Genomic DNA, 1083381 nt, shown 5'->3' with positions numbered 1-1083381 from the left:
CGGCCTGGCTGTTAAGGAATGTCGCAATTCATCCAATTGCCGTAACATCTCTATTTGCTTAGTTTGCATATCAGATGCCAAGCCGTGAAGTGAGGTAACCCTTTCTAGTTGCTCTATTGATTGTCGATCACAATCGTCAAGCTTTTCTTGGAAGCCATGCTGCTGCCGACAGAGTTGCTCGTTGTTCTGACCTTGACACTGGACAATTTTTGAAAGATCTTCTAGTTGACCCGTGATGTGAGCTCGCAATTTATCTAGTTGTTCTGTTAATTGTCTGTCACGATCGTCAAGCTTTTCTTGGAAGCCACGCTGCTGCTGGCGGAGTTGCTCGAGGCTCTTTTCTTGACGATCCGAACGGGCAGTAAGATCTGTAATGCTTTTCAAGACGTCCACGACTTGTTCCTGCATTTTGTCAAGCCTTTTCAGTCTGGGTTGTTCAATATTCTCCTCTGCAGGGCGTTTGCGGATGTTATTGGACGCTTGCTGCCCGTCGTGTTGGGCGCTCGATTCTGTCACGTCTGGGGAGACCACCCGGCGCAATTCCGTCACTGATTGAGTGTCGTGTTGGTCATTTTCAGATTGTTGCTCTACCATGGGTGATAGCTCTTTCATTGAACGTTTGTTTGCGTGAGATTGACCAGTCTGATTCTTAGGTTGTTTCCCTTTCATATTTTGTCGCACGGATTGCAGCTCAACACCCGGGGCCGGTCCCAATGGAATGTCAGCGCCTTCAGGCCAGTTGTCCATAATTTTCCGGTAATCCAGGTTGCTGTCGAACAAATTCTTATGGCCGAAATAAGCTCGGCTGATTACGGCGAGCGATCGTGCATGTAAGCTGCGAACGTTGGCCTTCTTCATGTTCTTGACGACTATATTATTTGAAGGCTGGGTAGTTGTCTTTTCCAGTTTCAGATATTTGCGAAGCGGGTGAGAGGATAGATCCTGGCAAATATCTGCCGGTAACTTTGGCCATACTATATCCCGAATAAATGCAATAGCAGCAGCAGTATTATCGTCTACGTTCTCCCAATCTTCACCTGAGAAGGCCTCGTTGAACGATAATTTTCTGGGCGTCTGAATCGTCTCACTTGCAGGGGCGGCGGGTGGGATAGGGGTAGAAGTCGGCATACTCGGCATCATCCAGTATGGATTTGTTGAAAAACGAAAATTCTCGGGGTCTGCGATATGAGGATCGTATCTTGAGACCAGCTGATCGTCTGTGAAAAGACGCCCGGCATCTTCAGACGTATCATGTAGCTGCAGACGTCTGTTCCAAATAATGCGATCTTTCAGCGAGGACCGATCCCATTCTGGTGTTGTTAAAAGACGTAATTCCTTGTTCTGAAAGAGTTGCGACATCCTGACTCCAAGTGAATTTCCGAGCAGGAAATATTGGAACTACGCCACGTGCACTGAAAACGTGAAAAAAAGCCCGAGCGACAAATCAAGATATCTGAATACCAAATACAGATGGTTTAAGAATCTGGCGCTAAAAGAGCAACGTTTTGTGGTAATCGTGATGTAAAATGCTAAACGTTCTGGCAAAGCGTTAGAGAGAGGAAGGAAGAAAGTAAAAATGAATAAATAAGTTTCTATTTACAAGCTAAATACCAGAAGTTTTGGCAGCTGTCAATCCGTCGCCGCCGTCCTGCCAGTCCGTTAAAGCTGTTTTTACGTGTACACGCCAAGAATCAGGCAATCCTAGTACAAGGAATTTGAAAGTGTCTGCGCGCGAAGGCCTGTACTTTAAACTATATTCTATTTGGAGTGTATACTATTTGCTCACAAGGTAGATAAATACCTATTCTGCGCATCGTAGCAATTAATTCGCAACGGCATGATTGTCAGGACCTTTCCGACCATAAGTTGTTCATCAAGATGATGATCCTAGAGGGGTGGTGAACAGACCGCCTACCATAATATGTAGAGAAGCGTTCCATGTAATTCCGGGATAGCACGGCGGTGCGGTTGAATAGAAAATGCAAAACTCTTTTGTTGGATAACAATGAAATCGTGGTGGAAGTGACGACATTCGGTCACGGGTAATGGTCAGCCGCCTCTGAAACAAAACTTCTCCGACAGGCACGGGCCACTCGGTGAAAGCAGGTCGACATGTCGCCCAGTCGAAATAGATATCGCGCAGGTCTTTGTCTACGCTGTGTAAGTGGTGGCGGACTGTTCTTCCCCGAGACGCGTCTGAAGTTTTGCGCCTTTTTGGGGTTCAACACTGTTCGTCAAGATGGTGAGGAAGGGTTGGTACTATATTGGGGAACTTGAATCCTCTATTATTAGTAGAATACCTCCAGCAAGTTTCCGCTGGCTGTCTAAGGACCGTGTCACGGATGTCAGTTCCAAGTTTGCGCACCCATATGTAACCCCTGCGGCGTTTGATACTATGCAATAGTAGGCACCAAGATCTGCTGCTCTGTCACTTTGTCCGTGAAACATGAAGTAATGGAAGATGAAGGGTATCCAAGAAGCTACACCCCCTTTCCAAAATGACAGAAGAATTCTCTCTTTGGGTATTGGCAACCGTGCGTGGTCTCGTGCCGGATGTCACGATGAGAGCAGAGATTCGGAGGATACTTCGCAAATCATCAAGGACCGTCAAGATGACTATGCGAGGCGTTCATAGACCTTATACTGCACTAGAGCCTCTATCAATATTTCTGCTCTGCCCCGTCTCCCAGTTATACTAGTATGCCACGGTATTTTAAAATCGTAGCGCGAGATAGCCAAGTACACGCTAATATGCTATAAATTACCATATCATATTATGTGACAGCCAAGTATCTAGACGTATTCTAATGTACTACAATATACCGTAGTACAGTGCTTGGTAGCCAGGCGCCTTGTTCAATAGAATGCTTTTTGCCCTATGCCTATATAATAGAAGAATACTGTGTACTCCAAGTGCCTGGCGACATCCCAAAGTTGGCGATGCGGCTGTTGGCCTCCCACAATGGAATACATCCTGCAATGACCTCGAAATGGAAATCCATGGTCCAAGTACTGCTCGTTACACGGCCGCGTGTAGTGATTTGGGTACGGGTAGCTGCACCATGTCTTTGATTGCTGCCATTTTGTGCATGTACAACCCGCCTTGCATGGATGTCACGTTATATTTGTACAACGGCTCACCCTGTTGACACCGTGATCAGTCTCCTTCATTTGATGGTGTGATATCCCTTGCGAGCAGTGTATGATGATCGCCTAAAATATGGCAAAGAACCACGAAACGACGAGTATATCAACTAATATTATGCTGCCTGTTGCTCACTCCTAGCCATCTCCATGATTATTATAAGCTATAGACAGTGGCTCACACGTGTTGATGGTGAAATCCATCAAACGACCTGGCAGGCTCGAGAAACCAGTGGGAGTGTGCCATGGCAAATCCCTCAGACCCTTCTAGACTGTATTGTGGCCGTAAATATGTGTATTAATGGGTAGTTAGTTTGTCGTGAGAATAGGTAGCAAGACACTACGGCATGTTCCACGATAGCTGCCTTCTTTGCCCCCCAACACACGTTCAGACGTCATGGACTTACCAAGCTTGGTGTGACGAAATAATGGTTCGTTACAGTACGAAGCTCCTCCGTCAAAGACTGACAACTTTGCGTGTGGCAAAAAGGGTTTGGTCCCTGCACACGTGGACGTGTTGGCATGGTAAATTTAGAACAGCGGAGCGGCAGACGATAATGTGGCTCAACTAGCGCAACGTAGTCAACTTTTGACTTGTCGATGTGTCTGCCATGTCGGAGAAAATGGCTGCAAAGAGCCCACCTAGCAGACTTCAGTACAGGACTAGCCAGTTTGCCAGCTAGCGCACGTCAAGGCACCATCGTGGATCTCAAAAGAGTATACCGCCACCGGCAATGGCAAGTTTCGAGTCGCTGCAACCTCGTTACTCGTTAGACTCGGTAGGGGCCGTTTTTGTGCCTTTGTTCAACTAAGGAACACGATTGCTGGCCTCATGCGGCAGTCGCCGAGAAGGAGGGACAAAGCAAGTCGTATTACGAACTAGGCAAGAGAACAAAAAATCGACTGAACCACATGATGGAGGAATTGATCGATCCTCTCAGCACAGCCCCACCAGTCATGCTCCGGAGCCTGAATACGAAGCTGCCTGAGGAGCACTGTGCGTTGCATACCAACGTACTACCAAAGTGGTGAGATGCCGGTGTGCCGCGCATTGCTGGGCGTAGCGGTTGGCTGGCGTCGTGGGCAATTTATTCGCATGGTGTGTGCGCCTGCCATTATGCCCCTGCAGATGATAAGGTCTTGGCTCACGGCGTGGAAATTTGTCGACTGGGTTGACAACAAATTGCGAATTCCAAAGCTTTGTGCCCACGACGAGGTGTTCAGGTGCCGTCGCCCAAAGATGCGGTCGATATTATCAGACAGATAGAAATTCACGACATGGACGGCGCATTGGGGGCTGGCTGAAGAAATGCACTAGTTAATGCTCCTGTTTCAGCCGTCAGCACTGTGTCGACGACAATTCCCTCACTGCTCAGAATGTGGCCGGCCATTTCGTCAGCATCCATCCTGAGTGAGGATTGATGACAGAGCCCTACTATTCCAACAGTGCACAAGATCCGTGCTGATGTGCGCACTGAAGCGTTTGACAGCCTGCAGGTCTCTGTACGACACGTTACCCCAGATGCTGAGGTATCATTGTGCTCGGTGTCACCACAGGCTGCACCGAGCGATTGACATCATGGTTGTACCCGTCGAGATGATCTGACCGACCCTCTTTAGCTCTTTAGCCAATTGACTGATAAAGTTGGATGTCGGCTCAGTGTTGTGTCTTGTGGCTGGGCTGGCACTGGCCATTCATCGTTCTCAAATGACAGTTCACGTAACCAAGAGCAACACGACAGGAAAAAGGAGTAGCAGGAATACGGAGTAGTTGCAGAGTAAAATGAAGCGGGCGGGGGGTCGACCGCGTCGGGCGAGGAGGGTCCTTGGTTCCTCGGTTCCAAACTCCAAAGGGAAGGAGGGGGGAGGTCATTCAAGGGAAAGAGCCGCGTCAACCAGGGGCCGCGCTAGGGAAGTGACGACCTTGTTGCGCCGGAAACGGCACTGTCTGGCACTGTCTTGCTCTTGCCGAGTCTGCGCGAGGCGCGCACAACAATGGCCGATGGCCCCCACTCCGCCACCGGTCCGCACCGTCTCTATTCAACGTCCCGCACCGTTTGATGTCCGTTGATTGTCCATCTGCCCCCCCAAGTTCCCTTCAAACCATGTTCCGTAAGCGATGTTGATCGACTGGCCCCAACCTCGTTCTCTGGAGACTGAGGAGGCGTACGGAGTACAGTATCTTTTTGCGGCGTCCCATGCCGTGCCGACCGCCCCGTTCACCATCTCTGACTAGTAGCAATTAGGCTGTAGAGGACGGACGAAGTTGTGACTTTAACCCTGACCTCACGGCCCGTATTGCGCGGCTTGTACTCGGTAGCTCGTAGCTCTTAGCTCGTTGGTCGTTGGTCGTGCCCAGCATTGTGCTGGCATGGGCCGTTGCCCGAAATAAACACGAGAGCGGCCGGGTGATTCCATCCGCAGCCAGGACAAGACAGGCGTCATCTCCAGAGCCCGCGACGGTAAGGCTGGCTGCTATCAGTTTGCGGCTCTGACCCCTTGTGACCCTGCCCTTTCGTAAAACGTGGGCCCTGCAATGGGCAGGGGTGGCTGGGGCGGATCCAGAAACGCCATCAATGGAGCTTCAAGTGTCATGCCAGGATGGGCTTGGCTGCCTTCTAGGCGTGTCAATGTCTCATATCTCGAGAGTGGCGCTAGGGCCCTGTTGTCAGGCGCAGGCTCAGATTGGCCATGGCGTTGCCGAGAGAAGCAAAACGCCAGGGATCCACGACGTGTGGAAGGCTTGGCTGATGATGACCCAGGTTGGATGGACGGATCCAGATGCCGTTGGTGTTATTGGTTCCTAGATTGTTCCCAGATGGCCGGGCAGTCTCATCCTCCAGAAAGCAATAAAGCACCACTCAACCTCCCCTTGTGCTTGCTTTGTCGAGTCATTGTCCTCCCTGTTCTTTACATCACTAAAGTTGATTCTCTTTGACTGGCACTAGGCGTGTCATTCTTCTCTTATCATATCAACCTTCTCGTCTTTCGCTAACGAGCTCACTCGCTTTCGTTGTTATATTGTCCTTGACATATCCCGCTCGTCGTGTTCCTTTTAACACGAAAAAACCGAGCCTCAATTTATACTAATCGTCACCATCCTACGACAACCACCATCCCCAGTCAACATGTTCTCCAAATCTGTGTCCATTGTAACTCTTGCTTTGGCAACTCTCTCCGCTGGACAGACGTTCAGCAAGTGTAAACCTACAGAGCGTGGTAGGAAACAATCGCCTTGAAAACTTGAAATATAAACATTGGAGGGTGAACTGACAGAGCCACTACAGATGACTGTCCTGCCGACTCTGCGTTTGGCGGCAAGTCCGATTGCGACTTCACCAAGGGAGCTTGTTCCATCTTCTCGGAAGCCGAAGGTACCAAGCTTTCGTACAAGGATAATGGCGCCGTCTTTACCATCCAGACCGAGACCAACGCTCCCACCATTGAGACTGGCAAGTACATCTTCTTCGGCCGTGTCGATGTAGTTATGCAGGCAGCTCCCGGAGCCGGTATTATTACCTCGGCTGTCTTGCAGTCTGATGATCTCGATGAGGTAAGTTCTCATTGCCAGGCTGAAAATTGGGTTGATTGCTGTGTTGTGTGAAAAGTGCTAACATGAGGCTCTCACTTACAAGATTGATTGGGAATTTGTCGGCTCCGACGACGTCCAGGTCCAGACCAACTACTTCAGCAAGGGAGACACTACCACCTACGACCGCGGCAAGTACCACCGCATTGGTAATCCCACTGGTTCCTTCCACACGTACACCGTCGAGTGGACTTCCAAGCAGGTCAACTGGATGATCGACGACCAGAGCGTCCGAGTGCTCGATGCCGCGACTGTCGGCGCCAAGTTCCCCCAGACTCCCATGCAGATCAAGCTCGGAACCTGGTGCGCTGGTGGCAAGAACTCTCCTGAGGGCACTCGTCAGTGGGCTGGCGGCTTCACCGACTTCTCCAAGGCTCCCTTCAACGCCTATTACAAGAGCGTCTCCATTGTCGACTACGCCGGCAAGGACAGCCCCGCCAACGGTGGCATCAAGGAGTACATCTACGGTGACAAGTCGGGCAGCTGGGAGAGCATCAAGGTCGTCAAGGGTGACAGCAGCAAGGACCCTTCTCCCTCCGCCTCCGCCTCCGGCTCTGCTTCTGCTTCTGCTTCTGCTTCCGTCTCTGCCTCTGCCTCTGGCTCCTCCAAGGCTTCTGCTACCCAGACCGAGACCGATTCCAGCAAGCCTTCCACCACCACGGCCCCCGAGTCCAAGACGTCTTCGGCCAACTCCACCATCACCACCGTCTCCCGCTCTGCCTCGGCTTCCTCCAACTCTACCGCCAGCGCTACGCTCACCAGCTCGAGGGGCTCGGCCACCTCTGCTCCCACCACCGTCCCTACCACCGTCGTTCCTGGTGCCGCTCCTCGCAGTGCCGCCGCCATTGGTGGTTCTCTCCTGGTTGGTGCTGGCATTGCCATGGCCCAGCTGTTCCTGTAAATGTGCCGAAAGCATCAATTGCTTTGATTTTTCTTAAAAAAAAAAGATCCAACTCTTCTATTCTGGTTGTACAGTTTCTTGGTCATGAGATGCAGCATGTAGTATGAAGCACAGTGGATATACCGCTCGGTACACGGAGAGCAGACCATCTAATTTTTACAATTCGACTCGAATTTTCTTATTAATTTACAAAGAGACCATTTCTGGCACACAACTTGGCTCTTGGCTATGAAGACTTCACGCTGGTGTTTGGTTTTGATGTGGAGATTTGCTTTGACCCTCTTTCGACGAGGAATTTTCTGATATTTTTTTTGCGATTTTTATTTTGGGCTGCCTAGCCAAATAGATAGATATAATGGGCAGGGTGTCTTTGAGAGGCGGCTAATGCGACGACTCACGAAAGACGGGTGTGCTTGTGGATATTTGATTACATGGATACCTAGCGGGCGGGATTGGAAGGCCCAGTTTGATTTGCACTTGGTAGACAGCTTTAGACTATCATCGATCGTCTTTACACACATACATAAAATAAATAAAGCGTCCTTCTTCTTTTTATTTCAGCGTCTTTTTTCCTTCTTTTTCGGGACAATACTTCCACGTACAGCCTGCCCTGAGACATTATCCTCGTCCACGGTCAGTCTCATCAGACTCGAGCGCATTGAACAATTGTTTCAGGGACACGACAAAGGGCAACACCGCAGCCAACCAAGACGCATCCCCGACCAACAGCAATGTCGGTCATGCCCCTAACAGGAAATTGGGCCCAAGAATGGATTGTCTCGCAGCCCCTGCTTTTTCTCCTGCTTTCCCCCCTCGTTGCTACCCAGTGCACCCCTGTTCTATGTGGCCATATCGGCGAACCGAATGACTCCAGCAAGGGTGCCAGAATGCCCCGTGAGGAGAATGCCCAGTGGGCCAGATGCAGGTACCAAGTAACCACATGCAGGCAGGCGCTTGCATTTGTACGGACATGCTCTGCTCGCCGTGCATGCATGTGTAATTTCACCTGCACGGGGTTGTTTGGACGCACATTCTTGTTATGGCACGATGTTGGCTCGGCATTGTGGGCTGGGCCTGTTATATTAAATTTTTTAATATTTTTTTTTTGTGAAACACATTGTCCGTTGGCCTCAGGTGAAGGTACGATTTCGCTTCAACGAAATGCATTGACATGTTGGGGACAGGCGAGGCGGGAAACGATCGTGCAGTTCCCGGGTCTGCTGCCCCCCGTGAATGACTGCGCCACCATATGATATCTGTGCGCACAAAATCTACCGAAAGGCAGCCCAGGTACGTAGTAGTACTCCGTATGGAGGAGATGGGATGAGTGAGATTGATCTATAACTGCTCGGATTCTACCGAGGGCGGGGAGGGGGGGCTATGCAGGCCGCGAAAAGTACGGACTGAACAGCGAGATTGATGCTCTCATATCCCTGCGCTAATGACGAGCCATATCAACTAACATTCAAATCCAAAAAATTAAAACGATATCGTACGCCTAAACATATGCTGGCGGCTGGGTGGAGAGTAGCCATGGATTTACGAAAACACATGCCAAAAAAAGGTTTGTTGATGTTGGTGGAAACGTTGCCACGGCAAGCAAGTCGAACGTTACAAATGTTAAAGTTTGCTGGGGTTCACGACTCATGGTCGGGATGGTCCTAGAACTCATAGTCTAGTCTTTGAGAAACCATAGGCCTGTATACAGCAATATGCTAGAGTATATTATAGTATCGTGTGTGATAGCCACCCACCTGGTATGTCCATCTATATTTGCCCCCCTACTGTGAGACATCACTTTCCTAGGGTAGCTTCTCCGTTGATTATGAGCAAATATATTTGCGAGCCTGCCTCGGTCGTCACCAACTTTATCGCTAAGGACGAGTCGCGAGCTAGCATGCATGTTTCTGACTTTGGGATTTACCTTATCCTTGCTAAGTTGCGCATATTGGCCCTGTCACACCTTGTAAGGAACTCAAGTCAATACACAAACGATATTTTGTTGCATCAAGGTACTTAGGTAACAAGAGTCATGATAGCATACATCAACTGAGCAATGTAAATATGCTTTTCACCTTCACCACGGACTGCACCAATTGTCACCCTCCTAGATAACGCGAGTGACACCAACATCGGTCCATGCCTTGCGGACAATTTCTGCAGCACCTTTGCCAAATTCTTCTTCAGCACAATCCACGGTAACATCGGCAAATTGTGTAAAACTGCATCGAGCCGGAATCTTCCCACTGTTCATAGCCTTCCACCAAATCTGCCCCGCCTTCACCCACGAGTAGCCCCCAAAGGCAACGGATGCAAGATAGAAGGCCTTGTTCGGAATGCCGGAGAAGATGTGAACTCCTCCTCCGTCCTCGTACGTCTTCTTGTAGTCTTTCATATTATCGACCTGAGGATCTTTTCCCTTTTAAAAATAGTTAGGGGATATAAAGGAGTTGAAGATATAATAGAGTATACTTACGAATCGTGGATCGTCGTATGCACTTCCTGGGGCTTTCATGCTGCGGAGGGCCAATCCTTTAACATCAGGCAGGAGACAGCCTTCACCGACCAGCCAGTCGGCCTTTTCAGCAGTCTCGTTCTCCTTCTTTTGTTTGATCATGATGCCAAAGACATCAGAGATGTGTTCATTCAAGGCGCCTGGCTGGTCTGCATAGACGAGAGGGCTGGTGTGCTCCGTGACAGCATGGGTCAACTCATGCCCGATAACATCGATGCAGTTTGTAAAGTTGCTCAAAAACTCTCCACCATCACCAAAAACCATCATCATTTGTTCCGGGTCCCAGACTGCCATTTCATATTAGTTCATACGCAGGAGGGCAATATAGACGGGGAATCAACCAACAGGCATTTTCGTAGCTCTCGCCAAAGTGAACTGACGAGATGACATCACAATTCTTGTTGTCGATCGATTTCCAGTGGAACTTCTTCCTGTAGAAATCCAAGACGGCACCGACATTGTCATAAGCTTCATTGACAGCATTATCCTTTGTCTTGGGCTGGCCCTCGGCCCTCTTCAACTTCCCAGGCAGCTCTGTTGGTTCGGTTACGTGTTCAGCATCGTAGACGGCTCGATATGGTGCATCTTTTGGATCTTTCTTTGGCTTTACCATGGATTGCGATTCTTCTTGGGGTTCGGCTGTGATTCCATTCACAGTTAGCATTCTCTGACCAAAAAGCAGAAACTGCGAGTGAAACCCTAAGAACCTTTGGGTGCCATCAGCGACTGAAAATGCTCCAAGTCTCTTTTGGCACGTTGGCGGACGGCCTCGTCAACATCTTCAGCAATGGATAGATGATGCAGCACCGTCTCTGGAATAAAAGGTGCGGGACGAGGAGCAGGAACCTCACCACGAGCACCCCGAGGCTGGCTTAGAGAAGCCAAACGATTTTTGCGAGCATCAGTCAACTTGGCATGTAATTCCAGCCCATTTTGGGCGGACTTGCGGATCTCTTCTGAATTGTGAGTCGAATTTGCTATTGCCTTGAGTAGGTGAGGCGGCACTATGAAGCAGTTGCAAGACATGATGATAACCTGACAAGTCTCTCGCGAAAATGTGGACGGAGTAAACACAGGCAGGTAGAGAGAGTATTAGGACAATTCCGAGGTCCTTCAAATCATATACATACGTGAATGAGTAAAGAACTTCGTGTTTGGGTATGTGGTGGATTTTTTTTTTCACGTTGTATCACTGCCTCCTGCTCTTGCCTTATATATTTCGTGCCAACTGTTGCCAATCGGCGGAATAAGCAAGAACTGTTTGGACAGTTGCCTTTACCGTGACTTCCCTAGCTTCAATCCTCATCTGCCTAGTCTGTACGGGTGAACATCTTTGTGCAATACCTCGCTCTAATAGACCAGCTGAGCCTTTCATTTGCCATACACAGGTCGTATGTTCCATCGCCTTGGTTCCATCTTGTTTATTAACCACAGGCATGGCTTCTTCTATTTCCCCTCGTTACAAAACTACCTGACGACAGAACAGTTGGAACAAGACTACGAGCATCACTGTCTGAGTCACCACAATATACCTCGCTCTCGGGCTTTCGCCCCTTGGAAAGTTACTTCTCGTTACCCCTCAGTGGCAAACTAACGCTCTTGGACAACAACAGATTTCGTTCGCTATCCTCTGAAATTGTATTGCCGAGGAGTCTAGGTGATGCGAGTGCGACGGTGCGCTACAAAATGGAGCATGTGACGATTTGTAGACGAGACGCCGGGTACATTCGACGCCAGGAGTGTAACAGTATAGAACAAGCTATCCTCAGCTACCACCCGATACCTCTCTGGGATCTCACTCCATGCATCGCTTGCGGCTAGATGGGGTGTTCAAAGGAAAGGCGACTTGTATTTATTATCGTAGCCTGACGATCTTACCTAGATTGTACAAGACTGAAGTTTGTTCTAGGCGCGGGCCGATTCTGTGGCGCCTTGCTTTCCGAAAACGCCTCACTGGAACTAGTATACAATTTCAGGACGGCACTATGAACAATGGAAGTTCATTTTGGGTGCCCAATGTGCAACATTCCTCGCCAGTACCGCTAGGCAGGACAAACTCATCGAAGAAACAGTCCACGGAGACATTGTCTTGACTTCGACCTCGTCTTGATGCACCTGCGGTATGAGATCCGAAATATGCGGCTCGTAAGTCAGAAAACACCCGAGCGGTTTCTGAAATCATATTATAAGGTTTGCTAGGCAAGTTACATCATTAAAAAGCGAATTCTCGGTCTCTCAGTCAAAACTTCCTAATTCACTTTCCTCCTTCAAGCTAGTACGATCTGCGAAGAGCGTTTAGAAAAGCTGCTGTGGCAGATGGATGGTTTCAATTCGTGAGCTTGATATCTGCTCCATCAACCAACATACCAACATGCTCGTCGCCGAGTATTCGCCAACATTTTCTAGTATCTTGAGTCTCAGCACGGCCTATGAAAGTTCTCCTTACAGCCATTACGGTCAACCCTTTCTCCCTCGGAGCGTTCAGATGAAGGATATATATAGCAGCTGGAAGCCACGGCTCAGATCAACTCTTTCAATTCAACGCCCTGTAAGCCCCTGCTAGTAGCTACAACAATGGCATCACATGATGTCCTAGGAAGTCGAACTTGATGACAAAGAAGCATCGTAGTATGGTGGTAGCTGGGTGGAAGTTGAATTATTATCACATTATCTACTTTACATTCTACAAAATACAAACACTGTTCGTCGTTGCCTTGGCTTGCGGGCCGCTCCTGCCCTCGGGATCGCGCTTGCCTCGTGACAAAATTGCCCGGTCACTTGCCATTAGACAGTAATTAATCACCGTAACTCAAACTGTCAGACGCTTCATATTGGAATCCCAGCATAGAGGAGTGTCAAAGAACAGCATCGAGCGACGAGCGCAATTATGAACCCTGACGCTGAAACCTATGCCAGCTCATCGACGCACGCCGACATGGATCGTAACAAGAAAAGTACGCCCGAGCCTCGCCCTAGCACACAATCCGTCGGGGCTACAGAACCAGTTCATTCTAGTACCGAAGATATGGAGTCCAACATTCATGAAGTGCAATTAAGATATAAGCTTTCTTCTGTCACTATGAAAGCTCTGTGCAGCATCTCACAAGCTCCGGATCGACGGCAAGTCCTCTACAAGTCCTGCCTCGCAAGCGAATTTCGTTCTTTCCCCTTGAAACAAGCCGAAAGAAATCTCTTTCGCGAAATCAACGATCACACGGCGATCCCATATACCATCAAAGAAGCAATTACTCAACCATGGCACAAGGTCTTCCTCTTAGTTCAGATAGACCTTCTCCGCACTGGATGGCCCAACAAGATATCCGGGGCTGCGAGAAAAGAGCTTTATCAAGAAAGAGGCCGCATCTATGCGCTTCTAGACCGAACCCTACGATGCCTCACGGACATTTTGGGACTAAGACGGGACGGCAGGGGCGTAAATGTGGTCTTGGACGTTTTGCGGAGTGTTAAATCTGGTGTGTGGGAAGGGGCTGGCCAAGAACTGCTCTTGGTTGATGGTATTGGTTCTGTGAAAATGGAGAAATTATTTCGAAGTGGTATAAAGAGTATTCACCAATTGGCCCAGACCGATTTCTGCAACATTGAAAGGTTGATGAGCCGCAACCCACCATTCGGTCACAACTTGTTGCAACAGCTTGCTGGGTTCCCCAAGTTGTGTTGCCAGTTCGACATCATCAAAGATTACGCATTAGTTGATAGACTTCCCCGTGGTGACCATCAGCATGATCAACCCGAGATGTTACAATCTCCGCTTTGGGTTTGTCGTGTTGTGCTGGCGTACGAGAATGACCAGGTACCACTCTGGAATAAAAACAACCCCTGGGTTACGTTAGTGATGGAAGGCGGCGACGGGAGACTTGTTTGGTTTTGGCACGGGAGTGTGAATAAGCTTGCGGAACACAAACAACTGATTCTGGGCTTGGAGCTTAAGCGTGGCGAGAAGATTGGACTCAGGTTGGCCTGCGAGGAGATAGTCGGCACAGTGGTTCATTCTTTTCATCAGGTTTCCTGACTCCAAAAGACGCAGGGGTATTTACTCACACACTTCAGACGGACATACGATCTGCAGCAAGCGTTTACGAGATCGTGATGAGATTGACCTTCGACCGATACAAGCAAACGCCAACCACTTTCGGTGCATCAAGACAGGAGGCGAAGGCTGATACAATTTTACTCAAAGACACAGTCTCTTAGATGACCCGGATTCCCTGGCAGACAAAGTCAGAATTCAAATCTCTGTCTCTATTTCCACCTGCTGACTGGTCAAGACCATGATGATCTTTGCAGCGAGTCTAAATTTAAAAATCAGCAGGCGCTCACAATCTCCAGTGTCCACTCAGGCATGAGACGACAAACGCGGTTTGGGATTATACCGCACTTATACACACTGCATTTCCGGGATACCGATAAATAAATAATACTAATTGCCCGATATTATCAACTGGTTTTAGAAAAATGTGAATGGGAGAGCATTGTACAAACCTGGCACACAATTTGCTGTCATCGTTATCTTCCCGATGCTGTTGAACTTCAGGCTGGCTCCTGTGTGTCCCTTCTTTGAGGCTTTTCTTAACAGAGTGTGGCCAAATATCAGCCGCACTTTGTTCCTGCATATCTCCCCTCAACCGAAAATTCATCTTGCGGAGAGAGAATACGCTATCTAGGTGACAAGGGTGGTTCTTAGCCTGTGGCGGCCATTCATAATGTAATATTCCGCAGATCTGTATTGAGGCTTGCCTGACAAGGCAGCGGAGCAAGCCTTTAGTCCTTAATCCATTCGGGACTCAGCTTGTGGCGTAAGTGATCCGCAAGATCCTGGCTCGGTCAATTGGGCTGAGAATGGCTTCGCTTTGCTAATTGGACTTATTTGTTGTAGGTCAGGGTGTCCTATCGCCAGCGCTGGTGAGCACGATGCTGCGAGAGAATCACTCACAGACCAAGCAGACAGTCATTCAAGGACCCTGGCATATCAAACCTTCTAGGGTCAGGCTCACTCCGTTGTGGCCCAGAAGCCAACATACATATTTCTGCGATGGTCCGTGTTATAATAAGATGGGATGGCCTTTGCTCACCGCTCATCTTCTCCTGTGGCCAACACATTTAACTTGGCGTTTTGTCTTGTTCCGGAAACACAAGTTCTCTCTGTTTCTATCCTCATTTGGTTCTCGCATTTGATTCTCGTCTTTTGTTGTATCCAGCCGAGTTCTTCTCCGACTTGTATCATGATGCTCGCCTCGGCTGTTATTCTCTCCCTGGCTGGGCTCGTTGCTGCCGACAAGGTTCCCTTCGAGTCCATGACCTCACCTATTGGTGATCTCAAGGCCCTCTCTCTCCGAGCTTCTGCTGCGTGCGACACGGGTACTGCTTGCGGTGACAGCTGTATCGACATCGGTGCTCAGTGTTGCTCGCAGTCAGAGGGCACCTTCTGTAGGGTCGGATACGGCTGCCAGAGAGATGGATGCTGTCCCCTTGGACACACCTGCTATGGTCCACCTTCCAACACCTGTGAAGGAGACCGTGTTAAGTGTGGCAAGTCCTGCGCCCCCGGGGGCTCTCAATGCTGCTCCCAGAGCAATGGTATATTCTGCATTGCCGGAACTAGCTGTGCCGGCACCACCCAGTGCAGCGGGCCTCAAAGACCTGCGTCTGGATCCGTCTCGGGCTCTGTCACCACGACCTCTGGCTCTGTGGCCGCGACCTCTGATATCTCTAGCAGAGTTACAACGACCCAGGGCAGCAGTGCCACCAGCACATATTCCCTCCATGTCGCTCCAAGTATCAAGACCACTGACAGTGGCAGCGGCTCTGCCTCTGGATCCAGTTCTGCTACTGCTTCGACATCTGGATCTGGATCTAGCTCGGGTGACAGTACCCCTACTGCCAGTAGTGCTTCACCTACTGATGACAAAAAGAATCCTTCCCCTTCCCCAACAGGCGCTGGTGCTATCAACAGCCCCAGCATCCTGCTGGGTCTCCTAGCCGCTGTTCTTCTCTTATAAATGGATCGAGCAGATGAGAAACGGGCCAATATCTCTACATCTCGCTCGTTTCGTAGCAATCGACACTACAAACCAACTCACATGATCAAAAGCCATCCTGTCGATTGTTAGTCTACCTGCCTAGCCTTTGACGAATTCAAGGGAGGCAAAATACGAGAAATGGAACTGTAACGCCTACGCGGGCGTGTTGACAACAAAATAAGAAAGGGCACGTTTGTCCGCGGTGCTAAATTAGGACTGACAGAGGACATTCGAAAGAATTATGGAGAGCGGCAAACCATGGAAGGCGGATGTACTGGCAATCAATATAACTTTAGAATCCCTTGAAACTGTGCACTATTGGATTTCTACGTGATGTACGGTTCAGCCATGACTTACACTTGCATACATCGCCGTGAATGGTACCAGCATCTAGAACGCCCAAATCATCATGTATCTGCATACAAAGGCATATATGTGCTAGGTGATTAAATAGCTTTTGGGACTTGAAAAGACATCTGGGCGTGGTGGCCAAAGTTTTTGCTGCAGGACCTAGTGATATCTTTACCATGACAATATTGACCTATTAGATTTATAAGTCAGTCAACACTCCGTGACACCGCAACATGCAAATATGAGGTTGTATATTTCAAAAGGGAAGATCATTTCCCGCCTATGAGTACAGTGAATACGCCACCCAGCCGCTCCGTTTTGCGGCAAGAGACTGTAAAACCCCGGTTTGGTCCCAATTGCGTCCAGCTGGCACGGTCAAAATGTCGAAAACACATAAAAACCCTTTTTCCTCCCCACTTACTTTACAGTATAGTTGATGAAATACACTATTTTCTGTTCCCGTTTTGAGTGCCTTTGGCTCCAGTAGCATGGATGAGTAGCGTGTGTATGTTTGTTGCAAATAGCACATGAGGAAGGATATACTGGATGGCTACATCTGTCAAAGATGATCGTTCAATCATCTTCTGGCAGTTGTTTGATCGAAGCCATCCAGCATGCTCTCCTTCATCGCATCCTTTCTTATGGTCGCAGCTTCTTCTTCTGATCTGGGCTGTTCGATTTCCTTCTTGTCGCCGCGCTCTGTTGAAGCAGATGTATCGATGGCGGTCTTAGCCATAGACTTTGCTTGAGCTTCGCCAACTTTTCCGTACACGCTCAGCCCAGTGGCGATCATGCCACCAATATCACCAACATTACCAGGGACCACAACAGCAGTACCCTCTTTGGCTAGGTTGCCAAAGGCCTCTACGTATTTCTCAGCCACCGTCAAGCTGATGGCACCCTTGGCGCCTTCCCGGCCCTCGAGAATGGCCTTGGAGACGGCGTCGATACCTTCAGCCGTGGCGCGAGCCTTGAGGAGAATTGCCTCTGCATCACCATCCGCCTCATTGATGCGTTCGGCACGTAAAGCTTCTGAAGCAAGAATGACACTCTGCTTCTTACCCTCGGCAATATTAATGGCACTCTGGCGCTGGCCCTCGGAGTCGAGAATTTCCGCTCGCTTGGATCGCTCAGCTGTGACCTGTCGGTGCATGGCCTCGACAACGGGTCCAGGGGCGTGGATATCGCGAATTTCGTATCTTAAACATGTAACACCCCATGCCTCGGCGGCATCATTGATAGCAGCAGTGATGTTGGTGTTGAGGGCTGCACGTTCCTTGAGGACGTGGTCAAGAGTAAGCTGACCAATCTCAGACCGCATAGTCGTCTGGGCAAGTTGGGAGATGGCATATTCCGCATCTTCAACGCCATAGCTATGAAAGGGAAGCTCATGTCAGTATGCGCTTTCCTCTTTGCAGTGTTTGACCGCCTCCAAGAACAGCAATTGGTCATAGGCCGCCGTACGGAAGGCCGGCTGGCGCTGAAGGACGAGCTTACCTGGCTTTATAAGCATCGAACACCCGGGTATAGAGTACGCCATCGAGGTCAAGAGTCACATTATCGGCAGTAATGGCACTCTGGCTGGGAATCTCAATAGCAGCTTCCTTGAGGCTCTTGACATAGGCAATGCGATCAATGAAGGGTATTAAGACGGCCAAACCTGGCTCAAGGATACGGTTGAATTTACCCATGCGCTCGACAATCCATGCCGTTTGTTGAGGAACAAAGCGAACAACTGTATTTGCCGGAAGTCGGGGTTTCTGGAAATATGAAGGTAATGGTCCGGCGAAGCTGGCAGGAAGGAGAGTGCGGGTAGACGAGGTAAAAAGGCGGGATTGCTGGGAGAGCAATGGGCTCCGGAGAGCAGCTCTTGTCAGATATAGGCTCAGCATGATGGGCTTTTCGCGTACGTCACAGCCGCTTAATGCAGATGACGCCGCTCATGAGCCGAGCTCTGTTGGGGTGGTCGAGAGGTTCGAAATCGGACGGCTCTGGCTCTGACTCTGGCCTGTCGGAACGTCGACTAGAGAAAACGAGACAGCTCTCTACGATGTAACCGGAACTGCAGCGTCTGGTTGCCTGATTGCTGGAGGGTACGCGGGCCGAGATTTACCCGTCTCAACTACGGAGTAAGTACCCCGGTGTTTGTATCAAACGGGGCCGACCCAACTGAGGTTGTTGGGCTGGACCACGATGGGTTGCGGATTAGTCAGAGCAGGCCCGGGGCGGAGACTGCCAATTGAGCCACAGGGAAGGAGCGGCGTGGTGGCTACAAGTTTCCCGTGGCTGGAGGCAGGAGCAAGACAAACTGTGGTGGGCTGTGACGAACATTGAGGAGGTTGAAACTAGAAGTTGCCCCGCGTTCACAGCCATCAATCGATCTACCGGCACCAGACCACGCAGAACATTACACTACACTCGACTTAGAAGACTCAGGTCCTGAACCAAGCCGATACTCCATCTGTCCAAATCAGCTGCCAACCTGTCGGAACACCTTGCTCGCCGTGCAGTGCTCTCCGCCCTCGGAACATAACTTTCAAGCCTACCTGCATCGTCGTCGGACGACGCTCCTAGCCCGCCAACATGACCGCCAAGGTTCCGCGCAACTTCCGCTTGCTAGAGGAGCTCGAGAAGGGCGAGAAAGGCCTTGGTGCCGAAGCCTGTAGTTATGGCCTCGAAGACAGCGAGGATTTGCTCATGAGCAACTGGAATGGGACCATTTTGGGGCCTCCTCATGTGAGTGATTGTCGAGCTGGAATTCTGCATACGCTGCAAAGATGCAAGCCCCCGCGTTTGTACCGAGAACAAAACGGATTGCTAGCATACGAAGAAGCAAACGAAACACGTCATTCTATTCTTGCACCTTGCAAATTGCTTCTACTGAGCCATTTTCTGACTTGTCATGCGCCGCATGTAACAGTCTGTTCACGAGAATCGCATCTACAGCGTCAAAATGCACTGTGGCGACAAGTACCCTGATGCACCTCCTACTATCCAGTTTGTTAGCCAGGTTAATTTGCCTTGTGTTAATCCACGCAACGGCATGGTCGATCCCAATCAGCTCCCCTGCCTCGCCCAGTGGAAACGAGAAAACACCATGGAGACAGTCCTTATCGAGTTAAGAAGGTAAAATATTCCCGCCCTGGCCAGTGTGGGTTATTAAATAGGGATCCCGCTGACACTGCCCAGATATATGGCGGCCCCGATGAACAAAAAAACTCCTCAACCCCCCGAGGGCTCGACCTACTCATGAGCTACACAAGACAAACTGCGTAAAGTGCTGATGATGGATATTTTAGAAGGCAGGAGTAGATAAGCAGCATCACACCAATTACATGGCAAGCAATGGACATGAACGAAATTACAAACGTGCGAATTACTAGCCAAAGAACAAGCATTTTTCTTTTTTTATACACGTCGTCTTTGACCTGAATTGATTCATTGTATTATGTCTAGCCTTGAATTCACAAGGCCAGTACTGGTGTGGTGAATACATATTCCAGCCTTCATCATGATCAAGTCCAAGGAAGAAGAAGAAAAGAGTCGCTGTATTCATACTTTCTATCATTGTCGCCGTCACCATACCATGATATATGCCGGGCAAAGAAGATTGCACCCGGACAAGGTGAAAGATGTCCAATATTTGAGGCTAATACATAGGTGCTCTAAGATTCATGCCGGCACATTGCCTCGACACTCTGTCCTAGAGAAAACAAAAAAGAAAAGGGGTTAAAAGAATTCCATTTGAAGAAGAAAAGTTGATACCGGATTGGTAAGTGTATATCCATCATTACAGTTGTCATGGCAAAGTTAATCATCATCTCCCCGCCGTCCTGGCGCTCCAGCAGTTGTGAAAAGACTAGGCCCAACTGCGCTTAAGCGCGCCATGTTGCCCAACGTTACTCTTCTCGCGGGAACAGCTGGGAATGCCTCAGGGGAGATGGGGCTGTCAGGGCGGGGAATGTCTTTGTCTCCACCGGGAGTTGCCTCCTTTTCTTGGTTGGGTCCTTGATTTCTGACATTTAGTTCAGAGAAACCGTCGCAGTAGAGGAACGACTGTGATTCTAATTTCGAAGAAGGGAGCACCTGTTTGCCACTTGCTTGACCTCCTTCATGTTCAGGCCAAGATGTAGCTAGCGGAGCATCAGGAGATACGGCATTTGCGGTTGGGGCGGTTGCCGATTCCCAGCCTTGAATATCTGATAAATCTGGGCTTGGTTCAGAATCATCAAAATACAAAGTCACATCTCGTTGACTTTGAGTGCTGTCATTGTCGCGGCTCGGCAAAGACTTGGAGTTCCTTGCGTGTTTTGGAAGTTTCGGCAACGCAAGGGTTGGAGGAGGGCCGACAGGGCTTGTAGGAATGGAATCGCTGCGAAGGACTATGCCCTCTGTATGAATAGGAGGATGAACGCCACAGGACTCGAGACGTCTGGGACTCTGCTCATTGTGTGTATTGGTGTCTTCCTTGAAAGACGGGGGAGCTGGGAATCCGAATTCAAATGTCGAACCGGTGATGGTTGTCTGCGACTCCTTTGCCTGATGTTCCTTCCGATGGCCTTCCTTAGCCAGAGTTTGTGCATCGTCACTCGACATGTCAGATTCCATACCCTGTTGCTCACGACGGCAATTCTCAGGCTGACCTTTGATACCTGCGACACTGTCAACTTCACTCTCTTCTGACACTTGAGACATAGACGCCCTGCGCATGGCCTGCTGCTTTTGTCGTAATGCCGAGAGAAGCACTTCCTCCTGATGGCTGACAGCTATTAGTCGACTATGGCTTCCGGGGCCGTCGATGGACGAGTGCGCCGAGCCAATGTAAAAGTCCACGGAGGTTGGACTTAGTGGTGGTGTCAGTTGATCCGTCGACGAGGTTTGATTGAGTATAGGTTGCCTGGACATTCTACTAGTTGTGTTTGAAGCTTCATCCTGCTTTTCTTCAAGCTCCGCGCCGGGAGACCGCCAAGCTGGCAACACGGTCATGGCACGAGCTTCCTGTACTCCATATCCCGATTTCCCTTGCCATGTCATTCCTGAATTTACCGAAGAGTATGACATGACTGAAGTTCTGGGGGAAGAGATGGCGGGGCAGAAGCTTCCGAGAGGAGTTCCAGACCTCGAACTCATTGCAGTAGGAGCCCGAAGACGGTTTTCTGGGCTTGGCCTCGCAACATATGTATTCGATGCTGAAACGCTTCTTCTCTTGCCTAATTTGGTAGACTGACTGGCCCGCTCCTCGCTAGGTTTCGGATCACTGACCATCTTGGGCCGGCATTCTTCGAGCGGTGGTGCTCTGGTTTCAAACTTTGACGGCTTTCTCAAGGGCGCTGGCGCTGATGGTCGGACTGTTGGTCGCGGTTCGGTATCGTCCTCTTCAGAATCCGAAGATAGCATCAACACACTGGTTTGTAGCAAGTCAGCGCCCTCCAAGGATCTGTCCAGGCTTTTCGATGCCTTCGGCGTTTTGGTGTGGCGCCTTGTGACACTCCTTTCAGGCGATGACTGCAAATCGGCCTTGGGGAAGATGGTCAGTTTCGGGTTCTGAGACGCCGGTTTTTGTCGCTGATGGACGGCTACTTCTTCCTCGTGACCATCATAAGGTACTTCCGTCACGTTTTGGAGAGTCAAGATTCCATTTTCAGTCATGGTCAAGCTAGGAGTAGACTTTTGTCTCATGACGTTTCTCAGGGACATCTGCTCATAGTGGCTATAGAGCGAGGGGGGCTCTCGAGTATTCCCACGACCAATTCGGTTGCTGCCACTGGTTACTGGCCGGGGGGGTTCGGGAATTGGAGAGGGGGGATCCTCCTTGGTATGTTTCTTTCGAAATCTTCGTGACTCACGAGACCTTGTTGACATGACGGAAAAGGAGGAGATGATGGATGGCGAACGCAACATGCGATCGAGGCCTGACTCTGCAACTGAGTCTTTACATGTTGAATCGCTTCCCTTTCGAGCTGTGCGAGAAAACATCAACTTTGCAGGCTTCTTCTTGGACCTGAATCCTTCCTCCACGCCGGCTGGGTTGAGTCCTGGTTGGAAATTAGGCGGCAACCCCTTCGCAATGGCAGATGAGGACGTTTGTTGAGAAATTGATAGTGGCAGCTTCGACTTATCATACCATGATCGGATCGTGGAGGATGATTGGCTCTTTCTCAATGCTCCGGTTGTATCTGTTCTAACGCTTTCAGTAGGGTTTCCAAAACTGATAGCATCGAGTTTCAAAGGGTGAGGAATGATGTCTGATTCCTCGCCCCAGTCCTCATCCGACCTGGCAATGGCAACCCGATGTTCGTACTCATGGCCTCGCAGCTCCGACTCGGAATAACTGGCACCGGTGGTTGTAGACCTGTCGTCACTAGTCGTTAAGGAAGACACATCGTCCCAGCTACCTGGAGCATCGATGTTCAGTGGTGTAGAACCTAAAATCTTGTGCGCCTTGCTCATGCGCGGTCCAGTTGGGGGAGGTGGTACATTTTGCTTCTTGCGGCCGGTGAAGGAAAAGGAAAACCTAGCCATCTTTCCGCCGCGTCCACGCGGGAAGCTGCAAGGCAGTTTCCCAAATTTGCTATCTCGAGCGGAAACCGAGGGTGATGAAGGAGGTCATGTGAGAAAGGGCGAGCGAGGTGCTTCTGTCGGAGTTCTCTTCCCAAATAGCTACCGATGTTCGTCAAGTTGCGACTTCATTCGACGACTTCCGTTATTTTCGAGATTAGACTGGTCCACTGGTAAATCTGGTGAGTCTGATAACTCTTGGCGTGATGAGGTGAAACTCAGAAACTAGATACAAGGATAGCTGTCTTGAGGGTGACAAGGTCTCTGGTCATGTGGTCGTTTTACTCGGAAACCATTCAATTGACCGTTTTTCGAATAGAAAAAGAGAATTGAGATGAAGACTCTCAAGAAAGGGACAAGAACTGTCAAGACTAGGCTTCGATAGCCGGACACTGCTAAATGAGATGCATGTGCCTGCCTCCCCACCATCTAATTAGAAGCAATCCACGACTGCAGACGCCGAGCAAGGGGATGCTGGAAGAGGAGAGGCTTGATTGCCGGGATGTTGGGCAGCAGATGGCGGCGATTATTCCGACTAGGGATGTTGCTGATCTTGGTGCACCTCGCTCGGGGCAAACACAGGAATAGATGGTGGAAAAGATACACGCATTCGACGAGCGACAGTGTGCGAGAGGATTCAAAGGAATAATAAATCGACGTCAGCATGGGCGCGACACACCCAATCTATTATAATGAGGTGTTTCTATCTGAACTGCGGGAAACGGCTCACGGCTTTTTATCAGTCAAACCGCGGCCGTCCCAACTTGCCAACTACTACTCCGTACATAGCGGACTCCTACTGCCATCCCACTCAAGGTTGCAACCTTTAGCTTTTCAGCGGACTGCGATGGGTCGACTCTGGTACTGGCCTTGAGTGGCTGCCCTCTCGTCTGGGGTCACCCAGCCCGTGATGGATTGGTCCAAGCCTCCCGGCTTGTTGCTGATGCTGGCCTGCGTGGTCGCGTGGGTGGGTGGTAAAGATGGCGGCGCTGTGCCGCTTACACTAACTTGACTGGGAGATGGTTTGTGCATTTCAACACCAAGGAGGCCCTTTATGATCCATGCTGCGCGCTCAGAGCCAGGGGGGTGAAGCAGGAATGCCAGCCTCGATGGCGATTGAAGCTCCGTAAGCGGGCTTTTCAGTCTTGCTTGCTCCGAAATACTACTACAACACTGAACCCACAGCTCGGAAAGACGGCCACTGAACCTGGGCGAGGAGCAGGGCACTGTTTGCTCAGCCAAGTCCCGCTTCTGCTGAGGTGAAGGACGCCTGCATATTGTATGACAAGGGTCTGCTAAACGACGCCGGCTGCCAGTCGATTGTACAACGATGGCAGCGATTCTCGTTGGAGAAGACAACGTTGGATCAGATATCTGGGCAAGTCAAAGCGTCTACTACGCGCGAACTCTGAACCGCCAGGCGTTTGCCTTGTGGCGGCGGTGGCTTAAGACAACGGACCGGACATCAAATAGTCAGACTCTGTTTCTACGAAGCCGGCTCGTGCAAACACGCCGGAGGCTCTTTGGACAACGACCATTCTCCGCTAATATTTGGGTCTGGCCCGTGGCTCCAGCCCGAGTTGCTCGCCATGACCAAGACCGTGGCGGACAGACTTTTTGCATTGGTATAGCCAGGGGTTTGTTTGTTTGTACGACAACATCGGCAGTGAGGCAGATTGGCTCCAGAAGGATTTGCAATGCCATGTACTATTCTTTGGCCTTGGAGAGCGTGGCCCGGACATGTCCAGGCCAACACAAGGCTGTGGATGGGCTGCTGACTCTCACCGGAATCACGAGCGGGCACGGCTAGGCCGTCGGCAACGTCATGCTGAGTACAGGCTGCGGTGTTGTGTGTGCCTCCGTGACGGGCACTTGTTGTTGGAATGGAATGGTATGGATGGCTGCACGGACGAGAAACCCTCGGCCCTGGCCATGATTCCCGGGTTCCTCGACTTTGGCGTTGCTCAACAAAGGCTCCCTCCCCTATATATCTGGATGGACAGAAAGAAAGCCACACCAAGCATAACCATGGCTGCAACCACAAGTGCACCGCGCGCATGCACACGACGGCCAAAATGGAGTTGCCGACATGCAGATGACTATATTACGGAGGGCATTGGGCCCCCATGCTGGACCCCTTTTACAACTTGGCTGGTAGCGAATGTGAGCTGGTACAATCCGTTCTTTAGAGTTTCAGCAACGAAGAAATGAGGAGTCCATGTGCATTCATTCAATGTTCTGACTCGGGCCCCCACCGGCCCCTGCATGGAACATGGAAGCTCCGTATTTCTAGAAGAGCACCAGACACATGCATGCATGGTCAAGGCTAAAGAGCGTGCGGTGCCACACAGACAGCCGACAAGCGAACGTCAGCAGCACGGAAATCGTCTCGTCTCAAGACGGATATGGCAAGCGCAAATTAATTGGCCCGAGAAACAAAATTCATCCCAAGTCGAATCCTTTGAGCGTCCACAACACCTCCCGCTTGTCGGCGCGTCGGTTGCCGGCCAAACAACTGTCGTGTGTGGAGCGCATTCAATCTCAATGCTTGCTTTTGTTACCGGCATACGTGGTAGTTTTTGAATCCTTTGTCCTGGATTAGCGGACTGGATCATGCCTGTCCAGGTTTCCATACGGCGTCGGGAGTACGGAGTATGTACATACATACGGAGTACACACAAAACATCGTATGCATCGTCAGTTTCTCACCGTGGTGAATACGGTCCCCGTCCCCGTGGCCCAACCTGATGGTGCCATGTCGATAATGCCATGTTTCCACAACTATCACCAACCCCTGGCAACCCCCCGGGGTCCTGTGTGGCGTCCTGGGCAAACAACAGACGAGGTCCGAAGAAGCTTAGCATGGTATTAGTATTTACGTGGACAAGGGACAGAGCCTTGGCGGGCCAACAGCGAGTTCCAATTCTCACAAAGCCCCTGCCGGCCAGGAGGGGAAAAAAAGCTAAAGAAAATCAGTAGTCCGAACCCGACGCACTGTCGACCCGACAGCTTGGGCGGGACAGGTTAAGAAGGCCTTTTCTTTGCTTCCCGTGGTTGCAGCCGCGCCAAGGACGATGACGACGCCACAGGCTCCCTGACCATGGGCGTAGTATTATGAGCGTGCATTTACAATGTATGTGTAGCGGCCCTTTCTTTTGTTCCTTTCTAAACTCTTCTACATATATATGTACAGATGCTACCCAGCGTAATTCGATGGGGTTGCTCGCGACGAAACGCGCCAAGATGCAATAACTCTATGGAGTGACGCGAAAAGACTCCATGCGCAATCATACTCAACCAGGATTCGGGACGTCCCGGATGCCCGCGCCGGACCCCGTACCGAGTAGGACAGAGCCTTTGAGACGGTGTTATAGCCAGGTGGAACGATAATGGCATGACGCCGTGCCGGAAAATAATACCGAGCCATGATGTGATACCGCGCAAAGGTTGCTGCTGGCCAACAGGGGCGCTGCCATTGCGACGTCGACTTGGATGGCTGACAGTTTAATTATCAGGGATTTTGCATTCATGCCGGCTCTTGACACTTGCCTGAAACACCAATACTACTAGGGACGAGATGATGACTTTTTTCCCTTTTTTTATTTGTGCATTGTCTCACTTTCTGCTCATATCTTAGCATGCCTAACATGTGGTACGATGAGTGTGCTGCCTGGAAACAAAACAACTTGAACCTTTTGCCCCCTTACGCCTTGCATACAAAAGCCCCGGGCAAAAGAAATAGTAGAAAAAGATGCAAGAAAAAACACACACACACAACGCCCAACGTGCGATGAAGAAATCCCGGTAACGCCTATGCCAGTCCTCGCGTTACAAGTATCTCGTCTGCAGCCACTCTTCGTTTCTCATGCGTAGATCCAAACCATACTGTGCCCACCACTTCCTTGCCGGGTTCTGGTCCGGATCGCCAATGCTATCCTCCAGTGCCTCTTCAATGTTACACGTCCGGAACTCGACGGGCTGCTTCCTCCCCTCCATGCCTTCGAGCTCGCCGTGCGCAAACCTGCGCCACCACTCCAGCACGTCGACATGCTGGTGGATGGTGGAGCTTAGCAAAACCTCAGCATCAAAGACGAGCTTGTTGTCGCCCTTGAGACGGCGCCACGTCTCGAGGACCTGGACTTGGCCCCAGCGCGATGCGACTTTGGCAACGCCATCGCCGTGGGCAACGGGTATCCCTGAGGCGTCCCACCATTGAAGAACGTCCGCCTGCCCGTATTGCGAGGCCCATAGGAGAGACCGGCCTGGTCGGAGGACGATCTCTTCGTCTTGCGCCGCGGCATCGCGCCACCACTCGAGGACGAGCAGGTGTCCGCGCCCGCTGGCTTGCTCGAGAGCTGTTTCTGTATACCGTAGCGGGAGACCGGAGCGGCGCCACCACCAATCCAGGATGCGGACGTGGCCGTTCTTGGAGGCCCCGTCGACGGCTTCCGCGTCGTACAAGTGTTCGTCGCGGAACCACTTGCTCTGTTTCCAAAAGTCGAGGACGTCGGTTCGTGGGTAGTACGCCGATGCATTGGTGGGGAGGGTGGTGCCGTCAAAGGCTCTGAAGAGCTCGGGCCGGTTGGCTTCCATGTAAGCCAGGACGTCGATGAGGGCAAAGCGTATGACGAGTTTGACGACCAAGGCTGGCACGTACTGGAAGTTTGGCGGAGATTGCGACAGCTTCTTGCAAATGGCAGCCGGGTTTCCGGTGAGGACCGTCCATTCGAGTTGGTGCTCGTAGACTTTGAGAGGGTCGGTGGGATCTTTGGGCTCGAGTGACCACGTCGTTGGCATGGGCAGGTTGGTGTACATGCCGAGTGCTTTGGCGAGCTCCCAGTCGCCGGCGTGATCAAGCACCATTGTCCATATTTCAGGCGGTAGCTTGGAGCGAATCTGGACATCGTTGGTGTCGGGAACCACGGCGGTGCTGGTTGCGATTTCGACATCTCGGCCGAGGCCTAGTAAATCTGCCTGGTTTTTGATGATTCCAAGCACCTCGTTGAAGCCATTCCAGTTGGGAACCCGTTTGGGGTTCATCTGCCCCTCGTAGTGCCACAGGATGGGGGTCATGACCCGGATCCAATTCCATTTTCTGTGTATTTTACTGAGTTGTCGTTTTGTGGCTGGATTCGACCACATGTGTGTGCTCATGCCCGGGACGAGCACGATGCTCTTTTGAATATTCCACCCCCGGAACACTTCACCAAGGAAGGTGTCGGCAATGCCGGCCAGCATCTTGGCAATTCCATCTGCATCCAGAGGAACGCAGACGAGCAGATCTGCCCACTCGACCAGGTCAAAAGCTTGTTGGCGAAAGAACTCGACGTCGTCGGCGCGTCCGCACTGTCCCGCGGCCAGGCTTCGGTTCTCCAGGACAATGATGGTCTGTGTGAGCCGGGGAACGACGTCGTCGACGATGGCGCGCATCTCAATATGGGGGTTCTTGGAGAGTCGAACGACAAGGGCCTGGGCCCACGATGTGTCGCGGGGTCCCGTGGCAGCAACGAGCAGGCGCAACTTGCGATTTCTCAAGGACATGTCGTTGAGGGACGAGCACGATGACGCCGACGACGTTAACCGTGGCGGAAGAAACGACAAGTTCTCCATGGTGATATGGTCGTCGGGGCACAGGACATGGTGAGGTCTCTTGTCGAACCGCCTGGCAGAAGCGGTGTGTGTCTGTGTCTGTGTGAGTACGAGTGTGTGTGCGATACGGCAGAGTTGCGGGCAGCTTTGGGCACCAGCGCCGACACCAGGCGCCGCACCACCATGCAACGCAGCGGCCGCAATTGAGCCCAGAAGGAAACAGTGGCGAGAAGAGGCGACGGGCTGACGGCGTTCTCTTGCCGGAGTCGCTGACGGGCGATGATGCTGGTGCTCGATTGTGTCGGGTGAACTGGCGGGGGGTCGAAGTGACGACGAAAAGACGTCAGCAATGGTGAAGTGCTGTCTGGTCTGTGAATTTAGCTTCGGGCTTCTGGGAGCGCGTCTGGAACGGTCCAGTCTGGTTCCATGTTAGTGGGCTGACAGCCGCTCTAGCGCACTGCAGACGCCCCAGCCTAGCATAGCCGCTGCGAGCCGTCACTGGTGTGTGATCAAGTACGTGCTACCAGACATGCGCCTACATGTACGGTCCACCAGAGGTCTCAATTGGCACTCAGGCAGCGTCCCATCACATGACTCGGCGCCGAGGGAGATGGGGAGGAGCAGAGAGACCGGCAGCGGGCAGCACCCGGTTTTGGCGGCAGTGACTTGGAGATTGATCCATCGGCCCCAGGCGAGCGAATGGCTTGATCCGGCCGACGTCTAGAGAAAAAAACTTTTGACGCCTCGCACCCATGAGCAGCTCGCGAGCGTAGTAGAGTCCTCGCTCGTCGCATACTTCCATACCCATCCAGTATCAAGTGCGTAATTGAGTACCGACAGCCAAAAGATAAAAAGGCAAAGGCCCCCCTTGCAGTCCTGGTCTCACTCGAGTCTCAGCGGGATCAATCAGTGCCAGTCTGGTCCCGCAGCCCGCGACACTTGCAGCCTTCTGAGTGCCGCTAAAAATTTCTCCCACTTGACCTCGATCGACTTCATCTGCGCTCCTTCCCGACTTTCCCCTCCCGCCGAACATCACCGGCCATGTTGGACCAAATGGCAAACGAAATCAAGCTCATTTCGGGGAGCTCTCACCCGAATCTGAGTGCCAAAGTCGCCAGTCGGTATGCATTCTTTTCCCCCCCTCGTCTTTGCAACTGATGCCAAAATGTGTGGCACTGGCACATCATTCATCATGTATCCACCTGGCGTCGTTGGCTGATTGATATTTCACCCCAGGCTGGGCATCAATGTCGCCAACACAATGAGTCTCAACTACTCAAATCAAGAGACTAGTGTGTCCATTGGAGAATCTGTCCGAGATGAAGACGTCTTCATCCTTCAGTCGACTGCCCCCGGAGACGTCAACGACGGGCTCATGGAATTGCTCATCATGATCCATGCTTGCCGGACTGCTTCCGCTCGTCGCATCACTGCCGTCATCCCCAACTTTCCTTATGCTCGCCAGGACAAGAAGGACAAGTCGCGTGCGCCGATTAGTGCCAAACTCATTGCCAACATGCTGCAAGTCTCTGGTTGCGTATGTAAAACGCATCAACGCCCGATTATACGACCAGCTGACCATCTTTGCTAACTCCCGTTTATTAGAATCACGTCATTACCATGGACTTGCACGCCTCTCAGATTCAGGGCTTCTTCAACGTCCCTGTCGACAACCTCTATGCTGAGCCTTCCGTTCTTCGCTGGATCCGCGAGAATCTGGAGTCAGAAAACTGCGTCATCGTCTCCCCTGATGCCGGCGGTGCCAAGCGAGCCACTGCCATTGCTGACCGCTTGAATGTCGGGTTTGCTCTCATTCACAAAGAGCGACCTCGCCCCAATGTCGTTGGCCGCATGGTCCTGGTTGGCGATGTTCAGGACAAGGTTGCCATCCTGGTCGATGACATGGCTGATACGTGCGGCACCGTATGCAAACCCATCCCCTCCTCCATTTTTTTTCCCTTTGAAGCCGCATGGACTAACCATTCTGCAACAGCTTGTCAAGGCTGCCGAGACTGTCAACCAGCACGGTGCCAAGGAGGTTTACGCTATTGTCACTCACGGCATTCTGAGTGGCAAGGCGATCGAGAACATCAACGCTTCCTGCCTTGCCGGCTTGGTTGTCACAAACAGTGAGCTACACTTGAGATTATCCTGGCTTATCAAAAATACTATGCTAACAATTTCTGCAGCCGTTCCTCTCGGTGATAAGACTGAAAGATGTCCCAAACTCAAGGTGATTGACGTCTCGGCTACTCTAGCAGAGGTACGTGTGATGAAAACTTTCGTCGACCAAGATTGGATCAGCTCACAACTGACTCTATAAACAGGCTATCCGCCGCACACACAACGGTGAATCTGTTTCTTACCTCTTCACCAACGCTCCTGTTTAAGCGTCCACGTGTTCATGACTGGATTTGAAGTTTGCTTTGGCGTCGGTGAGTCAGCTTCCTACACTCGACATGGAACAACGGGCTTTAGCTAACGCGTTCCCCAGTGCTGCGAGGATATTTTTGTATTTTGGGAGGAGCCGAGCTCGACTTGCTGATTGGTGTTGAAATTATTTGCTTGTTTATTTATTTACGAAGCAAAAAGCCTTTTGATGCGCTATTTTGAAGCAATTTTAGAATAAAGCGCATATTTGATGCACTGGCCGCCCGGCCGCTAGACTCGCAGAGCTGGTTCTGCCATGATTTTCGTCACATTGCCATAGCTTCACGTGGCACAGGCGTAAGGCCTTCTGTATCTTCGATTATTGGGGGTTCACGGAGAAAAGAATCATGTATGAACTTGGATTGTCATCCGCTTAGATACGTTGGATTGTCTCGAGTGGTTATGCCATAGAGCTGGCACCTATTTATAACTATTACGTATTTCAATCAACACGCACCATCTTTCTGACGTGTACATATGGGGACTCAATGCTAGCACGAAACTGACTTCTTGGTAAGATACGCTGCAGGAAAGGAGGAGCGATGCTACCCGGCAGAGAGTCTCGGCACGCGGTATACATCCCGACGACGCGCATGAATGTGGAGCTGTGTCGATACCTGCGCCTACTGCGGAGTAGTAATACTCCGTATATTTAGTACTCCGTATAATATTGCGGAAAAAAAAAGTCAAAGGTTTCAAGAATTAAAAAATAGATACTTTTAAGCTAAAAATGTAAATGAACCATGTTTAAAAGGGTTTTTTTTATTTAAAAAAAAATATAAAAACATGATACAAGTCAAGGGGACGAAACACAAAGGGAAAAAAGACCTCCGATGCGGCGTGGCTCGCGGAGACTCCTCTGCCATACAATTTTCTTAGGTAAGCGAGTCTCCACGAGCCATTCCGCATCTAAAGAGATAACAAATGTCAGAAGGTGCGGGTGCATGTGGGTCTGAACCGGCCACGTCCCCTTTGTTGGCAGGCACCACACCTCACACAGCCGTCTCTCGTGTCATACGTCAACACCAACAGTGCATCGGTTGAACATTAAATTCTGCAATCTCATCTGGATAAATAACTGCGCGCCGGTTAATCCCCGAAGCTGCATGGATGAGAAACGGGGTTCTTTGCGTACGTACGGGCGGGTTTCGCGCGGGTTAGCCTAACATGACGACGCAACTGCTCGCCAACGAGTTGGCGAACCTCATACACGAGAGCAAGAGGAAGCATAATGACTTGAGACAGGTACGCTTGCAGCGCATCGCGTGACGCTAAATCGAGTTATATCATGTATGAAAGTGTGCTGATACTCCGTTGTAGGCGGCTGAAAAGTCTCTTGAGGAGCTCAAGCAGCTTGGCAGCGTATCTGAGCAAGCAGCCCCAGAATGTATGCGCATCATCAAAGCCAAGCTCTTTCGAATCCATCGTCATCTAACCGTTTCGTGTGTCCAGTGCTCTCGCAAAAACCCAACTTTGTCAACCCCTTCATCATAGCATGCGGGACGAAAAACGCAAAGTTCACCGCCATCGCCATTGTATGCCTCCAGCGGCTCATCGTCGCCAAGGCATTGCCCAAGTCCAAGCTCAACCAAGTCCTGGAGGCGTTGATGCAGGCGTCTTCTGCTGGGCTAGATGTTCAGCTCAAGATTCTGCAGGCTCTGCCGTCTTTGCTGCAGAACTACTCTGCCGAGTTGAATGGGAATTTGCTAGTGACAGCGTTGAACATTTGCTTCATTTTGCAAAGTAGCAAGAATGCGATTGTGAATAATACAAGTGCCGCAACGCTGCAGCAGTTGGTTGTTTCGGTATTTGATAAGGTTGTTTCAGAAGATAGTAAGTTCTTGGTTTGCGTAGGACGCTACAATACCTATTGATGGCTGACAAGTTGCTCAGAGAATGGACCAGATGCTCCGGTGGTTGGTGAAGCGGCCTCTGCGGATGGGACGGTTCAGCTTCGTGCAGCGGCCCTTGATGCATACAGAGTAGGCTATCTCATACAATTCCGAAGACGAATGTAGCTGACCGGCATGGTAGATCTTCAACGACCTATGCCTCATGACTGAGAACCAGAGACCCGAGTTCTTGAGATTCTCGAGCCTTCCACAAACCTTCGGGCTGGAGCTGATTGAGCCTGTTATAACAAATCACGCCTCTGTGTTCACTACACACGCTGAGCAGGCCCATATTCTTCGCGTCAGAGTAATGCCTCTCATTGTCAGCGCTCTCAAGGGCAGGCCTTCCTTTGCTACCACAGTCAGGCTTGTCCGCATTCTGTACACAATGCTGCGAAGACACATCGACATTTTGCCAAAGGAATGCGGTGACGCTCTGGAAATCCTCACACACCTACTGGACCAGGATTCGGCATTGTGGAAGAGAGCACTCTGCATGGAAGTATTCAGAAGCATATTTAGCGACTACGTCTTGGTCCGAAAGATATTCTCCCTATATGATGACAAAAAGGGGGAGAGGAATATCATCAAGACACTGGCTGCAACCTTTGTTAGGCTAAGCACAGAAAAGCCTGCGGTAATCGGGCTTGGCCATCAGTCTACCATGCCAATGTCTGATCCGTCGACAAATCTTGCTCAATCCACAGATCACGCGATGCTTGAGGCCGGCATGAGTGGTATAATTAGTAGCTCCATCAATTCTGAAGCTTCAAACACGGGCATCAGCACTCAATGGAGCTCTATTAGAGTACCTTGCATTGACCAACTTGACAAGACCGACCCGCCGTCCATCCCCGAATCATACGTCTACAGTCTGATTCTGTCGTGTCTCTCATCTTTATCTGACGGTTTGGCCAAGTTTATCCTACCCCTTACGGTCCCTAGCGAGAGCCGCAGCCGCCGCAAGGCCTCGAAGCACGATTCTGGTCGAGACTCTCCCGCGTCTTCTGATCTGCCGGAAAAGAAATTAGCAGGCTTAGAGCGGACAGCTTCTTTTAAAAAGAATCCGGTTCCCGTCAATCCGCTTCAACTTAAAGATCACCCAATGTACCCGGACATCAAAATTTGCGCCGCCATTGTTGATGAATGCTGGCCTGCCATTCTTGCAACGTTCTCTACATTCTTATACGCTTCTCTCGATTCCGAGTATTATCACAGCCTGGTGCGATCGTTTCAGAGATTTGCCCATGTATCTGGCCTGCTGCAGCTTACTACTCCTAGAGACGCCTTCTTGTCAACACTGGGCAAGTCTGCTGTGCCGCCTAATTTGCTCACTGCTTGTATGAACTCGGGCCAGCCCAAATCTGTGGCGCCCAGCACCCCGTCTGACACGGCAAACACACTCTTCAGCAATGCCCGTGGTCTTTTAAGTGTTGAGACATTAACGCCGGCCTCTCCTTCAGCAGAAAAGCAACGGAATGCCTCCTTTGACGCCGCCGCAGTGTCGTTGAACACTCGGAATCTACTCTGTTTGCGAGCCCTTCTCAACCTCGGGATTGCGCTTGGCCCAACCTTGGGCTCAGCATGGGGCATCATCTTTGAGACCTTGCAACAGGCAGATTTCGTATTGTTTGCCACTGGCAAGGCACCTGGTCGAACCCCGTCCATTGGCCGCGGAGCCGAGCACGGCGGTGATTCCGATTCATTAATGGCCAATTTCAACAATGAGATAAGATCTGTTGAAACTGCTGCCTCGCGATTGATCGAAAGCACTGTTGACTTCCCCAACGCTCCTTTCGTCGAAGTAGTCGAAGCGGTGTGTAATCTCCTTGAGCAAAACCTTCCAGAGAAACCGGAAGCGGGTGACTCTGCTTCTCCGTCACCCATCGAGTCCTCGCAGAAGCAGCTTGGCCATGGCCACCGCCGCGTGTTGAGCTTTTCCACCACTGTTTCGGCATCGCCAAATCAAGAATTTTTGTTCGCACTGGCCAAACTGGGTGAAATCGCGAATGTGAACTTGGAAAGGCTTCTGATGAATAACCCAGCGGCATCGGGTTGGAATATCTTGACAAACGAGATCATCCACGCACTTGATTCCCCCGTTCTAGGCGCCCATGTGAGGGTTAAAGCTGCAGAGACGCTCTCCCGCTTTATCCTCGAAGCAGCTACGGCAACAACGTCGATACCGAAAGACAGCAGGGGTCCGGTGCAGCTAAGGCTGCTTTCATCCTTGCGGGATGCACTGACAACTCTTAACCAGAACGCTCGCTCTGCATCAGTAGCCAGTGTGGCGACAGACATTGAGGTTCACAGAATCATCCTGGAAGGTTTAAAGAGTTTGATCGAGGGCTGTGGCGAGAGTCTGGTGAGTGGCTGGGATATTGCGTTCGACATCATTGGCAGCGGATTCGTGACCTCGAATGCTATTCAGGAACGTAGACGGGGTCCAGAGGCCGGATTGCTCTCCACACGATCACCCAAGCTGACTCGATCGGCGTTCGGCTCATTGCAGCTTATTTGCTCGGACTTTTTGTCCTCTCTTCCTAATTCCTGCTTCTTGATTCTGGTGGATACGTTGTACAAGTTTTGCTCCCAGGACGATGATCTTAACATTGCGCTAACGGTGAGTTTACATGGTATATATATTTTCATGGATGTGTGGTGTATACTGATAAAACATTGCAGACGGTCACTTTCTTCTGGGTATTGTCAGATTTTCTTTCTGCAAAAGAAAATTCTCTAGAGATCAGAGCGGATCTATTGAATGGATCTGACGAGTCCGAGCTAGAAAGAAAGGCAGCAGATCACACACAAAAGGGCTCAGATGCTGCCTTATGGATGCTACTACTTCTCAGATTAGCCACAGTCGCCTCGGATGAGCGTCTTGACTTGCGAAATTCAGCCATTCAAACATTGTTGAGAATCTTTGATGCAAATGGCGGCCGCCTTAATCCGGAGGCTTGGTCAATATGCATCAAGTCGGTCATTTTCAAACTTCTTTGTTCCCTAGAGGAAGAGCTTGACGCTGCATCTAACGACGACGTAAATGAAAGGGACAAGGTGGACTGGCACGGCACTGCTGTCGTGGTTCTTGATGGTATTTCCGGCCTTCTCGCCAATCACATCGATGTTCTCACAGCTCATCCGTCATTCAATCAGCTTTGGCGAGAACTTCTTGGGCATTTTGCCACCTTGCTTGATTTCAAGGTTCTTGAGATCAATACTGCTGCTTTTAAGGCCCTGAGTCATGTTCTCTCACAAACTGGAGACAACAAGAAACCAATCTTCAATAAGATGACGGTTGAGTTCGCATGGGACTTGTGGTCAAGGGGCATTCCGACCTCAAAAGCGGTGGGCGACAAAGCAGAAGACAATCAAAACTGCTTGGTTGCGTACGTCGCGGCACTGCGAGATGTCTACAATCTAATTCAAGAAGATTTGACTGTTGAAACTGTAAGACGCATGCTTACCTTGTTGCGTCAGACTGTGGAAGAAGCTTCAGTTAGTACACATGTTTCAGACATTGAGCATGCTACGAGTCTGCAGACTCAAACACTGGCAGCTGTTCAAATGATTCGAACTGATGTGGAGGGCGTGATATCAGCCGTGATTAAACAAGTGTCAGAGTTTGTCACACTGGCGTACAAACGAGAGCTTTATGTCTCTGGCTCGAAACGCACCTACGTGGCCATGTCCAAGGCCAGTATGAAGCTTGTCGAGACTCTGATATTGAACCACGCGTCTGAAGAGGACATTTATAATAGTGGTGCGTTTTCGGATGCGCTGTCAGCTCTTCATAAGCCAATTGCTTTGAAATACGACTTCCCCATCTCTACAAAATCAGTCCAGCCTTGGAGACTAGCAACCTCGTCAGTGCTGTCCGTACTGGAGGCTACACTCCCAAAAATAAGGGCGCTAGGAATTCCCAGCAACACTGTTCGGGAAATTTGGGTTGCCGTCGTCGGTGTGGCAGATGGTATTCTCAGTGCGGAGTGCGATGAGAGTGCCGATGGAGCATCCTTTGACGAGGACGAAACGTTTGACATTTCATCGTTCCGCAGCCTTCGAGCCCTCATAATTCCATCTCTTGGCGCAGATGATATTCCCGATAAAACCAGAAAATCATATGCCGAGAGCCTCTTTAAGAATTCCATCATTCACAATTTCACACATACAGAACAAGAATTCCCAGACAAAGAGGACAAATATGGCCTACACTCCCTTTACGCGCCGAGGCCAGGTCGTACGGTCGCAATTCCGCCCACGCAACGGAGGAGGATGGCCTATGTTGCTTTCGACGAGCTCTTCTCCTTGGTGTCCGCCCAAGACCCTCTAGAGTCAACAGCCTCCGAACCCATGAAACAAAAATCAAGGAAAAATAAACAAGTTGAACAAGAGGAAATGGTATCCACACTTCGAAACCGCATCGCCAGCATAGCAGCACCATTTCTCATTCTCCGATGCGCACTAACCATTCGCGCCTACGTCGCTGACCAGCCACTACGTGGACAGATGCCACAACCACTCAGTCAGCGCAAGGAACTAGTCTGGACATTGACGAAGCTTGTAGAGCTTGAAAGCCGTGGTGAGGCTATTCCTTCGCTAGAGAAGGCTAGAGGCGAAAGAAGGAAGCACCTTTTGCGGCTTTATCCCTTGTTGGTAAGAGCATTAGGCGTCGGCGGAGATGACACGATCTTGAGATTACTGGGAGAGGCGTTGGAGGCTGTTGGCAGTGAGTTGGGGATCATTTAGAATGCTGGTTGTACGATAACAAGCAGGCTTGTAGCATTTAAGGTATAAATAAAGCATAACTGACGGTTTACTCATCAACTATAATCACTTTCATGCAGATGGGTACACTGAACATGCGAATATGAAGTGCAAGTCGTCCAGGTTGTCATCTACTTAAGTAGCAAATACTAGAGAATTGCGGGGCAATCCATCCCCGCCATCCCACTATCGCGGGGGTGGTATCAAACCTCCAAAGGCGAAAAAAAAAAACGTACCAAACCCCGAAAATTTACCCTCAACGCCCAACTCTCTCCCACCAGCTAGCACCGTCCCCGCCTCACAATGGGCAAATCGTCCAAAGACAAGCGCGATGCGTACTACCGCCTCGCCAAAGAACAAGGCTGGCGCGCCAGGAGCGCTTTCAAACTCCTCCAGCTCGACGAAGGTCCGTCACGTCCTCTCATGTCCAAACCCAGTCACACACACACACACGCACACACGGCTAACGTCCCCAGAATTCAATCTATTCGCCAACGTCTCCCGCGTAGTCGACCTCTGCGCCGCGCCCGGCTCCTGGTCCCAAGTGCTGTCGCGGGTGCTCATCAAAAACGAGCAATTCGGGCTCAAGTCATGGCAAGACGGCGAAGCGCACCTCCGGCGCTCCATGCTCTCCGTGCTCCCGGCATCCACGACACCCAGCGGCAAGTCGGCCGTCGAGGCCGCCATTGCCGCGCAGCACGCGGCCTCCCGGCCCAGGGACGACGTCAAGATCGTGGCGATTGACCTGCAGCCCATCTCGCCCCTGGCGGGCATCACCACGCTGCAGGCGGACATCACGCACCCCGCGACGGTGCCGCTGCTCCTCGGGGCGCTGGACCCGGGCGGCGACGACGCGCAGCGCGCGGCCGAGGGCGCGGCCGAGGGCAAGGCCTCGCACCCGGTGGACCTGGTGCTGAGCGACGGCGCGCCCGACGTGACCGGCCTGCATGACCTGGACATCTACGTGCAGAGCCAGCTGCTTTTCGCGGCGTTGAACCTGGCGCTGTGCGTGCTGAAGCCGGGCGGCAAGTTTGTGGCCAAGATCTTCAGAGGGCGGAACGTGGACGTGCTGTATGCGCAGCTCAAGATCTTTTTCGAAAAGGTGGTCGTGGCGAAGCCGAGAAGTTCGAGGGCGAGCAGTATGGAGGCCTTCATCGTGTGTTTGAACTTCAGACCGCCCACGGGATTCCATGCGAGCTTAGAGGAGCCCCTGGGTGTGGGAGAAAGATTGGACAAGATGGTCAAGGAGAGGGAGCTGCAGTTGCCTGTTGTAGCTCGCGCGGCCATGCAGAATCCGCAGACTGGCGCATGGGATTGCACCCCAGCATCGGTCATGGGTGTAAATGCCCTTGATTCTTCTAGTATCACGGAGCTCGAAGTCTACGACGAAACGAAAGATGGCGACGGCAGTGGCAATTACAACAACAACAACCAAGGCAGCGACAGGAGTACGCGATGGATTGCGCCGTTTGTTGCTTGTGGAGATCTATCAGCCTTCGACTCTGATGCATCCTATCTGCTCCCTGAGGACCATGTCTCTCTGGATCCTGTCCAGCCTCCCATTGCGCCACCATACAAACGAGCCGTTGAACTGAGAGCTGCACAGTCCAAGGCCGTACGCTAAAAAAAGAAAAACTGCTATGCTAACGTTGATCGAAATTCCGGGCCGATGCCAATTGTTCTAAAAAGAGAACAACAGTAGAGATGGGGAGGAGGCATAACAAGCCATACGGACGGGTCATTGACGCGACGGTTTTTCCATACTGTCTTTCCATTCTCTTCCTCTTTCCGAATTAATGCTCCTCCGGAACGTCCTTTTGACCCTTTCCTCCCATCTCCAACATGACCATCCCTGCTGAGGGGCCCTTATCAAAATCGACCGCGCCGAGAGTGCGCTGATACATGCGAGCAGCAGCTTTGTCACTTGCCATGAGCATGAGGCCACGAAGATTCGGCCACTCGTCAACAAGCTCCTTCAGGGCACGCATCATCCATGAGGCAAGGCCTCGACGCTGGAACTCCTCGATGATAAAGACATCGGTGAGGTACGCCAAGCTGACGTAGTCTGTCACAATGCGAGCCAGACCGATCATTCTGAAATCAGGGCCGTTGTTCATGTATCGAGGCATGCCGCCATTGCCTAATTTGAAGAAAATGAAGAAGGAAAGGTTAGACAAAGGGTCCAAAGACGGTCCTTGAATGTCATGTACTTGCTCTGTTGGGTTTCAGAGATTGTTGGGCACAAACTTACTCATCATCTCTTCCTCAGTGTCTGGGACATAAAAGACTGCCAGGGTGAGACAGTTGTCAAGCATCTTGCACATCTGGCTAAGCTCGAGGGGATCGTTCCACCACATAAGGTCCGATTCAAACACCTCGTTCACGGCTTTGGGGTCGAGGAATGTCTTGTCGGTAGTGAGGAAGAAGTTGTCTCTGCACCAGGAGCGAGGTGTCCCCTCTGGCTGAGCAACGGTGCCTCGAGAACCCATGATGTCTGGTCTTGTTGGACGATGCTGTGTAAATAGACTTGATAGCTGGAAACCAAGCAAGCTTGGCGCCTCAATTGTTTTATGATGGAGCACTCGGGCTGCGAAGGTGGCTGTTGAGGTCAAACGCAGGTGGAGTGAAGACAGCACACAAAACCATTGTCCAATAGAAGTTGTTTGCTCTTTCCCCAGGTTATGGGCGTGATCATAGAGATCAGTAGTTGTGTATTATAGGTGTAACGGTTCTTGTGGGGTGATGGAGAGGAAAGAGAGTGTGGATGGGAGGCAAGATCTGGCTTAAGAGATTCCAAGATCCCATGTGGTTTTATTATGTCAGGGCGGCAACCTTCGTGACTCGCTAGGCGTGCCATGCCTCGCCTTCGGTCCCCACCGATCGTACAAAAGCATCGAGTGTGCCAGTCGGACGGCCTGGCGAAGCATCATGGACTTTGGTGCTGCCCTGCCAATGCCAGGCTTCGTTTGGCAAAGCACAACGGTTACATACGGCCCCATTACGTACTTTTTGGCCCTGTGATTCGAGTCAGCTGCGCCTCTCCTCCACAAACTCTTCCGCCCGCCCTCCCCAGGAATCTAGTAATCGAGTGCCCCCTCCGGGGAGAGCACCGGCGCTCCGTTGGCCGGCATTGGGGCATCTGGAGCGCTACGTCTCCCGAGTCGGTGACGGCGGTAGGTGGTTGGTCCGGCTCGGTTGGATTTGGTGTGTGTGGGGTAGCACGATGAGACAAAGAAATGCGTGAATGTTTGGGGTAACGAGACGTAGCGAAGCTTGCTAGCTCTGGCGACCTGGGGGAGCCGTCCTGGACCGGGCCAGGCGGCGATGGCGTGGGTCAGGTGGACAGATGTGGCAGGTCGGCGAAGAATCCAAGTATCACAGGTCCGTAACTCGGGCTGCGCGTCTGCCTAGTATTCTGCTCCAATGCTGCTCCCATTCTTCCCCCACGGTGCTGGGAAGGTCAATTAGGCTAGGCCGCCAAAGATCGAGGGGTGGCAGGGCGATGGAGAACAAGATTACAGTGCTTGATTCGATTGGGCGGACTGTCGTCTTCGTTTCTTTCAGACGCGAGTACGGAGTATTGAACTGTGCTCTTGCAGGTGGTGTGCTTGCACGGTCTCAAAATTCGAAATTGGCCCAACGTTCTCTTGCAGCGGAGTCCTACGGACGAATTGAAGAGGTGTGATAAGATGATAATCAGCTGGTAGTTATACGGAGCGGCGGCTATCACAAATGAAATCAGCGTGTTGACAACATCCTGCGTCGGTGTCGAGAAATTCGAGCGATTGGCGGATGCAGGGAGCGAATTTTTTTGCCATTTTCGGGGGGCTTGTTTTTGTTTTCTCCTCCTTACTGCGTACTTTGAGATTGAGATTATCTACCCCTGGTTCCTTCCTTCTTTCTTTCTTTCCTTCCTTCTTAACCTCTTCTCGGATCATCTGCCGGAATCTGCCGTGCTCCTTCCGCTTTCCACCAGAAGCGTCAACCGGCCCGTTGTTGCCAGTTAAGCGTAGTCAGGCGGGGCGACAACTCAGACCTTCTTCTCAGCCTGTCAACTGGCGGCGACATGGAGAAGATGGCAGATACCGTCTGGCGGATTGGTTCTCAGAAAATCTGAACGTTCAAGTTGCTTAACCTTGGTCAGAATCGTCTCCTTGCGCCTGCACTTCTCGCCGGGATTGTCGATGCTCTTATCCGTCAGCCTCTTCTGACCATTCAGTTCATCCAACCGGAGGCATTGCCTGAGTGGACTGGTTACATCATCTTCTCGTACAGCTGCACCGGTCGAGCCTATCAACCCTCGTCCTGACATGGCCCTTTCCCAGTTGTCGTAACACGACGTCTTGCTGGCAGAGCGGGGCGGGCAAGAAATGCTGCAGAGACGTCTCAAGCTTTCGAGTTACTTTGGCTGTGGGTGAGCGGAGGGCCCGGCGTGTGCCGTCTCATGGTGAATGGTGAACATCAAGCGAAGGAAAAAGGAACTTTGGAAGCCTGGCGATTCTCTGGCCCACCCATCCTTGACCCCAATTACCATTCTGGGAAGTAGTCGTGAGAACCTGGATGACGATCAGCTTCCGAGTCTCTTCAACTACCACCCTGTTTATGCAGCATTTCTCGATGTTTTCACCGGTTGGGTACGGCATGGACTTGCAGAGAAATATGCAATCTTGACACTCCTTTATGCTCCGCCCTGCCTGGAGTTTGTGTATCTGCTGTAATGCGCATCACGGCACGCCCCTCTTGTCCTATCCAACCAAACAGCCACATTCATGTCTTGGACCCCGGCTACGGAGTATATGGTCCAGAGAGGGAGCAACACATGGTACAGACAAAGAGCCTGGACCGAATGTCACCCCAAGACTCCCGTAGGCACCAACCGCCGATTCCGGACGTGTCATGGGATCGGGCCGTGACCTCGAGTGCCGGCGCATATCCATTGCCGACGTAATGAAATTGACGCAACACGGATTGAATATCCTTGTTAAACCGAGTAGTCAAACGCGGAAGGGTAGAAATATCTCCACCTACCACCAACATACTCCGAGTATGATGGTGTCACAGAATATGCAAAACATATCCATCCATCGCCAAGTGTATGTTGGTGCATTTAAGCATCATGGGAATATAACTTGCGGTATTTCGCATCCGCATTTTGACATTTTCATTATACAGTATGCTAATATTCCATAACAGTCTATACCAGCTAATGTACAACATCTTCGACTCATTACGTCACTGCTTAGGCGCCTAGGCGTGTTTAGAATAGGCCAAGTCCAGCAACGACACCGGCAGCCATCCAGGAACCCAATACTACTGGACCGGCTGTCGGAAGGCCGGCAGCCGCGCCGGTGCTGCTTATCGTGGTGGGTTTCGTGGTGTTGGTCATGGCCGCTCCCCTGCTTCCGGAGCCTGATGGTGTGCTCGTCACCATTGCTGTTTTTGAACCGGTCTCTGACCATGCAGAGGCTTCGGTAGTAGCAGGCACTTCTGTGCCAGTGATTCCAGGGGAAGAAGCAGCGGTAGGGGTTCCAGCAGCAGAGCTGCTAGTGGTCTTGGCCGGGCTGACAGTAGCCGGAGCGTGGCCAAGAGTCTTCGGGTTGATAAACGAGGGCGAATAGGTCTCGGTTCCCTCATAAGCTGCACATCCCGGGACGGTTGTCTTTGGAGGGGCCCGGCCGCCGCCACAGTCGAGAAATTCGCATAGCTCGCCAGATCCTGGAACGTACCAGATACGAGTTGCGAAGGGCTGGCCACCGGGGTAGGCACTAACTGTGTCGAAGTATGTGCATCCAACGAGATCTGTACGAGCGAAGGCCAGAGACGCGAGGCACAGGGCTCCGAGAGCAAAGGAATTGGGACCCATTGTAATGAGGATGGTAGCACACAAGTTCCAACTGGGAGGCTCCTGTGTATTAGAGATGTTGGCTCTTCTACAGTGCAGGACAGAGCAGATGCGCGCAGGCACCCGAGTGAAGGAGTGGCAGGTAGGATAGATCTGAAAACAAAGAACAATGCTACAGCGATAGGGGCAAAGAGTGGCGGATTTGGGGTTCAAAATCGAAGCGTGAGGCTAAGAAAAGGAAAGGGGCTTGCTCAGTTTTGTACGCTCACCGTCGGCGGGTCACGGTAATCTTCAGCCGCAACTATATTCGGTAGTGCCTTGAGCTAGTACTAGCAGTGGGATCACTTGTGATTCGCGAGACCTATTCATTACTAAAGATTTGACTCACGCTTAGGTTCTCACGTACTATTTCACGACGGATCTTTGGAGATACTTGGATGCTCAGCATGTTTGGTCGTGGCATTACATTACGGGAAAGGTTGCGCGATACTACGGAGTGATACGGAGTATGCTTTCGACAACTGGAGTAAATTCGCCGACATATGTAGTTCTTTACCCTGAGATGGAGCAGAACAGCTAGCTGACTTGGAAACACCAAAGTTGGGGACTAAGGGGTGAGCTCGGTGCGTTCAAGAACATCATGGACGTCGCGTAGCCGACCGAACTACCCTATGCTGATTCTGTGAACAACCCAGAGGGACATCTCTCGAGACTTCAGCGAGCCGACGCACAATAGCACAACGGCCGGGATATTAGCACAGAATCATGGCCTGTCCAGAGCCTAGAGAACGAATACCAACCTCGCTGATTGATGCATGAATTTGACATAACAAACACGCACGATCACAGACGGATTCATTCAGATTATACAAAGAAAGAAATTGGAATTATATCTGAACTAACTAAAAAACACAAGTCTCGAAGATTAGACTCTCCCACGGACACCGCGGGTCAACTGGCGTATAGGAAAAGCGAGGAAAAATACTGAAAAACAATAGAACTTTTATGTCTGCGCGCCAGATTGCGAGAGAGCAATCTTCTTCCAATGATCACGTTCCGCCTCAAGTTTGGCAATACGATCCTCCAGCTCATCGAAGCGCTGAGCCTTTCGCTCACGCGACTTTCGAGCTGCGAGAGTATTACGAGCTCGCTTCATGGCAACGGTATCACGGGGGTCCTCGACAATGATAGGTGGCAAAGGCTTGTCTCGCTTGCGCGAGCCGACACCGGCAACGGAAGAATGACGACCACTGCTCGTGGGCGAGTTGGTAGCCTTCTTACGGTTGCCAGAGCCAGAAACAGGACCGACAGAGTCAATGTCATCCGAGTTCTGGGCAGGTGAATCCTCCAGCTTCAACTCGGGACCACTGTGGCTAGAGTCCTGAGGGAACAGGGGGTACCAAGGATCGCCAGAGGTCTCAAAGTCTGCACTGCCAAAGTTGGGAGAGACGTCATATCCATCAAAGTCCGGAGACTCGTTGTAAATGGAAGGCGACGTCAGCGCAGTAAGAGCAGAGGAGTTTGGCGCAGACATGAAGGGATCTTGGACGAGCAAATCCTGAGGGGAAACAGTGCCCAAGTTCGAAGTGGAACTTGACATGCTGCCACCGAAATCCATGACGGATGGGGCCGCCGGAGATGAGAATGCCGTGGAGGCACCGCCTTCGAAGGCGGTGAACTCATCCAGGTCTACGTCTGCCGCGTTCATCATCTTGGCGGATTGATGGACACTACCGATGCTCTGATTGAACAATGGTACAGGGGGCCTGGCAGAACCTTGCTGATGCTGTTGGATGTTCTGCTGACTGCTCAGGGAGACGGAAGACGACGGGGCCGATGAGGCGTAAAACTGATTCGTGAAACGGTTGGCGTTAACTGAAGATAATGATTGGTGTCCAATAGCCTGTAATAGTTGGGCCACTCGCTGATTCTGGACAGCTGAGGAAACAAGCCTGTCTCTGCGATTGTGGTATGAATGACGGCGCTGGCTGGACAGCGGAACAGAGGACCGATTAGGGACTTGACGGGGCTGAGGGTTGTCGAACAAGACAAAATCCTGCTGGTTCTCGACGGGGCTCTGCAGTTGGTGCGCGGATGGTGCCGGCAGGGCTGATGGGGAGTTGGGAAGCCATGTTGATTGAGTATCCGTGGTGAAGACTGGAAAGTCTTGGGCCGAAATGGTGGCGGTGGTGAGAGGAGAACTCGAGCTGTTGCTTTCTATAGCAGTGCTGAAGTCCAGATCAACCGAAAGGTGAGCTGAACGGGAGGAAGATTGAGTGGGGTAAATGTTGTTTATGTCTTGAGACGAAATTTTGACGATTTGTGGGGGAACTCTCGAAAAGAGGTAGTTTACAGCATCTTGAAGGCCGCCTGAGGCGTTGATCTGACTTGTGACTTGTGTGGTAGAGGAAAGATTGGGGGTGGAGGAGAAGAAGAGTCAGACGTTGGGCAGGACGAGAAATTTGCGAGGTTTTGTATTTCTCAGGCAGCAAGCAGCGGAATGCGCGCGTCCACGGGTGCGGTACCAGGTGGAGCCGGCTGAAAGCCGCATACAGCCCTAACAGAGCTGCGCGCACAGCCGTATTCGAGGCTGTTAAAGGCGTGAGGCGCCTCGTCAGGTACCGCGCCCTTTTGGCTCCAAGCGTTCAATACGCTAGCCGGTGGGTCCGACCGGTGACTCACACTTTTTTCGCATTAACCGTGTTGAGACTGGCCGTCCGCGACGCGGCAGCGCAGCCCATGGCGCAGCACGACTCCTCCAGTCCTGGCACCAAACGGCAAGGTGCTCTGTATCTCTCGATTGCTTGCCCCAGCACTCTTGCGATACCTGTCGTGGGCTTTGCCAACTGTTCATGTGTCGCACACAACCCAGACGGGGGACCGCAGTCCTACCTGGCCGCCTTTGCTGCGCCGTGGTTGCACCAGCATCCTCCCAAGAAAGCAGATGCCGAAACCTTTCAGCTCCGCGCCCACCTCCACCTGCGCTCAATTGACTTGCATGGTCCCGACAACGCTCGTGCTCCTGGTCGCTGGCGCCTTTCCGTAATACGGAATACGCGGGGTGGAGGAAGCAAATGCGAAATTAGACACGCACCTCCTTGTAATAGCCTGGGGTTTCATTGGCTCATGAAAGCCATCGCCAGAGACGGCCCCGTTAAATCAGCGCAAAAACTTGTCTAAAGAGCCATCAGAACTAATGCAAAAAGACACAAAAACACATCAAAAGTGGCTTGGCTCGGCCAGCCTGAGACGCTAGGAATCAATCGAAACAACTTGACAGAACTGGATAAAAGAGTGTCCTGTCTTAATGCCTCGGGGGGTGGCTTTGGGACATTCGGAAGCAGGTGATAGGCTCCATCTCAAAAGTGAGGCTGGTTGGTTTCATCGATAGTACATGCGAAGTCTCCTCTTGTGCTCCGTAACTGGACGAGAACATGGTTGCATACGCGACCGATCTAAATCGTCCTTCCCTATCCCTCTCATCCCGTTGTCCTGTCTGACAGAGCCTCTCACTCCGCCAATCCTTCGAGGAAGTTGTCCGCCTGCCGTTGAGCCCGTCGTGTGCCCATGTTGCGCCGGCGCTTTTCAATTTCTCTACGCCGGGCTTCCTTTTGATCCTCACGAGCCTGGCGCTGCTTTTCAGTTTGCTCGCGTTCTTCTGCCAGCTCCTTCATTTCCTTGGTCCTGGTCTCCTCGTCTTTGCTGAACTTGAAGAAGCCAACGCCCTTTGTCCGAATCTCACTGTCAGCGTCGTAGTGCTTCTGGTCCGGTGGTGTTGCACTACGGTCCCGCTTTCGAGCCAGCTCTTCCATCTTCTCGGGGTCATCCGGATTGAAAGCCATTGCCTGCACAGCATCCCCGTAAATCAGGTTCGTAGGCGCACTCGGTCGCGCGGACATGCGCTCGAGTTCTTCTGCGCCCAGTAATCCTCTCCGCGCTCGACGCTCCATCCGTTCCCTTTCAGCCTTGGTCCCGCGTCTGAGTCGTCCGAATTCATCTTCGTACTCAATCACATCGTTGCCATCATCTCCATCGTCGTCAGAGCTTGAGCTTGAGTAGTCTTTCCCCTCAACATTCTCTGCCCACTTCCGATCAAAGTCCACCAGAGGAGCCGCCTCATTCTCTTTCGGTACGTAGTCCCCTCGTTTCATCGCTGCATAGAGCCGCGCCTTATCTTCCATTTTCCGCCTCGCACGCGCCAGATTTTGTGTCTCTTCTTCCGTTCCGGCGACTTCCTTGAGTACCAGTTTGCCATCATCCTTTCGGGAGCTCTGCTGCTTTGGTTTGCTGCTTCGGAATATATCGTCCTTTGGTTCCTTGGACGGCCTCGTACGTCCCGAAGTCGATGTGGATGATGTGGTGTTTGACATGAGTGAAGTCAACTGTGCTGTAAAATCTAGAGAAGATGAAAGTGCCGTGTTCTTCTTTTGCTTCTTGGCAGGCCGCTGGCCGTACAGGTTTGGATCTTGAGGCATCTTGTATATAGCCTACTATTGTCCGGCAATGCAAGGTGCCGATTGCGACTATAAGGATATGTGAGACTGATGTATGTGTAAGGCTGTGCGTGCTCCTTGAAGATGCAAAGAAAATAGAAATCAACAAATCCGGCGCTAGGCTCAGCTCAGGTTCGATGCAATTAGCCTTGGGGTGCTAAAGTTTCATATTCTGGCTCGTAGTATCAGATATGTTTTCGTCTGGCATATAAGAATCCTCCTGGTCTGGAGACGGATATTTTGCAAGTTGGAAGATGAGATATCTTGGATGGTATCATCTGGTGTTGGACTACAAGCCGATAGACGATAATTTAACCCAGCCACCGCATTAGCCACAAGTAGTTTATGTATACGTACTTCCGTGCCTAGCCACAGTCTGCCCCTCCACTCCAAGCCCACAACGATCACACCAAATGCCTTCCCCCGCTATCGGATAGCAGAGAAATTGTCTCCTCACACCTGGCTCTACCAATAACACCTTACAATATGGCGAGTGCAAGCACGATTTTCATTGCCGTGATTGGTAAGTTAATTGAATGTGAATTCTAGTTCCTAGTCGAATGCTAAACACCAGGCGGATGCAGGCGCTGGTGGGGTGGGAAAGTGCTTCTTGACCCAGCTCCGAGATCTCGCCGTCCGCCGACCGTCCCCCAAGTTGAGTCTCTGTTACATTGCTACTAGTCGCAAAGCTCTCTACAATGACGATTACTCGGCTATCAACTTGGACAACGCAATCGACGTTCTGGCCGCTTCCTCCAAGGCTCCCCCTACTCTGACCGACCTAGTTGCCTATCTAAGCAAGGCACCTGGCAAAGCCATAATCGTCGACAACACAAGTTCCCAAGACGTTGCTGAAACATACCCCGCGGCTCTGAAGGCTGGCGTTAGCATTGTGACCCCAAACAAGAAGGCCTTCTCTGGATCATATCAGTTGTGGCAGGATATTTTCCAGGCTTCCGCCGCTTCTGGAGCCAAGGTCTACCATGAGTCGTCCGTTGGCGCCGGCTTGCCCGTGATTTCGACCTTGAAAGATCTTGTGGAGACTGGCGACGAAGTCACAAAGATTGAAGGTGTCTTCAGTGGTACCATGTCATTCCTCTTCAACTCCTTTGCTCCTCTCACTGGTAGTGGTGGTAAGTGGTCAGAGGAAGTTAAGAAAGCCAAGGCTCTTGGCTATACGGAACCCGATCCTCGAGACGATCTTAACGGCTTGGATGTTGCCCGCAAGTTGACCATTTTGGCTCGTCTGGCCGGCTTGCCCGTTGAGTCACCAACCTCCTTCCCGGTGGAGAGCTTGATTCCCAAGGAGTTGGAGTCTTGCTCCAGCGGCGACGAGTTCTTGGAGAAGCTTCCATCTTTTGATCAGCAGATGGAAGAGAAGAAGGCATCCGCTGGGGACAAGGTTATTCGATTCGTTGGCAGCATCGACGTCGGCGCCAAGGATGTCAAGGTTGGTCTCCAGACATTTGACCCATCCCACCCGATTGCTGCCCTAAAGGGTAGTGACAACATCATCAGCTTCTACACAAAGCGGTACGGAAGCAACCCTCTTATTGTTCAGGGCGCTGGCGCTGGCGGAGATGTTACGGCAATGGGCGTAACTGCAGACTTAATCAAAGTTATTGGCCAGCTTGCCTAAACAAATGACAGATATCCCAAAAATCCTAAAAGGAAAGAATGTTTTAAGTTGTGCGTGGAGAGTAGTTGTATCATTTCTTGCGTGTCCTTTGTCCGCCCAGCGTCGTCACGCTTGTGGAGGACGTGGAAGAAGTGGCCGAGGTCTTCATTGTGCTAGAGCTTAGCGACGTTGACTGGCTGTTCTGGGGTTCGCTTCGACTAGAGAGGTGCCTCCATACCCACAGAGATATGTCTATGGCAAGGAAGAAGAATAACGGTAAAATAAAAATGGTGCCAATAAATGCCTATTTCCAAAAGCGCGAATGTTAGAGCTGAACCACCGTGAGTATGAGGTGTTGGACGCGCATACGCATAAAGCTGAAATAGACCGAATGACAAAGGAAGAAGACTGAGGGACGAAGAGGTGACTAAAGTCCCAGGAGCCTGTCTGTACAGGTTCAGACATTATTGCTGCTACGTGAAGCAAACTATACACAGTGATGGTCGCGATACAGCCTACGAGGTACGCTCGCGGGGCGTGCAGGAAGTGTTGATCTTTCGTTGTTGAGGCTTGCGGTTTGGAGACGACGCAGGAGAGGTGATGACATGTTTGGCTGCCGGGTCAAGCGGGCGCAAGGAGATATGTATGGCGCACCACTTAAAAGAGATGGTGTGGGCGGGAGTCTGTTTTCACCGCCTTCCTATTTGGCACATCGCTTGACAAAGTCGGCGCAAAAGTGCTTCTCATGACCAGGAGCTCAATAAGATATCTATTACCTAGTAGGTATCTGTCAATGAAAGCGATTGCACGCAACACACGCAAAAGCCGACAGGGAAAGCCTCTCAATATGCCAGGGGCACCAAATAAGCGGCAAAACCGCCAGAAGTTCAGCCATGCCAAGGATCAAGCTGGTGTCGCGAGACTCCCACGGAAACGATTTTATCGACAGCGTGCTCATGCCAACCCCTTCTCAGATCACACCCTTGAATAGTATGTTTACTGCCTGAGTACTGCTTCGACTTGTTGGATATAATACTTGTAAGTATCGTGTGCTGACTTCTTTTTGCAGCCCGTCATCTCCGGAGGCAATGGACTGGTCATCGTACTATCCGGCATACGTAGCAGACACCCCCCCAGTAGAATCGACTCACCCTCAAAAGTTGACAAAAGACGTGGAAGTTGTGGACATTGGATGTGGCTTTGGAGGTTTACTTGTCGCACTGGCTCCTCTTCTACCAGAGAGCCTGCTGTTAGGTATGTGCACTCCCCATTTATTGTGGCTGGATGAGGGCATTGCGTGAGACTAATCTAACTTGCAGGCCTGGAAATCAGAACAAGTGTAACACAGTTTGTGCAGGAAAAAATATGGGCACTGCGGGAGCAAAATGAAGGCAAACTATACCAGAATGCCGCCTGTATACGAGCCAACACTATGAAGTTTCTCCCCAACTTCTTCAAAAAAGGCCAACTGAGCAAGATCTTCATCTGCTTCCCCGACCCACACTTCAAGGCCAGAAAACACAAGGCCAGGATTGTCTCGACAACATTGAACTCGGAGTATGCTTACGCCCTGCGACCTGGGGGTATTGTATACACCATCACAGATGTGGAAGCTTTGCACCACTGGATGGTGCAGCATCTGGATGCTCACCCCTCATTTGAGCGGGTTTCCGAGGAGGAGGAGGAGAAGGACGAGTGTGTCAAAGTGATGCAGAATGAGACGGAAGAAGGAAAGAAGGTGGCGAGGAATAAGGGACAGAAGTTTGTAGCCTTGTTTCGGCGCATCGAAGACCCTCCGTGGGAGTAGGCGGGTGAGAAATTGTCTCTCGTCATTCCCGGAAATTACGCAGCTTAGACGGAGGGGACAATGGATGCCCACCATGAATGCTCAAGTACTCCGTACACTCGACACCATTTGCTTTGGCTGTAGCCAAACGTCTGCATGTGCGGTCATTGTGCATCCACTCTGCAAAAGTTGTCTCGCAGTGCTTTGTAGTTTGTTTGTGTGGCAGGACTCGAGAAGAGCTGATGCCACAATGAAGGTACCCAGGTCTGATGCATGCATAATGGTTGACTTGTTGACGGAGTACGGAGTAGGCGGTACATATGAAGTACTACTACCTAAATACTTCCCTGGTTCTGACAACAGCACTAAGACAGTTTGGGCAGAAAGCTCCTGTAGCTCCAGTGGTCCCCAGCATTATCGATAAGAGCACCAGACTTGACTGTTCTGCCAGTTAGTACTCTAGTCTGGAGACAGTGCTCCACGCCCTTTATCGCTCCCTTGGTTTCAAGTGTTCCCCTGCAACCACTCGAAATACCCCTACGACCAGACCCCTTCGACACTTGACCTCCACAAAGACCCTCGATCCCTCATACTTGGTAACCAGACGGCAGACCATGCTGCTCCATCGTCTGCAGCTCTGGCCATGGCCCTAAAGCAAAGAGATGTGGCTATCGCTGCCGTAGCTGCCTTTGTTGCTTGGGGTTATGCTGTGAGCTGGTTCTCCGTGCTACGATGGGCCGGCTATGCATTCGTCGCCGGCATCCTCGTCTCCATTATCGGCCTCGTCGCAACCTTGCTGTTGACTGCGCAGCGACCTCAGCGGAAGCCGTATCAGCTTCCTAGGGCATCTTTTCTCGGCGCTGGTCGGTGGAAGAAAGAAGTGTCCGCTTTGAGGAAACGACAAGCCTACGAGAAGCAGAGACTGGAGCTGGGGTGCTCACCGCATGTTCTTGATGCTGTCGATGGCCTGTTGGACCTGATTCTTCGCGACTTTGTGTGCAGTTGGTATTCTCATATTAGCCGGAACCAGGTCTTTCCCAACGAGGTTGATCGGGCAGTGCGCCTGGCAATTACGAATCTGCTCGAATCGCTGCGTCACAAGGATCTAGCCGAGATTGTTACGAGTCGACTTATCCCCATTCTCACGGCGCACTTCCGCGATTTCTACGATGCTGAAAAGTCTGTGCGAGGCAGAAAGTTAAACCGCTCGGTTACGGAATCTGAAGAGCTGGACCTTGCCATTGCTTCCAAGTACAAGGATGGAAATTTACATCCTGCTGCCTCGCTCTCTTTTCCGGACACCAAGATGGTGCAGCAAGATTATCTACGGTCACTGGTCGAAAGAATTGTCCCCAAGATGCTGCCTGAGAAAATGCTAGCTAGCCGATCTGTGTCTATTATTATCCGCGAGATTGTCAGCTGTGCTGTGTTGTCTCCCGTTCTACAGTTATTGTCTGATCCCGATACTTGGAACCAAGTCATGGAAAGTTACGGCCGTACCATGTTGCAAGACAGATCGACAGTTCGCAAGCTCAGGGCAGCTCTTGATCAGCATGCATCACCAACACCTCGGACAGTGAAAATGGCACCGGCTCCCCGACTTGCACCAGGCGATAGTGAGCGCAAGTTCGAAAAGTTTATTCGGGCCATACGAAAAGTAAACAACTTGTCAGATGCACGCCGTTTCCGCAGCGAGGTCGCTAGTCAACTAAAACGAGATTCGCTACAGGTGAACCAGGACCCGGCGTATTTACGGCGCCTGGAAATGGGCAAGCGATTATTGGATCAAAGGGTTCAGCATCTGGCCGCTGGTGGCGATCGACTGCCCATTTCATTTAACCCAGCACCTGCGCCCGCTGCTGCTGTCACCTCCAAGTTGGAAAATGTCTCTCTTGTGGAACTTTTGAGAGACGCATCTGGACTGTCTTATTTCATGGAGTACATGGACCGGCAACGTTTAATGTCTCTTGTGCAGTTCTGGCTCGTGGTTGATGGGTTTCGAAATCCATTGGAAGACGACGGTCAAGAGGATGAAGCGGTCTCCTCCAACCTATCCATGTGGTCCGAGTCTGATCGAATGGACCTGCAGCAAATCAACCGAGCGTATCTGTCGAAGCCTGAATTACATGTCCCAGACTCGTCGCGCCGGGAGGTTCGTCAGTTTCTTGAAGCTGGAAAATCTGCAACGCCGTTGCAATATCATCGAGCCAGGAAGTCTATTCTAAAAGCACAAAGCGCAGTGTTGGAGGAAATGCAGTCGCAACACTACCACGGTTTCAAGAAGTCTGATTTGTACTATAAGTGCCTTGCGTCACAAGAGTCGTCCACCGCGAGCTTGGCGCCGCCCCCTTTACCCCCAACTCATCCACCTACAACCCGAGCATCACAATCTTACCAAGCCAAACCAAAGCCGGTTTCTCGACTTGCAACGTCGGCTTCCAGCTACACCACCAGGCGATCTGATTCCGCATCAGACCTGCGGGGCATGGACGGCAACTCCAACGGGCCAGATCCCCTGACGCAGTCTCGGCGGTCGCTGGATGAGCCTGGCTCAGCACCACTGTTTGATGACGAAGATGTAGACAATGATGGGTTAATGGACTCGGTACATAGTGCTGGTGAACCTGAACCACCGCTACAGGTGACCCCAGATACACACATTGTTCAAGCTGTCGAAGAAGCCCTGAATAACATCATGGATGATGACCGTCCTCAAACTGCAGAAGATCTGCGAGCCTCGCTATTTGGAGACGCTGAAGACGCTGAAGGAAGCCTCTTGACGAGCAATGACCGCGAGTCCAATCGGGACTCAATCGATTCTGGACGACCCATAATAGCCGCTAAAGATCAGGAGAAGCCTAGTTTGTCGTCCTTGGGTTTGGTGAGCGCGGCGTCCAGAATCGGCGTTTTTGTGGATGATGATTTGTTTGGAGATGAAGATAAATTTCTCGCAGACGAGGTTGAAGACGCCGAAGAAGGCAATACCGACAAAGACGAAGACGAAGAGGTCCATGAAGCAGCACCGGGTGACCTCGGTCTTGCTGAAGCTATATCTGCTTTGACCAACGATATTGACCGTCTAGTTGCGCAAGAAGCCATTGTAGACTCGTTGACGCGAAAGGCTGAGCTCACAAACAACACATCCGAGTTACGAATTTTGCGCAAATCCAAGGCAAGCTTACAAAGAGAAATTCGACGCAAGGAGCTTCAACGACAGCAGTACGTTGTTCAGGAGAGTGACAATAGTCTCTACGGCCGGTCTTCAGTCAAGATCAAGTCAATTCAAGTTGGAAGGGAGGACGATGGCAGAGAATTTGCCATGTATGTTGTCGAAGTGCAACGGAACGCTGGTGAGCAAATGCCTGCCGCATCATGGATAGTCACGAGACGATACAGTGAGTTCCACGACCTCCACCAGAAGCTACGATCCAGATACCCGTCAGTAAGGAATTTGGATTTCCCTCGCCGACGAGTTGTCATGAAATTCCAAAGCGAATTCCTCCGCAAGAGAAGAGAGGCCCTGGAGAAGTATTTACGAGAGCTACTTCTCCTCCCCGAAGTATGTCGTAGTAGAGAACTTCGCGCATTCTTGTCCCAGAGTGTGATTACCCCTGGACAGGATATCTTGGACCGCGAAGACAAGAAGGACATTGTGTCCAGACTTTATGACTCCGTCGCGGATGGCATGGACGATATTTTGGGCAATATTCCTGTCTTGGACCAGATATCTGTGGCTGGTCAGAACCTCATTGCCGCCGCCACGAACCAACTCAATGCGATGCCACTCAACGTGAATGAAGAGGCCTTCCCGGCCGCAGAGGCGGAAGCGGAACTGAACGCATTCGAAAACAAGGAACTGGAGCCTTTTATCAAGCCCATCTGCGATATCTTCTTGGAAGTATTTGAACTGAACAGAGGAAATAATTGGCTTCGTGGGCGCGCAGTTGTCGTGGTCCTACAGCAACTTTTGGGAGGCACTATTGAGAGGAAGGTGCGCGACATTGTCAAGATGCTGCTGCAGGACGAATCTATACTGCGATACATTGCTTTGGTGGAGGACAGCATGTGGCCCAACGGGGTATTGCAGCGCGACAGGAAGCCAAGATCCGAAGCGCAAAAGAAGCAGACTCGCAGAGAGGCAAGTCTCATGTTGGCCACACTTGTTCCGGACTTGGCAGGGAATGTTGTTGGCAGAGCGAATGCGCAAACTGCTAGTCGGCGTATCTTTGCTACATTGAATAATTCACGACTTAAGTGAGTGGTTTTCCTGATTTGATGAAACGGCATTTGAAATTTGGTAGCTTTTTGTATAGATGCTGACATTTTTACACCGGGCAGCGCGCATTTAGTATTTACAATGCTGGAGGAAATCATATCCATCATGTTTGAGGATTCTTAGCCGGCGAAGCGACGTGGGCAAGGTGATATCTGAGATGAGGGAGGGGGGGTTTAATAAAATGAGTCATGACACAGGAACCGGCGGCGGTCTGATTGAATTCAATGAGTGGTGTTTTGTAAGCATGGCGTGGCACGGCGTCTCGAGAGGCACAGTGGGTTTTCTTTGGTGAGCAGGTGAGTTGGCAAACGACGTCGCATAGCTGGCGATGATGGTGCGGCTTGGTTGTTCAACATGCCAATAATGACTGAAGACTTGTACGCGGCCTGTTTTTATGCCCGTGTTAATTTGTGTCAATTTGATGGTCACAAACCGCTCTTGACTCTTGAGACGACGACGATGCTCATGGGTTACTACGTACCGACGTATTGACATCAAATCGACCAGTGCCCATCACCTCGTGCGCCGGCCAGTAACGAGAAAAGCGGAACCACCTCCACCATGATGCGTTTTTGCCGACTGCCACCGCCCAGCTCAGCGTCCAATGTTGGGCCTCAGCCTCACTGTCGCATTCTGGCAAGGAAAAACAGGTTCTGGTCACTTGAACACACACCACACACACCACACACACGCAGGACACAGGCACACGGCACACGCAGCCAAGGCAGCTTTCCCAAGGCTTCTCCTCACTTGAGCACCTCTTGGTCTCTTGACCTCTTGACCTCCCCCAGGCCAAGTTCGCAGCCGTGACCAAGACGACGCTTTCCAGTGCTTGCTCTGCTTCCTCGGATCCCTCTTTCTCATCCCAACCGCCATCTACTGGCCTCATTCCCGCAACCCTCCAGGATTCGGTGATCCTCGACGCACCGCCGTTCCGCCCTCCGCCCTCCGCTCTCCGCTCTCCACCCACCGCCATCATGACGACTGAGGTCTCTAATACGCGGCTCTACCTGGGCAACCTTCCTCGCAATGGTCCATAACCCATAATCACCTTCTAACTCTCATCGCCCCTTTGGATTCCAACTGACTCGCTTTCCCGGCAGCTACCAAGGCCGACATCGAGGCTCACTTCGCGACCCATGGCACCGGAGACATCACCGAGGTCAAGCTGATGAATGGCTTCGGCTTCATCGAATACAAGGACCCTATGGATGCCCGAGACGTCGTTCCGGGTTAGTTGAGCCTTCTTGTTTTCTTCTTTGACTCCATTTCACCTTGCCTCTCTGGACAACAACAATTTTTTTCATCATCGTCATCATTTTTTTCAACGCGACTTTGCTGACTCAATGGCCTTGTTTTCGCCGTCGTCTTTTTTACAGCCTTTCGTATGTGACGTCCCCCCCTTTTCGCGTTGGCTTGGGCCGCGCCCACGCCGGCAGCCCAACCTCCAAAACGCCCCCTCCCTGGCCTTGTGTCTTGCTAATACGGACCACGTAGACGGATCTGACTTTATGGGAGAGCGCCTCACTGTTCAGTTTGCCCGTGGACCGCGACAGAGGGAAAGTGGTTTCAGCGGCCATGAGCGCGCTCCACCGCGACCCCGACGAACTCCTCACCGGATGCAAATTACCGGGCTTCCAAACGAAACCAGTTGGCAGGTCTGTCTACATCTCCCCGCTCTTTGTCGCTGGACCCTATGGATATCTTGCTTCCCACCTGTGTCGCTTGGATCGTTTCTGCACCTTCTTGTCGGCTGGGATTCAACGCCTTGAGGCTTGTTTGCTTCTTGTGTAATTTTGGACTGCCACAACCCGCCATCCTCCTTGGGACACATCCTGGCTACCGGCTGTTCCCCCCCTTGGCTCGCGGTGTCTGATTTGTTGTACAATGGGATGTATGATGCGGTCTTTCGGCTATGCCGTCGTACAAATATGCCGTCGCTCCTGGGGACAAGGACTTACGCGGTTTCTGGATATAGGACCTTAAAGACTTTGCGCGTCAGCCCGGCCTTGACGTGGTATATTCCGAGACGGGACGAGACTCTAACGGCAGGGGGTATGTTGTCCCAACCAGCCATTGGTTCCATATGTTGGTCTTGTACTAACTTGTCTACCAGCTTTGTTGAGTATGAGACCGCTGCCGACCTTCGAACCGCTGTAGACAAGCTCGATGGTCGAGAATTTAAGGGAAATCGAGTCCAATGCATTGCCGACGTTCGTCACCCCTCCCTTTTCAAGTCCCTCATCTATAAGTAAAGGCTTCTTGCTGACGCGTATCGCTGTAGACTCAGCCGGATATGCCTCCTCGGGATGGTCGCGGCCGCTCACGTTCGCCCGGGGGCCGACGTCCTTACAATAATGTGCCTCCCCGATTTGACGAATACGATCGACGTGGCCCTCCCACTCGTGGTTACAACCGAGACCCTGGTCCTTATGGCTATCGCGATCGAAGTCCCAGACGCGAGTATCACGAAGACAGAGCCCGTTATCGCTCTCCTCCTCGAGGACCTGCCCCCGTGGAGGACTACCCTCCGGCTCGAGGCCGCTACGAGGACCCATACCGTCGAGACTATCCTCCCCCGCCGCCCGATCCCTATGCCAACGGTCGTCAGTATGATCGACCTCCCAGGGACTTTCCCCCTCGAGAACCTGCGTACCCACCGCGTGATGGAGGATATGCTCGCGAATATGACAGAGGTGGACGCTACTGGTAAATTCTATTCCTAGCACATTGTTGCTTGCCCTGAGCGTTGAGCCTGCCACCCTGGCAGAGCCAATCGTATCTCGATGGATGAACTTGGCCTTGACCTGTGGTAATAGATGATTGCCCGTCGGAACTTCGCCACGGTAAACACATTCCATTAGTATGGACATGGGAAGGCTGTGGAATTAACGAGATCCGAATTGCCATTTACGCTATACTACGGCCGGGGGGATATTCAATATGATAATGAGGAGTGAGGGTGTGCAGGAAAACAAATTGCTCGACAGTAACTTTTTTCATTTTCATTTTTTTAAAACAAAAAAAATTAGTCTCCAAGATATGGCAGAGCTACCACGGCGCGGATTCATGGGAGTATGGTTGGGTTGATGGGCCTGAAAGGAGGAACTGGATGGGCGTGATGAAAAAGCAAAAGTGAACGAGGGCGTCTGGGGAAAGTAACTAAAGTCGAGAATCAAGAACGACAGATGCTCGACTCGAAGTTTTGCAGCGAACGACCACGATATGTACGATTATCAGAATGCACGTCACGCCTCTTTTGCGTTTTAATTTTTGTTACTTTCTTTAATGTGTTGCTCTTGATCAATTTAATTCTGTTTTTTTCCCTAACAGTTTCTGTACCCTGCGTGATAGAAGCACGACTTGAAGTTTGGATCCTTGAGGCTCCAGTATTCAGTCACTAGAAAAATGTAAATCGCCTTGTTGGTAGCCAAAAATGGAATTAAAGAATCTATAAAAGCATGAAAAGGTTCGTAACAAATATTCAACGATTTGGCCGCTCAGATCAAGGTATGCGAACCGACATTTCTGTCTTGGTTCTCGTACTATAACTACAATTTCTCGCCGATCCCTAGCATGTGGGAGCTGGAGCGAAATGGCAAACTAGTCACAGCAACGGTGTGTGTTGTATCCATCAAGGCGTCGTCATTTGGTCGGACCTGGACGGTGCGGTCTCGGCTCCTGGTATCGTCTTGAATTTACTTGGAGGCCGGCTTTGCGGTGACCTTCTTCCACTGGTTGTACACGCCGATCAAACTGCTCAGGGTACCGGCGAGACCAACGAAGCCGTCGTCGAAACCAGCCCAGCCGAGGGCAGACGAGGGAACGGTGAGATCGCAGAGGTCAGAGATGAGCTGGAGCTGGCTAGCGGCTCGCTCGCTGGGGAGAAAAAAAATAAGTTAGTCACTCGTGACATGTCGGCAAAAAAAAAAAAACACACCCACACACACACGAAAGAAGAAGGGAGGGGAGGGGGGGTTGGATTTCTCACTCACCGGGCAATGTGCTTGCTGTTGATGACGCCCTCGCCGTCCTTGCGGTCAATCTTGGCCTCCCGCTGCTTCAGCTGATACAGCGTGTACAGCTGGGCCGAGATGCTGAATACCAGGCCCATGGCCCAGAACCTGTACCCGTAGGCCTGGACGGTCTTGGCCTTGTCCCACTTCTTGATGCCGGCGGCGTCGGGCAGCGCGGCAGAGTCAAAGGTCAGGTAGCCGGCGTAGCCAATCTGCCTGCCGATGCCCGCGTAGCGCAGGAAGGCGTCGAGGGGCTTGGGGTTGTCGGCGGTCTCGACGGCGGCCTTGAGGTGCTCGACGTTCTTGCCGACGCGGAGGATCTTGCGCGTCAGACCGAATTGCTTCTTGGTGACGTCCCAGGGGGCGATTTGGGCTTTGGTGGCATTGGTGCGCAGGAGGTACCAGGCGTAGAAGCGGGCGAAGTACTGGATGGTGCGGAGGAGCTTGTCGCGGCCGACGGTGGTGGCGACGAAGCTGAGGTAGTGCTTGACGGAGGGGTGGTACACGAGCGTGTTGACGACCATTTTGACGGCTGCAGTGCTGATGACCTAGGTGTGTATTTAGGTATACGTTTTTGTTTTTCGCGTCTTCTCGTCAAGAAATGGAGGGTGGTGGGTTGTTGGAGTTGTTGGAGTTGCACGAGCGGCCGGGGACCGGAGTGAGCCGAGTCGAACGGGCAGGGCAGCGGGGCTGCTTTTTGTGACGTGACGGGTGGACCGGAATAAAGCAGATGCAGCAGAAGGAGAAGGAGATTTTTGCAAAGTAAGAGGGCCGGCGGGGAGGCGGGCAATTCTGGATATAATATGGAGGTGAGGCGTGGGAGAAAGGAAGGGCGAGTTGGAGAATGCGATGCGCATATCAGGAGCGGGTGTCCGGCGGCATCGGTGCAAAACGTGGTCGCGCACATGCCGAGGCTTCTGCTTCTCAACGTCGACGGTCCCATGGGGAAAGCAGGGTGCATTTCGGCGACGACTGCCCATTATGGAGCAGCCTAATTGGCGGCGGGGGGATGGGGCATATCGGTGCGGAGAAACCGTTATCCGCGGAGGCACGTGAGCTTGGGCTGGAAGCACGCGCCACGCACTGCAGCCAGCAGCACCATGGCAGTTTGCAGTGCTCCATCTACTCCTCGAAAGCCTTTATTCAGTTCCAGCTTTCTGTATATAAATGTCATTTGGCAATAGCCAGAGCCCCGCGCCAGCCAACCCGACAACCCGTACTAGCTATATTTACTCCTCGATTATTCTGATGCAGATCATCGCAAACATGTCAGGCAATTTTATATTTTATATTTATTCTATCCACCCGCTACATTCCAATCCAGTCAGATCATGATACCACGCATGATACCATGTCCTCTGTGTTTAGTGCCATGCGTTTCGCCGCAGAGTTTTCACCACACATGCAGGGAAAAGACCAGTTTCAGCCGGTACATCAGAGAACCCGCCTTCGAAGAAATATCAACCTGAACCTCCCATACAGAAAGTCTTGCTGCTCGAATTCTCTTCCCACCCACTCCCCACAAACGAGGCTGCTGCGAGCACATCTCACACCAGAGCATCCATCCACTCCTGCCCACCCCAACGAGAATGAGCCACCTTCCCATGTGGGTGAGGACAAGCTTGCTGAGCGGATAGTATCTTGTTAACTTCACGAAGGCATGAATTTACGGACTCTCATTTCCTTTGGTTAGGTTAGCAGATAGACATACTATGTATGTATCTAGCCAGCTTCTACCTAGATTGGGGAAAGCCTGCTAGAATAGACATGCCTACCGCTAGCAACCGAGACTTTTATTCTCGCCAATCCTTCTCAAATTCCGACTCGCTACAGCTGCTGGAGGCGTTCTCGTCTACGTAATTCTCGCTCGCCTCGGAGAATTCATCATCCACACGAGGTGTCGTCGCAGCCGACGCCATCTCGGGCGATTCAGACCTCACCGATAAAGTATCAGGTAGGCTTACGCCATCGCGAGAACGGTCGGCGGCGACACGACCGGTGGACAGTGATGGATTCGGACTGCGCAGATGCCTCTTGGAGCTGTCCATGTCGAGTTGCCTCGATGCTGGCCGCTTGCTGCTCGTCGTGTCAACCCTAATGGGACTATCCGGTTCCTGGTTACGTAGCCACTTTAGGCACTTTCCGGCACTCCATCTCTTCTCCGCACCCTTTCGTAAAAGGCCTTTTAACATGGCCTGGACGTTTTCCGGTGTATCCGCGATGCGCGGGCAAAGTTCCGTCCGCACCCATCGTCCAAAGTCGTTGGGGTCCCATGTGTCGTCCGCTTGGGGCAGCCAAGTCGTGAACATCTCCAACTGAATGAGGCCGAAGGCCCACATGTCCACTTTGCATGTATATGATCGAGGGCGGACGAACAATTCGGGGGGCCATGTAGATCGCCGTGCCAGTAAAGATCTCCATTTTTGATGAGAGGTTTTGCTTCGATGTACCAGAGTCAGCCAGCTTCAAAATTACAGCACCCTCCTGCCAATGTACCAGCGCGTTTTCCGGCCGCAGATCCCGATGCGTAATGCCGCACTCGTGCATATAGTGCAAGGCGCTGATAAACTGAGTGCTGATTTCCAAACGCTGCGGTGGATTCAACGTAGGGAGTTCGTCGCGGAGAGTAGAGGGGATGTATTCGACTATCATCCAAGGCGGCAGGCTCACGTCATCGGCTAGGACTAAGTCGTACGCTTTCAATATGTGCGGCTGAAAAAGAACGTGTCACAAATCAACCTCAGACTTCAACTGCAGATTTAATTGCTTCCGCCAGCAGTGGAGAAGATCATTCGCTGCAACTTACATGTTCCAGGTGCCTGATAATGTTGTACTCAGCCTCCAACGCCTCAAGCCGTCCCCTCGCATAATCGGAGTTGTCGCTCGATTTATAGTAAGGTTCTTTGGCGCCAAATATCCCTCCTGTTGTCATGTTCTTCATCTTCATTACCGACGCATGCATCCCGCGACCGTGCGTCTTCTCAGCGATATATGTGGCGTTATTTTGGCCATAGCGGATCGATTCGGCCGACGTCTTCTCCTGGCTTTTCATCGAAGGGAGACTTTTAGGACGAGCAACCATAATATCCCAGCCCTGAGATCGAACCAGTTGCCGGTATCGTTGAGTTTCCGCCCGTGTTCGCACCGGAAACCAGGCCCTGCAACTCAGCGCTTCCCACTCAATCACGCAAGGGCGGGGCAGTTCGACAGGCTCGTAAAGTTTGCATTTTTTAGCATCAGTAGGCTCGCGGATGCGAACTTTCTGATCGGATAGCAGTGTCACCCTGGGGTAGTACGTTATTGCTCATAATCAGCACAATTCTGCCAACGTCAAAAGTCTGCGGACTCGTCATATTGAAAAAGCAAGCGAGTGCAGCTACACTTGACGTAGGAGAAAGTTGGGAAAGGATTGAAAAAGCAAGGCGGAGATGGAAATGCTGCGCACTGAAGAAGTGGTGAATATCGAGCCAGAAAAGAGATTCCGATGTCAAGGTTTCGTCGTCGTGCCTATGCGGAGGGGTCTTGGCGCCTCTTTGGGCGTCGACTTGCAGCTCCAGCGCCAGACACAGGGCGTTGCCGCCTGTGCTTGGTTACACCACCACCAACTGTTTTCTTTGCTTTCGCTCTACTCGCGACGCGGCGGCCCCGTTTGTTTTGTTGGCTCGGTGGCGGTGCGGGCGACGATTGTGATAGCTCTCCGCTCTGAAGACACCGCCGCACCCTTTCTTGGCGCCGGCGCTGGATTTCATCCTGTTTCTCCTGAGCTGCTTCCCTCATCTTATGCTCTTCTAAGGCGGCACGCTGTCGAAGAACCTCTGCCTCAGGCTGCCAATATTTATTATCCACAATCGAATACCGAAGTTTCGTAGTCTGCTCTGAGGATTGCCCGCTCTGTTGCAGGAAGCTTTTGCATAATGTAGCAACATCGCGCCAGTGCTGGACCGTGGCTTCGTCGACCTTTACACGGCCTTGTCCATACAGCTGCTTTATCAATGAACGTAGGTAGTGCTCAGATTCGGTTTTCCAGTAGTGCGGGTCAGAGATTTCTTTCCGACACCGGTCTATTTCGTGCTCGGCGAAATGACCGTGCCATAGTTCGCACCGTAACTTGTGGTTCTCGGCGGTATCGTCGTCGTTGTCGTCGTCGGATGAGGAACGTTCTGGAGTTGCTTGTTGCCTGTCTTCACTCGCATTATTCAACCGCTGCTGAAGGTACTTTTGCCCAACTTCCGAGGAGAAAACGTCTCTGGCGCAGCTGTTGGAATCCTGCGTAGGAGAGCCGTGTTTTCCAGACCACCGGGGGCTTTGCGCCATGGAAAATGTGCTTCGGAAAGAAGGCAGCAGGTGTGAAGGGAGTCTGTAAAGAATACAAATCGGCTCTCCCAAGGTGGTGCTGAACATGATGGGGAGCTAAGACGACCCACCCGAGGTCACTCGCAGGGATGTCGGCTCCTCTCCCTGCCACACCATCCCCTCAGAGCAGTTAAGGCTCCAACGAGGTCGCGGACAAGGATTAAGACCAATAAGAGACCCACATATTAAAAATACATATATTTCCTAGTGATTTACCCTATAATATAAGTACCAGTAATCGTAAAGCTACAATAAGCTACATGTTTACTCACAGAATTTAGGCTGCTATTAAAGTCACCAGAAGTCACTGTTATTGTGGAGCCCATGACCTTGTTGGAGCCTTAACTGCTCTGAGGGGATTGCATGATACCATCTCCTCCGTGCTTACTGACAGGATTAAATCGACGTCATACCAAACGTGGTAGAGCATTAATAAGGTCCAAATCCTTCGCAAATGTAAAACGTACGGCGACCAGAGAATGCTCGTTGGCAAATGACCCCACCCTTGATGTCTAAGCTTTTGCCTGCCCCCGGAGCACTACAGAACAATTACCGCAACCTGCTGCTCGTTCTCTTTCCTCCTCTCTCCTAGCTTGATCCCCAACTTATATTCCTTCTGCGCCGTCTCCAATATCCTCTTAACCGCTGTACCCTCCACACACGAATTCACACCCGAATTTCTGTCGTCCCACCCCCGTCTCTCATGGCATGCCGTGTACATGGCGCAGGAGCGCCCTGAGGAGCCATGAAGTTTTGCGGCGTTTTTCTGACTTTCTGGAGTCGTGCCCGAGCAAAGCTTTCCTCGAGACATGAGGAATCACGTACATACACTCCGTTGGCAGCAATATATCGCACGACTATCTGTACTTGACACTTTGATTTCACCAGATACAGTTAGGAGCGAATCCAGCGTCCTGACTACACACTTTCTTGAATGTAGGCCGAGACCTTTAAATACAGAGGCACTACTTCAGGGTACTTCCCGAACATGAGTTAAGTATGTGCTCTGGGAAGTAAAGGTGGGGTAGGTAAAAGTACTATGAGTTATGCTGGAAGTCTGGCGCAAGTACCCAGTGCGACAGGTCCCGGAATTTTTAAGGACCTCCGGGTGGGTCTGGGGTCCTGTTCATAGGTCATTAACCCCTCCCCCAGCCCAAGGCGTTCCAAGCCAGGCCACTCCAGCAGCTTAGCCGCAACGCCATAGAAATGTGTTGAACAGTTCCGATGACCAAGTCCCCACGGTTCAATTGCCCTTTGAAGTTCCGGGAAATCCTCTTTGCGTAGGTGGATTCCCGCGTCCCGCGCCCCCAAGTTTCCCAGCAGTCACGGGACCATTTCCGAGGAAGGCCCACGGTCGGTGCTCGAGACGCGAGACGCGGGCAGCTCGGTGTCGAGGACCGAGCCTCGAATAACCGCTTCCAGACTCGCCGGAGCCCTCGGTGGCTTGGATGGAGGGTGAGACCACATGACGGGAAGAGCAGGACCAGCGGACCCGGGGGACCTGAATTCCCATGGCGGATTGGCGGAAGAGGACGACTGCCGGGCCTCCTTGGGGCCTCCTTGGCGTTGGATGGGGGACGGAAGATGGGGAGGCACGGCCATTACATACATATTACCTTATGATTATCGTGACCTCGTTCGTGCCTGTTCTCCTGGCTAGAAAAGTGCTCAAACCCTTTGGATTCCCCCCTCTTCTGCTCCTTTCTTTTCATCCGTTTATACTCGTCGTCGAACTCGGGATTTCTTTTTCCTGAGATCCGCTGGCCTTCGCAGCTCTTTGTCACGATACCCCGCTGCCCCTCCACCGAGGTTAGCTTTTTACGCTTTGCCGCAGGTCAACCCGACAGCAGCCGATCACAACGAGGCCAATTCGTCTTGTGGCATAGTCCTCGTCAAACTCACACCTCTTGTCCATCACCGTCCCTCTACAGTACAAGTTAGCGCAGAAATACCGGCATCATGGCGGACAACAGCAACGGCGAAAAGGTCAACACCAACATTGTGACGCTGACTCGGTTCCTCAATGAGGAGCAGACCAAGCACAAGGAGGCCAGCGGTGACTTTACGTATGTGCACGATTTCAAGTTGATACGTTGATTGCCTTTTGCAATCCCCTCGGACGTACATGAGCAGGGTACACGCAAAAAAAGGGAAAAGGATAAAAAAAACTAATATTGCTCCCATACAGTTTACTCTGCCATGCCCTCCAGTTCTCATTCAAGTCCATCGCATACTACATCCGCCGCGCAACCCTCGTCAACCTCACCGGCCTGGCCGGCTCCTCCAACACCACGGGTGACGAGCAGAAGAAGCTCGACGTCATCTCAAACGACCTCTTCATCGAGGCCATGCGCTCGTCCAACAAGTGCGCTCTGCTCGTCTCCGAAGAGGAAGAAGACATCATCTACTTTGAGAATGCCACGGGCTCCCGCTACGCCGTTGCGTGCGACCCCATTGACGGCTCTTCCAACCTCGACGCCGGTGTCTCCGTCGGCACCATCTTTGCCATCCACAAGCTCCCCGAGGGCTCCACGGCCCGCAAGGAGGACATCCTCAAGCCCGGCACCGAGCTCATCGCCGCTGGCTTCACCATGTACGGCGCCTCGTCGCAACTGGTGCTCACCATGAAGAACAGCTCCGTCAACGGCTTCACGCTCGACAACGGCATTGGCGAGTTCATCCTGACGCACCCCAACATGCGCATCCCCAAGTCGAGGGCCATTTACTCCGTCAACGAAGGCAACTCTCTGTACTGGGAGGAGAACACCATTAGCTACTTTAACTCGTTGAAGCAGGCCCAGTCCAATGGAAAGCCGTATTCTTCGAGATACATTGGCTCCATGGTGGCCGATGCGTATAGAACGCTGCTGTATGGCGGCATCTTTGCCTATCCTGCCGACAAGAAGAGCCCCAAGGGCAAGCTGCGTATTTTGTATGAATGCGCGCCCATGGCCATGGTTTTTGAGAATGGTAAGCTTCTATGATGCCTCTCTCTTTGTCCCCTCTTTTTTTTCAGGTGCTACATTTTGCTTCATGAGACATGCTAATATATGAGTAATAGCTGGTGGCCAAGCTCTCGACAGCAACATGAAGCGCATGATGGAGGTCGATCCCGAGCATATCCACGACCGCTCGGGCATTTTCATGGGCAGCTATGACGAGATTGAAAAGGTCAAATCTTTTCACAAGTAAATGCAAGGCCCGCTAATTAAATATATTGTAATGTAAACAACGGACTGCGAACGCCATGGGATTGGTCATGAATCGAAGAAATTATAGGAATTCACAGAGGGCAGCAGGCATAAGCATATGCAGGAATAAATAAAACAAATCTACCACTTCAACCACTGCTTACTGGCACGTATATAACAACAGCCTTGCTTTCCCCCAACCCCAATCATATTCATCTGTCCAGGATATTACACAGTCCGCAAGCCCTACCATAACTTGGGCACAAGCTTTGGCGTGTTTCTCTTCCATTCCTGATAGTCCGCTCTTCCGCCGTACTTTTCATCGTGTCGTGCCTCGGTCAACGGAATACCGGAAACCTTGGTAAGCAAGAGACCCGAAAACGCAGGCGCAACAAAAGACAAGGCCGTCGTGGCAACAATCCCAGCCGGCGTACTGAACCCAAGAGCCAATTGAATAGGTTTCAGAGCGAGTACACCGGCGCACGTAGTCGCCAGACCCGTCCACAGGGAGATTTCGCCAAAGTAATGCGGGAAACGACTAGACGGCACCCACCATCATTAGCAAAAAACAACAACAACCGTAGCAGCCAACCCATCCTATCCGAGTCCAGAAAGCCAAGGGGACAAGGGGGGAGATAGGCAAACTTACCACATCCTAAACAAGCCCGTCTTCAGAAACTGCTCGTCGTGCTCCTTCTTCCTCCGCCCTTCCACCCACCTGCTCTTCTGCACATCGGCCGCCGTCTCCAAGGCGATGCCGCCCGCCCAGACCCCGATGCCCAGCACATCGGTAACGGCGAGCCGGGGCACGGCCGCAAACGCCGCGGCAGGAACGGCGTTCACCGCCATGACGGGCATCAGCATGACCGACACCCAGACGGCCTGCATGAAGAAGGCCGACGCGAAGCGCAGCGGCTTCGTGCGCAGCGTGTCGAAGCGCGGGTCGTGGCCGTCCTGGCTGATTCTGCGGAAGAGGTACGCCCCTACTGTGCGGACGTTAGCGACGCTTGCCCACGCGTAACATCAGGACAAGGAAGCATTGAAGAGGAGAATAGATGGACATGTCTGGGGTGGGAAGGGCGGAAGGGGGGGGGAGATGTACGTCTGGCAGCCCACGCCATGGCCATGCCCGTCACGACCACCTGTCTCCAGTTCCAGGAGGCGGCGAGCCGGGACAGCGTGGCATTTCCCGCGCGGCCTCGCAGGTGCGGCAGGTACAGGCTGAGTGCGCCGACGGCGAGAAAGGTGAGCGAGCCGGAGATGTCGAAGAAGCGCTCTGTGGAGGCGAGCACGCTGGGCAGCCCGGCGGCGAGTTGGAGGGCGAGCGCGGCCCCCACGGAGGGAACAATGGTCCGGAGGAGAGGGGATTTGAAGTTGGTGATGTGGAGGAGGCGGTTGATGATGGGCATTGTCGCGGAAGTGACGACGTGCACGGTTTTGCTGGATGAGATGGAGACGGAGGAGGGTTGAGGCAAGTCAAGGGGCTGTTGGGGATTTTGTTTTCTTTTTTTTTTTTTAGACGTGCATGCTGCAGATGCATCGACCGCGTCAGAGCTCGGTGGTTTGGGTCGTCATGACGGGAGCTCGATCGCGGCGCCGGAGTGGTTGACGATGCTTTGGTGTTTGGGAGATCCTAGCTCCGATCGCCCCACAGATCGGGCCGCGGGCAGATCGTGCTGGCGTCGACGGATTTGAAGACTTACAATTTGGCGATGAAGACGTCGAGAGTTGGTACTATCAACAACGGCGCAGACAGCGTTTTGCCGCGGCACAATTTGCATGGTATTGATATTGTTGTAGGTATGTGGATTGACGACGACTCGCAATGTCTAGACTAGTCCGCAGAGCAATGACTTCCACCACTTCTCTTTGCCGACGCTCTCCTCTGATCCCCCATGCGGTGCCTTCAGATGCTGCTTTTCATCGCCGTCAACACTGTCCGTCTCGTACGGAACGAGCTTGAATGCCGAGATGGAAAACAGGTGCAGCTCAAAGTCGCCCTCTTGCTCGCCAAAGAAGCTACACGCGGTCAGCACCCATCCCAAATGCCAGGACGCAACAATCCAGGCAAAACTCACCTCCTCATCATCAGCCCGACCCTTTTGATGTCCCCTAGATCCAGCTCGCCCGCATCATTCTTCTCCCTGCCCCGGTACGTGGGTTTGAAGTCGGCCCATCTCAGCTTCACGTCGCCGGGCTTCTTGGCCACGAATTCCGCCTCCCAGCTCACGGTGCTCTGTTCACGGCCGTCGTCCCTCCGAGGCAGAATCTCATTCTTCAGCGTCAGGGCATACTTCTTGCCGTCTGCCTCGTCCGGGCCCCTGATGGAGACAATAATGCCCTCGTAGTCCTTGAGGTTCAACGACAATGTCCCCAGCGAGTGCTGAGAGGCGAACCCTGCTCCGCCGAGGGCCGTCGTGTCCAGGTGGCCGTGGAAGCGGGCATGCTGGGGAGTCTCGACGGTGAGATAGGACTGGCTGGCGCCGCCTCGCACGCGGTCGTCCGAGGTCACCCAGGTGTCTGAGGCCCACGGTCTGCAAGAGGCCAGGTTAGAGAATCAATGTTGGGATTGAATGTGAGGGCATTTCGAGAGGTGCAAAATGGAGAGGGGTGCGCGTAAACAGGGAAAGACGGAGGAAATGTTCGGGTTTCGAGAACAATACTGGCCGGTGACGCGAAAATGAGTCAAGGACAATCATACCGATCTCCACCGTAGAGGTACAGGATCTGGTCAGGCATTCTGCTGCTCCAATCCGGTGTTTACTCAATTAAGCTATTCCCTGCAGTAGTATGCGGTCAAGTGGTTCACAGCTCATTGTACGGAGTACGGAGTACTTCTACATGCAGCGGCTGTTGGAAATGGATCAAGGTTCAGCCCCAGCCCGGCCCAGCTCGTTTATCGGACCACGCTAATTGCATAGATTCGGATAACTGCATCAGGGCTCCTCCTCTGTTACTGCAATGGGGATTTGTGGCGGGGGTGTCTAGTCGTCCATGTTTCTAAACATGTTCACGTATCGCTCCGTAATCCGTTTTCTTTGGTCCATCAATCATGGCAGACCCAGCAGACAATTCTTAGCAACAAGCCAGCAGTTTCCAACGTGGGAAACTGCCGAGCCAAACATGGTGCCTGCTCCCAAAACAAGAAAACTCCAACGCCATCGTTCGATTGGGGGGCGCAACTCTGTCGAATGTGCAGCTCGTACATTCAGCGCGGTGATTGGACACAAGCTCGTTTTTGATCCAATGTGGGCGTATCTATTCTGCATTCGGTTGCCCGTTCTCCGCCTGGCGTAGGCGTAGGCGTAGGCGTGGCCATGGGCGTGCGGCGCGGCAAGCAGTGGTATATACATACAGTACGGAGTACAACAGCACGCGAGGCGCAAGAAGTTTCCTAAACGCTTCGCGAATGCTACGTCAGTACTAGCGCTACCGAAAATAACAAGAGGCCAGGCAGATAGCACTAGCTTCTGTCAGGCAAAAGTATAATTTCTGTTGGACTCGATACACCCCCCTCCTCCCTTGGGATGGGCTCTGCACAAACTCGACGAGGCAGGCAGTCAGCTGGTGTCTCATGACGAAGACGGAGTATGGGGTAGTTTACGGGGTATGGAGAGATGGGATTGACAATTACCGCGGTGTCTCGAAGCCAGTAACTAAACGCCTATGTAGGTACGGAGTACTACTACGTCGTATCTCGTACGAGGCCGGCAAGCACAGCAAACCGACAAGCCCGAACTCCGTGCTCGGTCCGTATGGGGACGTTGGATTGCGACAGAGGCAGGCGACGTGGGATGGGAGGTGATCAATGGATGTCTTTTGTCCCTGGCGCCAGTCGGTCTGCCTGTTCGCCGGCTTCATCTCCGTCCACGACCGCCTTAATTTGCCGTGCCATGGTCTACACCATGTGTTGGTTATTCCAAATCAACGCTTCGTCATGGCAAGATATACTATTCAAAAAGGAGGAAAAGAAACAGAAACGGCCTACGGCCCCTGTCTGCATCCTGGGGGCGCGGCACCACCCCCTACAGCCCGTCCACATGGCTGGCCGTCACATTTTGTTCGCACCCGCAGCCAACCAGCAATCACGGTCAACAAGAACATGTCCACGTCCGTGTCCCTGGCCGCATCCAGGTCCAAGTGCCCTCGGCCTTTACCTTTGTACATACATGTACTACATGATGTCCTTGGGGGCGGAATGCTAATCGTCCGTACGCGGCAACTATGGCCGCCTCCCAAATGCTGGGTCTATGAGCTGTGGGTTCGTTCGTTTAATGCTGCCTTCGATTAGCTGCAGCGTGGGCAATGTTGATTGTCTAATCTGTTCAGAGTGCCATCTGCATGTACAATGCATGTACGGAGTATGTACATATGTATCATTCTTGTGCCTGCTGCGCCGTCCCTCCCTGTCCTTGTCTGTTCCCACGCGGTGCGGCTCCGCGCTCATGGCAGCTCTGCCCTCTCGATGCTCCCGCCATCCCCATCCCCATTTTCCCACATCTCCTTGCTTTCTTGGAGCCTGTCATCTAACCACCTACATGTACAACTTAGGTACCTACCTAATAATTCGCCAACCGGGGCTCGACGGATATACATACCCAGGTGCCCAGATGCACAGTGTCCTGGTAGTACGTACGCACACGCAAAGGGACTGACTGACTGACGAGGGGTGGCTCACTTTGACACATCTTGGCTTCGTCGTGGCTCCCCTGCCAAAACCTGCCCCCCGCGGCACGCAGTCAGCATTTTGTTCTTGAAGCCGAGACCCATGAACTTGACGGATTTACGGCCCGTCAACCACGAACAACAGTACGGAGTACGGAGTAGTATGCCTTTGCAATGTCCGCGCAGCTTCTCAATTGCCAGTCAGCCTAGCCTGCAAGTCGCCCATAGGTTTCTGATTCCCATACCATCGTTGCCGCCACTGTCGTCAGTATTCGCCTGCTGTACCGAGTATGCTGTAACGATGCCGTCTGCCTAGTATTTTGTATTTTGCTCGTTGAATACGGAGTACGGTGCATTGTGTGTTGTATTCCACGCAGTCCGCTCCCTTCACACAAGCCACTTCTCCAGGCGGGCGGTTTTTGGGTAGGCCTTGTCAACGTGTTGCTTGTCTCTCGTCTGTCTTGCTCCTCCATTTCTCAACCGTTTCGTCACTGTGGCCAACGGGCCATTCAAGAAGCCCATCTATAAACGAAGTCGTCCTTTGTTCTTCACTTGGCGCAGAAACTCGAAATACCGGGTTGAGCTTGTCCATTCCACAACGCTCACCCCTCCCCCCCGGTCAAGGACAAGGACCCTGCAAATGCACTTGTAACTTGTCGCCTTGTCTCTCCTCGGTCTTCCTTGTCTGGACTCGTCCGAAACATGGCACAGAAAGCCGACTGCAAGGCGTCGCTCTCTCTCTCTCTCTCTCTCTCTCTGTCAACGCTGCCAGAATGGCCGGTCGAAATTGTCCGACTACGTTCACCACCTGGGGGGGGGGGGCTTGACAGCCTCAATCAATCTCCCTCCCGTTCGTTCGTCCAGTGTTCGAGGGTGTGCGTGTGTACATATGTGTGTGTGGTCTGGTGCTTGGTTTCTGCCTGGCATACCGACCACGGCGCTGACCAGTGCCCAGTGTCGCATCCGAGCCATCCTGTGCTCACCACCCTCTGTGCTGTACACTTGTCGCGTGCTCTGTAATGGCGGTTCTCCTCATGTGCTCCAACTTTTCTTACGCAGCCGTGTAACACATCCCTCCCAGCAGAGCCTCCTGTTGCCCTCCCAGTGCTGCCACCAGAGTCCGTGGCATCCGCCCAATTCACCCCCACGGGCGCAGGCTTTCATTCGTGGGAATGTCTCCTATACCTCCTCCGGCCATGGCCCTCCCATTCTACAGCAAGTAGTAGGCAGATCGGCCACGTTTTAGTAACGGCTCGCACACCTTGTCGCCTCGCTTCGCTGCAGCAAGAGACAAAAGCAGACGCGCCTCCAGGGCTCTCCCCCTCCAGGTCCCCGCCTCAAACCCGCAAACCCTCAAACCACAAGGCACAAGGCGCAAGGCACACGAGCCCTAGTTCGCCAGTGTATGGACCATGGAGTCGAATGCTACCAGCTCGGTGGCGGGCTGAAAAGGCGGACGCACGTCGTCGTCAAGGGCCCTGGACACGCAGCCCACTGAACGCAGGGAGGGTTGCACCCAATCCCTCGCTGGGTTTTGCAAAATGGGAGCACCGCATCCCGTCCTCAGCCCAGGGCTCTGGAGAATGCGCATCCAAAATAATTTAAATAAAATAAAATAACGAGGTCGGGTCCCGCAGCACCAAGGAGGGGGAAGGCACGAAGGGAGGGGGAGGCAGAAGCACCCAGAGGCGTCGCTGGGCCCTGCATCTCGTCACAAGTGACACATATCAATCTGTTCGCGAACTCCGAGACAAGAAGGAAATGTCGGAGGTATTGGCGGAGCGGAGACAGATGCGTCAGAAGCCTTGGACGTATGCATGCATGCATTACAAATGTTTCTTGGTCCAGGGGTGCGGAGGAGGCAGAACTGGCGCGCGGGACAGCCCGTCGACGTCACAACCAAAACATCGCCGGTGTCAATGCCAAATGTCAATCAATGCCGTTTGTTGCCCATGCCATGCGTCCAAGACGCCGACGTGATTCAGAGCCTCATGGCTCCAGTGCCCACCAACCAGACCACTTCACCAAATCGCCGGGCCAGACAAACCACCATCGCATGGACTCCGTAGCCGGCAACTTTTGATCAAGAGCACGTCGTGTGCTTTTCTATTCTCATTATTCGATGTACATCTAACGTATACTCATATCCAAAAGGAGCTCGCTAATAAGTCAAATCTTGGTATCCTCCTGAAAAGAAATAGATAACCGGGTGTCGCCGCCGCGCAGCAACTCCCCCAAAACGCCTAACCAATTGTAGAAATAATCTACAGTCAATGAAAGTCTCCGGGCTATCCCCCAGGTCCCGTCTTGTTGTTTTTTTTTCCCTCCCCAAAGGTCATCATACCACATGTCGTACACTCTTGTCGCGAGCCCCAAGCATGTCAAGCGGCGAGAGGGGGGGGTGTGAACCAAAATATCAGCCGTCTCAATCTCGCCCTGTAAATGCCTGGTGGTTGTCTGTATCCCTCTGTGTCTTGTCCCTGCGCCGCGGCTGAACGCCGAAAACAGATGATTGATTCTCATAGCCTCAGCCCTTCCCAGTGTTTTGTTGTCCGTCCCTTTGTGTTACCGACCGGCAGCCTTCCAGCTCGGACAAGGCACAGGTTCCGCACACCCACAAATATGCGCTCATGCAGAGTTGGGACCGAGCAAGGCAACTTTATAGGCTGCCAAGTGCCCTCGTGACAAACGTCAATGAAGCGGCAAAAGTGGGGATATTTCTGATATGTGAATTTTTAATTTTTTTTCTGGTCTGGCGAGTGTTGGTGCACGCAGCCTGTGTGCCTTATTGCGATTGGGGGTGGTTGTGCAGCTATTTTCAGCCGCCGCTGGCTGATCTACTGTTGGCTCGGCATCATCCCAGGGGACCCTGGCATTGACAGCGGCGTTGTCGGGTATTCGTAGCCAGCCTCGGAACATGAGGTGGACGTTTCATAAGAGTGAGATAGCGGGGGTGTCTGGTTGTTTAAACAATCAGCAAGGCGTGTCTGAATGGACAGTGAGATGCTGCCTCGTGAAACTCACATGAGCAGAGGAGGAATCGTAATGACTCGACATATTAATGTCGACGCCAGAAACGAAGCTGTAATTGAGGTATGGGCTCAAACCGTCGTCGCATTGCTTTATATCGGGATAGTTGGTCATGGCTGGCAGAGTTGCTGGCATCGTGGTAGCCGCCAGGTAGTGAGGGTAGGGATCAGCAGCTGAGATAGAAGGGTAGGGTTGCGCCGAAGCATAAGGATCCAACAACAGCTCATCTGGGGCAGGGTATGACGGGTACGCGAACAGCGGCGGAGTGTTTGAGCGCTCGCGCTTCTCAAATCCTGCTGAGAAGACCACCATTTCCTCGTTATTCTCCATGGGAGGAGTGAATTGGCCTTGAGAAACTTGAATAGGTTTGGCAGTGGGTGCGGGAGGGGATGGCTTTGTCGTCTTGGAAGTCGACTGGCGTTTTGATTTGCTAGGGTTGTTTGACTGAGGCTTCTTTTCCGTCTCGCCGTCATCAGATGAACCGGCTCGGCGCTCGAGGTCTTCCAGGCGGCGCTTGAGCTTCTTGCCTGATACGACTCCGTGTTAGCAAAGCGGACTTCCAGACTCAAGTAAGCCTGGAGGGAACATCACTTACGGTAGTTGCGCTGGGCAATCCGGTTTTGTATCCTCCGGCGTTCAGCAAGGTCTGAGATCTTGGTCCAATCTTCGTCAGGAAGCGCGGAGCTGCTGAAGGCACTGCTGGTACCGTGGGCAGAGTAATGTCTGGTAGAAGCCGGAGGAGGGGGATAAGTGTAGGCGGGTGGTGACATGGCGAACATGGTCCTTGTGAAAAGTGTTTTCTCAGGAGCAAGAGGAGGTGGAACGATACTGTTCGTTTACAACGAAAACGTTGTCCGAAGAGGAGAGCTATCAAAGCCTAGGATAGCTCCTGCTGGAGAGCCGCGAACACCGCTTGGGAGTAGGTCAATGTTGTTTCAAAGATGAGTGTAAGTCAGCCTGGCCAACAACTTGCCCAGTTAATTGTCTCTTTGTAGTGAAGCAAGTGAAAATGATGGGCTAGAGCACGAGCCGTGATGAAGTGGAAGGGCAGTTGATTATATACCTCGACATGGTTTCTCCAACAGCATGTCCTTCTCGAGTACAGAAGAAAGCGCCCATAGCACCCTCCATGTGAGTCTATATTAGAGGCACCCCGGTACAACCCATGTCTGCGGCCTTCGTTTATTCTCGCACACACCCTCTCCCACTTGGCTCTTTCGGGGCAGATCTCGTCACCTTGGGGCACAGCGTATCTTCAAGGTGGAGATAGGCGTGGACTCCAGGAGTCCAGGACATTTGGGGCGTGCGGGTCGCCGGGCATGGTGTTGACCTCCACCAGGTTGAGGGTGTGTCTGTCGGAGGCACCGCCCCCGTGGCCCCCGAACAAGCTCAAGTGTCGATGGGCCAGCGTACAAAGTACCTAGAATCTCCATCACTGCTTTTGTTGTACATGCATACATCGTGTCGACAGGTGCAGGGCAAATTTGTCCTGAATCTACCCATACACGACGCTGGCACCATGCATTGGGCCCTTGGACTCAGCAAGGCCTAGGCACCGTAAATAGCTGCTTGGGGTCTCACAGGTGTCCAAAACTGGGACAGTGTCGGGAGTTTTGCTAGGCCGATCTTCAGTCGTCTGGGGCTTGGGCGTAGGGCTGTGAGGAGGCGTCAGAGGCCAATAACGCATCACAAACTCATGGTGGCCCCCAAACCCAAAGACTTGGACGGTCGTCGTTGCACGCCGTCCACCGACGAAAGAAATGCCACTTCTAGCAGTTGTTTCGAAAGCTTCCATGCGTGCCGCGTCCACAGCGAGACACAGCATCTACATCGGTACCTGAGGGATCCGGCCCACCATCGTACCTCAGCGCCATTGTGCTGTCTACCGGTTATCGTAAGAAAATGGCCAGAATCATTTTGCTCGGGACTTTAAGATACCTAGGCGTGGATGAGCAGACAGCTGCCTCCTCTACAGTCCTATAGATGAGATAGATGTGGGGGTTTAATGCGCCGAACTCCAGAGCCCAAGACAAACACCCGTCCGCGAGGAGCCCCTGCCATTCCATGACGTCCAGGTTCCCTGGGGAATCTTTATTCGTTTATTGTATAACATGCCGGCATCGGCTTACCAAGCTATGGTGGTTTTAGTCCTAAAAAGGGTGTGGAGGATAAGTTTGGTTTGTCAGTTCCACGTATCAGACATGAGTGCAGGATTCGGCAGGCAATTCCTACCAGCAGAACTGCGAAGCTCAATCACTCTTCTGGTCCCTATCTGTGGAATGGTTCAAGGCTATCGCTAAGCGAGAGCATGACGACGTGCCAGGCAGATGGTCTTGAAACACATCTAGGACGCGTCCAGGACCATGACGGCCAGTCCTGGTTTGGTAAAGGATGCCTCCGCAGATCACCACGAACATGCACCAACTCTTCACAGCGGACAAGTGGGCCACAGCACAGAATGGCGGGATCCCTCGCACTCGACCTTGATGGTGACTGCGATGGCGATGGCGATGGCGATAGCGAGGGGGGCTCCTGCCAGACGGCGGCGAGCGGGACGAGTGGACAGCCTGCAGAGCTTGTGATGGCGAGCCAAGGAAATGCTCAGGGCGTCAACTGGTTTCTTCGGTTTCGTTTCTCGGTTGACGGCGCACGCCCCCTCCAGCCCACCTCGTTCATAGTGGACGGGCTGCTCGCCTGTAAACTGAGTTGAAGCCAGGGCGGAAGAGTGACGGCTTGCGTGCAATTGTAGGGAGTAGGGAGTACATGTGCGTATAACCAGCACGCGTATGCACATGCAATCCGCACCCGGAGTTTCGCAGGCGGCATTGCAGTGCCTGGTCTGTGTCGTGGCGGTTGTGGATGTGCGGGTGTGAACATTGTGACTTGAGACGACCAGAAAGCAATCAGGGAACTTTGCAAAGCGAGCAGCCACTGGCAACAAGATCCGGAGCAAGGACACAAGCTATGCCCAAACCAGCACAGTACTTGTGCACACAATTGTACGGGGGCACACACGTGCGTACAAGTGCGCACCCGAGCCAGCTACGTACTCCGTACCCCAAGACTGCCACTGCACGCCGCCAGCACAGCGAAGCTAGGCTAGGCAGGCAGGCGCTGCAGCAAGCCCCCCTCCTCCCCCAAGTTGGTCGCTCCTGCCTACGGAGTAAAGTGCCACCAATTTTGCCTGGCCCAAAGCATGCATGCCACTGTCCTGCACGTGCTTTGTCATGTACCTATTTTTGGCGCCGGACACTTACCAAGCCGCTGACTGCATTTTCATTGGTCAATCAGCTTGCTGCCACTGCGGCTTGTCTGGGTCTGGGGCCGGGATTAACAAGACAAGGGGACCCGTCATTGGCACGTCAAGTCTCTGTCGTTCCCCATTGGATCTACCAAGCGCCCAGACGCGGGAGCTCGTAAACTTGGTTGCTGTCGGGCCAGTCCCTCAAGCTGCCCTCGCTCTCAGATTGTGGGCTCTTCCGCATTTAGCGATTTCGTGCGACCCCGGTCTTGATCTTCAGCCCTGCCGTTGATAGGAGCAATGTCCCTCTTCCCGTCTTCCTTGACTGCGCCCCCTCCACACTCACCTTGACACTTGAACTGAACCAGCACTCGCCCTTCACTGCCACATCTGCATGCCCATTTCAGGAAGCACACGCTATTAAGCGCCGCACTGCCCTCTTTGACAGAGAATAGAAACATTTGTCCTGGCCAGTTGGCGCGCTTAATTTCCAAATAGCATCACAATATATGCCTTGTCGACCCGTATTTGTGGCGGAGTCGCGCCAACCTGCTCGCGTACCACGGCTTAATCCATGGAGGCACAACCCGTCACCTCTGGGACTCAACGGCAGGCACCCTTCTGTGGATTTCACCACTGCGATCATTTATAGTGCCGTGGCGAGCGTTCATGAGGGCTCCGTTATAAATTACCCAGGTACAACTGCACTCAATTAGCTGTCCACGTTCAGCAGAGCGGTAGCAACGGACGGAACAAAAAATCACCCATGGAACCGTCTGCCCTTGCAGACCGAGATGCACATCATCATTTTCTGGGTACGGCCAATCAAATCCTGGCTCCTACTTGACCGTGGTCGAGTAGTACTAGTACTATCAAGCATCTGACCTCCGGTGAGTTCCAGCCCTACGATGGCTGATATCAACCCAGCCTACAAAGGCGGCATCAAGAAAATTCCATCTTTGCATCAGGCAAATACTCATGTAGATTAGCACCTACATTATACCGTATGATCCACCTACCGCTCGCTTCAATTGCAATGCCATTCGTTGGACCTGTATTATGAGCTGAATCGGTGCAAGAATCCTACCTCATTTCGGGCTGTTTTACAAATGCGAATCCCGCGGAACCACGGTGCGTTCTCCCTGTGTCCCCGTGGATGATATGGCCTCCCAATGCATGTACCTATGTACAAGCGTCTCCAAGCGCGAAATATGGGTCTTCCAATGATCATGAATCCCGTACAGACGACAGGCCCAAATGATCGCCAGCGCTGATTGCCTCCCTGGGACAGCCAGCAAGCCTGGTGAGTCTGCCGGGCAATTCATGGTGCTGCTGGGCGGCCTGAACCCTGAGAAATACAACAATCGAGGGCGAGCTCTACCGAATGAGAAGCACAAACAGATTAGTCAGGTGTAGCTGGGGCGAGGCTCTTTCACGACTCAATTGATGGGGCTTGTCTTGCTCCAAATCACCATTCCCAATTGGGCAGAGTTGTGCGATCATGCATAGGCTAGCAGTAGGAACGAGGCTACGGGCCCGCGGCTCCGTGAGGATCATCAGCTTGGTGAACCCCAAGGCCCGGCTGTCGCTACATGTCACTGGGGGGGAATCGTCACGTCAGCATACTATTAGTCATGCTGGCCGGCATGAAATGTCAATTGGTTGTGAATGGGAGTAGTAGCAGTCAGTGTAGCCCAAAGGGAGCTAGTGCCATCATTCTCCCCTGCAGAGCTTCCCCTGTCGCTGTTGGAGAACAAGGTTTACGGAACTGAGTCTGAAGTGTGTTTACTAGTAGGTCTGTTCATGTTTGATAGCATGACGTATTTGGAGCGTATTGCCTCTTGCGTTTCGCCAAAGCAAGTCCAATTATTTTAATCGGTCCCGTCGCGAGGGTTTTCGCTCGGTGGCGCATAGCTTACCTACCTACCTAGGTAAGTAAGTACGTATAGATAAGGTGGTACTAGCGTATTATTGCGATGTAGTATCTCCGTGGCTTGGGGATAGTTCTCGCTAAAGAGAGCAAGACGAGTGTTTTGAGAATTGCTTTGGTTCAACATCCCTGTGTAGGCATTTTCTAAGTCTGTTCCGTTTCCCAGTCGTAGTTGGTATTTGTCATAGATTCGGCATGGCAAGATGCTGTGACAGATACAGTCTTGGTTCGTTGTAGGTAAGGAGTCGGACACTTTGGCCGACCTTCGGAGACAATTCAAGCATTGCTGGACGAGGTGGCTGGGCCGTTGTCTGGCATCGTGAACCAAACCAATTGTGACGGCCACAGAATAATGAGCGGCCAGAAGGGCGGTTGCAGATCTGTTGAGATTTAGCACTGGGGCTAACATGGCCGACCACAACGCTCACCGGAACCCACTCCACGGCTCAACGGTGGGTGCAACTGCATGGTCAATCAGAAAACTTTGAGATATGGCTCGTTCACATGCCTACCTTCTATCGTTATTCCTCTTTCGCTTTCTTGAGTAACGCACGCTCGTATCCTGCGCCTCCGTGCCACAAGTAGATTAGATTCAAGCCCTGGAGCGATACCTCAACATTGCTCCTGACCTCAAGCTTCCCAATCAAAGTAATATCAATTCCAGGCTTAACACGGATGGTTGAGGACACCAGTGACTCACAAGCCTCGAGACAAAACAGTGCTTGGTGGCCTAAACCTAGGGACCGAGGCAGCCCTCTCATTCGAGGACGCAGTACCCGTCCCCAGAGACTCTAGGGAGGTGGATGGCGCCAAATCGCGCCCGAGTGGAATTGGACGAAGCAAGGCTTGGGGGCCAGAGACGATGGACCGGGGTTATCGGGACGTTGGGGCTCTGGCTTGTTCAGATCTCAAAACAGAAAACCGTGAAGGTAAATGCACCGAAGCATCATGTGGGCTAAATTGACCCATGCCAGTCACGTGCTAGGTATAGCGGTACCTGACACCCTCACCCCCCCTGGCTTGGCCACCGGAATCAAATGCCGCTTCCTTGCATTGCAACTTGCCCTCTCTTCGGGTTCCAAAAAGGGGTCGGCCTCTAGATCTCCTGCCCGAGCCTCCTACCACCCACCGAGTGTACTGATGAAGGGCAGACGTCGATATCTCCATGCGGACGACTGTTATAACGCTAAACTCTCACAGCGCGAACCTTGGGCCGCCCATGATCCAGCGGTTTGGATGCTGCGGTACTCATGTCTTGCAATTATGCAGTTGTTCAGCAAAACATAGTGGGTTCCGCCTCCAGCACTGTAGTAAATGAGAAGTACGTACGTGTTTCCCCAAACCCCTCTTGTTTCCTTGTTCTAAACTTGCTCCAAGGCGAACACCACACCCAGCAGAGGTTAGTTGTCGGCACTTGAAGCGTCGTAGGGCTGCCGCAGGCCCCCAAACAGCCTGCAGTACTTCGGCACAGGCGCACTGCTGAGCCAGCACAATCATGTTAAGGGAGGAAGCGATCCTTCCACCAGTACCACGGGCAGAATCAACACGTGGATTCTAGCCATCTGCAGTACGTACGAGCATGCCGGCGTCAATACAGGCGCAAAAGAGCGGAGCCTCCGACGTCCCTGAACAACATGCACAGAAGCCATCACCACGTCGTCTGCGATCACAATGATAGGCTGGCATTGCTGTTGTCCTACGACACTCTCCTGCAGGCGACTCGGCTTCACCGAACCGATGGTTAGGTTAAGACACTGACCGGGGACGGGACAAGGTGGCCATCTACAGTACGGGAACCGTGTACTGGACGGCCGTGACCGTTGCGGCAGCGCTGTCAGCCCATCGCCAGCCTTTTTGCGCCCATGGATGATGGGTTTACCCTGCACAGGCCAGTGGCAGGTAGCTCTATCGATAGGGCTGAGTGGGAGTTGTGCGTGGCTCCTGGCTCGCCGCTGCTTTGGGCACACCCTCCATCCCCCATCCCTCAGGAAGTGTGGAGCCTTAGGCGTGGACAAGAAGAGAGAGATGAACTAGTACCCACTGGGGGTCCATGGTTGCTCCCGCGGTCATGGGGGTCTCGGGCCGGGAGCTAGCTGTCACATAGGCCGCTGATTGGCTGCGTCGGACTGCCTGTCTCTCCAATTGCCCTGTCAGCTATTGGCGCAAACAGCAGGCCAAACCGGTCCCCTATTGCTCCATACATTCGTGATGAGTCTGAGCCCTGTTGGGTTGCATCGTGCGTGCTGGCAAACCATGTTGTCAAGTGGCACGGGTGGGCACTCGGCTTGACAGATTGCTCCAAACGAGATAATCGCAATATCTAGTATGAAGGATATTCCAAACTGAGTATGGCGCCAACAGGCAAGATGTTCGGCCACAAAGTCGTACTATGGACCGGGAGCCAATAACACCAATAGTTGTATCAGCTAAAGTTGATATTGAACTTGCACTGACATGATGCTGCAGTTGCTCTTGAACTGCGGACATGACTACTAGCGTCTGTCGTTCCTGGTCTATTTTGAAATACATACACACCGGCGTCCCGAGGCAGCACGGCGCCGGTTGTTGTTTCGGCACTTCCTCTGATAAGCCCTCGAGATGAGAGAAGAAATAATCCGATGCATTCACTCTTCGACGCCTTACGCCTCTACAAAAACGGACATCTTGACAGGGGTGTGGAGGTCAAAGCCTTGGACTTTTGGGGTAGTGTGGGATGAAATTTAAGCTCTGTGGCCCGCGACTGGATTGGTGGACTAACTATCTGCGCTCAAGCAATACACACCCCTGCGATCAACCTCAAAGATAGAGACACGTCTGATGTACAAATGCTATGTGTCGAGGACGCGGCCGGACAACAGTGCCGCAACAGTGCAATAGCCAAGACGAAAGAGAGACAGGCAAAGAAACCCGTACAGGCAAAGATTTCAAATATGCATATTACAAATCAAGCGAAAGAGAGAAAACGAGACTGATATCGGACACCCTCACGCCACGCCCAGGCACAGAGTATGGTTATGGTACCTTGTGCCATTGCAGGTTGTGTCAGAGCCGCCTTGGCCCAGTCCCCGCCACTTCTGGGTGAGTGTCGTTGCTCTTCGCTGGTGAACTGGCGGAACACCTTCTGAACAAGCGGAGCCACAAGGCGGGAGGGGGACATTGATTGTGGACGCTGGCTTGAGCAACTGCGTGTGTGGCTGCGGCTGGCTTCGAATGTTCACAAGTCTCGCCGACGCGCTGCCGAAGCCATGCAGTTTAAGGGAGGCGTGGCACCTGTTGTAACTGGCCTGTCTCTCCAATATGCAACGGCGTCTGATTCACCACAACACAACCGCAGAAACGATCTTCTTGCCCAGGCCGAATGCTGGGCTAGCCGGTGGGGCTCTCTCTGTCTGTGTTTCTGTGCCCTGGAGCAACCGATCAGTTGATCAACCGGCCATGCTTGTCGCCCAAGTGGTTACTACTACTCCGTACAATGCCATCACATTGCAGCCATCGGAGCACTCAGCATACCTTGGCTTTTCGGGATGATGCACATTGCGATGACACGGGTCACACGGCTACATCAGCTTTTGACGGCAGTGGCAGCATGGAAAGGCATCAGATTTGTGAAGTCGGATATGAGGATTGGAGATATCTGCCGCCATCGATGATCAAATCCGTCGAGAGCTTGCATCTTACACTTCAGAGGTTCACAAGGTTGACGGCTCCGACTTTGGTCCACCACAAACCTTTTCAACGAAGTGTACATACATACGTCTTGCCAGTGGCTTGATTATCTCATTGCCTGTTGTGGTACCATCAGGCGCTCAGTGGAGGCGAGGGACCCTCCTGGTTCCTCGTGGCATCAAAGCACAAGCTGGGGCGGGGGGCATGGAGAAACTCGCCATATTGGGGAAATCGAGGCGACCCTGGCACCCTGGTAGGTTGTCGTGGAGGAAAGTTCCCGAGTACGTAGTACTACTCCGTACACGGGTTAGCTCACGCGGCGCGCGCAATCAACTCTCGCTCTTCAATGGCCCAAGCGGTGCTATATTGTACGGAGTACCGATCCCGCGACGACTTGGAGTTGAGTTGGGCGCGAACTTGCGAAGGCGGCTCGTTGCCCCTAGCCTGGTCCTTTTGTTCCGCCTCTACCGGTTATCGTCCGTTGTCACGCTTCTTCACAGCACCGGTCCTCTGATTGATTCCACACGTGCCCATTGGAAGCGGCCACGGTCCTTGCCTCTGAGGCCATCCCTGCACCTCCTCGTTGACATGTGGCGTACGCCGTGTATGTAGGCAGCACCTTTCTCTCACTTCTGGTTTGGCCATGGGAGAGGCCCGCCCCCCGATTATTTGGCGTCAAGAGCAGCCACTGGAATGTGCAATTGCGTGTACGGAGTACAAAGAGCGTCACAATAGTAGTGCACTCAAGAGCCACGGCGATGCATATCAGCCCCGATCCGAATCCCCTTGCCTCAAGGGAGCCCTGGGGGCGAGTATTGTTTGAAGCCCGTCTACCCAATGCCAACATGCTTGGGTCTACAAGGCTGTGAGGCCTCAGACCGATAGATGGTTTCTGGAACTACACTACTGATCTAGATCTGCTGCACCGAAAGCCCTGCCTACTGAACCGCTCAATTGGACCAGCACCTCTGTTGCGGATAGGCCATCGTCCACACCTCGCTGTCATAACTGTTCCCTATCCATAGTCCGGTCATGGAACCCTGCGTAGAGAGTCGACGTGCAAATATCGAAACGGTGAGAGAACCTGATGCATTGTTCAAATGACCTTCGGACTCAATTTGACTATGTGGCCAAAAAGCTCCTAACGTCTGTGCTTTGGTGCTGCAAATTCTATGTACTATGGTTCGGGCGAGTGATGCTTACAACTATTTCGCACACACTCTCTCTAAATCTCTTGCGGATAGTTGTCCATGGTTGCGGGGCGAACCTGCACTTTGACTTTGCAAGGCCGACCAACTCCTCCAAGGATAGGTCCACAGCCACTTCACCAACGTCCTCCAATCAACAATGAGAGGTAGAGTTGGTTTAATTGCACGCCTCCCCCCATGGTCCCCTTTCGTGTTGTCTCGGATATCGCAACGGAGTACGGAGTACGGAGTAGACCATCCGGACTTGGGACTTACCCTGTTATCGATGACTCTGAAGCCAGAAGCGTCCCTGTATGAAGCAATGGATATGCCAGATCAGAAGCGAGTTTCCTTGAAGCTGATTGTCATTCTCTGCCACGGCCAGATTTCTGGTTGTTGGAAACTGTAGTCCGAAATATTTCATTCAACCTTGTCGGCCGGTAGGAAGCCTGAGCTCATCATACAACAAAACTGCTGAGATCCCCATATGGTGCCGATGCCCGATGGTTTCCAAGTGGCTGCCGCGTCTGGTCTGACGACTGACATGGGCAAGAATAGATGAAGGCTTGTTACAGCATCTGCCGAAGCGTGCCGAGCAGCATTCTCTGCTGGTTCAGGCTGAGTCAGAACCATATCACAGCATTTGACGGCAATGGAGCAACAGAAGTGGCGCACACGAGGCGACACCGAGACAAGAGTTTGTGAGTGACAACCCGGACGAAAGAAACTTTAGCATTTGTCACAATTGGGGCATCTGACCATACTCTCATAATACTGTACAAGTCTTACACATTCGTTGTCTCCTTGAACTTTCTTTACGGCAGAGTTTCCCAGATCTCTGGGGTGCAACAACAAATACCATGCCTCCCCAGAGCCGGCTGTAACCTGCGGGCTGGGCGCAGCTGATGGTGGTGGTGCCGCTTGCTCTTCCAACCGACAAAGTCAATTTGAGGGACTCGAAGCATGGTAGGGCTACATTCCGTCAAGGCAACATCGGCATTGAAGCTACACAACGGCGTCCTCCGTGCAAAGGAGCCAACTAAAAGGATATACTACGACAGAACAGGAATCATTCGGAAGGCCGGCAATTGTGGTTACCAGACGTTTGTTTGTCCCAGTTTCCCTCATGCTTTTGTATTCTGGAGTCGGGGCATAATATCCCACTCGCGCCGGTGAGTAGGTTCAACCTGGCGAAACGAAAGTCAATATTCGGTTTGACCACTCCTCACGGCGGAATTTATCCAAGTGCACGAGGACTGTTTGCAAAGTACTGTCAGGCATGGACGGAGATGGAAAGGGACCATTACAAAGCCATGACAGAACAATGTCTCAGACAACGTGCGAAGACGATGTGCCTGCCTCTCCAGTTTGACATGCTATGCTTCAAAAGGACCAATATTGGACATGTCATCCATGGGTTTTGGCCCCCGCCTACTACACTGCAGTGCAACGCTGGCCACGTTTCAACGTGGAGGATGCGACCGGTTTCATTAGCATCTCGGCCAGCATCAGATGGATGCGATGTGTATGTACATGGTAAAAGCTCGAAGCGGCTATGCACAAGTGACAAGACTGCGGTAGTACGGAGTATTACTGGTCTCACACGAAGGAAGAGGCACGCAAACTGACTTGCCCGTCCTCGCTTGCGCTGGTAAACTCGACGGCACTCATGACATAATCTGCCGTGCGCCTCAAGCCTGTTTCTTGTCAGACGCTGCATGTACGTATGCATGTATGTACGTATGCAGCAACAGAAGCCTTCTCGAACCACGTTTTTCGGCGCTAGGCTTGGATTGAGGGTGCACAGCAGCCATCTTGCAGCGTTGTCAGGGGTATTGCGCGGCGCAAAGGCTTTGAAAAATGTTGCTGCCACCCATTTGGTCGCATGCCGGAGGCTTGACATGATGGGAACCAAACAGAGTGCGCGCTATCTTCATAAACGAATGGATACATATGTGCGGTACGGAGTAAATTACACGCGATTTTCATGAACGGATAGAGGAGACCCCAGACGCAAGGACCAGGAGAAATAAGAGAAGACGGCATGATGGCGCAGGCGAACCACAGGTGACCCTGATTTATGTTTGTGGGTTTTCATTTGTCTGTTGATTCTGCCTACTCTATTGGTGTGCGGCCCGGTCGCAGGCTGTCCGTACTCCGTACTACTGCAGATATGCCATGGCGGGATATTTGGGGCACGACACCGGAGCAAAGTCCGCGGTAGACCTGCAGCGGACTCTCGAAGTCGAGACCAACGTGGGACAGCAACTCAATTTATGCCCTGCATACCGATCGATGTTGGTTCATGGCAACAATGTAGAGGCCAACCAGCCATGTGCAGCGACCGACGAGGTGAAGACTCGAACGGACACAGGGCCGTGATTTTGGCATTAAACTTTGCCCAATCTCGAGTCTGTACAAGAGGGATCCAAATCATCCAATCGTCATGTCCGGATCCGGAGCGCAAACAGGATTGGCCCTCGGGAGGGAAGGAGCCAATGGCGTCATTGCCTGGTGACAAATCAACTGCCGTCGGTTGCTGATGAATCTTCCCATGACGCGATTGCAAAAGAAACCAATTCACGGCTGAGACGTCAATTGCAGCAGATTGCAGCCCAAACATTGCTCTCGTCGCCATTGCTTGCTTTGATATATAGCTGCTGCGGTTCTGTTCTCCTCGGACACTCAATCGCGCTCACGATTATCTTGTGTCTCAGCCACCACTGCCGCCAATTCCCAAAAATCGCTGTCAAATCCACCTCGCACACAGCACCGTCTACTTATCGATCGCTCGAATCCTTCGGCCAACGACCCACGCATCAACCCTGCTGTCCTGCGAGTGCCTCGATTCGGATATCGCTCTGACCAGGCCAACTAATAGAACGACGACAAGCCAGTGACTCGGACGACTTTTGTGGCAGCCGCCAGCACCGCCAGCAGCATCATCAGCGCCCCCCCATAATAATAATATGGCACGCCCAACTGGTCTCATTGCCTCCAAGGGCATTGAATTACTCACCTGGAGTACGTCATTCCTGTAGCATTGTCCTTGCGTTGGTTATTTTTATTTTCACCCTGTTCTCTGGCGGCCCATTTTGCCCAACATGGCACCTCTTACATGCATCCTGGCCCACCGACTCCAACACCACGCACATGACATGGACAGGAATAGTCTTGGGCCACCTACACACCCCTCTCTTTTCATGTCCGCCATTTCGCCTCGTTTGCTTCAGCTCAAGGGCGGGCATTGCTGTGCAAATTGCACGAGGCAGCTCTTGTGAATGGCGCACCCTGCAAAATGGGATCTGCGCTCGCGTCTTTTCGCTTGTTTGGCACGGGCATCAGAGTTTAGACTGTCTGCTTTCGCCACAGCATCATGCATCGCGAGCCTTGTCGATTTCGCTCGGCTGTTGCCCCCTTGGGTCCCCTTTCCCCCTTTGACAAAGAGACCCTGTGGCCATTAGCTTCTTGAAAGTCGGCCGATGAAACCGCCTGGCAGCCCCCATTCCTACGTCCCATGCGCCTTGGATCTGTTGGCTCTGGCTTCCTCGTGGCTATGCATGCAAGAGCAACTAGAGCCAACAAACAGGCCGACGGGGTCTCGCTTCCGGCTGTCGCTCAACGACGAGCGAGATGAGCTGCCACTCACTCCCTGTGGGATCTCAAGTTTGGCGCTTCGTAGAGCTAGTACGGAGTACTCCGTAACGAACTTCTCCATTCCTATCTTGTATTCCCGTGTCCCCCACAGCAAGTGCAGATGAGGCAGGCGAGGCACAGGGAGGAGGAAACCCCCGTCAGCCTCTAGGATGCTTTCACACACACACATAAGACATGTAGGATGGTGGCGTCCAAGAGTTGGAGGAGCAATAGGAATTTCGCCTTCACCCCTCACATTTGAGATGTTCAGAGTGCTGACTTTGTCCACCCCGACCACGTGTAGGCACTCCCAACGGATACAAGGCTAGCATCCTCCTTGAAGAGTTGAAGGAGGCCTATGGGCTTCAGTATACATCCCAGGGTATCAACATCGGCCAGAATATTCAAAAGGAGCCGTGGTTCACGGCCATTAACCCGAATGGTCGCATTCCCGCCATTGTCGACCATGACCACGGCGACTTGGCTGTTTTTGAGGGCAATGCAATCTTGTCGTACCTGTCTCGCCGATATGATACGGAGAGACTCTTCTCGTTTGCCCCAGACGATGATGACTATACACGCGCAGAGTCTTGGATAGGCTGGCAGCACGGTGGCCTGGGTCCCATGCAGGGGCAAGCCAACCACTTTGTACGAGCCGCCAAGGAGAAGATTGCCTACGGAATGCAGCGCTATGTTGGTGAAACGGAACGGCTGTACGGCATCCTCGACGCTCGCCTCAAGGACCGGGACTTCGTCGTAGGTCCGGGACGGGGCAAGTATAGCATCGCCGACATTGCTCTCTTGGGGTGGGTCAACGCCGTCCGAGGCACAACCATTTCCATTGACCAGTTCCCGTCCATCAAGGCATGGCTGGCACGTTGCTGGGAGCGTCCCGCGGTACAGAGGGGCTTCCAGGTTCCCTCTGCACCGGCGTCCTCAGCCCTCACGCCCCAAGTAGGCGAGGCTGCCGAACAGGCAAAGCAGCTCAAGCAATTGGTTGATGAGGCCAAGAAGCAATACGGCTATGTTTATTCGTCGCCATGAAGAAATGGTAACATTGATGACGAATCATTAGCCATCGTGACCAACGGGGCGTCCGCCCCCTCCCCACACTCAAGTTTACAAGGGGAACCTTTTTCAAGTAGTACATACATACATAGATGGTAGTAGGTTACGGTGTTGTATAATGAAGAACAATCTGTTTGGTTCGCCCAAGGCCGGATTCATCAAAGTAGACTTGCGTGGATGCCGCGTACGTAGTCGAATGGCACGATGCCCTAAGCTTTCTGACGCAAAAGCTAACTTTCCCCCTGCCTCGTTCCCTATAGGCAGGCAGGCGTAGCACTGGGGACGGTTGAGCGGCAGATGACCGAGACGCCGGCGAGGGAACCCCCAGACGTTTTGGCATTTCTTGACAAGTCTAGAACTCGTAGAATCCCGGTCACATCGTGGCCACAGGGCTGATGGGGGGGCGTGCAAAGTATCTCTGGTCGTATGAGTAAGAAGGTTATTATACTACCACGTTTTGTACACATGGGAGGGGGGGAATCTCACGTCAAAAAGCGGCAGGAAAACCTACAATTCGCCCGCCACATGGGGAAGGGGGGGGGGGGCCTAGGACCAGACTGTTTCCAGTTTCAAACACCACGCGGCGAAGTCCACGTCCGTCCGGGCATGGCAACTCGGCAGAGACACGAAGAAGAAGGCCGCCGCGGGGGGGCAAACGCACAGAATGTGAAACGGAGGATTTCACTGTTTCGTGGGGCGGCGGTGCGGCCGCTGACGCAGGACTTTTGACTTTTGGAATGCGAGCCGCCAGACGTCAACTCGTTTTCGACTGATAACCCGGTTTGTATGTAGCCCGCTGTAGATGCTTGCCTTCGGGGCTCTGGATGCGTACCTCGTACATACATGCCTACCTAAAGTCGGATGGGTAATCCAGGATAGCTGGAAGCAGCTGCTCGGTGCTCCTGGTGAGACGTGGGACGGACGGGAGAGTTTCCCCATCGTGACATGGTCCAAAGCGAGCTTCTTTGCAGCGAGCCACGAGAGGTCATGTGTGGTGCGCAAAGCATAGATTCGTGCGTGCGTGTCTCGTTGGCTGCGCTTCCTCGTGCCGGACGTGGGAACATATTCCCATGACAGACGGTAGCTGGACAGTCTTGTTCTTCAGTCACAATGTATACGCCAACACTCGAGACGGCTACTCATCTACTACTCTCCATTGCGGGTGCAAATACAAATACATTCCGTCAAGCCTAACTTGAATATACACAATGCCCGTCGCAATCCACAATTGCTTGCTACTCGTGTCCGACCCGTATCCTCTGATAGATGCCTGAATGGAGAGCAAAAAACACCAGGCGCAAGCCCAAATGTCCCCCTTATCCTCCTTCCAAACGCCCAAAACTCCGTCCTCCGCCCTTTCCATAAAAATAAGCCGTATTCTCAGCACCATGTAGAAGAGACGAATGGAACAAGCCGTGGCACGAAAACCACAGTCAAATTGCTCGGCTCGTACTCTGATAACTGCCCTTTACCACCCAGAGTTTGCCCATTATACACGTTCAAACCACGACTCCAATTCCATAAAATCATGGCCAAACCGAAAGTTGCCCGGAGGCCTGCAAAAAGCGTTCTCAAGTGCCACGTAATCCTAGTTCCTTGCAAGCAACCTCTCCTTGGCGGAAAGAAGCACCAATTATACCATGAAAGTAATGGCAGTCAATGCGTATAAACAATGCCACATGCTTTTCTCCTGTGACGTCCTTTTGTTTTCTTGCATGACACAAGTCTCTCTTGTGCAAATGCTCCAAATATATAATACCAGCGAAGAAAACCACTCATTCGCCCATGGATCTCGGTAAAAAAAAACCTGCCTTCCCTGAAATTCGCCGTGACAAATGCAGATTGGTCGTTTCTTGTGTTACAAATGCCTCATGAAAGATATCTTTGTGCATTTTTTTTTCAACTCGACGTGCTTTTCTTTCAGTTCAATCTCATCTTGACTCGTCCTTCACATGTTGGAAACGCCTTGCGAGTTGTCCACGACGTTGTCAGACAAATTGATAAGGAGCTGAGCAAGGCATCTCTTAGTTGCAGCGTCATCTCTTAAAACAGACGAGAAGGTAGCATCTCGCAGAGGTTCTGGTAGGCATTGGCGAAGAGCCTCACGAGCTCGGGCGTTGTCGCTAAGTCTACATTCGCGCCACACTTAGTCAACAGCACTTTGTGAAATACTGGTCATTTGTTCGTCACTCACCTAAGAAAGCATCGGACCACGTGTTTGAGGAGCCGTGCAGTCTGGGACTCGACAAGCTGAGCGACCATGTTGCTCAGCACAGTGCCTACAGCATAGAAGCGCTCGTAGGTGGCGCAGATATAATTGAGGCCGTTATCGTCCAGCAGAATCTTCTGAACAATAAATATGGCAACAGTCTTACTAAGCTCTGAGCCAGTCTCCATGATCCGAAGGCACAGAGGAATAATCTCCGTTGTGAGGAGAAAATTGATAACGTCCGAAGAGTCGTTCTTCACCAACGCACCAATAACACCCAGGGAGGTTAGTCGCAGGTATTCAAACGGTCGGGACTTGGATGTCGTGTTTAGAAATGGGTACAAGAACAGAGGGATATGCGCTACAGTCCGCCTTGTCAGCTTCATTATTCAACACTGTGGCCCTCCTGGAAGCCGTGGACTGACCGTTAAGAAACAAGGTCCGGGTATCATTATGCGACGCAACACACTGGAGTAGTGCCAAGGCGTTGCAAACGCGGTTTGACGCAGCAGCTGTGAGCTGCGAAGGGTTGAGAAGCGTGTAGACGGAAATTATTTCCTGTAAAAGAGAGGTCATAACCCCTAAAACAACCAAATTCGTTAGCTTGAACTATCATTTTCGACTCACGGGCATCCGTCATTTCAGCCTTGGACAAATGCTCACCGAATGAGTGCCACAAAATCAGAGCTAGTTCAGGCACCTGTTCTCTCTTCTTGCTCAGCTCTAGCAAAGCTGCCTCCCTCGTGTTCTCGTTTAATAAATCGGCAATGTACGCCATCGTGCGCCGATTATCCTCCGAGATGTTCTCATGGCCGGAATCCTGGGCATGAGCGCCTCCCATATTGCCACCAGTGCCACCGGCAGAATGATTACCAGTCATGCGGTTGAAGTGCGATTGCTGTTGCTGAACCTGTTGTTGCTGTTGCTGTTGTTGTTGCTGCTGCTGCTGCTGCTGCTGCTGTTGTTGTTGTTGTTGTTGTTGTTGTTGTTGTTGTTGTTGGAGCAACAGACACATGGTTCTGCTGGTGGTGCGACGCCTGCTGGTGCATCCAGCTAGAGTCGCCTTGTGGATTGTATTGGGGGTGCGTATAAATGTGCGTCGAAGACATCATCTTGGGCAAGAGGGCGAGGTTGAGACGGGTATATCTTTTCAAATTCAATCTCTCGCTTCGGAATGGGGTCGGAAAAAAATGCCGGATATCGCGCGTAGAGTTATCGGGTCAGGAAGCTCCGGGGGGGCAGAGCTTACTGCGGCACCAGAGATATGATGGCGCTTGCAGCGACTTGGCAGAGGCTCGGAAAAGGTGTCGTTCAAGACGATCCCGCTGGTCTCACGCAGACAGGTTTGTGTGTTGTGGACGGAAGGGCGAGAGAGCTATTTGCTGAGACCAGCAAGAGGGCGAGGGCAGCTCAATGCGCGTCTGGGTCGTGCAACAGGTTGCACAGTGGGGAGACACAGAAATAGTTGAAAGGGAAGAAGAGGAACGACTCGCTATGCGAATGCAGATGCGACAATAGGCTTGGCAGGCTTGGAGACGTCGTGGTTGTTGAAGGGTTGCCGTGATGTGGTGGTGTCTTCGTGCTCGGACTGCGCCCGCTCCACCGCCTTGAGTCTTTTGACCTGGTTGAGGCTCCGCTTCATGGCCGAGCCGATTGAGCAGCACAAGCCACGAGCCAAAGCCGCCGTTCCTGCCTGGCGCCTGCCCGAGGGCGACGACAACCTGCCCTCCCGCGCACGGATCAGGAAGAACTGCCGTCCCTGGCCAATCAACAGTCAGATCTGGGGAAATCTTGCTCAGCCTCGCCATGTTCCTCAGCCTGACGCAGCCCAATGCAGGCCGTGCATTCTGAGGTTCTGACAGCACGAGCATGCTGGGGCCGTCTTGTGCTGCGACCGGTCAAGAGTCCAACACCAAAATGCATGATGGAGACTTGTGAGTCGTCGAGGGACTTCGGAGCAGGCTATCCACCGCGTAGAACTCGCCAGGCTACCCTGTACTTTGGACTAGTACGCACTACTTTGGCCCGGGCTCGAGAAAGTTCACGTCTTGCATCATCCATCAATTGATGCTGTCCCACCATTTCCCCTTGTGCGCTGGGCCATGTAGTCTGGTCCAGGTTTCCCAGCCAATGTCGTTGACAACCTCCGCTGAACCCCGAGCCGGGCAACGAACCGCCGTTCAACCTACTTACCCATCACATATATGCATATGGAGGCACATCAAGCCGGGACACAAGCTCATACCAGCACCCAATCAACTGCTGTGTCATTACTTATGTATCTGCCTCTCCTATTTAACTACCATATATGCTATCTGAATAAAACCCGCAACCAAAAAATCCCACCCTAGAACCCGTCTAGCTCTAGGGCCAAAAATATGCTCTCACTCCAAATGTTGTCTAGAGTGCTCTCAGAATCCTACCATTCAACGGAGAAGGAGGAGGAGGAGGAGGGGAGTAAAGAATATTACACAATGAATGAATTGTTTGAAACGCTCAATATGCCCTTATACAAACACGATGCTTGTATTGTTGTTTGTGGATGGTTTTACGGCCCGGCACCACGCTGTCATGGCCCAAAGAAAATAGAACCTGTGTCTGGTACCCAAGCCACTACTCATCGGCTCACCGTCTTCACTCGTCCTGCTATCAAGCCGTGAGAAGCAACATAACAAAACAGTGATTTGTGTGCTCAGCAGACTTGCAAACCCCCCCCAAATCAATAAACGCCCGAATGGTGTGACATGATGGTCTCAATCAGAAGATAGCACTTCTCACTTCGGGAGGCGACTTTGGAGGATCTAGAGCCGCAGGTCTCGTAGTATCTGGTCTGCCATGTTCTTGAACTGCCACGTGTTGCCTGTCATCCGCTTGAATTGGATTCCGTGCAGTGACAGGAGAGGTACTTTGACAATGAAGATTTCAAATTCTAGGACCATGCTCTCGCCAAGGTCACTTTGGACTTGGGTGCTCGTTTCGCCTGGTGCTCGCCTCGTAGTGCCGCCATTCCGTCGAGGGATGCTATCCACCGACGTCTCCGAGTTGGAGTAGCTGCGGTCGCGATCAGAACGATCCCGATCAGAGCGGTCTCTCTCTCTCTCTGGTCGATCACGGTCTGGTCGACCGGGAGTTCGAGGAGTCGGTGGTTGGCGTTGTTCTCGGTCCAGCTCTCGAATCTCTTCTCGATCATCGTTTCGCATCAAGCCACCGAAGCTGAAGCGACGTCGGTGGCCTGGAGTTTGACCAGGGCTGGTGGGATGGTCATGCACCTTGTTCAAATCGATGCTTGGCGTGTGTCGGCAGGAAAAGCCCCCTTTGATCTCTGTGAATTCAACATTCAATTGTTTGAGAACGCGCTTAATATCTGTTCGGATTGCCGGTACGGATTTGCCAGAGGTTGTTGATACACTGAATAAACCCTTCAGGAACACTGGCTTGGCCAATTCAGCGCTGTCAAGTCGATCTGTGGATACGCCACTTTGATCTGGTTCATAGTCCGTCTCCTCAGGCACGTCAGCTTCCTGAAGTCCTTCGCGTCTCAAGCGACGACGTTGTATGCTCTCTCGGCGGGCATGTCCCAATGATTTAGTCCGCATTGAAGCCGATCTGGAGTGAGCGTGGGCTCTCTGAGACGTCCCTGATTGATCATTTGACACAGACTGTTCAGAGCCACTGGTAGCGGCGGCCTCCTTGGGTAATCTGCCGCCCTGGCGACGACGCATTTCCGCTGAATTAACACTAGTAGAGCGTCCTAAACCTGATCTTCGGCTGTCCCTCGTGCCATGAGCGGACAATGGGGGGCTGAGTAGCGCACTGTGCTGAGGTTGGCTGCTTCCTGATCGAATCGGCGGGACTGGTGGTTCATCACGGTCCCGCCTACCGCGGCGAATGCTGAAGCTCTTCTTGGGAGTGGCGGGTGATGGTGCTGGATCAGACGGAGAGTGAACTTGCACCATGGGAGGATGAGAACGATCCTTGTCCAGTCTCTCGGGTTCTCGGCGCTTCCGAGTGCTGAACCTTCGAAGCAGTCCCGCTGCAGTGCCTTCTTTCTTTTGCAGCTGTTCGACCTTGGTTTCCGGCGCAGGAGGAGGTGGTGGATGCCCATGCGGTCTCGCTGACTCTGGTGCATCGTCTTCGCCATGAGTGCGGGCACGGGGCCTTGTCCGTCCCCCAGTGGGCCTTTCGCCAGGCATCTCATATGTAGTTGCATTGGTATGAGCAGCCTGAGGAGGCGCAAGCTCTGGCATAGTGTCGGCACCCTTTTCACGTTCTCGATAATCTCGATCTCGATGATCTCGATCCCTTTCATTCTCCCTCTCCCTCTCCCTTTCCCGCTCCCGCTCCCGAGTTCTCTCCCTCTCCCTCTCTTTTTCTTTCTCATGTGAGCCGCTTGACGTGATAGGGACTTGCTGAGCTGCCTCACGGTCGTGCTTCTCCTTGACAAGATAATATATAGAGAGCAGCGGACTAAAGGCGTAGAGAGGATCGTGTCCTAGCTGCAAGGTATCGCTGCTTGGACCGGTCAAAGTGTCTCTGCTATTGGAAGAATTTCGTCTCTTGTAGAAATCAAACCCAAAGCCTCTCTTCTTTTCGGCGTCTTTTGCAGGAGGAGGAGCCTCTCGTTCTCGTTGGTACATCTTGACAGCATGTTGGTAGTCCTCGGAGTCAATCATTTTGCTTAGTTGAGCTCGTATAGTTTCAGGAGAGCCAAAGCTGAATCCTTGCATGCCGTGGATAACTTCCGGATCCAAGGGATGCACTAGTGGTTCGCGGACAGGAAGATAATTGTCAGGAGGTCCATTGAAGCCCTTTGTCATCCAAGGATGGTTCATGACTTCTTGCATTGTAGCACGTTGCTTAGGATCGGTCACCAGCATGCGGGACATGAGGTGTTTACATTCTAGGGAAGAGTCAGCGAATTTGACAACCTTGTTGGACATGCCGCAAGGCACATTTGCGCATATACATATATATGCATAGGTATGCATGGGGCATAACTGATCACTCACCGCTCGAAAGCCAGCTAGGGTAATCTACTAAACCCTTCTTAATTTTGGCATGAAGAGCTGGCATGCTCTGGTCGTCGAATGGCACCTTACCACAGACGAGGACGTAGAGCACAATGCCAAAGCTCCATACATCAACCTCTGGACCTGTGTATGCTCTAGCCTGCAGGAGCTCAGGAGCAGCAAAATAAAGACTGCCGCAAAAGGTCTTGAGGTGGCCCCGAGGCGAGAAGAGATTGCTGAGACCAAAATCAATGATTTTGATATCACCAGTTTTACTAATTAATATGTTTTCGATTTTGAGGTCGCGGTGTACGATGCTATTTCGGTGGCAGTAGTCTAGTGCACTGGCGATTTGGCGACTGAACTTTCGAGCTTGTTTTTCCTTGAGCTTGCCGTGCGAGATGATGTAGTCGAGCATCTGGCCGCCATTGACATACTCGAACAGCATGTACCAGTGGTAGTTGGTGCGGACGAAATCTCTCATGCCGCAAATGTGGGGATGATTCAGGAGAGAGACAATAGAAGCCTCGCGGGCGGTTCGAATCTCCTTGGACTGGTCGGCTCGCTCCTTGTCCGCACGATTCTGATGTTCTTCGGTCGAGCCTCGAGGGACTATTTTGCAAGCAACCTGTAAAGCGGACAAGACAAGGCGGTCAGAGCATTGCGATACAAAAGAGGAGGGGTCGGTTGGTGGATGCCCAAACGGGCGCATCCAACGACAAGGCGAGACAGCCAGCCGAGGAACATTTATTCGGGGAGGAGCAGACGGAGGAGGAAATCGACAGAAAACATGGGAAACTATGGAAAGAAGGGGACGTCATGACGAACCTGTTCGCTGCCATCTTCCTTGCGGGCAAGCTTGACTTTGCCCATGCTGCCGGCGCCGATTGTCTTGCCAAGAATCCATTTCCCCGATTGGGCGGGAATAGTAGTGCGTGACCGGGTCTGTTTGCTGGCAGAGTGTGACTGATGGTGAGGGTCGGAGGCGCCATGGGAGGAAGGGGGAGCAGAAGGACTGCCATTGTTGGTAGCGACGGCGGAGGGAGCCATGTCGCTCGAGGGATAGGGTTGGTGATGGTGTCGTTGGGATGAGGAGCGCGTGCTGGCCTGGCGAGCTATGGATCGGGCAGCAGCTTGGGATGAGGAGACGGAAGGGGACTCGGGGGCGGCGACAGCGCCCCTTGTCGTGGACGGGAGCGACGTGCGATCTCTGCTGGAGCTGCGCTTTGAATGAGAATAGGATGCTAGGTGTGAAGTCTCATAGTCATGATGGGGGAGAATATCCTGGACAGGGCGAGAGGACGCAGTGGACGACGTGGACGCGTGGCGGTGATGGCGATGACGCTGGTGTTGGAGATGCTGCTGCGGGTGATGATGGCTCAGATGCTGCTGGGAGCCGGTGGAGCGGGCAGCAACGGCGGCAGCAACAGCGGCAGTGGCAGCAGTAGTAGCAGTGGCAGCGCCCTGGTGGCTGGTGCCGTTGGTAGGGACACGCTGGAGACTGTGACGCGGGCTCTGGTTCTTGGCTTGACTTTGACTGTGACCGTGACCGAGATCCTGGCTGTGATTTTGAACGTGGCTCCTCGAGTTGGCGTTGGAGTTGGAGTTGGAGTTGGACCTGGACCGGGACGAGGACCTGGAGACGACGGGAGTGTTGGCCGCTGTGGAGTCTGAGCTGGAGGCTGACTTTGGCAGCGAGCAGGCGGCAGGCAGACGAGGACCGGCAGCAGCAGCGGCGAAGGCTGAGGCTCCCGACGATGCGGACAGAGGGGGTCGAGAGGAGCGAGCAGGAGAAGCAAGAGGAGTAGCAGATGCTGAAGCGGTTGCTGCTGGTGACGAGGAATAAGAGCGTGCTGAATGCTGGGATCGCCCAGACGTGGACCTGGTGGATTGGGACCGGGATGGGGTCAGTCCATTCACTCCATTGGCATTGCGAGACGACGACGACGACAACACGGAGGGAGAGGCTGCGGAGCGGTTATGGTGTGTAGCCATGGCAGCTAGGGCAACAGAATTGGGCGGCTCCAGGGAGTACGAAGTGCCGAGTAATCTCAAGCGCTGGTAGCCAGGGAAAGTCGATGTGATGTCTAGTCTGGTTGCTTGTGATGCGACTATCGTCAATGGCCCAGATGTCGTGACAAGGCGGACCAAAGATGAAGCAGAGGGAAAAAAAAAAGCACAGCAACTGACCGACAGAGGAGCAAATAAGAAAAGAAAAGAAAGCGCGACTACAAATCTTCAAAGGGCAACAGACAAAGGAACAGGAAAAAAAAAAAAAAAAGACGCTGTAAACAGCTGCCGAGATCTAGATTTCTCTCGGCCAACGGTGCCAAACTCAATGTGCCGTACGATTCAAGGCGCGAGCGATGCGCACAGGGGGGCGCTGCTGTGTCTCCAAAATAACGGCACCCGGGCGCGCAGTGCATTAATTGATGCATGTGCTAATCGCGGCCACACAGACGAGCTCCAGAGCTGTTTGGGACAGTCCGGTGGCTTGATCCGTCCTAGGCTTTGTCTGGCCGTGTGTGCAACGTATTGACTTGATGTATTCACAGTGTAACGTATTGTCCATCAGTGTCGACACTCGACGGGCCGTCGGATCTGGCGTGGTCTGCCGATGTGCGCCTTGATTGACAAGACCTCCCAGGACCTGGGCATCTTGAATTGGCCGTGTTGGTAAATCGATGCAGGCATCAGCTGCCGACCGTGGGATAGGTTGAGGCACTGCCCGGGGTCCTGGTCAGACAAGATTACAGAGCAGCGACCTCGAAATGCTGGGTAGCGGGAATATCAAATAGCCGACCACGACATGTCAGAGCTGGAAAAAGAAGAGCGAATATGGAGCACACAAGACAAGACGCGATACTAAAGACCATCAACGGCCTTTGTTCAATCACGGCCAACTGGTCTATGCTGCGCAACCGACGACACCAGGGGCGGCGACATTGGCTCTTGCTCTCGTGAAGCACAGAGCATGTGGGCAAACGCAGCATTGAATGGATCATGGACGCACTCGTGCCCGGCCCAGCCAACCAGCCAATCGCTCTTCTCTTGCTTCTTGTTTCTTGCTTCTTTCTTTTTCTCTTTCTCTCCTTTTTCCTTCTTTGTCCCGCGTCGACGGTTGGACATTGGCTGGATTGGGGATGCTACATGTGCAAACGTCTGATGATGCTTGGTCGTTGGGGGCCGCCATGTCCTCCTTGCTTTGTTCGACAAATTGGCACCCAGCCCTGGTCCTCGGCACCGACTGACAAGATGAAATTGCTGATTAACGACTCCCAGTCGCCAGGACCCGTACCCACCCCGTACCCAGTCCAAGCACCGCGTCCTTGACTGCTCGACGGATTAAGTCTGGTTCATTTGATACTAGTATAAGCAGTCCAAGTGCCATGGAGTGCAAGATGCATGCGTATGTACATGGAATCAACAACTACATGACGATGCTATCATGGCCTCGCAGAGACATTGACCGAAGTCAAGGTTTTCGCCAAGTCAAGTTTGTACACGAAAGCCCTTGCGTCATCGTACAACCAGCCCAGTCGCCGCTTGTTGGAATGCCCCTGAATGCAACACTGGAGCGGCACGTCGACAAAGTCGTATCTCCGGGTCTTGGCATCTAATGCCAATTACTACTACTAGTACGTAGTACGGAGTAGTAGTACTACTGTCCAGTCGGCAATGAGAGGCCTCGCCTCCACACACCAGCTGAACTTCCCTGGACCTTTGTGTCATGCATTAGACGCATCATGTCGCCGTGTGAGGCGAGGTGGATGGAGATGAATGGATCAGACCAGCCTCGTGTGTTTGACCCGTGGATAATTATGGCGTATATGCTTCGACGTGTCCTTGCCCAATCAAAAAAAAAATCATTGGGCCAGATTTTGTGACAAAATCCTTCTGACCAACACCGGCCTACTTTGTAGACACTACCATTAATATTATAGTCTCACTGTTTCAACATGCCCGCTCACCAGGGGACATTACCAGTCTGTCCAACCCACGAGGTATCTGCTAGGTACCTGCCAACTGCCAGATGCCCCGGTGGGTAATAGCAAGTAAATTACATACTAGTGCCGGCAGCCCACTGTCGCTTATCGATAACACGCATCCAAATGTCCAACAACTTTGCTCCGTCGCATCGTCACCTTTTTTAATAAGCAGACTTTCAAGGTCATGACACAATAGCGAACAAGCCTGATGGAAGTTTTATGGCCCCGGAGCCACTATGTCGTACAAGCGCTCTCGGTCGACGTTTGAGGCAGACCTTCACGCCCCGTACGCTCTTTTTGGCACGCCTCTGCCCGACGAAACCGACTCGCGCGACGATGGCTCATATTTGCCTCTGTGGAAACAAGACGTGAGGGACGAAAAGGGCAGAAGACGGCTCCACGGTGCCTTTACGGGCGGTTGGAGTGCAGGGTACGTGCTAATTGGAGCTGTAGCGCGGCAGTAATTCAACGTCCAAATCTAATCATCATTCCACAGCTATTTCAATACTGTGGGCTCCAAAGAGGGATGGACGCCGTCTACCTTTGTCTCCAGCCGCTCGAACCGTCGCAAAGATGATACAGCATCAACCACAATCCAACAAAGAGCCGAGGAGTACATGGACGAGGAAGACCTGGAGGATGCAGCGGAAGCACAGCAACTCCAAACTTCGCAAGCCTTTGCAGGGCTGGGATCGTCCACCCCGGATGAAATGCGCGCTGGCGGGCTTATGGGGCTATTCAAATCATCCGGAGACACAAAGGGACTACAGCTGTTACGCAGAATGGGCTGGAAAGATGGCCAGGGAATTGGACCCAAGATTCGACGGGGTGCCAGACTCGACGTGGGAATGAGCGGTGTTGTGTCCGACAACAACAAGATGTATCTGTTTGCTCCCGACGATGCTCAAATGATACAATTTGTTCGAAAAACGGATAGAATGGGTCTGGGACACCAAGGCGGCGCGAGGTTGCAAAGTCTGGGAAAGACTGGCGATTCAGACCAGGATAATGACGATGACGACGCACTGGACAAGAACGGCAGACCGTCTTTGTTTTCTGCAACAAAAAAGGAAGCGAAATCTCAAAGGGGCGCTTTTGGCGTTGGTGTGCTCAACGACACCGGCTCGGATGAAGAAGACCCGTATGAGATGGGACCCAAGATAAGATACAATCGCGTTATGGGAGGGGAAAAGAAGAAGAAGAAGAAAGCTACGGCTGCAGTGAACCCGTCTCTTAAGAAAGCGCCAGTATTTCTATCAAAGACAGCGAGGGCTGGACACAACCTCCGCCGATGTCATGATGGCCGGCTCCCACTAGATGGGTTCGTCCTGGCAAAGGTCGTAGAGGATTTGGCGGCTGCTCTGTCACAATACGCGCCACCTCCCGTTCCCGAGGGTTGGAAGTCATCCAAAGACCCGTTGAATATGGGGGATTCTTCTAAATACACTTCAACTGCCGATGCTGCAAAAGTATCTACCTTGGACCCGAGATCTCGAGCAGCTCTTCTTGGTGAGACTGCCCTCCCGGGCAAGTCTGTCTTCGACTTCATTTCTTCCTCCTCAAGAGATAAGCTGGCAGCTCTATCTGGAAATAAGCATCTCCCGCCTGGTTTGGGCCAACTCCCCGAAGGTCACACCCCACTGTCAGAAGATGATAGACGCCAGGCATTATGGAACGAAGTTCCCAAACTGGACCAATCAACCGCAGCGGCAGCTCTATCCCGCAGCTCGGCTGGGCCATATGCAGATGACGAGGCAAAGCGTGGCCGCTACAGAAAGTACTTGATGTCTCAGGCGAATCCTGGGCAAGATCTCCCAGATAAAGCGCCGAGAGCGACAGATGAGGACTATATTCGAGAAATGAATGAATTCTACAACTGCGCCAGGATCTTTAAGCCCATGACGGGTTTCATGGCGTCAAGATTCACTACATCAAAGACGGTTCTTAATCCATCATCCAACAACGGCAACGGAAGCGATGACAAGACGCGGACAGATTTACTGTCAAAGCCCGAACCAAAGAGTAAAGATGCAGCTGAAGAAGCAGCTGTCCTAGGCATGTTTGGACACATGACGCGCTCCGTGGGAGATTTCTACCCAACAAGGCTGCTCTGTAAGAGGTTCAATGTACGCGCCCCTGCGCATGTTGCACCGGATCGCGAATCAGATAATACCTCATCGACGCCAAAGAGGAGCGATAGTCGGGCGATGCCAACGCAATGGTCTACGTCTGATTTGAATGTTTCTGTTTCAGCACCTCCGGCTGTGGAAGCACCGACGTCATCAGGGGCTGTAACGCCAGTACAGCAACCGGTGGAGGTGAATCCAGAGAAGAATGATGCTGTCGAAGGGGAAGCAGCTAATGCTGATGTGTTGAAAGCAATATTTGGAGATAGCGATAGCGAGTAAGCACGCAGATGACGTAATGAATCAAGGAGGATACCATTTGGAAGCATCACGACATGTGCAATATACTCTATTCAATCAGCTGGTTTAATTACGACTGCCCTAACGAATCGACACTTGGCATCTTGCTGTGGATGCAGACCCATGGTAGTATCCGAGTAGATATGACGGCATGTGTTTAATATGCTCATGAGTTATTTATGTATTATACTACAAAATTGCCAGAAAATTGGCCATTCAACATCAGCATGAAATGCGCTCCTACCTCATTCTAGTAAATGCTCCATGCCAATAAATACAACACACAACAAAGCGCCTCAACGCCATAGCAGTGCCCTATTATCTGACTTTAGATGGTCCGTCCCCCTGTCCTCTTTTAGTGTCGATGCGCTTAAGCAAGCTCGTGGATATTGCCGCGGTGGTCGTCGCCCGGCTTTGCAGACATTTCGTAAACAACGGGCTTCTCATTGCCATTGCGTCCCTGGCTGGCGGGAGGAGGAGGAGGAGGCGTAGCACTGACAGTCGCAAACCCAACTGGGCTGACGGTGGGAGCGCCAGTTCGAGGATCAGTTGAAGTTGAGTATGTACCGGTTGGCGAGCTGACTTGGCCAGTAGCCATTGAAGGAGAGTATTGCCCCGGCGGCGGAGAAGCGTTGTAGTATCCTTGAGGAGGAGGAGGAGAGCCCGGGGGGGCAGGAGGGTATCCCATTCCCTGGGCAGGAGAGATGTTTGCCGCGTAAGGCGAGGTCTGGGGAGGGTATTGCTGCATGAGAGGCTGATGAGGAGGAGGCTGCATGTTCTGGCTCGGCGCAGCATCCTTCTGCTTCCGCTTGTGACGGAGGAGGAGCAGGATTCCGACGCCAACCAAGGCAATGGCGGCAACACCACCGACAACGCCGCCGACAATGGCTCCCACGGGGGTCTTCTTATCGCCCTTGCTGCTGCTATTGTCGTTGCTGCTGCTGCCGCCGTCGCCACTGTCACCGGTTGCCTTGGTCGAACTGCCCCCAGTCTCAGTGGCATCGGCGATCCCCAAGGAAGGCAGAGTGGACGACGGCACGGCCGAGGCGCTCGTCACCAGTGCCCTGCCGACACACTTGCCGCCGGCACCGCAGGTCTTCGGGTACTCGCACCAGACATTGCCGGAGCTGGCTCCCGGGTTGCAGCAGACGCTGGAGCCGGCGATGCAGACACTCCCGCACTCTTGCTTCCCCGACGCGCACCCGTCCGTGGGACTGCCGCGACAGACCTTGCCGCTGGGGCAGCAGCCCTGCGGGTAGCAGTAGAACCCGACGTCGCAGTACGTCCCTCTGACCCTGTCGCAGCAGGATCCTCCCCGGGGCATACAGAAGCCCGTCCCGCAAGCGACCTGGCTGGCGAGGCACTCGTCGTCGCGGGCGGCGAGTCCGTCGAAGCCGTTGGCCAGGCCGGCGCCGTTTAGAGAGTAGGTGTCGGGGGCCTGGAAGGGGGCCGCGTTTTCGGCGAGCGAGGCCAGCCCGGCGAGGGCAATGGCGACGAAGCCTGCGGTGATCATGCCTCCTCGTGCCTGCTTTTTGCGCGTGGTATCGCCCGACTTTTGTGTAGGCCGACCAACGGGACGGTTGCCGCGACGGAATGTAGATCTGAAAGTAGTGACGAGGGAGTCTGTAATGTGCTCCCGGTGAGAAGAAACCGAACAAGAGGATGTTGATGATGAGGTTGGTGGACGGCTCCCTTTTCCTGTTTATCTGATGCACGTCGCGACTCTTGCAGTTTCTCCCGACGCAGCAGGACTGACCACGGCTGTGGACAGGAAAACCACGGGCTCTCCATTCTCCATCCTGTGTGCTCGTATCCTCTGGCCTTGTGCTCGGTAAAAATGCGACTTCAGCCGCTCTCTCTTTGATATCGAGGGGAGGTTCGCTGCGGGAGGGAAAAGCAGCCTTGTTCAGCCCAGGTCAGCCACGGGCTTGAGCTAGTGCCTGAGATGGCGGGAATTGCGGAACTTGCAGGGCCGTCGTTGGTCTAGATGGACAATTGCTGAAGAGACCCCTGGTCATGTAATAAGCTTTTCCCTGGAGCTTCAATGTTGTAATTTCCGCGACCTTGCAGATTGGCTGTGGTTGCGCCGGGCTTGTCGTTGTCGTCTTTCATCCTTGAGTTTTGGTCGCCCGGGGGGCTTTTGATCTTGGGACTGATAGGCGGGAGCATGATGATGATCGGTAAAAGATGCCATTTGAGTGTGGTGACGATGTGGATTTGTTGGGAATCGGATGGGCTTGTTCTTGTTAGGTGCCATCTGGCGGAATGGCATCCCGACGCCTGTCAGCCCTGCTCTCCACAGAAGCAATTTGCCTTGATTAGTACTAGTCTGACTCCAGGTTTCTGCTTCAGTTTTTAGAAACAGGCATCGTTCTCGTTGCATATCGTATTGTGGACGGAGAAACATGGCTCCTCGTTAAGCGGCCGGCCAAGATGTCCCTGTTGCTGGACTTGGCCATGACTGTTTTTTTTTTTTGCAAGTTTCAACTGAAGACTTTTGCCATGAAGCTTTCATCTTCAAGTCGTAGGCTGGGGTGTTCTTGTTTCCAATTCAAGACATGGCGAGAAGTTGGGGTTGTCCAGTAAGACCGGGGCAGCTTCACGCCAAAAGTGGTGGAGCAGAACTGAAGCTCAATTTTCCCAATCTCAGAAAGATATGGTGAGAACGGCTTGGCTCAGAGCTATTTATTTGATCAAGATGGAACAGGTGGCCTCTTCCCAAGGCCACGATGAAGTCCCCGTTCGGCTCACCAGAGACGGGAATTCAGTGGAGAGAAAACACTTTTAACCACGGGCTTTGAAAATGCATGTTTTGTATTTTCGGCTCGATTCTGTGAAGTAGTGCCAGTAAAAATGGGAGAATTGATCATTCAAGGAGGATACTCGAGAGTGCTCGCAGATGTCTCCTATAAGTGCTTTGGACGCCATGTCCATGTAGTGACTACTTCCGGCTTGCTCCTCGCTTTCCTACCCGACTCGTGGGAATAAGAGTATGCAGTAAGCCAAATGTATCTGACCAGGCATACAGATAGTTTTGTGACGTTGGAGTGTGATTGGCCAAGATGTTTTGCGCCAGAGCATCAGTGTACTTGAACAACATGCCTGCATATCTTCCCCTGACCCGAAGCCGCCGTCACCAAGTTATACTTTTGGTGCAAAGTACCAAAAATAAGCAAACAAGCCAGGAAATGTCTGTAGAAATCCACAGCCCCCCTGGAATCAAACCGTCAGATGGGTGGGTTGTCCAAATAACACCGTGCAGGAAAATCAACATGATGACAGAAGGCGTCAGGGAGGCATTCGGGACTGTCAATACGGCAACATGTACGGAGGAACCTAGTCTAGCTTTCAAGTTTCGCCCCAGAGGCGAAATAGTACGTACATCCTGAGAAATCATAAGCTCAGATATTCCGAGTTCCACATGTTCAATAACTTACAAGCCGAATCAACACGACAGGCCACATCTATTGGCGCTATACATGGATATGCCGATCCATCATTTGTTTTCAACTGCTTACGACACTCGCAACGCTGTTCGGCTCTTTGTCCGGCGCGACTCGGCCAAGTGTGTACGCCGCCTATGCAATGGGATACCCCAGCTTATGGACGATCAGCGAGGATTGGCGGTTGAGGATCAGGATGCGCAGGATACGTTATTCCTACAGTTTTTGCGATTCTGGATTGCATGAATGACATCTCCGAGGGGCCTGTTGTGGCTGCATACTACGGCATTTGGAGGAATCTCGCGTTGGGAGATGATGTGTTTCGAGACTGCCGGTATACAGGTCTTGCCTGGTCCCTTACATATGAGAAACTCACACGTTTTCACACGACTAGACCGGGGCTCGCAAACGCACTTGGATACGAGTATCCTTGGCCACTTACAAGTTACAACCCTTGACTCAACTTGCTTTCGATACGCGGTTGGCGCCCCCAGCTGTTCACCAAGATGACTTCCTCCTACAAACCAGTCGGCCGGCGTGCCTCCAAGTCGCCGGGGTATATACAACCGAAAGCCGGAGAGCCTGCGGAGATCTCCGTCAGGCCTTGTCCCGGAGAAGCGACTTAGACGTGGACTCGTATGAGTTTGGCCTCACCTCTACATCCATGACTCTGAGTGCCCGGTCTAAGAAAATCCACGACACAAAGCAACGTGTGTGTTATTGGCCAAACCTGCGCAAGTATGATTGTGTGATGACGATTTTGGGACGCCTCGCGCAACAAGTGCTGGCTCTCATCAACATGGTGAAGCCGGCGAATAAGACGAAAAGTCGCAATTCCCCGACGATATCCTTCCCATTGGACCGTCGGTAGCCATTTCCCCTTTGGCGAGTATGCAAACGCCTCGTGCCATCTGTCTGATCCACAAGGACCGTCAACATTCGCCACTTCCAAGTGACCTTGGCCGAGACGGGGGCAACATGCGGATGTGGCTGTTGTTTCGTCCCATGAGCTTTCGTCTGTTGGCATTGAGGCGTTGCCTTTTGCTCCACAAGAATCCATCCGTCGAGCCGATAACCCGAGCCTGGGAAGTTGGAAGGTGGAAGGTGCAAGGTGCAAGGTGCAAAGTGCAAGGTGGAAAGTGGAAAGTGGAAAGTGGAAAGTGGAAAGACGGCGACCTGCAATCTGGGTTCCCCGCATTTCTTCATCGGGGATTAGATTCATGAATCGTTATGCCTTGATTCAAGCCGTTACAGGGCTCCTCCCTCAACTTCTTGTGCCTACCCCAGGTTTCTAATGGAGACGGAAGACGATTCCACAAGAACGCGGGACCACGCAATTTGATCCTTGCTGCTCGGAAGAGCCGTACCCTAGTCATTCTCGGACGGCATCGTGGCGCTCACGATACCCTGCCAGGTTGCCAGGGTTATTAGGGCAAGACACACCCCGAGACCCGAGAGTGGAACTCTTGCTTGGCCTATTTGACGTCTCGAAACGTTTCCATTGGAACAATTTGATGCTCCTGTTTACAAGCAAAACAGATAAGCCTAAACCCTCGCCCAATAACACCGATCCGGCACAGCGGTGGCTCTGAAGGTTCAAGTAACCTTGTCTTCGAAGAGCAGGGTAGTACCGAGTAGTTATATCATATGGGACTAGAACCGATACGAAATCCACTTTGTGGGAGAGGACTCGGCTCGGACGGCATGCGAGGGCCCTCTGTCCAGGAACTGGGCTGATTGATACCTTGATCGTGGTGACGAGCCTCGTGTACCATATAAACTTGGTCTCATCGGCACCTCGATGCCGGTCTTGGAGGTGTGGCCGAGCCAGCGCCGCCACAAGAGAGAGAAGCTTGGTCGAAGGAACAAAAAGTTCCTGTAGAATATTCGCTAGTGACGCCGAGGAGGGCACGCCTCCGCCACAAGATCGAATCTTGGCCCGAACCAACTCCAGGACCATCACCGAAGCTGCATCAGACAATTGAGACGACGCCGGCCGGTTAAATTGGCAGTATATATGTAGGCGTCTCGTCGCCGGGGCCCCGGACCGTGACACGCGCCGTCTTGACTCTTTACTCTTGAGTCTCAATCCCTCGTCACAAGTCACAATCTCATTGACAAGATGGAGAATTCTGAAAAACTCGTGGAGCACCACAACTCCCATCGACTTGGACAAGACGACAAGGCTGAGCCTGTCAGCTTCGCAACCCCCCCCCGTATGCGACGTCTTCACGACCCAGACGTCTCGTTCCAAGAATACCAACACTATGCGCGAATCACTCGTGCGGAACAGGATGCACTGCCCAGGCCAGCGGGCAAAAAGTCGCTTTTGTATTATCTGGTCCCCAATCTGCAAAAGGTTGAAACGGGACCTGCCGACGTTGCCACTCGCTCTGATCTGAACACGTCCGACATTGAGCAGCGCAAGATTATTTCCGACGAGGAGTGGACAAACGCCTCGAGGGCCCTGAGAACCGCTGGGACCGGTGCTATCTTCTACCTCATCACTACCGATATTTTGGGTCCCTTTGGCTTGCCCTATGCTTTCGCAACGACTGGTTGGGGGTGAGTGTCATGAGATGAGCCAACATGGTTTCGAGAACTTGACGAGACGGCAACTAACACGACACGAATAGACCGGGTACCGCTCTGTATACCGTCTTTGGATTCATGGCGGGGTTTTCTGGATATCTGCTGTGGGATTGCTTCATGGGTAGGTTGATCCTCAACTACAACATGGTTGTATCAATTCATGTCTATTGGTTCCGACAAGCTCAACTAATCGGTCCAGGCCTTGATTCATTTCAGTTTCCCATCAAGTCATTCGGAGACATAGGCTTCCGTGTCTACGGAACATGGTGCCGCTACTTGTTCAACGTCCTTCAGGCCATCCAGCTTATCTGCAACGTCGGCGCCATCATCATATCCAACGGCGAAGCGTTGTCGGAAGCCGTAAAATTCAAGCTCTGCTATGCTATTTGCTGCCTGGTCTGGGCCCTCGCCGGCTTCGTCCTGGGCCAGATTCGGACCCTGCAAAAGTTCACCTGGCTTGCCAACGTGGCCGTCTTCATCAACCTGCTCATCATGTTCATCACCATGGGCGCCGCCGCCCACACGCCGCCTCTCTACTCTGCGTCCGCCTCGTCGGCGGGCTATTCCATCGATCCGGCACTCGTCACCCCCGTCAACGGAACGTACCCCCCCGTCCAGCACAGCGCGGCCCTGCCTGACTCTGGCAACTTTGCGGCCTCGCTCAACGGCGCCATGCAAGCCGTGTACTCGTACGGCGGATCCATGATCTTTCCCGAGTTCATGGCCGAAATGAGGCGCCCCAGAGACTTTCTCAAGGGCATGTGGTCTGCCCAGCTCTTCATCTACATCTGCTACATGCTATACGGGCTCTTCATGTACGGCTTCCAGGGCCAGTACGTGCAGACGCCTGCATATCTGGGAATATCTGCGTACGGCTTGCAAACAGCAGGCAACTCCCTGGCCATTGTATCCGCTCTGATTGCGGCTACGCTCTACGGCAATATTGGTATCAAAGGTGTGTATTCCTTTTTTTCATGTGTAGCAGCCACATGCTAACAGATGACGACAGTGCTCTATAACAACATTCTTGTCGAATTCTTCAAGGCCCCGCCGCTGGAAAGCAAGCACGGTCGATATATCTGGTTTGCTCTCGTCCCAATCTACTGGTCTATGGCCTATGTAATCGGAGCAGCGATTCCCGATTTCGCCGGCTTCACCGGCATCGTCGCCGCCGTCTGCATCTTGCAGTTTACGTACTCGTTCCCGCCGCTTTTGCACATAGGCTATCAGATCCAAAAGTCCGCCATGGAGGGAGAAGCCGGGTTCGACCCAAGCACCGGCGAGCTGGCGGCGCGCGATGGCGGAATCAGGCGCTGGGTGCGCGGCTTCTTCGGTGCCCGTTGGTACCTCAACGTCTTCAATCTGCTGTATTTCCTCGGTGCCATGGCCTTGTGTGCCCTCGGCATATATTCTTCCGTCATGAACCTGATCCAGATCTATGCGGTTCCTCAGCTGAATGCTTTTGGCTGCAAGTCTCCGCTGGACGTTTCGGCATAAGAGGAGCTCCTGGCTGGAGTGCAAAGCTGGCCAGTATACAAGTTTGAAAAATAATACAATACGACGTGTTGCCAGCAACATGCGGATCCGTACATGTGTCAGACGTTTTCGAGTATTCCCTTTCCCGTGATTATCGCTCGGTTTGACTGGCCTCGTGTCTTTGTCTGGGTGTAACGACGGGCGAGAACTAAACACGGATGGAAAGTATCAAGTCACACCTTGACGGTATGGTGTCCAGGAGTAGAGATGATATCGCTGGAAGGATGCTTGCCGCACCGGCGAGGCCAGCCCGGCTTGGTCAAGTAGCAATGCTTCACCGGACTTTGGTCAGCCGGAGGCAGAAATCTTTCCGCCACGAAACAGTATTCGGAACGGTGGTCGTTGACGCCCATCCAGCAATACAGGTGCCTGTGTAGTTGGCAGCGATTGGCACCGCAGTGGCGACAGAATCCCTGGCCCTTGTTTGGCTCGACGGCCGTTGACCGAGATTCAGAGGGCAGTGGTGACGATTCTCTACTTTGCACCGAACCCCGCCTCTGCGTCGAGCAGGAACATTGGGATTCGGACGTTTGGGCCCAGTTCCACGCCCATTCTAGATCATTGGGCCCGAGGCGTTGACAGCTCAGCGGGACGGAGCCGTAGAGATGGCGGAGGACGGCGTAGAATCGTCGGTTGGCAAGGCCAAGACATGTGCAGTCGATGGGGTCAAGGATGTCGAAGATGTTGTAAATCAGTTCCAGCGGCAGATCTGTGATGGCGGCGCTCGAAGGAGTCGTCCAGGGCGGGTGGTGATGTTGGATGCTGGAAATCGAAGCAGAGCGACGGAGTCGGGGGGTTGGCACTTTGCGAGAAGGACAACAAGGGTTTATGCATTCGACTTTGGGTGCCATGTGAGGTTGTTGTGCGCAGTTTATGACGAGTTTTCAAGTGATGTAGGCGTTTTGAAAAAACAAAACTCATTTGAGAGTGGTGAGGGTGGTGGTGAGTGCTGGGCAAGCTCCTACAAATAAATGTGTTTGGTAGATACGTATGAACCGAAGCTTTCCGGTGGCTTACAGGGTGAAACAAGACGCGATTGCCCTCTCATCATGTCTGGAACAAAAAAAGGTCAAACAAGAAGAAGCTACGTCACCGGCAATGCATGGCGGGATGACATGATGGGCGGCAAGCTCAAGGACATGCATGCATGTGGTGAGATACCCGCATGGCATGACACGTCGCGCACAGCCATCTGCTCTCTATTTACTCGGTGCCATTTCCACATGCGCATCTCATCAGGCCACGCCGGAGAAGCTGCTCAAATGGAAAGCACCAGTTGTGACGTGGCAGTTCTAACTTCTGGCATATCATGTCCGTCTTTGGTAAAAGGTTGCCGGACCACAATCCGTGTTAATTATGCCATTGCCCAGCGTGAGGCTACTGTATGCGAGCTGTCGACACAGAAGACTTGTCGTGATTCGGCACGCGATCCGAGTCCTCAAGTCGATAGTACGTAGTAGTTATACTCGTGGGCGTGACCAACACGCCACGCCGAGGTATCCTCCTGTTCCCAAGTCGGAAACGCATGCAGCGCCGTCACCGCGTTCCCAATTCCTCGCTACAGACGAGATAAAGGACCTCGTCACCTGCCGTTGGTGACCACTGCCCAGCAACAGCACCAAGTTCAACAGGGTCCAGCTACATACAGACAGAACCGTGGCTGTGGGAGTCTCGGAGGCAAAAGCCAAAGGGTGGCGCCACCACGTTCTGCGGGGGAATCCCCATCGTGCCATCTCATCCCATGGGCCACACCTGCGTCAACGCGAGGGGGGCCGGCGATTGCTCTCGATTCGCTGCAGCTGGGCGAAGTTGTGCCACAGGTCCAGAACCTCGACAAGGCTGAGCCGGATCGCTCTACTCTTGGCCGGCCAGGCGTTGCGCTCGCACAAACTTGGCCGGCTTGAGCTTCTTCTCCATAAATATCGTCTCTGTTAAATCAAAGACTGGACTGGCACGGCGATGCTTCCAGTCTCGACTGCTTGGCACGGAAACACAGCACGAGGGGCTAGGCAAGACTGCTGGCGCCTTGGATTCTCCTGGAGAGTCTCCCAGCTGGCAGAGGCGGCTATTCTAGACACTACTACTCCGTAATGTCTTGATGGAATGATCTTGTCGTTATAGAAAAGTGTTGACTTGCGGATGCTGTCTATCGGTTTGTGGGGGGAGGCTGAAATGAAGGGGATATTTTGCGACCGCCCGCCCGTCCACAAGTCCGATTTTAGCGAGACGAACGATGATGTCGATTAGCTAGCTACAGGGCGTTGTCTTGCGGGGAATATAGCCATGGGTTAGCAGCTCCGATTAAGCCACCTTGAGAACCGACATGTTGAACGCTGTAAGCGTTGTGAACTGTACCCCGGCGGGCAATCTACCATGTAACTGGGGGAGCCGAGGGATCGATAACTCGCCTTGTTAAAAGGTTAAACGTTTCCCTGCCGTCTTGTATGAGACGCATTGTTTGTTCCGCTGAGCATTCTTTGTTGTTTCGTCCACTCCTTGGTTGTCCCGGGTGTCTCACTAGAAACCCGTCCCGTCCATCTACACTGCGCAGAAGCGCCACCTGGAGCCGACGCATTCCATTTGACTTTGGTACTCTACTACATACAACTACCTTGGCAGTCGTAGCTTTAGCGAGCGGCTTTTTCGCTCGTGGCTGGATTACGTGGCAGGCAAGTCGGGTCTTTGCTAGTCATCTGCTGGCTTGTAGCTATAGTATTAGCTGCGTAGTTTTGGACCAGATGTTTACAAGAAGAGCTCAGCCCACAGTGCCGTCTCTTGGATACAGGGGAGTTGAAAGAAGCTGCAACGAGTTGGCTTGTGTTTTGGCGATTGGCAGTATTTCTCGTGTACTGTACGAGCTTCTGTTGACGGAAATACCACCGAGTTGGCGATTTGCAACCCGGCCCTGCTCGCCCGCAACATGGGGATTGTCAAGACTCAAGACTCAAGACGGGATGCACAGCCCTTTGTTCCACGTCACGCCACCCCTCGCAACGTAGTCGAGTTATCGCCAAGGAGTCTGGTTCTGGATGGCGTTAAGAATCAATACTGATTCAGGTTGGCGGACGAGCCGCGACCGTTGCTTGGCTCACTCGGCCATCCACTCTGATGGTTCGCAGTCGAGCATTGGGCCAGTTGGCCTTTGCTCATCGCAAGCCATCATGGCCATCTCAGCCATCGGCATTCCGGTTCGCTGAGCCCAGCCTGGGAGGCTTGCCCGGTGGGCAAGGACGGCTTTATTTGCCCACTTGCTATCAGGCATAAAAGGAACACGTCGTGGACCTTGAACGCGAGGTGTGCGCCGTGTTGACTGAAAAGCTGCGAGCTCTTGGTCTTGGACCGCCCGAGCAAACGATGCTGCGGCTTGATTCTCGAAGCTACATAAGCGCGATATGTCCTGACGGCGCCGCTCCTGGAATATCCATCACGCTGCATGTAATACACAATGTCATCATCTACTAATCCCGACAACATCAACCCACAGCCCACCAGCGACGGCGGGAGTGTCGCAGTCGGAATCGTGCTCGGTATTCTGGCGGGTATATTTGTCGTCCTTGTGTTGCTCTCCAGGTATGGGCCTGCCTCTTCTCATGAGTAACCGTCATCTGAGTAGCTAGCTGAATATCCATGGCAGACTTCTGTGCAAGAACCGCGGCGGTGGCAGCCCGGAGGACTTGGAGGCTGGAAAACGCAAGAGACTCGCGTCCATATTAAAGCTGGACGGCGTGGCACCAAGTCGTGCCTATGGAAACGACCAAGAAAAGGCCGAGCCTGAGCCCAAGCCACCGGCGTCCTGTTCCTTTGACAACGTTATAGTCTGGTACGTCTCTCGCGCCGCCTCCATCAGATATCGATATCTAGAGCGGCGGAAACGAAAAAGAGGAGGAAGCATACGATTCCATCCTAGGCCGTCACCTGTGCTAACTAGCTCGCCTACAGTGCCATCTGCCTGGATGTTTTGAAAGACGACGACATGGTCCGGCGTTTACCATGCCAACACTATTTCCATTCATCGTGCCTGGATACGTGGTACCTGCGGCAACACAACACTTGTCCGCTCTGCAAGACGCCCTTCTTCGACCAGTCTCAAAAGAAGGAGAAAAAGGCAGTCGTCATGGCCGAGTCTTCGAGTCAGGCGGCCGGTTCACAGACCATATAGCGAGCCCTGCTGTGTTGTTGAAGACGGCTGCTTTCTGTGTATTATATTAACAGCGACCGTTCTGTACAACTCGAGGACGGAATGGCACACTTGGAGTTGTTGCATAATTATAAATTTCACTTGTTGCAACATGTTAAAAATCCTTTGCTCGTCTTCTACACCGCGCTTATCCATACCCAGACTCTGTCGAGCCTCGAACTGCGCAAGAGGGCCAAGTTTGTCAACCTCCTTGCAACATGTCGTCACTTCACAATCTTGTTTCAACTTTTGTGCACGGCGCCCGAAACCCCATTAGTTGAACACTGGGCCAACGGGTCGATCGATTGGTAACTTGATGTATGTATGCGCGACGCCAAAAAAAAAAAGAAGCCACAAATGATCTGCAGGTTGTACCGTCAGCACACGGGAGACATGGCCACTCAACTTGGATGTTGCTCAAGTTATAAACAAACCCTGCCACCGACACCAAGTTATTAATTAGGCTTTTAGCCGGAAGCATTTTAAGAGGCCTTTTTCCGTTTCCGTTTAGAGGCTGGCCTTTTCCCGTTTTCTGTTGACGGGTTAAAAAGCTTTGAGGCTTTTTCGTTTCCGTCAACACTGCATATGTACAATGCATACTGACCAGTGACAACCCTGGATGGATTAATAAATGACATGCAGTGTTTAGTCTCCCACGAGCTGGGAGACGGCACAGGCGCCCAACTTAAAGGGCTGCATCGCCGTTATGCCGCTGCTGGTCCTCTCCCGAAAGCAAGGTACTTGCTTGTCCGCCCGTTTCCATGTCCCATTGCACCGACTGGCAATAATCCGCGATGTTCCAAGTGCGCGCTTCGCTGGCCGTGTTCGCCGTGTCTGCTGGTTCGGCCGTATCCCAGCATCACGTCTTCTCAACCACCTGCGCAGGCAAGACATACACGTATAACGAGCTCGCAGGATACGGCTTTGTCCGTAGCGATGCTCTGGACAAATTTGGAGACTCCATCAGCCTGGGCTCATCCATCGCAATTACGTCTTGGTCCAAAAACGGCCCCAAGTATCAAGGCAGGCTGTACGGCTTGCCGGACCGCGGATGGAACACGCAGGGCACAATCAACTTCCAGCCGCGTGTCCATGAATTCCTCGTAACACTGACGCCCAATACGAGCGCGAGTGCTGCTCATCCGTCGCCCCCAAATGTCGCCTTTGTATACCAGAACTCGACTCTGCTCACCGGCCCAGATGGCACGCCCATGACCGGCCTGGACGCGGACCAGACGGGAGGTTTGCAATATCCCGGTTTCCCACTCCTCCCAGCAGCAACAAGCGCCGGAGATGGCTTTGGCGGACAGGGCCCGGGTTGGAAACGCGTTGCGCTCGACCCAGAAGCACTGGTTCTCGCCAAAGACGGCGGCTTCTGGATTGGCGACGAGTACGGCCCGTATATCTACAAGTTTGACAAGAATGGCAGAATGACGGCCGCCGTAGCGCCGCCGAATGCTCTTCTCCCTCTGAGAAACGGCACTGTGAGGTCAGTATTCCGTCTTGAAGGGGCCGTATTCGGACTGACAAGGAGGCAATGTGGCAGCTTCTCGTCAAACAACCCTCCAGCGTACAATCTTACCAAGAAGCCTATCCCATCTAACCCGACCCAGGGGCGCCAGAATAACCAGGGATTCGAGGGAATGACGGCCAGTCCGGATGGGCAGACTCTATGGGCGCTTCTTCAATCCGCCGCTGTCCAGGACGGCGGGTCGAGCTCGAAAACCCGTCAATACACCCGCCTGCTGCAATACTCGACCGAGGACAAGCAAGCTGTCGTGTACCAGGGGGAGTATGTCGTGCCGCTGCCTACCTTCAAGGACGCCTCTGGCAAGACTGCCGTAGCTTCGCAGTCCGACATGCACTTCGTCTCGGACACGCAGTTCTTCTTCTTGCCGAGAGACTCCAACAACGGAGGCAATCTGTCCAGCTGGGAATCGATATATAGACATGTTGACATCTTTGACATCTCCAACGCGACGAATGTCAAGGGGCCTGCACACGACGCCTTTAATGCGTCGATTGCGAGCACAGGTTCGCCCGTATCTCCCTGAAAAAAAAATCTGATACAAACATCTACTGATCGTAGTAGCCGGCGTATTAAAGTCTGACATTACGCCCGCGACAGTCTGCCCCTTGATCGATTTCAACGTCAAAGCGCAGCTGAGTAGATTTGGCTTGCACAACGGCGGTCCTCGGGATGGCGGGCTGTTGAACGAGAAATGGGAGGGCATTGCTTTGGTCCCAGTCGAGAACGAAGACGGGAAGCACAGTGCAGAGGAGTACTTCTTGTTCGCATCCTCTGACAATGACTTTATTACTCAACATGGTACGTTTTTGGCGTATGTTGGCATATCCATGTTGGCTCGCTGCTAATCCTCGAGGACTAGGGTTTATCAACTTTGGAAAAACCCCGTACGCGGATAAATCAGGACTGAATTTGGACCACCAGATGTTGGTTTTCAAAATCACTCTTCCAAAGGGCAGCAGGCCGCTCGTGGGCTAGCTTTGTCTCTCCATTCTCCGTATTATACGTAGAACACATACACGTACACGTACACGCAGTGACAAGTTTCGCGGGTACATGTATCTGTGCAAATACTGCTTGACTGGTGGTGACTTGATCACGCGAAGAGCCAAATTTGCAACGATATCTGGTTACGTCGTACTGATTCGTGTCCCTCTACCAAAAGAGATGGGTTATTAAGCCCAGAATAGCGTCGCATTTCCATCAGCAATGACCCGAGCAAACCTGCGAGTGGAAAGAGTGTATTTAAAATATATGTAGCTTGCATTCGTCTGTCTAGCGATAGTTTCACAGTAAGTAGCAACACCGTCGAGATGTTGAATCTCGCCATAAAGACGCAAAGTGTGGTTGAACACGGCCTCGAGTCACATTTTCAACTCAATTCCAACGTCTTCTTCTCGGGGAATAGAGGTTACACGAAGGGAACAGAAAATAGCTGAAGCGACTGTCCTGAAAGGTAGAAGCGTACATCTACCCATCAAACGGACACAGTAGCTCAGCAACCCGGCTAGACCTTTGACCAACGCATGAGAACCGCCGCTGCAATCACAGGCAAAACGCTGACAAGTTCGCCCAGGCCGGCATACTCTGGCGGGATCCTCGCATTCACAAAAGCCCCGGCAGCGAGAAGCACCGCAAACGTGTTGTAAACAAAGGCCCACGCAAAGTTGAACTTGATCCGTCGAACCGAGGCCTTGCTCACCTCTCTCACAGTCACCAGGCCAGCAAGACCGGGCCTCATAAGAACCACATCCGCTGCAGATTGGGCTACATCACTGCCCTCATGCATGTGGACGCCAATGGTTGCTTGGGCGAGGGCTACTGAATCATTTGTGCCATCGCCGCAGAAAACGACAACCGGTTTCTTTGTCTCTGTGGTTTCTTCCAGGAGGCGCTTGATATAGAGTTGCTTATCGGCTGGCGTGCTGCGGGAGCGTGTGTGGCTCGTGGGTATTCCCAGTTTGGAGGCCACACCTTGAACAGGTCCATTATCATCGCCAGAGACTATATGCACAGAGATTCCCTGTTGCTGAAGTAGGCCAACCACATGTAGAGCATCCGGGCGGAGGGAATCCTTTAGGCCAAATACGGCGGCCAATTGACCATCGACGGAGAAACAAAACACAGTATGCTCTTGAGCATCGACAGCTCGTACCGCAGGGTGAGAATCAAAGTCTAACCAACGTGAGTTGCCGGCACGCAAGGTCTTGTCGCCGGCCAAGCCCATAACACCTTTGCCTACCAGACTCTTTACGTCACGCACGGGAGTTGCCACAATATGCCTGTTTCTGAGATGGTTGGCAATCGCAATGGACACTGGATGCTTATTGTCGGCGATTAGTCCCAGAAGAAGCGACAAGTTCTGATTGTCAGATACAATGTTCTCCGCGGTGACGCTCAACTTGCCCTCGGTTAGCGTGCCAGTCTTGTCTAGAACAAGATGGGTTGTTTGATGTGCAATCTCAATCGCGTTCGCAGACTTGAAGATGACTCCTCGTTCAGCTGCAATTCCGCTAGCAATGACGATGACCATGGGTACCGCAAGCCCAACAGCGCATGGGCAAGACACAATAAGCACGGTGATGGCATAGGTGATTGCCTGCACTGCTGCTCCAGATCCAGACTTGTGCTGTATTGCTATCCCGACGGCAACCCAAATTACAAAGGTGATGATTGTTAATCCAACAACTACCGGGACAAAATAGGAAGCCACCTTGTCTGCAAGTTCTTGCATCTTGGGCTTAGACAACTTTGCTTGGTCAACCATAGCTGCGATGGTAGCGATTGTGTTGTCGCCTGGGAGGCGTTTGAGTCGGACAATCAGAGTACCAGGGCCGTTCAAAGTCCCCGCGATGACACTCGATTTGGCCGTCTTTTCAACCGGAAGCGACTCTCCAGTCAGCATAGATTCATCTACTTCGGAGGAACCAGACAATACAACCCCATCAGTTGGCATTCTGGTTTCGGGGGGGACTTTGAACGTGTCGCCGTATTGAAGTAACCGCACATCAACAGTCTCGGTTTTTGATGTGTCGCCATTCACCACCAGAAGAGCGGTCTCAGCCTGCAATGTCCTCATGGAAATGGATTCGACCGCCTTTTGGCGCGCAAGTGCTGCAACATATCTCCCAACCATGATCAATGTGACAAGGAGAGTGCTTGTCTCGAAGAACTGTCCGGTGGGGAGAGGCTTCTTGGCTGCTAGGTAGCCAAACGATACCACGGAGAATACGTACGCGGCACTCGTACTGAGTACGATCAAGAGGTCCATTTCGATAACTCGTGAAAACAGAAGCGCTTTCAGTGCCTTGGGATAGAACGGCCCTGCAATCAACACCTGCACAATGGTAGCGAGGACTAGAGAAGCAGAGCTATATGCGACATCTCTCTTGGGCAAGGGAGCCCAGGCCAGGACAAGCACCGGAATAGTCAGAGCTATAGATAGAATAGTCATGTATCCCAGGTAGGAAACGTGCTTTCTTCCCGCCGCAAGTCCAGGATCATCACTTCCGGGCGCAAGGGTGGCACGCCCTTTCCAGTGCCTTTGCATGAGATCTCGGGGCCCGATGATGAGCGGATCGAAAGAGACTCTCACGACATCCTTTTTGACGAGGGTAATATCCAATACGCCATCAGGAAAAGATTGGTTGACAAACATTGCCGGATCTTCACTTATAACGAGGTCGAGGGTGAATCCATTGTTGGTAAGGACCTCGCATTTGAATTCAGTTCTTCGTTCTAGATGTTTCATGACGTAGTCGCAAGTCACAATATTGAGGTCAATGTCGAATTCCGCTCTGGAAAGGACGAGGCTGGTCTTCAGGTTCTTGACTCCGGATATCACCCCAAGAGTTCTATTTAGTTTTGTTTCGCAGCCTGTGCAGGTCATTCCAGAAACGGAAAGAACTACATGTTCAATGTCATTGTTCCGAGCGCTGATTTCCTTCGACATGGTTGTGCTGGCATCGCCTTGATGTTGGACAGGTTTCATGTCAGCGGCGGGGAGACGATTGCCACAGCCTTTGGTTCTAGAGCCCACGGCCTCGATTCCAACGACGGATTGATCCTCAGGATTAAAGAGAGAGGGCTTTGACGAAAGTTTCGTGATTGGCTTGCAGCAAGAACCATCGGATCTGGCAGACTGTGTTGGACTAGGAGGACTGCATGATGCTTTGGACTGATGTCTGGCTGGTCTTCGTTTGCAAGTAGATTGTGTCTTTGCCATGGAGCTCGAGCAGCAAGATGAAATAGAAATGCGGTCAGCCTCTTTCCGACTGCGACTGCGACTGCAGCCTTTAGGCTTCACTGGAGTGGAAGACCATCGGGGATCACAGCAAGTCTCCTTCCCCAACGCGAGCAGCGCACGGCAGATACATCCGAGCGCATCGAGACGGGCACGATACTGCTGGCGAATCGAGAGTCGGTGCTGGTCACAAGGTTGGTGCTTCTGCCCGCCGCAAGCTGGGCCTGCTGTAGAGTCACATTCCCGTAGAGCCAAGCGGTCCAGGCAAGATTCGTCGCAGCATGGCGACGGCTTGCCACGGCAGCATTCTGGTGATTTGGGATCCGATTTGGCACTGCAGCAGTTATCTGAACAGTCCTTGTCTGGCGAGTGGACTATTCCTTCTTCTGCAGGGACGGGCTCTTGTTTATCGCAGCATCCAAGGCTACAAGCGGGAGGAGAAGGACGGCAGCAATCGTCAGCAGACTCTTTAGTCGAAGCCCCATCCTCCTCCTCTTTGGCGACTCCAGGGGGGGATTCATGGATGTCCGGGGTTGCCTCTCCATCGCAACAGGAGTCGGTGCAAACTGGGGGGAGGTCTGTTGGAGCATCGTCTGAATCGTTTGTTGGCCCAAGGTCGACGGTGCTGCCTCCGCAGCAACTGTCCTGGCAAGCTTCTTTGGAGGTCGTTTCAGCATCCTCGCAACCGACTTCCAGCTCCGCGGCTTGGTTGCCAGGACGAATTTGGACGATGTCGCAATCGGTTGCCCGAGATGCAACAGCACCCGATGGGGGAGCCGAGTTCCTCGAGTCATCGTTTCCAAGAGGCAAAGAGGCACTCGCCGGCAGCGACGAAGAGCCTGGCCCGCAGCACGAACAGTCCATGATGAGGATCCTTTGCTTGTTTGCAGGTTTTGAAGGAACAAGTGCGGAGGAGGCTGAAAGCAAAGACCAGCCAACTTCTGGACGATGCATGATCCGAGTGTCAACCAGACTCCACTCGTCTCGTGATTTCACGTCAACTCGTACTTGACATGTACCGACGACATTGAAGGCCACTACCCCGGCACCTGACGGCGGCGAGACGGAGCGATATTGCGACATTATTGCGACATTAGTCTGTGAATTTAACTTTCCTTTTGTCAATGGGCTGTTGATCTAATGGAATCGTGGTTTGAAGTCGAAAGCTAGACGAGAAAGTGTTGATGGGACTTGTACCGTCAAGTACTACCGACAACCAACCCGACGCTATCAATCTGCAGTAACACTGATCAAGTGAATAATCACAGTGCAATTACCGAAAGCGCAAAAAAGAAAAAGTAAAAAACCAAAAATTAAAAAATCAAAAAAAAAAAAAAATCGTGATGAAAAGTCTCACCTGCTGATATTACTCATAAATGCATCGACAGAACACGGGAAATTGCAAGCACTATAGACATTTGCTACCCTGAAGTACTAGCAACCGAGGATGGAGGACTTTCAGGGGGCGTGTTTGGACAGCGCGGAAATAAACGAGAGTAATGGTTGATAATTCAATATTAATGACATGGTCTTGTCCTACTTTCCGATATTTATCTATCATACAAAGCGAACCGGTGGACTGAGCTCAGCACCTGGGGACCAAGCTATCTGTGCAGGCGAGATGTGTTCACATTTTCACACAAATTTGCATCAATTGCCATTCAAGTACATCTCCAAGTTTTTAGAATGACACTGTTTACTTTATGAACCTCAGCCTCGCTCAAACATCTTCAAAATCGACCACTGGCTGCGTGGAACAATGTATCACGCCGCCAGTCAGCGGGAGAGCGTTGACATATACTTGCCTGACAACTCTATCAGGACACAACTCCTGTATCTTTATCAACGCCGCCGTGTCTGCATCATGGTCGCCGAATTTGGGCAGAATCACAGCCCCATTGGCAAAGTAGAAGTTGACATAGTTGGTCGCCGGGTCCTCATGTTCCAGACACCCAGTACATTTTGGATCTGGCTCGGCAATTTCATACATCTCAAAGAGTCGCCCTCGGGCATCCCTGTTGCCGCCAACGGCCGCCTTGACTTGCTTGTAAACCTGGTGCCACCGCTCTTCCGCGCTCTCATGCGGCCGCGACACGACGAGGACGCCTGGTCGAATAAACTGAAGCTCCGCATCGGCATGGACATCCGTAGGGTCTAGATTTTTGAACCCCGGAAACCAAATAATTTTGGTGGCACCAAGCAGACGGCGCAGCTCATCCTCAATCTCTTGCTTGGACAAGTGCGGATTTCGGTCGTCGCCAATAATGCTGCTCTCGCTCGCGATGAGGGTTCCCTCGCCGTCGTAGACCAGCGCGCCGCCTTCCAGGCGAATCTTGGATTCTATGCATGTGACGGGCGACGGGTGTGTGTCTTGCTGAATCACACGCTTTGCAAACGTCGTGTTTTCCTCTACCTGTGTCGCAGCCAGTTTTGGCCACTGCTCGCCAATCTTCAGAGAGCCATTATCGGGAACTGTTGCACCCCATTCGTTGAATCTGAAGTTGATGGCATATCGGTGGTTCCTAGTCTCGGGCGACGTGCCGTGGACATAGACGGGTGCTGTATCACGAACCCAGAGATGGTTGGTGGCAAAAGGGATAATGTCGACTGCAAACGGGCCCAGCCTTTTGCCATCCAACATGTTTTGCGCTACGTGCGAGTCCTCTAGTCTCGCATATAAGCGGACTGGCTCAAACGCGGAAATTGCAGCAGCGAGTTCAATTATCTCCCGACATGCGTTCTCATAATGTACGGGAGGGGCGGAGCATTTTGAAGGAAAGGCGAGTATTGTAGCAATGTGACGGCATGTTTCCGCTGGGTAGGTAAATTTAGGAGACTCAATGGATTTGCTTGATGGCATTCCATTGACAATGGTGTCTCCCGAATGCACGGAGCCAAGTGGCATGGTTTGAACTTTGAGGGACGAAAGAGCAAGAAAGTTCGACGTGGCAATTTGTGCTTTCTGCTTCAACGTATGCGAAGATGATGTCCGAAAAGAAGTAATTCAGAAAAGAAATCCTTATTTAATTTTATTCTTAAATACGGAGTACTGTTCTCATAATAAATACTTGTTCATGATTTAACCTCATTGCCAAGACTGATTAGTATACGGCCAGGCTCGGGTCCCGCGGTCTCCGACTGATGTACAAACGGCAGCCGAACAAGCAGCAATACGGAAACCACCCTACAGGCGAGAATTATCCAGCTGGCTGCATGTCCAATGGCCTGAATCGTATCGCCGATTCATGAGATTTGCCCAAAGACGAGAAATTCTGCATTCTACTACTATGATTATGGCTCATGGAGATGGTGGCCACCTCGGCACCCGTATACTCATGAACTCGACTTGTCATAATCGATATTGGCGACAGAGGGATCAGGGTGGATGAGTATTATCGATGCGGCCGAATGACGAGTCTCCGCGGCCCCCGGCGGCCGTCCACTGGCAACGACATGGATGGCACGGCAAGCAGACAGCACCCGTTTGTATATAATTCACTAGAATACTGGTCTGGCAATCACTTTCAATAGATTTCTTGTCCGTTGAACGCCTGCAAATTTGCGCGCAACCTGAAGATTGAACGCAGGGCCGTCGCAGGACCCGTGACTCCGTGAGCATCACGCCGGCCCCCCGCATCCAAACGCCGGGCGGCGCCGCCTGCGTGGGGCGCAATTGCCTATTTTAGAAATGGCTGGTGGTGAGTCCGCCGCCGTTGACGCCGGGCTGTGAATGGCATCGAGTCAACCAGCCAAGAGGCGTTGCTGTTTTGTCATGGCCTTGCAAAATTCCACGCGTAGCCAAAAAAAAAAAAAAGAAATAGTAAATGAATTATAGTGCAGGACTGAACAATGAACCTGTAGAAACCTGAGTCTTTCCCCGTGTTCCAACCCCGAATTCCCCTTCAATTTACATGCACCAAATACTCAGCATGCCAAGTTGCAGAGTCATCCAGCAAAAACCCATAACCCCAGCAGAAAAACCGATTGAACACGAGCTTTCGGGTCGAAAATGTCCAAGCCAAGCACAGCAATCGATTTGTTGTCATTGAGAGCGAGCATGTTTCCACAGTCAGACCGCGGGACGATTACTGGCCCAGACCGGGAACCAGCTTCTCGATGCTGTCGAGGGTCTCGCCGAGTCCTTGGAGAGGACCAGAGTGGCCGCCGAGCAGGGGAATATCTCGGCTTTCGATATTGGCCGGGGCAGCAATAACACTGCCGGCAATGAAGGCCAGGGCGGCCAAGGCGATTGAATTGCACTTCATGATGGAATACAAGATACCAAGTATCGGAAACGCTTTGTACAGGTTGGTAAGGAGGCAGGAGATGTGTACAAATTGATGTGAAATAGCAGTATGAGTACCAAAAGGTGGTTTGGTGGAGGGATTCGACGTCCGTCTTATAGGCTCACATGACGATGAGCTGAACTGACGAAGTGAAACACGATTCTCGCGACATTTGCCAGCTCCCACTGGAAGCAGTGTTGGTTGCGGATCGTAATTAATTGATATTGATTGAATGGGTTGTAATTTACCATGCATGTTGTGCAGCTATAGTACACCCTAAACTGCATACAATGTTCCATGTCGCGATTTTAGCGGCGTTTTGACAATGTGATGCACGACCACGGCAGTTCTCCCGACCAATCATCGTCTTGAAGTGCAGCCCAGTTATAATTGGAATCTCTTCAGCTGGGACTCGGCATAATTTATCCAGGAGCTCGAGTTGCGCGATTGTGCGCACGCCGTGGAAATTGTGCCGAGCCGCAATCTTTGCCTCGTATTACACCACCACCAGATGTATTTCTCATACTCAAAGGGTTGGACGGCCGTTGGCAGTATTTGATCAGACACTTGAAGTGTACAAGGTAAAAAACACTATATTAAAGTAGTATCAAATTCTACTGACATGGTCTAGCCTGTTAAGTTGTTTTTCGTGCCCTCTTGCTTCTCGGCTCGGCCTGCGCTCATCAGGGGCGAAGCCCAAGGAGACTCTAAATGATCAAATACTTTTTGATAAATTCCTCCAGATTGAGAAGCGGATACTCCTCTCTTGGCAACCCTTTGGCTACAATTGCCTTCGCCTTGAGCTCCTTGGCCTGTTCCAAACTGCTAGGTACGCCATAGTATTTTCCATCAACGTACTGACAAAAGGCGTACATTGTCTTCAATCCCTCGATATCAGGACTACCGTACGTCTCAATTGTCCTCCAATCCTCTATAGCCAGGTATCGTGATTTCTTTCCCGTCACTTGCTCCACGTTAGCGTATACCTTGTTTCTGGTTACGTCCGCTCAAGCACTTACTTCTCTGGAACTTTGCCACAAGTTCGTCGGGTTTAGCCATTTCACTAGCTGCTTGGATGAGTTGACCGTTATAAGTCTCCGGCTGCAGAAGAACGCCGTGAACCAAGTCGCCATAGTCATCCTTCATGGCAATGAAGGGGAGTTTGTCGTCCCCGCCAATACGAGGAAGTCGTAGGCTAAGATATCCGTCTGCATCGGCAGTGAACGGAAACCCTCCCATCAATTCTACAAACTCGGGAAGGGTATGGTTCTCCATGTACCAACCCGCGCTAACGATGACGACGCTTTTAAAACCCTTGGACTTGGCATACTCTCCAATTGCGTGCTTTTCTAGTTCAGTGTCAGCTTGGGAAGGGCAATGTCAGATTCTTCCGCCATCGTACCATCAAAAGAGCTACTGGGAACTTGTCCATTCGTCGCCAGGCTGGCAGAAACGAGACCGCTGTACACAAAATGCTGAACCCCGGCCTCGAATGCGCCATCGACAATGATTTTCCCCAGGTCTCTTTCCGCCATGCCTCCGGGCCGGTTTAGCAGCTGTCCAATTAGTTCCGTGTATGGCAGTACATTTCGTGTGTGGGAACTTACTGGATCAGAGCTATTTGTGTTGACAAATGCAGCCCAACTCCCTTTGAAAGCATTGTTCATCTGGTCCTGGGAAAATCCGTCTCCGTTCACAACTTCAACACTTCTCGAGATGAATGCCCTGCTCTTATCGGAATCACGATTTCTTGTGATGGCGCGAATTGCAAACTCTCCAGACTTGTTCTCTAAAAGGGAGTTGATCACACTACTGCCCTGCTGGCCAGTGGCACCATATACAGTGACAAGTTTTGTGGGCGTCATGCTTGTAGATAGTGATTAGATCTGTGGAGGTGCTTCAGTTGCTCTGGATCTTGGAAAAGTCATGAGGTAGGATATTTCTGTTCGACTCTCCTATTTGTAGTCCTCAAGATGTCGTATTTCATCCCGCCAGGCCCATAATGGTCCGCCTTGCTCCGCCGTGAGGCTGATGTCCGCCGTTGACTTGACCTATTCCGAGATGGCAGAGTTTGAATTGAGAATGAATTTTCCGCGATACTTTCCCCGGCTTCCAGAATGAAGCATTGCGCAGTGCCAGTTATAAAGATAATTGACCCTTGTTCAGCGTTCGCTATTTCAGCTTGTATCAGACTAATTGTCGTGATATTTCTATAGGCAACTAATTCAAGCATCATATTTTCACCATTTATTCATTTTCCAATTTTTGACAGGCATTGTTTGTCGTGTGCGGCAAGGCGGAGGTCGAGCGGAGCGGACAAAATCGGCAGCGGAGATCGGCTTCCGGCATCCGCGGCTCTGTTATATGAGAAGGGCTGAGTATAATGAAGTGAACCTAAATATTTGGGCGCTTTTTTACAGTTTTACAGTCGATTAGGTTTCAGTCAAGCTTATCTCGATTCGGAACCCCTATTTGCAGGAACATGTTTTCGAAGCCGTTGTACTGTATGGCTTCAGTATTTTGCGAGACGATGGAGGCATTTTGCGAAGCATTTGTTGCCAGGCATTTCAAGGTCAAACTCCGGCAGCAGACTTTAAATAATAAAATGAAATAACGATTCGGGTTTATTTCATTTCACGGTTCATACTACAGCATTCCCCAGATTGTGGCTGCAATGTCCCGACTCCCGTCATTTACGGCCACTCGACCGGCCTAATCTGTGTCCCGGATTGTGAAAGTATGTTAATGTTAAGTTTCGAATAAGTAATCCGTATGATAAAATCCAGCATATGCAACTTACTCTTTTTGAGTGTGAGGCTGAGGTTAAGCCCGCAATACACAGGCAAGTCAAGTCTTTTCCCATTGTGCAGTCTGCACACCGCAAACTGACTACGTGCGACTATTGAATATGGATATATCTCAGGACACCCGACCGTACCTATTACTGTGTCTATTACGAACACGAGGTTCCTCCTGCTTTGTTATGTCGGTGCGTACGACTTGAGTCAAGACATTATAACAAGTCTTTGCTTGACATTGCCACAATCAGTAAGTTGGATATTGTTGAAGGTTATTTACACCCTGAGCGCCTACAATAAAACGTTGTATTGCCTTGCCAAAGTACCATAATAGGAAGGGGCATACTCCAGAACCAGGGTGTCATATTACTCGAAAATCTAGATCATGTACAGCCTGCCTCACCCCTGAATCAGCACCATTTACTATTTCCGGACAAGGCGGCATATCACACGTCCCCTGAATATAACGGTGACGGCATCGATGAGAAAGCTGAGACACTTCAAACACCTGTGTGAGTTCACATGGTGGAACCGACAGACGGATCATGCCCCCGACCTAATTCCTAGTCATTGACAGGCATGCGCTATGTAGACGAATCATGCAACTAAGGGGCAAGGTCTTGTGAGTAAATGGATATTGCTGATATCCTACATCGCTGGCAGCTCGACGACAACCTGAGTAAGCTTCCGCCCAAAGCAAGGCGGTTCTTCACAGAAGAAGTTGCAATAAGATGTGCAAACATTAAATTCTTCAACTCATCCTTTTTGCCATATTTGTCCCTGGTATCTAAAAGAAAACTTCTATTGCTTAGGCCAACGCCCGAAAAATGGTTCAAGAGCACGCCAAAATCACCGCTCCACGTACCGGCTTCGCTGGCTTGGTGGCGCAATTGAACATACCCGGGGAAGTCCATTTTCCTGATGGCCTCATTATACCAGTTGGTAATGGACCTCCTAGTTTCAAACTATTCTTTCGTTCAGAAGCGGCGATTCGGACCCCCATGACGGAACTTGGCGTTGGCCGCGCCTTTATCGAAGGGGACGTCAGTCGTCTTTTCGATGCCAGATCCAGACGATACGATTGAACAAGCGTCACAGAGAAAGCTCGAGACCATGTTTCTGAACTAGGCTTGAAACAAGGCATGCGGCTTCTCGACATCAGAGCCGGCTGGGGCGGAGTGACGCAATATTGCTCTGCTCGAGGCGTGCATGTCACAACTTTGACTCTTGCAGAATAAGACGCGAGACTATCATCTCGCAATACTAGAATTGTCTAAACGGCTTGACTCCTCCAAGCTCCAAGGAGGCAATAATCGCGGGCTGGGGCGAAGAGGTGTACCGGAAATTTCGGTTATTCCTCTGGGGAGGTTAACATGCCTTTAAAGTGAACAGCCTACAGGCATACCACCTAGTTGTTGAGCGGACGGCTGCGAAAGGACCTCGTCTATCTACTCCTCGTCGGATTTTTAGAGCCCTCGGGGAACTCTGCTGACTGTTTACTCTCCCATTGTTGTCATAATCGTTGATAGACCAAAGCCAGTATGTCATTGCCAACCTCACGTCTACACTGTTATGTGATGACATTGTGTGTTCTGGAAGAGCAAGGGGCCCTTCTCATTGTCAGTATGGCCTAGTTCTAAGTAAAACGACATTCTGGTGAAATTGCCTTGACAGATCTGAATGCACGGTATGGTTTGGCTTCGCACCGAGTCTTTCCAACGGGCCAGCAGGCTTCAAGTAGGTCGATAGTGACAGTATTGAGCCTTCTACGAAGCCAATACACAATACTGTGTCACTGGTCAGTTACATATTGAAATTGATCCAGAAACTTGGACTCAAGGATTCCACGTTGCTAGCAGATGAGCCTCAGCTAAATCAACCAAGGACTTGGTCGGGACGAGATCAACCAGGCTCTCTCTCTAGTGCTAACACAATTGGCGAACTCGTTCACCGCCTTCACATACACTTTTTCTAGAACTTGTTATTCTAGAGAGACCATGGCCCCCTCAGTCAGGTGAGGTGTTCCGCACTGAAGCGATCCTCTCCAACAACCCGCGAAGCGGTCGTTTTGGCGAGAATAATGCCCAATGAGCAAAACATGGGCATGAACCATCGCGTCTACGAGTCTCCGGTTTCCTGTTCCCCGACCAACCGATTCTGTTGGGGGACCAGCGGGTCAGCCACAGCCACAGCTCCATCACCAGATCCTAGACCTCGTATCCGACAAGACTCATCAACACGGTTGTAGAGTTTTCCTACAATACTGTTCTGAAACATGGCTCTTGAAGTTTTGGCATTGAGAAACGTCAATAACCAGATTGTGCCCCCCTTTCTCTAGGCAATTAAATACCGGCCGCGCACCATCTGGCAGGATTCCTCCCATCCTTCCAAGTTCCAACTCCTTGGTCTTCGGATCCATTTCCTCGCGTTGAGTCTTGATTCATTCAACTGGCTACGGCATCTCCAGAATGCATCTCCTCCTACTCACGTTAGTATCACTTGCGGCATCAACCGTCGCCGCCCCAGCATCTGGTTCCAATGCCTCTAGCCTCCAGCACTGGCTCTACAGCAGCCAAATCGACGACAAAGCCATTGAACTCCTAGACAGCCCGGATCTCATTGGCGTCCAAGCCCTCTACAGCTGGAAATCCCTCGAGCCTTCTCAAGATGAATACGACTTCTCCACCATCAAAAACGACATCTCTCGTGTTCAAGCAAAGGGCAAAAAGTTCTGGGTCCAACTCCAAGACAGAACATTCTCTGCCACCAACGACCCCGTCCCCAAATACATGCACACGCCGCAATACAACAACGGTAGCGCACCGACCTGCGACGGCGAAGCATGTGACATCGACTTCAAAGTCGACGGATGGATGGCACAGCAGTGGAATCCCGAGGTGAGAAGGCGGTATCAAGCGCTTCTAAGTGCCTTGTCCGAGGAGCTCGACGGCAAAATCACCGGCCTCAACTTACCCGAGACGTCCATCGCGGTAAACCAGAGCCAAGACAACTTTACCAACGAGGCCTACTTTCGCGGCGAACTCGAAAACGCCGGATTCGCCGCCAAGGTCTTCAACAAGACATATATAGTGCAATACGTGAACTTTTGGCCAGACGGATGGAACGACGCCAACAACCGCTTCACTGAATCCTTCGACTTTTACGCAGAGCATGGAGTTGGTGTTGGCGGGCCAGATCTTATCCCCTTCAAGAAGGCGCAGGTTAGCAACTCGTATCCGTTCATTGCCAAGTATCACGATAAAGTGCCCGTCGCTGTCGTCGCTGTGCAGGAGCCAGATCTCGAGGAGCTCAATCCTCGGACGGGAATGAAATTCACCAAGGAGGAATTTGTGGACTATGCACATAATGTGTTGAAGGTACGCATCATCTTTTGGGCGACGTCTTCACCTTGGTTGCAGAGCAATTAGACGGCACTTGGTGTATATGGCTTTCTTGAAACTTTTGCCAGGGCAACAGGATCTTTTGTATTATTAATAATATTTTTTGCGGATGTAGTATTTCGTGTCATCAACTAGTTCAAACAATTCATCCTAAGCACATGTTAACATTCAGGATAGTAGCAACGGCTGTCTTGGTGGCACGCGCAACCATTTGACCATTCAAAGTGTAGAGTACCAATGGGAATTGCTCATAGAGCGCATATGGCTTCGACTTTGGAAAGCCAGCGCGATTGAGCTCTGTTCATGATGCGCACCACCTCTGCCCGTGGACTTCTGCAGCGATATCTGCATCAAAAATTCCGACATGACAGATAAGGTCGACTTGGTATCTGACAATAAGAGGATTTCTGTTTTGTTCTTGTTGTGAGTATCACAGATCCGCGTATCTTCACAGCAACAATGCCAGCTCAGGCTGAATCATGTAGTAGTCTACGGTGCAGCCGCGGCGACTGTGGAATGGAAAGCCAGTGGCCGTTCGCACAAAGCCGAATAGTTTCTTTCGGCTTGGTTCACTTTCCTTTTCACCCAGCGACGTATCCCGTGGCGCAGGCGCAAAGGAGCCCTAGCAAATAGAACCATTCGATCGCTCCAGGCAAGCCGTGATGGCGGATTTTTGGCTGCTCATTCACAAGGTCCTTCAGACCATGGCCTCTCGCCTAGCCATGGTGTGTCCCCCTTCGATGGTGCCCATTGTTGGGTTCCAGATCCACCAGCACTCTGTGAAGTGTTAATTTGACCAAGTAAATATTCTGCATGTGCTTGGTCGTGCAATGTTCTGTAAGTGGAATCATGTTGCCAGCATATTTGTCATATGCGGAGCTGAGTCGAACAATGCCATCTGGAAGCTGAGCGCCATTCATGGCATCCCAAATATTGGCCGCTTTGAACACAAGAATATCAGCAGCTTTAATCTGAGTATTTGTAAACTAATACACCGTCAGGACCTCAATGTATCATCGTACATCTTGCTTGTCTCAACTCACAGTCTCCATATCATCACAGAAGGCCGCGACGACATCCGAGGGGTCGTCGACATTTGAGTCGAAACCGATTTTGTCAGAAGCGGTATTCAGATTGTCTGTAGCGCTTTCGATGAATTTACAGACTTCCTACTCGAATATAAGACGGGGTCATGTTGATTACGGCTATTCAGCGGCTACTCACCTTGATAGTCTGAGGGTCATCATGGCGAAGGGCTTGCCGTAACAAGACGCGCAGTATGTTCTCAAAATCCCGATTCACAGCGCTGACTTCAGCAAAAATTGAATCAAGATCAAGGGCATATCCAACAAGTGGACCATAGAAAACGAGGGTTGCTAAACCGAACACACTAAGCTGCATAATTGCTGATGAGGGCAAATTGTACACAGAGCAAGTTAGTCGTGGAGTTTGTGCGGCCGAAAATAAAACACAGGTTGAAGAAACCTTAATATAAATATGGTATTATTGATGATGAGTAAAAGAGGGTTATTGTATTAAAGAGTGAACATGCTCGGTTTGCGTAGACTGCAAAGGCAACCACTGGAACAGACCAGGCATGTGTGTTATTATACGCAGCCGTCATATTAAATAATGTGACGGTAAAACCCCATTGTGAAACTGCCAAGATGAAGCCCCTTGAGAATGGTAATACCGCCATGTTTGTAGTCAAACTCACCATGAACCCATCTGGGCTTGCAAGGCTCCTAAGGAAGAGACTCGCAGCCGAGGGCATCCTGATACGGCAACATGCCATGCCGTAAAGCGCATGACCTGGCTGCTCTCAAACCAGGAAACAGATATGTGAAAGGCGCCATTGGCTTCAAGGAGTTGAGACTGGCACTAAAACAATATAAAGTCTCTTCGCGGAGAGCAGGACAATTCACAAAGGCTTAGTGTCTCAGGTGATCTGGGGAGGACTAGTGCCTCATCGCGGGGTATTTTAACACGCAAAACAAAACTCGGCCACTCTTCACGTATGGCACATGTGTGTAACTTGTATCCGCCGCCGTCACAGTTAGGGTTTCCCTAAAGTTGGGCGTTTCCGTGCTTCTGAGGAGGTCTCACGACTGCCGCAGGAGAGTGCCAGTCTCGACAGGACGCCAGATCTCACCATATCGGCTCAGTCAGCTTGCGAAATGTTGCCGTCTCGGGGCCGTTGTCATAACTTGCTCTCCCATCTCCGTGGATTCCAGCATGCCTCAGTGTCCTCTGCCGAGTAGTCACGTAGTCGATGCTGTGGCCAGAATTTGCTTCTGTTGACGTCAAGTCTGGATTGTGCGGTTGTACATGCACCTCTGGCGGGCGATCCTGCAGTCAGCGTATCACACAGAATCCAGTTGGCTCGCCAGGAAGGCCTCAAAATGGGTTGCATTTTCATCTCTGTGTTGCATTGATGATGAGTCTTGGTCATGTCGGAGGCTGGCTGAGCAGATCAATCTGAAAAGTGGCCGAGGCACGGGGGTCAGTTGGTCGCCCCTTCCATGTCCGTCCATGTCTTGCTCCTCTGGCCTAATGCTCCATGTCCTACGGAGTACTCCATAATGCTTAAGTAGATGGAGCTAAGCGCTGGGATTCCACCGCACAAGCTTAGTGGTTCACCCTGTCTATTATTGGGGTCGAGGACCGCGCCTTCCCCCAATCAAGGGGCTGGGGCTGCTCCCAGTAACATTGAATGTTGTCACCTACGGCAAATCACCAACCACAACCGCCCATTCACACACCCAGCCACACCTTGGGCCACCCCTTCACATCCTGGCCGAGCAATCCTCATAGCACCAGACATCATCAAACCTGTCTTTGCCGACACGTTACACCGGTATATTGAAGGCATTGCATCCGATAATTCAACATTCTACCATTTACAACAATTTTACACGTGGATTCTCTCGATCCTTCACGCCACGTCCGGCCCGATGCTGTCCTCAAGTCTGCCCAAGCACCGTTAGTAGCCCACTCGAATCGTCCAAAAGTAACCTCCTCCCCTACTCTCAGAGACGATCCTGGCGTTCGGGTCGCACAAATCGAAGCCAGTACTTTTGACGCCGCTCAATCGATTCGGCGCGCTTTTCACTCATCTCGGACCGTGACGCCCGGTATTCGCGATCAATCCGCCACATTGTCCGAGTCACAGGACGCAGCTACCGGGCCTTCTGTGTCCTCCAAGTTGGAGTTTGCTGAGCGAGTAGTGCATCCTGAGCACGAACACGACAAATTTTCACAAGATCACGACGACGTTACTGCAGCCACTACGGAGAACGAAACCGAACAGTCCCCTCCGCCGCAATATCCCGCCTCGGAGGCGTCCTCTTCCTCTCGCCCTCCACCCTTCTCCTCGCTCTTTGCGCCGCTCATCGACACCACTGGTGAATCGTCTAGCAAGGTTGTTGGCGCCGCATCAACAGAAGCCTGTGCATCTGGGTCCGTAGCTGCTCCTGCCTATTCCAGCTGCCCACCGCTCGAATCGTCACCCTTCCAGCCTGACGGGACATCCGCAAGAGCTTTCTACGATCCCGTCGAGGAAACCAAACGAGCTCTTCCCCAGGATACAAAGGCAGAGCCTGGTCGTAAGGACGAAGACGCAGAACCACCTCCCGCGTACTCAGAGGGCGACAGTCCTCTTCACGCATTCACATACGTCATGTCGGCCGCAGGAGGCGCTGCGAGTATCATTACTCAGGTCCAACAAGGGGGGCCACCCATCAATGCGATTGGAGGTGAGAAGTGATGTCATGTGTGGTTTTTTAAGACAATGTTGACTCTTTTTGTTTAGATGTCGGGGCTGACGAGACAATCGCAATGGACCTTCGGTAAGTCATGCGTTCACCAGGGCCTAGGCTATCACGCCGTGCTAACCGGTGGCTACAGTGGTACCAGATTTGTCCTCTCACGAGACGAACTTTTGACACTGCCAGAGTTTGTTCTGCTATCCCTGTTTCCGAATGGCTTGTTTCCAGAGGGGCATATGACCGGTTTTTCTGAGAATGATGCCGTGCAAGTCGATGTGAGTGGCTTCGGTCTAGCAAAAATTGCCACTGGGGCTAACCCTATCTATAGTATGATCCGGTGTCATTGCAGTACATGTTGGACTTTTTTAGAAACGTGGCCCAGACGATACCCGCCGAATCTTCGCCTGGTGCATCGCAGGATGGAGATGCTATGTCTGTAGAACCCCTTGGGTCACGAGACGATTCATCTAAGAGAGCAGGCATTATCGTTTTGAGAGAAGACTTGGATTTTTACGTTATCCCTCCGCAAGCGAATATTAGCCAGCCAGATATGATTGAGGTTAAGCGTGCGGCTGCCAAAGCATTGCAGCGGCAAGACGGCATCTTTTCAGGATTAAAGCGTAGCGATGAACCTGGCACGACGGAGGCGCATCTTATCGAAATGCTGACAGCAGGGTAAGTGAATGATGAAACTGTTTCATATGCTTTGTCCGTTGCTAACGAGTAGCCACTAGTGGGTTCAATCACGATGACACATGGGGCCATCGAGCTGGGGAGCCAAACAAGGCCGTCATTTGCAGTCTGGCATTGGCACGGCTGCGCAGCGATATTAGGGGAAACGACATGGGAACGAATGCCGTCGGCATGGCACAGAAACTGCTGCTGTTCTGGAGGAAACCTGCGAGAAGATGCTGGTGGGAGGGCGTCGAGTTGGACAACGTAGATGGCGTTCAAGGTAAGCTCAAAGTCTGGATTCGCCGCGTTTGGACATTGGAGATGAGCGTGATTGGACTCCGCTAAGGTAATTGTGTGGTCGTGGCAATTGGTGTTGAAACCGAGTTGTGAAAAAGCGAGGCCAATATGAAGAAGGCCTATACAAAGCGTAGCACTTGTTTGTGCGGTTGATGTAGTTTGGTTTGTTTACGTTTGCAGGCGTCATCCGGAATGGTGCAACTTCTGAACCCAGGCAATCCGCATAATAAGGTTGCTTTGTCTCTCACTCACTCTTTTCCTATTTTTTGTTTCCTATTTTTCTTGGGGTTTGCACTTTTCCCATGCTCCCCTTTTTTTTGGTCATCAAGCAACATGTATGCAGATTACCCCCTTTTCTTTTCTGTCATTTTTTTTTGTCATTGGACATTTAAGACTATTCAAGACAATGAAGGCAAACTAGACGGCCGTCACTAGGAAGGGGTTTATACTAAAGAGAATTGATGCAGTCATGGTGTTGGCTTCTTTGAGTACATGAGTGCAGACAGCAGTGTATCGAGTAGCAGGAAGCACGGCTCTTAGCTGTACTTGGTCTGGAGAAGACACTTGACCAATTCGCATGTTTTTGTTTTAGTGGTGTCGGCTCAGTTCAGTCTCTGTGAGAGTGTTAGTTATTTCAGCTGAAATGGGATGGGGCTCTCGAGCGGGCAATCCATGCATGTCCTTGGCATATTTTTTCCATGTGCTACATGTGGTGCTAGCTCAACCAATTTAGACCAAGACATTGCAGCTTGCCGTAGGGAAATATTGGGAATATTGAATCCACTCAGACGCTTCAATCTTGTTGCTTCCCCCACTTTGCGAAAGTAGCACGTCCAGGTCCATGTGCTTCATTTGCGATCATCGTCTGGACCACCGTTTACGGCCATGTCCCTCCGATCAGCACTCGTCGCTGTCTGGGCTGCCTCGGCGACAGCACAATTTATACCCAGCATACTAGGCAGCCGGGATGTTTCCGGCTGTCCAAACACCCTGGCCGTGTCGTATCCAGCCCCCGTGGCAGCCAAGGGTTGGACATATAGACTCGTTGCCAAGGGCTTCAAGAAGCCCCGGAGCATTGTTTTCGACGACAATGGCGGCCTGCTGGTTGTGGACGCCGGCGTTGGCCTGTATAGATTGACGGTTGACCAGGATAAAGGGGAGACGTGTGTGGTTATGAGCTCGCCCAAGACTCTTGTCAACAGCACCGAGGTGAGCTTTGCATTCTCGTCGTCTGATTTCCCCGTCTTGCGGTGCGACAGGCAACCACCGCCTCAGGAGCTTGATACTAACAATGAGGCCCGTCCGTCCGGTCCGTAGCTAAACCATGGCCTGGCGCTCTCCAACGACGGCAAGGTCCTCTACGCATCTTCCTCGTCGAGGGTATACGCCTGGACGTACGACAGCAAGGCCGCCACCGTCAGCGACACCAACTACACCGTCGTCGCCAACATGAGCGACACGGACAAGACCACCCGCACCCTGCTCATGTCCCAGAGGAGGCCGGGCATGCTTGTCGTGTCGCGCGGCACCGTCAACGACCAGGACAACAAGGCGCGCAACCCCAACTCCGGGCACGCCCAAATCCGCGCTTTTGACGTCTCGTCCCAGCGCAAAGGCAGCGAGCCGCACGACTTTATGGACGGCGTCCTGCTCGGCTCGGGGCTTCGCAACTCGGTTGGCGTCGCCGAGGATCCCGCAACGGGGGGCATCTGGTCCGTCGAGAACTCGGTCGACGAGCTGGCGAGGAACGGCAGGGACATCCACGCCGGCAACCCCGGCGAGGAGCTCAACTACCACGGCGTGCTGGACGATCCCTCGACCGACAAGGACCGCGGCGGCAACTACGGCTTCCCAATGTGCTATGCGCTCTGGAACACGACTGGCTTTCCGGACCTGGGCGGTCTCAAGCCCGGCGACCAGTTCCCCGGCCCGGACGCCGAGACCTTTACCGACGCAACCTGCGCCAAGGACTATGTTGCGCCGAGACTGGCCTTGCAGGCACACGCCGCGCCTCTCGACATCAAGTTCACCAAGGACGGCGCCAAAGCCTTTATATCTTTCCACGGAAGCTGTAAGTCGAGCCGCTCTCTCTCTCGCTCTCTCTCTCTCCCGCCCTGTAGCGCTCTTCCTCACCGTCATCTAACCGTGTGAAACAAAAACAGGGGCCACCACGAACCCCGTCGGCTACCGCATCTCATCCGTAGCCTTCGACACCTCCAAAGGCGAACCCTCGGCCCAAAAGTCGTCAACCGATGCCGCCGTGGATGTCCTGTCCACACCAGACCTGGCAAAGTGCCCCGATGCATGTTTCCGGCCCGTCGGCCTGGCATGGGATTCCCAGGGCCGTCTGTGGTTCAGCTCCGACAGCACGGGCGAGATATTTGTTCTGCATCAAAACGGCACGTCGAGCGGTGGAGGCGGCAGCACCGGCTCGCCTTCGCTCGTGGCAGACAAGGCGGCGGCCTGGGCGGTGGTTTTGGCCGCCATTGTGGCCGGGTTGTTTTTGGCATAGATGAGGCGTGGGCCTGATGGCTGTCAAGACGGTCATGACTTATGAAAATTACATATCCTCTCCAGAAAAAAAAGCCATGGGTATATGACGACTGGATGGAATCGGCACTTGGAGATGTTAGCCTTTGCTACTCGGGCGGTTTGCCGGCATATTTTGCCTGGAACCAGGTAGACAATGTATAGAAATATATGCAGCGTTAAACACTTTGACTTATTTTGGCCTGGCGCTTTCACTGCTCTGTGTCCACAATCAGTGTCAAGTAAACAGTACCGAGCGACGCACACAGAACAAACAGCTTTGGAACAGGGAATAAGGTGAGGTGGTGATCATGCGCAGCATATTACTGGGCTCTTCATCATTTCTACCTTGAAACGCCTTGCGCAATCTGCCTCAAAGTAAAAGTCCATCTGGCTGCCTTTCTTCTTCATCTCCGCCGTACAACCCGAGCCCATCCTGGGCCAATATTTTATCAGCTACTCCTCAATCGACTTGACACACTCCCACTCGCCCCGCAGGTTCTCCTTCCATAATGAGACCTTGTTGTCCGCGCCACTAACTGCCAGGACATTTCCGCTCAGAGACCAGCTGACTCGCCAGACAGGTGCATCAAAGTTCAGGACCTTGGAGTCCCATTGGCCGTTACTGGAGGGGTCTGACGTCCAAATACGCACTGTCTTGTCTTGGGAAGCCGAAGCAATGTACGATTTTTGCAAGACCGTAGGTGACCAGGCAACGTCCCGGACCCAATCGGTGTGGCCAGTCAGAGGCTCGCCCTCCTGCTTGTATGATTGCGAGGCGGGATCGAATGACCAAATCTTGAGGACATTGTCGGAGCCACCTGTGACGAATCGTCGGTTGCCAACGGAGCCGGGTCCAGGAGAACTACTGACAATGCTACCGGGGCTAGTAGCAGGAGCCCACGAAACTGAGTTGACCCCTAGGCCGTGGGCAGGGAACGTGGCGTGATCGACGGCCGTGTCCTTGAACTCGAGAACGCTCACATTGCCGTCGGACGAAGCGGTGGCGAGGAGGCAACCGGCTTCATGGGGAGACCAGGAGACCACGTTGACGGAAGCCTTATGTAGGGGGAAGTCGTAGATTCTTTGCCACTGGTTGTTTTGGCCTTGCTCCTTCCAGATGAATACCTTGCCGTCGTATCCCGCCGATGCGAGGATGTTACCGTATTTAGGATGCGCCCAAGACACGCACCAGACAGCACCTTCGTGGCTAAAATTCGACACAGATATGTTAGCCCATATTTCTCGCGCAGCAGGCAGTCGCAGCTCGTCCGTTCAGGGCCAATCGTACCCTTTCAAAGTCTCGATCAACCGCTGCGACTCGCCGTCGATTTCGAAAATCTTGATGGTGCGGTCACTCGAGCACGTGGCAAGCTTGCGACCGTAATAGTCGAGGACGGCATCGTGCTATCAAAGAACGGTTAGTTTCTCGGTTGACGACCAGGACCAAGTTTGCGCACGCGGCACGTCGACAAGCAGTAAGTTATCAGAGCGCTGCTGAAACCTGAAAAAAGATATAGGGATCAAAGAAACCATACAATCATGTCATCGTGACCAGAGTTGGCAATGACTTGCGCCGCCTGTACCAGTTGATGTTAGTATAGCTAGTAAGGATCAAACTAGGGCAGCTCAGCATCGATGCTTGGAGCTTGTAGCATGCGGGGAAGTGGCGTGAAATACCATTCTGATATATTAGAGCGTCAAATTATCGACGCCGATGCACAATGGAGAGAAAGGAAAGGTGCGTAGGCAAGATAAAATAGGAAAGGCAAATGTCGTGATGCGGAAAGGACACGGTCTTGCATCAACAGTCTAGCTCGTGGTGGATGAACAGTAGCTGGTGCCTGTGGGCCTCTCCTATCTGGCTGGCTGTCTGCGGCACCAGGCCAACTGTCCGCAACCCACTTTGTTGCTGTGCGCTTCACGTGATTAAGTACCCCGCTGAGGCCCATCTATTAGCGCCGTACGGAGTGCTCTGGAATATCTTGGAATTCATTGATAGCTCATAATATCGAGACACCAATTGTAAGAACAGGAAGCCAGCTTCCTACAGGCTGAAAAAAATGCGAATCAATAAAAAAATGAATCCAATTATTATCAAGGAATATACTGCTGTTTCAGAGCCCGTTGGCATCCACATAACATTCTAAACTCAGGTTGGGGTAGCTGACAACATTCAAACTCATAGCGAAGGAAATACAGAAATTAAATGAATGCTCAACAGCCCCGTGTCATTCAGTTCATTATTATGAGCAAGCATCGAGAACATTTGGTTGCCCGATCTAGACATGACCGCCGGCAACAGACGATGCAGCGAGAAAAAATCTGGGGCAATAAAAGCCGGGGGCCACTTGAACTGGTTCCTCCGTGTCAGCTTCGAACCTCGGAAGCTACCGAAAGAGGCAGCAACTACCCGCGATCACAGGCCCAGGCAAGTCGCCGACGCCGACGCCGCAGGACGAATGTTCCCCATGTTTCCGTGGGTGGCGCCCCTCGGCCACCACTTAGGTTCTTCATTTCAAATCACCAGCAACACACGATTCATCCTTTCTGTATTGCAATAGTGTCCACTGGCTCTGCTTTGCCATACGACGGTCATGCTGCAGCAGTAACTGTACCGTTTCCCTCGTCGTCTTACAGTCGAGATCGCCGTCGCCGCTCCATCGGCCCGCTCCACCATTGCACCGAGGCATCTCGTCACTGTCCAGCTGTCGCTCTGCTCGTGTACCTTGCCATCGCATTCTTCCTACCAGACACCTCGAGTGCTCTCAAGTCGCAAACGCATACTTTCCACCATGGCGGACGCTTCATGTAGTGGGCCGTCGCCATTCAAGCGCCTCGTAGACCACCAGTCCCGAGATGTCAGCCATCACCAGGATCGCCTAGTCGACCGTTCCGCCGGCCAGCCTCACGGTGTATGTTTCGCCTCTTGTGCTTCCTCATGTTCATGGATCGGGTACTAATATCTATGCCTCCAGTCCTTCCGATCTGTTCGTCACGAATCCCCAGGACAAGACAGCTTCGGCGCCTTCATGGACGCAACACCATCCACCATCCCCGGCATGTCTCATGACCCAGCGAATCGCCTAGCCGTCCACGCCGCTGCTCTTCAACAACCTGTCGCACCGTTGCACCATCCGGAGCTATCGCAACAAGCCAGAGCATCCCCTGTATCTGACGTGAGCAACTGGGCAGCCGACTTCAATCGCTTCTCCAGCCAACAGATGCGCTCTCCTCCAACCACCGCTCCCTCACTGCCTATGCAAATGAATCAACACCCGATGCAAATGAATTTCCAGTCCGCCTTTGGCCAAGCATTCGGAGGCCCCATGTATGGTCCCGGCGCAGCTGGTTTCATGGGACCCCAAGCCCCCGTTGAAGCTGATTTCGACAAAGAAATGTCCCAATGGATGTCCAACCACGGTGGTGGAAACATGTCCGAAGTCGACGCTGTAATGGAGCAAATGGCCCGCGAGCTTGAACTCAACGAAGCGACTCTTCCTGCCCAGGCGGAATCTACGGCTCCCCAAGAAATCCTACAAGTAGAATCGAGTTCACGCTACACAGATCTTGAAACACCTGAGATTGGCAACTTATCGCTCCAAGAGCGGGAGGTAGACCACCTCCCGGCGGCCGAAGTAGAACAAGTAATCCACGACGAGGCCGCAGCTAAAGGGAAATCTGCCGTCTCGGAAGCAGCAGAGCGCCTCCTCGAATCAGTGCAGCATGAAAACGGCGAAAAGTGGCAAAACTCGGTATTTTTATCTCTCATGCGGGACTTCCGAGATGGTCGGAAGGACATTGTCGACAATGAGATCCGCGCAATGCAGGATGAAGAGCAGCCGTCGGACCACCAGCAGCCAACGACATGACTGCATGTGGCTTCGGGCCAGTCTCAAACACACCGCAAAACAAGCATATATCACTCGGCCTTAGCTGTGGATGCCGCTCCAATCGAGATGCCCTTCATCCATCCCAATACATTGCAGGCCATGCGTCATGTCAAGCCACTCATGTGTTGTGCTCGGCATCTGGCCGAGACGGCATTTTATTGAAGGCTTATTTTACTTCCTTTTGTTCCTGCCTGCCTCCTCGGACCCCCAGTCAGCCTGGCCCGGGGCACTGTTTGTCGATCTGCCTAAGAGTCCGAACAGGAAAAGGCCTCAATAATATGCATGCATGCTACTCCATACATGGGGGCCAATAACAACACACATAGACCAGAATCATCATAGTTTTGAAAAGTGCCAGCAGGGACAGGTCAAGTCGTGCGTATCTAGGTAGCCGGAGCTCCGAAAGTCGAGACTCTACAGCGTATACAGATAGTCAGACATATACTTCAGTATCACGAATAAAAGAAATCAAAGAGACTGTGTCATGTTAATGTAAGAATCGTATGCATTGTTCTTATCTTCGCCTCATTACTATGCATCCTATAAAAGTCGCCTCTCAATAATACCCTCCATCTCTTCTTGTCTCCTGCTATAATTAACCACAGTGCTCTCGTATAGTCCAATTCCATCAAACATTTCATTCACTTGAATAAATCCGCCCACATCCGATCTAGATACAAGTAGAGAGTAGTCCAAAGCATTTGATCCTCCGTTGGTAGCAAAAAGAAAGCAAGTCGCGAAAAGGTGCAAAAAAAAAAAAAAAAAAACCGGTAATACAGTTTTGTGAGTCCGAACCGATAGTAACGCTGGTGCCGTCAATATGAATAAGGAGGAACCGTCGACGGCCGGGAATGAGATCGATCAGACTAGTTCGATTAAAATCGCAGCCGGCAATTCCTCCCGCGTAAAGAGTGACGTGAAGACGTGCAGATGATTTGAAAAATACATGGTAAAATAGAGTAGTATCGTACCTCGTAGCAACTAATCGCAACGAGCATAACAAAAAGTCGAGTCCCACACAAACGCCGTTAATGCATCCATCCACCCATGGTAACAAAGCCATCTAGATATCCAGTATATACTCCTATAAGTTTTGTCAAATATCGACATAACCAAGCCATCGCTAATTAAGTGCAAATAAATCCCATCTCACATCTCCTCTACTGACTATACAGACCATGAGAATGAAATGCAGCTACAGGGGGTAACGTCCGCGCCTCTACCCTCTAGGGAGAATATATCCCTAGGAACTGGGTCACTGACACGCTGCGTGATAGGCCCCTTGGCAGGTTTGCCCACTTCTTCGACTATGAAGGCTACAGGCATTCCATTCTCAAGAACAGGTTCTTTATCCTGACCATCACTGGTGATTCTGTATTGCGTACACGTTGCTGGAGCGTAGTCGCCGTTATTGTATGAGCGGCTCTCCACAAATTTGACCAGTTTGGGATATGGTTCCTTAAATTTGGGCAGTGGTGGCTCATCCGGTGTCGGTGTCGGTGCAGCAGGAGAGAACGGGCTAGGCATTGAAGAGATCGAGCTGGGTGTTGAGGTAGGTTTCGGTGGTGTGAATGTCTGGTTCGGGTACACGAAGACCTGAAGTGTAACGTTTGGCCAAGTGCAGATCCATGGCTTGTCGCCTTCCGTGGCCGCCAGTCCCTTTCTCGAGAAGCGAGAGTTATCCAGGCCAGGGAATGGTCCTTTCATGTGATCCCAACGCCGCTGAGGGCCCGACGGACTAGGAAGTGCGAGCTGATCTTCCCGAACCATGACCGTCTTGTTGTATTTCACTTCAAGAAACCAAGCCGGGCCTCGGTTGACTTCTTCCGTGTCCTTTACCAGCCGCATGGGCTCGAAGTCAGGAACGTTCGGGGGCTGGGTTCCGTAGATGAATTTAGAGGCCTTGGGATCAAAAGGCCTAAATTTCATGGCATAGTTGGAGACATCCGCCGCACCAGCAAGTTCGGTAACGTTCATCGAGTACCAGCGGAAAGGCATATCACAATTCCAAGCGGCGTTCTGCTCAAAACCCTTGATACAAGCCTTTGGCACGTTATACTTGTCCATTGGCGGAAGGGAAAAACAACCTGTTGCCAGGGGAGGCAAATCCTGTGGCAGGTGCTCCAGAAATACAACATTATTCGTGTTCGGTTGATTCTTATCGGATTGTCTGGAACAAGCGAGTTAATACCGCAAACCAATGCGGAGGAGCAAAATACGGATTGTTGACTTACCCTTTACCCTTGGGAGAGGTATTGTGTCTGGTCACAATAGTCCCAACTACAGTACCCATCACCACTCCCATGATAACAATTCCAGCGAGTAACAGGCATATTGTCCAGCACGGCACAACGCCCCACAGCTTCTTTTTTGCCCTCCGTTGCCACTTGCTCAGGGTTGGCTTTTCTGCAAAATCGCGGGCTGCACCATTAATTTCGTGATAGCTCTCCAGAGAAGTCCTACTGCGGATCGAGGATCCGGCTCCTCGAGGCATACCAGCCAGGTCTTCTGTGGAGGAGAACTCGGGGTTCCGAGTCGCAAGACCAATTCCACCAGCACCGGGAATAGGCTGAGCCGGGGTTGAAGTTGTTAATCCATTCGTTCTAGCACCAGCCCCATCGGTAGCATTGGCAGCTGAGACAGTGTTGTCGCAATCAGCTGCTGGTTTATGTTGAAAGGGTTCTTCAGGATAGCGTGAATATGGTGGGAGCTCTTCCATGTGACCGAGCGGCCCGATCAAGTCACCTGCATCCTCACCATCAGGCCCAATTTGCCTGCGGTAGCCGTTTCCCATGCCATTGAAGCCTACGGGAATGCGCTGCTGAGTTGGATCCTCGGAAGTAGTAGTGCTCTGGGTGTAGAGAGCGTATGGGTGAGTGGGACCGCGGGTTCCATCAAGTGTCTCTGAGGAAGGGGCGGTAGAGGAGGTAGCATTACTGTACGTCCTCTGGGGATACATCTGATAGGGATGAGACGGCGGCGTGGAGCCCTGATATAGAATATCGCCTTGCACTGGGCTGCTCGACGAAGATGACTGTCCTACACGAGCGGACTCCAGCCCGTCATTTCGAAGGGTCAAGGAATCGTGAAAGCGTGGAGGTTTGGACGTGCTTGACGGTCGGTTGAAATCTGCAAACCCCTTCATCGGGCTGGGCGCAACGGGTGGAGGTGACCGAGGAAGTCTGGGCAAATGAAATCGACTTGCCGGCGGTGATGGAGGCGAGTTCAGATTCGGTACAGCTGGCGGGTTGTTGACTGCCGGGCGGAAACCGTCAGAGACGGCGTGTGTCGCCAAATCGTATTCATAGTCGCCGAGCGCATTTTCTGCCGACACTCGTCTTGATCTCCTTGTTGATGCCCTCCTCTCCGACCTCTCTGACGTTGAGTTCCTATCGGTAGAAGGCATTATTACAATGGGAATTGGACGTTGGCTTTGCGTCGTCTTGCAATGCAGTCGGATAAACGGCGCTCAGCCTTTGGCATCGGCTGGTGACGGAGTCACGAGAGAGCCGCAAGAAGCAGCGCCGCTTCGTGCCCGCCTAAGCTGTCACCAGGTAGGGCCGTCGACGCTCGACGCTGACGCCGTGCTGATCGAAGATGAAGAACAATTCGATTCCGTCGTGGTCGGTCGGGGTCGAGTCGACTCAATCCAGGCAAGACGGTAGTCGTGTATTGAGTTATTGAGTCCACAAATACATCAAACAGCCAAGCCGGCGATAGTGACTGATGGAATCGAGAAGCCGTCTATGTGGAAGACACCGCGGACGTTTTTTGTTTCGTTGTGAGAACTCTGGGTGCGTGGTGATGGCAGTGACAAACGTTCTCTGAGCATCACCGAGATGGAACGGGACTTGGGGGGAGGCGGAGCAGACCGTTTGCTGGCTGGCGCCATGGCGGTGCGCTTGGCTGAATGCACCAGAGTATCACTACCACTACCACCGTCAGGTCCAGAGCCAGCGCCGAACAAACACCAATCCAGAACTAACGACGGGGGACTGAGGTGGGTGTTCGTTTCGGGAACCTGGCAAGAAGTGGGCAGAGCCCGTGTTGGAGATGGAGCAGGACCGTGAGAGGCATGGCAAGCAAGGGGGGGCGGAGAAAACGGGTACGAGGAGGACGACGCCATTGGCTAGCGGTCATGCACAGCTGGGGCCAGAGGGGGCCTTTCCAAAGTCTGCTTGCTCGGGATTCGATTTCCTGTCGTCGGTCAGCCAGTCACTTGCGCAACAGCATGCAGCCGTCCACTTTTGTCTCAATGATCCAAGATCCGAGTGCTGGCCTGGCCTGACGGGGCAATTGCCAGATGCCCGTCGGAACCTTGGCAGGCCAACCGGCAGGCCTTGGCCGCTGGACAAGGAGACGAAAAGGCGAGGAGCCCTGGAAGAGAGGCGGAGGACCAAAGCACAACACGGCACCAGCAGCAAGGATTAGACGGGCCACTTTTCTCAACCGCCAGATCCACCTCTCCTTTGTCGACTCTCGAGTGGTGGAACGGATACGTTCGGATTCTGCGCGCCAGACGGGACCGTTTCACTGGCGCTGATGTGAGACGATAGACAGTGTCGTATTGTACATACAGCACAGAGAAGGTTACGGAGTTGGGGAGTACGGAGTGTGTAGGCCCCAAAACACGCTGAGATGTCTCTTGCCGTGAAAAAGGAGGGGGAAAGGCGACACACTGGCTGACTGCTTACAGAGTTGGGCAGACAAACACACAGGCACTGCGGTGTGGTTCTACAAAGTACTCCTTGGACATTGCCATGTCCCCGAACGGCAACCTCACAAGATGTGCCATTGCGCGGGACGAACAGACCGGACGGCGTTGCCAGTCATCCTTTTTCAGGAAGGTGATGACAATGGAACGGGCGAGAGAGGTCGATGGCGACGGGACATGATAAACCACTCTATGGGCTAATTTGCATGATCCCATACTGGTCGAGGCCTTGCTCCAACATTGACTGCATTGGCTGAAACCTGTTCAAGTTGAGATGTGACGGTCCGCTTTGGATGGGAGTCGTAAGGCCCAGCTTACAGGCTCCTCTCTGTGCTCCGTATTCCAGACTATTTATTGCACAACGGCCTTGGGTTGTATCAAGCAACAAACGCGGCACCTCGATCGAGTTTCGATCCCCTCTCTCCGCCGTGGTCTCTGTCTTGATGCAACCCTCTCCACTTTCAGCGAAATCTCTTATCGTACTACTACAATACGGGTCCAAAAGACTTAACGGGCAACTGAAGCAATGCCGACTCTCTATCAAGCTCCACATCCCGGGAGAAGGCAATGAGCGAAGCAGCATCCGACCGAGTGCTCCAGGCACAAACAAACGGATGCTTAAATCCGTTGAACCCAAAAGCCAGACCCCTGGCTACCAGCTCCATGAAAACAAATGCATGTACAGTACTAGTACTCCGTACTTGAAGCCCAGCGCGAAGGGTGCAAATCTCGAGGGCCCGTGTCGTAATCCGTCCCGCCGTTCAGATGCTTGTCGGCCCAAAAAGCGCCCTCCTCGGTTCAGTGGGCTGAAACTTCAACCTTCTTCTTTGGCTGCGGCACTGCAAATGGAACAAAATACTCTAGGATACATAGTATCATACCCTGTGCTATTACTAGTATATGTAGTACTACTACTAGTACATATCATCTATCGTAATGGTCGCGCGGCATGGGGCAACTGGACAAATCAACCCATTTCCCCAGATTTCAGCGATCTGGTTCCTTGAAATGGGTCGCACAAGGCATTCCCACAACAAGGCCGGCTCAGCAATAGCAATACTACGACTACGGAGTAGCCTCCCTCACGATGATCCCGGTCCTAACTTCCCCAGGCATCGGCAGGTTTTGCTTCGAATCTCCAGACTCTGTCCCCTGGCTCCGCGACTGTGGCATCCGCTCGCCAAGAAAAAACTCAACAGATACTGTATTGCTAACCACTCAACCACGTCATTCGCCATTGTTATTAGTAGTACTTGTACATATGCCCTTGGCCATTTCCCGTCTGCCAAGAGGTCGCCAAGCCGAGGCACGAGGTTGGGTTGCGACAGACCAGGACTAGGACTAGGACCGATCGCTGATGTGGCCAGCCAGCATGTCTGGCATTTGTTTGCCTACTACGTACTAATGTGCGGAGTAGTCCACATCGTAGTCCCTGGAGGGTTCCCCTGAGGTGATAATGCCCGTGAATGCACATGTTTCGGCATTGCAGTGTTCGACTATGACCACAAGAACCGCCTTCCGGTTTGCACACGGCCTGGCGGTCGGGCCTTGGATCGAGCACGGTGTCGGTACAAGAATGCGAAGAGCGACACGTGTTGAAAGAGGGTTTTCCCCATGTTTGTTAATTGGCTTCGCTCGCGTCTTTCTTGGGTGCGAGTGGGTTCGCCGACTCCAGGAGATCAAGCCAGCAGCCTTGATGAAGGGATATCTTTATCCCCTATTAGCTGAGCATACGCGGAATGCTTCAATAACAATCCCAGTCAAAATCATTCCCGTTTCATTGAGCCTCTCTCGTGACAATGAAACATGGAGAAGATGGACTGCCAACACTAAACCGGAGACGTTGACGGCACAACAACGTTTCAGGTCAACGGCAAGATGAACACACGCGCGGCTATGGCATGACTCTAAAATTATCCATACGCGCATCCTAGTAATCCTTGGTGATGAACGACGGTGACCGTACTGCTAGTACTTTACAGAGCCTGAGATGACTCCTGGCCTTTCGTTGGCTCTTGGCGATTCTGCCGTAATACCCGAGATAAAGGTTTAACAGATTTGAGTGATGGCTATGCTGCCGTGGCACGTGGATACTCTTGGATGATGGGAGAAACACCAGTCCGTGCTGATGGCCAGTTGCTGACTTTTTGGCGACTGCATCTTCACGGCATACGATCCGCCTGTCCAGCTCGTTATTGACAGCCCACAAACTGCAAGAGTCAGCATCGAGATACAACGACGAACGACGGAAAAGAAACACGTTTACAGTGAATGTATTATTATCCTTGGGTGTCGGGCCACTGTCGGCTCTCGTAGTGACTACAGACATGTTTGATGAAGCTCTTGGTCGGTCCCCATGCAATCATCGACGACACACAGAGTATGCCATATCCTGCGTCCAATTGGTGTATTCACGACTTTGCCGTGCTCGTTTGCCCGGTTATTCTCGTCCCTGACATCAATCGATTGAAGATGCCCTACGGATCTGTATTCCAGGCCGTCCAAATAAGCGAAAGACGGCCATTGGTCGTCTCTGCCCGACGGCCGCAAATTCCATCGCTTCGACCCGACAAGTGTGGGTTATGAATGGCATGTCCACGATCCAACGTGCTGGGCGTTCAACGGCCGCTCGTTTATGGTTCGACACGAATGAAGAATGGCGACATGGCACAATGACACCAGGTGCTACTCGGGCCAATCTCAGGAGACGGTGTGCCGTGGCGACGCAGAAGGGTTGGCCGTCCACGCCCAAAGCTCACGATGACCCGAGCATTGGACCCAAACGGCGCAACTTTCTGGTGCCAAGCCATCATCTACGGCAATTGTCATATGTCTTCAGTTTGACCTTGACATAAGCTGTGTCACTCATACGCAGTCGTGTCAATTCGAATGTGGACAGCTAAGGCGCATTTGTCGGTCCTTGTGCTTCGTTGGTGTCGGGTAGCTACTAATATGACGGCAATGCTGTTGCAGGTTTGCAAAGTTCCCATGCCAGATAGTTCCGAGTTAAAATTACATTAATACATGCTTCAATACGACGTGCTGGCCGATGCTTCTGCTCCCATACAACTCTTCAACCTTTGTGCACATTTATTACATTGAAACCGAAACATCCTCTTGAATACCCAACCAGCATCATCATCATTATCATCCCCACCACCATAAAGCTATTGGGCCACCATGGTATCAGCATCGTCAGCCGAATCCGTGTCCTCGGGGCGCGCAAGGCGAACCGTGTACCCGGCGGGCCGAATGAAGACCATGGACTACATGTACTCGATCTGGCCGATCCCCCGGAATCCCAGCTGGATTCTGCGATTCGTCTTGTACATCACGGGTGCTCCTGTGGCGTCCACATATATCGTGGGGAAATTCCCACGGTCCCGCATCGACGAGACTTACTATGTATACGATCCTCAGCAGATGATGTATACCGACCAAGGCGCATATGTATATTGGGCCACGACCCGAGGTACCAACGACCTCTTTCGCTATTGGGGTGTCGCGAGTACCTATTATACGGAGGAGGCGGCGGATGGCGCGCCGGCGAGTATTGTCGAAGAAGCTGCTGGTGGAAGATCTCCTGGGAAAGAACCTCTATCGAACGAACAGGAGGCGTAGAGGCCTCGCACGCTTACTTATGCTGGGCCGGGAGCTACATTTCGTTGACTCAGTTTGGTATGATGGAAGCATTGACATTGTGGAATGGATGACACCGCGGAGGGTTAGTGACGGGGATGGAATATTTGGCAGGATGCATTTGAATACAGCATGGCAGATTGACTTGGTAGTGAGCCTTGCGTTGAATCAAGCTACAATGCGGATTGAGCTACGGCAGGAATTCAGACGGCATCAGACGCCGCCCTGGCGAGATGATGCCATTCTGTTGACTTGATCCCCGATACTACTTGGGTCTCATAAATGTTCAGGACTCTTCATTATATGAATGCCTGTCCTTAGTGAGCTGCGGAAACCTCCCGGATACGAGCTCGAGCCGGCAGTTTTCGCAGACATATTGCCTATCGACAGCGGCCGTATGAGCAGGTTGCGATCTCATCCGTCACTTGACCACCAGGACAGCGTCCTTGGATTCACATCCCCGTCAACGTTGCCCGAATCAGCCCAATTGGTGCCAGTACCCAACAAGCAATGGCCCAGTGCCGTTGGTTATGGGCAAGCCAATCATGAGTCCGTTGGCAAGCTTGCATTGGCAGCCCAAGTCCTGATCTAGGGCTGAGGCTGAGCCTAAGGCTGAGCTCGATCTGCCCTGGTCCTTCCGGGCCACTCCTAGGTCATCGGTCCCCCGGCTTGTCCTACCTTGGTATTCGACATTGTCCACTTTCGCAATCTCGTGATATGCCTGGGCTTTCCAAGTGCAGCACAGCATGTGGAGGCTAGAGCGTTGGTTGCCTCTCGTCACGGAGCCCATCCGTGCCTGCCAGCCTAGTGTGTCGTATTCCTCTTCACAAAACAAGATGGAAGAAGATCTGCGCCCTGGAAGCCTATCGTCCAGCGAGAGTGAGCGTTGGGTTCCAGTTCGTGGTTATAATCGCTGGACTAGGTTGAGCTGATTGGACAGACGGATGACTGTAAAACCGCACTGGTCTCGCCGGGATGAGGCAAACCAACGGACAGTGTTCAATTTAAGCTCGTAGTTTTCGGACTGAGTCACTTGCACGCAAACATAGTACATGTATGATGCGCAAAGTTTGCTTCCACGCAGTGGCTGTATCGCGAGATAGCCTTTGCCGGCCCGCAGCCATGCCGCAGCCATGAATCACAACTCCGAAGCTTCTTATGCATTATGATGGGTGTTTCTAGGTATGATTGGGCCTTACCTAATGCAGTGCTGGCATGGGGTTTTGGTTAAAGAATTAAATAGAAATAAAGATGAATAACTGCACTGGTTTGCTCGCCCGGGATGTATGTTGTAGATGCAAAAATGTTGGGGCGTAAGTTGTAACCGATGACTCAGAGGACTGTGCGACAATGCCAAGCGACACTGGGTGGTTCGTCCGTCCTACATGTCAACTAGGCATTGACTCCAGTGTCCAGACTGGTGAAGTTGTCAAGTCCTGGTGGCGCCAAAATCTCCGTCTAACTTAATTCATTGATTCGATTAACTTGAGGGCACTGGCCGACCCGTAGAACTTGTTCTTCGCCACCGTCCTCTCCACTATTGACGTCGTTCGTCGCTCGACGATTGACCGGAGTAGTCATGATGCCGTTTTGTACACTGCTGATGCCAATGCGGTCCTGCTGCCTGCTGCCTCCAGGCTTGCGTCTGGTGCCATCAAATCTGGAGTGCATGCAGCATGACCAACACTGCCTTTTTGTCGGTGAAAGATGCACCGGACATGTGCAGGCAGCCGGCTGTCAGCCGCGTAGTCCAGGCTGCAAGTGCTGATATCTGCACATATAAATGAGGCTGCCGTGCAAGTCTGTCTGACCGTCCAAGGCTCAACCTCTTCATTTAACTATCTTTTGTCTTGTACTTAATCTACTTAGACCTGGTCGTTCTTGCCCGCCGCAAAACAACCTTGTTCTTGTGGTGACGAGGAAAGTACTAGGTACTTATACTTACCCAAGATAGATCAACGGCACGCGGGATACTCCAGCAAGTCGCCGTCTGGTTTTTGGCGTCATCTTCTTCTTCCAACGAACGCTACGTGTTGTGACGATAACTTCTTGGCCATTGACCACCATCAAAGTTATCGTCATCGAGAATCCTGGCCATATTCCACTATGGATTTCTTTCATCAAGTCAAGCAAGCTTTGGACGCTGGACAAGAGGCTGAGCAGCCTACACCGACGAGCAATGGAACTGGTATACCAGGCGCCCCTTCACCCCAGTTCGCACTGCTGAATTATCTGTTCCCGGGGTACTCCATGCTCATGTCTGCTGCACATGCCTACGTCGGTGTCGACTTCAACTCGTATGTCCCTGTCCTGCTCGGCGTCATCGCCGCATCAGTGGCATGGAATTATGTCAAGGAAGAGTTCTGGGTGTTCTTTGAAGACTACTTCATGTCATCAGTCACCATCCGTACCGATGACGAGATCTACAACATGGTCATGCTATGGCTCTCGAAACAGAAATTCTCGCACAACTCTCGCCACTTCGTAGCAAATACCAACATCAATTCTCGAAACCGATTCATGTGCAGCTACAATGCTTCGGATTCTGAAGACGAGGATGACGAAGCGGCAGACTCTCCAGTTAACACAACCACTGGCCTGTCCAACGACCTGAAGCAGGCTCTCCACTACACCCCGTCCGTTGGCACGCACTTCTTTTGGTATAGACTGCGTCCTCTAACATTCGAGCGTGTCCAGAACCGCGAGCAGATTCTCGGCATGACGGCGAGCGAGAAGGAAGAGCTGCGGATATCTTGTTTGGGGAGAAATCCCAGGATTCTGAAGGAACTGCTACTGGAGGCGAGACAACTGCACATGAAGAAGGATGATCGCAAAACCGTCATTTATCGCGCAAATCTTGCCGATATCTACTGGCAGCGATGCATGTCGCGCCTAAATCGACCCTTTTCAACAGTTATTCTGAACGAGCATGTGAAACAGGACTTGATTGACGACGCTGCTGATTATCTAAACCCCATTACTCGTCGGTGGTATGCGAATCGCGGCATTCCGTACCGAAGAGGATACTTGCTCCATGGACCTCCTGGAACTGGTAAGAGTTCCCTCAGTCTCGCGTTGGCAGGATACTTCCGCATGAAGATCTATATCGTCAGCTTGAGCTCTGCTGCGGCTACCGAGGAGAATCTCACCTCTCTTTTCCATGAACTACCTACTCGATGCGTCGTACTGCTTGAGGATATCGACAGTGCTGGCCTAACTCATACCCGCGAGGACTCTGCCGCTCCTCCAGCTGTTCCCGGACAAGTCCCCTCACAAGCCATTACCTCTGCCAACGGCACTAAAGCGGCTACGCCACTCCCGGTTCCTCCTGGTCGTGTCAGCCTCTCAGGTCTACTCAATATCCTTGATGGCGTGGCTTCACAGGAAGGACGTATTCTCATCATGACAACCAACCATATTGAAAAGCTCGACAAGGCACTTATCCGTCCTGGTCGCATCGACATGGTCATTCCTTTTGGCCTGGCAGACTCCCGTATGACCGCCTCCATCTTCCGTTCTATCTATGCACCGTACGAAAGCGAAATTGCCTCCAAGGTAAACGCCAAGGATTCAGACTCGGAAGCCAGGCGAGCTAGGCTTGCTAAGAAGCATGCGCAAATAAGCAAACGGGTGGACGAACAGGCCAGGCAGTTTGGAGAAAAGATTCCAGAATTCGAGTTCAGTCCAGCAGAAATCCAAGGACTGCTGTTAAAGCACAAGCACGATCCAGAAGGTGCGTTGGCTGCTTCGGGCATCTGGGTTGAGCAAATGAGGAGGGATAAGAAGAAGGAGAAGGCGAAAGAGGCTGAGAAAAAGAGACAGGAGGAACAGAACAGAAGACAAGAAGAGAAGAATGTAAACGAGGATACAAAGGACAAGACGGGACAGGAGGACAAAGAGACTGTCTCGTCCCAAGGGGACGCTGAAAAAGCATTTGAAAAGAACAAGCTCGATAAAGATAGCTTGACTCCTGTGAAGTCTGATAACCCAAAGAAGAGTCCGTCGGATTCCGGGTATGAAACCACATAAAGTCAGTTAATTATTAATTATATAATTATATTACGAGGCGTTTAAGAAATTCATAAAAACAAGAAAATTACTTAATATTAGTATATATTAGTATAAAAATCTATAAAAGCTTAGTCTTAGTTATTTACACTACTTATATTGTAATTAAGGTACTAGTTACGCCGGAGGGGATACTAAACAAACCCTCCCTGTAACAATGTACTAACAGTAGCCAACTCTTCAAGTTAAACTTCGTGGTTAAATCCCATGTTATTTTGGCTTCCTATTTTCCCGGAGGGTCTTTAACAAACACTGCGGCTACGTTACCAGCACGTCTCCCAAACACCATTCCAGCAGTCAGTCCACTCCCACCAGGGTAATTCATGTAAAGTAAACCTCCCATCGTCTTCCCAACACAGTAAATTCCACAGCTGGGAGGGCCACTGGATACACGTAATATTTGAGCAATACCAGGGTCTATCTGAACACCACCAAAGGAGAAAGTGATGCCTGCACTAACCTTGACATGCCCAAAATGGTCCTCCATCTAGTGGCAGTATTTCGAAGTTTGAGCCTCGTCACGGTTCTAGTCTTCCAGATGATACTTCCCTGCGTGTCGCAACGCTGTCGACCCATAGAACGTCAAGTGATCTGGCTGTTGGAGAACGGCGCGGCCAAAAGTTGGCACCACGTAGTTGTACATGCCCGCTCCTTTTTCTACAAAACGATCCGCATCCACATTGATTATGAGGACCGAGAGGGCATCCCGACTTGGTGACTTTGGAGCGACAGCCGGAGCAGTGCCCCGCCGCTGGGGTATCACAGGTCTGGATACAGTATTCCAGGCACTCCAGGCACTCTCCGGCGTTGAGAGGCGCGCCACGGACCATGGCCATGTTTTAAGCCGGGCGGAGATACGTGGTCCTCCTGCGAGTGTTGGCTTCAGGCCCGGTGGCGGCAGCTATCCATTGGTGACGGCTTGCGTCGAACGGAGCGGCCGGCGGCGACATGGGAGCCTTGCCGTGTCCGGGCTCCGCTTGACGGAGTGAAATGGTGTTGACCAGAGTGTTTGCGTGCCAGCCTGCATCGCTGCCTCCGTCATGGACGGCTCTATCGTCCCGAGCTGTGAGGCACGAGTTGTCCTGCTCCCGCCCGTGACTCTAGGCGCTTGTCTACGCGGACGACGCTTTTCGCCCCGACTTGCTTGGCGAAGACGACGGCAGAGACGCCGACATTGCTACTGCCGGTCACTATAATATCGAGTTTTGACAGAACTTGACTAGTTACGTCAGTCGTTCTGCAGCCCATGTATTCTTGGGCGAGGAGACGGGGTCGGCTGGCTGCGGAAAGGGGTACTGTCTGGTAGTTTGTTGACACGGGAGGATTGCAGCAAATCAGCTCATAATCACTGAGCTACCAGACAATTCACGAGCGAGTCCCGTGCCCAAGAATTGACCGCAATCCGAGCCGAAATGGGGCTATTCCTGGGCTATTCATAGCATCCGTAATAACGATTCTGGCAATTCAAACTACATAGGTCGTCGCCTCGCTGCGAAGTTATTTTTGCACAAGAACGAAATGTGAGCATGCGTTGCTGCCTGAATGGAGCTGTGATTCAGTTGGACAACCATTGTAAAAGATGGGCTATGCCATGTTCATCATACCTAGATACCTATGTATTTGTATTGGCGGCGTAGAATTTGTTGTTTCGACTGCAATCCAAGTATGGCGTCATAATGGCCTGTTTTCAGGCCCCGACACGCTAAATCCGTCGTAGCCGCCAATTCATACGCCCTAAAGAGGCTGAGCCACTGCACATGCAGCTCTTGAGACCCTGAAATTGACGCGAGGCGGTACGCAGGCAACCATGTTATGCCAACTCCTCTCGGCCACGAACGCGTAATCTAGGCGGCTTGATTTGTCCAACGAATGTGAGTAGGCAATAGCGACCGTTTCCTGACAGCCTCGGATAGGAGTGCCATCAATACTGCACACATGACACTGGCTGTCGGCAGTTGTTGGCCATCTGCAAGGTGTTCCCAAACCCATGCTGTTTGGTGTGTTGCACACAAACGGCATCAGCACTCGACTCGCTGTCGCATTGTGGCCATTACAATTGCAGGCACATGTGGCGTTATGCGCGGCTCAAACCAGGTTGCATGGTACGGCTGGCGCTCAGCCCAAACAAAGATACACAGCTGTGCCATGGACGTCGAATCACGGCGGTTCGGCGAAGAAATTGCCTCAGAACGAGGCAAGCAGAAGGAAGATGCGAGAATCTAGCCAGGAACTGGGTTCAAGACTAGCATCTTGGCCCACAAACTACCTAGGTAGTCATGATGACTCGCCTAGATCTTCCGTTATCAATCAGTAGATGATCAGAGACCCCTGAAGGGAGCGTGAATTATATCCAGATGACCCAAACGTCTCCACCGAATAGAGCTGAGATGGAGTCAATTGAGGGAATATCAAGAAATGTGTGTCTCGGCAAGACTTTCCCATTCATGATGTGGCCAATTCGAGGCAACGTTCCTGCGCGGCAACAGAAGCTCCTGCGTCCACATGCTCTTTTTCTCTCAATCCGTTTCTCTTGGTGGTTGGTGGTTGGTGGTCTGGAGGCGTGACTCTGCGTGTTCGTGCTTGGACCGTGAACACAAGAGCTGCGCCTCATGTACCCCAAAGTGTAGAAATCTTGGAAGAGGCTAAATTTCCGAGACAATCTCCCCCAACAACAATTTCAACCTTGGGCTAACAAGCAGTTTCAGGAGGCAAGCTGCCACCTTGTTTGCATGGTCCAAGCCCACTAGCTTGCACGATCTCGCCCAGCTTTCGACTGTGTACCACCCAAGAGCTGTGCGGAGATTCGTCAATTTGTCTGTTCGTCTTCGTACGGAGGACTCCGTTATCAAATGCTGGCAAATCCACAGCAGTCTCTGTGACACGGGAAATATTGCGTTACGAACAAGCTCCACAGCCATAGGAAACGAAACAGATGATGGCATAAACCTGGCCTAGGCAAAAAAAAAAAGAGAGATGTGTTAGTAGCATGTCACCATGTACCAACCAGGTAGATATTGTAGATAGGTGGTGTGGGGGGCATAATACATACACAATTAAAATGAAGAGAAATTGGTCTGAAGTGGCGTCTCGCATCAAATCCCGTCCCGAGTCCCTCCCAACGCTCCACCCCCCCTGGCAGAGAGATCCGCTCCTGGTTCGAGAAAGTACATGTCAAGACGTATCTTGATTCTGCTGGCCATTCAGAAAAAGGGCGGTGAAAATGATGGCACTGCAAGAGTCTAGTCTGGTCCAAGATGGCCTAAGTTGGGCCAAAAGGTCGACGGTTGTCAGCGTGAGGCGGGACGAAGCATGTGGATTGAGCTTGGTTGGGGCGGACCAGACGTAATAATTATCAGTCGACACCTTTCTTCCCTCGTGCTCTAAACAAAAACGCCCCTCCACCCGTCTGTTGTCTTCACATCTCCTGACTGTTTTCACTTCCCCTTCTCCCAAGCTCTTCCTGCTCTCCTTTACAACATGGCTTCGCGTCCCCAGAACATTGGCATTAAAGCCATTGAGATTTACTTCCCCAGCCAGGTATGTAGTCAGGCCCTGCATCGCATCAGCCTCTCCTCCGTGCCCCTCGCCCAAAAAAAAGTCGAGACATGCAACAATCCACCCAAATTGCTGCCCCTCCCGCCGCCGACATCGCTAACTCGCGTTTTCTTCGTTTTGCACCCTTGCAGTATGTCGAGCAGAGCGAACTCGAAAAATTCGATGGCGTCAGTGCCGGAAAATACACCATTGGCCTCGGCCAGACCAAGATGAGCTTTTGCGATGACCGCGAGGGTGAGTTGGACTCTCTCCGCCTGACCGACCCGTCTACCCCTTTTGGATTCTTCATGAGGATCTGCATGTGAAGGGGACAAGCCGATGCAGGAAAAGGCTGCCTCCGTACCTTGATCTGTCTGCGAAACGCTTCATGAGCTTACACCTGCCGCTGCTAGACATTTATTCTCTTGCCCTTACCGTTACCTCGAACCTGCTCAAGAAGTACAACATCGACCCCAACTCTATTGGTCGCTTGGAGGTTGGCACCGAGACCATTTTGGACAAGTCCAAGTCGGTCAAGTCTGTTTTGATGCAGCTATTCGGTGACAATGCCAACCTCGAAGGCGTCGACACCGTCAATGCTTGCTACGGCGGCACCAACGCCCTGTTCAACAGCGTCAACTGGGTAGAATCCTCCGCCTGGGACGGCCGTGATGCCATTGTCGTTGCTGGCGATATTGCTCTGTACGCCAAGGGCAATGCTCGCCCTACGGGCGGTGCCGGTGCCGTGGCTATGCTGATCGGCCCTGATGCCCCTGTCGTTATGGAGCCCGGCCTGCGAGGCACCTACATGCAGCACGCCTATGACTTTTACAAGCCCGACTTGACCAGCGAGTACCCCTACGTCGATGGGCACTACTCCATTAACTGCTACACAAAGGCCCTGGATGCTGCCTACCGTGATTACTGCAAGCGCGAGTCCAAGCTTGCCAATGGCAATGCCAACGGTACCGATGCTAGCAAGACTCCCCTCGACCGCTTCGACTACCTTGCCTTCCACGCCCCTACTTGCAAGCTCGTGCAAAAATCGTACGCCCGACTGCTGTACCATGATTACCTCGCCAACGCTGATGCTCCCGCCTTCGCTGAGGTGGCTCCCGAGTTGCGTGACATGGATTATGAGAAGTCTCTGACTGACAAGGTTGTTGAGAAGACCTTCATGACCTTGACCAAGAAAAAGTTCCAGGAGCGTGTCCAGCCCGCTACCCAGGTTGCTACTATGTGTGGTAACATGTACTGTGCTAGCGTCTGGGGTGGTGTTGCTAGCTTGCTGTCCTTTATTGACCCCAAGGCCCTGGAGGGCAAGCGAATTGGTGTCTTCTCATATGGATCTGGTCTGGCCTCGAGCTTCATGTCCTTCCGTGTTAACGGCAATGTTGAGGCCATTGCCAAGAATCTGAACATTCCCTCTCGTCTGGAGGCCCGCCGTGCCGTCCCTCCTGAGACTTTCGATGCCGTAAGTCTGCCTTTTTATCTCTGGCCCTTGTGCTGTCCAGCCGGCTGACCATTTTGTGTATTTAGATGTGCGAGCTCCGTCATCAGGCCCATCTGAAGAAAGATTACACCCCCAAGGGCGAACCCTCGACCATCATCCCTGGCACTTACTACCTGGAGAAGGTTGACGATATGTTCAAGCGCGAGTACAAGGTCCAGGCATAAACGCGGCCGCCAAAAACTAAGTAGACCAGCCATGTTGCTTGAATTTTGCTTTGCATGACACAATGTGATCAGTGGAACCTTGCATATCTGGGTATCTGGGATCGACATATATGGACACCAAAGAGGAGGCTGACCAACATGACTTATCATTACGAGGGTAGACGTATTCGGGACTTGGGCATGTCACTGGGCACATAGAAGCAGAGCACACAGAAAGGGTGCATATCATGGGAATAGCCCTCTAATTGAGCCACTGAGGAAATGATGATGGAAGGGGACCTCGTGGCTTGTGTAAATATCGTATTTGGGCTCCAAGAAGGAAAGTTTAGTGTAGCGTCTTATAGAGCGAGGGACGTCACGACTTTAGAAAGAAATACTAAAGTACCAATACATGAAAAGAAAACATGTGCACATGTGCGACGGTTTCTAACGATTGGAATATCTATGGTATCTACTATTAATATTGTACAATACAAGAAACCCGCAACGACCACGGACAATTCACCGTATAGTACAGGGCTTCATAATCTTTCCCAGCACAGGTAGAAGTATGCTGAATACCTTTAGTTGTCGCCCTTGTACTTCCACTCGGCCCGGCGATGCAAGTGGTAGTCCTTGCTTTTTATAGCCTGCCAGATGCCATACAGCCCTCCCACAGGCCACCTGCTCTTGAGCAACTGCTTCGTACGCTTGCGCTCCTCCCGCGCGGCATCAACGTCGATCTTGACCTTGTCGTGGACAGTGGGCAGCGTCGTGGCGTGGTACTTGTCCCGCAGGGACTGGTACCAGCCCCGGTTCTTGTCGTAGACCTTCCAGAACTCGTCCTGGTCGTAGTATGTATGTGCGTACAGCCACTTGCGCCCGCCCAGCTGGACGAGCTTGTCTTCCAGGGCGCGGTTCTTGGTGACAAACTCGTCGTGGTCGGCGGGGCCCCATCCCCACAGGCCAATGTTGAGAATATCCTTTGGAGCTGTCGATCCGTCGGCGGCGGTTTCCGTCTCGCCTGTGTACGGGTGGAAAGTCGGGGGGAGAGTCTGCCTGAGCGGGCACAGCCAGAGGGGCCAGATGCCGAAGGCGTCGGTGGTGTAGTTGACGAATTCGTCGGCCTTGTCGTACGGCAGGGCGAGGTCCTGGACGACGAAGCGGGCCGATTCTCCGGAGGCGTGCAGCGCGCGGTACAGCATGCGCGTGTGCATGAAGTCGTCGAGGAGCCAGCGCGTCCAGCGGTTGAAGGGCACGTATTTGAAGTATGTCCACCCTTGGGCGCCGACCCAGAAGCCTGCGCGGTCGTAGCGGAACAGGTATTCTGCCAGGGGGATGTAGTCTACGACGGAAGGGGGAGCAGACGAGGCGGTGGATTTAGTGCGGTCTTTGACGTGCAGGTAGAACCAGGGGTCGCGGGCACGGCTGAAGGTTTGTACTCTGGCATCGGCCGGTTTCTCGTCCGTCATGGTGCCCGTGATGATGACGCCGTGGTCCTTGGAGAACAGGATGCCGTCCACGTAGTCGTTGTCGGGGTTCTGCGTTTCTGCGCGCACCTTTTCCACGGCCTCTGCCACGCTGGCGGTGCGGTGGTATGTCGTCCGCACGTACTTCTTGGCCTCGATGAGCTTCAGCTCCATGAGCGTGGTGATGCCCAGCGTCCCCACGGATCCCGCCGCGCCCTGGAACAAGTCTGGCTTTTCCTCGTTGGAAGCCCTCACGACGTCGCCATTGCCCAGGACCATTTCCACGTAGTTGATGGTCTCGTTGAAGAAGCCGTGCTTGAAGGAGCTGCTCTCCCCGGCTGTCCCGGCGTAGCCACCACCGGCGGTTATGCCGGGGAACTCCATGACCACGGGGGGCACCAGGCCGTGACGCAGGGTCGACTCGACGAGTCTGTCCATGGGGACATTGGGCTCTACCAGCGCCGTGCGGGAGCTGCGGTCGACGCCGACAACGTTGGACAGGGCGCTGATGTCGACGATTCGCGCGCCGGGACGGGGACGGGGCCTGGTGCTGTTTGTCGAGCCGTGGAAGATGCGGTAGGACTCCTTCTTGTCGAAGAAGCCGCGCACGGCGGTGGCGATTTTGGCCACGGCTTGCTTGTGGCGCTCCATGGTCGGCGCGTGGGAGCGGCTCGGGGCGGGCGTGCAACCTGGGAAATTTTGGAGTTGCGAGCTGGAGGTCGAGCTGATGAAGCTTGGCGATGTCCTGCCTGTTGGCACGTGGGCCGAGTTGCGATTGCGGATCTCGAAGCTCCGAGCTGCTTTGGACCGGGTTCAGACAACGACATGGGGTTAGTCAAGCAGATCAGTCAAGATGCGCACTGGGCTTACCTACAGCTGTTCATTCATCAACTTATTTCCGAATCCAATGGCTCCTTGGTGTAATCAATTGCCATCATTGGAGTAGCATCGCCTCTCGCGAATTGTGCCCGGACACATAACCTACAACAAACCGCAGCGGTACGTATCTCAGAAGCATTGATGTTCGAACCACGGTCCAGATATTTGATTTGTTTCAACTATTTGCTACAGAAGTTCACAAGATCGATTACCCAGTCAAGATTCGCTGAAAACGAGGCGGAGCGCAAGGGATGCTGGATATCATGGAGGGGATGTTTGTCATTATTGTTAACTCCCCGCCAGCTTGTTATGTCTATGAGTTATGTTGTGGTCTTGATGCATTCTTTAAACACATTTATTCAGAGGCAGGGGCACCTGGAAAGTGTGTGCATCTTTATTCAAATGCACTTTATCGCGACTTGACAAATTGCCAATTCACTTCATAAAAGACACTTGTGTTTCTTCAAATCCCCCCTTTCCCTTCCATTGAGTCAAAGCCTGTACGAATCAAAACTTGACATGGATCACTAACACGCTACAAAACGCTTCTAGGCCTCTACATATTTCCGTCTCATATAGCTTTCTGAGCAGGTACAAATCCATGGCCTACAGCTTGGACTCTGAGGGTATCCAAGCCTGCGTCTCGGCCACTTTATCCACGACCCGTTTCCTGACCTCCCCCTCTGAAACATCGAACAAGTCGCCAAAGTCGAGGGGAGTCTCCCTCAACGTCTTGGCATGAATGGTCATGGCGCTGGATCTCAAGCCGGCCGGATTCTCTACGGCCTGTCGAATGAAGCCTGCCCAGCCGTCCAGACACCTCCGCGACTCGGCAAGGCTGCCCAGCACGAGCGCAAAGCAGTGCGCCATGGCTTCGTACTCCTCAAACACCATGGTCACGCCGTCGCGCTCGAGTTTCTGCGCCAGGAACTTGTTCTCGTACGCGAGTCTTTCCCACCCTGTACAGAAGTAGACGGGGGGAAACCCCGCCCAGTCTCGTCGCATGACGGGCGACACCAATGGGTGCGTCATGATGTCGTCGGCTGCGTACATGAATTTCCGCGGGGATTGGGCGGGCCAGATGTCGCAGGGGGTCAGGCCTTTCCGCCCCATGTCGTCCAGGGGGCCGAGATAGTCAAAGGCTCCTGGAATCGTTCCATAGTACGGCCTGGAGCTGTGGGAGATGTCAAGCCAAGGGGAGTTGCAGGCCGTTGCGGCGGGGATGGGAATGTCCCGCGGTTCGCCGTGCCATGTGATGCGTTGTCCAAGGCGATTTAGCTCGACAATGACTTGAATCAAGGCCATGGTCAAGTTTCCGCCGGCGCTGCGAGACGGAGAGCATCAGTTATCCCGGAGGCATGCAGGCTGGGGAGGGACTCTGGTCGGGGGACGTACCTGTCTCCTGAAATAACAATGTGCTCTGGTTTCACCGGGTCGTGGAACGCCCCCGGCGGCGGATAGAGGAGCATGAGATATGCAATCAGGCAATCCAGAAGAGATGTCGGGAAAGGACTCTGCGGCACCAATCTGTACCGTACGGAAAAGGCCCGGCCACCCGTAATCTTGGCCAGCTTCTTCACTGTCGGCCGATGACTAGCAGGGTCCAGGAACGCATGCCCCCCGCCGTGGAGGTACAAGATGGTCGTTGGCTTCTTCACCTCCTTCATCATCTCAACGTACTTTTCTCTGTCTGAGATGCTTGGGGCCGGCTCATCTTGTTTGGCGCCGGCTCGATAGCCCGTCCACTCACCAGACACGGGAGCTACATGGGGCAAATAAGTCTTGGGGACTGGGACATCCGGATTGTTCAGGGACTCGATCACCTTGCCGACTGCTTCCGTGATGGATTCCGGCTCCGGAGGTATGGGGACCGTGTAGTTGCTGACCCATATTCTTCCTTTGATGGGCAACTTGGTCACGGTACGCCTTTGGGTCTGGGAAAAGGGACGCGGGTTTCCTTCCTTGGGCGCAATGAAGGCGCGGAGAAAGGCAACGGTTACGGCGCTTCGCAGGTCCTGGTACGGTGAGCTATCTGCGAGGTTGAGCGAGTGAGAGAGTGACACTCGGGCAATGAGTGGCGTGTAAGAGAGGCCGAGCCAGAACAATGCAGAGGCCCCCGGTCTTTTGGGTGTTTGTGGACGCGGCTGCTCGAGTGCCGTTGATGAATCTGACATGATGCCGGCTGTGGTGTTCTGAGACGTCAACGTTCGTCGAGTAGAAAAGGAGCGATGAGAAGCCAGGCCGAGGCAAGATGGAGGGGGGTATTGGGCAATGCAATGGGTGAGAGGCTATGACGAGGAGGCGGATCTAACTAGTAACTGCCATCCTTGCCCACCAGAAACAAGACGAAAGACATGCACCAAGAGGAGCAAGCCAGAAAGGACTTCCGGCTACGGGGGGCTTCAGAAACGGCGAATGCGGTTGGTTGCAGTATATAAAGATGCCTCGAGTCCTCGAGTCATCGAGTGACCATGTTCATGTTGCGACTCGAGGCCGACAAATGTGGGGGAGTGACCAGTGGCAGTCACCACTGGGCCGCGGGGAGTCGGGGAGTTGGGGAGTCGGGGACGGCTCTGGGAAACGGGCCGAACCCCGGACTCCTCCTCGTGAGTTCGGCGTTCGAACGGTGCCGAGGCAGAGCGGCACAGTCTGCTTGTTGCCGCACGAGTACATACTACAAAGAACCGCAATTCATCGCTTCCCCATAAATTTATTGCTCCGCGTCTACTTGCGTCGACAAACGAGTCCACTTGCTTACTTGAGAGCTGCAGGCATCTATGGAGCATGTATGTACGGAGCCTGCAGAGAAGTGCTGCTTGGTTTGTTGCTCAGAACTCTGATATGGCTGCGCATCCAATTCTTGAGTTGTATCCATTGTAATGTCACAGTGCTACTAGTACATTGCAGTATTGATTTCAAGGAGCTACAAAGTTGTCACTCCACGTCCATACTTTAGGTGTATGACATGTCGCGCATGCCAGGCTCATGTTGCGGGCATGAAGCTCTTCAACCCTTGCCCATTACTCATTGTCATGCGTCCTATTAAACTCGCCACGATCTCCGCCTATACCAGTTCAAGAACTGGTGCCAGACTCCTTGCCGCTGCCTTCAGTAGTTGCGCTCGAGGCAGACTGGGCTGCAGCCATCTGCCAAGCGGGGATTGACGCCTTGGTTGAACTGCCGCTGCCACTGGTAAGCCCCGGCGGCCGGCTGAAACTTTGCGCGGGATTCTTGGGAGCTTCGGTGGTGGTGGCAGCCGCTGCTGCAGGTGTTGACGTGCTGGAGCTTTCGGGGACACTCTCCACGGTTGCCGACGCAGGAGTCGTGGCCGTGGAGGTAGACGATCGACCAGCTGGAAGTGTACTGCCGGATGAGCGCGGGAATGAACTGCTGGTGGTGCTGGTGCCGGTGCCGGTGGCAGGCGAGGCACTCGGTGCCATTCTCTGGGAAACGAGCGTTTTGAGGCTGGTGAGCTCAGTATTGATCTCGGACAATCGATTGTCGGCGAGAGTCTTTTGATTTTCCATAGCCTTGGGAATGGCGTCCTTCAACGACTGGACGTCCTCGCGAATGCGCTGCGCATCATCCTCCCGACGCCGGTTGGCAGACTTGAGGTCCGACATGACGGTCTCAAGCTCAGATATTGCATTGTCCAACTTCTCGGTTCTCTGCTTCTCAGCATCTTTGAGAGCCTCGGTATCCCTAGCCAACTGTTCAACCAAGGCAAAAGCCTTGTCAAACTGTTCTTCTATTGACTTCTTGTCCTGCTCCAGTCTTTCGGGGGTGGGGGGTGCGATAAGAGGATAGACGTATCGCTATTTCCACTATGCTTAGCCATATATACCAACATAGAACACTGTCCGAGGAATCTCACCTTGCTCAGAGAGTACAGGCCGTAGCCTACCCCGCTGACAACAGTGGCCATGATAAACCAGTCCCGCCAATCTCTCCGCGGCGCGGGGGGAGGTGGTTGCCATGCCTGCTGTGCATAAGGAGGATAGTACTGTTGGGGAGGGCCGGCCGGTGAGCCATATTGTACGGCGCCAGCTGGGGCTGGACTGCCTGTGCGAGCGAGGGCAGTGTTAATTTCCTCTTGGGTGAGATTCTTGGATCGGAGAAACTGGATTTTGTTCTCGACAGTAGAGGACGCAACGCTCGGGTCCTGCAGAACTGCACATAGTGTTAATGCCTTCGAATGGGATTACGGAAGCAGGCTTTGCTTCGGCGAATTAACTTACATTGAGCCTGCGACGGATCTTTAGTCAGTAAACGGCTGGCATTGGGTCGATGGTGAGCATGGATCCGAATGATGAACTTACCGCAGAGGCCACCAAGTCCTCGCGAATTGCCATTGTGGTTACTATATATTACACTTGCTCCAGCTGCATCGCCAAGCTGAGGCGGAAGAGGGCGAAGTGAAGCGACGGATCGGCAGAATGGAAGAGAAAAGACGATGCGGAGCGAAGGAGAGATGAGTTTGGAGTCGTCGACATGTGCCGTGGGCAGGTTTAGCTTGGCTGCGTGCAGCATCAGTGGATCTCTGGGGACAGGAATTAACCCATGAAATGAATGCGATGACTCGAAGCAGCCGAGGCTGCTTTGAACCACCATTGCTGTCTCTCCGTTTAATTGGAGAAAATGGGGCCCACCTCTTTTTCAGTGCCTAGGCATTTGTAGAGCAACGTTAGGAGGCGAGGGAAGTGTCAAGGCCGAGGACGGGTCACGTGCCTTCGTGTCTAGAAGCCCCACTGGTGGCTCAAGTGGGGTCGTGTCCAATCACTGTTCAACAGGCGACGGTTTGTTTACTTTCCCTCGGAGCAACAGACTTGGCGACCCGCACCGCCATTGTCGGTTGTATCGAAGCATCGTCGCATTTCCTTCCCTTAACTTTTCAGACATCACAACTTGAATTCAGCACTCTCGTATCTACGGCTCAAGGCACTGGAGCCTGTCTCAAAGTTTCCCACGAAGCATCCCGTTGCGCCTCTATATCATGTCCCAGGACACGGGTTTGTGGAGTGTCCGCAGGCCAAGAGAGGTAGGTTGACACAAAGTATAGCATATCGCCCCGTTGCATTGGAAATGAGACTTGTCGCATCAAGATGCCACATGTACTGACCTGCGGCGTAGACACTTGGAGGCATAGGGACGAACACCGGGCTTCCACCCCCAGGCTCAACAATGAAACGGACCAACTCGAACAACAATGGCCATGTACGATCGGTATCGGGATCTAGGCAATCCCTCGCCATGTCGAGACCAAGCCAGCCCATGTTCCAACGCACATCTTCAGGTACAAATCTTGCGGATATTGGCCCGTCATCAGTCAAACGATCATCATTCCAGCCTAAAAATGTCCTTCAGACTCCAGGAATGACGAGACAATTTTCTGATGCAGAGAGGCGAAGCAGCATCTACAGGCCAAGGCAGTCGACGGTGGGGGGCGTGAACAATCACCAAGGCTTCTTTCAGACAACGCTGCAGCCTGCCGGTGTGCCAAAGGACCCTCGCCCTCTGAAGGATAGATCTTTCCAAATGAGGATGGGTCAAGAGTTGATGGAGTACATGGCACAGAACGATTTCGAAATGCAAATGAGCCATACCTTGTCGCCAAATGTCATGAAGTCTCCAACCCAAAAGGACTTCAATTACATGTTTCAGTGGCTGTACCATCGCATTGACCCCGGCCATAGGTTTTTGAAAAACATTGACCAGGAAGTCCCGCCCATCTTGAAGCAGCTTAGGTATCCATTCGAGAGGAGCATTACCAAAAGCCAGCTAGCTGCCGTTGGTGGCCAAAATTGGAGCACTTTTTTGGGTCTCTTGTATTGGATGATGCAGCTGGTGCAAATGTTGGAGGGCTATGCTGCCAACAAGTACGCTGATGCCTGCCTGGAGGCTGGTGTGGATGTTAGCGACGACCACATTATTTTTGACTTTTTGAGCACGGCGTACAAGGACTGGCTCGCCATGGACGACGATACGGGCGATGACGATGCCGAACGGATTCTTGCACCACACATCGACGCCATGGCCAGAGCTTTCGAGGATTCAAACGCCAAGTATGTTTCGGAGCTTGAAATGCTCGAGGCCGAGAACGCAAGACTGCACAAGGAAATTGAAGACCTGGAAAAAGCAACACCTGACCCAGCCGTACTAGATGATCATTTCAAAATCATGGAGGAGGACAAGACTAAATTTGAAGAATACAACAACTTGGCTCTACAGCGATCTGAGAAGTACGAGCATCGCATTCAGGTTCTACATGAAGAACTGGACAAGGTAGTAGACGAATTGAAAGAAGTGGAAGATGAACGAAGAAGCCTTCAAAGGGCGGTTGATGCACAGGGTATTAGCATGCAGGATATTGACCGCATGAACTCTGAGCGCGAGCGCCTGCAGAAGGGCATTGAAACTGCTAGCCAGAGGCTTGATGAGATCAAGAAGAAGGTTGCAGAGAAGGAGTCAGAAGCTGGCCAAAAACTCGAAGAACTTGAGCGCACGGTAGACAAGTACAATACTCTTGCTTATCAAATTGCCGTGATCCCGGCCACAGCGGCCAATGCCCGGGGTCGAGATTATGAACTGCAACTCACCATCAACGACAGCTCGGATTTTACGTCGACCAACCTCAACGCGTCTCGTAATATGGCGCCATCAGCTGAACGTTTATTAGCCGATGCAACAACAGGATACCAAGCCGGCCACATTCTTAACCTCGATCTTCGAGGACAAATTCGAAGCAACTTCCTGATGCTACGGAAGGAAATCTCTGATAGACGAAGTGCGGCCATGGAAGACATGATGAAAGATCATGACTTGCTGGACGGTATCAAGGAGGCCATTGAGGACAAGCGCAACGAAGTCGAAGCGCTGCAACACCGTGTACGAGCGGCTGGGGAAGAATACGAAAAGACGAGAGAGGTGACTACGGCCCAGAAATTGAGTTCGGATGCACAGATTGAGAAGATGGAGAAGGAGTTGTCCAGGATGCGAGCTGGATTGTCAGAATCTGTCCAACTCCTGGAACAACGCGAAATCAACACAACTATTGAGTACGCCCCCCGACCTGCACGGGCACAAGAACTTTTGGACATGAGGAGAAACTAACAGGATTGGCTTTTAGATACGAGCAGCTTGTCTTGAGGGCAAGCTCTTTGCGCGAGGAGCTGCACACAGAAATTGATCGCATGCTAAATGACGTAATCAAGTTCAAAATACATGTCCAGAAAAACTTGGATGACTATGAGGGTTTTGTGGCAGATGAACTAGAGAAGGAACTCGGGGTCGATGATCACAAGGATGACACCCGAGGCATGGATCTGTGATGAAAAGACGTAGATGGCCACTGATACGAATTTGACGAAAAGAGGAGGTAATTTTATGGATACTGCGGGCATGCATTTGAAGGTATTTCTGGGCTTGGCTTTTGAGAGGGCGTTGGGTTGGCTGGCATTCAAGGCGCGGGTGAAATAGATACCACTTGATTCAGTTAGACACAGTTCACAATTGATAAAGCGCAATTCTAGTTGATGTGCTCAAACTCGCCATACTGTAGGCCAGATGCTGTGCTCTCAATGCTTACTAGTCGACTGGGAGCTTGGTGTCAGTCTGCTTATGATGAAAAGATGACATTGCAGACATTTACTTGTCTTGGGCAAGACGCAAGCATAAGTCGCCTCCACGTTTTACATGTACCCGAGTTTGAACCTTGGAAATAGATTCAACATTACTGCCTGGCCACGACTCGGCCGAGTTGATATAACCCGATATCCCCGGGTTTTGATTCTCCACAATATCTACTCGCCGCGTGTTGTCGACTAGGAAACAGATTGTGCTTGAAAAGAAAAGGAAAAAGAAGAAAAGGGTAGAAAATGACTCGCTGACAGCATATATCATCTTTCAAACCACATTAGTACATGGCGGGCCGTTTAAATATACTCCCTTCTGCGACACAGTCCATCCGAGTGGCGTTTCATGTGTGGTATCAACTGACTCAAACGGATTGAGGATGGAGCGATCCGGCGCGTCTATCCGTGGGCTATTGAAGGAGCTGAGCTTGTTTCTTTTTAAAGCGCAGTCTTGAGGGCTGTGGCAGGTTTCAGCAGACGGGGGATATGTTTCGGCTTGGCGGATGCGGCTCCAAGGTCCATCAGATGATTCAGAACTTGTGTTTGCTTGCCAAGCGCAGGGCTCCGTCCGGCGATGGCAAGCTAATACCATCCTATGGGTCTGTCACTTTCAGACGGGCATGTAGGCTTCAAAAATAGACTGTAACCATCGTGCGCCGTTTATGACGAGGTTCCACGGCAATGGTCTTCCGGATGTCTACAAGATGCATGTATTTTCGTTCTGTATGTATCACGACGCTATGCTTACAGTATCTTGCCGGCTCCCTGTTGCCCTGAGGTACAAAGATGACATTGCGTGCGCCGCTGGGATGTCGAGTCTCGAATCGAGGACGGGTATTCGGGGCCTAGCGGAGCTGCATTGTATGAAGAAGCCAAGGCCGAGTCAGGTCCAGAAGAAACTGCATAATCGGTGGCAGGCTCACTGGTCAAGTGCGAACGCCTCCTTTGTTCAATCTAGTGCTGCGACGTGTATTGATAGATAGATCGACGTTGATGCGCGGCGGCTCATCCCCCCTGAGGATCAAAAATTTCCGGGTTCGTCTAGGTTCCTGCAACTAGAAGTTGAGTATGGTAGGATATGAGAGTCTCCTCACCTCAAGCGTTCCGACTCAGACCTGTCAGTTTGCTCGAACCACGCGATTCATCGGCATATATGAGGCGGAGCCCATCATGATACCAAACTTGTCACGGTGCCAACGACCCAAAACACCCTAGCACGAGGCGGCGAGATGCCTGTCAAGAATTCCTGCTGGGCTAGGTGTCCTACATGGAATCAGTATTATCCAAAGTTTCCATCCGGCGTCAATCAATACAAAAAGCCCTCAATATCCCGCCACGTCTATCAGACTATCCAACTCAACATCCCTTTTCTCTCCAACTTTAGACATCAGCCAAGTATAGCCGGTCTATACCATACGACAAGCAATACCTCTTATACAGCAAGCAATTTCTATATTCAAAAACCCCCAAACACCCTCAACATCTTTGAAAATGGTTCGCATCCACAACTTGGCTCTTATTGCTCGTAGGTTTTTCACCTGATCCCGCGGTATCCCGCACACTCTCAACAGCCTTCTAACTCTCTCCCCTATCAGTGAGCGCGTCTGCCCTGGCGGCAACTACTCACAATGAGCGCCGCACAGCCGACGACGTCAGCGAGTTCGACCTTGCCAGCCGATCCGCGCCCTTGATGCACTTTGCCAAGCGCCAGGACCAGAGGGTACAGGACGCCTTTAAAGAAATGAAGGCGGCGGCCAAGGCGGCCAAGGCTGCCATCCCCGAGGCCGAAAAGACCAAGGTGGACGAAGCCAAGAAGAACCTGAAGGCCGCCAAGGAGGCGGCCCAGGCTAAGATTCCCGAGGAGGAAAAGAGCAAGGTAGAGGAGGCCAAGAAGGGCGTGCAGGCTGCCAAGGATGCTGCCGATGCCGCTATTCCCGCGGATCTCAAGAAGGAGCTGGACGATAAGAAGAAGGCCTTCAAAGACGCCAAGGGCCAGGAGGCTTCTCAGGGAGCCCCTGCACCGCCTGCTCCTACCGAGGCTTCTCAGGGAGCCCCTGCGCCGGCTGCTTCTACCGAGGCCCCAAAGTTGTAAAGCTGCTTTGGAGAAGATTGAACTCGTGGAGGGGAGCGAAAGCCCTCCCGTGAAGGGGTGGAAGATGCCCTTTCATGGTCTGTCATCTGCGAACCGTGGGGTACAAGTGCAACTTGGATTGGTCTTTTTTTGGGAAACCTGAAGGACGTCTCTTTGAGTTGGCAGATGGATGAGTGTAAAGGCTGAAGACGGCCGTGAGGAAGTTGATGATGGGTGTAGTATAGCCGAGTTTCGGGCTCGATTTGACATTGATGTTTAATGGAGTGACAACTAAAAAGCGTGTTAGCGACTGGCACATCTTGACGGCACTTGATGAATACAAAGGAACGAAAAAAATCAAGAAACTTTCAAAACTTTCAAAAAAAAATTAAAACTAAAATTAAACCTATTAATATTAATTCCAAGTTAATAAATAATTTACAACAAAATCTCTCGCAGTAAGCCTCCTTTCCCGGCTTCTCTCTTTCGTTCCAAGCACGTCAAGTTGTCGAGTTGAATAGTTGCCAAAATTACCCTCCATTCAACAAGCGCTCTCTTCTGTACATGGGAGATTAATTAGTGTATTTCTCTTTCATCTGTCGCTGTCCCTCACGCTAGATTATCCCATGAAGCGAAAGGCCATCATCCTTCACTTGAACCTTCAGGGTGTGGTATCCTGCGTCCCATGACTACACATGTGTAATTGGTGACGGTCACCATGTTTACGACTCCCAATAGGTAGACCAAACTGTTTATACGCGTGTGTTGGTAAATATCAATGATATATTATAATTGTGCAGTGAAGCTATCATGTCAGAGCCCCGTGAGACATTACGAGAACTCACTGTACCCAGACACAGGTCACCCGGTAAACGGGAGGAACAAAAAGGGAAAACGGCCTCCTTTTTCCCTTCTTCCTAGGACACCCGTTATTTAGCTCCTTTGCGCCAGTGCTGAGAAGGGCCCCCAATTGTAGGCTGCTCCATGGTTCTGGCTCAGAAGCAAACTAAGCGAGCTTTCAGCTTTCTGAATCGTTGAACACAACGGGCCACTGGCCGTTCTTTTGATGCCCTCTATCATTTCGCCGATTGCTGTGAGATATGTGTTGGTGCATAGATGGACCAGGTCATCTGCAAAAGAAGCGTTTCTGTGGTCTATAATTTTGAACTCATGTCTTTGAAGCGAACAAGGCAAGGTTTGAATCCAACTGTCGCGTGGGAATGTAAGAATCAAGGTCAACCGAGAAAAACATGGAAATTCGCAAGTACCTGTAATCTCTCCCCGCAAGCTTGAAGAGCTCCTTCATCTGCTGATCAAATTCTTCCACCTGTTTCGTCCTAATTCCGTGGTTACACAGATCTACGTCCTCCCATTGGATGTAGCCTCCAGGTTCTAATCCCATTTCAACCTGTTAGCGACTCTGAGGTCCTCAATTATAGAGTATTGGGCTTCTATACTTAGCATCTTGGAGAGGTTGCAGATGAAAGAACCCACCTCCTTTGAAGACAGGTTGTTCGCCCACATTCGGAGGTGAACGACGTCGTATCGGCCTTGCAATTCAGTGGGAACGTCTCCCAAGGAGTCTAGTTGCTTGAGCGAGACATTCTGGGGCAGCATCTGTGAAGGAGGAAACTGCTTGTCGGATATATCATATCCATGAAGAGTGACTGAGCTGGGAACCTCTCGTGCAAGATCCAGAAGCCAAAGCCTACGCCTATATGTCAGTGTGGTGCTCGACTCAAACTCTGTATATGGTTATGGAGAATATCCCACCCTGTTCCGGTCCCAATGTCTGCAACACTCATTCTGTCTGTAAGCTTTATGTGTGGGTGGAGCAAGTAGCCCTGATGCAGTCTCCAAAGGAAGTGCTGTGCATCTAATCTTTGCTCATCAACGAATTTAGCGTCATTCAAGTTGATGGGTGTTCCAAGATATGGCAATTACCTCACGGAGTGGGCAACATCCCTGCCGAGAATATAACCGTCGATGGCTTCGCTCGGCATTTTTTACAGCAGTTGTGCGTGTAGAATGGGCTTGTTGATAAAACAAATATATTCGTATGATAATATAAATGTCCCAGAAATAATGTTGAATTGCAGTGGCTTGCAAGACGGGACGGGCAGAGTTGTAGGCGCTCGGCAGATTATTTATAATTCCAGTTCTCTATTTCGGGCTTGCCGGCAAGGATGGCGTGAAGAGCAATTGCCAATGCAATTGACAGCCGAGGATACGAGATTGCTATCCCGAGACTGTTGTTGTCGAGCCCGGCCCCGAATCATCCTAATCCTTAACTAGCTGAGTCGCTCCCACTGGTCTCCCCATTAGGCAGCATGCATAGAGCCCCAAAGGTCGAAGGATCTCCGGCACTAAGACCAATGATGTAGTACGTGGCTTGCCATTGCTATTCTTGTAGCGTGCCTCATAGTCGTGGGTTTTATGTGGCTTTGCCCGTCTGAACCGTGTTTGTGGACGTAGTCGCCGACTTCCACCATAGTTGCAGTACCCATCACACTCATCAAACCAGCTGATCAACATAATTGACAACCGCCGACGGGATTCCTTCTTCTCAGAAGGAACGCCTTTTGTGTTGGTGTGTTACACTACACTTCGGACGCAAAAGTAGAATGATTCACAGGGGGGTGGCAAAGAGTGTTGAACCAGGCCATGTGCCCAGCTATCGCGCCTTGTACTATAACAAACTATAATACATTAGCAAATACTTCTTGGTGGGCAAATATCAGTTGCCACTGACTGTGTACATGACTTGATGAAAGCTCAGCTAGCAAGCCACTCGCACAGCGACTCATCTATGATGTTGCCGGTATGTAGCATGTCTCAGTAAGCCATCGGTCTGATTGGTAGCAAGTTTAGTGATGTATCAGAAACTACCCTCCATACCCGGGCGACTTTGTAATCGGAGAGGAAGTGTACGCCGTTTATGTCGACATTGTCGTGGCCCAAGTCCAGATCCTCTCCTTCCTTCATGCTGTCTTACACAAGGTCACCCTGAAGGCGCTCAAACATGCGAGTCTCGTTCAAGCTTGAGCCAACGGGAACGAGAATTAGCATCTTGTCACCGTGCACAGGAATAGTTCCTTCTTTCGCTTGCTTCACGCTCACGGGGCGACAAGTACGTTTGTGGCGCGAAGGTATCGTTCACGTCGAATAACTACCCGGGGTGCTGTATGATATAGGGATAGCTCTAAGCTGCTCATATGTCAAGCAAGGACATTTCCTAGCGATGGTAGGGGCAATCATCCAGGCATTTGAGGCATATCCTCGCGCAGGTGGGCAGAACAATGAATGCCTCCAAAGTCAAAGCGAGAAGCACATCAATCATACTTGGAGACTTGACGGATTCATATAGCGGGATGAAGACTGAGGGAGCTGGTCTTTCCTAGAGCGGCTAATAGTGTCGGCGCATGCTCCATGAGTCACGAGCTATGTCCAATGTCCATCAGATGTATTGGAATAGCCTCGATACGCGTGAGCAGGCGCGACCCGTCTTCATGCCGGTATTACATAAGCGCACCGAAGCAGTCGGCGGCCCTGGGCATGTATTGTTGTCAACTCAATCTTGTCAACGCCACCTTGTTCAGTAGGAATACTAACCGAATTCTTGCCAGAGACGGCTTCGCCTCAGCATTAACCCACGGCCAATCGACCGGCCCAGTCCCTGATCAACAGGAACAAAGCCCAGAGCGCCCTCCCATCAGCAGCGACGCTGCTCTCACTGATGGAATCAACATCACCAAGCCCGGCAGCTATAAGAATAAATCGTCCTGCAGCCCACCGCGAGGTTGCGCCGGCTAGTGCAAGGATACAAGCTGTATAATATTTACAATCCAACAGAATTCTCAGAGCCTCGATATTATTCGCTACGACTGCCCAGCCCAAGGGCCTAGCTGCAGCAGGGATGTCATACTTCCATATAACCATGAGAATTGGGAATAGCTTCGTGTAGGAAGATAAGAGCAATGCTGTCGAGACCGAATTTGGACGTGCGTATCGCGGCATGATACCCAGTATATCAAAGGGCGAATACGACGAGCAGGTGAGAAATCGAATAATAAGATGGAATGCCAGTGTTGATAATGTGCAGAGAACTAAGAAGAAGAGGTATTGTACCGCAATGGGCTGCTGGGCCAGGTTGCCTAGGTTGCCTCCGCCAGGGAACATGGCTGGACCGGCCCGTTTCTCGATGCGCTCCCACGTCAGATAGACATCAAACAGCAGCAGCAGGATGCCCAGTCGGATGATGGAAGGCTGCTCCGAGTGAAAGGCGGGCGCGTTGGTTAGCACGTGTTCAGTATCAGCGTTGGCACGCCACGAGTGCCAGCAAGGAGTAGGGCTCAAAATGGTCTCGTGTATACACGGCCAGTGCGACAGACAGTTAGTTGTACATACATCGAACCGATCGCCATTCCGCATCAAGGTGTTGTGGAGGAGGTGCCTGTAGACCTGTTCAGGGAGGTCGCGTCGCAATTAGCACCAAGTGACAAACCATACGGCTCCTCCTCGACGCGGCAGACGCTACAAGCACCCAAGGCCATAGTTACCTGCGGCTTGATCAAGACCAAGTCTATGAAGATGACGACAAAGTCATGCTCGACATACTTGTCGCAAAAGAAACCGCAGTTTCGGCAGACGCTTAGGCGGATGTTGTGTCCGCTAGACTGGTCACCAGCGCCCGAGTATTTGGTCCATAGTGTCTTGACGGGGTGTCTACACTCGATACAGATTGGCATTATATTGTAAGTAGTGCGAATCTATGAGGCTGGCACAAGCGATGGGTTGATGATCAGGGATGCCGTACTCGGTAGGGCAGACTCCGAGATGTGCGAGGAGGATGGCAAACCGTGGTGCTCAAGCGACCAATGGGAGGGATATATGGATGTCAGGTCCAAGTTCCTCGTGCATATGGAGTACAGAGCTACGGAGTGATATATGCAGCTGACCCTGGTCTTGTTCATGTTAGTGCATAGTTATTTCTTCCGCATAGTGTTGAAGTTGAATTATGGCCTTATAATTGTGGAGCCAGGGGGGAAAAGGAAGGCAAAGACAAAAACAAAAGCGCAGGCCAGACCACAGACCACAGACCTCAGAGACCAGACTGTGCCCAATTTCAGCTCGGTTTGGATCAAGGAGTTACGGCAATTGTATGGTATTAATGAACACAGTGTCAGGCCCAACGACAGAAGATTGCATTGTAGCATGCATGTACTCCGTACTAGTATTAGTACCAACGATGGCTGGGTGGCTGGATCGCGCCATTCACGGCCCGCCCCACGATTCCTCCAGCTCCATGGCGCATTCCCTGGTCGAATCCAGTTGCGAAAATGAGGCGACGACGCTGAAAGTTACAAGGGTATCTATCATTCAATGCGGTCTGAAGCACCATTCGTGTGTGGGGGAAATGGCCGCCGCAGTCTGACAGGGCAAAACTTGACCCGGCGGGTCACCGGTCCTCGTTGCAAGCCATTATGGAATGAAGACGGTACCACGGAGTAGTGGAAATGCTCGTCATCGGCTCCTTACTGATGCCATTTGTCCATGGTCAATGCCATCAGGTGAACAGGCCCAACATCTCTCGACAATGCCGGAGCCTTTGTGCCACAGCCGCCGATGGCCCTCCACGAACAGACTTGAAGTGCCAATGTGATGGAAGACTGACTAAACTGTACTTGGCTACGGAGTATGGGACTCCGATTTAAGATTGGTAAGCTTACATATGTACATACATACATAGACATGCCCATCCAAGTATGATGGTGGAATCGCCAGCACCCAAGCTGCTTAAGTGGCTGTTATTCAGCTCACCCACAACACGATTTAGGGACTCCAAAAACATACATACACCATAGTCTCTGGTTTGAGAAATGCCTCTTGAGTATTCTAGAGACCATGAGGCTCTACTGCCTAACCCTATGACGATATTGCTCTTCAAGACCGAGCAGCTATAACCATCGCATCATTTCATCCATGTACATACCATGACAGCATCAAAACAAAATGGAGACCATCTACTGTTCTCTATTCTCTAAGTTATTCTTTTCACGCCCTGCGTGTACATGTCTTCTAAATGCATAATATACACTCGCCGCGCCATCGCTTCTCTCTCCACCGAAAGCATTAGTCTCCGGTTGTATACAATTGGCTTTTTTCTATACCAGTCGAACTAAAAATGGATATGTAGAAAACCCGACACGCTTCGTCGGTTGCTGTTCATGATAACCAAAGTCTCGCTTCACCCCCCGCGGAAGTGCTGCAGGCTAAATTCAAGGCTTTGCGTAAGCAAAATTGAGGGGAAGCATTCCAACCAGATCTTTTTTTTTCCTTTTCCGCGAAAACAAAACAAGCTACAAGTAACACAGGGCAATGCAATATAAGGTCTGAAACATGCATGCATCTCAACTCACGTGGAGTTGGAGTTGTCCGCACAGGACCAAACCTTGGAGCTTCCCGGCGTGTTGACAATGGTATAAATGGCGCTATAAGTGCCAGCAATCATCAAAAAAGTCCCGGTGACGACCACAAAGACACTGGAAGCGACTCCAGAGTACCATCGTGCCTGTTTCCGGCCGTCGGATCTCTTCCAGTTGTCGTACATCCACATGAAACCGGGTGGGTGGAAGCACAAAATCGGGCCAAGAAGCGCTCCAACAAGTGCGATAAGCTGTCCAAAAATGGGGATGGCGCTAGCAATCACATAGCCCACAGCGGTGATGGCAAAGGTTGAGCCCAGCCAAACTGCCCAGTGCTTGGGGGTGTTGGAGGCCAGATGCTTTGAGTTGCGCAGGACTCGAACGAAGATGGATTTGGCGGCAAGCTAGAGAATCACGGTTAGCTGCTTCAATTCTTGTTTGGCGATGGCTTCATGGGGGAGGCTAACATGGATGAGCAAAAGATCGGTGACCAGCAGACCAGGAAGAGCAATTCCATAGGCGACCTTCTTAATCAACGGGCCAGCCGAGCCGAGCGCAGGAGAGGCAACATAGGATCCGCAGAAGTAGTAGACGACCACACCGACCACGATGTACGCCAACGTAATGACACTTTGGCACATCATCAACGCCTTGGTGTAGTGCTTGGGATCTCTCATCTCGGACGCAATACTGAAGAAAGTTGGGGTGCCGGCATAAGCAAAGATGAGTGTCGTAATGGCTCCTAGAGCGTCGCTAAAGCTGGGGTTCTTGAAAAGCTCGTAATTGGACCTCCAAGGGCCCTCGTAGTCTTGAGAAGCACTCGAAGGTTTACCCTGGACACCGACGGCGATTGTGACGGTGAAAACTACACGATTCAAGAGTTAGAACAGGGCCGGATGTGAAAATTCACGGTTGTGCCCAGAGGGGCGTAAACTCACCAGCGATAACAATAGAAGTAACGCCGATCCATGCCAACGCACTAATCTTACCCAGCGTTTGGATACTCGCAAAAGTGAATCCAAAAACCGCCGCCACTGCAACAAACACGGCAGTACATGCGCCATGGGTGGAAAGGGCATTGAAAGCAACCGAGATGCCAATCATGGCTGCGGCAGATGCAAAGGTCAAGACTAATGACGAGACTGGTTAGCAAAACTCACACACACCCCTGGGCCGTGGCCATGCTCATGCTCATGCTCATGCTCATGCCCATGGTGGTTAGTCGGTATGTGCTTACTGAGGGTAAAGGCAACGCCAAAGACCTCACGTCCAATGCGCCCAAAGATCAGGCCGCCTGCATCGTCAATGCCGTATACTTGACGGTGTCGGAGCTTAAAAACACCAATCATATAGGCCGACCAAGTGGTGATGGTTCCAACGAACAAGAGAAGGATGACACCGGGGATGAGCCCCACGGTGTCAAAGACTGACGGGATCGAAAGAACACCCAGGCCAATTTGCGTCTTCATCATGAGAGCGGCAGTTCCCAACCATCCAACCTGTTGGCCGGGACGATCAGCATATCGGGGCGACAGGAACAGGGTCAAACAAGGCCATCAGTGCTTCGGCTTACATTGCGGTAGTTGGGCCCTCCGTCTGTGATGTTTCCAAAGACGGCATCGCTGGTCTTGACCTCGGTATCGATCACCTCTCCCTCAGAGGGAGAAGCAGCACGCTCGATCTGGTCCGAGAGATCATTGTGCGGGTCTTGGGACGTCTCAAGCTTGGACATGTTGGCCAGTGACTAGACCTGGGGAGCAGGATAGTGCCAGATGAGATGAAGTAGAGACAGATCGTGCTCGAATGCGGAGAATATCATGGGGTACGGGGAACTATTGTTTTTTATACTCTGGGTCTTCCCCGTTGGCCGTTGGGGCCAATATATTTCAATTGCAAAACGAGACTGGACGTGTCGATAGTCTGGGCCCGCCGCCGCTGCGCCTTGGTGTGAGGAACGTACAAGTTGGGAAAGAGCCAGAGAGAAAAACTTTATTCTCGTTACGGGGGAGCGGGAAAGAAGAGAAAAATCCTCCACCACACACTTGCCCATTTGAGGAAGAAAAATGGAGAAAACGAGAAGATGATGTGCAGATCAAGCAACTGACTTGTTTCCACCCGAACCTTGAGTCTATGTGTAATTGTGCATAATTAATTACTTTACCCAGCACCTGCTGCTCCCGTCCAAGTACACATTCATCGTCTCATGCAGCCAATGGCGCAAGCTATTCGCCCTCTTCTTCACTTGACATTTCATCGTGACCAACTTGTCGAAACTGCCCACTTACAGTATGTATGTATTTTCGCGGACTCGGCTATGCCGGATCCCGCGAGTCGAGACCAAACGAGTCAGTCTGCCCATTTACCCTTGCATCAACATCCACAGCATCCACTCCATGCATAACAACCGCTGTATCCAAGTCTTCCAAGAACTTTGCTCTGGTAATAGTTACCTAACATGTATCCATATATCCCACCCCCTTAATGCCGTCGACGCGCCTCACATGTTCCTCTCTCCACAGGGCCCCCGAACGCCCCAGGAACTTGCTTGTACATACTTCAGTTCTTATGGCTGCCGGCGTTTGGTAGCGATGGCTGCATTAATCAGCATAAACTATCCATTGGCTCGAAAGTGATCCCCCAGAATACTTCTGCGGAGCCGCGGTGGCATTAAGGAGATATGCCATGCAACTTGTGTTACAAGTACAAAATAAAAAGAAATGCGCCCTCCAGCAACAGTGGATGAGCCAGGAGCGGCACGCCTTCGTCTAGAGAAACCAAAAGCATGCTTCCCAAAGTGTGTTTTCAACATGTCAAACAAAGTCCAGTTGCAACGTCGTCTTGATGTAGTAGCCTCAAGTATAATAAAGTCAACAGCAGCGCCGACCCAAGCACCAATCGAGAGTCAACAATCCTTTACAGAAGTCAAGTCGGACAGGCTGAAACTTGGAGTCATACATCTACCAGCTTTAAGCCCAATACAAGCCCAACAAGTGTCTTTTCACCCGAATATCAAGTCAGCAAAGCACGCGTCTAGTCAGTTGCGTTACGACCGCGCCACGCTGGGATAGCCATCGCTCGCAACATTATGTCAGACAAGGATGTTGGGTCAGATTGTACGGAGTAACTGGAGTCCTTTTGGTATGTGGAGTTGGAACCATGCCGACGTGGGATACTATTCAAGTGGAAGACCTAGCAGATCCGGGGCATTCTTGATCTCACTAGGCCTTGCTCCGTACTTGACAGAAGATACCTCTAGTTCAGCATCAAGGATGGCAATCTGCGAATCGCTGACGACAGCTATTCAGTCCCGACGTGTTCCACTATTTCTCTTGTGGCCATGCCAAGCAACTCAGCAGTTTCCAATCAAGGGCAAGTACAATCTATGTACTGCGTGCATACGTATCCAGTAATCTATCGAGTCCTCGATAATATCCACCATCCTCAAGGATGATGAAGCTTTGTGGGTATCGACTACTACCCCAGACGCCGCTTCCATGCTGACTGGAACTTTGAACTCGTCGTTGCTCGGACGTCGGTCATCTACCTAGGTAGTTAGTGGGCGTCGTAAAACACGAACGAGGCTTGCGGAGCCGAGTTTCAAATCAAGGCATAATGTCCAGTCTCTTTGAATGAATAGTCGCCTATCACCGGCATAGCCAAACCACGGCTTGATATCCAGTCTCTTTGAATAAATATCGCCTATTGCCGGCATAGGAAGAAAGTTGGTGTCAAAGAGGACAATGTGGATATCGGGTGGGGCGCTCCTCCGGAAAACGATCTTCATGGGCCTTCATAAAGATCTCTCTGGGCTGCAATGCCTTGGTTCTGAGTAGTCACTCCTTTTTCACGACGAAAATCCCTTGTTCTACCCCAAGGAGATGAATGCACTGTAGAGTCCAAAATCGCACCTGATGTGTCTCGGCAATCATGAAGCGCCAGCGGCGCACTGTGCTTAGCCGTAGGTACAATGTTGTCAAGACGGGAGACGTTTCGAGAACTCCGTTGGGTGAAATGTCATAAAATTTTTGCGAAAGTGGCGTTGTTTTACCATTGGCCAGTGGCAGATCTATCATTTTTAAGGTTCAAGCCACCACGCAGCCAGGTAGGAATGGCAATGCCAACGCTAAGCCACATCACGTGATAGATTGAAGAAGTATTCTCCACTAAATGTGGCTGGAGCATGAATTTTCGTGGTGCAGGCACGATTAGTCAATTTTTTTTTTTTCTTTCTTGGGGCAACCACCGCCTCTTTTTTTTTTCCTCTCGTCTACCATCACGGCCGTGAACCTACCTACCTAAGGCGAGCCTCTGTCGAAAACAATGGCGGAAGACGCGAACGCTGGTATGTACATATCCAATTTGTAGGCTGGCTCACAAGCTGTTGCAACTCGTCAAGGGAAGCCCGAATTGCTAACCATGGTCTCGTATAGCTTGGCCCTTGGCCGATGCCGCCCTCACTCAGGAGATTCTCGATCTCCTGCAGTCGGCTACTCATCTTCGCCAAGCTAAGAAGGGCGCCAACGAAGGTACGTTCACACTGGGTTAATTCGAGGATGGTCGTCGTAGCAGAAGGGATATAGCCCTTGTGCGTGGAGATGATTAGGGTGATTTGCTAACGCAAGTTGGTAGTGACCAAGGCTCTTAACCGAGGTACATGCGAAGTTGCTATCCTGGCCGCCGATACCGAACCACTTGCGATTCTTCTTCACATTCCCCTTCTCTGCGAGGATAAGGGCACTCCCTACGTCTACGTCCCCAGCAAGACCCTCTTGGGTCGTGCCTGCGGTGTCAGCAGGGCAGTCATTGCTGCTAGCATCAACTCCAACGAGGCCAGTGAGCTGGCTGGTCAGATCAAGGCTCTCCGCGACAAGGTTGAGCGTCTCGCCATCTAAGGAAATGCCGATTACACCAAGACTAGGATTGTGAAAGCATGGCGGACGAGAGGTAGTTCTCAAATCTTGCCATGAATTGGCGTCTTTTGATCACTAGGATTCTTGAGGGGACCTGATGGGTTCCAAAAGTCGGGAGTCGATTGCTACCCATGAAGGATCTGACGGACAGTCGGACAGTCTTGCATTAACAGAGGGGAGAGGGCAAGGCATATTTCAAACCTGTATAGGACCTGGTAGGCAGCGTTCGTATCGCAAGCTTAAACTAGATCAGTAAAGCAGATGAAACAAGAGAAGCGTTGAAATCTCGACAGCTGACAAAATTCATTCATGCCCAGCCGTGGTGAAGCCGTGACACGTATGCACCCAAGTGCGTCGGAGGTAGGAGGGCGGTAGTACGGAGTAATAACAGCAGAGAGCGAAGGATTGAATTGTAGCTGACACGGGCTGTGTCACCCGCCCACGCGTCTTGGGCCAGATTCAATGGGAAAACGCCGCTTGGTCCGGTAATACTAGTGCTAAAGAGATCAGCATCGCATCAGCTCCGCCAGTAATCATGACAGTGCGTCAATGTGTTGCGGCCCCGAAGCAATCGGCGGCGGGCCACGTGGCAGACCTCATGGCAAGCAGGCAGGGTACAGGGATGCCAGCAAAGGGTGATATCGAGAAGACTCAATCATTTATTAATATTGAGGGGGGAGCTTTGACCCAGCGCTTTGAGCTCACTGGGCCGGGACAATGTGGGAACAATTGGGCTGGTGCTCTCCCGTGTGGGCATCCAGGCTGAAGGCTTCCTGTCATGTCTCCCCGAGGAGGGATGGCGGCGAGACAAGAGCAGAACAGAGGATGGGCGTCGACTCCAGAGGAATAGCCCGTTGGTGGGTGAGCAAACGTGTCAACTTTAGAATGTTCCAAACATGGTACGGGTTGGGGTGGGTGAATGTCAATCAATGTACATGTACTACATTAAGTAAAGTAAGTAAGCACATGGCTGCATGGGTCACGGTCCCATTCCCATCTGCGTGCGCATCCACGAGCGGAGTTAAACAAAGAAGCCCGAATCCGCGGACCAGGCAGGACAGCTTGTGCATACCAACTTCTACATGCGTCCATTGTCCACGACATCAACTCCGATGGCTTCACTATCCGCAGCTTCCCACACCCCCATTCACTCGCTCCCGCTCGCGGCAGCACGCCACACCAGCTCATCCAGCGACCAGACACATGGCTCGCTTGGACCGCTAAGCTTTCGTTAGTCGGCCTGACGGTTGAAGCCGTGTCAATAAATACTGGCCTTTGATTTTTTTGATTTCTTTTCCGCCCCTTCTTCTTGTTGCTCCTGCTTGCCATTTGTCCCTTGTTCTTCGGGGTCCCTCTTATGCTGCTGTCTTGTCGCCAGTCGACTTCTGGTCTCTGGCGTCGATTGCACCCGCAACTTGGCCTCGCATCACGACGACATCCCTTTCCTCTGGCCCATCTCGGCGTCATGGCGTCTACATGTACGGACCCGTCGGGCTCGGCTGCCGCGGCTGGTGCCTCAACCACTTCCTCCTATTCTACCGTTGTTTCTAAAATCCCGGGACGATCCAGTCTTCCCGACGAAGCGGCCTTGAACCCGCACCACATCATCAAGGCCGGCAGAGTGTCTGGATTCAAGAACCCGTACCCGTCGTGGTCGAATCCGGCAAACTTGACTTCCATTCTAAAGAATGTAGTGTGGTGAGTCCATGTAATAAATTCAACCAAGCAAATAAATAAATGTATACACGGTCCTCGGCGAGGCAAACTGACACGTGCATGGCAAGGCCAACGATAACCGGCCAACTCAAACGACCAGACACATCACCACCCACCGTGCCCGTCCAAACCCCCGAATGGCTCCCCAGCCGCACAGCGTCGGACAAGCTGCGCGCGACGTGGCTCGGCCATGCCTGCTACTACGTCGAGTTCCCTTCGGGCCTGCGCGTCCTCTTTGACCCCGTCTTCGAGGACCGCTGCTCGCCCTTCAGCTTCATGGGGCCCAAGCGATTCACCCAACGGCCATGCGAGCTCCAGGACATCCCCGTCATCGATGCCGTCCTCATCAGCCACAGCCACTACGACCACCTCTCGCACAAGTCGGTCCTCGAAATCCAGAGACACCACCCCGACGTCCAATTCTTCGTCGGCCTCGGCCTGGAGACGTGGTTCCGCAAGTCCGGGCTCAAAAACGTCACCGAGCTCGACTGGTGGGAGGACGCCGACCTCAACGTCAAGGTCAAGACAGGCGAGGAGGAAGAGACCTTGTCCGCGAGGGTCTCGGCCCTCCCCTGCCAGCACACCTCGGCGCGGTCCCTCTGGGACAAGGACACGACGCTGTGGTGCTCGTGGGCCGTCAAATCAGGCGACAAGTCCGTCTGGTTCGGAGGCGACACGGGGTACCGCGCTGTTCCGGCCCTGCCCGCGGGCACCGACGACTACGGCCCCGAGTATGAGGCGCTGCCGCGGTGCCCGCAGTTCAAGCAGATTGGCGAGCTACGCGGGCCCTTTGATCTGGGCCTGATCCCCATCGGCGCGTACTATCCGCGCGTGGCGTTTTCCGCCATGCACGCCAATCCTTTTGATTCCGTCGAGATCTTTGTCGATACCAAGTGCGAGAGAGCCATGGGCATTCACTGGGGCACCTGGGCCTTGACCATGGAGGAGGTTCTCGAGCCGCCCAAGCTGTTGAGGGAGGCGCTGAAGAGGAAAGGGCTACAGGAGACGGGCGTTTTTGATATATGCGATATTGGCGAGAGCAGGGAGTTTTGATGTCTGTGCCACTTTTTGTGTGTGTGTGTGTGTGTGTTTGTGAGTGTGTCTGGTACTATTGGCGTTTGGGATAGATGGAGATTACATTGCCTTTTTTCCCCCTTTGTAACAATTGTTCCTGTGGCTTTGTCGGACCAGGGGAAATCAGGCTGTAACAAAGTACATACGGCGTCAGAAGACATGAGTATAATCTCATGTCCCGCATATTTCAGGTCTTAATTTATCAGCGTATCTACAAGGAAGCAATATCAAATGACAATTTAGCCGCGCCACGATGACGTCTCAAAGCACTTTCTGAGCTCGAAATACCGGGGGGTAAGCGCTGAGCGACGGCCAAGTATATATACATCACGATGCAGCAATGTCGATTTCCCGCCTCACTCGAGTTTTCTTCGGCCGACCAGTCTTGGCCCTGGCGGCACTGGGCATGTCAGACATGCGTGTTTCCATCCGGCAAGATCCGGCTCGCCCATCGGTGGCGCCACGGCCCATCCTTGATACAAGCTTACTTGGGGCTCCGCCTTGCCAGTCGCCACTGGCCGCCCGGTGTTGTTAGTATATTAAGTCCCCAATCTTGGCCTTTTCAACCTGCAAGCCACCGGACGACCTTGTTCTCTCGAAACAAGCAAAAGACACAGAGTTATTCCACCATCCCCGTTGCAAAAAAGAAAAAAAAAATCATGGGTCTACCCATTTACACCGGCCCGTCTACGTCAACCCCGAATCAGGCGGCGGCGCACGAGTCAGCACCCCGAGATGCAACGCCCACCGGTGCTGGCGCAAACACCGGTGCCGGCACGACGAGGCCCAAGACAAGCGAGGAGCAGGAGGCGGACAGGCTATACGAGGAAGCTATGGAGGAGGAATATGCCAAGAGAGAGGGCGGGGCATAATCTCAATTCCCGGACAGCTAATAATACATTGTACATGTACTCTATGTTCTGACCATGAGACCACGATGGAAGACAGCGGGAGGCCCCCAAGACTAGTAGTAGTGGTGGTACTATTCGTGAGAGTGTACATACAGAACAAGGCACGCAGATGGGATTTTATTCTCCCCGCCGTCAATGTATAACGTCCAGTCATCAGCTGCCAGGTATGCCCAGCCGTGAAACACTCGCATCCCCCGCCGCATGGTCCCTTTGTTTATTTGTTTATTCATTCATCTATTTGCATCTTCACCCTTATCGCCCCCTCACAGCCACGGGGTGCGCCTCCGTATTGTACACGAACTGGTTCGTGGCACCTTGGCCCTGCACATGCACCGGCCCGTCGGCCGCAAAAGTGAGATACAGGTACTTGAGCGTCTCGGCCATCCAGAAGCTCTGCATCTCGTCTACAAAACTACCGCCATTCTTCTTGGAGACGTCGGTCAGCTCGGCGTAGGCGTCGTTTACGCGGCACAGCCTCCGGATCCGCTGGAACGCGTCCCACGCCATGTCCTGGTACTTTTTGTCGCCTGTGAGCCGGTACGCGTAGTAGACGGATTCCACGGTTTCGGGCCGCAGGATGTAGTAGGGGGATGTGTTGTAGAAGCCAGCCTTTTCGTAAAACTCGGTCTGGTTCGCCGGCGGCGGCCTGTTGTTGGGGTTGCCGGCCGACAGGCCTGCGTCTACCCAGTTGAAGCCCTCTGGGCCGATGCCGGCTGCCTCTTGGACGTACGTCTCATAGTAGGAGTCGGTGATTTCGAGGCCGAGTTGCTTGTATTTCTCTTCGCCGAGAACAATGCCGCCCAGTATGAAGTTGCCGCCGGCAAAGCTGGCCACTGTGTTTTAGACCTTCGTGTTAGTGGGTTGGGTGATCTCCTTTTTAATTTTGTCGTCACACGGCAGGAAATGTATTGACGGTGAGGAGGGCTGATGAAGGGGAGGGTGTGTCACTTACAGTGTCCGGAATTGGGGATGGTTTGTTGTCCACGGTACGCAGACAGGAAAGACAAATCCTTTCGGGTCGTCGGGTGCGACACGAGATGCTTCATGGTCGAGTCCACTGCGGCCACCCAGCGGTCCTTATACTCGCCAAAGGCTTTAGGGTCGTACACGTACATCTTGATCAGGTACTCGTAGAAGCTGTCGTCATAAGCAGACCAACCGCCATTACTGTCTAAAAAGCTACCGTCCTCGGTGCTGACCCAGGTGCCAATCAAGCCGGGCCACGCCTCGGGAGCTCCCTTGGGGTGCAGGAGGTAGTTTTCTGCCTTTTGCGCCAGCTCGGCATACGTCTTGTTGCCGCTCAGGTCGCTGAGACGGGTCCATTCAAGAACCAAGGTGCCAATTTCGGCAATATTGTTCCTATCAGTGCCGCTGTTTTTCTTGTTTGGGTTCAGGAAAATGGTTGGGTCGGGAATACCGCTCGGGGTATCAAACGCGACGCTGAGGCTGTCGCCAAGTGACTGGGCTTGCTTCAAGAGCGCATCGACCTTGCCGGCATCAGCTCCCAGGTGCTTATATGGGCCCTTGAGCAAGTCGTACGCTTGTGAGATTGAAATCAATTAGCTCAAACCCCCCTTTGCTTTTTCAAGCCCAAGCTCACCAGAAAGAAGGCCGCCAAGGTATCGGATGTTGGTCTCAAAGAGCGAAATGGCGTCGTTGGCCTCGGCCGTCGTTGTAAAGTCAATCTTGGCAATGTGATCCAACATTGGCTGTACAATCTTCAAGCTGTTCATGACAATAGCCGTGTCAAGCGCATCGACAACAGTCACTCCCCATCCGGCCCTTTAGAATCCGAGTTAGAAAGGTGAACAGCCCGGCCAATGCCACACTCAAGGATGAGCAAGATACACCTACCGATCATCCGCGTAGCTGTTGGTCACGGGGTGGAGGGTATCGTGAGGGAAGGCGTGCTTATAGTAGCCATTCCACGAAATTTCAAAGGCTTCCTTGATATCGTGGGCTTTGTCATGGTCGGCCACAGGAGCCGTGACAGCGCGTCTGGCTGGCATGGCGAGAGCAGCGCCAGCAAGCTCCAGGAGAAGGATTGACTTGTTAGACAACCGCATGTTTGTAAAGCCCAATCGGAGCGACAGAACCTGGTTCAACACCAAGAGCACATGGAATATGGCGACGAGACACTGCAGGCTCTCCGGTATTTATAGGAAGGTCAACAATCTCGTCTCCAGGGGGGTGCGGCAGAAACATGTGCTCTCTGTTAATATCCAACATCTAAGACATGGCGTCACGACGAGGGCCGAGCAACACGCGTGCCCTGCCCCCCTCATGGCAACGGATATTTGCATTTCGTGCCCATCCCGGACGATTCCAGCTTGAGAAAAGATTGACGTAATCTGCAGAGCAAATCAAAGAATAACTAGCCAATACGGAGTACAGTACACGAGAGTGGACGGAGCAAAGACGAGCAACGCTCTAGGCAGGTGACAGTATGCGCCCAGTGGCTATTGTGCCACCGTGCCATCGTGCCTTGGTCCAGGTCTGTTTATTGCTCGTCCATGCATCATGTTGCCATGTAAGGCCCGAGGTTCCAACAGACCAGGTAGTGACTTGGTCACGATCTTGTGCTCGATGTTACCCTGGTCCCAGTAGGCGAACTCTGGATTCACAAACACTATATTACACCTGCATGATGGAGTCGGCGATACTTTATGTTGCCTATCGCCTGGTGGTGGGGAAGAGATGAGCTTGCAAGGTTCTCGAATTCCTGCATCATCTGACAGCATCATTCAAGGGCCACCGGCGACTCGTTCCAGCATGGTGCCAAAGCCTGCCCAATGGATGGTGAGGATTCGGAGGGGTTAATGTAACCCTGCCCAAGATTAGAATGATGCCCCGGACGTGGAACGGCAATCGCACTCACATGAGTTTGACTTGCCTGTTTGTTGTTCATGGGATAGTATTTCCAACAGCTAACATTGAAACGAATCTACAGGCAGGAGAGGAGGACAGACTGTGTGCGGAGCAAAAACGCAAACTGGACGCACGAACTGGACGCACGAACCCGAGACCTGTCTCAAAAATGCTTCGCGGAGCGTGATTTCGTCCTTGTGCAAGCATGTCGTCTAGGAGTGTTACTTTGCAATGTCACGTCCCGCATCTGGGAAATGCACCCTCCATCTCCACATCATCAACAACCCGGGCGTCAACGACCAGCCGAACAGGAAACAGTCGCCGACAGTTGCTTCCAACGGAGAAGTGGACGTCCAAGGGGTCATTGTTCAATGACGGATCACTACCATATATGCTAGTACTCCGTACTCGAGACAAGTCGACGGCGAAATTCCAAGTCATCCAGTCCTTAATCCTTAAAAGACGACAAGAAACAACAACCGTCGTCCATCTATCGGCAGAAATGGTCGGCTGGCTCCGCATTTGGAGCTTGTTCCATTGTCTACTATGCGGGGACGGCGCGGGGGTGTTGTGACGAGGCTTGCTCCATAACAATACGTACATACATGCGTACTATTGTAGTACTTACATATGTATGCACATAATTCAACTTACAGCCGAGCGAACCATCGTATGTGCTGGACAGCCCAGAGTCTCAGAGTGACATGTTCATCGTGGCGTGGCGCTGGATCTCGGAAACATCAGTTCCGGTTCATTGCTTGTTGCGCCCGCCTATTCGGCAGTTTTGCGGCGCATTCGCCTTTTTGGGCCGCCATGCACTGGGTGTTGGCATGCAAGTCTTTGATATTATTTGTAACACCTGTTGACACCATTCGCCATTGTACTTGTGCGGGTTGATTGTTTCGTTCGTCAATAACGAGAGCTCAGCCATTTTCGCGCAGTTTGGCGAGAGCTGCTGCAACGCCACCACTCAACCCATCGTCCATCTTCTCCGCACCGGCTGTCCGGCCCGAGTTGGAGTTTCCCCCGGTTGGCTGTGAAGTCCTTCTCGAATCTTCAATAGCAGCAGCCATAAAAGCCTCTTCCGCATCGTCGTCCTCGTTCTCAACATCGTCATCCAGGAACTGGAACTGCTTTGGAGCAGATCCGCTCGATAAGCCTCCATCTGGCGTCCCCTTTGCGGCGGAGGGGGCACCAGAGCCGGTGCCCACGGCAGGCATATCTCTGAGAGGCACTCTCGAAAGCGGCACGGCTTCCTCCAGCCGCGAGGTCCGATCTGCGTGCTGACCGTCCGCACTTGTGCTTGCCTGCTGGGCTCCGGTTTTGGACGGCTGCAAACCCCGCCTGGCCGCCTTCTTTGCCCGGAAGGGCTCCTCGATTGCAGCAGACCACCTCTTGACTTTGACGCCTCCCCATCCACCGATCATGCCAAGCTGTTCCTGCTCCGCGTTGATGGCATTTTTCAGACTGCCAAAGTTGGCCACTAGCGCGACGGCGTCAGACTTGTTGAGGCTTCGGGGCACCGTCACAAAGTCGACCAGCTTATCGGCGTAGCTGGAAGCTTGTTGGCCACGAATGGCTGCGGAACTTGTGTTCTCGTAGGACTTGTACAACTCGAGGTACCGGCCGGCCTCGGCGGCCGACCAACACAAGATGATGGTGACATTGTTCACGAGTGAGGTTTTTGAGAGCTCGCGTAAGCAATCTTCGTGGTTGGGTATATCCACCATGGTGAGAAGAATGCGTAGGTTGTATTTGCCTTGTAGGTTTCGTATGCGTGTGTAGATGTATTCGGGATGGAGTCGGTGGTACTTGAGACTGTACAAGCGCAGACAGGGTCAGACAGAAAGCAACCAGCCGAAAAAAGAAGAAAAGAAGAAAGAAAAGAATTATACCTCAAAAATAGTGCGCAGGTTGTGAGTCCCATGACATAATCGGCTGGAATATCGCTATATTCCCACGGCAAAGAACGTATAGACGTCAGCACTGGATTTCCTCGCTGGCGAGGAGATACCAGGATGGTCGATCCGCCCGTTTGTTTCTGCGGGAGAGCCTGTGGTGTAGGCTGCACAACCTTGCTCCCGGATGTCTTGCTCGGCGGTGCCTTGTCCATTCGCTGCGGCTTGGGCTGTTGGATTCTTTGGGGTACCGGCTGCTGAACGGTCCTGCGAGAGGACTGGGCCGGATCAGCGGCAGCCATGGCTGCGAGGAGGGCCTCGTCGGCGCCATAATCGTCGTCCATTGCCTCCGTGGTGTCTTTGTCAGAGGGATCAGTTGAAAGACGAGACGCAGGCCATGCAGTGGTTTTGAGCTGGACAGACGTGATGGTGAAAGTTCACGTTGGAGCTTCACGGGGACGTCACAGCACTAAGCAAGCCATCGCCCTCCAATTAGAGCTACCCTGAACGCTCGGACCCGCGGGTTGTCAACAGCTCCTTCTGCGCACTTATTACGAGAAACATTTGAAGTTCGTTACGCCGTATTTAGGTTCTATGAGTTTTACTAGGCCCTTGCCTAATATGCACCGCAATGATATGGTCGGAGGAAAGGGTTAAAGTCTTTACTTACAACACTTCTTGTTGGTAAGGCCTCACGTTTGGCTCGCACAATCCTGCCTCTGGTGGCACGCATCAGCTGATTGGTCTTCAGTCATGAAAATTCTACCTTTGCAGATTCTTGTTCAACTGTTTGGTTCAGGTCTAGCATTTTTCAATTTGGTTTCATAACAAATCGACAGTCCAGTTCTTTCATAACTACATTTACTACTCATCATCATCACCGTACTCACTGTCACTCTCCGCCCCCTCATTCGCAATCGTCTTCTGAATTGCTCTCAAGGCAGCCAACCACGAATCAAACATGGCCCGCGCACACTGAAGTTCAGGATCCTGCGTCTCCATTGAAGAAATTTCATCTCTTAGTTTCTCATATGCCTCGATCATGACCCAAATCTGGAGACCAGACGCGCCTCTCCCCGCGCGAGATGAACGGTCCGCAAAGCCGCTGGATAGCTCCCTTGTCAACATTTCGAAACCAATCTGGAACCGCAACGTCTCTGTGTCTGGCGATTTAATGTAGTCGTCGTCCTCGTAATGGTCATCCTCGCAGCGGCCGTTCTCGGCGGGTGGCGTCGGAGGGGACGAAAATTCCAGTGGCTTTACATATGGCGAGATGTCCGGGGATGACACCAGTGTATCGGCGTCTGATTCAGGCCATGGAGCTAATTCGCACCGGGGTTTCGGTTCGTCTAGAGAGCCTCCGGATCGAGGTTCAATTATTGACAGACGTGGAATAGGCCCGTCGTTGCTTGTGAATTGGTTTATACGCGGTGCTGCAGAGTTAGGCAAGGGCTTGCGGTGGATGGATGGGACGGAGGGAACGTCCGGGATGTTCGTCTTGTCGATCAATGTACGGTATTGCCGTGCGATAGTGCGAACACTAGACTGTCTGTTGATGGCGGCTTCTTGACGCTTCTTTGCGGCCGCCATTTCGAGTTGCCCAATCTTGCGAACCGGGGTCTTGGCTCTTCGAATACCTGAGGCGGGCCTAGGTCTTTTGACTGAAGGCGCTCTTCGTACACGAGGCTGCGGCGGCTCCAAGAAAGATGGTAGTTCTGGTGGCTGTGGAAATTCGGGAAGGGGAGAAAGAGGAGGAGGCGGAGGAAGTCGATCTGGTTGAGGTATCGGTGGTGGAGGAGGCGGCGCCTGTTGAGGAGCTGCGAGAAAGGAATCGAAAACGAATGGTTCGGGCTCATAGTGAAGTTGGAACTTTTTTCCGTGTTTCGGCTCGTTTCTTGGTTTGATGGCGACTGTTGGGGCCACCAGCGATGGCTTATACCTCGAGTCTTTGACGACGACGGGCGAAATGGGCACCTCAGGATTGGCCAAGGTTCCCATCTGCATGCTGCCCGTGTTGAAAAACGAGCTTAAGTCGTCGTTTGCATTCCAGTCTGCCAACTCGCTCTCGGAGGCAGAATGCCTCGACTTTGCGAAATACTTGTGTAGCTTCTGTCGTGTGGGTTTAAGATTATTCGCCATCATGATGAGCGACCGGCGAGAACGCCGACCATCTGTTGAAGTGGGTGAAAAGGAGTCGTTGCTGGATATCGGACTAACAGGATGCTGCGAAGACATTACTGTCACCTGGGTCGATCACCAATACGAAGCAAAACAGAGACAGAAAGAGAGGAGAGAGAGCGAGAGAGAGATAATGTGCTGCCCGAGCTTCGTCTCACAAATGAAAACTTGGCAGTTCGTGACAGTGTAATGGGATGTGTTGCAGACGGCTAGGAACATATAAAAAACAAGTTAATATGCTTCCAGGAACAAGATTCGGCGGTTCCGAGCTCAATATCTACCTACCTAGGTACTTTGTACCTGGGGACAGGACTTTTCACGAGATCGGTCACATCCCAGGCACAGCACCAGCAACTCGTAGGCAAAGTGGCGTTGACTGGAGCCACTGGGGTATACGCATTGGATCCAAATCCATCTTGGAGCAATAGGAACACTGTATTGGCATATCTTGACGCTGGAACAAAGACGTGGCGAGCGTAATCCGGGGCTTAGCGAAATGCACTGCCTCAACCGTGTAAGCCGCTGGCGTTCAATTTGGCTGCCTCTGCGGATCGTCGTGGCGTTTCTTAAAAAGGACATGTAAACAGCCATCGGTTGATCTCGTTCCGTTGTTAGCGTGCATGATCCCTGCATGTCAAGCCATGCAAACACGAAGAGGCGTTTGCGTCAACCAATGTCGAGGTTGTTGATTTCGTTTCAAACCAACTATCGCCGTTAAATTTAGTTGCTTCTAACCTGGGGCCAAGGAATTTCTTTAAATATCCCTGTCGATGCACAATCTGTTTTCCGGCCAACTGACGCCCCCGAGGTCTGGCAGAATGACGAGCGCCGATTTGCGCAGCATCCATGTCCTAGCAAGATGGAGCTGTTTAGACGGAGGGGAGGATTCCGAGCTTGAAATAGCCATCGTAGCCCGCATTTGAAGCTCCCGAGCCAACAGGTTTCTGTTTATGAGCACCGGACGCTTTTCAAGTTATTTGGAATCGCAAGCGTCTTGATTCTTGAATATTATTCGAAGGTTATGTGCGCGGCGCATGCTGCGTTGACGGCCTTGGGGGACGCGCAACGAGGACATGACCATTCGTGTGGGGCGGTCGTGAAGCCGTAGTGCCGCTGCAGGTGCCATCAGACGTCAACTCGTGTTGTTTGTTCAATCGAATGAGCTTACTCATGATGACTATGGTAAGCCCACAAGTGCTTCAATGTTGACTCTGGCGTTAGAATTTTGCCGTTTGGGAGACGAACAGTCTCGGAGTACCATGGCGGACAGCCCGCTGAGCATCAGTGAGGGAAGGAACCTTGAAGGGCACTGGGATCACTGGTGTTGGTTACAGACTTACAGTGGCTTGGTGCCGCTCTTTGGCTGTCAGCCACGATTACACGTCAACTGGGTGGTGCTTGTGCTCGGATATACAGTATCCCGGGTTCCGGATCACATGGCAGCCTTCAAATATTGTGGCTGCGTATGGCGACGGCTTCGGCCATGATTCTGCAACGCAACACACGTTGATTTCTCCCCGCGGGGCCGGATATCCAATTTCGACACAGTGCCCAGACCCATCATCCGGACTCACCATTCATCGTGGCACGAGTGATATGGCGTCGTTTCCATGATAGTGCGCTGATGTCGGCCGCGATGCATGCATGCTAAAGCCACCGAAGCCGTTTCTGGCCCATGTTGAATACACGTCACGAAGCTCAGACCAGCACTATTATTGGGTTATTATTATAATTATCATCAACATCAAGAGACCTCCAAGTGTCCTGTCTAGTTGTTGAGGAACGGAGCCCGCGTACCCATGCTAGCCGACTACAGAACATCAAGGCCAGACACAAAAGTCTCGCCATATTTTACTAGAAACGACATGTCAAGCTTTATAACTCATGAGTCCTAGGGATGAGTCTTCTCGATGGCCATCAAGTCCCTGTGATATATATATATATATACACGAGCCCCTTTGGGCAAATGCGAAACCCCCGGCTTGTGCAGGAGTGTTGGCTAGATCAGGCTCACGTTACGCGATTCATGGTGTTGCTTTGTGCTTGAGGCCCCTCTGCCGATTTCCGTCCGCTGTTAGGAGCACTGTTTTTGAAATATGAGAAAATCCGGCCCAAAAAATAGTTGCGCAAGACCACATAAACGCACGCTAGCGACCAAACTGACGGCACTGCCACGCCCAATCTACAACACCATGACGACTTCACCGATGGGTAATTCTTATACATGACAAAGCTGACATTCCCCTGCCGTGGCTCGTCAAATCTTCTTCCCAGTAGAATTGGCTCAGGCCTCAGCACTAATGCCGCAGTCGGGGGTGCCTGCGGGCTATTTACCCTTGGAAATATTTCATCTAATTTTGAGCATAAAGAGCATCGAGCCGCTTGCAGTTCTCGAAGAAGAAGAAGAAGCTCATCAGACTGTTTCCAAATCCCAAAACCTGCCGACAGCAAGGTAGATGTCGTTCCGATTAAGGGCTACAAGGACCTTGACCTATGGATGCGCGACATGGCTCCGACTTTCGTGCCCGACCGTGAGAACGGGGCAAGTCTTGCAGGCATCGACTTTAACTTTGACGGTTGGGGTGAAAAATACCTTGCTCTCTCCCCTGCGTCGCTTGCATCCATCATCTCCAGCCATATGACGGTGTCCCGCGTGAATTCCTCCATCATCACCGAAGGAGGCTCTATCGAGGTCGGCGGCAAAGGCACGCTCCTCGTCAGGAGAAGCTCCATCTTCAACGATATACAAAGTCTGCTTTTTATAGAAAGTTTGGTGACTATTATAATGACTCAGCTGCACTATAGCTTGAATATATACTATATTCACATATTGACTTCTTCTACTTTGTGGCATAAAATTGTGAATATTAAGCCAGACTGTACAAGATGCTGTCAACACAGGTAACTATTAGCCGAGAAGACAGACAAAGACCCGACGGTAAATTCGGCTGCGGGGCTTGGTTGACGGGAATCCCGAACAGCAGAACAGCACCAACGACTATTAATCTAAAGTTTACATGCTCCAAATGGGGATTTCCATAATCAGTGTTGTGGACTGTGGACTTGTGACACAATTAGTGAACTCCTGGCTCTTCCGAACTTATCAATTGCCGCATCGCCCTCGGCGGGTATTATACCGCCGGCCGAAGTTCCCCGGTGACGTCCGTCAGTCTACGCCATACCACGCCAGAAAACGCCGACTTGGCCATTGTCCATTTATTTGCGCCTAAACAAACGGCAATCAGAAGAATGAAGGAAATGCAACCCCCCAACGCCGCATTCTATTTTCTCCATCAATTATGGTCGGGAGACGACGTCTGCAGGCTTGCTGCAGTCTTGGTTGTACGTGTACTAGCCTGTCGCCGGTGTCGGGCCCCACTGCTTTCCCGAATCCCCCGCATTTTCAATGTTGGAGCCGTGGGTACCCCCGAAGGACAGCGGGGTGGCATGAGGGCATCAATTTTCCGTCGCGTATAAACCCAGCCTGCCCATAGCTTCATCTCCGCCAGGTCATAGGTTTCGCGAGGCTCTACAGCCCCTTAATTACTGCGTCATTGGGTGCGGCTCGGAGCAGCTTGGGTGCGTGTTGGAAAGCAGACTATAAACATCTCGTGCTTGGACGACGGCCCTTCGCCTTCACTCTCGACCGCCGGCGATACGTGCAAGTTGCTGCGATGGCGCAAGAAATCACAATCACAGGATTTGAAACCCGCGATGTGCGGTTTCCCACGTCGCTGGATAAGACGGGCTCTGATGCTATGAATGCAGCTGGCGATTACTCTTCTGCGTACTGCATCTTGCAGACCGACTCACAATACTCTGGCCACGGCATGGTGAGTTGCTTCTGAGAAAGGGCTGTATAGTTTTTTTTTTTTACAGCAACACACGCTGACACTAGATCCCTCTCCTCTCCGATTAGACCTTCACCATTGGACGTGGAAACGACATTGTCTGCGCTGCCATAGTCCACGTTGCCGAGCGTCTCAAGGGCAAGACGTTGTCGTCTCTGGTGGCCAACTGGGGGAAGACTTGGCGCTATCTAGTATCAGACAGCCAGCTGCGTTGGATTGGACCCGAGAAGGGCGTTATTCACCTCGCTCTTGGCGCTGTCGTGAATGCGGTCTGGGACCTTTGGGGCAAGGTCCTAGGCAAGCCTGTCTGGAGAATTGTTGCCGACATGACGCCCGAGCAATACGTCCAGTGTATCGACTTCCGCTACATCACCGACGCCATCACCCCAGAAGAAGCTGTTGCCATGCTCAAGGAAGTGCAAGGCGGAAAGGCGAAGCGCATCGAGGAAGCGCTTAGTAGCAAGGCCGTGCCGGCGTACACCACCAGCGCAGGATGGCTAGGCTACGGCGAAGGCAAGATGAAGACCCTCCTCGGGGAGACACTTGCACAAGGCTACAAGCACTTCAAGCTCAAAGTTGGCGGTAGCGTGGAGGAGGACAGGCGCCGGTTAACCATTGCTCGGGATGTTCTCGGCTACGACAAGGGCAACATCCTCATGGTCGATGCGAATCAGATCTGGTCTGTCCCCGATGCCATCGAGCACATGAAGCAGCTTGCCGACTTTAAGCCATGGTTCATTGAAGAGCCCACGTCCCCCGACGACATCCTGGGCCACAAGGCTGTTCGCGAGGCTCTCAAACCATACGGTATTGGCGTCGCCACTGGCGAGATGGTCCAAAACCGAGTAGTCTTCAAGCAGATGCTCATGAATGGCGCCATTGACGTCTGTCAAATCGATGCCTGCCGTCTCGGTGGTGTCAACGAGGTCATGGCTGTGTTGCTCATGGCGAAGAAGTACGGTGTGCCGATTGTTCCTCATTCGGGCGGAGTTGGTCTTCCAGAGTACACGCAGCACCTGAGCACAATTGATTATGTAGTTGTGAGCGGTAAGCTCTCTGTGCTGGAGTATGTTGACCATTTACACGAGCATTTCTTGCATCCGTCCGTCATCAAGGACGGGTACTACCAGACGCCCATGGAACCTGGATATAGCGTAGAGATGAAGAAGGATAGTATGGATAAGTTCACATATCCCGGGGACAGGGGGATTAGCTGGTGGACGAGCGAAGAAGCAAGACCGATTTTGGAGGGCGAGAAGATTTAAACGTGTATAGACTGGGCGAGGCAGTAAAGTACAAGGATATCAATAGCTTTCCTCTGCTTCTTCTCTTTCGCGGTTCTGGCGATGTAAGGCCACCGCTTTTTATCAAGTCTTACCTCTCTCAGCATTAGCCTTAGTCTCTCAAGGATAGTTCGGTGGTAGCGTTCTGCCACAGTATTCTGTTGGTGCTATTTGGTAGCTGTGTAGCAAAGATGGGTTCCCCTTTCTTTGCACCACAAACGTAGGGTCCCTGTGATATTTTCTTCGCCCCTGTTAAGTCTTATCAGGTGACAGCGTCTTTCGGGTCACTCAAGGGTTAGTATTGCTGTCTTTAGAACTTCTGGGAGGTCTGACTTTTGCTACACAGCTACCGAACAGCACCAACAGAATGGTGTGGCAGAACGCTACCACCGACCTATCCTCGAGAGACTAAGGCCAATGCTTAGAGAGGCAGGACTCTCTTTCTTCTCTCTTTTTACTCTTGTCACATAATTTGAACACTCCTTAGCCCAGGGGCGGTTGGACTTTCAGTTGCGTTGCAAGAAATTGGACCAGGTCTTTTAGCATTGATGCAGAATACCAGTGTCCTAGCCCTTCGTAGGTGTGAAAGTCCACGTCCAGACCCAGCTTCTGCAACAGCAATCGTGCTTGTGATGCGTGTTGAACAACAACCTCCCGGTCTGCGCTTCCATGGCCGATGAAAGCCGGAGTTGACGGAAACCGAAATTCCGATGTTTGTTGAGTGCCAGGAAGCTCGGCTTCTTCACGAAGTTCATCCAAGACTTTTTGATGCGACATTCGAGCATCGGCACATTGACTTGGTTCAAACACATCATCATCTGCACCAAATTCAATGCCGTCATCATCCAGAATATTCAACAGATGAGAAGCAAGTGGCATAAAGCCGCACAAGCCAACCACGGCACCCAAAGGGCCTCCGTCCCATAGTAAGCTGCTCACAAAGGCCATGGCAGCTCCTTGACTGAAACCAGCAAGAACGATGCGCTTTGAATCGTTGTCGGCTACTTCGATTTCACTCCGAATGAGGCCATGAATGTGCTCTATGCTAGGCTGCATGCCGCCCCGAGCCTCTGGCTCCCAATCACCAGTGCCATCGTACCATTGATGCATCAAGACACGGCGGTACTTTGTCGCTCTGGAAAGCGGGGCCGTTGGGAACACAAATCGTGCGTGAGGGAGTGCCTCCTGGAATGTACGATTGCCGATGTCGGTCTGGAGTAGTGAGCCATGGAACTTCTGGGCGTTGAAGCCTCGGCCGTGAAGAAAAATAACGGTGATGCCGTGAGGAGTTTTAAGAGGCGGGATAGTGATTGAGGGAGGGAATTGGCCCGTCATGCCGATAGTCCAGGTCCAGAATGAGCACGTGTGGTTTGTTCTTGTTTCGTTCCATGATGTTAATGAGCCCAATGCATCATCAACACTTGTCTTGGGGCAGGTCGTGCTGGCAGAATACTGGTGAGCAATCAAGGGGAGCAAGTCGGTCTGACGTGGAAAAGGATGGAGCTCTACTCCTTGGGGATTGTGGCTGGTGCGTGAAACAAGCCACAATAAGCCGCAGTCCCGGATTTGATGCTTGCTCAGAGACCAAACAGTCCATCATCAGCTTTCAGGAGACCATCCATCACACTGCTTCGTCAAGTTGAGAACATCACAATTCGACGGATCACGTCTTTGATTCAGACAATGGACCTTGTTGCCTAAGACGGCTTCACTGGGGCGCCATTTACCCCCAAGCGACATAATACAGTTACTATCAATGGCTGAATGCATACAATCGCTTCATCGTCCCACATCACCCTCGTCCAACATTACGATGGACCTGTTCTCGTCGTCTCAACCGATTCGCTCATTGACAGCCCTCTTCATAGCATGGAAAGGCTTCCTCTTGGCCGTCTCTCTTGGTGCCGCTGTCGCACCTGACTACGACACATCCACCTCTCTGTTCTTCGACCGCATGTACGGACACAACATCACCATCCCAACCATCGCCGCCAGATTAACACGATGGGACGCGTTGTATTTCATGCACTCCACCATTCGGGGCTACACCTACGAGCAAGAATGGGCCTTTGGCTTGGGCCTCCCGACCACTGTCGGGGCCATTTCAAGGTCCTTGTCGTCCCTCACGCCGGCAAACTATGCCCTTGAGCCGCTGGTTGCCATTGCTCTCGCCCACGCATCACACTTTGTTGCCATGCTAGCATTGCACCGTCTCACCATGATTCTTTCTGGAAATGCCAAACTCGCATTCGTCTCTTCTGCGTTGCACATCCTCTCACCGGCTGGCTTGTTCCTCTCCGCGCCGTACAACGAGAGCCCGTTTGCCGGCCTCTCATTTATGGGGAACCTGCTATTCGCCGTCAGTCTCAAAAGCAAGGCAAACGGAGTCAAACGGAACGTGACAATGCTTGCGTCGGGAATCTTGTTCGGCGCTGCTACCGCCTTCCGCAGCAACGGGCTCGCGAGCGGGCTCTTGTTTGCCGTCCAAGCAGTTGATGCGTTGCTGCTGTTTGCCCGAGCCCCGAGCTTGTGTACTTTGTTGTCAATGATAGCCCCGGTCCTGGGAGGGCTCTGTGTCGCAGCTGGGTCAGTGGTGCCACAGACTGTGGCGTGGATGAGGTACTGTGGTTCGGATGGCGTTGGGCGTCCTTGGTGCGAGAAGATGATTCCCAGTATTTATACGTTTGTGCAAGATCATTATTGGTATGTATATTTCGTCGCTGATGGAGGAGTCTCCCCTGTGCTGACTTGATGTCGTATTTCGTAGGAACGTGGGATTCTTGAGATACTGGACGCTGAACCAGCTTCCGTTATTCTTGCTAGCAAGCCCCATGCTGGCAATCCTCATCAAATCCGGTCTTGATCTCATTAGCAAGCCCCAGAGAATCACTACTGCTTCGAGAAATGGTGCAGCTGAATCGGACTTGAATACTTTTGTGCGTGCTTTGGCGGGAAGTCAGGCCTTGATTGCAATCTTGGCCATCACCACATATCATGTTCAAATCATTACACGAATCTCGTCAGGTTATCCTGCTTGGTACTGGTGGGTGGGTAGCTGTTTAATGGATAAGAGGAGGCAAGGATACGGGGTGGCCATTGTCATGTTCATGGTGATGTACGGCAGTATTCAGGGCGGGCTGTTTGCCTCCTTTTTACCACCAGCGTAAGGCACTTGGTTGAATACCGGGCCACTCATTCACTTCACCGCAAACGCAATGTGCTTCATCTCCACACATGGCAATGTTCACCATACACCCACGGCCTATAGTAAGATTGGGCGCACGAAACATGCAATGGATTTTGGTCCGTTGCGCATCCATAAGTGATTCGAAGCAAGGGATGGCAAGAAGAATAGCTTATCGACGGTGGGTTTCCGATTTTTATACAGTGAAGCAGATCTTCATCCTAGAGCATTATACCTTTCATTCGTCTTTCCATCGTTCGTTCCCGACATTGGGACGCTAGCGTGGCATGCCTCTCACTGTGTAAGCTCTTTGCGTCTTCATTCACCCTGAGCCCAAGCGCATAGACATGATAACTCGGCTGCCTGGCCCATATTGTGACACCGTTGAGGCCAAAAACCGACCACGGCGCCACAATACAATAACGCTCCGTCCGCATACGTTACCATTCTGTGAAACACCATCATTTCACTTCATAAGCATCTGTGGTTCTCGCAGGCTGTCGGGTGATCAGTGTGTAGAAATGCAACTGAAGGAAGCAATGCAAACGCGTGAATTCTATCAGTTTTACTCTTGGTGTGGGTGTCCCTTCACTTCTATTTCCTCTGAATCATATCATATCTGTGGATAGCGGTTCAAGAGCGGACAAAGATGATTTCTAAAAAGTGTACGTCGTGCCTATATAAGCTGGAGCAAACGCCTCGCGAGTCTCCTCCTTACCTGGCACCTTATAATTACCGATTACACGAACTTCCTGTCCAGTCTTGATACCTCACGCTGCTTGTGCCTCTTCGGGTTTCCCTCTACACGCAGTTTACAACGTGAGTCACCGACATGACAGAACAAAACGACGTCAACGAGCTTGTTCCAGACCTTTCGAATCTCACGCTCAACAACAGCTTCAGCACACAGTCTGACGCCGCATCCCACGAGCTTCCAGCAACGATTCACCACCCAGTCGTCCTCACAGCACCTACAAATCCGCACACGGCACTACAAGAACTTGTCAAGGTCGACGACGAGCTGAGGCTATGGCTCGACCACACGGGGTTCTTTGACCTTGCCCACCGGAAGCGAGTGCTCGACGGCGTGAGAGAACTGCAGGGCCTGGAAGCAGAAAGGGCCAAAGTCCTCGAAAAGATTCAAAGCAGCAAGCCATCGGGGCAGCCCGTATCTGACCCTTCTCTATCCGCCAACTCGACCCCCACGCTGAAAAAGCTTCACTTCAGAGAAGACGCAGCGTACGGAATCGCGAGTCCACCACGTGAGCCAGCTGCTCACGCGAGGAGCCGCCCAGACGTAATGGTGCCTATGATGGGAGACACGGAACAGCTATCTGGCAGACTTGGACCGAGAAGGAGTAAGCTTGTCAATACAGATGCAGTCATCCTTTATTTCTACTTCGTGCGCTAAACGAGCTGCAGTAGACACCCGCTACTTTTTGGTCAAATCGTCCAACACGACCAACGTTTATATGTCACGGAGAGATGTAAGTCGCCGTCGCCCAACTGCGGCGATACTATGGTTATGGTAATGCTAATTCCACCAGGGCCTATGGATAACACAAGCCAAAAACGGCCCCCTCTTTACACAGGCTTTCCGAGAATGCAGGTCCGTTGTGCTCTTCTTCTCGATTAACAAGTCCAAGGCATTCCAGGGATACGTGAGTCCACCCTCGTCGAGTTCAGCATTGAAAAGAAGGGATCCCCGAATGAATTCTAACCAGCAAGTCGTAGGCGAAAATGACGTCCGCCCCTGACCACAGCATCCCACACCCTCCGTGGATCGTGAGCACCACAAACGACATGCACACCACGGCCCCGTTCCGAATCGATTGGATCAACGAGGCAGAAACGCCCTTTTCACAACTCGGCGATCTCAAGAACCCGTACAACGAGTACAACCCCGTGTTTGTAGGCCGGGACGGCCAGGAATACTCCGAGGACTGCGGGCGTTTCATGATGGGCGTCATGGACCGCGTCAAGGCCGCGCAGGGGTCACACGCTCCCTGTGCCCCGACAGGTGCCCATGCCAGCAGGCAAAAGAGCAAGGCCGAGGCGAGGAGGCGCTATGCTGCGGCTGCTGGTCTGGCTTCTTCTGGGAGTCAGCCGCGTGATGTTGGGCTGGGAGGATCGAGGTGGAGGCCCCAGGCGCCCTCGCCAGTGTTCCTGAGCTTGGATTCCGAGCCGGTGCACCATGGAGAGGAGGATCTGCTGCTGGCCTTGCCCTGAGCCGCGTGCTCGTCGGAGAAATTGGACACCGCTTTGGTCGCAGACGACCATAAACGAGACCAAGTTCCCGTCTCTGTTTGGGAGCGCTATCAAAACACCTCTATTCCGAGCCGGCTGATGTATTAAGCTGCTATACCTGTCCTTGAACTGACGCGATATAATAAAGGGGGAAGCCATGAGAAGAAGGCTTTTGGGGAAAAAAGAGAGATACGGAGAGATAAACAAAGGTAAATCTGAAGGACCCAGGGTAGGGTTTGGACCGTGTGCGCATACAAACGAACTTTGGAAAGAAAAGAAGTTATTCCTATTCGTATGTATTCAAATGCCTCGTATACCAGATCCAATCGAAACGAAACTCCTGCTCCAGCACCCATTTCCAATACGCCATACTTCAGCAGCAGCACGATCTATTCTAGAATCTTACAAATAGACTGCCACAAACCATGATTCCAACACGCTTAATAATCTTCGTCTTCGGAATCACTATTATCGTGAACCCGAATAGCACGCCATCTCCTGTCAGTCAAATCCTGAGCTGCCGTGCCTTCACTTTCAGGGTCGACGTAACCGCTTCCGCCTGCCACGCTCAGCGCAACCGGTAAGAACACCAGAGCATGCAGGGCCGCAAAGACAACCAGCGCCAACCACACGCGGAAATAGTAAATTTCGAAAATCTTGGAGCGAGTAAATGCCAGCACGCAGACCCCTAGAAGTTTTGTGACGGTAATGCCAGAGAAGACAGACCCCCCTACATTGACGAGTGCCGTCCAGGATCTCGCGTCGCGCCCACGGAGAGTTGTGTTGTTACTTTCCATGACGGTTCTCGACGGGAACATGAAGGCACGTGCAATGTGCGCGCAAAACTCGACCGATATTCCCACGCAAATGATGAGATTGACCAAGGATACGGCGTTTAGAGAAACCCCAAATACTGCCATGGCTCCCATGATGTCAACCACACTCATGATTACGGTGACTGTGAGGACAGCCGAAGTGAGGGCGGATCCCAGAAGCACAGAGGCCACGACGAAGATAATGCCAACCAGGGCAGATAACAGACCGGCAGTGAGCGGGACAATGGAGAGGTACTGGTCAAAGAAGATGTAAAATACGCTGTATGGGAAGACCTCGGTCCCAGTTCTCCTGCTAATATCGGATGCAATGCGACGAGCCGAAGAGTATGCATTGATAAAGTCGGCCTGACTGCGAAGCGGTGTATGTGCCGTTCGGAAGTGGCTGGCCCTAACGCTCTTGTCGTCGTCAGAAATAACGACAGCATCGCCGTAGGCTGCCTGGCCTCCTAGGGGACAATCGTCGTCCGCAGGGGTGGCGAGAAACTTATGGAGGTAACGAATGAATTCCTCGTCCTCCGGCATCCCGTAGAGGCTGGTGTTCCATGCAGGGTTTCGTCCCGCAAAACACGTTTTGTGGTTCTCCACGCAGCATTGTTCATAAATAGGATTCAGCCACAGGAAGAAGTCGTCCATCCAGCTTGCGGTTGGAGATGAAATGTATGATACGTTAGGCCGTTGCCTTTCAAGTTCCAACGTATTCGTGAGCGAAAGCTCATGACAGGTAGTGAATCTTGAACAAACTTCCTGTTGCTCCTTCCTGTGTGATGCGTCGACATTGCGCGTGACAAAGTATACAGGTGGCCCGGTTTCCATATAGTCGTACAAGTCATTGAAATAGGGGATCAAATATGATCCATCGGGAATAGCTACTCGCTGGTCGAGTCCGATCTCTATCGTAGGTAGCAGGGCTAGGGCGGCCGCGAATAGGCCAAGGAAAACTGTGACGACGCCTATTTTGACCCTCTTTGTCAATAAACTAGGCGCATATGTATTCTTGATGAAGACCTGTAAAAAGCTTTCTTCTTCGATTTCGGAGACTCTTCCGCCTCCAACGTAGCCATTGCTGCCGTTCAGGTGAATTCTAGCCTTCTTAATCTGCCACCACGGCCACAGCTCACATCGGTGGTCCTCCACCCGCATTTGATTCAGTGACAGGAATGACACAAACATGGTCATTTGTAGGACGGCATTGACGAGCACTGCTCCAGCTGCGTAGGCGGCAAAGTTACGCACGGCAGGCATGCCTACCGCAGCGCCGAGGGCAAATGCAACGGTTTCGGTCAGGGCGGAAAACAGAATAGATGGGCCCATACGGCCAAGTGCTCTCGCAACGCGTTCTTCGACCATCTGATCGGGGCAGCTCATATTGACTCTTTCAAGCTCGTGGACAATGAGGAAGATGTTGTCTACACCGACGGCTAAAACGATGAACGGAATGACCTCGACGATGATCAATGTTGCCTTTAGCCCGACCCAGGAGAAGAAGCCGATCGACGCCGTGATCGACATGAGGACAATGATTATTCCCAGCAAACCGAGTGTTACCTTTGACTCAACAAGTAATAGCGCCGGATTTCTAAATATATGCTTGAAGGGTGTGCCAAGCGCCATGCAAGCGTATATAAACATGACAATGTAGCTGACTACTACAATCTTGGCATCAGTATTCGTTGATTTGTTCAGTTCTTCCTCTAGACTGATTTCAGTGTTGAAGGACAATCGCAAGCCCCTGTCTTGCGCTTCTTTTTGGGCCTCTAGCAAGCGGTCTCGGAGTGCATTTTCCCAATCAACGGCCGCCAGTTGGGCAAAGCTGCCTTCCTCTGCATTCCGAACGACCCAAGTAGCCGTGATCGCTTGTGCCTCGGTCACATCATCTTCGTAACCCCCAAATACCATGCTGGGCTCGATAGGCTGGCCAAATTCGGGTCGGCAGTCGACAGGGGATTTGGCGCATTGGCGAAGATCGTCTTTCCAAGTCTTGGGGTTAATCACGCCACCCTTGGCAAACCAGTAACCAGTAACTGACTGGACGACACAGGCATCATTCATCGGCTTGAAGCAAACATCGTGGAGGAACTTTGCATATGTCTTGCTCTCTAGCTGCGCAATGCTTTTTTCAACCTCTGCCCACCATTTGAGAGTTTCATAGCTGAGCACTGGTCCCGGCCCACTAGGTTGCGTGTCATTCACCAGGAAGATCTTTTCGGCGCGGTAGAAGGGCCCAAAGTGGGAATCAAAGTATGCCTTTTCCTGGGCAGCTGGCGAAGATGGACTGACCCAAAGTCTTGCTGGCTCTTTTTCCAGGTCAAATTTGAACCATCCAGCGCTTAGGATCGCCACAACCAAGAGACTCGTGCCGATGGTGAGGCCAGGGAAACGGGATGCAGTATGGCCGAGCCTGTAGAACAAATCGTCACACCTGTCATTGATCCAGTACCGCTTCGTAGGGCGATCTCTCATGGCCTCTGTCAAAACCGGCCCACCTTCATCTTCATCATCGCTGTGAGAGGACTCGTGCAGTAGTCTTGTTCTTTCCACTCGATGCTGCGCATAGCGTCTCCAGGCAACATGGCCAAATACGGAGGCGGCAAAGGTAAAGAGAAGCACGGAATAGGTGAAGATGGACGCAAAGGAGAGACAAGGCAGAGCGCCCACATGACATGATCCGGACTTCCTCACGGCCGGCAACTCGGGACATACGGCAGGACAGTCGACGCAGACGCACCTGTAGTCAGGATCTTCGTCGTTGCACTTCTTTGACGTCATATCCAACGGGCCCATGTTCGGTTGCTCGTAAGATTCGGGGTAATTGATTTGGAAGGGTGATCCGACCAGCGGTTTCTTGTCACCCAAGAACTTGAGCATTTGGTGGTAATCTTTGGCACCGCCTCCAATCAAGTCCATGGCACGGCTGTTTGCGCCACCAAACTTGACTTCCTTACAACTATCATACAGGCCAGTGCCATACTCCTCGGATATAAGTTGGTCGAGCTCAGTCACGAGTAACTTGCCGTTCTTGGGGGCAGCATCGGTGACATTAACAAACAGGGACTGATCAGGCGAGCATGTGAATTTGCAAAACATGTTGAAGAAGTTGTGTTTGCAGGCAGGACATGATCCAATGAGTGTGTTGGGGGTGCCGAGTTCGGACTTGAGAGATTGAACCTGGCACAAAGTCAGCCATCTTGAGGCTTTCTGGACATCTCAATCGGGTGAAGTTTTACCTGTTCCAGCGTGCAACACACTGGTCCTTGGTTCCATTCGGCTCCACAGAGGTCAACAAGCTCCTTTCGCAGTTCTGCATCGGGATCTTTGGCCACATCATTGTCGACACAGGGCAGCTCCTTGCCGAAGAAACTTTGCTTGCCACACTGGCCTCGGAAAGCGCACCGACCAGCTTCGTGTTTGGGTGTCAAGGGAGAAGCATTCGCGCTGGCTAGAGCAGCGATGATGGCTGGCGCCGCTCCCAGAAGTGTTGCGACCTGGTGACGCATCTCGGGATACTGGGCGGGCCTTGTCGGCCGCAGCGGAGAAGCGCGGCTGGCAAATGGCTGGGGGCTTGTCGGGTATCACTATTAGTCGTCGTAAGGTACGTTAAGGACAAGATGACGAGAAAGTGCGTAGACGTGATGAATAAGTCGATATTTGCTAGAGTTTTGCGTACGGATGCCGGGTCGTAAAGAAGCAAGTTTGGTGGCGTGCGAGGCGCTGGCGGGTGTTGGGGAAGGTGCGACCCAGGCACTTGGCACAAGCGCTTGCACCAGGCTTGTCGTCAAAGCTGCCAGTGCGCCAGTGCTGCCGCTGACGCATGGGAGGCGGTTGGGGTAACTGGGGGCGGGAGCCCTTGAAGCTGTCCCTGACGTCGCACTGTCGGGGCTCTGGAAGCTCCGGGACCCACTTGACTCCTGGCCTCTGCGGCAGGTGCCTGCCCTTTTGTCTCTCATGACGCATTATTGATGATCATTGATGCATCCGGTCAAGAGCCGTCATCGTCTGTTGATGAGAAGAGTCCGTTTTACGAGGCTTGACAAACTGCTTTGTGAAACCAACAGTTTAGAACTGGCATTCCGTGACACGCGTGCTCACACCATGTTGCCCGCTTGCCCGGTACACTATCGAGGTCATCGCAGGCCATACTTTATCCTATCGTCTTCCTACAAGGATTCTCCGCGGCGCAAACCATCCGCCTGCAAAATCCGGCGTTTAACGACTAGGTGGTTGGGCATTCTTCATATCTGTCTTTTATATCACTGTCTCGGTACATAATTGCGCCGTATATTCGAGTCTAGGGCTGCTCCCGTATGTATCTGCGCGACCGAATTATCTCGTTTGTCCTTCTCCACACGTGATTCCATACGGAGTAAAACTAGTTTGGGCCCAATTTCGACCACCTGTTTGTCACGAATCACAGCCCCCAAATCAAGCTTCATATGTCTTCTCATCGACGCACCCACAATGTGTGTGAAATCTTTTGTTTGAGCAAACCATCCCTTCCTTCCCTTTCCGACTTTCTGAGAAGTACGTCTTCACATTTTTGTCTTTCGTCTTGGATAATGCCTGCTCCTCGGACTCGCTACACTTCCCAACATCTTCCTACCTTCTGTGTGAAAAGAATTGCATGACAGCCACGTTATGGCCACTGAAAACGAACCTGAGCTTTTACAAAACTTGGTGGTGAGTAAAGGCTATCATCACGGCAATGTGTCTCCAATGTCCTCATTTGATTCCATGTCGGTGTTTCATCCGTCCTTCCCCCGGGGTTTTGTCGTCTGTTAATTTTCTGCGTCTTCTGTACCTAAAAGAATATTCGCAGGACTCATTCCACACACTTCTCGACGAAGCTCTCATTGTGGCTATAGCAAGCGACTACAACCTCAAGAGTCCATCTGCTTATAAACAGGCGCAAGCTACTCTACAAGACTTGGCGAAAAGTGTTCCCTCGGAGGAGGCCTCTGGCTTCAATCCCAGCGGTATCCCCCAAGGACCTGAAGGAGAGGCGCAACTTGTTCAAGATGAGCCGACAGCAACGTCAACGACCAGCGCAAGTCGTCGGACATCGCAGGCCCACATCACAGACAAGTCAAGCACAGATAATTCATCATGTGTGCCAGATTCGCCGAGTCTTATGCCTCGGTTGACAACATTCAACCAAGACAGCGAAGAGGATAAGCTCCTCTTGTTACAGAGCATGTTTGCCGATCTGAAGCAATTTGACATTCAGTATGCGCTAAAAAAGGCCAATGGGGAATTTCAGACTGCGCTGGATGATCTCCTGAATGTGCAGTATTTACAGTCTACCGGTCAACAGATAAAGGGTATCGATGGGTTCTTTGAACTAGAAAATGGCAGGAGTAAGGGCAGGAAGAAAAAAAAGGGAAAGAAAAAGGTCGCATCAGATGCAGATCAGTCAAGTGATGGTACATCATCTCCTAGCATTGCCAGCGAAACACAAAGTGAGTGTGTGGTCAATTTCACCTCCCTTTTGGGAACATTTCTAATTCCGTCCAAGGCCAGGATGAAATCGAGTACGTAGCTGAGAGATTCGGCATTCGATCCGATCAAGTATCCCCCATCTACTACAAACTCCAGTGCTCCAAAGGCGCTACTGTCGTCGAGCTCCTCAACCAGTACATCTCCCATGGCATCGAAACCCAAGATGAAAGCGGCAAAGAAAGTGCCGAGCGCCTAGCGCAAAATTATCGGCACGTCCCTGAAAAGTACATGCCTACCATTGTCCATGTTGCCGGATCTATTCCCCAGTTCGCAGACGACATCGCCGCTCTTCTCAACAAGTATTTCTCAAGGCAACCCAAAGCCAAAAAGATGGATCTTTCGTATCGCCTCACGCCCCTCCCGCAGGAGGACATCGAAGGCGGAGATGTGATAGTTTCCCCTCGTCCGGGCGCCAAGCCGGCAGTTGGACTGGTTGCAAAGCCATCGCCCATAAGTGATATGAACTATGAAGAAGCCATGAGCCGAGCAAACACGTTTCACCAGGCGCGCCGCGATGCCGCAGCGTCTGCGGCGCAAATGCATCGCCGGGGTGCATCTAGTCCGCTTTTCAGACAGGCAGCCAGCTATTACTCCGACCGGGCTCGGGAACAGGGCCGATACGCCCAGAGTGCCACATCCACAGCTGCCGATATTCTCGTTGACCAACGAAGCACGGCTTCCTCCATCGACCTACACGGTGTTTTAGTACAAGATGGAGTGAGAATCTCGCGGCAAAGGGTCCAAGAGTGGTGGGGTGGATTGGGAGAAATGAGAGCAAAAAAGCTGAGAGAAGACGGCGGTTTTACCGTGATTACTGGTCTAGGCCGCCATAGTGCCAGTGGCGTGTCACAGATGCGGCAGGCTGTCGCAGCGGCCTTGCTGCAGGATGGATGGAAGCTGAGCGTCGAGACGGGGAGGTTCGTGGTTACCGGGCGAAGATAGTGCATGGCGAGGGAAGACACCATACCAGGATATGTACGAAGGCATGAAGTGGATGAATCATGATAGGAATTCCATTGTACAGGAATATGAGAACATAGTTGATAGTCTATAGATATGTTTGTCTAGACATGGAAAGCAGGGAGAGAAGATTAAACCCATGCTCGTATGATTTCGAAATGCAATGTCTATCCCGTCTATTATTTTTCTTCCCCGCCATTCGCAAACATCTCAAGCACGTCCTTTGTCAATAGCCTGACCGCACCTCTCCCACACAGCGTACCCCGTGAAAATGGTGCTGAAAAGCATGGCAACCCATACCACGCCCGCATCAATATCCGCCAAACCAGTAGCCCAGGCCGGAATCGCAATATCAAGCAAATCAGCGAGTAACTTCCTCGTCAGGCCCCCAATCTTCCGGCCCGCCTCTTTGGACGCCGCCTCCCTCTCTTGCCTCCGTTTCTCAGCGGCCGCCTGGGCCTTGTTCTCGCCGCCTTTGCCAGTCTTCTTCTTCTCATGCTCGGGGGCGCCGAAGCCGCTCCCCGTCTCGGGCACAGCGCGATGAGCATAAGACTTGAGGATTTTGACGCCGGTACATAGTGCGGAGCAAGCCAGCGCCGCAAGCCACACAGACTTGGACTGGTCATCGATTCTAACGGCTTCAGCGAGCCCGAAGACGGACAGGCCCTTGACTTGCAACAGATCGGGCAGCGTGACAGACTCCATCAAGCCGAAGAGTCCGAAGAGGCTGTCGGCGAGGATGGCGAGCCAGGTCTCGATGCTCTTCTCGGGAGCTACGTAGGCGTTCCAGCTGGTTTGGAAGCTGCCGAGGCACCAGAATAGACGGACGGCGCGGCGGGTCATGTTGAGATGGTTGGAGAGTTGGCCCATTGCCAGCGCACTCGTCTTGTGGACGGCGGAAGGCTGATGGGAGAGAAGCATGGGTATCAGGGCCGGGTAGGCCGTGAGAATGGAAAAGACGGATTGGATGAAGCGCATGATGCGCTCGAGACCGACTGCGACATGTTAATTCCCTCTACTGAGATGATGTGGACTGGTTTGCACGTTGGGGGTAACAATAAGACCAGGGGATGTGTGTCCTGAGCAATGTAAAAGAAAGAGAGCTCCAGATGGAAGCCATCCGCATGAGTCTTGCCATGAACATCTCAGGACACATATATATATATGCATTGAAGCTACGGGATGGGGAAAGGCGGTGGATGGTGATGAGGGAAGAGAGGTCTTCATACCGATGTCGGTCCCGAAGGCGACGAACTGTTCAAAGTATCCCGCCATTGCGATGTTTCCGGGATACCCGGAGTCCCGGACGAGCTCAGCTGTTGGAAAGAGTACCAACTAAAGGCGGCCTTGCTGCGGGAATACACAGCAAGTGGTTAGGTCAATATGATTGACGCGTTTTCAAGAGAGGTTAAGGTTGAGGATCATGCTTGAGCGATGTCTAGTGCATGGATAATAAGTGATTGATGACAAAAGATATATGTATAGGGGGAACTACTAACACACAAAGTATGTGCCCATTTTTTGGTGCAATAATTCATTAATGACGGCCCCTGAGCCATGTGGAGCCGAGCAGCGCCGCATCATCATCGGCACATTTTCCGGCAATTTGATGCAAGTCAATATATCAACAAGCATCACAACGCGATTAATGAATATCATGATGCACTATATGTACACGTGTCATAATTTGCTAAATATCAATCAAGTTAATAATGTATCGTGGCGTGCGGTGGTGAAGGTTATCTCGTGATAGCCACGAACACGGATTACGTGAAGGTATACGTGAAGGTAACCGTAAATGTCACGGTTGAGCTAGAGCCCGACCTAACAGTTATCGCGGAGCCGAAAATGTCTGGTGCCTGTACAGATGCAGTCTGGTGCCAATTGAGTGAGCTGCGAGCAATTGGCCCGGCTGCCTGTGCTCACTGCTGACTGATACTCATGATGGCCCGCTGGGCTAGACCATGACGAAAAACTCAGAATACGTAGGCATACTATATATTCATGAGGTTTACGCTCGTTAGCATTTGACGAGTCCCTCAATTCTTGTCATCTCTCCATGACCTTTATCTCTTCTACTATCAACATTGAAGATCGACCCTGAGTACACAACATCTCGTGTCCTCTCCACTATAAAGCTCCCCGAAGCACTATAGCCACTCACTTACTAATAACATCAGCCACAACAGTCAAACTAAACTTGGAAGACTAGACATCAATAACTTGACCACAAGACCAACACGCTACCTAATAATACCCATTACAACCAAGTCACCTGTTACAATATTCAAGGAGGTGTCAGCAGCGAAAACCTCTACAATAAAAGAGAAGCCAGCTTGAAAGCGGAAAATCCTGATTCGAAGGAAATCAATCATTTATCAACTTGTTCCTCGACGTCAATAGCACCAAGTGCAGGCACTAGATAAAGTGGGCCTTGGACCAGTTGACCCCTCATGCCCCTCCGGCCCCAAATCGGAGCTGCCCCATAAAAATTTTTGAGATTCGAATTACGACTCACCTTTGTCCAAGTCTTCTCACGACATATCCAATTCTGGCCAACACGCACTCCCTCATAGCTTACAATGAGCCCAAAAACTCCTGTTGTTGGCCTCCTCGGGGGCGGGCAGCTAGGGAGAATGCTTTGCGAGAGCGGGGCCCCTCTTGATGCTCAGATTGCCGTTCTCGACGCCGAAAATTGCCCGGCCAAGCAAATCAACAACAATCGCCATCATGTCACCGGTTCATTCAAAGATCCTGTCAAGATCAAAGAACTCGCTGCCAACTGCGACATTCTCACGGTTGAGATTGAGCACATTGAGACTGAGGTTCTCGAGGAAATTGACACCAATGGCGTACAAGTTCGCAACGCTGATGGGACCACGACAAACAAAAAGGTCGCCATTCACCCCTCCTGGAGGACTCTTCGTCTTGTTCAGAACAAGTACGAACAAAAGGAGTATTTAAAAAACCAAGGAATCCCAATCGCTGAACAAATGGCAATTGAATCTGGCGACGCCATGCTTGCTTCGATGGGGGAAGCCTCCGAAAAGTTTGGCTTTCCCTGGATGCTGAAAGCCCGAAAGGACTCCTATGACGGCAGGGGAAACTTCAAAATCTCCAACCAAAAAGATCTAGAGCAGGCAGTCAAGGAATTCGGCAATTTATCATGTTATGCCGAGAAATGGGTCCCATTTGAGCTGGAACTAGCCGTCATGGTCATCCGAACAGAAGATGATAGCGGCAAGATGAAGCGTGTTGTTCCTTATCCTGTTGTCGAGACGGTCCACGAGGATAACATCTGTTCAAAGGTCTTCATGCCCCCGCGAAATGTATCCGAGAATGTGTGCAAAAAGGCGCAAAAGGTTGCGACATCTGTGGTCGAGAAGCTTTGGGGCAGAGGTGTCTTTGCCGTCGAGATGTTTTTGACAAAGGAAGGTGATATAATCTTCAACGAGTGTGCCCCTCGACCCCATAATAGCGGCCATGCCTCCATCGAGTCTGTCCCGTACATGTAAGTGAACCCACTTGTAGCAGCTTGGAATCGCAACTCACTTGCAATAGGTCCCAGTTCAAGGCTCAGCTGACTGCCATCCTCGATGAGCCCCTTCCCGAAGTTTTAGAACCACACGTCTCGTCCAGCATTATGATCAATATTCTGGGCGGCGCTGACCCAGACTCTCACCTGCCTCTTGTCGAGAAAGCCAAGTCCATGTATGGCAGCAGGACAGCCGTCTATGTGCACCTCTACGGCAAAGAGTCCAAGCCCAGCCGCAAGATTGGACACATTACGGTCACTGGTTTCGGTTCAATTAAGGATTTGGAGGCGTTTGCTCAGCCATTGCTCAAAATGGTAGACGCCATTCGCCAGGAACGACTTCAGGCATCAAGCAAAGCATTACGTGTTCAAGCTGCTCCTACCCCGGGCAACCCAAAGGTAGCCAAGGGAAATCCTCTTGTCTTGGTGACCATGGGCTCAGATTCCGACCTTCCCGTGCTCAAGGCTGGTATAGACATCCTAAATCAGTTTGGCGTTCCCTGGGAAGTTGATATTACCTCCGCACACCGAACGCCTGCCAAGATGGCGCAGGTTGCCATCGATGCGGCAGATCGCGGGATTAAGGTGATCATCGCAGCGGCTGGCGGTGCAGCTCATTTACCCGGCATGTTGGCAGCGTACACACCTCTGCCTGTCATTGGTGTGCCAGTCAAGGCTACGCACCTGGATGGATTGGACTCCCTTCTCAGCATTGTCCAGATGCCGGTATGTAACATTTGATCCTCCTTCTCTTGTATGCATTTATCGACAACAGCCTGGTCGCTGACACTTCAAAGCGCGGTGTGCCCACTGCAACCGTGGCAATCAACAATTCCACTAATGCTGCCTTGCTCGCCATCCGATTTCTTGGCGCCTTTATCCCAGATCTACTGGAAAAGATGAAGAAGTACCAGCTGGAGATGGAGCATCAGGTCAAAGACAAGGCCACCACGTTGAGGGATATTGATGTGGATGCATATCTGGCAAAGATGGGCAAAAAATAAGGATTGTACATATGTGGCGAATATGTTTGCATTTGGAAGCACACAGTCCTCGACAAAGATATTCCCGTCCTTCATTCGACGCAAAAGATATGTCAACGCCATGCTTTGCACCTCAGGGCTCGAAGATGAGAAGCCACTACGAATGGATGAACTCGGCTGCCGGACTTGAATCCCGTGGCAGGCCTCGAGGCAAGCAGTTTTGTCGTATTGCGCGACTTTCCACATGCGGTCAACTCAACTCGCGACGGGCAATTCAAGTTCTGTGTCGTTCGTACCTACAGCCGATGTTGGATTCACAGAACAGGCCACACCTTGAATCAGAAAGTCAACCTTTGAAGGCTGAATTTGACATTTCAACCGTGACCTAGACGATGGTGCCTACACTACGGGGTAACCGACTATCCATTCCTATTGCATGACGGTAATGGCGTCACTACAAGACTACGTGGCCTCACCCGAAAAAGCGAGTTATATCAATCCTGGACTGAAATTCAAACATGTAGCTCCAGAATAGAACAGGCATACTTATCGGGGTAGGTAGACAGAATGATACACCAGCCGCATACATCAGGACCTTTATCAGTTTGGCACATCAACCCCTCAGAGCGAATTTCTCACATCTTCAAAGCAAAGCCCTCATCAATAACAAATTCCCTCCTCCCAACATCATCCCCCCTCGCAAACGCAACCCACAAACTCTTCACTTCATCCCCAACTCTCTCCACGACCTCGTGCACGCCATTGCCCTTCATCATCGGCGCGTCTTTCCAGCTGGCCCAAGTCCCCAGCAAGAACGGCATATCCACTGTGTGCGCTGCTCCCCAAGGGCTCTGGTCAGGCGTAATGTTGAACTCGTAAAACCAGGGCTGCTCCACTGGCTGGGCACCTTTGATCTTTTGATATAGCTCGTTGGACTCAGTTTTAAACCAAGCTTTGCCGATATACTCGGCGGGTGACGATTCCATCTCTGCCGGCCGTACCAAGGGGTCCATGTTGTTGAAGAGCGGTACAAACGCAGTTCCTTCGTCTTTGGTATACCCTATGAAGATGGGTACACGTCGAATCGCTTCGTCCAGCCGCTTGTCAAATGTCTCTGCATCTGGCAGCGGATCATGATTCATTATGGGGCCAAACGACAAGCCAGCCGTAGCAAACGACAACCCCTTCATCGCCAGCTGGCCCTGGATCGTCAGCAATTCCTCCACAGAGGCAGCCCCGGGATCCCCGGGCACCAGCTCTGAAGCCAGACTCTCCAAAGCATCCAGCATCTCTCGCCGATCCGATAATCGCGCCCCCAAAGGCGTACTCTGCATGACGGCCCTTTGGAACAGCCCCTCTGCCCCATTCGCCCCCATCAGACAGTATATAGAATCCGCGCCGGCTGACTCTCCGAATACACAGACCCTCTTTGGGTCGCCTCCGAAGGATTCGATATTCCCCTGAACCCATTTCAAGGCGGCTATCTGATCCATCAGCCCCAGGTTGGCGGGCGCTCTCCCGCCGATGGGTTGGTAACCCAATATCCCCAGGCGATACGTGATGTTCACCACCACAACGCCCTTCTTTGCGAGTCCCGCGCCGGAGTAGCAGTCGAGATCTCCTGCGCCAGAGGAATACCCTCCTCCGTGGATGAATACCATTACCGGCAGAGACGGCGATGGGTTCGACGCCGGCGCGAATACGCTGACGCGAAGACAGTCTTCCGACATGGCTCGGCCTTGGGCAATGGGGCCGTTGAGTGCGTCCAGACGGGATTTTAGTTGCGGGCATATAGGACCCGGTTGGGTGAAGTCCTTGACCGAGGACCAATCTGCCATCGGCTGAGGCGGTTGGAAACGCTCGGCTTGCGCGTAGGGAATGCCGCGCGCTACGAGGATGTTGTCATTTTTCAAGACGGTAATTTTGCCGTTTGCCAGTTGGAGTGTGATTTTCGATGCGTCTGCCATGGCGTAGGAGTGGTGGCTATCCCCGAGTGTCTGAAGGATGAGGTGTTGTTGCACAAAGTCGATTCAACATGACCAGTTGAAGAGTCGGCGGATATGCATATATATATGCCAAGTACCTACTTGGGCAGGTAGTCAACGTCGGCCAAAAAAGCCCCAAGAACCCCAAAGAAGAAATCTTGACGTCAAAGATGTGCATATTATCTATCGGCACAACTTTCCAACACACGCGGTAGAGACATCCTCCGTCCCTTCCGGTCATCGGGATGATCCGTCACTGGTCGCCACAATGGAGAGGCTACGGAAGCCTTTCCTGTTTGGCATTGGCAAACATCGGCCGTGTAACCTCGTAATGATGCCGCCGCTTCAGAACGTGAAACGACAAATAAGCGCACGGCGATCGGGACTTTGGACCGGGAAGCGCGAGGTCCGATTGTCCGATGTTGTCGGCGTATCGGAGCACACTAACCATCACCCAAGAATCGTTCAACAGGATGAGACGTGATTGATAAACATCAACGATACAGTAGCATTTAGAACATAGTAAATACAACTCCAGCGACATCTGCTACGTTTTGCAGTGCATGCCGGATGTAGGTATGGGGCTCCCAACCATAAATTCTTGCGGCGCTCCGAAGCATCCAACTCTCTTCTCTTCCTCCATCCACAGCCGTCCCCTCCGTCTAGTCTAGATGGACAAAGTACGCTTTATAATTACTGGCCAGGGGAAACAAGCTTGCCTTGTGACCTCGTGTTGGCCTCCCATCCACCAGCCAGAGCTGCACCGCCGTTCTCCTGAGCAAACTTCTGCATTCTAGCCTCCAGCTCGGGTCGGAAGTGGCGGATAAGACCCTGGATTGGCCAGGCGAAAGCCTCTCCCAAAGCTATGCGTTATTTCAAGTCAGTCTCGCAATTGGCTTTCGTACTGGTTCGGAATAAGAGTGTTTGTGCTTACCGCAAATGGTGTGGCCCTCAACCTGCTTCGTCAACTCCTGAAGCATATCGATTTCCCGCTCCCGTCCCTGACCACGCTCGAAACGAGACATGATCTGCTCAGTCCATTTGCTGCCCTCGCGGCAGGGAGTGCACTGGCCGCAGCTCTCGTGTCGGTAGAAGTGGCTAAGTCGGGAAATGGCACGGACAACGTCGGTGCTCTTGTCCATGACGATGACAGCAGCAGTTCCAAGACCAGACTGGCTATCCTTGAGAGCATCAAAGTCCATGAGCTGGTCGTCGCAGATGTTCTTGGGCAAAATGGGCGTCGATGAACCACCAGGGATAATAGCCAAGAGGTTGTCCCAGCCACCACGGACACCACCGCAGTGCTTGTCAATGAGTTCACGCAGGGGAATGGACATCTCTTCTTCAACTGTGCAAGGGTTGTTGACGTGGCCAGAGATACAGTACAATTTGGTGCCTTGGTTGCGCTCACGACCGAAGCCAGCAAACCAGCTTCCTCCACGGCGACAAATGGTAGGGGCAACGGCAACAGTCTCGACGTTGGCGACGGTTGATGGACATCCGAACAGACCGACGGCGGCAGGGAACGGGGGCTTGAGGCGAGGTTTGCCAGGCTTGCCCTCGAGGGACTCAATCAAGGATGTCTCCTCGCCGCAAACGTAGGCACCGCCACCACGGTGGATGAATACGTCAAAGTCGTAGCCGGAGCCGCAGGCATTCTTTCCGATCAACCCGTCTTTGTAGGCCTCATTGATGGCGTTCTGCAAGACGGCAGCTTCGTAGACGAATTCACCTCGAATATAAATGTAGGCAGCGGTCGCGTTCATGGCTCGGCCGGCGACAAGGCAGCCTTCGACAAGTTTGTGGGGGTCCTTTCGCATGATTTCGCGGTCCTTGCAGGTTCCGGGTTCACCCTCATCAGCGTTGACAACCAGGTATCGGGGTTTGGTGTCCTTGTCCCAATCCTTGGAGTTCATAAAAGACTATATATTTTGAAAAGAAAGAGGCAATCGGGTTAGAATTCAGGCGTCTCACAGTGTCCCTGGGGCAAAGTTGACAAGAGAAACATACCCACTTGAGACCAGACGGGAAGCCGGCACCACCGCGGCCTCGTAGGCCAGAGGCCTTGACCTCGTTGATGATCCAGTCGTGGCCCTTGAGTATAATTTCCTTCGTTTTATGCCAGTCGCCCATCTTTTTCGCGCTCTTGAGGTCCGGCGGGAATCGGCCGTAGAGATTCTGGAAAATACGATCTTGGTCCTTGAGACCTCCGTACGTGCGCTTGGGGGTTCCATCCTGCACTGTGGCGAGGCCCCTCGCGGCGTTCCGCGAGAGACTCACGGCCTTGCTTGGCGCCGCTCTCGAGGACAGCATTATGTCGTTGTCCGGTTGGGCGGCGGGTTGGGGGTGGTGATGAGGTCGTGGATGTGTCGTGAAGATGCTGTGCGGTACTTGGCGGCGAGATTTGTCCAATGTCAGCGTCAGAATTGCGGGCAATCTGGTTGGCCAATGCTAGGTGTGGGTTATACCGCCCGCATTGTTAGCCGCTACGTAATGTACCTCCTAGATAAAGACGGACGCAAAGTACTCTCCATCACAGCATCTGGTCATAGAAGGCCCCACAGTGTCCCCGTTTCTCCTTCCCAACCGATGCGAGCTAATATTGAGTGGCAAAGAAGTTGGTCTCCAATCGTGGAGCTCTATGCAACCTTGTCCCGAAACGCCATCGTACCGGACAGTTTGCGTGCATACCAAGGGCGAGATTTTGGGCCCTTCCTCAAGAATTATGAGCCTTGCGGCAACCATTGCTAAAGGCATAGGGCCATAAATTTTCCAGGTTGCTCATTTCATCATTAGCTTACCATGTCGAGCAAGAGACACTCAATTCTCCCGGCCATTGACCGCAGTGGTCCAAAGCCACCCGTTAATTTCTCGTCGTCGCTCACCATCTCCGAGAATGCTATTCTACAAGGCACACATTCCATTACGATGCAGTCAGAAACTGTAGTTCATCCTCGGTCACGGTTCGAATCCAATCTCGGCAGCATACTCATAGGACGACGGTGTATCATCCACGAACGAGCTTACATCGGAGCGCGTCCTGCCGATTTAGATACCGCCAAGCCAGGAGGCGTTGCACTGGGAGACTACGTTGTCGTTGAGGTTGGAACAGTCATTGAGGCAGGCGATACCGAAATTGGCGAGGGGACTACCTTGCAAGTCGGGTGCAAGATTGGCAGCGGCGCCAAAATCGGAAGACACTGCACAATCTCCCAAAAGTCGGTTATCCCTCCGGGTGAACATCTGCCTGATTACACCGTGGTTTACTCAGATGGCTTACGCCGATTGGATAGCCGCGGTGTCACGGACATGCGGAAACTTGGACTGGTTAAGCAAATTGCTGTTCTAAAGAAAATGATACCCAGCAACCCGGACAAGTTCAAGTGATGCAACGAGCAAACCTCGACATGCGATATTTACCACATCCAATTTGTACCATCAATACGCTAGATTACATATATGCGCGGAGGCTTAGTGATTCATGGCGTCTTCGAAGAGTCTGCGGAGCTGTTCCTTCTCAGTTTGCAGTTCCTTATCTAATCCTGGAGCCAACATGAGTACGCGAGCCTGCGGAATGGTGCCTTCGACAAGGGCGTCAATGTGCTGGCTGCCAAAGCCAAGCTCTTTGAGACCTGCGGGCTGGTCACCTAGGTCTGCAAGGAACTTGGTCAATGCCTCTGCCAACACCTCACCAGCACTTTCCAGCTTCACATTAGATGTGTCAACGCCAAAAGCCTCAGCAGCTTCGAGATGTCTCTGGGGATTTGAAGCAGCAGTGAATCGGAAGACAGCGGGAGCAGAAACAGCGACGGAGACGCCGTGGGGAATCAAGGGTGCCGGCACGTCGTAGCCGGCGTGTTTATATCCAGGGTTCTGTCCAGAGATGGGATAAGACATGCCTAGGTAAAAATATCAGTCTAAAGCCCCTGCTACTATTGCAGCGTGACAATGGGGTCGGTTTGACGTACCGTGACACAAGTGAACGCCCGCGTTTCCAAAGCCGACGCCAGCAAGAGTGGCCGCAAGGAGCATCTCGCTCTGCGCCTCAAAGTCATCGGGATCCTTGACAGCTCGAGGCAGGTACTTGACCGTGCGGCGAAGAGCATGGAAGGAGAAGACATCCGATATGGGATTGGCACCCTGATAAGCCGGTCTCATAATTGGGTTTGGTGGACGGGGGGTGCGCTCATTGTAAGGAATGGCCGTCCAAGACTCCAAAGAGTGGCAGAGCACGTCCAGTCCGGAGCTGGCCTTGACAGCAGCAGGCATGGTACGTGTATTGATGGGGTCACATATTCCCAGCGTAGGCTTCAAGTTTCTGTGAGCGACACCAGTCTTGGCTCGCTTGGACACAAGGTCAAAGATGGCTGTGCCAGTGGTCTCACTTCCAGTCCCCGCAGTGGTAGGAACAGCAATAAGCGGGCAAAGAGGTTTGTCGATAGGTCGGCCCTTTCCGAGGGGAGCATTAACAAAGTCCAAAAAGTCAGCGTCGGGGTAGTTCAAGTACAGATTCATTAACTTGGCCGTATCCATGACCGACCCGCCGCCGACGGCCAGGAAGGCGTCTGGCTGGTACGGACGAACCCATTCGATAGCTTCCTTGATTCTGTACACCGAGTCAGCCTCGCATTATGATATCTCAACAGCACACAACCAGTCACACTGCCGACTTACGAGCTGTCTTTCGGCTCGATTCTCACATTGGAGAAGACCTCAAAGCTGATGCCCTCTCTTGTCAACCCCTCCCTCACCTGCCTCATGGCGTCCAACTTGTCCACAGTAGGATCCGTGACAACACACACCTTCTTCGCGCCCATGTTTTTGAAATCCATGCCGACTTCCTGGGTTACACCCGGGCCAAAGCGGATGGATGAAGCCGCCATCTCAAAGGCATATTCCTTCAACCCTTGGTTGACGGATGTGGGGGTAGCATATTGCCGACGACCTGCCTCCCTCGCACGGGGCACAATAGACGGAGGGGCTTTGTGATAACCTGGGTTGGAGTGGCAGGGACATGAAGGCGGGTGTGTATATTGAATCGTACGAAGGAGGCTCGTTGCCCGCTTCGCAGCCTATTCCATGTACATGTTTGTAAGTCATCATGAGTTCACGTTGTCTGCGTTTGGAGGAGGAGGATGGCTTACGTTAGGAATCACACGGACGGGTGCGACCATGGTGGTTTTCGTGCCGGGATTGATGTGTAAATGGTGCTCCCAGTCTCTTGGGTTGGGGAAGTATTGACAGGTGCAGACAGCCAAGGTGGTGTGAGATGGAGATGATGGTGTGGAGGGAATCCACCGGTGCGGAGTGGTTGAGCCTCGGGTATTGATTGATTGAGGCTGGTGAGCTGGTGAGTGACACGCGACCCGGCTGTGGGGGAAGCTTTTTTGAGTTTCACCCGGTGTTGAAACAGAAAAACCGGGGTCAATAATTTGCAGTGTCTTGCGTGGGGATGTGGATGGAATCATCACATTTGTACGGAGTACGGAGTACACGTCGAAGTAGTACTAACTCAATTGATGTGCTGTGTGCACCAAGTTACACGTCAACAGTAGTTGAGCTGGTCTGGAACACCACAGCAATCCAACGGCTTACCAGTCAGACAAGTCAACGACCGTCATGGCACACTTTCAGGTAGCATCATGCAATTCGCTGTCCTATGAGGCGGTCACCGTGTGTATTTAACTGACCACCTTGTCTCCGGCGTTTGAGGTGCCAATTCGGCACGACGCTTTTTGTCTATGCTTGCCCACTCTTGATCTGACTTGGACAGAGAACATTGAACAGACAGACAGTCCATCATGTCGTCGTCTGCTCGAGCTCGAATTAGACATGCCCTTCCTCAACTTTCACTGAGGAAATGGCCACCAGGGACGCTCAACTCCATCACGGACGTGCAAGGTGTTCTTGTTCACACAGAGTCTATTCATACAGATGATCAGAGTGTCAACAATAGGGTTACAACAATCCTGCCTCGGAAGAACTGGCACGAGCATGCAAGCTTTGCCAGCACGTTTCGCTTCAATGACTGTGGCGAGATGACAGGCACGCATTGGATCAATTAGACTGGTCTCCTCACATCGCCCATTATCCTGACGAATTCCACGTCGGTAGGAGATGGATACCGTGGCATCATGGAGCATGCGTATCGCAACTTCACCGATGAGAAGACCGGCGAGATGTTCATATTCCCCGTCGTCGCGGAAACGTTCGATGACTACTTCAATGACCAAAGCAAGTTTGCAGTGACGCCGGAGCACATTATTCGAGGCGTTAACAAGGCGACGGCAGAACGAGTGCCAGAGGGCAACACCGGAGGTGGAACGGCAATGTTATGCCATCGGTATAGGGGCGGCACGGGATCAAGCAGCAGAACGATCAATGGATACGATATAGGTGGTAATCCGGCAACGTATACCGTGGGAGTGTTGGTGCAATGAATTATGGCTGCCCCGAGAATCTCCACGTCGGCGGCATACCACTTGGCCGGATCCTCAAGGAACCGGAAATGGAAATCGCGTCTCTAAAGGATAGTAGTGATGGATCCAAGGAACCTCGCAAAGACGGCAGCATCATCATTATAGCAACAGATGCGCCTCTGGTCCCTATCCAGCTACAGAGGCTTGCAACACGCGCGACAGTCGGGCTAGGCAAGGTTGGCGCCTACGGGAGGGACATTTTCCTCGCCTGTTCAACCGCAAACAAGATTGCGTTCCAGGAGTTCTCAATGCAGGGACAGAGCGGGCCAGCCGTAGACCAGTATAAACCGTTTCCGAGAGCTATTCAGATGAGCGATAATGATTCAATCAACTGTCTGTTCGGGGCAGCTGCGGATGCCATCGAGGAGGCAATCTACAACAGAGTTTGTATGGCTGGGACAATGGCGGGAGTCAAGGGTAGAGCCGCCGAGGCAATAGATTTGGACAAAATGAAGGAAATCGTCGGCGCACGACTGGTTTGACGGGGTCGGAACCGTTGGAACCGTTGCATCATCACACCTGATACAGAGGCGTTTGAAGTTGAAGCCGGTGACGATGCTGATGGTGCTGGCACATAGTTTCGCACAGGCTGAGGGTTGACAATGTAAATCACCGCTTCTGCGGTCAAGTAGCTTTAAGCGTCCATGGGCCGATGTGATGGCGGCTGGGATGGATGGCTGTTGAGATGATGGCCCCTCACGGATGAAGCGACAAGGGAGATCCCAGTTGAAGTTCAATGTTGTTTTCTGGAGCTGGGCGGAAGGGGTCATCAGATGACGGCACTGGGAGGTACAGAGTACCTGAGTACTTGAGTTGACGTACCGAGCATTTCTAGAGTACCAACATTGAATGCTGGGCGTGGATGGACCAACCACAAGCCCGGAGCTGCACCCTCCCTGTCCCGCCCACCTCACCAGTTGACCAAGTTCCAGCCCCAGACAGCCAGCCCTCCTGATACTTGTCCTACCTCAATTTCTACCTCAATCCCAACCTCAACCTCGGCGACGGCTTTGACGTCTCCATATCGAATCTGCCGAACACGCCTGTCTGTCATAGTCTAAACCGTTGCTGCATCTCGAAGCTGCAGCGCGCAAGCACAGGCAGAGTCTCCGTCATAGCCCTGCTGATCTCCGTCACCCTCCCCCGTCTGCGTTTCCGTCAGATCGACGACCATGCTCTCGCCTCCTGTCTCCGTTGCCGACTCCCCTTCATGATCCCGCTCGACGACGCGCTTACAGATGGACCGCGGGAATGGAGCCGGCCCTGGCGCTACTGCCGCCTCGAGGGCGGAGCGATTCGAGGATGAAAAGCGCCGCATAATCGAAAGCTGCTTTAGCAAAAAGGACACTGATGGCTCCCGTAAGTGCTTGGCCCGATGCTGTTCCTGAAGCCGCTGGCGTCAAGGAGTTTGGGGTATGGGCTTGGCAATGCCACGACTGAGCTTCTGGCACACACGAGCCCTGCCTATCCAATTCACAGCCCAAAAGCCTCAGGCTTTGATATGTCAAATCAAATAATGGTAAACTAACCTCAGGGACACACTAGTTCTCGAGACCTACATCACCCACATCCGCACCATCGAATATTCCTCCCATCCGTCGACCCCCCCGCCACCGCAGGCTCGTACCCCCGAAGTCGAGAAAGCCAGAGTCATCATCGTGGCAGTACGCAAGTCGGGCCGGGTTCGCATGCACAAATCAAAAGAAAATGCCAACGGAACCTTTTCAATCGGCAAAACGTGGAACCTTGATGACCTGACACATATTGGCTCCTTCACTGGACCCCAGGTGAAGCCAAACAATCGAGAATGGGGAGGCGACACTGGCTTTTTGGTAACTCTTGGCAAGCCCTACTACTGGGAGGCACAGACCGACAAAGAAAAGAAGTTCTTCATTGCCAGCCTAATCAAAATTTACGGAAAGTATACTGGCGGCAAGACCCCCGAGCTGGCCGGTTTTGATCAGAAAGAGCTTGACCAAGTGTTGGGCGCCGGAAGACGACCTGCTGCATCTGCATCACGACCTCCTCCGCTTGAGCAAACTTCTAGTCAGCAAAGCGTAGTTTCGGGTTCTCCAGCGCCAAGTATTCCGCCTGTGCCCTTAGCTTCGCCGTTGGTGCCACCACAGATTTCGAGTGCGCCTGATCCCGCTCGGTTCCAGAAGAGCCCTGTGGCTGTGCGACAGCCGTTGAACGGCGGCAATTCACCTGCAGGTAGCTTCGAATCGGCAATCTCAAGGGATCGTCCGGGGGATCGTCCGGGTCCAAGATGGACAAACCAAGCGAACAGGAGTCAGGATTCTGTGGCCAACTCATTCACTACCGCGAGAAGCGAAGATACGTCTAGTCAACCGCCTCGTTCTCGAAATGGTATGAATGGTCCTGGGGCATTTGGGCGCTTTGGGGACTCCCGAGAACCTCCTGAAGCTCCTCAAGAACCGCTTCCCACACCTCCTCCTCCTCAAGGACCTCCGCAATCAGAGGGGAAGCCACCGCCAGAAAGACGACGCCCGCCAATGGATCCCACTCGACCTCAAGACCGCGATCTTGTTCCTCCGCCCCTGAACAGTCCAACAGTGAGAAAGGAACCTGTTGCCCCACCACCCAGAAGTAGTGATAGAATATCACCTAGGACCGATACTAGCCAAACGACTCCCGCACCGGCAGACCGAGTCATGCCACCTCTAACAATCCCGCCGTTGGACAATTCAAGATCAGAGAGCATTAATCTTGAAACTACAGTAGAGCCAACCAACAGCTCTACCACTTCATTATCAGTTCCGGCTTCTAACGATACTGGACCTGTTTTGGAGCCGCCGCCCGAGCCTGAGGAAGACACACGACCAGGATTAGGGCCTATGATCAGACAAAAGAAGTCAAAGGGTGATATTGCCGGAGCGCTATGGAAAGCTGCATCAGCTGCCTCGGCTTTTCGTCCTCGTCCAGGTGGTGCCGGAGAGCGTTTACGTCAAGCGCAGCTTAAACCTGAGGGACCTGACGGCATAACTGGCGTCGTACCTGCGCCGCCTCGCCCCGCCACCCCTGACATATCTAAACCCGTTTCCGGCCATGTGGAAACGCCAACTGAAAGCCCGAAGCCTGCTGCTGGCGGCTCACCGGCTTCAACCCGGACTTCTACGGCGGTTCCAGAGGTAACCGTTACTATTCCAAATGCCAGTCAAGCAACGACTGCTGAGCCAGACAAAGGCAAGAAGGAGGAAGCGCCCAAAGAAGAACCAAGAAAGTCTATCGTGACAGGGAATGATGCGAAATATCTACAAAGTCTGAGCGTGGACCCGAGCCTTCTCGATGATCGGAGTGAGGAGTTTGGTAAGTGGCTAGACTATTTTGGCTGGGTCCCCGGAAGGCAAATGCGCTCTCATTCGGCCGAGGAGATAAAGACAGATGTGGAAAGAGAGATCAACAGAGCTCAAGCTGGTGGTTGGCTCGCCAGATTTCAAGAAGAAGACGACCGAGTAGAAGCTATCAAACGGGGCATCGATCTAGCCATGGGAGAGTGTGAAGAGCTGGATAATCTTCTAACTTTATACTCTGTCGAACTTTCGGTAAGACAAGCCAGGGACACTAAATATTTGAGGGTAAGCTTCTTGACTAACACATTCTACTAGACGCTGTCAGATGACATTGCCTATATCGAAGCTCAAGGTCAAGGTCTTCAAGTGCAAACAGCAAATCAAAAGCTTCTGAAAAAAGAATTGGAATCACTATTAGAGACTTGTGCTATTACAGCAGGAGACCTGGAGGCTCTGCGGCTCGCACCTTTGGACAATCTGCGGGGTCTAGAGGATGTCGAGGCAGCACTTGTGATACTCTTCAAGGCCATGATTAAAATTGACCCTTCTTTAGGAGGTATTGAACCAACACCAAGTACTAAGTCTAGCACCAACCAACCCCCGGTTTTTAACTCTGATTACGACAACATGAGAATCGTGCAGGAAAAGAAGCAGATGTATCTTCAGCAGAGCGCATTCTTTATGCAACGACTTGTTGAGTTCATGTCTCGCCAGTTTGATGAGGCGTGCGCCGGTTCAAAACGTGCGCTAGAAGGTGCTCTCTCCAAAAAGGTCGACTCGTCCCACTACGATGCCGGCCGCGAGTTGCTGTGGCAGTACAGTCCCCTGATGCTGTATGCTCGAGACGTTGACTTGAACAATTGGAATCACCTCATCCAGATCTATCAGGACAAGAGCCACCCGCTGTACAAGGGCCAATTCCAAAACGTCGTTAGTATATGGCGTAAGAATGCAAGAAAGACAACAGGAGAAGAAGCCGAACTCCTGTTCTCATCACAGGTTGAGAAACAACAAGAGGGCGTCGCAACCGCCGCCAGAAAGATGACAGTGAAGCGCAGTCAGACCCTGGCCAGAGCTCTTCGGTCGCCGCTTGCAGACAGCGGTAACCGGGCCAATCCAGAGAAATCGCCTACAGCCGACAGCAGAAGCTTTCCATATGAAGTATTCTCCGGCGTATTGGATGACCTTTTGCCGTTGGTTGAGATGGAACAAAACTTCATCATCGACTTCTTTCATGCGACTACTCTGGAGCAGGCCGATTTCACTGATGCTGTGGCTGTGAACGCTCCTCGAGACCGACGCGGAGGGGATTTGAAGCGCCACCGTCTGATGGAGCCAGATCGTGACTTGGCACGAAGAGTGACTCGTTCTATGGAGGTGATATTTGCCTTCCTTGAGTCTGAATTGCAGCGACTCATGGAATGGGTGGTTGGACAAGACCCATTGTAAGTCGTTGTGTTAAATACGGACCGACTCTCATACTAATCATATCTATAGACAAGGAGTCGGTGTTCTCGCAGCGCTTGAAAGGAAGCTGTCAGAAATTAGTCAATCTAACCAGGATTACCTCAACACATCATTGCAAAAGCTGCACAGTCTTCTGGAAGGTCGCTTCAGCAAGTTTGTGGAGGAGCAGATCAAAGCCATTGAGGAAACAAAGGTCAAAATTAACAAGCGAAAAGGAGTGATTTCCTTCTTCCGCGTCTTCCCAGCATTCATGTCGGCGGTAGAGAATATGATGAGCGGGCTCGATACGAACTCGGCGCTCCGACGCATGGTTGACCGAGAGTACGATCGCATTCTCAAATCCATGTTTGACTCGCTCATGGTCATTGCTCGAGAGCGGCCAGCTGTTGTGGGCGTGTCCACCGGGCCGGCTGATCCTGAGGACAAGGAAGCGCTCAATTTCCACATCTTGCTCATCGAAAATATGAATCATTTCCTTGAAGAAACGGATACGCGGGGCCTTGAAGTGCTCGAGGAGTGGAAAGACCAAGCTAACACCGAGTATCATGAACACATGGACATGTACCTCAGCGCTGTCATGCGCAGGCCCCTTGGCAAGCTGCTTGACTACCTTGAGAACATCGAGGCACAAATACAGTCGGGCAAATCACCTGCGGCCATTGCGCAACAACCGTCCAACGACAAGGCCATATTCAACAAGATTCTTGGAAACTTTGATTCCAAGGAGGTCCGCAAGGGGGTAGAAGCCCTGCGCAAGCGTGTTGAGAAACACTTTGGCGATGCCGATGACCCTGCGCTCAGTCGTGCTCTAGTGGCAAAGGTGACATCTGAATGTGAGAAATTTTATCTCAGTGTGGAAACCAGAATCGGGCAAGTCACCACGGATGTGTACGGGGGCGATGTGCCGTTTGAATGGCCTAGAGCTGATGTCAAGCTGGCCTTCAGATAAGTGGCCAGAATGGGCAGATAGAAGAGCTTTCATTATTGGGAGGAAGCATCATTGATTTCTGATTGGAGCTTGCATACGATAGCGAGGCTGTTTAAAAGACGCACGGGCATGAAGCATGTTAGCGTCTACGAACGCATGTATACTATCACGGAAGATGAAGTATGTGAGCAATGAAACCGATGTTTGTTGTAGCAGATTGAGACTGAGAGAGTGGGGCATTGAATACTACTAATGACGAAGCAACAATGATTTGCAATGTCCATCCATATTAGGGTTAGGGTTGTGGTTTTGACCAGGATGCCTCATGGGTGCCCAACGCGTAAAGTGAGACGCGTTGGCCATCGCCCCACCGCCACCTTTGGCATCATCGTTCATCTTCCATGAACCTCTTGATATAAGCTTTCTGTTTATCTACTGCGCTCTCCCACTTGAAGTCCCAAAGGCAGACGCCAGCGGCCATGGCCCCCGAAACACGTTCTCGTGGCGTCCCTCCTTCCAGTCGAGTATATAACTCCTCGCCCTCCTTGCAACAGGTACAATTCCCTGCGCGACGAAAGAAGATTCGAAGATATGAAGGCCCTGAGCGTCCGAGCCTGAAGCAACAGACCTTGACTCAGATAGATTTTGTCTCAGGCTTCGGCGAAGACGTTATAATCCTCAGCGATAGCGATGACGATATCCAAGATGAAGACCCCGGTTCAGAGGACAAGGAGAATATGAAGCCGAGTTTACCAAATGGGCAGGATCAAAACGCGCAAGAAGAGGAAGAGAAAGGACAAGAAGAAGCGGGAGATGACGAGGAACCTGTTTCAATAAGACGGAAGAGAGCAGCTCCATCGATAAAACAGAGCAAAAAAAGACGACGAACCATGGGCGATGAGTTAAAGAAAGCGATTACGCCCAGGAAGGAGGACAAATCGCGGCGGAAGACGTTGGACGATATGCCAACACGTTCGAATTATCATACGCAAACACTCACGCAGTTCTTGGGTCACCAGACATCCTTCGTAGCCGACTCGGATGACGACCTAGATCTTGACAAGGATGATGGAGACGATGGATTTCTTTCGTGGCTAGGCGAACCCGGTAGTCCGAGCGCTGGGCGAGGCAAACGGGACTTTTCATCGCCAGCTATGAAGCGGCGTCATGAAGCAACGGCTGCAATTACTGCCTCAACTGCGGATGTAAGCATGTCTCGGGAAGATTCTATTATTCCCCAGACCCCTGCGAAGAAGAACACTGCCATTAGATTTGATCTTCCCTCGGGGGGGTTACAGTCTCCCAGTCAGAGAATGGTTGAGCGCTACGGGGCGCCAGATCAGCAAGACTCGCCATTGAAGAATCATTCTTCGCCCATGAAACCGCCTCTCGTGAAACTGACTGGGGAGCCACGACGTGTCTCGCCGGGAGTTACGAGACAGTCTTCACTGGTTATTCAAGACTCATATACAACAGATGGTTGCATCACGCCCAGCAGGAACCAAGCAAAGGTATCACAGAGTAAAACACCAACCCCTTTGCGTGTTTTGTTTGATGCACCGTCTATACTGAACCCTGTTGGGGACGACGACACGCCGACGAAGAGGAGACGCCCTCGGAGGAAATCCCCTTCACCAAAGAAGCTCGCCGCGAAGGGAGTGCTATATGAGATCCCTGATTCCGATGGGGAGGATGACGGGTTCGGTGAAGAAGATGAAGATGACGGCAAAAACCTAGACGAGAGATATGGTGTCGGCGTTGAGACACAGCTGGTCTTGAATGAGCTGGTGTCTACAGAAGAGAGCCAGCACAGTTGCCACGATGCAGTGCCTTGTTCGCCACCGACATCAAGGATGCATACACAGGCCGAACCTGTATCGGCAACAGTCCAATACGAGCAACAATCTACAGAAAATCAGCCAATCCATGCATCCTCAACTTCATCGAGGCCAACAACTCCGCTGCGACCCAAACCCATCCGCAAACCTCTGCCCCATCTCTCTGTCCACACTCAAATCCAAAGCCAACCTTTCGAATCTCAACGTGTCCATGTCTCCATTCTCCAATCCCTCCCCGCTCCGTCCGCAAGATCAGACATACTCCTCCCTATCTCAACCGCCTCCCTCGAAGGCCTCATAACCGGAACCACGCTGCACGTCACCACATCCTTCAAAATCCCCTCCCAGGTCGTCCGCTTCTGGCTCTTCGAGAACGGTCTCCTCCGATACATGGCCTCTGTCGAGCCAGGTCAGCAAGTCCCACCTGCCGGCTTCTCCTCATCTTCCCAGGGGAGATGGCAATTCCACACCAGCCAAGTATACGAACTAAACAACCCCGTGTGTGAAGACGACATGCGCCAGGAAGGATGGTTGCGTGGTCAAATTGCCCGATACAAATACCTGCCGCCCGCTGTCATCGGACAATTACTATGGAACTTGAGACACGCCCTATTTGCCGACGAGCCCTGCGAGCAACAAGTCGCCAGTTCACCCGTCCATCCCGGCTCTCAGCCCAAGCTGCCTCGAGGAGACGACGAAGACCGCGCACGAAACTGTCCCCCCAGCTCCGCACCACCAGGCAGCATGACAGTGTCGCAACAGATCACGGCCCAAATCCACAGCGACATCGCATCGTCCACTCAGTTCCCAACGTCAGACGACATGGTTCCATCGACGCCAGACTTCAACGAGCCCCTTAAACTCCGCTCCTCGTCGAGAACAACCACTCTCCCTACCCCCTCGGCACCCAAGCAACCCTCAAGAACAGTCCGGCCTTCCCAAGCCACCACCCTCTCGCAACCATCCACCCCCGAGAAACAGACTCAGCAGCCAGCAAGCATGCCCCCGCCTCCGCCTCCGCCACTCAATCCCTCCCAGGGCAGTGTGCAGTTCGCTGAAAGCAGTTACCTCAGCAGCTTACCCATACCGTCTTCTTTGGGATCCACGTCACAGCTCTTGACAAAGAGTCAGATGCTGCCGGACAGTTTGATACAGGACCATGCCCCACCCGTACAGCCCGAGATATGGGACTCCGATGAAGAGGATGCGTCTTTGTAGGTGGAGTTTAGTAAATTGTGCGTGTTGGCGGAATGAGATATAGCACGACCGATATGGAAACGTGATCGTATATACCACATGTCATTTGGAGGATCCATGGTGTTCAGGCATAGCGTTATTCGTTCTTTGTTTGACATTGTATCTTTGTTAGTTCACACAATCGAACAACATACAGGCTTTCATTGTGATTCATTACATGAAATTATGCGCATAGTACTTACGCATGGCTCATACGTAAATACGTGATGTAGCCGAGGTGCCCCCACGCATCACATACTCATATTCGATGAGTCAGAGGGGCTCATCAGAGCATAGTAAACGACACGTCTATGCATCTCCTAGAGAAAGTTGCCGTCATATGAACAAAAGTCAATTTCTATACCTAACTGCCATGCCTGATTCATGTGTTTGCCTGTCTGCACTTCGTCACTTTTCTTCGTACAATAGGAACCAAGTTTCAAAGGCTTTCAGAATCATCCGTTCCAGCTTTGCTCGAGAAAGATTGTTGAAGCCGGCATCCATCACCAAAAGCCTGCAAATGCAATAAGTATGTCACAAGGTTTTCATCCGTCTATCCATTTTTCTCTCCGTCGCTTCCCAAGACCACCATTACGTTCTCCGTCATGCTATTAAATGCGCCAGTGATTGGTGGGAATGCTTCAAATGTGTAGTACACAAGACGCTTCATGTTTGCAGAGTTTGGTGTGAAAGAATTAAGACATGGTCAAGTGCAGTTTCATCCGAGTTCCGTGTGGTCTTTCTTAAAGAAAGGTAGGCAGTGCGTTTGAAACCCTCACGACCATGATCGTGTAAGTTTTTATGATAGGTGAAAGGCACCCTGGCCCTCCTTCATCGCCTTGTATAGTTGTTTTTTCATTGTCTGGATAGTAGTGTAATCGGGTAACTTCAAGTAGTTGACGCACGTCATAACACTGGGTAGGTAGTCATCAGATGTGTAAGGGTCCTCGCTTGGTTTGCATACAACGGTAAACATTGGAGTCAAGCTTCGGAAGCCTGTGGCAGTTGTTAGCATCTTCGTGTTCCTGACAGATGAAAAGCAAGAATGCTCACCTCCAATTGGAAGCTTAGGGCTACCCGTAGTAAATTGCAAAAAGTCACGTCGCTGTTGCACGTCAAACTCGCTCATGGATTGTAGCAAGTTCTTCACGCTACGGCTATCCATGTTGAAGCCGTGATCAGCCTTGATAGAATCGGTAAGAGCTGGAAAATGAGTCACGTTAGCCAGAGTCTCCATTGCAACATTTGTGACGCACGTAGGAATAACTTAGGGATAGCATACTCTCTAAAGACCAATCCTCCTCAACTTTTCCGAATAAGCTCACAAGCTCATCTGGAGTGAACGCACTCAGTGCAGAGTAAGGGAAGACTTGTGAAAAGCCGCTTCGGAACGCGTCGACTTGCTGACGGACACCGGATCCGAGAGTCATATCAATGACCTTTTCAAGGTAAATGTCCACGTTCTCGATGGTTACACGCTTGTGAGATCCATGATCCTCAAGATCAATGTTAGGATAACCCGGTAGGGTGAAATCCAGGCACAGATCATCCAAGCGGACGTTATCAATCACAATGGACTCTGTATCTGCTACTTTCTGTGCAGCCGTACGGTTGGGATCCTCGTCAATCTCCTTCTTGGCCAGTGCAAATTTCTTGATTGTCTTCAAAGAACGAGCAAGACCAGGATCAACTATTTTGACGGCGCCAAGAGAAGGTTTAATGCCTGTACTTGGCGCATCGCCGATGCGGAAGAATATCGGGTTAAAGTGAATATCAATAATGCGAGAATCAATCATTGATCGAGCGACGAACTTGCCAAGCATTCTGAACAAATGGAGGATCCGCTCCCCATTAGGCGCTGAGAGCTCCTCCTGGTTCAGAGGCCGTGGAAATAGCCCAGACTGGCCTGTCACAAACTCATCAGATCCAACTGAGTCCATTTCACGCCAGAGCTTAAGCTTCTTCTTGGAGAATTCCTTTGATACCGTTGAGTAAAACTCCAGGGTTGGTCCCAAGCCAGTGCCGACTTCCTCGAAATACTCCACCTCTAGGATACTCTGGGAGGCACCATACAGGTCCATGACCTTGAGAGCCGATTCGAGAATTTTGAGTCGCGAGATTCGGACTTTCTGCCGTTGCAATCGACCAAGAAATGGCCGATCATTGTTGCGGTCTCTACGGCTATCTTCAGACTGCGCATTCTGCCACCTCGCCATCGATCGGGCGTATCCGAAGGACGTGGACTGGAGGAAGAGATGTCTCGTCTCAAAAGGGAACAAGAAGGGGTACAAGCGAGCCAAGTCCTCAGACCAGCCAGGGAGGCAGCTGCTGGCTACAATTAGGGGCTCCTCCAACTGCCTGTTCAGTTTTGCCGTCAATTTGGTGTTGACAAACTGGGATAAAGGTTCCACATTAAGACTTATAGAACTGTTCCTATTCTCGGCCAAGACATCCTCAATGTTTGCGTTCAATTCGTGCAAAATATTGAGCAAGCGCAGGATGGAAGCCGTAGTTGGGTTCTTCGCCAGAGATGCGGGGATGCCATTCACAGTTTCGCCTTCACTGTCTGGGTTGCTACCAAATGTAGCAGGTTCGGTAGTTGGCGGTCCAGGGACACGGCGGAATTTGATGGGGTGTGTAGCAGACCAAATGCTGCGGCTCACAAGTTCTTCAGAAGTAGAAGTGGATGTATGAACAGCTCGATAAATGGTGGTCTCGTTCGGGATTACTTTACTGTCAAGGCTGAATTCGATATGCCAGTCTTGGGGAACGGCTTGGAGAGCCAAAGAGTACGACAGAGGCGGTCGCGATGTCGCAGGAGTCGGAGTTCCCTGCCCCGAGGATGGGGGCGGCGGAGGCGGCCCTCCAGGAACAGTAGCACCGCTGCTACCACTGCGGCTAGTGAAGAGAGCTGAGCTTGAGGGAGTAGGAACTCTAGTTCCATCGTCCTTTCTTGCAGTTATTTTCCCGCCAGTGGCCACCTCGAGATTCACGGCAGAGGGATCCGGCCGAGATCCGGTGTGGTCTGCATCATCCATATCCTCATCAAGCTCCCCTACGATTGCATCTAGGGCACTTCCATCTTCCAGGTCATCTTCATCAGACATTTGCTTCTCATCAGCACACTCAAGAGTGTTCTGCGTGTCGTCCCCATCGGTTGGTGGTGGTCGCGATAACGGTGTCTCCTCCGTTGATACTACTTGACGTCTTGAGGAACGGCGTAGAATACCCTTGTCATGGGATGGGCCAACAGAGGGATCTTGCGAGGTCGCTGGGGTGTTAGGCTGAGGCATTGACCGATTCTTAGACCTTCGGGAATACCGGGAGCTCGACGGGGTTGTAGTAGCTGCAGGGGGCGGAGGAGGCGGAGGAGGCACAGAGCCAAACGATGATCTTTCAGTGAGTCTGGCACCAGCTGCACCAGCTGTGGTGCTAAATTGCAGGCCTCCCATGCCGGCTACAGCAGCGAGGGCTCTAGAGAGTCCATCTCTACGGCCAATTGGTGGCCGTTCTGCTAAACTTATCCGAGGTCGAAGATAATCGTCCAACGACTTGAAGGTGGCAATTGCATGAATCGATACCATGATATTCCTGTACGGTCGGGGAATGTTGGACTCGTCGTCTGCCACAAGGCGAAGTCGGATTTGTTTACCAAGCATCGACGCAGGGCTGCTTCGGTTGCCATCAAAGGTGTTGTGATGAACGGTAAGCACTTCAAAATGCTCTGACCTACTGAGCAAATCTTGCATTTTGTGTACCAGAACGCTGAATGGGGTAGCGGGCGAATCTGCCGTCGCCGTCTTTGGCTTTGATTTGAGAGAGTAGCCCATGAAGATCTCGAGGAAGGTGGATTGGGCTGACCGGGCAAGTTCTTCATCAGGGTTGCTAAAGATATCAAGTAAGGTCTGTACGAGTCCAGAGGCCAACAATTCAGCACTAGTAACACTTTCCAGGACGTCAGTATCGAAATATGACGCAAGCTGTGAAAACAGCTCTTTGTCCTTTTGCGCTCCACCAAGCGTAGCAGAAGGCCGTTTCAGATAGTATGTTTCCAGCTCCGTGGCCAAGTCAGACAAGTCATGTAGGATAAGTGTAGCTTTGTTTTTCATGATTTGTGCATGTTCCCCTCCTTCATGGGTTTCGAGGAATTTTTTGGCAACATTCCGAATCCGAGACGTCATTGACTTCATATCCGAGATATAACGATGGGGTGGCATGTCCACTGACATGGTAGACCCACGGGAACTAGCAGGAGACATATCGCCAGGGACGTGATCGCCGTCGTTTTCTTCATCATCGTCCGCATCTTCGTCGTCACGTTCATCTTCATCATCGTCCCCAGAAGAGTTATTGTCGTCGTCCGCTCCAGCCTCGTCACCGTTATTCTCACGCTCTTCTACCCCTACAACATTGGATGAAGACTGCAAGTGATTGCCCGACTCATCTTTCGTGGTGTCCTGTGGCTTTTCTTCGCCATCGCCCTCGTCGTTTTCGTCCTCGTCTTCATCTTCCTGTTCCTCATCGTCGTCGGATTCTTCCTTCTTCAAGTCCAACGGGTCCTCTTGAGATGCCAGCTTGTTGATCTCGTGGATGACACCTTCTCGATACAATTGATATCGATAAATGGACTCGAGTCTGCTTACAAGAAGTTCCGTGGCTTGCAAACCTAACATGACAAGAGACGGGTGGTCTTGTTGTGATAAAATTGATGCTAAAAATGATGCGTAGGGCACAGGAACCAAGGCTTCTACGAGAATTTCTTCATCCAAATTGGACAGCATTTTGAGTTGAGCCGTAAGCACCTTTTGTCGAACACTGAGATTGACTGTGCTTGAAAAGGCATCTGTAAGAGTAGGAAATATAATCAAAGCAAACCGACGAACTTCAGGCTTGCATTGTTCCAGGAGATCAAGCCGCTTGTCATTTGGGCTCCTTCGGCTTCTACCACCAACGGAGGAAGGAGTGATTGGTTCAGTGGATGCATGAAGCTCAACAAAGTCTCCAAATGCAGGGTCGGCATTTCGGGGCAAATTTGGCAGTAGTTCGCAAATAACGTTGAGTGTCTCCACGATTTGCTCCCTCGGGCGGTGGATGAGGGCCTGCATTACGACAACGCTGTCCAGTTTGGAGGCAACGTTCTCCGTTCCGCTTGGGGGAGAAACCCCCGTCAAGATTTGGTAGAGAGTTTCCACGACGTTTAATTTGAAAAGTTCGGCCGACAATCGTGGACTAGCCCGTGCCGTAAAAGCCAGGACTCGAAGAAACTGTGTATGAATACTAGACCCAATCAAATTCGTAGTACCAGGGACCAGGAGACGCAAAACGGCGCGAAGAAGATCGACACTGACAAGCTCTTCAAGCTTGGCTGGCTGGTACTTGAAGCTCTCAACAATGCCTGACACGCAGAGGGAGGCCTGCTCCACAACCCGTTGGTCGCTGCTATTGAGGACATTGAGGAGGATGGGCATAACGTCTTTGACGACAGGAAAGGAATCGTCAGGGATGTTGCGACAACAGTTCGCGGCTGTGGTAACTGCAGTTCTCTGCGTGCTTGTTGCAAAGAAATCAAGGTACGACAAGCAGGCAGTCAATCCACCTTCTCTAACGATATTCGCCGGATACTCCAATGAAATTTTCTCCAGAGTGCTCAGTGCCTGTTCGGCTAGATCGATGAAGGAGATTTCCAGGAGCTTTTGACACAAGACCGGAACGGCCCCTCCGTAGACCACATTGGCAACGCTGGCGGGCAATGCTTCCATAAGGTTAGCCAGACATCGACATGCCAGCAGCATAACTTCTGGGCTCTCTTCCTTGTTCATTAAGAGAACTAGCTCTTTGACGAACGAATCTGGTGAGAAGTGCCCAGAAAGATTATCCTCATTAGATACGAGGAGAATCTCGGACAGTTCCTGTAGAGCAATGACTTGAACCGAAAAATCATCGTCTCTCAGATTATTTAGAAGCTCGCGTAGCCGACCTGTCAGGCCAGACATCATGCCTGTCAAAGCCCGGAGTGTGCTAGAGAGGCCAGCCACTGCTCCCCCTGAGCCGCCAAAACCACCAAACGGGTCATCGTCGTCATCTTCATCGTCCTCGTCCTCGTCCTCATCTTCATCTTCATCTTCATGGTCATCATCATGATTGTCGGATCTAGGTTGGTCATTTTCATGCCCATCCTCATCATTATCTTCACTACTATCATCGACAGGATTCTCGATGGGCGGTGACGGAGGTGGTCCAGGTTCATCATTGTCGTCTGTGCCGGTCATTGCGGTGTCTTGATCGGCGTTGTTGCTATCGTTCCGTCTGGATCTTCGTCTAGCAGAAGTGGGAGTAGTGGAATCCGACTTTTTGCTGCGACTTGATTTTCTGCTGGAAGCCACTTGTCGGCCACTGACCTCGGGGGGTTCCGCCGGGGAGGCTTGGCCACTGTAGGATTGCGGTGTTTAGGTTAGCTTGTGCATATGCACGAAGTAAAAGCATTTAGAAAAATGAGGATGAGATCAGGGGAAGAGGTTCTTGGGGATTCAACGTACTCGTTGCCATCCATGGCGGCAGTAGCCTTGCCCTTCCTCCGAGTTCCTTGAAGAGTAAGATTCAAGGTGTCCTGTGATGTTCCCTTGGAAGGGGGTTCGGAAATCTTTTGTCTCTTGGACCGTCGACCCGAGTTAGGATGCGGTGCCGCAACAGGTGTAGAGGGTTTGTCTTGACTAGTAGAAGAGGATACTTTTCGCTTTCGGTCACCTTGCGCAGTTGGAACCGGTGCGGTAGAAGTAGAATTTGTCCCGGCAGCAGACGGGGAAGCTAGAGAACTGGCTTGATGAGCTGCCTGGCTCGCAGCTTGGCGGGCCGAGGACCTAGTGATTCTGGGAGACATGAGTTAATGAAGCTCTTTAAGACACCGACATCTGCGAGTTGCGATGAGGACCAGGGTAGCAGGTGTAACAGAAATTGCCCAACAAATGAGTAAGCCCAAAGCTGGGTGTGCCTGGGAAGGTCGTGCCGAACGGTGATACTCTCTACCAGTTGGGCGTGACGAGCGGGGGGTAAACAAAATGGCAAAAATTGAAAACGCCGAGCAAGCTTTTGTGGCAAGGTATAGTGTCGCCTGGTTTAAGCGTTAAAATGGCGCTTGCAAGTGACGGAGATGGATAAACAAAAGTCTGTGGTCCGACGTTGGCAGTGAAGCGTAATCTTAAATTTCACAGGGATAGGGCGCGAAAACAGGTAGATTTCAGTAGGAGGCGCCTGGCGTCGAAGTAGGGACTCCCAAGAGAATCGATGGCCACCTGTAATATCACCAGGTCTGTTCGAAGGCTGATTGCCAGCCAGACAAAGAGCCCGGCTATCGGGTCAAGTGCAACGCAGGAGACAATGCTGGGTCGAAATATTTATCAAAGTAGGAAAGTCGGGCCACAGACTGGGTCAATCAAACCGAGGCGAGGAAAAATGATGGATGGGGACTGGCGGAGAGATGACGATGACTCTCAACTAGATCGCTGGTCGTGTTTGAGCTCAGTGCAGAAACCATGCAAGAACACTTGAAGCATGATATCATAATCGAAAGCAATGAAAAGAAGCGAGAATAAAACTCAGCACGTCGAGCATCAAAAACCAAAGACTTGGGCAGTTCCGGCAACAGTCAAGGTCGCTCTTTCCCTTACCTTTGAGGGGGGGCGGCAGCGGCAGTCGCAGCACCGGAGGCTGTCGACGTCGACGAGGCAAGTCGCACTTCGTTGTCACCTGCCAATGTTCGTTCTGCCATGCCCGGACTACGCCATCAGGAGGGCAGGCGCGGGTTCGCTGAGAGGCAACGACGGGGAAGGAACGACGAGAAGAGAAGCAGCCGAAGTATGTGGGGATATATGTACCATAGAAGGCGTACGTACGGTGCACGATGCGTGATGTGCGAGGTACAGTGAGTAGCTGGGCTCGATGATGGGTTTTCGGGAGTATTTGGTGTTGTTTTGTGGTCGGGCCGGCCGTTGGGTATTGAGACGGTTATGGGCAGGCTAGCAAGTGACAAAGACGGAATGGCACACGGTGAGCCGTGACGTCTCGGCGTTTCGTTGTTCCCCGTGCCTACGCTACGCCAAGTAATGCTGTGCAGTCGATACGCATCAGTGCGTAGCAGATCTGGAAGCGAGATCCGGTAGCAGGTGGTGGATAGGATTGTCTTGGATGCTGTTGACTGAACGGGAGGAGGTGATGATGGATGTGTCAACTGCTGTGTGCGGTCGGGCAATGGGCTATGGCGATAAGATGGACATGGTCATGGCGGGATGACAGATGTAAGCCGTGTGTTCTGCAATGTTGCTGTCGAGGTTCCGGCCTCTGAGTGGTTGGTCTTGCTCAGCCGTCCCCTTTTCTTCACCAATCAGAGCCTGGTGCTGGGTCCCTACTTTGACGTAACAGCTGCTCCACTCGCGAAGTCGAGTGTCATGATCTTAGTAAGTGCCAGGCATCTCATGCCTCCGCCCCGAGCAGCGATTTTGTTCATCCTTCTCGCCTCGTTCCTTTCATTCCCTCTTGTTTTTCCCGTACCTGTCCCAGCTAATGGCAAGAACATGGCACTCAAGCTCAGACGTGCAACGCTGCGCATGTATTGATATTGGTGACTGAATCCATCCCATGGACACCAGGTAGAATCACTCCCAAGTCCCCAACTATACCCAGCTCCGGAATCTAACATGATAAGAGATACTCTATGCTGCTATTTTCACATATCCGTTTCTTAACTCCCTGGCCCAGCAAAATGCAATTAGAGCTCTCTCTCTCGAATAACAACTGTCCTCTGCTGATCTAGACTTCGAACACACTTGTTGGCAAGACGTTCCTCAATAGCTAGAGAAGAGGAGGCGAGCGTTTATGGGAGGTGGGGAAAAGGCACGCTGGACCAGCGTCGTGACGAGGTAGTTGCCTGGTCCGAATTGCACTTCCCTTTCGGCAGAGGACTAGGGAACGAGCAGGCCGATCTGGTCACAGTCATATGCTGGTTCGCGACATGGACCTATTCCCATGTTGAGTGACGCTGGGTCACCTCCACGTTGGAACCACATGACTCTTTGGGCTTAAGTTTCCTGTGTATATTATCACTAGCAAATGCAGCACTTGCCTGCACTATTCCTACAGTAACGTCTACTAGCGAGTTGTTTAAACCGTTTAAAGGATCAGACGTACCAAAGAAGACGGCCCATAGGAAAGCAGACTCAGGAGCATAGGGGAGGCTGTTACGAGAAACCACTTCACAATCGCACCACTCCTATCTATCTATCGAGGACAACTGTACTAATTTGCCAGTTCGTCTTCCTGCTCTTTATACTAGGAGAAGATCCTAACTTCTGCATGGTTGGGCCGCGGTCAGGTTTCCCTGTTGTGCTCCATCTGCAGACATGAGCCGCCTCGTCACAGGGTGTAGGGTTTGGTATTAACATGGTCCCATCTTATCTGCAATACGTTGGTGGAATGGCGATACTACGACTTTTACCACCAACACGAACATACGTGCTCCTTAAGAAAGGAACAAAGGCCTTTCCTTGTTATTGTAGAAGCTCCATGTGGGTTCGGCTTGCTCCCGCCTTCGGCCCTCAGGCTTGCAGGCCAGGGCGATTACAAAAGAGAAGCTTATCAACACGATTCAAAATGCAATATACAGAGAGATAATAAGAGATGTTAGATGCCTGATGAGCCCAAGATCGATTCGCTTCGTGTCGAGATGCAAAATAATCCAGTCGGGCCGTTGCCTATGAATATGGCCCTTGTGGTTTATGATTGAACGCCTCAGTGTTCTCCTTGTCCCGCCAGCCATGGACATTTTACTCTTTGAAGTTTTTGACCACCTAGCTATTCCGTGCGTTTGATTCCAGCTCTCTGTGAGTCTTCCACAAGTTTTTCGAGGGCAATAGTGTTGAGCCCGCCATAATTAGTAGTAGAGCTCCCATTGTATGAATCACGATGTCATAAAAAGTCGTTCTTTAGACAATGATATTGCTCAGCCATGTGCCACATATGCCTCATTGTTCCTACAATTCCTCCACGGCACTCTAATAATTTCGAAGCATATACATGGTACAATCACTTTGACGAGTGACGAGTTTTCCCGCATAGATTGACTAATAAGGCCTATATACAGGTTATTACAAGTCAGTCTCGTTTTTTAAAGCCAGCGTCATAGAGGCCATTCTGCACGCTGCTTCCAAATCAAAACAGCACGTGGCGAGCCTTTCCAACGAATTCATAAATTTATTCAGCATAGCGCTGGAGTTTTACACGTTTATTAATGTTTTTTTTCAGTCACTTTTAACTCGTTTCCCACATGACCCATCTACACCTTCAGGGACTCCTTGCCGCCATCGTATTCTGAAAAGTCGTACTCATCTGGATACTTGTCCAGCATGTCGCGAAGCTCCTTGATCTGCGCCTTCAGGTCGGGCGTCAACTCCTCATAGACGTCCTCAAACATAGTCCGCAGCGCAGGCTTCTTCTCCTTCTCGGCCTCGGAGAAGCCCTTGAGGATCTCCTTTCGCAGACTATCTCTGGCCTCCTTCTCCTTGGTTTCGTCCCAGCAACCCTTAGCCTCCATCCACTTTCGCAGGCGGGTGATTGGGTTGTCGCGCCTCTTCCAGTCCTCGACTTCGACGCGGGCGCGGTAGGCGAATGAGTCGTCGGACGTGCTGTGGTGGGAGACGCGGTAGGTCATGCACTCGATGAGGATGGGCTTGCCGCCGTCCTGGAGGGCCATTTCCCTGGCCTTCTTGACGGCCTCGCGCACGGCCCAGATGTCGTTGCCGTCAATGCGGATCGTGTCTATGCCATAGCCAATGCCACGGCTGGCGATGCCGTCTCCGCGGTACTGGTCCAGCGTGGGCGTGGAGATGGCGTAGCCGTTGTTGCGGCAGATGAAGATGACGGGGCACGAGCGCGTCGCAGCAATGTTCATGGCGGCGTGGAAGTCACCTTCGCTGGCAGCACCCTCGCCGAAGAAGCATACCGCTACCTTAGCCTTGGAGTTGGGGTCCTGCAGCTTTTGCATCTTCAGGGCGTAGCCGGCACCCGACGCCTGAGGGATTTGCGTTGCCAGCGGCGAAGAAACAGTGTGCTGTATGGGACGCAATTAGCTTTTCAAAGGCCAGACTACCGGCATGGCCGCGACCAGCGCAGACGGTACACTCACGATATTCAACCTCTTGCTGCCGTAATGAACAGGCATGTTCCTCCCCTTGCCGGGGTCATTCTTATTCGCAAACAGCTGCGACATAAACTCCTTGGTGGTCATTCCCCTCTCCTTGAAAAACCCTTGCTCTCTGTACTGGCAGTACACGGGGTCTTCTGGATCCAAAACACTCGAACTGCCCACGCTGACAGCCTCCTCGCCGGCGCTCACCATGTAGAAGCTCAGGCGGCCCTGGCGCTGGGCATCAAACATGATCAAGTCCATAATTGAAATAAACAGCATGTCCTTGTACAGCTTCACCACCGTCTCGTCCGAGATGTCAGGCTGGAAAGACTGGTCGACCACAGCGCCATGCTGATCGACCACTCTATACGTAGGCAGGGCCTTGTACGACTCGGGATGTTCAAAGCTCAATTGCGTCGTGAAGGCGCTCTTCAGCGCACCAGGGAAGGAGACATGATCGGAATTGGGTCTTTGGGAAACGCTGCTCGCGGCGCGGACGGGTGTGGCAAAGGCCGTCTTGGGGATGGACGTTGTCGCCCGTCGGATGGGCAGGTTGCGGATGACTCTGGACTTCATGGTGAGAATGGGGGGTTCCGGCTCTCACAACACGATGTCTCTTTTTTCTCAAGCGAAAAAACGGTTGTGATGATGCTTTAGCCGACGCCTCGGGAAAGAGCACAAAAAAAGACGGGTAAAGAATGTCAATCGTGTTTTCGGCCCAGTTGGCGCGGAGAAAGTCTACAGACTGCGACAACATTGAATGGTTGTCGACGGCCTGCGGCGGCGATGACGCTTTGAGCCGACAGAACCCGCCACCTCGGTCGGGTCTATCCAGTACCCAAACCCCGGATTGATATGGGATGGGGCAAGAAAACCCCGGGAGTTCAAGAAAAAATTACCCCAGCCGATTGCTCTGTACATAAATTGATCCGCTTGAAACTCGGCAGCCAAGAGCCATCGGCTATATTGACATCCTATTACGCCAATTGGAGGCTGGCATTCGTCCCACGGACATTTGTGCTACGCGTTGCACTCCATAAGTTTGCTATTCACAGCTCAGACTGCGAGTACGTACAGAGCCGCGACTGTGGCAGCTGGCAGCTTCTGTTGGCGGTTGCACAGATCCGTACGGTTTGTAAACAATGAATATCGAATTCATGTCAATTTTCTGCCTTGAAGTGCATGTCGTGTAAATCCGAGTGTCTTCACCTGCAACCCCCTTCATCCATATCTGCTGCATGTGCAGATTGTAGCAACCAGCCATATCGCAAAGCCATACATACAACACCGGGAATCAGGTTGCAGTTACAAAGCCAGATCACGCCGACATGATGACCCCCGGAAGCAGTCTCGCGCTCCTCATCCTCGGAATTATGTCCCTGGTCGGCCTCGTCTTCTGGTTTTTCAAATCCCAAATCAACAAGTATGTCAGCGCCCTGCTTGCCTACAAACGCAGGCTTACCGATACCGAGCAGGCTGCTGAAGACTCAACCGCCGCCACGTCTTCGTAGACGACAACAATTCACCCAAAAAAAAAAACTACGTCTATTCCCTAGATTTCTTCTCTTTTTTTTTTCTTTGCCTTCTTAATTTTCCTTCTTTTTTTTCCCCTTGGTTATTCTACCAACGCACATGATTCTGCGCATCTGCAACTCACCCACCAACGCCACAAGACATCACATCACAACTGTGGCTCGAGCTCCACCCTGGTCCTCCCATGTCGCAAATTTCCATACTACTACGGAGTACATACTACGGCCAACGAACCTCATACGACCCTATATTCATTCTCACGACCACACTCCGCCTCTTACCACCCAAGCACCGCCAATTGCGATACCCTATAAAGATGGTGGCACCCCGAGCTCTGCGGAGCTGTACAATCAGTTCCTTCCGACCATCAAGATGTCTCAACCGCACAGCCTCCCGCCCTTTTTGCACAACCCACTTGCGCCGGGAGCAGCAACGAACTCCAACGGCACATCGCGAAACACACTTTGGCTACGAGACGGTGACGGAGAGCGAGAAACAAGATCGCGTCGCAGGCGTCTTTTCCAGCGTCGCCGAGTCGTACGACAAGATGAACGACTTCATGTCCCTGGGCATTCACAGGCTATGGAAGTATGTTCCTCCAAGATCGCCATTGCCTCCCACACCAATACTGACTGACACACGCCTCCAAAGGGACCATTTCGTCTCCTCCCTCAACCCGGGAGCAACCACACCCCTCGGCAAGCCCCAGAGAATGCTCGACGTAGCCGGCGGCACGGGCGACATCGCCTTCCGCATGCTCCAACACGCACACGTCGACAACGCAAACCCAAACATCCACATCACCATATCCGACATCAACCCGGACATGCTGGCCGTCGGCAAGCAGCGCTCCCTCGACCTCCCCGCCTCCTACCAGTCCAACCTCTCCTTCCTCGAGGCCAACGCCGAGGTGCTCCCGGCCCAAATCAAAGACAACTCTCTCGACCTGTACACCGTCTCCTTCGGCATCCGGAACTTCTCCAACATCCCCGCTGCACTGAGGGAAGCCCATAGGGTCCTCAAACCAGGCGGTGTCTTTGCCTGTCTGGAATTCTCAAAGGTGGACAAGTATCCTCTCCTGAATGCCATCTATAAACGGTGGTCGTTCAGTGCCATCCCCTTGATTGGCCAGCTAGTCGCCGCTGACAGAGACAGCTATCAGTATTTGGTGGAGAGCATTGACAGATTTCCCAGCCAGGAGGCTTTTAGGGACATGATTGTTGATGCCGGGTTTGCCGTGTCGGGCGATGGCTATGAAAACTTGACCGGTGGCATTGCGGCCATTCACAAGGGGATCAAGCCGTTGTAATATCGAATCAGCTACGTGTATGATTAATTTTGCTGTATAATAGTGTATTAAACTACAAAGGTACGGCGACCACCAGTCAAACTATAAAAAAAAAGAAAAGGAAAGGGAAAAAGAATCTTCATCCCGTCATCCGTCAGCACAGCACAAGCAATTGGTATCATCATAATCAGTCACCTTTGGTCAAACAAGACTCTCACTTCAGGTCACCTTTTTGCCACACTCAACAGCTCAGTGCAACACAAGCAAGCATCGTAATGCCCAAAGCAAAGAACAAAATGTAAACAACAAGATGCGAACAAATAAACTCCATACAAATCAAATTAAAAAGTAGAAAATAGGGGCCAAGTCCGCGAATGCGAAGCCCCGGTAGGCTCAATATCTCATTAGGTACACGTACACAGAAACGCAGCCCAAAACGGCGGACCCTTGCGAGACGCGGCTCTTTTTCCTCTCCTCCCTCCAACCTTGCTCCAGAGCTAGAATCAAATACGACAAGAAAATTGATGCCAAGAACTATGCCTCGGTTTCCATACGTGAGTGGGAAATGTCGAAAAAACGGTGAGGATATTCAATGAATCATGAGAGAAACAAGTGGCAACTAGCCATCACTTCCTCATTCCGCTGGCGTTGACGGGGTCGCCGCTGGGGATGAGGCACCACCTTCGCCCTTCATGCCACCGCGACCACGTCCACCACGTCCTCGATCACTTCCCCGTCCGCCCCGGCCACCTCGTCCGCCGCGTCGGTTGCTCTCCGAGTCGCTGTTGCCGCCTGCGCTTCGATATCCGCTGGCTGTAGCGCCTCCACGCGCATTGGCGCCCCAGGTTCCGGCGCCACCGCGGTTACTAAACGTCTTCCCTTCTCTGTGTTGGAAGATCTTTACAAGGGGCCGGGTCCGGTCTTCTTGAGTGCGTGTCTTGATCTCCTCAGGCAATCGAGCCATGGCAGCATCTCGGTCTTCGGTAGTCTTGAATTGGACAACCTTGTTCTGGTTGCCCCATTTCTCAATCTTGACAATCTTGCCCTTATCGGCCTCGTCAAATAGGTCGCGGCACTGGTCCTCGCTGCTCACGTTCATGATGAATAGGCCAATGATGTCAGAAGCAAGAGTCTTGGGAGCGGGAGAGGAAGTGGGCTCGGGGCCGTTGGCAGATCCATTTGGGGCGGCTGAAGTCTTTTCATTGTCCTTGCTGCCGCCAGACTTGTTAGATGTCTGGCTGGGCTGAGGAGTGGCAGGCTTGGCTGGGCCAGGCGCCGGAGTGGTTGCCGAAGCACTCCTTGGCTGCTGTGTTGATGATGGCTGTCTACTGGCTGGGGCCGCGGGTTGTGCAGCAGCAACAGGAGGAGCAGGAGTGCTAACAGTAGGAGCAGCAGTAGAGACAGAGGGGGGCGGAGCGCTGGCAGCAGTAGTAGGGGGAGCAGCTCCTGGCTGCTGCTTGGCACCACGATGGGAAAAGTTGAAGCCCTGGGCGCGCATTTCCGTTCCAATGCGTCCATCCTGAATTTCCAAGACTAGATAGCCAAATGCAGCATCAGCAAGGTTGAAATTCCACATATTCTTGAAGGCACTCTCATCAACCTGGCCCAAAGCAGCCTGACCGGTCACCGGACCGCCAAAAGGATTACCACCGGCGGCAGTAGTGGGCATCTTTTCGACAATTTGTAGCGCGTTCTTGAGCAGATTCTGCTGCGCTTCATTCTGCGCAATGGCTGGCTCGACCTCACCTTTCACAGTCTCCCAGACATCGTTGAAGGAGGCCTTGGATGCAGCCAGTTTTCCGCGGTAGTGATCCAAAGTTGGATTTACGCTGAATTCGTTGTACGAGCTTCCATATCGGAAGTGCAGTCCAGCGGAAACGGAAAAATCGGCCTTCAGAGCAACAGAGAGCTGATTCAATATGCCCTCTCTGGCAGGGGAGGCATGCGTGATAAAAATTCGGGTTTCGGTAGGATCGTAGACTCGATGTGCCGTATCAACAAGCTCTCCCATCTGTAACAGCGTCGTCCACATAGTGCCTTGGCCACCGGCAATGGTGGTTCGGCCTTCACCGTTGTCAAATAACTTGTGCATGACAACAGCACCACCAAGACCCAGCAGTCTGAGCTTGACACCACCGATCTCGAGAAGCATGGAGCGAGCTTCATCAATGATATGTAAGTTGGGAACCTTGTACTCGGAGGACCGAAACTTTTCCAACACTCGAACGTCTTCGCAAGCACCCCAAACGGTATAGACGGGGACATCTAGCTTCACCTCTCCGCTGAGCAGAAGGGGAAGCTCGGAAAGCGGGAGGTCGCTGGGTGGGAACCGGGTCTTGACAGGCCCATTTCCGCCTTGTTGGATTGCCTTCTTAACAGGATCGGGGATCAGGGGAGAATATTGAGCGACATGCTTGAGGGTCTTTTCGGCAATACGTTCTAGCGACGTGTCGTCATAAAAACCGAAATCACCCGTGTGGATGATGTGATCGGCGCGAGCCTGCTTTGCGAGTTCGTTCAAGGATCTCAGATTTCCTATAGCGCAAAAGATAAGTCCAAGTCCATTGTGGCCGCCGTACCAGCTCCCGGGGCTGATGCAAGTGCTCACCTCGAACATCAGCAATGCAAAGAACTCGAATAGGGCCTGTCTGAATAACTCTTCCTTGGTTCGGTAGGAGGGGGGCGGCGCCGGGTGGCAAGCTGCTGCCGCCGTTTTGCAGATAGCCCTGGCTGTTGTAGGGTCGTGACTGGAACCCGTTAGTCAAGGTTCGTGGAGCAGACGTCCTTGCTCCTAGAGGAGCAGTCCTAGCAGTGGTGAATCTAGCAGCCATGGGAGGCACGTGGGGATGGTTGTGTGATGGCAGCGGGAGAATCCAAGGGTTTGGGGTCTTGCGCTGCGTCGGTGGTGACGATGACGGGAAAGAGAAAGGAGACGGGGGATGGTTCGAAGATGAGAGTGGTGAAACGCAAAATACAAAGCCATGCACTAAACGGTACAGTCAGGCTTGACAGGTGTTTGCCAGCTTCTGCCAGCTTCTGCCAGCTGCCCGATCTACGCCAGGGTGGAATTGGCGGTGCGCCAGCAGGAAGGAGCAAACGAGGACGTTTGGACAAAGCAAACTCACAGCAGCCATTCTATCGACGAGGAGTTGTTCGATCAATCAGACGCGCTCCGGGTTTCTGGCGAGAGGCAAGAGGCGAGATGATTCGTAATTCCAAGGCGTACAAGACGTACAGTCGTTCGTCGAGGAAGAGGAGGAAAAAGATGAGGCGCGGCGGGAGATGGCCTGGGTATCAAATAGGATGACGGCGGAGAGGGTAGATGGGCCGCAGTCAAAGGAGGTGCTCGGGTGAGGTGTGGTCTTCGCGGCTCCAAATGTCGAACAAGGCTGGAGATAATTTTCCCACTCGCCAAAGTTCTGACCTGACCCAACATTGAACCAACCAAGGACATGGGAAGCCCAGGAGCCAAACAGCAAGCAGCTGGCTGTAAGCCTGTAACCCGACTGACTGTCTGTTTGTGCTTTGCGTACTGTGCTGCGCGTCGTCCAGCCAGTCCCAGCGCTCAGGAGGTGAACTCCTGCCGGCTTAGCCGCATTCAGACTAGGCAAGAAGTGTGCTGAGGCTGGCCCCAAGTGCCCCCAAGTTTGTACCGTATGAGCGCCAGGCATTGACTTACAGCGAACAACAAAGGCTCCATGTCAACCTGCGCACTGGCGCTAGAGAGGCTGGAGCGAGCTGCTACGCTACACTGAGTTCAGGCACCGCTCAAGTGCTAGTATTTTTAGTTTGATGCCCGCGCAGTAAATGGTGCCAGTGGCGTCTTGGACAGGCACCAAACCCTGTATGCGACTTGCACTCAGCAGATGGCTACCCTACAGAACCGAAGGTGGTGTTCCTGGCGCGACCATTTGCGACGTCTGGAATCTATGCGATCAAGACTTCATTTCAAATAAAAGACTGCGTGCCTGGGTAGATAGCCGCTGCTGCTGGACTAAGTTACCGGGCTGCCCGATAGGCTGCTTATAATAGCACAGCAAACTTTGGAGCAACAATGGAGTCAAAGGACACGACCCGACAGAATGTGAGGCATAGCCTTTGATGCATGTCTCGCAGTTGGCGTCATCCATATTCACGAATAAAAAAAAGTCCAAGTGCCTGTCTTTCAAGTTAATCGAGTACTTACTTAGACCTGGGTACCTTTCAAAGCCGCACGCACTGTCGCATTGATTGGATTGGACCCAGTACCTCAGCTGACTCCGTTGCTCTCGACGGCCGTCAAGTTGCAGTCTGGTGTGCAGGACGCACCACCTGTCTCAAAGCGTGATGGCAACCCTGAGTCAGCCATGGAGAATTTAAATGCAAGTCATGGCAAGCTAGTTCACTGAGCAAAACCCGCAACCAAGCGTCGTTCTTGGTGGGCGAGTCGTCTGATATGCGCCGTGAAAAGAGCCAAGTCTGATCTGATGCTTGACAACTGGAGTCGAGGCCTATCTAGTACTCCGTACCCCCTTCTGGTACATCCAAGTGCACCCACATGTGCGCTGAACTCAAAGTAACTCTAGCACGGTGATCAGCCCTAGTGGTCCGACGGCCCCTGTCTGCTTTGCTTTTGGCGGCTTCCAGCACCCCGACAGCCCCGGCCGTATGTGACGCAGAGGTGCATCTGGCGTCAATTGGCGCTGTCCGGCCACGTGACGCAGTGCATTGCGGGCTTAAGCCTGCCAAAGCCTCGAGTCAATTGGCGGTGCCAGAATGACTGAGGCGCCGCCAAGTGCGTTAATGCCAGTATGCTCAAGTGCCCAACTTGGAAGTCCACAACTTGAGAAGGCGGCGCAGCACAAGTCCGACACGGCAGTGACTGGGTCCCGGGCTCAAGTAAGTGGCACGTCGACGGACATCTCTCCTTCCCATCCAAGTCGCAGGCGCTCACGACCATAATTCGAACTGACCGTTGACGACCACATGACCAAGTCCTAGAAACAACTCCCTCGAGAAGACGCGCCGAGCCCTGTCCTCTTTCGTCGGAAGCCAACTCTCTCACTGTCACTGGTATTGCCCCTTCAGCGTCTCTGGCCGGCTTCCCACTGCATGCCGTCTCCTGGTTGAACCCCCCACCATTTTGAGCATCGACAGTCCGCCCCCTCAAAGCCTCGTATCCCTCATGCGACGATAAAGCCCGTCGACGACAGCAAGGCCTGGGCTAGGGAGGCCTTTAATTCGCCGCACTGTTGTCGACAATTCGACATCGGCAACTGCTGCGAGACCTGATCCGCTTCGTTGTCCGCTGGTGAATGACAGGAGTCGGCCTCCTTACCACTAGACGCCGCGGGGGTTGACTTGTGTGCAAGTAGGTTGCTTAGAACAACTCCACGGCACCTCGGAAGCAGACAGAGAGCCCTCCACATTGCCCTTGATGATGGTAAGATTGAAAATCGTGCTTCAAGATTGATAGCACCATAGCCTATCTGTCCGGAGTGGCCATGTTCAGACCCAAGTGACAAGACCCGGCAATATGCTCCAAATCAGATCGCCTCCCCCTGTATTGTTTGCTGATCTGATGCCTTCCAACAGACCTCATCCCGACCCCGCGACGAAACTGCGGGAAATTTCAGCAGCCGTCGCGGTCATGCAAGTCAACTTTCAATCTCAGACCCGAGCCACCATGTCACAGAAGCTATAGGGACGCTGTATGGCGATGAGGACGATTCTGGGTCCGAAACTGGCGGTCGACCATTAAGTTTTATCGATGGATCTTCGTACCACGAGCAGTTACAACGACCAGCCCATCTCGACTCGCAGCACCATGCTCATGCCCGCTCCCGACATCAGCAGCAAATGGAATACGATTCCCGCAAACCATTGACACGCTCAATGTCGGATGAACTTTACGCTACACAGTCCTCCTATGAAGAACATGGCGAGAGCCTTAAAAAATCACAAACCATGAACATCCCCTCACCGAATCGTCGAACCAGTATGCAGTATGAAGGAGGCTCCAAAGCGCCTGCATCGCCGGCTTTATCACTACGCGATGTTCAAGCCGGCGAGGCGGGTTCGCAATTTCCGCTTACCAACATTGACAACCCAAATGACATCGCGCAGGAATTGAGCAACCTGCAGGCTCTCAGGCGCATGTCCATGGATGTCGGAAACAGTATTGATCCGGATATGCCACCTATTGGACTTTCAGCAATGCCAGCCATAGCCCCGTCTGGGAATGACGACGAGAACGATCCATCCAGGCTTTTATGGGTCCCAGCCAGAGTTCACCCCGAACTTGCCCCGAGTGAATTCAAGTCTTTCCTGGAGAACCGTGTACAGTCGATTAGAAGGAGATCGGGGGAGTCTTTTCTCTCTGCAGATGGCAGTGACCTGAATCGCAGCAACCCTGGGTCCCTGAGACGCCAGAAGTCAATGCTCTCTCGGCAGATTGATAACTCCAGTGGGCAAGGAGCAGTAGGATATGTTGACGGAGCAGACCGCCTAGAGCGCAAACGGTCAACTGCGGGCAGTCATAACCGCGAACTAAGCCTTGATGAGTTGGTCAAGGATCCCACTCGTGCCGTTCAAAAGCTTGCAAAGGAAGTACATAATACGCCCAGTGGAGAGGAGGGTAGCACTGATGATATGCCAATTCTTCCCATGGCTCCTGGGATGGGGCTAAGAAGATCGACAAGAACGACCTATCGCAAGGGTGGTAGTCTACGATCTGGCGACAGAGTACCATTTTCAAAGCGTTTGGCGCAAAAGCAACAAGACGGCGAATTGCCGGACCTGCCCAGTGTACCTCCAAGGGACGCGTTACGGGGACACACACCAGACAGCGTTCAAGAGCCACTATCAGAAAACTATTCCAGGCCATCAAGATCGGTCAGAAAGCAATGGGACTTTTCTCAAGACTCACCAGGTAACGACGGGTCTTCTCCGAACGAGGAAGACGTTAGGGTCGCATCACCGCCAGTGCAAGAGCAGCTCCATGTCCGAGCAATATCAATGCCAACCGTTGCGTCGCCCCCAGAAGGTGAGCCGCGAAACGATGAGCCAGGCCATGCAAGCAATCAATTCTCGGGGACATTTCCCCAACGGTCTTCATCACAGACTACTGGTTCGTTGAAGCCCGAATCCACGCCAAAGACACCCGAAGTCGTTGTGGAAGATTCACTTGGTCCCCACGCTGCTAGACATTCAACACCGGTTACAAATAACTATCCCCTTCAAAAACAAAACCAGCAGGCTCAGTACTCGTCGAAACCTCTCCCGCCTTCACAGCAACCGTCCTATAACGACAAATTCGCATCAGCATCATCGTCTCTTCTCACCGGCGATGCATCACGAACTGACAATCTCACTGTCATCCCAACATTCAGCCAAATTGACAAGAAGTCCGACAAAAGATCAAAAAAAGACAGAGACGACGATGCTTCCAGCACATCAAGCAAATCCGGAGGTGCATGGAAATGGTTCAAAGGCGTTACTGACGACAAGGATAAGAAAAAAGAGGAGAATAAACGAGCAAAGGCCAAGGCACTTGCTGAAAAAACGTCTGATAATGCTAGGCTTGATGTTATTCAGAGCTCAATTGACAAGACGCCCGCGAAGGGACGTGAAAGTCTGGTCCTGGATAGGGACAATATGGACAACAAGTTGTTGGAGGAGCGGAAAAAAGAAAGTCACCGAAAAAGCGATTCCAAGAAAGATAAGGATGGTAATATTTTCTCCTCGATTTTCGGCGGTAGCAAACGGAAAGAAGAGAAGGAAAAGTCAGGCAAAAAGAGCCAGCACCTTCAAGTTCCTGAGGAGCCGGTTTACAAGCCTTTGCAGCCCGATGTGGATTATAACTGGACACGTTTCCCATTGTTGGAGGAGAGAGCTATCTATCGAATGGCTCATATCAAACTGGCCCATCCTCGTCGACCGCTGCTCAGCCAAGTGCTGCTCAGCAATTTCATGTACAGCTATCTAGCCATTGTCCAGGCCATGCATCCTCAAATGAACGTACCGACGTCTCCGCAACAAAAGCGACTTGAAGAGGAGGCTCGGCGGAAGAGACAAGAGCAAGAGTATCTTGCGCAACAGCAAATGGATGACGAGGATGCTGACAATAGCTTGGAGCAATACAATTTTGACTATCACAGAGTAAGCCGTTGATCTTTTACCTGGGAATATCCATGCGCTGACGCATAATTTAGGCTGCTGTCCAGTATGCCGAGTCTGGATCTGAGAACCAAGTGGATTACGTTGATGAAGCTCAAATTTATGAAGACGAGCACGGAAATGACAACCAAGAAGACTACAGCTATGACAACCAAGACGGATACGGCCACAGCGTCAAGGATTACTACCAATATCAAGGTGATGATTCAGACCACCGGCATCACGGTGGCAACAGTATGTGGTGAAACCAATCAAATGGCTCCAATTACTCCATTTACTTACGGTACCTTTTCGTTGTTCTTCAAAGACTTTATATGATCGTCTGTGACATCTTCTTTCCAAATTTCCTTCCACAGAAATGAAACGAACCGAACCGATAACACGAAGCAAATCAACACCATTGACAAGGGGCACATACAACAGCTGTATACAAAGGTACAGAATTTTCTAGCATTCGACGGAGTTTTATTATTGAGAGGTTCAGCGTGCTTGCAAATTAAAGAGTCAAATTTCTCCACTTCTGGGCTTTGCAACGGGGAGAATTACAAGTCTCCCGAGTTAATGCTTTGGGTTCACCTCAAAATCACACACACGCACAGCGAAGGCGACGGTTTAGAGGGTGGGCGCAGATAACGAGTCTGTATTATGCATGTCTATTTTACTTTGTGTACTTTACCTTCTTTGTGCTTCAAGTCGAACCACCCTCGACGGGCCCGGCCGTCCACATGTGGCACGTGGCTGTGGATATTTACTCTTTTGTTCTTCCCACTCATATTTTTCGTTGCCTCCTTCTTGGTTGATGTATGATTTGGCGAGAATAGTCTGCTGGATGCGGCTATGTCGTTCAGTCTCCCCTTCCTTCGTGAAGTTGAGACAGTGCGTGGAAAGTGATGCGCGAAAGGGGTCGAGCTGCTCAATGAGAATATAGACTGACGCAGGATATGGCATAATACAAGAATTGGCCTTGGCCGTTGTCAAAGTTGACACAATAAGCTTCTTTTGTCGATGTTATACACATGTTTTTTTGGCACTGACTTGGGGATTACGGCTACTATATGATGAATTAATTAGCCGCACTGTAAATGCTGATCTGATATGAGCAAAGGACCAGAGAATGGTAGATATGCTTTGATATGAAATACCAAGCGGCTGACGTTGATTAAAACATGATCCATCATCACAAAGCACCAGGTAAGCGTGATTTGGTAGCAATTGCCATTAATACATGCCAATAATGGCAAATTCCTTATTGAGAACCAAGAAAAATCATGTACAGTACAGGGGTGTTCCCTTCCCTTCCCTTCCCTTTCGCTAGGCCCGCTCTCTATTTCTTAGGTTCCTCCTTCTTCTCCGGCTTTGGCGTAGGCAGCTTGAAAGTATCCGGTCTACGGTCCTCACCAGGACCAACCATTTCCCATGCACTAGAACCACCTTCAAAGTTGCGGAACGCCTGCGTAAGTTCAAGGGGTTCGGTAACAATTCGCTTCTTCTCCTCGTCATACCGGATCTCGGTGTAGCCCGTTAGGGGGAAGTCCTTGCGGAGCGGGTGACCCTCGAAACCGTAATCGGTCATGATGCGCCGCAGATCAGGGTGGCCGGCAAAAAAGACGCCAAAGAGGTCGTAGACCTCGCGCTCATACCAGTTGGCGCCGTCGTAGAGGCTGGTGACACTGGGGACAGGAGAGGCCTCATCGGCGTAGGTCTTGACACGGATGCGGGAGTTGTGGCGGACGGACAGGAGGTTGTACACTACTTCGAAGCGCTTGTCGCGGGTGGGGAAGTCGCATGCGGTGATGGTGCTCATTTGTGTGAATTCAGCAGAGGTGTTGTCTGTATTCGTTGTAGCGGTTAGCGAAGACCGTCCACGGCATTGCAGCAACCCTAGCACCGGGAATAATCCAATGTAGCCGACAGCAGGGCATCGGCAATAGACGTACACTTCAAAAACGTGAAGACGGGGATGACACCCGAGGGCGAGATGTAAATGGTAAGCTCATCCTTCCATACAGAAAACTGCTGTATGTATTTGGGTAGGCAGCCCATAAGCCACGATCCGTATCGGTGCATGTTGTCCGACTTGCTCTGGTATTTGTCGGCCGGATTGACAAGAGGCGCCTTGAGAACTCCAATCTGATCCCGAGGGGCCTTTCGCAAGTTCTCAGCCTCCTTGGGCATGTTGACGAGCCGGGCGGCCGACACAGAAAAGGCACGGACGCCCTGTCCACTGACGGCCGCTGAAGGCCGCAGAGCCGAGACGATTGTCCGGCTTCGAGACATTTTTGTCGCCATGGCCGAATTGTACGCCTAGTTAGAGGCCAATTGACAATGCGAATTCCAAGGCGGACTGTCGAGGAGGATTGGTGGTGGTTGTGGTGGGCTCTCCCGGAGATGGTCCTCAGGTTCGGGATCAACTGGAGATGGGAACGAACTGCTACAGCAGAAAAGTGTCCGAGGATTTGCCGGGCACAGGACATAGCTCGTTGACAAATGGCAAATCTAGGCCCTGTCATTGGGCACTTCGCCAACCACGAAGAAAGCTGGCCCTGCTGACAAAGGAGCGAATATCACGTGAGGCTACATTGAGCACTAAACCGTTTTAGGACTAATGCAAAGTGAACTTTCTCTGCCAAAGCTTTCCGGATGGATCATCATCCTGCCCAAATGTCCTCCTTGTTCTGCATACCCTTTACATACCAATACCTTAATATTCGCCCGCATCCCCTCTTCTTTGATATTTACATAGCACGTTACAGAAAGACATAATGGCACCGCAAGATTCCTTCATAGAAGAAGAAGAAGATGTCTGGTAAGTCTTATCTCGTCCAGGACCCCCCGACGCACACGCGCCCAGCCGCACTTCGCTCCCTCAAGTGCTTCGCGTGTCCGGCACCCCCTCAACTTTTACACAAGCTTACGACGTTCTTAATAACAGCCCTCTGTGCATCGAGGAGTTCGATCTATCGGATCGAAATTTTCGGCCTTGTCCATGCGGCTACCAGGTTCGTCCATTTACCTTTTCCCTTGGCGACTCGACGTCCTGTTCGACATTGAAACTAACGGTGCCCGGCAGGTCTGCCAGTTCTGCTTCAACAATATTAAGAACAACATGAACGGCCTGTGTCCGGCTTGCAGACGGCCGTACGATGAGAAGACGATAGAATGGAAGGTGGTTACTCAGGAAGAGTGAGTGCCCCTTCCATATCCTATTTTGCCGAAACCTTGTCTACCTGACGTGCACGAGCATCAAGTTATACTAACATGTACTTTTCAGAGTTGCCGAGTTTCGCGCCAACATTCAGAAGAACCAAAAGAAGCGAGCACAGGAGCAACGACAAAAAGAAGTGCAAAAACGCGAAGCCGAAAAGGAGAATCGTAAAAACCTTGTCGGCGTCCGAGTCGTTCAGAAGAACCTAGTCTATATCACTGGACTAGCACCAACGGTGCGTGAAGACGAACTGCTCAAGACTCTACGAAAACCCGAATTTTTCGGTCAGTATGGCAATATTCAGAAAATATCCATAAGCAACCGCAAAAGTCCAGATGGGCAACATCATTCACTTGGCATCTACGTAACGTTCGAAAAGCCCGAGGAAGCAACGAAATGCATCATCGCAGTAAACGGTTCTCAGAATGGCGACCGTATATTGAAAGCTCAACATGGTACCACCAAGTATTGCTCTGCCTGGCTGAAGAACGAAAAGTGTAATAATCCTGGTTGCATGTTCCTTCACGAGCAAGGAGATGAGGAGGATAGCTACACCCGGCAAGATCTCTCATCTATGAACAGTATCCATACACAAAGGCCATTACCAGGTGGTGGCGGAGGTTCATCTCGCGCAGTTTCCCGACAACATCTTCCGCACCCCACCCCTCCTCCTCCTGCTTCGCAACCGATGGTGCGTACTATTAGTAGAGATGGCTCTGACAATGGCATTGACTCATCTGCACTGCCGTCGTCTGCAAACTGGGCTAGAAATCCTCAGCGCAGTCGGAGAGGTAGTTACGCCACTAGCGGTGCAGCGTCCAGTCCGGCTATTTCCATGTCGCTTCCAGCAACAACGGAGGCTACCCAAGAGGCTGTAGACGACGCCGATGTCTCACCTGCTCAGTCTGTCGCGAACAAAGGCAAACAACCATACGGGACGCAGCCTCAAGCCTCCACCTCCGCTCAGGAGGAGAAGGAGCAGCGGTCGCCCAAAACAACGGACAGTGCTGTCGCTGCTCTATTGAAGACCCTGGGAGATTGCAAGCTGCCAGTCTTCACTACCGCTAATGCTAGTGATGATACTCATCCACCCATGTTTGATATCCGAGGTGGCGAGAAGCGAAGGGCTATGAGAGAGGACGAAGAGTCGCGAATCGACCAGGAAGACCAGACTGAAACACATACACCATCTGAAGGCGAACCCGAAACTGGGGGCAGTCTTGCTCTTGGCGGCGAACCTGAGGACCGAGAGCTCGGTAGGGATGTCCACGGTTTTGATCAACGACAGTCTAGCACCCAACCTCCGATTCAACGTGGGAGTACAGACGGGCTCTATGGCGCACCATCGAGTGGCTCCAGCTTTCCTCAGGGCTCTGGTAATATTAGTAGAGTCATGACACCGCAACAGCTGGCGTCACTTCGATTGCAGGCTGGCTACACGGACCAAATGCCGCCCGGTATCTCTGCCCAGAATCCGTTTCAAAATTCGGGCCATAACCGCCAATCCTCGCGATTCAACTTCGCCAACGATGCTGGGAACTCTACTACCAATATCAAACTGGCTGCTAATCCTAGGATCATGGCTCAGCAGTCGTCCATGATGCCCAGCTCTTTCCAATCACAGTCGAGCAACCAGTTCTACGCCACATCTATGCCTGGCCCTCCGCCTGGCCTTAAGTCTACAGGCACACCGCCAAGTATGTTTGGTCAGGGTTTCGGCACTGGCTCAGGATTTGGCGGAGCCCACAAGGATTCCTCTAACGATTTACTCCAAACTCTCATCGGCCGCAATCGAGGAGGCAGCACCCAGCCTCAAGATGTTGGAAAGCGTGAGTACATGATTTCTTCTTTCTCAAACCAGTACCCACCACCCTCTACCTCCACCCCAGCTCCTGCTTCTGGCCTCCTGGCATCGCTCTACGGCAACCATCCTGGAGCATTCCAAGACTTTGGGTCGAAGCAGAAGAAGAAGGGCAAGAAGCACAGACATGCTAACACTTCCTCCTCAGGGGGGAGTGGCTTAGTAGATCTTGCCGACCCGAGTATCCTGCAGGCAAGAATGCAGCAGCATCAGTCACAGAGCAATGCCGGAGTTGCCGGGCAACAAGGACTGTTCGGTGGTGGTCAGAGCCAAGGTGGGTACAATCCTAACATGATGTATAACACCGGCTACGGGCGTTGGTAGTCGAAAAAAAACAGACCTACAGAGTATGGGGCCATGGTTTATGTCTTTCCCCCCCTTAACTTCCTTTAACTTTCATGTTTTGAAACGAGCAATTCTGCTCTTTTCGCTCTTAGTGTACTTCTCAAGTTGGCTTTGGCGTTTCATTAGCATGTTTTCGGTATAATCACCGAGAAATTGGGGCTGCATTTGCTCCAAGGAGCACAAAGATATGCATATCTTTTTGTTTTGATCAAGCAGGCATTTGCGTGGTCGCCGCAAGTATCCCCCACACAGGGTGAGCGGCAGGTTTTTGCACAGGGCGTCAGCTCTTATTCTTGGTTTATCTGGGATCAGAATGGCGCAGAGAGGTAACACAGTGTCAACCTCAATATTGTTATTTTTTTTTAAATTTTTTTTTGGGTTGCTCCAGGCCTGCCTCAAGTCGGTTACATGCTTGTTGCATTGGGGACGAAATTGGAGGATCACGCCAGGCAAGCCATCATCGTCTTCCACAACGCACACATACACCCCTTCTATGTACGTTAACAACTCACATTATGGTGCAACGCCTCCAGAGAGGGTAGCATCTTTGGTCAGAATATAACAACATTGTCTATTCTCTCCAACTCTGCCTTTCCCTTCATTGTCCCCCCTGTGGAAGACGATGATGGAGGCCGTAGGATGATCTGCAACTGTCTGTTTGTCTTTCATGTACTTAAACTTTGGCCTCGTATTGTAGACTCAGCCGGTGTTGACTGTGTTGCGTAAGAAAAAGTTCATTTTGGCACCATGCTAACATTTATACTTTTTTAGAGGACGAGCTACTTTCGTTAGACGAAGCAACCAGTTCGGTCGATGCCCTGGTTTCCGATGAACCACAAGGACTCTATGCTGGATCAGGGTTCGGCTTTGATATGGGAATGACGCGATCTGTACCTCCTGGATTTGCCATCCTCCCAGAAATGGTAAATTCTCCTATATCAGCGATGGCATCTCCGGCGTTGAGCCTACATCGCCAAGCTGAAGCCGTATCTACATTGTTCAAGGCACCTCCTCCACCTGGTCTGGAGAATGGTACTGTTACGCCAGTGCAGACTCCACGAAAAGTGATTGCTCCTGGTTTGGAGGCGACGAAAAATAGCAGGCCGTCTACGTCTGAAGCTAGGGTATTAAAGCACATGCCATCGCAGCCTCAGTTTGAACAGCAGTCAGTATCCTCACCCCCAGGAGATGAGGACTTCCCTGCCTTGGGGTCGTCGCAGTCCATCAAGGCTCGAACTCAGTCCCCTGCTAGTCCAGTCGTTCCAACCCCCAAACCCACCCCAGCGGCAAAGAAGAGGGCCAACAGAATTGTTGACAAGGCTGCTAGCAGTCATGATCAACCTGCCTCCACGGTGTCGGACTCGATCAAGAAGAGACCCTCCACTATCAGTATCCAGCCGCCGTCGGATAAATCCGTCCCAAGCCATGATTTTCAAGGCACGGATAAGCCGGTTGAAGACTCACCGACCTTTCCTCCTTTACCAACGGCCACAGCTAGCTTTCCCTCGCCAGTCCATCGAAGCGGACCCCGAACACTGCGACTTATGCCGACTCCCAGGGCTCCAGAGTCTCCTGCACTGCCCTCCCCCGTACAGTCGGTGGCTTCCAAGGCTGTCTCTATCTCGCATAGACCAGACACCCCAGGAAGCGAGATGATTAGTGACACAGCTTCCATAGTGTCTGCCTCCATATCAGCATCCCGCGCAGGATCGCCTCCGCCAAGCAAAGTTGGTTCTGCCGCCGTGCGAACTACTACAAAAAGCCAGCAACGCAAGCAGCGTAAGGAGGCTCTCAAGCAGGAGACGAAGATTATAGCCGAGGCATCAAAGCCAGAGCCTGAGGAGCATGCACCAGTCATTGGCCGCAAGAAGAAACAAAAGAAAGAGAGGCCCGCCAAAGCGGTAGTTGCTCGAGAAAAACCCGATCCTCCGACAACTTCAGCCTCTGAGCCTTCGAAGACCGAGCCAGAGATGCCTGTACAGCATGAATCTGTGAATGATAAGGTTGTTGAAGAGACGGATTTTAAAAGTAGGACGATACAGAAAAGAGCAGCTAAGAATAAAGACAAGGAAATGGACATGGAAAAGGGACAAGCAAAGTCACCTCCTACGCCAGCATCATCACCAACAGTGCCGTCAAAACTGGCGGAGCTTGGCAACTCGGTGCCCGCCGAGCCGATTGAGTCATCAGACCCGGCTGACAGACAGCAGTTTGGACCAGCCTCTGTGCTTCAAGAGATCAAGAGCTCACTCTTGACTTCGGCTCTGGACAAGCTGCTGCTGCTCAGACTGGTCAGCAGCAGCTCGCTACGTGCTGATCTTAGTCAGGCTGCTAATGGCGCGAGCAAGTCAGTATACTGCAAGGACTATGCCTGCAAATGTGGCGAGATCCAGGACGATGACCTCACAGCCCTTCGAGCAGGTAAGCCGGTTCGTAAACAATTCCATGTTGATGGCAGCAGAATGCTCATCACACCCAATGGGGATTGCATCCGCGGCTTGACACCCGAGCAAGAAGATGCCTTCCTCGACCTGCAAGCCGCCATCGCCAGTACGGCTGATAATCCAGGTGCCTTTGTGGCCCCGAGACATCAGCCAGGTAGCGGAGCTTTTTCTCTCATCAAGGGGCGCGCAGTTCCAAATGGCCGTCCCAACATCTTTCCCACCACAGCACAGCCCCAGTTCCAGGATCCCATTGGCAAACTACAGCGAGAAGATGCCCTCAGCTACATTAATCAGTATGTCCTGCCGCGCCTTAACTTGGATGCTGCAAACATGGGATTCCCTAAGGGAGCATCTCCACTTCGTGATGCCGCGGCAGCTAGTCTTAACGCGCTGGCTCCCTACTTTTATGGCCCAGATGCGGCTGCTGGCGTGGGTATTTATAGTGCCCCTGACGGCGCGCGCGCCATGCAGGACTTTTCCTCGTCCGGCGGCGCACCGGCTGCTGATGCTAGCAAAATCGGTCCTGCCAATGGCCTTGGTGGTATTTCTCTGATGAGTGTCGAGGATGCAGAGGTCCGTTTGGCAGCTTCTCGAAAGGAGACGGAGAAGTTGGAAAGGGGTCTGAATGCTGTGATTAAGCGGAACAGAAGACTTCTCATTGGTGGTGGTAACTGATTTGTTGGGGACCAGTCAACAAACAACACAGCGTATAATCCGAGTATCAAACTTGTACACATTTACCTGTATTTCTATGTCTCTATTTGGAGAGAACTGTACACGAAAGAATTAGCAACTGACGTTTTTTTTTTTCGACTTGGAAAAATTTCAACAGCGAGCTATACAATATTGCATCCTCAGACATGAAGACAGGCGTTTTCTTCACAGGATACTTGCTTTGCATATTATGTATGATAGTACCAGACGTAGCCATGTACTAATAAAGGATCTGCAGAATACCAAAGATACCTAGGTACCTATGCTACATAGACATATTTTTTAATACCTGCTTTCAAGCCATGTGGCGATATATCATATGCTGTCCGTCGTAAAACTCCATAGTTAGTCTTCAAATGCGTAAGCTTGATGACAACCCAGCGGTTTTTCCCTTCACCTCCAGGTTCAAACTCATAGGGTATCTAGTCCATCTCCTCCCAAAACGCCGGTTTCCTAAAGCAAATACACTCATGGCGAATTGGCATCGTCTTCGTCAATTTTAGTTTCCCAAAGGGATTCTTCTAGTCTTTCCATCAATTTATCTAGAATCCATTCACTTTCTTCCTGTCCACCCATGAGAGGACTACGATTGCCTACCCAAGACCATTTGAGATGGGCGTCAGTATCAGGAAGTTGGACTGGGATTGGTGCTGCTAGCTGCATAGATGGTCGTGGAGCTCGAATTGTCTCGGCAACATCGTCCTGAGGTGGATCACGACCTTGCTCCGCCTTGTCACGATGACGATTGTGGTGTTTGTGTTTGTGTCTTCTGGTCCGTCTGTGTTTCGCCTTAGGAAGCACTTTTCGGTGATTCAAGGGGTCCCGTTCGTCCTCTCCAATTAGAGCCAGATACCATGCCCACTCTTCAAATGTATATCGCCGCGGCTCAGGCTCTCTAAGATGCTGGGACACAGTCTGAATTTCCTTGACGAGTAGTAGATGTAGTTCCGTGCCGATAGGTAGGTCGTCGAGACGATCTTGTACTTGTGCTAAAGAAGGGCGGCCTGCAGGAATTTCGGTTTTTTGGCAAAGTTTGTGTTTTCCTTGACGCTCCTCATCGTCCTCTCGGTGTCCATGAGAAGCCGAGCCACCACTATGACTGGATTCGTTTTGTTGTTTTTCTGTGTCTTTAACATCTTTGGGGTCGAAGCCCGTCAAGTCTTCCGCCCTTTTACGTATTCTCTTTTCCCTTTCGTGCTCCCGAATCGTAATGGTTGCACTGCGGAACAGACGGCCAAACGAAACACGATTGGCAACATACTTTGCATTCCCCGTGAAACCATCCTCACCGGGCAGGATTGTAATGTTGCCAATACGAATTGTTGCGTCTGTTACAAACTTGACAACCGTGTCGCCCGCGTTGGAAATAAGAACCGTCATGGTGGGCAGTGCCAATAGTGACCAGAAAACGAAGAATGACTTGCCAGCATTCGAGTTCGGCGTACGATCTCCATAGCCAATAGTCATGAGTGAAATGAAGCAGAAGTAGAAGGCATCGAAATAGTTCCACTGTTGATATGGCTCTTCAGCACTGACGAAAATCACGGCACCAACGAGCCACAACAAAATCCACACGCCGGTAGATATTGCCATTGCCATCCATTTTCTACGAATTGAGGCCTGTTGTTGAATCTTTCGCATCAGTAGAAATTCGGTTTTTCTGCGGTCGAATTCATTTTGTGGCAAACCGGCATTTTCCGGACCCCAGTTTGAGACTGTATCATCGTCAATCGGGCTCAGGATTTCATCGTGGCCACTTTTTGTCATTGTGCGAATGAATCTTCTCCGATTCTTCTCTTCCATCCGAGCATCCAGTCGACGCCTACCACGTTCGAGAATCATGCTTCGAATGGAGCTAATAACGAGACCAAGGCTGATAACCCCGATGAGAGCGTATGGGATAAGTAGCGCGCATCCCAGCGTCGTGTTGGCGGCAAAGTCCCCAAAACCAACAGTGAAGAGCGTCACGTCGGCCCAGTAAACAGCATCTAGGTATCTCCAGTTCTCGATTTTCGAAAAGATGAGGGCTCCAAGGAGAAGATACATCAGAAAGAGGATAGTCTGAAGCATTAGGGTGCGTTGGCTACGGGTAAGGTTGAAGTCCTTGGGGTAATGGCCTGAAGAGGCTCCCCAAAACGTCACGGCCATCAGTGAGGCATCGACAAAGTACAGAATGGCTGCCCATATGCCGTAATAGAAAGCCTGTGACCAGATGTAGTCCTGTGGTGGATCAAGATTATACTGAAGGGGACCGGCAGCGGTAGCATTTAGGGATAAAAGACATATGGCAGAGATGTACCTATTTATTACAAACCATGTCAGCGTGGAATGGCGGAGTTGCGGCAGAGATAGGTAGGTGTTGAGGACATACCATCCAATGATTGTGATAGGTTGAGCAATACTAAAGCGAACTCTCTTAGTCATATTCAACAAAAGAAAAGCGTTTGAGACCAAGGCCACGGCTAGTTGGATGGCATTCACAATGGTGAGCCTATATAGCAGGGACGATATTAGCTGACCGAGTCACTTGTTTGCTAGTCTCAAAACACAGGCCAAGTTAGGTTTCGGGGTCAACTCTGCAACGTACCAAGCAGGGTCCTGTATAAATACCGCATCGTCAACATTCTGTCCAGGAACCAGTTTTTGGCGCCATTGAGATCCCAAGGCGCAGATGCTGAAAGCCGAGGCGACGGGGCCAAGGGTGGCTGCGATCATGGGAAACGCAGAGGAAGCAAACCACCATCGGCTAAGGCGGAGACTGTGTGAGCGGGTGTACGGAGCACAAATGAATGAGATGTGCCGGATACTGACAGGAACTCACCTAGGAATAAGATGCGCCAAGTCATTTTGGAAACGTGTCTCGCGAGAGCGTTTGTGCTGCAGTTGTTGCCGTGACATCTGCTTGCTGAGATTATTATCCAGGTCTGAAGCATGATGCTCAATGGCTTTCCCATGCTTGCCGTCATCCATGGCAAGGGAATAAGAGCGCCAGGACACTGGCCGGGGCGCTCGGGTTCAACGGAGTCGAGCCTCGTAGGCTGATGTGTCTATCCAGGTACCTTGGAGAGATGAAGCTGTAGGTAGGTGATGCTGCAGGCATGACAGGTGTCGAGGAGAAAAGAGAGTACCGAGCAGGTCAGGAATGAAGGTTCTCAAAGGTTGAAGGTTGAAGGTTTCGGGATTTCGGGGTTTCAATTGGGTCCAGAAACCGGTTTTAAAACTTAGGTACGGGATTTGGAGCTGGATATGCCTGCGAGGAAATGGCTCATCGGTATGGAATAAGGATGCAAGAGGGAGGGAGGCAGAAATAGAGGAGAAAACGAAGATGTCCCCGTCAAGATGCGTTTGAGGTCTGAGTCCTTGGGCAGAAGGATTCAATGTTGACGGGCGGCCTAGACTGGCGTTCTCGACCATGCCGTCTCCACGGGGGGCACAATGTTGGGAGAAAGAAGCAGGCGCCATTGACGTTGTTCTTGCTTGTTGTGTCCGATTCGCCACATGCGCACGGTAGCCATCGAACAAGCAATTCCTGCCGGCTTGGCAGTTGCACTCCATCGCATTTTCCAATGGGAGCGATTGCTAGCCAACCGTTTGACTTCAAATGTCAATTGGGACAAGCCTCTAAAATCTAGTGGATGCTTAGCATGCATCGCCTGGCCCTGGTTGGTCTTTTAGCTGGGCTCCTGAAGGCCCTGCATAAAAGAAAGTAAGTAAGCACTTAATGTAAGGATGCACATGTACATAGATCTGCATAGGGCCGTGTGCTCATGTGGATCTACCCGTGCCTGCCCAGAATTGTCTGGTACCACCTGACCACCACCACCAAGCACCAATGTCGACAGCATCGATGCAATCGTACATATGCTGTAGTCCCGACACCAAACCCATCACCACTGGCCAGCATGCCAGCCATTGCATTGGCCATCGAAAACTTGGATTTCGAGGTCGATTCCTGGTAAGTGCCATTACCACCCACGAAGCAGATCCAATCCAATTATTGCGTCACCGACACCAACCCCCAGGGCCCAGGCACTTTGAGCACTTGGGCGCGGCATAGTGCTGTACGTTGTGCTCAAAGGCTAGACGTCAAAAGCTGACATGTGCGGCAGCCATCGTAGGAGCTTTTTGCAACCTGCATCCTCATTTCCAGGGGCCATTCTACGCGTTCATGGTACATTGACAGGTTGTTCGTCCTGGGCTGCTGCATCACCATGCGCCTGTGCCGCCGGCTGCTTCGAGTCAACGTCCATGGTTCCTCCCCAAGATCCTTCAGCAGCGCGGCCCCGGAGAGAGTGGAGGTAAGATGCGGTTCTGCAGGACATGTCACCATCGAGTAGGTCGCCCTACGGTAGCCGTGTTGATGTTTAAGATGATGCCACCCAGGAAATACTTACAAGCGTCCAGCCTATTCAACATGCCTGGAAGTTCTGCAACTGAGCCCCTATTAATACACATGCCTCCTTTCCCCCAACCTGATGGCTCGGCATCCAAACTACCAACATTTCTTGGAAAACGACCAGTTGCCAGTATAAATTACAGATGGAGACCCTTCTCAGAACCCTCGCCAGAAGTCTCAACCGTAAATAAAGTATTCAGCCCGTTATATTGGCCGACCCCTGTCCACGACACCTCGTTTGCCTTTGCTTGGCTCATTGAGAATTTTCCGCCGCCAACCCACAAGAGGCGCGACATTTACATTTACGGATCATACCTTGGTGCCAGCTTAGCCGCGTCCCTAGCTCTCACAGAGGCCCATACACACGCGAGGTTCGGCGTTAGAGGCCTCATTGCGTACAATGGGATATACAATTGGACCATGTTTCTTCCCGACCACCGTATTAATAGGCCACCCAAAAGGGCCAAGGCAACAACAGCTCCCCCGGGGCCCCAAGAAGGGTCGCAACTACACAGGCTGCAAGAACAAATGCCCGCCTTGTTTGACATGCCGTCAAATTTATTCGATCCGTTTGCGAGCCCAAGCTTGTTCTTTCACAGTCCAGGCTTAATTGTGCCACAATCATTCTTCATGACGGTAGAACACTCAGCCCTCATTGATAACATGACGAGCGATGAGGAGATTACACCAAACCCCATCAAATCGCCAAGAAAATCCCACCTAGTTTTCCCGCCGAGGCAGTCGACGCTCAAAATTCCCGATACTCTTCTCTTGTTTGACTCGGCTGCACTGCCCGTCCCGAAGCCAACCACCAAACCAAAGAGTGCACGAGCAAGGAAACGCGCAAAGCCAAAGGGCCACAGTTTTGAGGCGCAGGCAGCAGAGTTGGCCGAATTAATGAGGCGAAGTGTCAACGTTGTGGAATTGAAGGAGAGGAGTAAGTGGGATGAAGACGTGCATAGCCGCGTTGATGAAGCAATTAGACGAGTGCGGGTAGTTGACGTAGGACTGGAAAGAGACAGCACAGAACTCAGCGATGTGGGATGCGACGCTGTAACGACTTGGCTAGAAAATAGATGATTCCACTTTGCGTTGCCATAATCCGTATGCACCCGTATACATGACAGATATAAGTCAGGCACGGGCTAGACACGGCATGCCGCCAATGAGTCTATATACAAGTTACGGCCGTTGTGGAACAGACTTGTCAACCTCGACTTGAAGAAACTGACCAAAACATCTCACCGTATAGTGTTCTTTCCACTGTCATCAAAATTCCATAATTTTGTGTAGCAAACTCGGCCGTTTGGTCGATGGGCACAATTTTGCTGACGAGGAGCATTGTATATCGATGGATGAACTGGCAATCAACGTACGGTCTGTGAGAGAATATGTTTGCCCACCAAGAAGTATCCGCCAACATACTGTAGTATATCATCAATAAGTATGCCTTGGTTCAGGGTGAACTCTTGGTAGTTAGGTTAGCCACAGAGCCCCAACGTGCCAAGCAATCAGTGAGGTCTTGCAGAACGTGATGATGCAACCAGCACGAGGTCTGCCGAATTAGATGATACAGAGGCTAATTCTCATGAGGTCAACGAAGGGGAATCAAAAACCATTGGTCGAGCACTGCCAGTCTTGCAAGTGGCCAGGCGATAAGAACGAACATTGAGGCCATTCACCAACTCCTCGGGCGCCAAGGCAATGGAACACTAACAATGCTACATTTGCTTAAATTGGAAGAACTCATCGTCATAATTCCTGGTGACTGACTGCGTCTATCGCATCACCACCCACTCCCACAACTGCTTAAAGGCACCAATGCCATCCAGCAGCATGTTGGCATATTTTATGAGGAAGTAGGATTTAGACAGCGATACCGTCAAGCCGTTTGAGAATCATACTGAGCACACGCATACTTGACAGACGACTCCTGGCCAAGCCGTTGGAATAAGATAGCAAATGTGAGTTTGGTTGGTTACTACTAGTTACAGGGATAATCAAGCGGTGAGTGGCTCGTACGGAGCACTCTCCAAAAAGGCGACGGGGGACGCAAGGTCGATTGGCTGGATATCCAAAAATCCTATTCATGATGGCGCCGGGGCCCGTAACGCGTCGGCCCCACACAGACCAAGCACCCGCAAAAAGTGGCCGTAACCTACCTACTTACTAGCCACAAAAACTGCCAGTTTTTACTCCGTCTAGGTTGGGAATTGAAGAATGAAAAAAAAAAGAATTGAGGTGGGTCTGACCGGGGATTGAACCCGGGACCTCTTGCAATTTGTAAGGATACTGTTTAGGAATATGAAATCCCAAAGCAAGAATCATACCACTAGACCATCAGACCGCTCGTTCTTGTTGAAGAGACTGTTGTAAAACTAATATATAAAGGGTTCCCATGACCTCCCCTGCCAGCTACATGCCATGCAGAAAGCACGTTTCGTTTTCCATTCAGCAAAGTCGTTGCTTTTGAGGAAAATAATCCGAAATAAGATCCTCAGGTAGCAGTGAAATAAGAAGAAGCGGTTTTCTCGAGTCCAGGTCAACGGAAGAACCACCATGGGTCTCTAAGAAGTGCCCAGTGATGCGGCATGACGCTCTTTGTCGCAAAGCCGAAGCGGGCATTGTATCAGTGCCTCAAGCAGCAACAGACTGGCGGATTCTCTCAATGCGTGATAAATTATAATCCAACACCCCCAAAAGCCCGTTTCAGTCGGTTACATTCTTCCAGCGGTCCTCAGCAAACGTTTCTGTGTGAGCTGAATTCCCATGTGGCATATTACTGATGCTAATTCTCGTGTCTTCGTCACAGGGTGGCAGGATATGGTCTTCTTCCGTTTGCTCACGGGCTCAGCAATTGGAGGGGCGTTTGCCGGCATCTTCAAATAAAGACATCACATGGACGAGAAAGAAAACGAAAGTTTTCATTTTTCGTTGATTCTACGAGAAGTATGCTGCAGGGACTATTACTTAAGGGAATGAGCTAGCTTTTGTGTAACTGCTAACCATCGTCGCGTAACTTTATGAGGGAAAGGTCATCTATGAGGGAAGGTGCACTTGTAAATATCACCAATGTCGACAAACAAATTCAAGTCTAAAATAGGCGCAATTGGCCGCCTGATACATTCCTACCGATCTTCTGGCCGCCTATGTTGAAGACATGGTTCTCTTCCGGGATTTTCTTGAGATCTTGATGACCCAGGAGGCCGATGGCTTATACAAGTCTCCGGGCGTGACTCAGCGTCGCGTTACTGAAATTGCGATTCAGTTAATTCCATGTTTTTCAGAATTTGTTGCAAGCATTGGCCGCCTCACTGTCTGTCTGCCACTGGGGAAAAGGTTCAATCAGAGTATTCTGTTCATCGACACAATGTAAAGGCAGCATGTCGATGGCAGACTAGACAGGTGGCTGGCGGCCTCTTGTGTCACAATCCCTCGTCTTGGTGAGCACACACCAAGCCTTGGACAGCAGGAATAGATCCTGTCTTGCCAAACTGAAACAAAGAGCTTCAGCAACTGGTAATTTAGCAATGTTCCCAGACATCGAGGCCGCCCGGCCCACCAGCCATGCAGCAGTGCATGCATAGTACTAGTACGTACTACTCTGTACTCCGTAGTACTGGGAGCAAGGCATAACATTGAAGGCACCTCGAGGCTTGACAACTAATTTAGTGCTAGGAAACGGCTGCGTTTTGGCGGTGGAGCGGCCGTCCAAGGTTGTTGAAAAACGTCAAGTGGTCATGGCCAACCCTTGCAGGCGCAGGCGAGTGAGCCACTGACTCGATCACGTTCTGCTGGGAGATCCAGTTCGTAGCAACAAGTACTCCGTACGGAGTGAGGAGAGGCAAGGACAAAGGGAAGACAACCCTGTCCCGGCCTCGAAATGCGTGGCGTCATGGCCGCGGCCGAAACAAGATGAAGCATCGCCTGGTCCAAGTCCATGATGCGCCAGTTATGGCGGTCTGCATCTCTACTCAAGCAATGTGTACACTGCAAGGCAAAAGGACATGAAGCGAGGACATGAGCTATTGCCACTGTCTCAAGCATGGCGTGCATACAACCGACGTCGAGAGATGCAGCAGGGGCTTATGCATGCGAATGGTGCCAGGGTTCCATCAAATGGTGGACAGATGTCTAGGGATGTCAATAAACGGTCGGCTAGGTAAACGCCGCCGCCAGTAATTGATTCACCATTGTTGAGCTCGAGACTGACTTGACGACCTCAACCAGCACTGCGGCATGCAGTCTGGTGATACAGTCGCTGGTCTGGTCCCCTTTAAATGTTGTCTGGTGGCTGATCGGTTTAGGCTCCAGCACTAGCACTCCCAGGTGCTATAGGTGCTCCACCGTTCCAGTCAATGTTGACCAGACGCTTCGAATAACAGGCCTGGGCCTGGGCCATGTGGACATGCATGCCTGAGCAGCAATGGAGCTTCCCCAGACTGGGGCCAGTCTTGAGCTTTTGGCGGTTTGTGGCTTGCAGCTCCAAGCTTGTCAAGGTACTTGGAGCTTTCAATACCTTATTGACGGCTTTGCAGCTTGTGTAGAGGCAAGTACTACTACTATCCTGAAGCACCACCAACATTGAACCAGTCGACAACTCTATAATCCCAGACGTCGCTGCCCCCCAAGTGTCGTTTCCCTTCTCGACAGACCAGGCCCCCTCCTTCTTTCTTCATTGTGTCCCTCCTGCTCCCTCCCTCTCCTCCTGGCCTGGCTTCTATTTTTTTTCCTCTTTTTTTTTTTTTTGTTTAGGTTTTCCCTCTTCTACCTTCTACCTCTTCCACCATACTTTTCCGGCTTTATCAACCAGCCCCATCAAATTTCTCATCAATCCCCAAGCATCGTTTCTTGCAAGCTTATCTTCTGGTTTCGTTTGTTGCAAGGTACCTAGGTACGTAAAGTTCCCTGCACTCCTCTCATCCCACATGGCCCTCGGTGTTTCCATGATTGATTGCCCTGCATTCTTTCTCAACAACATCCAGAGCGGGACCCGGATATTGCACATCGACCAGACCTGCTAACTTGCTACGCTTCCAAGAAGACATAGCCAGACATTGACAGGCCTTCCTCGTGATATACATCTGATCGCTACTTTCTGACATTCACTATGCCTGGCATTCGTATGTTTTACCCTACCTCGTCGGGGCCCTTGTGGACACCTGCAGTGCTTGCTCTGTTTTGCCGCACGTTGGCTGACACTCTAGTTTGCTGCAGCGTTTGGTGCTATTGACAAAGTCAAGGCTAGTCTGAAAAATCTCTTCAAGAAGAAGACTGATTCCAAGACCCAGGCTGCAAAGCCTGCCGATACCACGGAGAACAAGACAGAAGCGGCGAAGCCTGCAGAGCCTGTCCCTGCTACAACCACCACCGCAACGGCTGGAGCAACTGAGACGAAGCCAGAGGCTCCAGCTCCCGCAAGTAAGCCGATCTTCTTTGCATGATTGTTTCTTGGTTCCGCGGGCTTTTTTGGACTGTCTGAAATATTGAAATTTATTCTAACTGGCCTCATTTACATCAGCTGAAGCTACGCCAGCTACTGAAGCTCCAAAGGAAGAGGCCAAGGCTGAAGAAGCCGGCCCAAAGACTGAAGCTCCTGCTCCCACGACCGAAGCTACCAAGACCGAGGAAGCTGCTCCGGGTGCGTATATCCATTTCCAAGTAGTCCCACGTCATTCACGACAAGTTGCTGACAAAGTCTCAAGCTCCTGCTCCTGCTCCTGCTCCCGCCCCCGAGTCTGCTACCGAGCCTGCTGCTGAACCAGTCAAGGACGAGCCTGCTGCTGCTGCTGCTGCTGCTGCTGCTGCTGCTGCTGCTGCTCCTGCCACCACTGCAGCATAAGGCCCAACACACCGCCTGGACGTGATATTGTCGTACACTACTCAAAAGCCATGATGAAACCTGTTTCTCGCTCCAGTTTTCGCTCGGCCGCGGGTATGATTTGATTGCTGGTGTCTTTCATAAGGATTGTTTGTCGATTTGGAGGCGTGGTGATACTGCATCAAGATGGGTTGGTTTTGTTCATTGTTCCATTGAAGCGCTGGATACCCACGAGAGAGGAAGGCTTGCGATATACCCATGTGCATGCAACTTATACCCCACACCATCACGGTTATCGTACGTGAGTGCGTTGTTTATTCCCTCCATTGTTTGGGTCTATCGCTATAATGGTCTAAGCAGATTTGATTTATGCTATAAGTTTCATCCAATCGCCCTCGTGTGCGTAGTTGTAGTCGTTGCTTTGTGCCATGTAAGGTGCTGCTCCGAATCTTGAGTTTAATGTTTCTAATATTGCACTCCCCAAGTACAGGTCACTCCCGTGCCCATGGCGCCTTGGTGACAGTTATTTGTGCTGCAGCAGACCTTGAACCAGGACCCTCGCCTCGAGGCTGTCTGGATGCGAACGAGCCCGTGCTAGGTCCTGTCGGAACTCTTGAGTAGGGAATTCCTGGGCCGGGAGGCGGCGGCATCCTAGTCGCCTGTGCCCATGGGGCGGCCGTTCCAGTAGCAGACAGAGGTGGTGTTTCGGTGGTCGACGCTGCAACAGCCACGGGTTGGTTCATCATGTGAACACTCTGTGCGGGAACCGGAGCACTAGGATCTGCATCCCAGGAAAACAATGACCCAAAGGGGAAATGCTGCACCACGGGAAACTTGGACAGCACTTCGGCGTTGAACATTTTAATCATGCCCTTGTTAATCTTGCCCCACCCATCTCTAATGCCCGAGATATCAAACAGGATGGGAGAGTGTTCCCAAAACGGACCCTTCTTCACGTCATTGATGAAGCCAACAGCCGAAAAATACATGTTCGTTTGGCGTAGATCCTCGACGACAGCGGCTTTGGTGACATCTCCTGGTTTGGGGGCACCCTTGACGGAGCCCTCGAGGGGCATGGGTTCGGTCACGAACGTGATAGGGCGTGTGAATTGGGCGGATCCGAAGATGTAGGGGATGAAGGAGTGGTCGTCGAGTCCCCATACGCCATGGGAGCCAGCAGGTTCTAGGGTGTATTTGAGGATGAGGGTGCGTATGACGCGAAGGTAGCTGAGATGTTAGTTAGCAGAGTATTCTGTAGGGCTTGGTCGATGAACGGGGGCGGCTTGATTTGGTCGGGATGCAAGAGGGAAGTTTGGAAATAGTCCAGGAATGCGTGCGGTCAGAACAGCGAGGCGGCATGTAGGCCACCGCGTAAGTAGTGACGAGGCTATACGTACGGCTCAATGACGTCGAGGACAATTTCTCTCTCAATGTCGCCGTCGTCCTTTCCGTCACTGAAAAATCCCAATTTCCAAAGACATCCCACGAAGGCGACAAAGCTCAGCTCGTGGCCTGTCCCGTAGTCCAATCTCTGTGCGCTCCCAAACGCGCCCATTAAATAGGCGGTTGCTTCGTCCTTGGCCGTGACGCCATCCGCACCCTTGGCGGAGAGGGCTTGTCCGAGAATACCCTTGTCCAGAAACGAATCGAGGTTTTCTTCGACGAGGGCATGCCATTTCCGAAAACTCACGTTTCCGAAGCGTCGTGGTCCCGGGTCTGGAGGCGCTTGTTCGACGAGAGCCTCAACTTCAGATAGGAGCTGCTGGACAGCTTGGATGGAAGGCGTGGAAGATGGTGATCCTGGAACGAGGGGGAATGTTTTGGGGATGGGCGAGGAGGTTTGGTTTCGGGGGCAAAGTGAGTGGTTTAGTTGGAGGATGAAGGCGCAGATGTCTCTGTAGGCTTTGGATGTGAGGAAATGGGCGACGTGGTGGCCTTCGTTGATGCGTTTGGTGGGCTTGATGAACTTGTGGGAGGCGAGCTGTGCGGTTGGGATGACCTGTAGGGTAGGGTTGAGGTGTGCAACAGGAGGCGTGGCCATGATGGGCGTGAGATTCGTGGCCGTGGTTACGATGGCCGTGGGGAGGATGGTATTATTGATTGTTGTCTTGTCCGTGCTTTGGTGTTGGATTTGGGGCCGGGTATATGGATATTTTGAGACGGCGATGCTAATATGCAAGATGGAGATGCTACCGTTTGAGGTTCGGATTGGGGGCGATGTATTTTTTTAGTCAGCAGACTTCGATGCTTGCATAGTGGCAGAGCGCAGAATCATGGACAATCAAGTGAAATTGAAACATGGAATAAACACACAGTAATATATACCGCTCTGATACCAGGCCACATGGAAAGCACGGGAGAAACTGACTAATTTACATGTGTGCGTATTTCAAGACGCTGACCTCATCGCAAGACCTGCTTGGACAAGGTGGGGTGAAGGATTGTGGGGCAGAAGCTTACCAGACATCTACGTAGTACTACTAGCTTCAGACGCGTCAAGTCGCGTGTGCATTTGACTTCCGCAAGAACCGTCGATGACAATCAACTGTCATTCCCGGACCCAACTAATTACTAAGGCATACGGAGCAGCAAACGACCACTGACTGCGTCTTTTGATATTGTGTAATATGAAGCCGTCACCATTGGGCTGAGACGATTTTCTACTCGCATCGTCAAAATGGTCAGCACGAGACGCAGCGCAGCTGCCCGGGCAGACTATGATTCAATTTATGACTTTGAATCTCCCGATAAGACAAAGAATTTGCAAACAAAAAGACGAGGCTTAGCCAGGAAAGCCGCTTCACATATTACGAACATGAGAGGCTTGGAAAAGAGGAATAGGGAAGAGACGGAACCAGACCCGCCGGTGGTGAAGAGACCTACGCTTAAAAGGCCGGGGAGACGGCAAACTTCCAAGGCGATGATAGAGGATGATGTCCCGCAGGATCCAAATTTTTTCAAGAACATCAATGATAGTGCGGCGGGGAAGACGAAAGCAAAGAGAGTAACGATAGTTGTGCCCGAGGACGACGCTGCAGCCGAGGAGCAATTGCTCCAGGAAAGCCAGCAGAGAGAGGGGCAAGTTTTGGCGGAAGAGAAAGAGCAGAGTGATCCATCGTCTTATCGTGACTCTGCAGAATCATCAGATGACGACGACGAATCACACGAGGAAGTGGATGGAGAAAAGGACGTCGGTGTAGTGGGCGAGGGCGATGACCAGGGCGAAGAGGCCGAAGACAGTGACGGAGAGGATAGTAGCAGCGACGATGATGTACGAGAGGTAACAAGTTCTGCCGTGGCCCCTGACAGCGCTTCACGAACCAGCAATTTGGAACACATCGCCGGCAAAGCCGTCATTTCTACAAACATTGGGTACATTGAGCCCGAACCACCAGACAGAAGCGCGTCGACTTATTACCTCAACTGTGGTGGGCTCAATGAAATGATTAACGCAATGGGCAAGCAAGGCTGGATGGGTACAGAGGGCGAGTGGGCAGATCAACTGCTTCAGATCGAGAAAGAGTCCAAGACTGAGTCCGAGGCCATCAAGGCTGACAATTGCACCAAGCTATTCCACGAGATCATTGCCCTGTGGCAGATCTGCAAGGATATGCCCAAAGCACCGTCGCTAAACTCACAGGCACAGTACCTACATGAGCACTCTCAAAGTATTCAGAAAAACCTCAAAGTGGTACGGACTTTGACGAAGCAAGTCAAGATCGAAGCTTCCAAAAGTATACCCGCAAAAGGCAGCTCGAGACAGATACGGAATGCACGATACAAAAAAAAAGACGTATTGACGTGGATACAAGGGAAGCTGATGCCAGCGCTTGTGCTCGCACTAAAGGAGGCGCTGTTGCTAGGAGGATATTCCAGGCTGAAGTCGAAACCAGAAACTATCAGCATTAAAAATGGGCAATTCATGGCATGCACTTTGCAATTTGCTCTTCGAATCGTCGGGTTCATCGACCAGCTGTACGACGTGGTATTGACACATTTGAAGTCGCAAGAGAAGAATGAGAATACAGTGAGGAGTATGCGGGACCGGACGCGGATGGCATTTGCAAATCACGTACGGGTGTTGGAGCCTCGCATACTGCTGGGGATGAATGAGCTGAAGCGCCTTGCCGAAGCCCCCATACTGAATGCCGAGCTGGCAGAGCAGTCAAGACAGTTGCGGGAGGCGCAGGAAGAAAGGGACCAGATCATCAAGGAGAAGAATGACGAACAGATGAGACTGTTTGTGGCTTCTACACAGCGGACGCTGGAGGACACGTCGAAGCCGCGGGACGAATACTACGACAGGCACGGCTGGCGACTATGGGAAGATGAAGTGCTGCTCGGGGTGATTCGCAAGACGAGGTCTCCGAACCTGGTGTTGCTGTCCAGGCAAGTACCAGGCAGATCGTTACAAGAGGTTACGAACAGAGTGGCAGAGTTGAGGGAATCGATGAGGGCAAAATATGAGGCGGCGAGCATATTACCGCCGAAATGGTGCCACTGGTAGGAATTTGTCTGTTTTGGTGGATGGGCGATGCAATGATACCCCAGACTGGCAGCTGTTGTATGATTTATTGACGCGTACTGTGTAAAACATGCAGGTTCAACGCTGGCGGGCTGTTGGCCAAGTTGCTGCAGGTCACTGAGTTGGGGCCGACGATGGCCTTGGCGAGGTATATATGCAGGATGTGTATGTGTGTGTGTGTAGTGTTGGGAAGCGTTGCCGGAATAATGCCATATTTTCTTGGTTGGAGAGATGTAGTTGTGCTCTGCCGAGGCGACAAGGTGGGATTGAAGGTGGTGGTGATGTGGCAGCCTTGTCGCCCACGCCACGCCTGAACCCTGACGACGCGAAATTATGGACGAGGTCGTGGGGGCGTCAGTTTATCCGGCGGACCAGTCAGTCTTTGAAGCATCGGCCCTGCTGCAATTTCACTCTCGGCAGAAGCTGGGGAGGCAGCAAAAAGAACAAAGACGGGAGCAGGGACGCTGCAATCGAGCCGGCGCCATGTGTCGTGGCGAGCCTGCCCCTGTGGGAGCACATGCATATTGCGCTGCAGCCGTCTATGCATGCATGGCCAGGCACAGGTGATGCAGACTTTAAGAACAAAGGGCTCGAGAGTCGACACAGATGGTGTTGATGAAGGTCTGGTTGAATATTGCACGGGCATATCGAGTACGCAGTATAGGTTGGCCAATTGCCGTCGGGCGCGAACGAGGGGGGCCTTGAGTCTTGACGGCTAATTACGACCAGGGTCGTCCTTGCGGTGACGGTCTGGAAATGAACATGGGCGATCTGTAACTATTGCATCGTCATGTAGGGTGCTGTGCGGAGTTCTCCGTACATATGCAGTCTTCTATGCATGAGTGATGGGAGTCGAGAATCAGCAAGAGTTGAGAGACGGTGATGGGCTGGATTCTCAAACAGCCAATGCAGACAATCACTCGCGTCACGCATCACCTGGTTGCCGGTTAATACATGTAGTTATGCAACCCGCCCGCCCGACCGCCAGTCCGATGGACCAGACGAGCAACGGCGGGCAGAATGGCCCCAATTGACCTCAGTGGCCCGCTAAAACTGGATTGGACCATTTTTGTCAGGCCAGAAGCCCAGCCACATGTCTGGTCTATCTACACTCCGCAGTCTTAGCTGGTTGAATCCCCCCTGGCACTGCTGGCCAAACCAATTTCCTCGCAGGCCATCAGACCAGTTGACGTTCTTCTCCCTTTGCACCACCATCCTCTCCCTCACCTATTCGGACTTGCCTGTCGTCAATCAGTTTGTGTGCTTGCTTTCATCTTTTAATCGATTTTGTGCATTTGCAATCGCAGAGGTCTTTGCTTGCCACTGTTGTGTTGTTGTCTTAATTTGTCTTGTACCTTGTTGAGCTGCCGCATTCTGCAATTTCGCCGTCAGGAGAACAGCTCAAACGCCTGCGCTACCCTTGGTAAGACATCGAGCTGAACCGTCGAGCGGTGCATCGTGTGACGTCGAGTTGGACGACGAACGAGGTGAGCCTTTGTCAATTCTTCTTGAATTTGAAAAAAAAAACAACAACAACCATAAATCTGTTCCCCAATGCCATGGCAAGCTGGCAGCGGCTGCTTCGATGCCCCCCTTGGCTCACCTTCGGTGCTTGCGCAGCTGAGCACATGATGAGATGAACCATGACTCGATGCTAACATGTTGATCCCTTTCTCTACAGCTATTCTCTCCATCTCCCTGTTTATCAACCTCACCCTGACCGAGTTTCGATAATGGCGGACAAGGAAAACATCGACGTTGCCCAGAGCTCCGACGTGGCGCCCTCCAAGGAGACGACCCCTATCTCGCCCGAGACGCCATCCAAGGCTAGCGCTGCGTCGACCTCGCCCACGGCAAGGCGCGCCGGCGCGACTACAAGCTCGGCATCTGCTCGACGGACTACTGCGACCGGAACTGCTGCTTCGTCACGAACTGCTGCTGGCTCAACCGCTGGTGCTCGCGCCACGGGCGGGTTGAGCAAGCCGCCTACCCGCCCCCCTACAACTACCACGGCCACTTCGCGACGTCCCGCTACCGCTACCTCTACCACCTCTACCCACCGTAGCCGACCCAGCGTGAGCGCGAGCGAGGATGAGCGGAGATCCACCTTGACTTCCACCTCCGCCAGGAGGACGAGCACCCTCATGTCTAGCCCTGGTAGGACGGCCGAGAAGAAAGCAACAACTGGTACTGGTACTGCTGGCACTGCCCGTAAGCCTGCTACGGCGACTGCTAGTACTACTGGGGCGCGACCCTCTACACTCGGTTCAAGGTCGTCGACTGCTGGAACTACAGCCTCAGCTAGATCGTCTACAACTGCCGCAACTCGGACCGCGCCGAAACGCCTTTCCACTTCTGGTGCTACCGGTCGCGTCTCTGCGACAGCTAGCCGACCTACTACTGCCAGATCCGATGCTTCTAGTGGTGCTAAAGAGATCGAGGAGCTCAAGGCCAAGCTTCTTGAGGGAGATTCCGAGATTGAGTCTCTCAAAGCTCAGATCCAAAGCTCAGAAACCATCATCTCTGAGCTCCGCGATCAGCTGGCCAATGCTGCTCCCGCTGCCGAAACTGAAGCTATGCAGAGCTCCATCGCTGAGGAGGCTCTTGCGAACTTGAAGGCTGAGCACGAGTCGGCCCTCGCTGGTCTGGAGAGCCGGCTCTCCGAAGTCGTTCAAAAGTTGGAGACGGCTGAGTCTGAGCTTGATCAGCATAAGACCAACTTAGCTACGGCTGAAGGCTCCAAAGCTGCTATCGAGTCTGAGATTGAGGCCCTGCGAAAGTCCCTCGAAACTGTTCAGTTGGAGAATGATGAAAAGGTCAAAGCCAGCGAATCTGCGCTGCAACAGGCTTTGGACGGCCATGCCACCAAGTTGTCTGAACTGAAGGATTCCTTGAGTGAACAGCACAAGACTGCCATCGAGGAGCTTGAGGTCAGTCACAAAAATGAGCTTGAAAAAGGCCAGACGGATGCTTCGGCTCACGAAATGGCCATTGCCGAGCTCAAGACTAGCCACGAGTCGATTGTTGCCCAACTGCAAAGCAAGATTGACGAGCTTACTGCCTCTCAAGCTGCCCTGGAGTCTGCCAGCAACGAAAAGTTGCGATCAGACCAGCAGGCTCACAACAGCAGAGTTGCGGCTCTGGAGGGTGAGATTGCGGAACTCAAGGCTCTCAGCGATGTCTCCGGCAAGTCTGCAGAGAGTGCCACTACGCAGCTGACGGAGCTCCAGAACAGCCTGGCAGAGAAGGAGAAGGAACTCTCCTCCATCGCGGAAGACCGGTCTTCTTTGTCGACGAAGCTTACTGAAACCCAGTCTACTCTGGCTGATAAGGAAGGGGAAATCGCCAAGCTCAAGACTATGCATGACGAGCGCATGAAGAACCTTTCCCAGGACTACGAAAACGAGATTGAGAGCCTGCGTGGTGACGCCTTCTTCAAGCGCAAGTTTGAAGAGCTTGAAGGCCAGCATAATGAGCTCAAAACTTCTTCTGAGGAGGCAACTAAGGCTCATTCTGATGCTCTTGCTGTCTCCAAGGCCGAGCACGCCGCTGCGGTCGAAGCCCTGGCTGCCAGGGAGCAGGAGCACCAAAAGAATCTTGATGCCTTGCGAGCGAGTCATGCTGAGGAGCTGGAGAGCGCGAAGACTGGTGCGTCTGCTGACAAGGATGCTCATATTAGTCAACTCGAGTCCCTCAAAGCCCAACATGCTGAAGAGCTAAGTATCTTGAAGAAGGAGAGTGAGGCCACTCTAGCCAAGCAACTCGAGGCCCTCGCATCTACGCACGCCGGTGTTCTGAATGCTCTGAAGCAGGAACATGCTGATGAGCACCAAAAGTCCCAGGCCGCCTACGATGAGGCCCTCTCCGTCGCTAAGAGTGCAGGCAACGACGCTCACGTCAGCGAGCTCGCAAGCATTCAAGCTGAGCTGCAGGCAGCCAAAGAACAGCTTGAGCAGGCGCGGGATGATGGCGAGCTTGCTATTGAAACCGCCAAGAACGAGCTTGAAGAGAAGCACATTGGCGAGATTGAAAAGATCATCACCATGAATACCGAGGCCATGGATAAGATGAAGGCTGATGGCATTCAAGCAAGGAAGGATCTGGAAGAGCTGACCGCAACCCACGCCAAATCCATTGAGGACGCGATTGCCGAGTACCGAAGCACCTCTTCCAGTTTGGAAGAGAAGCTGGCCGAGCAGAAGGCGGCTAATGGCTCTATGGAAAGTGCTCTCAAGACGGCCCAGGAGGCTCTGACCAAGGCCCAGGCTGAGGTGGAGGAGATGGGGCAGCAGCTTGCTCAGGAGAAGATGGAACGTATGACGGCCCTGGCTGAGCTGGATGCTGTCAAGAGTGCCAAGCCCGACACTTCAGAAGCGGATGCCCTTCGCAAAGAGCTTGCTACATTGAAGAAGACCCATGAAGATGCGCACGCCGCCGCCGAAGGGGCTCTCAAGGGCAAGGAAGACGAGCTGGAGTCACACAAAGCCGAGCTTGCGGGTGCTCAGGATAGCTTGGCCAGCATGAAGAACGATCTTGCACTCGCCCAAAAGGAGCTTGAAGCCCATAGGTCGGAGGCGGACGCCAAACACAAGACTGCGCTCGCCGACTACAATGATCTCAACGATAGCATGACTAGTCTGGTGGAAGATGCCAACAACAAGGCCAAGGAGTTGGAGGCTAGGCTCGGGGAGGCGACCAGAAAGGCCGAGGAAAAAGAGAAGAAGATTGAGGAGCTAGAGGCGCAGCTCAAAGTAAGGGATGCGGAGATTGTCGAGGCCAGGGTACGAGTATACAAACAGGCTATGGACAAGGGATTGGCATGCATGCTAATGGGTGAATAGGCAAATGGCGGCAAATCCAAGGGTCTGTCAAGCAGCAGGTTCGCCGGCGCAGAAAGCGGCAGCGACGAAGCTGTTGCAAACGAAGACGTGGCTGAAGGTGAGGATGACACCAACGGCATTGGCGGTGATGATGATGATGATGATGCGGATGACCACTCTTCAGCGGCATTGGCTTCGGTGCGCGAGCCCCTATGTTGATGTGGCCGTAGTTTGCACGGTTTCCTTTCGTTTGTCATTGTTATGGGAGAGATGATTGAAGCTAACTTTTGGTGTGTGTTTTTCTGGATGCAGCTAAGTAAGGCGCGCTTGACGGCGAAGCAGATTGACGCCCTCGACAGAGAAATGAGGGACCGGAATTTGCAGTAAGTGATGACTAGTGATGGCGACGGTTCTTTCTTGCTTGGAGAGTGAGTTGAGGGAAGAGGAGGCTAACCAAAGCGATGCAGACTGCTCAACTCGATAACGAATGCGCACCAGCCAAGGTAAATAAGAGAGGGAATTCAATTTCACGCGACAGCGCCGGGCGGCTGATTTTGGAGAGAAGGGAAGGATTGCTTGATGGAGAATATTGATATTGGAGTTTTAATACCCCCCCTTGTTCTTTTCTCCGTTTGTTTGCCCTGCAATGAATTCAACTGAAGACGACGCCAAACACGACGACGAGTTCTCGGCGATGATGAATGGCAGTGGGAGACACTCACGAGCACAAGAACTGCTCGTGAATTTTCTTCTTTGTTTCTTGTTTTCGATGGTAGTTGGACGGTAGGATTGTTGTTGCAATGCGATGATGGATGAAGCATTCATTGTTGTGTTGATGCGTAGGTGTAGTTAGTGGTAGGCTGTTGAGGAATGACGATACCCCCTCCTGTTGCTCCATACAATATCTACACGAGCTGACGAGGTGCCGATGTGACGAGTTGTGCCAAGAAGCAGCGTAGCAGTGTTAATGTCGATCCGTTGCTATTGCAAGGGAAGCTCAATTCCGCAAGTGCGTGGCTAAACGGAGAGGTGACGGAGGCTGGAGGCTTCGGGGGCTTGCTGGATTGGGCAATGTGGGCGGCCTGGCTGTTGGAATCATGCAGGTTGTGATTCAGCGGCGGCCGCAATTGAGTTGGCTCAGGCAGGATTGATTTGTGCCGGAAGACTCGGTAATGGAGCCTTCAGTCCAGGGTCGGGGCTTTGGGAAGCACCGGGCGCCGGTGTTACGGGCTTACTCAGTGCCAGACCGGATCAATTGGCTGCACAAGTGGCGTCCAGGTGGACAAAGGGAGTCGACAGGGGGGGGCCAGACCACGCCATGGCTGGAGAGACGCCCTGCAGATTGAATCGACCGGACGCATGTGCAGGGTTCCGCCGCGACATGACGTCTCCCATCGACGGCAGATCCGACACGGACGCAAGAGCATCCCAGCGTCCACCACCTGCCTGATTAATCTTCTTTTTTCTTCTTCTTCTTCCAAAACCTCACACTACAAACCATTCCTGCACCACATCTCTGGTTTAATTGTCCCTGTCTGTCGTCTCAGCTGCGCATTGGGAAATTCAAAAACAAAAACAAAAAAAAAAGCCATGACCACGACGTATTAACCGACTCTCCCTTTTCCCAGCGCCGCATCGCCACCGTCATCGACCTCGCCATGCCCCAAGTCAGGCGAGGAAGCCGGAGCCTCGATTGGCACACTCGTCCTCTGGCAACGATATTATCCTCGGACAATGCCTCTCCAAACGCAAGCGAGCCGCTAAACGACATTATTCCCGATAGCCGCCCTCCCGCCGGTTCTTCCGGCTCCAACAACAACAACCACAACCGCAACATCACCATCTCACCACCAGAGCCGCCGTCGCTGGACTCCCACCCCCGGAGCGTCCCCGGCTCGCCCATATCCTCCTCATCCGCCCTCCACGAGCCCCCTCGACGCAGCCTCTCCTACGCTCTCCGCCCGCCCGCCCCGGCATACTACGACTCCCGCGCCGCCACGCGCACCGAGTACGCCCGCCGCGGACGAACCCTCCAGGAATACTACGACGCCAACCCGCTTCTGCTGCCCCAGCTCCCGTTCACGTGGCACCACGGCCGACGTCGCTGGCGCCTGTTTCTATTTGCCTTCTTCGCCTTTGTCGATGCCTCCGTCGTCCCCATCGCCCTGTACTACGCCCTCAACTACGCCGGCCACGTCGAGGGATGGATCATCTTTGCCGTCGTCACCACCATCTGGGGCGGGCCGACGTATCTGGAGTTTGCCGTGCGCACCTTCCGCCTGATCAAGAAGGAGAGGTTCTACAGGCCCCTGGGCACCGACTCGAGGTGGTGCTTCGACATGCTGACCTGGGCGTCCGTCATCACCATTACCGCCGTCACGGCGCTGTTTATCGTCGGCAGCGCGCCGCACATTGTGTGGCTGAGGGTCCTGTGCATGCCTGCGCCCGCCATATTGTACTGCCTGGGCGGCGTGATGGCGTTGATAATGCTTTGGCATGTCATGGGGTGGAAGGCGCCGTTTAGGATCAGCTCCACGGCCAAGGGGGAGCCGGTAAGTCGTCTCCTTTCTTTATTTTGTTATATATTAGTCCGACGAAAAAAAAGAAGGACATCCCATGGAAAACGAAAGGGGGCACGTGCTGACAGCGGTTGCGTCTAGGTTCTTCCCGCAGCGTACTACTTCATTGAAGATGTAATTGCCGTCAATGCCAAGGCTGGTCGTCCGTATCGCGAGGCCCTCGCCGCCCGGTACAAGGCATCCCCGCGGTTCCAGCGGATGCTCTACGTGCAGAGCATCTTTTGGAGCATCCCCGCGCTTGTGCTGGCCGCTGCGCTGACCGTCATAGCTGTTGTTCACCAAGTCCCAGCTACGGTGGCGTACGGTATATGTTGGGCCGTGCCGTTCATCTGGTGTGCCGTGTGGGGAGGCATTTCCGTGTGGTGGTGCAAGCGGGACATGATTCGGGAGAGACTCGAGTGGGAGCAGAGCTGTGGCGAGGTTGAGAAGCAGCCGCCGCCGAGGACCGAGTCGGATTCTGGGTCGGGCGTTATGGTTGGGAGGCCTGCCGATGCTGTGGCCGTTTGAAAAGGGGTTTGTGTGATTTTTAGCGCATGATACCATGATACATGAGGGAACGGGGGGCATGGCTCAGCATTGGGTTCACTTGGGATGGCCGGGTTGGCGTATGCATCGTGCATAATACCAAGCATTAGCATGGAGGAGTGTAATTTTTTGTTTGAATAGAGTGGGATTGTGCCTTTGTGTGTGGTCGGCTTTGACTAATTGAGCAGTCTGATGGGACTGTTGGCCGTTGTTGCGAGTGCTCCGGAGCTACTACTTTGCATCTTGAGCGTGCGACCCGGACTACACGGCCCATTATCGATCGGTGCTCTCGTCATCGTCTACCTTTCACCTCCTCTGTACCGGCGTGGCATAGTAGCGATGTCATGAAAGGCAAAAGGAGCAAGGCGAACCGAGTCGAGGCCAGAAGTAGTCCCCTCGTCGTGAAGAATATCAAGATGTTCTCGAAATGGCCCTCCCCAGCCGCCGACTATGCTCTGCTGCAGAGCAAAAGTCGGAAACTGATGCTCGAGATACATACGTATGGGCTATGTTGTTGCAGAGAGCCCCACATGGCGGCTCGTCCCGCTTCCGCATCAACGGTTTCAATCCACCAATGGCAACAAACGCTGGCCCGAGACCAAAATCCTGACATGGCATGCCTGCAAAGAGAATGCGGTTGTCGACGGCTGTGGTCGGCTTGGAGCGAGGTCTATGTTTGTCTCAAAAGGTGAATGCATGACTAGGACGAGCTACATGGGACTAGATGGGCGATATTTATTTATACCTTTGCGATGTGTTGTTCCACACACATGAATACGGCCATGGCCATGTGTTGACTCGGATAAAGGCGTTTGGGAGTGTGGCTTTAGGACTTAAACATCTTTAAGCGATGGCAGCACCGAAAGATCCCAATTTCGCGTCAAAATGCGAATCCCCCGCCGGTTTACTCGAAATGAAGTCATTCCGGGGCCGGCTGTTGATGCGGGCCATCTAGGGCTCTGTTGCAACAATTGACGTCTCTAACGGGCTGCTTTGGTGGATTGTATTGCTGCCCTATTGCTTCTATTGTGCTCTGGTGGGCTTGATGGCTTGGATGTGTCTATGACCGCGATGGGACCCCCCCTTTTTTTTAAAAAAAAAGGAGAGGAGAAGAAAAGAAAACGCAAGGTACGCGAGAATATAGCCATATCGCAAACACTGGAAGGACTAATATACATACCATACGAGAAATCTCGTCACGAGTGGTTTAAACCCACAACGCAGTTTCGCGTCTCGGCGCCTCGCTACAACAGGCAAGACTCGGAGCAAAGACTAACGCAGGAGTCAGTTCAATTCCTTAAGAAGCGGCAAATAGCCCATATAGTCAGTGTTAAGCACGAGGAAGATGCCGAGCACCTTGTATCTGGACTCGGCAACGCAAGCATCCTACACGCCATGCCAGTCGTGGAATTTGCGAACCCAACTATCGGCGACTTGGGAAAGCGTTAGAAAGCATTCACCAAGCATCAGACAGGCACCTTAGTCTGGTGCGGCTATGACATGTTGAGTCAAAAAGGTGATACTAATTGAAGGCTGTTGGTCACGATAGTTGCTTTTTCTATGACTTGGTTGGGAGTCACAGCAGGGGTCTTCAGGGGTTCCAACAGGGTATACAAAGGGCCAATTTCCTAGGTTTTCAAGGCTTCCAACAAAGTCCTGCAGTCATCATCAATATCAGAAAATTTGCTCACTCGAGGCGCTCGCAAGCCTCCAAAAGTAACTTCATTCCGCTGTGTAGATTGCTGTTGTTTCCCCCACATGACCATGTTCGAATCGAAACCATGATCTCCGCACTGCAGTGCTACATCGAGAATGAGAAGCCGCGTGCGTCACTTCAACCCCTTGCCCATGGCGACTAAAACAGAAACCACGTCGTGAAAGCCGCGCAGAAAGACGTACTGCATGAACCGTACGAGTTGCTCCGGAAGCAAAAGGAAGCCGCGGCCCTCGTCAGTCAAGGAGAGCATATGGCTGATCGAGGAGAAGTGCGACGCGTCTAGAAACTCGCCGGCCAGCATCTCTATACACCATTATGCTCAAGTATTCCTTGATGTGCGACCAGCCCATCAAGGCCTCTCATGGTGCGTTGGCAAAGGAGCGGCATGTACGGCTTCGCTAGCTCATCTTCTCGTCAGGGATTCGGATGAAGCTCAACATGCGCTTGCGTTGTCCCATGCTCGGGAGCCAGTGTCACCCGCAGGAACGATTTGCTCTTGTTTGAAGGAATCGAAATACATGTACAGCCTCCTGGAGCCTCCTGGCGAACCAGCCTCGATATTACTTGCGACCATACAATGTCGTCATTCCGCACCGGCGATGACAATGAAGCCCGTTCTGTGCAAGGGACTTGGTCTAATACGCATGTTTGAATAGACGCGTGTCTAGGCGAGCGTGATATAAATTAAATGTTGACACGATATGGCGAGTACGCCGACACCCGACCAATCTCGGTAGGAGGAGTACCAACAAAGGGATCGAATTCGGCCAAAGTGCCATGGATGCTATAATTCTAGACAAGTCCCGTAAATGCTGATTACGTATCTATCCAGAAATTCTTCATATGTCGTGGCCATGGGGGCCGCTGGCGTGCAGGCGTGGACTTTGGCCACGAGTCGGACCAAGTACCGAATTTCAGGAGGAGTGTCGTTATCCATGACTGATTCGAGAATCTCCATGCCAATTTGGTCGAGTGCTTCAGAGATGCGAGTTGAAGCGACAGTCAAGTGATGGAGAGTCACGAGGTCTGGAGCAGAGTTGGCGATTTTAATCATCAGCTCTGTCGGAAGACGATCCAGTCTCTCCATCGTGGCGGCGGACGTAAACAACAAAGTCGTGATACTAAGGGAGATTAAAGGCGACGGAGATGCGAGAGTGGGAGCCGAGACAATAAAAGGTAAAGAATAACAGATCTTAATAGGGGTTGCGGTTGGTGTTTAAGCGCCTCTGAGGCCCAGCCAGTAAATAGACTTACAACTTACAATAAACTCGGATTATATCAGACTCATTTTCAGTTCACTTTTACCCGCACCCGCGCTGCCTGTTGTCATGCTCGTCTACCCTGACCACTGTGTAGTCAGTGATGACACTCACCTACTGCAATTGTAGTGCATCTTTCACAGCAGCCAACACCCCGAACAGCGCATTGTCATGGTATCGTCTCCCAACAAACTGCAAATTAATAGGTGCATTTTCAAAGTCGCCCTGGTGCCATAGCTTCCTAACCTGTTCGCACTCCTCGCTTAGTGCCGACTTCACGTCATATTCTTCCTCACCCTTCTTCAGTGCCTTGATTGGTGTGGGCACAACTACTCCTGGACAATGATAGTTCCACATTGCCGTGTAGTCCCAATACCATGCCGTGTCATGGCTACTCGCAGGTCCTACGAATGCCGGGCATAGAACTACATCAACACCTTGATCCTCCCAATCCAATGAGAATATGGAACGTATATCGTCACGGAGAAGACGTTGCTCAAGGATGGCTGTGGCAGGCAGCTCTACAGGAGCAGCGTCTCGTTGAATCCATTCCGTGAGAGGATGTCTGGGCTCCCCTGTAAGAGCGCGGTGGGCGTCTGCGTATTTTGTACTGGCTGGCCAGTATGCTTTGCGAATGTTGTTCATAATTTGCGCGACTTTGTAGGGCGTAAATGGCTTTACTTGGAAGGCTGCCTCTTCAAGGCGTGATTTGGCCCATTTCAACGCTCGAGTGACGGGTGGTTGGGGGACGATGACACCGTCGTGCATCATAAGACCGATTCGCAATTTTTGTGCCGACGGCTGCCTGGTGTTGCATCTCGTTCCCGTCCATGGAATAGGTATGATTCGAGGATCTTCAATCCATGGTTTCGCCCCTACAATGGTGCTCATGAAGAGATCCATGTCTCTCAGCGTTAGACACATGGGGCCCGTGGAACACAAGACGTTTAATTCAGCGGGTACGCCGCCCTCTAGATAACCCTTCATCGGAAGCGAATAACTTGTGGGTTTGAATCCATAAATGCCACAAAACGCAGAAGGACCTCTCACACTACCTCCAATATCTGTGCCGACGCCCAAAACCGACCCGCGGAGTGCTATCAGGGCTGCCTCACCACCGGTTGAGCCACCTGCCGATAGTTTAATATTATGTGGATTAAGAGTTCTTCCGTAAAACGAGGTGCTTTCGAGGTGCATCAAGCTCTGTGGCTGGTTCGTCTTGCAGTAGAACACGGCGCCTGCATTGCGTAGAATGGCCACCATTTGACTGTCTTTGGTGTCCTTTGTCAGCGTATCCAGGTAGCCCAAGTCTCTCCAATGCCCTGCGATAGGGATATGAGACTTGATGCTAATTGGGACGCCATGCAAGGGACCTACAGTCTTTCCCGTGGTAGCTAAATGATAGTCAAGATCCTGTGCACGTGCAATGGCTTCATCCATGAACCACTCGGTCAGACAGCATGTAAGCTGGTGCGCAATCATGGCACGCTTGGCAAACGCAGTGACCACGGCAACTGATGTCAATCTCTTGGAAGAGATGGCTTCCGCAAGAGCCGTCGCGTCATAGTTCTCTGTGATGTCGAGTTCTGCCTCGGACAAGAGGCCACACTGGTGCGGGATGCCAATGACAGACTTGGGCGGATTCTATATTGTATTGCTCGGCAGAAGGAGTTCCTCTGGTACAGCAGCCGCAAACCTTTGCAGCACCGCCCGTCTGGCCGCCTCGTAATCAGCATTCCCTACGGGAAGAGGCACAGGCTGCACCACAGGGACGTGGGTAAGTGTCATCTTTTCGTGATGTTGCCGATAGTAATGGAAGCACAACGATATCGAAGACCGTAGGGGAACCAATCTCCCAAAAGCCTGTCGTTAATGCCAACAACGCTGAAGATATATCTGCTCGACAGAACAAGGGAGATAGAGAGATGAATAGATAAGTAGATAGCGATGGGCCCCGGATAGTTCAAGGCGGAAGGAGCATGTTCCCCGCACCGGCAACGTCTGTTGGATAAAGTCTGACGTTGGTTGGTATGTTGTCTGGTGGCTGCCGTGTCCCTCACTGTGCATTCGTTGTGACGCATTGATACATTTGTGCATCCGAACATTTATGCATACGCGCTCAAACTTTTCATCATCGGCGCAGACTTCCAATCTTGTTCGTCCGTGCCGTTCGTCCGTCCAAGCCTCCAAACCACGAACAGCACAACTCGGAGGCAGAGTATCATGATTCGCATTTAGGCAGAATCTCCTGTCTCAGATCTACCCCGAAGAACCATCCACTGTACATACGCGTACTTCCGATAAGGTCCCGTTTATTGCTGCTTCGGGGAATCCTTTGGCTAGATTAGGTTTGGGTCTGCCCACCGTGGCTGAGACAGTAAATCGACGATAGGATCCAGATTGACCATATGCCGTGCTGATAATCAACGTCAATCATGCTGAGAATAGCAAGCATCTTGATTCCTATTCGAATGGAGGTCGACGAGCGCTCTCAGGCGTCCGAAACGCTTTGATATTCGAAAGCTGCTTGCTTCCCCATATTCTTGGTTTCCTGTTTTTCAGTCAGTCGAGTTTTAGGTGCAGTTTGCTCGGGTTCCCGAAAAAAAGGCCAGTCTTTGGGGATAAAAACCCTATAATCTGGTTACTCCTGGTTTCTATTTTGAAACTATTCTCCCCTCCCTTAGTATCTGTTATGAACGAAAGGTACTCTAGTGGCAACACTCACAGGACTCCAGCCCGGGTTGATGGTCAACGCCATGTTCAAGTGAGCAGAGCGTTCCTCTGCATATTGTGCCAAAAAGACCTCTATTTTCGAACCAAAGTCAAACCACGCCATGCGCTGAAGACCGAAGTAGAGCCATAATTTTGTCCATGAGCCATTGTCATGAAGGTCAATTGCCTTCATCAGACAGGCGGTTGTCTCTCAACACGAGGAAACACTGCGGTATTTTTTGATTATTCGCTCTTCCACTCTTAATCCTGTCGTAATTTGCTGCGCCTATGGAGATAAAATTAAGGGGATATGACTCGGCACCGGGAAACGGGACCAAGATAGGCCCATGAAATCTTACTTAATGAGCGTCGTTGACTCGGCACTATGGAAATACCTGGTCATGACTCAAACTGTGCAAGACATGTCTCGGCAGCCAAATAGAGGGTACTGAAATGGTATTTTCTATGATTCCGACGAATGGGAGACCGTGAAAACTTTTCGTATGACTCTGTAGCGCCTCGTTGCATACAAAATAATCCGAGATCAAGTTGCCAGAGATGCTTTATATTACTTCTATGTGTGAGCTCCAATTGAATGTGACGCTATCATTGAGTCATGTTTTGGTGTTGGGTGATCTTTTATTGCTGATCTTCTCTTTTTTTTTGAACCTATCCCAATATCCATGCCGGCACTGCATCAGGATAGGCCCAATTGTACACACACCGAGTGTCTGGTCGACCTACACCAGAGGACCGTGACATACCGAAAGAGAGTGATTGTTTATGAACTAGGACAGTCCTAATTTCTCTGGATCACACACAATGCGGCAGCAAAAGCCAGAATTAAAGTGTAATTTGTTGGCATTTGTCGAGTTCTTCTATCCCAAATACAATAAAACAATATACTAGCGTGTTCCAAATCAGTCTGGTGTGAAGTATGGATACTTTTAACTTTGAAAATTTTTCTTTTTATGCTTGTACTTAGCTATTCCTTGATGGTCACCGCTCAAAACCAGGAGATTTGAGTTACTCGCCCTCCCTCGTCGCCAATGCCAAATATAGATTGAAACCAGCTCGTTAATTCAAACAAGGACCTTTTTGAGAACACCACAATCCGGCGGCAGCGAATATTTTGGCGGTTGCATGCCAGATCCTTGCAATTTCTTCACATATCATTGCGACTCACCAAGCAAATTGTCAAGCCACTCACTGCCAATTTCAAAAAGGAGAACCATGAAGACTTCAATACTTGGTCTAGTTGGAATAAGTCTTCGGAGCTGTTGCCCTTCCAGATGTGACTCGTCTCTCGTGGGTAATAAACCTGATCCAGAATCGCAGAGCTCTGAGTGAAAACGCGATAGAAAGCGGTCTGGTCATGAGGATAAAATCAAATATCATGGGCTGCGGTACTTCCCTCAACTGAAATGAAGGGACCAATGCTGTGAGAAATGGCCCCCATACAAAAACTCACCTGAAGCTCACTTTTCCTCGAGGAAAGAATATCTTGGCACTGCTAGTTTATTCGTAACAATCGAAACTTGGGACCGCATGGCGCCTAATTAAAGGAGTTGACGCTCAGCGGCTATTAACGCTCTGAGCCGTGTTGGTATTGCCGTGCATCAAGCGTGCCGCAAATTACTACAAACATTCGCACTCGCAAAAACTGATCGCCCCACGGGAGTGCAGAGGGGTAACCCAGCAAGCCTGTCTATATCAGTGAAGCCGTAGACGATAGGATGTCACCTTCACGCCTCCATCGGGTGCTCTCCACAGGCACTTCTGCTGGGTCTGGGACGAAGGCTGGCTGGCAACATGCATTCGTCCCCAGGAGACGGGGCCCAGCCAGAGATGCCAGAAGCACCCATCATTAACTTCCGTGCGCGTACGAGGGGAACAAACCATATATAACAGAAGAAGGTTCGATGGTGTGTGGGAAAGCCAGGGTACCTGAATTGAACGATTCCGCCACCAGGAGCAATCACAGAGGAGCATGGAGGAGCATGGAGCATGGAACAGAGACAACGAAGCCAAAGGGACATTTGTGTTGTTACATCTACAAGGCCCCCAAACGGTTCAAAGACTGCGCTAGCCCTGCGACGAGGCAAGGTAACCATGCAAAGCTGCTAATGGCAGCGGAGACAAAGACTCCACGAGACGGGGCAGCATGGGGTCGCAAAGGCTCCGCGGGTCCACGACTTTCAGCGTTGGGCGTCATGTAAAGTTCTGGCATCATGGTTGACTGTTGAGATGAACTTTTTGCCCTTTTCAGCCACCGGGTGGCTCGGCTGGGCGCTTGGAGATGTCGTGGACCGTGACGAAAGTACCCAAATCCCAAATCCCAGAGGGTATGCATGATTAAGGCATCGGTTTGGTCGGTTTGTTCCAGCCCTTGGGTAGGAGGGCGGCGGCCTTTGGAGGAGGTCCCTGGGAGGAGGGCCAGCACAACAACAAAGGACAACATGGCGAGTTCAAGAACCGTGAAGAATGTCAAACCAATCTATGTATGGATTAGTAGTAGTCCATTGGAGGCATGAATGAGGAAAGAACAAGCCTCCTGGGATATTGCATGTTCGTGTATTTTGCAGCAGAAGAAATTCCCGAAGGGACGGGGCTCAGGACAAGACCCCTGGAGGACTAGGAGAGAGCGCAAGGCAAGAACTACGATGCGTAGTTCACCATCGAGTTAATAGTATGTATATCGTGATCGGTGAAGCTCTCCTAAGTATGTACATAAGCCCAGCGTAGTTCGGAGCAGATAACTTGTAGAAATGGGTCCGGACTGTGGGCTGATTGATTGGAAGTTGCGAAATGGTGTGTCTGGCCTTGGGCAGTTTCGGGTTGCCGCCAAGTGCTCCAAGTTCCCCCCAGCCTCCATCTCCAGGACTTCAAAGTTGCCCTTGCCCTGCCTGTTCCTTCCCCTCCCCAATTGCTGAGTTTGCCAAGTGCCTACCTACTAGGTACCTACCTAAGGTACCTTGAACCTTGTAGGCAGCGGTAGCTCTTGCCTTTCATGTTGTCAGCCAGCGACATTACTATGCGCCTGGTGTACATGCATGTGTGCATACAGTACTTGCCGGGTGTCCCCCGTGCCTTCCCTTGCCAGGCTGGCACTAATGGGAATTCAAGGTCCTTGTCGCCAGTTGCGGTCTAGCGGCCTGAAACGGTCGCTTCGAGCCTTCCAATGTTCCTAATTCCCCGTCCCAGGCTTCTTGGCTTCATCTGGGCTTCGCGACTGGCGCTCGTGCCACCAATTTGGAACGCCTCTTTGTAGCCCTCCCACCCATCGACGCCCCCGTTGCTGTCTCTCAATCCACCCAGAGTCGCACAATGTCTCGCAGCTCGTCTCTCAGAGTGCATATTGTGCAACACCATCTATCGTCTAAAACTCCGCCCACCTCTGACGAAGTCGACCGCGCTCCGATATCTGGTGCCGTCACCACACGCCCACCACTGCGACGGACGAGGCCAGAGGTCTAGCTGTTCACAGATAGAATTGAACGCATTTCGCTCAGCCGTGGTCTACATCAATTCGGTTCTTCAGGCAATCAGCCGAAACGTCATGTCCAACAATGGCCAGCCTTGTGAGATGATGCTCGAGTCAGACCGGGAACGATTCGCCATCCCACTCACTCTGGACATGAGAATCGGAGGTCAAGTGGGCTCAAGTGGCGACTGTCACATTCCTTTCCTCGCCTGGTGCCCTATCGTATCTGTCCTTTTCCGTCATGAGGGGTTCCTGACCGGTGGTTGTGCTAGCAACACGCCCAACTGCCGTGGGCCTGAATTTGATTCTTGGAGTGCTCTTCCCTCGTTCAACCCGTCACGTTTGGGACAAAAGTTCAGATGACATGCTTTGTCTGTGCAAAAGGATATCGGAAATACTAGTGTCAGTGCCCCTGCATAACAACTGCTGTTGAGGTTGAGCCGTCGAATGACATGCCCAAGCCACAAGCATTATATGAAGACGGCCAGAAAAAATATCGTTTACTGTGTCTCGGTGTCGAATAACTCGATTCGGGTGAAGCCAAGTCCTCTTGCCATTTGCCTTTATCTGCCGGTCCGGGTTCCTGAAGCCCGGTTTGAGCGAACTTCTAACAAGACCAGCGTGCCTGGACAGCAACGGAGGGGACCCATGTAAAGTGCAAAGGTTATGAAGGGACCAACTAGCGGGCTTCAGGTACGCGGAGCTTGATTATCTATCCCATGTGTCCAATGACAATAAACCTGTCTTCGTGGGCGAGGTGATTGGCGTCCTATCGTCATCCCATGCTAATCAGTCATGCTGTCGCCAGTCGTGACCCTTGTCAATAAGACAAGACGCTATATAGGCCTTGAGCTCACCGTCGGCCCCAAACCCCAACCACAAGTCCATGCCACTGTGCCTGTGGTGCGTGTTTCTGCCCGGTCTCTCGCACACCACGTTCTCGTCTGAAGTGTGTACAGTACACGATACCAAGCCCAACTAAACCTTGCTTGGCCTTGCTCCTAGGTCCCAGCGATGCCTGCATTACATGCCAGCCTCTTCCAGTCGGCCTACACCGTGGCTGGGAAAGAAACCCAGGCGCAACGCTCGGGGAAACGGCAAACAGCATGTACGTCGACGCACGTTTTGGCATAGCTATCTGCTGGTGGCCATAATTAGGTCGCCTTCACAAGTTGAACACAACACGCATGGAGTACGGAGTCGCAGGCCGATGCCCACTCCACACACTCTATTGAGATTGAGGCCAGTCTAGGATAGATGGTCCTCTTCGGCCCCAATCTTTTCTTCCCACTCCCATGTCGCCCTCCCCTGGACTTTCGGTCGTTGGGGCGTGGCCATGAGACGTCTATTTGTTAACTTCCCCGGGTTGTCCTTGCTCTGCTTCTGCTTCTGTGTATTTCTGGAACGTCACACTCCACTCAGAATCAAAAAGCCCAGAGCGCAAGGTAAAGGGCAGAGGGGGATCTGCAAGTAGAGAAGCTAATTCAATGAGAAGTTGCTCTGGGGATCTGCGCTATCGTTCACCGTAGTCAAGGTGACGAGAATTGTGCCGGGTAGTTGTCTGGCGGCGGGCTGTTCATACGTGGACATGACAAGGAACGGCTGCCTACCAGTTATTGCCTCGGTTTTATCTTCAGGGCAGCCCGTCCCATCTGAACTAGTAATAAGATTTCGGCTCCCGGATGTCATGTCCGAAGCGGCTATTAGCCCCATTGTCTGTGGTTCTCAAAGTCAAGGTGGTGCTGGGCATCTAGGGGGCCGTTCCCGCCTTGGGTCACCCTTAACCATCCTGGAACCTTGAACTTGCTCGCAGAGCTAGTCAATGAGTCTGCCTCTTTCAGGCTATCTTCATGCCGGGGCCGCTTGTATTGGATCCATGGAGCCTGCCGCCAGGTCTTCAGACCTAACGCAACTTGCTTTTCACGCCGTCGACGACTGCCCCTGGTGAGGAATGATGGAAATACGCAGGTTTTTTTTCCCACCCACCGGACATGTCAGTACCGGTGGTCCTGCAGGGTTATTGCATTGTTTCCAAAAGACAGAAACCGAGCCGGGAAAGACGAGTTGGATTTAAAAGTCGATGGGTCAGGATCCGAACTCCGCACTGCTCCAAACCACATCAGACCCGTTTTGAGGCGCCTTACATCATGTCTGTTCGTCGAATCAGGGATCATTCCGTCGTCTCCCGCATATTCCCATCGCGACTGAGTGCCGCCGAACGACTTGCCTTTGTCTAATTGCCCCAGTACCCTGGCGCACTGGCAGTGTACAGTAGCGAGAGAAGGAGGGGTGTGGGCTTTTGGGTGTGGAAGATGTTGCTTCTCCTGCCAGAAGAAGTTGAAGGGCTCAAGTTAGCCCTCTCTTCCATGCTTTAATCGGTCTATTCCCGTTTAATACCACGCTGTCGTTTTTCTCCACGAGCACAATAACGCACACTCGTCCAGATACATATTATTAAGGACAGTTGCGGGTTCTGTCGCCTGACCCCTTTCCCTGCAGTTGTTTCGCTCGATGAGAGGGAGCTCCATCTAGCCACGTCCCCTGCGGAACCCGCCTTACATGTACATATGTATACATACCATACGCAGGCTGCTGGCTTTAGTGCCGTTGTTTTCCACGGCGTCTTGTGGCATCTTTGTTCTTGGCCTCCAATGGTCTACTGGCCCCTGGTTTGTACTTGGTTGCTGCTGTTGTTATTGTAGGGAGTCTTGGTATTCCTCCACACCGTCTTGCTTACCACCGCCACACGTTCCAGGCTCACATCTTCATCGCACAAAATTCTGGGATCTGCTGTGCGGCTCGCCTCAAGTATCGTGCCTGTCCCTCTTCTGAGACCCAAGGGACGCAAATGCACAGTTCAACCACGGAACCAGTCAAAGACGAGGGCGGTACTTGCACATCTCTTCTCTAACCGCCTTTCCGTGACATGATCAACCCACTTGCTTAGTCGCAGATTTGCTGACCATACATTTCTGCAATTGGTCAATATTATGTTGTCGCGAGCCGGACAGGTGTGTGTTTGATACGGCCTATTGTTTGCGCGTGTGTCTTCTACAGTTGGCCGCATGTCTGTTTTGCCGCTTTTTTCTCATCTTGCGCCAGAACGTTGCGGACGAACCGGAAGAAAAGCATCGATACCAACTGTTTAGCCTCCCAGAGAGCTTTCTTCCTGTGATTTCACGTCTCTCTGGCTGGGGAACGCGTACGACATAATAGCGCAGCTTGTTGCTGATCGTGCCTCACTGCTCTCCCCCCCCGGCTTCATATCTGGGTCACAGCCATCAGAGACATCATTACCGTGGTTCATTGAGAACCACCCAGTCAACATGGCCAGCGAAGTCTCCAGTTGTCTGGATCTACCTTTTATGCAACCCCCGATTCACCATCACTCGGCACCAACGATACAGTATTTGGCCGGGGGCGAGCTTCCCATTGTTACGGAGGAAATACCGCAACAACAACAACAACAACAACAACAACAACAACATCAACAGCAGCAGCAGCAGCAGCAGCAACAGCAGCAACAACCACAAACAAAGTACTATGGTGACTCTGAGCGGCAACTGACTCTACGTCAAGCTCCAATGCATGCTCGAGTGGCTGTTGGAAAGGAAAAAGGTTTGTAGTCTGGTTTCCAACGTACCCGGAGACGATGTGCTGACGAAAGTCCCAAACAATAGACAGGAAGCCAATAGACCCTCCACCGATTGTTCAGCTTATAGACAAGCGAACTGATGGGAAAAGTGGCCTCTACGATAGTAAGGCATCATGCGCCGCGCTTTCTCAGCTTTTGACAAAAGAATGCTGGTATTAACATTGCCAACAGGCCCGTACCTGTTCATGACCTCATCTCTACTGCCAGAAAACTATGATGAGCATGCAAAAGAACCAGAGTTGCCTTCAAACTATTTAGTTGGATCTCTCGCATCATCTATTCATCGACTACGGGATACAGACAACATGGAGGGAGGATTCTTCGTGTTTGGGGACCTGTCTGTTAAGCAAGAAGGGCGGTACCGGTTGCGATTCACCTTATACGAAAGAGACCAAACCCATCCGACTCCGAGTTTCTGCTTCGTTGGAGAACTAATCACCAACGTGTTTACCGTTTTCCCAGCCAAGTTATTCCCCGGCATGACCGATTCGACTGCTCTGACGCGAACTTTTAGCGATCAAGGGGTAAAGGTTAGGCTTCGAAAAGACTCCAGTACTATGGCTGCACGTAAGCGAAGCAGACAAGCGAACGAATCGAGCACCACCACCAACTCGCTTCTTGACCGCCAGCCAAAGCGTCCATCTTATGATCGAGAAATGCCCTCGCTGAGCAACTACTCTTTATCTGACCTGGGACACATGGACTCAATAACAGGGAGTTCGAGTTTAGTCACCACGGCGTCACATAATACAAACATGTTCTCCGTATCTGGACCTCTGCCAACTTCAAGAGGGTCAGGTTTGGATTTACATATACCGACGAGCGGCTACTATTTCGGTGGTCCTCAGTACTATTAATGATGTGATGGGTTTGCCCCATCGGACGACTAAGTTTCGCGGAAGAAGAAGACCGCGGCATGATGAATGGGGCGAACAACCAAGTGAACAATTGCACACCTGCAAAAAGGTGCACTACTCTTCTTTCAGGGAGAATTGCGTTTCGACTTGTTCAATCCATGTGTCTAAATATCCGACGGCTACTTCGCCATTTCAAGCTGATAGGTTGAGATCTTTATGAGCTTTGAGGCTTTGGTACTGGTTCTCTCAACATTAGCGTCGAGATTGTGTCAGAAGGGCCCCCCCATTTACTCAGGTCAACTACCAACTTGCCAACCTCCCGCCACCCGTGTCTCTCGTACAGGGCATAACCCTCCTCTGAGGACTCGAGATAGGCAGGCAATCCGAGACGATCGGCTTCCGTGGTGCCCCATTTGAGCAGCAGAGACCCGGCTCCCCGTCTTTGATGTTTGGGGTCTGTATGCAAAAGCTTTAGGTCTAGGAAACAGAGAGAGTTAGCAACATGTGCTACATCTGGGCTGAGAAATGCCCAATATTCTTACAAACATGAGGCTTGCTAGCCATCCTCTGAATCCACTCCCGCCTCATGCCGCCGAAGAAAAGCTCACAGGCATCTGGATTTGTACCCGGCCCCCACTGTCGAGTAGGAGGTAAGGTGTCCCTGGGCGTTTCCCAGATATACCACTTGGAAAAAGCAATCATACCATCATGTCCTTCAGCTTCAAGCTCCGTGTCTACTACCTTGGCCCAGCGACAGGCAGGGTCTTCTTCAAGCTGGTGTATTAGCATCTTTACACGCGAATCATCTCCGCCGGGTGGGAATGGCCCGGGAAACAAAGCGGCGCTATAAGGGTTTGGGCCATATGCGAGGTTTTCTATCGCCACGGCACGGGCAGCATCCTCTGCACTCGCAGCAACTACTTTGAGAGGCATTGGTGTAGGCCACCGAGCGTGCGAGACTATATACGACGAAGTAGGACTGGGAGAGGTTGGGACAGAAAAGATCAAGAGAAGTTTCAGGGGAAAGAGTGAAGAGTATCAGAGTAAAGTAGTCTTCAACCGCCGCTTTTATATGTGTCTAGGTTCACATTCAATCTTCTAGCTCCCTTTTTTGAAAGTGGGACCGGATACTTCTCGTCTTCGGCGAGCCTGTTTGGGTAGTTGGTCTGACATGGAGCCGGAAGCAGTACCACAAGAACACTCGAGACATCTCGGCGCACGAAGCAGGAGAGGGATTCTACGTATATATGCGCTTGCGGGGTGGCTGTATAATTCAGTAATCATGGAGTCTATATCTGGATAAGGGGCGACATTTTGCCTAATTGCAACAGGTCTGGGGTTGCTCAGGCCTGCTCCAACCGGTGGCGCGGATTAATATGAGCGAGGACAGGACAAGCTTGGGGTTTAGCCGTTTGAAGACTGGCCCATCTATGCTATAATTTGTAAATATTGTTTCATCCGTCAATTATGACTTTGTAGAGGTTTTGTGTAGACCTCGACTTGACCCTCTCACGAACATGCTTCTACCACTTAGTCGCCGACGGGTATTTAAGGTGCGGGCGGAAACACGCAGTCCCCAGTCTTTCCTTACATAAGCAAGAAGCCAAGAATAGTGGATCCCGCTTCCCCGAGTGTCATCCTCAGAAGATGGATGCCGACAATCTCCAAAACAATTCTCTTCCAGCACAGAATCCTCCACCTACCCGCCTCACCTCTCGAGCGGCACCCAGCAATTGCCATAGGAAGCAGCTGCTCAGCCTTCTTCCTCTGCGGGCATACTCGACCATCTACCTTGAATTCGCAACAAATCGCATCTCACAGCTCGGCATTTACTCTATCGGACACCATGGACCACGGACGCGATCCCTGCCCCTGGGTCATCTTTAATGACTTTGGCGGTGCTTTCTGCATGGGTGTAGGCTTCCCCCGATGAATTTCGTTTGTCAACTCGATTTTTCTTCTTCTTTGCAAAGATTGACTTTGCTCTGCGTGTAATCGGCTTGGGGCTAATTTAAATCCTGGACCTTCAGGCCATCGGAGGTACCATTTGGCATGGTGTCAAAGGTTTCCGCAATTCTCCTTACGGCGAACGACGTATCGGCGCCATCACCGCCATAAAGATGCGCGCACCTGTTCTTGGCGGTAACTTTGGTGTCTGGGGCGGCCTCTTTTCGACCTACGACTGCGCCATCAAGGGCATTCGCAAGAAGGAGGACCCGTACAACGCCATTATTGCTGGTTTCTTTGTCGGTGGCTCTCTTGCTTTTCGCGGCGGTTTCAAGGCAGCTCGCAACAATGCCATTGGCTGTGCAGTCCTGCTTGCTGTCATTGAGGGTGTTGGCATTGCCTTTTCCAAGATGTTGTCGGGTGGAACGAAACTGGAGATGCCGCAGCCCCCGCCTAGCATGGAGAACGCAAGCTTGTAATGAGCCATGATGCGAGACGAAAGGAAATTAAAAACAACTACGACTTTCAAGAGCACTGCGGGCGCGATGAGAGTTCTTGGAACATCCCGGGGATGGGGGGGTTTGATGACTGGTAGTCCTTGGGAATTATCGGTTTACGATGACACGCGCCACTCTCAACTCTAATCTGCGACATGTTTTCCTCAATATTTTGGTTTAAATTAGGGATTCCCTCTACAACGGTTTCATTTGGCTTGCTTAGCGAACAGACAATGGCGGGCCCGGATGGTTGAAACTGAACACAAGCGGTCTTGTTCGGTGGTCTCTCGTTGCAGCAAGGGTCATGAATTAGGATTTGAAACGAAAACTTCGGGAGAGTTACGCATAATGCTATCTGACAACCGAATGTTTGGCTGGTTGTAGGTGGTGGAGGCTGATATGTATTCGCATCACATCGGCGTTCCAGTGTACACTATTCGGGAATGGGAACAACCATTGACTACAAGAACAGAAAAGATACAAGAAACATTTCTTCAGATAAAATCGGAATCAGCCAACAGGCATGCGAGGCCAAAGAAGAGTGGACACGATGATGACTTTGAAATGCCCTCTGGCATAAATGTATGTCAATCGATCCAACTTGACGGCTCGAGTTGAATGATTCTATATACATGGCGCCAGCGCTTGTGCCACCAGCCTCTTACACGTCTATATCACAATAAAACATGATGAGTCAATCATACCCGGTTCTCAGGATCCTCACCGACGTTGCTCCAAATGCTCATCCTGGCCCTCCCTTGGTCATCAACCCAAGCGCGATACATTCCCCCGCAGTTGTAGTCCATGACAATCTCTGAACGGACGCGCACAACCTGGCCACTCTTTGCATCCCTCTCCACGATGCTCTCAATCCCAATCATGCCTCCCTCACCTTCGCCGGTACGTCCCCATCTGTCGCCGGCGCTGCGCTGCAACTCCCCACCAGGACCAACGACATTTGTCAAGGCCCTGGCTGTGCTCTCAGGCTTCCATCTCGCCATGGCGGCAACGGTTCGAGCGGCGCTGATGCGCAGGAACGAGTCGCCGTTCCCGGTGCCCGACGCACCCATGGCCCGAGAGACGACCGTCTCTCCATGCGGCTCGCGGAGGGGCGAGTAGAAGAAGGGCGTAGGGAAGCAATCTGCCAACAGCCCCTTCAAAGGCCCTGCGAGCGAAATACCGGGCGACGCAGCCCTCACGGCGGCCGTGAGCCTCTCCCATGCCGAAGGCCCGGCAGCACCGCTCTCCTCCCACTCCTCGGCCCAGAAGCCGGCTCCCACAACGGGCGTGTCGCCGATCCTCCCCGTCAACTTGTTGGTCATGCCGCCGGTGCTCGTCGCCGCGCAGACGACGCCGTCCTCGTCGAGGGCAACGGCGCCACACGTGCCCTGCGGCAAATACTCGTCGGCAGACCACGTCCCCTGCCCGCGCCCCCGTCCCTCCCGCTCCAGCGCGCGGACGTGCTCGTCCCACCGCTGCTGCGTGAAGAAGTAGCTCGGGTCCACCATGTCGAGGCCGTATCTGCGCGCGAGCTGTTCCGCCGCGGGGCCCCAGATCTGCGTGTGCCCCTGGGCAGAAGGAACGTCGAGGCGGTGGCCCGCGACGGCGGCGGCGCACGGCGCCTGGCCCCGCGGCGCGAGATCCTGGTCGCCGTGCTCGAGGACCCCCCTGGCGAGCAGGACGGGGTTGCGGACGTGGCGGAGGCCCATGACGCCGACGCCGCGCTTCTCGCGGCCGCGGGACACCATGACGGACGCCTCCAGCTCGTTGACGCCGTCGCGGGTGAAGACGGCGCCGTGCCCGCTGTTGAAGAGCGGGTTGTCCTCGAGGAGGCGGACTGCGTAGCAAGCAATGTCCAGGGCTGATGGCTTCTGGGACGACTTGACGGGTGTGGTTATGTACTGATTGGTCTTGGTGATCTGCATTTTTGTTTTTCACTTGGCGGGTTAGAAAGGGGTGTATGAAGGGCCCAGGCACGGGGGGGAATGTGGCGAGGAGTCAACAGACTATGGCGAGGAGCGCATCTCGATACGCATTGTATTTGTCCTGCGGGAAGTTGGCGCGCACAATGTTGCCTGCGCCGCCGTGGATGACGATGCGAGGCTGCGTCTTGCGTGTCTCGGACGGCGGGGGCTGCTTTTCGTACTGCATTTGCATTGCTGCGGGACAATGATATGCTGGGGCTGGGAAAAAAAAAAGAGAAACAAACTCTTATAAACGCTCAAACGCTCAAACGCTCTAAGATGTAAGATGCTCCTGTTGAACAGGAGAGGGGAGAGGAGGTGAGGGCGTGGGATGGTGAAGATGGGAGACGGTTATATCATAAGGACGCAGTCAAAGCGGTCGGGTGTGGATCCCTGAAATGCGGAGTTGCCTGTGCCGCGGACGGGCGGCACGGCGGTTGGCGACCTACCAGTTCGGGAAGGTTGGAGGGAAGCGACACGTGAAGGCGGCGGGTGTGCCCATGTCGTACCGACTTGTACACATACACATGTGTATATTTATTCCCCCCTGATGCGACAGCATGACTACGAGGATGGTGTGCAAGACAGACATGCTGCCGAGGACGCCACAAACGCATGTACAAGCGGAGGCAAGTAATCAAATGCTCCCAAGACTACACTCGCGAGTCGTCATGTACGTGCATACATGGAGACGTGGGCAAACACCAAGACGGGGTCAATAAATGTATAAAATTACCATATAAAAAAAGAGGGGGTAAAAGAAGGAAAAAGAAAAAAAAAAGGCATCATCCCATCTCACGCTTCTCTCCTCCTACGCAAGCGAATACCCGTGCGGCACCACAAAGCGCGGAATCACAGGACTATCCAAGTCGCCGTCTCGCAGCGGCGTCTCTGAATCCCCCTCGGCAACCAGTGTCTGCGAGTCCAACAAGTCATGCGAGTCTGACGACAGGGCCATGCCGATGCCGCCCATCTCATCCCTAGGGCTCGGCTCGGACCCGAGCGACAAGTAGGTCAAGTGGCTCGAGGGCTCGAGACTCATGGCCAAACTGCCGGAACCAAATCCGTCGCCGCCGCCGCCGCCGCCGCCGCCGCCTATTTTCCTCGTCGGCCCAAAGGCCGGAATCGCCTGCAGCGTGCGGTGCTTTTCGCCCGCGTGCCCCAGCCACGAGATGGTGTCCTCGCGCAGGCCCGAGTTTCTCTGGCCCCGGCGTCTTCGCCAGGCAAAGAAGAACACGGCCGATATGATGCCGAGACAGAGTACAGCTATGGAGATGCCGATGCCGGCTTTGGCTCCCGCCGACAGTTGAGAGTCGTGTGAGTCTGTGTCTTGGTCGCTCGTGGGAGACGTTGTGCCCTTTGGCGAAGGGGGCGTTGTGCTGCGGCCGCCGTTGCTGCCACTGCCGGCGGCGACGACGACGCCGCCGCCGGTTGTGCTTGCGGTTGACGTATGGGGGGTGGAAGTTGCCACGACGAGTCCGGATATCTGTGATAGCAGAGAAGACGCCGTGTACGTGTTGAGAATCACCGTGGGAACGCCCGTCCAGGGGCCTGTAGAGGCTGCCGTCGGAGCAACGGGAGAGCCCGCAGACGCCGTGGACGATGTGCCCTCCGTCGCCGACGGGGATGGCGGAGATGGGCTTGAAGGGACAAGGCTCGAGCCGCCGACAGAGTCGATGCTGTTGACAGTCGGACTCGATCCCGCGGCGGCACCGCTGGTGCTCTCCTGCAGGGGCACGACTGGGCTTCCCGTGGGCGTCTTCATCTTTCTGCCGGAGCACTCGCCGCGGAGCTGTGCAACCACGTCGTCTGGGGCATATAGAATGTCAACAACTCCTCTGAGACAAAGTAGATAGGTAACCCGGCAAGATACGCACCAGCTTTCACATTCGGGCAGCCGTCCCGGAGACAGCCCCTCGACGCATCCGAAGTCACCAGATCAACGTTATCGCATAGGCAGTTCTTGTCCCTCCCCGGACAGGTATTCCCCGCGAGGCAGCCCAGCGCGCAGGGGTCATTCCATAAACCCGGTGCTGCGGCGAACATGGTTCCGTTCGAGGATGCCGCGGCGGCTGCGGCTGCGGCAAACAAGGCCGCATACGCAGGAATCATTCCCATCATTATCAATCGCATTGTCGGACCAAAAGACGAGACGAGGCGGAAAAAAAGAAAGAAAGAAAAAGAAAAACAGTACTACTAAAGGAGGGTGTTCAAAGGAGTGTGTGTCAAGCTATTGCCCGTGTATTCATGGCGTTGGCGCCAACCAACGCGTACGATTCCCAACGTCACAAGTTTGGCGTCGCACAAGATGACAACCCAAAGACGGCATCGTGAACAAAAAAAAAAAATCCGTGGCACAAGCAGGCCGGCATTCTTTCTTTCTTTCTTTCTTTCTTTCTTTCAGCACGCATCTAGTCACGGACGAGTCGCGCGCACTGACTTCATCTCCCCTCACCTGCGACGCCTCCCACCTCCCACCGCTGGCTAAAAAATGCCAATCCTACTCCAGTACGCCGTGCCTCGGTCCCCATCAGACCAGAGGACACAAACAAAGGCCATGGCATCACTGCATCGTGGGGGGCCACCCCGCCAACAACATTGAACCAGATGAAATCAAGTAAATTACATCACGGCCGTGCCTGGGCGGCCCTTGCTTTTTTTTCCCACGCGCCCATGAGGGAGGCGGGCGGATCAGAGGGCGGCATCGCCCACGAGGCACGGATGACGCTGCGATGTCCCTCGCCGGCTTGGGTTTAGACTGCCCATCGGCCGGTCCCAGCAATCTTGTCCTATTATTGGGATCACCACGGGGTTTGCCAGTGCCGCTGGCCATATCGGCCGGCGTGGCGAATCACCACTCGTCCTGCTCCTGAGCACGCACGTCATTCAGCTTGCCCGCCGTGCCGCACAGACAACAGACCGAGTGGCCATTATCACTGGGCGGTTCCAGAGTTTGACCTTGATTGTACAATGTAAGGTTGGTATTAGCCTTATCAATTCCACAACCTAATTAATGGCCCTGTGCTCTATGCTTCTGCCATAATACGTCTTGTATATAGTAGTACCGGGGTATATCCAAAACTGCCCTCATTCCCAGATGTGTCGTCCGTCATATTGCCCTCGAAAAATACTTCAAGTCCTATGCAACGCCGTATGAGTTTCAAAGCCTAGCCGCCTTTCATACCCAAAACTCCCCCAATGCTTGAAATGCCACCAAGTCTTCCTTGTTGGGGGACGCCCATTGCCCCGGCCAACTCATATCCAACAAAACCTGTTGTTACCATTCACTGGAGCTGCCAACCCCAGTCTCAAAGCTGAGTTTGAGAAAAACAAGGAAAAAGAAAAGAAAAAGAAGCATGACAAGGAAAAGTGCGTCAAGACACTACCAGCTGTTTAAGCCGGCACTGCAGCCAAACCGGCCGCAACTTTGACTGCCTTGTTCACGTCCCTCCGTCGAACACCAGGACTACGTCCCAAGCAAACCGATTTGTTCGATATTTCTATGTTTCTAATTAGCCTTTTGCATCAAACAAACCTGACAAGAATTGTATGCTCCTACCTTGGATCAGCAGGGACACGTTAAGTCCAATCTTGGACTTGACAGCCCAGGCCATGGGTTGCGACCACATCTGGCTAGGCCCAGAATGTAGTATAAAGTTGGCCATCCCATGGTCATAGTCGCCCGCTGCTTCGTTTCCGCCATCGTGTCCTCGCAGACCCATCACCGGCTGTTGAGCCACGTCTACAGCGACTTGAAGGCCTGAAACGTCCGACGACCCCGAGACAGGGCTGTTGCTGCTGTTGGTCCAGGTCCCGCTGTGACTGCTGCCCCCGTATCCGGAATCTGCAGTTGCAAATCCTGCTTGCTGTCCATTTGGCATCATGGCCGAGTCACTGCTGGCTCTCGCCGAAGACCCATCACGGTCCAGATCGCCAAGGTCGACATCGGCCTCCACGTACTCGGCGCGCTGGGGAATGAAGATGCCCAGTTGGCGCAAATATGTTTCCACCTCATCGGGGTCGAAAAACTCGCCTTCAAATCCAGGCCACATCATCCGCATCTTATGGTCAATTCGCTCGTCACGGGTTGCTTGCACCTCGGGGCTGAACGGTCCCATTGATTGACCCGTCATTTCCTGGGGTTTTCCATACGACCGTGTGCCTTGGTTGCCGATGCGCATGGCCATTGGGTCCCCGCCTGTCCCTTCGATCGACTGTTGTGGCGGGAAGAATGTACCGGCGCCGCCGAGGCTGGTGAATGGAAATCTCCAGTGGGAGAGGTCCTCATGTTGATTTCGGCTCAGGGAAAGCTGCAAACGCTGAATAATGGCCGCTTTCGACTCGAAAAACAAGCAAAACCCAAAGACGGCAGCAAACCTCTCTGGGGGCGGATTAGACATGGAGATGAGTCGCAGTCCATTTTCAGTTGTCTGGCGCTGCAGGCGACGACCAAACGTCAGTTCGTTGGAGGCGTAGGACAACGGCGGGGCCATCGAGGAGTAAGGCGAGTGGCCAGCAGGCAGGTTTGTATTGAAGCCGTCCTCGATACTGGGCTCCATCGAAGAATAGAACGGGAAAGTCGCATTATCCGGGGTCGCCGCCGTGACAACTTCGTAGCTGAGCGACGCAGGCACATGGATCACCGGCCCAGAGGTTGTAGCTACAGCGGTGCCGGGCACCCCAGGAGATCCAGTAGACGTCCCAAGAATGTTGGCTTGCTGTGATGTATCCAAGTGGAATCCATTGTTCGTCGGCATGGCAGTGACAGCAGATGTTGTAGCCTGCGCTGATTGTAGGTTTGGATGGTTTCCGTGATTAGAGACGGGATGCTCGTCACTGTCCTCCGAGCAGCTGCCCTCTCCAGGGTTGTTTCTTGCCTTATCGGCAACAGTGGAAATCCGGTTGGCAATAGCCGACAACTGTTGGGCAGCATGTGGCACGGCTTCAAGAGCACGCTCCGAGAGAATGATATCGTAAAAATCATTGAATCCTTTGCTCATATCGTCGTTGGCCTTTTCAAGTTCCTTGACACGCTGCTCCAATGTGGTAATGGTAGTATCTTTACGATGCCTGTATGCTCGTTGAGCGAGGCGAATCTGTGTACGACGACGCTGTAAATAGTTGGTTAGAATCAACCCGATATGCCCAGTGATATAATAGATGAAATATAACGGTAGCAGTCACCCAATAGTAAGGGGAATAGGGGACGGGAAAGGGGGGCGCGGGAGTGGCTCACGTCGGCTGCTGTTTCGTCTTTAGTATCTAGCCTGGGCCTGCCTCTGGATCTCTTCTTGCGTCCATCTTCTTCTGCTGTACTGGCATGTCCTGCCTTGACATCACTTTCATCTGAATTTCTTGCCCGTTTGCCAGTGACCGGCGGCGGACTAGTCACACTCTGGGCTGGGTTCGTTGTCATGGTCGACAGGGGCGACGTGTTGGAACTGTAGGCAGCGTTTATCTTGGGCACATTATTTGAATTGTTCATTGGAATATGATTGCAGCCAGCGCCAGTCGGGGAACGGTTGTCAAAAGGCAGCGATTCCGGGACGATTGGAGCAGCAGTCGCCATTTGGTTCCGGGTTTCCGGCCGCAGCCTCTGGGAGAGCAAAGGCGATACGCGCAAAGTCCGGCGCAGAACACGTTATTATTGTTTCAGCGAGGGCGTACACTGTGCCGTGATGGTATTGGCGAAATGGAAAAGAGTAACGGTTGATGGTTCCGAAACAAGCCGTCACTAAGCTGGCGTGAGCGCTGGAGGGAACGTCGCGGGTGTTGGCTTAGATAGCTGCCCGTTTGAAACGCCATGCATGAGTTGAATGAGAAACCACACGGTTGACAGACGAGTTCCTTGTTCGGGTCGAATGAAGGCAGCCTGAATGTGCGATGGCTAATGGTTAGAGTGGGGAGTGGCGGAGCGGACAAGGACAAGGCCAAGCAGCCGTACGGGTAAATATTCAAACTGTAGAGGCGATGGAAGTGGTTTGTTGGATGAAACGAGGATGACCCAGATAAGATGTAGAGATATACGAGCGACGTGAAGATGGACTTGGCAGCGGAAGGGGGGGGGCAGTTGAAGTAGAGAGCCGCCGGGATGGACGACAGCCCAGGCGGCCCACCAGCCGACCTAGACCTAACCTCGACCAGTTGAAGCTGCACCTGGAGTCCGTTCATGTCTCCATCTTGGTTCATGATTGCACCCCTTAACCCTTCAGATGCGTGTGCCCACCAAGGATGGCCAGCCTGGCCTGGAAGAAGCAATCAAGGCTCCGACATTGTGCGCCAGGTATGCCCCACGATAGGTGTGTTGGCCAGTAGAGCCGTCCATCGTCCTTCATCATGCTTCACCACCCAAGCCCAGCTAAGCTAAACTAAACTATTGCCAGATGAACTCGGAGTCGCCCTCGTTCCACTCGCGGCGCCACCAAGAAACAAGCCCTCTCTGTCTCTCTGGTGGGTATCCTTGTCGGTGTTGACGGCTTTAAGCTTTTCCCAATGGCGTTGGCAAGCAGCAAATAGCGAATGGCGACGCCATCCACACCAGACAGCGACAAGTACGTACGTATTGTGTAACGCACGAGCTAGCAGTGGACTCGGCAGCTAGAACTAGCCTGCGAGACCTTCAGAGATCGATCATGGAGCCCTTGTACCGATGACCTCCTGTCCTCCCCGCCATTTCGCCGTCAGTAACATGATCGGACGGCACGAATCTGAGCCTCGCGATGCGCTAGGCTTAGGAAGGGGCGCCAATACCACAGACTTGTACGGAGTAGTATTGTTTGTTTTTGCTGGCGGAGCTCGTCTCGTGATGCAACATCCATCCCATGCCATCCGCCTAGGGCTGTCAGTTCAGTCAACATGGGCGTTCCAACAAGGCATAAGAAGGCATCAAAGCGACATGCGAGGCCCCGGCAACGAATCGCTTCAGAAGAGATTACGGAGTACTCCGTACGATGAACATTGAAAAGTGTTAGTACATAGTACTACTAGTAGTACGGAGTGTTGGTTTCATCGCTGCAAGGCATTATCAGTAGTACGTAGTACTACTCGATACAGTCTTTCCTGTCCCAACGATCGAGAAAGACCCGCTGGCCCTGGCAGATACAATATGATTGTCTGTCGCACAGCTCGTCAAGACACCTTGGCAGAATTGGGCAAATGCAGGGATGCCTGGTTTGCTAGCTGCATAAGCTCCCCTGTCAAAAGCAATACCCGGACATGTTTTGCCAGGATAGCTTTCACGAGGAGGGCAGAGTTGTAAGTGTTATTCCATGTGTTGGACAACCACGCGTTTCCGCTCAAACTTTGCGGCCCAAGTCTGATGAAACAAAGACAGTCTCTCAGTGGTAGATTCCGTCTCTTGGAGTCACAGTTCAAACTGGCCTTGCTCACTAGGCTTCTAAAATTCCTTAATCGGCATGAATGACAAATACCACTAGCCCAACTTCTGAAGCTTTCCGGCCGGCACTTGCCATGATGTCTTGAAAATCCCGAGATGAATTCCTATCCCCCTTGTCCCTTTCTTTCCCTAGCCATGGCAATGGGAATTGGCAATCAATGGCGAAGAAATCTTGTCATAACATGCAGAAGCTATGATATGCTCGTCCACTTTCAGTTCGAGAAAGCACGCCGTCGCTTGTCCGCCAATCCTACAGTCCATCAGGCTAGTATACCGACGTTCTTCGGATGATATAGCGTCTAGAGACCTTCAAATGCCATGGCCCTCGTCCCATTGGTGGATCTTATATGGCCACGCATTGATAAAGAGGTCAACTGGTGGGCCGTTCTCGCCGCAACCACCACTCCCCACAAAGTTTCCTGGGCTTGCCGAGTGGCTGAGAGCCACGAGGAGAAGTTGGAGGGGGACCTTGGCAAGCTTGGGACCGTCTGAAAGACGGGCATTTGGCCTCCATCTCTGTGAAATCCCATTCCATACCAGACATGCGACATGGTTCCCGGCATTTGCCAGAGAAGCGACTTCAGATGACCCTATCCAATGTCAGGCAGCAGGCACCACAGGCTTCCCTTACCGGGTACCCATTGGTATCTCGCGTCCCAAGTTCAGGGCACATTGTGCAATACAGATAACAGTTCTCAGTCCATGTAGGATCACGTAGAACGACTCATCACCGTCCCAGAGGAGCGGGTCGCAAAGCTTTAGCCGCAACCGCCAGTTGTTTCCATCTGTCCTCTCTGCTCGAACTTCGGCAATAAAAACAAACCCGAGGAAGACCCAGGCCCTCTGAATTCCGCACAATGGATGTCGCGCCTCGCGCTCTAAGTTTCCCCGGGACATTTGCATCATGTCGCATTCAAGTTGGAGCCGTTGGTAACTTAGAGCCCTACGAAGTATCATCGTCAAGGGAGATCGATCGATCCCGCTTTCACCAATCGCCCTATACCTGATTTTGCGGAACGAGAGCGGAGCGAGAAGCAGGAGCCTCTTCGGCCGTTAATGTACAGCCGAAAATAGACAGCTTGTTGTAAAGAGGCAACTCTTGAGAGAAGCTGGGCAAGGGGTCGGCCTCATTGAATTGAACATTGACGGTTATGTGGTGTCTGTCGAAATATCAATTCTGATGTGTAGTTGTGTCTGCTCAGCCTCAACGCCTCTTGCTCCGCCTCGATTGAACGCCGGTTATTGGTAAATACCATGACATGCAGCCACTCAGCCTCACTTGTACCAAGGTAGGCCCGTTGTAGGGTAGGCCACTTTGACACCGACTTGGTGCTCCTCCTTTCCCCAGGCCAAGCCAACCTCCACAACCACAACACCAACACCAACCACAACCACCTCGAACCCGCCGATTAGTCTTGGGCTTGCGCAAAGGCTAACCGCTCCCCGCATTTCTTGACAGTGGCAGCGGGCCGCAGTGGACGACTGGATTGATTTGTTTTGGTTGCCAGGGAGCAGAATTATGGGTGATCGCGAAAATGGCTGGACAACGGTTGGCCATCGAATTCTGGGCCACGGCCATCAGCTTGGCACTGGCCGCGAATGGATGATGCAGCGAGAGTTGACCGACCTTGAAGCTATTGCTGCGTGGGACAGTGAGGCACAATGGCCCAGCATGTAAGAACGCCCTGCCGGAATTACGTCTCGATGCGAATCTTTGCGCCCAACTGACATGATTCCATGCGTAATATAGAAACAAGCCACTTTTCGATGGCCCCGAGGCCAAAAAGTTCGACAACAAACTGGTGAAGCTCCACGATTTGGATCAAGGCGCATTCGGCAGGGTTGACAAAGTTATGCATGGTTCAGTTTGCTTAGCAAGGAAGCGCATACCGAGGCGCCGAGGATTTTCCATTGACGACTTGCGCAAAGAAGGGCTGATGATGCGCAAGTTGGATCACCGCCATGTGGTCAAGTTGGTTGCGACGTACGCTCCGAGGTCCCACGAATTGTGCCTATTGATATGGCCGGCCGCTGTTTGCAACCTTGGTAGGTTGCTGGACGATGTGGAAAGCCTGCGCTTGAAGGAGGGAGACCGCGAGGACATTGTTGAACGCTTGACGGCTCTGGACCTCAGAGATTTGAGCGCAATTGATCCAATGGCCAAAGATCAATATTTAACCCCGATACCTGAGTCGTGCCCGTTTGACTTTTTGCGCACAATTATTGGCTGTGTGGCTCGCGCAATGGCGCATTGCCATGCGAACGACGTCCGGCATCTTGATATCAAGCCGTCCAACATTCTATTGCATCCAGGTCGAGTCTACTTGGCAGACTTTGGCATCTCTCGAGATGTCACTGGCCAGGAGCAAACAACAACAGATGGTATGCCCGGCACAGAACGGTGGCGAGCCCCTGAATTATACGGGGAACATGGCTCCAGCATGCAGCTGTCAGATATGTACTCACTTGGCCTAGTATACCTCAATATTGCGACCGTTTTATACGACGCAAGATTGGCAGATTTTGATGAAGCTCTAAGCTACTCAGGAAGATTATCCCGTGAAGAACAATTACGGCTCAGGGAGGACAAAGTCAAGATGCACCTAGATCGACTTACAGCCCATGCATTGGTCAGGCCACCATTTATGTTTACCTATGAAGGGCAAGAGACAGTGCGGCCACGACCACTAACACACCTGATATCCCGTATGGTGGCTACCAACCCCAGACACAGATTGACTGCTGCGAAAGTCGATGAGAAACTGTCTATGCTCGGTGGAATTAACCAAATTTACCACGCTGATTGCTGCAAGCGGCCCATATCCTGGGTTGAGGACAAGTGGGATAGGAAGTTTGCCGGCCTCATTGCCCTGCAGAAGGAAAATGAAGCACATCGCAAGAGGATTATGGAGCTGGAGGGCAAAGATCAGACGTACGAAACGAGACTGGAGAAACAACGGCAGAAACATGAACAAGACATTTCAAGATTACAAACACTGCTCAAGAACGCAGAGGAGAAATGTCAGAGGCTGGAATCCGAGATGACAGACCGTCGCAAGGTATCCCACAGCTCGCGAGGATCTCATGGCCATGATGTCCCGCGGCCAGTTTTATCGGGTGGGCGAAGGCAGCCAGCTGGTTCTGCAACGACTCAAGGTGTTGGACTCGGGTTGAACAGATCTAGTCTGACTACACCGAAAACCACGGTTGCTAAACCCCCTCCACAGCATATCCCCCAGCGCTCCCAGTCCATCTCAAGTACTCCTTCAGAGCGTCCCACACAGAAGATGCGAACCCTTCAAAGCAGCCCAGCCGTAACACAGTCATCAGATGCCAAATCCTTGGCCGGTCAGCGCTCGCCCAGCATCAGCGGTAACCTGGCAGGCTACGCTCTACGCTCGCGGGGATCAGGGTCCAAGCTCCCTTTGCCTGTCACACCGAGCCGGACCAACACGCCAGTATTCAACCGCGACCAGAGCATGACGGATAGTAGTATGGCTTCATCTGTGTTTTCTCGAAAGAGTCTCGAGACACTACCTACTCCACCGGCCCATGATAGCCCCATCATACAGCGTGCAGACGTGTCTAGTGAGAACGCGCAGCCTCAATGGGGCCAGCTTGGGGGCAGACGTGGCCCTCGCATAACTGATGAGACAGCCCTGAGGCCCTCCACACCTGACAGCCCGCTGCCGCCCATATCACCGTCTGCCATGTCATCCCCACAAACGCTCAGATCAGATATTCTTACGGATGGCGGCGATGCGAACGCTACTTCAAGGCCTCCGCCTCCCTCATTGCAACCCATGAAGAGCTGGGCTGATGTGGCCAAATCTGAAAAGAAACGGCAAGCCACGCAAAAGTAGAGCTTATACGACGAAAATTTGGAACGATAAATGCAAAGAGGAGGAGATATTGGGGTGACGTGGATCATGATACCAAAAAGTTTAGACGCTCATATTGTTTTCAGCGCATAGTTGATACTGTCCAGATTTTACATGGCAGGCTAGGAAATGATGAGCTCCTCATGCTCCGTTTATTATACAAGAAACCTGCGCTTAAATATCAAAGCATTCTACATTCGAACGCCGGAGAATGATGTCGTGACTATACTAGTTACCGAGTAGGTTATTCTTTGCTAGCCCCCCCTTTACCAGCCCATTTCAACAGCCGGTTGCCCTGAGCCCGCACCAACGCATTCCACGCGGGTTCTGTAAATGGGTCGACAGACTTTCCCGTTCCACCCATTTGCTGACGGTCCGTTTGCTTGGCAAGGACTGCGGGGATAGATGCCGTCAGGGGATAAGGGCGGGCTGGAAAAACGTCGACATTCGGCGGTGTACCCAGGTTACGCGAGCTCGGCATGCTTCCAGCCTTCAATGAGCGTTTCTGCAAAGTCTCCGAATCCACAGCATCCTTCCGTCTCAGTTGTATATTCTGCTCTTCAACAACTTGGTGCAGCGCCTCGCCCCGCGCATTCCAATCCCTCCACGTCCTCTCAACCTGCCATTCCCACCATAATCTCGTCAACTGAACACTCCATGAAAAAGAACTCTCGGAAATCTTTTGTCCACCTCCATTGACACCACCAGAACGCTCAGACTCGCCACGCACTCGTTCGGCCTTCATCTGCTTCGCCATGAGTTCATCCCACTGGTCCTCCTGCGCGGCATTCCAGCGCGGTTCCCCGTCTATTTCGACCAGCTTGCGTATCTTGTTGATGAATATGCGCCCCTTTACACCAATCATTTTGGAGAGTGCTCTTGGCTGGGGCTTTTTCAGGCGCAGAAAGGGCTGGCCGTCTGCTGTGGCGGAGACGGACGGAATGCGGTACCTGAAACTATGCGGGATGTAAGTTGGCTTGTAGACTGGGTGCCCGTCATCATGCCCGGCCACCTTTTTGAGAAACGGCTCACGGGGCCGTCGGGCGGTGTCCTTTGGCTTGGAGTGTGACGGGTTAAGGTCGCCGCGACGGCGAAGATGCTCAATGAGCTGGGTGTGCTCCGGGCAACCTGGCTTTTGCGCCGTGAATAAGAGCGATAGGAACTTTGCGCGTTTTGTTAGCCGGCTGACTTGTGTACTGGCGTGAGAAGAGGGCGTTGCAGATTCGGAGTACCTTGTATCCTGCCACCATGGAAGCATACACCAGTCTGTAGCTTGTATATGCCCGATTCCTGACAAAGGCCGTCCTGACGGCACGTGTCATGGCGTCCCTTGCAGGTCTCTGCGCATCTTTCGGCACGTCTATCTTCCTTGTTGACCGCAGGAGAGCCCGATAGAGGGATAGTGCGGCGATGCGATGCCGCGAGTTGCGGGCTGGGATGAAGGGCTGGCGATGCATGGTGACGGGAGTGGTGGGACAGGATGACAGTAGGCTATGGCGGACTGCAGCTCATACGCATGATGACTCGTTGCTTTGGGGAAATTATAGCCAAGTGATTTCTACTTTAGAACATTGAAGGCGTCGGACGCAAGATGAAGTGGTCAATACTGAGGCGGCGGCGTCAAAGGCGTGGTATCTAAATCGAGATTTGAGATTGAGGTTGTCGTTGAACTGGGACCTGCAGGAGAGTGGGCCTAGAGAATGTGAGCATGGCAGGTACCCGAACGGGTAGTTAAAAGTGGGACAGGATCATCCTGACATTTCCCTGAATGGCATCTGCAGGTCCAGCTCCAGCTGTCTGGGCCGACACCACGAATTTGGTTTATGAATATGCCAGAGGAAAAAAGGCGTTACTACAGCAAGCCGGAATCTATTCTGTTTAGATGGGCGGCGCGATTAGATGGCCATGACAATAGACTTGGATAACTATGCCCTTTCATATTAGTTTGTACGCATGTGTATTGACGTGGTATTCACATGTGCGAAGACGATCAGACTAGACGTCTACATATGAATGGGAGTATGCAGTCTCTTGGGCGCGCAAGAGAAGACGATGCGATCTGGCAAAGGGATTTGGCGGTGACGCTACCCACTGCTGGGCTGAATACGACCACAAGCAACGAGCCACGGGCAAAACCAGGTCGATCCAGTCACTGACTACTCCCATACAAGGTGACACAGACAGTTAGTTTGAGGAATTGGGCGATGAATATAGCGAGCGAGTAGGGAGTAGACGAATCTTATCGGCTAGGCACTTTCAGAACGATCTTCGGGCTTTTCCTGTGGCGCGAGCAACCTTAATCGTTCGGCGTTTCCCTCCGTCGCATTGCATCTCATCATACGGAGTGCATGCTGCATTTCCCGCGAGCGGTCAGCACGCACTCAGCCGTACGCCTATTCCCCCCTTTCTCTGCACAGTATTGACATCAGAAGCGGTTCCTCCCGCAAGAGTCGCAGGTCTTCAATCGTGGCTTGCTCACTTGACGCGATTCAGACCGACTGATGCAGCCCCACAATCGGTCTTCGGCATCTTCACGGACACCGCCAGAATTCTAAGTAGCCAGGGACGTCTTGAAAGTCCGAGATGGAATAAGCTTGGGACAAAGTGTGCGGTCCCGATTTTTTGAATTTTTTTTGGGGACAAAATTGCATTGTCTATGCTAAGGCCTTCATGGTCCTTCAATGAGGCCGCTCTTCAGAGGAGAAACCGAAAACTCGGGCGGTTCCCATCAGTAAGCAGGTTTTCAGTGCGGTGTACATCTACGTATAAGCCAAAGTGCTGGCATTACATGCAGCTGCCGAAGGCTCCTTCCCCGCCAAAGTGCGGAGAGGACGTTTGCTATCTCTCTCGGAGCGAGGATTGCCATTTAACGACAACATTGAAGAAACACAAGGCGCAGAGTTGACCATTCCCAGTTGGGCCACCACCTGAGATCACTCCGCAACTTGACTGGCCCAAGCACGCGTGGGAATGATGAGCCAGGTGCCTGAATTTCTGGCGCCATTGTTCAAAATGGTAATGTGGGCATACATCGAGTCTATGCAGCCATTTTGTTGTCTTGGATAATGCGCCACTAGTAGTTGCTTGTCCGCTGTCAAGGTTGTGCCATGTAACCCGCATCGATGGAATCGCTACGGCAGGACCGGACATCGAGGCGGACCAGCAGGGCAGGGGGCGGACTTTCCCTGTGGCACCAGCTTGACACGTTTGTTGTGAAAGGTCCCACGGTGCGCGCTTGCCAAAGCCTACGAGCAAGCACGCAGCTTGGCAGTTCCAGGTTGCCAAGAGCTCTCAATCCTCAATCTCAATTGCAGTCACAAGACAAGTCTTCAGGGGGGGCTCTCAAGTACTCCGTACTCCGTAATTCCCGGCCGTCTTCCCATCTCGAGGCCCCTGCACAGTAGGCTCCGCAAAAAGCGGGAAGTCCCCTTTTCCGAATATCTATCTACTCCGTACTCCGTACTCGTACTACTACTCATATTTCCATGTCCATGTTCTGATTCTCGGGCTCCGCGAGCAAGGCCATTCTCGACCCACGAAATCACTCTGTCGCAAAAGTCGTGTGGTTTGCGCCATCATACCGCGTACGGAGTAGGGCCGTGCCGAACTGAATCATTTAGCTGTCATCATCGCAATCGCTTACTGCCTCAGACCGTAAGCTGACCAGACGTCGACTTTCCAATTTTCCAGCCAGCTGGGCCCATCTCTCGTGGCTCAGTACCCGCCGCCACCACCACCACCACCGTCTCTCACCACATCCCTTTCGCCCCCCTGTCGCGTGCGCCGGCAAGCTCGGGAAGAGGGGCATCGTCGAGCATCATGCATTATCGGGACCCAGAGCCAGAATAAGAATTCTATGTCTCCCCGGCACATCGCTGTTCCATGCACGCTGCCGCAGGACGACGGCGACGCTGCCGAACACCTTCATTCTGATAGAAGCACACTTGATACGGCACTCGCCCGTTTTGCACCCCTCCTTGTCGGGGAGGCCAAAGGGACTCGCCGCTTCGCACGGAGTATTACTAGTACAAAGGACTATTCGCATGTGTGACAGCCTCCCTTGCTGACTGCGTGTACGACCTTCGATTTGCTGTCACCTTGTCTACGGAGTTCGGTCTGGATCCTTACCACCCACGCCGCCTTCCCATGTTGCTCATCTTGACTGACATGCGAGCCTTATCGACACCTGAATCCAACTCTCCTTCTGCTTCTACGCCACGGCATCTCTAGTAACTAGATCCGCCCCTTCAGCGGCTCACCGAAACGCCTCTTTTCGCCCTGGATGCATCGTGGCTGGCCCCTTTGCAGTGTCCGAGATTATCTTCCATAACCCGACTCATCGCCTGGGCAGCTTCCCGTCGGCCCTGCAATTCAATCGCAAGCCCGAACCTTTCCTTCTGTCTATTCTACTTCCATCTGCAGTCGGTCATTACTGCATCACGACGCTCCGTGGGTACCGAATAACACGACTGATTCCCTCCACCCTCACCTACTTCTTCACTCGACGCGACGAACCATCTAGTCACCAGCAACATATCACGAATTCCCATGGCGCCAGTCGCTTTCCGTTAGTTGTGATCAGGAATCAGAATACATTGCAACACCATGTTTCTCCACTCTGGAGCTAGTTTACACGGTCACGAATATTCGATTAAGAGGTCGACGTCTGCGCCAGTACAGCCACCCCGAAGACTGCCAATACTGAAGTCGACCCTCCGACCGCTCGTCTCTCCTTCTGAATCGAGCGAGACGGGCTACTTTGCCTCACCCTACTCTGAAGGCCTACACGCCCCGCTCAGAGCATCGACCGACGAGGCCAACCAACGCCCATCTTTGTTATCACAACAGCGTGCGGCTTCCAATAGCTACACTCGGAAAGACCTTGCTGTTAGATTCCGTGAGCCCGGAATGGACCATATATATACGCCGTCTGCTAGCGAGGATGAAGAATCCATAGCTGGGCCAGAGCCTCTGGACGGTCTCTCCGACTCCCCAGCACGCCGTAAGAAGCGCAGACGATTACTTCGCAAATCGACCAGGTATGCTCTCGCCCAACCAGCACCGCAGCTCCGTACCAAGCAGAGACGACTTCTGCAGATCCGGCCTCGATTACTGTTACAACTCCAAGAAATTGGCGACAGAAGAGCCATTCCTGCCTTTGACCTGATTCCATCTCAACTAGTGGCAGGAACCTTGATAATTCCTAAATTGTCCAAAACATTTCCTCGTATGTTTCACGCAAATGCTGAGCTAAGCCAGAATGATGTTCTGTTAGTTCGTAGCGAAGATTACGCTTCAACATCAGGAATGGCACCAGAAAGATCCGACGATGACAGACGGAGTCTACATGGCAGAGATATTTGCGCTGTCATTAGTGCTTTGCCAGAAGATTCCGAGAACTCAGCGGAGATTGTTCTTGAGGACGGGGTCCCGTGGTATGCTTCACCTATGGCGAATGGCTCATATGAATTCACAAGAACAGATGACGGCGGTGAAATAACCACTGCACGCTGGGTTAGACGGTTTAATGGCTCTACCCGCAATAGTATTGGTTCATTCGAACCGTCGTCTTCAGCGCGATCTAGCGTCCACGATTCCTTGCCTGACTCTAGATGGACGTTCAGCATCATTGACCCTTCTTCGAGGAGGCATCCCATAATGGGTAGCTTGACATCAGAGACGGTCGAGGTGTATGATCACTACACAACTTTGTCAACTTCCAGTGGTCGGTTTCCGCCGACCCGTTCATTCGTGCCGGAAGCGGAAGGTGTCGACCGGAGCCCGTCTCCTGCAGGTTTCAATCCAGAATCGAGAGCGACACTTGAAGTGCTTCCGGAGCAAAAGGCGCTGATGATCGCTACTGCGAGTTGGATTCGACTTCATCAACAAGGTTGGCCCGCCTCTGCGAATCCCAAGTTTGCGAGATCGATCCCATCTCATTGCCGGTCGGCAAGCGCAAACATGTGTTCTACATCACGACGACGAACTTTTCCATCTTACGATGGAGACAGCTCTCGTGCGACGAGCCCAATCAATCTATCGCAGCCGTCAGACAGCCTACATGACCCATCGTTGTCAAAACATCCACATGGAAAATCGATGCCAGCGAGAGCAATGTCTACTGGAAGAGCCTTCATGAAACGAAGGAGTGACCGGATGGAGGGCTTGGCAACAGTATATAGTCAAGAGCCGCCAAGGCCGGTATACGACGCAGAGAAACTAGACACGCTGCCGGAAGAAAAGGTTGGTTGTCTGAGCAGAATTCGCCAGTGGACACACAAATTGTTCCACAGGAGGCGAGACTCGATAAGATGAAGAGGACATACTACGAATCATGTGGACGATAGGAAGACCGGAGCTGCTATTGTATGGTCAAGCTCCTTGTACACATTCATGCATAGCATCTTAGCATTATTGCATACCCAGCTACCTCGGTGGCTTACTCTGTAACATACATAAGCATAACGAAACTCCTGTTCTTGATCCAATAAAGATATCAGACCTAATGGAACGTATTCTTGAGTACTCAAGTACCTAGGTACCTGCCGGTGGTAGAAGCACTGTGCGTGCCCAGCAATTGTCAATGGATAGAAAGTTCATCACCCCGTGCTTTCCACACTCAAATCCTTCGTTGGGCACTACTCAAGTTCAATGTTGGTTGGTCCGGGTGCTCGAGTGCATGTGCCTTTGCCTTTCTTCTTGTTGGCCGGAGAGGTAGTCCACCAAGATGGAGTCTTGGTTCAAGTTTGCAAGCCAAATGCAACTGCAATGCCAACTGCCACAAATAATGGGTCTCGTACGAGCGGTTCAGCGATCCGATAAGTCTGTAGGCCGTGCATGTGGCCGCAGCCCTCACGTAGGAGTGGAGCATTTGCAAACTCTCCGAGCATCTTGGAGGCAGCCACACGCACACGACGCCCGGGGAGGGGCTAAGGTGACAAAACCGGGGCAGTTATTCGATCTTTAGCACGCGGACAGTTGGGAGATTGTATATTTGCGTTCAACTTGGTGTTCTGGTCGCATGTGCATGGTGATTGAAGAAGGGCTCGCCGCTCTTCCAAGAACCGGCCACGCCCGCAGGCTGCCACGAGCTGATGTGGACCCTCCTCTGCCGTCTCATGAGGACTGCCGATACACCCAGGCTTGGGTAGAAACGGGGTCTCGGACATCTTGCATTCGATGTTCAGGTGTTGTTCAGACGATGTACTATGCTCGGTGGCCGCCCAGTTTTACAGAAGCCAACATACATGGGGTCGATATTCGTTAGCAGGCAGCCGTCCTTGTGCGTTGCCTCGCCGCCTACGGGGTAGTTTGATTCTTTCGTCAGCTGGCCATGAATCCCTTTGGCCAACCATAAGCTACAGAGGCTCGAGGATAGTTGCATTGGCTACCTACCTTGGAGTCTCCTGGGATGAATTATTCATAGAACTTGAGAGACAGCTGGAGAATCCAGTATCCACCGCATCGTTGGGTTTCTGGCGGCTACAAATATGTTTGCTCTGCTGCTGTTGTTCTGTGGTGTTTGCTGGTTTGCTCCTTCCTCAGAACGCACAGGCCAGTCTCAGTACATTCTGCGGGAGTACCCACAAGGTCTGGTGATCAACACCCTGATAACATCCATCCAGCCGGTCAACCAGTCAATAGTACATGTAAAATAGGTACGCAGTACAACTTGGCAAGCACCAGACGCTTGCGTCTCCGCGCTACCGCCCCGGAGCAAGCACCAACCTCGAGCTGGCCTTGCCGCTGCCGCCCACTTGGCCCTCCAACTTGGAAGCAGCACGTCCGCCCAGGTTGCTCTGCCCCAACCCAGTCAGATCGGTTCCTGCCCACTAGGTCAACTAGGCTGCTCAACGTAATCGTGGACCGTCGACGCCCGATAACTAGGTTGCGATCTATTCCGTAACCCCATCGCAACAATTGTCGCCGTTCCATGAGCTGTGGCGGGCGAGAAGCATCCTTTTATCCTTCATTCTTCTCAGCACTATTACCACTCCTCCGCAGCATCTACTCCTGACAGACCCTCCGTCCAGTCTGTATCTTGAGCCCTTCGGGTTCTCGTTTGCGCGACGCACCCAGAAGAACAGCGGGTGAAATACATGATGGATGAGAATATCGGGCTGCACCATGAGGGCTCATTGGCAGCCTTGCCCGCCTCATCCGCCGCTCATCTCCTGAGCAATTTTCATCCTTACGAACCCATCTCCCGGGCCACGTCGCCAGGCATCCCTTACCCCAAGGCTGACGAAGACGACAAGAAGCGTTACCGACCCCGGACGTTTGCCTACTTTCAACAACTTCCATTCGACGTCGAAGAGGAACAACAACGCGATGCGGCGCTACAGGGAATTCTGAAACAGCTGTACATTGCCATCAAGGCGGAGGACTTCTCTCCCGGTGCCTTGCATTGGACCAGAGAGCTACAAGCATGGCTTGCCCTCAAGTTCGAGATGACGAGGGAACTTCGAGCCAAGCTCGCCAGGCTCTACTACTCTCTGGCGCTGGCGCCGGGTTTGGATTCAAATACTGCAGATCGCTTTCTGCGCATGGTTCTCACATTAATCAGGTAGGTACCAATGCATCTGACGGCGGTTCCATGGCAACCAGATAGTTTACCCTACCCAGCCTGCGTTACACGAGTTTGATGCTGACACCGAATTCTTCTATCGCAACAGGAAGAATCATTATCTCAAACCAGGTGAAGACCTGACGTTCGATTGGAGACCGATATGGCACGAGGTCAAGGGCATCGTTTTGCCCTCCGAAGGCCCCTCGCTTCAAAGTGGGCGACGACGACCTGCGAAACAACTGTTGAAGCTGTGTACTCACGCTCACACCTATTTCGACCCAAGGGATCGGCCGGCCATGCTCGAAGAATTTCTGCCTTTTTTCAGCATAAACGATATGCCCAATGCATTCATCGTCTTTGGCCTTATAAACACATTCCTTCCTAGCCACCCTGCGCCCGAGAAGGACGTTGCTGCCCAACCACAGGAGTTTCTTCCGACCATCTTCCACCTTTGGTCCATCATGAGTCGATCGAAAGTCGCCGATATATGCTTGATCGATCTATTTTCTCGACTCGCGCGCGATCATGTTCACTGTGGCCACGTTCCATTCGGGGCGCATGGCATCTTCACCAAAGCCCAGTCTGACCTCATCTTCACCTCTATTTTGCGCCTCACGCAAATTCCCGTTGGGCAGGCCAACTCCCCTTACACAGCCCTCGATTATTTGGCAGGCGCAGGGGCTTATCTGGAGAAGGATTCGAAAAAGCATCCCGTGCCTTACATGATGGCCCGACTGATTGTCAGCTCTCTGTCGCCAAGGTGTATGGACCAGGACGACTCGATCATGGCAAGCTTGGAAGGCTTGATGGAATCAATTGACACTTTTTTCCATCCTTCTAACCAAGGCTCGTGGACCAACATGTTGGGCCAACTCACTCTGTACCTCACTGATGCATTCGTGTCGCGGTGGAATCGTGAGCAGAGCGGCGAATTAGAGCTTCCCAAAGAGAGAAGGATAAGCCCTGCATTGAAGAAGCGGTTTGTTGGCTCGCTGAAGGAGGTCACATTCATGGGACTTTTCTCCAAGAGCAATAGGGTGTCTAATTGCTATTACAATGCACTCCAGGGCCTGGCTTACCTTGAACCCGACCTGGTTCTTCCGGGTGCGTTGCAGCGTTTTTACCCCAGTCTCCAAGGGCTAGTCGAGGTCCACAGAACTACCTCTAGTCTCAACAGCTTGCAAATGATTGCAAATGTCATGTCTAAGCTCAAAGGCTATAGATGTCACATCACTGCTTTGCTTGCATTGGCCTTGCCGGGTATCGACGCAAACGATCTCAACAAGACGCAATATACCCTCAACTTCATTCAGAGTGTAGCATATAGCATTCCGTTTGTCGAATTGACAAAAGAAGAAACCCATATTCATGACACTACACTAGCAATGCAATGGGTTCAGGCCGAGATGGACAGGATGGAGCGGGATGGCCAAAACGTGCAGATCGATTACGAAAAAGAGCTTAGTGACGAGGATGAAGCCAACATCTTACGATCCTCGACTGCAGGATTTGGAGAATTCATCTTGACTCTTTTGGGCAAAGTCTTTACACTTCTCGAGAATCTTCCAGATGCAAATCAGGTTCGAGGAGGAACCCCAGAGGATAATGTCGTCAATGCTTTGCCGGCGGCTTTGTCACCGCTTTTCGCATCGCTCTCGCCAGAGCTGTTTGATATGGCTCTCGAAAAGATTGCCACCTTTGTGTCTAGCCACGTGGTTCACCAGGCCCGCGATGCCATGGCGTGGATATTGAATGCGCTCTGCAAAGTCAACCCCGAAAAGACGCTCAAGGTCTTCGTTCCCATGTTTGTTATCAACATTCGCAATGAGATTGACCAGAATCATGCCGCGTCTGATCGTACTACTGGTACCGACTACCTCCCACGTGATAGAGCCTTGGTGTGGCATATAAGCATGCTCGCCATGACAGTAGTGCACGTCGGACGGGAGGTACTGAATTACAAGGATGAGCTGCTTGGAATTGCAGTCTACATGCAAGAGAAGTGCCGCGGGCTGCCCACTATTTTGGTCTCCAACTACATTCATCATCTGCTGCTTAATCTAACCAACACATATCCCATTGACCATGCCCTCCATGAGCCTGATGTTATTAAAAGGGGACTGGACATTGATGACTGGGGTAAAACGACATCGCCCGCCGATCTCACCATTCGATGGCATCAACCATCACCGCCAGAGGTCGAATTTGCCGTCGAGCTATTTGCGTCTCAAACGAAATCTGCGACAGAGCAATTGGAGCTTCTCTTCAGCGACAACCCACCTGTCAGTAGGACAGGGAAAAATAAAGAGTGGTCTGATGAAGTTTCCAGGCTAATGCAGCAGATGCGTCTCGTTATTTCTGGCATGTCCACCATGTTTGATCCCAAGCGCGCCTCGGGCAACGGCAATGAAAAGTTGAGCAATGGCAACGATGGGGACGGCGATGTCGAGATGGGCGAAGATGATGAAAGCCTGGCTGAGGGGGCCGAAGATGAGGAGCTGCGACCACAATTTCGTTACAAAGCCGGGTATTTGCTGAAGTCAGATGACCCCGTGTACGGGCGTATTCATGAGCTCCGTGAACAGCTTGGTCACCTGCTTTCTAAAGCTCATTCATTCCTTAGCGAAAACCAGGAGGATGATGTTATCTGCTCCACCGCATTATGCAACGCATATCGGACCTGGATTACTGATGTTGGGATCGAGCGTTCTGCACACCCACTTGAGCGACATCTTAGGTTGTACAAGGCCGATATTGCCGCCTTTAAGATAAAAGGACTTCGCAAGGTCTATCCGCGCCCTCTGTTGATAAAGAGGGCCGAGGCGTATCAACTATTGCGTATGAAGCACAATGCATCAGCTCGGCACAAGAGCGAACTTGATAGACGCCTGTTATTGGATTTGGCCAAGTCATGTCAGTCATTATACGCTGACGTTCGCCGGGCAGCCCAGACAGCACAAGACTCCTCGCTCAAGGTCCTCATAGGTGGCAAGCCGCTAGTTGTGCCTGTTGTTCTTGAGGGGTTGCGAAAGGCGATTGAGGCCAATGATCACGATCGTATCAAGGGTGGCATGTACACTCTCTTCTTTACGTCACTACTTAGAACTATCGTGCGAGACTGGCGGTTTGCTCCTGATGCAATGTCGCTCTACATTGAGACGGCGGGTATTGACAAGCCATCCATACAAAATCTGGGATCGTCGGCGCTTTACTCTCTCATTGAGTTCGGTAAAGCCAATGAAGGACTGATACTCTTAGATGATGCAATTCTTAATGCCATCCGACCATCTGGGGACACTGATGATGCCGTCGATAACCGCCACAGGGTGATATTGGAGAGAAGAAAGAAGATTGAGACCGCAAAGGCGGCTTTGGGATTGCAGCTCACAAATCGAGCAAAGGGAGCACACTGGAAAATTGCCACCAGATGCGCAATTTTTGCCCTGAACTTGTGCCTTCGCTTTGACGATCTTGCCCCGGCTGAGTTTGTCGAACTGGTGGCCAACGGCACTATTGATCCTCATCCAGGCCTCAGAGGCTATTACCTGAATGCGTTCACGTCTCTGCTAGGTGCTATTGACATGCGAGCCGTGTACGGCCATGATTACGCCAACTATCTCATGGAGAAAGAAATCGGTGATAGAAACAGGATCGATGTGCCCGTTGAAAAGGGAGATGCTGAGTTTACTCGCAACTTCTTGGAAGCCTTCAACAAGCCTGAAGAGGCGGAATACATGGTTGATTCCGACCACCCTGGATGGCTCGTCTGGGGTAGCAAGTTTACCGCATTCCGTGCCCGCCCGCTGCCTTTCGATTCTTATGACGAGCTAGAGAGAAATGTCCGCCGTCAAATCGGCAATATTTTAACAAAGGAATGGATGTCACAGTGTTTCGAGTACCTCAAACAAGAGCCACGGGATCAGTCCACTGACAGGTTCCGAATGAGCAATGTCTACCTTTTGATGCATGTTTTCGATCTCACATACTACGGCAGCACAACGGTTACCCTGGATGAAATCAAGGAGCTGGCTGAAGGCGTTTTTGGTGACGGCAGCGACAAGCACCAACACCGAGCAACAGCTGAAATTATTGGCGCTTTGTTGGCTGGCTCTAGCGATGACCCCGTTGAGATGCGCAACAAGGTTTGGGAATTTGCGGCGCCCATGTTGCTGAAGATTCTAAACGACGGCTTGACCCCGGAGAATCTACAGTACTGGCTTCCCTGCATCCATCTCATCCTGGACTCGAGAGACCCGCGACGATCGCGCGAGATCCTCGACAGCCTTAAGACATTCCGATTAGATATTACGTCCAACGCGGCATTCAAGGATTCATCCAAAGTTCAGTTGCTGGAGTTTGTTTTAGCTGATGGAGGTTGGCATTTCCGCCAAGAAAAGCCCATCCTAGACGACTTCCTTGCGCATATTGATCATCCGTATAAAGCAGTCCGAGAGGCCATGGGCAAAGTGCTTTGCGTCATTTTTCGAACTAGGTACCATGAGTCCTTTGAGAGTGTGCCTAAACTAATTGAGGCCAACAAGAAAGCTTCATCTATTGGTATCCGACCTTATCAGCCCTCTGAGGAATTGACGTCTGCGATAAAGGATGTTTTTGACCGCCTGGAGAAGTGGCGTCATGAGAGGGAGCCTGGCCAGCAAACACAATCGTCATACACTTCGGGGTCCAAAACAGTGCTTACCTGGCTGGATTGCACTCTATCATCCAATGAGTGTACCATGCTTGTGCCATTCTTCGCCACACCTTTCATGGAGCAGTTGCTTCATATGATGGATGTCAAGGAAGACCCCGAGCTGATGAGGATCGCATATCATGTATACAGGCATCTGCCCAACATTCCATTCAGGGAAGGCGAAGATGCCAAATTTATTAATGCGCTCATAAAAATCGGCAGATCCGCAACAAGCTGGCATCAGCGTCTCCGGGCGTTGGTGAACATGCAAGTGGTCTATTTCAGGCGCATTTTCCTTACGGCTGCATCTGAAAGAGATGCGCTTTTCACCGCAGTGTCGGATATGTTGAGCGATCCCCAGCTCGAAGTCCGGGGGTGTGCATCCACGACATTGGCAGGAATGATTCGTTGCTCGCCTCGCCATATCAGAGACCCGATGATTGCACGACTTGAGAGGCGATTCAAAGATGAACTGCAGCAAAACCCGATGCCCAAACGGAAAACCCATTTACCAGGTACCGAAACACCGGTAGATATTCACAGGCAGATTAATCGGCGCCACGCAGCAGTTTTGGGTCTAGGTGCGCTTATCGAGGCATTCCCTTACGCTACACCACCACCAGAGTGGATGCCAGAGGTATTGGCCACGCTGGCACGCAAAGCTGCCGGTGATCCCGGCGTGGTTGGTAAAGCTACGAAGGGTATTTTGAGTGAATTCAAGAAGACAAGACAGGACAGCTGGAGCGTTGATCAAAAAGTAGGTGGTCGAGGGTGTCTTTGAAATTTGACGTCGATTACTGACACTGTTGAATAGTACTTTACCCCGGAACAGTTGGAGGACCTGGAGGGTGTTCTTTGGAAGAGCTACTTTGCCTAAGACAACGACAGGATGGTAGAATATAGTAATGCCTCTAGGCACACCAAACACGGGAAATGATGATGTATTGCGCCTTGGGGTGAGTGTTTTTATTCAAACAAGAAGAAAAAGCAGAATGCTATCATGCATGTTATGGGATACGTTGTGGGAGGAGTCGGCTACGCCTCGCATTGCATGGCTTTGCCATGTCCAAAACAGAACATATGGTCGAGCATGAATAGAACGTTAAGGATTGGGAGGCGAGGAGCTCGGAATCGTCATAGGAAAGTGATGGTGACTGTCTTTGACACGTTGAGCAGTTTGTGGGAGGTATAATTGCATTCAATCAATCAAGTGATTATTATTACACTGCAGTGGCCGCCTTTGCCATAATCGTCACTCCACAGCACGGCTGCATCCATCCATACATCTCATCTTGACACGAGAAAAACACATGAAATCCAAAATACAACAAAACGGCTTGCATCACAGAGCGCGCATACTTGGTGCTGTCTTCCAGATACGAGCGCACATGACCAAACCAAACACTTTGACGCTACTGTGACACCGTTGACCGTGGTTGGTGCTTGTAAATTCCACCGAAGCATTCTGCCTCGGCAATCGTACGACTTGTCAGGCTTGTCAGCTCTCGAGAAGCGTGTCGAGTTGGAGGTCTGTCGCGGCAAGGTATCGACTTGAGCTTTCTTTTCTGTTCCAACTGTGGCCCCCGTTTAGGCTTGCCCGCCATGGACGCTGCTGCACGACAGCGTGTTTCTGTCAAAGGTTTAAGATCGTGGTGGTGGCCAGCGATTAGACTGGCCTGGGTTCTCGTTGGGATAAGTCGAGATGGCTTCCGCGGGCGCGGGCGCGGGCGCGGGGAGGGCAGCTGCAAGGCCAGCCAGTGCCGCGATGACGATGGCGTAGAACTTCATGGCGTGTCTTTTTTAATAGGATATATTTTGTGGTGATTAACGAGATTGCGACGCGTGGGTTTTGGTAAACCGGGGTATGCTACTTCGTATATAGTGAGGAATCGTGGGGGATGAAAAAGGGGGCCGTTTGGCAGGTGGAGGGAAGTGCTAGATGAGCAGATCGGTGAGGGGGGGACAAGAGGTGAATCAGATGATACAGAGGCTGGTCGCTCCATGTCTTATATGTATATCCTTGGGGCTGGCGATGAGGGCTCTGGGCTAGGAGATGGTCATTTCGCGGATTGATCCTGGATGTCTCACTTTGGAGGCAGCGCACTCGCTGGCTGCGTGGCCGCGTCCCACGGGCCCTCGATCTGGACCGTTCGCGTGTGGGGGGGAGAGACGGGATGCTAATTAGACATTTTGCTTTTTTTACTACTTGTGCTATTTTAACTCGGGCTATTGGTGTTCTATATTTACTTCAAGGGCCGATTGTGAGATCAAGGGTCGTGTGATTCGCGTTGGGCGAGGGGGGGACCATTACGGAGTACTACTATGTAGTAGTATTGTATGTACGTCGCGTGTTTGCTCGCGTGTTTGCTTCGGTATTATAGGCGACTTCTGCTGAGATGACGAAAAGCAAGCATCTCATGATATCGGTTGGGGCCTTTTTTTGAAATGCGCAAATACTCGTCTGGCAAGTGGGCACTATTGTGCAAACACTCGGATGCCACAGCCAGCGAACAATGCCCACACGACTTCGTATCCCTTGACTTGTACAATCCTCGAGCCCCCGAATGGTCTGTCTGGCTACCCTTGCTGATCATGTGGTTGACAGCACCAACAAGGGATGTTTGGTGTCGACCTTGTCGCTCGTCTTGAACGTACAATGTGTCTTGGGCATTCCGCCACGCCGCTTCAACGTAGCAATCTCCCCCCCTGAGCCAACGGGCTTACCAGTCGAAGACGTCTGCCACACCGTCAATAGTGACTCGCTTTGATCGCTCGGGGAACATGGCTGCGGGTGTTTGGCCGAGAAGAGGACCGTAGCTGAAGTCCCAATCGTAGTACGTGTTTTTGTTGGCCGACGGGCATTTAGGATGCTGCTCATGCCGTCTGCTTTTTGGGGAGATTGGTGCCACAGTGTTCCCCATGTTATGTGCTCTTCCAAGGTGCTTGCAGAGGCCCTTGGGATGGTGAGGATGATGATGGAGGATGCTTGTGGTTGTGGCAGGCAAGTTGTTTCCGCGGCCGGTGGAACCAATAGACGTCAAGTCCTATACACGCAATCATGTGCCATCTTTTTTAGTCGGCTTCCAGACACTTTGTGATGAGGGGATTGGGGTCGATGCAGGAGATGGCAAGCAACCCAGGCCATGACAGGTTCAGGTTGCTTGTGCTGAGCTTATTCTGTGACAGTTGATTGATTACTCCACAGCGCAATGGGCTGTACGAAGTATGGGGATCGCGAATCTGCCTTCCCGCCGCGCCAAGACTAAAAGGGACATTCAAGTCTTGGCATTCTCGATGACGATGGCGGCCGATGCTGGTCCCTGGACGACATATAATAGCATGGGCGGGTATGCCTCTAAAAAAAGGGAAGAAAAAAAGAAAAAAAACATATGCATCTTACCAAGATGGATAATCTTTTGACTATTCCCCGAAAACATGATTGCTCCCTATCCAAGTAATGCGTTTACTCCATACTGGTTTCGTTGATGAATACATCAGTCCGCCGTTGGGCAAGCTATGGACCGTTCAGACAATACGGGGTAGATGGGCCATGTATACTTGTAGTACTAGCAGTACTACTACTACATTCCTAACCAAACGGGCTCTGGTTTGTTTCTCTCTAGCTTCCCGGTGGAGATTCAGCCTCATCCTACTCTGTACGTAGCAGTACTACCGTATATACGCATGCAACTCCGGCCCGTTCCTGCGGCCGTTTGCCAAGAACAAGGCTGATCCGAACGGCTGCTCGCAGTGTTTTATGTACCCCGGATATATACATGCAGGCACCTCGACCCCGTCGCCAGATCTCACGGACCGCGGATCCCTGGGATTATACGATACTCCCTGGAGAAACAGGCTCCCTGGTGCATTTTCCGTCCTCTCAAAACATTACAGTTGCTTCACTACAGGGTGGGCTAGGCGTGTTTGCACAATCCAGTCTACTATTGCGAGTGCTCCCGTCTTGGATGTGCGCTTGGAGACTTCTTCAACCGTGTGGAACAGTAGTCACGGCGACTGCTTGACCATGACTCCAGTGAAGCTTTGTGAATGCAAGGCTTTCTTTGTCCTCGGAGGCACGTCTTTTTGGTCAAATGACTCACCTATTTCGCGGATGGCACTGAGGATAGCAACCGGGCCACGCCATGAGACGAAAATCACGAAATAAGCAAGACGATATGGAAAGCAAGCATCAAGGTCGTGTGGATTGACCTTTTGTTTCTTCTTCACAATTAGAATTAGTCGTTTGCTAAGCTCTCCGATGCGTAGCAAAGGGCCACGGATGTTCACCAGATATGTATAAAACCCGGAGCCCTCTTGGTAGTCGCTTCACTACATCTCCCCATAGTCGCATTAGTCTCTTCGCTCCCTCGATTCATAGTGTACCTCCCACTCTCTCCTCGTCCAGATGGCCTTGTCGCTGCCCGAGCTGTCAATACTCATGTCCTCGGCCCCGTGATCCGACGACCTGGCTGCGACGGCCGTGACAATCTCGGCCGTGGGATCTGGCCGCAGCCTTGCTCGGGCCTTGCCGACACGTCCGTCCTCGCGCGCAGAGACCAGACTCTGCATCACATACGAGCCGCCCTGGGATCGGCTGCCGCTCCCGTTCTCAGTAGAGATCTTTGTGGTCGCGCCGAGGCCGCTGTCGAATGCCTGCAGGAACTGCCGGAAGCAGGGAAAGGTGGCCGCCATGATGGAGAAGTGCATCACGACTTGGGTTGCAATGGTGATTTCCGTCGAGTTGAATGTGGCATCGGATCCATACATGGAAACTCGGACGAAATGCAGCCGGAATGCGATGGGGATGATGACCAGGAGCTGGGCTGAAAAGGCGCACACAACCATGACTTTGGTCTTTAGTTTCATGGACAGGCCCCAGACCAGGGCGACAGCCAACGCGCTTATCGCAAATTCAAGAAAGGTGCTAAAGGTCTCGACAACGACCCATCGGGTGACCTGTTCTCCGTGTCAGCTTGAAGAGCAAGATGGGTTGGCCGGCGCGGGCTCGTCGTACGAGGGTTGGGCATTGGCTGGCAATGTGCACGTTCCACGGTTCGGGGAGGCTGCATTGGAAAGCCATGAGAAATAGTGAAACCACAGCCCATAGTATCGCGAAGAGCGTGATGCCGTACGTTGTGAGGAGATGGCGTCTGTCCTGGCCGAGCCGTGCGATGAGGAGAAACATGGCGCATTTCGAGCCGCAAATCGCCACAATATACACCAAGTTGGAGGCATAGTTGAGCTTTCGTTGTACGATTGTTAGCCTTTTTTTTTGTTCCTTCTTTTAATGAAAAAAAAAAAAAAAGACAACCGAAACACCTCCTCACCTTCAAGGCTCTGTCAACCTCATCCGCCACCAACAGACTTTCCTGCTTCCCCAGGCCGTTTCTGACAGCAAGCAGAGTAATGGCGGTTTGAACAAGACCGAAAACCTACAATGTTTAGAAATGAATCATTCATACATCGGGCAACAACGAGCACCTACTGTTGCAAAGGACGCTGCGCCGTCGTCTATCCCAAAGGGCCCGTTGACACTCAACCGGATGTACAACCTGATGAGGTACACCATGACGGTCCAGGTGGCGCCCACGACGGCCGCGATGACAATGAGACCTGCATGGTCGGTCGTCGTAACCGCCAAGTTACTTGGCGTCGGTGAGCTCATGGCCGCCGCTCAGCAAGGCCAGTTTTCTGCTTTCGTCGGTGCTGGATTGTTGGGCCAATAAACCGAGCATCATTTCAACGGCCGCCGGCAGGGAGGATCTCGGTGGTATTTGTGGGAAAGAACAGGATTTTCCCAGACAAAGGGGAGATACAGCATGATTGGCATTAATAACTTGTTCCAAGGTCTCCTCATGGTGGAGACTTAACGTCGGCCAAGTTATCATTCTCTTACGACACAGCCCAATTCGGAGAAAGTCCGTCGCTGGTTCCTTGGCCGAGCGACTCGAGACTTTGGTCAAGCTCTTCCCAGACGAACAAGATAACGTTATTTGGCCGTCTTTATTCGGCGGCGGGGAGCAGCCAGGGGCCAAGGTGGTAATGCTTCTGGGGCCATGGAACTCGAACCTTGTCGAGGCCCCGTCCTGGGAACCACTTTCTGCAGTTCTGGACCAGACATGTTTTGCTATATTACACTTGCGGTATGCCCTTCTCGCCTGTGGAAGGGACCTCCGGATTCTGGAAGTCTCGCAACTGCCAGCGCAGCCGCTTCGTAATACGTACTACTCACCGGGATGGAGACACCGACACCACACATCGGCTCGAGGGATGCCAGTTTTGGCGACGCAGGAGACAAGCAGCCTCCTTACTTTGCGTCTGAGATGGCTGCCCAAGGCGGTGCGGCCCGTGGTGATGATGGCTTGCAGGACAGTCTTGACGCTGGTGTAAGCGCAAATGATCGCAGAGATATGCAGCGGATGGGCAAGACGCAGCAGTTTCGGGTGAGCAGTATTGCCTCTGGAGTTTTGGAAAACATGCCACGAATCTAACGAGTCTTGCACAGAGAAACTTTCGAATGGTGTCGACCATCGGCTTTACCATTTGTGTCACGGGCACTTGGATCATCTTGTTAACGTGAGCTGGAAGCTCCGTTTCCGGGGGATGCAGCATTGCTGACGAGACGCAGGTCAAACACGCAGGGCCTCATAGCCGGAGGCATGTCGGGCCTCTTTTGGTCTTTGTGTTGGTCTCATGCTGGCCAGTTCTTCATTGTCCTGTCTCTCGCTGAGCTGGCGTCCATGGCTCCCACCGCGGGCGGCCAGTACCACTGGGTATCGGAATTCGCTCCTCGGCAACACCAGAAGCTTCTCAGCTACTTGTCAGGTATGTCTTCTCTATCGTCGGCTGGGTGCATCTCATGCCTTCACCCCGGGCTAAACAGTTGCTAGGATGGCTGTCGACTGTGTCTTGGCAGAGTATCGTTGCGTTGGATGCGTTCCTCATTGGCTCCGTCATTCAAGGACTCATCACCCTCAATGACGACTCGTATTCTCCCACGAGATGGCAGGGGACGTTGTTTGTATTTGCTGCAGTCATTGGCGTGTCGCTCTTCAACGTCTTTGCCGCCAAGCACCTGCCGCTGGCTGAGGGATCCTTTGTCACCCTTTACATCTTCTCCTTCTTTCCCGTCATTATAACTTTGCTTGTGCTGGCGCCCAAGCAGTCTGCCAGCGACGTCTTTACCAAGTTTACCGACAATGGAGCAGGATGGCCTTCCATTTCGCTGACTGTCATGGTGGGACAGGTGTCGTCCATGTTTGTGGTTCTCGGTATGTTGCATACCGTGGACGACGTTGGCCAGAATACGGCAAATACGCTTGACGGCTTCGCTAACTCGTCGCAGGATCCGACTCGGTAGCGCACATGGCCGAGGAAATTAGGGACGCCAGCGTTGTCGTCCCGAGAAGCATGGTCTGGTCATTCATACTGAACGTGCCCTTCACTTTTGGGCTTCTGATCACGTACTTGTTCTGCATAGGCGACGTCCAGGAAGCTCTGGATTCCAAGACGGGCTTCCCCTTCATCTACGTCTTTCAAAACGCCACGGGGTCTATAGGCGCCACGACCGGTCTTACTATTGTTGTGCTGGTGCTGCTCACCATGATCACCATAAGTTCCCTCGCGTCGACATCTCGGCAAACATTTGCTTTTGCTCGAGACAATGGCCTTCCATTTGCCACATGGCTCGGCGCTGTGCGTTTCCCACCCCCTCGGCGAAGCTGGCCGGCTTTGAATTGCGATTGTTTTGGCTAACGCGGACCAGGTTCATCCGTCATGGCATGTTCCCGTCAACTCCGTCTTCTTCACCTGCGCCTTCTCAATGGCATTTGCCCTCATCAACATTGGATCAACGGTCGCGTTCAATGCCATGCTGTCGCTGTCAACTGTCGCCCTCATGGCCACGTATGTCGTCTCTGTCGGCTGCGTCACCCTGAAACGAATTCGAGGAGAGCAGCTTCCGCGCTGCCGCTGGAGCCTCGGCCGCTATGGTCTACCCATCAACATCGTCGCCTTGTTGTATTCGTGCTGGTCATTTTTCTGGAGCTTCTGGCCAAACAGCTATGACGTCAATGCTGAAAACTTTAACTGGGCATGTGTCCTTTTTGTTGCCTTGATGGGTTTGTCCTGCATTCTCTACTATGCCAAAGCGAGGCATGTATACGAAGGGCCGGTTGTCATGGTTGAGGGACATAAAGAGAGTTAGGGGGTTTATGTATCGCCTCCTGTGTCAAGTCCGTGTCAGGTTTACACCGCATGGGTAACAGGACATTGGCCGTGTTATAGTAATTACAAAAAACAATTGCTGGCCCAAGACTCTCATATGCAGGGGAGAGAAAAAAAAAAAAAAAAAAAAGCACCACCTGTTCACTAGACGTAATTTTTGTTTCACCGTTCCCACGGACAGGACCAAAGACCAAGGGTTGCATCGGTTCTCTTCTGAGACAAGCCTCAATATGCGACCCCGAGCCAATCAAGGATTAAGCTTATCACTTGCAGTGTTACATTGTAAACCTAAACCTGGTAATTCGGTCTCATCCCGCCTTGAGCCGTCCGTTCCAACTTTTCAGATCTCGCGCGATCCGCAGGGATCTCGTGGGCTGCCTCCCAAGGAGACGAACTTGTGTCACATTCGGGTTTAGCAACGACTCTGTTTCGGTAATTACAGCCGCAACGCGCGCGCACTTGCGTTGTTGGAGCCCAAACGCTAATAATTTTTTGCCATTTTGTTTTTGATACGTGGCGGTCTGTTCGTCTCTCTGCCCGAAACGACACTAAATATATAACAACGTGGCTTGCGAGTTACCGTTGAGTGGTTGCGCCAACTCAGGTTGGGTTTTAGATATCGCAATGGTTGTGACGGGCCGAGCAACTCGTGACTCGTAGGTGTTCATGCGCCGAGGAGAATGAATTATAAGCAACCATTGAAGTACTGGTATCTCGTAGTTTAAATACCGGAGTCGACGCCGCTCTTGAGCTTCCAAAGCTACGTACCTCTTACAGCCATTGGCAAAGCACAATGTCTAATCCCTCGTCAGCTACTCCCGCCGCTAAGCCTGGTGAAGCTCATGATGTCCCTCATCAACCTAGCGACGAGCCCGCCACCAATCCTCCCAGCGAATTGAGCAATGGCAGCAGAGAAGAGCCCGAGAAAACTCACCAGCAGTACTCAGAAGTGCGAAGGCCCCGACCTTGTTCAGCCAAGCCAAAGCAATGCTGACCTCTCTAACAAGAAAGCGGCTCCAACACGCAATCCCGGTCCCCCAGCCATCCAAAATACTGACAATGTCGTATCCGGCGGGGACTCTATAGAGCCTGTCCCGGTTCTGATTGCTTCGGAAACCTTTAGATCGGCTAAATTGGAAGATATTGACAAAGAGGTGGCTTCCCGCTACACCAAGAAAAACAGGAAAAAGCTTAAGAGTTTTTATTCCAACCAAAATGAACTGATAGACCAGTACCTCGGTGTGGGAGATGAAGAGCAACTCGCTGCCGAGGAAGAAGTGCGCATGCGACCCAAGATCAGGTTTGCAGTATATGCCTCGTTTTTTGTTAACCTTTGTCTCTTCATCATCCAATTATATGCCGCGATATCGACAGGCTCGCTCTCTGTACGTTCTTCACGGGGGGATTGCTGGGGGGCGAGGCTTCTGAGCCCAAGGCTGACCACGGATTGTACATAGCTCTTTGCCACAGCGGCGGATGCCTTCATGGACCTTGTGTCGTCTTGCGTCATGCTCATCACATCGAAACTTGCGCGGCGGCCGAGCATTTACAAATTCCCTGTTGTGGGTAGCTTGTGCCAAATAGTACAGACGTGCCAGTCTGATGGACTCTGTTATAATTGACCGGCATTCTAGGGTCGATCCAGAATCGAGCCAATTGGCATTATTGTCTTCTGCGCTCTCATGGCTACGGTGGCCATTCAACTGCTGGTACGGCACGCAGAGTTATTTCCCCTTCTTCTTTGCATCATTCCGATGGCTAAATCATCGGCAAGATTGAATCTGCTCGGAGTCTCGCGGGCGGCCACCGCGACGCCAGCCCGTTACAGGTTGTGCCGCTGTCTCTTGTCGGCGTTGCAAGTAGGCGCTTCTTCATCTGTCAACTTGAGATGGCATTGCGAAACTGACTTGCGGGTGCGTGTAGTTTTTATGAAAAGCTCCATGATGGTGTACTGCTTCTTTTACAGACGCTTCCCATCTGTCCATGTCTTCTTCATCGATCACCGCAACGACATTGTTGTCAATATTTTTGGCCTTGTCATGTCCATCGTTGGCGACCATTTTGTGTGGTACCTCGATCCGATTGGCGCCATTTGTATTGCCTTCTTGATCTTATTCTCGTGGGCATACAATGCCTTTGAACAAATCTGGCTGCTGGCCGGCAAAGGCGCGCCCAAAGAATACATATCGCGACTGATTTATGTGGCGCTGACGCACAGCGGTCACATTCTCAAGGTCGACACAGTAGGTGGCTGGGCCTTTTTTTCTTTTCTTTTTTTTTTCTTTTTTTTTTCTTCTCTTTCTTTCTTTCTTTCTTTCTTCTTTTTTTGTCTCACTCTGGCCGCACCGCACACTTGCTGACTGTCATTTCTGAATAGTGTCGAGCCTACCATGCCGGTCAAAAGTACTACGTCGAAGTGGACATCATTATGAGTCAAGACATGCCGCTGAAAATATCCCATGATGTTAGTCAGTCTTTACAGCGAAAGCTCGAAGGGCTGGCTGATGTTGAAAGAGCGTTTGTGCATGTGGACTATGAGCATGACCACAGCGTCCACGAGGAACATAAGCCTCTGTATGAAGATGCTCAGTTGAAGACCCTGAGAGAGTACTTTCGCTCGTTTATACGAAAGAGGAGGGGATGAAAGAATAGGTATAGGCCATACCTTTAGGTACTTTCGCAAAAGTATCGTGGCGGACTGCTATGCTATTGAGATTGTCGTTATGAGACTGACATATGTCGTTTTGCGCCGACCAAACAAGTATGGCATGAAGTACTCGGGGCCTTTCCCACTCGGCTCCATGGTGCCATCTTGAGCTGACTCGCTCGTTTTGTTCTACTTTCGCATATAAATTATGGGAATCCGGATGACCCTCGTGATGCTAATGCTCCATGATTCACGCAGAAAATGTGGACCAAAGTATGACGAATCGCTATTTTCTTGGTCTAGATTCCAATGATTCAATCTCAGCATGTAGTGGCATATATTGATTGATCGTCTTCTGTCACATTAATGTCGCTACTGCCCGGCAACCATGGAGGCCATGGAATTGTATCGATGCCACCCTGCTCTGAGCAATGGGCCAAAGTTTGCCTTGCCATGTTACGCCCTGGTTGGTAAGCCCAATGTGTATACTTGGTTCCGATGCAGGCACTTCACACATGACGAGCCATCTGGTTCCAAGGTTGAGCGTATGTTGCCCCCCTTGCGTGGCATGATTCTGCTCACCCAACTGTCAATGTCAAAAACAAGTAGCCCAATTACAATAGGTAGATATGTTTCTGTTTGAGGTGGATTAGCCAGTGTGTTGCCGTGCAAGCTATAGCAAGATGAATATGTGACTTGGCTTACACCTCTTGATGAATTTCGGTGGTGAGTACATTTGTTCACAGTCTTTGCTCATAATGTAGGACGGAGGCCTCATCGTATATCTCATTGAATTGAAAAACGTTGGACTTGACGTATATTTTGGCCATGCTTTGTCCATATCGACATTATTTGAAGATTTTGTACGTGTCTTGGTCCCCGGAGGCGTGTTCAACCGTATGCCGCCCTAAATACTTGACATGTACTTGAGAAAATTTATCTATCCGCATTTGGCATTTGCACCTTGTCTGACTTGTGTGCACAGGCAGGGAGTCATTGTGACTTGCACCGGTTGATGTTTTCATGTTGGTTGCGCACTTGTGAAGGGCAGCTACGAGCAATGCCACCGCCATGTCCCGCTGCGAACGAAAGAAGCGGAGACGTACATCGGCATGATCAGGGCGCACCAAAATGTGAAGTGGAAAATCTTGAGCCAGAAATGGAAGAAGAGCCAATGTTCATTCGGAAATTGAGGAGAGAGGAGATCAGCCGTGGTGTCCTAGGGGGAAGGCGGTGAGATATTGCGCGTGTTCAATGCTGGTTGGAGACGGTATGAAAGAGGAAGGAGCAAACAAATCTCGTGAGCAACGGGGTTGATGCCGACCCCAGACACAGAATGCAAGTTCGCAAGATCTTGTCTTGGATCCTCAACGACAGACGCTGAACACGCTCCTAGACGTCTACTCTGAGACGACTTGAACGGGTGGGTGCTGATGATGACGACCCCCGTACCTGGGCGCGTGGCATGGCGGAGGCAGCCAACCGGAAGTGGTCGGTCGATGGCCACAATCACAACCACAACCACAATCACCATCGCTTGCCCCCACCTTCTGAGCTCAAGTGCTCCCAGGCCAGGGACCCGCCGGCCAAATGACCTCTGCTGCAGCACTGACTAGTACCAGACTCCTTCAGCCCAACAGCCATGCGGCTTTGACATTTGCATCTGAAGGGCAGGCACAGCCCCTTCCGGATCCAGAGCCTCGATTTCCAGTCTTCCAGTTATTCCGCATATCCATTCGACCGTGGTGTGGTCCAACCGTTTGACCCCGTCAAAAAATTTCCCATCCAATTCGCCCATTCCCATCTTGCCTATGCGCCGTATGAGGTTGATGGATGCGAAGTTTGACCACACTCAGCCTTGGCTTCGCTCGACCATCTGCCCATGAACCTCACCATGTCAGCGTGTGAGCCTTTTCTTGCGACGGTTTTCCCCTGTGCCCTGGTGCAAGCAGCCTGGTGATTCGGACCAAGGTTCCTGGACAGCTCAGAAACAAAAATCTCATATCAACCGACTCTGCGTTGATTTGGCCGCATCCACTTACACCAGCTCACAGCCTCACTCACGCTCCATGACACAGGCCGGTGCCCGAGACCGCCAAGGCAGGCGTGGACTGGTATCACACAGTGACATCGGGCGAATTTTGCAGGCGTATATGGCCCAAGGGTAGCCGTTATTGAGTGTGGTCATATCTAGGCGCCTCACGACATACTTCAACCAAAATCACAGACAGTGCAACTTTCAACCCACCCAGCACCATTCACGGGTGTTACTACTTTTGAACACGCTGGTTCTCGTCCGGATGAGCTGTACAGGCTTTGCACACGCGCGCGCGAGCGGATATATATACATATATGGGTCGCTCGACCTTGCAGCCGCCGCGGAAGCGCAGCACAGACAAAGGACCTGCTTCTAGACACCGCAATTCTCTTCCAGCTATCGAGGAGCAATCAACATCCAACATGGAACTTCACAAATGTTTAAACGACGCTGACCGCCAGGACAAAGAGGCAGCAAATCGTATGGTCCAAGCTCAATATAACGAACTCGATGCACGAGGGCTGAGCAATTCACCTCCCCTAAATATCGGCTCCATTGGCTCCAAACCCAACAGCTCCGAGGACCACGCCGAATATATGAAAGAGTATGAGGCGGCTTACGCAAAAGAACGGAACAGAATTTGGCAGCAAGAGAAAGACCTCGCTTTTGATTCAAGATGCCGTGCAAATGCTACCGCACTCGAACAGCGGGTTGATCAAATACTGCATGAATTTCGCAGGCAAGATGAAGACATGTTTGAGAACCAACCACCACGGTCAGGTCACGGTGGACAGCAACATCAGAGATTTGTAGGAGACCACTACTTGTCAAATGTTGACCTCATTCCAAAGACAGCTTTATGGCGTGTGGCAAAGCAAACTCCAAAGGGGAGTCACCTTCACAACCATTTCAACGCTTGCTTGCCAGCAAGCTTTCTTTTGGACCAAGCAGCACAAATGCCCAGGATGTACATCATGGGCGACCGCTCCCTGAACCCAGCCAACCTTAAAATGTGTCAGATACAATTCTCCATCAAAAGCGAAGAAAGTGAGAAAGATGGGCCCGGTCCGGAAAATATCTTTTCACAGGACTATGAAAGTGGCTGCCTCTGGTCCATGAAATTGAGCGAATTCTTGGGGCAATCCAAGGATAGATTCAATGGCCTAGAACCCATGGAGTGGTTGCGGACAAAGGTAGAATTTGACGAGGAGGAGGTTCATGGTCCGGAACAAACTCAACGAGGGTGAGTGGCGAGTAATCCAAGACGATATATAATCCTTTGTCAAAATTAACCTGTTATTCCGCATGCAGATCTTGGCAACTCTTTAATATGAGGACGAAGCTGATGAAAGGGCTCTTCAATTACGAAACAGGCTTTCGAAAGTACACACAAGCGTATCTTCAAAACCTTGTAGAAGACAAGATTTTGTATGCCGAGTTGCGGGTAACCTTCATGGAAAGCAACTACCTGTTCTCGGATGACGGTATAGAACGGAAGAATAATTTTGAAATTGTGCGCATCATTGCCGAGGAATTGGATCAGTTCAAGGCCTGCTTGACGAACAAGAATGCGTTTCATCACGTCAAAGTTATTTACTGTACACCACGATCTATGGAACCAGAAATGGTTCAGGCTGGCTTGGACGAGTGTATCAAACTCAAGGAACTGTGGCCAGGACTGATCGCAGGTAAGCAAGCATAAGCCTCACTGGAATTATGCTCAAGGATTCTCTTAGAATCTAACTTTATGGGCAGGCTACGATTTGGTCGGGCAGGAAGGGCCAGCGAAGGATGTCAAGTATCCCCTCCAGAAGTTCGCTTACCAGTTTCATTCATTCAGACAAAAATGTGAAGCGAAAGGCCTTGATATACCTTTTCTGTTTCACTGCGGTGAAACACTCGAGATGGGGACTAGTACAGATGGCAACTTGATTGACGCGCTTATGCTGGGTGCAAAGCGCATTGGTCATGGCTTCGCTCTGATCAAGCATCCGCACATTATGCAACAAATGAAGGCCAAGGGCGTCTGCCTAGAGCTGTGTCCAATTTCGAATGAGATCTTGGGCCTAACGCCTCGAGTGACTGGCCATTCAATGTATCCTCTCCTAGCTAATAATGTGCACTGCACTATCAACGCCGACAACGGAACTCTGTTTCGGTAAGTTAAAACTATTTTGTGTCAACTCCCAAAAAAAGTAACGAGAATAACTAATATGAGGGCACTTCACTACGCAGATCTTCCTTATCGCACGATTTCTACCAAACTCTGGCTGGCAAAGACGATCTAGGGATCTACGGTGTGAAGCAGTTGATTTTGTGGAGTATCCAACATGCCTGTTTGGACGACGACGAGAAGCAGCAAGTGCTCAAAAAATGGGAACAGCAATGGGCAGATTTCCTGAATCAGGTGGTGAATGACTATGATTTCTCAATAAGGACACCAACGCAAGGATGAACTCCTGCGAGTATTCACCACGTGTAAGGGCATGGCTGAGCAGGCCTGAGAATAAGTAGCGACGGTGAAGGACCGAGCCCAGAAAATGGGAATATTGAACAGGGGCAATCCAGAGGCTGCACAGCAGGCGGTGCAGATGACGGAACTGGAAAAACAGCCAACTTTTGCACCGAGGCAAGGCGCGACAACAAGGCTTATGTGGGACGGCTGACGACTTGGATGGCAGCGTACAGAGGCTGAGACGATGCAGTCCGGGGCTTTGAGCTGCACATGTTGCACGTGGGCGAGGGTGTACGACAGCGCTGCATGTATATGTAGGGAGTTCACGTCCAAGATGGTGGAAATTTTGGACGAATGCCACTCTAACTAGGGCTTGGAGCAAATCAGAGTCGTGTATACAAACGTGTTTAGAGGTATATTTTATTGGAACGCTTATGCGGAGGCTACGGCACGCAAAATATAAATGACGGCGTGGGAATCCTGACACACGAGTGGTGTGCCACTGGCGACTCGTTCGTGAAAAAGCGCAGCCAATGATACTGCAGGCTTAAGCCCTCAATATTGTTGTGGATGGACGACGGATAACATCTGGAGGTGTGACGGGGCGGACAAGGCGGGTCAAGTAGCGCGGGCCGGAACACGGCAAAGACGGGAGGGAACGTCTGGCTGCTGGCTCAGCCACGATTCACGAACCAAGGCTCCAGTTGCCAGTTGCCAGTTGCCAGTTGCCAGTAGAGCAGTTGGCAGACATTGATTCTATTAGTACTAGTCGCTGACGGGGGAGTCTCCCAGCCCTGGGCTCTTTTCCAGCCTCACCTCCGCAGACTTGCAGACCATGCCAGGATGCTGGGTGACGGCACGTCCGTCACCCCAGGTCTCCTGTTCGCCTTTTTTGTTTTGTCCTTCTCTCTTCCTCCGTCCTATTTATTCCAGAGACGCTCTGCTTCGCGCCTTGTGTGGCCGTGTCTGGCCGTGACAGCAGCAACTGATGCAGACGGTCAGAGCGCCAGATGACACCAGTTGAAGCTTCTCAACAACATCCCCTCGGCTCGAGAGCTTCCATTTTGAACGAACCTCACAGTCCCTGACCACGGCCCGGCCACATCAATCGGCAATCGCCCTGCTCCGTAGAATATATCCACCACAATTGTCGCTCATCATGTCTCAGCCCGGAGACGCAGACTGGAAGTGGTTTCCCAATGTCAAGGCAGGATGGTCCCTCGACGTCGTGAACCTCCTTGTCGTCATTGGCGAGTCTTCCATCGCCGAACACTCCCAGGCTATTACGGCCTCTCTCCCCGGTATGCTGCCTCGCATTCTACCTGCGCCTCAAGCTCTCCTCAAGCCGTCACGCCCAACGAGAATGCCCGAGACCCATGCGCGTATGACGGGCGTGTATAGCGGCACCACATTGGAGTCGGTTGGTTTTTTTGCCAACATCATTACGCCCCTGGACCAGCTACATGCCTTCAGCTTCAAGGTATTAGACATCAAGCATGCCGTCTGCCCCGTGGAGCGAGTACCAGGAGGGGCTGTTGGGGGAGTGCCTGCTGCATTGGCCGCCATGAGAAGGATGTTGCGACGAATCAAGCAAACAAAAGGCCATGAAGGCGACGTGGAAGAGAAGTCCGCCGAACAAGGGCTATCGTCATCGCCTCGGGAGCAGGATGAGGAAGCCGCCCCGGGAGCACAGCAGGACAAATCCTCCTGCAACGGGGCAGCCTCTACCGGACTTCCTCGTCGCCAGCTCACAGTCCAGTTCGCCGACGAAACCCTCGACAGCATGGCAGACCCGGACTGTCCGCCAGGACACTCCCTCACCCGACGACGCTCTACCGCCCGCGAACGCGCACAGGATCTCCTCACCTCCCCTACCGTAGCAGTAAGCAGCAACCGTCCCGCCGTGCCGGCCAAGCTCTTCTCCCCCATCCACATCCTCTCCATCTTCTCGTGCGCGCTCAGCATCGGCCTCATCGTCATGGCCGCCATCTGCCAGGACGGCACGGCCATCCTCGCCATAACCCTCATCTCGCTGGCTTCCACCGTCGTCGGCTACGCCTCGTTCTGGCGGCCCATACTCATGAAGCGTAAGCACACCAACGAAGTGCCCCGCGGCGACGTCCTCATCCGCACCCGCGAGGGTGCCTTCGTCCTCGTCCGCTGCTCCGAGGAAGTGGCGCGGGAGCTGTACTCGGGCACCGAGGAGTGCGAGTACTACGTCGGGGGCAACACCTACCGTGCCCTCATGGCCCTCGGCACCATGCTCCTCATGGTCAGCGTCGTGCTGCTGGGCAACTGCACGTGGGATCTCAAGGTCTTCATCGGCGCGAGCTACATCGTCCTCAACGGCCTCTACTGGGGCCTGGGCATGATTCCACGCTCCTACTTCTGGGACCTGTCGCGCTACGAGTGGCACGACGTCACTCCCCCCGACGCCGCCAGGGCACACCTCGTCACAAACGAACTCGACCAGCGCGAGGGCCACCCCTCCTTCACAAGGACCCTGTGGTACGCCATCAGAGAAACCGAGTTGACGGGCTGGGTTGAACGGAGCGGCGCCGCCCCCAGCACCCACCAGTGGAAGAAGTGGCTCCGCGAAGCAGAGCAGGCCGCTGTTGAAGGAAACAGAAAATGGCCCGCCGTCGCCAGAAAGGACATCATTCTAAAGGAGAATCTAAAGGCCGGTAGGGTGTTTGATCAGGCAGCGCAGCATGCGCCTGCTACCGAGGTCAGACCTCCCCCTGACTCTGGGAATCGATGGACAAAAGATGGGACATTTTAGATCATGATTCTTGCATTTTATTTTTGGGCGGATTGGCATGGCATGTTTGGGTCTATTGCACTTTGAGATATCCTGGATGAATTGTACTGTATAGAACAAGTTAAATGAGATATAAAATACATGTTGACTCTTGCTAATAACCTCAAGCCCTCTTCTCTTGTTTTGTTCGTTAATGAGACAGTTCCCATCGAAACAGTGTAGCGGCTTTCCATTTGCCGTGTAGGACTGACACCGCCCAAACTTCCTCTCCATGTGATAAACGAACCATTCCTCTTGGCGATCGTGCCCGAAGCCGACACCGCTCTAAGCTCATTCTCATCATCCTATTCTGCGCTTTTGAGTGGCGCAGGACTATACAGCATATGCATGTATCGTCGCTCTCCTCGTTGACAAAACATGGTTGCTCGCGGAAAATATACTGTGGCAAAGACGGCATGGAGACGGCTTTCGACTGACAAATGCGCAGACGCTGCCATGCCCAATTCAGAACAGCTAGCTTCACCATCATTTTATCCGCATCACGAAGTGAACGTGAAGCTTTTATTTACAAAGGCAGATCTTCGTTTCAATACTATATAAATCAGTGAGCAAGTCCCGTTTATACCGTATTTTCTGTCCCTCCAACTATACGCTATGCTTCATCAAGCGTAAAACTCGAGAATAAAGAAAAGGAGAAAAGTTTCAGACGCCGCCTCTCCATGCCCCCCAACCAGCAAAGACGCCAAATGTGCATGCTCCAACGCCTTGGGTCTGAGATGAGACCCCTGTCTATGTATCACTTTTGCACGTGTTCCTTGGCTAATCGTCAAAGTAAACACCCTTCTTCTGGGTAATATCAATCATGCCGCCGCGGTAGCTGCCCTTCTTCTTCTTATTCTTCTCCTTAGTGAAGCCCTTGCCCTTGGTAACAATCAAATCTTCGTGGGCTCGCTGTGAGTAGTCCATAGAAACATATTCATTAGAAGCAAACCGAGGATCCACTTTAATGTTCTTCGGAATACGTGAGAACGGGTCGTTTTGCTTCTTGCGGCCATTGGTAACCGGATTGGGAGGCAGAGGGGGATCTTCAACCTTGGGCTTGGGCGCAGGTGACTGATTGTCTAGTGTTACAGAGGTGTCAGATGAGTCCTTAGACGCTACACCTTTGGTCTTTTTGGATTTGGCCTTTGCTGAGTCGGAGTCTGACGCGGAGTCGGAGTCTGAGTCGGAGTCAGAAGAAGAATTGTCAGAGGACGAGTCAGACTCGGGAAGGGCGACTTTGGCAGCTGCTGCAACCTGAATTTCGACATCAATCTTGCTATCGCTGGCGGCCTCGGAGGAACTGTCGTCGTCAGAAGACGAGTCATCGGACGAAATTTGGTCGACATCCATCTTGCCGTCGCCACTAGAGTCGCTATCCGAATCAGATTTCGAAGCTGCTTTCTTGGCTGTTTTTCGCTTCTTCGCCTGGGGCTCATCATCAGAGTCTGAGCTGGAGTCCGAGTCCGAGTCCGAGTCCGAGTCAGAGGAGCTAGAGTCGGAAGACTCAGAGGAGCTAGACTCGACTGGCGCTTTGCGCTTCAAGTTTTTGGTTTCGACGACATTCTTTTTGGTGGCAGGAGCGACTGTCTTTTCATCCTCGCTGGAGCTTGAGCTGCTTGATTCATCGCTAGACTCCTCACTAGATGCATCGCTAGAATCGTCGTCGGAGTCTTCTTCGGATTCGACCTTGCTATTTTGACCACTTTCCCAGATCTTGAAGATCGAAACCAGGGAGTTATCGCCATCTATCGAAGTTTCACATAACCATCCATTTTTCGCAACTTCCTTCTGGAAAGCGCTGTGCGTCTTTGCGAAGGAATGTTGGTTCAGGAAGCTTCCGACCAGGTTCAAGAGTGCGGCGGGAGGTGCAGAAGCGGGCTCTTCCCTAGTGGAAGAGACCGCCTTGGAATTCTTCTTGACCATTTTGTCTGATTTTCTTGGTGTTTCGGTGGTGGTACTGACTGTTGCTCTCGCCTCTGTGGTGTTGCTGGTATTGTTGGAGAAGAGCCAGGAAGGCGGGCCACTAGACCGTGTCATGAGCTTTCAAGAATAGCACAGACTTAAAAAGAGGGAAAAAAGACTTCAATGCAGTTTATGTAATCCAAAATGCTATTAAGCGCTCAATGCCGACGCCAAAAAAAATAAGAAGGATCAAGTCTGTTCCTGTTCACCGACGAACCGGCTCACACAGAAGGAACGAGTCTCTGGAAAAATTTCTGTGGAAACCAGCCTCTTTTTGGCAGGGGTCCTGCAGGTGGGGTTGGGTGGGTGGCATTTAAGTCCCTCCCTTATCGCGTATCAGGACAAATTATGCGCCGATTTCCGTTCAGGTGGTCAGTACGGAGCAGTTACGGAGTACATGCCTAGGTACCTAAATACCACATACTCCGTCCACAATGATGGCAAGACTAACCCAGCCTGGCCGCCCCCATCAAAGGACCCAGTGCTTGCGCTGCAAGTCAATAGCAACATCACAGCTCTGTCTTGGAAGCTTCAAACGGCTCTGCACTATTCCATCTCACGCTCATCTGTCAGGTTATCATCCAATCCGCACCAGCAACCCGAGCCGAAGCATATTGAACCCCGCAGTCTACTCTCCCTGGCTCGAATCCGGCCTCTGGCCCTTTTTTGGTCCCACGCCGCTGAAATTACCACCCCAAGCTAAGCGCTTTCCATTTGTTGCTCCGTGAGCCAAGCAGTCAACGCCAATCTCCCATCCACCCCTGCCGATATAGCAGCGACCCAACTCGTCTACTTCCTACTTCTAGACGAGGTCGTCGGGTTCCGAGATCTGCGGTGTCTGCTCTTCAACCATGAACGCGACGAAGCGCAAGTTTAAGGATTTGCTTCAAGGTCTAAGCAGCCCTGGCCCAACTTCGCCCGACAAAGAAGCCGACAAGATGAGCAGTAGTCCTCGATATGGCACCGGTACGGCAAGCAATGATACGATTCTTCAGAAACGAAGGCGACTAGGATTTCCCGAATCGATGACTCCTACGCTATATAGCCCATCGCACACCACCACATTTTCCAATGTGGTGCTCAGGAAATCTAGTTCGCAACTAAATAGCAAGGCAACGAGCCATGGTCCAGCCAAATACTGCCCCGGGGACAGAGACGAGTTGCTCAAACGGTTGGCAACATTCCAGGAAATCACGGATTGGACACCAAAGCCTGACAAGGTCAACGAAATAGAATGGGCGAAACGAGGATGGATATGTCAGGGGAAGGAGAAGGTTCGATGTGTATTATGCCACAAAGAGCTTGTGGTGAAGCTGAATCGGAAGGAAGAGGAGGGTAAAGAGGTGCCGGTATTGGTATCTTCTGAGATCGGTAAGTAACTGACTCATTCAGTGACGCATTCTGAGACCACTGTTGACTAGGTATAGCGGAGGCATTGGTGGATAAATACTCCGACCTTGTTGTGTTATCGCATCAGCAAGACTGCTTATGGCGGAAGCGTGGTTGTGAGGGTGAGGAAGACGCGCTGAGCAATATCGTCTGAAGGAGTCCGGACTGATCTTGAAACCATAGACTCTTTAATTCGCCTCTCATTCTCAAATGCGTCGACAACGCTGGCCCAGCTACGGCAACGGTATGATGAACTGTGTGCCAGGTCTCCTTTTCTTCCATACGAATTCAACCTACGCCTTCCAGATGAAGTTGACATCGACAATGTCCTCTCTCAACTTCCGCCCGACTTCTTTTCCGAGCCCCCGCCGGTTGTCGACAAGTCTGGAGCAGTTGCCACCGACAAGCCGCCCAACCGAACTGCGCTGGCGCTGGCATTGATGGGATGGCAGGGTCTTACAAATTCGCGGATAGGACCGGTGCCCAACTCAGCATCGTGCCACACCTGCTTGCGAAGGTTAGGGCTATGGATGTTTAAAAGCAAGGAAGTCGATGAAGTGGGCCAAGTTGTGGTGCCGGCCCCAATGGATCACTTGGATCCGCTCCGAGAACACCGTTTCTTTTGCCCTTGGAAGAATCCGCAAGCTCAAAGTCGAGGTGGTGTTATGTCTAATGGAAAGGACAGTATGGCAGGCTGGAGAACCTTGGTCCAGACTATAAAGAACGAATCAGACTTGCGAAACCTTTACAGCGGGAAATCAAAAAGAACAGGACAGTTGCAGGAACAGAGGCTAGCGTCACCAAGCCCTGTGAGGGGAATGCCTGGCACGCCTGGGTCGCCCAGCCCAATCACTCCTGGTCCGAAGATGAATATTGATGCGTCATCAACGGGGACACCCCAGACAGATGCCGGTGATGACGAGGAGAAGACTCGAGAAGCAAAGGACAAGGAGCGGTGGGCAAGGTTGAGAAAGGTGAAGAGCTTGTTCGACACCAAAGGTTCAAGAAAGTTTCGGCGGGAGTTGGGTCGACCTGGCACCGGCCACTCCAACAAGTCCACGACGGGGACATGATGTAACATATTGATGAATGAAAAAGGCATAAATCACGGCTTTGACAATATTATTGCATGGGGGTTTGTATAAGACTTGGACTGAGATTCTGGCATTCCGGGATGTAAAAATGCGATTTTAAATTCACACTCAAGCGACGGCTTGATGATATACAGACACAAACAGAATTTACGTCCTCCATTCAATGTCATCGAATGATACAACAGGGCCAGTATAGGCCACAGTATCGGCCTTTTTTGCCACAGTTTCCTGTAACGTGAAGCCGGCCATTTCCAAAATTGCGGTTCTCACACCACCGATTCCTCCCCCATTCCTCAACCTGCCGGGGCTTTCCATGCCCGCCGCGGTAATGTATATCCGTGATGCTGCATCCTGTCCGTCTTTCCACTTGCCGCCAAACTCTTGATCGAGGCGATCAACTTCCTGCTGCACCACGTCCGCAAGCAAACTACACGTCTCGACCCATCCGTTCCTCGCCTTGTCCGCCCTTGTCAAGACAACAACGGTCCGCGTGTTTGCCTCAGCCAGGGTCCTCAGCATCCACTTGTCCTCGGGTAGCAACTTCTTCTCGGAGGACAGCAAGACCACGGCCCCGCGCAACGTCCTCCTCGCCTGGAGATACTTGATGACGGCGTCTCCCCAACTAGCCTGGCTTTTGAAGCCGTACCCGGGCGTATCGACCACGACTAGACTATGTCTGGGGGGCGGCATGCCCTTGGGCACCAGGCCTCTTGGGATTTTGGGCAGCGGTCCCACCCCGTAGGCGTTCATCAACGTCGTCCTGCCTGGTTTTTGGCTCACCCGTGCGGCTTTGGGCTGGCCGACGAGGGCGTTGAGAAAGGTGGATTTGCCGACATTGGACGAGCCCAGGACGACGATTTCGGGTGTGACGTTGTTCATGGAGTGGTGGCGGAGAGCCTCGGCGGAGTAGAGGAATCTGCACGGGGAGGAGGAGAAGAACTTGTCTGCGGCGGAGAGCTGCTGGGTGTAGGATTTGCTTGTGCGGGTTGTTATGTGGATGGGAGAGGTTGCGAGTGGGTTGTGGCGGATGGACTTGGATGTCAGGAGGACCTGTTTGTATGGGCCGGATGTGCTGGTATCTGGTGTTGCGGATTCTCGGGCTTGTTGTATTGCTAACGGTCTGCCTGGTGAGCTGGCTGATGCTCGTGGTTGTGATGGCGCGGGGAGAGGGTCATCGTTTGGGCGCGCGTTCCGGTCTCTGTCCAAGTTTGAATCCTTCTCCCGGGGCGTCTGAATCGGGCGTGACGGTGATGGCCGATTTGGCCGCTGTCTTATACACGGACATGGTGACGCTGAAAAGGGAGCCTTGCGAGTGTAGGTGTGTTGGCACAGCCGTAGCTCCCTTGGTGTGACTCGTCTCAAGAGCAGCATGTTGAGTTCAAGACGGGGCGATGAAGGATGAAATGATTCATCGCTCTAAGAGGCTCACACGAGGTGATGCCATGAAGGGGTCTAATTGACAAAGAGACGAGGTTTCGATGCTATTCGACGTTGGCTGCGGCACGTCGAGCAATTATGTAAAGGTGCACATTGGAGCCCCCACAGTCACTCTCCAAACAAAACTCCACATCTAACAACTCACTTGAGTCAAATCTCTAAAACCAGTCCGTTTGACCAACCATTGAAAGTCTCTTTTCAATTCAAAGACATTGGAAGACGAAGAAAGGCGACTTCATTCCGCCCTCAACAATTACAGGACAACAGTGCAGGGCCAGGACCACCTACCCGCAAGACGCCCAACACCACACTGCCAACGACTGGATAGCCTCAACCTCACGCCACCATGACAGTCTCACTCGCCGAGCTAGATGCTCACGAGCAACCAAGCGATGAAATGCGCGCGGAATGGAAACACTTCTACCGCCTAGACCCGTCTGTTGTGGTGCAGGATCCCAGAATCGATGACCCCCGACTTCCACTATCAGAGAATGGATTCCAGGCCTCGGGGAAGATTGATAAGACTCAAGCCGCCGATGCTTTTGCAGCGCTGGGGGATCATCTCAGATCGTTTGCGCAAGAGGATATCCCCGTCATTTCCCACCCACTACTACCAGGTAAAATAAAAATAATGCTCCCCAGCCGGGCGTGCCACCCCCTTCATCAGCAACATCGCATGCCAGCCTCACCTCACCATCTTCCTCACGATGCAAAGACGAGAAGCTAACCAACTAGGCCTGCTGATCATGCCGAACCTCGTGCCGCCAGCGGTCCAAAAGGATCTTCTAGCCAAAATTCTTCACAGGGATCTCTCCAACCCCAAACACCAAACCAACTTGCACCTCCATTACACTCTCCCCTACTCGTCCGCAACATGCTCGCCTCCAGACTCGGACTCAGTCCCAGACTCGCCTCTGCCTTCCCGCCCCCAATCCTTCTTCACCCTCTCCCCCGAGGTCCCCGCGACATTCACCCCCAAGGACCCGACAGTCCACAAGCCCCTGAGCGCCGGCCAAGTCCTCAACCGCCGCCTGCACTGGGTCACGCTCGGCGGCCAATACGACTGGACGAACCGCGTGTACCCGGACTCGGAGCCGCCCCGTTTCCCTACAGACCTCGCGCAGTTCCTCGAGAAGCTGTTCCCGGAGACCGCTGCCCAGGCGGCCATTGTCAACTTCTACAGCCCAAAGGACACCATGATGATGCACAGGGATGTAAGCGAGGAGGTGGACAAGGGACTGGTGAGCCTGAGTTTCGGGTGCGACTGCTTGTTCATGATTGCTCCAAACAGTCGTGCAGGCCGCGACGACGACAAGGACGACAAGACTGATGGCCACGTGCAAGGGGAGAAGAAATATCTACTGCTGAGGCTGCGCTCCGGCGACGCCATCTACATGACCAAGGAATCAAGGTATGCTTGGCACGGGGTGCCCAAGATTATCAGTGGCACTTGCCCGGATTATCTGGAGAGTTGGCCTGCGGAAAACGGGGAGTATGCAGAGTGGGAGGGTTGGATGAAGAATAAGCGAATCAATTTAAACGTCAGGCAGATGAGGGATTAGCCTGCCAACAAGCTCTCATATACATGAATCAAAAAAATACCACAGCAAGATAATTGTTGACTGCCTAAGTATGTATCTAGAGTCTATGTATACAATCCGCGCGCTCCACATGAGAATACACAAGTCAAAAAGGGAAAAAAAGAAATCAAATAAAAATATACAAGCCGCTGTGCCGTTTTCCATGTATATGTATCAATGTAGACCGCTGGTGCTCGCGCCGAATATCACAACCGTTCCTTATGCAAACCCAAAGCCTTGCGCATTCTCCAACGCCATGCCCAAACGCTCCCGTAATACTTCCTTGTCATTGTATTCCGGCAACAGTAGTGTTCCATAACACGTATAGGCCGTGGGCAAGTGCCCACCACTGCCCTCCTCCTCACCATTCTTTTGTACTGTAAATTGCACGTTCCGCATGCCGCCCACTGGCAAACGGTCCGATGCCGTGACAAACTCGAGAAGCTTGCGCTTCATTCGGTCGTCATATCTCTTCACAATAGACCAAAAGTCCTTGACGGTGTGATGCGACGAATCCCACCCGACGTAGCGAGCATATCGCCGAAGTTCTGAAACATCAATCTCTTGCACGCCCTCTACGATGGACTGTAAGAGTGAAGGCGTCAATAGTGTAAGAGACTTGGCGTCCAAACACGCCCGGAAACCGCGCTCGAATGCTTGAAACTGGGGCCGGATGGACACATCAGTCAGGTATCGAACGTAATCGCTGACGTACTCATCGCGGTTCTCACTTGTGACAAGTGGCGCCTCGTCCTCAAGTGCAGCAGGGCTATTTCTTGCCGGAGGTGTTGGAATACCCTGCGGCCAGGAAGATTTGTCCTTGCTCATGGGAAGAGTCACGTCGGCGCCAAAAGCCGCAACCGAAAATTCGTATGTCCTTGCAAAAACATCCTCTACCAACCCATCTTTCTCATCCCACTCTTGCAGCGCGGTCAGTCCATTTGCCAAATCCGGCCAGCCATCTGCAATATGGTAAAGCTCTTCCACAGGTTGACCCAAGAGCTTCCTGTACAGGGCTTTGGGGAAAGTGATTGGAAGTGTCAGGCCATTGTACACGGCTAGTGACACCAACAGGCCCATCATCTCAAACTTCCATATTTCGACAAGAGATCCTGGCACAAACCATGCCATCCTCGTCCTGTCATCGACCGTGAATGCCCCATAGTTCGGGTCGAGGCATTCCGCCATTGCCATTCGAAAGAATTCTTGTTGAACTCCGCCAGAGTCAAACCCTTGCTCACCGCCAGCACCCTCTCCCAAGTGAATTTTCAACGGCCTCAACAGTTCTCGTTCTTGCCGTCTCCATAGCTGGTCAAACGCATCTCTGAGCACGTGATCTCTGCTGATAGCAAGGATCAAATATCTTGAGGATGCAGTCTTAAGCAAGTCCTGCAGAACGTGCTTATGATGGGCGTTGGTAACCAGACTTCCTGGATCAACAATGGCAGTCATTCTGGTCTTCAGAGAGCTAGATTCTTCAAAGTTTTTGCTCATCCGCGAGAAATTGATTGATCGGAAAAAGGAAGTCAGTGTCTCGGGACTGAAGAGGTACGGATGGTCCAGGAGATGATGCCTATGCCTAGTAGAGGCAAAGCCAACCCATACGACAGGTATGTCCATAGCATCCAATCGCTCTGAAAAGTAATCGACGCGAAATTGAATGTCTCCTAGGAGAAGCATATTCCTGTTTTCGTCTAGAAGGGACATCAGAAAATGTTTTCGTATTGCGTTGGGCACTTAGTCACTTACACAATGTGGTAATCAAAGACAACGCCCCATGAAAGGGGCCATCGGTTGAGTACTCTGGGCGTCCGTTCCACTCCTGAAGGAGCACTGCTCTCGCCCAGTCCAACAGAAGCGTAGGAACTCGGGTTTCGTGTAACAGACGATCCGCTTGGGTGAATTCTAGAATACGAATAGGTCCGCTTCCTAGGAGATCAAGCTGGTTCAATAAGAGACCTAATACATCGAAACTTGCCTCGTCCACTTGACCGTCCCACTCCGCTATGTCGGCAAAGCAATTCCGAGCAGTAATGGCACAAAAAAGCCTTCTGGCTAATCGCAGAGCAAGCTCATTGGAAAAAACGTCATCGTACTCAAGGCATACTGACGAAGGCTGCCTTGCCGCTGTGCCTTGTCCACCTAGGACGTAGCCATAGGAGCGTATCCGCGACATTTCGTATAGTGTCTTAGAGTCCTCTGCGCAAGGGGCTACTGCTACCAAGGCGTGAAGGCAAATTGCCATAATACACCCAGCTTCGAAATTAGTCAAGGCCGGATTTGGACACTCTCCAAAGAGCCTTTTCGATGACAGCCTCGCTGGATTTAGACCCTCGGGTGGTGCAAACAAGCTCTTGGCTGCGAGCCACAGACTATGAAGCACAAGGCTAGGTGCCGCCCGTGTCATCCGCAGCATGCAGTACCAGAGGGTTTGAGAGTCATACAGTTTCCCGTCCTTTGTGAAGGACTTCACCAGGAGGTGGGGGTCGCTCAACACATTGAAGATAGTCTGTTCGTTGAACACTCGCCATTTGCCAGAAAGAACTCCGGTAGATTTCACTTGATTATTGGATCTCCGTCTCGCCAGCCGGTTTGATCTAGTTTGAGGTCTCGGGTGGCTTTCCATCAAGGTTAGCGGCCCAAAGAAATGCTTTTCATTGGTGTGATCTTCCTGGAATACATCGCAGATGAAATCGATCAACTCGACATTCAGTTGGCTCAGAGCCTGTGGCAACGGGTAGTTTTTCTGGCATTCTTCCGTTTCTACCGAGGCATTATGATGGTCCTCCGGGACTTGCTTACGCCTCTGTGCCCTCACAACGGCAATGGTAGTATTGGCAGAGGAATCCTCCTCGGAATCCCCATGCTCAGACGAGACTGGATCAACTTCGTCAACGGGGGGTGGAGATAGGCAGGGGACATTTTCGAAGAACGCGGGCTTCAGTGGAATTTCTGGCACAGTCCGCCCGACGACACCCGGTGTCAGTTTAGGACCCCGCAGTCTCTTATCCCCATGGAAACTGCTTGACTTCCCGGTTGGCTTAGGTCCCTCTGCTGAGGCTGGTGGAGGAAGTGGCTCTAGAGATGTCTTTTTCTGTGGCTTTGATGTAGTTGCCGTCTTAATGGAACCCTTTGAGTTTCGTTTCCGCCTAGAAGAATCTCGTGGGAGCATCGACTCGTCGGTACGCCCTGCATGTTCGGGCAGAGCCTGGTGGCTCTGTTCCAGTTCTGGAGTTATCAGGGGCTGTGAAGATGACTTGGATGAAGACTGTCTGATGAGTGACGGAGGCGGCGCAGACGTGAGATCTGTTCCTTCTTGTGTAGTTTCATTCGACTGCTGCTGTGTGAAAGTCGATTCGGGGTCGCAAACATCAGAAATTTGTCCAGATATTGCCCGCAAGCCCTGTGGAGTCAGCCACTCCAACATTTTAAAAGCTACCGTCCCAAATGTTGTAGCTGCAAATGACCTGTAGTCTCTGCTAACGGGCTTCTCTGCTATATTGATTTTGCTGCTGCCAACGGTATGCCGACCTTGGTCGCGACCAATGTGCTTGGAGGGTCCCTCGTCTCCGCCAGGTGGCTGGGCATCTGGTTTGACTGGATCACTTCCAGGACTCTCAATGATGGAGACCTGGCACCGTCGGCCAGACGACGACTGCTTTGGCTTGGCTTCGGCACCAACGGAGGCCTTGCGAGGTCCCGGCGACCCAGAGGCCCTGGGAGATGGAAGGTCGGAGAAAGTTTGAGATCGTGGTCGTTGTGTTGAGAAAATAAGATTATTCACGGCCGGGGGGGGACTGTTTGATCGACGCAAGTACGGGCAAATACCTCTGTCGGGGTTATCCTGGCTCGCAAGGTAGACAGCCAGCGTCCTTGCGCTGGTAGGGCTGTATCGTCGAATGGGCGCCTTGCCTACGAGACGCTTCCGACATGTGAAGCAGGTCGCGGTGTTGCATTGGGGAGAACCGCATCCGACGCGGAGTTGCGCAATGTACCTGTTTGGGGGACAGAGAAATTAGTATCCAGCAGATCAGATTCACGACTAGACAGTAGCGAAGCTATTGGGGGTAGATGGGAACGCATACCTTTCAACGAGCAGTTGGAAATCATGCCGCCTGCTAGCTCGATAGATAGCCCAGACTCGTCTTGGGTTTTCAACATCTTGAAGATAGTCTCGGAGTTCCGGCGGCGCATCGTCTGGCAGGCGAGGAAAAGGGGCTTCTTGCCAAAGACCAGCCTCCAGGTCTAGGATATCCGGTATGCAGTTGTTGTCGGAGGTATGGCCATCTGAATTACCACCAGGACCGGCATCGCTTTGCCGCAAGGCGCTCATGATGAACGATACGAAGGGTTCAGTCGATGCATCGGCTAAGGTTTGTCGTCCCGGGACGTCGCGTATGTAAATATTAACAAGTATAAGCTTGCCTGTGGTAATGGTTTTCGATGGGTCGGATGAGGTTGAGGATGAGTATGGGTGATTGCTGAGGCAAAGATGGTGGAAGTTGTTGGTGGTGGATTTTGGGGCGACATCGACTGGAGGTGGTTGCACGAAACTTAGGCGTTGCCCACCAGACGCTCTGATACCGGACTGCATCAGAAGTGAGCCAAGTACTCCGTACTAGTAGAATACTTTTATGCAAGCACCGCCGATAGCGGGGCAAGCCAGCTTTCCGGCCGGGGCAGCCACTAACACCGTTGACCTTGGAACCAGACTCGACAAGTGCTGTCCAGTGGCACACACAGAAGTATCCAGTTTTATCCCTGCGTTCCATGCCCAGCACATACCGCACATACCCGGGCGCGTACTCCGTACTCCGTACTAACATGGGCGCTTCGGTGACGTAAGCACGATGTGAACATTCCGGAAAATAATAATAGGCACCAGACCAGGGATTGTGCATCAACATGGACATGTACTACTATGTAGCTGCAAGTTGCCCCCAACTTGAATCCTCACCGTTTTGTATGCACCCTGTGCCGGCTCCGAGATACCGCACATGGCGGCAAGAACACGAAGAGATCTGCACATGCAGGCTTAAAGTGTACCTCGTGTTCTCTAAGTTCTAACACTACCTAGGCAATGGAGAAGGAAAATAGTCTTGGCCTGTTCACACAACCTTGAATTCCTGATGAGGCACCCTGGATTCTCACCTCAACTACTCCGTACGTTTGGCACGCTCTTGGAGTGACGCGGGACAATATTTCGGCCCTTACTACTGGTAAACCAGCAGATCAAGACACGGCCAACCTGGACGAGCCAGGCGAGGGCAGGTACTATGTAAAACGCCGGCGATTTCAAGTGCAATATTCCATTATTACACATAGTGGCTTTCTAGCAGCCAGGCATCTCTGTGCTCCGGCCGCCCGGCCAATCTGTCCATCAACTAGCACCTACTGAGTTCAAGATGTTTGAGCACGATGGACCCCGGCGGACTCTTTCCCGGGTAGGTCAGGCCGGCTAGGATAGTATCTGTCGACCTCATCTTTGAGCGGTTATTGCCTTTGCCAGGCGTAAAGACCTACTACAAAATATCTCACCAACAACTATATATCGAATTTCTCACGAGCTAAAGCGGCGGTCGCCACCTCTCCTAACTCCAACCACTGATAATTTGTAGGCGTAGATCACTCTATGAAAACTACTAAAATAACTGTCTTTATCAATTCAGGTAGTTCATGCAGGCGGTGCCAACGGTGACGCGGAAGCCTTTCGCTTGTCGCCTTTGGCGCAAGGGACGAACCAGACCCTTCAAGTTGAACCCGCCAGCCCTCATTGGGTCTTCATTGCCCTGGACCGAAAAAGCGTCATCAAGCCTCCTGACCACGGTTTTGTCCACCGCCTTCGATTTTGAGCTTGACCCTCCCAGTGACAAGGTCTCCGTGTGTGTGGAAGTCGGGCAACGGGGAGTCACCAGAGCGGGCAGAACTGGAGCAAAAACCTAGCGACAGCCCCGCAGGCTCTTTCCCTCTCTGGGTGTCCATCACTCTTCAAAGTCTGCCCTTGGTCGCTCCTCCCACCATCGAAACCCCGCCAGCCCAGCGGACGCCACCAAAAATCTTCTTGCCACTAATTAATAATTCGTGCTTGTCCAAAAGCATGAGGTCAGTTTCCTACCCGCACATCTACGTCAGACAGACGACGCGACATCTCCTGACCTGTTGACAACTCATATCGTTCATCCAGAACATCTTGCCGCGCCGTTCAATACAGAATCGCATCTTCACAAATTCTGTTTTGCGCTTCATCATGGCGAGTGTCGCCGCCGCCGCACCCGCAGGTACCGGCACCTCTGCTTCGCATCCTTATACGTGCAACACGTGCCAGGTTGCTTACCGCAACATCGACCTCCAAAAGGGTCATATGAAAAGCGACTGGCAGTAGGTTGTCTTGTTGTCCATGCCATGTTCATTATCCTTGGACTTTGGCGATGTTTCTGAACCCTGTGCTGACCCTCCGGCGTAGCCGATACAACTTGAAACGTCGTGTTGCCTCCCTGCCTCCTATCTCTTCCGAAGTCTTCACCGAAAAGGTCCTTCAGGCTCGTGCTACGTCTAGTGCAGAAGCTGAGAAGGCCTATTTCGAGGCAAAATGCGAGCCTTGCAACAAGACGTACTACAGCGAAAACGCCTATCAAAATCACTTGCTGAGCCAAAAGCACAAAAGCAATGAGACAGCTGCTGGTGGCCCACGGCGCAGACATGATGACGAGGCCACTTCTGTAATCAGCTCTACCTTCTCTCTGGGCGAACCTACTTCTGTGGCCAAGGACGAGCTTGATACCGATGCCGAAGACGAGTTCAACCAGGTTATTGAAAGCCTGCAGAATGCCAAAGTTTCTGCCGAGCAACGTCCTTCGCCAGTTAGCCGGCCCTCCAACCCCAAGCCCACTGCTCCTGGCGCCAGCAAAAATGGCGACGGTGAGGAAGACTCAGAGTCGACAACACCTTCACACTCCGTGGCCGAGCCTACTTGGACCTTGAACTCGTGCATCTTCTGCAACTTTGAGTCTCCTTCCCTGCCGCTTAGTGTTCAACATATGGAACGTTTCCACGGCATGTTCATTCCCGAGCGGCCGTATTTGGCTGATTTGCAAGGTCTTGTCAAGCAACTCCAGCGCAAAGTCAGTGAATACCATGAGTGCCTAAGCTGCGGTAAAGTCAAATCGACAGTGTTTGGCGTACAAACGCATATGCGTGACAAGGGTCACTGCAAGATCCCCTTCAGCACTGAAGAGGAGCAACTTGCAATTGGCGACTTTTACGATTTCCGAAGCACGTATTCTGATAACGAAGAGGAGGATGAAGATGACGGCTCAGATACCGAGGAGGAGAGGCGCGGCGGCGCCAAGCTTGGCTCGAGAAGAAAGGTCAGACTGGTTGGTGAGGATGGAGAAGAGCTCGACGGCGAGGAGGATGGAGAGGGGTGGGAAACAGATAGCTCTGCATCCTCGCTTGACTCGGCAGATCTCACTGCAGTCCCTGCCGAGGGTCACATTCATCAGTATGAACGTCTTAACAAACATCCCCACCATTCAAGTCGAGATCCTCGGAATCACCACCAAGCAGACGGATGGCATTCGCGAGCACACAAACATACCCACGCTGCATTTTATGACGACTACGAGCTGCATCTTCCCTCAGGCAAGTCTGTTGGCCACCGGTCACTGAACAAGTACTTCCGGCAGAATCTCAACAACTACCCCACGCCAGAAGAGCGAGCCGAGCGCCTTGCCATTGAGGGGCCCGAGTCCGGAGAGGAGAGCCATAAGAAGGATCGTAGCATCATCCTTCGCAACGGGCAGCGATTTAAGAGGGATGTTGTGCCGCGAGGAACGGTAGGCTTGGCCAACGTGTCAGACGAGAAGAGGCGGGCGGTGCGCAAGTCGGAACACCGTGGGCGAGACTTGGAGCAATTCACCACCAAGAGGACGGATTGGATGTATGGCAAGAGAAACAACAATCAGAAGCATTACTACTACCGCTTCGATGGCGGTGGTTAGTTGTGCAGCCGATATCAATATAGATATGACGATTTTGCAATGAAACGTTGGCTCGTTTACAGAGTACTAGTGTGGCTAGTTTCGCCTTTTGTGTGACGTTGGGCAGAGACGTCAACTGGTCTCTGTCCCAACACCCTTGATGAGTGTTCTCTCGCAACAGCGACTTGGCGAGAACATTACGGCTGCAAGTACGGCGTATGTATCGGTGCTCCAGCATGTATCTGCGGGGCTCTACAGTGTCTTGGCCTAAAATAGCAGTAGAAGATGCTATGATATGGCTGGTGCATACGGGCTGCATAAGGCGTGGTTGGTGTTGGTTGCAAAACATTGAGAGTTTGGTGAGTGGCCAACATTCAACCGACCTACTACTCCGTACTCAAGCAGACCGCCACAGCCCAAAATATCAAGGTTGAAATAAACCCACGTCACATCACTGGAAAAGACATGGCCAACCTCATGAAGCCCTCACAATCTCAACAACCATTTTACGAGGTGATGCTTGGTCCCTGGAGATGTGACGGCGGCGTGGCGGATATAATAAGAAACGAGGGCGGTTCCCCGGAACCGGGAAAGATCTGATGCGACATTGCTAAAATTGGCACTCGCAGCAAAAAATATTGAACGCCAGGACCAAAGAAACCAAACCCTCCAAAATTTGCCTGCGGGCACTCAACTCCTCTACTCTGTCGTTTGTCATTTCGGCAGCCACTCGGGGCTGATGCCGCATCAACCCTGAGCACCTGCTGCCCATCTGCCCATCCACAGCCGTCCACGACAGGGGCCAGCAAAGACGAAAACGACACATTGTGCATGAGCACGGAGAAGCTTGAGCTTTTTTATTTGCGCAGCTTCGAAAAACGGGGCTGGGCTGAAAATTTGGAGGGTAGTACTCCGTATGCCGGGGTTCTTGATCAAAAATCAAGCGTGCTGACGGGACAACAAGCAGCCAGGGGGGACGAGCGGTGGCTGACCGGGGAAACTTGGAGAGATTGAGCTTCTCGTTTTGCTGCTGCAGCCAACAGTGCTGTAAATATCGCACAGCAGACGTGTTTCACTTTGAGCAGTTTTCCACTGCGTATTGATTGTATGGCGTCGGGAACAAAGCCCAGCACAGGGTGGCTGGTAACAGGACATTCTTGCCACTCTTGCAGAGAAGAAGAGGAGAAAGGGATGGGTCGAGCCTCATCACTTCATAAGCCGAGTCGAGCAGCTTGCCGTCAGCCTTATTATACTTGGTCATGTTACGCCAGGCAAGGATCGGCCCGTTGCCCAATGTCCTGAAAATTTCCAGCCGGTAGTCATTTGATGCTGATGCCGTCCGCCGCCGTTGTGTCTGTCAAACGGAGCTGTAGTACTCTGTACCACCCACCCAGTTTATATTGGCTGTACCACCTCGGGCTTGTTGGTCCCAGGGCCGTTGTCGTCGTTCGTCGTTGTTCCTCGCTTCCTAGTTCTCTGGGGACTCCGTCTCCTCTCTGTTTGCATCTGCAAACGCATTCTTTGGTGGTTCTGGGAAAGTCTTTCCTTTGCCAAACGCGGGCCAATCATCCCATATTGGCAACAATCGAAGAAGCAACCAAACATACAACATGGCGCCGAAACAGACGCAGCTGTTGTCTTCCTCTCTTTTTCTCGTCTTTATAGCCATCCTTGTCCCGGGGTCGCTCTCGTTTGACCCCGACTTCAGATTCTACGCCTCAAACGCGCAGGATTGTCTGTACAGCGCCTCCAATGCATCCAAATGCACTGGTACCGACGCCCAGGACCTAAACAGTTGTCTTTGCAATAATGGCGGCGGTTTCATCACCAGCGCGGCCCAGTGTCTAGGCCAGAACAGTGCAGTTGATTTGGTGGGCATGTACAACACAATGAAGGGTGCCTGTTCAATCTCTAAAACGCCAATATCGGTTAGCCAGAATGCGTTCTTGAATGCTGCTAATGGAGCTGCCTCTTCTACCTCTTCGTCTGCCAGCTCGACTACGACTTCAACCACGAGTTCAACCGCTACTTCAGCTTCAACTGCAACTTCGACTCTCACTCCGACGACTGGAACGCCATCTCCAACTCAGTCAAATGCAAGCAAGGGGGCCGACGTTGACAACAAGTCATCGGGTCTTTCGCAAGGAGCCTTGATTGGTATTTCTGTCGGCACATCCGTAGCAGGTGTACTCGCCATTGGAGGAATGATCCTATACTTTCGATACCGGCAGAAGAAGAAGGCGGAAGATGAAACCAGTCCCATGATGGCCCAGAATGACTACTACAAGCGCGACACGGCGACGACATTCCCTCCCACAGAGCCATCCCCGTCCCTTGGGCTGTCCGGAGCCGATACCAAAGCTTCATGGGGATCGAGCCCGTCGCCTGCCTATCCGTCGCCCAATCTCGACAAGTCTCCCGCACAATACGCCGGTCCGTACGCGGCGCCCACCCCTCAAGACAGCCCAGCGATGCACGGAGTCGCGAGCCCTGCATTTGAGATGGATGCATCCACCACGTCTACTCCTGCGCCCGGCGAAGGGCCGGTGGAAATGGAAGGATCTGCACCTTCGACACATCTCCAGATTCGGCGTTGAGGAATTGTCGATACTGGAAATTTCGTGGTTGCAATTTTAGCACGGCGCATTTGGCATATCTCATGGCCGGCGATCGATGTTTGATGGTTCATGGCCCATAAAGGGCGGCCTCCGTGAAAGCGTTTGGCCACTGGGTAATTTTGTTCATTTCTCTGTCTTCCATTTGCTTCCAATTTGATACTGGTCATAGAGTAATCGATGAATATTAATGCGTGTCGTGCGTTCCAGACGTAGGTGCATGATGCTTGTCTCGGCCGGTCGGATGAACTGGCGGACGCTAAAAGATTGGAGACTCCAGACGGCAAGCCCAACCAGACCAGACTTGACTCGACTGTGCTCAGTTGTAACAAAGCCAGACACAAGTGAACCTCGGCAGGAACCATGGGGTAGTTGCTCGTTCAACAAGAATGATTCATTACTCATCCACGCCAGTCAACCGTCGTGCCTCCATCTGTCTTCCATTCGTCTTGCAAAACCATTCAACAAATTCTGCATGTTACTGCAACCACGTCAAGAAAGTTGACTAAACCATCGACGTAGATTTTAGCGTTGTGACGGCTATTATGTCGCAAGACAAGAAGACAGTCCTCATTACAGGGTATGTGCGAACTCCTGGAGCAAACGAGGAATATCGCAAATGCATGTCTTGTCGACAGGACCAGAATAAACTAATACCGGCCCTTCAGTTGTTCACCAGGAGGCATCGGCCATGCGCTCGCCCTGGAGTTCCACAAACAAGGTGCGAGCCAGTTGTGAGGCCTCAACTGGCGGCGAGAACTTACTCTATCTAGGCTGCCATGTCATTGCTACGGCTAGAAAGCCCGAAGCTCTCCAAGCTCTTCGAGAAGTAGGCATGAGTGCTGTCCAACTTGAAGTTACCGATGCCGAGAGCATCGCGGCATGCAAAGCTGAAGTTGACAAGATCACTGGTGGCAAGCTCGATATCCTCGTCAACAACGCGTACGTCTTCTCACCCGTGCCTCTCACCAAACGCTGCATCAGTCCTACTCACATGACATAGTGGCCGCACGCATACCATTCCCGCCTTGGACATTGACATGGATGATGTACGGCAGTCGTACGAAGCCAACGTTTTCGGCCCCATGGCCATGTGCCAGTCGTTTGCAAGCCTTCTCATCCCAGCGCGCGGACTCATTCTGCAGATCTCATCTGTGTCTGCCATCATGCCTTACCTATTCGCCAGCATCTACGCTTCCACAAAGGGCGCGTTGAACTCGTACTCTCGGGTCCTGCGGATGGAGCTCAAGCCATTCAATGTCCGGGTGATGGTTGCCATGACGGGCACCATTCGCTCCAACATCATGAATCATTTCGATCGCGTGCTGCCAGAAAACTCGCTGTACAGGCCTGTCGAGGATGTGTTTGTGCAGAGATTGCGGTTCAGCCAGACAAGAGGGACTATGGATACGCATGTTTATGCGAAAAAGATTGTCAAAGAGGCGCTCAAGGGTGAGGGGCGGTTTGGCGGCTTGTTTGGACGGACGCCGGATTGGTATTGGGCTGGAGGATTTTCGTATGGTGCTTGGATATTGAATACGTTTTTCCCGTCCTGGTTGGCCGAAGCGGCGGTTGCGTGGTTCTTCAATATTGGGGTGTGGTCAAAGAAGCTTAACACTGCGAATAGGAAGGATTAGGACAATTGCGATTGCCTCAGGGTGTGCCAAGGTAAGCAGGCGCGTATGTTTTTAATGACTTTGATGCGAATGAGAGAGTGATATGGAGGTTTATCATAATAGTCTTGCTTCAGACGTTCTCAAGAGTCAAATCTAGGTGCCATATGATTCGCCCTGACCAGTTTGGTGTGACGTGTATTTCTTAATCAGTCACTCCTCTGTCGACGAGTTATTAATGGTATGCCCCAGGCATTCCAGTTAGCCTATCCAATGGACGTTATCTGTCGAGCGATCACTAGGGCCCTTGCTGCCCAGCCCAACATACTTCTGAATGGTAAAATTGTAACAGACAGCTTCGGAGTTCATGATGTATAATCTCTCAAAATACGCCTTCATGGCAAAACATGTGCTGACACCTAGTATCAACGTAAATTGTCGTAATATGAGATAACTAACTGTATTGGTGGTCCGCGTGCCTCGTGGCAAAAAGGCCGGATTTGGCTTCCGGCTTGACGGCTGTGAGAAAACTCCTAGTCACTCGCAGATGTATCAAAGACATTTTGGGGGCGAAAATGTAGTCTTATTATTTTGTGAGGGGGTTTTCGAAACCGTTGCGCGGCAAGTATGCCAATAAGTCGGCACAGAGTGGAACAGCACATAGCCCGATCGTCGGCGATCCGATTTCCTAGTTAGGCAATGTTTCGGCCGACAACTCCGCGATCTCAACACCTGTTGATTGGCGCCACGGACTCTGGGCCAGAAGTTCCTGCTGAATACATACAGACTGTGGAGGACCAACCAGGAATTTGACCGTGGTGCTTGGCTACTGTATCAAGACCTTGGGCTGCTGAGGTCTCTAGGCTGCCGGGGTCGGCTGGCAGGTTGACTCAACGAGATGAGGAGGTTGAATCATTGAAAGGGCTTTTATTCAAAACAAAGAATACATATTTCTCCAGTTACTCTCTGCCTGGGCTTCCAGAATATGATTGGCCTGTTGTTTACTCATCCAATGGCACCCCGTTAGACATGCCGAGTCTCTTACTGCAGGGATATCACACCCTGCTCGGGCTGGTGCAAGTCCGTTGACGGCGCAGTCGACGGCTGGGACATGGTTGCGCAAAATACGGTCCTAGATAAGGCAGCACGCATCGCGACCCAAGGAAACGATGATACCCCCCGGCATCCAAGACGGGGCTCGCATATGCCTACCAGATGCTACTCGCTTGGATGGGCACCGACGAGCGTCAGATGAGGAATGACGTGGACGAGCACGAGGCGCTGCTACAAGTGCCAATCTACAAGTCGACCGAGAAAATCTCCAACGTAGTTCTCTTTAATACATGAGCTTGTCCCATAAACATCTTGACGTCCTCCAGGAAGAATAAGGAGAGACACGACAACAACACTTTGCCCGCCCAGAGGCTGGTACTAGTAGCTGGACTCTCGCCCGCAGCAGTAGCCACAGTCATACCAGTGTTTAATCCCTCCAAACCAGGATCCCCTTGGCATAAAGGCCCGAAATAATACCCACGCCGCGCTTCGAATCCCTGGCCGCCGTGGCACTCGTGGGATACTCCGTGCCGGCGTACAGACTCTTGAGTCCCTCGGCCTCGGACCACTCGGCCACCCAGGACGTCGCCGTGGCCTGCTCACAGTAGGCCCTCATGGCGTCGTCGGCCCTCGCCAGCTCAGCGGCGTCGTTGCAGACGTGGCGGCTCGCGGTGAACTTGACCAGCGACGGGAAGTGAGGGTGGCCAGCGATGATGAGCTTGCCCCCGTGGAGGGACAAGTTGTCGGGCAGGAAGGGCACCGGGATAGACGACGCGTAGGCGAGAGAGCCGTCCCCGCGACGCTCGTACAGGTACACGGCGCTCCGGGTGGTGGAGGCGACGGCGACGGCGGTGGCGTTGAGCACCTCGACGCCGTTGGCAAAGGCGGCGCGGGCGACGACGCGGGCCTCGTCCACGCCGCCGGGCTTGTCGGCGGACAGCCGGAGGTGGACGACGGTGCCGAGGGGGAGGGCGAGAAAGGTTTCCGCGCGCGCCAGGAGCTTCGACCGCCTCGCCAGGAAGTAGTGGTCGTTGGAGACGTAGAGCTCGCGGCTGCCGGCGAGGGCGATGGAGTTGGGCCCGTGGATGAGCGGGTGCTGGATGGTGCCGGCGTGCGAGGCCACGAGGCGGTCCAGGTCGAGGCTGAAGAGCTCGATCCTGGGACCAGCCTTGGCGTGGTTGGCAGCGAACAGGGTCGACGTCTGCTCGTCGTATGCCATGCCGAGGGTGTGGAAGTCGGCCTCGCCGGCAAAGCCGACCACCTCGACGCGTCTGAGCGCGCTGGCGTCGGGCGCAGAGGCGTCCTTGTAGTCGTAGACGTAGAGGCTGGCACTGGCTGGGTCGGGGAGAAAGATGCCCTGCGGTTGGGGTTGATGCGCGTTAGGGCCGGGCCGGGGCAGCGAGGCAAAAGTGAGGCAAAAGCGAGGATGAGGATGCCTTTGTAAAGGCCCGACGACGTACCATGACCGTGTTCCAGCGCTCCCGGCCGGCATCGCAGGCCATGAGGGCCACGCCGCGGCTCTCCAGCACGAGCACGTCCTCGCAGCTTCTCACCCGGTCGGCAAACTTGATCTCGTGGTGTGAAAAGGTGTTGATCTCTGGCAGGCGGCCCGGGGCGTTGGTGTACACCATGAGGAGCTCCCGGCCACGGAAATACAGCAGCGACGACAGCGCCGCCGTCAGCAGCACGGGCTGGTTTGTTTGCTTGGCGTCAGCTGAATGTTCTATTTTATTTTATTTTATTTTTATACACCAGGCGTGGACTGGTAGCTTACCCAGATAGATCTCGAGTTGGACATGGCGACTGCGACTGCGACTGCAATGTTCGCGGTGCGAGGTGGCTGGCAATTGAGATGAAAAAAGGTGAGAAGGGATGATGAATGGGCGCCGTTTGCATGGTGGAAAAGAGGTGCAAGGTTCGGGGTTCGAGCAGACGGCCTGGCAACACACGACCGAGCTGGTGACACCCAATATGAAGGCGGAACATTCCGAATACTGCTCCTACGTGAAACATGGGCAGATGTCTTACGTACGACTGTGCCGTGTTGAACTCGGAGGGGCGGCGTGCATCATGCGAAGTATACACCTCAAGCAGCACGTAGTAGTATTATCAGTACATGTACCATTTTGCCGACTGAGACGGGAAACCACTTCGGAAAACCCTCCTGGGTTTGCCGGCTTAATGTGGGGAATCCCGGAGTCCGGACAATATTCACACCTCAACGCCGACGTACACACACTTCTAATCGCAGCGAATAGACACGTTGATACGGAAAACCAAGGGAAAACTATTCAAATAATGAAACTATAAATCCAATCACATCCAAGCGTTTCCCTCGCTACATCTCACACCTAAAACCTGCCGTCTCATCATCACCTCTTCTATGTACATATCCTCCCGTCCACTTACACCATAACCCTAACCCTACGTCCACATACTCGAGACTCGAGAGCATCAAAACCTCATACCAGCGTCCACCATGGCTCACCTCCTAAACCACTTCTTCCCCTCCAACGAAAGCTTCGGCTACGAAGCCATCCGCGCAGCAGGCTACGCCACCTGCGGCGCCGCAGACATCGGCGAGATCATCGCCATCTGCCACAACATCCCCGCCGGCGACGAGGACCTCTGGCTGCAAGAGTGGAAAGCAGCCGCCGACCGCGCCGTGGCCAACGCCAACACCAGCCTGTCCAGGGGAAACACAGTCGGCGCCAGGGACGCCTTCCTCCGCGCCTCCAACTACTACCGCACTGCCGAGTTCTACCGTCGCCAGGACCCGCACCACGACCAAGTCGCCTCTGCCGTGGCCGACGCCTCCTGCGATGCGTTTTACAAAGCGGCCGCGCTGATGCCCCATGTCACCACCAGGATTGCCATCCCCTACGAGGGAACAACGCTTCCCGGTGTCATGATGAGGCCCGATGCGGGCCATGAGCCCAGGCCCCTCGTCATCGTGAACGGGGGGTACGACTCGACCATGGAAGAGGTCGTTTACAGCGTCGGAGCCGCCGCTCTCCAACTCGGCATGAATGTCCTCGCCTTTGACGGGCCCGGGCAAGCCTCTGCCGTCCGCAAGCAAAACCTCTGCTTCAGACACGACTGGGAAAAGGTCGTCACCCCCGTCGTCGACTACGCCATCTCCCAGCCCTTTGTTGACTCTTCGAAACTCGTCCTCGTCGGCCTCAGCATGGGCGGGTACCTCGCGGCCCGGGCGAGCGCATTCGAGCACCGCTTCGCAGCCGTCGTCCTCAACGACGGCGTGTACGATTTCGGCAGCGCGTTCCTCTCTCAACTGCACAAGATCAAGCCCAGTGCGCTGGAAGTGGGCGCCATTCTCGTCAGCGATGAGCACGATGACCAGGTCAATGCCGTTATTCGCGAGGCGGCAGCGCGCGACACGGGTATCAAATGGGCCTTGAATAACGGCAAGTGGGTATTCGGAATCAAATCCGAGGCAGGCGTTATTCGCGAGGCGCAAAAGTATACTCTTAAACATGTTGTTGAGCAGATCAACACGCCGACGCTGGTGCTTGATGCACCCGACGATCATTTTCTCAAGGGCCAACCGCAAGAGTTGTTTGGTAGGATGACGTGTGAGAAGGCCTTGATTAGTTTGACCCGGGATGAGGGTGCAAGTATACACTGCCACGCAGGTGCTGGCTCGAGACTGGCGCAGGTCGTTATGGATTGGCTTCTTGAAAGGCTCAATTAGGGCGGCATGTTGGATGAACTGGCAATTGGAGGTAACTCGACGCTCGTTAGCAGATTGTGTATACAACATGTATTACAGACCTGTGCTAGGTTTAATACTGAATACATTTGTAATACTCTCCGTAATCTAGACGAATTAAAAATATCACCATTCACTCGTCTATCCTGGGATTAATTTGCGGCATCGTCCCCCGGCTGCGTATATGATGCGCATCCTTGGACTTGGATGGCACCCGTTCATGACGAAGCCATCCTCCGCTCGTCACACCTCTCCTAAAATTTCTCGTCATCAGTCCCGCTCCAATGAGAATAAGAGTGCTGATGAGTTCCGGCAAGAAGGACAACAGCACACGTATCGTCAAGGACCCGGTCGATGGGCTGAGGTTTGGATCAAGAGTAACGAGTGGGACAAGAGTGTAGAGCACCCGGATGCCGATAAAAATCAGCACGAATAGGGTTGCCCAAGTTAGCTATTCCATGTATCAGCACAAAGACACCAAACAAAAACACATGGGGAACTTGGACAGAGTACGAACCCGTCTACCAGCTTCAAAACCAGAGGCATCAATCTGTGCCCCCGTTTTGGCAAATGGTCAACACTGCCCACCATACCAAAACGATCCAAGCAACAGTGATTATGTTAATCCCGACTTTTATGAGTGGGAAATCGGACTCTTTTGCCTCGTCGCTTTGCAGGCCAGAGTTGCCCACGGCCAGGATCGCAAGACCGGATAGGACAAAAGGTTTGTATACAAGAACGTAGAACCGACCGTGTTTGGGGCCTTTGTCAGTTCGTAGCTAGTGTCGCCTGCATAATTACATTATTTAGCCGGCTTGCCTAATTTGTGAACTGTTGCGAAAATGGAAAATGTTACCCTTCGTGTAGAATGCCCGAGGCACCTAGGTTCAACGGGGATAATCCGATGTTCGCAATCATTGTAGCCCCTTTGCTACCGTCTATATCCAACGAACTTCCGACAATGCGCAGCACGCAAAACGCAAAGAGATAGATCCATCCGAGGAAGCCGGGCCGGCCATGTTTGTATAAGATGAACAGCACTGGTATAGATAGGCAAATGAAAATCACCATTTGGGCGACTGAAACAGATTTCATTGTGAAAGTAGAAATTTCGAGCAAAGTCTTCTTTGAATGAATTTCCAGCTTGAAATTCGAAAACATGAGATGAAATCAAGAATCAGACTTATATATGGATCTGATAGTGGAGATGCGTACGCTCTAACGGGTTCTCGATTCCGTCTCACGAATCAATTTCTTTCTATGTAGATATGTTGATCTTCAATGTTGCCTGCAAGCTCATACGAAGTTGCCGTTCTGAGCCATGAAGCATGCGCCGTCTGATTTTCAGCCTTGAAAAAGCGGATCTTAAACGAGACCGAGGCCGATACCGAGACTGAGATCGATATTTGATAGGCCTCTGACACAAAGGCCCGGTCGTCCATGAACCAGGATCTTCATTTCATCGAAAATCTTTTGCCAAGTATTTGATCTTTCGCAATGTCTTGACTATGGCCCAGTCGTAATTTGTGGTCAACATTCACACGTCCTTCGGGGCTGTGCTGGTTGTCTCTCGATATGACCCTCATTTGGATTCTCTCACTCCGACGTTCGCGACGGCGTGTCACTGAGTCGATGCGGCAAGACCACATGGGGAGGCTGATTTCCGAATAGCTTTGATTGGCCATGTCATCTGATACTGCCAACCTGGTCCCAGATATTCCTCAATAGCGAGAACCTCCCGTCGGGGGCTGTCCCCAACCCACCACACGTCACTAAACCTGGCGGCCGCGCCGAAGAAGTGTGCCAAAATCACCAAGGCGCGCGGTCTCCGTAGATTTAAAAGATCTAAAAACCGTTTCGGAAAGAGAATAGGAAATATCACGACTTTTCGCCATGTAGTCGCAGCATGCTCTGGTGTTTCTTGGGCCGCCAACAAAGCTCCAATCAAGCAGGCGGTACTTGAGTAAGCCTCTTGATCTTCAGCATCACCGTCTCCGGGTTGTGAGATGAGCAAGTATGGGAATCGTTTCGATTTGCCTCACAGAAAAGAACCGAGGGCTCGACAAACGGGGCAGACGACTCAGTGACCACATTAATTTTCGCTGTCGGGTCTTATTCCATGGCCATGGACGGCACATCCACGGTCCAAATCTTCTTGATTTGGGGAAAAAAGTATCCTGACATCGTGGTAGTTACTTCTACAGTAAAATAGTGCAGCAATCGCATTTCTCGACAACGCCGATCGCGACTCTCCTCCGCTAGCAGGTCAAAATTCTCAGCATTAGGACCTCTGGCATTCTGGCCGGTGGAAGGGGGTGGAGGAGGGCTAAAACTGTGCATAATGATGAGTCTTGGAAGAAGACGATCCGTTAGACCCGGCTGGTCGGTCATAAATACACTCTACACCATGCCTGCCACAGCTTTTCTATTTGAATTGGTCAGTATGCTGAAAGGTTGGGTGTGGAGCCGGTTATACGTACACATTTTGGCCGAGACTCGTCGCACTGATCAGCGTCAATATGTATGTTGGTAGTACGGTTGTGTGAATGGGTATATTTACCTTGACACGTCGTGCCCGACAGCGAGCACATCCTGTTCGGGACTTGGTGTGGTAGAGACGTGGCATGTTGTTAGTAGGGACGAGTTGATTAATGCAGCATGTTGACCGCGTGCATCAGGTTGAATGGTCAGTGGTGCGTGAATCTAGTTTGTAGCACAATGGCAAGCCATAGCATCCTGATTAGGACATTTGCAAGGCGCAGCCGTGATTGATGATATGGCTGACATCGTGTTGGCCAACCATATTGAAGCCAGACGTCAGCACGAAGGGATGAAGATTGCTAGCGTGGCCAACTAGTGGGGGCATGGCAAATGCCAGCCGAGAGTATGAGATAACAAACAAGAGCAAAGTGTGCACGGAGCACAGCGGTTAACGTAGACTAAAGTCGGTGTATGATATTTGCGAGAAATCCCGTGATGTTTTATATTAGTGGTCGAGTATGAAAAATCTACCTGCGTCTATTGCGCATTGTAGGTACCCTTCGGCAGGTGATGCATTGGGGTTGCGCCTGCCTCTTATGTAGCATCAAATTGCCGATGGCCCCTGAGGTTTGCCCGGTGCGAGGCCACAGTGCGCATGGTGACCAATGAATCAACCGCATCAATGGCCTCAGGACGCTGACGTACTCTCCGTTTCACGTTCTAACACTTCCGACGTCTGGATGCCTGATGGCCCAACTGCCGTCTTGACTTTTCTCGATTCTGCGTCCTCCATTCTGAAGTTAATCCCAACCCTTAGATCAATTAAATATATCAATAGTCTCTCGGATAGTGCTCTCTTTCCCCCCCATCATGTCTCGGTTTTCGCATTACGACACCGATGAAGAACGACTACCCGAGGGCATGCGCCGGGTTGGTTACGATGCTGACACTCAGGTTTACACGTTCCAAGACGCAGACGGCAGCTACTGGGAGAGTGCCCCCGGTTGTCAGTATGGACAGCTAACACGCGTTGGCCACGGGCTTCCGGATGATGCTGCCGACACCGAGCCCTTCTTGATGCCTCACGAGATCTCGCCTTCCAAGTCGTGGCGGGCGGAGCTGATGCCACTTCTTAACTTTGGCGTCATTATCGGCGTGTGTCTCCTGGGTCTTTTTTGGTACCTTCATTACGCTGCCTCTGGTGAGGAAACTTCCCGACCGATCTGTATCTCTGGCACTTCGCCATACACGGTCAAAAAAGATGATACCTGCTGGGCCATCGCAAATGGGCGAGGAATCAGCGTCGACTCGATCTTGAGCGCAAACGAGGGGTTGGACTGTGATATGTTGAGAGTGGGATCTATTATCTGTCTACCCGATTAGGAAGCCTTCGCCCAAGGCTATTCATGCCGTTGCACTGAGGCTAGCATCAATTCTAGTTCCAACTCATGCTTCGCAATTGCACCTTTGGAGGCATTCACCGGTACAATCCTAATTCTAAGACGTAACAAGCAGTGTCTTTTGCCACCTGCTATCACTTTATTTGTTCCTGGAACTTTTGGTATGGGCAATTCACGATTAGGAGGCAGTTCTGACAGCCAGAATGTGCTCTTGGACCATGATTTGATGAGTTCGGAGTTCGGTCCTGCCCAAGATGTCACGACGTGGCAGGGTCAGCAGGCTGAGCCCTATGTCACTCGCTCCGTTCGCAGCATCCAGTCATTTAGGCGTTTCTCAAACAGGATTTGGTTTCTTGGTGGCGACAGTATACTACTAGTCCGAATGATATCCTACCATACCTGTCACTCTACTCCGTATAAAATTATTTGGCCGAGCTTGGTAGCCGAATTGCGGCACACGGGTTGGACAACAAGACGAACTGGATATTAGCAGACTTCACAAAGAGTTCATTTGGAAACCTTGGCCTTGGGGAGTTCATCAATGCTAGGTTATTATCGTGTTGGTGTCAACAGAACTGTGTGTAGCACGTAAACGGAACTGAGCTCTGTGATGAATTGGTCCGAAAAGAACCGAGATCCTAGACGAATAAAAACAAGCGTAGGCATCTACTCGACTTGCAGGCAGTGAATTATACCGACGTAACCTATATCGCTTGATGATGCTCGACTTATCTTCTCAGTCGTTTACGACAAGACAAGCATGAGGCTCTTGGGGACAGATCACAGACCACACTCAGCACTCCAAATCAAACAGGAACCGCCTTCCCTCTTCCTGTCACTGGGATGGAGTCGGGAGTACGGAGAACGGGGTACGTAGTACTACTACTTTGTAAAGCGAAAATTTTGACGCGTTTTCAGATACGCGTTGGCCGGCCCTGGCCCCTGTCCTCCCTGTCACAAGCGCTTCGTTGGAGGTGGCTGGGAAACCCCTGGACATCCAGGGACTTTCAGGAACTGGTAGTATTTAAAGGAGAGAAGCACACCCCAGCGAAATTTCTGTTGTTCTCATTGATGTTTGGGTAGCTCCGACGCCAATCCCAACACACCATTTATGCCGCCAGATACGGTGTCACCTCCAAAACTACAATACAACTAAGAGTCTATCAGCAGGGTGGCGTCCAGGGTTGGTCACGGCGATGTTGGCCATGCCTGCAGGAGAAGTTCTCGTCACGGCAACGGGGTTGCGAGACTGGTGGCCAGGTTGTACGGGAGTACCATGCCTGGTTGAGAGGAATACGTAATAGGCTTGGCCAGTCTGCGTCCATTGAACACCTCATTGAAAAACAATGATAACACGAGCCAGACATTCGAACGACACAACCGCTCTGAGACCCTAGGCATGGAAGACCATCGGCAGCGGTCAATCCGGGAGAGAGCGACAAGGTTTCCACACCTTTATCGATGCCGACTGCAGGTTCCGAGGCTTCAACGTTGATGAAAATGTCGACGGTCAATGGCTAAGATGATCCGCCAGGCCGCAATCTGCACATTTGCCTGGCCTTGGGTTAGCAGGAGCAGGCCTCAAGCTTTGCCCCTCATCGAAGCGGGGCTCTCTGGGCCAGCGAGCCCAGAGGTCCCTTGGCTGGGTGGCTACCATAATAATATTTTTTTTTCTGCCGCGATATAATTTCGAGGGGCAGACCACACTTTTTTTTTTTCTTCACCGTCTCCTCACCCGCCATCTCTTCCATTCTTTTCATGCTTTGTCGCAAGAGCGTTGCATAGCGAAGCGGCAAAGATGGATAAGGATCAGCTTGCTCAGTTGCTGCAGGCCAGTCAAGTTCGTAAGTGCTTCTTGCTGCTCTATTCCACCAGTCAGTCCTCAGCTGTGGTCTGGCATCACTCTTCCCCTCAACCCTTTCATCATGTTACCAGCTGGCATCGCTTGACACGGACGCGTCGTGAATCAACAGGCTTGATTTCATCCTCAATATCCTACTCGTTTTCTCCGAGGCCTCGTTTTAACGTAGTACAAACAGATGCTTCAAAGTCGACAATTTGCTAACACATGTTCTCAACAGCCAACACAGAACAGGTCAAGGCCGCCACAGCAGATCTCCAAAAGAACTACTACTCCAAGCCAGAGTCGCTCATCTTGCTCATCGAGATTGCCCTCACCCACAAAGATGGTACCGTCCGACAGCTTGCCGCCGTTCAGGCTCTGCGACTAGCCCCTAGACATTGGGCCAGCACTGCTGAGGACAAGAAACCTTTGGCACGTTCCCACTTGCTTGAGGGCGCTCTGAAGGAGGACTCTGCCACTACTCGCCACGCCCTCTCCCGTCTCGTCGCCGGCATTGTCGGCCTTGATTTGGAGAATGGCGACGCTGAGGAGTTCCTCAAGCAGCTCCTGCCTCTCAACAACAGCGACAATGTTCAGTCGAGAGAAGTGGGCTCTTTCATCCTCTTCTCCATGCTGGAGGATAGTCCCGAGCACTTCGAAGAACACACCCATCAGCTGCTCCAGCTCTTCCAGTCTCGCATTGAGGACCCCGAGAGCAAGGAAGTTCGCATCAACATCGTCCAGGCTATTGGTGTCATATTGATGAATATTGAACCCGAGGAAGACCCTCAGTCGCTCAAGGCTGTTCAAGGCTTCATCCCCAACATTGTCAACATTCTGAAGGCTGCTGTTGAGGCTGGAGATGAGGAGAGCTACCAGACCATCTTCGAGGTCTTCCACTCATACTTGGCCTGTGACCCCAGCTTCCTGGCCGCCCACCTTCGGGACCTCCTTCAGTTCATGATCAACCTCGGCGCCAACACAAACGCAGAGGATGACGCTCGTACGCAGGCCCTCAGCCTGCTCATCCAGTGTGTGCGATATCGCCGAATGAAGATTCAGGGCATGAAAGAGGTTGCCGCCGAGCTCATGATCAAGGCCATGCAGATCATCACCGAGCTCGATGATGACGATGAGGATGAGGACATGACTCCTGCCCGCACCGCCATTAGCCTGGTCAACACTCTTGCTAGCGAACTCCCGCCTCGCCTGGTCGCTGTGCCTATGCTTGATCAGTTCCCCGCCTTTGCTGCTCACTCTGAGTCGGGCTACCGTATGTCTGCCATGCTCTCTCTTGGAAACGCTGCTGAGGGTGCACCCGAATTCATATCCACTCAACTCCAGCCTCTCCTGCCCACAGTGATCAACTTGCTGTGCGATTCTGATATTCGTGTCCGACATGCTGCCCTCGTTGGTCTCATCCACTTGGCTGAGGAAATGGCTGATGAGATGTCTTCTCACCACGAGCAAATTATTTCTGCCGTCTTGAAGAATCTCGAGTCCGCTTCGCAGGGCACCACTGATAAGAAGAATATCAGCATTGTTCGTTGTGCCTGTGGTGCTCTCGACACTTTCGGCGATGGCATTGACACCAAGATCATGGCCCAGTATGGTCCTAATCTGATTGGACCCATGATCAAGCTTCTGGACCATGAGGACTATGGCGTCAAGGCTGCGGCTGCCTCTGCCGTTGGAGCCATTGCATCCTCAATGGACAAGGAGTTCCAACCTTTCTTCGACGGCGCCATGAAGGCTCTGGGACGTTTCGTCATGCTCAAGGACTCCGACGAGGCCATGGACCTCCGCAGTGCCACATGTGACAGTTTAGGGCGAATTGCCATTGCTGTCGGCCCTCAGGCCTTCCAGCCATATGTTGTGGACTTGATGAAGGCAAGCGAGGAGGCTCTACACCTCGATAACCCTCGCCTGAAGGAGACCAGCTTTATCCTGTGGTCGAATCTGTCCAAGGTCTATGGTACCGATTTCGACCACTTCCTTGAGGGTGTCTTCAAGGGCCTTTTTGCTTCTCTCGAGCTCGAGGAAGAGGAAATTGACCTGCCCGGAGTTGACCCTAGCCAGCTAGCTGAGGGTGCCATTATCGGTGGCAAGCGTGTCAAGGTCAAGGCTCCTAGCTCCGAGGAAGATCACATCATCGCCACCGGTGGCGAGGATGACTGGGAGGATCTGGATGACTTTGCCGGTCTCGAGGATTTCGGTGCCGTCACTGCTGTTGCCCTCGAGCAGGAGATCGCTATTGATACCCTTGGCGACGTGATTTCGAACTCTTGCAACACAAACCACCTGGAGAGCTATGTCGAGAAGTCGATTGAGCAGATCATTCCTTTTGCTGACCATACCTACGAGGGGTGCCGTAAAAACGCCATCTCCACCCTTTGGCGCATTTATAGCCGGGTGTTCCAAGTCTGGGAAGAGAGCTCTGGCTCAAAATGGCAGCCGGGTATGCCTCCTACCCCTGCTCCTCCCGCGTCCATTGCCAAGATTGGCGAGGCTCTGCATAAGGCTACCATGGATATCTGGACCAGCGACAGCGACCGGTACGTATTTGCTGCATTTTGTGTTTTGTCTTGTGACTTTTGCACCTTCCAATATGATGATTACCTTGCGTTATACCCAGCTCACTCAGACGCAAAATTGCGGGTGCTGAGAAAGCGTTTAATCTACTACTGATTTGGACAATATTTATCTGCATAATCCTTCTTCTTGCCATTTGTTACCACGCTGGAAGCTAATAGCGAGATGATAGATCCGTAATCACCGAGATCAACCGAAACGTCGCTGCCACTTTGAAGGCTTGCGGCCCTGCTGTTCTCGTGGCCAAGCCCGACATGCTCCAGGAGCTCGTCTCCGTCGTTAGCTCCATCGTCACACGCTCGCACCCCTGCCAGCAAGATCTCGGTGCTGAGGATGAGGAGCAAGAGATTGATGCCGGCTCTTCTGAGTATGACTGGCTGGTCGTCGACACCGCCTTGGATGTGGTCTCTGGCCTGGCCGCCGCTCTGGGAACTCAGTTCGGCGAACTATGGAAGATCTTTGAGAAGCCTGTCCTCAGGCTAGTTAGCTCGACTGAGGATGTGCACCGAGCAACTGCTGTTGGCACTATTGCTGAGGTCGCAAAGTACTCTGGCGAGGCCATTACTGAATTCACCGAGTCTCTGACTCAAGCTTTGGTCCGCCGCCTCTCAGACCACGACCAACTCACCAAGTCCAACGCCGCCTATGCCCTTGGCCTCCTCATCCTCAACTCAAACGACACTGTCAAGACCATCCCTCTCTACCCTCAACTCTATGAAAAGCTTGAGCCCATGCTGTCCGTGCACGAGATGCGCATCACCGACAACGTCGCCGGATGCCTGTGCCGCATGATGATGAAGCACCCCGACAACGGATTCGTGGCGCAGGCCCTGCCCGCCATTGTCCAAGTCCTCCCCCTAACTGAAGATTATGAGGAGAACGAACCCATCTTCCAATGCATCTACAAGCTGTACGAACAATCCAACCCTACTGTGCAGCAGCTGACACCCCAACTGGTCGGCATCTTTGAGAAGGTCCTGGGAGAGCCTGAGGAGCAGTTGGAGCAAGATACCCGACAGATGGTGCAGCGTATGGTGCAGACCTTGCGACAGTAAACTTTGCCTGTCATGTGAGCTGAAGCACGATACGTACGAACATTTTTTTCAAGAACAATAACGCCCGAGGCCATGAAGATATGACTATACTTGATGAGATTCGCGAATCAATGACAAAAGTAAAAGGGGCGGTAGCGATGTTTAGGTTGAAGGATATGTTAGGTTAGTTGACCGGTTAATAGAAATTGTGTACGCAATACACCAAATTAAGGAAGCCTTGAAATCACCGATGCATGACTGAATTTAAGTAAAGGTCTCTAACATTAACGTGATATATTACCGCTCGTGGACTAGCTCAGAAACGCCATGCACACGGGGGCAGGCAGACTGCATCTTATTCTTTGGCGCAGAGCCATGAATCAGCCACCACAAAAAGCGCCAAAGTGGTAAGTAGTGTGGATATAACGATACTCGTAGCATACCATACATGTTATACAAACCCCGATCTACCATATCCTCTTGGCAACCATCTCATATCTTGCGACGCCCATATAATCGCCGTCCGGCTTCTTCCCACCCTTGTCATCGCTCTTCTTGCCTCCAGGGCCCTTGCCGCCCTTCAATCCCTCCGACTTGTCGGCATGTATCCACCGAGCTTTATCGTCCGTAACTTCAACGTCCCCTCTTCCACCGACCCGTCTGCCGGTAGCATCGTACGATTCTCGTTCGGCTTTGCCCAGCGCGACCAAGCTTTCCTTTTGTTTCATCTTGGCGTATCTGTTTCGCGAGTATTGGAGCAGGACCATGCCGAGCAGAAGTTTAAGGATGAGAAGGACAAGGAAGACGATGAAGAAGACGACCACCATTGTTAACGCGGCGATCAAGTCATCGGATGTCCATGAGTACCAAGGACGAGAGTTGAGTGGTGAGCCGTAGGGGTAGCCGTACGTGGCACGACCGAGGGAATCGCGGATAAGGGCGTCGAAGCGACTTAGTGCAGCGATCATGGCGGGTGATGAGGGCACGGCGGATTCTTCAGTTAAAGAGGTCTGCGTGGATGGCGGGATGGGCATGTGCACATGGGTGGCCAGAAACATGTGGTAGGTTTGGATAGAGGCGCGGATAAAGAGGCATGAGAGCGGGATGACTGCCAGGCCGAGTCTGCGCGTGAGCGAGGGGGTGACGAAGGCCTAAGACAAGTGAGATTAGACAGTATGAACATGACGGAGACACAAGTGTTGTGTACGTACATTGGTATAGTAGTCTTTGCACAGAATGTCTAGTGTTCTCCCGTAAAAGTTGGGCTTGATATTGTTAAACTTGGTCACATAGGCATGTTTTATCGTGTCAACCAACATCTCACTTCCAACAACAATCAGAAAGGGTGACAGCGCCTCGCCCGACCTCAACCACGACGGCAACACCGTGAAACTATGTGGCAAAATCGATGGCGGGTGCAACGGCACCGCACTCGAGCCATCTTCGTGCGTCGAGTCGAAACCCGCGCCGGGGACAGAGAAAGCACCCACTTCCACGATGTTGCGCATACCGATGATGAGAAGCATGATCCAAAGGTGGAAGCGCTCCACAATATCTGCACACGTCAATTGGAAAAGATTGTCCTTTTCAAAGCGTTTAAACACGGTGCTTTTGATTTCGACAAATTGGTTGGATAAGAGGAGGGTGAGAAGAGCGTTGGAGTATGAGTTGACGGCAACGTTGAGCGTAATGACCTGGTAGTAAAGCGCAACCGAGTGTAGACAATTGTAGACCAGGGCGAGGATGAACATGCCGAGCGGCAACAGGATCTTTGACCGACCAGAGGGGTTGCGTGACAGGGTTTCGTTGCTAAATAGACATTCCAGGATGTCTTGTCCAAGGGCTGAAAGGAGACGGTCGCCAACCTCGAGGATGTTGTATATAACGTACAGCTTGATGGCCGATTGCGCCCGTATAAAGTGGTACATGCGGCTGGCATCCAGAGTCATCAGAGCAAATGAGCTACAAATGATGACGGCTCCCTGTAGTAAATCTGCTTTGTGAAATGCTGATAGGCTTGAAGGAATCGACTTTGTTCTCTTGTGACGAAAAGTGCCCAGCTGTGGCACAGGGTGTCGCTTACTGGGAAGTGGTGATTTCGGACCTTCATTACCATCGACATGCAGGTCCGTCTTCGTGTGATGGGATCGATCCCGGAGGCCCGGTGCAGACAAACCTCCGTCGTCATTCAACAGCTCCCTCACACGACTGCGACTTCGCGAACGGTCTCGGTCAGAGACATCGCTAGGCCTACGGGATTGGCTCGTTCGCCCACGCTCCCACAGTCTACCCAATCCATCTCGTACATATCCAAACATCCATCTTGCCTCCTTGGATACCACATATCCCCACCATTTGATCAAGACACCAGACGCTATGAAGAACCGTATGGGAAGGATGGTGAAGGTATACAGCCACGCATCTAAACACGCCAGGGCGCCAAAATACAACGTCCGCTCCAGGTATGGGGGGAGTAGTAGGACATTCTTCAACCGTTCCAGCTTGGCCGCATAAGACTCGTACGGAATATCATTCAGATAAGATTGGTGAATATACAGTGGGCTTGGTCTCTGGGCTGCAAGCTCCAGCTGCAAGTGTGTGGGAAGTGACATGGGCGGGAGAGGGATCATGGACGGAATAGGTGACGGCGGGCTGGGGCCGGTATATCCTTGACTGGGAGCAGCTGGGGAAGCCTGCTGAGCATTTATAGCTGCTGGGCTTGTCGCAATGGCCGGCGACAGCACATGTCCGTTGAGAGAGCCGTTGGCCGCTTCTCCATTCAAGTTGAGCGGCGTCGGTCGGGGCAGCGGATTGTATGAATATCGTCGAGGAGAAGTAGGCTGCGAGCCAGTATCCAACACATATTGCTGAGCTCGAGACGTTGGTGGCGTCGACACAGTCCGCGGCGAGCATTGTCTCTGGGCTCCCTCTCGCACATGCCAAAGCCCAGCGTATCCAGCTCCAGCATAAGATTCGGCAGCCGCCCCGTTTGTTTGAAGCGTGTCTAATCTTCTCGGGTCCGGAGAACGGCTCTGGAAGCGTTGTCGAAGCATTTCGCGTTGCTCAGCAGTCTTGGCTGCTATTTCCTGGTCAATCGAATGACGTTCGGGAGCTGGCGCAATTGGCAATGAGTCTGGCGAGCTTGTGAGCTCCTGCACCTCAGCGGCGGTGAGTCGTTGCACGCTGTCACTTGTCTTATTCGTGGAGCTGCTCGTCTGTCTACGGCGAGACTTGACGACAGACGGGGTGCGAGATGCATTCATCCCAACAGGAAGGGGGGCCGTGTCAGAATGGTGGTCGAGAGCGGCGGCTGGGTCCGGCAGCAAGGGGAATTTGGATCGTCCTCTGCCCGACTCATCTTCGGATGCAGATGGCTCATCAATGGCTGTTACGGGCGGCGAAGGATATCCATGAGACCCATGGCCCGGGCCGGTAGACGAAGATGCTGAGGGGGGAGCCGTGGTGGAAAGCGGCGACGAGACGTGGGTGTTGATGGCATCCATGGTTGCTGCCATTGCGGCGAGACCCTTTATGGCATGGCTTGCGGGGGCATGGGGACGATGGCGGGTTGCAGAAGTATTAAATGTAAGCGTAGCTGAGAGGGCGCTGATGTCGATGCTGGTGTTGGTGTCGTCGAGATGGTGTCAGTATTAAATAAAGATGCAATTGATGTCAACTGGTCAAGTCAGACGACACTAGGTCCAAACGGGCCAGCTTGCAGGAGAGGAAGGCGGCTGGCGGTCTGGCGCCTGGGGCAGGGATCAATTAACTATTAGCGCGGTCGGGTGGTGCTGACTGGCAGCGGGAGCGGCTGAGGCTACGGCTGAGGCCTTGAAACCACCACTTGGCATCAATCTCGTGTCAATGTAAATCAGCTATTGCCACGGCCAAGCACCAGCCAACAGCACATATATTCTGGCAAATTTACAGAGCCATCTTGCCATTCTGTCTCATTTTCCTTCTCAGCGCGCTAGGTCATTACATCACATCGGTCAGCCTGCCTCCTCAGGTCACAAACTGTTCTCGGCATCCAGCCCCAAACACTGTCCCATTGGTATTCATCTACGCGCCAGTTTGTCAATCTTTCACAGAAAACCGAGCAAAGCCTTTTAAACAACCACAAATAAATGGCCAGGTCCTCCATTCTTATTGGTCCTCCAGTAGATAGTTTTCAAACCAAGCCACTGCCTGCAAGAATGCCTGCTCCCTGGCAAACCTTTGTACCTTGACCTTCAAATCGGCACGAACGGCAAAGCCGTGCTCCACCCCAGAAAACAAGTTAATCTGATAAGGCTTCTTAGTAGCCTTGAGAATCACCTCGGATTTGTGCCGTTTGTCAGAGGGGAAGATGCTGTCCGTCTCTGCGGCAGCAATGGACAAGGGACCGCCAATGGCAGCGAGCTCGTCCTCCTCAACAAAGGAGGGATGTGCGACGAAGCCGACGTCGATGCCGTTCTTGTAGTGGCGAACAAGGTACTAATAATCGAACTCAATTAGCGAGCCAGATCCGGAATTTGAAAAAAAAAGAAAGAAAGAAAGAAAGCAAAAACTAAATTACCTTGGCACCGAAGCAGTAGCCAACGGCTCCGAGCTTCGTTACCCCCAGCCCCTTGATATATTTAATACCAGCCTCGACAATGGGGTCGACATAGGGCACAGTATGAGGGTTGTTTCCATCGGTGCCCTCTTTCAACCAAGTCATAATGTCGAAGCCCGCCGGCTTATCATTCAGCTTGACAGGGTCGCCGTTGAACAGGTCAAGCACGACGGTGACGTAACCTTGCTCGGCAAAGAGGTCCGCCATCAGCTGGCTGTTCTGCCAGATACCAATGACATCGGGAAGGTAGAGAATTCCATAGCCGTTGCGGGCTTTGCCCTCAGGAGGAGTGGCGACGTAAGCATCGATTTTGTTGTCGATTTTGGTGAGCTTGCCCGTGGGCTTGCCTCTGTAGATAAGTTTAGCAATTTGGCGACCGCCTAATAGCAACGGCACAGTGAAGACTACAGTGTAACAGTCAAGGGAGCAGGGAAAGGCTGCACGTCTCCGAATTAAGACGTTTTGTCCTGGAGGGACATGCGGGGAGCTTCAACGTACTCAAACAAGCTTCCTAGGCTGCAGCATCTCGCAGGGGGGTTGGAAGCCATCTTTGCTTTTTAAAAAAATAAAGAGATAGAGAATGAGTCTCCGCGATTGACTATATGAGCCGTTTCAAGCAGTTCGAGCTTCGTCCCGTCAAATAAAATAAATGAGAACGCCAAGATGTTGACCCTCGAGGAAACTATGGTGCATGGAGCCAAGTGGGCAAGCTCGCTCTTATCAAGCTCAGCTTGTGACACAATGCCCCTCTTGCCTTCCGAATCTCCCACCACAACTAACCAACCTGCCACACGGAAATTCCGCATTGGCTCGAACCCCGTGGTGCTCCGGAGCTCGCCCCGGCTGGCCATGAGTTGCCGAATTTCAAAACACTCAAGGATTTTGTGCTCTTAAGTCCGGATACCACTTTAGACACGGCATTTCCTTGTGTTCTGTCGGTGCCGAAACGGAACCCGTCCATCCAGCTATTGGGGTTCAAGGTCCACCATAGGTTGCATGTTGCAAGAAGCACCCTCGATGAGTTTTGTCAATTTTTTTTCAATTTTTTTTGGGGGTTTTTCCAGTGACTGCTTGGGGTTTTTAGACCCCTCCCCTTCTATGCGCTGTTCGAGATCGCTGTAAGCTTGTTCAGCTTGTTCTCATCGGAAATGAGACGGCTGGACAAGGTGTGACGGAGCGGATCATGCCAATATTATTTTAGCCAAACCATCTGAGGCGATAATCTCCACGGCTTTTCCCTACAAGTCGTCTAGTTATAGTCTCATCGACTCCAGAAGGTGTCGTTTATTCATATTTCATAATATGTTGGGTATCATCAATATGCAAATCTAAAACAAACAGAGTCTTCACCCCTTACTTGGTCCGTAAGCTCTTTGGTTTCCTCTTCTTAAACACCACTGGCGTTATCCCAGCATCACCATCGCCCTCCTCCTTGACTCTGGCTTCGCTTTCCTCCTCCTTGACCTCTCCGCCCAGCACGCTCGCCCTAGTCTCCGGTTCCATTTTAACAGCATCCTCTTCCGCCTTCACTTCATCCTGATCCTCAGACTTCACATCGCCCCCCTCGGCCTTCTTCAACTTTACCGTCCCGCTCAGCAGTGCGTCCAACTCTTCGTCTTCCCCCTCCGGCATCTTCCTCGAATCCCTCCCCCACCTCCTCGGCTTCTTGAACAGCCCCTTCACAGCCTCCTCCTCCTCCTTGTCCTCCTCCTTCTCATCTCTCTTCCTCACCCCAGTCGCAACCTTGTCCGCTTTCTTTTCATCGTTCGCTCCTCCATCTCCCGCGCTCTGAATCACTCGGGTGCTCGTAACCGTCCAATCACCAGGTATAGCCATTTCCCCTCGGAAATCCTCCGGCACCGCAACCCCCATCTCTGCCAACTGTTCACGCTGTTTCTTCATAGAGGATTCATTGGAGCTGCTCCCTGGCGCGGAAGCGCGGCCCAACCGCAACGGGCCCGTCGAAGAGGTTGTGACAACTCCATTTAAGCGATCGATTTCGCGTCGCGCTCGTTCCTTGTCGCGCTCCTCTCGCTCGTGGTTGCGGTGTAGGTCACGGAGCGATCGCTTGATTGCGTTTTGGTGCTTGGCTGTGGCTTCGTGGTTTTGGCGCTCAAGCTTGGTATCGCGCACAAACACGGCACAGTGCTTGCACCAGTAATTCGGTGACGCTTTCCAATATTCAGTCATGGTTTGTCGTGTAGACGGTAGTTATTCGTGTCAAGAGTACGGAGGAGTTGAGATGTAGATGTCAGTGTCCCATTCAAGCGATTCCTGCCTGTAGCTTTATTTCGCATTACGTAATCACGCTCTGCAGCGTAAAGATTTCTACAAAGACAGCCCGAATTCACAACCCTTCCGTTCTCGCAATGGGCAAAAATTTTGACAGTATTTACGAATTTTAGCCAATGAGGCATCAATTCCTATTTTACTGTGCAACTACCTAATTTGTGTTTACAGCTGTGTATTACCCTTCGCAATTTCATCAAGTCCAATGTCTCGTAGATACACCCAACACCAACAACAAAGGAAACGCTCTGGTTTCTCACCAGGGGATGTGATTAAAGGTCGGCCTTGCTCCAACGACATTACACCCATACATTGGGGAAAACAGCAAACCACCGTTTACTCTCCTAAACAGCAAAAGCAAATTCCAATCCTATGCCATATCAATTTACAGGTAAAGAACGGCACCGAATAGGGCAAAAACGGCGGCAGCGACGCCAGGGAAAGCCTTATTGGCAGCGGCAGTAGGGACGGCAGTAGGAGCCTTGGTAGTAGCGTTCGTGGGAGCCTGGGGCTGTCCATCCGAGATCTGGGTAACGGGTGGTGGAGGAGCCTGGGTGTGCGTAGGAGCTTGAGGCTGTCCGTCTGAGATCTGGCTGACGGGTGGAGGGGGAACCTCGGTATGTGTGGGAGCTTGAGGCTGGCCGTCCGAGATCTGGCTAACAGGAGGGGGAGGTGCGGCTGTCTTGGGAGGACCCTGAATCTGTCCATCCGAGATTTGACTAACAGGCGGTGCAGGGGGAGCCGCGGTCTTCGTGGGGGCCTGAGGGACTGAGGCACAAGGAGTTGTGCGGACCTGAACCTGGCCATCGCCAATCTGGCACATGGGAATGGGAACGACAGTGGTATGGACCTGGGGCTGACCATCACTGATGACATTGACGACAGTAGTCTGCACCATACTAGTGCCAACAGGCTTGCCGCCGTTGTTGCCACCACTACCGCCGTTGTTGCCGCCATCGCAGGATGTAGCAACAATGTCGATGGGAGAGCACTGTTCAGCCCAGTGGCGGTCATAAAGGTTGTAGAAGTTGCCAGAGAGGCATCGGTAAAACTCAGTAGTACCGTCAAGAGCAAGAGAGCCGTTCTGGCAGAGCGAAAACCCCGAGGATTTGAGGGCGTTGGCTTGAGGAGGGCCGTCAAACTGGAACTGATAGTTGGAGGCAATGTAACCGGTTCTGTCGTGGGAATCCTTCAAAACGCCGTCCTTGAGAGTCATGACCAAAGTGCCTTCGCCCTCGCAGGCTCGCTTCTATGGGTTGGTTAGCGATCGTGGCCTGATTCTCGTGACCCCCAATCCTCAATCGCGAGTACAAGAATCGACTTACCTCAACGCTACGCTTTGCCTCGCCACGAGAGTAGATGGAAACCTGGAACTTGCCGTCATGAGAAGTGCTGCAGCCAGCAGGCGGGCTGGCTGCCATGGCTGTGGCCGCAAGGCCAAGGGGAAGAGCTGAAGTCCACTTCATTATGCTGCTGCGGTGTCTGTTAGTTATCAAGAAGTCTGGAGTAGGGGGATAGGAAGTTGGTGATGGAGGCGAAATAAAGAAATAGGGAAAGGCTGTGCTGCTGATGTCACAAACGAGCATCTAGGGGACAGCTTGGGCGGAAAATGGTAAAGGTGAGAGGAGAGTGAATGGAAGGTGACTTCAAGGTGACCGTAGGCTTCGGTGGCAAGATAGAGCATACTTTGCAATTATGATATTAGGCGGATAGTTCGAATTCGCAAGGATCAAATGATCAACTCGAGAGACTAGAGGACAAACGAGGAGTGCTCAAGGGTGCACAAGATCAACCCTAAACGATAGATCAATTGTCTTTCCCAACGATAGACGGGATAGATCAATCCAAGTGAGAAAGGCGACAACGTGAAGCACGTGTCAGTGACGGTGGCGATACTGAAGATCAGACAAGCAGTGAACTGAGAAAGGAAGAGAGGTAAATCAGACTTGGACAACGGGAGGGTGGGCACTGATATAATAGTCGGCTCCCATCTGTAATGACTTAGATGGTGTAGGATCGAGCACAACCACCTCTTTTTCTGGGACAGCTTGCCGACTCAGCCAGTCCAAGCTTACACCCATAATCGAGTGAAGGCCAAACGCCTCCTTCGGCTGACTGGATCCGTCTCCGGAAGTGCATGTATTAGCGCCGAGGACATGCATGGCTCCTTTGCTGGATGTGAATCGGCCAGGAAGAGGCCAAGGTATTGTTGATCCACATTTCAGAGGTCGGATTGGGCGGCATTTCTGATGTCAATGGCAATGGCCGTGAGTACCAATGGCGCCGGACGTTTCTGGTAAAATGGGCTCCTTGCACGAGCATCAATTTTCTGTTGTGCAGCTTTGTCCAATACCCAAACGTTGATTCGTCTAATACAGACCTGTGTTCAGAATAAATTTTCACATGGCTATATAGAACCAGAACCATGAGAACTCGTCTTGGACGGCAAATCACGGCATTCATCTTGTCCATTTGTAGGAACATCTTGGTGCATACCAACGGTACAGCAAGGGCCGCCAGCCAGGCCGAACGTGATCAACCCCAAGGCCAAAGGTTCAGACACAGACTCAAGTATCCACCGGCCGGTTACGTCTGTCTACCCAACCAAAACACCCCAGAGCTCAGTTGACGATGCTGGCAGAGAGATCAACCCAACCACCCAGAATGGTTGATGTTCTGAGACTTCCCACATGTAGACAGACAGTTGAAAGTCATCCAGCTTTGTTTTTCTCATGCACCAAACTATTTTCGTTGCCAGGGGGAGAACCTACAAGCGTCTCTGGCCAAGAACTTACAGTCACCGAACGGTGCTTTTGGGTCGCAACGTCTCTTCGGCTCTTCGGTCGTAAGTCAGGATGGATGGCAGGGGTGCATCTATAGAAGGAAGAACTAGAAGGGAACACAGCAGAGCCAGGTTGGTTAGGAGCTCCGCAAAACTGACGAACAATCGTATCCATAACGAATCACTAAGAATGTCTCAGTGTCCATGCAGGCCGAAGAAAGTGGGTGATGATGGTGTCTACCAGCCTCCTGTACTTGTTTTTCCTTTTCCCAGCTGGAATTGTTCCTGCGTCGCAGATGAGGCAGTTCCGCATGCCTACTTAACGATACCTCATGAACACGAGGGACGTTTTGATGTTAGGCTTATCCGGATATCAGGAGGGGCACATAAACGAAAAACTTTGCTCTCTTTTGCTAAACCGCCTAACAGCTTCTATTGGGCTATTGATTCTTTGGGGGCATTGCCACACCGGGCGCCGGCGTACGTTTGCTCACCTCCTGTTAGATGTTGCCTCATGTTAAGTTGGTCTTTGTCCAGCATCACCCCCTGCTGCGTGCTCTGCCGCTGGTTCACCAACTTGGATTTGGCGGCGGTCGTCGAGGTCGCTGGCCGTGCCGCTGAAATAACATGACATGCATTGGTCCTGGACTCCTGGCCAAGAACAGCAAGCTGAGACGACACATCCGCATGGCAAACAGTGGAGGGTGGCTTGGGACAGGGACTTGGCTGGCAGGCAAAGATCGCCTAACAACACAATGTGCCGAAATTGCTGCGGAGCCCCGGACTGTGAGCCGTGCCGTCAATGACGGTTCGAATTGGCATCGAAGTGACAAGCACGCAGTTACGGTAGCGAGTCGAGACGGGATTGAGAGCGATCAACTAATGTTCCATTGAAAAGCCAGGTCGATAGAAGCGGGCTTCATGTGGTGTTGCAGCAACGGTCGTTATTGTCACGTCGCATTCATCATTGGCTTTCTTCAACTAGTCGCCAGTTGACCACTAGAAAAGTGGAATAATAAACCAATTGACGACCTGGGTCCGCCTCATTCACTCATGGGCGAGCAATGAGGTCATTGAAACCGGCTGCGTCAATTAGCCAGAGTTGGTTGAATGCTGGCAGAGACCACGTACCATGCCTTTCGGCGATGGTCCGCCAAGAAGAATCAATGACAGCGGAGGGGGGAAACAGTAGTACTCCGTAATGGCCAGATGATAGGCTGAGAGCAGCGCAGCCAACCGCGGATCGAGGGGTGTGTTGTGAGCAAACAGGAGCATCGATGGATCGACATGGAACGGGGAAGCAAAGTCATGTTCGCGTCGAGTGTGTGGGAAGTGGTAGTCGATTGATGGTGTCTACTGATGGGGCAGGAGCCACTGAGTGGGGGAGATCGCCAACCCCGGGGGCCCGCTAAGCAGCAAGCTGCGCGGGAGGCGGGGCTGCTTCTGCGGCCAGGTGGCCAATGTTGCTGGTGGCTACGCTGTACATCGGCTCAGGATTGCTGGGGGCCTGAACGAAGGCGTTACGCCTCTGGTCGTCCAAGCGGGCCCCTTTGCTTCCGCCCAAACTGCAGCACTTCGGCGGCACCAGCACTTGAGTTGATGGCTGGGGCTGGGGCCTGTGCCGTTGCCTCCATGCCCCCTGGCGCTTCCCAAAACGGCAACTGGGCCCGCCCTGAGCGAATGGACTGCGGGGGACAAACAAAGAGGCCAGCCACTAGCACGTGCGTCCAGGCGCCTCCGCCTCAAGTGTCTGGATTCTCTGGAAGTTGAGACAACATTGAATCCACACGCACACCAAAACTGCTGTCTGCCGTTCCCCAACTCCAAACATTCGATTGGGGGGATCAAGATGCAGAGCTTCAATTATTGAGTTGCATCCCCTCGTGACCCTCTCGTCGCACCACAATTGCTAGGCGACTGCCCGCCGTCAATAAATTTCCGTCGTTGCAACCGGCCGGCCGCTCAACCGTAATGCATCAAGCGCGGCAAGAAGCAGGATGTGTCAAAGCCTCAAATACTCCGTACAACGGCAAGAATTGGCAATTGACATTCCACTGAAGAGGCCTGAGGAATTGGGCTTTTAAACGTCCGATTTCGCACAATTGCATCCAAGCTACCCGTTGGCAGTTGCATCACTACACCACGCGAGGCACTTGACTTCGGGCCACCGGCCGTGCGTGTTCTTTTGCTATGCTTGAGACTTCCGTCGCACGCTTGCTCGGCGGCATTCCTTGCTTTCCTGTCAAGTGCCCATGAGTTAACGTCCCACGCATTTCTCAGATACGGCTTGTTTGGCAGTGAGCCTTTTTTCGGCCATGGCTTGCTCGGCGGATCCAACATGAGATCAGACGACTGCCACCAACGGTAGCTCCGAAGTCAAAATAGTATGCTTTGCCCTTATACTAGGCCAGCGAGAATACGAACAGGCCTCAACTGCGCATCACAACTCAGACATGACTAACTCTAGCAGTCTGCATCGTGTTCGATAATGTCTCAGAATGCCGAAGCCAGGCCACAACTCTACATCGAAGGCTGCTCAATTCATTCTTCTTTCCCCCCTTCCCCATTTTATTCCTTTCGCACAAACTCTTTTGTAAGTGCGTTCCCAGCACCCTTTCTCTTCAAGATGTCAATCATGGAGTATAGGTGTCTTATGTGCCTCCTCTGGATGTTTGGTCATCGGCCGCCAACCCGGAAACGTCGCCTTGTCTTTTCAAGCGCTATTCCGAACATCCACAAATACTGAAGAATACTCGACCCATCTGTTCCACAAATGACCCCAACAGTGGATAAACTAAATACTTGGTCGTACGCACCTTGTAGCTATTCCACTGCCGCTTTTGGCAAGGTCTCTAATGGCCCTGAACTGCGATCTACTAGGTCTGACTTGCTCACGTCTGGTCACACAACAAGCCGGCAGCGCAGACTGAGTGCTTGGCTAGATGTTATCCTAACACAAGGAGACACGTGTGGAACAAAGAATGGAGAGCAGAATCGGCGTACAAGTCGGTTACTAATTGTATCGTGTAATCGATCATGCGGGCAATCCCAGATGAAACCCTGGTGGCATGTACTGTGCCCAAGACATGATGAGTGATATTCACTATCCCAAGCATACCGGGTACCTCTGCGCCATGAACACAGCGACACACATCAGACAGGCAACCAGCCGGCTTATCCATATGGGACCGCTGGCTTTAAAGATGGACAGGTCCCTTGTCCCGCCAGCCGTCCTAACCGAGTGCATCGCGCCAGGGGCCTCTAGTGACAACTACATGATTTGGCGAAAGTTGCTAAGAAGATTGAATCCAGCATGTGACCTATATGCCTCGTAGACAATCGACCTGATTCACTCAGAATGGCCAACGGTTGTCGCATTGTAAGCTCTAGAACGATGGCTTCATAATAAGTTGACCCGATTACGAGTTTTACATTCCGTAGATATTAGTGACACCACAACGGTGAGATCACTTGACGGATGTCTTGAAACATGGTGGCCAGAATGCCCGAATGAATCAGATCTGGGGATTAATAATCATTGGTGATAACTCGTAAATCTGGTGAATCCGCGGTTTTAATTGAGAGGCGTCATGTTTGTTGTGATTGTGTTAAATATGGTATGAATTGCTATAGGGTACGCCCCGGGTTAAGTGCTGGCAGTGTGTAGCTGTCAACACCGAAAAAAAAGATTAACAGAAATGGTTGCCTTGTGATAACCAACACCGAGAGTTGACCTAGGCCACGGTATGTTTTCCGTTTATTCTTGCTGTAGTTTATCGTGATAGCATACTCTTAGTTCTTCGAGCAAAACAAATAAAAACAAAAAATAACGAGCTTGGTCGAGGCGATTTTATGCAACGAATGCGAATGTCAAGAGCTCGTCATTCCGACACAAATAGACATGAAATGGGGAAGCGCGAAATACAACGCCATGAAAAGGCTTACACAGGCTCAGGATGGATCGGAAGCATGCGGCTGGGGAAAGTCTTATCGTGCCATCTTCTAGCTTATTATACTTCATTTTCCACATCGCGAGAGTATCTGAACAAGTCATTCCCCCCCTCAAGTCTTGTAGTGCCAGGGTAAAAGTGTATTGTCAAATACGTTTACCAGTTTTCGCAATGTGGTAATGTTTCCAAGGTCTGGGTTTGATTTGGGACTGCAACTACCATGACAAGTATCCAAGGCTGCTGATTCCCTTTACGCATCATCTCCTTTAATTCTGGTTATTCTCGATTCAACACGCCAATGTATTAGCTGTCTTGGGTAAGAGTTATCGATATCTGCTGCCATCTTGGTTCGAAAATGTTGACCAGCATAATAGAGACTGTCTCGCCCAAATCTTGGCCGCCTATGGGGAGTGAGCCCAACATTCGCTCTGAATTGAGGCTCAGTAAACCTCCATTTTGACATATCACGCCTACCCTACATAAATCCAACTGTATCACGTTGGGTTGCCGCCAAAGCTATAGCGACATCTGGGCACATTGGCGGCTTCAAAACACGTTTCCAGTCCCTTGCAATCCACCACGAACGCAACCGTTGAATCACTAGTAATATACACACGGTTATCTAGAGCATTGCATGGGAGCGAGACTCCCTTTGGCTTCCTGGATAGTACCAGTTGCGAGTCTGACTTCAATAGAACGAAATCATTGTTGTATGACTAGCACGGTGCCCATGCTTAGGGTAAGTCAAGCGATAGGGAGTCTCCAGTTCAAATTGTGTCCCAGTGGGCAGAACGTATTGACGGAATAGCAGTGAACTTGGTACTAAATATAAAGCAAGGAGAGATTCGGCAAGTTACGCAACTTGTAAAGGCACTCTAGTACCTCCCGGGCTATTCATAGTGAATAATGGACTGTCCGCTGGGATTGTGGTTGCTTGTCGACTTTCGATTTTGGGGTCATTGTCGAGCGCAGTCCTTCTCATAGAGCCGATTCAAGGTTTTCTAGGTCTAAAATTAGCATAGAATTCTCATATGTGTACATGTGAAGGTCAGAAAGCGAAAGATGTAGGACGTGGCGGTATACTGAATCGCACCGTTTCCTTGGGGGAGGGGGGGATTTGTAACCCATACTGCTCGACTGACACAGACACAGTAATCAAAAATGACACTTGTCGAACCAAAAATTCCCTGGAGGACATGCTCACAAGGTTGGAAGCTGTGCGGTGGAAAATTACGAGTCAGGGTTCTGGGTCGTGCTCTGGCTCTTTATGGGGCAGGCGCCGCGTTTGGTGTGCAAAGGAAGGTCCGAGCACCTGCCTCAAGTTCAATCTCTTGCCAGTTGCCACCAGTAGCCACCCATCTACGGAGCACATCTTTGCGTTTGAGCCACTCGATACCTTCAAAAGCAGTTTGGACATGATCATCCATGCCAAGTGTATTCCTGCCGAATGAAAATAAAAAAATCGGATACCGACTAGAAGCCTCGCCATTGTACACATTGTCACCACAATGCCCGACAATCCTTTGTGGGTAGTTGGCGCTAAGGAAGGAAACTTGTTGAGCCGGGGAACAAAATCTTGAGTAATCCTAGAACAGTTAAGCTTTACAAACACTGGACGAGTCTAATGTTCTCGCCGATGCTCACAGGTGCCATCTCAAACACAGTTGACCGCCATGTGGTAGCGGCTGACAGTATTGATATCTGAGACAGCCCCTTCCCCGGAAGTATCCGGATGTTCGATGTCTTGCATGGCACCAAGTACGCATGAGAAGGAGGAGCATTTGGTTTGGGGTCCTTGGCGATCCTGTGCTGATATATTTAGATGAGGGGTTAATGCCAATGTTGCGTTTCGACAACAGCTTCGGAGCCTTCACGAACTGGCTGTTGGCCGCAGTCAACTAAAGCAGTTGAGTTGGAGGGTCCTGGGGAACTACCATTCTCCGTCTTTATCGATGGAGGCAAGCCTGCTGTATGTGACGACTAGTAGGGACGCATTCTGATGGTTACCTTCTTAACTGAGCTGGTGACTCTTAGTTACGTTGAAACCTTATCTTGCCACGCGCCATTGTTCATGCAACTCCACGACAGTCTGCATCTTTGGGGTTGGGCTGGCTTATCCGGAGATGTAACCTCCGGGACGGAGTGCTGGCTGGTGGTGTCGCATCGTGAGCCTTGGCTCGTGGTCCCAAGATGACCGGGGCGACCGAGGCGATTACATACAGAACCCCAGTTGACAACATCATCTTTGATTGGCTTGACACAATGGAGGCCGCCAGCTTGGCACGTACATGACGCCAAGCAGGATGGATTGCATCAACGACCACCAGCCCGAGTCTTTACACTTCGCCGATGAACTCTCAAGGCTACTTTTCCCGCCAACGCTGGGCATGGGCATGGGCTGGCTGAAAAACAACTGAAACAAGCCGAGGACCCCCAAAGATCATGCAATATTGCGGATAGTCTGGACGACAAATCTGGAATCTGGAAATAGACTGAAGGGTATCGGGCCCGCAAAATAAACGAGGTCAGTATGCTTTTCACTAAGCTAGTTGCACAATGAATCAAATATCCAAGACGGCTGACAAGCCCGATTTGGCAGGTCCTCATATCGGGTCCGCATCCCGCAATGGGATTTTTCTATGTTTGGTGCTATCGCCATGTTGCCTATTCAGGCTTTGGTTCGATTCGGTCATTGTTTAGTAACCTAGGCTCAGATTAAGGAGTCGTACCGTTCTATCAACGGAGTGTCTAGTGGCTGATGCGAAAAGCGAGGCATCGGAAGTTCAACTATACCCGACTAAGAAGCTCCAGAGACTTGGTCCAGGACAAGCCCCTGTACATACTAGAATCCAGGGGAAACAAGGAATCTCTGTTGAATCCGCGTGATGCAGATTTGTGTACACATGCCCGTTCGGGCGTATTGTAACAGAGACCACTGAAACCTATGTACAGTAGTAGCCAGGTTGATCATACGAATGCGCATGCTTTCAGGCTGAATTGATCATCATGAATATGACCAGGATATCTCAGAAACCAAGGTACAGAGCGGTGATCCGGCACGGAACTATCGGATGAATGCGACATATCACATCACAAATATTCACAATCAATGCTGATTTGCCATGTTTTGGCAAGGTCACGTAAATGCCAGGAAACCTGCAACGAGGTCATGCCGCAGACTTCTTCTCTTACTTTCCAAAGTCCAAGGCCGAGCGTGATACCCTCCACTTGGCCGGTATGATCTTCCCTCATATCTGCGCAGTTTAGAGTTGCAACCCGGACAATCGGACTTGCGACACATAGGCATAAATGACTGCCGAGGGTACTCCTAGAAGAAAATCAAGTTATTACCCAGTCCTAAATAGGTAGCTGAAGGCAAACGCTGGCGCAGAGTAGCATCTTTAGGCAGGTCTACTTCAAGTTTTCAGGGTCACATCGCTGATACGTAGACCGAACGGGAAGCTCGACTCTCCGTGATTACCTATACATGACAAGCTTCCAGAAACGATCACCTGAAAGTTCGTTCATTGTCGGAGCCGACAGGAGTATAAAGTCGGGACGAGAATCCCCGGAAATGTAAAAGTTCCCAAGGCAGATTATACCAGGTTCAGCTCAGATACCTATTCAGGTCAGAAAGCAACCTATATCGTTTTACTATTCATATATACTATTCAGCATGAAGTCTGCAGCCATTCTGGGCCTCACTGGCCTGGCCGCCAACGTTCTGGCACATCCTCAAAGACACCACGCCAACGAGGCCTCTCTTGGTAAGCGTGGCGTTGACGTGAGCCAGTTCCGTATGCCAGGATCATCAGAATACACAGTTTCAACACAGGCCGAATCAGACCCAGCCATCAGCAGCATACAGAAGCGAGGAGACTACGTCAGTTCTGCCACCCAGCTGGTCAAGACTGTTCTCCCTGACGCTGAGTTCCGTGTTGTTGACGATCACTATGTCGACACCGATGGCCTTGCCCACGTCAACTTCAAGCAGACTGTCCACGGCATTGATATCGACAATGCTGATTTCAACGTCAATGTCAACCCTGACAGCACCATCTTCTCTTACGGAAACAGCTTCTACAATGGCGAGATTCCTCCTGAGAGCCCCATACAAAAGCGTGGATTTACTGATCCCGTCAACGCTTTGAAGGCCGTTGTCGATATCCTTGCGCTCCCTGTCAATCCCACCGACGCCACGTCAGAGGCTATGGAAGGTGCTGAGACTTACACCTTCAAAGGAACCTCGGGTGCTGTCAGCGATCCCGCGGCCAAGCTGGTTTACCTCACCAAGGATGATGGCTCGCTGGCATTGGCCTGGAGAGTTGAGACTGATGTCATGGACAATTGGCTGTTGACGTATATTGATGCCGACAACAGCAAGGACGTTCACGGCGTTGTTGACTTCGTCTCCGAATTCGCTACTTTGCAGGTCTATCCCTGGACCATCAACGATCCTACTGAAGGCGCTCGCTCTGTCCAGACTGACCCATGGAACGTCGATGCCTCCCCATTCACCTGGTTCGGCGATGGCTCCCAGGACTACACCACCCTCTGGGGCAATAATGCCGTTGCTCAGACCAACCGCGATGGCCACAACAATACCAACGACTTCGCCAACAGTTACCGCCCAACTTCCGCTGATCGCAAGTTTGAGTACAACTACTCCCCTACCCAGTCCAACAGCACCGAATACCAGGATGCCTCCATCACTCAGTTATTCTACACCGCCAACACCTATCACGACTTGCTTTACACCTTGGGCTTCAACGAGGCCGCCGGTAACTTCCAGACCAACAACAACGGCAAGGGAGGCAAGGGCAATGACTTCGTCGTCCTCAACTCCCAGGACGGCAGCGGTACTAACAATGCCAACTTTGCCACACCTCCCGATGGCTCGCGCGCTCGCATGAGAATGTACATGTGGACTCTGGCCAGCCCCCAACGCGATTGCGCCTTTGACTCTGACGTCGTTCTCCACGAGTACACCCACGGCCTGTCCACCCGCCTGACCGGCGGCCCTGCGAACTCGGGCTGCCTCAATGGTCTCGAGTCCGGAGGCATGGGAGAGGGCTGGTCCGACTTCATGGCCGTTGCCGTCCTCGCCAAGGCCAACGACACGCGCACCAAGGACTTCCCTCTCGGTGTTTGGGTCTCCAACAAACCCAAGGGCATCCGGTCCTTCCCCTACTCCACCAACATCCAGACGAACCCCTACACCTACGCCTCTGCCAACGAGAAGAACGAGGTCCACGCCATGGGTGAGATCTGGGCCAATACCCTCTACGAGGTCTTCTGGAACCTTGTTGACGAGCACGGCATCACCGCCGACAAGTACCCCACCTTTGACGACAAGCGTGTCCCCAAGGACGGCCGCTTCCTCACCATGAAGCTCGTCATGGGCGGCATGGCCATCCAGCCGTGCAACCCTAGCATGGTATCTGCGCGAGACGCCATCCTCGACGCAGACAAGAAGCTCACTGGCTCCGCCAACAAGTGCCTGCTCTGGAAGGCCTTTGCCAAGCGTGGTCTCGGCGAAAACGCCAGATACAACGGTGGTCGCAACCGCACCGAGGACTTCACCGTCCCGGCCGGTTGCTAAAAAGTGCGATGCCATGTCTCGAATCTGCTGCGCTGAGAGAAGTGGTAGAGGGCAATGTCGTCGATGAGCAAGGAAGCATTTCTGTCTGTGAGATTGAGCGAATTTATTGCGTTGCACTGGGAGAGGCGCGAGGTTTCGGTGTGTGGTTAGAGGGCGGCGGGCCGCGTGAGTTTTCAACAGATAAAAAAGACCAGTGCGTCCGACGAAGATTTATGAATCTGTATATTTTCCCACTTTGGAAGTTTATAAACATCAATATATATATGTATATGACTGAGACGATATGACCCGCGTATAGTATAGGCCGTGGCATGGTGTAATGTCTGGATGAGCGTCTTGAACAACTTCAGCTCCTCCCAATGCGTCGGCCATGGCGAGCTATGCATTTGTCCTGTAAAGTCATGAATCTCTTCAGCATCACTCACGAGGTGCAACGTATACGTGCAAAAAATCACACCGTATATAATTCATCATGCCATCCCGGGTGCTGAAAAAGAAGAGATTATATTATGCCTGCCGCCCAATAATTTTATTGCCTGCCAATTCCTCTCTTCTGAAACTTGCTCAAGAGATTCCTCAACTTCCACTTCGCCATGGGACTCGCGACCTCGTCCGCGCCAACTAACCTCCTCACAAGGATATTATACAGCCCGCCAAAGGCAAGTGCAATAGCCGTCGACGTGAAGATAATCACGTTGTACGGCATGCTAAAGTCCGGCGTCGGCAGGTACAGGAGTAAACTCGTGGTACGGAGATTCATAACTTGGGGCTCGAGAGTGCGAATCACGGCCGCTGCGACGTCGAAGCCGCGATTGGCATCTGGCGGGTACTCTGTATAGCGCAAGATGGCCTTTTCAAAGTCATATGTGAGGAAAACAGTGCATCTCGGTGGGATGCGCATCAGCAGTTCGAGCTGGGTGCCGCGGGAGCGGTCCAGCGCAGGGCGGTAATGGATCTGCTTGATGAGTTCCGAGGAATTGGTCGTCGGGGCAGCCGAGGATGAAATACGGGTTGACAAGGTGTGTAGGTAGATGCGCATGAACCAGGGGAGAGATTCAAGATAGACGAATTCGACTTCTACATTGTTGGGGTTGGTGAGGATGGCTTGGACGCCGCCGTGTTCCTGGCCGTGGCCAGTGAAGCTGCGTTCTGCGTAGAGGAGGGGCTGTACAGGTTCGACGAGTTCCTTTGCTGCTTCTTCGGGGGTCTTGGCTTCGGATTTGGGGAGGACAAGCGCGAATTCACTTTGGGGTGGGATTGTGTAGCATCTGGACATGCCATTCTCATCCTTGATTTCGGCGGAGCCTTCCGAGGCGTAGACGACTCGTGAATCGGGGACTTGGAGACACACGGGAGGCACCTGCGCGTCGGCAAGAGGACATGTGCCTTTCATGGGGCGGCCAAAGATTTGAGAAAGTGTCCAGTCTTGGCCGTTGAGGTGGTCGGCTGGGAAGCAATGATCATCGTCGTGGTAGGACTTGGAGGTGTCGCAGACTAGTTCATGAGTAGGAGGCGGTCGTGGGATAGGGTTATCTGCGTACATGGTTAGTCAATGTAAGGAGTTGTGTCGTGTTCTTGCGGCGACATACCCCTCGGCCTCTTGGATCGGTTGACGTCCATAACCATATCAATCGTCTGCTCCATCTGTAGCACACAATCGCCACTCTGGTCACAAATGGGCTTCACGTCGATGGCCATGCTCTGAAATGACGAATCAAACAACTTGTGACCATCCAATAGACTTGCAATGCCTGCCTTCCCATGACATGGCAATAACTTCAAAAAAGGCGTCAGGTTCTCCGTACACACCACCTCATGTGGCAGAACGCCATGTAACAATCGTGTCTTGGCCAACGTCTCGCTCGAATGATGACCCTCCGGTTGAAATGAAAGAGCTGGTCGTACAGTCCTCGTCCCATCAATGAAGTTGAGACTGGCGCAAAATAACCCCGAAAGGGCATTCGTCAAGGTCAGCCAGTTCTCATCTGCCTGTTGATCGGTTTCAGCATCCATCCACGCCCACAACTCAACACCGGTGCCGCCCTCCTTTGTGCCGTCCCAAGGTCGTGCCCCCCATGTCTCCGCGTCCCACCGTCCCAATGTGAACCGCAGATGGAGCTCTCGTGTGCCCGCGTACTCGAGAATCTGGCCGAGTGACCGGGGGAACAATCGGAAGTTGTGCGCCTCAAAATCGGCTATGGACGAATTTGATTTGAAATTAAAGCTTGCAAGAAGCTGGGAGAATGGCAATGGGCGCAGAGTAAGTAGCTCGTGGTAGTCGGCGGCGGCGGCGGCGGCAAGTCCGGGGACAAGAGATGCCAATAACGGCGTCAGACAGGGACGCATCTCGCGAATCTCGTATGTATCTATTTAACGACGAAGGCGAGGTTGGGTCGAAGTGGCTAAATGGAGAAGAGAACAACAAGATAAAAAAAGGGGGGAAAGAAAGAAATCAAGGCAGATAGTCAAAGAATGGAACTATCTGCGCGGTTGCAGTAACATGGACATGTCGCGTATACCGCGCCAAGTTTATAAGAGTTGAGGAACCCGGTCAGGAAGTCATCACGACTCGAAAGCTGGAGATGCCGACAGGCGACGTGGAGCAACTGGACATTATTGATGGCTTAATCCTTGGCTCGAGATCGACTCGTGGCTTGACCAGCCGGAACATTTGGTCTGGGCAGAAACGTGGATCCCTGGCAGGCGGTGAGATGGGGCAGAGCATCCATTCCACCAGTCTTTGAAGCAACTGAAGCAGCTCCGAAAAGAGCACCGCCTCACCAGTGACCACACCATCATATCAACACTGTCGGTCAAGCTCGCGCCTCGCACTTCTGTATACAATAGTCCACCAGGTGCGGATCCAGCAATCATGGCCGCCGAGCAAAGAAAGCTGCTCGAGCAGCTCATGGGCCACCAGTCCACCTCGCGCGCCGCTCAACTCTCCCTCACAGATCCCAAAGTCTGCCGGTCCTATCTTGTAGGCACCTGTCCGCACGACCTCTTCACCAACACAAAGCAGGACCTGGGCCAGTGTCCCAAAGTGCACTCTGAACCGTTGAAAGTCGAGTACGAGGCCCTGTCGGATCGGGAGAAGCAGAGATATGGATTCGACTACGACTACATGCGCGACCTGCAAAAGTACATTGACGATTGCAATCGACGAATCGACGCCGCGCAAAAGAGGCTCGAGAAGACGCCTGATGAGATCCGACAAACAAACGTTTTGGTATTATGCCTCCATCCTGACCTGCGTTGCAAGCGTGGAGAGCGCCACAATGCTAACCCCCATGGCAATAGCTGAAAACCATCTCCGAGCTTGCGGCCTCAATAGCCAACGGCCAGCTGGAAGTCGAAGTCCTCGCTTCCATGAACGAAGTCTCCCGCGCCGTCGACGAGAATTTCCGCATCAAGCAGACCATGCAGCTAAAAGTCGAAAAGGAAAAGGAGCTCAAGGCGCTTTCCGATACGTCTGGCCCTTCTGGCCACCAGAAGCTCCAAGTGTGCGATGTCTGTGGCGCATATCTAAGTAGATTAGATAACGATCGCCGGCTAGCGGATCACTTTTATGGCAAGATGCATCTGGGGTATGCGTCTATGCGGAAGACGTACGATGCGTTCCCGAGGGAGCTGAAGAGTAGGCAGAGACAGGGGATGATGGATGGGGATGATGGTCCTGGAGGGGGGATGGGAGGACCAAGGGGCCCGAGGGCTGGAGGTTATAGGAGCGGAAGGGGAGGCAGACGGTGGTAAAGGTATGCGACTGCCATGGGGGATCGTCTTTTGGTCTGTGAGCAGTCTTGTGACAGACCAGGGTGTTTGGCGTTAAGAGGCGGGTTTTGTTACCATTTGTTATGCTTACGGAGTAAGATCATTTTGCTGGTTTTATGGGCGAGTCGCATATCAACTCTGGCGTTACCTGAAGAATATGCATTCAGGGAGGAAAATACCCTTCGATATAGGAGATTCATTGTACTTGGACCAACTTAACCCTGTGCGTGTCGGCCCTGAAGAAGTGATGAAAGAGTTGCGGCTTGATATGCCAACTACATTTGGGCTTGTCTCACAAGAGATTCACATATTAACGTTGTGTTTTGCCGCTTCTGATTACATGTATCCAATTGCTCCCGCTCATCACTCATTCTTTGTTCTTTTGCTCTCCCAGCATAGAGGTAGGTATCCAAATCATACATCTGTCATGACACTTTTACCCGTGTCCCATAATACCCGCCCACTCATTCTATTGTGCCTGTAATCTCTGTCCCACAACAGCTATGACTCCCCTTGCTGCTTAAGCTCATCCAGGGCCTCCATCTCATCGTCCCATTTGCCGCCGGCAGGAGATGGTGATGGCAAGGCCGGGATAGGGGCTGGTGCGGCTTTCCGTGGGTATGCGACCGGCGCAATCGGTCCAGTTGGCTTCCTGGTTCCATCTGAGGGCAGTGCTGGGAAATCTTCCACGTTGAGAGAAGGCGCGGGTGCACTGCTGTCATTTGGTTTCGGCAATGAGCCATCAAACCCTCCTCGACCACTGCCTCGTCCGCGACCACCTCCACGTCCACCACCACCACGTCCCCTTCCCCTGCTGCGCTGCTGGTCATCCAGGAAGCGGTCCACGTCGGGTTGATCGTCTACTTCTCGAGAATATCGACTGCCTCCGAGGCCGCCACGCTTGGTGCCTCTAATACCACCGTTTGCTCCCTTGAAGCCCCTTCTGGCTTCTTCCTCCAGAATGGCCTCCTTGCCCTCGTCCCAGCCACCTTCTTTCATACCCATGGCTTTGAGCTTGCGCTCACGGTTCTTTGCACGTTCATCATCGAGCTTGCGCTTCTCCTCTTCTCCCCGGCGTCTTCGTTCCGCTTCTTCTGCTCTCCGCTTGCGGGCTTCTTCCATGCCCTTGGCATACGCCTGAGCATGCTGTTGTTCGTCCTTTTCAGCTCTCTCAAACTGACGCGTCTTCTCTGCTGACAGCAGTTTCATCTTTTCCATCTTGGCGGCAAGTTCCTCCTCGGTAAGTTTCTGACGCGGGTTGGCGCCGGATTGAAGTCGTGCCTCCGCATTCGCAGCTGTATTCTGTGAGGGGGCTTGAGGTTTCTTATCCTTTGCAGGAGCTGTGGGCGCATTGGGTGGTGGGGTGCCGTCCTTTTCCTTGTCGCCTTTGGTATCCTTTTCTCTTTCCTGGCCATGTTCCTTTTCTTTAGATTCCTTGGGTGGCGCAGGCGATTTAGTTGCTGGTGGTGGTGGCGGCGGCGGCGTAGACTGCTGCCTCATATTGAAGTTTCCCTTGCGAGCGAAGCGTGATGAGGAGAGATTGCCGCCCTTGGACTGGGGCTGGGTCTGTGACTGTGACTGTGACTGCGGCGGCTGCGACGACGATGGTGACGGCGACGGGGACGGCGCATTGCTGTTCGGGGCTTGAGCGGGTGGCGACGACTTCCTGGGCTTGGATTGTCTTGCTTGTGCAGGCTCTGGAGCTACAGGCGCAGCAGGAGCAACAGGAGCAACAGGCGATGGTTCCTGAATATACGGCGCTTCTTCCTGGACCACGATGGGCTCGCTGTCGACGGGCTCGAAGTCATCGTAGAAGAGGTCATCATCGGTTCGGCCGCCGAACTGGTCCTCCATTGTAAAAAAGCTAGAGCGAACTTGCAGTGTCAGATGAGCAATTGGTATCAATACAGAGTACAGTGCAAGGTATCCCGCAACAGGGAAGATGAACAATGGGAGAACTGGAGGCTGCGCACTGGTTGAAGTTGGTGTTGTTGCTACCCCGGTCAAGTCGTAGTGGGAGAAGGCTCAGAAGTGTGGCAGAAAAGTGGCAGAGTGTGCATGTGGGGTCAAGTCCAATCGACATGTCAAGTTTGAATGGTCAAAAATGCCCAACATTGCAAGTGGTGAGAAGGGTCCAGTCACTGGTACGTACATACATACATACAACATATCGATTAGCTTATTGGGTCCCCGCACGAGTCGAACAAGTCGCAGGCCACATCATCGTCACCCATGGACAACGGAATCTCCTTGTTAATCTTGGCTATCGGGCGCAACATTCACATCTGCACTTTTGTCTGAATGTGCATTGCGTCTGCTCAATTATACGACGCTGAAATATCTCTCCGTCTTTTCAGAAGGTTGCCTCCTTCACCTGTGTTTCTAAATCTCAGGCTCTATCACAGGGTGGCGTGTCTTGTCACTGAATCCGCCAAAGGCAGCATTGACCACAGGGTAATTCCAAGTTGGAAGTTGGCGGGCCACAAAACGTGTCTTGACTCTCGAGCAAAGTCTTGTGGATAAGAAGAAAACGCGTTAGTGTGGAAAGCGCTCAGTCTAGAACTCCACCAATTTCGTGCCCATGGAACTTGACCAAAGGACTGGGTATACAGGCCGCCTTTGTTGTGCGATGGACGGTAACTCAGATGCTGGAAGTCGTCGGCCCATGGATAAGGTACCCTGTACTCCGTGTCGATGTCCGGGGCTATGAGCCTCAGTTATCCTCCTTACAATCCTTACCCTTGGCTCCCAGGACCATGCACAAGATAGTAGTCAATGCCGGCGTGCGTCCAACAAAGCCCACCATGATCAACGGTCCCAGCTGGTGCAGAGATGCCGCATTCTTGTCATGTTGGCGGAAACACTGGGAAGTATCTTGTCTACTATAGGTATGATGTCTTGAGGAAACCTTCATCAATCAATCACCCCTAAGCCCGGCAGTGGCTTCAATATTGCCAAGCTTGAACCGGTCCCTCAACCTGCTTTCAACCGCCTGAGCCAACTCCTCCTCGCTGGTCACAAATTCACCATCATACATGCCGCAGGCGGCCTGAACGTTTCCGCGTTTCGCATAGCCCGGCATTGCGCACGCTATAGCCTTTCCCGACCGGGCATGCATGCCCAACTCCAGCAGGCTGACTGGCGCCAGAGTGCTCTCATGAAAGAAGACCACGACGATGTCGGCTTGCTCCTGGAGGTCCAGCTCCCATCTGATTTGCCTTGTCCAGCGGGTGTCGGAGAAGTCTTCTGTCCAGGTTGAGTCCCAATTCTTGTTTGTCGGGTCGAGGAACGTGACGGGGTATTGAGAGAGACGGTTGACGAGTCTTTGACGCCAGTCGCCGTCTGCCGTTGGCGTGGTGGTTCCGGCGAGGAATATGAGAGGCTTGACCATGTGATCGGGCCATTCTGGAGCTTGGATGACCGTTGCTTTCATGATGGGAGCTGTACTTGGCGTCTCTGTGCCGATGGAGGCTGTCGATGCTGGGCGCATCCTTGCTGTCCCACGGCGGAGCTGGTAGGCTGATGACTCCGATTGAAGCCTATGACACGCGTGTAAGTGCACATCATGGATCACTGGGACGAATTCGTTGTTAGTAGACAATTTGGGATATTCACAAGAGTTGTGCTCGTGTTCGCCCAATGCACCTGCGTACGCGTGCAATGCTGTCAAGCTGCGAAAGCTGTCTCGTGGTATCCCCAAGGGATGCGAATGAGCGAGCCGAGATGCAACCCGACATCAAATTGGTGAGGTGTACAAAGCACAGCGATGAAAAGAAGTCGTGTTTCATCCCGAGCTGTAGCTGGGAACTGATGAATCATGTGGACTTGGCCCAATCTCGAAGCTTGGCCGCGTGTGTTCCAATCAAGTCGTACCATGACCCTCCATCCTTAAAGCTACCCCTCAACCTCCTCATCGAGCTTGCAACTCGAGCCATCTTCATGTCGACGCTACCTTTCCTGTAATCTATTCTCATCTCTCCTCCCGGGAGCGTGACCTTGTCATCCTGTCTTGAATCCACGTCACGCGAGATATTTCGCCATTGTAACAACTTGCACCAGCTGGCACTGTGTACTCGCCCATGAATTAATAGCCAGTCTGTCTCACGAACAGCTGCCGTTCCATCTGCACCCCAAATCCCCTGCCAGCCCCAGTTTACAAAACCCTCAGTGGCTCTTGGTCATATCCAATTCTTCACAGTAGACATGCCACTTCCGCCATCTCATCCAAGCTCCCTCCCGGACTGGAGCAATGTCGACGTCGTCCATCGCAACACTCTCCCACCCCGAAGCAACTTCTACCTCTACGACACCGAAGCAGCCGCGCTCACGCAGGACGTCAGCAAAGCCAAAGCGCAATGTCTCTCTGGGAAATGGAAGTTCCACTGGTCCAAGTCACCATTCGACGGGCCGCGGGACTTTTACAAGCCTAACTTCCAGGATGCCTCTTTCAAGGACATAGTTGTCCCCGGAATGTGGCAGCTCCAAGAATTCGGAAGGGGTCCGCACTACACCAATATCCTGTATCCGTGGCCGGTAGATCCGCCCAATGTTTCGTACCAGGAGAACGAGTGTGGTCGGTACGTGACCTCGTTCGAGGTTGATGGGTCGTTTGCGAATCACCAGGTACGGCTGCGATTCGAAGGGGTAGATTCCTCATTCACGGTATGGGTTAATGGGAAGGAAGTTGGATATTCGCAGGGCTCTCGGAACCCCAGTGAATTCGACGTGACGGAGCATATTCAAGTTGGTGGAGAGAATCGCCTGGCCGTGGAAGTGTACCAGCGCTGCGACGGGAGCTACATTGAGGACCAGGACGAGTGGTGGCTCAGTGGTATTTTCAGAGACGTTTACCTCCATGCCTTTCCCAAAGTGCACCCTGTCGACTTCCACGTCGTAACAGACTTGGACGACAGATTCGAGAATGCAACTCTGCGCGTTAAAGTCGACGTTAGCGCGCCTTGTGCCGTCGAACTGAAGCTCCTTGATGCTACGGCGGACGAGCAAGTTCTCGCGAATACGATCAAGGTGTCCAGCTCGGACGAGTTCAGACTTGACGTTGAAAACCCGCACAAATGGACCGCGGAGACGCCGTACCTATACACCCTGGTGCTCAACTTTCTTGACGGTACCAAGTGCAGTCTGGTTCAGCGCGTCGGATTTCGAAAGACGGGCTTGATAGACGGGGTATTCTGCATCAACGGAAATCCCGTCAAGTTCCGAGGCGTCAACCGGCACGAGCACCACCCGGACCATGGTCGTGCAGTGCCGTACGACTTTATGCGTAAGGACCTGCTCATCATGAAGAAGCACAACATTAATGCCATTCGCACATCCCACCAGATAAACGACCCGCGTTTGTACGACGTGGCCGACGAACTGGGCCTCTGGATTCTCGACGAAGCGGATTTGGAGTGTCATGGTTTCGGGGCGGTGGGCGGCGACGCGGCGAGCTACACTTCTGATAATCCTGCTTGGAAAGAGCAGTATGTCGACCGAGCACGACAGATGGTTGCCCGAGATAAAAACCACGCGTGCGTCATCATGTGGTCGCTTGGGAACGAATCATTCTATGGACGAAATCACCAGGCCATGTACGAGGTTATCAAGTCCATGGATAATACGCGGCTGGTCCATTATGAGGGTGATTGGAACGCGCAGACGGCGGACATATATAGTCGCATGTATCCGGATCTCGACTATGTCGAGTCAGTTGCCAAAGAGCGCGACTGGAAGAAACCACTAGTGCTGTGCGAATTTCTGCATTCCATGGGCAACTCGGAGGGCAATGCCAAGGAGTATATTGATTTGTTCTACAAGCACCCAAGGCTGATGGGTGGCTTTGTATGGGAATGGGCTAATCATGTAAGGACTCATCCACGGCCGTTGTATTTTGAAAGTTGGCATTGCTAATACTTAGCAGGGCCTTCGAACCAAGACTAAAGATGGGGAGGAGTTTATGGCGTACGGTGGTGACTTTGGGGACGAACCCAACGATTACAACTTTGTCATGGACGGTTTGTTGTACTCTGAGCATACGGTGAGCTCCAATATTACCGAGTATGCCAAGTCGATCGAGCCGGTTCAAACACTGTCTCTGCATCATCGCAACATTGCCGTTGCGAATCGTTACGACTTTCTAGCGCTAGATCATCTGTTTGCAACTTGGTCTATCGTTTCTGATGGTAAAGAATTTGCAGGTGGCCGAGTCAAAATACCTACAGGTAAGGAGTACCTTTTTTTCTTGGAAGATAAAAAGAGCAAAAGGAATAGAGGGAGAGAAAAACAGAGCCTATCACTTCAAACGCAATGCTAATGCACAGGTCGCATCATAGGTATAAGACCACATACGGAAGCTGTTGTGACGGCCGAGGGGTTTCACCACGGGATGTTGAAAGAAGTGCATGGCGAAGCGTATTTGCAACTCAGGTTTCAAATGAAACACGGGACAAATTGGGCACCTGCTCATCACCAAGTTGCCACCGGACAGCTTCGAGTGTCGCGACCGCTGTCCGTCAATGCTATTCAATCTATTGAGCCGCCGATGCCGAAATCAACCTTGCAAATGGCGTCAGACTCGCTTGTGAAGATTTCCTCGGCGTCCGGGCGCTCGACATGGGCTATAGACACAGTGACAGGCACCCTTGTAAGTTGGAAACGTAGAGACAATCCCACTTCTGAAATAATCAGCCAGCCCATTACCATGGACTTTTATCGTGCTCTGACGGACAACGATCGCGGCGGCCATGGGCGAGAGTGGACAGACAAGAGACTGCATCAAACTTCTACACATGTGAAGCAGGTTCAATTCCGCGAAGTTCAAGATGGCATTACGGTGGAAATAAAGCAGAGGATCGCCCCTCCTGCTCTTCTGTGGGCGGTTGACACCACATGGACGTATCACTTCCGAGGCGAGTCGCTCGCCATCAATGTCAAAGGAAAGCCGCAAGGATTGGGTCTGCCATCGACATTTGCGCGGATCGGTATCACCCTTGGCCTTGACGGGGCAGAGCGGGTGAAATGGTGGGGCCGCGGCCCTGGCGAGTCATATCGAGATAAAAAATACTCCCAATTATTCGGAAATTGGGAGTCGACTGTTGACGATCTGTGGGTTGATTACGAGTTTCCCCAGGACGGCGGGAACAGGACCGACGTTCGTTGGGTCGAGATTCTCGGGTCCATGGGTCGCTTTCTGAGGGCTAATTTTGGCGATTTAGATGGTGCAAGCTTTTCAGCCATGCATTACTCAACAAAGGATATTGACGACTGCACGCATCCGTATGAGCTGCACAAGCGGAAACGCGACGACACGGTTGTAAGGCTTGATTGGGCACACCATGGGTTGGGTACTGGCTCGTGCGGCCCATGGACTCTGCCGCGGTATTCGTTGAAAACTGATAATGAGTTCAGCTTCGACATTCTTTTGGACTAATTGTAGGGTCGATAGGTAGGGCGACCCAACTTTCGGAGGTGCGATATAGGAGGGTGGTCACATCCAGCCTGCAGAAGTTGACCGATCCATGTATACATGAATAATGATAAACATTCTGAAATTTTCATACCAACTAGTAAGACACACACGTGGCCAAGAAGTGTAGCATAGTAAATTCTAAACTATTGTTAGGACCTGTAGCATGTCAATGGTCAAGACGTACTCTGTGAGCAACGAACCTGCGAGGAAATTGTTCAGAAAACACGGGAACGCAGTGAGGCAGGGAGGAAAGCACATTGGGCAGCGTTTGCTTCCGTTTTGTGTAGTGTTTGCATTAACTTACATCACTTCTGTAGCCATTGATAGAACATGAGCATGTAAAGTCCCTGACTAAGCAGACGCTGAGGCGGAACGACAAGGATAAGGGCATCAAGTCAAACCCAGCGCGTTTTCAGCCACTGGCATTTCACTGACCACAAAGATCAGAGCAGAATCATAGACATTCTGACCCGCAAAGACCATGACCTGGCCCGAGATGTGTGCTTCAGTCATGTACATAAAGACAGACTGCCGAATCTCCCGTTCCCAAGGAAATGGTAGACCTTAAATTTTCTTTGATCCGAAATCTTCATTGGAAATCATCAAGAGACGGCGAGATGACGGCCGCCAAAACGACACCCGAATCCGAGCCAGCCTGGGCGTCAGGTGGAGGCTGTCGCGGTTGTGACAGAATTCGATTTGAAGAAGCAAGAGGCCGAGAACAGCAGACGGTTGTAGCTGTGGATGGGAAACATTTGCCTGGCAATGTGTTCGGTGAGTCTATTCAGAAGTTCTCCATGTCAGGTTCCAGTATCACCGGAGAAAGGAGCGGTGTGGTTTAGAGTCGCAAGCAACTGGGGCCATTGACATGTCTGGTGCATGTCGAAATCGAGGTTCAGGCGTGGACTCGCCCGCCCCGCCCCCTGTAAGAGTCAGTGGGCGGCTCCTTCCTCAGGCTGCGGCTAAGTTCAACCGGTGCCGGATAGCGGAGACAGGGGTCAAGAGCTGTCAAAAAGATGGACATCTGGCAGGAGCTCCCTGCCCCGCCGACTTCGCACCCTGTGGGGTGGGCCAATGCCACGCCATTGAATTGACGCCATCGCAACTTGGAAGAGTCACTGATTGACTTCACATACCCTTCATTTCCCTTCCCTCACCTTTTAGTCGTGGTCTCTCTTCAACCAACTTCCTCAGACAGCCCGTCGCATAGGAACTTGAACACTGTCTGCCCTGTATCTTACTCATTTATTTTAACTGGGCTCGGGGGGAAGCTGTCGCCGGACAGAAGCTTTGTGATGCGATCAAAGCCCCGACCACCTCCGTCACGACCAAGCTAACCAAAGAGCTGTGCCACGGCATCTAGCAACCATGGCCTCTAATGGGACACAGGAATCTCTCTCGTCCTCAGTTGCGAACGCTCTGGAGACACCCGAAGCCACGAAAGCGACCCCCAAGCTTATGCATAGTCTCGAACATAACAGCACAGTCCTCGCCGTCGCCGTCAGCGCGAAGCACGACTCCATATACGCAGGCACTCAAGATGGTGAAATTGTTGTATGGTCTCTGGACACGTTCCATCAGCTTCGCCAAGTCCAAGCGCATAAGAGATGTATTCTGTCGCTGTTTCTTTCTCCCGATTCGTCGCTCCTTTTCTCCAGCGCTGGTGATGCCGTCATAAACGTCTGGTGTCCCAAGACCCTGCGTCGTCTTTACGAGATCTACGGCTTCCACGATGTTGGCGATATTTTCTGCACTGCTTACAGCGCACAGCACGACACACTGTATATTGGAGCCCAGAATACGACCATACAATGGGTGCGACTTGGTGATGATTCTAAAAGTGCATCCCCGGACTCACAAAATCATCCGGATCGAAGAAGTCATCGATTCTTCGACTCAAAGGCTGTTGGAGGTGGGGCTACACCGAGAAGAAGCGAAGATCGATGGGCTCTCATACCCCGAGCGCAGTCTGTTCTCGAGATTGACAGCGGATGCATTCGTCACTTTGCGCACAATGGCTACGTATACTGCATGCTGATGGCACAGGGCCCAACAGTTGAAGTGGATGCAGATGATGATGTTCTTATTTCGGGCGGTGGCGATGGTACCATCAAGCTCTGGAGCTTGACTGGGTCAAGTAGAAACGGCCGTGGTCATGCTGACGGCGATGACGGCGGCATCGAGGAAATTATGACGTTAGGCGCTGATGATGCGGAGTCAGTTCTATCAATTGCCCTTGATGGCTCATTCCTATATGCTGGAAAGCTCGATGGCATAGTAGAGCTATGGGATTTAGACACAACTCAGAGGCTAAGGGTGATTAAAGCCCCTGGAGGAGACGTCATGTCACTGCAAATGGGATGGGGGTGCCTCTGGGCTGGTTCAACCAATGGATGGGCTAGTGTAAGTGGCATCATTTATCTCGGGGCTAAGGTAGTGTTTCTAACAGCGGCACAGAAATACAGCACAGCGCATTACTGTGCTCATGGCCATGTATCATCCGGACATGTCAGTCAAAAGTACCAGTGTCTTGGAAAGTGGAAAGCGCACCAGGGCAAGATCCTAGCTTCTGCAATTACCACGCATAAGTCGGAGCCGTATTACATTACCGGCGCGAATGACAACGACATTGCAATATGGTCCGTCAAGGACTTGACGTCTTTGAAACCGAATCTTACAGAGAAGAGCAACGACCTGCTCCTATCGACACTGAGTGATTTCGTCTCTTACAAAACTGTGTCATCTCGATCTGAATACGCCGAGGATTGTCGCCGAGGCGCTACTTTTCTAGGGTCACTCTTCAAACGCCTAGGTGGCCACGTCGAAATGCTCAGCACCGAAAAGGCCCACAACCCGGTTGTTTATGCCAAGTTCTCGGGAAAGAAGGAGGCCTTGGAACAGCGAAAACGCATACTGTTCTACGGGCATTACGATGTGGTGCCAGCCGATGGTAGGAAAGGCAAGTGGACCACGAACCCATTCACCGCCACCGGGACCAACGGCTTCCTTTACGGCCGTGGAGTGAGTGACAACAAAGGGCCCATTATTGCGGCATTGTATGCAGTGACAGATCTTATGCAGGCACAGCGGCTAGAAAACGATGTCATCTTTCTGATTGAAGGCGAAGAGGAATTTGGTTCTCGAGGTTTCGAAGAAGCTGTACAACGGAATAAGGAGCTTATTGGTCATGTGGACTATATCCTGCTGGCCAATAGCTATTGGCTCAACGATGAAGTCCCATGCTTGACGTATGGGCTTCGTGGTGTGCTTCATGCCACCATTTGCGTTGACTCTCCTCGGCCTGACATTCATTCTGGAGTGGATGGATCTCATCTATCCGATGAACCGCTGACGGATCTAACTTGTATTCTATCCAAACTGAAAGGTCCTGGAAATAGAATTCAAATTCCAGGATTCTACGATGGCATTCCACCTATTACACCTGAAGAGGAAGCGCGATATGACGACATTGCCTCCATCATGGTACGCCATCAATCGCAGGCTGTGTCTGAAGAAAAGCTCAAACAGTCGCTCATGGCAAGATGGCGGGAGCCCAACCTCACCATCCACCGATATAAAGTATCTGGGCCTGATGGAAGTCTCGTGAGTAGCCATGCTAGCTCGCACATCAGCCTACGATTGGTGCCTGGACAAGAAGTTGAAGACGTTTCCAAGGCGATGTCCTGGTTCCTGCGTCGCGAGTTTGGGCTCCTCGAGTCTCAGAACCGACTCAGCATTAATATTGATAACAAGGCCGAACCATGGCTGGGAGACCCTACCAACGAGATATTCCGCACGCTGGGACAAGCCATCATTGAAGCATGGCCAGATTGCTTTGACCGGAGCGATTCTCCCAGTGGAAATGTGCAGGCCTCCTCGGTAGCGAAGTCATCAAAGCCACGGCAGCCACTCTATATTCGCGAAGGTGGTTCTATCCCGGCCATTCGATTCTTGGAAAAGGAATTCGGCGCACCCGCAGCACATTTACCCTGCGGCCGTGCTAGTGACTCCGCTCACTTAGACAATGAGCGCATAAGCGTGGTTAATTTGTTAAAGGCAAGAGAGATTTTTGGCAAGGTCTTTGCACGACTGTAATGCACTGGAAATAAGATATTTTTGCATTTGGTGGAGGGAGAAATGAACCAATACCTCGACGTATTTATTTACCCCCCCCCCCCCTTTTTTTTTCGCCCTCCTCTTTTTTATGTTACAAGGCAGCTATAGACGGGACCAATCGAGTCAAGGTTCAAGTGGGATAGGTCGGCGTTTAGTAGTCAAAATGATTGATTAGCATGAGATCATGCCTGGGTGTTGGCCATGCCCAATCTCCACTGCCGCCCTGCCTCTAGAAGTAAATCGTGATGAAGTCACCGTCCATCATCACCTCTCCCTCTGGCGTCTGGATTCTGGACCCACGGCTTGCCGGATGCGGCGACAGATCTGATGAATGCAACGCTGCATCTTGCATTTGTTTGCGCTCCGAGCAACCCGAAGAGTCGAAGACTAGTAAGAAAATCCACCCTCCTGAAAAGGTTACGTGACCTGCCTTCAAGCATGAGGAGAATGATGAGCCTGATCGGTAGAGCGGGCCAACTTCCCTTTCCGACTGCCTACCGCTGTACTGGAGTTTGTAGCTCATCTTCGACTTCGATTGCCGTTTTGAACGACCAAGACGTAGGAATGGGCTTATTATGATGAATTTCTAATCACGGGACGGTTGCATTTACACGGCCATGGTGCAAGAAATGGGTGCCATGACGATGCGGCTGACAAGGCAGTCAGTCTGGTGCGTGACATCCGAATTGCCCTTCCTGGAAATAGCGCGCGGCGGCGCGGCGCGAAGATAGCCCGGGGACGGAGCCCGTGATCCGGCCCGGAGACGACGGGGGGACCTCGGCTTGTGAAAGCGCTCTAAGCCGGATCTCATCATCTCAACCTCTAATGTATTTCATCTCCGCCCTTTAAACCACCGCGACAGACACGTCCCCCCCAAAGTCCACCTTCAACTCTAGACATTGTTGAGATTGAAAAGACTGCGCCATGTCCAAAAACGCAGCGTGGGGTCCGAGTCAGGCCCAGGATGAGGATGATTTCATCCCGCCGTCGCTCGAACAGCACACCCAAGTCACCAGACTCTCCGACCAGATTTTCTCGGCCGATTTATCAGAGGAGCTGTGCATCGGCTCTGGTGGGTTTCCGTCACAGGCCCCTCCTCGCATCAAGTCAAACTAACGCGGCGGCATCTCAGTCCCCAACGGCGGCTACGTTGGCTCCGTCATTCTCAGAGCAGCCCAGGAATATCTCACCCCCCAGGGCCAGCCGGACACGCTCAAAATCCACATCCAGTACCTCAACCGCACCGCGGCCGGCCAGGCGTACCTCGTGGTCGAAGAAGCCAAGATGGGCCGCAACAGCTCCGTGCTACACATCTCCCTGCACCAGCACGGCCTGCTGGAATCGCGTCCCTGGCTGGACCCGGCATCCAGAGCCAAGGGCGAAGTAGTCGCCTACGTCACCAACACGGACCTCGACAAGGAGCAAGGGCTCACCCTGAACACCGCCTGGATCATGCCGTATGAGCCTGCGCCCGCGGACCTGACGCGCATGCGAGAGGGCAGCGATCCCAAATGGAAGCGCCTACATATCCCGCTCATGGGGCGTGTGTCTAGTATCAGGACGCTCGAGTACTACTTCCAGAGAGCCGGCCATGCCACCCCTTCCACGCACGACTATTGGCTGCGCTGCGCAAACGGAGAGCCCTTCACCAACATTTCCCTGGGGTTCGTGGCAGATGCCGCGGCCGCCCTCATCCCCGAGGCGTACCGCCAGCGGGACGGGAGCCAGCCCCCGAAGGAAGGGGAGATTGCCTTTGACCAGGCGTACTGGTACCCGACCGTCACCATGGCCATCGAGGTGAAGAAGAAGCTGCCCGCCGGGGGCGAGGAGTGGTTGCGCATGAGGGCGTCCAGCAAGGCCATCAGCAACGGGAGGTCCGACATGGAGATTATTGTGTTTGACACGAGCGGCGATTTGGTCGCGCTGAGCCATCATGTTTGCATGGCGGTAGACTTTGCAAGGAATATCAAGGAGAGGACAAGGCCGCAGGAGAAGATCTGACGTGTGCGCAGCAGAGGTGCTTGGGGGGAGACACTAAATCCCGCTGATGACAGAACTTGGGGCGCCAGATTTGGCCTGAATAGATGTAGAACTGGCTTCGCGAATTCTTGACCAGACGATCAAAATACAAAATCAACTTTGCAACACCGTATTAGTCGCCCTCCCCTCCCCCCCCGGGCGGGCTCACGAGCTTTGGCCCTTGTCCTCTAGCAAATGCGAGATTCGCCCCCATTCATGCTTGGCCTCTCCTGCCACTGAGCTTCCACAAACCACAGGTTTCCGCTCGACTTCCACGCCCCCTGCCAGACGAACCTGGCGTCGGCCTCCTCGAACAAGACCTTCCAGTCGCTGATTTCCCTCTCCCGACCATTGCAGACAGTCTTCATCAGGACGTCGAGAAGGCGGAACGTCTTCTCCTCGGCCAGCGAGACGGCGCCCGGGGCCGGCAGAACCACGTCGTTGAGAATGACGCGCGAGCCGTGCCTCATGGCGGGGACGAGCGCCCTCAGAGCCCGCACAACGTGTCTATCCGGGAACGCGTGGAAGATGTGCCGGAACAGGTACGCGCCCGCAACGGTGGGCTGCTCGAGGAAGAAATCGTGCGTCGTGAGCTTCACGCGGCCGACCAGATGGGGCGGCACTCTGCCGACGGTTGCGTCGGTCCGCATGCCAGGGAGGTCCTGGACTTCGAAGCTGAGGTTGGGGAAGGATTCGGCGATGGCCATGGATACGTATCCCTCGTTACCGCCCATCTTTTGACGGGCAACGAGGAAAACACAGTCGCGAATTAGCCACGGGCTTGTACAACCTCAACAAATCTTCTGCCGCCGCTGCTGCGGTGGTGGAGGTGGACCTTACATCTACGACAGTGGCGTTGCCCAGCTTTGCCCAGGGGTAGCTGTGGACTGTGTGTGACACGTCGAACCCTTCACGGGAGCCGTGGGCTCGCATGGCGAGATCGTACCTTTTGGCCCGGGTTGTGTCGGTTTGGACGTGGTTGAAGAAGGTGTTGCTATGGCCGTACGAGATATTGATGGCCTATTTTGGGGGAGGGAAGGAGGAAGAATCAAGAAGTTAGTTTCTCCATTCTCTCTCTCTCTCTCTCTCCCTCCTTTGCTATACGTATTGAATGAATCAAGGGGAAAAAGAGGTACCGGATGACGCACAAAAAAAAAAAAAGGAGTACACATACCGTCTCTGTGAGGTCCTGAGAACCAGGCCACTTCTGCATAGCTGCCACTGTGTTGCCAACGGGAAGAAACAGGTCGACCGTGTACAATCCAACCCAGCTAGCTAGGCTTTCGTCCTCCAGCATGACGAGTGAGGTGCGATTATGGGCGACGTGGTCAAGCTCCGGCTCGCAAAAGAGATTGTTGGCCATGGCGAGACGGAGGAGCCTGCGAAGCTCAGAGGCAGGGATTTTGAAGCCCGAGACGCGCTGGACTTCCCTCGTCAGGCTGTCGTATGAGATGCATCCTTGTTGAGGCACTGCCTCTGCAATCTTGAAAGTGTAGATTGCGTGCAGAGGGATATAATTGACAACCTAGTATTTGTTTGGTGTTTCTCCCCTCAGCATTTGTACTCTTTCATGGCGCTCTTCGAGTGTATCCGCTTACATCCAAGGCCATCAGCTTCAGCGCTTCCCGCGGTCCTAGCACCAAGTCTCGAAGTTCCTTGGTCAGGGACAAAATCTGCTGCCTGGCCCTCAATGTCTCATCGTCGGACTCTTTCAGCGGAAAGTCTGCAAGACCATGTGCCTCATACGAGGGTGCACTAAGCCCCTGGGTGTGCAGCCTGTCCGTGAGGATCTGGGTATTCTCCTGAATGCCCCTCGAGATTGTCGTCAGCCTGTCAACCGAAGGCTTGCCTTCCGGTCTACTAAGTGAGTTCCCCATACTCCTCATGAGAAGGTGGTACGTTGGTTGTGGTTCAAGACAGGGGTGCCACGGGGCAGCAAGGGCAGAAGACTGGAATAAATATCGTGTCCAAGGGGGGGGGGATGGGAAACCGATAGTCAACGGTACTTTTTTTATTTGGCGAGATATCCGAAAGATTGTGGCCCCAGAGGAGTAGAAATTAAAGCAAAAAAAGAAGGAGAGTCAAACTCCAGGCCAAGTCCTGTGCAACCTAGGCTCCTTTTATCCTGGCCTGGCCATTACTACTATTCACAGGGTTGACCCCGAAAAGCCATGTTCTGTTCAACCCACGGGGCCACATGATGCCCTGTTGTGTGTGTGTGTGTGTGAATAAGAACAAGAACCAAGTTAACCAACGGGGTTCCAGTCTGTCGGGTTCACTCTTGTAGCCACGGAGGTGACGCAGCGTTTCTTTTTCTTGTTCCTCTCCCAAGACCCATTGGCGTCTGGGATGGAAACCTCACGTCCAGGAGACAAGTGGCGCATTCCCCGAGAAACATTGCCAACGACGGGTTGCCGCCGCCGCCGCCGCCGCCAGGCTGGCTTGCCCCAGCAGATCTGGCTGCCATGATGCAGCAAATGCGGAAGTGTAGCACGATCTTGTGTGTCCGTGTCCACATTGTGGACCTTTCCATGTATTTTGCCTTTTGGAGAGTTGACGAGTTGTCAACTGGAAGTAAGGGAGGGGGATCTGGCATGCAATACGCTCGTCATGGTGGCAACCATCGTGGGTTTCCTGCAGCAGCTGAGTCTTTGGGCCGCCATGGTCAGCCAACATGAACATGGTCTGTGCCTGCCATTCACATGGTCTCTTCTCTCTTTATTCACTCACCTGTGGCGAGGACAGTGTCAAAGCGCCTGAAGCGGATTTGTTGTCATATTATGTAACTCAAAGGCGTGCAAGTTGACAACCGACAACAGCGGTGACCCGTCACACCACCGCCCGATTCTGCAATGCAGGTGGCTTTCGGCGATGACAATACCCAGGCATTTGGGAACAAACAACTGCCTTCCATATGCAACCGCCATTGGTAGCTGAAAGTGTCATCTTGTGGGGTAACATGACAGCTCAGGTGTAACAACTAGTAATAACAACATTTCATGTTGAGCCATCGTGACGCCCGGAGGCGTCGACTTCAGTCGCCCAGGGCCAACTCACACCGCATTGTCTAGCCGCACGAGCCGTGGGAAAACCTGCCTCAGTATTAGTCCCGACCGAAATTGTTTTGATACATTCTAGAATCGTGTGCGTGAATAAAGTGCCAGAGCGTTTCGCAACCTGGCCTTGTATTGTATCCACCGCTGCTGTGAGACCCTACCTTGACCATATGAAGCCCCGTGCATAGGAAAAAGACCCCAACATGCCCATGTATTGCCATATCAATGGGAAAATCCTCCTCTTCTCCTGCCAAGCATGCGGGCGTCATTTATGGAATCGGAGAGGTGACCAAGAAATCCCTGAGTGAGTATACAACTACCCGCTTTCATGCAAGAGTAGAGTACACTATGAGTTGTTCCGTGAAAATGTGAATTACGGAATATCCAGGAAACTTGAACTCTTGGCATTTGCTGAGTTGTTCCGTTCTTTAAAGTCGTTAGCAGAGCAACAGAGAATGTCTTGACCGACGGGGTAGCAACTGACAGAAGCCGGCAAAATGCAAACGAGCCCGCCTTGTACCCCCGGTCCTCCTTCTGAGCTGAGTGACATTCATGAACGGTAAAAGTTGAAAAATAATTCGAGTCATTTGGTTCAGTAGCATCGTAAGTTTCGGGATGATTAACGTTGTGGTATTCTTTGCCAGACATGGACTCCTCATTGGGAATAAGGGTATCGCGCAATACGTACTGACAACTCGCGATGCCGATAATCCATGCTTAGCCGCCAAGGCGACTTCTCAATCCGGACATAGTGTGCGGGAAGTTGCTGGAGTCGTGACTTGATATGACTCTAGTTCGAGGAACAAGGTCGCCGATATCGATGTCCAACAAGTCAATGGTTGACACCAAGGTTACTGAGTATAATTTCTACAGTTACTAGGTGGGAGTTGATCCAAGACAATAACTGACCATTAAAAAGCTTTCGCATCAGGGAACACAGTCATGCCATCGCGGATATGCATTGATTACTTGCAAATGCCGTCTCTTTGCGATCTGCGTCCCTGATAAGATGGCTGAGAAATGACCCTATTTGCTTCTTACGATGAGGGGTTATTGCTTCTGATACAATCGCTAAGTGTCATTTCCAAACTCCATCTTTGTGAGGCCAACATCGAAAATCACTTCCCTTAAGTCAATAGGGCCGCCCTGGGTATATTAGCTGTTAGTAAAAACTTTCCCCTCCTTGCCCAACACGATACTAAGCCTTGTGTCCTGGCCAAAGGTCTTTGCGACAGTCATAACTGGGCTACATAATCTTGAATGAATCCCCAAGACTGTACTTTGGCCTGTCTATACAGCCGGCACATTTCAGCGTCGATTCCATCACGCTATTTGCACAATTTGCGGCGCGCGTTGACGCCATAGTCTTCACTTGGCTCCTGATTTATAAAAGAGTCCAGTCTCGGTTTCTATTGATAGCAGGGCAGTACTACTATAAGGCACAGGAAGGACGGTTGGTTGTTGGTTTCCCGTAAAGTAATATCATCTACTAGTGACGATGCTTACGGTCCTTCGTTTGCTGCCAAATGTCAGTGCACGTCCTCCAACCAGGACTGGAACAACAGCCGTACAAGGAGCACGCCTCCGTGCAACGCCTGTGTTCTTTGTTTGCTTACAGGGTCTCGGTCTGCCTTGCTAAATAGCCTCTATGAATATAAATAGAGCCCACGATTGCGTTGATCGGCTGGCTGCAAATCCCTGGGCCAGGTTTAAGCTTCAGGCTTTAGGCAGTTTCATTAGATTGAATGATTCCCGTAGCTGAACCCAATGAACCTATCCGTCCCCGACTGCATGAGAAGCCCTGTGTAGATTGGAATGATTCCAAATGGGAACGGCAGCAGCGAGTATGTCGGGTTACACAATCGAGTGCCCGCCAAAGATGGGAATGGATTTAGGTGCAGACGGTAGCCAGAAGATGACGACCGCTTGATAGCTGGCGTCGACACTTGTCAACGAAGAGATTGGCGCAGTCAAACTTCATCGAGAGGAACCTCCTCTAATTGACAGGGACGACAAGGTAAGTAGGGTGGTGGTTGGGCATGGAGGCACCATCTTGGACTCGGCGCGCAGTTGGGCCTCATGAGACCGAAATGTCTCTAGTCTTTTTCTGATCATGAGCAAGCCAGCCCCCAGTGTCCACACATTAATAAATTGGTTTTCCAACATCATAAATCGCCGCTATTTGATCCATGCAGCAAGAAGTGAACCTGGGTTGACCGAGTTCCCATAAACGCCCGGTCTTTGGACGGGTCTGCGGCTGAATCCCGCCGTCGGCCAAATGAGGCTGTCAGGGGTACGACATGGTTGAAAGTCGAGACTGAGCAAAATCTCGGGCGGGATCCTGTCAAGTTTGCTCTGCAAGAGTCCAAGTGTATGGCAATCAGTTTGTTTTCTGCCAAAGTAGTTCCGCCAGATTTGAGACTCGAAGGTTCATATCGTACCGGATCTTTTCCCCCGAGGTATTAGTCCTTGGCAAGACTCTCATATGGACGAGACTCGATGAAAATTGCGGGCAATCGTACATGATGCGGTCTGGCCGAAGACCGTAGACAGCCATAATCTGCTCAATGAAGGGAACACAGACAAGTGCTTGCAAAAATGTCTGATAACGAGCTGATCGTAGCCGTGGTGGCTATCTCGTGTCAGTCGTAGCTCTTATGGCAACTTTCATGCACGTCCTTCAGCGGTATTATGCCTCCGCCCGAGGCTATACACAGTGCAACGAAAAGGTCATGGGTGAATGGGCCGAGTCAAAATCCAGAAAATTCTCTTGGGAAGAGCTTCGATACGAAGTTCAATTCGAAGAACCCGTCATACTTGTTTAAGCAGCCACCAACGAGAGAGGGCCCGTCCCTGATGCCGAGATTTTCTACTTAAAAGGCACATATCAGAGCCTGGAAGAAACTGGCACCAACTCCGAAGTCGATTTGCGCAAGGAGCATGCAAAAAGGTCACTCAAGGAGACAATGCACACGGCCGACAACGAGCGTGCCCCATGGTTGGTGTTACTTCTTGTCGTGCAAAAGATGAAGCAGACGTCTCGTGAATGGCAGGAGAAACAGTACCGAAATATTGGGCCGCCTAACAGGACCGCTTCAACGTAAAGCCTACCACCAAGCCCACCAACTTTGGAAGAAGCTCATACGTTTACTGTTGCGGTGCAACGGAAACGCAAAAGGTGGGATACCATACCCACCACTGTCATTAAGCCTTATGACACGATGACGATGTGCCACTTGGTTGAGATGATGGCTGGCCTTGGGGTGTCCTGGAAAGAGTTTGATCGAAGGCGAGACCGATACCGAGTTGAGGGAAATGGATTTATAGTTCTCGGCGAAATAATAAGCGAGTTAGGCCTCATATTCATTTTCTCCTTCAGGTGTGTGGAGAAGTGCCTCTTGAAATGAAATCGCGTCATCCCAATCGATGACGTGAAAGAACTTTGCTTTGGGTATGTCGCCGCTTGGAGACTCCGAACAGCGAGCTACATAGCTTGGGAACGTTGCAAATGGCGAGCAGAAGCGAAATTGTTCAGACCTTGGCGGCCATTAGGTGTGTGCCGGCAACGTTGTGCAGTACCTCTTTGATGAAGCAAGCAGAACCTATAATCTGTTCCCATACAGGACTCCATTCTATATCGGGTAATATCGATATCATATAAAATTTCTAATCCTGAACATGGCAGTGTCGTTTGAGATTCTGGGTATGCGGAGTCGGACATTCCACATCCAGGACAGTAGTTTTTTACATACCGAACCCGACCTCTGATCGCTGGGACAAGAGATAATTTTCTCTGGTCAAAAATCATGGAATCGTATCGGGTTCTATCTGAGAAGGAACTGCCCCAAGGAAACCGAAACTCGGCAATATACTGCAAAATTACTCAACATATTACGCAAATCATGGAATATCACGATGGGGTAAACGATCAGAATCGCCTACTGTTTCTGAAAGTCCTGCACGCTGCGATAAATGACTGTGACGAGATTTTAACAGCCAGAGGCAGAGGCGAAACAAAGAGTGCCTGACCACAGCGGCCAGGGCAAGCTTCAGCTAGCTCGCACGAGCTGAGGTTTAGGCCGGCTAGGCAAAACCAACGAAGGGAAAATGTTCGGGACGCAGTCAGATCTCATATCCAAGAAGAGTTGCGGCTGCTTAATGAACCAGACGAGCAGCTCTCCGATGCGCAATCTTTCCTTGCCCCAGACACGGCATTAGTTTCGCCTCAGGTATCGTGATATCATGAGCGAATCACATATCCGCCGTTTGAAGGCGTGGACGCTTGTGGTCCAGATGAGAAGCAATTCATGTTGATAGAGGTGTACTTCGAAGTGATTCGGAAGCACGTCGTGCATTACGCTACGCGACCGGCCGAGCGTCGAGCAAGCTTTGCAGTCGTCCACTGGAATTCTGCATTTCGACGCCGGGGCAGCGTTGGAACCCATTCGAGTGTCGCTGTCCAACCCGATTTTGGCTTAGATGAGCCAGCGATTACTTTTCATGCTAGCGGAGCCTGTGCTAACAGGTTCTCACCATTGAGTCGACAAGCAAATGGTCTTGCCACGGCCCCGGATGGCGGTGGATCCGCTTCGATGATGATGGCCTGGAATCCTGGATGACCGTCACGCCGACACGCCATTAGCCGGTGGATCTGTGTCCCACGATGATGTTTGGTGTACCATGGTGGTTAGGAAAATTCGCCGGTTGATGCTGCTTGACTTAAATGAGCAGAATGTTCAGTTGAGTAAAAATGAGCTACTCGGAAGCCGCATGCCTGCTTATATTGCGTAGGATTGGTTAGCATACCGTGACTTGTTTGTTTGGGAGGACTGTTCAGTCCTATAATGGAGCGAAAATAAACGTACATATCCAATGCTGAGTGGATTGTATGTGCAGGGTGAAAAGATGGGCATTGTTGTCTGTCTCGTCCTGTGATGATGTCTAATCAAACTATCAAAATACCATGGCGAGGGTACTGCCGTGCAACCACAAACGTGGGTTGGCTTCTACACCAAACAAGGGAGCTTGGAAGCCTCCAGTCATGACCCTACCTGATGTTAGGAGCAAAAGTTTGGCACGCAGCAGTTCCAATTATTTCCGAGTGGCATATACCGAGGACACTCGCCGCATTCGCAGAACTACCCCTGACTGGTCCGATATTAAACGCAGCATTTCAAAGGGCACCAGCCTTTGATGTCTGGGGGGAAGACTAAGGTCACGTTGCAACGATAGCAAGTATGCTAGCGGGCTTTTGAGAACGATTACTCGATGAAGGGAACATCCCCTAGTCTAGGTCGCGCTTGACACTGCCTGCACCTGGTTTTCGCACTTTTTGACCTTTTGGTGATGATGTTTTGTCATCTCGAAGTCTGAGGTCGACAAAAAATAAGTAAATACCCGTAAGCGACTACGGACACAGACCAATTGACCAATTTCGGGACATACCACTTACTTGCCGACGAGCAGATCAATAAATTCTTCTGTAGGTCCAGCCACCCCGTGCTTTGCTGATCTGGCTGTATGCAGGCAAACGAACGCATACCAGCACCGGTGTGTATAATGACCCGTAGTCCAAGATGAAGTGTCTCGAGACGTCTAGCAAGCTCGTTGTCATGATAATTTTAGAAACGTACTCGCTTTCCTAGCGCCCCCTTTTCTTTCTTGCCCCTTATTTTCCCACATACTAGTCGGAGAGCTGACTGACCGTTGGTGGTGCGCTGAGGCATACTAGGTAAGCTTACTCCATACAATGGTATGAATTAGCTCAGCTTTACCAGGCGGCATCCTCAGGTGAACGGAGAGCTTTTTAGATCAAAAGTGAAGATTATGTTGTCAGGGAACAACAAACGGCTTCCTGCCGCTGCACTGAGCCGGCCTTGTGGCATCACCGTTGTCAGCCCACAGGCAGCCAAAGACTTTGCTGACTTCCCGATGAGAAACGTGTGGTGAGGCCAGTCAGAGAGTAAAATTAAAAGCATGAGCGGGTAGATGCCAATATGAGAAGCAATAAGTACCATCAATAAATTTGCACAATTTGCAGCGGCGCACACAGCGTTCGTCACTATCACGCCAAGACGGCGGTGGCTGGCAGTGAAAGGGCATGGATTATCTTCTTAGTCTTCGCCTCAATTTAATTGGAGCTTTTGAATCACGGTGGAGCAGCTTGGCTGGGCAGGCGCTACTGCCGCACCTCCCTGGAAAGTTCGTCGCCCTTGCCCACACTCAAGGGATTGGAATTCGGACCACTGGGCTGCCCTGCTCCCCGACGCAGCCCCGAGGCCAAGCGGATGAAAGCAGCACGAGCCATGGACGGCGATAAGATACTCCATGGGGGATCTGGAGCTACCAGACTGACACCAGACTGCTCAAGTGCTCGAAATGTCAAAGAGCAACGAAGGGACTAGACGGCTCTAGGAGCACGCCGGACGTCGCGGAAAGTACTTCGTGTCAAGTTTACGTTGCTTCAGTACCCTGGCCGCCAGGGAACATTATCGTGTGCTCAGCTGGGTTTGTCCGACAGTCTTTACGGAGGGGGGCTTGCATAGAAGTCCCCGACAGAATTTGAAGTGCCTACTCCGGTCAAAATAGGTAGTTGCGATCTGCGACGTCTTGTATAAAGTCAAATTGGCTGGAACATTCATGGCCCTAACTGTGCTGTCTACGAGATTGTCTTTGCAGCAGCCCCCTTCATCTATCTCCCTTTTATTGCTGTGTGCTCAAGCGGCTAAGAACCGGAATAGACTTGACCCGTTGGTCTGAATTGGATTCTTCCTGTGTGCCCGTATGCAGACTCGTTCGGAAGGAACCAATATGCAATACGGAGTAAAGGTGCTGACACCGTCCCACCTTCCTAGGCTGCGTCGGTCAGTGCCGGCCACTCAACCGCTCTTGCCTCCTGAAATCTTTGGCTTTCTCGACCCACGGCTAGTCCGCACAGGCCCTGGCTGTCACCCGCTGGCCACCCACTCTTCCGGCGTCTCCTTTTGCCGGCGAGTGGCTCTCGTTTTTACTTGCTCTCTCCTCATCCAGCGCGAGGCTCACGCGCTTGTCTCCTCATTAAGCCGCTCCTTCAAGGTCGGCAACCTGTGCAATCCTGTGCAATTTTGTAAAGACCATCCTGGAGCGAGCCCTCTTTCACCAGCACAGCTCTTGTTAACTGTTTCGCCAAATCCGCCGTCGGGGTTCGACTGCCCGGCGCCGATCTACCATCCTCTTGGTCCCCCGGCTCCGGAGTCATATCCTGCAGACACCACCACATCATGACGCCTTCGCCCTTGCCTTGCGGCCAGGCCTCAGAGCCGCGGCGGCCGCGGAGCGATCCAAAAGTCTCTGTTAATATTGCGGAAGGCTCGCAGAGCCACGGTCGACGGTTCCAGCTTGAAATGAGCGAGTGTGTTGAGACAAAAACCGTCACTACCACAACCCGCCTTACTCGCAAGTTTCCTCAGGTCTTCGTCCGCGACCCAACCCCGCTTGAAAGCCTCGATACGAAAGAATACCCTTTGGCGATGAAGCCGACGCCGCCAGAACTACTGGATTTCTCCTATTACGTTCCCGAAGACGACCAGTCTGAAGAACAAGACATTCATTGCGACGACGAAAAGGACACTGCCCTAACCGGCTCTAGTCAGCTGGTGGTTACCAAACCTGTAAGTTGTATAAACCTCCCGGCCAACTTGGGCCAATAATCGCTCTAGGACTGGCAGAAGAGAAGGAATCGAATGCGGATCTGTTTATCCCCTCAAACAGGAACTAATCTGGCCGAAGCAGTCCAGGCAACTTGTGACCGGTGCCATTACACCCACGGCCGTGAAAGCCGAACCCAGTCTGCACCAGACTCCTTTACCAAATCGAACCAGCCGCCAGGCATCACGCTCCCCTTCTGAATATTATCCCCGACGAACACGTCAAACTCGATCTAGCGTTCCTGATTCGCCGTCATCCTCAGCTTCTCAGGGCGGTACTGGTTCTGCTGTTACACCTCGAACATCACAGCGCCCTGCCCGATCCTCTACCTCGCACGCCGAGTCAGACAAGTTGAGGCGATCATTAACCCAGCTTTACTCGTTATATGACGCAAGCTGTAGTAGTGGAAACACCGCTGCCGCCGGCATGCCGCCCTCTAGCCGCCGTGATGTTGGCGAAAGAGCTACCCGCGGCGGATCCGGGTTCCTCGCCACCCCCGATACTTCTGAGGTCGCTAATTCAGCGATGGACCGCTCTTTCCAACGGCTCCGTTCATTAAATTCAGAACGACCTCAATCCCTGCAGGATTCATCATCTGCACCTGCTGTTGCCTGTGACGCCGCTAGCCCAGCTGGAAGTGACTCTCATACTGTTTTCAGTAGCAATGTCGCTACCCCCCCAGTCACCGATGCCGACCCTGAGCCTTTTGGAGACGCTGACGACTCACTTCAACATTCACTTCGTACTGCAATTCATCACAGACCTACAATTGATGTTGTTGCTGCTCAAGATGCGAGTCTCCCTAGTCCGAGGTTGTCGCCTACTCTTGCTGCATCCCAGTTGCATTCCGCGGAACCCGATGATGGCGCTCAGTCTAGTTTCCAGACATCAGCGAGTGATACTACCATGCCCTGGGTGGAGGGAACCCAGGCCACAGATGATAGCAAAGCTTTGCAGCTGACGTCAAACTCCCAGTTGACCAAAGACAGGGCTTTAAGACGGCTCCAACTCAACGACGATTTCGGACCTGTTGTCCTCGACACGCAGACATTGCTAGAAGCATTTGACTCCATGAAGACTGAAATGAAGACCTTCATGATGTATCAGTTCCTTCGTAGATGTCCGCGTCCTACTCTGCGGCTGATCGCCGATACCGTGAATCCTACTCTGAAGTGTGACTTTTTAAGGCAGCTTCCCCTGGAGTTGAGCTATCATGTCTTGGCTCATTTGGACCATCGAGATTTATGCAGGGCCGCCCAAGTTTCGCGGCACTGGCGCAATATTGTTGACCGCAATGAAACGGGCTGGAAGGAGCTCTTGGACAGCGACGGCTATTGCATGGCACCTGGTGAACTGCACAAGGCCATTGTCCAAGGTTGGGGTTGGCAGGATCCGGTTGGGCCCTTGGACTATGAACACGACTTAAGCATGCAGGGTCGGCTTACATCGTCTGAATTTGAATTAACTCGAGCTTTCCGAAGCGAAACTGCGCCAAAGTCTAGGAGTTCGAAGCGAAAGCGAGGCCTGAATACTTATTCCGCGTCGGAACGATCGAAACGCAGGGCTGGCACGTCTCAGGAATCCTCTACTACTGCCGTGAGAGACCCGAGAGTGGAGACGGAATTAAAGCAACATAAGTCTGAGGGTCCCCTTTCCGCTGCCAACGCAGCAGCAGCAGCTGTTCCTGACCCCCAGCTCGGCCTGCCTAGTCTTCGCCAACTTCATCTTTTCAAGTCAATCTATCGCCGTCATCACATGATTCGTCGAAGCTGGACAAGTGGAGAAGTCGCACCCGGTCACGTCGCCTTTCCTGCCCATCCTCGACACGTCATCACTTGTTTACAGTTTGATGATGATAAAATAATAACGGGCAGCGACGACACGTTGATTCATATTTACGACACAAAGACGGGCAAATTACGTAAAAAACTCGAGGGTCATGAAGGTGGTGTATGGGCCCTCCAGTATGAGGGAAACATTCTTGTTTCGGGATCGACCGATAGGTCGGTTCGTGTTTGGGATATCGAACGAGGACTATGTCAGCAAGTATTCTATGGCCACACTAGTACTGTGCGATGCTTGCAGATTCTTATGCCCACGGAGACTAGCCGAGATCTAAGTGGACAAGCTGTTATGCAACCCGAGAAGCCGCTGATTATCACTGGATCTCGAGACAGCCAACTCCGAGTCTGGCGTCTCCCAGAGGTTGGCTCTCGCAGGTATATTCAGACGGGGCCGCCGGCGCAGGAGTCCGACTGTCCCTACTTCATTAGGGTGCTCACGGGCCACACACATTCTGTGAGGGCTATTTCGGCCCATGGCGACACCCTTGTCAGTGGCTCTTATGATAGTACCGTGCGTGTCTGGCGTATCAGCACCGGTGAATCGCTGCATGTCCTTCGTGGACATTCTCAGAAGGTGTACTCTGTTGTTCTTGACCACAAGCGAAACCGATGTATTTCAGGTTCTATGGACTCACTTGTCAAGATTTGGGACTTGGCAACTGGTGCTTGTCTCAACACCCTCGAGGGCCACACTCTTCTAGTTGGCCTCTTGGATTTGCGAGATGAGCGTCTCGTGTCTGCCGCGGCAGATTCGACGCTTCGAGTTTGGGACCCTGAGAACGGCAGGTGCAGACACACGTTGATGGCACACACTGGAGCCATCACCTGCTTCCAACATGACGGACAAAAGGTCATTAGCGGCAGTGAGAAGACTGTGAAAATGTGGGACGTCAATACGGGCGAGTGTGTGAAAGATTTGTTAACTGATCTTACTGGCGTTTGGCAAGTCAAATTTGACGAACGGCGCTGTGTGGCAGCTGTGCAGCGCGACCAGTTGACCTATGTAGAGGTAACATCAACCCGGAGAATTTGAACCACAAGTCTGACAAAGATACTGACTTTTGCCACAGATTTTGGACTTTGGTGCTATTCGAGACGGACAATGTCGTGAAGAACTGGGACGGCGAATTTTGTTAAACGAGGTCGAGGTGGGGGATATTCTTGATGGGGGAGTGTGAGACTGATGTGTCTGCTTGCCACCCTTCACACCTGAACATAAGGCGACCGGAAATATACAGCATGACAAGAGTAGCGCTGATGCAGTAGATGATTCACGTTAATTGCATCGAACAAGAAGGTTATGACGAATGATGCGAGGCAAGGGGTTCAGTATTATTCTGTTTATGCGAATATCAGAGTGCATTGTCAACGGCTTGCGGCGGGTCACGATATTGGCGTTAAAAAGGGTTTTGGGGAGAGGGTCATGTTTGTTTACGCCGCGTTTTTATATTTATTGCGTTTTCTTCTAGTAAGGTCTGGTATGCAAAGGCTGGTGTTTCGGGTAATGAATTGACGGGAGCTTTTGCTCCTTGATGAGCGGCAGTAACATCAGTCCATGTGACACGCAAAGATAGACAAAGTGTGACGACGCTTTCACGAAGCGTCATGCCGAGAGTGCGAGAGTGCGAGAGTGCGACGGTGGAACGAATTCCGGTGGTGCCGCGGACTTGGCCTCCAACAGCAGAGCATCAATCAAGTTGGTCGATAATGATATGGGCTGCGTTGGGCTCTGAGGTCTAGTCTGCCTGTGTTACAGCAGTTTTTGCCTGGTAGCACCGTAGAATAGAGCGCCACGAAACGAATTTCCTTTTCTGGCATGCAGGTGGATTGCTAGCCTGCGCATGTGCGGAATCGTGACATGGGAAGAAGAAGGCTGACTTGATGGGGGCTGCAATATTCGGGGCATGGGAGTCAAGTCTCGCTCCGTGGCTCCGGGGTCTATATATTTCAGCTCTTCCTCCGTCGGTTCCCTGCTCATGGGTCGCTGTTACTCGGTTCCTTCTAGTCGAGGACGTCGAGCCCTGGGTTCGTTGACCGTTGTTGGCTGCTGTTGACCTCGCCGAGCTGACATTGCATGCACGACGTTGGCCGAAGTTGGCTGGCAGACGACACAGGCTACTTTGCAGAATTGCTGCGGACTGGTTCACTTGCTCGCCCGGAATCACCGGATTTGGAAAACATGGGGTTCTTGAGCAAAGCTCTTTCCAAGGCCGGGAATGTGGCTCAACAGGCTGCCGCCGATTATCAACATAAGCAGCAGCAGAGGGATTATCCTGCTCAACAGTACGGTCAACAGAATCCGTACCAGCATCTACAGCCTCAGCAGCAGCATCACCAACCATATCCGCCGTATCATCGGCAGCCTGCTCCGGCGCCTGAGCCAGGACCAACTTCATGGCTTCAGGATAGCGGCACGTCAGCAGTACCGTATGTGCCGATTCCTCCTCAACCAGTATTGAGCACATCGAGCCAGCCACCAATTGCAGCTTCATCTTCTAGGCCAGACCAATCCGTAACAGCACAGGGTACCCGTGCGATTGTCGTACAAGCCTCGGTCCATCATGTTTCGGGAACACCAGAGCCACATCCATGTGGTATCACACCCATCGTGGAGTGTTGCAACACAGAGGTGCTGTTCCCACTCGATTGGTTTACTCACTCATCCGCCTCGTCGTTTACAATATGTAGTCGCTGCTATGTCGACTACGTCTACAACTCACCGTTCCGCTGCGAGTTTACAGTGGCGCGCTCTGTCCAAGGTGAATCTCGACGATGCATGTTCGGATCCCGTCGGATGAAGGAGACTCTGTGGCCTCAAACCATCTTATCAGGAAATTTGAGCAACGCGCTAGAATGCATGAAAACAAGACAAGACCTTCCAGCCTGCCCTGAAAGTCAGCTGCAGCAAAAACGCAACCGGTATCTATCCAACGATATCCCCGGCGCCACTATCTGTGAGGCATGCTTCGAGGATAACCTCATCCACACGCCATTTGGTTGCCGATTCAAGCTACAGAAAGCGGACACGATTGCCGAACAGTGGTACTGTGACTTGAGCGTCTGGTTCATCCCGCGCACACTGGAGGATAACGTCGGAACAGGAACGTGGAATAAGTTCTGCGATGATGTGAAGGCTCGTTTACAAATGCCACAATGCCCCAAGCTGACAAACACCATTGTCGACCAACGGGGCTGGTATATTGCAAGCAGGGGACCGCCAGGACTCCAGGTCTGCCATACTTGTTTCTGTGACTACTTCTTTGGCACCCCTGCGGCGGACTTCTTTGCTCCCGGGAAACCGGAGGGACCTAACGGCACTGCCATCTGTGTGATGGGACACTTGAATATCCTATTATCGACCATGAGGGCCTCAATCAAGCAAGACTGGCAGATATTTTGGGAGGCCATGGATCAACTTGGGGCGAATCCCATCTGTTCTGGAACTGGCACAACCAATGCCGTGTGGTTCACAACCAAGAACAATCCTCCTGATTTCGCGGTTTGCGGCGCTTGCGTCGGCTCCATCGCCACAGCATTTGGGGGAGCTCACCACTTCATACCAAAGCCGGGCACCTCGAGAAGCGATACATTTGTCTGCAACTTCAACACTAGAAAGCCGCGGTGGCAGCAATTTCTGGCAAACTTCAACGAGGTGGTTTTGACCGGGAAGCCAGATTCGCTGGAATTAGCTGCCAAAACATGGGCTGGCGTCCCCTTATGCCCACGATATGATCTCAAGAAACCGGGCAAGAGAAAGTGGTGGGGATGGGACGACCTGCAAATCTGTGAAGAGTGCTACATCTCCTTTGCTAAGGGATCCAGATTTGAGGCCAACTTTCCCATGCAAGGACTATTCGTAGAGAAGCCACGCATTTGCGACTTGTACTCCCCTCGGATGCGTGGCCTATACACCGAAGCGTGCCAGAATGATACACTGCCTGCTTTACTGGACTTTGCTCACAAGAGAAGGCTTGTATTCCTCGAGACAATACCGCACTGCGAGGAAATTCTAATGGCGCAGTTTATGAAGGCGCAGCAGGCCAAGATGCTGGGAATCACGGGTTCCTTTTACAAAGCAATGGGCGGAGCACAGGCTGCAATCAACGGACATGATTACAACGTGGGAAATGCCCAGGTCGGCTACGGATGGAAGAATGAGACGGAGTTCACGGGCGCCATGTATGATCACCATATGAGGCAGGTCGCCGGGGAAGTTGGGAACGGAGGGCCAGAGATGATGATCCGGGTTTTGGAACAGCGGTGGAAACAGGTGGAATAGTCGGACTGCTCGGGGCCGTATAGGTGCCCAGATTCGGTTCATATGACCGCCCGTATGAAATGCAATATCTATTCACAGACGTGCTTCTAACCCCGTGGCAAGGGTGCTTGGGCTGGGCGCTGGGCGGATTTTCGGATTTCAAAGCCTGTGTCTTTGCACATACTATACTTGGGCACGTCGTCGAGGCATCATTAGATCATGAGCTCATCTAGGCCTTTGCCATGCAATCCCCGACCGCTGTGCTTGATAAGTCACCAGCAATGGTGTAGTCCGAGGATTGACGGCACGTCCGAGGCAGAGGTGGCTGCATCTCTTGAATCAGCGGCCTACGTGGAGGCAATAAATGGCTGAAAAAGCCCGTACGCTTCGGAGATTAATGATGCATAAGCGTTTCCAATGGGGTTCTATCGTAGCAGCCGAAAAACGGGCACATGTACGGAGGCTACAGATGTGTGCAAACGAAGATTGAAGATGACTGACCCCCTGCGTTGTTGAATGCGGGACGTCCGGTCGGAACACTGCTAGGCTGCTGGGCAGGTACTGAGGTACCTAGTGAACTGTCGAGCTTGATTCAATGTTGCTTGGGAAGGCACGATCGATGAAAACACATCTGGACCAGTCGGCATCAGGAGACATCTGGACGCTCTGAGGTGGCTGCAGTCAACTGTAAGCCCAACGTGATCACGTTCCTCGGGTCAGCTTCGCCCAATTCTCCCAGGCCAGAGGGTGCGACATAAACGCAGGTTTTGTACGGAGTAGCCATGCTTCGTTTCTGCTCCCGTGTAACGAAGCACCACGACGACGTGGCGTAGCCAAGACATTGGATCACAGACGGATCGTCAGGCGGTTGGGCAGCAGCTGCATCCACGCTGCATCCCACGCAGGGCGATTCTCATGCAGATGCATCTATGCCATCCCTTTCCCAACGTCCTTCAAGCCTGTACACAGGCTTTGCCCGATATATTGCGTCGGTCGTTGCCGTCGTGTACCTTATTCCATCCTGAACGGATGAAGCTTGCTGACTCGGGCTCGGAAAACAGGATGGAAGGGGGACGTGGACAACGCGAGGCAGCCAGCCACACGATGTGTTCTCCCCGCGCCGCAGTTCACTTTCAGCATCGCCACCATCCGTCAGCGTCGAACAGAGTCAACAATCAGTACCCTGAAAAGCCTTTCACGGGTTGGTCGGTTCAGCCCCGTGGCGCCGGTTTTCGATTTCTTCTGGCCGAAGCCGCCCATTGAGAGACGGGACGCCCCGCGATTCGCTAGTTCAGAGCCTGGCAATGGCCAGTCAAGCTGAGAACAGAGGCCTCCCCAAACGGTAAACCCAAAACGGAACCAACTGTGGTCAAGGCCGGCGGAGAATCACCAAGAATATCGGCTGGGTACGGAAGTAGAAGCCATGGTCCCGAGCTGGTACTTTGTACCGATCCAAGGCCCCATCTTGGATGGGCCAGCAGCCTTGACTAATGTGATAGGACATGACCCTCACCACTTGTCACGTCTCAAGTTGCAGCAGCATGTGGGAGTGGGCGCTTCCCTCGTTTCATGCAACAGCGCCTGACGACAAGAACCAGCCGGGAGCCAATAGAATGACCGTGGTAGAGGCGATGTGAGAGTGAACAGCCAGGCCACAACCACAGGACAAGCGCAGCAGTCGGTCCACTTGAACGGCTTTGACATGTCTTTGTTAGATCCGGAGCCTGTATTAAAACCCAGTCCATCCTGGGAGTGAAGTCGACGGGCTCAATCCAACACTTATTTTCGCAAATACATAACACACACCAGCGTCGGTTCCTGTGCCACGGTGGAGAGCAGTGGGTTCGCACTCCAACTTACTTCCCAGGGTCGACTCCGTAGGCGATCTTCACCGACACTATCGAGGTGGGGTCAAGACAGCCAAGACTTAAGACGATAACCAGCCTCTTCTACCGCCATTCCTGAACCCTTGAACTGTATTGCTATAAGACTACGCCGTGCGGTATCTTGACAAGGCGAGAAAGACCAACTGGCGTGCAATAGCACCCTTACAACAATATGCCTCTCGAGCAAACTATCACGATTGTCAACAACTCTGGCAAGATTATAAGCACTGTAGGTCACCAATATAGCCAAAGCATATTTTATGAAGCATATCGCTCTGTACATGGGCAATGCACATATGCACCCTTTATGAGGCAGCTTTGATCTAACTCGACACAGGGAAAGCAATTATTTTCCATCTTTAAGGAAGCAAAAGCATCTTACGATGAGAAAAAAGCAGAGATTAGAGGATTGAAGCGAGCTGAAACCTTCGACCAGTCTCAGATTCCATACCGGCATGATGGCTACTCACGACCACGAGGGCATGGAAGTCATAGCGGCCGTAGTGTGTATGAGCCAGAGTACTATACAGAATATGACTACGGCAAGAATCCTGGATCATACGATGGTCGACGACAATCGTTCGACGTCTATAGTGAGGCAGGCTCCCGAAGGAGTCATCACACGTCCCGATCGCACTCGAAGCACTACCATCACAGCGAAAGAAATCGGCCAGCTTTGACCGAGAACAATCTGAAGACGCTGAGCGAGATCTCCAGCACCACACCTAGCAGACCTCCTATGACATATCGCAGTCCTTATGCCGAGACACTCCCTAAAGATATGGCGGTGTCAAGAATGAACCTTGCCCAATATGATATGAAGAGTATTGTCGAAGATGATTGGAGACAGTCTGCCCTCCTCCGGCGAGCGTCTGAATCACAAATCTCCAGAAGGGACGAACCTAAAGACAAGGAGATCGACATGAATCTGGCGTATGGAAACATTCCTCCGGACTTGGAGTATAGAGTCGACCTGGATCCTTCATCACAGGGCGAAGAGCATAAGGCCAATCAGCTGGTTCGCAAGGTTGAGGGTCTTTTGGATGAAGCGCACTGTTTGCAACACTCTGCAACATCTATCATCAAGCATCTTCAGCAAAAACCCGACTCGGCTGCAGCAGTCGCTCTCACTCTCGCCGAGTTGTCCTCCGTAGTGGGGAAAATGTCTCCTGCATTTCTTGGCTTCCTTAAAGGCGGCTCTCCCGCCGTATTTGCCCTGCTCGCGTCACCCCAGTTCCTCATTGGCACTGGCATTGCCGTCGGTCTAACGGTCGTCATGTTCGGAGGGTGGAAGATTGTCCAGAGAGTGAAGGAATCCCAAGTCCCTCGAGAGGCCATTGCATATGAAAGCGCCCCCATGGATCGACCTGCGCCGCTACGCACGCAGAGCGATTACAATGCCAGCTTTGATGAGGCGCTAATCGTTGATGAGGAGCTGAGCACCATTGAAACCTGGAGGCGGGGCATCATGCCCTTTGGCGTCGACAACGAAAGCGCCGACATTGAGCTCATCACCCCTGAGGCAGAGCGTGCCCAGAGAGAAAAACATAAGGATGATTTTGATCTTCGCTCATTCAGAAGCGCTCACACAGCGGCGCGAAGCACCAAAACTGCAAAAACTACAAAGACCACAAAAACTTCAAAGACGGCCAAGTCATCAAAGACGACTAAATCACAGAAGACATCAAGTAAAGATAAAGAGAGAGAGGTTCCGGAGCGTCGAAGCAGCAGAAATCCCACCGTTGAGAGCATCAATGGTGACTCTGAATTGGGCAGGCATAGATCCAGCAGGAAGGAGAGAGAAAGAGATCGCCCAAGGGAAAGGGAAGTCAGAATGATTGAGGATGGGCGAAGCAACAACATGGACATTGTATTTCGGCCAAAGGCACAGCGACAGGGCGACAATATGCTGAAGGCTCTATTTAAGAACAAGGATAGACATGAGAGCAACGCTGAGTATGTGCTAGCTTAGGCGTGGACATGGTTAATCCGAGCATAGAAACTCGAAGGGGGCGGCGTTCCGGTATTGTTCAATTCACCATGAAAGAATTTATGGAAGACGTTAGAATCGACTGTAATGGATCATTAGAGGGAAGAGAATTGGCGTTGGGGAGGCATTCATTGCTCAATTTGTAACATCCAACATAATTTAACAGTGCCCTCATTTATACATGTCGACATCTAGAATTTCTGGGATGGTATCATAACTCTATTGACATGTTACGATTCTCATTTATTGGGTCAACTTGAACGACGTGCGTCTTGTTCATGCCTTGGCCGCGAAACGAATAGGTAAAATGCCAACCGCTCGCCGCCGCAGCGTGCTCTCCCTTGTTGTTCAAGACAACCACGCCGGCCTGGATGTCAGGAAACCTCTTGACCATCCGGCGCACGGCGTCCTCGGCAGCGGCGGCCGGCGACATGCCTCGTCGCATGTTTTCCACCGCCTGGTAGCACGGCAAAAACCGCATCATGAGATCCCCGTCACCGGTGGCGCCGCAGCCCCCAACCAGACTGTCGACGTACGAGCCGCTGCCTGCGATGGGACCGTCGCCGACCCTGCCCGGGATCTTGTATGCTTTGCCGTTTGTAGTGGTCCCCGCAGCCATGCTGCCGTCCTTGCCTAGAGCAACGAGCGAAATCGTATCATGGCCTCGTCCCTTGATGTCCCCTCCGTCTTGGCCTGGCGCCGTCTCTGAGGCGCCATTCTCCAAGGGGGTGTAGGGGCCGCACGAGCTCTTGGGATCGGGGACCACGCCGACCCATGAGTTGGGCTGGCACTGGTTTCGCTTCCACTGTTCGCACATGTCGCGGGACCGGTCTGTGGCCAGGTCCTCCTCCTTGAAGCCGTTCTGGGCGGCGAAGCGGGTGGCAGAGTCCCCGACGAGCATGGTGTGGCCTGTGTATTCGAGGACGTGTCTCGCGACGGCTATGGCGTGCTTGACCCGGCGCAGGGCCCCTACGGCGCCGACGTTGAGGGTGTTGCCGTCCATGATCATGGCGTCGAGGGTGGTCTCGCAGTTCTCTGAGGGCGAGCCGCCGTGGCCCACTGTGCCGTCGCATTGGTTGCTTTCGCAGGCGGCGCCGCCGATTTGGACGGCGTCCAGGACGGAGCGGGCGTTGGTGAGGGCGTCGTGTGCGGCGTCGGCGGCGACGGTGAAGGGGCCGCCCCAGGTGTGGATGACGACTGGGGGCGCGGTGCTTGCTGCGAGGGGGGAGAAGAGGAGGAGGAGGAGAGCATTGTGCATGGTGTTTGTATGATCCTGCGGGTGCAGGACCCGATGCTGGCTGTTGTCAATGTGATGGAGGTGTGCAAGGTCGGTGTGGGAGATGGAGGTTTGGGCCCTGGCGTTGGTGTTGAAGCTGATGAGACTAGATAGCAAAATACGTACACGGAGTGTTGAAAAAAAAGAAGGCCTAAAATGCTAGTATGTTCTTACTTCTTATATCGTATGATGTATTTTATGTAGATGCTATAGAATGCTGATGGTGTCTAGACGTGAACTAGGACTGCAGGATGACGATTTGGAGACTCAAGGACGCTTCTATGCTTTCAAGTTTCTAGTTTAAGGGATGATGTTTCCCTCGCCTCCCTAAGCACGATTCTTCCCTCTTTCAACATTTCTTAAAAACCTCTGCACTGTCAGTCGGCATGATGGCTGCAGGCCAAATATGTAACTTGTCTGATTCGGCGTTGGTGCCCAGTCGGGCATGTGTGTCAAGGACAGAGACAGAGTTACAACGCATCACAAGTATCGGAGGTTCCTCCACTTTTGGGAGTTCTGAGTCCGCCTGGATTCAATGTTATTCCCCAGATTACCCCATCGCTAGGCTGGTTACGGAACAAGTCAACCTGAAAAAGATCCATGTCTGCAGCTTACGCTAAACAAAATGTCCGGTCAGATTACGTGGGGCTTTGGCGGCCGTATATAATACTTCAGCCGCCCACCATGAGCGAGCTCTCCATCTCTCACTTGTTTCATGTCTTTGAGAGGTCCTTTGAACAAGTAGTCTAGCTCTGGAGCGAGGGCACCACCCAGCCGCACGAAGCTATTCATACATATATACACATACATACTGTAGATAAATTGAACGCATCCTGCGCCATTACATGCTATAAAATGGCAGCAGCCAGCACAATTGTAGTCTCCCCAGAGTTGAAACAGCCCCCAGCTGTTGCCGACTTCCTCCAACACGCCGTCGACATTTACCACTTCCTGGTCTCTGTACATCAACCTGACCAAGGAAATGGTAACGCGTTGGTTCTGGCGTCACCCCTCACCTCGCTGCCGATCAAGCTGAACAGCATCGTCGCTGCCCTTGATCAACACGTTACCAAACATGGGCAATGCCGCGGCACTCTTCCGTGGGCATGTCGCAAGGTCGGCCAAGATCTCTTGTTGAAGCTCAGTCGTGTAAGAGCCCACTTTGCTGGCACAGATGTCGTGACCCGAGTTGCGTTTCGTGAGGCGTGGCCAAGAGTTGACGTCGAGGCGCTGGGAGACCGTCTGCACCAACTCGTCGGCCGTAATCCCAACGCAGCCATCTCTTTCAAGTAAGTTCCTGTCGGAAGAGTCATTGTAAACTAGGAGGAAATCTCACAATGAATAGGACTTGTAAAATACACCCCGGCCCAGAAGCGAGCCCCATCACAGATGAGGAACGAAGAGATGGTCAAGGTGAAGTGTACGGGACCAAAATGGACTTTGGCGAAAAGAGCGTCATGAAAGTGCCACGAAAGAGCAAAGTCGCAAATGGCCCCGTTGGGTTATTACAGCAAAACGTCCCAATGCCCAGGGTGCAGGAAAAGCCGAAGCTGGCCCCTGCAAGCCTGTTATACGACTTCATCCTCGAAAGTTTGGAGTACAAAACCATGCATGATAGAGAAGAGGAAGTTGTTGAAGCCCACGGCAGCACTTTTGACTGGATATACAACAACGCGAACAAGCAACTTGGACATCAGTTGACGGCTTGGCTTTGCGGCGATGGTCTTGGTCCCATATACTGGATCACTGGCAAGCCTGGTTCTGGAAAATCAACCTTGATGCGCTTTCTGTTCGAGCATGACTTGACCAGCGAATACCTGGAGACTTGGGCAAACGGCCAACATGTGTGCATGGCGGGATTCTTCTTCTGGACCAGCGGATCGCGGGATCAGCGTTCTCAGACGGGTCTGCTACGATCACTCCTACACCAGTTGCTATCAAGCAACAGGGAGCTGATTCCGGATGCGTTCCCCGAGCTATGGCAGAAACTTCGCGTCATGGCTACCAAGGAGCGCATACAATTATCTCTCGACTGGCCAGTTAAGGATTTACTATCGTCTTTCCAGAACTTGATGGATGCTGCCCTGCCCAGCAGGAAGATTTGCCTTTTTGTGGATGGTCTGGACGAGTTTGACGGGGACCACCTGGCCATGATCAACTTCTTCAAGCATCTCGGCATGGGCCAGCATGGACACTCCATCAAGATGTGTCTGTCTTCTCGTCCGTGGTCCGTTTTCGAAAATGCATTCGAACACGCTGTCCCGCACATGCAGCTTCAGGATCTTACCTATGTCGATATGCTCAACTACACTGCAGACAAGCTGCTGGAAAACATGCCAATAAGAGGATTGCTGGAGAAGCACCCTGCGTTGCGGGAAGCCATTGTCGACGACGCCGTTCAGCGCGCCGACGGAGTGTTTCTCTGGGTGAGGCTGGCTGTGAATGAATTGATTGCCGGATGGAAACCCGACTCCGGTGCAGATGGCTTAGTGTCCATACTTGAGCGACTTCCGACTGATCTTGACGACCTCTTTGCCAAGCTGCTCTTTGAAGACCGCGCCCAGTCTGAACTGGCGGAAACCGCCATGATTTTCGAGCTTGTTCGCGCCCGGGAGCTAGTCGCCGACTTTGTAAGAGACGACTCCGCGAATTCGCTGACAGTTTGGGAACTTGCATATTCTCTGTTGGAAGAGGACGACCCAGCGACGACAGCATGGCAAATTGAGCAGGCAGAAGATCAGTTCATACATCATCGCTGCGATACCACAGTCTGGCAGGTGACACACCGATTCGCTCGCCTACTAGACTTGCATCACCCTACCCGACAAGGAAACCCGACAAGGCCTCGCTTTTCAGACGACACCACGCGGGATGCCAGGGTCGGTGCAGCTCAAAAAGTGACTTATATTCACCGCACAGTCCGCGACTGGCTCATGGCCGCACCCGGGATTCAAGACCGGCTAGTTTCGCAGTCGCCTCGGAATTTCGATCCTCACCTGCGTCTACTGCGGTCGTACGTTCTCCGGCTCAAGAGACCGCTGGAGGAAATCGAGCATCACCGCAGGTTGGACGATTGGTGGCCAGACATCGCCCTCGCGCTGACACACGCTCGGCACATCGCCAACGACCCAAGCGGCCTGCAGCGGTCCTTTGTCAATGAGCTCGACAAGACACTGAGCTGGCACTGGCTCGACAAGCCCCAGGACCCGTACGACCACTGGGCCAGAAACGCCTTTGGCACATACGAGGTCCGCATGAAGGCGTCGCCAATATGGCAGCCGTTTCTGTGCCTCGCCACCAAATTCGGCCTTGCGCGCTACGTCGCTGAAGAGGTTGCTGCTCGCAGCAAGGCACAAGGCGGGGGGCTCTCGAAGGAGCAGCAAGAGTTGCAGCGAGACGACGCGACGCCCCTGTTGGCGTATGCAACCGAGTTTACATGCTCTCGCATGAAGACCATCTTTCCGCTCTCTGACCCGGCGCTCGTCGAGTTCCTCCTCCGGAACAGGTGTCGCATTAACCCTGGGCCGAACCACGAGTACGCAGACTTCATGACCCGCACGCCAAGAACGCCGTGGTTGGCGTTGCTGCGTCACTTGCGTGATGCTCGCCGTAGAGGATTCATAGCCTACTATGACGTCGATACCGACGGTACTGCTCGGTGGGCGGACATTGTTCGTCTGTTCTTGGAGGTTGGAGAGGCGGACCGTCAGGCCGTCATCGCGGCCGATAGGTGGGATTCAGAAGTCACGGCCCTGGGCGTGCTGGAGTTGTTGGACGAGACGTATGGCGCTGTTGAGTTGGCAGAGCTGAAGGAACTCGTGGTCGGCAAGCAACAGGGCAAAGGGGAACAAGCTCAGTACGCGCTACGGCCCAAGAATATCTGAAAAAGATTTGCCATTTCATCTCGTATCGCGCATGTTGATTAATTCCGAACAGTTACTGCCAGATTTGAAACACGTACCATGTTAATAGCCGTCCTTTCTGCTGACCTCATTCGTCAACTTTCTCCCCTGACTGAACCTTTCCAAATTGTCCTCTAAAATCGCCAAAAACCTCTTCGCATACGCCGTTGTCGCTCCGCTTACATGGGGCGTGATGATCAAATTCTTGGTCGTCCACAACTTGTGCCCGTCGGGCAAGGGCTCTGGATCTGTGACATCAATGGCCGCACCGCGAATGACCTCCCCCTCGAGGGCTTCAACAAACGCATCCGTGTTTATCATCTGCCCTCTTGAAATATTAGACACGAATGCCTTCTTTTTACCGAGTATGTTGAACTCTTGGTGCGATATGAGACCGACAGTGCTTTTGGTGAGCGGCGCTGACAGGACCAGCAGGTCCAAACCAGAGTCCAGGAAGTCATGGAGCTCCTTTTTGGAACTGCCCGAGAACCATTTACTAGGGAAGATGCCCTCGGGGTCACCCAGCCCCGGGGGTGTGTAGGTCTCGTCGCGGCGAGATTCTGGCGTTTTGCGAGGATGCAGAGTATATGCATGCACATCCATGCCTATGGCGTTGCAGATGCGAGCTACTTGTCGGCCGATGCTGCCATATCCCAGGATTCCCCTGGTTTATTTTTTTCGTTAATATCCCAGTGATGAGCGCAGAAGGAATGAGGCCACTCACACACGCTGTCCCACGGTGTCATCTGGTTCGCTGAGCCTCCGCCATTGAGCATTGTGTTGCAACTCCAGATATTGGGGTACTAGGTGGTTGCGCCATGTCAGTTAACCAGCCCGGCCATCATGGATGCAAAAGGGGGCCTCGGTCTCAAACTCACGCTTCTTCTTATGGGCCAAGAATGTGCCAATCACCCACTCCGATATCTGGGGTCTAATCACAACACATCATCAGCCTACACCTCCCAGGTCCCGAGCAAGGCGCGCTCACCCATGCACGCCGTTCGCTGTGCAAAACGGGATATCACTATTCTTGAATGCCGGAGCGTCCAGGACGAAATCTGCGCCCGCACTCAGCACCTGCACAAATTGCAGCTTGGGGGCCTGTTCCAGCGTCGGGAAACAGGTCCCGGTTACTAGTATGGTGACGTCCTTTTTGTCCTCCTCTGGGATGTCGTTCCAGTTTCCCTTGCCAAAGGGAGCCTTGTAAAGGGCGATGGAGAGACCTGGAAAGCGAGTATGCAGATGGCCAAGAAAGTCGTGCGGGAATGGCCAGGGCGTGATGGCGAGCAGCTTGTGGCCGTTGAGGGTTGAGTTGGTATTCACTTGAATTAGGGTCATTTTGGAGGTTGTACAAGACAATGGAAAGCTGGGGATCTGGTACTGGAACTAACGACGGCTCGCGAGAGAGTTTGCAAGGAATTGAAGCTTGACAGGGACGAAGTCTGCAACTTGGAACTTCTGTCCACGAGGCGGAGTAGGATGTTTTAATCATGGTTTCACTTCCCAAGTTAGATTGCAATACTCGCCCCACATATAACACCATTCAAAGTCGAGAAAACGTCAACTGCTTCAGTATTTGCCAAGACTTCCGCGCCCCTGTCATGCAATGCATCGTTTCTAGCTCGGTGAATATTTCACCTTGCCTCACCATCTTGGCCGCTGTGCAGCAGTACAGCCAATTGGATTCGTCGAGGACCCGGAAGGGCCAAAGACGTGTCGCTTCAGATTTACGGAAACGAATCCATAACTACAATCAGTGTATCATCTAATATATGGCCAGTATATGGAGCCACCATGTCTTGTAAGTTCTGCTATAATGATGCACACGACGCGTGGCAGACGAATTGCACACTGCGGATATGTGTGTCTCGGTAGCCTCGTTGCACATTGTCCCCATTGCCGGCCATAACCAAACCCTCCCAGAGGCTAGTTGGCCCAACATTGCCATTCACGATTCTCATCTTCGTTGCTCACATTTCCAGGCTTCCCAATGTAAATGCAATCCTCGTGGAGCGGCGCTGCATTGAAACCGAGGAATGCAAGGTTCTCCGCCCCCCCTGGTGTCAAAGTGGCTGCGGGGAAGCTTGACGCCTCATTTTACTCAAGACAGAAATCCAAACGTCAAGTTGGTTCCATATCTTGGCTTGAGTGGCCTATATACATATCCCCATGGTCGAGTATTATTATTTGAGACAATATTCCGCACGGTCAAGCTGGACCTCCGATAACGGCTTCAGAAGTTGACCTGACGCTTGTTCTGTGTAACAATCGCTTAAATCGGGCTCCGATCGCAAGCCCAAGATTGTTCATCGAGAGCTTCACCCGCCATCCCCCATCACAGTGCCTCCCCAGCACCGGCAGACTTACCGCGTCGTTGAGCTTTGGCGAGTCACCATGGTCCGCATGCAGGTCCAAGCCGATACGCAACCATCTGCCCAGTCGTCACCATATGTTGGGGGCAGGAAGGGCGACAAATACCGGTTCACAGTCCTCGCCGACGGTGTGCTGCGATATGAATGGGCCCCGGATGGGCAGTTTGAAGACCGCCCGTCGGCATTCGCTGTCCATAGAGAGCCTCAGGGCGTGCTCTACTACCAGGTGCGAGAGTCGGATGCCTGGCTGGAAGTCATCACGGCTCGGTTTCACATGACGTACAATAAGCAGGAATTCACACCGTATGGCTTCTTCGCCGTCGTCTCTGGATACACAGGTCATACCTGGCGCTATGGAGAACAAGGGCAGAATCTCGGAGGCACCTGCAGAACACTCGACGGAGCCGACGGCCGAATTGCTGTTGGCCCAGGGGTGGCGTCTCGTGATGGCTTCGCTAGCATCGACGATTCTGACACAATGCTCTTCACCGAGGATGGCTTCGTGGCCCCGCGGCGAGCTGGAACTGGCCGTGTAGACGGCTACCTCTTCTGTTACGGTCGGGACTATCGGGAAGCAGTAAAAGCTCTTTACCAGATATCTGGCTCGCAACCCCTCCTTCCACGATGGACACTTGGAAACTGGTGGAGCCGATACTACGAATACACTGCCGAGTCCTATTTGGAGCTCATCGACATGTTCAAGAGTATTCGTGTTCCACTCGCAGTCGGCGTAATAGACATGGACTGGCATCTAGTCAAAGATCCCGTCGTTGCTGCCGCCGGCGTGACGGGGTGGACCGGATACACCTGGAATAAAAGCCTGTTTCCCAATCCAAAGGCATTCATCAAGGCGCTTCACGACCGGAAACTCAAGACTTCGCTCAATGAGCATCCGGCGGAAGGCATCGCCAACTACGAGGACATGTATGCGGCCATGGCGAAAGCCCTTAATTTTGACGCGTCCAGCAAAGAAACGATTCCGTTCGATTGCACAGACCCTACATTCCTCAGAGCATACTTCGACATTCTAATCAAGCATCTGGAAGACGACGGCGTTGACTTCTGGTGGATCGATTGGCAGCAGGGACCGTATTCTCGACTTCCAGGCCTCGATCCGTTGTGGCTACTGAATCACTTTCACTTTCTACACAATAAGCGACTTCAGGCAGAGAGAAAGCCCAGCGAAGGGGATGGAGGTCGACCCATTATATTTTCGAGATATGCCGGCCCCGGAAGCCAGCGATATCCCATCGGATTTTCAGGCGATACCATCGTTTCATGGGACTCGCTGGCCTTCCAGCCCGAGTTCACAGCAACGGCGAGCAACATCGGTTACGGCTGGTGGAGTCATGATATTGGTGGCCACATGCTGGGGATTAGAGACGACGACCTCACGTCGCGCTGGGTCCAGCTTGGCGTGCTGTCTCCCATTATGAGACTACACTCTACAAAGACGCGATGGGTATGCAAGGAGCCGTGGAAGCTGCCTGCTGGCTCTGGACAGGGTCCTCGAGATGTTATTACCAAGTTCATGCGCTTGCGGCATCGGCTGATTCCTTACTTGCATACCATGAACGCTCGTGCTGCAGAAGAGGGCTATCCATTGGTTCAACCCATGTACTGGGAGTATCCAGATAGAGATGAGGCATACAAAGTGCCCAACCAGTATTACTTTGGTACAGAAATGATTGTTGCACCAATTACATCGCCACAGAATGTGGCTACAAAAACCGGCAAAGTCAAGGCGTGGCTGCCTCCGGGCCGATATATTGACTTCTTCACGGGTGTTGTGTATGACGGCGACAGGTTCTTATGGCTGAATCGGACCCTGGACAACGCACCTGTGTTGTTGAAGCAAGGGGCAATTGTACCGCTCGATGCAAACCTGGTGCCCGGAAATGGGTGCGATAACCCTGATGGCCTTGAAGTAGTGGTCGTGATCGGAGCTGATGGCAAGTTCGAACTTCTGGAAGAAGATGAAGACCGCAGTAATGCCTCGACTGATAAACCAGTCGCTTGGCGCAGGACGCCCATTTCATTCACCCAATCCACAGGAACAATTACAATCCATCCATCCGGGGAGGGCAAGGCGCCGAAAGCTCGAGACTGGAGCATTCGACTGCTGGGATATAAAACCGCCCAGTCTCCAGAGGTCCGCATAGATCAAGCAGTAGTCAAAACGAGTACGTCGCAAGAAGGCGGCGGGTTGGGTTTGCTGATTAAAGTCGGCAAGATTCCTCCCGGCGGGAGCGCCTTCATCAAGTTTGGGCCCGAGGTGAAACTGGCCATCAATGACCCTCTGGCATTAGCCGACCCGGTTGTGTTTGCTGCTCAAATTTCATACAACACCAAGAAGGCCATCGACAGTATTTTGAGTCGCAAGGGTGTGAGTGCTGCGGTGCGTGCGTCGGAGGTTGATGCGACCGACATGGATCCCGACCTGAGACTTGTGTTGAAGGAATTTCTATTGGCAGATAGTCGGATGTGAAGAAAGATCCGAGGAAGTCACTTGTCTGGTTGCTCTGATGATGCAATCCACGCAGCGTAGCACCTTCCCTTAATGTATTCTAATGACAAAAGATTCTTCGCAGGCTGCGGTTTACAATGTACTCAAGTACGTACACATGTACTGATCTGCGGGGTTCTCCCATGGTCCGCCTTCGCCCTGTTCAGTCTCCATATCACGAGCAACACAACATCCACCTGCCCACCACGTCCTAGTCTCACAGTCAGCAGCTCACACATCGTCATGGATTGGGAATGATTGTAACCATTTCAACGTGATCCACCACAGGTGTTGTTGGTTCTGGGCCCGCAGTGTCGGGTACCACTGCCATCCACCTTAAGATTGACATTGAGGGCAGCTAAACGCGTATCAGTCCAGGACTTACCTTGTCTTCGCAGTGGAGGGAGGGTCAAATATGGTAAAAAAAGGAAGGGCCCATTGGTATCGTCAACGGAAAAGGCGGACCTTGTTAACCTTGCATAAGTTAAAAGCTGAGGGCCAACGGAGAAGTACAGCCAATGGCCCAACTCAATGCATATCCGCGCGCCCAGCACGGGCTACCGCAAACAACCATCCGATTCCAGATGTCGTCAAGCCAACATTTAAGTACCGACTGGTTGCCCCCGAATCTCGAATTCCTACAAAGCAGGCGGCAAAGCCTGTGAGACAGTATCCTTACCTGGCCATCCGGGGACGCAGCCACCTCCATTTCCGGCTCACTCGAGGCGTTGATCGTTTGGCAACCAAACTTCCTACACCATCAACATGAAGATCCGTAACTTCTATATCGCGCTGGGTCTTGGGGCCAGCCAGGTGGCTGCGCTGTATCCTGGTGGCCCACGACTTCCGGGAAGCGTCAGACCTGTCCCAGTTCCAGACGAAGACGAGGAACCCGCGGCCGCGCAGATTAGCAGCAACATCAAGGCATACAACATGTCCGTGCCAATTGACCACTTCCACAATGAAACCAAATATCAGCCTCACTCCAATGGCTCCTTCAACCTTCGTTACTGGGCCGACGTATCCCACTACAAGAAAGGGGGCCCGGTCATTATCCTGCATTCTGGGGAGTTCAGCAGTGAAGGGCGCTTGCCCTTCCTTGATCATGGCATTGCCTCCATTCTCACCCAGGCCACGGGCGGTGTTGGCATTGTCTTGGAACACCGTTACTATGGAACCAGCTGGCCAACCGATAGCGCTACTACCGAGAACTACCGTTTCCTGACAACAGACCAGGCTCTTGCTGACACGGCTTTCTTTTCCAAAAACCTCAAGATTCCGGGACACGAACAACTCAACCTAACTGCTCCTGAAACTCCTCATATCCTCTATGGTGGCTCCTATGCAGGAGGATTCGTCGCTATTGCTCGGAAGCTCTACCCTGATGTATTTTGGGGCGCCATCTCCTCATCTGGCGTCACCGTCGCAATCGATGACTACTGGCAGTATCACGAATCGACACGTTACTTTGCTCCCGGGGAGTGCTCGCCCACCATTCAGGAACTGACCGCCATTATCGATCATGCCCTGCTCAAGGGGTCCCCCAGGGATCAACTTGAAATCAAGGAAATTTTCGGGTTGAGAGACTTGTTTGATGATGAATTTGCCAGTTACCTTTCAGACCAGTTGCCTTCTCTCCAAGGGACCAACTGGGACCCGGATCTGGACGACCTGGGCTTTGGGACGTTCTGTGCCATTATTACCTCCGATTCGCTTCTTTTTAAGAGCACAGAGTATCTGTTAGAACGTGTTCGATATCATGTCGAGGCGGCTGGTCATGCCCATGACAGCAGCAAGCCATTGACAATGCGCATGCTCAACTATATTGGGTACATAAAAGACAACGTCAAGCGAGACACGAGAAGATGTAGAGGAAAGTCGCTGCGAGAGTGCTTGTCAGTCCGCTATGAAAAAAGTACAACAGAGATCAATGAGAATACTTGGCAGCGCAGCTGGTTATACCAGACCTGCACAGAGTGAGTGCATCTTCATGACTGTTAGCGCCAGGTCTAAAGGACGGACTAATCACTCACACGGATGGAAAATAGATGGGGATACTTCATGGGCGGAGCTTCCACCCCCAAGGACCGTCTTCCTATGATTTCGCGAGCGCTTACGGCCAAGTTCGCCTCATACAGATGCGAGAGCTTCTTCAACATCAAATCTCGCCCGAATGTTGGAATTATCAACAAGCATGGCGGCTTCAACTTTAGCTATCCCCGGGTTGCGCTAATTGACGGTAAGCAGGACCCATGGCGAAGTGCAGGTGTCCATGCGATTGGTTTGCCCAGCCGGCAGTCAACTCCGTCGGAGCCCTTTGAGCTCATCGACTGGGGTGTACATCACTGGGACGAGAATGGACTAGACGTGAAGAGCCTCGGTCCCGACAGGTGGTCTGTACGGCCCAAGGCGATTCAAGACATACAACGAGACGAAGTTGAGATTGTGAAGCAATGGCTGAGGGAGTTCGAGAAACCGCGTCACGCTAGATCTGGACTCGAACTTTGAGGTCTTGTCAGAGAATTAGACAGTATTTCCATAGAATTGAGCGCTCTTTAACGCCGAACACGAGAGACCCGCCATTAGTCGGTTTTGCCAACGGGGGGAAGCAACACTTTATTACTTTGAGTCTACTGAATCAATTAGGCCATGGGCCCCAACAGGTTCTCTTGCCACGTCTAGGACGAAGCTAAATTAAGACAAGTTGTCCAGAATCCATGTGGCAGCCCCTTTCGGAAGGAGCGATTAACAGTAGGAATGGGACGCAGAAATTACTAGGGAGACTGCAAGTTGCTATCCTGCGATGGGCGGTGCATGAATCACTTGACGTGATGGATTCGTGTGCAAATACGAGCAAGAACATGCGGCACGAATATGAGATTCTGTCCTATGTCGGGGCTTTCACTCGAGCTGCTTTGGTAAAGGAACATCAAAGCAGCCACAACTCGATGCCAGAGATTGCGGCCCAGGATCCGTGGCAGAGAGCGAAGATTCTTGCGTTTTTCGGCAGTTGAGTTGGCTACACTACATTTTGTCCCACAAGAAATGCCGTTTCCCTCATAAAGGCCCATAAAGTGGTGCAAGCACAAGGTAAAACTATGCCACAACCCCAACGGCCAGTGTCGTGGGCCACCCCCCCTGAATCATTGTCGGCAGAACAACGAGAACTAACCACCAAGATACCTCTATTTAGGCGCGAGACCAAGATCAAGAACCGAAGGACCGGCCAAACACCACACCGTCCAGTTCCATGACGTGCTATCCATGACAAAGGAAAAAGAAAGAGGCCACGGGCGACGACACCAAGATGTGTACACGGCTTGAAAGATTAAGCAACTCGTGATACCCCAACGTGGTGAGAAACCTTGCAGCGATTCATCTGATAAGATTATCTGATCCCACATCAGCAGGATCTAAACCCCACAAGGCAAAGCAGCATGCCCTTCGCTCACCTTGGTTCCCCCACGATATGGTCTCCGTGGTATCCTGATGCTGACGAGGCGTTCTTCAATTTGGCTTGGCGTCAGCAATAGTCCAAATATCCTGAGCCGCGTCATCAAAGCTTCGTTTGTAAGCTGTATATTACGTAGTTTGAGCCGGTCATGGGAACTCATTCGCTTCGTCATTGTCACACAGCTTGGACACCTCACAGCTATTGAGCCTGAGCTGCTCGCTCAACATGGCTGAATTTCAGCGTCTTGCAAACTCCGATCCGGAATAGGTGGATGCAAGCAATCCTCAAAACCGAGCCACCCGCTGAGACACTAAATACAGTCGGTTCCCGAACAATCTGCCCCCCGGCACAAAAGTAGTTGGCATGAGTCGCGCCGACGACCCTGTTACTGCTCAAGATGACCTCACCATCACCAAACTCGACGTGCGGGACGGCAGTTGCATCGCTGTCAGCCTCTATCACTGCACACCGGCAGCTGATGAGCGTCTCCCATTGTGAATGTACGTGCATGGCGGAGGCTTTGTGACCGGCAGGCTCGAAACAGACGATTCGACATGTCGCGCCATTGAGCTCCGAGTGGGCATCGCCGTCATCAATGCCGAGAGCACAAATTTCCCATTAGTTTTCAAGACTCGTTCGACATTTTGCGATGGGTACACATCCCTCTCACCACACATAAATTCTATTGTGTACGGAGTACTGGTTCTGCCAAGTGTTTACTGTTTTGGAAGACTGTATTCCAAATGTGGCAATGAGATGCATGCAGATTGGAAGTGGGAAACAAACAAAACCAAGTGAGCAGGCGTTTGGTGGCGACACGATTTTCAATGGCAATGCGTCCATGCAGTCAGACATCGCCAGCGATCGACTAACGAATTATGTCAGGTCTGATTAAAACATGGATCATGCGAATATAAGCTAGTGCGTCGTTGATCTTGGCTTCATCCATCCAAGTCCATTGCCGCTCATGGCGAAGAGCAGTGGTCACCGAATGCCGTCATACACGCCCAACACAAAACAGCTTATTGCACAACCTCCCTCATCCCCAGCTTTTCCTAGCCGAATCGCCGACTTGGCAAGCCTGCTGGCTCGTCTCTTGCGGGGCGTTGTGTTTCCCTTTTGATGGTTACACATGGTTACACCTCAGCCGCCTCACCGTAGGCCAGAAGATTCTGACAGCATCGAATACGAGAGGTCGCACAGAGCAGAACGCGGCTGGCTCCAAGTTCATCATTGTCAGGCCAAAACGGGGAATGAGCGTTTTGTCCAAGCGATCGGCACCAATTGGGCTCTGGGACCGAAGCCATACGACTAATAACTACAGAGTAGTTTGTGAGAGCAAACAGATTTTATCAAATTTTTTATTCTTCCCTACTAGCCGCAGTCATGGTTGGTCTAGGAGCGAGGTTAAAGATCCTTCCTTGGACACCTGTCTCCCGGATCGTCAGCTTCTCCTCTTTACATCGGTAATCTTTCCCCAGCTTGGCTTTCTCAGTTGGTTGTTCAAAGTCATTTCCTCGTATTTCTGCAGCCTCACATCTCCCAAGGACGTGGGTGGCTGCGTTTGGCATGTACTGTTCCGGTGCAAGTCAATGATGAGTCTCTGGATGACGCTCTTTTTGCTCAGCCAGAGTATGCTATGACGATGTCTTTGCAGACTTGTGCCTTCTCAGCTCGGATGCTCGGCGACACAATACATGGACATGGAGAGGAGCGGTGACATGGCATGAGAATATATAAGGCCTTTCAAAGTCGGAATAACCGACTATTGAAACATGAACATTACATATGTGCATATATGGCATGTCATTAACCTCATCTATTTAGTGATCCAGTTTTCTAAATTCTTGTCAAAAACGGCATCATTCTCAAAAGGTTTCTTCCAGTTCCATCTGGTTACTGCCACTGATCATTATGCTGTCTCTTCTGCTTTATGTTGGCCTAGCCAATGCTGCCGTCGTGCGTAATTCCGAATGTGATTTCCACATGAACGCTGCCGGTTCTCACGGCGGACCTTTGGGCGAGCTCAATGGTGGCCAGATTCGATTCGGCAATATTCCACAGACTACTTTTCACATTGACGGTGACAAGATTTGGGATAGGAACGGCCGTGGCTGTTGGTGGACTCGTGAGTTTATTTTCCCTACTTTTTCTGTCTTGTTGATGATTCCAAGTCCCCATATAGACGACGTTCAAGAACTAATTGGTATGCTGTAGCTCCCACCCGAGTCCTTCAGTGTGATACCAATCAGCCACCTGACTCTGGATTCACAATTGGCTGTGATGGAAGGGTCTCTTATCACGGACAGACTACCTTCTATCAATGTGAAACGGGCGACGACAACCAGTATAACATTTACCTTGGCCCCAACGAAGGCATCAACTGCGGCGAAGTTACACTGACCGCCGACGGTTGTCATATAGCATGTCCTCCTCCTCCTCAACCAGCCAAGAGCTGTCCTGCCAACCTCAACGGCGCATATGAGTTCCCTCACCTCATCGTCTCCGTTGACAAGTCAAACCCTGACAAGGCAGCCGGGACGTCCTTCTTTGGCGAAGTTACTTCCAGCATATCATCCATCTTTAATTTTGATATCCCCGCAGCTGATGCAGGCAAGACTTGCACCCTGGTCTTCCTCTTCCCCAGACAAGACCAACTTACTACATCGTCTTTCAACTTTTCAGGAGATGGCAAGATTGACTTCTCCCTGTTGAACTCGCCCGCCACCCAAGGCACGACCTGGAACAACCAGCCTGGAAAGAAGACCGACTACGGTATTACCACTGTCGCCCCGGGAAACAGCTACACAATCGCTTCGTTCCCCTGCCCAGCTGGTCAGGCCATCGGTTTCGAAATGAGCGACTGCGGTGACACCAACTTTCGTTATTTCCAGGATTACAATCCTTCGCCTATTGGTCTATACATCACCAAGTGCTAAAGACTTGGAATCACATGGTGGTTCAACAAGAATTGAAAGGAGTGGTTTTTTTGCAATTTTATTTGCGATTTAGTGATATTCTCCAGAGGAGATGAATGACTTACAGAACGACTAAACGACACCTTCATTTGGAATCTTATACCGCAGTTGGTTGAACTGTAGTGGGTCTGTTTAAGGGCGTATCAATGTCTATCACATATTCCACTCAAAATTAAATAAATATATTAATAATACTCAAGAAACACTGACGCTTTTGCAAAGCTATGCACCCAACACCATACTCAGACCTTGGTGGCAGAAATTTTCTGGCGCCCGTTGATTCGGACAAGTCCTGTCGAACAGCAGCCACAGGGTAGCTAGCCAACATGCTGTCTTGCAGCCAAGTTTCAAAGAGACATACGTACCTGTGGCTCAAAGCAAAGACATGTGTTGATGGGGATTAACGAGAAATATCGAGGGGCCCCTTTTTTTGCATCAGATTTTGTGTCGTACCAGTAACGGATGCTTCGGCATCGATGTATCAAATTATGTGCCATTTTTAATTTCTCCGTATCCGATGCCTCCTGTCTTGTCTTGCCCGCAACAACTCCCAAAACACAATGTTCTCTACGTTGATGCTCGATGAGTTCCTGCCCATACACATATCGCCGAGAAGCTGGCACACAACGTACCAGATGTAGCAGCATCTGTGACAACCTCGCCGGCTACCATTACAAGTCGAGTATCGACCTCGGGATCGATAAAGCGCCAGTGCCAGTTCGGCGTCCCCTTAGTGGTTCGTGGAAGCATTCTCATGTCCAATCCGGGCGTTAATGCAATATCTCAACGTCATTATTCCATTGCACTAATAAGTATATAGGTTTTAGCCACGGTGGGAGCCGGAACTAAGATGTCGACCGGTTAGGCCACAGCTCGTCCAAACTTTATTCTCCTTGAAAGACGGCGGGTCAACATTGCTCCTGATGCTGTACGATTTCAGTCTACAAGATCGTGGACACCACCATTTGTGTCGCGATGACTTGGAGAGAGAGACGTGGGTTTCGCAACACGGTAGGCTGCGTCCATCACGGCAGGATATCATCAAATCAGTTGCCCTCAAAAGGCTTTTCCGAGATAGCAAATCCCTGACTATACGCACTTCTGGCCAAGTGCCTCATACAATCGGGGGCACTGTGAGCAAAGTTTACTTCTCAAGAACAGGACCTACGTCCTAATTCAGACTCGCCCGTGTCTGGGATAGCTCAAATTGATATCAGATGATCCCAGATGACTCAACAGCTTCCGGAGCTAAGCTGTCCACTTTCTGGTGAGCTCCAAGTTGCTTCATCAGGAACAGAGACACTTTCTGGTAAGGTCTGAACTCTCAGTGTCGCTATTGTCAGAGTAACATCCAATGAATGATGACCCCTTACCTACCCACAGCCTACAGGCCATGGAAGCATGCTCGTCTTCTTTCCTCCCCGATTGACTTTCCCGGGCTAGGAGTCAAACAGAGCTTGACGGGGGTATTTAGGCAAACGCCGCAGTCGTCAACCGACCCTGAGCTTTGAGTTCTTCGTTATTCCAGCAGCGAAGATACCCCTCGCGCGCCCGTTCTCTTCTATTGAGAAAGATTTCCCCCGACCTCATCTTCAAAACGGGCACAAGGCTCTATCACACCACATTAATCACTGTCATATATCCAAATCGCTCCATCATGGACGAATCTACGTGTATTTCGGAGCAGCAAAACGCCTCAACACCCACAACAACCCAACCATGCCGCGAAGAAGATGGATTGGTAGCAATCCCTTATTCAGAGACGACTGCGTGTGAGCCGCCAGTCCCCATGGTGCCTTTAAAGAGTCCCGAGCGAACTCCGCGAGATTGTTCAGAAGAACCGCCGCCCATCAGCCCGCCTTCTTCCTCATCGTCTATATATGCTGGATCAGCCATTCCGACAGTATTCGAAATGCCGCAATCCGCCGAAGAGCATTCGTGTCCCCTCCCGTCGTCCATGCTACAACCAATGTCAGCCTCCATCTACGAAGTCACATGGGAGGACGTATTCCCGGTAGAAGAAGTCATGGATGAAGCAACAGGATTGCCAATTTACATTGCCCCGTGGATAATTCGAAGCGAATCAGACGACGACGATAACAGAAGAATGGCGGACTGGACGCCGCCCATTGTTCCGATTTCCATAAAGCGCCAGCCCGCGGACAGCCAAGCCGCCAAAAAGCCCTCAACGCATAAATGGAAAAAAGCCCGCGACGTCGAGCCGCTGGCAAGCCACCCAAAGAAGAAGCGCAATTTTTGGATGTCGTTTCGAAGAAGCAAGAAGGCGATTGCTGCGGCCGTCACAGGCTCAGTGGCATCGTTGGAGAGCAGTGAGAGTTCTCCAAAGGACAAGCCACAGCGGTCTGCCTCTTACCTGGGCCGCAAGGGCACCGTTCGTGAGAATCGCGAGTCTGGTGCCGTCGACGCCGGCGCCAGTCCGGCCGGAGAGCCCGATCCTGCACAGAGTCACCCAAAAAAGTCCTTGGTCATAAGTGCCGCAGAGCAGGTCAAGCACACTGTTGTATCAATTACTCAAGTCGACGTTCCGACGCCACCGACAACGCCGAAGAATGAAGAACTTGATCCTGTCATGGGTGCGGAGATGGGCCACAAGATCACTATTGCCATACCGGAAGCGGAGTTACTGAATGACGAGTTGAGAGCCCGACTATGCTGTTAGATTACTCACCCGACATGATTCATTTTTTTTTGTATCTCTCCTGCTGGGGGGGTTTTTTTTTTTTTTTGAGCAGAATGACAAAGGCAAATATGGCGGAGGGAAACTGGATGATACCCGAGAAGGCGAAAGGTATATGCTCTGAATTTGGCCAGCGGATGAAGTGCTGGCACTTACAAACCGACAACTCTTGTTTTACTTTGTTACAGTACATCCTCACTCTTTAATAAAAGGTATTATATTTCCAATGATTGGCGGTTCTCGCGCCACCAACAATTTGCCAGCAAGACTTGTCTCCGTGCTCACGAGTCACGACTCGCATGCAGATGGACAGTAGTTTACGCCCAGTGGTTTCTAACTAGCTACTTGTATAGTCGGTCTCTGGCAAAATCTGTCAGCACATCGGCCTCGTATAACACAGTAGAAGACTAGCTTTAGGATTGCGCGTTGATAAGGCATCTGGGCGTGGCCAAACATCTTTGTCCAAGCTGAAATACGACAAGAGTCATCATCGAGTGCAACCCCGGGACAAGGACCCTGTCCAACTCGGCCATGTCCCCGGCCATATCCATGTCCCCCGCATGAGTGTCTCACAGCCATCAGCAGATTTGTAAATCTCTCTCTTTTTGATGAGAATGTCCGCGTTCCGAGCCTGGGCGCGCCTTGGGGTTTGTGCAGCATGATGCATCTTATCCCGCGAGGCAGCTACAGAACCAACAGGCGTCCGCATCAACAAAACCATTGCTTCTGGTCTCGACCAGTGGGCGACGGCGACTTGCTCATCCGAATCGGAACAAAACATGCGTCTTCTGAATGCCCACACCCTCCTCCTAGAAACCTTCAACGGGCCAGAGGAAAGCATCCCTCCCTACGCCATCTTGTCGCATACCTGGGACAGCATCGAGATTACATACGACGATTTATGCACTACGTCAACAGAGCTTCTACAAGGCCTGCCAGAATTCCAAAAAGTCACAGAGAGTTGCCACCAAGCGGCGCTCGACGGCTTTGCTTACGTATGGATCGACGCATGCTGCATCGACAAGAGCAGTAGCGCCGAGCTCTCCGAGGCCATCAACTCCATGTTCAAGTGGTATCAACAATCCTCAACGTGCTACGTCTACCTGAAGGACTTTGAGGTGCCGGGCGGGCGAGCCCTGCCAATCCAACGACACACTCAAGTCACAATGCTGGTTGGGAACAACGACTTCTGCTCGTCTCGCTGGTTTGATCGCGGCTGGACGCTCCAGGAACTCATTGCGCCGAGAAGGGTTGTCTTTTTCGACAAGAACTGGGTTGGATTCGGGTCCAGAGACGAGGCTCTCTCCAGCGCCATATGCGACCGCACCAGAATACTCCCACAGGTCTTCACTAGCCGGCACTGCATGTGCTCGTCTGTTTCGAGTGTCGATGCATTGCCCCCCATTCGCAACGGAAAATGCAAAGGATGCAACGCCAAGGACAACCTACCAGATATTCTCGGCTCTCTAAACGCAGCCATCATCATGAACTGGGCGGCACGCCGCTCCACCACCCGAGTCGAGGACATGTCCTATTCTCTCATCGGCTTGTTCAACGTACATCTTCCGCTGCTGTACGGCGAGGGTGGCAAGGCATTCATGAGATTGCAGTCGGCCATCCTGGCGCGGAACAACGACCATTCCCTTCTTCTGTGGAGGGAAAAAACAGAAAGGGGCGAACAATCGCTTAGACGTCCGGGTTGTCTGTCCAGCTCTCCCAAGGGTTTCGAGGCGGTGCCGCCCATCGTGGCTCAGAGGGAGTATTATGATTTCGACAATGAAATGGTTCCCCGGCTGGCCGTCGGCCTTGTTGAAAGTATGGAGCCAGTAGAATTGACAGAGACGTTGCTCAAGTTGACACTCTGGTTGTGCCCTTGCAAAGTCGGATATCCGTTTGGCGACGGCTCGGATGAAGAGCTTGGTACGGAAGAAGGCTGGGCCCTGGGTATATTGAATTGTCACAGCGCTTCGGACTATGTTGCCCGCCCGGCCATTCTCATGTCACACATGGGTGCAGACCTATACCGACGAATTTCTCACGATTCAGTCTTTGTCGTGAACCCACGGAGGATGCAGGAGAGCCCAGCTGCCATAACTCTCTCGGTATATCATGGTAACCCAAATATCCAAGATCCTGGGTCGAACTGGACGGCTATTCGGCAAGTTTTTGTGGATGAGTGCGTCCAGAAAGCCGTCAGAATTCTTGTACGTCCCAGCGGACCGAGCCTGCTGCGCTCAGCGCCTCGAGGATTCGACCAGACAATGTCGTCAATTGATGCCGTTTGTTGTGTAATTAATCAGCCTCTCCGGGGTAATTGCGTCCTGACTGTGAAGACCATGGGAGGGTATCCGAGGATATACTGTCACGACTCTTGTCCGCCCACAGTGCCTATGCTGCGGAGTTTTGTCAAGTACAACTGCAAAGGGGGCTTCGGTCTTATGGCCGGCATCCACCTATTCGAGATTGGAATGTCAGGTTCAACGGCAAAGATGAACATGTACCTCATCTGGGGCCTGCATCACGACGAAACCAGACGGCAAGGCCAAGTTGGGCAAAACACCACCGCAAGGCCCTGGTGTCGTATTTTTAGAGCGTCGGACTTTACCGAGGAGGTTAATGTCCCTATTCACGAAGCTGGAAAAGATGATTTGCAGTATCAAAAACAGCTGCATGCGTGGTTGGTGAAAAGGAGCTCTGACCCGTGCTGGCAAATCATTACTCGGCAAGGCTCTCGGAAGCAAGTGATGCCAGATCTAAGTAGTGACAATCAACGCGAAGGAGACAGAATCTTGGACCTGCTTCCACACTCCGACGTGCGCGTGGGTGTAAGCGCCCGCATAAATACGACACAGGGCTTCGGGGTTACGTCGAAAGATATCGAGATGACCTTTTTGACTCCCGATTGTAGGGGATGGCGGAGTGAGTTGTTTGACGGAAGCCAGAGAGACCAGGAATCAGCATAGCTTCTCTGGCGCTTAAGTCTCTGGGAATCTGGGTGGTTCTGGCTTGGTCCAACGAACATCGAATACCTGGGTTGATATTCGGTATGCCTCGAGCAAGTACTCGGTAGAGCTACGAGATGGAGCGGATTCGGAAATGTGTAGACGTTCAAGGGCACCAAAGCGCCGTAATAAAAGACTGAATCATTGTAGTCGACGCGTACTCGGTATGAATAGCTGTGCTGGCAACAGAAAGCAGGCGCAGCAGATGCGGCCTGAGCCTGCATGTATCGAGCAATAGAGTCTGGTAGGCAGTTTCAGAGATTGTGACAAGTCGTCAAAGTCGGGTATCCCCATGCTCAATTGTTCGGCTTACGTTTGCTTGCTCCCAAAAAGCATATGTATGGATTATCCGAGTGGGATTCGGTCCATCAAAAGCACTCTTCTAGCGGTTCATCAGCATCGAACATTTAGAAAACGAGTAGCGATCATGCCAACTTGTCAAGGGTATGAGGTTCAAGTGTCAAGACAGCCGGGCAACAGTGGCTGTGCTAACAAATTCGTCTCGTCAGGTCGTCCAACATGTCATCCCTGTTCGCTCGCTTTCGCTTTGGCTGCCAAGAAGGAGGCGACCCACGTGATAAACCTGGCATTCGTCTCACCATCGACGGGGAAATTAGAATCTGACAAAAGCCGCAAAACGCCCGCCGTCGCCGTTTCGGAAAAAAAAAAAAAAAAAAAAAAAGGAAAAAAAAAAAAGGAAACATCTCCAAAAAAGTAAGCCCCGAAAAAAGAGAAGGTCGGGAGAGACTCTGTGGCCCGGATTGTCGGCTGCGGCCGTCGTTGACGCCTCGTCAATCTTCAAGGCCAAGCCTAGACATACGCGGCCGTAAACCTGATTGACGCGAAGCGGGCAAGCAAAGACAAGAGCGCGGCTCTCCGGCAGAGTGCGGAGCTCGAGTTTCTCTAGATTCTCATCATTACCATAACTTTCCCCGTGGTCAAGGAGGCAACAACGATGGACATGTCTACGCGGCGAGACGCGGCAAACGACAGCTCACGAGGGCCAGCGCAGCCTTCAAACGCAAACACATCGAACTCGCACGATTCGAACTCCTCAGGGGCCAACCGGCCAATGACTCCTACAAAACCAAAGGGCGTCACATGGGCAGAGGACCAGTTGACGTTTTATCGCGAAGGAACTCCACCTCCCTTGGACCATGACGGTTACCAACAGGACAGCTTGAGCACAGGCCCGCATGCTGCTGGCGCGTACTCGTACGATTACAGCTACGATCACGTGGCTCCTCCTGCTCCTATCCCACAGGCAACAATATGCGGCCTCGGCAAGCGATTGTTTTGCATGATTGTCGCCGCAGCCATTCTAGTTGTCGCAATCGCTGTTGGCGTGGGCGTGGGCGTGGGAGTGGGTACGAGACATGATTCAACATCAGACGAACATGACTCCTCCACTATTACTACGTATGTCTCAAGCGCGGGCCCCCTGAGACGAAGTGTTTCGCAGAGTATCCCGCTGCGTCTAATGGAGAAAAAGAAAGGACCTAGTGTATACTAACAACCGTGCCACACACACAGTCCATCGGTCCATACCGTCACTCCAACCTCGATAGCGGCCAACCCCACGCAGACGGCTCTGCTGGCCTGTCCCGCAGCGAACAATACCAAGTACGAAGTCCTGTCGGTTAGAAAGACCTTTTTACGGGTGTGCGGAGTCGACTATACCGGCAGCGAAGGGGCGGCCGACTTGGGTGTTGTGTGGACGTCCAGCATGCAGGACTGCATGAATAGCTGCGCTGGATACCCGGACTGCACCGGGTGCAGTTGGGGCATGATCCCTGGGGACGCTGGCAGCGATCACAGATGCTGGCTGAAGAGCGAGTTGAAGACGCCTACTGCCGTTCGGAGCGGCTGGGAATTTGCCATTTTGCAGTGACGGACCAGGTACACGGCATTTGGCGTGTTTGTACTATATTTACGACGACATCTGCGGCACGATGGAATGATGATGCTGAGAAGAACATGTAATGCATAATATATCCCAACCCACATGTACCAAAGACAATCTAAACTAGAATGTTTCAATACACATGACATATTTCAACCAACGTGTGCCAAGGACGACATTAACTATGATACGTTAATGCATCATATCTGGGATGCGTTGGGAGGCGGTATGGGGCAGCCTGGAGGTTCTGTCCTTTGACCTGTAGGCCTTGACATGGAGATTGATATCTAGATGAATTATATGCCTAGAGCTAGGACATTTTCATGCATGGATAAATGCATCACGCATTGCGAGTCGTGTTTGCATGGTGCTTCCTTCGGCATGTCACGGTTCTCTGGTGTAGGTACGACCGCCTGTGGTGTTTGTACAATTGGGCCTGCCTGATGCAGAGCTGGCATGAACAATGGGACAGGTAAAAAATTAATGAATAAATGCAAAACATGTTTCAACTCCACGTATACGGCAGAGCGCAACCAAGTTGGGTTGATGGGTTGTGCAAGTTAAAGCAGCATGTCAACTGGTTGATTCCGCAACGACCAATCACCTCGATAGAACCACAACTCACACCAACAATACTTTGTTTTAGAGACGGGTCCTGCGATCCAATTGGATAACAAGCCACATAGTACTCCGTACATACATCATATTTTGGTTCCTGACAGCCAACCCCGTGCACGGACACTAACTACTCGTCGGACCCCTCACAAAACGGCCCAGTATGACTTGGCGTTGTGTGCAAAGGCTTCCCAGCGCGAAGGCTCTCAACGCCAAGCTTCCGCCACCCGTAACATTGCGTAATCTACGTGGGATGCAAAAAGAAGAAGAAAAACAACAAAGCGTTGCATGATGGGGGCGCACACTCCAGATGCACAAGTCAGTGTCTTTGACTCTCCTCCTGAAGAATTGCTCCACCTCCTTGCCTCACAGCTTCCCGCCTCGCTCACGCTTCTTCGACGGCTTCAATTTGCCGTCCACCGCAACTGCACAGGGCCGGATGCGCGTATTATTGTCTCATCTGATACCGGCCAGATTGGAGATGGACCAACCAAGCCGACATGCTTTGCTGCCGCATATGCCGAGCTCTCCACGGGGCCGGATACACAGATGGTCATGTACTCGTCCATGGAACAGGGTAGGCCGAGTGATGAGGAACTACCAGTCCACGAGGGGCATATCATGAATCTTGTCCGGACACTGGCGGAGCTACGTAGAGAGTACGGCGGCAAGCTAGCCTACGGCAACAGTCTACTTGTAGGCAATGTGCATTCAGACGTGCACGACATCTTGACCAAGACGGGAAGAGTGACAGCACGGCGGGACTACGACAAGTGGCTGTTTAGGATGGAGCATGTGCCGGAGCTGAAAGAGACTCTGGATCTGGCGGGAATGCATTGGGGGACGGCCTCTCTGGAGGACTGCAGGCTTGTTGCTTCGAGAACGGACATTCCCCGGCCGCCGTGAGTCTCTTCTTGCAGACAGGATGATTTACGAAAATCCAAAAAGCGCAGCCATGTTGATGGTTTCTGCTCATATAGGGAGTTACTGGTGCAGCTGCCGGGCTTGATGTTGAAGCTGCAAGACGGAACGCCGATTGCTTGGGCCTTTATTGGTGTGACTTTGTGTCTCTCCTCCAGGGCAACCCGGGATTGTCGCTGACACCGAGACAGGGCTACACGGCTCGTTGATAAGTCTTCATTGCGAGGTGAGCCGGCACTGTTGCCCGGTGGCGGGTGAATCATGGCCACACGCTGGTTTTCTCACATGGCACGATAGGACGGCTACCGCAGACGAGGCATCGCCAAGTTACTGGCAGCCAAGCTCCTCCGCCGGACAGGGGTTGAATTCTCCGATGCCAAGTATGCAGGCCACGAATGGTCTTGTGCTGAAGTGGCGCGGGATAACGAGGGCAGTCGAGCAATTTGCAAGAGTTTAAACGCCACGCCGCCACGCTGGTCTGTATCATGGTGAGTGTAGTGCTGCATGCGTAACCCCTTGGAAGCCCGTGACTCAAGACACTTTGTTCTAGAAAGACTTTTTTTTTTTCTAAAATTTTTTCTAGGGTGACGCTAGACTTGTCAGAGAGTGCGCACAGTTGAACCCTCGAAATTTCAGCTTGAGCGGTGTGAAGTTGCGAGTCAAGGCAACAAGAGTCATTGACTCATGCATGCTATGCTGTCAAGAGAGGGCAAACAACAACAACAACTGGTTTGAAGACAATAGTACTACAATATATAACCCCTGAAAGTTTAGCCATATGTGTGACATCAGTGGATGGGGCCAGCTGTAAGGTTATTCGTTAACAGCTGTTAGAGTGGGCTGTCAAAAAAGCTGTCCCTTTGACTGTGCTGAGGTGCATTAGATGTAGCGAATTAGGGTTCTGGCCAATCAGAAACCTGATTACATAGGTACATTAATCTACTAAAAAATAATATAAAAATTAAAGTCACGATACTTTTCTGACCTACAAGGAGTTATACTACCTACATACCCAGGTACTAGGTAGGTATATAACCTCTAGGTACCTAAATAGTTACAAAAAAAGTACCCTGCAGGTATCGCAGAAAAGTGGAGACAGCTACATCCAGCGCACCTTAACACAGCCAAAGGGATGGGTATTATCAGCCTAAAAACGGCTCAAATCATAAGAAACAATCCGAAACACGTAGGGCATCAATCTGAAACACACAAACTTTGGAGGGCTTTCAAGGCTTGGTGTCACCTGATGTTGGTCCTTGGCAAAGTAAACTTTGGGCTGATTATCCGCCGCAGCCAATCAGCAGTTTTGTCGGTTCGGCTCGGAGAGCAAAAGAACTTTGGATTCCTTGTTGACCTCCTTTCGGGTGGGATCGTACATGTCTGATGCCATCGCAAAGCAGCACACGCATGGCTTACACGAGAAAGACAACAACGAAATGCATAATGGCATCATCCCATTCACCCGCTACTCAGCCTCTCTGCGGAATGAAATCGCAATCGCGCAATCTCGCTCTCTCCGGGGATTAGCCTCGTTCGCATACCAGAGTATGTACGACTACCCCACGGTCCACAAGCCAGGCAAGGTGTGCATTTAGCAAGATGCCGTTATTTTTCCGACGGCTCAGAGGCTGATCTGCCCATGGGACATGGGATACGGGACATGGGATATGGGACATGGGATATGGGACATGATGGGACATGTCAGGACGCTTGACACCCAAGCTGCCCATGTGTCCCTCGGACAGAATCCGTATCCATGCGCGCCGCAGGGCTCTCTGCTATTGCACTGTAGTACTACTACTACTCTGTATATACATACAGAGTATACAAAACAACAATACTCCGTACACGACCAGGTTCGAGGGCTACCCTGCTAAAGGAAGAGGAGAAGGGGGAGGGTGTCGTCAAGGATGCCCGCCGCTGTACCCATGTACGCACATGAAAAAATGCAAGAGGAATGGGCAGACCCTTGCCACATCGGCATTGGGCGACTCGGGATCCAGCGTGATCCAGTATGGGGTAAGTTACATACATACAGCGATGAGCCACGCACTTGCCGGAGCCGAATGCCAAATCAGTCGCGTATTCCCGGCAGTCAGGGGGGGTAACCCTTGGCACGTTGCGAGTCAATATACGTACGCCCAAAACTTATCAGAAGACACCAGATCTTATTCATGCAACGTCCCGCACTGACGCGTTATACGGGACAGCCGCGGCCCTGAGACCCAGACTGGGGCCGCGGACTTCGGCATTTGTGGGAGGAGAATCGGGCGGAGAGGCTGGGTCCTGGGACATAGTCCATGAGGCTCTGGTTTCACATATATGTACCAAGGCGAGGGGGCTTTGACAGCCGCAAGAGAAAAGGGTTTCGCGTTTCTCCATGCCAACTCTCGAAACCCTCGAAGCTCTGTCAGCCACGTGGAACGGACGGCAGTCGAGGCTCTAGGAAGGGTCGCATTGATGGTGGAATTAGGGTCCGAAATCTGGAGAGGGGCTGAAAATCAAACCAAAAAACTCGGTGACGACTTGGGTGAGTAGCATCGTCGGCATAGGGATAGGGATGGGCGCATCGCGAGGTTGCATGCCAGGGATGGCAGTGCTACCCAGAATCGAGAGGAATGAATCGAACCTGACGTCGCCGGAGAATATTTCCATTCTAGGGGTAGAAAACGGGAGAATACAAGAACAAGAGAGGAGAGGAAAGAGGAACGGAAAAAAGCCCAGAGGTTGCCGTCACATCGCGCCATCTCATCAAGCGCTCTAAAAGAAATTAGCACGCCCGAGGCTCAACTCTGAGCGTCAATCGACTCTCGTCTACAGAGTTCTTGTCACCTACATTCTTATCGTCCCGACCAGAGCCGCCGTCGTCCATGCCGCGGCTGTGTAAATTTCAATGCCCCGACGAGCACCCAAGGGCCGGAATGCCGTCTCGCCAGCACGTCTCGAGTCTTGGAGTCTCGACACAAACATTAGCCCGCGCGGGCCCTTTTCCCCGTAGAGATCCTAAATTAACAGATCCGCCTACGACCCCGTTGCGAGCACGCAATCATACAACCGCCCGTCTCTGATAATGGGGCCGATGGCTTTATAGCAGCTGCCGTCCCTTCTCGCCGGGGCGAAGACTGACGAGGCGTTCCCGTGAGACGGCGGCAAGCTGAAAATCACCTCACCGCGCGGCGGCCTCCCGGCTCCAGGTCGGGCATCGTTCGACTATCAGGCCGGTGCGACTGCGGGATACATGATTAGCGCGTTGGCGTTGGACGAGGTGGTTCGTCTTTTCGATGGCAGTGGGCCGCCGGCTCGCAGGTATCGTCAAATAAATGTATTTATGCATTCGAGGCCCGTCATGAGCATGAGTCTATGACCCCATCTCGGCTCTGCCCTGCGCATGAATATGCCCCATGTGTACTAGCACCCGTCGCCGCGATGGCTCTGCTATCGATTTAGACTTGATAATAGACTTGGATGAGCCCTTTGTCGCTCGCCAAGCAGGCGAACCACGGTGTGCGCCTGCACCCAGACGCCTGCAGCTGGTCCCGAGTCTGCCGCCAAGCTGGCCTGGTTCGAGTTGACATGCCTGTCCATCGAATCAATGCTGGTCCTGGTCCTGGCTCTCTCCGATTTTCATGTCCATCCATCTATGTATGGCCTGTGCCTGTGCGAGTGCGAGTGCGTGTGCCAGAGCCAGAGCCAGTGCCAGTGCCAGGGCTCGGCGAACTACCCCGTGTTTCATCGCCCGAGTTGAGATGCGTCGATAGTATTCGCTCAAGATCGCTCCCATCCTCCCACTCGGTGAGCCGTCGCCAAATGATGCGCTCAAGGCCCGATCCGTCGATAATAACGGGCGAACCGCGGTCGCTGCGGTCGTCGACGTGGTGCTGTTGCGGCATGCACGGTTTCCACGGCTCGAGGCTGCTTGTTGCACAGTGGCAACTTGCTAAGTCATTGCTTGGCAACCGTTTTTTGTGTACATGTACTGTGCGACTACCATGGCATGACACTTGCAGCGATGTTTTGACGCCGGCAGATACTATACGAACAATCATTTCATTCCATCAACCCTGAGAGCTTCTAATTCTACTACTACACTACTGCTAGCCGAACAACCCCAGCCCATGTTACAGGTATAGCTCCGTGAGATATGCCTTGGCCTCATCCGAACTTCCACCCACAAAGCCAAGGTACATGTCTGGTCTGACTACTACCACAAACGGATCGTCCTTGGATGCCCAGTCTGCCGTGTAAGTCCTGCCCGAGTCGTCACCCCCAGCCGCCGACTCGGACGCAGGGCGAATCGTGTAGTGGGTTACAATGTCGCTGAAACCAAAGTCGGGGGCTGGCGCTCCGCCAATGTGCAAAACCAAATACTTGCCGTAGGTTGTTTCTGTGTAGAGCCTGGTCTCAGCCCCATCCGCCTTATTCAGGATCATATCGGGGCATCTGTTGCCTGCCGTCCAGATGCCGTGCTCTGAGGCCTGCACCAGAGGGGAGCCAGACTCGCGATAGGTTACTCCCATGCCTTTGTTCGCGCACACTCCATGTTAGCTCGTCTTCTTCTGCCTCGTCGTGCATGCTCTCGCTTACCAGTGATGTACCCTGCATTCTTCTCAATAGTACCAACATACTGCTTGGCGGTGTGGACGGTGTCTCTGACCAGAGCCGCGGCAACGTCGATGACATCTCGCGCCGTGCTTCGCCTCTCGGTGTCGTAGCTCCCGATGATTTTCTGCGCGGCCCCTGGCTGAAGGTTCTGGTCCTTTACGACCTGTGCCAGACGCCAAGCAAGATTGAAGGCATCCGACATGCCCGTGTTGAGCCCCTGGCCGCCGTTCACTGAGTGAACATGGGCCGCATCACCTGCGAGAATGATACGGCCGGACCCATCTTTGGAGATAAAGGTTGACGCAATTCTCTCCTTGACTGCGTGGGCCGTTAGTAAGTATCCCGCCATCTTTACGACTCGGGCAGACGCGGAAAAACATTTAGCAGGTGGATAAACATTCGAGACGTACCGTCAAAGGTGCTGTACCACTCGGTCTTCTTGAACTCGACCCTATGGGGAGCCATGTGCTCTACAATCGACTCTTCAGCTCGTGCCTGCGTCACCTCTCCGTCCAGGAGCACGTAAAATCGGCACATGCCGCGCTCTCTGGGAATCCACGAGACGCGAGACTGTCCATTCAGCTGAAAGGTGATGATCTCTGGGCAGAGAGGAAAGTCGGTGTCAATAAAGGTATCCAAGACCGCCCACAGCATTTCAGGCTTTGTTCCAGTAAACGTGGCTCCGATTGCTTGGCGAACCATGGACCTTGCGCCGTCAGAGCCTACGGCGTACTTGCTGCGAACCCTGAAACCGGAGTCCGTCACGGTTTCAACGCCCTCGTCGTCCTCGGTCACGGACACGACTTGTTCCCCGAAACGCACGAGGCCCTCGCCAAGCTTGCTGGCAATGAGCTTTTCCACGACTGGCTGCCCAACCATGAGGAAATTCCTGTGCAGCGTGTTCTCAAGGCCAACCCACCATGTGTTCTGGCGCGACTTGAACTCTCCATCCGCAAAAGTAGAGCTGGCTGCGGGCACAGGTAAGCAAGGGGTCAAGTTTGACGCAAGCGACTATAGGGGCGGGACGAAGCGGCTCACTGTTGCATTTCAGACCGATAGGTAGGAGCTCATCCAGGAGCTTGGCTACTTCTAGGTACTGCTGAGTTCGCGCATTGAGTGCATCAGCTCTTCCCAGCTCAAGAGTGCTGGGCTTTCCATCTGCAGAGCGGGATTAGAGACTTATGCAAGTGGTTTTTCATGTCAAGGAATCATACCTATGATGCAGACAGAAACGCCAAGGCGGTGGAGCAAAAGGCCGGTGAAGAGGCCAGTTGGCCCGCCTATGATGTGTTAGTCTTCGAGTTGTTTATGCTTTCGGGACAGAGTAAACATGTTGAAAGGAGGGTTGGACAACGTACCGCCAATGATGCACACATCTGTGGTTGCAACTTTGGCTGACATGTCTCCGTTGGCGTGCATTTTTGTCTGTCTTGTCTTGTCCTTTGTCTTGTCTTTTGTCTTGTCTTTTTCTTTTTTCTTTTTTCGCCGAGTCTTATCAAAATAAAAAGTCAATAAGTCTTGAAGGAGATGCTGGTTGAGTAGGAGCAGATGTGTACATTTACATTAATCTATCGAGGCGAGCGGCGGTCCCTGACTAATGAAATCATATGATATGATTCGGAAAATTTGTATGCATAAGGATTAACAGCTGCGGCTATGACCATTCATGAGTCGCTCAGTGAAACACGCCGAAGAGCAGCGGCAAGCAGTTCCAGCTTTCATCCCTGTGGCCCCAGCCCGGTCTCATCTCATAATAGGAGCTTTGAATGGACAGTAGACGATTCATATTGCATCGTACTGAGCTTCGGCGGGCCCGGCTTCTGAGACTGGTCATTATTCGACAAAGTTGCGCGACAGGCTGTACTTACAGCAACTAGTCAAGCGTCGACTAGTGGCAGGGTTCAAATGTTGTCAGACAACCAGGATGTCTTCCATCCACATCAAGCCCATGCCCGGTGCCCAGTGGAATCAGCAAACCCCACCGCGCGCGGCTCTGATAATCGGCACTCCTTACTGCCATCCCACTCGGTGATCTCGCCAAGCAACGAGTAGCACACTCTATATCCAAGCTTCCTGGGAATAAAGTTGCGTAACGTCGAGGCTTCAACAGTGGGCCCCCCCGGGCACGAGTAAGTCGACCGGACCAGGTAGATTAAAGCCGCCTCCCAAGCCACGACAGTTTCATCTTTCCCGTCGCGCGCCGTGCTGTGCCGCTTGGCGGCATGTCATTGCACAAATACTCTATGTACAGTGTATGCCCGGCGCATAGCAGGACACGCAGCCCGGCGCGGAGATGCTGTCATGTCGGCTCATCGATGGCGGAAAAATCCCACATCCACCGAAATGAAGAAGCCGGCGCGCTTCGTTGTCCAAAGATTGTCGAACCATTGAATGTCATGGACCCTGGAGGGCCGATGTTACACCACCAGCGCCTGTCATCCGTTCTAGCGCTCGGTTTCGCCAAATCAAGCTCCTAGACTAGAAGGATTTTCGAATCCTGCATCCCAGAGACAGCCGTCGTTGGCGCAAAGACGTAATCATACACGGTGTCATGGTTGCTTTGAGCCAGCCGATTCGGTCCATCACCCTGAAAAGGCAAGTCCTCAGGCGTAGGCACAGACTAGCTATGCAGCTGGACCTTAACCGAAGTAATGGAAACTCCCCAAGGGCTTCATCCCATCCTCTTGGCGCCTCTTCCTAGATACAAGGTGCTGGTTAGGGCTGAATGCTCGAGGCTGGTGTCGTTCGTGTCGTTCGTGTCCTTCATGTGGTCTCGTCCCATGGCCCTTCCCGCGATGGAACTGATGATCAAGCAATCCATGAATCCCGCCAAGTCGATTTCCTAGATATCCACATAGTGACATGATGGACCTGGCCACTCTATCCTGATCACTGACCCATAAGTTCCTCACGACGCCGAGTAATCAATCGTGAGTAGTGTGATGGAGTGCTGCTCTGGCGTGTCATTTACCTGCTGGTCCCTGTTTCAACGCCCCTCTGCGGAGAGTCGGTTGGGGTCAGTCTTACGCCCTTCATTTCTGTGTGGAACTGTTAGCAACTGGTAAAACTGGTACCGGCAATGATCAAAGCTGGAATCGGCATTGAGCCTATACCACCTACAGCGCTATTCGTAGCCATCACCACGAATCACGTAGCTGTTAGACCTGACCCCTGCACCCTTGCTCAATATGTATGCTCAAGGCAATGCTCCGTACTCTTGAGTCTTCACCCCTATTTGTTTTCGGTGCACAAGACCCGTAAATTTGCAAGTCAGTCAAGAGCTCTCTCTCTGTTGCTGACGAAACACTGCTGATGGCAGCCCACCATGCCATACCCCATGTGGTGGATGCAGTCAAGAGGCATCAGACAACGGGAGGTTAGTATGCGATCCTTCGAACTCATAAACGGCGCTCATCCTGCACTCAATCCTGCATCTCAACCTCTTCATTCCATCCTTCAACATCATCCCAACAAGTCCTATATCCTCTCACCATCTATCTGCTCCTTCTTTCTCTTATACCATGCCCAGTGCCGTATCACCAGCGCTTGAAGCCGCCTCTGCGGAGGCCAAGGGAACCAAGAGTCCTCGAAGCCTCAACATTGACGACTTCCCACACTTGGTAGATGCATCCGCTCTCGACACCGCATCAAGAATTCTGGGTGTAATCGACCGATATCGTTTGCAAAAGTCAAAAGATGATCCAGTTGGAGCAGGCGAAGGCGGCTTGAAGTTTCTGGCCGTCATTTACAGCCACATCAAAGCTGGCAAGGCTGTCCCAATGTGCCTTCCAGCCTTCCCCTTCAAGTCTCCAAACAGATCAGCAAAGGTTCTCGGCAAGAATCCCGACAGGGCAGAAGAACTTGCTTTAAGCCACCTTAACGGATTATGCCAAGCCATTACAGACATATACCCCCCTGGGGCTAAACTCACCATCATCTCGGACGGTCTTGTATACAATGGTGAGTTCTATCCTGCGGCCGATCTTTGCATTTGTATGTTGTGTCTCGAGGCTGATCAACGTAGATCTTCTTGGTGTCCCTGATAAGGATGTCTGGTCATATGGTGAGAACCTTCGGCTGCTGGCCAAGGCAAAGGGCTTCACCCAGATTGACTTCTGCCGACTGCGAGACCTTGTGCCCATCTCTCTGCCAAATGAGCTGGATGAGATGACCTATGTCGCAAACGCATCGAATTTCCGCCGATCCCTCCTCAACACTTTCGGCAACCCAAATTGGGAATGGAAGGAAGTGTGCCAAATTGAAGATGTATGCCTTACATACAGAGGCTACATCAAATTCCTGGAAACCGACTTGGCAGAAGTCTACCCGCTTCAAGAGGATCGAAGCAAGTCTAGGTATAAGCGCGGAATCGAGTATATCGCAAAACAAATGATGTATCGCGGAGATGTGAGTTTTTTTTCATCAACCTCGGACCACTGGGTTTTCGGTGCACGTTGACTAACAATTCGGAAAGGCATTTGCAAGCGCTGTTCGACAAAAGTACAAGGACCATGTTCGTCTGTCGATTCATCCTTCCACTGGTGCCAACAAACTCTCAGTCAGCCTGCTTCCCACCACCACCATGTTCACAACGCCATGGCACTGCACCGTTGGTTACAAGCTCGATGGTACGGTGGTCTCTGGTATGCGATCCGATTTCGAAAAGGACGAAACGTACGAGTTGGTCTTGGAGAATGGACACCCTAGCTATTATCGTGAAAAGTCGGATCTCTTTTCTTGGGGCACTGAGAAGGGTGGTGTGACTTTCGAGCCGATATATCCAAGTGGTTGGTTGTTGAAGCCAGCCGCTGGGCCGGGTTCCTTGACCATCAATGACGTTGATGCGAAGAAGGTTCGATCATTGTCTGAGATCAGCTCTCCAGTTATCATGCGTGGATTCTTCAAGAATCCCAAGAAAGAGGCTTTCATCGAGAAGTCCAAGGAGTTTGGTGAGCCTCTGCCATGGAAATTTGGGCTTGTTCTTGAGGTCAAGGACCAAGGCACAGACACTCGCGGCCTCAACAACGTCCTTTCGGCCGAGTGGATGCCATTCCACTACGATGGACTTTTCAAGACCGCCACACAGGTCAATGACAAGGGCGAAGAAGTTTGCGTCTCCGTTCCTCCCCAGTAAGTTGTTGAATTTTCCCAAGTATAGCGGTCTGAGATAAGTAGCTGACAACTCCATAGCTTCCAGTTTTTCGTTGGCGCCACCTCCTCCCCCAGGGACACTGGCTTCACATTGTTCTCCTCGTCAACCATGTTCTTCAAGTATCTGCCCAAGTGGCTGACGGTGGAGGACCTCGCGAAGAAGACGTGGGCAGTCTCGACATCCTCCTTCGACGCAACCAAGCTGAAGGGGCTTCCGTTGGTTATTTCTCATCCTACGACGGGCAAGCCATGCCTCCGATATCACGAGCCATGGCCGCAGACCAAGACGCAGTTCGAGGCTACCCTGGTCACCCTCGACGACCATGATGAAGCGAGCAACCAGGCCATTTGTGAAGCCATTGACGCCACGCTTCACGACAGGCGAGTTGCATACTACCACATTTGGGAGAAGGGTGACCTGGTTGTGAGCGACAACATCTTGATGATGCACACGCGAAGCGACTTCACCGCTGGAAGCGATCGGGAGCTCTGGCGAATCCACTTTGACTAGAAGCGTTGAAAACATCGAGAAGTCATAAACATGGTGGAGAAGTCGTAAATATGTTCGAGAAGTGTTAGCGCGTCTTCATTTGCTTCGAATTTGATCTGTACTTAGAAAGTTGACTTATTTTGCGATGCATTTGTTTTCCTTTGGAGTAAGGATACGAAAAGAATTCAATTGAACTATAGTTATCAGTATACATACATACAATCCTGATTTCTAACTTGTGCATATCCTTGCTCGTGAATTGTGGGTGGCGGCGCGACACAGTAGTAGTATCGCAACTCACACAGTACCATATATATCTAGTAGACTACTAAGTACCAAGTATCCATCGTGAACATCGCAAACTGGTCCAGATTCACGACGGCGTTGGCCTGCTACTTTTATCTCATGGCTGTCACTAATTGACTGCGAACACATCTGCACGAAGTGCCGAGACTAAGTCCAAGAAGTGTACATGATTAGCCTGTCACTTTGACGACTTTTGCGCACCACAAGTGCACGACAGGTACAGCTGAGCAGTCCAAGGCACAAATCATCATGTCGACATTTGACGGAATTGTGGCCGAATTTCCAGAAATACGAAGTAAGTCTTTTGGCGTATTGCTGGATTTCATCTTCAATATGGTTTTAATATCTTACCAGTCGACTTCTTCAGACGACAGCCGGATCAGCCTCCACCCTTGGCATGTTTCCTAAGCCACGTCCATAGCGACCACCTAGCCGGACTGGAAACATTGCGCTCCCCTTTGTTAGTAGGAGATTGCCCTCACAAGCCTAGTCTTCAATATTCTAACATGTAAAGTGTATATTGTTCTCAAGCAACGCGAGAGATTCTGCTGCGACTTGAAAGGTACACATGCAGAATCAACCATGCCTGTGGCATTTTGGAGGCAAGACAGCAAACATATAAGCACCTACGGAAAGTCCTAGTATGGATATCATCGTTTTATTCGCCCGTATTCCCGCTCATCCTTCTGATACATTCTCTTTTTTTCAAAAAAACAGAAGTCACTTCCTCTCGAAGCACCAACGGTGATAGAGCTGCGCCATGGACTTAACATCCAAGTCACATTGTTTGACGCAAACCACTGCCCAGGCTCAACCATGTTCTGTACGTAGCAACCGCCATCCCTATCCGACGTTTGCTTATACAAGAAAACAGTGATTGAAGGCCAAGGCAAAGCCATCCTCTACACGGGTGACATTCGTGCAGAACCGTGGTTTCTCAATGCACTTGCCCGGAATCCAGGCATCCTGGAGTATACATGCGGTTTCAAGACCCTCGACAAGATATACCTCGACACTTCATTCCTCGCAGATATTCCATTCCAAACAAAATCTGAAGGCATAGCTGATCTTCTGGCAAAAGTTCAAAGGTACCCGGAAGACACCGTCTTCCACTTCCAAGCATGGACCTTTGGCTATGAGGATGTGTGGATTGCCCTATCTAAAGCATTAAACTCTCGTGTGTGTACAATTCCAAATTTCCATACAAAACGTTTTCTGACTATTCTAAAGATTCATGTCGACGACTATAAGCTGCGAATATTTAATTCCCTCAAGAGTCGTTCCTCTAATCAACCCTTTTCTCCAGAATTTCACCTCGCAGCAGGTGCTGCGGTTTTGACAGGCCACATGTGCGGAAATACCCAGCATTTAGGTTGCCTCACCTCGGATACCAGTGTCCGAATACATAGCTGTGAGAAGGCGAATATGTGTTCTGTCGCCAAACACCCCTCAGTCGTTTCGATTCGACCAGTAGTCTGTCGACTCCCAGGGGGTGAGAGCATGATGGAGAAGGGTGTTGGAGGCGGGGGAACTGATCTGTCTCGGGAAGCTGAATTCGACTGCATTACTCACGAAGACGTTTATGCATTATTAGAGTCGTAAGTCGTTCCACTTGTCCACCTCTGACTCGTGCGGCTAAATTGTCCAGACTGCCAGCTTGGAATCAGGTCGATTCTGAAACAAGGAAAGACATAAGGGCTATGTTGGCAAGCATGTCTTCAAGCGGCCGGGATTTCGCATTGAACATGTCCATTGAAGAATTTAGCGAAAATCTCACTGCGGACATGAGCTCTCTGATACAGTCTCTTGCCAACAGATTGTCCAGCAAGACTGGCGTGGCGAAAACGCCTGTTAATGAACGATCTGATAGTCTCCCCAGGGTTATCCTGTTTCCCTTTGCGAGGCACTCTCCCTATGGAGAACTGTGTGAACTAGTCAAGGTGTTCAGTCCAAAGGATATTTGGCCATGCACGGTAGACAAGCAATGGATAGAGAAAAGTAAGTCAAGCGCCGCAATTTTCGCAGTTTTGCAGACTCTGCTAACGCGTGCAGCAGTAACCGTGGAGTCTCTGTTTGGTAAATATTGCTCGAAGCAAATATTTGAACACGACAAGCAAATGGCGCCGTTGATTGCCCAGGAACACGAGAAAAGATCTCGTGAACTAAGGACACCAATGGTTGATAGCCAGTGCGATACCAGTTTCGAAGTCACTCCACAAAGCAAACGCATACAAGAACAGGCAGTCCTCAGCCGACCACAGCTGCCGAATGCCTTGGTAGAAGGTGCGCAGGCACAAACTTGCCATCCGGCACATGCTTCATCATCTGAGGAGCCTAGTTCAGTAAATTCCATATATTCAAACCTTCACTCGAAGGCACGTACAGGTGAGGATCATGTTTCGCCATCACAACATGAGGCAGAGCGCGGCGAGAAGTCCAGCACAGCGGCACGAAAACGACCATATCAAGAGCTGGACGATCCCAGCGAATGCAGCCAGGACAGCGCCAGGACAGACTCACAAATGGCAGGCATAGCTATCGACTCTGTTTCATCCCTAGGCGGCTCTGCTCTACGACGAGATGCGTATAAGGCCATGTTAAGCAATACAAATGAAGGCGGTGCTTGGGTACCGATCTCTCTTCTCTCCACGGACGCTAATCACCACGAAGAAGAGGTAGAGCTATAAACAATTCGTGCTCTAGGTTGGCGAACTGTAATTACTATATTCTATTTTCACTCGTCACTAGGTGAATGGACACATTTCTGAAGAGCCGGGACATGTGGAATAAAGTAAATGTCAAGTCCATATTAGACATGTATTCAAGTCTATGCTTGCTCTATATGCATCCATAAAAGCCCCTTCACAGGCCCAGACCCAGTCCCAAATTATCACCGCCCAAGAAGATGCCGCGTACCGAATTATCCCTCTCCTTCAACAGCTGCGCAACATCTACTCTGCCGCCTGTAATGTACCGTTCGCTCACGCCCAAATTCACCCTCTGACTCAACTCTTGCCTCAGCTGAGCCTTTAGTACACCCATCTCCGCCTTGGTCAAAGCCTTCGCCTCCTTCTCCTTCCTCCGTCGACCGCCGCCTCTGCTGCCTCCACCCCAACCACTCGACTCGGTGGCCTCGAATTCCTCAGAGTCATATTCCACACCGAGCTCCTCGGCCGCGTTGCGGAGCCAAGCATCGTTGCTGTGGGCCTTTTCCTTGGCCAAGATTGCATCTGTGATTTTCTTGGCCAGATCCAAGCGTGGTTTAAGACGAGAGGCAATCTTCCGGTCGATGGGCAGGCTCTCAATGATGTGCTGTTTCTTGCCAGATGAGGCTCGCTCGGCGTGGACTTTACTGGCAAGTCTTCTGGTCGGGAGGACTTCATCCGGCGAGCAGAGGATGATGCTGACACCGCTGCGGTCGGCGCGGGCTGTGCGGCCCGAGCGATGGACGTAAGTGTCTGCGGCACGCGGGACGTGATAGTGAATAACCTGGTCCACTTCCTTGATATCGAGACCTCGCGCAGCAACATCGGTAGCTACGAGAATGGTGTTTCGTGCTGCGGTGAACTTTTCCAGGGACCGCAGGCGAGCCTTTTGGATCATTTGTGAGTGCAAGGGCAGTGCGTTTTGGTTGAGGTGCTGGAGGAGGGGGGTGATTCGGCGAACGGCGGAAATGGAATTAGTAAAAACCAGTGTTCGACGGCCGGGGTTTAATAAGAGCACTGTATATAGATAGAGATCCTGCAAACCCGGAAAGTCAGCTTCTCGATGGCTCGCCCTCCAGAACCTCGGACTCACCTTTTCCATCGCTCCGCACTCAATCAGACCCTCGCGAAGATTATCCGCCATCTGGCTCACAGGATTGACATCGATGAACTTGGGCTCGCCCCGGAACTTGAGACACTTCATGAGATACGCCATCTTTTCCTCGTCACTCCCAGTTTTGGCACTCTTGCCCTTGCCTGCGAGTTTTGTCTGCAAGTTCTTGTCAAAAGTAGCCGAAAATACCAACGTTTGCCGCTCCCTGGTTTCATCTTCTGCATCAGAAGTGTCAGAGTATCCATTCTCTTCGGGGTTCTCTCTATCCAAGGCGCCAATAATATCTTCCGCCTCCTTGAACTGTCCGACTTTGAAAAGCCTATCCGCCTCATCGACCACCAAGAACTTGATTCGAGTAAACTGTTCTTGGAGCTTTGCATCTCCATCAAGCACCTCCCACAAGCGACCTGGGGTACCAATCACGATATCTGCCTTCTCCAACTGTCGTTGTTGCTTCTGAATACTCAAGCCTCCGGTAACAACGCAAATATATGGAGATGCGGGAAGCCCGTCGCATACGGCTTTAATGTGATCACCAATCTGCTTAGCTAATTCTCTTGTCGGGCTGAGAATCACAGCCATGGGACCTTCCCTGTTCTTCTTGTTCGGCTGGTCATCATCATCCCCCGCCTGGTCTTCTTGCTCCTCATGCGTGTCCAGCCATTTTTCGACAATGGGAATACCAAAAGCCAGTGTTTTTCCGGAACCAGTCTGCGCTTTACCAATCACATCTCCGCCGGCAATAATTTCCGGTATCGACTTTTCTTGAATGGCAGTCGGCTTCGAGAATCCCAACTTTGCAATCGCCGACACCAAGTTGGGCGACAAATTCAACGCCACCCAGTCGCCCATGTCGAGGTCGTCGGTTTCGGCTTCTTCGTCCGCCATTGCTGCCAGCGCCAGGAACTCGTTGCCGGCCCCATGTGAAGCGGACTTTTGTAGCTTTTTGTCGGCAATCTTCTGTTGTTTGGATTTCTTCTGCGTGCCGTTGTCGCTTTGTTGTTGCCCCTTTTGGGTCTTGCTGGCCTTGCCCTGCTTGACTGCTGAAATCGTTTCTTGAGATTTCTCGCCCTCCAAGCTATCTTGAGAATCGCCAGCTTCGCCGGAATCGACAGGCTCGCGCGCCACAATGTCGTCGCCAAACCCTTCAAAAGACTCCTCTTCATCTTCGCTATCGGACACTACGGGCTGACTGTTCGTTTTATCGCTCTTCACGACGAACTGGACTGCTTCGCCATTCTTCACCACGTCCACGCCAGAGAGGACCTGAAGTCCGCCAAAATCTTCACCCACTGATTCCCATGCCAGGGCCGAGGGATCGAGTACGGCACGTCCAACCGGAGTAGGTTTCGTCTTGTTCTTGAACTTTCCGCTCGTCTTCGCATGTGCTTTCGGTCGGGTGCCTGCCTTTTGCAAGTTCTTGTTTCGCTTCGGTTCAGGCCCAGTGGTCGGCGAAACCTTGCGCTTCTTAGACTGTGGTACCATTGGGGGCTGTGATAAATTAGCTCGGCCCCCGAGCGGCTATTTTGCTGCTTGGCGTTCAAGATTGGCCTAGAATAATTGCGAGTTGAATGCAATAGTTTTGCGGCAAAAACTTGGGACGGGACGGATGTCTGAACTTGCTGCCATGGAGCCCACTTCCAAAAAAAAGTTGGACAATGAAGTGACGGTGGAATTTTTTTGCGCCAGCCCAGGCGTGAATCGGCATAAGCTGAGCCGACCTCCGACCCGCCGCCATCCGCCCAATCGCTGCCGGCCACAGACCTCATATCTACCTACCATGACCAGACATCATCAAAAGAGAGAGAGCAACCAGCTCCCAAATTTCAACTCACACATGTTGCATTCATATGCACTTGGTCTCTCAACAGAAAGAAATATAACGATATTATATCATGCTATCGGTACAGTGTGCTATAATTCCGGCCCTTATTTTGAAAGATGAGCCCCGAGTATCCCCTTCCAAAACAGCTTCAAATATGAGTACAGAGAATCGCAGTATAAGCTCCAGGTGTTTCACGTAGCCGCTTCATCCATCTGTCTTGTTGTCATATTTTATAACATCAATACCCCTCTGCCCTTCGTCTCATGCTATTATGTTATTCAATGTGCTCCACGAGCTCTTTTGGCGCCGCCTCCAGCCTCAGAATCTCCTCGAGGACGCTTGGTTCCAGGTTGGAAGTCCGCAACGCCCGGGTTCATCCCTCCTCGACCTCCTCTATGGCCTCCTCTGCCCCGTCCACCTTGACCGACCGCACCTCCATCTTGGTTTCCACTAGCACCTCGCTGCGAAGGAGGAACATATGGGCCACCTCTTCCCCGGCCACCCCCTCGTGGCATAGGAATGTTAGATCGAACAGGTTGGGCCTGTTGGCCTTGTTGTTGCGATTGGTGTTGCTTAGCCTGTGCAGGTTGTTGCGCCCGCGTCTCTGCAGCTGCTGCTGGCTCAGTCTTCACGGCAAAGGGGTTAGGCGCGTCAGACTTGGTCGCATCTGCCGGAACAGCAAACGGGTTATTAGTCGCCGGCGCCGGCGAAGGAACAGCACCAGAAGCTGGCTTAGATGCGGGGGTCGCTGTTTGTACAGGGTGCTGAGCGACTGCAGTAGCAGCAGCAGCAGGCGTTGCGGCACCCGAAGCTGGAGTCATTGGAGCTTTTGCTCCCTTTGCTGGCGTTCCAGGTGCCGCCGTCGCTGGAGGCGGTTGTGCAGATTTCGCAAGTTCCCAAACTTCCACAACTGGCTTCTGTGGCGTCTCGTTTGCTGCAGTTTCCACGACACCCAACTTAGCCGTGGCCGACTTCAGTTTGTTCTCGGCCATATTAATACGGAGAGTGGATTTCTTAGACTCCATCAGCTGAGCTTGCTCCCGAGCTGATGCAATCTTGGCTTCAAACTCGGACTTGATTCTAGTACTTTCTGTCTCCAGCTTTTTCTTTATGTTAGCAGCAATAATGTTCTTAACAGTTGCGTTGGTGGACAGGAACTGCCGGATGCTGGCATCGTCTAGCTGAGAAAGGTCCGGGGCACCGCCCGCGGCCACATTCGGTGTAGAGGGCGCTGCGGCAGGTTGTTGCTGCTCTTCGGGTTTGGCTGGTGTTGCAGGCGGTTGGGAAGACACAACGGGCTTCTCGCCCGCATTTTCCGCCTGCCAGATGAGCTTCTCCTGTTGGAAAAAAAGTCTGAGATCATCTTCCTTCTTCTTGAACTCCTCTTCCATCTTGGCCCGGCTATCCTTGAGTTTGCCGTTAAGAGTATCACGCATTCTATCGGATCGCTCTTTAATAGTTTGCTGGATTTTGTTCTCCGCCTCATTGGCTCTCTGTTCTAATTCGGCAGCCTTGGACTCTGCAGCAATCACTCTCTCCTCCAATGCCTTTCGCTCTTCATCAGACAGACCAGCGATTGTGCTGTCACCCGTTCCTCCTGGAGCGGCATCCTCACTAGTTGTGCCATTGGTCCGAACGGCCACCTCATCCTGCAACTTCTGAGTCGCCTCGTCACGCTCAGCAATAGCATTTTGCAGCTCTGCACGAAGCTGTTCAAGCTGGTGTTCCGCCCCAAGTTTTTGGGCGTTTACTGCTTCCAGTTCCTTGCGAGCATCGGCCAGTTGCTTCTCTAATTGACTGACGACGTCAACGGATGTCGTATCAGCAGCTGGGGCCTGTTGCTCAGGCTGATGCTGTTGGATTTGTTGTCGAAGCTCCTCCACTTGTTGTTTGAAAGATTGAACTTGTTGCTCAAGCTCCGACTTCTCTTTTCCAACGTTTTCGGCGAGTTGCTGGGCACCTTGGAGATCACCACTTGCCTTGTCAAGTTGCTCCTGCAAATGGTTGACACGCTGAGCAGCTTCATTCTTCTCGCCGGTGAGCTTTCTAGACCGCTCTTTGAATTGCTCGGTAAGCTTGGCGCGAGTTGTTTGCCAAGCTTGACGTTCGCTCTCCAGTGTTGAGTCAAGTTCGGTAATCTTCTCTCGAAGCGGCTGCTCGCCCTGTTTGAGACAATCACGCTCAGCCTCAAGGTCAGAGATGGTTTTCTTGAGTTGCTCCATCTCAGCTGGGTCAACACGCCCGTATTTGGTGAGGATGCCTTCAGTCCGCTTTTGCCAGCGGTCACGGTCCTCCTGGATCTGCTTGATCTCCTCCTCAAGATACGACTTTTGCATATTAAGATTGTCAATCTCAGCTTCGAGCGGTTGAACTTTACCCTCCATCTCCTCAATCTTCTTATTCTTCTCAACTATCTGATCCTTCAGTTGACTGTTCTCGTTGCGGAGAGCGGCACTGCTTTCGCGGTACAAATTGAGCTCGTGGAGTTTTTCCATCAAGTCTTGGTGTGCCATTGATGAACGGCCACTCTGCGCAGATTGTGTTCGCTCTTGGTCGAGTTTCAAGCGAGCCTCGTCCAACTGGGACTGCGTGTACTCGACTTGCTGCTGGAGGCGTTTAGATTCTTGTGACTTTAAGTCGTATTGAATTTCGAGTATGTCCTTCTCACGACGTAGGTAGTTGTTGAGTTCTCGTAGCCCTTCCAAAGCATCTCCAACATGTACGGGCGACATGCCCTCATCGCCCTCTTCATCGCCGTTTGATCTTCTCTGCTGCAACGCTGCAACTTGGGCGGTCAAGCCCTCAAGCTGCTGGTGCAGCAGTTTGTTTTGAGCATTAACGTCCTCACGTCGAGCCGTCAACTCAGCCATTTCCTGTTCTAGGTGCTGCCGGCGATCCTCCCAGGAGCTCTCGCTTTGCGCAAGGGTAACCTTGGCTGATTCAGCTTCTGCTCGTAGGGATGCTGATTCACTCTTAAGCGCATTGTAATCGGTGCGCAGTTGCTGGACGAGCTTCGCAGCTTCAGCGTGCTTGACCAACTCCTTCTCATAGTCTTGCTGCGCCTTGGAAGCAATCTCAGCCTGGGCCCGTAAATCTTGCTGATGATATCTAGTGGCCTCAGCATGCCTGGCACTCTCTTCCTTCAAACGCTTCAGCTCATCCTCCAGAATCGTCTTTTCGTCCTCATACTTTCGAGCAACGTCGCCTTGGGAATCACGCAACTGTGATAGCTCCGTATTTGAACGAGACAGCTCCTCGGACATGTCTTCGATCCGTTGACTGAGCTCTTTGATTTTATTATCCTTCTCTTCAATCATGGCCTCCATCTCCTGTCTGTACTGCTCTTGAGAACCGCGCAAGTCTGCGAGCAATTCCTCATTACTCTGACTTAGCTCCCTGTATTGCTCAGCCTGCGCCTTTGCATTCTCGAGTTGGGTATTGGCCATGTCAAGATCCCGTTTGAGGTCAGAGATATCGTTGTTGAGGTCGTGAAGCTCTGCCTCAAGCTCTTGCTGTCGTTGACTTGCGTCATCTAGGCCAGGTCGTGGCGTAGGCCGAGGCTGCAAGCGGCCGACACGTTCTTCGGCATTTCGCAGTTCAACCGTCAGCTCATCAACTCGAGCCTGCAAGTGATCTCGAGTTGTCTTGACGCCAACATGTTCCTCGCGGATCTGGCCAAGGCTTGTCATGAGCTCATCAATTCTCTTCTGCGCCTCTTTTGATTCGAATTCCTTTCGGAGCTGCAGCTTCTTGCTTTCATCTGTCTCATTAGAGAGCCTTCTCTGGACATCAGACAACTCGCGCTCGAGGGTGTCAATCTTGGCTTGCGCCTTTCGTCTGGCTTCAGACTCAGACATGTTGCGTTCATTTTCCAAGGACTGTTGAGTGGCGAGAAGGTGGTTTAGTCGGTTCTTTTCTTCGATCAAGTTCTCGTTGTCCTTGCTCATACGGTCCTGTATGTCTTTCCAAAGATTTTTCTCGGCCTTCAAGTTGGCGGTTTCGTTTCTCATACTATCCAACAAGCCCTTGGTTTCAATGAGTTCCTCGGCAACCTGCTGTGTGCGAATGTCCTGCTTTGCGGCAGTCTCCGACAAGGCCTGGACCCTCTTCTGAAGTTCAGAATTTTCAGACTGTAAGGCAATGTAGTTGCTCTGCAGCATCTCTCGTCGTTCAGATTCTAGTTTCACCTCACCCTGCAATTTGACGCGTTCTGTCTGAAGTGAATTCTTCTCCGTGGACAAGTGATCAATTTGAGTGCGAAGATCTTTGCGGACACCATCTTGGGCATCTCTGAAGCTGTCGTACTCTGATTGTAATTTTCGGAGAGCCTCGATGAGGGACTCGGCCTGCTCACTACCCTCTATGCTAGCGAGGGGTGCGCGCTGGCTACCATCTAGAGAGCTACGCATCATGGAGGCCTCGTCGACACCCGCACCGCGCTGTTGGAGAATTCGTCGGAACATGTCTCGCTCCGTCTTGTAACTCTCCATCGTATTCTTAATCGATCGGCTCTCCTCAGTCATGTTCTCAAGCTCGCGCTGCAGCTTCTCGACACGATCATGATCCTCCTTAGCTTGATGTTTTGCGGCGAGAGCTTCTTCACTCTCAAGCTGCTCGGCAAGTTCACGGGTAATGCGCATCAAGTCTTGGTTCTTTTGCTGCAGAGACTTGACGTCTTTGAAAACCACCAGCTTCTGGGTAATGAATTGATGTGTGTCGGAGAGATCAGAAAGAGCCTCTTCTGTGATCTCTCCCCTCTCCAGCTGCTGCAAGCGGTACTTCTCTTCCTCGCTCAGTTGATCCATGCCCTTTTCAATAGCATATACATTGAAAACAAGCATCTGAATCTGGGTTCCCAGATCCCGAAGTTGTGTTCGCAGAATGTTTGTCTCAGATTGAGCCGTCGCCAGGGCGCTTTCCGCCTTGCGAGCTGCCTTTCTCGCAAGATCTCGCTCTTCAAAGCTTTGCTGGGAAAGCTCGGACATGCGTGCGATTTCGCTGCGTAGCGTATCAGACTCAGCTTGCAACTCTTGAATCTCGGGTGCCTTGGCTTCAAGAGCCGTCATCATTTCGTCAAGCTCCTCCGAGAGTTGATGATTCCTTCGCTTCTCGCTGGCCAGCTGTCCTTTGACCTGATACAGTTGGTCAATAGCTTGGGTAGCGGTCATTGCCGACTTGCGAATGGAGACGGGGGTGCCGAATGGCGAAGCTGCACGGCCCGCCAACGAGCCATTCGGACGTGGTGTTTGCGGCGCTGAACCGGGTGGAGGGCCCTGTTCTATACGAGCCTGGGCTTCGTCAAGTTCGCCTTCGAGTTGACTGATTCTCTCCTCCATCTCCGTCACGTTTTGCCGTTCTTGTTCCAGCTCCATACGAACCCTTCTGATTTCATTTTCGTAGTTTTCTCTTAGACGCTCTTTCTCAGCCTCAAGGTCCCGCACACGTTCCGAGTGCTTTTTGCTCAGCTGGTCAGACATATCAACAAGCCGCCTCTGATCCTCAAGTTCTTGCTTGTAGCTTTCGATAGTTGTGGCAAAGGCGCCTTCTTGTTTCTGTAGCTTAACAAGGGCCTCATCCGCCTTGGCCTGCATGGCATCAAGACGTTCGCGGAGCTGCTGCTCAGATCGTTTGAGAGCGTCGACTTGTGACTTGACATCCTCGTTTTCGCGCTGGAGCTCTGCAATGCGAGCGCCCTTTTCCTTTCTGTATTTCAGAGACTCTTCGCTCTTGGTCTTCAGCTCAGTCTCAAGCCATTCGCTGTTGCGGCGAGCCAGCTGAAGTTGTTGCTTCAATGACTCCTCGCGGTATTTGGCGCTGTTGAGTAGACCCTTGGCATTTTGTTCTGACTGTTGGAGAGCCGTTACCTCTCGAGCAAGTTCGACATTACGCTGGTGCTGCTTCGTAAGCTCCTCGGTGATGGTTTCGTCGCGTTTGTTGTGTGATTCGATGATGCTTAGGTTAGTCCGGTTTGACGACTGCAGAGTCTCAATCTTGTCGGTAAGACTCTTCACTTCAGCAGCGTGATCAGAATTCTTGGCCTTTAGCACCTGTAATTCGTTCTCCAAGGATTGTCGCTTCGTCTCTACAAGGTACCGGCCACCTCCAGTTAGTAAAGTGTTTTCGCAACCCGGGCTCCAGGTCCTCATTCATGATGCCAGAGCTCGAAAATTGGGAGGAGAAATGCACAGAGCTGAAGCTCACCTTCTTCCTTGAGTTTCTGCCTAGCCTCTTCAACATCCTTCAGTGCCTTTTCTGTAGTGGACTTTGAGGCTTGTGATCTGTTTTCGGAGCTCCTAACCACATTTTCCAATTCAATATCGGTCTGAAGCTTGTCGGCGTATAATGTGTCAAATTCGTGAGCCTTGGCGGCAACGGCTTGAAGCAGCGTGGCCACCAATTCCGCCGTCGGTTCGGTCGTCAGTGTTGTCAACACGGGTTGGTCAAGGCCTAAGTGGCCAGCGACATAACCCACATCGACGCCTGCAGCCGCCATTGTCGAGCCTGGCTTAGATGAACAGCAGAGGCTGTCTCGTCATCACTCGGTGCCCAGTGCCAAAACCATCCAAAGTCAAGGTACAAGAGTCGCAATGTAATAAAATCGAAGTGAGGAGAAAACACGTGAAGCAACCCACAAGACTCCGCCGGCTGAAGTCCGTGAAAGGAAGGGTTTGAACGGCGAGACGCGAATGATGTTCGAGGCGTCGTCGAGTTGTGAGGTTTCAAGATGCGGGTACAGGCTGCTAGCTTCAGAAAGAAATGAGCACCAGCTAGTTCTTGGAGCTCCAGCCTGACTGGCTGTTTGGCGCGCGCTTGCCCTCGCGAAGGCTTTGGGCGATTTCAAGAAAGTCCAAAGAAGTGGCCATTGCATGAATCCCATTGGGTGGCGCCCAAGCTAGTGGGCTTTGTATCCGAGGTTATGCCGATGCCTACCCTAAATTGTACGAAGCAAGGTTGACGGTCACCGGAAAACAAACCAGGTGTCAATGTTGATTTTACAACCTTGATTCATGCTTCCATCAAATGATACCAAATATTGATGCTATTGGTCACCGGCTAGTTCCCGGGCTACTCAAGCTTCGGTCTCTGGTTTTGTCAACTGTACAACAGTGTCAAGACTCACCTTCTTTCAAGTTCTCGGCCCCCCCAAGAGCCCTGGATGCCACCCTTCGATGAAATTCCAGTAGTCTCACGTATATCATATGCCCGAAGGCGCTTCAAGGAATTAACCGGATCGATCCAATGCCTCAATGTTCTGCGGGTTGGCCCAGCACTGCACAACCACATTGCACCGGTACAAGTCGAGGGAACCTAAAGCGCCCGCGTGAGATGTTGGGTGAGTACCACCAAAGTAGAAGTGAGGCGACAGGTTGTGACACTGAAACTGACCTGTTTGGAAGTGACACTCGTCGTTTCTGCCCCGTCTTCAATACGTCGAGACTGGAGTGTAACGGGTGGTAGGTCACATGCTTGCTGCGGACACACGTCAACAACTCAACCACATCACCGCCATTTGATCACATGCACTTCAAGTACTGAAGTTGGGCTCACGGCATATACGGCACTCACATGCGCAAAAGGATGTGATCGAAAAGAAATGAAGAAAAAGAAAAAATGATGCCCAAAAGGGCAACGATCACACTGTGTTCACGTTGAAAATCATCGGGAATATCCCGTCTACCTAAAACGTCGGTACCCCAGACCATGCATTCTTATGCGCCCATAAAGCATCGCTACGATATGACCACCTCACCCCATGACATGATGGATAATATCAACGATAAAAAACAACGCCTCGCTTACAGTCATATCCTTAAAACAAAGCCGCTAACCCAGCAAAGCCATACATGCCCTCACGTCAACGCCGTTGCGTGGAACCGCTCATCCAAATCCGTAAATTTACTAACAGGAGGGGGTATTTCTGTGCGCCGTTGCATCCCAAACGTAATCGATACATGAAGAGAAAGCCCGAGGCGACCCTATCGCCGGGCTGTAATCCGGGAAAAGATGCGAGGGACGCTGCCCCTCCTGGGGGGTGACGAGCTCAGCGAGGCGTGTCCAGACACCGACGCGCCAGACAAAGTTGTCGCGCATGAATCCTCCGACGCCCGCCGCGACGATGATCTCCGCGAGCCGGGGAGCGAGTTTGAGGCCTCGGAGGCGGTGGCAGAGTTCCACGCGTTGGCCCGGGCGACCTCCTCCAGAGCAGCTCGGCGCTGGTCCGCGACGGATCGCAGGGCCTTCCAGAGCCCGCGGCCCAGCTCGTCCCACACGACGGGGGCTTTGAACAGCCGCCGGCAGGCAATTGTGCCCTCCTTCTCGTCCAAGAAGCCGTAGGACACGAGCCCGTCCATGGTCGGAACGGCGTCGTATACCACGGTGATCTGGCCCGTTTGATCGCGCCACTCGGAAGCCTCCAGGAACTCGATGATGTAGGTCCACGCCTCGGAGCGTGACTCCTCCTCGGCCTCCAGAAGGGCTCGTTGGCGTTGCTCCTGCTCGAGCAGGCGACGCTGCTTGCGCTTCTTGAGCGGCAGCTCGAAGAAGGTGGTGCTGTGTGATCGGATAGGGATGGGCGTAGCGGAAGCGGCCATTTTTGCTGTCTGCACCGCCGTCATGTCTGTCCAGGGTCGTCCTTTTCTCTCGGCCTCCTGGGCCTGTCTGATATATCGGAAGAAGACAGCTTTGATGTGCGTCCCCCAAATAGGGACCAGTTGCGGTGGGCTGGGGCTGTCTTTATACGCCGTGGTTGTCGCAGCGAATCCAGACGGGCGGCGTATGCTTCCGTTTGGGGACGGTCCAGTCCGTTGGATATTTCGTCGAAACCTTGCTCTCAGCCGTGTGGTGGTTTGCCTTTGGGCATACGGCGATGGTTCAACTTGGAGGAAACCCTGGCGCACAGGCAAGCAAACGACACAGCAGTTCTTTGTCCAGCGTCGGGTTCGAAACGGCGGATTCTCTCAGTGTGGTCGGCACGGGGGGGCGATGGATGGATATATTTATGTTTTTTTCTTCCCCCAGCCAGCACTTGGCCAAAGCTCGGCTTGGTATTCGTAGGGCTTAGTAGTAGATGTCTTGTTCCTGGTGGTTCGCCTTGTTCGCGGAATGGTGGCGGTCAGATGATGAAGCCGGTCTTTTTTTAGCAAAGACAAGTTTTGATTCCTCGCAGCGGGACAATGAATAAAGCGGATTGTTGCATTCACAGACAGTCGACAAGTCAACAATAGCAACGGCAAGTGTTTTCTACTGAAACAGCAAACCAGGGGTGTTGAGACTCGAGAGAGATGGCAGAGGGGAGGAATGGGCCGGTTTATTTGGGAGCCCGGCCAGCCAAGCCATCGGTATCGCATGGCCCTGCTTGTGAAAGTGCCGTCTGCCCTTTGAGTACGGAGTACGGAGTAGTACACAAGAGCTGCATCAAATGTTGTTGGTTGATCCGCGCAGCCGCAGCCGCCCCCAGGCCAGATGGCCCTTTCATCCTGGCCCATGCCAAGGTCATTCACCACATGCGCATCCACACACATCGCATCTCACCCATCTCCCGCATGCCGCCAATGTAACTATGCCCTCCCACCCCCGGGTTCTTGGGGGGGTGAGACGGGGTAGGGTGTGCGTGTGTGTGTGCGCGCGCTGGTGGCATGTGCCAGCGTTTCTTCCCGGCTGCCGGCTTTGGAGCTGCGCGGGACGGCGGAAGATTGACACGAGCTGGATTATCTGGGATGGTGATGAGATGGTCTGCCCTGGTGTGCTCTGCGCTGGGCCGGGTGGCGGGCGACGGCAGCGAGACATGACAAGTCTCCTCTTCCACAACGCCGCCAGGTCGAATGCCGCAAGACCAGCGTCAATGGCGGCGGCACGGCAGCACCATGCCGGGCATGCCATCAGCTCGGTCGGTCAGTGTCGAGTGAACGCCAGCTCAAGCTGCTCGGTACTACTTGAGGCGGAGCCGGCGGGCAGCAACAGGGACAGCAAAGCAACCAAGGAGCAAAGGGTCGATGCGAGAGGGCAAAGCTGTGGTGAGGGGGACGACTCACAACTCCCAACTCGCAACTCACGGCTCACGACGCCGCCTGGTAGGCTGTAGCCCTGCGGAGCGGCGGCTTCTGCCAGACGCACAGCACGCCCTGGTTGGTGCATCACATTTTGCTCGTTCGCCTTTTGCCCAGATGCGAATGTGAGAGCACGTCAGTCACCAACGGGGTGTTGAGGCTTGCATGAGCATGAGCATGAGCATGAGCAGAGCATGAGCATGAGCATGAGCAGAGCATGAGCATGAGCACGAGCACCAGCATGAGCATGAGCATGTTGGACGAGCAGGACCGGGTTTGCGCGGACCACTGGCTGACCGACGGCACCGGGTTCTTGACTCTGTCTCGGTCAGTGAGTTTGGCCTCGCGCAGCCAGTCACGTACGGCACCGCCCTGGAGGCGCCTGGCGGTGTTGGAGCGTGATTCCGATCGCATCGGCTTGGTGACGTGTGATGAGCCGTGTCAAGTCTGGGTATGGCTTTGTTGGCCGTCGGTCACAAAAAAAGACGGCGTTGGTGACGACCTTGACATTTGAACCAGACTGACTGCCTGTGTGATGAATGGTGGCTGTTCTCATTTCTGGTTGAGACTTGAAACACACAAAGACGGTTGCCTGTACGGGGTAAGGATGCATTCCGTCCTTGCGGCCTCGCAGTTTCATCACCGAGGTGCTTTATTTTTCTTTTGCCCAAATTCCATGTATGTGAACTCGGTAACTACGCACACTCGTGGAACACACGGGGGATGAGCTCGACTTGACGTGCAAACACGCACTCCCGTATCCGGTGGGCCAGCGGCCTTGTAATTATCATGATTATTATTCATCATTATTACAGAGTACGTATGTATTATTTTTTCTCACATCTTGTTACGCTCGTGTTTCCGCACCACACTCACCACCTCATCGCCCGGCACCCAACGGCCGACAGCAGAGACACGAAAAAAATCCAGCCATGGCAAGGTGTCTGGTCCTCTCACTGTTATACCAGCTCGAGGGTGTGCTTGCTTGTCACGGCCACCGACAGGTTGCATGGGGACGCGGAAGCACTCGTGGCATGTGGCCAGCCACAGCTCAGCTCTTGCGCAACAATGGCGCCGGCCAAGTCGGCAAAACGGTCATAAATAGCCTCCTCCTCGGCTGCTCGGGGGGATCCCTGACGACCTTTGTCTGTGTGTATGGAGAGCCAAGGGAGGAGGGTGTGTTGGGAAAAAAAAAAAAAAACCTAAACTCGCTCACCGGCGTTTGGCTCCGGATGACGAGGCAACATTGAACCGTTCTCAACCAAGGGGCAGACAGAGGCTCTCCCTGCAGCGCTTACACCCATCAAGCAGCTTTGTAGCAAAGTGGCCCTGCGCTCTGGGGAGTCCAGATGACGGCGGCAGAATGACCTGCTCGCTCCGGCAGGCAAGGACGAGGTGGCGGTTTGGCGCGCGATTTGGAAATATTACTGACCAGACATCAATCAATCAATGAACGGTGTGCCGGCCGGATTGCACTCCAGACGCGATGGCTTTCAACGTTTGGAGGCTCAACAGAGGGGGCTTTGTTTGTGGCATCGCCGCCTCGTCCGATCCCCCTGTGCCCGAGGGCGGGAGCCAACAAAAGCAAGGTGTTGGGTCAGTCAAGCTGCATGCATGTGTCGCTGAGATGCTGCGGAGAAACGTCGCAAGGCGAGAAAACCGGCGGGGCGCGCGCATGGCTTTGTCCGGATGCGATGCATACGTAGATGTTGTCGTTGGTATGAACGAACCGGCTTCTGACATTTCGAGGACGACGGATGGGCATCATTCACTCACTCGGCCAACTCGGCGAATTGTCATGTGCATGATTTCGCAGAACCAACATACATACATACGGAGTCCATACATACGAGGTCCGTATGTACTTTACATACCATTATGTTACTCCGTACTCCGTACATGTACATACGTACTCGGTCCACGTCTCCAGGCGGCTGGAGCGTGTGTCTAGACCAAAAGGAGACATGGCAAGCGACGGGGGCCATTGTTTTAGTTTACGGAGTACTACTAATACTACTACTATATGTGTACTACGTACTAGTATTGACGCATTCGAGTCAATTAATACCGAGTAAATTGTGTAGCATTTCCTGCACCGTATCTGCGGAGAAAGAGGATCGCGTCCCAAACGCCTCCGGCAGACCACAACACAATACCATGGCCCAGGTCCAGGGTCATAGTACGCGGCTCATTCCGTGGCCGCAGAAACAACTCGAGGCAACAAAACATTCCGGAGAACAGAGCACATGCGCCTCTGGAGGCAGACGGTAGCATCGCCGGACCCTTCCGCGGAACCTTAAAGGCAGCCGAGACATTGTACTCCGTCCTCCGTTTACGACGCGGAGCAATCTGGCCCGTGTGCCGCAGACCGCGATACGTAACGTGCTGAGTCTGCACCGTCCAAAATGCAAATCGACTCTTGGCAGCAGTACGTAGTAGCATACAAAGTTGGCTTGCGGAGGCTGGGCTAATCTGTATGTCAACCAGGTCGTGAATCCACACCGACAGCCGGACAGGTGGATATTCACAGTTCAACCGAGCTACGTATTACTACTCAATAGTTTCGACCCTTTGTGCTCCCAGTGCCCTTGTTGCAATTGACAGGTCTGGTTACTCCGTCTCCGTATTGTGGCGTCAACTGTGCGTCGCTCGCTCGCTCGCTCGCTCGTGGAGGCTGGCTTTCAGCGTTGACCCGTTTGGAGCAGCATCAACAACAACAACAAACAACAAGACACGGGGCTGAGACACTTTGTGCCCACGCAGACAAAAATGCTATTCTGGGCGCAGGGGTCTTGGCTTTGAAAACCGCGGCACAAAGAGGAATGAAAGCTGTCGTGACATGTCTGACATGCCAGCTCACTTTTAGAGTTTTGATTCCTGCAATTGACAACATGGAGGGACCACGGAGTACTAGTACAAAAGAAGGAAAAGAAAAAAAGAGAAAAAAAAGGATACATGCACACAAAAACAGTCGGCCCAGCGTCATCTCTGTGATGCCCGTGATGCCCTCACCCTGCCTCATCTCATCGGCCCCAGACAAGCTCAGACGTGCCAGCCCTACTCCCTACATACATATATCCGCTCCAGCCCAAAACCACCAGACCCCTGCCTCGCTTGTCCAGCAGGGCCAGACCGCCGTCCGACCCCGTCAATGTAACCATGGCTTTTTGGGGGGCCAGATCCAGCAGATCTTAGGGCTGGTGGCCTCACCTGCCGTGGCGCAAGCGGCTTGTGCCAGCTCTTGACGACGGATGAGTGAAAATGGGTCGACGGTATTACTCAGTGCTACTACTACGCCCAAGCGTCTTGCTCGCCGATACACGAGCCCGCCGGGACGGAGAGGGATCGAGGCGCGAATGGCGTGGGCTTTGGGTCAGAACACGGAGTCGTCCGTCCCGAGCAGTAGCAATTCGCTGCAAAGCACGCGGCGGGCGACAACTGTCGGAAGCGACAGCTCAACTCATTCCGTCAACTGGTACCTCTGCTGCAGAAGACGAGCCCAACACGGAGAGGCTGGCCGAGGCAATTGCCGACCACGACCACGACCACTGGCTGGTCTGGTCACACTCACCGCGGGCCATGCCGGGAATCCCCTGCCTCATCGAGCCGCCGCCATGCCCATCCATCTAGAGCAAACGTCGTCATCGTCTTGACTCTTGGCGGGTCGTGCTTCCTGGCTTACGAACATGGACGGCTTGATCCTTCGTGTACCCCGTACGTATGTACATAGCATCTGGTCAAGTGTCATGATGAGTCGTTCCGACTGTCTCAGAGGAGTCAGAAACGACTTGATCGGGGCACCTCGCTGACCTGTAAGATTGCCCGTTGACGTTGCAGCGCGACGCCCATCACCATCACATGAGGAAACTAACGCGGCAATCTCGCTTCTGGGCGAGGCGAAGAAATGTCTGGTGCTCTATGTGACTGACTGAGAGCCAAACTGGCATGCGGGGGCTCACCGCTCAAGCTGAAAAAGGGCAATTATTTATTTTTTATTGCTTTTTTTTTTTGTGTCCTTGCTGTCTTATCATTGGTATTTTGCCCAATCTGCGTGTAAGCGAATGTCTACATCGCATTGCAGACTGCCGTGGAATTACCGGATATAACCTGGCTAAATGAGCATGCTGATATAACGTCTCTAATGAATACGTTTCTTGGAGCATCAGTGTTTTATATTGCCTCCTCATCGTTTTGTCCTCACCGCTGTTTAGCCTTTACAGCGTCGCATTTTCTTCCTTCGGCCTGTTCTGTTGACCGACTACCTTTTATGCGTGGAAGCTCCCCTGACCCAGTCTGTAAGCAAAATTAACTTGATTGTAAACTGATTCTTAGCTCAATCCGTGTCTATGAAATAAAAGATTTGTCTCAAAGTTCATGAGCTAGTTGACTAGATAGGACGAGGTTCCAGCTTCTAGCTAGCTTGCAAACTTGTTCAACTAGAACCTTTTTGTTTACGTGATGCTGCTTGTTTGATTGAAGCCTACGAGGCTAGATGGCAAAATGGGGGGCTCATTGACAAAGATCTAACAATACGACTTTGTCCGCTTCAAGTTTCCTTGATTGCCACGTAAAACAATCCTCTGCTTCTTACGGAAGCTGGTCACATGCGCAACCTCCAGCGTTGACATTGCCGTTCGCAAAGGACATCGGACTATTAGGAAACGGCGACCAGATTGGGGCTTTGATATGCTGAAGCACAATACACAGTGGGAGACAGAGTATGTGACCAGATTAGGTGCCTGGCTATCACGCTCGATACCATATTATACTAAGCAGTATATCAGTGAATTGTTCTTGATGCGCAACAGTATTCGGGCCAAATTTACAGGTACAACAGTACATTTATTTGGTGTCTTGGACTCTTGAGATGCGCCAAATACCTGAAATCATGAGCAGTTGGAGTGCGCACATATATCACATCCACTCTTGGGCTGGATTTGCCCGGTCAAAAGCACGTCAAGAGTGAGGGGAGAATGCTGTGATGAAGGGAGCCAGTTTTAATGCACACGGACAAGTAAGGTCCATGCATCCCAATAAAAAAGAAATCGTTCACATACTCTTTGTTCTCAACTTGTGCAAAACCGCTTCAACATCGTCATGTGTTTCACTACTCGTCCTACACCAGTACACAACGGTGAACTTGATTGAACTCCTCACAAACATGAAAAATAATTCACAAATTATTGTCATGAATGAATGAAAAACCTTTACATGTGCAGGCTTTGTATGTGTCTTTGACGTTTGTCCGCTGTTGATTGGTGACAATGAGCCCGTGCATCTGCTCTCATCCGCTTTCAAGTCCATTCTTCTCCCATCATAAACACCACTGAAACCTGTCTGCGTAGTTTTCGCGCTGTGAAAGCACACAAGTTGTTGGGCACGTGGTAGTATGCGTATCAACATGGGCTCCTGCGTCCAGACTTGTCGAAACAAGACCACAATCCTATACCAACTCGACAACAGCACATGTGCCAAGAGACGGCAAATAACCTTCAACAGACTGTATCCATATCATTTTGAAGATTCTTTGGCAGCGTCGCTTACGGACGCTTCTCTTGGCAATGATGGATGTTGTCATCAAGATCCCACTTGTCGTCGTATTTATATACAGCTGGGATTATATAGCGCCGTATCTAACCCGCAGCGATTTCACGGCCAGCACATCTCCAGAAGGCGCAGTGGTCAGATTTTTCTCATGGACAGGGATATATTTGACAAAAGTCGTAAGCCAGAACACCAGCGACCTCGACAAACTTTCCGCAGACAGAGCGACTGACTTTTCGGCAGGTGGTGACGTTCCGACGACAGTTTTACCAAGATCTCCATGAATCAAGTAACGCAGTCAGGATCCATGAACCAAAAGATGAATCGCGCCCGGACGTAATCTCGGCAGACTCCAAGTCGCAACGCCTCCATCTCTCCATCCGACGGAGGACCTCTTCCCAGCCCAGCCGCCGTAAAGTTGATGAATTTGTGGCTCGCTCCAGGCTGGAAGAGTGCCTACAAGGCTCAAAATACTGCCTTCCCGTAGCCGCGTGTTTTGAGCCCCGAGCAGCAACGCCCATGGATCGCATCCAGAGCGACAACAGCCGGGTCTCGTCAAAGTGCGAACGCTCCAAGGAGTGCCTGCGAGAACAACAAAGACTCGAGAAACCTCAGAAAATAGAGGCTCCTGAGAATAATGGACATGACCAGTTCTGGCGTCAAAAAAACCACCAAGATAAAGTTAGCGATCATCACATAAATGCCTGTCCTCCAGTTAAAGCGCAACGGCGTATCCAGGGCACAACTGACCTCGGAAACCTAGCAAACTCCGGAAAGCAGCTCGAACTACAAAGCCTCAAGAAACCTCCTCAGCAAATGGAGGCTCCTGAAAATAATATACATGACCGGTTCTGTCTTCAGAAACAGCACCAAGATAATGTCAGCCATCATCACATACATGCGCGTCCTCCGGCTAAAGCGCAGCCGCGTATCTGGGGCACAGCTGAACTCCAGAACCTAGAAAACTCCAAACAGCAGCTCCAACTAGCTGATATTAAAAGGAGCAACACATTTCGTCAGCTCTGGGAAAACCTCAAAGAGCTACTTCCACCTCGGCACACAAGGGGCCAGTCAAGAGAAAAGTTCGTCCAGGACCTGGCCGGCTTCGAGAAAGAGTTTGGCCAGGAAGGAAAAAGGTTAAAAATCGCCTTGCATAGACTCGAGGCGAAACAGTTTGATAACAAGGAATCACTGGCCCGTGAACAGGACAAGTTTGCCAAAGAATTGAAACACCATGTCAATACTCTGGACAAGTTTCGCGAGTGGCTGCGTGGCGTCTATTCGGAGAACAAATCCCACCGTGAGAATTTGCAGAAGCAGCGGCTCCAGGAGACCTTGCGGAAGCAGCAACTCCAGGAGGCCTTGGAGAAGCGGCGCCTCCAAGAGATCCTGGAGGAGAAACTCCTCCAGGGGAATTTACAGAATAAACTACGCCAGGAGGATTTGCGAAAAGAGGTGCTCGAGGAGAATTTGCGGAGGAAGCTACTCCAGGGGAATCTGTGGAATAGACCACGACAGGAGCATCAGACAAGCATGGGGCAACATGGACGGGAGCATCAGAAAACGCGGGAAGCTGACCAGCAGCCTGTGCAACTGAAATCGGCTCTCAAGCGGACAAACGCGAGGACATACGGGAACGATCCTGTGGGCAGAGTTTAAAATGGACATGCGAGGATGGCGGGCATGGAGAGAGATACAAAAGCCACGACGAAAGCGGCGGGAACGCGTCGCAAAGTCTACTGGGAACTCCCAATGAAAGACGAATAAACCTAAGAATTGGCAGGGTTAATCATATGACTAGGCAGTTTCAGGGGTTCACCTAATCGCCATAAGAGAGGTGTGTCTATGATAAGGCTCGGCAGTCTGTATTGCTTCAGACTTTGGTCGAACCTTTACATACTTGGCTTCATCAAAAGATGTCGCAGCACAGTTCTCCTGGCCGCAGATCGAGAACTATTACGGTTGAAGACGATTTAAAGAATGGCATGGGCAAAAAGACAGCTTGTTAGCCACGGCTGTTTGATGGACCGGCGCAGGAGATGGCTAAATCTTAAAACTGCCATGTCGGGAAAAAAAAGAGGAGCAATTTGGACCAAGAACATTATTCTGAGCCTTGCAGTCTAGTAGTATATAATGAAGATTGTTTGGGGCTACCTAAAGGAACAGTTTCATTCAGGGTTCGTTAAGTTGACCCGTCACTGTGATTCATAGAAGAAGAGAATAATTCGTGGTCCAAGGACCTGCCTTGGAAGAAAAAAAGCCCCAGAATTTACAATAACACATGTGCATGCAAGCTCGCACATTTCCGACTCCCCCATGTTCCTGGAAACTAAAAGCCCAATTCATGACCCATCCTTCGTTAAACAACCGCTCGACTTCCCTCGCACTTGTAATGTATGCTTACATGGCCATGATAATCGTCTGTCACCCTATGACTTTGAAATCCGCCAGTTTACATCTCCCTTGCTGCCTACTGCAGTGGCACACTTGACATTGCCGGTAACTCCCAAGCTTGTACCCTTAGAAAACTCCTTGAGACTCGTTTCCAAGAGCGTTTTGATGTCCCTGTCGCCAATAGTGAAAGGTCCCAGGCAAGGATCGGCCGGCTTGACTCCAAGCGTACAGTCTGTCGTCTGCAGAATTGGCGTGAATCCGGTAGCATCCAAGTCGCCGAGTCTGAAGGTGCCGTTTTCTGAGGTCCAGGAGCTGTAGAGGCTTGCACATTCTTTCCATTTTGCGGGATCAGTGTTTGTGGATTCAGAAAATGTTGATGGGTCGCATGTAGATTGCGTGTGGTTCGCAGGGTGCCAGGAGATGCCTGTCGAGTTGGCCATGATAGGGACCGCCGAGATAGCCCAACCCAAGGTGACGAAGTAAAGGGTCACGACCAGCAAATATTGGCTGGATATCATCTTGCAAAGTTGCCGAATTCAGACAAACCAGATCAGGAACGTTTTTGAAGAAATAGCCCGCTGCGTCTGAGTGTGTGACGTTTGGTAGAAGCGCTCACTCCGTCGCACAGAGAGACTGTAGAAGTTAGTCGATGTTTTTTTCCCCAGAACTCCTTGCGGCGCAGACAAGGTCAACAAAGCGGAAACCAATTCTGAGTCGTACAAACTATGAGGCATGCACACAAGAGAAGTCGAAACTTCTAGGGACAGTGAGCCACCATTTGTCTGTCATTCATATGCAGACAGGACCTAGGGAGCAAGCGCAGTGGAATTCGAGAGGGCGCTTTTGGGACGACGGAAACGCTGGATGATTGCCGCACTCACGGCGCAACATTCAAGATGAAGTGGTTTTGTCAATGCGTGTGGGCAGGCGTAATATTTGAAGGGCCAAGGGCCAGGAGAGCACAGGAGAGCGCAGGCCAAATCAGCTCACGCCAACTCGCGCCAGCGCGCCTTCCTTCCTGTGATAGGGGATTCGGAGGAAACAGATCTCAATCGGGAAGGAGCGTTCGGAGAGGAGACTCCCATCGCCGCAGATGTGAGCGTGAGAATGTGGCAAGCATCCCGCCTCTTTTTGTTCTTGTGTTAGCAGTTCGCATCCATAATTTCGTCAGATCATCGCAAGGATCAAGATTTGCTCATCCAGTGGGGTTGTGCTCCGTATTTGACAACCAAATAGCTACAGACTACAAACACCCGTCAGGACATTGACAGGACCTGATGGGGGGTTGCAAATCTGCTACATTTTATGCACTTTCAAGGCCGAATACCTAGTACCTAGGTAAGCATGTGGCTTCACCAACGAGGCAGTGTGGTAGCTGTATTATTCGCTAGCCTTCATGGGCCAGCCATTTTGCATCTAATAATCTTGCCAGCGAAGGCGACGGTACATGAGCCAATTGATACAAATTCACAATGATACAAACCGGACAGACGGAGAGAAAGAGAGAGGGACAAGTCGGTTTGGACGCACTGGGCCCAAGGAGGTCGGAAACTGACAAGGTTCAATGTTGTTTGTGGAGATTGCTATATTATGCGGTTTGGGGCGCAGTCAAGGACCAAAAGGTCCAGATATCCCTCTGGCCAATTTCAACACATCTTGAATAACGCGGGCCGATACTAACTAATACCAGTGACCTCTTGAAGAGAATGCTCTTGAAGCCGGCTGAAAAGTCTTGCTTCAACCTACTCCGCACTGCACAGACATGCTGGCCGGGTCACGCCATGAGTGTTCAGCCTGCCTCGATGCCCACCACATCGCCCGCTCATAGCTTCACAGCAGACGATAAATAATACATACATACATAGCTTCACGGCACTTGTTGGTTAGCTGACAAGACACCTCAATGCTGCCATCGCATCACAGCCCGTACCAGCTTTCCCCCCCGCACACCGCTCATGTTTAGAGACGACGGAAACTTCAACGATGAATGGTACATTGCCTCTTTAGGTTTTGTAGCTACCTCGCCTCAGGTACTTAACACAATGGATACATGCCGGCACCCGTTTGCCTAGCCGCAGGCTTCTGCATATGCCAAGAAACAGCCCGCACCTTTGTCTGCGAAACCCGATCTAGATGTCTGCTGGCTGGTATGACGACATTGTGGGTATGGGGGGACGTTCGGCACCCTTCATGACAGCATCTAGGTTGTTAAGCCGCTGCTTTTCGGGGCGCGAAGAGGCCGAGAGTGTGTCCGAAAATGAGTGATTACAAGTTCAAGCTGAAGAGGAGCCGAGGAGCCGACGGCTCCCTGATAGAACTGTTGTGTGTGGTCCGTGCTTTGACAAGCGTGTGTTGCTTTGCCAAGTTAAAGTTGCAGAAAGACTTGAGTTTGGATAGAGGTCATGACTGTGAAATGACGGATGAACTGCGAGGAGAAGCAACCAATGCCCGGCAGCTTTTTCGGCTTGAAAACAAGACACCACTACCCGGGGTTGCCAATTGGTAATGCCCTCTTTTTGAACCAAGGACTGATTTCATTAGAGTGTGGCCCGCCGTCCCCAGCTTGTTGGGCGGAACGCATTGCGCCGGTGCCGGCAAGAGCTCCGTGATCTGTGAGGTTTGGCTGCTCTCCGTTTTTTTTCGTCAACGCTGTGGAGAGACGACTTCGCCCGTTGGGCGCTTGTCCATCGACCCGGTGCTAAAAGAGAATGTGCCGACATGGTATATAATCATGAATGGAAGGAAGAGGGCGATCGAAGCGGGGATGTGAACAAGACAATGGACAGATATAGTCTCGTCGTCTTTGGCTCCTCGCAACCCTGCCTTGACAACTGCAACTATATACACGAAGCTCCAGCTAGGATTGACGACCCCCAGGCTCCGTATACTCGGACGTAGCCATCATACCTTCTTCAACGAGACAAGTGAGATACTCAGCCATGGCCATGGACAAGCTCCACGATCACCTAAGCAACACGAGCACCATCAAGAAGCTAGTCGGGCGTCTTCGCGGAAATAGTGTTAGTACGCCAAGCACAACGCAGAGAGACGACGGCTATACATCCAGTTCGTCGCGAGCGCCCTCATTTCGCATTCGTACGCCTCAGATATCTAGGTCACCGGATTCACACTGCAGTTCATCGACGAAGAAACGAGGCAAAAACGGCCACTGTGCGCGAGATGCTCAACTTGCCTTGGAATTATGGAATGACGCATACGACGCCTTACGAGATGATCCTAGTTGCACCGGCTTGGTGATTGCGTACGAGAATATTATATCGCAAGAGCTGCCAGATCATCTAAAAATGGGCGGCCTCAACTCGTCATTCCACGGCAAACCGGCGGATCAGCGATTAGAGTTGCTCACAGCCATAACTGCAGCCGGGCTTGAGAAGGGTAGAAGCTCCAAAAATTCTCAGGCCGAAAACTCTGCGAAGGTGGTACTAGATGCGGTGAGAGACCGAGTCGCCTCGGTAGTGGCAGAATATCACGCTGCATCGGTGGCTTGGGCAGGTTTTTGCACACTGACCCCGGTGAGTATCAGGCGGAATTCAAAATGCGTCCTATATGTGTACTAATAAATCCAATTCAGCTTTTACTGGATCCAATAGTCAACCAGAAAGATTTCAGAAAGGGCCTGGTGCACGTTGTAGGTCGCATATCGTGGTATATGCATCTGGCACAGTTGCTGCGGGCCAATTCATGGGGGGCAGAGCACCAATTCCGAGAACAGCAGTACGCAGTCAGAGAGAGGCTGGTCAACCTGTACCAAAAAGTACTCGAGCTCGAGATGAATTGCGTCTGTGCTACGGCGAGTGCTTGGAACACAGCTGCCAAGAATGTAGTCGGCTGGAACACGCTGGACAAAGTGGTGAAGAATCTTCTGGACATGGACGCGCAAGTTGTTGAGATTGTTGAGAAGCACTGCGCAGAGAGAACTCGGGAGACTCTGTTGCAAAAGTATCTAGATCTGGACATGCCTTAGACGGCGGGAGGTGAGGTTATCGTAGAGTCTACAACCGCACAGCCAATGCAGATAGCGCAAGTAGTGGGTTGAGTCTAATTTTCCCGGCTATTTTTGATGATAGATAGGCATGGAGTAGAAATGAGTCGAGATGGGAGGGGATGATATCCGTAGTCAGCAATCACTAAAATCTCTTGCCGCGCGGCATCCCCGCAGTCAATGTTAGTGTATCACGCCAACTTGGCATTGAATCTACCACCCGAATCCGTTGCATTCCACGCTTGGGTGCAGAGGTGAATACTAATTGAAATGTGACCTGCTACCGCTTTGGCCCTCCCCGCGCGGCTCGAACCAGCCAGAAAGTTCAATTGATGCATCTACATAGTTATGTTGCTTACAATTCCCTTGGTCAGCAACAACGGAGCCAATCATGTATCCAACAGCACGTACTACTTGAGAGTCTGAAGAATTCCATCGTTGTATCTCGGACATATATGCCCAGGTATACACAAGGTGCGACAATAAAGGGATGGCCCTGCGCTTTACATGGAGCAGGATAAATGCCACGACCAGAAAGGCAGCATATCTAAAGTTTCCGCCGTTTCCGTCTGCAACCCCAACACCAAGAGCATCGGGAGCGAATCTCACCACCTGGAGCTTCACCATGGCAGGCGACGAAGCTGCAACAAGTGACGCTGCGGCAGCCCAGACGAGGGCCTTGCCGCCGTTGACGGACCATGACTTCAAGATATACAACCGCATGGCGGATCGGATGGAACAATTTGTACGCTGGCCTCACTAGCAGAACCACATGATACCATACTAATCTCGTATCGCAGCACAACTACTTCCGCCAGACTTGGACGCTCCTCTGGACAGCAGCGACCACCTCCCGGCGCCCGCAGAACCTCACCCAGAAGCAATTCCTCCAAGAGGCCATCTCCTTTGCTCGCCACCTCTCGGCACATCACGGCATTGAAGAAGCGCATGTATTCCCGCTTCTCGCGACCCGCATGCCCGAGTTTGACGCCAGGAGAGGGAGCTTGGTGAAGCAGCACGAGCAGATCCACAAGGGGCTTCAGGAATTCGAGAGGTACGTGAAGGAGTGTCATGCGGGGAGGGACGAGTTCGAAATGGGCGTGTTGAAGGAAAAGATGGAAGGGTGGGGAGGCGTGCTGTGGGAGCATCTGGATGACGAGGTCAGGATGCTGGGCGCGGAGAGGATGAGGGCCGTCTGGAGCAAGGAGGAGATGATGAGGATGCCCATGTGATTATTCACATCGGGATGGGCATCTGACCCCCCGGTACGACATATCCAAGACGCGTCTGGTTGTGGCGGACATGTAGTTGCAACATTTGGCAACGGAGCCAGCCAGCCACCATATCCTTTTTGCATAAGAGCACGAGATTCGGCCAATTTTTTTCTTTCTTCTTTGTTCGTCTCTAGTAAATAAGTACTTGAAGGGGGCAGTTGTCTCGTCGCCCACGACCCAGAATATTATTTATACACACGCCATGTGCCCAAGTCAAGCAGCCGTGCCGCCAACATGAGCAAGATCAGATCTCAAGTTCCCCGAGTCTATACGATCTAGACCCCGTCGCACAAAAAAAAAGGGGGACAATAGAAAGCAAAACCCAGCACAGTAGAGACTGTCGTTGTCTCGAAGCAACTTTGATACGCCCATCCCTTTTCCTTTTCGTCATATATCCGCCCCGTCCCGTCCGTCCGTCCCCGACTACGCCGTCGACCGCCACAAGTCCACCATGGCACCCGAAGCCGGGTAAAAGGCCAGCAGCGAAACTGCCATGTCCGGCAAGAAGCCGCCCGTCGTCGAGCCCCAGTGAACCGTCAGCGGCGCCCAGGCCAGGTTTCTGTAAAAGCTCTTGTCCCAGGCGGCCGCCCACTCGGCGTCCCTGACCGTCCTGCGGCCTCGCTCAACCAGCAAGCGGGCGCCCTCCATGGCGACGTACAGCCCCCAGGCGCGGACGCTCAGCAGACCCAGGCGGCCCTGGGTGGCGGGCGCAAACGGCAGCACCTTCTTGCTCGACAGGAAGGCCACGTTCTCGGACGCCTGGTAGACGATGAGCGAGGCGACCTGGGCGTAGGCGACGAGCGTGTCGAAGAGGGCCTCGGACGCGTCCTCGGCCGAGGAGTGGTCGAGCTTGTTTTTCTCGTTGCTGCTGCTGCTGGCGGCGCGCGACTTGAGCACCAGCCTCTTGGCGGCAAAGTAGAGCCCCAGCAGGCCCCAGAGGCGGCCCATGGTGCGGGTTTCGCTAATCATGGCGGCGAGGGCCTTGAAGCGGCCGCCGAGCTGGAGGGCGAGGGCCGCGAGCGAGGGCCGCGGCGCGGTCGAGGACATGACGACGGTCGTCGCGGGCGGCAGCTTGAAGGCCAGGGCGACGAGGCGGCGCGCCGACTGTCTGATGGCGGCGCCGGCGGCGGCCTCGAGCACGGAGCCCGTCAGCCGGGAGGCGTAGCAGGCGAAGAGGAGGACCGTCTCGGCGCCCGACCGCGTCTGCATGCACCGGAAGAGGTGGGCGAGCAGGGCATCGGCGCGAGACGGCGCGGCCGCGAGCACCGCCGTGATGGGCGCCTTCCGGTTCGACGGCGGGGGCAGCGAGGGCGGAACGGCGGCGTCGACGCTCGTGTCGACGCCCGAGGAGGAGGGCTTGTCGGCGGCGCTCATGGTATGTCGAGGTGCGTGAGGTGCGCGAGGTGCTCGAGGTGCTCGAGGTGCGGGGGAGTGAGGTGAGGGATATCGGCTCGCTCGCCGGTCGCAGTGACGGATGTCGACGCAGGTGGGCAGCCGCGATGAGGGACCTTGTCGGATCGAGCCTCGGAAGAGCCGAGTTCAAATACTGCCGCAAGACGTCCGCACGGGAGCTGGCCGCTGCAGAATGGCACAAATAAAAGGGGCACGTCCGCGACAGCCACCCGCTGGGAATTGTTGAGCGCTTGTATCGCTTGTGTGACGCGATGCGGCGGTGTCCGGGGTCGAGCTGAATTCCCATGCAGCTTGCGTCTGGGCAACAGCAGCTTGTGGAGGCCGGCTTCTCCTTGTGAGTGCCTTGTTCAGAAATAGTACTCGACCATTGATTGATCCATCACGGCAAGGAGCTGGCGGCGGTGCCTCGGCACTCAATTGCATGCGGCTACTACGCTGCAGACGCCATCGGCCGGCTAATGTGACGGCGAGGCGTGGCCAGGCCCCAGGTTGCCTCGGGGTCCCTTTCGAGGGCGGCACGAGAAGAGCACCACGTCCTGGAGCTGTTGGGGCACATGAATGAAGCTGGAGTGCTGCGGTCGGTGCGACCATGTCCATCTCCCATCCCCGCCGAGTCCTAGCCCGTCCACTCTGGCCTCTCAAAGCAGAGTTGGGAGAACCGAGTGTTCTGTAACCCTAACCCTAACCCTAAAACACGCCAGACATCTCCATGAGGGGATGGAAACAAGCCTCCAGTGACCCCTCCTTGCAAAATCTTCCTACTGTACCTGAGTGCTCCGCAGTCCCTCTGAACTAGCGGTGGCCCGCGCCGTACTCCATCTTCATGTCGATCCATGTCGACACTAGAAACGAGCATAAGCAAGGGGGATCAGTAGCATACTTGCGTTTTTCAAGTCGAACTGTGCCGTTCGCCATCCGCTTCAAACTAGCAGCATCGTCACAAAACGCAATCAAACAAAAGAAATGATTAGAATTTTCCAAACGTTCCCCGAGGAGCTCTTCCAAGTAAATAACGGCCTATCAACAGCATCTTGTTTCCCAAATATTCAAGGCTAACGACACAATCGTCTTCGCTATAAGAAGAAAGTTCCTGCTATTTTCTCCTTTTCTTCACATCAACACAACTTGGGCAAACTTTGTACCAACTACAGCGTTTAGGAGCCCCTGTGCCCGACGGCCATGGACTTTGGCCATTTTTTCCGCGTTGCAATACTGGCTTCACCCGCAAGAGAATGGAACCGGATCGTCTGTGAAACTTGTAAACATATTCATGTATTGAAGTCGCTGGACTCATTTCTAACATAATCCTTCCCCTCTCCTCTTTGGGTCCCCTCCATGGCAACCTATGAGATAAAAGGAGAGAAGAAGACGAGACTTCACTACATACTCTCCGATGAATTTTTTTGATGCAAATCGTACATTTTGACCGCACGTTTCGTTTCATCCGTCTCATCCGTCGCATCCATCAAGTCCCGCCCCATTCCGTGCACGGCAGTTAGGACAAACAAAAGAAAAAAATGGCCACAAATAGTCTTTAATATCTTCCCGTGTGCCGTAAGCAGCGCGAAATATGTGCGCCTACGCCCCGAATACCAAGTTTGTTTAAATGCGCATCTCCCCAACACTGAAACGTCAGTGGCTTCTTGCTCAACCCCGAACAGCAGCTCCCAAAGCACCACCAGTGAACTGAGTACCGCCAGCTTGCCTCTGAGTGTGGCCACCGGTGCGGGCACCGCCGCGTCCTCCTCGTTGGCCGCCCCGTTGGCCACCGCGGCCTCGGCCCCCTTGCCGCTCGAAGGCGTTGGATGTGCCTTGGGTCCGCTGTTCCAGAGTTCGCTCGTTGGTCTCGATGAGCGCGCTGGCCTTGTCTGACAGTGTGAGAGCCAAGGACTGCAGGCGGCTAAGCTCGACGCCCTTGCGGAAGATGACGTTGTTGGTGACCTGGTCGAGAGAAGCGGCCAACTCCTCGTGGCTGATCATTTTGCTGACAATGGCGGCGACCTTGGCAATGTCCAGCTCAAACATGGCGCTTACAGTGTCGAGAGCGAGAGTGTCATAGAAGGGGGCGTATGTGAACAGGTAGGTGCGGAGGCCTTCTTCCTGGATCTGCTTGGAAAGCATAGTCTTGATATCCTCGGCATTGGGCATCAGCTCCCAAATCTTGATGCTGTGGATGAAAGTCGTTGACTTCTTCCACTCGCCAGCAGCAAGAGCCTTGGAGGCCTGCATGACGTGGTCTCTCGTGTTCTCAGGAGGGCCGGTGAAAATTTGTCTCTCGTGGTACTCGAGCATGCGTCTGTAGGTCTTGCTGATGACACGCTTCTTGACGTCAGGTGAAGATCCCGTCTGGGCTAGCAGGGGGATCTCCAGAAGCATGCTGCAGGTCAAGTACACACACTCGAGGAGTTCGAGGTTAATGTGCATGTGGAACGGTAGCTGGCGCTGCTTCTCTAGGCGCTCCTGTTCAGGCGACACCTGGCTGTATCTCTGCATCATTACACCTTGAGCGAGCAGCTCCTTCTGGCGACCGCTGCCACAAATCTCCTGAAGGGTGTTCTGGGCGTCATAAACGAGTCCTTTGCGGAAGGCGCAAAGACCAACCTGGACCAGAGTTCGGTTGTAAAGGATCTGGGTTAGGACATCGAAGTTGGGAATGGTGTCCTGCAAGTGGGACATGAGCATCATGTCGCGGGCATTGTAGTACTCGCCATGCAGTGCGAGGAAGTAGACCTGGCATAACATGGCTCGGGCTCGGATGATGCCGTCACTGTTGCTGAACAGGTAGTTGCAAAGAACGATGACCAAATTGTTGGCGTCACTGGACTGGCTGCGGGGGGTGATGACAGAGTCGACCTTGTCACCAGCAGCCTTCCAGCAGTTCTCCTCGAATGTCTTGATGACTTGGGCAGGCTGCAGATGTGTTGATGCGTTAGTTTTCATAACAAGAGAATAAGAAAAAGAGGCTGGATCCTGAAGAAACTATGACTGACCTTGAAGTAGACATGCTCCAGTCGTCTCATGACGATTCTATTCACGCTGTCTTGAGGGATCTCGAGGGCAGGATCCTTGCGCAAGTACTCATAGTACAGTTGGCCGCGGACGATGATGTTGTACAGGGCACCCTCATCTTGGAGACGTTCAATGTACTCAGAAGTATGAGGATCAATGCTTTGAAGGGATCGGACGAGCTCATCATCCAGTCTCTCAACATACGAGACGACACTACCAGCAACCTTGATGTATTTCTCGCCAGGCTGAAGAGCAGGGGCCTTCTCATCATCATCCCACTCCTCAACATTCTCAACAACGACATAGTCCTTGTTGTTCTCAAGAACAGTTATAAGAGTGGAAAGCTCCTTTTCTGCAGCTTTCCAGTGTTCCAAAGGCATCACATTGGATGTACCAGCGCTTAGATCGAATCTGGCGGAAACGATAGCCAGCAGAACACGGATCTGCTGGTAGGGAGTGTTAGCAATCTCGCCGAGCTTCTCCATCACCTTGATCTGCTCAACGCGATCGGTGTTCTTCTTTCCACGAGTTTCCATGACGCCACGCAGGTGTTTGAAGATACTCTCTGGGGTATACTGGAGAGTACGACCACCCTTGCCAACGGTAGCAAAGCCATCGTCGCCAAGCTCTTCGGGTTGCGCGGTCTCCTCCTGAAATCTGGCAACTTTCTTTGGCTTGACCGGCTCAGGTTCCTCATCTTCAGACTCCATGAAGCCATCCTTGTCTTCTCTGTAAGCATTCACTTCAGTCTGGTACTCCTTGCTGGCCTTCTTGATCTTTTGCTTGACGGCATTCAGGTTACGGGCCTGGATGGCGTTCATCTTCTTGGGTGTAACTTTTGCCTTGGCCAAAGCCTCGTTCATGAAATCCTCCAACTCGGCGACGATTCGGATATAAGGCTTCGGTGTCTTGCCGCCATCTTGCAGGCGGACAACCTGTCTGCTGAGTTTGTCGAATTCTGTTTACGAGACCAATATGTTAATGACACAATAATCGTTCAATATTCTTCTTCTTCTTTCCTTCCCTGTTCTTTCAGGCTGGCCATGGTGTTGACAGCACTTGCAGAATTCAAATGGCGGCTCCCAATTTTCTTCTGCTGAAACAATATAAAGAGGGGGGAAGGGAGGAAAAGATACAGCAAAAGGGAGGGGGGGCAACGGTTTTAAAGACAACACTTCTACGTACCAGCAGAAATCAATGTCCAGTCACCGTTCTTCTGGCCGTTCTCAATCTGCTTGATGGAGGCGTCAAGTTCGTCGCGCTGTTTGTCCTTGGCACTCTTCACTTTGGCTCGGACTTCCTCCTCTTCACTCTCGCTATCTGAAGCGGCATCCCTCAAGAAACGGTTGGCACCACCGGCTTCGTCATCGCTGGAGGTCTCCTCGTCACTCATATCAGAGTCGTCCATGTCGTCAGAACCTTCGGAATCATTCTGGCCGAGCTCCTGCTCCTGCTCCTCCTCGGAGTAGAGCTCTTCCTCATCAGAGGAGCTGTCACTGGAGCTGTCCTCTCCACCACGGAAAAATCGAGACATGGCGGGCTAATATTTCTCTTGGCGCTATTCCTCGGTGGATGTTTTCGCCTCGGGACGATCGAGGGTTGAAATACGGATTCGTCGCGAGGTGCGATGCGCGGGGTTGGGAATCGAGCCTGGCTCGTGAGGGTCGAAAATTGATGATTTTTGGTGGGAGGTGGGGCGCCCAACTTGGGGCTTAGCGAAGACTCAGCGTCAAAGACATATGCAAAGTGGTTACAGTTCACAGTGTGCAGCTGCACAGTCCAAATCCGCCCCCCGTCCTTGTGTCACACTGTCGCTCCCATTTCTGTGCCCGGGAAATTTTGTGTGTGCTTATGTCAGCGACCGGCGGTTTAGTTTTTCCTGGCCAGCGGCGATGGTTGCTGTCTGGTGCTGCCCACTGTGGCCGCCATGGCTTGCACATGTTGCGCTGAGTGGCCCGCTGGCCGACCACTAGACGGCGAGCTATTAGCCGTTTTTGCCCCCTCGGGCCACACACGTCTGGAAGAGTTTGGCCTGATTAGCGGAACAGCTCGGCTGATGGCGGGAGGCTCTGGACGCCCTGGGCCAACTAGCACCAGTCAATTGTCTTGTTACTAAATACTATTCCTATTGCTTGATTTCTCAGCAACACCAAAATCTCGTCGACTTCACAGCTCATACGTACATAGAGCCCCCCCGTTCGCCCTACAGTCCTCGCCATGGCCAGCGTTGGCTGTGCAAATGGCGCATCGGCCGCAAGGTCGTTCATCCAAATCGCGAAGCGTGGCTACTCAACCGCCGCTGCGAGATCATCCGCTCCTCTGGAGTTTCTACTTCCCCGAACTGCCTCGACAACCCATTGCCACGCTGCCTTTCTCTTACGGTCGACGAAAACTACCCGCACAGGCCGCGCGTCCTTGCGAGGCGCCCCGTTCAGCGGTGGTCTACGACAGTCGCAGAAGCGAACCTTCACGACGACAGTGTCGCGACAGGCCACAGTGTGTGTGCTTAACCCTCAAAAAGATGAAGATGGAAATGAAATGATGTTGGAAATTACCCCAAGAGCGGCAAAGGTTTGGCAATTGGTATTCAATGTCCGAAAGGCGCCCATGCTAATGTTTCTACGTTGCAGCGATTGTCACAAATTATGAAAAAGGACGACAATCCCAATCTCGCACTTCGCATCCAGGTAGAAAGCGGGGGCTGCCACGGCTTTCAGTATCTAATGAGCCTAGTCACCATACCACCGAAGGACACGGCAGAATGGTCGACAGTTGTAAACGAAGACGACACCATCTTCCAATTCTCGGACGAAGCGGACACGACAAGTTCATCTGAGCATGGCCCTAGAATTATAATGGACGAGCCGTCTCTGGATCTGCTAAAGGGGAGCAAGGTGGACTTTACCATGGAATTGATTGGGTCACAATTTAAGATTGTTGACAATCCGTATGCTACAAGTAGCTGTGGTTGTGGTACAAGCTTCGATATCAAGATGTAGCATGCGAACAATGAGGCTTCACGCACAGGCAGTAAAACTAAGAGTTAGTGTTGACTCAGTTCGACTGGCGTCTCATAGGATATAGGACTGGTACGGGACAATAGTCCCGTAACAAAAGGATAAAGTTACGAAACGTAACCCGAGTTGGGGTACAGTACAGTGCCTTCAGCTGCAACTTATAAGGGTGACAGGAACAGCGACTATTCCTGCTCCCCGCATATTGCAATTACCTTGTAGAACTAGATATATTAGAACATAAGCCTACTCTGACACGGCCCACATTCATATTGCAGTCATACCTCCAGTGCCAGACAGACACCGCAGCAGGATGTAGGCATAAAGCATTCGCATGGCTCGTCATATGTACATCTTAAGTCAATCACTTCAACACCAAAGGGAGATCACAATGTGGCATGCAGAACTCTAGTGTCATTCATCAAGGAATCAATTACCCTTAAACCTTGTAATGTACGAAACGCCGAGCGACCATGCCGTTAAATAAATTTTCCCATTGTCCATACCACACCAAATCCAGTCGTAAAAGCTACGCCACTTTTTGTTACTATATCTAGTTCATCTGGCGGACGAGGGCGTTGATAGCCTCCTCGCGGTTGCCAAGGTCGCCACCTTCAATGAAGTGCTTGAACTTGCGGGGGCGGAAGCCACCGGTGGGGTTGGACAGCTTGAAGGGCCACAAGAAGTTGGAGGCCTGCTTGAAGTTGGGGCCGACGGAGTAGATCTCGTGGATGAGATCCTCCATGCACACAATGCCGTACTTGCCGAGAGACTCCTCGATGATGGCGTTATCGGTCAAAGCAATGCGCTGCTTGTCGACCTTGCCGTAACCACGCTTGTAGACGAGTTCCTTGATGGTCTTCAGGTTGGGGTAACCGTAAGCAACCCAGGGCTCCACAATCTTCAACATCTCGGTGGTAGCCTTGGTGGCCTTGATGAAGACACCGTTGTTGATCTGAAGCAGACGGAGAAGCTGGAGGGTCTTGCGGGGCTTGGGGGGCATCTTGTTGATACCCTTGATACGGACGACGAAGATCAACTTGGCCTCGGCAGGGACGTAGGCAGAGTCGTTCTCCTTGGCAACGCGGTGCAGGCGGACCTTCTCACGCTCAGCATCGCGGTACTCCTTGACGTACTTCTCAGCACGCTTGAAGATGACGCCACGCTTCTCCTTGTTGGCCTAATTGGGCAAGTTAGCTTTTGGTTCGCGACTTTGAATGCATAAAAAAGCAACTTTTGGTCAGGCGAATAATCAGACCCGAAAGAAGGTATAAAGATCAACAGCATTGACAAATGTCTAGTTGATAGGTATATTGTGCATCATAATGCCAGGAAAATGCGGAGAGAGAATACATACAGCCTTCTTCTTCTGGAGAGAGGCAGTGCGCTCGGCGCGGGCCTTCTCCTGAGACTTGCGCTTCTTGAGAAGCGTCTCAGGGACGAGGATCTGCTCCTTGGTAGGGACGGTACTACACAAAATCAGATTAGTACGAGGTCCGGCATACTCAAGGTATGAACAAGAGCGCCGGTGAGAGAACTGTAGCTGTAGCGCGACATTCTCTGCTTTGGCTGACTCGAATTTGAATTTAATCGGTGAGATGGGATAGCATCTCGGGTCAACAATTTCTCGCTAACCCAAGCTCCTCATTTCCTTCGCACTCATCCGACAACAACCCCAAACAAGATGTTCAGGAACAATAGTCGCGGGCCAATGTACAGAGAAATCCGCAACTTGAGCCTTTGAGCGACAATAAATTTAAGGGTGAAGAATTGACGCGCACATTCTTCATCCCCAACACCTCCTGCATCATCTCTCAGCCCGCAAGCAATATTCCAGCCTGAATGACCAAGGGAGACACCAGAGAGAGATCGAGCTGGCAGTTGCCCACGATGTAGGGCTCAGTCAAAATCGAAAGCCATCATGGACTGCCCAGCAAGAGGACCACGAACAATCTGCAAGAGCACTCGGAACCGGGCTCGATGCCCATATCGAAAGGGCGTTCAGGGAGAATCAACATACGTGGCACCCATTTTTGCGACTGACTGTTTGGTGAAGTCGGTTAGTATTGGCGTGGATGGGAAAGGAAGAGCGCAGGAATGGCGAGTAGGTTGGTCCTTTTTCTCTTTCCGAAGTGGAGCATGAAAATTTAGGTGGAGATTTTCCGCCAAAATTCGAAGATAGGGTTAGGTCTTTTGTGCCTCACACACAAAATTCTCGTGTTTCTGCCGCCTCCCACCGCCCACTAGCAGCCCGCCCTCTCCCGCACCCACACCACTACGGCGCCAGTCATGATGGGAAGATTTGTTCTGCATTTCCAACTGCCAGTGTCGAGAAACCAGACGATCCCAAAATGGCTCCTCCGAAGAGAACCGCTGCTCCTAAGGAGAACATCTCCCTAGGCCCCTCCGTCCGTGACGGTACGTGTTTATTATTTGCAATCCATGCCGGCAAATGGCATAATTGCGTTGTTTGTTTGGAAGTCGAGGAATTGGTCATTGACCCGTTTATACAGGCGAGCTCGTCTTTGGCGTTGCTCGAATCTTCGCCTCTTTCAACGATACCTTCGTCCACGTCACCGATCTCAGGTTGGTCTCCCCCGAAACAGCAGAGTTCGAGCGCCGACGTAGAGCTCGTCATCGCGATTGGAAACAAAAAGGTCCGGTGCTAACAGGATGCGCAGTGGTCGCGAGACCATCACCCGTGTCACTGGTGGAATGAAGGTCAAGGCCGACCGTGACGAGTCTTCCCCCTACGCCGCCATGTTGGCTGCCCAGGACGTTGCTGCTCGATGCAAGGAGCTGGGCATCAACGCCCTTCACATCAAGATCCGTGCCACTGGTGGTATGTTGATATTGCCCCGCCATTGCTACTGAGAGCGAGAGAACAATTGCTAATGTGGTACATGTAAAGGTAACGGTACCAAGACCCCCGGACCTGGTGCCCAGTCTGCTCTCCGTGCCCTTGCCCGTGCTGGCATGAAGATTGGCCGTATTGAGGACGTTACTCCTACTCCCTCCGACTCTACTCGCAGAAAGGGCGGTCGCCGTGGTCGCCGTCTCTGAGCGTCATCTCGAAGGCGGGAATGGCTTGGTTTGGACTGGAGTTTCGCTATCTGGTTTCTCTTTGGCGTTGAGAAAAACGAGGGGAACGGCCATAGCGCCTGGTCCCCATTCTACTGTGCTCTGTCACATCCGATTAGCGGGTGTTTTGGCGAGCTGCTAGGTAGACGGATATGAATTCGCCCCCCGAAGCAGGCCCATGAAACAGTACTCCCAATTCGAGATCTTGTCTTCAACGTGTTGTGATGTGTGTGGTGGCTATGCTCAACCAAAATGTATTGTATTGTAAAATGATATTCTCATAAGCTAACTGTACCGTCAGGTCTTTGAAATTCCAACTACCATGTTCTTGACAAATAGTACATGCGAAACCCCAACTTTACTTCAAGTTCAGTTCACTATTCAACTCCTGGCCTCAAAGACCACATTCCTCTTCCTGTACCGCCAGTTTTGTTCAAAATGGCCACTCTATCGAGGGCGGTCTTGAACTCGTCACTCTGTTTCTTCCCTGGACAATAAGGATTGAAATGATCCACCAGCATTTTGCTTGGCACTCGTCCACCCTGTCTGTTTATGAAAGCTTTGATCATGGTGACGAAGTCTTTAGCCTTCAAGTTCCTGTCCAGTCCGGGTGTTCCCGATCGGGAACTACTACCACTGCCGCCATCCAAGCCCTGCCGGTTCGCCAAGTTGCTCATAATACCGGCCGAACTTGGGCCTCCGCGCCGTCTATTCCCACCAGGTCTTCCCCCAGATCCAACTTCGCCGGTCCATGTAACTGTTCCGATTGGTACACGACGAGCCTCCTGAGCAGCATGCCGCAAGTGAGCGGCAGCTTCACGCGCCACCTGGTTGGCTTCTTGACGCAGCACACGGATATCTGCTTTCGCTTTCTGTGGGCCATTGACAATTTGTTCATGATCATATGCGCTATTCACGGACCGCGAAAAAATGCCTTCCAGCATCCGTCTTTCGTCATGGGCAGAATCGTCTTCTTGGAAGTCCTCCATGGCTGCAACAATTCTCATTTTTGAAAGCTCCTCTTGCTCGACATCTCCTTTCTTGTGCCCAACGCTGGTGATTGGTGCCAAGCGTTGCCTTGCAACAGCTTCCCCGTCAGTGTTGGCTGATATGTCAACTTCAGCTCCTTTGAACACGTCGCTTCGTTGAGCCGCAGCCTGGTCGCCAGCATTGTACGAAAACAAATCATACAAATCGGACAAATCATATGAGCTTCGCTGCTTGGGATCTTTAAGCACTTTGTTTGTCATGAATTGCTTGAATATTTGCCTGTGGTAGATTTTCTCCTCAATCGTACCTTCGGTCATGAGTCGATAAATTTTGACCGGTTTGTTCTGCCCCAATCTCCAAGCCCGTTCCCGAGCTTGCAGATCTGTAGACGGGTTCCAATCAGGATCAAAGATGATAATGCGGTCAGCACCTGTAAGATTTGTTCCCAAACCTCCAGTTCTGGTTGTCATGAGAAAGACATGAATGGATAAATCGGTATTGAATCTGTCAATCATTGGTTGTCTTTGATCGACTGGTGTTTCTCCATCCAAACGCAAGTAGCTTATATTGCATTCGCGCATGCATTTCTCAATAATGTTGAGCATTAATTTACCTTGCGAGAAGAGCAGTGTCTTGTGGTCGTTCGGTATCATGACCTTTTGTAGCAGGTCCTTGGTGAGCTCCAATTTAGCTGAGAGCTTTGGGCTTCCAAAATTGTAGCCGGTCTTGCTTCCGAGACTCTTGTCCAACAGGTCTGGGTGGTTGCAAATTTTTCGCAGAATGTCAATTCCGTACAGTGACTGGCGTCGTCTGTTCAAAATGGCTGATACCTCATCTGAACCAAGAAATGTTTCGTACGCCTTGCGTTGCCCTTCGGTCAGCTTGCAAAACAAAACCTGTTCCGTCTTTTCGGGCAAATCCGCTGCTACGTCAATCTTCAAGCGCTGAAGCAAGTATTCACTGATGGTCTCTTTGAGTGCCTCGGCGCACTTTTCGGCTGTCATGACTTGAAGGTTCGACGCATTGGCATAACCTCCTTGCCGAATGGGTATTTCAAATTGTGTCCGAAAATTGACCAGAGTTCCTAATCGCATTGGGTATATGAAGTCAAACAGGGACCAGAGTTCGGTCAGGTTGTTTTGCACGGGTGTACCGGACAATATCACTCGGTTTGGAGTGTTTAATTCCTTGCAAGTAACAGTTATTTCGGCGTTGGGGTTTCGAATCTTGTGCCCTTCGTCCAGTACAGCATAGCCCCATTCCACTGGGAGCAATTCATCTGCATAGGTCTGGAGGCCTGTGTAAGTTGTGACAAGAACGTGACCTTTGTCCACAACTCTTCTGACTATGCTCCTCGCCGCATTCAAGGACCTGTTTGCCACTGGGCGGTAGTGTTCGACGTCGTAGTCATCCTCAAACTGAGGATTCATCATGCCACTACCCGATGAATGCAGAATCGATACTCTCAAAGGAGGCCACCATCGATGGAATTCGCTTACCCACTGTCGCAACAAGGTTGCCGGCGCAACCACAATAACTGGACGCTCGAGCATTTTGCTATGATGCAAGGCAGCGATGAACGCAATCAACTGCACGGTTTTACCTAGACCCATTTCGTCGCCAATGATTCCTCCAACGTTTTGCTTGTATAACTCTGCTAGCCACTGGACGCCAGTTTTCTGGTACCCGAATAAGGATGGGTGAATATCACCAGGTAACTTGAGTTCGTCATTGATGTAATGATCGGGATAGTCCGGTGATGGTTTCAACCACTCGTCCTCGTCCTCATCACTTTCTGCTGAAGTATGCTCATTGTCCGCCATTTGTCGACGAGCCCGCCTTGCTCTACTTCTCCTCAAAATCCAATCTTTTAATCTTCGTTTGTAAAGATTTTCATTGCCATCATCAAGTTTGCTGAGATCAACTTCTTCCTGCTCTTGTGCTCTGAGTTTGGCCTTCTGCTTGCGATTTTCTCGTCGAATAAGATCATCTTCATTCCCCTGTTGCCAAACTATGGAATCAGCAGATTCTGACCCCGACGGATGGTCTGGCTCGAAATCTGCTGATGAACTACGCTCCCGTTCTGTCCGCCTCTTCTTTCTTGGCCGCAGTGAGAACTCACTCTCTACGTTGTATTCTGATGGTTTTAGATCTTTTACAACGACGTCATCGACGAAACCCGGACGCCGCAGCAGCTGGTGTGAAGTCGGCCCTTCAGCCTCTTGGTTGTATTGCTCTGCGGCAGCCTCTTCTTCTGCCTCCAATATGGTGTCGGCCAGTTGGCCAGCTATTCCTTCAGGGCGGGCTCCTCCCACCTTAGCAAACGGGGTGATTTTTCCTGTTCGAATAAGATACTCTCGGTGACTTTCGCCAGCAAGCCTCTTGGACTTGGAATGAGTGGTAGCATCTAATTGGTTCTCTTGGTGTCGTTTATCAATGCGTGCTTGAAAATCTGCAATGTCGCCCGTAATTTGGCCGAGTTCCTCTTCCAGCTTTGCAATCTCCTTTTGCACATTGCGCGATTGATACGGATTACCAGCAACCCTCTCTAAGCGCCTCTTCTCTTTGTCCAGTTGAGATTGTAGTCTTTGTCTTGTGGCGTCCAGCTTGGCCATACGATTCTGGTCCTTCTTGTCCTCGGCTTCCATCAGTGCTGCGCTCGCCTGAATGGTGATATCTCGCTCCAAATCATTCTGATCTCTTACGGTTCCCGTCAAATTCTTCAAAGCATCTTCTTCAGTCATGACCTCTGACTCAGGTCTGTCAGCAGTCTGCTCGGTTTGCATTGCTCCCTGAGCGGCTGCGATCATCTTTTCGACCAAATGTTCGCCTCCTTCGCCATCGGCGCTCTGGTCTTGTTCCCAGTCGCGATCCATGGTAACCAATCAGAGAGTACCGGAGGCAGCCTGTTGCATTATTGTCGAACTTTTTCGAGAGCTTTGAAGAAGATCTCCTCCTTGTTTCACAGTCTATATCATTAATACATCTGGTGACGCTTCACATAGGATGCCAGTCATCTAAGGGCTGGAGCTGGGAGACGATGAGATAAAACCATGACTTTCGGGTTGGACTGTCGTCATGGTTCTCTCGCAAACCAGTAGATGCGGTCTCCCAGCGACTTCCTAATGACGGCTAGTCAAGGCGACAGCAGGAACGGTGATGGTGGAAAGCTCAAGTGCATCTGACACGAGCCATGCATGACTTGGGTTATAAATCGTGAATGGAGTGAGCAATGGTGGCAAAAAGCATGACGTGATTGGCCAGCATAGTGGGGCCCATTCCTTCCCTGCTAGGTCGGCCCTCTTCCTACTCTCCTTTCTACATGAACACATGGACTACGTCAATGCTTCATAGCTACCCTATATCAATGGCCGAGTGCAACGCGTTTTCACAAATTGCGATCTGATGATGCTGATGCAGTTGCATGTGAGTATTTTTTGGTTCAATAAAAATAATAACTCTCTATTTTGGACCCCCTTTACCAAATTTATCCAATCTATCCAATCCGTGTAGGGGAATCTCTCGTGGTAAACAACCCACAGTCAGTTTTTGAGCAAAACTACCGAATTTCATTCCATTCTTCCGATGACTACAGCCATCCCGTTCCCAAGGGTCTGTACAGTGTAGGCAAAGACTGCCATTCCATACTTCTCTAAAACCCAAAGCCAGTATTCGTCCAGAAAAGCAGGCCCGCCACACGTTATACACCGCTAACTTTTGGCAGTATCTCGTTTTTGCGTGGAGAGTTGGCGTCATCCATGTGACGAGCACAGACTTCTCTGTATTGAGAAGAGAGGCCCAGTTCTTCTAACCAACTCTCCCAGCCAAGTGCTTGCTGTCTAGTGCCCAATTCGTATAATCGTTCGAAGCTTGCAGAGAACGCTGCGTCGGGCTGAGCACAGATTTGGAAAATCTTCTGCATCAATTTCACCCAAAAGGCAGGCCACTCGGGGTCAAACGAGCTCTGGGGGTATCGAAATTCCACAGTTCCCAGGAGACTAATTGCAATGCCACATCGATGTGGCGTCGTCGTCCCAGACGTCCCCGATTTCAAGTCTTTCCGGAGGCTGTCTATTGTCTTTGATGCAAATAAGAACTGCATGAATCGAAAAGCGTCGGGCTCGTCTGGAGACCTGTTTTGCAGCTTAGATCGGATGCCTTGAATGGTCTGTATGAAGCCTCCGACGGACGGTGCCGTCTCTGTCTCATCACCCTTGCCCTTCCTCCCAAGGATTGACATACTGCCGATGGGTTCCACGGAAGGTAAATTGCGTCGAACCGGATGACAAATTCTCTGAATGAATGGCTCCTCAAGTAGGCGAATCACAGCAATCACCTTCTTGGCCAGTGGGAGATCGATTGATCCCGACGAAGGACTGCTGTGGATATGCAGACCGCAATCTGAAGTAAGGTTGATCAGGAGGCTGTTCCTCAACGCCTCAAATGCCCCTGTCAAAGTTGGTAGTCCAGCATCTATCTCTTTCTGATCCGAGATGACTGGCAAGCTTATTTCCATTCCATTCCAAGAATGATCCGTCGGAGGACGCTCGTTGCTTCTATTGGGGATATGTTCGCCGTCCACCAACCAGAACCGGAACTGGTGTTGCTGACCAAGGTGATATTGTTGACCCGGGAAGTTCTCCTTGGCCAAATTTTTGTTCCATACCCGGAACACATGCCCAATTTCAGCTTTTCTAAGGGGATGTTCAGGGTCTTCAAGATTGCCTGTGCGTGTGACGTAAGTGCCTTCGATATCCTCCACCAGATCCCCTTCAGGAAGTTTGGTCAAGGGATCCTGAAGCTTGCCTGGGTTAATGCGACAGGCGACCGGCAGGTTGCAGCTTGTCAAGGCCTCGCATACTTTCAAAGTATCCAGACTCGCAGAGTACGTCTCATAAATATCGTGGTGGCTTTCGGAGTCGGGCCAGCGATCATCGCCGGATAAGCGTGGGTGTAGGATGGCGGAAGGTGGTCTTCCAGCCAGCATAAATTCAATCTCTATACCGAAGTTCTTTGCCATCTTCTTTCGTCACAAAGTTCAGGAAGAAAAAGATCGATCTCGTGCTATTACTCGCAGGTGCCGTCGAGGGAGGGAGACTGATGGGCATCTTCCAGTCGGTATGCTGCGGCAACATCATGGCTTAAATACTGAGTCGAGGGCATTGTTCATTGCTCATGTATCCGTCATCTGTGATAGTGGGAGTGATTACCTATCTAGTCATGAATGATGTCGAGTTCAGGAGAAGTATGATGGATATTACTGCTTCAATGTGTAACAGGGTGAGGTAGTACAACCGAGCGATGCAAAGTCTTTGGGTGCTACTAGCAGCTAGGTAACCACCAGTTAGGTAGATGTAGAGGATGGTATGAATATTCAGCTTCTACTTGCTCCATGTCTCTTCCATCTGCATAGCTTTCCCACATCATTCTAGCTACAGGGAATTCACTTAGTTCGAGATGGATGTCTCTTGTCTTCCCATGCTGGGTAGTCTTTACGCCTCAGTGGTAATTTTTTTTGAATTCATTGATTTATTGACCTTGAAGAGTGGGTGAGTTCATCTGGAGTAGATTGACGGGAATCTATGATCCTGGTTCAATGCTCGTTCGTGGTAGAGCAGGGTGGGTTGTGGGAAGCAGTCCAAGTACGATGAAGGGGAGAAGAAAGGATGGTGACACATGAAGCTGGTTGCATGTCCGCAAAAGTCGAAAGAGATGTGTCATTTTGCGTCGAACAGAAGTTGAATCTCGGAGCTGGACAAGCACTTATCATTTCACACAAAGTCATCATGTCAGATGCGCCGGGATTTGGCTGCCCAACAGCGAACAATGGCGCTTCACAGATGGACCGATAGTATCAGCATTGTCAGACCACAAGTGAGACATTGAAGCCATTGAGCTCCTTCACTTTGTCCATTCACAGGCTCATGCTCATGTATGCTACTTAAGTAGGTGGTGGCGAGATTGTGCCGGATGCGAGGTCCAGAGCATGCAGTGGAAGGAGTCGACGAGTCCGTGAATGCCTGCGACGTCGGAATTCCATGTTGGGTCAAGTCTGGTCTGGCCTTGTCTAGGCCGGAAAGAAGCGCACAAGCGCCTGGCACCAGTTGACCATTGCCCGCGCTGAGACGCACCAGACCGCAGCAACGCGCCGCCGCGCCTATCAAATCATTTCGCGTCGTCGCCGCCGCCGCCGCCAAGCAGTCCGGTCTGGTTGAACTGACTTGACAGCTTCAATGCTCCCACTCTTGACCACCCTTCAACCTTTTCAATCATTGCCAGAGCCCATGCCACGAGCGCCGCCGACATGCACATCATAAAGCCCTCGTGGCTGAGTCACAGTGGCGAGCAGAAAGACTTTGAGGTGTATAGCTGTCACATTTCCCCCGATGGCAAACGACTCGCGACCGCCGGTGGTGATGGCCACGTTCGAGTCTGGTCGACCGACGCCATCTTCAATGCGAAAGATGCCAGCTACACGAAGCCGCGCCAGCTCTGCCACATGAGCCATCACTTGGGGACAATTCACTCTGTGCGGTTTTCCCCCAATGGACGGTACTTGGCCAGCGGTGCCGACGACAAGCTCATTTGCGTATACCATCTGGACAAAACGCCTGCCATCGCCTTTGGGAACAACGACCCGCCGCCCGCAGAAAATTGGAAGACGTACAAGCGACTCATTGGCCACGAAAACGATGTTCAGGATTTGGCCTGGTCCCCGGACTCGTCCCTGCTGGTGTCCGTCGGGCTCGACTCCAAGGTCGTTGTTTGGTCTGGCTACACGTTCGAGAAGCTCAAGGCCATCCCGGCGCATCAGAGCCATGTCAAGGGTATCACGTTTGACCCTGCCAACAAGTTCTTTGCGACGGCAAGCGACGACCGAACCATTAAAATTTTCCGTTATACGCCCCCGGCCCCAAACTCTACACAACATGACATGATCAACAACTTTGTTCTCGAGACCACAATCAGTGCACCATTCAAGAGCTCGCCCCTCACCACGTACTTCCGGCGGTGCTCATGGTCCCCTGACGGCAATCACATCGCCGCCGCCAATGCCGTAAACGGCCCTGTCAGCTCAGTCGCCATCATCGAGCGCACCAGGTGGGACAGCGAGATCAACCTGATCGGCCACGAAGCGCCAACCGAAGTTTGCATGTTCTCCCCACGACTCTTCCACACGGTCAAACCAGATGAAAATGCCACGTCGAATGGAACTTCTAATCCGTTGCTCGTCACTGTCGCCGCCACTGCCGGTCAAGACAAGACCCTTTGCATATGGAACACGAATACATCGCGGCCCGTTGTCGTTCTTCAAGATCTCAGCAGCAAATCGATATCTGATTTATCATGGGCTCCCGATGGCCAGACGCTTTTCGCTGCCAGCTTAGATGGTGGTGTTGTGGTCGTCAAGTTTGAGGAAGGAGAGCTCGGTTGGGTTGCTCAAACCGAAGAAAACGTGAGGGCTTTGCAGAAATATGGCGCGTCTCGCAAAGGAATGGGCATGCCCGAGGACGTGGATGGCCTGTTGCTGGAGACGCACAGCAAAGCCGGAGAGTCCAAAGCCGTCGAGTCGAGGATGGGTGCGCTCATGGGAGACCTGCCATCAGATACGCCAAAGGAGTCTACCCCGGCTCCAAATGGTACAAAGGCTGGATCGGAGAAGCATGCCACTGCCACAAATGGCGGCTCCGAGCCGGCCAAAAGCCCTGGCGAGGAGCAAGAGGATAAGGCTGCAGACAAGGCTGCAGACAAGATCGCAGACCGCGTCAAAGAGCTAAAGTCACGAGTCACGATTGGCAAGGACGGCAAGAAACGTGTTGCACCTCTTCTTGTTTCGTCGTCCGGTACTGGTCAGTCCTCGTTGCCCCAGACACAGCTAGTTGGCTCAACAGCAACCAAGACCACGCAGAATGATGCCCCGCAAACCACTCTAGATCTCAGCAAGCCGTTCGACGGACTACCCAAAGGTGGCATCGCTTCCATGCTCCTGGGAAACAAGAGAAAATCTGTCACTGGAGAGGCCGACGAGGATGAAGAAGAACCTGCGGCCAGGCGAGTTGCAATAGGTCCTTTGCCAATAGTTACCAACGGCATTGATGGCGTAGAGCCTGCCGCTCTTACTCTAGTGCAGAATGGAGTGGTCCCTACGCCCGAATTTCTGCGTCCAGCAGTTTTAAATCCATCAATATCATTTTCTCAAGTGAGATTGGCAGTCCCTCGGATTCGATCACATATTCTCCGTCCAATGGATCGAGGGGTGTTACAGCCGGATGGCACTTCCGAAGATGCATCCAAGGCCCCAGAAAGTATCATCATGGAAGCCAAAAACGACACGAACCCACGGGATCCATCGCACGTCATGGTCACGAAGAGAGGAAAGTTGCTATGGCAGGAGTTTCTTCCCCGAGCCGTTATCCTGGTAACTGCCAACAAGAACTTTTGGGCGGCAGCCTGTGAGGACGGGTCTGTTCACGTATGGACACCCGCCGGTAGGCGTTTGCTGAACCCTATTATACTTGAATCCCAACCAGTCATTCTGGAATGTCGAGAGCATTGGCTGTTGTGCATAACTGCCGTTGGATTGGCGCATGTCTGGGACTTGAAAATGCAAGCTTCACCGCATCCTCCAGTGTCACTTGGACCGATCCTCGATGTAGCCACCACGTCGTTGAACCAGCACACCGCGAGCCCTGGGCCGGGAGTCACTTCTGCTCATCTAAACACAAACGGATACATTGTCGTGACACTTACTAACGGCGACGGATTCTACTATGCTCGGGAAATGTACACCTGGCAGCGGCTGAGCGAAGCCTGGTGGGCAGTTGGGTCTCAGTACTGGAATTCGAATGATTCTTCAATATCCGCATTACAATCAACAGCTGTTGGGGCTACTTCCACGGAGACTGGAGACGAGACCACGACCGCTACCGTCTCTTCTGGTATTATACCATTCCTGGAGCGTCACACGACGAACGAGTTTCTCCTCAAGGGTCGTGCGTATGCTCTGCAGCGCATGATCAAGACTGTCATGCAGCGGAAAGAAAGTGAAGATTTGGAAAGCACCATCAGCATTGCTCATCTGGAAAATCGTATTGCTGGCGCATTGCAACTCGGAGCCAAAGAAGAGTTTCGCCTGTATCTGTTCATGTATGCCAAGCGCCTGGGAGCAGAGGGGACCCGACCCAAGGTTGAGGAGCTTCTTAATAGTCTAATGGGTGGTATTCTGCGGGAAAAGCACATCGAAAATCAGCAAGGCAAAGGATGGTACGGCGTCGATGATGAGATTTGTGGTTGGAATCGCAAGGAACTTATCAGAGGGGTCGTTTTGATTCTTGGTAAGTCGTGCCTGTCCCATCAGCTGTGGATATTATGTGCTGTGTCTAACAAGATCCACAGGCAAATATCGCGAGTTGCAACGGTTGACATCACAGTACGCACGGGTCCTTGACCTTAGCCTGGAAGAGAGCGCCGTGGACGTTGACAACATGGACGTAGAGGCTTAGCCGACCCTTGGATCCTTGGCACGTTGATCAATTGTAGAATGATGGCACGGTGGACCGTGCTTTTGTAAATTTACGTTTTTGAACCGGCACCGGATGCGACTGGGATTGTATTTTTGGTTGTTTCGAAGATTTGGGATGCAAAGATAACCCCCGTTCTGGCGTTTGGAGGACAGAGCTGAGTGACTGGACCTGCAGGCGACGGAAGGACTAGTGTCTACATGAGACGAATACATTGTTCATCGCGATTTTATTGGTGCCTGCTAATCTTCCACCCGTGATCGGAATTCCTACTCGAATTTTTTGCTATCGTCAGCAGTCGTGGCGTGGTTGACGGCAGCGCGGGCTCAGGTATCACAAAAGAGTGAGAGCCAATGATATTTGGATGGTAATATCTGAAAGACCTGTGCCTACATTCATGCCGACCGATCTTCGCCGTACTTGCCTGATATTCAGATGTCTTTTGATGAATCACGGCGGCGGCCCTTCGTCAGCTATGGATGAATGCAAAGACGAACGACTGTCGATTAGTAACATTGACCAGTCCTCGACTGGCAGCCAGCCCTCAGGCAAGTTATCCTCACGGGTTACCTGCCAACTGCCCGTCAACTTCCTGCCAGCTGCCTGCCTAGCTTCTCGCAGTTATCTGCAAGCTCGTGTCTGGGATCCATTTATCCACTTGCTGCCTGCAAACCTCATCTTCGGCTCGAGTTTTTACTCCTCTTCTACATCTTCTCTTCAAAACCATCCACCATTTCCTTCGACGTCGACAGCCAGTATCGAAGAGACGCTTCCGAGAGCTGCTTGTCGATTCCTTTTCTTCTCTATTCTTCTACCCGCCTTCAATTTTTCGCCTGACCCCTTCTGTTCCTTTCCTCTGCCCCCTTTATTTCTTTACTCACCCATAGGCCGCCGTCTCTCGTAACGACTTTCCTTCCTTTCAACTCGTATCGCAGGATGACGAGCTGGAAACAATGTATTCCCTTGCCACCCAACTTCGTATGGCTCGCTAAATTGTCACGGTTATGGCTCCTCGTTTGGCTCTCCTCACATGTTCACAGTCCCTATCCACGGATTACTCGCGCCGATGATGTTACTCCAAGAGCCGCCCTCGTTACTCTGGCCTATGAATATGACCTTGAACCTTTGCTTTCATCAATGCATCAGTTAGAGGATGCCTTCAATAGCCGATACAATTACGACTGGGTGTTTTTCAGCACTGCGCCTTTGAGCGAGGAGTTTCGTCGGTTGACATCGAACGCAACCACAGCTACATGTGTTTATGAAGTCGTTCACCAGGGTGATGTCCCTTTACGTCACAGGGAGAAAAAGGACCCCATCAGCCAAGGTCAGCCATCACAAACGTCCCAGGAAGCTGCTTCACCAACTCGTGGCGACACATTCGAACCGCCACAGACTTTCCGTCAGCTGCAGCGATGGAACAATGGACCCTTTGCAAAAGAGAAGCGGCTTCAGACATATGACTGGTTTTGGAGGATTGAGCCAGGAGTGAGTCTTCATCCGCCAAACTATAATGGATTGTATTCCTTTTTTTGTTCCGAAACTCTAACTTGGTCTATAGGCTCAGTTCACACATGACATTGGATTTGACATTTTTCGTTTCATGAGAGATCACAACATTGCGTACGGATCCAGCAAGGCCAACTTTACACCACTCCAGCGGTCACTGCTTTCACATCAGGTCAAAAGATTTTTGGAAAAGCACCCTGATCTTTTGCATGCAGAAGCAGATGTAGCCTGGCTACTTGGGCTTTCTGATAATGGTCGTAGCCACGGTGATTCACTAAGAAGCCAAGAGTCGAATTCCGATGCCACACAGATTGTAAGTGGTAACTTTGGCAACGACTAGGGGTCCCAGAGCTTTAGTGCCATTGACAAAACGGATGACGACGCAACCACGCCAGCAGAAGCCTTCACAAATTGGTTAGTTACCTTCTACAAGAGCGGAGCTTCGGCCAAATTCGACATAGGTTCGCTTTCCTTCTTTCGGAGCCACAGTCATCAGGTGCTTCTAGATCATTTTGATGGATACGATAGTCAATATGAACAAGATCTTGGAGATATCTTAGTACCAACCATTAGCGCCAGCATGTTCCTACCGCAGAAGAGTGTATGGAACCTCCGTCAAAAAGACCGTGGCTACAATAGCTGGCCACACCCCCCTGACTCAACCCCGGAGCCAAAACTCAAATTGTGGCATCGCATGAAACGAGCAGTGCGCAACGATTCATACCGAAAGGTGACGAAAAATAGACAGAAATCTTTACAAGACCGCCAAAACGGACTAACGGAACGATTTGCTCTGTGGGATGTGATAGCTGAGGACTTTGGTAGGCAGGCTACCATACCCGGGCTACGATCGGGGAACACTGTGATTGACGAACGCAACTTTGCACTCAGTTAAATTTGCATTGGTGTGTATTTCAAGGGAGGTGCAGATTGGTTCAACGAGTATTGAACGGTTTTTGCTGGTATCAATCTTCTAGGCAATAGCGCCTGATTTACATTTTGTTGTTGGTCTTTCAGAGGCACCAAAGGCGGGCACATAGAAGTAGATTTTGGGTTTTTCGAATTTTTACTCTTTATTTGATTTATATTTTTTTTGTCAAGTGCACGTTCTTGCAGTTCGCGATCACATCGCCGTGTTCATTGCGAAACTGAGAAGTTGCAGTGACACTAAGCTACGTTGACAAAGGCTTGGGAGCATTTGGAGTATACAGTGGGTGTAGAAGCATTAGACTAGACGAAATATAAAATCTTTCTTACTTCCTTGGCCTTGAGTGTATTCAATATGGAAACAATCAACGTCCCCTCTACTTTTTCTCCTCCAGTTCACGGAATCCAGCAAATCATCGTTTAAAAAGACACCACTCGCTCGTGATACAGATCGACCGGAGGGTCAAGAAGGTCTGAAGACACCTAGAGTTACTTTATGCCTCTTGTGGAAAATATTAAACTTCAAATAAACGAAGCCGTTTGTAAAACGAGTGGCGTTTCCAAGTTCTTGCAATGTTTAGAACGTTCAGCATCGCGAATGACGTGTTTATGCTAGTTCTACACTCTACAATTTCAGGTATGACTTTCCACGGAGAAGTGGAAGATAATCACAATAAGGGCATCATTAAAGACTCCGAAAAGATTAACCGACTGAAGAAAAGTTGAACGGCGCCAGAGAGATCAGGCATTCATGTAGAGCGTGCTCATGCCCCCAGCATTGTTTCGAGCGGTGCAGTGGCGTGATTTGACTGAGAGCTCAGAACGAGGCTGCTGGAAACTTCTTATACTAGTAAACGAGGAAGATGGGGGCATCGATTTGTCCAAGTCGAATGTGTTGACTATTCGGAGTACCGTGTATTCACTCGACGATTACTCGTGAACTTTGTCGGAAATCTGTGAAAGTGGCATCCGGCTATATTTCTCCTACGAGTGAATGTTGGCACCCTTTTCGAGTAGTAGCTCAGTGACACTTTTATGGCCGACCGCGGGGGCTCGCAAAAGTGGCGTTTTGATAGTTTTCATCCCGATATTGGCGCCCCTATCAAGCAGAAGATCGCTGATGGCACCGTCACCGTTCTCGATGGCTTCCGACAGAGATGCCCGACCATGCCGGTGCTTTGCGTTGAAGTCCGCACCATGGAACTTTGGCCGCCGTAGAAAACCCGTTTTGAGCTGCAGCGTGTAAGTCTTGTCTTTAAAGTCGCCAAGAATTTACTAGGAGGTATAATGCGTCGCGCTGTTGATGAAATACATTTCTCAGCAGTATTTTCTGTGAGAGTGAATATGAGATCCGGGCCTGGATCATTCGGAATAAGAAGAGCGTGGAGTGGTTCGTCCGCTGTGAGAGGACGTCTTGCGAAGAGGACAAATAGGAGCATTTTTACCCAATACAAGGCAAATATCTAATGCTTATTTTTTTAGTTTCTCGAATATGGGCCTGCATACTAAAGTTTAGATTGTCTCGCTCATTAGTCAAGTGAAATTACAAGCATGATACGAGTATCGTGTAAGCGTAACATCCGATAACACAGTATCAGGCTGTACCAGGCCAAGAACAATAAGAGACCAGAAAAATAGACCGTCTACGCATCGTGACGCGTCAGACATACCAGCGAAATTGGTGCCGCGTCGCGGCCCGCTAGCCAAAGCCATCTCGCGATAGATGGGCTTGTATACAGCTTCTATATTGTCAAATTGAAGACTATTCAAGCACTCTACTTTGACTAGTGTTCGGTGTCTGGCTTGTCTTGAACGTGTTTATAATCCACCTTGAATAGTTCATCATGTTCAAGATTGTGGTACTTGGTCCCTTCGCAAAAACATGTTCTCGAATTGTGCTCCCATTGATCCGATGGGACGCTCAAAAATGCGAAACGATAGTCATTAATAGTGCGGGCGGCTTGTTTAATGAGACAGTCGCGACAAATTTGCCTTCTTTCCCGGTTGTGTCAAGATCATATAGAAGTACAACAACTACTAGGTAGTGAAAGGCTTGAAAATTCTTCATCCAGCGTTACAACAGATGGCACCAGCTCAACATATAAAGCTCATATCCAGCCCACATCATGGTGACTGTGCCTAGAGGAACGGTGATCTAAACCAGCGAGATGCATTGTGTCAACGAAGACCAGTTCAAGAGAGACTAGCCATGCATATCATGACATACGGTCCACAGTCAGCGGCTCCATGGCATCCTTGTTTGGAAAAGCGCCGCACACAATCTATACTTGAGTAGTTACCAAAAGGGCAGTATGGGGGATATCGGGGTTCAGTGCTGGCAGCAGTCTAAGACCAGAAATCGGCAGAGGAGGCACTGAGGCCCAAAGGTTAGGCATGAATCCGACTTGAGCCTTATTATGCAGCAACCATCTTCCTGCAATCCACAGCTTCTCCTTGCCCGGAATGGAGCAAGTACATCTTGACCAATAAATAATATTGATCAATATTATGCCGTTTGGTGTTATCCGTGGTCGCTCTCTGCCGTGCACTGTACCGCCAACTTTCAAGGACTAGGCACTCCCCACCAAGAAGATCAACTGTCGTTTACACTCAAGTACTCCGTAACTAGGTAGGTACTGGTAGTAATTAGGCATTATTTGGGACAGACTGGGGGCAGAGTCGGCAGGATCTCCCGTTGTGCCTGTAGCAATAAAGGCGGCAATACACAATGAGTCCTCAAGTACCCGAGCACCTGTATCTATGCTCCAATTAGAGATAATTGAGGTAGGATTGAACCGTGAGCTTTGGGTGGGTTCATAGATGGAAGCTGCGGTACCGCGGGCCATTGGACGGGATGGCTGTGACAGGCTGTCTTCAGAGTGTCCGGTGTTGGGAATCGAGAGATCCTGGATCCGAGCCTGATCATGATGACGTGACAAAACTTGCAAGGCAAATAGAGCAAACCGAAGACGAAGCAGGGCCGAAGAATAATCCATCAACTTATCCGCAGGGTCGTTGTTCTCATTGCATTCTACCTAAGCGCCTAGGCAGGTTGCTCGGTGTCAGGACCAACCACGTGCTCGACCGTGCCGCGTGATGTTGTATGCAAGACATAGTAGCAGGCCGGAAGACGGGCGCAGATGATGCCCACGATGTGTCAAGTGGTAGTCATTATCTGTGGCATGGCCGGCGTTTGGATGCCCGATGGGGTTGAAACGGCGCGGGAGCATTGGACGTGCGTGATGATCTCAATATCTGCATCGGCCCGGGGTATATTAGCAGATGCTGCTAGCAACTTGGCAGGATAAGGCCCAGTACTAAGTAGGTACCTACCTAGATATGAGGGTGTGTACTGTGCAGTACTACGCATCAAACTCTGCAGATGATGGATGTCACGGTCCCGAAGTTAGAGTTGACATCTAGAACTCCCAGACACAACTGCCCCGGCCCCTGTCGAGCTGGAGGTGGATTCCAATGGCACCAGACACATCTCAACATTGAAGTATCTGGCCGCTCGGAGCATCAACTATGTACTATTCCCTACTTACGGAAGGCAGCACTACTACCCAGGAGGTTCGTGGCTGGCGCTAGTCGTAGGAAAGTGCGGGGGAGGCTGCTCTTGCCCATGTCAGAACCCTGAGCACAAGTACATAAGATGCCGGGGATGTACGGTACAGAGTACCCCTTGGGATGTCTGACCGACAAAGCGAGTTTCTTAAAAAAAGCACAATCAAATTCCCCAGTTGTTGGGTGCTTGGACCGTCGAGCTCAACCGTGCTGGTGCTTAGGATGCCCCTAGCCGCGAACCTCGAATATTGACGCTGGACCTCAAACGAGGCATTTTGCCAAGACTTGAAAATCAGGGACATGGACGGAACAGGGCTCCGTCGAGTGGGGAGCCTTTTCATCAGGCGCAAATCAGCGACTTTGCCTACACCCTGATGGGAGGCATCTTTCATGGATGGTGCTAGCATGGGATACTCACATGTGCACTCCAAGATAGTAGTAATTACCACAATGCAGTGTGTTTGGCGCAGAATTCACTCCAAGTCGGCCCAATGTGGCTCCTTGTCGAATCAATTACGGAGTACCCGTGTTGCCAAGGACTTGCACCCTTAGGCTCGCACCCAACTTTAGATTTCATTGATCCAATGCTGACATTTGAAGCTGCAAAGCCACATGCAGTCAAGCCAAGTTGCATTAGGCAACATCGAAACGATCCTCGCCCGCAAGCCTCGGACTCTTCTTTTTCTTCTTTTGCATTTGAGTGTTGCACAATCCTTCTTCAGATAATCTTGTAGGCCATCGATCGGCATCGGCACCGGCGTGCCCTCCTTGACTTGAGTCTTAAGCCTCCGCGCCGCCGTTCTGTCAAAGGGCAGATCCCAAACAAATCTACCTTCAGCCACTTTTCTCGGCCAAGACCAAACTGGTGGACAGCCTGGGCCACTTGCATCACTCGCATTCAAGTCGATCGCAGGGCACACTACTACCTACCTCTAAGTAGCACTGGGTACATTGCGCCGTGGCCCATTTCTGATCGCCGCCCTTGTCGTTTTCGGACTCGGTGCTCGTTCACCCACCACACCGTTCGTCAATCATTCGCTACCACTCGACACTTGTACTCTGTACTGACTCTCCTTCCCGACCGACAAGTGTCTGGTCAATACTTTTTTTATTTGTTTTATGTCAATACTGGCCACTCTCTTGCGTCTCGACATTCCTTTTTTGTCTCTTTTTTCTTTCCTTTTTTCTCAATCGCGACGAAAATTTGTTTCTCAGCGCCGCTCTCCGCTCCTTTTACCTCCGGCACAAGGCGCGCAGCTTGACCGTCGACTTCCTGTTACCCCTGCTCACCTGTTCCCTTCGCGTGATATCACCACCAGCGACGTGCTGCCATCATGGCAATTCTCGAGACCGCGGCCTCAAAGGCGGCTGGTCCTGCCACCTACCGGAGCACCAAAGGAAATGGATTCGCAAAGAACGTGTCTTTGATCTTTGTACGTTCTTCTGCTGCCGCCATGCCGTGGTACCTGGGCGCACGCGACCTGCACGAGGCGACCCTCGAGACGGTGCTTGAGCTAACTATCTACCTAGTTGACTTTCCAGAACTCGGCCCTGATACTGGTACGTTTAACGTTCGATCGAAGCGAAGCGATCCAGAACCGCCGTCGTCGTTGGCTGCTCGTGCCAAGCCTAGAATGACCTAACATGCTTGCAGGTGATGCATTACTCGAGAGTCATGCCTCCTGAAGGCGACCACCGGTATTTCACATCGACAGCTGTCTTTCTCAACGAGGTAATCAAGCTGGCCATATCTCTCACACTGGCTCTATACGAGACGTCCAAGACCCTGGCTCCGAGCACGCCAGCCACGGTCCTTTTTGAGCAGATTTACAATGGCGTATTCTCCAGTGATGGCTGGATGCTGGCCGTGCCCGCCGCTTTGTACACCTTCCAGAATTTGCTGCAGTACGTAGCTGTCGAAAATCTGGATCCAGTTCACTTCCAGGTCTTGTATCAAGTCAAGGTGCGTTGTCTATCAAATCACCATCCAACTTCAAACAATCAAAACCTGGCTTTCCATGCTGACAAACAGAGCAGATTCTCACAACAGCCATCTTCAGTGTTTTTCTTCTCCGCCGCCAACTGGGTTTCAAAGGATGGGCATCCCTCGTCATCCTCACTCTCGGTGTCTGCATCGTTTCTTTGCCATCCTCCGAAAAAACGACCAACTCACTCCTCCTGCACGGCGTCCCCGACCACTTCTTTCCTCGATCAAAACACGAAATTGGCCAAACTGTGGCTGGCGCTGATGTTCCCGAAGCAGCGCTGCATCTGAGCAGGCGGTCTGCCACCTACGAAGGCATCGCCAAGGATTTGCCTCCCGCGGACCCCATTATGAACTATTCTGTGGGCGTTACCGCAGCCCTCGTCTCTGCCGTTGTGTCCGGATTGGCAGGTGTTCACTTCGAGAAGCTGCTTAAAGAAAGCTCTACCAATGCCAGTGTCTGGATGCGAAACGTTCAATTAAGCTTCTACTCGCTCATTGCCGCCTTCTTGGGAGGCTGCATGTACCAAGATGGTGCTGGCATCCGAGAACATGGGTTCTTTGAGGGCTACAATGCCGTGGTTTGGGCAGCAATACTACTCCAGGCCGCCGGTGGGCTACTAGCCAGTCTCGTGATTCGCGATGCCGACAATATAGTAAAGAATTTTGCGACGAGCATCAGCATCGTAATCAGCTTCGTCGTCAGCGTGTGGATCTTTGACTTTGCCGTCACATTAACAGTGAGTTATTTTCCCGCCTAATTGAGCGCTCCATCTCAGCCTTGCAACTAACAAATCAGTTTCTTGCGGGCACTTCCCTTGTTCTCCTGGCAACATACATCTACAGCGTCCCAGAGCGTAGGCTCCACCGTCCTCCGGCCATGCGCATCGTTAGTTTCGAAAAGCCCGCCATCGAACAAACCGTCACGCCGTTGCAAACGCCTCGCACGGCAGATGTTCGCCGTTTGAACACTGACCCCTTAGAGGGCAGGGGGGTCGGCAAGACGACAAGTCGACCCAGTAGTCCTATGTTGCCTCGTGTGGCGAGCCGCACTCATGTCCATAAAGAAGTTTAGCACATTTTATTCAGTTTCTGTTTAATTCGCGGCAAGTATGGTATCCGGCGTCTGGGGGGAAAAGCATTGATTTAAAGCAGTGGGGATGGCTATATGAGCATTTGTGGATTGGCAAGGCTTTTTTGGGTAGGATTTTTGTAGACGGATTTAGAGGCTTGATACCATGCGACCAACCTGCTCTCAAGACCTGGCAGGGAACCGAAGCAAACGTTGATTTATATGGCTACCAGTGCCTTTAGCAACGGAAAACATTAGACTTATCAACACGTTTTCTCTCAAACTGCGTCAAGAAAAACAGTACAGGCTGAACGTTGATTTCTATTCCCTGCTAGATATCTACCTTTGTAGCAGGCGCGCACCTGACGCTCAGCTACCCCTGGTAGAAAGTCTCTGTCACAATTAACTAAAGCTTCAACGGGAAAATCGACCTTCCAGATGACGTTAATGTCGTTGATTTGCCCTTTACATCCCCAACATGATCTCACCCAGTTTAACTGCTCCCTAAGTATTACTCCACTGTTTACTCTCTCCGCCGAGAAAACAATATTTGGTTTTGATATCAAACGCCTCACATAATGACTTCATTTGCCACATCCTAAATGCACATGTCAACAGTCTACTCGAAAATTGTGGCTCGGGAAAAAGACTCTTACCCGCTTCAATTCTTTGTAGGGCAGACAAATGCAGTTCTGTATACGAACTTCATCCCCAACGACACAGTCCTTACCCAGGATAGTGATACTCTGAACCTTGACGCCGTTCTTGATAATGCTAGTCGAGTGGCTGCTCGCTGGTGTTGGTGTACCTTCTACACGGGCCCAGGCGCCTACTCTGCTGCCCCAGCCAATAATTGAGTATAAAATGCAAGCATCGTGCTTGACCTCGGAGTCCTCCAGGACCACACTCTCCTTGATGCGGGCTCCAGCGCCGACAATGACGCGGGGTCCAATGCTCACGTTGGGACCGAGCTTGGCAGTTGGGTGAACTTGTGCGGTGGGGTGTATGAAGACAGGAGGCAAAATTTTTGCACTAGGTTGGGTGAGTTCCTTGTTATCCGACTGCCATGCTTGCTGCAAATAGAGTGCGTTGGCGGGCACAGCAGATCCTGCCGTCTTGATCTGGCGCCAGAAATCCTGGGTTTCGTAGACAAAGAACTGCTTGCTGTCTGCCATGTCACTCAGGATATCTTGCTCGAGTCGAATTACTTCGTTCTTACGGCTGGATTCGTCATCGTCGTCGTCACCACCTGGTGGAAAATGATGCGATTCGAGATTATCCGAGGAAGGGTATGATACGAGACGAGAAGGTCGATCGAGGCGGCGCTTGATGGCCGATTTGATGGATGGGAAGATTGCCTCAGTGGAGAAGAGATATACACCACAGTTGATCAAATTGCTAATTTGGGACTCGGGCTTTTCGACGTAATGCAATACACGGCGAGTATGCGTGTCAGATACGATGCAACCAAAGTTGGTGGCGGCATCGTCGCTCACACGAGTACCGAGAATGACTGCCTCGGCATCCTTTTCCACATATAGCTTGAGCATCTCGGCCAGGGGAAACGAGCAGCACACGTCGGCGTTGAGAACAAATATTCGTTCTGGTTTGCCCTTGAGGATGGCATCGCGGAAGTGGTATAATCCGCCAGCGGTGCCAAGAGCCTGATATTCGCGCAGGTAGCGGATGGTGATGGAAGGGAACTCCTTGGCCGAGTCCTTGATGAAGTCGCGGAAAACAGATTCGTCGTAGTAGCCAATGATGTATACTTCTTGGATATGCTTGTTGGGCACGCGGGCAATGGAGGAAAGGCAGTGCCATATGATGGGGTGACCAGCGACTTCGAAGAGGGGCTTGGGGAGGTCGAGAGACAGAGGACGGAAGCGGGTGCCTCTTGACGGACCGCCGACCTTGGATCGTACATGTTAGCCGAATAACAATGGTGGTGTCAATTATGAATATGCTCAGTTTGTTTGTCGCCTCGATCGCAAGCTTGCCCGCAGGGAGCAGCATCAATTGTTCCCATTCCAAGGCCACACCTCCAGGGTCCTCGGACAAGCCAGAATATTATGCTGCCGTATTTGTTAAACTCACCAGAATGATGGCTTTGGTTGTGCCCTGGTCCTTGGACCGATGCGTCAAGGGGATCTGGAGAGACATTGCGGTGACGTTTGTTGGGAGTGGAAGTGGGGTGGTTCGATTGGAGACTCGTGATGGACGACGAGCAATATATCGCGAGCTATCCTCACGCAGGCGCCTGCCTTTCTTCGCACAATGCAGATCCAGCCTTAACTGCGTTATACACACGCAAAACAGGGAGGCTCTATGAGGGTCAGGAGATGATGCCTCGGTGGTCTGAATCAGCTTGATCAGACATGGAGTCGAAGCTCAGGCACAGCTGGGCAGGAATGGCGGGGGCGGATTGGCGTTGCCAGGGGGCGTCCAGCCGTCAGCCATGGAATGAATGCCGTCGCCGGTGGCCGAGATTATTTCTGCGGCACTCGCAGAGGCAAACCTGGTGCAAGTTGGACGACCCTGGTCCATTGCCAGTCGGAGTCGTTGCAGAGACCATAGCTCCAAGGATGTGCTTCAGATTACCTAGGTCAATTACGCGACGTGTGGTTCAACATTGAGGGCGCCCACAAACCCCAGCCCCCTGCTTTTTTCACCATCGCAACTCCAGCGACCATTAATTTTTGATAGTGTCACCTCGACGACAACGGCCGGACTACCACAAATGCTGCGAAAAGTATACGTAGTAGTGCACAATTGGTTTCTTGTAAAGAATTAAAAAGCCTTCTGTTAAAAATTTTGCCGTATTTATCATGGTACTGGGTCGCAGTGCTGGCCATCGCTCTCCTCGCACTATCACTTCTGATCTTGTTCAGGAGTCTGCCCAGAGCTCTGGTGGTCCAACGAAGCCAGCTGTTGCCACCTGTACAGCAGACCAGAACTCGTCTTCATATCCGCGTTGTCACCTCACTTTACACTCACTTTCACTGCGAGTTTGACTTCCTCCAATTGCACTGTTTGTCTGATTCAACCCTCCCATTTCTCTGTTTTCAATATACCCCGCCAGCCTGTTTGAATTTCTCTGTACCCAGCTACAATATTTTCCACTCCAAAGGTCTCCTTCTCTCTGACCTTTCCCCTCTAAGCCTCTTGTACAAGATCAGTGCGACGCTTATCCTGATCCCATTGAAGGGATTTGAGGATGATCTTCACATTCCCTTTCACAGATTCAGTCGCCATCAATTAACCCGACATGACAACTGCAACTCCGCGTCGTCACCGTGGAGGAGGGGGGAGCCGGCGTATCAAGCAGGACCCAGATACCTCCTTAACAGAGCCTTTCGCCCTGGACGACATCAACGATGTTGATGTGAGATCTTATGTTACGAACTACGGTCCCACCAACCACATAGCTCGCCAAGGCAGGTCTGATGCACGTAAGTCTTGGAAAACCTCACCTCTCCTATACTGATATCTGTACTGACATGATGACAGCTGCGCCTAGTGAGCGCAGCCTCGACACAGGACCAATGTTGCGAGAGATCAGGACTCGTCCTAATGCCACGAATGGCGTGTCTGTGGAAAGTCCAATCAGCAATCATGACGACAGTTTCTTTCACACCTCTTTCCAAGATATCGGAAAGAAGCTAAAGGCTTGCAACGACACCTTGGGCGAACTGCAGCAGCTGGGGGTGTCTCATGATGTCCAGTTGCCAGAGCTAGTCCTTGTTGGTGACCAGTCAGCCGGAAAATCGAGTCTCATGTCCGGTCTTGCGAATTTGGATCTGCCCAGGAGTGAGGGCACCTGCACGCGATGCCCACTTCACATTCGAGTTTCACGCAATAGCGACTGGTCTTGTCGTGTCTGGCTTCGAAAAGAGTACTCATTTCAGCCACCCACTGATCGACCTATTGTTGAGTCGGATGTGACAGACGAAGATCCATTCTTTCCATGGCGCAAGCAACCTGTTTCGGCGGTGCATGAGTTCAAGACCATGCAGGATAAGAGTCAAATTGAAGAGGTTTTGAGATGGGCCCAGATTGCCATTCTGAACGACGATAAGCACCATGGTCTGTTTATTCCAGGCTCTGGAGCCATCGCAGTTAACAGGCGTATTGAGGACGCTGCCGCAGAGACTGTCGCCAAGTTCTCGCCCAACGTTGTGGCTTTAGAGATCAAAGGGCCCGATCTGCCAGATCTGTCCTTTTATGACATGCCAGGTATTTTCCAGAATCCTGCGGATGCAAAGGATGATTACTTGGTAAATGTCGTGCGCAACTTGTCTAAAGCCTACATTCAACATCCTTCTGCCATTATTATTTGCTCCATGCCTATGAATAGTGACGCCGAGAACTCGTCTACTTTTGGCCTAACTCGAAAGCTGGGCGCAACCTCGCGAACTATCGGCGTTCTAACGAAAGCCGACTTACTGCCAGAAGCTGGAAACCACGACCAGTGGTTGGCTATCATGAAGGGCTGTACCCATCAGACAGGTCTAGGATACTTTATTACTTCACGCCCACAGGGCAAAGATCTCGATGAGCTGAAGAAGTGGGAAGAATTGGTGTTCGAGTCTCACTCTCTTGGGAACTGGCCATCGGAGTTTCATGGATTTTCCGAACGATGTGGCGTTGAGAAACTCAAGTCGTTCCTCTCTGAACGTTTGGGCGAAGAATTTGCCAAGAGGTAAGCCTCCAGAGGAGCAGTTGATGTCGAGAGGACACTGTTTGCAACAACGGCTAACCCGTTACAGCCTGCCCAATATTAAGCAGAAAGTCAAGCACCACTTGGACAAGATCACAAAGCAGCTCGCAAACCTTCCAGAACTTCCGGACAACGTGGAGCTGGAGATAAAGACGGGGCTAATGGCCTTTGCTGACTCGGCACGGCTCAAGTTGGAAGGGTTTATGAGCCACTTCAGCGTTCTGCCGCGCAATTTTCGCAACTGCCTGCTGGAGACAAAGCCCAAGTTCACTCTCAAAGACAAGTCTGATTTTCCCGTCCTCGAGATATCAGACGATGAATCAGATGCAGCATCCGTTGCAACAACTACTCCAACTGCCAAAAGGCGCACGGCGCCAACAAATATTACCCCTTCTAAGCGGCCTCGTCTGGAGACTCCCTTGCATGGGACCCCTTCCAACGGCCACGTAAAACCCGAGGAACAGCATGGACTTACTCTACGTGGGACTAGTATCATGGCTCCTCGCGCGACTATCCCCAAAAAAACAGTCTTGCCGGAACCATTTGCGGGGTTTACCAATGTTGGCCGTGGTTTCCGTACTCTGCGTCAAGTTCGCGAGGAGATTGAAGCAAAGACCAAGGCTGGCATGCCTGATCGCACATCTGATCAAGTTTATGAAGATCTGGTAGTTGAAGCAGTCCGACCGTGGAATGGACCCATGGATGCCTTTATCAAGCAGACAATGCGAGAACTTCAGTCGGAATTAGAATCTACCCTCAACAAAGCGTTGGAAGGGCTTAAAAAAAGGTTTATTTATCTGGAGGCCAAAAGGCACCTGCGGAGGTTCCTCGAGGAGCACCGCAAAGAAACAGAGCATGATCTTGCCCTCCTCTACCATGACGAAAAAGAACGCCTACTCACCTTCAACGACAAGACGTTCGAGCAATACAGGGATGATGAGTACATGGAGCTTACCCGTTTTCGCCACTTTATGCGTCTCAAGGCCGTTGGTCCAGACCCTGGGAACTACATTTCAAGCGACAAGCTCACTGAAGACAAACGAGTACAGGAAGCGAAGAGGCGAGATCAGGAGATGCTCAGGCTTGGTCGGGATCCATTTGCGCGAGAGTTGGAGGTCATTGCATACGTTAGGGGGTATTATCGCCTCGCGGCCTTGCGCTTCGCCGATGCCGTGTCCCAGCGCATCATTTGCCGTATGATTCCAGCTATTCGACGTCAACTGCCGCACTATTTGGAGGATAAGCTGGGTATTCGGGGTCCTGACGCCGCAAGTGTCTATGAGAGACTGATGGAGGAGGACGAGACAACCGCTGGCAGGCGGGAGACGTTGAAGTCTGAGAAGGATAAGTTTGTGAGGGCATTGGCCAGTATTGAGCTTCTCGAAAATGGTGCAGCAGCTGCCGCAAACATGTCAATGTCTAGCATGGCTGGCGTTAGCATGACAGAGACGGAGACAGCAACGCAGAGGGTCGAGCCCATGGAGTTGGATAGTCGCACTGAAGAAGATGAGGTGTAGCGTGCGAAATATTGAGCCTTGAACCGAAGTCTAAGATGTCCTGGTGGGGTGATGTCGCGTCGCATGGGCTGGTGAGAGAGATTGGCTGTATTCTATTTGGAACCGTCGTTGGATGTTTTTGCAATGTGGAAACAAAGTGTACATTTGACTGAGGGAATCGGTAGAGGGATGGATAATTATCGACTGTTTGTATTCGCAAGAAGGAATTGACGGGACGAAGAAGAGATTGCTGTTGGCAGCACAGAGGACTCAATGTACAGATAGATAGAGGCAAGCAAGCATGGAACCAATCGGCGAATTGGAACGCAAAAATGGATTCTGCTGCCTTCTTTCTCCCCCTTCCCGCCAAAGAAAAAGGAAGCTGCGCCACGAACAAATATGTAAACGTAGTTTGGACAACAAACACACTTCTCATCATCTCCACCAAAGAAAAACACACATGGCCCGCTTATAGTCAATAATCCTGCGGCTCGAGCATGAGCCAAAAAAGACGCATCGTGGCAGCAGGTATGGACAAGACTTATGGCGTGAATAGCTCCGACTCCAACCCGCTAAATATGTCCCCTGCAACGAGTTAAGGCAAGACGCGGTGGCGTCATGGGCCGGCTTCCGAAAAAGACATGGATATTTAGGCAAAACGCGAGACCCGGGGCGGCTGGTTTGGTTCTGGAGTGGCAAGTCCCGGCCACACGGGAGGTTCGGCGGCCGGAGGTTGGCATGGGCGCCAATCAGAGACGAGGAGCGGCGGATGACATGTCCGAATGGGGTAGGCAGGAGGCAGGCGGCAGGAGGCAGGCGGCAGGTTGTGAAGAAACAATGATGGAAATAGAGAAGCTGTCCGTGGAGGAGTGTGAAGGGGGGCGTGGAAGGGGGCTTGGTCACTCTGGAAGCAAGACTTGGGGGAACCGGCTCTGATCCAGCGCCCTCTTTTGGCTGGAGATTTGCAAATCCTCCCCAGCCACAGTGGTTAATGACTTGATATTCTCAAGTAGCCTCGGGTCTTCGGGGCAGGAATGCTACTTTACGTGTGTACCGCCTCGCGTTTCCTACTTGTTATGGGATATGGCCCGACTCCCTCATGCCAGCAGAATCGTTCTCTTTCTCCATTCCAACATGGCTGCCGAAGAGATGCCAGACAAGTAGAGAGCCAGATGACAACTCTCATGAGCGCCCAGGTAGCGGGAACCCAAAACAAGTCGACAAATCTCGTTCTGCGCTCGAGGACAGCCATGTGCGCCTGTATTTGCTGACAAAAAATGGTGCGGCGTTGGCCTCTGTGCTCCAAGGCGACGTTGGTCAAGCGAATGTCGGGTCACTGCTCCGGAAAGGTTCGACCAGAAGGACTGTGTCCTCCGTACTATTAGATTTGATTTGATACAACTTTCACGAAGTTGACGGGCATGTAAGTCTGTCTGTCCGCTTCGTGGACGCCAGCGTGGTAGTTGGCCGGATTATTACTTGCAGAGCTTGGGACATGTTGCCCGGTTTATCGGGAAGCATGCGCTGCAACGCCAAGCTGCCTTTTTGCTTATTACAGCAACTACCGAGTACATTCTAGACGACTAGAAGGCAGCTGCCGACACAAGGTTCATCACAATGTCTCACATTTCAAATCACCGGCAACCAGCCGCGTGACAATACTGCCAACAGAGTCATCTTTTTGCGACAACGGTTTGCTTTGGTTGCCTCTACTAGTGAATTAACCAACCTTTTTTTTTTTTTTTTTTTGTCTAGGCCAGGCCAGCATGAGGCTGTTCATGTCCAGGAGCAAGCCAACTTCTAGTTAAAACTACCAGCCCCTTTTGACAGTACGCTTATTTTCCACCACGGCAAAATAGCCAATTTTGCCTCATGTCTCCAGTCTCCATAACCCCATATATTGGTCGGGTGTGACTGTACGGAAATCCTCTTTCCTGACAAGTAGGACATGGAGGCTGTGGCTTGCATGAAGCCAGCTACATATCTCCGGTTGTGATCTTGCCCAATCCTCCGATAGGGAGACTAGCGGCTGGCAGGGAACCACCCGTGGACAAGCAAGTGTTTCTAAGGAAAAGATTGAGCTGGTGTCCCCGTGTTTTCGATACGCCTGGGTGGTAGAAAGGCAGGGTTCGGGCTTGGGTCCCCATGTATATCTACACGGGTGGTGACCTGGTCTGAATACTTGTTTTATCCTCAACACCCTATAAGTGCTCTCTTGAATGTTTCTTCCTCTCCCTCTTCTCCTACACCCTCCGGGATTCTTGTAAACTCATCTTTGTTTACGTCTTCTATGTGGAGACCAAGGGCCCGACACTAGAGGGAATTGTCCGGATTTTCGATGGTGATGAGGCGGTTGCGCATATTGACTTTGAACAGTTGTGCGTAGATAGGCTACACATACTGGCACATGGTTTGGGTGTTGCGTGTTTTTTTTTGTTCCCTTTTCCTTTTCCGTAACTCGGTGTTTGAGGTTTAAAGTTTGAGCTATATGTTCAATTGTGCAACTGCTGCATTACACAGCAACTCGCTCAACACTCATGCGAGTCTCTTCGCAAACACACCCGAGATACGAATGTATCAATGATGATCAACCTGTACGCATGGAGTGCTGACAACTTATCAATGGCTTTTGTACTCCGTCTTCGGCTCGCACCGTTTCTTTAGTTTCCCTGCCCCAGTGAGGGGCGGAAGCAAGGATCTTGCCGTGCCTCTGTCCAAGCTGCCGGGACGGCTCGCACTTAACCTCGCGTTCAACCAGTCATTGCTGCACCGGATTTTGGCTCGTACAGGCAAGGAGGACCACTTAAAGGGCAGAATTGGGGGGTTGGTCCGAAGGTTCGTTTGTGCTCATCAGGGATTGCCATCAAAGCCCTTCCGACTCAGCCACTACCAAGCCCGAGCCGGACAAAGAAAGGGGCCAAGGGGTACTCCGTACGGAGTATGGAGGTCGAGCTTGGTCAAAGAAAACAATGGTGCGCTTGCGTCCCTTGTTAGACGGCGTCCAGCGAGCCACGGCAATGACATGACCTTGTCATGGTCCATGGATAGATGTCGACAAGCCCTCAGCTGCTCCACTCCACTCGCAGCAAACCCGCAGCAACGTCTCCAACGCGTGAGCGTTGGCGAGCCGTAACGACCTTAATTACCTCAAGATTGAGTCGCGTCCAACGGCCGCAGTTGTGCATGATCAAGACATTCAACTGTCAGATTGGCACAAGATCTCTCCGGACTCCGAGCGGCACATCACCCACCAAGCTGAAGGCGCATATGTACGCGGTACCATCATCCGGTGCCTGCCAGAGAAGTCGACAGAAAGCCGGCTATAGGCCCGATAAGCGAGGAGAGGCACCACGCACACACCGTTGCCCACACACGCACACAGGAACGGACAACAATCCCCGCGGCTTTTCAGAGTTGAGGGCAACGGGCGTCCAACTGGGGTCGGGGGCCCTCCTCATGTTGTTGTCTAGGGCATCGCTCGATCCACTAGAAACCAAGGAAGCGGCATCTCCGATGGTCTATATTACAGGCTTTTCCTCCCACTGAATTCTTTTTTGCAGCTCTATTACGGACTAGCTACACCTCTGAACGGCTCATGGCTGGCAGGCCAATGGTTGTCTGCTCTTGGCCACACTACTCCGTCCTGGAGCCTGCTTGGGTAAACACACGCGTATAGACCACTCATCAGTCCACAAATTCATCCCTGAGTTAGCTGCTGGGAATCAGGACATGATGTTGCTTAGATCTTTTGCATGGGCGAAGCTCACTTGGCAACAAAAGGATTTGACAAAAGTATCGAGACAATTAAACCGCAGCACTACAGGCAGGTCACGCGGCATAACCCTGTGGCCATGGTTGACAATAGATAGGTATCTAATAGCTAATGAAGAAGAAGTTTCTCAATGCGGGCTGCCTTTTCAAAGTGCTTGCCCTTGGTCAAAACCAGACCGCCCCAACGCCAAAAGCCCCCACGGTACACACAATGAAAACGCTGGCTCTAATAGCTTTTTTTGGTCTGTAGCTTCTCCTTCCAGCTGTTGACGTGATCTCCCATGCCATCCATAACGGAACGAATTAAACACCAGACGAAATTACTAGTCTGAATCTGAATATCCTAATGCTTCTATCCACGCCTTAAGCAAAGGCCGGTGCGGACCATGGCAAGCCCCGCGCGACTTGCTCTATTCTCCGACAAACTGCATTTCTGCTGCGCTTTTTCTTCTTCTTGTTCTTCTTTTTCTTCGTCTTCTTCTTCTTCTTCTTCTTCCTCCTCCTCTGCCCTTGTGTCGCCTTCTGTCCTTCTTGTCTCAAAAAAAAAAGTCGTGGTGTTTCCGACTTGTCTTGTTTGGTTGGGTGTCATGTCGCCCGTCTTTCTATTTCGTCATATTACTTGGAGCCAATCCATCGTTTTTGTTCTGCAGAAAGCCCCCCTCTCGCCCCTGGCTTCGTTACTGAACACACACGTCGATTAGCCACAGTTCTTTGTTTCTCTCTGCCCCCAACTCGTCGGGAAGGAGCCCCTCGGGGAGGTCAATGGTTGACACCAGTCACGGTCCCATTTGCTGCTTGTACCCTTGGAGGGCTGGATTGGCGGCGCTCTCAATTGGAAGGAAGGGTCTCTCATACCTGACCAAGCGACTGTAGCCTGTGTTCATGCTCCTCGCGCATTCGGTAGATTTGGTTAAGCACATCTTGCATCTCTCCGCATGTCCGTTCTATCGTTGCACTTCGATTTCCCTCTCTTTGCCAGCGTTGTACATCCCGATACATTTTGTCGTATCGACGCTGCTTCTTCTCCATATCGTGGCAAAGCTTACACACTTCCCGTTCTACCTTGGTCTCGTACACAAGCTTGAGCCCACAAGTCTCCCCCATTCGGTATTCCTTGTTGCACTGCTGGCGGAAATGTCCCCAGCGCCAGTAACCGCAACTCCAGCGTGTTTGATCGAAGTAGCACATGGTCGAAGCATCAGCCAGCGGCACACGGCGGGCCAAGGTGAGAGGGGAGAAAACTGGTAGAGCTAGCAAAACGCCGTCAGCGTGGGAACCGGGTGATGGAGACCACTTTTGGCTCGAACGTGGCCGCGAATCGGGACCTATTCTGCCTCCTTCTGTCCTAGCCAAGGAGTTGCTTCATTGGTTTGTTCTCCTGGCCGTGCCTTGATCTACATAGAAAGGCCGAAATACGTGAAAGGACTACTCACCAAGCACTTTTAGCCTCGGCGGCGTACTTATCAACACAGCTCAGCCCACACAAACACAGACCCCCTTGTCAATTTACTTGTCCGGTCCTTTCAAGCGCGTGTCCTGTTCGGCTTCGGTCTCTGGTTCCTCGGTTCACAGCAGTTCAATCCGTAAACAGAGGAGGTCGTGTTTGTCGACGCTGATATCGTTGAGTAGGTTTATCAATTGAAGTCGTCTTTGAAGGGGATACACGTGCTAACTTATACTTATTCGACGACAGCCGTTCATCACGTTGCCATCCGCCCTATCTTCGTTCATGCCACGCTCTATAACTCGACAACAGTGGGACTGTTCCGTAGCCAACAAGTACCTTTTACGCACGCCAGCCAACGACGTCGTCACCATCGTGTTGCTTCCTGCGGGATAAAGAGGCCTTGATACGTAGATTGGGTATCCTTACCTACTGCCCCATACACTGCACCCAGCATCATGCACAGCATACACGCCCCTAGGGCATCTACGCCCCTCCATTGTCAACCCCCCCTGACGGCAAGGGGAGCAACAAGTTCTGGATGGAGGAGGGAGGGGTTGTCCACGAGAGAAGGTCGACTTTCTATTTTCACGAGTCCCTCTCTTGGCCTCAGGCGGTCCAGACAGCCCAGAGGACACCCCGAGTGCCCAATGAACTATGGTCTTCCTCCTGTCAAGCTGCCCCAGTTTGAAAGAGTGGGCGTGTTCAGCTTCTACGGTACGACGGGCTCTCTAAGTGCCACGTTGATCAGGCCTCAAACAAGGCCCCTAAGTCTTTCGAGTACAAAAGCAGAAAACTCTTGCTCCCCCCCACTGAGACCCGGAGCAATATCCATAGCCCGGGCCCTCCGAGAGCCAGGTTGGACGTCACAAGGGCCTCAGGGTCTCATTTTTCTCGGTTTGGACTCTGCGATCAAGTCAATGTGAATTCTAATTACCAATGCCATCCGGGGCTCATGTTGTGGAACGTATTTCATGATTGGGCATTGACTTCTCTTTCTTCTTGCTCTTGGGCCCTGACCATATCTGACTGCAGAACGACATTCACTGGCGTTGGATGTACAATGCATGGCCCACCCTTGGTCATGACATTGCTTGGAATTCTAGGTGTTCTTTGCCGCTGCGGGTTTTGCTTAGGCTTCTGCCTCGTCGGCCGCAACTATGGCGACCGGATCTGCGGCCGTGTGGAGTTTGTGGTTCGTCCCGAAGACGAACAAGTGTCAACAACCAGGCAATGCCTGGTCCTGTCGAACACTAGTTCAGATGCCAAATTTCGGTGTACAGCAGGGATGTGATTCGATCGTCTTGCCCCCTAACAAACCTTCCATTTGGCTCGGACTCCACGAATGCCGTTGCAGATTCCACAACGGCCATATCGCCCGGCCTCAGGTCCCCTCGTCTCATACTCGTCGTACAATTTCTTTCATCTCTCCCATTGCCAGTTTCTCATTTTGACAGGTATGTTTCATGTGCTCAATTGTTTGCTAGACGATGATACAAAGAATTGGATCAGCACATTGCTGAAGAGAAGGGACTCGCGGCACAGGGTTGCTAATCAACTTCAAGTACCAAGTACTCATTCCCGCTGTTACCCAGCTACATTCACAACTTGTCAGATCCTTGACAGTGTTTGGAAACGCCGAGACGGGACGTCTTCTCAACAAGAAATTCGTCGTTCTCAAGCTTTCAAGTAATATATAAAGGCTTTGGTTGTACTAGAACGTTCTTCTTTGACGTGCATACTGGTCGGCAGTCAATGTTGGTCACCACATAAGCCACTTCTGCGGCACAGTTCATGGGGCCTGGTCACAGCAGTCTCTGCGTCTTCCGTTCTGCTTGTCAAGAACACGTCTCGAGGGCCGCGGATGTCTTTCTTTCTCGCCAAGCCACCAGTGACGACCATTACTACGGAGCAAAAGAACCAGGCTGGGTGTGAACGAGGGAGAGGGGGCGGGGACATGTCAAAATTTGGCGTCGATGGCGCATCCAAAAGGTGAGTCTCCTCACAGGGTACTGAGTACTTCGTATCCTTATTGATGGTCACAAGAGAGAGGGAGGAGGGGTGGCGATTGCGAAGAAGAAACGTCCTTCCAACGTGGCAGGGTTCGTCTGGCGCCGGAAGGATGTCCCAGAAACCGCATTGCATTCAGGTTTAAACAGCTGACAAGCCATGATGATAGTGTTTACCTATTGAGGCCAAGTTTCTGCTATCATTGTATACTTTGTGTTGCCACTCTGGCCTAGCGTGTCTCATTCTTCTGTCAGGCCATACGAAAGTGTCTCCGATTTCGATACCTGGAAGTTAAATTGCCATTGTGGTGACAAGCTCGTGCATCAAGGGTGTCAATTGTCACACCGGTTGAAAAATAAATCCACAATTATCACTAGGGAGTGTGTCGACTCCCGCAGCCGGGGCTTGGATGGCTAATGATCACGAAAGGGCCACGGTTGAGCAAATGGGTGACATTGGGTCCCTCTATAACCAGGGGCAGAAACTTTTCCGTGTGGAGTGGTCGGCATTGTCAAGGGATCAGAGATAATGTGGCACGATTCAGAGCAACAAATGGGAAGGGAGCTTGCCATGCCCTGAATTTCGGCGTTGCTGGCCACTCCATGGCTGTACAAACAAGGCCAAAGCTCTCTCGGTCAATGCTATGATGTTCGGTTGAAACGTTCAGTCTAGCGGGTAAAGGGAGCTTACAGCGCCGGACACACATGTCAAGCACATTCAGTGAGAGGGACCGCCAAACTCAGAGTCTGGGCCTGCTTGTCTTCGAATCTCAGACATACGACGGAGTCAGGAGCCCTTCTCGAAGCGCCACAGTGACAGTGCTGAACGCCTGAAATTCAAAAGAAGCCCACGCTGAGGTCACAAAGTGGATCATGGTACTGGCTATTACGAGAGTTCAGAAGCGAAGCCTCGTGCTATTGCAGCTCTGCGCGGGATCGAAGACCAAATACCAAGGAGAATGGCGGTCGCGTCCGCCGGAATGTTGGCAGCTTGGGTGAATGGCCTACATTTCTTTTTGGTTTTGGCGCCTTGGAGGCGAGTCGGCAGCGCTCCTAATTCGGACGATATTAGGCTTCTTGAGCTGCGGCACTCTATCTCTTGCGTTTCATCACACAGACGCGGGTCTGGCACTCGTTGAAATCAGGCCCAGTTCCATGTCAGCACAAGTGGCATGGCACGCACCGCAGCCGCGGCAAAAATGCCCGGTGGAAGAAATCTCAGGACTGTTCACGTCGAGCAATCGTTGAGCTGGGGGCTGCTGGATTCGTACGGTGTGGTGGTGCAGCCATGCTACCGGCGTAGCCCCCGGTTGTGATCTTGGCGTCCTGCTGCCCACGGTGGCCCAGCACGAAACAACACCTGGTCCAGGCAGGCTGCGAGCTGTGAGTGCTTGACCAGAGCCGCGCCAAGTAGATGGCGTCAACCGGCAAGCAGCGACACATGATGCACAATCAAGTGATGAATGCAAGTCTCTGGGGCTGCAATGGCGGCCAACAAGGACGTCTCGGCGACACCAGGACGGTGGTGGAGAGGGTGAGCTTTGAAGGTTGAACGTCTGGGCTGAGCCGGCTGGCTTGGGCGTCCTGGCAGGCCGATTGCTATTCGAGACTAAGTGGTTCTCGCAAGGGCCGTTTCATGTAACAACAAAAGCTGGTCCCGCCGGCCCGTCCCGTTTGATCGAGATTCTAGGTAAGGATCAACGGGCCCTGGCTAAATTAGCTGTCTGGTCGTCTTGGTCTCGTCGCGGTCTTGATAGTTGTCAGGAGACGACGATGTGAAGCTCTGCCCACGTATCACGGCCATGGGCCCAAGGCGAACAGGCGTGTGGTGCTCGGTAGGTATGCATGTACTCTGATAGAATTGCGGAATGCAGTTGGCGTGTTTTGGGGTTGCACAAGACTTGATTAACCGACTGCCCAGCTGTGATGAAGCCCATGCCCGCAACGACTGAAGCCACCCACACCAACGCCCACGCCCACGCCAACGCCAACGCCAACGCCAACCAAACGCCATCTCAACGCCAGCAGCCGTCGACCCTTGACCCCGGACCAAAAGACGCCACATCGCTCATCGGGTCGTGGCTGGTTGCATACCCGCCTCAGCTTGCCCCAGGCTCGCCATACGTCGTTGGCCCTTCATGCCGAGTCCATTCCCACACCTCACCTCCGGCACACCCTCCCTACCAACCTTGCCTGCTTGCCTGCTTGCCTGCCTACCAACCTGCCACACCTTGGCTTGACAACGGCATCAACCACTGTGGATCTATGCATCAGATCTTGAGGCTTAAAGATTCGCCAGAAGTCAAGGGCCTCTGGACAGGACGGACCGAGTATCAAAACACGAGACGCAGTGTACCGAGGCGGCAACCATTGACCACGGCACACATATGCCTACCCATTCATCCAACGACGCAAGCAAAAAAAAAAAAAAACACTCTCTCAGCCTGCATCGGCCAATCGGAAGCTTTACGTACGAGACTCAAATGCCGCCATTGGATAACATATATTGCAGTTGACGTGCAGCCGGAATACACGCAGTGGCCAGTGAGACATGTCGAAGATTTGGATTTACTCCAATCAGAATATCGACTACGGACGCTGAGTTCCATCCAACGGCTCCCGATGTCATCTGGTTTTTTTTTTCCAAGACTCCTCGGCGCAATACAACGAAATGCTTGGAATCGATGACTGGCTATTGCCCATGCTATCCGTTTACAAAGTCAGTCCATTCAACCGAGCTCGGCGCTCGCCACTTGGTTTTATAATTCAAATCAACTTGGTCCCGTCCCGGAACCGTCCCGGCTATACTCATGTCTGGGACTGCCCGTCTCGTCACCAGCAATACCTGGAATACGGTAAACAAGTCTCAATAGTACTAGGAGGGGGGGTTCCGAATTTTACGATGCAGATGATGTCCTTACAGCCAGTGGCTTCTACAGCCACATTTTTGAACCGGAATGAAGGTAACAATACTACTACGTACTCATTGCTATTCCCACGGCATCTTTGCGACCAATTGGGCGAGCCTGTCGGTCACCTTCGGAAACAACAATAATATGGCTGGCAAGCACACACACAGCGCTCAGATGTCCTGCCTCGTGCAACGTTGATCCTAGACATTGTGTCTAGCAGGTAGCACCACTACTTAACGGCATCACAAGATGAAAAGGCGGGGAAGTAAGGCGTGCGCTAGGGAATATTGAACCAGAACCAGAACCAAAAACAGCACGGTGCTTCAATTTCCAAATGCAGCCTGCTGTAGGAAGTTTTTAACATCCTTGTAACAAGAATCACGGCCATGATCACTAGTCTGGAAATCTCTAGGGCTTGTTATTGTTAGCCTTGTCTCGGTATATCAATATGATGCGTCGGGGCATCTTTGGGTGGTTTAGGCAAGCTTGGCAGGCATACCGTCATTCAGCAATATTGCCCGGCACGCGCATCGAGGAAACCCTGCAGATGAGGAACAAGGCTAGACATGTCTAGACACAAGGCATGGCTGTTTCTATGTATGTTACAGGTATGGAGAAGAGGCGCCAACTCCCCACAGGCTGCAACAGTGATGCATAGCCGGAAAGGGTGCTGTGTCTAACCAGCCTCCTAAGTTGTGGAGCATGAACTTGGCTTGGCTGAGGAGGAGGAGGAGGAGCAGCATCCTCTGCCTGCAAAAATGGCCCTGCCTGCCTACGTTGATGTCCACAGGGTAAGATATGCGCCGTATTGGTACAGGCTGTGAACCCCAGTGCTGTGCATATAACGCTGTGGAGATGACCTATGGATGCAGAATGAAACAAAGGCGCTACATATGGCATATCAGGTGTGTATTTTGTCCCATATTGAGTCATGAATGCCAACTTCGAAACAAGTTTTGACTTTTTGGTCCCCCAAGTAGCGGATGAACGTGCCCAGAAAGTAGGAGGCAGCCACGTCAAGTCCTTAACAGTTGGTCACAGCCCCTACGAAATGCAATTTTGGCCGCATAAAGGGACTGAGATTGGGCTGAGCCTCAACGCATCTTTCTGGCTCAACTTCAGGCACGTATGCGGGGAGTTTGTCGTGACACGGCGGTCACTGGATTGGCCGCAGTAGTTGCTGCATTTTTGCCAGGTTCGAGGCGCATTGTAGTTGGTATCAGGCGAAATATGACGCTGGAGCTCGATGAAAACAGGAAGAAGAAGGGCAAGTTAATCAAGCATGAGGCCCTTTGGGCCCAGGCAAAAGATGAAGGTCGTCTGGACGAACAGATGGCAAACGGGAGCAAGACTACGGAGAAGTTCCCAAGGCTTGCAGCCATCTAGGAAGTGCCAAAGCTGGCCACAGTCTCAAGATGCAGGAACATAGACTGCGTAGGACTTATGCAGTTCACGGAAGCTCTAGAAATTCAAAACCAGAAACACACGGGCGGAGCTTGACAAATTGAATCCAAATGCGGCTCTAGGGTAGGTTATTGGTAAGAGGACCTCACGGCCATGGTATCGAAGATGAGTTAACGCGATGAGAATGTCAACAAGAGGCAATATTCTGTCTGCTTCAAGCCTCACATGGATGAAAAAAATATCTTGTATTATCTCCCTCTATATTTTTCAGCGGCTGAGATAACAATGGGTTTGATAGACACTGGCTGTGGGGACGAGCTGATGGTGATGGTGATGGTGGTGTGATTATCACCGCTTTATGAAGGCAGCCACCATGAAGGCATGTGCCGGGAACAGTTGCGGTACCCATTATGGTGACAAGCCCAATCCCAGTCTATTCGGTATGGTATTTGTTGAGCAAGTTCCGTTGTGCTTGCAACTTGCAGTGATAAATCATAGGCTAATGGCATTGGCAGGCAAACACGAGGCTTGAATGCCTCGTTCCCATAGTCACAGACCTGCCACTACACTTAAACGAAGAATTTACAAAAATATGATAGATATGGCTCTCGGCACGGAGACGCGCCTGACAACGGTCTTGTAGCTGCATACGGAATAAGCCCGTGTTAGGAGTTCTCGTAGCTGACTGGGCTGTGAAGTGAAGCCTTGACTTTGGTGCGTATTACTTGACATGTGCGAGAGCTAGGTCAGGCAACATTGAACAGCACGCACCAACATATCAGAGAATTGCCGCCTGAATCTACGTATCAACAACACCGGGTTGAAGCAAAGATGCTCGGCACCAAGAATTCACATTATGAGAAGTGACACAGCATCCATATTGAACCAGACACTTTGACACAAGACGCTTGCGTGCACTCGCTCCGCCTGCGCCTCAGCCCGAGGACCCAGCCTTAGCATCAGCCTCAATCACAACAACAACATCATCGCGGCGCGTACCTGGCCCACCTCACCTCGATCGAGGGACAGGGGCGCTTGGCTGGAGTTGTTGCGATAATCTCGTGTGCAAAACAGCGTATAACTTCCCGAGGCGAGGAGCACTCCGTACGACCACCAAACGCCGAGCAGCACCGGGTACTTACATAAGTACACATACGCTGTCTGGTACTTCCCGCTCGCGCCAGGCGCTTCAACGTCAAGACTCAAGAGGGGCAAGAGCCAGCCCATCACGCCTTCTGTTTCAAAACTCGGCCATCTATCGCGACCAGTCGACCTCGACCTGACCCCAGACCCAACCTGCAACTGCAACTGCAACCGCAACTGCAACTGCAACTACTCTCCAGTCTACTCCATCACAATTGGCGCCCGCCCGCATTTCAACCAGGAGTGTTGCGTCTCGAAGCGCCGCCATAGATCGTCAACATCCATCACGGCCGGATTAGTTTGTTTCCGCAGTGAGAGCTAGCCTCATCTGCCCCCTTGGCTGCATCGACGCTCGCCTGACGTGGCCGGCCGACCGATTCACAGCCAGCGAGCCGGGGAACCTGGACAGACCCGGCACCAGCTGCCAGACAAAGCTATGTGATGACATGGGAATGAACAACTTCCTGGTCACCATCTGGTCTCGTTCCTACCTCGTCGTATCATACCGAGTACGGAACAGTCCGTGGCGATAGAAAACATCCTGGTTTCGCCTTGGATCCCTCGGCCCCCGACCTGCTCAAGGAGCCCTTCACGAGACCTTGGGCCTCCAAGTCTTGCCAACTTCCCCCGTTTTGGCCTCGCCGCCTTTTCATCGTGGGTCATCCTGGTACTCCTCTGTCCTCTGCCCACGCGTTTTGGCTAGGTGACTGAAGCAATTGAGGCAAGACCAGATTTGTGACCTGCGTCTTCGGGCAGATCCCCCACTCTGACAATACCTTGGGACACCAAACACTCACCAGTTTTGACGCAGCCGTGTGCCAGCTGTCGCCACGTCCCGTGGTTGGGATCGAAACAATCTGTCCTACCGTTGGTTCTATCAGGATACCTTGAGAGCCTGCGTACCTGACGTCAGGACCGTCCTCATAGGGAAGAGACCACCGAGTACTTTTATCCATCATCCGGTCCTTCGGCCTCTTACACGCACAGTCCGCCTTTCGGTTCCTCTTCCTGGCAGCATGCATCCACTAAACCCCGCTGTTGATGACGGCCAGCTCATCCATGACATGCGGTTTAACCTAGCCTCGTTACCGCATTCTCCAGCCTCGCTATTACCCGAGGGTGTCTGGCTAGAAGATGTACCAGGCACTCCACTTTGTGCTTCGAGTGATGAGGTGGCAAGCCATTCAACGCTGGACGCTACTGGTGCCCAACCTCATCGGCCTCCTTATGTTGATTCGTGTTCGAGACCAGAAGCCGAGACGGACAATGGCTGTGTCGTATGCCCCGTTGACCGTACCAACGAAACTGATGACCATGTCGACAATGAGGACCAGACTGATGGCTGTCACCGCAATACCCCTGACCGATCTAGCATGGTAACTATGTTGTTGCGGAGCTCGGCTCCTCTCGAGCGCCTTCCCAACGAAGTGCTACTTCATATCCTGGGGTTCTTGGATGTTAGTGATTTGCTGGCAACATCTAGGGTAAGTTGATTGTTGCCTCCATTTGCCGAAAAAAGTGCTTCGTGATGTATATCCGTTTTCTTACTATTCTTCTACAACTTCTATTTTGACAGTGTCCGGGCAGATCAGTTTAGAATTGTATCTAGAAGTGATCGTGTTCCTATTTCCGCTACCGACGTTCCTCGCTCTGACTAATTAACGTGTAATTATAGACTAGTCATCTCCTTAGAAGTTTGTCCTTGGCTCCTATTCTTCATCACTACCGGCTTCGACGCACTCGACAAGTCTTGCCCCCATTACTTTCATCTCCTACTCGACCTACAGTGGCGGAACTCATTTCTCGTTCCATCTTTCTGACGCATACCTCCGTTGTATCTCGCCGTTTGGCCTGGTCACTCGTCTCTATTCGCCTGTCCAGAAGACTCGCGGCTCGTCCGTCTGCCGAGGCTCTTGTTCAGCGATGTGTGCTCCCAAAGGAGTGCGTACCTGGTATGTCGTCGGTTCTTATTGCGCCAGCATTGGTGGCGAAAAGGAAGGCGGTTGAAAAGGAAAAAGTCAAGGACGAACTCCGACGTTGGATTGCGGCAAAATGGAAGGGCGAAGTAAGAGAACGAGAGGAGGAGCTGAGACGATGGCATGAGAGTAGAGGAGTTGGCCGAGTTTGGAAATTGACCAAATTCTGGGAACGTGTAAGCCGGGGAGACCATCGCCCACTTTGTTGAGAATTTTACGACTCCGGCTAATCGGGATCTTCTTTTTCGGACTATTGAGGACATGTTGCAAGTGCTTGGCGTTTTGGTGAAGGATATGAGTGCTTTTGTATAACGACTGTACGAAACCTGAGATTTTATTTTATTCACATAGCAAGCGGGATCTTGCACTTTGCTTGCTGTCTGCTAGATAGTATTCTATTCCAGTTGACGGAACATGGCTTGATAAATTTATCGAAAAAATATTCTGAAGTTCCTCTAACTGTCGTTTCCATTGCACAAAACAAAGAACTATCTATGTCTTGATATGTGGCTAAGTATCATTGGCAGGAGGACGTGTATCTAGGACGTGTTTTTATAACCCTGTAGCCAATGTCTGCTACACCAACATCAGAGCAGTTGAATCAACACATCATCAATCCATGGAGTATCACAAAGAATTTGAGTCGGGAGACGAAACTTCTGCCAGAAACAAGCCATTGATCTCGACTGCCTAGTTTTTCGGTAGAACATGTCACTCGCCCAGCCGATGCCGATTCCAAACCAAACTCCTGTCCAATTGTACAAGTATGTAATACGCATAGCCCCTAATGTACAATGGCCAACCGGTCCTCGTAATGCCAGCCAAGTCCTCAACCAGAATACAAACCTGCATGCGCCTCATGTGCGGAACCGGAACCCATCCCAGTCATCCTCCTCTTCATCATCATCGTCGTCGTCGTCGTCGCCATCCTCTTCATCCCCAGAAACTCTTTCCTCAGCACCATTTTGATCTACTGCTGCTGCAGCCAAGGATGCCCCCTCGACAGGAGGAGCAGTTCCTAGACTTTGGCTCTCTCTTCTCTTCTTCAAAATCTGGTTCCTTCTCTCCTTGAGACTCTTGACCCGGGCTTCGAGTTCCTTCATCTCCGCGAATTCATCTTCCAGCGCGCGGGTGGCCTCTTCCTTCTCGTCCTCAATGTCCACGTCTGCTTGAGCCTTGCGGTCTGCGTCTGCGGCCTCTTTGGCGGCTACCTCCTCCGTTGTCATGGCCGGCGCGGAGATGACTGCCCCTTGGTCGTAGGGCGCCTCCGCCGCAGCGATGTCCGCCTCGAAGGCGGCCCATTCCGACTCATCGACTTGCTGGGCCGCTGAGCCCGTCTTGTCTGCTGCGGAGGCTGCTGCTGACGCTGCGGTAGGTGCTGGACCCGTGACGTTGGCGGCCGAGGCATTGCGATGCAACGGCGTCACGGGGCCCGTCTGAGACTGGAGGGCAAAGTATCCCCCTGATGCGGAGGCCGAAGACGCCGAGCCACCTTCTCTATGAGCGGGTGTTGCCGGCCGCGACGGGATCTGGAGTTCAACGCCCTGCGAGGGCGTGGTGGAGAGTCTGCGGATCAGGTTGGGCGGCGTTTTTGTGCTCTCTTTGCTGTTGTTGCTACCGGCGCTGTATACTTGGTCTGGCGTACTGGTGCTTCCGCTCTTGGCTGCGTGTTCCTGAGCAGCGGCGGCGGCGGCAGCAGGGGTGCCGTTGAAAGCTATGCCCGTGAGAGGCGCGATATCAGGCTTGCTACGCTTGACAGGGACGGCGTCTTCCATTTCCCTGTCCTGCTCCTGCTCGTCGACGGGCTCAAGTTTCCGCTTGTGAATGGGGACGGCATCATTTGGGGCTGGCTCCGGCATTGGACTTGTTGAGGTTGTCTGGGTGACCTTTTTCTGCTGTACTCTGTGCTTGTGGCCCTGGCTGAGCAGATGGCCGTCCCATAATGATTCGGCCTTGACTTGTTCTCTGCAGAGGGTACATAACAGCTTTCCGGCGGCTGAGTAGGCAGCATGAGGGTGATCTATTCTCCGCGAGGCCTTTTGCTGGCGCAGGAGAGACCTCGCGTCGGCCATGGCGGCGGCGAGATGTGTCGTGTGATGGGTTTGACGATGGAGTAGGTTAGGGATGGAGGTTGCATGTGGGGAGGGGGAGCTGCGGCAATGCAGTAATGTGGTGATGCAGAGTCTTTTTGCAGCTGGGCGCTGCGTTCAATTGGCCATTGCGGGCAATGTGCATGTGAGGAATTGCAGTGGAAAGGCGCAGCCAGCGGTGTGAGACGTCAAGTGATGGTGAAAGGTTGGTCAGACGATGATGATTGACGAGTCTGGTTTGAGCACTGGCACCAGACCAGACGTCAGGATTCAGCTGCTTCAACATGAATGTCTGGTCAAGTTGCATGGGCGCCTGGAACGGCTTCGGCGCCCACCAGCTGCAACTGGAGCTGTCAAGCTTTGGCTCTTTAGCGGTCGAAACGTCCACTAAACTATTGACCTATTGAATGTAATAAGCGACATTGATTGAATGTCTGGTTGTTTACCCCGGCCTTTACCCGGCGCAACATGTAACAGCAACATCGAAGGCTGCACCTCAACTCCCATTCGACCATGGCGAGATATTCCACCTCGCAAGACGCACTCAGCAATGGCCGAACAGGAACCGCACTCGCTCGCGTCCACATTTCCCAACCCGCCTCCCTTCTGGAAAGACTTCACACCGGACAGAGTAGCGCGGATCGACGAGCTACGGAGCGCATTTGCCGGAGGCGCCAGCGACCATGCCTCCTCGCCCGTTGTCCGCATCCCCGGCTTGCCAGAAGAATTGACGAACCTACAACCGCCCCCAGAGCCATCGGACGGACGGTGGCGAGTCTTTGGCGACCAGTACATGGTACGGTAGATGCCACCTCCTCATGCTCCTCCTGGCACTAACTGGTCCTCCATGTAGCTGGACGATAAACTGCCCACCCTCGAAGAACAAGGCATCACCAACCTGCCCACCACAGGCCTCTCCGACTCCAAGGACGCAAAGCACTACGACCGCGCATTCGAACTCAAGAAGCTCGTCAAGTCTCTGCTCCTCAACTTCCTCGAGCTCGCCGGCACGCTGTCGCGAAACCCCGCCCACGCAGAAGCCAAGATTCAGGATCTGCGGACGCTGTTTATCAACATCCACCACATCCTCAACGAGTACCGGCCCCATCAGGCGCGAGAGTCGGCCATCGCCATGATGCAGGACCACCTGGACAAGACGCGCAGCGAGACCGACGCCATAAGAATGCAGGTCGAGAAGGCAAAGAGCGTCCTGGAGGGCCTGGGGAAACTTGGCCAGGGAGACGTGGAGCTTGCTGGGGAAGAGGGTGCCGGCGAGGCGGGGGATGAGACGGAAACCATGAGGATTAGGAGGGAGATGGACTTGTGGGCCGCTGCGGATGCCGAGTTTGCACTGTGAGGGTTTGCTTTTTTTGTTTGCGTGAAATTCTGGTTGAGCATCAGCATGGCGTTTCGGGGTACCCATGATGCCGCGGCATCTTTTTTGCATTGACGGCCCGGGAGGTGTATTTTCTTTAGAACAACATAGTTCCCGTTCAAACCATTTCAGCCATTGCTCATACTTTGTCACCGCGCGTAGGCGGCAGAATTTATACTTGATACAGTCGAAGCAATGTGCGACTGCTCGAGGGTTCGCAAGGTTTCTCAGGGAGGCGTTGTTACGCAGGCATTCGCATTGACAAAAGCTGGGCTGACTTGACTCGCTGCACCTTTTTCCAAACTTGATAGATCTGCAATGACATGTATAATTTTTTTTCTTTTTTTGGAGATCAAAGTACAGTCCTCACATTGCACTGGGTCACGATTCTCTTCGGCAGCCAGTGAGTGAAGCACCGCAGTAAATGTGATGATGGCCCATCGCAACGAAAAACATGACTTGATACAATAATCAGCGTAGCATTAACATCTTAGTCATCTTATATCGGACCCTACAATATCTTGCCGGCTGTTGATGTGTTCCAAACTTTTTTCTCCGCCATACTCCTTAACACCTCCCGTGATACCCTGACACCTATCCCGCTGTTCCCATGAGATAACAATATCGCAGAAAACCCCTCATGATATGTACATGGTGTATAGCCGGGTGAATTACATTGCCAATTCGATCATGTAAAAGTCCGTCAGACCCGGTAAACTGAATTTCCTAGGCATTAACGTGCCCATGGCCTATTGCGACCCGCCTACTGCACTCCCTTGTGTTCGTTTCTCGGAGCCTTCCTTCTCCAGAAGAGCGCCTAGGTACTGGAGATCCTGTCGTGCTCGTGGGTCCTTTTCATAGATTGACCTTATCACTTCCCACTCAAGTCGAGACATCTGGAACGCTTGAGGCAATAAGAATTGTACCGTGGGTACACTAATCAAGTCACCCAACACCTGCGCTGCAACCGCCTGTCCTGCCTGCTGAGCTTGGTACTTTTGGGCCTCTGTCAGTTGATCACCCGCCGGGGGGGAGTGACTGGGTGGAGGAACTGCAGTCTGCGGAGGTGGTCGTTGCATATGCGGCGGCTGTGGGATAGGGACTGGTGTAGTCGACTGAGGAGGCCCTCCGTGGTGCTGCTGGCCAAATGAGCCCTGCGGTGTCGCTGGGGAGAAAGCTGGCCCAGACGTCGAGCTGCTTCTTTGCCCACCAGGTGCAGGCGTAGGAGACGCGGTGACGCTGGGAGGCTGAGGCGTAGCAACGGGGGTGAGCTCGTCCTTGTTGGTTTGCTTCAGCTGATCTGGTTCGTTGCGATACACGAATACGGCCAGAAGCATGGGCTCCGTTCTTGTCTTGGGGATGTAATTATCGACCAGGTTTAGCATAAACTCGGGGTGACCATCGTCGCCGGCAGGCACAGGCACAAGGTACGTGTCCCTGACATTTCCTGCGACCTTGTTTCCAACGACTCCGTATCGACCTTTGCTAATGAAGTAGTCGACCAACGCCCTGAAATCTGGCTGGGATTCCGCTGATGTCGGGGTGATGCTGACAACAACTATGTCGGTGAGATTACTGTATCGAAGACTGCACAGGTACTCAATGGCGCTCTGTTGCGTAATGCGTCCGGCAACCGTCATTCGCCTGGGAATGAGTTTTGACCAGGGGCCGAAAGAGGCGAAATTGGCGCCTCCGACGTGCTTGGCCATGGCTGGAAAATCTGCAATGGAGCTCATGGCAAGTGATCCCTTCCATATAACATCAGGGTCTTGCGATTCTTCAGTTGGAGAATAAGGCGGGGACTCCGTCTCATCTTGCAGCATTCGATCAACATCGGGATCAAATCCAGGGCCGCTGGTATTGAGAACTGGCGCAGACGGTCGACGGTTTTGTGATAGTGTCGGCGATTTGACCGTTGAAAACACCTTGTTAATGTCAAAATTGGACTGCGAAGGTGAGTGTTGTGCTTCAGGCTGAGTTGGCGATCTCGCTTTCACTTCGCCATGGTCTCCCCCAGTCGGCTCTCGTTTGACAAGCGGTGGATGCTGGCTGACGCCTTTCCGAGGACCGCCAGCCATGGGCAAAGGGGCCTCGTTAAGGGCGGTTTCGTCCTCAACTACCTCCTCCCCCTTGTGAGTTCTTCGAACACGCGGGCCAGTCTCTTGTGTGTATAAGATGGATTGCTTCTCCGCCTTCGCTCTCATCTCAGCAGTTTGCTTTTGTAGTTCGGCCGACGCGAGCTGTTCTGAAGTCATGACAGCAAGGGTCGTGGGCGAGTGTATGCCATGCAACAGACCTTGCATCACTTCCGGGTTATTCTTGAGGTTGAAGGTCAGAGACTTAATCTGATGGTTATACTCTTTCTGACCCTTGGATGCTGGGTGCGTATCGTAGACAGCGCGCTCGATTTGTAAGGCATATTCCTCAGACATGCTGTCTTCTGTCTTGCCGTCGGGAACCCTGAGTTCCCCATCCTTCGCAATGATAGCCAGAACATGAGCAATGGATTTCTTCAGAGCCTTGGCAGGGCCTGAACGCGATGCAGCCAATTCAGATATCGCCGAAGCCAGATCATCAGGTTTGGTGTATTTGGCGGCCGCAGGAACTACATCACGCTCTGATACTCGACGTTGTTTAGCTGCCTATTAGACATTAGCTTGCATTCATAGTGCGCCACATGCAAGTGGATGTAAAGCAATTGATATCTTACCTTGCCATCTGTGTCCTGCGACTCCTCTCGAATTTTTCGCTTTCCCTGCTTTGAAGCGGGCTCTTTTCTATCCTTTGATGCGGGCTCAGGTGCAGGCGAGGCCTTTGCCTTGGCTTTGCCGTCCTTTTCGAGCTCATCCTTAGAATCGCTGCTTCGTTTGCCCTTGCCTCTGCGCCCTCCCTTCTTCTTCTTTCTTTCAGCCTCTTCTTCTTCGTGTGCCTTGCGTCGAGCCTCCCATGGCTTTTCTCCTCTGGCTATGCCTGCCAGGAGCTCTTTATGGTCTTCGGGTCGACACTGTTCGCACCAGTAGTTGTCGGGAATTTCGTCCTCAAAAGAGCTTACGCCGACACAGACATTGTGCTGCCAGGCATAGCAGGTCTCGCAGGAGATCCAGGCCTCCCCTGAATCTTCATCTTGTTCGGTTGCTCCACAAACACACCGAATAACCTCCTCGGGTTCCTGGGATTGATCCTTCTCTTGCGCCTTCTTGGTCTTCTTGGTCTGTCGTCGTTTCGGCGCAACTGCAGGTTCGAGCTCGTCAAATGATTTCGTGTGTTGACCTTTGGTTGCTCTGACCGAGCGCCTAGGCTCTGCCTCTCCTATAGACATGGTGTTAGTTGCTTTGTCTGATGCCTGTCGCATTCCGTCCTTGAGTTGCACATAATGCGCAAGCCCCTCGGGCGTGCGTTTTGGACCCAGTAGAGTGAAGTTGGTTTGAGCTTACCAGACATCGCGTCTTATGTGGCAGGGAGTGGTATCTTGTGGCCGCAAGTGGGAGCGACGCGCGTGATAAGGGTCTTGGTGTTCGGTTGCTGTTTCCGGTAACTTCGCGATCTACTTTTGCAGGCGAGGAGTGTTCAAAGACTGTCTAGCTCTCTCAAACAGGCATTTGAAATTTACGACGCTGACAGGGCTAGAGTCACGACTATAACAAGGAAAAATTTGCCGAGAACAAATCCAACCACAGCAAGCAACCCTTCTATCTCCGAAAGAAATACTCCCAAATGGCACACAGTATTATGCGCGATGTTTATTTTCCGACTTTAATGCGGACCTTAACGTGAAGGCGACTCAGTCTTGTTGTGCACCTGGGAGCTGTCGCGACCAAAAAGTGGGAAATGGCGGGTTAAAAAAAAGAAGCGGAGGAGTGGGCGATGCAAAAGGCCGTTGGGCGGTGGGCAATTAAAGCTCGCGCCGCGTCAGCGAAGAACACCGTGCTGCACTTGCGCAAACCGTTGCAAGGAGCAGAATATCTGGAATATGAGTAGTCAAACGGATGGGATCGTGAAAACCCGCGCACAGGTTGATAGAAAGGCTTCAGCCGATCCTGGCTGACACCGACGTACAATGTTGATGTGGATGGAAGAGGCAAGATCTCGAAGCAGTCCGTTGTGGCGGAAGGCGTAGTCGAGATAAATTCGAGGACCTTCGCTGGCAAGTGGCGTCGCCTGCTTGCTTGGCTAATCGTCCACCCAACCAGCTCCTGTTACGGACTCCCATTACCCATGCTCACGTGCAGACCACACCCCATTCACGCATCACGCTTCAGGTTTTAACATTTTAAGTTCAGCGCTGCCTCCCCTCTCAATTGTGTGAAACTAGAAAGTTCTAAAAACCGCACTCGTAAAACTTGTTAAGCTATATAGACGGTCAAACATGACGCACACCGCATCCCTATTTCCAGTACGGAGTATGCCGGCTGCATTGGGCGTCTCATATCAGCTCAGTAGGTCAACATCAGGGCTTTTCTCTATCCAAGACTATTCGATGGAGACATCCTGTGGAGATGGCGAGTGGAGCCTGGGCTTTCAAGCAAAGCAGGCGGCGCAGATAACTTGGCTGTACGGAGCATCGGTAGAATTTCGGCGAAATCAAGTCATCTGAGTCAGCGTATGTTAGTCAGCAAAGCAATGCAGTTGCAGCCTGAGGTATCAGTCACTCCCCACGGTGAGGATGGAGCTTACCTACGCGGCTAGCTTGTGCCTGGAGCTCTCGCGACAGCAAGTGACGCCTGTGGTGAAGCATCTCAAACCCACCTGCAGACATCATCAATTCATTGTTTTGCTCTCCTCCGCCAACCATCGAGACATAATAACTTCAAATCCTAAAAGAGAGCGACTCGCATCTTAGTTTCTCTACCGCTTGACCTGACAAACCGGCCGTCTCCGCAGCCATGTCTCGCCGTTACGATTCCCGAGTACGTCGAAACGTTCTTTTGGATACTAGTAGTTCCTTAAGCTCAATAACTAACCCGCGACGCCTGTAGACAACAATCTTCTCACCAGAAGGCCGTCTCTACCAGGTAGAGTATGCTCTGGAGGCCATCTCACACGCCGGCACTGCCATTGGCATCCTCGCCAAGGATGGTATTGTCCTCGCGGCAGAGCGTAAAGTCACTTCCAAGTTGTTGGAACAGGACACATCAGCGGAGAAGCTGTATGTTCTGAACGAGTAGGTTTCAGCTTTAATGCATTATCGTATCTGCTCAGCTACGTTGTCTAATAGCCCTTAGCAATATGATTTGCGCAGTTGCTGGCATGACCGCCGACGCCAACATTCTCATCAACTACGCTCGCCAAGCCGCCCAGCGATATCTCCTCACCTACAATGAAGACATTCCTTGCGAGCAGCTCGTTCGCCGCCTCTGCGATTTGAAACAGGGATACACCCAGCACGGCGGTCTCCGACCCTTTGGTGTTTCGTTCATCTATGCTGGTTGGGACCCTCGAAGGCAATTCCAACTGTACCTTAGTAACCCATCTGGCAACTACGGTGGCTGGAAGGCAACCAGCGCCGGCGCCAACAATGCCAGTGCCCAGAGTTTGTTGAAGCAAGACTACAAGGAGGATTGCACACTGAAAGAAGCTTGTGCCATGGCTGTCAAAGTGTTGAGCAAGACGATGGATTCTACCAAGCTAAGCAGCGAGAAGAGTGAGTGCGGACGTCAAACAGTTCTACAATGATTTGCTTTACTAACCAGCTATGTAGTTGAGTTCGCCACAGTAGGACAGACGGAAGACGGCAAGATTTATCACAGGCTGTGGAATGCGGATGAGATTACAGCACTTTTGAAGGAGCATGATTTGGCCAAGAGCGAAGATGCTGAGGAGAAATAGGCAGTCCAAGACAAAGGATAGACGGGATTGATTTAGAAGCGGGCCGCCCTGTGGTGGCCCTTGTAATAATACAATGAATGAACTGAACGATATGAAGCCCAAGCGCAAGTCGAGTTCTCTTGCCGGGCGGCATACTCTGTGAGGCTTGACATGCCGACGTATCCCGGATTTCTATATGCAACGCTATTTCCTCGTACAAATCTATATGTATACTTTCACCCATGCTCCCTAGAATATCGTACATGCAAACACAACTTGCTCATTTCAGCATGCTGGTATCAGCCTCTTGACGGTCGTTGTGGTTGAAGCTCATATTCGTCATCCATAGCACGGCCACCTTCCTCCTCATCACGAACCCTCTGCCATGCTGCAGACTGCAAATCCGCGCCCGGTCGAGGATACGGCTCATGGCACCTGGCAATCGACAATCTCGGCCAATGACGTCTATAACTCCAATATGCTACACTCATCCCCAGCACTGATCCAACACAGACGTCATATACGTCATGTCTGTAGTCTTCACAGCGCGAAATGGCAATCAGTGTCGCCGCAACCAGGGGTGACAAGCAAATCAATGCTCTACCTAGATCCCTCCCTCCAATTGGGTGATGGAAAATGTGTAATTGTCCGGCAAGGAACAGGCTCAAGAAGCCTAATCCTGCAAAGGAGAACGATGAGTGACCAGATGGAAACGATCGCCATCCATCCTGTAACTTGTGTGATTCCCCAGCGGTGCAGACCTCGATAGTGACCAAGACATTCTCTTTAGTTCCAGGGGACGGGTGGCATCGATCCAGGAGGTCAGGACGAGGTCGACCCACGGCGTTCTTGACCACGTCGGTGAGAAATAATGTGAGGACTATGGATATGAAAAAGGAGAGGTAGGTGACTTCATGCTTTACGATTGGCGATCTGGCGGTGAGGTTGTAGAGGATGAGGACGCCTAGGGGAATGAAGAAGGCATATATGAACAGCCAGGCTGGGCTCAGTTAGCTGGCGGTGCTCATCGGGCCTCCAGTTTCGAGAACATGATTGACGTACGGACAGATACCCTCTCATGTACAGCATGAGGATATGCGATATGAAGGTCATTGATGAAAAACATTCGGTGAAATGGCGTGACAAACAATGCGAGCTTTGGCAAGTTAGCGACGAGTACAACGGGAAGGGGGTCGGGTAATGAGTCCAACAGCAAGCCATCCCGCTATCAATATCACGAGTCCAACATACTCCGGAGCGTGCGTAGTCTAGAGAATCATTAGAAATGAAGTTGCATGGCTGCAGTTGAGACTGTTGGTCTCGATCGGGTTGAAGGGAGAGCTTACTTGCCAAGCTCGACCGAGGAACGCCACGGGTCCGCCGGATACTCTGCGAGGAGCCATGGCGATAAACAAGAGGATTCAATTGCCCGGTCCAAGTTAAAGATACTTAATGGAGGCCATGGGAATTGTTTGCTACGAAGCAAGAGGCTTCGGCGCTGTTCAAGTAGGTTGATGCTGCGAACACGACGTCGAAACAACCAAAACAGGGATGATGGCAAGAATTAATGGGGCTTGAGGTTCCGGCCTGCTAGGATCAGACTCCATTGGCGAAATCGTTGTCAAGTCGCACTGCCGTAACAGAGCTGTTGAGGAGAACGGGGAATATCTTTGTTGTGCTCAGACACTGACGATGCAGTTCACAATTTCACGGCCAAAAGCTAATTTCGAAAACTCACCAATTGTTATATCTGCCTACCTGCCTAATAGGTACGTAAATGCAATTGTGCGTCGGATGGACCTTCCAAGGTCGAGGTCAACGGTTATTTCAAGTACCCAGGTACTTCGGATGGATGCTCCACTATCGCTCTCAAGCTCCAGCTCAGTGGCTGATTCGGCATTGACGTTGACATCCAAAGCTTTGATCTCCAAAGTATTCACGAATCCTCCTCAAAACGTCTGCAACGATGGCGAGCGCTGGCGGGCTCAAATCGACATACAAGCCATCTGCTGCTGCTGCGGCAGCGTCGGCCCCATTACCGCCAGGGTGGACAGAACATACCGCGCCAACAGGACACAAATACTACTACAATGCATCAACAAAGGAATCAACTTACCAGCGACCTGGCCTGCCGCCACCCTCTGCAGTGTCGGCGCAAGACGCATACTCGCCGTACGCGAATCTCCCGTCGCTCGCCGATCCACGGGTGGCAAACGCATATCTTGCGCAACTTAATCCCCAGAACCAGCCCCGAGCTCGAGGCGCTCACAGCGGTCGAGGTGGCAGTAGGGGAGGGTTCGAAGGCAGGCCGAAGCCACAACCCGTTGATAAACCGAGGAAGGCAGAGAAGATTCCAGGATGTGAACCGTGGCTTCTTGTGTACACGAAGTATTCCAGACGGTTTGCTTATAATCCAGTGAAAAATGCGAGTTACTGGCGCATCCCAGAGAAGCTTATGGAGGGTATCCTTGAGTTAGATAAGGCACGAATACGGGGCAAAGCCACTGGCACAGCAGAGGATGCCAAAAGCGAGAAAAATGCGGAGAATAAAACAGGGGATCTGGCCGAGAAGCAGCATGACTACGACAGCGACGAATATGAAGAGATCGAGGTACAAGTGACTGACGATGAGGGTGGTGATTCCCTTGACACTGAGCACCCGTCTAAACGACGGCGGACAAATAAAGGCGAATCTGAAGAAGAAGTGGTAGAAGAAGAGGGGGAGGAGGAGGAGGAGGAGGAGGAAGAAGAAGATGAAGCAGACGGCCCTGTCGAATTTACTGAGGCAGACATTGCCGCGCAACTCCAAGCCATGGGAGAGGAATACGGTCTCGAACCAGGCGACTACGACGACGGCAATATGGAGAGCTGGCCTGAGGGCACAGAGGGGGTTGAATTTTCGGAAGAAGACGCCAAGCTTCTCTTCAAGGATCTGCTCAACGACTTCAACATTAATCCCTACAGCCCATGGGATAAACTCATCGAAGAAGGCAAAATTATGGACGACCCACGGTACACAGCCCTCACTACAACACGAGCGCGCAAAGAATGCTGGGACGAATGGATGCGCGAGAAGATTACCGAACTCAAAGAACAGCGAGCCAAGCAGGAGAAGAAGGACCCCAAGATCGGATACATGGCTTTCCTGCAAGAAAAGGCCACGCCAAAGTTGTACTGGCCTGAATTCAAGAGAAAATATAAAAGGGAGGAAGCGATGAAGGATATGAAACTGTCCGACAAAGATCGCGAAAAGGCATACCGCGAACATATAAGTCGATTGAAGATGCCACAAGCAAAGCTAAAGTCTGATCTCACCGCGCTACTGAGAGCTCAACCCATCCACTTGTTAAATAACAAGTCCTCGCCGACGAGTCTCCCTACTCCTGTACTTATTGATCTGCGGTACATTTCATTGGATCCCAAGATTCGCGACCCTCTTGTGGAAGCCTATCTTCAGACGCTGCCGCCGCCGCCGGAAGACGTTGCAGCTTCCGAGGAAGATGGGGAAAAGAAGAAGAAGGCGAGGGAGGCGCGAGGCAAGCGCGAAAAGGCGCTGGAGGAGAGAAATCGAGTTGTGGAAGAGCAGAAGAAGCGGAGAGAGAGGGATCTCATGGCTAGCAAGGCGCGGTTGAGAGATGAGGAGAGAGAGTTGGAAATTGCGATGAGGGTAGGTAAACGGGGCTTACAGAGTCAGTTGCAGGATGAGGCATAAATGCTTATACCAGGATCCGCAAAAAAACCCTGACCTGAAGTATCTTGCCGTATAATGCATGCTACTTGTGAAAGGTTTATGCTCACCCCTGATGGTAGGGTCTTTTGTCTGGGGAAACATGGCAACCTGGATGCCTACAGCCAACAACAACATATTACATTTGATACCACCTGTTGGTTGCCCAGCTTTGCCAATCTCGTGTCAGAATCTGTAATGAACATCATGACAAGACACTCACGGTATATTCGCGCACATACCGCAGTTCTTGCAAAACCATCGCCATCACAACCCGTCAAAGACGTCCTTTGCCCTCCGTTCAATATCTGCCGCCCACCTCATGACATCCTCCGTCCCCGAAATCCCTTCGTCCGTAACATATACATCCACCAGCCCATTATTAACCCACTCAAAATACACATTTCTCACCTTCACATCTCCTCCTGGCCGTTGCCCTCTCACCACTCCCACACTATCCCAACCCCGAGTCACCTCACCAGCATCATTGTCCTCATGCCCTGGCGCTTCAAACGGCAGCACCTTTTCCTTCTCGCTCACAACCACAACCTTTACATTGTTCGAAACGTGCCTCGCCGCTAGAACAGCCGGCAACGAACCCGTCTTATTGCTCACATTGCCGTGTCTATCAATCAGGTCCGCTCCGAGGAGGAGTAGATCCACGTCCTGGGAGGCTATGCCCGCCGCGGCATCCGTCATGACCGTGATATCGACACGCGATGAGAAATTGTGCTCAGCAGCAAAGGAGGAAAGCTTGTAAGCGAGTTTGGCACCTTCGCAGAGCGGGCGGGACTCCAAGATGCGGAGATCGAGTCTGTGGCCAATGCTGGCGAGCGCATGCGTGAGGCAGCTCGCTATCGTCGAACTGGACGACAGCGTGAGGATGCGAATGGGCCCATCAGCAGGGCGCTGCTGCAGAAACGCGGCGAAGGCGTTTGCGATCCTGCTCGCCGACGCCTCCCTCTGCCTGGCAAGCTCGTCCAAGGAAGCAACGATATCGTCGACCACGTCTGCCGACAGGCCCTCGCTGGTCTTTTCGCGAACCACATCCAGGCCGGCCAGCACGACGCTCAGAATCGGCGCCCCCATGCTCTCCCTCCCGTTTTTCCACAGGTGCCAGCCCGCCCGTCGTGCGTTCGCCCACCAGACCTCCTTGTCGGAGATGTCCGACTTCTTCAACACGTCGGCGAAGGCGCCCAGTGCAATTCCCGCTAGCTGTCGCGCGCCGCTCTCATGATCGCCCTTCAACCTCGTCAGGCTGGCGTCCAAGACTGGTGCCGCGGCGCCGAGGTCGAATTCAAGCCACACCCTTCGCAGGCTCTCTAGCAACTTGGGGACGCCGTCGACTTTTTGATCGTCGGCGACGTCCGCTGGATCAAACCATGCGTAATCGTCGTGCTCCCAATCAATTGTAATCTTGGAAGGATCACAGGTAAGAATGAATCCAAAGGGGTTGATGGTCCATTCGCGCTGGATGGATTCGTCGACAAAGGAATACGGTTTTCCTTGGCGGAAGAGTGTGAGTGAGCATGGAGTGAGGGTCGTTTCTTCTTGAATTTCTCGCCACGCTGTTGTGAGAGGGTTTACATCGAAGGACTCAATGGAGCCGGATACCGGTGCATATTTGTGTCTGCTTTTGTGTTAGTCAGTCCATCGAAGTAGGGGAGAGGGAGGCTTGTTATCGGGCGTTGTGAAAGAAGGGCTAGATGATAGCGACGAACTGGTAGGTGCGGACTTTGTCGCTTCGCTTGAAAAGAGCGACTTTTGGTCTGGTGTTTGTGGTGTCGTCTTTGGGGAATTGGAAGATAAAGCTGACTGCCACGGAACGCTTCTTGAGCTGAGACATGGTCGATGATGGTGTAGTGAGACGGTCTGATGGAGTTTGGTGTTTGTGGGAGGCGTGAAGCATGCTCCCGGAATTTTATGAACAAACCAATGACGAGGCCTCGTGTAGGAGTACTCCTAATACCCTGATCGTCATGTTGGCCAGAGTGAGTGCATCGTGCAATGAGAGAGGCATGGAGCATGACGCTCGCATGGCGTGAGCTTAATAAATACGGGAACTTGATTATAATTGGTGGAGACCTCACACAGCTGTCACTGACGCCACGACAAGTGAGTTTGCAATATTCTAATGAATACAATATGAACTAAGGCGTTTATAAAATTCAAGATATCAAATTCTTTGCCCCCTTGAAGTAGGTATAGACCGTCTAAATGAAAATACGCCCAGTAACCGCGATATCATAATAGCCCACTCCGTCTCCAAATAATTCGCCAAAATCTAAATCAAAGTTCATACGCAACCAGACATGTATAAATCGTCGTTACTCATTCACGTAACTGTTATATATCGGCCAGTCGTCACCCATCCATGTAACTAATTCGTCGTATAACACTGGATCGTCTCCGATGGGCATAGGAGGTGGCGGAAGCTCCTGAGAAACAAGGTGAGGTGCTATAGTAGGAGCAGAGGAAGAAATCGTGCTGAGAATGGGATCCTGACCCAACGGTGCCGTAAGTCTTCCAACCAAGCAACGGAGCTCTTGAAGGGTTTCTGCACATCGCTGGCCATCTGTGTTGCCCTTGCTGGCAGCCTCGAGCATCTTTTTAATGCCATAATCTACATCGTTCATGGCGGCAATAGCCTCCTCTTGTGAGGATTCTTCTCTGAAAACAAGGGGTCGAAGAATGAGACACACAGCAGCATGGAAGATAAAGTGCAAGCCTGCATGCAGAGTCTTGCGTTGCCCATTCAACGTTGATAAGTGTCGCGCAAGTGCCATATTACGAATTGCAGCGGAAATACAGCACTTCAGATTCTCAATCTGAGGAACGCTATCCATGGTGGTCGTTTGGCCCATCAGACGATCAGCGACCGCTCGCTTGACGGCGGATAAGAAGAGGGGTCGAATAGCCACGACGAGAAGTTGGTTGTATCTCATATGCAACAAGCAGCTTGCGGGATCGTTGCTCAATCCTTTAATAAGTTGTAAGGCTGGTGGAAGAGCCGATTGCCATTGTTCAAGCATCCATATGGCATTATCCGGCTGACGTGTCCCCGCCTCGATCTTCGCTCCACGGTAAGTATTGCCAACAACATGTCCCGAGATGCGAGAAAGCTCAACATGAGCCCTCAGCCCCGCGGCAGGAGGCATCAGTCTGAAGATATTGTCAGTAAGTATTTCTTTCCTGAAAGATGCACCTCATACGTACGCCTCGTCTGCTGGCAGTGGCAATTGGATGGCCTCGTCTGTGATTGTAGGAGGCCGTCCGGTGAGACAGCTTAACCAACGGTCAAGGCAATACACTGACCAAAAGACCCTCTTGCCTCGCTCGTCAACCCATCCTCGATGGGCACCGAGCATGATGCTAATGTGCATAGCAGCAGTGACATACATGTAAGCCGCATCTGGTCGATTTGTCTCGACAAGGTAGAAACTCATCATGGCAAGAGAAGCGACATCACCAATAGTGCGACGCTTGATCTCAAGCGGATTACCCAGAAGCATAGCAGCTCGTGCGTAATATGGCTCGCTCAGGGATGGGTGGGAATCCGAGCTTGGCGGCGGTTGGGTTGTGGTGCTTTGGCATGCCACGGCGAGAGCAGCGTGATAAAAAGCCAAATGACGATATGCGCTCAAGTCCATGTCTGGCGAGGGTGAAACTGGCGCTCGAACGGGGATTGTGCCCAAGTCTCCCCACCAGTAGATGCCACCACTTGGCCACTGGCCACCACCATCCTGGATGAAGTGCCGCAGTTCGGATAAGACGACGCCGATGGTGCTGTCAGGGGGCAGCCATAGAGGGTTCACGGCGTGGTTGAGTGGACGCTGGTCATCGACAGTGTAGTTGCCCAAGCTTGACAAGAAGCTGTTCTGGTCAACTCGGGCCGGTCTGTCTTGTGGCGAGGTAGGAAGAGCCGCGCCCATCAATTCCTTGAGGTGGTCGAGAAAGGTGGCACCAGCAGTCTCACCCATATATCTGCCCATACCGTCGGCATCTTGAAGTAAACGTCCGGGACTCAGCACCGCGTCGTCGTCTGCCGGCTCGGTCTTGATCGAGTTGGTTCCGGATGGCTGGCTGTGGACTGTGTTTGCCAGTCCGGCGGCAGACTGGACGGTACTCGCAAAGGGGCTGGTTGGTGATGAGGAATCGGGGCTGGCGGCGTGATGCAGAAGCTCCTGGCGTCTCGTTGGATCCGCCACTGCATCATGTAGAGCCTTCTCGTAGACTTCGACCTTCTTTCTCAGGTCGTCCAGCTCGGCTCGGGGAACAGAAACCTTCTCAACGACGGTAGGGTAAACGCAATCGCGGGCGGTCGAGGCGCATTGGCTGCAGGGGCGTTCACCAGAGCACTTGATCCGGCGTACATTGCAGCTGTTGCATCTGTTCAGAGCGCCCAGGAGGGGCGCGCAATGGTTAGCCAACTGTTTTGTGTCTGTGTCTAGGTTGTAGGCAACTCTTCAGTACATCACCGAGGCATTTCGAGATCTCAACAGTGGCACGCGCTTGGGTCGAGCTGAGCCGAGCTGAGTTGACCTGTCTCAACCTGTCTCAATCCCCCACCGGTTCACGCCACGCATTCAGGAACGAGGAAATTGCTTCTGCGCGCCAGCGCCCCCCAGAAGCCAAGTATAAGAAGAGAGAGGCCACTTACGCTGTCGCAACTCGTTTGCGATGCTCTGGGGCTACCTTGTGGCGCCGAGGGTTGACAGGAAGTCGTTGAGAGGGTCGTCGATCGCCATGGTCAAGCTGCATCTTTCTCTGCGACGATAAGCCCACGTCACAGGGTACGAGGCACGAGGCACCTTGGTCTCGTGCCAAAAGCTATAGATACTACACGAAAAGACACAAGGCTTAAGCTTTCCCCTTCTTTATTCGACAAGCCGGTAAGAGCACCAAAGAAAAATAGAAAACCGACTAGTTAGGGCGAGACAACCGACTGAGTGATAATAGTATGTAATGGTGAAAAGTGGCGGGGTAAAACGACAGCTGGGCCAACGGTCCGCAAAAGCGTGAAGTGATGCTGACGAGAGGCAATTGGAAACAAAGTGCCGAAAGCACAGGAGAAATAAGCAAAGTTGGGCGGCGAGAAGAGCGTACCTATATTATGGTTATTGTAACAAGGCGTTGTGCCCCGGAATGATAAGGACAAGATGACACAATCCCTGGCATCCTGTCTCCTCCGCCAACGGAGGGCTATTCGACGGTCAATTAGAGAAGGAAGACAAAAAAAAACAAAAAGAGTAATCGCAATGACTGAGACTGTGGAGGTGGTGACGAGGTGACGACACTGAAGCGACAGCCACTTTGTCGGCAATCGTAATATGTTGCGTGCCTGCTTGCCCGGTTTGAGTGCAGACAGGCAACGACCAAGTGACTGAGAAAGGGTATGAGAGGTGTGACGAGTAAGCCTCGTAGGGCTGTACGCAGGGCGAGCAAAGTGTCGAGGAATGGTTGGTCTGTGTCTAGGATCTGGAGTTCCGCCGTCCGGAGAGTTCTGGAGTTTCTAAAGTTGTGGGGTTGGAGATGAAGACCAAGGCCCATTGACCGGTTGACGTGGACTTGACGAAGGTGGGATGGATGCGGATGCGGATGCAGATGCAGATGCAATGCAGACGCAGACGTTGACATGGACGCCTGATACAGATGACCGGGGTGTGGAGAGGAAGGGAAAAGCAAAGCAAGTTTTCTGGACAAGAAGAATTATTCGTTTCTGTCCTGTTTCCTCCTCCTCCACGCAGAAGAGGATACTGTCTATTTGCTAGGTATGAATTGACTCCATGAGTCCATGGGTTTGGGAGGACTGCTCAAACTGCTCGGAACGGGCATGTGAAGACAAATAGAGGGAAGGGAGGGGTCAGGCTAGCGGGAAAATATGCAACGGACTTTACGAAAGAAGGAGACGTAAGCCAACAGGCAGATGGAGTCAATATTGATGTTTTAATCAGAACCTGATCGAATGCTGTTTTAAAGTTTACCAGTCTCTCCCCACGCTGCTTTACTGCAGCATCTCTGATGAATAAACGCTCCATTCTCCACGTCCCAGAAAGCAAACTTGGCTTCAATCCACTCAAGCCACATGTGCGTCTAGTGGAACGAATGGAGCCAAGGGGCTAACTACTGCCAGGCCACCACCAAAAGCTAGAAACACAACGTGAACCCAACCCGATCGATCCCATCGTCGCCTCGAGAAGTGTCCAAATCTCAAATTGCGACAAGGCTCCAGCACAGCCTCATTTTACCCTTGGAACTAGGACAAGCGAGCCATCATTGGAGCTGCCCAATCTAGTACTACTACTACTGCTGCTGCTGCTGCTGCTGTCGAAAGAGTCAATCTGGCCAACCAAAGCTGGGGTTCATCCAAGCCGATCTCCGAGGCCGAGGTCCCAACATTTAATAAAGGACCTAGCAACTAGGCTGACGGTCCGGTCAGCTACGTTTTATTGTCGGACGGCTTGACGCTCCATAATACCAGATTAAGAGAGAAGACTAAGAAGATGAAATAGGAAAGCACAAGTGCAATATACTGGGAGGGGCTTCAGCTGAGGGTCTAGATATTATGAACTGGTGGAGAACAGAAGATGGGGGATTTTTGTGACTGGTTTCGATGCGTGAACTTACTCACAACTCGCTTGCTGCGATGGCTCGGTCATGGTTTGATAGCTATTGCAGCCTTGCTGAACTTGCATTTCAAGTCAAGTAGTAGCACGGCACAGCACCTGCTGTAATTGGATATCGATTCACGGAATAGTATCTTATTGCTCGTACGTACATGGCGGTGGACATCTTGCTCATGGGTCGTGACTAGTACTAGTACTCATGTTTTAGCATCACCGCCACTCCGGTTCTCGGCCCAGGGACAGCACCGATGAGGAAAACACTGCAAACTGTTCTGTCCCGCCGGCTTCAGCCTGTGCACTTATTTAAGAGCATGCAAAATGCAACCGTCGAATTGCAATCCATTCTCAGTCTCCCAAGTCTATCGTACCAAGAAGACTCACAAGCCACCATGCCCCCCCACGGCCAGGCCTTCATCGCCGGGTACTGCCGCGGGATACTCCCCGGGGCTTTCATGAAGGCTTGGCTTTGAGATCGGGCACAGCAAGGGACACAGGGTCTGGTTTGTCAGCCGTCGCATTGACAGTCCCTAAACCCTTACGTGCTCCCAATGCAGCCTAGCGGGCCCTTTGTTCACGCTTGTGCCACGCCTCACCAGTGTCACCATTGCCATTGTCCACGCATGCATGTCGTGTCCCACAAGCAAGTCGCAATCGTAATCGCAATCGGTCCCCTCTGGCGTCGGCTGGCTGCGTCGGCTGGACCCTGCGAATGGGAACTCGACTCGTCGTCAATTGGTGGGAATCGTCATGAGTCACACCCCGTGAACGAGCGCGACACGCAACATCGAGTGCTAACGTTCAGAACTTAACGGTAGATACCCTCGAAGACGAATAGTTGCAACTACCCCGGCACGGTAGAGCTCTTTCCCAAAAGACGTGCTATCTTTGATGCCATTGAGGTTCGCCATTTGCAATCTGATCAAATACCTTGGAGGCTGTGCTACGGTCCTACCACACAGATATCGGAATGACTTCGCGCCGCACTCATCGCCGGGCATGTCGGCAGCGTCTGATGCTGACACCCCACAAGCAGAGACCTTATTGCCATGTGCCACATTGAAATCCACAGTGAGACTGGCTTTAAAAACAATAGACGTTAAATGAGAATGGATGACTTGGCATTGGGAACAGACTTTCAGAAAAGCTGGTCTGAACGCCATTGACCAGTATGCATGTTGGCCTGAGCTGCTTCGGACACTCATCATTCAGTTGTCGCTACCCTATGGGTGTAGCAGAGTTGCATGAACCAGCAACACCAAGGCACGAAGTATACCATCAGACAGACAAGGTGCTGAGTCTGTATTCTGCCTGGCATTGATGAAATGCTACCATGTGGCGGTGTCTATTTGGACGATGTGGCAAGTATATCTCGCAATAGTCTGTGCTTGCAACGAGGACTATGGAAACCGCAGACAGTGTTCTGTGCAAGTGTATAGTCTTTTGCGAGACCTGGCCATACCAAACTTGTAATTATTTGATTATTTCCATTCCAGTTGCTCTTGCTTTCCCGCACCACACGATATCTGCGTCACCATCGTTCATTGTGTCATATCTGCAACACCAAGAGCAACGGCCTCAGCATAAAGGTTGATATCGACTTGCACAGAAGCATCCTTGGTCAGTAGTAACCATTGCCGGCATCGGGAAATAGAGACTCTACGTCCCCGGTTCGGCCGCGGCGTCAAGGCCAATCAGTCATTTAATATCAGCATCAGCCGTGCCAGTCGACTAATGCGAACCCAGGGTCCAATCCCAAACGAAACGGCAACTACACAGCTGGTATATAGACTTTTTTTAATAGCACCAGAAATTGTATACTAACTAATTATCAATGAGTGCGGGCATTGACTCGTAATAAGGTACTTCGGCATCAGAAATGTCTGACGCTGCTTCTCACGAATGAGAAGTTATATCTTTTCCTTTCATTTCTCTCTGCAATCACAATTCTCCGCTCTCGGTCTCTTGCCTTGGTTTAAAGAAAAAAAAAGATCGCTCGTTCCTAAAAAGTAGAGGGAAATAGTCCCGGAATATATATACGTGAGGACGAAGAAAAAGATTCCGTTGGTTCCAAGCATGGACAGTTGATTGCATGACGTCGCTTCTTGTTCTGAGAATGGAATCTTCCACTTGATCTATGTAGATTTTTTGGGGTCGAAAGGTGTAGTCAGCATCACCTGTCGATACTGACGGTTATCTACTGGCTTCCGAAGATGCTATCGACGATTTCTCCAGATCTTGTGGCTAGGACCGACAAAAGCGTATCACTCAACTAGTCACTGTTAGCAGATCGTTTAAAAAAAAAGCTTACATCATCAACTTACCCCATGTGTACCCTCACAGCAGCCTTGCAGCCACACTCCCGCTTCATCAGCAACAGTTCCAGGGGCAAACTTGACTTTGTAGTCACGGCCAACTGCAATCTTGCGCTCGCCCTGTTCCGTCTCCACGTTCCATCCTGAGATACCTTTGCTAAACTGCAAGCCGCCAGGAGCGGCTTTGGGCAACATGTTCCACGCGTCCTTGAGCATACCAACATGGGCGTTGCGCTGATATCCTGTGGCGGCGATGACGAGGTCGGCCTCGATAACCTCCACATCAGCATCATCGATGAAACCGTCTAGTGCGCCGTCTTGAACACTTTGAACCTTGAGCTCAAGGGTTTCGCCATGGGGCTCTATGCTGATGATTTGCTTGCCGCCCATGATTCTGTGTGGCCAAGCCTTTTCGTCCGCGCCGAGCTCTCGGCGCTGGTCGTACATTCGTTCGTAGAGGGCTTCAATAAGTTCCAAGCGCACTACGCCATAATTGGTAGCACGAGCCTCAGCGAGGAAATTGTTACGGTACTTGGCAGACTTGGTGTAAAGGGAGCCAACGAATTCGGGGTTGAAGACGGTGTTGACACTGCAGACATGTTAGTCTTCAATGCTAAATTCTTCCGTCTGATTTCGTCTTCTCCATGCGATGAGAGGATCGCATCCCGGACACTTACAAGGGAGAATCGTCACTTGGACGTAAAAACTCAGGTCTCATTACGAGATAGGTCTTGGAGTTGGGAAATCGGCTCGCAACATTGTTGAAGATTTCGGCTGCACTCTGACCAGCGCCGACAACAACGACACGGCAAGATGTGGCAGTCTTGGGTATCAACTCGCCAATGACATTTGCATACTGTGAAGAATGAACAACACGGGGGTGCTTGAGAGGGAAGTTCTTGGGCATGGAAGGCTGGCCACCCGCGGCCACCAGCACGTGCCGGCCCCGGTATGTATGAGCTTGCCCAGTAGCTGTATCTCGGGACTGGACAGTGAACGAACGAACCGGGCCCTTGGAGTTGTCGTTGGGAGACACAGACACCACCTGCTGGCCAAACCGAGCCAGACGTGTGAAGAATGAAGAGCACCAGCGAAGGTAGTCCTCGTACTCTACACGCGCTGGCAGAAAAGTGCTCAGGTTGGTAAAGTCGACAAGACGGTCCTGGCGGTGCAGATAGTTCAGAAAGGTGAACTCGGACCGCGGGTCCCTGAGGGTAGCCAAGTCCTTGATAAAGGAAATCTGCATCTTTGCACCAGGAAGCAACATGCCCGAATGCCAGGCAAACTGGTTCTGTTTTTCAATAAACAGGACCTTGGGATAAGAGCCATCAGGCAACAGCTTCCTACCTGCAGCGATGGCATCGTGCATAGCTATCGCAACGGACAAGCTGGCGGGACCGAAGCCGACGCAAATAAGATCAAACTCGGAATCGAGGGCCGTAGGCACCAGGTACGGCGAGCTCTGAGCTGCTCCGTTGAGAAATTCGCGACCATTGCTGCCGAGTGGCTCTTGAACTGCCTGCCCATTCGAGTTTGCCTTGGCATGGTGCGTAGCCACGCCATTGCCATTGGTGCTGGCACGGTTCGATGAGGCGCCTGTGCCTTCGGCGTTTGGCTTGTTGGTAGGCAAAGTCGCGGTCGACGCGGAGGTGAGGGGTTGCGGGGCGTCAGAAGTGGTAGGAGCGTCAGGAGCAAGAGTGGGAGCAGGGGCTTCAGCAGCTCTGTTGCTGCCATTGCTGGTCGGCGTGAGGGCATTTCCATGAAGCGCCACGTCGGCTGCACCATTGCTGGTGAGCACAACTTCCTCGCTGTGTGGTGACATGGTGTCTGGCTAGGTAGTCTACCGTGTCGTTTTCTTCTTCTCTCTTTTTGGACACTTTTCGACTTTGGCTTTGTTTCGGCCAAACAAAATCTGTCTTCTGTTTTCTATCGGCTTAGTGAAATGAGCCTGCGGCGATTGTGTATTCCACTTACCACAAGTTCCAGTTGATGGACTGTGATTTGACTGCCGATCGAAACGTCGGCGGCAAGCTACGCCCCGAAACTGTTCAAGGGTCTGGCTCTTTTTTTCCCTCTTGATTGATGTAGTTGCTTTACCGCGTATTAATAGCTCCAGCAGGTGTGACTGACTTTGTTTGCAAGAAAGGACTGGTGTTCGACAACCCGAGGCTCAGACTGCTTGGCACGTCCTAGATCTTGTCTTATACCAAGTTCAGTTCAGGGTGGCTGGATTGGGGGCCACAGCCGAACAAGTAGAAAGGAGGTTCAAAGAGGAACAAGAGGAACAAGAGGCTCAAGCTGGAAGAAAAGGTGGTTGTGAAGAGGAAGGTACCACACCGGCCGAGGGACAGGGACATCTGGACTCTAATATGAAGGAAGGGTACCAATAAAGACTTCCGTTCGGCATTATGTGTAATAAGCCACGCTAAGCGACGGCATCTTGTTCGATGCAATGTAAAATTAACACAGGATGACCCGGCAAGGGTTTCCTCTCTGTTTCCTTACCCTTTCAAGCAACGCATGCTGGCTGGGGTCCGCTTCCCGCAGTCCAGTCGTACCGCATGACATGATATGCAAAACATGATGTGGCAGACAAGTATACGGAGCAAGTCGCACCAGAAACGTGCCACTAGCCCGAAGACCGGCAAAAATCGAAACAAAGAAGCGCGACGGCGGAGAATGCAAGGGACACGAGCCCACATGTTGTCCAATACAGGGCCAACCTCGCCGATGTCCTCACAAGTAGCTCAGAAAGCTAGATCCCCAAGTGGGCGGCAGATGGCCTTGTGGTGGTTGCGGAGCGGATCCCCTCCCAACAAACGGCCATGCGGCTGGGAACACCACTTTCACCTCAGCACAACCGGTCGTCGTGGCCTGGGAGGAGTGCCCAGGTAGCTACCAGGTTCGTAAGCACATATCATCACACGAGCCGTGCCACTCGTCTCTGTACCGAGTACGAAATTGTGGAATTTGATCCGACAGAATACTGCAAGTGCTGGGATGCAGGATCTTGCCACATGTTTAATCTACGATGCCGGGCCAGTTTCCAATGCACTGCCAAGCTTCCAAGGTTATACTACTACTAGTGCTCCTTGTAAGACGGCTTTACGGCTTCTGTCAACACCACCAAACTATGCTGAATACCTACCTAGCTACGTATCTTTGGGAATCAGGTCCGGCTTTGCACCAATCCCAAACTCATCTAGACTACTGCAGTAGTTGTTGGACAATGCGCTTGTAACCGACAATCTCAACTGCAACCTCGTTGTGAGACTGAACTCTCCCATCTCTCACTTATACAATGCCAAGTTTGACATGAGCCAATCGAAAATGAGCAACTGCCAGCTATGAGCTCGCGTCATTGTTCGCATGATTCGGCAAACCTAGCAGCTGGTTTTCAGGTCCCCAGCAATTTTTTCAGCCCTTGTTGGAGCCAAAACAGGGTCCAGTTCCACTTGAAGCCATCCATGGTCAAGAAGCTTGATGTTGGCGGCAGGGGTCTTGATCTGATAAGATGTAAGAATTGGCCACGAATCAAAGCAACGAATGCGTTGCATGGGAAGCCACACGGTGTGTGGCGCCGTTGGCCACAGTCGTCTGTGACAGGTTTTCCCCATCACTTTTTCTTGGGACATGAAACTGAATTGTCTCAAAGTCGAATCGAATGAACTCTAAATAGGTGCCCAATCCAGCGATGAGATGATTTTTAGACAAGATCTCCGCCGTCTGCGCTTGAAGAAGAAGGCGAGTCCTCCGAATTTACACAAGTGTCGTCATCACCATTTTTTCCCCATCACTCTTTTCTGGAAATGAGCAGGGCAGGGTAGAGTGCCCCTCGTGCATGTCTTTCGCTTGCAGCACAAATCATTGGCCAAAAAGCTTGGGTCAAACAGATTTCCGAAGTGAAGTGGAGTTGAGGGAATTATCTGATGATCAGATAAAAAAAACGGATCTGATAAGATCCAGGCTTGTGCTAGTTCATAGCCAAGCCGCCGGCGGCCTGGACACATAGTTGCTCGACTGTTCGACCGTCATATTTTAGCTGTCCACCTCAGGCGCAAGGTGCAGGACGAAAATTTTTTTCCTTTTTGCCCATTTTTCCTGAACCCCACGCCCAGGTTGTCGGAACTTTCACCCAGCATATCGCTTCCAACGGCCGTTGTGCATTTTAATGCCGTCCTAGCACCGGTTTTAGCCACAGGCAATGCGAAGCATGCACATTGCTTGCACCTTATGTACCCAAGTTGTGAAAAATCAAGATATGTCCAACAACTTAGGCGTTACGGGGACAATAGAAATCAGGCATAGCACGGCATTCATTGCTGTGTGTCGCGCAGTACAAATCTTGGTACAGAGTCAGTCGTGCCAAGTAAAGAATGCCGATTACAGGGAAGCGAAGACCCAACCTACCTCATGGTAATCGACTCCGCACTCTAGCACCTCAAGGAGGGGAGTGGTGGAGCTAATGGTATGGAAGCAGTTCGTCCAAGGATGTATCGTAGACTTTCACGCCTTGTTCATGTGTACATACTGGGGGTTTTTGGCCCCAATGGAGTCGTTCGTTTCTGCATGCCAAACTCAGCAACCACAACCGGGACCTGGACAGTTGAAGCCCCGTCGGATTTAGTTCGACAAAAGAGCGATTTCCTCCGAGTTCTTCCTAGGCCTATGCCTCATCTAAGGGTGCCGACAGGAGACCCCCTGTTCGATCTGGGAGGCTATTCTGGATATATTGTGTGATAGGACGAGTCTTGACGCCCAGAACTAGCACGTACCTGTGGGCTCACAACGCTACCGCGTGGCTTGCTTCAGTTGTCGGTTTGATGCGGCACGACAGGGCTATGCTCCGTGTCGAAGCCGGATTTGTCTTTGGCTGAGGCTATTGGTTGTTGTGACGAAGGCCGACCCTGTCTTTTCTGATCGAGCCAAGGTGTAGATGAACGAAAACAACAGAACGGTGCTAGGAAACCGCAGCGAAAGTTGGACAATATGTTTTCAGCAGTTCCTTACAAGATAGGGAGACAACAAGGAAACGGTACTGTAATTCGTGTTTAGTGTTGATACCGATTCTATAAGCGTTCGTTGGAAGAATATGTCTCATTAGTTAATTGTGGCACTTCTATCCCGTACTTCAAAGGTGACGTGTACCATGGGTCAACTTAGCTAACGAAGGCGATGGATCAAAGTGTTAGGCTAATGGAGGCTAACGGAGGCTACGGGGGCTCGTCCTTCACCGCCAGGCAGCGAAAAAGAATGATGGTGTGTGATCATGGTGGGCCTCATCTGAAGGCTGTCGAATTCTCGCATACAGATGAAAGGTCAGAGAATATTCGTTTCGAGGTAGTACTCAGCAGGTCCCAGGGTTCGTATCGGGTGGAAACTCCGTGGTCGGTTGGTCCGAGTTGACCGAGCTGTCTTCAGAATTTCCCAATTGAATTGTGGTCAGATCAAACTCATGTATTGGTAATAGCCGACCGGAAGGGTGATTGTTGGCTCACTGGTGCGGGCCGACCCATCTTAGCTGTTCGCCAAACACGTCTCGGCATGCCCTCCTCGGACACCGGGGATTTGATGGCATAGTGCTCCGTCCCTCTGAGGTTGGAGTTGAAAACCTCTGCGAACCACTTCAAGCTGGAAATATCTGCATTTTCACATATCCCATCGCACCCGTGCCTCGAGCTTGGCCAGACGGCGGGTTCAGCGCGGCAGCCGCCACTAGCAAGGGAAGGAGCCACCCAATCGCCTTTCTGCTCGTCATTCCGGAATCACCATTTCGGGAATGACTTCGTCTCCAAAGCTTCGATCCATTGTGCCCGTTCTGCTCATCACGCTGCCCATCAATCTACATATTTCCCCTGCAATATTGGCCCCTTCCCGCTTCCACCTACCTGCCACGGCGTCAGGTGGACCGGACCAAGGCAGGATCTCGCAGGCTAATGGTTTCCCTTGCAGACCAGTTGGAGCCTCGCTGATTAATTCCTCACTTCTTACAGGCCTGCTGGATATCCGCCGCAGATGCACGCGACTACCGGTGCAACCTTTTGGGCCATCTGTGACGAGCACATTGTCCGGCTTGCGAATAATCAAATTCCTCATTGGTTCCTTTGTCATGGTGACACGGTAGCGCCACCCGCTTTAGCTTGCTTCTGACGATACATCTGGGTACCTGTCACTCAGCTCATCAGGTCATCTTCATTTGCATCCACCTGAGGAGGAGAAACGAGACCGAGGAACATTCGTGGGGGGGCTGGAAGACGCAAATTTGGGTACTTCTGAATTGCTGCATCGTTCCGTTGTTCCGCTGCTTGACTCTTTGGTCTAAGACGTATGCTTTGCATGATACTCGCGAGTAGCCCTCTATTGGTAGCACACTGGTCTCCTATTCACCAGGGATAGAGGGCACATCATCGAACTGTGGCATCTCGAGCTATCAAAGCATCTTCGAGCTTCGTATTCTTCCTTTTCATAAATGCAACATTGTTAAGATGGACCGACATGAGTTATCAGTCTACAACCCAAACCCTCAACGTCTTGCTGGACCACAATTGCTGCATCATCTAGTCACTTCTCCCAATGAAGCAACAGCAATAGAATTCTTGTCTGGTAATGAACAAACATCAATATCTTACAAGGAATTGCATGATGCTTCCGACCGTCTTTGCCACTCTATGGAAGCTCTAATTGCAGAGTCCCGAGACATTGAGACGGATACAGTCATCCCTGTGCTAATACCTCAATCTCTTCATCTATACATCTCTCTTTTGGCGATACTCAAGGCCGGGGGTGCCTTTTGTCCCTTAAATGCTGACGCGCCTCCTGAGCGAGTCAAGTTTATCTTGAAAGATGTATCCGCCAAAGTTGTGCTTGTAACACGAGAGCTTGCCCACAGGATACCTGCAGAATGCAATGTCAAAGTCATTCAAGTGGACACGCAAAGCTTCGAATCCGAGCACGAACGAGAGCCGTCTTTCAAAGTAGACCCTGAACGATTAGCCTATGTCATGTACACATCAGGCTCTACTGGAACCCCAAAAGGAGTTGGCTTAACCCACAGCGCGGCAACCCAGGCTCTGCTAGCTCACGATCGACATATTCCTGAGTTCAGGCGATTTCTACAGTTTGCTGCACCTACTTTCGATGTGTCCGTCTTTGAGATATTCTTTCCTCTTTTCAGAGGCAGCACTCTCATCTCCATAACCAGGGAAGAGATGCTCGATGATCTTCCTGGAGTCATGCGCCGAATGGACGTTGATGCTTGTGAATTGACTCCAACAGTCGCAGGAAGCCTCTTGAAGAAGAGGGAAGCCGTACCGAAACTCAAGCTGCTACTGACTATCGGCGAAATGCTTAAAATGCCTGTTATACAAGAGTTTGGCGGCAGTAGCACCCACGAGAGCTTGTTATGGGCCATGTATGGGCCTACCGAAGCTACCATCCATTGGTATGATACTAATGCCATTCTTTAAATGAAGAGAATATTGACTAATTCCTGGTTCTGAAACAGTACTCTGCAAACCTCACTCCCATCTGAGTCGTCCCCGGGCAGCATTGGAGTGCCGCTTGACACTGTGTCCTGCTTCATAATCAAGCCTGCTGAATCAGCAGACGATGCTCAAGACTTTACTCTTCTTCCCCAAGGTGAAGCAGGAGAGCTTGCCGTAGGAGGCTTTCAGCTGGCCAGAGGCTACATCAATAGACCGGAGCAAACCTCGTCTGTCTTCATTGACTCTCCCTACGGAAGAGTTTATCGGACTGGAGACAGAGCAGTAATGAAGCCTGATGGCACTCTCGAATGCCTTGGTCGGTTGTCAGATGGTCAGGTAAAACTTCGTGGGCAGCGTATCGAGCTCGGGGAAATCGAGCATGCTGCGCTGAGAACTGCAGGATGTCATGGTGCTAGCGCTGCAGTGATCGACTCTCAATTGGTGCTCTTTTGCTCTGTGGAACAAGGAGTGGGTGAAGACGACATCCTGTTTAGCTGTAAATCGTGGCTACCTCGATATATGGTTCCAAGTGAACTTGTCATAATGACAGAATTTCCTCGACTACCTAGTGGTAAAGTTGATGCAAAAAAACTAAAACACAACTTTTCAGAGAAAAATACGACAAAGAATATGGCCGTGGATACTTTGAATGAGCCCACAGAGCAGGAGAAAGCAGCACTGAACATCATTTCGGAGACTTTGCATCGGTCCGTCAATATTGGCTCTACGTTAACGTCTGTCGGTCTGGATTCTCTATCAGCAATAAGATTGGTTTCTGCCTTTCGGCAGAAGGGTTATGAGATTTCAGTTACCAGCTTGCTGAAATGCCGCACAGTAGCTGATTTATGCACCAGCTTACAGAAAGCCCCTGAAACATCATCGCAACGTAACGAAACACATGCCCCATTACTCGACTCAAGATCAATATCTGAGCAGCACCCGTTACTAGCTGGTCTTAGCCAGTTGGTGGAAAATTGCATGGAATGCACGCCGTTGCAGCGGGCAATGCTGGCTCAAACAGAACACAATCCGGAGCTTTATTGCAATGAAATGCTCTTCGAAGCTTCGTTCAACGTAACACCACAGGCACTATTTAAGGCATTTGAAGCAGTTGTACAATCCAACCAGATTCTCAGAACGGGCTTTCTCCATCGGGAAGGACAATACGTGTCTGTATTGTTTTCGGAGCCACTCGACGGGCAAATTACAGTGCAAACAAAGTGTTGTGAGGGGTCCAACGTTCGATCTCCAGTCGACATCTTGCGACCATTTCTCGTTCAAATAATAGATAATGGGGAAGAGATGTCACCGAACATTCTCATCCGTGCACACCATGCAATCTACGATGGGTGGTCAATGGACATGATTATTGCAGATGTCTCGTGCATTGTCAAGGGAGGAGTCCCTGCATCTCGGCCACAATTCAAGCAGGTTCTTGATTTCCAAAGCCAAGTCACAATAGAAGATGAAGATGATTCCAGAGCATTTTGGACTAGTAATCTTCTCGGTTGGAACAAGATATCTTTCCCCAAACTTGTTGGCCAAGCACCGTCTGATCAGATCTTGTCAGAGGAGGCTTTTTTGAGAATATCTCCGGACATCGTTCAAAGCATGTCTCTGTCCCATGGAATAAGTAGCCAGGTGATATTTCAGGCAGCCCTGGCGATGACATGGCAAGGGGTGGTCGGAAATTCGGACATCTTACTCGGTTCGGTTGTTTCGGGAAGGACTATTCCCGTTCCTGGCATCGAGCGTATTATTGGTCCTTGCATTGCGGCAATGCCGCTGAGAATCGATACCAGTAATATGAACGCGAACATTGATGCTCTCAAGGCTATTCAGGCCCAAAATCGCGCAATTATGGAACACTGCAGTGTCCCGTTGGCTGAGATTTGCAAACTCGCACGTCTCGCACCCTCAGAGTCAATATATGATGTCTTATTCGTGTATCAGCAGTCCCTATATGAATGGGAATTGCAAAATAGTGTCATGAAACAAATCAGACACATAGATAGGCTCGATACAAAGCTTCTGGTGGAAGTTGAGCCTAGAAAAGACGGATATGCACTGCAAATGACGTATCATTCCTCGGTTCTCTCCGGAGATTTTGTACAACTCTTGGTTGAGCAGATGAAGGAGCATTGCGAGAAGATTCTTGCCCAACCCACCGGACCGCTCATGCTATCAAAACATCTCGAGGGGTTAGAAATGTCAATCTTCCGCGAAAAAACAAGAGTCGACAATGAGCCTGCGGACGTTGCAGCTCTATTCAATGCATCACTTATGCGAAATCCTCTTGCAGAAGCCATAAGATTTGTCGCACGTACGGCGGAAGGAGAATTGAAAGAGTCGACGCTATCCTATTCGCAATTGAGCACTGCTTCAAACCAAATAGCTCATTACATTCGCGGCTCCGGAGCCGAAGTGGGCGATGTTATTGCCATCATGATGAATAAGTCTACTACGTTATACACTTCGATTTTGGGTATAATTAATGCAGGGTGTGCTTACTTGCCTATCTTACCCACTACACCTATGGAACGGGTACGCGAAATACTTCGACAATCGCATACTAAATATTGTCTTGTTGAAGACGAGGTGGCTTGTTGTGCACATGAATTTCCCAACTCAACCACCGTCCTGAACATGAGCACCGCATCGTTTCGCACCATGCCTTCAAATCCACCATTCGTCCAGCCCGATCCGGATCGCCTTGCATACGTCATTTTCACCTCGGGAACGACGGGGGTACCCAAGGGTGTGGCAGTTTCGCAAAGAAACCTGGCTAGCAATATTACCTACCTGGATACTATCTATCCGAAATCAGCTCAGCCCCATCTCCTTCAAGCGTGCTCTCACGCCTTTGATGTATCCGTCTTCGAAATATTCTACGCATGGTATGCCGGCATGTGTTTATGTGCTGCGCCCAATGATGTCATCTTTGGAGATCTAGAATACTGGATCAGAGAGCTGCAAATTACACACCTCAGCTTGACCCCTACTGTTGCATCTCTAATAGATCCCAAAAATGTGCCCCAAGTCGAATTCCTTGTTACTGCTGGAGAGCCTATGACCACGTCAGTACTTGAAAAATGGGGAAGTTTACTATTTCAAGGATACGGCCCGTCAGAAACAACAAATATTTGCAGCGTCAAGAGAATGTCCAGAGGCGATAATATCGAACACCTCGGCTGGGTTTTCCCAAACACGTCCGTCGTTGTCATGGTACCAGACGGCCTAGATGCAGTACCCCGTGGCTGGGTTGGCGAGTTTTGCTTTGGCGGAAGCCAAGTCGCCAATGGCTATCTGAACGATACAACTCTGACAACTCAGAAGTTTATTGACCATCCATCATTTGGAAGACTGTATAGATCTGGAGACTTGGGTAGAATGCTCCCTGACGGATCGTTAGTCATCATGGGCCGACTCGATGACCAACTGAAGCTTCGTGGCCAACGAATTGAGGCGCAGGAAATTAATAGTATTTTGACAAGCACAGAATTGGTGACCACCGCAGTGACCATACTGGTGCAGAGCAAGTCTGGTCGGTCGAACCAGTTGGCTACATTCTATAAGCCATCCAGCGCTGTGTCATCTTCAAACCCGCTGGATGTAACGAAAAGCAGTAACCAAATGCTTTTTGCCACTCTCAAGACGAAATTACCGGCATATATGGTGCCTTCCTATCTTGTTCCAGTACCGTACGTCCCGATGACATCTAGTGGCAAGGTGGATAGACGACACTTGCTACATTGGTTCGAGGGCCTTTCAAGCGCGTATCTGGAGGACGCATCTCCAGCACTCAATCAACCCAATGTTGCTGAAAGTTGGTCTGATATTGAGTCAAGAATTGCAACAGCCATATCCGAGTCAATGCATGTCTCCCTGAACGAGATTGGACGATGGACCCCATTCCTAACTCTAGGAGTTGACTCGATTTCTGCGATTGGGTTGGCTAAGTCATTAAGAACGCATTTAGATTCCCAAGTTGCAATATCTGCAATTTTACAGAACCCTTCTGTTGCTCAACTTGGCCACTTTCTAGCCAGGGATGATGGCAAAGGCCTTGCTGAATTATCCAGCAAGATGAAAACGTCGTTCGAAACATTTGAGAGAGAAGTTGGTGGCTCTTTATCCGACAGGATACAGGATTTAGAGGCTATTTTGCCTTGTATGCCGCTTCAAGAAGCCATGTTGATACAAGGCCAGGAAAGTTACTACAACAGAATACTCCTCAGGCTACACGTGTCGCCTGAAGAGATGAAGACGTATTGGAGACAACTGTCCAACAGACACAGCATATTAAGGACATGTTTTGTTACGACAACTAATTCAAGGTATCCTATTGCTCAAGTAGTTTTGCGCAACTGGGATCTTCCGTGGAGAGAATTCGAAGTTACTGTGCCATCACTTGAAGGAGCAAGCCGGGAGCATCTTAATTCGCTTCCTGATCCTCTGGATTCTTTGGTACCTCCATGCTCCCTAGGTCTCATTCGATATAAAGGGTCTAATTTTCTGTCTTTCATATGTCATCATGCTTTGTATGATGGCATAGCCATGGAGAACCTGTGGAGAGAGGTTGAAGCATTGGCTCAAGGATGTCAGCTGCCAGACGCTGTATCATATCTGCCGTTTCTCCAACAGGCCCTTTCTTTGCCAGTAGGAGTGGAGTCTTTCTGGCAAGAGCAATTCCGAGGGTTTCAATCATCAACCGCCTTTGCAAGGTCAGCACGATCAGGCATCAATCAAAGTACAAACTCTGTGTCCATTGATATGAGTTTCAAAGATATCCAGCAAAGAGTTAGATCTTCAGGAGTGTCGCTACTATCACTTTGCCAGGCATCCTGGGCAGCAGTTCTGGCGTGTGTTTTCGATGACCCAGATGTTGCTTTCGGAAATGTTGTTAGCGGTCGTACGATAGGCGTTGATGGAGTTCATAAGTTGGTTGCACCTTGTTTTAATACGGTTCCCGTTCGTTTGGACACGTCACGAAGTGCGCAGAACATTGACTTGGTCAAAGCCTTTCAGGAGCTGAATTCAAAGCTGCTGCCTTATCAATTCTCACCCTTAAAGCTTGTACAGAAAGTTGTTGGAGGTCGACGTCGACATCTATTTGATACCTTGTTCCTTTTGCAACAACCTCTGAAAGAAATGGACAAGAATGTATGGACCCTCCAGGAAGATGTTGGCAACATGGATGTCCCCATTGTGTGCGAAGTTATACCATGCCCAAACTTGAACTCTATTGTTGTCAACTTGCATTACGACATGGATATGATCACACCCGACCTCGCGTCGGTGGTCACGGATATGTTCAAGTTTATTATACGATCAGTGGTATCATTACCTTTTGGACCGGTCCCAAGTCGATCGACCATCCCGAGCCACTTCTCGCAGGGCCTATTAGGTCTTGTGTTAAAGAGAGAAAGGTCCGATGAGGATTCGATCGAGACGACTAGTAGCCAATGGTCTAGTCTTGAAATGAAGATACGAAAGGTTATTTCCAACATTTCAGGCGTATCGGAAGCCGCCATTCGCCGAGAAACAACCATCTTTCAGGTTGGACTGGACAGTATTAATGCAGTTCAAGTTGCATCGGCACTACGATCTCAAAACCTACCTGTGTCATCATCTGATGTCATAGAGTGTTCTAGCTGCAGCAAACTGGCATCTAGAATAAGCCAAAACTCAGAAGAGCTAAAACAGGAGAACGTTTGGATAGACTTCTCTGCGTTCCAGAACCAAGTAAAGCCATATGCTCTGGAAAAACTGCGGCCTACCACGGAAATTGAAGCCATTCTTCCGTGTACTGCAGTGCAAAATGCTATGCTAATGGCGTTTATGCACTCAGACGAGGCAAACTACCTCAATTCGCTCTCCTTCAAGATCAAGGAAACTGTAGATCTCAATTCTCTATTTGTCGCATGGCAACTACTTCATGGTCAACACCCGATGTTACGCACTGGGTTTGTCCCCGTTTCACACACAGGCAGCACGTTCGCAATGGTCAGACAAAAATCCACTAGCCTAACGCACCCGATTACATTGTTTGACAGACTGCCATTTGTCTTGGAGGATTGGAAAGCGGAGTGTAGATCATTCATGCTTGCAAACTTACATGAACCAGCCTGGAGAGTGGCCTTGGTGAACACCGGCTCACAGATGCTTATGCATATTGTTATACACCACGCACTCTATGATGCGCAATCTCTAGATGGCTTATTCCAAGGTCTGTCTTGCTTCCTTCTAGGGGAATCGTGCACTTTCTCCAACATTGAGCCCGCTCTAGCGGACGTATTGTCGAGAGCAAAATCCGAACTATCAGAAGGAAAGAAATTCTGGGAAGAACAGGCGGTGCGGGTAGTGGTGAACAAATTTCCCATCATGACCTCACTTCGAGAGCCAGTGGGAAGACTCACTGTTAACGAACACATTTCGTCCATGTCCGTTGGAGAGCTACAAGAGGCGACCCAAGCAGTAGGTGTATCGTTACAGGCTGCGTTGCAAGCCAGTTGGTCGCGAATATTGGCGTCTTACCTAGGAGAACAGTCTGTTACCTTTGGCGTTGTACTGGCCGGGAGAACTTCAGACGAAACTGCCGACTCCCCATTCCCTTGCCTTGTCACGCTGCCCATCGTGGCAGAAGCAGAAGACTCTAATATGGGGTTGCTGCAGAATATGATGGCGTACAATTCCAACCTATATAAGCATCAGTTTAACCCTTTAGCGGAGGTTAAGAAATGGCTAGGTCATCCCGCCTCACCTATATTCGACACCGTCTTGGTATATCAGAAGACAAGCGGCCCACACTTAAACACAGATCAATGGAAGTTGATGGAGGACCTCCCATCTGTGGAGTATTCAGTTTCACTAGAAGTTGAGCCGCTTGAAGATGAGCAACTTCATCTTCGACTTACGACCAGGTCCGACATCGTACCACATGAGCAAGCGGACTTGATGCTTAAGCAGTTCGACGCTATGTTGACTCACTTATTGAAGCACCCAAATGCGACGCAGAATGAGATTTACAAATACCATCAAAGTTTGTTTTCCATTACTCCTCCCAGAATACCTGTAATTGATGCACCGGTTGAGTTTGTACATCAATTCGTCGAGAGAAATGCTGAGTTACAACCCAACTTCCCAGCTCTGGAGTTTGTTTCAGATTTCAATGGCACGCCTTCTTCAAAAATGACATGGACTTACAAAGAATTGGATGATCTCGGAAATCAAGTTGCTCATTTGTTGTCCAAGGTTGTTCGTGTGGGAAACATTGTGGCTGTTCACTTCCCCAAGTGTCCCGAAGCGTACTTCTCGATATTGGGCATTCTTAAGGCCGGCTGCTCGTTTGTGGCTCTAGACCCTGACGCCCCCAAAGCACGAAAGGAGTTTATTCTTGAAGACTCCAAAGCTGCATGTTTGTTGATAACGAACAACTCTGATCTACTCTTTTCTGTCAAGATACCCGCCATCACTATTAATGAGGAGAGCCTCCGATCACATCCATCCGACCCAATTATGCATGGCGAGGCGTTCACACCACAAAACACTTGCTATTGTCTGTATACCTCAGGTACTACTGGAACTCCTAAAGGATGCGAAATTACACATGAAAACACCGTTCAAGCCATGATGGCATTCCAGCATCTTTTTCAAGGCCACTGGCAGAAGGATTCCAGGTGGCTGCAATTTGCAGCATTGCACTTTGATGTTTCTGTGCTTGAGCAATATTGGAGCTGGTCTGTTGGAATTACGGTTGTTGCCGCGCCAAAAGACTTCATACTGGATGATCTCACAGGGTCTATTAGCAAGATGGAAATTACACACATAGATCTGACACCCAGCCTGGCGCGGCTCATCCACCCGGACCAGCTTCCAAATCTATGTAAGGGTGTTTTTATCACTGGAGGAGAGCAGCTGAATCAAGAAATACTGGACTCCTGGGGGCCCAAGGCAGTGATTTACAATGCCTACGGGCCGACCGAAGCAACTATAGGTGTCACAATGTATCAACAAGTCCCAATTAATGGCAGGCCAAGTAATATCGGACGACAATTCCCAAATGTCGGGTCATACGTCTTTCAACAGGGCACTGATATTCCGGTACTGAGAGGGGGCGTAGGGGAGTTATGCGTGTCGGGAAAACTGGTCGGCAAAGGTTATCTTCATCGGCCAGAGTTGACGAACGAGAGATTCCCCAAACTTTCAGAATTTAATGAGCGGATCTATCGGACGGGAGATCTCGTGAGGATTCTTCATGACGGATGTTTTGACTTCCTTGGCAGGGCCGATGACCAAGTCAAGCTGCGGGGGCAGCGTCTGGAAATTGGTGAGATAAATCACGTCATACGAAACAATACCTTGGGGGTCAAGGATGCTGCTACCCTAGTCATGAGGCATGGAAGTAAAGATGTCTTGGTTGCATTTCTGGTTGGAGAGGGCGAAAAGGCGTCCGATCTCTGCATGGTGTCTGATGAAGATGCATTGGGCGCCAAAGCGCGAGCGTCGTGCCTCGACAGTTTACCTGGATACATGGTTCCTACGTATTTTATTCGACTATCGCGTATTCCGCTTTCACCAAACAATAAGGTTGAGGCCAAGGAGCTGAAAATGCTGTTCCACAGCCTCCTCCCGGACGAGCTCGTGAAGCTCACAGGGCGAGACACAACATCTTCAAGCAGCGAGATAGATGCAGCTGTTATGAAACGTCTTATTGAAGCGTTGGCGTGTTTTACTTACCTGCCTACATCCGCAATACACGAGACAACAAGTATATTTGATATCGGGGTTGACTCAATTTCTGCCCTGCAACTGTCTACCGCACTGAAGCGCGGCGGGTTCCCCAAAAGCACGCCTGCCATGATACTGCGCAGTCCTATTGTGTCAGATCTGGCCCGGTTACTTTCCAGAAAGCTTACGTCGACGAAAGAACGTGACGAAACAAAGGAAATCGAGCAAGTATTACGAGCGTACCAACAGCGATATCGTGCTCTTGTCTGCCGCGAGCTGCGGGTGAAGTCTGCCGACATCGAATACATCGCACCTTGTTCACCCCTCCAAGAAGGAATGATATCGGCTGCTGTTGCAGAAGAAGGTTCCCATATGTACTTCAACTCGTTCGACTTTCACGTCAAAGATGATGTACCAATGGACATGGTGCGTCATGCTTGGGAGACGACCATCCGCGACCATTCAATATTGCGATCAGTCTTCGTAAAGACAATAGATGGGTATCTTCAAGTCGCTTTGCATGGAATTGATAATTTCTGGCGGGATTTGGTTGCCAGTGATGACGGAGATGTTGACAATATCCTTGAGCAGGCAAGGTTGAGCTGGACCAGAGACAACACCCTTCATATTCTATCGCCATTGCAATTGATCCAGGTGAAAGGACCTGGGAAACGAGCTCTCCGACTCTATATCTTCCATGGGCTTTACGATGGAAACAGTTTCAATCTTATGAACGAGTATGCTTCGTGCGTCCATCTAGCAAAGAAACCGCCAACTCGACCTAGCTTTGTTGATGTCTTAACACACGGTCCCTTACGCAATTTTGACTTCTGCAGGCCATTTTGGGCCAAACATTTAGAACATTGGCAGCGCTGTGAAATGCCCAAGATTTCGCCGCTCGCCTCCAACAATGCAGAGATCGTATCATTGTCTAGACGCCTTACAATCAAACGGTTAGATGAGCTTCGTCGCCAGCAAAGCGTTACTCTTCAAACAATTGTTTTATCCATCTGGACAATTGTGCTCCAGAGGCACGTCTCCAAACCATTTACAACCGGCATAATCGTTGCTGGCAGATCGTTGGACGTACCGAATGTTGAGAATACTATGGGCCCCTTATTCAACACTGTCCCCTTTTTTAACTTGACTTTGAATGGTCTCTCTTGGGAGGCGCTGGTTCAAAAATGCCACAAGTTCAACACTGATATCCTTTCTTTTCAACATGTACCACTTCGTGATATCCAGAAGTGGTGCTCAGATGGTCAATCGCTGTTCAATAATCTCTTTGCTTTCCAACTGGAGAAGCCAGACCCGAATCCTGACGCTATACCATGGACCATAATTGACAATAAGGCCACCAGCCTTGACTATCCGCTAGCATTCGAGGCCACTCGGACAAAGGATGGCCATCTTAGCCTCTATCTGGTTGCTCACCCAGATATTGCTGAGGAAGATACATTGGAGCAAATGCTTGATCACTTTGAACAAGTTGTGTTGACAGTTGAACCTGGTACAGTGATTGCTCTGCCACCACACAGCAACTTCAGCTTTCCCAAAAATATCAAGCCAGAACCATTCAGCCCCAAGACTTTCGTACCAGAGAGGCTTCACTGGACTCCGGTTGGCTTAGCACTTAGGGATGAGTTCTGTACGTTCGCCAATATTCCTGCAGAAGACGCTTCTCCTGGCACCTCAATACTGGACCTCGGAATAGACAGTATTGATGCTATCAAAATTTCCGCTAGGCTTGCAAAGAGACACATAAAACTGTCCGCATCTCAAATAATGCGCCACCAGACGATTTCGGCGATTGCTGCTACTGCTTCAAATCTGAATCACGACGCTCTACTAAAAAGCTCCATCGACACAGGCAAGGCTGAGATTCAGTCTCGTCTGCATTCGTACATTCAGGGCCAAGGAGTTGATCCCAACAATGTAGAATTGGTTCTCCCATCTACTGCGCTTCAGGAGTCCATGATTTCAGCTATGGTACAATCAGATTTCCAATTGTATTTCAATCACGACATCCTGGAACTGGATAAAACAGTTAGCCTGAGCAAGTTGAGAGATGCCTGGTTGGAAGTAATCAAATCATCGCCAATACTCCGCACGGCCTTTTTCGAGATCGATGACAATAATCCGGATATGGTCTACTGCCAAGTCGTGTATAAGCAGGCTACCGCACCTGTTGCTATGCATAAACTTGCTGGTGCTTCAAGCTTACAAGACTTGATGAAGACGGCAACAGAGACCGCCATCCGAGGAGAGGCACGGAATAACCTTTTTCAAGTGTCTCTTGTTTCCACTGACAGCCAGAACTATATGGTTCTCTCCGTAGCGCATGCCCTCTACGATGGCTGGTCATTGGCGCTCTTGTACAATGATCTAGCAAAGGCATATCGGTCCGAGTTAGAGCCGCGAAGATACTCGGAGGTTCTCATGTCTCAACCTATTATATATGAATATTCCGACGTAAATGGCTTCTGGGGAACATATCTCGCTGACGCTAGCCCGACTGTATTCAGATCGGGTCGCCCTTCAGCTCCGCTAAATCCCAGCAATATTATCAGGAACGAGCATTTGTCATCAAAGTCCCTAACTGAAATCAATATCTTTTGCAAGAAGACCTCGATTAGCCTGCAGTCATTGTGTATGGCATGTTGGACAGCAGTCGCTGCGCATTTTACGCGGTCGCTGGACACAGTCTTTGGAATCGTTCTCTCGGGGCGAGATTTCGAAGGTGCTGATGAGCTAGTATTCCCATGCATGAACACTGTCGCCGTCCGTTCAGTCATACATGCGAATGTGTCTAGTTTTCTCAGATATATGGAGGCCAATCTTGCGGATATACGCGATCACCAAGGATTCCCACTTCGGAAGGCACAGGCAGCCGCAAAGCTCGGCGGCAAAGAGCTCTTCAACTCATTGTTCATTTTACAAAAGACGCCGAATATAGAGGCTTCGGGTTCAATGTGGAGGTCTATCGGCGGCGCATCTGCAGTAGAGTACCCGGTTTGTGTCGAAGCAGAGCCGATCCAAGACCGACTTTGTTGGCGCATTGCGTGCAAATCAGATGTATTGTCACAGCTCGATTCAGAAGACGTGCTGGTCAAGTTGGATCAGATTTTGAACTTCTTCTTAGACTTTCCTGAGTCCGAAATTCTGTCATTTACAGATGGCCTCGTTTCTATCTGTGCATTGCCTCAGATAGCAATAGAGGAGCAGCCAGCCAACAGTCATACGACTGCCACAGCCGACGATGATATGGATGATGCATACTCGTGGAATCACACTGCCCTCCTCATCCGCCAGATCCTTTCAGATGTTTCATCTTTGCCGATCGAGTCCATTTTGCCCACGTCCACGCTCTATCACCTTGGACTGGATTCCATTAGCGCTATCAAAGTCTCCATGATGCTGAGAAAGGTCCAAATTGACCTCAAGCCACGGGAGCTCATTGGAGCCGATAGCATCAAAGAAATTGTTCGGCTCGCAGAGCTAGATCACAAACCTCAAAAGGAAGAATCTTTTAATGCTGCCCAATTGAAGCTTCCTGCTTCTGTATCCCAAGAAAGCCTGCTCAACCTACACAATATCCTCCAACAGGATGTCGAAGCCGCTCTACCTGCCACTCCTTTGCAAATTTATATGCTGAGCGCATGGCAAAATTCCAACGCCTCAGTATTCTTCCCCGAGTTCTGTTACGAGATTATTGGAGACTATACCTATGAGCAACTTGTGGAAGCATGGGATCAGGTTTGGAGACACATCCCAATTCTACGTGTTCGTTTCATGTCCACCGGAGATATAGAAATGCCCTGGATTCAAGTTATTTTGAAGCCTAGTTCAAATTCCTCAGGTCACATGTCTGAGCCCTTGTGGCGTTTTTCCGTCTTGAAAGTCGAAGACGGAGGTTCTTGGCTGCTGAGACTGAGCATCCACCACTCTCTATACGATGGCTTCAGCTTGCCCAAACTCGTGCAGCTTTACTACGAAGCGATACAGAACACGGCAGAGAGCGCCATTACTCCCAACGTAGATCTCATAAGCTGGCAGAATTACACGATCAGGCCAACACTGAAAGCAAGCATTGATTCCAGAAATAGATTCTGGTCGGAATACTTGGTCGGGTGTTCGACATCTCCTGGCTCCCCGATACCATATGCAAGCGAGCGTGTGTCATATATACGACGTCACGCCTTCCTCAAAACTAAGGAATTACAGCAAGTTGCATCGTCACACGGCATAAGTCTACAGTCTCTCTTTTTGGCCGCCTATGCCAAGACCCTATGTGTCAACGTCGGAGCCCAAGATAATACACAATCGGTCATCTTCGGTATTTACCTAGCCAATAGAGACACGGAGACTGACAACTTGGATGAGACATATCCAACAATGAATATTGTCCCCCTTCGCGTCCAAATCGCCCCAGGAGACAATTTGATCAAGGTCGCTGCAGCCATCCTGAAAGACTTGCAGCTTATTCAATCCAATGGCAGGGCAACTGTCGGGCTTTGGGAAATCTATGAATGGACGGGCATACAGATTCAGAATTTTGTCAACTTTCTTTCGCTCTTGGATGATGACGCCAACTCAGGAAAACCTGGGCTCGTACGAAGGAGGACAGAGGATAAGTTATCTACAAAGGGCTTAGATCTCCTGAAACAGCCTTGGCTGCAGAACAATGCTGTGAGGAAAGCCTATCCGGTACGTACTTTATTATTATTTTTTAAAAAAAATCCGAACACTTGCGCCTAGTCAACTAACGTCACTCTGAAGGCGTCCCTCGATATTGAAGCATCAGTACACGAAGATAGTTTGGACATTGGCGTATTTGGATCTACGGATAGTTTATCTCATGATGATAGTTCACGAATCGTGGATAACATAATTCAGCATCTTGCAAGCGTGAAATTAGCATAGGGGGGATTTGCATTTGAGAAAGTATATGAGGGACTTTAAAGAAAGTAAAATCTTCGACATCTATTGTTTATATTGCTTGCCTCAAAATGTTATTTACATCAGTCGTTATATAAATACAAAGTCGTTGAAAATAAACAAGAGGATAGGTAGCTCAATCTGGGAAGAGGATGAGATTGGCAATTCTGACTACTTCATTCGCTGTAGGTGTTTCGATATTTGAATCCTCTATTTGCTCAGATGGTACAAAGACATCTTCATCGTCTGGTTCCCAGGGCTGGAGTCCCATGGCTCGTAGTGCCGGTGCACCGCCTAATTCTGCAATTTCCTTCTCACTCGGCATAACATTGATGTCTTCAGCCACAGTGCCTCGCCCAGAAGAGTCGAAGTCAGGGCCTGGTTGTCCACGCCGGAATGCTTTTCGTTGGCGTGCAAGATACAAAGCATTCGTTTGGGTGAGAGGGGCTGCAGGGATATATACCAACATACTAATGTCATCTGCCCCAGGAGTGCTAGGAGTGTGGAGTCCGTGGCAACTATCACTAGATATATGATACGGAAGGTCAGGGTGCCAGAGTATGTAGTCGCCTGGCTGTAAAGTTGGTAGAGTGACTAAGACTCTTCGTAGATGAAGGTGTGGGTGCCACCGCTCGGTAAGCCGCTGCGCATGGCCGGGTACAGCACCGTGGATAGTTGTGTCCGGATCATGTTGAAGTTCCCAGTTGCTAGCATCAAGATAAGCGTCCCATTCTGCTCCGGATGGTCTATCTGGCGCCGGATTCTTTGGGCCGAAGAAGGGTCTGAGGAGGTAATAAGCGGTTGCAAGTTTGGGTGATGGCAAAAGCCTCAGCATGCCCGGCTCGATTGTAGAGAGCGCTAGGAGGCCTTGGAACATCCTGAATATGGTGCAAGCACCATAACCGTTATATAAATCCATGGTTGAGGATGCGCGTCCTGTACATTCCCAAGGATCATACTCCTCCCACTTGCCATGAAACACTTGATGATATGTTTGGCTGCGACCGTAGCCGTCTGGTTCCCATCTTTCTAGTGATCCATTATCAACTTGAGAAATTATTCCTGCAGCTGATTGCAGGGCTGTTATCCAATCATCTGCGGCCTGTGAGGCGAGAAGCCGTGACTGTAGTTGCTGTTGCGGCTCTCGGGGGGGTGATTGCGAACGTGGCCAAGCGAAATTTGATTCTGGGTTGAATGAAGTTGTATCAGACATCTTTAGGGATCCAATGTCGCTAGTATCAGCACCAAAGCCACCACCATGCACTCGCAGTCGATCAACGTAGGTAATGGGGAACCGGGTTTCCACGCGTCCATCCGGCTGTGCTTCCCACAGGCCCATCATGAACTTTTGCACACGAAGAACGTTTGGGTGAGCCCGGCATCGTACCTGTGCCGGTGTCCAGAAGCAGTCAAAGCATGTTGGATCCTGCTTAGGCGCCTGGAAATGAGGCAGAAGCGGTGGCTTTGGTTCTTGGTTGCCATTGACAGATTCTGGTTCGGGCTGCCCAGTGCCATATCTCTTCCTTCTGCCATCTAAATACCGGACAGTGTCCCGAACCGCGGAATCAACCTCCGGGCGAGGAATAACTTTGCGAACAACGCCGACACCGTAGCGGCGCAGGTCGCGACCAAAACGAGATGTTTGCGCGGGGTCCTTCAAGTCAGCAAACTCAACCGACGGGATGAGGTGGGCGCCCAGGCACTCAATATGCTCTACCTCCACACGCAGCGCAAGGATAAGTCGAGCCCACGATGCTTCAAGTTCCGCTTCACGGCCCGCAATCAAGCTCTTCTTAATCTTGGAAAATCTCTGTGACAACGGAATGGGATCAGGCCCCCAAAGCGATGGCAGTGGGTACTCCATGCTTTCCAGAAACGTGGTCGATGAAGACGAGGCCAAGATAGACGCCTGACGTTGGCGGGGACACGCTGCGAAGAACGGTCTACCCTAACAGTGGTTGGAGAGTAGATTCCATTCGCGATACAAGGCTGGTTTTAGGATCTGGTATGAGATCCGTCAAAGGGTCGGGCATCAAGGTCAGCCTCGCTGTGGATGGGAGGATGGCGTCAATTGGAAGTCGCAGTGACAGTCATTGTTGAGGTTCAGACTGCACATGTGCGTTGCTGACTGGACCTCAAGTTGGAATCAGCCACGCTGGAGCATCGTTCCTGCCTCCACGAATTGTCATGGGCCCCAATTGGTCTGCCTCCGGCGAACAACCCCCTCAGCTTGCGATGGAGGTCATTCAAGCCAGTAATCCAATTCTGATCTATTGGAGTTTTCTACCTTGCCTCCTGCGGCGACATCATCTTTCTTTGCCCGACTTGCCATGGTCGTCACGGTTGTTAGCTGACCCCCCGCTGCCCCTCGGGCCCTTGATTCTGCCAATTTTGACCCAGCCTTTGTCACAATATCCCGAATTACCGGGCCAGCTTGCCACCCAATTGGAGCGTCTTTAAAGCATGGAAAGTTGGTGCTTCATGAATTCCTCTCTGATGCAGCCCGTTTGGGCATGTAACTTTCGTGATCGGCTTACCGGAGTACTGGTCTATTATTGCTGACCAGAACAGGTCTACAGTGGCTTTCTCCCATATCATTGGAATCATACACCTGAATGAGGCACAACCGCTGCATAAGCAAATTAACTGCAAGACAATAGATTGTTATCCGCTCAGCAATCAACGATCGCAATCCTCAATAAGGGAAAAAGAAAATTTGCTTCATTCATATTCCTCCATGCATTCCTGTTATATATACAAGTCATTTTGGACTTCAGATATTATCCTACAACGCCCAGTGGTCTCAACACTGAAAAAGCAAGCCACATATTGCGCAATCGATACCGACGGGCAATTCCCTTGTCGTAGCACATTGAACACATCATGAAACGCTTGCAGAGCTTGCGCTTCTCACAGTCACACCTTCACTGCCACTTCACACTCGAATTCAAGGGCTTACAACCTAGCCGGCTTGTTGCCGGGCTTCCATCCTCCCTCGGAAGCAATCAACTCGGCAGCACGCTCACCAATGGAGAGGACAGTGATCATGGGGTTGATCGTTGGCATCTCAGGGAAGATACCAGCGTCAGCAATACGCAGGTTCTTGATCCCACGGACCTTGAGCTCGGGGTCAACTACAGCAAGATCATCCTTGGTAATATCGCCCATCTTTGTGGTACCTGCGGGATGGTAGACAGTGTGGGCAACACGGCGAGCGTATTCGCTAATCTCCTCATCAGTTTGGACCTTGGGGCCGGGGGCCACCTCCTCCTTGAGCCACTCCTTGAACGGGCTCTGCTGCGCAATCTTTCTGGCGGCCTTAATACCCGCAACCAGTGTCGCGGCATCATAGCCTTCAGGGTCGGTAAAGTAGCGGAAGTCGAGAGCAGGCTTGACAGCGGGATCGGCTGAGGTGAGGAAGACGCGGCCACGAGAGCGGGCACGGGGAATGTTGGGTGTCATGCAGAAAGCATAACCGTCTTTGATGATAGGATAACCCAAGCGCTCTGTGTTCAGGCAGAATGGGATCTGGTAGCAGTGCATCATGATGTCAGCGGCATCGCCGTCGTTGCCGGCGGCATTGGTGGCCTCGCGGCGGAGGAAGACACCGGCATCGGAGTCCATGGTGGTCTGGTTTGGCGGCACAGGCTTCTTGAGTTCCCACATGATGATGGTTTCGGGATGGTCAATCAAGTTCTCACCAACACCGGGAATGTCCTTGACAACATCGAGACCCAAACTCTCCAGCTGGGCACGAGGTCCCAAGCCGGAATGAAGCATGAGGCGTGGAGTATCAACGGCACCGGCTGAAAGGATGATTTCCTTGCGGGGCTTAAGGAGGAGCTTCTGGCCATTCGAAATAATGGACACACCGGTAGCAGTGTCATTCTCGACGACAATCCTATTGACCCATGCCTTGGTCAGAACAGTCAAGTTGGGACGGCGCTCCTCGCCCCGCAGGATAGGGTGGATATAGGCAACCGAGGCGCTGCTGCGATAGCCGTTGTCCGGGTTGTAGGAGATGGAGAAGAAGCCGGCACCCTGAGTGAGCTGGCCCTTGGTGCGAATCTCTTCGTTGAAGTCGGGTATGATGGGGATGTCGTAAGCGTCGGAGCAGGCCTTGACCCAGTCCTTGCAGAGCTGGTTGCGGTGGCGAGCGTGGACAGGCTGGAAGGTATTGCGCAAGTTGTCGGCATGGCGCATCATGTTTTCAAAGGTCCAGCCTTTGCAACCCTGTTCAACCCAGCGGTCCATATCATGGCGGAAGGGTCGGAAAGAGATCAAGGTGTTGTGGGAGGAGCAGCCGCCGAGGACCTTGGCGCGAGAATGACGGATGTGGGAGTTGCCCATGGGCTGCTCAACAGTGCCGTAGTCATAGTCGAGATCGCCACCGAGCAAGGAAAGCCACTGGCGAAGATCAAGAACATTGTTGAGGTTGAAATCAGAAGGGCCGGCCTCAATCAGAAGCACCTTGCGCTCGGGAAGGTAGCTGGAGAGACGAGAGGCGATGACACAGCCAGCAGTGCCACCACCAACAATGATGTAGTCGTAGGAGGATTCGGACCCCTGGGGAAGGAACTGGGTCGTCATTTTGGCTTGACTGAATTAATTATGACCGTTCCAGCTAACAGGAAGCTCAATTGAAGCTCCAGAAGGGTCAAGTCAAGCTTGGGATAGACGATGAGGTTGGAACGACGAGTGTAAGTCGCAACGTCCCGCACCTGTGAACCTGCTTTAATGATTGGGCTTAGCAGTCTCACGAGTTGACTCTTTGGAGTGAGGAGGACGGGAGATGAACAAGGCAGGTTTAAGTGGAAGTAAAGAGCACAAGAGTAGGATGAGAGCGGGCGAGGCAGATTTAAGTCAAGTTGCAAGCCACCGTTCGCACAGCTCGGCATCACACGACGGGGAGGGGACCCTGGGGTTCTTAGCTTCTTCTGGCACAATTTTTTTTTCTCTTGTTGGTTTCTAGTTGTTGGTCCATGAGGTACAGTGGACCTCTGAGCCGGCGGCCAGCATTCACGAAGGCCAGCTAGAACCGACTCAAGCAGAATAGACAGTACCGGGGCAGAAAAGCATCTTCACCGGCGGTTGGACCAGTGAGAAGGCAAATTATCCCAGGAAAATTCTGGGGCTATGAAGGAGGGTGGATGATGACCAGGGCAGCCCGAAAGCCGTGTGCTGATCCTAGACGCAAACTGTCTCGGACAGATGAGGCTGGGTGACGCAACACCGTATGATGAAATGCATGGACTGAGCAGCCATGCAGACACAACGTGGAGACGGGCGAGCAAAGAGCGGGACTATCTACAGGAGGCTTGCTTACAAGGCTGGCGACATGCGCCAGTGGAGTAGCCAAGATGCATTTGACGGAAACGAGGCTTCAATTTGATGGACCGCCACAAAAGGCTGATACCAGCTGCACAATGTTCTGCGCAGACTGGTATTCCGGATCCATTGGCCTATTGGGTACCGAGGGAACAGCTCTTTGAATGCATTGTTTTTTTTTTTTTTTTTTTTTTTTTTTCAAGAAACACAGCTCCAGTTTTCGACAGGGCAGAGTTGGATTGCTGGAACACTGCGGGATGTTTCTGCTGCAGAACTGGATACATGTCAATATCTTTCGCGAGCAGACATGGCGCAAGTCCGGGTGGTGTAGATTCTGGCAGTGGCTGGATAGGACGCCAATGGCATTGGCTGGAAATTCAATGGATCAATTGATGGTTTCACATCAAGAGCCCATGTCTGGCCATTTAGTCGCAACACAAATCGAAAGCGCCGAGAGGACCAAGACCCGGTCCTCCGCCGCAAAAAACGCGGGGGGGGATTAACCAGCAGCCATCCGGTAGCAGGCTTTTATTATTTCCTCCCAAAGACTTCCACGACCGTCTACATACTACTACAGGCATGGGGTGAAACGAAACACAGTGGTGCCGCGCCCCATTCTGTTGCCCCTTCTCACAACCATGGCATTGTGAGCGACATGATCAATGTGAGGGGGAGGCGGCGCCACTGAAGACTACTCGACTTCAAGCTCATCGTAAGGGCCATGGATGGTTGGCCAGAAATATCAATATTTCTATACCGAAAGACGACATGTTCGGCATTCGGCGTCTGCGCGGAGTCTTTGAAGTGCGGTCCAAAACGAGGGGCTGCCAGATCAATCAGAGTGGCAGTGTTCTCGTGTCTGTTGCTAAAGGTGGTAGGAACCATCTATCCTCGAATCTTGGATATACAGATTCAGCAGGTTGCCAACGTGCTGCTGTGCAATCTCAAAGCCCCTCACGCCAACCCATGATCTGAGGAGTGCATGGGGCCTGGGGGTCCTGCCAAGAGAACGACGAGGGGATACGGAGTGGTCAGGATCGCTTCAACATGATCCAAGCGGCTGGATCTCCTTGAGACGTACGGAGTAGCCATGAGCTGATGTTTTGAAGACAGAAGACTCTGCCGCGCTAGACCTGAATATGGTTCCAAAAAAATCGATGGCTTAATCCAAGCAGTTGGTCGAGTTGCTAGGGTGCAACTACCGCCAGACAAATTGACGACAATATTCCCTGGACTCAGCCTACACGTACACGGTAGGATCCCTACCTTTTGCCTTCTTTCCTAACCGGCTTGAATCGCAGCACATTTCCAACATTATGCCATGCAAAACTTTCGCTTCGACAGACCGCAAACGGCAACCAAATCTACATTGCACCAAGAAGCAATGACGTCGTTGTGCCCCTCTCTTCCCCACCAAATCCGACTGAGCAGAAACGCAAAAAAATGGAAAAGGCAAGAATAATTTACTCGAGACAGGTGGCTTCACCGCCCTCAGAGTGGATGTTGTCGTCGTCGGCACAACTCACAATTCACAATTCGTAACAGGATCCACCGGGATGCCCCCCGATGGCCCCATATGCAGCCGAACTTCCAACCTTGGATTGCCGCGGTGGGCGTGATAAGGTCAACGCGAGTCAATCAATACTAGCACTATGCACGGAGTAGTACTTTGTGAACTGCCGCCAAGCCGTGACATGACGGACTTTGGAGTACGGAGTAGAGTGTTGGATGCATTGATGGTGTCTCTCGGGGAGCCGGTTGCGTGGTGGCCACCGCAGAGCCCACCATTGAATTGGCGGCTGAATTCGCCTTCCCAGCCATCGAGCCACCGCTTTCCAGCTTCCAAGGATATTGCTGGCTCACTTGCAGGTGAGTTTGTTCATGTTGGTGCAAGACGGACAAGACAAGGGTTCTGCCCCGAGAATTGCATGTAGCACGTGGGGGACTGATGGCTGCATCAGTACATACATACATACATACATACATACACACAGCCATCAATAACATGCGCGGAAAGCTGGCAGTGCCACCAGCGGACCTGTCGGCGGCACCGCAGTCTGAGGCGCGGTGCGACACCGTAGGAGCCAACCGACGGACCGCTTCGGACATTTCGGCGTCTTGGGGCGGCGTGGGCGTCTCGGCGAGAGCTCGACCTGCGACACCATGGATCCACCCGCTCTTGCCCACTTCGCGCGGATCGTCGTTTCCTAGAATCCTCACCATAGCATCACCATTGCCATTCTCACTGACGTCCTGCCAATCCATCTACTCCGTGCAGGTGTTTCTTGGTAGAGATCACCAACACTGTGCATCTTGACAGGAGCTGGGTTCACTTTTGCAGCTAACACCACACACTGCAGCTCGCATACGAAAGACACAGCTTAAAGAGCCGCTAGAGCCTCCAGAGCTTAAGGGCTTCAAAAGCTTCAAAAGCTTCAAGAGCTTCCGAGGTCCACAGCTTCCTTTGAACCGCCATCATGACATTCGCAACCGAGATTCACACCTTCCACTCCGGCAGACCACAGCCTCAAACCTCCTCTTCCTCTTCGACATTCAAATCCATCGACCCGACCACCGGCGAGCCTCTTGCAACCATCTACACCACCACTCCCGCGCAGCTCAATGACGCCGTCGCTGCTGCGCGAGCAGCTTTCCCCGTCTGGTCGCAGACCCCGGCACCCAAGCGAGCTGCCATTCTCCTCCGCGCTGCTGCTCTCCTGCGCGAGCGCAACGACGCACTCGCCCTCACCGAGACTCTCGACACGGGCAAGGCCTGGTGTGAGACGTCCACTGTCGACGTAGTCACTGGTGCCGACGTCCTCGAGTACTACGCCCAGTTCATTGCTGGTGGCCTTCCCGGCCAGCATACCCGCCTCCGCCAGGATGCATATATTCTGACGACTCACGAGCCACTGGGTGTTTGTGCGGGTATTGGCGCGTGGAATTATCCAATTCAAATTGCGCTGTGGAAGTCGGCAGCTTGCTTGGCCGCCGGCAACTGCATGGTATACAAGCCCAGCGAAGTTACGCCTCTGCATGGAAACACCCTGGCACAGATTTACGTCGAGGCTGGTTTGCCCGCTGGCGTGTTCAATGTTGTCTACGGCGATGGTCCCGCCGTTGGCGCGCCGCTGGTTGCCCACCCCGACATTGCCAAGGTGAGCTTCACCGGCCAGGTCAGCACCGGCAGCAAGGTAGCCAGCGAGGCTGTCAAGAGCATGAAGAGCGTCACCATGGAACTCGGCGGCAAGAGTCCCGTTGTGATTCTCCCCGACGCCGATGTCGACGAAGCGGCTGACGTCGCCATGGCCGCCAACTTCTTCTCCACCGGTCAAGTCTGCACCAACGGCACCCGCGTCTTTGTTCCAGACACCTTGCTCGCCGCCGTCGAAAAGGCCCTTGTCCAGCGCTGCCGCGAAGGCATACGCATGGGCCTGCCCCGCGATGAAAAGACCAACTTCGGCCCCGTCGTCAGCGCCGCCCAACGCGACAAGATCAACATGTACATCAAGCATGGCAAGGACGTTGACCGCGCCAAGGTCCTCTACGACGGTTCTGTCGATTCCCAAAAGGACAAGCCCACCCCGGGCGGTTTCTGGGTCCCCCCCGTCATCTTCACCAACTGCACCGACAACATGCGGGTGGCTCGTGAGGAAATCTTTGGTCCTGTAATGTGCGTCCTGCCGTACAAGGTGGCGGGTAAGTCTCGGGAGGACTGGGTGGCAGAGGTGGTTCGACGAGCAAACGACACGCCCATGGGTCTTGCTGCTGGTGTGGTGTCGAGTGATGTTGGTCTTGCGCAGGACGTGCTGAGACAGCTGGATGCGGGCATCACCTGGATTAATACGTGGGGTGAGTCACCGGCGGAAATGCCTGTGGGAGGATGGAAGATGAGTGGTATCGGATTGGAGAATGGGCACGAAGGCATCCAGGCGTATATGAGAGTCAAGAGTACCTTGGTGCAGTTGGGCAAGGGCGCCTGCAAAGGGATGTTTGCCAAGTTGTAATGAGTATGGGTAAAGGAGAATCGGGAATGAAATGGAAATTTGGAGGACGTATTTAGCGAATTGCGTAGTCAATTTTGTATATGAAGCCACTCGTCTAGTCTTTGTATGTACGGTGCATTCTGATGGAATTGTAGCGCAGGCCGGCTCAATGCATGGCTGTTGTGTTATTAACTGGCAAGCCAGAACAAGTCAATCTGGACAAAATCCTTTGAAGGGCCCTTGTACATGACACACGTATGGAGTATTTCACCACAATCACAGTACGAGAAATTTGTTTTCAAAAAAAGGTGCTCTACTATCCTTGGATGAAGGCACAACTCTCCGAAAACAGTGTCCAGCGCCGGTAGTCCTCCTTTCCTCTTCCCCCGTCTATGGCATCTACCCTACAACGCCGCAGTCTCCAGCAAAGTCCTCGGCTCTCCAACCCCCATCCTTCTCGATTCAACAAAACGCTCAACGACTTATTTGTTCCGCTCGATCAAATCCCACTGGTTGCCATACAGATCCCTCCAAACGCCCACCTTTCCATACTCCTGCACGACCGGCTCCCGCACCCACTCCACGCCCGCCTGGCTCATGCTCCTGTAGTCCCTGTCAAAGTCGTCCGTCTCGAGGAACAGAAAGACCCGGCCGCCGGACTGGTTCCCCACGGCGGCGAGCTGCTCCTCCGTGTTGGCCTTCTGCAGGACAATGGTGGCGGCGTCGGGGCCCGCGCCGGGAGGGCGCATGGTGACCCAGCGTTTGGACTGGGCGGGGACGAACCTGTCCTCCACCAGGGTGAAGTGTAGCTTGCTGTAGAAGGATATGGCTTCGTCGTAGTCTTTGACCACGAGGGCTACGTGGGAGATGTGGCACCTCATGGTTGTTGGCGGTGCGTCCGAGGGTTTTTTTTGGGGTTGCGAGGAAGAGTTGTGGGTGAGAAGTTGGAAGTTGGGCTTGCCGCGGTTGGATATGCTACTTGCGTCATTTACATAAGCGTCGACGGTGAGTCCACCACGATTTTGCAAGGTTGCGCTGGGGTTTTGTTTGGCTTGTCGAGCTTTGTGAGTGTTGGAGGATTTCCGGGACACGTCTCTCATTGGGACATTGAGCTCACGCGGTGGACTCTGACCAGCCGAGTTGCCATTTGGTGTTATGGCAAGACTCGAATCCAATGCATCAACCTCTGGCATCTCAGAGTCGCAGGCACTGCAGTCTGTGATTAGGGGGCCGAGTTTCTTTACAGGGCGGCTGGGAGTTTTCATTTGATTGAATTCCCAGCAAAGTCCGTGGCTGCCGGCCAATGTCGAGCTTCTTGCTCGCATGCAACTACGTAGGCAACCATGTGCGCGGAAGAAGCATGAAAAGACTATAGATATATACATAGAAACATATATACTTGGGAAGTTTCAGCAACGTGTCTACTTCTATTGGTAAGTGAGTACCCATTAGTGATTCTCTGTAACTGTTTAAATATGCGCACAAAACGAAAATTTAAAAAAAAAAGAAGCAGCCTCTCTGCATCGCTCACAGGGGAACGGGAAGGTTTCTCTGCATATATCCCCTCCACTTCGGCAACGTTCTCGCATACTGCGTACCCTTGGTCAGGTCCTCAATAGCACTGCCCCATCTCACGAGCTCCTCTTCCGCCCAGGCCGTGTGCAAAATAGCCAAGCCGTAGCCCATGCCCGACTCGTCGTCGATGCCCGCAGGCACCGTGATAGCCGGGTAGCCAGCTTGTGCCGAAATCTGATAGCTCTGGGCAACATTAGAGGGGACCAAGAGCCCGCTCAGCATCTTGTTCTCGTGGCGGAGGGCGTCGTCGATGCCGCCACGGGTAGTGGACTGGCAAAAATTGAGTGCCTGCCAGTACGTCTCGTCCTGGATGCCCTTCGTTTCGAGGGACGCCAGGAACCCGTCCTGGCCAGAGAACCACGCCGGGTTACCCAGGGGCCAGGGGTTGCCGCCTTGGCTGCCGTCATTGTCCAGGTTGTACTTGACGATGTCGTCGATGGTACGGATGTTTGTGTTTCTGAGTTTGGCGAGGTACTTGTTGATGTTGTTGTAGAAGTCGACCTTGATGTAGGTGTACTCTGACTCGTTGGGAAAGCCACGCGTGGTGCCGTAGTCCCAGTTCCACCCGTCAGGGGAGACGATGGTTTCGTAGTTTGTAATTTCGGTGTTGTTAACGATGGTGGCGCCAGCGTCTTCAATGAGCTTGACGAGAGACACCAAAGTACGCTGGTGCTCGGCACTGGCATGTACCCAGAAGCTATTCCAGGGAATGCCAAAGGTGGCATTCTTAAGGGTTTCTTTGGTGGTGAGAAATTGAGCATAGCCTCTCTTGGGAGTCTTGCCCCTCTGCGCAGTTGTGTAGTTATCATGGCAGTCGACGCCGTAGATGGCATCGAGTGCGTAGACGGCGTCGCGGACAGTGCGACCGAATGTGCCAACTGAGTCCTGGTGTTCTGTTTCAGGAATGACACCGCCGCGCGACGTGAGGCCGACGGTGGGCTTGAAACCTACGATGGAGTTTCTCATGGCAGGGTTGATGACTGCGTCTGTTAGACTGGTATTCTTCAATCGTTTATACAGCACCAGCCGTCTGGAGCAGGCAAAATTAATGACATTGGGCGTCACAAAAGGTAGACTCACCACTGCCATCCGTCTCAGTTCCCAAGGAGAAAGCAATGCAGTTGGCAGCAACACCAACACCGCTGCCAGAAGAGCTGCCTCCAGGGTTCACGGTGAAGTTGTACGCGCTCCTGCATTGTCCACCACGCCCAGAGTATCCCTCGGAGTAATTGTTGCTTCGCATGTCTGCCCACTCACTGAGGGTGGCTTTTCCAAACAGCACAGCGCCGGCTTTGCGCAGCTTGGCAACGACATAAGCATCACGGGGTACTCGGCTACCGAGCAAGGCCCAGCTACCGGCGGTGGTTTCAAGGTTGTCCTTGGTTCCAATATTGTCCTTGACAGTGAAGGGAATTCCGTGCAAAGGACCACGGACCTTGCCCTGCCGACGCTCGTCGTCGAGCTGTGCGGCGATGGCGAGTGCATCGGGGTTGATTTGCATCACAGAGCTGCCGAATCATGTCAGCCTTTTGTAATTCTTGCTTGGCAAGACATGAATGACGCCTTCGGATATATAAAACTTGGCAGGCAAATGAAGAAAAAAATGCGACGACCTACTTGATATACTGCTGTGTCTGGAACGTCCGCGTCATGTAACAAGTAACCAGCTTCACGCTCGTCAGGGTCCCTTTCCGCATGGCCTCTTGCATACCATCAATTGTAGCCTCCTCGAGTTTGAAGCCAAAGCAGTCCCCCATAGGGAACAGCTTATCCGTGCCAGCATTCTCCTGTAACGGAACCAAGTTGGGTGTGAATTCGAACACACCGTCTGCACTTGTGGCTGAAGCTCCCGCAGCCGCGGCCAAGAGTGACACCAGAGCAGATCGCATCTCGATTAGATTTTGGCGCAACCACACCCCACGGATCTGATGAATATTTCGATGGAACGCCCTGACAATTCCCGCAATCCGTGCGCCGATGAGAGTCTTCCGAAAGAAGAAGTGGTGGCGCCGACCCAACCTGGAGTCCTAGCGCAATTCTGGGAGAAGGTCGATGGCAATGGAAAGAAGGGGGAGGAAAGAATAAAAATACGTACTTGACAAGAGAGGTCAGCTTCGACGAGCGAGCCAACAAGACGGTAATATTGCCTTGGACGATGCCTCCATGGCGGACCACATGCAGTCAAGCCATTTCCACATCAAGCAAGGCGGATTTACTCATCTCGAACTTCGCAGGATGTCCGGAGCAGGGTTCCTTCCCCGTTTGTTCACAAGTCATGGCATCTCAAATCATTGGACCCGACTCTTGCAGGGCCAAGAGCTCTCTCTACTAGAGCGCGCGCACGAGTGCAACCAGATGCAGGCAAGCCAGATGGCAAATTGGATGTACTAGCCCGAAATTCCCGGCCTCGTTCATTGGGTTAGGCTCCATCCAGTTCATGTGAGGAGGTCCACGCGTCCAAGGTGGACTGTTGCCATGGATAGGCCTGTTGTTCATGGCCTTGCTGACGGCCAAATTGAGGATAGTTGCTTCCAACGTCGGGTGAATTGCTCATGTCGGTGGGCTCACTCTTTTTGCCAGGCAGGTGCGCTCACGCGGCAGTCTCGCCTCACCAGGTACCTGACCTGGCTATCAGACTTTATACTTGTATGCATAATAGATTATAATACCAGATATTAGTACATATATTATAATAGGTAAATAGATTTTACTATAAATTTCTTAAATATATATATAAGAAGAGTTCTAATACAATAAATACCCAAGTAGTAGGGGGCTAAGCGCACCTAGCAAAAAGAGTGAGCCCGCCGAGCAATTCACAAAAAAAAAAAAAAAAAGGTCGCTTGCCGCGGTACCGCATACATGCAAACGTTCAGGGGTGGGAGGGGAAGAGCCGCCTGGCGCATTGGAAGGACGTAGCGGCCGGAAATGGCGGCTCCCGCGTGCATGATTGGCCCATCTACAATTTAAACCCTGAATGGTTAGCCAGGTGTGACATGAGAAGGCGGGTTACGGCCAATTAAAGGGAATTTTATTATGAGGAGCATGTGGGGGGAGGAAGTACCTGATAAGCCGATAAATTAATTCCTCCTGTCAAATCCGCCGTCGTTTCTTGACACGGGGTCGCAGGCTTTGTCGGGCTTCCTTGGAGAGACGAAGGATTCCAAATCTCCACTTGGGAAGGCAACAGAATAGTAATTATTGCATTTTGGAGAGGCCCAAAATGCATTTGCCACGGTCCTGAAATTGGTGTCTTTGAACCAGTGCCATGTACTCTATGTATTGAATCCTGCATATCGTGGCCTGTCTGGTTGTCTGATCCGACTCGAGTCAGTCGCAAAACATATGAAGGATTGTGTCAAAGTGATAACTGACACGTCACACATGCCCTAATCTAAGATGAAGCATTTTTGCGTTGTTCAAACGCTGGACTACTACTTCTCTCTTTATATGAAACAGTTGCTCAGGTTCCTGGGAAATTTTTAAGCCAAGGGCGCGTGTTGCGTCTACAGATATACATATCTTCGGCCAAGATGGCTGGTGTCCAACTGCCGGCCCGTGTTCTTCCTACTCTAAATTACAAGTTCCCATAACTCCTTATAATATGTAAAAAAACAAAAAAAACCATGCGCTTGTTCCCTTTCTCTAGGTATAGATTAGACTTTGCTTTTTTGCCCCTTTTAAAAATTCACCGTCGCAGCTCAATATTGTACATATTTCCCATCTGATTGCTGACCAGGGTGGCCAGGATGACCCGTTTCCAACTGACCTTCCTTGACATCAAAATCGACTCTTACAAAAATGCCATCCGCCTCAGTCTGACTGTGGCCGTCAGGTTGTGAAATGGCATGGACTTCGTTTCCATATGCCGCCGTATTCTCCTGACTAGACAGCATGCTATGCTGCGAGCGTAATCGAAATGTACTAAGTGCTGTCCCTCTGGACCGTTTACTCGTCGCGCTTCGGTTGTACTTGGAGTTGCCGGACTCGGTATAAACGGTAGTGTTAAGGACATATTTATCGAAGATGGGCTTGATGCCAGGGATCGAGAGGGCGATGAGAGTGGCACCGATTTCAGAAGTTTCAACGGCGAGCATAGGATTGTAGCTCCAAGACTAGGGCATGTTAGCCCTGTAAACAAGTTCAATGTCGGTGCAAATCAGAGCCAAAGCATACCATGTCAGCTTCCCACTGTCCCTTGATGACGAGAACCAGACGGGTAATCGAAATGGCAACAACGCTAAAGGCCCTTAGTATCACAGCCGTTTACCCGCATCAGACGTAGGACTTACCCCAAACCGGGTAAAAGAATACAAGCCAGCTGTAGCTTTCTCTTTCTCGGCATCTCCAGGATCTTCAACATGGCAACCGGAATACCAAACAGCAAGAAATCACACACCAACGACACTGACGAATTCACGCTGTACACCAATCCCCACTGCAAACAGGTATATCTCTCCCAGCCAGGCTCCCAGCCATACGGCCACAGCCCCGTAACAGGCCGGCAGTGAAAAATCAGCAGGAACAGCTGCGGCATGAACCCGGCCACAATGACGGCAAACACGGCCTGGATGGCAATCAAAAATCCATGGTGTACACTGCAAATCCGATAATAAAACGCTAACCCGGAAATGCGGCAGACCAACAGGGCCACTGTATAGATAATGTGGGCGACAAAGTCGAGGACCTGAGTTCGCATGACGATGTCGACGGGTAGGACATATTGGATGTAGGCGAAGTGACGGCCTGATCCAAGGCAAATAAGTTCGATGCACAGGCCGACATAGGCGATGAGTAGAGCCTGCACTAGTTAGCTGGCACATTCACACACGAGCCTGCCGCATGCACCATTACTTTTGCCCGCGTGCATGTTGAGAACATACCAATGATACCACAGCCAACCCATCGTCATATCCAAACCTCCTCACAATAAATGTCCTCGAAACCACTCTCCCGCAAACCACAAAAAATGTCAAAATCGTCACAATCGAAATCCCCACAACAGCTGCTCGGTCCTTGCTCTCCAGCAATATCGCCCTCGTTACATCTGGTGGCACCCGGCCGTCGGCAATGGCCTGGTCGACATCGCTCATCGTGTACGCAGCAGATTCAAGGCGGAATCCTCCTTGTTTTGCAACAACGGCAACAAAACACAAACATGAAATCAGAAGCCAGGGTTTACAGATGGCGAAGAAGAGGGAAGTCGTGCCTCTGCCAAGTACGAAGTACATACATACATGCATACACATGGACGAGCAGGGGGCGGAAAAAATCGATATGGGCTTAGAGCGGAACGCCACTCGTCGGTGTCGGTACTGGGTTATTTCCTAGTAGTACTACTGACTGGTTGACAGGCGAGGACATGCCTGCTTCCATCATCCCTCTCAGCTATTATGTGCGTGTGGGCGCCGTGTTTCGACTTTTGCTTGGGTTAGTCCGGTTCAGGATCCCTGAAGATTTGGGATGGGATGTTGGCTGGAATTTGATTTGCTAGAGCTTAATGCTCCTGGTGGTCTAGGGATCGGAGCCAGTTGAGTCCTTCGAGAGCCACAAGCATTACTCGTGCACCACTTTCGGGGTCGGTGGCGCTGGGCGAGGGCGGCCAACATTGAAGTAAGCCGCCAAGCGATTGACTAGCCGCGGTGCTGGAATGGTGCTGGCGGTCAGTAGCGTCAGGAGATGGACTGGTAGGTCAGGGGTATACATACGCACATGGTGATGGGTGCTGTCACGCAATTGACCCGTTGACGATTGACCGCCACGAAGAAACTTGATGGTTACAGGAGCCGGTGGGACTAGTACATATTTTTACGGAGCACGGAGTACACTCCGCCCGACTGCATGAAAGCAAGAAAGCAAATAGTGCAGCCTCTCCTTCCTTCCTTCCACAGGCACCACCACATGCTCCATTAATTACAGTGGGAGGCAGAAAGGATGTGACCACTACTTGGGTACGTACTATGCCATGCTAGAGTACCAGACTTTACTTGATAGTATATTGGTGCGTAATTCTTGGTGGGCAATATTCTGCCACAGACTGCGAGTATGGAGTCTGATGCCTTACGGTTCTTAGTTCATGTTCATGGCCACATATGTCAATATAGCCTAGTGCGTGTTCCATTGACTGTCTGGCCAGTCGGAAGGTGCTGCCACCGCAACTGCCGACAGTTGACGCTTTAGGTGCATAACGAAGCTGACAGCCCCCAAACCCAAAGAACAAGGATGAACCTGTAAACTTTGATTGCGACCTTGCGAACCTGTACACACTGAGACCAATAACAACTAAAAGAGAAATTCGAAAGAAAAAAAAGGCAAATGCCCTAACCTCAATAGTCACAAGGCCACTCACTCCCGCTCGCCAAGTAAGCATTGTCCAAACGGGACCTCGGCTCCGATCAGTTCGCATTGATGCGTTTGACGAAATCAGGGGCTCCGCATGCAAATTGGCTGGGGTCTTGGCCCACAGGCTATTTACCTGCCACAAAATTATCCATAAGTGGTGGCTGGCTGGGTGTAAATAACCGGCATTTTGCATGGCCGGGAACCACGGCAAGCTTGCTTCCCCACTTGAATTCAATTATTGAGTGAAAATGAGCTGTAATATTCTATCTCCAGTTCGTTCGATATGTATTGCAAGCAGTGATTGAACATGCGTATCTTCAATTTGAAGAACCACCTTGTCACCCTGGCGAGAGGAGGGGATTGCTCCGACGCCATCGAGAACGCCTCTCGAACAGGGCAAAGCGACGGCGCAGGTGGGCCGACGTTGCATTTCTAGAAGTTTGGAAACCCATGTGCGGCATAATGGCAAACATGCGACATGATGTACGGAGTACCAGACATAGTACGGAGTACTTAAGTAGTTGATGTGAGCCCCTATCGCGTTACTATTATTCCGTGCAAACTCGTACGCGTGAATGCGCAACTACACCACGACACCTCTGCATCCAACAAATGTGTCTGAGCTACGACGTACTAAATTAACGACTGAGCTAGCAATTAGGTTAACGGCTAGATGAACTGTCAAATCGAGTACCGACCCAGGTAGATAGAGCTACATGCATAGTAGTAGTAGGCAGGTTTGCTAGTGCAAGAATGTGGGCCGTCTTGAAGTTTCTTCACGGGACAGTCGCCCGTCATGGCCATCGCAGCCGATCGATGTCAGTTGATGCGAACGGTGCTAGACCCTAAATAAGAAGGATCAATTACTACTCCATGTTCGCCTTGGCTGCAAAATCATGCCACGCACTGCCCAACATCATTGGTCTCTCGCCAAGTACATGCCTAAAGCGTCTGGTCCTCCTCTCCTTCCCCAGGCCCTCCCACTCTTCCCTCCCAATCCTGCACTCAACCTCTCCCTCCTCCGTCGCAACAACCGGGTCCTCGAAATCCACCCAAAACCTCCGATATCCTCCCAAACCTCATCCCACACGCAGCCATCGCCCCTCTTGACGCCTCATTCACAGCCATCGTCTCGCCCATACCTCAACAAAGCCCGAGCCCGTTCCTTCGCGCACCCCTGGCGCCAATACTCTGGAAGCAGGCGGCATCCGCTCTCAGCCTGCGTCGAGTCCACTGCCCCGTTTGCAACACTTGGTGCCAGGGAGAGCCAGCCGATCGCCTCGGCGCCGCGATAACTTACCCCGTAGCCCAGTCCATCTACTTTTGTGGAGGTCTCCAGGCGAACTGTGTGGTCCTCGGTTGCTTGGGCGATGGCGAGGGGCTTGTTCTCGAGGTATTTCATGACGGCCGGGGGGGTATCAATGGTGATGATGAGGCCATTCTATGATCATCCCCAGACTCTCGGTGCAACCTACAACGGAGGAAGAGCAAGTAGCCATGTTTGACTGGTGGGAGCGCACCTACAATTATCGTAGTCTGACCTTGAAAAATGAGAAGCTGAAAACATTCTACGGTCTATTGTTGCAGCTATTCTTTGAAGCATCAACACAAGTTGCGACAGAGACCGCCAACTTGGTTCGCCATCTCGGGGCCGGCCTCGTAGTGACTTATTTTGCGAACAAGCTAGTCAAATCCACGGACTTTCTACCACAAAAGGTATCCAATTGGTATATGTCACTATTTCAAGGTCATAAATTGGGCGAGAAATGTCCTCGGCATCAAAGCAATTCACCTAGCACACCCGGAGGTTTGGACATGCGACTCTCCAAGCACTACATTCAACCATGGCAATCAGAAACTCATGGGGAATTCTCAACACCGAGAAGATTGAATCACAGTGTACCTGTATTTCTTATGCTCTTGCAAAGCTGTCAACGGGGAGTGCCTGTAATAACCCGAGAGTACAATTTAACATGGTCCTACAGGCCACAGGACGTGGACGTGTTTGCACTTCCGAAGTGAGGCAAATAATTCACGAGCCGCAAGTAACCCAGCAGAATGTCCACGAATAACGTAAACTTGCAAAACCCTAGAGGAAATATATGTGTATTTGTGCAATCATTACAAATGAACTATCTCGATGCCAAAAGGGCAATATATGTATCAATGCCAAAAAGAGAGAACATTAGAAGGGATGAATCACGTTTCAACTATCAGTCAACGCCACCAGCCAGCCTAAAACGATACCCAATAATTAAGACAGCAAGTGTGAAAATCTCTGGCAAATCATGTGGCACTGCCGCCAAATACGCAAACATACCACACACAGCATGCCATGTTACATCGCACACTAGCCAGGGACCTTGGCTAGTAAAATACTTTTCGCCTCCCGTCGCAGACCTAAACTCATTTGTGCCACCTCTTAACACGGAAGAGATAGTATAGCAAGACCGCCATGGAGATATTAAATGCGATATATGCCCACATAATTCCAAAATTGCGGAACCTTTCGCTCCAGAAAATATCTGAGCCGGCCAGCAGTTGGTCGGCATTGCTGACGCCGCAATACCGGCACTCTGATGTAGCATCCGGGTTCTGTAGAGTACCAGGTGCTTGCTCGAGAAGAGGCTGCAGATACTGTCCACAAGTCATGCCTTGTGGAGGGTTGAAAATGTTTGCCTCACTCGTTGAGCAGGTAATTTGGCGACCGTGAAGCTCAGTACCAACAATACCGCCGATCCAGTAGGTGAAGGGACTAATACGATACATAAAGATCCTGTGGTATCGTTAGCAAATGCAGGCCAAATAATCCAAATTCTCAAACACACCAAAATCCGGGCAGGGCTGTTGCAGTCTGCAATACACCACTGAAAATAATACTCATGATGGCAAGAACATTGACAATGCTTCCCGCGGTATGGGCATCAGGCATGGCAACAATGGTCATATGCGCAAAGGCACTGGCGTAGATAAACAGCTGGATGACAAATGCCAAAACCAGGCCTTGTCTGGCGGAGCTCTGGATGCCGATAACTGGGTAGTATGAAGCAGCCCAAATCAGGATGGCCGTAAATATTTGGTACGGAATCTCGACGATAATGTTCGCAAAAATGAACGCAACCCAGGAGTACGCTTTGCTGGGGCGTTCACGGACTTCGTACAGAGACCGTTGCGTAACGAATAGGGGTTGAATCTGAGAGGCATTATTAGCAAGAGGCAATCAAAACGCCATGGAGAGCAATCCAACTGTACCTGTTGCACAATTGATGAGAATATGGTTGTAAGCATAAAAGTATTGAAGATGACGTTTTGTGTGCCACCCATGGTGGGAGGGGCGTCAAAGAAAGTGAAACCGATGAAGAGACCAGCAAAGATACCCAGGGCAAACTTGGCAAAGATGTAGCTCGGCATTCTCCAGTATTGCTGGAAGATGCGACGCGTAACAACCTGGATCTGAGTTGCCAAAGGCATGGCGAACTCTGTGTGTTTGACTGTCTCGCCTTCGGCTCGAGGTTCTTGTTGCTTATCGCGATGAAGAGTTTCCATTTCCTGCATGACGGCCTCTCGTTGAGGGCTAGCGTGCCATACCTCGTGCCAATCTTCTCCCTTGTTGTTCTGCCCCTTGTTCACAATCTCGAGCATGTATTCTGCAGGATTCTCGTCATCACCACACTTTCGACCACCATTGACCTCAAAGTAGTCAAGAAGAGTCCGTGAGTTGTCACCAATGTTCCCAAAGTACACAGTTTTCCCGCCCTTAGCCAGGAATAATAAACGATCAAATGCCTGAAACAAGACGGCGCTCGGCTGATGAATGGTACACAAAATAGCCTGGCCAGAGTCTGCAAGCTTGCGAAGGAAAGCACAAATAGCCCAAGAACTTTGCGAGTCAAGGCCAGATGTTGGCTCATCGAGGAAAAGAAGAAGCTTAGGTTTAGCGGCCAGTTCGACACCAATAGTGAGAAGCTTGCGCTGCTCGACGTTCAATCCTTGACCTGGAACACCAACAACAGCATTGGCAAAGTCCTCCATTTTAAGCATTTTGATAACCTCTTCAACAAACTCGTACTTCTCCTTCTTGCTTACTGACTTAGGCTGGCGAAGCATGGCGCTAAATCTTAGACTTTCGCGAACGGTGGCAGTTTCAAGATGCAAGTCTTGTTGCTGCACATAACCGGTATTTCTTTGAAAGCTAGGGTCGAGCGGCTTACCATTGACCAGCATATCACCGGTGATGACTCCCATCGTTGTTCGTTGAGCGAGAGCGTCTAGCAGGGTAGTCTTACCCGCGCCACTAACTCCCATAAGGGCAGTGAGCGTGCCAGGTTTAACCCAACCAGAAACATGATCCAAAAGCCGTCGAGGTTCTCCCTTAATCTCGATATCGTACACCACGTCACGCCAGGTAAAGATATCAGTGTGTGGCGCGAGTGCCTTCACCTCAGTCTTGCCATCGCCATTCGCAGTCTTCTCATCAGCAGTTGTCGGGGCTTCATCATTCTGAACAGCGTGCTTGCTACCCTTCTGAAGGTAGGCTGGAACGTGGCCACGGCGAAAGACGAGCGCCTCGGCGGTACTGGTGGTTGCTGAGTTCAGTTCCACGGTGATGAAGTAAGTGATTAAGAAAAATACCAAGAACCCTATTAGGATGCCAAAGTTTCGCCATACATGCGAGTAGTAGTACTCGTAATTTGTGGCAATGAAGGCATCGCCACTTACAGTGTACTGACCAGGTACAGCACCAGCTACATTGCATACCCAAGAATTGCCAATGTTTGGTGAGTATGGTGGCACAATGCTGGAGCAAGTGAATTGGCGGTTGTGGAATTCGTTGGCTACCAGAATCTCAAAGGCATAGAAAACCGGGTTGATCCATCGGATCCAGCTAAACCAGGGATGCATCAGGGGTACCGGGATAGCGAAGCCGGTGTAAATAACCAGTGCCAGAACCAAGACACCAGACAATGTCATGGCCTGTGAAACCGTCTTCGTAGCAGCGGCCATGGTTCGAAATACAGCAGACATGACGAAGGTAGAGATGTAGGTGATCAGGAAATACAAGAAGAACGGGCCAGGTTGACGGCGCAGATCTGCCAAGAAGTACAACACAAGATTGAAGGCAACTGCAGTGACAAACTTGACAGGAATATCGGCAACTATCCCTGCCGCTGCTTCGGCGGCAGGGTGATAGAATGCATATGAGGCGTGTTTTTCCACAATCGGCCGCTGATCATATAGGCCAGTGATCTCAGAGATCGATGTCAGAGCGTTCATAAGGATAGCCATGAATAGAACAGAGCCACGGCCATAGAAACTGATGGTAGCATCAGGTTGACCAAAGAAGATTGAACCAACTATGAGTGCCATAATAACATTTGATATAGCCTGAGTTGCAGTTGCGGATATGTCGTTCCAGATTCTTTGGTAAGCTCTTTTGGTACAAAGCTTGATCTGCATCCAGACACTGATGATATAGGGCGATTTGGGGCGGACATGGTTTGACTGTCGCAAGTTCTTTTGTTCCCTGAACTGAGCGATGCTCTCGCCTTGTCTCTCACCCAGAAATTCCTTGTTGTGGGCATCGATGTCTTGAAGAAGGGCTTGATACTCAGGGGATTGGCGCCAGAGCCGCTCAAAGTCCTCGGGAGTGCGGGGAACTTTGTTTTCAAAGCCTTCGCGAGCCACTCGCTCCTGAGGGTTTGTGACGGAGGTGAGGAAGTCGCCAGTGGTCTGACGCGCAGGGCAGAACCATCCTTGCTTTTCAAAGTAGCGCTTGGCCTGATTGGCAGGTCCAAAATAGATCTGACGACCTTCATAAAGGACGGTTGCCTTGTCAAACAGGTCATAGATAGACTGGCTTGCTTGGTATATGGCAACGGCATTAGCTTGGTGGCCAAGGTCAGAAGCCAGTCGCAGTGCCTGAACAAACTTCAGGGCAGTAGCCGAGTCGAGACCGCGAGTGCTGGCAGAATAGATTAGCCACGGGATGTTGGAATTTTTAAGAGCATGTACACACCTGTTATCCCACGCAGTGAAAGGCGAGCCGGCCACCACCATTTCAGCGATGCTGACTCGCTTTCGCTCACCGCCAGAGACACCTCGAACAAAGTCATTTCCGACTTTGGTATTGTATGTATGGCTGAGACCAAAAACAGCCATGACGACCTTTGCAATATATTGGCAATACTCGACACGAGACATTCCTTGAACACGTTGCTGGGGAGTACGGACTGAAGCCGCAAATTCAAGAGTTTGGCCAACAGTTAGATGGGGGAAGTGTTTGTCAACCTGGGAAATGTATTCGTCAGCATTCGAATCGCAAGACACTTGGACATCGATAAAAGCACACAACTCACCTCCTGGTTGTAGACAGTTTCTCCCTTGAATTCATGAATCATCTGCTTCTGCGGAATACCGCTGTAGTGGATCTTGGTTTGCTCGCCAATGTTGAGGCCCTCCAATTCACCGCAAATTGTCTTCAGTAGAGTACTGCAGCCAGACCCTGGACGACCTAGCACGATCAATAGCTCTCCAGGCCGCAAAAACCCGTCAAAGCTGTGCAAAATCTGCTTGTGCTCCTTCTTATTGAAGCTAAAAAACTCTCCAAGCTTTAACGGGGCTGCAACCATGGATCCAACAGTGTCTTGAAGTTGCAAAGCCTCCCCAGAGCCAAAGACGTCGAGGTTTCGATACGAGACACCCACACACTTCTCGGAAATACCTTCTTCACCGAGTTGCTCCATGAACCGGCGAAGCCATTTCTCAAGGTCAAAGTCTCGATGCTCGGGATTGAAAACGGGGGCGTTTTCATCGATATCGCCAAGGGAGATAGTCGGAATGGGATGGGTCGCTATGCTAGAACGGCGACGAGAGAGGACTGTAGCAATTCGTACCAACTCAGATCTGTCTTGGTCGTCCATCATCGCTTGAGTTCCGCGTCGAGTGATGGGTTCGAGATCGTCAGAATCGGAGTCTATAGGCGCAGATGTAGGATCCTCAATGGAGCCTCTGCTGTGTTTGTGTGCGGCGCCCTTTGCATGCTGAGCAGCTTCACCGTCAATGAGAAGCTCTGGAGCATCATCGCCTTGGTGCTTGGAAGCTCCAGCCGTTGCGGGATCCATGGCGTCGATTTGCTCTTTCAACCGGCCGGGAAAGTCCACTTGCAGTTTTTGGAGTCCTCGATTCACTTGGTGGTCCCAATTCGTACAAGGAACAAAAAACTATCCATAGGACCCGTCAGGGAAAATCGACGGGGGAAACCAATGAATATGTACTTGCCATCGACCCCCATCCCTCCTCGTCACAGCCACTCGATCCATGCCTTTCTGTTGTCCCCCTAGCTTGAACTTTGTTGTTGGCAAGCAATGGAGCTTTTCAAGCCCTATGGCTACCTCATGGGAAGCAAGCTAGCACACGTTTGGGGACCCTAGTCAGCCGGAGTCTAGGCATGGGCCAAACGGACTTTCCGGAACCGTCGCCGTCGTCAAAAACGCCCGTGTGGCTCGTGAGATTGTCATGCCAGTCAAGCCCCGATCTGTTGTTTACTGCCTGGTGCTGGCGGTGGGTACAGTTGTACGCCGGGCTGCATTAGCGTCTCCGGCAATGTCTTAGCGCTCAGGATTGCCCTGTCATTGTCAAACATCTCTGTTGCGGACTTCGGTGTTTGTTTTGCCATGCTCTCTCTTCCCTCTCGCATCTTCTAATCCAAGATTATTAACCCCGGAGTCAGAGTTGACTTGGCTTTGGTCGGAAAAACCATGTTTATGCTCCGCATTAGATAATACTGGAAGTCAACACCGCAGGGAGAGAGAGGATACTGCCAGTGCGGAGTTTCAATGGACTGAATCATTCGAGACGGCGTACCTTGGGTACCTAAGTACTTGCTAGCCCACCCGCCATAGGCTTAGTAGGAGCCAGTATGACATCAAGAAAATTATTTCAGATCAATTGATGCCAATGATGCTAGCCATACTGTGAGAGGCCTGCCAATTGTGAGCATAGCATGCATGACATGACATGCAGAGAAGTAAGTTGGTAGTCGGTTGAGACCTGCATCGCTGAGAACCTGCAAGCGCTCTCCTCACAACGACTGTTCCTGAGGGGCTCCTTCCCAAAATGCGGCATGCCTGTTGGCGATTTCTGATGGTGCAAAAATCATCCTAGTCGGCTTGGCATCAACTCGCGCGGTCAAAGCCCCGCTCAAACTCTCCTCAGCATCTTGGGTTGCTGCCCACCACCAAACCCACCTCACACCCTCTTCAAGCTCAATGGCAACTGGAGCACGCAAGCCACAATGCCAGCGACCCGCCGCTTCTCTCTGCCAATTTTGCTATCCCGTTTCGCGGGCATTACGTGGAGGCCGGAGTCCGGAGTCCAAGTGCGCCGACATTGAGGCGGTGTCTCCGAAGCCCCTGGCTGCCCGCTCCGATTGTATACGCACATTACGGAAATTCAACATGGCATTAGACACCGATCCTGGCCCGTGCCGGATTTGCCATCACCCGCGGCCACCGGCGGGTTCCCGGGAGTCCGCCATCATCAGCCTCATGGCAATGGATGACGCAGCCAGGCGCGGTTACGTCACTTGCAGACATCTCGTGCGTAGGCTTCGTCAAGTGGTGGCGGACTTGGGAGTGTCAAATTGTGGCGATGGTGTAGAAAGACTCGAATCGATGCTCTACCATGTCGAATATTGGGCGGAGTTTCGATTTTCGCGTCTTTGACTCGGGATTTGTGTCCGCAGGTGTACCCACAGGTATAAGGGGCTTTTTACAGCATTATCAAGATCCCCTGTCTCGAAACAATTACCATAAGCCGAAGCTAACTATATCTCAATATAGTGCCTTCAATATATCAAAATGTATATCTAGCCATGTCAGCATCAGAGGCATTCAATGCCGAAGACGGGATTTATTCAGCCCTATGGCCAGAATCTACCACGTATTCAATTTTATTTCCCGGTGGCGGTGGCGGCCCAAACGTACCTTCGCTCACCTCTGTGGCTACCTGGATCGGCGCTTTGATATGAATACCACATTATTTCTAATACTTTATAGTGCTTTGATCTTTCCATAACGGTCTCTAGCCAAGCGCGCACTCGATTCTAGTCCCCAAGAAATCATATGGGGATGCCATGAAGGCAGAGCATGCCAATGTCGAGTACAGCCCGTCCTCGCACATATATACTACGACCTTTCAGGGCCAGACAGTCAAGAAGCTTCGGGCCTTGTTGGGGCTTCGGGCTAGCAAGGAGGCTTGTCTCAACCGTCCGGGCAGATTAAGATTGTTCGGTACCAGGAACGACTCATGTACCGTCGCATTGCGAAATCCCTGCTTTAGGGCTGAGGAGAAGGCTTCACCCAAACCTCTAGAAGCGTTGCGTCTAGCGCCGTTTCAGCAAACCAGGGTGGAAAATACAACTACTAGTACATTGGTTTTCTGCAGCTTTCACGGCTGGCGCCCAGACTTGTCAATGAAAGTGGTCTGGGCCCCTGGCTCAGAAACCTAGCCAACATAAGCGAGAAGTTAAAGATCCGCATCGTGTGAAACACACGACAAAGATGCCACGAATTACTACTCCGTATTGTATGTAGAACTGATTCTGGTGCGCCCTGGTTTCTTCACATATTATCCCTGTACAAAATCAGTACGAAGTCCGGATTCATGACAACATGAATGCTGGTATGTAATTTTACATGCGTAATAATAGCGGGACTGCATTAATATGCTCACCTCTTCATCTCCAAGAAGGTCTGGTCTGGTGGGTAACTATCGCTGTCTTCCTAGGTATTTGTTTTCATGTGATGAGGCCGGGGTCTCCAGCAACCCTGCCGCTCACATGTCAACAGTTCGTCTGCGAGAGCGACCGTGATTCAATGTTATTTGACGCGGCAACCTTGAGAGGCCTATCATTTATCAATTGATCGTACCATCAGAACAACAGCTGCTGTTAGTAGCCGTTGCTCCTTGGCCAACTGCCGCCGAGTCAACAATTACAGACACCTGACTCCCGGCACCAATGTGTACGAAAATTCTCTCATTTTGGTAGAAAAACCAGATTCCTACCCCTCCAACCCCAATTGTTACGCCGCACCGTATGTGTGTCAATTGACCTCACCAACTTGACCCCTGCAGCTTGATTTAGATGCCCTAAAGCCACCTGACCGTGCTGAATCGCCAAACCCGAACACGATATCCCCATTCTCCCTGCCTGATCCCATATTGCTACGCTCATGTAACAACTGTGGCAAATCAATATATGCTTGGGGTCTCTCGAAGCTTAATGGTAGGTCGAATGCATCCTGAACCGGACCGTGAAATTAGCCCAATTTGGATTCTGCCTAGTCCACATTCGTGTAGAGTATTTACCCCCAAGCTTAGGAGCGCCACCGCAGGACCATGTTGGCGAAGCGTTGTATCCGACTCTGGCTGGGTATCTTGGTTGGATGCGCTGGGTTTCTTTGTGTTGGCGGATGTCTTGACGAGCCATCCCATATATGGCCAGGGTGTTGAGAAACGTGCGCTAGCCTTTGGGGAATATGAATAAGATGGCAATGAACGGTTCTTCGTCAGTAAGACCTGATGCGCTTTCCGTGCTTTGTAGTGCTGATCACAGCTCGATCCCTACGGCTTCCATAATGGCTTATGCTGGAGTGTGCTGTGACAGTCGTCAGTGCTGTTCGTAAAGTGAGAGGCAGAGCGAAGAAATCTCACCAATGGTGCCGCCTTCTGAGCTTGCAGTGGAATCAATTTTCCAAGAATCCTTAAATTCGCGCATACCGCTTTGATACCCATATTGCGAACGAAGCCATCATCGTGTCCCCGCTAATGCACAGAACCTCTTGGCCGTTAATGTGAGGGACCACGAGAGAGGCCTACGAGCAAAGTGACAAGAGCTCGAGGGTGCAAATGACAAGCATGTATTGCAATGGAGCTAATAAAGAGAGACCAGACTTTTCTGTGTGTATCAAGGAGGGAAAAAGTAGCTAAAGTGTACAGGCGTAGAAGTAAAGTTATAGTGCCTGAGCCGTGACTGTGGGTCCCAACAGTTGAGCACCGTCATATTATTGCAACGGTCTCCGTGAAACTAATCTTCGAAGCACTGCATCCACGAGGTGCGGTGGGTAAGCCAATAAACCAAAGGGAACGTAGGAGTCTGAAATAAGTTTAGGTAGACGCACAGTGTCCTTAGAATAAGGCAGAGGTGTAGCAAAAAGCCTCAGAAGCGTAATGGCTGCCATCAACTCCAGATCAGAGGGTTTCGTCGACAGAGATCATTCCACCAGGTCATCGAGTCTGCCGTCTCACCGTCTCTCTCCTCTCAACGGTTCCAGGCGACACCGCGGCCATTCGTTGGGTCAGCTGCTGACTGGCAACATCCATTATCCCTCTTCCAAATGTATTGGATGCCTCGCCTTCAATTGAATCTTTGCTCTTCGAACAATCCGGCTATGGAGGTGTCACGATACTCAACGTAGCGGTAGATACAGATGGTCGTAGGCAGGGAATTTGCAATCCTGCGCAATTACTGCAGCCATGATGACGTTTGTCCTATTTCACATGTCTCGCAGCATGGACTTCGATGACTTCAGCTCAAAATGTACCCCAGGTGGCCCTGGGGTATGGCGGTGGGTGAGGGTTGTCGGGCGGCAGAGCTTGCAGGTGGTAAATATATCAGAACAAGTATGCTGATGAAGCCATGGAGTCAGCTCATACTGCTGCTTCCCGGAAGTATGTGCGACAAGAGATGTATGAGTCACGGTGCATGGGGAGAATACTTGGAGTATCACCTGCGCACGCGATTTCATCCCGAACTCGCCTCATCGCCAAATGGCCCAGCTTCAGCTTCAGAATCCACTAAACAGTCGACTTTAAACGCAGCTATTTGAAATCCCGGGGTTCAGCAATCAATGGTATGCGCCATTCCGTACCTCTAAGCCGACGCCTCGGTGAGACGAGAGCGTGAAGGAATCGGCAAATAGCCGAACGAACATTGATGAACAGTCCGAGTTTCCTCTGCTAAAACATTGAATCCTTTGCTGCCTTTGATTGTCCCCGCGCGACATGGCTGTTCATGCTAACGAATTAAGGCTCCAGAATTAATAAATCCATAAAGCGCAAGGGTTAAACATGTCTCGGCATATAGCGCGTATTCATCTACTCAAGCATTACAATAGTACGCATATGTGTATATCCGTATTCCCTTGGCGGGCCGAGGCTATGAACGCCATCTTCAGATAGTACATACGCGCACCACTCGGTACGGCAATCCTTAAACGGGAGCCAGGTTAACTCATCAGTATTACCAAGGCCCTTTTCTTTTCTGCTCGGTAATACTAGCATAACAATATTTTGTGTCAGCACAAGCTCGGAGAGATGGAATCATGCTAAGCGCAATGCCATGTCATAATTTGCAGTGGGTCACGTCATCGGAACTTTAAAGGCGCTGTCGGGCAGAGGGAAAACGGTCAATGCAATAGTATTGAGTCAGGTCAATGATATCGACTAGTTGACAGTTGACCCCTTCAAGCGCCAGACGGTAGTGGACTAGCGACATCGAGCATGGCAAGCATCAATGGCACATGGTTCGCCTGAACATGTGCTGGACGGGGCAAACTGGGCTTCAATGTTCAAAAACTCTGGGGGAAGGCAGCATCGGGTGACCATTGCTTAATTGGTTCATGGGTTATTGGCTGGCCTTCCCCGCTGGCTGCGTCCGCAAGGAAGGCGTAACCCACACAAGGTGCCCACTTTCTATCCCGTTCGAGACTCCAGAGTCCAGATTCCTTGCATCACATCTTCACCTCAACCGAAGTTCCCCTTCGTCCGAGGGGCACACAAACGGCACTCCAAAGGTCTCTTGCGGCAGCTCCGATGCCCCGTCTCCATTCCTACGGGGGCGATACCATCACCGTTTTACCTTTGCCCATCCTTGCCGAAGAACTGTGTGATGCAGGCATACTAATTCCCTAGCAACGTAGGGCAGGTGAGAGGGCAATACTACGTTGCGGTCCATCATATTTGACCATCATCCATGTTGCATGTGAGTGAAATATCAGCTGCACCATCTCCATCATCACCAAGACACCCTCGACATGAGCAACACCGTCAACCAGCCGCTCTTCGCACCCCTCCGCTGACACCCATTCATTATTCGCCAGTATATGCGAGCAGTTGGGGCTTACGTTTGACACCTTTGCTCCCACGCCCGTCATTTTATACGGGTTCATGTGCCTTGCGCGCCGGGCTGCACCACACGCAACACAGTCAAACTCCTGCCTCCTTCTCTGCCTTATCAGCTAACAGACCAACGACTTACATAGGCTCCAGGGCAGGGGACTTCTTTTGCTTTTCCCTAGCAAGAACCTTTGAGTTGGTCCATCGGTCACCCCTGTCAGCCACTTTGACGACTACATTCTGCTGACACCTCGCAACCGACCACGTACAGTAAGTAGTGGTTCACATGAATCTGTTTTGCCTCACATCTCTGGGCTTTGCGGTTTTAATTTATTTCAGCACTGGAATTTCAGATGTTTTGAAAACTATAAAAATCACTTCACACATCTTGCATCCCTTGTTTTCTGCTTGCCAGCGCGCCCACAGCAACGCACGTCATGCTTATGGTCCTTGGCCCACACAGAATCTGCGGCTCCGGACATACGGAACACAGTCCAAGATTGTTGCTAGTAACATCAATCATCCTGAATAATTCCCGCTGGGCGCCTTAGCTCTACGCCTAGGCCCCTATAAACCTTTCCCCGGCCTCCACAAGCCTTTCGTACCTGGTCTGGGAGACAGGAAGTCTCCAGTCCTCCGATCGGCCCGCATATTCGAGTGATAAGAGATCATACTTCTTTCGGTGTCTGCACCGAAGCCGATGCTGCAAATTCGTTAACAACCATTGCACAATTACAATTTTACATTGGTGCCCGTATCCCAGTTGGATGCGGGGATCCATGTTCCTTGACTTGCTGGCTGCCGGCTTCTTCCTCGTTCATAGTACATGCATGTCCACGTTGTTCCGTTTCATGGACTTGTATATGAGTTCCCTGCCCTCCCACTCCTGGCCATCACTTTTCTCTTTTCCTCATTAGCCCTTGTTCTCTCATCGCTGCTATAACTCTACCCGAGTTAATACTCATTCTTCGCATGTCTCCATGTCTCAAGCGTGATATGCCATCCTATTATCTCCAGGACTGTCACTACTTCTACCGCACTGCCTTGCGCGGCCTCAACATTAGCACCAGTGTTTCGCCGCTATACTCTTAAGCGAAAGGCAGTACTATAACTGACACATCATGACCGCCAAAGTAAAGAGGGTCTTCAGCCCACCGAACTCTTTGGCAGAGAGACTGGCCGAGCCTCTTCTCGACCCTGCCATACCTCGCAAGCTCCCGGAGTCACCCCCTTCCCTCGCAGCTCAGCTGCCTTTGAACTGGTCAGCCGCTTACACAAGAATGCCTATGGATAGCAACGGGGAGAGCCATCGTGATGGCGGCATTACCTTTGCGGCTCAGGACAAGCTTCCCAAGCTTCCTATTCCTAACCTCTCTAGTACTTGCGACAAGTACCTAGAAGCTTTGCGGCCGCTTCAGACGCCTAGGGAACGAGCAGAGACGGAACATGCCATAAGAGACTTTCTCTCAACTGATGGGCCAGAGCTACAGGAGAAGCTACAAAGATATGCTCAGGGTAAAACGAGTTACATCGAGCAATTTTGTAAGTGACGATAGTAGGGATATTGGAATCAACGCACATTTCGTGTGTGTGCATCGGGCGCTGTTTTCTGATTAGATCATAGGGTACGATTCATACTTAAATTTCGACAATCCTGTGGTGCTCAACTTGAATCCCTTCTTCCTTCTTGAAGATGATCCGACACCAGCACGCAACAACCAAGTCACCCGGGCCGCGTCCTTAGTGGTATCAGCCCTCGAATTCATCCGAGCAGTTCGCAAGGAAGAACTTCCACCGGATACAATCAAAGGCAAACCCCTATGCATGTATCAGTTCTCACGACTTTTTGGAACAGCCCGAGTCCCGACCGAGAATGGGTGCCAAATTGTCCAAGATCCCGAGGCCAAACATATTATTGTCATTTGCCATGGCCAGATCTACTGGTTTGATGTTCTTGATGATAACTCGGACGTGATTATGACAGAGAAGGACATTGCCATCAACTTGCAAACTATCACGGAAGATGCTGCACAAACTCCTATCCAGGAGGCTGCCAAGGGTGCATTGGGTGTGCTCAGCACAGAAAACCGCAAAACCTGGTCTGGTCTGAGAGACGTCCTGACAAAAGATCACGGGTCAAACAATGCCGACTGTCTGAATATCGTAGACTCGGCTTTGTTTGCCCTCTGTCTAGACTACACGGAACCTGCTGATGTTGCTGCCCTGTGCCAGAACATGCTCTGCGGTACTAGTGAAGTGAAGAATGGCGTGCAGATTGGCACTTGCACCAACCGCTGGTACGATAAGTTGCAAATTATTGTGTGTAAAAATGGAAGCGCCGGTATCAACTTTGAACACACTGGAGTCGACGGTCACACAGTTCTACGATTTGCTAGTGACGTATATACGGACACCATTCTACGATTTGCCCGCACCATCAACGGGCAAGCTCCCACCCTTTGGACATCAACCAGTCCCGATCCCTCCAAACGAGACCCTGAAAGCTTTGGAGATGTCAACACCACTCCCCGCAAGTTAGAGTGGGATATGATTCCCGAGTTAAGCATTGCAGTGCGCTTTGCCGAGACGAGGCTAGCAGATCTCATTGAACAGAACGAATTCCAGTGCCTCGACTTCAGCTCTTACGGCAAAAACTTTATTACCTCCATGGGATTCTCACCAGATGCGTTTGTCCAAATGGCCTTCCAGGCAGCCTACTACGGTCTCTACGGCCGCGTCGAGAGCACGTACGAACCAGCAATGACAAAATTCTATCTCCACGGCCGTACGGAAGCAGTTCGCACTGTTTCTCAAGATTCAGTCAACTTCGTACAGTCCTTCTGGGCAGATAATCCTATCGAACAAAAAATTGAAGCTTTGAAAAAGGCCTGCCAGAAACATGTCAGTCGCACAAGAGAGTGCCTCAAGGCCGAGGGTTGCGATCGCCACCTATATGCCCTCTTTTGTGTATGGCAGAAATTTGTCAATGACGAAATTGAGAGTGGTATGAGCAGCATTGGTCAATCTAGCCCAACAGACGGCTATTCACCTGTCGGGAGCCCCGGGGGAGATTCGTCAGGATCGATGGATCAAGTTGTCGAAGTCAAGCCCAACAGGGAGCGTGGCAATAGCACAAACTCTAGATCACGAGATGCTCACCCGTTGCCTTTCATTTTCGCCGATGGCGGTTGGGACAAACTAAACACTACCGTTCTATCAACTTCAAATTGTGGCAATCCTTCCCTTCGTCAATTTGGCTTTGGTCCAACCTCTGGTGACGGATTTGGAATAGGATACATCATCAAAGACGACAGCATTTCTATTTGTGTATCCAGCAAGCACCGCCAGACGAAGCGCTTCGTCGACACCTTGGAAAGCTACCTTCTCGAAATCAGACGCATTCTGAGAATTACCAATCGCAAGAGCTCAACTGCAAAATCCAGCCGCGCACGAGAAGCAGAGGCCTCTAGACCAAAGCAAATGAGTAGACTCAAGTCGCGCGGGAGACTGATTGCCACTGACAGTGCGGGAAGGGGTCCTTCCAGACCAGAATCAACGAGTCAAACGGAGGAGAGTCCCATTGTCAGCGATGATGACGAGTTGGGCGGATGTAAGTTCCCGTTTCCACATGCAGATTTCTTGACATTAGACGCTAACGTTTGAAGACGGCTTCTTTGATGCCGGCATGTTATTGCAAGCTTTGAAAGCGAGAGACAGGGCGGCAGATCCGGTAGAGAGCGCTAAGGCTTCGGAGAGGGCGGCAGTGCAGGCAAGGAGGAGGGATGTAGGTAAGAAGTTGAGATTGACGACGGAGTAGGGAATTGTATGGGTTGATGTTTCCGAGTACTTGTATTGGATATTCCTTGATGGTTGTGGTTGTGTCAGATGAATAGAAATGAGCGCAAACTCGCGAGTTGCGAACATTTTGTCAGTGAAAACTATTGCCGTATTCTCAGACTATGGTCCGGCACTGCCTAGTGGTTTAGACGTATACGAATGCCACAAATGACTTGCACATATCATCACAGCAAATCGTTGCAACTTTACTAGGAACTAATTGCGAGCGCTTGAAATTTCTTTACATCTCCTCCTAATTATGAGAATTTGATATGGATATATATATGAACGTGCGAATAAATTTAAATTATGCCAAAAAGAAATCTACCTAAACTCCAATCCAGTAAATACATTAATGCCCGTGTAAACATGACCAATCAACAAAAACACTACTATCCTTTGCTTTGTGTTCGCTTTTATCCTCGTCAATCAAGATTATGCCAATTCATGCATATGGCCACGATGATTCTCACCAGTCTGGGCAGGGACTTCGTGCACAACTCCCTGGGGCTGCGACTGCGGCTGTGGTTGCGATTGAGGTTGAGTCTGACTCTGAGGATGTCCTTGAATAGGTGGTGTGCCACCCATGGGTTGGAAACCCGCTGGCTGCTGCTGAACCGGCGGCGTTGTTCCGTACGAGTTTGTCCAAGTCGGTGCTGGACTCGTAGTCAAATGGCTCATTCGTGGGTCCGTCATCTGTGACTGCGTCGGTGAGCTGGGATCGACGCCGCCGCCAGGGGAGTAATAGCCGACAGGAGGCGAAGGCGTGTTCTGAGGGTACGGCTTTTGGGGAGGATATCCCTGAGGCAGAGGAGGACCACCGTAGTAGGATTGTGCCATGGGGGCGCCAGGAGTAGCGTTTGGTGGCATGGGGGAATGGTCGGTCGTCGAAGTGGTTTGCGACTTGCCGCTATTCTTCTTGTTCCTGCGGAGGAAAAAGACAAGCGCGAGAAGACCGATGGCGATGGCGGCCACACCACCGACCACACCACCCACGATGGCACCAACGGGGGTCTTGCTGCCGCTGTCGCCTCCTCCGCCGCCGCCGTTGTTGTTGTTACCATTGTTGCCAGTTTGAGTAGCTGAAGCTGATGCACCGGCGTCTGCCCCCGTGGCGGTTGGGACACCGAGGGTGGCAGTACTGGGAAGTGTGCTGGAAAAGGTCTGGACAAAGCGAGAGTAGCTTCTGACTTCAGTTTGCCCAGCGTAGGTAGTGTAGGCACCCTGAGCTGTTGAGTAGCTGACTGAGTTGCACCAGTAGTCGGTGATATTGCCAGGGAAGGCAACTGTATTGCAGTAGGGGTAAACCTTGTTCGTGCTGTTTGTTCTAGTGTCAGACATGGACACAGTAATATCATGATGATGGGTTCATATAGCCCGCACATACAGCCATGTGTTGGACTGAAAGTGCTACTGAATGTAGAGAACTTACCACTTGACAATCTGTGTGTTTTCAGCACACAGATGATCGCAGGAGCTTGACTGGTACATGTTGTAATCGACACATGCGAATCTGAAGTTGAATGCAACGCTATTATAGCACATGATCATTCCTGAGAAAGTTTTCTGAGCCTGCACAAGGCCGCAAGTAGCGCCAAGGCCACAGCTATATGGAACAGCATAGCTACCAGAGATCCAACCACAGGTATTGTCCGGGGCGATCATCATGGTTAGCGGCGTCTGAGTCGAGGTGGCTCGCCCGAACAAATGTTTGGGCTCGAATCTATCCCAACCAGGCGGGGGAGTAGGTCTTGGAGACATTCCATCGTCGGCCAGAGCAACAGATGCCGTGGCTCTGGCTTGTTTGGGAACCAGATTTCGAGCCTCAACGCCTGCTGAGAGGGCCACAAAGGCACTTATCAAGGCCGAATTTGCCTTCATGATGGCTAGCTGTCGCTCTGTGCGAGGGGTTTGATGTCGTGTAGGAGAATCGAACCCGCTAGAGACTCTGGCAGCGAAGCCGCAACAACCACTTACTCCAACGACAGTTACAATGAGAGGGGGGGAAACACAGTCGAAGAAGGATTCCTTTTCTCAGTGACAGACAGAATGAGGCTGGCGCAACCAACAGTTTTTATTTAATTGAGCTGCGGGTAGGGGCTCGTGGCCCATGGACCTTTTCCTGGCACCATGCTTCCGATGTGACAGAAATGGTATTCCTGTGAAGATCAATATTGGCAGAGCCTCTCCGTCTGGCCTGCCTGGCGCTCGACAGCCGCAGCAAACCCCCTCCCCGGGTCCAGGTCGTGTCATGTCAGCCTTGAACTAGTGCTTGTTGGAGTCGTGAAGTTGCATGGGGCTCGAGGTTGAAAGGAGCCATTGGCGGCGCTGCACCTGACTGTGGCTTGCAGAAGCTGAATGCGAAATGGACCACGTCGCTTGCTGAGACCAAGTCGCTTATTGCCTCTTGATGTGCCCATGTTGGGAAGCGGTCAGTCTATTTGCTAGACTTTGTTCCATGCCCGTTGTCTGCCCAGTGCGCTGTCCATGACGAGAAGAAAATAGTGTATGCGGCCCGTTGAGCAACGCGTTCGTTCAACACGGAACCAGCTTGGGCTTGAAAGACAACCTATTTTCCACGCCTACGCAATCGCGGACCAATGTTACCGCGTCGGGGCCAATAGTTTGTAGTGTTGGCGCAGTGAGACATTCAGCCGGCCTGTGGCGAGTTTCTTCAGCTATTCCTCCTCCATTGCTGCTGTGTGACCAGCTTTGGCATGATCCTCGTCGTCAAGGAGCATGGAAACAGTTCCTCGTGTCGAGCAAGGGGGGCCGAGATTGCACGTGGAGTGTGCGCCAGCAGCAGCTCTGAGAGATTGTATCGCCGCGTTCGATACGCCCATTCCCCAACAAAGCAGGACTTTTTTGGATACCGCGAGACGTCTTGCCCGTTCGACTCCACGTGCAGAGCAAGTTGGCATCAATATCGAGGCATAGAGACCACAGCAGTGTGACATGTCCTCATCTTGCAGAAAAGGCATCGGTTTTGGTATGGGATTTTCATCTGAAACCCATGATCGAGCTGTCACTAGTTTCGGCAATGTAGTCCTCGGACAGCGCACCCCAGGAAGAAGCGTCACAGACTTTCCGGAGATTGATGAGACGAAAGCTGACTTGGTACATGGGGTGCTGATCAGCACAGACTGGTGGCGGCCGGGTTGTCAGCATGACACGAGGGTCCAGGGGGTGTAGAAGATCCTAGCTCTCGAATGCTTTGGCCTGGAATGACTGACCAATCGAATGGTGTACGGAGTATTGTGAAGAAGAAACACTGCACATGTGGTAATCTAGACGTGAAAACCCACGTGGGGGTATCGCGGTATAGGGTATGTGGATGGGATTCATTGGATTACCCCATGTTTGCGAATTTGCTGGTGATGCCAGACAACAACAACAATAATAATAATAATAATAATAAGCACCCTATTTTACCCTATATTATGGCAAGGAGTATATGAATCAATAAAATTTGTTCATCCAACGTGGCCAACATTTTGGTCTTGTTGGTCTGTACAATTTTATTCAGGCAATTCATACTCGGGTTCTCGACAACGGAGGTGCGGGTTGGATGTGGGGTCGCGGCGACATTGGGAACGACATTCACGTCACAACAGCTCCTTCACATGACTGCGACGCGTCTACTCCGTACAACACCCGCACATCTTGCAATTAGGCCTCTCCATCCACGCCAAACTGCAATGCCAGGGTCGACATTTACATCTCATGTCAATCTCAACGCGCCCCTATCCTCGAGGCTAAGTTGTTGCGTCTCTTCCGTCAACCTTGAGCCTATCATGTTACACCAAGATTTCACCCGCGCATGTCCATCCTTCAGCATCAGACAAGGCTAAAGTCGACCCTGGACATTCTTCAGCTCTCATTTCTTCCCAATTATCCTCTTTCACAAGTCTCACTCATGACCGACCTTCTCCACATCCTCCCCTCCTTCCGTACAGCCCCCTTCGGGGCATTGCTCCCCATCATCGAGCAACACGCTCTTTCGACAACAGACCTTCTGGCTCTTCACCCTGCAGATATATCGAAACAAACGAACCTGCCGCTGCTAGATCTGAAACGGCTCATTGCCACAATCCAAGTCTCTCTATCAGACGATCTCGTACCACGCCACCCCCTACAACAAATCGTGAGCTCCGCGCCAGAACACGACCATTCTCACCATGAACAGCCCTCAGAATCAAACAGCCAAGATGCCAGTAAATCGCCAGCCATCCAACCCCAGAAAGGGAATCCCTCGTCGCCTTCATTCATAAGCACCCTTTGCCCTCAAATAGACGCCGCTCTCAACTCGGGCATCCCAACCTCATCCATCACAGAAATCACGGGCGAATCCGGGGCCGGCAAGACCCAATTCCTCCTGTCACTGTGCCTCGCCGTCCAACTCCCGCCACCCCATGGCCTCCGCAAGCAAGCCCTCTACATATCTACCGAATCAAGCCTCGCGACCAAACGCCTCTCTCAGATCCTCGCGTCAAATCCTCTCCTCCAGGATATTGACTTCGCGGACCGCCCCTCTCTGGACAACATCCTCAGCACAGTCACTCCAGATCTCGAATCACAAGACCACATCCTGGAGTACCAAGTCCCCGTGCTACTGTCAAGACACAACATAGGCCTACTAGTGATTGATTCCGTGGCGGCCAACTACCGAGCCGAGTTTGAAAGGGCCGGCTCCTCATACGGCTCTAACATGGCCGCGCGCAGTGCCGAACTCGTCCGCCTGGGCGCGTTGCTGCGAGACTTGGCAAGGAAGCATGGCATCGCCGTCGTCGTAGCAAACCAGGTATCCGATCGCTTCTCCTCCTCGCCCGCGCCCCTGCCGCGGACCATGTCCTACAGGACTTCTACTTCCGCGCAGGAAAGCCCCCTCGCGTCAAGAAGCATGCCACCGCCGCCGCCGCAATCTACCCTCGCCAGCACGCCCTCGTCCCCCTTGCCCTTCTCCTTCTCGGACGACGCGCCGCCCACACACCCTGCGTTGCGACTAGATCACCAGCAGCGTTGGTTTACAGGCTGGGGGGACGACCCGCGCTCGTCGCATTCCCTGAAAACACCGAGTTTGGGACTCGTCTGGTCCACGCAGATAGGATGCAGGATAGCCTTGTTCAAGAGGCCCGTGTACGGACGGCCACGGCAGATTGCGGCACCCATAGAGGCGGATGATGACAATATTGATAGGGGGGCTACACTAAGGAATTGGCGGAGGTGGATGAAGGTTGTGTTTGCGGGACATGTTGCCGCCTCGGGTCAAGGGGTGACGGGGGCCAAGGAGTTTGAGGTAACGACTGGTGGCATTGCATGTGTACCAGGGAAGAATGGATAGATGGTTGGATCGTGACTTTGATAGGACATATATATATATATATATACATAATGTGACTTGGACACGGCTAATCGGAGCTCTTGCGCCCTACCAAGACTCAAAACACACATTACACTGGTCGAAAGGGGCACTTGACGACAGGATATCCACGCTCATATGAATCATGGTTACAAGTATGTCATTATTACAACCATTCACCATTTACCCAGAACCCATGTAAACGTTACAAGTCCTCTTCCCCCATCCCTCTCTACATCCATCAATCAGGATGGGGAAACTCATCTTCCAGCTGAAGACGCACACCGACATTCATGCTAATCAACTCCTGAACAAGAAGCTTCGCCGCGTACGGCATCTGCATCTGCGTGACTTGCCTCGTGCTCTTACAAGTATTACAGTAGCCCTTGTATCCAAAAAGACCGCACTGCTGGCAAATATCAAGTGTGACACCGTCCGAGCTTAACATGAGACGCTCCAGTAGGAGCTGCGAGGCGCCATATGCAATCAGGCAATCACGCTCCATTTCTCCGAGACGCAGTCCACCGTCCCGCGATCGACCTTCTGTAGGCTGCCTCGTCAAAATGGCCCTGGGCCCGCGGGATCGCGAGTGCATCTTGTCTTGTACCATGTGCTTCAAACGCTGATAATAGATGGGGCCGTTGAAAATATATGCTTCCAGCGGCTCCCCCGTCAGACCTGACGTGAAGTAATCTTTGCCCTCCCAGGAGAAGCCGTAGTCGAGGAGCACCTGGCTCATGTCCTTGACTGGATGCGATCTAAATGCATCGCCGAAGCCGTAGTCTGGCCGGCCATCGATAATCGAAGCCTTGCCTGTTAAACATTCCAGCAGTTTACCCACCGTCATTCGAGACGGGAAACCGTGAGGGTTCATAATGATGTCTGGGCAAAGCCCATTGTCGGCAAATGGCATATCTTCCTGGTCCACGATAATACCAACGACACCCTTTTGGCCGTGGCGAGACGAAAATTTGTCTCCTAGCTCTGGACGACGCGTTTGGCGGGTTTGCACCTTGATGACAGTGGTATCCTTCTCTGTTTGAGAAATCATAACCTTGTCAATGTAGGCAGGATCGGGAATTCGATAGGAGATGGCAGAGTCCCGGTACTCGCTTGGTCCGCGATCGAGCCCAATGCCTGTCGTCGTCAGATCCAGGGGAGTTTCTTTCTTGACCATGACCTCTCCGCTCCTGACTCGGTAGCCAACAGTGGCTAGCCCGTCATCGTCCAGAGCCTCGTACTTCACCTCGCGGCGTGTCGTGCCGCCATTCACCTGATTGACTGGATCGCCGATACGCTCCCGCCTGCCATTCGGGTACTTCTGCAGCTCTGTAGTGTACTTGCGGAAGACCTGACAGCGTCCGAATCCCCTGTCGATTGAAGCCTTGTTTAAAACCAGGGCATCTTCAATATCGTATCCAGAGTACGACATGACAACGACTGTGGCATTCTGACCAGCGGGGAGTTTGTCATAATGCACAAGCTGAATGGTCTTGGTAATGACCATGGGCCGCTGTGGATAAACCAAGGTATAAAGCAGCGTATCAATGCGGTTGAATTGATTGTACGCAATTGCTCCAATAGCTTGCTTACCCATGGCACATTGGTATGTGTTTCTGGGAGATTGGTTATGATGTGGGAATGGAATCAAACCGGCCACAGCTCCAAGGAGGGTGAATGGCTCAATCTCCAAATGGGTCGTGCTTTGCGTTATTTGATTTTCATATAAGGTGATAAGCGCGTCTTGTTCCTCGTTGACATCCAGGTACTCGACGATGCCCTTTGTCAAAAAGTCATCAAAGGTAACTTTGCCTAAATGCAACAACTTCAGATGCTCATGCCTGAGCTTTTGCTTTCCGTTCTTGACAATAATATATGGTCGGCAGATGCGCCCTTCGTCTGTCGCAATGTGGACAGCATTAAAATGGGAGTTAAGGTTGATGCTGACGAACGGTGATATCCAGCCTTTTCGACGCATGGTGCGAAATCTCGAGGCAAACCTCTTGGGGTATCGAGTAAGGGCAAAAGGTGTACCGTTCACGTGAATAACCCAGGAGCCCTCCCGGTGCATCTCGGCACCTGAAAAGTTCCGGATAGGCTCAACGCCTGTGTCGAGTGTGAAGATCCACCGCTTCACCGGAGCCTCGTCGACATTGGTTGTGATGTGTGTCATGAGAGCCAAATTCTTGACCAAACCACATGCTTCACCTTCGGGGGTATCTGAAGGGCACAGCATACCCCATTGTGATGGCTGAAGAGCACGAGGGCCAGAAACCTTGCGCGTCTTCTCGAACTGGGAGCTGATTCGCGTCATCATACCCAGGGCACTGATATAACTCAGTCGACTCAGCACGTGCGTGACACCGGCTCTGTTCATGTTGAATCGCTTCACGCTCCAGTTGCCTGTTTGGATTGCGCGGTTAATTCCCATTCCGATATTGTTGGCGTGGTTGCTGATCATGTGAACTGCATCGAGGGGGACAGCGCGATTATTCTTTTTCAGGAATTTGTCAATGGACATCTTGACTTCGCCCATGAATCGCTTGAATAAATCTTCAAAGAGTAGAGACAGGAGCTGACCCGCCAACTCCAATCGCTTGTTGCCGACAAAGTCTCTGTCGTCAACGAGCTTGGAATCCTGTGAAGCCATCAAGACTCGTCGCGTCATCATAGCCACGTAAATTGCTTTGGGATAAAAGTCCAGACCCTCGATAGGAACATGAGCAATGATGAGATTGGCCAAGGCATCAAGACCTTCTTCGACGTTATTCCGACGGACCTGGGGTCCGAACATGGCTTTACGCGACCCCATCTTTACCCTTGCGCCGATGTATTCGAGAGCCTGGTGTTGTGTGAAGACTCCAGCTCTGGTTGCCTCGTCAAAATTGATGACAAACTCATCCTGATACCGGCCATCCGAGCCAGCAACAAGTTGCATAATTTCATAGTCGGACAACCCCCCCAAGGCCTTGAGAATAATGACAATCGGAATACCTTCAACGAGAACGTTGTGCGTCATGACAATCCTGTCCTTCTTGAGGGTAACGTACGTCTTTGACTTTCGTTCGTGGGTTGAGCTGGTTACCGATGCGGATATGATGTTGTTCTTTTCGTCAGCCTCAACAATGACTCGATTTTTGCTCAGCTGCTCTTGAATCAAAATGACCTTTTCGGTGCCGTTGATGACGAAGTAGCCGCCAGGATCAAGAGGGCACTCGTTCATTGCCTCCATCTGCGCGTTGTTGGCGCCACTCAGGCGGCACCTGGAGCTTTTGAGCATCACAGGCATGCGACCAAGGGGCACATTTCTCCGTATAATTCGTTGCTTATCTCGAATATATGCGATATCGACAACAATAGGAGCGGCATACGTCATGTCTCGTAGCCGACACTCCATGGGAGTTACCTCGGTTCGAGATTTGGCGTCGTTGTGGTCCTGGCGACGGGGGCGATCGACGCGAATATCTGTAAATCTATATATGGCGCACAAGCGTGTCCTCTTAGCCTGGTTGCCCCTATGAGTGCATGGCAATTGTCTTGAACGTAGACGTACTCTAACCAAAAGTTACTGTCGACATCGCTGCGAATGGTGCGATTGGCGCGGACGATGTCCTTGATCTCCTGCTCCACGAAGAAGTTGTACGAGTCAATATGCCTAGTGCGCAATCGAGGTTAACAACTTTTCTCCAAAATTGAGCCACGTCGAGGTGTGGAATTCCGCATACTGTTTTACAAGCCCTTGGAAAATGTCAGTCTAAGTTTGCAAGGCTGATTCGGGTTACTCACCCTTTACTTTGAGAAAGGCAGGGAGAAGCTGGAACTTGTCGTCCCTGGTATTTACGGGATCCGTGAGCTTCTTGCCATTGTAGAAGGGCTCCAAGAGGGCCTCGAAGCCATCGTCCACCAGTGGCATCGTGTCCTTGACCGTATTTGTCACCGCAGAGAATTCATTTACGAGCTTGGGGGGCCGGCGTTTGGGGATGCAAGTTTGGTCAAGCGGCAGCTTCCTGACGCGGTGCGGACCTCCGGATGCTTTCAATGTTCTCCAGTCAACTTTTTTTTTTGCGACGTCGAATGGTCGCCCCAATGTGATGCAGAAAAGTCCTGCCCCGCGGTGCAGAGTAGGGGAAAAGTGGAGATTACCGCAGGCAAATACAGGCTTGGGATGTCAAGTCAAGCTCCTCCAAGCTCTATGGTGGGGGACGACTGGCAACTATCAAATGTCTGGTATGTAGAACCATGGCAAGTATTTGACTGCATGTGCCGTTTGGCGTTGGGCCACGGCTGATTCATATTCATTAGCAGTCAGAGGATACTCACAGAACATTGCAACGACTACTTAAGGCGAGACCACTTGAACACGGAGCAATCGATAGGCTTGGCGGGCAGAAGCACTTTGTCCAGCTCCGATAAGATAAGCCGTCTGCATTATGTACTCAAGTACGTGATACATTGTACAGACCACGCACTCCCGACCCTTCCACTAAACACTGGGCTATCCCAATAAGAATACGCTTCACATGAGGTTAAGATGAAAAAAAAATTATCTCACAGCTTGAAGCCACTTTTGAATGGCATTCAACCTAAACGCCATGAACCACTGGCAACTGTTTTGCAAGTTGGCCAACAACGAGTTGTCCATACGGGGCAAGTTACACATGGACATGGACATGGCAGGTTGGGAGGAGACTACAGATGTCGCTACGTGGACTGGCAAATTCTGCAGCCAGGATGCATTCGGCGGCGGTCTGCCGATTAGCGCAACAAGGCTCATAACCAACGTATCAACAGCTCCTTCACCAAGCGACCGTTCCAGTCCAGCCAGCCTCATGTCCAAACGAAAAAAAAAAAAAAAGAGTACTCACAACCCACAACCCCGCACCCTCAACAAGGCAGCTTGCTGTGTGTGACTCGAGTTTGCGCAATACATGATGTATTTGATGTACTATGTATGTATGCGCTGGCCCACGTCGCCTTTATAACCCCGAGCGTTGAATATGCAGGCATGTGTGGCGCGTCATACAAGCAGAGGAAAAAAGTCCTTGAAGAGAGCTTCCGGTGTATCGACTACAGTCGAGCAAGTTGTCAGCAACAACCCGCTTGATGAAGGCCCCGTGAGCCTCCGATGGCAACAGCCATACTGTGCTCCCATCCCACATAGCGAACGAATGACGAGGGGAGCCAAAATTATTCCAGTTAGCTTCACCCGCATGCACAACTCAGATCCGATCTAGGCAATCACCCGTGTGAGACGCTGTCAAATGTGTCAGAGCCTCAGCCGTGTTGCTCACATATCCCCGAATCATGGCAATGTACATCAACACCATGGCAAAGTACCTTTGGATGAAGACAAGGTCCCCCCCCCTCTCACACGGAACCAACCCAGGTGGCTGGGCAGGCTGGCTTTTGGCGGGATCTGCACAAGGAAACCTCCCTCTGTCCCTCACATGGAATGGCAGATGGCTGATGCAGGTGAAGGAAAAAGAATCGGCCATGGAGGGGCGGAAGGGCGGAACGTCATTGCGGAGCGTGTCCAGATGGGTGTGGTGTATGGATATCGGGCCTCGAGTGCCTCACGTTTCTCAAAGTGCTTCTTGGCCTCGTCTCTCAGCGTTGAACCCCACATGGTCGCTGGTCAAATTCAACAACTACTGCATCACTCCACCCGTCGCAAAATGTCGGTGAGCAATGCTGCGGACAGGCCACGGCCCTTTTAAGGGACCGAACTGGTAGCTGGCAGAGGGGGCAACGCGGCAAACAGCCATGACGGAAATCTAGACTTGGGCAGTCTTTGATTGGGATTGTGCATTCTGGTGTGGTTGATGATAGGGCTGTCAAGAATTCATGTGGGTTCAATTCCAATGTTGAGTCAACAGGTCAACAGAAAAAGGCAACACGCACTGCGGCATTGCGGGGGTCGCAGCCAGCCTCTGAGAGCTCGTCTTTTTCGGTCTGGTCTGGTCCGTTCCTTCTCTGCCTTCTCGTCAACTCGTCTTGGTGGAGCTTCGGCTTCGGCATCAACTCCGGTCATTGTTGCCAACATTGAAGCACCAGACCTTGACCACCTCACTTAATAAAAAGCCGCTGGGCTTCACCACTGACCGAATGCTTGCCTCCATGTACCGCTGAGCTATCCAGTAGCCAAGTGTGACAGGCTTTGCTAATAGTAGCTATTCATAAAGTCTATTAGATTGATGTCGCCAGATATCAGCAACCCGCACAGCGAACTTGTCAGAGAAGGGTGTTTGACAGACTTGCCTACCTCCCAATCTGCCCACCCTCTCCATAGAGCTCCGACTTCCGACTTTTGACTCTCTGCTTTACCAACTGGTGCATACAAACTGTGTGCCTGTAATTTTTGGACGCCATCTCTTACATATGCCAGTTACCCAGGGCGGAGGGAACGCATACATACTAAGTAGGTATCGTATGTACCTAGACCCAAAGACTGTGGCCTAATTAAACTAACCAAGAATCGTATCGTTGGCCAATCATGCGTCACTTTTGTAGCAACTCAGTACTGTCCCATAGGCTGGCGGATGCAGGCGTCCAAGTTCAGGGCGAATCAAGCGGCATATTTTCGAAATCTTTGCGCTACAAGGCTCATTGGCTCTTGCAACCATCTCGTTGTTTGGACGTTGTAGACGAGTTGGAAAAGACGAGAAACAAATACGGTCGTGGTCGATTTTGCTCATATCACATCGAGGCTTATTAGTGGACCGAGATGGCACGACTCAAGCTGGCGGCCCCGAGTTCCTATGGTACTAGTACTCCTACTCAGTATTGCATATGGAGTTGTCCCGAATCGTTCTTGACAACAGAAATTTGACAAACTTACTTGAGAGCCCGCCAACCCCTCTTCTGCTTCAATGACTCCATGTGGGATTGAGGCGTTGAGGTCAACGACAGAACAACAAACGCTCGACCTGCCGACTTTGTAAGTATTTGCCGCAACATCTTGAGTTACTACTACTCCGTACAACGCTCAAGAATTCTACGGCCCATTCCAAGACCCCTCCCCACTCTTTCCCGCCACCGCTTGGTGAGGTCATGTTACGGAGAGTATCGTGGTCGTACCCACTTAGATGTTCATGCAGACCTTGCTAGGCTAGACAGATTCGACCGAACGTTCTCTCTGATATGGAGTACGGAGTAGTGCCCATGGATTTCGAACCCAAGCACTTGAGAAGCCATCTCCACCACATAGAGTCTGGAATGATGTAGTTCGTTTGCCGTGACGAAAGCGTGGAGTGGGACATGCAGGGTCCTGTTCAACTGATGTGCAGGTGCTTCCCTACGCACACGTAACGGCGAAGTAGGAGACCATGAAATGTGACGTTGGCCTTGCACCACAGAATCCACATTCTCCGTTTTGCTGTCTTCTGGTCTGAACGTCAAGGCCATGTTTCAAAAACTCACGTGAGCACGGCAGAACTCTCACCTCCAGAGTTTGCGCGAGCCCAACTACGGAGTCATCTGTACTGCAAAGTTGGCAAGTCGGCAAAACTTTCCGGTAGGCAGAGGGTTAAAATGAACCTTTGGGGGCAAACAAACTCATCTGCCAACGGTGCCAACTGACCTGGCCTAGCTCTCCGACGAGCCCCAATTGCTGAATTGGAGACGGAGAGAAGAATACTTATTTATGACTCTGTATCCCGTAATTACTAGGTGAACAAATCAAAAAGCACAACAGCCTGATGTGAAACGAAAATATGGAAACCACGCAGAGAATATGGCTGATATATCTGATTGGTACTCCGTAGATTGGTTCTTGCTGCGCTCGGAATAGCCGCCCACGAAGTTTAACTTCGTGTGGCCTCGAAACCAATGTCTAGCTAGCTGATTAGCGGTCTGCGTTGGCTTGCGAGCGTACGCGACGTCCTGTGCGCTTGATACTCCCCTTTTCGATTCTGAGAAAAAGGAGGGGCCAGTAATACATGAGACCAAGAGTGCATTTTGAAATATTAGTTGTCTGTACGACTTGTCCCAGCCAACTAACCACCAGTCAGTCGGTCTTGTATGCCGCCGACGGCATTTTACCGAAACCGGGCTGCATAGCCCTGCCCTCCCAAGCGCCTACCTGCTCTGGGTACTCAAGCGTGTACGGAGTACGGAGCAGGTATCTTTTGGCTAGGGCCAAGTACTGCCCAGGCCGAGCCAAGTACTCCGTGCCCCCAAAGTTGCTTCCTCAATACCAATACCAGACCTGACGTTATGGGCGTATGTAGAACCCTGTGCCTGATGGCGCAGCCTCCGGCTACCAGAGACTCGATTAGGATCAATTGATCCCTCCACTCGCCCCATGCCCATGTGTATCCCCTCATGCCCCCACTCCCTTGCGCCTAAAGCTGGGCTTCGTGACCCCGAGAGACACTGATGGACGATGTCTGAGACCCTAGCAAGCTTCGTTGGCGTCCGGCGCTCTGCCCTGACTGAGTGGCTCCCGTGTACGGAGCACTTGGCCAGGTATGTATTATGCATTTGCCTGTCTTCTTTGTCGCCTGCCAGGTTTTCCCTCTTGTCTGGGCTTTTTTTTGTGCTTCTTCTCTCTCGCCAAATTATTCTGTGGGGGGCTTCGGCAGCTTTGCTCGGGGCTCTCACATCTGGCATTTCGGGTTGCGACGCCTAAACTTCCTTTCGTTATTCATTCGTCTGAGTCGTCTTCAAAATTTGATTTTGTTTCCATTTTCCCCGCCGTACAACATCTCACCAGCGTACCTTCGTTCCCGAGGATTGGACAAACAAGGCAAGTACACTTAATTAAACGAGAGATTGCCCACTATCAATGTTACCACCCAGTCCCATCATGTCGACGGTCCTCTTAAGGACTAAGCTCGCCTCTCAGGAGACGGTGCAAAACGTGTCTATTTCGGGGAAATCAAAGGCAGCAGGCCCATTTCCCGCTCTTTCTTTCTTTCTTTGTTTTTCTCTAATACTTGGAGAGTTTTACCCTTCGCAGAGCACGGGGATGCTTGCCAGTTCTTAACTTCCAATGATGCTCACGGCCAGTATCTCGCGTTGCCATGGCCTTGTGCTAGAGGTGGCGTTGGTTCCATCAACTCCCGACTTGGGGTGGATTGGTGCGCAAGTGCGGTACAAATCAACGACGGTGTGAGAGACCAACCACCGCTAACTAGGCAGCACCCGAGCCGGGGGTCTTTGGCGCATGTGCCTGCCCCTGTTCACTCTTGTCTGAAGTCGCCATGGTGGTTTGGCCTAGACCCATGTGCCCATCCAAATAATAGCAGATGCACAGAGACTCCAGAGACTGCGCGCCCGTCCATCCTGGCACCCCGCCTCCCAACGTGCTCCTCGTCGGATTTGCTTCTCGCTCTCGGCTTGCGACTTGGGCTGACCATTCCTGCTCTCTTTCCATGTCTGCAGGTGTATAGAATCCGATTCCACTCTGCCAATCCGGCGTGTACGAGTTCCGCGTTTGCCGCTCACCATGGATGACGTGCGCTTTCGTTCGCAGCACTCGCCGCGGAACGAAGCGTCGATGGCCGGTTTCGTTTCGCCTCCTCGCAACAACGGTCGTATCTCCCAGCACACCTCCCACGATCAACGGGGCAACATGCCGCGAAGATTCACAACCGATTCTGGTCGAGTGCCGACTCTTTCATCAATGACTGCAGCGTTGACCTCGCCTCCAAGAGGCCTTGGGTTGGATTCTGCCCCAGACTACAATAACGTGAGTCTCTGCTGCTTTTTACCGCCTAGGCCATCTTATCTCATGCTTCGTTCATTTTGCAATTTAGTTCTTGATGTCTGAGTTCATCTGCTAATCTAGTCGGTTATAGGCCTTGCACAAAGTGCAACTTGTACGTTACCCTTGGACAACGGCATGTCCACCGCAGAAAAATATCAAGTCATGCTTGATGCTGCTGGGCTGCTTGTGTGACGATATTCCCCCGTTATGAAACGAAACATCGCTGAATATTTGTCACAGATAGAGCAAAAGAAACTTGAGTATGAGAGGATTCGTGAACAGAGAAGACGCTTCGAGTTGGAGATGCAAAGGCTTGATCAGCAGCAGCGCCGCGAAGCCCAAGAGTTGGCGCAGATGGAGGAGGAGATTCGAATTGCAGGACACCAGTCCGAACCGACAACACCTCCAGAATACCGGGACAACTCGGGTTTCCCATCTATATTCTCACGGCCTAACCGTTATTCGACTTCAAGCCTTGCATCCCCCCCGGGTTTCAACCGTCCTGCTCGATCTGGATCACAGTTAACATCCCCACCATCGGGGCTGACGCAGCAAAGATATGCGTTTGACGAGAGAGCAATGCCCTCTCGCTCGGACCCGAATACTAGGCGTAACAGTGACGACGAAGAAAAAGAAGAGGCCGTGCGACAGGACCCGACTAGTCATAGGTCCACAAATGCGTAAGTAACAATAACTTCCAGAATACGTCTTGGTTGGCACGCCTCGCCCGAGTTCAACCAATATTTTTTGCTTTATAACTTTGGGTATCCCTGTTGTTATACATTCGCCGTCCGTTTTCTGCCTCCAGTGAGGTGATTCTCATGAATGCAAGTGCGAGGCTATGCGTGATTGCACCAGCCGGGCAACAGTGTGTCTGCTTATCTGTAATTTGCCATCGGCTATGGCCATGGTGTGCAAGAGTCTACCGGGGGGCATGCGTGGCACCCAGCATACCTGTTGATTTCCGGCGTCTATTCAGTAGGCCCTTCTCTTCTCGTCTTATGTGCTAATGCAATGATTTTGGGTCAGCTTGCATCGATACTCGATGCCCGTTACAAGGTCGCGTAACGGATTGTACGATATGAACCTTGACCAAACCAATACAACCCGTTTCCTGTTTGGAGACGACGAGCCCAATTCACTGCCTCGTGGTCGCACACCGGACGACAACTTCCCCACCCTCGTGCGTCGAGAAGATCAAATGGTAAGTGAGGGCAACTGTGGTTTTAAAATATTGCGTGTTCGTGAAAGACTTGCTGTTGGTGGCTGCGCAACCGGCTTCGGGGCAGTTCGACAGGGCTCAGCAGGCATTTTGATGTAGAAATAGGGCGAATCGGCTGTTCACGAGCTCTTGAGGTCTGAGGGTACAAGAGGGAAAATGGAAAGGCAGCACACGACAACTGGCAACCCATAGGCGACAGCCGGCAACAGCTGGGCAGCGGCAGCGGCAGCGGCACTCACACTTAGATTTGCAGTTGCGCGCAGTTGCTCATCATTCGAGTACTTTCGTGAAGCTGCTCAAACATCTGGAGCGCCCAGCTGCTTTGACTCAGCGTCAACCTGCCTGCTGCACCGGTCAAAGTTGCACGGCCTCGCCAATTCCTCACCTCGCCTCTACTCCATGGTTGCCTCGCTCATAGTCGCCGTCGTGCCCTCACCGCGCAATTTGTGCTTGCCTCTGCCTATCCCCAGCAGCTCAAGAAACCCCTGTGACCATCCTGTGTATTTTGTTTCTCGTATTTTTATCTCTGCCTTGTTTTCTGACGTTTTGCGCTCTCTTTCAGCTTTCTGCGTCTTCAGCTGCACTCGATCTTGCCTTGTCCCCGTCACCCAATCCTGAAAAGTCCAACGGCTGGAATCGTGTTAACCGTCATCGGCACCAACAGAGCATGTCAGCGATCAACGGGTCATCGTCCAGCAAATCCAACGAAGTCATCACTATCGGTAGTCGACCTCAGTCCTTACGTCATTCTCTTGATCTCAAGTACATCTCAGAGAGCCCAGCAGAGCCTTCATCTGTCGCTATGTCACCCCAGAGCAGCCACATGGCATCCCCTCCTCGCCTTCAGAGCTCTTTCTCAGCCAACGATGTGCCTACTGTTAAGAACACGTCCGGGTCGTCTATCCTGTCAGGCAATGCCAATAACCACGCTCAGCAACACTTCCACAATCATAATGCCAGCATGGGCCGGATCCCAGCTGGTGCAATGCCCTCGCGCCATAATCGTGAGCTGTCCGGTGACAACACCATGAATAATGGCCGCGAGCAGTCTAATGGCTTTCAATCTATCCAGTCCGCTCTGCAGGCGAGTGCTGCACCCTTTGGCCCGAGTCTTACCACCGCAGTCCAAGTCAGCTCGGCGACCGCCGTTTCTGGCCCTTCGACCACAGCTACAGCCAGCTCTTTTAACAATTTCTATACGCCAAATGGATATGGCTCCAATGCGGCTGGTTCAAGTGGCAGCTTCGGCATGCCAATGCTTACGGCAGGGATGCAGCAGATGAGCATGAACGGTGTCAACGGGGCCAACCTGTATCCTGCTCAGAACTACACTGGATATGGCTCATTGTCATACAATCAGGGTGCTGGTCAGCCGCGAGACAGCCAAGCCCGCGTTATCCAACATCGGCGCCAGCTCGACAATGAAGGTATGTAGTTGTACTCGCAAAGCTTGACCCCCAATTATTGACAATCTTCATGTAGCCATGTCTCGCTATCAAAACATGCCTCTTGAATCCTTCCGAGGACAGATTTATGAACTGTGCAAGGACCAACACGGCTGCCGCTATCTCCAAAAGAAGTTAGAGGAACGCAATCCCGAACAGGTTCATATGATTTGGCTCGAGACCAATCAACATGTCATCGAGCTCATGACGGACCCCTTTGGTAATTATTTGTGCCAAAAGCTCCTCGAGTTCTGCAATGACGATGAGCGCACTGTTTTGATTCAGAATGCATCACAGGATATGGTGCGCATTGCGCTCAACCAGCATGGAACACGAGCACTGCAAAAGATGATTGAATACGTTAGCACCCCTCAGCAGGTGCATCTTATCATTGAGGCTCTACGATTTCGCGTTGTTGAGCTTATTCAGGACCTCAATGGCAATCACGTTATCCAGAAGTGCCTGAACAAGCTTACATCGCTCGATGCCCAGTTTATTTTTGATGCCGTGGGCAACAACTGCGTCGAAGTAGGCACCCACAGACACGGTTGCTGCGTGCTGCAACGCTGCATCGATCACGCCTCTGGTGAGCAGAAGCCTTGGCTAGTCGGACGTATCACAGAACACGCACGTATCCTCGTGCAGGATCCTTTCGGCAACTATGTTGTTCAGTATATCATTGATCTCAATGAGCCAAGTTTCACAGAGCCCATGGTTGCTATGTTCCAAGGCTGCATCAGCCAGCTTTCACGGCACAAGTTCAGTTCCAATGTCATCGAGAAGTGTTTGCGGTGCTCCCAGGCGCCATCCAAGGACATGATTGTTGAAGAGCTGCTTGCACCCCAGGAAATGGAGCGGCTGCTTCGTGATTCCTTCGCCAACTACGTCATTCAAACCGCTCTTGAGTTTGCAACGCCTCACCAGAAGTATCGTCTAGTTGAATCGATTCGACCCATTCTGCCGCAGATCCGTACAACGCCTTACGGCCGCCGCATTCAAGCCAAGGTTTCAGCTTATGATAACCGCGGAAGTGCGGCCTCCAGTGGCCAGGTTACACCTGCAGAAAATACCCAAGGCCAGATCCCTCTCCGTCAGGGCCATAACCGCGGCATGTCAGGAAATGCTTCAATGTTGCCGAGCAATGGCATCACAAATGGAGGATTGGCCGGGCTTGGAGCCAACCAAGGTGTTCGCCAGGGCGTTGCATCGTATCCCAACAGCTCTGTCCTGACAGTTCCCCCTCCATCCGGGTCAGCTCCTATTCAGCAACCTCAAAGCCAGCAGCAACAACAGTCTCAGTTCAACCAAAGAGCACCAGGTAGTTTCACACCGTCGCACTCTGCAAATGCGTCTGTGGATGCCAGCGGTGAGACTCGCTGGGTGTAAAATCTTGATTTCTTTCTTATTGCATCGCCACCTACACACGATCCACATGTACCAACACGCGTCACGCTCAAAAGTTCTTTTTGGTTCGTGTCCCTGGATGGCACTCAGCCTCTCATGCAGCACGCTTATGAAACTGCCATGACTTAACGACTCTTTTTATTGTGCATCGTGTTTCATGGTCTTAAATACAGCACGAGAACGCCATTGCCTTATTACTAGCTCAGCCTCCGATCTGCACAGCACATACAGTAGTGCTCTGTGTGTACATTACAAAGGAAGGGTGTTACAGAAAAAAAGAAAAGAAGAGAAAGAGAAGAAAAAACTCACTGACCAGCCTTGCCAGCATCGGCAACAGCAGAAGGTCACATCCTGTATGCGTACACTGATCGCCACGACGAAAGAGCTTCATCGATAGAGATGACTACCAATTACTGCGGACCTGTCACATTTCGAGGTTATTTTACACATTTCCCCCTTGTCATTTTTGTTATTCTACTTCACTTTTTTTTTTCGCCCTCTGTTGTGATTTCTACCATCAAGTTGCGTCTGATGATTTTTTTCGATTCGGACGTAGTGAGTGATGACTACTCGTATTGCACATGCAGAACCGAGAGGAGAGCAGACGGGAATATCCCCTTGTTTCTTGCATTGCTTTTATAACTGCCTCATGATTGTATAGCCGCTTCATTCTCCCCTTCACTTTCTTGAATCGCCGGATCTGGGACTTTGGCTGGATTGGTGAGAGGGAGGGAAATGGGATCATGGAACTGGATAGGCAGTTGGATGGTTGGGGAGGCTTTGCTTCGTTTGTTATGCATGACCCTTTGTATGATCTCGAGAGACTCTTTCGGAAAATAAAATACATGACTTTTGCTCTTGCTACCCTGTTTGAATTGCCCTCCGGGGTGTATTGGCGTGATCAGCAGGCATAAAAGCGTACCTTTTACCGCCACTTTATGTACTTAAGTAGGTTATAGAAAAGTCTTTTCACGGTGGAGACATACGAACATCATAGAGAACTCGGAACGGCGCCAAAGGCAGGAATTTCGTATTTCTTTTTCATCTTGGACATCTTGGTCTGCTATCCTGTTAGTTGCCTCAGTCGATTGGCATCCTCTTGAGAGTAGAGTGCCTTAGGCAAGCAGCATCAACATCACAGAAGAAGGTAAGAAATTATCGTCATTATGGGAATCATTTCCATTCCAGCATTGTTTTGTATAATAAGCTACCAAGTCATAATGGCCCTTTTTTTCATCCTTGAGCCCCGTTGACCGATGATTCCAAGCAATAGCAACCACGCAATGCCAAAAACCACGCCCCAAACAACCCTCCCAAGCTCCCTCGTTCCGTAACGCACGTCAATTTTCCATTGAGCGACACTGTGCGACGCACGGACGAGACGTTTATCGGTAGCGCCACAGGGAAGTGGTGTTGTGACGCAGCCAGGTCTTTCTGCGGCCGGCCTGGGTCTTGTTGTAACGGTGGCCCTTGTTGAGGCCACGGGACTTCTTGCCGGTAGCAGTGAGACCACGGGCCTCGCGGTGCTTGTGAACGGGGTTGACGATCCAGTTGATGCGAGGGTCGATGCGGATGGCCTTGTGCTGGGGGTCGACGAGGATGATCTCGTAGTACTTGTACGTGGAGTCCTGGTTGATCCAGTACGAGTTGAGGACGCGCAAGTTGGCGCAGCGTCGGCCGACACGCTCCTCGGCGGTGGCCTTGAGGGATCGCTGGTACTTGAGCTGGTTCACACCCTGGTTGGTGGGCTTGCCTGTTTGGATCGTCAGCATGAGTGGAATCGAATTCGTAGCGGCGGTTGCCGAGAAAGTAGAGACGGGCACGTAGAGTGCGGTCAAGACAAGGCATTCGGGAGAATGGCATCTTTGTCTCTGCGCAGCTCACGGTGCGGACCCCCAAATTCCTTCGACCCCGGCCTTGTTTGTACGTACCATAGGTGGCACCCTTGGGAACAGGGCGCTTGCGGCCGCCGCGGCGGACGCGGACGCGGTAGATGACATAGCCCTGCTTGGCCTTGTATCCGAGGCGTCGAGCCTTGTCGGGACGCGAAGGGCGAGAGGCGCGGTGAATCACGTTCAACTGACGGTACTATATTACGCACTCTCAGCAAAAGTTCAACGAGTGTATAGCACAGACCGAGCGGCCGGATATTTCGAGTCTCTTTCTTTCTCTCATTCAAGCAAGGGATGAAGCTCCATCGGACCTCCTTTATTCCTCTTCGTTGCCAATCAAAGATGCACAATTCTTTGTTTCGATGATTTCTTATCGAAGGGGAACTCGGGAAGGTTCGATGAGAGACAAAAAAAATGTCTGAATGAAGTTCGAGTAGGAATAGAGACTTCGACTCCGTTTCGCTCGTCCACGATATGCCATTGAATGTGTCTGTAAATTGGACTTAACGTACTTCCCAGCAGCGCACTCGGAGGAGGAAGCGCATCACATCGGACTGCTTCTTCTTCTGAAGTTCCTCAACGTATTTGAGGGCACCCATCTTGGCTGTTCGAGTAGCAGCGACGTTAGCTCAAATTAAATTCGTCCTTGCTCCCAGAGAGTATTTTGGTGTAGAAGGAATGCTGCCACCAGGAGAGTATTGGGATGACGAACCGGTTTGTGAGGCGAGATTCCTGTAGTGGGTTAGCAGTGGTGGGAGCAGAGAGTCGAAATTTCGTTCGAGGAAACTTGCACATTATCCCAGGGCTGGGCGGAATTGAAAATTGGGAGGAAGTTTGTGTGGGCTAAGCGATGCGCTAGTCTGCTTTCAGGTTTAGCCGTTCACGAATTGCCCCGTAATGCCCTGGCCCTGTTTCTAACATGCACGGATTGACTGGCACGCTGATGAGTCAGCTTCTCGAGTGGGGCTCAACGTTCCACAAAATTGCCGCCTGTAATTGATCACACAGCAGTGGACAAGGGGGTTGTGCGTTACTACGAAACCATCTCGACTTTATTGATGTGATCTTCGTGTCTTCTAGTGTGTGGCAAGCCGGAGCTTTGATGGCTCCCTAAGTTGACATGGGCTGTTTTTTAACATTATCGTAGAACTCTTCCATTAAAACATGAATCCCAATTTTCACGAGTAAATGCCAAGGCTCGGCCCTTTATGGCAGAAAAACAGCAAGTCCAAACAAGGCTTGTAAAATGCCCTCAGTAGTATTCCCCCAAGTTTCGCCCGTCTTTTGTTGCCACGTTTCCTGCAGTAGTTCTGCGGCAATGTGGTCAATGTCATCATTCCCGATGTTTGTGGAGATCCTGGAGGCGTTCGGAATAATATTCTGTTCAGCATATTTCATCGAATGTCCCATGAGACTTGCGCTAAGCAACTGTAAATCCATACCATCTTGCTTCCACCGTACGCAGGAGGGCATCCTAATATCGTTCTCACGCTTGCTCAGTTCTTCGTAATCCTTCATTAAAACACGAAATCCGTCCAAGGTACGGATTGCTTTATGGTAAGAATCGTTTGCAATCCCGGTCTGTCCCGGGTAGGAGCTACAAGTATGAGGCAATATCGAAGGCATATTATCTGGGAGATTCTTGGTCACCAATTCTTTTATAGTTGGTAGTTGATGCAAAGAACTATAAAATATTAGCGTGTGTTTGAATTTGGTTGGTATAAATCTCTTACGCTGTGTGGCAAATAATGCGTGTCTTGATGTGTGCCTGTAGGTCGCGAGCTGTCTTCTCCAAATCCCGTCTCGCATCCTGGGTATTTATTTTAGCCTTTTTTGCTACCCGGGAATAAGTTCCACTAGAAATCATAGGAGAGTTCAGCAAAGAGATAAACACCAGGAGCGTTTATAGCTGTTAGAAAAACCTCGTCTGCAATGGAAGCGAAGCTTCATCGTCCTGCGACAGCGTTGTGCGCGGGTTCTTGCCCCCAGTACACTTGAGCAATGACGGAAGAGCGGTTGAAGCATCATGTTCCAAATCGCTGTCTGCCACAGTAGTGTCTTCAATTTCGTCTGAAAAACGGATCAGTCTTCAAATTTCGTATATATAATGACATTCTCGTCCAAACTCGCTGCTGAGCTGGGACGCACCATGCTTGAGTAGCTTTCGTTTTCTTGTCAGAGGCGCCATTGCGGTCCTGGAAGATGCGGGTTTCCAGTACCAATTACCCCCGTAGCATATCAAAGTGTAGCAGTTGAGGGTTTCTTAGGGCCCGCGTAGGTTGTAACATAAAAAGGAAGTTTGGAAGACTGACAGATAAAGGAGAATAGAGGGAAGTCAGGGAGTCCACGGAAGGAGCTACCTCGCCGTCCCAACAGCTGTCCAGGTGAGGTCTGGCAGCTGGCAATAATCGCATCTCACACTACAATCTTAGAAAAGAGACACTTTATACCAAGTAGTTGAACTAACATGAATGAATATTTCTAGAGCGAATGACGGGAAAGAAACTAAATTGAAACGCCTTCCAATTTGTATATACTCATAAATCATCGAAGTTGCTCTTAAGTTCTAAAACAAGCCCAAAAGCCACCTAATGCCCAAGAACCGCGGTAGCAGAAGAATGACAAAATATGATGTAACAAAAACTCGTTAAGAGGACGACGAAGAGAATCAAGAACAGACATATCGCCCAACGAGCCCCAAATTCGTTCGTACATGACCTCCGCCCTACCCAAGTCATGCCTCTCCCCTATTCGTTGCATATTAGTTACAGCGTGAGTGACCCTTTTTTTGTTTTTACTCAAGCATCTTTCTGTCTATGTTTGAACCTCAGCCTTTCTGGTGCGTGCAAGCAAGGAACCATTGCCTTTTCTCTCTCTGGGCCACTGTTCACCCGTCTTTCTTGATATAAACGCCAAATATCACATTCCCAGAATACTGTAAAAAGGAAAAAAAAAGGACTAATAAATTTGATGAAAAGAAAATGTGGCAATTGTAAACAAGAGAATTGACCGCACAATTCAGCCAGTTACAATTCCCGAGCACTCTTGGCGATCAGCTGCCACCAGTGGTGCCTGTGTGCGTAATATATTCCTTGCCATTGCTTCCTTTTGTTTCCCTTTTTAGTTCTATGAGCAATGATCAATGTGTGTTTAGGGACAGACCCTGGAATGCAGTATTCCAGTCGTTTTGTGCAGTTATGGGTGACACGCCTGCTGCGTGTGGAGTCGGACTCGGGAGATTCTGCGCTCCGGGAAACCGCTGGCGAAGAGACTGGAAGTCTCCTTGCTGGCCAAATCCAGTCGGGAATCCATCCGCACCTGGAGAGAGGCTTGGAGCGTATGGAGCAGACGTGCCGCGGGCATTACCAAATACACCACCCCCATACGCATAGTTGTTCGGCGGGTATGCTGACGTTGGTGGAACATTTCGATCACTACCAAAGGGCTGTGAAAATGTTGGTCGGTATCCCCGGCCGAAGGCTTGTGGCTGCTGCTGTTCCTGGACTTGAGGATTCTGGCGTCTTTCGCCTCCGGAGGCACGCCCGACACCTACAGCACCAGGGCCAATTCCACTTGGTGCCTGAATGCCCAGCGTTGGGCTGGCAAATGAAGCTGGGTTGATAGCAGACATCCAGATCCTGGTTTTGTAGATTTTGAAGAGGTCTGTAACGAGAGAATTAAAGTTGATGTAAGAGTCAGCGAAGTAGTAGAATGTAAGCTTCTTCCAGTCCCTGCAATTTAATGGTTAGTAAGCAAGCCTTCTTTCTTGTAGCCTTTGCCTTCGAGGATGAAGGGTGTCAAAAACTCACATTTGAAATTCCGCATCAAGGATTTCCATGTTGAGGCCGTGCTCCTTCACTTTCTGCATGCAAACACGTTTTGCTTTGGCTTCCTGACCTTCTTTATCGCATAGAGCTTGCAACTCATGATGCTGTGCAAGGCGCTTAATAAGTTTTGGTCGAAGCTCTCCGGCGTTTGGCTCTTGCAGATGGTGTTGGGTGGGCGGTCCCATGCCGCCGACAGCGCTGCCCTGAAGGACACTAGATGATGCCATCAAACCTGCGCCGGAACCCTCTTGAGCTGCAGCGGCACCCTGTGAATACATCATGAGCCACTTGTAGTGCTCCTCGGCGTAGTGCTCTTTCAGCTCCTTTGCAGTTTGCCAGTCAACGTTGACCTTGGCGACTGTTCCCAGATCGGTGCCTCGATCTGCTTCAACAATGACCAGGTCACCAGGCTTAACTGTGAGGCCCGTACCCTCTTGAATGTAGAACACGTCGGCTCTGACACACTTGAACAGGACCACGTGAAGAAGTTGGTTGTGCCTGGGCTGAGCCATACCGAAAACATTGCGGTGAGGAGAAGGCGGACGGTTGGTGAACTGGTTCTGAAGACCAAAATGTGGTGCATAGGGATTGCTAAAGGCAGGCTGCATTGTGCTTGGCAAGCCGGCCAAGATTTCTGTCGCTGAACTCAATAATTGCTCGTGGGATTTTAACAAGAGTGACTTACGGTTATTGATGTTTGCCATCCCAGTACCATCCCCAAATCCAGCAGGAAACCCATGGGAAGACTGTCCCTCGCCCACCCCAGAAGCATCGAGAGCAGATACTGAATCAGCAATGGAGCTGATAGAGCCTTGTCGAGTTGGCATATTGGCAAATGAATGGCGTCGGCTCTGTGAAATATCCCCACCGAAGAATCCCGGAGAGCTTGACCACAGGGCAGCCTTTTTAAGGTTCAAGTTGTCCGCTTTTTGGTTGTTCAGGCCCAGGGGAGTGCGGAAAGCATTGGCTCCGTATTCACTCATACGCCGACCCGAGGCTCGCCTGCCGAGCGAATCGATTGAATCAGTAGCCTCGTCCAGTTCATCAACCGCAAAATCCGACTCTTCTGGGACAGTCTCATATCCATTTCCAAGAAAGGATGCACCAGTAGAGGCACGAGGCCGGATGCGAGAGTTGTTGTATTGTTGTTGGCGCAGCATTGCATTTTCACGGGTGAGCATTTCGATAGTTTTGGATTCGGACATCTGGTGATAGGAGCCTTGAAGCGATTCAGATGTACTTTCATCGTCATCATCTTCCACTTCCTTGACCTTTCCGAGCATTGAGCCATCATTTGCCATCTCACTCAGCATGCTGGGTCGAGAGGGTCGGTGCTGCAAGGCCGGGTGACGTGCTCGCCCCAGGATAGCAGATGAGTTCATTCCACCTGGTGGTGCCGTCTCGGGGTCCATCTGGCCAACTGAATATGACTGGGATCGGTAAGTTTTAGGAGTGGGATGTAACGGAATAGCAAATGGGATTTGGGAATTAGACATGGAATCTCGAGAGCCTGGAGAAACTTGATTCAAGCCAGAGTCGGATCCAAAAAAGGAATTACTGCCTGCCCCTGGTGGAATTATAGAGGTTGGCGATGGAAGAACTTCGCTTAGCCTTGACGACGCATCCTTTCGATCGGCATTCCAAATACCGGCCCCCCAAGAAAATGCTGATGAGTTGGCTGAGCGGCCAACTGAAGAGGTTGAATGAGAACCCCAAGGGCCGCTGCCAGCCTCAGCTGATGGAGTGCTGGGGTGCGATCCTGTTGGAGACATGGAACTGCTTGCAAACGAGCCTTTACGGGGTCGATTCAATGGCTGAGAGGTATCGTTGAGCCACGAGGATCGGCGGACGGGCTTGTGAGATTGAACAGGGGCAGCCTGAGATGCTTCGTTGCGGTGTTCTCCTTCGTCATCCGAACTTGCTAGCGCCTCTGAGTCAGGAGTTGATGTCCGGGCTTGAACTTTTTCCAAGAGCAGACTCTGGGTTGTAGTTGCCCCAGGAGGAAACGATCCTTGGCCAAGTTTCGATGTGGTCCCGGCTTTGAGGGGGTTGGAGCTCATGATGTCTCACGTCCCACAGGATATGCCACCCCGAATGCCCAAAACAGCACTATATCGCAATCCAAAAGCCGCCACTCGAAATTTGAAACACGGGCAGAAAAGTGTGTATGTTATTGAGCGACAAACAATGTAGAAGAAGGCCTTTGACTTGTACAGTTAGCAAACGTTTCCGAGATGTAGCATCTTTGTAACCAGCGCAACATGCCGTTCTCTGACGAGTACCCCGTCTCAATCGCAAAAGTACCAGAGCCGACATAGAATTACAATGGTGCTGGGATGCAAGAAACTTACGTTGGCAATAATAATAAAACAAGAAAATCTTTGTTGTATCTAATGCGTGACAAGAAGCTCTAGGTCGTCAATGGTCTGATGAAATTCCGGACTCAGAAGCGTCTTGTCTTGAGACCAATTCCAGTACAAACGGGTAGTGATGAGTTGTATCTATCGGCACCTCGATGTCGATGAAAGTAATACAGGTTGTGGTATGTCGTCAAGGAAGATTAAGAATGAGATGTAGAGGGTATAACAAATCTAAACCAGTGCGAGTCTAACCCAGAGCCCAAAAAGGAAAACAAATTCAAGAATAAGTGTAATTTTGAAATCCAGTGCAAGAGAGCGCACCCATTCGCAGCGGAGGATTTATTCGCAGGATATGATGCGATTCGGTGCTGCGTGAATGTGGTCCTACTTGGTGCCCATGGTGGGATGCCAGGAGGCACACAGTAGAGGTGCGATGCGGCTCCAGCTGTCGCGAAAAGCAGCAGGTGTCGCGAGACTGTCAAGCCTGCCTCGAGTCACGAAGAATCGACAACGACAATTGAGCACGGCCCAATAAGCTTCTCGAGAAGAGTTGAGGCTTTGGGCTTCCGGGCAGCAGAGACACGCGTATGGCTTCTGAGATTTTGCACGCGGTGGCAAGTGGCGAGCGGGAAATGATGGAGAGTATTGTCTGGACCGCTAGCGAGACGTCCGTAGGGCCAAGGCGAAATTCAGGATGAGAGGATTCTTCTCTAGAAAGAAGAGCAGACGGAAAAGGGTAAGTGTCGGTCGCGGGTCTGACGCTATCGCACTCGTGTTCGAAGTGTACTGAAGTCCGAGCCAGAAATTGAGCGCCACAGTTGAGCAGTTCTCTCAAAGCTGGCAGGTGGTGATGATCCAGGTCAAGAAGTGGAGGAAGTGGCAGGTGACCAGGTGACCACAGCGCGAGACACTTGTACAGTTAGTCGTGCGCGGTCTGGTGCGCCTCAGCACTTGAACGCCTCAGTGGTCTAGTGTCAAGAAGAGGACTGTGTCTTCTCACTCCCTCTCTCAGTTTTTTCTTCTTTCTTTCCCTTTCCTCCCTCTTTTTTTTTGGCTGCCTTCTTTTTCTGGACCGCGTGCGAAATCTCTCACGACACCAATATTTGTAGGGCCCAATCGACAACAGAATTGGCTCGTTGCGAGATGGGCTTCAAGTCACAGTAACTTTGGAGCTATTGTTGAGCTTCTCCGCAAAGCCTCAGAACCACGTACAGGAAATGCCAGTCCCTAACCGGTGGGGGAGGCACAAGAGCAAAGTCGTACCTGGCTACACGGTGCAACTGGGCTCTCCACCTGGCGGCGTGAGCGATGCGTTGGAGAGGTATGAAGTAGGCCCCTTACGATGGTTGCAGCGTGAGGCCTTGGTCCTGGAATCGAGTGGTGTGTTTGAATGTGGCGCGGGGTCTCGTGTGTTGGCAGGCCTGCCGTGTGAGCCTTTGTGCCCTTTGCGCGGTAACCTGGCAACCTTGTAGTCTCGTAGTCGCGCAGTCTCGCAATCTTGCCGTGCCTGATAAAGAAGCAACAGCAAACTTGACGAGAGTAGGTAGGCTGAGTCGGGGAGCTTGGCGATCCGGTAAGACTGGCCGCTACGGAGGGCGAAAGTTCAGGTGCGCAGGCGGGTGGGAAGAAGGGGGGGTCTGGTACGGCTGGTGCCAGTTGCCGGTTGCTGGTGTAGGGTCGATCAAGTCAAGTATCGTATAATAGTCAGGGTGTCCTCCGTAGTTACATGCGGAGGGGCGCTTCGGCGTCTTGCTCAGCGTTGGTTGGGTGATTCTGGTTCGAGGCACGATCGGATGGGGTCAACGGCTTGCAAACACCACCACTGGAGCACCAGGCAAATGCGATCAGAATGATCAATGCAAGCAGGTGAGCTGCAACTGTGAGCTGGCCAACAGCACCAGTGGGGAAGCAGAGTATGATATGCTTTTCGGAGCTGTCCCAAGAGGGGGATGCAATATGTAACTGGAGGCACCAGCTTAGACGGCGGGCCCTGCAAGTGGCCAGGAAATTAAGACGAGGAAAAGGAGACGTGGGACATGGAACATGGGGAGGGGGGCGCCAGGCAAGGCAAGGCACTCGAGCAGGTAGGGCAAGGCAGGCGGCAAGTGGCGAGCGAGGCAGGCAAGGCATTGACATGGCATGGCATGGCATGGCATGGGAGGCGGACGGGACAGGTATTAGACAGATGCAGACGCGGGGGAGGCTGTCCCAAATGGTCAAGGTCGACAGCGGCGCTACGATGCCGTCCGCGAGGGTGGGGATGGAATATGTACCCAGTACTGGGTACTCTCCATTCTTTAGGAGATTCCTGCGCTAGCTCAATGTCCGTCCAGCAACACATGCAACACTCACTCTGCCGAGTACATCAGACGCACCGGAGAGTACCCAGGTACTTGGCCGACAGGCAGTAGTATGGGGCTCTCGCGGTGAATGTGGATGCTTGTGTGGTCCCAACCTCGAGTGTGGATGCAAATAGTAGAACTGTCAAACTGGACGTGGATCAGCCTCTCCTTCTGCTATTTGGAGTTGACGACTGTTTGCCAACGAATCACCAGCATGAGGGTACGACGACGCACAAATGAAATTGGATCATGGGTGAAATGGTGGGCAGCCGCGGGAGGCCACTTCAACTCGAGCTATGCCGGTGGCCAAGAAGCGATGAAGTGCGGCACATGGCAAAGCACATAGGAGCTGCAGCTCATATCCCGTGAATCGATGAGAGTACCTAGCCTTGCCGAGCTCCTGTCGTGCTTGAGGTACATACCTACCTAGGTATCCACGGAGTCTGGTAGTTGCGCGCGCAATCCTCGGGCACAACGCTTTCCAATATGCCCGGCCGGGCTGTGGACTGGGAGCTGGCGATGAGAATTGAGAACCAGGAAGAATGGGAGCTGCGCTTAAATCTTCCCATCTCTTTGACGAATCCCAGGACTTGGCATCGGGTTAAGACAGACTGGTGTGGATGTGGAGGAAATGTGGCGCTGGCAAGTGGATGTCAGGGGACCATCCAACCCCCAGCTTGAAGGTCCTCGTCCTTGAGTTCTCAACCATGTCTCCATGTCTGCAAAAGCCACTCGGAGCTCAATTGGTGGCTTGCAACTCAACGCCCCCAGCCTTGGAGGCGCCTGGTCAAGCACAGCGGATTGGCTTCTGGGGTTATCTTTAGCCTGGCTTGCCTGGGTTTTGGAGCCATGCCCGTTTTACCTTGTCTGTGCTGTCAAGCATGCCACTGTATACAACAGTGCGTATTGTGTATATACGGACTTGCGAGATTTGAGACGAGATTTCGCTCGAGGGTTGCAGTCTGGAACTCTCTACTCCTCCTATGCGGCCATCCTATACAAATCCCCCTCCTCCAAGCTTGCGTCAAATTGTGCCATTGTATTGGCCAATGCTAGTTTTGGCGGGCTTGGAAGAACACGGCAAAGAGCCCCAGAAGCTTTCTGTTCCGTATGTGCCAATCGGAATATGTGCTACTCTGGCAGTCAGGTCGTAGCGCATGGGCGGTCAGGCAGTTTAGGTCTATTTGATGGGAGGAGCTAATCGTTAGTCTGATATCTCCTTTGTGCGTGCCGTACGGACGGGAAATCGAACCAAGTGTGCGCCAACAAGCGCCGTCTATGAGCATCTCTAGTAGTTAGAATCAAGGCGGTCAACTGCAGTGATGATGGCACGGGAGGAGGAATCAGATTGATTTGCCTCGCGGTCTAGGACCTGATCTGATGAGCATGAACATCCATGTCGTATCCCGGGTGGCGCCTTCCCAGACTACGTTTGACCTGAATAGCCACGAAGTACGGAGTAGGCAGATACATCATAGCCAAGCACCTACAACATCGAAAGCTCCCACGAGACCCTTGGACTCTACAATGGACAACAGGTTCGGACTCTGGAACTAGGTACCGAGGTAGGTAGTATCGAGGCGAGGACGTCCCGCCAAGTACTATTGACGCAACCCAGCAGTCCTTTTCGTGTCAAAAATAGCTTGCGCTATGAACCGAGCCGGACAAACCACCGGGCCCGAAGTATAAAGGCGGCTGGGCTGAAATTGTCCTGCTTTTCTGACATGTACTTGTCGTCGTGAGGCGGCAGCTTTCTCCGATAACAGCTGCCCGTGTTTTGAACAGCAAATCCCCTCTCCTCTTGGTGGATGGTGGCAAATCCATGTCCACCCATGGCACGAGACTGATTATCCAAACTCTCCCGACACCTCCGTCATGGGTGGCATGGAAATATTGCTTGTATCGACATCCAGTGAATCAGGATCTGGCACGGAGTACTTGAACTCTGTTGTTCGCCAGCCACAAAGGATAAACAATGCCATCTGCGACAGGACCTGCATGCCTGTAGCAATGTGTTGTGCTTATTCAGCGGTGGCATGCTGTGATGTGGACTAATACGTATTGGTACTATTGTGGTGTGCAGATGGGCGCATCATGATGGCATAGGAATGCGATTTTGACAGGAACCCTGAGAGATCAGTCTCATTCGCAGCAGATTTTACATGGCCGTTAGTTCCACGCTCCAGCTGGTTATTGTGCGGGGTCCGTCTTTAACTTTGTTATGAGCAGGACAACTCGGATATCACGCAGAATTTTTTCCACGTCGCAATCAGACGGGGCATCATGACCCACAGCAGCTTCACATCTCCTTACAGCTCCTTCCCTTGGTCTTGGTGTTCACTTTCGTAGCCAAGGTTGGTCAAATGCAGTTGAATGTGTTGCCCGGGTGCGGCTGGGTGAGTGCACACAAGTTGACAACCATCGACGATCGCCCTGCATTGCTGAAGAGCTCGTTTGTAGGTAGACGCTGACGGGAACTCGGGACGTTGCACAACACCTTCCACGGGCCCCTGACTGGTATTCCATTGAACATTGAACCTCCATCTCGATATTGCTTCCTCGACACGACGTCTTGCTGTACCACACCTGCGGGTGATCTATCGAGTAATGCATTGCAAAATGAAATTGAGCGTATTGTTGCTGTTATCAGAAGTTTTTCGCATCCACAGAGAGAGCTGTGAGCACATTGATCTCTTGGGTGAGTGAGTACTCGATATACACTACGTATTTGCTCTGATGCACCTTCAACACCGAGCTTCAACACCAGACTCGACTCCATGTCGAGATCGTCACCCCGCAATTGACCAACTCCACAACCCCGCTCGGTCTGGTGGCTTGAAGTCACCTGGTGTACTTTGTACCGCCCGTTGAGGCCAACTAGTGTCCGTGTCTGGGGCTTCGAGGAAGTGGGTGGGCATTGTCCTGCGAACTCTGGAAGCAAACTCATTTGATTCGTGCCACTCATGATTGGGGATGGAGAGTCTGCTAAGCACCAAGACGGACTGAGACAATGGGCCGCCTTAGCGTCATATTGTTTCATGTAGTACTACTACCAAAAGAGGCCAGAGGACCGGTTCGGTGCCGTCGATTGCTGGTGAACAAAAGTAGAATCCGCGTGTCAGAAGCGAACTGCTATCGCGACTCAATCCTACGGCCAGATCATTCATGAAATCAATTCAGGAGTCCCCCAACCGTCAATCATGGCGCTGTCTGGACGCTGGGGTCGCGACAACTTGTCGTTTTCTGCCAGTCTGGAGAGGGAGATGCGTATGTCGACTATTAGGCCAGTTTCGAGACGCAAGGACCGTGTCGCCAAGACTTAATATATACTTAAGTCTTACTCAAGTACAATACACCATACATATGTCTTCTATACCTGGTATGTACGGAGGGCATGTCTCTGTTGACATGGGTTTGGAACGACTTTTTGAGCTTGGACATTCTGAGCTGCGGCAAGTTTGATTGCCGTGACGAGGGGCATCTTGTAGCCGCCTCATTGAAGAAACACCAACACCGAGGGGAATTCAATTCCGAAACAATTGTGCCCGCATACTAAGTACTAAGCATGCCCACTACTACAACCTCTTGCCTAAGTACCTAGTACTAGGACTAGTAAGTTAGAATTATCATTGATATTTTTTGAGCGCCTGGTCGGTACACTGCCTACCTGGTAGGTAGGTACTAAGTACTTAAGTAGTTAATTACTTAGGTAGATACGCTTAACCGGCAGGGGCAAAGAAAAAAAGGGTCCTGATACAATAGCAGCAAAATCAGGTACTATCAGCGATTGATTGACCCATGCTGTCACTATAAACAGCAATATGCTAGTATGTACTCCGTACTTGGGTAGAACATTGGACTACCGAATACCTACCGAGCACCTCGAGGCAGATATCTTGCCACAGAGTGTAACATCGCTTGGCGCCATCCCTTGAACCAGCTTTCTTCAGGGTCGGGTAATTTTAAAGGACCAACGAACGGGACTGTCGCATTACCCCGGATTTTCCAGAGCCACTCCTTCATACATACGCCTGGCACGTGCGGAACGGTACTTTCGCGCAAAAAGGGATCCAGAAAAAGCTAGCCGCAGGTTCTGAGTCTTCATGCAGTCATTCGGTGGTCGCATCCCCTATTCAGGTTGTCTGCAACTACGCGCTCCCAGAGAACAACTGCCGCATGACTACGTGTATTTGCATCATGTACCCGTGCATGGGCGCGCCATGTTATCGCAATTCACATTTGATATCAGGGAGTTGCATGGACGTGAAGCCTGGTTATCATGTGCAAAACAGGGTCGTGTCACGTCGCGCGTCAAGTTGTCGTCAGCGACGCACCACTACACCGTAGACATACTAGCGTATGGAGAATATGATTACAACTAGTACTTCAAACTTCGTGTCATTATACATCCTATCGCCGTATATGTCTCCGTTTTTTGCCACTCGAGGCTAGTATGCTCTAATATACATGAGACACCCTGTCCACAATCTCTACTCCTCCCTTCTCATTGCGCAGCCTTTTGGTGCTTCAGCTTCTCTTCAAACTTGGCAAACTCTTCCATGGCAATTTCTTCCTCTTGGTCCAGAATTTGGTGAACGCCCTTTACTTCCTCGATCTGTGGGATAAGAAAAAGCTTTAGCTATTTGCCATCTCCTATTTCACCAGTAGAACCACCCATTAGGTAGACGGGGATTGAAGGGAATAGAACTCACGTAGTGCATCAACATGCCCTCAATGCCATTCTTCAGCGTAACCGTACTCGAATCACAGGTTCTACACGCCCCACGCAGCTTTAACTTGACATAACCGTCATCAAATCCTCTGAACTCGATGTCTCCGCCGTCCTCCTGGATAGCAGGTCTAATCCTCGTCTCCAATAACTCCTTGATCATACCCACAACCTCACTGTCATTTTCGTTGTATGCCAAGCTATCCTCTTCGATGTCCTCATCACCCTCCTTCCGCTCGGCGATGCTGACAATGGTCTCGCCTGAGGTAATTGCCTCGGTAATCAAGGCAAAGATCTCCGGTCGGACATGGGCCCAGTTCGCATCTCCTGCCTTGGTGACGGTAATGAAGTCTGCGCCATAGAAGACGGATGTGATGCCATCGATGTTCATGAGCTTGGCGGCGAGGGGGGACGGATACGGTGGTGAGATGGTCGATCGGGGGTTCAGGTATTCGATGAACGGGGAGTTGATCTCTTCGGGAACAACGCGGTGGTTGGGCAGGAACTTGAGAGCGTCTGGGTTCGGCGTGTTTTCAGTCTGGATGAAGATGCTCCGGGTGCCGCCGATGCCAAGGCTTGGTAGAGCGCTGCGCCGGGGGACCACCGGTCGCGAGGGCACATTGATGTGAAAACCTGGTCTTAGTAGAGACGGTGATCTTCGTGCGGTGTGTGTGCTGAGCTGGCGTGTCCAGCGCGGCGAGTGTCGTGATGAGCGTAGGGCGCGGGATATGATCCTCGGCGCGGCAGAGGATGGCAGCGCAGGCATTTTGCGCCCGGGTTGAATTTGTTGGTTCCTGGGTCGGAGCAAAGAGACAGTACGTGTAACCTAGTATAAATTAGGGAGAAAGGTAATGTCGTCGTATTCAAGCAATGCACATATGGCGGAAGGAAGAATTAACCATCGGGGATCGTCGAAAGCCGGTCGCCGTCCGTTTGGTGAGGAAACTAATGACCTAATGGCCGATTCCGGCTACTCGCGACTCTTGCAGGCATTAGTAATTGGAGCTTCGTGACGCATCGAACAGACCTGCCTGTGGGTCCTGCCAGTTTTTCCTTCCGGCCCGCCCCAAAAGGATGAGCAGCTTCAAGCACTGGGCAGTCATTGGTCCCACCTCCTCTTGATTTTTTCCTTCTCGCAAACCGATAAGGCAATTCGTTTGGCCGATAACCGCCCCGTTTTTGAAATGCCGCCATAATTGCTTCAAGGATCCATCGTCAGATTCAAGCTGCATCAACTCTTTGACCTCACAGATCCGGGTCATTCACAGCCTAAGATGGAGCAAGTACAATCTGTGGCCACTGAGGCACGTACCGAACCGACAGAGGACAGAACGCAGGACCCGCACGCAGCTTCCGAAGCTAGCACCAACGAGAGCTCCCAGCTGCATGCGCAGCCAACTGCTCAACAAGCCGCAAAAGGCGTCACTATCTGCGGAGTTTGTGAAAAGGCGGCATCAAAATATAAATGCCCTCGATGCTACTTGCCGTAGTAAGAGCCTTCACTTCTCCAGCTGAATACTTGTCACGGAATACACTTCTAATCTCATCTCAGCTGCTCTGTTGCCTGCAACAAAATCCACAAAGAGAACCATCCTCCAGATCCCGAGCCACAGCTAATTGCAAAACCTGAAAATCCAGAGCCGCTGATCAGTAGTTCTCCTGTCACTCTATCAGACCCCGCCAATCCCTTTCGCGCACTTGATACATCAGAGCATCTGCAACGGTTATTTCGCAAGTACCCGGGCCTCAGACAGCAATTACTCGACATCCATGCCGCCACACAACCTCCGCAAGAAGCTCCCGATAAAAGAATACCAGCCTCACTTATGCAAGGTGTGCCAAAGAAAAGTAATTGGAACCATGACGTTGGCATCAAGAATGGGAAGGAGGCCCTACGAAGAGCTCGGATGGCGGATGGCGAAGCAGGCGAAGGTATTCGAGAGTACACCGAGTTGATTTTGCATCTTATCAATAAACGAGATGACAAAGACGAGGTTACAGCAATGCTACAGCAGCAGGTGTCCCAGGAAGACACTAAGTTGATTGAACAATTGATGGCACAAGAAAGACGGTGAGACGTTAGTTGTCATGCATGACAACTACACGACCCAAAAGAAAATGATGAAAATTTGAGTATGCATTATATTTGTCGTGGTCTCGTCCCAAGCCAGTGCTATTCCGGACATGGAAGCGCTGGTTGATATCATATCATATCATATCATATCACATCACCATCGTACAAAACGGTACGTAGCTTCTCTCCTCCCCAGTATTTCATATCAACAGCAGGACTAGCGTTTAAATCGAGAAAAGAAAACGCTAATAGGAGACTTCGATGACAGATTTTGAGGCGACTTTTCATCTGTAGGGGATACCAGTTTATTATCTTTGGGCTGTCGTCCGAAGCCTCCCAAACGACACCGTAGAATCCACCTGGATTCTAGTCTTCGCAACTTAGGTTGTGACTGTTGCGGAATGTTAATGGCCTTCATAGCCTTCACCTCGTCGCTTTGGGTCCAATCGACTCTGTGTTCACTTGGAGCCCCAGTAGTGACAGGCTTAGTGGGTGACAACACTGCACCAGCCAACTCGAAAATATCTATGGGGGGAGCGTCATTCCGCCCTAAGAGGCTGCCGGTGCTCCTTCTTCTGGAATTCTTCACTTGATCTTGGTATTCTCTTGATCTCGAATCAGTATGAAATGAGTTGCGATTGAATAAATTATGGGAAACCGCATCCATTTCGAAAGTCGGCGGTAAGGGTTGAAAGACTTGATTTCGCTCATACTGTCGCTCCCGCATGCTCTGTGCTCTCATCAGCGCCTTAGCTTGTTCGCAGGGCGGGGCTGTAGAGCTTTTTGTTCTTATTTCTCGACTACCATTCGGGCCATCGAGATGGAATTTCATGGCGACTTTGGATAACGTATGTACCGGACCCTTCTCGGCGCGTGGTTCAACCGTAGTGGTCAAGGTAAATTGAGAGGCTGCAACCTGAGGGACATGATGGTAACTAGGCGAATGCTTTTGTTCCTCTCCACCACTTTTTTTGCTTGAGCTGTCCGACTTTTTTGAACTTGGCCGGTATAACTTGTCGTTCGGTGGCCATTCAACTTGTTGTGCTGACTTTGTCTCAGGCTTTGATGTTGCTGAGGAGTCCAATTTGTCGCCATGTTTACCTGCTGGTGGTGTAATGTCCTTGCTCTTATGCTGCTTGGAAGAAGGCGAAGATGCAGCCAGTTGTTCAGCCTCAGTCCGGGTTCGGCGCTTTCTTTCCGAGTGTGCCTTTTGCTCTGCAAGCACAACAAATAGTCTTCTCGTCAACTCTTGGGCGTCGACAGGTTGAGACTGAATTAGCCTTGGCCTTGTTTTCGAATATCTTTTAATTCCATTATATTTCGACCTCGCAGCTATCCTGTGATCGGTTGGGTAAACCATAGTGACCAGCATATTGGTGTTTAGCCCGTGCAGTTGCCGGGGTTGGACGCCTGGATGAAGGTCGAACATAACCGAAGACGAAAACAATCAGAGTTCGATATAGAAGATAAATGTCAAAACTTCGAAATCCGTGTTTGCAAATCAGTCGCGTACACTGCGAATATTGTCAAGTATTAGAGGCGTCTCTTCCTAAAGCGATATATATCGACGCGAGAAAGGAACACTACTCTCTCAGTCTTTCCCTTTTGAGTGGTATTGCGATGCCGGATCCTTGAGGTCGCCGCCCTGCAGGTTACGGTTTACCTGAAGTTAAATGCCACCTCGAGCTACGCACTGTCTTGGTGATATTGCTATAGACTCAAGGCTGGTACAAATAACGCAGAACTGCAGGGAAACAAACAGGTCGTAAAGTTCAGTTCCAGACCGCTGTCGACATGTTCCATCTGAGAACTGTGCATCCTTTCTGCCGAGCCGGGAGGTACAAGGTATTAAAGGCCCAAGGTTGCAATGTAAAATCCATGGCCCTTATTAGCACCACTCGCGGGCGAAGGACACCAAGGACGCCTCCAGGGCCGACACGATCCAGTTGAGTCGACTGAAAACACAGACTGGGGCCGATGGCTGCCAAGAATGGCATGGTCTCAGGCATGAGGTCTACTCCGAACTAGAGATGGCCATTGCGAATGGTCTGTTACTCCATGTTCCAGGTGGGCGTGGACTGATGGCACGCGATCAGGCGACCATGCCAATCCTGTCTGTATGCAGGGCGTAACGTCGAGCGGGACGTCGTTTGGCTACTTCTTAACCCTTGCCTCCCTTCGCACTCTTCCTCTCTCCACCAAGACGTCCTCGACAAATAAACCCAAGAGGGGCGGGTAATAAGCAACGCAGCCACTGCGGGCCAAAGTTGCTTTGGCACTAAGAATGTGTTTGCTCAGGCCATGTCTTGAAGGCCAGTGCCCAGGAAACGGCTTGTTTCGAGGCGGTAGCAAGAGGACATCTGGAACCTTCATCCAAGCCACTAAACTACCTAGGCAGTGGTCAGGAGCCATTGGTACGCACGGGAAACGGAGAAGTGCCCACTGGTTCGGCAACATGTGGTCGTCCCAGCCGTTCTCCAGTCGCTGCATGTGGTGCGGACCCTAGACCTTGTCGACTAGCTACCTCCCCGGTCTAGGGCTGGTCGGTTCTGCAACCCGCTGCATCGCGAGTCGAATAAGGTCAACTGGTCTGGTCACTTAAGCGTGAAAAACAACAGGGCCTGTCTGGTCGTACTTCTGCCACACACACATTGGATGGATGCAGCCACCAAGAAGGGGGTGCTTTGCCGCAGCCTGCACTGCTACAGAAGAGGAGACAAAGAAGGGTACCAGCATCATTTTCTTTGGTCAGAGCAAACTGGTTTAAACTGATCGCAAAACAGCAGGTGCCGATGGTGATCGGCGGCATCGTACGTGTGCACCATCTCTTCAAAACAAAAACCACACGTCAGGTTGCAGTGAGCCTGAACGAACCACGCTCCGCAAGAAAACAAGAAGACTTCATCCTCGGCACATCTACCGTCCCCATGTTTTTGTTGGTCAGTTAGTGTTTTGGTGTGGCTCAATTAATGTATCTACATACATCTAAGTACATTGGACCCAGTCCCAGGTGTATGTAGATTACGGTGACAACGGTGGGTGTAAAAGGATCTACCCTCTTGCGCTGCATGGTTTACCTGACTCAACCAAGACGGCGGGTTCGAAATCAAACGTTGAGAATCTCAGAACTGCAGGCGATGACGGTGTCGCCTATGGACAACGTCGATTAACCTTGGGGGACAGAATTAGGAAACCTTCCGCTCGGTGCAGAGAGCAAAGCTTCTGGCCGTACTGAGTATGATTACTCTTTACTCGTTGCTTCTCAGAACCCCTGGGGAGCGCCGACAACCGAGCAAAGACTCAGACGTGTTTCATAGACGGCATGAGTATGAAGAATACTAGTAGCAATGTTCCTTCGCTTTTTGTCCTTGTCTTGGTGAGCGGCATATACAGCTAGCTGTATTGCGTCCATTCTTTGCACAGACATTGGTACGGAGTCTTATTAGAGGGGTCGGCCGCTGCGCAAGCGACATATTCTCGTGGGGTTCGTGTAGATCTTCTATTGGCTCATGGATGCAAAAGCAAGGACGATCTGAAAGACAGATGAGTTTCAAACATCACTAAAAGAACTGCATCCTCTTGGAGGGGAAATGCTGTTTGGCCTCGCCGAGATCCCCAAGTATCGCATAATGCAACGAGCTCTAAACACTCTCCCGATCGCTGAAGGCAAGTATTCCAATGTATTTGTAGCCCGCCACGTACTTCCTAATGGTACCAGGAGGTTATATATATAATTGCCAATTGTAAACGGGTGACAAATTCAACTCCGAGAGTCATGCAGAGCTTGTCATGCCTAGACGTAGGAATATAGCAGAAATGCGATATCTAACTTGGGAGAGCAGATGTCCATGTCTGTGAAAAAGGTGATGCGTAAGGGTTTCGCCCCATCAGATATAGCCGTTCAACGGGACTATGAGCGAAGAGTAAATCTGACGTGTAGCAGCATAAAGCTGTTCTTTTGGCATGGCAATGCTAATGGGACTACCAATACATGATTCCAGTCATCTCACTCTGCTCCATTCGTGTGAATATGGGCATAGGATGTGCGTCCTAGATGCAATGTGTGTGCATTCATTTTCGATATCTTGTTATATTTGGTTCAAAGATTTTGGGGCTAGGGGCAGATAGTTGCACCTGAATTACTCGGCCGTTGAGCCTGTGGATCCTGCATAAGTATATATTGCATGCAGCAGCGTCGATGGCTCAGGGTTTCCGACTTGATAAATGCCTTTATAAGTGATTGTTGATTGATTTCATAACTCCTGGGCCGGACCTTGGTCCAGCACACTTTGAAAGACTGCATTTGTTGCTGGGTGTAGAAGTTGGCTTACACCGAAGTCTTACGGGGCGCAGCTATGTTCACGGTGTGAATGGCTATCTTTCTTGACTAACGATAACAGAATATTCAGCAAACATGGGCAATCGATGGCTTGAAGAGGTTTCTTGCCAGTTCTCCCTCACATATATCTGCAGTCTCTAGGCTTGGATGGCTCTCTATCGGCCCAATTGGTAGATGGGCTGGCTTGTCGTGACTATAGGGTAACTGTGAATAATGTTGCGCATGAACGGTATGAATCAAGGCCTAACTTCGAATCCGAAGACGAGCGTTAGTTTTTCTTTTTGTAGCACGCGTATTTCTTACACTGGTCTCGTGTTACCGGTTTTGGTAAGAATGTCAACGCTTGGAATATCACGGTCTTTGGGGGTTGCGGTCTCCTCAATTTGCCGATTTGATAAAGTCTTCCCGGGCTTGTTATGTGAAGAGGCGCGCGGCATTGGACACAATCACCTATACATGTATTAGTAAAGTTTCAGAACTCAAGAATGGAAAAATAGGAGGGCCGTAGAAGCAGGGCTCGTATAGGGCCACTACACCTGTTTACCAGGTTTATGGATAATTATAGTCTGCGGCAGAATATATTTGCCCACTAAGAAGTGAACACTAATATACTGTGGCGCATTTTAGTATAGAGTGCCACAACCAGGTACAGCCGTGGTGGTAATTACAAGTTGAGACTCGGCAGCCGCATATACGAGATGCTGCGAGACAGGTCCATCATAGAGGATGCTGCAGTATAAACTTGGCTATGAGAGACTGTGTATTGTTGGAGACCATAGCTCCACCAGGAGGCAAGATGGTCCTCGGTCAATTGGGAGAATTACAGCATGTGGCCTGACCCTGAGCTAACAAGAGGACATGGAAGGACGCTGTTGGCTCATGTGCTGTCAGGTTGTTAAGTTTGGCGGGAAGGCCAAGACGTGGGGATGTTCCATATCGATGCGGATCATGACGTGAAATGACACCACAGACCGACTTTTTATTAGGCTCGAGCTGGGTGGAAATGGTTCTTCATCTCGCCAAAGACAGCCGGATGGTGAAGTTTGAGAGACTTCTCTAGACGAAATCCATGGTGGAAAATGGCGCCAGCCAAGACGACTGCTATCAATAACAGCCCTTTTTGTTGGTTTGTATGCTCTGATGAGCGGAATCCTGTGTAGCCAACAGTCTTGGAACTTCCAAACGATGGCAATTGAATTGCCAGTCCCACACGCTCATATGAGCGGACGTCTATTCGTTCATGCATGAACTCGGGCACAAACTGCCCAAGGGCTCTGTAGAAGATCTTTTTATAGCTGGCGGGGAAGGCAACAGGAATTTTTAACAAAGAACTCCATACACCTTCTGCCTCATCCGTGCTTATGCTCAGACTGCGAAATTCGGCATCAACTCGGAGATATACAAATAAAGCGTTGACAGCCAGGTCAGAGGGCCTCGAACTCGGGCGCCGTGCTCCGCTGTGTGTTTTATTACGCCTACAGCATTGTATTCTTTCGTTGAGACTCATCACTTGGACGATCCGAGGTTGCTGAGAACCAACATCGAGGGGCCCGCCAATAGCAATCTGCCCTTTTCTCAGCATGGTCATAAAACCACAACGAAAGTGATGAAAATGCGCACGGGGAAGAACTTCACTCACTATTTTTCGCCGAGAGTCGTCTCGACGGGTCCGTAACACGTTTTATTGATGGTTAGCAACGGTAGTGATGCGGGCATCTCCCAGTCTCTCGCAGCCTTGCTGTTCTCGTTGCCTCGAGCCAGGAGGCCTGCGTAAGGCTTCTGGCCACCACGCCCATGCACATGCAGGCAATTCTCGAAAATTGAGCCGCACGGTTGACCATTGGCCATTGAAGACTGGCCATTGAGCACGCCGTATGGCGGTTGATGCTGGTTGGGGGGGTTGAATGCTTGTCTAGTTGAAAAAGCCTTTGTGTTCAACGTTGGTCTGCCACGACTGCAACTGCCGCGCCATTGCTGGGGCAGTTGCGACGTGCACTTGATCTTCCGCATTCTGACACTTGATAATTTCCCTGCATGAGGCGATGCAGCAACATTGCCTGCCTACTAACTCTATGCCCGGGCCAGATGCTTTCCTCCCTTCTTCAACCGCACACCTCTTCTCAGCTGCCCGCCCAGCCAACATACTGCATCATCATTATCCTGCCAGCCAGCCCACCAGGCGAGGAGACGACGATTGAGACCGAGCCGGAAGCCCCGAAAGCCCCATTCGTACGCGCGGTCCTGTGGCTCTTTGGGAACGGCACGCACCGTCGCTAGCGAAAGGACATTTTTAGAGCACTCAATCGCCCATTGACCCTATCCGGGCCCCATTGCCACTCTCATCCAACAAACAATCAAGCTCTGGAGACTTCAACCTACCTTCTCATGTTGACAACTTTGGCAAAAGCAGAACCCGTATCTGGCATCTGACGGAGCATGCCATGCCCCGCTGCATCATCCAGTCCCATCGGCTCAATCCGTTTGGTTATCACGGATTACGGAGGAGTGCTGCGGCGTTAGCATCTTGTGCCTCGAACGCAGCAGCCAGCTTTATCTAGCTCCAAGCTGTCCAGAGCTGACGCTGACGCTGTGCGTGTGCTTCGCCTATCAAGGTACGGGGTACTTGTTACGCACCCGTGCCTTTGCACCTTGCAGTCCGTCCACCAATCAATCATTCCCTGCATCACCAGAAATTTCGCAGGTTTTCCATTTGAATCATTATCAGTGAGCAGCGTACAGCGTACAGCGTACAGAGTACAACGTAACCGCCGAATCTCCTTCCAAGGGGTGTGGATATTAGTGAGTGGCTCTCGTCCAGGCCGGCCCTTAGTGTGTTCGTGGCTGTCATCGACTATTGAGGTCTTCCCCCAACGGGCGACGGATGGTCACGGACGGCAACTTGTCCAATAACTCCTCAGTTGGCACACGCATCTGCTCCGTACTCCCGAGCTGGATACCTGTATCTGTGAAACTTGGGAGCTTCAGACACATCGTTTCCGACAGTGCCTCGCAACATTGCGGCTGCTTGCCAACCTCATGTCCCCGACCTCGTCGCCATCGCGCCGATAGGCCGCGACCGACAGCCGACATTTGCATACGATGACTTCAAAAAGCTCTAACACTTTTAGTAGTCGGAAGAATCGTAGGACATCTGACGATAGCCCCGCGTCCTTGCCCAAACGCTCCTCTGACGCTACGGCTCCGACCCGGTCGACCCCGTCCACGACGACGCCGACGACGACCAACACCAGCCGCAGCAGCAAGCGACGACAATCCAAAACCGTTACGCGAGACTCGACCCAGACAATCGCCAGCAGCAGTGTCTTCTCTCGAAGTTCCAACTCGACCGGCCTGACCGCCATCTCGAGCTCAGCAAGTGCTCTCTCCCCCGTCGAGACTGCTGGTGCGGGTGACCGCGACTCCTTCGTCTCCATCGTCGACGACCCTTTCTTTCAGCGCTTCGATCCCGCCAACACCGCCCACGCTGAGCGTGAGGCGTTCGACGAGGGCACCCCGGCCGAGCCACACAACGATAGCGATGACAACAACAAGACTCAGCCTTGGCCACCTCCCCGTCGAGAATCTTTGACTATTGGGCCCTCACAGTACTGGGTAAGAATAGATTCCGTCCTGTCTTCAATGTTGCCCCACTTTAGCTCTCTGATCCCTTTGAAGCCCCCGGCTCCAACCACGGAGCACGCAGGGATGGATGGGTGGTTGCAGTTTGGGTGTGAGATGTCAAGAGAATGCCTTCGGTGTCTCAAAGGAGATGATGTGCTGATGCCTGTGCTCTTCTCCGCAGCCACACCACCCCATTTCCGCAATGGAGAGTTACAACATTGCCATTATCGGCGCCGATGCTGTAGGCAAGTCAACTTTTGTCCAGCGCGTACTACGTCTGTCTCGCCCGCCAGTGACAAACACCTCCAGCGCACGCCAGGTAGTCGATTCCATTGCCCACATGGTCACACTGGTCGAGCTGGATCTCGAACATTTCGAGCTTAACCCATCCCAGCCAATGCAATGGCCAAAACAAATAAACGGCCAGATCGTTCCGCGAATGGATGCAGCGCTTATCCTGTACGATGTTACGACGGAAGAGTCCATTCGCCAGCTGCCACAAACTGTCGGTAAGCGACATCCGTGCTTCGCTCAAGATGACTTGTGATATAGGTTTTTAAAAACAGTATGGGGGGGCTAATGGTGTAATGTGATCTTAGCCGCTCTTACCAACTCGGGCCTGCCCGCTATGCTTGGAGCATGTAAATGTGATAGCCCAGAGGACGACTGGGAGGTAAATGCAGACGAGTTGGCAAATTATCACCTATTCAAGTCATGTGTTGGCCAATACAAAATTTCGATTGATAGACCCGACATTTCTCAGGCATGTCTACAGGCTGTGATTCGAGCAGCTGTCACGCACAGACGAGGTGGGTTCCTTGTATCTTGCGGCCGTTTAAAAATACGCTTGCGCTCACCACTGGCCCTCAGACGAGAATAATGAAACGGTTTTGAGGAGACGGGCGCAGTCCGCAGCCAACCTGGAAGCACCCGATCCATCAGCTGGCCGCCCTCTGAGTGAGCACAGCAAGCACAGTAGAGCGAGCTCAGACTTCTCCATCCTCCGAACGTTTCCCAACCAGCAATCCGGCGAAAACTACCGTACGCAAGCATCAAGAAGTCCCCGACCAGGTAAGCTGACCTTTGATTCGGCAGTTTTCCTGCTATGAGTGAGTCTCTAAAACAAGGGCAAACTAACGCCTTCATAGGATTTCGTACTGACAAATCTGGATCCGACTCTTTTCTCGATATCGACGAATCCGATTCCGAATCTCGCAGATACTCAGATGATATTCCTATACTTCAGCGTAACGACGATGTCATTATCGAAAAGCAACCGAAGCTTACAGGCGTCACGTTTGACGAATTGGTAGACCGATTACTGGCCCCCCGACTTTCAAGAGTGGACAACAATTTTTCCGATATATTCCTCTGTTTATATCGAAAGTTTGCTGCACCAGGAGAGCTCTTCTCAGCAATCCTCGTCCGGTTAGACAAGGCCCGAGACGATAAAGCGGCGCATTATCTTACTAGAACAGCAACTCAACTACGAATTATAGAGGTTGTAGCGAAATGGGTGTCACTGTATCCTGGGGATTTTGCTCGTCCCACAACGCGGCGCAATCTCGAAGATTTTATCAAGCACTTATCGACAGAGCCAATATTTGCAATTGCTGCACAACAAATGCGACGTAATCTTTATTTTAACGTTATTGAGGATGATGACACGGGTTGGGCAAATTCGGACAATTCCAGTGACGAGATTGCGAGCAAAATTCTGTCCAAGGACATGGACGAACTATCTGCGGGAATCCACGCGTTACAATTTAACGGCGAATCCGATAGTTTGGGAGGCTCAGAGAACCCTTCCACAGACAGAGGTAGCAGGACGGGCATCCAAGTTCAGTTCAATTCATACGAGGAATATGAAAGAGAAGCCACATTATTGGAGCCGTCAGATCACCTCCCAATGAATAAATTTCGATATCACATATTTATGGACATCTCTGATGACGACTTCGCCGACGAACTTACTCGTATTGATTGGATAATGTTCTCTTCGATACGAATCCGTGATTTTGTCCGGCATGTCAGCTTGTCAGCAGCACAGAAGGACAAGTGCAAGAGCTTGCAGAATGTGAACAGAATGATTAATCACTTCAACCACATCGCCAAATGGGTGGCAAATATGATTTTACTGCGAGACAAAGCAAAGCATCGGGCACAAATGCTGGAAAAGTTCATGAACATTGCGCTGGGACTGCGGCGGCTCAACAACTACAACGGCCTAGCCGCCGTGTTGGCCGGAATCAATGGAACTGCAATTCATCGCTTGGCACAAACTCGTGCTCTTGTGCCAGCGGATGTACAGAAACGGTTTGCACGGTTGGTCATTCTCATGGGAACGCAGAAGAGCCATTTTGCTTATAGGTTGGCGTGGGAAAACTCCCCGCTGCCACGAATACCGTTCATTCCACTGCATCGGCGTGATCTTGTGTCAGCTGAAGAAGGCAGTAAGACTTTTGTTGGACCAAATGATGACCGCATTAATTGGAAGAAATTTGAGGTGTTGGGAGAGGTGTTGCTGCCGATCATGAAGAGTCAGGGAACAGCATACCCCACTTTGGCCAAGCATGAGACGGCGCGAGATTTGATCCTGGGGTGTCGCATGCCCACAGATGATGAGGTAAGCTTTATAGATGATGTTTTCGAGCCCGTGGTACGCCGTATTAATATGTGTCTTTAAGGAGATCTATCAACGAAGTCTGCAACTGGAGAGCAGCGCTTCTGGACCAATAGAGCCGAGTAAGAAGAAATTTCCATGGTTTGCCAAGTAAACTTGCACGTGAGGAGTTCAGGATGACAAGGGAAAGGAAGCGAGAGTTAGCGGTTTGGATATCTCTTTTGTTTCTGGCCTCAGGTAGGCCATTCTGGGATGACATTGATTCCTCTTTTGTTGCTTTAAATGTTTGAGCATTGGATAGACTCCTTAAGCAATATGAGACATGATGACAACATGATTTCAGGCCCCGATACATGATATCCTGCCTATTTTGTGGTATTGTCGAGTTTGCAGCCTGGCTGCCTGAAAATCTGCCGAACAATGGGAGCTGGGGCCGCTCCTTCCTCGCAAGTCCCAAGCAGGAGACAGCTCGTCAGAACCTCCCCTACGCAATGGAATTACGAACCCTTGAACTGCTGACGAACCTGAACCATCAAAGCTCAATTATGCCTGGCTTTCCTGACAGACCCCCTGTTTTGGGCATTGCATTGTTGGCAGAATGCCACTTTGTTCCATCTCTCTGCCAGACTTTAGCATCGCCCACATGACAGAAAACATCAAACTCACAGTGACCGGGTGTTTGAAAATTGACATACCCAGCTGTTGTAGAAGGGTGCAAACAAGCATTGAGCTCGAGGATCTGGTTCGTACAGGGAATTTATGGATTGCGAGGACGGGCTCGTGCTATTTCAACGTCGAGATATCAGTGGACGGATTCGGGGTACAAAAAGACCAGGTGAACCATATTCGAGACCTTTTGCTTGGATTTGAGGTTTGAATGGGCCCAGTCTCCGATGACAATGCACGCAATTACTTACTAATCGGAGTAGGTTCTTGATTACTTGGGACTCCGACTTGTTACTGTTGACAGCTCGAGCAGAGATCCGAGTCGGATACGCTTGTCCATCCAGCATCCAGACCTTTCATCCGCTTTGGTACCCGATGCCGCAATGGTAGCAAGATTTCAGTCTGTATTTTATTCAATCGACTTATTAAAGACCATGGGGAAAGGAAAGCCCGCGAAGGAAAAAACAAAGGTGACCAAAGCCACAAGAGGTGCAGCTCGTCGTGGTTCGAAGACGGCGGATGGCTTGAGAATGAGCGGCGATGTCGAATTTGACTGCCTAGCTTTGGACGACCAAAGAGCCGTTGATGACTTCATTAAACGGATGAATCTAGACATTGCGGAGAGTGAAACTTCCCGACGGCTAAAACGAAGGAGAAGTCGGCACAAAATCGCCAGCGAGATGATATACTCTACTTATACTAGAGATATGTTGGAGACCTGCCTAGCAAATATAATGGTCGGGATTAAACGATGCCCCAAGAGTATGAAATTCATCAATAGAAGCCCTGGTAAACCGCTCTCCCAGTTGGCTCCAGCAGTCTTTAATATACCCTATTTACAGGCAAGTCTTTTCAAGGAGGAAGCGAAATCAAACTGACCGCAGTTTCAGGATATATCGGCCAGGAAGGATTTCTTGTTCACAATTGCTACTTCTCTGGAGCGAATGAAGGGCGCAGAATCGCCGAGTCTCCGGAGAAAGGTCGAAGGATTGAAACTGGACTCATACATTCAGAGCGAGGAGAATAGCTCTGAGGATACCTATCAGAAAGACCTTGTTCGGAATGGCATCGAACGCAGCCTTTGGAACCTGATGACGTCTAACATACCGACTTCACGACGCTAAGCGAGGTGCCTGGTATGATCGGACGCGATAGAATGACAAATGCAAAGTTGGCCGCGATGCCTGAATGAATGAATTAAACAAGAGATATACGAAGGCTATTGTGTATATTTCAAAGTGGTTCTAAAATTGCACTTAAGCTTTCGATGCCAAAAGATAACCATGATAATAAAACCGCAATATTAATTCAGAGAAGCGCTCTGCGAGTAATAGGTTTGCCAGCAATGCAGTGTGGGTGCGACTGAAAGAGGTGTATTTCAACGCCGACACATTAGTAATGTTTAGAAAATCCGCCCAAGATGAAATATGATACAAATCAACGCCTAGCCCACCAGGGGAGGTCAACCATATGCAGTTGGTTGCCCAAACAAGGAATAGCAAGTTGGAAAAATCGGCGGGAAAATCCGAGTTGCTGACGATATAAATGGTGTGCTTATTTTCGTCCCGCCCCGCCGCTGGCATTATCGCCGGCGGGCTTCTTCTTTTTCTTCTGCTCGGGCTTCAAAGTCGCATAGTGAATGTACCAAATTAACAGGCACTGCAGGCCAAGACCGACGAGAACGACAAGCAGGTCAACGAAGAGGTACGGCTGATCATTGAGGACGGCGACGGCCTCCTTGGTGGCGCCGACCTTCTGGAGCCAGTCAAAGTTTGCCATTTCAACGTCTGACGGGTGAGTCCAATTCGCGGGGTTGTAGATTTGTTGCTGTTTCGTAGGCTTCGCGAACCTTTGGCCGTGGATAGTTCGCAAGTGTAAGTGCGCCTGGCACAGAGGAGACTTGCGGCGGTGAGAAGGACCAACGCAGTGTTGGGGAAAGGGCGCGAAAAGGAGAGGGAGAAGAATAAGAACAAGAAGTAATTGGCAAAAACTCGGGCAGATCACGATATCACAAAGGTATGAAATGCAAAAGGAGGGATGGTTGGGGGGGGGGAAAGTAAAGTCTGGGCATGGTGGGATTATTGACAAATGTTGGTGGGCCGGCGACGAGGCCCCAGCACAGGAGGCTATCCTGAGACGGCCGTTTCATGGGATACACCACGGAACTACGTGTGCTTCACAAGGAGCCGTAGTGTGAAGAGCGACACTAGTTGCGTGTGAATTACTAGGTAAGTTATATATTGCCTTTTTGTGTACATGGCAAAGACGTGGCATCGCAGGCGATTCGAGCATACTGCAGCTCTCGTCCCTGAGCATGTGAGTTCTCGTACGAGATGCCCACAAGCAAGATGATGGACCCCGGCTGGTACACGTGGACCCTCACGTGCATCTCTTGCTCTACCCCCTGTTCGGAGACTAACCCGATTGGGTGGCGCAATTGAGGATTGTCTTTGGCCAGAAAAATCTCAAGCTCAAGTGAGCACGACACGCCTTGTCCACGATATACATACTCCAAACACTGCAGTTAACCAGCCTGCACACCGGGTGGTATCGGACAAACAGACCGTGGGCATGAGCGTGGCACGCCCGGTGCACAGCCTCCTGGGCAGGTGTATCGCCTCGACCCGATCCCGAGCTGGCTCCCCAACCGCGACATCAGTCGTGCAATGCCAGCAATTCCACAGCTCGGCACCGCGCTCCAAGCGGCGGTCACGGTTCCGGAATGTCAAGGCCGAGGAAATGGGGCTTCTGAACCCCTCTGTGCTGTCGAAATATCGCCAGGAGAAGTTCCCCGACTACACCAAGGAGGAGCTGGAGCTCCTGAAGCAAAAGTACACCCCCGAGCAGCTGGAGGCTCTTCGGGCCGGAGAGGAAGCCATCAACACAGATGACGTGATTATTCAGGGCCGTCTGCGCGACGACCCTTACCGACCGAACTACATCGAGGACTTTACGGTGCTCGATCCGAGATATGATGTTAAGCCCAAGGTCGACGTCACTCCCAAGCAGCCGGAGTGGCTGAGCCACAACGAATGGGTAGACCAGTACGGCTCGAAAATGTCACAAATGACGGATACAAAGACCAGTCATCAGCTCACGAGAGCCATGGTCCGCGCCCTGAGGAGGGTAAAGGAGAGCAGCGGCACGGAATTGATAGACCTGACCGAGGATGAGCTCAAGGATCTTGAAAATGATCCTGAACTGCTCAAGAAGTATCTCATCGAAGAGGATGGGAAGCAGGAGCCGGACGCTAATGCTTCGGGGCCGGATCTGTTGACGAGAGCGCAGGCTATGAAGCTCGACGAGGCAGTGGACGCAGAGTGGAAAAAGGAGTTGGACAAGCTATCGTCGATGACGGACGAGAGCGAAGTCGAGCCCAGCAACTTGGAGTTGCTGGCCGACGGTCCCGCTGGAGTCAACCGTGCCTACTCTGCCGAAGCTGCTGAGTTGGGCAAGGTCCCCGGCGTCGAGGGTCTGTACAAGTCGGCTGCGGATCCCGAGGACGAGGGCCAGGATGACGGCGGTCACTACCAGGAGATCAAGCGGCTCACGGGCATGACGCTCAAAGACATTCAGTCCATCTACCGCAAGGTGCTCGTCACGCGATGGGTTTCCAACCAGACCCGTCTGGGTAAAGTACGCAGCACCTCCGTCGTGGCCATTGCGGGCAACGGCAACGGCCGCCTGGGTCTCGGCATCGCCAAGTCGACCGAGGCGGGCCTGGCCGCCGAGACGGCACAGCTGCTTGCCATTCGCAACATGAAGCCCATCCGGCGCTACGAGAACCGCACCATTTTCGGCAACGTCAAGGCCAAGGTGTCCGGGACGGTTGTCGAGCTTTTCTCCCGACCACCCGGTATGTCTCTCCCTCCCATGTTCTCTTGGCCCAAGAGAGTTGAGTATGAACTAAAACTTTTTTATTGTAGGCTTTGGGCTTCGTGTCCCCCACCGCCTCTTTGAAATGTGCCGCGCCGCGGGCATCCACGATATACACGGCCGCATGCCGCGGTCCAAGAACCCCATGAACTCGGTCAAGGCGACGTACGAGGCGCTCACAAGCCAAGCTGATCCCGAGGAGATTGCTATAGGCAGGGGCAAGAAGATGGTTGATGTGCGAAAGGTGTATTACGGGGGTGCTGTATACTAGAGGAGTTCCAGCCGAGCGTGTGCATGTCGTGTATACTAAATGTACATTTATTTATTCCCCTAAACCAAACGTGTGTCGTGCAATGGCTAGAGAGCCACCGCGACACATGCTGCAAGTGTATTCAGAGCGTCGCCATCATGATCCAGGGTATCATTTACATCATTTGGCCCATCTGTCGAGCCAGTCTGTCCACGCATCCATGTCCTCCCCTACCTAACCTTTCCCGTCACAACCATGCCCTATCATCCCGTCTCGCAGGAATGCCAGCCAGGCAAAACGCAAACAAGGGAACAAGTCACTCCTCCCTCCCGCCGCCCCAATCAATCTCCTGTTGCAGCACTATGCTGTACACGCTCGCCTTGAGCAGCGTAAACGCCAGGCTCGTCTTGCGCTCCAGGTCCCGCAGCCCATCCAGTATTTCCGTCGACGGGTTCGAAGCAAGGTCGTCCAGCACACTCGCCAACTACACACACCAGGGCGTCAGCTTCTCCGTCCACCGCCTTTCCTTTCCTTCACCCGTGTCTGTCTGCGAGAAACGCTGGGGCCGCGAGAAACGCTGGGGCCGGGGGGAGAGAGAGACGCAAAAACCGCAGAGCCACACACCTGCTTCATGTTGCCGGCCAGCCGTTCGTATTCCTCGAGGACTTCCTGCTCGAGGGGCGAGAGTTCAGGCGTGGAGAGGATATTTTGCTCCATTGCGGGTGATGCCGAGCGTTGGACGGACGCGACTGCGAGACGCGTGGGGGGAGGCCTGGTTTTTTGAGTCTGGTGGTTTCACAGCTCGACTGCCGCAGGTCGCCTGCGCCTGCGCCTATGCCTGCATGTGGGCTCTAGAATGTCGATGCTAGTATCCCCACAACCACCAAAATTCTGGCACGGCGCAAAGTGGCGTTCGTCCATCAACAGTCCGCACAGTGCTCACATACACGACTATCATCAAATTCAACCCCGGATATTCCTTTAGCAAGTCTGTTCGGTATACTCCGTAAGGAAACACCCTATGCAGCAGGCTACTCCTCGGCAAAGGCTCGATTGAAATCTCAATACATGGATGGCACTTGGTGTCGCCAACGAGAAATGAGGCCAAAAAGCCCCGTACAGAGTAACTCACCAACTAGTAGCAGCACACTCACCCTATTCCGGGCCGAGCCGTTAATAATACAAGTATTTCATCATATAGGTTGCCTACGCGCACGCTTTATTCACAAAAGACGCAAAAGGTTGGCCACTTATCAATTGATACCTACACAACAACGCAAAACAAGAACGCTCAAAGTTAACAATCTCTGTCGTGTAATCCATATGATGTAATCCATACATCATATCAAGAAGTGCCGAGGGCCAAAGCATCCCCAAATTGCACCTATATTTTGTTCATCATCCTTACCGCTACTGTTCATAAATAACCAGCCCGTTCTCGGCCCCGACATCCGTCCCAACTTGACTCTCCGTCCAGTCGCTTTCCGTCCCATCGTACTCGCTATACCCTGCCTCCGATTCCGTGTACTGGCTTGACATGACCGTCGTGCCAACGCTGCTTCTTCTCAGTGTCCCTGTATCACTGCCCTCGCCATCATCGTCCACCAGCGAGTCAAGCACAGAGTCATTGTCGGCTGTATACGCAACAGTGCTTGCCACTGGAGAGGAAGCTGCTGTATCCGGCTCGTCAAGTTCCTCTACGGTCTCACCAACGCGAAGATTCTCCTTGTCTTCTTCGCCAACCCCCTTTGCCATACCTCCGCCCCAACTTCGCTTCCGGAGAGCATTGCCAGCTCCTGTGCGTACGCTTTGGCTTCTCTTGACCAGACCAGATGGCGAGCTGCTATTCATCTGGCTGAGCGACGCAATACGTCTCGCGGATCCGTTCTGTGTGGGAACCCCAAGGTTTCGCCTGGTGGCCAGAGCCATGCTGAGGGCAGGGCGATTCGACTTAGTACCGCCAGTTTCCCCATCTTCACCAACAGGCTTCTTAACACGTTTCCGGTTCATGTCGTCACGTCCCTTGCTGTCCTTGGCCATCAATAGTACCCGAGAGTGGTCCATGACGCCCTCCACAATGCGTCTCTCCAGTCTCTCTGCGCGGTACTCCATATCTGACAGCTCCTCCTTGCGCAGACGCAAGGCTGTCTCCAAAGAGGAAACATCGCCTGTCAATCGAGTCTTTTGTCTAATTAGGCTCTCCTGCTCTGTCCGCAGATTGAGAACACTGTTACGAAGCCTATCTTCTTCATCCTTGAGGCTAAGAATAGCTGCTTCCATGTGTTCTCGCTCAGCGAGTTTGCGCTCCAATTCAATCACAGTATCCTGAAGAGTCTTTTCCCGATCCTCGTGGTCATTTTCGATTCGTTGTGTCTGGGAAGACAGGAACTGTGAGATCTCGGCTGCAGTATTGACGACAGACTGATGGACCTTGTCCAATGTCTCCAGCTGGGCAAATGCTTGGGCTGACGTGGTGCTATGATCTACGAGTTTGTCAAGCTTCTCATGGACTGGGCCATCATCGTAGCGCTGCTCAACCAGTCTATCAAGCTTCTCATGAACTGGGCTGTCATCATATTGCTGCTCGACCAGTCTATCCAGCCTCTCCTTGATCTCGGAGTCGTCATACTTGTGTTCTGCAATAAGATTGAGCTTCTCCTGTACGGCTGAGTCGTCATACTTTTGTTCCGCGATGAGATTGAGCTTCTCCTGTACAGCTGAGTCGTCATACTTTTGTTCTGCAATGAGATTGAGCTTCTCCTGCACTGCTGAGTCATCATACTTCTCAGGGGGCGGAAGCATTTGTTGCTCGACAGGCTTGGCCTCAGCAATCTTGTCCTGAAGTTCGGTGGATGCCGTTTTGGAGTGTTCAAAGTGCTCTCCTACCAGCAGGAGAATATCTTTCACAGCTGTCAGGATCTCGGGTTGGTGTTCCTTTACCTCGCCCTGCAAGCTCTCGACAGCAGCGACAGCTTGTTGTAAATGGTCACGAGTCTTCTGGTGTTCTGTTTTACCCTCAGTGTCAATCTCCTCGGTGCGGGTGGCGAGATCCTCGACCTTGGAGAAGACTGTCTTGGATGCTTCTTCCATCTTCTCCAGAGAGTCTGTGACAGTCGAGCCAAGGGTATCAATAAGAAGCTTCAAGTCCTCGGCAATAGCCTTGGTACCAACAACAGCAGCTTCGGTCTCGATTTCCCGGGCCTCGGTGGCTTCGCTTTTCTCGTTCAACGTGGCCTTGAACTCATCATACTTGACATTCAGCTCCGTAATCTTGTCGTCAATCTTTGTACCAATGCTGTCTGCCGCCTCCTGGAGCTTCTCATTGGACTCCAGCCGGGCACCAGCAACAACTTCCTTGTTCTCTTCGAACTGGGTCTTCATCGTTTCGAACATTTCCTTGAGGTCGGCGCCGACGTTTTCGTTCTTGTCGATTTTTTCTCCCATGCCTTCGAGCAACTTTGTGACAGCATCAATTCCCGATGACCCATCATCCAATTTACTCTTGATAGCTTCCTGGAACTCTTCCAACAAGGTTTTGACCGCCGTGACGCGATCGGCAACACCAACGATCTCAGCTTGACGGTCATCAAGTGCCTTGGTATTCGATTCGGTATGTGCCTCGATCTTCTCTTTGGCCTCCTTCAAGATCGTCTCCAAGTTGGACACGTCTTCCTTGTTGGAGATGCTGGCAAAATCAGTCGCCGTCAAGCCATCAAGTGCTGTCTTGATCTCCAGAACAACAGCTTCGACAGCCTCAAGACCAGTCTTGGTGGCCATCTCTTCATCGGAGGACGGTGCCTTGTCGCTTCTTTCCTTTATTTCTTCGAGACCAAGGCTAAGTTGTGTAACAAGAGTTTCCAACGCATTGAGATCCTCCTTCTGTGAAATGGTGGCTAGCTGCTCGGTCATGGACGTCATGGTCTCGCGCGTCTCCAGGACCAGAGCCTCGATGGCATCGAGGTGCTCCTTACGGACCGCCTGTTCACCCTCAACGAGATCGTCCAGACTGGCCTTGGTGTTCCGGAGAATAGTCTCAATAGCCTGGACATCGTCCTTGGAAGCAGCATCACTATTGTTAGTGTCAGTGGCCTCATGCACTTCTTTAGCGGGCTCGGCAGCAGCGGGTGGCTCTCGAGTCGAGATTTCATTGACACCCTCCTGAACGCTACGAAGCATATCTTCCAGGCGAGCCAAATCATCCCGCTGAACAGTCTCCGTCTCTGGCTCCATTGCCTCAACTTTGATCCTGAGCTGAGTGATGAGGACTTCGAGATTCTTAATGTCGTCTTGCTTCACCATGTCGGCGGGAATAATTGCTCGACTGGTGTCTTCTTCTGTAGCAGTCGCAACAGCCGCAACAGCTCTTTCGTTGCTGCTGTCACGGAGGGTCTCAATATCTGACCTAACGCCATCCAAACCGGACTTGAGCGCATCCAGAACCTCGTCGTTGGCAGTCAAGTCCACAGGTTTGTTGATAACTCTTTCAAGGGCCGCGCGGAGATCGTTCAGGCCATCTTGGATGGCATCCAAGATGTCGCCTGTCTCAGGTCGAGGCCGCAAGATTTCTTGTCGAAGGCTAGTCAATCCATTATGAAGAGCCTCAAGGACTTCCTGATTATTGACACTAGGAACAGTAGGGCTGGATGCGGGAACCATAGAAGAGTTGACAACTTCGCGCAACCCCTCCAGGTGTGCTTGGAGCTCCTCACGGGAGCTGTCGTTGGCCATGGATACAGCCCTGGAAACTTCCTCCTTGAACTCCTCCATGGTTCTTGACATGTTGTCCATAAACTCTTCGTGGCCAGCGACACCAGAAACCCTGTCGACGTAGCTTTCAATGGCGATGCGAAGATTTTCAAGTCCATCCTTGGTGGCGTCAAGAACTTGCTCAGTGTCTCGTCCATTCGCGGCCACATTGTCCTTGGCCTCCTCAGAGACAGCTTTAAACTCAAGCTTCATGTATTCCGTCATGTCCTGAAGGCGAGAGACAATTTCATCAGTATTGGCAGGGACTGCCATAAGAGCATCACCACGAGGAAGATCGAGCTCGCTGAGGCCCTCGCGCACGGCTTGTTGAACGACATCACGATGTGACTCGGAGGCGGCCTTAAATTCAAGTTTCATATACTCCATGATGTCCTGAAGACGGGAGGCAATTTCATCATTGTTGCTAGGAACCGCCATAAGAGCATCATTTCGAGGAAGATCAAGACCACTGAGGCCTTCGCGCACGGCGTCAACGACATCGCGGTGCGACAACTCGGTGCCAACAGCGGATGCGGCGACGGGGAACTCGAATTCCTCAAGGCAATCACGAACAGCGTCAATGATTTCGTCTCGTGACAGGGAGGCTGGGGTTTCAACCTGTGGAGGAGCAAAGTGCTTGAGTCCCTCCACAACAGCCTTGAATACTTCTTCTCTAGTTGCAGCCTCAGGTCGCTCATCCCGGGGAGCATACTCTTGAAGGCCTTCTTTGAGGCAAGCCAAGACTTCATCCCGTTCAAGACCGAGCTGTTGCACTTCAATCTCAGGCTTGTAATTTTCCCAAGCGTCTCTGACTGCCTCGATAACGTCTTCTCGGCTCAAGTCGGGTGTCTCGTCGGTAGAGGCTTCGTTATCACGCAACGCAGCTCGCATAGCATTGTAGATTTCCTTATAATCAACCACCGTCTTTTGTGAAGACTGTGTCTGGGCAGACTGGCGTCGATGTTCTCGCAAGACGTTGTTGAGCTGTTCCTTCATCTGCTCCAAGCCTTCATCAATGACTCTGGAAACCTCGTCTTTGCTAGGAGCCTCAGCCTCTTCAATTCCTTTACTTCCGACCTTCTCCAATCTCTTGCCTAGTTCTCGCCCCATGCCAAGAACCTCACCCCTGAGTTCGCGCACTAGAGCTTTAACCTCTGCAGTTAAACCACCGCCCTGGGTGACACTGTCTTTGACGGACCGGATGATGTTCATAAGTTCTTCATTTACAAGCTCCGCGCCACGCCCAGAAGGTGCCGAGGATCTTCTGTTTTCTCCGTTGAAGAGAAGTCGGTCGACTCGTTGGGTCACAAGCCCACCCCTTTCCAGTTCCATGTCTTGATTGCCCAAACCTCCGCTTCCGGTTGCGCTTCCAAGTACAACAGCATTCTCTGATTGCGAACGAATGTACTCTGCCAGCTCGTCGACCTTGGCAGAGGTAGCTAGCCCAGAAAGTTTCTGGGACAACTGGGTAAGCAAGCCAACCAGTGACTCTTGTCCTTCTTTAGTGCCGAGCCCATTCCAAATTTTCTCCAAAAGTATGAGTGAAGCAGATGTGTCTACTCCGGACAAAGAAGGTGTGCTGATGGAGCCACGGTCAATCGATTCAGCAAAGCTCTTTGGTGATGGTATCCGGGGAAGTTGAAACGCTCGTGAATGCGTGGGAGGTGAGCCAAAGGGCTTGTTATCAAGATACGGACCATTGAAGGAGGTGATCCGACTGGACTGCTCGTTAATGTTGCCCACAAGCTCTCTGAGGCTCTTCCTGACGTCCTCATCTCTGGACTTGGTCGCCTCCTTCAAGCTTAGTAAATCAGTAGCATTGTCCCGACTTCGCCGACTCAAAGCCGACATCTCCTTCTGCAGAGATGTCGCAATGTTTGTGAGCGTAAGAAGTTGAGCGGATACATCATCGGAATAGGGAGGTTGCTTAGGCGTGGAGCCGTTTGTGATGTTAGACAGAGCAGACTCTGCCTCTCTTGAAGCAGATTTGCTGCCCATGTTTTGCAGAGCCAGCATAGTCGAGCTCTGGGGTGGCGTATTCTCGCCCAGTATGCTCTGCTGGGGAAGCCGTCTGGCCGTCGGCCTCAAAATAGGCGTCAAGCTGGGTCCCGGAATCGGGGTTGAATTGGCAGAGTCTCCGTCAGACCTCGGCTCGGGCGGTAATTCCCGCGGTGTTGTAGGTGTTGAGGGTCTGAGGTCTTGTTTGCTCCAGTTTCCTTCAATCATCAAGCTCAAGTCTCGTACAGAACCAGGCTGTAGCGACTGCAAACGGCGATGTGAAGCGCCCTTGACGAGGGCTCTCTCTGGTGATCCGTCGCCGCGCCTGACAACGGCACTGTTTTCCCGCGCCCTCTCGTTCAAGGCAGCATGCGCAGATTGAATGGCGCTCGATGTGCCGGCACGCGAAGTCAAGACGGGCGACTGGGGGTTCAGTGGTAGAGGCGGCGGAGCTCGTTCAGGATCTGAGCTATCCCACCTGCTGGGTGTTAGTCTCGCGTCGCCGAGATGAACATGGAATTTTTTTTAGAAAAAAATGGGGTAAGTTTTATCCGGATAGAAGGAAAAAAGTAAAGAAGCACGAAAGAGAAGGAAGTGGGATGGGTTTGAAAGAGAAAAACGCTACAATTACGCACATAGGAACGAGAGCTCGCGCGCCGTGGTCCGAAGAAGCAGAATGTTGGTGTTTTAGGTATCTCTCTCCATCTCGGGACGAAGTCGAGTCCCAATCTGACAGTGACATCTTCGAGGAATACCGGGTCCTCTGCTTCAAGAGACCCTTTGTTCCGTGATGTTTTGTTGAGGAATGCGATGTGGACTGACGAGGAATGCGGACAGCAGCCGCTTACTCTTTTTGGGATCGAATTATGTCCACCAAGCTATACAAAATTGGTATCGTGTAATGTAATCAAAACAAAACAAAAAACAGGACTCGCAAGATGTAAAGTCAAAAAGTGTCAAGATCGTCTCTTCATAATCCTGTCTTGGTTCGCAAATCGGTAATCAGAGGATGGAGACAGACTTGGGCAGACCGGGGAGGAAGGAGCGGCAAATTGATAGCTTTGAAGGGCCCCGGATTGTTGACGACGGCTCAGTAGCCCGCCCAGCCATTGGGCTGCAAGGCGGGCGCCATGTTTACGTTGGAGCACTGACTGTTGCGGGGGGCAACGGGCGGGAACGAGGGGCCATTGTCCAAGCCACGCGTGTAACACTCCATACGACCTGGGCTGGAAGGTACATTTCAGATCTTTTATCTTTTTTTTTTCCTTTTGTGAGAGGATACGCAAAAAGTGTGTGGTCCTTGTGCATACATGTCCATAGTTGTCGCGCGCCCATTCGCTACGAAGCTGCAGCTATGCGTGACGTGGACGACGGATGGTCTTTGGGCTGGAGCTTGTCGGCATGGAGTCGCGGAGAGGCAAGAGCTCGATACGCGGGCGATATCGTCCATTGTGCTCTCCGTCTTGTACATGTTAGTCCTAGGTGTACGTGCGCTTTGAGTTCTTTAGCGGCTCGATGACGTGAGTTGTGCAACGTGGACGCCGCGTTGTCCTTTGTTTACAATGGTGTTGTGTAGGCTCTGTCTCCAGTGCATGAGACACTCTGCGGTCACGGAATCGTCTCCCCTCGGCTGCACTGTAGCAATGTTTACCCAGAGGCACTGTCACATAAAACCATGGCCTCAAGAACATTCTAGATGCCGTCAAGTGACTGTCCTCTAAGAGGAATTGCGGTGTGGCCCACTCCATGTTCGCAAGAACAAAAGCATGATGAATGGTTGTCCGAAGCCTGGCTTTGCTCCCAAGACATTCGGGGACGCAGCATACTTGTCGCAAGTTTATGAGGCAAGAGACTAAGCACTTTGGACCAAAAAGTTTACGGCTGGATTGCATGCTTAGAACACGAAGCAGGCCGTGTAGTGTTGGAAAACCTCCACATAGACCAGACGGTCAGCTTTATGGAAAGCATATGAAGCAGAAAAAACAGAGACGATAAGCTGCCCGAAAACAGGCAAGTTTCAGTCGCCTTGCTTGATGAGCTCGGGGCGGTAATGTTCGCCCCAGATGTTTCAATTACAAACGTGCCACGGACATTGAAATGGTCTCTGGTGAGTGTTACATAGGTCTTGATCATCTCAATAGGCCATGATTTTGGAGCTGAGTTATCTATCCACATTCGTAATTCCGACTCGTCGAACCCTCGCTCCATCTATTTGCAAATAGCCAAGAGCAGTAGTCTACCGTCATCAAATGCCAAACAAGCTTATTTTTCCGGCCCATCCAACTCACATCCACAAAAAAATATGTGTATATACATAAACGTCAGAAAAAATCCATTCCCATTACAAAGCATTTCCAGATTGTAAAATAGCAGGAGTGGCATTTGGCCTATTACTTCTTGGAGAAGGCAACATCGAAGGCGGGGATGAGTGTCTGAGCAAGCCAGAAAGAGAAGACGAGCTTGGGACCGGTCATGAGAAGCTGATAGAGATGTCAGCAATCGTTAACGGTTTGGTAGAGAGCCAGAGGAGTTCATATGACGCAGGCATCGAAGGGACCATTCATTTACCTTGGGAACCAGGCCCTTGAAGAAGCTCGAGAAACCTTCTTTGCGAGCCATGTTGGCCAAGATGCGGAATCCACTCTCCGGATTGTCAAAGTTGCGGTTCTGGATTCGAGTCTTGATGACATCGAGAGGAGCAGAGACAACAAGTGAAGCTGAAGCGCCGGCAATTGAAGCAACAAAGTTTTGGAACCACGTAGCCTTGTTGTAATCTTGGAGATGGAACATGTATTCCTTGGCAAAAGCAGAACCGCCAAAAAGCTGCGAAAGGCGCATCATCAGTCTACGAGCCGGGTGGCGCAAATAAAGGTGACCCAGGACTTAACATACCGCGAATGAACCAGGCGCATTACGGGCAGCCGTCCATCCCCAACCACGGTATAGCCCAAACCCTTCGTCAGCAACAATCTTGAGGACACCACGGCCCTTGAAAGCCTCGGGGTTTGTCTGGCGCTTGATCTTGAGGACGTCGAGAGGTAAAAGGACGATTTCACCGATACCAATTAGACTGCAGCACAAACATGATTAGTTCCTGTTGTTTCTTTACCTTTTTCCATGGCAAACCCCATCGAGCAACCTGGGAGACGGCGACGGGGGGTCCGCTCACCTGCCAGCAGTAGAGTGCATGATGGCCTTGCCAGTCTTTTTGCCAAAAGCCGACTCAAAGTCCTTTCCATAGTGTTTGGCCAAATAGTCGCGTGCAACAGGCTGACCGCCATACTTGTAAATTCTTTGAAGGACCTTGTAACCGGCTGCGTAACCGAGACCTGGGAACAGCGAGATGAACTTTCGACCCAAAGGAGCGCTAGCCTTGTCCTTGAAAATAACCTGGTTCAATTGGCTCGCACCGGTAACCTGGGGGTTGTGAGAAATCGCATTGTCAGCTGGTCCGTGGCAAGTTTCTTATCCCCAGTGTATGTGATATGCAGAGGTGCGCAGCATCTTGTGTCAGAATTCTCCTTACTCGTGTCTGGTTGCTCATTAATCGCTTCGCAATCGTATCAACCTGGGCAAATCATGTCAGCATGTCTCAACAACCACCGTCTGGTTGCCAAGAGTCCAGATTTTGCCGTACGGGGTGAAAAATTGCCAACTCGGCGATACCAGCGGAGCCTGCAACCGGTCAGTACACATGCATCAGACCCTGGGTAAGCTCACAAAGCCTCGGGTACTCCAGTAGGTTGAGGACTTCGGAGCTTGCAATTGGCGAATGGTGTACCTGAGCCAAGGAGTCTGGCCAAGTTAGACTCCTTTTCGAGGCCTGCATTTCCAGTCGGGGGAGACATTGTGAGGCGGTTCGGGGCGATGGGAATGCGAAGGGTCTCCCGCTGGCCGATCTGGCGGTTGGAGTTGTCACAATGAACTGAAAGCAATGAGGAGTGAGAGAAAAAAACGTCGTCTCTGGGGGAAATGGGCTGATGACGGATGGGGAAATTTTTTGAATGGCGTAGGCGTGCCCTGGCGTGTGGTTCCCGAGATCGGGAGCTGGCGACAGCGGATGGTTGGGGTCAGTGCTTTTGCCAGCTTCCTCGCTGAACGTGGGGAACATTGGGCCCCTTGAGCCGACTTTTGACAGTTCAATGTTCCTGAGTTCAGGTGCTATTGACCCTACTAGTGCGCTAGGTACCTGTGGCCGGGTGGCCGGGTGGCCGGGCGAGGGGACCAGTCAGCGCTACGTCCACTGCATTGGTCACATGTTAATGGTCGGTGGTTGCGCCAGAGACGCGAAGTACCGTCTGGTTCAATGTTCTGGTAGCAACACTGAAATGCACGGCGCAATTGCGTGCATGGCACACCGGACAATTCGTCACTCTAGTATCAAATGTCCATGTCCTCTCCTCCTCGGCAATCTACGAGTTATGACCACCACTTTTAGGCTCACACTGAGGGTATGACAAGATAAATGGCTCTGCCTCATTATAGCACTATTAATATCATTGATGATATGTATAGAAGTAGCCAGCCATGACTGTGTTTTGTTTTTGTTGCTCGAAACCGACCTGTTGAGGAAGGAAGGATTAATTGCTGAGGAAGGAAGCGACTGTGGTTCTGTGTGACAATGTGCTACAACTATTCCTCGCAAGATCACACGGAAATGGCGCGATGCATGTAGGCATGCCTGGCTACAAACCAACCACGACCCCAAACAACAATCATCAGACAATGCCCTCAAATTATTCTCCACAACAAGGTTAAATTGGCATACATGTTACATAAAATATAGCCTCCTCAAAAGGGATAGTATATAGTATATATATCCATCCGTCTAGGGGTAGTGGTCGTGGTGTAACAACGTCAAGCGTCGCCCGCCCGCTGGTATCCTCAATAATCTCTAAACACTGCAACCATGTCGTCCAGCCGCATCACCTGGCCGAGCAGTTTCTGCTGGCCTTCCAAATGTCGGTTATATTTGTTATAATGCTCCGCAGTCATCACTTCTTCCTCTTTGCCCTTGACGTCCTTTCGCTCCACAAACGTGAGAATGTTGCGCTCCTTATGCCGCTCCACATCCAATGTTTGCAGGCACCGTAACATACCCTTGTAGACATCATCCAACAATTGCGACTGAACTCGTTCGCCGTCGAAAAACCAGAAGAACAAAGTTCGGTTGGCCAGTCTGCTATTGTCCTTCGGCACTTCCTGAACATCCACCAACCCTGCCATTTGCATCGCTAGCATTTTCCCTTGGACGTCACCTTTCTTCATGAGGGCAGCTGACGGGAGCATTTTCTCGTCAAGTTTCCCCTTCTCCCGCAGAATTCGTGTCAAACGAAGGCCATGACGTCCGAACGACTGCTCAATGTATGCGTCAAGCTCAGACTCACGGAGCCGGTCCATCAACAACTCAAAGTCCACGGTCCACTGGCCCCGGCCCTGAGTTCCACAGTGACGTACAAAACGATGCTTGCTCTCGGCCAGTAACAGAAGATGTTGGCGCATCTGGTCCAGACGACTGTCTTTAGCTATAGCCCCATCCTCGAATTTGACCTTGGTTGACCTGTCGCCGTTGGTATGTGTATGGCCCCCCTGGACATCAATATCGTCCTCAGATCCCTCGTCTTCGCTTTCTTTGGCTGAGGCTGCGGCCGCGGCCGCAGCTGCAGCTGCAGCTCTAGCCAAACGTCCGCGAGGGACAGGAGCAGCCTTGACCTCTGGCTCGTCTTCCTCATCCGAATCGCTGTCATAGGAATAAGGTCCCGATCTTATCTTCTCGGCACTATCAAAATCTATCTTATCTTTTGGAGCCTTTCCAATACCGCCGAGAACCTTGACTTCATCGCTCAAATTTTCGTATATTTGCAATGTGGTGACGCTGGGCTGTGGTCCTTTGTTCTCTTCACCAACCAAAGGATCTGCTCGACATCTGGAGACCTTTGCTGTCAGTAAATCTAGCAGGGACCGGTAAACATGGCCTGTAGTCTCGCCAAGCATATCTGCCGCGAAATCGGCAAGTCTTTGGTTGCGAAGCTCAACCAAGCACTTTTCATGATTGACTCGAACCACAACATTGGGCTGGTAGATATGGCATTAGTAACTCTCGTGCTATATGAATTTTTTTTTTTAAAAAAAAAAAGGAAGAAGCAAAAGATTTTGCAGTCGAGTTAGACGTACATTCAACTCGATATCATCATCAAAAGGATCTGAATGCCTTGAGCCATTTTGTAGCCTCCTTCTCTTTGTAGAAGGTCCGGAAGTCTGATCTAGCTGCCGTTTGAGGGCCTTGCTCTGGTCACGGAATGTCTTGAACCGCTCCACAATCTGCATATGCTGTTCTATTTTGTTCTTGCTCGCCTTTTCCCCGGGAGCTGTCTTCGTAACATCAGCTTCAATTTCGCGATACACCTCAGCAGGATTGCGAAATGAATCGGGGCGAACGGTTTCCAGTATTTCTGCCTGTATTAACCGTGACAGTGCCGAGTTCAGATGGTTCTTAGACTCTATGAGGCCAGATGATGACTCATGTGATCCGTTCGTATGTCCATTGGTTTTGGGAGCTCGAGACGTAAACGCATGTGTAAGGTCCGCTACTCTAGCATAGCCCAGTTGCATGAGGGTTTGGACAAGGTCTCTCTCGGCTGTGCCATACTGACTGTTGATGACCTCCAGTATTTTACCGGATCGCACGAGGTTGTAGCAGGCATCCGAGTTGGCTTCATAGCTGGTTCCTCCCGTATCAGGGTCAGTGTAGTGGTAGAGGAGATTCTGTTGAATCAAAACACCCAGGCCGTTCCGAAGATGCCGTGGTCCGAGCGATACATGTTGAACGAGCTGTGAAAGTGTGCATCGGCCCTTGGTGAAGAGCGCGACCAAAAGGCGCTGTTGGGAGAAGCGAAGAAAAGTCAGCCCCGCGACAAGCACAACACCGCAAAACCCGAAGTGGGTTGAGGAAGAACCTACGGATGGGAGTTCGCCAAAAAGATCGTTGACTAGGAGAGCACAAAGCTCTGCGGCATGTTTGGTCTGTTTGTGAACATGTCAGCCTTGTCCCGCGACAGCCCATTTGACGACGCACGGCTGGAGCTCAGCGAAGACTAACGACAAGCATTGCTCTGCTCCTAGAGATGCTCTCACAATCTCTAGAGCTACCACTATGACTACCTGTACGGCATTGAACTGCAATATGTAATTTAAAAGAAAAAAGGGTGCCGACCAACTTTGGTGCCGTTGGATTTCGCTTGTGACACAAGTAGATGAAAGGTAATGAATGTTGAGGTGCGGAGGGTTTCGTAAAGAAAAAACAGTCAATTGACGGGTTGCGGATTTGCCAATTTTTCCCAGGTGGTGAATGGAACCAACCTGTTACTGCGCAAGTACTCCGGACGGAGGACAGAGTAACTTGATGTGGCTGAGCGTCTAGGCTGTGGCGTCGGACATGCATCGAAGGCTGCAAGCAGCCAGACCCTCATTCAACCCCAATACTCTGTATCGCGACCCGTCGCAGTTGCAGCTGCTCTACAAAGTTGTAATTCAACCAAATTTAGCGAAATCTACGTGAAGGTGGCCACCACTTCAATTGCGTATTTCACATCATATCTTGTCCGCAGGAGAACTTCTAACAAGCTACTCCGTATCGAAATATGTAAGTACATACTCCGTTACTAGTGGTAGTCTCCAGAACTTCCAGACAACTCAAGAAACGCTACGCCAGTTAACCCAACCAACAGGTACGCATCGTCCAACCATCGGAGTAAGCTGATTTATATTCATCACCAATTATGAGGACACAACGAACAAATAGCACCACCAGTAACTCCAGGGGCAAGGCAGGGCTTAGCTCTCATCAAGGCAAGCCAGTCACATGTTTCTATAGGGTAGCCATCCTGGCCTTGGGTTCATGTCGCTGAATCAAAACTTCATTCACCACCGGCAAAAATAATACTGTACCGGGCTGGAGCCTGTAAGATGCAACTGGAAGTTGACGTAAGAACACGTGGATTTTGAAAACCATGTCGAGATGCTATACACGTTGATTCCCGACGATGCAATTTAGGTTATTAAGTAGTACATCCAAAATTTGTGTAGGACATGGCACTAGGGTTGGAGCACTCGAGTTAAGTTGTCATGCGAGCAATAAACCAGATTGCCATTGATATTGGTTTTATTGTGGTTTACTGTGCCAAGGGTTCAATCCAGCACCTACTTATAGCCACTTTAGGTACCTTCGACTTCCTTCACGTGGTCGGAACTTTGAAGGCCAAAGTACGGAGTAGACATGATACTCCACTACTATCGGAATATGCCTGGTACTCCGTAGTGCTACTTGGTTTGAAGGTACCCGCATGAAGCTGGCAACCAGTGGCAGGCCTAGAGTTGATCATCCAATCACGTGATTCCCAATCAATCCCCGAGGCCGAAAATTAGACGGGAGCTGGTTCGTTGAACGAACGAGGCACTTCTTTTTGAGATCCAATTGCTGCACCACGACGGCCGAAGGATATCCAATTGCCTGCGCCCTCACCCTCGACAATGATCTCGAGATCGTCTCTCGCCAAAAGCGCGCAGCAGGCCGTCCGTCGGCCCTGCAGCGTCCAGTCCTTGCAGCGCCGTGGGTTCGCTGCCGCTGCCGCGACGGGAGCCTTCGAGACGACGGATGTGTCCGGGTTGAAGGTTGCTTCAAGGGATGCTCATGGTCCGACTACCAAACTGGCCATTGTTGCCAAGGCTGGTACGCGATACCAGCCACTACCCGGCTTGACTGTCGGTCTTGAGGAGTTCGCCTTCAAGGCATGTCTTCCCGCAACGACCTGATACCTACGCTCAAAAATGACACCCGAGCTAACTTGCTTGTGCCATCAGAACACCCAACGACGATCTGCGCTCCGTATCACTCGTGAATCCGAACTTCTTGGCGGCCAATTGAATGCCTCTCATACCAGAGAGGCTCTCGTCCTTGAGGCCAGCTTCCTCCGCGAGGATCTACCTTACTTTGCCGAACTCCTCGCCGAAGTGGTCTCCATGACCAAGTACACCAGTGAGACATCGGTAGCCGCGAATTGATTCTCAATGCGATACAGGCTAACACCAACTATAGCTCATGAGTTCCACGAAGATGTCGAGCGGGTTCTCCACCTCAAGCAGGCCGCACTCAACGCTAACGTTGCTGCTCTTGCCTTGGACAACGCTCACGCGGTTGCCTTCCACAATGGCCTTGGTGCTTCAGTCTATCCCTCGTCCCTATCACCCGTCCAGAAGTATCTCAACGAGGAGTACATTGCTAGCTACGCCGATGTCGTGTACTCTAAACCTAATATTGCCATCGTCGCCGATGGTGCCTCCACTGATGCCCTAACCAACTGGGTCGGTCAGTTCTTCAAGGACGTGCCTGCCAAATCTCTGAACGGCCAGACCCTCAAGGCTGAGGCTTCAAAGTACCACGGTGGTGAACAGCGAACAAGTCACCCTGGCGGCAACGCCATGGTCATTGCTTTCCCTGGATCCGATGCCTCTGGCTCCAAGCCCGAGATTGCCGTTTTGGCTGCTCTGCTTGGTGGTCAGCCCACAATCAAGTGGTCTCCTGGCTTCAGCCTGCTCTCCAAGGCTACCGCTGGAACATCTGGTCTCTCTGTCTCTGCTTCCAACCTCGCTTACTCTGATGCTGGTCTCTTGACCGTCCAGCTGTCCGGCACCGCTGCCTCTGTGCGCAAGGGTGCTGAGGAGACGGCCAAGGCCCTGAAGAGCATTGCTGACGGCACCGTTAGCAAGGAGGACATTACCAAGGCCGTTGCCAATGCCAAGTTCGACATTCTGGAGAAGGCTCAGCTGCGTTCACCTAGCCTTTTGCAGGCCGGGTCCGGCCTTGTCAATAGCGGCAAGGCTTCCGAACTCGCCGCTCTCGCCAAGGGAATTGATGGCGTTACTGCTGATAAACTGAAGACTGTAAGTTACGGCCTGTTCTTGTATCACACTATACTATACAATGCTGTTAGGGCGAGAAACTAACGTCCATTGTGCCGCAGGCTGCCAAGTCTCTCCTGGATGGCAAGGCCACAGTTTCCACTGTCGGTGACTTGTTTGTGCTGCCGTATGCTGAGGAGATTGGTCTTCAGGTATAACAGGAGTATTACAACGGCGAAAAGAGCTTGTACCAACAGATTTAAAGTCGTCTAGAATGGGTGGGCCGGGGCTGCCGTATTTGTGAATATCTGTAGTAGAAATCCCCTTTGTTCACGTAGCGTTCCAACATGCTCTTCGGTGTCGTGGTGATCCTGAATGTTCACGCTTGAATGGTACACATCAGAATGGATGCGCCTGCATGCATGCCGACGTGTTTCGAGCCGGGGGCAACCGTTCACACCAGCATCCACATTGTCTGGTGTCACAATATATTGCATGCAAGGACGCTTCAGGCTTCTGGGGCTGTCATGTCCTGCCACTAGGATGCCACCATTTTCTAAGTACATTGAACCAGAACTCCGTAGCCCGGGCTGTTGGTTGGAATTCCACCAGCAGTTGGGTCGTGAAGAAGTACCTCACAGAATCCCAACAATAAGTGCCCATGTATCAAACACCAGTTACGTACCTAAGTTACTGAGCTGGGCGTCTGGTCATGTGGTGCTGTAATATTTGATGTTTGTTCGAGAGTTCATTAATGGTTCATTGAGAGTTCAAAGGCACATACACGCATGCCCGGACATACTGTGACAAAGGCCCCGTATTGTGCCAACAGTGCGAGACTCTGTTTAAAGGCAGGTCCCTATTGTTCAGTCGTTATTCCCGCGCAAGAAGCACTACTACGAGCCCCCCCTCGGGACATCGGACTTGACTGAACATTGCTTGTACCAGACCTGTCCAGTGGTACAGTGTAGGCGTCGTGGTCAGGGCACAGGACACTGTGTCTCATGCCTGGTTGGCTGTGCTAGGCTGCACATACTCTGGACTATGCTAGTACTACTGAAATGCTAAATGCCTACCCAAGGTACCCAAGTACCTGCCTAGGGACTTTCCTAGCGGAGTACCTCCTGCCTCCACCCGCGTGCCCATTTCCTGAGCATGGCTGCCCACTTACTTAAGTATCGGCTTGCGGCCCACCAACGCCTCATTGTAGTTTGGGCAAGTGTGACAGGGTAGGGGAAAACAAAGCCTCATCACCAACCTCCACAGGCCAGAGAACTTCTCCCTTTCTCGGCTTCAATTTTCCATCTTTCCATGTTCTCCTTGCCCATTGTGTGGCAGTCATAGCACCGTCGAGCTGGACGGCACTCCGGAGACCCTTCCTCCTACCTTACTGCCTTTCGCTTTCCCCCTAGGTAAGCCACACGACCTCCTCTTTCCGCCGCTCCTTTCCCCCCGTCCTGGCGCTGCGCCTACTTGACCAACATTGTTCACTTGCTTTCTTTATTCCCAGCCACGACGAGGCCTTTGAGTCTACCAAAAAACGACAATCAGCCCGAGCGCTTTTGAATCACTCTTTGCTAATTTTTCCTATAATAGAAGCGGGGAGAGTCGTCGATAGCAGACCGGTTTTTGGTCGTTTCTGGTTGAGACGTTAGCCAAAACTTCATCCTGGACCCCGACTTCCCGTGACACAAAGATTCCTCATCATCATCCCGAGGTTCGTGTAGATTGTTTTCATGTTCATTGTCTCACTCCTTGGTCGTCTATATGCATAGATGCCGCTGTGTGGTAACGTCCATGTGCGGTCAACTCCGACGTGCAAGGTGCGATGAACATGGCACTCCAGCGGTTCTTCTAGCCCCCCTGCGATTTCGCTATATTAATTGCCACGTCTCCATCGTTTTTACTTCTGCGTGCCGACATCTAACCTTTTATCTAAGTAGAGCGTATCCTAATCAGCCCTCCAAGCCATACGCTCGGGATCGAGCAGTGCAAGATTACTCTCCTTCCAGGGACGAGCTGGAGAATTTCGTTGGATGCTACACCGAGACCGCCTACGTTGACCAGCACTGAAGTTGTATTAGCGATTGGAGCGTTTCATTCTTCTTTTTCGAAATGCCTGTCCCCAAGAAAGAGGGCGCGTCGAGCGGAGGTGGTGCCGCCAGGGCCGATGGCCGCGGGCAAAATGGTATGCTGCATATACCATATTTCGTCTACCAGCAGATACTGACCTAGGGTATGAACGAATAGGAAATCGATCAAACTTTCGCACAGACACAGCTATCTCCAACAGCCGCCTTGGAAACGAACGCACATTGCAGCCATGGATTCCTGATGCGGCTGATGGTGTGGATGGCAGTCTGGAAGCTACGGCCGCTAGTGGACACTGGGACCAGTTTGCAGCAAACGAGAAGCTGTTTGGCCTACGAACTGATTACGATGAGAGCTTATACACTACGGCCATTAACAAGACCCACCCCCAATTCCGTGAGAGAGTGGCCGCTGCCGACAAGAAGGCCAAAGAAATCGAGCGTAGCGTTGCAACAACTGCCCATGTTGCTGAGGAGCGCGTAATGGACTATGCTGGTGGTACCGGTGCTGGGGCCCAAAACGAAGAAGACAAGTATGTTCGAAGCTCTGTTACTGCATCAAGACACAGGCGGATTACTGACTACATCTACTATAGGTACAGTGGTGTTCTCCGCCAGGACTTTCCTCCTTTATCTGGGGGTGGCCGAGAAAACAGGTACACGCCTCCTGCAAAACGAGCACCTACATCTCAGTCGACCGTGAAAGGCGCACCTGTTGACCCGGCTATTATTTCATCACAACTCAAAGCTCCTGTCAAGAGACAGGCCGCTTCGACGGAGCAAACACGGCCACAAGCCTCAGAGGGGATTAAGAATGGCGTTCCTGTAAAAGCAGAGCCTCCGAAGGCGTCTACGCCCAAGACTACGGAAGAAACGCCTACCGAGTCCAAGCCTTCCCCTGTTCTGAACCTTCCTGCCGAATCTCAGACACCCGAATCAAAAACTACAGAGAAGGTGACCACTACCGGTCCGTCTTCTACTTCATCCTCCCGAAATGCGTCCTCCCAGCCAAAAGAACAGACCCCAAGCGCTACAGCTACTGTTGAGCATGACGTCTTGAACTCTTTCAGGAGCTTTGCGTCCCGAGAGCGCGACAATTTAGAGAAGGTTCGGAGCCACAAGGCCCGAGCTGATAAGGAAGTCAAGTTGAACGAACTGAAGAATTTCTCTATTAGTTTCAAATTGTCAACCCCGGTCCCCAAAGACCTTGTTTCGATTATTGCAAAAGACCCTGCAAAGCAAAAGGAAATACAGGCAAAGGCCATGAAAAATGCGGAGGATATGGCCAAGACCAAGGCGGATTCTGGTAGCAAGGACAAGGCCCAGCCCGTCAAGGACTCCGTAACGGCCAAGACTCCTGACACCAACACTTCTGCTAATACAAGTGATGGTCGTTCGTCACGAAGTGCTGTGGTACCACAGGCATCTGGACCAGCTGGCAACGGTAGCAGGCATACTGCACCTCGCCAATATTCACAGCAGCCGTTCCATGCCCAACCTTTCCGGAGCAACCGAGGTCCTCAACAGCAGACCGGGAACCTTGCTCAAAGGCTTCGCAATGTCGAGCAGCAAAGATATTCGCAGCCACCTGTCACTACGTCACATAATCTCGGCCATGAAATGCGTGCTCCCCCTACAGGCCCATCTGGCAATGTCGATTCTGGCTTTAACAGGCGACTAAGCGGGGCTCCTGGTCAGATGGGCGCCAAGTTGAATCCCAACAGCCATGAATTCCGGCCTAGTCCCTTTGCTGCTACCTTCAATCCCAATAGCCATGCCAGTGCTGGCTCTAGCCCACGGACCTCGGTCAACCATGTCGCTGAAAGTCCTGTTCCCACAGCACCACAAACACCCGTCATCCGCCGTAAAACGAAGAAGGTGGATGTGAGCAAGTGCTTGATTCTGTCACACATCAGAACTGTGGCACCTCCCGCCGGCCGTAACTGGGACGACAATGGCGGATTACGTCCATCATTCGACACCTTACCAACGTGGCGACAGTTAAAGGACGATGAAAAGCCCGAATCGACCATGCATCTCACATACACGGAACACTTTGACCGACAGCCGTTCAACGGCCCCTCGGCCGCGACCCCAAATCCCACACATGTTGTTCCTCAGATGCCACACCAGCACCAGCTTCCATTCCACCTTCAGCATGGTGCCCATGGCTTGGGAACTCGACAGTCACCACATATGGCACCTATGCAAATGCACGCACCACAGCATGGTCCGGTGCCCATTCCGCCATACGGTACTGAGGATCATCGGATGATGCCCTCTAACTCAGCTCAGTCGTTTGCCTCTCCGCGTATGGGTCAGCTTCCAGTTGCGTATCCTGGCCAAGTCCCATATCAACAGCCGGTTTTCATGGGCCCTGGCAACCCGCAAATGGGACAATACCGCAGCTTCTCCAACAATCCTCATTACGTGCCACACCAACAAAGCCAGATGGCAGGCCCCATGATCATGCAGCCCCAGTTCATCCATCCCCAAGGAATGGTTGCGGCTCCTCAGATGATGTACCATGGCGGCCATCCACAGTACATGCCGCCAACTGGGCCACCGCAGCCAGGTCCAGGCGGTAGTGGCTATCCCAGCCCAGGACGCCCAACTGCACCTGTCATGATGCATCAAGGCTCCCAACAGGGCCAGCCAGTGTATGGCATGAGCCCCAGCGTGCAGTACAACCAGCCTGCATACGGTCCAGGGCAGCCCAGTGGACCAAGTCAGTGATGACTTCTTCCAGATTGCCCATTTTCGATGTTTTAACGCGTGGCGTGGCGTGGCGCTGCTGGCCGACCTTTTCCTAGTCAGAGGCTACCACGGCTATGTGTAGTATGGTTCCACTATCACTTTAGTGATGAGGGAAGGAATCGTCAGCCGAGATTACCGACAGGCATGAGCCGACTAGGTTAAGAGCTATCACAAGTTATGGTCTATTTTTACAGGATTATTCTGTTGGCCATTGCGAGAGTATCGGCTGATTCATCTAACAACTTGCGACATGATATAACGGAACTCGTTAAATGTCGCACCAGCTATATGCAACAGCAACACAAGCAGTTTAGGGAATGTTTATCACAATCCAGGCAACACTATTTTCATCTTTTATCTCAACTCTGGATTGCATGTGATGGAGGCTTTCCTCGATGAATCCTATCATTTGGTTGCGATATGGAGCATTGGTATACGCCATAGCAGGGCGCGGATAATATCCCTGCCTACTTTTGGGTAGAGCAGTTTCTTATCTGATGTATCTGTGGTTTGGGAGCTTCGTGGCGGCTTTTCTTCTAAAGGCGGCAGCGTGTCCCTTCTCATCACAAACAACGGCAATGGCGACTCCTCGTTCCCTTGTTTGTGCCTCTATGACGGGACGGGGCTTTGGTCTCGGACATTGGGCTGTGGGGAGTAGGGCAGGGGGATTACATGAACAGCTTACCGCCCAATCAACTATTGTTTTTGTACCAGAAGTACATCTTATCGGGGGAAGGTTGGGAGTTGAACGCCCATGCGCCAACGACCCTGCATGTGAACATGGGGATATTGGCTTCTGCAGCAGTTGGGTCAAGCTAGGATAGCTGTTTGATGGACGTGGTAAGTGGGCCACAGAGTAAGGGATTGATATCGGATAGCTGGACCCTGGACCGGTAGACAGTAGTTGTACACTCAAGAGAGAAAAGTCGCATCAAGCTCTGAGGCTCCGCAACTCTCAAGCATACGCATAGGCACAAGTCGAATGTGAAGCAGGTAACGTGTAGAAAGGTTACGTTGCCGTCCAGCCCCCGGCCAGGCCATATTGTAGATGGACAATGCGTATTGGAGTCCGGAGCACCAGATAATGGCGGCGGTCCGAGGTAAAGGACGTGCCTTTAGGGCATTGTATCTACTTGTTAGGAGTTGGGTTGGCATTATGTAAGGACAAGCACACACATAAAGTGTGGCCTCGAACCGACCGCTTCAGCAGATATATGGGAGGCATTTAAAAGTGCGACGGTGGGTGTCTGCTGTATTTTAGCAGTCTTCCTCGGATATCAAGATGACAGAGATGCAGCGGATTCGGCAAGACAATGTAGTGTCAACGGAAAAAGCCTACGCTGCACCGGTATCGCCGAAAAGCCTCACGAAGGCTCGCGCCACGGCCTTGAAGCCGCTATTTTCAATACAGATAACTCCCTGATTAAATGACTCAGTCGATGATCTATGATATCCATAAAAAGGGGCTAACCCATCCCGCTGGATAGCTTCAATCAAGGACTGATCCCACTACTTAGTATTCAATTCGATCCATAGGTGCTAGATCGTGGCACAGGGACATGGATGACGGGATCAAGGGATCATGGGACGAAGGGACGAAAAGACGGAGGGAAACGATTTAGTGGTTCCTGGTTCCTGGTTCCTGATCGCTGGTTGGCGGTTGGCGGTTGGCGGTTGGCGGTTGGCTGGCTGGCGTTTCAAGCGTCAATTGATGGCGGCAGACGACGGGTTAGCGGCGGCAAAGAGAGGCGGGGCGGGACAGTTGATTGGATGGCGAGGAGTCCGCCTGGAGACCAGCTGACATCCCCAAACATTGGCCAAAACATTGGCACAGGCGTTTGCGCCAAGCATTTTGGGCCTGGCTGACTGGGAGGCGCAAGCCACCGCTGTGACCTTGAACTGTTCCGCGATTCAGCGACCTTGGACGACGGAGATCGGATTGGAAGAAGGCGCGTTGGTCTGTTGCCAAAGCTTGCCCCTGCTTTGCGCCACTTGACCAATTAGACTTTTTTACACACCAGGCGGCCGGCAAAAATGCAACACATCCGAACTTGTTCAACGTGGGCGGTGCCTGGCCCAGTGTTTCTAGCCTGCCGTTGGACGGAGACCCAACGCATGCACGTCGTGGTGTTGCTTGCACGGAATTGCCAAACACCTCCTTTTGGGCCTTGTCTGGCTTGGATAGAGGTTGATTTCAGAAATAGGGAAACCTGGACCATTAAGCGGCCATCTGGCGTCGTCACCGGATCCCGGCATGCAAATGTTGTCTGATGGGCCTCCGTGGGTGAGAGCCCTGACGAGTCCGGGTATGGATATTGGCTGGATCATGACCGCTCGACTTGTGGCTTATACAAGAGCAACAAGGAGGGGACGAGGTGTTTTCTTCAACAGACGCTGGATGTAGTACAATGATCCACAACATGCCAACACGCCGCACGACCCCTGGCGCTATGCCTGTCGATCGTCTTTCCATCGATGAGCTCCTGGAGCAGCTCATGGGCCAGTATTGCGCGGATACTCAAACGCCTCGCCTCCTCCAAGACCTCAGATGCCCAAACTGCTGCGGTCGGTGCGCGACGATTATCGCGGGTGATTCGGCACGACGAGGGGCGTGGGAGGAGAACAATAGTCCCCTCACGTTACGTCCCACAATACTATGTTCATTGTCTGTTGTGGGTGTGAATAGTCAATGGCGTTGAGTTGGGTGTCCGTGTTTCGTTAACGGCTTGCCCCCTGACTGACCGTTTTGCAAGACCAGATGGTTCACAGCATTCATTGCCACAGCCCCCTTTGAGATAGATATCAGGGGCAATATAAAAGGCCGGCCGAGCCCTCCAAAAAAGAGGCGTGATCTCAACCACCTGCACTTCACAGCTCCCAGAACATACGGGCGTCAGTCTTTGACAGACTTTTCCTTCTCTTCTCTTCTCTTCTCTTCTCTTGTCTATACATTTTCCATTTTGGCACCACGAGCTGGCTTCTCGTCAAATCCAAATTCAACACTCCTTCTCAAGCATTCTGTTTTAGAGAGAAAAAACAACCCAAAAGCAGCCAACATGAAGACGTCTTCCGCTGTCATCGCCGCCATTATTGGATTTGCATCCTATGGCTCAGCTCACATGCAGATGTCGGATCCTCCTCCCTTCCTCTCCAAGTTCAACAAGTTCACCGAGCAGGGGAAGCAGGACGATAGTATGACGAGTCCTCTCTTGGCCAGCGGCTCCAACTTCCCTTGCAAGGGATACCACAGCCTCGTTGGCACTCCTCAGGGCCAGTCTGTTGCGACCTGGACTCCAGGTCAGTCCTACAAAATGACCATCGCCGGCACTGCTACCCACAACGGAGGCAGCTGTCAGGCGTCTCTTTCATTTGACAGCGGAAAGACGTGGAAAGTCATCCACTCGTACGTTGGAAGCTGCCCTCTGCAGGACGGGGCGGCCTTTAGCTTTACTGTGCCTTCTGACACACCCGCCGGTGATGCTCTATTTGCCTGGACTTGGTTCAACCAGCTGGGCAACCGCGAAATGTACATGAACTGCGCCGCCGTGACCATTGGAGGCGGCGCCAAGATCCGCAAGGCTCGTGGTGATACCACCCCCTTCAGCAGCCGGCCTGCCATGTTTACTGCCAATATCGGCAATGGCTGCTCAACCGAAGAGAGCAAGGACGTCGTCTTCCCCGACCCCGGCTCCGAGCTCGATACGAAATCTGACAAGCCCGCTCCACCGGCTGGAAGCTGCGGCACTAAAGGATCCGGATCCGGATCCGGATCTGGATCCGCTTCTGCTCCCGCTCCGGCTGCCTCTGGGGCGCTGGTGAACAACAGCAACAACAACGCTGGAAACCCCAGTGCTCCTCCTGCTAGCACTCCTTCACCCACACCGGTGTCTACTGCCGCAGCTGCAAGTACACCCAAGCCGGTTGGCAGCGGAGGATCTTGCCGTGCCAAGTAAACACGGGATACTCCCGTCGAGCGCCAAGAGCATTGAAGAGTTCAAGAGTTTGGCCTCGCAGGTCGAGCGTCGTAACAGGGGGTTGTGGTTTGAGGAGGTCGTTTAGAGCATATGCCTGCTTATTGGTGGGCGTAAAGACGTGCATTGTTGGTAGAGTTGAGTTGAGTTCCGATACATGGTAAATAAACTTGATTTGAAGGCGGCAGATGCTACCGTTTCATCCAGTTCCCGAATGAAGCTTCTGAAGATGTTGTACGCTGTAGACTGTAGATGCCACGAAACATGCCTAGATATTCGAGGTCAACCCCATATTGCTGCATGCCCAATGAAACTGACAAAGCTCCCAAAGTAGTACTACTTACCCTAGGTACCTAGATGGTCACACGAGTTTGACCCGGCCCTCCCCGGACGCTAGGCACTTGGACACGTGTAGGCAGTCCGAGGCCATTTGGGCGAAACGTCGATTGTTAGTCACTGGCCATGCATCTCTCAGTCCACGATATGGCGGGTTTAATGGACCGAGATGGACACGGACATGGAGTTGTAATGGAGGGACAGTCGAACTGTGAACATGGAAATCACTGGTCAGCGAGGCCGCCAATTGGCGACTCCAGTTTTGGCTGAAGCCAGCCAGCCCCGCCCGCCGCCTTGGACCTCAACAATGGACCTCAATGCTGGGAGAGGGATTGCCGAGTCCAGAACAGTGAACGGAACGGCCACGGCGAGGACGACAGACACGACAAGAAAAGACAATGGAATACAGCGCCAGCACTTCTCTGGGATTCTTGCAGAGGGCAATAGGCGACAACCAGCAGGCCGAGTTGCATGTAGTGCAGGCTTGCGGATGCTCAGAGCCTCGACCCTCTCGAAGCCCATCGAAGCCCCTCCAACCAGCGATAGAACAGAGCCCAAACTCATTATGATTGCCACCTGCGTTCCATGATTGCAGCCAAGTCCGACCAGAGTTCAAGCGCGTGCGAGCCCCTACACGGGATACGGGGTCGACCACTTGAGCAGACTGGACCGTCGACGGCACTCACACACCAGGCCAGGCGCTCACTGCCAGGCCCAAGGGCTCAAGTGCTTCAATGCTGCATGTCGAGTCTGGTCAATCTGCGTCGCCATATTAGCCTTCAACCCAGCAGCCTGCCCCCCCACCCAATTCCCAACCAGACTCTACCAAGTACAACTCTCCGCAACAACACCAAGCAGAACTGCTTGCGCCGTTTCGCCCGGGTCCAATTTCCTCTTCATTCCCCTCTGCTTGGGACTCCGAATCCGCCCACCTCCCACCTCCCACCCCCCTTCCTCCGCCATATCACTTGTATTCCTCTCCAACCTCCCTGCCCCTCCCCCTCATCGTCATCCCTCGCATCTCCAACGAAAACCGGACGGCCATCGTCAAAAAAAGGGCCCATGGCTGGCCCAACTTCACCGAGCAACGAGGGTCCCTCGTTTGCACCTCCTCAACTTCCGCCCGGCTGGATCGCGCAATGGGACGGCGCCAGCAAAAAATACTACTACGTGCAACTCGCCACGGGCGTGTCGCAATGGGAGATTCCCACCCAGGCCGCAAAGACCGGCACCACACCTGGACAGGCTGTTGACCATCCCTACGGCACGCCGCCGCCCGAGCTCATCACCCATCCCGATGGGTCGCAGACGGTCAAACATCCCGACGGTACCATGGAGCCGATAATGGCGGACGGAACCAGAGGCGTAGATGGTCCGTCCGGCGATCGAGGTCTTGGTGTAAGTAACCACTTCCCATCCCACCATTGCTTGCTCATCCACAGAGCAATGCTGACAGAGCTCTACTGTTATGCATGACAGACCATGGCTATGAATGCCCTTCTTGGCGGCAAGAAGCAATCATCGGGCGGCGGCAGCGGCATAGGAGGCTTGGCGAGCCAGTTTCTCGGCGGGAGTAGCGGCGGCCACGGCGGTGGAAGCAGCGGCATAGCCGGGAAGCTAGCCGGGCAGCTTGCGTCAAACTTGTTCTCGTCGTCAGACAAGCCGGAGCCGCCGCAGAACTATCACGGCGGCCAGAATTCCAGCAAGCCCAGCCACCAGAGCGGCATTGCTGGCGCCGTATTCGGCGGCGTAGCTCACATGTTTGGCGGCAAGGAGTCCTCAGGCGTAAGTCTTTCTTTTGCAATGCTTATGGGAAACCAAGTATATTTGCGCTGGTGTGCTAACATGGAGCTGGGGCGCGGGGGGTAAATAGAACCAAAACTACGGATATTCCAACACCGGGGCTGGATCCTACGCTGGCGGTGACGCGCCTACCTACCACCCGCCTGGGAGCACTCATTCCTCATCGGCTCCCAAGCCCCCGTCCAACACATCTTCGACGCCGAACCAACAACACCACAGCCAGGGCTCTCAGGGCCACCAGTCGCAGGGCCATCAATCCCATGGGTCGCAATCGTATCCCCCTCCACCGCCGCCTCCTCAAGGCCACTCTCCAAACCAGCAATCGAATTACCAGAGTCAGGCGCCTCCTCATGACACCTACCAAGGCGCTTCATTTCCCGGCCAGCAGCAGCAGCAGCATAACCAGCCTCCCTACGGCCAAAACTACAACAGCAATTCGAGCAGTTCCGGTGTACAATACGGAGGTCAGCATGGCGGCCAGGGGGGTTATTCTGGTGGGCAACATGGCTATGGTGGTCAGCAGCAGCAGCAGCAGCAGCAGCAGGGATATGGTCAACCTCAACACCAGGGTGGTGGCTACAACCAGCAATATTCTAGTGGCAACCAGTCCTACCAAGGGCATCAGCAATATCAGAGCGGCCATTATTAACCGCTCGAACAAGAGGAGTGTTCATGGCACCACAGTTTGTCATTGGAACGGAAGCACATAATAACAAATTTTCGGACAGTATGAAGCCGGCATCTCTTTTGGACCTAGCATCGGTAGACGGGAAACGAGTTACGACGGGGTTTTTTTGCATGGATGTGATTTTTTTTGTATCTAGAATTACGCATTCGGTTTCATGACTCAAGTTCCCTTATACACGGGAACGCATGTAAGAAAGAAACAAACTGAGGCAGTCCTCTCGTCGCTGAATCCTTGTCTGACCTAGTGTCTGAAAAATGAAGCCCCTTCAATTCTGTTTCTTGGATGGGGTTTCCATCGAATCAGCTACAGACTGGAGGCTAGATGCGACCCATCGCGCTACAAACCAGGTCACAACGCCGAGGAGACTTAGATAGCCTACCGTGGGCAACAGCGACTTGGGAAGGACGTTGAGAAGGAACGGGTCTAGGATGAGATCGACCAGAACGGGTGGAGGGTTGGCCATAAGCTCCGCGTTGTCGGTGAAATAATCAGCCGCGGAGTGAATTTCGATGAGAAGCGAAGAGCTATTTGGAATTATAGTAGACTGCTTCGTTGTCTGGATCTTTGGCCTGAATGCCGCGTAGGCATTCAGAGACTGGAGGAGCTTGTCATTCTCTAGGACAGTATCTAGGGTGTAGGCTTCCATGTCGAAGCGAGTTGGTTCCTGATCGAGCATGAGACTGGGCCAGGGCTAATACAGCTATTCATAATACGAAATAGAGATGAGCTCTGGGTGATTGATTGTACTTACCAATGCTGACCAGCAGACTCTCAACTCATATCTCTGATTCTCAGTCAGGTTTGTGAGCAGAATCCAGGACGGCTGTCCCTGAAAACCCGTCTGCTTGGATGCAAAAATGCGATCCAAATTTGTTCGGACGGATAGTTCATCCTGCGTCAGGGTGTTGATGTTGAGTGATGATAGTGCAGGGTGGTTGCTGCTGCCCATGGCGGAGGGGGGAGGGCCGATGAATATAATTTTTTCGACATTTCCGACGACACACTTGACAAAGGTGCAGAGGAGGAGGATTATATAGACCAATGCCTTCAGGGGACTTGACGTGGGAGGCATTATCGCGGTGGTTCAAACTTCAGGACTCCAGGAGGTTGTGTTGGTTTTACGAGCAGAGCTCCCCATTGGTCAACCACCTCGAGCAAAGCCTCAGGCTTCAGACTGGCCTCGAGTCAAGCTGCGACATATCAAGGCCAATATTTGGTTGCATGTGCAGCGACGGGACGGCTTAACTGATAGTACTGTCTGGTGTTCCGCAAATGACCACGCTGTTAACGAGACTCTGGGATGGAAGGTTTTTTTTTTGCTTCCTAATCGATGAACTTGAGCGTGCACGAATTGGCATCGAAATTCAGGGTTACGGCCGTCAGTGTATTGTGTTTTCCATCAGCCTGGCGTGCTTGGGATCTGGTCGGATGTTTAATTAGTTGCCTTTCGGGCCCCAACAAGAGTGGCTGCCTGTGTGGGAGGATGGGATGATCAAGCCGTTCACCACGGCAATGCGATCCAAGGTTGGGGTCCTCGTCATGGGTCTGGCCGGAAGAGTAGGAAGCGTGTCCCGGTCTGGTGTTTCGTACTGCAGATATTAGTACCCGTCGAAACAAATTGGGCGTGGTTGCTTTGGCCTTGGGTAGCGTGGCGGGCGTGTGAACAAGGTGGATTCTCCTCAAATGAAGCAATAAGTAAACAGTGCACAGAGTTCGCCATAGCGCCATCTGGGCAGGGGACTTGCGGGCCCGGTTTTCGAATTGCAGCCATCCACAGGCCATCCCAGAAGCATCTGGAGCCACTCGAGCAGTCGATATCAGCCAACATTGATGCCAAAGCAGAGGCAGCATGGTGTACGGAGTACCTCGTGGTTTGTCTCTCTGGGACTGCACTTTGAGTGGTGTACTGCTCAGCCTGGAGCGGTGAGCGACGCCCAGTGTCAGGGACGCCGCAGCCCCAGAGACACCGGCTGACACTCGGGTATGGCGCAGTACGTACCTACAGGAGGTACCTAGAGTCGGTTGAGTTGAGACGGTTGGCAGGGACCTCAGAGACGCGCTTACCTCTTCGAGCCACGACCAAGAAATCAACAAATCCCTGGACAGCAACGCATCTCCCTCGCCCCCTCGCCCCTGGTCACCCAAATTTCCCCCACCTATTTTCCTTCGCCCGTCACGCACCGAGACTTCTCTCAACCTCACACGCACCCGATCCCGTCGACCAGAGAAGAAAAAAAGAGCCCCGTCTCGGCTTCGACCCTTCTCACTATCTTCCTTCGTCCTTTTCATACATACCCTTCTACCCAAACTTGTGTTGTTGTAATTCGTCACCATGCGTGAGGTTATCAGCATCAACGGTAAGGAGCTTTGCTGCCCCTCCTCTGGCCTTCCCACACGCGTCGCTGCTCACCGCATCGTTGCCCCGAGCTGTTTGGAGACGCTAACACTGCGAGCATAGTCGGCCAGGCTGGCTGTCAAATCGCCAATTCTTGCTGGGAGGTATGCTTGACTAATGATTCTCATCCCTTGATCCATGATAATTTTGCTAACATGAATTTGGCTGCAGCTCTACTGCCTCGAGCACGGTATCCAGGTAAATCGCTGTTCGCTGTTGTTGACAAATCTCCACCCACACCCGAACGACATGGCTAACGTCCACAACTGTTTGACAGCCCGATGGCTATCTCACCGAGGAGCGCAAGGCTCAGGACCCGGATCAGGGCTTCAGCACTTTCTTCTCCGAGACTGGTACGGCCTCTCCCCTTTTTTTGTCATCTTGAAGCTAGCCCCTGAGCCATGTTCAACAGCTAACACTTGCTCAATCTAGGTCAGGGCAAGTACGTCCCTCGCGCCATCTACTGCGATCTCGAGCCCAATGTCGTCGATGAAGTCCGCACCGGTGCTTACCGCAATCTTTTCCACCCCGAAATGATGATCACTGGCAAGGAGGATGCTTCCAACAACTACGCCCGTGGCCACTACACCGTTGGCAAGGAGCTCATTGAGGGTGTCCTCGACAAGATCCGCCGCGTCGCCGATAACTGTGTTGGTCTTCAGGGATTCCTTGTTTTCCACTCCTTTGGCGGTGGTACCGGTTCTGGTTTCGGTGCTCTTTTGATGGAGCGTCTATCTGTCGACTATGGCAAGAAGAGCAAGCTCGAGTTCTGCGTTTACCCAGCTCCCCAGACTGCCACCTCGGTTGTTGAGCCATACAATTCGATTCTCACCACCCACACCACCCTTGAGCACTCCGATTGCTCTTTCATGGTCGACAACGAGGCCATCTACGATATTTGCCGCCGCAACCTGGGCCTAGAGCGCCCCAACTACGAGAACCTGAACCGCCTGATTGCCCAGGGTAAGCTTGATGACAGACTCTCTGTTGACCTTGGACGTGGGACAACGCTGATTCTTTTTGAATTTTTTTGTAGTCGTTTCTTCAATCACCGCCTCTCTTCGTTTTGATGGTTCCCTCAACGTCGATTTGAACGAGTTCCAGACCAACTTGGTGCCTTACCCCAGAATTCACTTCCCTCTGGTCGCCTATGCCCCTGTCATCTCGGCTGCCAAGGCTGCTCACGAGGCCAACTCCGTGCAGGAGATCACCATGTCCTGCTTTGAGCCCAACAACCAGATGGTCAAGTGTGATCCCCGCCACGGCAAGTATATGGCTACCTGCCTGCTTTACCGCGGTGACGTTGTCCCCAACGACACCCACGCCGCTGTTGCCTCTCTTAAGACCAAGCGCACAATTCAGTTCGTAGACTGGTGCCCTACTGGTTTCAAACTTGGTATCTGCTACCAGGCTCCTGAGAACGTTCCTAACGGTGACTTGGCCAAGGTCAACCGCGCCGTGTAAGTCATTCACTGATCAGTCATGCACTCACCAAAATTATGACAAGGGTTGCTAATATGATATAGCTGCATGCTATCCAACACCACTGCCATTGCTGAAGCCTGGAGCTCTTTGTCTATGAAATTTGATTTGATGCACTCCAAGCGTGCTTTCGTGCACTGGTACGTTGGTGAGGGTATGGAAGAAGGTGAATTCTCTGAGGCCCGTGAGGATTTGGCTGCTCTGGAGCGTGATTACGAGGAGGTTGCTGCCGACTCAATGGGTGAGGAGGAGCTTGAGGCCGAGTACTAGACAGTGTTGCACGAAAGGAATGATTAAGCGCCAGTGGCCACTGTTGTAATTCTGGACTCATACCCTAGCCCCTTGAAGGGTTTATTTTTCTTCATAAACTTATAAGCCAATCCAGTTGCTTTAATGTCATAAAACCTCTGTAGATTCGAAATGTAAGATGTCTACTATACCATGGTGAAGCTCTAAATGATACGCCTAGTCCCCGTGGCTAACGAGGCCGGTTTGACGCGGGGGTGGCTTCATTCCGGTCGGCTGATTGCCGGGCCGGGGTGGAAGCCGACGCTACGCGAACACCTGGTGAAAGTCCAAGACGGCCGACGAGCCTGCTCTCCTCACGTCTCCTCATCCTTCCTTTAGCCGCCAGCATGACTCTCATCCGATCAGCAGTTTGTAGGGCCTGCAGACGGTCCCAATTTCAGCTGCGACGGAACTTTGCGACAGCCAACGGCCAACAGGCTACATCGAATACCAAGGTCAAGCTTGTCGAGGTTGGTCCTCGCGACGGATTACAAAATGAGAAGAAGACAATTCCACTTGCTACCAAGATCGATCTGATCGAGCGATTAGCCAGGACTGGTGTTTCTACGATTGAGGCCGGGTCTTTTGTCTCGCCGAAATGGGTTCCTCAGGTGTGTTGATCCTTGTTGTAGGAGGGATGAGGAATTGAGGCTTTGGGGATTACGAAGGGCCCGCATTGTGATTATGCTAACAGTGCCGCGGCATAGATGGCAAATTCGAGTGAAATTCTTGAGCACCTGCTTCAGAACAAAGTACAAGCACCTGTTCCCATGACATATTCCTTCCTGGCCCCCAACACCAAGGGGCTCCAAAACTGTGCCGACATTCTGAAAGCCAACCCCGAAACCTTCTCCACTCAACTTGACCCTCGAGCCGATAGCAACGGCGAACCTAAGCCTGCAATGGAAGTCGCCGTATTTGCGGCAGCCACCGAGAGCTTCTCACAAAAGAACCTCAACTGCGACATCCAGACGTCCTTGGAGCGATTCAAGGCTGTCATCCAGGACTCCAAGGCTCTAGGTCTTCGAGTTCGGGCATATATCTCTGTTGTTTTGGGGTGCCCGTTTGAAGGATTCGACGTTGACCCTCACAAGGTTGCCGAAATCGCCACAGATCTTCTCGAGTCGGGAGCCGATGAAATTTCCCTGGGCGATACTACCGGTATGGGTACTGCGCCTCGCACCAGCGCCTTGCTAAGGTGCATGTCTGCTGCGGGCATTCGCACTGAGGACATCGCCATGCACTTTCACGACACGTATGGCCAGGCATTAGTCAACACTGCGGTATCGTTGGAGCACGGTATTAGAACGTTTGACAGCAGTGTAGGTGGACTTGGTGGCTGTCCTTATAGCCCTGGTGCGACTGGTAACGTCTCCACGGAGAACATGGTTTACTTTATGGAGACACTAGGCATGGATACTGGTATTGACCTGGATGCCATGACTGATATTGGGTCGTGGATTTCGACGGAGTTGGGTAAGTCGAATGGTAGTACTGTTGGAAAAGCGGTGCTGGGGGCGAGGGCTAGAGCTGCGGCCGAGGCTGCCAAGGCTTGAACTTTGGAGGCATGCCCATACCGGAAGACACATTGTGTGATCTCATGGTGTTTAGTTTATCTGAACTCGAACTTAAAATACAGTCCGACGTGGTGGCCCGTATGATTCACTTATTGCTTATGCACAGGCTTTCAAAGGCTACACATAATGTGAGGAGGACCTGAGGATTGTGTGATATATTTCTCTGGAAAAAGCTCTTTGTCGCATTTTCCTCCGCAACTAGTCGCAATATCAACCCCAAGGTCTCACGCCTGCACCACCGGAGATTGTGGCATCGAATGCTTAATCTGGAGGGGCAGTTTCTGGGGAATTTACCAAGCAGCCAGTCATGTGATGTCACCAGCGTCTGTGTGTGGAACTCTCTGGCAGGCCAGCAACTTGAGAAGCAGGTCGGCCCGCTTTCAAGCCAATCCTCAGTGGGCGTGAGTCCTGTGCTGGCTTCAGGTCGCTGCGGATGCTCCACTCTATGCCAAGCAAGCTCAACCTCCTCCAACCTCGTCTTGTCACAGTTTCATGGGTTCCTAACCAAATCGCTTTCCATCCAAGCTCAGACCTCATCTCAACCGCAACAACTCGTCCCCTCTTCCAAGGAGAGCCGTTGTCATCAAACATTGGCCCAGTCGGCTTTTTGTTTCGTCCTCTGTGTACCCTAGGCTGACGCCTTTATCCTGCCGCACCCCCACTGGACTTCGCCATAGCTGCTTGCCGTCATCACCATGGGGGACCCTCGCGAGTCGTCGTCGTACTCGGTCGTGCCGCGAATCCGATACAACACTGTTGGCGGTGTCAACGGTCCGCTGGTCATTCTTGAGAATGTAGGAGGACCAAACAAGCTGGAGAGCCGGCCGTGCATACTGACAATGGCGTCATTAGGTCAAATTCCCGAGATATAACGAGATTGTGTCGCTGACACTTCCTGATGGATCTGTACGATCTGGTCAGGTTTTGGAGGCTCGAGGTTTGTATTCACATGTTGCTGCAATGATAGTTTTGCTAACGACCTTTTGGTTAGGTGATCGAGCTGTCGTGCAGGTACCGTGACACACAAAGGATGGTCCGCCTTTGATGATAGCTGACGCGATTTGATAGGTTTTCGAGGGTACTTCTGGTGTTGATGTTAAGAAGGTAGGCTGATGAACTTTCTTCATGCGGCGAATATCCATGATGGCTAACAGCTCTCCGTAGACCCGAGTTGAGTTCACTGGCCAGAGCTTGAAGCTTGGTGTCTCTGAGGATATGCTTGGTCGTATCTTTGACGGCTCCGGACGTGCCATTGATAAGGGACCCAAGGTCTTGGCCGAAGAGTACCTCGACATTAACGGAAGCCCCATCAACCCATACTCGAGAGTATGTACATCCTATATTCTACCTTCGACAGGAGTCAAGTGCTAACAGTCGTTAGGAATATCCCGAAGAAATGATCTCTACCGGTATCTCTGCCATTGACACGATGAACTCGATTGCCCGAGGTCAAAAGATTCCTATCTTCTCCGCATCCGGTCTGCCACACAACGAAATTGCTGCTCAGATCTGTCGACAAGCTGGTCTGGTAAAACAGCATGGCGTGACTAACAAGGGCGTTCACGATGCTCATGAAGAAAATTTCTCCATTGTTTTCGGTGCAATGGGTGTTAACTTGGAAACCGCTCGATTTTTCACACGCGATTTCGAGGAGAATGGCAGCTTGGAACGCACTACTTTGTTCCTTAACCTTGCGAACGATCCTACGTAGGTTTGATTGATATTTAACTGCCGCGTGCTTTATCTCGAAATGTGTTTACTAATACGTTTCGTCTTTTAGTATTGAACGTATTATTACACCTCGTCTTGCTCTTACGACAGCCGAATATTACGCCTATCAGCTTGAGAAGCACGTCCTCGTTATCTTGACGGATTTATCTGCATACTGTGATGCCCTCCGTGAGGTTTCAGCCGCTCGAGAAGAAGTTCCGGGACGACGTGGTTTCCCCGGTTACATGTACACTGATTTATCCACCATTTACGAACGTGCCGGCCGTGTTGAGGGACGTAATGGCTCCATTACTCAGATTCCTATTTTGACCATGCCCAACGACGATATTACTCACCCTATTCCTGATTTGACGGGATATATTACCGAGGGCCAGATTTTCGTTGACCGTCCTTTGTACAACCGTGGTATTTACCCGCCTATTAACGTGCTCCCGTCGCTGTCTCGTCTGATGAAGTCGGCTATTGGTGAGGGCATGACCCGCCGTGATCACGGTGATGTGTCCAATCAGCTGTATGCCAAGTATGCCATTGGCCGTGATGCTGCTGCCATGAAGGCTGTTGTTGGTGAAGAAGCATTGTCTGCCGAAGATAAGCTGTCTCTGGAGTTCTTGGAAAAGTTTGAGCGTCAGTTTATCAGTCAAGGAGCCTACGAGTCACGCACCATTTTCGAGTCGTTGGATCTTGCATGGAGCTTGCTGCGTATCTACCCCAAGGACCTCCTGAACCGAATCCCGGCCAAGGTGTTGAACGAGTTCTACCAGCGTGCACAGAAAGATGCCAAGTCAAAGGGCAAGGCTCGAGAGGATGTGGCGGCAAAGGACCAGCAACAGAGGGAGGAGAACTTGATTGACGCATAGTAGTATGTTTGCGTTGAAAGTGACGTTGTTTGCGGCAGATATATACATATCTATGTAGTTTTTTTTTTGTGCCTGCGGCCAGTATAATAGACAAAACGCAAGGAGGGGCCAGAACATATGGCACAATGCAAGGTGGCAGAGTGCCGCCCTTGTTGCGTATGTGTATAAATGCGGCGGAGAGCAGCTTTGTTGTGTGATATTTGATATCAGTTTTGTGGGAGAAGGTAGCAATTTCACGGTTATTTGCATTAGAATTTGAGTCTCAATACGTGAATATTTGGAGTAGCGGCTGCAGCAGTTGTGCCGTTTGAAGTAGAAAGATGTCCCCTGGAATAAATGGCTGGCTATGACGATGAAGGATGAGTGAGATGAAACGGACGCTTATTAATTGTGCAAGTGCATAAAGCGCATGTTGAAGCTACATTAATGTGTTATGTCATGCATGTCCCCTCGGGTTCGTATAAACTGCGTGAGCAAGAGCCTGCTTAGAGTCTAAGCTAGGTACTTAGTAGGTAGGTACTGAAGCAGGTTGCTCAGTGGACTGGTTCGCACTTGCAGGTCCCAGCCATTAACGATGCTATTGGTGTCGACAGGGCGGGCGTGCGGAGTGCCGGTCATCTGGTCCATGGAATTGTGTGGTGTTTTCGGGCCTATTTGGGTACTGCAGCATGGCAAGGTCAAGATTGAAGTCGTACGCAGTACGGAGTAGTACCCCGACAGTTGGTTTCGTTGGTGGCGTAGTTGGACGCGCCGCGCAGATCAGTTGCGTGTGCTGAGTACTCTGTACAAACAGATGCCCTGCTCCGTGTTCACTGCAACCCTGAAGCATGCGTGGCACGTGCGGCTTGCGACTGGCACAGAGACAGGCTGGCATGCGAGGCGCTGGGGCCTAGAATTACTCGGGTAACTTGGCTGGCTGCAGTGCATGTGCACTGATGACATGAGCTGTCATTCATCAATGGACAAGGTGTTGGCCGTGCAGCTGCGGATGAAGGGCATCGCAAAGGCAGGGTGAATGCTGGCACAGAATGACAGTCCTGGCTCTGGAACTCCCCAGCCACCCGACGGCCAAGGAAGGATCTGGCAGCCCCATCTATCCATGTCCTGGGTCTATTATTGCATGCATCCCGTACCCCGTACTTTGTAGTGGAGAGAAACATGCCCGTTGTTGGAAAGTCTGGGGATGAATTGAACGCTGATGGGTGCGGACAGGTCTCACTGCATCTCATTATTTCCAATGGCCCAACACTCCTTGCTTGCTTGGAATATCGACACTTACTACGTACTCTAGACGGGTGACATGATGCGGAGATGGGCTTTTGACTTGTAGTTTCCCCAAGTGCCAACTTTTTGACAAGATGATCGGCGTTGCTACGTACTCCTGACCCAACATTAAAGGGCCCAGCCTGACCCTAGGCATGAACAGCGTCTCCTTCGGGTTGGTTGTCCGGATGCGTGATACTTACCTGCAGTGAGGGTTGCATGAGGGGGGGAAAGCACGATGCTGAGCGTTCTAATCTTGTGGAGGGAAGCAAAAAGAGGAGATGGGAGGACGAATTGACCAGCAGCACGGGACATGCTGTTGTTGATTCGTGAGGGGGAAAAAGCTGTGGCTGCCTCCGTACAGAGTGTCTGCATTGAAGATCATCGTGGGATGGGGGATGCGTCTGTCAGCAGCGTTGCACTGAGCATTTTATAAACACCGGTTGGGCCACCAATTCATCCAATTGTCTCAGTGTTTTAATTAGCTGTTTGTGCAACCACTTGTGCAAGTCCTTGAGTGGGACATTTTAGTCTCTTGTTTTTGTTGTGTTTCCAGATCCAGAGCATTGCGAGACACGCGCATCTGAATCAGACCGGCCATCTTTCTGCCGCGCGAAGAGCTGCTGAGATAGTGACGAAGTCTTGATAAATCAATTGGATTTGACTCTCAGCCCAGGAAGCCGCTGCCATGAAGTGGACTTTGCAGTTCTTGGCATTCGCTGCGCTCGCGGTGCTGCCGTCAACATGCGTCGCCGACGCAAACGACAACACCAACAACAACGAGCCAAAGCCTGACAAGGACGGCAAGTACTGGATCTATGGCGACGGCATCTCTGCCGCCTTTGTTGCCTACGGAGCCTCTGTTTCCAATTTCATGGTCAAGGACCAGTACGGAATTGAGCGCGACATCGTTGCTGGCTTCGACAATGCTTCCTACTACGGCATTGACAAGCAGCACCCTCACTTTGGCGGCGTTCCCGGCCGCTATGCCAACCGCATCAAGAACAGCACCTTTGAGATCGACGGGAAGAAGTATCACGTCAAGGCGAATGAGAATCCCACCAAGGGCCACCCCGACGGTGTCGATACTCTCCACGGCGGCCCGGATGGCTGGGATTGGCGTAACTTCACCGTTGTTTCGCACTCCAACCACAGCGTCACCTTTTCCCTGGTTGATCCCGATGGTAAGGAAGGATTTCCCGGAGAGGTTGTGACTGTCGTAACGTACAGTCTGAACGGACGAGACTGGGATTTAAAGATGGTCGCCGAGGCGACGACTAAGAAGACGCCCATTATGCTGAGCAGCCACACGTACTGGAACCTGGATGGCTTTGCGAACAACCAAACGAGCAAGGTGTTCAATCATACGCTGCATATGCCGTATGCCGGTTTCCGTGTGGGCGTGGACAATATCCTCATCCCGACAGGCGAGTTGTTGCCAAACAAGAAGGGCGGCGTGAATGACTTCTGGAGTGAGCCCAAGCAGATTGGAGCCTCGTTCGGGGACGAGGGCATGGTGAACAACTGCGGCTTCAACTGCACTGGCTATGGTGAGATTGATGAAACGAACACGACAAGCGTTATTAGTTCATGCTGACAATGTCGCAGATAACTGCTTCATCAACAACCGCTGCGCCATAGGCCCCTACGACTGGCGCAAGCAAGGCCCCGTCACCACCCTGTCATCCCCCTGGTCTGGCATCCAGCTCGATGTCTTCACTGACCAGGACGCCTTTCAGATATACTCATGCAACGGGCAGAACGGCACCATGGCCCTCAAGAAGACGCAGGGCGTCACGGGCGGCAACAAGGACAAGTTCCCTCGCACCATTCCCAAGTATGGATGTGTCGTGCTCGAGGTCCAGGATTACATCGACGGCATCAACAACCCGGAGTGGATGCGTGGCAAGAAGCAGATTTATGAGCCCGGCGGTGATCCGTATGTGTTGCAGGCTAAATACAGGTTTAGTCTGGTCTCTGATCATGAAGAGAAGAAGGGCAGGGGCCCGTCGTCGTAGGTGGCGTGGGGACGATGGGTTGGTTATAATATATTTGTGCTGGTTGTGTGTTTTTGTTTGCTATGCTCATACTGAACTATATTATTAAGAGTAAGCTGTCATGAATTTATATTTTGAAACATCTCGTTGCTCAGAAATGCCACGCACAAGATTTACATACGGGTCGGGAGAGCAAGAGCAGCCACGACTTTGATCACCACTAAGTTGGGCAACTGACACTCCGACCAATCGTAAAAGCGGAACCAAAAAACTCACACCTTCACCTCAGGTGGCCACACAGAGTTGGCAAACCTGTGCGTGGATGATAAACACGCCAATTTTGGCGATATTGGACATTGACGGAGGGTATACGCAGAAAATTTCCCAACAGCCGCAGAATTCTGTGCCCCATGGAAGACGACCGGGCGCAAGTCGACCTCGGCATCGCCGCAGACATTGAAGAAGCCCAACTCACCCAGGCTCATCAACCCGAGCCCACGAGCGACGACGCTCCTCAATCCACCACCAAGCAGCCCAAGAAACGATTCGTAGGCAGAAGGGCAGCCGCGGAGGCAGCAGCAAAGAATGGGACGACAAGCGCCGACGGCGAAAGCGGCGCCATTCAAGGTTCGTGGTTTGTCACCAGCAGACGCTACATGAATAACAATCAGTCTTAACGCAATTTCACCAGCCGCCAAGCCAAGACGAGCACCCCGTCTTTTGAACAGAGTCCCCAAGGATATCCTCGATGACCCAAATCTCAAGGAAGCCATTGCCCTGCTCCCGGCCAACTACAGCTTTGAAATCCCCAAGACCATCCACAGGATTCGAACCTCTGGAGCCAAGAAGGTGGCCCTCCAGATGCCCGAAGGCCTCCTGCTCTTCGCCACCACCATCTCGGACATTCTCACGCAGTTTTGTCCTGGCATCGAGACCCTCATCATGGGGGATGTCACCTACGGCGCATGCTGCATAGACGATTACACGGCTCGAGCCCTGGGGTGCGATTTGCTGGTACACTATGCGCACAGTTGTCTCATCCCCGTCGACGTGACCAAAATCAAGACGCTCTACGTCTTCGTCGACATCAGCATCGACACGGCGCACCTGCTGGCTTCCCTGGAGCGCAACTTTGCTACGGGTAAGACCATGGCCGTCGTGGGCACCATTCAGTTCAACGCCACCATCCACGGCGTACGGAGCAATCTGGAAGCAGCAGGCTTCAAGGTGCTCGTCCCGCAAATCGCGCCCCTCAGCAAAGGTGAAATCCTGGGCTGCACATCCCCCCGGCTCAAGGACGAAGATGCTGTCGACATGATTCTGTACCTTGGAGATGGCCGCTTCCACTTGGAGAGCATCATGATCCACAATCCTTCGATACCGGCGTACAGGTACGATCCGTACTCGAGGAAGCTTACGCGTGAGACGTACGGCCACGATGAGATGCAGTCTCTTCGGCGGAGTGCGATTCACACGGCGAGAACGGCCAAACGGTGGGGGCTTATATTGGGTTCGTTGGGTAGACAGGGAAATCCACATACCATGGCTCTTATTGAGAAGAGGCTCAAGGAGAAGGGCATACCGTGGGTGAATCTGCTGCTGAGTGAGATTTTCCCGGGGAAACTGGCCATGATGAGTGACGTTGAGTGCTGGGTGCAGGTGGCTTGTCCACGGTTGAGTATTGACTGGGGGTATGCGTTTCCACGGCCGTTGCTGACACCATATGAGGCCTTGGTTGCGCTGGGGGTAAAGGAGGAGTGGGACAAGGGGAGTGTGTATCCGATGGATTATTATGGCAAGGAGGGCTTAGGGAGGGCGAGACCTCTAGAAGCAAGTTAAAAAGGGGAAAAAATGAATTAAAAAAGGTAAAAAAAAAAATAAAAAAATAAATAAATTGAAACATCGAATCAATGAATTATAATCGTGGTGCTTGTCGAAATATGCCATGGATGGGATGGAATGGATATTGATGGCATTTATGTCCTACGGCTGTGGATGGTGACGCACCAAGTCGTTATGGCGGCGCATTCTCTTTGCGTCCAACTCTATCTCCTCCATCACTCGCACGATACTTGCAGCACAACTGCGTATACAATGCCAACACAATATAATAAGGAGAAAGTAGCGCCGATATAAAAAAGGATCCCATTGCTTCAGCAACTTGGTAGTACTAGCACAACGCCTCGACAAGTTACAATGAACCCCGCGCGCGCCTCAGCACACCCCTTCGTCACCGCCGCCCAGCTGACAGATGTCGAGCCCGTCGCCGAGGGCCTCGAATTCCACGTCTACAAGGCGCAGTCACCACACTACGGTCCTGTAGCTCTCCGCATCCCCCAGCACAAAGTCTTTCAAAACGTCAATGACCCAAGCAATGACGCCAGAGAGCTCCTCGCCCAAGAGCTAGACATCTACAGACTCTTACACGGCGGCCCGGTCCCCGTACCTCGGGCATTCGAACTCCTCGAAATCAATGGCTTTCCCGCCATGCTGAGCGAGTTCATCGAAGATGACGGAACTCAAGCATCGCCCGCGGAGATGGGCCGTGTGGCCGCCCTAATACACACCTCCCACGTGCCAGAAGATTGGGATACTCGACCCGTAGCCATGGAAGACGGTGATGTTTTCACAACCTTGGTCAATCGCATGGTCCGGCGATTTCAGCAATTCTTGAAACACGAACCCGCCTCCAAGAGCTGGATTCCGGAAAGACACGTCCTGCAGGGGATTGCCGAGAAACTGCGACGGTTTCCTCCGCGCCATTTACACATGGATCTCCGGGACGTCAATCTCCGCGTGAGACGTGGTCGGGTAGTGGCCGTTCTAGACTGGACCAACTGCCTGGTCGGTCCAACGGCCGTGGATTTATACAGAATCATGGAGCTGGAGAAGCTTGGGAGCGAGTTTCTGGAGGCGTATTCGGAAGTTGTGCCGCTGCCGCGGGTCACGGCGGAGGAAGAGACCCTTTTGCGACTTGACGCGGCGTTAATGATAGCACTGGTGTTTATTTCAGAGGCCCCCGACGAGGTGTTGAGGGGACCGGCCGTCAAGAGGGTGCAAGAGTTGGCCGCCATGTTGCAAACACCACGGGGCCCAGACGCGGACCTGCCCTAGAATAAATGCCATATAATCGTATATAGAAAGAAGACAGACTCCGCTGTTTGGTCGCAAATCCAACGTGCCGTCTAAGACGCATTCGTCGCCCCCACGGGCTCGGGCCGGGTTGAAAACATAATCTTGTACTTGACAATCTCGACTACCTCCAGGTTCTCCCCTTCCTCCAGGTACGTCCCCGCCGAGTTCTCTAGCACCCTGTTCTCGCGCCGACTTATCACGGCAATGGCATTGGGCAGCTTCTTCACCTCCCCCGTCAGACGCTGGTGCTGGCCGACGTACATGTGGACGCGCTTCATCCACGCTGAACCCTCGGCGTCGGGTACGAAGTCCGGAAAGTCGATCCTGCCGATTTCGATGCCGCTGAGTGCTTGGCCGTCCTTGGACTGGGGCAGGTTGATGGTGCCCTGAAGTTCGAGAAGGGCGAGGCCAGAAGGGGTCTGGATGAGAGGGGGTAGAGGATTGGACTTTGGCTGTGATGGTTTCGATGGGGGGTGAAGCTTTGCTGACATTATTGGTGGAATTTTCTCTATTTGGAAGAGCGCGGCGATGTGGGTTTGGGTCTTCTCTTGTTCTTGTTTATGTTTGTGATTGGAAAGGCTTGATGGGCTCTTGGGGTGGTGTATTGGATGGGAGTAGGGAATGTCATGAAGTGCCTGGTCGTTTGACTTGGGAGGTGCGAAGAGCTTCGCGCGTGAGAAGACGGAACATATATGTATTGGGATTGGAGCACCACCGCCGTTGGGGACGTCAACGGGTTGACTTACGAAGAGAAAATGGGGGCGGGGAGAAGGGAACATCTCTGTATATAACTACCTACCTAGGCACATGCTTCCATTTTAACGGACAAGGTATTTACGAACTACAAATTGAGCTTAATGTTGCTTCATTGTCAATACAACCGACCAAGACCAAACGAGGACTCATCCTTGGGTGCCAAAGTGCAACGACAGTTGCGAGGTGGGGCAGAAAGGAACATCGAATGTGGCGCAAACCGCTTCTCATGGCTAGTGACTGTGGCAGAGAACCGCTTCAACCGAGCCCCGCTCTTGAATTATCATTGGCCGTTTCCCATTTTCCCACACACAGAAGAGGGAACCCTAGCGGCACACACTTTCTCGAATTCGTCCATTAATTTTTCTGCTCTTCCATCCCTCTGCATCCATCACCGACTTCACAAGCGCCAGGTCAAGTCAACTTGCACCATCCACAACTGGCAAGATGAAGGTACGAATCTGCATTCTCAGCTGTAACAGCAAAAGAAACGACGTCGCCGACGATCAATGGGAAATACCGGCATATCACACTAGCATTTGAACATGTCCACACCTTGCACGTGTCGAGAGAAACCATTATCGTCGCGCAGAGTCGAATCTTTGGATAGACCAAAGAAAAAAAAAACAGGAAACCGTTGGCTAACACGTTTCTGCACAGTTGAACATTTCCTACCCTGCCAATGGCAGCCAGAAGCTCATCGACATTGACGATGAGCGCAAGCTGGCCGTCTTCATGGAGAAGCGCGTACGTCCGAGTCCCGAACCGTCCCGCCCCTCGACCAAAACCCGATGCTGCTCCCTCTACATCGACTGTCCGAGAGATGCTGGACAACTCGAAATGGGGGAGACGGCCTCAGTCGGAGTCTTGATGCAATCAAACCGAGCTTTTTGAGCTAACCAGATGAAACAGATGGGCGCCGAAGTTGCTGGCGACTCTGTCGGCGACGAGTTCAAGGGCTACATCTTCCGCATCACCGGAGGAAACGACAAGCAGGGTTTCCCCATGAAGCAGGGTGTCATGCACCCCGGCCGTGTCCGCCTCTTGCTCTCCGACGGCCACTCCTGCTACCGCCCTCGCCGCACCGGCGAGCGCAAGCGAAAGTCGGTCCGTGGCTGCATCGTCGGCATGGATCTGTCCGTCCTGGCCCTCAGCATCGTCAAGCAGGGTGACGGCGACATCCCCGGCCTGACCGACGTCGTCCACCCCAAGCGCCTGGGTCCCAAGCGTGCCACCAAGATCCGCAAGTTCTTTGGCCTCACCAAGGATGACGATGTATGTTACACCTCCTACAATCCATACTCGGTCATCGCCTACTCGGAGCTGCGGCGTTGGTTATGGCAGTCCGGGTAGAGTGTGAGATGAACAAGTCCGTGGGTATGATGCTCTGAGGAGGATAGAAAGAAACGGGGAAACAAAAATTGCCGTTTTTTTTGTGTCCATGAACAAATTCTCCACCGTCTTTTGTTCTTCTCCCCTCAGCTTATGCCCACCGGAACCAGAGTACAACAAAACTTGTGTGAATAGAGACTGATGAAACGCCCCTCCGGATAACAGGTTCGCAAGTACGTCATCCGCCGCGAGGTCCAGCCCAAGGGTGAGGGCAAGAAGCCTTACACCAAGGCGCCCAAGATCCAGAGACTGGTCACTCCCCAGCGTCTCCAGCACAAGCGCCATCGCGCCGCGCTCAAGCGCCGCCAGGCCGAGAAGGTCAAGGACGAGGCCGTAAGTTCTTTTCCCAACCCGGCGCCGTTGTAAAGACTACAACTAACCAATGCCTCTCCACAGAACGAATACGCCCAGATCCTCGCCAAGCGTGTCGCAGAGGCCAAGGCCCACAAGGCCGATGCCCGTAAGCGCCGCGCCTCTTCTATGCGCAAGTAAAAACGGGTTGATATGGCTCTGGCGTTGCGTTTCGTATAATGACAAAATCAAAAAGTGGAAAAATTTACCTTGGTTCCTATGGGGGAATTTGCATGCATGCATTTGGGAGTGAAGGTTTTTTACAATCAATATCCCGTGGGCTAGCGGGGTTTCGCGTGGTTTCGAAAGTCCCAGCCCTCACCAATTGATCACGGATGTATTAGAGAGCATTTTCAGACTTATCAAAATGCATTCTTGATGCCATGTTCAAATTAACTCCTGTTCCAATCCTGTGTCCGCGTATAATCGTACCTTGAATCTGTCACTGTGATGATACTGATCTGTACTGACTGCAAAGATCCTCGTACATGGTTAACCTGTCAACCGTCACTAGCCCAGGCGCTGGCCAATATCATCACATCACATTCTTCTTTGTCACATCCCCGCGCAGCCCATGGATCTCAAGTCCTGTCAAGTCATATTTACTCTAATTGCGAATTTCCATACTCTACACGCTTTTGCTCCCCTTCATGTGTCATTAATCTCTGAATGCCCATTCCAGTGAGACCTGCACTTCTCCCTAGTCTGACCAATCCAGATACTTTGCGTAGCGGCTCTCTCCATAAAGGAGAGAGTCCAACCAACTAAAGGGCACTTTGCCGCGCGCTCACCAGCCACTCTCCAAACAATATGCACTACTCGAAAATGAAACCAACGGAACCCCAAAAGGGAAAGGTACAAGGCCAGCGAATTGTATATCCATACGGCCAGGACCCGCTGATTCACACTTCCAACACCATGGCGCCGTTATATGGTCTGACCACGCTATGCTGCTGCGGCGTTTCTTACTTATCATGTTGTTGCATCATCATATGCATTTTCTATGCAAATCCGAAATACTCGCTGCCTTGGGTAATGGCTTTGTGAAGCTGAGCTCGCAACATGTCATAGCTTTCGTACTCTGGGAGATCAAGTTCTGTAGCACGAGTCAGCTTACACAAGCCGCAAAAATTTCCAGACAATTGCAAAATTGCTAGTGGATACTTACGATTGAAGCAAGTGTGAGATGACGGTAATCGATCCTTGTCACCATAATCTCGATGAATGTTGAAACGACTGATGCCGTTCATGCCTTCAAGTTCCTTGAATCCGTTGAGGGGGACTTTGCTGGTACCGGTCACAAACTGGAGCAGCTTGGCGCGTTCCTCTTTATCAAAGGACCTAACAGCTCGCCAAAACCATTGAATCTGTTGAGATGATGGTGTGTAATTCTGATATTCCGAATTACTCTTCCAGTCATCAATGTCAATATCGGGAAGACCCGAGATGAGCAGCTCAAGTTCTTGCTCGTTAAAAATGGAGATCAACTCAGCAGGAATGATATCATGGAAGCCTGAAATGAATTAACGTTATTAGAGAAGAAAGAAGAAAAAAAAATCCATAAGGGCCTCGAGAGATCCTACCTTGCAAAAATTTCTCCATCTGTTCCTTGACAGATGAAAGGAGTTTATGTTCAACCACCAGTCGTACATATTCGTGCTTGTTGTCCTCAGTGACAGCAACGTCTCGGCCATTGGGAACAAGATCAAAAACATTCGTAACGCCAAACTCGTCGTCCTCAACCGAGAATGTCTCTGTGATGATGTCCGTAATGTCATTGTCCAGCATCCAGCAGAGTGACTTGTAATAGTCAGGATCAAATGACTCCATATCCTTCACCGATACTGATTTACCCAAGATTCGCTTGTAAACTGCTCGGCTGAAGAAACAATCAAGCAGGCGACCTTCGTAAAGGGCCTTGCCGATGATGCGCCCAATAAACTTGAAGAACATTAGATGTTCCGGGTTGATTCCACTGAGCTTGTTGGGGTGGAAAGTAGTACGATCTGACGACACAGGCGTGAAGAGCGCGTAGTTGGGGTCAAACATTTGTCGAGCGAGCACCTGGAACCACTCACGTGTGACACCACCCGCGTCAACGCCTTCCTCTCCATGGAAGCGAATGTTAAGTTTGCCGAATTTCATTTCGTCACCCGACTTGAAATAGAGTGATCGAAAGGAATCATGGAATACGTGATCGCGACGGACTGATAGTTGCAGGGGAGGATAGGATGGGCGACTATTTTGGCTACTTCGCGAGTGAACACTGCGATTGAAGTAGTTCCGTTTATTGTCAAACTCCAAAACCTTGGGGTTCTTAACCAAGAGCGCAAAGGTTCCAGACATGAGTTTTGGGTTATTGCGCACCAGTTCGTTCAGAATGCGTCGATGATCTTCCGTAAAGGCAAAGAACAAACTGGCGGTCCGGGCTTCTGGTGGTGGACTAGAAAGAACCATGCCTTTGCTCGCCTGGCTCTGGGACAAATCATCGCTTGCCGTCGTGTTCTTGCATACAACCATAAGGGATTCAATCAGTGGGAGTAAAATTGTAGCGACATTCAGCATGTTCTCTCGTTCTCGAATCGCCTTGAGGCAGGCACTGAGCTTCTCCCACATGGCAGAGAATGTAGAGTTGTGATATAGAGAAGTGACGAGGTGCTGCTTGTCATGCTCTTTAGACTCCTCCGTCTCGCCATCACCACCTTTCTTGCGGCCATCGAACAGATGATCCAATGCAGTTAGAACGCGGAGTAGCTTGTTTTGCTCAGACGCCCCTGGAGAAAACTTGGCAAGTGCAACGCCTTGGATTTCAGTACCAGAAGTGGCCTGTTCGATATGGGGAAGAAGGTCGTCTAGGTCTGAGACGATATTTTCACTCAAGAGACGGGCTTGTTTCACGAGCTCCTGTCCGAAAACAGCCTTTGCGCCCGGGATAGCCGACAAGTTCTTGATGGTGGAGATGGTGTTCTGAAATGTCTTGGAGCTGCACTCTCTAGCAACGAATATTTTCACAACAAGAGTGAGATTCTGTGGTGGAATGACTGGTGGCTGCAATTGTCTCGGTTTCTTCGATCCAGGTTCTTTCTTCTGTTGATGAGGCTCTCCCTCCGCAGCGTCGGCATTTTGTTCAGAAGTTGGTATTTGCCCTGCGGGAGGTTCAGTAGAGGTACCCGTTTCAGGTGGTTGTTGTTCAGCCGAGGCAGACCGCTGTTCTCCTTCAGTAGCGACAGGAGCTTCCTTTCTGACCTCCTCTGTGGTATCTTTGCGTTTGCGGTCGAGGCTAAGAAGTGGCAAAGTAACACGATTTAGCAAATCGGCGAGATGTGTCATCACAACAGAGCTCTCAATGACAATCTCACGATCCAGCAAAGTCAAGAGAGAGTTGATTGCGTACTTGTGAGCCTTAGAGTCCTTAATCTTGCCTTTTCGGCTCAATGCCCTCTTAAGAGTAGACCCTACGACTTCGTGCTCGGTCAAGAATAACCATGGTATGTGTTGACTCCTCGTGCACAGGTCCACCAGAAGGTCCAAGCACTGCTGCACAATCAAGAGCGGCGAGGTTTCCGAGTTGGTCTGTTGAACTTGTGTGGCGGTGGTTCCCAAGTTTGTCAGTGTTTTCTTAAGACTCTGAGGTGTTTTCTGGTCGGTTTCACGCTCCTTGTGCTTCCTTGCCTTTATCGATAGCTGCCCAAAGCTTCGTTCAACCGCGTTCATATCTGTGCTGCCTTCTTGAAGAATCTGAAGGATCGTGCTTACCACCTCGAGTCGGTTTTGGCGATTTTCGCAGACATCAGCAAAGACGCTGAACAAGTAGTTTCGGATGGAACCTTGCTGGGCGATGAACATCAAGCGCAAAAGAGTCGCCACCCCAGATTTGTCCAGTATCTGCACTACAGCTCGGCGTTGAGCTTTACCTTCGCTGTTGTCCCGGGCAGCAGCTTGAGGAGGTCCTTGTCCTGGGGTGACGATAGATCGTACGCCTTGATGCTGAGGCATTGGGGGGTGGTGCTGACTCAAGGCTCTCGCCTGGGCAGCCATCTCCGGTGTGAGCTGGTCCATTATGTCTTCGCCTTGGTCCATGAGAACTTGTTGGCGAAGAGCAGGTGGAAAGGTGAGCAAAATACTAGCTGCGTCCATTTCAGCGGGAGGCGGCTGTCCGGATGGAACAGTTGCTTGGCGACGAGCCTCTTCTCGATTTCGCCTGCGTTCTTCCTGTCGTTCTTGCTGGGCAATTTCCTGGCGGAGTTCGTCAGGAAGAGCGTCAAGGAATTCTTGGAATACGTCTGTTGACTCTCCAGCTGCGGCCTCCTCGCGAGCTTGAGATCGCCGCTCACTGACAGTCTGAGCAATCACCTCTTCTCTGAATTCTTCAGGTAAGGCGGCCAGATACTCAGGATCAATGCCCAGCTCCGTAACGTCAACCTCTTCACCCCTGATAGTAGTCATAACACGGGGTTGTTCAGCGGCAGCGGACGTAGACCCTGGCTCTACTGCGGACTGAGGCTCACTTGATGGTCCAGATGTCTCGATACCTTCCATCGCTTCTTCGCTGGAACGATCTGGTTGCTCGTTTTCTGTGGTTTCTGCAGTGGCCAAGCGTTCCCGCGCAAGTCGTTCCTGTTCTTCACGTTCTTTTGCCTCCTTTTCTCTGGCAGCCTTCTCTTCCGCCGCTTTCGCTTCCTGGGTAAGACGTTCTTCTTCCTCCCTCTTCTTTCGTTCCTCATCTGCACGTCTTTGATGCTCTGCTTCCTCGGCCTTGATCTTCTTCTCAAGCTCCATTGCAGCGGGAGTAAGCTGTGCGGTGATAATGTTGATAAGCTTAAACGCTTCAGTGGTGTGGTTGACCCCAAAAACCATCCTGGCCTCCTCCTGGTAGCGGTCCAAGGTTGATTCTGCGGTGAAGGAAACTGCTTGGTGAGGCTCCTGGGCTGTTGCGTCGCGCCGATTATCAGTCCTAACCCACCGTGCTGGGCCAAGATCTCTAAATTCGCGAGGTGCGCCAGGTCCAGTGATGTGGAAATGAAAAGCCTGTTGGCCATTTCCGCTTTGGCTCATCATTGGCAAAAATTCCATGAGTTCTCCCAACAAGCCCATGGGACCATCCATGGAGTGGCGACCGGCGCCGAGCAAACCAGGCGGAATTCTTAAATCTAAAGCGTGCGTTTGGCCAGGCCGAGGCAGGCCTTCGTTTGCTTGATCGCTGCGACGCAGGAGGGGATTGAGACCATCCTCCGCGTTAGATTGTGCCCCCGTAGATCTGTGGTTTCGTGACGTAAAGTAGCTGCGGAACTCTCCTACTGCAGAGTTAGCAAGGGTTGTGATGGAAGCATTTAGATCAAGAGCTTACCCAGTTGATCACGATGAGATCCACCGAGGAAACGGCCGGGAAAGGAACTGCGGTTGTCCATTCGAGCCAATACGGGTCGTCTGTGGCCATCAACGAGAAGCATATTACGATGTCGGTCATCCATGTCAGGGTTGACAGCATCCCACCCCAACGATGGCATTGGGGGCAGTTGGTCATCTAAGGTTAGCCACGATTAGTATAAATACCATGCTACTGAATCGCCATAAACAGCTTTTCACAAGTTTACCTGGATAGTCCTCGTCATAGATGTACTCCTCGTCATCAATATCTTCATCCTCGTCCTCATCTTCTATGGTTGTGCATTTTATTAGCAGCTGTATTTTCGCCCTTGGGTTTGCTTCAAAAGGAAATGGGGAGGGGGGACTCAGCATACCACCATCTTCATGCTCATCGTCGAGATAATGGTCGTCCAAACCTAGATCCGGATCATACCCTCCATCATCCCCCATAATAGCCCGAGCCATATTGTCAAGCAAATCGCCTGGGGCCATGCCATGCATATGAGCTTCTCCTTCTTCTTGGACCTCTGCGTCATAATCCAGAGCATCTTGGTCCGGGTCATCATCCTCCTCAACATCGCTTTCGCTTTCCCAACCAGAGTCTCCATCCTCCTCAAGAGGGTTCCCATCCTCGTCAACTATCTCTACCCGGTCTTCCACATCTTCCATATCAGCAGAGTCCATGTCGTCATCCTCTTCATCGTCGCTGTCTTCTTCGTCATCTTCATCTTCATCCATGATGACCTCGACCACGCCTGGCTCACCAGGGAGACCCTCAATTTCTCCCATGCCACCAAGTTCTTCGTCATCATCACTAATGTCATCCTCGCCATCGGTAATATCATTCTCACCGTAGTCCATCTCGTCGTCGTCATATTCATCGCCATACATGTCCTCATCGTCGTCTTCATCACCTTCATCGGACTCGTCATCTTCTCCCCGAGGTTCCAGCATTCCTAGTGCGGAATTACGATACAGGTCCGGAGTCTCTTCTCTATCATCGTCGTCCACATCAGACAGTGATGAAGATGATGCGAATTCCTCGTCACTGTGGTCACCAGCAGGATCTGCAGGTAAAATACTTGATTGGCTCAGTTCCTTTGCGGTGCTGGTTAGAACACGCAGAACACGGAGGATATACTTGATAGCCCGCTTTACGCCCGGATAGCTGAGGCTAATTTCGGCGATTGACGACGTGAGCTTGTCGACGTAGCCCTTTTCGTACATTAATCGGCGGAGCTGCGCCTGTGAGCGAGACTGAAGACTGTCGCTGCCTCGTGAATTTGGATTCTGGTCCCTATCCCTCTCACCAATCATGTGGTTCATGAGTTCAGCCAAGCACTGCATCCGGGAATATCGGGTTTCAAGAGGCTCATCAGTGAGCGGTGCCTTCTCGTAAGCTTTCAATATTGTGTCTAGAACAAATTTTCGGACAAACAGCAAGTCAGGTTCGTCATCGTAAACAAATTTGTCGGCTCTACGGTCTGCAGCCTTTTCACTGGTCTTAGACACGAGGGCCACCAGAACCTTTTGAGTCAGCGACGATGTCGCTGCCTTCTTCTTCGAAACAATGGTGTCAGTGGTACCGTTGAGGTTCCCTTGGCACAGTAAATCGTAAATCAGATAGTTCAAGATGCTTGTTCGTGGCTTAATTGGGGTTGTAGTCGACAAGGGTGGGGCGCTACGCTTGAAGTTGATAAATTCGACCTTGGTTCGTGTGTAGCTCTGCAGGAGTTCTGCCAAACAGTTCAGCAGAAAACATCTGTAAACAAATATAGGATGCTCTTCTGCCTTGAACAAAGGTTTCGATTGTTTTTTATCCTTTCCGTCAGCTGCTGAAATATCCTTGGGGCTAGGATCTCGCAAGTTTGCCGTTCCAGTAACCTCCGTGTTGAGGTCAGAAGGCGCAGAAGGTTCCTTGTCATCTACTTCGCGATAGTTGACTAACTCGCACAGCAAGAAATGAATGACTCCATCGGGATTCTCTACGACCGGTCGCTTAATGTCATGGTGTGCCTTTGGGACGTCAGCCATTTCTTTGTCGGCAAGCTCTGTTGAGGGTTTTACGGTATCGCTCGAAGATCCATCTGCGGTTGGCTTCTCCTCTTCAGTTTTGGAGTCGGATTGCTGGTCTTTCCAAACCAAAGCCTGCGATCGGTTCGAATCCCCGGATGGAGCCATCCATCTTTGAAATCGAAGCACCTCGTTTGTCACTTCCACAAACAGATCCGGAGCGCGAAGGGCAACAGGTGCCATGGCTCGGAGAAAAGATGATACATCAGGGTGGCCCCGTTGGTTCCTAATTAAATTGGGAAAGTCCGCTTGTATCTCTGCGCGCATGATCTGTTTGATTATATCCTCGTCTTCAATGATGTGCCTTAAGATGGTGATGATGTGTGCAGTAAGCCTTGTTTGCTTCAGACGCTCGGAGCCGGAGCCAGAGAGTTGCTTGGCCATTAGGAATAATCGCTGCAGGTTCTTCTTCTCGCCTACGACCTTTGCGAGGCGTCGTTTCCGAGTCAGGATCAAAAGCACCCTCAGCACTGCAGTTGCCAGAATCTCCTCCTTGCCAATACGAGGCAGCAAGTTAAGTAGAGATTCCAGAATTTTGTTACAATTCTCATCACCAACCAGTGGCAGGCCTAATCGAATGACAGGCTCAGAAACGGGGTCTTCTAGAGACTTTGGCGGCTTCCATTGCACCGGGACTGGTCGTTCATCGTGGCAGAGAAGAGCCTCCAGAACAAGCAAAATATAAGGAATCCAAGGCGGCAATTCGTCGGTGGACGACGAAAGTGGGACTTTCAAGAAGCCAACATACTCGTCTACCTTATCAGCGAGATTTTCCTTATTGTGCTCAAAGAAATTCTCGTCCTGGAGCAACAGAGCCAAGAGGTGAGCGTAGGCTGCAATACATTTGCCATTTCGCCGCTTCTCATCCTCGTCCAGAGATAAAGATGAAAGAGCAAATGTGAGCGTGGAGGCAACCTCTTCCTGGGCTTCCTGATTCTGCCGTCGCAAAATGGTGGTAGATACCAAATCTGATACTTCAATGGCCGTCTCGGGATGGGTTCGAATCACGTCCAGACATTGGTCAATCAATTGTGCGCGGATCTTGGAACGCATGTTGTCCAGTTCGTCCTTGACCACGTTGAAATTTACAACAAAATTCATAGTAGGGATTTTGTCGGTCGTGTCATCTCTGTGATTGGATGACGTTACACCCGTGGCTTCTGATGAATTATCATTATCAGCCTGAATATTGCCGATATGCCGATCGACATATTCGACCATGTCATCAGCAGATATATCGGGAAGAGCATCTAAGATCATCTGGTCGGAGTCAGGGGCAGTAACTGTATTCGATTGATCTTCTTGGACTGCTGATGATTCTTGTTGTAGAGCCGAAATGTCTGCGTCCTCAGGAGGAATGGGATTTCGTGGCCCTGCGAGACCGTCTGTATGAGCGCGGCAATATTCGATAACGGGTGCAGTGTTCCCATTGGCTCTATAGACTGCTTCGTGAACAAGATCTTCCTCAAAGCCCGTGTCTATGACCTCTTTCACCACGCTTTGAACAGATGCCCAGTTAAATCTCGCATCAGTGTATTTGAAAAGCATCAAGGGCGCCTTGGCATCTTTGGGGATAGCTTGGGGTTCGTGCTCAGCCGCACACACAATCTTGAGAATATCCAGGAGTCTCTTCACCGTGGCATCGGGAACCTTTTCGACGAAGTTGGACGTCCAAAGCTCCATGATGGCAGGCAGAATTGCTGCGCGAAACTCAACCACAATCTGCTGGGCTACGTTTGGAATATTCTGTGACCGATCGGCCTGGCGATGAAGATTGAAGTGGTTGCTGCTTTCCGACAAGTACTTTCCGTTCACCAGGATGTAGTAAAGATCAAGGACTTTCTTAAGTCCAAATGCGGCAACCTTGACTTTTGACGTTTCGTCTATGTTGCTGTCTGGCCCCGCCTTCACAGAAGATGCCAAGATCCTGAGTATAGAATTCAGCACGTCGAGGCCACCTTGTTCTTTGAATGCAAGGAGAACTGGCATGATAATTTGCACATTGGATCTGTCGCTTTGTCGAGGTGAAGGGTGGTCGATTAGCATTTCATGAATGGTGTGAAGCATAATAATCCAGTAATGGAAGTCTTTAGATGTAGGCTCAGCCTGGGCGACTGACGGGCCAAGATGCGATAAGACAGTGTCCGCCAAGGCCATCGCAATCTCCAACTGTCTAGGACGAGGGAATGGATCAAGGTGGTTTGGCTCTCTCCTAGGCAAGAGGGCTTTGCCTAGAGATTGAAACAAGGGGAAGGAGGTGGGGATCATGGGATGCAAAAGCGTGTGCAAGATCTCGTAGTTCATGAACCGGGCGCTAGAGCGCTCTTGCTCCGTAGGTTCAACGGGTGCAGAAGTGTCAGTGCCATCAGCAGAGGGCCAGCTTCTGGCAGCATCGTTGAGCACATCTGGGATTGAGGTTTCGTCGCTCCCCGCAGCATCACGCCCCTCACTTGTGTTGGTCACGCCGAGAAAACCCTGACGGCGCAACGACCAATGCTGTGGTACAACGGAGAGCTCGCCTGCTTCCTCGGCCAAAATACCTCGCAACAAGGGTCCGATAGACTTTACGAGCTTCAAATAGTAATCATAAATGTTCACGGGGTAGAACTGCAGGGCGTTGGACCTCGACGTGGTGAAACAGTCGGAAATGATTTTAATCAAATTTTGAGCGTTCAACAGTGCCTTGATCTTTTGCGTTGCTTGTAGAACAACTTTCGATTGCTCGGGATCATCGCTCCAGACATGCAAATCCGTAGCAAGGAAAGCGCCAAAGTACGGAGGGAGAGCTTCAGTCTTGGCTGCAAGAGGTTTCAACACATCAATGTTTGACTGCGCGCGGCGCAATAGGGAGGGCAGACCCCGAACAGGGGAGTGCTCAACTAATTGGGCGATGACCTGATTGAGAACTCTGGAGGCAGATGAATCACCAAATGATGCGTCGAGACTTGGTGACTCGCACAAGTCGAGAAGGAGCTCAATGCCACCCTTTCTCACAAAGTTCACCTTGAGCAGTGTATTAGACAAATAGCCGGTCAAAAAATTAGCCAGACCATGAATGTATGGTGTAAGTGATTGAGCGGGGGCCAGTTTTTGAGGTTTCTTGTTCTTCTCGGTGATAGTCTCGTTGGTGGAAGCTGCGTCAGACATGTCCACGTCTGCTCCTTCGGTGGTAGCACCCTGTCGCTCAGGGGCAGACTCTACCGTTGGTGCTTTCATGAAGTGTTCGTTCGGGTGAACAGTGACTACAGTTCCCTCTGCAGTGGTGACGTACAGCCTGGCACCCCAGTCCGACTCCATTCCTCTCTCAATTCCCAGCCATCGTACTCTGGCAACCATGTCGATGACAGCATTGGAGATGGACGTTCGCAAGGGTGGATGGTGACGGGCAAGCTCATCAAAGTTGGCGCCGACGTTGCCCGCCAAGTCGCTGTCTGCTTCCATGCACGATACATGCTGAGAGCTCTCAAAAATTTCAAGATAGCTGTCAAAAGCTCGCGAGGCGACAACCAGCTTCATGCCCATATTGTTCAGGCAGATAGAATTCAGGACCTGAGGAACAATATTGATCGCCTCTGAAGAGGCCAAAATACCCTCGGCAGGTTTGTTGCGCCTTGTGCGGCGAATATCATCGTCTGAGGGAGGATGCGGCCGGTCATCTTCGTCTGCAATTGAAGCGGCGGCAGCAGACGAATCCGGAGACTCGGCATCACCTTGGTCTTCTTGGTGTTGTTCAGCCTGCTTCGACTCCCCACCTTGTTGCTGCTCCGGCACTGGCTGACCAGTAATTGCCTCGAGGTATGTTTTGATCATGCCGGACTCAGATATGGCGGCAAAGCTGGTTGGGTCATTATTGATGAAATCACTTAGAATTGTGACTGAATTAGTCCACACCACCGATCCAAAGCTCTGCTTATTAGCCATGATTTCTCGCAGACTGTGAAGCAGGTCAGAGTTTTCTGCTAGATTTCTTAGCAGGCGTTCAGTATTGCCACCATAACTATAAGAATTTGACATGATGTGATGGACAAATTTGAGAAGCCATTTTAGCGTCTGCTGCTGGTAGTAAGGGATCTCATAGTCGACCACCACAGACTGTTGGTCGGGTTTGACACCTTTAGATGATTTTAGCGAATTCTGGGCCTCTGTAACAGCGTCTACTAGCAGTTGTGCAACGGCGCCTAGGCCGCTAGCATTGAAGAAGGCAGTGAATGCATTTTGATACGTCCAAATAAGGCCATCTAGAAACGCCAACACCATCGAATGGTGTCGTTGAGCCACTTGGGACCGGATGTGGAGAATCTCAACCAGGATATCCATAAGACCGGCCGAAACCATTTCACTTCCAACGCGGGTGGCCATGGACAGATGCAAGGTCAAAGAAAAGAGATTGTTACGCCAGTCGTCTGCTTCGCTGGCCTGGTCACCGATGTCGGTCGCCTCATCAACCTGCATGCCCGCTACAGCCTTTCTAATGACGTAGAGCAAGATTCCGTGGTTGACATTGGCGTTCAAGGCAGACAGAACATCTTGGCATCTGGCATGGAATCCTGACACAGCCTCCAGGAGAGCCAGGGCAAACGTCTGAAGCCATAGCGGTATTTTTGAATGTCCATCAGCCGAGGGGTGTATCAGCTCCGCAAGTTGGTAGACAAGCTGGTATCTTCTGGTCTCGTCAATATCGTGACGAAGAACCTTGTCAACAAAGTTTGATTCGGTATGGATGTAGGCCAGATTGGTAATCGCAAGTAACCGGATCGCGAGTATTTTCTGACGCGACTCGAGCGACTCAGTGAGTGCCTTTGCAACTCGGACTCGGTGAAAAAGCTCATATTTTGCAGATGACGGCATGTCATCGGGGCATCGCTTAACAAGGTCATAGATAGATGTAGTCGAAACCACAGACTTGGGCAAATCAAATGACTTTTGACCTGGGATGGCATGTTCCTCCGAAACAGCTGGAGTTCGCGGGATAATAGGAGATGAGTCATCGGTACCGATATTTCGGGCTCGGGGAGTGTTCTGCTGGCTACCAACGGTATGGCTGCGGCGTAGGGGGGTCGGTGTTGAGGGGAGTGACGTTCGGCCGGCGTCATTTGACACGTCAACGCCGACATTGCTGTCTTGTGGATAGTACAGCACTTTCACGTCGCCCCATCCCTGCCACATTGCATCGTCACAGGTAGCAATTGCAACCAGGTCGTTAGCATGGGTCGGAGTCGAGTTTCTGCTACTGCTCCCGTGTGCCTTTTCCTTTCCCTTGGTCGAGACTGGGGTTATGGATGACGCAGGGTCAGCTAGGCTTACTATGGGAGTCTTGACAAACGGCAGCGCAATTTGTTGGACTCGCTCGATGTCGATGTTGTAATGGTTTGCTAACAGTGCTGCACTTATCTGCCTGGAAGCATTGCCGATCCTTTTGACGGAAGCCTGATACCGCTGAGCTAACTCGGAGCCCACCTCCAATGTTGAAATGAGAACAGACAATGCGGTAGTGTTAAGAAGGTCGTTGAGATGCGGGCTGCTCGCATAGATGCTGCGGTTGCCGCAATGCTCCAGGAGCATGCGAGTGAATAGCAAGACAGCCTCTATCAGCACCCTGTCACCATCGGCCGAGAAACCAAGCTCTTGAAGCTCCTCATATGTCCACTGTTTCTCGCTGCTGAATGCCGAATCTTTTGCACGGTTGAGGAGGACGTCGGCGGCGAAATCTCGAGACTGTGGACCCTCGTTCAGGGCATAAGTTTTGTTGAAATGCTCCAAAATGCTATCAAATCGGTTGAGAAGCGGTATCCAGTGATACAAATCTCCACGTCCGAATGGCCATCTCGATGGGAATGTCGACAGATGGTTCGGCAAGGACGGCAAATCTATGGCGGAGGCTGTTTCGACGTAGTTTTTCAGCCAAGGAGACTGTGAGATGTGGGGTTAGAGAGGCCGCGTCAAGAACGAGTCCAATCACTCGGGTTGATGGAAGGGAAGAAGCTTACCAAAGTCTCTTTGTGCTTGGACTGCATCGTCTTGATGATTTTGCCCATGGTGAAGAGAGAGGCGGCAGAGCCGCGGAAGCACAAGCAAGCTCCCCCTCCACTACGATTTGGCTATTAGCCTGGGCGACAATGCTGCTCTGCAAGGGGCCGGAGTGCCCTTCAACGGACAGCCCCGAATATCTCGCTCAACAGAACCCGTAGTCTGAGGTGTAATATTGATGGTGATACGGACAAGTGCCACTTGATCCCGTCAGGCAGCTGCTCGGTGAGGGGAGCAAGAAGCCCGCGGCAGCGGAGTCTAACGGACCAGAAGCTAAACCAACAGCCCCTTTTAGCAGGGCTACTATATTCGCGGTAAACTTGTGAAACGAGGGATATCGAACGCGGGACTAGTTTTTGGTGGGTGGCCGTTCGGTTGGTCTGGTAGATGAAGCTAGAGAGCTGGTGCAAGGACGGGTGCAGGACGTCCCAGATTAGCTTCCCCAAAACGTTAAATGACAATATGGCGGATATAGAAACAGTAGATACAATCTACTACGCGGCCCTCAGCAATTCGATATAGGTTCGCCTAGGTGCAGAGGGTGTGTCGGGGGGTTGAGGAGTAGCTGTGATGTTGGGAGTGAAAAAGATGGAGGAGTTCGGATGTCAAAAACGTCAGGTTCAGCAACAGAGTGGGCCTCTGCGTAATAGGCGTCCGAGTCTTGCGGCTGGTGGTGGGCGTCAACTTGGTCCGATCATGGATGTTTGCTTGGGGGCACGCTAGTACCTAGTACTTGGTAAGTACCGGTGTACTCCATACCTGGTAGGCTGTCGCGGGCGACGTTGAACACTTGAGGCAGCTACTACCCACCAGGTAGTACAAGGTAGTTTTGGGAGCGCTTGACTTTGAGCCTTAAATACCTGGTGCACTTTTACTGGCTGCATGCATGAGTCCAGCTTGCGGAACAAACTACTTGCAATTGAACATTTTGAACCAGATGCAGACGGTTGACATTTGAGGGCCAAGAATGTCCAAGTAGAGGCGCGTACCGATTGACATCTTTGGTAAGCAGCACCGTCATCCCATGAACGACGTTCAACCGGTCTCTTGCTTCAGTTCCTAGCTAGGTACATGGTATAAATAAAGCAGTTATTACGCAGAATGATATGAAAGGTCTTGATTCTGCAAACTATCTGGGGCCATCGAGGCCAGCTACAGCTGATATTGACCATATGTGCACGTGCAACACGTGACAGCAGTACAGTAAATGTTGCTAACACCTCCCGTTCAAGTTGACGCGTCAAATTCTTTTACTACTCCGCGCGCTCCTTCTCTCTTAGCTGCCGTGCAAATGACAAGACTCCTCCCACTTACAAAGTACAGTGACGGATGGCATTGGATACCACATGCAGTTGACATCTGGACTTTTTCATGTCAGAAACTTTTGAACACACACATCAGGGAGTCTGAGGTTTATCCTCGCAATCTTAAGCTTTTCAGTAGGTACCTAGGTACATATATAATCTGTGGCAGAATATGCTTAACCACTGAGTAGCACACATTAATATTATAATATAATGCATATATATCTACGGTACATCGTAATAGGAAGCGCGAGAGCCGGGTACCTGACGTGACTAAATACTTTTTACCTCCCACTGTAAGGCTACCTCGAAATCCTGCACATCAAGTATTTACTAATAAATTGTTGTCTATTATAGCACCTCGTCAAAATAACACACCGCGCCATCGTTTTCGGATTCACAAGCTGAACTCGCTTCCATGCGATATGATTATCTTGCTCTGCGAAAGAGTTGGACAAGAAAATAAAACCACTTCAAACCTATACCACTGGTCAAACTCAGCGGAAGAAAATTTGGAGCAAAAAAAACTAGGCAGGGCTCGGACATTTCCACTTCTCATTCTATCGAGGGCTGGTCTGAACATCAGGGATGCCGGTACTAGAAAGCGCAATCCTTCTCAACAATCGAAGATGAGAGAATAAATGATTAAAGCATACTGCCCAGAAGCAATGAAGTCTGATAAACACTACGTGTTTGGGAACCAATCAAACGAGAGTGGCTGGCCCCAGGTTTGCCTAGGGCCGCTCACCTTTATCCTTGGAGAGCCGAGGATAACATGGGCCTTGTCTTTGGTAAGGGGCCCATTGATGAGATGTTTCTCACCACTAAACGGTCTGTTTCCAAAACATTGAAGTAGCGCTTGAAAAGGGCTTGATTGCTATTGCCCCAGATCCTGACTTGGAGAACTGTGACAAGGGCGGGTCAACTGGGGTTGGAAGGTTGGGTTCAATATCATTTCAATAAGCAACTATGCGGGATCAAAGGTCCTTGGTTTCCTAGGAAGACTTAGAGGGTCAGAGGTCTCTATAAATGCATGAATTCGGTGAGCCCTAGTGCCTGAGGCAAACCTCGCCAAGGTCCGCTCGGGTTTTCATGATACTTCCTTTGTTGTTGTGTGATCTTTGTGGCCGATGCCTTTGTTGTCATCTTGGACGTGTGACAAAAGTCAGAAAACACACATTTTAGAATTCTCTCATTTAAGCTAAAAGAGGAAAGAGATGAACTTTGCATGAGAGTTCAGATAGCGAGGTTCCCCCAGAAATTTGTGCTGTTATTGCAGAAGAAACATCAATGAAGCATGAAGATGAGTCAAAGGCACTAGATGAGGATTTAGACAAGGACGATAGAGGAAGAGGAATACAGTCTGATAAAATATATTTACCCGCCAAGACATAAACATTAATATACTGTAGTATATTATAGTATGAAGCGCGATAACCGAGTACCTGATCTGGTTCAATACTTTTTCCTTCCCATTGTGGCTAGTCGCATCCATGACATAAGACTTCCAATGATGCCATGAACATATGTACAGGTCGTCAGAACATGCCAGTCCGTACTATGGTGACATGTGGGTTGCCATGTGTGCACAATCAATAATTCCAACGGCGCTCGGCCAGGCTTGGCGTGCAAATGGCGAACCTGTTCCTTACAATGAGCACGGTGCCCTTGCCAGACCCTCTTTCACGCTCCTGGTGAAGCAAAGAAAAACGGACAAGTGGTGACATTGCGGCAGCCAATCAGCACGCCGGATTTGAGGCTATGGTTACGGTTACATTCCAAAGGGCCTGCAGGATGGATGCATGTCTGGCGCACATGCGCATGGCCACCCACAACATGGTTGATGCAGTTTAAACTTGAATTAGGATTGTATTTCCTTTGGAGCACTCATCATATGGCGGATCAACCACGCTCTATGGAATACTCCCGTATTGAAATGTGGTCCTTGACGACACCGCCACCATCACCAGTCTGGTGCCAGATGGCTGGAGTCAACGCGGCAGGTGCAACTGAGCAGCAGCATAGTCTGGAGCTTGGAGAGGAGAGAGACCCCGCCAAATCTGCCTTTGGAAGCGGAATACTACAAAGATCGAGCTGTCATGCTAAAAATGACACGTTGAGTTGGCTTTGACGGCCCATGCCTCGCAACTTGTACATACATTGGTACTAGACGTCGTCGTACATGGTAAATGTGCGGCTAAGCGGCGCTCCTTGGGATATCTGCCTCTCCGCACCTGGGGAATATAGAGTTTTCTCGTGGACGGTTCCCCTGACAATGCGGGCAAAGCAGAGTGGGAAGCATCAATGATGTTGCTCCTCGCCAGTATTCAGGCTTCCGCAGAGGCATGTGGTAGCAGGACCAACAAACCACTTGATCAGTGAATGCCAATATAAGCACCTTTTGAGCCTTTGAAGCGAAAGCCCCTGGCGGGGGCGAACAATGTGGTTGACACGCGATACGAGCACAGGGCACGAAGCACAGATTGCATACTGGAGCACTTGGAAAGCAACATTGAAATTCAAGGTTCATAGCAGAACAATCCTGGGCGCTAACATTGCCATCTTTGTACGTAGTATCAACCTCGCTTCTCTGCCCGCCTTTCTGATGAATGGATGCCATGCTTTTTGCGTGTCAATCCGAACATTGAATGTTTATGGGTCTTCCACAGGTGGGCCCACCAGCCGACCTCTGAAACCTGACTTGGACCCGGAGCCCCATCCAAGACCCAGTCTGACGCTGCGATTCGAAGGGTCGAGGGTCGGTGTCAGCGGCCAGAGCTCCCCAGTCCAGGTGGGCCTGTCTGCCTCCATGCCCACTTGAGCACCAGACCGCATGCACGCCTAACTTGAGGGTTGGTTGCCGGGTGCTGGTTGCTTAGAGCAGACCAGGCTTCTGGTAGCGTTGGGTTCAATGTTGCTGGTGCTGTATCTGCCAGCTGGCCATTGAGGCGTCCAGAGCCCCTATCTCGCTCCCAACTAGCAGGTGCCTGTTCCTGGGCTAGCAAGCTTGCGCATTCAATGCCCAGAAACATTCAAGCCAGCCGCCACGAGCCATTGCACACATTCCCCCAACTAACCGCCAAACTCCACCAAGTATCTCCTCGGTCTTCAATGTTCCACCTCCCGCTAAGAAACCAGGGGGGAGGAGACCAGTGCCCGTTTGCCAACTCACCACCGCCTTCTTTATTACTCCCTGCTTCTGACTTCCACTCTGTAACTACTTTTCCGCATTCTCAATAATTTTGTTCCTGTTCTGGCCGTAATTGCGACGCTGCGCGGCACGCTCCTTGCTTACCATCCTTAGTATACGAGAGAGTCGACGGCTGAGCAGACAAGAAACCTCCTTTCCCCTTGCCCTAGGTTCGACGTCACACGAGCAGTCGTCACCTCATTCGGTGCTGGTGGCCACGAGCTGAACTGCTCCAAACCACGAGCAACATAAACTGACATATACAACCACCGCACTCAAAGGCGCCCTGCGCTTACGCACAAATACAATGTCGCTGCAGGGCGGCGACGTTTCTTCTCCTGATGATCAGGAGGAACGGAAGCCGAGGCCCTCCTCGGCCGCCAGCTCGAGCCCAGATACGGTACGTCGAGGCCAAAATTCACTTGTTTTTGCCTGTAGCTTCTGCCCGCAAGCTTTATAGAGCAATTACAAGCCTCCCTTCCCACACTGTTCCCTCTTGGAATATTTGCTGACCTTCGCTTGTTTGCAGGGCGGAGACAGGGACTCGTTCGAAGATGCTGTAGACAATGCAGATACTACTGCAGATACAGTTGATGCAGGCTCTGTACGCTCATTGACCAAAAGATCCGTTTCCCTTTCGAAAAGGGCTTCGCGACGAGACGGAGAAGATGAGGAGAATGAGGGAGGCGAGAAAAGCGACGAGGACGAGAAGGACGAGAAGGACGAGAAGGAAGAGAAGGACGAGGAAGACGAAGAAGACAAGAGGACTTCCAGGGATGAATTGGTGGACTCTGACAAGGCGGAAGTAAAGCCAGCCCCGGGCAGGACGTCGTCACCGCTCTCGCGCCGCATTTCCAATACATCGAACCTCGATAATGTGAACCTGGATGACGAGACGCCTGCCAAGCCAGAAGGTGTGTTAAACAACTGACCCCTATAATTCTTGCCCACTAAACGAGTATCTTGGTAGCACCCCCGATTCCACCTGAAAAGGACCATGCCAGCAAGACCTTGTCTCTGAGCAGCATTACAAATGCTCTCCCATCTATGGCTTGGTCTCCCTCCGCTGAATCACCCTCGAAGAGCCCTAGCCCTTCAAACAATGCAGTCGCCGCTCCTCCACCGCAACCGGCCCCAAGTCCTCCTGCCCGGAAACGCTCGGCCCCATTTTCCTGGTTTTCCACAAACAAAGACACCTCTACGTCTCCGCCAGCTCAGCCTTCTGGGAGAAGAAACACCGCAAGCTCCATTGCTACCCTGACAAGCAACCCAGAAATGATGCTCAGTACGCTCACGGAGGAAAACCAAGTTACGAATGGCGCCAATGGTAACCATCGGAAGAGTCTCAAGGACAGGTTCAAAGTTCTACGAATGCGCGAGGAAGCTGGTATACAGCTAATTCCTGGCGATGGAGACGGACAAGAGGATGCGCTTGGGCTCGTCAGCACAGACGGTAAGACTGTGCCCGGTGACAAGAGCCCACTGCCTCCAGTGCCGAGTCCCAATCATGAATTGGCCCCTGGCACAGCATCTGGAGTTAATGCCGGGCCTTCAGCAATGCAGGAAGCCCAAGTGGATTGGGATCTTTGGCAGTCTGTCGTCTATGAAGGTCCGGCAGCGGTAGCCCGAACCAGCCCCGAGGAGTTGAACAGGGCCATTGCTACGGGCATTCCCAACGCTATTAGAGGAGTCATCTGGCAAGTCCTTGCGCAGAGCAAAAATGAACACCTTGAAACTCTGTACAAAGATCTCGTCACCCAAGGTACCGACAAGGACAAGCAGAATATCCGCAGCACAGCTACTAGTCCCACTCCCAGTGCCAGTGGCATCGCCTCCTACACAAATGGTGACGGCGTGAAGTCTTCCGCATCATCTATTCATTCGAATAAGTCGGCTGGCAATGGCAGCACGTCACCTAGGAGCGAGAAGAGCCAGGAGACGATTGCAAAAGCACAGGCTGCATTGGTCGCGGAGAAACAAAAGAAACAGAAAGAGCGGGCAGCCAAAATTCAGACCCTCGAGAAAACTATTCGACGTGATCTTGGGGCGAGAACGAGCTTTTCCAAGCATGCCGCTGCTGCGGGGCTTCAAGAAGGTCTGTTTGGCGTCTGCAAAGCGTATGCTCTCTACGACGATGGTGTTGGCTACGCACAGGGCATGAATTTTTTGATCATGCCATTGCTATTCAATGTAAGCAAAAACACCCCCGTCTAGCCAGGCCACGACGAGAACATGACTGACACTGACACTCTTCATATCTAGATGCCTGAGGACGAGGCATTTTGTCTGCTCGTTCGTTTAATGCACCAATATAAACTACGGGACTTGTTTATCAAGGATATGCCGGGATTGCACATGCATTGCTACCTATTCGAGCGTTTGCTGGAAGATTTGGAGCCAGCACTGTACTGTCACTTGCATCGTCGCGATGTCTCCCCACATCTTTATGCTACGCAATGGTTTCTCACCTTATTCGCCTACCGCTTCCCGCTTCAGCTTGTTCTCCGTATCTACGACTTGATTTTGTCCGAAGGCCTGTCTGCTGTTCTGCGATTCGGTATCGTGTTGATGCAAAAGAATGCTAGCACGCTGCTGGGATTATCCGACATGCAACAACTTACAACGTATTTGAAGGACAGGCTTTTTGATGTGTATATCGACAAAGATCCCAGCCAGGGCAGTATCCTTGAAAATGGATTCTTTGGGAGCTCCAGTTCCAGCATAGACAAGGAGGTGTATAGAGCGGACCAACTTGTCCGAGATGCATGCGAGGTCAAGATTACGCCCGAGATATTGAAGATATATACCACGGAATGGGAGGAGAAGACTCAAGCTAGGAAGAAACAAGAAACAGAGTTGCAGGATCTGAAGATGGCTAAAGAGAACCTGGCTGGTCAGGTGCGAAAATTGGAAGAACGAGTCCAGGCTCATGATGCCGAGCAAAAAGATCTTTGTAACAAGCTTGTTCATTGCACGGTGGAGAGCGATCAGTTGCGAGAGGAGATGGAGACGCTAAGGACCGACAACGAAGAGCTACGGACCGACAACGAAAAGCTACGGAAAGAGAACGAAAAGCTACGGGATGAAAACGATACGCTACCGGGTGAGAACGATAGGTTACGGGACGAGAACGAGGGCCTCCAGGGTCAGGTTAAGGAACTGAGGAACGTGATTCAGTTACAACCTGAGGAGATCGAGAGGAAGTGGAAGATAGAGCGGAGTGAAATGGTGAAGAAGAATGCAGACGTCTACCAAGAAAACGTAGATTTGCAGAATGAATTGCACAGACTCGCAAAGGAGCTGGCGGATTGCAAATTGCGCTATGCCCAGGTAAGTGACTTCCAAACCCTGAATGGTAACCACATTTGGTTTCTCACTGAACGACTAACATGTGCTTGTTTCACTACAGATCAACGATGAACACGAAACCCTGAAAACCAAATGGACCGACATGGGTCGTCAATTTCGCACATAACACTGGCTCTTCTCTGCACAATTTCTTCCACATTATATACTAGTGGAAAGCAACGCGTATAAAATTCATTCTCTTTCGTCCTTCTGCTTCTCCTGTTATTGGAAGCATTCATGTACAAAAACAAAAAATAGCTGTCATAAGCTACCGCATGGCGTTATAAGACCTCTCCTTGTTACCTGGATACAAGGTGGTAGAGGAAGGAAACCATAGCTGACTTGATGTATGATGATATCGGCGGGCTTGCATACTACATTCTTGGTTCTCGGTGCATTGATGGATTTCTTTTGTGGTGGGCTGGACCTTGACATGACAACAACATGGAGCGGGTAATCACAACGATAGGATGAGTACTTTGTAGAAAAAGTGTCACAAGAGAATAAGTTACCGTACGTGGATATCGAGCGTGACTTATCACAAGTATTCGACCACCTGGCTAACGTATCGCCCTGTGATACCTTGAGGGCCCGCGGAAACTGGACTGGTTGTGTCGTGATGCAGGAGGAAACATTGAAATACAAGGTTTATCTCAAGGGACATGCTTAAGTCCCCGAAACACAGCAATACCTCGTCCACCGGGGACGCAACTCTACTATGTGACATTGTCTTGTCCGCTTACTGCTATGGGCATGGCAACATGGTTCAGGTATTATTCATGCATCATATACAGCAAATAAGTGTAATTAAATTGTACAGTGACATTTCACGTTAAAAAAAGTTTCTTTTGTTTTCATTCCCTATGGACCCATTCCGATGCTTCATGTCAAGCTCTTCATGCCCTGAAAAAATATGCCCAAGACAATTGAGAAAATCCCTTGAACACCATTCCCGTGAGGGGATTGATTTTTGGACACCAGCGGATGGGAGCTGCCATGCCGACTGGATCTCCAGCTTCCCAAGCACAACCTCTCCCCGTTCTCCTTGGCCAATGCGCACACAACAAAAACACACTTTACTTGTGCAGCTTGCGCTGGTAGAAAGCAAGCTCCTCGCCCTCCAAGATGTAGCCATCGCAGCGGCCGGACTGGCCGGGACGGCTGGAAATAATGGCGTACAGGCGACCGGCCTCAAACTGCTTCTCGAGAACGGCGTCGACCTTGCCGGTGGCGGCAAAGCGCTCGGCCTGCTTCTTCTCGACGGCCTTGCTCTTCTTGGTCTCCTCCTCGACCTTGCCCTCCTTGGCGGCCTGGGCCTTCTGGCGTCTACGGCCGAGGGACTGGCCGTAGTGTGCCTCGTACCACTGCCGGAAGGGGGCGGCGTCGACCTGGACGACGGCGCTGCGGGTCAGGGTGTTGGTGCGGACGAGCTCGTTGTTGGAAGGGTGGTACGCGACCACGATGACACGCGTCTTGCGGGTGCATCCCTCGGAGGCCCAGGCGAAGTTGCCCGAGTCGAGACGCAGAGCACGGTACTTGTGGTTGCCGCCGCGGGTGCGGACGGTGTGGATGCGCTTGGCGCCGATACGGGTGTTGGCACCCTGGCGGCCAGCTTCGAAAGCGCGCTTCTTCCCTGTTGAAATAGGTCAGAACGTATGCTTTTTATTGACGAGCAATAGCATACGGGCTTTCGATTGTAGAGGCAGAAAAGAATATATATGTTGCTCAGGGGGGTATTATTGTCTGTACGCACGGTAGAAGGCACGCTTGGCACCGGAGGCGGAGCGCTTGTGGCGGGAGTCGCGAGAGATACCCATGATTGCGAGCTCTAAGAAAGCAGAGAGTTAGCGGATTGATATTGGACAGAGGCGTATTTCAGAGCACATCAAGAGTAGAGGTCGGTCGGTGATGCTTATCCAAATGACGGAACACGCCGGGCCGCCCTATGGGAATTATTCGAATTCGAATGACGGCTTCGAGTCGATGGCTTGTATTCGTCGTTGTTTTGGTTCATCGTCGACCTCTCAACTCTCGTGCTGCGTGTGTAATTTGCGAACTCACCTGATGATTATGCTGCTTCACCAGTGCAATCGAATTGGCGGCGGATGTGGGAGGAGGGAACTTTTTGGGCGGAGTGCTCGATGAGGGCTGAATTGGCAATCGAAAAATTGTGGTTGTGGGTTTTCGCTAGCCCCAAAGGTACCCTCCTCAGGGCTTCGGAAATTCACGTTCTTCCGGGAACAGTAGCGAAAGATCGCGCTGGGGACCCTGACCTACAGGGCACGTTGGAAATTGTGGGTCAGTAAGGATTGCCTACAGATACCGCATTGGAGCCTTCGCACACCAGAGGGATAATTGGAAACGCGTCACGTGCAGACTGGACCCATAAAAGTGAGTACAATTGGAAACGCGTCACGTGTTCATGTTTCCAACAAGAAATACGCAATCGTTCCCACGTGATTCTTTGATAAGAGAAGGGGTGTTTTTGGTCGTGTTCTATGGCTTGATATTAATCTATGTAGGGAAATCGTTGGTAATTCATGTTAGTTCTTTCCTATGTCTTTCCTCGCGTCTTTGTATCGCTCTTTTGTTGGCGCAACCTCCCATTCTGCAGTATTACAAAACGGTCTCGTCTTTGTTCACAATGAACAAAGTGTTGAACGTCTAGACAAAGCCTTGCCGTCGTTCAGTGGCTGCAAATCAATCTTTTCGTAGGCTATTCGAAACGCCCATCAATCTTCATGCCCGTCTCCACTGAACTGCCCAGTTTCAACAGCCGTTGTGGCCAAATCATCCATCTTCTTCTCCAAAGCCGTCGCCATCGTCCAGTTCTCATCCAATTCTTTCTTCATGTCTTCTATCGCCTTTTGTAGGTAATCTGGCAGTTCCTCGAGAACCAGTTCCGTCGCCTGCGAGAAAGGGGGCTCGGTGGGAGCATTGGGAGGGGATATAGAGGGAATGAATCGAGTGTCAACTTTCCAATGCCTCACGCCGCCAAGGTCCGTCCCGTCCGCAGAATAACAATGCTCTTTCTGATACGCCGCGTAGCCTTTGACATCGATGTTCAGCTTTGGGAGAGGGAAATATCGCTCATGTCCACCCGACCGTTTGTCGCCCACCTTCTTGAGCTCCGCCAAAGACGGCCATGTTACCCATTGAGCATCGTCGTGAGAGATGTGTTCTCTGAAACAATTTCGCGACGCAAACACCGTTGAGAGATTGTCTGAGAACTTTTTCCCATGAAGTAATTGTACCATGTTTACATGCTGTTCATCTGGGTCCTCGGCAATCGCTTTTCTGCGGTCCCGTGCTGCCTCTAGGCGTCGCATTTTTTGTGAACACCGTACCTTTTTTTCCTCTGCCATATTTACCCAAAGGCGTGCCAGCTCAGCTGTGCTTTCTGGTAAAGACGGAGAGCTATCAGCCCCAATATGGCGTAAATTTTGCATCATCTTTCGAAACATCTTGAGCTTTTCAGTCAGCGGGCTCTCCCATCTGTTAGACTGGGACCATGACACTTCGCCGCCTCTACTTGCAAGGTCGGATTGCATGGGCCCTTTTATTGCGCTGAAGGCACCTTTATGTGACATCTTCTTGGCTATATTTGTAGCGGCTCCGTGTTCAGATATCGATGACTTGATCGTTATGCCTGCATCTATAGATACCTTTCGATGTGTTTGTGATTTCGAATGCAAATTTCTCGATATCGCTGGCACAGAATCTCTCATGCCCCGTTTCTTAAGACGTGACGTCTCGTCGTCACTCGCATAGGAGTCGAAATTCCGAATGTGAATCTGACTAGATTCGGCTTGCTTCGAATTTTTGACGGGGACGCTCGTGGTTTTCTGAATGGTGTGTCTTAGTATCCAACTAGAGATCTGCTGTATTGAGGAGTACGAGGCACACTCACACTTTTTGCCTTCCCCGAAGCAACCCTCTGAAAGTATTGAGATTGCTCCAAATCGCAGCTCCTCACCTTGGCCCTTAGTAGTGGCGCTATATCTTGGGACGGTATTTTATATGGCTTAGAGGTTCCTGGCGAAGCAGCATTTCGACAAAACCTGCGGGGCGGCAATTCGGACTCTTCATAGTATGGGTGTAGGGGAATAGAATCTGCATCCGCATTAAGTGAACTTTGTTGTCTATGATTGTCAGCCATATTGCCGATTTGGGTCGAAAAAGCGTTGGAGAATAATGGCACAACTTCAGACCAAGGCTGAGATGATGGTTTTGGGCATTCAGAGCTTTGTTGAGCATTTGATGAGAGGCAACTGCCGAAATCAAGATTCGAAGAGTCGTTGTACCGCAAGAGTCCATGAGTACTTTTGGCAGACACAAGCGGTTGTTTCAGGACACCTTCTCTGCTCTTCCATGATTCTGGCTCTCCCATAACGTTCAAGACTGTAGGTGGTAGTAAGTTTAAGCTAGAGACGAGACTCTGGGATAAATTTTCTGGGTGAGGGTTTACAGAGGGCTCACTGATAGTCTTGTCAGTGACCCCTCGTCTAGGCCGTGTCTGGGTTTGGGTTTGTTCAATGTCAAAGATATGCCCGGGCCCAGGTCTTGAAATTGCCGCTACAGTGTGAAATTCTTTGTCTGAATATGCTAGTCTGGGAACGACTGGACCGTACATAAAAGAACCTGGCTGGGGATGTGTAGGTGTAGGACAATAAGCCCCTGCGACTTCGACAGGGTTGTACCATAGAGGCATACTCCAGCCCGGCGGCGGAACGGCATAATTTCTCAAAGAAACACCAGGATATAATGATGAGAATCCATGGGATGGTGTCTGGCGAGGAGTTAAGGGCTGATGAGGATGATTGTATAAGGGAACAGTAGTCTGAATCGGGATCTGTTCTGGTGAAAACCTCCCCAACGTGGGTCCATGGTAGTCATCGTCCAAGGCCAATGCAGATGAAGATGACCCCAATATAGGAGTAGAAAGAGGAGTGAACTTGTTGGCGCATGGATTCATTGTTGAACTGTTCTGTCAAGGAGAACGTTGTACACCAAGAGTTGACAGTGTCAAGTATCAGAAAAGAGCAGAAGGCAGGAGAGAAGGCGGATAAGACTTTTTGAGGATGTGATGGTCTAGTTCGTCGAAGCAGCACAAATGAAAGCCTAACATATGCCCAGAGGCTGATGATATGAATCAGAGAAGATTTGGTCAAGTGATTTGGTGTTCATGTTGATGTGCGGCGGCGTAGAATCGGCGCTTAGACGGCAAAGTTTGTTGCTGGACGCCATGCACCGCTGGTCGGATTAACGGACGTTGAGGGCGCACAAAAAAAAAAAGGAAAAATGAAAACAGCTTGATGAATCCTGCGAGTAAAGAGAGGCTCCAAACGACGGTACTGGGCCGCGAATCAAGGCATATGAAAGAATAAATGCCCGTGGCGCAGATCCAAGCAGCGACTGAATAAGCTGAAGCAAAAGGAGCCCGAGGGTATCGTGCTGACAGCCGGGGTCCCAAGCAGCAAAAGCGAAGATGCAACGATGCAGAGAAACAATGAATGAATAAAAGAAGAAAGAAAAGAGCTGACGGGCAGCCGGCCAGATGTTGGTTGGGTTTGTTGGCACTTTGGAGCAGTGAATCGGCACCTGGCAGATGTGTAAAGCTGTGGTCTGTGTTTGGGGCTGCCCGACCTTGTCGAAACGTTATTACGTGCAAACAGACGCTTCTGGCTGAAGATGACCCGGCGGGCCACATGAGCGTTTAACCAGGAGTACATTTCCTGGCTGCAAGTATTGACGTATCTCATGTTGCAGGCTTCGGATGCTGGATGTCATCGTAGCCCAAATGGAGGTTAGATGGCTACGGCATGGCGGACGGTGCATTGTTACACTCTCGACACCAGCGTAAATCGAATAATGACATTGGGTGTTTTCGGCGTGTCAAATGAGATATCGGCTTCACCGTCTTGTAGGATTTTATACAATGCTCGTCGGGAGGTGTAAGATGACGAGACAACTTTCTAGAAGTCGACACTGCAGCATCCGTTGACGTAAACTATTAATAGCCCTGGCGGAAAAGCTGACCAGTCCGGGGTCGCAGCCGTGAAAGGGATGGTAATGGACTAGAGAGGGCATGCTCTATGTAAAGCACGATCCTTGCTCGTGAGCGAATGACTTCTGCCAAAGATTGCCATACGCAACTATACTCTGGTAAAACTGTGACGCGCAAATATATTGGCACTGATACTCCGTACCGTGGTTGTAAATTCATGTACACGCCCCTGCCCCCCTTCGACAATGCCCAGGCGTGGTGGCACCTGCCAATAATGCCACAGATGGTACGCCGAGCAAGGAAAGCGCAAGCAACACATGCAGACCGCGACCTGCAGCGCAGTGGCCTTGGAGACCCACAGCCATGCCGCGGTTGGCCTGTGGACTCTGGACTAGCTACGACACGTACCTAGGTAGTACTTGTAGAGCGGTACAATGAGCAAGGGGCCGTCACATCCCATCACTTTTCCCAACAGCTTGTGATGGTGCCAGCGGATGTGTCTCCTTCACCCATTGCTAGAGACGCAGCATCTACCCACAATGGCTAACACGACGCTCAAACTCACGAATCGCTGTAAGTGTATTGTCTTGCAGTTCTAGTAGCTAACCCGCGAAACCAAGCCATTGACACTTCTGCTAATCACCACCCATGCCCATATCTAGCTCCGAAGCAGCCCATCAAGAGGCTTCCCACAACCGTTGACCTACCTGCCGATGCTACTGTCGACGACCTAAAGGCTGTGATCGCCAAAGAAGCCAAAATTTCCGACTTGAATCGTATTGGCATCTATGACCCCACTACCAAGAAGACATTGAAGAATCGTAAAGCTCGCCTGGCAGACGAGCCAAATGTGTCTGCCGCCAACGAAGTTCTGGTCAAGGATCTCGGTAAGGAGCCCGCATCCACATCATGGAATTGTTGAAAACGGCAGAGTCTAACAGACAATTCACGCAGGGCCCCAGATTGGCTGGAGAACTGTCTTCGTCATCGAGTACTTTGGCCCTATTTTGTTTCACGCCCTAGTTGTGGCCGCCCGTCCCTACATCTACAAGAATGGTGATAGCGACATGTCCACAACACAGTGGCTGGCCTTTGGCATGATTGTGGCCCATTTCATCAAACGCGAGATCGAGACTCTCTTCGTTCACAAATTCTCCGCCAACACCATGCCAGTTTCCAACGTCTTCAAGAACAGTTTCTTCTACTGGGCTCTGTCCGGCCTTCTTTGCGCCGTGTCCATCTACAACCCCAACTCCCTTGCCGCTCGTGCCGATAAGCCTGCTTTCGACCTCGTTGGGCTTGCTCTTTACCTCTTTGGCGAGACTGGTAACGCCCTGGTCCACCTGTATCTGTCTTCTCTGCGCTCTACCGGTGGGACTGAGCGCAAGATTCCCTCTGGTTACGGGTTCGCCATTGTCACATGCCCCAACTACATGTACGAAGTTTTGTCTTGGGTCGGTATCATCATTGCCAGTCGGGACTGGACGGTGGCGCTTTTCATCAGCATTGGCGCCGCGCAGATGTTTACCTGGGCCAAGGGTAAGGAGCGAGCGTATCGCAAAGAGTTTGGCGACAAGTACAAGAAGAAGCGTTTTGTCATGTTGCCTGGGCTGTTGTAAGTCGACGACGGAACCATAAAATACGCAAACTGTTGCATAAATAAGCAACAAGGCATGCTTTTTTTCCCACAAGAGCCTCAACTGTTAGGGCTCTAGTGGGCTAGTAGAAATGGGCAAACGCACATCGGATGCTGGAAACAGGGATATTAGGAAAATATAGCACAGTAATGCATCTGATGAGCGATGATGAGGATCAGGAGTTTGGGTGGAGGGAGATTAATTCAGAATGAGGACGCCGTACGAAATATACTAATGCAAATTGGCGGTTGAATATTCAAGCTGCTCCTGTAATAAGTTCCATACACACAAAACTTGCAACGTCTGTCCATGCTAGTCACAAAACATCATTCCATTGCATTCATACCTTGTCATATCGCCGTTGAAGTCATAGTCATGTCTCATAAGATGCCCAGGTCACATTCATCGTTCCCTCTTCCTCCCCCTTCCCATCCCTGAAATCAAGAGCCCAACATACTCCCATCGACATCCTTCTACGACTCCGTCGACAAGCTCGCCGTCTCGGACCCCTTGGCCCTCCCCGTGCCCGTACTCGAATCCGGCTCCATCAAGCTCCTGCTCGCATCCGACCAGGTGCTCCTCCCTCCCTCCTCGGCCTCGGCCTCCGTCGTCACCATATCGGCATCCGCGCCAACCGCCAACCTCGCCTCCAAGCTCACCTTATTCCCATCCCGATGCATACTATTCGCCAAATCAACGTCCACATCCATCATGCCCTCCTCGCCATACTCCCCGTCGTCGTCCTCCTCCTCCTCCTCCTCGTCGCCGCCGCCGCTCTCATCGCCCCCGCACTCACTACAACTACAACTACAACTCCCGCTCCCGCTCTCGCTCCCGCCATCCTGGCGATTCGCCAACCGCACCGTCTCCTCGAGCACCAGGAATCCCCTCTCCAGAACCTCGGCCCAGTTCTGCACGTTGCCCAGCTCCTTGACCCTCCTCGCCGCCGCGTCCGCCTCCCGGGCGAGCTTCTCCGTCTCGCGGCGCAGGCCCTCCGTCGCCCGGACCACGTCGCGCTCCTGCTTGTCCAGCGCGGCGGCGTTGTCGTGCAGGATGCCCGCGCGCGACTGGAGCTGCGAGTCGATCAGGTTGCCCATGGAGGCGACGACGGCGGCGCGGGCCTCGGCGACGTGGCGCTGGGTTTCCTGCGAGGGGAGCGTCTGCTGGAGCGGCGCGGGGGGGGCATGCGCCGTGATGGCGTGAGGCTGCGTCGGGGCGGCCGTGGACGGCGGGATGGAGAGAGATGTTGGCGGAGAGGCATGGCGGGGTGGTGAGGATGCTGTCGTTGGCATGTTGGGTGAATGTTTCTTGTTGTTGTTGTTTTATTCCCTTCTTTTTCTTGCAGATGGATTGCTTGGGACTTTACGTAGTCTTCTGCACGGCTGGGTTATGCCGTGCTTTTTTTGCGATGCTGGGTGGATCAATAATCGTTATTGTGAAGACGAACTGTTGGCGTTGATTTGCGTCGAGTGTGCTCGACTTCAATATGCGCCTTTGCGCCGGTCCGGTCCGCACGTCATCGTGTGCACATGATGCGACAGCGAGAGACGTCGTTAGTCAAAAAGAGGCGGGGGGTGGGGTCAAGACTTTTATTTCATGTAACAGCCGCGCGAGCGGCAATGACCTGCATCAAATCGGCGAAGCGGACATGAAGGGACAAAAGAGGGCAGATGGGATAACAAAACCCCAGGGTATAATAAAGTGCTCTGCATGTGTAAACCGATCCGACGCAATTTCATGACATGCTAGTTGTTGGGCATGAATTCTGACAACATATATTAACATAGCAGCATGATGATTATTTGTACATGAGTTGGTTGACCTTATCGTCCTTCTTTTGTGCCCGTGTCCGTGCCCGATGCATCACTTTCAAAGTTATCTAGCATCTTCCTTTTTGTAAAGCCTGTGTGGTTGCATTATAAGCTCCCTTCCCTTCCCTTTTCTGCTCCCCAAAGAAAATTCACGAGATAAAAGCAGCCTCCTCCCTTGGAACGCCGGGATCGAAACGTCGAATAATATGCCCTCCCTCTAGACTAAGTATGGCATGATGGAAGAAGAGCACACAACAAAAAAAATCGCATATCCTTGATTACATTGCCATTATTCGCGTCATCATCGAGAACACATTCTATAGCACACAGATTCCCCATAACGCCAGGCTATGCGGAATATTGAAAGAGTGAAGCCGGATGATTAGAAATTACCATCCCCAAAAATAAAAAACTGGGCCAGCAAAGGCGGCCGGTCTGTTAAAAATCGGTCGTGTATCATCCCCAAACCATCATCGTGGTCGAGATTCTGATAATGTTGTTGCCCATCATATCGTTACAAAGCCAACCTCCCGCCATGTAGTCTAGATAGCCCCAAGCCTCCATTTGGTGGGCTAAAGGGTGCTGATATTGACGGGATTCCATCCGACGACATTGACGAAATAGACGAGAGGGAGTTGAACCCAGAATGGCCTCGCGACATTGTGCCACTGCGAGACATGGATATTCCAGGATTTGCCATTAGAGCATCCGCGCGATCAAAAACGTTGCCATGGAATGCCGCGGCAAACGAGGCGCTATGCGGTGTTGTAGAAACGGTCGCCTGCATGGCAGGTCCAAGTGCAGCACTTTGCGGCGTAATCGGAACCTGGGTTGTCGGCGAGGCACTCTGAGAATAGTGACCACCCAGACTCCCATTAGGCCCAGAAGATCGCATTAGATTGTGCCAGGGTGATTGTACGATTATGTTGCCAGTCTCCTTCATGCATTGCTGAATAGGTCGCAATCGCATCCTTGTATCGGGCGGCAGCGGAAGGCCGTCGATGGACTTCTTGATCTTGGTGATCAAGGACCACCAAGAGTTGACAAAGTTGTTACACAAGGTCCAGAATCCGGGGTGGGAGCGTACACTGGGGTCATTGAGTTTAATCAGGGACAGTCTGTTCCGGAGGATTTCTGTCTGCTGTATGGTATAGCCACACATGGCAATTAAATGTTTCCAGTCCTGGACGAGAGCCATTGGGGCGCGGCGCTGCATGGCCGTCCTCAAATCACTCTGCAGTTGACCGTGGAAGCTTGGCAGCGTGCGGAGAACTATGTCAGTGGACTTTTGTAGTGATAAAAAGACTTTGTCAAACTGTGCATCCTCTCCCGTGTAATCATTGGCAAGATCTCGGCTGCCCGTAGAAGAAAAGGACCCGCCGGACCGTGGTGTTGCCAAGGCGAGTTTTGCGGTCCGAGTTGAGCCATTGGCGTAGTGAAGCGGGAGGTCTGTTGCGACGCGCAGGCCAGCAGGATTGTGGACGACGGTTCCATTACGACTGCGCAAAAGCCCAGTCCGATCAGCCGTCGGGGTCGCAAAGGGTTCCCGTTGGAATGGTTTTATCGTCTCGCTAGCGTCTGGCATGCTGCGATTCGATGATTGAGATCCTGGCCGCGAGGCACCAACAGTGGCTAAGGTTACACGAAGTTCCATGATACTATTGTAGAGTAACATCAAGAGCGTGCGGATATATCGCGCGTCTCCGTTGTTGACAAAGGTATCAATGTTCTCGGCCAGAAGGGTACAAACGTGGCCGTATGCGCTGACAAGGGTATGGCAGGCTCGATGCACGTTTTCATTATCTATGGCAGAGTATTGGCCATTCTCTAGGAGCGTCGTGTCGTGTCTCTGGACCTCTTGTTCAAGCTCCTCAACATGCGAGTTGGTGTTGTAAAAGACGATTTCTAGACTTGACCGTTTTGCTGATCCGTCACTTGTCAAGGTCATGAGCATCTGTATCATGGGGTGGATCTGAAAGACGGAATACAGGATGCCCTTGGCTGCTTCAATGATAGGGTCAAATATCTTTGACTCTCGCCGACGTTCGGGGAGGACAGATAATCGGCGAACATAAATGGGTCGCTGGAGGTATGGGTCACTGGGCGTCGCCGGACTCTTGACACCTTGGGGCGTTCCTTGCATGGCAGAACCGTGGCTCAGGCCGCGATAGTGGCTAAAGCGATTATTTGCCTGTGTCTCATCGAGGGTGCCCAGCTCAGATGGCTTCCTGGATACGATTCCCATGCGTCGACTGCGGCCGTCCGGGCCTCGATCAGATCGCAGCAATGTCTCGGAGTTGCTGCGAAGCCTCTCATTCACATTTCCGATGGTTAAAGGCATGACGCCCGGCCGACGCATCGCAGTGCTTTGTTGCGATAAGCCACGGTTATGCGACCTCGTCGGGATTGGGGGCGGTCGGGGTGCACCGTTAGGAGACCGCATATCAGGTACGTCAGCGCCATTGACCTTGATAGGAAATCGACCGCTCGCGGCTCGTCTCAAAGGAAACCGAGGTACGTCGGTACCACCCTCGCTGGACTCATCACCAGTTGCGTCACCTTCCATCCGTCCCGTCATGGCAAAATGCCGAAGAAACTTCTTAATTATGGCCGTGACGGCGACCTCGGTAACTTCGGTTTCTCTCATTATGCCATCATGCGGCGGGCTTCCGGATTGTGGTCGTATGGCGTCCTTGGGTGGGAAGCTAATTGGGTTGCCTTCAAATTTGAGCACTTGGAGGGATCCCATATCGGCGAGGCACAGAGGCAATTCCCGAATTTGGTTCTTGGGCACAGACAAGACCTTGAGTGACGATAACCTTGCAATGTCTTGTGGCAGTATTCGAAGCTGATTCCGTCCGAGGTCGAGAATTTCGAGAGATGTCAGGTCGCATAGCTAGACAGAGTTAGGATTTACTTCAAAAAGAAAAGCGAGCAGCCAGGGGCTTTAGGGAAGGAATAATAATCATTACCGCTATCGGGAACTCTTTGATTTGATTGCCTCTGATATTTAGGTACCGCAAAGACGTGCATTCGGAAAATCGAGTCGGTAAACTTGACAGTTGGTTGTGCGACAAAGCAAGTCTACAATGCCAGAAGAAGAAAAAGGGTTCATGTTAGTCAACTGGAGGTGCTTTACGTAGAAAGAGAAGAAAGAAGCATACCGTTCTAGTTGATCCTTGACAATATCTATCACTTCTTCGGGTAGTTTTTGGATTCCCTTTCGACTCAGATCGACAGTGACGCCAGCTCTTAATGCAGTGCCGACAGCACCAGCCTCAGCAGCCTGACCCTCGCTCTCAAGGGCCGTCTGCATAGCCTCTCGAGCCAAGCCAATAATCTGCGCGGCGCTAGTGATGGGACTGGACGCCGACAAGGTCGCGTTGGAAGACGTATTTCGAAGGCCGGGAATCGGGGGCGGCGGCGGGGGAGGGCCATTTGAGGTGGCAGCGGAATTGGGAACGGGACGCCGGCCTTGAGCAGGATTATCGGGCAATCCACGAACAGACGACGACGACGTTCCCGGATTGCCAGCTGGCATCCGTTCTAGCCACTCCATGGTGGAAGATGGAGCAGTGCTGGCACTTGCGAGAGAGGCGAGGGGGTGATGCTTCTCACGCGTACACGTCGCGGAGGGGAGGAGCAAGAGGTTGTCGGTCGGCACGCCGACAAATAAATGGACAGGGCAGCAGTCGGATGGCCGTGAGGTCGTGTGGTCTGCTGGACGTCGCCAAAAAGGTTTCAGAGGTCCCTCACGCAAGCCAAGTCAGGGCCCTGAGGGTCTCAAACGTCGAAGCCGATATGCTAGGGTCGAGGGGTTGCTGCTGCTTCAAGCCGATGCAGGCTGCGACAGGATGCTGCGCGAAACACACAGGTTCATGATGGTAGTGACAGCAGCGGAAGGGGGCTTCGAAGTGGTCGACCGCGAGGTGATTGTTGGGTGAAGAGGATTGATCACATTATCTGAGTCGACATGCCAGGAGGTTTGGGTCTGGGTCTCGGGGGACTGGGCTGGGCTGGGTTGGGCTGTGTATGGACTCAGTGCTGGATCGACGGTATTAGACGGTGGACGGTGGACTATGGACTGGTGGACTGTGGACTGGTGGACTGTGGACTGGTGGACTGTGGACTGGTGGACTGTGGACTGGCACTGGGACCTGTCGATGTGGTGGGCTGTGGACTCGAGTGCTGTGGATTGGTGGTGACAGGGACATGGATTGACTCGACTCGACCCGTCAATGGCACCAGACATATGTACAGGGAGCTGCCGCCGTCTGGACTGACCAGCTGCTCAGTGCATGTCTGGTCAAGGCTGGTCTGGTCTGGTGGTTCCATGTCCAGCTGCTCGACTCGGTTGTTTCTGGACAGCAACAGCCAGGGGCCATTACGGAGTACAGAGTACGGAGTACGGAGTACACAAAACCTCAGAGCCACATGCAGTTGACAATATTGGAAGGCTGACTGTGATGGAAGGATGCATGTGCACCACGCAGCCACCCAAACAAAAAACTGCGTCGACATGTGGTGGCGGTCAGGCACACCGGTTGACCCCAGCCAAACAAGAGCGAAGACCCTGCTTCTGCGCCGTCGAAGCCCTGCGGCGCCAGCTTGTCGACATGGAGTATTATTCGTCGTGTGGAATATTACTCCGTACCTCAATGTTGAGAGCAACACAAGCTCCCGCTGCACCAATCGACGACGCCTGCATGCTGCGGCTCGGGAAAAACAGACAGGGACCAGCCTCCTGACGTGCTTACCATGAATGTGTTTATAATAGACGGTGCTCAAGCACTTGCACGGAGTACGGAGTACCCAGTCATGGATTACGAACTACGGAGTACTTAAGTACCTACCTACCTAGGTAGGTACCTAAGTACGTAGCATGTTAGTACCTGCCCTTGTTTTTTTTTTTTCTAACTCGCTTGGCCATAAGCACACATGCGTTTGCCAGAGGCTGCAAGTTGAACAAGTTGAGCTTGCTTCTGGCGCAGTCTTACTCAAACACTAGCTGCAGTGAGGCGCCCGTCGACCGACACCAGGAGAGGCAAATCGGATGGTCAGTAATGCCAACAATTGCTCCTCCGTCCCCTGCCCCTGAATGACCCTGGTGACGGGACGGACAGGCATGCATGCGTTTTATAGACACAAACACACGCCTCGAGTTGCAGCATCGTGGCAGCCACCGTTGTCGCGCCATAAACAGAAACGTCGTCATCATTGTTTCTTCTGTTTCCTCCCGTCATGGTCCTTGGGCCCGTTTCGTGTGATGCAAACGAGTCAAAACCACAAGTGCCTCGGGGCTTTAACTTTATTTGGAGCCCTACGGTGAACGACGTCGGCGTTTGCAACGTCGAATGTTTTAGGGGCTTGCCGAGAAATTGCCCTTACTCGGATCCGTGTATGTATTGTGTATTGGGAGCACGGAGTTGTTCACGTCTGGTACGTACGTAATATCGAGCACCCCTTGGACCACGTTCATGCTTCCTCCCGGCCTTCTGGGTTCGGAACTTCCAGTGTTCGGAAGTTCGCCTTCCATGGCTGTTGTGTCTGTAGAGAACGGCTCGAGCCGGCCAGGCCGGGAAATGAATAAACAGTGCCAAGGTAGGTAGATATCCAACATGCTGCATGTTTCCATCAGCAGTGCATTGCAACGCATGGAGACCCTGGGACGATCCGGGCATCCCTGTGTGATAACCGGGCGTCTCCCTCCTGCTGCACTACCTTTGGTATATTAAGAGCTCTGCAGACTATGCTTGGCCACGTCGTACACATTTATTAGCCACGTTTGTCAGTCCAACATATTGTTATTCGTGGTGGACAAATCATAGTCGAGAACACGCAGTACGGGGTAGGGCTGGTATGCTTGTGCAGGCTTACCAAGAAGCAACGTTCCAACAAGGTGCTGCTTGCGAGGTGTGTGGCCGAGACAAAGCGAGCCCTCGCCGCCGAGCCTCATCATCAAATATAAACGGGTCATGATATTCACTACAGAATATATTAGCCCGTCACCAAACCTGCGGAGTGGCAGGAACCCGGTCCTTGACAGAGGTTACACTCACTGAGTAAGATAAACGTGCAAATGACGACAGTCCTTCTGTCGGCTCCACCACTCTCAGACGCTCATTTCGCCCACGATAAAAATAATATAACGTCTGCCCAGTTCTAATGTCTAAAGTCCTTTGCTACCATGACTCTATCTCGGTGGACGTGCTAGCTCGAGTGTCGCTGGCACAATATTCAATTAATGTCTGGTTGGTGGGTGGCGCCTGCTACCTCTGGACGAAGCACTTGCGGACTGGACCTGCCTTCTCCCGCGCTGGGTCCTACCTGCCTCACCCGTGCACCATGAACCAGTCAAGAAACATCAACTGCTACTCTCTCTAGCCAAACCCCAACACGATGTCATCAATATGCTCGTGACAGATTTCAACATCATTGGGCCTCCATATCTGATTCTTTTTGTTTGCCGCTGTACCCCGCCGCCCATCCAACCGCTTCGCTATTTGACATGGTTGAAATCCGAACATTGAGCCTGATTCTCCCTCATCACGACGCGTCTGACAGTGTCTGCTCGCCCTTGCATCATGCCAGCTCTGCAGCGAACTAGTTCGTACACAGACATTGGATTCACCCTGCGACGGCAATTCAACAAGAATGAGTTCAGGTATGTAAGATTAATGAGAAGCGATACAAGGGGAATATTTAATAGAGCTCTGATGTCCGGATGAAATACATCGTATCCGCCTACATTGCTGACCTCGGCGTGTTCTTTGCTAACGGCCTGGCACGAAGGCCATATCAACGTGAAATCATTGAAGCCGCTCTCAGTGGACACGATGTTTATGTTCAGGCCGCAACCTCTTTCGGAAAGAGCCTGTGTTTTCAACTTCCGGCCGTGATAGACCAAGGAAGTATGTTGATAGTTACACGTTGTACAACCACCCACTGACCCTGATTTCAGTCACTCTAGTCATCTCTCCTCTGCTGAGTCTTATGGTACGGTTAATGGAAGACGCTTGTAACAAAAAGGCTCTTCAGCTGACATGCAACTAGATAAACCAGGTCGAAGCTTTGAGAGCATCAGGTGTCGATGCCAGCTCCCTTAATAGCAACACGCCATATCCAGAGAAGGATCGCATACAACGAGATCTAGAGACTGGCCACCCCAAAACGCGTCTTTTGTATGTCACTCCGGAACTTTGTTCTGGTTTCAGATTTCGTGAACGACTACAATTGGTCCATAAGCAGAAGGAGCTGGCTAGAATCGCCATCGATGAAGCACATTGCATTTCTGAGTGGGGGCATGATTTTCGCAAAGACTTTAAACGGCTTTCTTGGTTCCGGGAGACTTTTCCTGATGTACCCATCATGTGCCTTACCGCCACCGCAAACCCTCAGGTAAGGGAGGACGTGCTCCGCATTCTGAAGTTGGACGAGACTCCGGACAGGATTAAAATGTTTCTCATGAGTCCGCAACGGCATAATCTTCATATAGAGATTCGATACACTAAAGACCAAGAAGACAATCGGCTTGCAGATTTCTTGAAGTGGATGCGAGCCGTCTACGAGCGGCGACGAATCGAGTCCAGGAAAAAAGAGCTGCAAGACGCGGGTGAACGCCCGGAAGGCGTCTCAGGTATTATTTACACCATATCGCGGGACGAGTGTGAGACTCTCGCAGCATCTTTACGCGAAGAGGGAGTTGGGGCCCGCCCCTTCCACGCAAAACTCACCAAGGAAGTGAAAGAAGAGACTTTAAATCGCTGGATCAATAACGAACCTGGCTATGATATTATCGTGGCTACAACGGCGTTTGGCATGGGTATCGACAAGAACAATGTTCGATTCGTCGCCCATTGGCGTATCCCAAAGTCTTTTGAAGGATATTACCAAGAAGCTGGTCGCGCAGGGCGTGATGGCAATGCCAGCTATTGCTTCTTATACTACAGTCGCGAAGATTTAGAACGCGTCATGCGAATGATTCGCAGCGATTCAAAGGAAGGATCAAACCTTGACGCTAGGCTGCGTAGCCTTCAGGCCTTGGCTACTTATTGTGAAAACACAAATTCTTGCCGTCATGCACAGATATGCAAATATTTTGGCGATAGCTCTTCGCCGGCGTGCGATTTCGCTTGTGATTGGCATAAAGATGTTCATGATCTGAAAACGAGATTTCTGAAGGGTTTGGCGAGCCCGGACTGGGTGAGCTCGCAGGTGGAACAAGGCACATATGATGGCCACGATTACTACGATGATGATTAACAACAAAGGCAAGGATCCAAAATGCCACAAAAAAATTCAATTGCTTTTCTCTTAGGCAGCTAGAAGGTAAGTAAAAATAGAAAAGAATAGACGTAGCTACAAACTTTCAGGGGAGTTGCTCTCGACAGCCACCTCTTCTTAGGCTAGTGAGGCAAAGAGCTTTATGAAGCTAAGTCAGTCCCGGCAATAACTACAAGCACTGGCTTTGGTAGCTGTCTACGTGATGCACGATGGGATATGCTTGAGGGCCCAATAGTAGCTAGGTATATGGTCTTTGGTCAATTTCAGCACTATCTGGTTCCAGACTCAGTAATATTCAACTTAACAACCCCAAGACACAGTCAACCAGTCGATGTAGCATTCGCAACATGTTTTGTCGCCATTTCAATGCCCAATAAAGGCACAGCCCAGCTCAAAATTCATGCTACTCTAAGCCGCACGCTTTCCCTACTCCTTCTTCTTGCAAAAGCCCTCCTTCCAACCCGGCTGCATAACGCAGTAGAATTCGTTCGAATTACAGCAGACTTTACCGTCGAGATTGCACCCGTTGGCTGTGTTATCATTAGTATTTGGTTACACTAGAGGACAATGAGATGCTTACCTCCTGGGCTAATGCATGTCTGCGTGTTAGGGTCATCAGCCTGGACTCCAAGAGCCATGGCGATGGCAACGGCGACAGCGAGGAACTTCATTGTGAATACTGAGTCGAAGGTAGTAGGGTTGAGTAAAGTGATGAGAGAAAAGGAGGTGTGGTGCTGTTGTTTCTGTTTCTGTTCTTGTTATTGTTGTTGTGAGTGATGGGTTCGAAGGGTCTGAATTGGGCAGGGCAGACTCGAGCTTTTATAATCGTGGACAAGTGCCGGAATGACTTCATGTCAAGCACGATGAGGCAGGCGCAATGACGCCGCGGAGCTGGAGCGTCGATTGACGGACCCAGATGCGTTAGAGCTTCCTACGCATGAGGCCCTGAGCCAAACTTGCAACAAACGACTTTTGCCGCACACATTGCATCATGACACTTACACCGCGCAAATTCTGGGCCTTGGTAAACATGGCTTGTGTTTTACCGTGCTTTGGGCAATCATTGTGTCTTTCCGGTATCCTTGTGTTTCGGTCTTTATGTGTGTATAAATATATTCGTCTTGGGTGTAATCATCTTTGTATAAACCCGTTTAACCAGCCTTGCAGTTTTTGGGAGCATGTGAAGCACAAATTCGGTCAAATTTTGGAGCGAGATTGTATTATTATTGATTCGGAGCCAAGAAGGGGCAATGCTCCCCTCACAATGTCTTTGTGCGCGAGGGCGTCGTGTAACGGACCACCTGGCAGGAACCTATGGCCTTTGTGCTGTCAGAGCATCCCCGGATGGAGGAGGCCAAGCAGCGGCAAGGTGACTGGCGATTCATACTCTTCTGAAACTTTTTCACTTCCTTCTTTCTTCTCGTTGCAAATTCAATATTGGGTGTCGTATCGGACCCTGCAACTACGAGGCAGCATGGTCTGGGACTGGCTTGGCGGTGCTTCTTGGTCTCCAAGAAGGGGTTAGAAAAACAAAGATGTACAGGTTGGACTTGTAAGAGTGCACTTCTCGGCGTCACGGGATGGGGTTTCCAAGCTCAACCGCTACAAAGAAGAGTGCCACGGATTGCGTCTTGTGTGGACATTAGCCGAGGCTATTGTTGGAATTCGAGGTGACTTGACGATGTGTGGGTGTGTGGTCTGTCCGTCGTCAGATGAGATCTCAGCATCGCGGTGTCTTACGGAGAACGCTACTGTTGCACGATAACGGGCCGGCTATGACTTTCATTGTAGCCTTGACCTCACATGATTTGAATCTTGTTTGAAGTGGTTTGCAAGAGAGCCCCTGCTCTGGCCAAGCCGTTTTGTTTCATTTGGGAAGGAGGTTGTTGGTTCCGACTGGCCAAGACCAATCAGGTGGTTCTCCGAGTCAAAGGATCGATTGGCCCTTGGCAGTAGGCCTCAACCAGTGTAGGTATATGTATCTCACTCTTTTCCATCTTCCTCTTCTACGCTCATTCCTCATATCCTCCATTCCTTCACTCGGGTACAGTACCAAACCAGGCGACAGATGAGGTTGTAAGTCCAGGTCGGTGAGCAGCTATACGACATGTATCCCCCCAAATCACTCTCCATCACCGTCTCATGGATAGCTCTTCTCAACCGGCATTTACTCAAGCAAGTGGGCTGCGAAAGCCACACAGACGGGTCCTGCTCCTTCACGTCTATGTATCGTCCCGCCGTGAGGTAACGTACCTTGGTGCATGGAGGGCAGCCAGAACATACACCTGAACCACTGGCTTGGGGGCCTCTGCTCCGTATGCCGCAAATAGGCATAAAACATTGCAGTATAGACTGCTGACGTGAGATTACTCACTGCGCATTTCGGTCTTTCGGGGCTTGCTACCCTCAGTCGGCTCAGTCTGCAACTTGGCGGTCCATGCACAACCAAACACGCTCCTTTCAAGACGATGTCGGCGGTGGAATACTTGCCATTGCATACTATGTGAAGATTGCAAGAGAAATGTTTCTGGGGATAGAAGACGCTGCGTATAGGGGGTTCGGCAAATCAGCCCAGAACCATGCGTGCGTTTCCAAATATTGGAGTCTGGAGCCACACAATGGGCAGCCTATCCCAGCGAAAGCAAGTTAGCATCTTGTAAACAGAAATCTGGAAAGAATTTAGCAGCTGTGCTTACCAACTACATCCTTCCAAGAAAACACAAGATAATTTGTCAGTTGACGAGTGTGTAGAGGGAGAAGTTCCTGAGGGTTGGGCTTAAAATATCTTGTACAGGGGCCCAGAGCATTTGTGCCCGAGGCTATGCTGCTGACGCATTCACGGTGGATTGCCTTTCCAGAAGCGACATGTGACGAGGCTGCAATATGCTATAGGAGTAAGTCTTTCTATGTTTATATACCTGGCGAAGAGGTTGGCGAACGCGAGGCCGCAGGGGGAGGGTCGATGATATATGGTACGCTTGGTAAAATGGCAGAGTGACTTCAACAAGGTGTTCACCGACGATTGAGATACTCGATTTTTATCAGTTACGTGCGTTCTAACACTTCTGTTATTTGTCCAACTATGACTACGACTGAGCCATTCCACCGAGAACCCCTTCTTCAAAAATGCCACTCGTAGCAACTGAATAGGCGGAATTTGAATACACCATCATCTAGTATAAGTCTAATGAATGATCAACGTCTAGATACTTGCTCTGCAGCACAAGTAGAACGCTCAGCAAATAAATTCCACAAACGCAAAGCTCAACATGTCAAGGCCCCCGAATCCCAGCGACAAAAGGGAGAGGCAAGTGCCACACCATGCATCCAACACGTCGCATCCCACCACTTTGTATGCTTTAAAACCCCCCGTTGGGATTGGGGTTGGGAATGACCCTGCCAACGTTATTCACGGGCGGGATGACACTCGTGCCCGTCAAGGCCGCCGCCTCCTTGTACCTCTGCAGGCTGACGCGGGGATTATCAAAGTTCTGGTTGATAACGCCAGCCATGCCCTGCTGGCAGTGGTTGCCCTTCTGCTGGGGGCAGTAATACCAAAGCGGCTTCTTGTGCTTGACTTGGAGCTGGAAGACGTTGGGCGCCTGGCCCTGGCTCGTGACGAACTCGAAGCCGGGGAAGAAGCCGGTCCCGTCGGCCAGGGGCTTGCACGGCTCGGCAAAGGAGGACTGCACGAGGGAATGGTTCTGCGGGAGGAAGTGCCATTCTACAATGTCCCCAATCTCGGCGACGACATTGTCCGGGTCGAATCTGAGCCCGCCCAGGCCGGCGACGACGGAGTGTGTTACTCCCGTGAGGGTGGTGGTCTTGGTGGCGTCGCTGGGGGAGGTGTTGCTGGGTGCTGGGGCGGCAGAGACGGCGGCCGCCAGAAGAAGGGTTGCAATGGCTTTGAGAGACATTTTTTTTTTTTGGATCTTTGTGTGTGTGAGTCTCTTGTGGAGAGATGGAAATATATGTATGTTGTATGCTGGGACGTGTAGACGGCTGTAGGAGTGAGCTTGCTGAATGTTGAAGTTGGTGATGAAAAGGACCTGGTAGTGAGGATAACAACCCCTTTATTTATTCCTCCAACGCGTCTTAGAATACCATCATCCCAATCTTGAATACTTATTTTTATTCTATTCCCATCTCATGACCTTCTCAGATTCCACATATCGCGTATAAGCCGACAGGCATGTGGCCAACGGCGCCATCCAGCCTTACGTCCCAAAAAACTAAAAAAACATGGACGAATAAACCAGGCACGGCCGCCAATTGGCTGAATCGGGCTGCTTCTTACCAACTGGAATTATTTTGGCGTACGGAACCAGCTGTTGCCGTTTGGGCTGTGCTGGGTGTTCGCTGACGTTGGGGCCTCTTTTTGGCGTGTGATCCGTCAAGCCTGAGTGTGTTGTTCTGTATACAAGCAGTGCGCCAGTCAGCGTGGCGTAATGGCATAGCCCGACTTGGGACGAGGGGCCAATCATGACGATTTTTGTACCTGGGCTTGGCTTTGCGCACGGGGATGTGAGTATTTTGGATGAAGACATTTGGCCCGAGTGGTCAATTGAGTGGATGGCCCTGCTGGTCATGAGCATCAGTTTGTGCTGGTCGTCTTACACGTGTTGTGGTGGTTGTGGTGGTGGTGTATTGCATGGGATGGATCCGCGGCTCCAAGTATAGATGTGATATTTCGACGTTGTTGGTTTGAACAAACGAAGTATGTACACATGGATTTGGTCTCCTAGCAAGAACGCGGTGATTGCTGGTCAAATCACCATGGCATTGACATGGCTGTGCCTCGCTGTTTGACCAGAAGCGTAGAGAGCTTTCTCTTCATTTCTCTCATAACGGCCCAATCGTTCGTTTTGATACTGCAATCATGGGGAGCGGAAAGGAAACAGGTCGCCAGGATGATGAGGATATATTCATCTAAGCTGCATCACCCCGCAACACACACAAGGGTCGTCATCAGCGCCCGGATGTGGTTCATTCTGACAAGTCTCTCCGTTCTTGTGACAAGGCCATTCTGCCACATCATCGGAGTTTCCTCCTTGCTTTCCCTAGCTGGTGCCCAGGTTAATTATAGAGTATCCATTACGCCTTGAAGGGTTCGCAAGTAGGCAGCCGCTTCAACAGCGGCCGCAAATGACGCAACTTGAGACCGGCATACATTCGGCCCCATGAGCATTCGTGGCCACTACGACGGAGCATTAGCTACAGAGCAAATCTCAGGTAGTCGAGCGTGGACATGTTCACGAAAATGATCCATGTCCCCATCAGCCACCTCCTATACAGGCTCTTACCTAATGCTTCTTCGCTTCCTTTTGGGCTCTCTTTTCAGCAATCACGCTATCAAACCTCTTAAACACCATGAGGCCCTCAAAGAAACAACTCACTACCCACATCCACCACTGGCCGGACCACCTATCCACACCATGCTTCTGCAGCCTCGTCGCATCCAGCACCATAGGCTCAATCAAGTGGATGGCAAGCACGGGGTAGAAAATAAGCTTGACGGACCAACGGAACATTTCAGGCCCACCAGGGAAATAAGCAGTGAGGATACTCCAGATGGAAGAGCCGGGCACGATCCAGGGCAGGGCGAGGAAGGAGACAAAGTAGAAAGCGACGGACGCCATGACGAGAGCATCAGCGACCCGAGGAGCGCGGTATGCCGTCATGTAGATATCGCTGATGCCTAGGCTCTTGCGGGCAATGGCATCCATTTCAATGACTCGGGGGCGCACGTCGTTCCACGACTGCAAAGCGGGCTTGAAATGGACAACGTAGTCGGCACCGCCGGCGCGGATGCGCATGCCCTGAAGGGTGACGTCTCGCAGGGAGGCTCCCCGGGCCTGGCTCGGGGTGAGGCCGCAGTAATGACGGAGGTAATGGGTGAGTTCGCGCGTGTGAGAGGTGTTCATGTGGCTGAGGATGCGGTCTTGGAGACCTTGGTCTGCGGGGGCGGGAGCAGCCATTGCGACGGATAGCTATTCGAAGATTGGCAACTCGGCAATGCTTGGAGTCTGTAAGAAGACTACGGCGTCGGTACGGCGGTGTTTTTGGCTGAGAGAGAGAATGTCAAGAGACGGAGAGCTGTAGCCGAGGGAACGAGGTAACGAGGTGAGACAAGTCTGGTGGCATGAGGCATCAACAAGTGATGTGGGAAGCTCTGAAGCTTGGGCACCCCGGCACTCACGCAAGCAAATCACATTTGAAAGGTGGTGGGGTGCCGCGGGACGGGATTGTCAGAAGCACCGATGCCGTCTGGTTTGCTGTGCAGGTTGTGCAGGATGTGCACATGTGCAGGCTATGTGCATGGTCGTGACGGGATGAAACTGGTCTCTATTGTGGTCATTTGGTACCGCGTACGGAGTATCCCACGCAGAGGAACAATTAAGCAAGGAGATGGCACTTGAAATGCACAATGGACATGAAGCCGGTAATGCAGAGAGCACGAGGACGGTCGCGGTGGACTAGGATGGCTGCAGTAGGTACCGGTAGCAGTTACTAAAGTAATTTTGCTTACGGCGTGACGGCCCGCCTGATACTCCGTAAATACATACATGTAGTAACCTACCTCTGAGTTTTGTGAATGCATTTCCAGATGTGCATGCATCTATCTTTCTGGCGTTTTGTGCCGACTCCCACCCGCGAGTGGACTTGATATATGTACATACATGCACAGTCCATGATGCTCTCGGGCAAACAACCATTGGAACGGCCATGCATGCGGCAGAAAAAGAAAAACGAAAAACTTGAGTAATTTTAAGGGGTTAAAAACGCACGAAACGTGGCCCTGGACACGCGGTAATAAATCCACCACACCGCAAAATCTTCATGCCCTTCGATCTATCGAGCATCGTGTAAAAGCGAGGGGGTGCCACTCAATATCAATGCTCGAGAAAAAGCTGTGGCGGGTTGACTGGCATCACAGGTGAGCCAGGCTGCCTGTCGTGGAATACAATAGTCCAAGCCAAGATCAAAAGTGCCCCAATAAAACAAGTCCCTCAGCGTCCCCCTCATCTTGTTGGCCTCTTGGCACAGCGGCCATGCGTTTCGAGGCGCACACAAAAATGAAGCCGGTGTGGATGCTTCCCTTATCAATCAGTCACACCTTGGACCATCATCTCCACCCCGACCTCGTGCAGCTCCTCAACAGTCCCATACACGGGTCCACAAAGCGAGAAGAACTTGAAGCGAAATGCCCACCATCCCTGTCGCGATAATTTCGCTTTCGGTCAGGAATGGCTGTTGCCGGCATTATGAGACCATTTTCGGCAAGCGAACCGAAGCATGGAAGGGAGGGGTCCGCTCTCGGGGAGGCGATGCGGATTCTTATCAATCAGTGACGCGAGAGGATACCTTTTTGGCGCGCAGAGGCCGCGGGGGGCGCCATGTACCTCGCGTGAATGGGGCCGTGCTGGCGCCATCAAAAGCCGCACACTTGCACGCCTTCAATCGGCGTTTGGCGTCGCTGATGCTGTCCGATGCCCGGACCCTTGACACCGTCAGCCTTCCAATCGGCCATATTTATTCTCTGGATCCCCGAAAGATCCGCAATTTTATGACTCAACGCCTAGGTTTCAAGGTGGTTGGCAGACACACATTGATCAAGTCTGGTTGTAATGGGCATGGCACGCCAGGATGAAGACGAAGAAGACACTTTGCAGCTGGGTGAATAGGGGGGGGAGAAAAGGACCACGTATTTTCGATTTTGTATTTAGCTTCTGCTAAAAGGAGAAAACTAAACAAAACGAAGAAGGGAACGGCGTATACCAGACGCGTGCTAGTCCAACGTTTGCATTTCAAAGCTTCACCTGTCTGCGCGGCCGTTCGTAAGCCACGAGTTGGACTGGACCCTGCCGCTGCTGTTGTGGGAAACGTTGTCAAAACGTGGTGCGGCTTGCAATGACACACGCAGGCCAACGTGCGTCTATTTATTAAACCGAGAGATCCGTCTTTGTTTCCCCTGTGGAAACAAATGTTCCTGGGATTGTACGTACACAACTACTACTACATACTTCCAACGCCCAATTCGGCCCCTGCTCCGCCACCAACTCGGCGTCTGAGCTTCGCATCTTCATTGGCTCGTCATCGTGCGCTTCGGAAGTCCGAGGCCATCGACGCCGTTGCAGGACGCTGAGTCAGCCCACCTCTCACCCCAACCAACGGCCATTTCTTGGACCGCCCTCGTATTTCCGCTCGGTGTTTATCCCAAACAGGCTCGCGGGCAAAATTCTGCACCAGTTTTTATCAGATCAGATTGATAAAGATTCCTTTTACAAGCCCAAAGCCCCCCTCCTCATTTTAAAGCACTCGCTCCAAGCTTGGCCGCAAGGTCGTAACTCCGACACGCATTCGTGCATCCAGAGTACACACAATGCCTGAGAGAAGCGAGACCCCGGAATCCGACGCAGGTTCGCGCAGCAACGGTGATGGCGACCAACCACCGGCGCGCAAGCGGCAGCGCGTCCGCCTGAGCTGTCTCGAGTGTCGGCGCCGCAAGCTCTCATGCGACAGAGGCTTCCCGTGTGAGCGGTGCATCAAGAGTGGCACCCCGGACCGCTGCAGCTACGAGTCCCGGAACGGCGAGGTCGTCAACGCCTCCTCCGGCATTCCGCCGCCCTTTGCGCAGCTGGATTCGCGCCGCTTTGGAATTGGCGGCGGTGACGGCCCGTCCGGCTTCACGTCGAGAGAGGACCATGAGAGGATTCGGAGGCTGGAGCTGGAAATCGCACAGCTCAAAAATCACCTCGTCAGACCTGGCGGCACCGGCTCATTCGATGGCAGCACCGTCGCCGCCACCGACTCACCGGCGACCAGGAAGGATGAGAACCTGGCCGAGACTGAGGGAGTGCCGCGGCCCGACGTGCAGGAATGCATCGAGGCCGGCAGCATGAGCGGTGACAAGGGCGAGCTTCGATTCTTCCGCGGCAAGGGCTTCAGGACTCGCTATTTCGGCCCTCACAATGCCAGCATGGCCTTTGTGGAACTGACTGGGCTGTGTCCGTTCATGAGAGAGACGGCCGATGAGTGGCTCAGGCCGGTCATTCTTCACGATCGCAAAGATCGCAAGCGTCGCATGGAGGATCGCGAGGCCCTGTTCGCGAAGCAGGACCCGGAACTCGAGGCCTTGCTGCCCACAAAGGAGGAGACGGACGCCCTGGTTTCCGTGTACCTCGACCAGTTTGAGCAGATTCACCGCATTGTGCACATTCCCACTTTCCGCAAGGAATATGCCGAGTTTTGGAAGCCCGACAGCAAGCAGCGATATGCGGCATTTACAGCCCTAATTCTGGCCATGATGGCGGTGACCAGTTGTGTGCATACCCACGACAGCCTCAAGTTCATCGGCATGATGTCCAATGCGCGCCACTGGGCTGAGAAATGGATATGGGCGTGCGACGCATGGCTGTCGCGGCAGAGCCAGAAGCACCGCAAGCTCATTCACTTCCAGATTGCCTGCCTCTTATACCTGGGGAAGCGAGTCAACACCATCAAAAAGAAGAGATTCTGGACCAGCTCCGGCGCTCTCATCCAAGATGGTATTTCTGTTGGCCTTCATCGGGAGCCCAGTCACATGGGTGGCAAGATCACCGTGTACAATCAGGAAATGCGCAGGCGGATATGGACGACGGTGCAGGAGTTCGACATGCAGGCGTCGTTTGATCACGGCCTGCCCACCCTGCTCAGCCAGCTTCACTACGACACCAATGCCCCGAGGAATCTGGACGACGAGGACTTTGACGAGGAGACGACCACGCTGCCGCCATCCAAGCTGGCCAAGGAGTACACCTTCAGCTCGTTCCAGAACCTGTCTCGACAGAGTCTGCCACTGCGGCTGGAGCTCAGCCGTCTGCTTACGGGACCGCTGTCGGACATTGACTACGACCAAGTGATTCGATACACGAATGACTTGACGCAGGAGATTGACGCGCTGCCCTCGTGGGACATGAACATGGAGGGCTCCAAGGAGAAGAAGAACCCCCTGATTGCCTACACCCTCCTCCACGTCCAGCTCCGTCAGTACATCATCCCGCTTCACCAGCCGTACCTGAAGCTGCGCAAGCAAAACTCCAAGTACCAATACTCGGAGATTATCTACTACAACGCTGCGCGTGACATTGTGCTGCTCCACGACAAGCTCTACGAGCAAGGCATCCGGTCTCTCAACTTCCTGCGGGAAGACGCCCTCACCACGGCCATCAACCTCTGCAGCGTGACGATGCTGCAGCCACGCGGGTCCACCAACATGATCATGATCAACTCGCACCACACTCTCAAGCTCATTGAGAAGTGCATCGCCATGAAGGAAGACCGCCTCCTTCGGTGCGGCAATAACGAGCCATGGGGCTACTCCATCATGTGTGCCGCCCTCGGACTCCTCGAAGCGCACCTGGGCACCAAAACTACCGAGGTGGCCAAGTCGACGTCTGCAGAGCGCTTCGTCAACCTCCACTACAGGCTGCTGGCAAACCAGGAACCCCCCGTGCCATCTGAAAACATGCCCGAGACGCCCATCAGCGGCGCCACGACCCTCTCTGCGCCTGGCCTGGGGCCCAGCCCCGGCCTAGAAGTGCCTGACCGGCCCAAGGTATGTCTCTCCCATGATGTATTATACGAGAACCCACTCACTCTTTGGATTCTACCGAGTATACAAAAAGTTGCTAACATTGGAAACCCAGTCTGTTACGCCATTTATATTCCCACCTTCCATCCCAACCGTGCCCGTAGACCCAACTACGGCCCCTGCAACAGCATGGATGATTGGCGTGGGCGATCAAGCACAGCCCTTTAACATGGATCCAAGTCTGGAACTCCTTGGCCTCAACCTGAATGAGCTCTGGGGCGAGTCGTGGGAGCTCGGCTAGAAGAGTGATGGGGGGGATAAAGATCGTCTCGTTTATTCTTTTTTTTTTTCCTTTTAAAAAAATCATTCGTGCATATTTCATACATCTGGGCACTATATAGTCTCGGCGACGTACTTATACAGGGAGGGCGGAAGAGAAGGAAACGTCCGTAATGATAACGACTTGTTTTGCGAAATGACTGGGCACATTTATTGTACAATAGAGATACCAATATACATACCTAGCGGCTCCGATTCTCAATGACACGAGTGCATGTCGAGAAAATAAAGACTAGGATTTACATGCGTGTGCAATTCCTGCGCTTTGGAATTAATCCATCTTTTGCATATGTTTATGAATTTCTTTTATGCCAGTTAACTGTAGTATTCCGCACACCGTATTCCGTATGCAGTTAGACGCGAGGCGGTAAACAGCACGCGACACCCCGCATACACCCCTGTCAAACGCTCCTCCGATCCACCTAAAACAGGAACCAGCTGTGCAAAAATTATGAGGAAAGAAAAAAGCGCGGGCTACTCCGTGTCGAATATGAAAAAAACGCGTGTTAATGGGGCAATTTGCTGTTTGTTCTCTTTGAGCAAACACGTAGAGCCCCACTTGGCTCCATCTGTGGGTGCCGGTGCGTACAAGTATGACTCACAATGGTCTCCGAAGACGCGGAGCAGCAGACTGGGTCCCTTTATATGCCACATTTGCTTCGTCTGTTTCCAACAACAGGTGTTCAAAGCAACATAGCTCAGTGGAAGAGCGACGGGCTCATAACCCGTAGGTCCCTGGATCGACACCAGGTGTTGCTATCTTTTTTGGACTTTTGTGATTTGTTGAGGGTGTGGTGAGGTGGTGCATGGTGGTGTCCTGTGTTTGACTGAGGTTTTGTGTTTTTTCTTTTTTTTAAAAAAAAAAAATACATTAGTGTAACTTGGTTTCGTTTCTTGTTCTTGTCTTGTGTTGCTATGGGTTCGTGATATTTATAGGGTGTTTCTTGGTGTTTAGGTCTGGGAAAGTGAGGCGATGAGACATGCGGGTCACGGGTTGTCGATGTGCATGTTTCGTCTGAACTTGCATCTTCCTTTGGGGCTATTTGACCTGGCTAGCTTCATGTCCATGCCATGCCAGCAAGAGTCCATCAATCCGCGCTGTTTAATTCACCCAGACAGGGTCCAGTCTCGGCACTTGGTAGTATTGTGCACCACCAAACTTTTCAATTTGTACCAAACCCACGCATCACGACACACCCACCCTATACCCGTCAGAGAAAAAATATGTATATCAAAAAAAAAAAAGAAATGAAAAAAAAAATTCACGACACCTACTCCCAGCACCGCCCAGCTCACGCAAACCCGTCACAACATACTCATGCCCGTCATTCACACCCGCACCGTCAGCCAATCTCCCATGGCATCGGCTGGCATCGGGACTGTTAGGAATTCATGGCTGCATGGAGCTAGACAAGCTTGATGCGTCTCTGTAGACCATTTGATGAAATAAAACGTGTTAGCCATGTATGTAGTTTCGAGATGTCTCATGTCTTGTCCCTCTTCTTTTTCCTCGGCGAGCATAAGAGTCCAAGACACACGCCGCATCCCTGTACCGAGTCGGCACTGTGGAACATTCGAACCCACCAGACCAGCTCAAAAAACCTCCCACGCAGCGACATCACCTCACCTCACCTCACCTCACCTCACCCTCCCACATCACCCACACAACCATGCTCTCGCGCCTAGTCCAGCGCAGGCTCGCCGCCTCCCTGCGCAACTGCAAGACGACTCCCTCCCCGTCCACCAGCAGCCGGTCCGTCCAACGAAGATGGATAACGCCTGCCCCGAAACCCGGTGACGGACCTCTCATGTCCCGCCGAGCAGACCGCGAGCTCCCAGGTACGGCCGCACCACGACCCCCCTCCCCTCGTCCCGTCTCGCCAGCCCCTCGGTGCAAGATGCTAACCAGCCCGCAGAAATCAGCCAAGTCCGCTTCCGCTGGGGCCGCACCCTCCCCATCTTCCTCGCCATCGTGTCCGTCTGCTCCATCTCCATCTTCAACTACCAAAAGACGTCGTCGCCCATTGTGTCCTCGACGCTGTACGCCCTGCGCACCAACGCCCGCGCCCGCGCCATCCTCGGCGACGACATCTACTTCAAGCACCAGATTCCCTGGATCAGGGGCCAGATGAACCAGATGCAGGGCCGGATCAACATATACTTCACCGTCAAGGGGACCAGGGGCTGGGCCACGATGCGCTTCGCCAGCCACCGCCCGTCGTCGAGGTCGCTCTTTGAAACGACCGAGTGGAGCCTGACCACGGCCGACGGCGAGTGGGTTGACCTGCTGGAAGGGGGGGATCCGTTCCGAGGGCTGCTGGGCGATGACGGGCTCGCCGCCATGGAAGAAGACGACCTGCATGCCACGAGGGGATATCGACAGCAGGGCGCGCTGAACAAGTGATTGGCCCGTGGTGGGAAAGGCGGCGACAAGGCCGAGCTTGGAGTCGATGAGAGCATATAGTGAGCGTCTATCAATCACTTTTTTTTGTTTGTTTTGAGACGGGGCGCAAATGGAAGCATCTCATATTTTTGTACAATATAATTTGCTACAGTAACTTGTACAGTACTGAAAAAAAAGGCTTTGGTGTATCTATATATTATACATGTCCACTTCAGTTCATAATGGCCCCCTCCTCCCCCTTTCTTCCAGACATTGCAAATCCTACAGCTCGGCCGCCTTTGACTGCCGCTGCTCCTTCATCTCCAAGTGTCTCTGTCTCGCCGCTTCCAGCTGCGCCTCCCCGCCAGGATGCCGCTCCAGCATCTCCCGCAGGACCCTCTCGCGGTACGGCAGCGCAGGAGCCTTGCGCTTCTTCGCGTCCTGCAGCTTCACCGCGCGGCCCTTGGGCCCCGGGACGGCGCCGCTGACGAGCACAATGCCCAGCTCGTTGTCGACCTTCATCACCTTGAGGTTCTGCACAGTCACCCACTCGTTGCCCATCCGCCCGGGCATCTTCTTGCCCGGGAGGACGCGGCTGCCGCTTCCCTGGGAGGGGCCGGTCGTGCCGATCGTCCGGTGGTTCTTGGAGTTGCCGTGCGACGCCCCCTGGCCCGCGAACCCGTGGCGCTTCATGCCGCCCGCGAAGCCCATGCCGCGGGACTTGGCGCGGACGTCGACGATCTGCCCGGTTTGGAACCAGTCCGGCAGCAGCTGGGAGCCGACGGGCAGGAGGCCTTCCGTGCCGCGGACCGTGAACTCGGCCAGTTGGCTCTTTGGTGCTATCCCCTTTGCTTCGTAGTATCCCAGCATCGGGCTGGTCACGTTGCGGGGTTGTCGTGACCCGGCGCCAATCTGGACAGCCCAGTATCCGTGCTTCTCTCTCGTCTTGTTCGCGACCACCTGCACCTGGTCGAGTTGCAGGACCGTGCAGGGGATGCGCGTCTTGCCGACGAACATGCTCGTCATGCCCTTCTTGGTGGCGAGCACGCCCGCTCGGAGGGGGGTTGTGTTCTCCCGCCGCTTCAGGGCGGCCGCAGGGCCCGTCGTGGGCGCGGGTAGGCCGGCACTGGGCTGGTTGAAGCGTCGGTGCTTGGATCGTGGTGGTGCCGTTGACCAGCCGTATTGAATGCCGCGCTGGGCGGTCAGGGGGAGGAGAAAGCGGCGTGGTGCATGGCTGGCGATTACGGCCGATGGCCGGGGGAAGGCCACCCTTAATGAGAGGCGGGGCGGCATGACCGTGTGTGTTGTGTTGGCGATATTGCCAATGGAGGAATTGGACTGGATATGATGTTTCGCGGCTGTGGAGTTTTCTGAGTGCTTCTTGATTGTCGGGTATTCTACGGATGATGCTGACGACGGTGGGGTTACAGGGTAGGTCGTTTGACTTGAGAGGTCAAGGTTCTGTATAGTTGAGCAACTTGAGCTTCCCCAAGGTGGTGCAGCCATAAGGTGGCAGGCTGTAAAGCCACGGGGAATGTCAAATTCTATAATTTGTTTTCGTGATGATCCAGAACCAGTAACTTTGACCCTTGAATAGCTTCACAATCTACACGCCCGGCCCTCTGCCCCCAATACCACTTCCCATCTGATTCACACTGGTCCCCTTGATTTTGTGATCCCCCGGTTGCGCCGCGGCCTCGTATAAAATGTTTGTCGGCGCCTTGCCCAGCTTTGTCCACTCGCCCTTGAATCCAACATAACTAATCCGCGAAACATCTTCATCGCCATCCCCAAAATTATCCATAAAGAATAGCACCAGCCGCTGGACTCTGCCAAACAGCGCCCTCTTGACGGGAATCTCTTGCACGTCAGACGTTTGGGAGAGCTCAATCTTTTGCACTGGATCCATGTCTTCTGCCGTTGAAAAGTCCAGATTGTCGTGGTTGACGTAGAGATGGAGTGTTTTTGGGGCAGAGAGGGATGGGGATGTGCGGATGAGGATGGAGTGGAGTTTGACTTGGGCCGCGAAGCTGCGTTTTTGTCAGCTGTATGCTAAGAAAAAAAAGAGAAAAAAAGAAAAAAAGGAAAGAAGTAGACTGGGTTTGGTGACCAAGGTGAAATACAGAGAAGATCGAGTGTTGCTGGTGGTGAGAGAGGAAACGTACGGTACAGTCATGAGCAGCTGTTCATCGGCATCGCTTGCTAGCTCTGGCTCGGCACTTAGTCTCTCTGCCCACGTCTTCTTGACGATGGCCTTGCCGGCGTCTCGTGTCGACTCATTGAGTGTCGTGATTTCATCAAAGTTGATTTGCTGGTAGAGCGACGACTGCAGGGCTGGGGTGATGTCGTCTGAGTGGTCATGTTCGTCGCCATGGTGGTGGTCGTGCGCGCCGTGACCGACGTGTTCGTCGTGGCAGTGGGACATGGTGCTGCCCAGGTCTGACAGTGTGTTCCACGTGGTGAATAGTGAAGCTGTCTACTCTGAGAATGGGAGGTCGATGTATAGCTTTCCTGGTGATGGGTATGGTTGGATGAGATGGAGAGAGTAAGAGGCCCTGATGGTGGAGGTGAGAGAATGCCCCGCCGAGTTGACGATGTTTGTTACGGCCGGGATAATGGTTGTGAGTATAACTATAGACATGACCCAACTTGGATCTTACAGTCCACATATTTTCAGGTTCTGTTTTATCGCCGACAGTTTATCAAATACAGCTACAGCCGCAGTTTTGATTCACGCTCCTTTAAACCCTGCGGCAGATGGTCTGTCACTGCTGCTGCAGCCACATTGGGACTCGCCGCGTGTTAGTCTTCATTCAGTGGTCATCTATGTTGTCCTAACGCCATGCATTCGCTAATTGATCCAGCATCTCGTGGTATGGCGCAATATCTGGGGGCATGGCAAGCGATTTCAGCCACGAGTCTTGTAAATTGTTTTCAAGAAAACCTGGACTCGCTTTTCGATCCACGGCCTATGGTGTGGGAAAACTTTGGCACAGAAAACCCAAGGTCAGAAATATTTATTTGCTGTCAATTTCCTTCAAACCATCTATAAACGCCCGGGTATCTTAACAAACAAGTATGCAAACCGCCTTATCTGAATCCACTTTTCCTTTTCCCCTTCTTAACCTTCTTTCTATCTCCAAAAGCACCAGAAACCGGCTGGCTCATTGTCACCGAGGGCCCCGGAACACCAAAAGACTGCGACGAGTCTGGCATGCGCTGCTGACTAGACATTACTTGCACTGGGGGTGGTCGCATGTCCATACTCGAGGCATCTTCGCCCAGGCCATCGCTGGCTGGGAAGCCTTGTCGCATGAACGCAGGGCGCTTGAACTTTTCAGACTGTGCCTTTCTCTTGGCTTCGATTCTCTGCAGACGCCGTTTGGCATGAGAGAACTTCTCCTCTGTTGCAACCGCGATACTAGAAACGTAGTTTTCAGTGTCGATACCACGCTCTGTAGGCCAGTAGGAAAGAACCTTGGGCGGTTTGAGCGAACCTAGCGTCCCTTGTTTGATGGTCGGTGCGAGAAGCTTGAGTCGCTGGAAGGCAGCATCGGGAACATCATCTGCCAAAACAGATGCTTGCGATGATGAGGCACTTGCTTGGCTGGAGTACGGTACTTGATTGGAAGAACGTGGCGTGAAACTGTCCACTTGGCTCTCTTCCACAAGATCGTAACCGCTCGGTCCCATGAGGGGGACATTCTGCACCATGACGCCGTAGCTGGACAAGAATATGTCCCTAGCAATCTCCGCCACCCAGATTTTTCGAATCGTCTGCATCTCATTTGGCAGGGAGTCTGCTACCGCAGTGAGCCACAGTTCAGAAAGTTCTTCCATTAACAAGGGATAACCAAGAAGAGACCCTGGTGGTTCATCTGCATATCGTCTCCTCAGTTGCGTCACAACCACATGTTCATCTGCGCTACCCAGTAGACCTTCAATCTCGGCCTCCATCCCTTCGCCAGGGTCCCCATAGACGAGCGGTTTGTCGAGCGTCGAAACTATCTGTATCCTGCAGCTTATATTAGTATATTTGCCCCAATGCAGAACCCGGAGCCGTCGAACCCACCACGATGTAAGAGGCAAAGAGTTATCCTCTATACCATGCTCGATTATACGCTGAACAGCGTCAATCAACTGCATCGGTAGACCGCTCTCGCCTTCAGAAATCGCAGCTTGTAGATGTGACGTAATTGTTTGAGCTATGGAGCCAAATTTTAACAGCACAGGCCGAGCCTCGTTTAGCGTGACTTCGCCAGAGGTGTCGTCATCATTTGGTCCGGATTTCTGCTTCTGAAGCACAGAATCCAGGTCGTTGTCCGTCACGCTGTCGGGCAGCACGAAGGCTTTCGTCATGTGGTGCAAGAAACGTTTTCTCCTCCGCTTCCAGCGTCGACTATTGGCTGATTTGGACCAACCAATACGGAATGTAGGCAGACTTACCTCGAGCGACGGATCAATGGAGGAGGTGCATATGCAGTATCGCACACCCAAGTCTCTATCGAGGACGGTGATCTGATAAAACTTTGTGTCTGCATGGGCATATTCCGTCCCTGGCCCAGGTTCGTCGCCTGCAGCCGATAACTCAAGCTCTGCGGGCTGCACCCTAATAGACTGCGCTTTGCTTAATGACCTCTCTTTGCTTCGCGCGGACAAAGAAGTGATGTGACGGTGCCACTGCGGGAGCTCCGTATCTGAAGAAAAGTTGAACCAGTACACGGTCAGCTGATCTGCAAAAGGTGAAAAAACAAAGACCATGCTGCCATCTAGTTTGTTTTCTGACACCTGGCAAACAGACATCTTGCAGTCTGTATTCCAAAAGCCGACATGAGAGCAAGCGAGTAGAGTTTTCGGTTGAGCGATAGTTCTGGGCTCTGTACCCTCGGGAAGTACATCTAGCCAGATCACCTGACGAGTGGTCAGGACGAATACGTGGTTTTCGTTGCTTGGGCTTTTTTGAACGTCGAGAATACAAATTGGCTTTTTTCTTGACTGTGCTGAGAGAATGTCTGAATGTGGCGAAACGGAGTCGCTTTCTAGGTCCACGAGGGAGATGCGTTCCGAGTTCCACACCAAGACATGTTGGGAATGACCAAGACTCTGTCTGATATATTCCGCGCGCCTGGTGGTGACATGCGGCGAATCGTCTCCATCGGTTCGTCCAATTTGTAGCATGCCATGCCTCTGGGCTTGATAACTGCACACTCTTGGGATTGTTCCAAGAACACCCTCACATATGTGGCCGCACTTGTACAAAGACAGCCGAAGGGTCTTCTTGGCTACTTGCCAAGTACCTTGTAGACTCCAAACAGTCCAATAACCACATTCGTCAATGATGGCTATTTGTGGCGGAGATCCAACGGACGGCGGGTTGAAGCAAACATCAGAGAAGGCATTGCCACCTGTCTGATGATGATGTAGTGTGACTAAAGGATTTGGCGCAATAAAAGACGGCGGCTGTGACCGAGAGCTCGATCTCCCGCTATCTGGCTGTGGATTTCGATGATACTCAGGACACAAGATGGTAACGGAAGTTTGGCTTTGGACCAGAAGCCATCGCACTGAGCCTTGTTGCCAGTATGCTGTAGCAAATTTGATCTTCATAATGGGTAAACCGTCGCCTGGCCATATCGTCTCCTCTTCCTGATGTATAGAGTCAACAACTGAGAGATTGAGAATCGCATCCTTGTTATCACCCCACCGCCACTGAGACTCGTCCATCCTCGTCAGCCGTAGCCGTGCACCGGATTCTCCGGTGGCCACTGCCAACAGTGGTGTTCCCTTGAGCCTGGGGGGAGCTCGCACATCATTCATCTCGCCCACAGCAAGAAGAGGTCCGTCATTATCGCCGTCTTCCGATTTCTCAAATCGTTCCATATCCTCTTTCAGATAATCACCCAAATCTGTAGCACCCCCTACAAAGACTTCGGGGTGGGAGTTTAATAGCCATCTCTGCTGGACCCGGCGTTCTTTCCACAAGGCAGTTGAAGACTCTGAGACTTTCTGCTTCGATGCCGGATACAACTCTGCCAATGACCCGACAATCCTAAAATTCGGAGCCATCGATATTGGCGCATTTCAGCTCATCATTAGGATTAAAAAAACGGCGACGCCTTGCCTTTTGTTTTGAAGCAACGTGCTCATGGGCAAAAAAAAAGAAGCAGTTGGAGTTTGAAGTTGTTCTTGAAGACGGTGCACGTGACTGCGCCTCGCGAGATTGGCCACAATCTGGCAGTCGCGTCGACCCAGCAACAGCCCACACAAGGTAAACATCCAAGCACCCAGTTGTCAACTTGAGAGATTGTGCAACACCTCAATCAGCAATTCGAAACTAAAACGACGAGGAGAAACACGCACGCGCACAACAGAAATGGCTACAGCATTCGAACCTTCATTCTCTGCCAGCGGTAGCCGGCCAACTATGGCCCCCGTCGGGCCATCCGTCGTGGACTCTCTCCCAAGCATCAATTTTGGATTCGACGATTTGCGGGATCGCATGGCCAAATTCACCACCAAGTTTGACGAATTCATCGAACAAGGTCGAAAAAGAGTGTTGGAAGAACGCAACAAATTCCGCATCAATGTTGTCGAGCTTCAAGGTACGACGATTTCCCTACGAAGACCTGTGTGCTTGTCATCAAACAGCAGGCCCCAACTAACTTGACGAAACAGAGGACCAACGCATGAAGAAAAGAGACATCGAAATTGTCCAGGTCAAGACGGTATCCTACCAACAGACTCTCGAAAAGGAAGACGCCGAAACGCGAGAAATGGAAGCCGCCATCGCCTCGCTCTCCGCCCAGCGCGATGCCCACCTCGCTACTCGAGACAGTCTCAAACAGCAAATCGCCCAGACGCAAGCAGAGATAGAATCGCGGCTTGCGGCCCAGCGAGCACACGCAGCGCAGCAAGAGGCGCAGCAGAGGTTCAACGTGCCGGAGCTGGATTTTTGGATAACGAACTTGTGCTTGCGGATCGAGGGCGCGGGGCAGGCTGACCGGCTGAAGTTTGTGTATACGCACATCGATGAGAAGAACTGGGAGAGAGAGGCGTGGTTTGAGCTGGTGACGAGCTCGAGAGATTACGATGTCAAGCACTGTCGGCCGAAATTAGAGAGGGACGACGTGGAGAGGGTGCTGGAGAAGGTGAATGAGAGTAGAGAGTTGGTGGTGTTGTTGAAGGGGATGAGGGAGCTGTTTGTGGAGGCTATGAAGTCATAGTCAAAACTGTTTCTCAATGATTAAATGATTAATGTATCGGATCGGCCATGTTTGCATGCTGTGTGGTGTTTGGAGACATTCTGGGCTGTGTTTGGGTATATTGGGCTACGCGCGGGGCGATGTTTTTTGCTAGGGTCTGTTTGAATCTTCTGAAAGTACTGAATTGCCCACCTTCGGTTGAATCCTATTGGGATGTTCTCATCTATACAAGTCATCCGCCCAGCACATGTTAGATATTGGAGGGTAATACCTGCTCTGCCATACAATCAATCCATACCCATGAAAACCCACCGCGTCCACCGCGTTCCCCACCACATGGCCCAATCTCAAACCTCCCACCATCAACAACATTTAACTCGCCATGCCGGAGCCAGGCAGGAAACCCGAGCCCGACAAGCGCGCGGCCGCCCAGCAAGCAGTTGACATTCTCCATGAAATATCCACCCTCCTGGTCTGCTGCCTTCCTCTTTTCCTTCATCTCCCCGGCTGCAAGGTTAACACGTCGGTAGAACTGCCACCTGGATAGAAGAGCCATATCGATCTGTGTGTCAATGATCGAAAAGGGCGTCAACCCTGAAGCCCTGGCGGTAAGAGCAGGATGCGGGTCCTTTTATGCACCGGAGAACTGACCTTGGTGTGTTTGTAGGGAGTAATCAAAGAGTTGAGGCAGGAGGCTCAGGGTGTTGAGAGGCAAGTAGCTGGCAGACGGGCATGATTTACATGACGCGATGAAGTGTCATTTCCTCAAGGGCAATATATATCAGATATTGTTGGAGTTTGGGACAATGAGCTTGATTTTAATGATATGAATATATGATATTATGCTATTTGTAGAATGCAGTTCCCAATGCTCACTCTGATCGCTTGTTCCCTCTGTTCCTTGCAATGCGAATGAATACCACGATGCGCCAGGCTGCGTTAATTCCAACATGAATACAAAGACCTGATTGAAAAGCAACCCCCCAACTCCAAATGTCATGCTGAACCCCAAAAATACACACTGCTGTCGGTATATGATCGTTTCTCGTGGCTGCTTGATAAAACACTGCGAAACTCTTCACCTGTGTCCAATGAGAAGAATGTCGTCGTCGTCGTCATCATCCTCATCCTCATCCTCATCTGCACTATTGATACCGTCACTGTCCAGATCGGAATCGGACTCTTCTTCACTGAGATCATCTTCATCTTCATCCTCGGCCTGATCTTGGCTCCTATTCCCTCTCCAGAGCCCCAAAATATCGTCATCGGAGTCGATATTAGCGGCAATTTGAGCAAGGTGGGAGTCGATGCCTGATTCAAGGGGTGATAATGATCGCGCGAACCTATCCGGAGCATGGTGCTGAAGCTCAATTCCGTGTGATGAGTGCCGTCTTCTGTTTGGAATCCAAGTCGCTGCTCGGGATGAAGTCGCTGGAGGAGTCATGGCCGGGCGTTGAATGTCGGGTGAGGGCTGCTGCGCGCTTGCAGCTGCCTCAGCTCTCTCCGCGGCGGTTTGAAGTTCCTGGCTGCCTTGCCCATGTATTTGCAACTCCACAGTGTTGTATGACTGGCATATCGAGCATTTCAGGCCAAGCCAGTGGTAGGGAACAGTGCATTTCCCAGAGCAATCGTTGCAGAGGACAGTCGCTTTCGTATCTCGAAATTCTGGAGGCATAGGCTGGTTTATAATGGCGACATCTAGATTGCGAAATTGGGTTCCCATGTTGGCTAGGCTCTTATTGCAGATTGGACACTTGTATGAGACTTTCATGTGTTGGTCATAGCACTTCTTATGTATGCTGTGTCCGCATGTCATGAAGACCACTGGCTTGGGTGACGTGAACATATACTCTCCGCAGATCGGACAGTCGCAGTCAGTGGACCTCTCGATACACTTGTGAGAGCTCTGAATAGACGTGGTTATACACGCACGGCAGGTCTTGAAATTAATAAGCAAATGTGATGACGTCCAGATTAAGGCATGCTTTATGCTTACCTTGCAGTGAAAAAAGTCCTTGCCAAGACCAAGCCCTCGGCGGCAGATACCACAGTCATTACAATGGTAGATTGGTTTGCTCTTTCGATTCTCCCACAGTTTGCAAATATTGCAGTAATAGTGGGCGGAAACTTCGCCGCAGTTGATGCACATATCAGAAGCCTTTTGGGGTGTTCCACAGAGCATACACAACATGTTTCTCGTTTCCCTCCGAACTAGGCTGTGGTCTTCAGCAGCATCGTGGCAAAACCTGCAAGTGTACCATTTCTTGCATGTGAAACACTGCAACTTGACGTTTCGTTCATAGTGTTGACATCCCAGCGGCGCTTGAGATTCGGGTGGCGTCGTGGAACCTTGACCTTGCAGCTCTACATCCGAGCCCTTACGAGGACGTATCGGCGCAAAAGTCGGGGCGATGTCGCCGTCGCTGAGGATGAACTTGTCCGCCGTTGAGGGTTGATCGGTAGCGTGATTATACCATGATTTTAGAGACTCCAACGGGCCTGGGGAGGTTGAAGGCCCCCATTGATGGCCCAATGATTCTTCCTCCATAGGGGGTGTAGGTTTTCTGCGGTTGGCAACCTGCGAAGCCCGATAGCCTTCGAGAAGTAATTCATGCATGCGCCTGGCTTTCTCAGCTGAAGGGGCATCTTCAGAATTTATGGCCTGAATGCGTCTCCTCAACTCGTGCATTCCGTCATCCTCGGGGATCGCTCGACCCCTCCTCGGGGACAGAGGAAACCCCAAGTGGTCATGGGAAGTATTGTCAACTGATGGAGGAGTTTCCGGGGCGTCTGCCACTCTGGTTTCCTGCGTCGATGTGCTCACGGCCGGTGATCGGGGTGTCTCTGGCCGCCTCGCAATGGGTTCTTCCCCGGGTGTCTCAAGTTGCTCAAGTGCTTCACGCAGGACGCCCCCGGCAGTGCCGGAGTCGCTCACTGTATCAGGATCCGACGGAGGAGTCGGTTCATGGTCCTCGCCAGTTACAGTCGTGCGTGATATCTCAGAAAAGCGGCGAGCTTGGCGTAGGACGGGGTTAATAATGAAGTCGGACACGAGAGAAGACATCGAGTTTCGCCGCACTCTGGTGTTGGGGAACCACCGCCGCGGGAAGGCAGAGAGCAGCGAGGGCCGTTCGGTGTGATGGACGGTAGAGAGGTTGGAAGTGGGCTGCGGGCAAAATTTTCGTCCTCTCTCCTCTCGGAATAGAAATCGGTCTTTGAACACGTGAGAGGGAACTGTACGTGAAGCACAAGACAATGCGACGAGAGCAGAGGAAGGGCCTGGGTCGACATTTGCTGCGACGTATCAAATCATGTGCTTCAGCGCTCTGGAGTTCCGCTGTTTCGTCACCAGCTCCATAGCAGCTGGTTTATGTGGCTTCTAGCGGGCTGGAGGTGGCGGGATAGCGACCGACTACTACTGTACTTAGAGGTCCCTTACTTAGAGGGATAGGTACTTAAGTATGCACAGACTACTTGAGTACTTAAGTACCAAACTCAAGTACATACATGTACAGTGCATGTGGGAGGCAAAAAGTATTCAACCAGCCAGATCGAGTACCTGGCTATCGCGTCGCGCACTATATTATACTACAGTATATTAGCGTATACCTGTTGGTGGGCGATATGTTCTCCCACAGACTGTATTGAGTTCTCCGTATTGCACGCCTGGCACTTCCAGGCTGGTTTTGCAAGCATAAAGTACATAGGACAGAGGAGACTGGATGACATAACATGGATCGTATTCCGAGCGGCGTCGGGTGGTACCTTGTCGGTTGAGGGAAGAGGCTGGCCGTCGATTGATGGCGGTGGGCGCCTTGGATGGCAGTCACTAACAGTCTCAATGGTTCTGGTAGGCCCCTTGATCGCCCGAGAGAAGTCGACGATATCTGGATGCACCCAGGCTCTGAAGTCGTCAGTCTTTAATCAACCAATTGTTCAGTAAGTATCATGCTAAGTATTCAGAGAAAAGCGCAGGGAATGTAGCCCATGGGCTCAAGGGCACGGCGGGAGGATGTGGCCTTGTTCTTCATCTCTGCCTGGGGATCCCTTGTGCGCTATCGAGGACTCCATCTGATAATGTGTCCACTCAATGTCCAAGCGTGCCGTCTCTACGCCGTAGGCTGCTTAGTACCCAGGTACTTTTACCAGAGCGCACAGGGGTTGGCTGGTGCCCCATTCCGCCGACAATCCGTCGTTCGAAGAAAAACTTAAAAGTTTGGCGATGCAAACGATTTTAGACAGCTCTATGGAGTATACGACGAACGTACCCTTTGCTAAACCATGTCTGTCCGTGTTCTAGAGTCGTCGCCCTGTCTGTCCGCGATGCAGTCTTGTTTTCGGCAAGCTGAATCCATCGATCCATGTTGCTCTGGCACATCGCGGCCTGTGATTGGACCGTGCCGGAAGCAGCTGTAGAATACAACGTAAACCCTGCGCGTCAACGTCTCACCTCGTCCCGCCAAAGCATCCGAAATCTATGTATGCACGGGGTACTCCGTGCTGATGGCTTCATTGTCCAGTGCTCATCAGGTATTTAGTGCAGCTCAGGACCCGCTACTGCACCAAGACGGCATCCAGGAACCATCAAGGGCCGGCCTTTAATTGGGAACATGATCTGGATATCGGTGTCCTGAAGCCTAGAGACCCGCCTTTTCTGGAGCCACGCGTTCAGCAAGGGTTCTGGTTCGCTGCATGTTTCCCTGGACCGCCTTGTTTGCTGCCCGCAGTTTGTCCAAGCACCGGAGCAGGTGTGGCATTTTCGGCGCACTCAGCTGTGATGTCTGGGGGGCTCCAGTGCTCGAGTGCTGCATGTGCACGCCTAAAGTAGGTACTTGCCCCAGCAACTAGCTTCAATGTTGGCTTCAGCCAAATTCGTGTCGCCCGTGTAGCCGCACCCAGCCAGGGGGCGCGCAATCGTATTCTTAAGAATTGCCCTCGACATCAAATGCCAGCTTGGCTTCTCCTTGCCCTTCTCCTTGCCCTTCTTGGTAACCTTGCCATCTCCTGAGCATCGGTTCCCCCTTATTTCTCGGGTCTTTTTATTCTTTTCCCATTGACGACGAGCCTGCCGTCGTTGGTCAACGGGCGTCCTTTTATCTTTTTTTTTTTTGAGTTCTCCTAGCTCGTCCCGTCGTTTACTCTTCCTCGAGGCCACCGTCACCCAATACCTTGTTCCCATTTCGCTTCGAAAACACAATTGGCACTTTGGGCTTGCCATCGCCCGATAGTGTCTCTTCTCCCTGTTCCACGCCGGATGAGTCGCGTCGAATTTTTATAGGCTTTATTTCAATCCATTTACCATGGCAGGCGAAAAGGCCGCCGTCGCCTCCGGCGCTGACGTCGGCGAGGGGCTGAGGAAGCGTCCTGTCAATAACGGCACTCCAGCTCCCGTTGCACCCCAGCCCACGGACAACAAGAAACAGGCAGCTCAGAAGGTGAGACCGAAGCAGAAGATGATTGTATGCTGAAGATGCTCACGGCGGATTGAAAATTGACCATCAAGATAGGCAGAAAAGAACCTTATTGACACCTTCGTTGAGTGGGAACACATCATCGCTCCGCTCATCTTCACGGCCCTCGCATTCTTTACACGATTGTGGAAGATTGGTCTGAGCGACATTGTTACCTGGGATGAGGCTCAGTAAGTTTGTTCCGTGTAGCTTTCTGCCGCGTTCTTCATCCCAGCTATGATTGCTGACCTTGGGGAATCACAGCTTTGGAAAATTCGGCAGCTACTACATCAAGCATGAATACTACTTCGATGTCCACCCCCCTCTTGGAAAGATGCTTGTTGGATTGTCTGGTGTTCTTGGTGGATACAATGGATCTTTCGAGTTCAAATCTGGCGACAAGTACCCCGAGGATGTCAATTATACCTTTATGCGTGCCTTCAATGCCTTGTTTGGCATCGTCTGCATTCCCATGGCTTACTACACCGCCCGCGAACTTAACCTCCGCCGACCTGCTGTCTGGCTTGTTACACTGATGGTCCTTTGCGAGAACTCATACACCACTATTAGCCGTTTCATCCTCCTCGATTCGATGCTGCTCTGCGGTACTGTGGCTACTACCCTTTGCTGGGCCAAGTTCCACAATCAGCGCCACAACAGTTTCGAGCCTGAGTGGTTCTTCTGGCTCTTCATGACTGGTTTTAGCATTGGTTGTGTCTGCAGTGTTAAGCTGGTTGGTCTATTTGTCACGGCCCTTGTTGGCCTGTACACTATTGAGGACTTGTGGAACAAATTTGGTAACACCAAGATGCCGATTGTAAGCCCCAGCTGAATCGCTCATTTATTCTTTCCAAGTCCGCCTTCAGTACTCACTAACATCATTTAGACGACCCTGACTGCTCATGTTGGCACCCGTGTTGTTGGATTGATTGTCGTTCCTTTCCTCATCTACCTCCTCTCCTTCGCCCTTCACTTCGCCATCCTCGATCGCACTGGTCCCGGCGACGCCCAAATGAGTTCTCTTTTCCAGGCTAACCTGAAGGGCACAGAGGTTGGAAAGAACAGCCCATTAGAAATTGCCTACGGCTCTCGTGCTACTATCAAAAATATGGGTTATGGTGGCGGTCTGCTTCACTCCCACGTCCAGACATACCCTGAAGGTTCTCAGCAACAGCAAGTCACTTGCTACCATCACAAGGATGCCAACAACGACTGGTTCTTCTATCCCAACCGCCGGGAGCCTGACTACGACGCCGAGTCCCCGGATCTTCGATTCATCGGCGACGGTACCATCATCCGTTTGATCCACGCCCAGACCGGACGTAACCTGCACTCCCACGACATCGCTGCGCCAATGTCCAAGAGCGACAAGGAAGTCTCTTCCTACGGCAACCTTACTGTTGGCGATGAAAAAGATCACTGGAAGGTTGAGGTTGTCCGAGACGTTGCATCCCGAGACCGCAGCCGAATCCGCACTCTGACCACGGCTTTCCGCCTCAAGCACGAAGTTTTGGGTTGCTATCTGAAGGGCACCAATAAAAACCTTCCTCAGTGGGGTTTCAAGCAGATCGAGGTTTCCTGCACCAAGGAGAACAACCCTCGTGATGCATACACCCATTGGAACGTTGAGGCCCACTGGAATGACAAACTGCCTGCCGGTGACCCTGGTGTCTACAAGTCTCCTTTCTTCCACGACTTTATTCATCTCAATGTTGCCATGATGACATCTAACAATGCTCTGGTTCCCGACCCTGACAAGCAGGACGACCTTGCCTCGAAGTGGTGGCAGTGGCCCATTCTGCACGTTGGCCTTCGCATGTGTGGCTGGGATGACAACATTGTCAAGTACTTCCTTCTCGGAAACCCTCTAGTCTATTGGGGCTCCACCATCGGCATCGGCATTGTTGGCCTTGTTGTGGTGTGGTACATTTTGAGATGGCAACGCGGCTTCGCCGACCTAAACAATAAGGAAATTGACCAAATCCACTACTCTGGCATTTACCCTGTTGCTGGCTGGTTCCTACACTACTTGCCATTCGTCATCATGGCTCGTGTCACCTACGTGCACCACTACTATCCGGCTCTGTACTTTGCCATCCTTACTTTTGGCTTTCTTGTGGATTGGACCGTCAGAAACCGCAATACGATTATCCAGGGCACTACATATGGTGTCTTGTATGCTGTCATCATTGGTCTCTACGTCCTCTTCATGCCTGTCTGCTGGGGAATGGTTGGCCCCAACCAGCAGTATAGCTATATGAGATGGTTCGATAACTGGAGAATCAGTGATTAAGCGGGGTTGTCCATGCTATATCCTGCGACGCAGAGAGTGAACGCTGGGGCACTCTTCGTTCGTGGTGACGAACGCAAACAAAACTCCTCTCAAAACACACATCTATCACATTATGGCTTGTAGCTATGCCATATATTAAAAGAAAAGGGAATTTCCACCAAAATAATGGCGTGGGCATGTCAAAGGCGGTTTGTTTCATGATATTTGGGCCGGGCTGGGAATGTATAAAAGAAATGGTGTGTGTGTAGAATTCCCGTAGAGAATAACTCTGCGACTAATGCAATCGTGATGGTTTCCTTTTTGAACACGAGTAACAAGTGGGTTGAAATGTGGTGAGCAAAGCAATTGCATTACATTATGCATTAATTTCTAATTTAAATGCAATTTTATCCAGTGACGATAGTAATGACGCGCCCACAATGGAAGCAATTGCGCAACAGAAAGATGTTCAATGACAGGGGTATCATGCATACATGCTCTGGTGTATTTGCGTCATCAAGAGTCTCGAACCACACCGTCCAGACAAGGGCAAAGCCAATCCCTCGACATAACGGTCAGCAACAGCCACCGCCAGCAGATTTACTGTCCCCGCCCAGCTTCACCTGCCGGTTACCACCCGCGCTCGGCCCCTTGACGCCAGACCTCCTGTCATTCAAATCATACTTGCCCGCCTGGATGTTGTGAAATATCCTCTCGGCAACCCTCATAAAGGCCTGCTCGACATTTTCTCCGCTCTTGGCACTCGTCTCAACATACTCCAACACGCCGTTCCTCCTCGCCCACTCCTCTGCCTCCTCCCGCGTCACCTCCCTCTTGTTCTCCTCCTGCTGCGCCAAGTCCGCCTTGTTGCCCACCAGGACGACGACGATGTCCGGCTCCGCAATCTGCCGCAAGTCATTCAGCCAGTCCGTCACGTGCTGAAACGTCTGTCTGCGGGAGAGGTCGAAGACGAGGAGGGCGCCGCTCGCACCGCGGAAGTAGGAGCGCGTGACGGACTTGTAGGTCTCCTGGCCGGCCGTGTCCCAGAGAGACAGCTTCATGTGCTTCTGGGGCGTTTTGCTGGTGTCCCGGGGCGGCTCGGGGAGGCCATCCGCCGCGCCGGGCGACGCCGCCGCCCCCGCGGGGGGGTTTACGGAGGAGGAGAGGAAGCTGGAGGGCTTGGTGTGCGGCGGGCCGACGGGGACGATGCGCGAGCCGAATTCCACGCCGATGGTGACGTCGTGATGGGGGGAGAAGCGGCCCTCGCAGAGGCGGATGGTTAGACTGGATTTGCCGCATCCCGAGTCGCCTATGCAGACGAGCTTGGCGATGTAGTCCCACGGCGAGGAGGCCATGGGGATTCTGTGACGGGCGACTTGGGATGGGCGGCAGGTGGATGGGATACAGTCGTGTGGGTTGAGCTTATCGAGAGCGATGGGCGGTTGAGCACGTGTGGCTGCGTCGGGCTGCTGGCTGCTGGCTGTATACGGTACAATTCGAAGGAAAGACGGAAAACCTCGCCGAGACAAATCAATGGGGTTGGAGTGCTGCTGAGCTGGGCAAGCGGTATGTCGACGGCTGGCGATAGAGGTAAAGGGGGGAAAAAACCTCAGAGTGTCGGAAGAGCAATACAGATGATGTCGACAGCGACGGACTTAGGGCGGGTCTGTAGTTGTCGTCGTCACGGGGCTCATGGGGGTCGATGTCTCTTCCATGTCTGCGACATCTGGACGGACCAGACTAAAGGGTGGGGACCTGCAGTAGTGGGATTGGCGGCAAGTTGGAAAGCTTGGTTGACGAATGGGCGTCTCACCGCGCCGTCTATTTTTAAGAATTTTATTACAGGAAACAGAAGAGCCCTCTTATCCCCATATGTGTGTTTGGGAAGTGATTGCTTGGGATGGATTGAGCTATATCATGATGGTAATTCGTGATCTGCGCGCCAATTCTTTTCCAGGGCAGATGGCGCAAACGATGCCCCTGAAAGCTGGCTCCTTTTGTGTTTGAATGATAATCTAGATATTACAAACGTGCACATGTCTAGCACGACAAGACTCCAGATGTCGTGTTTGAGAAAAATTGGCGGCATGAGCTACGGAGGTGTAGCAGTAAACCGGCATTATTGGCCATATCAACACTACCAAGCTCTGTAAACTGGCTGGTCATTTCATCCTTTGATGCCAGGTCTCTCCTTCTTGGTCAGATTCATCTAGGAGCTGCTACGGGAGCTGATGTACGAGTCAAACTCGTCCATATTCCGCGTCTGCACATAGACAGCGCCTGGCCCAGTGAAGCGACACACCAAGCCCTCTCCCGTCTTCAGGCTGCTCATGGCACCACCGCCAGCTTTTTCAATCCTATAGTCGCAGCTCCAGGCCACGAGATGCCCGTTGTCAACAATGTGCTGCTCGCCAGGTTGGAGCTTCGAGGAATGTTAGCCCCCCGATCATGATACGGTCCGTCACAATAAAGGGTGAGGCGGCGACGACTTACGTCCAGACGATCCACGGCCCCAAAACTCGTCAGCCAGAGCAGTCCCTGGCCGCCCACTCGATACACAAACAAGTCCTCGCCGGAAAACATGGACTTGCTGATTCCCTGGGACTTGGTCTCCATGGCCACGTCGGGGGTACAGGCGAGAAAAGTGTCCTTGCCCACAGTCCAGGCCGTGCGGCCGTCGACGTGCAGGGTGATGATGTCGCCCATGAGCGTGGGGCCGAGGGCCAGCCTTCCCGGGCCTGTGTAGGTCGATTCCGACATCCTGCCGCCCGTAAAGAGCTTCTTCATGGAGAACTTGATGTTGCCCTGGAGCTGGATGGTGCCGGACATGTGTATCATGGCGCCGGACTTGGAGCGCACGGTGCCGCCGGGCTGGAGGTTCACGTTGAGGATGGCATTGGTGTCGCGGTGGGCGATGTTGTAGCTGCCGCCGGGGAATGAGCCGCTGTCGATCGAGGACTGTTGCTGCTGCTGCTGCTGCTGCGGATGATGCTGTTGCTGTTGCTGTGGCTGTGGCTGTTGAGGAGGATGGGGAGGAGGCGGCGGGTAATGCGGCTGCTGTTGCTGCTGCTGCTGCTGCTGATATCCCTGAGGTTGGTACGACATGATGCTGAGGGGACGTTATGTTGCTGCCTTCCTACTTGTACGGAGCACGTATTCGGGTTGCCGCTTGTCGGTCACTCGTGGCTGCGCAGACGCAGACAAGCTCCCGTCTCGTGATATTTATGCATTTCCGACGCGCAACAAAGCCTGCCACTGAATACCCAGCTTCCTCCACAATCAGCACCCAAGGAAATCTGCCCATACAAATCGGGCGTCGCTAGACTCGGACGAAGAGCATCTCAGCCGCGTTCCCCCCGAAATAGCCGCCGCTGGGCTGATGGGCGTCCCAGGATTTGACAGCTACTAATAAATAAGCTTAACCGTTTTCGAGAATCGGTTTTTGTTAGATACTGGTCGCCTTGCAACCCATCCGGCGACTGAGGCGTAGGGGCGTCCCACAACGATTTCCTAGAATAGCATTGCCATTTGGAATCGTTTCCGTCAATGACGCAGGTTGGAGTTGAATGGAGTTTAATCAAGAGCAGTACTCGATCTTGTTATTCCCGACTTGAATTGATAACTACCAGGTACAAAGGTATGTCACCTCACGCACAGACTGCGGGTTGTTCCAGATCGGCGCACAAAGCGTCATCACTGATCAGAGAGCCGCAGGCGTCGCGGGCTTCACGGGCTTCACTGCCCAAGCCACATGGACATCAATTGATTCTGCTTTGCGAATGGAATAATCGCGCAGCGGGACATGGAGTCTCGAGGGTCGATTTGTAATATTGAATATTGAAAGCACTGGTGGTGATCCCCAGCGCCTCCAGTGATCAGGGCTGCTCCATGTCCATCCCATGTCGAGTCTGGTGCTCGAGTCTGGTGCTTAAGTGCTGAAGTACTGGTGATTGTCCAGCTGGCAGCGAGTGGCCAGCAGCCGGTGGGGCGTGTGACTCCCCGCCTGACGTATTCGGCTGACCGCCTGGCCATCACCCAAAACGGCACAAATTCGTGACACCACGGTACATTTGTTCCTACCAAACCATCACGCCGGGCTAGGTAACTGCCAGAGGTATCCACCATTCCATCTGCCTATCAGCCTGGCCCCTTGACAGTCCAGTCACTTATCCTGCCTACTAGTAGGTACTTACCCCAGGGCCCCCGGGCCCCGACCTCATTCGCTTCACGTCGCATGACCACAACTCCCGACGCTTCGGCTTTCGGCGCTTGTGTTATCATCATCTCTATTCTTTCCCTTGGCTTCGATACCTTCCATCATAAGCCTTACTCGTCTGCTATTGCATCTTGTTTCGATACCCTCAACCTAGACTACTCGGGAGCTGCGGTCGCAGTCGAAGACGACGACTCCACATCATCGGCATCCAGCCCTTGAGCCCAGCACCTCAAGCACTCGAGCCCCGGGGGCGGGCCTGGCATCGGTCATTTCCATCACCGTGTTTGCCCAACGGCACAACTCGTCAAACTCGTCGTCGGAGAAGGCCTCACAGCATTAGGGGCCTGTGGGGGTGGATGGTGAAATAGGGGATACAAGCAAGACACGCAGCACCATGTTTTCAGAATGTTTGTTATTGGCCATTTTACCTTGCTGTTGTGATGGATGGAGCTAATCTTGGGTTTCGCAGATGCGTCACGGTTCTTGGCACAGTCACAGTCGAGACTCTCGGGTTTTGCTGGGCAGGGCGATAACGATAATAACCCCAGATCCAACGAGTGGCCGCCATCAAGGCCAGGCCGAAGCCAACGAGACGCCGGCAGGGTAGGTACAACACATCGGTCATTTCTATCGAGGGGATATGGTGGCAATCCTTATCAACAAAACGGCAGTGGCTCGAGGTTTGGTAACATAGGATTTGCCTCGCGCATATCGGCAGCCCAAGACGCCCCGCTCTTCCACAGTACCCTCGATGAGTTTCGGGAGGACGACGACGAAGAGGAGCGTGAGCGGGAAGCCGCAGACTTGTTTGCCTTGCAAAGGTCCCGGCGGGTAGCTGCAGCTAGCAAACTTGCAGAGAGCACCGAGTCTGCCAATAGTCGCGGATCTATTGAAGACAGCACGGGGGATGTGGACCATCCATATCAAGATCGCATCTTTAGCCGAGGCATCAGAAGTAGTTGGAACGGCACGAGGAGCTCGCACAAACCGCCTTTCGCCGGCGATACACTGTTTGAAGAAAACGAGGAACTTTCGAAATCAGGCGAAGAGCAGCATCAGGATGCTGGCAGTCATCCACAGGCAAAGAGCAAGATCATGGTCGATGTCGGGCTGGATTCCCAGGAGGAAGGAGATGAAGATCCGCCCGAATCTTTACTGGGAGGTGAAGCACCAACCGACTCTAGTCCGCCACCGTTTCAAAGATTCAAGTCTCAGTCAGAACGGGAACCCTTCATCTTGAGGAGAACATCTACAACAGAGTCCGATGTCAGCAGTATCCGGAGGAATGACCCGCTGGAATACGAGGTTGCCCAACCAGGAAATTTATTGACCGAGGGCGAGTTGTTCAAGCATGACCCTTTCTTTGCTTGGATATATCTCATCAGCTTCGCGGGAATGCTGTCGACATTTGTGCTGGTTTGGCTGCACACCTCTCCGCAAAAGAGTCCGGTTGGTGACACGATATACGCCACGCTTCAAAAGTCGTTTGACATGCTGGCAGTGGACACTGTAGTAGCCATATTCGTATCTTTCATATGGCTTGCCGCGCTGCGATCGTTTGTTCGCCCGCTCGTCAGCGTAATTCTGATTGCAGTGCCGGTCATCATGCTGTCATTTTCGCTGTACTCGTTTATTTCATCATTCCAGGGAAGGACACACGGATCCAGCTTCCAAGATTCCGTTATGCGCTGGGTATCGCTGGTTCCCGCTGCATCTTGCGTGTTGTGGCTCTGGCTGGTTGTCAAGGGCCGCCGGGCCATCCAGCAGGCCATTGAGATTTTGCAGTTTTCGTCCAAGATTCTGGCACAGAACTCAGGTCTGCTCCTCATTGGGTTTGGTTGCCTTGCACTGATTGTCTTGTGGACGTGGGCTTGGCTGGCCATGTTCACGCGCGTCTTCATGGGTGGTTACTTTTCAAAGTCACTGGTGAGGTTTGTCATTCAAATGTCAAGTTGGTGGCTCGGGGCTGCCTTTATCTTCATGTACATGTGGACTCTCTCCGTCATCAATGCGGTTCACCGTGCAACAACTGCAGCTACGGTTTCGCAGTGGTATTTCCACCGCAATGCCGGTCCCGCGACGCCATCCCGAGAAATCGTCACGGCAGCTCTTGGCCATGCGACTACGATAATCTTTGGCAGCATTTGCCAGTCTACATTACTCTCACTGTTGATTCGAGCGCCATTGCTGTTTCTTCCCAGGCGGATCGGCGGAGCGATTACAAACTTGGCCGGATTCTGGATTCCCACGCCGATTGTTGCTCTTACAAATCCTTTGACAATTACATACGGTGCCATTCACTCGCAAAGTCTTGCTGTTTCGGCGAGAGGACTAGACCAAATGGAAATTGTGTCGCCCACAATTCCCACGACGACACTAACACCCCGAGCACTGCGTCTTCGTGGCCAAGCCAACGGACTACTGCCTTATCGACTGGCAAAGCTGCTTCTCGTGGCTACACGACTGATTATGGCAACAGGTCTCGGGCTCGCAGGGTGGGTTATCACTGCGAAGCAGCTCCGAATCCAGCTACCCGACGGCATGGGCGTCCGCGGGTCAGCCTACGCGTATGTGGTGGGCATCATGGCCAGCTTTATTGGCTACTCGGTTATGGGTGCCATGGAAGGTATTTTAAGTGGCATCGTGGATGGGGTTCTTATATGCTATGGCAGCGAGAAACGTATGGAGAGGGGACATGGGCGATATTGTCTGGAAGCGGCGTATCTATTCGGGGAGCGGCGAATTGGTGAGGACCTGGGATATGTTTGAACTGACTAGCGTTTTGTCTTTTTTTTCCGTCTTGAATATTGTAAATACATGGGGAAGATAGAATGGTAGAAGCGGGAGATGATGCTTGGTGAAATTTTGTAGGGGATAGGCATGATATACACTCTTCTACTGGACTGGACGCCTCTGACTCTGGATGAGTATTTGCGTTGCGTGCGAGGACGAATTTGGAAGCACGTAGGTTGATGGGGGCACTGCGTCAGCCTCAGCCACACTTTGAACGAATACAAGTTTGCCACGCACGGAGATTCTTGGGGCAAGTCTGGCTACTTGAGATGGAATATTCTCGTCAGCGCGGCTGTGGCTAGGAGTGGCCGAGGTAAGCGTTCAAGTGAGGTGAGGAGTGAGGACGTCTGCACGCCGTGTGGCGACGTTGGTGGCGATTCGGCCAGCTTGAGCTGAAAAAAGAAAAGGCCCTTGAGGGCGGCATGTCGGATATGCGGCAGCGGGATCAGTTCGAAGCGTCTCAGTCAACTCGGTACAGGCTGCAGCAGTTCCAGTCACCAATTGATAGCCGCGTATTGCTTACCTGCAGACCAGGCCTCCTGCAGACCTGAAGACCGGGGAACAAAGAGTGGCAGTGCAAGTGTCAAGTAGGGGTTCATCAAGTGTTCCGTAGAAGCTTTCTCTCCGGGCCAAGCAATGAAGGGTCGCCTGGTACCCTGGTATGACGACAGCCTTTCCAGAACAGGCATCGTCTTCTAGCGGAGGTGGCTCCCTCTTGCTTGGCCTGGTTCCTTGTGGCTCTTTGTGCGCGGGGTCCGTCTGATGCGTTCCGATCATGCTCCTCGAAGTGCTTGCCTGCATGCGCGGCCTCTCATTCATAAGCGCGTCCAGGAATCCTGCCGGCTCATCTGGCCCCTTGATCCTCTCTTCTTCTTCCATATTTTCAATTGCGCTCTGTCAGATACAAACCCGCGGCGAAATCTCTGAGCGCGCACAAGTTCCCGGCTCTTGGCATATCCGCGACTTACCCCTCCCCGGATCGATTTACCCACCAGACCCCCCTTCTACGGAGTACTAAGTCGCAAGTCTCACTCGGCGCTTTGCCTTTTCCCTCATCGACCCAGTCCCTCGGTTCGATTCGATATCTTCCCACGGGTTCCTTTTCGCTTCCAGGTCGCCAAAAAAAATAAAGAACCGAACCCTCCCCCCCATCCTTTATTTTTTTTTTGTTTTTGGCTCTAGTAATGAGTGATTACGCGCCCCCGTCTGGGCCGCCGCCGCCCAAGGCTCCAGAGGTACCCGCCGGTTGGGTGGCACGCTGGAACGACCAGTACAAGGAGTGGTGAGCTGCGCCTTTTTCACCCCCGAGGCTCGATCCACGTCTTGCTTGGAGAGTGCAACGCTGACGCGATTGCCCCAGGTTCTATGTCAATGTGTACACCAAGAAATCGCAATGGGACAAACCCACCGCGCCCGTCTTCCCCGTCGACGAGAATGCCCCCGATGACCCCCCACCGGGGTACGAGCCTGGCAATGGGCCCGCGCCGACAGACACCAAGAAGAACCCTTACGAAGACCGGTCGGGCCAGAACAAGCACGCCGGCTCGTCCTCAGCCCAGGACGAAGACGCGAAGCTGGCAGCGAAGCTTCAGGCCGAGGAGGATGCAAAGGCCCGTGGGGGCCCGACACCACCTGCCGGATATGCCACCGGCGGCGCGGCCGATTCATATGCCCAGGGCCAAACCGGACAGTCACAAGGCTCGTTTCCCACCGAGCTGCCTCCCAGGGACGATGCTAGGGGCAAAGATCGCGGCTTCTTAGGAAAGCTGTTTGGCAAAGGGAAAACCCCACAGAGCGGGCAGGCCAACTACGGCGGTGGATATTATCCCCAGCAGCAGCAGAATTACTATCAGAGCCCGCCGCCTCAGCAGTATGGCGGATATGCACAGCAGGGCCCTCCCATGGGAGGATATGGCGGAGGCTACGGCCAGCCCCCGTACGGAGGTTATCCTCCCCAGGGCGGCTACGGTGGCGGATACCCGCAAGGTGGTTATCAGCAGCAGCCGGGAAGGAGACCCGGTGGTGGTATGGGCGGTATGGGAATGGGCCTTGCGGGCGGTGCTTTGGGTTTGGGCGCTGGTGTTTTGGGCGGCGCGTTGATTGCCGACGCTATTCACGACCATGACCAGTCCGAGTATAATCAGGGATACCGTGAGTTTGCCTGTCTCCTTACACCCATTTTTTTTTAGGATAATGCTAACATGCTTACAGAGGACGGCATGGATAATGACTACGGCGGCGGCGGTGATTTCGACGGCGGCGACTTTTAAGCAGGATTGGGGTTTTTATGAGGAACGGCCTTGGGTATGGGAAAGTATTCTATTCTAGAGCGTAGCATAGTTGTGGGGTATATAGAAGTCGACCTATCTTGACCCCCCGCCCCAAGGCGAATGTTTGTGTAATAATAACTGCCGAGTATTGTCGTTCGCAATAGTCGTCACTTCGTTTCTCAGTTGTTCCCGTGTACACTGTTGGCCCCTACAAACCACATCGGCTACAAGTCAACGGATACAACATCCACCTTTGTATCCATCCATACGCCAGGCCCTATTACTCTGCCCATCTCTATGCCCCAGTCCCCGCGGTTTCGCTCCGAAATATATACACACCTTCCCGCCAGCGAAATCACCTTCTGACAGGCTCATTCCTCCCATCACTGACGCTCCCCGCACCAGCACCGCCCTCCTTCTTCCCCGAACCCGCCAAGAAGGCAGCCATGTCAAAGTTCCCCAGAGGATTCTGCTGCTGCCCGCTCATAGCGGCCATGGGGCCCTCGCGCTGCCGCGCCTCGAACTCGGCCTTTAAATCGGGGTCCACTGCCTTCCTGTCAGTAATTCCGGCCGCGCCGCTCAGTTGTTTGTAGTTAGTTACGCACTGTTCTCCATGAGCTTCGGCATGCCAAAGAAGATGAGCATGCTCACGAGGCCCATCAGGATCATGGGGTTCTTCAAAATACTCAGCACGGAAACTGGCACGCTGGTTAGCCCGGGCTCGCCCGCAGAAGACTTGGGAGAGGCTCAAAAAAAAGGGCCAACTAACACTGCGGCCTGTCCACAAAGTACATCTTCTTGCCTAGGCTCTTGGCCTCCACGCCCCATCCTGCGCTGCCGTCCTTGACGGGCAGCGCCTCGCCCTTGTTGCCCCATTCGTTGCCGCGGAAGGTGTCCCACGCCTGGAACGTCTCTTTGCCGTCGGCGTCGCGGGCCACGTCGATGCGGAGGGGGCGGAAGCCGTCTGTTTTGCAGTGGATATCGGCTAGGTACGAGCCGGGCGTGACGTTGTGGAAGACAAAGGTGTTGAGGGCGGATATGGGTGCCGAGAAGGCGCTGCCGAGCGTGGACAGCGTTGCGTGCGTCGAGGCCGGGAGTGTGAAAGGGTTGGGAACGGGTGGCAGGTACAGAGTTATGGAGGCCGTCAGGGCGGGCGCCGCGAGGGCCGGGACAGCGAGGGCCGGGAAGCGCATTGCGGCGAGGTTGTGGTGATGGTTGGTGTTGCGGTGGTGAGGTTGGAGGGACGGGCGAGCTTCTTGAGGTGAGGTGTGTCTGTTGGAGCTGGTGGGCCAATCACAGTGGGCGCGTACGGCGTATGCGTGGATGTACGGAGTACTAATGCTGACGGTAGAGCACGTGAAATTTTTATCAATCAAGGTGATTTTGGAAAGGGTTCGGTTTGGAAGGCGCATTTACATTGTGTCATTCTGCTGGTATTTTCTTTTTAAATATTGTATGTGATGCGCGCATTGGTGCAGATTACCCGCCTAGATGCTCATGGCAGGACTAGCAGTCTCTCAAATTTCACAAAACACCTGCCTACTAGTACCTAGTAGTAGTCATCAGTCTCGATAAGGACACATGTTTGACCAATCTTAGAAATTTCAGTTTTTTTCCTTTTTTCTTTCTATTTGTTTAAATGCATCACTACCAGTCAAACTCATCACTGTCGTCCATCCCTAGTCTAAATCCAGCCTATGACTTGGTGGCGGCCGCGGCGGCCTTGAACGACTGCTCGAAATCGGCAATAATGTCATCAATATGCTCGATACCGACCGAGATACGAATGAGATCCTAAACATGTTAGCCCATGCTCAACCGTAGCACCCATATGTACACGCACCTCGGTGACACCAGAACTGGCCTTTTCGTCGTCGGAGAGCTGCTCATGGGTAGTTGTCCAGGGGCTGCAAGTGTTAGCAACTCATCTCATGAAGAAGACGCAAAAATGGAAATATCAAAAACTTACTGAATAGCCAGCGACTTGGCGTCACCGACATTGGCCAAGTTGGAAATCAACTTGAAGCCATCCACGACCTGACTGCCAGCACCACCGCCCTTGACACCAAAGTTCAGCACACCACCAAATCCCCTTTTGAGGTACTTCTTGGCAGTCTCGTGATACGGATGGCTTTCTAAACCAGGGTAGCTGACCCAGCTGACATAAGGGCTCTTCTCGAGGTACTGAGCCAAAGCCAGCGCATTCTGGGCATGTCTTTCAGCGCGCAGACTCAGAGTCTCAATGCCAAGCAGTAGCTGCTGGGCAGCAAATGGGTTCAGCGCGGCGCCCAAATCTCTCAGAATCTCCACCCGCGCCCTGATAATGAAGGAGATGTTGCCAAAGGTCTCGAAGAACTTGAGGCCATGGTAGCCCTCGGCCGGCTCGACAAATTGCGGGAAACGCTTGCCATGCTTGCCCCAGTCGAATTTGCCAGAATCGACGACAACGCCGCCGATGGTGGTGCCGTGTCCTCCAATCCACTTGGTGGCAGAGTGCACCACGATGTCGGCGCCATGGTCAATGGGACGAATGAAGTAGCCGCCGGCACCAAAGGTGTTGTCCACAATCAGGGGGACGCCCGCGTCATGGGCGACTTTGGCAATGGCCTCCAGGTCGGGCACGTTATACCGCGGATTGCCGATGCTCTCGACATAGACGGCCTTGGTATTGTCGTCAATGGCGGCAGCAATGTCCTCGGGCTTGTCGCCGTCGACAAACTTGGTCTTGATGCCGAGACGCGGCAGGAACACTTTGAACTGGTTGTAGGTGCCGCCGTAAAGGTTGGACGTTGAGACGATGTTGTCGCCAGCGTGGGCAAGCGTATTGATGGCGATGAACTGGGCGCTTTGGCCGGAGGAGGCGGCGAGGGCGGCAACACCGCCTTCAAGAGCTGCGATGCGCTTTTCAAAGACATCGACGGTGGGCTTTGGAGAAAGTTAGCAGATTACTTTTTCACGTTCTTTTTCTTTTCTCCAAAGAAGCTGAGTGTGGAGGGTGTGCGCACGTTCATGATACGGCTGTAGATGTTACCAAACTCCTTGAGGCCAAAGAGCCTCGCGCCATGAGCAGAGTCATTGAAAGTGTAGCTCTGCCCTTGTTAGATTTCATTTCCAAAACTTAGATAGAAAGGCGTGACCAGAAATTCCTCACGGTAGTTGCGTAAATAGGCACAGCACGCGCCTTGGTGGTTGGATCAGGTTCCTGGCTAATATACAACCACATCAGCTGTTGTGCAACGTCTCACCACCCCCCGTTGCAACCATCCCTACTTACCCAGCATGAAGCTGCAGTGTCTCGAATTTTTGGCTCAAATCGGCCATTTTCACGTTCCTTGGCAACAGGAGAGAGAAATAAGAGGAAGTCCACGTAGGAAAAGATTCAATGTGTGAGGAGAACAAGGGGAATGGTTTCTGAGGGAGCTGGCAGCACTTGACTTGGTCTTGAAGGAGGGGGAAGGTACGAGAGGGGATGGCAGCTGCCCGATCTCTCGTGAAATCAATCAAGGCCACCGACGCCCGCAGGCCCCTAGTCCCTTTTGTATTGATTTCACATCACATAGCACGCGAAGTCCTCAACGACTGCCAATTGCGTTATTGCAAACACGCCTTACGCAAGGGAAACCGCCAACTGCTCAAATGCTACCCAGTGCTGCGGGCGGCAGCGAGCTACATCTGCGCCTCCTCGACGCTTATTTGCTACCCTTGTGCTTAACTTAATATGGAGATTCGGACCCTGGCGTCGGACGTCGACGTGGCGTGGGGTACCAACTGGAAGTTGGAAGCGCCACGAGAAGTTACTCGCCGCTCGATTTCATAACTCCAGCCTACTGTACTATCAAGCACGCCATCGCTCACCGAGGTTGGGCTGTGTGCTAAACTCGCACGCCATCGCTGTCGATTGGTGGGTGGCCGTCCTTTGTCGAGACTCGATACCCCACGAGCATTGAGCTGTGTGCCTGAAGCTTGCATATCGCCGGTGTCGCTACGTTGCAGAGTGCACAAGCAAGGGTCTTGCAGGCTGTCGGCTGCCAAGGGTCCGCCGACGCCCGTCGATGAGTATGAGGCAAAGAACAATGCCAATGTACTGTCAGGCATGGGAAGTGGAGCGTCGAATGAGGGTGAACTAATAAGCTTCAAATGTTGCTACTTGGTAGCACTAGATGATGATGTTAATCTGTATAGTTCAGCCTTAGTAAGTACCCTTGTAACCTCTTTTGCTTATCTATGACTTAATCTCATGTAGTTCAACTAACAAGACCATAAGTTTTAATACGTGCTTTTGTTTACGATCGGTCATGTTGCGACGAATTGATCCGTCCAAGTATCTACTAGGCAGGTACGTTGTGTGTATCAGTGTGTTGGCCATTTGGCTCAATAGAATGGATCCTTTACTGACCTTTCATTCATTTCATAGAACTGTTAGCTACTAGGCAGTTGGATCTGTCTTCAACCCTGTCTAGCTTCTAGTCCCCATTGTTGAGCACTTTCCATGCAACTACTACAAGCAGTCAGACCATTTACTCAGGCCGTGAAGCGGTATAGGAAATTCATGGCTTCTCCATTACCGTTAAACCCTCGCTGAACAAAACCTACATAGAAGGACATATGTATCCAAAAGAGTGAATCTGCTGATTCCAGGCTTGGAGTCAAATAGTGCTTGAGCCGCACTCGTGTTCTATCTGCTTCGCAGGTCAATGCTCCTTTCCAAACTCTGACGTTACGTAAATAATCAACGCTGAGTATTCGAGTACAAAGACCTGTAAGACTACTAATTCAGAACTTTGTTCGAATAACATAACTGAAACATATAACATGGCTTCGCGTTGTCATCTTATCCTCCGACTGGCCCGTTGAATGTCTAATCCTCCCCAAATGAGCACATTGACATCTCACTTCTTTCAAATTAGAACAATCTGCAGGATATGAGTCCTCTTATAAGATATAAGAAAAAAATCAGCTACAGCAGGACTGCATCCATCAAAGGATTTGTGTGGCACATTATCAGGTCTTTTCACATCGCTGCAGCGATGTGAAAGGTTGATACACAGCAGTAACAGGTCTTGCTCCCGTGTATTTTCCTCGACACTATCGCAAATGAAAATCATATTGAGAAGATTATGCTCAGCCCTTGGTTCAATCTTGTCACACCACCTATGGCGCTTAATTTCCATCGCCATTGGTCTTCTTCACCAGTATATCATGCATGTCAGCCTTGCTCCCCTCCCGATGACACCAGGCTGTCAAACCGCCTCACCTAGTTTTTGCGAAATATTTATTCCAAAAAAATAAAACCCTTTCAAATTATTTACATGTAAGCTGACCATTTGCCCTGTCAACATGGCGGATGCAGTCGGTCTCGTGGCCAATGTCATTGTACTTGGCGAAGTTGCAGCTACGGTCATTGCGTTAAAGAGGTTTTTGGGAGCAAGTCCGAGATCTGCCTCGGTGTATCCAAATCCAAGTAAATCAGATTGAAGCCCTGAATTCTGTGATGGAAGACCAGATGAAACACCGTTTTGGGCATCCGCACCGGAGTCCTGAGCATGAGGTATTGTAAACAAGCCGCAAACGAGCTGGGTGAAGCTATCTGAGAACTACGACAGCGAATCGAATCGAAATCTCACATGCGGAGGACGTTTGCCAAAATCAAGACGGTTTTGGAGCAAGACTCGATCTCACTAATTAACGTTTGGATTGTTTCGCTCTGTAGTCAAATGAAATTACAAGCATGAACAAGTATCGATCTTACGCCCTCAAAATCGGCTCCGAGGGGCACTGCAGATGACGCAATTGGCACTCACGCTTCCTGCATGGTTCGTAAGGCACGATAGCTATTTACACAAGACATTTGACACGATGGAAGCTGATTAATGGTATATATCCTCGAGTTACAGTTCTCTAGCGGAAAGTGCGCCGGAGCGGACGGCTTCAATCTTCTTTGCTCGACAGGCTGAGTCCAATGCGACGGCAAGAACAAATCCAATATGAAACACTATTCAGAGAATAGAAGATATGCCGGCCGCGGGCTCCAGGACTCTAGCTGTAGAGCGGTCCGGTCCCTACCATGGATGTCCAGTTCCTTATTCAGAGGTATCACGATTGGCTATCATTCTGGTATTTACCATAAAGGGCATGATAAATGCCAATAACCAATGGGTTAAGTCTCTTGGGTAGCAATCAATGAGGATGTATTTGATCTAACTGCGCATTTCAGTCGCAGCGGCTCGTATGAGACTCCCCTCATGGTTCTCAAACAAAATCTGGGATGCTATCGCTTACCGATCGGAGCACGGATTCACTTCGAAGCCGTCGAGGTCGAATTTGCGCCCACCGGATAGTCCCATATTTAGGGGTGTCAGGAAGGGATCAGTCCCGGATCTGATGAAGACATTATCTGCTGGTAATGGCTCTCTATATGATTCATATGAGTCTGGCGATACGCTGCTCCACATCTTCTTTAGAGGAAAGTTTGAATATTGAATGCTTAAGCTAATATGTTTACAATTGACCATCTCAAACTATCGAGCAACCGTATTACAACAGACAACAGCAGTGGTTCAGATGCAGTGCCATTCGATCGCTTCTTACCCTGTTTCTGTGTCAAATAACTATAAAAACGCATCGACATTGTGTAGAATATCCCGGTCACTGTCTAACCTAATCATCACATCGCACATAGACATAGACTCGCTGTCCGCAAGACTTGAACCGGACAGATATTGGGTTTTGCATAGTTCGTACTCAACACACACATACTTTGTATCTCAACCCATGTATACAGTCAAAAGCCATCACGTACCAAGAAACGATGCGTCTTAAACAACCATGTCTTGCCCATGTTCGCGTTATAACTTGTACACATGCTCGGAGCCCAAGCAAGCTCACTCACTCAACATTTGATATGTATAGATAAATATCCCGAATAGCGCCGCCGAATTCCATACCCGTTCTATCTCTGTGTACTCCGTATAATTCATCAAACCCATAAAGACGCCCCATTCGTGTATATCAGGGTATCCCCTTCCCCCTTCCGTGTTCCCATGCCAACCATGGCATTGCCGCGTCGGTCCCCGCAAGAAGAGTAAAAGATTGCCTCGAATTATTCCCAATTTCATCCTGAAGACAGAAATCCCCATATCACGGGAATCTAGTCTAAACCTTGCCCATCGGTGCCGCCTTCTGCCTTGCCGCGGCGCCTCCAACAATCATCTGCTTGGCCGTCAAAATGGTGGACGCGATCCACGCACAAAACGCACCCGCCGCGACAGCGGCGTCCGCCCGACTCGCCCTGCAGACAGAGCCCTCACAAAAGGTCAGGTTGCCGACGTAGACGGCGAGGGCGATGAAGCCGGCAAAGTAGAGAGCGGTGTTGAGCCCCTGGACCGCCAGTGCTGCATAGGGATGCGCGAGTCGGCTGACGAAGCGCGGCACCAGCTCCAGGTACAGAATCGACAAGATGGATATGACGGACGCGGCGAGGAGGAAGCTGACGGAGCCGTCTGGTGACTGAGACGTTGACGTCCGGTACCAGTTTACGACTGCGCGGTTCTGTTAGCAATTCGGTCATGCCCCGACTCTCCAGCAGCGCTGATGACGCACCGTACGCAGAAAGGCCGAGATTGGCCACGGCCAAGATGCCCTGGAGGGCCCGGAGAGAGACACTGCCTGCTCGGCTCATGCTGGGCAAGGGATCAGTTCGAGGGTTTTGCTGTGGATGTGATGCTGGCACTTTGGCAGCCGTACATGCGATGTCGAGAGGAACGAAAAGACATGAGAGATGAGGGATCAAACGAGGCAAAAAAGCGAGAAGAGGTCTCCAAGTCCGAGTCCAAGGATGCTACACACGTCTACAAACGCACGCGTTTCATTCATACGCAAAGTCTTGGTGTCTTATATTGCAGATTGCAAGCAAGGAGGCGGTGGGAGGGCCGTGCAAAAAGGGGATCGTCGCTGCGTCACTCTGATCGCCCCAATGCGGTAAATGAGCCATTATGCATTCGATTCGACGGCACAGCCGGCCTGGCTACGTATCTGCGGGATCAAATTGGCTCCTTGGGCCATTTGCTGCTTGGCTACCGAGGGGGTGGTTGGGCCATTGCAACATGACGCTCGACCCTGAGACTCCCGAGAAGATGTCTGAAACAAGAGGGTGGAACCCGGTTTCGACAATGCCACGGCCAAATTAAGCAATATACTAGCAGCATGGGACCGTAGAAACATGGAAAAGAAGAAACCAGCTCGCCGCAGGCAGAGGGGACAACTGTCATGAGCTACATTCCTCGTCGACACATGTAATTGCGGACAAGTCGACTCAAAGTGGTTGAAGAAGCAAGTCGAGTCTCTGTCGGTATTCCTGGGCTCGTAATTGAGGCGTTCCTCCTCCTCCTCCTTCTATTTTCCCATCGTCGTCTGTACCAGACCGGGTTCGTCTGCCGAGACTTGCATCACACTTGCCGTTTTCGGCGTCTCACCGGGACTCTGGCATGAGCCTCAGACTTGGTCGTGCATCGCGAGAAAACAAACTGCCACCGCACAAACATGTTCAAATACGATTGACGCTGTGTAAAGCTCCAATGTCTGGTCCAAATGCCCACGTGTAATTTGCAGCACGCTGCTGCCGCTGCAAACTTCTGAAACGGTGTCGGCGAGGTGATTATGCCTCAGACTTTGGGTGGTATCGAGAGAGCTTGTTTTGAAGCCAAGCGCTTGACTTGATAGCCATCTATTTTTAGGGCCTGGCCTGCAAAGCCTGCTCACATAAAGCAGAGTCGGTAGACTCTCCATGACCAAGTAACACCAACGAGACATCCATCTCACTTCGCACTTGTGGCCGTGTACCTGTCATGCAGCCCAGCAAACACGTTGAGGGCATGTTCATGGTTCCACCATGATGAGGTTGCATCATCCTTCGCAGCCGATGGCCTATGTGCCGACTGATAATACGAGACGCTTCATTGTTGTTAGCTAGAAAGCTCTAAATAACGGCGACAATCCTCGTCCCAACTGCCAGAATGGCCATACTTGGCCGTCGTATTTATCATGTAACAGTATCAGACTTACAGCTGAGTCTGTTTTATGCATGAGCACGACAAGATTTTGCCATGCCTCTACGAAGGAAAAGCCACAAGCTTGTCAACAATTCGACTTGAATCATGGGGGTTGCATCACTCTGCTGGAATAGATGACGATGACAGAGAACGCTACTCTTTCGCAGTACGGCAACATGTCCTCGATCGTTTGGGTATTGCTATTGGTGTGCTTTGTATACGTGTTTCTTGCCTGGTAATAAGCTTCCGTCTAGTCGTCAGTCTCCTCTCCGATCTCTAACTTGGTGGAGCTGGAGACTCTGGCTCATGCTGGAATCTGGAAATCTGCCAAGGCTCCCGCAACCAGGCCGTCAAAGTGTCGACTCTGTTTGAATTGGCACAGCTAGCAAGTAATGTAGTCGGTCATCCTTTGAGCTCCCTAAAAGTCTGGATTACGGTTCCGCCATGAGAACCCCGATGGAATTGTTGCCTGTGAGGTGCCTGTGTGTGTCTTTAGTCGTCCGTCTTCCGTCTGCATCACATGTTGCGCCCGTGGAAGAGGCATTTGCTGAGTGAGCGTTGGCACCCATGGGTGCAAGCACGCACAGGATAACGTTAGCTCCTGGATGGGCCCCTGCCAACCGAGTCTACAAGAAGGGGCCGTATTGATCTCGGTCAGACGGCGTCGATCTCGGCCATCAAAGTGGCACCGTGGCGGCTTGGTCTCGTGCTGATGTCCGCAATGGGTTGCCACCAATGCCAAGTCGCGGCACGAGTTGGTCCTTGGTATCACTTCACATGTTGCACGTCAAATTATTGGCGGACAATTGAAGTGGTGGCTGGCGGCGTGGATGGTTTGAGGGGGTAAATGTTAATGGAATCAATAATGCATGCGTGGGCGCTGTTGGTAGAAGGTCAGGTCAGCATTAGAATTGCCACCAGACTCACCGGGAAATGTAGCAGGTGCATGCCAACTGGGCTTTGGCAAGAGCGCCAGGACGGGCCAAAATGTGAGGGACAAGTGCTCAACCCTAACCCTGGCACCACAGCATCGCTCTCCACGAGTTCTACTCGGTACCGCCGGCGGAATCGCTGCCAGCCTCAGGTTGGAAATGGCCTTGATTCGTCTGTACATACGGAGTACATGTGCATCACTTGACAATGGGAAAGCTAAGCCTACTTTGTTGCGCCCGGTGCCCCTGTGCCACCAACCTCGCGCTGTCACTGGCCCCTGACCACGTTTCCAATGCTCATGTCAACATTGAAATCTGGGGCTGCCTCGGCACCAGGCTGCCTCGGCCCAGAGCATGCCAGTAATAATCACGGACATGGATCAATTGATGACGACCTACCGACGCTGCACTCCGTAAAAACCACACATTGCGTTCGGCCTCATGCCCCCATTGAGCGTCTGCGCGGTTGCATCGGCTCGAACCGCCATCGCCTAGCCGTGTGTCTGGAAACTTACCTTCAGCTTCCGCCTCCTTCCCCCTTCCCTCCCCCAGCTTTTTACCCCAGAGTCGGTTGCTGCTCTGCTCTCTTCCTCCTTGGAACCCTCCCCCGCCATCCTCCCCCCAGCGTCTCAAGTGCTCCTTCTTTGACTCTCTCCTGCCCGTTGCCATCCTCCCGCCCGTGACACAATTGGCATTCTTTGGCCCGTCGGTTGGGAATCTTCACAATGCCTCCTGCCCAAGATCCTGCCACGCTCCAGGTCGAGCTTGGTGCTGTTCCTCCCGCCGGCTCCCCCTACGGTGTTCCCGTCCCCGGTTCTGAGCGTCCCGGCCGCAGCGCTGTCTACAGAGGCTGGAGATTCCGCGACAGAGAGCTTCTGACCACCTTTGACCCCAATGTGCGCTCTATACACGACTTGTTCGAGGCTTCAGCTCGCAAGTGGCCCAAGAAGCGATGCATGGGCACTCGCCAATGGAATTCCGCCACCCAGACTTGGGGAGACAAGTTCGAATGGATGACGTACGGCGACGTGGCAGAGCGAAGAAAGAACTTTGGCGCCGGTATCGTTGAGATCCATAAGCGCATCGGGTATCCCAAGGACAAGTACGGTGTTGGTGTTTGGTCCCAGAACCGTCCCGAGTGGCAAATCGCTGGTACGTCTTTGACCAAGTTTATCAATGAGTGAGATATATCTAATCGCTTGCCGTTGCTCAGATCTCGGTGCTTCCTCGCAATCGCTTTATACTGTCTCGCTGTACGAGACTCTTGGCCCCGATGCTACCGAGTACATCATCAACCATGCCGAGCTGCCTAGCGTTGTGTGCTCACTTCCTCACATCTCCAAGCTCATTAAGCTTGCACCGCGCATTCCGTCCCTCAAGCTCATCATATCCATGGACCCGCTTGAGCATGGTGAGCTTCCTGGACTGTCCAAGGCCGATGTTTTGAACGACCTTGCGGCCCAGCACGGCATTAAGATTTACTCCATGGCCGAGGTTGAGAAGATTGGCGTCGAGTCTGGCCGTTCCATGCGCCCTGCTAGCTGGGATGACATTGCCACCATTAACTACACCTCAGGTACCACTGGCGCTCCCAAGGGTGTTGTTCTCTCGCACGGAAATGCTGTTTCTGCCAACGCCGCTGCTCGTCTGGGTGGTCATGTCAAGGACAACGACGTTCACATGTCATATCTACCGCTTGCGCACATTTATGGCCGCCTGATTGATCACATTGCTCTGTCAGAAGGCGCTGCCGTTGGTTTCTTCCGTGGCGATGTCTTGGGTCTCGTTGATGATCTCAAGATCCTCAAGCCCACAGGCTTCATCTCCGTCCCACGTCTGTTTAACCGATTCAACTCGGCCATTCGCACCGCTACTGTGGAGGCTGAAGGCTTCAAGGGCGCTCTTTCAAGGCATGTCGTCAACTCCAAGAAGGCTGCCATGAAGGCTGCTCCCGGCCAGGCCTCCAACACCCACTTCTTCTGGGACAGAATCTGGACCCGCAAGGTCAGGGCTGCTGTTGGTTTAGACAATGCTCACACAATGATCAGCGGAAGTGCTCAGCTTGACCCCGATGTCCAGGAGTTCCTGCGCGCTGCTTTCGCCAACACGTTCCAGCAGGGCTGGGGCATGACCGAGACCTATGCCACCGGCACTGTTCAGATGAAGGGCGACTTCTCTACCGGCAACGTTGGACCCCCGATGGGTGACGTCGAGCTGTGCCTTGAGTCCGTCCCCGAGTTCGACTACACCGTCAACGATAAGCCCAATCCCCGTGGCGAACTACTCGTCAGAGGCCCTGCCATCTTCAAGGAGTACTACAAGAACGAGGAGGAGACCAAGAAGGTTCTTGAGGCTGATGGCTGGTTCCACACGGGCGATATTTGTGAGATTGATAAGCTTGGCCGCTTTAAGATCATTGACCGCAAGAAGAACGTCTTAAAGCTGTCTCAGGGCGAGTACATCTCCCCTGAGCGTATTGAGAACGTCTACGCTGCCAACACCAACCTCGTTAACATGGGTTATGTTCACGGTGATGCCAAGGAGTCTACTCTCGTTGCCATCTTTGGCGTCGACCCTGAGAACTTCCCTGCCTGGGCCTCCAAGGTCCTGGGCCGCACGGTCTCCAATGACCCTAGTGACATGCGGGCCGCTGCCAAGGACCCCAAGGCCAGGCAGGCTTTCCTCAAGGTTCTTGACAATATTGGCCGCAAGCACAAATTCAACAGTTTTGAGAAAGTCAGGGGCGTTCACTTGGATGTTGAGCCCTTTACAATTGACAATGAGCTCCTCACCCCGACGTAAGTTTTCATCCTGCTGCAGCGCACCTTTGATTTAGGAGTACGGATGGCTGACTAACCCATGATAGTCTCAAACTCAAAAGACCCCAAGCCGCCAAGAAATACCGCGCCGAAATCGACGCCATGTACGCTGAAATCAACAATGCCCAGCCCGCTGGCTCGGCGAAGCTGTAAAAAGGAGAAATTGTTCATTTTAGATTATAGTGGCGGCTTAGCGCGGAACCTGCAAACTTAAGGCCGAGACATGGAATTATTTGGTTCTATTTGTTTTTACATTGGCGCATCTTGAAAAGAATCGCAGTTATAAAGAGGACATATCTATTAGACAAAGAATAGAGTCGAATATACTACCTAGGTAGTTATTGTATTGTAGCGTCGTGTTGGGACTATAAATTAATGCTGGCCGCCCCGCTTTGTGCACAGTTTATACGTGGTCATGTTTACGGCTCGTCAACCCAATTAATTCACACACTAACAGTAATATTAGACATGAAATTACATATTTGGTAAGCTAAAATACAGGTATTTTATTAATTAAGTTTTTCTTTTCAGCCTATCCCAGGATTCGTGCCAGAACTGCAACAACTTACAAGTAGGGCCCAATCGTACACCGTGTGCCTGGTCGTACCCAATATGGTAATTGTATATAAATGTGCTCAAAACCATACGCGACTAGGTTTAGTTGTAATATTTTGTAAGGGCGCGAGTTAGGCATGCTTGCGCTTGCTTTCGAGAGCTCAGTCGTCAACTAAGATACCCAAGTAGGCAAGTAGCTAGTGTGATGTGCCAGAGAGGTGTGCCTGCCTGACGCACCAATTGAATCAATTGAACGTAGAGAAAGGTCCGGCAGCACATACAATCAGCTGGTGACCACCCCGCTGCGGCGTACAGTGCGCCTTGAAGCTAGAAACCCGACATGGACATTAATAGTCAATGCTTGGCCAGTTCAGAAGCCTAGATCCGGTTTACTAGTTGTTAGTTGTCGGCTAACACCTCTTATATGTAGTAATTGCAGGACGTTCTTAAGGACCAAGGCATAGAGATGTCGTTAAGGCCCCCCCGTCGGTCAGACTGTTTGCCAAGGCATCCTGTGCTGGCACATATTTGTGAAGTTAAAAAATGATAAAGAGCAGTAAACGTTTTGCGACTCTGGTTAATAGTTGACTAAATGGTTAGGAGTAAGATTTGAGTGTTTAGTAGTAAAAATTCGTTCAATTGATACTTTTAGCAAAAAAGTTAGAAAGACTGTTAACTCTTCACCATGTATCTGAAGCATTCTCTAATTTCATTTGAGGCCTAGCGCTTATCAGAATTCGGCTGGGGGAAAGGGGGTATCGGGTTTTAGATATTCCGGCCGGCTAGGACCTTTAGTTACCCGGGTAATTAAGAGGCCGAGTAGTGGTTTAGGCAACCTGCCATTCTTATTACCTCCGCCAGGCTAACCACAGTGTGAACCAACCTCTCTACGCGAACTATCACCACCAAAACGCGCCGTTTGTCCCACTTTAAATATTATATTAAGCTGATGACGCTGTGTTTCCAGTGGAACGTCGTGTTTAAAGTCTTTTCATCTCAAGGCTGTGCTCTGGGCACGCTTTGGGAAGGAAAGACACGGTCATTGTGACTTCTCCAATGAGTGTCGCGTTAACAGCCACGGCTGTTCCAGTCGTCATCGACCTTACGCTCGACACGCCAACGACGGTTACGCCTTTGACGTCCCCTTATAACCATGGAGATCCTACCCAGCAGTTTCAGTTGGCTTCGCAACAGCCGCCTGCGAAGAAGAGACGCGTGGAAAATGACGGCCCAGGGGCAGAGCATGTAGAGATGCGTATGCGGGAGTACCTTCTTCCATATGTGCAAAAAGCTGTTGATGAGCTGGCACGAGATGCTTGTCTTGTAGACACAATTGCAATCGAGGTAGGTGGCTATGGGGGGACGTTGCTTGCTGGAGAAGAATTTCCATGGTGAGAAAAAAAAAACGGTCTAACAAAGTGCCCGTAGGCTGTCACTACTTTGCTTAAGAGCGCAAGATTTCGAGAAAAGGTCCAGCTGAGCAATGGACTGCTTACTGCAGAGGATAGAGCGGATATTGAGGGACTGGCTACCCAGGCTGTCCAGCAACTGGCAGGTCTTACTGTAGGTTTATTGGAGCCATATATGCGGCGTCCAGGTCAGCCACTGACATTGTCTTAGCAATACAGAAGACCGCAACCACAACCGATCAAGGAAGAAGCCCCATCGTCAGCACTGGTCAGACCCAAACTCACACTGCGAGCGGAGCAGAGGGCTTTCCAGCGTCTCGAGTCCGCTGAACCAACTTCAAAACCCGACACAGGCCCAACACGGGTTCCTAGGCCGAGAGTTCGACGACAATATGTCGTACCGAAGTCAAGTGACGGCTTGCCAACTGCCAGCACGTGGTTACAGCTGCAGCGACGGCCGTACTTGCATTATTCGGCCCGTCAAGATATTACCCTAGGCGTGAATCGTCCTGTCAATGTAGCACGTCACAGGGTGCAGCTTCCCGCAGTATATCATGCCGACTTTTCCTCGCTTGAGATTGCAGAAATTATGAAAATTGTGGGACAGCACCTTTCACAGCACATTCCGAGGACGAGGGAAGGTCTAGAGCAGATATTACGACATTATAATGTTCCCCGAATTATCGGGGACTCGATAAGCGGACGAACACAGCAAGATATTTACAACTTGTGCTCTGATTTATGTGCTGGCAAAGCCAGCCAGCCAGATAATTCACGGGTGCTGTCCCTGGAAGAAGTCAGCCCCGAGAGAAGAGCAAGGAACCGACGTGCCAATCGCTTGCCAGCCTTGCTCTTGGCTCGGGAAATGGAGGGAAACGTTGGGTTCGGCCGAATGAGACGGTATGAAAATTTCCAAAATGAGTTTCAAAAATGCCATGAAGACGGCCTGTCACTCGTTGCCGAGTTTACCAACTGTGCGGGAGATATTTCCGCCATGTCTTGGGTGCCTGACGGTAATATTATATGTGGTACCACGGCACACTCGGATGCGCATAACCAGCAGTACAACAAGCCTGGAAATCTACTACTCTGCTCCACAGAGAGAGGCACGCTGCGAGCGTTTCCGGACCATCGAATACCACGGCCATTTGTGGAAAAGGGAGAGAACTCGACGGAAGCTATGCGCCAGAGCCAAGACCCATGGCTATACTCGTCCGTCGTGTCGACCGACTACGACGAAATGAATGGTCGAGCTTTCACCTCGAGCTTTGACAAAACCGTCAAGGTGTGGAGCGTAGCTCAAGACGGAACTTCCATGCAGGCCACGGCAACTTGGCACCACCAAGGCAACGTCAACTTCGTTGTCGCCGCCAAAGACGGGTCCGGGCGAGTGGCTACTGCTGCAGATGTCCCTACCCAAGCAATTCGCATTTATACTGTTGATCCGAACAACGTACAGGACAGTTATTACTACACCATATCTTGCACCCGAACCGATGCTGATGGATCCGACAAATGGGCTTATTGCCCTGCTACCATGCAATGGGGGCAAACACCTGGAACACACCATCTGCTGGCCATTGGCTACTCCCCTCGCAGCTTCACCGGTGACGATGCCGATATTCCAGTGGACAAGCTTCACAGTGGCGAGATTGTACTTTGGGACGCCGAGCGACGATGCCGAGTTCCTGTTCTGACCGTCACAACCGCCAATGTTTTCGAAATCGTGTGGCACCCCATCCTTCCAGTTTTCATCGTTGCTACCTCGCCGTCTGGACTCATTGTTGAGCACGGCGTACGCACACATGTCCACATCTTTCAACTGGACAGGGACCGCGAGGATGGCGCGTACAGCGAGTATCAAAAACTCGATTGCTATGCCTCTGATATCAATGAGCTTACCATCATGCCCAATTCTCTGTGCCACTCCTATATCTCAGCTGCCTGTACAGACGGACGTGTCTACATCTGGGACACGGCACAGGGCGATCGACCCGCCCACATCCTCAAGCACGGGGAACCCCTAGGCGCCGTCATCTGCGACCGAGAAAAGGAAGACGAAGGTGTCAAGTTTACCGCCTGGGGAACAACACCAGACCGCTTCTATACAGGCTCAAGTGATGGCGTCGTCAAAGTGTGGGACGTGCGACGGAAGCGCCGTCCGTTTGTAAGGAATCTCCTCGAGGGACCCGGCCCCATAACGTGCGGCGTCTTTTCCCCAAACCACAACAAGCTCGTCGTTGGCGACGCAACAGGCCGCGTCTTTCTCTTCTCCGTAGATGACCGAGACGAGATGGACTCGCACTTCCTCACAATCCCAGGCACGAATCGCCGCGTTCGCCGTCCAAAGCCGTTTATCCCCCACCCAGAACCCGAACCTCCAACGACGTCTTCCCCCTTCCCCGCTTCCACTCCATCAGATGCTTCCATTGCTCAGTACTCGCGAGACCGATACCTGTCTTCAAATAGTCTCATCCTCCATCCAAACCCAGTCATCGGCGCCGTCCAAGGCCCGGCGTACGCCTCCACAGGACTCTTTCGCCTCGACGCCCACGCCTACTTTGACCCGCAGGGCCCTTTGCTCCCCGAATTCGAGAGGAATCAACGCGCAGCGAGGGAGGCCAGTCTCGGTCCTGAAACAAGGTCTATCCGCAGGTTGAAAGGACCTCCTGTCCAAACGTGGGTTGAAAAATCGCTTCATGATGAGAATGTGGCCAAGGATTTTGACTCGCGTTCCCTAGACAACTGGTCCTTTTGCCAGTTGGTCAATCTTGGAGTCCGGTTCAACATGGATGGAGATGAAGGGTGGGAGTTTATGTACGAAGAGACGCCTGTGGACACCGATTGATTCCACGAACCGATTGTTGCATCATCCATCTTGTTTAGCCCACTGGTGCTTGTACTGAAATATAGCTGGAGTTATATAGGCTTGATACCCCTTGATTTAGAGATAGCTATGGGTAATGAATGCTGCTCCGTGCATTACACTACATGAGCAAAATCTGAGAGTAAACGTGGCGCGCTTACGATCCTCGTGCTTTGTATGCCTGAATCACATGGATTCAGCCATGGTCACTCACACAAAATGTTCATCCATTCCGTCTATTTATACGCCCAACGGCACGTCTACAACTAATAAACACAAAAATAAAAGACTCTAACTACAAGGTCCATGATCGTACAGATTCTTGTCCGTTTGGAACAAAGCAAGCACAACCATTTACCCCCCTTTTGCCTCACGCATTTTCATAAAATGTAAGAGAAATAAACTTGATTTGACCTCCATAGAAATCTGTTGCGAAATAAACCCGCGTCGCACGATTCTCATGATTATAATGAAAAGCCCTGAATTAACGCCGCTTAATGCTTAGCTGAGACCGAGTCACCGGTCACTTTTTCAACATAAGTCTTTGCCCTGCATGGTGTCAGTACAAGCCTAGTCAAGGGATTTGTAGATTGCAAACAACTCACATGTCACCAAAGGCAACCATGCAAATGGTCTGCCAGACACCGAGACCAATTCGTGGAGTGACACCGCGGTACAGGCCCTTGATGCCGTTGTTGGAGTAAATGTATCGGAAAGTGTTGCCGACAGTCATCTTCTTGGGTCGGTTAGGATCCTCCTTTTTGCTCTGCATCTCGACGCGGATGACCTCAATGGGCTGGTTCCAGGCGCTGAGACCACCACCGAGACCAGAGGCAATAACCTTCTCCATGGCGGACAGCTTATCCTTCTCCGACTTGCCAGTGGCGGAACGAATCCAGGTCTCGGCCAGACGGCTGAGGCCGAAGCGGGAGCCCCAGTTGGTCATTTGACGGATGGCGACGGCGTTGACACCCTTGTTGATACCCCGGATACCTTCCTTGCGGTAGATGTCCATGAAGGTCTGGAACGTAGACTGCGGCTTGACGCCGGCAGCCGCCATCTTGTGCTTGGTGATCTCGACCGTCTTCATGCAGGTGCAGAAACCCATGGTGGCATAGGCCTGGGCAACACCACCAGTGATGCCGCCGAGGATGCCACCGCCGAACTCGGAGGCGCCAGCAGCGCGAGCATAATACTCGGCCTCGGAGGCGACGAAGAGAAGAACGGCGCCCTTGGTTGAGGCTTCGATCCAAGCCCAGGGGATGAGACCTTGGTAGACTATGTTGCGCAGAGAAATGGCCGGGTTAGCATGTGACTCGGCGAGTGCATGGGGGAATGGACGAGGGCATCGATGTTGGGTCCCGAAAGGGGCAGAACAGAGTAGAGAAGAGGAACAAAGGAACAAACATACAGCCAAAAGGACCACCGCGGGCCCAAATACGTCCCAAAGCCGTGGCGAAGCTGTCACCACGGTTGGCAGCCATGGTGGTCTTGACGACCTCGAGAGGCTGACCGAGGGTGGTGACCTCGAACATGTTGAGACCGGCACCGAGGAGCAAGTTGGAGAACTTGATGGGTTTCTTCTCCAACTTCTGGGGCTCCCCAATGGGGGCGGGAAGAGTAGCGCTCGCGACCATGGCTCTGGGAGTTTTGTTTGATTCAAAGGGGCCCTGACCAAGGGAATAGGGTGCTTCTTCGCGAAGAGGAGGTTGGAGAGCGGGTAGGTAGTAGATAGGTGGAGAGAGACGGAGAAGCGCGAGTTGGTGGTTGTGCTGAGTCAGACGGAATATAAATTCAAGCTGTTACGGCTGCGGCTGCGGCTGATGCTGCTCCTGTTGCTTCTGACCGAACGAGGCCCGGGCAAAGTCAATGTCTAGACAAGGCAAAAAGTGGAGGATGCACCTCCGAAGACCGTACAGCGGGATTGGATGGAGGGTGTAGATGGACGTGAGATGCGCCCAAGTGGATTGTGAGATGGGGAAGGCGACGCTGGAAAGATTGGGATGACCGAGGCTGTTGGCGCGTGGGCGGCTGGTGGCAGGTCCGTGAATGCCCGGAGAGCGAGAGAGATCTGGATTGCACGTGTTTCTGGCCAGGCACAAGTTAGCAGAGATGGCCGTGGCCCAGAGTCGAGACAGGGATCCATTCTTGATCCATTACTGTGCCTGCTTACTTAAGTAGTACTACTATGTTCTTCCAAGAAGAGAAACCTTATCGGCCCGTGTCTTGTTGGACGCAACGGAAGGGGGAAAGGGGGGGTTTCGAGTGCGACGAAGAGAAGAGTGTCATGGAATGACCAGACAGCAATGTGGCAATGCAAGAAAAGGGGGAAGATGATCCAAGACCATATGCGGAGGACGAGTAGGATAACAGAGGAACAGGCGACCTTGTCAGATCCGAACTCGGATAGTGATTTTTGTTGACTGAGGCCAGGGAGCAAGTACACGGTACGGGTCAGCAGTACGCAACAAGACGGCACCTGGGAGGACACTCACACGTACCCCGTACTTCGTACATTATTGCTCCTCCGTACAATGGTCTTCCTCTCCAATTGAATTTATCCGCCAGCAGCCACTCCCGTCCGCACCTCTCTCTCCTAGCTCCCAATTCGATCTTGACAAAAAAAAAAAAAAATGCATTCTGCTCTTTAATAATGACTGCGACGCAATGCGCAAGCCCCCCTTCCTCCACCAATTCCATTGCAGTCATCCCAACAACACATCACTGCCATTAGCCATCAACCCTCAACGCTGTTCAACCCCCAGGCCTGAATTCAGCCACTCCGTTCAGGGTTGAACGTCCAGGTGCATCTGTGGGTCCCTCTTGTACCAGCCATGGGGCTCCCCAATGTCTCAACCACTCGATTGTTGAGGAAAAGCTGCGAGGCACTGTTGTGCTACTGTCAACGTCAACTTTTCCAGTCTCGATCCCAGAACCCCCACGTGTGTCGCGAATGGTGAGCACCATTGCATCTGTGCTGCCCTTGTGCAATTGGCTCGTATCTGTGCACCTCTTCTATGCCAAGAGCGCAGGGCTGTTCTCTACAGGCGTAAGAATTGTAGGGCCCCTACTTTGTACTCCGTGCTCTGGAACCGTCGTCCGCAAAGGATGAGCCCATCAATGGGAAGTGATACAGGCGCGTATTCTCCAGGCTCGTCCGCGATGCAGCGCAAGTCTACAAATGCACGTAGTCATGATTCTGGGGCGCGTCTTGTCTCTCGCTAGTACTTCGCAGCTTAGCTCAACCCTGTCGCCTCGGCTCTTCGGCGCATCTGCATCTGGAGTTGCACATCATAACCACTTGGAGCTGCACAAGTTGCCATCAAAGGCATCTCTATCTCATTATTTCTATAAACTGTCCCAATCATAGTGTACAAATAAGTCTAGCGCCAGTGGGGTTTGGTATCTGCCGAGAAACCTCAGCCCGTCTATCACTCCCCTCAATTTTGTTCCCTCCAACACGCTGCCGTGCCCTGGTCAAATCAAACAAAGGCTCCGTCTAACACCGTCGACTCGTATCTCCCTTTTAAGCCTGCTCTGAACTCCTCCAGCTATCATTCATTGTGCCGCGCAAGGCATTTTACAGCTTCTTGACAATCTCAACCCACTTGTCGGTGGAGAACGACTTGGGGCGCTCAATGGGAGAACCAACAGCGCGGTCGATGATCAGCTGGGGCAGAACACCGATGGCGCGAGAAACACCAAACAGCACGGTGTAGTAGCTAGCTTCCGTAAGACCGTAGTGCTGCAGAAGAACACCAGAGTGGGCGTCGACATTGGGGTAAGGGTTCTTGGTCTTGCCGTGCTCGGTCAGGACACCAGGAGCAATCTTGTAGACCTGGCTGACAAGCTTGAACATGGGGTCCTCAGGCATCTTGGCTGTAGAAGAATTAGCTTCTATACTTGGAAAAAAAAAAGAGCTTTTATATCTTGAGACTCAAAGGCGCGTGTGAACATTACGTACCGAGACCAAACTCGCGCTGAGCCATGTATCGGGGGTCAGTCTTGCGGAGAACAGCGTGGCCGTAGCCAGGAACAACGCGACCAGAATTGAGGGTAGACCACAGGTAGTCAGTGATGTTCTTGTCAGAGAGATCATCACCAACAACCTTCTTCATCTCAGTGAGCCAGAGAAGCACCTCCTGGTTAGCCAGGCCGTGCAGGGGGCCGGCAAGACCGTTGAGACCGGCGGCAAGAGAGAGGAAAGGTGAGCTGAGGGCCGAGCCGACCAGGTGAGTGGTATGGGCAGAGACATTGCCACCTTCGTGGTCAGTGTGGATGGTCAGGTAGAGACGGAGCAGCTCAACGAAGTCTTTATTGTTACCGAAGCCCAGCTGGTTGGCAAAGTTGAAGGAGTAATCCTTGTCTTTCTGGATGGGGGCAACCTTGCCACCCTTGAAGACGTTCTGGTAGATGCGAGAAGCAATATTGGGCAGCTTGGCAATGAGGTCCATGGAGTCCTCAAAAGTGTGGCCCCAGTACTCCTTCTTGTTGACACCCTTGGCATACGCCTTGGCGAAAGAAGAGGTGTGCTCGAGAGCGGTGACAGCCAGAGAGAACTGAGCCATGGGATGAAGGTCGGTAGGGCAGTGATCGATCAGCTCCTCGACAAACTTGGGGATGTCGGAACGGGCAGCCCACTCAGCAGAGAGGTCGCGGACCTGCTGCTCGGTAGGGACCTCACCAGTCAGGAGAAGCCAGAAAAGACCTGCGCATCCATTGTCAGACATTACATTTTCCGGTCAAAGCTCATTGTATCCGCAGCGATAAACTTACCTTCAGGAAGCGGCTCCTTGCCACCGGGAGCCTTGGGCAGAAGCTCCTGGCACTCGGGGATAGTCTTGCCGCGGAACCGAATACCCTCCTCAGAGTCAAGGACGGAACCCTCCCAGACGAGGGCCTTGATGCCACGGGCACCACCATAGACCTGGTCAAGAGTGACCTTGTCAACGACCTTGGAACCATGCTCCCTAGAGGAATCTTGTGTTAGCAATTGCTAGGCGCATGCCATACGTCTCTGTATCCAGCTCGCTCGAGTCTCTGGAGAAGTCAAGGCTAATGACTTAGGGGCGCGGAGACGTGGTCGACAGGGTCGGTCCTTACTTTCGCAGAGCCTTGATCTGCTCAATCTTCTCAGGGAGGAGTTCGGCGAAACGTTCTTTGAGAGTCTGGTGGGTGCGTCGTGTTAGTGTACGCGAAATCTACAACAGCGCCATCTCTGATCAATCAAGCATACCTGGGTCTTCGCCGAGTAGTAACGGGCGCCATTGAAGGCTACGGTCCGGCCATTGAAGGCTTGGGACTTAAGCGAGGCCCGGAGGGCAGAGCTGCTAAGGCGAGAAACAGAGGCCATTGTATAACGGCTGTGGGAAATGGATGTGGGTAAAGAGGAGGAGGAAGGACGAAAGAGCAGAGAGGAAGGAGAAACGGATAATTATTAAGGGTATGGATCCAACGGAAGGGAAAAGGCCGCGGGATGAGTGCCTGGCGTCTCAAGGCTAATTTAATTACCTAGGTACGGAGGTTCTGTCGCGTTGGGTGTCTCGGCAGGACAGGACAGCAGAGCAGCGAGAGAAAGAAAAAAATTGTTGCTGCGTACGGAGTACTACACGGAGCACTAGCATGGGCCAGCGATCCCTGGCTGGCACCTCGGAGAGCGCGGGCCCTTGCGTCCACGTCCACGTTGGGTCTGGTCAAGTGCTGGGTCTTGGACGCCACCAATCGAACACTGACGTCTGGCATGGGGTGGCTGCAGACGCCGCCGTCACTTCGAAAGCCCGGCGGAGAGGCAACGCTCACCTTGTCCAGCTTCGGGGTAATGTACATGCGTTCATCTCAAGCTTGAGCTTCCATCAATGTCTGGTGTTTCCCGATCGGCCCCAACGCCCGCAACCGGCGACATTGCCAACACAGCACGCAGCGCCGGCAGTGTCTTTTCTCTTGCCAGCTCTAGAGATCAACCCCCGTTGATGGCCTCCCAACTCGACACTGCGTACCACGCCCTGCACCTTGGTATTGCCGTTGGTTCGGGGGAACGGAGCCCTGGTCGAAGTAGCTTTGGGGTTCCTTCCCTGCGTACCGAGTAGTACTACTACTACTACGAACATGTACCTACTACGTCTGCCCCAACAGCTCCGTGATTCCGACCAGACGCCATCGGGCCCACTGGCGGGGCGCCGCTTATCGCTGCACCTGGGCACGAGAACCAGTTGCCCTGGGCACACGACGGCTGACCACCCCGACCACAGGCTACTCCAACAGCAGGGTCAATACGTCACACCAACTGAAGGGCTGATGACGGATCCGAAGTGGAAGGCCCCAGGCCAGATAAATGCCCGGCGACATACATAGTGGCGCACTCATGACTACAAGCCCCTAGGCGTACCAGATGTGACGGAGTAACTGTCCATGCGAGTTTGTTACGGGCCAGCCGCTGCAACGTACCCTCTCCCACTCCATAACACGTCGACTGGTAACTAACCGTGGTTTGTTCGACAGCACAATATCGTGGTCCGCCGTGTATAAAACGACCGAAGCCAACCATGCACTTCTGCAGCATGTGCCACTCCCGCGCACACTGCCGGTGCATCAACCGTTCCAGGTTCCTCGACCCACACCAACTTGGAGGTGCCTCGGGAAAAGGCAGTCACCCGGAGCTGGAGACGTTGGAGTCGTCGGCCAAAGTTGACTTCGAATAGTGTGGAGCTGTGCATGGGCGGCTTTCCGCAAAGGCCCGGTCCTGCCCCGGCGACAGAATGGTTGCGTATCAAGTCGAATAATACCCAGCTGTTCACGGCTCAACAAACCGCGGGCAACGAACTTCTGCCAAACAATCGACGATGAAAAGCCAGGGGGTTCAGTTCAGTTCTTTGTTGGGATGGTTCGAAGGCATACGGAATTATGTTCCGTCAGTGAGCGGACCACCCTCACCTTGTCTTGCTTGGCCAATTTCGCTTCCCAGGCCCCTTTGCTTCATTTGCATGGAGTATGGAACACACTCCTTATGCCCGGCATTTACTCCGTACTCCGTCATGTTGCAGCGCTAGCCAACAACGTACATATGTGCGTACTATTTTAGCCCTATACAGGGTGAGCCGCAACCAAATTAGTTGTCGGTTAGCCGCGGGGACAGCCGAGTCTATCAAAACTAGGCCTTCTCGAACACATGTTGCACCACTAGATTGATAGTGCGTAGTTGGCACATGATACGTATAACCTGATCTTTACTTCTGTCACCTTATTCGTGTCTCTGTATTCATTCATGTAATAGCTGAAACATCGTCTTTATTTCTATTGAGTCGTCTTCTCAGAAGCTGCGGGGGGTTGAACGCTACGTTTACATCAGAGCAGGCCGTGGAGTCAAAAGACGCGCCAGGACAAGCAGCTGCTTGTATTCCATTCAATGTTGAAATCCTGGCATACCTTCCATTGGCTGACAAGGCCTGTGCCGTAGGGTCTGGTGGTGCGTACTGAAAGCCAAAATTGAGACACAGACTGCCATGACATCGAGTCAACAACTTTTCGTTGATATTGCATCATGGTAGAATGCGCCAGCCATAGCACGAGGGTCACCTAAAGATACCAAGGCCCAAGCTAAGTGGTGGGAGAACCAGCTTTCCGCCCTTAAGCAGGTCGTCTGGTCAATGGAATAAACTTAGTGCTAGCCGCTTGACAGATATATCATGGTTGTAGGTAGAGAAAAGGCTCGAAGATAAACATCTTGATGACCATCTTGAATGCGTGAAACCCATCCATCTATACAAGCAGCTTAGCACCACTTCGATGCGATCCATAGCTGCCAATCGTGACACCTGATGCCGTGATGTTATGCGGCGGAAAAATGAAGAGGGATGGTGGTGTGGAAATTAAACAAGAATGAACGACGATGAAGTTTATTTTTTTTTCCTGAACCAACGTGGACACAGCGTCATGCTGGAACCCACCTGACCCGGACGCGATTATGTAGAAGCGAAATCCTCGCCGACGCGGCTAAGAACGAACCAGACTTGAATAACCAAATCCTATTGCAGGCTCCGAGTATGGAGTACAAGGAGGAGTAAAGGCCGTGACGCCATCAATGACAATGAGTGACTGTGCATATGTCGGGCAACACATGCTTGTTCTTACATTACTCGGGTTCCCTTTTCTTTTCTTTTTCATCTAGGAGGTCTGTGACCTCTCCCAGTGCCGTGAATGTGAGAATGCCATGAACAAAGGAGAAGGGATTCCGGATTGTGGGATGACTAACTTTCTGCAAAGACTGATGAACAGACTGGACCCAAGACCTTGGTTCGGCCATTAGCAGACAAAAAAGCCAGCATTGAAAGGAGTCAAGTCCGGTCTTGGTTGCTTTGAACACATCAATTGATGCTGAAGTCAACTAGGCAATGGGTTTACAAGACAGCAGGAGCAGGAGTGGTAGGTAGGAGTGTTGACATCGACCAATTGGCGCTCCCACCAGGGCGCTATCTGACCCGTGGTTCCAACTCTGTTTTCGTTTCGGGGGCTGTTCAAATGCTGTGGCTGGTAACCAGCAAGAGCAAGAGCCATGCAAACTTTGCACCATGAGAACGGCGTACTCTGTGCTCCAGGTACGTACCACCCACCTTGCCAATGCTTAGGTCCTCACACGGTGCATTGGCTGCTCCTGCAAGTCACGTTTTTTCGGATTTTTTTTCTCGCACCTGACTGGCCCCTTCCCGCTTTGAGTGCCTGCTGGGTAGAAAAATGCTCCTCCCCTGTCCTGTGCCTCCTTTCGCATCCGCATCGAATTTTCTCTCCTTCATTATCACCTCCATCCATTTTCATCCTCGCGACTAAGACATTATCAGCCGGATCTCGAAATCATCCAGATACTCTCACCCCCGACAGAATATCTGCGTTCTTCACGCCCTGACGCCTTCTTCTCCGCCGTTGTTCGCTATCTGCTGTTTTTTTCTTTTCGCCACCATCTGGCTTGATTGTCGTACTAAGCAAAAAGGGTCCCTCTCCTCTACCTTGTTGACCAGCCATCTGTGACCACGTCGCGCCTTCTTTTCATCACAGTAGAAGACGATTTTGATAATCTGTGGTGCACCTCTTCTTTTCGTCACTATAAGGAGGTCGTCGCGTACTCTGTCTCTTAATACCAAGTCCACCACGTACACCCGACACGTTTCCGCCTGGTCGTACAGTATCTCGAGCCTTGTAAACTCTTCGTTTCGTTGATATTGGCCTCTCAACTTTCTGTAAACGAAAAGAGAACAACCAGGCGTCAAACCATCCGATAGAAATAGGGACTTGTCGTGTATCTGCTCGTCATTGCATTCCGATCAAAAGAGAGAAGAGTTGACAGGAGAGGTGATTAGCTTCCTTTTCCTTCCCAGTGGCGGCGCTCGACCGCATCACTGCCCTTTACTTTCGAAATCCTCTAGACAGTGGTTCTCGCGCAACTCTGCATCGCGAACGTGCAAAAATTATGGCGTCCGCAGTAACAGATTTGGAAGCCGGCCTTCAGGCCATGCTGAATTTGAAGCCGCCCGGTGTTTCTGGATCTCGTATCACTAGTCTAACATCACTCTGCGTCGCCAACATACAGGTATTACCATTCCATCACCTAATGCTAGTTGTTCGTCATTTCCGTTTTCCCCTCATGAGATACTAACCACAAAGCGGCACAGTCTGAATCCGTACTTATTCAGAAGATCTATACACACTTCAAAAAGGCGCCTGGAACACACAAGTTGGGGGTTCTCTACGTAGTAGACTCTGTAACCCGAAAATGGCTCGAGCAAGCAAAAGCTCAAGGACAACCAGTAAACAGCTCTGCGCCAGACGGTACATATGCCGCCGGGGTACACCGAGTGACCGAACTGATGCCCGTATTGATGAATGACATTCTCCAAACCGCCCCAGAAGAACAAAAGGTACGCAAATTTTCGAGTCTGCAAAAAAGACCTTCACCGAGAAAACTCCCCCCGCGCCTCTCTTTATGAATACTACGACGGTTGTTGGGTTGTGACAATGCTCAGGCTGTTGCCAAGAAAACACCACAGCTAGAAATGAGACTGCGCTGCTCTTTTAGCAGGCACAGGCATTGTCACATTCACCTCGGCCATCGAAGCAGTGCATCATCCATCAAGAAGAATCGCGACCTGAACAGTAGCTTACCGTACACTCACCTTGTAGGAGAAAATTAAGAAGCTCTTAGACATCTGGGAGAAGGGCCAGACCTTCCCCACCCAGATGATTGAGTCGTTCAAGGAGAAATTGACCGCTCCCTCGTCTAGTATGTTTTTCCCCTGCAATATTCGACGCTCTTGTCCAGAAGTGTCCGTCGTGCGGCTTCGATCAATCCTGGTCTCGCCGATACACGAAGTGACCATACAACACCTAGTTACTAACAAGATATGCTTCTCTCAGAAACCTCGACAACTCCCCCCGGCAGCCCACCAGCGTCAGCCTTGGCTGCTTTGCAAAGTCACATTCCCGCCTCAGCTGCGCCAGCTCCAAATGGATCTTCTATTTTGGAAGCCCTTGCGAATATGGCGAGGCAGAGTTCAGCTCCCGGTAGTGCCAACAATAATGCTTCTAACCCGCCAGCACCAGTAGCGTCAGCATCATATAGCATACCGCCTTCAGCCCTTCCGCAGCCTGTGTCGTCCTCGACGATACCGCAACCGCAACATCAAGCACAGCCATCTTATCCCCCGACATCACAGCCCGTAACCATGCCGTCCCTTCCATTCTCACTTCCTCAGATGGCTGGCCAAAGCCCAGCGTTGCCTAACAACGCGAGTAATCCTCCCAATCCTTATGCTGCTGCAAACCCAGCGGCTCCTGGTGTTGCCGGCGGAGCCTTAGATCCGGCTGTGCAGCATCAGATTATGTTGATCAAAGCCCTCGCAGACCAAGGTGTTCCATTTGATAAAATTCCTTCTCTGATCCAGAGCATGACAACAAACAGCAATAACGCTGCCGGCAACAGTGCTGCGGCTCCCCATACCGGCTTCCAGCCACCTGTTCCAGCGGCACAAGGAACTTTTTCCACCAGCGGTCAACAACCTTGGGGTGGCCCTGCTACCGTATCTGGCGATGGGCGTGACCGGGGATACGAGGACGGCATCAGGTCGCCCAGATATCGTGGCCGATCCAGGTCTAGGTCTCCTGATCGAGGCTGGGGTTCTCGTGACTCCCCTCGTGGCGGACGAGGTCATGGGCGTAACTCTCCCCCAAGCGGTCGTCACGATCGGGACCGCAATGGTCGTGGAGGAAACGACTACCGTCAACGTAGCCCTCCAGGTCGCCGTGGCCGAAGTCCCACTCCTCCCGACAGTCTTCCCCATGTTGAACGATGGGTCGACTATGATTCCAGTGTACCATCCGGTCACATTAGAGTCTACAGCCGAACCCTTTTCGTGGGTGGTGTAACGTAAGTGTTCCATTGACTCAAGCCCGGTGATTCCAAAAAGCTGCAGAACCATAATCTAATGTACTGTACGTAGATGCTCTGAGGCTGAGCTTCGACGGGTATTCAGCCAGTTTGGCACTGTTCAAACTTGTATCGTCAACAAGGACAAGCGACATGCATTCGTCAAAATGTTGACCCGCAAGGACGCTGCCGCCGCCAAAGAAAGCATGGAAGATAGTCGCAGTAGCGAACTTCCACTAAGGGTAAGTCGGACTTCACATCGTCGTATTTTTTGTCTTTGTTCTTTTTTTTCTTTCTTTCTTTTGTGAATTTGACCATGCTGACTGTGGGCTTGCAGACCCGTTGGGGTGTTGGTTTTGGTCCCAGGGACTGCAGCGATTACGCGACTGGCATCAGCGTCATCCCTATCCATAAGCTCACTGAGGCGGATCGTAAATGGATATTGACTGCCCCCTACGGTGGCAGCGGTGGTCGCCCCATTGAGTCTGGTCTCTCTGTCGAAGAGCCCGACATCGAAATCGGCGCAGGCGTCTCATCCAAGGCTATTAGCCGTCGCATGCAAACCGACAAGGGCGGCAGCAACGGACCCAAATCTACGAGAAACCGCGAGGACGACACGGGTAGAGGCGGCCGTCGTGGCCGTGATCAAGGAAACGGCGGCCAAGGCATGGCCTCTGGGTTCCCGTTTGGAATTGGAACCCTGCCTAATGGAATGCCAAATTTCCCTTCAGGGTATGAATTCTCCGACCCGAGTGGACGCTAATTAGGCGTTGTCGCAGTATTTTGTGTGTCGTCAGATCTTGATACCCAGGGACATTGGTGGTATGGGGCGGATGGAACTGTATTGTATACATGGAGTGTTGGGAGTCTTAATGAGCAGTCGGAGCTGCGAGCGTTGCCCTTTTTTTGCTTGGGGAAATGTGTGGGGTGTATTAATTGGTTAGGGGGTTGGTCGTTTTCGGTGTCTCCAAGGGCCATGATAGCGATTAGACACGCTTTTTCATAACTTTTCCTACGGCTCTGCAGTGAATGTTATGTAGCCTGCTCGTGGGTGTTGATGCTTGCCGTTGTTACATGTTGCGACTTCGTAGGTCGAAACACGTGCAGTGGCTTGGGTTATCATTCGAGCTGAACTAGTGCTCAATATTATCCTTTCTACTGGTTGTCTCATGGTGTCCGAGGCTACTCGGCGTACAATCGCGACTCATATATCCACGAGCCAAACGACGCTCCTTATTAACTAACATATGCGGTTCCTTTTGTGACCATGCTAGACTGAAAGACAGCCACTTATTTCGTGCGTCATGTGAAAACATCATGGTATTGGCCAGGGCCATGCCGCAAAATAATCATGACACTGGCATGAATTCTCCCCGTGGGGTTTTTTAAAATCCGTGACTACCCTATATGACCATTGTCGTCTGTTGTCTACACGGCGTTATGCTTATGCGCTCTGGCATTTAACCAAGCTTGCATTTCCTTAGTGCTTCACAAATTGACTAGTGAGCTAATTTACTCTCCATTGCGTACCCTGTAACTGTCCCGGACCCGTGGTCGCTACCTTTAACTTTGGTAGAGGACTGATAGCAGAAAGGAGTTGGGGTGTCGGTACGTTTACGTGCATCTTAGACTCTGGGAAGCATTTGCTTGCTGCCCATCTAACGTCTGCCAGCCATGGATATCTGGAGTAACTCACACCTGATAGTTAACGGCTGCATGCCATCTAGAAATACAACTTCGAACGCGGCACTTGCCACGAGATCCCCCATCGGTCTGCGACAATGTCTGGCATGGAAAACATGCAGTCGCGATTGGACCCGCAGTGCCCTGATGAATGCAGTGCCATGTTGATGATGGTACTACTAGTACTCCGTATGTAATATCAGACTTGAAAACACACGTCATTGTTTGTGCCTCCCTTGCTTTAAAATCTTGAGCTTTGGCGCTGCCTCCGGTTCCGGTGGACAATCCTCGGCCACGTATCGGTCGTACAGCAGAGCGGATCGAGCGGCTACAACGGTCGGGAATGGCGTTTTGTCAGGCACATGTTGTTCGAATCGTGCTCCGTACCTGGTGCCCGAAAGAGACATGGGAATCTCCGGTCTATCCATCCGTAAACCGGGTAACGAGAATAATCTTAAAAAGAGGCCCCAAAAAGTCCGGCCACACGAGCCGGTTGCACCAACCAGAGACAACGGGAACTGCGGAATCCACGGGCCTCGCCTTTGGTCGGTGATTATTCTGACCGATTGACCGCAACCAGCTCGGCCGGTTCATCTCGTCCCATTACATACCGTTTCGGAAGGGGGTGCAAGTTACAAGGACGGGAATAAGCAGTAATTTGGTCCATTCAACGAAAGCACCTCGTTTCCCAGCCTTGCCGGCAACAATTCCCGCCTCATACTAGTAGTGTTTGTGTTTTCACAGACTGGAAGCACAAACCGGGGCCATTTTATTTCGGAGACGCCTCTCTGCATCTGGATCAATTGGCGATCCGGTAGCGAGTGTTGGAGGAAAAATTCAAACATAATTCGGTAGGGCTGCGTCGTGAAACTGGATGAAACGAAAAATGAAACCATGACAATTACTCCGTAGCAAATCCAGGTACCACTCGAGCGACCTGGTGACTGGACTTGACATGCCGGCCACGGGAGTATTAGCATCCTATTTTTCTTCTTCGATATATGTGGCACGGCCATGGCGTTTCAACGCTCACTGAATGTAGCGCTCGGATGACTTTGTTAGAAATGTATGAAGCCCTTGGCTGTCTCCTGGGGACATTCTCTACCAGGTCCGTGAGTGTTTAACAAAACGTACCTGTGCGGCGCGGTCCACCTTATCTCGTACCCTTGCAAGGAGATCACGGCATATCGGAAAAGTAAGGGCAGGGCTTTTCTCATTCTAGAATGAGCATCAACTAGAGCGCTGACTTGCATCATCAGTTACCGGCAGGTTTTGTTGTTTTCAGTCCTAGAGCCACGCTCGTCGGCAATAGCGGCAGGGAGAATACGTGGACTATCTGTTTGTTGACAGTGCTCTCTTGTGGCTAGGCTGGACCGAAACTGGAGCCTCATCAAAATTATGAGCGCGTGAAATTACGATATGTCTGTCCTGCATTGCATGGTCCACTGAATCCACGGGGAAGTTGATGGAGATGCTGGCCTGATCGGACAAGGTGACACCAAACATGACGAGTCGTGCATTATGTCTTCCACTTGCTGAGTGCTCCGTCTGTGACGCGACCCAATTACTCATGTCAATAGCGCGTTCATTATTGCTGGGGACATGTGTATGGGGTAACGGGTTACTCACGACAACCGTTCTATTAAGCCACCAAGTTTCAATCGAGCCGCCAGTACGGATGGTGGAACCCTCCAGACCCATGCCACTACTATTCAATGCGCGGTAGTCGTGAGGAAACAGAGTGGTCTGCAGACGTTTTGTTCCATACCTGCCACACCGGCTAATATGAAGACAGATGATCTTCATGCTCCGTAGCTATTTTAACAGTTGTGAGGTAAAGGAAACAGGATCCTGAAAATAGGCCAAGATGGAGTGTTTTCGGCTGAGACAACCGGGAGATCAGAACCGTTCCTGGCTTTTACAGAAGAACCAATACTTCATTTCATGCCTTCGTGTAGGTAGAGGACGAGTATTCATGCGCCATATTGGAACTCAAATATAGAATGATGCCCCGAGGAGAACCATTCAACGAAATTATAGTGCTTAGGTAACTTTTTCTCAAGCACCTGCGCAAATGTGAGGACGGTGAGGACGGTTTCTAAAGAGAGCGTCAGCGTTACTTTTCCCCTCTCATCGCGTTATCTTGACTTACGCCAGCAGTTGATTTTCCAAGCAGCAGATTATTTGGCGGTAGGTACCGTACTCATTAATTTAAACATCAAGGTAAGGGGGCCACTTGCGAACTGTCAGAGCCTTGTCTTATTCTCTGATAGTACGTGATTTAGCTCCCATGAAGCATGTCTGGGTACTTTACAGAGATGGAGAGATCGAGCTGGTTCATCTACACATGTTATGGGCCTCTGCACCAGAGTCACGGGATTGATCACATACTGTACTATGATCAGGCATCGACCACCTTGGCATCCGCGATTGAGATGTGCTCCATGGTTCCTTCCGGTTTATATCATTCTTGCCAAAGGGCACCTGACTGACAAAAAATGGCTTTGCATTAAGATTCAAATACCGCAACCCCAAGTCGCACTACTACTCCATCCCTTCTTTTCTGGATCCTGGGGTGTATGATTTTACGCGTAGCTAACTGCGTGATTCGAGCTACTGGAACCAATGCGAACCCTGCTTTTCCCATCTCCCATGTTTCTCCCTGTATCAGGATTTGGGAATTTTTTGTGTCATCTTGACGATCTGGAAACTGCATCAAGCCTTTCCGCAGAGCAGGCGACTTGCCCCAATTCCCTGCCCAACAGTGGTATGAGTTACTTGTAACCCACCCCAATGCAGTTTCTCATGTGCTTGGTCACGGATTGAAAATAACAAGTTTAGAAATTCTGCCAATAGGTACAGCTCTAATTCGATGTAGCCAGGTCACATCAAAATTGTGATCCTACACCTGGCACTGGTACGCACTGCCAATCCAAGTTGAGAAGATGAAATACCCCATATTGTTTGTCATCACTTGCAGCAAAATTGGCGGTAGCTTTAGTTTGACTTCTTGCGATCGATACGACCTAAATTCTGCATAGCAAATTCCTCTGTTGAGAAGCTAGGGAGTCCCTTGCTCATGACATGAATGATGGATTGCGCTGTGACGCGGCATATTAAGGGTTGCATAACTTGAATGACACGCTGAAGTCTTCAGCACAGAAATCAACTAGTACATACTAATTTCGGTCGGAGGTGCAAGCCTCCCTTAGGAATAGCTGTGCGTGCACGGTCGACTGAGGCGAATGAGAGTAAGATCGCCGCGAATCATACACTGTCAATGCAATCATGCAAGACTTAGCACCCGTCGAGAGTGTACCGCCAGCCGCCTCTCATGTTCCAACTGCTATGTGAGGCTGGATGGACAGGCTCGTAGCTGGACATACCACTGCCAACCGAGGCACAAGAATCGACTGCTGTTGGGTATACAAATAGAGGTTGATATGGAAACAAATTGTTCGAGCGCACGGGTACAGCCCGGAAGGGCCCTGCATTTGCTAGTTACGGAGCAGAGAAGCCCTTTTTATTCTCTGTTTCTGTAATGTCACTACGGAGAGGCTGAGACGCCAATGGGTACGGGTCTTCGAATGACGGGGCATTACAAGGAAACCGAGGACCACTTTACCCCATATGGACGTTATGAAATGGTCTTGAAAGGGATATCTCCTGTGCATGTACATTGTACAGTACATGCACACGGAGAGACAGGGTGCATCAAGAAATACCTCGGGGCCCACGCACAACCACGCGACCAAAAGACGCCGATGTTCTGTCGGTCAGAGAAGTGGACAGCTCTACCTGGCAAATTGCTTCTATAATACGGAGTAACGGCACGGCTTTTGCAAGAGAGCGAGCGTTTTTCACAAATGCTAATCCGGCTGGGAATCATTGCCACAAGAGCCGGGAATAAAACCTAAAATCCAATCCAAGACAAAATTAATACATAGAGCACACATCTCCTTTCTGGCCAGGGTCCAAACAATCAAGGGATCAGCAATAGGCGTGACCGAGTGGTTTGTGGCAACAACGGCAGGTGTGGACATTTTCCGAATGGCGAGCCGTAGCAGCAGCCGGGCGGCAAGACGGCAAAGATGGCTAAAACCGCACCGAGCAGTGGCCAGGGAACGCGATTCATTTACGCCCAGAGATTGTTATGCAGGGTTCTACTTTGCCATCTTGGAGGGACCCAGTTCTAACTGCACTAGAACAACAGGCGGTCCGGAAGGAAGACGCAGAAAAAACGCTCATTTTCCATGGAAGAATTTGCGATATCCACTGCGGGAGCCAGAAAAAAACTCGTCAAGCCATCCCCATTGTACATGCAGGGCTCGACAGAGTCCACAAATTCTGCTCCGAGTCCAATGTCGTATTGTATGTATCATCATGAGTTACCGGATTTGTATCCCAACTGATACTGATAGCCAGACTGTAGACTGCCTGAGAAGCTTGTACTGTATGGCACCCTGTACATGCGTGGTGGCCAACGAAGGTTGCATCCCCCACGGACGGCGAAGCCGAACTTGTTATCCTGGCTGGGTCAATGACTTGGCATAACCGATACTCCGTACGTGTCTTCCTTTTTTCTGGCTCTCCCATCGTCTGATGGAGCAATCACATCGCCGTCCTAAAGCGACGAGAGAATAAGCATTGAGGCCAATTGGCCACTCCGGATTATGCCTGGTCTGGGGAATGCATGAATCCCAGAGCATCCACACGGAAGTGCTAGGTAGGCTCGTTGCAGGAGCTGGGATGGCACCGCCCTTCGCGAGCCATTCCTATGACTTGCTATGACGTAGGAAAAGCTGGGGCGACGCAGAATGCTGCATCGAACGCAGCGAAGGTGAAGCTGCATGCAGGCAGAGACACAAGAGCACGGGGGCGCACCCACACATAACAGTCGAGCACACCACTCCTGCGTGGAGGCAGCGCCTGAAGGGTACCAACAGAGCTCTGACACCTTGCTTGGGGAGATTTTGCACGACTGTGGCTCAATCTATGTACCGTCTTGTGGAGGCAAATTGAAACATCCTCCATCTGCGTTCAGCTCTGCCAAGCTTGACGGGAGCGAGTGACTCATTTGGTAGGAAAACATTTTGAACTTCACCATTTACTATCTCGTATCAACCCAGTTAAAAATGAGGCAAATGAGAAAGAGGAAGAAAAAACATGGACGTGGCTGCCGTGACTACGGGAGGCAGACAAAACTGTAATGCAAAATAAACAAGCTACTAATGTGGTAGTTCTCCAACTTTCTTCTCCATTTTAGTAGCTTGAGTAGCTAGCGCACCGCGGAGTGTGTAGAATGACAATCACGGACGACTTGACGAGTTCTACTCGATGAAAAAAAAGATTGCCCACAGCAGCCGCATTCTGAGACGGACAGGCTTGACCAGAGCCTGCATGAACTAGGGCCGAGAGGGGCGTGCGTGCACGATAACAAGATGGGCCGAGATGGATAGAAGCAGCAGGTACCTTTCGGCTCGCTGTCGGCGCCGTGTGGCACACAGTGCCCCAAATTGCTCCAGATGCTCCAGATTCTTCCCCGTCCCAGCTCGACCCAGCTCGACCCGGTGGTCAGCCCGAAGAGGGCCTGAGCCTTTGAGACGGTGGCGCCGCATTTTCTGTTCATTGTTTTCTTTTGTTTTGGACATGAGAGGGCCATATTTACCGGATGTCATGGCGCGGCATTCCGCCGATTTGCGTACGGAGGAGTACTCAGAGCTTGGACCGCCGCCTCCCGAGTCACGAATGCAGTTGTCGCTCTCGGGCTCTCGCGAAGTAGACATACATGTTGGTCAACTGGCTTTCTAGAGTTGCGCTCGGCGGGTTAACTTTTCGCTGACATGGAGAGCCAGCAGGTCAGAAGATGCTGAGGTGGACATCATGCGCTGCCCCGGTTCGATCTCCCTGATACCTCCATCTTTTTCTCCAATGCGTATAACCTCGATATATCGCTGGCACTGATGCTTATCTAGCATGGTATGATCAGCGACGGCATAATCACGGCAGGCCTTCGCTCTGGGCAAGACTGCTGAAGGGAATGCGCCAAGAGACAACCGACGTACAGGCATACTTTTCTGACACATCCCCTCGTGACATTGCCCCGGCCGATCATGCGAATGTCGCATCTGAACAGGCTGAGACCCCCTATGTACATGTCTTCCAACCATATCACACATTTGGACTGACATCAAGTGTGGAAGAGAAGGGCACGATGCCAGCGATCCTCCCTTTGCAGCACAGGTGTCCCTTAGACATGGCTTGGAATAGAAACAACCTTGAGCTGAACCTTAATCCAACCTTGCTATTGTCAGACCAACAATTGATCAACATGCAATCAGAGTTGTGAGACAAGACACATTGAGATGGATGGCCTGTGATGAACCGCTGAACAGTCACGGACAAGGCTAACTGGTAACACACTCTTGAGGGGGAGGCCTTTTGCCATGCCAATGGTCTTGCTTTAACATCTCACATGCTGACATGTGCCCTTTGGTAGTACTCGGTATTGCATCGTACTGGGAATTGTCCAGTTGCCAAGCTGGGCTTGCACACACTCTCCATGGCTTTCACGCAGCATTGTTTGAAATTTGTCATTGGCTTTTCAGCGCTCTGACAACATGATACAGCACGCTGACGACGGGAACGATGAAAAGGGCATCGATCAGAGCCCCATATTTCGCCGTGCGCTACGGTCGTGTCAACCTACTAAACGAGAGCTGTAAGATCAACAGCGACGGGCATGCTGAAGGCCAATGATTGTCCTCAGCGTGACCACAAGCAGCTATAATACCGGGACCTATGTATGTATTGCATGGCCAGTGTGTACATATGGCCCAACTGCCTACCTACCTGGGTAGGTACACAGTGAGAGTCGCTTCATAGGGAGCCGAAGCGAACTTGACTTTGAAGGACTGGTCGACTGTAATTGGGAGTAATATTGACCACTGACCGCCGGCTACAGGTGGCTCGTACTTGACGTATCCTGTGCCTGTATATGCCGTGACAGCGAGGACTGGGACATGAGTACATTGCATGCAGCCCCAGTGTCGTCATCACGGGGCCTGGATTTTAGAGGGTCTTCAACAAAAAATAGCTCCGAAATAAATGCCTCAGCGTGGACCAAGTCCAGAACACAGCGAAGACGAAGTGCATGCGCAAGTGTTTTGTGCGTAATGTGTGACGCCTAACAGACGTTTAAGCGCAGTTCGGAATCAATCGGACAAGATGGACAATGCATGATTCTACCGACAGCATACTAGTACTCGATTTGAGTTGTCAAAAATAGATGTACACGGTACATACGGCTCAAGGGGGATGTGGAAGCTCCATCCTGGTACGAAATAACTCGTGAGCCAGTGTCTCTCTCTCTCTTCTTGCCAATCATATATACATACACGCACACACAGTAGTGCTCCGTACACAATACATGCTCTCAGTCCTTCGTTTTTCTGGCACTGCGGATGATGGGACGTGCATAGCTATGCTATCTCTTGGCGTTTTGGGGAAGGCAACCCTCGGTCAGGGCTTGTGCAGGGTTCATATTTGATATTGGAGCAGACGAAACGACGGAAGACGATGTTTGAAACAGAGAGCGGCAGGGTGATGGCCTCGAGGTGGTGAAGAGATGAGCAGGGCCCGGATGCCGCACAGGCATTTGTTTCTCTTTATCAAACAACCCGCTGATCCTGCTATCCCCAGAATCTGGAGATTAACCGCATGTGCACCCTCTTGGATAAGCTTGTGGCCGCTGACTGCCAAGCTTTTAGGGTGCAACCTTTGGCAGGAGGCATCGCAACTCTGCGGCTCTAATAAAACACCCAAGGGCAAAGGGGTTTACCGGCCGCACGCTAAGATGCGGCACTTGCCTGCCATGCTTATCCTGATAGCTAGGTCGGTGGCGGGCTGCTGTCAAACGCAATGCTCTCTTAGTTTCGACGCGTTGAAGCTAGTGATATTGTATTTGATGCTAACATGCTATTATAAGCACCAAGCTGTCGGCTACCAAACCAGCGGGCAAGTGACAATGACTACTGCGTACATACTTAAGTACTTAAATAAGTACGAAGAACTACGTACTGCGTCACCTGCTTCTGTGGCGTCCTGGAGGAATGGCAGGTGAGGCTTGTCGCCAAGCGTTTGTGTCTTATTATGACGGAAAGTCAGGTGCACAAGGCGCTTGAAAACCTACCGTCGACCTCTAGGTGCCTAAAGTACTTAAGAAAGTACCTAGGTACTACGCGGTTGGGCGGACCAGAGCAGTCCTGCGAGGATATCGGCATAATCAAAGGCAATGCGGATTGACACGAGTGCAGTGCGTACTTGGTGCCTACGAGGGACACAACTCGCTGGCATTTAGCATCAGCACCATGTGCAGCTTTACTAGTAGTGGAGGGATCGGAGGAAGATCGCGGACAACGGTGAACGAGGTGTAACTTATTAGTAGTACTAGACTCAAATACCAAAAGACGCACACAGCAAGCACCAATCGAGAAGCGAAGCAGCCTAGCCTCCGCAGCACCATTGAGAGCAGGGGCGAGTCACTGACACCGGAGAGAAAATGATGATGAAAAGACGACCGGCGAAGCCATGGGCGAGACATGGGCGCCAGTATTTGCGCGCTTCAGCATAAGACGAGATGCGCCAAGGACGCACTTGGACACGGGGGGCTCCAGGAAATGGCTAGCAGGGGCCGTCTGGAACCTGACTACGGAGTATGTATTACGAAGAGAACGGAGCAGAAGACGGGAAGCACTTGTTGGAGCCTTGAAGGTGATGAGCTTCAGAAGTGACGGCTCCCGTCCTGGGTTAGCATCTCGAGGCAGTAATGCTTAGAGGTGCCTGGTATCGTGCCCTGTGCGATTCCGCCATCAGGACACTGTGAATGCTGGTCGGCAAACATTGGACAGCGACCGTGTGCAGCTGTAATAATGCGCACTATAGGTACCTGGCGGCTTGGCATCGCGCCACAGGACAAGACACATCTGCGCGAGCTTCAATCCAAGCTCCGCGACGGCGATCAATCATGACGGGCTTGTTTACCAGATGTGCTAGAACGTTCCCGAAAGCTGGAGCAACTACCGACCTAGTACTCCGTAGTCTAGGTTAGGTAATCGAGTAATCAATTGACGAGCATGACAGTGGCCTCTTTGCGTCACAAGACACTACTTAGATGCACTGGTCCGTATTCAGTCATCAGCGCCCAGTGTCCTCCGGCGTCCGTCGACAGTCGCCGCTAGCTACCAAGTATGGCCGGGAGCAAGGACTGGCACGACTGGGCCGCAATAGCCGTCGTCGCTGGTCGCGCATGTCTGGTTGTCGTGCTGCGTGCCTCTCCCTCTCTGCGTCCGGAGTTGGTGCCTGCGTGCCCACGGCGTACCGGCCTAGGTACCTGAATAAGGCGCTAGCCTTTGCTGGGTCGGCTAGAGTGCAAGATACGCACTGTGCGGCCAAAACTCAATTCGTACGGCCGGGTGCTCAGGTACACATGTACCCACGCACTCCAGCTTCGCGAGCCGTCACCATCGCCCAAGCCCAAGTCCAAGCCCAAGCCCGCGGCCGCACACCCTCCATCCTGATTCACACTTCGGACTTGGTTCTGGCAGCCTGGCGATAGCGTATGGAACAGGCGCAATGGCGTGTGCAAGGTTCGTGGTGCAGACGCCGGGCTTCACTCTCTTGCACGCTCTTGGTGGTGGTACCAGAACTGGTTCCTGGGTCGGCCAGCGGGCATGACTTTTTTTTTCTCTCCTGTGGAGCCGGGCCAAGCCACACCCCTCCCCCATGTTCGGCTCCCCCCCATGCCACCCCCATGGAAAATTCGACATGGAGCGAGCGAGCCAGCGAGCAATCGCAGCCACGTCCCCGAGCCCACAGGGCCGGAGTACGGAGTACGGCGCTGCCTTTTGTAGCTCATATTGACGGCGCCCGCATCCCAGTATGAGCGACTTGATGGCCAGAGACAAGAGACGTGAGGCGACAAGGCGGCAGCAGGGCCCGGAGAAGCCATTCTGGCTGTGGCCCTTGTGCTGTCTGGATTCTAGCTTTCGCGGGTGCGCCAGGAAGACGCAGACTCAGACCCAAAGTGGGTTCCATGCTGGAGCCGGCTCTGCATGGTTGAAGCTGTGTTGCTGCATGCTTTCCTTGGTGCTTTCCTATGTCGACGGTCCTCTCTGGCCCAAACGCTATTGGAATCGTCGCACTCATTGAAATAGTCCCTCCCACCCATCCCTCCATACTCCGACTTTCCTCTCCCCTTCCTCTCTTCTCGATACCCACGAATGCGTTGCACCTAAGTGACCATTACATCTCCTTCGTGTGGTGCTTCGACACTCACTCTTCTCTCTCATCCCCTCTCCGCTCCTACGGTGTCTTGCACCTTGCGCTCTTGGGTAATTTTGTTATTGTTTCCAAGACTGCCGACCTCAACCTAGAGACACCCCGTCTCCTACTGCATCTAATAATACCCTACAAGATTTTGATAATCTGTCTGCACACATCGCCATGGCTGACGACAGGATCGGCGCACCCGCGCTGAACACCAACATTGAGTCGGGCCAGTTCGACGAGAAGTCCCAACAGCACCGACAGCAGGCTCCTGCTGAGCAGGTCCCTAGGAAGGTCGCTGCTGCCGAGGACGACGACGAGGATGAGGACATTGATGCCCTGATCGAGGACCTCGAGTCACAGGATGGTCACGAAGGCTTCGACGAGGAGGAGGAAGAGGGCTCACCTGGTGGCGGCCGCGTCGTTCCCGAGGAGATGCTCCAGACTGACAGCCGTGTTGGTCTGACCGAGTCCGAGGTCGTTACCCGTCGCCGCAAGTACGGTCTCAATCAGATGAAGGAAGAGAAGGAGAACTTGATCCTCAAGTTCTTCTCCTACTTCGTTGGTCCTATCCAGTTTGTCATGGAGGTGAGTCTCGCGCACTGTTGTGGTTTTTTCTATTTGACACTGTCTGGCGCGGCAATGGCTGCTGCGTTTATCTGCGCTTCCGACCAAGAATGCCATGGCTGTCCATGCGCCTTCATCACCATATTCCTTCTCTATCCCAGCGATCTGCGCTTGTTCATGTTTTCTTCTTCTTTGCCCTTCATTCTCCATGTACCGGCCATTGGAGCCATCGCGAAAAAAAAAAAACAGACGATGTTTTTTTTGGCAGCGATGCAGCGACATTCCCAATGGCCATTGTTTTTGTCCACACTTGCATTCTTTTTCGCGCGTTTTTTTTTTGGTCTGCTATGGCCGGCGCAGATTACTGGCCCCACAGGAGCTCGAGTGGGCCGACAGCAATTGGCTCATGACACTGGCTGGCTCCATGTGGGGGCGTCGAGTGGGTAGACGTGCGGAAGTGGGTTTGATGGGTTTTTTGATGGCGACCAGTCCAAGCCGATCCATCCGACGCATTCGCCCGTCCGCACGTTCCCACGGCCTGCTGCTCGTTCTCTCGTCTCTCGACTGGTCCCTCTGGCTTGTCTTTTGGGACCTGGCCTGGGACCTGGCTCCAGCTGCGGCTCCACCGGTCCTTTTCTGGACCGGCTTGTGTCATGGCAAGCTTTTTTGCATGGCTCTCTCGCTTTGCGCCGCGCGCCGATCGTCTTGGTGTTCCAGTTGCTTCCCACCTGATTTGTTTGTGTTCCGTGCGCTAACCGGGGTCTCTTTGTGTTTTGTTTATAGGCTGCCGCTGTCTTGGCCGCCGGTCTCGAGGACTGGGTCGATTTCGGTGTCATTTGCGCTCTGCTGCTGCTTAACGCTGGTGTCGGTTTCATCCAGGAATACCAGGCCGGATCTATCGTCGACGAATTGAAGAAGACTCTTGCTCTCAAGGCTGTCGTCCTCCGTGATGGCACCCTCAAGGAGATTGAGGCCCCCGAAGTCGTTCCCGGAGATATCCTCCAGGTCGAGGAAGTGAGTTCCAATAATTCCCAATACCCCCGGGGCCGCTTTGTTGTGCTTGTTGCGCCATCAGCTCCACCCAAATTGCCCGCCGGCCCGACTGCCCCCAACACGAATCGCCATGGCGCAATTGCACACATGCCAGTCTGCGCAACGCAATTGTTGTTGTCTGCGCATCCCGTCACTTGGCAAATAATGTCATGCGTCTCGCGCTTGGCACCTGGCGATTGGCACATGGTCGGCGGTCCAATTGGTGGCGGCAGATGGTCGGATACAAGGCTGCAAATATGACGTCTAGAGAAAAGTCTCCGTGTGCAAAGAGCCAAACCAATTGCGTACTAACCGCCATCGTTTGCAGGGTACCATTATTCCCGCCGATGGCCGCATTGTCACTGAGGATGCCTTCCTTCAGGTTGATCAGTCCGCCATCACTGGTGAGTCGCTGGCTGTCGACAAGCACAAGGGCGACAACTGCTATGCTTCCTCCGCCGTCAAGCGTGGCGAGGCCTTCCTCGTCGTCTCTGCCACTGGTGACAACACCTTCGTCGGCCGTGCCGCTGCTCTCGTTTCTCAGTCCGCTGGTGGCACTGGTCACTTCACCGAGGTGCTCAACGGCATTGGTACCATTCTGCTGATTCTCGTCATCGTCACCCTCTTGGTTGTCTGGATCTCTTCCTTCTACCGATCCAACCCCATTGTCGAAATTCTCCGCTTCACCCTGGCCATAACCATCGTCGGTGTCCCTGTCGGTCTTCCCGCTGTCGTCACCACCACCATGGCCGTCGGTGCTGCCTACCTCGCCAAGAAGCAGGCTATTGTCCAGAAGCTGTCCGCCATTGAGTCTCTTGCTGGTGTCGAGATTCTCTGCTCTGACAAGACCGGTACCCTGACCAAGAACAAGCTCTCGCTGTCTGAGCCCTTCACCGTCCCCGGTGTTGATCCCGATGACCTGATGCTTACTGCATGTTTGGCCGCCTCCCGCAAGAAGAAGGGTATCGACGCCATCGACAAGGCTTTCCTCAAGGCCCTCAAGTTCTACCCCCGCGCCAAGTCTGTCCTGTCCAAGTACAAGGTTATTGATTTCCACCCCTTTGACCCCGTGTCCAAGAAGGTCCAGGCTCTTGTCGAGTCTCCCCAGGGCGAGCGCATCACCTGCGTCAAGGGTGCTCCTCTTTTCGTGCTCAAGACTGTCGAGGAGGACCACCCCATCCCCGATCATATTGACAAGGCCTACAAGAACTGTGTCGCCGAATTCGCTACCCGTGGTTTCCGTTCTCTTGGTGTTGCCCGTAAGCGTGGCGAAGGTGCTTGGGAGATTCTCGGCATCATGCCTTGCTCTGATCCTCCCCGCCACGACACTGCCCGCACTATCAATGAGGCCAAGGTTCTCGGTTTGTCCATCAAGATGTTGACTGGTGACGCTGTCGGTATTGCTCGTGAGACCTCCCGCCAGCTTGGTCTTGGTACCAATGTCTACAATGCCGAGCGTCTCGGTCTTGGTGGCGGCGGTGACATGCCCGGTTCTGAGGTTTACGATTTCGTCGAGGCTGCCGATGGTTTCGCTGAGGTTTTCCCCCAGCACAAGTACTCCGTCGTCGAGATTCTGCAGCAGCGTGGCTACCTCGTTGCCATGACTGGTGACGGTGTCAATGATGCTCCCTCTTTGAAGAAGGCCGATACTGGTATTGCCGTCGAGGGTGCCTCTGACGCCGCTCGTTCTGCCGCCGATATTGTCTTCCTTGCCCCCGGTCTCGGTGCCATCATTGATGCCCTCAAGACTTCTCGCCAGATCTTCCACCGCATGTACGCTTACGTCGTCTACCGTATCGCCCTGTCCTTGCACATGGAGATCTTCCTCGGTCTTTGGATTGCCATTCTCAACCAGTCTCTCAACATCGAGCTCGTCGTCTTCATTGCCATTTTCGCCGACATTGCCACCTTGGCTATTGCTTACGACAATGCTCCTTACTCTCAGACCCCCGTCAAGTGGAATCTGCCCAAGCTCTGGGGCATGTCCGTCCTCCTCGGTGTTGTCCTGGCCATCGGAACCTGGATTGCCCTCACCACTATGTTTGCTGGCACTGAGAACGGCGGTATCGTTCAGAACTTTGGTAAACTCGACGAAGTTCTCTTCCTCGAGATCTCCCTTACTGAGAACTGGCTGATCTTCATCACTCGTGCCAACGGCCCCTTCTGGTCTTCCATCCCCTCGTGGCAGCTCACTGGTGCCATCTTGGTCGTCGACATTCTCGCCACCTTCTTCTGTCTCTTCGGTTGGTTCGTTGGTGGCCAGACCTCTATTGTTGCTGTGGTCCGTATTTGGATCTTCTCATTCGGTATCTTTGCCGTCATGGGTGGTCTCTACTACTTCATGCAGGGAAGCGCCGGCTTTGACAACCTCATGCACGGCAAGTCCCCCAAGAAGGACCAGAAGCAGCGATCGCTAGAAGACTTTGGTATGTTCATCCTTTCCCGCCATGCTATACATGTTCATCACTGCCAAGGTCACTCGCTAACAATTTCGCAGTCGTCTCCCTCCAGCGTGTCTCGACCCAGCACGAGAAGTCTTCGTAAATATAGAATGGCTCTACAATTACATACCCGCATGGCCTTGCGCCTGCTCTTTCGCTTTCACTATGTTTAAATTTGCATTGTATGAGTCTTGAACGTGAGCATCAACGCGGTGTGGATGAGGAGGCCAGTTTTCTTTTTTCTTTACCCCTAGAGATACCGTCTTCTAGACACCTAATGAATAAATCAAAAAAATAATTATACTTGATGTGCCTACGAGTGATGTTTACTATGCGGTCGCCATGCGGACATGTGTTTAGTGAATTTTCTTTCAGTGTAATTCTCCCATGTACATGGTTCCAATTCCCAATTCTGCAGTGAATGGTATCGGAGTTGATTCGATCCCAGCATCCGCACGATCTGTATTGATGCAATGCCCGCCTCTGGGGAAGCGGTAGTGTATGCACTTAAGTCTGGAGAGGTTGCTTTCTGGTCATTGCCAAAAACAGACGCGGTCCATGTTCGTGCCATCTTGGCCGGGGTAAAAGCTTAAAGTCGCATCACGTGATTGTAAAGTTACTCGGGTCTCAGCTCGACGGACTTGCTCCATGGCCTGGATGCGTTTTTCTTCATCTTGTCAACGAAATGCCATGATTTCGAATGGTGCTTTTCGTTTTATTTATTGGAAAGGATTGATTATCATTGCGCGAATAGCTGAAAAGGGCACACGCGAGTGATTTTGCTGATGGCCTCATGGGACTCGAACACGGGATTTGGTTCATGAGGTCCTGGCATTGGTACTGTTATTTGTCTGGCGGCCATTCAAGGCGAATGAATGGGCGAGAGAGACTGTGAAAGTTATGGAGATTCCGGGGTATTACTACGGTACGTTGATGTGTTGCTATTTATTTTTCCATTCTGGTTGGTTTTGGATGAGTTTGGTGGGGGGCGTGGAAAGGAGGAGGACCGAGATGTGAGAGAGGTGAGGAACGAGGCCGTGAACCAAGGCGTGAGCGAATAAAAGACAGAGATGAAGAGGGTGGTTAGGATGAAAAAAAAAAAACAAAAAAAAAAAACAAGACGGACGATCAGAGAGACCAAATGGACTACGGGGAGACGAGCGATATGAGAGCGAGGAGGAGTCTTGTGGAGGAGCCAAAGTCGTGGGAGGAGAGGAAATAAAACGGAGAGGACGGCATGCTAATCGTGTACAGATGCTGCTAAAAAGAAATACTTCAAGGTAGAAAGCGGCTCGACTGCCTTGTCGACGTCCTATTCCTCTGACGCTGTCAAACGGCGCAAGATTCACGACGCAGCTCGGCAGGAGGCCCGCCTTCAGGCTGAGTTGGTAAAGAGGCACATCAAACGACATGGGCTGCAGAGGAATGTGATTTCTGGGGGTTTGTTGAGCCGCGAGGTGGAGTGTACTCGTGTTGCGGAGGACGGGCGAGGTAGGAGATTTGATGAGGACATTGGTGCTGCGGCATGGGCTGGCGGCCTGCAGAGCAAAGGGCGCGTTCGGTTTATGCCGAGTTTTGGGAGAGGAAGGGAGGTGAATATGAGTTGTTTTTGGGTTGGGAGTACGGGAGTTGTGTATGCGAGTAAGTTTATGTTGTTATTCTTTTCCAGCCGTCTTTTGCTTTCCTGTTGCTTATTTTTTTTTTTCGGAGACGGAAGATATGAATGGACTGCTGATCTTGTGCTAGCATTGGATGAGGAGTCACTGCTGGGGACGCATACCTCTACGGATGAGAATGATGTGTATGCCAACTACCTTTCTTTGGGTGTGTGTTTGGAGTCTCCAGGGGTCTGACGTGCCATATAGATTGACGTTTGGGACGGATCCGGTGACCCTCGAACGTCGTCGAACCCCCCAGTTCCGGACTGAGATGATACGATGTCCGCAGATGTCGTCCATCAAGTACCATGAGCCGTCGCACAGGATGTTGCTGACGTCGCGGGAGCCGGACCATAGCTGCGGACTGTACTTGTTCTCGCCGCTTGTTTCGGAGGAGCCCAGGACGAGGGGACAGTGGTTGTTGGGAGAAAGTGAGTCCTTTGCGTTTGTTTCTACGCCCATCTCGCCTTGTTTCGTCTCCTTCTCTCCCCAGTGGACGGCGTTGATATCGCATGTATTAGGCCTACGTGGCAAACCCAGACGCAGTAACTGACCTCACATAGGTGACCACTACCAACGCCTTGCCATCCACGGCCGCATCCGCGACGAATGGCTCGTCCACCAGAGCACGCCCGCGCCGCCGTCATCCGACCTCCTCTGCGTCATGGGCACCAACGCCGGCGTCGTGCTCGTCCGCTCCAACGACTCCATGTCCAGGGCGGCACCGGCCCAACCCCCCAAAGGCACGCAGCTGCCGCAGGAAATCTTCGACCAGGACTTCCAGTTCTCCAACCACAACGTGCTCCTCGCGGGCGGCCGACAGCCACGCCTCTGGACGACGGACCTGCGCACCCCCGTGACGGAGTGGTCATGCTCCCGCCAGCCCAGCGCCATAGCGCACCTGCGCAGCGTCAACGAGCACCACGTCCTGACGGCCGGGCTGCAGGACAAGATGGGCCTCTACGACATGCGCTTCTTCAAGAATGGGCCCAACGGGACGGCGCCGCTCCTCTCGTTCCCGGGGTACAAGAATGCCGCGCACTTCCATACCGGGTGGGACGTGAGCCCCGAGCTAGGCGTCGTGGCGGCGGCGCAGGACGACGGCACGGTCAAGCTGTTCTCGTTGCATACGGGCAGGGTACTGAAGAGCAGGGCACTGGGCGCCGTGAGCACCGATACTCCCATTCGGGCGTTGATGTTTCACAGCATGGCGGGCGATAGATTCCCGAGCCTGTGGGTGGGCCAAGGGCAGTCGTTGAGGAAGTTTTCCTTTGGGGCAAGGGCCTTCAATGACCAGGCTTGAGGGCTGTTTCCCCGTCCGTTGGATAAGGTTTTTGACGTTTTGGTGTACGGCGTTGCCAGGTTGGGTTTTCCCAAGTCAGTTGACTACCTACCCAGGTGCCCAGGCTCAGCATACTGCTCTTTCATAGATAGATATACACGCAAAGAACTGCTCATGATACTGGCTACTGTTGAACATGTCGTCGTCACACACGCGAGATTATCCACACCGATTTGGCGCCTTGTTTCCGTCTCACATTTTGATTAGAATATAGCCTCTCTCTCCGTAGGGTATGCGTTGGACACACACATCCTGAGCGGTTCTAGGCAATGCCAACCTCCCTTATAGCCACCACCACCTAAATAGCCACGTCCGACATATCCCATTACAAGTTCCCGGATTTTGCGTGCCAGGAAGACTTGGTCTTGCAACAGCCAAAAGGTAAAAAAAGAAAAGAAACTCACACATGCCCCCCACAACAGCAATCCGCAACTCCCTTCCTTTACTCGCGCGATTAACACAGGCTCTCTCTCTCCCCCGCCAAAAAAGGAAACCCGTTCCACATACTACACATAACGAAGAACAAAAAGAAAGCGATTGCGTGATCTGGGAATCGAACCCAGGGCTCCCCGACGTTGCTGATGGCAACGGAGAATTTTACCACTAAACCAATCACGCGATTTGCTGAATCAGCTGCTATTGAGGAGAGGGCGAGATAATGTGGTATAATAAGATTGGAGGAAAGGGAAGAGGAATGGCGGCTGGGAAAGGGGAAAACCAAAAAAAAATAGGATCTGTGGTTGTGGATGAACATGGTGGGAATTTTGTGGACTAGGCCTTCTTGCGTTGAGGGTTTGGTGGGGGCAGTGGGACGAAATGGAGGGAAGCGTTGAGGCGGTCCGCGCATGGATAGAGAGAATGGGGCGCAGGAAATTGTTTTTGACGCTTCTTGGTGGGATTGTTCCTTGCGGATAGTAATACTAGTAGTAATATGTGAGACTTACATAGTAGTAGTCTGCAGAGATTAACTGGTCAATAGATGGCTGCAATTTCATGGCACAACATGATACCACTGACGACTCCATCCCATCCTTGAATAGCACCGTACATGTACAATACGCCATACTCCAGCCCCACTCACCGACAAACAGCCCGTGGTTATCCTAGCAATCTATCGAGGGGTCCAGTTGATATGTGCCCGCCAATTCTGGGAATGCTCTTGCAAACCTCTCTCCGAGCTTCCAGTTGTCGGGATTCCGTATATGCCTCTCAAACACTGGGTTTATCACGACTTCGTCCGAGTCTGGAAGCATTAAAAGCGCATCCGTCTCCTCGTAGGGCCAACTAACCCGCAGTGACGTCGTAAAGGGGATGAACCAGTTGTCCAGATCATATTGACGAGGGTTCCATATTTGGGTTAGTCGTTCTCTCATGGTAGGGAATGGTAGCAGGTCAAGCCATGCCGGGTGAGCATAATCCATTTGTGGCTGTTTGGGAATCATACATTCGGGGATGAGCTTGAAGTTGTCGCGAGTGGGTGAGATTTGCCAGCGCATTAGATAAAACATGACGTAGAGGGAAGCGACGCGCTCTGGTAGCCGCGATATACCGGGGAATGTGGAGAGAATGTCGGTGAATACTCGAGAGAGGGGATGGCTATATACGCTGTTGGACGGATTGAGAAGTGATGATACAGACGGGTATCGCGGACCAATGACTTCTCGGATGGGAACACCGTCGGCAATGCGCTGGCGACGTTCGGAGAGGAAGTTGAGGAGCAAAGAATCCAACGGACACGAGGGATGACTATGCTTGAGTTGTTGTGCGTAGAACGGAAGACCGTTGGGGTTTGTTTCTGGATTATGTTGTTGTTGTGCCCCGGCCTGATGTGGTACTATGCCGGATGGACTGCTTTCTGCCTGTCGGTACCCGTCGGATCCTGAGGACTCGGGCAATTGTCCAGAAGGGTCAGACGAGGTCCAGGGGTGATGGCCTTCTTGCTCGTTCTGGCTGGCCGCCCAGTCATGCTTCATGGGAACATGATGATACTGTTGTGAGTCTTGAGCACCGTTGGCGCCAGCCTGAATCCTACTCACACGCTCACCTGGCCGTAGCAAGAAGTCCAGCCCCAGCCGCTCTCCACTCATGCTAAGTCCTTGACGCAGCTGAAGCTTCTGGTTGTGCAATTGTGCTATATATAATCCCGTGTGGGCATCTGGGGGCCCAATTAAGTCATCGCTCAGGCCAGGGGACACATGCTGCAACTGTGGTTGGATTTGATCCAGGTTTGCGGCAGGAGAAGCTGTTGTTGCGGGTGTAGTAGCACTGTATTGATGAATGCCTGGGCTTGGCACCGCCGTTGTTGGCGGGGAAAATGTATGAGTTGGTGAAACGTGTGTGGCTTCTCCCGATGCTGAACAGGCCGTTAGCTACCCAGCTCTTCTTACTTATAACCGAGTCCTGCCGGTTGCCTGTGCATGGCAGGTGTTGAAAGGTGGCATGAGACAAATTATTCACGTACATGATTCAACAATTGGTTTCAGAATGCTAATAATGTTTGCCAACTGACGTTTGATATCAGCATTCTCCTGCTCAACTGCCTGCTTGGCCCCGACAACTGCCTGAAGTTCCTGATAGGGCTTCTGGTTTGTCAGGTCCCGAATGCGTTTTTCCAGAGCTTCAATCTGGTTCTTGGTTCTCTCGCGAATGGCCCGCTGTGCCTCCCGGTCTAAGCATCGATATTCAGCGTTAGCCAAGTATTTCCATCAAGATATCGGAATACTGCGCACAGACTGTCTTGTAAGCTGGCACCGCAGCCCAGAATATCACGTACCATTTGCCCTTTTCTTGGCCAATTGCTCGGGTGTCAAATTGGCCACGCCTCGACTCCCAGACCCCGTCTTCTTCTTCTTCACTCCAGCCTCGCCATCGCCGGCGGCATTCTCATCACATCTGGCCTCGCCGTCCAGGCCGCGTTTAATGCCAGTTGCCCCAGGTCCAGGTCCAGGTCCAGGTCCAGGCCCAGTACCGCCAACGCCAGGAGTGGGAGCGGTACTGGGCGACCTCGCATCGGAGCTGTCAACCGCATCGCCTGCTGCGGAGGCCATTCCGAGCCCTGATGGCCGACGGCCACCGGATTCACCGTCCGTCCGTCCGTGTGGGCCAAGAGTTGCCGATGACGGCTGGCTGCTCCGTAGTTACCTGTTAGTTGGCTGATATCCTAGCTTGCCTAGGCAACGGACTCAGCTCCGTCCGAGGAAAGTATGACGGTATCCACGACGCGTGCCGACACCGTGCGCCTGGAACGGCCGGGCCCCGAGCTAATCAGACCAAAGCAATCAGACAACAAAAGACAGGCCTTCCTGCCCTGGCTCCAGGGAAGGGCACAGCGGCGGCTAGATAGTGCTGCACAAGGGCAACCCAGAACAAAGGGTCCAGATCAGGGCGGTCATGCTCGGTTGGACGTAACACGATACGCAGCGTGGTGCATGGATGGAGAAGGTTGAGTGGGGAAGTGATTCTTGGGCAAAACTCTCGCCTATGGGATGAGAGACTGAATCAGAAGGAGCGCTATGTTCTCGTCCTTCCTGAGTCATGGAGGGGAACGAGTTCAATTGGCAAGAGGGGCTGGAGCCATGGGGCACATTTTTTGTTGTCTCGTCACGTGGATTTCAACACCGCAAGAGTTCATAACTACATTCGGAGTACTGAGGTAATGGAGCAGGCATGCGACGTGCTGAAAATTTTGTATCATCGGCAGGTCTCATCATCTCGAAATTTGTCTCTCAAGCCCGTAGCCAACAATATCCGAAAAGCTGCAAACAAGTGCAGCGTCTGCAGGTCCAACAGCCCCACTACTGGATGTCCCCTGGCTTCCCTGCCGGTCAAGACTCTGCAGAGAGAAATACATACTCAAGGCCGGGTTTCTCTCCGGCCACAGCAGACACGGCATGTTGTTGCAACACTCCCAATCATCTGAGCCAATTGCATTCTGTCTCATGGTGCCTTGCAGCAACGCGACAAGTCTCTCTGGCACCTGAACGACATGCCAGCAGGATGATATTCGCCCCATCAGTGTCTAACCGTACATCATGCCTCACCAACATAAACAAGGCCCATAGACCTGCGTAAACCCCATTGTAAGAATGATATTCCGCAACAACTACCTGCTTTCCAAGCGCTCAATCTCAATAGCCCATCATACAAGAAAACCTCCCGCAGCATAACAGCTACTCCGCCGATGCCCTCGCCAACGCCTCGTGCAAATGCGGCGGAAACCTGTACCTCAACTGACTAGTATATGTCGTCAAATCTAGCGTCATCTGCTTCAACTGCTCCACCATCATCCTCCTCGTACCCTCATTGCCACTAAATTGCCCATTGCTGAGCTGCTCCCTCTGTCGAACGCAGCATATAATCGTCCACATAAGCAGGTTGGGAACATTGATGGAAACTGGCTGCGATAGACCCGAAAATTTGGATGCGTACGCACGAATGGTGCTTGCGTCGCCGGCTGCGTGGAGAGGCAGGATTTCAAGGCCGCGGATTTTCTGGGGGCAAGTGTTAGAATATCAACTTCCATCATGTTTGCGGCACCGTGCAGTTAGGGGAGGCGTAAACTTACATCCAGTGCCTGAGCCCATTGGCCGGCCTCAACTAGCTTCTTGATGCTGCTCATTTCTAGGAGAACACGGCATGCTGTCTTGTTCTGGTCCTGGATCTTGCGATAGAACATGACCTCGCGCTCATACATGGTCATCATGGTCCTTGCTAGCTCGACGGGGTCGTCGATTGACGCTAGGCTGAGACTGCTGCCCTGCTGAGAGTCCGCTTCCGCGCCGCCGGCTCGGGGCTTGACAGGCATGAGACGCATGGGATCTTCACCAATCTCCAGAGAGATGGCCTCGCTGAGCGCCCGGCTGACAATGGCCACAACGGTATCATACTCACCAGCCAAATGGTACAGGAGGACCGAGTCGGTGGTGCGGCCGCTCTCATCTGCAAAACTAGCCGCCTGCAATGTCACTGTGTTGACAAAGTCCGTCTCCTCCGTGAGGCCGATCAAAGCGCCGCGCTCTTCAATGATGCCACGGATAGCGCGGCCGTCTGGTCGAATATCGCCAATAAGCTTGCTAAATTCACGAGTCTCCAGCACCAATTCGCGCAAAGCCTCGTGGCACAGGTTGCTCTGGCGTTCGCCGGCCTCACCGCCCAGGTCCTTGTTGAGGCAGATAAGAGTGAGGTAATCCACAGCAGACACTACATCCGCAGCTCGGAAGTCTCTCGTATAGTACCCAATCATGCGACCAAAGTTGATCTGGGGCAGATTCTTGACACTGTAGCTGCGCAAATCGTTTGATGCCGACATGGGATCGCTTGGACGCAGCAGTCCGTAGTACACCAGTGCCAACGCAAAGTGGACAGCATCCACATACGAAAACGGATATAAGTATGCGATGGCATCCTCAAACATGCCTGCTAGAATTTGCAGATAGAAGAACATGCCGAAGCTGCCGTTCGTGGTATCCTCCGAAGTGGACTTTGGAAAGTGTTTGAGTCCAATTTCCTTGATGCTCGATTGCAGCTCTGCCAAACCGTATGACTCGCCAGCCATCTCGACTGTCTTGTCCCCTTCCCTAGCGAGGTTGAACTGTAGCCAGATCCAGTCGTTGATATCGGTGTTTAAGCCATCCAAATTACGATTGCTCAGCTCGATTCGTCCAATTACCTTGTAGCAAGCCATGCGGAACGGATCGATAGAGTTCTCGGGAGCATTTCGCGATCGCTGGATATACTCATTGGTACATCGGTCCAGCAGCTTTCTACTTGTTATCCGCCGATCCTCGCTGGCGGCGTAGTTGTTGAGATATGTCGCAAAAGTGCGATCAATTCCCATGAAATGGTTGCTGTTGTCGTTGACATATTGGGCTGCTTCATTCACATGGCCAGATCTCAGCAGGTAGAATACTACAGCCCAGACAAACTCGCCCTGAATCTGCTGGAGCTCTGTATTGTCAGGCACCAAGTCTTTCCTGGCAGAACGAAGACGGATATACGCCTTGATTTTGCTGGTGATGTCTGGCAAACCACCAAGCTTCGCTTCGTGAGGATGCTTGGCAATCAGAGACTCAACCTCCCTCAGGAACTGCTTCTCAAGGAAGGCGGTCGAGCCATGGAGAATCCGTTTCTTCATCGCGACAGAAGCCGCAGAGTTAGGGTTTTCATCCAAGTACATGCCGGCAAACTGTCGCTCCTTGGCTGTCGCACTGTTGATTGTTGTTTCAGCCTCCGGATCTTCGCCTACAATCTCAATCATAGCGCGGTAAGCCTCAACTACATGCGACGCATGTGGCTCGTGAGACTTCTGTTCCACCTCACCCAGTTCCGTGAGAATAGGGAACGGATGCTTTCTGACACGAGCAACGTTGAGCGTGCGAACCTTCTCCGCCAACTTGGCCTGTCTCTCACGAAGTACCCGGTCTTCAGTGGTACCGCGTGATTTGAGGGATCCTGATGCATCAGCGGAACGATCCATATCAGAAAACTCCGATTGGTGAGTGCCAATCCGGCTGGGAGTGCCAATAACGGATCGTTGGAGCATGGTGTTACCCAGCACACTGTTTCGGCCGGTTCGAGCACCAGCAGCCTGCGATTTTCTCCTAGAACGACCAAACCCACCCTGGGACTCCCGAGCAGCAGCGGCCGAGTCCTCTCGTGGCCTGATGCCAAAGTGCTGATAAATACGCTTGCGTTGGGCGTCCCACTCCATGGCCACGTTATCCTCAAGAAATGTATCAAAATCGCGGATGGATCGTTCCAAGCCATCAGAAATCATATCGAGTGTCGTCTTCGTTTGTAAGTTGGACAAGTACGTCTCAACATCGATCTCACTAGGAGCATATCCATGTGTGCGCTCAACCCGCCCGCCCTGAACGTCTAGCAGGCCAAGGTCCTTGGCAGCCGCGCTGGGATCGACTCCCGAGGCAGCGAGCAAATAATGAGCTTTGCCATCCAGAGGCTTCTCGTTCTGCTTGGACTGAAGTTTCCTCAGACGATGTCGCAAATCACCTAGGCCAAGCTCGAGACTGGGGAGGTCCTCCATATTGGTCTTGGCGCCACCCTCTTTCTGTGTTTTGGCAAATAAACTGTCAAAGTAAGCGCCCGCGGGTTGGGAAGCTTGAGGCTGAGCTGTCTGAGTCGAGGCACCCCAGAGACTACCACCTAACAAACCAGTATTTTGCTGAGGCTGCTGCATGGCACTGGCAGTCGTTGTCGAGCCAAACGCAGCGGGCTGGGCTGAGCTTCCTACCAAAGTACTTCCTCCAAAGGCGCCCGTCTGTGGTGCTGCAGAGGCACCGCCAAAGAGTGACGAGCCGGTTGTTCCTCCGAATAGAGAAGGCTTCTGCTGCTGCTGCTGCTGCTGCTGCTGCTGCTGAGCCTGAGGCTGTGAGCCAAAGATACCGCCTCCAGCCGTGCCCATCGTTTGGCTTTGTGGTGTTTGCCCAAATAACCCGCCACCCGTAATTCCAGTCTGCTGCTGTCCGCCTCCAAAGACCCCCCCGGTGGTCGGCTTATTCTGTTGTGCAGCGCCAAAGATGCCTCCAGTTGTACCAGTTGTAGGGGTCGTGCTCTGCTGTGTCGATTGTCCAAAGAGTCCTCCACCCGTAGGTTTGTTTTGCATTGCCGCACCAAAAATGCCGCCGCCGCCTTGAGTCTGCTGTTGATTCTGCGCGGGCTGCCCAAAGGGCGACGAACTAGCGCCAGTGGTCGGCTGGCCGAAGAGAGCCATGGTGGCGTGTCTGCCGTGGGCAAGAAAGCGAGGGAAGGAGCCGAAATTAAAATGACTTGATGAATAAATTGATCGATCAGTTGGTCAGAAAGGTAGTAATTGAAAACAAAAAAAAGAGTATGAACTGTCCGTAGGTGCGTAGAATCGTGCGTTGGCGAGGCAATCCGACTGAACAACCACGCGCGAGCGTGTATTGTATGCTTCAGAAATCTGGTGATGGACGAGGCTGGAGGTTTTGGTCTGTTTTTCTAGGAGCTGCCAGCTTGGACCAATAAGCGCTGACAACGGCCACGTCTAGCAACCAGTCATTGGTTGCTGTGGATCCACAGCACGAGGCGGAAACATTGGCAATTTGATACAAGGCATCAACTCACAACTTGATTCATCATACTCTTCCCCATGTCTTCAATTTCTTCCATTTTCTATCGAATTGTAGTACACTTACTCCGGAATTATACATCACTATGCCATTGGCAATCAAATACGTCTGAAAAAATTACCTCTATGTACGGCGTACTTGACCTTGAAAATGATAAAACGAATATCTATATGCAATCATTTCATGAAAAATATCCCAAACTCGATACCCAACCCGTGTATAGTACCTCCTAATGTTACCTTATCTACCTGTTCATTCATTCTGTTTGATATGGTATGCTCATCCACGATTGTCTAGTCGCCACCAAACTCGGCGCTCCATTTCTCAACGGCCTTGTCGATCTTCTTGCGGTACAGCTGCTGTGATTGACACATCTCCAGGAAGACTTCGTACTTAGCATTGAGAAGCGCCTTCTCACCAGCATCAGTACCCGGCTCGACCAACCGGCCGCGCTTGCTCATGCGGTCCATAATGTCCCAGAGGGTCTCTGGCTCGGAGCCATCCTCTTTGTTGTGGCTGGCTGCCTTGGCACCTAGCATGGCTGCTCCGTGGACGACGGCAGCATGAACATATCGTGGGATAAGGACTGGCATGCCGCAGGTTGTGGCAAGCAGATTCATCAGCACGGGATTCTGGCACTGAGAACCGGACATGAAGATGGATGAGATTTCGTGGCCGGCCGTGTTCATTTGCTCAATGATCTGACGGGTCTGCATGGCAATGAATTCCATGGTGGCATAATACCATAAAGCCATGTTGTCGGTGCTCTTGTCGCTGTCAAGGCCGATCATTGATCCCTTCATGTTGGGATCAGCGATTGGAGACCGGTTCCCCCACAAATCACCGTAGAAGAAGTGATGCCGCCCAAGATAAGGAATGCCAGGAGCATTGTGCTTCGAGGCCATATACTCCAGATGAGCGTTCAAGAAATCGTAAATGTGCTTGTCCTCGGCCTTGGCGAGCGCGCAAGTCTCGTTGTACGCCGGATGAATATCCAGCATGTGTCGCAGAAGCTCCCCGGTGGCAGACTGACCACCCTCAGCCAGCCAGTAGCCAGGAAGCAAAACATCTCGATATGGGCCCCAAACGCCAGGAACAAAGACAGGGTCTTTGGACATGGCCAAATGGCAAGTTGAGGTACCTGCTACGGCAGCCAAGCGAGTGAAGGCCTGTGAAAGATCGTTGTGAGGCACATTGGCATTGAGTTCGTCATCACCGAGGTCGACCTTGGCGCCGACGGTACCAATCCAACCTGCGTAGGCATCAATGACGCCACTTCCTACAGCAATGCCCATGGGAAGACCCAGCTGGTAAGCGGCCTGGCGGCTCAATGTGCCGACAGACTCACCGGCGCTGAAATATGTTCCATTCTGCGGATATTGGTCAGGATGAATTGGCATAGACGCCCGCGGGTTATTCAACTCACCACACCATGAACACCTCCCATTCTCTCAAAGTTGTTCTTGGACAAATCCTCGAGGCCAATGGTCTCGAAAAAGTCCTCCTGCCAGCCCTTCTCACTATTGTCAACGCCGATAGGGACATATCCCTGCTTGCAGACTGTGCTGCAGAAGCTACGGGCCTCATTACCAGTGGCCAAGTGGGTAAGCGCGTCGCCCAAATCGTAAAACTTGCAGCGGGCAAACTGTTCTGCAGGCATATTATTCTTGAGCCAAAGAATCTTGGGGATCTCCATCTCGATGCTCATCTTGCCACCAACATATTTGAGGAGCTTGTGCTTGGTGCTGTTGATCAATTCAGTCTCGTCAACGGGTCGGTGGTCGAGCCAGAGAATAACGTTGCGGTCCTGGCCATCGTTGGTGAACTCTGGGCCAGTGACGGGTACGGGCTCATCCGTGTCGGCGTAAAAGACGGCAAGCGAGCAAGTAGCGTCGAAACCAATGCCTTTAATGAGGCTTGGATCGACATTCGAGTCAATCACGACTCGCCGGACGCACTCGCAAATGCACTGCCAAATATCTGTGGTAGATTGCTCCTGAACGCTGTTAGTGGTGGCGAAAATGCAAGCTTGGGGGACGCGGGGAGGCAGGATCTCGTACATAGTATCCCGTTTCGGGCTGCCACAGCTTGATGTTTTCCGAAGCCAATGCTTTAATATCACCAGTTTCGTCAATGATACAAGCACGGGCAGAGCCAGTACCAACGTCTACTCCAATGTAATAGTCCTATGTAAGCCACTCATGTTAGTCAACTATTCGTGATGCTCTCGAGACTAGCTTCTTCAGGTCGCCGATATGCAATAATGGAGCTCTTCTCAACATCCGCAAATGCAAACTGAAGCTACAGAAAACAGCAATCCATAGTAGTGCTCCGTAGAAGCTGTCAGGTTTGGGATTTGGGGGGTTGGGGGGGGATTACCGAGACACTGGGCGGCCTGCTCACGGGTGGCAATCCGTCAGTATTAACCATTCGAGTAGCTAAATTGTCCATTGCGGAAGCTTCTAAAGCACAGGAGTGTCCAGATTTGAAACGTATAGCCGGCGAAGATTACCAATTGATCAAGACGCAGCTCGAACAATGAAGAGATGTCGAAGGAAGGTGAAGCAGATTGGGACGGCAACAGGAAGAAGGGCGAGACTCACTCCATGGCCTTGATGGGTTTATTGTACGCGTACATGATTGTCCCAATCAAGCAAGCTCAAGCTCAACAGCTTCTGGGTGACAAGCGGGAGGGAGGGGCAATCGGTGGCGTTCCGGATGGATTGGAGGTGCGTCGTCTGTGCAAATAATAGCCCGTTCTGTGTGTGTGCTTGCTTGTTTCTCGCCCGTCGGAAGCCTTCTGACCTCGCCGAGCTACTCCGCACACCGAACCGAGAGAGAACTTGGCTGCGTCTTGCTAAACTGAGAGTTTTGTGGATGATTTCGCGTATCGAATGGGTGCGGAAGAATGCAAGACCACCGCCACGTTGTTGGCGGGGGAGGGTGTGAGAGTGAGGGGCGGAACAGACTTGATTCAGATGCTTCGAACGGTTCGGACGCAAAGGGTGAGGGGAGAGAGGTGTGACGAATGCAGCTTGGGTTTTGCTGCCGGATAACCTACCTAGGTAGATGGACGAGATTTAAAGGGTCAACTGCATTACTCTGGCTGCTTCTTTCTCATGGTCGAGTGGAGGACAATGACGGCACTGGGGCAGAAACCCAGAGACTGAACCCTGACACTGGAGCCACTCCCCGCCAAAGAGAGCTATTTTGTGGTGTAGATCACAGCTTACTTACGGAGTAGTTTGAGTCTACGGAGTACGATTGTGCAGTCAATCGTAGCTGCCGGCCAGTGGAGTCCCGACATGGAGCTCCAGAAGCCACCAGACCCGAAACCATCCAGAACACTCAATCTGGTTGAATTGAAACCATCATGGCTGGGCGAACTACATGTACCACCGCCAATCCGGTCCTGGGCAGCCCTGAAAAGCCCTGAACAAAGCCCCCAGCCCTTCTGCAGGCCGCCCCACCACCAGCGGCCCAGCGGGTCATAAAATTCTGGGGCCGGGGAAGCCGCCTACTCTAAGCGATCCTCTGAGACTACATGAATGAAGATGTTTTCGTGGTGCCAACTTTTGCGAGTGGACAGTCCGGACCTGCCTAGCTAGGTACTATTGTTTTGTACATATGGAGCTTGGTACTTAAGTAGGTTGGCACCCAAGCAACCAAGTCAAAGGTCGATGTCTGTGTAGAAAGTCTTCATCGCCTGCTCGATCCTCCGATTGCTGGCTCTCCGCTGTTGAAAACAACTGCCCTTAAGTTTGTCTTGGAGTGGGATCGCCATTGAATTTGAGAGTCCGTCGCCGCCCCAGCACAGACCTCTCCCGCCATGCAGATACCTGCGACTGGACAGCATTCCCAGTGGCGAGATTATCCATTGTCCCGGAATTTACTCCGTACGTGAGGACTGAGCGGGGGGCAGCTTTGGAGACAGAGAGATTGATGGCGCGGCTTCCGTCACCGAACTCCCCGCGGGTCCACACCTCTCCAGACAAGCTATGACCGACCGAGTACCACCGGCACGAGGGGGTCGGGGTCTCCTCGAACTTCTCGAGGCCCAAAAACACCCCTGGCAAATCCATACTTCAACCGAAAAAAAATAAAAATAAAAATAAAAATTGTCCGCGTGACCTTCAAATCAGGTGTATTCAATCCACAAAGCTAGCAATATTACTACAGATACGCTTCATCAATCATTCGTTCAATCATGGGCCTCCTCCCTGCCGGTTCACGCCTCCGCATCCCCATCATACCGCGAATCAACCATAATAACCACTGTGATAGTAGCAGCATATGCTTCCCGAATTGCACAAGCCATGCTATCCACCAAGTCAGCAACTCTATCCCCGGCACTCGGCAGCTCAGAAATGGAAAAAAAACTCACCACGTCTTTCGTATATCAGCCACCACCGCACTGAGTCCCCAGTGTGAGCACCAAGCTCTGGCCAGTACCTCATTGTCCGCCACGCCATATGCCTCCACCACAAGCACCTTCTCGTCGTCCCCATCGTCGTCAATAAAGTCGCAGTCGTCATCGTATCCCATGTTGTAGAACGGCGGCGCAGGGCTGGACCGCGCACTAGCCGAGCCACTCCTCAGGTCCTTGTAATACAGCCCTCCCCAGTCCCGGACACGCACCACCTCGTCCGCCTTGACGACGCGGTAGACGTAGTCAAAGAACAGCGGGTGCGGAGGCAGCGAGCACGGCCACGCGGTTACAAACGAGACGTCGTACATGAGTCTCAACGGCCACGACATGCCGTCAATGGCAAATTGCACCGTGGCATCAAAGACCCGCGGGCCGGGGTTGGCAATTGTGTCTTCTGCCATTGCCACGACGGGCTTGAAGCCCAGGAGTTCGATGCGGACCGTGTCGACGGCGAAGGAGTCTTCGTCGGGGACGACGAGGGTGTATTCGTCCACCGGGTAGGACTGAGCCGCGGGGCCCAGAGGGTCGGATCTCTCCTTCATGCTCTCCACGTCTTCGGGGCCTATGCGGCGATCCATTTGTTTGGGCCGCCGCGTGCGAATGCGTGCGATCTGGGACCGCCCGAGGTCCAAGGTTGGCCGTCCTGGGCCGACCCAGCCGGCCACGCAACAGCACGTCGGGGCGATGACTTTGCCGACAATGCAGCTTGCCGACCAGTACGTGTGACTATTACAATACTGAAAGCCGCATTGGGGGTTGATATGAGAGAGGAGAGCAAGCTCGTCGGTGCCAGAGTCGGGGTCGAGGTCAATGAGGGTATTCATAATGAGAAATGGGAATGTAGGCTGTCGTAGTGTCAGCTGATGGGTTGGAATGCAGTTGTCAAGAAAAAGGGGCGTCAAGATATCTCACCCCTGGCAGTACAAGACCGCTAAAGAAGGCAAACGCATCCGAACTAATCGAATCAAGTCGAAACTCTTCGTCATGAACTCTCAGACTCTCCATGGTAGGGTCCAAATTCGGCCACTTCATTGCCTGCGCAAACCGTTTGAGAACCTTGACCTGCCGCTTCTTTAATTTATACCGCAGATTTGCTTAAAAAAAACTCATTAACACCAGTAACAACTTGTGGAGCATAAAACAGAGAAAGCAAAAAGGAAAACAAGGCCAAAGGCGACATGGAACAAAGATACAAACTCACTCTGCTCAGGCATTGACCCAAACCCATCCACCCTCACATGTTCCCTCCATCTCCTCGCCAGCGCCAAATTCCACCGTATAGTTGGCGGAATCTGGCCCAACAGCCTCTCCCTCGCCCATTCCCCATGGCTTCTGGAATGAATTCTCAACTCCAGCTCGAGACTGAGGAGCAACTGATGGAAAAACTTGCGATACACGTCCGGGTTGATTTCCTCTGGGTTGAATATGAACCGCGTAACGACCTGGTTCTTGGGCTCCGTGAAATCAATCCAGTCGGGACGTGACAGGACGAGCAATAAATCCGTGATTTGTTTGTCGAGTGTCTTGTGGGGGTTTAGAATGCGTTCCGGGTCACGGAGGATTCTTTTGTATAGTATCCTATAAAGTAGGCCTTCGTCGTCGTCTTCCAGTCCTGCCTGAAGCTCCTTTAGACGCTCGAGGATGTGAGATAGACCCATGTTGCGGGGGAGGACACCCGAGTCTCGGAGGGCAATGGTTGGCGGAAGTGAAGAGGACATAGAGACCCATTGGTTCAGGGTTATAGTTCCAGGTCGTTGACCATAGAGGAATGCGCAGCTGGGTTGCTCTAGGGACTCCCAGGGCGTGGCTGGTCGTCCTGGACCTTGGAGACGAAGCGTCATGAGTGGTGTCATGGAGTCGTGGAGGCTCATGGCATCTGTGTCGTCGGATCGACTACTTGAAGTTGTCGAGTACAGAGCGTAATAATTGTCCGGTGCATGTGGGATGTCCCTTCTGTGTCCTTTATGTAGCGGTGCACCCCGGGTAATAAGCTCCATAGCATGCTGAGGTGGTAATTCGTCATCGTTGGACAGTCCTGGCGGAGGCCATTCTGTTAATGTCGGCGGCGGAGGCGTATCAACTCTACCCTCCCCAAAAGTCTTGCTGCTCTGCCTGTCCTTTGGATCAGCATGTCCGTCATCACCTTCTGGCTCAGGTTTCGGTCGTCGAGGCCGTCTTCGCGAAGATGGCGTTGGTTCATCTGCCAACGGCGCGGCCGTAGGTTTACTCGCCCGAGTGTTCTTGCGCGGTATGCTACTGTTCCCGTTCAATTTCCGCGATGTATGTTCCCCTCCGTTCCGGGATGTGTCGTCGATTGTGACCCGTCGTGGCACGTCACCTGCATTTCGCTGTGCGGCATCAATCTTGGGCCTTCGCGGCGCCTCATCGCCATTGACCCTGCGCGGTGTCTCACCCCCGTTACCGTACTCTCTTCTCTGCGCCTTTCTTGCCTTTGCTGGCTCTTGGTCAGGCGGTGCCCGTCTCGTCGCCGTCGTCGTCGTCGTCGTCGTCGTCGTCGCTCTATCCTGCTTCAGCTTATCGCCGTCCGAGGCCGAAGCGCCCCGGCCCCGAAATGCCTTCAGCCCCCGCGACGCCAGGCTTTTTGTGCGCAGAATACCGCTGAAGAATCCCTTCTTCTTTTTCGTGGTGGCCTTTTCATCATCCATCTTGGCATCGGAAAGGAACACGAGATCGCCGGCAAAACTGTCCCGCACGCGCTCAACTCATGGGGCACAACGCGTAATGGCTCCGAACGGCTCCGCTGTGTTCCCGATATCACACTCTGTCGCCAACCTTTGTCTGCCTTGAAAAAAGATATTGAAATAAATGAAGTGCCAAGCCAAATCGCTCGTAGACTCGCAGGCGTGTGCCAATTGCTTGATGCAAGAGTGTCGGCGTCTTATGGCGACCAGAAGGCAGCGCCACCTAATCTCTCAAATATACCCAATGTCATGCTCGCATGAATAACAACCCCAGTCAGCGCTTCGCTCGGTCGTGTCACAAAAAAAGAATAAGAAAAGAACGAACGGGTAATGAGCCAGGCGTCGGATAGCCGCATTACCCTATTATGCTCATGGTCCAAGAACAATGGCGGTAAGCTTTTCGGCCCGCAACAAACAATGACCAGAATATTGTTGAATAGGAAAGAGAGAAGACGAAAAGACAATCAGAACGCCCCAGAAGTCGGCAGCCAACTCTTGATGCAGGGAGGGCGAAGAATCGGCATGTGTCGTTTTGAGGATCCGGGCAAGCATACGAGGAGGCTGGTTGGATCATGGATCCGTCTGGTACGGAGTACATGAACCAGACTTGGATGAGAGCACACAGCACGAGGTTGGGCAAGACATGGAACGCTGACGGGGGGCGGCGCTGCAGCTCTCGCCCACGACCAATCGCCAACAACATGCCTCCCGCAAAGGATGGGTTGCCGTTGGCCAAATGAGGGACCACGTCAACATGCTTCTTTACGCAATGCAGATGCGTGCACCAACAAACCCGTTCGAATTTGTCTTCGAATTTTCAGCTCAACGAGCACTTGTTTACCAAGAAAGCCCTTTTATGCGGATCTAACTGGCTCCTCCGTCAATATCCCGTACTCCGACTTCAAGGACTGCACTTGCACTGGAGAAACATCCGTCCGCTCAAGCACGTTTCACTGTCGCATGACCGAGCTGGATTGTCGTCGTGTCGTTCGCATTCGTTTGGCCCCAGGTGTTGACGTTTCAAGACTCCATGGTCCAGCTGTTTAATTGACTTATCCAAACTATACAAAATGCTTCGTCCCAACAACCATGCTTTCAACGAATCCTCCTTCGTCTTACTAGTACTTGCGACACATTCAATCATAGATATAGGCCTGTCCAAAAAGCTTCATCTTACACAGCCTGGTACCAGCTCTCAAAGCACAGGCCTTGCTTCGACTCGACTCCCCATAGCGAGCATTGCGTCCACCACTCCGTCACCTCAGCTCTTCCGAGATCACGCCCGTGCCATTGTTACCGCGGTTCAATTTCGAAAACGCCTTCTGGTACTGCAAAACAATGGTCAGTCGGCTGTACAACACCTCCGGCCGCCAAATGATCTGCGTTTCATCTGAAATACTCACCTGCAACACAAAATTCACAACAAGCGCCACCATTAGCGCAATACTAATTATCATTGGCCCAAGCATATTATCAAAGTCCTTTCCGCTTCTCTCCATAATCATTTCTCTCCGTGCCTGATGTATGTAGTAGCCCCAGAGCCCTGCAAACGCCGCAATGATCACGTAGACAATGCCCATCATCTCTGCAAGCAAGCTTTCGCCAGCTGCGGTGTAAAGTGCCAAGGCCAGACTGCCCTGGAGAATGGCAATATTCTGCCACTTGAGAAATGTTCTCTCATTCGCCAGCCACACTTTGGGTTCGACCTTTAGCTCACCCATGTTTTTGATCCATTGCTTCGGCTCAACAACACCCTCGGGAAGCCGTGCCTTTTGGGCACGTTTCGCCTTGGCATACTTGGACAGCGAGAGACCGGGCAGCACAGATGAAAGGGTACCGTAGCCTCCACGTCTCTGTCTTTGTTCTTCTAGCTGCTGTGGGGAGTTGCTGGATTCGCCTTCTTCTTCACCGTTGGCAATGCCACTCTTCCTTCGAAGGGAAGTGGACAAGGCTGCCTTGGAGTCTGCCGCCATTCTGTCAGCCAAATACGACTTGCCCACAGGCGAGCTCTGCGCAGCCCTGTACGAGCTGGGCACTGTGCCAATCAAGCTGCCCACGGCAATTGCGTCGTCGGCCCTCTGGGCTCGTCTCTGCTCCTCTTGTTCGAACGCCGTCTGAGGATCCTTGCGAATGTCCGTCTCGAGATCACTGAGCCAAAAAGGCAGGTTGTTCACATGGTCTTCGAACAGCGAGGCAACACCATGAACAAACTTGGAGAACCTCGGTGACGGGTGAACAAGATGTGAGCCCATGAGATCCTCGATCCACACGGGTCGCCTACGATTGCTATCTTCCTTGAGTTTGATGTCCAGCACGGCGAATGGAAACTTGGAAACCTCGCTCTGGTTGATGTTTCGGAACGGATACGTCATGCTGCTGTTGTCGATATCGGCTCGATGCCAGTCTTTCGGGTCACGGCAGGGACGTTCAGAGTCGAGAGTATCTTCTCGAATGAATGCGAGATTGGTATCAATGGAGATGCGGACGCGATCGTCCAGAGGCTTCTGGAAGGCCGTTCGGGAGTAGTTTGCTCTCAAGACCGGAGACAGCTGCTTCTGCTTGACAAAGTCCTGTATCTTGGCCACAGTTGCCTTGTAGCTTTCAATCTTCTCTTCGGGCTGGCCCTGGCGCTCCATTTTTTGCACAGCCTTCTCCATGGCATACTCTCCATCAATAAACGGCTTGACATATTTGTCCTTGATGGTGAACTTGTGCTCCTCACTTAGACCGGAGGCATCGGCGGCCTTCTGCTCTACGAATATTTCGGGCCGGGTATTCAGCTGACCATACCAACGCAATCGAAGAGAAGACGTCTCTGACTGACGGTCAACTTTCTCGGAGTAGAGTTCAAACTTTTTATTGTCGAAATAGAGAGACGTAATGGCAGGCGAGTCGTTGCCATCAACCTCCTTGGATGTCTGGTCGCTGTACACAAGAGCGGGAAGTCGGCGGAGAATCAACGTCTTGACCTCGAGTAGGTTATCGGGATGGACCCAGACTGTGAGTGTGGCTTTGGTCAGCATACGTTGAACAAACAGAGGACTCCAGCTCCAAGGCAATAGTTCCACCTACACTTGTGAGCAGTGTACCGCTCCCCATTATGCGTCTCTCCCTGGGTGTCCAAATTCGGCACAGTCTGCTCCGCAGAAGCACCTTCGAGTTGCTGTCGAATAGCAAAGTACATGATGGACAGCTTGTTTAGCAATGGCGAGTAGCCCTGCTCCGAATTGAATGGCCGCTGCGACAGACTAAGCTGCATCATGGGGCGGACCTTGTACCGGTCCCCTCGCTTGCGGTCATGCTTCTTGACGATCTTCAAAAATCCAGTGTAATTGATGCTGCTGTACTTCTTGAGCTCCTTGACTTCGTTGGTGATGTTGTCAAGCTCCTTCTCCAGCTCCTTCAATTCGGACGTCTCTTCCTCTGTGCGCGTGGCAGGCTTATCGCCTTCAGCCGGCGACAGTTCCTTGAGCTTCTCAAAGGCAGCATCGACCCGTTGCTTGAGGGCGTCGAAACGCTCCTGCTGGAAGCGAGCGACCTTCTCAAGCTGGACATTGAAGATCTCGTCGCAAAAGCGGTTCTCGTCTTCCTCGGTCCACGGCACAGTATCGTCATCGAACTTGTCCTCGTGCAGCAAGGTCTTGAGCTTGCCATAGTCGATGTACTTGTCCTTCCACGGTGTGTAGACGGCCTCGCGCAGAGTCTTGCCGAATCGCATCGTGTCGTGCTCGCGGTGTTGATCGTCTCGGAGAGTGGGAAAGGGAGGAGGGGCGGTTAACGGCGAGGAGTCTTCAAGGAGCAATTGATGGGGTGTGCTAAGGTCGTCCCGTCTAAGTAGATAGATGCTACCGTCACACCAGCCCCAAAGTCAAACGCAGCAACCTGCCAGAAACAACAGACTGCAGACAGAGAGAGGCGGGGAGTGACGCCTCGCGAGGATTAAAAAAATTTTGGCAAGAGCAAAATTCAGCAGTAAGCCTCACCTCCGCCCCGACCGGACAAGATTTACCAACGGTCTACGGAGTAATACTGGGACGAACTATCGTCACAGTCTAGACAGCTGGGTGGCCCATCAACGTTGCCATGCTACTTGGTTCTGTTGGAGGTTGGGAAGCAGGGAAACATTCGACCAGACGGGGACCCCCACCACACTCTTTCAGTCTAGCATCGGGGGACACTAGCCGGGGATATTGAACCACTGAACAGCTCTTGGTTCATTGAATTGCCCTATCAACGTCATGGCGACGGCACGTGCTCCCTGGGGTCAGTTGGTCATAGCTTTGCCAGCTCTGCCAGCCCTCTTCATGTTGCTCTTTTCTGTTCGGTCCCGCCACCACTTCAGTTCGTATTACAGTCGAGTGTTGAAATGTAAGAACCGCTGAAAACGGCCACACGTGCAGCAGGCCGTTGCCAAGATGTGTGTTTGACCACAATTCTTTCCATTGAATCGGAATGCTGCATGTCACATGTGAGAAATACATACGCATCAGAAACTCGGCATGCTAGTCCTCCCGCATGACGTGGGTACATGAGCGCATCGGCACATGCAGGTGCAATGATTGGGAAGGGGAGAAATTCTCCCACTCTGCACATATTCATGCCGATACAATCATATCCGTCGTGGCTAGTGATGATCGCACTCATCTTGCCACAGGCTAGGATTGCTGCACATGGCAACCCTTGGCGTACAAAACTACAACATCGCATAGGTGTTAGGATGACGGTTGATTCAACAGGCTATATTTATTCCAGACGTAAAACCGCCATGTACTCATATATACGTGCTCCATCATCAATGTAAAACATCATTTCTTCTCATACCCCGAGGTCACCTGCGTCTTGTGGTATCAATGCCATCATACACAGTAACAAGCAAAACATAACCATAAATCATCATTTTGGAGAAGAAAATGTGCCCCAAAACTCCACTAAAATGAAATAGTTTCATTTCAATCTTTAGTTGACTTCGGCGACACGGCCCAGAATCTCCTGGGCGGTGCGCTTCACGATACCACCAGTAACGGGAAGATTAGTGTTCTTTTCAAGGTACAAATCAACCTCGCGAGCGGCCATGCGGCCTTCATTGATACCCCTACGCAATAAATATTAGCAAATTAATACAAGCCATTCTGGAAAAGAACACAAGACTTACCAAACAATGAGAGACTGTCCACGACGGGCATCGCCGGCAGCAAAGACACCCTCTACATTGGTGCAGTACTTGCCGGCAGGTGTCTTGACATTCTTGCGAGCGTCCTTTTCAATCTCGTCTCCAAGAACACGGGCCTCGGGTCCCAAGAAACCCATGGCCAAGAGGACGAGGTCAGCAGGGAAAAATTGCTGAGACCCCTCGACCTTCTTCATGTCCCAACCGCCACTAGGAGACTTGGTCCACTCCACACGAATGGTGTTGATACCCTTGACCTTGCCGCTGCCATCATCGACAAACTCCTCGGACATGATGCAGTATTCTCGGGGGTCCTTGCCAGTGTGCTGGCGAACCTCAGTATGGCCATAGTCAACGCGATAGATGCGGGGCCATTGGGGCCAAGGGTTGTCGCTAGCTCGCTCGGGAGGAGGCTGAGGCAGCAGCTCGAAGTTGGTGACCGACTTTGCACCGTGACGAACCGATGTACCAATACAGTCGTTACCAGTGTCACCACCACCAATAACGACAACATGCTTGTCTTTAGCAGAAATGTACGCATTATCGACGAGTTCCGAGTCTAGGAGAGACTTGGTGTTCTTGTGCAGGAACTCCATGGCGTAATGGATGCCGCCTAGCTCACGGCCCTTAATAGGCAGATCACGGGCAACCGTGGCACCAGTAGCAATGATTACGGCGTCATTACTGGCACGAAGGTCAGATAGTGACGGCTGACCCTCCTCACCGACGGCAACGCCTGTCTTGAAGTTTACGCCCTCCGCGGCCATAAAGTCGGTTCGGCGCTTGACGATGCGCTTGTCAAGCTTCATGTTGGGGATACCATACATCAAGAGGCCACCAAGACGGTCGGCACGCTCGTAGACGGTGACGCTGTGACCAGCACGGTTGAGCTGGTCGGCCGCAGCAAGACCAGCGGGACCAGAACCGATAATGGCAATGTTTTTGCCGGTGCGGATCTCAGGGGGGTGGGGAATCATCCAGCCCATCTCGAAACCACGGTCAATGATGGCGCATTCGATAGATTTGATACCGACGGGATCTTCATTGATGCCCAAGACACAGGCTCCCTCGCAAGGAGCAGGGCACACACGTCCAGTGAACTCGGGGAAGTTGTTGGTCATGAGAAGGCGGTTAAGAGCATCCTTCCACTGGTTTGAGAAGACCAATTCATTCCACTTGGGAATGATATTGGAGATGGGGCATCCCGTCTCAGACTGGCAAAACGGAACGCCACAGTCCATGCAACGGGCTGACTGATACTTGAGCTCATCCTCGTCAAGACGAGAGCTGAGTTCAGCCCAGTCCTTAGTCCGGGTCGAAGCAGCGCGGTACTTCTCAGAGCGGCGAGCATACTTCATGAACCCCTTAGTCTTGTCAAGCACCAAAGCCCTCTTCTTTTCGGCCTTGGCATCACCAATAGCCTCCTCCAAATCCTGCAACTTAGCAGCCTTCTCTTCCTTCTTGTGTTTCACTCCAGAAACAACAGGGAGGTTGTACTCAGCACGCTTAGCCTCAGCAGCTTTGGCAGCCTCCTCCTCCAGGACTCGCTTGTAGTCAACAGGAAGGACCTTGACAAAGCGAGGGAGGGCACGGTTGAAGTCAACCAAGATACGGGCAGCAAGCTCGGATCCAGTGTAGTGGTGGTGATCCTCGATGAGGCCACGGACAAAGGCAATTTCAGAAGGGTCCGTGATCGGTTCAGCCTCAACCATTTCCGTGTTGAGCTTGGATCGGAAGTCGCTGTGGATATCGAGCACATAGGCAATACCACCAGACATACCAGCAGCAAAGTTGCGTCCAGTACGTCCCAGAATGATAACACGACCACCAGTCATGTACTCACAACCATGGTCACCAACACCTTCAACAACTGCCGTAGCACCAGAGTTGCGGACAGCGAATCGCTCGGCAGCAATACCGCGGAAAAAGCAAGTTCCAGCGGTGGCACCGTAGAGACAGACGTTGCCAACAAGAATATTTTCTTCGGCCTTGAAAACGGCATTACGAGGAGGGTAGACGATCAAGCGACCACCAGAAAGACCCTTCCCGACATAGTCATTGGCATCACCCTCGAGTTCCAGTGTGACGCCAGGTGCGAGGAAGGCGCCGAAAGACTGACCTGCAGAGCCCTTGATGTTGACGTGAACAGTGTCCATAGGCAAGCCAGCCTCGCCATATCTCTTGGAAATCTGATACGACAACGACGTACCCATCGCTCGGTCAGTGTTGACAATGTCACATTCGATTCGGGATGGGAGACCCTTGTCGAGAGTCAACTCAGCTTCTGAGATGAGCTTGTTGTCAAGGCGAACATAAAGCTTGTGATCTTGCTTTCGGACATTGAAAGTGGCGACACCAGGTCGAAGTTTATGAGCAGGTGTCAGGAGCAACGATAAGTCAATATTGGCAGTCTTGTGCGTGCGAAGATCATCACGCATCTTGAGGTGTTCGACATGGCCAACCATTTCATTAATGGTACGAAAACCCAGCTGAGCCATGATGGCTCGAAGCTCATTGGCAATATAGTAGAAGAAGTTGATGACATGCTCAGGCGTTCCCTGGAACTTCTTTCGCAGTTCAGGGTCTTGGGTGGCGATACCAACAGGGCAGGTGTTTAAATGGCACTTGCGCATGAAGATGCAGCCCATTGCAATGAGAGGCGCAGTGGCAAAGCCCCATTCCTCAGCACCGAGCAAACATGCAATGGCAACGTCACGTCCAGTCCTTAGCTGGCCATCAGTCTGGACAACAACTCGGCCACGAAGGTCGTTCAAAACCAAGGTCTGATGGGTTTCGGCCAGACCCAACTCCCAAGGGAGACCAGCATACTTGATACCAGTCCATCGAGAAGCACCAGTACCACCATCGTGTCCAGAAATGAGGATGTGGTCAGCCTTGGCCTTGGCCACACCAGAGGCCACGATACCTACACCGACTTCGGAGACGAGCTTGACGGAGACTCGTGATCGGGGGCTAGAGCACTTCAAATCGTAGATGAGCTGCTTAAGGTCCTCAATAGAGTAAATATCATGGTGAGGAGGAGGAGAAATGAGGCCGACACCAGGAGTAGAGTGACGGGTGCGAGCAATAGACTTGGAGACCTTGTGGCCAGGAAGCTCGCCGCCCTCGCCGGGCTTGGCACCCTGTGCCATCTTAATCTGAAGCTCATCAGAGTCGGCAAGATAGGCAGAAGTGACACCAAAACGGCCGGAGGCAACCTGCTTAATGGCAGACCGCATAGTGTCACCATTTGGCATGCGCTCCGATCGCTCGGGGTCCTCGCCACCTTCACCAGTATTAGACTTGCCGCCGAGTCTGTTCATCGCGACAGCCAGGGTGGAGTGAGACTCCATGGAAATAGAGCCGTAAGACATAGCGCCAGTGCAGAATCGTCTGACAATTTCAGTCCATGGTTCCACCTGATCGATAGGCACAGGGGTAGCATCCTCAAAGTTGAAGTCCAAAAGGCCTCGGAGAGTGCAGTTCTTGATTTGCTCATACTCGGCTTTAGAATAAGCCTCGTATGACTTATCGTTCTTGTTTCGAACAGCGTCTTGGATATTAGCAATGGCGGCAGGGCTGTTGATGTGAGGTTCACCACCATCACGCCAGTGGTACTCTCCGGACTCTGGAAGGGCCTTGATATCAACAGTGTACCGGGACGGGAAACCGCGCTCATGGAAACGGAAGGCATCCTCAGCGATGAGTTCAAACGTCAAGCCCTGGATACGAGAAGCTGTACCCTTGAAGCAGCGTTCGACAACGGTCTCATCGAGACCGAGAGCCTCAAAGATCTGAGCACCCTTGTAAGAGGCAAGTGTGGAGATGCCCATCTTGCTCATGACTTTCAAGATGCCTCCATCGCAAGAGTGGATATAGTTGCGGATAAGGGCCTCATCCGAAAGCTTCTTTTTGATCAATCCCTCCCGGTTCAGCTTGAGTACACACTCCATGGCAAGATATGGGTTGATAGCGTCAGCGCCATAGCCAAGCAGGACACACATGTGGTGGACCTCACGAGCCTCAGCAGTTTCAACTACTAGAGCGGCCATGGAACGCCACTTGTTGCTGACAAGATGATGGTGCACCATGGCCGATGCTAGAGCAGCAGAGACGGCAACCCGGTCAGCTGAGGTCTTGCGGTCGGAAAGTACAATGATTCTGTCACGAGCCTCGATGGCAGCAGTGGCCTCGTTGCAAATTTCATCCAGATGTTTGATATAGCCCTGAACTCCTTGGGACTTGGGGAAAGTCAAGTCAATAGTCTTGACAGTCCATTCAGGTTGGACGGTGGACATGTTCTTGATGGCGTTGAACTCGGGGATGGAGAGAATGGGGCTCGGCAGTAAAAGGCGGCCACATTGAGAGGGATCCATCTCCAAAAGGTTGCCTTGGGGGCCAACATAGCACTCCAAAGACATGACAATAGACTCTCGAATAGGGTCAATCGGAGGGTTGGTGACTTGGGCAAAGAGCTGACGGAAGTAGTCATACAGCAGTCGAGGTGCTGGGGTTAAGCAAGCTAGAGGAGCATCATTGCCCATGGATCCCAGTGCTTCCTTTTCATCAGCAGCCATGGGAGCAAGCAGCAAACTGACCTGCTCATGAGTATATCCAAAAGAAAGCAAAAGAGGGTCCTCTTGTAGGGGTATAGCATTGGGCTTAGCAGCGAGGTCAATAGCAGACTCGAGTTTCTCCAGAAGCTTGGGCATGGTAAGAAGCTCCTTGCTAAGCCATGAGCGAAAGTCGTGGCGGTTGGCAACAGCAGCTTTGAGTTCTTTGTCGTCTATGATGCGACCGGCTTTAGTATCTACCAGCAGCATTCTTCCGGGTTGCAATCTACCCTTTTGGATAACACTCTCAGGCTCAACGGGAATAGTACCGACTTCGGAGGCGCAGATAATGCGATCATCATCCATGACGTAGAATCTGCAAGGGCGGAGGCCATTCCTGTCCAAATTGGCGCCGCAGTACCGGCCATCGGCAAATGTGAACAAAGCAGGGCCATCCCAAGGCTCCATCTGGCAAGCTGCCCATTCGTAGAAAGCGGCCTTCTTGGGGTCCATCTGGTCATTGCCCTGCCAGGCCTCGGGAACCATGAGCATGACAGCTTCGGGGAGGGAGAGCACGCCATTGATGGTCAAAAGCTCGAGGACGTTATCAAAGGCGGCAGAGTCAGAGCCACCGTCCTCGACAATTGGATACATCTGCTCCAACTCCTCCTTGAAGATATCAGAGTTCATTACGCCCTCCCGGGCGCGCATCCAGTTCTTGTTGCCTCGCAGGGTATTGATTTCACCATTGTGGGCGGCCCATCGAAGAGGCTGCGCCCTGTCCCATGAAGGGAAGGTGTTTGTGGAGAATCGAGAGTGAACCAGAGCAAAGTGAGCTTCGTAATCGGCATTGACCAGATCATGGTAGTACGAGTACACCTGGACAGGAGAGAGTTGACCCTTGTAGACAATATTCTTGTTGGACAAGGAGCAGAGGTAGAACCAATTCTTGAGACCGATAGTATGAGTGGCACGTTTTCGGAGAACATAGAGCTGTCGCTCGAACAATCTCTCGTCAAACTTTTGCGGATCAGTCATCTCCGGAGCGACACCAGAGCCATAGGCAGAGGCAAGGACGACAAAGGGTTGAGCAATGATGGGCTCACGAGACTTCGCCGCGGGGCCGAGCAGTGTCGAGTCGACGGGAGGCCTTCGCCATCCCAGGACCCGAAGGCCCAACGACTCGGCAACATCTTCCAGCTGCCTCTGAGACTCTTCAAGAGTCTCCTCGTCGGGCTTGAAAAACAAGTTTCCTACAGCGTATTGGCCAGGAGGGGGCAACTTAATGTCCTGCTCCTTTTCAAAGTTTTTGATGAAAAACCGATGAGGGATAGATGTCATGACACCAGCTCCGTCGCCGTCTCGTGCGTCAGATCCCACGGCTCCACGATGGGTCATGTTGCACAGCAAATTGCGAGCTGTCCACGCGTTAGCTCATGAGCAAATGTTTCCAGCGGGGATGGAAGGCAGCCATCCGCGAGCTACTTACCATCGCTGACAATCTTGTGGCTGGGCTTGCCCTTGATGTGACTGTACTCCTCTGTTAGCTGTTCCACATTCTTCACGGGAGGCTGATTGTTGTTACAACTCACCAAGCAAAGCCGACACCACACGCATCTCGTTCATAAGCCGGGTCGTACAGACCCTGCTTCACCGGCAAGGCACCAGCCCATGAGTCATTGTTGTCAGTTTGATACTCATATGGGTGGTATTCCTGCTGTTCAGCTTCGATGTGTCGATCGTCGAATTCAGGAAGCAGGCCCATGCTAGGCAAGGCTTACAAGTTGAAGTCTTGGGCTGAGAGTGTTGGCAGTTTGATTTTGCAGGGCAGGATCCGCTAAGGCTTCGTGCCTATAGAGGACTGCTATGGCTAGGTTTGTCGAAGGGGTGAGAGCAGCGCCGAGGGCTGCTCTGGAACAGATCTATCTAAGGAGGGAGGGCGGTTAGTAAAAGTTGGAGCGAATGGTATGAGTGCTCGATACGCAGAGAAGGAAGAAATGAAGGGAAAATCGTCAAATAAAGACAATTCACAGCTGTGCAACAAAATGATGTAAGACCAGCCGCAACGGGATCTGCCCGAAGCACTTGGACAGTAGGAACGGCGGATTGATGGCAGACAGGCCGCTGGGCCATCATCCAAGAACCTGCATGTGCTCAAGTGTAAGGCGTCCGATGCCGCTTAGCAAACGACTAGTACTAGCCCAGATACCTGGTAATTGATGTGCTTGGTGGAGACAAAGTGGCGTCGTGGATCCATTCGCACCTGCATTGGTGCACCAGCTTGCGGCCACTGAGCTGCTTGCTGACATCTGACTTCCACGAGGTTTGGCCCTTTGTTTTTTTTTTTTCCTTTCTTTTTTTTTGGCTTTAGCCGGGAGAGATCCGGAGCCGGGTCATCGCCCCACGAGCCCCTCCAAGCCCTCCAAGTCCATCTGCAGAGAAGAGCCAGTTGCGCTTGGTGATCCTTGCAGCCCGTAGCCGTCGCAAAACCAACCGTGCCAGCTCGTGAGGGTTTCCAATCTGGTTGCATTGGCTTTTGGCATGCGTTGCAGCGAAGCCCAGCAACGACGCATCATCGAGTCGAAACTGCCATTGATTCAACCTCCTAGCAAGGCCTGTAGGATCAGAATGGGAATATTTCGGGTTCCTCTTCCGAGCTCTGCTTTCAGCTCTTCTCAATATTACCAGGCTGCAGCCTTGATCCGTGGTGACGAGCGGCATTCGTTTGCATGATGCAACAGCAGGAGCGATGCAGATGTCAGCGTGCAGCGTGCAGCCAATAACAGTCCGCTGATTGAGACCCTGCGCCAGCCCGCCCAAGTCCAGGTCGCTTGTCCCTTGTCCTTGCGCATGTGTCTTCGTCCCATGAAGACCACATATTTTGCCGACATCGCCAAGCTGCTGATGTCTTTTGGTATGCCTGCTTCACTCCGTGTTTCGTCACCTTTTTTTTTTTTTGGCTGCCGATCAAATTGCCTCTGGGCTTATTATTGAGGATGTCGCGAAGTTGTCGTCTGCCATTGATGGCCACCACATTTGCTTCGTCTCGTTGAACCAGATCGGCAGTCACTGAAATGTTTCCAGAGACTACGGCATGACCAGAATAGGCCAACAACGTTCGAGGTCGAAGCTCCCTGCTGCCTGAATTTCACTCCCGCGACAGTCGATATCCCCCACTTGGTCGATTCGACGGCGCAACAGAACATCACAAAACGAAAGGAAAAGGAAGAGAAGAGGGGGATTGACTCAATCAACTTACCAGGGGGATGGGAATATTTTTTTCGGGTTGATAGATCAATGAAGGGTTTCAACGCAGCTCGCTACAAGTCAAATGCGGAGATAGAGCAAGACTTCAAAAAGAGAGAAAGCTCAGTAGGATGTCTGGGGGAGGGGGGAAAGAGCCATGCTTTTATTGTGCCATGGAGTCGTTCTCCGGCCTCGCCCGCTCACGCTCATCATCTTTCAAACATAATCCACAATAGCCAAAAAGTCAGTCGAGTCAACCAGACGCCAAGCCAGGGCCAAAATCCCAGCACGTTACTCCGTGCTGCAGAAACGATAACCCTTGGTGGTGGGCAACTCTACTAAGACGAAGAAAATGGACGCTCCCCCACCAGCGGCTATTTGGGTTACCGGGGGCTTGATTAGCTGCGACTTTGTGGAGTCTACTGGGATCATCTCAACGCCATGGGTGGTGGCCCTACACACAAAATTCACCAATGTTGCATTAATTTGCTGCTGGAGAGCTCACAAGCTCGGTGCTTCGTGTAATAGTAGCGTGGCCTACCCGCTCTGCGAGCGGTCCTGTCATGTCCGCCCAAGTAACTGGACAAGGCGACAATCCGACCGAGAGGCGTCCGAGCCGACGAGGCCAGCAGGGCAGCAACCAACCCCTCCACTCTCCACCACCCAAGAAGCACATGTCAGAAAACACCTCAATGAACAATGATCTGTTTCACTAATACTTCCACGCAGATTGGTTGAGCCGAAACGCGAAGGAAGGGGACCTCCGTGCTGGCCTTCTCTCCGTCTGCCGCCTCTTACGCCTCCGATGCCGCATACCGTTGCCAGCACAGCCAGTTCGCCTATGCCCACCATATTCAGACTTGGAACTAACACTGGTGTTTGACAAGCCCCCAACCCGCCGGTCTTGTGGCATGGGAGGGACTGAGTAGAACTATAATTTTCTGTACACATTCCAACCACGACGGCAGGGGAGCTGGGACCGGTGGGAAAACGTCCAGCCGGGATCCCGATCTATCCCGTCCCAGGATCTAGCCACACGCTGCAGGTCCGTACGTAATAAACTCAGATGGTGCTGGGCATGGTTTCTGGGGCCGTTGCCTATTGCGTCTGCCGAGCGAGATCTGATTACCCCCAAAATACTATTCCATTACCCCCGAAAAACTATTTTATTACCCCCGAAAAACCCCTAAATTACCCTCACAAAACCGCACCCCGGCTTGTCACCAGCGTTAATGGGCTCGGTAAGCCAGTGCGGTCCCAGAGATGCGGAGCAGTGGCAGTGGCAGTGGCAGGCATCCGCAACAGCAGACGGGCAGAAAGAATGGTCTCATTGTCTCCCCGCCCAGTCAATAATTTACGAGGGAGGGGCCCAGACCAGGAGCAAGAGCTAAGGTTTCCGTGCACAAGAAAAACCCGCGGATGGTGGTGTTGCTTTGCAACCGTATATGTGGCTTTCCACATTCGTCGGATGTATATCTCTGCCCTCACATCGGTGGTAATCATGAAGCGGTTTGCTACTACATTTTTGTAACAGAAATCTGGTGCCAGAATCTCCGAATGCGGGATCAGGGCCCACATGTGCTTCCAAGGATGCAGCCAGCCGTCATGGTTTGCCTCGGAAGGCTTGGAAGGGCAACGTCAAGGGTGCCGCATCTCACTAGGGGAGAAAACTCTCTTGCGCCAATCATGGCCTGGAATTTCAAAGCGTCTGACGCCGATGTCGCGCTGGTCCCAGAAGACACGGTCACTCTAAATTATTCAGACAAGGATGCTGCATGAGTGTCGTCACCGCGACGCGGGGGACGGGGCTGCTGCCAGCCATTCGAGCAGCAATATTTCCGCCTCGTTGCATCGTTGCAGTGGTTGGCCAAGGAGACGAGACGCTGCTTGTTGCCCTACTGGTCAGTCTCAACGTGGCTGCAGGTGTGTTTGTCCCGCGAGATCTCTGCTTCACAGGCAGACACATTGCATGGTCTAGCCCTCGCCGACCATGAGGACTGGCCGGTGCCACTGCGGACGTTTGTTATACGTACACGACATAACTTTTATTTTCTTTGTCCTTCATCATTGTTATGCGCGGCGTAAGGGCGGCTGACCATTTATTCCCGGTGGAGGATGCTCTGCTTCGAACACGTAGCGAATGATGTTTTGTGGCAAGGGAAATCAGCACCGACACGAGCATCAGCCGTCGGAGTTTCTGCGCACTTGGCGGCAAAAGGAATGAAATGGCCCTCCTTGCAACAAAGCAATGCGCAGCAGTCTTTCACCAACGATCGGAACCGGTTCGGATATACCAGTTATATTTCAGCCATGTTTCCTTGTTGTAACCCACATCCTCGGTCTAGCTGTTGTCAATGAATCGACAACAGAAAACGAGCAAGGTGAACCAATCATGGCGCTTCCGCCCTTATCTCGACGTGGAGCAGGCTGCCGGGCTGTCAACTCACATCGACTGATGGCGAGTGCCGCATTATCCTGCCTCTAGGAGTCCGTCAGAGTCGGTGATCAGCCTGGCAGAGTTCAATGGCGTCCATCTAGGTACAATACGGTATTGACATGCGATTCTGGTGGCAAATGAAAATGACCAATCTGACGTTGCTGTCACAGCCTTTCTGAAGCTTGTCGATCAACGGAGGGAACGCGCACATGCTGTGGTGCAACCGTAGCACAGGCCAGAACCAGAAAGACTGGCACAGGATGCCATGGTTTGACAAAATCCAGCCCCGTCCTTCAGGGTGTTTGTGTTCGCGGCAGGATGAAGCTCAAACTCAAATAGTCAATCAATGGTGGGATTTCGGAATGGACAGTGGCCATAACCTTTTCTTTCCATGGTTGGCGATTGGTATTCACTCGGGCGCTCTCTACTGATAATCAGCCTATCGACCTGGGTTTGGCGTACCTCGACAAGAAACGAGACAGGCTCCGAGAGAACGGCACACGCCCGCCCTACATGCTATTTCCAGCCGGAATTCTGTCACATTGCACATTGGTGCCCACTACGTACTCCGTAGTGTGGCTGTAAATGAGTTCAACCCTGAGCCCAGTATTACGGAGTAGTTGCTGACCGCCAGCGCATGCTGAGGAACATGTGTTTCACGCGGTCCATAATTTCAGAACTGTCTGGTGCGAGGTTGTCAGGACCCTGGGCCGGTTGCCTGTCAATCCCCTGCGGTGAAGGTCCAGTTTGGTCCAGTTCGGGCACAACAGGGCATGGATGGAAGCTGAGGCGAAGGATCCCGGAAAATCCCGATCATCTCTTCGTCCCGACGTCGAGGGTGCAGCTGCGGCAAACCAGTAAAAATATCACGCAACGTGGAACATGTTAACATGCAAACGTCTGTTAATACGCAGAAGACACGCGACCAAGCACCGCCAATCGCTAACGTGGTCGGCTGCCCTCATGGTCATGCATACATACCTAGAGCATCACGTAATGGCCTTTAACGGTCCTCTTCTATCCAGGATGACCGGGCTTGGAATACCGGCTCCGGACTGCAGATTTTGTGAAATTCCCGTCTGCACAACTGTAGGGTAGCCTTTCCGGGGAGGCATGACGTGCAACTTGCCTGTGACCTTGTCAATACAAATGTACATGCTTTCTGGACGGTACGGGGGTGACGTTGCGTTGTCTGTGCCAGTCAAGAGTCAAAATGGCTAAATGATTGGCTACTCCGTCTGTAACATATGTCCATCATGCGATGCATCTTGCTCTACCATATCGATACATACATACGCATACATACCTAGCATTGTACATTGGGAAGCCCAATACTGGCGGCTGTTTAAGCGCGCCACGCGCGGCAGCTGTGGGTCCTTTGGGCCAGGAACCATGTTGTTTACGACCACCTTCAACCTTCAATGTCCGCAAACATTCAAAGGACGATTAAGCTCAACCATACTACGGCGCGGTGTGCTTATCGGTGCTTGCCGTGAGAAATGCTGACGACTCTCCCCGACTTTACCCCGCGAGATGTAAGATTGGCGCCTGCATTATCCGATGTTATTTGACTTGGCTGACAATCACCTCCCAGTCACATTCGCTGTGGTACACGTCGTCCAGAGGAGGGACCGCGCAACCGCAGGGACTGCACGATACGCACCATGGAGACTCACCAACCCATAACCATGGTTCTGGCCAATCAAGGTCAAGAGGCCACATTATAGAACGAACAGCACTCGCGCGTCTCGCCGCCGACGAGCAATTTATGCATCGACGCCGAATGCAGGTACAAAACTTTGGAAGCGGTTGGCTACGGCCACCTGGTGTAGCCAAGACCCTACACCAGATGCGCGAGGAAAAGCGTGAACAAGAAGAGCACCAGGAAGCCATGCGTCGAGAACAGTTAGCTCAGGAACTTGCCGAAGCGGAAGGAGGCGGCATGCCGGAAGAAGGCATGATGGATGATGTACAACTAGACGGCGCACATGATCTCGACGATGAGATTCCCGATGCCGATGACCACTTTGGCATGGGAGACAACGATGAAGACGATGACGGAGATGAAGAGGGACTCGAAGCAGAAGACCCAGAAGAACTAGACGATGAAGCTCTGCGCGAAGAACGCCAAAACGACCTAATGGCAGCACGTATGCGTATGACCGACGACGCATTTCGTGAAGCTCTTGTCCGCGGGGACCCCGACGGCGATGACATGTACGGCGGAGTAGAAGAGCTCGAGGAAGAGCACCAGGGTCACATGCTCGACGAAGATGACTTTGCGCATGATGGCATGGAGGCAAATCTGGACGATGACATCCCCGAAGCTGAGAGCGGTCTGTACGAACACACGGATTCCGAGGCTGAATTAAGCAGCAGCGACGACGAAGAGCGTGATGAAGAGCAAGAGGATGAGGATATTGGATTCGTGCCCAGAACGGCACAGATGGCACCGCCTCAGAGCCCGACATTACGGGGGAGAAGGGTCTCGGGGAGGGAGAGTTTGGACTTGAGCAATATCCTGAGTCAGGATGAGAGTAGTTTTATGGACAGTAGCCCTGTCCAGAGAAGACGACATGGATGAATACGCGAGTATGAATATGATACCCACGATAAAGAAGGTTAGTCGATGATTAATTGGCGGTCGATGATGAGCGGTCGATACCATGATGGTGGGTGGCGTGAGTGTACAACAGGATTACTTGGTATTTTCAAGTATAAACCCTTCAGTTTATGCTATACCGCGCTGGAAGTGCCCGGAGCGACTGAATATGAAACCTTGAACTGTCTATCATTATTGGCCCATGCCCCACCGTGACTTGAATGCCGTGATTGATTTAGTATACTGACATGATTGCGGCACCTACCCGAGTACATAGACAGGCCGGTATTGCTTGTGCCTCAAACCGCTTCCTTTCCCGTACCAAAGGCAACGCAATGTTCAACTCAAAGCCACGGCATGCCCAATTGATGAATCTCATTTCGTAGACCCAAACATAGTCAAGGCTCAAACACGGTCGTCGCACGCACCAGCATCTCAAGCCCATGCGGCACCGCCAGACGAAATCCAAGCCTCGTATTAAAAGATCAATCTCCTCCACCATGCAAGAGTAAGAAGAAGAAAAAAATACCCCAAAAGAATAACGCCCGCCATATGCATTTTCAAAGCTCAACCGTAAAAAACCACCCACCCACTTAGTTCACCTCTCCAAGATATTCGTTTCTCTTTCCCCCCCGGGTGCAGCCCAGCCCGTCAGAACAACCACACGTAGAAGAAGAGCATGCCGACGGCCGCAAAGAACAGCAGCCACAGCCTCCACCCCACGCCCGTCCGCTCGGCCATAATCTTCATCCTATTCATGGTGCCCCTGACGCGCATCCTCGCGTCGTCAAAGGCGTCGTTCATTTTATCCGCCAGGGCGGAGGACTCGCGGATCTCGTCGCCGATGGCCACCGTCATCTGCGCACCGCCACCGTCAGCACACTGCGTCTACTTTGCGTTTCGTACCCGGGAAAAAAAGTCACATACATGTTTAAGGGTGCGGACCTTGCCCAGTATCCCGGCGACCTGGTCCTCGTTCTGGCTCTCCAGCTCGTCGAGCACGGCATCGCTGTATTGGCCCTTCCTGTTTGGTGTGGCGGCCCTGTAGCCGAGGCCGTGCCGCTCGCTGTGGCCGCCGTTGGGGTAGGCCGCTGCGTACCCGGGGTTGTAGGGGTTGGGACTGTGCCCGCGCGGAGTGTGGTCGCCGCCCGTGTAGCCTTCGAAGAGGGCGGAGCGGGAGTCGCGCTGGTGGAGGGACGACGCGCCGAACCTGGGACGCCGGTTAGCTTGCTTGTCTGCTGTGGGGGAAGCTGGTTTGGATTTCTTTTGTGTGGTTGAGGCGCTTTGGGGGAGGTTTGGGAATAGGAGGTTGACTGACCGCTGGGCCATGATGGCACGGGTGGGCTATTTTCCTGGTGTGCGGGAACGGACTGGGAGAAGGTAATATCAAAGGAAAATAGAGGGGGGAAAGTGAAAAAGAGGAGAAACAATGGACGAAATGAAAATTAAAATGTCATCTTCCAGGGTCGAGTTATGGCTTAGGTGGTCTTGATGCAAGTTTGGAAGATGGACGCCACAAGTGTTGCATTTGGGACTGGGAACTGCAAGTGAGCCGTGGCACGCGATTGGTAGGCTGGTTGGCGACGGGTGGTACGTACCGCGGCAGTGCCGACTTGCGTTGGGATGACGAGTGCCAGCGTGTTAGCCTCGAAGTATCGCGTCTACTGTATTCTAGAAGGACCAAGTCCATGTGTTGACTCCACGTTTAATTGTTTTCTGCAAAAGTAATATAAATCAATGCATGGCTCTTGAACCGTTTCAAAATCTCTTCAAACTCCTTTGCAGGCCAGCTCGTTAGCTCCGTCATAGTGCAACAAGCTACCTATGACGAGAGGTGAAGCTTTACCTCAACAACGGCGATGAAGATACCCGTTCTAGGTTCCGATTGAAGAGCTCTCGAACTGAATTTTAGGCGCGCAGCGGGAACTATTTTTGTGCTTCACCCAGCTGACTGCCGTCTACACTCCTGAGAGCACAAGCAGCACAGTATACCACACCACACTATAATTTCAACGGCAATGCTTTCATTTAACTGTGCTTCCCCCCCTTCAAGCAAATGTTGTTGCTCGAAATTGTACCCAGCAACCGGGAAAAAAATAACAGCTCACTATTGCCTCCCTTGCGTTTATATCCATCCACGGGAGAACCACACATGTAGATCCAAAGGCGACCCACCAGCAAGCAAGCGAATTCCCGCAGTCATACCACATCCGTTCTTGTTGTTCCAATTCACTTTTGATAGAAACCCATGCCCGTCAGGGCCCATGGGACCATGCTTTTGCTTTCGTAGCTCATACGCAGGTTCGCCCTACGCCCATTCACGGGGTTCATCTAACCCGACATCTCAGTGTCCTCAGTAGGGGGCTGGAAGTCATCGTCATCTTCGTCCTCATCCTCCTCCACGGGGTGCTGCTCAGCGGCTTTGGCAAAGTCGATGACGGTGCCGCGCGTGCGGCGGCCACCCTCAACAATATTGTTCAGATCAATCTCCTCCATGCCGTCTTCCTCGTCGCCTAGAAGAAAATCATTAGCAAAGTTGCCCTGGTCCCGTGTCAGAGCCGCCGGCTACTGCGCTTACCGCCCTCGCCGTTCTAGGTATCCGTGTTAGTTGGCTGAGCAGAATGAGAAAAGCTAGTTTGCAAGATTGGGTACATACCTCATCCTCGTCTTCGTCATCATCATCATCATCCTCTTCGTCCTCTTCATCCATGGCAGCATCCTCAGTGCGAGGAGCGCCCTCAGCGGCGGCCTTGCCCTTGCCCTTGCCCTGAGCAAAGCCGGTCTCCTCAGTGGAAGAGTTGGTGGGGAGAGTTGTGCCGTTCTCAGCCATGGTTGAAGTGATTGAAGTCGACACGATGCTATTTAGAGGGGTTTCAGAGCTGGAGTGAGATGATGAGAAGGGCAATTAGAGAAAAAAAAAGATTGGGAGTGAGTGTGAGTTTGGCGTATGAGATGGGGGTGAGCTTCAGTTCACTTTTCTGCATGGCGCTGGCAGGCTCTTAAACTGGGCAGGTGCTGTGGGTGCTGTGGCCAGCAGAGAACGTCTGTTTGTACGTAGCAACGGCGCTAGGGCAAATTTAGCTAGCGCATTTCGAAAATGTAGGTCACGTGCGTCCATCGAGGGACGAGTTCGATTTAGCAGCTGTTGAAGACGGGACAGAAACATGCAGCAGGCTTAGGCTTGGTAGATCAATGATTGTTTGTTAGAATGTAGATCGTTTTCTTTGCGTAATGATAGGAATTAGAGTCTCTCGGTGGTCGTATCGTACGTATGACATCACCTATGCCGCATTAACAGGAACGAATCCGACGCATAAAGTACATTATGTGCCATTCTAGGAACTCAAATAGCTTCGAGTATCGTTACTCTCAAGTCGTTTGGTCCTTGAACCCGAATGGAGCCGTATCCATGGTGATTGAGTTACAATCTGTAGCTCCAGTACCAGCATCGTCACCGTCGCTTACAGAGAGAGTACTATCAAGGATGGCGAAATACCCGCCCAACAAATCATCAAGTCCATATAATAGAATCGATTAACATGTCTATGTTCTATGCCTTCTTCTATTTGCCCTGCTCTCCACCGCCACCACTCAACGCTATAAACACTGCAATGCCAATCATCCACCAGTACCTGTAAATGGTCAGCACGCCCACCTTTTGTATACCTATCATACTCGATTCCTGAAATCCTGGGTATAACGTACTTTTGCAAGAAAGTCTTCTCAACCTCCTCCTCCACCTTCTTTCCGTCCTTTGACACAACAACCGGCTTATTCAGGACCGGTTGCGGGCCCCTTCCCTCCGTCAAAACCACAACCTTGGGGCCGAAATCCCTCGTCTGCCCGGCGTCAATCTGTACGCCCTTCAATGCAGCGCTTAGCACGTCCCCTCTCGAATTGACGGAGACTGTGATGGTGGGGGAGTACCCCTTGGCGAAGTTCTCTGTGGAGGCGACCGTTGTTCCCGAGAGCCAGGACTTGACTTTGGGGTCGTAGACGCCGATGCGGACAAGGGAAGATGAGTCGGGGATGTCGGGAGCGTCGTAGGATGTTATGGTTGAAGAGTCGAGGGCGGCGAGGTCGTAGGATATGGAGGCGAATGGGAGGGGGGCTTGAGGGTGGGAAGAGGAGATGGGTTGGATGGAGATTTCGGCAGTTTGCGGGTTGGCGTGGGTTGTTAGGGCGGCGCAGAGCGCGGAGAGGAGAATTGTTGTTCGCATGGTTGCCGGGCGGGAGGCGACGAGATTTGACCGTGATGCTCTGAGAGCTGGTTGATGACGAACGTCTTGTGGTTGAGACTGAGCTGGGGCAGGAAGCGCACTGGAGAAACGTATTGACCCTGGCCTACCCTAGGTAGTGGGTCTCGCCGTCGTAGTCTGGTGACTCTGGTCGAGTCGAGCACAGCTCCATGTCTCTCTCCATTCCGACGTTTTGTGCCAAGCATGCTCTTCATTTCCTATCCAGCACAATCGCACTCGAAATCAACCATTCGATCCTGCACCTCTTTGCTTCCTGTATAATTCTCAAAACATCTCCGAAACTAGCATGGCCCTGTAAGCATCAGGAATTGCTAAGCTCTTATCCTAGTCGCGTATCGTGGCGTCTGCACCACGGTAAAGTAGAAACGCGACTGACCAACGGTCCCAATCGCGTGCTGCGTAATGGAGCACCGTTCTGCCGCGCGTATTCAAAAGTTGATGTCAGCTCCGTAGTTTTGCAGAGTCTTCATCATCCGTCTGTTCTGTCTCGCGCTGTGCAAGAGATGCATGCGGTCGAAATCTGCCTTTGTAAAACCAAAATCCTCTATCAAATATTGGACAATCTGGACTTGATTTCTTTGCACACCCTCCTTCAGGATGTCCTCAATGCCATCACGCGACAGATACGCTTTGCCTCGCCCAAGGAGAAATCTGAGCATGCCGATTTCCGCCTTGACCGCGACTATGCATAGGCTGTGCCAACTATCTCGGTCTCCTTTTGACGGGGAGATCCCTGCTTTGCCGTCAAGCAACCAAAGAACCATTTCTATGTGTCCTCCCGCAACGGCAGCCTGAAGTGTCGTCCACGCTCCGGCATTCGAAGGTGATGTCCCGTCTTCATCATTCTCAACTATAGCCCCATGATGAAACAGTATCTCGGCGATGTCCTTGCGTCCGTGGAAACATGCCCAGCTTATAGGCGAGTGTATTTTATCAGTATATCCTTGGGCATCTTCCGGAGCATCTTCCGGAGCATCTTCCAGAGCATCTTCCAGAGCATCTTCCAGAGCATCTTCCGGAGCATCTTCCGGAGCATCTTCCGGAGCATCTTCCGGAGCATCTTCCGGAGATGGGCTCGGGTCTGCTCCCCCTTCTAGCAGACGCTTAACGATACTGAGCTTGACTTGTGAATCCTGTACCACAATATCCAATAGTCTTCTCGCCACATCCTCTGTGTATTTGTTCAATCGAATAAGCAGCGTTGCAAATTCCACTAATTCTCCCTCCCCTTCCACCGCTCTTTCAAAGACTGAAAGGCGTACGGGCGGGCCTTTCACAAGCAAAGCTTCAAGTCCCGCCCATCTTTTATGGTGGATAGCCATAGATAACTTTGTTGCGATATTTGCACTCCCAGATCTTATATCGGCGTCATATTCAAGAAGCAAGCACACCAACTTGACATCTGCCTTTTCTACGGCCACTTGGAAGTACTTGCATCCCCGGTCATCTTTGGCTTCCATATCTGCATTTCGACGAAGTAGGAATTCGACCATCTGCATGTTGTTTTGACAACAGGCTTTGGACAGCGGAGTTTCGTCCGACCCTGAAAGAGCATCAATACTGATGTGACTTGCAAGAAGTAGTTTCTCAGCTGCGCTCGGCTCTCTGATGTAATGCAAGAGCGTATCGCCATTTTCCTTCTGTTTTCTCAAGTCCTCGATCGAAAGAACCGGATAAAAAAGGGCACTATTGCCTGTTTGCATAGCTCTGTCAAGAATGCCGGCTCGGGTTTTACATGATAGTGTGTTGAGTCTTTCGGAGCGAAAAACTTGGGGGAAAGCGTCGAGCAGAATGTCAACCACATCGTAAGATTGCTCATCCAAAGCGATGCCCAGCAGTTCGTCGTACGCTTTCCAGCGCTTGGGGGGAGAAGTCGGTTCATCTGCCGCCTGCTCCAACAGAGGCTCCAACAGAGGCTCCAACAGCAGCTCCATCATATCCAATTTGTTGGCTTTTACGGCGCCACGAAGCCATGCCGGGATGTCAGGGAAGTGCCATGCTCGCTTGATATCTAACCTCTCGCATAACATTTGCCTGATTTCAAGTTGTTCACGGGAGTCGGAACCTCCCTGAAATAACCTGTCCGCGTGGCAAAATATCGTGTTGTTCACCTCTTGGATGAATACTTTGTTGTCGAGGAGGTGGTGGACAATCTCGGCATTATTCCCTTTAATCGCCGCTCCCAAAGTTGTAATCTGAGATGGCTTCACATAGCTTCCATTTATACTGGCTCCGCTTTTGAGAAGAAGGTCAAACAACTCCTTTTTCCCGGTGTTGCAAGCCACCATGAGCGGCCATTCACACTCAAGCACTCCTTCGGGGTCGGCACCCAGCGCAATAAGTTTTTGGACCAGTTCCAAGTTCCCAAAGCGGCACGCCACAAGCAAGGCTTGAGTGAGACGATGGGCTCCTTTGTCGTCATTACATGATTTGTCAATCTTGAGAAGATCAAGAAGAGCATCAGCAAGATCGTTTGTGGGCGGCTTTAGTGAAAGCTTCAGTAGATCATCGAACATTTGGCGTTTCTCGTCCCCCAGGTCCAAGTCTCTAAACTCCTCCCATTCTTCCTTAATGTTGGTTTCTTTAGCCAGTCGCGATATGATACTGCAGTCCGCAAGTTCCACGGCCAGCCAAAAATGGCCCAGCTGCAGTACCCGACGGTTCATGCGTAGAATGTAGTTGATCTCACATTCGGCTGTGGCGATGTGCGGCCTCTCCGTGGCGGCCTTCTCTCGGATGAGCTTGTTTTCGAACGCCCATCTTCGGATTTCCCGGGAAAGTGCAGTGCCGGCTATCGGATGTGAGCGCCTCCAGATGAATCCACGGAAGGCCCGGTAATGGTCTTTGCTTGTTCTGGTAAAGGCGTAGACGTCTTCGGCTGTCATGAGATCAAGGACCATGCCCTTGATCTCGTTGGGCATGAGAACGAATTTCCACATGACAAAAGAATTCGAAAATGAATGAATAGAAAATAGATTTAAAAAATGTAGGTATGATTAGATTTCCATGCTGTCAGTGTAGGACCAGGCAGCGCCAACCACTATATACTTCGGCCCTCTTCAAAACGATACAAAAGCCTCGCGCTTCACTCTCTGAACATGAACAACCCGTCAAACAAATTTCATGCCGCTCACCGACAGTGAAGCGAGAAAGCCCATGTCAAGGCAAGCAAACGCTGCCGGGGATAATAGCGCCCCATAAACCATAAAGACCAACCAGGTGCTGATAGGATGACAGAACCAAGCCAGCGGACAAACAAACAGCAGCGGCTTGCAGGCAACCGACATGGTAAACATTGAGCCTAGGTCTAAGAAACGCACAGCGGAGAAAGGGAAAAGGAATGAAATGAAAAACGCATCTGTTCGGCCAGAGGTCCTCACATCAAAGCTTCTTTTCAGCTAGAAGTACAGACGCGAACTTTTGTGCGCTTCTTCACGTCAAAGCTTCTGCATGAGATTAGCCTTTATCAGCGCATTTGCCTAGTTCATCGCGCGTATGTACAGCATGCGGATAGTTCCGGTTGCACCATCTTCAGAATGCGACGCTGCAGAGGACCTCAATGAACGAGGGCTCGCAAGGCCGTTTGGGATAAATATCGCGTTTGCAACTCATAGCGGTGACGGGACAGGATGGAGAAGATGGTGAAAAAGGGTCAAAGCGGCGCGCTGGTGGAATATTAAAGCAGGCTACCCCGTGACTCCTGCCCTTTTGGATGTGATCTGCACCACTGGGTGACCCGAGACGTAGAGGTATTAATCTACCCGACCCAGGTTAATAGCAAAATGGTGTCAGGTCACCTCAGATATCCTGCCTGTTCAAGTCTATACACGAGAGGCACATAAAGAGCACCCAGCCGCAAGTACTTCGGGTGATGGATCGTCAAGATGGGAACTCGTCCTCGTATATTCAAGTGTTCAGACCCTATCTGCATAGCCCGCTCCCTTATTTCGTCCAAAACTCAATCCCTTTCAACAACCCTTGGCATGAACAAAGCGCAACGCCGGAACCATACAACGCCATAATGCAATATGCTCCAAGATGCAGGGAGAGAACAAAAAAAAGAAAAAAAAGGAAGAAAAGAAGAAAGGTGAAAAAAAGACAAGGACAAAGCACGAAGGCAGCTGTCCCCACTTCTAATCATGGCCGTGTCCTTCTCAACTCCAATGTAGTGATGAAGACATTTGTACAAATTTTGAACAACCAACAGTCGTACATCGTTTGTCATAACCCTCCAGCAATTCACCCCACATGTAGTCGTGCGTTTCCATTTGGTCGTCTAATTGGGTATCATCCTTGCATCCTACTCCTGCCAAGTTTGAGCCTCCTCTTTCTGCTGCCGCCTCTGTTCCTCTTCATCAACATCTTCATCGTCACCAATGGACGAGTCGTCTGAGGAACCGTCGGACTCCAGTGCGTATTGCGGTGTCCGCTCTACCAAACCCCGATAGTATGCAACGAGCACCTCTGGATTAGGCACGATTTTCCAATCCACCCTATAGAGAAACTCTAGCTCTAACATCTTCAACTCGGCAACCCGGACGCCGCCAACCCTAGCGTAAGTCGTGTTGTTCCAGAATGAGTCGGAAAGCCCCTTGGCAGCTACAGTGGCTGCTGTGATCAAGAATCGATGAACCGTGAGAGTGTTTATCGTGAATTCCGGATACAAGGCGCATAAACGATCAATGTAATACACCATGGAGAGAAGTAGAGGAGGTGTAAGTGTAGCGTGTCTCGCCAGGCGGTGAAGGTAGTCTCGTACAGATATGCCTGGCGCAGTCCTGTAATCTTTATGTCAGGGGCACCATGCATAGGCAGAAGACAGGTTTTTTTTGGTACAGATTGGTAAAAAGTAAGGGTTCTATCAGGCCATAGCTTTTGCAGCCTTGGGGAACGTACCTGGAATGAAAACGTGTTAACCCTCCGCTCGATATCCGAATGGCGTCATTTGTCGAAATCAACTCAGCCAACATGTGAGCTATCAGCTCCACAATGTCTTCTACTGCACAAAGCTCGTAGCGCTGAGGCAAAATTTTTGGTTCCCCACTAGTCCTTGCTCGCTTCGGCGCAGTAGTTATTGCAGATGATGGCGCACGACCCGCAATGCTCTCACCAGTCTGTGAGGTGGCGGGCGTATCATCACTCAGGTGACCAGGAGACACCCTTCGCTTGTTTGGTGACAAGACTTTCTGAGCATCGTTGTCAGATCCGGTTGATAATTGAGGGTGCGCAGGTGTTCCGCTTGGCAGAGAGCCGGAAGCCGCAGGCGTGACAATGTGTTGGGGCTGGGGCTGCGGCGATGGAGGGAGTTGGTTGATCTTCTGGCGCGAAGTGACACCGTCATGATGCACACGGCCGTCGACAGCCGGTTCGATTGGTTTCGCGTGCCGGCGACGAGGGGAATTGGAGGTAGCCTTTGGCGAAGACGTAGTCGCTGACCGATGCAGACGTGCGGTCGAGGTTGATGGTGCCAATCGAGGAGATGCTTGGGGGGACGGAGGCGTTGCATGACCGCGGCGAAAGCTGGTAGGCGACGCATTGGCTGAGCCGGTGAGAATTGGAGATGTCTTCAACATGGTGGACAGCGCATCGTCGTCTGCACCGAGACGATGCTTTTAGGCCCTGTGTCCGGCGAATGCCAATTGGTTGCTTGCGATTATGGCGCTTCCGTGCGGCAATGCGACAATGAGATGCGCTTGGTTATGGAAAAGCTCTAGGACCTCGTCGCTTTGGATCGACTGCGCGGACGGCACCAAGACAGCCAAGACGATTCATTGAACAACAGAATGAGGTGGTTCCCTGTCTTGCAAAGGAAAAAAAATGCCCTTGGCTGTGGTCGTGGGACTCACCCTGTTCGCAAGGCAGCGATATGGGAGCTGGGCACAGCGAGTACGATGAGTGCAACGAGTGCAACGAGTGCGACGACCACGACGAGCACAACACGTTTGTATTTGAGGGCTGGGTACTCGAGTAGGCGAGGCAGGAGCGTCTTTCGACGGCGATGGCGACGTGTTGGTTCGCTGGCCGAGATTGTTCAGATGACTTTTGTCTGCAGGACTCGGGACTTGGCACGTAAGTTGCAGCTCAACTCGAGAAGCGAGCGAACGTCTTGACTGCCAGGGTCAGGACAGGGCGATCGATCTGCGGATGATGGACGACGGCCGAGTGCAGGTGGCGGAAAGTTCCAACTAGTAATAGCTGAAGACGGCGGCTGTTTGGTTAGGCGCGAGGCCGTCGAGTGGTTAGAACACACACCCACCCTCTTTAGGACGTGCTCAAGTGATGCAATGGCAATTATGGAGGTCAGCTGGTGGCCTCACAGTTGCCTAGTTGGAACAAAAATGAATCAACAAATCAAGACAAAGACAGTATGGGAGGTACTAGGGTGAAGCAAGGAAACTGGCAACATTTTGAAGTGTCGGAGAGAAGGGCAAATGAGGGAACGCCAATTGAATTGGGCAACTACGACCACTACATGCAGACAATGGCCCACCACATTATGGGTGTCCAAGCTGGTTGGTGCCAACTGGCCGCAGGTGCCAGCGACTGGACGCCTTACGTGTATGTGCCTGCTGCCCTCCCCACGCCCCGTGTTCCCCCTGTGGCCCCGTCGGGTCAATGCCTCCAGCTGTCTGGTGCGTTCTGGTCCACTCAAGTCAACTGGTCAACCTGCTGGTTCGAATTGTCATCGCTAAATGTTAGCACTTGCACTCGTCAGACTCCCCCGGCCGGCGGGGTCTGCGGGCTCCGACATGGCCAAAATGCTGCCAACTTCACGTGGGGCAACATGCATCACCAACGTCACCTTCTTGACCTCTCAGCCCCTCCGCTCGAGCACCACTGGCATCGCTCGGCCAGCCCGCGAACTGCATTCGAGTCTGCGACTCCGCCAGTGGGCAAAGCGACCATCTTTGATATTTGAACCAAGTGGGCCTCTCTTGCGAGAGAAAAAAGGCTTGCATTTCCGTTCTGGAGGTTTCTTCTCTAGAGGCACGAGAAACGCGCGGAGTACTCCGTATCATCAGATGATGCCGGGCGACTCAAGCGCAATTTGCTGCCGTCTGTTGGTATGATCGTGGTTTGCCCTACTCATGATCGCACAGTCCATTTTGGTCTTGTCAGTCAGTGTAGCTGTATTGTGTAGTGCTCTTATAGGAGCATGTATACTCCGTAAGGACAGACGAGCAAAGTATATTCTAACTTGTCAGTACTAATTCCAAGCAAGGCTTTGCTTGACCCAGCCCCCAGACCACCACCTACCCACTCGACAATGCCCAGAATAGCTTGCCCAAAAAGACTTCTTGTGCCATCGGATTGAACTTGTCCATGGGAGCCACACCGGTTGTCGGCAAGATTCCCAGTGTCAAAGAATTCTCCCTCGGGTTTCCCCAAAGTTCCCAAGTTCTACCCCGGAGTACATACATACGCACATAGCTACCTACTTACCTGGCTAACTAATGTAAGCACTCACTGCACCCCAGACCAATCCTCGAACAGGTCTAGTATGGGTAAATTAATCACTCCATCCCATGCTAGTCCAGTGGAGGCGAGGGAGCAAGAATGGATGTTTGTTGGAAATGGACCCTCGAGCCTCCTCGGTCGTCTCAATAAACTTACCGAGTACTCCGTAGTATGTTGTACGACTCACGTCACAATCAGAGACATTGGCCATCAACCCGGAGAGCAAATACCCTGGCTCGACCAACCCTCGTGTCAGCATAGGGCTACCTGATTCGTACCTGCAGCTGCATGGCCCGGCATGTACGTTGTCTCATTTGCGCCCTGTTTGCTGCCTGGGTGGTTTGCTGTCGTCAAGTGAGTAAAACCGACCCCTTGCAAAGGCAGACTCTGGCCCGACAGGTTCTGACGCACACATACAACATCAAAAGGAGGTTCTTGCATCTTGTATTACTTGACAACAAGTACTTGTTTTGCGGAGGCAAACGAAGCATGTGCCATCCGAAACCGAATGCATTCATCGGACCAGTATCCAATCAATGGCAAACAGGATTTTCTATTTTGGTCCTCGTGTGAGGGCCTGCCCGACGCGGCGGATGTGGAGTTCCATCGACGCAGCCTTCTCTCGTGGAGGTTCGCGGTCAACTCGTGTCCTCTGTTGGCCGTGAGTTGGATGCTCCGAAGAAGCTAATTCGGTAGGGATATTGGGTTGCCGATATTTTAGCACCCGGTGCCTTCTAGAAACACCCACGATCCAGTATTATCAAGATTCCGGGGTAAATCGCGACTAGGATAAATATCGAACCCCGTCGTAAACCCGAATTCGAAGGTTGGGTGCTGTTTTTCCAGCACGGCTGGGTTTGTCACTCGCACCAAGGTTGTACTGGTATTTCAGCAGACGGCATGATTCTTTGGCAGTGGACGGCTAGATGAATACTTGGTCAGCGATACACAGGTTAAGGTTGACGAAGATCCAGAGAGCCATGGCGAATAAGCATACCTACATCGGTAGGTATATATGCTCAGTTGGAAGATGGTGTCTCCAGGGTAGCTGGCGGAAATGCTTGCACCTCATCTTGTTGTATGAGTTCTCGGCTAATCCTCGGTCTTGGTCGAGTCTGATGAAGTCGTGTTTGCACAATATTTTCTAGCACCGAGCAATTTTTATTTTCTTTATTGCTCTTATGTATGCTTCTCATGTTTTGCAGAGTACCATACTGTCCAGGTAGCACTCAACATCGTCTCTTGCTACTGCTGGCTGACGATTTCAGGATTGCAATGCTCTTTCCTGTACCTAGTACTTTGGCAGGTAGGTCCGGTAGGCTTTGCCCACTGCATGCCAAGATGCGCGCCAACTTACTTCAGCCGATAAGATAAACGGAATGCACGTGCCCCCCAACTTAATGTCACCAAACCCGTTACTACAACAATGGGCATCATTGAGCTTCGTTACGTTGTAGATTCACAGCTTTGCTCCCCCGACATCGATTTTTCGCTTGCCATCGACACTGCACCTGGGACTACCATCTTGCTGTAACGATCGATCATCCTCCATAGACTAGCGCAGGAAACCCGGGTAGGACCTTGGGAATCGGGCGTCACGGATATCCGCTCCCTCGTGATGCCGATGCGCCAACAAACGAGAGCAACATCAATTGTAGCTCCGTTTCGTTGAACAGCTCCCATGGCTCGACCGCAGAATTCGCCGATTCTAGCACAGCTGCGGAATGCAAAGTCACTGCCCGAGCAGACGGCAGCTCTGCAGGCTCTCAAGAATGAAATAGTTGGCCATGTGCAGAAGAAGGAGGCATGGATTGGCCTCGGCGTTCTTGAACCCATAGTCAGAACTCTGTATTCCAACCGTTCACCCGCAAAATTGAACGGAAAAGATGCTACTGTCCAGCCTCCGTCGCGGCCTCTATCCGATGAAGATTCTGTCAAGCTCCAGGCCCTGCAGCTCGTCGCAAGCTTTGCCAACGGTACGACGATGACTCCCCTCCCGGCGGCTTGTCGCTTATGCGTCCTCGGCCACCCTTCACCAATTCTATTTGCCCGTCTTCTAATTCGTTGCATCTAGGTGGACCCGCGTTTCTTCACCCTTTACACGCAGCTCGTGTCGTACCGGCCATTTTGGGAAACATCTCGCCCTACACGAGTCCCCCACAGGTGGTCGTTTCTTCTCTGAGAGCGCTCCTCGACATCACTTCTGCCGCCCGTTTGGCCGTTTCGCCGTCACCTCTCGATGTACAAACTCTTGCCGACAATGTCTTCTCTTCCCACCATATTGAGTCGCTCCATGCGATGCTCTCGATGACGTCCTCGAAATATATCCTCCAATCCCAAGTTGTTCTCGCATCTACCTTGATAAGTCGTCTGTGTCGAGAAGACAGGCACCAACATGCCCTTACCGTGGGCGGTATTCTAGACTCCTTGGCTGCTCAATTGGCAAGGTTTGCAGTTGCAGATGGCCTTGTCGTGCCAGGTGCGGAAGAGCATGCGTACAGTGATGGGCTTCACGAGGTGTTTCCCGAAGCGGCCAACCCTGGTGCCCAAATTGGACCTATTCTCGAGGCCATCAGCTGCATTATTGGTGACTCCAAATACCGGGCGAACAGACTCATCTGCTCGCCTTCCTTGCTAGCAATTTTCCCAAGCATCAAGTTTGAACCATACGGGGATCCGCGGGATTCACAGCAGGCGCTGCCACCAAGACACAACGGCTTAACTGCTATGGAGTTTATTCTCCCCTCTCTTCCTATTACGACATCGAGAACGCCATCAGCCGCTGCATCGTCTTTTCCCACTCCAGATCGATCCGACTCTAGGACTTCTAGCAGAACATCACTGAGCAAGTTTGGTTCGTCTGCTGTGTCTGCTGTGTGGGACTCGCCTCGATTCCAAGCATTGGGAAATACCGTCGACGTCTCCAATGAGGATATTGAGAGCCCATTCATTCCATGGCTCATCCATCTAGTGCGATCACTGAATGATTACGATCGGTTGATGGCAGCCGCGGTTCTTGCCGCGCTTTTCAAGGCTGGGCTTGGTAGAAAGGGTGTTCGAGAGACCAGCATTGGCTTACTTGTGGTCCCCATTCTTGTGGGCATGATCTCAAAGAATGACAAGGACGGAGTCGAACTCCTAGATTCCTTTGAGACAAGTCAACTTCAAATCTTGGAGAAGGCTCCGGCGATTCTTGCCAGAACCATTACAGACAGTGAATACCTGCAAAAAGCCGCGTTTGACTGCGATGCTGTTAAAGTCCTCACAAGGCTTCTAAGACGGGCATACCAGCCTGTAGAGGACATGAGGCACCCCAAGTACTGGTCGCCGAATCCGGATACAGGAATGGATGTTGAGAGCACATTGCCTCTTGCACAACTCGGGGAGAATGGCCAGAACCCCTTGCTCGCTCACCGAATTCGCATCCGTGAATCTGCACTGAAGGCTATAGGTGCATTGTCTGCAGGCAAAGAGGATTACAGAAAAGCTCTTATCGCAGAAGACTTTATCCCATTTGTAGTCGAGTCTCTTAGCGAATTTCCTAGAAAGCCGAAGCAGGCAAAAGACAAATCACTCAACGAGACTGCGCGGACTGGGCCAGTATCGACTTACGGCACAAACCCGCAGTCCGTCATCATTGCTGGCTGCCATGTAGTAAGGACATTGGCTCGGTCGGTTAGCATTTTACGGACAGCTCTGGTGGATCATGCAGTTAGCATACCCATATTCCGCTTCATGAGCCATCCAGACATCACCATTCAGATTGCTGCCACGGCCACCGTTATTAATCTTGTTGTGGAGGTCAGCCCGGTCAGAGAGGTTCGTTTGCCCTCCATCCAGAAGAACTTGGCGGTTCGATGCTGACAACCTTCCAAACAGCTTCTTACCGAAAGCGGAGTAATGAAGGTACTATGCGATCATGCTCACTCTGATAACCACTCGCTACGGTTAAATGCCCTGTGGGCATTAAAGCATTTCGTGGATGCCGTGGGACCAGATCTGAAGAAAGCATGCCTAGAGCAGCTTCAGCCAGGGTGGTTGATGCAATTGATTCGCGACGACGACCAAGAAACTTCTTTCTTTGCTTTGAAAGCCAAAGAATCATCAGCCGATGATTTGGACGAGGACATGGACATGCAACAGTCTGATGAACCTCTGCGATGGTTCTTCGGAACTAATGGGACTATACGAGAACTAGATGCTTCTCGATCATCGAGGCTACGACAGGTGGAGGACCGGCTGGCTTCTGTACGTGAGGCAGAACTCAATCCAACTAGAAAGGCACGAAACGACAAGCTGGCGATCCAGGAACAAGGCCTAGATTTCATAAGAAACTTCATAGGAAGACCGGAATCTGGCGTATCATCAGAGGCTCCCAGTGAAACCACCGACATGATTGATTACTTGTTTAGCCAACTCGGCCAAGATCGACTCTTTGAGATTCTGGCATCAAAACTACGATCAAAGGTTCTACATCCGTTCTCAAGAAGGACTCCGGTCAGTGCTGGCGGGACTCGGGTGCTCCATCCGCAAGCCAAGATTATTGTGGCCGTCATATGCATCCTCGTCCACATGGCCGCTAGTATCCATCGACATCGCCAGCTCGTCATCGCGCAAACAGAGCTTTTGAAGCTCCTTGCCCAGCAAGTTAACAGCAAGGATCGAGGCGTGCGGGTATCGCTTTGTCACCTTGTTATCAACCTGACTTGGCATGACGACGAGACCGAGGCACAGGCCTGTTCACATCGAGCACAGGAGTTGAAAAGGCTCGGCTTCTATTCCAAAATGGAGACGTTGAAGCAACACGATCGGGACTTGGATGTGCGTGAGAGGGCGAAGACGGCTACGTTTCAAATAGACCAAGCGACCTATTAAGGGGCCGGTGTGAAGAAGAGCGACTGAAGACAAGCATGCTTGATCATTACGGCGACAGTGGCAACAGCTAGTCACCTGGGGCGTTGGAGTCGAATTTCTTGGTCGTGATGGCAGGACATGCGTTATCAAAGGTTCCGTATGACGGTTCGTGGCGGTTCGTTATGACTGAGCTGAAGCATTCAAAGAATTCATTATGGTAGGTTAGCCTACATGTTGGTGAGTAGGCACCGGCTTTGTGTATATATTAGTTGACGTTGCGGCATTCATATTGTTTCTTGATAGGGTAGTCCTAAGCTGTATAGTCTAAATCAACCTATCCTTCGTGTACGTACGCTCCAGCGCCGCAGCAATCTGCGAGCCTCGCCTCACCGTGACGAATGCATCGCAAAACCATATATCGAAGCAACAACATGCCGGTTCGTCGAGCGCGGCGTCTCGTATACGACCGATTGCTACTCAACACGGTCAGCTGAATTGCCTAAAACCCCGTACGTGCCTTGGCCACGCGCAACCGTTTGACGTCCGACTGCCGTCTCCAACGGCCCGCCGTGTCTTATCCCCCACAAGTATCACATACCTCCCGGAGTCGCACGGAAGGGAGAAATTCCCCGATCGGCGACCAAAAAGAACCCGCAAACGCCGGGGCCGAAGACAGACGTCTCTAGCGAAACCGCAGGGAGAACTAAAGGGCCCTAAGCTGGGCTAGTGTACGGGAGACTCCGTATACCATTTCTAATACCATGTGGGTATGAAGGGATCAAGGCGGCACGAGGGAGCGGTGTTGCAAGACTTTCAAGGTATTCACCTAGTGGATACATTACACATGGTGAGGCAGTCATATGATGGATGAGTTGACGGCATGTCTGGGGATTCCTTGGGGTGTTTGTTTTCCGTGCGACAGGCGCTAACTCCCTGCTGTAGCTATTCGTACGACTAGATCGGGATGTACTAGAGGATTCATCACATATTTAGCTGTGATACCGTGAGACGGGCGTACATGCCCTGCCTTGACGGCATTGTCTGGCCAGGAATGCCGTAGAGCGGTTGGCCGGATGGCGCGGTGGTTGGGAAGGAAAAAATATGAGTCAAGACGCAATATCTACAGAGTACGGAGTGCCTGTTCGTACGATTAAACTCTCAGGCGAAGGTGTGTTATAGTGTTTGATTGTCAAACAAAGGAAGAGAAAATGAAAGAATCGACTTGAACGTGGTCATGCTGCACGCCCTTGAGCGGATGGCTGCTGTACATACATACATATCGCCACGAGGAAACGAACCTGTGTGACGACAGGTTCTTTTCCCTTTTTTCAATTTCAGCCCCGGTAGCTGCACGATGCACGAGCACTCAGAGGAAAAGATGACGAGGGTGGACAAAAAGCAACGGGCATGTGTTTGTCTCAGACTACTTCACCGAGAAAGCCACGTTCCACCCTGCAGACATTTGAACTACGCTCCCGTTTCTTTTTGTCCGACCTGTCTTTTGAGATGACTACTACTTTGGCGTCTACGGAGTGGGATCTACTCCGTATGACACGATTGTCTCTGTTTATTTGTTTGAGCACGCCACGGGCTGCTGGCTGATGACTGGGAAAAGAGATGTCCGCCGTTGGGGCGTTTTCAACCGCCAGATCTGGGGTTGTCTCGTGCTCCGTACTAGTAGGAGACTACTAGTAGTACTACTAAGCTCGCTGTTCCCGATTCCTTGTCGTTTTGAGTCATGATCGTCGGCAGGGATGATGAATGTGTTCGGATGTGCGTGGTGTCGGCCTGCTTTGCCAAGTTGATACTGGACCCTGGACCCTGGACCCTAAACATCCCTTGGCTTGTGCTTGGTGTGTTGGTGTTTTTCTTTGTTGCTTTTCTATATTTTGCTTTTTTATTGGACCCGTGTGAAATACCTTGTGGCGGATGTTAGCAGTTGCTACGGAGTAGACAGCTGAGCATTTGTTTTGCGCAGACCGGTCACCGAAAGTCATGGTCTCTTGGCAGCCAAATTCCTTCATTGTGAGGAAGGGAATCTGCTATTGGGGATGCAAGTGCGGGACGTGACTTGGGGTAACACAGACAAAGACTCGATTATCAAACGCTTGGCGTGTTGTAGCTGCGAGTTTTCGCTTCACCCTTATTGAACATTTGGGCAGCTGGGGAACTTGACGTGTGCAATGGGGGCATATCTCCTACTTTTCGATTCTAGTCTGGTAGAGATGTTCCCATCTTGTCACTCTGAACTCGTCGAGGTAGCATCAAAAGCTTGTTTATATGAAACAAACCAAATGAAGCCGGGAGCTTGCTCGCATCCGCTAATACAAAATGCGACATGTGCTGTGCAAGTCTGTGTCAAAGCCAGGCCATTAGACGAAATGCGCGCTACAGACGGATGCTCACATTGACGCACATAACGTTGTCGACGAGAGCATACGCATTGCTCGAGAGGCAGTCCGCCCTGGCTAGCCACCTTGACGTACCAATCCCCTCAGCTACGGTCTGTACACGGTCGTGACAAAAAGAAAAGAGCAAATGAGACGCTCATTGACCATTGGAAGGTGTACGGGTCAGCACAGAGCAAAAGACGGAGAGCTTTCAAGACAAAATGCTCGTGGATGCCTGCCTCGGCTTGGCATCATTCCGCGGTAGAATTGTGAACTCGGGTAGTGGATGCTGGTTTAGATGGATAGACTGATAAACCCCGAGCTGGACGGTTTCTTTATTCTTATTGCGGCTAACATCGGACACAGGCGGTAATATTGTCGTCAACAGACTTCCGTCTATAACCATACGTTAACTAGGCCGTAGGTGATGTGTTTTATTTCATGATGAATGTCCTTGGGAGAAAAGCTTTGCTTGGCCGGTCACATCTATCAATCGTCAATATTACATTGCTATTTGCTAGATGAAACATGCACTTTATTGGCACGGAACCTCACCGGAGGACATAGTAGCGCGGCATTGGCTTGTCAGTCCAGTCTGGATTCTCCCACACGCGTAACGACGAGCGAAGAGAAACTGAATTATTGCTGTGTTATTTCGATAGTAGTTACAGTTAGGCACAGCCCCCGTAACCCTGTACATACTTCAACGAGCGTGAAACACTGCCTACTATACGACACCGACTTGACACTTTCTCATGTTAACGGGGGAGCAACCTGGCGACGTGTACTCACTTCTCACTTGTAGCCTACAACCGCCGCGGATGTAACATCTTGCAGGAAATTGTAAATTGTGACTACCTCCCCAAACCTGCATCATACTATCTATCTCTATCGCTTTTCAGGGTCACCCGATCAGCGGCACATGATGACTTGCATCAGATCGACTTGGCGGATGCTATGTTCTCGATGAAATGAAGATCACATTATACATACCTAGGCAGATGGCTAGCAGAAACCAAGTAGTAGGCATGTACTTCGTACTCCGGCACGTCTCAGCACGGAATATCCTCTGCGTACTCCGTATTCGTACTAGAGATGATTGGATTGATATGAGAGTTCCAGAAAACCGGCAGCTGCTCAAGTGTTGCGCCACCGAAGTACGTCATGCTTCTGACATGGTTACACTGGCATCGCCCCAGTTCTTCGTGATGGAAGAGTGGGCTTGATTTTCTGTGTACTCTGTACGATACGGACTGCTCCATACCCAAGTAGGTATGTATACCAGAGAATTGGGACATGACAAACGCCAAAAACACGGGCGTAGCCATCCATTTCGCCCAGATCTGGTGTGGAAATAAGGGCTTGCTCGACCCCCCCTCTCCATGAACAACAGGCTGGAGGTCGAAACGACATCGGTTAGTCCTGACGGGGGGCGTTTTCGTTTTCCAATCACGTCAACCGGACATGCCCCCGAGTAATGCTGCCATCTCTGTGCTCGATGAGGCTTGCAGGCCCATTGGTCCCATTGCTTCGGGGCTGCAGTGCATCGTATTGTCCTTGTCCGATGTGGCAGGTCTTATTGAAGCCAAATAGCACAGTCTGCCCCGGGGTTCGTTATAAATGGTGCGTGAGAGATGACGCAAAAATTCAATAGCATCGACGGAGTACTCCGTAGCAGCCGACCCAAAACCTATAACTTCAATGTTGGTGGTTGACCAGTAACTGCTCTTGGGATAATAACATTGAATGGGTGGCCAGCTGTGCTATACGTCTCATCGTTGAAGCGCCTCACTCTCGTCAGTCTTGCCTTGGTCCAGGGATGATGATGCACCGAGATGGACTGACGGATTCTCCAGCTGGCATGTGCTTCCCTTCCCGTGACGTGCGGACCTGGTCCATGTCGCTGCAAACGCTGCGAGCCACTCTCTGGACAAGCGAATGCATCGTCTGTGCTAGCACTGAGTGCATCGGCGTATGGTGATTGGACGACATGGTGGCAGTGGGGGGCGTCTTGGGCGTTTCTCGGCGACCTGCCAGGTTGCCAGTGAGGAGGGGGACCACCAGACCTAAAGTAAGGAACATTTGAACCAGGAACTGTCTGGTACCACCGCGCTCCAAATGTGCCCAGGTCAGCATCTAATTGCCTAGGTACTCGGTACCATTGCTTCGTACCTATTACTCCGTGGCGTGTGGAGAGGAGCTGATTTGGGCCAACATGAGCTTACCACTACCAGCCAAGTGAAGTCGGTCCAAGTTGCTGGTACAAGGAAAGGAGCAGCAGCCACGCGCCATCGTGCCCTTGTCCAGAGACAAAACAGCCACTGTCTACGGAGTAGTCTCCGACTGTTCTCCGACCATGCCTAGGAAGTGGGAGCGGGCGCGTAGGGCAAGTAGTACTAGTAGTAGTAATAGTCCGAGGTGTTGGTTTGGGAGCTTGGGAGCTTGGGGTGCCTGGTTGGCTGGTCCCAGGGTGTTGGAATATGAGACGGCCTCTGCTTTAGGGATGGTGTTTCTTGGCCAAACGTCTGGAAACCGTCCAGCTTCCATCATTCAGCAGCTAAGACGCACCATGTCTTAGTTTAGGAGAGGCCCACAGGACGGAATGGAAGCCCGACCGAAGGTGAGGGTGTAAGGCATGTGTTTGCATCGTGGTAGTACTAGTATCAGTCCGAGCCAGCAGCGGCACTAATAAGAAGCTGACAGGAGCGGTTACGACGCGGACCTTTTGTTAATGGACAACCTTGGCGTGAGCGGCGCCTAGAGCCGCACTCTATATTCCGTCGTGGTGATTGCGATCGGGAAGACGTTTTGCACCAGTTGAGATGCCCGGCTGGACGAGGCTGGGCTGCCATGACCTCTTTGGTAGAGAAACATCAGGCCACAACAACGCTTCTTCCAAGGGTCGTAACGCAACCTGTCAGGACAAAAGCCGCAAGTGTGGATGCCGACGCACGTAGGGACGGAGAGAGCTGCTCTTCTGAGGCAAGCATGCAACCAAGTTGGGAGTGTGATCTTGTCGGCTGCGTGTGTGACCCTAGGGGCCATCTTCATAAGTGTGCGGCATCTCATGAAGCCCGAGCCGTGTGTGCCATGTTGCTGGGTATGGAAGCCGCATGATGCAAGGACGGACTTTGTAGCCTTGTCGGACGTACGGGGTACAATTCATACTTGATATGTAGAGAACCCAATCCCGAGAGCGAATGAAGAAGAATGAAGAAGGAGAAGGAGAAGATGATGATGATGATGATGATGATGATGATGATGATGATAATAACAAGTGTCATTTCGGTGGTACTCCTTACGGGGCGGCCCAGCGATATCGCTCTGCCTTAATCATCTTGACTCGCGGACTCTGAGGCAAGGAAAAGGCCAGTTACGGTCAACTGGACGGGTTATTTGGTGGTTTGGAAGTATTGTCAGGGTCTGGCGCCACTTAGGTGAGGCGAGAGAGCACAAGCACTGACGAGAACCACGACCAAGATCTGTTCTACCGTATCCGCACAACATGAACACTGTGGGTTCTTGCTGAGCTGGGCCAGGCCCGACGTACAAGGACAGGGATTGTACAGTGCACACACCTCTCATCTAGAATCTCGGTCACTGTCCGCTAAATGGGTCGACATCCGGTTTCTTGGCCAATTGCAAACCAGAGTAAGCGACTCTCGGCCGGGCATTCGGCTCCACGGCGGGAAGGCAAGGGGTAATTCTCCGCACAGAATTTGGCGAGTCATGATGAGCCGAAAGAATCTACGAAACCACAACTCCGAACAACCCATGCATCCGCATCCGTGGGCTGCCCTGCCCAACCGACTTTCTCAACAGCCGCCATTCGCTGGCCCAAGTGCCTCCTGCCAGAGTTGGACAGCTACGAAATGCCGAAATGGAGTGAACCAGAGCGGTGGGACGTGCTGAAGCAACTGACGAGACGTCTCAAAAAACAGTTCTGTTGCAACCGACGTGGTGTCAAGGCGCAATATCACCCGGCAGCTTGAGGAGCTAGGGCATGAGAGCCAACATACATACATACGAAGACCAGTTTAGTAACTGACGATTCGGGTTTGCTGTAGTGGTTCTTTGGACAACACGACGAAGAGGGCGGCATCAGGTCAGGTTGAACGGTTGCCTGTGCTGTAAGCAAATATCCAGCATTTGCTAATGGCTTTCCACTAAGGCCATATTATTCAGAGATCCTGTCTCGATGATGACTTCCTCAAGCCCACCCCTCAATTAGCGCTATTTTCCCGAAGAATGGTATGCGACGCCGAAAGATGCGCATTTTGGACGGAGCATGTACATGGCTATGGCCAGAACAACCGTCCATTTTCGTGTTCCGTCTCGTACATGGCGCTGGAAATAGTCTGGGATGAGTTATTCATAAGCTGCGGCTCAAAATACTTCCCCACGATGACTTTGTCACATCCGCATGAAGGCTTGTGAGAATCCCAGGAAGGGCCACATGGCGAGCAAACAGAGGAATCGACTCCCTCTCGTCCGTGCTGACTCGATGCCAGCTTGCCAGCTCCACAGAACATGTGCTTCTGAGCAACAGAGTCACCCGTTCGTTTCATGGTCAATGAAAGTATGCATGTACCAGTATTAACAAAGCGGGCCGCATTTTCATCAACATGTTCCCGCGCCTTCCCACAGCCGTTCTGACGGACCTGAAGGGGATCAAGGGGCAAACATTTGTCCAGCTGGTACTCCGTACCACAAGCGACTCTCCCTCTTGGGACCATGTTTCGCCTCCCTGTCATCTGGATCACTAGTCACATGTATCTCACATTAGCGGGCACGCTAGCAATTGGGTGCAGATGACAACAGTTCAGGATTGGGTATGGCCGGGGACGGGAGAATCGTGATGGGACGTGCTCGGCCATGGCCCTCCACTTTATTTTCTAAAGTTGGGCTGAGGCGCTCGGTACGCAGGGGCTTGACTGGGACAGAGTCGCCTGGTGACATTCGATGTTCGGTTCGGCCCTGGCCTGTGGTTAGACTCATCACATCTCGTTTTGCGACCTGCCCTTCCCCAGGGCAAGAAGAGTCTGTAACATTGAAAATTCCCTGTCCCTGGCTGGTGCCTAAGAGAGAAAGAAGCCCGCTGGCGATGCCCTCGACGTCCGATTTAATTGGGGCCGGGATCGTGCTTCACTGGGAACATTGTTGAGGGGAGCTGAGCTTGCGCTCGCCTGACTCTGGTACAGAATAGGCCAACCTTTACGGCGCGTTGGCCGTCGTCTGAAACTGCCCATCCGAAGACTGGGTGTGTGGCGCTTACCGTTGGGTCCTTTAAGCTTTTATTGTCCGCCGTACAGAGTACAATACGGAGGACGGAGGACGGAGTACTAAAGTTAGAGTTCTGGCGGTTCTTGTTCTGCGACGGACAACCCGACCCAAGGCCGGCTTTTAGTGCGGGCAAACGCCGATGTGGCACTTAATTGCCGCCGCCCCGGAGGACTGGATCAGCGCCAGTCTGCCTTGGATCAAATGGATTCTTGCTGCCTGGTCTTGCTGGTCTCCACCACCAGATTTGCTGCTTCATCTGTGGCTTGGCCAGGACATGGCCAACATGGCCCTTCATGCCCTGTTTCCAAGGCCCCGGTTCTCTGCCTTGCTAGTCAACGCCGTCAAGCGGGTGAACGCCGAAGATGGAAAGCCCTAGTACTTGGCTCAAGATTAACTGAACGCGGCCCTGCTGCTTGTACGGACTGTATCAAAACCCCGGAAGCTCTTGCAATGGACTCTGGCTTGGGCATTTCGCTATAGAAGCCGACCGCAATGTTGCCATTATTGGGTACGGAGTAGTATTGTACAAGGCACCTGTGTCGATGCGCACCGACATGAGCAATCAAGTCGCCAGCCACAATTGTTACTCCCTAGAACCCTAGAGGCGTTCTAGCTGCCGGGATGGAGAAAAGAACCCCAATCCATTGTTGCAGGTCACCTCGTGGCATGCTATCTTCGCTTTTGTTGAAATGGCATGTCTTGGCATTTTCACACTCTTGTTGGACACTGACAGGCCGAGTGATTATGATGGGCATTGCAGAATCAACCTCAGCATAAATACAATACAAAGGGTTGCACGAGCGAGGATCAGACGATGATACTCCGGACTTTGGACGAAAAGGAAAGACGCAACGGCACACACGCACACGCACACGCACACGCATGCACAAGCACAAGCACAAGCAGCAGCACAAGCACAAACACAACATGTAGTCATACTCGAGCTATCATTGGAGGAGTATGAGCATACGTGGAGAGGACAATTTTAGAAGGTGCAGACGCACAAGTAGTACAAACACAAGGCTGGGCAAGCGTCAAGAAAAAGTGCACGCAAACACACATTGCATAAAGTAGTAAGTTGCAATAAAGTGAGGGTACGGAGTACAGAGGAAAAGATGCTGGCCGAGCCTTGACGCCGTCATTTGAGCCTCGGGCCAGAAGACGTCTTGGGATCCAGCGGCTTGGCCACAGGCGGTTTCACTGTTGTGCACCCATGCTCTACATGGACATGGGCAAGGTCATGGACGTGTAATTGCAGGCCTCGTGCATTTGAGGTCTGTTGCATATGTACAAATAAAGCTGTTGGCTATCACGCACAGTATCGTTTCTCTGTACGGAGTACAACATGATGCAGTGGACGCTTGGACAAGTTTAGAATCAAATACTAGTACTCCGTACCACCACTCGGTATGGCAAGGCTAAAACCAACGGCTTGGAGAGGATGGACCACAGAGTGGTATGAATTTTGGCTCTTGGCTTTCCATGCTCAGTACTCGATGCTCCGTAACGAACTCGGTACATTACGATGCATGCTTCACGACCCTGGCAGATTCTCGGTGCGAAGAGAGGAGGCGAGTTGCATCGAGTAGTGGAAGTCGGCGACCAAACCAGAGCAAATGGCTCGATCTTGACGCCGACATTGGTGTTGAACCCTGACGATATCGACCCAGCCCCAGACTTCCGGTGCCCCAGAGCTGGGAACTGGAATCCTGGCCAGGTTTGGGTCAGTCGATGTCATGTCGGCCGCCTGGACGCTGCGCACGATTAGGTAGTAGCCAGCGGACGGAGTTGCGGAGCAGAGAAGTCCAGATGTCGTCTGAGTGCCAAGCACCTCGAGGTCTGGTACCTGGCGACATAGGGAGAGGCCTGGTATGCTACTCCGTACTCGGTACATTGTACATACATGAGGTGCTACCAAGCAAGACGGCTCCCGCTGTCAATGGACGCTGTCAATGCGATGTGGGTTCTGTACCCCGTACATGTCCCCTACTAAGTACTTAAGTACTTGCGATACGATATATGGCACATGTAAGTATGATGCACCAGAGCGCTGCACCGGCCACCTGGGTCAACTTGATCAGCTTGATCTTGTTGGCCTCCTGCAGTGAGAAACTGTACATAGGTAGTTTATTACGGGTATCATCAAATGCCATTGACGGATGCATTGATCCATATTGATTGACTGCGCACACCAACCAGATGCTGTGCCGAGCACACCACACTGGCGAGACGGCACACCCTCAAGAATCGAGCCCCCCTTTCGCTCCTCAAGCCGCAAGCCTCAAGGCTCAAGCCTTTCAAATCGCAGCCTTGGGGGAAAGGGCGTGGATTGTGGGACATAGGCACTCTGCTCACTGGTCACTTCCCTCGATTCCTGTGACAAGCATTGATGAGTACCTATGTAGAAGTGTTGGCATGGGGAGCCGTCAAGCCGCCCATCGTCTCGATCCGTGATCAATGAACTGCATCTTGCCATGTGCCACCTGCCCACGAATGCCACGCCAGCGTGACAGCAGCCGAGCCGGCATTGTTCTCGGCACCCCATCTGTCAAGACTATTGTACATACACACCAGTTGACACCTGTGCTGCCGAAATAACCCGCTGCCATGTGCTCTCGTCAATGTTGCCATGCAATCTTCCGCATTCTCAGACCCGACCCGCCATCTGGTCACAGTCTAACCTGATTGGCTCTGCCCCGACGGCTGGGGTTGGGCGGGCAGTGTCGATTGACGGGCCAACTGGTGTCTGGTAGCACCCATCAGAGGCTAGTACTAACTACTACTTACTTAAGTACTTAGGTACCTAGGTAGTAGTTCAGCGAATGCCTAGCGCATCGCCTGGGCCGCTGCCTCCGACGACCTGCACCGGGCTGCACCCGCCTGTACGGCGCTGCAACGCTGCAACGCCGTAGCACCACGCATGCCCCTAACGGTCCAAGCCAAGGTCGCTGCGCCTGCGCTGCACTGCACTGCACTGCACTGCACTGCTCTGCTCTGCAACCTTCACTCTGTCTGCACTCTGCAGGCGGAGGCATGTCTGGCGCTCGCCCGCCCCCGACGCAGCTGCAACCGTCTGGTGCATGTGTGTCCCGCTATCCAGTCTCTCGGGGCTCCGGCGCCATGTCTGGTGCAGATGTTCTGGTGGCTCTGGGGGTCCCCGGGCATTGGCTCAGGTGCTCTGGGCGCTGAACAATGGACATTGGGACCCAGAATTTGGACACCCAGGCCACTGGGAGCCTGGAACATTCAACCCAGTCGGCATGACTTACTGGCATTTGGAAGGCAGACCGACCGACTGATGCCGTCAATTTGACGGCTGCTGCCCACAGAGCCAGCCTCCTCCTCTCCGCCACCCCAAGTGAGAGGCTATCCTGCCTTCGGTCTAGCCCGGTGGCCCTCGTTTTCTTCAGAGTTTTCTGGTTGACGGCCGAGACGGCTTGGACAAATCACAAACCCCACGCCATGCCTGGGGCGTGCCATGCGGCAAACGCCATTAATCAATTGACGGCTGCCAGAGAACGGCGCTGTCCATCGATCGTCGCCTCAGACAAGACCAGGCCATTTTTTCCTGGTTCGGACTAGCGAACCGGTTGACGTCTGGCTGGGGCCTGGTGGCCCTGGCCTCTGCCCTCTAGCTCCCAGCTCTTCTTGACTCTTGACTCTTGAATCTTGGCTGGCTCCTGGCATCGACTTGACTTTTGACTGAGGTTGCGCACCGGTGGCGCCGGCTAGTTCTAATGGAGTATTCCATCTCCCGTGGTGTGCATTTTGTGCATTTTGCATCTCCGTGTACAATACTCCCATGCTCCGTACCTGCCTGGCTCTCGATTGCTCTCGTTTGCCTGCCGTTGGCCCGCTGGCACTTGCTCTGGCTTCTCTGGCGTCGTCTCTGGCTCGTCTGTGGCTCCAGTCCTCACTCTCGTCGCCCTCCTCAACTCTCCCCCATCCTCCATCCCCTCCATGCCTCCCCATTTCCCCCATTCTCCTCCCCTCCTCTTCCCTGTTCTCGGAACCTGGTTCATGTTCCTTGGGTCCCTGCCAGCCCACCAGTCCGTCCTTGGCCCTTGGGTCCTCGGGTCCTCCTGGCTTTTTGGTTCTTGGTTCTTGGTTCTTGGTCCTTGGTCCTGGGTCCAGCACCACACCCACCATCCCGTTCATTCGCTCTCCACGCTCGACTCTGATTCGCTGCTTTGCGCGCCTCCGTTCCTCGTTCCTCTCTTCAACTTGATGCACCCTCCTGCCTCTGTGCTTTTGCCTCTTGTTTGGCTGACTTCCTGCCTTTGGCTCGAGCTTTTGGCTGTGCATTTCTGCATCCGTCCACTCCTCGTCGCCTTTCTCCTCTTCAACCATCACGACAATACCACGACAATTCCACGAGCGATTTCCTCCCCACTGACTTGAGGAGTTGAATCCCTTCCCTCACGTCATTGTCTCTTCACCTGGATAAAAAAAGTCGACGGCTTGCATATTACAACCCCTGGTTGCACCGAGCCGCTGGATGTTGGAACACTTCGTCTCAACACTCTTTGGCAGCTCACTTCTCCCCAACGCTCGCCGGCGTATCGTCCAAGGCTTGTCGGTTCATTAGCTGACTGCCTCACCGACACAAGCCGTGCCAGTGAGTAATCACCTTTGTTTCTTTGGCACTTCATAATCTCTGCCTACTCGCATGTACACACCTGATATCGACGCTTTTCTGTCAAAGGGCACAGGTCAAGCAGAGCCGTTGCCGTGACAGATCACATCGAGGGACAACTTGTTGCCATCAGGTGTACAGACTTTATCTCGTATTCTCAACGAGCTACAACGTGATGCATTGTTTACTGACATTCCTCAAGCTTATCCTATTTGATTGCTTTCTCAACTTGTTCAACCTTGAGACTGCTACGACAAAATGGCCGCCTCATCTGTACAGATCCCCACCCATCCGTCGCGGGACTCGGTGCAATGCATTCGCCGAGTCACGAGAGAGAATCGTACTCTCTGGTATCAGTTGACCGTCCTCCAGCAGCCAGAGCGAGCCAGAGCATGTGGCTCGGGCATGAAAGGTCAGGGCGAATTCCTAAAATCATTCCATTAATTGTCGTCGTTTACAGTCGGATATCGAAATGTGGCTATTCTTCTTGTTTGATGGGACCGGCTCCTGGGAATCTGTCTGCAAACGATGCCATCGTGCATGTAGCTGCCATTGACCTCTAGTTATCCCATGCTGACATCTTCGATAGCCAATAGCGACAGACGGCCAGTTGATCCTCACCCAGTTGTGGAACTACGCATCATCGAAGGCCCTTCGGTTGGTGAGGGCAAGGATATCACCTTCGATTACAATGCCAACTTTTTCTTATATGCCAGCCTCGAACAGGCACGCACCATGGCCCACGGCCGAGTTCAGAGCGCTGCCGCTACGAATCCTCCCATTCTGACCGGCGTTCCCGCCTCTGGCATGGCCTACCTGGACCGCCCTACCGAAGCTGGTTACTTCATCTTTCCCGATTTATCCGTTCGACATGAAGGGTACTTTTGTCTTTCGTTCAGCTTATTCGAGACTACCAAGGAGGAAAAAGACTTTGATATGGAGCCTGCCAATTCCGACCTGCCGCCCGGTGTCGACTGGCGGATGGAAATCAAGACGAATCCATTCAACGTCTTTAGTGCCAAGAAGTTCCCTGGCTTGATGGAGAGTACCCAGCTTAGCAAGACGGTTGCGGATCAGGGATGCCGAGTTCGAATTCGACGTGATGTGCGAATGAGGAAGCGCGATGGGAAGTCGAGTGCATTCGAGCGACGAGAGGAGGACTTTCGCCGCAGAACCGTTACACCCGCTCCCGAAGACCCTCATGGCATCCGAAACCGATCCTTGAGCAACTCAAGCGAGCATCGGGTCCCCTACGCACCTGAGCCGCATCGACGACCTTCTGCCGTTGACGCCTATCATGCTCCTCCACCACCTCCGGGTTATGATTCTGGTCCTCCGCCGAGCCGTAGTTGTCATTTGTCGTTTGGAGAGCATCCTACTGCCCAATACGCCACCCCGCGACATTATCCGGCGCCTCCCCCTCTGAATGGACACGTTCAACTGCCGGTTGCCGCACCATATTCTTCGCCTGGTCAGGCGACGAATTATGTGAAGCCGGAACAGAGCAATTACGGATACCCTACTCATACACGCAATCCGAGCTCGACCTGTCCATCTCCTGTTCCGTCAGTCAAGCATGAGCTTTCCTATGACAGGGCACCGGGAAATTATGTGTCACCCTCCCCATCGAGATATTCGGAGACCTCGAGGCGGGACTCGCATCAATCATACCCGCCTACGCCATTACTGCCACAACCACCGCGCCGGACGTCGCAAACGTCCCTGGCACCGCTCAAGATTGCTGCGCTGGTGTCCCCTTCACCTCTACCCCCTATCGAGGCCCAGACAGAGCCTGTGCCTGTGTCTCCTATTATTCCTACAGGGGGCAAACGAAAACATCAAGACGTCTTTATGCACGGTTTGCAAAACGGACAGCGCCAACAGGATACACAGTATGGCCGTTTCAAGGGTCTCAGCCCTGAGACTCTTGAAGGCAGGTATTCGAGGGCCGATGGCAAGGTTGACGTGATTCAGTTCAACCGGTACCAATAGGGGCTAGTTTGACGGGGAGTTGACGGCCTCTGTGAAATCGTTCGGGTCCAGACCCGAACCTCGCTCTGCTACTTTGCCTATACCCTTTGGCGTTCTTGTTGGTGTTGAATTTTGCTCATGTACGTTTTGTCTCACTGACGTTGCCAGTGGACAGTGTGGAGAGAATTATATCGAGACATGGAAGGAGTCGGCGTCGGGAGCAAATACCATTTTCTCTTTTCTACATTCGAATCTTTGTTCTTTTTTTTCTCTCTCGGCTAATGCCATACGATGCTTGGGACACCGGCAACAATCCCCGTATCTCGGCCTTTCCTATTGATTTACAGTGTGCTTTTATTATCAACTTATGTGTCGACTTTTACGCTTCATAGAGATAGCAACTTCGGGAACGGGAGATGGGAGATACTATACTGAGCTGCCCAGATGCTACGACTGTTAAGGCTTTTGTTTCCTTGGCTCCTCGGACCCAACAATGGCGCAAAAGTCGACAACCGGGCTCACCACTCCCCGCAACATCATTTTCTATCGATTGTTATTTGTTTCGGATTGGATTGAGAAACGGAACTACCTGTCACGACGTGCGTCCAATTCATGGCGTGTCATGTGATTGATGTTTTGCAACCATTGTATTTGTTTGGAAAATTTTGGGAAGCTTGGGCCCTCTGCCATGCACGGCTTTTTACGTTGGAAACAGGACCTTCGATTTTATTATTATTATTATTATTTCGCTGCCGTGCGCGGCAACGCGACACATACGTTTGAATGAAGCGTGCACTGAGTTTGACGGACAAAACAAGCTGGTTGTTTATTATTATCATTTTTTCTTCATTTCGCCTGGGCTGGCACGCTAATGCCCAAAGTTTGTGAGGGCTGATTAAAAAGCCGGCTCTTGGAAGGCAGGATAGGTAGTTGCAATTAAATCAACAATTCAACCAAGATAAGCTGTGTAGGTGTGACAACGGAAGCGAAAAATGACATACAGGGGGCTTGATGAATTATTAGTATGTGACTGTGATGTGGCAGCACAATGAATTAGAGTTGTCACATATCGATTATAGGAGATGAGCAAGGGCCGCTGACAGTCGATGAAACCGTCAGTGGGACCCAGCCATGTAGAACGGCCGCTTTATCTTTTCAACCTTGGAGCGCTGCAAATTTGACGATAGAGACCAGAAGTCGGCCGGCATGACTGTGGGGTCGGTCTTTTGGCTGGAGAGAGCACGAGAAAGAAGGAGTGGGGCACTTGGTTGCCATGGCGAGATCACGTGTAGGGTACAGGGGTTCCAGGCACGGAACAATGAGTGTAAGTCAACAAACGGCCAAACACAGATGGGGATGTCACCGCAGACATACATACACGGACGTCTTGCTTGTATCTCAACTATTTTCTCCTTTCCCGCGTTGGCCCTTTTCGTTGAGATTGCCCGTACCGTAAAGTTGAAAGGTAGCAGATACCATACGAAGTCGGTAACGAACAAAAGCCAATTTGATCGACCATTTATTTACTCGCAAAACCGGCGCGCACTCATTCAAAGCAATTGGAGGACCCTCTTTACTTACCACCAGGAAGAAGACTTCTTCACCATGGGCCCTCCCAGAACGAGAGCCCAGCATTTTCTTGCCCAGAGGGGCAGGTTCCAAGAAGGCTCAATGAACGACCGCGTGTCGGCCGTGCCGCCAGTGCACTTTCTTGGTCCGCAGGACAGAGAGGTGCTCGAGCGGCCTGTTTACGCGGAACAATCTGCATATGCTGCCTTTGACCCGGCTTACTTTGGGAGACGCGAGGAGAGGCAGCCGGCTCAGCAGATGCCGCAGGCGCAGGCGCAGGCGCAGCCCCAACCGCGGCCGACGGCGCGCAAGCCTACCACGAAGATGAACATTTTTGGCCAGGTGTGGGAGGGGGTCCGCGGCAGGCTCCGACTACGTAGGGACGCAGACGACAAGGAAAAGGTCAGAGAGAAGAAGGACCCCGCGAGCAGCGACGCACAAGACGACAGGCCCTCTCGGGACGAGGTCTTTGCCAGCTACCAGCAGCTCGTTGCCTCGGGGTTCTTCTCCTCGCACGCCATACAGTCCACCCGCCACGGTCCGCCGCCCAACTACCGGCCGTCTACATCCCACGGGGTGCCTTCCAGGAATGCCGGCTTTGCGCCGCAGTGGCCGCTTGCCCCCAGACCGCTCACGCCGCAATCCCTGCCCGGTGCGCACGAACCCACGCCGCAAACTGTCTGTTCCCCCGTCAGCGTGGCCTCGTCCCGGGGAACGAAACGCGCGGCCGAGTCGCCTGAGCCCAGCGTCGACGGGGACGGGGACGGGGAGCAAGGGGGCAGGGAAGAGGAGCGCGACGACGGCGAGGATGAATCTACGCTGGCGCATCGCTTTCTCCCGAAGCGGCTGCGTATATCTGCTTCGCGGGACATTTCGCTCCCCAAGTTGAGGAGCGTTGCGTCGAGGAAGAGCATGCGCGCGGCGGTGGCTTTGGCCCGGAGGAACGTCTCTGTGGGTGCGCAGGAGGAGGACGGCAAGGAGCGTGAGCTGCATAAGCTTAGCAAGAAGATGTCGTGGGCTCAGCAGCAGCAGCAGCAGCAGCAGCATGGCGAAGTGCCTGCTGCGCGAGCGTCAATGGATATGCTTCCCAGGGGGCGCAACTCGAGTGAGATTCACGGGAGCGTGACTCGCAGGATCCGACGGCCTACTAGTGCTAGGAATTTGAGGTCTGCGGGGATGAGGGACGGCAATGGGGGGCTGAAGGTCGTGCCGGATGCGAATAGGGGCATTCCGAGAGTGCCTGATATTCCGGCCAAGTTTACGTATGGGGAGGATAGGGAGAATGGAGCGCCGTGGAGGGGGTTGAGGAGATAGTGGGTTGGCAGCGCGACTTGACGAAGCCTGGTTGATGAGAATCAGTTTATGCTCCTGTGGTTTTTGAAATGGAGGCAACGGTCTTGGATGAGGTCGTGGTGATGTGTTGTTGAGGTGCACTTTTGCGATTTTGTATGGCATCTGGAGTTGGGTCGACAACTTGGGCGTGCGGCAGCGTCATGGGCTTTGCATGGCGGTATGGACCTAATGATTTCCTTGGCTGTATATGGATATGAGTTATGTTGGTATGATGATGGCGTTGATGCACATATATTGGAATGTATATAGGAGCCCCCTGCGGCGGATATGCTGCATACTGTATTGTATCCTGGTCTTTGAGGAGCGATACCACCAGCCTTTGGTCTGTCTACCGGTCCGGGCTTATTTTTGCCTTGTTTCACTGGGGAGAGGTGGTGGCCTGACTCTTTGCTCCGTGGTTCTTTTGTCTGCCTAGATACAGAGCACTCACTACCTAGGTATGTAGTTGAACCGCGGGGGGCTGTATGAACCAGAGACACTATCCTTGTTTGATGATTACTTTTAGGCTCTTCCTGTTCCCTCTTGGCCCAAAGAGACCATTGACAGTCCTGCTCTCGCTCCGCCATCGACTCGTCACCTCCCTCCCTCGCGCGACTGCGAACGCCCAACTAGACCGGCGTCCGTCCTAAGGCGCGCCAGGCCGAGGAGCCGCGTCTACATCTGCCGTCTCGTTGAGCGACCGAAGCGGCAGCGGCAGCGGCAGCGGCAGCGGCAGCACGGTGATCCTCTCGGCCCACGTCGCCCCGGACCCCTGAGACCGAATGCTGGGGATGCTCGTCAAGGCCAGGACATCCCGCGGCCCCTATCGCAAGTCGTTAGGTTCGCACGACAAAAACAACAACAAGAACAAGAACAAGAACAAGAACAAGAACAAGAACAAGAACAAGAACAAGAACAAGAACGGAAACTCAACCAGTCTCACTCCTCGTCGGAGCACATTCCACCGCGAGGGCGCAACGACGACGGACGGCGATGGCGACGGCGCGGGAAGCGCCGACGGGCAGCAGGAAAGCGGTGCCACTCTGCCGCGGCTGCGTCGTTGCAAGTTCGTCCCCCACGACGCCGTTAGCTTGGGGCCTCTTCATCTCGGTGCGCGCGCGCGCGTGTATTCATGCGTGGCGGCGTGGCTCATTACCAGAGGGGACAGGTCCGCGAGTGTCCCAGCAGCCAGGGGTCGATGCAGGCGCCGTGAAACTCGTGCCCGCAGGGCAGCCGGCGCGGCGGGGAGGGCGCTCGCGTCCAGGGCTCGCCGCAGATGGAGCATCCGGGCGCGTCTTGGGTCGTGTTTTGCTCCCGAGCGGCCGTGTCGTCGTGGCTGCTGCTGCCCTCGGCGAGGGGAGGCCTTGCTCCCTCAACGGGAGGGGGGTTTCGGGAGGCGGCGGTCATGCTGGAAGACGGCGATGGATGGGGCCTTGGGCTGCGAGAGCTCTGCGTTCTGGTCTTGTGCGACGTGGGATTTGGTATTTGCTATCTTGGCTTGGTTTTTTGGACCGAGGGGGGCGACGACGCAGCCTCTCTTTTCTCCTGGACAGCTCGCCTTTGTGTCGGGGGGCAAGGAAGTAGATATACATGCGTGTATTTACATGTATGCATATCCATCTTTGCGGTTCGGCAGTCAGGATCCAGAATCGAGATATGATGGTCGTGTGTGTGTGTCTGGTCGCATCCTCGAGCTTCAGCCCTTTCCCCCCCCCGTCTACCCAGGTAACCGACAGACAACGGCTCTTTCACCCACAAGATGCTGGCCTACGCGGTATGCCGAACTTCCGGATACTGACTGCTGCTGCTGCTTGAGGCAATTTTCTCTTTGGCCAGCATCAGGCAAGCCATAAGGGATAAAGGGGTTCCTTCACCGTGTCATTTGACCGTTGGCCATTGTGCTACCCATATTCCCTCCCACCTGGGATACGCCATTCCGATACCGCGCCAGCTGCGGCGTTTTATTGTGTGCGACACGTAATTGTTGCATGGCCGCAATGGGGCCATTGGCCGACGGAAGCATGTTCGTGTGGTGTCAGTCAATCTGGCTTGACGTGTATCCAGCCGCCCATCATCACCTTGTGTTGAAGCCAGACCAGCTTCAAGGAGTAGGACGCGTCACAATGACAGGCACTCGGCGATGCGCTCGCTATATACGGTACCATTTTCTACCTAAAGAGTACCACGCCCAGCAAAACCAACCGACAACCATCTATCTACCGGCAAACGAAAAACGTCAAGGCCTTATACTATACCCATTTCCTAACAACCTGTATTTGTCCGTCGCCAACATCAGCGAATGATACTCGGAGCAGAACCCCCCGTATGAGAAGAAGAAGGGGAAAAAAGAAAAATGTATAGAAAAACAAACATCCGCAGCAACAAGGCGGATCTTATCCTACTCGCTGTCCCATCCCATGCATGGCTCCTGCGAAGCAATTCATCGCCCTCCAACATCCCCCAGTTTACAAACGTTCTCAAAACATACATCCGTAGGTTTATATTGCCAGCACAGTCCTGTTCCCTCAAGAAACGCTGCTTCCCGACTCCATGCAAAGAATGTCAAATCAAAACGAACGTCGATGCGGGTTCCATAAAGGGTTACAGCATTTGTCAAGGCAAAAATGGTAGGGAAAACGCCAGCCCGCAAAAAGCACCATGTCGGCTCAAACTCTCAACGCTCAACACACCCTGCATGAAAGCTTCTTCTTTAGCAAAGGACAACCACCATCACCAAACGTGTCATATTTCTACAACGCGTTCGGGTGCTGTGCTCACCAGCCGAGATGCTCGATTATGGCCAGCCTGTACCAGGGCTCGGACTGAGGTCCAAAGGAAAGGGAACAGTGAGGGGAAATAGCTGTAAAGCATAGCGCACACTACTACCAGGAGAAGAGGAATCTATTACATTGTTAGCAAAGCCTGTGTCACATTTTGGCTCGTCTCCAGTGATGCTTACCCAAACGAAGAAGAGGTTTCGGTCGCTGCGGAGGCTCTTCAGCTTGATCTCACGTGCCCGCAGGAATTGCTCCTGTTGCTCCTTGGTGATGGCGTTTTTGCGTCCAATCTTGAGAATCTCCGGAGCTTCGGCCTTGGCACGAGTCGTGCTTGTCGTCGTGGTCGATGTGGTCTGATCGTACAAGGTTGCACACTTCATATCAGCCTCAGCTTCCGCAGCGGCTCGGATAGCAGATTCCTGCTTCCTGTCCACATCTTGTTGTGGGAAGATATCTTCATACGCAGGAGGTGGCACTGCGCTCGCGTTGTTCATGTAAGAGCTGATATCCCACCAACGGCCGTCCATCTTGCCTTGGTTCTCGCCGGTCGATCCAGCCGATCCAGGGCGGGCACCAGACATGCCTGGCATGAGCTGCTGCACACGCTGGAAATATGCCTGATAGTCAGGGAGCATCGCCATTCCTGGTAGGGCGGGCATCTGAGGGAAGTGGGCGAGGTTCTGCAGATGCAGTGTCATAGACTGTTGGAACTGTTGGAGCTGTTGCTGTACCTGATCCTTCAAGGCAGCCGCAAGTGCCGTTGTGGGAGAAGCCATTCCACTGTCGGGCCGAGCTGGTTCTTCGATATGCTCGGAAGATTCCTCGTCTTGCCTCATAGAGCTGGCGCGTCTCATCGTGAGGTAAACATCCTCGTCGGGGTCCTCATCCTCAAAGTCCCCAGATGTGTATTCAGGGCTCTCCTCGCTTGAATCTATCGAGATAGGCTCATCATGAGTGTGTGCTCTAGTCATTGGCTCCCACAAGGAACGTAGCGAGGTAGCACTGCTGGTTCGGCTGTGGAGAGAGCCACCGCTTCTAGATCGTACGTGTCGCTCAGAGTGGCGGATTGCACGCAGAACGGCTCGTGACTGGGCTACATCAGCAGGCGTGAGGCTGGATAAGCTTCGAATCGTCGGGTCTGCGCCAACAAGCATCAGGCGTCTCACAATCTCGGGGTGATTGTGGATGGCAGCCATGTGCAACGGCGTGAATCCTCCCTTGTCGCGGGCATCGGGGTTGGCGCCGCGGGCAAGAAGAGCAGCGACAAACCGATGATAGCCTAGCGAACAGGCCAAATGTAGCATAGTGTGGCCCGTGGATCTCTTCAGATCGAGGCGTGTCTTGTGGGTGCTGTCATCAAGGTCAATGAGATCCAAGCACTTGAGAAGCTGCGACTCGAGATGTTCACGAGAGGTGGCAGCGTGGTTGAACATTGGACCACCAGCTGATGATGATGAGCCACCCCCACTGGCCCAAGTTGAGTTGCCGTCATTGAGAATTCGGCGCGCCAAATCACTGACGTCCACCATTTGGCCAGACATTTTGTGTCCCAGCACAGACAGAGCTGTCCTAATGAGCTTGTCCTCGTTGTCGTCAATGTACTTGAACGTAGGCGGTTGCTTTCCCATGGCGAAATTTAGAGCCCCAGGGATGCCTTGATGCTTGAAAGTCACCGCAACAGCCCCGGCAACGGGTGACGGGGGCAGCAAGCAGACGAGAGAAGAGTCGCCCCAGTATGTTGTAGTAGTAGCCTTCTGATCACCAAAGAAGACCTCCAGGCCCTGGAAGAATGCAGCACCCAAGACAGTAACCTCGATGCCTCCAATTTTGGGTCCCTCATTTGGGATGATTTTGTGAATAGTTGGAGGCGCTCGTGCTTGGTTGACGCCGAGAGGCAGGGGATACAGGTTGGCTGCCAGGCTTTGCGTGAACTGATTTTGCATGCCGCCGGCAACACTGTTTCTCAGACCATTAGGGCTAGGGGCACGACTTGGGTGGCTTGATGCTGGCGCAGAATACATCTGAGCTATTGCCAGGTTGTCCATGCTCGCGGAACGGTTAGAGAAGAACGGTAGCTGGTCATTGCTACCCGGAGTAGGGGGCTCATTCGCAAATGGAGCTGGGCCATTCATAGGCCCAAATATCTGCTCTGGTTGTTGGAATGGACTTGGATTGGGAGAGAAAGGAGATGTCGCCGTAGAGATCTGTGCTGAAGTTATTTGAGAGCCTGGCGGCGGTGAAGTATCCAGCCTTGTCATCGTCAAGCCGTTAGGTACCCTCGAGCTGCTTGACTTTCTCTTCTTGGCCGGGCCGCCTTGGTTAGGCGAAGAAGGTCGAGAAAGAGTTCGTCCAGTTACTGCTGGGGTACTCATGGTGGGAGTCGTCTTCCCGGAGACGACAGAACCTGAGTAGGGCGACTGTCCACCTTGCTGGGAATTACCGTCTGCATTAGGCGAAGAGACCTGAAATGATCCGTTTTGAACGCCGGGCGCCGGCGCAATGTGATTGCTCTCCATAGGCTGGGGCATATGGATGGGGATTGTGGTCGAGGTGACCGTCTCTGATACTTGAGGGTTCGAGGCCTGAGCCATAGGATGAGTCTTGTGGTCGTCTGTAATCATGATTGGGTTGGACATGGCCTGTGCAATAAGGCGATCTCGAAAGTCCTTGATGGTGAAGATGACGTTGAAGCCCATCTTCTCGCTATGATGCCTGCAGTAGCAGGCAATTCTCATGGGAGCATCGATTTGCATAGCACGAGTGACTACTGGATCAGGGCGTCCGCGGGCGTCCAAGACACCGCTCAGGGGCTGCCATTCCTTGACTTCCTGGGTATTGAAGACAATGACACGTCGCTCCTCGTCTTGACCCCAAATCTTCTCCTCCTCTGGCTTCTTGATCTTCTTTCGCGCTGCTCGTTTCCGCTCTCGCGAGATACACCCAGCGCAAATCCGAACATCCCCTCCGTTTTGTGGCGAGTTCTTTTCATCATCAAGCTCTGGCAAGTATCCCTGTGGTACTACTGCGGCTCTCTCCAACGCCTTCTTCTTGAAATCCCCTTGCTCCATCGCACTTGTGCACACCAAGTTGACGTGTAATTCTAGGGTGTCGGGAGATCGTTCAGCGCACGGCCGAGCGAGTAGCTTAGGCTTAGATATGGTGTGGGTAGGCAAATGCAACTTGGTTACACCGGGTGGCAAAGGCGACAATGTCATTTTGATAGGAATTTGCGTCTCGACACGCGATTTCAGAGGTGTGGGCAAGATTCTTAACTCGTAGCCGCCAGTAAAGTTATAAACAGGAGTGCTGTTGTAAAGTGGGATATGTTGAGGCATAAGCATCGGCTGAGGCATCTGGTTGCTAAACTGCACGGGAGTGGGCAACGCATCCGGTGCTGTGGCCGGCGTGACATCTACTCTGTTAGGCCAGATGGTGTTTCCATTGATGTGGTTGCCAAGAGGAGAAGGCGAGTTGAGAAAATTAGCCGCTGGAGATGAATTGTGGCTCGTCACCATGGCCGACATGGGAGAGACCTCCCTCGAACCTGAAGTCTTGACGCCGGTTGACAATGTTGAATATTGCTGTTCAGGGTTAGATTCCAATAAATACTTGGAGCGTTACAGTACATAGAAGGGCCCAACAGCGATTGACTTACTGAGCTTTGCTTCTTATGAGTAACTGTCTTGGGCTTGCTATTGGGTTTGCGTGCAACCTTTGCGGAGCTGTTATTCGTCTTGATGGTGGGCATGGCTGGGGACGCCATGGCGGTTTGGCCAGCATTTTGTGCCTCGGGGCTACTTGAAGCGCTCTCAAAATCAAAAGAGCGGTCCATGAAGCTGTCGTCCTGCTCGCCAAACCCGTACAGCCCCTCCATGGCGGAAGAATCAGCCTCGCGGCCGAATGTGAATGCATTCTCATCGTCGTCATAGGAAGAATAATTGGCTGCACCCCACTCCATCTTGATATCAGCGCCGTCATCCATAGTGCTATCGCCGGTGGTAATAGGCGTCTTGGTCGAGTCGGAGCTGCCAGTCCTCTTTGAGGACGAAGCCGACTCGGAAGACGAGTCGTGATAAGAGTCGTTGGGGGAATCAGGAAAGGGTCCAGCGGTCGTCAGTTCCTGAGGGTTTAAAAAGGATTTCTGATCGGTGGAGCCAATGGCGTCCAGGCTCTGTAGTGTATCGGGGCTGTTTGAGAAGTCAAAGAGGTTGGAAGCCGCAAATTCATCGTCGGAGAATTCGTGAAATTCGCCGCTGGACATTCCTGCTCCCGCTATTAAAGGGCCTCCAGCGACGCTGCCTCCTGCGGATGTCATGACCAGCAGGCCAGGCCGTGCGCGATCCGCCTCGCGCGGTGGGAAATCGATCGGCTCAAGCCCAGTCGCCTTGGTAGGCAGGACGTCTAGATCGCGGCCGAGTTTGTGGAGTTGAGGCAAGATTTGAGAAAGGGAGGGGCTGAAGAATCAGTAGGGCCCAACCGCGGTGTACTCCAGCTGCTTAGGCGAAGAATAGGCGTGGTGAGAATGGCAGTGGTCGAGGTAAGTCTCTCTGGGCCTAGCTCGTTGCGCTAACTCGACATCAGAGAGGAGATTAAAGAGTAATAATGTCGAGGTTAGAAAAAAAAAAATAGGCCAGACAATAGCGGTGTCACGGCCCGGACGAAAAATAATGTACGGCTATGACGATGAATATCGGCTGAACAGGCTCCGCCGTCGATGGTTGGCGACAGATTGGCGAGCGACTGAATCAATGGAGCAAGAGGGCAGGAAAACCTGTCAATCAACGCCACGCACTCAACGTTCTCTCGGGATCGCGGGCTGAGTCGTGGATTGTGTTCGGTGTCGGAGCGAAAAGGGGGTGTCTGGGCGAGCAACAAGCGGGACGAAAGAGAAATGACGGAAAGCAAGGTCGGAGGGATAGAGGCTCGGCAGAGGAGAGAATCTGCGAGGCCGACCAGACGAGACAGAAGAGAGTTGCGAGTTGAGGGAGCGGACGATAGTATGGCTGGACCTGAATGGCGACAGCAAGTGGAGGGTGATGAATGTCAACCAGTCGACAACTGGGCCAGTCCTGGCTGGCTGGAGGCGCTGCCCTCAACGTTGTTTGGTGTCAGGCGGTGGGCAACATGGACCAGACATCAATCGTCTGGACGTGGGCCTGACAGGAACCAAGGCCTGCGGTGTACCCATGGGCTGGCTAAGCTAGCGTCTGGTCCCTTGAATTACATATACATACTCTACAAGTACAATGCAGACCTTGACTGATGAATGAATAGGCCTGTTGCCCGCGGCCAAGTGGGAAAGGGTTAGAGGGCCCGCCCTGTTCCTCCTCACTCCTCTTCAGGCTCCCGCTTTTTTTCACTTTTGATGGCTTCGTCAACCCATTTTTTCTTCTGCGCATGTGGCCAAGCCATGTGCACCCAGTGTACTCGGTACCTGGATACCTAGGGTACCGCGTACTTCATTTAGCAACCTGGCCTGGGCACTCGCGACCTGGACGGGTCAATTTGGCGTGGCGTGCGGGCTTCGCAACATGTGGATCCGAGGGTAAGGGGATACTAGTAGTACTTTGGTCGCTCGTGAAGGACGCTGACGGACAGACACCGACTTATCGGCGACGGACAGTACTCCGAACATTGACTCATTCACGCCCTACGTGTACGGTATACAGCGACATACATACATTAGGTATGTACAATTGCACACGACAGATACAGTGCTCACCGCTGACAGTCCTCCAGCACGACGTGCGGATGAACCCTTCCCCTCTCCCCGGCTCCCCTTCTGCCCTGGGGGCCAATAAAAGCCCGTCCGGTGGTCATGATTCTACAGGCACCGCTAAGCCCTCACAGTTCCCCCAAAGTCTCTCCCTAACAGATCAACAATGGCAGCCAAAGACTGAAGACTCAATTGCCTGGCACCTGCAGGCACCCACCGCCAAGCTTATAAGTAGATAGGCGTCAAGCCCCGGCGCCAGAAGTCAACTCATCACATGTAGACAACTGTCAACATTTAAACAATCAATATTCAAGTCCGGTACGGAGTACTACTCAGCCCTCCAGACGGAACATTGAGCCCCCCAGCTGTCAGAGACAGCAGCTGGCGTCACTGACGCACCAGACATCGGACTGCCTGACAATGTCCCACGGCAGGGCCCGCGGCACTACATAGCATTGATTTGGTCCAAAACTCCGACCGCCAGTTTTTGTTGATTATCTGTCCCCGGTGCCGTTCAATGCTTTCCCCATGCATCTTCCTCCCCAACATAACAGACGGTCGTCAGCATCGCCTCTTTCCCCCAGCTTTTCCAGCGCCGGGCCACCCGGCAGTGCCAACGCAAAGCGAGCAGAGCAGGTTCCACGTATATAACATCTCTTGCGGACTTGTCTCGTCATCACGCCCGGTTCGAATGGAGAACTCGGCGACAGCCATATTTGCCGTCCCGACCATGGGGTCTGGTTCACAGCACCCACAGACCATGTACATGCAGTAAACTGGTTGATTTGTGCTTCGTGGCTTCACGGCTCGATCATGCGCCGTCCGTTTTCGCAATACGCCGAAATATGCTGGCCAAATGGCGGCGTGAGACTGTCTCTGAGCCCTTATCATCAACATGAAGGACGGCCAACTGCAGCGCACGGATTGGCCTGTCTCACTGGAGAACTTAAGCAGCGATGCGATTTGGTGAATGGATGCCTCGCCGGATCTTCAATTGATCGCCAGCATCCGACATCTTCACACCTAGAATAACTGCAGCTAATTCCGGCGGTCTCCTCTCGCACATCACGACATCGACCTGTCCAAGGCCATGCGCTCGTAATTCCGTCACCGCAACGACCGCACGAAATCGTCAAACCAAAACCACTTGTCTAGGTACATATGTATCTTCCCAAGGTCCATGTCACATTTTCACCAATTGGACCCCGTTCATGCATGGCCCAAGTCCACAGGTCAATAAACCAACCGCCCAAGCACTTGATTTCGCGAATTCCCATCATCCCGTTACGCAGCCCAGAAGGCATGGCGTGCACTGTGACCCGCTTCCTCTCGTCATCTTTCTCAATTGATGCATATGTACATTTCCACCTTCCAATGCGTGATATTTCTCAGTCCCGAGTCCTGACAATCAGCCCTACTTGTCCACTCTTCACCTGGGAGGGTGTGCAACGAAAACTCTCGCCCAATCAGACAGATAAGCCATCTGCCTGTCCGCCGCTTAGCAGGCACGCCTCGAAACCAAGCCCGTCAACGTGCCGTTGTTTGCGGGCGTTCTGCGCCAGATGTGCTGTGGCTTCTCCGTGGCTTGTGATCCATTGTCCCGCGAGTTTGTGAGTGTTGGAGCATCCTGGTTAAAGACTGCATGTGCCACCTCGTCGGACCGATGCGCACATGGCAACGTTTGAAGCCACTATGATCTGCCTTTTACGACATCTAATATTTACGTGAATAAAAATTTGCTTTATCTGGATACCTCGCCACCTGTACGCCATGCCCTCTCCGAATCGGAGTCTTCACCAAATTCATGCCATGAATACACCATCACCCTTCCCTCTCTCCTTTCCACACACCTTTGCCACCACATATGAAGCTATCCCGATCCCGAAAGACGGTGATAATGGTCCGGAACGGACAACATGTGTGGCTTGCCCCCCACGATCGCCACCATCATCGGCAGACCGTTAATAACTCACCCAAATCCACTCTACTTAGCCGGAGCTGGTGGGCTCTGTGGCACTTCGTCGGAGAACTGGATTTCCCTTCTTGCACTTCGACCAGGAGTGCTGGCTTCTGACTTTCGGGCTTCAGGCTCGTCAGAAGATTGGTTCCTCCCCTTCGCCGGAGTCCACTCCCCCGAGACTCTGGCCTCAGCCTCAACATCTATTCGAGTTCCGGAGCTCTCAGCATCTTCATGGCTGCTTTGGCCTGCAGCCGGTGCTCCTCGGGAATCTTGTTCTGGCTGTTTTATCTTGGAAGGTACAACTCCCTGTCCGGTCCGACGAATCGGCGCGGTGCCCTGGCGCACTTGCGCCGCGAGGTTTGCCTCAACATCCTCAGGCTCTCTCACGAACCTGCCAAAGAAGGGAATACGTCTGCGAGCTTGGACGCTGAACCGATCAGTGCTAATAGTTTCGCTAAGACTTTCACTCAGCACACGATGGAGTCTGGGCGCGAGATACCCTAGCTTGCCGAGGGGAATGCTCAACCCATGAACAACCTGCGAAGAGTGACGACGTTAGCGACGTCAACCAAAAACGAATATGGACACGAAGGCACTGCAGCAATGCTACTAAAAATATATGTACCAGCGCGACACAACTTACAATACTACACACGACGAGGAACCAAACCACAACTGTAATTGTCTCAGCAAGATCCTTGACATCCGATCTGGGAACGCTGTTTTCATCACTCAAATGCTGCTGGATGAATTCTATGCCGATGTAGAGATAGAACACGGCCGACACACCAATTGGGCCAAAAAAGCCCACAAAGATAGCCTGTCGTACCTGGCTAATTTGATGGATAGCTTTGTGCATGCCAAATATCCACGGTAGACGCCGTATAAGTAGTACCAGAAGTCCAAGGGGGATCAACCGACTCAATGGAATAATGGAGTTGTGGGCGAAATCATTCCACGGAAGATAGGCGCCGTACCATAGGAAGATGGTGACGTTAAGAAGCATATCAATCGTCGGCTGTAACGAGTCATCCTTTGTTTGTAGGCGGAACCAATCGTCCCAGGTGAAGGCATTCCCAGCGATAAAGCACGCCAACACATCATCTGTGCCAATCAACCCACAAGTACCCAGAACAAATAGAGCCAAGGCGACAGCGAAGACGAGGAAACTCTCATGGTCAACATAGTTGCGTTTTTTAGCAAAGTAAAGCAATTCTTTGCCTATCCAACCCACGACAGCGCCATAGATGATGCTGAGAATAATGGTGTACCCCCACGTGATGGCAAACCAAAGGCCCATGGCATCCTTGGCACCGCCTTCTGTTGCCCCCGATCCTATGTATTTGATAAGGTAGAGGGCGAAGAACAAGAACGGGTAGCCCAGGCCGTCGTTCGTTCCAGACTCGGCAACGATGAGGTCCTGCAACTCTTTGGGGATGTTATGGTCGGCAAACTTCCCCTTGACAATGACGGCAGACAGGACGGGGTCGGTAGGAGTGACGCATGCCCCAACAGCCAGGGCATGCAAAAAGCTAGGTGTGCCAACCAGTCCCCAAACAAGAAGACTCGTAGCCATCCACATACATGCCATACCGGGGCCGACGAGTAGCAAGATGGGTTTCAGCTCTTTCCAGAGGTATTTGCTTGGCAACTGGACTCCAGCGAGAACCAGCTGCACACCAAGCACCAGTCTGGAAAAGTTGAGCGTGATGGCATTCAGCCGGTCCTGGCATTGCGCGTCCGTGAGACCATCTCGGTGACAAGCGGCATAGGACCAAGGCCGAATCCAATCGGCCGCATATGGCCCAAAGGCCACACCAACCAAGAGCGATATGACTGTACCAGTAATGTCAGAATCCAGCGTAGACTCAAGCGATAAGTATGCTAAACGTCTCAACTGCTTCCCGGAATGAAGGTGAATGAAGGTGATATCCAGCGTGGGAACACGACGAAGAAAAGAAAGGGGTTGTTACACAAGCCTCCCTGTCCCTTGCACGTCTGTCCCGAATACGGTTCCTGCATCATTGTCTCACATGCTTATGCACCACCAGTTCAGGAAACCAAAAAAAAAAAGCAAATCATAGCCCGAGAACTATTAAACGTCGCTCAGGTAAGAGTAGAGGGGTAAAAGGCTCAAGGTGGCAAACGAAAAGGTACTCACGAGCTTCAGATAGGCAAAATGTTTCCTTGAAGAGATATGATACCAGCCCAAAAACCGAAATGAATCCACCCAACAGAGCAACCAAGATGTTGAAGTCGGTGATTTCCAAAGGTACGGCCCAAATGCCCTTGTTCTCCTGTAAAGTGTAATTAGCCATTGCGGCAAAAGCTGGCGTTAGCAAGCTTCAAAGCAGGCAGTGGCGACGGCGGCTGTAGCAAGGAGGAGAAGGGTAGACAGCATTCTGGGACCGGGTGAGATAATAGAAGCGGTAAATAAAGACGTGCGAAGAGACACACGTAGAGCGAGTTTTTTCTGTGTGCCCTGGAGGGAATCCGTGGATGGAAGCTGTGGCCCGTTGTTGATGTAGGAAGATCCCGAACGGGTAATAGGCAATGTTGGACTGGGGCAGAGTAGAGCAAAACGGTTCGAATCCGTAGAGTCCGCGACAAGATGGATGGATGTAGTGTTATGTGCATGCGGGTTCTGAATCGAGACGTCGGCAACGACCTAGAAAGTGGTTTGGTTCCGCTCTCATCCGCGCCGCCGCAAAGCTATTTGCACAGATATCGCCTTTTTGGTATGGCATCTGGGATTTGCCGGTGCTGCCTCCACATGCGTGAACCACTTGGGAAGTCACGACTGCACAGCCAGGAAACTGCCAGGCCAACCTTGGCTCCCGAACTTCAATGTTCTTCTGGTCCAGCCCAGTTCTTTCAGTCCATGTTGATTGAGGTCAGACGCCGTATTAATACAATTTTATCCTCGTCACGACGCGCCGCCAGGTTGCCCAACTCTCGATGCCAATCTCTCCCCGAAGCGCAGAATGACGTGTTCAGAGGCAACTGCATCGTCCCTTCTCCTTCTCGACCCGCCGCACGCCGCCTTGCTTACAATATGAAGCCACAACATCAAATCCAGCCCAATTGATGGCCTGTACAAAGCGGCATTTCAACTTTATTGGTTGTCATTATGCTGGGTGCCCGGGGGCCAAACCGGTCCGCACATCATCGTGGGCATGTTGCCAAACAACTGTCAAGCCTATCAAGGCAACCCAAGGACATTGCAACCGCCGAGAACAAAAAACCGTCTCTCTTGTAAATCCTCAGCCGATGCCTCATTCGCCTGTGAGTCTAGTCAACTCTTTACGATTATTGCAGACGCCACCGGGCGTAACCGCCATGAATTCCATAATCCTTGTGATCGACTTCAGCAGAAGTTGGCTTACTCCTAACCCAATTCCTTCTCAAATCCACCATCTCGACTCATCACTATGCATATACATACAACACCTCGGGAGATGAATGCAAAAATACAAGTGTTGCAAGGTGAAGTTGACTTGTCAGGCGACACAAATATTCCTCCCCCTCCTTGGTACCACCCGTCTACTGCGAGCCTACCCGCCAATGTGACGACAAAAAGAAGAAGAAGATTGGCCCATGCCTTGCTACCCTCCCTGAATGTACTGTATGGGTTGCCGCCTGATAACCAATTGGGATGCCGTACACATCCCATTGGTTCATCCGTCCCCAAAGGGAGATAACAGGCCGCGGGTGCAACCTGCACGTTTGTCCTGATATGGATAATCCGGCACTGTGAAACAGACGCAAACTGGGAATAACCTCTTTTTCCGAGATCTGTGCGCTTTGTGCGCATAATGCTGTCCAGTTGAGATTTTCCAAGTTTATTTGATCTTAGTCGTGCAGACGTGTAAGGTTGGATCGGGTGTCGAGTGAATGAGACTTTAGGTGCTATCAGCGATTTGCTCGGTAAAAGTGAAGCGAATAAAAATTCAAAGACAAAGGAATGTTCTCATGCTATATGTGACAGAGTTTGATGGCTGCAAGAGTCAAAGTACGTGGTGTGTACTCGGTGGTGTACCACAACCTCCAAGGGATGGTCCCTGGAGGTGAATGGACGACAACCAAGAGGACACCTGCGAGGTATCGTGGACAGTGATCTGATTGGAAGAAGACTATCCAGATAATGACTCGCAAGTCATCAATCTCTCTATGCTACGGAAAAGCATCCAAGCCTCCTGTGGGTTGTTGACCACCAACATGAGGCAGGGGACAAGGAGACAAACACGACAGAATCGACGAATCCCACCGTACCAGAACAACTTGCTCGAGCTTGGGCATATCGGGCGCTATTTGAGGAGCAGGCTTGCATGATAGACCTCGCAGCTCCAATGCAATTCCACAAAACCTCATGCGCATGACGTTGCCTCCAGCAAGACAAGACCTGCGCCGGCATCGAAGCATCACGATCCCTCACTGGCCCCCACGGATCTATCTCCCAAAAATAAAAGGCTCGAACAAGCTGTCAACATGAAAACGTAGCTATACGATAATATCATTCCCCGCATCCAAGCCAGGAGCCACAGATAGAGTGTGCCGAAATTCCGTGGTAAGGCTGATCGATGGCAGCGGCCGCAAGCAACAAGGAATGGCTTTCAGCGCGACGCCCTCGAATACTCAGATAGCAACACCCGCCACAACATTCATCGGTTGAAACGCATTCTTCAAGTCCCTTGCGATAACAATACGTCACGGCGATGATTGGCCGTGGTGTAAAGACAAATACAGGTATCATAACAACAGTCCTCCATCATTGTTGTATGATCGTCAAGACGCCGCCAGCCATTAATGTGGACTTGTATCACAAACAAATTGACAAAATCCAAGAATTCCCTTCTTTTTCCCGGTCCTCAAAATATCCCAAGTCTCGAACAGAAAAAAAATTAAAACACTCCGTAACACATGCATATGCTCCTTAGCCGCTTCCATGAGATGCAACCCTACCCTTCCATCACCCTGCTAGTATCACAAAAATCCGACACAGACACAGGCTCTTGTGTTTTCCCAAGAGCTTCGAGCCTGACACAGTTCCAATACCCACCCCCCGACTCAACTCCAGCTCACGACACCCTCCTCAACAAGCCATTTTTGCCCCTCGTACAGCTAACCTGTCAGCAGCCACATTTCCTCTATCCGACGCATGTCCCTTAACCCAATGAAAGTAGGTATTAGCGCCGGTCTTGGTCCTCTCGTCCATCTTGTCCAGGACAGCCCGAATGATATCCTGGTTCTTGACATTCTCGCCAGTTGCCGTCTTCCACCCTTTGTGTTTCCATCCAATAGCCCATTGCGTCACGCAGTTGATTGAATACTGGCTGTCGCTGATGATCTGCACCGTCTGCTCGAGGGGTGCAATCTCTAATGCCCGAAGCATGGCCATCAACTCGGCACGCTGGTTAGTCTGCGGGTCGCCAACCAGTCTTTCAGAAACATTTCGGGGATCCCCGTCTCCGAAATAGACACCCACGCCTGCTCTGGAACCAGCTTTCCCGTTTGCAAGGCTACTGCCGTCTGTATAAATTTGCAAAACGTCCTCGGCTGGACGCTGCACCCCCGGTTCAGCTTTCTTTGCGGCCGTCTTAGACGCCGTCTTCTTTGTGGAAGCTACTACCGGTGTTGGAGATACCGGTAGTTCAACTGGCGCCGCTGCATATGTTTCCCCTAGAGCTTCAATGGCTTCCCTACTGCCATGTTGTTTAATATAGACGACCGCCTCCATTCGTGTTCCAAACCGCTTGTACTTGGGGCCCTTGACGCCCTTGATAGCCAGCGCCGCTTCATTCCAATCTGTGTAAATGCCCGTCGGATTGCCTACAGCCACGGCGTAAAACCTCTCTGGCTCATCAGAAGATGCCGCGACCTTCTTCCCCTCCGCAAATGCCTCTGCATCGGACCGCGAGGTGAAGGATTTGACTACAGCAACAACCAATTAGCTCAACCATGCTCCATTTGGCATCTCAAGGCTTGCGACAAGAACCACAGAGTTGACTCACAAACAGCACCCCTGAAACCAGCCGTTTGGGCTGAGCACTCGGCATATGTCATATACACCCCAGGGCGAAATCCAGCTTGGACCGCATAGAACTTTTGCACATTATCCGTCTTTCTTTTCTTGGGGGGGCTAGCTGTTGCATTCACCCCCGGGGCAGCTCTCTTGTTCATTTCGCTGTCTGGCAAGGCCGTCTTTATGATACGGTTGAGGAAGCCAAAAACGGATCGGGTCGCCGTTGTGGAGAGCAGTCTCGTAGGCACGTATACTCGTATTCTTGCTTCTTTCGAGAAGTAATGGTTTCTTCCGACCGTTTGGGTGAAGCGAGAGCCGTAGCCGGAGGAGAGAAGCAGCAGCAATGCCTTGGAAGCCAGCTTGGCGCAGTTGGCGGGTGTCGCGCAAGGCTGAGTTCTAACCGCAGGTAGTCAGAGCGATGGCATTCTCCTACACATTAATGCAAATGCAACAATGTGAGGCTCCACGTGCAGGCAAAATTTTCAACAACGTAAAATCAATAACGCACTTGAGAATGGGTTGGGAGCAGACGTTTGCCTTCGCACTGCCAGGGGGGGGAAGGAGGGTCGTCGTCAGATACAAAGAAGTAAGACCATTTGAAGAGAGAGGGGGGGGGTTGCTTGGGTCGGGCCAGGCACGGCGCCACACCCCAACCCTCGTGATGAGTACCGTTGAGAGGGGCACCCAAGCAGAAGCCAAACGTGTAGTCTGGTGCCCCGGCACACACAACTTGACGACTACGATGAAGCTGTGATCTTGCAATCGATGTGGTTCGCAGACATGGCGCCCTAGCTTTGACCTAGTGCCCTTTGGCCGAAGCAAAAACACCATGATGAGTGAAGAGTGGCCATGGCCCCTTTCGCCCATGCCAAGACTTCTGTCTTGGGCCAGCCATTCAATGTTACCAAAAAGCTCCAGTGTTGCTATTGCATAATCAAGCATTGCCCTGCATTCAATGTTACCAAGTCATGGGCTCAATAACAATATGTCGCCTATAGCTCCTGGTTTCTACTTCACAGCCGAGCTTTTATGTATATGCATATCTACAGTAATTACACAAAACGTAGCCATTCGCCTCGTCATGCCAGCGTGTATTCCCCAATTGCAATCAAAGATATAATTAATCCACAACAGCCATAACTTCTTGCCAGTGAACCGTGGACCCTGGAAAGATAGCCTAACCCCTCTCACTCTTTGCGCCGTATCTAGAATCGTTATCAATGTTCCACCAAGCTGTAAATGCAAGTGTGCTACTTCGTCAGTATGAGATAGAGCCATACAAGTAGTCCGTTTCAAAGCGAACTTCGTCCAGTCACAACCTCCTAGCCCGTAACGACAAGACTGCTCTAGGTCACCCGCCGTCTGATATGTCGTTCCTTGAGCATGCCTTGTATGTGATTGCGTACAAAAAGAAAATAAGCACCAAAATGGCAGAGTTCTAGGTAGACCTAGGAGGTGGTAATCCTAAACATGAGTGGTTGGGTCGATGGGCGGGAGGTCGGGTACGTTTTCACGTTCCCATGCCCAAGCCAGCAAACTCCAATTGAGCTCCCGTCTCCAGAATAATCCCAACCCTCGTCCACCTCCATCCGGACGATCATCCGAACTCAATCCACCAGTGCGACCCATCTGATGGCAAAAGACAGCTTTGCCCATGCGGGAATGAAGTATACCCATAGAACAAGCAACGCATGGCTCGTGGGTGACATACAGCTCCAATCCATGGCAAAGGTATCCATCCTTGTTTGGATGCTCTTGCTCAAAACAACGGCGTTCCAGCTCAATCAAGGGCTGGTCTTGAAAACAGTCGTAATATAAATTTGCCGCTTCAGCAGTTATGCCAGCCTCCCGGTGCTCGTGCCTTACGAGCTTTTGGGCAACCATACTGATTGCCCGAAGCACGCAGTGTGTCACGGTGTTGTTGAGAATTGCCCCGTTGCATTCTTGATGTTTACGGGCATCGCCAGCAAGACCAACCAACTCGGTTCCGTTTTCTCCTCTCTGAACAATCACAGCTCCCATGGCCTCTCCGATTCCTGCCTCTTTTGCTTGCAAGGCGACTTGATGGGCCAGGGCCATCCACAAGGATGCATCCTCCTTAATCTCATCTGTTCCACGACCCACCATGCTAGGATGAGGACCGAGGGGGTTGTTCTTGCGGTAAACCGTTGGCCAATACTGAGACGACCACAGCGCTGCTTGCACTTGGGATGTAGGTGCCAGCAGAGGAATGGTGATGGTGGCGATGAAGGGGTCGTTTTCTAACGCGTCCACTGTCGATAAAGTCTTGATGAGGTCTGATTTGCTGATCTCCCTGGCCTCGCCTGCAATAATGTAGATCCACGTAGACTTGCTGGTATGAATCTGGCGGCCTACTGGATCATCATTCATGAATTGTGTCTTGAGGTGCGCAGGCAAGTCTGTCGGCTTTGCACAGGTGCGAAGATGGGGTAGGGGATTAGCACCACCCTCTGGTCGTAATGTTCGCAAGGCTCTGTGAAGCAGTCAGGAAAGATTGTCCGTCTCATTTGTTCCGCTAAAGGTGGTGCTTGTACACCATATTGTTAAATAGGAGAGAGGTTCTTACGTTATGACGTCGTTAGCAGACTTTGTTGGCGCCCGAGTAATGTATGCATAAACGGTAGTATGGTCTTGGCGGACTTCTTGGGTTGTCTTAAGTGGGATCAAGACACCCTTATTCAAATGGTTTTTCTTCAAATCGTCCACGATGGGGTTTGGTTTGAGGCCTGGTGTTGGGAGCGGTTGGCTCTGCGAATCGTCCCCAGATATGTCCCCGGAGACAGGGCAAGAATTGCCACTGGTTTCATCCGCCATTGTGTTTTGCTTCAGAGACAGCATTGTTGTATGTGCCACTGTTCGCAAAGCTGCCAGGGAAAAAGGTTGCCGATGGACTTATACTGGCCAATTCCAAAAAGAAGAAAAGTAACGGGTTTATCTGACCGAATCGAGCAAAACAAATATCAGGTATCGAAGACAACCCTGGTTCCACAGTTCGGCAGACGATGGCTCCGGAGAGACAATGTCCCAAGTAAATGTCGACAGAGTGTTGGAGCGACGAGGGTTGTTGTTGGTGGCTAGGAGCTCTCCTGGGGGAGTAAGAGGATTGCAAGGCAAGGCGAGGCGATGCAAGGGCGGTTCTTTCTCGAGAGTCTAGAATACGAGGCAAGAAGGCGCCCTTTTGACTCTAGACCTCGGCCACTTGAGCAGCGACTCTGCACCACGCAGGCAGTAACGAGTAGCGACGTCCAGAACCAACCCTTGCGAAAAGAGGGTGTCAGCAATACCCGAACCAGGAGCGTGATATGCGCTTCCTCGCACTTGTCTCTGACGGCATGTAGGACCAGGTCGTAAGTCAACACGACGATAGACAATATCTTATCATCACGTTGTGTCCTAATCCGGTTGATAATGAAGATCACAAGTGAACGCCACGGGTATCTTTGGTTCTGCTGTATCTTGACGGCGCAAGAGTGAAGTTTTGGAAACAAGATTGAGCAGTATTTGGGTTAGGATTGCCAGATCATGTTTGGAAACGTTAGTGTTGAGATGACATCTGGCGACAGCTGGCAGAGCTGGCAACCTGAAACTATTCACTGTTGGTATAGTTGCTCGGGGTCGATGTCGCGAGAAGCTCAGTGCCTTGGGTTACAAATATCTGGCTGTCAGAAGTTGCGTCATCTAAAGCCAAACCTCGTCGCTTTTGGGACCAAATAGATGCGGTTGCCGATGTTCTTTGACCATTGTAGATTCCTTTGTCAAACAAGCCGATTTGCTCGTTTGTGACGTTGGAAGGTTTAGATGTGGCTGGTGCCTGTGGCTGTGATTGTCAAGCCACATCTTCTAAATGGCAACGCCTGAAAGGGTCAAAGCGACGTCTGTGGCGGCGAAGCATCAAGTCGAGAGTCCCCAAATATCAACGTGTGGTCATGAAGAAGCGAGACCATGGCATTATCAAGTTCGAGACCTTGACCATGAGGGTGTCGTCGTCATCTCGTCTACAGTCTAGGCTCGTGCATCAGCGGTTTGATCTACTATCTGTCGATATGTCATAAATGGCCGAGATCCACCAACTTGGGATGGTGACATGTTTCAACGGCACAATGAAGTAACGGTACGTGTCCGCCAACCCCCGTCCCTGGCGATAAGATCAACCGCAAGACGTATTGTAAAACGCCAGACTGCAACTCATCTCCGTCTGCTCACTGGTCCGCTATGCCAATGACGGACAGAGGCAGAACATCACTGCGTATTTCAGGCTATCCGCCTCACCAAACAAGAGTTCAGTATTATTTTCCCACTGCTGCAGACAGAGTTTCGCCTCCATCTCACTCATCCTTGTTTGCTTGGTTCGGAACCCGAGCTGTCCATGCCCGCTCCACCCAGGCTGTTGCAGCTGTGCACGACGGTGTGCTGTCAAACGGGCATTCGTATCAAAAATGAAAAAGAAATGCCGAAAAGTGGCCTGGGAGTCATTGATAGGCTTCTAATGGTTCATTGTTTCTCCGCGTTGGTTGCAAGAATAGAAGCTCAGCAATGACAGGCAGGCCTGGGACCAGTTAGATATCTACATCTCCAGGACAAGGCTGCTCTGCCCTGTCCTGGTGACGAGCTCGGCCATGCAGCCCCAAACTGCCTGGGTTATTTGGCCCCTTTCTACGGAGTACTCCGTATTCATAACGCAGGGATATTGGCAGCTTGAAGACAATAATCAGGCTATCAGGAGCATGTCAAAGTGCGTGCTACACAACCTTGCATGGAAGGGCTGGTGGCACCTTCCCCCATTGCATCTGGACGCCTGTTTGCAGACAAACTTGTCAAATGTCAACTAGTCATGTGTTTGGCGAAAAGGAGCCAGCAGTCAACAACATCAATATTTGTTAAACAACATCAAAAGCAAAACCCTGTCGACGCCGAGCCAAATCTCACTTAACTCAATGAGACTTTTATTTCCAGCGTCCAAACTCCCCAATGAGAGAAAAGCAACGGCTAACGCACTGACAACTTGGCCTGAACTGCAACACCACTGGGGCTGTAATTTAAGCTTACTACGGCCTTTTGAGTGGTTTCACACTAATTACCGCCGAGCCAGACAAGCTTACTCAGTACTACGTACATTCTACTACTAGTACTTCTGTTGAGACGATTGCCTGTCTCATCTTCTTTCCCTCTGTAGGAATGCTAGGATGGAGATAAGCTATTGCAAGACAGTTGAGGTTCTGGCCGAAGGGGTCTGAGGAGCTGGATCTAGGGGGGGGCAACACACATCCGACTTGTCTCACACCGAGCGACGCCTCCAAGCACGCAAGCACTGTCACTTGGACCAACATTGCCCAGCATTTTGGATACTGGCAATATCGTCACCGTAAAAAATGGACAGGTGTCATTTGGGACGAGTCAGTGAGGTACAGAGCTAGACTTGTTGAATCTGTGTTGCAAGCTCCAAATCAACCGACCGCTAACGAACCATAGCTGCGTCAGACTCGGAGCGATAGTCCGGGGCCAGAAGCTCCGGCTTCCTTGATTATTGTATTACGTGAAGCTGGAGGGTAACACGCACAGCTCTATCTTTGATCGACCTAGGGGCCACTCGGCGGCGGCACGTCCCAGCCAGGCACGGAGGGATATGGATCTTCACCGGTGGAGTCCGATGCTAGTCTTGTACCCTCCCGCGGGCGGCGACATCGGAAGCCGGCGGCTTGTTAGGAAATTTGCTGCTTAGGCATGTAAGCAAGCTGAGGAACAAGGTCAACAATGCTAGACTTGGCTTTGTGCCTCGCGTATTCGTTCAATCAACAAGATTCCCGGAGGATGCGATGGCACAGCTGGACAAGCTAGGCCCTGGAGAAAGACCAGGTTTTCGTGGGGCAAGCGGATTGTAAAAAGGATTCCGACTACCTTGGCGACTTGGTAGGTAGCATGACAGTCGAAACAGACAGGTGGTGTACAGCTCAGAGAGCTCAATGCCTCCGAAGTCCGGTTTCCAATAAGGAGCATGTCAGAGCTCCCCTCTACTCCCAAACTGATGAACAGCACTGCAACGAGGTGAACAACGTCTACTTACTCCATACGCGCTGTCAAACTGGAGAAGCAAGAAGTGAAGCACCAGTATTATTCCAGTCAACCAGGCTACGTCTGTCAGCAGAACCAGAGTTTGGTGGCTTCAATGCAAAATCCGCTCAAAGAAAACACAGGGGCCGCACACAGTAGTCAACAGGTCTGAACCCTTCCTGGGTACTAGTATCTGGATATTCAGTGCTGTTTTAAGCTGACACTTGCGTGGTGATCACCGCTGGAGGGATGATTCTCTGGGCACACCACGGCGCCACCTTGGAGGGCAATCGACAGCCCGGGTTACTCGGATCGAGTCCGACAGCACCACGGGACGATAGCGACGCGCCGCGGGCCTTCCACGTTACTGGAGAGAGCACTAAGGCTCTGAAACATGTTGTGCATGTTTGCGAACTGAATCGGTATTCACGGCGGTGCAGGTTGAAGTAGGCCTGAGCAAGGAAGTGTTTGAGGTATCTTTAGAATCATGGCATAATTTGTGACCCATGTCCTCGATATTTGACAGTTGTTTCGCGACAGTGCCAAGGCAAGATGCAGGACATATTTGGCGTGTTACATCTCCGAAGGTGAGCAGCTCTGAATCGGGGATACTTGCTGGATGCCTTACATATGGAGAATCTCGGTGTGGATGGTCTGTTCAGTGGGCTAGAGTGTTATAAAAAGACAAGATGCGCCATCAATCAAGTGCTTTACGTCGTTGCTCAATATTTCATCAAACACAAATTCACAGAGGTACAAAAGGCACATTTACGTCTGATCAGTTGCAACGAGGCAGTTGTAGGTCTCCTCACAAACGAGAAGACCATCTGCCGACAGGCCAGGCTTGACAAGACAACTAGAGAGCGCCACAAGTTGACAGACTCAGAACCTGTTGGTTGGGTGGGGTTTGACCGAGCCATTGACTCTGTTGAAGATATCAGCCCGTCCAAGACAACCTTTGCCGGACAGTATCGATTTGTGTCCTTAAACAGTCATCACCAAATCTAGGAGCGCATACAATATTTCTCTCGTTCTTGTTCCTTTTTTTTTTATTTCTCCTTCATTTGTTTGGGTCCCTCGGCCGCCCTCTTTATCCTGCTCATCAACCCTGGACGAAATCGCTTGATTTCCCGCTCCTCGCTGGTGTCTGTGGATCAAACCACAACCCAGACATGCTATAGCATACAACACAATACCGAAACCCTTCCCATCAGCTTTGGCATTGATCGATTCAGGCCCACTGCGCGGCACCTCTTCGGCGGTGCTGATACAACGCACCCGGGAGTGGACAGGTCTATTTGCTGGTAAGCCTCTGCTTTGCGAGCACACAATGAGAATTGCTTTAGGGAAAGAATGAGGATTAACTTGGAAATACTATCCAGCTAGGATTGTTGTTATCTGAGACGGGTGACTCCTCTGCTGAGTAGCCGTCATCGCACCAGACTTTGTTGAAGGGGCGAGTCAGACAAACACTGTCCGCCCTTAGCGCACAAGACCAACCCACGAGCGGAAAGGAACTGCATCAATTGGGCCGTTGGGAGAGGCCAACAAGCACAGTACGTATTTTGTATTTTGACTTCGGGGCACCTCCACGGAGTAGCTCCGTGCTAGGGCAAGTTTTCCAGCTTGACGGCACAAGTGGGCCAGGGTCCATCCAGTCTTGTTGCTTGGGCTTGACTTGGTTTATTCTGGAACACAGAACATTGAATGCTTTGAGCGTGCTCCCTTGATCTCGCTGCGCCGGCTGCTGGACCTCTGATCTTCCCCACGAGCCGGTTTCGCTGGCTGCTGGGCACCCTGCAGACTGTCAACGTCATTCATTGGGCAGGCGACAGGGCCACCCGGCGACCAAGCACCTGAGCAATCGACCCATCGCTTCCAACTGGTGGACAAGGTGAGGCGCATTGCAGCGTTTGTCTTGGACTGACTGACCTCGAGTCTTGGCGTTTAGCTCCTCGCGCAACAAGTCGCCAGGTTGTTGAGTCTCGCAGAACAATCTGGTTGACCAGGGCCAGGTACCGGTTACCTTTGCCCAGCCGCCACGCACTACTCCGCCCAAAGGTACTCCGGTACCTGATAAGCTACCTCACCACTTCGCGAGCGAGTTTGGGAGCTGGCACACGCACGCCAGCCCACGCCAGCTCACACAAGCTCACGCCATCCATCCTCCGGCTGCTAAAGCACTGAGTGCTGAAGTGCTGAGGCAGCCACACCAACCGACCTCGAGTCGCGCCTACCTGCGCCGACTTCTTCTTTCTTCTCTGGCAGCCCATTGCTTTTTCCTTTTTTACATCTCGCAATGCCGTCTGCTGTAGCTCTTCCCAGACAAGGTGTGTGATACATACTTTACCCATCTCTGCGTACAAGTCTTCCATTTATTGTATGGGCCTTGCCCTCTATTGCATTGTGCACTCTTCTCTATCCGTCTTCACTTCTACTTCTTAAGTACCCTGTCTTGTTCTGTCATTCTGCCACTCGACGGACACTCCACCCGCTACCACCCACGCAGCCAAGCAGCCCAGTACTCGAGTATTGTCTATTGTCTGGCCGGGTCTGGTAGGCCACGCCGACTGCAGACTGCAGACTGCAGACTACTGACTGCTCTGCGCGCGTCGCTGCTGCTTTCTTATCGATCAACGACCCTTGCTAACTCTTGCCTCTCTTTGCTCTGTACGACTTAGACGTCAGCGTGCGCCTCCGCCAAGCAAAACAGTCGGAACTAGCCAAGCTTGTCATGCAAAACCAGTTCGGTGTCGCCTCGTCTCGCTCTTCAACCTCACCTACGTCCTCGGAGCCTGAGCAGCACTTTGCTGTTCAGCCTCCTTCGCACTCCTCAGATGTCGCCTCTTATTCTTATTCTCCGCTGCAGTCGCACGGCACCACGCAATGCTACTCCATGTCCGCGCCTGTAGCTATACCCACCATGGCTTCCGCAGTCAGGATGATGAAGGACTTAACCGACACACCTCCGTTGTCGCAGAGCGTCAACTCCACTGCTCCCAGTTCACCACGCATGTGAGTCTTGTCATCTTTTTAGTGCCGCAGCGCGCAACAACCTCGTCTTGTGCCTTGCGCATGTTGCTCGCTGTGAATACAAGCTTGTTCAGTCTTTGCATTGCTCAATCTGGTTTCTTTGCGATATGACGACACTTGCTGACTGCTCTTTGCCACTGCACAGCCCACCTTTGCGCCAGAACTCGGGGAGCCAGACCCCTAGAGTGCGCCCTCATGCGACAACCCTCAACATCCCTGGTATGACCAGGTCCCGTGTCTCCCCCGATGGCAGAATTCCACAACGGGATGTTGCAGCCAAGCTCGTTATTGTCATGGTCGGCCTTCCTGCCCGTGGAAAATCATACATCACCAAAAAGCTTCAACGGTATCTTTCGTGGCAACAACATGAATCGCGAATCTTCAATGTCGGTAACCGCAGACGCAATGCGGCCGGAATCAAGACTTCTGCCCGCGCCAACTCTGGCCAGGCGCGCCGGGCCCTGGACCCTCCAGTTGAAGCTGCCACTATTCTGTTGAACGGCGTGCCAGCCACCAACAACGATATTCCTCCCGACCAAGCAGAGCCTACTACTTTGAATTTAAATTCGACGAATGGCGAGCCTCAGGAGGAAGTTGACCAGTCCGCCAGGTTTTTTGATCCGAATAACGAGAAGGCGGCAGCAATGAGAAACCAGGTGGCCATGGAAACCCTGGACGAGCTGCTCGACTATCTTTTGAATCAGGGCGGCGCTGTTGGCATTCTCGACGCTACAAACAGCACAATTAAGCGGCGGCAGCAAGTTGTCGACCGCATCAGAGAGCGTGAGCCCAAGCTTGGCATTCTTTTTATAGAAAGTATATGCAGAGATCCTCATCTGCTCGAGGCAAACATGCGATTGAAGCTGTCTGGTCCCGACTATCGCAACAAGGACCCCATCAAATCGCTAGAAGATTTCAAGGCTAGAGTTGCGGCGTATGCTAGCGCATACGTACCTCTGGGCGAGTATGAGGAGGATAACGACTTACAGTACATCCAGGTAAGCAACTACTGTGGCCCCTAGTTAGGTGCGACATCACCTTGCTGACACATCTGCTAGATGGTAGATGTTGGTAGAAAGCTTATCCAGCACCGCCTGAAAGGTTTCCTAAGCGGTGGCATCAGCACATACCTGTCAAGCTTCAATCTCTCACCTCGGCAGATTTGGATCACTCGCCACGGGCAAAGCGTGGATAATGAGCTCGGCAAGCTCGGCGGCGACTCTATCCTCACTGAGCGAGGCCATTGTTACGGCCTGGCGCTGTACAAATTTATGACGCAGAAACGCAAGGAGTGGCTTATGGAGCAAAAAAGCAAACTTGCCCAGGCAACGTTCCCACCTCACCCGGGCGATAACACACCTCCCTATCCGGACATGCACAAGGACTTGGACGAGAAGAACTTTTGTGTCTGGACTTCCATGCTTCAGCGCAGCGTAGAAACCGCTGAATACTTTGATGCCGATGATGACTACGACGTCAAGAATTGGGAAATGCTTAATGAGTTAAACACGGGGCAGTTTGAAGGCATGACCTATGACGAAATTGCTCGAAAGTATCCAGAAGAGTTTCACAAGCGCGCTGCGGATAAACTCAACTACATCTACCCGGGCGTCGGTGGCGAGGGTTACCTCCAGGTTATTAGCCGCCTACGCGACATGGTCAGAGAGATTGAGCGCATTACTGATCATGTGCTGATCATTGGGCATCGTTCAGTTTGTCGAGTGCTGATGGCCTACTTCATGGACCTGACACGAGAGGACATCACTGACATGGATGTCCCTCTGGGGATGCTCTACTCTATTGAACCCAAGCCATATGGCATCGCCTTCCACGCCTACAAATACAATGAGGCGAATGGCTGGTTCGATGAAATGCCCAATTACAGGCCTCAGAAGGCTGCCCGCGGAAGTGTCTAGCCATCAACTGACGTCTTCCAAGTGTACCAAAAGTCCTCAATGACCGCAGTCACAGCTGCTTTCTTCTTCTTTTTTATATTTATTTTCTGTGTCCTCTTTTCAGCGACATTGGGTTCCGCAGTCCCAGTAAAAATGTACAACACTTTGAAGACTCCAATGCCAGAAGGCGAATGGATGGCCACTTTTCAAATCAAATTAAGGCGTTGGAATAACAAAATGAAAGATGCGGAGAATCTAGACGTCAATTTCCAAAAGCAAACGACCAAAAGTGTTTCCAGAGCATTTTTGTGACTACTTCTTTCGAGTTTGGTGTTTTTGGCGAAATGAATGAATACCCTACACTGGTACTTACGAGTCTAGTGTCGACGAGCATCCCTGTCGTTTATCTTTTAGAGTTGTGTGTTATTTGATGACAAATAGCGATTGTCTTTGGCGGGGCCGAGCATCCCTCTCGTTTATCTTTAGAGTTGTCTGGTGTTATTTGATGTCAAATAGCAGCCCGTGTTTGGCGGGGCCAGCAATATGGGCAAACATCGAAATGTGTGTTGGGCGTTGATGGGCGGTTTGAAACGATGCATGATCTGGGTTTGTTCAACGCTACTCGGAATTTTCAGGGAAAGACTTGGGGCGTGTGTTAAAGACTGGTCCAAGGTAGACATATGTAGCCCTTGAGAAGCTCGAGAAACTGGTTATAATTGACCACTTTGCAACATGTGTGCAATGTGTCAATCTTCATGTGTGCATGTTCACTCCGTGCAATAAACGCTCCACGACGGCATAACAGCATATTTAAAACATGTGATCATCATGTTACATACATACCTAGGTAGGTCATCCGACCTCAAGGGTGTATGAAATTACCAGTCAATAACACCTACCCGAATCTAATCAAGACAAGTGTGCATAAGGTTGATTCCGAAATAACGCCATGCCATGCTCGCAACAGAAACTCCTGATTTTTCCACGTTCTTGTAGTTCCCACAACCGAAATGAATAACCAGAGGTAGAAGATCTACTTCTCCTTTGCCAACACCATCTTCTCCCTTTCGCTCCTCCTCCTCTCAAACTGTTTCTTGGAATGTCTGCGTTCGTTCTCCTCCTTCCTCTTGATGCTCTTGAGCTCCTGGCTCTTAATCTCGCCAGCCTTTTTGACGACGTTGGGAATATGCCTGTGTCTCTTGATGCGTCGAATCTCGGGCATGTGGGCGAAGCGACTGGTCAGCGCGTCGTTGTACTCGAGGGCTTGGCGCTGCCGCGCGGATTTGATGCCCTCGCTCTGGGAGGCGTTGGCGCGCCATAGGCGAATGTTGCCGTCGTCTGAGCCGGAGAGGATGTACTTGGCGTCGGGGGTCCATTTGGCGGCCGTGACGCGCTGCATGCGCTTGGTGTGGTAGATGTCGCGCGAGTGGCCGCGGTCACGGTTCCACAGGCGTACGGTGCGATCCCACGAGGCGGAGACGAGCTCCTCGCCGGTGGGGGAGAATTCCACGTCCATGACGGCGGCGACGTGGTCCTTGAGGATGTTGAGGGCGCGGTTCATCTTGCGCATGTCGAAGAGGTAGATGTTGTGGTCTTCGGAGGCGGTGGCAAAGTTGAATGCCTCCATTGGCGACCAGGCGATTTGGTTGCTGGCGAAGCTGAGGATGGTCTTGGTGACGGGCGTGGAGGTGCGGAGGTCGTAGATGACGAGGGAGCGGTCGTTGGAGCAGGACGCCAGGATGGACGTCTCGACGTAGTTGAAGGAGACGTTGGTGATGGTGTCGGTGGACGTGGGCCACTTAAGCACCTCTGGCGCGGCCGTATGTCGCTCGAGGTCGTAGATGGATATGACGCTTGATGCGGCTGCGAATGCGTTGCGGGAGCGGTGGTGCGAGAGACTCGTGAATGCTCCGGCTCCGAGCCACGATGAGATGGGTTTTGAGTCGGCTCGCGTGTTGTAGGGGTCAAAAAGCTTGATGGTGCGGTCCGCAGCGCAGGTGAGCAGCTTCTGATCCCGCGTCCATTCCATCCCCTTGACGATATTTTCGTGCGCCGTCGTGCGCCAGATAGAGTTGTCTCGATCGGTAAGATCCCATACTTTGACGACGCCGTCACCGCTGCCGCTGGCAAATCTCTGTAGGGAGTTGGGGTCTTTGGCAATTGAGTAGACGCCGTCGACGTGACCTCGTCCAAGTTGGCCGATGAAGGGCTTCGCGTGCATTCGCTCTAGTTTGACGGCATTGAGGGCTCGTTGGTATTCTCGTGCTCGCTCGAATGGATGGAGCGCTGAATCGAGATTGCGAGGCAATTTGGCGGCGTCGGAGCCGGGCGGTTGATGATCCACCAAGGAGCGGTTAAGGGCTTTGATCTTCATGGTTGGATCTTTGGCCCTTCCCTGGACTTGCAATTGTCACGGTTGATTAGAGATTTCGTGTAGACAAAGAGAATGGCAGTCGTTGAAGCTTGGCTGAGGAATTGGCGGCGGGGATTTTTTTTGCTTATCGCAGTTGGCCGGCAGGGCGATAAGAGGGTCTCCGGATTATCGCTGATCCGGTGGCATTTGCTCGAGCGCTAAGCAGAATCGCAGTTTATTGTGAACTGACGGGCCGGCCACTACCACAGGTTGTTTGCCCTCGACAACGCAGCTTTCGGCCATCGCATACGAACCCAGCGAAGCTTCGCCTCTGTAGTCTCGGAATACCTTGCGATTCGTGAATAGCCGTGTCCCGCGCAGGCAGGCGGCCGCTGCCGACTTGGCCACGATGGACGGCATGGACTACGACCCTATGGTGATGGATGGCGAGCCCGAGCAGCCCCAAGTCACCATATCAGCTGTATGGCGCCCCGAGTTTATAGCGGTGCGGTAGTCCTTTGCTATGGTTCAAGTCTCTAACATGGGTTGTCCTTTTTCTCAACCTCTCTGTAGGCCGACAGCACGCGCGTTGACTTTGCGCTCTCCAGAACCAACCTCTCATTTGCCAATTCGATACGACGAATCATTCAGGCCGAAGTGCCCACTATTGCTATCGACCTTGTCGAGGTCGAAGTCAACACATCAGTGCTTGCCGACGAATTCATCGCGCACAGATTAGGTCTCATTCCTCTCGACGCCAAAGGAGTAAACGAACTCAACTATTCCCGAGATTGCGACTGCGAGCAATACTGCGAACAATGCAGCGTTAACTTGACCCTACATGCAAGATGTACTAGCGATGAAATTATGAAGGTGTACGCGCGGGATCTGATCGTCGACGGCCGTCATGCCAGCCAGGTCGGGACGCCCGTTATTAACGACCCCGAAGGGATGGGATGCTTGATCGCCAAGCTACGCAAAGACCAGGAGCTAAAGCTCACTTGTATCGCGAAGAAGGGGATAGCAAAGGAACACGCCAAGTGGATGCCAACGTCGGCTGTAGGCTTTGAATATGATCCTCACAATAAGCTGCATCATTTGGATCTGTGGTATGAGAATAACACGGATCCTCAAAAGGAATGGTATGTCTTCTTCTCTATTGCTTGAATTTGGTGATTATTCTAATAACGGTAACCCCCAGGCCCAAGAGCAAATACGCAGAGTGGGAAGACCCCCCTCAAGATGGCGAGCCATTCAACTACGATGCGGTCCCCGACCGATTCTATTTCGAAGTAGAAACATCAGGCAGCATGGAGCCGGATCAAATTGTACAAGGCGGCATCCGCGCTCTCCAACAAAAGATCGGCGCGCTCTTAAAGGGTCTCGATCCAAAGAAATACGGTGGTGAAGAGCCAGCAGAGTTTGATGGCCCCAGAAGTCCAGATATGAACATGGACGGCGGCACTACGCCTTGGCAGGACGGCGGATATACTACTCCCTATGGCGGCAATATAACTGCTTACGGAGGTGGGAATACCACGTACGGGGGAGGCAATAACACTGCGTATGGAGGCGGTGCTGGCGCATACGGTACCACACCATATGGCCAGTCGTCGTGGCAGTAAATCAAAACGGCGTTTCATGGGATGTTTGGGAGGCTACAGGCAAACGGACCATTTATTGAAAGTATTGGTTTCGTGATAAATTTAGGCAAATATTTATGTAGAGGTGTCGTTTTAGGCTTTGTACAGTATTTTACTCCGTAGCGCAAACGGAAAATGGCGGCAATTGGGAAACACTTGTGCCGTGTAAAGACGGTCGACCATGAGCTTGTGTGAGGTGCTATCACTATTTGATGTTTGCTCTGGGTTGCGAATAATGTGCCGTTCTGTGTGTTATATGTCTATAAGTAAATTGCCGAGCAGCCAATCTAGAGTCCGTGCCCGTATCCCGTTTCAAGTAAATAGAGAGCGGGATTCCAAGTAGCCGATTGTGACCAGAATGTTGGTGGAACAGAAATAAAAAAAAAGTGCAACCGATGTAGCCTCCCCCATTCTAAATGTAACGCCTGCTGGTTGTTGATTTTGCTTTGTACATGCGTAGTCTCCAGTTTATAGATTTTTCTCATCTAGTCCTTTGACTTTTCTATATGTCTTGCGGTGCATCTCTAGGAAGACGAATGTACAGATGGTGTGTCTAACACGGGTTCGTTAGCTAATCTTGCCGATGTCGCGGGCGCGAGAGCAGGGGACAACATACGGTCCTAGTCGCAGGAAGCTGGGAACCCAGCCTTTGAACATCCATCTCAGACCGTCGGTCTTGTAGATATCTCCCACTATTCGAAGAATGCCCTGCTTCTGCGTCGACGACATGACTCTTGTCTTGATGACATCAATTGGGCTCGTGGCTGTCGCAGCCGCCAACCCAGCCAAGAAGGATGCGGAGAAGTGCGTTGTTAGGGTGTCCCCTAGCGGAGTGTAGTCAATAAGCAGCCTCTTGAAGGTATCGTACGTGGCTAATTGACCGGCCGTCATGACCGCCGCGCGGCTGCTGTTGGGAAGCCAGCCCCTAAACCAACTAAGTGCGCCCTCTTCCCTGGCCATGCGAGCCATGCCGTCAATGGCATGCTTGTAGTTCCTCCGCTCATTCACGGGAAGCGCAGCATCGTGCTGCATGCGCACGTTGAGCACGTCAGCGAAGTTGCCGGCGATGCCGCCTAGGAAACCGGACGTCATGGCTATGGCGGTAAGAACGGGGAATGTGGGCTCGCGGCCGGACTTGGTGTATCTCGACTTGATCTCTTCGTAGACGCCGAATCGGACGGTTGAGTAGGTCAGTTGGCGGAGGAGAGAGGCAGATATGCCGCTGTAGAGGGCGAGGGGGCCGTCCGTCTTGACAATGTGGACGAATGTGCCGCTCATGGATTTGGGAGCGTCGCCTTTGCGCATTTGTAACCGCACCTGGGTGTGCCATGTTAGAGACTACCTACTCTTTGGATTACGACCATGTTGTGACGGGGGAATTTTTATGGCTCTGTGGAATAGTTCATACTTTGACTATTGGCGAGTTAGCGACAAATCTACACGTCATGGGACAAACCGGCTACCAAAAAAAGAATAAAAAAATAAATAAAATTCAACGTACTCAAGTCCAGGGGATGTGTCACGCAGGCAGCCATACTACTCGCGCTTCCTCCAAACCAAAAAGGATATCGGATAGGAGGCCCTATCTTCTTTTTGCGCTGCTCAGCCCGCTCCTCCTTGGTGAGTTTGCGGGCCGGTGCCGACTCTTGAGCCGATGAGGCCATGATGTGCAGGGTTTGCGGTTAGCAGCAGGAGCTTATAGATGCATCGCACAGCTGTGACAAGGCGACCTCGTTTTCACTTTTTTTCTCTTCTTTCCGCGATTCAATTCGCGAGTGCTAGCTGCAACTCCCAATTGCCAAATGAAGGATTGCGCAAAACGGAGGTCAAGACACAAAAGTGATGTGAGTGAGAGACATGTCTCCGTACAGAGGTGCTTAGAGTTCGGCTTAGAGTCTCGGCGTTGACGTCGGCTGTGGTGGCAGAAAAATGGACCCGACGGTAGGCGGTGACGTAGTACAGAGTACAGAGCAGGTGGCCAGGCACGGGCAGCGTTCAATGTTTGATGTTGGCTCGCCAGTTGACTGACTTAGCGTCTTAGCTTTGTCGGGTTTGAAAGGGCGTCTGTATATCCTGCTTATGTCTTTTCTGTCTTGTTCGACCCGGCTGTGTCTGGATGTGGAAGAGCCAAATGGCTATTGAAGATATCTGGACGCCAGTGGCGCTCACAGTATCACAGGGCAGCGGAAACGGTCCGCGAGATGAGCTCGGAAGAGCCTTCATCAATGCGCAACAACCGCATGCCCGTGGCCGATCCTGCACGTACCAAAAGTCGACAGATTATTCAGAATATATGATGAAATCACATTCTGGTGTCGTGCCTTTTTGGATGGGGGTTTGAACAACCCAGGCAACATTGGCTATAGGGTAGCCTGTGCCAGCTTAAATCCAGGGTCCTGCCTAACTTTTGAGGTTCGACCCGGCAGCTTCGACAACATCACAGCTTAAGCTGCTTAAGCTGTCCGTGAACAAATTGGCACCCAACGCATCGACAAGGTGCCGAATTATGTGATTGGAACTATACAGCGAGCCAAACCACCAACATGTCGGTACGAATTGGGGCTATGCGCGGCCTCTTGAGGTGCAACCGGCAGGTTCGCTCCTCTCGATACTGCTCTATCCGACCATCATGTGCGATTCGGCAGTATTCCTCCTCGGGTTTGTCATATAGTGTGGTATAAATTGAGTAAATTAAAGTCGTATTAATACTTGATTTCTATACACAGGGACCCTGCTCTCCTCGAAACCAGCGAATGCCTCCAACAGTTCTGTGTCAATCCGGGGCGGCACATACAAGACTGATCCCGCATGGTTTAATGTGCCGTCCAATGTATTAGACGCCACGTCTCGGAAGCTACACCTCCAGAAAGACCACCCTGTGTATATAACTCGACAAATAATAGAGTCGAACTTCCCCTCGCCCACATACAACTACTACAACGAATACAACCCGGTTGTGTCAACACACCAAAACTTCGACTCTCTCGGCTTCTCGCCAAACCATCCAGGGCGAGCCTTGTCTGATACCTACTACATAAACGATAAGACTCTCCTCCGAACACACACGAGCGCGCACCAGGCCGACACTTTCCGAGCGGATGAGAGCGAGGGTTACTTAATTTCTGCGGATGTATATCGACGCGATGCCATCGATCGAAGCCACTACCCTGTCTTTCACCAGATGGAAGGAGCCAGATCCTGGGATCGAAACAAGGTCCCCAATGGCAACATAGCTGCTGCTGTGCGAGCCGACTTGAAAACGCTACCCAAACACAATGTCGAAGTCGAAGACCCCAACCCTCCCTACCACGATGAACGCAATCCTCTGCAAGATTGCCACTCTGCCGCTGAAGCCCAAGCAATTGGCGAACATCTGAAGAGATCGCTGGAAAACATGGTGGTGGATGTCTTCTCCAGGGCCAAAGCCGCAGCTCTGCGAGAGGATCCTACCTTCGTTGACGAGCCGTTGCGAATGCGCTGGGTGGAAGCATATTTCCCATTCACGAGTCCCTCATGGGAACTGGAAGTTTACTATGCAGGAGACTGGTTGGAGGTATTGGGATGTGGCGTGGTTAGACAAAGTCTCTACAACAATGCAGGCGTGCCATCGCAACTGGGATGGGCTTTTGGCATTGGCATCGATCGCATCGCCATGCTGCTGTTCAAGATTCCTGATATCCGCCTGTTTTGGTCACAGGATCAACGATTCCTCTCCCAGTTCACCGGCGTGTCCGATAACCTCGATAAGCTCAAGAGGTTTGCGCCATTCTCCAAATACCCTCCTTGCCCCAGGGATGTATCCTTCTGGCTGGCGTCAACATCACCCGCTGGAGGAAACACAAAGGGCAACTTCCACGAGAACGATGTCATGGAAATTGTGCGCAATGTAGCTGGTGATGTTGTCGAGGATGTTAGACTTATTGATGAGTTTGTGCATCCCAAGACTGGTCGCAAGAGTATGGCTTATCGCATTGTATACCGCAGCCTGGAGCGTACCCTGACAAGCGAAGAAGCCAACAGCTTTCACGAAAGTGTGCGAGAGGCTTTAGTTAGGGAATTAGGTGTTGAGCTTCGCTGAGAAGCTTTCGATTTAGTGAGCGCCGTTGTTGGCCGTTGCGAAGGGTTGAGGAGAGTTGCGATGCATTGTACAATCCAAGTAGACCACACGGTGTTGTAAACTTATGTATATGACGTTGTAATTTGTGGGTGAGCAGTGGAACAAGCAAACGTTGTCTTGAAACATGTAGACGCGGCCAAGGAAAGCATCATTCTGTTTATGGATATCTCTGCCAACTACATACCATATATTCAAATTACTGTGCCTGTATGAGACATTATGTGCTTCATGGGTATCAAGATAGTTTACAGCCAGGACCATTGGACCAGCTTCATCAGTTCAAGTGCTTTTTAGAGGGCTCTTGCTATGTTGAGAGTTGCCAGCCAGTCGTGCCTGCCATTTCATCAGCCGGTTTGAACCGATGCCGTAATTTGATGCTGGCCATTTTGCTCCGCACTTCATCTCTGCTATCCATGTAAAACACACGCTGGATTCTTTCTTGACAAAATTCGAAATACACAGCCTCTTTTAGTCGGCACTGGCGGCCAGAACCAATATTACACTATTTAGCTAGAGCTGATTCACCTTGGATATTGGGATATGTTACCCTTCATCCTTGTATGTACATGCGGTCCTGCCCGATGGGCTTGTAAAGCCAAGCTAACTTATCACTTTCGAAAGATTTCTGCGACAGAAACCGGAAAAGCGGCAACGAGATGCATGAGTATCGCTGCATTTAAACGGTGTGATTAGCCAGCCGCACGACATATTCTTATCTCACGGTTCCGACAGACCGCTAGACAGAGACTGCGAGGCATCCTTTCCCCTCCAAGTTGACTTTGAACCTATTGGACGTGTCGACTATACAAGGGTGTCGTGGCAGAAGAAAAGATTGATCCTGAGAGATTATTGAGGCAGTGTTTTTCTTGGCGTCGATCCTGCGGAGTAGGATACCTCGTCGTCACATCTCGCTTTGACGACTTACATTCATTCATACCGCCTGATAGTTGAGCATCCGAAGCCACATTGCCATTGTGCCCAGTCAATACGAAGTATATACAGGATTTCAAAACTCCAAGCTCGGGCGTGCCATACAATTACGAGAGGCTGTAGAGTACTGGGAAAACAGGACAATCGCTTTGGAGAGGGAGGCCTTCATCGACTCGGCAACCTGGATTTTCGTGATTGGCCACCTTGCAGATTGGACATGCAGCCACCTGCATCAATCGCCATGGTAAGCATTGGTGCAAAAGCTGCGGCTAGCGCAACTTGTCCCCGGTCCGGAGCCGTTTCTTGTATCCATCTGCACCTAATATCATGTCTTCTAGGTCTTCTAGTCAATCAGGAAGCTCCATGCTACCCATTGGCAACTAAGTGGACCCTTTTCCACTTAGTTGGCCATAAAATTCTAGGACAGCCACAAAAGTCCAGGACAACTAATACTTACTTTTTAATTTTTTTATTATTAATTTACTTATAAAATAAGATTAATAATTAATATAAAGTTATTATAGCTTACTTATTTTATTACAATTACTTAATTTAAAGTTAATATTAAAGCTAGCTTTTTACTTCTAGTAATTAAGGCTATTAATTTAATAATATAAATATAAGTACCTAAATAGCCTTATTATATAATAATAATATTATAATAATAATATTAAATATTTATATAAAAAGCTATTAAATACTTTAATATTAATAAATTAATTATTTAATATATTATTATAGCTTTTTTTATAACTTTTTAGCTAATAATTAGCCAGTTATAAACTATAAATAATAATAAAAATAAAGCTTTTATTATATATATTATATAAATATAAAAGGGCAGCTTTTTAGCTATAAAGTAATAAATTAAGGCTATTATAAATAACCTATAAAGGCATTAAGTGTTATAAACGTTACTGCACAAGACGTAGGAAGCTAGGCTATACTAGTAAGGATAAGTATAGTTATTAACTAATAAGAATATTAGGTTATATAATAGCTTATTAGATTATATAAATAATTTAATAAGATAAAATTATTAGGATTATTAAGTAATCTAAATAATTTAGATTTATAATAAAAAAATAAATAAGTACTTAAAAAAAAAGTATTTTTATAGCTAAATAATTTAGATTTTTATTAATTAATCTAAATAATAATTTTATTATTAAAAGTTATACTTTTAATAGCCTTATTATAATACTACTTAAAGCTACTTTATAATATTTAACCTAATTTACTTTTTAAAAAATAAACTTATTATACTTTAGAACCTAAACTATTATTATATTTTAATTAATTTTATTTAATAAGTTACCTTAAAATTTTAAGTAATAATAATTTCTAAGATATTTACTTTAAGTAAAAAAACTATTAATTTAAAGGAGATAATAAAGTACTTTTATAATAAAATTATTAAAATAAAAAAGTAAAATTAATAGCTTTTTAAATAATAAAATAATTTATATAAAAAACTTAATAAGTAAAAAAAAAAACTTATAATAATTTATAAAATTATACTTATAACTCTTATTAAAACCTATAATATATTAAAATTTCTTAAGCTAAAATTATATAATAATTATAAAAGTAATATAAAAAACTTTTTTTATATAAGCCTAAGCTTACTTTTAAGTTAATAAAAAAATTTATATAATACTTAAATTATAAATTTTTTATATTAGTAATTTCTTAACTAAAAAAATAATAAAATAATAAGAACTAACTTTTTATATATATTTTAAGTATAATATTAAAATTAAAATAAAAGTTATTTATATTTTTTTAATTATAAAACCTTTAAAAAATAACTTTTTATTATATTTAAAAACCTAAATAAGTATAAAAAAGCTATATAATAGCTTACTTAACTTAAGTAAACCAGATTTATAGCTTATTATATTAAAAAGTTTAAATATATTATAATAAAACTTAATTAAAATATTAAACCAAAAATAAAAGTTTTTTATTAAAAACTTAAAAAAAAAGTAAAAAATAATATTTATTAAAAAGATTATTTTAAGTTATTTAATAATTTTATTAAAATAATTATTAAGGTAAATAATTATTTATATAAATAATATTAAGAAAAAAGTAATAAAAACTATTAATCTTATATTAAGTTTAATAAACCTAATAATAATAAATTATAATAAACCTTTATTATATATAAATATTATACTAGACTTATAAAACTTAATATTATAAATAAAAAAAAAGGGAAAACTTATTATAATTATAATAAAATTAGATACTTTATAAATAAATACTAAGCTCTTAAAAAATAATAAAAGCTTATTATAAAAAATAAGAAATTTTATATAATAAATTAAAAAAAATTACTTATATAAAACCTTAATATAATAAATAATAAAAGAAATTATATATTAATAAATAATATTAGTTTAAATAAAAATTAAAAATTTAAAACCTAATTAATACCTAATAACTTTTAAGAATATTAAATATTATTACTAAAAAATAAGCTTTTATTAGAACTAATTTAAAAAAAAAAATTATTTAATTAAGAAAAATAAACTAAAAGTTAAATATAAACTTTTTAATTAAACTTTTTATTATAATAATAATTATTATATATACCTTAATAATAAGTAAGGTAATAAATAATTTTTATAAGAATAAAAAGGGAAAAAAATAACTTTTATAATATAACTAAAATTATAATAAACTGATTTAAAAATATTAAATAAAAAATTATATTATACTAAAAATAATATATATACTACCTAAATTATAGCCTTATAATATAAAAATAAAAGGAACTATATAATTATAAGTAATTTACTTAGCCTAAATTTAATTAATATAAATAATAAATTAAGTAATTACTAAGAAAGCTCTAATAATATATTAAAAGATAATTATTAATAATAGCGCCTAGAATAATATACTAAGAAATAATATAAGAATAAAACTAATAAATTAAGAAATAATAGCTATTATTATAATTAAAATTAATTTCTTAATAAAAATCTAATAAGTCTTTATATATTATAAATATTAGTAATATAATATATTTTATAATTAATATAATTATAATAAAAAGAAAAATCTAAGTAATAATTAATAATAAAATATAAGAAAATTTTATTTTATTAAATCTTATTAATAAATTATAATTATCTTAAATACCTAAAAATAAGCTTTATTAACTTATAATTATAAAAGGAATTATAATAAAGTATAGCTAAAAAGTAATTAATATAAAAATTATATAGCTTTTAATTAATATATAAAGTATAAAATATTAAATTATATTAGATATTATAATAATTTTAAAATATAATATTATATTAAAAATACCCTGGTTATAAATAAGTAATTTATAAATTAATTAAAAAACTAGCTAATTTTAATAAAATTTATTAGAATATAATTATAATACTAAAAGTAGCTTATAAAAAGCACTTTATTTAAATTATAATAGGCTTTTAAAAATATATATAATTACTAAAAAGCTAAAAGCTAAAATAATAAAAATTCCTAAAAAATACTTAAAGTATAATAAGCTATTTAATAAAAAGCTAGAAATAAAACTACTAAAGTATTTATATTAGAATTATAAAATTAAATTTTAGCCTAGTATTAAACTAATATTTAATAAAATTTATTTCTAGAACTCTAAGTAAAATAAAGCACTTAAAAAATATCTAAAAAATATATTAAAAAAAATATATATAATTATTAAAGTTTTTAATAAAATACTTAATTTTATAAGTATTAAAAAAAAATAAAAAACTATAATTATATATTAATTATTAATACTTAAATAAAATTATAATTAAGAATTAATACCTATTATTACTTATAATTAAAATATAAAATAAAGTTAAAAAAACTAAATAATTTATTATATTTAACCTAAAAAAAGCTTATAATTTAATATAAATAAAAAAAAGCTATAAGTAAATAATAGTATTTTAAACTAGTAAAGAATATTATAAGTACCTAATAATACCCTTTAAACTTACTAATATATTAGTAATATTTTAAAAGATAATTAATATAATTATATAAAAATAACTAAAAATATTTATAATTATATATTTTAATAATATTTTTATTTATTTAAATATACTTAAAAAATATAAATAATATATTTATAAAATATTATAAACCTTATAAAATAATAAACTTTTAATTAAAGCTTTTAAATATTAGTTTTATAAATAAATTATATACTTTTTAAGCTATATACTTATATATAAAAAAGTATAAATAAGCCTAAAAAAAATTAAAATTATTTAAAAATAACTAATACTTATTAACCTAAAAAAAGTAAAAAAATTTATTATATTTATAAATTTTTATTAAAAGTTTTTAAGTAAATATAAAAATATTTTATAACTTTTTATTAACCTAATAAAAAAAAAAGTTAACTTTAAATAAATTAAACTTAAAAATATAATATTTTAAAAAATAAAAAAATTAATTATAAAAAAACTTATATTAAAAATACTTAATTAAAATAAACTTTATAAGCTTAAAATAAATACTTTAAACTTTATACTAAATAAATAACTTAAATAATAAAATAATTAAGAAAAATTACACCTAATTATATTCTTTTTAAAAAAACTCTAAAAACCTAAACTTAATTATGTAACGGCTAAGGTTCCCAAGGGATAAACTAGTCGTAGTTTATGTTGGCAGAGCCACTAGGGCAGTCAATCTGAGCAGTTGGGTGTTACGTTGGTAATAGGTCGTAGACCGTAACCAAGTGATCAGAGTCAAAGAGTTGTAAGCGAGGCTTATTCAATGTAATGATCTGTGTTGAAAGCTAAGGAGCTAGAGGCTATCTATGAAGCGAATTTGGGGGTCCCTATATACTACGGTTGCTAGTTATCGCGGAGGTGAGCATCCTCGATGCTCACTTCCAAACACTGGTGAGCGTTGTGCATGCTCACTTATAATAACTGAGCGTCCTTCCCATTGGTCCTGTCGTGCCGACCAATGTTCCGTGGCCCGTCATGCCTGTGCCGCCCGGCGGCTCCATGCAGCCGGCCCAACCTGCAGCCTACGTGCTGGGTCGTAACACGATGTCCCCTCTCCCATGGTCTTGTCCTCAAGACCTAGGCCTTGTTTCATAAGTAGTTCCTCTGCCCTTTTCTTTTCGTTGGTAAGTTCCTCTTTCTTTTCATCCTTTGTGATGTCCTTCTGACGCCATGTCCAGTCGTACCGTCGTTCCTCGTACCCGAAAGCGAAAAGATCCCTCGTTGAAGGCTCCTTCTACCTTACGGAACGATCGCTTGGCTGATTCCATTGAATCGTTTGGTTACGACGTCATGCCGTGTTCCTTTTGTTCCGCCCGTGGTCTTCGTTGCAAGATGATTGAGCGTTCCTCCAAGTGCGGGGAATGCGTGCGGCGGGGGCGTTCCTGTGATGCTTCTGGTGTCGCGATTAGCTCGCGTAGGTGTCCTTTTTGTGTGTCACTGTTTTTTGCTAATGAGTGTCCTTGTAGTTGGTCGCATTATTTCCGAATCGAAACGTTTGGATCAGGAGGAAGAGAGAGCGGAAGAGCAAATGCTCAAGGCTCAGGCTGAGTTGAATGAAGCGCTGGCCCGTCTAGCGCGACTGCGCCGCCAAAAGCGGCAGTTGGTTACCAAGGGTCAACAAATGACTCGCTTGGGTCTGCAATCGCTGGATGAGTTGGAGGAGGAGGAGCGTCGCGAATCCGAGGCTGTTATCGATGCGCAATCTCTAGGCGCTATTGACGTGTTGGATTGGAACGCTGTGTTTGGGGATGCCTTGTTGAATGCTGCTGGTGATACTGCCGTAATAGGTGCTGGCAATTCTTCAGGTGCTCCGTAGGTTCCCATGTGTTTTCCTCGTCTCCATAGCTTTTCCATTTAATGAGATATTGGCGTGTTTTGTTTCTTGTCCTCATGTCTAAGATCCGTTCTACTTCATATTCCGTTTCGTTCATGACTTCGATGTCTTCTTCTGCTGGTGCATTGTTTGGTGCTTTCTCAAGAAGTGAAATGTGTACTATAGGATGATTCCTCATAGTCTTTGGTAATGAAAGTTCGTAGTTGTTTGTCGATATTCTTTTCTTGATAGCGAATGGTCCTAATTTTTTGTAGTCCAATTTGTCGCTTGGTCGCGTTGTTTTGATGTTTCGTCGGAGTAGGTAGACCATGTCTCCCTCCCCAAAGATTGGTCCCTTCGATCTTTTACGATTATGGTATTGTGCCATTCTGTTTCGTACGAATTCCAATTCGTGTCGCATTTCTTCGTGCAATCTCTTCAGTTCATCTGCTTGCAGCATCGCTCGTTCTGCTTGCGGTCCTTCGCGCTGTGTTCGAAATACTTCGGGATTAAATCCGTAATTGGCGTAGGCTGGTGTTTGCTTTGTCGATTCTGATATCGAGCTATTGTAAGCCAATTGCGCTGTAGGTAACCATTTAACCCAATCGTCCTGTTGATGATTGATGTAACATCGTAGATACTGTTCAAGCGTCTGGTTCAATCTTTCCGTCTGTCCATCTGTCTGTGGATGGTATGCGGTGCTTAACTTGTGATTCGTTCCAAGTTGTGCCATAAGTGCTTGCCAAAACTTAGAAGTAAATGTACTTCCTCTGTCCGATATGATTTCTTCTGGCAGTCCATGGTTACTTGCTATTGTTCGTAAGAACACATATGCAAGTTCTTCTGCATTGCTTGCTTCTCTGTACGGTAAAAAGTATCCGTATTTTGTGAGTCTATCCGTGACCACGAATATGCTGTCATATTCCACGTTGGTCATTGGTTCTTTTGACATTGGTAGCTTCGTAATATGATCGAAAGCTATCGATTCCCATGGTCGTGTTGGTACTGGTAATGGTTGCAGTTCTCCGTATGGCTTATGTCGTGAAGCCTTACTTTTTCCGCATTGTATGCATTCGTTGACAACCTTTTCGACCATTTTCTTGATTCCTGAGAAATCGTATTGTCGTCGTATCTTATCCAGTGTCTTGCGGATTCCTTGATGTCCGTAGACTGGATGTTCATGCATTTCTTTGATGCATTCTTCTTGTAATTCTGGTGGTATCCAGATTTTCTCTCCATACATTGGTACTCCTCCTGGGTGGCATGTGCATCCCGTCGGTACGTCCCCAATGTGTTGTATATTGTCTGTTGCCCATTGGTGTATTTTGCCGTATACTGGGTCTTCTTTCTGTACTTTCAATATGGCATTCAGTTGTTTCTGCTGGAAATTGCCATTTTTATTGATCTCAAGGAGTGGTCCTGTTGCTGTAGGTACTCCTGTATCGTAGTCGCTTCTTCGACTTAGAGCGTCTGCTCGTCCGTTCTCGGATCCTTTTCGATGGATGATTTCGTAGTCGAATTCTGAAAGATATTCGGCCCATCGAATTTGTCGTCCATTCAATTGTTGCGTCGTCGCAAAATGAGAGATGTTCTTATGATCGGTATACACCTTAACTTTGTGTTTGCTTCCCATGAGATAGTGTCTAAATTCCTTGAAAGCATTGATGATTGCTAGGAATTCTTTGTCGTAGATGGGGTAGTTGAGTTCTGCTCCATGAAGTTTCTTCGAGTAGAACGCAATAGGGTGTAGTTTTCCGTCATCGTCTCTTTGTCCAACTTGTGCTCCTAGAGCAAAGTCTGATGAGTCGGTTTCTAGTTCCGTTTCTTTTTCTGGGTCGAAGGTTCTCAAAACAGGTTCGGATGTGATGAGTTCTTTGATCTTGTCAAAGGCACATTGCGCCTCATCGTTCCAATTCCACTGCTTATCCTTCTTGGTGAGTTCATCCAAGGGTGCTGCGATTTCGCCGTAGCTCTTGATGAATCTCCTGTAATAGTTCGCAAAGCCTCTAAAGCTTTGTATGTCCTTGACATTCTTCGGTGTTGGCCAGTTCCTTACTGCCTCAATCTTTGTCTTTTCCATTCGTATCTCGTTTGGTCGTATCGTGTGTCCTAGGAAGTCTACTTCCTGGGTATGGAATTTGCTTTTTGCTGGTTCCACTAGTAACTTCGCGTCTTGTAGCGCTTGTAGTACCTTGTGTACATGTCTTTTGTGGTCTTCCAGGGTTTTTGAGAAGATCAGTATATCGTCCAGATACACTACCACAAAATTGTCCAAATATTTTCGTAGTACGCTGTTGATCATTCGTTGGAATGTCGCTGGTGCGTTGGTAAGCCCGAATGGCATTACCAGGTATTCGAATAGTCCGAACTTCGTTCTAAAGGCTGTCTTCCATTCATGGCCTTTCTTTATTCGAATCAAATTGTATGCTCCCTTCAGGTCCAAAGCGGTGAACCAATTCATTCCGTGCAATCGGTCCCGTAGTTCCGATATTAGTGGCAACGGTGTTCGATCCTTCATGGTAATCGCGTTCAATCGCCGATAGTCCACTACTAACCGCAGTTTCCCGTTTTTCTTTGGAACAAACATAACTGGGTATCCAGCTTCTGATGTGGATGCTCTGATGTAGCCTTTCGCTAACATCTCGTCGATGTACTCCCGTAGTGTTTCGAGTTCTCTTGCGTTTAAGTTGTAAATCTTATGGAATGTTGTCGACTTTCCGTCTATCAATTCAATCTGATGATCCCATTGGCTGTGTTCTGGTAATCCGGTTTCTAATTCTTCTGCGAATAATTTTTCGTATTTCCGGTATTCCTTAGGGATATTCTTGAGTCTTTCTTCTTTCGTTATTGGGCTTTTGTCGTCTTTATCGTTCTCGTTCCTCTTTTCTCCTTCGAGTTTCTTGTTTGTGTTCGCGAGGTCTTTCCTTAAGGTGGCAATAACCTTTCGGATCTTGGCTTTTGTCTTCTTGTTGCTTATTGTTGTTCGTATCCCGGTTTGTAGCGCCGTCGAGGTCGTTACGGTGGATCCAATTGTTTTGACTGCTTTTCTGCCGCTTGTTTGTTGTCGTTGGTCCTTGGATAACTTGCTTGAAGGTTCTTTTTCTTCAGAACTCTGTTCATGAGCTAAGTTATGACGAAATTTCGTTCTTTCTTCCGAATTCTGCTGATTCTGTTGGCCTGAAGTCTCGTTCCACTTCAGTTGGCCTGTCCTCCAGTTGATCAGTGGGTTACTCTCCCATAACCATGGGTACCCTAACACTAGGTCGTGTTCCGATACGTCCATAACATCGAGTTGAATCACTTCTGAATGACTTTGAATCTGTACTTCGAGATGATCAGTCTCTTGGTTAATGATTCCGTCATTATAGGCAAAAAGTTTTCCTTCGATATCAGTTAACTCGTATGGTGCCTCTTTGTGTTTCCACGGTAGTTGGTAACGATTCACAACTCTGGGTGAGATATAGTTGCCCATCGCGCCACTGTCCACAAGTATGCGAACGCGATGTCCCATGACTTCGGCGTCTAATACCATTTTGTCGCTTCGTCCGTTCTGGGTTGCGTTGAGGGTCATTAGCGTCTTTCTTTTCATGCCAGCCTGTAGCCCTTTTACAGATGGCGTGCCTCGTTTTTTGAGTTTTCCGGAATAGATTCTTCTGCGATTTGTCGTTTCATTTCTTGGTACCATTCTGTAGGTCCAGTTCCGTTTTGCGGGTGCTTGAAGCAAAACCCATCGTCAAACATTTGACATAGGCGATTGTAAATTTGGTTTTTCATTTCTCCGTGTTTTTCGCATCTTGGGTTGTCGCAGTTTACCGCATATTTCCTGTTGCATCTGGGGTTGAACTTCTGTTCGTTGTACCACTTATCCAACTGTTGTTCACTGTGGTATGTTGATTCTGTGGTTCCCCTGGGGTCTTTCTGTTCGAGTATGTCTAATGCTCGCTGTGTCCGTTTGTATGCTGCTGGTGTTCCACATTGCCACTTGTGCCATTCCCTGGCCTTATCTACCATATGTTCTGAACAATTAGGTAGTGGGCATACCATGTGGTCTTTTGTTTCACATCGAGGTGACTTGAGTAGTAACTCCCTTCTGTGTGTTGGGATTTTTCCCTCATACACATACTGATGCCACTGCCTGTTCTTCGTATGTACATGTAACTGGCATGTGTCTGATTCACATACGTCCGTAGGATCTGTATGAGCTCGGCATTTGATGGGTGTGTTTGAATCGGGTTCCAAGATCATCGTTTGATCGTTATTGATTATCTTCACTCTCCATTCTAGGAGTTCCCATCTGAAGTATGGTGCTTTGATCGGATATCCTTTCATCCTGATCGGAAACGCATCCAATCGTGCCTTGGTTTGAAAGTGTGCCTGGCACATTGCAAACGCGCATGATGCCCATGCTAAACGTGTATGTTCCGCGTGTCTTGGTGAGAGTCTAGGATCGTCTTCCTTCTCTCCTTCCGGAAACCATAGTGTCTGGTTTTCCATTGCCGTGGTGGTGTCCACTGCTAGAATAGGAATTGCGAAATGTTTTCCTGTTGGTGCGGGGAAATATCGCTGTACAGCTTGTTCTTGTGTGGCTGTCAGCCTTGCAGGCGTTTCTTCCTCGCTTCGTTCGTCTTCGGACGCTTCTGGAGTATCTAGGATTGCGTTGTCGTCATCGACGCTCATTTCCCTTACTCTATCTTCCGGTTCGTCGAAGGTGGTGAGGATTTGTGCGTCTTGCTCCTCCCTATATTGTTGTTCCCTTCGATTCTTCCTTGCTTCTGCTTGTTGTCGCACCCAATCGAGAATTTCTTGGTGCGAGTCTTCGTCCAAATATTCTGGCGATTTTGGTTCATGGAGTTCCTTTCGTCCCGTCATTGCAAGCGTTCTCTTTTCCATTGATTGTTCGTCCAGGTCTTCTTGTACCAGTTGTTTGGCTACTTGCAGTCCGTTTCCTATGAAGTTCATAATTTTCTTCTTTGGTTTTCTTGGTTCTTTTGGAAACCATCCTCTTTCTTGTTTGCTGCTCATGTGAACGTAGCAGTTGTCGTCATAGCAGAAGGTCCAGTTGAGGTTCTTATGTTCCACCTCTGATTCGGTAACTTCGATTTTCTGTTGGTTAGTAGAATTGAGTTGTTTCTTACCTCCTTCTGGTACTGGCTTCCATTCTTTCCTGGGTTTCTTGCATTTATTGGCGAAATGTCCTGGTTTTCCGCAGTTGTAGCATTTCTTTTCCTTTTTGTCGTCTTTCTTGGTAGCGTCAAGCTCCATTCGTCCAGGGTTAAGAGTGTGACCATAGGCAATAGGTTCGTCACGCTTTCTGCGTTGATTGGCTTGGTAACTCTTCCCTTTGGCAGGGCTCCAGGTTCCTTTACCCTGTTTCTTCTGTATGCGTCGCTGATACTGTCTGTCGTCGATTCGTACCGCCATAGCGATGTAGTCCGATAAGTTGTCTGGTCTGTTCTCCCTGTAGAGTTCATCTTTGACTTCTTCCTTAAGTCCTTTATAGAAAGCTGACATAAGAGGTTCGTCCTCCCAGTCAAGCTGAGATGCAAGTTGTCTGAAGCGAGCGGCATAATCGGATGCCGATCCCTTCTGCTTGAGCCCGTCGATGTAGTACTCAGCAGCCCTAGCTTCGTCAACTGTTCCAAAGGCCTTTTTGATAGCTTTTTCGAATTCATCGTAACTTTCGAAAATGGTGTTGGTTTCTTCTTCGCGGTCGTCTTTTTCTTTGTTAAGGTAGTCCCTCATAATGGGTTCAAACCATGCGAGTGCCACTCCCGTCATACACCCTCCTGCGTGCAGTACCTTGGCAGAGGATTCTTCCATTTTGGTCGGGAATTGTCGGTGGTAAGCCCTGAGTTGAGTGAGGAATCCTTGAAGCGCACCCGGGGATCCGTCGTACGGTCCTGGTGCCCTGGGTCTAAGGATTTCTCCCAAGTCCTTTTTAATTGTGGCCGCAGTCGTGGCTTGTTCCTGCCGTTCTTCTTCCATCTGTTGGACCCGTTCCCGAAGGCGTATGATCTCAGCAAGCATGTCGTGAGCAGAGATGGTGGTTGGTCCCTCTCGGGTTTCATTGGATCCAGATGCGGTGGTAGTCTCGCGTGGTGCCATGTTGACAGTTATCAGGTATTGCTCAGAGTGACGCGGTAGTAGTCTGAACAAGAGCTTTCAACGTGTAACGGCTAAGGTTCCCAAGGGATAAACTAGTCGTAGTTTATGTTGGCAGAGCCACTAGGGCAGTCAATCTGAGCAGTTGGGTGTTACGTTGGTAATAGGTCGTAGACCGTAACCAAGTGATCAGAGTCAAAGAGTTGTAAGCGAGGCTTATTCAATGTAATGATCTGTGTTGAAAGCTAAGGAGCTAGAGGCTATCTATGAAGCGAATTTGGGGGTCCCTATATACTACGGTTGCTAGTTATCGCGGAGGTGAGCATCCTCGATGCTCACTTCCAAACACTGGTGAGCGTTGTGCATGCTCACTTATAATAACTGAGCGTCCTTCCCATTGGTCCTGTCGTGCCGACCAATGTTCCGTGGCCCGTCATGCCTGTGCCGCCCGGCGGCTCCATGCAGCCGGCCCAACCTGCAGCCTACGTGCTGGGTCGTAACAAATTATAAGATTTATAATAAAAAACTTATAATTATTATTAAGTACTTTAAAAAATAAAAATATTATTTTATAAAAGTAAAATATTAAATTAAAATTTATATTAATTATAAGAATTTTATATTATTTTTAACTATAAAAAATCTAAATAAATAATAAATTAAATAATATAAAACTTTTATAAATTATAATTTTAAAATTATATATTATAAAAAATCTAAAAATAAAAAAGTAAATATACTTAATTAAAAAAAAAATTTAAAATTAAATAAATAAATAAATAATATACTTTTATTATATACTACTAAAAATAAAAACCTTATATTAAGTACTTAAAAAGTTAATATAACCTAATAAGTTAAGCCAAATAAAATATAAATATAATAAATTATATTATATATTAAGAATAATAGCTATTTAAATAATTAAAAAATAAAAATATATTTATTTAAGAAAAATAAAACCTTTTTATATAATAAATAATAATATATTTCTAATATACTTTAAAAGTAACTTATTAAAAAAATATATAAATACCTTTTATATAAATATTAAAATATAAAAAAAATAATTAATAAAATAAGAAAATTATATAACTTTCTAAAAAGTAAAAAAATAATATAAAAAATTATTAAGAAATATAATATATATAATAAAGTAAAAGTAATATAATATATATTATATAATAAATTATAACTAATATTATTACCTAAAAAAATATAATAAATTATTATTATAAACTTTATTATTAAATTATTAAAGTTTAAAAAACTAATAATAAAAGTTATTTATAATAATATTCTAATTATTATTAATAAACTTATAAAATATACTTATTATATTTTTTATATAAAATTAAATAATATTAAAAATTTAATATATATATTTTTTAAAATAATTATTATATAATATAAATTATTAATAAAGCTTATATTAAATTATAATAAATTATTTATATTAAACTTTTAAAAAAGCCTTATAAAAACTATAAAAGTTAAGTAAAGCTTATTTATAATATTTTATTTATAATTAAATAAATAAATAAAAATCTTAAACCAGATACTTAAATAATATTTATAAAATTATATTAATTACTAATAGAATAATTAGGTAAAATAGCTATTATTAATATAATAAGTTTATAATAACTTTAAGATTAATAATATAAAAATATTATTATTTAAGGTAAATTATAAATTTAACCTTATTATTAAAATATATATAATATAAAAAATAAACACGCTAATAATTATAATATATATAATAACTATAATAAAAATATAAAAATACTTATAATAAAAATAAATATTTTTATAAAATTAAATAAAATATTATATAAATAAAAAGAGATTATTAGTACTAATCTTAAAAAAAAATATAAAATATACCTTATTTATAAAAATATTAAAATAAAATAACCTAATAATAAACTTAACTAAAAAAAAATTAAATTATTTTTTATTAAATAAAAAATCTTAAATATTAATTATAAACTATTATTATTAAATAAAATAAGAGTTTATTTTATATTTTATATATTATTATTAAAGAAAATATTAAATAAATTTATAATTATTATAAATATTATAATAAAAAATACTAATAAATATAAAGTTAAATAAATATTTAAAGTATAAAAAAATATAAAAAATTATTATTATTTTATTAAGTAAAAGGGATATTTAAACTCTAAAAATACCTAGAAACTAACTAAAAACCTTATAAACTACTTAATATTACTTAATGTAACGGCTAAGGTTCCCAAGGGATAAACTAGTCGTAGTTTATGTTGGCAGAACAACTAGGGCAGTCAATCTGAGCGGTTGGTTGTTACGTTGGTGATAGGTCGTAGACCGTAACCAAGTGATCAGAGTCAAAGAGTTGTAAGCGAAGCTTATTTAATGTAATAATCTGTGTTGAAAGCTAAGGAGCTAGAGTCTATCTATGGAGCGAAATTGGGGGTCCTTATATACTACGATGGATCACTTCTCCTGTCGTGATGTTTCCCTTTGGATCGCTGTTATGACCGTGATCCCGCTTACACGGATCACGGTTCCTTCTGCGATCCAGATGTGACGGTCGCTCCGACTATTAATCCGTTGTCCGCCCTGCCTGTGCCGCCCCGTGGCTCATGCAGCCGGCCCAACCTGCAGCCTGCTTCCTGCATACGACTGGGTCGTAACACGATGTCCCCTCTCCCATGGTCTTATCCTCAAGACCCAAGTCTCGTTTCATAAATAGCTCTGTAGCCCTTTCTTCCGTTAGTAAGTTCCCTCCTTCTTCCATTCTCTGGGATGTTCTGCTGACGCCATGTCCGGTCGCATTTCCAAGCCGAAATCGAACACAAAGAAAGATAATGGTCGCGAACGTGCCAATCTTATTGGTGTTATAAATTCATTCGGCTGCCCTGCGGACATGCCTTGTACTTATTGTTTTAAAAACGGTAAATCCTGCCGTATAGTGGATAGGAGATCGCGATGTAGCGAGTGCGTGCGGCGTGGTCGCCTATGTGATGGTGTTTTAGTGGCTTCTTCTTGTGGGTGCTGCCACAGCCCTTGTTTTGTCTGTATCCTTTTACTGACAGTATTTCTTAGTAACGCGCTTACTGGAGCAACAGAAGAAACTGGAGTCAGAGGAGGAGGAGGCAGGTAATAAGCTGTTGGAGCTTCACACACAGCTGGCCGACCTTCAGTCTCAGCTCTTCACAGCCGTAAATCGATTAGCCCGAATACGAAAGATCCGGAATCGTGTCAAGGATAAGAGTTCAGAATTATTTCGTCGTGGTATGGCGGAGTTAGATGCTGAGGATGGGATTCTGCCCGCTTTAGACGCTCACGAGCGTTAGGTGGTAAATGATTTGGGTGCGATAGGTGTTCCTAAAGAGAGTGACTGGTCTGCTTTTGGGTTGGGCGAGGAGTTCTTAGATCTAGGTCCCCTTATACCTCCTGCGCCTTCTGGTAAAACTGCCTCAACAGGTGCTAGCACTTCCTCAGGTGCTTCATAGGTTCCCATGTGTTTTCTTCGTGTCCATAGTCTTTCCACTTAATGAGGTACTAGCGTGTTTTATTCTTTGTCCTTACATCTAGGATTTATTCCACTTCGTATTCTCCGTCGTCCAAGACTTCAATATCTTTTTCTGCTGGTGCATTATTTGGTGCTTTCTCGAGAAGTGAAATGTGTACTATAGGATGATTCCTCATAGTTTTTAGTAGTGAAAGTTCGTAATTGTTCGCCGATATTCGTTTTTTAATAGCGAATAGTCCTAATTTTTTGTAGTCTAATTTGTTGCTTAGTCGCATTGTTTTAATGTTTCGTCGGAGTAGGTAGACCATGTCTCCCTCCCCAAAGATTGGTCCCTTCAATCTTTTATAATTATAGTATTATGCCATTCTGTTTCGTACGAATTCCAATTCGTGTCGCATTCCTTCATGCAATTTCTTTAGTTTATTTGCTTATAGCATCGCTCGTTCTGCTTGCGGTCCTTCGCGCTGTGTTCAAAATACTTCGGGGTTAAATCCGTAATTGGCGTAGGCTGGTGTTTGCTTCGTCGATTCCGATATCAAGCTATTATAAGCCAATTGCGCTGTAGGTAACCATCTAACCCAATCGTTCTGTTGATGATTGATGTAGTATCGTAGATACTGTTCAAGCGTCTGGTTTAATCTTTCCGTTTGTCCATCCGTCTGTGGATGATATACAGTGCTTAACTTATAATTCATTCTAAGTTGTGCCATAAATGCTTGCTAAAATTTAGAGGTAAATATACTTCCTCTATCCGATATAATTTCCTCTGGCAGCCTATGATTGCTTGCTATTGTTTGTAAGAACATATATGTAAGTTCTTCTGTATTGCTTGCTTCTTTATACAGTAGAAAGTATCCGTACTTTATAAGTCTATCCGTGACCACGAATATGCTGTCATATTCCACATTAGTTATTAGTTCTTTTGACATTAGTAGCTTCGTAATATGATTGAAAGCTATTGATTCCCATGGTCGTGTTAGTACTGGTAGTAGTTGCAATTCTCTGTATAGCTTATGTCGTAAAGCCTTACTTTTTCCGCATTATATGTATTTGTTGATAATTTTTTTGACTATCTTCTTAATTCCTAAGAAATCGTATTGTCGTCGTATCTTATCCAGTGTTTTACGGATTCCTTGATATCTATAGACTAGATGTTCGTGCATTTCTTTGATGTATTCTTCTTGTAACTCTGGAGGTATCCAGGTCTTTCCATGGTATTTTGGGATAATTCCGGGTTCTACGAGACATTCTTCTGGCGTGTCTGCAAACCTAACCTTTTCCTTTGCCCATTATTGGATTTTCTTGTATACTGGGTCTTCGTCTTGTACCTTTAGTATAGCATTCAGTTATCTTTGCTGAAAATTACCATTTGTATTAACCTCAAGGAGTTGTCCTGTCGCCATAGGTACTCCTGTATCGTAGTCGCTTCTTTAACTTAGAGCATCTGCTCGTCTGTTCTCGGATCCTTTTCGATGGATGATTTCGTAATCGAATTCTAAAAGATATTCGGCCTATTAAATTTGTCGTCCATTCAATTGTTGCGTTGTCGCAAAGTAAGAGATATTCTTATGATCGGTGTACACCTTAACTTTATGTTTGCTTCCCATGAGGTAGTGTCTAAATTCCTTAAAAGCATTAATGATTGCTAGGAATTCTTTGTTGTAGATGGGGTAGTTAAGTTCTGCTCCATGAAGTTTCTTTAAGTAGAACGTAATAGGGTGTAGTTTTCTGTTATTGTCTCTTTATCTAACTTATGCTCCTAGAGCAAAGTCTAATAAATTGGTTTCTAATTCTGTTTCCTTTTCTGGGTTGAAGGTTCTCAAAACAGGTTCGGATATGATAAGTTCTTTGATCTTGTTAAAGGCACATTACGCCTCATCGTTCTAATTCCACTGCTTATCCTTCTTGGTAAGTTCATCCAAGGGTGCTACGATTTTGCCGTAGCTTTTAATGAATCTCCTGTAGTAGTTTGCAAAGCCTCTAAAGCTTTATATATCCTTGACATTCTTCGGTGTTGGCCAGTTCCTTACTACCTCGATCTTTGTCTTTTCCATTCGTATCTCGTTCGGTCGTATTGTGTGTCCTAGGAAGTCTACTTCCTGTGTATAGAACTTACATTTTGCTGGTTTAAGCAATAGTTTAGCGTCTTATAGCGTTTTTAGTACCGTATATACGTGTCCTTTATAGTCTTCTAGGGTTTTCAAGAAGATCAGTATATTATCAAGATATACTACCACGAAGTTATCCAAATATTCTCGTAGTACGCTATTGATCATTCTCTGGAATGTTGCTGGTGCGTTGGTGAGCCCCATTGGCATTACCAAGTATTCAAATAGTCCGAATTTCGTTCTGAAGGCTGTCATCCATTTGTGACCCTTCTTTATTCGAATCAAGTTGTATGCTCCTTTTAGGTCTACCGCGGTGAACTAATTTATACCGTGTAATCGGTCCTGTAGTTCTGATATTAGTGGCAACGGTGTTCTGTCTTTTATGGTAATCGCGTTTAATCGCCGATAATCCATTACTAACCGTAATTTTCCGTTTTTCTTTGGAACAAACATAACTGGGTATCCAGCTTCTGATGTTGATGCTCTGATATAGCCTTTTGCTAGCATCTCGTTAATGTATTCTCGTAACGTTTCGAGTTCTTTTGCGTTTAAGTTGTAGATCTTGTGGAATATTATTAACTTTCCATCTACTAATTCGATTTTATAATCCTATTAACTGTATTCGGGTAATCCGGTTTCTAATTCTTCTACGAATAATTTTTCGTATTTCCGGTATTCCTTAGGGATATTCTTGAGTTTTTCTTCTTTCGTTATTAGGCTTTTATTGTTTTTGTTGTTCTTGTTTTTCTTCTCTTCTTCGAGTTTCTTATTTGTGTTTATGAGGTCTTTCCTTAAGGTGGTAATAACCTTTCGGATCTTGGCTTTTATCTTCTTATTGCTTATTATTGTTCGTATCCCGGTTTGTAGCGCCATCAAGGTCGTTACGGTGGATCCAATCGTTCTTTTCTTTGTACTCATTGTCTCTGTATTATTTATCTGTTGTTGTTGGTCCTTAGATAACTTGCTTAAAGGTTCCTTTTCTTCAGAACTCTGTTCGTGAGCTAAGTTATGACGAAATTTCGTTCTTTCTTCTGAATTCTGCTGATTCTATTGGCCTGAAGTCTCGTTCCACTTCAGTTAGCCTGTCCTCCAGTTGATCAGTAGGTTACTCTCCCATAACCATAGGTACCCTAACACTAGGTCGTGTTCTGATACGTCTATAACATCGAGTTGAATCACTTCTAAATAACCTTAAATCTGTACTTTAAGATAATCAGTCTCTTGGTTAATAATTCCGTCATTATAGGCAAAAAGTTTTCCTTTGATATCAGTTAACTTGTATAGTGCCTCTTTGTGTTTCCACGGTAGTTAGTAACAATTAACAACTCTGGGTAAGATATAATTGCCCATCGCGCTACTGTCCACAAGTATGCGAACGTGATGTCCCATGACTTCGGCGTCTAATACTATCTTATCGCTTCGTCCATCTTGGATTGTATTAAGGGTTATTAGCGTCTTTCTTTTCATGCCAGCTTGTAGCCCTTTTACAGATAGCGTGCCTCGTTTTTTGAGTTTTCCGGAATAGATTTTTCTGCGATTTGTCGTTTCATTTCCTGGTACTATTTTATAGGTCTAGTTCCATTTTATGGGTGCTTAAAGCAAAACCCATCATTAAACATTTGACATAAGTGGTTATAAATTTAGTCTTTTATTTCTTCGTGCTTTTCGCATCTTAGGTTGTCGCAGTTTACCGCATGTTTCTTGTTATATCTGGGGTTGAACTTCTGTTCGTAGTACTACTTATCCAGCCTTTATTCATTATGGTATATTGATTCTGTGGTTCCCCTGGGATCTTTCTGTTCGAGTATATCTAATACTCGCTATGTCCGTTTATATGCTGTTGGTGTCCCATATTGCCACTTGTGCTATTCTCTGGCCTTATCTACCATATATTCTAAGCAATTTGGTAGTGGGCATACCATGTGGTCTTTCATTTCACATCAAGGTGACTTGAGTAGTAACTCTCTTCTGTGTGTTAAGATCTTTCCCCTATACACATACTAATACCACTACCTGTTCTTCGTATATACATGTAACTGGCATGTGTCTGATTCACATACATCCGTAGGATCTGTATAAGCTCGGCATTTAATGGGTGTGTTTAAATCGGGTTCCAAGATCATCGTTTGATCGTCATTAATTATCTTCACTCTCCATTCTAGGAGTTCCCATCTGAAGTATAGTGCTTTAATCGGATATCCTTTCATCCTAATCGGAAATGCATCCAGTCGTGCCTTAGTTATAAAATATGCCTGGCACATCATAAATATACATGATGCCCATGCTAATCGTGTATGGTCCTTATGTCTTAGTGAGAGTCTGGGGTCATCCCCTTCTTCCCTCTCTGGGTACCATAGTGTCGGGTTTCTCAATATTATGGTAGTATCCACCACAATAATAGGAATTGCGAAATGTTTTCCCGTTAGTGCGGGGAAATATCATTATACAGCTTGCTCTTATGTGGCTATTAGCCCTACTGGCGTTTCTTCCTCGCTTTGTTCGTCTTCGGACGCTTCTGGAGTGTCTAGGATTGCGTTATCGTCATCAACGCTCATCTCCCTTACTCTATCTTCTGGTTCGTCGAGGGGGGTGAGGATTTGTACGTCTTGCTCCTCCCTATGTTGTTGTTCCCTTCGAATCTTCCTTGCTTCTGCTTGTTGTCGCACCCAATCGAGGATTTCTTAGTGCAAGTCTTCGTCCAAATATTCCGGCAACTTTAGTTCATGGAGTTCTTTTCGTCCCGTCATTACAAGAGTTTTCTTTTCCATTGATTGTTCGTCCAGTTCTTCTTATACCAGTTATTTGGCTACTTATAGCCCGTTTCCCACAAAGTTCACAATTTTCTTCCTTGGTTTTCTTGGTTCTTTTAGAAACCATCCTGTTTCTTATTTGCTGCTCATGTGAACGTAGCAGTTATCGTCGTAGCAGAAGGTCCAGTTAAGGTTCTTATATTCCACCTCTGGTTCAGTAACTTCGTTTTTCTGTTAGTTAGTAGCGTTGAGCTGTTTCTTACCTCCTTCTGGTACTGGCTTCCATTCTTTCCTGGGTTTCTTACATTTATTGGCGAAATGTCCTGGTTTTCCGCAGTTGTAGCATTTCTTTTCTTTCCTGTTATCCTTTTTAGTAGCATCAAGCTCCATTCGTCCAGGGTTAAGAGTGTGACTGTAGGCAATAGGTTCTTCTCGCCTTCTCTTCTGGTTTGCCTGCTGTCCTCTTCTTCCTGTGGGGTTCCAGGTTCCCCTTCCCTGTTGCTTTTGCATGCGTCGCTGATACTGTCTGTTATTAATTCGAACTGCCATTACCACATAGTCTAAGAAGTTGTTCGGCATGTCTTCTCTGTACAGTTCGTCCTTGATTTCTTCTTTCAGTCCTTTAAAGAAGGCTGACATAAGTAGCTCATCTTCCCAGTCTAGTACTAAGGTGACTTATCTGAAACGTGCCGCATAATCCAATATAGATCCTTTTTGTCTGAGTTGATCCATGTGAATAATTACGGTCCTTACTTCGTCGGTTGATCCAAATGTTTTTTTGATTGCTTTTTCGAATTTCTTATAGTCGGCAAATATTTCTTTTATTTCGTCTTCTTGATCATCTCCTGCGTTGGTGAGATAGTCTCGCATAATTGGTTCAAACCATGCGAGCGCGGTGCCCGTCATATATCCTCCAGCGTGTAGCACTTTTACTTGCACATCAGTTAACTTATTTGGGTAGAATCGGTGGTACGCCCTGAGCTGGGTCAAGAATCCTTGGAGCATTCTTGGGTTGCCGTCATAGGGTCCTGGTGCCCTAGGCTTAGTAATCTCTCCTAAGTCTTTTTGTCCTGACACAAGCATTTAGCGTTCAAGGCTGAGTTACTCAACCTGTTGGCGTAGTCGCACAAGTTCGATCATAAGGTCCTGGGGTCCGAGGCTTTGAGGTTCCTAAGGTATTAGCGATGCAGTTGCCTTAGACGAGGTAGGTATTGTAGGTGCCATCTCAACAGTTATCAGATATTGCTCAGAGTGACGCAGTGGTTGTCTGAACAAGAGCTTTCAACGTGTAACGGCTAAGGTTCCCAAGGGATAAACTAGTCGTAGTTTATGTTGGCAGAACAACTAGGGCAGTCAATCTGAGCGGTTGGTTGTTACGTTGGTGATAGGTCGTAGACCGTAACCAAGTAATCAGAGTCAAAGAGTTATAAGCGAAGCTTATTCAATATAATAATCTGTGTTAAAAGCTAAGGAGCTAGAGTCTATCTATAGAGCGAAATTAGGGGTCCCTATATACTACGATAGATCACTTCTCCCGTCGTGATGTTTCCCTCTGGATCGCTGTTGTGACCGTGATCCCGCTTACACGGATCACGGTTCCTTCTGCGATCCAGATGTGACGGTCGCTCCGACCATTAATCCGTTGTCCGCCCTGCCTGTGCCGCCCCGTGGCTCATGCAGCCGGCCCAACCTGCAGCCTGCTTCCTGCATACGACTGGGTCGTAACACTTAAATAATTTTATTCCTAAGAAATATATCCTAATTAATCTCTTAAGTATTATCTAATAACTTAATATTAAAACTAATATCTAAGAAATAAACCAAGGTAAGATCTAGATTCTTAGAAGGAGTAGAAAGGACCTTTATAGCTTTTTAAAGTTATTTTGCTTCCTTATATTCTACACGCTTTAACTTTTTAATATTATTAATACTATATATAACTGTATATATTATTTTCTTAAGCTATAATTTCTTTTATTTTTATAAGTAATATATTTTAGCGCTTACCTTTTTAAGTTCTTTCTTAATAGCTTTTAACTTAGACTTAGCTTTCTGGTGTTAGGTACTAATACAATATAATTACTATAAGGTAAAAGAATTCATATTATAGTAAGACCTATTTAAACAAATATACTTATAATAATAAGACAAGTCCACGTTAAACACCTTATAACTCTAGAGGCCTTAATCTTAATAAAAAAAATAAGCAGGTATATTAACTAGATTCCTAATTATTAACTTAAAAAGAGTATTCTGCTTATTTATTTTATAAGAAGGTTTATAAAATTAAATAAAAGGTCTTAAAATATAATTAGCTAATATAATAATACATAAAGAGAATAAAAAAGGGAAAATTACCTAAGCCCCTAGCTAGCTTATTTTAATAGCCTTAAGGATAAGACTAATAAAAAAGGGGTATTATATTATAAACGTTACTATATAAAACGCAAGAAGCTAGGCTATACTAGTAAGAATAGGTATAACTATTAACTAATAAGAATATTAGGTTATATAATAGCTTATTAAATTATATAAATAATCTAATAAAATAAAATTATTAGAATTATTAAGTAATCTAAATAATCTAAATTTATAATAAAAAAATAAATAAATACTTAAAAAAAAATATTTTTATAATTAAATAATTTAGATTTTTATTAATTAATTTAAGTAATAATTTTATTATTAAAAGTTATACTTTTAATAGCCTTATTATAATACTACTTAAAGCTATTTTATAATATTTAACCTGACTTACTTTCTAAGAAATAAACCTATTATACCTTAAAACCTAAGCTACTATTATATTAAGACCTTAAAGCCCTTTTATTATTAAAAATATAATATCCTTATTAGATTATTAACTATCCCTAGCTTTTAAGAACCCTAATTAAAGCTATTAATAAGGTAAGAAAATTCTTTAAAATAACAAATATTAATATTATTAATAGCTTTTTTAAATATTATTAATAAATAATAAATAAATATAATATTAGTATAACAGCTAAGGTTCCTAAGGGATAAACTAGTTATAATTTATATTAGTAAAATAATTAAGGTAATTAATCTAAGTAATTAATTATTATATTAATAATAAGTTATAAATTATAATTAAGTAATTAAAATTAAAAAGTTATAAGTAAAGCTTATTTAATATAATAATTTATATTAAAAGCTAAAAAGCTAAAATTTATTTATAAAGTAAATTTAAAAGTTTTTATATATTATAATATTTACTTATTATTTATTAAAGTTCTAATAAATTATAATTATATATATATTATTAGTTTATTTAAAGTTTATTAAATAATTAATAAACTTTTTCTTATTAATAGCTTATTTTAATTATTAATTTATTACTTATTATATTTATATTATTTTATAGCTTATATAACTAGCTTAACTTATAACTTATATTATAGCTTATAACTAGATTATAATATAATATTCTCTTTTTTATAGTTTTACCCTTAAAATTTAAGCTTTATTTTATAAATAATTTTATTTACCTTTTCTTTTATTAATTATAAGTATTTTATTTTTTTATAATATTTTTCTTTTATTATATTTAATTATATAAATAAACCTAAAAAATTTTATTTTATTATTAATTATATTATAATTATTACTTTTATTTATAAATAAAATTTTAAAGTATTATTTTATAATTATTATTTTAAAAAAAAAGTTTTTATTAAATTATTAAAAGTATTAATTATTATATTTTTTATTATTTTTTAGGTTATTTTTATAATAATTTTTATACTTTTATAATAAATTATATATATAAAGTTTTCTTATTATAATATATATTATTAATATATTTTAATAAATTATATTATTAAGAAACTTTATTAGCTTAAAAAAAAAAATTAATAAAAAAACTATTAATTAAAAAGTATTATAAAGCTTAACTAAAAATAAATAAAGCCTTAAATTATTTAATATATTTTTAATATATATATTATTATTTATATAAAAAAAATCTAAAAATAGCTTATTATAATTTTACTTTTTTAAAAAAAATAAAAAATATAAATTAAAAAAAAAAAAAAAAAAAGCTTAAAAATATAAATTAAAATAAGTTTAATAATAAAAGTTTAAGGCTATTTAAAATACTTAAAACTAAAATACTTTTAATATTTTAAACTAAAATACTTTACTTAATATTAAGTTATAAGCTATTAATAATATTATTATAATAAATACTAGTAATTTTTTAGGTATTTTATAAGTTTTTATATATTTTTTTTATTTTTATAGTTTTTTTATTTAATAAAATATTAATATATTTTATTTTTTATTTTTATATTTAGAATTTATTTTACTTTATATTTTATTTTATTTATAATTTTAATATTTTTTTTTATTAATATATTATTTAATAATTTTTTAAAAAATAAAATATATATTATAAAATAATTTTTTATAATTTTTAATAATAAAAATTTATAATTATTTATTAATATTTATTTTTTAATAATAAATAATTTTAATTTTTTATAATTTAATTTATTATTTAATTATATTATTTTAATATTTTATTAAAATAAGTAAATTATATTTTTTTTCTTAAAAATTAATTTTTTTAATTTTTTATAATTATAATATTATATTATTTTATTTTATATAAATTTTAATTTATATTATATTTTTTTATATAATTTTTTTAGTTTATTTACTTATAATATTATTTATTTTACTTATAATTTTTTATATTATATTTAAAATATTTTAAAGTTAAATTTATAATTAATATAAGCTAATATTTATTTTATTAATTCTAATATTAAGCTATTATAAACTAATTATATTATAAGTAATTATTTAACTTAATTATTTTATTAATAATTAATATAATATTATAAATATTATTTAAGTATTTAATTTAATTTTTTTATTTATTTATTTATTTATAAATAATATATAATACTTAACTTATAATTTATTTTAAGTTATATTATAAATACTTATTAAAATTTAAAAGTAAATATATTTTTTTTATCTAATATAATTTTTTTTAATAGTTTATAATTACTTATTATTATTTATAAAAATATATATATAAGTTTTTTTATATTATTTATTTTTTTATATAATAAAAAGTATTTATATTTTATAAGTTTATTTATAATTATAAATATATTATTATATTTTATATTAATTATTAGTTTTTTTAATATTAATAGCTTTATAATATAATTAAAAGCTATTAATTTTTATAATTATATTAATATTAATAATAATTATAATTTTTTATATAGCTTATATTATAAAGCTTTACTTTTTTTATATTATATATATTTATTAATAATTTTTTTAATTATTTTTTTAATTCTTAAAAAATTATATTATTATTATATTTTATTTAATATTTTATAAATTTTTTAATATTTATAAACTAAATATTTATATATTTTTTTAATATATTTTTCTTATAACTTTAAAAGTATTTAAGTTTTTTTATAATATTTTAGGATAATTCTAGGTTTTATAAAATATTTTTTTAATATATTTATAAATCTAACTTTCTTTTTTACTTATTATTAGATTTTCTTATATATTAGATTTTTATTTTATACTTTTAATATAATATTTAATTATTATTATTAAAAATTATTATTTATATTAATTTTAAGAAATTATTTTATTATTATAAGTATTTTTATATTATAATTATTATTTTAACTTAAAGTATTTATTTATTTATTTTTAGATTTTTTTTAATAAATAATTTTATAATTAAATTCTAAAAAATATTTAGTTTATTAAATTTATTATTTATTTAATTATTATATTATTATAAAATAAAAAATATTTTTATAATTAATATATATTTTAATTTTATATTTATTTTTTATAAAATAATATTTAAATTTCTTAAAAGTATTAATAATTATTAAAAATTTTTTATTATAAATAAAATAATTAAATTTTATTTTATAAAGTTTTTTTAAGTAAAATATAATAAAATATAATTTATTATTATTATTTTTTTATTTAATTTATACTTTTAAAATAAAATTTAAAAAATTAATTTTTAATTTTATTTTTTTTTTTAAGTTAAAAGTTTTTAAAATAAATTTAAATATAATAAATTTTTTAATTTTATTAAAAGTATATTATATTTTATTATTTTAATTTTATTACTTATTTTTTTAATAAATTTATTTAAAAATATTATAATTTTATTATAATTTTTAATAAATTTTTTATAATAATTTATAAAACCTTTAAAGTTTTATATATTTTTAATATTTTTTAATATTAATTAGTTTTTTATTATTTTAATTTTTATTTTTTTTATTTATATTTTATTTAATTATATTATATATTTTAAAAAGTTTACTTTTTATATATAAAACTTATATTTTATTAATTTAAGTAATAATTTAATATTTTATAATATTTTTAATATTATATATATATATTTTTTATAGTTTTTTAGGGTTTTTAAAAAAATTAATATATTATTAAAATATATTATTATAAAATTATTTAAATATTTTTATAATATATTATTAATTATTTTTTAAAATATTATTAATATATTAATAAGCTTTATTAATATTATTAAGTATTTAAATAATTTAAATTTTATTTTAAAAGTTATTATTTATTTATAATTTTTTTTATTTAAATTAAGTTATATACTTTTTTTAGGTTTATTATAATAAATTAATTTATATTATATAATTAGTTTTATAATTCTAATATTAATAATAATAATATTTTATTTTTTATAATAATTATATTTAATTACTAATAATTTATTATTAATTATAATTTTTTATTTTTTTTTAAAATAAATATAATTAAATATCTAGCTTTTAATATTAATACTTTAATATAGCTTTTTATTAATATTTTATTAATATATTTTTATAATATTTTAAGTTTTTTTATATTTAAATTATAAATTTTATAAAATATTATTAACTTTTTATTTATTAATTTAATTTTATAATTTTATTAATTATATTTAAGTAATTTAATTTTTAATTTTTTTATAAATAATTTTTTATATTTTTAATATTTTTTAAAAATATTTTTAAATTTTTTTTTTTTTATTATTAGGTTTTTATTATTTTTATTATTTTTATTTTTTTTTTTTTTAAGTTTTTTATTTATATTTATAAGGTTTTTTTTTAAAATAATAATAATTTTTTAAATTTTAGCTTTTATTTTCTTATTATTTATTATTATTTATATTTTAGTTTATAATATTATTAAAATTATTATAATAAATTTAATTATTTTTTTTTTATACTTATTATTTTTATATTATTTATTTATTATTATTAGTTTTTAAATAATTTACTTAAAAAATTTTTTTTTTAGAATTTTATTTATAAATTAAGTTATAATAAAATTTTTTTTTTTTTTTTAAATTTTATTAATTTTATTAGCTTAAAATTTTATTTTACTTTAATTAGCTTATTTTTTAGTTAATTAATAAATTATTTTTTTATAATTATAAGTATTTTAATATTAAATTATATTTTAATATATTTATAATATTAAGTTAAATTATTTTTAAATAATCTTAAATTTATACTTTAAAATAATTAATTTTTTAATTAATAATTTTATTATTATAAATAAAAAGTTTTTTTTTAATATTAATTAACTTATATAATATTTTTTTATATTTTTATAATAATTAATAATAATTAATAATTTTAAGTAAAATATAATTATTTATTATATTATTATTTATAAGTATATAAATATAATATTTTATAATTCTAATATTTAATATTATTTTATTATTTTATTTATTTTAAATTATATTAAAAATTATTAATATTTTTTTTTATATTAATTTATAGCTTTTTTATAAATAATATATTTTATTTTTTAAGTTTTTTAAAATAAATTTTTTTATAATTTATTATTTTATTTTTTAATATTATTTTATAAGTTTAATTTTATTTTATAAGTACTTAAAATAAAACCTATTATTAAATATTTAATATAAATAATTATAAATTTAATTTTTTATTTTTTTATACTTTTTATATTTTAAATTATTATAATTTATTATATATTTTTTATTATATTTAAAATTAAACTTTTATTTATAATATTATTTATTTAGCTTTTATTTATTATAATATATTAATTTTATAATTTTTTTAGAATTTTTTTATTTAAATATAATTAATACTTATTATATTTATTTATATATTATTAATATTTTATATTATTATTTATATTATTTTTTAGCTTTATTTATTATATATTTTAAATAATTTAATAATAAGTATATTATATAATTTTTTATTTTATATTAAAATAACTTAAATAATAATTTTTTTTTATATATTAAGATATTTTTTTATATATATATTAATATTATTACTTATTTTTTATATATATATATAATTAATATATATTTAATTTATATATATTTATAAAATTTATATAAGCTTAATATTTAATAAGTATATTCAAATTAAGTTCTAAAATTATTATTTAATTATTATTAATTATTTTTATTTTTTATTTTAAAAGTTTTTATTTAAAATATAATACTTTAATTAAATATTTTTTTATTTTAATTAAAAATATATTTAATTATACTTTAATTATAAAATATACTTAATATATTATAAATATATATAATATTTATATTAATTATATATAATTTTTATATTTTAATAAAAGTTTAGAATTATTTTTTTTTTTTTTTAAGTATTATAATATTAGGTTTTTTAATATTATAATAATATTTATTATAATAATAAAAATTATAAAATATTTTCTTATTAATATAAAAAAATATTATTATATAATTTACTTTTATATAATTATTAGTTTTATTAGTATTTTTTTCTTATTTTATTTATTTTTAAATAATTTTAAAGTATTTAAAATTATATTATTATTATTAATATTTATTTTTTTTATTTTATTTTTTAATTTATTAAAAAAAATAAAAATTTATATATTTTACTTTTTTTTATATTATTATTTTTTTTAAATTTTTTTTATTTTTATTTATTATTATATTTAATTAAAAATTTCTTAATATAAGTTTTTATTTAAATATTTTAATAATTTTAATTTATAAAGTTTTTTTTATTTTATTATTATAAAAGTTTTTTTTTTATTAATTATTTATTTAGTTTTTTTTATATTAATTATTTAGTTATTTATAGCTTATTTTTTATAAAGTTTATAATTTTTTTTATTTATTATTTATATAAATATAATAATTATTATTATAATAAAAAGTTTAATTAAGGTTTTTATATTTTATTTTTAGTTTAATAACTTTATTTTTTTATTAATTAATAATATTAAGCTATTTTTTACTTTTTTTTAATATTAGTTTTTATTTTTTTTTAGGTTTTTTATATTTATTAATAAAATATTTTAGTTTTTTATAATTATAATATTTTTTTTTTTTTTATTATTTTTTTTAATAATATTAAGCTTTATTTATTTAAAGTTAAAAGTATAATTATAAATAATAAGTTTTTTTTATCTTTTTTTTTAGTTTATTTATTATTTTTTTTTTTTATAAAGTTTTAAATTCTTTTTTTTTATTACTTTTATATATATTATTAATATTATTTATTATTAATTTAAATTATTATTATTATATAATTTAAAAAGTTATTTAATATATTTTTTTTATATAATTTATTCTTAATTTCTTCTTTTAATTTTTTAAAAAAAACTAATATAAATAGCTTATTTTCTTAATTTAATATTAAAATAACTTATTTAAAATATATTATATACTTTAATATAAATTCTTTTTATTTAAATTAATTTATATAAATAATTATAATTTTTACTTTATTAATTAATTTAAATATTTTTTTAATTATTTTTTTAAATTTTTTATAATTAATAAATATTTTTTTTATTTTATTTTTTTAATTATTTTTTATATTAATAAAATAATTTTATATAATTAATTTAAATTATATAAATATAATATTTATTATATATTTTTTAATATATAATATTTTTACTTATATATTAATTAACTTATTTAAGTAAAATTAATAGTATATTTTAAGCTAAATTAAAAATTCTTAAAGTATTTTTAGGTTATTATTATAAAGTTTTAATATTTTAAGCTTAATAATTTTTTTTAAGTTTTTTTATTTTAATATAAGTATTTAGTATTTAAAGCTAAATTATTTAACTTATTAATATAATTATATAAATTTAATTATAAGGTTTTAAAATTTAAAGCTTTAAAATTTTTAAAGTATTAATAATATAATTACCTTAAATAAAATAAGTATTATAAGTATTATTTTAATAATTATTAAATATTACTTAAAATAATATAATAATTATTTAAATAAAAGCTTTTAATATATAATAACTAAGATTTTTAAAAAATAAATTAATTATAATTTATATTAATAAAATAATTAAAATAATTAATTTAAGTAATTAATTATTATATTAATAATAAGTTATAAATTATAATTAAGTAATTAAAGTTAAAAAGTTATAAATAAAGCTTATTTAATATAATAATTTATATTAAAAGCTAAAAAATTAAAATTTATTTATAAAGTAATTTTAAAAGTTTTTATATATTATAATATTTACTTATTATTTATTAAAGTTTTAATAAATTATAATTATATATATATTATTAGTTTATTTAAAGTTTATTAAATAGTTAATAAACTCTCCCTTATTAATAGCTTATTTTAATTATTAATTTATTACTTATTATACTTATATTATCTTATAGCTTATATAGCCGGCCTAACTTGTAACCTACGCTGCAGCTTATAACTGGGTTGTAATAATTAGCCTATTAAAAATATAAAATAAAAATAAAAGCAGCTTTTAAATTAAATACCTTTATAAGTAAGTTAAGATTATTATAATTATTATAACTTAAAAATAATATATAAAAGTACTTAATTTATTAAATTAAAAGTCTACTAGCTTTTTAAGTATTATTAATACTATTAAAAATTAAATTTTACCTTAACTAGTATTTAAAACTTTCTTAATTAAGTTCTAGTTTAAAATTAAAGGTAATAATAAAATATACTTTACTAGGATTAATATAAGCTTTAATAATAATAATATTATACTTAATTAAATATATTAATTTAATATAAGCTTATAAAAGTATTTAATAAAAGCCTAATAAAGCAGAATATTTTTATTAGCTTAATTTAAATATAATAAGTAGCTTTATAACCTTATAAGGCCTTAAATTTAATTTAAAAAGCCTTCTTAAAAGCCTAAAAAGTAAATTTTTTAATTATTAATTATTAATAGCTTTATAAAGTATACTTAGCTTAATTTTATTAAATATTATATTATATTTAATATTATTATTATTATTTTTTTACTTTATTTAATATATATTTTTTAACTATTAAATATAAGCGTTTTTTAGCTTATAAAAAACACTTATTAAAAAGTAATTTAGTTATTATTATTAAAAGGAAATCTAGCTTTTTTATATTAATAATTTATTAAAGCTTTTAATAAGATATTTATAAATAGCTTTTTAAGATATAATATTATAATAAGCTTTATAAAAAGTAGTATTTAGCTCTTAAACTTTAAGCCTATTATTATTAAAATTATTTAAAAATAATAAAAATAATAAAATATAATAAATCTTGCCTTAATAAGCTTTTTATTATATAATTAATAATTCTAGGTTATTATTAATACTATATAATTAATTTAGAATTATTATATTAATATTTTATTATCCTTAATTTATAAAAGGCTTTAATATATTAGCTAGGTTATAATTAAAGCTTTTACGCTAAAAATATAAGTTAAAGGCTTTATTTATAATAAAAATTAATAGATTACACGCCTAATTAATTATTAAAAATAAGGGAAATAAATTAAGCTTTTTAATTAATTTATTATAAATATTAGCCTTAAAAATATTTAAAAATAATAAGTTAAAATTATTATAATAAAAATAAAAAAGAAATATTAATATTAATTATAATTTATTTAATTAATTTTTAAGTAAAAAATAAAAAAAGTTAAAGCTAAATAATATTTTAATAAAAAATATATTATTAATAAGTATATAAAAACCTTAAATTTTAAGTAATAACTTAAATATATTAATTATTTTCTTAAATACTTAGCTTTAAAAATATAAAATAAAATATATAATATTATTCTAAAAAACTAGCTAGATTTTTATATAATTAATACTAATTACTTTTAAGAATATTAAAATAATTTTAATAAAATTTTTTATAAGTAAAATAATTTATTATTATTTTAAACCTTTTCTTTTAATTAAGTATTTAATAATAATAATATTATTTAATTTAATCTTAAAAGCTTTAATAATAATAATAATAATAATATTAATAATATTAATAATATTATAAATACTTAAAAAGCTATTTAATATAATAAAAATATACCTAATTAAGTATTATAATTATTATTATTAGTTTTATTATACTTTTAATAATATATATTAAATAAAAAAGCTTATATAAAGCCTTAAAATATTATTTAATAATATATTAAAAAGTTCTAAGCTAATAAAATAATAAAAACTAAATAAAAAGCCTAGTTATTTTTATAAAAAGTTATTAAATATTATAAGTACTTATAAGTAGCTTTTATAATTAAGCCTAATTTAATTAACCTTAAAAGGCCTTAAAAGGCCTTAAATCTATTATTTTTTATATTTTTATTAATTATATATATATTAAAAAGCTTTTAATAGCTAGCTTTTAATTAAATTTACTTATATAATACTATATAATATAAAAAAAATCATACTTTTATAATTATATAGCTAATTTATATATAAAGGTCTGGGTAGGGCCTGTCCTGGCCTTTTGTGGCTGTCCTAGAATTTTGTGACTAACTAAGTGGGAGTCCACTTAGTTGCCAACGGGTAATTCAGTGGGACAGGAGCGGAGCTAGCTGTGCTTCGCCGACATTGAACATTGAACGGAGAGATCTGGATGGTTGAAGATCTGATGCACCAAACGCGGGAAGAATTACTCCAGAGTCCGTACCAGGAAACAGGGATGCTGTACCCGATGACCTTTGTTACCGGATGAATGGGGCCGACGATTAGTATCACCGGGCTATCATGCAGCATCAATTTTATACAAGGATAATTTATTCATCCCAGAGGAACGATGCAACAGGGGTTTTCTAGTCTGTATACCCTCTCTTAAATGACTGACATTTTATGGACAAAACGGCATGACGAATAATACCGAGGGCTCTTGGTGGTAGTAGTGGTGATAGACGATGTGACCAAAAGGAGGCACAGCATCAGCCACAATTATAGACGTTTTTTCGATATCCCCATCAGCTGGAATGGTATTCTGCCTCTGGGCTGCCACCGCTTCTAGTGCCGAGGTAAAACCCACAGGGCAACAAATTGACATGGCGACCAGAGAACAGTGCTGCTTTTATAGCACCAACACTACGTATTAGTGTCACCGCCGCATTTGTGCAAGACTCTATACAGTTGGGGACAGTGGGCGAAGGGCTCTGGGTAAATGGTTTCATCCATGGCATTAGCAGCCGGCTGGGTCTCTATCATTTACCCCCAATATGCCGAATGTCCACTTCGTACTTCGTATTATTGAAGTGGCTGAGCAAAGACCTGAGCCACTGATACGACAATGCTATGGTAATCTCACGATGCCTTCGCGTTGCTGCTTGGCAATTTACTCCGTCGCTCTCATCCGCCATAGCCTTCATCAGACTTTCTGTGCCTCGATGTCAAATATCACTAGCCTTCAGGCCCGCCTTTACGTATCGGCTCAGGCCACTGGTTTTCGGTTCTCTCCCGACCAAGTATCCCCATCTTGGCCCGGCCAAGGCTTGTTTGTTAGTTGCCAAGGCGGCCTATACCCGCAACACTGCCTCGTCAATTGCTAGCCGTGACTACCCTGCGACCATGAATCCTCGCAAACAGGGCAGATTTCGTACGTCTGACATCAGCCCAGCCGTGACGGGATGTGCTCCCTTGACTGCGGCTCGAAGAAGTCGTGGGCAGCTGGCGTCATTGCATCAGGCAACTCGACAGATTCTTGAGCCTCATAGATGACGAAGGTAACATTTCAAGTCGTGGGAATTTGGGGCGAAACTCGGCCAAGTCGTGGGCGCATTTACATCAGCTTCTGGAGTCTGGACTTGGTAGAAACCCAACCCCCCCATGGGGGACGTGCTTGAGTAGATTGGGCCATGAAACCATTGAAATGACTTCCAAGGCTATTGCACGGCACGGTTAGGACCGTTGTTGGTTGTCTAGTAGTCTTTCTTGGCTAGAACCTCTGGCAAACTCTGAAACGCAGGAGCTTTCGAAACTGTAGATCAGATTTCTAGTAATGTCCGAGTTACTGGACGTCATGGGGAAGGGTGTACAGGCATAAAGATCCTAGTTTCTTTCCTTGAAATGCTGGTGACCATGATATTTGCAAATTTGTTGTAGCGGTGTGGTATTCATGGTAAATAGACCACGATGAGTTGACGTGGGCCAGTGAGCCACGTACTCGTAAGCACGGGATTGGCTATGGTCCCCTCGGGCGTTTTTGAGTCGCCTATAGTGAGATTGTATAACGTATCAATTGATGTCTGGTACGGAGTATGCTGCTTCATCGTCAGATTATAAAGAGACTTGCATAATTGCCTTCGCGTATACATTTAGGTAGGTTGCTTTTGTTTTGTTGTTCCCCACGCTTTAACATTGCGTGGATAATTTCCTGGGATACCTGTGCAATTTGATTTGGAATACCGAGGTACTAGGGACATTGAAAAGATGTTATAAACTGGCGAGCAAGAATATAACCTTGAACCCGGCCCTTTGTACGCTTCTGCAACTCAAGATTTAGAAGCTCGATCGTTGGTCAAGATAATGACTTTTTGTACATTAAATGGGGCTTCCTTCACCTCCTTGATTTGTCACGTTCGATATTGCAATTGCTTAGGCGTTTGCAATGCCGACCATTTCAGTCTGCAGGAAGCCGTGATACTGACTGCCTCGAGGTACCGAAGAAGACGCGACTGCTCATCTACTGTTTTCGGTAGCTCTCTAATGCAGGCCTTTGAGTCTAGCTTTAGGGCTGCAACATACAGTGTATTGCATGTGCGTCGGTACCTTGATACCAGGAGAGCGGCACGAAACAACCACGGCGCTGGGAGTTCCATGCTCAAGACGAAACCACTACTTTACAGTGTTTCGGCTCGCTATATTTTTTCCTCCTCTGCATCTTGCACCCAACCGGCATGGCATCGTGGCATCGCTGCGTGTCCAGCTGATCCGATGATGCTTTTGCTGTCTCAGGCCAGGAGCACAGCCTGCATCTATGGGGATAAAGGCGCAATTCGTCAGCTGTCTTTGGTTCCTGACATGGCTGCATACCTAAGTACCTAGTTCCTAGTATGCTTGCCGAGTACAAGCAAGGCAAGGCACATCTGATTGAGCTGGGACCTCCAAGCGTTATTCGTAAGCTTGCACCCGCGGGGGGGCTCAGCGTGGTGACCCGAGTGGCAAAGGCGGCGATGCAGCTAGCATTGTTTGCGGCCTCCGTTGGGTTGCTTGGAGCGGCAAGGCGCGTTTGCAGGATGAAAAGTTTCTGCAGCACAGCCCAGTAGCACGACACGGTTGATATGCGGGTTATTAATCTTGTACCGCCACCATCGCCGTGCCCGCTGGGTGGTTGGGTGGTGGTCTGACAGCCCGTCGCTCCTTCCACCTCGACCAGTTTCCCCTCGCAGGCGGCCGCAGCCACCGCGCTTGCCACTCTGCTTCAGCTTTGTACTCCGTACTCCGTACTGTAATGTCAATTTCCACCAGACGCCGTCCATCCCCCGTCCCTGCCGCCGCACTCCAGCACCCAGTGCACCCTGGAAACTTGCCAAGAAAGCTGCACACGGTGACACACAGGGGTCCACTCTCACGCGCTATGTCAACTGCCACTTTGGGGCTGGGCCTGTGGGTCTCCATCACATTTCCGTCTAGTAACTTTGCATCACCTGGTACTTCAATGTCGTCCCCTCCCGCCTCTGGATTGTCCACTTCCCCACGTCAAAACCAACCTTGGACATTCTTTTATCAGCGCCTCCCTCCTTTGTCCTCGACCAATCTGGCCTCTCTTGTTGTCATCAACTATTCCTAACCTCCATCGGAATACTCTGAACAATTATCGTGCCGTCCGGCGGGAGCGTTGCCTATACTTATCACGCGATATATATAATTGATACGAACGGCCTTCCGACATCCAACTCTCGCCACGATATTCGACATATCTGGGCTTGACCGCTACAACAACCCACAGTTCACAAGCCACATCTGCACGCATAATGGATGTTACCCCTCGCCTTTCACGGTCGTGTTCATCGGCCTCGCGCAAATCTGGCCTCACCCTGGACCTCTCCAACTTGCCTCCTTTGACGCAACCCACGCCGCCATCAAATACCCTCCTCTTTACCGGCCTCAACAACACAGATATCTTCCGACCAGACAACTTGGAGCGAGTCCGAGGACTGGTTGCCAAGATAGCACCTATCCACGCCTTTGCGCCGCTCAAGTCGTTCCGTCGCATCGTCATTTCCTTCTTCGATATCGATTCCTCCATCGCTGTCCGTCAAGTTTGGGATGGCGAAGCTATCCTCGGTGATCGCTGCAGAGTCTACTTTGGACAGCAGACAAATGTCGAGGCCAAGGACGAGCATCTAGCTCTCCCTGATGCTGGCAAGTTGTTCTTCATCTCACCGCCACCCAGCCCTCCCCATGGCTGGGAGGTCCGCCTGGAGGACGCTCCGAACAAGCAGGTGCACGCCGAAGACTTGGCTGAAGCATTGTCTAAACTGCGCAACACCCGCCCAGGACTTGAGTCCCCTATCAGCCCCGTGGACGGACCTGCTGCTAGTGGGAGCACGAGAAGTCGTAGCTCGACCCTCATCTACCGTCCGGAGGAGAATGGGTGCAGCCCAGACCTGCCTGCCGTCTTTGTTGAGGATATGACGGAAGAGCCTGAACTCATAAGCCCTATCGACGGTTGCCGACCTATCATGGCACATACCGCCCGCCCCCCAGTTGAGCTGATGCACGATGCGTAACGATCCTGGGATTCTTTCTTTTTTGTTTCGGGGGAACAAGCATCAGAAGCGAAAATTAAAAAGCATAGGCGTAATTGGAGGGGGGGACAAGGTTACTGGCGCATTCAAATCGGAGTGTTCTGGAGAGCATCCGAAATTTTGGGATCACGGCATTGGGATTGTATGCAACATGGGAAGTGGAACATGGTTATCGATTGTTATCTTTGCTCTAGAAATGGACGTGGGCTATTGCCACGGGAATGGAATTCTGGAGTTGTATAGTATGCAACTATTTGGCGAGGAATCAATACAAGTCCTTTTGGAAATTAGCTGTTGTAGTCCTTTGCAGTGTACCATGCAACAAGATCATTGCCTTGAAATTGTTCGATTAGTTGGTGAGTATAAAATTCAATATTTGCATTATTTATCATTTGTTTGAATCCCGCTGCTTTGTTTATTAGCTTGACGGCCTGAGGTCCGACGTATCAAGCACAAGACTTTGCGCCAATGATGTAGACCCACCAGATCCCTGCCGCTCATTCGCGTGTCCCATGTCCAAATTAGTCTCGGTCCGCCAGCTTTTCTTTGCAACGTCTAGCATCTTCAATCACACAAAGGGGTTCAACACGGGCAGCCGTGCAGGTCAGAGACCCCCTTTGGGCAACAATGAAATGTCCATGCCGCGCAGCGCCTTGGAGGATATTTTTGCAGAGCTTGGCGCAAGTCCACAACTTTCCGGTCTCGACCAGCACAGCTCGACCGTGGCGTCCTGCGCCGGTGCCCCGGCCTGTTTCGAGTCAACGTCGTGGACTTGCCGCTTCATCCTACTGGAGACGAGAAACTACTCGGTCGGCCGTTGCAGCGGAAAATGCGGTTGACAAGAGGGAGAATGTGACGGGCACGGCGGCTGAGACAAAGCCTCTACGAAAGAACCGAGCAAGGGACAAGAAGACGGAGAATGAAGCTCCATCTGCAAAGGAATTCCAAACACGAACAATCGAGAAATCTTCGCCTCCGTCACCGCCACCGAAACGCAGGGCCAACAAAGCCAAGCCTCACGACCAATCGCCCGACCTGAATATTGCCCAGCCGAAGACCCCCGAGTGGCAGAGCCAAAAGGCAGCCCTCAAGGAGAAATTCCCCCAGGGCTGGAAGCCCCGGAAACGCTTGTCTCCTGATGCTCTGGCGGGCATACGGGCACTCAACGCGCAGTTCCCGGATACTTATACGACGCGGGCGCTGGCGGACAAGTTTGAGGTGTCGGTGGAGTCGATTCGGCGGATTCTCAAGAGCAAGTGGACACCGTCGGTGGCGGAAGAGCAGGAGCGGCAGGAGAGGTGGTTCAGGAGAGGGATGCAGGTGTGGGAGCGCAAGGCGGCGGTTGGGATGAAGCCGCCGCGGAAGTGGAGGAGAGAGGGGATTGTGCGGGATAGTTGGTGGCATGAGAGGAGGAAGGAGGCGGCGAGGCGGGAGAGAGAATGGGAGGAGGAGGAGAAGGAGGCTGAGAGGGCAAGGAGAAATTACGGTGCGAGGAGTGTTGGTGGTGAGGATGAGGGTCGGGGCGAAGCCGGCAGTGGGAGGTGGTAGATGCGGCCACGGTGTTGTACGATATTTAACTCTCTCTCTACATAATTGGATGCCGGATATCTTGTTTCGCGACGTCATGGTGATTGTAACCGAATATATTGGGGTTGATGTTGTTGTGGGCTATGTGAGGGCATGTCAATATGGTGATGAAGTTCTGGGGGGACACACGGTTTACAGAGGCCATGTCAACGACAAGCTGCTTCGATTATTGGTTCAATGTTAGCATAAATTGTTTCAACCAGTGAGCAAACCGACATGGAGTCATGTCTATGCCGTCACGGTCTTCCCCAACTTGACATGATGCGAACAGTTGATGTTCCAAGGCTCGGCCATTGATTGGCTGGCTATCCGTGACGGCCCTGAGCCCCACTGTAGAACTCTGTAGCCGCCTGCACTAGGGAGTTGACGTCCCGCGCTGATGCGCAGCGCCGCTCAGGACTTGCTCCGGAAACCAGGGGCTCGTTGGCGGCCATCTTGGTGCTTCACATGCTGCCAGATTGTTTCAAATGTTCAACCACACGCCTGGTCTCACCATCGCCTTGGTCCAGCTCGTCCAACTTTTCTCCTCTCGAATGCGTTGATTCTTTGTTTCTTTTCTTCAATTCATTCCAGCCAAGGCTCTTCTGGTGCTTTCTACGCACCGCCAGTCTTTACCTTGCCTCGTTTCCGCCATTCTTCCTCATCTGCCTCTGCCTCCGTCATCAGCCTCAGCATGTCTTCGAGAAACTATCCGCGCCCTCCCCAGCGCGACTCCTGGTTCGCCCCTCTATCCGTCGACCTCATCGTCAAGGTCCTCAATGTGACCTTCCTGCACCCCTTTGTCTGCTGGATGATCCCGCTGTGCTTCCGGGCGCAGACGGTCCGGTGGGAAGCTCCCCGCATGATTGCATCCATAGCGTGGGCGACCTTCATCACGCTGTGCTCGATGGCAGGCGTGGTCAACCAGCGCATTGCTTATGGACTGCCGAGAGAGGTTGATTTGAGCGAGGAGGTGATTGTGATCACGGGCGGTGCGAGCGGACTGGGCATGTTGGTCGCCGAGGTGTATGGCATGAGGGGCGCCAGCGTCGCCGTGTTGGATGTGAATGAGATGGAGAATGGGGAGGCGCGGGGCGTCACCTATTACAAGTGCGATGTTGGCGACAAGGCACAGGTGAAGAAGGTTGCCGACGAGATTGAGCGAGACGTGAGTCTTTACTTGGCCGTGTGAACGAACGTGAAGGTGACCAAGGGCCCTGACTGATGCATATTTCACAGCTCGGAACGCCGACTGTGCTCATTAACAACGCCGCTGTTGTCATTGGCAAGTCCCTCCTCAACCTGACCTTGGACGAGATCGACTCCAGCCTGTCCACCAACCTGCTCGGCCCATTCTATTGCCTCAAGACCTTCCTCCCGGCCATCCTCCGCGGCGGTCGCGGCGGCACCATTGTCAACATTTCCTCCGTCATTGGCCACCTTGGCGCTGCGCAATTGTCAGATTACGCTGCTGCCAAAGCTGGTCTGACGGCCATGCACCGCTCTCTGACTGCCGAGTTGCGCGAGACGCACCCTGAGATTCGAACCGTGCTCATTACCCCCGGACAGCTGAGCACGCCTCTATTCTATGGAGTCCAGACGCCGAATAGCTTCTTTGCCCCAGTCGTAGAACCCGTCGATGTCGCCAAGGAGATCATCGGGGCCATTGACAATGGCAGGGGTGCGACGGTAGGCATGCCGCTTTACGCCCGGTGGGTGGACTGGTATAATGTTTTGCCGGCCGGAGTGCAGGTTCTTGCAAGATGGGTGGCAGGTGTTGATAGGGGAATGAGGACGTTTATTGGGAGGCAGGGGCTAAGCGATGAGTTGACAAAGAGGTAGGGGAGGCTTTGTGATAGGCGCTGGACGCTGTTATGAAGATTGTGTATTTGCATAATGTATGTTGGGGTTTAGGGCCGCTGCGATGAGCGAACACGCAAGGGAGTTGAATAATATGCATGATACATACCCGGGGGAACATTGAGTGAAGAGCCAGTTCAGCCTTTGTGTAAGGCACCATATTTCCCAGGACGGGTATGGAGAGATATTCCGTGAACACCTTGGACGCATAGGAGCGAATTGACCTAGAACAGACGAGCATTACCGGCATTATCCTCGACGTGCTTTCAAGCCACCGCATGGATTGCACGATTGAACCTACACTATATGGGTACATGCGAACTAGGGATATTTAGCTTGACTGGCGCTTTAGAAGAGGCACGATGCAGGACTTAGCTCACACAAGACTCGGAGGCGTCAAGTCGCCTACCGCCAAGTTCGGCGCAACTCTACTTTCACTTTTTCCAATCACATTCGGACTGTTGGCTAACAAGGTACAAGGACCGCTCGCACGCACTAGTGCAAACTATCAACAGTGCCCCTGAGGATCTGAAGAATCCATACACACTCGGGCGGAGAGGCAGCAACCCAATACGTTCTTGCTAGCTAAAATAAGAAAAGAAAGAAGTATCTCATGGTGCCTTTGTTGTCTGTCTGCCGCCATGTTCCAATCATACTTTCACCAAACTATAGCGGAAACGCCAGGCTGGCTTAACGACTCCTTGAAAGTTTGTCACTGCAGACATACTGGACATGCCAGGCTATATAAGAAGCTCTTGTCTCCTCTGTCTGCCATGGAGAGGATTTCCTCGTCTGATATCAAAGACATCTTGTCGTTCTACTCGTTCTACTCGTTCTACTCGTTCTACCACTTGTGCCACCACTTCTACTTCTACTCGGTTTATACTCATCCTACTAATGTGCACCATACTCTCCAACAACCCTCAACCCAGCACCCTCATCTCTCCATCATGAAGTTGTCCATCGTGACAACCATCTTGGCAACCAGCGGCCTCGCCACGGCCACGGCCACGCACCACTCAAAGAGAACCATCGGCGGCACCAACGCCACCATGGACCAATTCCCATACCAAGTGTCGGTCCAGCGCCGGGTCCAGACCTTCGACTGCCAGTTCGGCGTCCACACGTGCGGCGGCATCATCATCGCCCGGAACAAGATCCTCACCGCCGCGCACTGCACCATGAGCGACGAAGACGACGACGAATTTGCCGGCTCCCAGTTCCAGTTCCAGGTCCGCGCCGGCAGCCGCGACTGGGCCCACGGCGGCCAGCTCGTCAGCGTGAACAACATCACGGTCCACCCGAGCTACAAGCCCGGCGGGAACCAAGTCGACGACATCGCCGTGCTCACTCTAAAAAGCAACCTCACCCTCGGGGGCAAGGTCGCCGTCGCGGACCTGGCCGGTGCCGAGGACCCTATGCCCGCGGCGGGTACCGAGGTCGTCGTCGCCGGCTGGGGGCAAACGCGCGGCGGCAAGGGGCCGCCGTCCCGCTGGCTGCGGTCCCTGAGGACAAAGGTCGCGCTCAGGTGGATATGCCAGTTTCGGTATTTGCGGCATGGGGGCATCGGGAGCAGGACCTTTTGCGCTGGGGATTGGAACGAGTTCGAGCATACGTGGGCCAGTGATAGCGGCGGCGCCTTGTTTGATGTTCAGACGAAGAAGGTCGTTGGTATTGTGTCGTATGGTCCTGAGTCCCCGAAGAGCGGGTATCCTACTGTCTTTACCAGCATTGCTGGCTATCGAGAGTTTCTCGCTCAGGTTGCTTATGTGTAGGATTCGGATTGGGGTCGAAAAGAAGGGGGGCGCGGATGTCGGCAGTAGTTGGACCTTGGCTCAGACCTTGTGTCTTCTCTCTCTGTCTCTCTCTCTTTTTTCATTTGTTTCATTTTTTTTCCCGGTGGAAAGATTGCTATTGAACCATGTCTCAGAGGCCTCAGAGACTATCAGTAGAGTTTCAAATTTCACCATAACCCAGTATCTCGAGTAGGACAACTACGTCCCGAGTGGCCGGCTCGCTGCTATTCAAGCAACCCACGATGCGTGCACATATGCTCCGATACACTAGAGTACCATACACTAAAACAAAGGAAATGTCTCTTGATGAGGTTCTAATCCTCCTCATCTCGTCATCACAAGCTTCCAATCCCTGTCGCATGTTCAGCCTTGTTACAAGGGGTCCCTACTAGTAAGATGGACATTGTTCCCCGCTGAACATAACGGCAAATAGGTTCATCAACGATGGGTTGCAACATGTAAACTCTTACCACATTGCGGACCCGAACTCACCCATCACCGAAGCCAATTTGTTCCACGAAATCTGTCTTCAGCATCGTCATCATCGCAGTCATCACACCATGTCAAAAGATATACCCCCACAACTGAGCGCGAGTCTGCGCATCGTCGAGCTCGAAGACCAAGTTAAAGGTCTCATGGAGACGGTGATTCAATTTCACGAAATGTACGGGCTTGAGGCAATAAATATTCCCAAGCCCAACAAGTATGTCAAAGAAGGGGGATATACAGTCACCGAGCTGCAGCAGCGATATGCGCATCGACCGGCACCCTCGGCCACACCAGCAACGACAACAGCAACACAAGGAACTACAGTTCTGTCGGAACCACCAAAACCGAAACCGAAACCGGAAGCGGCCAAGGAATCGAAATCATCGGTCACCGTAGCAGATGTGCCAAGTTTGCCACAGTACGCTTACGCACCTTTGAACGCGGCGGCTTCTGAGATTCGACTGTTGGCTTTGGACACGACTGGCCGTCCGGATGATCCCATAATCTGCAGGCTTATAATCGCCAGCTTAGACGACGCCGCCGAGTGCCCCCCAATGTTCAAATCGGCGCCAATTGAGTGCTTTACCCCGTTGTCGTACTGCTGGGGAACGTCGTCTTTCACGGAACACATCGTTGTGGATGGACATTCGTTTTCTGTTACGCCTTCTTTGTACAATGCCCTGCAACACTTTCGCAAGGCCGTTCCACCACCTGAGGATCCCTTCAAGAGATTCCAGGGGGACAAGGCTGAATCGTACTGGTGGATTGATGCCATTTGCGTCAACCAAAATGATGTGACCGAAAGAAGCAGTCAAGTTGGTCTTATGACTCGTCTCTACAAGGCTGCCCACATGGTACATGTGTGGCTTGGAGACGAGGGTGATAATAGCACGCAGGCCATGAGGCTCATAAGGGACTTGGCTTATATTCCAGAAACGCCGGAAGACATTGAGTCTTGGAACTACATACCAAAGAAAGCGGGACAGACTCACCGACCGGATGGACCTGGCCGGCCCATGGCGAAGCTGCCAGTTCATGAGACCACTTTTGTGTCAGAACAAGAGAAACTGGACAATTATGCAGCGATTATTAGATTCTACCAACGCCCGTGGTTTTCCCGAGTTTGGATCCGACAGGAAATAGCACTTCCCAGCGACGTCATATTCCATTGCGGTGGCGAGACGTGTAATTGGAAGGATGTGATGCGGGTTGCCGATATACTAACGTACTTGGCTGACGAGTACCATATGCCGGCTCTACAGCATGATGGACTAAGGGATACTCACTCGTTCGGTTCTTGCTTTCGCAAGGCTCTTGGATTGTATGAGCTCCGCGAGGAGATAAGTCGGCGCGGAGGCTCATATGGAGAGCTACAAGTGCTGGCGCTGAAATGGAGAGATTGCCTGGCCACCGACCCAAGAGACAAGGTATTCGCCATGTTGCCGCTTACGAATCCTGATGAAACCGATGTGCGGGCAGACTATGCCAAGGACAAACAGAAATTGTATAGAGACACAACCTTGAGTCTTCTGAGGAAGAATCTGGATTATCTTTCGGGCTGTCAGAATCCCACTCGATCGAACGGTTTGCCGTCGTGGGTTCCTGACTTGGAGGTACCTTCAAGGCCTCTATTGACAGAGACGAATTATGGCCATGATAAGAGTCTCGTGAACCACTGGGGGAACCCGCCAGAAGATGTGGCAAAATTTGAACATGTCCCTAGTGAGGCTCGACTCGATATTCATGGTGTCATATTTGATGAAGTCCAAGTCATCAACGAGGACGACTACATTGAAGCCGAGTCGTCCAATAAGGATGTACGCACTATATCAGAGCGATGGCGGGAATTCCATGAGTCTCACCGAGACGCCCTATTCGAAGAGTGGGAGGAACAAGGAAACTGGGAAGCAAGAGACGAGTGCTTAAGAATGTTTGATGTTCCCTTCAATGACAGCGAATGGCAATTTCATATTTTGGGAAATACCGATGGGGACACATATCGAGAGGGCGGTGACCGGGATGGCGTGCATTTCAAGCGGTGGGACGACGATAATGTAGACCATGATCCTACTTTGAAGAGGGTCAAGAGGCTTCTGCCATCGGATGGCACTCCCTTTTCTGATGTTCTGGGCCGAGAGGATGAATACTTTGCAAATCTACGACCGCTGGCCATTGGCCGCAGAATGTTTTTCTCATCGAGGGGAGCCCTTGGACTGATTCCGATTGAGGCCATAACGGGAGATAAGGTCTGCTTCTTTGACGGGTGCGGTTGTCCTTTTGTGATCCGAAGGGCTGGAAACGAAACCTGGGTGATTGTTGGACAAGCTTGTGAGTGAGCATCGTTTTGACATATCTGGTAGCTGCTAAACTGACGCTTGCAACAGATTACTTTGGAAGAATTGTGTTATATGAGGCGAGCAAGAAACCGAAGAAGGCGATAATTCGAATCGTCTAGGGAACCATGTAGGCGAGGCGACGCAGGCAAATATCTAGTTCTCTGTTCGAGCTATGCAATTTGGTTGATAAACAGTTGCTGGACTGAACGCTCCCTGATAAAACACTAGCACAAGGGTGACTCGAGCTTGGACAAAAGTGAATGAGGATGTGTGGGTGCGACGCGACCAGGTTGCTTCGTGACTGATCCTTCATTTCCCTCCATTTTAATTTAGGTGTCGGAGGATGACGTCAGGCTGAGTGCTACTGGCGAATTATACGGGAGAGGCTAGTCCGTACTAGGCACGTAGTTAGTTAGCTCTTTCCTTTCCTGTTGCAATTGAGTTACAAGAAAATTCGGGAAGGAGGCGACTTGTCTTAACACTTTATTAAAGTGGCTCGTCCACTGAGTAGTTGCCAACGGGTAGTTTGATGTTATCGTACAAAGTACTCTGTTTGGAGTACCAGTTGATTGGTTGTGTCAATCGGCAGGGGGCCACAATCACTGCTTGCCCGTGTTCGAAGATTCTCCAGGGACAAACAGCCAACATTGATGTCGACGGTTTTGCGGACCAAACGAGAGCACCATTAAAGCCTCCAGGGTTTGTTTAGCACGTTCTTTTGAGACCTGTTAGGTTGAAGATTTGAGCGGCTGGCCCACTGAATTGTCCCTCGTCGCTCAACCCCCTGCCTGGAAAGATCCAACATGCATGTGGTGACGTTCTCTTGTGAGCAACCATGCTGGCCGATCCAGGTGGCAGCAGCCTTGGATCGGGGCAATTGTTTACTACTTACTTAGATGTCGTCACAGCCAGCAAGGGCTGGTCGCGATTGCAGTTTCTTCCCGTAACTGTCGTTCTTTCCTGATCCCCGTGATCGCGACTACCCGTCTTGCCAGCCTTGGTTGTCTGCGTCGCCTCGTTGGTTCGACTTGTCTGTTGCCACTGACCGTCCCTCTCTCTCTCTCTCTCTCTCTCTCTCCATCTCTCTGTCTCTTTCGAACCTCGCACAACGATTCCGAGTGCTTGTCTCACCTGAGATTGCCCTGTGTGCTTTTTGGGGTCAAGGACGCATTGCACGACGTTCGCTCGTTCGTGTTAGATTTCGCTTATAGCTGCTAACCCGTGAGACCTGGCTGTCGAAACCTTTTTTGGGCTTCTGCTTCTCTGATCATAATCAAAAAGCGACTTGGACCCAACTCGCTTTGCTTTACCTTACCTTCAGAAGAGCCTTGGCCTCTGTAACGCCTCCATTCGAATCAGCGCGAGCTTTACGGCACAAACAGATATACAATGCATCCTGCAGCACTCTGGACGGCCATGTTCGGCCTGGGTGCGTTTGTTGCTGCTCTCGATCCTGTTGAGGCTTACGGAAACAAGTTTTTCACCAGAAATGGAACACAATTCTTTGTCAAAGGCGAGTTATGTGACAGGAGAGCTATAGATACTTTCTGTTGTACTAATGTTGTTGACCAGGTGTTGCTTACCAACTTGTGCCTGATGATCCGCTCATAGACACGGAACAATGCAAACGGGACTTTTCTCTCATGAAAGAACTGGGTGTCAACACGATCCGAGTTTACCATGTAGATGCCAAGGCTAAGCATGATGGCTGCATGAGGGCATTGGATGACGCTGGAATCTATCTCTTGGTTGATATGGATACATTTGGCACATACATTGAGTCCGTAAGTTACTCCCACAACGTTAGCGGTAATGACGGCGTTTGCATGTTCATGTCTGACAGTCTTGTAGAAGGATCTTTACTGGAACTCCACTCAGTATGAAAGGTATTCACAAGTGATGGACGCCTTCCATAGCTACGACAATGTTCTAGGCTTCTTTGTTGGCAACGAAAATATTGCGACGAAGGACGATTCTCCAGCAGCTCCATTCCTCAAGGCCGCTGCTCGTGATATGAAGGTCTATCGAGACAACAAGGGCTATCGCAATATCCCTATCGGCTACTCAGCCGCGGATATTGTGCAACTTCGTCCAATGCTGCAAGACTATCTCACCTGCGGAGGAAATTCATCTGAGATTGTCGATTTCTTCGCTCTCAACTCCTATTCTTGGTGCGACCCCAGCACATTCGAAGCGTCTAGCTACGACAAGCTACAAGAATACGCCAAGAATTTCCCCGTTCCAATCTTTTTTAGTGAAACAGGTTGCAATGTTCCCGGCCCCCGAAAGTGGGATGATCAGGATGCCATCTTTGCCAAGCCCATGGTTGATGACTGGAGCGGTGCCATCATTTACGAGTGGATTGAGGAACAAAACCACTACGGCCTCATTTCATACGGACCCAAGGGCGATGCTTCCCAGCCAGGCGAGAACGTTTTTGACGGCTTCACTCGCAAAGGCACTCCGACCCCAATCAGTCCTGATTTTGACAATCTCAAGACTAAATGGGCGAGTATGCAGCCTACTGGTGTGGTGAAAAATGACTACGATCCCAAACAAGTGTCGACTCGACCTTGCCCAACTTCAACCGCAGACGGATGGTGGCAGGTGAATGGAAACGTAGAGCTGCCAACGCTCGGCGAGACCTTGACTGGCACGTTTACAAGCCAAGCCAGTACCACCGCAAGCCCATCAGAGAAGCCGAAACCCAGCAACAGTGGCAACCGTGGCCAGGGTGGTGGCAATAGCGGTGGCAGTGGGAGTGGCAGTGGGAGTGGCAGTGATAATGACGGTGATGGTGACAGAAATGGTAGTGGTGGTGGCAAGAAGGACGAGGACAATGCTGCTTCTCCTGACAGACACCTCGCTGCCGCTGGAGCTAGCATTGCGGCCGCCGTGCTGGTCCTCGCGCTCGCATTGTAAAACAAAGTTACTTTGCGGAAAGCTTGTATTCTTCGGTGAATCTTGCTCTGATACTTAGTTTATGTTGCAAAGGTTTTGTTGCCCTTAGAGTTGCACTGTTGTTGGCAAGCGCCGTGGCCGCGAAATTTCTTGGTACATACAGATTATGTTTGTGTCCATATATAAAATTTGTTGGGTGGCATGAACGTACTTGATGAATGTTCAACAGTTGCATGTATGAGACATTTGACTCGGCTCGGAGAGATCATAGGTTGCATGCATGGACTAATAATGTCTGGTTGGCGGTAGAGGCCGAGATGCTGACTAATAAAGGCAACTAACTAACTAGCCGTACCATGATGGCTATACGTACGGAGTAGAGTAATGGGAAGAAACAAAACAAACGCCGAGCTGGACAGACATGGCACGATAAGAAAACAAAACCGATTCTGGCAATGGTCAATTCACCACGTAATTAGCCACTGCAACGGAATACATTGACATGTCTAGTATCACCCGTTGCGCAGCGAGCAGCCAATTTTGAAATTTGGTTGCAACGAATAAATTTTTTGTCCAATCCTGTGTTGGTTGTGTATCTGAGCCGGCAGAAACTTGGGGCACGATATAAGGGCAATCGGGTGACTGACTCAGCAAATTTTCTCGGACGGCCCGCCATTCGAAAGGCGAAAGGCTGCAAGCGCCAGGTTCATTGTTGGTCGCCCGCATTTGCAGCCGCGATCCAAGACGAGTTGCAAAACGATCAACGATCCCGCCAATCTTGCTCCCGCTCACACCCTGATACGCTGTCGCATGCATTCCTTGCTGTTTCAATCAACACCACTGGCATCATGGCCGAGTCAGCGTTAGCCGAGGCCAGCGCTTTCTCCATGGCGACAGGTATCTATCTATCTGTCTATCTATCTCCAGTCCGGCCGAAATGACGCGCGCATGATGCCAATGCGATGAGCGTCTTGCAGAGGAACGACGGCCAGAGAGAGAGCACAAGTATGCTAACCATGCTGTTCTTCAGGTATCAAGCAAGAACACGAACCGACTGGTCTAGAGGGCCTTGACTTCGCCTTGCCGCCAGAACTCTCCTCAAAACGACCCTTCGAGGAGGACATCGGCGCCACTACCGAAACACCAGAGGCCAAACGAGCAAAGACGGAGACCGAAACCGAAGAAGCTTCACTCGAAGATGGACTCGCACTATTAGTACAAAATGCGCTGTCAAATGTTGGCGACCTGGTTGACCAATTCACGAGCGGACATGAGACAGCCCCAGAACAGCCCGCATCAGATCCCATGGAGGTTGACACGACAATACCGCTGCCTGAACCTCCTGCTGTCCGGGCGACGTTTGTATCGGACCCCCGAAAGTTCATTCGCGACACCAATGTCCATGCGCTAGGGAACCTTGTAAGTCAATGCACTGCCCTCGGACCAACATCTCGACTGACCGGCGCGTCGCCAGGCCTTGTCGCTCCTACTTGTTCTCGTACAATCACCCTTTGAGGATACAATCAAACTGGTTCGGGGATCCGATTCACAGCATGAGAAGACATTTCGCGGGCTCAAGTGTTCTTTTGAGCATGTTCACGAAATGTATTCGCCTGGACCAGTGTTATCAGCCAACGAACTCGAATTTCGAGACCCCGACTCCCAACATTTTATCGAACTGGCGAACCTTGCGCAACTGGGATTGCGGCTAGTTGATGGAACTCCCAAAGCTCTCTCTGAAGCTGACGAAAACTTTCTCGCCATGTTCCAGTGCCAGCTGTCCGAACTGCCACCTGGAATGACGGAACTGTATTTGGGTATCAAAACGCAAAGAGCAATAGAGTTCCTCGTTGAGAAGGAGCCAGAAAAGCCGTCGGAGGAAGTTATTGGAGAGGTTTTGACCCACGGACTTGAGCATACCCTGAAGGAGCAGCATGGCGGAGGAGAGTTGACCTCTGCTGATCAGAACTTTGTGTCTTCAGTACAAACAAGGAAAGAAACGCTTCAAGGGGAGGTAAAGGAAGAGTCGGAGCCAGGTATGCATAAACCTGTATATGGCCGTTTACAAGTTGACCTGATTGGGCTAATTGGTTGTTTGCAGCGGCGTTGAGAGAGAAACACCCTGCCGAGGACCTGTTACGGAGCTTTTTGGAATACACCGCCGGCCGCCTCAAGTCGCTCACAGACATAGGCAATAAGTTGGGAATCACGATAGAGATCAGCGACAGCGAGCCGCCACCGGAACCGATTCCGGACGCCACAGGAGATGCTGATATGGACTTGGACGACTTGTCATCGTTCTTTGAAAAGACGGCTTCTGGCCTTGTCCAGAATGCCCTGGCGGGATTGAAAGACGAGCCAACTACAACAGATCCGGCAGAGGGAGGAGAAGAAGCTGCAGCCCAGACTGCAAGCACGGAGAACAAGTCAGAAGCCGCCTCGGCACAGACCAACGGCAAGATTGATCTCATGACGGACTACAAAGAACTCGAGGCTCTCGTTGCAGAAAGCACTTCCAACTACGTCAAGACTACGCTTCACGGACTCTCACCAATTCCCTACCAACCTACCGTTCCCACTAGTACCAGTCAGTTCTTCTTCTTTACGTCGCGCCCTCTGATCTTGCTAACAGGTTAAATAGCTGACAGCATGGCTGCTCAACCACCTTATCAGGCACAAGTACAACATCATCAAGTACAACCTCCATATTACACCTACACTCAGCCACCCCCCGAGCCGCAGCTGCCTCCATTGCCTGGTGAGAACCTGCCGCCGAACCAGACGTTCCCTAGTTCCATACTATATGACAAGGCTCGCCAGGCGGCTCTCTCAAAGTCGTCTGCGCACACTCGAAGAGAAGGACTCCATTCAACGCGTCGGCCTTGGACCCAAGAAGAAGAAAAGGCACTCATGGCTGGCTTGGACATGGTTAAGGGACCCCATTGGAGCCAGATCCTGACGCTGTTTGGCCAAAACGGCACCATATCAGATATACTCAAAGATAGAACGCAGGTGCAGCTGAAGGATAAGGCAAGAAATCTCAAGCTCTTCTTCCTGAAAACTAATTCTGAAATGCCCTACTATCTACAAGCCGTTACGGGTGAACTCAAGACGCGGGCGCCAACCCAAGCTGCGAGAAAGGAAGCCGAGGAGAGGGCCAGGCTCAACTCTGAAGAAGACCAAGCAAAGCTTCAGGGGATCATGGCTCTGGCAGGCGGTCTACAACACCCGCCGCAAGGTCGAACACCGGCCAGCCCTGTCAATGCTGTTGGATCTGGAGTTGTGACACCGGCACAGGCAGCTCAAGCAGCTTCGTCCGCACAACATCATGCCGGGCATCAAGCCAATGCGGCTGGCCAAGGGGCCCAAGCGACGTCAGTGCCAAGGCCGACGGCGACGCCGGCTTCTCAAACTCGTCCAGGTGGCCAGGCGAACACGCAGCCATCGTCACACTCTGTTGCTCAAGCCAACGGCCGATCCCAGGCACAACTGCCGCCTCAAGTTCCCAGACCACAGGGGCAACCACAACACCATCAGCAGGGGCATCAACCTCAGCCTCAGCAGACACAGCCAGCAGAACAAGCAGAGCAAGCACAGCAAGCACAGCAACCGACACGAACACCCGCCATGCCGCAGCCAACACCAAACACACAAGCACAAGCACAACCGCAGCCGGCTGCCGCCCAGCAGCATCATGCTGCCACAACACAGCCCGCGACAACCTCTATCCCGACAAGTACGCCTCTGGCTGCCGCTCCTCCTCAACCCATAACCTCGCCTGCACGTGCCCATTCACCGCAAGTATCTCCACCAGCTGCTCAACCTGTACCGCAAACCCAGCCTGCCCCGACTCCCTCACCAGCACCTCAACAACACCCGGGCCCGCCCCCGGAAGCCCCAAAACCCGACTCCCCAACACAACAAGAACAAGACGACAACGCAGCGGAAGCAGCTCTCCTTGAAGGTCTGCAAGCTGTTGTGGCACAAAGCCTAACATCATGAGACCCATACGAAGGAGGGGGAGTCACACCCGACGTGTGACAAAGGCCGCGGCCATGATGCCCTGGTTGGGACGGCTTTCGTGTATGAATGAAGAATCTTTTTATTGGGACGACTTATGATAAACCAGCTACGCGAGCTGATCACATGTAGATCACATGTAGCTTTTTTAGGCACTCGGCGCAAAGGGGGGGATCACTCAAAGGGTACACGACATTTCGTGATGGTACACCTTTTTCTCGATTTTTTTAATTTTTTTTGCATGTTTATAGAATCGGAGGCGTGTGTCATGTTTCTCACTGTTTCAATGATACCAAGGTACGGGAAGAGGAGAAGGAGTAGGAACAGGATAGTTACTAGGCGTCAAGGGTCATATGGCTGCCAGATTCACAATATGAGCCTGAACAAAATAAAAATCGTGGGCTCTGAAAATTCAGGGCCACGGGGTTTTGTCAGGAAAGGGGGAAAACACGTGGCGAGTATGTGCTTTGTACGAGGGCATCGACTCTGTTTACGAACGGTTCGCACCGGTGCGAGCTTTAGTCGAGGATGGTGATGGGCAGGGCAACTTCTCACGGCGTTGATTCATGTATCCTCCCGGGACTTTGGCCCGTGATGTGTTGGACGGGTAGGCGCGTGCGGTTGTCAGTTGAGGACTCATGTATCTAGCCTCGTCGCAAAAACACGGCCGCTACTGATGCCATTCCCCATCTCATCTCGACGACCCTATGCAACTGCTCTCCAAATGCTTTGACCGTCTTTAAATACCAGTTGACCCTTTACTGCTTCGTGGAGAGCTCATCAAGCTCATTGCCCAAAAATACATTGCTGTGCTTGACAACGACAACGCATTCTACAGCCTAAAACTCGAATTTACAAAAAAGAGAACAGGCGTCCGAAAAGTGCTTCTAACACACTCTGAGGACCCATCAAAAAGAGAACCGCGTGGTTTCGCCCGGGCTCGAACCGGGGACCTTCTCGGTGTTAGCGAGAAATCATGACCAACTAGACCACGAAACCCGTGATGTGCTAACCGGCCGCAATATGCAGTACATGTACCTTCGGAACAATGGCGGCTGCGCAGCCAGCAGGTCCCGGTGTCCCGCGAACAACGGCACCTGCGGCCAAGACTTGTGGATTCTCGAGATCAAGGACTCCGGCGTCGTCGAGAGTCTGTACTGCAAGCAGCACTCATGTAGGCGCGTGGACGATGGTTCCCTATGCGGGAAGCCCAAGGGACGCGAGGGCAAATACTGCCTGCACCGTATGTTGAACTGTATCCAAAATTCCCACTTTCCACTTCCCACTACCCATCTCGCCCTTCGTCTTGATCTTCAAGACATGCTTGTGCTCAAAGTGCTGACGGGCGTGCAGATATCCAATGCGCAGGATCCGTCGGCCAAGAGCGCTGCCCAAACCACGTGCAGGACTACAACGCCAGCAGATACAAATACTGCAAAGAGTACCGTAAGACAAAACGCACACACAAACACACACATATATATATACCGCCCCCTAGCCCAGAGACACACTGACGTCCCGCATCATAGACGCCTGCGTAGAGCCGAGATGTCAGAACGCACGGGTCTGCCAGGCCGAGCAAGACCTGCGGTACTGCCACGCGCATCGCTGCCAGACCGAGGGGTGCGCAAACCGCCACGGCACCGCTCACACGTGTGTCGTCGTCCCCGAGGCGGCGCAGGATCACCCCCGAGACGCCGCCTGCCACCACATCCAGTGCCCTGGTAAGAGGCGGTGCTCGGTAGACGAGTGCGCGCGCCCGCGGCGCCCTCTGCAAGACGGCGGCTTGGCGGAATACTGCGCCATGCACTGCTGCCAAGTCGGCTGCTGCGACGAGAGGACCGCCGCGGGAGGCTTCTGCGCCGTCCACGTCTGCGGCGAGCCGGGCTGTGATGGGGGCCGTCGCGGGGAGGGCGTCTTTTGCGAGCGGCACGCCTGGCGCCCGGGGGCTTGTGACGGCCGTCATGGGAAACATACGTGTAGGGAGGATGTTTTGCCAAGTCGGTGCTGCGACTCGCGCGGCGGGGGTCCTGATGATCCTGGGTGCTTGAGGGGGCGAGACGCGCGGAATGGTGTTTGTGGGCAGAATTGCGGAGAGCGTAAGACCCCCCCCTTCTGTCTGTTTCTTTATATGTGAGGACGGCGCTGACGAGCTTGATTTCGGTAGGATTGGGCCGGGGTACGGCAGGCGTACAAGAGCCTGGTGCTACTGCTGGGCCGGGGACGCGTTGCTGCGCCAGCCATCTCTGTCACAGTCGGTCCTGTGCCGACTCTCGTGAGAGACTGTATGATTATTGTGCGTAGGATAGGTGCTGCAGGGCCGATTGTTGTAGGTCACCGAGGAAGATGTGGTCTGATGTGGGCGGGATGCAGGGGAGGGGACCGTGTGATTTGTTTGTGATTTATATCGACAGTGAGTATTAGAGGGCGCGTCTGAAGTCTGTATTCTGAGGGGAGGTCATGTGTTGGCGGTATCAGCTAAATGTTGGGAGACTTGGTGCTTCGAACGGACAAGGTTGAGATGTTGGATGTTGCAGCCGGAACTGAGATGGAATGGGTGATGACGGCAACAAGGTAACGTATATCGTTAGGAATTCGAGTGTGTATTGATGAAATGACAAGTATGAAACCGTATGCATTGCACCATCAATATGGTGTCATTTCCGCCCAAATCAAACGCCAACTGCAACAAGAAGAAAGAACCTCGCTGCCAAATGCGACCATACTTTTAGCCAAATCCCCATATCATCAGACCTCCTCTGTCTTGTTCCCCTCCTTCACACTCTGCCTTCTCTCCTTGCCTGCCCTCATCCTCTCCAACCTCGCCCTCTGCGCATCCGCTCTCCTCTGCATCTCCTCCTTCTGCTCCCGCAACGCAATGCAAAACTTTGACCTGGCCCGAATACTTGGTCCTTTCCAGATGAAAATAAACGGAATCACACACATCACGGCGCTTAACCCCCCAATCAGGGAGCACGCCCCCGCGATCCCCAGCTCTCGGAACATGTGTGTCGTTGCGAGCGGCAGAACGACAGCGAGGATGGACCGGCAGCACGAAGCAGCTGCGTTGGCGGACGCGGCGAAAATCTCATACGAATCCGTCAAGTAGTTTAGCAGCGCCATGAAGATGAGCATGTATCCCATTCCGAACGGGATGCCCGCAAGCATAGGCGCCACAAAGGGGATTGATATCTTTGCACTGAAGCCTAGCCAGAAGAGAGATATGACGAAGAGAGGGCCGCCCATACACGCAAGCGGCAGGCGCCGTGACTCTTCGCGTTTCGACCACCACGAGCCACGAACTTGGGCCTTGACAAGAGCAACGTCCCAGTACCAGAAGACGGGGAGGGAGACCATGCCACCTGCTCCGATTAGGAGATACGTCAGGCCAGTCTCTCCCGGATTGAGGCCATACAAGTCGTGGAAGATGATGGGGAAAGCCTGGAAGGACATGTAGAAGATGGCGTAGACGAGAGCCAGGTATGCGCATGTGGCTGTAACAATGAGCTCAGAGGCCAGCATGCGAATCGGTCGGGTAATGACCACGGTTAGGAGCTGACTGAGGCTCGTTTCCTCGAGCTCTCGGGGTGCGATGACGCGCTGGGCGGGATCCTGTTTGCGCATCCTTTGGGCCCGCCGTGCCAGGAGGATAGGACCAAACGTCTCTGGGAGCCAAGCTATGATGAGGAGCGTGAAGCCGGCGAACATGAGATCAATCCAGAACGCCCACCGCCATCCGATGGTCATGGACGTGTAGCCTGAAATGATGGGAGAGAACAAGGGTCCCCAGAGGGTAGCCTAAGCCGTCATAATGAGTACATTGTTTTCCTTGGGTAACTACTCAAACAAAGTAGAGCAGCAGAGGAAAAATGGAAGCGCAATCTCCGAGGAATACTCACCACCATGAAGACAGCATACGCCCTCCCCCTAGTCCTGTGATCGGCAAAAACATCGGCCAATATGCCGGCCACAATGGCAATTGGTGCTCCCGCACACGCACCACAGATCATTCTAAACACGAGAAAGCTCCCCCAACTCGGTGCCAGGCCACAGGCCATCGTGAATAGTGTAAAGACTACAAACGTCACGACGGTGAGGTTTCTTCGTCCGTAATGTTCCGTCAGGGGCCCCCAGATGAGTGGGCCAAATATGTACCCAATAAGGAAAACACTAATTGGTAGGACATTTTCCGTGGCATCGCTTATGCCGTAGTCTGCCGTGATGTTGGGGATGGCCATGCTGGGGAGGGCAGAGGACAGGGTGGAGTTGAGGACGAGCATCACACATACCAGGACGACAAAGGTTTTACGGGACTGGCGTAGAGGTCAGATTGATCTTGAGGATCCTGGAGGGGTTGTGGGTTGGTGAGACGAGAAAAACTGTACCGTTGACCAGTTGTGAGGATTATCCGGATCATCGACTTCCCAGCTGATGATGATGTGGTCGGTGTGACTGCGTGTCCTGGAGCGGATGCCAGAGAGGATGCCGTCGCCGTAATCCATTGCCTCAATGGCATACTGGTCTTGGGCATCTTGTTCGTTTAGACTCTGTATTTGGCCAAGCGGGTGCCCTTCTATTTCTCTTCCATCTAAGAAAAGGTTAATCCTCACGGGTTTAGAGGAGCTAAAGAGGACTCGACTTACGCTCATCTTGTCCAACATCTATGGTGTTTGTCTCTGTAGGGCCTGTGAGCACCATGATGGACTGGTGAAAGGGTCATCTAATACAACAGTTCACCACGACAATTGAAACGTTAATGAAAACAGATTATATTAAGTCAAAGTCAAGACTCAAGTCGCTTTGTGTTCAAGTTGGCTAGCAACGTGGACAGGGGAACATGACAAGCCGGGCCGAGCAACGTTGGCAGAGAGCAGTGAAGGAGAAGCGAATCTAGCAGACCCTTTTAAACAAAGCCTGCTTCGGGAAACGAGGAGGAATTTAAGTACTAATCGCACAGGCATGGAGAAAAAGCTCGGCAACTGTGTGAGGCATGGGTGCCGTTTCCACTGCCAAACGGCGACGCGTGGGGCCGAAGCTGAATCGCCAAACTCGAGGCATGATTAAATACAACCTTAAAGGGGCCAGCCTGTTCGGGCTGCACTTCCACTTGCAATCGAGTTCTTGTCCGCGGCCGTCAACCCTTGCTTTGGCGCCGTCTAAACCCCCCGAAGCCGGAGTATTGGTGGGAATAAGTGGTCATGCCCGGTCCTAGCCCGTCCCGCTTTCACCGAAAATACAATATGCTTGCGCCACTTGCGCCCTTGGTAAAGACGCCCTTGTTTCGGCGGGCGGGATAACGAAACCTACACACCAATTGGCCGTGGCCGGTACGTTTCCTGTCGTCTCTTGACAACCTCCTTGGGCCCCCCTCTGGGGTTGATGATGCCCATTGGATGCCCAGTAACCGCGGTTAATCTCGGCTCAGATTGTACCGAGTTTGCTTCGGTAGTAGTAGCGGTCACGGATTCTTTGTTCGACACTCAAAGTAGTATTTGGGCGTTGTTGTTATCTCGTATGCATCGGGCATCCTGTTCCAGAACGGTGCTGAACAATAACCCGTGGCATTTTGCTCTGGCTTGGTGCAACACAAGGATTTCAGCTTTAAGCTCTCTCGCGCCCTTCCGTGACAGGCCGTCTTTGCAAGTCCTCCATATCGCCGCAACCGCAGGGAATGCAAAGTAGTAGTATGTTGCTCGGAAATGATACACCGCATCCCGACGATTTGTCATCAGAATAACTAGTACTCGAGCTGTATTGGCTATGCAGGCAATGTATCCGAAACCGCACAGTCTGCAGACAGCGTGGCCCCCCTCAAGTCCGATTTGACATCTGCTGAGCCCGGTAACGATGCCGCTAGTGGCGGCGACTTGCTCATTGATCTCTTTGGCTCCGACAAGCCTGCTCTGGTAGTACTAGTATGTATCTGATCTTGTTGATCTTCCAGGTGGCACAACGTTTTGGTCCGGGTCACCCTGTCCTGCGGAGCAAACTGCGCCAAGTTCTCGGCGTTTCTCCCGAAATTATGAGCAAAGAAAACAGCCCAGGCTGCCAGGGGATCTTCCAGAACGGGCTGCCAGGGGAGTGGAGTTTCGATGGACACATTGACAAAGTCCTCAAACATGGGAGCTGTCCTTCGATAACGAAGCCTAAGGACACAGTCACTCGATATCGGGAAGCTGACTTGCGGAGAGTCTGGTGGGAACATAGGTGACTGGGCGGTCTCTCCGTTCTTGTCATTCTGGGGGTTTTGCTTGTCACTGCCGTCATCTTCCCACACAGTCACTCCAACGCGAAAGCTGATCTTATAAAGGTAGCTTCCATATGGCCCTACACGGTCAAAACGAATTGCAAAAGAAGAATGCTCGGCCGATCGGGCATGTCGAAAGAAGAGCACAAGTGGAGTGACCACCCCAATCGCCTTCTTTATACTAGAACCAACAAGGTTCATATCCACATATGACATTATCTTTCCTTGGACAGGCGTAAAATTGGCAGGTCGGCTATGTGAAATCATATACCCCGAGCCGGGGATGGTTTTGACAACTGCTCCATTGCCGCCATAGTGAGAACCCCGGAGGCTGTCTCTGTTACCCTTTGATACATGTTGTTTTGCTCGAGCACGGATATGCATGGTCTGATTCGACTTTTTATTCTCAGTGACAAGAGCTCTGAGCCATGGGAAATGGTGGCTGCCAATCCTCTCGTATTTGCCGTCAGATTTCTTCTCCATCAAAATGACAATGTGACCTTCGTCATCTGTGCATCGGAGAACAGCTATGTGGACATGGCCCCAAGGAATCTGCCGTGGCCAGGACTTGATAACGTCTGCCATGGAAATCACCGCGCCATCTGGGTCTGAATGGGCTGCTGTAGGAACAACGAAAGAGACGGGTATAAGTTGCTTTTCGCTTTCCACTTTCACCTCCCGACACAATTGCATGGTTGCCGCAACCAATCGAACGAACTGTTTTTCGATATCGAACGATATATCGTGATCCGTATGAAGGTACGTGTCTACAATGGCGGAACACTTGGCAAAAGCTCGGGGAGACGTTGCCAACATTCCGAGTGGCCTCGCGTCTTGTTCGTAAAGAGACAATGTAGATGGCCCCTCAGGCTCACACGTCCAGGCAAAAATTGACTGATCATCCGAAGACTTGATAATTTCCAATTGCAGATTATAAAAGGCGTTTCGTCCCTCGCCGTAAATGAGAGGCATATTCACGTTGAATAACCCCGTCAGACAGTATGCCTCATCCTCCACCCTTGTTGTACGTCTGTTTGCAGCCCAAGACATGATGGCTGCTATACTAACGTCATCCCAAACACAGGTCGACAGTACCTGTTGATCAATTCGAGTAATTTCTGCAATGATGCGGGCCAAATCAGACTTTGCACCAAGTTCACGCCAGTCCATCGCGAGAAATGCTACCTCGAAAGGTGCGAGCAACTCCTGGAGTGTCCAACCGCGCGTAAACCACTTGCTCGACCGGAACGCAGACTGTGGTCCTGCCGGGTCCTCGTCGCTTGTGACATCGAACAAGTAAGCGTAGCAAGCCGCAGCGTTTCTGTACCAGTTGAACATGGAGTTGATGGCCTCGGAAAGCTCTGCGCTGGAAGACTTGTCGATGCAACAGGTATCGATCCATACCCAACTGTGGCCGTCAGATTTCGCCTTGTCGCAAAAGCCAAGGATTTTCTGAAGCCCTTTCCGCGAAGCTGGCGTCGAGGGGTATACGTTTTCGGTCATTTCTTGGAAGGAAATCTCGTCGTCGCCCCAGACGTGGGAAAGAATAGCATAACCGGGCACGCCATGACCAGGCTCGCCGACGAAATATTTGAGCTGGAGGCTGTCAACATTTAGGAGACGCATATCTCGCGATTGCACTTTGACCTTGATTTGCAGCTTGGTGAGATAATATTTCGGGGACCTCCTGTCTCCCACGGTGTATTCTTATATGACGGTTTCGAGCATGCAGTAAAATTATTGGGCTGAGCTGAGCTGAGCTGTATCTGGAGCCGCCACCTAAGGCTACTGGGCCAGCTGATTAGCCACATGATCAGATAACAAGCAGCACAGCTGCACGCATTGATGTGTTGAGAACAACAGGCGAGGCTTGTACGTACGGTTGGTCAGGACAGTGATGAGCCCGCCGATGTGGTACGAGGTTTCATCATCAGATGGGAGACCTCATCGTTCAGCATTGAGTCAACCGTGCGCCAGCCTGTCACCGAGTACTTGGGTATACGATGACATACTCCAGCTCTTATTCTCGACTTCTTCTATTTAGCCATGACAGAAAGGCCGCGATTGACTGTGGTGCCATCAGGATGCTCAAGATCTTGGCCTCCTTATAGTGACACATTGACAACTTCGGAGCGAAAACTCCAGACTTGCAAAGCTCAAGAGAACCAAACGTTGCACTGTGGGATCCTTGGCATGTTTCTCCTGCGCAATGACTTGGTCAATTTCAGAATACTCAACAGCTGCAGCCCTCCGCCGCAAAAGTAAGGATTCGTAGAACAGAATTTTATTGCAAGAGAGGTTCTGGTTTTCTGCAGCCTGGGTGGCGTGAAGCGAATTGTACTCCGCAGGGGTCTCTCCCTTTTTGGAAGGTACGGCTTGACCATCTCCCACCAAAACGTCAATTTGCCCCCTGTCATCCGTACCCCAGCCCTACAGTACTACGTACTCCGTACACCACTGTACCTTATCAACATTATCTGGACTTGATCTCGGGATTCCATTCAGGCGTCAAAACACCCCATACTCCGGATGTATGATTCAGGGCTAATTTCTTCAAGAGTATTCCCATCACACTTGACGACATGCCTTTGCGATGTTGCCTGGTAAATGCATTGTTTGCTGGTTGCTTCAGGTTGGACAATCAATCTTCTATACCGTGAGCTTCCTATATCTTCTCATCAACAATATCAAATAAGCCTGTCCAGCAGGGGCTTGACCCCTAATTTTCTCTAGGCTCTTTTTCCTTGATTACTTTTGCGGCAGATTCATAGAGCAAGGTACGGAGTACTTAGTAGTATTGTGCAGCGTTGTATAAAAAATAATAATAACGTGTCTCAGTTTCCGAGCTTGTCGTTTATCCGTATGGCCCGGTCTCACAACCCAACGTCAAGGCACAGCCAACGCAATTAAAGATAGGCACAAGGACGGGGAGAGTGCAGCACAGGGCACCAAGACCCCAACATACGGCCCTTTCCACGTCCCGCAGATAGTAGTATCGGGAATTAAGATTGGTTCCTGTCGGCTGAAGACAGCAATACCAACACCCGCTTACTTCTGGAACATTTTGCTTACACGAGGCGTCAACCGAAGCCAATCGCTCGGGAGTTGTCCAATTAGGCTCTTGTGACAAGGCCGAAGATGCGCACAGGTCAGGCAGGTCCTGTAGGTCTTGTATGTTCTGTAGCCTACAACATTGCGGCGCTCTACATTGCGATACGACTGTTGTTTTCCCTTGACCAGTCATTTCGTCCAAGTCACCATCAGCCTTTGTTTCACTCCTATCCTCCAAGTGCCACCCACAAACCCGCAAAGCGTTATGTCTACCCAAATCCCCCTATCCCTCATTTTCACGAGTTTTGGCAACTTCCCATCTTCCCACTAGTTTCAGCATGAAAGCCGTATCCGTGGTCGTGGCCGCGGTGGCGGCTGGCATCGCCTTGGTGCAAAGCCACTTCCAGATGGCTCCCTGTGCCCGGTCTTGTATCCAAAAGGCACTGCCAAACGTTGGGTGCACGGGGAATGATAAGGATATTGCCTTTTGTCTCTGCCGGCCTCGCACCAAGTCCAAACTCGTCGACCCCGTTGCTCAGTGTGCTAACCAAAGCGCATGCTCTGCCGCCGACCTCCTCAGGGCCCAGTCTATTATTGACTGGCGCTGCCAGAATGTACATCCCGCATCGTTTTCCGAGGCCACCTTTGACGAGCCAGAATCTGCAAGCTGGCGGCAAGCAACACAGACACCACAGCCGGTCCCATCCAGCAGTTCGACAAGCACTCCGTCGAGCACGCCAAGCGAGAGTTCAACTGCAATATCGACAGCCTCTGGAAGCTCAGGGCTTTCCACAGGTCTCGTGTTAGCCATCACTTCTGCCGTTGTAGCAGCCCTCGGCTCTCTCGCGGGAGCATTCTGGTGCTATCGTCGACGCCACCGACGCCGCGCATCTTCAGGCCAAGTCCGTAATGGACCGTCGGAGGAAGAGAAAGATGGCCATCCTACACGGTCTGGGCATAATGAGCTATTAGGTATGCTCTTCTCTCACGCATTTCTTGTGCACCGCCCGGACGAGAAACATCTAATATAGTTTGGATTAGGTTCGACAGAGATGGCCCATGAGATGGATATATACGTGCCACAGCAACCCACGCCTGCTGGGTTGAGTAAACAAGTTTACGAAATAGATTCAACTCCCCTCCGAATGGTGCCGGGGAGCTCAGCACTAGAGGCAGGCCAAATCGTGTCCAATGCAGCTCCTCCTGGCTCACCTCGAGGTCCCACACGAGCAGACGGAATGAAGAGTCGGACTCTAAGTGATATGCGGACAGCAGCGCAAGAAAATGGAGATCAAGATACTCCCGTACTTGGGGAGCTCCAGAAGAGGCGTATAATATTGGCAGAGGAGCGGCGGTACCTGCAACGAGTACATGAGATAGAGTGCGAGGACAAGAGACTTGAACAGCAGATCAGTGACCTCACACAGCAACAGCCCAGCTCTCCCTTGGAAAAGTAGTACAATATTCATACTTAGGCCATGTTGAGGAAGGATATCAGTGAACCCGTCAGGAAGAGCATGTAGCTTAACAATTCGGCATTGTCGTTCGGATATGACGTACCGCGCCTATATCAGGCTGTGTTGACGGAGCGAAGGATTCATCCTCTGGCACAGTTTGTCCTCGATTGTCAGGCCATATCCGTGGTTCTCGCGTGTCGTGGCGCCAGTGTCAAACATGCGACATAGTTCGTAGCCTTGTTCCAAGAATGGCATCATGAAATTGTACCGAAGCCGTCTGATCTCTCTTCATCTTCAGGTTGACCTACTGGTTTGAAATTTTGCCCGTCGCCGCGACCTCAGATATCTGCTGTGAGATGTACAGAGCATTGAAACACTCAAGTTGCTGAAGAAAATGAACCGTTCACGCGTCAATGTGTTCCAAGTGGCTGGTGCCGCAACTTGGCCAGACGAATCAAGCCATGCTATCAAATTTGGCGTCGTCTATCCCCTCTTATTATCGGACGGTCTGTTGCAGACGTGACAATCTCGATCCAAAAGTCGTTTCAAAGACTTGTAATTGGCGTCTGGTGATTCCTCTGTTTCACGGTCTGGAACATTTGGGGGTGGGGCATGTATTTAATTTGCTTCAATGTTGTCCTACCATCAACAAGCCCCCGCCCCCAAACCCCTCTTCTCACCGAATCTTGTTTCCTGTTGGGAGAGGATTGATGATGCTCAGTTCTAACTAACGAAGCCATCTACGTAGCCCGCTTTAAAGGGGCCTCAATCTCGGCTGCGTTGAAGGAGTGAGGCTGGATCGCGTGACTCCACGCCTTATAAGTTTTAACATTTCCCGCCTCCAATTTCATGCTAAGGGCAAGCAAGTATCAAACGACAGACGGTGAATCCGGACCGACTCACAGATACTGACCACCATGGTTGACTCCTTTGACCAAGCAAGCCTTGATTTAATAATTGAGCTTCAACTACAAGATGCCCAGAACTTAATCAAGGGAAAGCATAGGGTAGGAGAGACGCCCGATGGAGAGCTGGCAGCTGAGCTGTTCAAGCTCGAGCTCGAGTCCCTCGCCTCGTTCCATGTAGACCAAGCCATGAGTCGCAGTCTTGCTCATGCCGTCCTGACAGATGGAGAGGCCATCCAGAGCCTTATCGAGGAGGAGCAGCAGGCCGTACGCGACCGCGAGCTTGCAATCAATGGCGAAGCTTCGACGCAGGGGGCGGGAACCGCAGACCCTGACACAGCTATTGAGGACGATATGGTCAAGAAGCTTGTGGCTTTGTATGTCGGCGAAGATGACCATTCCGGAACCGCTGCAGCATCCTCATCCAAACAGGCAGCCCGGCCTAGCACTTCGACAGCGGCTATCGAGAAACGACGTTGCGTGGCTTGCATGTCGGATGTTCCATACTTTGAGACGGTACGATGCCCGTGCACACATGAATACTGTCGTGCGTGCATAGCCGATTTGTTCCAGTCGGCAATGAACGACGAGTCCCTATTCCCTCCCCGATGTTGCAGTCAGCCCATTCCTCTCGGCCTTAATCAGATTTTCATCCCAGCAAGATTAGCGGGACAGTATCGAGCCAAGGAGCTGGAGTATTCCACCAAGAACAGAACGTATTGCCACAGAGCTACCTGTTCTACATTTATCCCGACGCCATTTATCCGGGGAGAAATTGCAACTTGCGTCAAGTGCCAAAGTAAGACTTGCACTATCTGCAAGGGCTCATCTCATGACGGGGACTGTCCCGAAGACGTGGCGACGGTGGACCTGCTCAATGTAGCGGCGCAGAAAGGCTGGCAGAGATGTTACTCATGCCGCAGAATGGTCGACCTGGAAGTTGGCTGCAACCATATAAGTGAGCCTATTCGCCGAGATCCGTCATTTGTCAAGACCGACTAACACTACTCCAGCTTGTCGATGTGGTGCTCAATTTTGCTATGTTTGCGGAGTGAAGTGGAAGAACTGCAGCTGTGACCAGTGGGATGAAAATAGATTGGTCGATCGAGCCAATGCCATCGTTGACCGTGATGCGGATCTGATTCATATCGAGGGGGTTAACCGTGCTGCCCTTGTGGAACGAGAACGGAATAATCTGGTCGTAAACCATGACTGCTGGAATCATCGCTGGAAGTCTCGCAGGGGATTTTTTCAGTGCGAGGAGTGTTTTGATTGTATGCCGGAGTTTATATATGAATGCCGCGATTGTCGACTTCTGGCATGTCGCCGGTGCAGATATAACCGACTATGAAAGGAAGCCTATCACCAAGGACGCCGGTTCGTGATGGCGTTTCACCATTGCAGGAGAGACCGAGGAATCTTAGCAGCAGATCAGAAACAGCTCATCTGCACATATGTACGGGCCTGGAAGAGATGTTTCTTAGAGTCAATAGCCTCCAATTGTTACTGCAGTGTCTTACTTACCCAATCGTTTGGCACACCCAATTCCTCCATGTCCGTGGCTCTGCGCATAGCGTGCCCCTCGCGCATATTGACGTATTTCTCTTGCATGATGAGCCACGTATCAATCCGTGGCTTGTCGAGGCGACGAGTAAGTTTGACTTGCTACGTGCATATGCAGTCGCCCGCCCCAAGTTTGCGAGTGAAGAAACGCAGCAGTTCAGATCGCACCAGAAACTCTCGCGGTATAAATCCTGAAGGGGTTTAGTCGACGGGCCCAGCGTCTGTGTCAGTGTGTGCAATTAAAAACCACCTGAAAGAGCAGAAAGGACGCTTGTACATTCTGGGCATTATACAACGAAATGATTGGATCTATTCTGCCTCTGTGATTCGTCTACTCGGCTCACGGCAACGAGCTGACACGTGGTGACATATTGATTGACACACTAACAATGTGTCAGCTCGGTACAACTTTCTGAATTGGGACTGAGTTTTGGCCGGGATATGGAAGTAAGTGGCAAGTGGTGGCTGTTAACGACGGACTGACGGACCCGACTTATATATCTATAATGTGACTCTCTCCGGATTATGAATTTATGACCTGTAGAATAGAATTCGAATCTCGGTATAAAAGCAAACCCTCCTGGATGGACTTTGTATGAGATCTTGAGAAGTGAACCCAAAAAAAAGAAGCTTTCCAACCTTCTAGATACAAACCCCAACGACCATTGGTTTGGCTATAACGAACTTTGCAACGCGAGAATGGTCAATCCGCATCTTTCGCTGGGCATTGCTCAAGCAGTCTTTTATTTGCCAATGCTCCCCTTGACCATCTGGTTGATGATCCGAAATGGCAAAATCCGACCACGAATGGCCTGGTGGCCTCTTATTCCTTTTACTCTCAGTAGGCTCGAACTCCATGCACCAAGAGCTGACAACCAGAATTGGAACTAACGACACTTCAAAGTGCGACTCGCGGGCGGTCCTGTCATTATAGCCATGGTGGCGAACATGGAACAACACAACGGCGAACCAGATATTGGTCTTGCAGTCGCAGCCACCATTCTGCTCAATGTTGGCGTAATTCCTCTAATAGTTGCAGACCTAGGTCTCACAAGAATCATGTATGCTTACTGCTTAACACTTCGACTCTTTGATCCAAGCAAGTCAGCAGGCTAATGTCCCCATTCGCACAGCCTGATGGATAACTTTGGAGATGGCCCGTTTACGCACCGCATCACGGTCGGCCTTCGACTCACCTTTGTCGCCGCCATCGCACTCCTTGGTGCGGGCGGTGGCATCGGTTCACAACCTGATCCAGATCTCGTCCACACCGGGCACAATCTCGTACTCGCCGGCTACATCGTTTTCGCCGCTGAGCTGGTGGCCCTCACCCTGATGCAGGTCTACTATCATGCTCGTAAATCTAGCCTTCGACCAAGCGGGCATCAGGTACGAAAGTACTGCCACAGAGACCACACCGCGCACCTTGGCTAATCCTTTTCGCAGGTTCTTCGCGGTGCCCTTCTCGCCAGCCCCTTCATCATGGTGCGTACCGTCTATGGTCTCATCGAGTCTGCCCACGCTCAAGAGACGGAGACTCTTTGGAATCCCGTGTTTGGCTACCCCGCCGCTTCTTCGACCGTCTTGTTTGCCTTGATGGCGTTGGTCATGGAATACATCGCGCTCCTCATCTACCTGTGGTCTGGCTTCTCAATTGCACCGGATCGTGGGCTGGGTGGAAGCAGAGATGCGGGGCCAGTCCCAAAACCATGAGATAGGATTGGTGATGAGATTGCAAACATAATATGCTGGTTGCGTGTTGGTTGGTACGGTACGGTACGGTACGGTACGGTAGTACTTGTGAAGAAGTATTTATAGAGAAAGCATTGAACAGTGTCTGATTCAATTTCGCGTCCCGTCTGGGGTAATCTGGCCATTTATGTCCAGCTGCTCGCCTATTTTGACGAAATAATCCTGAGACATATGTACCGTTGACCTTTGTTGGTGTTTGATGCAGGAGCAGCATAAAGCGCATCGTCAAACGCCACATAACAAAGGCTAAGGCCGTGCCACTTGGAACAATGCGCGACAACCGATGGCCCTGATCTCTTTTTTTGCATTTAAATAGAAACCCCGTTGTAAAACAAAAGTCTTGGGACAATCGGACGCTCTCGCCGTTTCACATTCAGGGCCCGTCGTTGACGCGACTTATCTCATAACGAAGTTCGCACCAAGCGAACGGTGCGCAAGCGATGGGCTCCGTCCATGTCATGAGTCGGACGGACTGAAAGGCAAAAAAACGCGAAACCTTTTTCGACTTTGGCGCAAGGCAAAAAGGCCAGAAGTGGATTTTTTTTCGGAATATTGAACGGAGGCAAACCCCAGACAACCGTATTCATCACTCCCTGGCCAGAGGCTCAAGTGGTGGCAATCTTCCTCACACTGTAGGGCTGCAGCCTAGAGCCTGGGGGTTATGGAGTGTGCACGTGGTTGTAGGGCAAAGCACATGGCACCTGGGGTCACACTGTGCGAACCGGTTCGGTGTCCTCCTGTCAACTGACCCTGCCACAAGGCTCAATCCAAAATCAGATGCCATTCGGCCGCATGCCTCACCTTTCCTGACCTCGCCCAACGCCATCCAGTCGGCGATGGCCACGACGTTGCTAGCCAGTGTGCAGACGGGTATCGTGCATTGTCCCTGCATCGCCCTTGCATTCTTCTACTGACGACATTGTTGCAGCCGCTGCAGCGCGAACAGTTGAGAGCCGTCGGATGGCTCACCTGGCACCATGAAATATGGCAGAGCCTTTCGAACATTTGAACCCTTTCCACATTGGCATGAGGAGGCCTATTTTGCTGGCCTATGGCGAATGCAGACCCTGAATTCTCAGCCACCACTTTGTTAGACACTTGGGGGCTCGTTCGCCCAAACACACAAAGGCGGCCTCCGGTCAAAGGCATATGATCGAGATGAGACATGGGTGCCCGTGTACCAGATCCTCGTGCTCTCGCTCACTATGTCCCCCCCGCGCACACATTCTTTCACGGTCTACCTATATCTTGCAGGCTCCAAGAGATAATAATAATAACAGCCATAGTAAGCACTCGAGACGCCTACTTGGATGGCAACCTGCCGGGGGGTGGTTTGAGCTGCTCTTGCATGTGGACGGGCCGGACGCCTCAACTTTACCACATCCCGTCACTCCCGTGCAAACGTCTTCGCTCACCCTGAGCTTCAGGTCCAGCCGCGACGCCTCAGCCACAGATGCAGCACCACTAGGACTTTCCGCGCAGGCCATATTTGCGGCCATATGCTACGATCGCGTGGCACACTTTGTCTTCTTTGAATTCTGCATGTGGCCGTCGTATGAAAGAAGTTGTAGGTAGGGATAGGCGAGGGGGCCAAAATATCTCTTACAAAAGGATGACCCATGCCTGATACACTTGAGCGTGGTCTTTGTCGTGACCGTTGGCCTCTCATTAGATATATATCATTCTTTATTCCTTTGATCACCTGTTGTGGCCGAGTGCCTCTCTCTTGTGCACTCCAGCTCAATCTCTTTAGCATTCGCTTCAAAGACAACATCGAGAAACCTGCCAGAGTTTAGCTTTCAGTCCGCGCATCATACATTAAGACGGCATTATCCTGCCTTTCATTCAGTTTCCTTTGAGATTCTTTCTTGTCAAGAACCATCATTGTCATTCAAGCTTGTGTTTTACATTGCATCGTTTTGAAGCTCGCCGAAGCGTCCCGTCTTGTCTTGGTCAAAGACGGGATAGCAAAATCGCACACTCAAACAAGCAACCGCCGTCGAGGTGGGTGCCGAACAAAGTCAACCGAAACGCAAAGTTGAAGCCGACACCCGAATGTCTCGACGTATCTACCTCGAAACAACGGCAAGTGGCAAACAGCAATTTGTATCCATCAAACGCTCCCGTTCCCATGGCCACCACCACCACCACCACCACCATGTAGAGCACGACTACTACAAAGTCAGTGTTGAGGAGTGGGACAGTATAAAGGAGCGGGAGCGATGCCTCGAAGACACCAATAGGAGCCTGGCTGCACAGGTTAGTTCTCTGAAAGCCAGTCTAACGGCCGTGCAAGGGGATGCACATCACCTCCGCCAGGTCGTCGTGCCACAGCTGCAGAATCAGATCAAAACTCTCGGTTTAGACAACGCGGCCCTTCGAAAGTCTCTAGACAATGCAAGCCGTAACGAAGGAAAGCACTGTCGAGACGCAGAGAGTCTAAGACAGACTATTGATAAACTGGAGAGGGAAAAGAGGGATGCCAAGGACGAAAACCACCGTCTCAAGGACAAGGTCAAGCACTTGCAGGACGAAGTCGGGTCCAGCTGCGGGCGACGAGTATCAGACCTCATTCGGGAAGTAGAATATTGGCGGAAGGAGTGCCGATACTGGAGAGACATGTACGAGGATACCAAACGCAACCATGACGACATCTGCATTACTTTGGATATCAGAACGGAGAAAATGAGGGCATACGAAGAGATTTTGAAACGTAGGCGGATAATTTGATCCAGCTGTACATTCCATGTTTCCATCTCTCTCTCCCCTCCGTCTCCTGCGTTTCAAACTCTTTCAATGATTTGTTACGCTGCTACTTGACACACAACAACTCAAATGAGGCTTTGGGTTGGTATTTGTTCAACCGAGACAATTTGGCTTTGTGCTGACATTCTCCTAAGTTGTAATTCTGATAAACTTTCCACGGATACACGGCAAGGATGGACTCTTTTCTTTTGTCTTCATTGACTTACAGTAGTTCAATCTCCAATACCCTTGAGCGATACGCTCGTACAACTTTGGGCTTCAAGACCCACATGCACTCCTTCTTGATAACATTAGATTTTCTTTCTTAGTTAGACCAACCATTTACTAAATACACTTTGTAAACTGTCACCTGTCGCTGCGCACTCCCTGTGGTCTTGTGACGTTCCCCAACGGCCCATTGTGTCTTTTTTTGGTTCTGCCAGGCATCAATGAATGTGGGTCGTCTGCACCACTTCCAAAAGAGGTGTTTACATATAAAACAAAAACGAACAAAGAGCATTGCAAAGTGTAAAAACCAACAGACTCCAGCGCCTGACCTAAAACGACAGTCAAAACTTAAAACCCTGCACCTTGGGAGCGGAGCCTACGCAACATCCCAAAATGGCCACCATGTAAATGCGACCACCACCAAGATTCTGCTGCAGGATCCTTTCGTGGACACTTTAGCACAGGGGCCTGCATGAGCAGTGGCAAATGTCAGCAAGCTGCCAAAATCAGACATGACAAACCCCCTATCCTATTGGGTAAAGTAAGTAATATTGCGTCAGCGTCAAGATTGATTCACCAGTATTTTTGGACAAAAAGTGGGTGGGGAGAGAAATGTCGCCCAGGCAGACCGGAAGAGAAACGACAGCCTTGGCGCACACAGGGAGGTCATCAGACGCGCGGCTGGTGACGATTACAGATGATGGGAGTTGGGAAAAAAAGTAAATGACGAAGAAGAAGAAGAAGAAGCGCCTGGAGCGTCCGCCACGGATGGAGTCGGGCTTCTTTTGGCGTGGCAGGAAATGTACTGTACACGTATGTACTCATACTACAGTGTCGCTGTAGTATGGTGATTGCTGGACGTTGATTGATTCGGCTGGTTGCGGAGATGTATGCAGGTACGTACGTGGAGTGCTGCGGTGGATGAAGTGGCCTTGGGAACGTGTGAGGGGAGTATGCACTTGCTGATGTTTTTTCCCCAATAGCTCTTGGAACAACACACTCTTTTAGAAGAGAAAAGCGGCCGCGATGCAGCATCGTCGACTAAAGGGAATAACCGGCGTGGATTCAAACGGCCTCCGACTGGGGCCACGAAGCTCCCGGTCCGCACGGGCTAAACGAGGAAGGAAGGACGGGATGGCCCGCTCGTCTGACGCCGCAGGCGCGCCAGGAGGGCCTTCCCACTTGACAGCCAAAGTGAGCGGCCAACGACTTGGCAGCATGGCAGCCTGGCGACATGGGCCTCTCCAACCCGCTATCGATGGTGGAGCTGGCTGGCCAAGAAGAGCCTGCAGTCAGGCAATCGATCGTCTTCACCGTCGTCCTGCACATCACAGGGCATCACGCAAGGCTGCAACACTCACAGGCAGGACAGTGTCCAACGCCAATCAGCCCTATCGAGCGGCCTGTGGTTCGACGCATGCGCCAAATGACGTCCAGCAGGATTGGCGTCACTACCGTGAACATGTTCGCTGCTCCACGCCTTGCAAATGCACGACGACTTTGCCCCGAACCCGGGCAGGACATTCATCCACGAGCCGAGGGTGATGGGTGATGGACAGCAATCAAATGCGATCTCGTTCCATCACCACGGGAATCTGCGCACCAAATCTGTCCACGCCTTTCCATCAGCATCCAGCGGTGCGCCTTTTCAGACTCTGCCCCCGGTATGGAACGGTCTCGTCCAGTCAGGATTCCGACGCACGCCGCTTCCCACGGGGCTAGATACATAGATGCCAAGAGAAGGATTGTTTTCCCTTTCTCTTCTCTTCCACGGGCAAGGCAAATGCAGACATCTGTCATGAGCTTGAGCCAGCTTCTGGCCATTACGATAAACGTGAGTCACCGCTGCAAGTGAGGGCTGTTTCCCAGGCCGTTGCGGGCGCGACCCCAGGCTGCAACGGCGAAACATCCACCCCCGACACCATCCGTGGTGTATCGCAGACAGTCGAGCCGACAAACCCTACACTCGGATGCATCGAGAACCGAGTCCAACGGCTCGAAGCCTGGGAAGGTGGTGGGTACGCAGGCTGCCCAGGAATGGCTTTGGGCAAACTGCCTGGCGGCCCGCCTTAGCGCCGGCCGGGGTGATTTCAGGGTAGTAGACAATCAGGGTGCACATCAGAGTCAAACCGTCGACAGTGACCGAGATGATGGGGGGGGAGAGCCATTGTCAAGGAGGGTCGACGAGGGGCATCGCGACAAGGCAACCAACCACCATACCTAATGGAAGCGGCGACTGTTTTGTCCACACTCAGCCACTCATCTCCAATTGGGTCAAGGTGGGCGTCGTTGCCATGGCCATGGTCCTGTTCAGACGGACGGAGGGTGCTGCTGGTATCACCTTTTTCGACTTTTTTTTCGGACGCCAAGATACGGAGTAGCGTGTACAAAATCAAGAGGGTGGTGGGGCCGGCTCATGGTTGAGTGTAAGTGGGAGTATTGGTCTATCATGACCGGCCAAAAGTCCAATAATCCAGACGTCCAGCCTGGCTCTCAAAGGTACTTCTACTTTGGCGTCAAGCTCACTCACAGCCGAAATCCTTGTGCTTTGAAATCACGGCCCTGCAAGTTTGGGCCAAGTACGGAGTACTCCCTACAGTCAGGTCGGCAAGGTTTGACAAAATTGCCCTTGATGGAGTGGTCTGCTCATCATGTCGGGTGTGCCATGCCAACGACGCGAAACAAAGCGGCAGCGCATGAACGGGCACACCACTGCACTCCTGTCCCCCCGAGGCTTTCGACAGATGCTGGCAGCAAACGCTGCCAGCAAAAGACGTCAAGGGACTGCAGATTTGTTGCCATCCCACTTGCGCCCCCCTTCCCCCAAGACGCGCACCGCCCACCTCTAGTCAAGCCTTGAACAGCAATCTGACAGGCTGCCTGCTAGTCTGCCGGAGGAATAAATATACTTCATGTCCTCCTTTTTGAATCACTCTTCTTCCTGCGAAGCCTGGCCTCTACAATACACTCTGGCCGACAGGAGAAGTTTGCCAACTTTGTTGTCACCGGTTGGGCTCCCATCTTTGAATTTGATCATCCCTGGTCCTAACCCAACGGTGGCTCTTCTGATTAACTTACACACGGCGTCATACCACACCTACGCAGTACCAGACCCTTGTCAGCTCCTTTACCGCTGCTCCGGTCCCTGACCTAGTCACTGTCACTGGCGAAAATCCGCACTGGCCAAGCGACTTGCCTTTTTGAGCCGAAACAAAACGAAACGAGAGAAAAAAAGAAAAAAGAAAGAAATTATAAAAGCACACAAAGGAGGAAGACATCGTGAGGAAATTTCTTCCCATCGAGCGTGATTTACTGGCAACGTCTGCAACTTGCCTGGTACTATCTTCGCGGTTGATCTGCTACGGTCGGCCCCATCCTAGTGGAGCAAGGTTTATTACTTGCCTGGTTCTTTTTTTTTTTCCCTCTTGTGCTGTACCTACAGGCAGACGAAGCACAAGCTCGAAACCGCGCCCTCATGCGATCGTCTGCGCAACGAGCCTCGGCCAATATTGGTCGCCGGGCTCAGACGACGAGTGGCGCTGGGGTGCAGCCGGGTCCGATTCCAGCACGGCGCCAAGTTTCCGTGCTCTCGCCAACTGATGATAATGTTGCACGCGCAGGTCGCGAATACGACGACACTGCTCGCGACACCGCATTTAATACCGAATTGAACAAAATCAACTCTGAATGCGACCGATACAAGACACGCCTAGAGCAGGTTAGCAAAAAGCTGCTGGAGACGCAGCAACAGAAGGACGAGTTGAAGGAGCAAAGGGATGAGTTGAAGCAGCAAAGGGACTCGTATAAGTCGCAGCTGCAGATTGCTAAGAAAGAAAACGCCTCTTTACTCAACAGCCTCGAGGATTACCGGAGCGCGAACCTTGATCTCGCAGCCAAGTATGAAGAAATTTTAAGGCAACACCAAGATTTGGAAGAACGGTACAACACGCAGGCCACCTCTAGCGGCGCCGGTTCTACTGGTTCTCATTCTGCATCAAGCGCACTCCCAGACCGAACAAGGGCATCCTACAGGCCAAGCGGAAAGGACCATCACGAGGATCGTGGCTACCAGGGCAGGAGTCGAGAGGGGTCCAGGGAGGCCAAGGAATCTCAAGAGCCCAGAGCGTACAGCGAGTACATGAACCAGAAGATGGAGTTCCAGGCGGCAGAAAAAGAACGACTCAAGGGAAGGTTCGAAGACAAGTCATCAACGGCGTCTTCGTCCGTAAAGACCCGCAGATCAAGCTTCATTGAGCCCTGGGGGCCAGGACCCGGACCGGAGCAGCCAGTTGTGCCCCCAAGCCGCATGCCGCCAGGCCTGGTGCCAGCCATGTTGCCAGCGTTCAACGGCGTGCCATACTCTACGGTACCGCGCACACACGCACACATGTACAATCCAGACACAGCAGCGCTATACGGGGCAGATGGTGAATATGAGACTGGTTGCAAGTACCAGCCGTACCCAGTGACCAGGTAGTTGGAAAGAAGGGGTTATGTGCATCAAATCGCACGCCACACGCCATCCCGAAGGCCTTGCGGACCCGGGAATATTTTTTGGGGGGTGGGAGGAGGGGTGTTGGCGGGAGTGTGGGTGCAAAAAAAAAAAAAAAAAAAAAAAAAAAAATAAGGGTCTGGTCTGGCCGAGTCCAGAAAAAAAAAATTGTCGTGGTGTGGCAGAGCCATGCATCGGCTGTGGCTCGTTTTGTCATAAGGGGTACAAGTCTTGGTAGCTCAAAAGCTTTGCCAGGACGACGACGTCGTGTCACATTTTCTCACATTGACAGACCCCGCACTGCCATCAACGGTGCACCAGTCAGTCACGGAGTTTGGTTGTTGAGCTCATGTTCCAAACATGAAATGACACTTGAGCTCGAGGGGCGGGACCGGGACAAAAGGGAAGGTGGGGTAGCTGGTACTACTCTGATGTCAGAATCGCGGGGGCGGGACTCTGACATGGACGGGGGCCTGGATGAAGCTTTGTGTGCCGGCACGAGCTGAAGATGCAGACATGCAATGTTGTGCCTGTCGTTGTTCTGCAAGCTCACATGTCTCGGAACACATTGGAAAGCGCACAGCGCACAGCGCACGGTTCACGGCTTGCAGCGCGCAGCTCACATTACAAAGCGCAAATGTGTTTGCCCATCCTGGAGTCGGCTATCGCTGCCGGGCAGCCGCTTGTGCCTGCTGCTGCGAGCATGGGCGATGATGGGTGAAGACGGGCAGGCAAATGAATGCATCATGAATGAGCTCGTCTGGTCTGGTCTGGTCTGGTCTGGTCAAGTCTGGTCGGTCCGTTGCCGGGGACCCAGGGCGGGCGACACAGCGCCCTATGTTAAGTACTTACGGAGTATACATGTCGATATGACTCAGCCCACTGACGCTGCATACCTCCAAGTACCTAGGTCTGAGTACTTAGACTCAAGGTAAAGTATGTACCTCGTGGGCTGGCCATCGACAATGTCTGGTCAACCGGTCCGATACCGCCGCGCACATATCTTCAACGACATGGACGCTCGGGACGGAAATCAAGCCGACATGGAGTGCCTAGCAGGCATCATTCAGCTTTGGTACAGTATTTTCGTTTCATTCTTGTTGGGTCCTCTTTTGTGTCCCCTTTCCCGCCAGCGTTGTTGTATTGTATCTTAGATGTAACCTTTTCCTGGGCGTTAGACAAAATACCTTGATGTTTTCTTTTTGCCTTGAATTTTATTTGGGGAGTGTCTTGAAGTTACTATGTTACGTACATGTAGGTAGTAGTCGTACCGGGCTTGAATGAATGCTGGTCGATTTGTAACGGTTTTGTCTCGCAAGCCAATGCAGGCGAGGAATGCCGTTGTTGCAACAACGAATACCCATTGTTACCGATTACTCAGAATGCCATTCCGTACTTCCGTACTGTGCCTTGACATGTCACCTGCTCGTGCTCGTCGTCATCCCATCCACCTACCCCTCCCGAGTCCCTACTTCACACGCCCCAACGTCGCACACGGCCTTGGTCACGATTCACCACCACCACATGCACCATCATCATCAATCACCATCACCGCCGCACCACACCACCACACACCACCACTCCCGCCGCCATGAAGCTCTACCCGTCTCTGTCCGCCGACCTGGCAGCCTGGGCCCAGCGCCAGCCCGTCTTCTTCACCGGCTCGGCCGGCAAGCACGCCCGGCACATCAACGTGTCGCCCAAGGGCATGACGGACACGCACTTTGCCGTGCTGTCGCCCACGCGCTGCGCCTACATCGACCGCACCGGGTCCGGGTGCGAGACGATTGCGCACGCCTACGAGAACGGCCGCCTGTGCCTCATGTTCATGTCGTTTGGCGACGCGCCGCGCATCATGCGGCTCTTCTGCACCGCCCGCGTCGTCGAGTTCGACCACCGTGACTTCCAGGGCCTCGTGCGCGCCGTGGCCAGGGGCGGCCGCTCCGCCTTTGACGGGGCCCGTGCCGTCATCGTCGCCGACATCTGGGAGGTCCAGACGTCGTGCGGCTTCGGCGTGCCCCGGGTCAAGAGGGGGCTGTACAAGCCTGGCGAGGGGGCGGATCGCGGCCCCTCGGCCGACGAGCTGCTGCGGCAGGGCTACAACGCCGAGGGCGGCGACGAGGCCAAGCTGGACGAGCTGTGTGTCTTTGAGGCGCGGCCGGCCATGGACTACTGGGCCGGCAAGCAGGCCGAGGGCAACACCTTGAGGGACTACCAGAAGGCGAACAATGTGGACAGCATCGATGGCCTGCCGGGGCTGAGGGCTAGTCGGAGGGATGCCGGGGAGGTGTTGTGGGTGAGGGATGCGAGGGCGTGGGCTGCCGGAGTTGCGAGGGACTGGGAGGCCATGGCGGTTGGCTTCGTCGCTGCCGTCTTGATGTATCTGCTTGTCGGGGGGGTCAGGGCTTTGAGTCTTTGACGGCTGTGTAGATTGGCGAGCATGGGGGAGGGCTGGCTTCGAGGAGCAACTCTTGGGCAAGTTGCCTCGGGTGTGATCACCCGGGACGGTCGACAGGCAATGCTTCCTCTCATGAGATGCTGACAGTCGCTGGATATTGTCTCGGCGCAGGCGGATGGGTAGGTGTGCGTCGTCATGGCGGCATAGACCTGCGTCGTTGGCCCGTGGTCCCTGTGCCACGCTCACAGACTTGTCTGCCGGCTTGACTTTGTCGATTCTACAGTGTTTCCGCAGACATGAATTCTTGTCAGCATATGCGCCATGGGAGAAGACGCGTGTGCATACGGGCTTTAGTAACTACATCTCAAGGTATAATGGTGATGATAACATACGGAGCTACCCGACGAATAAATACACGGGGATGTGAATCAGAAAGAAACAGAAAAAAAACATCGGCCAAAATCCTCTCCCCGACTGCGCCGCCTCTAAAGAAAAGACTGGAACCACGCAGGCGGTGCAGAAAAGACACAAAACACCACCGCGGCTACTTCCCCGGCCGCCACCCCTCCAGGACATCCAAGTCGTCAAAAAGCGCCGACTGACCGACGGGCGTGGAAAATATCTGCGCAAACTCATGCCCCGCGTCCTTGGCAAGAGCCAGTCGCAAGCCCACGCGGTTCTCGGAGGCCGGCCCCCAGTCCGGGAGGTCGCCGAAGGTGCCCGGGAACCCCGTCAAGTCCTCCCCCGTCCGGGCCAGCTCGTGGACATACCTATACCAGATGAGGTTCCTGTCCCTCCGCTTGTGGCCGCCCTGCAGGACAGCCTGGCAGGCCTGGTCGCCGCTGCAGGGGTTTGTGTCCCTGTATCCCACCGTCGCGACGACGTCGCGGGAGGTGTACTGCCGGAAGTAGTCCACGGGGGCCAGGGTTCCCGCCGCCGTGCCGGGGAAGTCGTCGAAGCCAAAGGGCCAGAGGTTGCTCTCGGCGCAGGACCTCGCGGGAGGCAGGGCCTTGCCCTGGACCGAGGAGGGACGGTCGGCGGTAAAGTACGAGCATGTGGCGGGATTGTTCTGGACGTAGCGCACATGCGCGCGGCACGAGGGACGGTCCCTGGCGAGGGCCGCGTACCGCTGCACCAGCTGTCCGCCCGCGCTCTGCCCGACAAAGGTGACGTTGGTCAGCAGGGGGTACTTGCCTGAGCAGGCGAACTCGTCGGCGAGCGCCTCGAGGGCGTCGATGGACGTCGCGTTGCTACCGGGGGGGGAGTTGGCCGCGCCGCCGGCGATCCAGGCCCGGGGGCCGGACCACGAGAGGTGCCGGTCGCCGTGTAGCCCGGGCGTGTATCGGTCGGAGAAGAGCAGCGGCGCCACGCTGATGGTCTTGCGGTGCGTCTTGTCGGGGCGTGCTGCGTGGAGGGCCGTGACGTTCTGCAGCCTGTGCCAGTACTGGCCTGCGTTGCTCAGCTTCCCGGCGACGATGATGACGGCGTGCTCGACGGTGGCGGCGTCCATCTTGTTCGGCATGAAGACGGCTAGTTTGCCGGTGCTGCCGACGTGGATGGAGGCCAGCCGCGAGCCGGGCGGTCGGTAGATGCATCTTTGAGGCTACGGGAATAAGAGAGCGTGAGGAAGAAGGATCTTTTGGGTCCGGAGCGTTAGGGGAGAACGTACGCTGCTGTGCTTGCCGCGATTGCAGTTCCTGCGTGGAGCGATGAGACGCTCGGGAGGAGGGTTGTAGGCGTATTCTTTGGCGCTGGCTTCGTCGCAGAAGTTGAATGTCGTTGCTGCGCGGCACACGCCGAGGAGGGTGACGATGATTGCGACTGCAACTCGTGCCGTATCACTTAGTCGCGCCATTCCGAGGACGGGAGAGCAAATCCCACTCTCTGCAGATAAAAATAAGAGCAGCCCGTTTGGCTCTTGGCATTGGCTTTTTTTTAACCTTTTTCCAAGTCGCGGGCCATGATGATGCGATTGTTCTGAGAAAGAATGCCATGTTTTGTTTCACTTTGTTGCTGGAGACTAGTATAATTAAAGATGGCTGATATTGCATGGCATGTTTTCAACTTGGCCGCGTCCTTTACTTTCCACGTCATGCTCGCAGCATGTATTCGATATTCGCTGTGGCCGCGTTGCCGCACCGCCTATCCGTCATAACGGGGTGCATGTATGACCGACCAGGTGCAGGTAGGTGTACTCGGACATCGATGACTCTCTCGCCATCTGCGCACAGGCATAGCAGCAGTCATCGTCTGCACGCCGGCAAGGCTGCTCTTTGTTGCGTGCGAGCACCTCGCTATGCGTCTGGTGCCTCTTGTCGCGGCATTCCTGAGGCGCGACTTGCATACCGGCCGAGCATCAGCACCGACTTGCGTTAGTTCCTGGCCCGACATCTGGAACAACAATGGGCGCGCTGTTTAGCGAGTAATTAGTAACTAGTGCCCTCGAGCTCTATTTGTTAGTATTTTGCCGTCTGCGCATGCCATGCGACACCCGAGTAGTCCAGACCCCAAGGGGTTATCGTCAGGAGCAGTCCCTGCTGGAGAGGAACTACCAAGACAAACATCGACTTTTTTTTTTAACCCAGTGACTCTTGGCGCAGAGTCTACAAACATGGTCGCACCGTTCGGCCAGACTCCAGACCCTTCCATGTTGAATTTGTAAAGCGTTGGATAAGTGGCTTTGCTAGCTCGCATCTCTCAGCTCTCAACTAGCAAGATTCACAATTCAGTAGTTCCAAACCCGTAGAATCGACCATACGCAAAGGGTGTCGAGACGGTAGACAGCTTGACAAGTTCTCACTAGGCACAGACGCGCGGCTTCATATTCACTGTCATGGTACGCATAGCTTTGGGTAACAACCACTAAAGAGCACAACAATTTCACTCAAAAGACACTGCGCCTAGTCATTCACATGGGTCTATATAACCCCCCGTCAAAGTCCGATGAAGCGAAGCCCCCCCTCTTACAAAGTGCTAGTACTCGGTAACGAGCTATTCTCTCATCCATGTGTATTCATCCCTACTGGCGTGCTTGGGCATTGTGCTCCGAGCACTAGCTGGGGGTGAATGCGCTGTCCGTCCAACTCCAACTACCAACTGTCGTCAGATGTCGTACTTGTGCGGCATGTCTGTTTCCTCTGTACCATCGTTTGGCACGTTTGGATGCTTGGCGAGCATATTGTAATGCTGCACATGGCCCACCCAATCAAGGATGCTGTGTTGAATCAAATTATCATTGTATGCCCTTCTCGTGGCATTTGTATCCTCACCCCCCGGTGCTTGCCAGGGTAGGGCCTGCAGTTGCCTGACCATTCGCTGTGCCGGCGGCAGCTTTACCGCCGCCGCGTCCTCGTCGGCCTCGACCGCCAGGCGCCTTCTCCTTCTCCTTCTCCTTCTCTCCATTTGGCGTTTGGTCATCCTTTGCTGAGCCGCCTGGCGCAGCCGCAGCAGCAGTGAGCTTCTTATCCTTCCGCTCCACCACCTGTACGTTTCCCTGACCAACCTGAACGGGGCTGGCAGCCACAGCCTTGACCAGTGCTTCGTGCTCAGAAAAGTCGACATAAGCAAAACCCTTGCGCTTGTCAATCTCAACAAGCGTAATGGTTCCAAATACGCCGAGAGCCTCTCGAAGCTTTGCGTCGTTCACTCCTTGCGAAGCATTGACATGCTTAATAAAGGCGCGGGTTGCGTTTGCTGAGACAGCGGGTGACTTCTTTTGCGAGGCTAGCTTGCTGTTAGCTTTCTCTTTGCCAGCTTGTCTACCGTTGCCATTCGAGTTCGTCACTGGCCCAGAGGCTTGGACCTGGGGTTCAGCAGTTTTCTTGTTGGTTTCGGAGTCGTTCTTCTTCCTCAAGATAACCGGAGGGTTGGCTACAGTCGGTTGCGGACCCGATATCTCGTTAGCAGCCGGTTTACCCTTCTCAGCACCACCTTTGCCACCGCGATTTCTCCGTCCAGCCTGTGGTTTCGGGGCGACTGGGCTGTCGGGGCGACTTTTCGGTGCTTGTACTATGACCTCAGCGGGAGATGCTGCGGATGCAGTAGAACTGGCAGCATTGGCAACATCTGCGGTTGTACCGTTATCGTCCTTGGTTGAAGAGCTTGCTGCCTTGGCATCAGCCTCGGCCTTGGCAGCATCGTGACGTGCTCTTCTATGTGCGCTGCCAGGGCTAAGGCCAAGATCGCGCTGCAGTATTCTAGCGGCGGCAGCGATGCCAGCACGTCGGCTTTTGGGCGCATCAGTGGCCGCTGCAGCTGTAGTAGCAGCGGCATTGGCTGTCGCAATTTCGCTGGCCACCTTCTTCGCCCCCTCCGCGGCTTGCTCAGTTGCTGCCTTCTTAGTAAGAATCTTGACATTCTCTTTAGGCGTCTTGTCCTGCTTCTCGGTTCTTGATTCCTTGCCCTTCTTCCTACCGAAGGAGTCGTCGTCCTTGGCGCCACTCTTTCCTTTTCCAGACTTGGAGTTCTTGCCGGATCCATCCTTGCCCCTGTTGGCCTTCTTCTCCTTCAAAAACTCGACCAGAGGGGTGGTGATCACTTTGACCTCTACTTTGGCAGACTCGTCGGCATCCTCGACATCGATGCTCTCCCTCATCGGTGCAGGGTTGGCCAACCCTTCAAGGAAGGCCATGAATTCGGGATCTTGATCAATGGTGCCTTGTCGAGTATCCGTGCGCTTCTTGGTGCCTGGAACCTTTTTGTAAATTGAAAACTCCAACACGGGCGGGCCAATCAATGACGGATTCGTGAATGTTGATTTTGCATCCTCCCATGTCGCGTTCCTTACAACCTCGCTGAGGGGCATGATGTCATCCTTCCGCACCAAATGAACATATGCCCGACCGGGACGAGAAGGCTTTGAGGGGCTTGGTTGACGAGAGTCAGTATCATGGAAGACAATATCTAAAAACTCTGGGCTTGACATACTCGATGGAAATCTTTCCAGGGACGTAGGAGAACCAATCGACTTTGCCCTTGGAGATCTCCCACTCCGGTCCGAGAATAGAAATACACTCCTCCATGGTCATACCTGGTGGCAGACGACGAATCACCAGTTTTTCTCCTTCGTTTTGAGGTTTGGATCGCGGAGCCTTTGGCGCCACCTCCCCATCATTCGCACTCTAAGTCGAGTTAGATTTTCATCCGATTTTGACGGGGATTCACATGTCCAGAATCTCTCAAAGGGACAGGCTTACTTTGTGGGATGCCCCTCCTCGTCTGTCAGCCGGTCCCTTGCCCTTGGCAGGTTTTAAGGTATTGCCGCCAGTGTCATTGTCCTTGGCCTGTTCAACTCCATGTCAGAAGCCGGGGGTTTGACGTGTGGCGAAGGACTGGTCGCGACATACCTGTGATGCTCTCACTCGCTGTCTCACCTTGATCTGGTCAGACGGCTGGCTGGTTGCGCTGCTGGATGGACCGTTTGCCTTCCGCGAAAGGACTTGCGGGGGCTGTGTGGACATGGCGCATGCTGGGTGCGGAGAGATCTACGTTGACAGTCGGCAATCTTGCAGGACAGCGTGGGCGATGGGATTAAATATCTTACAGAAAACGAAACATCCAAAGCTCGCAAGCTAAAGCGCAAGTGAAGTCAAAAGGGCCTTGAGTTGTTACGGCCCTCAGAAGCCCCACAGATTGGTGGAGCTGGTTCTGCCCCAAGAGCTTTGGCTTCTGTGTTATTCGTTTCCGGTGCGCGCAGGCAGGTCACGTGGACGGATAGAGTTGGCTTAGTGAGTACATGTAGTTACCTACCTTGGTCGGTAGACGTGGCTGCATTTAGATAGCCATCGAAGTAACATCCTCTTGCGTGGAGAGACAATGAGAAGGTTAATAGCAGCAGGCCACAAATGCTCGAGCGAAGAGAAGTTTGCAGAGCATGGATGTGGTGGCAGTATGAGCTGCGTCCAAGGCACGCAGAGCCTTTCCAGCGTGGGCTGCAAGGGGGGAAGCCGCAGATGCTCAGATAAGCAAGCACATGAACATTTGGCTGAACTCTGGCTGGTCAACATCTGAAGTCTGGTGGCCACAGGTGCCATGTCAACCGCTGTAATCAGCTGGCCTCCCCTCCCAAACCCACTGTGCCCGTGCTACCAGCTTAGCTTCCACAGGCGCTTTCCACTGTGACATCAACCAGACCCCGAAGAAGATCCGATTATCGCTTCCTTGCTCCAGGCCTGATTACAACTTCACGTTGCTCGAAACCAAAGGCCGGACGGTTCATCCATCTGGTCCATCCTCTCCACGGGATTACCACTATCCGTTACTACTGTGGCGGGCCGTGATAATCCTCCCGGCGGCCGCCATTACGACGAGCCCTGCGCACATCCAAATCCTCATAAAATATGACGACAAACATCCCTCGGCCTGGCCCCGCCAACTTGGGTCCCAATGCCGGTCTAGACGAATGGCTCGAAGAGGCCAAACAATGTCACTACCTACCTGAGAGGGCCATGAAGGAGTTGTGCGAGAAGGTCAAGGAGATTCTTATGGAAGGTAGGCACTGGCTCTGTCGCTGACCCAACGCGCGAGCCGCGCTGACTGGGCGAACACAGAGTCCAATATTCAGCCCGTTTGCACACCTGTCACAGTTTGCGGAGATATCCACGGCCAGTTTTATGATCTCTTGGAGTTGTTCCGAGTGTCTGGGGGCATGCCGGGCGAGACCAATGTCCAGGCCCCCAAGACCGCGACCACTGTTATCACGTCCGACGATATCGAGCCGCCGAGCGAAATCACAAATCCAAAGCTCAGGAAGAAGCTGCGGTCCCCCGTAGGTGACGCTGGTGCGGGCGGTACCGAGGGCGAAGATGATGCCGACGCCGTCGCCGGTTCTCGTCCGGGGTCCGCGCTGTCAGGTGCCAATGTCACCTCCGCTCAGAGCGCCGAGACTCGCTTCGTCTTCCTGGGAGACTTTGTCGACAGAGGCTATTTTAGTTTGGAGACATTTACCTTGCTCATGTGCTTGAAGGCCAAGTAGGTACCATCTGCTTCAAATCGAATGACCGTTCCACGGCTAACAGTTTCGAAACAGATACCCCGATCGAATTGTGCTTGTCCGAGGCAACCACGAATCTAGGCAAATCACACAAGTCTACGGCTTTTATGAGGAGTGCCAGCAGAAATATGGCAACGCTTCTGTGTGGAAGGCCTGCTGCCACGTCTTTGACTTTCTTGTCCTTGCAGCTATTGTCGACGGCGAAGTTTTGTGTGTACACGGCGGACTCAGTCCCGAAATTAGAACGATAGATCAAATCCGTGTTGTTGCTCGTGCCCAGGAGATTCCTCATGAAGGAGCATTTTGCGACCTGGTCTGGTCAGATCCCGAAGATGTTGAAACGTGGGCTATCAGCCCGCGCGGTGCCGGCTGGCTTTTTGGCGACAAGGTCGCTACCGAGTTCAATCATGTGAATGGATTGAAATTGATTGCGCGGGCTCACCAGCTTGTTAATGAAGGCTACAAGGTATGATGTGTTCGGACAGAGAATAACTTTTGCTACGCATTGGGTGCTAACCATGGGCAGTATCATTTTGCCGAAAGCTCTGTTGTGACAGTTTGGTCTGCGCCGAACTACTGTTACAGGTGCGGTAATGTTGCCTCGATCATGACTGTAGATAAAGACTTGAACCCAAGATTCAGTATATTCTCGGCCGTGCCTGATGACCAGAGGCACGTTCCTGCGAGCAGGAGAGGACCGAGTGACTATTTCTTGTAATGCACGATGTTAGAGGGTTGTTGCGAAATTAAAGGCTGGGAGAAAGCTTTTAGATGTAAACTAGCATACGATTGAGATATCCATGACTTGTGGTATGAATTATAACGGCATTTATGGTTATTTGGCTACTCAAATAACGTTGGCAAAGGTGTAATGGTGGCCTCATCGCGGGTTGAGTTGAAGCCCAAGGTTCCAGCCTTCACGCAGATTGTGGGCCGTTTTTATCACTTTGACTTTCAATTTTTTGTCACCACGCTCGCGTCAAGGCAGACATGGCAAGCGCATTTAAAGTGGAACAAGACACAAGTTACTGCCATTAAACGATATGAATGATCTTTATTCGAACCTACTCTCATATCTCATCCAGTTCGATGCTGTTCCAAAGTACGACTAGCTGAACCGCAGAATGCCTAGGCCTCAACCTCACACTGACCCAATCCAAACCGCCATTGCAGCATGGCTCACCTCTCTTAACCCTCCAGTGAACGAAGATTCTACGGCCTGGAAAATGAGTCTAGGAGAACATGCACCCAAGAGGTTCACTATATACGAACCTATGGCGCTTTTACCCGCCGGCAGCTTCACCAGTGCCTCGTGGACCACGGAGCTCCAACGACACAACGGAGCGACCACCGACTTCCTCTGGGAGTTGATTCTGGAAGAACTCTCCAAGACCGGCAAGTCAGACTTGCGATTGACACACTTGGCGGTCAACGAAGGCATCCCGCTGCAAAGTCAAGAAAGAAAAGAGGAAAACATCATTCGCAGTCCGAGTGGCTTGCGAATTTTATACGGTGATTTCGGCCCCGGTGCCCCAAGCAGCATCTCTCCTTCCAACGAAGATTTCGAAAAGGCCTTTTGGGTATCTACCAAACAAAATGGGATATATCAAACGTGGGCGCCCCGTTGGACAATGTTCAGCAGAGGCAACGTCAAAGAAAAAGCCCGCCTGCTCCAGTTTCCAGCGGTGCCTAGGAAGAAAAAGGACGGCAATAAGTCACAAGATACATGGGCGGTAGACTTATACGCCGGCATCGGATACTTTGCATTCTGCTACGCGAAACTGGGGTTCAGGGTGCTCTGCTGGGAACTTAACCCGTGGAGCGTGGAGGCTCTTCGTCGTGGAGCACACTTGAATAAGTGGACTGTCGAGGTTATCGAGGGGGAGAAGCTGAAGCAATCTACAGAGGAGATTATGAACAGTACTGCTTCGATTGTGGTGTTTTCGGAGAGTAATGAAAATGCGCGCTGGAGAGCTGAGAACATGAAGCAGGAGGGGGAATGGCTGCACGACGTGAGGCATGTCAATTGCGGATTGTTGCCTACGAGTAGATTGACGTGGGATGTCTCACTATTTTTGACAAGGAATGCGATAATTCGTGGGGGGGAGGCGTGGCTGCATCTTCATGAGAATGTGGGCGATGCTGAGATTGATTCCAGAAAAGACGAGATACAGACTCTGTTGAGGGAGAATCAGGATGAGAAGAGTTTGACGAGAGCGATTACGGTGGAGAGGGTAGAAAAGGTCAAGACATACGCGCCTGGCGTATGGCATTGTGTGTTTGATGTGCGTATTGTTACAAAATCTTCATGAAAAATGTTGATACAGCAGTCCCCTCCATATCTATGCGCCACCGGTATATTCCCCCCCCTCGCTTCTGAATCTATCATTCAATAACTTACTCCACGCAATCCCATTCGAAAGAATTCCACAAATCCAACCAATCATCTGATTCAACGCCGAGATACTCGTCCCCCTTGAGCTTAATGTCTCCGAAACTTGGCGGGGATGTTCTCTTCGATAATCGACTTTTTATCCATTGCCTCTTGTTCTTCTTGCGCCTTCTCCAACTCTTCGTGGTGCTTGAAATGCTCAATATCCTCCGGGTGCGTCAGGTCCTCCAGTTTTGTATTCTCATCGTGATACTTTTCCCAGTGATGGATTTCATACTCGTATTCGTCGTCACCATGATGGCCCGGCCCAGTACCCATATCAGGGAGCGTTTCGCCCCCGTCGATAAACTCCTGGAACTCCTTACCCGAGACCTCCCCGTCGTGATCCTTGTCCAGAAGACCCATGAGGTGTTGCAGGACCTCTAGCTTCTTGTCGTGCGACATATCCCTATTCGAAGGGTCCATTAGGCCGTAGGTGCGCATGATTTCTTCGCCTTGCCAGGCACCATCGGAGTTGTAGTCGTGGAGGGCGAAGAAGGCGCCAGTATCCCAGGAATCGATGTGGTGCTCCTCTGTATCGATTCATGTCAGCGATTGAACTCTTCTTGTTGGGTCGCTAGATGGCCTGGAATGCCGATCTGGGTGTGAGTGCTGAGCTTGAGACATACCGGCCATGTGCTTCTCCATCCATGTGGCATCTTCACTGACCAAGGGCTTCTGGCCGTGGTTGCCGTGGGCGCTGGCCAAGCCCGAGAGAGCAATTGCTAGTAATAACGGGGTCTGCATGGTTCGGGCTTTGACAAGTGTGCAATTGGGATTCAAGGGCACTCAATTGCTGGGGGCTGTGATGTACGATGGGCTGGTTAATGTAGATTCCCTGAAAGGGGCCCGCCTTCGGTCGATTTGGCTTTGAGCGGCGGTTGATAACCAACTTTGGAAACAGGCGCCGGATGCAGACTGCTGGCGACTCCGGCAGTTTCGAGCGCTGGGAACATTGAGGGATCGGTATTGGCCAATCAGCGGCGAGAAGGGGGTTTTCAGCGTTGCATGTCTCTTGCTCCGAGACGAAGCCCCATGCATTCGTCAAACAACCCAGCATGGAGGTGGAGTGTGGAGATCTGTTATCGATAAGCGGTGCGCAAACAGGGAATTTGCTGACAGAGCATCGCAACTTCATTTGGGATCATACTGCCACATATCCCAGTGATACCATTGACACCCCTGGTACCAGTACAACTGCTTTTCGAAGCTGCAAGAGTAGACTCATACACCGTAATCAGTTCTGGCCCAAGCGGTTGTTTATTTGTGGAATTTGATCTCAGTTTTCTCACCTGAATCACTACGCCATTTTAGCAAGCTCACGCGTGGTGCCTCGCGTCGAGCCGCAAGTCAACATGAGTAGACAAATTGAGCAGGCATTGCTATCAATGATGCCGACATATGGCTCAGATTTACCACCCTCCCTTGTGGAACTGGCAGGATCACTGCTTGCCCAATCTCGACACCGGGCAAGCACATTGAAGGCAGAGGAAGAGATAGCTCGACAATATGCATGTGCCAACATAGCTTGTGATCGGTCAGTATGGTACCGTGTCAAATACCGCCATATACCTGCTGACACTCTTGTAGTCTGAAGATCACTCTTGACTTGCCACCTATTGAACCTCGCCCCCCAATTCCCCCGCGTATCTACAAACGGCTGTATACCCATTTGGACAATATCTTGCCCAATCCTACAGCTACACCAAGGCCAACCCGAAATCGAGCTCCAAGCTCCAAGCAACGAGACAAGGACACACCATCAAAGTCGGAGACCCGCCGGATACCATCAAGAGGAACTCCAACAAAGGAGGCAGCCCTGGCTCCGTTCCGTACGACACCAAAAAATGGCGGTACCCCTGCCAAAGGACACATCCTCGACTCGCAAAACTCGAATGGCCATCTACACCCTTGGATTCAACCAGTCATTCGATTTATGTGTGCCGAGTCGGATCACAAACGGCTTGCACCAACGGTTTTCGCTGGTATGGAGCATATCCTCACACAAGAGGGCCGCCCAACCCAAGACCAGTGGGTTATTCATCACGTAACCGACCTATTAGCAGCCGTGTACTTTTTCGTCATTATGCGTGTTCGATCAATCACGTCTGGTGCCAAGATTGACCGCGAGGGATATGTACCGCTTCGAAAAGAGATTCTTGCTCTTGTGGCCAAGGCCAATCAAGAAGTTGCCGTACCTGATGTGGATGAATCCGACGCCTGGGAAGGCTGGAGTGACCTCAAGTCTCGAGACTTTGATGCCGCTGTGGCCAAGGTCAATGAGAATGATTGGTTGGCTGGCGATTGGTATGATGGGATTGTTGACGTGATTAGCTCTATCGTAAGGACAGATGCAGGCCTGTCAGATGATGATGTCGAGAACTCAGAAGCTCTCCTGCCTACCCGGCGTGCGGATACAATGCTCCAAGAACGATATGACTTGTTGAGCGAGGCTAGAAAATCAGACTTCATTGCGTGGCGTGATATCATGCTCGACAAGATTGCACAGGCAACACCCGTACAAGTCGTCATGGAGGCTGACATTTGATAGCATTCATTTCCTCCTAAAGACATACAAAATACAAGCGAAGGTCTTCTATTCTACTCTGGTCTACTCTATTCTATGGTGTCGATTCTATTCTATCAAGTTGTATCGAACAGCTCGACGATTTACAGGACGGTTCATTTTCAGCTAAGCACCCCCATTTAGTTATTCTTTCTTTGCCTTACAGGAAGGAGGCTTTCTCCTCCTCCTTGGGTCTTCCGCCCTCATCAGTGCCACCACCTGGGTGCCATTTTGAGGCTACAGACACGTTGGCGTTGTAGTTGGTAGTAATGTCGAGTCCAATCGTGAGCCAAAGCAAAAGACCTTCCTCAGCCCCGTCGCCAAGGTAAGTATACTTCATGAATGGATCGTAGTCTTCGGTCGCCTCATCACCAGTAAATTCATCCTGGCGATTGTTCGTGACCGGTTGCTGATTTCGAATGTACGGCTCATTCTTCTCAACTTCGGCAATGAGAGACTGGTCAAAGTAAACCTGTCCAATATGCGAAACAGTGCCACCTTCAAAAGTTCCGTTTGACAGGATGGTGGCATTGTCTGTGGACATGACGTGGAAGTGGTTGGTTCGACCAATGTAGTGGCCTGGGAAGATTGTGCTAAACTGCACCACGCCGTCCTTGTCTGTCTGCTGAATGCCGCGGCCGAAATTGGTTTTCAAACCACCTTGGAGTTCAGCCGTCACGCCAGAATAGACACCAGTGGAGTTGGCGTGCCACAGGTCAATGATGAGGTTAGGAACTGCCTCGCACGTATTGATGTCAATGAATTGGAAATCCAAGTGTGAAGCAACACCTGGTTCTCCATCAGTAACATCTGTCCGGAAGGACTCGCCCTCAACATAGTATGGGCCAATGATAGTTTCCGGGACAAGAATGCAACTCGCGTTGGAACCAAAAAGGACATCCAAAGGAGTATCAAGGTTGTATCCCTTGGCAGTCTCGTTATGGGAGAGATCAAGGTACTTCTCAAGCTCCTTGGGACCTCGACGCTCAGCGCCTTGACATGTTTGTGTTAGTACAATTATTCAACCAACAAAATTCGAGAATTGTAACTTACGAGTCTTGAGTCCTCTCTTCACACGCAGCTCATCAGCCCAAGCAGCACGACGAGCTACAGCTCGTTCCTTGAGGGCAATGGCAGCAGGGGAATCAGCACAGTTGGCAAGACTTCTCTTGGAGTGTGCTGCAATGCGACGAAGAGTTGCGGCTTGTGCCTGGCGCTCTTCTTCAGTCTCAGGATGGCCATATACGACGGCTGAGAAAGCCAAGGCCGCTGTGAGGGAGGGCAAAATCATATTTGTCTTGAAACAGTGAAATTCAATTTACTGTTATCAGTTTCTTTGTATTGTTGGATGGCGACGGACGAGACATATCTGGGCGTTCCCCGTCTTGCCTTTATACTCGCTCAACTGGTCAACCGACTCTCTTACACTCCGAGGCATCAACGAGTTGCTACCAAGTCTCCATACAGAACCCCGTTCATTGTCCCCGTTATGATTTCGTCACCAGCGATTTGTTGATGAGTCTCATCTCTGCATAATTGCGACATTTTGCAATGATCCTCTTGGCAACTGCTGTTCCCTTCTTCTTCGGAACTGATACCGGAACCTGCGCCTTGGAATTCTTCCTGCATGGAACGCGCGGTGTTACAAATTCCAACAGCATGTTCGTCCAAGGTAACATCTGCTGTGGAATAGGAACCGGGGCTAATACCCCATTAGGGTGTCTCTCAAGGCGCAGTGTAGATCCAATGAAAGAAGCTTGGGTAGGTTTTTGAGCAATTCACCCAAGAAACCTGTTTTTTGATGCTCTTAGTCCGTGCGAGCCCATGGCCCAAAACACCGAGTGGGATAGGAAGTAAAAAGAACGTTCGCGTCCCAGACAGCCAGAGTTTGCGTGCTACACTTTCGTAGACCATACATGTTGCTCCACATTCCTTTATGCCTACATACCATTATTTCGTGCTGCCCTGTATTTGAAACTACCAATAACGGATATGACTACAAGAACAGCATCGCCCGCCAGTGGTTGTCAGGGTTCAAGTTTCGGCGCGGAGGCCAATGGTCTCCTTGTGGAGTTGGGTCACATCGATGCTTGATGTGTTGACCTTAAAACAACCCGGTTGGTTCTGGTTTGCGACGGCTCAGCTTGCAAATGAGAACATGGGTTAATTCGGTCACGCAAATTGGCGCAATCATGACTGGCGGGTGTTGGTCTCGGCTTTTTCTCGCTGGCTGGCCTCATTTCCTGGATGCATTGAATGCTCACTTTGACAGCGGGACTTGGCCCAAGAATGCATGGGTTGCCAGATGCCGATCTCTGGATCTGCCCAGTTCATGCGATATATGTATTTATGTACCTATATATGTATGGATTGTTCTTGACGGGCGACTCAAGACGAAACTTGGCATCTTTGGACAATGGTCCGGTTCTAAGGTTCCAAGACGTATCAGGAAGATTATGCACGGCACGTGCCAAACAAGTTCGAATCACACCTTCCAAACTAAATGTTAGACTATATCTTCAGACATCCAAAAAGTCCTCGTGCTACAGCCTCCGAGTCACATGGTCGACGGGATTCTAGCTCAGCCGTCCGGGAACATATGGATGTCCGGCGCTCAACCCGCCGCAGACAGCCCAGGCCTGGCCATTCACATAGCTGCTCTCGTCGGTGCCCAGGAACAGGGCCACCCGCGCAATCTCGTCTGCGTGGCCGCCTCTTCTCGTTGGGTTCAGGTGCCCAATCTTCTTCTCGTTGCCCCTCGCCCTGGCGGCCTGGTACACGGGGGCCGTCATGCCCGTCTCGATGAGACCGGGGCAAATGGCATTAACGCGGACCCCCGTACCGGCGAGCTGGTACGCGATGGTCTGGGCGAGAGAGACGACGGCCGCTTTGGAGGCTGAGTAAGGGGTCGAGCCGGCGTTGGAACGGATTCCGGCGACAGAAGCGGTTCCGATGATGGATCCGCCTGATGTAGGCTTGGATGGCGATGTTTTCATCATGGCAGGCGCGGCATACTTTGCCGCCAGGAAGACGCTATGTCTCGGCATTAGCCCGTGTTGTGGATACTACTTTGTGAGGCTTGTGGTTCTGAAACTTGATATAGTGCTGGCATAAAAAGAACCGTAAAACCAAATGGCTAACAGTGGGGGGCCGGGGGACTGTTCGGTGAGAGGTTTTTTTATTATTTTTTTTTTTAATTCGTTCTTTACCTTAGAGTGTTTGTCTTGAGAACCTCCATGAAATCCGAGTCTTTGAACTCGGTGAAGACGACATTCAATCCCGTGATGCCGGCATTGGCAAAGAACACATCCAGACGGCCGTACCGGTCAAGAGCGTCATCTACCACGGCCTTGACTTGGGCCTCGTCTGCGGCGTCGAACTGCCAAATGTGGACATCTACCGCCGGATATAGGCCCGTCATCTCCTGCTTATGCGCAGCGAGGTTGGAGTCGGCGTAGTCGCAAATATAGACTGCCTTGGCGCCATTCTCTGCAAATTGGTGGGCCGTTGCGCGGCCAATGCCCAGGGCCGAATTTGCACCTGGGCAACGCGGGTTGGTTCGAGGTTAGCCTGGGTTCCCTATCCAATTGCATGATGAGACGCTGTGGGTGATGTGATCTGCTGGCTGGCGGGTGATGCGTGCGGAATCTCGGATCATGGTGGATCGTACCTGTGATGATGACGACTTTGCCTTCGGCTCGAGGGCCATTGGACTTGCCGGCCACCTTGGCGATCCGTGGGAGGCCGCCCGGTGACGGCTCAAGCTGCTGGCCGATGGCAGTGATTCTTTTTTGAGCTTGGTCTGCCATTGCGTTTAGCGGGATCAAAGATGTCGTGACTCGTGGGTGAATGCGTGGCTCCTAGTCGCGAAAAGCTATTTGCATATGCAGCGGCGGCCCCGGCTACTTAAGAGATATGGCGAATAGCGGGGGCGGCGAGAACTGATGTTTCGGATGTCTGTGCTCTGTGCTCCTTTATGAGGCATACATACATTGATGGCTAGCCGCCGGTGGGAGGACAAGTGGCTTCGATGAGGGTGCAAGATGTGGTTTTTTATGAGCTCGGCTCGGGCTGCGAAGAGGTGGGCAGCTTGGGGATCCGGGGCCGAGGTTCGAGGATGTTTGTGCCTGCGTCTTACTGGACCGGCTCCGTGTTCAGATGTTGGGTAACGGGTTGGTGGACGAGAGAGGCATGGGCGCATGGCTGGGGATCTACACGTCAGCCCCACTCGTCCGAATCCGAATCTGGAGATGCCATATTGACATGTTGATACGTCAAAAAACGAAAGAAAAAACACCGGCGTACGGATTATCCTCTACAGCATCTGTTCGGCATCGGGTAATACATGTCATATCATAATCAGTTGGCTTTCTTGTGCTCCGACTATATCTGATGAGACTGCCGTAGCTGGCTGCGCCCGAAACAAAGGCTCACCCCCGTCGGTTGGTTCCTTGTTGCATCCTCAGGAAACAAAATCAAACAAAACAACAGCTCATGTCCAGGGCACTCCATCAACTGATGATTCGGTTTCTGGTACGGAAACAAATGTCGGCTATGAGGTCAATTTTTTTCCTAATAGAGTCTGCCTACGCGTCTACCTATTATATAATGTGCGTGCACCGATAAACGGGCAACTGCTGCCAGCTGGCGCCTTTGGATCTTTCGCGACTTCCTTGGACAGACGCATGCCCGTGGCACCTTCCGCATCTTCATGCACTCTGCAGAATATTTTTGTCAGGAAGAATCAAATGTAACTTGACCCCTCACATGGATTTCTTTCACCATCAACTGCGAAGACGCCTCTGAATTTTAAGGCTATTCGTACCCAGCTGCTCGTTAAACTCGCCTCCGACGAGATTCTTCTGTTACACACCCTTCGCCATGCCACCCGGTGGCCCTCTCGTTCCTTGTGCCCTATGCAGCTTCACTATTGGCAGCTACGACACCGATCCCTCTGGCCCTGTCGCCTGGGCCAGTCAATTCCGAATCTGTAAGAGTTGATGGTGTGCTTCCCATTGGGGACGAGCTGGCCTAATTTCGGTAGTGTACAGAGGACAAGCCGATGTCCAGATCAGCGGCGTCGGGTTCCACGATCCCTCTGATCCCAGTGACTTCAAGACACCCCTGAATCGCGAGTGTCGCTGGGATAATAGGGGGCCGCATGCGGCGGAAAGCGTGCGCATCGGCGTGCTTGGCCAGGCTCCAGTCAACCGTCTACACGGCTTCCCGTTGCACGAAGCTTGCTGGTCTCTGTTGGACCAGACCTCTTGTCCTCAGCCGGTGTCGTTGGGCCGTCTCTTTGGCCTTTTTGAATCGCTGACTTTTCCACTTGAAAATGTCTTTTGGCTTCTAAATTCTGGTTTTCAAGATGGCGCTTTTCTTCATAAAAACCACAAAGACCACTATCCCTGGGAGGGCCATTTCGAATATCTTTCTAAAGATTCTGAATTATGGCACATTGCTAGTCAAGATCCCTGCAGGGTTTCGGAGATCAAGCGGCTTCTTACCAAACAGAAAGGGCGTCCGCAATGGGCTAGCAGAGCTATTCCGTACCGCCAACCCGCTGCTAATGATTGCTTTGCCCTTCTTCCTGAGACGCTGTGCCTCACCATTGCGTCTCTATTGCCGACGGTAGATGTTTTGAGGGCCCGCCAAGCCTCTCGGGGCTTTGTTTCGGTCTACTACAACAAGCACTTCTGGAGGTCTAGGTTTTCGGCAGCCGGCGAACGCTCTTGGCTCTTTGAGTCCCAAAAATGGGGTCCCAGTTTGGACTGGCGCAGTATATATCGTCGTACAACTAGAAGACAGTGTAGCCCAGGCCTGCGGAATAGGGCAAGAATTATGAGTTTGATCCAGCAGGTCTTGGAAGTTCTGTCATCAAAATGGAACGAGGCACCAAGCTCACCTACACCATACCAGGGAACTGCGAAATGGCTTGAGGCCAATGCCAACCTAAATGAAAGCATCCTCGTGGCCGGGCTCGCCAAATGCTGTCGCCAGATTCAAGAGATAGAAGCAAGCTTGCCAACTGCGCCTTATCAGTTGGCAATCTCTACTACGCGGCTTGACAATGTTCAGTATATAGCTGGCATCCGAATACTACGCCGAAGCCCAGACAGAGATGCGTGTCTGGGCTTCAGCACGCATGGACAAGAGATATATCTGGACATTACAGAACCTATCTTAGGGTTCAATTTGGCGGCAGGAGCCACTGGTATTCAAGCTATACAGTGTGTGTTAAAGAATGGGAAAACGTTGGGATGGATCGGGAACCCATCTGATCTCCCAAAGACACAGCGACTCGTGGTGTCTACCTCAATAAAGTCTATCAAAGCCGGATTTGACGTACGTGCAACTCGAGTCGGCCTTTTTTATGTACCTTCTTGCTTCAGTTTGCCAGAAGCTTTCTGACTAGATTTCTGCAGAGCTTCAAAATGGTCAGCCTGGCAATCACGGAGCACAGCGGCCCTCTTTCCGGAGAAAAAACTACCGGCAAGGTCTCATTGAGGCATTCAGCTTTTTGGTACCCTCGAATGCCTTACAACGGCTTAAATCTTAATGACGATTATTTTACTGCAGCAGAATCATGCAATACGAGATACCGACCCCTCTGCTGGACCGAATTTGGTGGTCGCAATGGATCGCATCTTCGTAGCGTAACGGGCGTGTCTGTGACATGTTTCGCAGCAATCCGTGGCATCAGATTTCACTATGCAATACATACTCCACAGAAGATGGGCAGAGTAGGAAAATACAAGGCTGGGCCGCACGACAGCGTCATGCACTTTTCTATTGATGGGCCTGGTGGAGAAATAATCGACACCATCGAAGTATTTCTTCAACTTCGCAGTAACGATAAGATGAGAATGGTCTACATGGGGGACGTGCTCGTAGCTTTCAGGGCAAGTTTCATCGTTTGACAGCATTTCTTTAGAAGGGAAACTTGGAGCTAATATCTTCTCAATGTACAGATGTCGACAAATCACAAACGAACGTTTCATTTTGGCCTGGAGGAAAGCAAAATGGGTAACCAAATTTTGAAACAATTAATCACTGTTTCTCCAGGATCTACTATGACTGGTTTATACTGGAGTCAGGTACGAACAAACATTGACGGTTTTTGTTCAACGGTGGATGTCGCTAACTTGTCTGAAGTATTTGGGCAAAATTACGGCTCTGGGAGCCATGTCGGCCATTTGTCAATACCCAAAACGCAACCCCCACGACGGGAGCGTGGGGAAGGGCTAGCTAGAGGGTGCCGAGGCAGGTTAACATCGGGGCGACGTTATCTCCACCACCGGACATAAGGGTGCTAAATGAATATTGACGTCAAGGCTTAGAAATGGCTCTCATGGAGGGAAGGGGGGGCTGGCTTATAAATATGTCGGGGCAAACCCAGTGTATCAAAATCATGTTCATTCCAAAATTGTATTTACTCACATTGCCCGATTTGACTGTCGAATCTCCCAATTGACGCACGATGACCAAGGTCCTTCTTACTGGTGAGCAGTGAATTGAATTGGGAATCCGGCAGTAGGAATGTAGAAACTGATAACCATCGACATTTTTAGGCGGCTCGGGCTTCATAGCTGGTAGGTGCATACCCCGTCGATTCAAACACTACCTCACAAAGCATTGAAGAGGTTATTGTTGGCTTTGAGAATAACTGGAGATGGCGCAACCCCTCTCTCCCCACCTCATCCATTGTCATGCCCGTGATGCCACCAGCGGAAAACAACCACGCCGGAGCCCAGATAACGCCATACTAACCTCGCCGTGATGTGATAGCCCACATCCTAGACCAGCTCCTGAGCAAAGGTCACACGGTCATCACGACTGTCCGTTCTGAGCAGAAGGCGAAGCCCATACGTGACGCCTACAAAGACAAGGGCAGCCAGCTGGAAGTCGTCGTAGTCGGCGACATTGCAAAGGACGGTGCGTTTGACGAAGTAGTCAAGAAGCCGGGTATCGAGGTGGTTTTGCACACGGCCAGTCCGTTCCACTTCAAATGGAGTAAGTCATTCTGACACATATAAAAAAAAAGATTTGGGACACAACACGTCCCGGCAGATACAGCATGAGATGCAGCAACAGCCGCTGACAAAGAGGTCGAACACCCACAGCCGACGCCCAAAAGGAGCTCATTGACCCGGCCGTGATCGGCACAACCGGCATCCTCAAAGCCGTCAAGAGATCCGCGCCGACGGTCAAGCGCGTCGTCGTCACGTCGTCGTTTGCCGCTGTCCTAGACGAGAAGCACCTCTCGGACGGCTCCCACACCTTCACCGAAGAGTCCTGGAACCCGGTCGGGACGCAAGACCTCGACGCCTCCTCGCCCGCCACGGCGTACCGCCTCTCCAAGACGCTGGCCGAGAAGGCGGCGTGGGACTTTGTGGCCCGCGAGAAGCCCGGCTTCGACCTGGCCACCATCTGCCCGCCGGTCGTCTTCGGCCCCGTCGCGCACCACCTCGCCTCCCTCGAGGGCATCAACACGTCCAACGAGCGCGCCGCGGCCCTCGTCACCGGCGCCTGGAACCGCGGGATCCCCGCGACGGGCCCCGTCACCGTCTGGGTCGACGTGCGCGACGCGGCGCTGGCGCACGTCCGCGCCATGGAGAGGCCCGACGCCGGCGGGAGGCGCCACCTCACCATCGGGGGCAGGTTCACGAACCGCGCCATGGCTGAGATTGCGTGGGCCGCGTTTCCCGAGCTGGCACGGCAGGGCAAGTTGCCCGGCAGGGACGTCGAGGGCGGAGGGGCGCCGCCCGCCAGCGAGAACTTCAGGTACAACAACGACGCGACCGTCAGGGTGCTGGGCATGGAATGGACCAGCCTGGAGTCCAGCATCACCGACTTGATCCGGTCGCTCGAGGAGCACGGCATCTAACAAAGGTGCCGACCACACATCGAAAAGGGCAAAGGGCGCGACGAGGGCATAACGTTGAATCAAAATTAGCTTCTCTAGACGACCCGGTTTTATAATACAACAGGAGGTTGAAAAAAAAATTTAAAAAAAAACAGATTATTTCGCCCAAACGAATGCCATACCATGCGTAGTGAACCGTACCCTGTGGTCCTAATTTAATCGTTCATGCCCCAGGCCAATGCCAATGCCAATGCCAATGCCATGGCATCGCAACCCAACGCAACCCAAATGCTGTGCAAGTCGTGCTCATACACCAACGCGTACATGTCTCATATTCCATTACTTCATACTCCTCTCACCATCATTATATGCCAAGTCAATATCAAAATACAAAACGGTTCATGGTTTCATGTCGATGAATACATCACCTCCTAAAGGGCGAGTATGTGCCGCCCAGCCTCTCCATGTCGCTCTCATCCAAGCGCGGCCTCTTCTCCCTCCTCTCCTCTGTTGTGGGCGACCCAATGGCTACCCCAATCTCCTCTGGACGAACATGGTCCATTTGCGAGTCCAACGGTGGTGACAGGGGGTTGACCTGCCAGTACTTCAAGGGCGGAGAAGGCAGCGCCCGCGTTGGCGGAGGTCCCGGCGACACGAGGCCGTTGACTGGGCTGAGAACGCCGCTCTTTGGAGTCCGCGGTGGAGTCACCCCTGTTCCCTGGAGGGTAGACGTGGTGGATGTTGATGCGGCTGGTTTGTGCGTCTTGATGGCCGGTGGTGTTGTCCTCGTAGGAAAAAGGTTGTACTGACGACTACGGCCTGGTGCTCGCGAGTCTGGGGACGCATGGTCATGCGTTTGCCCATCACCCACGTAATAGGACGGCATGTCTTTGGCAGAAGGTATGTTCCCCAGACTAGAGGGCTTTCCCCAGCGTGTGTGGTGCAAGCTTCGCGATGGCCGGACTTCGATGGAGCCCTCGCTCCTTGTTATCTGATGGAACCTTCTCTCGCCAAGTCTCGGAGGCGGCCTCAACTCGTCTAGCCTAACGTCATTTCCGCCCTTGGCTGGGATTTCGGTCCCCGGGGCCATTGGCGGCGTCGAGGTGGTCATTTTGGGAAACGGCGACGCGAGACCTGGCGAGTTTAGCACCGTTGAACTGGCATTCGCACTGAGGCCCTTTTTGTCGCTCTCCGTGGGGGAACAAGGCTGACCTCCTCTTCTTCTTCGCCGGCGGAGCTGCATGTTGATGAGAATGACGACCAGACTCACTGTTACGACGCCGGCGATTGTGCCCAGGACAATGGTGACAATGACGGCGGTTGATATAGATGCGTTCGAGGATGTGTTGGAAGGGGTGGCTGTGGGGGTGATGGTGCCGGGCAGCAGAATACCAAGTGAAGGGTCTTGGATATATGTGCCGGCGGCGGTGGAGGGGGAGGGAGACGGAGGCGGGATTTGGCGGTTTTCAAGGGCGGCGGGCGGTGTTTGTGTTGGTTGTTGGGTGGACGATGAAAGAATCCGAGCATGCTTGCTTGTTGCTGCGGTCGTTGGGCCGGGCGTCGTCGTCGACTTACATGGATTGCCCTGAGCGGTGTGGTCACTGTGGTGGTGCGGTGATAATGACGGAGGCGGTGGTGCTTGCTTTGGTCCTGCATCCGTATCCGGCGAGTGTTGGGCAGTCGGCTGGAGCGCTGAGTGGCCGGAGAGGCTATTTAGACCTTTTGTTAGAAGGTTCAAGGATGGGTGGGAGTGTGTAAGTGTCGACGAACCGCTTCAGGGTGGCAACGAGTCCTTGGGCAGGCGTATCGCGCACCATCGAGTCCAGTTGGCAATCGCAGGCGCCGCAGTCTGCTCGTTGAGTAGAGCAGCTTGCTCGGCGCGTGCAACTGCTGCTTCTGCTGCGGTTGTTCTCGTCGTGGCCTTGTTGTTGGTTCTTGCATCTGCAGATGCGGTCGTGCGCACCAACGCCGACATGAACGACAGGCCCGGAGCGGCTTGGCGAACAAAGAGAGTCGCAACCATGACGGTCAACATTCGCACCGACCGTCGAAGACGACGACGATGTTCGCACCAGCGTTTTGCTGTCCCTTGGACGACGCATAAACTCGCGCGTGGCTGTGGCTCGACTCCCCCTTCCCGGCGCTGCTCTTACACGCCCACATCCGCAGGGATGAGGCCTCGGCGTCGCCCTGGCCATCGCCTGATGGTCCCCAATGACAGATTTCGTCTCCACGAGGCGATCCCCGCCGACAGATGCCATCCGAAGTCGAAATCCAAAAGGCTGGGAAAGGGGGAGCGCCCCCGAGCTGCGCGCACCCTTGCTTTTCCTTTCTTTTTCTTTTTTCCGCTCTCGTGTCGCTTGTCATCTGCTTCCCATACGGGCACTGCCAGTATCTCGATGGTTGGGAGGGGGGATCCACAAAGTATGAGGACCGAACAAGGTGAGGGAGTCTTCAAACAGAAACGGCGTCAAAAAGACCACTTCCGGGTTTGATCTGAGAAAGGGCGCCCGTCTCCCGGCCAGCGAAGTCGTAGTAGACGTAAGTAGAAGCGGACGCGGTCGAGGAAGAAGAGGATGAAGGGAGGAAGGAAGAAAGAAGGAAGGAATTACAATAGAGGTGAAAAACAAGGTTCTCTGGTTGGCAATTCCACGCAGGATGGCTTGCTTTGTTGTTTAATTTCCAGATAACCAGAGCCGCATGAATTATACACGGAGAGGCCGGCAAGGGAAGGAACGACCGACGACTCGTAGGCCCTCCCGCAACCCGCCACCTATTATTTATTTTATTTTTATTTTCCGTCCGCCCAGTCAGTGTGATGAGAAAAACGTGGCAGGACGCATTATTCGTGGCCAAGGGGGGGGATAACAATAGAGCCCTTGTAACAGATTTTTTGGTGTGCCTGGTTTCCTCGATGCCCTTGAGGTTTCGCCAAGACGGATTGCTTCTTTGCAACGGGCTTGCGCCGGATGGAATCGAGGCGAAAAGGGCAGTTTTTTTCCCTATCATATAATGTGTCACAAGGAGGGGTGACGAGGGGGAAGGGCAAGAGCCAGAATAAAAAGACGGGGACGCATTGAATAGCCCCCTCTGAGGGAGAAGAAATAAATCAAGAGGAAAAGAAGCCGGATGGGTCCATGTACGGCGATTGATTCACGCCCTCCAAGCGAGAGACATTGAGGTCAGTGACGATGGGGGTTAATATTGTCGCACAACATGCAGCGTGCCGCTCAATAGTACATACTCTTCTTTTCGTCTGCCGTCGTCTTCTTTTTCTTGCCCTGCTTGACCCCGGAAAAAACGACTCGTACAATAACAAGGACCAAAGGATGGGTCACTCGAGCTGAAAAAAAATAAGAGAGACGTATTGTATAATCACGTACGGGGGTCGCACAGAGTTATAATTCTCCCGTTGCCCCTTTACCATTCCCCGGCATACACATACTGCCCATGCAGGTTTGAATTTAAACCCTGCCAATGCACAACAGACAAGTGTGCCTTCGTAGCCAAGTTGGCAGCCATGTACCTGTTGTTTTTCTCGTTTTCGGCCGTTGGCAGCCCAAGAGGAGCGAGCGACGCATGCAAGTCAGCCTTATGTGAAATGAACCCCTGCGTCACAAGCATCAACCATGTCCTCCGTATACTCGATACAGGAGACTATCTACAGCCCTTGCTTATTGACATGTTGGTTTTGCTAGTATTTCTCCGGTTGTCTTGGCCTTTTTTGTCGTCCTTGTCTGAAATGCAAGAAATCAATGCAACTGACACCCGATGCCGTTGTGGCGTCATCAATCCCGCCCCCCAATACGGAAGACTCTGTACCGACTACACTCTGTGCCCAAAGAAACATCGAGGAACCCACGGCCGAAGAAACGGGCGCGGCGGCCCCCAAAGCCAGAGATACCCAAGAAAGCGCCACTTTCGTAAGCGGATTAAAAGCCTCGCTGCCAGTACGTGCAATATGTACTCCGTACACGGGTTCCCTGAGAGAGTGGAGGAAGGTCAACAACAGAAACCAACCCCACGATAACGGTGCGTTGCACAGAACCACGGGCGGGAAGGAGATGAACGCTACAAAGCTGGAGAGAAAACCCAATCATGCTCCCGAGCACACCGGTCGTACAGCCATGTGCCCGTGTTCAGAGACAAAAATGTGCCAATCATGTCTTTTGCTTCGCGAGCCCGCCAGTCGCTTTGTTCCCTGCGGTTTTTGTCTCTCCCCTGTCATCGTGGCATTTATCCGAAGAAGGCAGAGAAAAGTTAAACCCCGGGGGCGAATAGACAAAGCCCGGCCATGTGCGGCCAGGTCACACGACCCAATCGGTTCACAATGGGAGTCGCAATCCGTCAGCTACGAGGAAGTGGCAGTACTACTCCGTACTGCGTACTCCCTCCGTACGGTAGGGCGGAAAGAGGGTATCCTTGGTTTTCCCCCCCTTTCACTGTGTGAGGGTGTGTGCTGTGTTGTCTGGCATATTGCAGATACGCGACGGGACGGGAGACGGGAGACGGGACCACCGGGGTGGGGGAGACTGATGTGATTGTATTGCGCATACGTGCGTCACGTCACGCTGGGTGAGTAAAGAAAAGGTGACGCTGGTTTGTGATTATAAATCAAAGAAAAAACACGAAAAAGAAAAAAAAGAGAGCATTGAAGTAAAAAAAATGTGTGACTTGCAGGCTCGCGTAGATGTGAATTCTGTGCGGTCCTTCCCCTTTTGGCTTCTGCTCAGCCTGATCGGGTTGTTTTTGCAGCAAGAACGAGAGTCGAGGCTGCCGTATTTTATGCTTGACGTGTGTTTGGATGCGGGGCGGCGACGACACATAATCGCCGAACAAGATCATGCTTCGGAATACATTGATATGTCGGCACATGATTTGGGTAAAATGCTTGCATTGCCGCTTGCTTCGCTTCGAGATTGTCTGCAGTTTTCTTTCGGCGACCTTGACATTACGTCCAATCTGTACTGAGTGGCCGTAATGCAACATGATATGAGGTAAGCCAACACTGTTGATTTGACATCCGGCATTGCCCTTCACAGAAACAGCATTCAACCAAAACATCATCAAGTCCATCGACACAAGAAAATATGCATTGAATGGTATATAGCCTAAACCCGTAAATGTACAAAGGGGCAACCGCCCGACATCCGCTCTTGAGAGAATACATCGTCAACTTGAGTCCAGGCCGGGAACAAGCTTTCCCATGCTCTGTCAAGGGTTACACACGCAGCCATCTGTCATCTGTCTCTGCTTCCTTCCAACTACCCCGGCCCTACTCCACCTGATGCCGATACCGACGTTTCAACTGTCAACTCCTGATGAATCCGCCTGGGCTGGTGGCGGTGCCTCTGACCCGGATGGCTGTGGATGCGGAACATTGCCCAGACCGGGTGGTTGGGGTGTATCCGAAGGAATTGGCAATACCAGCGGGCCCCTGGGGACAATGCTTCGCCCTGGCAGCTTCTCTCCTCGAATCACCAGCTCCACTTCCTTCTTGTCCAGAGTCTCATACTGAACAAGAGCTTGCGCCAAAAGGTCGAGCTCCTTCCGCTTTTCCGTGAGTAGTTTTCTTACGTCCTCATATAATTTCTTCAGAGTCTTTTGAACTTCTCCTTCAATCATAGCTCGAGTTTCGGAGCTGAGATTTTCATATCTTCTGCCATACTCCACGGGTCCCAGCACATTCGACATGCCAAAGTTGGTGATCATCATGAAACTCAAATCAGTAGCCTTCTCCAAGTCCTACGCGGGGCAAACGTCAGTAAACATCAATAAATGCCAAAAACAAAAGCCTTAACCAAGAGCCCACTTACATTTGATACTCCAGACGTAACCTTATCGTCACCATATCTCATCTCTTCAGCCATTTTCCCTCCAAGAAGCACGCGAATGTTAGACATATACTCGGCAGCAGTGTATGAGTACTTGTCCATTTGCGGCACGTGGGCAGTATGCCCCAAAGATGGACCCTTCGGCAGGATGGTGACCTTGTAGAGTCTGCTGGAGCTGTCCTTTTCAAAAAGCTGCACAAGCGCATGGCCGGCCTCGTGATAAGCTGTCATTTCCTTTTCTTTTTCCGTAACAACCATTGATTTCCTCTCGGCACCCATGGTAACCCGGTCAAATGCCCAATCCAGGTCTTCCTTGGAAACCACCGTGGCTCTAGCTCTGCTGGCTCGAAGGGCAGCGAGATTAAGCATATTTTCCAGTTCAGCACCAGATCGTCCAGGAGAGCGAGCAGCAATGGCATCCAAATCAACATCCGGGGCCGCCTTGATCTTCTTGGCGTGGTGCTTCAAAATAGCGAGGCGACCGCGAACATCCGGCAAGTCCACGTTGATGTGACGATCGAAGCGACCTGGTCTGGTCAAAGCCTTGTCAAGCAGGTTTGGCAGGTTAGTAGCGCCCATGATGATAATCTTGGTGTCTTGGTCGAATCCATCGAGCTCGGTAAGGAGCTGATTAAGAGTCTGCTTCGCATGTGCCTGATCTCGAGGGTTTCTCTTGCCGCCAATAGCATCCAGTTCATCGATAAATATGATGGCAGGGGACTTTGCCTTGGCCGCAGCAAAGAGCTCACGCACACGCTTAGCTCCCACGCCGACAAAGATCTCGTCAAATTCACTACCAGACATGTAGAAGAAGGGCACTCCAGCCTCTCCAGCCACGGCTCGGGCAAGCAATGTCTTTCCGGTTCCTGGGGGACCAACCAGCAAAACACCCTTGGGAAGCTTGGCGCCTAGGTCAGAGAAATTCTCTGGGTTCTTGAGGAATTCAACAACCTCCTGCAGTTCTTCTTTGGCCTCATCGCATCCATGTACGTCACTGAATCGGGTCGTCTGCTTCTCTGCCTTTACCTCCGAGTCCGTCTTGGCTCCAGGGCCACGTCTAAAGGTACTCAAAGTCTCGATAAGAATCGTGACAGCGGCGAAGCAGAGATACGTAACCACAACAAATGTCGCAAAGAATTTGACCCAGCGAAAGATGAGCGACCGTGTTGACTCTTGAACGACGACGTGAATTGGCTCCCCTTTGCCTCCTTTAGCTCCAGAACCGTACGAGCTACCAGCGACAGCAGCATTGGCAATAGCTTGCTCCTGAGTAGCCCATTGTCCTCTAGCGTATCCAGATGGAGCAGATGGCCCACTGGTGGTATTGGTGCCTGCGTTAAGTGCTGTCAATGCTTTTTTGTAAGCTTCCTCGGTTGCTGCGTTTGTCGCAAATCGTCCTGATTGGTAGCGTTCGACTAGGATTCCAGGCATGTTTGCTCGAAGGAGGAGCTGATAAAAGGCATTTTGCATGTTGGCATTGCCAGCGTTGCGATTCGCGGACTCTTCAACAGTGGCTAGCTGGTTGCGGGAGATGCCGTTTGAGCTGCCAAATCCTGTACCAAATCCTCTTCGCTGCATTGTCACACCTTGGAACGTAAATCTCGGCATATCTATCGAAACCAACGGCCGCCATTGCGCCCGTGGCACATATCCCTTGGGCTGGAATTGGGGTTGGCGCAAAACGGGATTCGCAGCACGCAAGCCAATTTGAGAAAGATTGGATACGGCATTGTGGATTTTCATCGGCACAGCACCTTTCGGTATTGGGGGGAGAGTATATATCGATGGATTCGCAGCTCGTATGAAATCCGGCAATTGCGTCAACGATGACTTGGAGGCAGTTGGCCCAACAGCTTGGGAATCAGATATAGGTGTCGGTTTCAACCGTCGCGTAGGCAAAGTCGCACTTCTCCAGGGTCCCATTAACGAATTCGCAATCGATGGCCAGGCCTCTGCGGCGGCTGACACCATGGCCTGATGGTTTCTGAGTCAGCTCATAATCACGCTGGTGACACTTAGCTCGTGCTCGTTCGCGTGAACTCACCGGGACGCCATGGAAAGCCATAACCCTCGCGAAGACCCCGCAGGAATAATGTATCAAGTGATAGAAAGGCCCTTCTGCAATCGCGTGATAGAGCACAGATGAAGAACAGTGGCTGCGGTCGCCGATGTCTTGTCAGGTGGATCAATGCCAAGTTCCGGTTCGGCTCAACGGCCTCAAATCACGGCGGTACACGCACACGACCGACTATAGCTGATGAGGACAGACCGCTGATATTAGCCGCTGGATATCTCTCTCACATCGACGCATTCATGATGTAGGTTGCTGTGTCGATGTCGATGTTGTATCCCCAACAAGCGTGGGTGATCGTGGGAATGATGTCGTCTTGCCACTTCGATCAACGGCGGCGGATCCCAACACAAAGAAGTTGTCGTGGGCCCCGATTTTTCCGTGGGGAGCCTCTTAGTCATCAACTGGAGGCTGGATGATCCGATTCCGCAACCAGCCGACAGAACCACATAGAATCCTTTACTCTCGAAACACCTACACGTGCATAGCCATTTGATTACTTAAAAGACCAGCAAAATGATGACATCACAATAAAGACGCATTGACATTTGCGAATCATACGGTGCTTAGAGGCATTCACTCGTACGTAAAATCCGGACTCTTGTATGCGCAATCACGGCACACCAACTCGGCAGTGCCAACCAACTCCCAGGCCAGGCTCCAACCATCACCCAACAGCTGCACCTCTGTGTCTGTATGTATAGCTGGGATGGACATTGCCGCCTATGTGTGTGGTAGCAATGAGGTGAAGAGCTTACGTAGTCTGCTTTTTTGTGGCTCATTAAGCGGGCGGCTTCAACAAAGGTGTCGTCCCGAAAGGCCTGCTACAGTGACTTTCGAAAGATAAGTATTCTTCCTTGGGCGCATTAGATCTGAGGATCGAGCATTAATGTAGATAACTTGGCGAAGTCGGATTACTCAGGCAACTAGCTCGATGTTTTGCGTATGTCGGCTGCCCCCGATACCATCTCGACCGTGCGTCGAATCTCTTCATTTTCCATGCCAGTGACGCTAGCGTGACGTTCTCACAAGACAAGGTATGAATAGCCAGGATTTCACTTCAGGGACCTGCAGAAAACGCTGCAGGTTGACCCTGCAGCATACAGGGCCAACCCAGAACTAGCGAACTAGCCAACAATCTCACAGCCAGCACCGGCATATCCATAGGTTAGCAATGGCAAATATTGCCGGTCAAGTGTCTTAGCACCTGGAACTAATATCAACTCAGTTTCATTTACAAGTGAATTTGATTCGGGTTTCTTTCTGTGCCTCTCTGTCTTAAGCAGGTCCCGACATGGTCTGGTTCCCATCTTAGCAAAGCCCTTTTTTTTTACGGTCCAGAAACTCGGTGTCGAGGCATTCAAAATATGAATTCCATCAATTCTTCAACAAAGTAATAATCTTCTTAGTCTGACCTACGCGAGGAACATAATCTTCCAAGGACAATAGACACGACGAACCATCAGTCCAGACCAGCAATGCACTGCGTTGTCCAACAACATTCCAAAGACTTCCCCAGACTTCATTTCAATTGCTTTACCAGTGGTACCAAGACCCAGTAAAGGCACCTGAAGTACGGTCTGACAGGGCAAATATTTCACTTGGAACCCTGAGTAGACATTAACCAATGCCTCTATGCGAATAAGAAATCGTTTGGATACCCTGACTAGTGTCGTCCTCGACATCAATATATGACGATGTAGTGGCTTCTATTCAATTTATGATGTTCGCTACAATGGAAAGTGCTCCTGTTCAACCAACTGGGCTAAGCGGATGGCATGCCAAGGGTGTGCTTGACAAGACAAACCAGAGACTTCTCACGGCGCAAAAGTGGTACCATGATACTAGCAAGCAGGGAATTGAATCAATTTGAATGCAAGCCAATGTTGGTTAATGTGGGTTGAAAGGGCAAATGAGATCCAGGATTGGGAAACGGATGTGAGGGATCATGGAAGGGTAAAAGCACCAATGCGATGCTCACACAAGAGCCCGTAAGCAACAATAATAGGCGATGCATTGCGGTGATTCAATATGCAGAGACAGCTAGCTGGGTGTGAATAAGAATGTTAAGTTGAAGTTACAGTAAAAGGCAATGCCTGCCTTGATACAAAAGGGGCGTCATGCGTGACAGAGTTGCCAGCTGGTAAGTAGAAAATGAGACAAAAAAAAGCACAGTTGGTAAAGAGCTTTTATACCAGTCCATAAAATATGCAGGCAGAAAGTACCGTCCAAAATAGACCGTAGAGATTATAGACACTTGCAACTCTGACTAGCATAAGCAAAATCCCTGGTTACGTTAACTTGTCAAGTAATATGACTAACCTTCGGGGCTCAGCTAGCCTTGTGCAAGTACTTTCGGTGAGATTGGACTACACAATGGAGAGAATCCACAACAGGAGGTCTGTAAGTCTCATATAATGTTTATGTGTTTATGTATTCAATTAAGTATGTTTAATAAGTACCTTGTATTTCGGATAGTACACGTACAATAAATATCATTTCATCCAACCTTTCATGATACAATGCTCATGCTGGTTTGAACCTCCCTATTCTCTTTATCATAATAAATGCCCTTCATCTATCTCCCTTTAACCCGCGCCAGTACCAAGTAATACCACGACCATGCGTTCGTTCTCAAGTAAAACACAAGGGAAAATAGCTAGAAGATGCACCGAAACTCGATAGCTCCAGGCAATCACCCAACATAATAAACAATAGATTGCCAGCGAAAGGGGCAAGAGGAATATGTAATAAAGTAAGTCGAAAAAAATCATTGGTTCTGTAGATCCCAAATGGTATATCCGCCCCAGAATTAATGCGAAATCAATTATAAGGTAGGTGCCGCCCATGTAAGAAAATATGTTGTGATTAGTTGTACAAGTGGTATATAATTTTTTGAAGTCCAGAGCCAGGAGTACACAAGATGACAGCGAGATGAATCACCGACCAGCAAGTTTGTGGTTCCGATTTCACATCGTCTCTACTCGAGAGCTAGGCAGTTGCATGGTAGGGTCGTCGAATTCGATCTTGGGACCGGAGTACATATCGTATACTCCAGAGCCATAAGCAGGAATTTGTCCGATCGTAGCTACCTCAACAGGAGACTGGTAGGGGTATCCCCATTCGTTTTCAGGCTGGGATCCTTGCGTCTGCGGCATCTGCTGAGCGTATGGAACCATGTTGTTTTGCGACTCGACTGAGGCGGCGTCCTGCAGGCTGTACGTAGGCGCAGCGGGAGGCTGATGAGTGTACATGCCGTCGTGTATAGCTGGGCTATGTCCGGATGCAGGAGAGAAGCTGGCTGGGCTGCTGCTAATAGAAGTCATGCTCCCGGCGCTATAGGTCATGTCAATGGCTGGCCGCTCGACGTGTTGTCGGGGAATGTGGTATGCATGAGGCACGTTCGTGTTCATCGTCGCAATGCCAGGGTTATTCTGGTCAATAACGTAGTATGCTTGCTGGGGCATGCCGGTAGGTCGATGAACGATCTGCATACCAGCATCTTGAGCGTGGTACTCATGGACTTCTGCGGGCATGCTGTGACGACTTCCCATCTGCTGGGACATGCCATACTGGTTTACATGATGACCAAAGTCGGCAAATGAGGCAGCTCGATGCATGGGATGGCTATGAGCCATAGCAGGATGAGTGATAGCTCCCTGCATGGGCCAACTCATCGTTTGGCCGGGCGTAGGAGGGGACTCGCCCATGTCTGATTCCGAGGTGCAATCGTCAAGCATATCGTTAGGGTGCAGGCCGCGTTGATGAGATCGTCGCTGGTGCTTGACCATTGTCGTCTTGCGACAGAAGCTGCTTCTATGGTCAGAATTAAGTCATTGCTACATTGCATTATCAACTCACCTCTTTAGGCATCCATCATGGGCGCATTTGTAGGGTCGCTTGCCGGTATGGATACGTCGGTGACGAGCAAGAGATGAAGACTGTGTGCAATGTAAGTAGGCTGCATGCAGGGCAAAGATGGACGGCCTGGACTGACGTCGGAGAAGCGCTTTCCACATCCAATATGTTGGCACTGGTGAGGCTTCTCGCCAGTATGTGTTCGGATGTGGACAGTCAAAGCACTGCGCTGAATAAAGCTCTTGCCGCAACCAGGTGTTGTGCAAGTGTAAGGCCTCTCATTTGTGTGAATTCGGTAGTGTCGTTGCAAGTCTGACTTGCGGTTGAAGCTCTGCCATACGCAGTAAGTAAAACGATGTTCGATAGCGAACGAGATGAAGAAGGTTACACACCTTGTTGCAAGATTCCCAGTCACACTGGAATGGGCGCGTCGTAGGCTCATATTCGACAAGCTCAAGTAGCTCCATTGTGTGAGACTGTGTTGTGTTTGGCTTGGAGGTGAGGTTGCGAGTGTCGCCGGTGAGAACAATGCCGGTTATACTGTTGTATCCTTCCAGACCTGCGCAGATCGTTCAAGGGCAGAATCGGTATGATGTCGTACACACAGGAGGGGAGGTAGTAGCAGGCGTGGTGACGTTGTGTTGTTAGGTGTAAAGGTGAGTAGAAGGACTGTGACGCATCCACAAGGAATGAATGTAATGGATGATGAATTCTAGTTGAGAAGGAAGGGAATGGATGGATGAACAGATTGATCAAGATGGGAGGATAGGTTGAGACGAAGGGGGGGAGATGTCTTCTTTTATGAATGTTCAGTAGAGCCAAAGCAATGTGAGCTCAAGGCTTGATGATATCAGTGGGTAGCAGGGCAGCGAGATGGAGATGATAAATATACATACAACGTATATATGATCGGAGACTAATGAGCAAGGATGAGGGAGTGGGCCGGGGGTGTGGTAGGGGTGAGGTCTGTCAAAAGTAGGAGCACCCAGATAGCTGTGGCTTTTGCAAGCAGACACTATGCGTGGGACTGTCGTTATTCGGGACAGGCCCAAGGACCCTGAAGACTAAGGGATTTGTGGACTTGTGGACTGCGGTACTCGACCTGCGCTCGGGCACGGGCAGGCCGGGATCTGCTTCACAACCGGCTAGATTAATGGCAAGACCAGATGCTGCAACGGACGGTACGGCGATCTCCACGGGGCAGGTTTGGGACAGTGCGTAGCGTGGGCAGAGACAGGTTGTAAGGTTTCGGAGGTCGAATGTGGTTTAGAGGGTGCCCCTTAGGCTTGTCTCTTCGGCCGTTGGTGGTCTGTAGTTGTGGAAGCTTGATAGACGGTCTGTCTCTGTGTGGTTCCGGCCCAAGATGAGATGCCTGCCCGGACACCGGTTCTAACTTTGCAACTGTCAACCGTCGATTCTCGAACCGTTGGACAAGCCAAACCAAAAGTTATCGGCGTTGCCTGGAACAGCTAGAACAGCACGAGGCTGGCTTGGGAAGAATGCGCCGTCCTCGTGGCCACGATATCCCCACTGTAGCTCAACGGGGAGGACCAGATGGAAGTGGAAATGGCTAACGTCAAACGAGGCTGCAAGTAGTTGTATTTAGAAGTCGAATGTTCAGTTGCCCGGAACTTTTGCAATTGGCCTTCGTTGCGAGTCGACAGATAAGCCAAGCTCAAGCTATGTGCACGGCCGACAACCAGCCCGAGGTTGAAATCCGCAGACAAGGCTTAACACTGTCCGTGATTGCTCAGCTGTAACAAATTGCGGTCGTAATTACGCCTGTTGTATATCAAGTGGGAGACAGGAGGCGTGCTAGAAGGCTCGGCAGCGAGAAGCAGAGAAGCGAGAGACACAGGTTCAACAGCACACATGGCGCAGGAGGGACGAGGCAAGAGAATGCTATATAATAATTACATCAATGAACATGGAGGACGGGGGCAATGAGACACCACACCAGAACAAACCCAGGCACGCAGGCTTTGTGGGCGGTTTTTGCAGGACAGAAGCAAAATTGGCCCTGATTTGGACGACGGAGGCGTGTGGGGTGTGCAATGGCTGGCTCTGGATGCACCGGGTGCCTGTGGTCGACATCGAGTCGTGGCCGCAGTAGTGGAAAGCAAAGGGAGCAACAGAATGAGGGTTTCTTTGCGGATGGCGGCATGGCGACGTCGTGCTTGGCGAAAGGGAGGCGGTTGAGCCGAGCAAGCCCTCTCGACAAGGACGTGTTATGGAGCATGTAAGTGATTGACTGACTTGATAGAGAGTTTGTGGCTCACATGGGTGGGGAGCCCTGCAGGACCACTTCCCGGAGGCCAGGGGCAAGAGCCGGGGTGGAGGAGTGCAGCCTAGCCCAAGGGAGTGGACCCAGTTCTGGGAGCGTGAGGTACGAGGAAGGAGCAGGGCGGGTACTTTGCCTCCAGAGGCGCAGAGGTACCGAAGAGCCGGAAGGAACCAGGCAGTGTGGCCTGCGCACTAACTTAGTGAGGGACCTGAGGGACTGGGGGACAAACCAAGGCCTTGCTATTTGCCAGGGTGCTCCTACCCAAATGCTCCAAGTTCCCACCCCAAGTAGGAGCCCCAACCAGCAACAGGGGTCATCGCATGGTGAAATATGACCAGAGAGACCACCAGCAACCAAGCAGGCTCCTCATGGCCCGGCAAAGCTTGCGAGCTCGAGAATCTGTCCTGCTAGTAGTCAATATTTCACGAATATCCCGGCTAGGCTGGGCCACACGTCTGATTATCCGGCCTGTCAGTCGGTGTTTGTCTGTAAGTACCTATCTCTGCCTCCATCTCTCTCGCCTTATACCATTATACCACAGGGCCTTCCGAAGCAGAAATGCACATACACCTTCTCTGCAAGAATTACTTACTTTATGCAATTGGTAAATATACCCCCATCCGTATTAAGAAATTGAATGCACAGAGTACGTGCCTAGGAAGTAAGCGGCTAGCCATATGCCAGGTACGTACCGTAACATCTTGTGTGCCGATTGGCCCACTGACAGACTGCCCAAGTAACTTTAGCCACGCCACACCAAGCAAACACAATCAAAGCAAGATACTACCTGCTATGTACGCAGCATGCTTTTACTTGTTGCTTTGAAAGCGATGCTACGGTATCATCCACTTGCTTTTTCTTTTTGACAATATCTGGGATAAATAACCAAGAAATGATCCGCCGTTTGAACTACAACAACACTAGGAGCCTTGCGATAGCCGAGCTGCGAGCACATCGCCGGGCTCTCGAATCCACCGAGAGCAATGGCAAGGGTGGAACTGTACGCAATGGGAGGGGGGCGTTCGCTCCTTAGACAACAGGACCACGACCTCCAGAGACAGACAATGAGCACGCAGAGATCAGAGGTGTTGGGATAGCCTAGCCACAGCCTCTCAAGGAAAGAAGAAAATAAAACACACGCCAAGCAACTGCCGCCAGCTAACAATACATACGTATGTACATACATATGTACATGTGTTTCCCTGTGCTGAGAAAAGCCAGCAGCTAACCAAATGCAACAGTCAATGAAACCGCATGGCAAAGCCCGTTGGGGCCATGGACTGGCTTCATCAAGCGAAGCACCCAACTACGCCTGTCGTCGCCGAGTTAGTCGGAATGACGGTCTCAGTGCCATTGCCGGCCTAGCGACCGGCTCTGAATTGTCTCCGCTCCGTTGGTCATCAAGTTGGTTTATCTTCGGGTTCAACGTGGCAATACTACTCCTACTACTACCTCGCCACGTAACAGCCGGGAACCCAGCAAACGGGTAGACTGGGCGGCCGGATGCCACTCTCACACTCTCAACGGCGTTCAAGACACGCGTACCGCACCTGGTCTCGAGCTGCCGCATCCCCAATGTTCCGATTTTCAAAACCACTGCACCAACAGCACGAACAGGTGCAGCGGCACCTTCCGCTGGCTCCCCATGGGCAATACCACGTCTGCTCAAGCAGTACCATCTTAGGACTAGTCGCGATACTCCGTAATCCCGTCTAGGCAATGGGTGGCTCCCGGTGGTGCACAATTCTGACTGGCTCTTGTCCTGCCGCGTCTGCTGCATCTCTCCTGCATGTGCTAGCTATACCAGGGGTTGTCTCTCTGCAAGTGCCTCTGGTACGGAGTACGAAGTATGGAGTGCAGACAGGGCCTGATTCTCTAAAGGTGAGATTGACTCCTCTGGATGAGAGTGGTATGCGGGGTGATTGAGAGAGCATCGCAGAAACTACCAGTTATTATCAAGAAAAGATAGTGAAGGTGGAGACGCCCCATACCACTGGAGAACGTGCTATCGTCCAACTGATGGCAGCTGACAATCTCTCCATAATATTCCCGCTGCCGTACGGAGTAGTGAGATGCTCAATTGGCAATTGGCAGGGTCAGCCTGGGCACGGAGCTGCGTCGAGCTTCAGGTGGAAGGGGGCACGAGCTAGCCAGCTTCTACAGTTCACCGACTTCAAGACTCGAGGAACCGTTGGGGCTAAACACTGGAGCGTATGTGACCGAAATATCAAGACAGAAACTGAACAGCCACCGCTGCGCCCGTATTAGAGCTCTCGGCGGCGCTGGTACTACCACAGCGCCGATGCCCTCGTCCCGTACTGGCGGTGCGGCCTACTGAGTTCATCACCCGCAGCAATTTGTTGTCTTGGACTCGGTACGAAACACAGAGGGTAGCTCCCGAAATGCAAGTTCGTGACTCGAGCAACCGCTGGACCTGCAGCCTAATGACGCTAGTACCTGCAATCGAGCGTTCGCCGTGTCGCCAAACACCAATCCAGGCCACGCCAATTAGGTTTGCATGTGGCCGACTGGTCATGTTGTGATTGCTTGTTTTATCTAAATTTCACTGCGAAGTGCAGCATGCAGGAGAACAATGGCGAGCTTTCAGGAATGGAGCCCCTATGGTGCTGATGGGGAGTGGAAATCTATCCATCTGGCCATCCAACAAGTTGCACCAATTCTTTACAACGTACGGAGTACAACGTCAGCCCAAAACCGTGGCATCTTCGTAATGAGACGGTTGTCAGCTCGCAAACCGCAGCAGGAGGGCCAAGGCCATGTCTTGGGTTGTGTCTGTCAAACATTTCCCATTGCTTCACACCGGTTTGACACTGGCTCCTCACCACTTAATAGTATGCTATTTCAGGGTCATATCTTGGCGATCAAGTCTGCGTGTGCTTCGGCCTGAATGCATCACCTAGGCCAGCGGCACAAGAGACAGGCCGCTGAAAAGCTTATTTGCTTGCAGAGACACGTCGATACGGAATAGCGCCATGTTGCTTACACCTCCGACTGGTTTGACGTCTGGAGCCCGGCTCAAGCGCGACTATGGCGGCATCGGAAAAACAGGGCACCGGTCCCTTCGCCTCTGGTGTTGCTTGCGGTCTATCAGTGATATTTGTCATTTGGGCCGACGGCGATTGAATGACAACCCAAGATGGGAGACAAAGCTGGTAGCCCGGCATGCAGTTTGGCGCACGCCATTGGAACCAGGGGACTACGACATTGAGTGTCATCAAATGGCGTCTACAATCGACGACCGTCCTGGTCATTTGATCTTGGGCTGTTCGGCATTCGTCTCTGTGTCTCTTTCACCCTGTCCAAGTGCGCTGCACCAGCTCCAGGCCTCCAGCCCCCCCCCCGGCTTAAGGCCCCATGTCTAGACGATCATGTCTGCCACAAACCCCTGTCCGGTAGCCACATATCCCGAAGGGCAGCCGTTGCTGCTCCATGCTCACGAATTTGACAGGGCGATCAGCTTTGATTTGCGAAATGGAAATTGCAAATTGCAGTGCCGCATCGGCTCAAGACACAGCCTTTCGCGTATACTCCCTAGAATGGGTATAAAGCGGTTTTTTTTTAGAAAACAATTCCTCGAAAAGAAACACGTCACAACCAGGCCAGGTTCCAGAACGGCAAGATTACAACGGGTACCCAATCAGGTGGCAACGTGAGCACTGCTTTCGATGCTCACTGTCAATGTTTCCTTGGACCAGCGGACGACACGCGGCAAACTGTCTGATGTAGGAGGCGAGGTATCCAAGTACCTCTGACTATGCCAACGGGGGTTAGAGAGCTATGTAGTTTGCATGGACCGGAGTTCTCGGTTGGCCTGGCTAGTGCTACCAGTGCTGCACCTCGAGTCGTTCCCGCTGATGAATCGAGAGACGATCTTTCCCGCTTGGACTCTCAGACTCGGTTGGATAGAAGAAGCCTTATTTATCCATTCAGCAGGGCCAGGTCGTTTGACAGAAACTTGACAGGCGGCCAGCCTGCTGCCATGTACGAGCTTTGACTTTGCACCACCGAAACGAACCCAGACGATTAGGGTACTTTGTACGTAGCGAATATCAAGTACAAACCCCGCAAGAGGCCAAGATGCAAAAGATACCTACCTAGGTAGGTAGATGGCAATGTGCATTACTCTGTTAAGAGTGGTCCGTATCTCCAACATTTTGCCTCTATTGGTTGACCCTCTCGGCCGGCGTGTCCTCCAAGTGCAGCACACGGCACTAAGGATTGTACATGAGGCTGTGGCAAAGTACCAGACCAGACATACTTGGTAGACGGTGACTGTTTCTCAGTTAGCGGCCGGTCACCTTGGCCTGACTCGCTTCTGCCCAGGGCTAGTCAAGACTCCACGAAAGAATACCGTGGAAGGCGATGCCTTGCCTAGCTCAAGCTAGATGAGCCTTGGTGGTCCTCTTAACTCCGTTTCGTCACTACGAACAAGGATATGACACATGCGGAGGTTTCTTACGTCGCCTGTAGTGATGTTATGTTTGCAGCCTGTCGGTGCCAGACGATGATTGTATGTACATGATGCAAATGCACTGCGGAGTAGTACAGTGGTCATAAATGACTTTGTCTCCTCCTGCCTCATTAAGGCGAAAGCTGCGAGGCGCGAGGGGGCCTTGTTCAGTTGAAACACGATAGATTCTAAAGTTGAGCTCAGTTTATTGTCTGAGCAGGGTTTCAATGGAGGGATTGTTCTAAATTAGTTGCCCGTGCTCGCTTCTATTACTAGCACTATCTTTGCTCCCAAGGCAAAGGATGTTTCTGATAAACAGGTCTCGCCTAGAAAGGTCTTAGATTTTGATGAAATGGAAGGTTGTTTGGAAGGGGGTCAAGGGCAAGGGCATGGGGACATGACATGGAGGGAGGCGCCAACGACGACGATGGTTCATCCGCTTCGTCCATGTCGTCTTGAAGCTTGGACCTTGGGCTGGCACGAGGCCTCGCCTCCCCGCAGAGATTCGAAACTGGTGGCCCTTCTTCCCTGGCTGAAGGCTGGCTGGCTTTTCGTCAGAGGCGCACTCTGGGACCAGTCAGCTTGCTGACTGGCCGTCGGCGCACTCGTCTGTCTTGCGAGTCGGCCGAGACAGCATTGTTATGGTAGATGGGCGATGACGATCTTCTGGATTGCCTTTCCAGACGGTTACACAGGGCGAGTCCCAGTGCCGACAAAGCTTCTCACACCCTGGGATGTTCGATACTTGGCCTCCGGGCTCATGGTTCGGCAGATGGCCTGGCACCAAAGCCATTGGCCTCTTTGCGCTGGATTCCGTGGTGCAATCCGACACTATCACGACGGTGTCGATGCCGGCGCAGCCACCGGGCAGGAACCGCGTGGGATGATGCAGAGTGCAAGTGGCCGGCGACACGTCAGTCGAACCAAGGAGTGTTTGTTTTCTAGACGCGAGACGCGAGACGAGAGATGCCGTACTCGGGACAATTGGCAAAATAGGCCCCGGCACAAAGTTGGCGGAATACGGGTAGCGAAGCCGGCGGAGGAGCATGGAGGACATGGAGGACATGGAGGGCACTTTGAAATTCATGCACCATCGGGCCTTGCCTGTCTGCTCATGCAGCATGCCATGGCCCATGGGCGCACTCTGCGATGCGCTTCAACGCCGCGAACTAACTGTCCTTTGCCTAGACGCATCGTCGTGCCTTGGCTGCTGCCAGTCCACCAGAGCAAAAGACTTTACGATGCGGCACTGCACCCTGCGATGCGCTTTCGAAAGAAGGGGGGGGCCTGTTGACGGGCAGCTTTCCCGGCGTCCAAGTGCATGCATGCATGGTGGCTGACACGGAAGGGCACAATTGGACAGGCAATACTCCGTACGGAGTCACTAGCCTGGGCCTGCTTGAATGCTTCTTCCCTCTCGTTTTTTTTTCTCGTCACGGGGTCATGCGCAGCTGCGACACTAATAGATGGTGACGGGTTGGATGTATGTACATACATGCGTTACTGTGTCTCTGAATCGTCCAAGGTTGCCCGGCCGCTTCCTTGTCGATATCACCGTTGGCCCAGACAATGCAAGCTGTCACTACCAGAGTGCCATTGCAGGAACGGACTCCCGGAGCATTCAATGCTCTTGGCGGACCGCTCCGGCCTGCTGATGGGATTTATGTTTAGAAACAGGGTCTCCGTGGCCGATTGTGAAGATTCCGGGGCTTGGCCAACTCGGCGTATTGCCCCGAGCAGGCCCAGCCCGTTCTCTCGCCCTTCTCACCGTCGGCCACTTTAACAAGGCAGGAGGACCCAGTTGCCCATTCCCGTATTCGAGGCATCGCGTCAAGCCCGTCAAGGCTGAGGGAGGGAAGGGGGGAATCGGCCCACCATTCGACCTAGTGGGAAAAGGCCAAGAGGTGATTAGGTTTTGAGCACCCCTGAATGGGTTTCCAGGACCAGGTTGATGGGTCATTGGCTCTCCAGGTGCTAGGATTGAGGATCAACGGCAAGGTTTTTCCTTCTTCGGTTGTTTATGGGTCGACGGCCGGTTAAGCTCCCAAGGCCCTGTTTATCCTGTCTCGCCTAGGGCCATGGCAGAGAAAAATGACGGCAATGATCCAATCGGCAGCCGACCACCAGAGAAGAGATGTACTGTATTATCTCTGCGCTCTTGAAACCCTCGCCAGACAAGCTGGCAGCACGTCATGGTAAAGTCAAAAAGAAAAGAGGCATAGTGCGGACTCAAACCAGGCCCATGCCTTTCTCGTCCTTGCCAAAGTACGAACCACTATGAAAAAAACATAAAACAAAATAAGATAAAAAAACTTAAACCAGGGGTGCAAAAAGGCAATCTCGAGAGAGACGAGTAGTCCCTCTCTCTGACAAGCCTTGACCCTGACGATTTTCCGTGGGCCTTTTTCCTCTGCCTTCCGACCTCCGCTCAACTTACATGTGGCATCCCCTCTCGAGCAGTGGAGCAGAAACGTCGACCCAGAACGGGAAAACCGTTTGGGAGGCAAGAAGCCGGGGGTGGCTAGAAACGGACGCCGGTCTCGTCTCAGGACGCGCAGCCTCGGGCACGCGCTAAGATGGACTTTTTTTTTTGTCCATCTCGCTATTTGCCAGTTTTCCTCCGTCTATCTGCCTGCCTTTGATCAACACGGCCCCAAGATGGCGCTAAAAAAAAACAATTCGTCAATCATGCGTCTGTTTCCATGTACTTTGTTTCCTTGGGGATACTATTCGTGCTGTGGCGGGTCACAGGTAGTACATACACCCACCCCGGCCACGCCAAACAGCCGATAGGGAAACGGCACTTTGGGCAGACCCATTGGATGTAGTAATTTCGTCCTTGCAGCAGATCGGGCTGGTAAAATTAACACACCCCATCGGGCAATATGGGGAGAGGTGGTCTTGATCAAATACCGGGTACCAGAATAAGACGTCGACTTGTACATATGTATGTACTACTTACTTGGGTAGGATGCCTCCGCTTTTTGGCAGAGTCGTTGAAACATTTCTTGTCCAAGTAGGGAGTAGTGCTAGTAGTATTCGAGGACTCGGTACGTGATGCCACGCGACGTAATCTTGTCGCACAGAGAAGCAACAGCCATGCCGTGGGCACACTGCATCACGCGGGGGGGCCAACGTATGCTGTGCATAGAGAATGAAATTGGGCATCGCATTCGCTCCCAAGGCGGCAGGCAAAAACGACTGGCACGGCTCAACGCCATGGCAAGCCACTGCTCATCTTTTGCCCAAAGGACTCCGTACCACGTTGCCGTACGATGTCTAGACGGAGTCGAAAGAGGCGCCCCGCGTTTGTCTCCAAGGTTGTATTTTTTTTTCTGTCCGTTTGCTAAGTGGTCTCTCTCGTTTAGTCAGCCCGCCTAGGCGAATCTTTTCGGAGCCAGTGGCCCCAGGGCTCCAGTTAGTTTCGATCCGGAGTTAAACCCAGAGTCTGATTCGCAGTGGAGATGATGGGGTTGCGTTCTTTGGTGCCTCTCGGAACGAGATATGGCTGGATGTGCGCCCAGAAGAGGGCCATGGGAATGCCGAAACTCTAACGATTCACGTGAGTGAACTGAGGGGCAGAGACGGAACATTGAAGAGAAATATGGGTACGGACTCAGACAAGTCTCCGAGATGCAGGAGAGAAGAAGTAGAAGAAAAAAAGATGTCGTGATACAGACCGTTCTAGCTCTCAAGCCAACTGAAACGGCTGATTTTTTTGTTTTTTTTGCTCCGTCTCCTCGGCCCTCGCCGACGTGGGGAACGTGGCCGAGTAACACAGGTGGAAACCCATCCAGTATTCACCTGAGATGCTCCGTCCATGGACAAACTTTAAACATGATGATGAACAATACCACGACATGCCAACAACGGCGACGAACAGCCAACAGGATCTATTCATGGCAGAACTAAAGAAAAGGGGGCACTACGCAACAAGACAGACAAAGAGCCAATACCAAAGACTGTAAATAAACAGTGTCGTTGAAGTTAAAAAAAATAATAATAAAGTAAAATCCCACAGGCACCATGGTTCGGGTTTGGCAGAGAAGCATCACCGGAAACCCGGCTGGCATAAACACCAAGAGGACATTTCCCTCCGGCCGACAAGAAATCGTCCACCGGGTTCCCATCGCCACGCGACGCCGCAGATAACCAAATCATCTCAATCAGGCACTCCGTAAGCGATTAAAAAAAAAAAAAGGCCGACGGTCAACTCGCGCGGGTAATTACCCCAGCGCGGACTCCGTACGGCCGCACGTATTGCAAGACATGGCAATCTCAGCGAGACCCCATTTCCACACGAGAAGGCGAGAGCACACAGCACAGGGAACCACTCACCTGGAACGCGCTAGGCGGCTACGGGCCAACTGGCCAATCACGCGGGGCTGGCCAAACGACTTGCACTTTGCACTTTGCACTTGTATGAACTTGCACTTGCACTTTGTTTGCACGTGGCCGACCCAGATGCCATGCTAGCAGCGTTGCAAAAGTGAAGTAATTTGGAAAAGAAGAAAAAAGTAATAAAAAATACACTACAAAAGCTGGGATAAATACGGCCGTTGGCTAGCGGGAAGCTACTACATGTACATACCTACGCGAACATTGAAAGCAGACTTGCACCCACGACGCCGCGACTAGGTTCCGTTCCGTCGTCTTGCCATGTGGTTGCTGTCTCAGTGCTGGCACTTGCTACACCACAGACAATGATCTTCCGGCAGTGACATGGCCGCACGGCCCGGTACAAGGAACCTGGTGTTTTCTTTGCTTTTCTCTTTCTTCTTCTTTTCTTCCTTCAAGTACTGCTACCAGTACTAGTAGCACATACTAATTTACTTTGCTTTAATCGTTCCCACACTTCGTTTTGCCCCCCGTTTGCTGCCGCGACACGCGCCTGTTTCCTAGTTTGGGGTTTGCGACGATTGGATCGCGCTTTAGAGTGCGGATGACGTTTGAGATGATGGGAGGGGACGAGCACAAAACCAAAACCCGTCCTTGCCTGTGTTGGGGGCAATGTGGTCTGATTCTAGCATTGACAGAGAGGCCGTGGGTTGATGTGTTTTTTTTAGTCTCGTTCGTTGCTTGATGAGCCAGGCAGCTAGGCAAGTGGCTTGGTTTTTGGCGCAACGTCATGAGCATCTGTTCAACTTGAGACGAAGAGAGTCACGGCGGGGGGGGGCGCGGTTTCGGGCAGGAGGGGCCCCGTCGGTAAGGGGGCCGTGGTTTAACAAGTTGCGTGAGCAATCCAGAGTATATTCATCTATTCCGTATCAGAAGATAAGACATGTTCGAACTTGCTGCTTGGGACTGGGGACTGGGGACGCCGTTTTGCCAGCCGGCGCAGGAAAGCCACCCACCCCAAAGATGGCCGACTTCCTACACCTACGTCACTTACATGCCAGGGCTGCGGCAACCGGGGGAGGGGGCTATGCCATATAGCGGAAACGAAGAGAAAGAGAACGCGTCGCGTTACGGCACACCTATCCAGGGCAGGAAAAGGCATCAAACGACTTTCCGAAAAAGATCAGGTCCGGCCCAGCTCCGCGAGTGGCCTCAAGCCATGGCCTGTGGGACAGACGATAAAGCCCAGCTTCGGCGTTTGTGGCTCATCGGCCAACCTAAGTACCACACAAATACCGAGAAACTAGCAGCCTACGCCGCCGCTTGCTTCAAGCCGTTAGAGACAGCCACAGCAAGCCAACGCCGCCGCTGCCCTAGAGAAACATGGCCCCAATATGTAGCATATCAGGCACCGTCATCCATGCATACAGTCGTTCTGTATGCACCTATGTATGTATGTATGTATGTACTCCGTATGTACATACATACGCATATGGAGTAAAGTAGCACCGAGTAGTTGCTCATCACTGGCTCTTCTCCACAGTGAGCAAGATTTCCCACTAGGAGGCATCATCAACTGTCGGCAGTCGACGACGACGTGCCATCCATGCTTCCCCACTTTGTGCCTGTATTGTGTCTGTCTGTACCGAGTACAGTATGCGTGTTTGTTTTGTTTGCATGCATGGGTGTCTTGGGCTGCCTTTTGCGGCTGCCAGTCATGGCTGGTGCGGGCAAGGGAGCATACTGGCGGACCGGACCCCAACAGCAGTTTGCTCTGTATCCTACTTGGGCGGTTAGGGTCGTTCTTCACAGCCCAGTTTGGCATTTTCGCGTGGATTCCCGCTGTTTCCGGCCTTGCCAGATGGACAAGGTTACGGGGATAATGACTGGGGTCATGGACTATAGCCTGGTCATTGGCGGGTCTTTGGTAAAGGTCCCTTCCATCTGGACCTAATTTGGGCCGTTATACGGATCACCAAGGGTGCCAAAAGAACGGTTGAGACTCACTCTTGGTCAATGTCGACATGACTTCTTGATGGGGAATTGTGGCGTACCGAATGGTGGCTTTCGTCTACCGCTAGCCGCAACGTCTCCTGTTGCATTTTGGAGATGCAAAGACGGGCATGCAGACAATGTATATACATTAATTGTATGTACATCTGCGAGAACGCATCGAGTGTAACCCCATGTTCCAGTCGAAGCCATGCAGGGATCCGGGGTCAGGGGAAAGCAGCCGCAAGATGGCAGGCAATGTCGAGGAGAGGTTGTGACCCTGTATGTATGTACATGTATGTATGTACATACAGTATGGTTGCAGCACGGCATGTGACAATCGACAATTAGAGGGGGTCCTGTTGGCCTTGTGGTGTTTGTACATATGAGTGTTTGTGGTGACGATAGCCAAAAAGAGGAGAGGCCAGTCCCCGGAACCTGGCATTGGCCCATCACGAGCGGAAGCATCATCATCTGCTACGGCCGATGCGGACCAGGGATCTGCACGGCAGCGAGCAGGCATGCTGAGTCGTGTTCCTTCACAGATGCTTGCCGAACCCGTACCGGATAGATCATGATAGGCAAAGAGCGACAATGCTACCTCCGAGAGCATGTCACCATGCTTGGCAGATGATGCATTATGACCGCTGGTAAACACACCGTCATGTCATTTCAACGTCGTGCCATGATAGGACAAGGAGAGAATAGCGTCCTTTGTTTTTATCCCTCTTTGTCTCGCTGTACCCCAGAGTGCCTCCCTCGGGGGGCAAAATAGCCAAGCCGACCGGCGCCGTGAGTTGGCGCAGACTAGCAATAACCATTGCCACCCTTTTCCCACGCGACGTAGCTTATCAGAAGATTATCAAGCCTGCCAGTTGGTAGGGTTGCGATCCAGCTCGGCCGACTCGACATTGCAAGACGGAGGACGGCTCCATGGTCTTCTTCCGTTCGCCGTGGAGCTTGCTGGTACGGAAGAGGCTGCTCGGCACAAGTGTTCAAGCTTGTCATTGATCCTGTGCAAGGTTACTTTTTCTTCAAGCCTGTCATTCTCCCATTGCGACATGCCTGGTCCGCGTGTTTCCACCTCCGTCCAGCTGGGACTCGGTAGGGCTGCCTATGTTTGACCCCGTCGGCTTAGCCCATTCTGCCCTCAGACGCCGAAAAGAGTGATGCAGACCAGATGCAGAATTATTGTTTCTGCACGAGACGCACTACTCTGCGTTCGCACCACCGCAACCCTGCGTCCCCCAGCGCTCGCCAACACCCTTTCGTCGCCAGGGGCCCCGTTTCAGGGCACAGAGGATCCTATTTTAAGGAGGGTGTGTGAGTGACGGCTGTCAGAACACATAGGTCGAAATCACGGACCCCGTCAAGAGAGGCCCATCAATATTCAAAGATGTGAATTGGTGCTGTGGGGAGCGGGTATTCTCCCAAGACTCACTTGACTCCAAAGTTCAGTCTGGCTCTGAACCCAGAGTATGATGCTTCAACAGTGTCGCCCATTCAAACTTGGAATAACGAATGCAGGCTTGCCAGCCACTAGCTCAGTTGGAAACTCCCTAGACCCTGCGGTATCGACGGGCCAGTTGTGCTGGTAAAGCCCACCTTCGGCCTGCTAGTTCTTCCGGTGTGCGGACATTGCCAATCTTGAAACCTTGTTACCCACCAACAGGCCTGTTCCTGGTGCTAGACAAGAAGTCCACCGGAGGGTGTTGTCTCCTCTGCGGGCTTGTGGGCTTTCTGGGGGTTAGAGCAGTGTGGTTTCGAGGCGATTGCGATGAGATGCGATGCGATGACAAGCGGTGGAGTGTACAACGTCGATCCGGGCCAAGTTATCTCTGCCTACTAAGTGCCTAAGTATGTGCTTAGGTAGTGGTTACCCCATGTCGCTTCGTCAGATTAGTACTACTACTAGTAGTTTCCTCCTAATGCCCGCTGTCACAGCTACTATTCTTGGGTACGTACCTAGGTACTTAGGCAGGTAACAACAGGCACCCTGATGGACAGCCAGATCCACCGCATACTGGCAGCTGCTGATCAGGGAAGTTGAACCATCAAATTTAGGAAGGAATCATGTGAAGCTGCTTCGTTTTGGATCATACTTGACATACACACAAGTCCTGTTCGCTTTAGTCGGATGTTGAGACTCCGCCACTCAATTGACCTTGAACGTCACCACTCTCTATCGGCTTTTATTTTGAAGTTGAACCGCGGACGTTGATTTAGTATCTTGTATTTTCTCCCTTGCCTTTGGTGGGTAATGCAGCTGGGTTCCGGGATCAACACACGAAGGAGTTTTCCTAATAGCCCCAAAGCACCAACTAATGAGCCTCCAAATGAGAAAATAAGGTATGTACATGGCCCGGAAGGCGACCGATCATGAAAATTCCTCTGGATCGCATTGGCTCACGATGCTATAGATGGCGATAACCATTGGCGCCAGGACGAACATTTCAGGTGGTTTATAAATACAACATTGGCAAATGCCTAGTATCGCAATTGCATGTGCTTAACAGGTGCGACTATAGGTCAGGATCGGACTGACAACCCCCACGTGGCTTCGCGGTTTGGGCACA

At 51.2% G+C, this 1083381-nt stretch overlaps 317 protein-coding genes and 4 non-coding genes across 321 annotated transcripts in view; 157 read left to right on the top strand and 164 right to left on the bottom strand.

The window, feature by feature from the left end:
• The window catches only part of G6M90_00g037060 (uncharacterized protein), a gene marked incomplete at both ends in the record, with an annotated part of 1374 nt that extends 15 nt beyond the window's left edge, over window positions 1–1359 (bottom strand). The window contains one exon of the mRNA XM_066130209.1: window positions 1–1359. This exon is cut by the window's left edge and continues 15 nt beyond it. Within this exon, the coding sequence (XP_065986395.1) occupies window positions 1–1359 (1359 nt within the window).
• Window positions 1360–6272: 4913 nt separating this feature from the next.
• On the top strand, window positions 6273–7634 carry G6M90_00g037050 (uncharacterized protein; the record flags this gene model as incomplete). Its single annotated transcript, XM_066130208.1, has 3 exons — window positions 6273–6363; window positions 6432–6697; window positions 6780–7634. 3 exons carry the CDS (start codon window positions 6273–6275, stop codon window positions 7632–7634), a joined length of 1212 nt encoding a protein of 403 aa, XP_065986571.1.
• A 2107-nt stretch (window positions 7635–9741) lies between these two features.
• Window positions 9742–11175, bottom strand: prt1 (Extracellular metalloprotease; the record flags this gene model as incomplete). The annotated part of the gene is made up of 4 exons (XM_066130207.1): window positions 9742–10053; window positions 10111–10436; window positions 10495–10788; window positions 10857–11175. The coding sequence occupies 4 exons, from the start codon at window positions 11173–11175 to the stop codon at window positions 9742–9744; spliced, it is 1251 nt and encodes a 416-aa protein (XP_065986327.1).
• Window positions 11176–13036: 1861 nt separating this feature from the next.
• HFM1 (ATP-dependent DNA helicase MER3) lies at window positions 13037–14361 on the top strand (the record flags this gene model as incomplete). The annotated part of the gene is made up of 2 exons (XM_066130206.1): window positions 13037–14152; window positions 14218–14361. The coding sequence occupies 2 exons, from the start codon at window positions 13037–13039 to the stop codon at window positions 14359–14361; spliced, it is 1260 nt and encodes a 419-aa protein (XP_065986558.1).
• Window positions 14362–15392: 1031 nt separating this feature from the next.
• Window positions 15393–16166, top strand: G6M90_00g037020 (uncharacterized protein; the record flags this gene model as incomplete). The annotated part of the gene is made up of 1 exon (XM_066130205.1): window positions 15393–16166. One exon carries the CDS (start codon window positions 15393–15395, stop codon window positions 16164–16166), a length of 774 nt encoding a protein of 257 aa, XP_065986313.1.
• A 949-nt stretch (window positions 16167–17115) lies between these two features.
• STOML2 (Stomatin-like protein 2) lies at window positions 17116–18430 on the bottom strand (the record flags this gene model as incomplete). Its single annotated transcript, XM_066130204.1, has 2 exons — window positions 17116–17911; window positions 18036–18430. 2 exons carry the CDS (start codon window positions 18428–18430, stop codon window positions 17116–17118), a joined length of 1191 nt encoding a protein of 396 aa, XP_065986544.1.
• A 691-nt stretch (window positions 18431–19121) lies between these two features.
• Window positions 19122–19791, top strand: spm2 (Ubiquitin-conjugating enzyme spm2; the record flags this gene model as incomplete). The annotated part of the gene is made up of 3 exons (XM_066130203.1): window positions 19122–19274; window positions 19459–19664; window positions 19728–19791. The coding sequence occupies 3 exons, from the start codon at window positions 19122–19124 to the stop codon at window positions 19789–19791; spliced, it is 423 nt and encodes a 140-aa protein (XP_065986297.1).
• Window positions 19792–20348: 557 nt separating this feature from the next.
• G6M90_00g036990 (uncharacterized protein) lies at window positions 20349–23060 on the bottom strand (the record flags this gene model as incomplete). Its single annotated transcript, XM_066130202.1, has 1 exon — window positions 20349–23060. The coding sequence occupies one exon, from the start codon at window positions 23058–23060 to the stop codon at window positions 20349–20351; it is 2712 nt and encodes a 903-aa protein (XP_065986292.1).
• A 3864-nt stretch (window positions 23061–26924) lies between these two features.
• On the bottom strand, window positions 26925–28706 carry G6M90_00g036980 (uncharacterized protein; the record flags this gene model as incomplete). The annotated part of the gene is made up of 1 exon (XM_066130201.1): window positions 26925–28706. One exon carries the CDS (start codon window positions 28704–28706, stop codon window positions 26925–26927), a length of 1782 nt encoding a protein of 593 aa, XP_065986524.1.
• Window positions 28707–29726: 1020 nt separating this feature from the next.
• On the top strand, window positions 29727–31075 carry PRPS2 (Ribose-phosphate pyrophosphokinase 2; the record flags this gene model as incomplete). Its single annotated transcript, XM_066130200.1, has 6 exons — window positions 29727–29806; window positions 29922–30222; window positions 30291–30608; window positions 30679–30814; window positions 30875–30948; window positions 31013–31075. 6 exons carry the CDS (start codon window positions 29727–29729, stop codon window positions 31073–31075), a joined length of 972 nt encoding a protein of 323 aa, XP_065986173.1.
• A 1207-nt stretch (window positions 31076–32282) lies between these two features.
• On the top strand, window positions 32283–37759 carry mon2 (the record flags this gene model as incomplete). The annotated part of the gene is made up of 6 exons (XM_066130199.1): window positions 32283–32360; window positions 32436–32502; window positions 32568–32948; window positions 33009–33097; window positions 33150–35630; window positions 35693–37759. 6 exons carry the CDS (start codon window positions 32283–32285, stop codon window positions 37757–37759), a joined length of 5163 nt encoding a protein of 1720 aa, XP_065986408.1.
• A 321-nt stretch (window positions 37760–38080) lies between these two features.
• G6M90_00g036950 (uncharacterized protein) lies at window positions 38081–39401 on the top strand (the record flags this gene model as incomplete). Its single annotated transcript, XM_066130198.1, has 2 exons — window positions 38081–38183; window positions 38254–39401. The coding sequence occupies 2 exons, from the start codon at window positions 38081–38083 to the stop codon at window positions 39399–39401; spliced, it is 1251 nt and encodes a 416-aa protein (XP_065986192.1).
• Window positions 39402–39570: 169 nt separating this feature from the next.
• G6M90_00g036940 (uncharacterized protein) lies at window positions 39571–40266 on the bottom strand (the record flags this gene model as incomplete). The annotated part of the gene is made up of 2 exons (XM_066130197.1): window positions 39571–39917; window positions 40029–40266. The coding sequence occupies 2 exons, from the start codon at window positions 40264–40266 to the stop codon at window positions 39571–39573; spliced, it is 585 nt and encodes a 194-aa protein (XP_065986425.1).
• Window positions 40267–43034: 2768 nt separating this feature from the next.
• On the bottom strand, window positions 43035–43640 carry G6M90_00g036930 (uncharacterized protein; the record flags this gene model as incomplete). Its single annotated transcript, XM_066130196.1, has 1 exon — window positions 43035–43640. The coding sequence occupies one exon, from the start codon at window positions 43638–43640 to the stop codon at window positions 43035–43037; it is 606 nt and encodes a 201-aa protein (XP_065986207.1).
• Window positions 43641–44622: 982 nt separating this feature from the next.
• On the bottom strand, window positions 44623–46360 carry cpc-1 (Cross-pathway control protein 1; the record flags this gene model as incomplete). Its single annotated transcript, XM_066130195.1, has 2 exons — window positions 44623–46006; window positions 46302–46360. The coding sequence occupies 2 exons, from the start codon at window positions 46358–46360 to the stop codon at window positions 44623–44625; spliced, it is 1443 nt and encodes a 480-aa protein (XP_065986444.1).
• Window positions 46361–47128: 768 nt separating this feature from the next.
• G6M90_00g036910 (uncharacterized protein) lies at window positions 47129–48094 on the bottom strand (the record flags this gene model as incomplete). The annotated part of the gene is made up of 1 exon (XM_066130194.1): window positions 47129–48094. The coding sequence occupies one exon, from the start codon at window positions 48092–48094 to the stop codon at window positions 47129–47131; it is 966 nt and encodes a 321-aa protein (XP_065986226.1).
• Window positions 48095–48598: 504 nt separating this feature from the next.
• Window positions 48599–49751, top strand: DHOM (Homoserine dehydrogenase; the record flags this gene model as incomplete). The annotated part of the gene is made up of 2 exons (XM_066130193.1): window positions 48599–48635; window positions 48697–49751. 2 exons carry the CDS (start codon window positions 48599–48601, stop codon window positions 49749–49751), a joined length of 1092 nt encoding a protein of 363 aa, XP_065986457.1.
• Window positions 49752–50623: 872 nt separating this feature from the next.
• On the top strand, window positions 50624–51537 carry TRM8 (tRNA (guanine-N(7)-)-methyltransferase; the record flags this gene model as incomplete). The annotated part of the gene is made up of 3 exons (XM_066130192.1): window positions 50624–50724; window positions 50800–50984; window positions 51050–51537. 3 exons carry the CDS (start codon window positions 50624–50626, stop codon window positions 51535–51537), a joined length of 774 nt encoding a protein of 257 aa, XP_065986248.1.
• Window positions 51538–52159: 622 nt separating this feature from the next.
• On the top strand, window positions 52160–55915 carry snx12 (Sorting nexin-12; the record flags this gene model as incomplete). Its single annotated transcript, XM_066130191.1, has 2 exons — window positions 52160–55770; window positions 55855–55915. 2 exons carry the CDS (start codon window positions 52160–52162, stop codon window positions 55913–55915), a joined length of 3672 nt encoding a protein of 1223 aa, XP_065986504.1.
• An 854-nt stretch (window positions 55916–56769) lies between these two features.
• On the top strand, window positions 56770–58505 carry srp2 (Pre-mRNA-splicing factor srp2; the record flags this gene model as incomplete). Its single annotated transcript, XM_066130190.1, has 6 exons — window positions 56770–56824; window positions 56896–57024; window positions 57290–57450; window positions 57771–57847; window positions 57909–58005; window positions 58077–58505. 6 exons carry the CDS (start codon window positions 56770–56772, stop codon window positions 58503–58505), a joined length of 948 nt encoding a protein of 315 aa, XP_065986376.1.
• Window positions 58506–59490: 985 nt separating this feature from the next.
• PEX11 (Peroxisomal membrane protein PMP27) lies at window positions 59491–60332 on the bottom strand (the record flags this gene model as incomplete). Its single annotated transcript, XM_066130189.1, has 2 exons — window positions 59491–59671; window positions 59788–60332. 2 exons carry the CDS (start codon window positions 60330–60332, stop codon window positions 59491–59493), a joined length of 726 nt encoding a protein of 241 aa, XP_065986612.1.
• A 1269-nt stretch (window positions 60333–61601) lies between these two features.
• STPK (Serine/threonine-protein kinase) lies at window positions 61602–64209 on the bottom strand (the record flags this gene model as incomplete). The annotated part of the gene is made up of 5 exons (XM_066130188.1): window positions 61602–62123; window positions 62185–62520; window positions 62615–63111; window positions 63254–63388; window positions 63438–64209. The coding sequence occupies 5 exons, from the start codon at window positions 64207–64209 to the stop codon at window positions 61602–61604; spliced, it is 2262 nt and encodes a 753-aa protein (XP_065986350.1).
• Window positions 64210–66120: 1911 nt separating this feature from the next.
• FBP1 (Fructose-1,6-bisphosphatase) lies at window positions 66121–67353 on the top strand (the record flags this gene model as incomplete). The annotated part of the gene is made up of 3 exons (XM_014691587.1): window positions 66121–66227; window positions 66350–67131; window positions 67223–67353. The coding sequence occupies 3 exons, from the start codon at window positions 66121–66123 to the stop codon at window positions 67351–67353; spliced, it is 1020 nt and encodes a 339-aa protein (XP_014547073.1).
• A 245-nt stretch (window positions 67354–67598) lies between these two features.
• Window positions 67599–68761, bottom strand: G6M90_00g036830 (uncharacterized protein; the record flags this gene model as incomplete). The annotated part of the gene is made up of 3 exons (XM_014691586.1): window positions 67599–67890; window positions 68002–68335; window positions 68455–68761. 3 exons carry the CDS (start codon window positions 68759–68761, stop codon window positions 67599–67601), a joined length of 933 nt encoding a protein of 310 aa, XP_014547072.1.
• A 420-nt stretch (window positions 68762–69181) lies between these two features.
• G6M90_00g036820 (uncharacterized protein) lies at window positions 69182–70091 on the bottom strand (the record flags this gene model as incomplete). The annotated part of the gene is made up of 3 exons (XM_014691585.1): window positions 69182–69371; window positions 69431–69886; window positions 70054–70091. 3 exons carry the CDS (start codon window positions 70089–70091, stop codon window positions 69182–69184), a joined length of 684 nt encoding a protein of 227 aa, XP_014547071.1.
• Window positions 70092–74854: 4763 nt separating this feature from the next.
• G6M90_00g036810 (uncharacterized protein) lies at window positions 74855–75817 on the bottom strand (the record flags this gene model as incomplete). The annotated part of the gene is made up of 3 exons (XM_014691584.2): window positions 74855–74974; window positions 75042–75574; window positions 75643–75817. 3 exons carry the CDS (start codon window positions 75815–75817, stop codon window positions 74855–74857), a joined length of 828 nt encoding a protein of 275 aa, XP_014547070.2.
• Window positions 75818–79545: 3728 nt separating this feature from the next.
• Window positions 79546–79704, top strand: G6M90_00g036800 (uncharacterized protein; the record flags this gene model as incomplete). Its single annotated transcript, XM_066130187.1, has 1 exon — window positions 79546–79704. The coding sequence occupies one exon, from the start codon at window positions 79546–79548 to the stop codon at window positions 79702–79704; it is 159 nt and encodes a 52-aa protein (XP_065986559.1).
• Window positions 79705–88040: 8336 nt separating this feature from the next.
• Window positions 88041–89751, top strand: yfcG (Disulfide-bond oxidoreductase YfcG; the record flags this gene model as incomplete). The annotated part of the gene is made up of 2 exons (XM_014691583.1): window positions 88041–88095; window positions 89012–89751. The coding sequence occupies 2 exons, from the start codon at window positions 88041–88043 to the stop codon at window positions 89749–89751; spliced, it is 795 nt and encodes a 264-aa protein (XP_014547069.1).
• A 1972-nt stretch (window positions 89752–91723) lies between these two features.
• Window positions 91724–92999, bottom strand: rcd1 (Cell differentiation protein rcd1; the record flags this gene model as incomplete). Its single annotated transcript, XM_066130186.1, has 4 exons — window positions 91724–91904; window positions 91970–92345; window positions 92410–92565; window positions 92612–92999. The coding sequence occupies 4 exons, from the start codon at window positions 92997–92999 to the stop codon at window positions 91724–91726; spliced, it is 1101 nt and encodes a 366-aa protein (XP_065986255.1).
• A 1786-nt stretch (window positions 93000–94785) lies between these two features.
• kin1 (Protein kinase kin1) lies at window positions 94786–98988 on the bottom strand (the record flags this gene model as incomplete). The annotated part of the gene is made up of 3 exons (XM_014691581.1): window positions 94786–96884; window positions 96994–97621; window positions 97822–98988. The coding sequence occupies 3 exons, from the start codon at window positions 98986–98988 to the stop codon at window positions 94786–94788; spliced, it is 3894 nt and encodes a 1297-aa protein (XP_014547067.1).
• Window positions 98989–101218: 2230 nt separating this feature from the next.
• GPATCH1 (G patch domain-containing protein 1) lies at window positions 101219–103390 on the top strand (the record flags this gene model as incomplete). The annotated part of the gene is made up of 2 exons (XM_014691580.1): window positions 101219–101412; window positions 101479–103390. 2 exons carry the CDS (start codon window positions 101219–101221, stop codon window positions 103388–103390), a joined length of 2106 nt encoding a protein of 701 aa, XP_014547066.1.
• Window positions 103391–103778: 388 nt separating this feature from the next.
• G6M90_00g036750 (uncharacterized protein) lies at window positions 103779–104921 on the bottom strand (the record flags this gene model as incomplete). Its single annotated transcript, XM_014691579.1, has 1 exon — window positions 103779–104921. The coding sequence occupies one exon, from the start codon at window positions 104919–104921 to the stop codon at window positions 103779–103781; it is 1143 nt and encodes a 380-aa protein (XP_014547065.1).
• Window positions 104922–108973: 4052 nt separating this feature from the next.
• On the top strand, window positions 108974–110940 carry mtr_1 (N amino acid transport system protein; the record flags this gene model as incomplete). Its single annotated transcript, XM_014691578.1, has 4 exons — window positions 108974–109416; window positions 109488–109564; window positions 109643–110398; window positions 110453–110940. The coding sequence occupies 4 exons, from the start codon at window positions 108974–108976 to the stop codon at window positions 110938–110940; spliced, it is 1764 nt and encodes a 587-aa protein (XP_014547064.1).
• A 3484-nt stretch (window positions 110941–114424) lies between these two features.
• ZNRF3 (E3 ubiquitin-protein ligase ZNRF3) lies at window positions 114425–115138 on the top strand (the record flags this gene model as incomplete). The annotated part of the gene is made up of 3 exons (XM_014691577.1): window positions 114425–114549; window positions 114614–114799; window positions 114919–115138. The coding sequence occupies 3 exons, from the start codon at window positions 114425–114427 to the stop codon at window positions 115136–115138; spliced, it is 531 nt and encodes a 176-aa protein (XP_014547063.1).
• An 812-nt stretch (window positions 115139–115950) lies between these two features.
• On the top strand, window positions 115951–117662 carry G6M90_00g036720 (uncharacterized protein; the record flags this gene model as incomplete). Its single annotated transcript, XM_066130185.1, has 3 exons — window positions 115951–117190; window positions 117249–117485; window positions 117547–117662. The coding sequence occupies 3 exons, from the start codon at window positions 115951–115953 to the stop codon at window positions 117660–117662; spliced, it is 1593 nt and encodes a 530-aa protein (XP_065986200.1).
• A 529-nt stretch (window positions 117663–118191) lies between these two features.
• PCA1_0 (P-type cation-transporting ATPase) lies at window positions 118192–120636 on the bottom strand (the record flags this gene model as incomplete). The annotated part of the gene is made up of 1 exon (XM_014691575.2): window positions 118192–120636. The coding sequence occupies one exon, from the start codon at window positions 120634–120636 to the stop codon at window positions 118192–118194; it is 2445 nt and encodes an 814-aa protein (XP_014547061.2).
• Window positions 120637–121301: 665 nt separating this feature from the next.
• On the bottom strand, window positions 121302–121721 carry G6M90_00g036700 (uncharacterized protein; the record flags this gene model as incomplete). Its single annotated transcript, XM_066130184.1, has 1 exon — window positions 121302–121721. One exon carries the CDS (start codon window positions 121719–121721, stop codon window positions 121302–121304), a length of 420 nt encoding a protein of 139 aa, XP_065986187.1.
• Window positions 121722–122647: 926 nt separating this feature from the next.
• On the bottom strand, window positions 122648–123568 carry G6M90_00g036690 (uncharacterized protein; the record flags this gene model as incomplete). Its single annotated transcript, XM_014691574.2, has 1 exon — window positions 122648–123568. The coding sequence occupies one exon, from the start codon at window positions 123566–123568 to the stop codon at window positions 122648–122650; it is 921 nt and encodes a 306-aa protein (XP_014547060.2).
• A 1444-nt stretch (window positions 123569–125012) lies between these two features.
• G6M90_00g036680 (uncharacterized protein) lies at window positions 125013–125192 on the bottom strand (the record flags this gene model as incomplete). The annotated part of the gene is made up of 1 exon (XM_014691573.1): window positions 125013–125192. One exon carries the CDS (start codon window positions 125190–125192, stop codon window positions 125013–125015), a length of 180 nt encoding a protein of 59 aa, XP_014547059.1.
• Window positions 125193–125920: 728 nt separating this feature from the next.
• On the bottom strand, window positions 125921–127078 carry himF_0 (NmrA-like family domain-containing oxidoreductase himF; the record flags this gene model as incomplete). Its single annotated transcript, XM_014691572.1, has 4 exons — window positions 125921–126177; window positions 126233–126562; window positions 126616–126769; window positions 126821–127078. 4 exons carry the CDS (start codon window positions 127076–127078, stop codon window positions 125921–125923), a joined length of 999 nt encoding a protein of 332 aa, XP_014547058.1.
• A 3401-nt stretch (window positions 127079–130479) lies between these two features.
• Window positions 130480–131439, top strand: G6M90_00g036660 (uncharacterized protein; the record flags this gene model as incomplete). Its single annotated transcript, XM_014691571.1, has 1 exon — window positions 130480–131439. The coding sequence occupies one exon, from the start codon at window positions 130480–130482 to the stop codon at window positions 131437–131439; it is 960 nt and encodes a 319-aa protein (XP_014547057.1).
• Window positions 131440–132128: 689 nt separating this feature from the next.
• On the bottom strand, window positions 132129–132813 carry G6M90_00g036650 (uncharacterized protein; the record flags this gene model as incomplete). Its single annotated transcript, XM_014691570.1, has 3 exons — window positions 132129–132398; window positions 132456–132581; window positions 132637–132813. 3 exons carry the CDS (start codon window positions 132811–132813, stop codon window positions 132129–132131), a joined length of 573 nt encoding a protein of 190 aa, XP_014547056.1.
• Window positions 132814–133079: 266 nt separating this feature from the next.
• Window positions 133080–136199, top strand: G6M90_00g036640 (uncharacterized protein; the record flags this gene model as incomplete). Its single annotated transcript, XM_066130183.1, has 6 exons — window positions 133080–133210; window positions 134446–135167; window positions 135224–135260; window positions 135319–135454; window positions 135508–135854; window positions 135914–136199. 6 exons carry the CDS (start codon window positions 133080–133082, stop codon window positions 136197–136199), a joined length of 1659 nt encoding a protein of 552 aa, XP_065986267.1.
• An 837-nt stretch (window positions 136200–137036) lies between these two features.
• On the top strand, window positions 137037–138663 carry G6M90_00g036630 (uncharacterized protein; the record flags this gene model as incomplete). The annotated part of the gene is made up of 3 exons (XM_014691568.1): window positions 137037–137360; window positions 137469–138222; window positions 138314–138663. The coding sequence occupies 3 exons, from the start codon at window positions 137037–137039 to the stop codon at window positions 138661–138663; spliced, it is 1428 nt and encodes a 475-aa protein (XP_014547054.1).
• A 473-nt stretch (window positions 138664–139136) lies between these two features.
• SEC13 (Protein transport protein SEC13) lies at window positions 139137–140363 on the bottom strand (the record flags this gene model as incomplete). The annotated part of the gene is made up of 4 exons (XM_014691567.1): window positions 139137–139890; window positions 139972–140087; window positions 140219–140260; window positions 140361–140363. 4 exons carry the CDS (start codon window positions 140361–140363, stop codon window positions 139137–139139), a joined length of 915 nt encoding a protein of 304 aa, XP_014547053.1.
• A 1112-nt stretch (window positions 140364–141475) lies between these two features.
• On the top strand, window positions 141476–142552 carry G6M90_00g036610 (uncharacterized protein; the record flags this gene model as incomplete). The annotated part of the gene is made up of 2 exons (XM_014691566.1): window positions 141476–141595; window positions 141659–142552. 2 exons carry the CDS (start codon window positions 141476–141478, stop codon window positions 142550–142552), a joined length of 1014 nt encoding a protein of 337 aa, XP_014547052.1.
• A 1188-nt stretch (window positions 142553–143740) lies between these two features.
• Window positions 143741–145979, bottom strand: G6M90_00g036600 (uncharacterized protein; the record flags this gene model as incomplete). Its single annotated transcript, XM_014691565.1, has 2 exons — window positions 143741–144743; window positions 144808–145979. 2 exons carry the CDS (start codon window positions 145977–145979, stop codon window positions 143741–143743), a joined length of 2175 nt encoding a protein of 724 aa, XP_014547051.1.
• Window positions 145980–150467: 4488 nt separating this feature from the next.
• G6M90_00g036590 (uncharacterized protein) lies at window positions 150468–150908 on the top strand (the record flags this gene model as incomplete). Its single annotated transcript, XM_014691564.1, has 1 exon — window positions 150468–150908. The coding sequence occupies one exon, from the start codon at window positions 150468–150470 to the stop codon at window positions 150906–150908; it is 441 nt and encodes a 146-aa protein (XP_014547050.1).
• Window positions 150909–153032: 2124 nt separating this feature from the next.
• G6M90_00g036580 (uncharacterized protein) lies at window positions 153033–154955 on the top strand (the record flags this gene model as incomplete). Its single annotated transcript, XM_014691563.1, has 1 exon — window positions 153033–154955. One exon carries the CDS (start codon window positions 153033–153035, stop codon window positions 154953–154955), a length of 1923 nt encoding a protein of 640 aa, XP_014547049.1.
• A 3516-nt stretch (window positions 154956–158471) lies between these two features.
• hcs1_1 (Hydroxymethylglutaryl-CoA synthase) lies at window positions 158472–160205 on the top strand (the record flags this gene model as incomplete). The annotated part of the gene is made up of 4 exons (XM_014691562.1): window positions 158472–158531; window positions 158681–158783; window positions 158942–160002; window positions 160068–160205. 4 exons carry the CDS (start codon window positions 158472–158474, stop codon window positions 160203–160205), a joined length of 1362 nt encoding a protein of 453 aa, XP_014547048.1.
• Window positions 160206–160768: 563 nt separating this feature from the next.
• DHC24 (Delta(24)-sterol reductase) lies at window positions 160769–162304 on the bottom strand (the record flags this gene model as incomplete). The annotated part of the gene is made up of 1 exon (XM_014691561.1): window positions 160769–162304. One exon carries the CDS (start codon window positions 162302–162304, stop codon window positions 160769–160771), a length of 1536 nt encoding a protein of 511 aa, XP_014547047.1.
• Window positions 162305–163138: 834 nt separating this feature from the next.
• Window positions 163139–164706, bottom strand: bah_0 (Acetyl-hydrolase; the record flags this gene model as incomplete). Its single annotated transcript, XM_014691560.1, has 2 exons — window positions 163139–163856; window positions 163928–164706. 2 exons carry the CDS (start codon window positions 164704–164706, stop codon window positions 163139–163141), a joined length of 1497 nt encoding a protein of 498 aa, XP_014547046.1.
• Window positions 164707–165606: 900 nt separating this feature from the next.
• PEX14 (Peroxisomal membrane protein PER10) lies at window positions 165607–166884 on the bottom strand (the record flags this gene model as incomplete). Its single annotated transcript, XM_014691559.1, has 4 exons — window positions 165607–166347; window positions 166407–166702; window positions 166771–166777; window positions 166852–166884. The coding sequence occupies 4 exons, from the start codon at window positions 166882–166884 to the stop codon at window positions 165607–165609; spliced, it is 1077 nt and encodes a 358-aa protein (XP_014547045.1).
• An 898-nt stretch (window positions 166885–167782) lies between these two features.
• Window positions 167783–169860, top strand: G6M90_00g036530 (uncharacterized protein; the record flags this gene model as incomplete). The annotated part of the gene is made up of 2 exons (XM_014691558.1): window positions 167783–169587; window positions 169659–169860. The coding sequence occupies 2 exons, from the start codon at window positions 167783–167785 to the stop codon at window positions 169858–169860; spliced, it is 2007 nt and encodes a 668-aa protein (XP_014547044.1).
• Window positions 169861–171654: 1794 nt separating this feature from the next.
• On the top strand, window positions 171655–172255 carry G6M90_00g036520 (uncharacterized protein; the record flags this gene model as incomplete). Its single annotated transcript, XM_014691557.1, has 2 exons — window positions 171655–171688; window positions 171759–172255. 2 exons carry the CDS (start codon window positions 171655–171657, stop codon window positions 172253–172255), a joined length of 531 nt encoding a protein of 176 aa, XP_014547043.1.
• A 1147-nt stretch (window positions 172256–173402) lies between these two features.
• On the bottom strand, window positions 173403–174039 carry tcpN_2 (N-methyltransferase tcpN; the record flags this gene model as incomplete). The annotated part of the gene is made up of 3 exons (XM_066130182.1): window positions 173403–173626; window positions 173692–173942; window positions 174008–174039. 3 exons carry the CDS (start codon window positions 174037–174039, stop codon window positions 173403–173405), a joined length of 507 nt encoding a protein of 168 aa, XP_065986525.1.
• A 1840-nt stretch (window positions 174040–175879) lies between these two features.
• On the bottom strand, window positions 175880–176982 carry arv1 (the record flags this gene model as incomplete). Its single annotated transcript, XM_066130181.1, has 2 exons — window positions 175880–176687; window positions 176744–176982. 2 exons carry the CDS (start codon window positions 176980–176982, stop codon window positions 175880–175882), a joined length of 1047 nt encoding a protein of 348 aa, XP_065986409.1.
• A 1667-nt stretch (window positions 176983–178649) lies between these two features.
• mtr_0 (N amino acid transport system protein) lies at window positions 178650–180391 on the bottom strand (the record flags this gene model as incomplete). The annotated part of the gene is made up of 5 exons (XM_014691555.1): window positions 178650–179063; window positions 179127–179524; window positions 179598–179789; window positions 179897–180158; window positions 180233–180391. 5 exons carry the CDS (start codon window positions 180389–180391, stop codon window positions 178650–178652), a joined length of 1425 nt encoding a protein of 474 aa, XP_014547041.1.
• Window positions 180392–182979: 2588 nt separating this feature from the next.
• On the top strand, window positions 182980–183551 carry SNU13 (ribonucleoprotein-associated protein; the record flags this gene model as incomplete). Its single annotated transcript, XM_014691554.1, has 3 exons — window positions 182980–183001; window positions 183090–183185; window positions 183289–183551. 3 exons carry the CDS (start codon window positions 182980–182982, stop codon window positions 183549–183551), a joined length of 381 nt encoding a protein of 126 aa, XP_014547040.1.
• A 1483-nt stretch (window positions 183552–185034) lies between these two features.
• Window positions 185035–186338, top strand: Napepld (N-acyl-phosphatidylethanolamine-hydrolyzing phospholipase D; the record flags this gene model as incomplete). Its single annotated transcript, XM_014691553.1, has 2 exons — window positions 185035–185267; window positions 185354–186338. The coding sequence occupies 2 exons, from the start codon at window positions 185035–185037 to the stop codon at window positions 186336–186338; spliced, it is 1218 nt and encodes a 405-aa protein (XP_014547039.1).
• Window positions 186339–187018: 680 nt separating this feature from the next.
• On the top strand, window positions 187019–187231 carry G6M90_00g036460 (uncharacterized protein; the record flags this gene model as incomplete). The annotated part of the gene is made up of 1 exon (XM_014691552.1): window positions 187019–187231. One exon carries the CDS (start codon window positions 187019–187021, stop codon window positions 187229–187231), a length of 213 nt encoding a protein of 70 aa, XP_014547038.1.
• Window positions 187232–187522: 291 nt separating this feature from the next.
• G6M90_00g036450 (uncharacterized protein) lies at window positions 187523–189336 on the bottom strand (the record flags this gene model as incomplete). The annotated part of the gene is made up of 4 exons (XM_014691551.1): window positions 187523–188103; window positions 188223–188810; window positions 188871–189052; window positions 189125–189336. 4 exons carry the CDS (start codon window positions 189334–189336, stop codon window positions 187523–187525), a joined length of 1563 nt encoding a protein of 520 aa, XP_014547037.1.
• A 1725-nt stretch (window positions 189337–191061) lies between these two features.
• On the bottom strand, window positions 191062–192380 carry swi10 (Mating-type switching protein swi10; the record flags this gene model as incomplete). The annotated part of the gene is made up of 2 exons (XM_014691550.1): window positions 191062–191956; window positions 192034–192380. 2 exons carry the CDS (start codon window positions 192378–192380, stop codon window positions 191062–191064), a joined length of 1242 nt encoding a protein of 413 aa, XP_014547036.1.
• A 520-nt stretch (window positions 192381–192900) lies between these two features.
• On the bottom strand, window positions 192901–194271 carry G6M90_00g036430 (uncharacterized protein; the record flags this gene model as incomplete). Its single annotated transcript, XM_014691549.2, has 1 exon — window positions 192901–194271. One exon carries the CDS (start codon window positions 194269–194271, stop codon window positions 192901–192903), a length of 1371 nt encoding a protein of 456 aa, XP_014547035.2.
• A 3617-nt stretch (window positions 194272–197888) lies between these two features.
• On the top strand, window positions 197889–199330 carry lgd1 (L-galactonate dehydratase; the record flags this gene model as incomplete). Its single annotated transcript, XM_014691548.1, has 2 exons — window positions 197889–198047; window positions 198134–199330. 2 exons carry the CDS (start codon window positions 197889–197891, stop codon window positions 199328–199330), a joined length of 1356 nt encoding a protein of 451 aa, XP_014547034.1.
• Window positions 199331–199831: 501 nt separating this feature from the next.
• Window positions 199832–200683, bottom strand: LYPA1 (Acyl-protein thioesterase 1; the record flags this gene model as incomplete). The annotated part of the gene is made up of 1 exon (XM_014691547.1): window positions 199832–200683. The coding sequence occupies one exon, from the start codon at window positions 200681–200683 to the stop codon at window positions 199832–199834; it is 852 nt and encodes a 283-aa protein (XP_014547033.1).
• A 478-nt stretch (window positions 200684–201161) lies between these two features.
• On the top strand, window positions 201162–202515 carry GPI18 (GPI mannosyltransferase 2; the record flags this gene model as incomplete). The annotated part of the gene is made up of 2 exons (XM_014691546.1): window positions 201162–202051; window positions 202116–202515. 2 exons carry the CDS (start codon window positions 201162–201164, stop codon window positions 202513–202515), a joined length of 1290 nt encoding a protein of 429 aa, XP_014547032.1.
• Window positions 202516–203364: 849 nt separating this feature from the next.
• Window positions 203365–204761, top strand: YTHDC1 (YTH domain-containing protein 1; the record flags this gene model as incomplete). Its single annotated transcript, XM_014691545.1, has 4 exons — window positions 203365–203890; window positions 203955–204019; window positions 204080–204193; window positions 204267–204761. 4 exons carry the CDS (start codon window positions 203365–203367, stop codon window positions 204759–204761), a joined length of 1200 nt encoding a protein of 399 aa, XP_014547031.1.
• A 458-nt stretch (window positions 204762–205219) lies between these two features.
• Window positions 205220–209566, bottom strand: Npc1 (NPC intracellular cholesterol transporter 1; the record flags this gene model as incomplete). The annotated part of the gene is made up of 3 exons (XM_014691544.1): window positions 205220–208780; window positions 208840–209173; window positions 209280–209566. 3 exons carry the CDS (start codon window positions 209564–209566, stop codon window positions 205220–205222), a joined length of 4182 nt encoding a protein of 1393 aa, XP_014547030.1.
• Window positions 209567–210247: 681 nt separating this feature from the next.
• SmrP (Smr domain-containing protein) lies at window positions 210248–212050 on the top strand (the record flags this gene model as incomplete). The annotated part of the gene is made up of 3 exons (XM_014691543.1): window positions 210248–210289; window positions 210429–211068; window positions 211125–212050. The coding sequence occupies 3 exons, from the start codon at window positions 210248–210250 to the stop codon at window positions 212048–212050; spliced, it is 1608 nt and encodes a 535-aa protein (XP_014547029.1).
• A 228-nt stretch (window positions 212051–212278) lies between these two features.
• On the bottom strand, window positions 212279–213343 carry G6M90_00g036360 (uncharacterized protein; the record flags this gene model as incomplete). Its single annotated transcript, XM_014691542.2, has 2 exons — window positions 212279–213063; window positions 213298–213343. The coding sequence occupies 2 exons, from the start codon at window positions 213341–213343 to the stop codon at window positions 212279–212281; spliced, it is 831 nt and encodes a 276-aa protein (XP_014547028.2).
• A 1307-nt stretch (window positions 213344–214650) lies between these two features.
• ADE2 (Phosphoribosylaminoimidazole carboxylase) lies at window positions 214651–216607 on the top strand (the record flags this gene model as incomplete). Its single annotated transcript, XM_014691541.1, has 3 exons — window positions 214651–215579; window positions 215630–216329; window positions 216401–216607. The coding sequence occupies 3 exons, from the start codon at window positions 214651–214653 to the stop codon at window positions 216605–216607; spliced, it is 1836 nt and encodes a 611-aa protein (XP_014547027.1).
• Window positions 216608–217221: 614 nt separating this feature from the next.
• On the bottom strand, window positions 217222–218553 carry pnbA (Para-nitrobenzyl esterase; the record flags this gene model as incomplete). The annotated part of the gene is made up of 1 exon (XM_014691540.1): window positions 217222–218553. The coding sequence occupies one exon, from the start codon at window positions 218551–218553 to the stop codon at window positions 217222–217224; it is 1332 nt and encodes a 443-aa protein (XP_014547026.1).
• Window positions 218554–219264: 711 nt separating this feature from the next.
• Window positions 219265–220884, bottom strand: nuo-51 (NADH-ubiquinone oxidoreductase subunit; the record flags this gene model as incomplete). Its single annotated transcript, XM_014691539.1, has 3 exons — window positions 219265–219434; window positions 219506–220493; window positions 220582–220884. The coding sequence occupies 3 exons, from the start codon at window positions 220882–220884 to the stop codon at window positions 219265–219267; spliced, it is 1461 nt and encodes a 486-aa protein (XP_014547025.1).
• A 489-nt stretch (window positions 220885–221373) lies between these two features.
• On the top strand, window positions 221374–221958 carry dctn6 (Dynactin subunit 6; the record flags this gene model as incomplete). The annotated part of the gene is made up of 1 exon (XM_014691538.1): window positions 221374–221958. The coding sequence occupies one exon, from the start codon at window positions 221374–221376 to the stop codon at window positions 221956–221958; it is 585 nt and encodes a 194-aa protein (XP_014547024.1).
• An 84-nt stretch (window positions 221959–222042) lies between these two features.
• Adhfe1 (Hydroxyacid-oxoacid transhydrogenase) lies at window positions 222043–223745 on the bottom strand (the record flags this gene model as incomplete). The annotated part of the gene is made up of 4 exons (XM_014691537.1): window positions 222043–222470; window positions 222540–223177; window positions 223246–223643; window positions 223716–223745. 4 exons carry the CDS (start codon window positions 223743–223745, stop codon window positions 222043–222045), a joined length of 1494 nt encoding a protein of 497 aa, XP_014547023.1.
• A 960-nt stretch (window positions 223746–224705) lies between these two features.
• BAPA_1 (Beta-peptidyl aminopeptidase) lies at window positions 224706–225011 on the top strand (the record flags this gene model as incomplete). Its single annotated transcript, XM_014691536.2, has 1 exon — window positions 224706–225011. One exon carries the CDS (start codon window positions 224706–224708, stop codon window positions 225009–225011), a length of 306 nt encoding a protein of 101 aa, XP_014547022.2.
• Window positions 225012–225079: 68 nt separating this feature from the next.
• BAPA_0 (Beta-peptidyl aminopeptidase) lies at window positions 225080–225532 on the top strand (the record flags this gene model as incomplete). Its single annotated transcript, XM_066130180.1, has 1 exon — window positions 225080–225532. One exon carries the CDS (start codon window positions 225080–225082, stop codon window positions 225530–225532), a length of 453 nt encoding a protein of 150 aa, XP_065986291.1.
• A 756-nt stretch (window positions 225533–226288) lies between these two features.
• On the top strand, window positions 226289–230777 carry EXOC1 (Exocyst complex component 1; the record flags this gene model as incomplete). Its single annotated transcript, XM_014691535.1, has 4 exons — window positions 226289–226409; window positions 226596–228613; window positions 228677–229806; window positions 229859–230777. The coding sequence occupies 4 exons, from the start codon at window positions 226289–226291 to the stop codon at window positions 230775–230777; spliced, it is 4188 nt and encodes a 1395-aa protein (XP_014547021.1).
• Window positions 230778–231235: 458 nt separating this feature from the next.
• On the top strand, window positions 231236–233812 carry G6M90_00g036270 (uncharacterized protein; the record flags this gene model as incomplete). Its single annotated transcript, XM_014691534.1, has 1 exon — window positions 231236–233812. The coding sequence occupies one exon, from the start codon at window positions 231236–231238 to the stop codon at window positions 233810–233812; it is 2577 nt and encodes an 858-aa protein (XP_014547020.1).
• An 817-nt stretch (window positions 233813–234629) lies between these two features.
• G6M90_00g036260 (uncharacterized protein) lies at window positions 234630–240707 on the bottom strand (the record flags this gene model as incomplete). The annotated part of the gene is made up of 4 exons (XM_014691533.1): window positions 234630–234826; window positions 234884–235033; window positions 235113–240259; window positions 240367–240707. The coding sequence occupies 4 exons, from the start codon at window positions 240705–240707 to the stop codon at window positions 234630–234632; spliced, it is 5835 nt and encodes a 1944-aa protein (XP_014547019.1).
• Window positions 240708–244154: 3447 nt separating this feature from the next.
• Window positions 244155–245582, bottom strand: ODBA (2-oxoisovalerate dehydrogenase subunit alpha 2; the record flags this gene model as incomplete). Its single annotated transcript, XM_014691532.1, has 2 exons — window positions 244155–244928; window positions 245004–245582. 2 exons carry the CDS (start codon window positions 245580–245582, stop codon window positions 244155–244157), a joined length of 1353 nt encoding a protein of 450 aa, XP_014547018.1.
• A 755-nt stretch (window positions 245583–246337) lies between these two features.
• On the top strand, window positions 246338–246517 carry G6M90_00g036240 (uncharacterized protein; the record flags this gene model as incomplete). The annotated part of the gene is made up of 1 exon (XM_066130179.1): window positions 246338–246517. One exon carries the CDS (start codon window positions 246338–246340, stop codon window positions 246515–246517), a length of 180 nt encoding a protein of 59 aa, XP_065986202.1.
• A 338-nt stretch (window positions 246518–246855) lies between these two features.
• On the top strand, window positions 246856–247848 carry coq5 (2-methoxy-6-polyprenyl-1,4-benzoquinol methylase; the record flags this gene model as incomplete). The annotated part of the gene is made up of 2 exons (XM_014691531.1): window positions 246856–247127; window positions 247191–247848. 2 exons carry the CDS (start codon window positions 246856–246858, stop codon window positions 247846–247848), a joined length of 930 nt encoding a protein of 309 aa, XP_014547017.1.
• Window positions 247849–248461: 613 nt separating this feature from the next.
• On the bottom strand, window positions 248462–250658 carry G6M90_00g036220 (uncharacterized protein; the record flags this gene model as incomplete). Its single annotated transcript, XM_014691530.1, has 2 exons — window positions 248462–250362; window positions 250436–250658. 2 exons carry the CDS (start codon window positions 250656–250658, stop codon window positions 248462–248464), a joined length of 2124 nt encoding a protein of 707 aa, XP_014547016.1.
• Window positions 250659–252582: 1924 nt separating this feature from the next.
• zds1 lies at window positions 252583–256229 on the top strand (the record flags this gene model as incomplete). Its single annotated transcript, XM_014691529.1, has 3 exons — window positions 252583–252705; window positions 253402–255966; window positions 256020–256229. 3 exons carry the CDS (start codon window positions 252583–252585, stop codon window positions 256227–256229), a joined length of 2898 nt encoding a protein of 965 aa, XP_014547015.1.
• Window positions 256230–257308: 1079 nt separating this feature from the next.
• On the bottom strand, window positions 257309–258261 carry nuo-31 (NADH-ubiquinone oxidoreductase 30 subunit; the record flags this gene model as incomplete). Its single annotated transcript, XM_014691528.1, has 2 exons — window positions 257309–257814; window positions 257922–258261. The coding sequence occupies 2 exons, from the start codon at window positions 258259–258261 to the stop codon at window positions 257309–257311; spliced, it is 846 nt and encodes a 281-aa protein (XP_014547014.1).
• Window positions 258262–258746: 485 nt separating this feature from the next.
• MOT2_0 (General negative regulator of transcription subunit 4) lies at window positions 258747–264514 on the top strand (the record flags this gene model as incomplete). Its single annotated transcript, XM_014691527.2, has 5 exons — window positions 258747–258790; window positions 258917–258983; window positions 259055–259167; window positions 259256–261324; window positions 262167–264514. The coding sequence occupies 5 exons, from the start codon at window positions 258747–258749 to the stop codon at window positions 264512–264514; spliced, it is 4641 nt and encodes a 1546-aa protein (XP_014547013.2).
• Window positions 264515–265021: 507 nt separating this feature from the next.
• On the bottom strand, window positions 265022–267523 carry TOK1_0 (Outward-rectifier potassium channel TOK1; the record flags this gene model as incomplete). The annotated part of the gene is made up of 4 exons (XM_066130178.1): window positions 265022–266852; window positions 266925–267044; window positions 267141–267299; window positions 267375–267523. The coding sequence occupies 4 exons, from the start codon at window positions 267521–267523 to the stop codon at window positions 265022–265024; spliced, it is 2259 nt and encodes a 752-aa protein (XP_065986169.1).
• Window positions 267524–268967: 1444 nt separating this feature from the next.
• G6M90_00g036170 (uncharacterized protein) lies at window positions 268968–270029 on the top strand (the record flags this gene model as incomplete). Its single annotated transcript, XM_014691524.1, has 1 exon — window positions 268968–270029. The coding sequence occupies one exon, from the start codon at window positions 268968–268970 to the stop codon at window positions 270027–270029; it is 1062 nt and encodes a 353-aa protein (XP_014547010.1).
• Window positions 270030–271192: 1163 nt separating this feature from the next.
• On the bottom strand, window positions 271193–271296 carry G6M90_tRNA00000039. The gene has a single exon. It is a non-coding gene; the product is annotated as a tRNA-Pro (tRNA).
• Window positions 271297–274059: 2763 nt separating this feature from the next.
• On the top strand, window positions 274060–274791 carry G6M90_00g036160 (uncharacterized protein; the record flags this gene model as incomplete). The annotated part of the gene is made up of 4 exons (XM_014691523.1): window positions 274060–274072; window positions 274167–274370; window positions 274471–274590; window positions 274655–274791. The coding sequence occupies 4 exons, from the start codon at window positions 274060–274062 to the stop codon at window positions 274789–274791; spliced, it is 474 nt and encodes a 157-aa protein (XP_014547009.1).
• A 470-nt stretch (window positions 274792–275261) lies between these two features.
• Window positions 275262–276811, bottom strand: RRD1 (Serine/threonine-protein phosphatase 2A activator 1; the record flags this gene model as incomplete). Its single annotated transcript, XM_014691522.1, has 2 exons — window positions 275262–275997; window positions 276168–276811. 2 exons carry the CDS (start codon window positions 276809–276811, stop codon window positions 275262–275264), a joined length of 1380 nt encoding a protein of 459 aa, XP_014547008.1.
• Window positions 276812–277447: 636 nt separating this feature from the next.
• On the top strand, window positions 277448–279277 carry G6M90_00g036140 (uncharacterized protein; the record flags this gene model as incomplete). The annotated part of the gene is made up of 1 exon (XM_014691521.1): window positions 277448–279277. The coding sequence occupies one exon, from the start codon at window positions 277448–277450 to the stop codon at window positions 279275–279277; it is 1830 nt and encodes a 609-aa protein (XP_014547007.1).
• A 1751-nt stretch (window positions 279278–281028) lies between these two features.
• On the top strand, window positions 281029–284334 carry G6M90_00g036130 (uncharacterized protein; the record flags this gene model as incomplete). The annotated part of the gene is made up of 2 exons (XM_014691520.1): window positions 281029–284076; window positions 284137–284334. 2 exons carry the CDS (start codon window positions 281029–281031, stop codon window positions 284332–284334), a joined length of 3246 nt encoding a protein of 1081 aa, XP_014547006.1.
• A 1439-nt stretch (window positions 284335–285773) lies between these two features.
• Window positions 285774–287201, top strand: G6M90_00g036120 (uncharacterized protein; the record flags this gene model as incomplete). The annotated part of the gene is made up of 2 exons (XM_014691519.1): window positions 285774–286667; window positions 286776–287201. 2 exons carry the CDS (start codon window positions 285774–285776, stop codon window positions 287199–287201), a joined length of 1320 nt encoding a protein of 439 aa, XP_014547005.1.
• A 2519-nt stretch (window positions 287202–289720) lies between these two features.
• Window positions 289721–290023, bottom strand: G6M90_00g036110 (uncharacterized protein; the record flags this gene model as incomplete). The annotated part of the gene is made up of 1 exon (XM_014691518.1): window positions 289721–290023. One exon carries the CDS (start codon window positions 290021–290023, stop codon window positions 289721–289723), a length of 303 nt encoding a protein of 100 aa, XP_014547004.1.
• Window positions 290024–290309: 286 nt separating this feature from the next.
• On the bottom strand, window positions 290310–291983 carry G6M90_00g036100 (uncharacterized protein; the record flags this gene model as incomplete). The annotated part of the gene is made up of 2 exons (XM_066130177.1): window positions 290310–291839; window positions 291879–291983. The coding sequence occupies 2 exons, from the start codon at window positions 291981–291983 to the stop codon at window positions 290310–290312; spliced, it is 1635 nt and encodes a 544-aa protein (XP_065986234.1).
• Window positions 291984–299717: 7734 nt separating this feature from the next.
• RYP2 (Spore development regulator RYP2) lies at window positions 299718–300903 on the top strand (the record flags this gene model as incomplete). The annotated part of the gene is made up of 3 exons (XM_014691516.1): window positions 299718–300009; window positions 300072–300149; window positions 300218–300903. 3 exons carry the CDS (start codon window positions 299718–299720, stop codon window positions 300901–300903), a joined length of 1056 nt encoding a protein of 351 aa, XP_014547002.1.
• A 214-nt stretch (window positions 300904–301117) lies between these two features.
• Window positions 301118–301836, bottom strand: G6M90_00g036080 (uncharacterized protein; the record flags this gene model as incomplete). The annotated part of the gene is made up of 2 exons (XM_014691515.1): window positions 301118–301380; window positions 301446–301836. The coding sequence occupies 2 exons, from the start codon at window positions 301834–301836 to the stop codon at window positions 301118–301120; spliced, it is 654 nt and encodes a 217-aa protein (XP_014547001.1).
• Window positions 301837–302749: 913 nt separating this feature from the next.
• tim17_0 (Mitochondrial import inner membrane translocase subunit tim17) lies at window positions 302750–303329 on the top strand (the record flags this gene model as incomplete). Its single annotated transcript, XM_014691514.1, has 2 exons — window positions 302750–302818; window positions 302934–303329. 2 exons carry the CDS (start codon window positions 302750–302752, stop codon window positions 303327–303329), a joined length of 465 nt encoding a protein of 154 aa, XP_014547000.1.
• Window positions 303330–304045: 716 nt separating this feature from the next.
• iaaA (Isoaspartyl peptidase) lies at window positions 304046–305504 on the bottom strand (the record flags this gene model as incomplete). The annotated part of the gene is made up of 2 exons (XM_014691513.1): window positions 304046–305266; window positions 305355–305504. 2 exons carry the CDS (start codon window positions 305502–305504, stop codon window positions 304046–304048), a joined length of 1371 nt encoding a protein of 456 aa, XP_014546999.1.
• A 618-nt stretch (window positions 305505–306122) lies between these two features.
• G6M90_00g036050 (uncharacterized protein) lies at window positions 306123–307444 on the bottom strand (the record flags this gene model as incomplete). The annotated part of the gene is made up of 2 exons (XM_014691512.2): window positions 306123–307120; window positions 307189–307444. The coding sequence occupies 2 exons, from the start codon at window positions 307442–307444 to the stop codon at window positions 306123–306125; spliced, it is 1254 nt and encodes a 417-aa protein (XP_014546998.2).
• A 1260-nt stretch (window positions 307445–308704) lies between these two features.
• On the bottom strand, window positions 308705–310880 carry G6M90_00g036040 (uncharacterized protein; the record flags this gene model as incomplete). The annotated part of the gene is made up of 3 exons (XM_014691511.1): window positions 308705–308811; window positions 308871–310422; window positions 310548–310880. The coding sequence occupies 3 exons, from the start codon at window positions 310878–310880 to the stop codon at window positions 308705–308707; spliced, it is 1992 nt and encodes a 663-aa protein (XP_014546997.1).
• Window positions 310881–314226: 3346 nt separating this feature from the next.
• G6M90_00g036030 (uncharacterized protein) lies at window positions 314227–316570 on the top strand (the record flags this gene model as incomplete). Its single annotated transcript, XM_014691510.1, has 2 exons — window positions 314227–314381; window positions 314458–316570. 2 exons carry the CDS (start codon window positions 314227–314229, stop codon window positions 316568–316570), a joined length of 2268 nt encoding a protein of 755 aa, XP_014546996.1.
• A 262-nt stretch (window positions 316571–316832) lies between these two features.
• G6M90_00g036020 (uncharacterized protein) lies at window positions 316833–318045 on the bottom strand (the record flags this gene model as incomplete). The annotated part of the gene is made up of 2 exons (XM_014691509.1): window positions 316833–317750; window positions 317821–318045. The coding sequence occupies 2 exons, from the start codon at window positions 318043–318045 to the stop codon at window positions 316833–316835; spliced, it is 1143 nt and encodes a 380-aa protein (XP_014546995.1).
• Window positions 318046–321193: 3148 nt separating this feature from the next.
• Window positions 321194–322903, top strand: G6M90_00g036010 (uncharacterized protein; the record flags this gene model as incomplete). The annotated part of the gene is made up of 1 exon (XM_014691508.1): window positions 321194–322903. One exon carries the CDS (start codon window positions 321194–321196, stop codon window positions 322901–322903), a length of 1710 nt encoding a protein of 569 aa, XP_014546994.1.
• Window positions 322904–324690: 1787 nt separating this feature from the next.
• BLM10 (Proteasome activator BLM10) lies at window positions 324691–330724 on the top strand (the record flags this gene model as incomplete). The annotated part of the gene is made up of 3 exons (XM_014691507.1): window positions 324691–325154; window positions 325264–330604; window positions 330662–330724. 3 exons carry the CDS (start codon window positions 324691–324693, stop codon window positions 330722–330724), a joined length of 5868 nt encoding a protein of 1955 aa, XP_014546993.1.
• Window positions 330725–331488: 764 nt separating this feature from the next.
• G6M90_00g035990 (uncharacterized protein) lies at window positions 331489–331635 on the bottom strand (the record flags this gene model as incomplete). The annotated part of the gene is made up of 1 exon (XM_066130176.1): window positions 331489–331635. The coding sequence occupies one exon, from the start codon at window positions 331633–331635 to the stop codon at window positions 331489–331491; it is 147 nt and encodes a 48-aa protein (XP_065986403.1).
• A 932-nt stretch (window positions 331636–332567) lies between these two features.
• G6M90_00g035980 (uncharacterized protein) lies at window positions 332568–332768 on the bottom strand (the record flags this gene model as incomplete). The annotated part of the gene is made up of 1 exon (XM_066130175.1): window positions 332568–332768. The coding sequence occupies one exon, from the start codon at window positions 332766–332768 to the stop codon at window positions 332568–332570; it is 201 nt and encodes a 66-aa protein (XP_065986164.1).
• A 1429-nt stretch (window positions 332769–334197) lies between these two features.
• On the bottom strand, window positions 334198–335512 carry G6M90_00g035970 (uncharacterized protein; the record flags this gene model as incomplete). Its single annotated transcript, XM_014691506.1, has 4 exons — window positions 334198–334803; window positions 334862–335089; window positions 335175–335279; window positions 335333–335512. 4 exons carry the CDS (start codon window positions 335510–335512, stop codon window positions 334198–334200), a joined length of 1119 nt encoding a protein of 372 aa, XP_014546992.1.
• Window positions 335513–336083: 571 nt separating this feature from the next.
• Window positions 336084–338053, top strand: G6M90_00g035960 (uncharacterized protein; the record flags this gene model as incomplete). The annotated part of the gene is made up of 6 exons (XM_014691505.1): window positions 336084–336290; window positions 336353–336423; window positions 336476–336672; window positions 336738–337118; window positions 337193–337542; window positions 337613–338053. 6 exons carry the CDS (start codon window positions 336084–336086, stop codon window positions 338051–338053), a joined length of 1647 nt encoding a protein of 548 aa, XP_014546991.1.
• An 813-nt stretch (window positions 338054–338866) lies between these two features.
• On the top strand, window positions 338867–340717 carry MTP3_0 (Metal tolerance protein 3; the record flags this gene model as incomplete). Its single annotated transcript, XM_066130174.1, has 7 exons — window positions 338867–339022; window positions 339081–339458; window positions 339531–339635; window positions 339708–339782; window positions 339848–339932; window positions 339997–340316; window positions 340451–340717. 7 exons carry the CDS (start codon window positions 338867–338869, stop codon window positions 340715–340717), a joined length of 1386 nt encoding a protein of 461 aa, XP_065986295.1.
• Window positions 340718–343180: 2463 nt separating this feature from the next.
• On the top strand, window positions 343181–345213 carry ADA2_0 (Adenosine deaminase 2; the record flags this gene model as incomplete). The annotated part of the gene is made up of 4 exons (XM_014691503.1): window positions 343181–344001; window positions 344070–344446; window positions 344514–344916; window positions 344994–345213. The coding sequence occupies 4 exons, from the start codon at window positions 343181–343183 to the stop codon at window positions 345211–345213; spliced, it is 1821 nt and encodes a 606-aa protein (XP_014546989.1).
• A 1159-nt stretch (window positions 345214–346372) lies between these two features.
• G6M90_00g035930 (uncharacterized protein) lies at window positions 346373–347995 on the top strand (the record flags this gene model as incomplete). The annotated part of the gene is made up of 1 exon (XM_014691502.1): window positions 346373–347995. One exon carries the CDS (start codon window positions 346373–346375, stop codon window positions 347993–347995), a length of 1623 nt encoding a protein of 540 aa, XP_014546988.1.
• Window positions 347996–348793: 798 nt separating this feature from the next.
• G6M90_00g035920 (uncharacterized protein) lies at window positions 348794–349939 on the bottom strand (the record flags this gene model as incomplete). Its single annotated transcript, XM_014691501.1, has 1 exon — window positions 348794–349939. One exon carries the CDS (start codon window positions 349937–349939, stop codon window positions 348794–348796), a length of 1146 nt encoding a protein of 381 aa, XP_014546987.1.
• Window positions 349940–350829: 890 nt separating this feature from the next.
• rsm1 (mRNA export factor rsm1) lies at window positions 350830–352440 on the top strand (the record flags this gene model as incomplete). Its single annotated transcript, XM_066130173.1, has 3 exons — window positions 350830–351349; window positions 351406–351489; window positions 351551–352440. 3 exons carry the CDS (start codon window positions 350830–350832, stop codon window positions 352438–352440), a joined length of 1494 nt encoding a protein of 497 aa, XP_065986325.1.
• Window positions 352441–352608: 168 nt separating this feature from the next.
• On the bottom strand, window positions 352609–353832 carry G6M90_00g035900 (uncharacterized protein; the record flags this gene model as incomplete). Its single annotated transcript, XM_014691499.1, has 1 exon — window positions 352609–353832. The coding sequence occupies one exon, from the start codon at window positions 353830–353832 to the stop codon at window positions 352609–352611; it is 1224 nt and encodes a 407-aa protein (XP_014546985.1).
• Window positions 353833–354244: 412 nt separating this feature from the next.
• Window positions 354245–355460, top strand: abh1 (Alpha-ketoglutarate-dependent dioxygenase abh1; the record flags this gene model as incomplete). Its single annotated transcript, XM_014691498.1, has 2 exons — window positions 354245–354515; window positions 354634–355460. 2 exons carry the CDS (start codon window positions 354245–354247, stop codon window positions 355458–355460), a joined length of 1098 nt encoding a protein of 365 aa, XP_014546984.1.
• A 237-nt stretch (window positions 355461–355697) lies between these two features.
• Window positions 355698–359811, bottom strand: Ube3a (Ubiquitin-protein ligase E3A; the record flags this gene model as incomplete). The annotated part of the gene is made up of 3 exons (XM_014691497.1): window positions 355698–357172; window positions 357228–359473; window positions 359564–359811. The coding sequence occupies 3 exons, from the start codon at window positions 359809–359811 to the stop codon at window positions 355698–355700; spliced, it is 3969 nt and encodes a 1322-aa protein (XP_014546983.1).
• A 1914-nt stretch (window positions 359812–361725) lies between these two features.
• On the top strand, window positions 361726–363478 carry REI1 (Cytoplasmic 60S subunit biogenesis factor REI1; the record flags this gene model as incomplete). The annotated part of the gene is made up of 2 exons (XM_014691496.1): window positions 361726–361856; window positions 361942–363478. The coding sequence occupies 2 exons, from the start codon at window positions 361726–361728 to the stop codon at window positions 363476–363478; spliced, it is 1668 nt and encodes a 555-aa protein (XP_014546982.1).
• Window positions 363479–365067: 1589 nt separating this feature from the next.
• On the top strand, window positions 365068–366054 carry G6M90_00g035860 (uncharacterized protein; the record flags this gene model as incomplete). Its single annotated transcript, XM_014691495.1, has 1 exon — window positions 365068–366054. The coding sequence occupies one exon, from the start codon at window positions 365068–365070 to the stop codon at window positions 366052–366054; it is 987 nt and encodes a 328-aa protein (XP_014546981.1).
• A 563-nt stretch (window positions 366055–366617) lies between these two features.
• ayr1_0 (NADPH-dependent 1-acyldihydroxyacetone phosphate reductase) lies at window positions 366618–367709 on the top strand (the record flags this gene model as incomplete). Its single annotated transcript, XM_014691494.1, has 4 exons — window positions 366618–366652; window positions 366741–366793; window positions 366846–367014; window positions 367076–367709. 4 exons carry the CDS (start codon window positions 366618–366620, stop codon window positions 367707–367709), a joined length of 891 nt encoding a protein of 296 aa, XP_014546980.1.
• A 1456-nt stretch (window positions 367710–369165) lies between these two features.
• PON2_0 (Serum paraoxonase/arylesterase 2) lies at window positions 369166–370536 on the bottom strand (the record flags this gene model as incomplete). The annotated part of the gene is made up of 3 exons (XM_014691493.1): window positions 369166–370095; window positions 370199–370429; window positions 370513–370536. 3 exons carry the CDS (start codon window positions 370534–370536, stop codon window positions 369166–369168), a joined length of 1185 nt encoding a protein of 394 aa, XP_014546979.1.
• Window positions 370537–371217: 681 nt separating this feature from the next.
• FUS2_0 (20-hydroxy-prefusarin hydrolase FUS2) lies at window positions 371218–372450 on the top strand (the record flags this gene model as incomplete). Its single annotated transcript, XM_014691492.1, has 1 exon — window positions 371218–372450. One exon carries the CDS (start codon window positions 371218–371220, stop codon window positions 372448–372450), a length of 1233 nt encoding a protein of 410 aa, XP_014546978.1.
• Window positions 372451–375819: 3369 nt separating this feature from the next.
• G6M90_00g035820 (uncharacterized protein) lies at window positions 375820–376332 on the top strand (the record flags this gene model as incomplete). The annotated part of the gene is made up of 1 exon (XM_014691491.1): window positions 375820–376332. The coding sequence occupies one exon, from the start codon at window positions 375820–375822 to the stop codon at window positions 376330–376332; it is 513 nt and encodes a 170-aa protein (XP_014546977.1).
• A 1815-nt stretch (window positions 376333–378147) lies between these two features.
• G6M90_00g035810 (uncharacterized protein) lies at window positions 378148–381839 on the top strand (the record flags this gene model as incomplete). Its single annotated transcript, XM_014691490.2, has 3 exons — window positions 378148–378193; window positions 378431–380747; window positions 380957–381839. 3 exons carry the CDS (start codon window positions 378148–378150, stop codon window positions 381837–381839), a joined length of 3246 nt encoding a protein of 1081 aa, XP_014546976.2.
• A 446-nt stretch (window positions 381840–382285) lies between these two features.
• On the bottom strand, window positions 382286–385333 carry TAPT1 (Endoplasmic reticulum membrane protein 65; the record flags this gene model as incomplete). The annotated part of the gene is made up of 2 exons (XM_014691489.1): window positions 382286–382969; window positions 383030–385333. 2 exons carry the CDS (start codon window positions 385331–385333, stop codon window positions 382286–382288), a joined length of 2988 nt encoding a protein of 995 aa, XP_014546975.1.
• Window positions 385334–385964: 631 nt separating this feature from the next.
• On the bottom strand, window positions 385965–386963 carry tropI_1 (Hydrolase tropI; the record flags this gene model as incomplete). Its single annotated transcript, XM_014691488.1, has 3 exons — window positions 385965–386294; window positions 386377–386764; window positions 386914–386963. 3 exons carry the CDS (start codon window positions 386961–386963, stop codon window positions 385965–385967), a joined length of 768 nt encoding a protein of 255 aa, XP_014546974.1.
• Window positions 386964–387768: 805 nt separating this feature from the next.
• Window positions 387769–388605, bottom strand: G6M90_00g035780 (uncharacterized protein; the record flags this gene model as incomplete). Its single annotated transcript, XM_014691487.1, has 1 exon — window positions 387769–388605. One exon carries the CDS (start codon window positions 388603–388605, stop codon window positions 387769–387771), a length of 837 nt encoding a protein of 278 aa, XP_014546973.1.
• A 484-nt stretch (window positions 388606–389089) lies between these two features.
• Window positions 389090–390125, bottom strand: CIS3 (Cell wall mannoprotein CIS3; the record flags this gene model as incomplete). Its single annotated transcript, XM_014691486.1, has 2 exons — window positions 389090–389953; window positions 390030–390125. The coding sequence occupies 2 exons, from the start codon at window positions 390123–390125 to the stop codon at window positions 389090–389092; spliced, it is 960 nt and encodes a 319-aa protein (XP_014546972.1).
• An 8987-nt stretch (window positions 390126–399112) lies between these two features.
• On the top strand, window positions 399113–401038 carry mep (Extracellular metalloproteinase mep; the record flags this gene model as incomplete). The annotated part of the gene is made up of 1 exon (XM_014691485.1): window positions 399113–401038. One exon carries the CDS (start codon window positions 399113–399115, stop codon window positions 401036–401038), a length of 1926 nt encoding a protein of 641 aa, XP_014546971.1.
• A 529-nt stretch (window positions 401039–401567) lies between these two features.
• Window positions 401568–403384, bottom strand: Pigt (GPI transamidase component PIG-T; the record flags this gene model as incomplete). The annotated part of the gene is made up of 3 exons (XM_066130172.1): window positions 401568–402571; window positions 402628–402739; window positions 402944–403384. 3 exons carry the CDS (start codon window positions 403382–403384, stop codon window positions 401568–401570), a joined length of 1557 nt encoding a protein of 518 aa, XP_065986576.1.
• Window positions 403385–403910: 526 nt separating this feature from the next.
• US107 (U1 snRNP-associated protein) lies at window positions 403911–404791 on the top strand (the record flags this gene model as incomplete). The annotated part of the gene is made up of 2 exons (XM_014691483.1): window positions 403911–404267; window positions 404339–404791. The coding sequence occupies 2 exons, from the start codon at window positions 403911–403913 to the stop codon at window positions 404789–404791; spliced, it is 810 nt and encodes a 269-aa protein (XP_014546969.1).
• A 519-nt stretch (window positions 404792–405310) lies between these two features.
• On the bottom strand, window positions 405311–406663 carry G6M90_00g035730 (uncharacterized protein; the record flags this gene model as incomplete). The annotated part of the gene is made up of 1 exon (XM_014691482.1): window positions 405311–406663. The coding sequence occupies one exon, from the start codon at window positions 406661–406663 to the stop codon at window positions 405311–405313; it is 1353 nt and encodes a 450-aa protein (XP_014546968.1).
• Window positions 406664–407726: 1063 nt separating this feature from the next.
• On the bottom strand, window positions 407727–408242 carry G6M90_00g035720 (uncharacterized protein; the record flags this gene model as incomplete). The annotated part of the gene is made up of 1 exon (XM_014691481.2): window positions 407727–408242. The coding sequence occupies one exon, from the start codon at window positions 408240–408242 to the stop codon at window positions 407727–407729; it is 516 nt and encodes a 171-aa protein (XP_014546967.2).
• Window positions 408243–409012: 770 nt separating this feature from the next.
• LAC4 (Beta-galactosidase) lies at window positions 409013–412238 on the top strand (the record flags this gene model as incomplete). The annotated part of the gene is made up of 3 exons (XM_014691480.1): window positions 409013–410671; window positions 410730–411030; window positions 411142–412238. 3 exons carry the CDS (start codon window positions 409013–409015, stop codon window positions 412236–412238), a joined length of 3057 nt encoding a protein of 1018 aa, XP_014546966.1.
• Window positions 412239–413645: 1407 nt separating this feature from the next.
• Window positions 413646–416372, top strand: G6M90_00g035700 (uncharacterized protein; the record flags this gene model as incomplete). Its single annotated transcript, XM_014691479.1, has 2 exons — window positions 413646–414680; window positions 414735–416372. 2 exons carry the CDS (start codon window positions 413646–413648, stop codon window positions 416370–416372), a joined length of 2673 nt encoding a protein of 890 aa, XP_014546965.1.
• Window positions 416373–417317: 945 nt separating this feature from the next.
• On the top strand, window positions 417318–418394 carry G6M90_00g035690 (uncharacterized protein; the record flags this gene model as incomplete). The annotated part of the gene is made up of 2 exons (XM_014691478.1): window positions 417318–417465; window positions 417526–418394. 2 exons carry the CDS (start codon window positions 417318–417320, stop codon window positions 418392–418394), a joined length of 1017 nt encoding a protein of 338 aa, XP_014546964.1.
• A 206-nt stretch (window positions 418395–418600) lies between these two features.
• Window positions 418601–420298, bottom strand: GRA3_0 (Grayanic acid biosynthesis cluster O-methyltransferase; the record flags this gene model as incomplete). Its single annotated transcript, XM_014691477.1, has 4 exons — window positions 418601–419146; window positions 419253–419432; window positions 419587–419937; window positions 420011–420298. 4 exons carry the CDS (start codon window positions 420296–420298, stop codon window positions 418601–418603), a joined length of 1365 nt encoding a protein of 454 aa, XP_014546963.1.
• Window positions 420299–428727: 8429 nt separating this feature from the next.
• CDC4 (Cell division control protein 4) lies at window positions 428728–432176 on the top strand (the record flags this gene model as incomplete). The annotated part of the gene is made up of 3 exons (XM_014691476.1): window positions 428728–429117; window positions 429239–432007; window positions 432069–432176. 3 exons carry the CDS (start codon window positions 428728–428730, stop codon window positions 432174–432176), a joined length of 3267 nt encoding a protein of 1088 aa, XP_014546962.1.
• An 896-nt stretch (window positions 432177–433072) lies between these two features.
• G6M90_00g035660 (uncharacterized protein) lies at window positions 433073–435277 on the top strand (the record flags this gene model as incomplete). Its single annotated transcript, XM_014691475.2, has 1 exon — window positions 433073–435277. The coding sequence occupies one exon, from the start codon at window positions 433073–433075 to the stop codon at window positions 435275–435277; it is 2205 nt and encodes a 734-aa protein (XP_014546961.2).
• A 2037-nt stretch (window positions 435278–437314) lies between these two features.
• G6M90_00g035650 (uncharacterized protein) lies at window positions 437315–439114 on the top strand (the record flags this gene model as incomplete). The annotated part of the gene is made up of 2 exons (XM_014691474.1): window positions 437315–437371; window positions 437480–439114. The coding sequence occupies 2 exons, from the start codon at window positions 437315–437317 to the stop codon at window positions 439112–439114; spliced, it is 1692 nt and encodes a 563-aa protein (XP_014546960.1).
• Window positions 439115–439343: 229 nt separating this feature from the next.
• ASPG (N(4)-(Beta-N-acetylglucosaminyl)-L-asparaginase) lies at window positions 439344–440390 on the bottom strand (the record flags this gene model as incomplete). The annotated part of the gene is made up of 1 exon (XM_014691473.1): window positions 439344–440390. One exon carries the CDS (start codon window positions 440388–440390, stop codon window positions 439344–439346), a length of 1047 nt encoding a protein of 348 aa, XP_014546959.1.
• Window positions 440391–441263: 873 nt separating this feature from the next.
• Window positions 441264–444292, top strand: G6M90_00g035630 (uncharacterized protein; the record flags this gene model as incomplete). Its single annotated transcript, XM_014691472.1, has 2 exons — window positions 441264–441697; window positions 441754–444292. 2 exons carry the CDS (start codon window positions 441264–441266, stop codon window positions 444290–444292), a joined length of 2973 nt encoding a protein of 990 aa, XP_014546958.1.
• Window positions 444293–444373: 81 nt separating this feature from the next.
• On the bottom strand, window positions 444374–445648 carry ddh_1 (D-2-hydroxyacid dehydrogenase; the record flags this gene model as incomplete). Its single annotated transcript, XM_066130171.1, has 4 exons — window positions 444374–444974; window positions 445035–445113; window positions 445189–445241; window positions 445299–445648. 4 exons carry the CDS (start codon window positions 445646–445648, stop codon window positions 444374–444376), a joined length of 1083 nt encoding a protein of 360 aa, XP_065986227.1.
• Window positions 445649–446704: 1056 nt separating this feature from the next.
• On the top strand, window positions 446705–449170 carry xylQ (Alpha-xylosidase XylQ; the record flags this gene model as incomplete). Its single annotated transcript, XM_014691470.1, has 1 exon — window positions 446705–449170. The coding sequence occupies one exon, from the start codon at window positions 446705–446707 to the stop codon at window positions 449168–449170; it is 2466 nt and encodes an 821-aa protein (XP_014546956.1).
• Window positions 449171–449953: 783 nt separating this feature from the next.
• Window positions 449954–451696, top strand: G6M90_00g035600 (uncharacterized protein; the record flags this gene model as incomplete). The annotated part of the gene is made up of 2 exons (XM_014691469.1): window positions 449954–451164; window positions 451237–451696. The coding sequence occupies 2 exons, from the start codon at window positions 449954–449956 to the stop codon at window positions 451694–451696; spliced, it is 1671 nt and encodes a 556-aa protein (XP_014546955.1).
• Window positions 451697–454556: 2860 nt separating this feature from the next.
• On the top strand, window positions 454557–455581 carry G6M90_00g035590 (uncharacterized protein; the record flags this gene model as incomplete). Its single annotated transcript, XM_014691468.1, has 2 exons — window positions 454557–454770; window positions 454860–455581. 2 exons carry the CDS (start codon window positions 454557–454559, stop codon window positions 455579–455581), a joined length of 936 nt encoding a protein of 311 aa, XP_014546954.1.
• A 1696-nt stretch (window positions 455582–457277) lies between these two features.
• G6M90_00g035580 (uncharacterized protein) lies at window positions 457278–458300 on the top strand (the record flags this gene model as incomplete). The annotated part of the gene is made up of 1 exon (XM_014691467.1): window positions 457278–458300. One exon carries the CDS (start codon window positions 457278–457280, stop codon window positions 458298–458300), a length of 1023 nt encoding a protein of 340 aa, XP_014546953.1.
• Window positions 458301–459097: 797 nt separating this feature from the next.
• On the top strand, window positions 459098–461281 carry HET-E1_5 (Vegetative incompatibility protein HET-E-1; the record flags this gene model as incomplete). Its single annotated transcript, XM_014691466.1, has 1 exon — window positions 459098–461281. One exon carries the CDS (start codon window positions 459098–459100, stop codon window positions 461279–461281), a length of 2184 nt encoding a protein of 727 aa, XP_014546952.1.
• A 994-nt stretch (window positions 461282–462275) lies between these two features.
• G6M90_00g035560 (uncharacterized protein) lies at window positions 462276–463211 on the top strand (the record flags this gene model as incomplete). Its single annotated transcript, XM_014691465.1, has 2 exons — window positions 462276–462739; window positions 462854–463211. 2 exons carry the CDS (start codon window positions 462276–462278, stop codon window positions 463209–463211), a joined length of 822 nt encoding a protein of 273 aa, XP_014546951.1.
• Window positions 463212–464129: 918 nt separating this feature from the next.
• Window positions 464130–465251, top strand: G6M90_00g035550 (uncharacterized protein; the record flags this gene model as incomplete). Its single annotated transcript, XM_014691464.2, has 4 exons — window positions 464130–464740; window positions 464819–464892; window positions 464951–464985; window positions 465057–465251. The coding sequence occupies 4 exons, from the start codon at window positions 464130–464132 to the stop codon at window positions 465249–465251; spliced, it is 915 nt and encodes a 304-aa protein (XP_014546950.2).
• Window positions 465252–468877: 3626 nt separating this feature from the next.
• fmpF (Aromatic hydroxylase fmpF) lies at window positions 468878–470780 on the bottom strand (the record flags this gene model as incomplete). The annotated part of the gene is made up of 6 exons (XM_014691463.1): window positions 468878–469278; window positions 469344–469679; window positions 469772–470329; window positions 470400–470519; window positions 470576–470641; window positions 470720–470780. 6 exons carry the CDS (start codon window positions 470778–470780, stop codon window positions 468878–468880), a joined length of 1542 nt encoding a protein of 513 aa, XP_014546949.1.
• A 2102-nt stretch (window positions 470781–472882) lies between these two features.
• On the top strand, window positions 472883–475023 carry xanB_1 (Isocyanide synthase xanB; the record flags this gene model as incomplete). The annotated part of the gene is made up of 4 exons (XM_014691462.1): window positions 472883–473321; window positions 473386–473768; window positions 473836–474491; window positions 474552–475023. The coding sequence occupies 4 exons, from the start codon at window positions 472883–472885 to the stop codon at window positions 475021–475023; spliced, it is 1950 nt and encodes a 649-aa protein (XP_014546948.1).
• Window positions 475024–475557: 534 nt separating this feature from the next.
• Window positions 475558–477995, top strand: G6M90_00g035520 (uncharacterized protein; the record flags this gene model as incomplete). Its single annotated transcript, XM_066130170.1, has 5 exons — window positions 475558–475603; window positions 476183–476487; window positions 476539–476906; window positions 476957–477306; window positions 477364–477995. The coding sequence occupies 5 exons, from the start codon at window positions 475558–475560 to the stop codon at window positions 477993–477995; spliced, it is 1701 nt and encodes a 566-aa protein (XP_065986289.1).
• Window positions 477996–478170: 175 nt separating this feature from the next.
• Window positions 478171–480612, bottom strand: MAK5 (ATP-dependent RNA helicase MAK5; the record flags this gene model as incomplete). The annotated part of the gene is made up of 2 exons (XM_014691460.1): window positions 478171–479049; window positions 479107–480612. 2 exons carry the CDS (start codon window positions 480610–480612, stop codon window positions 478171–478173), a joined length of 2385 nt encoding a protein of 794 aa, XP_014546946.1.
• A 618-nt stretch (window positions 480613–481230) lies between these two features.
• On the bottom strand, window positions 481231–487445 carry MLP1 (the record flags this gene model as incomplete). Its single annotated transcript, XM_014691459.1, has 2 exons — window positions 481231–487034; window positions 487154–487445. 2 exons carry the CDS (start codon window positions 487443–487445, stop codon window positions 481231–481233), a joined length of 6096 nt encoding a protein of 2031 aa, XP_014546945.1.
• A 1483-nt stretch (window positions 487446–488928) lies between these two features.
• Window positions 488929–489543, bottom strand: G6M90_00g035490 (uncharacterized protein; the record flags this gene model as incomplete). The annotated part of the gene is made up of 1 exon (XM_014691458.1): window positions 488929–489543. One exon carries the CDS (start codon window positions 489541–489543, stop codon window positions 488929–488931), a length of 615 nt encoding a protein of 204 aa, XP_014546944.1.
• Window positions 489544–497061: 7518 nt separating this feature from the next.
• On the top strand, window positions 497062–498201 carry G6M90_00g035480 (uncharacterized protein; the record flags this gene model as incomplete). Its single annotated transcript, XM_014691457.1, has 1 exon — window positions 497062–498201. The coding sequence occupies one exon, from the start codon at window positions 497062–497064 to the stop codon at window positions 498199–498201; it is 1140 nt and encodes a 379-aa protein (XP_014546943.1).
• Window positions 498202–498971: 770 nt separating this feature from the next.
• G6M90_00g035470 (uncharacterized protein) lies at window positions 498972–499376 on the bottom strand (the record flags this gene model as incomplete). Its single annotated transcript, XM_014691456.1, has 1 exon — window positions 498972–499376. The coding sequence occupies one exon, from the start codon at window positions 499374–499376 to the stop codon at window positions 498972–498974; it is 405 nt and encodes a 134-aa protein (XP_014546942.1).
• Window positions 499377–501875: 2499 nt separating this feature from the next.
• G6M90_00g035460 (uncharacterized protein) lies at window positions 501876–502921 on the top strand (the record flags this gene model as incomplete). Its single annotated transcript, XM_014691455.1, has 2 exons — window positions 501876–502469; window positions 502529–502921. 2 exons carry the CDS (start codon window positions 501876–501878, stop codon window positions 502919–502921), a joined length of 987 nt encoding a protein of 328 aa, XP_014546941.1.
• Window positions 502922–503564: 643 nt separating this feature from the next.
• Window positions 503565–504171, top strand: G6M90_00g035450 (uncharacterized protein; the record flags this gene model as incomplete). The annotated part of the gene is made up of 2 exons (XM_014691454.1): window positions 503565–503684; window positions 503740–504171. The coding sequence occupies 2 exons, from the start codon at window positions 503565–503567 to the stop codon at window positions 504169–504171; spliced, it is 552 nt and encodes a 183-aa protein (XP_014546940.1).
• Window positions 504172–504636: 465 nt separating this feature from the next.
• On the bottom strand, window positions 504637–505587 carry G6M90_00g035440 (uncharacterized protein; the record flags this gene model as incomplete). Its single annotated transcript, XM_014691453.1, has 1 exon — window positions 504637–505587. The coding sequence occupies one exon, from the start codon at window positions 505585–505587 to the stop codon at window positions 504637–504639; it is 951 nt and encodes a 316-aa protein (XP_014546939.1).
• A 1686-nt stretch (window positions 505588–507273) lies between these two features.
• Window positions 507274–510169, bottom strand: NIP1 (Eukaryotic translation initiation factor 3 subunit C; the record flags this gene model as incomplete). Its single annotated transcript, XM_014691452.1, has 3 exons — window positions 507274–508536; window positions 508617–509593; window positions 509821–510169. The coding sequence occupies 3 exons, from the start codon at window positions 510167–510169 to the stop codon at window positions 507274–507276; spliced, it is 2589 nt and encodes an 862-aa protein (XP_014546938.1).
• Window positions 510170–510852: 683 nt separating this feature from the next.
• ISCA2 (Iron-sulfur cluster assembly 2) lies at window positions 510853–511634 on the top strand (the record flags this gene model as incomplete). The annotated part of the gene is made up of 2 exons (XM_014691451.1): window positions 510853–511206; window positions 511266–511634. The coding sequence occupies 2 exons, from the start codon at window positions 510853–510855 to the stop codon at window positions 511632–511634; spliced, it is 723 nt and encodes a 240-aa protein (XP_014546937.1).
• Window positions 511635–512202: 568 nt separating this feature from the next.
• On the bottom strand, window positions 512203–513680 carry rpl-7 (60S ribosomal protein uL30; the record flags this gene model as incomplete). The annotated part of the gene is made up of 3 exons (XM_014691450.1): window positions 512203–512829; window positions 513007–513118; window positions 513670–513680. 3 exons carry the CDS (start codon window positions 513678–513680, stop codon window positions 512203–512205), a joined length of 750 nt encoding a protein of 249 aa, XP_014546936.1.
• Window positions 513681–514000: 320 nt separating this feature from the next.
• On the top strand, window positions 514001–514712 carry rps-14 (40S ribosomal protein S14; the record flags this gene model as incomplete). Its single annotated transcript, XM_066130169.1, has 4 exons — window positions 514001–514067; window positions 514163–514259; window positions 514331–514491; window positions 514561–514712. The coding sequence occupies 4 exons, from the start codon at window positions 514001–514003 to the stop codon at window positions 514710–514712; spliced, it is 477 nt and encodes a 158-aa protein (XP_065986432.1).
• A 395-nt stretch (window positions 514713–515107) lies between these two features.
• rhp26 (DNA repair protein rhp26) lies at window positions 515108–518596 on the bottom strand (the record flags this gene model as incomplete). The annotated part of the gene is made up of 1 exon (XM_014691448.1): window positions 515108–518596. One exon carries the CDS (start codon window positions 518594–518596, stop codon window positions 515108–515110), a length of 3489 nt encoding a protein of 1162 aa, XP_014546934.1.
• Window positions 518597–519420: 824 nt separating this feature from the next.
• Window positions 519421–520740, bottom strand: G6M90_00g035380 (uncharacterized protein; the record flags this gene model as incomplete). The annotated part of the gene is made up of 1 exon (XM_014691447.1): window positions 519421–520740. One exon carries the CDS (start codon window positions 520738–520740, stop codon window positions 519421–519423), a length of 1320 nt encoding a protein of 439 aa, XP_014546933.1.
• Window positions 520741–522024: 1284 nt separating this feature from the next.
• HIR1 lies at window positions 522025–525223 on the top strand (the record flags this gene model as incomplete). Its single annotated transcript, XM_014691446.1, has 2 exons — window positions 522025–525055; window positions 525117–525223. 2 exons carry the CDS (start codon window positions 522025–522027, stop codon window positions 525221–525223), a joined length of 3138 nt encoding a protein of 1045 aa, XP_014546932.1.
• Window positions 525224–526177: 954 nt separating this feature from the next.
• KTR1 (Alpha-1,2 mannosyltransferase KTR1) lies at window positions 526178–527645 on the top strand (the record flags this gene model as incomplete). The annotated part of the gene is made up of 3 exons (XM_014691445.2): window positions 526178–526729; window positions 526803–527063; window positions 527091–527645. 3 exons carry the CDS (start codon window positions 526178–526180, stop codon window positions 527643–527645), a joined length of 1368 nt encoding a protein of 455 aa, XP_014546931.2.
• A 4933-nt stretch (window positions 527646–532578) lies between these two features.
• Window positions 532579–534303, top strand: gms1 (UDP-galactose transporter; the record flags this gene model as incomplete). Its single annotated transcript, XM_066130168.1, has 5 exons — window positions 532579–532677; window positions 532775–532804; window positions 532899–533207; window positions 533282–533968; window positions 534028–534303. The coding sequence occupies 5 exons, from the start codon at window positions 532579–532581 to the stop codon at window positions 534301–534303; spliced, it is 1401 nt and encodes a 466-aa protein (XP_065986210.1).
• A 568-nt stretch (window positions 534304–534871) lies between these two features.
• G6M90_00g035340 (uncharacterized protein) lies at window positions 534872–536460 on the bottom strand (the record flags this gene model as incomplete). Its single annotated transcript, XM_014691443.1, has 3 exons — window positions 534872–534898; window positions 534957–536210; window positions 536395–536460. 3 exons carry the CDS (start codon window positions 536458–536460, stop codon window positions 534872–534874), a joined length of 1347 nt encoding a protein of 448 aa, XP_014546929.1.
• Window positions 536461–537565: 1105 nt separating this feature from the next.
• Window positions 537566–540534, top strand: DRP4C (Dynamin-related protein 4C; the record flags this gene model as incomplete). The annotated part of the gene is made up of 3 exons (XM_014691442.1): window positions 537566–537749; window positions 537808–538999; window positions 539067–540534. 3 exons carry the CDS (start codon window positions 537566–537568, stop codon window positions 540532–540534), a joined length of 2844 nt encoding a protein of 947 aa, XP_014546928.1.
• Window positions 540535–545133: 4599 nt separating this feature from the next.
• On the bottom strand, window positions 545134–545472 carry G6M90_00g035320 (uncharacterized protein; the record flags this gene model as incomplete). The annotated part of the gene is made up of 1 exon (XM_066130167.1): window positions 545134–545472. The coding sequence occupies one exon, from the start codon at window positions 545470–545472 to the stop codon at window positions 545134–545136; it is 339 nt and encodes a 112-aa protein (XP_065986471.1).
• An 8740-nt stretch (window positions 545473–554212) lies between these two features.
• On the top strand, window positions 554213–555381 carry G6M90_00g035310 (uncharacterized protein; the record flags this gene model as incomplete). Its single annotated transcript, XM_014691439.1, has 2 exons — window positions 554213–554680; window positions 554872–555381. 2 exons carry the CDS (start codon window positions 554213–554215, stop codon window positions 555379–555381), a joined length of 978 nt encoding a protein of 325 aa, XP_014546925.1.
• A 648-nt stretch (window positions 555382–556029) lies between these two features.
• On the bottom strand, window positions 556030–557244 carry G6M90_00g035300 (uncharacterized protein; the record flags this gene model as incomplete). The annotated part of the gene is made up of 1 exon (XM_014691438.1): window positions 556030–557244. The coding sequence occupies one exon, from the start codon at window positions 557242–557244 to the stop codon at window positions 556030–556032; it is 1215 nt and encodes a 404-aa protein (XP_014546924.1).
• Window positions 557245–557812: 568 nt separating this feature from the next.
• MED7 (Mediator of RNA polymerase II transcription subunit 7) lies at window positions 557813–558619 on the top strand (the record flags this gene model as incomplete). The annotated part of the gene is made up of 2 exons (XM_014691437.1): window positions 557813–558058; window positions 558116–558619. The coding sequence occupies 2 exons, from the start codon at window positions 557813–557815 to the stop codon at window positions 558617–558619; spliced, it is 750 nt and encodes a 249-aa protein (XP_014546923.1).
• Window positions 558620–559386: 767 nt separating this feature from the next.
• bye1 (Transcription factor bye1) lies at window positions 559387–561956 on the bottom strand (the record flags this gene model as incomplete). The annotated part of the gene is made up of 2 exons (XM_014691436.1): window positions 559387–561279; window positions 561348–561956. 2 exons carry the CDS (start codon window positions 561954–561956, stop codon window positions 559387–559389), a joined length of 2502 nt encoding a protein of 833 aa, XP_014546922.1.
• Window positions 561957–563520: 1564 nt separating this feature from the next.
• On the top strand, window positions 563521–564463 carry G6M90_00g035270 (uncharacterized protein; the record flags this gene model as incomplete). The annotated part of the gene is made up of 4 exons (XM_014691435.1): window positions 563521–563544; window positions 563614–563798; window positions 563860–564278; window positions 564336–564463. 4 exons carry the CDS (start codon window positions 563521–563523, stop codon window positions 564461–564463), a joined length of 756 nt encoding a protein of 251 aa, XP_014546921.1.
• A 278-nt stretch (window positions 564464–564741) lies between these two features.
• On the bottom strand, window positions 564742–565845 carry DPP1 (Diacylglycerol pyrophosphate phosphatase 1; the record flags this gene model as incomplete). The annotated part of the gene is made up of 3 exons (XM_014691434.1): window positions 564742–565442; window positions 565505–565598; window positions 565789–565845. 3 exons carry the CDS (start codon window positions 565843–565845, stop codon window positions 564742–564744), a joined length of 852 nt encoding a protein of 283 aa, XP_014546920.1.
• A 563-nt stretch (window positions 565846–566408) lies between these two features.
• Window positions 566409–568154, top strand: dre4 (Pre-mRNA-splicing factor dre4; the record flags this gene model as incomplete). The annotated part of the gene is made up of 1 exon (XM_014691433.1): window positions 566409–568154. The coding sequence occupies one exon, from the start codon at window positions 566409–566411 to the stop codon at window positions 568152–568154; it is 1746 nt and encodes a 581-aa protein (XP_014546919.1).
• Window positions 568155–568436: 282 nt separating this feature from the next.
• Window positions 568437–570015, bottom strand: G6M90_00g035240 (uncharacterized protein; the record flags this gene model as incomplete). Its single annotated transcript, XM_014691432.1, has 2 exons — window positions 568437–569799; window positions 569891–570015. 2 exons carry the CDS (start codon window positions 570013–570015, stop codon window positions 568437–568439), a joined length of 1488 nt encoding a protein of 495 aa, XP_014546918.1.
• Window positions 570016–570496: 481 nt separating this feature from the next.
• G6M90_00g035230 (uncharacterized protein) lies at window positions 570497–572930 on the bottom strand (the record flags this gene model as incomplete). Its single annotated transcript, XM_066130166.1, has 3 exons — window positions 570497–571331; window positions 571386–572549; window positions 572830–572930. The coding sequence occupies 3 exons, from the start codon at window positions 572928–572930 to the stop codon at window positions 570497–570499; spliced, it is 2100 nt and encodes a 699-aa protein (XP_065986165.1).
• A 4059-nt stretch (window positions 572931–576989) lies between these two features.
• SID1 (L-ornithine N(5)-monooxygenase) lies at window positions 576990–578929 on the bottom strand (the record flags this gene model as incomplete). Its single annotated transcript, XM_014691430.1, has 3 exons — window positions 576990–577064; window positions 577117–577696; window positions 577785–578929. The coding sequence occupies 3 exons, from the start codon at window positions 578927–578929 to the stop codon at window positions 576990–576992; spliced, it is 1800 nt and encodes a 599-aa protein (XP_014546916.1).
• A 4663-nt stretch (window positions 578930–583592) lies between these two features.
• NPS2 (Nonribosomal peptide synthetase 2) lies at window positions 583593–598244 on the top strand (the record flags this gene model as incomplete). Its single annotated transcript, XM_066130165.1, has 4 exons — window positions 583593–584548; window positions 584612–594067; window positions 594158–598028; window positions 598101–598244. The coding sequence occupies 4 exons, from the start codon at window positions 583593–583595 to the stop codon at window positions 598242–598244; spliced, it is 14427 nt and encodes a 4808-aa protein (XP_065986148.1).
• Window positions 598245–598395: 151 nt separating this feature from the next.
• Window positions 598396–600123, bottom strand: G6M90_00g035200 (uncharacterized protein; the record flags this gene model as incomplete). The annotated part of the gene is made up of 1 exon (XM_014691428.1): window positions 598396–600123. The coding sequence occupies one exon, from the start codon at window positions 600121–600123 to the stop codon at window positions 598396–598398; it is 1728 nt and encodes a 575-aa protein (XP_014546914.1).
• A 1091-nt stretch (window positions 600124–601214) lies between these two features.
• codA (Choline oxidase) lies at window positions 601215–602849 on the bottom strand (the record flags this gene model as incomplete). The annotated part of the gene is made up of 1 exon (XM_014691427.1): window positions 601215–602849. The coding sequence occupies one exon, from the start codon at window positions 602847–602849 to the stop codon at window positions 601215–601217; it is 1635 nt and encodes a 544-aa protein (XP_014546913.1).
• A 3215-nt stretch (window positions 602850–606064) lies between these two features.
• On the top strand, window positions 606065–607594 carry betB (NAD/NADP-dependent betaine aldehyde dehydrogenase; the record flags this gene model as incomplete). The annotated part of the gene is made up of 1 exon (XM_014691426.1): window positions 606065–607594. The coding sequence occupies one exon, from the start codon at window positions 606065–606067 to the stop codon at window positions 607592–607594; it is 1530 nt and encodes a 509-aa protein (XP_014546912.1).
• A 461-nt stretch (window positions 607595–608055) lies between these two features.
• Window positions 608056–608766, bottom strand: G6M90_00g035170 (uncharacterized protein; the record flags this gene model as incomplete). The annotated part of the gene is made up of 1 exon (XM_014691425.1): window positions 608056–608766. One exon carries the CDS (start codon window positions 608764–608766, stop codon window positions 608056–608058), a length of 711 nt encoding a protein of 236 aa, XP_014546911.1.
• A 334-nt stretch (window positions 608767–609100) lies between these two features.
• G6M90_00g035160 (uncharacterized protein) lies at window positions 609101–611037 on the bottom strand (the record flags this gene model as incomplete). The annotated part of the gene is made up of 3 exons (XM_014691424.1): window positions 609101–610128; window positions 610229–610656; window positions 610766–611037. The coding sequence occupies 3 exons, from the start codon at window positions 611035–611037 to the stop codon at window positions 609101–609103; spliced, it is 1728 nt and encodes a 575-aa protein (XP_014546910.1).
• A 1812-nt stretch (window positions 611038–612849) lies between these two features.
• Window positions 612850–614241, bottom strand: G6M90_00g035150 (uncharacterized protein; the record flags this gene model as incomplete). Its single annotated transcript, XM_014691423.1, has 4 exons — window positions 612850–613263; window positions 613325–613388; window positions 613441–613949; window positions 614032–614241. 4 exons carry the CDS (start codon window positions 614239–614241, stop codon window positions 612850–612852), a joined length of 1197 nt encoding a protein of 398 aa, XP_014546909.1.
• Window positions 614242–617896: 3655 nt separating this feature from the next.
• Window positions 617897–622611, bottom strand: atrI_1 (ABC multidrug transporter atrI; the record flags this gene model as incomplete). Its single annotated transcript, XM_014691422.1, has 5 exons — window positions 617897–618266; window positions 618319–618683; window positions 618743–621452; window positions 621507–621778; window positions 621847–622611. 5 exons carry the CDS (start codon window positions 622609–622611, stop codon window positions 617897–617899), a joined length of 4482 nt encoding a protein of 1493 aa, XP_014546908.1.
• A 7176-nt stretch (window positions 622612–629787) lies between these two features.
• Window positions 629788–632483, top strand: G6M90_00g035130 (uncharacterized protein; the record flags this gene model as incomplete). The annotated part of the gene is made up of 3 exons (XM_014691421.1): window positions 629788–630208; window positions 630291–632276; window positions 632332–632483. The coding sequence occupies 3 exons, from the start codon at window positions 629788–629790 to the stop codon at window positions 632481–632483; spliced, it is 2559 nt and encodes an 852-aa protein (XP_014546907.1).
• Window positions 632484–632938: 455 nt separating this feature from the next.
• Window positions 632939–634384, bottom strand: G6M90_00g035120 (uncharacterized protein; the record flags this gene model as incomplete). Its single annotated transcript, XM_014691420.1, has 2 exons — window positions 632939–633821; window positions 633936–634384. 2 exons carry the CDS (start codon window positions 634382–634384, stop codon window positions 632939–632941), a joined length of 1332 nt encoding a protein of 443 aa, XP_014546906.1.
• Window positions 634385–636419: 2035 nt separating this feature from the next.
• On the top strand, window positions 636420–637844 carry rhp57 (DNA repair protein rhp57; the record flags this gene model as incomplete). Its single annotated transcript, XM_014691419.1, has 1 exon — window positions 636420–637844. The coding sequence occupies one exon, from the start codon at window positions 636420–636422 to the stop codon at window positions 637842–637844; it is 1425 nt and encodes a 474-aa protein (XP_014546905.1).
• A 259-nt stretch (window positions 637845–638103) lies between these two features.
• rpc2 (DNA-directed RNA polymerase III subunit RPC2) lies at window positions 638104–641775 on the bottom strand (the record flags this gene model as incomplete). Its single annotated transcript, XM_014691418.1, has 4 exons — window positions 638104–641335; window positions 641416–641517; window positions 641588–641600; window positions 641649–641775. 4 exons carry the CDS (start codon window positions 641773–641775, stop codon window positions 638104–638106), a joined length of 3474 nt encoding a protein of 1157 aa, XP_014546904.1.
• Window positions 641776–647310: 5535 nt separating this feature from the next.
• Window positions 647311–651624, top strand: PUF1 (Pumilio domain-containing protein; the record flags this gene model as incomplete). Its single annotated transcript, XM_014691417.1, has 6 exons — window positions 647311–647553; window positions 647663–647683; window positions 647812–648251; window positions 648601–648775; window positions 649356–650220; window positions 650276–651624. 6 exons carry the CDS (start codon window positions 647311–647313, stop codon window positions 651622–651624), a joined length of 3093 nt encoding a protein of 1030 aa, XP_014546903.1.
• A 1403-nt stretch (window positions 651625–653027) lies between these two features.
• On the bottom strand, window positions 653028–654133 carry rpl-15 (60S ribosomal protein eL15; the record flags this gene model as incomplete). Its single annotated transcript, XM_014691416.1, has 3 exons — window positions 653028–653395; window positions 653574–653730; window positions 654047–654133. The coding sequence occupies 3 exons, from the start codon at window positions 654131–654133 to the stop codon at window positions 653028–653030; spliced, it is 612 nt and encodes a 203-aa protein (XP_014546902.1).
• Window positions 654134–655446: 1313 nt separating this feature from the next.
• On the bottom strand, window positions 655447–655722 carry G6M90_00g035070 (uncharacterized protein; the record flags this gene model as incomplete). Its single annotated transcript, XM_066130164.1, has 2 exons — window positions 655447–655604; window positions 655683–655722. 2 exons carry the CDS (start codon window positions 655720–655722, stop codon window positions 655447–655449), a joined length of 198 nt encoding a protein of 65 aa, XP_065986151.1.
• A 951-nt stretch (window positions 655723–656673) lies between these two features.
• On the bottom strand, window positions 656674–659421 carry G6M90_00g035060 (uncharacterized protein; the record flags this gene model as incomplete). Its single annotated transcript, XM_014691415.1, has 2 exons — window positions 656674–657265; window positions 657344–659421. The coding sequence occupies 2 exons, from the start codon at window positions 659419–659421 to the stop codon at window positions 656674–656676; spliced, it is 2670 nt and encodes an 889-aa protein (XP_014546901.1).
• Window positions 659422–666567: 7146 nt separating this feature from the next.
• On the bottom strand, window positions 666568–667558 carry G6M90_00g035050 (uncharacterized protein; the record flags this gene model as incomplete). The annotated part of the gene is made up of 2 exons (XM_014691414.1): window positions 666568–666678; window positions 666776–667558. 2 exons carry the CDS (start codon window positions 667556–667558, stop codon window positions 666568–666570), a joined length of 894 nt encoding a protein of 297 aa, XP_014546900.1.
• Window positions 667559–668066: 508 nt separating this feature from the next.
• G6M90_00g035040 (uncharacterized protein) lies at window positions 668067–668867 on the top strand (the record flags this gene model as incomplete). Its single annotated transcript, XM_066130163.1, has 2 exons — window positions 668067–668278; window positions 668345–668867. 2 exons carry the CDS (start codon window positions 668067–668069, stop codon window positions 668865–668867), a joined length of 735 nt encoding a protein of 244 aa, XP_065986201.1.
• A 7437-nt stretch (window positions 668868–676304) lies between these two features.
• On the top strand, window positions 676305–681239 carry Rapgef5 (Rap guanine nucleotide exchange factor 5; the record flags this gene model as incomplete). The annotated part of the gene is made up of 6 exons (XM_066130162.1): window positions 676305–676817; window positions 677008–677335; window positions 677426–677635; window positions 677697–677897; window positions 677975–679452; window positions 681006–681239. 6 exons carry the CDS (start codon window positions 676305–676307, stop codon window positions 681237–681239), a joined length of 2964 nt encoding a protein of 987 aa, XP_065986423.1.
• Window positions 681240–681669: 430 nt separating this feature from the next.
• Window positions 681670–681894, bottom strand: G6M90_00g035020 (uncharacterized protein; the record flags this gene model as incomplete). Its single annotated transcript, XM_014691411.1, has 1 exon — window positions 681670–681894. One exon carries the CDS (start codon window positions 681892–681894, stop codon window positions 681670–681672), a length of 225 nt encoding a protein of 74 aa, XP_014546897.1.
• A 792-nt stretch (window positions 681895–682686) lies between these two features.
• Window positions 682687–684262, top strand: MRPS5 (mitochondrial 37S ribosomal protein uS5m; the record flags this gene model as incomplete). Its single annotated transcript, XM_014691410.1, has 2 exons — window positions 682687–683971; window positions 684042–684262. The coding sequence occupies 2 exons, from the start codon at window positions 682687–682689 to the stop codon at window positions 684260–684262; spliced, it is 1506 nt and encodes a 501-aa protein (XP_014546896.1).
• Window positions 684263–684557: 295 nt separating this feature from the next.
• dad3 (DASH complex subunit dad3) lies at window positions 684558–684958 on the bottom strand (the record flags this gene model as incomplete). Its single annotated transcript, XM_014691409.1, has 2 exons — window positions 684558–684725; window positions 684866–684958. The coding sequence occupies 2 exons, from the start codon at window positions 684956–684958 to the stop codon at window positions 684558–684560; spliced, it is 261 nt and encodes an 86-aa protein (XP_014546895.1).
• A 693-nt stretch (window positions 684959–685651) lies between these two features.
• Window positions 685652–691727, bottom strand: G6M90_00g034990 (uncharacterized protein; the record flags this gene model as incomplete). The annotated part of the gene is made up of 2 exons (XM_014691408.1): window positions 685652–691463; window positions 691621–691727. The coding sequence occupies 2 exons, from the start codon at window positions 691725–691727 to the stop codon at window positions 685652–685654; spliced, it is 5919 nt and encodes a 1972-aa protein (XP_014546894.1).
• A 1648-nt stretch (window positions 691728–693375) lies between these two features.
• On the bottom strand, window positions 693376–694833 carry GGC1 (Mitochondrial GTP/GDP carrier protein 1; the record flags this gene model as incomplete). Its single annotated transcript, XM_014691407.1, has 7 exons — window positions 693376–693465; window positions 693554–693808; window positions 693878–694055; window positions 694155–694402; window positions 694512–694553; window positions 694623–694660; window positions 694767–694833. The coding sequence occupies 7 exons, from the start codon at window positions 694831–694833 to the stop codon at window positions 693376–693378; spliced, it is 918 nt and encodes a 305-aa protein (XP_014546893.1).
• A 1036-nt stretch (window positions 694834–695869) lies between these two features.
• Window positions 695870–698093, bottom strand: RPC82 (DNA-directed RNA polymerase III subunit RPC3; the record flags this gene model as incomplete). Its single annotated transcript, XM_014691406.1, has 3 exons — window positions 695870–697060; window positions 697160–698008; window positions 698085–698093. 3 exons carry the CDS (start codon window positions 698091–698093, stop codon window positions 695870–695872), a joined length of 2049 nt encoding a protein of 682 aa, XP_014546892.1.
• A 1421-nt stretch (window positions 698094–699514) lies between these two features.
• On the top strand, window positions 699515–701100 carry ucr-1 (Cytochrome b-c1 complex subunit 2; the record flags this gene model as incomplete). The annotated part of the gene is made up of 4 exons (XM_066130161.1): window positions 699515–699772; window positions 699845–700019; window positions 700080–700924; window positions 701005–701100. The coding sequence occupies 4 exons, from the start codon at window positions 699515–699517 to the stop codon at window positions 701098–701100; spliced, it is 1374 nt and encodes a 457-aa protein (XP_065986330.1).
• A 1897-nt stretch (window positions 701101–702997) lies between these two features.
• Window positions 702998–705708, top strand: G6M90_00g034950 (uncharacterized protein; the record flags this gene model as incomplete). Its single annotated transcript, XM_014691404.1, has 3 exons — window positions 702998–703070; window positions 703133–703505; window positions 703569–705708. 3 exons carry the CDS (start codon window positions 702998–703000, stop codon window positions 705706–705708), a joined length of 2586 nt encoding a protein of 861 aa, XP_014546890.1.
• Window positions 705709–708785: 3077 nt separating this feature from the next.
• Window positions 708786–709682, top strand: G6M90_00g034940 (uncharacterized protein; the record flags this gene model as incomplete). Its single annotated transcript, XM_014691403.1, has 1 exon — window positions 708786–709682. The coding sequence occupies one exon, from the start codon at window positions 708786–708788 to the stop codon at window positions 709680–709682; it is 897 nt and encodes a 298-aa protein (XP_014546889.1).
• A 1416-nt stretch (window positions 709683–711098) lies between these two features.
• G6M90_00g034930 (uncharacterized protein) lies at window positions 711099–712488 on the top strand (the record flags this gene model as incomplete). The annotated part of the gene is made up of 3 exons (XM_014691402.1): window positions 711099–711434; window positions 711516–711821; window positions 711910–712488. The coding sequence occupies 3 exons, from the start codon at window positions 711099–711101 to the stop codon at window positions 712486–712488; spliced, it is 1221 nt and encodes a 406-aa protein (XP_014546888.1).
• A 304-nt stretch (window positions 712489–712792) lies between these two features.
• Window positions 712793–713476, bottom strand: G6M90_00g034920 (uncharacterized protein; the record flags this gene model as incomplete). Its single annotated transcript, XM_066130160.1, has 2 exons — window positions 712793–713191; window positions 713279–713476. The coding sequence occupies 2 exons, from the start codon at window positions 713474–713476 to the stop codon at window positions 712793–712795; spliced, it is 597 nt and encodes a 198-aa protein (XP_065986298.1).
• Window positions 713477–714859: 1383 nt separating this feature from the next.
• TUB1_0 (Tubulin alpha chain) lies at window positions 714860–716674 on the top strand (the record flags this gene model as incomplete). Its single annotated transcript, XM_014691400.1, has 7 exons — window positions 714860–714884; window positions 714986–715026; window positions 715094–715120; window positions 715200–715275; window positions 715355–715885; window positions 715959–716382; window positions 716449–716674. 7 exons carry the CDS (start codon window positions 714860–714862, stop codon window positions 716672–716674), a joined length of 1350 nt encoding a protein of 449 aa, XP_014546886.1.
• A 365-nt stretch (window positions 716675–717039) lies between these two features.
• liuE (3-hydroxy-3-isohexenylglutaryl-CoA/hydroxy-methylglutaryl-CoA lyase) lies at window positions 717040–718248 on the top strand (the record flags this gene model as incomplete). The annotated part of the gene is made up of 2 exons (XM_014691399.1): window positions 717040–717303; window positions 717400–718248. 2 exons carry the CDS (start codon window positions 717040–717042, stop codon window positions 718246–718248), a joined length of 1113 nt encoding a protein of 370 aa, XP_014546885.1.
• A 716-nt stretch (window positions 718249–718964) lies between these two features.
• On the top strand, window positions 718965–720857 carry vma-2_0 (V-type proton ATPase subunit B; the record flags this gene model as incomplete). The annotated part of the gene is made up of 7 exons (XM_014691398.1): window positions 718965–719063; window positions 719122–719206; window positions 719261–719280; window positions 719338–719373; window positions 719434–719595; window positions 719651–719976; window positions 720050–720857. The coding sequence occupies 7 exons, from the start codon at window positions 718965–718967 to the stop codon at window positions 720855–720857; spliced, it is 1536 nt and encodes a 511-aa protein (XP_014546884.1).
• Window positions 720858–722808: 1951 nt separating this feature from the next.
• G6M90_00g034880 (uncharacterized protein) lies at window positions 722809–724138 on the top strand (the record flags this gene model as incomplete). The annotated part of the gene is made up of 2 exons (XM_014691397.1): window positions 722809–723670; window positions 723729–724138. 2 exons carry the CDS (start codon window positions 722809–722811, stop codon window positions 724136–724138), a joined length of 1272 nt encoding a protein of 423 aa, XP_014546883.1.
• A 389-nt stretch (window positions 724139–724527) lies between these two features.
• DPH1 (2-(3-amino-3-carboxypropyl)histidine synthase subunit 1) lies at window positions 724528–725956 on the top strand (the record flags this gene model as incomplete). The annotated part of the gene is made up of 2 exons (XM_014691396.1): window positions 724528–724744; window positions 724809–725956. The coding sequence occupies 2 exons, from the start codon at window positions 724528–724530 to the stop codon at window positions 725954–725956; spliced, it is 1365 nt and encodes a 454-aa protein (XP_014546882.1).
• A 357-nt stretch (window positions 725957–726313) lies between these two features.
• G6M90_00g034860 (uncharacterized protein) lies at window positions 726314–727231 on the top strand (the record flags this gene model as incomplete). The annotated part of the gene is made up of 1 exon (XM_014691395.1): window positions 726314–727231. The coding sequence occupies one exon, from the start codon at window positions 726314–726316 to the stop codon at window positions 727229–727231; it is 918 nt and encodes a 305-aa protein (XP_014546881.1).
• Window positions 727232–727302: 71 nt separating this feature from the next.
• Window positions 727303–727743, bottom strand: G6M90_00g034850 (uncharacterized protein; the record flags this gene model as incomplete). Its single annotated transcript, XM_014691394.1, has 1 exon — window positions 727303–727743. One exon carries the CDS (start codon window positions 727741–727743, stop codon window positions 727303–727305), a length of 441 nt encoding a protein of 146 aa, XP_014546880.1.
• Window positions 727744–728452: 709 nt separating this feature from the next.
• rps602 (40S ribosomal protein eS6) lies at window positions 728453–729889 on the top strand (the record flags this gene model as incomplete). The annotated part of the gene is made up of 5 exons (XM_014691393.1): window positions 728453–728458; window positions 728666–728752; window positions 728918–729280; window positions 729563–729730; window positions 729794–729889. 5 exons carry the CDS (start codon window positions 728453–728455, stop codon window positions 729887–729889), a joined length of 720 nt encoding a protein of 239 aa, XP_014546879.1.
• Window positions 729890–730749: 860 nt separating this feature from the next.
• Window positions 730750–743223, bottom strand: G6M90_00g034830 (uncharacterized protein; the record flags this gene model as incomplete). Its single annotated transcript, XM_066130159.1, has 7 exons — window positions 730750–730844; window positions 730917–731261; window positions 731332–735042; window positions 735096–735272; window positions 735343–735405; window positions 735490–743098; window positions 743176–743223. 7 exons carry the CDS (start codon window positions 743221–743223, stop codon window positions 730750–730752), a joined length of 12048 nt encoding a protein of 4015 aa, XP_065986598.1.
• Window positions 743224–748016: 4793 nt separating this feature from the next.
• GYP5 (GTPase-activating protein GYP5) lies at window positions 748017–751184 on the top strand (the record flags this gene model as incomplete). Its single annotated transcript, XM_014691391.1, has 5 exons — window positions 748017–748109; window positions 748239–748623; window positions 748680–749899; window positions 749972–751039; window positions 751119–751184. The coding sequence occupies 5 exons, from the start codon at window positions 748017–748019 to the stop codon at window positions 751182–751184; spliced, it is 2832 nt and encodes a 943-aa protein (XP_014546877.1).
• Window positions 751185–752133: 949 nt separating this feature from the next.
• RPS8B (40S ribosomal protein eS8) lies at window positions 752134–752874 on the bottom strand (the record flags this gene model as incomplete). Its single annotated transcript, XM_014691390.1, has 2 exons — window positions 752134–752690; window positions 752811–752874. 2 exons carry the CDS (start codon window positions 752872–752874, stop codon window positions 752134–752136), a joined length of 621 nt encoding a protein of 206 aa, XP_014546876.1.
• Window positions 752875–753789: 915 nt separating this feature from the next.
• G6M90_00g034800 (uncharacterized protein) lies at window positions 753790–755216 on the bottom strand (the record flags this gene model as incomplete). Its single annotated transcript, XM_014691389.2, has 2 exons — window positions 753790–754902; window positions 754968–755216. 2 exons carry the CDS (start codon window positions 755214–755216, stop codon window positions 753790–753792), a joined length of 1362 nt encoding a protein of 453 aa, XP_014546875.2.
• A 2387-nt stretch (window positions 755217–757603) lies between these two features.
• On the top strand, window positions 757604–758683 carry G6M90_00g034790 (uncharacterized protein; the record flags this gene model as incomplete). The annotated part of the gene is made up of 3 exons (XM_066130158.1): window positions 757604–757637; window positions 757727–757951; window positions 758019–758683. 3 exons carry the CDS (start codon window positions 757604–757606, stop codon window positions 758681–758683), a joined length of 924 nt encoding a protein of 307 aa, XP_065986386.1.
• Window positions 758684–759174: 491 nt separating this feature from the next.
• On the bottom strand, window positions 759175–759993 carry G6M90_00g034780 (uncharacterized protein; the record flags this gene model as incomplete). The annotated part of the gene is made up of 1 exon (XM_014691387.1): window positions 759175–759993. The coding sequence occupies one exon, from the start codon at window positions 759991–759993 to the stop codon at window positions 759175–759177; it is 819 nt and encodes a 272-aa protein (XP_014546873.1).
• Window positions 759994–761026: 1033 nt separating this feature from the next.
• sog2_1 (Leucine-rich repeat-containing protein sog2) lies at window positions 761027–764071 on the bottom strand (the record flags this gene model as incomplete). Its single annotated transcript, XM_014691386.1, has 3 exons — window positions 761027–763408; window positions 763485–763596; window positions 763677–764071. 3 exons carry the CDS (start codon window positions 764069–764071, stop codon window positions 761027–761029), a joined length of 2889 nt encoding a protein of 962 aa, XP_014546872.1.
• A 3025-nt stretch (window positions 764072–767096) lies between these two features.
• Window positions 767097–768774, top strand: BLM (Bloom syndrome protein; the record flags this gene model as incomplete). The annotated part of the gene is made up of 4 exons (XM_014691385.1): window positions 767097–767176; window positions 767305–767423; window positions 767474–767508; window positions 767566–768774. The coding sequence occupies 4 exons, from the start codon at window positions 767097–767099 to the stop codon at window positions 768772–768774; spliced, it is 1443 nt and encodes a 480-aa protein (XP_014546871.1).
• A 447-nt stretch (window positions 768775–769221) lies between these two features.
• Window positions 769222–769466, bottom strand: G6M90_00g034750 (uncharacterized protein; the record flags this gene model as incomplete). The annotated part of the gene is made up of 2 exons (XM_066130157.1): window positions 769222–769325; window positions 769376–769466. The coding sequence occupies 2 exons, from the start codon at window positions 769464–769466 to the stop codon at window positions 769222–769224; spliced, it is 195 nt and encodes a 64-aa protein (XP_065986341.1).
• Window positions 769467–772154: 2688 nt separating this feature from the next.
• Window positions 772155–772712, bottom strand: G6M90_00g034740 (uncharacterized protein; the record flags this gene model as incomplete). The annotated part of the gene is made up of 1 exon (XM_014691384.1): window positions 772155–772712. The coding sequence occupies one exon, from the start codon at window positions 772710–772712 to the stop codon at window positions 772155–772157; it is 558 nt and encodes a 185-aa protein (XP_014546870.1).
• Window positions 772713–774098: 1386 nt separating this feature from the next.
• Window positions 774099–774773, bottom strand: G6M90_00g034730 (uncharacterized protein; the record flags this gene model as incomplete). The annotated part of the gene is made up of 1 exon (XM_014691383.1): window positions 774099–774773. One exon carries the CDS (start codon window positions 774771–774773, stop codon window positions 774099–774101), a length of 675 nt encoding a protein of 224 aa, XP_014546869.1.
• Window positions 774774–777178: 2405 nt separating this feature from the next.
• On the top strand, window positions 777179–779669 carry lepB_3 (Transcription factor lepE; the record flags this gene model as incomplete). Its single annotated transcript, XM_014691382.1, has 2 exons — window positions 777179–779392; window positions 779484–779669. The coding sequence occupies 2 exons, from the start codon at window positions 777179–777181 to the stop codon at window positions 779667–779669; spliced, it is 2400 nt and encodes a 799-aa protein (XP_014546868.1).
• Window positions 779670–780394: 725 nt separating this feature from the next.
• G6M90_tRNA00000050 lies at window positions 780395–780466 on the bottom strand. Its single transcript has one exon. It is a non-coding gene; the product is annotated as a tRNA-Met (tRNA).
• Window positions 780467–781377: 911 nt separating this feature from the next.
• On the top strand, window positions 781378–782111 carry COA1 (Cytochrome c oxidase assembly factor 1; the record flags this gene model as incomplete). Its single annotated transcript, XM_014691381.1, has 2 exons — window positions 781378–781546; window positions 781624–782111. The coding sequence occupies 2 exons, from the start codon at window positions 781378–781380 to the stop codon at window positions 782109–782111; spliced, it is 657 nt and encodes a 218-aa protein (XP_014546867.1).
• Window positions 782112–782372: 261 nt separating this feature from the next.
• Window positions 782373–783383, bottom strand: rplC (mitochondrial 54S ribosomal protein uL3m; the record flags this gene model as incomplete). The annotated part of the gene is made up of 1 exon (XM_014691380.1): window positions 782373–783383. The coding sequence occupies one exon, from the start codon at window positions 783381–783383 to the stop codon at window positions 782373–782375; it is 1011 nt and encodes a 336-aa protein (XP_014546866.1).
• Window positions 783384–783696: 313 nt separating this feature from the next.
• PITH1 (PITH domain-containing protein) lies at window positions 783697–784515 on the bottom strand (the record flags this gene model as incomplete). Its single annotated transcript, XM_014691379.1, has 2 exons — window positions 783697–784120; window positions 784256–784515. The coding sequence occupies 2 exons, from the start codon at window positions 784513–784515 to the stop codon at window positions 783697–783699; spliced, it is 684 nt and encodes a 227-aa protein (XP_014546865.1).
• A 665-nt stretch (window positions 784516–785180) lies between these two features.
• G6M90_00g034680 (uncharacterized protein) lies at window positions 785181–788156 on the bottom strand (the record flags this gene model as incomplete). The annotated part of the gene is made up of 2 exons (XM_066130156.1): window positions 785181–786105; window positions 786163–788156. 2 exons carry the CDS (start codon window positions 788154–788156, stop codon window positions 785181–785183), a joined length of 2919 nt encoding a protein of 972 aa, XP_065986238.1.
• A 307-nt stretch (window positions 788157–788463) lies between these two features.
• On the top strand, window positions 788464–789313 carry G6M90_00g034670 (uncharacterized protein; the record flags this gene model as incomplete). Its single annotated transcript, XM_014691377.1, has 2 exons — window positions 788464–788692; window positions 788766–789313. The coding sequence occupies 2 exons, from the start codon at window positions 788464–788466 to the stop codon at window positions 789311–789313; spliced, it is 777 nt and encodes a 258-aa protein (XP_014546863.1).
• Window positions 789314–789674: 361 nt separating this feature from the next.
• Window positions 789675–790028, top strand: MZT1 (Mitotic-spindle organizing protein 1; the record flags this gene model as incomplete). Its single annotated transcript, XM_066130155.1, has 3 exons — window positions 789675–789764; window positions 789823–789900; window positions 789960–790028. 3 exons carry the CDS (start codon window positions 789675–789677, stop codon window positions 790026–790028), a joined length of 237 nt encoding a protein of 78 aa, XP_065986153.1.
• A 342-nt stretch (window positions 790029–790370) lies between these two features.
• G6M90_00g034650 (uncharacterized protein) lies at window positions 790371–792356 on the bottom strand (the record flags this gene model as incomplete). Its single annotated transcript, XM_014691376.1, has 2 exons — window positions 790371–791231; window positions 791289–792356. 2 exons carry the CDS (start codon window positions 792354–792356, stop codon window positions 790371–790373), a joined length of 1929 nt encoding a protein of 642 aa, XP_014546862.1.
• A 2236-nt stretch (window positions 792357–794592) lies between these two features.
• On the top strand, window positions 794593–797035 carry PMT2 (Dolichyl-phosphate-mannose--protein mannosyltransferase 2; the record flags this gene model as incomplete). Its single annotated transcript, XM_066130154.1, has 4 exons — window positions 794593–794727; window positions 794800–794933; window positions 795007–795559; window positions 795629–797035. The coding sequence occupies 4 exons, from the start codon at window positions 794593–794595 to the stop codon at window positions 797033–797035; spliced, it is 2229 nt and encodes a 742-aa protein (XP_065986617.1).
• Window positions 797036–797589: 554 nt separating this feature from the next.
• On the bottom strand, window positions 797590–798369 carry RABB1B (Ras-related protein RABB1b; the record flags this gene model as incomplete). Its single annotated transcript, XM_014691374.1, has 1 exon — window positions 797590–798369. One exon carries the CDS (start codon window positions 798367–798369, stop codon window positions 797590–797592), a length of 780 nt encoding a protein of 259 aa, XP_014546860.1.
• Window positions 798370–799223: 854 nt separating this feature from the next.
• Window positions 799224–800119, bottom strand: G6M90_00g034620 (uncharacterized protein; the record flags this gene model as incomplete). The annotated part of the gene is made up of 2 exons (XM_014691373.1): window positions 799224–799436; window positions 799508–800119. The coding sequence occupies 2 exons, from the start codon at window positions 800117–800119 to the stop codon at window positions 799224–799226; spliced, it is 825 nt and encodes a 274-aa protein (XP_014546859.1).
• Window positions 800120–801624: 1505 nt separating this feature from the next.
• On the top strand, window positions 801625–803999 carry ctl1 (Choline transporter-like protein ctl1; the record flags this gene model as incomplete). The annotated part of the gene is made up of 2 exons (XM_014691372.1): window positions 801625–801637; window positions 801700–803999. The coding sequence occupies 2 exons, from the start codon at window positions 801625–801627 to the stop codon at window positions 803997–803999; spliced, it is 2313 nt and encodes a 770-aa protein (XP_014546858.1).
• A 1208-nt stretch (window positions 804000–805207) lies between these two features.
• On the top strand, window positions 805208–806293 carry G6M90_00g034600 (uncharacterized protein; the record flags this gene model as incomplete). The annotated part of the gene is made up of 3 exons (XM_014691371.1): window positions 805208–805305; window positions 805384–806174; window positions 806235–806293. The coding sequence occupies 3 exons, from the start codon at window positions 805208–805210 to the stop codon at window positions 806291–806293; spliced, it is 948 nt and encodes a 315-aa protein (XP_014546857.1).
• Window positions 806294–806648: 355 nt separating this feature from the next.
• On the bottom strand, window positions 806649–807486 carry EMC7 (ER membrane protein complex subunit 7; the record flags this gene model as incomplete). The annotated part of the gene is made up of 3 exons (XM_014691370.1): window positions 806649–806839; window positions 806899–806991; window positions 807063–807486. The coding sequence occupies 3 exons, from the start codon at window positions 807484–807486 to the stop codon at window positions 806649–806651; spliced, it is 708 nt and encodes a 235-aa protein (XP_014546856.1).
• Window positions 807487–807988: 502 nt separating this feature from the next.
• cysD (Homocysteine synthase) lies at window positions 807989–809614 on the bottom strand (the record flags this gene model as incomplete). The annotated part of the gene is made up of 6 exons (XM_014691369.1): window positions 807989–808087; window positions 808137–808200; window positions 808263–809218; window positions 809299–809382; window positions 809445–809499; window positions 809568–809614. The coding sequence occupies 6 exons, from the start codon at window positions 809612–809614 to the stop codon at window positions 807989–807991; spliced, it is 1305 nt and encodes a 434-aa protein (XP_014546855.1).
• Window positions 809615–813445: 3831 nt separating this feature from the next.
• On the bottom strand, window positions 813446–813971 carry G6M90_00g034570 (uncharacterized protein; the record flags this gene model as incomplete). Its single annotated transcript, XM_014691368.1, has 2 exons — window positions 813446–813831; window positions 813893–813971. The coding sequence occupies 2 exons, from the start codon at window positions 813969–813971 to the stop codon at window positions 813446–813448; spliced, it is 465 nt and encodes a 154-aa protein (XP_014546854.1).
• A 3026-nt stretch (window positions 813972–816997) lies between these two features.
• LACS7_0 (Long chain acyl-CoA synthetase 7, peroxisomal) lies at window positions 816998–819244 on the top strand (the record flags this gene model as incomplete). Its single annotated transcript, XM_014691367.1, has 3 exons — window positions 816998–817424; window positions 817486–819070; window positions 819139–819244. 3 exons carry the CDS (start codon window positions 816998–817000, stop codon window positions 819242–819244), a joined length of 2118 nt encoding a protein of 705 aa, XP_014546853.1.
• Window positions 819245–820702: 1458 nt separating this feature from the next.
• Window positions 820703–823903, top strand: G6M90_00g034550 (uncharacterized protein; the record flags this gene model as incomplete). The annotated part of the gene is made up of 3 exons (XM_066130153.1): window positions 820703–820990; window positions 821075–821209; window positions 821267–823903. The coding sequence occupies 3 exons, from the start codon at window positions 820703–820705 to the stop codon at window positions 823901–823903; spliced, it is 3060 nt and encodes a 1019-aa protein (XP_065986243.1).
• A 512-nt stretch (window positions 823904–824415) lies between these two features.
• YHM2 (Citrate/oxoglutarate carrier protein) lies at window positions 824416–825558 on the bottom strand (the record flags this gene model as incomplete). Its single annotated transcript, XM_014691365.1, has 3 exons — window positions 824416–824470; window positions 824527–825199; window positions 825333–825558. 3 exons carry the CDS (start codon window positions 825556–825558, stop codon window positions 824416–824418), a joined length of 954 nt encoding a protein of 317 aa, XP_014546851.1.
• Window positions 825559–827501: 1943 nt separating this feature from the next.
• Window positions 827502–829274, bottom strand: cit-1 (Citrate synthase; the record flags this gene model as incomplete). The annotated part of the gene is made up of 5 exons (XM_014691364.1): window positions 827502–827800; window positions 827886–828629; window positions 828698–828891; window positions 829025–829089; window positions 829158–829274. The coding sequence occupies 5 exons, from the start codon at window positions 829272–829274 to the stop codon at window positions 827502–827504; spliced, it is 1419 nt and encodes a 472-aa protein (XP_014546850.1).
• A 4104-nt stretch (window positions 829275–833378) lies between these two features.
• On the top strand, window positions 833379–836094 carry NRD1 (the record flags this gene model as incomplete). Its single annotated transcript, XM_014691363.1, has 6 exons — window positions 833379–833498; window positions 833581–833826; window positions 834089–834188; window positions 834323–835331; window positions 835405–835573; window positions 835669–836094. The coding sequence occupies 6 exons, from the start codon at window positions 833379–833381 to the stop codon at window positions 836092–836094; spliced, it is 2070 nt and encodes a 689-aa protein (XP_014546849.1).
• Window positions 836095–842821: 6727 nt separating this feature from the next.
• G6M90_00g034510 (uncharacterized protein) lies at window positions 842822–843113 on the bottom strand (the record flags this gene model as incomplete). Its single annotated transcript, XM_066130152.1, has 2 exons — window positions 842822–842985; window positions 843080–843113. 2 exons carry the CDS (start codon window positions 843111–843113, stop codon window positions 842822–842824), a joined length of 198 nt encoding a protein of 65 aa, XP_065986361.1.
• Window positions 843114–847517: 4404 nt separating this feature from the next.
• Window positions 847518–851483, top strand: pma-1 (Plasma membrane ATPase; the record flags this gene model as incomplete). The annotated part of the gene is made up of 4 exons (XM_014691362.1): window positions 847518–847928; window positions 848691–848921; window positions 849268–851365; window positions 851437–851483. The coding sequence occupies 4 exons, from the start codon at window positions 847518–847520 to the stop codon at window positions 851481–851483; spliced, it is 2787 nt and encodes a 928-aa protein (XP_014546848.1).
• A 797-nt stretch (window positions 851484–852280) lies between these two features.
• On the top strand, window positions 852281–854341 carry G6M90_00g034490 (uncharacterized protein; the record flags this gene model as incomplete). Its single annotated transcript, XM_014691361.2, has 5 exons — window positions 852281–852305; window positions 852635–853021; window positions 853127–853181; window positions 853246–853469; window positions 853602–854341. The coding sequence occupies 5 exons, from the start codon at window positions 852281–852283 to the stop codon at window positions 854339–854341; spliced, it is 1431 nt and encodes a 476-aa protein (XP_014546847.2).
• A 577-nt stretch (window positions 854342–854918) lies between these two features.
• G6M90_tRNA00000038 lies at window positions 854919–854998 on the bottom strand. The gene has a single exon. It is a non-coding gene; the product is annotated as a tRNA-Gly (tRNA).
• A 485-nt stretch (window positions 854999–855483) lies between these two features.
• Window positions 855484–857427, bottom strand: G6M90_00g034480 (uncharacterized protein; the record flags this gene model as incomplete). The annotated part of the gene is made up of 3 exons (XM_014691360.1): window positions 855484–856733; window positions 856842–857048; window positions 857154–857427. The coding sequence occupies 3 exons, from the start codon at window positions 857425–857427 to the stop codon at window positions 855484–855486; spliced, it is 1731 nt and encodes a 576-aa protein (XP_014546846.1).
• Window positions 857428–858549: 1122 nt separating this feature from the next.
• NIC96 (Nucleoporin NIC96) lies at window positions 858550–862109 on the bottom strand (the record flags this gene model as incomplete). The annotated part of the gene is made up of 2 exons (XM_014691359.1): window positions 858550–858870; window positions 858945–862109. The coding sequence occupies 2 exons, from the start codon at window positions 862107–862109 to the stop codon at window positions 858550–858552; spliced, it is 3486 nt and encodes a 1161-aa protein (XP_014546845.1).
• Window positions 862110–862781: 672 nt separating this feature from the next.
• G6M90_00g034460 (uncharacterized protein) lies at window positions 862782–864939 on the bottom strand (the record flags this gene model as incomplete). The annotated part of the gene is made up of 4 exons (XM_066130151.1): window positions 862782–863858; window positions 863915–864484; window positions 864549–864674; window positions 864892–864939. The coding sequence occupies 4 exons, from the start codon at window positions 864937–864939 to the stop codon at window positions 862782–862784; spliced, it is 1821 nt and encodes a 606-aa protein (XP_065986172.1).
• Window positions 864940–866716: 1777 nt separating this feature from the next.
• On the bottom strand, window positions 866717–869583 carry G6M90_00g034450 (uncharacterized protein; the record flags this gene model as incomplete). Its single annotated transcript, XM_014691357.1, has 4 exons — window positions 866717–866807; window positions 866873–867762; window positions 867830–868011; window positions 868119–869583. The coding sequence occupies 4 exons, from the start codon at window positions 869581–869583 to the stop codon at window positions 866717–866719; spliced, it is 2628 nt and encodes an 875-aa protein (XP_014546843.1).
• A 1292-nt stretch (window positions 869584–870875) lies between these two features.
• vtc2 (Vacuolar transporter chaperone 2) lies at window positions 870876–873337 on the bottom strand (the record flags this gene model as incomplete). Its single annotated transcript, XM_014691356.1, has 3 exons — window positions 870876–870947; window positions 871023–872617; window positions 872692–873337. 3 exons carry the CDS (start codon window positions 873335–873337, stop codon window positions 870876–870878), a joined length of 2313 nt encoding a protein of 770 aa, XP_014546842.1.
• Window positions 873338–874575: 1238 nt separating this feature from the next.
• Window positions 874576–881104, bottom strand: G6M90_00g034430 (uncharacterized protein; the record flags this gene model as incomplete). Its single annotated transcript, XM_014691355.1, has 4 exons — window positions 874576–874711; window positions 874772–880757; window positions 880829–880869; window positions 880932–881104. The coding sequence occupies 4 exons, from the start codon at window positions 881102–881104 to the stop codon at window positions 874576–874578; spliced, it is 6336 nt and encodes a 2111-aa protein (XP_014546841.1).
• A 5417-nt stretch (window positions 881105–886521) lies between these two features.
• G6M90_00g034420 (uncharacterized protein) lies at window positions 886522–887606 on the top strand (the record flags this gene model as incomplete). Its single annotated transcript, XM_014691354.1, has 2 exons — window positions 886522–886557; window positions 886617–887606. The coding sequence occupies 2 exons, from the start codon at window positions 886522–886524 to the stop codon at window positions 887604–887606; spliced, it is 1026 nt and encodes a 341-aa protein (XP_014546840.1).
• A 669-nt stretch (window positions 887607–888275) lies between these two features.
• On the bottom strand, window positions 888276–888953 carry BET1 (Protein transport protein BET1; the record flags this gene model as incomplete). The annotated part of the gene is made up of 3 exons (XM_066130150.1): window positions 888276–888482; window positions 888552–888834; window positions 888943–888953. 3 exons carry the CDS (start codon window positions 888951–888953, stop codon window positions 888276–888278), a joined length of 501 nt encoding a protein of 166 aa, XP_065986454.1.
• Window positions 888954–889955: 1002 nt separating this feature from the next.
• G6M90_00g034400 (uncharacterized protein) lies at window positions 889956–890454 on the bottom strand (the record flags this gene model as incomplete). The annotated part of the gene is made up of 3 exons (XM_014691352.1): window positions 889956–890137; window positions 890203–890215; window positions 890281–890454. The coding sequence occupies 3 exons, from the start codon at window positions 890452–890454 to the stop codon at window positions 889956–889958; spliced, it is 369 nt and encodes a 122-aa protein (XP_014546838.1).
• Window positions 890455–891186: 732 nt separating this feature from the next.
• G6M90_00g034390 (uncharacterized protein) lies at window positions 891187–891844 on the bottom strand (the record flags this gene model as incomplete). Its single annotated transcript, XM_014691351.1, has 2 exons — window positions 891187–891256; window positions 891330–891844. The coding sequence occupies 2 exons, from the start codon at window positions 891842–891844 to the stop codon at window positions 891187–891189; spliced, it is 585 nt and encodes a 194-aa protein (XP_014546837.1).
• A 467-nt stretch (window positions 891845–892311) lies between these two features.
• G6M90_00g034380 (uncharacterized protein) lies at window positions 892312–894804 on the bottom strand (the record flags this gene model as incomplete). Its single annotated transcript, XM_014691350.2, has 1 exon — window positions 892312–894804. The coding sequence occupies one exon, from the start codon at window positions 894802–894804 to the stop codon at window positions 892312–892314; it is 2493 nt and encodes an 830-aa protein (XP_014546836.2).
• A 1379-nt stretch (window positions 894805–896183) lies between these two features.
• preg (Nuc-1 negative regulatory protein preg) lies at window positions 896184–897456 on the bottom strand (the record flags this gene model as incomplete). The annotated part of the gene is made up of 2 exons (XM_014691349.1): window positions 896184–896661; window positions 896780–897456. 2 exons carry the CDS (start codon window positions 897454–897456, stop codon window positions 896184–896186), a joined length of 1155 nt encoding a protein of 384 aa, XP_014546835.1.
• A 3566-nt stretch (window positions 897457–901022) lies between these two features.
• On the top strand, window positions 901023–904216 carry G6M90_00g034360 (uncharacterized protein; the record flags this gene model as incomplete). Its single annotated transcript, XM_014691348.1, has 3 exons — window positions 901023–901317; window positions 901416–903160; window positions 903221–904216. 3 exons carry the CDS (start codon window positions 901023–901025, stop codon window positions 904214–904216), a joined length of 3036 nt encoding a protein of 1011 aa, XP_014546834.1.
• A 9933-nt stretch (window positions 904217–914149) lies between these two features.
• Window positions 914150–916218, bottom strand: G6M90_00g034350 (uncharacterized protein; the record flags this gene model as incomplete). The annotated part of the gene is made up of 2 exons (XM_066130149.1): window positions 914150–914242; window positions 915682–916218. The coding sequence occupies 2 exons, from the start codon at window positions 916216–916218 to the stop codon at window positions 914150–914152; spliced, it is 630 nt and encodes a 209-aa protein (XP_065986575.1).
• Window positions 916219–916762: 544 nt separating this feature from the next.
• Window positions 916763–918496, top strand: veA (Developmental and secondary metabolism regulator veA; the record flags this gene model as incomplete). The annotated part of the gene is made up of 2 exons (XM_014691346.1): window positions 916763–916916; window positions 917094–918496. 2 exons carry the CDS (start codon window positions 916763–916765, stop codon window positions 918494–918496), a joined length of 1557 nt encoding a protein of 518 aa, XP_014546832.1.
• Window positions 918497–920080: 1584 nt separating this feature from the next.
• On the top strand, window positions 920081–921358 carry G6M90_00g034330 (uncharacterized protein; the record flags this gene model as incomplete). The annotated part of the gene is made up of 1 exon (XM_014691345.1): window positions 920081–921358. The coding sequence occupies one exon, from the start codon at window positions 920081–920083 to the stop codon at window positions 921356–921358; it is 1278 nt and encodes a 425-aa protein (XP_014546831.1).
• Window positions 921359–922022: 664 nt separating this feature from the next.
• Window positions 922023–922783, bottom strand: RNF150 (RING finger protein 150; the record flags this gene model as incomplete). The annotated part of the gene is made up of 3 exons (XM_066130148.1): window positions 922023–922199; window positions 922320–922428; window positions 922533–922783. 3 exons carry the CDS (start codon window positions 922781–922783, stop codon window positions 922023–922025), a joined length of 537 nt encoding a protein of 178 aa, XP_065986351.1.
• Window positions 922784–924118: 1335 nt separating this feature from the next.
• On the bottom strand, window positions 924119–928414 carry MGA2 (the record flags this gene model as incomplete). Its single annotated transcript, XM_014691343.2, has 3 exons — window positions 924119–924277; window positions 924336–927734; window positions 927809–928414. The coding sequence occupies 3 exons, from the start codon at window positions 928412–928414 to the stop codon at window positions 924119–924121; spliced, it is 4164 nt and encodes a 1387-aa protein (XP_014546829.2).
• A 3439-nt stretch (window positions 928415–931853) lies between these two features.
• On the bottom strand, window positions 931854–934147 carry SOD22 (Na(+)/H(+) antiporter 2; the record flags this gene model as incomplete). Its single annotated transcript, XM_014691342.1, has 3 exons — window positions 931854–932366; window positions 932473–933665; window positions 933991–934147. The coding sequence occupies 3 exons, from the start codon at window positions 934145–934147 to the stop codon at window positions 931854–931856; spliced, it is 1863 nt and encodes a 620-aa protein (XP_014546828.1).
• A 2774-nt stretch (window positions 934148–936921) lies between these two features.
• Rnaseh1 (Ribonuclease H1) lies at window positions 936922–940686 on the bottom strand (the record flags this gene model as incomplete). Its single annotated transcript, XM_066130147.1, has 4 exons — window positions 936922–937760; window positions 937841–938247; window positions 939563–940345; window positions 940439–940686. The coding sequence occupies 4 exons, from the start codon at window positions 940684–940686 to the stop codon at window positions 936922–936924; spliced, it is 2277 nt and encodes a 758-aa protein (XP_065986160.1).
• Window positions 940687–946219: 5533 nt separating this feature from the next.
• On the top strand, window positions 946220–948869 carry PFK26 (6-phosphofructo-2-kinase 1; the record flags this gene model as incomplete). Its single annotated transcript, XM_014691339.2, has 4 exons — window positions 946220–946250; window positions 946602–946935; window positions 947099–947951; window positions 948012–948869. 4 exons carry the CDS (start codon window positions 946220–946222, stop codon window positions 948867–948869), a joined length of 2076 nt encoding a protein of 691 aa, XP_014546825.2.
• Window positions 948870–949881: 1012 nt separating this feature from the next.
• Window positions 949882–951222, bottom strand: sof1 (the record flags this gene model as incomplete). Its single annotated transcript, XM_014691338.1, has 1 exon — window positions 949882–951222. One exon carries the CDS (start codon window positions 951220–951222, stop codon window positions 949882–949884), a length of 1341 nt encoding a protein of 446 aa, XP_014546824.1.
• A 388-nt stretch (window positions 951223–951610) lies between these two features.
• rpb3 (DNA-directed RNA polymerase II subunit RPB3) lies at window positions 951611–952826 on the top strand (the record flags this gene model as incomplete). Its single annotated transcript, XM_066130146.1, has 3 exons — window positions 951611–951682; window positions 951775–952343; window positions 952403–952826. The coding sequence occupies 3 exons, from the start codon at window positions 951611–951613 to the stop codon at window positions 952824–952826; spliced, it is 1065 nt and encodes a 354-aa protein (XP_065986526.1).
• Window positions 952827–953312: 486 nt separating this feature from the next.
• DIC1 (Mitochondrial dicarboxylate transporter) lies at window positions 953313–954508 on the bottom strand (the record flags this gene model as incomplete). Its single annotated transcript, XM_014691336.2, has 3 exons — window positions 953313–953397; window positions 953461–954139; window positions 954346–954508. The coding sequence occupies 3 exons, from the start codon at window positions 954506–954508 to the stop codon at window positions 953313–953315; spliced, it is 927 nt and encodes a 308-aa protein (XP_014546822.2).
• Window positions 954509–955387: 879 nt separating this feature from the next.
• MSF1 (Phenylalanine--tRNA ligase) lies at window positions 955388–956922 on the top strand (the record flags this gene model as incomplete). Its single annotated transcript, XM_014691335.1, has 2 exons — window positions 955388–955502; window positions 955571–956922. The coding sequence occupies 2 exons, from the start codon at window positions 955388–955390 to the stop codon at window positions 956920–956922; spliced, it is 1467 nt and encodes a 488-aa protein (XP_014546821.1).
• A 6697-nt stretch (window positions 956923–963619) lies between these two features.
• On the bottom strand, window positions 963620–969825 carry Tf2-12_7 (Transposon Tf2-12 polyprotein; the record flags this gene model as incomplete). The annotated part of the gene is made up of 2 exons (XM_066130145.1): window positions 963620–967270; window positions 967903–969825. The coding sequence occupies 2 exons, from the start codon at window positions 969823–969825 to the stop codon at window positions 963620–963622; spliced, it is 5574 nt and encodes a 1857-aa protein (XP_065986245.1).
• Window positions 969826–972631: 2806 nt separating this feature from the next.
• On the top strand, window positions 972632–973166 carry G6M90_00g034220 (uncharacterized protein; the record flags this gene model as incomplete). Its single annotated transcript, XM_066130144.1, has 2 exons — window positions 972632–972704; window positions 972916–973166. The coding sequence occupies 2 exons, from the start codon at window positions 972632–972634 to the stop codon at window positions 973164–973166; spliced, it is 324 nt and encodes a 107-aa protein (XP_065986502.1).
• Window positions 973167–978338: 5172 nt separating this feature from the next.
• On the bottom strand, window positions 978339–979208 carry G6M90_00g034210 (uncharacterized protein; the record flags this gene model as incomplete). Its single annotated transcript, XM_066130143.1, has 3 exons — window positions 978339–978424; window positions 978467–978803; window positions 978957–979208. 3 exons carry the CDS (start codon window positions 979206–979208, stop codon window positions 978339–978341), a joined length of 675 nt encoding a protein of 224 aa, XP_065986231.1.
• A 9765-nt stretch (window positions 979209–988973) lies between these two features.
• G6M90_00g034200 (uncharacterized protein) lies at window positions 988974–991597 on the bottom strand (the record flags this gene model as incomplete). Its single annotated transcript, XM_066130142.1, has 2 exons — window positions 988974–988979; window positions 991424–991597. 2 exons carry the CDS (start codon window positions 991595–991597, stop codon window positions 988974–988976), a joined length of 180 nt encoding a protein of 59 aa, XP_065986478.1.
• Window positions 991598–994520: 2923 nt separating this feature from the next.
• On the top strand, window positions 994521–995279 carry G6M90_00g034190 (uncharacterized protein; the record flags this gene model as incomplete). Its single annotated transcript, XM_014687860.1, has 1 exon — window positions 994521–995279. One exon carries the CDS (start codon window positions 994521–994523, stop codon window positions 995277–995279), a length of 759 nt encoding a protein of 252 aa, XP_014543346.1.
• A 645-nt stretch (window positions 995280–995924) lies between these two features.
• On the top strand, window positions 995925–996845 carry RRG9 (Required for respiratory growth protein 9; the record flags this gene model as incomplete). The annotated part of the gene is made up of 1 exon (XM_014687859.1): window positions 995925–996845. The coding sequence occupies one exon, from the start codon at window positions 995925–995927 to the stop codon at window positions 996843–996845; it is 921 nt and encodes a 306-aa protein (XP_014543345.1).
• Window positions 996846–997557: 712 nt separating this feature from the next.
• G6M90_00g034170 (uncharacterized protein) lies at window positions 997558–998705 on the top strand (the record flags this gene model as incomplete). The annotated part of the gene is made up of 2 exons (XM_014687858.1): window positions 997558–998031; window positions 998103–998705. 2 exons carry the CDS (start codon window positions 997558–997560, stop codon window positions 998703–998705), a joined length of 1077 nt encoding a protein of 358 aa, XP_014543344.1.
• Window positions 998706–999496: 791 nt separating this feature from the next.
• On the top strand, window positions 999497–1000498 carry TRYP_5 (Trypsin; the record flags this gene model as incomplete). Its single annotated transcript, XM_014687857.1, has 1 exon — window positions 999497–1000498. The coding sequence occupies one exon, from the start codon at window positions 999497–999499 to the stop codon at window positions 1000496–1000498; it is 1002 nt and encodes a 333-aa protein (XP_014543343.1).
• A 581-nt stretch (window positions 1000499–1001079) lies between these two features.
• Window positions 1001080–1003463, top strand: het-6_4 (Heterokaryon incompatibility protein 6, OR allele; the record flags this gene model as incomplete). The annotated part of the gene is made up of 2 exons (XM_014687856.1): window positions 1001080–1003336; window positions 1003393–1003463. 2 exons carry the CDS (start codon window positions 1001080–1001082, stop codon window positions 1003461–1003463), a joined length of 2328 nt encoding a protein of 775 aa, XP_014543342.1.
• Window positions 1003464–1004760: 1297 nt separating this feature from the next.
• EPD1 lies at window positions 1004761–1006266 on the top strand (the record flags this gene model as incomplete). Its single annotated transcript, XM_066130141.1, has 3 exons — window positions 1004761–1004857; window positions 1004917–1005128; window positions 1005196–1006266. 3 exons carry the CDS (start codon window positions 1004761–1004763, stop codon window positions 1006264–1006266), a joined length of 1380 nt encoding a protein of 459 aa, XP_065986347.1.
• Window positions 1006267–1007093: 827 nt separating this feature from the next.
• Window positions 1007094–1010247, top strand: trf1 (Telomeric DNA-binding factor trf1; the record flags this gene model as incomplete). Its single annotated transcript, XM_014687854.1, has 5 exons — window positions 1007094–1007142; window positions 1007276–1007664; window positions 1007720–1008281; window positions 1008347–1008832; window positions 1008887–1010247. The coding sequence occupies 5 exons, from the start codon at window positions 1007094–1007096 to the stop codon at window positions 1010245–1010247; spliced, it is 2847 nt and encodes a 948-aa protein (XP_014543340.1).
• Window positions 1010248–1011190: 943 nt separating this feature from the next.
• G6M90_tRNA00000037 lies at window positions 1011191–1011264 on the bottom strand. Its single transcript has one exon. It is a non-coding gene; the product is annotated as a tRNA-Val (tRNA).
• Window positions 1011265–1011462: 198 nt separating this feature from the next.
• On the bottom strand, window positions 1011463–1012231 carry G6M90_00g034120 (uncharacterized protein; the record flags this gene model as incomplete). Its single annotated transcript, XM_066130140.1, has 2 exons — window positions 1011463–1011673; window positions 1011777–1012231. The coding sequence occupies 2 exons, from the start codon at window positions 1012229–1012231 to the stop codon at window positions 1011463–1011465; spliced, it is 666 nt and encodes a 221-aa protein (XP_065986162.1).
• A 782-nt stretch (window positions 1012232–1013013) lies between these two features.
• Window positions 1013014–1014963, bottom strand: TPO3_0 (Polyamine transporter 3; the record flags this gene model as incomplete). Its single annotated transcript, XM_014687852.1, has 4 exons — window positions 1013014–1014063; window positions 1014165–1014578; window positions 1014651–1014853; window positions 1014909–1014963. The coding sequence occupies 4 exons, from the start codon at window positions 1014961–1014963 to the stop codon at window positions 1013014–1013016; spliced, it is 1722 nt and encodes a 573-aa protein (XP_014543338.1).
• A 1060-nt stretch (window positions 1014964–1016023) lies between these two features.
• Window positions 1016024–1018138, bottom strand: HET-E1_4 (Vegetative incompatibility protein HET-E-1; the record flags this gene model as incomplete). The annotated part of the gene is made up of 1 exon (XM_014687851.1): window positions 1016024–1018138. One exon carries the CDS (start codon window positions 1018136–1018138, stop codon window positions 1016024–1016026), a length of 2115 nt encoding a protein of 704 aa, XP_014543337.1.
• Window positions 1018139–1019901: 1763 nt separating this feature from the next.
• On the top strand, window positions 1019902–1021020 carry G6M90_00g034090 (uncharacterized protein; the record flags this gene model as incomplete). Its single annotated transcript, XM_014687850.1, has 2 exons — window positions 1019902–1020535; window positions 1020605–1021020. The coding sequence occupies 2 exons, from the start codon at window positions 1019902–1019904 to the stop codon at window positions 1021018–1021020; spliced, it is 1050 nt and encodes a 349-aa protein (XP_014543336.1).
• Window positions 1021021–1021937: 917 nt separating this feature from the next.
• Window positions 1021938–1022927, top strand: G6M90_00g034080 (uncharacterized protein; the record flags this gene model as incomplete). The annotated part of the gene is made up of 1 exon (XM_014687849.1): window positions 1021938–1022927. The coding sequence occupies one exon, from the start codon at window positions 1021938–1021940 to the stop codon at window positions 1022925–1022927; it is 990 nt and encodes a 329-aa protein (XP_014543335.1).
• Window positions 1022928–1024187: 1260 nt separating this feature from the next.
• Window positions 1024188–1025201, top strand: G6M90_00g034070 (uncharacterized protein; the record flags this gene model as incomplete). Its single annotated transcript, XM_014687848.1, has 4 exons — window positions 1024188–1024329; window positions 1024393–1024549; window positions 1024622–1024877; window positions 1024935–1025201. 4 exons carry the CDS (start codon window positions 1024188–1024190, stop codon window positions 1025199–1025201), a joined length of 822 nt encoding a protein of 273 aa, XP_014543334.1.
• A 2094-nt stretch (window positions 1025202–1027295) lies between these two features.
• On the top strand, window positions 1027296–1027970 carry G6M90_00g034060 (uncharacterized protein; the record flags this gene model as incomplete). Its single annotated transcript, XM_014687847.1, has 1 exon — window positions 1027296–1027970. One exon carries the CDS (start codon window positions 1027296–1027298, stop codon window positions 1027968–1027970), a length of 675 nt encoding a protein of 224 aa, XP_014543333.1.
• A 3718-nt stretch (window positions 1027971–1031688) lies between these two features.
• On the top strand, window positions 1031689–1032690 carry G6M90_00g034050 (uncharacterized protein; the record flags this gene model as incomplete). Its single annotated transcript, XM_014687846.1, has 1 exon — window positions 1031689–1032690. The coding sequence occupies one exon, from the start codon at window positions 1031689–1031691 to the stop codon at window positions 1032688–1032690; it is 1002 nt and encodes a 333-aa protein (XP_014543332.1).
• Window positions 1032691–1034296: 1606 nt separating this feature from the next.
• ustO_0 (Pyridoxamine 5'-phosphate oxidase family protein ustO) lies at window positions 1034297–1035124 on the top strand (the record flags this gene model as incomplete). The annotated part of the gene is made up of 1 exon (XM_014687845.1): window positions 1034297–1035124. The coding sequence occupies one exon, from the start codon at window positions 1034297–1034299 to the stop codon at window positions 1035122–1035124; it is 828 nt and encodes a 275-aa protein (XP_014543331.1).
• Window positions 1035125–1035647: 523 nt separating this feature from the next.
• G6M90_00g034030 (uncharacterized protein) lies at window positions 1035648–1036958 on the bottom strand (the record flags this gene model as incomplete). Its single annotated transcript, XM_014687844.1, has 2 exons — window positions 1035648–1036706; window positions 1036773–1036958. The coding sequence occupies 2 exons, from the start codon at window positions 1036956–1036958 to the stop codon at window positions 1035648–1035650; spliced, it is 1245 nt and encodes a 414-aa protein (XP_014543330.1).
• Window positions 1036959–1038368: 1410 nt separating this feature from the next.
• UPF3 (Regulator of nonsense transcripts UPF3) lies at window positions 1038369–1040562 on the bottom strand (the record flags this gene model as incomplete). The annotated part of the gene is made up of 4 exons (XM_014687843.1): window positions 1038369–1039968; window positions 1040030–1040223; window positions 1040299–1040385; window positions 1040449–1040562. The coding sequence occupies 4 exons, from the start codon at window positions 1040560–1040562 to the stop codon at window positions 1038369–1038371; spliced, it is 1995 nt and encodes a 664-aa protein (XP_014543329.1).
• Window positions 1040563–1041441: 879 nt separating this feature from the next.
• ppe1 (Serine/threonine-protein phosphatase ppe1) lies at window positions 1041442–1042812 on the top strand (the record flags this gene model as incomplete). Its single annotated transcript, XM_014687842.1, has 4 exons — window positions 1041442–1041592; window positions 1041652–1042072; window positions 1042131–1042560; window positions 1042621–1042812. 4 exons carry the CDS (start codon window positions 1041442–1041444, stop codon window positions 1042810–1042812), a joined length of 1194 nt encoding a protein of 397 aa, XP_014543328.1.
• A 406-nt stretch (window positions 1042813–1043218) lies between these two features.
• On the top strand, window positions 1043219–1044406 carry trm12 (tRNA wybutosine-synthesizing protein 2; the record flags this gene model as incomplete). Its single annotated transcript, XM_014687841.1, has 1 exon — window positions 1043219–1044406. The coding sequence occupies one exon, from the start codon at window positions 1043219–1043221 to the stop codon at window positions 1044404–1044406; it is 1188 nt and encodes a 395-aa protein (XP_014543327.1).
• A 170-nt stretch (window positions 1044407–1044576) lies between these two features.
• On the bottom strand, window positions 1044577–1045272 carry G6M90_00g033990 (uncharacterized protein; the record flags this gene model as incomplete). Its single annotated transcript, XM_014687840.1, has 2 exons — window positions 1044577–1045058; window positions 1045155–1045272. The coding sequence occupies 2 exons, from the start codon at window positions 1045270–1045272 to the stop codon at window positions 1044577–1044579; spliced, it is 600 nt and encodes a 199-aa protein (XP_014543326.1).
• Window positions 1045273–1045880: 608 nt separating this feature from the next.
• Window positions 1045881–1047073, top strand: G6M90_00g033980 (uncharacterized protein; the record flags this gene model as incomplete). Its single annotated transcript, XM_014687839.1, has 2 exons — window positions 1045881–1046062; window positions 1046116–1047073. The coding sequence occupies 2 exons, from the start codon at window positions 1045881–1045883 to the stop codon at window positions 1047071–1047073; spliced, it is 1140 nt and encodes a 379-aa protein (XP_014543325.1).
• A 178-nt stretch (window positions 1047074–1047251) lies between these two features.
• On the bottom strand, window positions 1047252–1048382 carry G6M90_00g033970 (uncharacterized protein; the record flags this gene model as incomplete). Its single annotated transcript, XM_014687838.1, has 2 exons — window positions 1047252–1048084; window positions 1048145–1048382. 2 exons carry the CDS (start codon window positions 1048380–1048382, stop codon window positions 1047252–1047254), a joined length of 1071 nt encoding a protein of 356 aa, XP_014543324.1.
• Window positions 1048383–1049667: 1285 nt separating this feature from the next.
• fabG_0 (3-oxoacyl-[acyl-carrier-protein] reductase FabG) lies at window positions 1049668–1050900 on the bottom strand (the record flags this gene model as incomplete). The annotated part of the gene is made up of 3 exons (XM_014687837.1): window positions 1049668–1050124; window positions 1050301–1050631; window positions 1050762–1050900. The coding sequence occupies 3 exons, from the start codon at window positions 1050898–1050900 to the stop codon at window positions 1049668–1049670; spliced, it is 927 nt and encodes a 308-aa protein (XP_014543323.1).
• A 1072-nt stretch (window positions 1050901–1051972) lies between these two features.
• On the top strand, window positions 1051973–1054339 carry G6M90_00g033950 (uncharacterized protein; the record flags this gene model as incomplete). The annotated part of the gene is made up of 5 exons (XM_014687836.2): window positions 1051973–1052081; window positions 1052136–1053436; window positions 1053517–1054005; window positions 1054063–1054188; window positions 1054247–1054339. The coding sequence occupies 5 exons, from the start codon at window positions 1051973–1051975 to the stop codon at window positions 1054337–1054339; spliced, it is 2118 nt and encodes a 705-aa protein (XP_014543322.2).
• A 232-nt stretch (window positions 1054340–1054571) lies between these two features.
• Window positions 1054572–1055978, top strand: azaE (Ketoreductase azaE; the record flags this gene model as incomplete). Its single annotated transcript, XM_066130139.1, has 4 exons — window positions 1054572–1054593; window positions 1054663–1054683; window positions 1054880–1055104; window positions 1055215–1055978. 4 exons carry the CDS (start codon window positions 1054572–1054574, stop codon window positions 1055976–1055978), a joined length of 1032 nt encoding a protein of 343 aa, XP_065986242.1.
• A 403-nt stretch (window positions 1055979–1056381) lies between these two features.
• G6M90_00g033930 (uncharacterized protein) lies at window positions 1056382–1057980 on the bottom strand (the record flags this gene model as incomplete). Its single annotated transcript, XM_014687834.1, has 2 exons — window positions 1056382–1057666; window positions 1057772–1057980. 2 exons carry the CDS (start codon window positions 1057978–1057980, stop codon window positions 1056382–1056384), a joined length of 1494 nt encoding a protein of 497 aa, XP_014543320.1.
• A 3281-nt stretch (window positions 1057981–1061261) lies between these two features.
• On the bottom strand, window positions 1061262–1063856 carry YME1 (Mitochondrial inner membrane i-AAA protease supercomplex subunit YME1; the record flags this gene model as incomplete). Its single annotated transcript, XM_014687833.2, has 3 exons — window positions 1061262–1061702; window positions 1061774–1063765; window positions 1063836–1063856. The coding sequence occupies 3 exons, from the start codon at window positions 1063854–1063856 to the stop codon at window positions 1061262–1061264; spliced, it is 2454 nt and encodes an 817-aa protein (XP_014543319.2).
• A 2975-nt stretch (window positions 1063857–1066831) lies between these two features.
• Glis3 (Zinc finger protein GLIS3) lies at window positions 1066832–1068187 on the bottom strand (the record flags this gene model as incomplete). The annotated part of the gene is made up of 4 exons (XM_014687832.1): window positions 1066832–1067672; window positions 1067724–1067803; window positions 1067860–1068051; window positions 1068113–1068187. The coding sequence occupies 4 exons, from the start codon at window positions 1068185–1068187 to the stop codon at window positions 1066832–1066834; spliced, it is 1188 nt and encodes a 395-aa protein (XP_014543318.1).
• Window positions 1068188–1077893: 9706 nt separating this feature from the next.
• Window positions 1077894–1080915, bottom strand: G6M90_00g033900 (uncharacterized protein; the record flags this gene model as incomplete). Its single annotated transcript, XM_066130138.1, has 2 exons — window positions 1077894–1078025; window positions 1080868–1080915. The coding sequence occupies 2 exons, from the start codon at window positions 1080913–1080915 to the stop codon at window positions 1077894–1077896; spliced, it is 180 nt and encodes a 59-aa protein (XP_065986286.1).
• Window positions 1080916–1083381: the final 2466 nt, after the last annotated feature.

Source organism: Metarhizium brunneum, chromosome 2 (genome assembly GCF_013426205.1).
Source record: "Metarhizium brunneum chromosome 2, complete sequence".
Taxonomy (NCBI): Eukaryota; Fungi; Ascomycota; class Sordariomycetes; order Hypocreales; family Clavicipitaceae; genus Metarhizium; species Metarhizium brunneum.
Note: the sequence above shows the minus strand (reverse complement) of the source record. Positions and strands in the feature narration are given on the sequence as shown.